Below are 1,153,433 nucleotides of genomic sequence, written 5' to 3' on the forward strand. Positions count from 1 at the left end.
AAGATGTGTAGGAGTCTGGAAATCTCGCGTACAGATTTATGACACAAGTGACACCCAATGTCCTGATCAAATCCGAAGTCCGTGAGTTCCACGGAGCGCCGGTCCTGCTCTCTCACGAAGTCTAATGACTACAGAGGTCGTTGATACCGAGTACCTGGCAGTAGGTGGCACCAAAATGCACCTAATATGAAAAACGTATATTTTTAGGGTGTCCGGATACTTTGAATCACGTAGTGTATCTGATGTGGTGGCGACAGTGTGCCCTTGTTTCACGTAACCTAGTACCTTTATCTGCCACGTACATCAGTAAAAGCAGCTTAAGTGATAGGGAATAACCTGTTTCTATTTTCTTAATAGTTGTTGCAAAAGTGCTCATTACACACAAATAAAATTAATTACCTGATATTGGATAATTCATTCAGAGGCTCTACTGATGATATTTAATTTACACGATAGATTTCGAAATGAAACAATTTCATCTTCAGATTGTTTTGTGGCAGTCAGTCTCAACCGAAACACTGATGTACACCCATCGATTTTAAGCAGTGCTATTGGATGCATGAAATGTGCCCATTCCAGTATGCACCAAATGTTAATGCACAAACACACATTAATTGAAGTTTCAGGCTTATCCACTTACTCAACGGAAACTAAGTTCGTCACGTTTTTGGATCACTTTTTATATTTCAGTTCGCGTCTTGAGTTAGATTGCTACAAATGAAGACTGAATTATATACTTCCAAAATGTTTCACGATTGTAGCTTTATTCCCTTTATTCTGGCTATTTTAATCTTTTTATACGTTAATGGTTGCGTGAATTGTTTAATCTGGGTTTTAGCATAAACTGACTTAAAAATGTAAAGGACAATAAAATGCTCAGGCAACAAAACTATGATCATCGGCACACCTTCATTCGCACCCACAGTTTACATTCTGTATCCTCAAAAAATAAATAAATAAAAAAATAAATAAATAAATGAAAGCTCTGAGCATTATGGGACTTAACTTCTGAGGTCATCAGTCCCCTAGAACATAGAACTACTTAAACCTAACTAACCTAAGGAAGGACATCACACACATCCATGCCCGAGGCACGATTCGAACCTGTGACAGTTTCGGTCGCACTGGTTCCAGACTGTAGCGCCTAGAACCGCTTGGCCAACCCGGCCGGCTTCTGAATCTTCCTAGCACACTGCAACTATCGCATTAGTATTCTTCATCTCGATAGTCTTTGCTTCTTTATACAAATTCCATATCTGACACCTAGTATTCCGCCTTTTGCTTTGAACTAGATTTCTAAGTCCTCATTACATTCGGTTGAAACGGGTATACGTCTGTGAACCTTCATATCAGCATTTTTTGTTGCTGAGCTTTCACTCCCCGTCCTAAATTTTCTGTCAGTTCTTTCACAGAAGGCATTTCATGAGAAAAGATATTGAGTGTAAGTACCAACCAATAGTGTTTCGTTTCTGGAATGAATGTCTGTCAGGCTGTGTAGACTGATACAAAACTCCTCGTTCGGGACACGAACCGGAATTCATAAGGAGCACACAAACTAATTTATTAGGCCAGAACCACTAAACGTGTCATTATACTTCGTTGAAACGTTGCTGAGTTTCATCAAGGGTCGAGAGTGTCATCAAGGACAAGTCAACAGCTTCAAATAGTCCCACATTGTTCCCTTACTATCTAATGCCATCCTACGATCAGTATTCTTCTCAAGAAAAAAAAAACTGTTTGACTCATAGTAAATCGGGCGGGATAGAGCAGTGGTTCTCGCAGTGATCTTGTGATGAGTAAGTTGGTCATAGCGTTTACATCGGGGTCCAATCCTAAGCAATAACTTCGGTGGCTTTCCAAGCTTGTTTAAAGTGTTTACCGTAATGGCTGATTCAAAATACTCATTGAAAACTTCCTACTTCATTGTTGAGAAACCAGCTCAAATGAAGCATCCAAAATGGCCTTAAAATTCATGAGAAGGTAATCTAAATCCTCCCACTGTTGGTTTATTATTCAACGTCCCTTAAAGGGCAGCAAGGACTTGCCTGATGAGTTCACTGAATGGTGCACATAAGTATTTATCTTCGCCGTAGATGCATGTGACGCCATTTCGTTGTCACGTTGACCATCCAATACTTTGTTGCCTTAGTGAAGTTTTAGATTATATACTTATAAATGAATGTGGTACTGAGTGCTATCCGGTCAGCCACACCTTGAAATTCGCCGCACCACCAGTTACGCAGCCGCACTTCTTACAGCGGCCACTGTGGCACGATGGCGCTGCCACGAACGATTACGCCGATAGATGCAAGCATCCCATCTTCGGAGCTCCAGCGAAAAATTCGAACATTCATGCACTGACCCTACTTTTGTGTGCTTTCCAGCTGAACAACATTTTAAGACTTTCACACTGGCTAGGGCTCAATACCTTCTGAATACACATATTATTTACGAATGACAGATTTATAAATCTTTTCTATCTGTTTATATTTCTATATTGAAATCTAATGCTAGCATCTGGCGGTGCAAATTCAGGTACAAAATTATGTATAATTCTTACTATTCATTACTAGATGTAGAATAAACTAATATCTAAATTCTATGTTCAGGTATGACGTTCTTTTCTCGCTCCTGTCTTTATTAAAGAATAACACAGCCTGCAAAGGAAGACGTAACATACAACAGTTGTGTCTCCTTCCAATACCATATTTTCTTTTTCGTTCAGGTGCACAACCAGTTTATTACAGTAAGTCCTTAAATACGTACAGTAGACGAAGATACAATGGGACTAAGGTATGTTGCATATCTGCTTCAATTTTTTTTATCTGGACCAAACTCTACTGGCAATATTAAGAGAAGAAGTATAAACACTGCCACAATTAATTTTAATTTTGATTCGTGAAGTTCGCCTGCCCCTTTGAGCAAAGACTACCGTGTCATGGAACGAATCACTACATAATTCATAGAGTGCTGGGAAGGAAATGTAAGAATAAAAGTTGAAGCCCGTAAATACAGAAAAAATATAACATTAATATATAGGGGGACAGTGTTGTAATTTGCAGAACTTTTCCGACTTTCGCCTCCAGGCAGCCTTTTAATAGACATGTTATATATATTCTTATTTCCTTCAGGACTGACAGAGTTCGCTTTATGTTTCCTGCAGTCTTTCTTCCGATATTACAGACACTACTTAGGAGCAATCAGGTTTTTTAAAATGTAAAAACTTGTCCCAAGGCACACCACGATCGCACCAATATTAAATATTCTGTTCAGGTTTAAATTTGATGCAGTTAAGAAAATTTGGCACTGCTGTATTTAATAGTGTATGTTTACGTTGTGACTATATTACTCACCAAAAATCGGGATGTAAAATCAAATTAATAAGTATTACGATAAACCTATTAAAACTTTTAACCAATTAAAACTTTTTGAAGTAGCAGCTGTTGGAAACTAAAACAAATTTCCATCTTGAAAACAGGCAAATTTGTTAAGGCAGCAACGAAGCTCAGTATATTTGCAAATGTCACTTATTGCACGGTAGAGGACCTTCTTCCGTTCTAAAGTACAAGATACTGCACGACCAATGACTTAACCGCCAATATACTCTAGTTTTGAAAATATGTTGAATTCTACTCAAGATAGAACTCTGTAACTGAACAAATAACAATATCATAGAAATAGATTCAATATATTATTCAGCACTTAAAGATGTTGGGCTTATAATGGTTACACGCTGCGCGTAACATCTCACTTGTCACAACAACAAGACAAGCAGAAAACGCCAGAAACTGGTTATTGGGGCTTCTAGGGTGAATTTCTTCATATGATTCTAAAATTAGTCATTAGATTGAAACACAAACCATGATATATCATATTTTCTAGGTACATTACCCTCCAGGTATAACTCTGTACTACAACATATAAGACGTTCCATTTTTAGGCTCAAGACTAATCATAGGAGCTCCTTAGCCTCAAGAATGTGCCTCACGTTCGTCTTTTAATCTTGACGTCAAAATATCTCGTTTATAACTCCTATTTCTCAAGTTTTATGGTAGTCTGTTCAAAATAAGAAAATCATATTAAGAGAAAAACTTTCATACAATTATTTAAAAAGCGGTGTCGAAGTGTAAACAGTTTTTCCTTCTATTGTTCACTGACTGAATTTAGCAGTTCCTTCCGAGTGAGTCCATATTATTAACAATAAATCACACGCAAGAATTTATCTACTGGTCTGGCAGAATGCCAAAACTCCTGGACAATGGCCATCATGACGTCAGCGAGATGACATGGCAGGTTGTTATGAATGCTCTTTTTTGAGCTGCGAACACTCTTCGTAATTGCTTAGAGTTGCTCCAGAGTATGGGTTCATAGTACGCAACAGCGTGAAAATGTACGAAGTAAACAATCTTTCACGTTTGAAGATAAGAGACAGGAGGTACTGTTCTTACCGAAAACTTAGTAGGATTCAGGTTTTTTCCACAAGTTCTCGTTTTTGATAATTTCATGAGGACTATCCATCTATTTTGTGTACTGTTTATCAGAAATGTTCATCTTTACTGATTATCAGATAATGTTATCAGAATAAAACAGCCTCTGAAATTGCTTCTTATTTTAAATTGTTTGTATTTTATTTTTAGAAGAAGAATTTTGTACTATTTATCATCTAAAATAAGCAATGACTTTACGTCTTGATAGCCGCGTAACGCAGAAATTCTGAGCACATGCAGCTACATGTGACATTATGTGAGGAATGCTGCCTCACCCTTATCTTCTGGCTGGTCTGAAGCACCCCGGCACCTAATCCTATTCTGTGAGACTCTTTGCACCTCAGAGTACCAATTGCAATTGACATCCTAGTTACTTAATGAATTCCAATCCGTCGGGCTCTATAGTTTATATCTTCTACAGCGGCCTCTGCTATCACAGAAGTCATTAAGACATAACAGATGTCCTATCATCCCCTCCTTCTTATTAGCTTTTTCCTGTATGTCTCTTTCCTCGTCAATTTTGAGGACAGCCTCCTCAGTCCGTAAGTCCTTTCCTTGCCAGTTCTGAGGGGAACTTTCAGCATTCTTGTGTAGCACCACATCTCTAACGCTTCGATTACCTTCTGTTCGGATTTTCCCACAGCCCATGTCTCATTACCATATAATGCTGTGCTCCAAACGTACAATTTCAGATATTTCGTCTTCGGATTAAGACCAATGTTTGATACCAGCAGACCGCTTGGCCAGGAATACCCTTTCTGTCAGTGCTAATCACCGGTTTATGTCCTTCTTACTAAGTTCGTCTTGGGTTATTTCGCTACCTAGGTAGCAGGATTTCTTAACTTCGTCAACTTAGTGATCCACAATTTTGGTGTTAAGTTTCTTGCTGTTCTCGGTTCTGCTACTTCTCATTCCTTTCGTTTTCCTATGATATACTCTCATTCCATATTATATTCCATTCAATTCATCATGTACTCTTCTTCACTGTCGCTGTGGACTGCAATGACATCAGTACATGTTATCATTGGTATCCTTTCATCTTAAATTTTAATCCCTTTCTTGAACCTTTCTTTTATTTTCTGCTTTGCTTCTTCGATGTATAGGCTGAACTGCGGCGGTGAAAGACGACATTCATGCCTTGCAGCCTTTATAATCTGAGCACTTCGTTCTTGATCTTCCACTCTTAATTTTCCTCTTGTTTCTTCTACATACTGTGTGTTTCCTGTCTTTCCCTATAGCCTACCCCTATTTTCCTAGGAATTTCGAATATCTTCCACAATTTTAAATTGTCGGGCGCTTTTTCCTGGTTGACATATCTAATGAACGTGCATCAATTTTTCTTCAGTCTTGTTTCCATTATCATCCGCAACGTCAGAACTGCCGCTGTGGTGCTTCCACCTTTTTCTAAAGCGAAACTGTGTGACATCTAACACATCCTCAGTTTCTTTTCCATTCTTCTGTATATTAATCTCTTCAGAAACTTGGACGCATGAGACGTTGAGCTGATTGTACATTGATTCTGGCAATTGTCATCTCCTGCTACATTCGGAATTTCGTGGTTGATATTTTCCCGAAAGCCTAATGGTATATCGCCAGCCTCACACATCCCACACACCAACGTGAACAGTCGTTTTGTTGCCACTTCCCCCAATGATTTTAAAAATTTCGATGGAATGTTTTCTACTCGTTCTGTCTCATTTGATCTTAAGTCTATCAAATCTCTTTTAACTTCGACTCTAATACTGGATACCCTATCTCTTTCTTATCGACTCCGGTTTCTTCTTCTGTTACGTCATCGGGCAAGTTCACACACTCATATAGGCCTCCAACGTATCCTTTCCACCTATGCGCTCTCTCCCATGAATTTAACGGTGTAATTTTCATTGAACTCTTAAAAGGAGGTTGTTTTGACTTTTCTAGATGCCGAGCCCGTCTATCCGACAACCATTTCTCTTTCGATTTCTTTACGTTTTTCAAGTAGCCATTTTGCCTGAGCTTTCTTGCACTTGCTATTTATTTCATTCCTCAGCGACTTCTATTTTTACATTCCTGAAATTCACTGAACATTTTGGTACTTCCTTCTTTCGTCGGCCAGCTGAAGAAATTCACCTGTTACCCACAGTTTCTTCGCAGTTGCCTTCCTTGTATCTACGACTTTCTTTCCAACTACTATGATTACCCTGTAATTGATGTCCAGTCTTCTTCATCTGAACTGCCTATTGCGCTATTCATTATCGCAGTACCTCTAGCCTCGGGGAACTTTGGCTTCCTTCCTTAGTAATACAGTACCCTACATCTTTGCATACTGATTCTTCCTCATTAGTCTCTTAAACTTTTACCTGCTCTTCATTATTATCAAATTGTATATGCTTCTGGGTATGCCCTACAATCCAACATCCGATTCCGGAATCTCTGCCTGACTATAACGTATTCTAACTGAAATATTACCTCATTTCCCGGCCTTTTCCAAGTATATCTCTTCCTGTGGTAATTTTTTGAGCACAGTATTCATTGTTACCAACTTAGATATATTCCAGAACTCATTAGCCCTTCTCCTCTCTCGTTCCTGCTATCAGCCCCATATGCGTCCGTAATCCTCTCTTCTACTCATTCCCTACAACCAAATTCTAATCCCCCATGCCTATTAGATTTTCATTTCCATTAACGTACTAAATTCTACTTATATCCTCAAATACTTTCTCTTTCTCGTCATTCTCTGGTGCGACGAGGCAGCGCAACGGGAGGCGGAAATTCTTCATGCAGTTGACGATGATCCTAAAGTCGCTATCAGTGGCAAGTCGGTATCAGAGGTGACTCTGAATGAGGACTACATTGTGATGCCCTGTCCATTCGTGTCTTATAGGGTCCCTACAGGATGCTACTTTGTCGGTTAGATAGTCAACAATTCAAGCAAATCACATTAATGGTTTTTATTACAATAAAGTAGATGGATTATTCTTAACTTTGGGTCACAAGCAGTTGGCGCCATGGGAATAATCAGTGTCCGCTATATACAGTGTGCACGCCAGTTAACACAAAAGGTCATATAGATCCCTAATCACGGCTGTTCTAGTGCCTATATTCTAGTGAGATTTCTAGTCCGGGTCTGCTAGTTCCTCCACTACTGTGTGTCTTCTACTGTCCGATCAGGGCTACCAGGAGCGGCGCTCATATTCTCTTCGGATAGAGATCGCTCTTGTCCTGGTGCGGTCCTAGTCAGCTTACTATTGGCTGATGGCGTCTCTCAGTCTTCTCGGCGGTTACAACCTTGATCTTCATGCTGATGCTTGCTGTTACGCCGGAACATTGTTCCAACAAAAAGGGACGGACCGTCGTCGTATAAGGACCGGGAGAACGACGGACAAGGCAGCAATGTGGGCGCAAAGCTGGACCGAAAGCTGGGGTTGCAGGGGACGTCAAGCTTCTGGTCGCACCCCGCCATCCGCCCTTTGCTCCTGTGAAAACATCCCAGCAAAACGACTAGAAGGTCACGCGTCCATCTCCTGATGCCATGAAACAGATGAAGGCGGCGATTGCTGCGGTGTGGGTGGGTTCAGCTCTATTGGTAGGACGAGTGGAGGCGGAGGAGGCGAAGGCTCCATCGGACCGTCACGCGGTACCGTGAGAACACCCTCTGGCGGCTGCTGTGGTTGCACTGTCCTCTGGATCCGTGAATGGAGGGGCAGAGACACTGAAAAATCATCGTGCACATGACAGAAGCGAAGTTTATTTTGACGTCGGCGCTGCAAGCAATCTGGACCTAAAATAAGATACACGCAAGTGCCAAGTCGTCGGAGAATCTCGCCTCGCACCGTCTGGTGCAGCTAAAAATCCTGTAAAAGACAATATCATGCTGCCGAAACCACACTTGCAGCCTTCCTTCGGCGCCGGACGCTGAGGAAGGTGGAGCAGTGTCCGGTGGCGACAGCCGTGAAGCAATTCCGCAGTCGATGGTACATCTCGTGGCTGCGAACGACAGGAGGCGAGAAACAGTTGCAGTGCTTGTTCCCTGGTGAGTGCGGAGCGACGCTTGGCCATCTGCTGCTTGAAGGTTCTGACAAAACGTTCCGCTCTGCCGTTAAACTGTGGATGGAGCAGTGCGCTACTTAGATGCTATATGCTATTGCGATCACAGAGTGTTTCAGATTCATTTGCCATAAAATGAGGGCCGTTGTCTGACACTATGACTTCAGTTAAACCTTCGAGGCAAAGAATAGAGGACAACACCTGAATTGTGCCACGTAACGTTGTCGAGTTCATTGGCAGAACAAAGGAAACTTGCTATACGAGTCAACCACAATCAACCACCGAGTTTTCATAAACGGTTCTGTCTATGTGCATACGTTTTCAAGGTGATTGTGACTTACACCAATCATAGTACTTTTGTGGCGGAGCGGACTAATTTTCCGCACGTACGTGACACTTTGGCGTCGTCCGCTATATTTGGGTGTTCATACCGTGCCATTGGCACTGTCGACGCGCTAACAGTTTCGTACGAACAGTCTCCCATTGTAATTGGTGACGTAACTGCAACACTTCGCTTTGCAAGGCTTTAGCTATCAACACACGTGACTGTCCACTGTCATTCTGAACAAGAACCACACCTTTCTGTGCAGCGATTCTATGCCGTCGGGCAAAGAATCGGCGCACTACCGACTCGTTTATGCTATGTACGGAACGAGGCCAAGAAGAGATAATGTATTTTGACAAAATGTTCTCATCTGAATCAGCTTCCGTGGCCTGTGCAATTATCCTAAGGTTCAGCGGAAAAATTGAAGCTATTCAGAATCAAGAGTATCGATGTGACAACAAGATGCAGAAACGCCAAAGTCTGTATCACGGCCAGTCGGATGACGTGAGAGTGCGTCCGCAATACTATGTTGAGCTGTCGGGCGATACCCAATCTCGTACTTGTATTAAGACAACAACAAACCCATCTTTGCAATTTTTGGGCAGTTCGTACAGCAACCAGTTTCGTCGAATGGAACAAGGACTGCAAAGGCTTGTGATCCCTTTCTAAGTTGAATTTCCTGCCATACAAATAGTGGTGGAATTTGATAACACCATTCACAATAGCCAAAGCCTCTTTCTCAATTGGTGAATAGTTACACTCACCTTTGGACAACAATTTTGATGCAGAAGCAATTGGCCTGTCCTTATCACCAATTCTATTCGAAAGCACTGCACCGAATCGCTAAGAGGAAGTGTCAACTTGCAATAGAGCGGGTTTCAAAAATGCCTCTGAGCACTATGGGACTTAACTTCTGAGGTCATCAGTCCCTAGAACTTAGAACTAGTTAAACCTAACTAATCTAAGGACATCCCCACATCCATGCCCGAGGCAGGATTCCAACCTGCGACCGTAGCGGTGTCGCGGTTCCAGACTGTAGCACCTAGAACCGCTCGGCCACCCCGGCCAGCTACAGCTGGTTTGGCAGGATCAAAGTGAAGTAAGCGTCGATCACAGAGCGTTGCATCTTCAAGTTTTTGATAAGCTACTTCGCACTCATCTGTCCAAACAAAGGAGACATACTTTCGACACAAGCGATGCAATGGAGCAGCGATTTGCGTAGCATTCGGTATCAACCGAATGTAATAGTTCATTTGCCCCAAGACTGGCTGCAATTCTGTGATATTGCGAGAAAATGAGAAATCTCGTATGGCTAACAAATGCGACTGAAGAGCATGTCCACCTTGACTGTTTATAACATGACCGAGTTACTGCAACTCAGGTTTAAAAAATGTCACGTTTGTCGAGTTTACACTTTAGTCCTGCCTCAGAAAACACACGAAACAAAGCATGTAAGTTTGTAATATGTTCTTCAGGTATACGACCTGCTACGGCAATATCGTCCAAATAGTGTGAACAGTTTGGCAATCGTGTTCTCGCCTGTTCCAAATACACTCCTGGAAATTGAAATAAGAACACCGTGAATTCATTGTCCCAGGAAGGGGAAACTTTATTGACACATTCCTGGGGTCAGATGAATCACATGATCACACTGACAGAGCCACAGGCACATAGACACAGGCAACAGAGCATGCACAATGTCGGCACTAGTACAGTGTATATCCACCTTTCGCAGCAATGCAGGTTGCTATTCTCCTGCAGAAGAGCTACTGCAAAGTTTGGAAGGTAGGAGACGGATACTGGCAGAAGTAAAGCTGTGAGTACCGGGCGTGAGTCGTGCTTCGGTAGCTCAGTTGATAGAGCACTTGCCCGCGAAAGGCAAAGTTCCCGAGTTCGAGTCTCGGTCGGGCACACAGTTTTAATCTGCCAGGAAGTTTCATATCAGCGCACACTCCGCTGCAGAGTGAAAATCTCATTCTGGAAACATCCCCCAGGCTGTGGCTAAGCCATGTCTCCGCAATATCCTTTCTTTCAGGAGTGCTAGTTCTGCAAGGTTCACAGGAGAGCTTCTGCAAAGTTTGGAAGGTAGGAGACGGATACTGGCAGAAGTAAAGCTGTGAGTACCGGGCGTGAGTCGTGCTTCGGTAGCTCAGTTGGTAGAGCACTTGCCCGCGAAAGGCAAAGGTCCCGAGTTCGAGTCTCGGTCGGGCACACAGTTTTAATCTGCCAGGAAGTTTCATATCAGCGCACACTCCGCTGCAGAGTGAAAATCTCATTCTGGAAACATCCCCCAGGCTGTGGCTAAGCCATGTCTCCGCAATATCCTTTCTTTCAGGAGTGCTAGTTCTGCAAGGTTCGCAGGAGAGCTTCTGCAAAGTTTGGAAGGTAGGAGACGGATACTGGCAGAAGTAAAGCTGTGAGTACCGGGCGTGAGTCGTGCTTCGGTAGCTCAGTTGGTAGAGCACTTGCCCGCGAAAGGCAAAGGTCCCGAGTTCGAGTCTCGGTCGGGCACACAGTTTTAATCTGCCAGGAAGTTTCATATCAGCGCACACTCCGCTGCAGAGTGAAAATCTCATTCTGGAATAATAAGTTAGCTTGAGTGGTGTATCAATGAAGAAACTAACGCTTGCTGTGTTTGCTAAAGTCTCCTGCACACTTTGAAATTACTGCATTAATGATATGGGCCTGGTGACTAGTTCTTTGTGAGTGGGCCGAATCCTTATGTTTGTTCCGTTGCAAGTATATGATTGTACATGTCCTTTACTACCACAAGCGTAACACTGAGCTTGTCTGAAGGGCAGTCTTGGTGTTCGTGCCATGAATAACACCGAGGGCAACAATTAATTCTGTTCATCTGCGTAGCCGCCTGTATAGCGAAATGCTTTCGGAGCATGGAGTGTGGTTTATTCAGCGTGGCGAACGGAAGTTGCTGCTGCCGCCGATTGGACAGGTCGTAAACAAGAAACTCAGCCCGACAAATAGCTGGCCACTCAAATTTATTGGCTGACAGAACACTTGAGTCCCACTGATCTAGTATTGGCACTACCTGCTGAGATGATGGATTGGACTGTCTCAAAATCTGTTCTCTGAGTTTGACTTCACTTACATTGTACACAATCGCATCACGCACGTAATATCTTAATATAAAGCACGGCACACATATCTGAATTTGCGTTCCCTTGTCATATCCTGCCAATCTGTTCTACAAAGTAAAGACAAGACAGAATTAAGGCGCCAGGGAAACAACAAACAAAAATTCCGTGGCCGCCAGGCACTGGGTACGTAGTATATCTCGTCGCCAGTGTGGTGTCCTGCTCACTCGTCTCTTATAGGGTGCCTACACGATGCTGCTTTCTCGGCTAGCTAAACATCAATTCAAGCAAATCACATTAATGACTTTTATTACAATAAAGTAAACTGGCAATACTTAACTTTGGGTCGCAAGCATTTGGCAACATGCAAGTAATCTATCTCTTTCGTTATACAGGGTGTTACAAAAAGGTACGGCCAAATTTCCAGGAAACATTCCTCACACACAAATAAAGAAAAGATGTTATGTGGACATGTGTCCGGAAACACTTAATTTCCACCTTAGAGCTCATTTTAGTTTCGTCAGTATGTACTGCACTTCCTCGAATCACCGCCAGTTGGCCCAGTTGAAGGAAGGTAATGTTGACTTCGGTGCTTGTGTTGACATGCGACTCATTGCTCTACAGTACTAGCATCAAGCACATCAGCACGTAGCATCAACAGGTTAGTGTTCATCAGGAACGTGGTTTTCTAGTCAGTGCAATGTTTACAAATGCGGAGTTGGCAGATGCCCATTTTATGTATGGATTAGCACGGGACAATAGAACGAAGGTGTCCCGACAGGAAGACGTTCGAAGCAATTGATCGGCGTTTCAGAGAGCACGGAACATTCCATCCCATGACTCGCGACTGGGGAAGACCTAGAACGACGAGGACACCTGCAATGGACGAGGCAATTCTTCGTGCAGTTGACGATAACCCTAATGTCAGCGTCAGAGAAGTTGCAAGGTAACGTTGACCACGCCACTATACGGAGAGTGCTACTGGAGAACCAGTTGTTTCCGTACCATGTACAGCGTGTGCAGGCACTATCAACAGCTGATTGGCCTCCACGGGTACACTTCTAAGAGTGGTTCATCCAACAATGTGTCAATCCTCATTTCAGTACAAATGTTCTCTTTACGAATGAGGCTTCACTCCAACGTCATCAAATTGTAAATTTTCACAATCAACATGTGTAGGCTGACGAGAATCCGCACGCAATTGTGCAATCACGTCATCAATACAGATTTTCTGTGAACGTTTGGGCAGGCATTGTTGATGATGTCTTTATTGGGCATCATGTTCTTCCACCTACTCTCAATGGAGCAGGTTATCATGATTTCATACGGGATACTCTACCTGTGCTGCTAGAACATGTGCCCTTACAAATACGAGACCACATGTGGTTCATGCACGATGGAGCTCCTGCACATTTCAGTCGATGTGTTCGTAGGCTTCTCAGCAACAGATTCGGTGACCGATGGATTGTTAGAGGACTAAACGCTCTCCTGACCTCAACCCTCTTGACTTTCATTTATGGGGGCATTTGAAAGCTCTTGTCTAAGCAACCCCAGTACTAAATGTAGAGACTCTTCGTGCTTGTATTATGGACGGCTGTGATACAATACGCCATTCTCCAGGGATGCATCAGCGCATCAGGGATTCCATGCGACGGAGGGTGGGTGCATGTATCCTCGCTAACGGAGCACATTTTGAACATTTCCTGTAAAAAAATGTTTGAATTCACGCTGGTACGTTCTGTTGTGTGTTTACATTCCATGATTAATGTGATTTGAAGAGAAGTAATAAAATGAGCTCTAACATGGAAAGTAAGCGTTTCCAGACACATGTCCACATAACATATTTTCTTTCTTTGTGTGTGAGGAATGTTTCCTGAAAGTTTGGTCGTACCTTTTTTAACACCCTGTATACAATCTCCATGCCAGTTATCACAAAAGGTCATATGGATCACTAATCACGGCCTTTCTAGTGCCTCTCTTCTGCTGCACAGTTTCTAGTCTGGGTGTGCTAGTGCCTGTGCTAGAGCACATCTTCTACTGCTTGGCCAAGGCTGCCAGGAGCGGCGCTTATATTCTCTTTGGATAGAGGCCGCTCCTGTCGTGGTGCAGTCCTAGTCAGCGTGCTATAGGTTGATGCAGTCTCACAGCCTTTTCTGTGGTTATGTTCTTGATTTTCGTGTCGGCGCCTTGTCATTACGCTGGAACATACATCACTATCTGGCGAGTGTTACACAGGGACCAGCTGATCCATACCATTTATAGTTTGTGCAGGCAGCTGATTTTCCTGCAAAGGTACTCTTCCGGAATGGTTTATTCAACAAAGTGTCAAACCTTATTTTAGAATTTTAGTGCTGTAACGGTGCTGTACACAGATAAGGAGTGGTTTCAACGAGGTCAGATTTAAATTTCCACAATCGGCGTGTATGGGCAAACATCAATGCTCACGCAACTGTTGAAGCAAGTCCTCTACAAAGATTTTCTGTCACTATTTGGGCCAAAATTGTTGGTGACTATTTTGTGGGGCCTCACGTTATTCGACCCAGGCCAAACAAACAAATTTATCACAGTTTCTTGGAGAATTTTGTATCTGATCTTTTAGTTGATGAACCTGCAGCTATGAAACAAAACATGTACTTCATGCACAATGGAGCACCTTATCATTTTAGTGCCAATGTCTGTTGGCTTCTAAATGATATATTTGGTGACAGATGTATAGGTTGAGATGAACCAGTTGCCTGCCTTCCTGCCCTTTGGGGAATCTGGAAGCTCTTGTATATGGAAATCCAGGACATGTTTGCAGTCTCTTTGCCCCTGTTATGGAAGGCTAGGAAAGCATTTGAACACTCCCGACATACATCAGCGCATCCGACTATGATGGCGAGTTGATGCCTGTATCAATGCCGATGGCGGACATATTGAATATCACCTGTGATAAAGCATTGCATGAGGTATGCTGGTGTCCCTTCTGTTCATGTGTGTTTCCCATGATTAACGAGTTGGAGAAAATGAGTTGTAACATGGAAACAAAGCGTTTCCAGAACCTTGGTCATATAACGTAGATTATTCGTATATGTATGATGTATGTGCCCTGTTATTTGTTCGTTACGTTTTTGTTACACTCTGTGAAAGGACTTTCAGTGGATAGACATCTATTTACAATACTAAGACACGTTCACCCAATACTGTACCCAGTGAATGATATGGTAGAAAAACTCATTCTTCCAGTTTAAAAGTGCATCTACTTATATACGGGTCAAGCAAGCATATGGCACGTGACGGAGGGTATCATGCACCACTATTAGTCATTTACTTTCGGATTGCACTCGCAAACGGAGTGAGGGAAGAACGAATGCCTTATGAGCCCTATTTTATCTTCGTCATCCTTACTCGAAATGTACTTTGGTGACAGTAGAATCATTCTGCAGCTAGATAAAGAAGCCTGTTCTCTATGCCTTTTCAGTAGTGTATCGTGAAAGGAAAGTCGTCTTCCCTCAAAGGATTACCATTTGAGTTCACGAATTATCGACAACAGTTGTGTGTTGATTGAAAATACCGATAACAAACCTAGCAGCACACTTCTGAATGTTTTCTGTGTCTTTCTTTAAACCAAATTTGTGGGAATCCCAAGCTATCGAGCAGTATTCACGAATGGGTCGCTCAAGTCGTCTGTACACGGTCTCCTTCACACCTGGGGTACTCCGTCCTAAAACTATCTCAATAAACGGCATTCGACCATTCACCTTCCCTAATGCCACCCTTACGTCGTCGTTCCCTTTCATAACACTTAGTAGCGCTACGCCTAGATGTTTTATTGAGTGACTGCGTCAAACAGCGCTCGATCAGTACTGTATCCGAACGTTACTGCAATGTTTATCCTAGTCTTCTGTATTAATTTAGACTGTTAAATTTTAGAGCAAGCTGCCATTCTTTTCCCAATAAGGCAAATACGATTCCATATCTTTCTGTTTAGTAACACGAATGGCATCCATTTAAACCCACTATCTTCCAAACACAAATTTTCTTCGACTTCTCAGATGCAAATTTTAAGAAAATCCGTTTCCTAGCAAATAATTCCACAGGTTACTCGTGAAGTCCTCAACATTCATAAAATTCTAAAATTCGTCTTCAATCTTTTCCATTAAGTCACTAACTTTCTGAATTTCTATTTTCACTCTTGCTTTCATTTGATTCGGAACAGCAATATTTTCACCACTTCTGCTTTTATTTTGCAATTTTGAGCAGTTATAAACAGAAATTTCACTTACATTCCTTGAAATAACAGTAAACTTATTTTTTGGTATTATATTGACTTTTGGCTCTGGAAACAGTCATGCTGTATTCCTTAAAGTTACATAACGTTTCTGGTAATAATTCGTGGAAATATTCTCCTCCTTTGTTATTACTTTCCTCTTCTAATCATTGACCATTATATTGTAGTTAATTCTACAAAGCAGAAAATAGTACTGTGTACTGTAATATGCACTTCCTGCAGATCACCATGCAGTAGACACTTATAAAAGTTCTCCATGGTCGGCATTTACCAGTCTTTCCACTGTCCTTCAAATAATTTGTCTGTGATTTGAAACTATTACTTATTTAACTTATAAATCGGTAATACCCACAAATGTTAGCATTTGATTTTGTTCGAATTAAAATAAATCACATGTTTCTTGTGGTCTGAGGGCTTTCGAAACTCTCATACATTGCAAACCACCGGCCTGAGTCTGTTAACTCTCTCAGTACTTATGAGCCTATGTCGTTTACTGGCGGTGACTTGTTACGACTTAGGTTATTCAGTTTCATATATTCCTTTCACAATTTAACCTTTTTAGTTATGGATAATGCTGGCATATGAGCTTTCGATGTTCATAACACTGCCTAGCTTTTCTTCAAAGATTTTTTCATTTTTTTATGTGACTTATCTTTCACCTGGATGGATATGCATAGTTCCACGTTTTGCATTTCTCCATTTGGTATTTCTGTTTGGCTGTTTTATGCTTTATTCTCACTCGGAGATCTGTATTTACTTTCACTTAATTCTTTTTTGCACTTCTATATTTACTTCTTTCATTAATTCAGTTCAGCACATCATACTTCTCCCAGGACCACTACTGGGTGCTATCATCTTGCGATCCTCTATTGTCTTCACTATCTCATCTCTCAGAACTACCCACTCCCGTTTTATTGTATTCCTTTCCCCTGTTTCGGATAGTGATTCCCTGGTGGTTTCTTTGAAGCTCCTGACGATCTCTGGCTTTTTGAACTTAACCAAGCTCCCTCTCCTTCCTAAATTTCTGTTATTTATTTATTCCTAATATGCAGATCATAAACAATAAAATATGGCAAGAGTCTTTCTCTGTCCACAAAGGTGTTTGTTTCTAAACCTCTGTCCTACAGTTATACATCTATCTGACACCTTTTTGATTTTAAAGGTCTACCAAATGTATAACATATTTCATGATCCTAAACTAAGCGTTTGCAAAAAATACTTTGTAATTTCTGGAAAATTCTACCTGGCCATTTCCATTTACATTCGTTTCTCTGTGCCAATATTGTCCTATTATTTATACTTCCCTCCTTCTCCTTACTCTCATGCACAAAGACAGTGTGGGAATGGGAGGGTAAAATGTGTTCTACGTCCTCAAAGCCAAGCGTTGCTCGGCCCAGAGGTGTGTCAATACAAGCCAGCCGCAAGATGTAAACGTTTTGATATGGCCAGTCAGTTACCAAGAGTGCGACATCGGCCCTATGGTGTGACATTGCGAGTGAGCTCAGCAGAAAAGTAAAACAAGCTCAGACCATACATTTGTCGTTACTCTTGTAACATTAAGTAAAGTTCACTACATAGGTGGCCACTACACATATCAGGGACCTGCGAGGGCAGTTATAGTACCAAAATAAACCCTTGAAGGAAATTTAGAGAGACGCTCGCAATAAACGGGGTTGGTTTGGTCGTTACGAATGACGTACCACGGCAGAGCCACTTCTATGTTCAATACAAATATCCCAACCAGCTAGTTTAAGGGCACTCAGTCAGGAGGTTCAGTGGCACCCATGTCATTAAAGTCGAATATCTAATTATTGCACCTTAACATATTGTGTAAGATTGTCCCAGTATTGCCACAATGTGCCTGCCATTCTTTCACTACCTGGTATAATGAGAACAGGTCCAAAGCCACAGATAATTTTCACCAGAACCAGGGAGTGGAGATGCTACTGACAGGTAGTCCATTAGTAGTTCATTGCTAAAGATCGGGTCCTTAGTTCCTCTGGTACTAAGGAATCATACAGACCACACAAACTACGTAACTGCCACTCCAGGAACAGTGTACATCACGACATTAGATTTCACAGGTCATTTCACATGTTTGCAGGTTAATTACCTTGGTCATATTATCAGTCACGATAGACTGAAGACAGATCCGGCAGTTGGCAAGCAGACAGCTAGGAAGATGAGGTACTCATGCAATAGATATGACCAACTGTCAAAGTTGAGTGGAGAGGAGCCTCGTGTAGCTGTAGATGTAGGGAACTTGCAGCAGTCGTCAGCAATTAGGAGGCCTAGGTTAGTTGCAAAGTCTTGCACACAGAAGGTTCTGCTGCTAGGTTCCCACGGTAGAGGTGTGGGCCAGCAGTTGCAGGAAGTGCTATGGAGTGAGTACCAGGTCACTAGCATGGTGAAGCCTAGTGCAGGGTTGGCTCAGGTGACTGAAGGCATAGGGCAGTTATGTAAGAATTTTACGAGGCGGGTTCAGGTAGTGATAGTGGGTGGAGCAGGGAACAGTCTCGATAGGGACGGGGAATATGATGCCAGTGGTGACCTGGTTAAGACAGCTACTCTTACTGGTGGCACTAATGTGCATTTCGTGCAACTGTTTCAGCGTCATCATCGGCCCCACCTTAATGCGGTTGTTAGGCGTGTTAACGTGGGGCTGGGGAGGGCACTGGTGGCAGAGGGCATGGGTCACATCTCAGTGGTGCCAGTTGGGTCTGTCAGTAGATAGGGTTTCACTAGGCATGGCCTGCATTTCAGTAGGTATGGGAAGGGGAGGCTGGCTAAGCTTACAAGTGACATTGTGGTGGGTAGTGGTGGTGTCAGTCATGGAAAAATTCCTATGGTAGTTGGTGTTAGAGCTGCACCTTTTTTACCTGCTTAAAGGAAGTCCCTCTAACTAAGGCCTCACCATCAGAGGATGTAATGTTTCCAAGTAGAGAAGAAATTAGCATATTTCATCAAAATATAGGAGGTATTAAAGTTACTGAACTGCTAATAGATGTTGACTCTGAAATTACTGGTGTATCAGAGTATCACTTAAATAATTTTATAATTCAGAGGCTTCCTTTGCCATGCTACAGATTAGCTGCCTGTTTCTCTAGGAGTTCCTTGCGGAGTGGGGGAGCGCTCTGTATGTAAAAAACAGTATTCCATTTGAGTCTATAGACGTATCACGAGACTGCACTGAGCAGATATTTGAAAGTTGAATTTAGTGAAACTAAACTCCAAATTATTGTTGTTTATAGGTCCCGTAACTCCGACTTCAGAGCAGCTAGAGAGGGTGCTTGATTAAATATGTCGGAAGTACCAGAAACCAGTTATATGTGGCTACTTCAGTATTAATTTTGTATATGATTGTGTAAGAAAAATGATGTTTGTAAATCTCCTAAATTCATATGATCTGATGTAAACTGTGTTTTTTCCAGCTAGGGTGCAGGGGAACAGCAGCACTGTCATAGATAATATTTTTATTCATTCTTCATTACTAGATGAGCATTCTGTTAGTAAAAGCATGAATGCCCTTGCAAGCCATGATACACAAATTTTAACACTAAAAGGCTTTGGTACTCAAACCAATGTCATATTTAATTAAAATTAAAAACTGTGTAAGAAAGTTAATCAAACAGCAATAGAGAGTGTTTTAAAACTTGTCAAGGAACAAAAGTGGCAGGATGTTTATAGTGCCAATAACATAGATGACAAATACAATGCTTTCCATAACACATTCTTATGCTCTTTGAGAGTTGCTTTCCAACATAATGTGCTAAATGGGGTACTAGCAGTAATGGGCAGCCTGGGTGACTGACTAGTGGGATAAGGATATCATGTAGAACAAAGTGGGAATTATATCAAAATGTTAGAAGTAGTCACAATCAAGCAACAGTAGCCCATTACAAACAGTATTGTAAGTTGCTTAAAAATGCTATTAGGAAGGCAAAGAGTATGTGGTATGCAAATAGAATAGCTAAATCACATGATAAAATTAAAATCATATGGTCAGTTGTGAAGGAAATGTTTGATCATCAGCACAAGGTCAACGATATAAAGTTAGTTCAGAGTAAAAATATTTCTGTTACTGATAAATCAGATATATGTACAATATTTAAGAATCATTTTCTGAGTATTGCTGGTGAATTAAATTAAAATTCAGTTTCTACAGGACATCATATAACTTTCTTGGAAATGACTTTCCAAGATTGATGTCTGAAATACGCCTCTGTGATACAGACAAGAGGGAGATTGAGTCAATAACTAAATCATTGAAGACTAAGGACTCTCATGGATATGATGGAGTGCATAGCAGAATATTAAAGTACTGTGCTGCACATGTTACTCCTGTATTTAGCTATATTTGTAATTTTTCCTTTAGGAATGGTCAGTATCCTGAGTGATTAAAGTACTCAGTAGTAAATCCGCTTTAAGGGAAGATGGGATAATGTAGATAATTTTAGACCTGTTTCTATGCCATCAGTGTTTGCAAAAGTTATTGAAAAGTCTGTGTAGGTAAGAATAATTGATCATAAGTCGTTTAACAACTAAAAATGCTATATTCTCTTTTCTCTGTGAGGTACTGGATGGGCCGAACAAAAAGTTTCGAACGCTTAGGGTATGTTTTGATTTGAATAAGGCATTTGATTGTGTTGATCACAAAATATTGCTCTAGAAGTTGGGCCATCGAGGAATATCGGGAGTAGTTCACAATTGGTTCACCTCTTACTGTTATCAACAGGCAGCAAAAGGTCATTATTCAAAATGTTGATAATGGCTTTGATGTGGGATCTGAGTGGGATAATGTCAAGTAGGGGGGGGGGGGGGGAAGGGGTGCCCCAGGTATCAGTGTTGGGGCCACTCCTGTTCCATATTTATATAAATGATATGACCTCTAGTATTAAGGGCAACTCTAAAATACTTCTGTTTGCTGATGACACTAGCTTGGAAGCAAAGGATGTTGTGTGCAACATTGGTTAGGTTTCAAATAGTGCAGTACATTACCTCAGTTCATGGCTTGTACAAAATAAACTAACGTAAAATCACAGTAGGACTCAGTTTTTACAGTTTCTAACCGCAATTCAACCAAAACTGACGTTTCAATTTCACAGAACGGGTATACGATTAGTTAAACATAATAGTTCAAATTTCTGGGTGTTCAGATAGATAGTAAGCTGTCGTGGAAAGCCCATGTTCAGGATCTTGTTCAAAGACTTAATACTGCCATTTTTTCTATTCGACATGTATCAGAATTGAGTGATACTTCGACACGAAAAGTAGTCTACTTTGCTTATTTTCATTCGCTTATGTCGTATGGTATTATATTTTGGGGTAACTCTTCCCATTCTACAACGATATTTTTGGCTCAGAAACGGGCGGTTCGGATAATAAGTGGTGTGAGTTCACGAACCTCTTCTCGACCTCTGTTTACGAGTCTGGGTATTTTGACATTGGCGTCCTAATATGTATATTCCTTATTGTCGTTTCTTGTTACTAACATTAGTTTATTCCCCATACTAAGTAGCTTTCACTCGGTTAATACTCGACAAAAATCAAACCTGCATTTGGATCGGACTTCGTTAACTCTTGTGCAAAAAGGCGTACAGTATACTGCTGCATTTGTTTTCAGTAAGCTGCCACTAAAATTCAAAAATCTTTGCAGTAATCAAAGCGGTTTCAAATCGAAACTGGAGAGTTTCCTCATGGGGCACTCCTTCTATTCTGTCGAGGAGTTCCTTCGAAAATAAAGTTGATTCTTATTTCATTGTAGATAGCGTTTACGTAACTCATGGGCTGACTTTTTTCACGTTCATGAACTTTTATTATTATGTGTTATTACTTTTATCTTGTAATTTCATGTACGACACGTTCCGTGACCTTGGAGCTAGCTCACACCCACCAGTGAGCAACCATGTATCGCTTCAGGGTGGTTCATTAAAATATTTCATGACAAATTTATTTTTAAGAGTGTTGTGTTAGTGAGAACTGACAATGAAATTCAATGTCTCTTTTATCACTTTGATGTCGCAAGGAACAGGGGCAGTTAAGTAAGGAACATGGTATTTCTTACGAGTGTTCAACTATTGTCAGGGCTCTCCGGCATTGGAATATCACCCGAACGTTGCACGTAATGGGAAAGTCCTGTACTATATCACAGTGTAAGGGAAAATATGCTGAAGATATGAAATGAAGTTTATTTTGGGGAGGGCACTCGACTTGGATAATTTGTGCAGTTGTGTTGATCATAGTGCTTCGGTGATGTAATACTTAGCATTTTTGCCAAGTCCCGGCTGTAGCATAAATTTTAATTCGTGTCTCTTGCATATGTTCGTTATCGAGGCACTGTTTCAAAACAGGCATAAAGTGCTGAAGCTTTTGGCTTCCAGTCGTGCTGTCGTGAACAGACAGTCATCCATCGTCCAAATTTCCAGTGAAGATGTGCTAGAGCAAAACACAGCGTATTTCCCCGTTTTCCGTATAGGCTGGAACAGGTCGCAACATTTAACTTGTTTCCACATACATTGAACAAAATGATAACTGCAACCAGCAATGTCTACTCCATGAAAGAGACTGACAGCTACCTGGGCATAGCAGTTTCGAAGTCCATCATCAGAGATGAGAGATTTCATTCAGGCAGTTTAGTTTTAATAGCATTAAAATATTCATATGTTTCTCGCTTTTAATTTGGGAGCAAATCGTTAACCAATGGAATGGTGTTTGCTTCCTTCCAGGAAATAATGAGACCGCTGAGGAGTATAAATAATTGTCTAAACTGCTTGTTCGAAGTCTTCAACGTTCCGTCCGGAAAGAATATTCGCAGTTTGATAAATACGCTTTTCCCTCTTCACTGGCAAACACCACAATTCTGCTTTTCCATTACTTGTTATCATTTGCAAGTAAGAAATTGCTACCATCATTCATCAGTAAATTATTTTCTTCGAATGATTTTCCTCCACAATCGGTGAGATCTTGTGTAGTTCCCATATATTTTCGCCTAACGGAATGTAACGATTATTACGTGTTTCTGTGTGGTGTTAACGAATTTACTAAGTCGTAGCCTTGACTGAAGAGCTGCCGTATCTCTTCAATGTAAACAGCAGAAACTGTAGCGTCTCTTCCTTTTGCCCATTTCTTGGTGCTGACAAAATATTTTAACACTTCCTTTTATGCTTCATTTGGAATACAAACGTGCCTATCCTAAAGTGTTCTTTGTTGTGGATAGCTTTCCTTTGCATTTATTCTTTTTAAAGTTTACACAGCGCCATTACTTCTCTTCTCGTTTATTTGTATAGTATTCAGCTATATAGTGATGCCCTTTGTAAATCAGTAAAGGCTTTCCCTTGGTGGTCTCGGTGAACTCATTTATCTCAGCATTAAGACAGGCAGTACTTCTTGCCAGACAGAGGTCAGCTGCAATACTGAACTCTGGAAGAAAGCCATGCACACTGCAAGCTGGAGCGGGGACGGGGAACTTTGTGCAGGAATTGGGCTTTGACCTTCTCCACGATACGTCGCAGGTAGCAGCGGACAGACCGATGTATCCCTACTTCTGGAATACCCTGTCTACAACTTACAGTGTCCCGAGCTCCGTGCAAATGTCAACACATTCTCTCTCTGTACAAGTGTCAGTCCGTGCAAATGTCACAAACTCTTGGAAGATGACAGAATAGAAGCTGAGAGGATACAGGAAGAAGTTCGCACTGGCACCTAAGAACGACACTGCTAACTCCACAGCATTATGTATCAGGATTACAGAAAGCGGAAAAAGAATTTTCAACACGATTATAACCTAACATACTACCAAAAAACGTAATATTGCATTTTCCTACGACATTTCCATGGTTAAGTTCTATACACTCCAGGCTAGGAATACATTGACATAGAATTTCCAGTATCAGGTTTAAATGCTCAGCGCCAGTGTTTTATGATTCAGCTGAATCAAGTCAAATGTAAACTATAATTAAATGGGTTTTGGTTCAAACTCACAAAGTAGTCTAGTTTCTGTTCAAGGAGATGGCGATCTCAGCAAGTAATACGAAGTGATAAGCGGTAGGTAAAATGGAAGCACAACATTGCAAGAGGGTATATTAACGTCACAACCACACTATGAGCAGATCAGCAACCACAGGATCTATCCCATGTTCTCACTAAAAATGGCAGTAATTAACGGCTACGATAATAGAATATTTACAGATATAGAGAAATTAGATAGACGAGGATTATTGATGAATGGAACAAATGTGACAGAGCCGGAACCGAGTTTCGCCTTCTCGCTTCAATTACAGGAACCACTATAATTACAGACACTTGACCAAAGTTGTGTAGGCAATAGAACCTCTAGGCGTAGTGTCCATGCAAAACTTAACATTTCTGAATGGCACGTTGGGATCCACTTTGAACAAACCAAAGATGAATTAATTATTTTGGAAGAAATGCTAGAGCGTGCGCATAATTGTCAAGGAAAATGTAGACAGATTATCATTACAAGCTATGCTTCAGCTACAAGTATTGACCTGATACTACAATTCATTCGTACGGTTTACTTTTCTCTGAAAACGAAAATCACTCATTTGAACGAAGCGACCGTTCATGAAATCCCAATAGAATGGATTTGCACTAGCAAATAAGAAATTCAAGAAAAGTATATCAATAATCCGACTAGAAACACAATTTTAAACTAGATTAAAATCTTGGTTGTTTATTCGAGAAGTCAGAAACTCAGAGCTGTAGAAACTGTAAATATGTAGGATATTAAATTAGTAGACAAGGAACAAGTAAAATAAGGCACGAATTTTGCTGAAGAGGAGAACATCATTACGCGTTAACATATGAGGGTGGTTTGAAAAGTTCTCGGATTCACCAAGAGATGTCTGTGCTAGAGGAACGAGTTGTTCACGTGATGTTCATTGGGCTGTTGCCTATTAACAGGTGCCACGTCAATCCTCTTGGAAGAGTCTGAGCTACCGAAGCACGACCCACGCCCGGTACTCACAGCTTTACTTGCGCCAGTATCTCGTTTGGAAGGTAGGAGACGAGATACTGGCAGAAGTATCTAGTTTGGAAGGTAGGAGACGAGATACAGGCAGACGTAAAGCTGTGAGTACCGGGCGTGAATCGTGCTTCGGTGGCTCATATGGTAGAGCACTTGCCCGCGAAAGGCAAAGGTCCCGAGTTCGAGTCTCGGTCGGGCACACAGTTTTAATCTGCCAGGAAGTTTCAATGACTAAGTCCTTCGTAAAGAAAGGTATGAGAGCAAAGGACATTCATGCTGATTTCCAGCGTACACTGTGGGGACTCAGCTCCTTCATATCCAGCTGTTGCCAAGTGGACAACTGAATTCAAATTTGTTCGGGAGAGTTTAGATGACGGTCGGCGCAGTGGTCCGCGAGGATGTGTCACTACTACAGAAATCTTTGTAAAAGTACACAAAATTATCATGGACGATCGCCAGTTGAAAGTCCTTGAAATTGCTGACACTTTCCAGATGTCATTTGAAAGGGTATATTACATTTTAACTGAAGAATTAGAAATAAAAAAAAAATATCTGCAAGATGGGTGCCGCAACTTTTGATGCTATATCAAAAACGCATGTGCCGTCGCTATGGCAAAATTACACGGACTAAGGTATGAATTGTGTCCACACTCACCTTATTCACATCCGTCAGACTTTTATCTCTTCCTAAAACTGAAAATTTTTCTTGGTGGAAGAAGGTTCACTTCAAACGAAGAATTGATAGCCGGACTTGATACCTGTTAACAGGACTGGAGGAAACTTATTTGCAAGGTGAGATCAAGGCACTGTAACATCGTTGGACCAAGTGCATTAATCTACAAGGATACTGTATTGAAAAATTAGAAAGCTTCAGTGATGTGAGTACTTCTTTTCTGTTCTATTCCCAGAACTTTTCAAACCACCCTCGTAGAATCGGAACAGGAGCGTATAAATTTTCTAAGTGCGAACAGCTCAGCATTGCTTCGGTGAAGGTATGTGTCAACACAAGCGAGATGCAAGGTGTAAATATTTCGACGTGATTAGTTGTTCACGAAGAGTGCGTCATTTAACACTTCTGTGTGAGAGTGCGAGTGAGCTCAGCAGAGAAGTGTAAGATAACCTAACACTATATTACTGTCTTTAGCCTCATAACATTAAGCTAGCTGCGCTAGATACGACGTAACAACATCTATCGGGACCCTGCCAGAGCAGTTGTAGTATTGAAACAAACCCATTAAGCAAATGTAGCAGAGCTAGAGACAACTAACCATCGTAATAAACAGGACTGTTTCGGTCACTAAGCATGACGTCCCACTGCAAAACGTGTCCTCTGTTCAATACGTACACCATAGCTAAGAAGTTTAGCAGCAATCGTTCAGTAGGATCGAAGATGACATAGGCACTCAGTTCATCGATTATTGTAATTTAACATCTTGTTTAAGACTATTCCAGTATTGTGACACTCGGACAGTCGGACTATCACTGCCAGACAAAATGACAGCAGGCCCGAATCCAGGACTGAAGATGCCACTGATGGGTAGTCGATGACCCCACCAACATTCCTCACAAAGTGCAGTGACACTGTGGCATCGTATGGATCAGAGGACCCATATAAGCAACACGCCAGTATCAGCGTACACACCACGCCATCAAATTTAGTGGCACCCAAAATCGTGTTACATCTGATGGCACAACATGGGAAATGACCAGAGACGGACATATTACTCTAAGCACAAAGCGTAAACCAGTCACACATGCAGCATCGTCACACCTATGCAGTTCTTCTGATTCGTGGCTAGATCCTATGGATGAGCATGCGGGCAAAATGCCAGACGAGAAACCACAGGCCTAAACTTCGCCTGATGCAGCGGCCATCGGTACTCTTCAGCCTGCCACTGATTCCTACGTAGCAAACGGCTGTCGCTGAGGCCACAGCTAGGAAATGTATAGTGAACAACAAATTTAGTGGTAACTAACCTTGTTCTATTAGCGGCAAACGACGCCTCACAGATCTTTTTGCCACAGATACAAAACAATAAGGGATTCCAGCCCAGGAATGGATGACTCCTACACTACTATCGATTGACAATCTGCCATTTTCGTCTCCCTTAACAAAGTGAATGATATCTTTCAACTCAATTTTCTTTTCCAATTTCTTCGTCTTCAGGAATAACTTCTACTACCGAATCAGATCTTGTCTTTGTATCTACTTTTCATTAGTCTCTCATGTTGTGCTGTAACGTGACATATCTCTGTTATGAGTGTAGAAATAGCTACAATCTAAAGCTAACAAAAATAGGGGATAGTGTTGTATCTTGGATCACTTCTCTGGCTTTCGTAACTAGTCAGTTTTTTCTTATTCAATTTTCTGACGACAGCATTCACTTTATGTTCCAAGGTACTACATGGTCATGCATCTATGAACCAATATTCTATTAAAAGTTAAAAGTATTTCAGTAGAGAAAAAATTTTAATACTGTATACAAAATCTGTGTTAAGTTGTTATTCGCCGCTGTAACTCAGCGGTTAGCTCGAGAGTCTGACGTACGGGCGACCCACGTTCGAATCCCGTACTGCCCGAAATTTTTCCTTGTTTGGAGAACCGGAACGAGGTGCGCTCAGCCTTCTGAAGGCAATTGGAGAGCTGTTGCCCAATCAGTCGCCGTTCCAGATCACTAAAACTGATACCGGTATGCTGATCCCACGCTCCTCCATATTTATCCAGTGACGCCACTGGCGGAGGATGACACGGTGGTCGGTAAATACGAATGAACTCACCAGGACGGGAGACGGAATTTATTTTTACGTGTTACATTATTACCCCAATACACACCAGCAGTTAGTAACTCAAATCAAATGAAGTAGATGTATTATGAAACAAAGCTACATGTTAAGAAAATTTTGAAATGGAAGCTATTGGTTACTAACTCAGTACCCCCATTTTCAAGACAGGGAACACTACTAAGGCGTTAAAAAAAACTCACTTTATTATTTGGGAAAAGCAATCGTCACCGAAGTTAATTTGACTGTAAAGAGGGAGGAAAGGGTTACATCTAAATGAAAGGAAAAATGCAAATGAAATTGGTGAAAATTAATTTTGAGAAAAGGGTAAAATTAATAAAGTAAATGTGCGGTCGTTACGTTGACAATTAATTGGCCTTAAGTAGATATTTGAGATTTGGGAAAATTACGGTCGCCAGTCCTATGAATTACTACTATAACAACTGAAAATGGAAGATTAATGCACATGTAATTAGCACTAAAAGCGTGTCAACCGAAGGTTGACACGTGCTGTGTGTAAACTGAATGTTTGTCAGAAGTAATAAATTTCGCTAGAATCTGACTTCATTTAGCAAAAGAATTAATAAAATCGGAAAATTGAAAGTTATTTTAGGGACTGAAATTAATAATGAACTTTGTTTCTGAGGCACTACGAAATTCAATAAGATAAGGTTAGTCTTGGGCTACCTCAACAATCAATTTAAAAGCTACTTGAATCTACCCAAATTAGAAATAAGAGATTTAACTTTGAACTTGAATTAAATGATTCTGAACAATTAACAATAGTGAAATTTAGTACATACCAAGGTGAGCTGCAGTCACAGGTAAGCTAAAATATGGTAACAAAACTCGCACTCATAATTTGTGCTTGTGTAATCTAAATATTGTAGCCAGCTATGAATACTTTAACTGAACTTTGAAATTAAAGCAGTGAAATGGAATAATATTACTTTAATGCTGGCTTTTGAATTTCAACGGCACTCGGGTTCATTCCGGAAAAGGAAGGGACCCTGCTTGGTAATGCAATTGGGACAATGAGCAAGAAATGTTCATGCTAAGTTGCTGTAATTGTAGTTACGAAAATGGAACAGTTTGAAAAGCTGAGGTCTGCCATACAGTTCTAAAACTTTACATGCTTCCAGTCTTCCTTGTTGGTTGAAGATGGTTTGAAGCCGTCGATCGAGGAGGTGGCAACAGTCACTCATTGTCGGCCGTCACTGTTGCAGAAGCTGGGTGTTGACGCGTCTTCTTCTCGATGCGGTCACCAGGCGAAACGGGCTCTTGATGTGCGCCAGCTAATGCTTCCCGTCCGCGACACCATGTCAGAGACTAACATAGCAAGTCGAGCGCAATTACATGCTGCCCAACCCCGAAAGCGCGGCAACTCGCGGGAGCGTCACACAACACACGTGCTCCACCGCCTACCCCATCCAGACTGTCTCTGCCCGCGCTCCACCCCGCCGAGTTCACACTACCAAAGATCCTAAACACTTTGGTTCTCCACACGACCCATCGATGTATTCGTTCGATAGCATAGTTTTCCCTAGGCAAGACCCAGCGTAAGAATACAAATAATACTTACAAAACAAACCAATGATACATCGATAATAGTAAAACAATTACAATATATAAAGACACAGAAATGTCTTAACTTGAGGTAACAAAACAAGGAAAAAATTATAGTACAATAGATGGAAATAGGAGGATATGCATTTACGGCGTTACAACTTGTCCCACGGTAAATTTCATTCTTCCGTTTCAAGGTTGAAGATACTGCATACTGCACGACGGACAAATAATGGCTTGTTGTCCACACGTCGTGTAGCTAATTTTAATAATACGCAGTTTTTTACCCACCATGAAACTCTTTAAACGAAATATTAACAACATCTTCTAAATTACTATAACATATATTGAGCTGCCAAAAGTATGGGACTCCCCGTCCATTCCATGAATCACAATCCACACTATTATCGAGCCACCACCAGCTCGCACAGTGCCTCTTTGAGAACTTGGGTCGACGTCTTCATGGGGTCTGTGCCACACTTGAACCCCATGGTCAGCTCTCACCAACTGAAATGGGGACTCATCTCACCAGGTCGCAGGTTTCCAGTCGTCTAGAATCCAATCGACATGGTGACGAGACCAAGAGAGATTTTTCCGACGTGCTGATAGCATAGGCACTCGAGTCGGTCATCTGCTCCCATAGTCTATTAACACCTAGATTCACCTCACTGTCCTAAAGGATACGTTCGTCGTATTTTCCACGTTTATTTCTTTGTTTATTTCACGCAGTATTGCTTGTCTGTTAGCACTGACAACTCTATGCGAACACCGCTGCACTCGGTCGTTTATTGCAGGCCGTCGGTCACTGCGTTGTCGATGCTGAAAGGTAATGCCTAAACTTTTGTATTCCCGACACTCTCTTGACACTATGAGTCTCGAAATACTGAATTCCCTAATGATTTACTAAATGGAGTGTACCATGAGTCAAGCTCCAACTATCATTCGGCGTTTAAAGTTCGTTAATTCCCGTAGCGTCGGAAATCTTTTCACATGAATCACCTGTGTGCACCGCTCTTTGTACCTTGTGTAAATGGTATTATCGCCATCAGCATATACACTACTGGCCATCAAAATTGCTACACCAAGAAGACATGCAGATGATGAACGGGTATTAATTGGACAAATATATTATACTATAACTGACATGTGATCACGTTTTCACGCAATTTGGGTGCATAGATCTTGAGAAATCAGTACCCCGAACAACCACCTCTGGCCGTCATAACGGCCTTGACACGCCTGCGCAATGAGTCAAACAGAGCTTCGATGACGTGTAAAGGTACAGCTGTCCATGCAGCTTCAACACGATACCACAGTTCATGAAGATTAGTGCCTGGCGTATTGTGACTAGCCAGTTGCTCGGCCACCATTGACCAGACGTTTTCAATTGGTGAGGTATCTGAAGAATGCGCTTGCCAGGGCAGCAGTTGAACATTTTCTTTATGCCGAAAGGCCTGTACAGGACCTGCAACGTGCGGTCGTGCATTATACTGCTGAAATGTAGGGTTTTGCAGGGATCGAATGAAGGGTAGAGCCACGGGTGCATCTGAAATGTAACGTCCACTGTTCAATGCCTCATGTCAGCATATTGTAGGTGTCACCACCGGGTCCAACCTTGTGTGAATGCTCTGAAAAGCTAATAATTTGCATATCACAGCATCTTCTTCCTGTCGGCTAAATTTCGTGTCTCTAACACGTCATCTTCTTAGTGGTGTAGCAAGAGGTGACCGAGACGTGTAACCAATGGCACCCCATACCATGACGCCGGGTGATACGCCAGAATGGCGATAACGAATACACGCATCCAATGAACATTCACCGCTATGACGACAAACACCTTGATTCATTCGAAAAACATGACGTTTTGCCATTCTAGCACCCAGGTTCGTCGTTGAGTACACCATCACAGGCGCTCCTGTCTGTAATGCAGCATCAAGGGAAACCGCAGCCATAGTTTCCGAGCTGATAGTCCATCCTGCTGCAAACGTCGTTCACGAAATGTTCGTGCAGATGGTTGTTGTCTTGAAAGAAGTTCCCATGTGTTGACTCAGGGATGGAGACGTGGCTGAACGATTCGTTACAGCCATGCGGACAAGATTCCTGTCATCTCGACTGCTAGTGATGCGACGCTGTTGGGATCCAGCACGGCGTTCTGTATTACGCTCCTGAACCCACCGATTCCACATTCTGCTAACAGTCATTGGATCTCGACCAACGCGAGCAGTAATGTCGCGATACGTCAAAACCCAAACGTGACAGGCTACAATCCGACCTTTATCAAAGTCGGAAACCTGATGGTTCGCATTTCTCCTCCTTACACGAGGCATCACAACAACGTTTCACCAGGCAACGCCGGTCCACTGCTGTTTGTGTATGCGCAATCTCTTCAAAACTTTGCTCGTGTCAGCACGTTGTAGGTGTCGCCATCGGGTCCAAACTTGTGTAAATGCCCTGAAAAGCTAATAATTTGTATATCACAGCATCTTCTTCCTGTCGGCTAAATTTCGCTTCTCTAACACGTCATCTTCTTCGTGGTGTAGCAATTTTAATAGCCATTAGTGTATGTATTATGCTGAAATGAAGTATGCAAAACTGGTAATATGTACCACTCTGCGCAAAACACAACCTCATGCCTCAGAAGAACAAAGCACCGGAAACGGCTTACACCAGTTCATAGTGCGCATTCCTTCATGTGTTTGTGAAATCAGTAACTAGACTGAACAAAAGACCAGGAAACAGCATGTGTTCCTAAGTATACAGTCCTCCATGTACCACGTTCTCCCTTGTACAAAACTTTTCTGAACATTGGCAACTGCGTGCTGATGACAACCAGACAATATCTTGTCTATTACACACTCCACCTTTTAAGAAATATTCCATTAAAGTCTTTTTCCTTAAATATACGAACACTGTAATAACAATAAATGGTTGTATTCGGCGTCCTACGCCTGTTAAAAAGTTAACTGCGTCCATAGATTGGCGTATGGAGCAGCTGTTCGTACGTACTTCGCTCGTGCGAGCACTTCAGTCGACGTCGACATTCAATTGTTCTGCAAGTGCGGAGAGAACTGAAGGTCCGGGTCGCTCTGTCTCGAAGGACCGAAACTTCTGTCACCTAACTCGTACTTTTGAGACGGCGACGAACTGTGTGTGTGTATACATCTTACGAGAAGTTGGGATCCCGGTTGTGAAAAGAAAAGAAAAACAGTTCGTGAAAGAGAATGGGGCGATAGCCGAACTTCCTCCGGCGAAGAATTTCAGGGGTGGAGGGAGCGAGGAATAAACTTTCTGGAGAGGCTAGCCACAACTTAGAACTGCAGTTATCAGAGTGGCACAAAGAAATAAACAGACAAAGAGTGGAAGTACCGAAACAAAGCTCTCGCGTTAGAAGTGCGTGCAGCTGGCCGTAATAAAGATCCTTCGAAGATTGGTGTTTGCCGTGCTTTAACGATAACTGCAGGCGATATTTCCGTGCCGACATCCTAGCGTGTTCCACGGACGTTTTACTCCAGCAGATGTGATGAAGCCCGTTTGGGAAAAGTTTCGGATTAAAAGAACGAGTCGGTGGAGGTGGGCATGGATTATCCGACGTATAGCTTTAGTCTGAGTTCGGACAACGTTGTCGATTTTCGGCAGGAGTAAACATTAGCATATGGGCAAATAATTATCGAACCCTGCACGACAATAAAAATGTACCGTTCACCTGTTGCTTGTTTTTCTACAATTACACATTGTCTCACTTTCATTAAAAGTAGCACATCTCACTGCTTAAAAGCAAATTAGATAATGTTTGAATTAACATAAAGGGAGTCCTGTAGCGAATCACTTTAAACCTAAATATTTTATTTATATAATACACTCACAGTTATTGCGCGAAATGAATGAAAAAAGACAAATGTAGTGATATTCATGAATAAAACACTGAAAGTGAGAGCATTTACTTCAAACCTAGAACTAAACTAAGAATACCTGCCTGTGTCAGAAATATGATTGATCGAATGTGGTAAAGTGAGATCAGATCGCCTATATCGTCAACTTATAACCCATTATTTCTAAGACTATTGAAGATATCACCACCAATTTTTACCATCCGATTATCTGAATGTATTTAGTTCACTGATCTAGAATGGAAAAAGAACCCATAGTGCAAATAGAGATACAATTTCTTATAAAAATGCCTGTTTATTTGAACTAATTATTGTGTTTTATACAACACAGCATCAATTACATAATTCTGAAATCAATAATTGTAGACCCACATATTCACCTCCTCTATATAAATGATATCCATAAATTTTATCTTTTATGTGTTTATTGGTTCATGAGAGAATGGATCTTATGCATGAAAATTTAGTTTTGAGAAAATTCAAATGTTAGGAAGACATATTTCTTCTTCAAAAACTGGCTAAAAGCAGCCTGCTCCATAATGTAATGCTCCTTCTTCGCCTAAATTCTTCATTATTCTCTTCTTTCTTGCCTCCTTGGTCATTTGCTGAGCAGAAATTTCAGCTTTATGCACTCTTAAACAGTCCATGGCTTCCAATGCAGTTGCTTCTGCCCTATATTTATTCCCAGGTGATCCAGGACTTTTATTTTAATCCCCCATAGTTACTTTCATTGAAAAGAGGAACTGCATCACACACACATCTAATCTTAAAGTTTTAATGCCTACAAAGGCATTCTTTGGAATCCATGTCCATACATTATTGTTAAATGCCTCATTAACATTCTGTGTCTTACCATGTACGCATTTCTTTAGCAAGTCTATATGTGCTAAGACTCTGAATATAGGCTTGTTATGTATCCATAACTGCTTCACGTACAATGTTTATGTTAAAATGTATCTAATTTTCCTGCAGCCTCTGCTTTTCTGCACTGGCACCATGCACCTGGTACAGGTGGGCACAAGCTACGTACAAGGTTAGTGTCTGTCCATAGCCTGTGTGTTTTCTCTTATGGCTTTGCCGTAGTATTCCTGAAATTCATCAATAACTTTATCAGTAAGCCTTTCAGCATATTTTATACTTTTACTACCTGACAAATTGGTGTTGCCAAGCTACTTTTTCAACCGCCAAAGGCCGGCTCGCATCCTTTTCTTTACATGGCCTACACATTTAAGTATTGTAATAGTTTCACCATAGGGTTTGCTTTTTAAAATAATGTTGAAGGATTTACAGTCTCCATCTCCCAGATATTCCATATATGGAACACATCGCTCTACTCATGGTCGATGAAAAATAGCCATAGATGCTACAACCTCCGTACTACCACTTGATCCCTCATAGTTCTTTGTACACAAAGGCCTATGTACACTATTTTTCTCTTCATTCTCATTAACGGAGGTGCAACCCTCGCAATATATCGTAAGGACATCAAAGTCTAGAACCTTACCAATAACAACACTTGTTGCAGTAGCAAATCTGTTTTTGGAATTGTTCAAAAAATGGTTCAAGTGTCTCTGAGCACTATGGGACTTAAAATCTGAGGTCATTAGTCCCCTAACATTTAGAACTACTTAAACGTAACTAACCTAAGGACATCCCACACATCCATGCCCGAGGCGGTCGCGCGGTTCCAAACTGTAGCGCCTAGAACCGCTCGGCTTCTCCGGCTTGCTTTGGAATTGTGGCCCCTTTTCTGCCATGACCCATCAAATGCTACAGATATGTCTGTTACAGCACCATTCTCATTGACTGCCTCTGCAGCTGCAGTTACCATGGATTCTGTTGCAATAGAGTCTAGGTAATTACCTTGTCAATAATTCCTGTGTACATCTCCTATTGTGTGGGAGGGTTTTGTATATTCAGGAGAACAAAAACTCTTCTACCACTGCAATTACCTTTCCCAATACACCTAAGCCCATATGCTAACCTAACATTGGCTACATATAGTTCATTGTTTGAGCACTTGGCAGAAGTTAGAAATGATTTTTCGACACCACAATTATTGCATATAATGTTAAGTTTACATACTGTTCCATTCCTAGGTGTCACATCTTCTGAAAGCACTATATCTCTACCATATATCTTGCATGCTAAAGTCTCTTTCAACACTGCTGTTAAAATATTCAAATCTATAATTATATTCACATCGATGCATTGATGGACAGGTGATGCATCTCCTTCACACTGAGCTTCCAATTTATTATTCGATGCACTGGCGGGAGTGCCAACAGTCTTCCCGCCTTTACAACTATTATTTTGCGTCATTTCACTATTGTACACAATTGGTGAAGTTCTATAGCACCTATTTCCTTTGTTTTGGCGTGTCTTGAGGATACCCTCAGGTTTTGTCATTTTAATAAGAGCAACAACACAGGACATTGTCACTATAAACACAGCAAACTGCCGAACATGTAAACATTTCCTGTGTTTTCAAAGATATACAAGTGTATGGGCAAAGAATATTAAATAATCAGTGCAACCAATCCATGGTAAACAGTCCCAAAATGAAAGAAGAAAACCCACAGCCTTCTAGAGCATGCACGTTCTGAGATTTGAATACAAATCTCAGAGGACGACGAAATAAATGTAGACATCGCTGTGCGTCAAGTAAAATTTAAAACGAAAGTAAAAATACATTTAAACGGAATTTTTTAAAATTATACACCAATGTCTCTAGGAAAGTCCAAATACTTATATTGCAAGCAAAAATGTATATTTTTTTTAATTTGGTGTCTGATCTCACATTGAGCTCCAAGTCCCTGTAAGAACTCTGAACTCAAATTATTCGGATAAAATTAAAATATTTTCTGATTACAAATGTTTTCTATTGAGTCTCAGAATATTAAACAACTTATGTTTCAGCACAGAGTTAACTCCTAGAAAATGTATGACATCGGTTATATAAAAGCGCTTTGTCATTATTATTTTTATTATTATTATCATTATTATCATCGTTGTTGTTGTTCTTGTTATGATCATCAATATTATCTTCAATGTACTTCTACAAGAGCACTAACGAAGCTGAATGATTGATTATTATCACCGTCATGTCCCAATTTATTATGTAATATCACAATACACATAGCATAGTAATTAAAAAAACACAGCAGTTTTATGTTACGTACAAAATCGGTAAATAAATAAATAGAAATTAAAAAGCACTCATTTGTTTTGAGAAAAGATTAGAATGTAATTTAAATTTGACTACACATTAACTAGTGAATTACATACTATATGTTGAGCACGAGACTTTTCGGAACACGTTACCTTTTCTGTGGCCAGGGCTGAAATTGCAACAGAAATGTCAGTCGCAATATTCTGTCGAAATAGACTGTTCTGCCAACGAAATAGTTCATTTGTTTACCAGGTTCTCCAAAACACTCATATGTACAACACTTCGGTTAGTGATTTGTCCTTCTGACAACTGACAACCTCCTCGGGACTGGTCCACCTGCAGATTTCATTACGAGATACAAGCTTACTTTAGACATTGTGGATATGGAATATGTCATCATGAATATGTCATTGATATTTGTTGTGGAATGGTACCCGTGGTTTAGGGGTAGCGTCTTTGATTCATAATCAAAATGTCTTCGGTCCGGGGTTCGATCCCCACCACTGATATATTTTGATAAATAATTGGCATTGGCGGCCGAAGACTTCCGGCATAAGAAGTCAACCTCATTCTGCCAACGGCCTTGTCAAAGAGGGCGGAGGAGCGGATAGAGGTTCAGGGCATTCTCTTGCCCTAGGGGTGGGAAATTGCCCCTAAAGGAGGAATAATCAGCAATGATCAACGACATGAGGATGCAGAAGGCAATGGAAACCACTGCATTAAAGACACGTAACGTGTATTCACAGGACATGTGGCCTGTAGTTGAAGAAGTGTCATGATGACCTCTCCATTGGCAAAAGATTCCGGAATAGTCTCCCATTCGGATCTCCGGGAGGGGACTGCCAAGGGGGAGGCTACCATGAGAAATTGATTGAATAATCAACGAAAGGATAACGTTCTACGAGTCGGGGCGTGGAATGTCAGAAGCTTGAACGTGGTAGGGAAACTAGAAAATCTGAAAAGGGAAATGCAAAGGCTCAATCTAGATATAGTAGGGGTCAGTGAAGTGAAGTGGAAGGAAGATATGGATTTCTGGTCAGCAGCAGAAAATGGTATAACAGGTGTAGTATTCGTTACGAATAGGAAGGTAGGGCAGAGGGTGTGTTACTGTGAACAGTTCAGTGACCGGGTTGTTCTAATCAGAATCGACAGCAGACCAACACCGATAACGATAGTTCAGGTATACATGCCGACGTCGCAAGCTGAAGATCAACAGATAGAGAAAGTGTATGATGATATTGAAAGGGTAATGCAGTATGTCCTCCCCCCATGAACCATGGACCTTGCCGTTGGTGGGGAGGCTTGCGTGCCTCAGCGATACAGATGGCCGTACCATAGGTGCAACCACAACGGAGGGGTATCTGTTGAGAGGCCAGACAAACGTGTGGTTCCTGAAGAGGGGCAGCAGCCTTTTTAGTAGTTGCAGGGGCAACAGTCTGGATGATTGACTGATCTGGCCTTGAAACATTAACCAAAACGGCCTTGCTGTGCTGGTACTGCGAACGGCTGAAAGCAAGGGGAAACTACAGCCGTAATTTTTCCCGAGGACATGCAGCTTTACTGTATGATTAAATGATGATGGCATCCTCTTGGGTAAAATATTCCGGAGGTAAAATAGTCCCCCATTCGGATCTCCGGGCGGGGACTACTCAGGAGGATGTCGTTATCAGGAGAAAGAAAACTGGCATTCTACGGATCGGAGCGTGGAACGTCAGATCCCTTAATCGGGCAGGTAGATTAGAAAATTTAAAAAGGGAAATGGATAGGTTAACGTTAGATATAGTGGGAATTAGTGAAATTCGGTGGCAGGAGGAACAAGACTTCTGGTCAGGTGACTACAGGGTTATAAGTACAAAATCAAATAGGGGTAATGCAGGAGTAGGTTTAATAATGAATAGGAAAATAGGAATGCGGGTAAGCTACTACAAAGAGCATAGTGAACGCATTATTGTGGCCAAGATAGATACGAAGCCCACACCTACTACAGTAGTACAAGTTTATATGCCAACTAGCTCTGCAGATGATGAAGAAATTGAAGAAATGTACGATGAAATAAAAGAAATTATTCAGATAGTGAAGGGAGACGAAATTTTAATAGTAATGGGTGACTGGAATTCGAGTGTAGGAAAAGGGAGAGAAGGAAACATAGTAGGTGAATATGGATTGGGGCTAAGAAATGAAAGAGGAAGCCGCCTAGTAGAATTTTGCACAGAGCACAACTTAATCATAGCTAACACTTGGTTCAAGAATCATGAAAGAAGGTTGTATACGTGGAAGAACCCTGGAGATACTAAAAGGTATCAGATAGATTATATAATGGTAAGACAGAGATTTAGGAACCAGGTTTTAAATTGTAAGACATTTCCAGGGGCAGATGTGTACTCTGACCACAATCTATTGGTTATGACCTGTAGAATAAAACTGAAGAAACTGCAAAAATGTGGGAAATTAAGGAGATGGGACCTGGATAAACTGAAAGAACCAGAGGTTGTACAGAGTTTCAGGGAGAGTATAAGGGAACAAATGACAGGAATAGGGGAAAGAAATACAGTAGAAGAAGAATGGGTAGCTCTGAGGGATGAAGTAGTGAAGGCAGCAGAGGATCAAGTAGGTAAAAAGACGAGGGCTAGTAGAAATCCTTGGGTAACAGAAGAAATATTGAATTTAATTGATGAAAGGCGAAAATATAAAAATGTGGTAACTGAAACAGGCAAAAAGGAATACAAACGTCTCAAAAATGAGATCGACAGGAAGTGCAAAATGGCTAAACAGGGATGGCTAGAGGACAAATGTAAGGATGTAGAAGCTTATCTCACTAGGGGTAAGATAGATACTGCCTACAGGAAAATTAAAGAGACCTTTGGAGAGAAGAGAACCATGTGTATGAATATCAAGAGCTCAGATGGCAGCCCAGTTTCAAGCAAGGAAGGGAAGGCAGAAAGGTGGAAGGAGTATATAGAAGGTTTATACAAGGGCGATGTACTTGGGGACAGTATTATGGAAGTGGAAGAGGATGTAGATGAAGACGAAATGAGAGATACGATACTGCGTGAAGAGTTTGACAGAGCACTGAAAGACCTGAGTCGAAACAAGGCCCCAGGAGTAGACAACATTCCATTAGAACTACTGACGGCCTTGGGAGAACCAGTCCTGACAAAACTCTACCAGCTGGTGAGCAAGATGTATGAGACAGGCGAATTACCCTCAGACTTCAAGAAGAATATAATAATTCCAATCCCAAAGAAAGCAGGTGCTGACAGATGTGAAAATTACCGAACTATCAGTTTAATAAGCCACGGCTGCAAAGTACTAACGCGAATTCTTTACAGACGAATGGAAAAACTGGTAGATGCAGACCTCGGGGAGGATCAGTTTGGATTCCGTCGAAATGTTGGAACACGTGAAGCAATACTGACCTTACAACTTATCTTAGAAGAAAGATTAAGAAAAGGCAAACGTACATTTCTAGCATTTGTAGACTTAGAGAAAGCTTTTGACAATGTTGACTGGAATACTCTTTTTCAAATTCTAAAGGTGACAGGGGTAAAATACAGGGAGCGAAAGGCTATTTATAATTTCTACAGAAACCAGATGGCAGTAATAAGAGTCGAGGGGCATGAAAGGGAAGCAGTGGTTGGGAAAGTAGTGAGACAGGGTTGTAGCCTCTCCCCGATGTTATTCAATCTGTATATTGAGCAAGCAGTAAAGGAAACAAAAGAAAAATTTGGAGTAGGAATTAAAATTCATGGAGACGAAGTAAAAACTTTGAGGTTCGCCGATGACATTGTAATTCTGTCAGAGACGGCAAAGGACTTGGAAGAGCAGTTGAACGGAATGGACAGTGTCTTGAAAGGAGGATATAAGATGAACATTAACAAAAGCAAAACGAGGATAATGGAATGTAGTCAATTTAAATCGGGTGATGCTGAGGGAATTAGATTAGGAAATGAGACACTTTAAGTAGTAAAGGAGTTTTGCTATTTAGGAAGTAAAATAACTGATGATGGTCGAAGTAGAGAGGATATAAAATGTAGACTGGCAATGGCAAGGAAAGCGTTTCTGAAGAAGAGAAATTTGTTAACATCGAATATAGATTTATGTATCAGGAAGTCGTTTCTGAAAGTATTTGTTTGGAGTGTAGCCATATATGGAAGTGAAACATGGACGATAAATAGTTTGGACAAGAAGAGAATAGAAGCTTTCGAAATGTGGTGCTACAGGGATCACAAATTTAGCATTGGAGGGCAGCGTGGAGGGTAAAAATCGTAGAGGGAGACCGAGAGATGAGTACACTAAGCAGATTCAGAAGGATGTAGGTTGCAGTAGGTACTGGGAGATGAAGCAGCTTGCACAGGATAGAGTAGCATGGAGAGCTGCATCAAACCAGTCTCAGGACTGAAGACAACAACAACAACAACAACAACAACAACAACAATGCAGTATGTAAAGGGGGACGAAAATCTAATAGTCATGGGCGACTGGAATGCAGTTGTAGGGGAAGGAGTAGAAGAAAAAGTTACAGGAGGATATTGGCTTGAGACAAGGAATGAAAGAGGAGAAAGACTAATTGAGTTCTGTAACAAGTTTCAGCTAGTAATAGCAAATACCCTGATCAAGAATCACAAGAGGAGGAGGTATACTTGGAAAAGGCCGGGAGATACGGGAAGATTTCAATTAGATTACATCATGGTCAGACAGAGATTCCGAAATCAGATATTGGATTGTAAGGCGTACCCTGGAGCAGATATAGACTCAGATCACAATATTGTAGTGATGAAGAGTAGGCTGAAGTTCAAGACGTTAGTCAGGAACAATCAATACGCAAAGAAGTGGGATACGGAATTTCTAAGGAATGGCGAGATACGTTTGAAGTTCTCTAACTCTATAGATAAAGCAATAAGGAATAGCGCAGTAGGCAGTACAGTTGAAGAGGAATGGACATCTCTAAAAAGAGCCATCACAGAAGTTGGGAGGAAAACATAGGTACAAAGAAGGTAGCTGCGAAGAAACCATGGGTAACAGAAGAAATACTTCGATTGATTGATGAAAGGAGGAAGTACAAACATGTTCCGGGAAAATCAGGAATACAGAAATACAAGTCGATGAGGAATGAAATAAATATGAAGTGCAGGGAAGCTAGGACGAAATGGCTGCAGAAAAAATGTGAAGACATCGAAAAAGATATGATTGTCGGTAGGACAGACTCAGCATACAGGAAAGTCAAAACAACCTTTGGTGACATTAAAAGAAACGGTGGTAACATTAAGAGTGCAACAGGAGTTCCACTGTTAAATGCAGAGGAGAGAGCAGATAGGTGGAAAGAATACTTTGAAAGCCTCTATGAGGGTGAAGATTTGTCTGATGTGATAGAAGAAGAGACAGGAGTCGATTTAGAAGAGATAGGGAATCCAGTATTAGAGTCGGAATTTAAAAGAGCTTTGGAGGACTTACGGTCAAATGAGGCAGAAGGGATAGATAACATTCCATCAGAATTTCTAAAATCATTAGAGGAAGTCGCAAGTCTGGCGTCATACCATCTGAGTTACGGAAAAGCATCATCCACACAATTCCGAGGACGGAAAGAGCCGACAAGTGCGAGAATTATCGCACAATCAGCTTAACAGCTCATGCATCGAAGCTGCTTACAAGAATAATATACAGAAGAATGGAAAAGAAAATTGAGAATGCGCTAGGTGACGATCAGTTTGGCTTTAGGAAAAGTAAAGGCACGAGAGAGGCAATTCTGACGTTACAGCTAATAATGGAAGCAAGGCTAAAGAAAAATCAAGACACGTTCATAGGATTTGTCGACCTGGAAAAAGCGTTCGACAATATAAAATGGTGGAAGCTGTTCGAGATACTGAAAAAAGTAGGGGTAAGCTATAGGGAGAGACGGGTCATATACAATATGTACAACAACCAAGAGGGAATAATAAGAGTGGACGATCAAGAACGAAGTGCTCGTATTAAAAGGGAGTAAGACAAGGCTGTAGCCTTTCGCCCGTACTCTTCAATCTGTACATCGAGGAAGCAATGATGGAAATAAAAGAAAGGTTCAGGAGTGGAATTAAAATACAAGGTGAAAGTATATCAATGATACAATTCGCTGATTACATTGCTATCCTGAGTGAAAGTGAAGAAGAATTAAATGATCTGCTGAACGGAATGAAGAGTCAAATGAGTACACAGTATGGTTTGAGAGTAAATCGGAGAAAGACGAAGGTAATGAGAAGTAGTAGAAATGAGAACAGCGAGAAACTTAACATCGGGATTGATGGTCACGAAGTCAGTGAAGTTAGGGAATTCTGCTACCTAGGCAGTAACATAACCAATGACGGACGGAGCAAGGAGGACATCAAAAGAAGATACGCTATGGCAAAAAAGGCATTTCTGGCCAAGAGAAATCTACCAATATCAAATACCGGCCTTAATTTGAGGAAGAAATTTCTGACGATGTACGTCTGGAGTACAGCATTGTATGGTAGTGAAACATGGACTGTGGGAAAACCGGAACAGAAGAGAATTGAAGCATTTGAGATGTGGTGCTATAGAAGAATGTTGAAAATTAGGAGGACTGATAAGGTAAGGAATGAGGAGGTTATACGCAGAATCGGAGAGGAAAGGAATATATGGAAAACACTGATAAGGAGAAGGGACAGGATGATAGGACATCTGCTAAGACATGAGGGAATGACTTCCATTGTAGTAGAGGGAACTGTAGAGGGCAAAAACTGTAGAGGAAGACAGAGATTGGAATACGTCAAGCAAATAATTGAGGACGCAGGTTGCAAGTGCTACTCTGAGATGAAGAGGTTAGCACAGGAAAGGAATTCGTGGCCGGCTGCATCAAACCAGTCAGTAGACTGATGAAAAAAAAAAATGGAAACACATATTATATCATTGATGGATGGAAGTCCTCCAGTGTATACGCCAATACGCTGTTGTTCATTGCTTATTCTACTGCACTGAGCAATTGTTTTGTAGTTTGTTGTGTTTGTTTATAATTGAGAGGAAAACCAAATGGATCTATAAGGTGGCCATAATAACAGAACACTATTTTTGATGAAGTACAGCTGCGCACCTACCATACAGCGTGGATACGCGGGTCTTGTAAGAACCGGCTGGAGACATCCAATGAAATTTGCAACATCCCGGGAAACTTTTACAAAAATGAAAACTATTTTGACTTGTAGCGATACGAGTAAAGAGTAAATCGACAGAGTTTAATCTTCTCACTTGTGCTTCGTAAGGAAAGGAGAAAGCCGAGGGAATGGCGTGTATTTCTTTTGCATCGTTAGTTGGTAAGATTTTACAAAGCTGTGCCAAAAATTGACTTCGACTGTGTATCAAGCACTAAATTTACACTGGACGTACTGGAAAATAGCTGCAATAATTTGTGCAAAACGATGGAAAATAAGCCTGCATAATTATATATGAATGAAAATTTTATAGATGCGTAGCACACGCATACATTTTAGAAGGTTTTATTGAAAATCTATGGAACTGGAATTGAAACAGATATACTTTCGCAAAAAAAACGTTATACTCTGTCATGTGCGTCGACAACGTCAGCTGTTGTCTCATGAACAGCAGCATTCCTCGACCATGAAATAAGAGCCAAAGTCAACTTTCCCAAGAGTATATAAACAAAAAGCGCAAAATGCCATTTCCACAACGAATTGGTATTGTATAATAAGTTTCCATAAGATATTAAAGTCAGGTAAAGTCGAAACACGTAAAAAGCCAGTTAAAACATGTCTCTTAAATATATGATACTACAGAGTCTGATTATGTAGATAACACAGGGAAAGAAAAGTTAAAAAATTGAAATTATTTAATGAAGGACAATTGTTATAATTTAATGAATATTACGGTAATATCCGGAGCCTGCCATCAGTAATGGATAATTCCGAACCCTTTCAAATTTTCTCGAGCTCAAGCTCTCAGTCATTATGTTAAGCTACTGATTCAGCGTTTTCAGCCGGGCTAAGAGGGCAACAAACACAATGCAATAGTGTGTGAGTGTGTGTGTGTGTGTGTGTGTGTGTGTGTGTGTGTGTGTGTGTGTGTGTGTGGAGTGCAGTGGAAAGTGATATAATGCAAATTTACGATGTAAAACTATTATTTTAGAGTAATTCTAAACTTGTTTCGAAATATGCGGAATAACACTAAAAAAAACACATCGTGATTAACAACACAACTTGTTAATCACGACCTATATAAGATAATATAGTTTTATCATTAATTAGTTAAAGTTTAAAATAGGTCTCTTTTTAAATTAACGTGACACATCTGATATTGTTTTTGTAATTGACAACATAGTTGCTTGTCGCTGTGACCGAGCGCTTCTAGACGCTTCATTCCAGACCGCGCAGCTGCTACGGTCGCAGATTCGAATCCTGCCTAGGGTATGGATGTGTGTGATGTCCTTAGGTTAGTTAGGTTTAAGTAGTCCTAAGTGTAAGAGCCTGATGACCTTACATGTTAAGTCCCATAGTGCTTACAGCCATTTGAACCATTTAAATCATCAACGGAGTTATAAACAACTACGTTTTCGAAATCAACACCCTACCTTCTTCTTTCTCACTAAGAAATGATTCCTGCCAATCTTAGAAGCCCTCAATGAACTCATTCCACTTGCCTGTGCTCCCTCTTCGTTCGAAAGTACAATACCTTTTGCGCTCTTAATAATGACGTCATTTTATCTAAACTTACTTATTTGTGTGTCCTTCCGACGATTTGCTTTTCAATTTCTTCCACATTCGTGGTTTACCTTTTCTGTCAAAGTATAGAATATTTACGACATTAAAGGAAGCCAAATTTCATCAATTCACTGCTATGTATTATCATGTTGTTCATGTTAATGGGCGTGACCGATGATTGGCTGATTTACCTTAGCTGGCCGCTTTACGGAACAAAATTAGCGACGAGCTGCGACCCCGGAGCGACAAATGTGGGACAAAAAAGTTCACCGTCCTGCCGTGCAGACCACGTGCGGAGCCCTCCATTAGCAGATCCACGTTGCAACTGTGGGGATGCAATTTGGAGATACAGCTAATTCGGTCAGCAACGCGCACCAGCCTTTGTCCACTGCTTTAACCCCGCATCAAACCGATGCCTGCAATGCCTTCGTGCTCTCGCCCTTCAGACGGAAAGTCTTTTCATCAGCTCACCCTGTGTCTGTAATGTGGACACGTATCACGAGCGACCATATCAGCCTCAGCACATAAAGGGATCACAAACCGTTAACAATGGGCTCCTTTTACTGCTAACGGATGTGAGTGCATGTTGTTTCCGCTTTCCAAACCATCCTATACGAGATCTACTTTGGGTCCCTCTTCTGTCCCTGGACGATTGCTATATACTGAAGCGTAACAGCTACTCCCTTTGAACTACTCTTTTATTGCGCGTGATGAAGTTCATATAATGGATGAGTCCGAAGAACCAGGAAAGGATCTATATTGCTGCCGTTTTTATCATGGCAGTGCACAGTCCGGTCAGAAGTTGCTGTTTCATTTTATCCTGTGAGATCATTCAAGACACTATCAATGATTGTCAGATGACACTGTGTGACAAAATGCACCACACCAACACCACAAAATTTCTTGATACATTTTTGCGTCTCCTGTACAATACAGTAATTATATATTAAAAACCTGGAATACACAGTACTCATGTTCCACAATAATATTTGGTTAACAGTTCGATATGAACGCTTTTTCGGCTTTCTACGCCACTCTGGAATAACTTAACACTAAATAGATAATGGATACAAGCGCATGAAGGGTGAATAGCAGTACGAAGATTACGTTTGAAAGATACGTAACATTTTACAGCTACATATTGATACAAAAACACAAACATAACAAAATTCACGAAGACGATCTGAACAAATCAATCTTTTATTACTATATACAAAAAGATTGAACGTGTATGAAAGTATTACCCAAGAAACTGTACAAATGAGTAATGTTACAATACAATATTACGTGAACAAACTGGTAGATGATGAACAGACTGAAAATAAAGCGGGTCAGAGGAGAGAAATGAGTCCGTGGAATGCGGGTGTGGAGCAGTTATAACAAGCATATTATCTGATTGCGAAGAAAATATTAATGGCTGCTATTACTCTGGTGAAGCTGAATAATAAATCTCTGAATAAGATGTTGGGATTTCTTGATTGGTATTTGTTAACTGGACAGAATCACGAGCAATGTTAGTTTGCTTCCTTTAGTTCCTCTATGAACAACATGATGTTTACTATAATATTAACGACATTTTCAGCCAAAGTGGTCTCTTTCTTTTACAGTCTACAACTCATTTCGTGCTCAATCGATCTATTAGTTATAGCTCTACTTGACTGACCTACATATAATTTATGTAAATTAAAGGGGTAGGGAGACGAAAGGAAAGGAAAGGACAGGAACTGATGACATCAGATGCATCAGAAATTTTTGCTAAATCAGTGACGACGAGTTAAGACGTATGCTTGGCTGGGACTCGAACCAACGAGCTCATGGATACTAGGCAGTTGCGTTAACCACTGTACCATCCATACCTAATCTTTGTTACAAATGGACGACTATCTAGACACAATCCCTGGCCGACACATTTCGACCTACAGCTACCTATTTGCAGTCCCCATTCATCAGGGCGAATCATTTATATGAATGCGTGATGTCTGTTCTTTCTGACGTGGACGGAAACAGCGGATAGACTGCGCTACTTGGGAATATGATACAGTTGGCATAAACACTCTGTCCTAATGGAGCAGTGGTTACAGCCGCTACCGACTCAAATAAGACATCCCGCGTTTTTACTCATCTCCGCTGACTCCGCATAAAGTTCCGTTGCAGCTGATATGATCAGTTCCTTCCTCAACCTTCAATTTACATAATATGTATCCTAGCCGCGGTTTCCGTGTGTCGTTTGTCCTTTCGGACATGTCCTACCCACATACAGCCTGGGAGCCCATTGGTCATCAGGATGGTTTTGTGCGTCCTGTGAACGATACAGAATCCTCTGTACCTTCTTTCCATTAGTATGTTAGCAATTAGGGTAGTGCTATAAACATTGCTGTACGCTATTTCATTAACTATTTTCATTTCATTTTCAGAATATTATTTGGTTTGTAGTAGGTGTTGCACCAAACCGTGGTTGGTTGTCAACTTGTGTGTTGAAGGACGCTGGGAACTGGAAGGAATTGCTGTGCCTATGAATGTTACTATCCTGTATATTTCAGACAAATGCCGCTGCTTACTGACGTAAATAATCTTAATGGTAAGGGCAGAAACGTTGCTAGATCTCAAGTCCACTGTAAACTTAATTTTACTGTAATGTGGATTTAAATGATGAAAAATTTTACTAAATAGTCTTGTGGTACCTGTCAACGAGCACAGAACATCAGCCAGATATTTAGTCCAGTACTGAATTTTAGAATTTAGGGTCTCTTTATCTAAAAATGTTTGTTCTTAATTAAGGATAAACTTTACAGTTAGTAAGGGGCTCAGACAGGACTCCATTGCTACTTAGCATTTATCTCGTCTACAGAGCCAATCCACAAATACGGAGTGAACCTAAACTCCATCTACAAAATTACAGAGATTTTCGAGGAAAATATTGTAAAATTTTTCATAAAATGTGCCACAGATCCATGGCTCATTACAGTGTAATGATATATAAATACCAGGTTTGTCACCTCAGTCACCATCATTTCTGTGATAATATTTTCATAACAGTGAAAAAGTCTGTAACGTGTTATTCTACGTAGATCTGTTAAAGTACAGCTGACACTATCGGAGAAACAAACCCGAAACAGTACCGAGCAGTAATACTTGCAATCTTGACGGTGCAGTGTAAGATGGGAATTAACATTGCCAGCAGCAAGAACAGCGAGTAAATGGAAGGACGTTGTTGCTAAAAGGACACACAAGGCACTGTGCTGACATTTTAAGTCTAGTGTAGGTAAAAATTCCGTTAAGAAATTACACGAAATGCAAAAACTTTGTAAGGATCCGCCGGGTATCAAGTGTTCTTGATGCCAAAATACTGCGAAAGTACACAGAACCATGTCAAAAATTTTGTTACTTACTCGGTTTCAGCCTGCATATGAATGTAGACCTTCTTAGAAGGTTTGTCAAGAAAAATTCAGAGACGGACTGACCGTGTCAATTGTCGTACATCATCCACCAAAAAGTTGATCTAAAAGTTATTTGTGTTATTATTAAGAACGAAATTAAGTGTTCTACCACGAGAGACGAATAAAAAGCTTTGTAAGTATGAAAGACCTCAAAGGAATTAAATTTACGTATACAGTTCATGTTTTGCATGGCATATGTAAGTAAGGTCTTGTGGCGTGGGAGTGTCAGTCCTTAATCATCGGAACGTGATTTCAGAAGAGTAAATATCTGTTACCAGGTTTTTCACTATAAAAGCAACTGTTGATATGTTATTCGCTACACGTAATATTCAATCCAATGCGATGTTTGTGCGAAATTCATCACGTGTAGCATATGTAATGAACAACTGAGAAACAGGCTGTGCATAAGATATCAAAGTACTCGTAAAATAAAACTGAGCAATTAGGTAAAAAGCCGTAAGCTTGTATTGCACCCACTCGGTTTGTATATAGATACTGTAAGTAGGCTGTTTAGGTTTTTATGTTGGTAACGCCACGTAGCGCTCTATATGAAAATCATTGACTGTGCTGTGTGAAGATTGTGGCTGATTTTCATTGTTGGAATATTTGCTGTTGTAGTATTGGGCAGTTGGAAGTGAACAGCGCGTGGCGTTGCGCAGTTGGAGGTGAGCCGCCAGCAGTGGTGGACATGGGGAGAGAGATGGTTGAATTTTGAGAGCGGACGATCTGGACCTGTGTCCATCAGAAAGAGTAAATTTGTAATACTGTATATCATGAACTGATATATATAATTTTGAATATTGTTAAGGTAAATACGTTGTTTGTTCTCTATCAACATCTTTCATTTGCTAACTATTCCTATCAGTAGTTAGTGCCTTCAGTAGGTAGAATCTTTTATGTAGATGGCAGTATAGCCACTCGCTGTATTGTAGTAGTTCGAGTAACGAATATTTTTGTGAGGTAAGTGATTCATGAAAGGTATAGGTTATTGTGAGGCAGGGCCATTCTTTTGTAGGGTTATTGAAAGTCTGATTGCGTTGTGCTAAAAATATTGTGTGTCAGTTTAGTGTTGATCAGAATAAGTAAAGAGAGAAATGTCTGAGTACGTTCAGTTTTGCTCAGGTGTTAAAAATCAAATAACGTAAGAGGTTTATCAGCACAGTCATTTATAATTTTTCCTAGGGGATGTTTCAATATATATTACAGAATTATTGTCAATTAACAGTTTTGAGTCGATGGACTCTCTGTAACTGTTAGATTCTATTTTCGTTTCAAGTAATTTGTTTTCATAAATACTCATCGATTGTTTGATGTCACTTTCAAAAAATGGTTATTTTGTGCTCTTTGTATTTACCACAGAACTTTACGATGATAAATACTGATACATCATTGTCATCTGATGCCTCATTTCTAAGGAATAAAACAAAAGGTGCAAGAATTTCGTGAGTTTTATTATGTGGGAAAAGTAGTCCCCTACCTCTATATGGAACTTTTATCATATGTTATTAATAAATTGTTCTAACTCAAATCCTGCAAAGAAGCACTTTTCAAGTGCCTCGAATTTAGGGTGTTCCAAGAGAATTAATCCGATTTCAGTAGTCGTATCGAAATTATAAGTTTACCTATGCTCCAAATGCCTCTAACGGTCCACGTGGGTTCCACTAAGGGTCACTGTTATGCAGCTGTTTCTCTCGTTCTTTAGGCAATTCCGAGAACCTCCCGGAAGTTCAGTTACTCAACATGATGAATTCCATCTAAACTGGACGTGCTTGTTAGAGCATTTCTTAAAAACTGGATGCCCCAGCGATGCATCAGCCTTCAAGACATTTCAGTAGCAGCATTGGGCTCGAACGTCGCCTAATCTCAGGGTATGCCTTTGAGGTGCGAGGGGTGGGGTGTTAGGCGTTGGGAAACACATGCGTATGTACTTCCCCCATAATCATCTATGGGAGAACTGCGACGCTATATAGAAAAATCAATTAATGTACGAGGGGCGTTCAGTAAGTAATGAAACACTTCTTTTCTGAAAGCAAGTTGATTTTATTCAAGATTCCACTATTTCATATTATTTTCACTCTTTTGGCTACTAAACCCTATTTTGCAACATAGTCTCCGTTTAATGCGACGGCCTAACGCAACATTAATCGGAGGGCCAATATGCCCACATGGTACCACTACACTGCCAACGTTTTTCTTCATGAATAACCTCCTCCCCATCATCCACGTTCTGCTTCCCTCACAGTGCATCCTTCACTGGGCCAACGGAAGCTGCGAGATATTGACCGTTGTGTGGATCAGAAAGAAAAGTCCATGTGCACGAACTTGTGTGAGGACTTGCGTTGTCACGGAGACTGAGATGTACGTTTCCATTTTTGTGACGAAGAACACACTGAAGTCATTAATTCAATTTCCTGAAGGTAGCATAATAAATTAAAGAGTCGATCGGTGCACGACAATGGACGACATTAAACAGAATAATCTCTTCAGAGTCCCAGAAGAGCGTCGCTGTTACTTTACCAACTGAGGGCGCGGCTTTGAACTTTTTCTTTGAAGGAGAGGTGTTTTGGCGCCACTCCATGGATTGCTGTTTTGTGTCCGGTTCGAAGTGATGAATACGTGTTTCATCCTCTGTGACGATATTTGACAAAAAGATTTCCCGACCAGCCTCTTAAGGCGCCACATAATCGATACAGATTCTCTTTCCTTGCTCTTTGTGCTCTTCTGTTGGGCAGCGTGGAAACCAGCTGGTACACCACGCTGAGTACACCAAATGGTTGACGAGTTTGTCAGAATTACCAACAAAGACGTTCAGTTAAGTAGTGAGGCGCTTGCGGAAAGTCAGTCATCTTGAATAAGAGGATTTTCCAATACTGCAGGAGTCACAGCGGCCTACCGGTTCTCGGTAGATCGCATAGGTTTGCGTGACCTTGTTGCGATAATGACAGACACCTCGCCCAACGACTCGCCGTGCGTTTGTTCACTGTCAGGTCTCCATAGATATTCTGCAAGCGCCTGTGAATATCTGTGATGCCCTGGTTTTCTGCCAAAAGAAACTCAACGTCAGTTCTCTTCTTGGAACGCAAATCCTTACAGACGCCATTTTGAAAGTAACGTATAGCGCTGCCACCTATCGGAGCTTCATGAAACTATGGAGGCTGAAGGGGGAACAGTTCGTTGTCCTACAACAAATTTTGGATTTTTTCAAACGACACTGGGCAAGGAGAAAAGTGTTGTGAAACATATAGTACTCCCCTCGTAGTAACCCAAACATGTTCACAAAGGTGTGGGATGAGATTGAGTATAGTTCATATGTTTGTCCTGAGTCCTGTGGAAGAGGATACACTGAACTTCTAGAAATATTTGATGATGAGGTACCATACTCCGAAGAGCTAGGGGACGATGTGGGAGACCCGCACCCTCGTACTAGGCAAGGTCCTAGCGGAGGGGTTTACATTGCCTTCCTCCGACAGTAATGAGTATAAATGATGGTGATGAAGACGACGCAACAATACCCAGTCATCTCAAGGCAGCGAAAATCCCTGTACCCGCCGGGAACCGAATCTGGGGCCCCGTGCGAGGGAAGCAGAACGCTACCGCAAGACCACGAGCTGCGGGCCATAGTAACATTTGCATGAGTGTAAAAGATACAAGTATGTGGAACCATAACTGTCATTATATCGCATACATAGTACACAGAATACCATTAGCTGCGTTTGCTATTTTTGTCCCTCAGAATAGGGTCTAGAGTACACTTTCCACACGATATTCTATGATTCTGAGTGAAGAGATCCTGAAAGTGGTGAACTGTTACACGGAAACCGATTGCGTATGAATAAACATACTAAATACAGCTGATGGTGTTATCCTAATTTCATACGATACAGCTTTGTATATTCGGATGTTTCCTTTGACATTAAAAACTTTGCAATCCAAGAATCAGTTCATATAAGAGATATGGTCTTTTTAAATCCTGTGTATCAGCCTGTAATGTCACATACTTTCACTGAAACTCTGTCATGAAATACGTGCTGTAGATGGCACACTGAAAAAGTTCTTTTATCAAGCGTCACAACCATTATCCAATTACAGATGTACTTTCGCATTATGCCAAATGCAACGAGGACACAATCAGGAAAGTAGTGGCTCAGATAATATATCTGGGATGGAGCGGTTAACGAGGTTCATCAAACTGATTCATAGCGCAGCTGCAGACCCAACCTGAAAATTGGTATGAAAAATCTACAATATGAAAGGGAGTGATGATGTCTCTCATTAAAGGCATCACAGCACCATTACACTGAGTGGAAACTGTTTGCAGCAACCGAGAAACATAAAAAATTCGTCTGTGATACATCGGGGAAACAACAGATTTTCCCTTCGAGAATGTACGATTGTTATCCGCTGCGCCCAGAGAGTGAGATACGGTGTTCTCAGGAGGCAATCGCAGTAAACAAACGCCAACCGTGAGCCCAGGTGCAGGCTATAGAAACGGCACGTAGTCCTCAGGTTTATGGAATCCAGATATCGAGAAACTTGCCCGCACCCCGCGCCGTTGCAGTCGGGCATAAAACGGGAGTCGGATGTTAATGGCGGACGGGCGCAGAGCCTGGGGCAGATGCCGTAAAGTCGCGGACGCTTTCTGCGGCCTCGGCGATAAGCGTAGCTGCCCTTCTATCTGTCCGGTTTGTTTATGTGTTTGCGTTTGGTGCATGGTTACTACTCACGGGCCTCTGCTTTGTTTACGCTAACGAGTCCAGCCCAATGGCTCAGTGGTGACAATTATGACGACCAATCACCCTTCTTTAATCTAAAAATTTTGTGAAACCCTTACCACTGATATCCCATAGGCAGTAAGTTCACTGGAAAAAATAATGGATCACTCTCAGAGGACATCAAAGCAACACGCTGTAACACAACCTCTAGCTTTGATATTGCCCCCAGTTGGGCGACGAAGAGGTTTTCCTTAGGCACGCTATATCCAGCTGAAGCCAATTCAGTCACGATCAGATCCCACAGCGTTAACATACTGTAAGTTCCTGAGACATTCATGTCGATATCTTTGGGTTTCCCTCACACGCCGAAAGCGGACGCAACTTTCCAATGTATCGCCGAAGACGATGCACAATCGTGGTACGAAACTAAGAGGACGTAAGGAGTTGATGAACAACCAATCTTCTAGCAGCCAGGAATATGTGAAGGTTGCACAGGTCAGTGAAGAATGTTTATTTTCAAAGGCGCAGGTTTTCCTAATAGCAAGTGGCTACTTAGTGGGTAGCCAGGTTTTAATACCGCTGCAACAGTACTCCATCGAGCTGGTATGGCAGCAGTTATTACCGACATATAACGTAAGTTATTGGTGAGCCACGTTCTGCTGCACTGCGAAATAACACTTGCGCTGAATGTGTATTACCTTAATACGCTGCGCAACCCAATTAATGCATCACTTTTTTAAAAACCCTTTATTACCTTCTGCTGTGAGACATTGAAATTTGATTTAAAAAAAGGTGCCTACTACCTTCCTTTGTAATGGTGAAGAAACATGGCGCACTGAAACGTGACTCAAGAGATCGGTGACGCTTCAGACAGCAAACACGCGTACGATAAAAATGTCGCTGCTCGGAAGTTTGTGTAAACTGTAAGGCAGATTAATGATGTCTCATTTCCACCAGCTTTTACCACAATTGTGCCCAGCGCCACCGCGGACGTGTCACATGACGGGAAGGTCGTCACAGCCCTTCATACCCATATTTCATCCCTTCTTTGGGCGTATCTGTGATGGAGGCCAGAATCGCAACGGCCAGGGTTGAAATCACTCAGTTTTGTAATGGGTGTCCGAGGAAAACATTTCAGACACGTCCCCGGTCAGAATCGACATGAAAAAAGCTCAGGACGTGGCACAAACGGCGTTAAAAACAATCGTCCCTTTCACTGAGGCGTTGATTCTCTAACTAAAAGACAGTTCGCTGTGCAATGAGCAACAGCATGATGTTCTTGACAACCTTTGACGCAGCTGATACCTTTGAAAGTTCCAACCCTTCCTTTAGAACGTCGTGGGGCCACATCCCTACTGAACGTGATCGCACCTTTACTGAGTGCAAAGAGACTGCAATGTTTGCCACTCATATAAAGTCTGGAACCACTAGGGACTGTCCAAAACTATTCAATGCAATTTGAACGCGATAGAAATCAATCATCATCATCCTCGACAGTTTCCATCTTGTGATCGGGTTAGTTTGTAACATAGTCCTCTCCACCGTCTTCTGTCTTGCCGCAATTTCTCCGTCTTCACCTTGGTCCAGTCTTCTCCTTTCTTCTGCATGCATTCCTCAACTCCTTTTAGCCATTTGTCTCTCAGTCTTCCTCTTGGTTTCTTTCCTTCCACTTTCTTCTCGTGTGTGTTCCTGGGTTTCCTCTTCTCCTCCATGCGCTTAACATGTCCGTACCATCTCAGCCTTGATTTCTCTATCTCCTCCTATAATGGTTCTACCTTCATTAACTCTCCGATCTTCTCATTTCTTAACCTGTCTATCTTTGTCATTCCAATACTTTTCCTTGAGAATTTCTCTCACTAGCTTATACTTTGCTTTTCTCTCTTCCTTTTATAACCCAGGTTTCGGATGCACATGTCAGGATCTGGACTTGGTATGACCGGTATATTGCCTTTTACTGATTTGGGGTACATCCTTGCTCCATATCAGGCTTCTGACACTCTTACGAAATGCTTCTACTTTTCTCCCCCATTTGTTTATTTCTCTGTCGTTCTTTGCAACTGTCTGTGTCAGGCTTCCTAGGTACTTGAAATTTTCCACTCTCCTCAATCGTTCCCCACCAACTTTTATTCCAGTGGTTCCTCTCCCCTTCGTTCTTCTTGTGATAATCCTCTCACTCTTACTTATACTAAATTTCTTGTCTATTTTTACTAAATTACTATTGCTTATACTACTTATACTAAACTTATTACTGCTATTACTCATACTAAATTTCTTAAACTTCCTTAAACTACATTTAATTAATACGAAGCAATAAAGAGTAATGTCCTTTCAGTCATCCTGGTTCAAATGGTTCAAATGGCTCTGAGCACTATGGGACTCAACTGCTGTGGTCATCAGTCCCCTAGAACTTAGAACTACTTAAACCTAACTAACCTAAGGACATCACACACATCCATGCCAAAGCCAGGATTCGAACCTGCGACCGTAGCAGTCGCACGGTTCCGGACTGCGCGCCTAGAACCGCGAGACCACCGCGGCCGGCAGTCATCCTGTTTCACATCCTTCTGTGACGTGATCTCATGTGAGTGCAGTATTAACATGCGCGTGAATAAAATGGCACATGATTCCTGTAAGACCCTCTATCCTCCATTTCTGCAGAATCACCAGAGCACCTTTGCTGAGCCAGTTACAAATTTACCTGTCAGAAACGTCGACACCAAATCAGCTTGGGCGTTGGTCTCGCTCCTAAAGGTAGGCAAACCCCGCCAAATATGTGTCGAAGAGGTTGCCATACCCTCAGTCGCTACAGTAGCTACCACGCTGATTTAGTTTTGAAATTTCTGAAGATGTAACGCACTCAACAGAGGGGCTTCCTTGGTACCGAGGGTGTTACCGGATTGTAGTCTTAGATGTACTCATTGCCGTTTTAAGCATGCAAATGTTAATGTTGACCTCGAGCGTGATCACGCCACAAGACAGTGGAAAACAGGACTCAAAAAGCATGACTACTCTTTACTGTGTCGGGTCACGTTGAAATTTCATTGAATGGATTGGAACGTTTTGAAACGTCCCCTTAGAAAAATTATACATGACTGTGCCTAAACTGACACACAATATTTTGTGGCGCATCGCAATCTGACTTACAAAAATCGCTACAAAAGAATGGCCCTGACTAACATTAACCTATACCTTTCACAAATCACTTACCTCCCAAAAATCTTCCTTACTCCAGCTACTGCAATACCCGAGCGCCACTACTGCCAGCTAAATAAAAGATTCAAACTATGGAAGGCACTAACTACTGATAGGCATGGTTAGCAAATGAAAGATTTTAATAGAGAACAAATAATGTATTTACCTTAATAGTCATAATATATGTAGCAGTTCATGACATCCATTCTTAGAAATCTACTGTTTCTGATGGAGACACCTCCAGATTATCCATTCTCAAAAATCCGACATCTCACTTCCCCACATCCACCACTGCTGGCAGCTCAACTCCAACTGCGCAACGCTATGCGCTGTTAAGAGCCAACAGCCCAACACTACAATAGCGAATATTACAACAATGCCACCCAGCCACAGACTGAACACAGCACAGCGAGTGACTTTCATACAGAGCGCTACGTGGCGTTACCGATATAAAAACCGAGACAACCTACTTACATAGCCCCCATGCTCCCCACAAAAAATTTTTAGAAATTGTTTTGGGCAGTGGCCAATACAGATTTGAAGAAATTTTTCATAATTACAATAACAAAGTTATCAAATGGACACACTTATTGATACACTGCTGGTCGAAAGCTCACAGTCCATAAGACAGTCCTGATGGTTCATCACAGTAAAACTGCAGTGTTTTTCTCAAAGTCTGAGCAATAAAAGAAAATGCACATGGAAGTAGTGGATTTCCGTCCAGCTTTGAAGAAGTAGTTTTGTTCTTCCAATGGGCCGACAGTGCTCACTCTTGACATACAGACAGGTAATGGGCCACAACAGAGCAAACCCACAGCAGACTCAGCAGACGTTTTGAAGAATATTAGTAGGTAGGTCATCACAGAGCAGACCCACTGTAGTCCTGGTAGAGAGTATGGTATTGGTGGGCCACCATAGGTGCAGACCCACTGCAGTCCTTGTAGAAATAATGGTATTGGTGGGTCATCAAAGGTGCAGACCCACTATAGACCTTGTAGAGACGGCCAACAGTCATCTGTTGCGACTGTGCAGGTGCACAATCACCATGGAAGAGTCTTGTGGAGAATATAGCAAGTCTATAAACCACCACTTGGGCACTCACAAAGTTTTTGGAACTGTCCTTAGAACCAGCAATGCTGTTAACCAGTCCCTTGTTGAATTATTAACACACGTCCAAACACTAACAGTCCTCTTTTTTCACATATTGCGCATATACTATGACCAACACAACTATGTGCAGTGAAATGAATGCTTACATGTTACTTAATTTGATGAACTGGTGTCAATTACAATTTTATAACATGAGAATACAATAACAAAGGTACAGAAAACATCATTAGAAAACATAATAATACAGATAGCATTTGTAGTAATACAGGCATTACAAAACAATAGAAATAGCATATATATCTGTGTAACAGGAATTATGACATACGTACATACATAAAAGATCAGAGTAACTTTTGAAACATCAATTTCACACATGATCATTAAAACAAAACAGAAAAAACAATGTCTAAACACCTTTACAAAGTAAATAACATATTATTAATGCAAATTATATTTGAGGATAACAGTATTCCTCATCATAGTGAATGTAGCTCAGTAATAGAAAAATTCTACGACATAAATCGTATTAGCTAAACACATAAAGACAGGAAAAACACAAATACACAAGAGTACACAAACACATAGCAGAATAACACAGGCAGAAAGGACAGGGTTTGTTTCCAGTGTAACATTCGGTACTGCAGCCCAACCCAAAACTACATTCCACAGATCTTTCGTCTTATTTCAAATTTGTTTCCACCAAAAAAAATCCTATCCAAGCATGCTTTCTGTATTTATATGTTCAGATATTTCTTACCTCATTATTTGTTTTCCATTATCTTACCTCATCATTTATTTCCAAGAAAATCCTACCTAAACCCGTTGTCTCTAAACCCAACTTTTTTGTTCATATCCTTTTTAAAAATACTTTATTGGCCAAACTATATTCTTATAGCTTCTCAATGCATCTCTTCCAATTCATCGCAACTAATTCTCTCATATAGCCTACCCCTTCTTAAGCTAACTTAAATCTACTGAGCTCAGATGCTAAACTAAGGGATGAGGCAATGAGACAGCACAAAACAATTAACACAAACAGCAATGAAAAAAATGCAAAGTGGCAAAGCAAGCTATAGTAAATCTAAATTACCAAGCAAATGCAACATTACAACTAATATGAGCCAATGTGCAGCAACAAGGAAAATAAATCAGTAGTAAAACTGGCTTAACAGAGTAGTACAAAGTGAAATTTAGTAGCACTATGCCTGGCTCACAGCAGCAGCAAATGCAATAACTTATACCTAAAAATGACAAAGGTCAAGCAGAAAAAACTACACAGTAAAAATGGCCATGTTTAATACCTATGTCACTACTTAATACTAGAGTGATGCATCACAATAACTTACTCTACCAAAAAAATTACCAAGTAGTTGAAAAGAAAATTATGTATGCAGTTACTGTTATTAATCCCTTCTTATTGTTCTTTCCATTCCAAGTGCACCTTTTTTGAAGATCATAAAATTATTATTTAATAGAGCTGTTGGCAGAAAGTCTTCACGTTAGCAAATGCACTTAATTTTGTTTTATAAAGCCAATGCTGCAACACAGCTGGAAACCAGATATTAAACAAAATGAGCAATCTCTCAACCAGAAAGACAATAGATGAAAAATGTTTCTCATCATTTCATTAGGCGTTTAGTAAATATCATAAATTAAGGGCTCCACAGTGTAATCAGATGTTTTCAAGTTTGAGCGTGTCGTATTTACGATGCTTTCTACAAAGGAATGTCAATAGCGAGGATAATGGCCTCTTTTTTTTCACCTGTGCCTCTGAAAGACACACACTAATGGCTTTTTTCCAGACGACTGTCGCGCAGCTAGGTGCCCACGACGCATTACGTGAAGGTGGTCACTTAACAGTCTTACCGAAATATTTACGACACCAGTTTGCACTACAGTGACAGTCTCATATAAAAAAATTCACAGATTGAGAATTTGCGTTACAAATGTGTAGAAACAAAATCCTACAAATATAATAGCGTCCAAAAAATATTCGTCGGCATTGTGAAACATTCACACATTTCATAACTCTTATAGTACGATTCTCGGTTTCCAACTTCCTTTTTCACAAACCACAGTGTCTAACCAATACCCGTTATTCCTTGCTTTATTACACATATACATATTCATAGACACTTCTTCACTATTTCATCATAATAAATACATAGCATAATCAAGTTCTTCATATAGCATCAGCTTATTGATCATAAACATACCGCAACAGCGTAATACACATCGTCATCATAACATCATAAAACCTCAGCCAAATCTCAAAATCGTCATAGCTTCCTCCAATAATTTCAAATCCTAAAAAAAACTCTGCTCATGTCAAAAGTTTCATCTACCTAAAACGTTCTTTAAAAATCATGATCCCATACCAAATACATCATTCAAAGCTCTCATAGTATCACAATGGTTCCGGAAAAACATGAACATTTCACAAAGTAGAGACAAAATACAATTTCATATGCGTGATCTTATCCAACTGTGTAATTACGTAAACATCTGTCACTGGTGTAGTAAAATAAATACTTGTATCTCTCAGTTAAATGATCAGATAGCTGTGTAATTCTGTGTTAGAGAAATATGGTACCGATGTGTAAAGTTGTATAAGCAAATACCGTATTAGCTAGGGCTCCTTGTGCTTGCCATACACATGGTACACATAGTAATCGTGTACCCTCCTGAGGATTAATGTAATTATACCCTCAGGTGTTACAGATTACAGCAATGGAATGAAATGTATCGCTGAAGACTTTCTTTGTAATTCAAAAATATTGAAAAATATATGGTTTAAGTACAAAATTAATCACTCAAATGCGTGTCCTGTAGCGCAAAATGTGCGTCTTGCTGTAAGATAATTCTGTGGAAGTGTCGTAGTTACCGTCCTCTCTAAGCAAAGTTCCGCTAAAGTCAATGTACTTACCTTATCATAAACGAAATTGAAATGCTTTGCGTATAGATATCGTAGTTATTACGTAGCTTACCGTGTTCAAGAAAGTACTATAATGTGACGTATTGTTGTGCTACTAAAAAGGCTGTTTCATTGTAGCTATATCACAAAAGTTACTACTAAAACATGTTTTACTTTCCAGTATAATACACAAAAACTGTGCAGATATAAAACAGATACACCGCAAAAGCAACAATGTAAATTGTGTCATATTAGTAGCGTCGTGATATAATCGTGTAGCTATCAGAGAAACCAAATGCTAAGTCATCTTTAATCTCACCGAAAGTACTTCAAATAAAGAGTATCTATGTTATTTTTCGCTGAGCCACCCGGCGCACGTGGCTGCCTGCGGTGCGAGTCATTGCCTGTCTCTTTGTTGGCGCGTTATTGGGATTTGGAGGTCTAACTTCAAGAAATTCAACTTGTCGAGAGGGCCTGTTTGAATCCCGCCAGTTCTGATGCAATTCAGGTCTGTCGTTACGATCATATCGTCTGTCGTCATGTCGGTAGTTCTTGTAGTTTCTTTCTTGTCGGTTAAGTGGTGGAGAATTTCTCCCTGAATTATCACTGCACACAGCACAGCGAGTGACTTTCATACAGAGAGCAACGTGGCGTTACCAATACAAAAACGTAGACAGCCTACTTACAGTTTCTAGTGGTTCCAGCCTATAGAAGAGAGGAATAACTGCGGTCGCCCTGCACTCCAAAAGGATGCGACCGCTTTCAGTGGGGGTGCAGCTCTACAAGCGTTGAAACATCCGAGGGAGTCAGATTCACTAAAATTTTTCAAGAACATATCTCTGTTGCTTATCACACTGCGAACCGTCGTTTTTACCAAATGTGTGCGAATCAGTGCTCCAGGGAAAGGGGTGACCTCATTGACAACTCTTATGCGACTCATTGAATCCCTTTCGTGTCATTTCTGAGCGTTAGGGCGTCATATTTTTCTCTACCAGCCATAACAAAAACGCACTGCGTGGAGAGGTACTGACCTCAACCACAGAGGCGTCAAAAGAAGGGGTGAAATGTGGGGTAAGAAGGTTGTGACTATCTTCTAATCGTGTGACACGTCCTCTGTGGTGTTGGACAGATTTTCGGGAAATTTGGTGCTAATTTAGTATCATTAACCCACCTTATAGCTGACAAACTTTCAAGCTGTGGCCTTTTTTCGCATGTGTGAACACCTTGCTGCTTGAAACATCGCCATTCGAGAGGGTGGGGCCGCAGGCCGCTACGCTGATACACCATTTCAGAGAAGAGCGAAATTTCAAACTTATGCACCGTAATGGGCCTTAATTAATGTGTTTCAAAGCAGTGATTCTCTAGTTTTGTTATTTACCTTGGCCATCGTGGAAGTACGACTACCGCATCATTGTTGTGTGCTTTTATTCAAAATTCGAGTGCGGCTGCCAGCAGTTAATTGGGTGATTAGATATTATTTGTAGCTATTACGCCAACTGGGAGACTATTTTCATAAACTGCTTGTGTACGTTTCAGCCAAAGATACAGTCCGACCTACCTCCTAACGAATTATTTTCTAAATTCATTACTTTGTAGGTGATGGGAAAGATGAAAAACTAATGCCTTCTCTGAGATGATATTTATTGTTTTAAGATACTATTGTGCGTAAGTTAACATTGTTTTTTGTTATTTCACAGCTCTAAATCTTCACAGTTTTTATTCTACCCACGTAAAAGTAGTGGGACGACGTCAAGATACCGATGTCAGATGTAAATAACAGCTTAGAAAAAAAAAATTTAGGACGAGCCTTGGCGTTTTACATCGACAAAGAAGAATGGGTTGTAATTTAAACTGGATCATAGGGACTCTGATTTTGCTAGGTTTCTGTCTTCAGAAAAATGCAGTATTTGTTCTAAGTGTTGGTACCTTAAAAACCAATGTAATATTGCATTGTTCAATTCGGTCTTCGTGCTTTAAGCGTTTTTTGATGCTAAACAATTTTAAATTTGACGCTTCAAAAAATTCCTCACTATAGTCGTAACTGGCTTCTTAAACTATTTAATCTTTTAGCACTGGATTTACTTGGTGGCGCTTTTAAATAATATCCGGTTTCAAACCATATTCTTTATCATTTTTTATCTTTATAATCCCCCCCCCATGAACCATTGACCTTGCCGTTGGTGGGGAGGCTTGCGTGCCTCAACGATACAGATAGCCGTACCGTAGTTGCAACCACAGTGGAGTGATATCTGTTGTGATGCCAGACAAACGTGTGGGTCCTGAAGTGGGGCAGCAGCCTTTTCAGTAGTTGCAAGGGCAACAGTCTCGATGATTGACTGATATGGCCCTGTAACACTAACCAAAACGGCCGTACTGTTTTGGTACTGCGAACGGTTGAGAGCAAGAGGAAACTACAGCCGTAATTTTTCCCGAGGGCATGCAGCTTTACTGTATGATTAAATGATGATGGTGTCCTCTTGGATAAAATATTCTGGAGGTGAAATAGTCCCCCATTCGGATCTCCGGGCGGGGACTACTCAGGAGGACGTCGTTATTAGGAGAAAGAAAACTGGCATTCTACGGATCGGAGCGTGGACTGTCAGATCCCTTAATCGGGCAGATAGGTTAGAAACTTTAAACAGGGAAATGGATAGGTAAAAGTTAGATATAGTGGGAATTAGTGAAGTTCGGAAGCAGGAGGAACAAGACTTCTGGTCAGGTGAATACAGGGTTATAAATACAAAATCAAATTGGGTTAATGCAGGAGTAGGTTTAATTATGAATTAAAAAAAATAGGAGTGTGGGTAAGCTACTACAAACAGCATAGTGAACGTATTATTGTGGCCAAGATAGTACAAGTTTATATGCCAACTAGCTCTGCAGATGACGAAGAAATTGAAGAAATGTATGATGAAAAAAAGAAATTATTCAGATAGTGAAGGGTGATGATAATTTAATAGTCATGGGTGACTGGAATTCGACAGTAGGAAAAGGGAGAGAAGGAAACATAGTAAGTGGATATAGATTGGGGCTAAGAAATGAAAGAGGAAGCTGTCTGGTAGAATTTTGCAGAGTATAACTTAATTATAGCTAACACTTGGTTCAAGAATCATAAAAGAAGGTTGTATACATGGAATAATCCTGGAGATACTAAAAGGTATCAGATACATTATATAATGGTAAGACAGAGATTTAGGAACCAGGTTTTAAACTGAAGGACATTTCCAGAGGCAGATGTGGACTCTGACCACAATCTATTGGTTATAAACTGTAGATTAAAACGGAAGAAATTGCAAAAAGGTGGGAATTCAAGGAGATGGGACCTGGATAAAATGACTAAACCGTAGGTTGTACAGAGTTTCAGGGAGAGCATAAGGGAAAAATTGACAGGAATGGGGGAAAGAAATGCAGTAGATGAAAAATGAGTAGCTCTGAGGGATGAAGTAGTGAAGGTAGCAGAGGATAAAGTAGGTAAAAAGACGAGGGCTAGTAGAAATCCTTAGGTAACAGAAGAAATATTGAATTTAATTGATGAAAGGAGAAAATATAAAAATGCAGTAAATGAAGCAGACAAAAAGAAATACAAACGTCTCAGGAAGTGCCAAATGGCTAACCAGGCATGGCTAGAGGTCAATGTAAGGGTGTAGAGGCTTATCTCACTAGCGGTAAGATAGATACAGCCTACAGGAAAATTAAAGAGACCTTTGGAGAAAAGAGAGCCACTTGTATGAATATCAAGAGCTCAGATGGAAACCCAGTTCTAAGCAAAGAGGGGAAAGCAGAAAGGTGGAAGGAGAATATAGAGGGTCTATACAAGGGCGATGTACTTGAGGACAATATTAAGGAAATGGAAGACGATGTAGATGAAGATGAAATGGGAGATACGATACTGCGTGAAGAGCTTGACAGAGCACTGAAAGACCTGAGTCTAAACAAGGCCCCCGGAGTGGACAACATTCCATTGGAACTACTGACAGCCTTGGGGGAGCCAGTCCTGACAAAACTCTACCATCTGGTGAGCAAGATGTACGAGACAGGTGAAATACCCTCAGACTTCAAGAAGAAAATAATAATTCCAATCCCAAAGAAAGCAGGTGTTGACGGATGTGAAAATTACCGAACTATTAGTTTCATAAGTCACAGCTGCAAAATACTAATGCTAATTATTTACATACGAATGGAAAAACTGGTAGAAGACGACCTCGGGGAAGATCAGTTTGGCTTCCGTAGATATGTTGGAACACGTCAGGCAATACCGACCTTACGACTTACCTTAGAAGGAAGATTAAGGAAAGGCAAACCTACGTTTCTAGCATTTGTAGACTTAGAGAAAGCTTTTGACAATGTTGAGTTGAATACTGTCTTTCAAATTTTAAAGGTTGCAGGGGTAAAATGCAGGGAGTGAAAGGCTATTTACAATTTGTGCAGAAACCAGATGGCAGTTATAAGAGTCGAGAGAGGAGGAGAGGAGGAGATTAGTGTTTAACGTCCCGTCGACAACGAGGTCATTAGAGACGGAGCGCAAGCTCGGGTGAGGGAAGGATGGGGAAGGAAATCGGCCGTGCCCTTTCAAAGGGACCATCCTGGCATTTGCCTGAAGCGATTTAGGGAAATCACGGAAAACCTAAATCAGGATGGCCGGAGACGGGATTGAACCGTCGTCCTCCCGAATGCGAGTCCAGTGTGCTAACCACTGCGCCACCTCGCTCGGTAAGAGTCGAGGGGCATGAAAGGGGACAGTGGTTGGGAATGGAATGAGACAGGGTTGTAGTCTCTCCCCGATGTTATTCAATCGGTATATTGAGCAAGCACTAAAGGAAACAAAAGAAAAATTTCGAGTAGGTATTAAAATTCATGGAGAAGAAGTAAAAACTTTGAGGTTCGCCGATGACCTTGTAATTCAGTCAGAGACAGCAAAGGACTTGGAAGAGCGGTTGAACAGAGTGGACAGTGTCTTGAAAGGAGGATATAAGATGAACATCAACAAAAGCAAAACGAGGATAATGGATTGTAGTCAAATTAAATCGGGCCATGCTGATGGAATTAGATTAGGAAATGAGACACTTACAGTAGTAAAGGAGTTTATCTATTTAGGAAGTAAAATAAGTGATGATGGTCGATGTAGAGAGGATATAAAATGTAGACTGGCAATGGCAAGGAAAGCTTTTCTGAAGAAGAGAAATTTGTTAACATCGAATATAGATTTATGTATCAGGAAGTCGTTTCTAAAAGTATTTGTTTGGAGTGTAGCCATGTATGGAAGTGAAACATGGACGATAATTAGTTTGGACAAGAAGAGAATAGAAGCTTTCGAAATGTGGCGCTACAGAAGAATGCTGAATATAAGGTGGATACATCACGTAACTAATGAGGAGGTATTGAATAGGATTGGGGAGAAGAGAAGTTTGTGGCACAACTTGACTAGAAGAAGGGATCGGTTTGGTAGGATATGTTTTGAGGCATCAAGGGATCACATATTTGGCATTGGAGGGCAGCGTGGAGGGTAAAAGTCGTCGAGGGACACCAAGAGATGAATACACTAAGCAGATTCACAAGGATGTAGGTTGCAGTAGGTACTGGGAGATGAAGAAGCTTGCACAGGATAGAGTTGCATGGAGAGCTGCATCAAACCAGTCTCAGGACTGAAGACAACAACGAAAACAACACAAAACAATGTGAGAATGAACTACACTTGGGGAAAGCTAACATGTTTTATGACACAAAGAGATGATTCAGGAAAACTTCAATGAAAAAAGGAGGATACTCAGGCACTTGTCATTGATTTTCAAAAACAAAAATTAAGCTTACCTAATATGACCACAAATGACATTTACTACCGCTGTCAATTGTCACTGTGTTTGTACAATGTCCACAGTCTGTCTACAGGAAATGGAACTTTTTTTGCTTACTCAGAAACAGGAGGTAAAAGTGCAAACGTAGTAGTATCGATGCACAGGACGTAAAGGTGCAAACGAAGTAGTATCGATGCACTATTATATCTTCACCACGTAACAGTCAAATGTCAAAACTTTGTACGTATTTTGCGATTCTTGTAGCGGACAGAACAAGAACTACACTATGTTTTGCATCTGTCATTATGTGGTACAAATCCTAAAAAAACTATACTGCATAACAATCACATTCCCTGTTTGCGACCACTCTTACCTAGAAAGCGATAGAAATATGGCTCTGATAAACGGCAAATTTCCCATAGAGATACCAGAACATTGGATAAATGAAATAAAGAATGCCAGAGTAAAGCCTTCGCCTTTCACTGTGATTGAAGCTGACCAAAACCTACTTAGAAAATGGACTGCTTTTTTCGAAATTCAGTATCATAAGAAATGCCCATTTGATGCACGACCAATTCGTGAAATAAAATTTTCAGAAGACCATTGTAGGTTAGTTGAACACATATCGTCTTACACTGGGTACTTTCTTATATCACCGAACCTAACACAACACCAACTCACCAAGCTTTCAAGAGAGACATAAAACCCTGGTGATAATACGTCCTCTTTACCACCAATTCTGCTTGAAGGTAAGAGAAAATGACTCAGCACTTTACCTTTGTTTTCACATATCAATAATCTACAGACCTATAATGAATTACAGAATAATACCTCATAACAATAGTGTAACCTTGAAAGTAATGAAAACTTATCAGTGCAGGAAATATGTTGGTGTTATTGCAACAGATATTTAGTTGGGTTATTAATTAAATTCATAATAGGACGTAGGTTACTATTTTGTGACAAAAACTACCAGCAGGTTACCTTCTTTTAGCCCAAAAGTTTGCTTATTTCGAGATATGACTAAACTAAACCTGGAAAGTACCAAGACCTGCCGCAGCTGAAGCAGTTTTGCAGTCCATCTGCCCAAAAGTACTTTCAAGAACTTCCTCATTGACAAAACTTAAGTTGTAATTAACAGTATTAAAATAAAATCTATATGGGCCTAATGTGTTAAACACTGGGACATTATAAATCTTATAAAATAAACAGTAAACAGAATCTGTTTACAGGTTACAAGATCCACTGAAGAAGCACAGATAGATAGTGGACTTTCATCGCTTTTACCGAGTTTCTTATGACTACCATCACTTTTACCATGTTGTTTGTGTACCTATTTAAGTTTTTAATTAATAAAGTACCTTAAAATGGAAAATGCGTTTATTGCATTACATTTATTACCCAAAGAAATAGATATAGAACAATAAAAATGTAGCTGTGATAATTATACGGTGAACGTTTATGATATACGAGAGACTAGAGCAGAAAATTCGTCGTCTTGAAAAGTTACAAAAAAGTGACCATCATCATTTTTGCCTTGTGCTTTTTTTGGGAAATCGAGAAATTTGACGCTATTATCAGTTTAATTCTCAAATGTAAATTTCATTTCTTGGCTGCAGTTGGCTGAGTTAGCCTGTTACTTCATTTAACTTTTCAAATATAAGTACACAGTCGTCAACGTACCAGTGATAATACAGTACTTTCTGCTTTATATTGGTAAATATATCAAAAGATCTAATTTCTATGTCATTAGGTGAAGTTTCTGCTAACATGCTGGCTAAACTATTACCCATCGCTAGGTCGTCTCCTACGCAGCAAATTTTTCCATTAAAGGTAAAGTACATGAAATGAAGGCACAGTTGGATAACGTCTAATAGCTCTACAATGACTGCTACTGCTATCGTTCAATGCTGTAGTAAAATTATGTTTCATTATTTCTAATGTTTTATCAAATGGTATGTAGGCAAACACATTAATAACATCTTAAGAGGCGAAAATCACATTCTTTACTGGTCAGCACTCCGGACAAGATTTTTATGCAAGTTTTTGCCAAGTTTTTACATACTATTAAGTCTTCTATCGAGTGCGTAATTCTGTTGACTATTTGGAGTATATTCGTTATTATTAATAACTGTACTTGTCTTCTCATGTCTATGTAATCTGAGCTCTTCATTCATCAATTTTATCTTTTTTTTCTAGTGGATGAAATAGAAATTGAGAGACATAAATTTTTCTTTTGGGTTTCGGTTTCGAACTTACTGAGTGGATCTTTACTAATTTCGTTCATGCCGTTCTGTTTGAAATGTTGTAATGTTTTGTAAATATATTCTTTTCATATAATAACGCTGACGTATTACTATTGTCAGATTTTATCACTAAATCTCCTGCACCTAGAAACTTTTACTGAAGTACGTTCCGGAATATTGGAAGTATTTGCATTTAGTGCTTTATATAGATCTTTGCTCGTTTGTATAGCAACGTAAGTTTCTTCATTTACGTTTAATTTGGCACAAAAAGAAGATGCTTTCGCCTCAGCATAAATTTTTTCAAATATCTTTCTTCAATAAATTGTGCATCAAGTTATGCTGCTTTCTCTATAAAGGTAGAGTCACGCCTGTTTGGCTGTACATCTGTTAAACTGGCATGATTTTCATACAGTTCAATTTGTGTTTCTGAGTGAGTTCTGATACCATCTCTAACAAACCGCGAAAAGTTCTAAAATTCCTTACAATGAATTGATCAGCATTTATATGCAATGTTTTCAAATCTACGTTTTCCACTGTATTGCTTTGTGCTGGGTTTAGCAAACTTCCTAATTGAAAATACAGCTTGTACAGAAGAACATTAAATTATTATTTGTCTGTGTATGCAGCTCTGCTTAGCTGTTTTACCCAACTCATCTCCGCATTACCTGCGATACGTTGTGTGGTTGGAGAGGCATTCCGGATTTTAACTATTGCATAAAGACACGCACTAATACGCAAGGAGAATGTTCATAAGGAGAAATATGGTAATCACGAGTATAAAAAATGAAGAGCCAAGAGCACGTACATCGCCAAACTGGAATAGCGTATAAAACATGTTAAAATGGACATCACAATTTAAATTCAAATCTTGAAGTACAGCATGAACATTTGAAAACAACTAAACGTACAACAGGTGAGACAGTATGAAAATTATACACACCACTGATAAAAGTGCTCTGTTAAACGTTAAGGAAGAATACAAAATTTTCGTCAAAAAGAAGAAAAACCTGTTAAATTTGCTGAAGGAAGAAGAGGAATTTACTTTACATTGGTTCTTACAGTTATCTGCTGAAGAGGTATAGGTAAATAACCAAAATATAATACCTTCCTTACTATCCTAATGTAAGTATTTTTGAAACTGGTAGTTCCTAATGCACTGCTATGTTCCCAGTTTTAAAAGTACATTTTGAAAGTGTACTTTGAGAGATATTTGAATTTTTGCAGATGTGCTTTGTGTAAGATAAGCAGATGAGCACAGATGTGAGATATCTATACGCCCATGAAAGTTCCGATTAAAATGTAAATGTCGTTTTCTGCAGTTTTAAATTGCCTTTGAATAGACTGTACCATGGGCGTCATAAGTACTGTTGTACAGTCAATTTCATTTTTGGCGATGTCAGTGGCATCATTTACTACTGAACTCTAAACGTATTTGCCTGCCAATGTGGTCGAGCGGTTCTAGGCACTTCAGTCTGGAACCACGCGACCGCTACGATTCTAATCCTGCCTCAGGCATGGATGGGTGTGATGTCCTTAGGTTAGTTAGGTTTAAGTAGTTCTAATTTCTATGCGACTGATGACCACAGATGTTAAGTCCCATAGTGCTCAGAGTCATTTTCTAAACGTGTGAGTTTACGTACTACAGTACAGCCAGTTGAATCTTTAGAGCTGTGACCCAACTTTAAAGCAATCCCCTTATTGTTAGCTCGCTTTAAGCGTAAGTCAAAATATTGGAAGTAGAATATATTCTTTAGACAATGTATTATCTCCGATTGTATTTTTTGTAGTGTATATTCTGATGCTACCCTTGTTCATATGAAGAGAGAAAATGGTCGATAAAATGTGTAGACTGCTACTAGTAGCTGTTCACAAAAACTTAGTTTTAACAGTAGTATAAGTATAGGCAATACTAGCTCTTGGTAAAATGTTTCTTAATCAGTTCCTAGCGAACGCTACGAAGGACATGCAATGCACGATTTGAGTGGTATTCCTCGCAGAAGGCCAAGAAATTTTCGTTTATGGGAAAATCACCACTAGCTGACATGGAGAGTATTGTGTAGGGCGACGAGTCGCAGTTCTGCCTCTTTTCAGTAGAGACAACGTATCGAGAGTACTGTTCAGCCTCTGAGACGTTTAGCCCACTTTGTGTGGCCACTGAAGTTGACTCCGGGAATGGTCTAATGTAATCGTTGTATATACCGTGTCATGACTGCACACCATTCATTTTAGCATGAACATGGACCGCGACGACTATGAGTACGTACTCGTGGAACAAGTGTTGGTCTTTCTTCTACATCTTCCAGAGGAATACGCCGATAACACTGCCGTCTTCCAAGGCGTCAACATTATTGTTCACAGGGATGTACAGATACGCTCCTTATTTGACAAACACTCAGGCATCTCGTTGCACAACAACCGCCTAGTTAAAGCAGTCGACGTTTATTCCATAGGAACTGAGATGTTAAAGGTGCGGAGTCCGGTAGTGAACTGAGCCCAGACTAGGCAGAAACGTTTTTCTGCAATTTACTGCAGCACTAACAAATTTAGAAGAAGGACACTCACGTAACTTGAGTGCATTTGATAAAGTCACATAATTACTGAATTATAAAGATGTTGTTGTTGTGGTCTTCAGTCCTGAGACTTGTTTGATGCAGCTCTCCTTGCTAATCTATCCTGTTCAATCTCCTTCATCTCCCAATACTTACTGCCACCTATATCCTTCTGAATCTGCTTAATGTATTCATCTCTTGGTCTCCCTCTACGATTTTTACCCTCCACACTGCCCTCCAATGCTAAATTTGTGATCTCTTGATTCCTCAGGACATGTCCTACAAAACGATCCCTTCTTCTAGTCACGTTGTGCCACAAACTTCTCTTCTCCCCAATCCTATTCAATATCTCCTCATTAGTTACGTGATTTACCCACCTAATCTTCAAATTTCTTCTGTAGCACCACATTTCAAAAGCTTCTATTATCTTCTTGTTCAAACTATTTATTATCCATGTTTCACTTCCATACATAGCTACACTCCATACAAACACTTTCAGAAAAAATTTCCAATCACTGCTTCCCTTTCATGCCCCTCGACTCTTATGACTGCCATCTGGTTTCTGTACAAATTCTAAATAGCCTTTCGCTCCCTGTATTTTACCCCTGCCACCTTCAGAATTTGAAAGAGAGTCAACATTGTCAAAAGCTTTCTCTAAGTCTACAAATGCTAGAAACGTTGGTTTGCCTTTTCTTAATCTTTCTTCTAAAATAAGTTGTAAGGTCAGTATTGTCTCACGTGTACCAACATTTCAACAGAATCCAAAGTGATCTTCCCCGAGGTCCGCACGTACCAGTTTTTCTATTCGTCTGTAAATATTTGGCAGCTGTGACTTATTAAACTGATAGTTCGGTAATTTTCACATCTGTCAGCACCTGCTATCTTTGGGATTGGAATTATTTTATTCTTCTTGAAGTCTGAGGGTATTTCGCCTGTCTCGTACATCTTGCTCATCAGCTGGTAGAGTTTTGTTATGACTGGCTCTCCCAAGGCCGTTAGTAGTTCTAATGGAATGTTGTCTACTCTGGGGGCCTTGTTTAGACTCAGGTCAAACTCTTCACTCAGTATCTTATCTCGATTTTCGTATTCATTTACATCCTCTTCCATATCCATAATATTGTCCTCAAGTACATCGTCCTTGTATAAACCTTCTATATACTCCTTCCACCTTTCTGCCTTCCCTTCTTTGCTTAGAACTGGGTTGCCATCTGAGCTCTTGATATTCATACACGTGGTTCTCTTCTCTCCAAAGGTCTCTTTAATTTTCCTGTAGGCAGTATCTATCTTACCCCTAGTGAGATAATCTTCTACATCCTTACATTTGTCCTCTAGCCGTCCCTGCTTAGCCATTTTGCACTTCCAGTCCATCTCATTTTTGAGACGTTTGTATTCCTTTTTGCCTGCTTCATTTACTGCATTTTTATGTTTTCTCCTTTCATCAATTAAATTCAATATTTCTTCTGTTACTCAAGGATTTCTACTAGCCCTCGTCTTTTTACCTACTTGATCCTCTGCTGCCTTCACTACTTCATCCCTCAGAGCTACCCATTCTTCTTCTACAGTGTTTCTTTCCCCCATTTCTGTCAATTGTTCCCTTATGCCCTCCCTGAAACTCTGTACAACCTATGGTTTAGTCATTTTATCCAGGTCCCATCTCCTTAATTTCCCACCTTTTTGCAATTTCTTCAGTTTTAATCTACAGTTCATAACCAATAGATTGTGGTCAGAGTCCACATCTGCCTCTGGAAATGTCCTTCAGTTTAAAATCTGGTTCCTAAAACTCTGTCTTACCATTATATAATGTATCTGATACCTTTTAGTATCTTCAGGATTATTCCATTTATACAACCTTTTTTTATGATTCTTGAACCAAGTGTTAGCTATAATTAAGCTATACTCTGCAAAATTCTACCAGACAGCTTCCTCTTTCATTTCTTAGCCCCATTCCATAATCACCTACTATGTTTCCTTCTCTCCGTTTTCCTACTGACGAATTCCTGTCACCCATTACTATAAAATTTTCGTCTCCCTTCACTACCTCAATAATTTCTTTTATCTCATCATACATTTCTTCAATTTCTTCGTCATCTGCAGAGCTAGTTGGCATACAAACTTGTACTACTGTAGTAGGCATGGGCTTTGTGTCTATCTTGGCCACAATAATGCGTTTACTATGCTGTTTGTAGTAGCTTACCTGCACTCCTATTTTTTTATTCATTATTAAAACTACTCCTGCATTACCCCTATTTGATTTTGTATTTATAACTCTGTATTCACCTGACCAAAAGTCTTGTTCCTCCTGCCACCGAACTTCACTAATTCCCACTATATCTAACTTTAACCTATCCATTTCCATTTTCAATTTTCTAACGTACCTGCTTAATGCTGCTTAAAATATTTGCTTTTTCCTTGTCATCAGCAGTCTGTTCCAGCTGGAGGTTTACAGCTTTCATTTCTGCTTCGTACCTGCCATATGACCTGCAGGTGTCGTTTCTGGGATATCCGAAAGCTATCTTAAACTTAGAAATGAATATCTGTTTATAATATCGTAGGACACAATCTTACCACTAGGCCTACCTGTCTTGCACAATGTGTACATTTTTTCAAATTTAAAGTGTGTGGCATGTATGTTTTTTTAGTTTTATCAAAACTATAATGGCTTGTATAGTCCTTAAACACTGCAATGTGATCATTGCTTAACTTCTTCTGAGGTCCTCCAATCTCTGTGGTCATACTTTCCTCTCTTGTCTGTTGGGGGTTCACCTGTTTCTAGTTTGAAGGTGTCAATAAAATTATCACCATCCCTTATCCTCCTTTTGTAGGTGTAGCTCTTATCATTGAAATGTAATTCATTTTCAGGCTGTCTTGGTCCGGGATGTTTTACGTAATAAAGATTGATAAGCCTGGCCAAGTATGTGGACTGAGCATCATTAAATTCTAAACTATTAAAATGAGAAATTAATCTTTTTCTTTCGCTTTCACAAACTCTATCAAAACACTGTAGTCTTTTACATCTGCAGTTGGGCCCAGTTTTGTGAGTACACACTTTAAGAATCTTCATCACACCTCTTACCCTTCAATGGTATTTTCTCTTCTTTGTGCTAGGTTTACTGACATTTTCATAATATTCATCCACACTTCACTCACTTTATTCACTCATTTGCACAGAAACTACTAGCAAGAACACAAGCTATAAAATTTGGCAACTTTCTAACCACAAACACAAAGTAAGCAAGAGAATAAAGACAGCACATTGAACTCATGATCAAGCAGTTTTTGCCAACCTTCTGTAATGACACTCATCATATGTTCTGTGAACACAGAAGACATTCATCAGTTTTACCGTGCACAACAAAAATAAAATGGCAAATAACTTAGTAATTGCCAGTATTCTTACCATGTCCACCTCCCTACAAATTCGGCCGTATTTGAGCTACAAATTCCTATTATAACCTGAAAATGGGAAAATATTGACTATCATCATTTTTCCCTTGTCCTCTTCTTACTATAATAAATGGTAGACATATTTTTAAAGTTTAGAGGAAGCATACATATTCAGATATAACTATTGGGAATAATTCATATCATCCAATTAAACAAAAAAGAAACAGCATATTTCTATTCAGCTTTGTACATAATGTTACAGATACCACTCATAGACGAAGGCAGAAATACAGACTTACATTCAATCAAACAGACAGCACTACGGAACAATTACCAAGAACATGATATAATGAAATTGCATCGTACTATCCAGAAAAATGTAAAACTAATCATAGACAGTAGTATAGGTAAGTCAGTAGAAAACCAAAGGGACGTAACACTCCCATAACAAGATCCTATAGCAGACCATAATGGGAGACATTTCCTGAGACAGAAAGGGAAAGTAACATTTCGAAGTAGCAATTCCCTTAGACATGCACTAAAATCCAAGTGGAATGATCATAAGGACAAATATGGTAATTTTGCAGTATTTACCATGAAGTGCTCTCCCAAGTGAAAGAGCTTTTAAAACATATGGCAATTTAAGTTCCAATTGTTCAACAATGGGTGAACATTTGAGACCAACTAAACATACATTAATTGAGATTCAAGATAATATGAAAATTATACACATCACAGATAAGGGTGCTGTGTTAAATGTTCTGGAAAAATTGGAAAATTTCATGAACTAAACGAATTTAATTTAGATAGATTCTTCCAGTTGTTTGACGATGTGCTGTAGATAAGCAACAAAATAATAACACTTCCAGTATCATCCTAAGAGAAATATTTTTAAAAACGGTAGTTTTGGAACGCTTCTTGTAGAGATATCTTTAGGTATGCATTATTCACAATGTATTTTGAAAGACATTTTATGTTTTATTGTTGTAGTCCCATTTTTTGAAAGATAAGCAGATAAGTACAAATTTAAGGTATCTATAAACATACCAATAACGGAGATGATGAAATTGTAAACTTTGTTTTCTTTGGTTATAAATCATGTTTTGATGGGCTATACTATGGACATTACAAGTACTGTTGTACAGTCAGTTTCATCTTAGGCACTATCAGTGCCATCATTTACTTCTGTGCTTTAAATAGAAGTTTAAGTACTATAGTACAGCTAGTTTAATCTTTAGACCTGTTGGGCAACTTTAAAGCCAATCTTTAATAATGTCAGCCAGCATTATACATATGTCACTATATTGGAAGTAGAATATTTACATTACATAATGTCAATGTAGACTTTCTGTATATCTCAATTTGCATCTTTTATAGTGTATATTCTGATGATGCTCTTGTTAATTTGAAATGGAAAACTGGTCAGTTGAATGTATGAAGTGTGGCTTGTGGCTCTTCTCAAAAACGTAGTTTTAATAGTTGCTCCCCCTATAGGCAATGCCAGCTCATTGTAAATTTTTGCCTATCTCCGCATGTTCAATTGTATACAGGTACCTAAGGATTAGATTGAAACTTATGCAGATTCCAAGATATGCAAGAATTAAATTCCGAAATGCAACCCCAGTCGCACAACGCATCACACGTAAGGCAGAGGTGAGATGGGTAAATCTGGCATACAGATTGAAACAAGAACTTAATCTGCATCTGTACAATTTATATTTTCATTTATTAAGTTTCCAAACCCCAACACAGTGCAGTCCAATGGAAACTGAAGTCTAAGTATTGTTGAATGTGCTGCACAAAATGTGATCCTATTCACTGAAATATGCTTTATAAATTCTCACCGATCGCTACAGATGGTGTTATAATAGACTCAGAATCACAAATTAAATTCTGTGATAGCACACAAATGTAACACATATGTAGCTAAACAAGAGTGAGATAGATGTATTACAGAAAAAAATTCAGCATAACTTGACACACACAAATATTCGAGGAAAACGATCATAAGAACAAATACGGTAATTTAGGTGTATATAAAATAGAAAGCCTAAATTGTCCAAATACATACATTGGATAAATTGTAAGAGCGTTTAAAACACATTATGAGGAACATCGTAATTGAAATTCAAATAGTACAGCATTGGGTGAATATTAGAGACCAACTAAAGAAACATTAATTGAGATCTAAGATAGAATGAAAATTATGCATACTGCAGATAAAGGTGCTGTGTTAAATGTTTTGGAAGAATTCGAAGTTTTCGTAGAAATGAAGAAAAGACTACATAATTTATGAAACGAACAAAGTAAATTTAATTTACTTAGGTTATTCGAGTTATCTAAGGAAGTACTGTCGATAATCAACCGAAATATAATACTTCCAGTATTTCCAATGCATTTTTGAATAGACATTTTTAAATACGTAATTTTATAATGTATTTTGAGAGATATTGTAATTTTTACAGATGTACTCCTTATTTCTTTGAAATACACAAGCACATGGGACTACCACCATGTTGCAGGTGTTTGCTTGTACTAAGTTGCATCGGTCGCAAACTGCTAAATTGTCGCCGCACCTTTGAGGAACCTTTAATTTTTTAAGTCTCAATGTGAGACCTAAGTGTAAAGCCTCAAGAAGCTTCAATGGAAGAGAAGCGAATGTTGTACACAGATGCCAGCAGCTTTCGTCAAGACATTTACATTGTTTGCTGACACAGTGCTGAAAATATTCGTATTTTATGGAAGATAAGCAGATATGTACAGATACAAGATGCCTATACACACGCCCATAAAAAGGAGATTAAAATGTAAATTTGGTTTTCCATAGTTATAAATTACCCTTATATAGACTATACCACGAGCATTATAAGTACAGTCGTCCAGTAAATTTCAGGTTCGTTGACGTCAAAGTCATCATTTACTAGTGCATTTCAAAGCTACTTTAAACGTAAGTTTAAAAAGTTGAATCTTTAGAGCTATCAGCCAAATTTAAAGGCCAATTTTGAAACACTATTGGCCAATTTTAATCATAAATCACCATATTGGAATTAGAATAAATGCTTTACGTAATATCAGTGTTGGATTTAGTATGGTGGTCTTGTTCATTTGAAGAGAGAAAGTGGCCAATAAATAGTAGAAAATGCGAGTTCTGGCTGTTTTAAAAACTGTCCATGTTTTTAGAAATGTTTGGGATTAAAAACCCATCAGGTCGAGACGTGAAATCTTCTTTGTTTGCGTGAATTATTAGTTTCCGCTGACAATCCAACCATCTTCAGATCCAAGACATAAAACAAATTTTATATGAAGTATGCAATGTACAACAGTATTGTAGCAGGATTCAATAGTAAATACATGAGTTATTTACAGAATACATATCAAAAAATAATATTTATTGGAGATGTCAATTCCAGTAGCGGCTATGTTATATCTATTTGATTCTCTCTAGATATTTCTGCACAACAGGCTTGCCTGTTTGAGGTTTTAATACAATTTTCCAGTGCACATCTAGGTGGAGTTGACAGTCATGTGGCATTGAGGTGCCAACTGTAAGCTGTCTGTTGGGGAATGTTGTTGTTACAGTCACCTAGCTATTAAAATACGAATGTTCTTCGTGATAATAACGGTTTGTCAGCTGTTTCACAGTTGGGAAACATATATCATCTAAAGATCCGAATTGTCAAATAGCTGTCAAACCATTATTAACCCCAAATGAATTTATTTTTAACATCTAGGTTACTGTAATAACAATATTCTACAACGACAGCACACCGTTGGTACCTCGATGCCACATGATCGTCACCTTCACCTAGTTTCCCACTTAAAATTGGCATTGTAAGGCGAAACAGACAAGCTTATGTGCACAAATATATGGGGACAAGCAAATAACTGTCACAGACCAGCTACTGGAATTAACTTCTTCGTATCAAGAATTTTTTATTGTATGTATTCTTTAAATAATTTGTTTATTTACTCTTTAACCCTGATATGGTATTACATGCACTTATGTAAACTGTTGCATGTCGCTAAGATGGCATGGAATCTGTTTTTATCTTACATATGAATATGGCTAGAGTTTTAGTCTAAACTAGTATTTAATCCAAATAAAGATGATTAAATGTGCGATTTTGACTTCACTGGTTTTCAGTCTATGACACAAATAAAAAAATTACAACAGGTCTCGGAAGGAATCTTCCTTATGGCCACTAGTCCTCACTCCGTGTTTACATGTCCGCGACAGACACATCATTCCAGAATGGGAGACAGTGTGCGTTTGATACTCCAATGAACCGGGAACAACATTCCTGATGTAAACATAGTCACTTCAAATCACGATACTTCCTTTCTGCCATTATGTAATGTCTTCAGGTCGACAAGTCTTACTGTGTGCGTACATTACTCCACTGACACGCCTTACTTCAGTGACGGAAAGACACATGGTCACCTAGTTGTATCCATAGATAGTGTTCAGAAGCAATCAGTGTGTCTTGTATTTTGTTACGAAGTTTTATATTTAGCATTTAGCATCGTTCTCCAACGTACTAACACAGTAAATTAAAAGTACATTTTTTTAAATTTCTCTGACTTGTTGAACAGTTCTTTCACGTGTTAATATAGGTGAAAATCATATAAAGATTATGTCTCTATAATCATAATGAATACAGAGTCTCAAGAAACGCATCTAAGAATGCGTAATGGTTCATAATACTGGAACAGGGATTTTCAAATGTATTATATTGTACTAACAGTCTACCTTGTTTAGATATGACAAATTACATTTTTAGACTCATCTGATATCTCTGTAAAACAATACTACACTAATCTGCGTCTCAGTAATATTTGAAATACGTATTTTCAGAAATGTGTCTGGAAACAATGTAAACGTGTTGGCGAAAGCTGTTGGCATATCGGTAGGGCATGGGTCCGTCTTTCGTTAAAGCCTCTTGAGGCGCTACGCTTCTGACCCACAATGAGAGTTAAAAAAGTTAGCAGTTTTCTATGGTGTGGCGACAGTTTAATAATTTCGAAATGACGCAACTTAGTTAATAGAACACCCATGACATGGAGGCAATGAAGATGGATAATTTTGGGTAGCATTGATCTCATGCTAGGTGAGGAGAGCACTACGTCATAATGATGTAACGCTACGTCTTGGTGACGTAAATAAACCTAAATCTACTTCATTTGTACATATATCGATCTTTGCAGTCGTACCACAGAGGTTGCACGGTAACGTGAAAGCTATATTTAAATGAAGAGACAGCTGTTGTGTGGTATGCTCATCCCAGTTGAATTACTTATGAAGCTGTAATCTCAACAATTTTGGATATTATTGTGTGTTTCTTGAAATAATCAATGTCTGAACGAAGTAACCATAACAATAACGAAAGTCAAAAAAGAGACTCTACTCATTAAAAAAAATCCAATTAATTGTGCACAAAACATGTGGATAGAAATGTGAAATAGAGAGAAATTTATGTATTTCGTATTTTTATAAAAGCCAATGGATTGTACATAATTCTTCTGGGCAGAAAGATTAAACTGAGAAATTCATGTTGTTCCAAAGATAATTCCGAATGTTGGTTGAATTTTAATTTTGCCTTCATTCTGTAGATCAGCACAGAGCCTTTAATCTTCAGAAACTAATTATTTCTTGATGATTATAATGTACTGACCTGTTATAACACATCACATTATTTTTCGTTATGCATTGTAAGACATCATTGTCTCATGACCTTCATTGCTAACATATTCCACCCGTGTTCGGCTTAAAAGCAAATTCCGGTACATTGTGTGGGAGCGCCCAGCCTATGCGTTCCTTACAACATAGCACGCAGTTTCAGTGATTTTCACAGGGAGACAGCAAAAGCCAAACGCCGACGCTACAGATTTCCGGATTGGTCGCCTTAAACGAAACGTCATTCTCCCGTTTTAGAAGAGCAATGCTGAGTGGCAGGTGATATTTCTGACGCCTTGAGCTGAAGGAGTAATGGAAGACACGGAAAGCTATACCCCTTCATGTCTGGTGTGGAGAGGGGCTTTCCGTTGTCGCTCTTGGAGCGAGAACACGTAACGAGAGCGTGTACGCTTGTACGTGTACTCAAAGAGTGAGTAACAAGTCTCTCCTCACTACTTCACTGGGAGAGCACCTCTGTCAAGAGTGTATCGGAGTGTGACTTATATTGAGTCCTTGCAATTAAGTGTTTTTCACTGTTTGGCCACCACTCTTATTGTGCAGTGTGAATGCACAGGTCTATAGTTAAATGCCTGGGAGCGAATTTTTGAGTGGCATCATGGTGGACTGGTTACCTGACTGGTGTACAACGCCAATAGTTAGACTAGGGGCAAATAGGAGTCTTTGACATCATCAAGATATAGGGGAGTTTCATTGGCGAAGGTCAATCCAGTTAGAACGAGAGTTATCTTATTTGACAGCAGCGAGCGGCGCAGACAGCAGTCATCGCAGCTTACTGCACTGTGCGCTACAGCTCTTGCGAGCCCCATATTTCCTCAACAACAGTACAGTTCACTACATTTCAAATGCCTTGCCGTAGCTTGCAACATTGTAACAGATCATTATTCAAGTTACGTAGGTGCGGCTCTCAGCCATTCTATCAAGTCAATAACAATCTTCAACTTTGTATAGAAATTTCATTAGCGAATCCTGTCCTTGAGGGATAACTTCACATTCTGGAAAGAGCCCGGAAGTAACTTGTTGAGCTCATAACTAAAGGTGCCATTGTGATTTCTCAGAAATTTAGCAAAATAAATAATAATTTTCGTCAATTTCATGTTTTTCCTACACTAAATAGCACTACTTCAGTACCCAAGTATCCCACTAGTTACATAATAAATGTTGTGATTTTTGTGTCATTTCCTTACAGCGGACGACTCCAGAAGATACACTCCTGGAAATGGAAAAAAGAACATATTGACACCGGTGTGTCAGACCCACCATACTTGCTCCGGACAATGCGAAAGGGCTGTACAAGCAATGATCACACGCACGGCACAGCGGACACACCAGGAACCGCGGTGTTGGCCGTCGAATGGCGCTAGCTGCGCAGCATTTGTGCACCGCCGCCGTCAGTGTCAGTCAGTTTGCCGTGGCATACGGAGCTCCATCGCAGTCTTTAACACTGTTAGCATGCAGCGACAGCGTGGACGTGAACCGTATGTGCAGTTGACGGACTTTGAGCGAGGGCGTATAGTGGGCATACGGGAGGCCGGGTGGACGTACCGCCGAATTGCTCACCACGTGGGGAGTGAGGTCTCCACAGTACATCGATGTTGTCGCCAGTGGTCGGCGGAAGGTGCACGTGCCCGTCGACCTGGGACCGGACCGCAGAGACGCACGGATGCACACCAAGACCGTAGGATCCTACGCAGTGCCGTAGGGGACCGCACCGCCACTTCCCAGCAAATTAGGGACACTGTTGCTCCTCGGGTATCGGCGACGACCATTCGCAACCGTCTCCATGAAGCTGGGCTACGGTCCCGCACACCGTTAGGCCGTCTTCCGCTCACGCCCCAACATCGTGCAGCCCGCCTCTAGTGGTTTCGCGACAGGCGTGAATGGAGGGACGAATGGAGACGTGTCGTCTTCAGCGATGAGAGTCGCTTCTGCCTTGGTGCCAATGATGGTCGTATTCGTGTTTGGCGCCGTGCAGGTGAGCGCCACAATCAGGACTGCATACGACCGAGGCACACAGGGCCAACACCCGGCATCATGGTGTGGGGAGCGATCTCCTACACTGGCCGTACACCTCTGGTGATCGTCGAGGGGACACTGAATAGAGCACGGTACATCCAAACCGTCATCGAACCCATCGTTCTACCATTCCTAGACCGGCAAGGGATCTTGCTGTTCCAACAGGACAATGCACGTCCGCATGTATCCCGTGCCACCCAACGTGCTCTAGAAGGTGTAACTCAACTACCCTGGCCAGCAAGATCTCCGAATCTGTCCCCCATTGAGCATGTTTGGGACTGGATGAAGCGTCGTCTCACGCGGTCTGCACGTCCAGCACGAACGCTGGTCCAACTGACGGGCCAGGTGGAAATGGCATTGCAAGCCGTTCCACAGGACTACATCCAGCATGTCTACGATCGTCTCCATGGGAGAATAGGAGCCTGCATTGCTACGAAAAGTGGATATACACTGTACTAGTGCCGACATTGTGCATGCTCTGTTGCTTGTGTCTATGTGCCTGTGGTTCTGTCAGTGTGATCATGTGATGTATCTGACCCCAGGAATGTGTCTATAAAGTTTCCCCTTCCTGGGACAATGAATTCACGGTGTTCTTATTTCAATTTCCAGGAGTGTATTTATTGCTAAACGTTTTTCAGGCATTTCCCTTTAGAACGTTAGCAGCGTCTGTCTGACTTGTGTAGTAGTGTGGGGGTGGAAATTGCATCTTGCACGAGCCACATGGAAAAGGGTACATCTCAGATAAATCCATTGCGCAGAATGACAGAATAGCACCCACACGCTCACAGCATTGTATACTGTGAAAAACAATGACATGCAAGTCACATTTACCAGCATTTTAAGCAAATTAAATCAGTGAGTGCTGTCGCCATTTTCAGCTACTTTTTGTATGACTCTTAGGCAATATGGAAATACCTATTGTAATCTTGCCAAACGCCCCCAAAATTTATACCATGTCTATTGCGAGAATAAACACGGTATTCCACCATTGCATATGAAACATCACTTAGTGCTGCTAAAAACTGTGGGCTGTTGTTATTTTACCAAGTAGCTCGCCCATTGTGCCAGTCAGTGTTCAACATCTTTTGGCAACTACTAGGAAATTTACTTTTTTATAGTTGATAGTGCTTGAATATTAAAATGTGCGTAACAGCTATAGACGAAATACCATATGTTTTTTTCACTGTATACAGTGTATAAAGAAAAGTGCTGACATGTGTTATAAACAGGTTACATTATACATTATAATCATCAGCAATGATTTATTTCTGAAGAGCAAAATTTTCTGAGTTGATCTGCAATATGAACGCAAAATTAAAATTCCAGCAACATTCCGAATTATATTTGGAACAACATTAATTTCTCGGTTTAACGTTTCTGCCCAGAAGAGCTATGTACAATCCATTGGCGTTTATGAAAATACGAAACACTTTAATTTTTCCAAATTTCACGTTTCTATCCGCATGATTTGTGCACAGTTAATCGGATTTTCTTTTTTTAAAATGACTACTCACTTTCCTTGACTTTCGTTGTGGTTATGGTTCCTTCGTTCAGATATTCCTTATGTTCATGAAACACACAATAACATCCCACATTCTTGGTATTAGAGCTTAATAATTAATTATTTCACGTTTCTGTCGACACAATCACGTACAATTCATGGGAATTTTTTAAAAATAACAAGAAGCTTTTTTTGTCTTTCGTTATGTTCATGAAGTACCCAGTAACATCCCAAATTCTTTGGATTATAGCTTAATAATTAAAAAATTTCATGTTTCTATCCACATGATTTATGGACGATCCTTCGGATTTTTTTAAAAAATGACTGCAAGCCTTTCTTTTTTTACTTTCGTTATGTGTCCTTCGTTCAGGCAACCATTATGTTCAAGAAACACAGAATAACTTCCAAAATGGTTAGGGTTCTAGCTTAATAACTAATTCAACTGGGCTGAACGTACCACACAACTACTATAACTTCGTTTCGACACATGTATTTACATTTAGCTTTCACGTTACCGTGCAACCTCTGTGGTACAACTGCAAAGATCGATATACGTACGCATGAAGTCGATTTAGGTTTATTTACGTCACGACGGACCAGCGTTACGTCACAATAACGTAGGGTTCTCCTCACCTAGCGTGAGATGAATGCTACCCGACAATTTTAGTACGAAGCGCACGATTTGTTTCATCAAAGGGAAACTACCTGTTGATACACAATAATTTACCTTATGAAAATCAACTCTCGTGTAGTTTATTTGTAGATCTGCATGGTATTGGTCCACTGAGTTATCGTTCGGAAATCGAAACCGAATAGACCCACGCACCTTTAATTGCAAAACTTTGCATACAACCGAGAAACGATCGGAATAAATATCTCATGGTGTTTAGGACACTTAATTGAAAAGCAATTAGTGAATGGACACTAATTACGTCCGATCGTTCGTGTCCCGACAATCAGTTGCCATCCTCGCCTACGCTACGCCGTAACATGTGAAAATTACAACGTAAATGATTAAGCGAGAAGGTGGTGGCCTGGAACAATAACGGAACCGACAAAACAGACGGATTTAAATAATCTTTATTGACTCGGACATATTGACGACTAGAAATTTTACGTCTGTTCAGGTTGGGCTCCAAACGACAAAAGGTAATAACACAGCTCCTGCGCTGCTTCCCTTCTTCTCAGTGGCTTTGCATTCAACACTTTTACAACTTCTGGAAGTTTTACGATGTTAAATACTATCTTTAAACTTATAGCGAATGCATGTTTCATAAAATGTTTCTGTCTTTACGTAGGGGATAGGTTTTCCTATCACGCATCATTACATTACCAGTTATGAGAATAAAGATTAAGACAAAAAATTAGTGATAATATGAAATAATTTGTCCTTCAACGTCATTGTGATTACTGTGCAGAAAATGCCTCTAACATTGCATTGCATTTTTTTATTTCTTTAGTTCTCTTACCACTTCCAGTATACTATAACTGCACTCTAATTCTTTTCTCGGCTACAGAATTCTTTTTCTTCTTTGTAGCCGAAACCTTTCTGCAGGTTCGCATCTGCGTTGATTGAAGCTCTACTATTTTTGTTAATATCGGCATTGTGTCACTGGTACTTTTGTGAAGCTGTATGTCTTTGGTCACATACATCGACAATAATTTGAGATCCACGAAATTACAGTAAAATCCCAACACAGAGGATAGTGCTACTGCAGGGACTTATCTCTGGCACACTCCCCGCGAGACCCTCATTCCAACTTACTGTCCACACATTACATTTTTGGTGCCCCTGCAGTCGCACTATCCTCTGTTTCTGGGCCCAAATGCTTAGTTTTGTTAGGCTAACCGTGGCAGTAGGAAGAGTAAAAACTAGTCATGTGGTGGGTGGGGGCATTTGGTACCACGATGGTTTTTGTATGGTCTTATGTCCAACTGATCAGATTACTAGACAACCAGCTGTCACCTGTAGGTTCAAAAGGCAAACGTTTAAGAAAGTAAATCAGATTATAGGGATGACTTCTTAAAATATTAAGGACATTAAAAAATTTATTTATGAAGTTCAGAAAAGGGCTGGGAAGAATCGGGAGCACAACGATGGACGTGTAATTTTGTACCTTCAGTAGGAGAAAGACTAAAATTACAACACCTTAACTCCATCTCGGGGTTTACTGCACTTTTTTGTCAGACTGTAATTACTGTCCAGTGTATTTGCACCGCATACGGAAAAGGCCTAGTCAACCCTGTGAATGTACTGCAGGGATGGGCACACCAGAACACGTTGTTTACTTTTGGCCAGTATACGCACGAGTTGCCTCTGATGAGAGGCAAAACCTTAACACCAACACTGTAATTCACGTACAACGTGGTGTTCGGTTAGCGAGACATCTAATAGCATTAACAGACAAGATATCATCACATGTTCAGAATTTTTTGTATGAGGCAAAAGCTGCGGAATGGTGATATATAGGAAATGAAAACCGTGTGTTCTATGAAGTACACGTTGGCAGCAATTGAATGTCACATATTCGGGAAAGAGAAGCCCTTTTCCCAGAGGTGCGCTGGACCAACCCTGGGAAGGGCAATTATGGTTTTATGGACACTATAAACGGAAAGTAGAGGGCAAGGCGAGTTGTGTAAGAAAGACTTCCCCAGCTAGTAAGAATTAGGAATTAGGGACAAGTGACCAACAAAACGATATTGGTGGGGGCTTTGCCTTTCATCCTTCTAAACACTTTTTCTTTACTACGTTATTAATTGTAGTGCGAAGGAGGGAATTGTATAAAGATCTCCAGGACTTGTATGGTAATTCTGCTGTATTATAATAATACTTGTAAATTGCGACATTAGCACTGGTTCTACTGACAGTAAATTCCGACCACATCTGCGCGATTAGAGACAGGTGCTGGCCCCCTTCAGGGAAATAGTTTAGTGACTCAATAAAACTATCTGTAGTTACAAATCGAAGCCTTAGCACCATAGAATTATTAGGTTACTACTCTGTAGTAATGTCTGTTCTTTTTCAGTTAGATATCAGACCATAAGGTATTTGCTACATGTATAAGAAAAGAACTCGACCGCTAGAATAGTAAGTGTGCAGATGACATCCAAAATACAGTAGCACAGCAACGACAGAGAAGAGGATTGTATGAACTGCAACAAACGATACTAGAAAACTTCGAGCTGTTGTAGAAGATCCTTACTGCGACAAATCAAGGTCACGAACCCATTTTGTAAATAACAGCGTGCTCGCCATTTGATTGCCAGTTATTTATTTGTGCGACACACGACAGTTTTCACAAAATTTTACATGATCCTGAACCCCAGGAACCTACGCTCTGTAAAGTTATCTGAAAATTCTATTGAACGTCGAAACAGCATCGGACAACGGCTGCTGTTAAGAGGCCCCTTTGGAAGTGAATATGAGTTTCAATGAATATGGACCGCATGTGGAACTGTTTGAAATGGGCGTAAAAGAACTAAGATCGCTATGTTGCGTCCAAGATATCATGCACTTCTTACAACAAAGATGCTTCTAGCGAACAAACTTAAAGTTTCTACCGAGAGATGGACCAGTTCATATCAGACGACTTTGAGGGTCAAGACATTAAAATGTTCCTCATTCCTATCTTATGAGACGGGTAGTTATCTTGTTGACAGATGACATAGGGGACGATGTCAAGCATAAACAGATGGTGGCGATCGTAATGATGTTCATATAGTCTATAGTTGTTTTGGCGCCATCGGTTATATCTCCCATAGAAGACCAAGTGAATGTCTCCCATAGCATAAATCCGCTCATCCGAGGCGCGATGCATATTTGGACCAGCCAGTCCCCTAGATGGTGGCGTATCCGGGCACAACAAGCGAACTGGTGTAAAAAGAAGTGATTCGTCCAACCAGGTGGAACGCTTCCATTGATCCACATTTCAGCCGCAATGATCCCGTGTGCACAGCAATGATAGCTGACGATGAAATCCGATCAACGTGGAAACAAGTAGGGGTCCCTGAGGGGCGTCGTCCGAAACAAGTAGCCATATACAAGCGTTTGAGTCTTTACATCTGATTCAGATCGCCATGTGTCTCGTTTCATCTAGCAAGCACTCTCTGTACTCCATGTTTTGTGTCGCGGCTTGGACGCTCAGTAGCTTGTCGCCTATTTTTATTTTTTTTTTTTTTTCGTTTCGACTGATTCTCACGACTGTTGCACGTGAACTGCTGACTTACCACATTCGCTGGTTACGGTGCTCGTTCCAACTCACCGAGTCATACCAAACTGCCTTTTGCCAAAGTTGTTTATATTGGTAAATTTGCGCATTAGTGGTTCGTATCATAGCTAGTGATAGAAGCCAAATTGTACCGAGGTTCTGAGAGTGATGTGTGTCTCTCTCTGGTCACTGTCGGCGTTGCATCCCGAGATGTACCATTAAGTTTGATGTCGTGATGTATACACTGATACTTTAGAGCCGGATAGGTGGGCTCTCTGGTCCATACGAGACCGCAGTAAAATAGGAGTTCGCAGCCCGACCTGGAGCTATGTTGACTGACCCGTGTCAGTGGCATCTTCAGTCCTGGACTCCGGCGTTAAACTGTATGCCTCCCTATAATTGGCTGGGTCGAAGGTAGCCATCGCCACGCCACTTGATAGAGAACCATGGCTATGCGTGCACTGTGGTGTTAAAAACAATCTGCAGATAGACAACTATTTCACTTTACTATCGTCGCTAGAATAATTCCCCCTGTATATGTTCTTCACCGCGCCACATTTTCCATGAGCTGTAATAAGGCATTCGGTTTGGCCATGGGTGAGCAATGCGTTAAGTTCTGAAACTCGCTCCCGGCAGTGGGGCAGTCGGGAATGAGTGTTTAAGGTGGATGGTATGATCGGTGAAACGTAGAGTTTTTCGGGAGAGGAATTGGTCAGCATTGCCGGCCCACCGTTTGTTTGGTGTGAGCGTTAGCGATCGGCGTTCTCAGTGCAGAGCGGTGCATCTACTGAGGTGCCGTGCAGGACCAGCTTAGTCCTGCCTTGGCTGTATTTGTTCCCGCAGTAATCCAGGTTCCTCACGGAGAATTTGTCACGATTTGGTGAAGCCCACCGGTCGTGTCCTCTTCTGCACCGTGGGACGGGAACGCCTTCACTACAGGAGTTTACCGCACTCAGAGTCAACGCCCTCTTCGGGTTCCCTGGTCCCGGAAAGAGCCCTGTTACACTTCGTTATCTTTACGGTGAGTGTTATGTGCCTGTTCTCCAGAAATTAGTCTCCATTGCCCGCTCTGGGTTGTGTCTGAAGCAGCTTGGCACTGGCCTTCCGCTTGATTTCTTAATTTTTCGTAGAACTGTGCTCCCCAAATTTCATTTAATGAGGTTTTGAAAGTATTCGCTGTACCTGCTCAGCTCCCTCTCCCGTGGTCTGATTGGATCATGTTTAGATTAAATTTTTAAGAAAATTTTTGGTCCCAAATATTGAGACTGGAACAGATTGCTGTTTTGGGTAATATAATGTTAAGACCTAGAGGCCTGCTCCTTATTCTAGGTCATCTCTTGTCGGTATACTGGCCTTTAGAAAAGATATATGCTTTATTGAGCGTCACTAACTTCTTTCTTGCAGCCATTAAGTATTTTTTCCTCTTAGGTACTACAACAACCTTTAAGAAAAATACGTGGAATTTAAATTATGCTCGCCTCTCTTAAATGATATGTAAACTGTGCTAAGAAACAATTCCGTGAACACAGTTAAAGCTCTTAAGAATATCTGCTTTGATCATTAAGCTAAGAGTAGATCATTTGTATATCTTGGGTTGTGGGTGGCAGTTTGAAGACTGCTTCCACATTTATTAACATTCTGATGATATTGATTCTACATTTAAAATGCTAGTAATTTTGATCTTTTGCCCGTGTAGTTTCGCTTTACGTGTGTATCTCATTCGAGCCAGTTTTTATAAGGCGGCAGAAAAATAAAAGGATAGAAATTTAAATTTCCATTTACTTCAATGACTATTAAACTTGAATGGTAAAGCAGGAATACTTGTTACTTGAATGTTAAGTTAAATGTTAATATTCTTTACAGTGATGTTTCCTCCTTAATTAAGAGAGCCTTTAAATGGATCAAAGATTTCAGGATTGCCCAGCTATGGCTATGTTTGATATGTTTACTAGTACGATGTAGATTACTACAGTTGCCTTGATGATCAAACGGCAGCGATGGCAGCTGTACGCTCCGCACTTACCACAGCTGCTGTTGCACGCCACTCTCCTGAAAAGATTATTTCATTCTCACATTAGACATGCGTTGCCACCTACACTAGTAGCATACTCTCGGATGTATGAGAGTAGTCGTCTCATTTTTTTGGGGAGAAAATATTAGTAGATTACAGTTCCAATCCAAAGACAGTCTATTGCGACGGAACTGGACGTATGCAGGCTCGAACTAATACTCATAAACCCGCAGAGACGAATGTTCAATACTGCTCATTTGTAAACTTGGGGCATAAATTTCCAAAGTTGTTAAAACGATGAAACTGTTCAACTTTGAATGAATGTTTATCTATACGACTGTTCTCTTCAGCAAAACAATCACTTTCGTATTTCTGTTCACAAGGTATTATGCCACAGCGTTTAAATAAAATTAATTCTGTAACTAATTCCATATTGTGTGTTGTGCAACAATACAATTAGATCTGATGCGGCAACATTTCCTTCTACTGCAGTATATCAAGCCGTAGTAAAAAGTATTATTAATCCATTGTTGCGCATGCTATAATAGCAAAGGATGGCATCAACTACATAGAGTTTATTCTCGAAGTCACTTTCTTTCGCTGGCGCAAATACGTTAATTTTCAAGCGCGCAATGTGCCGAGTTCGTTATATTATAATATGTGACGTAAAAAACTGTCAACACAGCTCATGTATACAATCCATCTCAAAATTAGCATACTTCTCATCTCTTAAGCCTTTCTGTGTCATCTTACAGTTAACTTTAACTATAGGCTAAGGTTTCCTTTAAACTGTTCTCTGCTTAAGAGAACTTTGTTGCATCTGCTGTGGTGCGCTACCTACCCTCTATCGGTTTTTGTCACCTAGGGGCCGGGTACCGGTGCCTACGTCTGGGTTCTGCTGCACCGTCTGAGGGTTTGTGACGCGACCTTACCTAGGCCGCTCTGTTAGTTTATTGTAATTTCGAGGTAACGGTGGGCCGCGGCAGGACCTTCAATGAAAATTTTAAAAATTTTATATTTTGATGAATTATAAGCTTAGGTGCAAAAATTTTTAAGTATATCTAAATTGTTTTCTTCCGGTGTTTCATATTTCTTTTTAGTCTTGTTTTTAAGGGTGAAAGCTCAAGTATAATCTGTAGTGTGTGTTATTTAGATGAGCCTTGTATTGTTCGGTAATAAACTGTTTGAAAGAGTACTTGGTAACAAACGACGTTCAATAGGTTTCCCGAGACCTTCCTTTAGGTCCTGTTGGTTACCTTTGTCAGCGGGCAGTGATTAGAATATTTTGTCTCATCTGTGGTAGTTAACACGGTAATCTTGGTATCTTAAATACAGCGGCCTGAGTTACAGCATACTTCCTCATCCTATTCTTCAGATTCGCATTCCCAAGAGCTTAGTAACTGTCCTAAGAATCACACAACATTCACCGTCAGTAGCTCTGCGGCTTCACCCTTCTTGTCGCGCCAGGCTACATTAAGTCTATCCCCACATCGATCCTTAGATCTGCCAGGCCCTGAAAGGGATCACAGACAGCCGGAACCCCTCCAATTTGTGTAAAAGTGGTCTTCTTCCCGTACTCGCTGCAGAGATCGCTACAGTAGCATTTCAATTAGGTGGTAGGGGATATGGCATCTCATACCACAGGCCTCGAATATATGATCGTTGATGGGATGGAATGTCCAGAAGTGGACCATAACGAGTGCACTGTGATTTGCGTGCGCACTTGCGCATCAAGCAGAGATTTCAGGGATTTCTTGACGCTGACTGGGAGCCATAGACGCAGCACAGTAATCAGATTAATATTGCTACTTTCGTGAAATTTCAACACCATCAGTGTTCCACTGATATCGTGCTGTACGTAGATCAGAAAATTATATGCCCTTAACCTCACCATAATTATCTGAAAGGAGATCGCCATCAATGGCTGTCGCGATCGTGGTTGCCACACTCGCAATGAACCCCTTGCGTGCGAAGTCGCTAGTTCAATCTTCAATGAAGTGAAAATGTTGTATTGACAATTATGACAGAGAAAATATCAGCAGCTAATGACTCACCATATGCATTAGGACGACGACAAAAAATCGAGTGTCCAGGAGGTGCAGAGATCAACCTTCTGTGTGATTTATGTACACTTCACAAAATGGACGTCGTCGACATTAAAGAAATGTTACAAGCAAACCCTTAACCTGCGCCGTGAACACTGAATGAAAAATGGCGCTTCACAAAAGTTCGCACCATAAAAATTGAAGGCGAACTACTTGAGTGAAACAAACCGTGTAGGACTATCAGCTAGGTATCCACTCTTAAAGAATACATATAGAATCTCTGTAATGGGGTGATGAGAACTGATGGAATGTGATGGTCTACAACAAAATGTGAAGCACTCTGTCGCGGAGCTTATCTTTAAACTGTTTGTCCATTAAGGCGTAACGCCAGTTAGTGCAATAGTATGTTTTGTGAGCACGGAAAAAACATCCAGAAGCTGAAATTGTCCAATGGTTCCACGTGATATAAACTGCAATGTCACAACGTTTCAGGAGGGATACTTTGCTCTGAAGGAGTATGATTTTTTTTTTTTTTTGCACTACACGATCGTACTGCTGCTGACTTATTCTAAATCTCTGCACAACTGTTTCTTTCGCTATGCTGCGGATGATCTTCCATCAACGTAATTATGTTCAATACTCGCTCGTTGGACAACGATTTTCCTGTACTACGTTTCACTGGAGACCGGATTTGTGGTTCCCTGTCCGAAAAGCATGATGAACTATATGGCTCGACCCATGTATGAATATCATTTTCACTTGTTAAACACGTATCGATAACATCGTACTCCTCACGTAAGACTATGTTGTCCGCACGGTCGAAAGCGTACGACACTACACATCCCACTGACTCATCTTGCAGATTCTCTAATATTTCATTTGCCGCTTCCTTCTCACTCTGTCATACTCTTTGGGTTCCATTCTAACGAAATGTCAACATCGGCAGTTATTGTAGGCGATAGAATGCGTTGTTTGCTTTGTATATCGTTGTAATGGCTCTGCTTTGTATCAACACCCCTAGCACTGCGCCATTGTAGTGAGTTACACGTGTACCACCTAAGCAGTTCAATTGTGCTCTGTAACCTCATACTGTGCTCACCATTGGATACCTCCAGTCCCTCGCCCCTGTTACCAATACCAGCCAACATTGTGCTTGCATGAAGGACAATATATGGGGCGTCGAACGCCGTAAACAACACTGGCCTTTCGTAGCCTCGTACTCAAGGGCTACCTTTGAGAGAGAACTGACGTCAAATAACCTGTTGCTCCATTATCACAATCAAATGTGAGACGCTTTCGATTTCAAAGATTTCGGTTAAGAGAATGATCTGGCCTCAGTTATTGTGTAAGACGAAAGTCACTTATGACAGACTGTCCCTCTTGCCATGACTTTACCAGGATGATAAGTACTGTGGAACTGACTAAACCACTTTGAGCAGTGCGGTCGCTGGGCGTTTGATATCGACATCAATATCCCACTGCCCGTTAGCATCCACTCCGTGTTGATGAGGCAGACTCTGTTGATAACGGATAACTGGAGGGCACAATAGGAGAGCCCCATCAGTTATGGTTGAAAACCAGTCGATTTAACTATGTTTGACTGATTTCACGAACTTACATGTGAGACGATCACTGTATCTGGCTTTTGTGATGATAACCATAGATCCAGATATTTGAGGGTCTACAACAGTTCCTCATTGCTGTAGAAACTGGTTACCTAGTGAGTAAAGATGTCGTAATCAGAGTCCATTGGAACGCGTCTGCACTGTTTTGAGATGTCGGTTGAAAATTAATTACATCGTTATACGAATATACCATAAGACAAAAAAAGAAGAAAAGAACGACACACGACAAGAATAATTCCACTGGGACAGAAATCACAAGCTGTGTACTGTATATACAGAGAAATAAATGTTACAATTTCAAGAAAAGGTTGATGATACATTCAGGAGAAAGAGGTTCACAATTTCAAGAGGTCAATAACGCTCTGGTTCACGTCTGGCTCTTATGCAAACACCTGCTCAGCTTGGCATTAATTAAGAGTTGTTGAACATCTTCCTGAGGCATATCGTGCCGAATTCTGTAGAACTGGTGAATCAGATCATAAAACTCCAGAGCTAGTTTCAGGGCCTTACCCATGACGGTTTACAAGCAGTAGAAACTCACCGTGTGGGGACGTCCTTACCTTGCTGAAATACAAGCCCGGGATGGCGTCCAATGGAGGGCAATAAAAGGGAGCTATCGTCGACATACCGCTGTTGTCGAAAGGGTGCCTTTGGCGACAACCAAAGGGCTCCTGCTACGAAAGGATATGGCACCCCACAGCATCAGTCTCAGTTTTCGGGTCATATGGTGGTCGTCAGTCAGTTAAGTATCCAATCCAAAGTCTAGGGCGTCTCCAGATAAGTCTTCGCTGGTCACTGGAACTCAATTCGAAGCGAGACTCGTCACGACGATTCTGCTCCAGTCAATGAGAATCCAAGCCGCAGACGTACCTGGACACACCATGGACAACGGTAGAATACCGATCTGACTATTGCACACCATATGGTCCGACAACCAGGAGTGATAGTCAAGTTGGTGGTCATCTGCAGCACAGTTTTCACTATTCTACGCCACCTTTCGTTGTCCTTCAAGGAAAGCAGTAATGTGATTACATTTCAACAAGATAATGACCGCCCTCAGACGACCGGAGTTTCTACAGTTTATCTTCGTGCTTCCCGAACCCTACTCGGTCCAGCTAGCTCGTGGGATCTCTCCGCAATAGAGAAAGTTTAGGAGCAATACGGGCGGGATCCTCCAACTAGTTCGGTAATTTGGTTATTTAATGTGCCAATTGGACATAATTTGCTACGATATCTCTCAGTAGGGGATCCGACAATCCCAACTGGACATAATTTGGCACGGTATCTCTCAGGAGGACAACCGACAACTCCATGAATCAGTGCCAAGCCAAATGACTGCTTGTCTAAGGGCCAGAGTTGCACCAATTCATTATTGACTTGCTCAGTTTCTAAAGCTCTTACACTTGACTAAATTATTAAATTTTTCTGAAACAATCATTTCTTTGTCTGTAGATACACATCATATTTCCTGATTTCCGTCCTGTTCGCATAATTCCTTCGTGATGCATCGTTGTTTGGTCTTGTATTTCCCTGAAAGAATCCTAGCGCTACTACTTCTCAGATTTCTTTAGGGGCAACCACCTTCTGCGCCCTAAAACGTGCAACATGTCACATGGTTGGCAACAACGTGGTATTTGGTGCAGTAAAAGCATTCAAGGAATTTTCGTAGTACATAAAATCAAGCTATAGGTTAACTCCAAATTTGTGCAGCTTTTTTGGATTCTTCGATGTTAGCAAACATTTGCAACAAGATCGTGTTGAGTTGACTGCAATCCTTCTTTTCTATGGATAAATATTTGTGTCGAAGAAAGACAATACCGCAGGGTGTGAAAAGAAGACACGCAAATTTTCCTGCGTTCTTCCCCTTTGCTTCCAGGTAGTTCGTACGTGCAGGTATGTTTTGCAAAACTTTTCTCGAAAACAATGTAATATGGAGACAATTCTGGACACACTGAATGACATTCAGTCACATAATACAGACCAGTCTTTTATCTTGGCCACAAGTTGCTGCATGTGTCCATAAAACAGAAAACTGTGCCAGAGTGCAAGAATATAAACACTGCTACTTAAGCAGTCGATTGCAGTAACCGATTTCACAGTTCCAGGTCACAGTTCGGAGAACAAGACACTATTGCACCACGACGAAAAGTTCTTAGAAATGTAGAAAATCTATCATATTTTGCCACCGATGATAGACGTCGAAGGCTACCGTCAGGTGCATAATGAAGGTTAATTTGAAGCCCTAGTAACCATTCCTCCTTGTGTTTTAGCTTTGAAAGACGTCTGAAGAGTAGACAAAATTCTCCTACAACTACTGATGTCCTAGGAATAACAAACATCTATATCTACAAATATACTCCACAAACTAACTTATGGTGCGTGACGGAGGATGATTTGCGTACCACTATCACTTTTCCCACTTTCCTGCTCCGCTCGCGAATAATTTGCGCAAGGAATGATTGCTGCTACTCCTCTTTGTGCGATAGAATATCTCTAATTTTGCCTGCATTGTCTTTTCACTTGACATACTCCGAGAACGAAATAAATTGATTGTCTCTTCTACGAACGTATACACCTTCGGACTGTTAAAAGGAAGCCACAAACATCCTCTCTTGTAGCGTCTGCTACTACAATTGGATGGCTAACTCTGTTACGCTTTAGTGCTTAGTAATTGAACCCGCCACCAGTCACAGCTTGGATTTTGAACAATAATAAGCCCTGTGGGCCGATGACTTCCGACATTAGAAGTCAATCTCATTCTGTCAACGGCCTTCTCAAAAAGGTCGGAGGAGCGAACAGAGTTTAGAGGCACACTCTTGTCCTTCGGGTGCGCAACTGCCCCCTAAAGGCGGAAAAATCAGCAATGATCATCGGCATGGGGAGGCAAAAGAGAAAGGAAACCATGGCATTAAAGACAAATAACTTTCATCCACAGGACAGGTGGCCTGTAATTCAGAGAGTGTCATGATGATCTCTCCATTGGCAAAAGATTCGGCAAAAGTCCTCCATTCGGATCTTCAGCTGGGGACTGCCAAGGGGAAGGCGACCATGAGAAAAAGACTGAATAACCAAGGAAAGGATAACGTTCTAAGAGTCGGAGCTTGGGATGTCAGAGGCTTGAAGGTGGTAGGGAAACTAGAATATCTGAAAAGCGAAATGTCAAAGCTCGGTAGATATAGTAGGAGTCAGTAAAGTGGAATGAAAAGAAGACAAAGATTTATCATCAGATGAGTATAGGGTAATATCAACAGGAGCACAAAATGGTATAACGGGAGTAGGATTCGTTATGAATATGTTATTGTGAGCAGTTCAGTGATAGGGTTGTTCTTATCAGAATCGACATCAAACCAACACCGACAACGATGGTTCCGGTATACATGCCGCCGTCACAAAGCTGATTGTAACGCATACCCAGGAGCATATATATACTCAGATCGCAATGTAGTAGTGATGAAGAGTAGGGTGAAGAGATTAGTGAGGAAGAATGAATACACAAAGAAGTGGTACACAGATGTATTAAGGAATGAGGAGATATGCTTGAAGTTCTCTAAGGCTATAGATACAGCAATAAGGAATAGCTCAGTAGGCAGTATAGTCGACTAGGAATGGACATCTGCCGGCCGCTGTGGCCGAGTGTTTCTAGACCCTTCAGTTTGGATCCGCGCGACCGCTACGGTCGCAGGTTTGAATCCTGCCTCGGGCATGGATCTGTATGATGTCCTTAGGTTAATTAGGTTTATGTAGTTCTAAGTTCTAGGGACTGATGACCTCAGGTGTTAAGTCTCATAGTGGTCAGAGCCATTTGAACCATTTGAGTGGACTTATCTGAAAAGAGTAATCAGAGAAGTTCGAAAGAAAAACATAGGTATAAGGAAGTAAATAGCGAAGAAACCATGGGTAACAGAAGAAATACTTCAGTTCATCGATAAAAGAAGGAAGTACAAAAACGCTCCGGAAAATTTTGAAATATAGAAGTAAAAGTAGCTGAGGAATGATATAAATAGGAAGCGCAGGGAAGGTAAGAGGAAATCGCTGCAAGAAAAATGCGAAGAAATCGAAAAAGAGACGATTGCCAGAAGCATTGATTCACCACTTAATGAAGTCAAAACCACCTTTGGCGAAATTAAAAACAATGGTGGTAATGTTATGTTAAATGCAGAGTAGAGAGCGGGCAGGGGGAAAGAGTAAAGTGAAGGCCTCTATGAGGAGGAAGATTTGTCTGATGTGATAGAAGAAGAAAGAGGAGTCGATTTAGAGGAGATAGGGGATCCAGTACTAGGATCAGAATTTAAAAGAGCTTTGGAAGACTTAAGATCAAATAAGGCAGAAGTTATACACAATATTCCATCACAATTTCAAAAATCGTTTTGGGAAGGGGAAACAAATGAACTATTTATGGTGGTGTGTAGAATGTATGGGTTTGGCCACGTACCATCCGACATTCGAAAAATATCAATGACGCAATTCAGAAAACTGAAAGAGCATCAAGTGCGAGAATTCCTGCACAATCAACTTAAGCGCATATAGGTCCAAGTTGATGACAAGGATAAAATACAGAAGAATGGAAAAAAAATTGAAGGCCTGGTAGATCACAATCAGTCTGGCTTTAGGGAAGGTAAAGGCACCAGAGGTACGATTCCGACGTAGCAGTTGATAATGGAAGCAAGACTAAAAGAAAAATCAAGTCATGTTCAGATGATTTATCAACCTGGAAAAAGCGTTCTACATTGTACAACAGGGACAAATAGGAATAAGCTACAGAGAGAGACGGATAATGTACAGTATATACAAGAGCCAACAGGCAATTACAAACAAGGATGATCAAGAAAGAAGTGCTCGGATTAAAAAGTGTGTGAGACAGGGATGCAGCATTTCGCTCCTACCGTTCAATGTTTTCATGGTTGAAGCAATGATGGAAATAAACGAAAGGGTCAGGACTGGAATTAAAATTCAAGGTGAAATGATACCAATTGTATGATTCGTTAATGAGATTGCAATCCTAAGTGAATGTGAAGAAGAATTACATGATATGCTGAATGGATTGAACAATCTATTGAGTACAGGATACGGATTGAGAGTAAATTGATGAAAGACGAAAGTAATGAGAAGTAGCAGAAAAGAGAAGAGCGAGAGACTTAACATCACGATTGATGGTCACGAAGAAGATGAGGTAAAGGAGTTCTGCTACCTAGACAGCAAAGTGGCAGACGACAGAAGGAGCAAGGAGGCCATCAAAAGCCGACTATTACTGGCAAAGAGGGCATTCCTGCCCAAAAGAATTCTACTAATCAAACATAGTTCTTAATCTGAGGAATAAATTTCTGAGGATGTACATTTGGAGCACGGCATTGTATGGTAGGGAAACATGGACTGTGGGAGAACCAAACCGGAAGAGTAACGAACCGTTTGAAATGTGATGCTGCAGAAGAATGTTGAAAATTAGATGGACTATTAAGGTAAGGAATGAAGAGGTTCTGCACAGAATCGGAGAGAAAAGTAATGTGTGCAAAACACTGATAAGGAGAAGGGGCTGGATAGTAGGAGATCTGTGACGTCAGGGAATGGCTTCCATGGTACGAGAGGAAGCTGTAGAGGGCAAAAACTGTAGAGGAAGACAGAGACTGGAATACATTCAACAAATAACTGAGGACTTAGGTTGCAAGCGCTACTCTTAGATGAAGAATTTGGCAGATGTGGCGAAGGGGTAGCGGGCAGCATCAAGCCAGTCAGAACATTGATGACAAAACAAAAAGAGCAAGTCTGTGACGAAACGTGCTGCTTTTTTTTAATGTTCTTCGTTTTCTTTCTTTCGTTCCAGACTGACGAGCAATGCGCAAGTATCTATCGATCGATCGCTCGATAGCATTGTATATCACCTTGTGTTTCTTCGGCGTAGCTACTACCACAGAAAAATCACTTTTTCCTTTTGTTCTCACACAAGTTCTTTATGTGCTAGACGTGCTGTCAATGTCCGGGACGCGGTATTGTAAAAAATCTCAGGAGTCGATATGTGGTACGCCGTACAGAAAGGACTAGTGGTATAAATGAAATGTCGTGTGACGAGGGCCTCCCGTCGGGTAGCCCATTCGCCTGGTGCAAGTCTTTCGATTTGACGCCACTTCGGCGACTTGCGCGTCGATGGGGATGAAATGATGATGATTAGGACAACACAACACCCAGTCCCTGAGCGGAGAAAATCTCCGACCCAGCCGGGAATCGAACCCAGGCCCTTTGGATTGACAGTCTGTCGCGTTGGCCACTCAGCTACCGGGGGCGGACTGGGAGTAATGGTGGCACCGTGAGAGCGGACGGACGCTGGTGTCGGTGGCTCTGCTGCAGCGCTGACGAGAGCGGCACGTTTTGCAGTCGAGAGTTTCACGGCAAGGTAAAGGGATCAGAGTCCACCGATTATGAGAGTGCGAGATGACTGGAAGGAAGACTACTGCCGAATAACAGCAGCCATTTTCCCGTTGCAAATTTCAAAACTATATATGTCCGCCCCGATAGCTGAATGGTCAGCGTGACGAACTGCCGTCCTAACGGGCCCGGTTTCGATTCCCGGCTGGGCCGGGGACTTTTCTCGGTTCAGGCACTGGATGTTGTGTTGTCTTCCTTATCATTTCAACCTCATCCGGCGCGCAGGTCACCCAATGTGGCGTCAAATGTAATAAGACCTGCACCAAGGCGGCCGGACCTGCCCGTGAGGGGCCTTCCGGCCAATGACGCCAAACGTTCATTTCCATTATGTTGTTGTTGTTGTCTTCAGTCCTGAGACTGGTTTGATGCAGCTCTCCATGCTACTCTATCCTGTGCAAGCTGCTTCATCTCCCAGTACCTACTGCAACCTACATCCTTCTGAATCTGCTTAGTGTACTCATCTCTCGGTCTCCCTCTACGATTTTTACCCTCCAATGCTAAATTTGTGATCCCTTGATGCCTCAAAACATGTCCTACCAACCGATCCCTTCTTCTAGTCAAGTTGTGCCACAAACTTCTCTTCTCCCCAATCCTATTCAATACCTGCTCATTAGTTACGTGATCTATCCACCTTATCTTCAGTATATATATATATTCCTCCGGACATGTGACCATGAAAGGTCGTTAGAGTGCAACTGCAATGAAATGAATACCCCTAGCTGAATACTGGCGTTAATATAAGTCAACGGGGTCAGTTGAAAATGTGTGCCCCGAGTGGGACTCGAACCCGGGATCTCCTGCTTACATGACAGATGCTCTATCCATCTGAGTCACCGAGGGCACCGAGGATAGTGCGACTGCAGGGACTTATCTCTAGCATTCCTCCCGTGAGATCCACATTCGCAAATTATTGTCCCTGACTATAGTCATAGTAAGCAGGAGATCCCGGGTTCGAGTCCCGGTCGGGGCACACATTTTCAACTGTCCCCGTTGACTTATATCGACCCCTGTATGCAGCTAGAGGTTTTCATTTCATTGTAAATTCCAAATCGTCTAATAGGCGACTACTTTCAAACTAAGGAGCGAAATAAACTCATGTTCCTCGCGATAGAAGAACGGAAAGATTTTTTATAGTCACTTTTTTCGACAGTGTTATGCCTCGCTTAGACGAAGATTTTCGACATTTGGACCCCCTCTTGTTGTTAGAGTGCAATTACAATGTTCCGCTCTACTAAGGCGGTTCACACGTGTTTATTTCGCACTCGACCTTCAATGTGGCGGCGTTCTAGACGATTTACTTATGACTTTCAGGTTTATATGTTGTGCTACTCAGCGGGGTACGCTGTTCACCTTTTGCAAGGTAATTCTCCGTTACTTCAATCGTTTTGTAAATACCTTTGTTTTACTTTCATACCTTTATCCCCAGTCTACTCCTACGTAACGTTTTAGGGATGATCTTGTTCCTGTGGATCTAATCCGATAGATATATTTTTTTGATGGTTTATACACCATCAGTTCTGGCCGACCGTCTTTCCATCCGGTGGTATGAAATGCTCATGAAATTTATGTGAATTCCTTGTTATAAAGATATCCTTATTGGTACGGAAACATAATCACGGTTTTTTAGATTACATTTACGCACCCGCTGGCTGTATGATGTAAGTATTGAAATTTTACTTACGGTTGCTCCTGTTAGCCATGTTTAAAATTTTGCTCTTTATAGCTTTTCGTGATTGTTTATTTATTCCCAAATTTTTGAGAAAATAATTTTGACCTTTTTTTTTATTTAACTCAGTTAGAACCATGTTCTAGGGTTATACTTTTTTGTGTCTCATCCCTTGCTTTGCCGTTCTTTTTAGATAAAACCTGAAGCAGACAGAAAGCGTTTTTAGTAATAAAAATATCTCTGCATCTGAGGCGTTTTTTTAAACAAGTGAGATGTTTGTTAACATCGAATAAGAAAGTTGAAGATTTAATAATTAGATTTGATAAATACGACAAAATAAATTTATGGCACTACTTGTTCTGACACGTCCTGAATCGTTACGGAACTATTAATTTGGTAATGACGGAAGGGTGACAGCCGAGTAGAGCGACAATTGTAGAAGTAAACCAAGGATTTACTACAGTAAGAAGGCGCAAGTAGCAGTAGGATGCAGTAGCCATGCCGAAATGGCTTGCACAAGGTAGCCTACTGTGGAGTACCGCATCACGTGGGTTTTCGGATTCAAGATCGCTACAACATGCCTCCATATGTGCACTAATCTGTGCTCTTCTAGTAGATCCTACAGAGGGAACACGAAGGAGAAACAAGAATTGTTGAATAGCCGGAATCCAAATTTTCTGCGTTCGTCCAATACAATTCGATTACAGTATACTCGAACTGATTAACGCAATACGATAATTTTCGAAAGTTAAGTTGGAGTGCTTAGGGAAAACCCACGTTTGTGTCACAGTAACACAGCTTTTTGATCTCGCGTCTTCCACTTGTAAATCATTAGTCCATATTAACACTTAAGATGCTTCTCCTACAATGGCTACAGATCAAAGCCAGTTCGTTCGCAGGTGACCTGTCTGTTTCTCTGTTTCTCTACTTCCGAATGAGAGAAATAATCTTATTGTGGTCTTTAGTCCGAAGGTGGATTGACGCATAATTTCGATACGCCACATAACGTGTTATAAGTGACATTGAACAACTTCGAAAATATACCAAAACTGACGTCGTAGTGAAATAAATATTATCGCAGAAAAATCACAAATACTCTCTAATCAATTAATATGATGTGCGTACGTAACTGCAATCTCTATTCTTTTGTAAAAGAATCACTCTCTCTTCCCTTTTGTTTCTTCCTAATGTAAGAAACCATTTTGTGACGAGGCACGAAAACGTGTAAGTTCCACGTAATATTTGGCCCAAAGAAAGTCAAATATTACTTGAACGTGCTGTAAAATTTTATATGTAGCATCTACTATATTCATGATGCAAAAATCAATATTTTGGAAAATTTTGTAGAACATTAGTTCAGCAGTCAGTGTCACTGTTCTAAATGTTAACGGTCCAGAGGCGTAAGAAATATCTTAATATTTGCTACTGCTGACAACTAAAAAAAAAAAAAACGTTAATGTAGAAGAATTGTCTTGATAAGCGGTTCTTCCTTTGAAACAGCAAAAGTAATTTCATGTTTGAATAAAGCGATGTTATTAAATTTTTTTGTTTCCCCACGGGAATTGCGAGAATATCTACAGCCTTGCCTTTAATAACAGTACAAATAATAAACACGACCATATACCTGGAACTACAAGTGTCGGTAGTATCTTTTAATATAAAAACATCGTGGCGGCCAAATTAACAGCGAGAAGTACCACAACTGTGTCACTGACGTGCATAATTTTCCAGTTGTGAAGCAGACAGAATAATAACAACTCCAATTTTTCGTTATGTGTAAAAACCAATACATAAAAGAACCAACACAGCATCTCTCCACACCATTGTGTGTGTGTGTGTGTGTGTGTGTGTGTGTGTGTGTGTGTTTGTGTGTGTGTGTGTTTCTGGGTGGAAGGGGGTCACACGTTCTCACTTCGCATGTTGTTGCGTGCTGTTAAGGGCTACAGCTTAGCACTCGGTCTGCAGCCTTTAGTGGATGTTGCAACTGCTTTCGTAAGAAGATTATCTTTTTTTTCCAAGGAAGAAAGACGCGAAATAATTTTCTGAGTACCAGCGTCTTCATCTCCGGTTGCTAACCTCGGGAAAAAACATGTGAAATATGTTCACGAATGCGGATTAGTGCCCGTCTACGGTTTAGCAGGATTATTTCTAAAAAAAAAACGTGGATGAAGTTCCCATGAAGAAACGGGTGATGTCGCGGAGCAGGTGAGATCAGGAGGGACAGAGCATAAAATCAGTTGAAAGAACGTTGGCCGATGACGTTTGCAGCTATTTTTAAACTAGTCAAGCATCAGCGGAAATTTAAGGGAACTGTGGGATTGAATCTTATTTCTCCTAAATACCAATTCAATATACATTCGAAGAAAAAATAAAATAAAATAAAAAAATGAACCACGAAAGAATTAGCAGAGTAGGATGGAAGTCGGTAGGTGCCACTTACAGTACTGTACAGACAAACAGCTGGTTGAAGTTTTAGAAAAACTGGATGATTTATTCACGACGAAGACAACAGTTGATTACAGTTTAAGAGAAACTGGATGATTTATTCAAAGCAAAGACAAACTCAGCAAATCTATAAAGCACTGGTGCACCTCTGATCTTTAAATAAGCAGTTATTAGGCTTGGCATTGCTTTATAGAGTTTTTGGATATCCTACTTGGGGATGTCGTACAAACTCTGTCCAACTAATGCGTTATGTCGCCAAAATCCCAAGCTGGTTGGATGGCCCACCCTGTAATGCACGAAACATTGGCAGTTGGGAAAGATCTCGCCAAGGTTGTGTTTGCCAAGCACGAGGACAATTAGGAGAAACTCTAGCGATATGTGCTGGCATTTCCTTACTGAAATCTAGTGTAGAAGATCGTCGACGTAACACTGTGCTGTAAGGGTAACAACAAAATGGTTCGTGCTATGACTAGAAGTAACATCGCAGATCAACACTCCCAGATACTGTGCCGTATGGCGGGCATGACTGTAGTTGGTATCCCAGCGCTGTTGGGATCGTTTCCAGATACGTCTGTTTCGGTTATCAGAGCACAATTCAAAGCTGGAATCATCACTGCAGACAATTCTTTCCCGACTCTATGAGTTGCCAACCAAGAATTATGGTGTGGAGTGCCATTTCTTTTCATAGTGTAACCCCTTTGGTAGTCATCCGTGGCACGTTTGCAACACAGTGGTTTGTCGACGATATTCTATCTCCCGTTCTGTTGCCCTTAATGGCCACCCTTCATCGACTGACATTTCCTTCGTGGATCCCAAACCCTACTTTGGCCAGAAAAGTCTCCAGTTCCCTCCACAGTTGATTACATCTGGGGCCCTCCGACCACCTCCGAAGTTTGACGATCTAACACGACATTTGCACAATTTGCATGACAACCCTCAGCAGAACAACAAAAAACTCTACCAATCAAGCCAGATCATTGCCTGCATAAGAGCTGTAGGTGGAACAACGCACTCTTGGCTTTCTCAATTTAGCTCTTAGTCTTGAATGAATCATTCAATTTTTCTTAAATTGTAATCAGTGGTTTTTCTGTACATGTATATCACATCTACCGCTTTTCGTCCCATTAGGGTAATTGATTCGTGGTGCGTCGTAATGTTTTTTCCTTAGTGTGTATTAACATTTAAGTCACCATTTCGCCCGAACTGTTCAATTGTATCATTATCCTTTAACGTAAATAATCAATAACTTGAAAAGTACCATTCTCAAAATAACCACAATAACTCGGATATAGCAAGTGTAGGTGCGTCTTACGGTACAGTGATTTGAAGAACGCCAATAACTAAGCCTCTTAAAAAAATTGTATACTGAATAGAAACTACTCCATTTAAATGATATATAATTTCCTTTCTTAGGATTCGGAAATCGAGTAGCAAATGCGAAAGCCTACAATGAGTACTAAACCGATGCCACAGAACTTTTAATTTTTCTCGTAAATAAAATACAGGCTACTTGAAAATCAACAACTCTGGCTTAAACATCTAAGCAGCAGAACACTTATTTTTTTAGCAGATAATGGTAAGTAACCTAGGCCTATCTTGGAACATTTTTCAGAGTTTAGCTCTAGTCACGCCAGAAACGGAAGTTAAATAATTTTCCTTATTCCATATCTAAATGATAGTATTTACATTTTCCCTGGTAGAAGACTTTCCGTTCAAGTTACCAGACGCTGCATTACGACGACGAATGACTTGAACTGTCCACACATATATTCCGAAACGCTGCGCAGAACACATTCTAATGTCCCACAATAACAAGAGCATTAGAAAATGCCAGATACTGTTGTAGTGTTCTTTACTTCACGTGATTCTAATGTGAGCAGATCGAAATACCGGCCAAGAAACATCGTGTGTTTTTAGGAAAGCTATCTTTAAGGTACTGTGCTTTCCTACTAATAAAGGAAAGCTTTCTATTTTCAAACAAACAGTAATACGTCGGCCAGATTGTATGTAATTACTTATGTGTTTTAGGCCTATCCTTTTTTCTCTCAGGAATTGTTTATCTCAAGTGTTGTTTCTTTAATACGTGGCATATATTTGAGAGTGTTAGTAATGCTAACTTTAACAAATGTTTGGAATATACTTCAAAATGTTGGTCTGCCCTATACCTGATTGCGTTAATAATTTCAACCGACGGAGAAAGGCAAAACGCCCCCTAAGTTGAGGAAATCTTCACTATGTTTCATCATCGTCGTCATGTAACCATGCTACTAACACTACTGGGTAATGCCCTTAAAGAGACTACAATGCATACTGCGATATTCAAGATGCACGCGTCTATGTCACATAGTCATCTGCCCTCCTTCCATCACGTCACATTTTCAGTCGTTTGTAATTTCTTGTAATACATAACGAACATCCCTCGCGTTCCTTTACCTCTGTGTTTGGTCTGTGTTCATCAGTGCTTCGAATGGTCAGAAGTGGACCAATACGTTTTCACCTCCCCTGCAAATCTCTACATCTCAGAATAGCTCTTGCAAGAAATGTCCGCAAAATTTGGTTTCATGTACAGGGTGTTACAAAAAGGTACGGCCAAACTTTCAGGAAATATTCGTCACACACAAATAAAGAAAAGATGTTATGTGGACATGTGTCCGGGAACGCTTAATTTCCATGTTAGAGCTCATTTTAGTTTCGTCAGTATGTACTGTACTTCCAGGATTCACCGCCAGTTGGCCCAATTGAAGGAAGGTAATGTTGTCTTCGGTGCTTGTGTTGACATGCGACTCATTGCTCTACAGTACTAGCATCAAGCACATCAGTACGTAGCATCAACAGGTTAGTGTTAATCATGAACGTGGTTTTGCAGTCAGTGCAATGTTTACATAATGCGGAGTTGGCAAATGCCCATCTGATGTATGGATTATAACGGGGCAATAGCCCTGGCGCGGTACGTTTTTATCGACACAGATTTCCATAACGAAGGTGTCCTGACAGGAAGATGTTCGAAGCAATTGATAGGCGTCTTAGGGAGCACGGAACATTCCAGCCTATGACTCGCGACTGGGGAAGACCTAGAATGACGACGACACCTGCAATGGACGAGGCAAATCTTAGTGCAGTTGACGATAACCCTAATGCCAGCGTCAGAGAAGTTTCTGATGTACAAGGTAACGTTGACCACGTCACTGTATGGAGAGTGCTACGAGAGAACCAGTTGTTTCCGTACCATGTACAGCTTGTGCAGGCACTATCAGCAGCTGATTGGCCTCCACAGCTACACTTCTGCGAATGGTTCATCCAACAATGTGTCAATCCTCATTTCAGTGCAAATGTTCTCTTTAGGGATGAGGCTTCATTCCAACGTGATCAAATTGTAAAGTTTCACAATCAACATGTATGGACTGACGAGAATCCGCACACAATTGGGCAATCACGTCATCAACACAGATTTTCTGTGAACGCTTGGGCAGGCATTGTTGGTGATGTCTTGATGGGGCCCCATGTTCTTCCTCCTTCCCTCAGTGGAGCACGTTATCATGATTTCATACGGGATACTCTACCTGTGCTGCTAGAACATGTGCCTTTACAAGTACGACACAACATGTGGTTCATGCATGATGGAGCACTTGCACATTTCAGTCGAAGTGTTCGTACGCTTCTCAACAACAGATTCGGTGACCGATGGATTGGTAGAGGCGGACCAATTCCATGGCCTCCACGCTCTCCAGACCTCAACCCTCTTGACTTTCATATATGGGGACATTTGAAAGCTCATGTCTACGCAAGCCCGGTACCAAATGTAGAGACTCTTCGTGCTCGTATTGTGGACGGCTGTGATACAATACGCCATTCTCCAGGGCTGCATCAGCGCATCAGGGATTCCATGCGACAGAGGGTGGATGCATGTATCCTCGCTAACGGAGGACATTTTGAACAATTCCTGTAACAAAGTGTTTGAAGTCACGCTGGTACGTTCTGTTGCTGGGCGTTTCCATTCCATGATTAATGTGATTTGAAGAGAAGTAATAAAATGAGCTCTAACATGGTAAGTAAGCGTTTCCGGACATATGTCCACATAACATATTTTCTTTCTTTGTGTGTGAGGAATGTTTCCTGAAAGATTGGCCGTACCTTTGTGTAACACCCTGTATACCAATCTCGGTCCTCTCCTGTGGTTTACGATCTCTGCATCTGCAACTCCTTCACGTTCCATAGACGTTATTTGCTGAAGCCTTAACATATGCTTTTTCATCCTGTACTTTTCTCTACTTAGTGTTTTCCATAATCCCTTTTTTAGACGATCTGTGAGAATCCTTCATTTCTTACAGAACCACTTCATATTCTGCGTCCTTTCATAACATCGCCTCCATACTTAGATTTTTTTCCTTTCCGGATTTCTCACAGTCCGTCATTCAAATCCACACAACGCTGTGCTCTGGACGTACATTCTTATAGATTTCTTTTTCAAGTGAAATGTATGGTAGAAGACTGACAAGCTCGTCTCAGTGACTCCGATTTGTAGTAGGACTGTGGAATGCAACTGTGTTCGAACATTATCACTTATCTCGAAGAAAACTATTTGATGAGAAATAGCACAGATTGTATAACATAGTTCTTGTGAAAGACTATTGGATCTTTATTTCATATCAAATAGTGAGTGCTATCGACGGGGGACCTCAAATGGTTTCCTAATTTCTAGATTTCTACTACGATGATGAAACTGTTCCTCACAAGTGACTTCTGATGTAATTGTGTGCCTACGGAATATCGTCTCGGTTGTGAGACTTGATTCCGGATTTCCTGTCAGTAAGGTCACATTTCATAGTTCCTGAGGAAAAGTTATCGAGTAATACAAGAGTGACATCTGGTGCTCCCCAATGATTTCTTATTGGCCCTCTGTTGTTGCCAATGTATGAAATTGATTTAGGAGACGATATGAGCAGCCCTGTTGAAAGCGGTCATCATGAAGTCAACGTCTTGATCAACTAATTCTATGAACTTGACGGTATCACGAACCTGAAGCTTAGTTTTGCCATTGGCTCAGTTTCTATTGTGATGAGAATAATCGTATCACTGAGATGTTCACCGTAGCTCATTCGTAGCGTTTCTGTACCTAAGGAAATCAGCACTCGTTACAGAAAGTTTGATGTACCTCTGTTTACATTTGGGTAGATGAATTTATTACTCTCCCTTCCACTACAATGACCGCTACCACATCTTCTTTCCCCCTTTGTATTCTTCTCTCCAGATTTTCTAATTACCTTCGTAATTCCAGAATATTGAATCCCCGTCAGTTATTGGTTCTTGGTAATAGTAACTGGTTCTAAAACTTCGATGTGATATATCAAATGTTTAGATTTTAAAAACAGAGTTCACATTATTTAAACCGCATTGTCTTCCATTTCTTTCCTGTCCATCTTCATCTACTCGTAATAGAAAACTTGCTTGTGTGGCTCTGTGACTTCATAGCTAAATTCTAAAATTTTCTATTCGATTTGTTGATTTTTCGTGTTGTAATGGATTTCTGTTCAGCTATCAGACTTGTTCTATTAGACACTTATATACATTCTTCCATTTGACCTGCTCTAGGAGCAAACAATACAAAGTCATCGGTATAAAGTCTGGTGGTACGCTTCATTAAACTGAATTCCCTCTTCTAATAATTTTTTTAAAAAATAAGCAACTATAATCAGTGTCTTATTTTTTCAAACCCATTAGTATAGAAACTGTCGAAGTGGTGGACTTTCTCAAAGCCTGTGACACTGCAAAATGATATTTCATATCTAATGGTCAGTATTACTTTGTACAGTACTTTCAAATGACCCTTTGTGCGTTATGATACCACCTGCTACCATTGCTTGTTTAATACTCATTGATAACTGAAATCTGCTTACGACTAACTTCTGCATTACAGAATAAGCCTCATAGTTCTATAGGTTTGTACTCTTCTCTATATCGTTACCTCCTTTTATATACTCACAACATCAATTACAAAAACATTTCAGAATGCAGTTACCGGTTTCGACTAGCTAGTGATCAACACCAGAGTGTCTAAATGCACCTGCGCAATCGATAAGGTAATGTTTCCGTTGCGTCATCAACAAACATGTTTTATAAGTATATCCATTTGTAACATTCTGGAAAGAATGTAAAAGCAGAAGAAAAATAATGTTTCCCTTGGTCATGCTTACAATTTCTATAAGTGATCTTTGTTTTTATTTACAACTTTTATTCAACCACAACGAGATGAAAGAGAACACTGAACTATATTATGTCCTCAGAAAGGATCTAGTAGCAATTGAGTATGTTTTACTTCGTCCATCAACGATCTGTAAAATGAATTGTTCTTCAGTTTCTTGGTTTGTGTTCCCCAGTTTTTGTTTTGTGATAATGTGAGTATATTTTAGATAAGTTTGATACCTTTCCGCACGCAGAATTGTTTCACGTTCCATTTTCTATTTTACTATCGTAACCGAAATAATCTTTCCACGTTCAAGGGTTTTTCCCAAGGTGATGATAACCGAAAATCTGCTGAAGACAGTTTTTGGTACTTACTTATAAAAGAAGCAACTAGAGATAGAGGCATCTCTTGAATGAGGATGATTCATTCATCTAGCTTGACTGGCATCTCCTGTTTCACACAACGAACTCTTCTTCCTCGGAATACAGCCAATTAACTCCCAAAAATCAGTAGTCAGGTTGCTGGTATTGTGGCGTTCAAGCAATCCCATTACGGTAGTATGGACATCATCACGCACTTCATAACTGATTGTCGAGATTCGTCCAGGTTTCTCTGATTCTTTGGGGAATGTCTTACGTGGTGAAAAGTGAGTCGAAACAGCTTTTCAAAACTGACTCCAAAATGCGATGTACACAAAGAATGTACAAAGATCGTGAATAAAGACTTTTATAGCTTTTATTTGCACTATTTCGAAAATCCATGTTGCTTGCTGTTGTATCATAACAAAGTTGTTGCAGTTTTGTCGGCTAATAGGAAACTTCACCCATAATTTCTAAAGTGTCACGGATTGTTCTTTTCCTGAAGACATTATATGTTGAGGGAGGCCCATCAGTCGCTACTTGTCTCGAAAATGTACTGTTACTGCTGCTGGTATTGCTACTAAAGTTTTCCACAACAAGCATCCCATCCTATTGTGGCCTTCATTCCAAAGACTCGTATGGTGCAAGTCTCTGCTCTATACTATCCTGCGCAAGCCTCTTCATGTCAGAGTAGAAACTGCAACTTACGTCAATATGAACCAGCTGACAGAATTCATCTTGTGGTCTCTGTCTAAAATTTTTATCTCTCACATATTACTCCAGTTCTAAATACGTGGTACGTTGACGTCTCAGAATCATTTCTTTTGGTCAAATCCTGTCATAATTTTCTTTTCTCCTCGATTCTATTCAGTACCTCCTCATTGCTAGTTGTGCGGTCCCCCCATTTTATCATTCTTCTGTAGCACCTATTTCAAAAGCTTGTATTCTCTTCTTGTTTGAACTGCTCATCTTACATGATTTACTTAAATAAAACGCTTCAATCCAGACAAATACTTAAAGAAAGAGGCTTCCTAATACTTAAATTTATTTTCGATGCTAACAAATTCCTCTTCTTCCTCAACACTTGCCCTAACATGGCCAGTTTACACTCTATATCCTCTCTACATTTATCATCATCAGTTATTTTACTTCCCAAATAGTAAAGCTCTTTCACTACCTTTATTGTCTCATTTCCTGCTCTATTTCCCTCAACATCATTTGATTTAATTCGATGATATTTCACTGCACTTTGTTGGAGATCATAGTGTATCCTATCAAGACAGTGTACACTGCGTTCAATTGCCCTTCCAAAGTCTTTGCTGTTTCTAGCACAAATTTTCAACTTGCTCCTTTGATATTAATCAATGGCAACTGGCAGCTAATTTCTTTATTTACTTTGTTTTTTGATTCATAGTGACTCCAGGATTAAAATTGTGTCAGTTCTTTCGGACTTAAATCAATGTCCTCTGGCAGATAACGTCATAAACTCTCTTGTGACTCGGTTCTTAGTAGTCACAAGATCTTTCTTCTGTTCTGTAGGGCATGTTCGAAAAACAGACAGCGCTTACATAGAACACCAGTTTTGTTTCTTCTGATGACAACCTACTGAAGATTCCTCGCCTGGAGTTCTGAATGGATGGCAATTTTCTCCTGGAATATCTTACCCAAAAGGATGCCATAATCATTTAACCATGCAGTAGAGCTGTACTCTTGGCAGAAATAAAGGCTGCAGTTTCTCTTTGCTTATCTCTTTGCTTACGGCCATTTTCTGTTCTAGCACAGCAAGGCCAGATTAGTCAAACATCCAGACTTGTGCCCCTGCAACAACTGAAAATGCTGCTGCCCACATCATGAACCAAATGTTTGTCTGGCCTCTATGCAGATACTCTTCCATTGTGGCTGCACATAGAGTACAGTTATCTGTATCACTGAGACACACAAGCCTCCTGTACTCAGTAAGCTCTTTCGTTCATGGGGGATAGCATCTCTTCCTAGCACAACAACAAATCGTAGCAGCCATTATGATTAGATTTGTGCTTTTTCTCTGTCTCCCAATTCTCAATTATTTATACAGGCTTTCGGAAGTCCAAACTATTGTTTCATTTACAGTAAGAGATCTGAGAACACTTAAAAGCTACTGTTAGCATTTCTATCACTGATCTTATACATTATATTACTGACACACACCACGTTTATTCCAATATAACAATAACTTATTTCTTACTAAAGCAGCATTCAACGTGGAATACGCAACACAGACCAAGTCACAATTAATCAGTATCATTTGAGTCGATAACACCGAGTATCAACCTACTAAATGCTCGCCAACTTGGTCAACTTCTAGTGTATTGTCCAACTTAATGGGACATGATAGTATGGGCCCTTTTGTAGTTCGTAGGGCTACTGAAACATGGGACATAACTCAGTTGTGAGGAAATGAGAAGACAAGGCCTCAAATAGTCATCACTTGTAAGAAACGCAGCCCAAGTTAATACACGTACACACACACACACACACACACACACACACACACACACACACACACGGAGCTTAAATATTAACTTCTTTAATACACCCCAAGAATTAGCAAAAGTGTAATTCAGTGGCATGACAATACAAGAAACGGTGCAAAACTCAAACTCCTTCCAGTAATTTCAGGAACCAGGACACCACACACCAGGAGATAGACCAGTGTTGTACAGTAGACAATATTTCTATTACATATAGTTTCCCTACGTCTTATAGACAAACTCTACGAATCCAAATAATAAAACATCAATAACACAAAGAAATGGTATTTCAAAATCTTTAAGCAATGTGTTAATGAACCTCACAGGGAACAAAATGGAAACTGTATATGTATACAAGTATGTATAGAGGAAGCTCATGCAGACCATCATAAGTACAACTATAACTAATCTCTTAAACCTTTGGTAAAAGAATCTGATATCTGTAGAGGAAATTATATATATATATATATATATATATATATATATATATATATATATATACTAATGCGAGAAAAGAGACGGCATTACTGCAAATGCAATCTTAATTACCAACCGTGCACATTGTTTTTTTAGGTAAGTCCAACTAGCTGCATTATCAGAAGGAACACATTCATCTACATCCATTAACATAAATATGCACAAGAGTGTACTTTATAACCTTAGTTTCCCCTGGGTCTAAAGCTAAACCACTGCTTCGCATATTTGCCAGATGGTAATTAAATGAAACTGGAATGTAGCGCAGGTAATCCATATAATGTAGATAATCTGCATTGGCTTGACTTGCCAGCCATCAACGTAGGCACGCAGTCACACGAGTTACTTTGTATGGTGGACAACAAACCAATGGTAACCGTCCCAGCCGAAAGAGCTGAGAATGTGCTTACACCACAATATGAACTTTTCAAACTGTGCGCATCCAACTGAAATGTATTGAGGGACCGCTAGAATATTCCGGCGAGGCTCTTCCGAGGATCTCCATGCAGGTCTTGCCCCGTGACAAGAACCCGTACCTAGGGAACGAAAGCGCCTTGTTAATGCTCCACTGGTGGGTTGCAGTTACGTTGTGTGCTGCTGTTATGCCCCCAGTCACGTAACCTAGACTCCGACGGCTTCCGCCGCTAGTCGAGAACCTCACTGTCCGCTGGCGAAACCCAGATTGCCTCCATCTGGAACCGCTCACCTACAGCAAAACTTTGAATAATGCTGCGAGCACTCTCTACGCAGGCAACTTGCTAAGAGTAGTAGTTCAGAGTAGTTGAGATAACAAATTCAAATGGTTCAAATGGCTCTAAGCGCTATAGAACTTAAAATCTGAGGTAATCAGTCCCCTACACTTAGAACTACTTAAAGCTAACTAACCTAAGGACATTACACACATCCATGCCCAAGGCAGGAATCGAACCTGCGACCATAGCAGCAGCTCAGTTCCGAACTGAAGTGCCTAGAAACGCTCGGGCACAGCGGCCGGCGGGGATAACACAGCTGGCCTAGCGACATGAGCCGTGATGGCTCAGTTGCAGTTCGTATCATCCCATCGCTTCCCTCACGTAGATCTATTTGCGTTTCCTCCATATGTGGGGTAGACGAGCATCTCCTGTAGAAGAACGACATCATCCACCTCGAGTTTTCTTGAGCCACTCCTAGATGCATCAGCTTGAAGGATGGTTTGAGCATGATTGAGCACTCTTTCTTTCATCTCTTCCACAAGTGTTCCACCACTTTCTGCTGTAATTCAGAACCCTTGATCAAATCATTTACAACTGATGGTTCTGTGGACAGTTCTGTGATGGGCAGGCATCAGTAACTCAGCGTCATCTTACCCTTGAATCGTTATTTTTGATTTAGCTCTTTTTGTATGACACCCAGAACTGTGTTAAGACCGTCTTCGACCAAAATTTACCGCCCTAATATAATCCTCAGAAAAGTATTCGCAGACAACTGTGTACTTTTTTACTATAAACAAAGATCATTTCACTTTTGCATTCTACCTTGGTTTCATTTTTACTGGAGGGAGAACAATATTTTTAAAGTTGTCATTAGCATTACCTACCTGAGCCGTGGCAGGCTCATGCTATGCGTTGGATTAAACTTTGGTTGCTATTCTGTGTTTAATCTTCCACGGTTGTCGCGATTATTCTCTCTTTCTGCGGGTGGGAGCAGCAGTGTATCGATTTCCACTCCTTGGACTATCTTTGGCCTGGCTCTTATAGTTTCCGGCTGGGCTGTGTGCGGGCAGTTGGTCGGTTGGCGTGTAGCAGGGAGGAAACCTCCGCAGTGTGTAGTTTGGCCGGGCCCGCTGGTGGCCTCTATGCGGTGTCGGAGTGTGTGATGCTGTTCCCATTGTTACAAAGTTCGTGGCTCACCGACCCTGGACACGAAAATGGAGTTTTGACTTAATCTACCAGCAAGCCACCACTGTTCACATTGTGTAGTTTGTACGAGGGTCGGTCAAAAAGTAATGCCTCCCATTTTTTTTCTACTTAAAAAAAATTAAGTTAAGTGAAAAATTAGAATTTGGCGCCATTCCTCAAACCTTCTTCTGCAATCCACTGCAGTAGTAACTTTCTGTCTCAACAGGTGGCAGCACAGCAGAAGTTTGTAAGATGGCCGACATCGATGTTCGTTTGAGACAGCGTTGTGTGATTGAATTCTTGAATGCAGAAGGTGAAACGCCCATACGCATTCATGAAAGACTGAAGAAGGTGTATGGTGTTGTGACAGTGGATGTCAGCACTGTTAGACGATGGGTTCGTCGTTGTAAGGAAGCTGAAGGGCAAACACCGTTGACTGACGAAAAGCGGAGCGGCAGGCCGGTGAGTGCAGTGACTCCACACAACATTCAGCAAGTTGATGACATCATTCGTGGTGACCGTCGGGTGACTGCAGATGAAGTGTGTCGCATTATTTCTCTTAGTAAAGGCAGTGTGATCACGATTATTAAACAATTGGGGTACTCAAAAGTTTGTGCACGGTGGGTTCCAAGAATGTTAACCGATCAGAATAAAGAGGCAAGGAAAACAATAGCCTCCCAACACTTGCAGCGCTTCCGTTGGAGGGAGATGAGTTTCTGAAAAAAATTGTGACCGGGCACGAAACATGGGTGCATTTTTTTGAACCCGAATCAAAGAGGCAGTCAATGGAGTGGCGTCACACAAGCTCGCCGAGGAAGAAAAAATTCAAAGCTGTGCGATCGGCAGGGAAAGTTATGGCAACAATTTTCTGGGATACAGAGGGTGTGATTCTGGTTGATTTTTTGGAGCAGGGATGCACAATAAATTCTGTTCAATACGTCACAACCCTCAAAAAACTTAAAGCACGTCTTCAGCGAGTTCGCCCAACAAAATCAATGGCAGATGTTCTTCTTTTGCATGACAATGCAAGACCACACACCAGTCGTCACACCTCTGACGAGATTATCAAAATTGGATGGGAAGTTTTGCCTCATCCCCCATACAGCCCTGACCTGGCACCATCAGACTTCCATCTGTTCGGGCCACTAAAAGAAGCTCATCGTGGGATTCATTTTGAAGATGAGGAGGCCGTCAAAACATCTGTGCGTCAATGGCTTAGGAAGCAGAGCTGTGATTTTTACCGTACTGGGATACATGCCCTTGTTCAAAGATTGACCAAAACTGTAGAGATGGGCGGAGATTACATTGAAAAATGACAAAATGATCCTCAAAGTTGTGGTTTTCAACCTATGTAATTGCATTTAAATTTCCTGACAATTAAACGTAGAAAAAAAATAGGAGGCATTACTTTTTGACTGACCCTCGTAGTTAGTTGTCGTCGGTTGGATATTCTCGCGAGCAACAACGTGTGTTTCAAGTTGTCAAATTTTAGCCACCATCCAATGGAGTTTAACTGTACTTGGTTAATGAATTGAAGATCACCAGCAGAATATTCTGCCTTGTGGCCGTTAACGTTCCGGTTACCTGCCTTGGCAGTTGAGTAAATTGAGGCAGTGTATATTCCTCATCGTGCTGTCACGGTGTGTAGTTTGACAACTCAATGTATAATTTGTTGTGGGCGCCAATACCTTCTACGTTGTTCCATTGAACTCCCTGTGGTGTGCTGGTCGGGTGGAGCAGAGGTTAGCTTGACGGTGGGTCCGTTGACTGTCTGTCGGTTGGATTGTCGTCGGATCGGCAATGGTTGGGCCGACTGCCTTTCTCACCTGAGCGAGCGTTAGTGTTTGAGTTCCAGGCCGACCCTCGGACCTTCTGAGCGCCCTTCAGTGTACTGCCTTTTCTTGTTTCTTCTTGTTGTTTGTACTTGTACGTCTTCTAGTCGATTTTTAGATTAAGTTGTTTTGCTCTTGCAGTGTCAGATTCCTTGGGCTTTCAGCCGATTTTGAATTAAAGTTGTCCTGGTCTTAAGCTGTCAGATGGTTTGGACCTTCAGCTTAATTTAAGGACTGTTTTACGTAAAGCCTTTGGCTTTTTTAAAATTAATGTTATTGAGTTTTCCGTGTTGGGGCTTTAGCCGATTTTGAATTTGAGTTGTTTGCTCTTAAAATGTCAGATTCTTTGGGCCTTAAGCCTAATTAAGGAACTGTTTTAAGATAAGGCTTTGCCTTTTATATTTCTGATTTTGGTTGAGCTTTAAGTTATTGGCTTTCAGCCGTTTTTAAATTAAAGTGATTTGCCCTTAAGGCACGAAATTGTAAGACGCATACTACCGCTAATTAAGTTCCAAAACAAAAACAGTATTTTTTAATATTTTCTTGTCTGTTGTAATGTTTGATCAAATAAAAGGTGTTATGTTCGAGTGTAACTGACAGTCGCTTATTTTGGCTACTTTCCACAACTTAAACTACTTGTCCTGTCCTGCAGGTTTAGCAGGGCGTCTCATTACCTATTCGTATTTACTGGGTACAGCATGTCATTCTGCACTAAAATTTGTAAGTTCGCTACTATAGCCATGATTTTGTGGGATCGTGTTAACACAAGTTTCTGGTATTATAAGTGTCTACTACAGACTCTACTTCTTTAACAACCAGGCTGTTAATGAGTTTATTTACGAAAATCGTGATTCTATTTCCAAAACGTAACTCGTCAATTTTTTTCTTATTGAATATATTTTACGAAGAACCTAACTGTGATCCGAAAGGTTAGGCTAAACACGTTGGGCGATAGCGTGTTTGATGCTGTTAGAAGTAGTTTATCTTGTCGCGCAATTGAAGTAGATAGTTCCTGTGAGCTAGTATTGGCAGAGGTCATTGTTAGCAACCGGAATAAAGTAATAAATGGATCCTTTTACCGACGTCCCAATTCAGATGATACAGTTGCTAAAAGGTTCAAAGAAAGCTCGAGTTTAATTTCACACACGTAGACGACTCGTACGATTACAGTTGGTGCTTACTTTAATTTACTCTTGGTATGTTGGCGAAAATACATGTTTCATTGTGAAGGTATGCACAAAACATCATCCGAAATCATGTTGAACGCATTTTCTGAAAATTATTTAGAGCAGTTAGTTCATGAGCCCACGCTAATAGTAAACGGTTGTGAAAACACATTTGATCTCTTAGCAACGAATAATCCTGAGTTAATAACGAGCATCAAAACGGATACATGGATTACTGAAGGCCGGCCGGATTGGCCGAGCGATTCTAGGCGCTACAGTCCGGAGCCGAATGCTGCATCGGGCATGGATGTGTTCTACGTTCTATGGGACTGATGTCAGCAGTTAAGTCCCATAATGCTCAGAGCCATTTTGATTACTGAATACAGGTTTGTAGTAGCGAGATTGACTACTATAACCCCCCAAATTCTCCAAAAATAAACGAAAAATATACCTATTCAAAAAAGTAAATAAAAATTCACTTGACGACTTCCTGAGAGACAATCTCGACTCATTCCAAATTAATAATATAAGTTTAGACCAGTTGTGGCTTAAATTCAGAGAAATGGTATGGGCAGCAATTGAGATATTTATACCAAATAAATTAACAAACGACGGAGTTGATCTTCCTTGGTATACAAAACGGGCCAGAACACTTTTGCAGAAACATGCCAAATTTAAAGAGACGCTGAATCTCCAAGATTGTCGATCTTTTGCAGAAGCTCGAAATGTAGTTTGGTCTTCAGTGCGAGATGCTTATAACAGCTTCCACAACGAAACTTCGTCTCGAAACCTGACAGAAAATCTAAAGAGATTCTGGTCGTATGTGAAGTATGTTAGCGTCAAGAAACAATCAAAGTCTTCTATACGCGACAGCAATGGAGATACTATTGAAGACAGTGCTCAAAAATGGTTCAAAAGGCTCTGAGCACAATGGGACTCAACTGCTGTGGTCATCAGTCCTCTAGAACTTAGAACTACTTAAACCTAACTAACCTAATGACATCACACACACAACCATGCCCGAGGCAGGATTCGAACCTGCGACCGTAGCAGCAGCGCGGCTGCGGACTGGAGCGCCTAGAACCGCCACCTTGGCCGGCGAAGACAGTGCTGCCAAAGCAGAGTTACTAAACACAGCCTTTCGAAATGCCTTCACAAAAGAAGACGAAGTAAATATTCCAGAATTCGAATCAAGAACAGCTGCCAACATGAGTAACGTAGAAGTAAATATCCTCGGAGTAATGAAGCAACTTAAATCACTTAATAAAAATAAGTCTTCTGGTGCAGACTCTATACCAATTATGTTCCTTTCAGAGTATGCTGATGCATTATCTCCATACTTAACAACAATATACAACCGTTCGCTCGACAAAAGATCCGTACCCAAAAGACTGGAAAGTTGGACAGGCCACACCAATATTCAAGAAAGGTGGTAGGAAAAATGCACTTAATTACAGGTCCGTATCATTATTGTACATATGCAGCAGGAATTTGGAATATATATTGTGTTGGAACATTATAAATTACCTTGAAGAAAACGTTCTATTGTCTCAGTCAACATGGGTTTGGAAAACATAGTTCGTGTGAAACACAACCAGTTCTTTATTCGCATGATGTGTTGACTGCTATCGTCAAGGGATTTCAAATCGATTTCGTATTTCTGGATTTCCGGAAGGCTTTTCACTCTGTTCCACAAAATCGGCTTGTAGCGAAATTGGATGCTTATGGAATATCGTCTCAGTTATGTGAGTGTATTTGTGATTTGCTGCCAGAGAGGTCAGAATTCGTAGTAAGTGACTGAAACTCATCGAGTAAAACAGAAGTGATTTGTGATATTCCCCAAATTACTGTTATAGGCTCTTTGCTGTTCCTTATATATATATATATATATATATATATATATATATATATATATATATATATATATATATATATATATATGACTAATAGAGTCAGAAAAAGACCAAAAGAAACGATTTACGAAGGATACCTGAATGGTGCGAAAAATAGCAGTTCACCCTAAATAGTGTGAAGTCATCCAAATGAATGTAAAAGTAATTCGTTAAACTACGGTTACTCGATGAATCAGTCAAATCTTAAGGCCGTAAATTCAAAAAAATACCTACGAGTTACAATTACGAACAACCTAAATTAGAAGGAATACATAGAAAATGTTATGGGGAAGGCTAACCAAACACTGCGTTTTATTGGTAGGACACTTAGAAAATGTAACAGTTCTACTAAGGAAACTGCGTACACTACGCTTGTCCGTCCTCTTTTAGGATACTGTTGCACGGTGTGGGATCTTTACCAGATAGGACCAACAGAGTAGATCGAAAAAGTTTAAAGAAGAGTAGCACATTTCGTATTATCGTGAAATATGGGAGCGATTGTCACTGAAATCATGCAGCATTTGGCCTTGACACCATTAAAGAAAGGCATTTTTCGCTGCAACGGAATCTTCTCACGAAATTCCAATTACCAACTTTCTCCTCCAGAAATATTTTGTTGGCACCGAACTACATAGGGAGAAACGATCACCACGATCAAATAAGGGAAATCAAAGCTCGTACGGAAAGATATATGTGTTCGTTCCTTCCTCGAGCCGTACGAGATCGGAATAATAGAGAATTGTGAAGGTTGTTCGATGAATCCTCTGCCAGGGACTTAAATGGGATTTGCAGAGGATCCATGTAGATATAGATGTACTCGAAGAAGAGTAATTGCAAGAGATTTACTGCTGTAACAGCGAAAATAGTGCGACAAAGTGAGCATCACCCAATTAGTATTATTGCTAAATTTATCCCAGATGGTTGATCCTAGATTGCATTTATAGATGTCATGATGGGAAGTTTAAATTTTGGCGGGAAAATAGGTCAACGGGATTACCTCCTCTAACCTAATTCCCTACACCCCCCTGCCCCTACCCTCCCCACCCCATCTCTACATCGGCGTGGACGGGAAGCAGTTTTTGCTACAGGTAGGATGGATGTGTCTTTATTTAGCATGCATTGCTCCCCGTTTCTCCTCTGTCCCATTTGGAAGTTGGTTGGAATAAGGCCTCAGTATGTTTTGGCTGCCGGATAGGACGGACATAAGTATACATTGTTTATTTGAAGAATTTGAGTTGTCATATACAGTAGCTCCAACCAGTGTGTTCACCATGAGGTCCTGAGTCAAATTGACCTAGTTTACAACATCGCTATCAGAGGGCTCTGTTATCTCTCTCCCCCCTACCCTCCTACGAAATAATCCAAAATAGTGGTCTGGGGGAATATGGTGAGGGAAGGACACAGTCTATGTCTAGCTAATGCACTGGAAGGACGGGTGTAATTGTTTACTGTGTTCAATGGAGGAGATTTCTTTGGTGGAGAAGCGGACGTTTAACGGGTATATTAACTGTAATCGTGCATCTGAGGAATGTGTCGATAGCAATAATATTTAGTGGAGACAAATACACTTAATGAAATAATGAAGATGCAACAAGATGGGGTCTAACGGGTGTATTAACTGTAATCATGCATCTGAGGAATGTACCGATAGCAATTTAGTGAACACAAGTACACTTCATGAAATGACGAAGATGCGACAGGATGGGGCCTGGAACCGCGTGACCGCTACGGTCGCAGTATCGAATCTTGCCTCGGGCATGGATGTATGTGATGTCCTTAGGTTAGCTAGCTTTAATTAGTTCTAAGTTCTAGGGGACTGATGACCTCAGAAGTTAAGTCGCATAGCGCTCAGAGCTATTTTTGAACCAACAGAATGGGGCTAAGCTACAGTTCGCAAATCATACTGATAAATGTGTGTGCTCTAACTGTATGTAAATCGTTCGATAATGGCCCAGTCAGTTTTCCGAAGTACAAGAGGCAAGATGTTCATTGCCGTGAGTGCGCTCTCTGTCCCCAGAGGTCACGTGCCGGCTTACGACATGACCACGCAGCAGCCGCCGGAATGACCACGTACTGCAGGTCACATTGAAAATGCCTGCAGCCTTCCTCGTTCCCTCCCGCAGTGCATGGATGTTCCTCGTTGAACACGAACTGCTTCAGGAGTTATTACATCTGGTGTTGAAGCAGTGTGCGGAATATTGTCAAATACGTAACTTGAAGACAACTCAGGAAGTAAATATGCCACTGTACAAAGAGAGATAGAAAAAGAGAGCTTTGCAGGTGACGTAAGAATATTTAAACAAATACACGTTTTGTTCCAAGGAGTACCACTACTGCCACACTTGAACACGGACTAGAAAAAGATCGCAACGCAGCTGTCAAACCATCCCTGAGACACTTCGCGCGCTTTTGTGAGAAATACCCATTTCTTTGAGAACTAGCTGTTTCAGGAGTTGATAATACAGATTGAATATGTCTCTAAATTTACTTTCAGAAAGATCGCTGTAAACTAGTTTGCTTGAATTTTGCGGTGTGTACCGCCACACTGGAACGCGAACTCTACAAAATCACGACACAGTTGTGAAAACATTCCTGAGACACTTCGTGTTCTTTTATAAGAAATTCCCCTGTCTTTGAGCACTGGCTGCTTCAGTAGTTACTAAATGAAACTGAATGTGTCTCTAAATACACTTTCAAAAGATCGCTGCACAGTAGTTTACCTCAGTTTGGCAGTGTATACCGCCACACGTGAACACAGATACAAAAAGAAAATCGAAGCAAAATGGCTCTGAGCACTATGGGACTTAACTTCTGAGGTCATCAGTCCCCTACCACTTAGAACTACTTTAACCTAACTAACCTAAGGACATCACACACACCCATGCCCGAGGCAGGATTCGAACCTGCGACCGTAGCGGTCGCGTGGTTCCAGACTGTAGCGCCTAGAACCGCTCGGCCACTTCGGCCGGCTCGAAGCAAATTCCTGTCTTCCTCCACTACTGTGGAATATGTGCACGCATAAAAAATTAGAGAACTTGTTTGATGCTTCAACAAATTTCCAGATGTTGCTTTGAACAATTTGTATCAAATCCTCTTGCAGACAAAACACTGCACTGCCTTCGCAGGTACACGTGGGATATAAGTACATTATAACAAAATACACAGAAAAAGGAAATATTGTTCATAAACTAAAACTAAAATAAATTAGTGCAAATATGCTGTGTTGAAACTACGAAGACGATCTTGCATCACGTAAGAAATTTTTGTTAAACACACTATCACAATAGTTTGCTATACGGAGCACAGTCATAACTCGGGACCTGCAAAGCTTTCGCGTGTCCGCCTGCGTCCGCAGCTGGCCACAGAACGAAGTGTTGACCAAAAGCGGGGTTTCCCAGCTGGATCCACGAGCGCACGAAAACGGTGATCTGGCAGGGTGGCACCAGGCTAGACCAACTAGACAGGCAGCCGGATGCTATTTGCCAAATGCAGCAACGGTCTCTCTCACCCAGTGAGACAGGAGAACAGTCCTTCAAGTGGAACCAAAATTCTATTTTTGTTTGCTTGTTTGGGTCTACAGTATAGAAGATTTTCCCTCTTCTTCTATAACAAATCTGTAGGTATATCTCTTTGTTGCTGTTGAAGACGAGATGGATGGGCGAAACATATCGAATATGATGAGGACGAGATACCTGAATGAGTCGAGTGAATGGCCATGGATCTAGAACTGAAAAGGCAGCGTGACCTTTTAAAGAATGAGTTGGGTTGTAGAGATACCTGACAATGTTGAAGAAATGTTCACATCATGGACTGAGACAGTGAAAGGTAATTACTTACTTTACTTACAAATAATCAGTAATCAGTATTCTTTCTTTCCCTACAGTAGCAGCAGCAGCAACTGGAAACATCCAGAACGTTGTACTTAATTTTGTTTTTTGTTTTTCTGCAGCGGATGTGTTAGGGGCGCACTTCGTGCAAAGCGGCGTGGCTCCGGTACGAAGGGCGGCGAAGCCTGTAGCATTGAAACGAGTTCCTGTGCTACGTGCTTCGCCAGCAAGGGCGCCGCTAGTCTTCATGCGGGAGCCACCGCTGCCGCCCCCTCCGCATCCACCGCTGCCGTCACAGCCACCCCAGCACCACGTCTTCCGGTCTAGCAAGGAGCTACCACGCCTCAGGTTACCAGATCAGGCCTACAGTAGCATCAGCATCGTGAACCTTCGCCTAACGTGGTATTACCGCGTAATTCCCCCTCTCTGCCTCGTCAGAATCACCGCCGGCAATGGAAGATATGTGTGCCTCGGCGCACCCTGCCGACTTCATCACTGGCAGGATGGGCATCATCCTGTAGTAGTAGTAGCAATAGAGACGATCCTGTGCTAGCAGTAGTTCCCTCTTCTGCCCTTTTGTTGAAGGACCATTTAGAATACTCGGTGGAAGCAGACGAATTTACGAGGATCGAGACTCCGGCTTGAGGGGACTGTGACATCGTCGTGTTTCTAAGGGCGTGCCTTCCGGTTATGGAAACAGAGCTCCTCAAAGTTGTCAACAAATACAATGCGTTGCTCTGCGTTGAACAGTCGCATTCCCGTTAGTTGCCTTTTGCCCTGAAGAGACAAGCCTACATTATATTTGTGGGCAAAATGGCGTGTTAACGCGGAGCACGTCGATCACCACCGAGTGGTTTCGTAAATCCACTTTGAGTGTTAAGTTGGGTCAGTTTTCAGAGATCGAAGTGAGAGGGTCAGCTGGAGCATTCAGCCGAATACTACACCTGGACATCCATACACATATCTATGATCTGGTACATTTAGTGTCTAGCTATATCAAGCTCCCTAAGGATATAACTGACAAGAGGGTATGCATTAATGGCGAAAATAGATAGGACCAGAGATTATCCTGAGTGTCTCAGTACGTACCGTAGAGGTAACAACATTCGTGGTTGTTACAAGTTTGATGTTACTGAGTTCCCGTCAAGATCCAGTACATACCTAAATCTGAGGAGCAGAACACCGGAATATTGGTCCAATCAAAAAATCGATGGTGGCTTCAGCTGCTGCAGACTGTGGTCATCTGTGTGGAAGTTGCACTTGCAAGAGTGTGTGCGTGTGTGACTGTCGGATACTTTCGACAAAGGCCTTGTTGGCCGAAGCTTATTTTGTGACAGTATTTTTGTTGTTCCTGTCTATGACCCTGCATCTACATCTACATCCATACTCCGCAAGCCCCCTGACGGTGTGTGGCGGAGGGTACCCTGAGTACCTTTATCGGTTCTCCCTTCTATTCCAGTCTCGTATTGTTCGTGGAAAGAAGGATTGTCGGTATGCCTCTGTGTGGGTTCTAATCTCTCTGATTTTATCCTCATGGTCTCTTCGCGTGATATACGTAGGAGGGAGCAATGTAGTGCTTGACTCTTCGGTGAAGATATGTTCTCGAAATTTTAACAAAAGGCCGTACCGAGCTACTGAGCGTCTCTCCTGCAGAGCCTTCCACTGGAGTTTATCTATCATCTCCGTAACGCTTTCGCGATTACTAAATGATCCTGTAAAAAAGCGCGCTGCTCTCCGTTGGATCCTCTCTATATGTTCTATCAACCCTATCTGCTACATATTCCACACCGGTGAGCAGTATTCAAGCAGTGGGCGAACAAGTGTACTGTAACTTACTTCCTTTGTTTTCGGACTGCTTTTCCTTAGGATTCTTCCAATGAATCTCAGTCTGGCATCTGCTTTACCGATGAGTAATTTTTATATTGTCATTCCATTTTAAATCACTCCTAATGCGTACTCCCAGATAATTTATGGAATTAACTGCTTCCAGTTACTGACCTGCTATTTTATAGCTAAATGATATGGGATCTACCTTTCTATGTACTCGCAGCACATTACACTTTCCTACATTGAGACTGAATAGCCATTCCCTGCACCATCCGTCAATTCGTTGCAGATCCTCCTGCATTTCAGTACAATTTTCCATTGTTATAACCTCTCGATACACCACAGCATCATCTGCAAAAAGCTCCAGTGAACTTCCGATGTCATCCAAAAGGTCATTTACGTATATTGTGAATAGCAGGGGTCCTATGACACTCCCCTGAGGCACACCTGAAATCACTCTTACTTCGGAAGACTTCTCTCCATTGAGAATGACATGCTGCGTTCGGTTATCTAGGAACTCTTCAATCCAATCACACAATTGGTCTGATAGTCCATATGCTCTTACTTTGTTCATTAAACGACTGTGAGGAACTGTATCGAGCGCCTTGCGGAAGTCAAAAAAACACGGCATCTACCTGTGAACCCGTGTCTATGGCCTTCTGAGTCTCGTGGACGAATAGCGTGAGCTGGGTTTCACACGACCGTCTTTTGGGAAACTCATGCTGATTCCTACAGACTAGATTTCTAGTCTCCAGAAAAGTCATTATACTCGAACATAATACGTGTTCGAAAGTTCTACAACTGATCGACTTTAGAGATATAGGTCTATAGTTCTGCACATCTGTTCGGTGTCCCTTCTTGAAAACGAGGATACCTGTGCCCTTTTCCAATCCTTTGGAACATTACGCTCTTCTAGAGACCTACGGTACACCGCTGCTAGAAGGTGGGCAAGTTCCTTTGCGTACTCTGTGTAAAATCGAACTGGTATCCAATCAGGTCCAGCGGCCTTTCCTCTCTTGAGCGATTTTAATTGTTTTTCTATCCCTCTGTCATCTATTTCAATATCTACCATTTTGTAATCTGTGCGACAATCTAGAGAAGGAACTAGAGTGCAGTCTTCCTCTGTGAAACAGCTTTGAAAAAAGACATTTAGTATTTCGGGCTTTAGTCTGGCATCCTGTGTTTCAGTACCATTTTGGTCACAGAGTGTCTGGACATTTAGTTTTGGTCCACCTACAGCTTTGACATAAGACCAAAATTTCTTAGGATTTTCTGCCAAGGCAGTACACAGAACTTTACTTTCGAATTCATTGAACGTCTCTCGCGGGGCCCTCCTCACACTACATTTCGCTTCGCGTAATTTTTGTTTGTCTCCAAGGCTTTGGCTATGTTTATGTTTGCTGTGAAGTTCCTTTTGCTTCCGCAGCAGTTTTCTAACTCGGTTGTTGTACCACGGTGGCTGTTTTCCATCTATTACGATCTTCCTTGGCACATACTCATCTAACGCATATTGTACGATGGTTTTGAACTTTGTCCACTGATCCACAATACTATCTGTACTTGAGACAAAACTTTTGTATTGAGTCTTCAGGTACTCTGTAATCTGCTTTTGGTACTTCTGCTAAACAGAAAAATCTTCCTACCTTTTTTAATATTTCTATTTAGTGCTGAAAACATCAATGCAGTAACCGCTTTATTATCGCTGATTCCCTGTTCTGCGTTAACTGTTTCAAATAGTTCGGGTCTGTTTGTCAGCAGAAGGTCTAATATGTTATCGCCACGAGTCGGTTCTCTGTTCAACCGCGCAAGGTAGTTTTTAGATAAAGCACCTAAAAAATTACACTGGATTCTTTGTTCCTGCCACCCGTTATGAACTTTGAGTCTACCAGTCTATATCCGGCAAATTAAAATCTCCACCCAGAACTGTAACATGGTGGGGAAATCTACTGGAAATGTTTTCCAAATTATGCTTCAGGTGTTCAGCCACAACAGCTGCTGAGCCAGGGCGCCTATAGACTCATCCAATTACCATGTCTGAGCCTGCTTTAACAGTGACCTTCACCAAAATTATTTCACATCACGGATCTCCGTCAATTTCCTTCGATACTATTGTACTTCTTATTGCTATAAACACGCCTCCCCCTTCACTGTCCAGCCTGTCTCTGCGGTATAATTCCATTCTAAGTTAAGGATTTCATTACTGTTTACGTCTGGTTTCAGCCAACTTTCTGTCCCTAGTACTACATGGGCGTTGTGACCGTTTATTAATGAGAGCAGTTCTGGGACCTTTCTATAGACGCTCCTGCAGTTTACTATTAGCACATTAATATTGTTATTCCCTGTTGCATTTTGCCTGCTCCTACCTTGCCGCGTCCCAGGAGCTGTCTTGTCGGGCCTAGGGAGGGGATTCTCTAACCTAAAAAACCCCCATGTGCACTCCACACGTACTCCGCTACCCTTGTAGCCGCTTGCTGCGTGCAGTGCACGCCTGACCTATTCAGTGGGACCCTACATTCCTCAACCCGATAGCGGAGGTCGAGAAATTTGCACCCAGATCTCTACAGAATTGTCTGAGCCTCTGGTTTAAGCCTTCACCTCGGCTTCTAACCAGAGGACCGCGATCGGTTCTGGGAACGATACTACAAATAGTTTGATTCCACCCCGCGAGCTAGGCTTTCCGCCAGCATCAATTCCGTCAACCGCTTGTACGAACTGAGGATGACCTCTGAACCCAGACGGCAGGAGTCATTGGTGCCGACATGAGCAACAATTTGCAGTCGGGTGCACGCAGTGCTCTCTATCGCCGCCGGGAGGGCCTCCGCCACATCTCGGATGAGACCCCCCGGCAAGCAGACAGAGTGAACACTGGCCTTCTTCCCCGACCTTTCCGCTATTTCCCTAAGGGGCTCCATCACCCGCCTAACGTTGGAGCTCCCAATAACTAATAAACGACTCCTCCCGTGTGCCTTCTCGGACGTTGCTGAAGGAGCGGCCACATGTCCCCTCACAGGCAGAGCCGGCGATGCCACACGGCCAGCCTCCACATGTACCCTCCGCCTCGTGCGCCGCGAATGCCGCTGAACCCGCCACTGCCCTTGGGGAGAGAGTGGCCCAACCGCGCCCGGTACCTGCGAAGATGTCTCGACAGCAGGGACCGTGGGTGAAGCGTGTAACACCTGGGGTGTACCACGCAACGCACCAGACTCCCCACTGCCACTGCACTCCGAGGCAGCAGCCTGAAGACGGCTGGGTCTGTTTGTCACCGGAAGGTCTAATATGTTATCGCCACGAGTCGGTTCTCTGTTTAAGAGCTCAAGGCAGTTTTCAGATATTGCACATAAAAAAGTTCACAGGAGTCTTTGTCCCTGTCACTCGTTCTGCACATCTGTTCGACGTCGCTTCTTGAAACCGGGGATGACCTGATCCCTTTTCCAATCTTTTGGAACGCTACGCTCTTCTAGATACCTACGTTACACCGCTGCAAGAAGGGGGTAGGTACCTTCGCGTACTGTGTGTAAACTCGAAATGGTATCCCATCAGGTCCAGCGTGGATCCAGCATTTTGATGTGACAGTACACCGTACCATGACTCCATTAACACGAACATCGATTGGTCTCATTTCTGTTACGCTATGTTTGCTTCCATTATATTTAGCATTTATTCCTGGGACGATATCTCTTCATTTGTATGAGACGCGAAGATTAACACGAGTCCACAGTTGACCTTACATGTTTCTGTTCAGACGCTCCATGATACTCCTCTTCAGGTGGGTCAAAACTAATGATGTATTACATATCACTACATTACGGTCTCGAAATAACTATTTGCAAAACTCTCTATCGTGATCGGTCTGGAGGACGTCCGGTTATCGATTTGTCCATGTCTGCAACAAACGCTCAAACACACCAGCAACACTTCTCCTTGTTTTACCAGGTAATGGGCAGACAAATTTGGACTATATTTCAGTAACCATTAAAACATAATTGAATACATTATTCTCACGTGAATAATCCCTTGTATCTACAAGATCAACCTGCCGTAAGTCATCCAAACCTTTAACAACATGCCTACGAGGGTATGTTTTGAGTGCTGGTTTGTGCAGTTCTCGATCCACTGTCTCCATACTTATTCGATGATACCACTAAGCTCAAAGATTATTGAAACAGCGTCTTTCAAGCTGATGATATGAGCAGATGTAGTCAGTCTATTACATTTTGGGATTGTCATTATATATATATATATATATATATATATATATATATATATATATATATATATACTGCAGGATTCGATAGTTCACTGCTTTGTCGTCAATGTCAAGACCATCGCCACTCCTGCCCTTGCTGCTGTTGTTCCTTTCACCATCAAGAATTGGCTTTATAATGGTTTTGTATTTCTTGTTGCTCTGGTTTTTTGCGATCTGATGTACATCACTCAAATGCAGTATTTCACGGTATGTCCCTATCATTAACTGAATAATTTACGGTTTTTTCGTGGATCTTAGGAAAATAAGACTAATTAAGCTAGGTGTTCTCTCAAACCATCTATCATCAATCTGTACTGAGTCATAAGATATATAGGCTGCATACACAGCATGTATTGTCTTCCCCTGCTGAGGCTGTATGTCCTATCTACCTGGCCAGTGGCATGACGGATGATTTAAATTGTCAATGGAAATTCCGTCGTTATCGTGTGGTTTTGTTTTTGCTGAGAGCTGCCTGAGAGATTCAGTAACCGGCTTAAATGTGTCTCTTAGCGTTTCCTGTCAATGCATAGGTCCTAACCTTAGCAATATTAATTTCTCTCGAACGGCTTTCCGCGCCTGATTGACTTCCAACTTTGTTTACATCTCGGTGTCTACTAATCAGATGTCACTGCATCGTAAGGATTTACTTATCCGCTCTTCTTCCTCTTATTACGTGCCTGCTCCCTCTTCTCAAAAACAAGGGCCTCTACATCTTCTTTCCTCTCAATAGCCTCGAACTTTTCCGTTCAGTGGATTACTTTCTTACCGATTTCATTAACTAACTCATTTACTGCTTTGATCATTCTCATAAGAATCTTCTAATACGTCTGTAGCTCCTTGCGCATACCTACAGCTTTATGCACGATGGTCTGAATTTTCCCATCCATGTACAAGCGAATTTTCTGTCTATGTACACCCACTGTCTCGGGTTCATACCTAGACATGCGCACGAATTTGCCCATGGTGCAGCGTATACTAATGTACCCACGCTTCTTAGCGGCCAATACACACAGAAACTCTTGGAAGTTTCGCCTGTACCTACCATAATTCATTTTTCTTGTTTTATCAATAACGAGAAACCCATACTGTGAATGATCACAGCGACAGACACATATCTTTACAAAATAATTGAAAAACATGGCAATTCCTACATGTTCCTGGTAAACGTGTTTTAAATTCAAATGATCTTGTTTGAAGGCTATAATGACGTTTGAATTATCCCTAACCAAGTGTTTGGCATTCTGTAATATTTTTTTGACTTAGATAAAATGCATCAGCTCCAATATGACGACTGAAGGAGAAAAACTTTCGAATCTGGTCTTGGTTTTCCACACCAACATTTACAATTACAGTGTTTGGCTTTACTTTTTCATGTAGGGGGTTACCACCACTTTCACTAAAAGTCGCGTATGTAACGCCTTCTATACCGCTCAGCATCTCCTGTAATTGCTCATACTTATGCTGGGGCAGTGTTTTTGAAAATACACAAGCATATTAGAATCGGACTCCTTCCACTATTTTAGCAGCGTCATGAGGACATTAGTCTTGCCACGATTGGATGGATCTACAGTAACTGCTCGTATATTATCAGAAATGAGTATTCCATTCTTCTTCTTCAGGTTTTCTTTTGCATCTTCACAGGACCAGTCAGGAGCATCGAAGTCCTCGTGACAAGGATGTTTCACCCATACCGCCACGATACTGACAACGTCAGGTACGGACAAGTAGTGAGCATATTTAGAAAGATACACTTGTAAGGATGGCAATAGCATGTGTAGCCACTCCGTCATTTAACCTAATGTGCAGAGAATTCTGCTGTTTATTTTAACCATGAGGAGTAGCTGCATCATTCACGTCGACAATGACTGGTAAGGAGGTGTTTGAGGCAACTGTAAGCTGCTGCATGATTGTAGGTGCACTATTGAAAATACTGACATTAATAAGTGTAAAACTTGGACTAGGATGAGAGAGTTATAAAATAAAACAAATTTGAAATTATGCATACTAATTATTTGTTTAAATGCTATAACTGGATGCAATATTTCAAAATAATCTTTAGACACTTTCCTTATCTACTTCTTCAAACTTGTACAGTATTTTCCAAATAAAGCTTCTTGATATGCAATAAATTCCGTGCATATCTCCATCAGACTGATGGGTTCCTCACTATACTCTGGTTTTCATATGCGTATTTAACCTGTTTCTCTTTTGGAGCTGCGTTCATGTATAAACATTGGTACTGCTCCAAATCATCAACATGTACGCCACGCACATACAGAGTATACGTCATTGTATTGCAAGGTCTATATATGGCAACCAATGAGTGAGTCTCTCCAATGCAAGGTATAGTGCAGTATCCACAAGGTATAAGTGCATAACTGAGGCATGCCATAAATAAACACACTCCTCACCTGATTCCACACATAGTGCAAATTCGTGATACGTTGTTATAATATATAGTGTCACGGATAATACTCTGGTCATCTGCAGATTATTGTACCACTATACATGACACATTTCGTCCCAATCCAATTCAGAAATAGGCACTTGAACAACATTCTATGCAATTGGAGTTTCTGTCCTCACATGCAAGCCCTAGTCATGAAGTTCTTCTGAACACGTATTTACCTGTTTTGTTCCACTAAGAGTTAAATTGTGTGTAGAACTGAAAGACATGGGTTCATTTGATACCTTCTTACCCACGACGTCTGTACTCTGTCCCTGTACTAGCACAGGAATGTTCTGTTGGGATGGAGAGCCATGCACAGCTCGTGTTTGTGCCCTTATTGCTTGACATCTTGTCTTGTCAGTACTGCCGTCTCGAGTCTTATTCCATTTACTGGCGTCACTAAGTTGTTGGCTTAGTTTCCCACGAGTGGCAACAGCAGTGCCTATCGATAAGAACACTGTCGTAATATCTTTGGAGCCACCGCTAGTATTTCCGGGTCGTGATGTGTTGGGCGTTGAAGGGGGATGGAGCAGCAGTGAGCTCCAGTCAGCTATGACGCGCCAGACCGTTGCCGGCATACGTGACTACAGTAGGGACGACCTTGGTTGGTTGTTCGGTCAGTCGTCTCATCGGACGACGTGTTTGTGGTCGCTGACGATTTCCGGGCTCGCTGATAAGTCGTGATAAGTCGGGAATTGAGGGAGGATGGAGCAGCGGTGAGGTCAGACAGCCAATCCGGCATACATGACAACAGTGGGTACGACCTTGGTTGGTCGCCCGGTCAGTCGTCTCATCGAACGACGTGTATTGCTGACCACTTCCGGGTTCTCTGTGTGTGTCGACTTGAACAATACTCAAACCAGTCATTGTGGAACAACTAGGAGGAATCACAAGTCGTTGGTGGATGTGTTTCGGGGAACCGTGTTTAGTTTGTGTGTTTTGACTGAGCAGTCATTTTAATTCTGTCTGCATGCTAATTTCTGAAGACATGCACGCCGTTTTGGCCGAGCGGTTCTAGGCGCTTCAGACCGGAACCGCGCGGCTGCTACGGTCGCACGTTCGAATCTTGCCTCGAGCATGGATGTGTGTGTTGTCCTTAGGTTAGTTAGGTTTAAGTAGTTCTAAGTCTAGGGGACTGATGACCTCAGATGTTAAGTCCCATAGTGCTCAGAGCCATAATTATTTTCTGAAGACATGGTGTTGTTCGTGTCCTCGTCCTCGTCCTCGGCCGATATTTCCCATCATTGTGCCATTGGCCGGACGGAAGGGAATTGGTTAAATTGTTGGTCAGTTCTTAGGCTGTCTCTAGTTTGTGTTGCCATCCGATTATTTAACTTCAACTCTTGGGTGCCTGTCTCACTTTACCTCACCTTACATTTGAGTTACCTTCTCCTGCCGACCCTTGGAACACATCTGAGCACCAATCATTTTGTTTCAGAAAAGCCTTCAGCCATGTTAAATTAAAATATTGCGTATTGATTTTGAAAAAAAATTCTTTAATACTGGTTCTATCTGATATTCTTTGTAATCCAGGCCCTAAGCCTTCAGTTGTTCGATGTGTTATGTGTGGCCTTCAGCCAAGGATTTGTGTGGACCCCATTTAAAAAGGTCTTCGGCTGTGTGTAATGTTGAAAGAAAATTTTTTGTAAGAAAGAAGGTGTTTATTTTAATTTTTTTCTCCTGTTGTTCAGGCCTTCAGGCGTTGTTTCAACATTTTTTGTGGTCTTCAGCCGTGCAGTAAGTTAATATTTCTTTAATTAGGCTTTCGGTCATTCTATTGAAAGTTTGAAAGAAATTTCTTGGTTAGAAAAATTCTTTATTACTGTGTTTTAGTTATAGTAGTCGTTCAGACGTAGAGTGTAGAACTTCAGCCGCTAATTGATTTCAAATGCATGTTTTCCTTTAAAAAAAAGGGTTTTTACCTTACGTTTTTAATTGCTTTTGATTTCTAACCCAGGCCTTTAGCCTCCCTTGTTTTTGGTGTGGTTTTCGGTTGATATGGCTCTGAGCACTATTGGACTTAACATCAGAGGTCATTATTCCCCTAGAACCACGGAAACCTAGCTAACCTAGGGACATCACACACATCCATGCCCGTGGCAGGATTCAAATCTGCGACCGTAGCGGCCCTGCGGTTCCAGACTGAAGCACCTAGAACCACTCAGCAACATAGGCCGTCGTGGTTTTGGGCCTTCAATCCAGAAAACATCTCAAATCTTCTTTAACTAGGCCTTTAGTTGTGATCTTTTAAAGCAATGTGTAAATAAGTGGTTCTTAGCAAAATAAGGTTTATTTTTGATTATGAAACACACAGTAACTGTTTACGTCCCCATCCACAACCGTAATCTTATTCTGTGCGCTTCCCAAGTACCTACCAGATGGGTTGCTGTATATTGGTGCCCCTCATCTTTATGTTGTTATAGTCCACCAGCAGCATTCGAGGTGTTAGGAGCAGACCACGTGTTCTCATCATACAAATCGATGGGTGGGACATATAATAATATCTCAGTATTCTGGTCCAGCAAGTGGGCTATGGTGGAACCTTCTTATCCACAGAGTCTGAGATCTGTCCTTGCACTATCCTCCGATGACGTCACCAGATACTGCCAGCCTATTGGGCAAAGCCTTTAATGTGATTGGATTCGTGGTTCCTATTGGTTCTCGCCCTTTTTTCTGGACCGCCATCTTCGATTATACCGCAGGAGGGGAAGGGGATGGGATCCAACAGTGCCCTCTGGTGGTGGTGTTGCAAACATGGTCATTTGGATTCCAGATCTCATGATGAACACACCAGCTGTAGTTACTGTCTGTGGCAATTCAAATTGTTCAATAAACAATGCATACTTATGTTCAACCGATCTAGCAGCCCAGCACAGATTGAAGTCTTCTCAGGCCAGTTTCAAGATGTGGGTGGGAAGGGGGGACGGGAGGTGAGTTAGGTTAATGGAGGTAGCACACGTGACCTATTTTGCAGCCAAAATTTGAACATTCTGCCATTAGGTCACTGCGATATTACCACATCTATGGTCACCATCTGGGAGCTGCCATCTTGAATAAATTTGGCAACAATACACATTGGGGTGATCCTCTCTTTCTCCCACTATTACCTACGAATCTTCAAGGTGTTTAACGTCCATCTGACACCCTATAACGATGTGATATAAAGCGAGTGGATAAGACTGAATCATTCACGCCAAGTACGATTGTGGGGCCTAAGCGCAAACCATTCAGCGTATTGTCAGAGACTGCCTTCTGAGAAAGTATTCAGTGACTTTATTAATGCTGTTGCCTTTGCTATCAATTGGCTCCATTCACTATTTGCCGAATTTTGATTGACTTTATCTATCGCAATGAACAGTCTTAACTTTGTAGTTATAATGTTCCATTTTCAGCATTATTCCGTTATTAACTTTTAGAATTTAAACATAAAAATTTGGGACAAAATCCTTAAATGTATGCGTTTCTTAATATTTGCCGTAGTCGCTATAAAGTAAATAAATATATAAATTAACTACATGTTTACTTTCTCGAATTTCTGAAAGCAAGCAGTTACAGCATTGGTTCTAGATTAGGGAATTGTCGTCTCTGCATTCTGTGAACAATTTTTCCAGTTGTTTTTGAGTTATGTTTGCTCCGTCTTTAACCATTTCTGTTGCTACGCCATCATCACTAGACACTCATCTCAGTTTCATAATTGGACTATGCCTTTTTACGCTTCATGTGACACTGTTCCATAATGTCATAATTTTCATTACATACTGCAAGTGTTTCTGAATCACTTCATAAACAATATAAAATACTGAAATTAATCATCAAAAAGTTTCACAGTTCTCCCTCTTGTTTTAGTTGCTCTGACGCCTGTCATGTTAAGACATCCATTTTAAATTATGAAATTTTTTTGTTTAAATCTCCATTATCGTTTCTATTATAGTTTGTTTGAAATTGTCACTTTGTCTTGAAATGTTGCTGTCTCATTTGAGATGTTCTTCAGTTTTGTATTCTTCCGCAACCGCAGCGTTAGTAGCTTGAGAAGTAATTTCCATTTTCATTTATGTCTGTATATCTTTCATATGAGACGGTGGTAAATTTCTTACTTTAAGAAATCCGCAACACACTCCCATTCCTAGAAAGATTCTCGTATTCTACCACTTTCTGTTTATTTTGTTTGTTTGTAGCTCTGTGTCTGGTTTTCAACACTACAATTTACAACTTTATGAACACAGGTCACAAGTAGTTTACAAGGCAAATATAAAAGATAATTAATTTCAATAGTAGCTCCATTTGGAGACAGATAATGCCATTCTTTATTTCTTTCTTGTTGGAAGAAACTGTTAAGAGCAATGTTCTAGGCTTACTTTCAGCATGCATGAAATTTCGTGTATGTAAGTAGTATGTCTCAGATATTAGATAATAAGCAGTTGTTGAAATTCGCATCGGGGCTTCCACTGTGCCCTTATATGTAACCGCTAGAAACAGCAAGCAAAATTATAACTTCAACGCAGTTTTAAGTTACAAAGCAGAATTATAGCTTCAGAGCAGTTGTACGATAAAAATGGCCAGTAGTTTCTCTCTGGTATGAGAATGTCTCTGAAAGGGGCACTGAAATTTAACGACGGTAACTTGTAAGTTGTGACACTAAAAAGTTTGATAGCGTGCACTCGGTTAACATTTTATTGACTATAACAACACATGTAAATAATGTTCCCATAAAAATATCGTCTTTCCTGCCACCTAAAGCGTCTTGTGGGAGAAGCACTTGTTTTAGTATCTCAGTTTCACAGATCGTTTCAGTCCTCTTTTCTTCATCCTGATACATCGAAGACAAAGAAGGAAGTTGCGAAGTCTGATTTTAAAAAAAATTTCAGCTTAGTTCCATGTGGGAACGATTTTATGCTATTTAAATAGGTGGTGAGAATTACTTCAATCCTGAAGAACGATTTAATTTTGGGCATTGACTATTAAATGATTCATGTACTCGTATACATTCTGAATACTAAGTGTTCCACAGTCCAAAAACAAGAAATTTTTTATTGCCTCTTCTTTTCATCAGAATATATTATGGGCTAAGTAAAGAGACTCGAAGAGTAGTTAATTAGCTCAAGGAGACTAACAGTGAGAGAACGGCGGTACAGTAATTCAGAAGAAAAGACAGGGGGCGTTTACAAAATGCACGTACGCAAAATTTAATACCCTCATAGTTATTATCGCCAAGACAGTGCAATTGCACAATCAAGAGCTGTTCTAGGGATTCAGGATTGGACCTGACAGATCAGAGAATTTTCTCTCTGAATAAATTCTAAAAATTTAATTGTAGGTCATCCATAGCTCCAGACTAATGAAACGTACTACAACGCGGTCCTGTCTACGTCCGATGTCACCGTCAGTAACCACTTACAAACGCCAGGTGGCAGCACCAGCAGTGTTGGGTATATAAAGCATGCTGGAAGGCATGAAGAAGACGGTGCAGTCATTATCGAATTGCGGAAACGTAGCTATTTATCTGACACCCAGATGGGCGTGATGACAGACTTTCAGGAAATGGGTGGAAGAATTTCCGAAACGGTGATGTCTGTAAACTGTTCGCTTGCCGGCACGGCTACAATATACAGTGCATGGCAAAATGGCGCTATCCAAAACTGGCATTGAGGAAACTGAGTTGCACCATTGGCGATATATGACAGGGGTGAAAAACCGCGGCAGAGATGTGTACCGACGAATAGATATGCAACTGTAGAGCAACTGATAACCCAGATGAACCAAGGGGCTGCCAACACAATCTGGTCAACAAACGTGCAGCAAATATTAGTGTGTATGGGCCTCCACATCAGACGCCTCTTTCATGTACCCCGCTCGCTGTTTTTCACCGGCGACAAAGGCACAAATTTGCACGTCAATATAGAACTGAACAGCGACCTCTGACCTTACCTGACGAATTACATTTTACGCTCCTTCTGACAGATAGCCGGTGGCATGTACGGCTGACATAAAAAATCGTCAACAATCGTTCGAGCCTTACGGTTCAAAATGGTTCAAATGGCTCTGTGCACTATGAGACTTAACTGCTGCTGTCATCAGTCCCCTAGAACTTAGAACTACGTAAACCTAACTAACCTATGGACATCACACATATCCATGCCCGAGGCTGGATTCGAACCTGCGACCGTAGCCGTCGCGCGGTTCCAGACTGTAGCGCCTATAACCGCTCGGCCACCTCGGCCAGCGGAGCGTTATGGTCTGTGGAGTGTTTTCATGCACTCCCCGGATGATCCCATCATTCTGCAAGCAACAGTGGATCAACACAGGCATGCAATTGTCCTTGTTTAGCATGCCCACATCTACATGCAGTTTGTTCCTCTTTGACCCACCACCATGACAACCCAACTTCTTAAAAAAATGATTCAAATGGCTCTGAGCACTATGGGACTTAACAGCTGAGGTCATAAGTCCCCTAGAACTTAGAACTACTTAAACCTAAGTAACCTAAGGACATCACAAACATCCATGCCCGAGGCAGGATTCGAACCTGCGATGTAGCGGTCGCGCGGTTCCAGACTGAAGTGCCTAGAACCGCTCGGTGACACCGGCCGGCCCCAACTTCTCACACAGCTCGCCATGTCCATATGTGGTTCGAAGAGCATCAAGATGAGTTTACACTACTCCTCGGCCATCAGACTCCCCTGTTTTAAACACAATCGAGAATCCATGTGCAACATAACACCCCAAAGCTGTTCGGGCTCCCATGTGGCTCCTCTTTATATAGGGGCTGAACCGCACATTTCGCATTACACGCCCTAAGGTCGACACCTGTGAGCCTCTGGTTAAATGGTCTGGCTGATGGCAAGTTTGCGAAATTGTGTGTTTAATATAACATATAATATCGGCAATAATAATATCGGGAGTAAAATAACGACCCATAAATGATGTAGGCCACACAGTTGGTTACAATAAAGTTTATTCAGAAAGGAAACTGATAACGAAAGTGGTCGTACGTAGAGTGACTGTTCCATTCGAGCGCATATCCATTTCACACAGTTTTATCATTCACAATCTAATCGCGAAATATAAGTCCAATACTCCACCTCGTTAGCTATGCGAAAAGCTATACTTCACACCAGGCATGCGGTTGCACACTGCACAGAGATTAGGTCCCGCGATATCACACAAAGCGAAATTCTCTGTCGTTTCACTTCCTAGCTACCTAAAGACTGACGATCCTTTTTCGCGTCTCAATCCGAACCGTACCCTTCGGCGTCTAGACCAGAACTGTCCACTTTGGAGACTCCAGGCGGACTGTGCGCTTTTCCGTCTGCACCAACACTGCCTCTGCCCGTCTCCGGCAGCGTTTCCCGCTTGCAGAACATCGTTGCTCAACTGAATAGTGCAGTTCCCTTCCCTAAACCCGTCCATCTGATTGGATACAGCTTATTCTACATTATTTTACATTTTAACATATTAAAATAATCAAAAACTTGACCACTTTCATATTCTAAATGAAGTACCAATTACATCCATTACATAATAAACATTAAATTCCTTTACATAAATCTAATACATTGTCCATCTTAACTTTGAATGCCACGGCCAGTAGCCCTGCACCAACGTACTTTCTGATAAATAAATAAAGAACAAAAGTAAGTACAACGTAACAAATTTTACAGTAAAAACTCTGTTACCTCATGATTCAACAAGGTGTCATGCTGTCATCATTCAATGTGTTTTGTGGTCAGAATATTATGATCTGCTTAACTTAAAATACTAATAATATATATATATATATATATATATATATATATATATATATATATATATATATATATATATAAAGTTAGAGGGTTGATATGTACAACATTTGTCTTTTTAATGATGAACTTCTTTATGAAATGTCGATCATTAAGACAGACCCAAGCGCTCAAATTTTAGCAATCAGATCTTTGTTAAAGAACATGTTAATTTCATTTTAATAGTAAATCCTATGCTATTATAGATGTAATCAATATTCAAGTTTTAGAGGGATTACCATTAAAATTTAAGAAAGATGGTAGATTAATATTTCTCTGGCTTCATTCCCTGAATTACTACAGAATAAAATAGTTTTCATAAGCGTTTCCCTCTATGACCGATCTTAGGTCAGCCACATTTAACACAGCTACGCATCCCAGGGCACAAACAGATCCTATGGGGTTTTCCCATGACGTAGGTTCTCGTCTGTCTCACTCGCCTGATCGGCCTGCCTCGTTCAGCACAATAGACGCCTGTGAATTTTCCCATCTCGTGGCGAATCGGGTCTCTCTGTGACTCACGGTCTTGGACGACAGGATTCGTTTCACAACTCCTGGAAGGCTGTCTCTTTCGGCCTTATAGTTAAATGAGAGCGAAAAGCAGGTTAACTCCACCTCATAACATGTTGGCGTACGGGATAAGTTATAAAGTAGCATCCAAACGTTCTAAACACAAATTCATACTACAATAACGTAAATACCCTAAGCGCAGATAACAGTGCAATTATGTGTAGTGGTGTTAATGCAGAATGCTATAAATTTAAAGAAACGTATCTAACGTAAGTTATGAATAACGGCGTATTATTTAAATGACAAGTAAACCTATACATTTATTAAAAATCAACTGTCTGTTGAAATTCCGCAGAAATATCACCTCCACTGCACTCACTTTCACAGAACTTTTCCGTCACAACGAAGTCCCCAGTGGCGCTCCACAGATTCGGAGCCGAGCCCGTCGAAATTCTGAATGGCTCTGCATTCCATCGCCATCGTTTTGCGGGAACCATCTATTGAACTTAAAATCGGGCGTAGATACCAGCCGGCCGGTGTGGCCGAGCAGTTCCACGCGCTTCAGTCTGAAACCGCGCGACCACTACGGTGCCTCATGCCTCAGGCATGGATGCGTGTAATGTCCTTATGCTAGTTAGGTTTAAGTAGTGGTAAATTCCTCATATAACAAGTACCATAGTGCTCAGAGCCAACTGAACCATTTGTAAATACCAGAAAACAAACACTTTCCGAAACCACCCAGGATCTGCACCAAACAAACAGATCAAAAATAAACAATAAACAATTGACTTACAGTGTTTGCAAGATGCTCGTAAATTCTTCATTCTTACACAAAGTCCCACTAGAGACATTCATCTCGTAAGAGATTCCCAATCGACTTCATTGACAAATTAATATTTTCTTCTTAATACAAATATCTCTCTTACACTCAAAACTAACAACAAATATGAAAAGATCTCACCCCTCGTTTGATTACGTGCAGTGAAGATTCAAACAAAAATTGTTACTGCATACAACAGTAAATTATTCCCCCAAAATATTCTCAGATAAGTAAATAAACATACATCTGTCTTCCTAGGTAAGCGTTATTAATTTTCATTTTCCAAATTTGTCCGACATACATGTACCCAAATTTGAGTTACAATAACTTATAATTTGGAAATTACAAAAAAAAACAACATAAAACCATTCAAATTTAAGCCTAACACATACATACACATAAATAAAATAAATCCCTTATATACCACAAGAAACGTAATTTATACGCATACTGTGCACTGATTTTTGACTTGATACCCAGCACCAAGTAATCGAGTTCTCGGACCTCCTCGCATCCAAACGTGCATCTAAACTATCTCTTTATAATTGAATAGACCTTTTGCCAAAAAATCCTTATGCGACGAAACAACAAACAAGCTACAATAAATCCTAAAATAAAACATTGCAAATTTCCCCTCCAAGTAATCTTATAATCTGAACATAGATGCTCTTATTTCTTAACCTTTTTTGCCCTTGTCAATGTACAATCTCTGTTCTGTTATATTTCTTAACCCTAGACATTTTCCTAACAGGGTATTTGAGTCGGTAGGCATTAGGGTACGGATATTCTGCCTCTACAAATGGCCCATAGTACAGTCAAACAACGTTTCTTATTTCTCCATCCACTTCACTGGACATTTCTTTCGTAGGTACTAGGACACTGTCTCCTATTTTTTATTTAATTGGATTGTACCGCCCATCACACCGTTTCTTCCTTTCCTATGCCAACTTCTTCATACGGGATTTTACCGCCTGCTCCCTTTCAGAGGCCGACTCAGCCAGGTGCTGCAGGAACTCCACAGTTTCCGTTAATAGAAATTTCGGTTTGGCTCCCCTCATCACCTCAAAGGGCGAATATCAAGTTGCGTTACTTTTCACGCTGTTTAGATCCTCCTCAAATGAACGTTCGTATTCCACCCACATTGTCTATCACTTGCGTTAATTCCGACACAGTCGTCCAACTTCTCGCATATACCGCTCTCAAGCGTTATTCGCCGGATGGTACACGGGTATTTTAATGTGTTTTATACCCTGGTCGCTCATAAATTTGTTCCAAACTTTTGATGTAAACTGTGATCTGTTGTCAGATAACAGTCCTTCTGGTTTGATTACGTTTTTAAAGAAATCCTTTCCTAATTTGGCTATGAGCGTGTGGCTGTTGTCTTTCCGTATCGGATAAGGTTTAATAAATTTTGAAAAGAGATTCACTACAACAAATATGTACTCCATACTGCCACATCGTGTGGGCAGTGGGGCAAAACTGCAAACTGCCAGGAACTTTCCTGTCTTGGTCGGTATTATGCTTTGCATTTCCCGTTTCGCCTTATTGAGTTTTAGTGTAATATTTTACTCGCTGAGATCGATCACAGGCAGCCACCTGTGTGCATTCTTTTCTGTCGAGGTTATTAATGTGGATGTATTGCTCTATAAGTTCCGTGCACTTCTGAGCCCGTAATGACTTCCATGGGCGTAATCCATCAGCTGTTCCACTTATTTGTCTGGGAAGCACAGTCTCCAGTGATCCGTCTACTCGTCTTTTCTGGGAAACAGCACACCCTTGTGGACCTTGAAATAGCGAGGTTTTTTTCGTAGCCCTTTCTGTCAACATTGATTTTGATGTCCTTCAGTTCAGGGTCATCACTTTGCGCTCTCCGCATATCCCTGAAGACTGCGCGAATTTCCTTTTCCCCCGGTATTCCGTTCATGTACAGAAGGTGAAATACGTTCTTTGTTTCCTCCCCTTCATTGTCTTCCTCGGCAACGGGTAGCCGCGACAGATCATCGGAAATAAAATTCACGGTTCCTTTAATGTAGCGTATCTCATACCTAAATTGCTGCACAAAACATTGCCGAGCGCACCAAACGGTCGTTTAGTATTCTATAGCGTTGCCGAAAGCTGAGGAACTTATGGTCGGATAGTATTGTTACCTCCCTACCTGGCAAATGCACACGGAACTTTTGGAAATCATACACCATTTCAAGCAGCACTTTCTCTAATACGCTGTAGCAGCGTTCGTGTTTGTTGAGTATGCGCCTGGCGAAAGGCACTAGTTTCCCGTCGATTTGTTTTTCTTGGAAGATTTCACAGCCTATCCCATAATCTGAATGGGTGACGATAAAGAGAACGTAAGTGTCACGTCGGGATAATAGATCGTCTTCCTCGCACTCAGTTTATCTTTTATATTCTGAAATTATTTTTCACATGCCTCGGTCCATTTCCAAGAGGAGTTTTTCTTTAATAATTTATATGAATTTGGGTTATTCATTCCTCCATCCCTCAAGAATTTTCGTTAAAACCCACATATTCCGAGGTAGGATTTTAAATGCTTTGTGTTGGTTGTTCTTTTACAATTCCTGATTGATTTTAGTGTCTCCGTACTCGGTAAAATTCATTCAGGTGTAAGAATGTGTCCTAGAGACTGAATTTCCGCTCTGACAAATTCTCATTTGGCAATCTTTAACATCATCCCACCTCGTCTTGAGGCCACAAGCTCTTCCTCCAGGAATTTACAGTGTTCGTACCACGATTCCGTCGCTATTAAACTGTCATCCACGTAGATCACCAACTTACTCATCAAGAGTCCTCCTAAAACATATCTTAGCGCTCTCACAAATACTGCCACAGAAATCGTGAGGTCAATGGGTACATCCTTAAACCGAAAGCTTCGTCCTTCGAATAAGGAAGCTGTCTAACGTCTGCTTTCTTCTCCCAATGGAATTTGGCAGATTCTACTTGTTCCTTTATTTTATCTACTTCTTTCTCCCCTTTACCTATTCGAACATAAGCCGCTGATAGCCTCTTTCGTCTCAGCCATTAGAGCATCTTGCCTACTCATAAAATTTCTTAAGTTTCTTAGCAGATATGCCAGCAACTTCTCTGCCTTATCACTGAAAATTTTCTCAGCTTGATCTACCTTGTTGTTGTTGTCTTCAGTCCTGAGACTGGTTTGATGCAGCTCTCCATGCTACTCTATCCTGTGCAAGCTGCTTCATCTCCCAGTACCTACTACAACCTACATCCTTCTGAATCTGCTTAGTGTACTCATCTCTCGGTCTCCCTCTACGATTTTTACCCTCCACACTGCCCTCCAATGCTAAATTTGTGATCCCTTGATGCCTCAAAACATGTCCTACCAACCGATCCCTTCATCTAGTCAAGTTGTGCCACGAACTTCTCTTCTCCCCAATCCTATTCAATACCTCCTCATTAGTTACGTGATCTATCCACCTTATCTTCAGTATTCTTCTGTAGCACCACATTTCGAAAGCTTCTATTCTCTTCTTGTCCAAACTAGTTATCGTCCATGTTTCACTTACATACATGGCTACACTCCAAACAAATATTTTCAGAAATGACTTCCTGACACTTAAATCTACTTAAATCTATATTCGATGTTAACAAATTTCTCTTCTTCAGAAGCGCTTTCCTTGCCATTGCCAGTCTACATTTTATATCCTCTCTACTTCGACCATCCTCAGTTATTTTACTTCCTAAATAGCAAAACTCCTTTACTACCTTAAGTGTCTCATTTCCTAATCTAATTACCTCAGCATCACCCGATTTAATTTGACTACATTCCATTATCCTCGTTTTGCTTTTGTTGATGTTCATCCTATATGCTCCTTTCAAGACACTGTCCATTCCGTTCAACTGCTCTTCCAAGTCCTTTGCCGTCTCTGACAGAATTACAATGTCATCGGCGAACCTCAAAGTTTTTACTTCGTCTCCATGAATTTTAATACCTAATCCTAATTTTTCTTTTGTTTCCTTTACTGCTTGCTCAATATACAGATTGAATAACATCGGGGAGAGGCTACAACCCTGTCTCACTCTTTTCCCAACCACTGCTTCCCTTTCATGCCCCTCGACTCTTATGACTGCCATCTGGTTTCTGTACCAATTGTAAATAGCCTTTCGCTCCCTGTATTTTACCCCCTGCCACCTTTAGAATTTGAAAAAGAGTATTCCAGTCAACATTGTCAAAAGATTTCTCTAAGTCTACAAATGCTAGAAACGTAGGTTTGCCTTTTCTTAATCTTTCTTCTAAAATAAGTCGTAAGGTCAGTATTGCCTCACGTATTCCAACATTTCGACGGAATCCAAACTGATCCTCCCCGAGGTCCGCAACTACCAGTTTTTCCATTCGTCTGTAAAGAATTCGCGTTAGTATTTTGCAGCTGTGACTTATTAAACTGATAGTTCGGTAATTTTCACATCTGTCAGCACCTGCTTTCTTTGGGATTGGAATTATTATATTCTTCTTGAAGTCTGAGGGTATTTCGCCTGTCTCATACATCTTGCTCACCAGCTGGTAGAGTTTTGTCAGGACTGGCTCTCCCAAGGACGTCAGTAGTTCTAATGGAATGTTGTCTACTCCGGGGGCCTTGTTTCGACTCAGGTCTTTCAGTGCTCTGTCAAACTCTTCACGCAGTATCGTATCTCCCATTTCGTCTTCATCTACATCCTCTTCCATTTCCATAATCTTGTCCTCAAGTACATCGCACTTGTATATACCCTCCATATACTCCTTCCATCTTTCTGCTTTCCCTTCTTTGCTTAGACCTGTGTTTCCATCTGAGCTCTTGATATTCATACAAGTGTTTCTCTTTTTTCCAAAGGTCTTTTTAATTTTCCTGTAGGCAGTATCTATCTTACCTCTGGTAAGATAAGGATCTACATCCTTACATTTGTCCTCTAGCCATCCCTGCTTAGCCATTTTGCACTTCCTGTCGATCTCATTTTTGAGACGTCTGTAATATTTTTTGCGTGCTTCATTTACTGCATTTTTATATTTTCTCCTTTCGTCAATTACGTTCAATACTTCTTCTGTTACCCAAGAAGTTCTACAAGCCCTCGTCTTTTACCTACTTGATTCTCTGCTGCCTTCACTACTTCATCCCTCAGAGCTACCCATTCTTCTTCTACTGTATTTTTTCCCCCTATTCCTGTCAATTGTTCCCTTATGCTTTCCCTGAAACTCTGTACAACCTCTGTTTCTTTCAGTTTATCCAGGTCCCATCTCCTTAATTTCCCACATTTTTGCAGTTTCTTCACCTTAGAGTGAAGTATCGCAGCTTCATCAGAAATTTTTCCCATTTCATTCTGAAAGGTTTTTAATTTTCCGTCTATTAATTTCTCGATTCCACTAGAAATTTTACCTACTTACTCTTACACAACCGAAGCTATTTCGGACTGAACCGAATCAATTTTTAAATTTACGTCACCCACATCGGTTTTAACAGAGTGAGTTTTGGATCCCAATTCTCTTATCATTGGCATTAATTGCGGCGTCATGTCTACCCCAAATTCATCTCCCTTGCCCGATTTCGGACTATTTGCCACACTAAATACACCGCCGATCACGCTCTCCCGCTAAAACTTCAGGCTAAGTGGCTAACTAGTATTTTCGGACCCTCAGAATCTGGCTGAAGTTCTCTTAGCCTCTGTTGTGCTACTGCAACCGCCGCTGAGTGATGAATCGCCGTTGAAGATACCGCTGCTAGCTGTCACCACGTGCTTTCGATGTCGCCTCTTCTTCCACGTAACTTTTTTATCACTCCTAACCACTGCTAAAACTCGGGTCAAATAACTGTTGCAAAATTCGTAAATCAGAGCACCCTCGCAAAACGCCTAACCTGCCACACACTTGGTACCTAGATCTCACAATCTCGTTAACTGTGAGAACTAAAATTGTAATTTCACAACTATTAAAAAAACCTAATATGCAGTCCTCAACCGATCTCACGTTAACTTTTGTGAGAGTTCCTGCCTATCTAAGTTCAGATAATACCCAATTCTAAAAAGTTCAGATAGTTCCCAATTATAAATCTTCCCAGAGTTCATATTTTGCAACCTACACTTTCCAAAATCCAATCCTGTTACAACACTTGGCAAGATTCTTATCCCTGAACTAACACTTTCCAAACTTCTATCCCGGACAAGACCCCAATTTCGAACTAAAATTACAAAGGCGTTCGAGCTCACATGCGGCTCCTTTTCGTCGAAATGTCTTGGCTCAAACTCGTGTCGCATTACACGCTCAGAATTAGACACTTATGACACTTTTGTTAAATTGTCTGTCTGATCGCAAGATTGCGAAATTGTATGAAACATCCAAACTTAATATAACATATAATAACATCGGGAACTAAATGATGTAGGCCGCACAGTAGCGATTTTGATTGATTAATACCTATTCATAAAGCAAACTAATACTGAAAGTGGTCGTATTTAGAGTTACTGTTATACTGGAGCGCATATCCATTTGACAAGTTCGACCATTCACAATCACAAAGTCCAATACTCCACCTCGTTAACTACGCGAAAAATTAAACTTCACACCAGGCACACGGCTGATCACCGTTCAGTCCCGCGATAACACACAGTGCGAAATTTTCTAAGTCGTTTCACTTCCTAACTACCTAAAGACCGATTGTCTGCTTTCGCGAGTCAATCCGAACTGTACCCTTTGCTGTCTAGACTAGAACTGTCCAGTTTGGTGTCTCCAGACGAACTGTGTGCTGTCCCGTCTGCAACAGCACTCTCCTCTTCCCGTCTCTGGCTGCGTCTCCCAGGTGTCGAATATCGTCGCTCGACTGACTAGTGCAGTTCCGTTCCCTAAAGCCGTCCATCTAATTGGATACAGCTTATTCTACATTATTTTACATATTAAAATATTTAAATAATCAGACATTGATGAGATTCATGTCATAAATAAACAATAATGTCCATTACATAATAAACATTAAATTCTTTTAGATAAAACCAGTACAATTTCTTTCTTAACTTTGAATGTCATGGACAGTAGCCTTGCATAAATGAGCTTTCTGACAAATAAATAAACAACAAAAGTAAGTCTAATGTACTAAATTTTACAGGAAATATTCTGTTGCCTAATATTTCAACTAGGTGTCATGCGGTCATCGTTTCGTGTGGAGGAAATGTTGATCTGGTTAACTGGAAATACTGACAATTTCAGTTTATATATCTTTTAAACAAATGAAGTTACAGGGTTGATATGTGCGACATTTGTCCTTTTAATGATGCACTTGTATATGAAATGTTGATCGTTCAGATCGACCAAAGCATTTAGTTTTGAGGCTTCAGGTCTTCGTTACAAAACATGTTAATTTCACTAACACCAAATCCTAAACTATTATAGATATAAGCAACATTGAAATTTTAATGGGATCACAATGAAACTTTAAGAAAGATGAAAGATTAAGATTACTGTGGCTTCATTCCCTGATTTACTACGGAATTAAATAATTTTCATAAAAATTTCTCTTTATGGCCGATCTTAAGTCCACCATATTTAACACTGATACGCCTCCCTAGACCCAAACAGCTTGAACTTGGTTTCTCTGTGATGTAGGTTCTCACCTGTTTCACTCGCACACTACAGCACTTGGGCCTGATCATCCTGGCCCCGTTCACCACAAGAGACGCATGTGAATTTCCCCATCTAGCGGCGAATCTGCGCTCTTTGTGGCACACGGTCCTGGACCACAGGATTCGTTTCACAATTCCTGGAAGGCTGTCGGCCATATGCTTAAATGAGAGTGAAATGCTCGTTAACACTCACGTGTGACCATCTCGATTGCACTGTTCACGTCATGTATACTCATCCGAGCAGCCTAGTGCAGCTGTTCACGGCACTGGGCTTCACAACCCCACTGACTCTGACCGCAGCAAAAAGTGGCTCTTGAGGCTTTTGACAGGTAATCAGATTAATCTGACTAGGCAGTGTGATTAACGCGTTCGAGAATAAAAATAATGCTAAGATGAAGTTACCTGACAAAATATTTCATGTTACTAAGGAAAAAGTTCAGTTTTACGGCTGATAAAAGTGTCCTTATTTCTCAGAGGTACTTAATACGGGTACAATACGAGACTTTTCCTTTTCTCGTATCTGAAAAAGTGCATGCAGAGTTTTGGGATATCTTTGGAAGAGGACATTCGGTGTAATAGTAGATTAGAGTGCTATTGCCACACATTAACCGAAATGTCAACTTATCATCCTAAACTGTATTTTCAGAAGGTAAAGGAAGGAGTACGTCTGACAATAACAAAATGTTTATCATGGCTCCGACGTTGCGCTGCAGCCAAAAACTGGTTAAGCCAATCAGTTCAGAAGGCTAGAGGGTAATTACCTCTGATTTATTGCCAATAAATTTATCACTATCAGTACAACAGTGCTACAGATAATGAAGACAATTAGAGTGAATCGTAGTTAAAACAGTTACGTTGGAAGGAGTCGGGGAAGAGGATGAAGTAACCGTCTTAACGAGTGCAGATCCCCTCAATTAATAATTCAGGTTGGTTCTCTTAACTAGGATATATCTCCTTTTACTAATCACCTGAATTACTTCTCCATAACTACTAACTTCAAAGTTCACGCAAAGTTAACTTTTTAATGTCCATCATTAAGAGGTATGACACAGCAACACGGACAGTGAATGAGAGGTTATTTTCGGTTACTTTAGTAAAGAGAAATGATTCTAGCACAATAACAAAGAGTGATGCTATTTGAGGTGATATCTTGCATTATGAATTGCGCAATAATGTGGGGAGCAAACAGTACTTTTGAGAATTATTGGCGTTTAACCTCTAAAAACAGTTGATCCCCACTCCCATCCCTGAATCACTCCCTCAAAGTAGCTTTTAGATTTATGTATTTCTTTATTTTATTTTACACTCCTGGAAATTGAAATAAGAACACCGTGAATTCATTGTCCCAGGAAGGGGAAACTTTATTGACACATTCCTGGGGTCAGATACATCACATGATCACACTGACAGAACCACAGGCACATAGACACAGGCAACAAAGCATGCACAATGTCGGCATTAGTACAGTGTATATCCACCTTTCGCAGCAATGCAGGCTGCCATTCTCCCATGGAGACGATCGTAGAGATGCTGGATGTAGTCCTATGGAACGGCTTGCCATGCCATTTCCACCTGGCGCCTCAGTTGGACCAGCGTTCGTGCTGGATGTGCAGACCGCGTGAGACGACGCTTCATCCAGTCCCAAACATGCTCAATGGGGGACAGATCCGGAGATCTTGCTGGCCAGGGTAGTTGAGTTACACCTTCCAGACCACGTTGGGTGGCACGGGATACATGCGGACGTGCATTGTCCTGTTGGAACAGCAAGTTCCCTTGCCGGTCTAGGAATGGTAGAACGATGGGTTCGATGACGGTTTGGATGTAGCGTGCACTATTCAATGTCCCCTCGACGATCACCAGGGGTGTACGGCCAGTGTAGGAGATCGCTCCCCACACCATGATGCCGGGTGTTGGCCCTGTGTGCCTCGGTCGTATGCAGTCCTGATTGTGGCGCTCACCTGCACGGCGCCAACCACGCATACGACCATCATTGGCACTAAGGCAGAAGCGACTCTCATCGCTGAAGACGACACGTCTCCATTCGTCCCTCCATTCACGCCTGTCGCGACACCACTGGAGGCGGGCTGCACGATGTAGGGGCGTGAGCGGAAGACGGCCTAACGGTGTGCGGGACCGTAGCGCAGCTTCATGGAGACGGTTGCGAATGGTCGTCGCCGATACCCCAGGAGCAACAGTGTCCTTAATTTGCTGGGAAGTGGCTGTGCGGTCCCCTACGGCACTGAGTAGGATCCTACGGTCTTGGCGTGCATCCGTGCGTCGCTGCCGTCCGGTCCCAGGTCGACGGGCACGTGCACCTTCCGCCGACCACTGGCGACAACATCGATGTACTGTGGAGACCTCACGCCCCACATGTTGAGCAATTCGGCGGTACGTGCACCCGGCCTCCCGCATGCCCACTATACGCCCTCGGTCAAAGTCCGTCAACTGCACATACGGTTCACGTCCACGCTGTCACGGCATGCTACCAGTGTTAAAGACTGCGATGGAGCTCCGTATGCCACGGCAAACTGGCTGACACTGACGGCGGCAGTGCACAAATTCTGCGCAGCTAGCGCCATTCGACGGCCAACACCGCGGTTCCTAGTATGTCCGCTGTGCCGTGCGTGTGATCATTGCTTGTACAGCCCTCTCGCAGTGTCCGGAGCAAGTATGGTGGGTGTGACACACCGGTGTCAATGTGTTCTTTTTTCCATTTCTCGGAGTGTATTTTTTCCCCAGCCGAGCGGGATTAGCCGAGAGGTCTAGGGAGCTGCAGTCATGCACTGTGCGGTTGGTCCTGGCGGAGGTTCGAGTCCTCCCTCGTGTGTGTGTGTTTGTCCTTAGGATAATTTCGGTGTAGTGTGTAAGCTTAGGGACTGATGACCTTAGCAGTTAAGTCCCATAAGATTTCACACACATTTTGAAATTTTTTTTCCTAGGAACAGGGTAAATGAACAAAATATCTTTACTAATACAAGTTTAAATGAAACAGATATTACAACGAGACATTACACTCGTACAAGGCGACGAATGTTTTTCTTATGAACGAGGTGTAGGAAAAAAGAATAATACTTATGTAAGCTAAGAGGTGTGAAGCAATAGATAGTGGAGTGGGGGAAAAACCAGCGTGCTCTGGTATAGTGCATAAAGGAAAGGAGGCGCGTGTCCATGCGCCTACTCGACTGTGAGTTAATACAGAAAATAGCGTGGAATGTCTCAAATGTCAGCAGAGGGGACCGGAGTGCTGTCGGCGTGTGGCACCATCCTGTCGGCGTGGCAAAAGCGTAATCCATCGTTGGTGTCACGAAGTATTCCCTCACATACTGCGTCATTGACGACTTTGACGTACACCGTACTGCTTAACATGGACAAATGGTTGCCCAAGAAGTCGGATCCGTGGTCTTACAAGGGAACCTCCCCATCGCACCCCCCTCAGATTTAGTTATAAGTGGGCACAGTGGATAGGCCTTGAAAAACTGAACACAGATCAATCGAGAAAACAGGAAGAAGTTGTGTGGAACTATGGAAAAAATAAGCAAAATATACAAACTGAGTAGCCCATGCGCAACATAAGCGACATCAAGGATGATGCGAACTCAGGACCGCCGTGGTCCCGTGGTTACCGTGTGCAACTGTGGAACGACAGGTCTTTGGTTAGAGTCTTCCTTCGAGGGAAAAATTTTCCTGTTTTTATTTTCGCAAAGTTATGATCTGTCCGTTCGTTCATTGACGTCTCTGTTCACTGTAATAAGTTTAGTGCCTGTGTTTTGCGACCGCACTGCAAAACCATGCGATTAGTAGACGAAAGGACCTGCCTCTCCAATGGGAACCAAAAACATTTGATCGCAAGGTCATAGGTCAACAGATTCCTCCACAGGAAAACACGTTTGATCTATTCTATACGACACTGGTGACTGCATGTTGTCGACCCACCTAACTTGTACACTTGGCGAATGGGTAAAATGATCCTTCTACCTTGCCTGATTTAGGTTTTCTTGTGGATGTGATAATCAATCCCAAAAAAGTGATGAAAACGTAAGAGTTTGTCACGTAAACTGCAACAAATGAATGCAACAGTTTCACAGTCGCACAGTTTTCCCTGTGCTCTGTCAAAACATATGTTTTTAACGTTTTCAAATTTCTCGATCTAGGTGTAGCGTCCACATATTACGGCGCAGTTACCTCACATCGGACGGACGGACGGGAGCAACGTCGCGTAGGAAGCGTTTCACTACCAAGGCCTTTGGTCGTGCGTAGTCGTTGCAGAGACTGAATCATAGTGCTGATTATCTAAAACGGTTGGCCGTGGTTCTAGTATACGTAAGCGAAACGTAAGTGATGGCCGCTGAAATATAAACAACAGTTAGCGCATGGGCTCCGCAGGTGGAAACAACAACACGACCGCATTGCACGGCGGCGAAAGCCGGACTGACTGAGGTATGGGACAGTTCCGATGCGTCCCAGAGTTAATTATACCTGTTCTTTCCCGCGCTACAGAATGTTACGGGCACCGTTGCCAGAGCCTCGTTTCTTAAGTCACATTTCTGTTATATTTATTGGAGGGACCAGGTTTTGATAGAAACACTTCTGTTTTGAATCGGGATGAGGAGTCGAATATAGACTGCCAAGTGCGGAAATTTTTCTTCATTATGTACCTAGGTCTGAAAATGAACAGAACATGCTCTAAACATGCAGTGCTCTATTATGTTAAACAAAAAGTAATTATAAATGTAACGATAGCAGTTTTACACAAATAATTGTTTCACACAGTGAACCTTGGTGTGGGGTTTCGGAGTCTCGTCAGGACTGTAGATTTTCTATTATGTGGTTTTTTTGGGCTGTGGCGTCGTCGTTGTGTACAGATTTCGACCTAAATCGTACACAGTGTTGCTGGAGCATGCAATCTCTCAGTTTGTTTGAATTGTATAACATGACGACGAAGGTTCAATTCAGTTATTATACTCTGGTCACTTATAAGAAAACTGATTAAGGATCAATACCTAGCTTCTAGAACACAGCTCATTTAAATTTAATTAAAATAATTTATTGTGAATGTGTGCAATACTAATAAACTGTTTATTAAAAGCGCTACAGAACGGGGTAGGCCGACGGAGTTATCTGGCCTGCACTATTTATTCAGATTTTTAATTATAGGTTTGCAAAATTTATTGTCCTTCCTACTTTTTTGGGCTTTGGATAGCCCAATAAATATTCATTAACAGGTTATCAAAATCTTGCAACTAGCTCATAGCTTTTGTCGACCAGAGGTTCTAAGCGTCTGCAGTACCGAAATTTTATGCTAACACGTGAATGTAAGTTTCGATACCATTACTTTTTCCAAATAGTCACACTAAAAGGCAGTTAATTTCACCTTTTACTTTGCACTTCATAATTTCATTTAACGTCAAATATCACAAATCTTCACTTCTAATCAGTAAAGAATGTATAATTCTCTCTCCTTAAATAAATTCGAGTCTCTGAAATTATATCTTTGCATGATGAAAATTACGCCAACTTCGAGCAGGTAACTATTTTGTAAAATGATCGGTACACTTTTTAAAATAGCTTAGTATATTTTCGGTACTTCAGTATACATAACACGTAATTTTAACAACTCCAAAAACAGTAAAAATAGCAGTCATAGGACAGCAATAGGTACAGGAATCGTAATAATAATAAGGAATAGTACTGAGCTGACAACGAGGGTTGCGAGAGTATATAGGCGAAACCAAATTAGGATATTACAGCTTTATTCTCTTATAACTTTATGTTCTTAATCATTTTATTTCCTCTTAATTAAAAATTTTACTTAAATATTGCAAATAATGCTGATTAAAAATTATTGTGGAAGAAAGAATTACTGAAATGTTACCCCAACACTGACAGAACTGCAAGAGTGGATACAATAGCCCCCGTCTCCATACTTTGCTACTGAAACTGCATTTAAGATTGGAAGATGATACACCTAGAGAATCGCTGCTTGAAACAGATACCTACTTTTCGACTTTACTGAAACTAATATACCTAGCTCTCTGCTTTACTGAGACTAATATGTCTTCAAACGTCTATTATTCAAAAGGCGATCTGCCTATATTTTTACCCTACGTTTATTTAAGGAGGTGGATGAAGACCATGATATATAAACTACTTTCGATATACACTCACCTACAAATGATTTCTTACGCCTTTGGCGCGCAATATAACCTACACTTAATGTTCATAGTCCTAGACGCTAACGCATCTACTGCGAATGTTAATTACAAAGAAGTATGATATTTGTCAAACTAACAGATCCAGATCATTTAAATTTGTAGAGGGAGTTAATTTGTAATTGGAAGACTCTGCTTTTGTGAGGTACATATCAATAAAGAGAAGCGCAATGCTTGGCTTCACATACTTAGATTTCGTGTAGAAATTACGTTAATGTAGACTAACCCGAAACGAAGAGAGGCCTTAGTGAAAGAACAATTTTTTAAGTGTATCTTCCACTACAGGACGCATTTTTAGGATTCGGTAGAGGAAGAGAATTAATGTATAAAATCTCATCCACAAAGAGGAAATCAGACGTGGATCTACGATCTTAGAGACTCTACTCTAAAATACTTTTAATGGACAGTAATTGGACTCGTGTCGTCTTTAGAGTATTGACATATGCAGAATGCACATTCAGAATTGATAACCTGGGAACAACAAGTTCAAAACGGAGAAAAAAGGAAACTTTGATATCTAAATTAAAGTCACAATAAGTTCTTGGCACACGTTGTCCACAAACGATACGGCGTTGAGTCCCACAAGAAACATGTAATTAAGTTCTTTATGTTGGTCGCCATAGGATAAAGAAATTTTTTCAAATGAATTTTAAGCACTTGACGTAACAGTTCAACACTTCTTTCTCACAGTACTGAAATTTCATAACACAATTTCGGTACACTGTGTACCGTTAATAGGCTACCTGTAGACGTGAGACATGCAGTATCAAACAAGTGCTATGAATGCGGATGTGAGCTGTGTCCCAGCACGAAACCCCAACATCCCACGTAATTCCGTTCTCTATAATGGTTTGCCCTGTTCTGTTCCGAAATTGGAATGGGGTGCAAAGCGAAACTCGCAGTAATTAGTGATAGCCAGCCGGAGGGTTACGGAAACTCGTCCTGGTGTTGCCGTGCTCCGTAATTATAGTTGGAAAACCTTGACAGTCCGTGTTTAAGTCCTATGGTATGTCATCTGTTTGAAGGTATCAGGTGCTAGGTGAATGACTGAATGGAGTTCCATTTCACTCCACATACTAGAGGGTCGATGGTGTGTTACTTTTGATGCACCTTGTAGGAGTAGCTATGAGGTGAACTTAGAATGTATGAACAGAGGTTAAATATATAGCCGGTATTTTCAACATTAAAGTCAAAATCGTAGAAAACAGCTGGAGCAACACTCGAAGGAGATTTTCTGTCTCAAGGTATTACAGGTTTCCTTCATTACTGGGACATCAACAAATATTGAGAAACAAACAGATCAAGACTGAAGAGCTAGCCACACCATGACTGAAATCATAGGGAGAACATGTGCTTGTACACAAGAGATATGCGAAATCATCATTCGAAATGCTTAACATATTTCTCAGCTAGATCAGAAAAAATATACACCACTAGAAAATGTCGAAGTGTCATCAGTCTAGCATAAGAATTTCAACTTGCGACGATAAAGTGTTGCTTTCATCTATGCTGCTCGATTATTGTGCTCAAAGCTCCAGTAAGCAGATTCCATAGGGGAGATAAATAGGTATACATACATAGAAAATTGGGTCTAGAAGTGTTTCTGAGAAAGCTAGACTCCACGCAAGTGGTCTCTTGAAATGAGTTATACAAGGATGAAGAAATACATGTGGAACTTTGACTAGAATACAACGAGAAGTTCCGTAATAGTTCGTTCTTGTTAAGCAAACCGGCAGCAGCTGTTAATAATTTTTTATTATGACGACCGTCTTCGCAACACTGAAGTTGCGTCATGAAGTACATAAGAATAAAAAGAAACAGGCACACTGGACGAAAAGCTTTATAAGAAGGAATTGACAAGACCTCCAGTGAAATCAAAATGTAAGTTCTGTGACGAATAGTAAATAGTAACCTAAATTTTGCAGACGACATCATGTATGAAAAATGGTTCAAATGGCTCTGAGCACTGTAGGACTTAACAGGTGAGGTCATCAGTCTCCTAGAACTTATCACTATTTAAACCTAACTAACCTGTAATCGTAGCAGTGAAGCGGTTCCTGACTGAAGCACCTACAACTGCTCGGCCACCGCGGCCGGCCATCATGTATCGAAGAGTTCCACGCGTGTGTAAATTCTCAGATCAGATAAGATTGGTTCCCGTTGAAAAAAAAAGTACAAAACCAGCGTATTTCATTCGTAATAACGTCGGAGACATATATAGGCACAGACATAGTGACAAAAATCTCAAATTCTAAACTGCTGGAACATAGTGCACCAGGTGCGAAACCGGTAAGAACTTTGAAAAAAGTTTCGTGAGCACTTAAATTTAACGAATACTAAATCAGGACTCACAATAAGTACAAACCTTAGTAAACACCGCCACACAACTACAAGTTTGTCAAATAATTTAAAAAACTTGCATCGTCAGAATAAAGCTCATACTTTAAATATACACTCCTGGAAATGGAAAAAAGAACACATTGACACCGGTGTGTCACACCCACCATACTTGCTCCGGACACTGCGAGAGGGCTGTACAAGCAATGATCACACGCACGGCACAGCGGACACACCAGGAACGGCGGTGTTGGCCGTCGAATGGCGCTAGCTGCGCAGCATTTGTGCACCGCCGCCGTCAGTGTCAGCCAGTTTGCCGTGGCATACGGAGCTCCATCGCAGTCTTTAACACTGGTAGCATGCCGCGACAGCGTGCACGTGAACCGTATGTGCAGCTGACGGACTTTGAGCGAGGGCGTATAGTGGGCATGCGGGAGGCCGGGTGGACGTACCGCCGAATTGTCTAACACGTGGGGTGTGAGGTCTCCACAGTACATCGATGTTGTCGCCAGTGGTCGGCGGAATGTGCACGTGCCCGTCGACCTGGCGCCGGACCGCAGCGATGCATGGATGCACGCCAAGACCGTAGGATCATACGCAGTGCCGTAGGGGACCGCACCGCCACTTCCCAGCAAATTAAGGACACTGTTGCTCCTGGGGTATCGGCGACGACCATTCGCAACCGTCTCCATGAAGCTGCGCTACGGTCCCGCACACCGTTAGGCCGTCTTCCGCTCACGCCCCTACATCGTGCAGCCCGCCTCCAGTGGTGTCGCGACAGGCGTGAATGGAGGGACGAATGGAGACGTGTCGTCTTCAGCGATGAGAGTCGCTTCTGCCTTAGTGCCAATGATGGTCGTATGCGTGGTTGGCGCCGTGCAGGTGAGCGCCACAATCAGGACTGCATACGACCGAGGCACACAGGGCCAACACCCGGCATCATGGTGTGGGGAGCGATCTCCTACACTGGCCGTACACATCTGGTGATCGTCGAGGGGACACTGAATAGTGCACGGTACATTCAAACCGTCATCGAACCCATCGTTCTACCATTCCTAGACCGGCAAGGGAACTTGCTGTTCCAACAGGACAATGCACGTCCGCATGTATCCCGTGCCACCCAACGTGCTCTAGAGGGTGTAAGTCAACTACCCTGGCCAGCAAGATCTCCGGATCTGTCCCCCATTGAGCATGTTTGGGACTGGATGAAGCGTCGTCTCACGCGGTCTGCACGTCCAGCACGAACGCTGGTCTAACTGAGGCGCCAGGTGGAAATGGCATGGCAAGCCGTTCCACAGGACTACATCCAGCATCTTTACGATCGTCTCCATGGGAGAATAGCAGGCTGCATTGCTGCGAAAGGTGGATATACACTCTACTAGTGCCGACATTGTGCATGCTCTGTTGCCTGTGTCTATGTGCCTGTGGTTCTGTCAGTGTGATCATGTGATGTATCTGACCCCAGGAATGTGTCAATAAAGTTTCCCCTTCCTGGGACAATGAATTCACAGTGTTCTTATTTCAATTTCCAGGAGTGTATTTGAGGGAACTGAGATTCTGCGGTGTACGAACCGCGAACCGGAATCTACTTTTAACAGCCAAACGAGTTAAGGCATCGTAATGTGCTTTCTAATTTTGACAGCCTGCACCGTAATGAATAGCTTTTGCATACTGTATTTAATTTACTATCATTTTACTTTCTTATCTTATTATACTTTCGTAGTATAACACTACGAACGTAAGACCGCGTCGCAACACTCTTATTCAGATTTAATTATTTACTGCCTTCTGTCGCCTTACCGCTCCGTCCATTTGCGAGTCGGTGAACTTGACTCTTGCCCGTTCCTTCAGTAATCAGTTTGTATCAGCCCGGGTTTGTTCGCACTGTGATAAGGCTGGCGCGTAGGCAGAGGCCTGGAATTTTCATCCATCAACTAAATTTGCCTTCCTTCCCACTCGTTTTATCTACCGCTCGTCGTATTATCATTATGGGTTCTCGTATCTCCCTGCACTTTATAGGACTTTAGAACTTTTGTAGTTCTGTGCATTTTACTATCTTACACGAGAATATGGTTATTTTCCTTCGGACGAAGATGAATCAACATTTACGAGTTTTATCCAGTCCTTCATCTGGTTTCTGCATTTTTTATTATATTTCGGTTTTCTTTAGAACTTGGGGCGTTCACATGGCTATACCTTTATCCCACACCACGGTTATTTTGATTACCGTTCCTTTTATAGACGTTACAGTACAACATGACTCCATCTCGCTGTACACGATTTGACTGTGAGTATTCTGCTTGGAGCCTACTCGATTCTCTTGGGCGCTATTGTGCCCCCTGCACGTTCGGGGGTAAGAATAGGCCCGCTGTATTCCTGCCTGTCGTAAGAGGCGGCTAAAGGAGTCTCCACCATTTCGGCTTTAATGTGATGGTCCCATAAGGGGTTTGACCTCTAGATCTGGCACAGCCGATATTGTCGTGGAGATGGCATTACACCGAGCTTCCAGCCACATCAGCTGCATTCAGTTCCGGGTAGCATACATTCCCTCCATTGTGCACTTCCATCATCGCCCTCGTGATATTCATGTATATTCGACACCTGACATCCAGCACAGTAGCCAGTCCGAGGTGGTGGGGTCGTCATGTACCCTCTGGGTGGTAGCCCCCAGACTACACATGGATGCCGATGCCTGAGCTGCTACCTCCCCACGTATGCCGAGGAGCAGATGCCTATCCCTCTGGGGCATCAGGAGTCCTGGCAAAGGCCATCCTGCCAGGAAGATGACCCACAATGAAGCGTGGTACATTATCTCTCGCTGGTGGGCATCCACCAGCTGTCTCTAAGCGATCGAGGTCTAACCTCAATGGCAAGAAACATGATCCGAGATCATTTACCTCACTGGCTACTCCATGGGAGGAACGTATGGCTAAAGACGGCAGTGCAGATTATTCACCCCAGTACCTCGTCTGTAAGCGAGTTGATGGTGAATCATTTATGCCGATGAAGCCTCAGTTTTTTGTGGAGCATTTAGAGGACAAGTTCAGGGAGGTGGAGGTCTTGTCCAAAATGCCCTCTGGGTCAGTTTTAAACAAAACATTATCCTCTGCCCAAGCACGGAGGTTGCTCGCTTGCAACAAGTTGGGAACGATTCTGTTACCATCACACCCCATAAGAGTTTAAACATGGTCCAGGGAATTATATTCCACAGGGATCTTCTACAGTCAGAAGATGAACTATGCGCCAACCTAGAACGACGAAGTGTTCACTTCATCTGGCGCTTCCATCGGGGTCCGATGGATAATCAGGTAGCAATCAGTGCCTACAACTTGGCCTTGGAGGGTGATGTCTTACCCAAAAAGGTCAAGGTGATGGTTTACCGCTGTGATGTGAAACCATATACCCCTCCTCCGATTTGGTGTTTTAAATGCTGGAAGTTTGGGCATATGTCATCCCGATGTACTTCCAGCATCACGTGTCGAGATTGTGGATGTCCTTTGCATGCCAATACTCCATGTGCCCCACCTCCCATCTGTGTTAACTGCGGGGAACCCCATTCCCCCTGCTCGCCGGACTGTAGGGTATTCCAGAAAGAACGGAAGATAATGGAATATAAGACCCTGGACCACCTCACCTACACTGAAACTAAGCGCAAATATGAGAGGATACATCCTGTGCCAATGATGTCAATCTACGCTGCAGTGGCAAACAACAATTCTTCCACCGCCCGTGTCGTCACATACGGTTGGCTCTATGATCTGTCACAATCCACTTGCCCCCTTGATTGTGGGGGGCATTTCACTCACGGTTGCTCCTGCTCCATCTACTTCAGGAGCAACACTCCCCCTCAATCACTGGGGGACTTCAGTTCCAAATTCCCAGCCAGAGAAGCATAAGAATTGTTCGGCTCCTCTCACCAGGAAGGGGTTCCTTTCATACCAGTGAAAAAGCAGACACCCTCCAGTGGCTGAAGTCACCACAGGTTGCTGGTCGTAGGGCTTCATGGTCCTCGTCCGTCCCTGAGACTGACAGCCATCGACCTTTCGATCTGCAGCCCTAGCCTCTTACCATCTCTCCAATGGAGTGAGCATGACGACCTGCGTGGTAGGGACCACTTTCCGATCCTTCTGTCACTGCCACAGCATCACTCTTCTGGGAGCCTATGCACATGGGCTACGAATAAGGCTGAAGGAGACTTGTTTTCCTCCATTGCCGTTAATGAGCTTCTTTCCAATGAAGCCATTGATGCAGTGGTTCACTCGTTCACCACAGGCATTGTTACTGCCACAGAATCTGCCATTCCCCATTCTTCTGGGTCCCCTCAGCGGAGGACTGTGCCTTGGTGGTCGCCAGGGATCGCCGAGGCGATTAAAGATCGCAGGTGGGCCCACCAGCGTCACAAGCAGCATCCCTTCTTAGAAAACCTCATCGCCTGTGAATGGCTCTGTGTGCGGGCCCACCTCATCATTAGCCAACACAAGCAGGAGCCCTGGGAACAGTATGTCTCCATATCTCTCCACCGCAGGTTTGGGCCAAGATTAGGCACCTCTATGGAGATCGTACTCCTGTCAGCGTCCCTGCGCTCTCACTGAATGGAGCAGTTTGTACTGACTCCAATGTAATTGCAAACCACTTGGCAGAGTATTTTACTCTGAGTTCCGCTTCTACGAATTACCCATTGGCTTTCCTCCCCATTAAAGAGCGTTTTGAACGTCAGAGCCTTTCATTTCACACGCGCCATTCTGAATCCTACAATGTTCCATTCAGTGAGTGGGAATTCCAATGTGTCCTAGCCACTTTCCCTGATACACCTCCCAGGCCCAATTGCATCCACTGTCAGATGCTGCAACACCTCTCAGTGGAATGCCAGCGCTGCCTCCTTGACCTTTACAACCGTTTCTGAATCGAGGGTGAGTTCTGATCGGAGTAGCAGGAAAGCATCATAATTCCCATTATCAAACTTGGCAAAAACCCAATGAAGGCAGACAGCTACCACCCCATTAGCTTCACCAACGTTCTTTGCAAGTTGCTAGAACACATGGTCAGCCGGCAGTTGAGTTGGGTATTCGAGTCTGGGGGGGCTTCTGGCTCTGTCTCAGGGTGGGTTCCGTAAGGGCCGCTCTGCCGCCGATAATCTGATGAGCCAGAAGTCTGCCATCTGTACGACCTTTGACCGCCGTCAGCACCTCGTCGCTGTCTTTTTTGACATGCAGAGGGTATACGACACGACATGGCGACATCACATCCTCTTTAGGCTTCATGGTTGGGGTCTTAGGGGTCTGCTACCGATTCTCATACGAAATTTTTTGTGCAAGTTATGGACTCCCATAGTTCCCCCCGACTTCAGGAGAACGGGGCACGGCAGGCATCTGTCCTAAGTGTCTGCCTGTTTTTAATTGCAATTAATGGGCTCGTTGCGGCGGTGGGAACGTCTGTCTGAGCTTCTTTGTATGCTGACGATTTCTGCCTCTACTATAGCTCCATTGCCACTGCAGCTGCTGAACGCCAGCTGCAGGGCGCTATCTGCAAGGCTCAGTCTTTGGCTGTAGCACATTGCTTTTCAGCTGCCAAGACCTGCGTTATGCATTTCTGCCGGCGATGCACTGTTCACCCTGAGCCACGGCTTTATCTTGACGGCGACCCTCTTGCTGTGCTGGAGACAAATCGGCTTTTGGGTGTGGTTTTTGATGCCCAGTTGACTTGGCTCCCTCATATCCGGCAGCTTAAGCAGATGTGTTGGCGGGATCTTAATGATCTACTATGCTTGATCCACACGAGCTGGGGAGCCAACCGATCTACCCTGTTACAGCTCTACAAGGCGTTAATTCAGTCCCATGTGGATTTTGGGAGCCTGGCTTATGGTTCAGCGTCCCCTTCTGAGTTGCAGGTGCTGGACCCCATCCTTAACTGCGGGATGTGACTTGCCACTGGCGCTTTCGGGACCAGCCCTGTGAACAGCATACTTGTGGAGGCTGGTGTTCCTCCACTGCGGCTACGGCGACAACGTTTCCTGGCGGCTTATGCTACTCACATTTGTGGCTTTCCCAGACATCCTAATTATCGTCTCCTGTTCCCTCAGTCGGTCGTCCATCTCCCAGAACGTCGTCTCCGGTCGGGTTGTATGACTGCGGTCCGTGTCAGAAAGCTTCTCTCTGGGCTTGGGGTTTTCCCTTTTCCACCTGCTTTCGTGCCCCTCTGCGTACACCCCCATGGTGCGTGCCCCACCCATTCCTTCGGCTCGAATTGGCATGGGGCCCGAAGAACTGTGTCCTTCCTGAGGCCCTCCGGCGCCGCTTTCTCTCCATCCTTGCCATGTATCAGGGCTCTGACGTTGTTTACACTGACGGTTCGATGGTTGCTGGTCGTGTTGGTTATGCTCTCACTCCAAGGGACCATTACGAACAACACTCATTGCCGGCTGGCTGCAGCGTTTTCACTGCTGAGCTGGTCGCCATCTTTCGTGCCCTTGAGTATATCCGCTCCTGCTCAGAAGAGTCCTTTATTATCTGTAGCGACTGCCTGAGTGGTTTACGAGCTATCGACCAATGTTTCCCTCGCTCTCGTCTGGTGATGGCTATCCAGGAGTCCCTCCATACCGTTGCCCGTAGCGGCCGCTCTGTGGTGTTTGCCGGCCGCGGTGGTCTAGCGGTTCAGGCGCTCAGTCCGGAACCGCGGGACTGCTACGGTCGCAGGTTCGAATCCTGCCTCGGGCATGGATGTGGGTGATGTCCTTAGGTTAGTTAGGTTTAAGTAGTTCTAAGTTCTAGGGGACTGATGACCACAGAAGTTAAGTCCCATAGTGCTCAGAGCCATTTCTGTGGTGTTTGCGTGGACCCCTGGTCATGTGGGCGTCCGGGGCAACGAACATGTTAACCGCCAGGCCAAGCAGGCCACCAGTAAACCAACTCTGGACATTAGCCTCCAGGAGTCTGATTTGAGAGCAGTCTTACACGGCAAGGTTTTCGCGCTTTGGGGCGCTGAATGGCCGGATCTGTCCACACCCAATAAACTCCGTTCAATAAAGAAGACGAAGACTGTATGGCGGTCATCCATGCGAGCCACTCGCAGGGACTCGGTTGCCCTTCTTCGGCTCCACATTGGCCACACCTGGCAAACGCACAGATATTATTTACTGCGCCGTGAGGACCCGCCTCTATGTCGTTGCGGGGCGGCCTTGATTCCGTCGCCTCACTATTGCTTTCCGTACGGTTCTCAATACAGCTTCAATTCAATACGAATCTGTTCATACTGCTGCTTATTTTTCGGTACAATATATACTAAAGGTGTATCTAATATTCTTAAAACATTCTTGTTAAGAAAAACCACAGGAACTGTGGTCTGTCCCCTTATAGCTGTGCTCAGGTAGACGTTTGCGCTGCCTGATACGCTCCCTGCCCTTTTAACAGACGACATGGCAGGCTTAGTTTAGCGTTTTATTCCCGCAGGGGGCTTTTATCACTTAATCTAAGTGTTTGTCTTTTCTTGTGTTGAGCCTGGCCTTTTGTCTATGATTTTAGACTGAGTTTTTAGTGTGTTGCTCGGTAGTTGGCTTTTCCTTTTTATGTCTCTATGGTCGGCCAACCACTGTCACACTCTGTGTGATTTTAATTCCTTTTGTCTGGTCTCTTTCATAGTCTTTCTGGTCCTGTGTCGTCTCTTGTCGTCTCCATTGTTCGTTTTTCTTCTGTGTGGGTGTTTGCATTTTTTTGGGAAAAGGGACCGATGACCATAGAAGTCTGTTCCCTTCAATCCCACAAAGCAAACACCCAACCAAACGCTATTGTCCATTTCGTATTATTAGTACCTAAATATTACTGAGGTTAATTATTGATTTCACTGGATCTCTTTCTATATTGCTTCTAATTTTTTCTCCAATCTACTTTTTTTCTGTTCAGATGTGACTGATGATGTAACTTGAGTTTTGCGAAACCGGTAGTACTAACACTTAATTAATCAACAGTTCCTGTGGTTTTTCTTAACAAGAATGTGTTAAGAATATTAGATACACCTATAGTATATATTGTCTCGAAAAATAAGCAGCAGTATGAACAGATTCGTATGGAACTGAAGCTGTATTGAGAACCGTACGGAAAGCAATAGTGAGGCGACGGAATCGGTAGTATCATCTGGCGTAGTGGTGGAAAAAAGTTCAGATGTAACCAAGCCCGTTATGCTATCTTCCGTGTCAGTTGCGGAAAGGCAAAAGAGTTATGAGATTTCATTTGTTAGTCCACAACATGTTGTGTCAGTTTTTCCTGACCCGAAACAGAAACAAATAGAAGTACCGTTGAGACAGTCGAGTGAAGCAGATAATGTACGTTCACGGCAAAAAGCGGTAACTGCGCGAATACCAACGGAGCGGCAGCCGACCCACCGTACGTACACGAATGACGTGACAGCAGAGCAGTTTACTTCGTCACACGTGCCAAATTCTCAATTTACGAGTTACAGTACAACATGCCAGATGCCAGAGGTCAATAGAATCAAGTACAAACACAAAACACTGATCCAGCAACTGGAAATTTGAGCGTATCTGACAGTCCAATACACGAGGAACGGTACGGTGTAGATAACTGCACACCATTGCCTAGATTCGATGTTAGATGGGACGCAAAAATGTTGTCTTAGGATCCAAATGTGGTTCTACGAATAAAGAAAAATATGACGCAAATGAAGGGAACGGAAAATGTTGCGAAAACTGAAACGCCATATGATGCAGTAGAAATATTACACAAAGATAATTTTTTGACAGTCAGAAAATTCCAACATAACCAAGAAAACGGGAACGGCTTGAACCTCCGGACGTTTATAGATCAATTCCAGATCGATTTACCAGAATACTGGTCACTTAGAGATAAACATGATTTCATTAGTGGTCATATGGAAGGTGCAATAGCGGAAACGATTCAAAGAGTCGCTGCAAACTGTCAGTCGTTTGAACAATTCAAGTCCGCATACTTGGAGCAATACTGGTACGAGGAAACCCAAAATAGGATAAATGACGTTGAAAGACTTGCACTTCATTCACCACTCAGTGCTCGTATTCCATATTTCTAATCCCAGCATTGTGATATTCGGTAATACAATAATTCAGGCCCTGTTAATAATTTCTATGGATTGCCTAATATATTTGGAGATGTTTATAGATTGTCTCACACTGATCTGTGAGAGGAGCTTGGCGCTAGCAATTTTCTTTTCTTATGAGCAAGAGCAACAGTCTTCCCGTTCCCATCCTTTTTCCGATCGCCGGGCTAGCACGTGGTGTCGTTTGAACGTTCAGTAGTGGCCAAAGTTTCTCCAGTTCTCAGTCCCCAACCTGCCTTACCTACCTTGTAACTGCTATTTCTGCTCGATTTTAACGTCGCGGGGTCACCTCCCCGTCAGATTCCGGCCGTCTGATTGGCCACTTCAGGTGGGCACCCGTTTTTGCGTGCGGGCGCCAACCGCCCTCCGCGGGTGGGTAGTGGACAACGCGGTAATGGGCAGTTCTAGTGTGACCGTGCCCGAGGCTGGAGGTGTTGCTTCCAGAATATGAAGTTTTCGGCAAGCATGAGCGCCGACGCGCACTGTAGCTTCGCGCCCTGCGGCCCAGAGGGAACCTTATAGGTCTCCTTATTGATGTGCGTTCCTTAAATTACGGTTTACTCAGTTTTACGTGTTATAAGACTGTAAGGTTTCTGTGTACACTTGGACATAATGTGCGCGATGTGTTGGTTAGTCATAGTATGTTGTAGTTCTGCACTAAGGCGTGTACTTTCATTCTTAATTTTCCTTTGTCTGGCAGTAGCTCTTTCAGTTCTCCACTGCAAAATCTGACTCGTAGTCAGTGTCTGGCGCCCCGTCATTTTTCGTTCATGTTGTCGGCCCGCGAGCCAAAGTTATCTAGTATCGCTTGTATCAATAGTTTCGCGTCTCGCTGGTTTTATTTCTTTAGCACAGGAAACTACCTAGTGATTCACCTCCAGTAGCATCTTTGTCTTTGGCGGATTCATGGTGGTGGTCGTTGCATGCCTGCATACCCTTCCTTTAGTGAATTGAACTCCGTATGATAATATGCCTCCCCCCATGAACCATGGACCTTGCCGTTGGTGGGGAGGCTTGCGTGCCTCAGCAATACAGATGGCCGTACCGTAGGTGCAACCACAACGGAGGAGTATCTGTTGAGAGGCCAGACAAACGTGTGGTTCGTGAAGAGGGGCAGCAGCCTTTTCAGTAGTTGCAGGGGCAACAGTCTGGATGATTGACTGATCTGGCCTTGCAACATTAACCAAAACGGCCTTGCTGTGCTGGTACTGCGAACGGCTGAAAGCAAGGGGAAACTACAGCCGTAATTTTTCCCGAGGACATGCAGCTTTACTGTATGATTAAATGATGATGGCATCCTCTTGGGTAAAATATTCCGGAGGTAAAATAGTCCCCCATTCGGATCTCCGGGCGGGGACTACTCAGGAGGATGTCATTATCAGGAGAAAGAAAACTAGCGTTCTACGGATCGGAGCGTGGAATGTCAGATCCCTTAATCGGGCAGGTAGGTTAGAAAATTTAAAAAGGGAAATGGATAGGTTAAAGTTAGATATAGTGGGAATTAGTGAAGTTCGGTGGCAGGAGGAACAAGACTTCTGGTCAGGTGACTACAGGGTTATAAACACAAAATCAAATAGGGGTAATGCAGGAGTAGGTTTAATAATGAATAGGAAAATAGGAATGTGGGTAAGCTACTACAAACAGCATAGTGAACGCATTATTGTGGCCAAGATAGATACGAAGCCCACACCTACTACAGTAGTACAAGTTTATATGCCAACTAGCTCTGCAGATGATGAAGAAATTGAAGAAATGTACGATGAAATAAAAGAAATTATTCAGATAGTGAAGGGAGACGAAAATTTAATAGTAATGGGTGACTGGAATTCGAGTGAGGAAAAGGGAGAGAAGGAAACATAGTAGGTGAATATGGATTGGGGCTAAGAAATGAAAGAGGAAGCCGCCTAGTAGAATTTTGCACAGAGCACAACTTAATCATAGCTAACACTTGGTTTAAGAATCATGAAAGAAGGTTGTATACGTGGAAGAACCCTGGAGATACTAAAAGGTATCAGATAGATTATATAATGGTAAGACAGAGATTTAGGAACCAGGTTTTAAGTTGTAAGACATTTCCAGGGGCAGATGTGGACTCTGACCACAATCTATTGGTTATGACCTGTAGATTAAAACTAAAGAAACTGCAAAAATGTGGGAAATTAAGGAGATGGGACCTGGATAAACTGAAAGAACCAGAGGTTGTACAGGATTTCAGAGAGAGCATAAGGGAACAATTGACAGGAATAGGGGAAAGAAACACAGTAGAAGAAAAATGGGTAGCTCTGAGGGATGTAGTAGTGAAGGCAGCAGAGGATAAAGTAGGTACAAAGACGAGGGCTGCTAGAAATCCTTGGGTAACAGAAGAAATATTGAATTTAATTGATGAAAGGAGAAAATATAAAAATGCAGTAAATGAAGCAGGCAAAAAGGAATACAAACGTCTCAAAAATGACATCGACAGGAAGTGCAAAATGGCTAAGCAGGGATGGCTAGAGGACAAATGTAAGGATGTAGAGGCTTATCTGACTAGGGGTAAGATAGATACTGCCTACAGGAAAATTAAAGAGACCCTTGGAGATAAGAGAACCACTTGTATGAACATAAAGAGCTCAGATGGAAACCCAGTTCTAAGCAAAGAAGGGAAAGCAGAAAGGTGGAAGGAGTATATAGAGGGTCTATACAAGGGCGATGTACTTGAGGACAATATTATGTAAATGGAAGAGGATATAGATGAAGATGAAATGGGAGATACGATACTGTGTGAAGAGTTTGACAGAGCACTGAAAGACCTGAGTCGAAACAAGGCCCCCGGAGTAGACAACATTCCATTAGAACTACTGACGGCCTTGGGAGAGCCAGTCATGACAAAACTCTACCAGCTGGTGAGCAAGATGTATGAGACAGGCGAAATACCCTCAGACTTCAAGAAGAATATAATAATCCCAATCCCAAAGAAAGCAGGTGCTGACAGATGTGAAAATTACCGAACTATCAGTTTAATAAGCCACGGCTGCAAAATACTAACGCGAATTCTTTACAGACGAATGGAGAAACTGGTAGATGCAGACCTCGGGGAGGATCAGTTTGGATTCCGTCGAAATGTTGGAACACGTGAGGCAATACTGACCTTACGACTTATCTTAGAAGAAAGATTAAGAAAAGGCAAACCTACGTTTCTAGCATTTGTAGATTTAGAGAAAGCTTTTGACAATGTTGACTGGAATACTCTTTTTAAAATTCTAAAGGTGGCAGGGGTAAAATACAGGGAGCGAAAGGCTATTTATAATTTGTACAGAAACCAGATGGCAGTAATAAGAGTCGAGGGGCATGAAAGGGAAGCAGTGGTTGGGAAAGGAGTGAGACAGGGTTGTAGCCTCTCCCCGATGTTATTCAATCTGTATATTGAGCAAGCAGTAAAGGAAACAAAAGAAAAATTTGGAGTAGGTATTAAAATTCATGGAGACGAAGTAAAAACTTTGAGGTTCGCCGATGACATTGTAATTCTGTCAGAGACGGCAAAGGACTTGGAAGAGCAGTTGAACGAAATGGACAGTGTCTTGAAAGGAGGATATAAGATGAACATTAACAAAAGCAAAACGAGGATAATGGAATGTAGTCAAATTAAATCGGGTGATGCTGAGGGAATTAGATTAGGAAATGAGACACTTAAAGTAGTAAAGGAGTTTTGCTATTTAGGAAGTAAAATAAGTGATGATGGTCGAAGTAGAGAGGATATAAAATGTAAACTGGCAATGGGAAGGAAAGCGTTTCTGAAGAAGAGAAATTTGTTAACATCGAATATAGATTTGTGTATCAGGAAGTCGTTTCTGAAAGTATTTGTTTGGAGTGTAGCCATGTATGGAAGTGAAACATGGACGATAACTAGTTTGGACAAGAAGAGAATAGAAGCTTTCGAAATGTGGTGCTACAGAAGAATACTGAAGATAAGGTGGATAGATCACGTAACTAATGAGGAGGTATTGAATAGGATTGGGGAGAAGAGAAGTTTGTGGCACAACTTGACTAGAAGAAGGGATCGGTTGGTAGGACATGTTTTGAGGCATCAAGGGATCACAAATTTAGCATTGGAGGGCAGCGTGGAGGGTAAAAATCGTAGAGGGAGACCGAGAGATGAGTACACTAAGCAGATTCAGAAGGATACAGGTTGCAGTAGGTACTGGGAGATGAAGCAGCTTGCACAGGATGGAGTAGCATGGAGAGCTGCATCAAACCAGTCTCAGGACTGAAGACCATAACAACAACAAGGAGATAGGGATAAATGCAACTAATAAAAGTACATACTCTAGAACAATGGGGTTGGACAGTGGAGATAATTTTTAAACGGGAGACAATAAGTAGAGGTATATAGTATTTTGAAGTTCTGTTAGAGGTTATGCCGAAAAGAAGAGACAGCAGATGAAAAGACACCAGAGTCGGAGTGACGGTGTGAAGATTTTATAATATGAAGTACCTGTAGTTAGACGAAAATGGAGACATGCTAATAGATAATCAATTTTCCTCTTACTATTCGTCATGAAAAGATGAGGAAGCCATTAGCTTTATACTAATAGTGGAAAGAAGAAGGAAAGTATACATTTAGAATGCTGATAACAGAAGTTGATCTGTTAAAACAGATGTAGAGGTATGAAGAGTTTTAATAAGAAAATTCTAAGTATAGTTTTTAATACAGAATTTTTGGAAAGTCTCTTAGTAGTTTAGTACTTGTACAGTTAGTGATGTATCTTAATGAAGAAGGTTTTGATATCCGTTTTCGCTTTGATAAAGATTGACAGAAGAACCCAGAAACTAAGATAGGATGTAATAAAATGAAATTAGTAAACTTCGGTGATGTAAGATGGACAAAGTTGTGCACAATGTTGTATTATACACGGCGTCGGTAAGAACAGTGCATTATCATCACGGTCACATCTACGGCAGAACTGAGTAGCCCTTTTAGTCAAGTGAGGAAGGAACACTGAATATGGGTGCCCGGTACATCAGCTTTCAAGATGACGAAAGGAAATGCCTTTGTGAGAGCAACAATCAAAGAGGATAACACCTCTGTGAATATATGGAGGAACTACGATGAAACCTGGGTAGTCGACAAGTGACATGACGCGGTCTTTATTCAAGCGGAAGTCACATGCAATCTTCATAATAACAGTTTTGCTAAAGTGATATATACTTAGCACTTCTGTCGCAAACTGTTTAGAGCAGCATAGGGAGATATGATGGATGTCCACCAAACCGGAGTGGAGGGGCACTTTTTACACCAATGACGAACAAATGTTGAAAGAAGTGGCGCGTTTCTGTAAGCCATGATACAGAACAGCTGAAATTATCGTCATACCATACGGCCTTACAGCAATTTTGGAACATTCTCTGAACACTCATGGGAGTAAGCAAGAGAACGATGCAAGGATGTCCAATCTATCCTGAGGAACAGCCTGATACAGTAATGCATACACAACGATTTGAAAGAAAATATTATAACAATGGATTGCACAATAACGAAGTTAAGCAGATCTTAAATCCCAATTCCGAATCCGGAGAACGAAGATACAAGTAAGAAGATAATAAGATGTAACAAGGAAAGCAGATTCAGTGTAGAAGAGTAGGAATAAAGAAGACCTTGACCAAAAGAAATCAAGACACCTTTCTAAATCCCTTCCCATACAACAACAATATTGCACTTACCTACTAACAAAAAAATCAATTTTTAATGTTCTAGCAATACAAATTTCCATACATTCCGTGCGTCAAACTGCAACACTTTCAAATGTCACACCAAGAGATGAGAGACCACTGTTCATACAAAAAACAGGAGACGAATTAACCAAAGACGGAGTAGCAAAAAGGTTAGAAGACTGACAAAGAATATAAGTTTTTATGCTGCTAATAATAGCTCTCCAATGTGATTTCGCCATGTGTATATGCGGAATGGAACGAAGGCTACCAAGCATTCATGGCACACTTAAATCTTCTGCAACCTTTCTCTTTGTTGACCGTCATTCTATACTCAGAGGAGACACACCGAAGCGCATGAAGATGTGGATGACAATTCAATGCATCACGTTCAAGATATACGAGAAAAGACTGTCTGTGAAAGAATAACATGTATCTGGTTAAAAAAAAAAAATCTTACATACACAGAGAGGTGTTTAAGTTTTGAAGAATTTTGTTTATGAAAGACATTTTTGTTAACAATACTTTTCAGTTTTTTTTAAATCTTGACAGACAAATGATTTTTCTTGTATTGCGTATTTTGACAACTTAACTAGGTTAAGAGAAACAAGTGGTTGATATTTCCTTTGGTGACTAAGATTATATTACATACCCTGTTTATTGATATATAGATTATTTACCAAAAGGGTTTTGTAATTTAATGATGTTGATTTGATGTTTACAGGGTAGTTAGTAAGATTAAGAATTTAATATTTTGGTAAAAGTCAATAAATAATTTATGTTTTCTGTAAAGCTATAATGCATAAGTTTAAGTTTATTGGGGGATATAAATATGTTCGGCACTGAAAAAAATTTAGTGGAATTGTGCTTGTAAAGTGATAGGATCGTGCTTATAAATGAAACATAATTTGATAAATTATTGTAATGGATAAAACTTTCGTGAAGTATAATTGCCATAGCAGCTACTAACAAATATAGAAATTGAGGTTGGGAATAAGATGTAAGTACTGAAAAACGGCAGATCTTAAATGAAGGTTTCCTCGGCTTCAATGCATCTCCCTCATCAGTTAACAGAAGTCTTGATGTGTAATAAAAATCAGTCTCAAATTTAAAAATTGTGAGTGCTACAAATTCATGTTAAAGTCAAAAAATAGTATATTAATTGCAAGAAAATCTCCAATTTGTTTAAGTTGAAATTTAAAGTACAGACAACCACTGAAAAGAAAGGAAAGGCTTAAAATTACTTAAATAATTTTTTTAAGTCGGATTAGTAGCAAAAAAATTTTAACTTCTAGAGAAACATTAGTTTTGTGCACAAATCTATAGTACACAGTAAATCAATCGCACTGGAAAAACAAAGAGAGACTGAAAGAACACCTGTTTGACTACGGCAAATTAAAATAGATAGTTGGTCAACATAAATATGTAACAATTGCAGCAGTCTGCAGTTGACAACACTTTTGCACTGCCTTCAGTCATTTTCTCAACTGTTGATTGACCCAGCTCAAAACAGAACACAGAAGGAGGCAGATATGCAAAGTGGCCGATTGAATGAATGTTAATTTGGCACCTTACATGAGATTTTATACGTTGTAAAAGTAGATTGGTATGTCACATGACATGCTTCGGTAATAGTGAGCAGAACTGCCTATCAAAACGTATGGTATGTAATGCAAAATTGTATGATACTTGATTCAACGGTATTAACACACCGAACCCAAATCCTGCATGTCAATGAGCGAAAGACCCGCAGTGAGGGAGACAACGAACACACCAGGCGATACATCGAAGATTGCACGTAACGATCCAGTGCTGCCTGGGACGGAGAAATTATTTAGAAAATTGCGTTGGGGGTTTCCAGAGGCATACAAACAGTCGTGAAACGCAGCCAAAATAAAATTTATTGATCACGTGAAAGGTCCGTGGTGACCTCGTGATGTACGTGCGTAACTTTTAGGCGTCAGGAGCGGGCAAAAAAAGTCAGACTGGCTGAAATAAACTCGGGAGGAGTAGAAGTGGCAAGATTATGGCGCAGTTTGAAGGTACACCCTTTGCGATTGGCGGGGGCAGGTTCCACGAGATGAAAGGCCATGATGTGAAGCATGGAAGGACAGAGGTGGTGGACACTGTGTGCTCTTCTCTGAACGAACGTCAAGTACAGAACAGGGTGCAACGCGCTCTGGACGACGACGAAAGAGGAATTTATTGTGGACACTGCGTTCACTTTGTCTCACATTCAGCTTGAAATTAGCTGAAAAGTCGTTGAGCTCCGACACCAGATGGACGAGATAGCCACGTAGTTAAATGTTCTTGCGAGAACTGAGGGGCACTGAAGTGCACACGCTGCACCATCTATGCATATGTATATTGCCACATTTTCCAGACTAGGGATGAGTTCATGTTTTCTCGCCTAACGGAAAACATAGAGCAGAGCCAGGTGATAAACTCAGTAAACATTTTCATTAGCTTCTTATAGGACCTACAGCTTCCGCCCACTGTGAACACGAGCAACAATGAGTAATATTTTGCATTTATTTGCACAAAAACTAACCATCCTCTGTAGACTTGGTTATCATCCTAAATAGTACCGAACTTAGAACCGGAATCGGATGATTTAACGTAATGTTGGCGAACCCACATAATGCTTCATTGTCTACGTGTAAGAGAAAACTTGTGGAGAACTTTCTATTTAAATATGAGACTTTTGTGTTCATGTTACTTATGCTAACCCAGACGTATTAGGTCACCTTGACAATTGTCCTGAAATTTTCATGTCACAATCTATGTAAACCAGTTTGCTTCATTGATAACAATACGGAAATTAAACAAATTTTGTACAGCTGAAGACCAATGTGCTTTGTCATAGAGTTAGGGTCCACTACTATTCCCATTAATTTATTCTAGTGACGCTAACTAACTTACAGGGTTATTTGCTGATATGTGACAAATGTGAAAAGGAGAGGAGTGTCAGAACTGCGCCATCTCATTTTTTTATATACAGAATAATATCTTCAGAACATATTGTAATTACAACTCAGGCAAGATTTTCCTTTTGTGGGAAACCAAATGCGTTGTAGGTCAAAGAGTTTGGAGACTGACTTTACTTCTGGCGTCGAAGTGACATCAGCGCAGTATCCTCAGTAGCAGCTTGAACTTACAACTGTAAACAACAGTTGCCCATCGGACCAATCAGTTGTGAGCTGCCAGTGTTAAGGTGTGGCAGCAGTGGGTCAGTGTTGTTGTGTCACAAATGAAAACAGAACAGTATATCTAAATTAAGAGTTCAGTACAAACGTCAGAATGTGTCGAAGAAGAGAAAAGTGTGTGTGGGATTTTTCCTCTCACACCTTGACTCTCAAACAAAGAAAAAGGCTCGTACAGACCTGCCGCAACTTGACTGACATGCAAAACGTGGCCACTTCTCGGCTTGAAAAGCTCATCATAAGTGACGAGGCTTGGTTTTATGAAAATGAACGTACCACAAAACGACACAGTACACAAATTCACGTAAAGAGTCGAGAATTGGACGGCATAACAGATATTCAAGTCATTGTGATTTTCCTGGCACTTTCACATGGTTGCGGAAGCTTTTCTGTGCGTTGTACTCAAGTGCCGATAGACTGTTAAACACATAATGCACTGAAACCATAATCCAAGTTTTTTAGTTTCGAGAAATTTCAAACAATATATTTTGCAGAAAGAACAAGTGACTGCATACACAAATCAGTGCTTATATGTTAATAACCTAACATGATCTCCCTTTCAATCATATTGAGCCGTGGCATGGTTGACCTTGCTCCAGTTTTGATAGGGGTTCGATATGTCGTCATCAATCGTAACTCGGATATAAGTGAAAAATCTGTTGCGGCCAGACCTAAAATGGCGAGCTCGTTGGCTCCAGAGAGTAGACAGACTGGCAGAGCAGACAGAGTGAGGGAGAGAGAGAGAGAGAGAGAGAGAGAGAGAGAGAGAGAGAGAGTTGCCAGCGTGGGTGCTTCCTCGCATAGATAAGACGCATTCTCCCTCCCACGGAGGAAAGAGGTATATCATAGGCAGCTTAAATTCAGACACCGCCATTGTAGGAGGGGTAATTCCCTCAGGTCACCCTCCCCCACCCCCCACCAACTTAGTGGCGGTCTAACAAAGCCCTTCGAAGATAGATAGCAAATAATGTTTGGTACCATGCGTGTTTCCAAGAGCTGCATGGGTTGTTCGTAAATGGGTGCAGAAGTCGAGGGTGGATTAAGGTCCCTCATGAAGGAGATAAGCGACCGCCCACCTCTTGACCCATAAAACTGCATGACATTTAGCGGCGGGAAAATGTTTGTCCTCTGGGTATAGAAAGATGAGCGGTTCGATTGTGTCTGGTGACACTCAGAACTAGCAGGCAATGATGAGCTGAAAAAAGCACCAGACATCTTGCGAAGAGGCGCATGTCAAACGGTGGTCATCCGTGTATAGTTTCTGCAAAGGAGAAAACTTTTGACTATGTGTTACCACAGGGCCTTGATGTCTGTAGGGAGGAAGCGATGGTGAATGGTAGTAGACACTATTGGCCACTGGGTGGAGGGATGTTTGGTCTCCATCACATTCCGGTTAACACAGGGCAATAGTAGGCTGTAAAAATCCTTAGTCCCGGGTGGGCACCTATCTGGCTGACAGGTATGTGTGTAACTGTACTCAACGAATAAGGTCGAAATGTGAGACACATGAGACACAATGTGGCCGACAGGCACCGGTGGTGAGGAGGAAGCAGGCTGGAGGGCCCCGGGCAAGCTGCATGATAGAGATGTGCCCCGTCCGGTCCACTGCCTTCTCGTATACAAGGCTGCATCTCGCATAAGGACATTGACGAGGCTGAGGCTACGATTATTTGGGGGCAAGGACCATAAACATGAAACCTGCCTTGAAATAACAGCCCAGTCACCGTCGGTGGTGGGAGACCTTGCGCGATTTTTGCAATTTTGATGCCACATAACGATTAAAAAAGTTAACGTGTTGAATGAAGAGTGTCCTGGTGGCGTAGGACGTTCTGGCGGACGTCGTTGTGGATGACTTGTAACAGGTGAGGGAAACTCGTTGCCGCTGTGTGTGAGAATGTTGGGGTGAAGGTAATGCTCAGGTACCGGAACGTCCGCACAAGTGGTAGGTGTACCACTTCACCGCCCTGGAGCCCTCGTCCAATCTTCATTGCAGAAGATTTGTCGGCATTGATGGCATTGCCAGCAGCAGTCCCATAATGTGTGATCAATTTGAGGACTGTTCGAATCTCAGAGCCGGAGAAAATGAGGAGGAGGAGGTCATGAGCATATTCCCGACAGTTGAAAGTATGATGACGAAGGGTGAGGACAGAGAGCTTTTGAAGCATCCAATCAGGGGCTCAAGAGCAATGGCTTACAGGAGGATAGCAGGGGGCACCCTTGCCATATGGAATGGCAGATAGGTACCGGTCTGGCTAAACCGTGCACTGAGTTGGACATGTGAACTGACACTGTTTTAAAGAGGCCGGAGGACATCGAGGAACGGATGGGGGATGCCCATTTGGGCCGCCACCGACAACAGGAAACGATGGCGCACTTTATCGAAGGTGGTGTCGAAGTCTATAGCGACGACCGCTGCACGGAGTCTGCAGGCCGCCGCCATCACAATTACGTCGCGGCAGTGGCAGCCTGATGTTAACCTGTCCCCCAGGCGTCGTTTGTTCTGGAGAGAGGATGTAAGGGAGTATTGTTCGGAGACGCATTGCCAATAAACGAACGAAAATCTTGTAATTGGCATTGAGTAGGGTGAGCGGTCTGTAACTCATGACCGTCGAACCACGGGCTGGTTTGTGGACCGAAATAATGATGTCCTCAACAAATATAGGTAGGGCTGCTTGGTCAGATGTCATCAGTTATTGATACGTAGTCGTCCACCGTGGTGACATGAGGTCCCGGAATGCACGGTAAAACTCAATCGGTAAGCCATGAATGCCGAGCGATCTGTTGACTGCTCCCTTATCGATTGTCTTGTCGATGTCGTCGCGTATGACCGCCACTGTCAAAATATCCGCCTTCGCGTGGGGGAGCATTCACGTGACGTAATGCAAAATTGTGTCATCTTCTTAAGTATCAGCATCTTCTTTCCTATAAGTGTTAGACGAATGGGTCAACGATATTACTGTTATCGGTCGCCTGCAAGCCATGAGGTGTGGTCAGAGTGTTGATGATCTACCGACGACCCCGTCCTCCGTCAGACACTACATGATCCATGGATGGAATTTCCAAACCCGCGCGATCGTGGCACCGCGTCCGTATCACTAACCCTTGCAATTTCCTGCGTGCCACCGCAATTATCATCGTCTTAATTTTTGCCGTTCCAAATGGCTGTCTGCGGTTGGCGACTGAGTGTCAAGGTCTAGGAAAATCGCATAATAGAACTCAACAGTGTTACGATGCCAGTCGGCCAAAACCTCCTAGTATCTCATTAGTGTCCTCCGGATCGCTGGTTTGGCGCAGTCCACCCACCATGTTAATGTCGAGCGGTAGCTGGGAAAGCGTCGTTCGCAGACTGTCCATATCTCAGCAACTTGTTGACGACAAGTCAGGGCATGTAGATGAGGATTTAGTATCCACGGCGCACGGCTGCACCATACAGAATGCGGCCGAAGGAGGACCGTGCAGATGCAAGCGCAATGGTCGGAAAAGGCGAGTGGCAATCGTTCATCTCCCCGCATCGCAGGTATAAGAGTCTGTGAGGCATATATCCTGTCTAGACGGCTTTCGGAATGACTGGTAAGAAAGAAGTGTCCAGAACGGTCGCCATGTTACACTTCCCAGGTATCGTGGAGCAAGAGGTCCCTCACTACTACACGTAGTTACTAGCACGTAGTATGGTGTGGAAGCTGATCTTTGGGTTGCAGAACGCAGTTTAAGTCACCTCCTAGTAGGCAGTGGTCGCATCGCCCTAAAAACACAGGGTGATTTACTCTGAATAAAACAGTGCCCGTTCATGTTGTTAGTCGGTGCCTAAAGTAGGGTAGATATTAATGATACTTGTCCCCACGGCTGAAGGCCTGAATCACCAATGAGGAAGACAATTACATACCAAAATAATTAAAAAATTACTGTAACACAAGCTATATTCACGGCTGAATGCCTTATTAAGAAATAATTCAAAATTATTTGTCGGCTGAAAGGTACAGGCAGTACTTCAGAACAATTAGCGACTGAAGGTTTGAATTAGAAGTGAGGAAGACCACTACACGTTGAAAAATACCAAAATAATGTTTAAAACGATCATCTAGAAAAAAAAATTTGCTCCAACGCTAGCTGCACCGACGGCTGAAGGCCTTATTAAGAAAGAATTCAAATAATTTGTCAGCTGAAGGCCACGAGCAATACTTCAGAACAATTAACTGCCGAATGAAGGCCACGAGCAAAACTTCAGAAAAATTAACATGTGAATGGCTGAATTACAAATGAGGAAGACAACTACATGTTGAAAAATACCAAAATAATTTTTAAAACAATCATTTAAAGAAATTGACTGTAAGAGAAACTCAGTGACGGCTGAAGACCTTATGAAGAAACAATTCAAATTATTTATCAGCTGAAGGCCACAAGAAATGCGAATAATGTAAACAAAATATTATTTTTAAAAAATTGACACAATTTGACCAAATAACAAAAGGGAGTGATCCACAGACAGTGCTCCACGTGTCGACCTGAGAAAAGTCCCTACTGATGCATTAGCGGTGAGGCACGTAACTAAGAGCTATGCTCACCTAACAAAATGGCAACTCAAAGTAGAGACAGTTAAACGCCGATCAATTCTCTCACCAAATTCTTCTAACGTGTGATAACCAGTACAACGGAGGAATAATTCAAGCTAGGGCAAAGTGACAGACAGCAGTGTGTCATCAGAATCCCGTGTTTAAAACGTGGAAATGCAGAAGGAACCATAACACCAAGGTAGACAAAAGAAACCACAATGTACACCGCAATCAAGGAGGCTGTTGAAGTACACGTCATGCTGGACAGCGTCAGCAAGACGGGGAAAAGTACACTACCGCATAATTGCTCTAACCTCCAGGGCAGGTAACTGGGTCATCAGGGGCCGCTAGGCAGTAAAATACCGCTGACTGCACTTCACTACATCATAACAGAAAAATCAAAACTAGTAACAAGCAGCAGAAGATGGCTAATGGATTCCTCCAAATCGACACACTCCACTTACTGCTGTTCGTCTCACGGCGGCCTCGAGCAGCAACGCAAGAACAAACGGCGTGATCCAAAAAATGGTGGTTTCACTACTGGATTAATGTTCGCTCAACTCAACGTGCTGGATCTGGTAGACAACGAGGTTGTGGCCCTCGCAACTACAACCCCTTGGTCTGGCAATGTCTGTGTGCCACGAGCGGTCACGGCATGTCCTCACGCTGCCGGACTTCTTTGCTGCTCTGTCCCAACCGAACTATTCACACCCGATCCGGTAAACACTTCACGTCCTTCCAAGGATAGTGCTGGTACTGGATATTGATAAATGTTGCTGCTGCCGCTCGCGGGCAGACAGTGGTAGCAAACGTAGTGACACCAGTAAACAGTAAGCAGAAGAAGAAAATGAGACGCCACTATCCCTGTTACATGATGTCAACCTACCAACGGCACCAACGCGAGCCGCACCTAGGTCACCATCACAGGCTATGCATTTCGAACAGCTGCTCGGCTGTGTTGAATCATGCATCCCTGAATTGCTCCTCAACAGTGGGAAGCAAGAAGATGCTTAAAACATCAATGTAGGCCTGTGCTGTGATAGGGCCACGCAATACAACAAGAGGTGCAAGCACCCTCCATGAAAAACACGACCACACCATAACACTACCGCCTCCAAACTTTACTGTTGGCATTACACACGCTGGCAGATGACGTTCACAGGGCATTCACCATTACCACACCCTGCCATCGAATCGCCACAATATGTACAGTGATTCGTCACTCCACATAACGTTTTCCACTGTTCAGTCGTCCAGTGTTTAGGTTCCTTAGACCAAGCGAGACATCGTTTGGCATTTACCGGCATGATTTTTCTCACCTCCCGTCTGTTATAGTACTTGTAGTGGCTCCTGATACAGTTCGGAATTCCTGTGTGATGTTCTGGATAGATGTCTGCCAATTACACATTGCGTCCCTCTTCAACTGTCGGCGGTCTCTGTCAGTCAACAGACGAGGCCTGTACGCTTTTGTCTTGTACGTGTCCCTTCACGACTCCACTTTAGTATCACATCGGAAAGAGTGGACATAGTGATGTTTAGGAGAGTGGAAATCTCGCGTACAGATGTATCACACACACGTGACTCCCAATCACCTGACCACGTTTGAAGTCCGTGAGTTACGCAGAGCGTCCCATTCTAGTCTCTCACGATGTCAAATGACTACCGAGGTCGCTGATGTGAAGTACCTGTCAATACGTGGCAGCACACTGCTCCTAGTATGAGAAAAGTGATTTTTTGGGGGAGTCCGGATATTCTTGATCACATGGTGTACGTCTCATTTTCCAAGGACCCCTATTTAATTGCACCGAGTATTTCTGTTGTATTTCTGTATGGGCGACGACTTCCTGTTACGATAATAGTATTGTATCTATGAATACGACCCGTATCTGTATTCATGTATACTTGATGTAAACTCCTAATACAGGAATAATGCTGTACAGATTGCAGCACTAGCGTCTTGTATGCATTTCTAAATTCTCTTACTGTTGTTCAACAACGATATTTTCCTGCAAACAGCATCGTCATCAACGAACAATTTTCTAGCTGTGTTGATTATATCAGATAAATCTTTTGTGTACACTATCTCCAAAGAATAAGATACAGAAGAATGGGAAACAAAACTGAAGAACAAATGACGATCAGTTTGCCTTTACGACAGGTAAAGCCATTAGAGAATACGTTCTGAGGTTGGATTTGATAATGGAAGCAAGACTGAAAAGAAATCAAGACACATTTATATGATATGTCGAATTTGAATAAGCGTAGCACGATGTCAGTAGGGGCAAGGTGTTCGAAATCTGAGAAAAAGAAGGGTAAGCTGTAGGGAACGATGGGTGATACGCAAATGTACAAAAAGAGGTAAGAAGAAAAGTGGAACAGCAAGAAAGAAGTGCTAAGAGTAAAAAGGGTGTAATACAGGGGTGTAGTCATTCGACCCAACTGTTGGACCTATACATCGATGAAGAAATGATGGAAATAAAAGAGTTGAAAAGTGGGATTATAAACCAAGGTAAAAAGTTATCTGTGATAACAATCGCTGATTACATTGCTATCCCCAGTGAAAGAGAAGTAGCAGTACAGGATCTGTGGAATCGAATGGTCTAACAAGTATAGAATATACACTCCTGGAAATGGAAAAAAGAACACATTGACACCGGTGTGTCAGACCCACCATACTTGCTCCGGACACTGCGAGAGGGCTGTACAAGCAATGATGACACGCACGGCACAGCGGACACACCAGGAACCGCGGTGTTGGCCGTCGAATGGCACTAGCTGCACAGCATTTGTGCATCGCCGCCGTCAGTGTCAGCCAGTTTGCCGTGGTATACGGAGCTCGATCGCAGTCTTTAACACTGGTAGCATGCCGCGACAGCGTGGACGTGAACCGAATGTGCAGTTGACGGACTTTGAGCGAGGGCGTATAGTGAGCATGCGGGAGGCCGGGTGGACGTACCGCCGAATTGCTCAACACGTGGGGCGTGAGGTCTCCACAGTACATCGATGTTGTCGCCAGTGGTCGGCGGAAGGTGCACGTGCCCGTCGACCTGAGACCTGACCGCAGCGACGCACAGATGCACGCCAAGACCGTAGGATCCTACGCAGTGACGTAGGGGACCGCACCGCCACTTCCCAGCAAATTAGGGACACTGTTGCTCCTGGGGTATCGGCGAGGACCATTCGCAACCGTCTCCATGAAGCTGGGCTACGGTCCCGCACACCGTTAGGCCGTCTTCCGCTCACGCCCCAACATCGTGCAGCCCGCCTCCAGTGGTGTCGCGACAGGCGTGAATGGAGGGACGAATGGAGACGTGTTGTCTTCAGCGATGAGAGTCGCGTCTGCCTTGGTGCCAATGATGGTCGTATGCGTGTTAGGCGCCGTGCAGGTGAGCGCCACAATCAGGACTGCATACGACCGAGGCACACAGGGCCAACACCCGGCATCATGGTGTGGGGAGCGATCTCCTACACTGGCCGTACACCTCTGGTGATCGTCGAGTGGGCACTGAATAGTGCACGGTACATCCAAACCGTCATCGAACCCATCGTTCTACCATTCCTAGACCGGCAAGGGAACTTGCTGTTCCAACAGGACAATGCACGTCCGCATGTATCCCGTGCCACCCAACGTGCTCTAGAAGGTGTAAGTCAACTACCCTGGCCAGCAAGGTCTCCGGATCTGTCCCCCATTGAGCATGTTTGGGACTGGATGAAGCGTCGTTTGACGCGGTCGGCACGTCCAGCACGAACGCTGGTCCAACTGAGGCGCCAGGTGGAAATGGCATGGCAAGCCGTTCCACAGGATTACATCCAGCATCTCTACGATCGTCTCCATGGGAGAATAGCAGCCTGCATTGCTGCGAAAGGTGGATATACACTGTAATAGCGCCGACATTGTGCATGCTCTGTTACCTGTGTCTATGTGGCTGTGGTTCTGTCAGTGTGATCATGTGATGTATCTGACCCCAGGAATGTGTCAATAAAGTTTCCCCTTCCTGGCACAATGAATTCACGGTGTTCTTATTTCAATTTCCAGGAGGGTACATTGAGAATAAACTGAAGAAAGACCAAAGCAGTGAAAAGTAGCATTAATGAGAGCACCGCGAAAAATTTCTGATCACGAAGAAGTCGAAGTTATGGAAAGCTTCTACAGAGACAGGAAAGTAATCTACAACGGATGGAGTAAGGAGGACATAAAAAACAGATTATCACAGATAAAAATGCCTTTCCTGGCCAGAGAAGTTCCAAACACAGTTCTAAATTTCGGAGAGAAATTTCTGAGAATGTATGGTAGTGGAACGGGGTATGTGGGAAAACCAGAACAGAAAATAAAAACTATAGAAGACAACCTCCCTTCCTATCAGAAACAGGAAGCTGAACTGACACTGTTTGCTGATGATACAAGCATGATTATTAATCAAATAACAGCTATTCCATTTGAAAATGACACAAGTAAGGCCTTTGGAAAAGTCATTTATTGGTTTCCTGAAAATGGGCTTGTTCTAAACTTTAAAAAACACAGAACATCCAATTTTCTGCTGCAAAAAGTACAGTTACTTCAATAAATATAACACAGCAACAGAAGTCAGTAGACAGGGTGGAGCATACTAAATTATTGGGTGTACATATCGATGAGAATCTTAGTTGGAAAATTCATATTTTGGATCTCATAAAGCGACAAGGTTCAGCAACTTTTGCGATCAGAATAATTGCCAATTTTGAGGATATATAGAAATTAGTAAGCTAACATACTTTGCATACTTACTCTCTCTGATGTCATACGGAATAATATTATGGGGTAACTCAACATTTGGACAAAAAGTAGTCACTGCCCAAAAGAAAGTGGTTAGAATCATGTGTGGGGTTCGTAGTCACACATCTCGTAGACATCTTTTTAAAAGATTGGGAATTCTTACAACAGCCTCATAACTCATCTACTCACTTATGAGATTTGTTCTCAGCAACATGGACCAGTTTAAAAACAACAGTGACATTCATGATTATAATACCAGAAAGAAGAAAGACTTACACTATCCTTTGCTCAAACTATCTTTGGCACAGAAAGGGTAAAATATGCTGCTATAAAAATTTTGAACAAATTGCCAGATGAAATTAGGTGTCTGACAGACAGTATTAATAGCTCCAAAAATAAATTGAAATCATATCTCCTTGACAACTCCTTCCATACCATAGATGAATTCTGGAATAAGTATAAATGGCTCAAATGGCTCTGAGCACTATGGGACTCAACTGCTATGGTCATCAGTCCCATAGAACTTAGAACTACTTAAACCTAACTAACCTAAGGAAATCACACACATCTATGCCCGAAGCAGGATTCGAACCTGCGACCGTAGCAGTCGCACGGTTCCGGGCTGCGCGCCTAGAACCGCGAGACCACCGCGGCCGGCTAAGTATAAATAAATCTGTAAATATAACTTATGCATTTTGTGCCATTTAAGGGAATGGCGTAAATAATAGAAATATATATTACAAAACAATTAAATATATTGTTTACGCCATTCCCTTAAATGGCACAAAATGCATATGTTATATCGAAATGCACATATGGAACAATATATATATTGTTTCATATGTGCATTTGTTGTGCACTTGACACGTTCCACATCATAACGGCTACTGTACCGTGCGATTGATCAATGGAACACGCAACCAACTAACTAACTAACTTAATGGAGCAGTGATGCTGCAGAAGACTGCTGGAAGTTAGGTGGACCGAGAAGGTAAGAAATGAGAACTTTCTCCGAGAATCGAAGAGCAAAGGAATATATGGGAACCTCTGACAAGAAGGACGGTCTGGAATAGAGCACATGTGTTAACGTATCAAGGAACAGTTGTCATGGCAGTAGAGGGAGCTGTAGAGTGTAATAACCTTAGAGGATGAAAGAGCAAATAATTGAGGACATAGGTTGATTAAATGTATACGGACACCTAATAGTGGCTGTTAATATGGGATGTGTTCAAGCCTCGCCGTATGACGTTTTGAACCCTGGTTATTGTGGTGGCATTTTCTTCAATGGGCCAAACCAAAAAAGATAATGATGTTAGATTCTAGAGTTTGGAGCGAAGTCGTCTTTGTAACCCCTGCCTAAAGATGTTGCATTGTGCCCTGGTCGGCATTCTGGGTAGGCTAGTCAATTTCAGGAGTGTTATTTGTCCACAAACCACTGCCTTTTGAAAAGGTTTACGTTCATGCTGATACATGCAGTACACAATGCTTTAAAATGTGTTCATACTCTTACGCATTGTGCATTTTCTTAACCGCAATCACGAAAAACATGCGCATATCGTAACACTACCTCAGGTGTATTTCATGTTGGCATTACACATGGTGCCAGGTGAAGCTCTCCAGACCAAATCGAAATTCTTTCATCGGTTTACCTCAGGGTTTACAGCATAATTCTTCACTCTCAATCATTCGTTTCCATACGTCACAGTTCAGATGCGGCAGTCTTTACCATCTGAAGCTTCACTTTGCATTGAGTACAGAGATGTGTGGCCTACGAGAAGCTATTCGACAATTGTGCCACATAATTTTTAACTTCCTACGCTCAGCATTGGTGCTAAATGGACAGTTGGTAGGACTTACTCACGAGTGACTCCTTCTTCTTATTTGCTACGATATTTGGCAGCCATGCTCTCTAATGTTCGACGTTTCCTGACTGTCAGTGAATGAGTTCTCCATGGACGTGGTTCAGTTCCAGTTGCTTCTTTGTGTTTTAGTTTCAGAATCACATAATCCACAGTCGACTTAGAGCGGTTGAAATGTCACTGACTGATTTGTTACTCAGTTAATATTCGGTATAGTAGAATAGCGCTATCCCGACATACTCATTCCGCTGTTACGCCTTCGATACTGACAACAGAATAGTCTCAGCCTCTTTTTGTACTAGCGGATACATCCGTCGTGATAAGTAATGGCCATTTCCGCCTTACATACTAGTATCCTGATACTTTTCTTCAAAGAGTGCTTATTATCCTTCCTTGGGATGGCACACTCGATATTACTTTCACTTCTAAAGAACATATGTCCACTAACGAGATGGGCTCTAGTATTCATATATCCATCGATTCAGGCTTTATGAAGATTCAGGATAGTCCAGCTCAGACCTCGGAGTTCAATCGCTACGTTACCCAAACGCCTCCCACTATCAGTACGGGTGATACACCGGCAGTTTCAGTACCAATTAGCCGTAATCCAGCTAACTGCCGCATCGAGGATGGAAAGGAGGAGACGCTAAAGCGGTCCGCCCGATTGCTCCGGCTGCCAGCTCTTCCGAGCGCGCAAGATTCAACGAGAACCGCCGTAGAAGCCGCGAGCGCTCCCACCGGCTTTGGGGCGGCTAATGAGCCCCGCCGACTAGCTGCGTACGTGTCGATTGACGAACCGGCAATCGATAATGTCCTAACGAGCTGCGCTACACAGGCCCGCGCACGGTGGACGAGGGTTCCGCGGGGGCTCTGCCTGACGTCACTCACCTGTTCCAGGTCCTCCAACGGAGGCCGACCCTCTCGTCTGCCTCACTCTGCGGTTATTGTCTTCTTCGACAGGGTAGGTACGCAAAGTAGACATACTATGTATCACCATTTGTAAATAGAGGCGAAAACTGATGAAATGTAAATTGCAATCTCCAATCAGGTTGTGCGGGAAAGGCTAAAAAATGTAAAGTAAGGAGAACAACATGTTTTTTTTTACGATTACGTTTCTGTTTGGCTTAGCATTGGGACCGCCTGTACAAATAAACTGGAATATAGATCAAAATAAACATATTTCCCCCCTTTTTATTGCTCACGGAAACAACACGGTGCATGTTGTACCACCATAAAGCCACACCACCTTCGGAGGTCGTGGTCCAGATAGCTCTACACACCGGTACCTCTAATACACAGTAGCACGTCCTCTCGCATTGATGCATACCTGTATTCGTCGCAGCATAATATCCACAAGTTTATCAAGGCACTGTAGCTCCAGATTGTCCCACTCCTCAACGGCGATTCGGCGTCTATCCCTTAGAGTGGTTGATGGGTCACGTCGTCCATAAACAGCCCTTTTCAATCTTTCCCAGTCATATTCGATAGGGATCATGTCTGGAGAAAATGCTGCCCACTTTCGTCGAGCCATGTCGTTCTCCTGAAGGAAGTCATTCAAAGATGTGCACGATGGGGGCACGAATTGTCGACCATGAAGATTCATGCCTAGCCAATATGCTGCAAATATGGTTCCAGTATCGGTCGGAGGGTGGCATTCACGTGTCTTACAGACGTTACGGCGCCTTCCCTTACCACCAGCGGCGTACGTCGGCCCCACATAATGCCACCCCAAAACAGCAGGGAACCTACACCTTGCTGCACTCGCTGGTCAGTGTCTCTAAGGCGTTTAACCATGAACAGTTTGCCTCCAAACACGTCTCCGGCGATTGCCTGGTTGAAGGCATATGCGACGCTCACCGGTGAATCCTGAGCGGCCCATTCGCCATGTTGCTGGGCCTATCTGTACCGCGCTGCTTGGTGTCGGAGCTGCAAAAGTGGACCTCGTCATGGACGTCGGGAATAAAGTTGCGCATCATGCGCTGGGTTTGAGTCATATACACGACATCTTGTGGCTGTACGTAAGTCATTATTCAACATAGTGGCGTTGCTGTGACGATCCCTACGAGACATAATCCGTAGGTAGCCGTTATTCACTGCACTAGTAGCCCTTGGGCGGCTTGAGCGAGGCATGTCATCGGTAGTTCCTGTCTCGCTCTGTGTCTCCACCATGTCCTAACAATATCGTTTTGGTTCACTCCGAGACGCTTGCTCACTTCCCTTGTTGAGAGCCCTTCCTGGTACAAAGTAACAATGCGGACGCGATCGAACCTCGGTATTGACTGTCTAGGCATAGCTGTAAGACAGACAACAGGAGCCATGTACTTCCTTCCTGGTGGAATGACTGGAACTGATTGGCTGTCGGACCCCCTCCGTGTAATAGGCGCTGCTCATGCATAGTCATTTATATCTTCGGGTGGTTTAGTGACACCTCTGAACCGTCAAAGGGACTGTGTCTATGATACAACATCCACAGTCAACATATATCTTCAGGAGTTCTGGGAACCACGGTGGTGAAAAACGCTTTTTGTGTGTGTAGTGCACCTGGAAAGACGACGTAGATTTTGGTCCGATGATGAGGATAGTAGATGTAATGGCAATGCTTTCAACGTCGTCCGCCAACAGACAGCCGACTGCATAGCTACCAGAGCGCCATCTATATCTACCCTTTAATAGGGAATGCTGAAAGCTAGAACGATCATATGGAGCAAACATTTGAAAGCAGCCAGCAGCCATGCCACGGAAACGCACTCGTGTTTTCTACAGCCAACCGATCTAGTGTGAAAGAGATGTAATTGTGACCTTCCAATTGACGACATGGTCCTTTTGGAGAACTGCCAAACAAGTTGCTCTGCGGCGTTAGTTGCCCAACGATGGTGGTATCAATGGTCACAAAAACATTCTCACTCCTCTAGACGAGTTTCCGGACGCCCATGAAGAATAGACTCCATCCAGGATCCTCATATTGTGAGGGCAACAGTAGCAGGTTGTGCAGCTACCACAGCACAGACGAGAGAACTTGTCAGCTGAGACGTGTTAACTATTGCCAACCAGTTATTAGCAGCTGGACTACAGGTATGCATAGCTCTAGCCCGTCTTTCCCTCACAACAACGACTTACACAGCTCGAATGCTGCCGTCAGAGGATCACTTGGAAGACACAGTGGCGCGCAGAAAGCAGATTCTGCATGCTCGCAGGTGATGGTCGTTTGCCCATACGAAGTAGAATTGGTGAGAGATGTCTCACAGGATGCACTTGTCCAAGAAAGAATGGCCCCAACTCCAGGCCTTACGGTCTAGGATGTGATAATTTACAACTCTCGTTCATCTTTGGTATCTCTGGAAAGGACGCCAAACAGAGCTCACTAGCTGCAGAATGTTAGTAGTTTCGCTCTTTTGTAATTCTCGCAACAGCAAGATGATGTATTGTTACAACAGGATAATTCTCGCCCTCATTCTGCCCACGGAGGCTACACCTCGTATTAATATGGTTGTTTCAGCATGGGTCGATACTTCGTTCCTCAGAATTGCTTGTCCTATATATGTGTAAATGGGATCATTTCACGTACTCCATATGCAGTGATGCAACAAAAAATCTCGATATTACCTGGAAACCCCTAAAGGCGTTACTTCTTTTACTTCCGGCTGTGCATCACGGGCCAGTGGTTTGTCGGCTTGGAGATGGCGCCCGAGAGCGGTCCAGTTGTACTTTGTGGAGTTGCTGAGAAGGCGAATTTCCTAGCCGAGACATCAACGTGAGTTGACAATTGTGCTTCTCGTATCACTCTAGCAGAATTCTGGCCGTTGACAATCTGAAAGACATATAGAATTAAGGGATGCAGTGGCTTGTGATAATGTTTACGAAGTTCACAGTCAAAGTGATGCCATCGACTACTACTACAGGTTCATAGAAGCTCATTTGAATGATCCCCCAGCATGATGCGAGGGATGTTCAATAGAGAATGATCATAGTCTTTTTACCTTCATAATATCTAAAGCTACAATTTAATCATATGCTATTCCTCTAGAGTAATGTGTAACAAACACGTGGTACTAGTTTCATTGTTGGTACTCTTGGTTCCCGCCCAGAGAGGTAGGCAAGTTGAGACTTGCTCAGTACCGCCTACCGCAACAACGGAGGCGAAGCGTAATAAACAACATGAGGACCAGAAATTCTGTTTTTGTCTCAAAAAAAAAAAATCAACTGCGGGCTATACAGTGTTACCGGACAATGGAGACTCTGCTCTTCCACAACCGCTCGGAGATGTTCGAAATATTTAAAGACATAATCAATTTCAATGTAAAGTGGAGTCAGCCCTCCAGTTACCCCTCTTCGAGAAGGAAACATCAACACCACTGCTGTCATTGTAAGAGAGCAACGACTTGTAATCTTAATAAAACTTTCTGAATTACTGAAAATTTCATTGTGTGCCACACACAAGTTGGACGTGGGACGTGTTTGTACGTGTTGGGCTCCGAGACTGCTGATTCCTAGGCAGGACATGTGTGTGCAGGTCAGTATGTAGCTGAAGTTAATATTAGAGCAATATCCGGAATTTCTTTCAGAACTAATTTCTAACGACGAGAGTTAGTTGCTTAGCTTAGATCCTGAGAGCAAACAGCAACGCTCAGTGTGAAAATCTCCATCACCAACCTCCAATAAAGCAAAAGTGGTCGCTTCTGTTGGGAAAGTTGTGACGATCTCATTTTTTGATATTCATAGAGTGGTCTTTGTCATGAATGTTTTGCAAGTCCGTATTACGCGCAGAAGATAATAAATATCTGACATCGGACAGGATCCACCACGGTAATGAATGATTGTTTATTGCATATGTTGTTACTGAATATATTGTGAAAGTCAGTTTAAAGTGGATCCGTCATCCACCCTATAGTACGAATTAAGCCCTGTGTGACACTTTCCTATTCGCTAACCCGAAGAAACATCTTCGGGACAAGCATTCTTCATTATCAGAAGCAGTACTGAAGGCTGCGAAGGCGATTTTGAAGGATGTCTAAAAATAGTGGCTTACAGCATGTCCATGAAGACTGGCAGAAACATAGGAACAAGTGCATCGCATCCGAAGGACAGTATTTTGAGAGGGACCATCAAAATTATCAGGAAAAATGAATCATATATTCGTATCGACATGTTGTAAGCTATCATCAGAGCCTCGACCTGTGGTGTTGCGAGTTTCCTTGGTTAAATAATCAAATGTTTCCTGGTTACCAGCGTGTAATTTGTTGGAGCGAAAACAGTCATAACATATTTCTGCTGAGAGTTGGCACAATCAATTACCACTCCCGGACCCGGGTATCCTTTCCATTGTGGTAAAGGAATGTCGTAAAAAAATTACCGTCGTTCCTTATAGAAATGACTTCGCATCACCCCAATCGGCCGACTTTCTTTGCAGTGTGAGTGTTTCGAGCAGCTGTTCACCTACACGGCAGCATGCCCAGACACGACCATCGAACAAGTAAAGTGGTTTTTCAGACCTGTCGGCATTTTTCCTTTGATCCACAACCCAATCTCGATGATGTTGTGCCCATTGCACTCTTAAATGAAGATTCCACTGGGCCAAAAAACGAATAAGTTAAACTAACTTCATATGAATGCGATTATATAATGGTGTACATTTTTGGGCTTTCAATACACATACGCGCTAGTGAAATGACTCGTTCAAAATACCCATGCTCTCAGAACTCATGTCTCGAATGTTCAATACATGTGGATCTTAATACAAATTGTTGTAGCTCTAGACAGGAATATGTTTGGAACAATTCTCTTCTGATCTTGGGAAGGAAAGCTCTATGAAATAAGATATTAGAAGTTGGGTTGAGACTTTGGGGATTTAGAAAGATGGTCATTTGGAAGAATCGTAAGACCGAATGAAGAGTTAATGCGTAAGATCAAAAAAGAAAAAATCGGTTAACAGGGCATTCTTTTCTAACTTGTGCTCCAAAGATGGGGTGAATTACATGATAACAATTTCAGAACAATTATGAAAGTATAGAGGGAACATGTAGCTATTGTAAGCTTCACGGACAACATAGTTCCTTTGGCTGAATAACAGAAAGACCTATGATGCCCATAAAATAGAATGGAAAACGTATTTCGATAACTTGTGGATTACGTAAAGCTAATAGATGGTTTTGTATCCCGCCTGGAAGGCGGAGCGTGGATTTGTTCCTGGGATATGCAAACTAGGTCGAATGAAGGAAGCGAGTAGGAGCAGGAGAGGTAAAGCACTTCGGTACTGCGTGTAACTTTAACGATGTTTACTATAGGCAAAAACAAGTTAATAAATGGTTACATAACTTTGCGATAATGAGCAGGTAGGTGCGAAGCCGTATTCCCGTCGTAAGTAGTAAAAAGTCTCAATAGCAAGGCAACACGTTCTGAAGTTGAAGCGATGTATCATGGCCGTATGCTCTTGATGGAATGAGCAGAAAGCAGAGCGACGCTCGTTGAGCTCCACAGCGTCGACTGGAGGGCAAAAGTGGTCGGTGTAGTTCGACCGCTTTCATAGTGCCAACCTATGAGGGTGTACCTACGCTGTGGCAATTGGAACAATTGATGCCACACTTTGAACATATAATGTAAAAGGAAAAATAATAGTTATTTGCCTAAAATCAAATTTTAGGAACGCAATAATTTGAAGAAAGGAAGTAATTTTTCTATGGCCTGAGCTAGAAACTTGTAATTGCCCGGGGACCAGACGATATGTTACGTGACGATGATAGGTCATCGATGTCAGGATCAGAGTGGACTGGCATCCCTTCGGTATGGGTCAGCCGTAGCTCAGTGGGATATGGCCGGCTCGGCGATGAAAAGTACTAATAAATCTTCGTTAACTAACAATAGTTCATTGTTAAAAAATACACTTTTGTACCCACTGGTTACGGCGCCTGAAGCCTTGTTGTTGGCGTCATACACTGCTCCCCAACAGTTTTGTCTCAAACCGCAGCAATATAGCTTGCAGTGGAGAAGTCCTGCAAGCAAAACTTGCGGTTCCATCAGAGATTGAAGACGGTCTCAGAGACCATCATACGTCCAAGCCCCCGGCTAGTTGACTGTGAACTGAGCACAATTAGATTAAAGCACTGGACGGGAGTAATATTTAGACAGGAAATATCTCGCTGCGTATTCTGTAGCGCCAGTGTTCTCAATCACCGTTCTTAAGTCTAACTAGCGCCTTATTGTTTTACTCTGCATGGTCAACTTATTGACTGTATCCTTATCTCTTTACAATGTCATTCTGCTGTATAGACACTTTGGAGACCCAGCTCTTATAATGTATAGCAGATAACTCTGCCCTGCGGTTGCATTACATGTAACATCAACTGTTCTTCTGTAAATAGGCTGTTTAGGCTTTCATGTTGGTAAATCCACGTAGCGCTCTGTATGAAAATCACTGACTGTGCTGTATGCAGTCTGTGGCTGGTTGGCATTGTTGGAATATTCGCTATTGTAGTGTTGGGCAGTTGGATATGAACAGCGCGTAGCGTTGCGCACTTGGGGAGACGCCAGCAGTGGTCGATGTGAAGAGAGAGATGCTAGAGTTTTAAGAGGTTGCTATAAGAGGACAATCTGGACGTGGCTTCCGCCACAAAAAGGAATTTGTAAAGATGGATGTCATGAATTGATATATCATGACTTTTGAACATGATTAAGGTAAACACATTGTTTGTTATCTATCAAAATAATTCCTTTGCTAACTACGCCTATCAGCAGTTAGTGACTTCAGTAGTTAGAAGCTTTTATTTAGCTGGCAGTATTGGCGCTTGCTGTATTGCAGTAGTTCGAGTAACGAAGATTTTGGTGAGGTAAGTTATTCAAGAAAGGTATAGGTTATTGATAATATTCTTCTCGGGTATGCAGCCGGATGATAACGTCTTCATGACACAATATTTCCGCGGTCCAACTGGCAGTCATCTTCACGTGAGAGTGCTGGTGCACGATCTCGCCGGAACTGACTTCCCAGCGCAAGCGGCGGCCCCTATATAGGCCGCAGAAGACCCACAACGCGAGCGCGAGAAGTTGCCGTAACCGCCCTCTAGCGCAGTAGACATACCCCGCCGCCAGTGATGGAAAGAGGCGAAATCGAGATACCGCTGTCAAAAATTAAAAAATAAAAATAAATAAAGATTTTATTCCGACGATAGAACCACAGACCGTTGTTTTTTAATGTCAGATAACACTGGGTCCCAAGTCTTACTTAAAAGAAAACCCTTGTCTCTATTAATAAGATTGTCAGATAACCGAATCTCTATGGATTCTTTTAAAATACAGTCCCAATAGCGAGATGCAGGGGCAACCATTTCTTTCTCGTCATATATTGGTCAGACAATCCGGACCATTCAGGAGCGATGTGTTGAGCATCAGCGGCACACAAGGCTGCTTCAACCTGAGAAGTCTGCAGTGGCGGAACACTGTCTCACCGAGGGACACAAAATACTATATGACGAGAAACAAATGGTTGCCCCTGCATCTCGCTATTGGGACTGTATTTTAAAAGAATCCATAGAGATTCGGTTATCTGACAATCTTATTAATAGAGACAAGGGTTTCCTTTTAAGTAAGACTTGGGACCCAGTGTTATCTGACATTAAAAAACAACGGTCTGTGGCTCTATCGTCGGAATAAAAATTTTTATTTATTTTTATTTTTTAATTTTTGACAGCGATATCTCGATTTCGCCTCTTTCCATCACTGGCGGCGGGGTATGTCTACTGCGCTAGACGGCGGTTACGGCACCTTCTCGCGCACGCGTTGTGGGTCTTCTGCGGCCTATATACGGGGCGCCGCTTGCGCTGGGAAGTCAGTTCCGGCGAGATCGTGCACCAGCACTCTCACGTGAAGATGGCGGCCAGTTGGACCGCGGAAATATTGTGTCATGAAGACGTTATCATCCGGCTGCATACCCGAGAAGAATATCAATTATTACGCCGGGAAAGCCTTCGTAGTCACATCAAGGTATAGGTTATTGTTAGTCAGGGCCATACTTTTCTTGGGATTTTTGAAAGTCAGATTGTGTTGCGCTAAAAAATATATTGTTTGTCAGTTTAGTGGTGAATCAGAATACGTATATAGAGAAATGTCTGATTACGTTCAGTTTTGCTCAGCTGTTTGAAAATAAATTAACGTAAGAGGTTTTCCAGCACTGTCATTTTATAATTTTTCTACGGGGACGTTTCAATTCCTTGTTGGCATTTCATTTATGTGTTATGCATATACCTGCTTTTTTCGCCTCTTGAATTACCAAGGGAAGACCTGTAAAATTCTATATTCCAAGTCTATTATCTCAGGGCGTTTCGAACATATAGAAAATAGATTTACACAAGGACTTATTCAACAAAAGAGATCTGATTAAAACACAATGTTGCATGGAAGAAGCCTGACTGCGTACCTCTCAGACACGAATGCTAAAAGTGGAATAACAAATTACGTTTATCCAATTCCCAGCGTCATCCCTCTAACGAGATTAATACCACATCTACACATTCGTTGCTGAGAGACCTTCGTATCTACGGTACTTGAGTTGTACAGATATTAGTTGCCAAAGTTTTAACAAATTGTATTTTATGTACTGATGCGAGGTACATCTTGCGGAATGGCCTTATCGATGATAACCGACATTGATTTCGAAAACATCGTTCATGTGGAAGTCCTCTTGTACTCTTGTCTTGACTCTTGACGAATATTTTCTGTGTAGGTAGGTCTGTTACGGGAAGTAATTTATAAACCCTTCTTTATAAAACACGTTTTAGTTTTATTATTGAATCTTGTTGTATAGGTTTCTTTTTTTTCCTTTTAGCTACAATGGCGTTTAACTGAAGTGACTGCTGAGTGATAACGTTTTTTTTTTTTGTCAGATTAGCTGCCGTTTAATAGCTGGAAATGCTATAACATGGCTGTTCGATTCATACATACAATCGTGTCTTTAAAAGGGAATTTCTGCCAAACCGTCTTTTTTACAGCTACATAAGATAATAAGAGCTTGGGCTTGAAACACAACCGATATAATTTTAGTACTGTTAGCGATCGAATAATGTGGCCGAAAAACCTTTTTTTTAAATGGCCTTTACCTAATGAATATACTCTAATCGGTTTTGACCGCTACTGGAGTTATTTCAGGCGATTTTGGCCGATCAATAATGATATATTCAAAGAACAGAACTTTTTCATTAACCAAGGTCGCGGAAAGTTTGCACAAAGTAATATATTCTAGTAAAATTCAAATGGGTACAGTCACTACCATTCCCACACATTTCTATTCACATCTAATCTCAATAGTAGTCAAATTCACTGCAATACCGTCACACACTGTTGTAATAATCGGCACACATTAAGCCATTAGCCAGCGAGGTAGCCACGAACTCATTGTCAGTCGGAATTTAAAATCGCTCTTGGGTACAAACACTTTGTCATCATACACTACACTTCGGTTTGCTGGGGTCACCCCAAGGCGATGAAGTTACACTCTCAGCCAGTACGATATTGTTCCTCCTACTACGCCATTACAAATACGACTCAAAGTGATTCATCTGCATCTGATGATCACCTGAAGCACACAAGGACTAATAAGTTCCGTGGCCAGCTCAAACATTTAACGAAAATTTGTCTCTGGATCGCGACCTCGTTTGTGTTGTTTAAATAAGGCGTTTGGTGTTATCATGGATTCACGTCACAAAAAGTCCGAGTAGGTACAATTGTAATAACTTATGACTAAATCCTGTGTTATGTTTTCATTCATTTTGAAGCAATTAGTAACCTCTGGATAGGTGCAAGAAATGTTGTGATCCAAGTATAAGATTTCGTTACAGCGATGTATCAGATCACGAATTTCCTATGATATCATCCGAACTAGGTTTCTATTCACGTGTTATGAAATCAGGTTCGTTACGTTGTACAGTGCTGAGAAGTAATAATCCTACCCCACTCAGCATTCCTTTTGCCGCCCTTTGGGTTGTAAAACCCAGAGTTTAGGAGTTTCTGGGGAATATTCCTGCTGTCTTTAGCATTCTCAACGTACCACTACAGCAACTAATGAGGATCATGACGCTTTAGAGAAATGATACGCCTTGCATCCACGCTCCCTGCGTTTTCTTCTTCGACGTGTATAAATGAGTAAAGTAATAACGATCTAGAATGTTGATGAACTTTTGCTTAAAATGCAAAGAGACAAAGGAGTGCAGAGCCTGAGGTGCTATGTATAGTTGATTAGGGCATGTCTATATTAAAACTGAAGCATATTGTCAGCTGTAAGGCTTGAGAAAAGGAGGTATTAAATTCAGAGTTTCGAGTGACACCCGCAGCGCTATAGACATGTAAAATTCACGCTGGAGTGAATGTTCTTTGTTCTTTGTGCAGCAAACAGCGTTGCCTCAGTTCCTGCAAATGAACACAAGAAAAGTATTCGCGCCAAAATACCACTGTTATATAGCAGCTAGGCTCTTAAGAGATATGCCTGGGACACCGTCTTGTTTCAATAGAACTGCAGAGAACAGCACCATATTTTTCACAGTATGAGCTAAAATGTTCACTGCGCCTGGAGATTTTTTCTCCTGATAGCGCATGTGCATAATTTTTAAAAATATCGGGTTGAGATTTTCCATAGTCGGCAGTACATATGAATGAAGCTATTTTCAAACACTGGTATTCATGTGTCTGCAATCTGAGTTCTGTTAAAAGAGGGTAGATTTTTGTATTTGACCTGGGATGAGTGAATTTCATTTTAAAGAAGGCCTGCACAATCATCTAGTTGAGTCTTCGACATTTCATTAGTATTTCAGTACATTATCTATCGAAATGAATAGTAAACTACACTTAAAAAAAAAAAAAAAGTGAAAATGTTTTGGTTAAATTATCGGCAGTTATCGTTTTAGGTGAGGGAGCCCACAATGAAATCATCTCACGTTGTAATTGTTTCTGGTAGTGTCGTAGCGCACGACGTATCTCGATTAACGGTTTAGGTATTTAGGCATTAACATTAATTTCTTTGTGATCAGGAAAGGTACAGTACCAGCACACTTTCGTCACAATATGAGGGAACATCTGACACAGACACTTCAGGACTGCTGGATTCGTTGTTGCGAGGCGGTGGGGGGGGGGGGGGGGAGGAGAGGTGGACCGGGAGGGGGGCACCACTTGGACTGCTCGTTCCCTAGACCTCAAGCCCATAGACTTTGGTTGTAGTCACTTGACGGAATTGGTCTACGCCACGCCAATCAACGATGTGCCATCACAGGGTCTCTTCTTCAATGCCTGACAGCATGTACAGCATCAAAATGGTGTTCTTCAAAGTATGCGTCATTCCTTAGGCCGGTGTGAAGAGGGGTGCATTGTCATGAGTGAACACCACGTTGAACATCTCCTGTACACACGTCTTTATAGCAGAAAGTGTGCATTTCCAGACGCATTTTTATTGGAATTATCTCAGAAAGTATGTTTTTCCGGACCGTGTTTATTGGACTTGTTTTTCTTGTTGCGATGAGTACTGCTCACTCTCAAAATATTCGACACTTTTTCAACACCCTGTATAACCTATTCTTTAAACTTCAACCCAATAGAAATGGTTATACAGCATGAAATCTCCTAAATTACGCTACATTTCTCAGGGTTACCTGTGCTACTGCACAACAGAAAATAGCTACAGAGCTGCAGGTATACCAGTAGTGTTAGCACATATAGACTACGCCCATTAGAAGAATCCAAACTAATTGTTACAGCAGATATTTTTATTGCTGGAAATAAAAACGGAGGGCAGTAATTCACAAGTTTGTGGCGATAAGATAGGCTGTATATAATAAAGTGAAAGACTCAGTTTCAAAATAGAAAAACATTATAATATTTGACAAATAACCATACAATGTATGACTACGAAATTATAAGCACGAAATTACTGTGTGGGAGTTTGTAAACGAACAGCATGCTTTGAAGCTCTGCAACAGTTAGTGAGAGATCGTATTCGATTTTTGAACATGTAGTTGGAATTATATGGTGGATACCACAAACTCATTACACAAAATAAATGTCTTGCTTTGTTTTGGAGTGGTTAGATGGTGCACGTGTATGATATCTGAACGGCAGTTGGAAGTCGCATTGGTGTCTTGTACGGTAAACGCATGGTATCAACTGAACTGAGTGTGTTCCATGTCCACCTGCTTGCTTAAACTTGCGTAATATCAGTCAATTACGCAATTATCGTCAACAGTCAATGTGAGTGACGTGATGCCCTCTTCCAGAAAATGTAACACACTGGCTGTAGATGTGTTATAAAACTTTTCGTAGCTGCATAATAATGATGAGAATGTAACACATATATTGTAAATGTATTACGATAACATAATTGTAACACTGTTTATAGATGTAGATTCGACTGATGTGTTATAAAATGTAACTAACATAATATGTTATGAGCTACAGAGCTCTGTGTTTTTCCTTGTAATTTGTACCTATCATGCCTGTTTGAACTAGCGTGGCAGACAGACAAGCAATGTACATGCCAGATCCAACATGCAGGGTACAGAATTACTGAATGTGGCGAATACTCAATGTGGAGAGTAATGCCATGTCCCCTTTCTCATTGGTCAATTTCTTTTAAAGGAAGAAAAAGAAAGGAGGGTAGCTTGGGGAGGAGCTGAAACGCTTAAATGGGCAGTAAAATAGTCAGACATAATTGGAAGATCTAAATTAGTGTAACACAGTCGGTTTGAAAGCTGGCTCGTTGGCCTACGTCCGAGAATGACGAAAGCCTCAAGAAGGAATTGGGGAACACTCTTGTATAGACAAACACTGAGCTGTTATTAAATAAATGAACGGAATTGACGAGGGGAGGGGATGCGGCAGTTCCAGGTCATATTTTATCCAAAGAGCGCTTTAGTTTCCTAATGTTGATGTTAAAGCTCCATATGGCATCTAATTCCTCTTGTCTTCTTGCCATAATTACTTTGAAATACATATGTGGGAGCTTACGGATTCTTCTTGGAATGTACTCTCTTGAGATTTCAACGGTAAATCTGCCCGTGATGTGCCCATCTACTAGCGACTGTTGTGGAGGTTGTTGAACATGTACGTAACGCACCATCCTGCACAGTACACGAGCTCGTGAAGAAACGCACTGATCTCCTTCGGATTTCTTCTACCTTATACATATTTATCCTAACAGTTGAGGGTCCTACACTGACGAACAATACTCGAGCATCGCCTGAACGAGGATTTGTAAGCCACTGCTTTCTTGAATGAATTACTTTGCTAACATTCTATAATTACACACCTGGAAATTAAAATAAGAACACCGTGAATTCATTGTCCCAGGAAGGGGAAAATTTATTGACACATTCCTGGGGTCAGATACATCACATGACCACACTGACAGAACCACAGGCACATAGACACAGGCAACAGAGTATGCACAATGTCGGCACTAGTACAGTGTATAGCCACCATTCGCAGCAATGCAGGCTGCTATTCTCCCGTGGAGACGATCGTAGAGATGCTGGATGTAGTCCTGTGGAACGGCTTGCCATGCCATTTCCACCTGGCGCCTCAGTTGGACCAGCGTTCGTGCTGGACGTGCCGACCGCGTCAAACGACGCTTCATCCAGTCCCAAACATGCTCTATGGGGGACAGATCCGGAGACCTTGCTGGCCAGGGTAGTTGACTTACACCTTCTAGAGCACGTTGGGTAGTACGGGATACATTCGGACGTGCATTGTCCTGTTGGAACAGCAAGTTCCCTTGCCGGTCTAGGAATGGTAGAACGATAGGTTCGATGACGGTTTGGATGTACCATGCACTATTCAGTGTCCCCTCGACGATCACCAGAGGTGTACGGCCAGTGTAGGAGATCGCTCCCCACACCATGATGCCGGGTGTTGGCCCTGTGTGCCTCGGTCGTATGCAGTCCTGATTGTGGCGATCAGCTGCATGGCGCCAAACACGCATACGACCATCATTGTCACCAAGGCAGAAGCGACTCTCATCGCTGAAGACGACACGTCTCCATTCGTCCCTCCATTCACGCCTGTCGCGACGCCACTGGAGGCGGGCTGCACGATGTTGGGGCGTGAGCGGAAGACGGCCTAATGGTGTGCGGGACCGTAGCCCGGCTTCATGGCGACGGTTGCGAATGGTCCTCGATGTACTGTGGAGACCTCACGCCCCACGTGTTGAGCAATTCGGCGGTACGTCCACCCGTCCTCCCGCATGCCCACTATACGCCTTCGCTCAAAGTCCGTCAACTGCACATACGGTTCACGTCCACGCTGCCGCGGCATGCTACCAGTGTTAAAAAGACTGCGATGGAGCTCCGTATTGCCACGGCAAATTGGCTGACACTGACGGCAGCGGTGCACACATGCTGCGCAGCTAGCGCCATTCGGCGGCCAATACCGCGGTTCCTGGTGTGTCCGCTGTGCCGTGCGTGTGATCATTGCTTGTACAGCCCTCTCGCAGTGTCCGGAGCAATTATGGTGGGTCTGACACACCGGTGTCAATGTGTTCTTTTTTCCATTTCCAGGAGTATATTTCAGTCTGTCATCTGATTTTCCTACTCTTTTTTTTATGTGGTGATATCCCATTATGTTACTCTGGATGGTTACGTCTTGTTATTTCATGGCAGTTATTGTTTCCGATGATTTTTCCTCAATATCATAATCGAACAGTAGCTACTGGCATTGCCGATTTACTTGCAATACATTACATTCACTTACATTCCAGGTCAACTGCAAGTCCCTACACCGTAGCAATAAAAACATCACACTGCTCTAGAAGTGATTCCTTAAACTGCTCAGGTCAGTACATAAAAACTCTAGCAGCATTCAAAGACTATGAAACTCTAGCCTCGGTACAAACTATCCCATTCTAATATTACATATGTCAGCTATCTGCAAAAGGCACATTAACTGACATAGGATTCAAATGTATATTCCAAATTATTGTAACTGCGACCAGGACGGTGGCGGAGTAGCACTGATGGAAGGCGCGGCGGGACCCGCCGAGAGGCCCGCGAACAACAACACAACGGAGAAGGACACGACCAACGTAGGACAGAACGAATACGACAAGACCGAACAACAGAGTCACAAGGAAACAAACTCTTACACGAACCAGGAAGAAAGCACACCAGCGCAAGCGAGGTGTAAACCGACGTAAGCGAGACAGGACTGACTGGATGAGCTTTTTTTCTTTATTGATTTTCAATTCTCCCCGAAGGGAGAGGGCTGGCAGCAACTTAGTACGCTGCTCTACAGCCTACAGACTTTTTTAAAAAAAAGGAAGAAGAAAGAAACAAGAAAAACGGGCGATAAAACGGTGTCTTAAAGTGTAAAACGGCGGAAAAATGCGGAAAGTTAAAACTGAGAGGAAAAGGGGTTGACAATGTTGATAAAATACACAGGAATCAGACAAGTAACATAGTAGACACACAATTAAAAAACATGGCGACAGTCTGGTTTCTGTTCGCAAGAGATAAAAAAAATATCACACCCAGCCACACTATGATAGCTGTTCCCTACACTTCCAAAAAGACACAACTCGGAACACTCACTGTAAAAACACGCACTGTGAAACACTGCACGATAGAGGCGGCACAAATATGACCCTCCCGAGCCAAAGGCAGATTGTGGGGGGGAGAGGGACCTGAAGGAGGGGGAAAAACAAGGAGGGAGGAGAGGAAAAAACGAAAAGGGGGGGGAACCAAGGAGGGAGAGGACACATAAAGGGGGGAGGGGCAGGGCAACACAAGAGGGAATGAGAAGAGGCAGAGGAGGAAAATGCAAAGGGGACTTGGAGGAGAGAAGGGGGGCAGAGAGAGGACAGGTGGGGAAAAAAAGAGGATGGAAGTGGGGAGAGGGAGTCCAGGAAAAGGACAGTGGAAAGGAGGTGGAGTGAGGATGAGATTTAATAGGAGGGATAAATGGAGGGAGAGAGGGCATCATTCGGGACTGGGAGTTGATGGAAGCCACTTTGGGAAAGGAGATGAAGGGTGTAGAGATGGAGGGCAGGGAGGACACAACAGTGAAGACGAGGCAGGGGCAAGGGATGGGTCAGGAGAGGAGCAACCAGGGGGTGAGTGGGGTCAAGGGCAAGGCGGCGGGAGGTGTAGAGGATGCGGATATGTTCGAGGAATAGGAGCAGATGGGGGAAAGGAATGAGGTCACAGAGGAGGCGTATACGAAGGCAAGGCGGAGTGCAATTCACTCAAGGATCTGGAGGGACTTACAGGATTTGGCGGGGGGGGGGGGGGGGGGGCAGATATCCAGGCGCTACTGGCTTAACAGAACTGGATGAGCGAGTGGCTGGCGCTTAAGTACACTCTCAGAGGAACCGCTATTGGCCCCTGGCCCCACGTGTTCCACTGTGACACCCCCACACTAAAAGCGGGCCAGGAGGCGCGCGCCGCCACAGCATATGGTACAGAGAGCTCTATGGGTCTTCGATGTCCATGACGTCTGGCGCGGGCTCAAATTCTGCGGCGCGTGGTACCAGATCCCTCCCCCTTGCGCATAGGGGTGGAAACGCCCTGGACGGTGCCGAGATGGGATGAGGAACTGGATGTATCAACAGCTAGCGGCGGGGAGGAAGAGATGCCCGAGGTATCCATGACAGCCGATCCAGAGTCTAAGGTGGGGGAGGGAGCCGTCGGTCCACCCGGAGATGGAGAGGGCAGGAGGGAGGCCTGTGGGTTGATGGCAAAGGGGGCTGGTTCGGTGACTCAAGGACCACGTCCGTACCCAAAGGAGGCAGGGAATGAGGCGGCGTCGCGAGTCCCATGTCAGCACGAGGGCGTAGCTGATTATGATGGCGGTGCTCCAATCCTTTCGACCTCTGCACCAACGTCACATATCGCCCATGGGCCGCGACGACCATGGTGGGTGTCCAGCCTGGCTTGTCCTCATACCCACGTGCCCACACAGCCATGCCAGGGGCATTCCGCTGCGAAGGCCGGGAGTGGGGGGGGGGGGGGGGGAGGAAGACGGCATCAGCAGCAAATGCAGCATGGTCCGCAGCTGTCGCCCATGAAGGAGCTGTGCGACCGTCAATTGGCGTAGTGCAATAGGCGCTCAAAAACAGGGTCAGGGCCAACATGGTTGGAGATGTGGCTACCGCCTTAGTCAGCTGGTGTTTGAAAGTGCAGACAAGCCTCTCTGCTGCGCCATTAGTTGAAGGGGGGAAAGGGGCTACGGATATTCTTGATACTGTTGACCTGACATAAGTCGTGGAAGGAGGATGCTGTGAACTGTAGACCATTATCGGAGACCAATGTGTGGGGCAGGCCCTCAATGGCGAGAACCCCATGAGAGTAGCCTCCGTGGTGGTGGATGCCATTTGGACAGCATATGGGTATTTGAAGTAGGCATCAAGGGTGAGTAACCACATGGACCCCAAAAACGGGCCCACAAAATCGACATGGATGCGATCCCAGGGCTGGCGTGGCACAGGCCAATGTGCAAACGACTGAGGGGGGCTTGCCTGGTGACGCGCACATACAGTACAGCCACGGACCAGGCACTCAATATAGGCATCGATGCCGGGCCAATACACATGCTGGAAAGCCAAAACTTTCATACTGTGCCTGCGGTGTAACAAACTGAGCACCCGAAGTCGCAGTTCCGGAGGGATGACTACCTGGTGAGCATCTGACTCTGTGGCCAACAGAAGGACATAATCGACCACGGAGAGGTTGTGGGACAGGTGGCGCCAGGGGCTGAAATCGGACAGCATCCGAAGAGTAACACAGGATAGCCACCTGTGGACCACTTAGTGGAGAACCTGCCGCAAGGCAGGGTTGCGGCCGGTAGCCGCAGCAGCGTCAGCATCCATTACAGGAAGACCGTCCAGCGCATCCCTGTGGGTGGAATCAATATGAAAGCAGAGAATCTTCTGTCGGTCAAAGGCAAGATCGGGGCCCGCTGGGAGACGTGACAAAACGTCTCCATTAGCATCATGGGCGGTGGGCTTATACTGGATGGTGTAAGCTTAATTACGTAAAAACAATGACCAGCGCTGGAGACGTTGAGCCGTCCACTCAGGAACGTGAGAGTGGGGCCCGAAAAGCGTAACCAAGGGTTTATGGTCCGTCAGGAGGGTGAACTTTGCCCCAAAGAGATAGGAATGGAACTTTTGAACGGCGAACACGATCGCCGGGGCCTCCTTTTCAATCTGGGAGTAGTTCCGTTGCACCAGGGTTAACGTCTTAGAGGCATAAGCGACGGGCTGTTCAGAGCCATCGGCATCCCGGTGCGCGAGGACGGCCCCAGTGCCGTATGCTGACGCATCAGCTGCCACAACCAATGGGCGGTCCGGAGAGAAGGGAGTAAAGCAAGGGGGCGGACTTCAGCATCGCCTTTAAATGGAGAAAAGCCTGGTCACAGGCAAGAGTCTAAACAAAAGGTACCCCTTTGCGACGCAAGTGATTGAGGGGTCAGGCAACAGAGGCAGCCTGGGGCAAGAACTTTAAGTAATAAGCAACCTGGCGCAGAAATACCTGCAGTTCCAGTAAGTTCTTGGGATGAGGAACGGCCTCAATGGCCACGACATTATGACCCGAAGGGCGAATACCATCTTTCCTAAGCCAGTGGCCCACTTCCAGGTGAAAAAAAAAAAACACTTGTCGAGCCGACAGTGGAGACCAGCAGACTGCAGAGCGTAAAATAAGGCGCTGAGGTTTTGAAAATGTTCCTGGCGGGATCACCCAGTGACCAAGGTGTCATCCAGACAATTCACACATGCAGGGATAGGGTGGGTAAGCTTCTCCAGGAATCAATCGAAAATTGGCAGCGCCGAAGTGACACCAAAGAGAACGCGCTTGTACTTATACAATCCGAAAGGCATGTTGAAACCACAATGTTCTGAGATTCGGCATCCAAGGGCAACAGGTGGTATGCCTCAGCCAGGTCGATCTTGGAAAAATACTCACCCTCGGCAAGCTTTGCAAGAAGGTCTTTCGGTTGAGGATTGGGTAACTCAACTAGGGACCGCGCTTTGACTATGGCGCCGAAGTCCCCACACAGCCAAGGGACCCATTGGGTTTCCGTATGACCACCTGCGGTGTCGCCCATGCACTATAAGTTACAGGTTCCAGGAGCCGATCAAGTTCCTGCTGGACCGCTGGCCATAAGGACATTGGAGGGCCGGTCCCAGAAAAAGCGAGGCTTTGCATCCGGCAGAAGGGTGATGTGCGCCTGAATTTCAAAGGAGCGGGCAACGCGGATCATGTCTTCCAAGGAGGGATTGTCGAGTTCCAATGCCGCGGTACGGACCTGAGAGTCGGGAGCCAGCTGAACCACCACATCCCTGATCAGGGAGTCCGTATACGAAGCCTTACATTGCGAATTGGTACGCGTAAAATCGCATAGACGGCTGAGACCCTGCAAGTCAGTGACCCAGGAACGATACGACGGACCAGGCTGTTTGTGGTACTTGTGGAACTCCAGCTGAGAGGTGACTACATGGTAGCGTTGGGAATAATAGTTTGTCAGCAAAAGGTATATCTCCTGGAAAGTGAGAGCCACAGGATCGGGCAACGGTGCCAACTTGCGGAGAAAAAAAAAGAACGTGCCCGGAGTCGACCAAAACAACTACCGCTGCAAGGAGTCGTCTGTAACTTGAAAAGCCATGAAATGTTATTTCAGCCTATGTAAGTATGTTTCCCAGTCCTCTTTAGCGTCATTAAAGGGTGGAAACGACGGCGGATGCGGAGGACCCTGAAGCTGGTACGGTAAGGCGTCCTGGGCATCGACTTTTTCCGTTAGCAACTGCCTCGACTTTTGGAAGAGGTCTAATTAGAGCTGCTGCTGCATGAGCTGCTGCTGTTGCTCCAGCAGACAGACCTATTTCACCTCCATACCAAGAATGACCACCGTATACCTCGTGGCCAAAATGTTGTAACTGCGACCAGGACGGTCGCGGGGTAGCACTGGCGGAAGGCGCGGCGGGACCCACCGAGAGGCCCGCGAACAACAACACAACGGAGAAGGACACGACCAACGTAGGACAGAACGAATACGACAAGACCGAACAACAGAGTCACAAGGAAACAAACTCTTACACGAACCAGGAAGAAAGTAGTCTACCGCAAACCACGTAACCAAGATAAGGCTGACTGGATGAGCGAGTGGCCGGCGCTTTAAGCATGCTCTCGGGGGCCCGCTATTGGCCGCTGGGACCACGTGTTCCACTGTGGCGCCCCCGCACTGAAAGCGGGCCCAGAGACGCGCGCCGCCGCAGCTTACTGTGCAGAGACCTCTATGGGTCTTCGACGTCCATGACGTCTGGCGTGGATTCAAATTCTGCGGCACGCGGTGCCAGACAAATGTGATACAAATTCATTGGTTACCTTGAGATTACCTGCTCTTAAGGCCACACAATTATATTTAAGCTTTGTAAATTTTGCAATGACACACTCACCAAACTTTTCTTCTGGAGATGTCTAATAACTTGGCCTCCCTAATTACCCACCTTAGATTACAATAATATAAATGTGATATAAAACTGCGCAGGAGGTAGGCGAACATTAGTATAATAATAAACCCTTCTATATTCAGGCTGACTTTGTCGCAATGGTAAAACTCGAACACCAGTAAAAAATTAAAGCAAAAGTATTCATTGCTATAAATGTATATTCGTTTTAAATATTTAACTGAAACGTAAACCATTTTAGCAAGCACGTGAAAACTAAAAATCCACTTTTAGATGTTTCAGACCGAGACGGATAAACTTTGTGTTGTTGTGGAATGTGCCTGGACGAACAAATGAAAACTTAAAATTGCTACGAGATACCTAACTTAGTGAGAACATTTTCAGATACTCTGAAAAAAATCTTAATAAAAGTCTTCATCTTCTCTGTCCAGCTTTCCGGTGCATTTACGTTAGGATAGTGGTGCCTCTAGTGCAGCTGGTTATCGTTTCTTCACGTAGCTTCCATTGCCCAATTCGTTTTTCATGCACCCCTTACATCACTGGAAGGGTTTTGAAACACCCAATAAACATCTTAGTAAGTTGATTAGACATATTAATATATACACATATACTCCTCAAGCACGTAAGAGTGCGTTGGTTAGTGACTGGTGGCAGTCACAAAGAGAGTCCCACGAGATTCGATATTAGGTCTAATTACTATTGCTTATATATGTGAATGAACTGATGCAGTGCATCAACAGGAGTCAGCAAATGGAGTAAAATGCTCCAGATATTTAGGTGTACACCTACATCAAATAACACTATAAATAATAAAAGCATGATATTATTCTGATAATCGCATCGTCTCTCTCTGTAAGTTTATCCTGCAGGGTTTCGTGACTACCATGTCACATTTCATCAAGGGATTCTTGTTTCGTTTCCTGGAACATCTATGATACACTTTCATATGGGCTATTACAACCTATTATTATTCTAGTTGAGTGATTCTAAGTTGTCTGTCGTCACGTCTTGCTGATAATGGTTCAAAATGCTGGAATGGAGCAGTTTCCAGATGCACATCACTTTCCAACAAGTCTGGGTGTTTGTAGACCAGGTCAGGAAGGCTGGTGTGATGAGGAGCTTCACCACAGGTTCTTCTGATTTGGTTGTGTGAAGGTTGACAGAGCAGTAGATACGTGAAGCCAAATGACTGACTAATCATAGAAGCAGTAAACAGTAATGTGTTTATTCATTGCGTAAAGTACAGCAGTGTGTGTTGCTGTGGTCAGGGCCCTCGGACGCAAGTCAGCCCTGTAGTTCTGTAATGTGCTGAGCTCAGCACTCAGCCTTCCAGTTTCGCCCCACCTAGCAGTCAGAAGTGGTGTAAAGCCGCATTGTCAGCACCCAGTCGAGGAAAGTGCAATTTCAGGCCAGAAGGAGGAGGCCAGCCCACAGCAACCACGGCCTAATTGGAAGGTGGTCGTGCTATTTGGTCCCCGTATGGTTTTCAGCATTGATATTCCCCAAGTGTGAAGGTGAAGCAGGGATCTCAGTGCAGGAATCAGCGACAATGGGCCACAGAGACGAGCCCACAGGAAAGCACCAGAGCACCAATTCAGCTCCGAGCAGAATCTGGACTTGAGCATAGTTTTTTTTCGCAGGCAACCGGGTGGCGCCTAGTAAAAACAGGCTGTGGGACCAACATCAAGTTGATAAATGGCGTAGAGTACTTCTCACAGCTGGCTATGGACGATAACTGACACTGCAAAGCTGAAAATTATTGGGTATATCGTGACTCATTCCACTATCGTTACTGAAGCAGTATCATTCTGTATGATGTAGACCATGGTAGCAGGGTGTCAGGAGTTGTGTGAGGTAATCTCTGCCACGGTATGGCACCCGTACTTTGCTGTCAACGAGATAGCAGTTCTGATAGCGGCGTGGAGGTTCGTCATGTTGTAAGGCAAGGCGGTGACACTTCCCGCCTCTGCCCAGCTCTCCTGTAACTTCTCTCAGAAGAACGCCTCGCCCATGTTTCGTATCCTTGGCGTCTCTAAAGTCTCTTGCATTAGCCTGTGGTGACAGGTGTCTGCTAGCTTTGCCGTGGGCTACAAACGCCATGTTAGAAAACAGTTGGGTTACACGCCTCCTCTGTATGAAATATCCGATAAACCGGGTCGCAGATAGGTTTTGAAAGTTACCTAACAATACATTATGTATTTTTACACTTCTGTGCAAATGTACGCCCATCCTGAATTAGAATATTATTAGGTTTTTCACTTCATTGTTGATTACTTTGCTAGACTCATTTGGTACTAGGTGTACTGGGACTTCAAGTGGGTAAGCAGTTCTCTGACTTAATAAAAATGCACTACATAGGCAGTTATAATCTAGGGTCAAAAGCTAATAGTTATGACCTTGAGATATTGACTACTACAATATTGCAACTTCCTGGCAGATTAAAACTGTTCTGCAAGGTTCTCAGAAGAAAATCTGTGAAGTTTGGAAGCCAGGAGTCGAGGTACTGTCAGAAATGAAGCTGTGAGGACTTGCCGGAAGTCGTGTTTGGGTAGCTCACACGATAGAGTACTTGACCGCGAAAGGTGCAGGTTTAGCGTTCGAGTCTCGGTCCGGCAGACACTTTTAATCTGCCAGGATGTTTCATATCATTGCACAATCCGCTGCATAGTGAAAATCTCATTCTACTACTGTATTGCTGCACATGATGAAGAATTTTCTCCCCACTACTACGTCCTCTGTGTGCAGCTATTAGCTCATCCATAGAGTTAAGGTGGTCAGGTTTTAAGATACTGTTCAAATAGGTCTGGTTTTAGGGACGTAATATACCCAGTGTTGTCGGTTTAGCACAACAAAGGATACATTATGTTTACAATTGCAGTTTCTGTTATGGTAGCTGTAGGATGAAAATTTCGTCCTGACTTGTGATTACAAGTCGTGGCGCTCAACAGTATGCCACCAAATTGCAGCTGCAAGTGTTCCGCATACTTCAGCCGTTCTTGCTCTTATCAGTTCGCGATAACCACTACTAGTTTGTAGAAAGAGTATGTGTAGTGCATGCGTGCTCTCTGAAAGTAGTGTAGCGCTGCCAGGATGTTCCGTAAGCTTCCATATACTCCTGCTCCTCTACAGAATGGTTGTAGCTCGAACTCTTCTGTAGCAATCTGGACCACAAGGTATGGCTTATACAAAATCTATTCCGTGTGCATTACTTCGAAATCACAATATGCGCATCCTAATCCGACACCCTTCAACGAAAGAGACTTTGTATCAGGTACAATGCCAAGTGAAACCAAGCAAAGCCTTCAAAAAATTGTTCAAATGGCTCTGAGCACTATGGGACTTAACATCTTAGGTCATCAGTCCCCTAGAACTTAGAACTACTTAAACCTAACTAACCTAAGGACATCACACAACACAAGGCCATCACGAGGCAGAGAAAATCCCTGACCCCGCCGGGAATCTAACCCGGGAACCCGGGCGTGGGAAGTGAGAACGCTACCGCACGACCACGAGATGCGGGCAAAGCCTTCAACTCCCTATGCTAACGAAACGAATGAACCCGCGACGGTGGTTCATTGAACCCTCTGACAGGCACTTAATTTTGAATAGCAATCACGTAGAAGTAGACGTAGACACAATAACAAACAAAACAAAATAATACACGAATCCCAAATACACCTGTTCTAATTATTCCCATTAACCCGATCTCTCCTACACGTACAGTCACGAAATAATAAACATCTTAAATTAACACCTCAAGCAAAATTCATATTACGAAAAATAAAACGTGACCAAACAAAATGTTTTCCGAAGAATGCATCTAATTACTCCCCCCAGTTGCTTCTTTGGCTAAATCTGTCTTCTATGATCAACACCTATATTGTACTTCGCAAAAATGTATGAAAGATAAATGGCTCTGGGACTTAACTGCTGAGGTCATCAGTCCCCTGGAACTTAGAACTACTTAAACCTAACTAAGCCGTCCGCGGTGGTCTTGCGGTTCTAGGCGCTTCAGTCCGGAACCGCGGGACTGCTACGGTCGCAGGTTCGAATTCTGCCTCGGAAATGGATGTGTGTGATGTCCTTAGGTTACTTAGGTTTAAGTAGTTCTAAGTTCTAGGGGACTGATGGCCTTAGATGTTAAGTCCCATAGTGCTCGGAGCCATTTGAAACCTAAGTCACCTAAGGACATCACACACTTCCATGGCCGAGGCAGGATTCGAACCTGTGACCGGAGCGGTCACGCCGTTCTTGACTGTAGCGCCTAGAACGACTCGGCCACTCCAGCCGGCCTATGAAAGATAGTCTGCTGCCGTAATCTGATGTTCTTTGTTGCCGTGACGTCATTTATACATGTAAAAATAAAACGTACTGGCATACTACATCTACTCCCGCCATTCAAACGTATACGGAATTGTGATTTTGAGTTTGTTCACCTCTGCTCTTTTTGGAACACGCCGATACCACTGCCAACGAATCCAGAACGCCCCTAAGAGAACGAATATACCCTACGTACACAGCAGTCGCATGTGTAGATAACTGTAACTTGGAATTTAATGGCGAAGTCGCATGAATAACGAGGTACAGAACTCAGTACCGAGTGACGAATTTCTTCGTTTTACCTCTCGGCTCTGTCGGCATCGCCCACTGATCTATACGGTATTCTGGTCATTTAATGTTGTGTTATCCCACTTTTTCTTCTCGCACAAGAGCATTTATGTTGGTTCTTTGCATCCGCAATCTGCATCTCTTTCAATGTTCTTGCTAAATTTCACACTGATTCGCAGTATTTTCCTGACTTCAGTCTGACTAATCTCCTTAATTTGATTTGACTAGCTCAGATGGTAAAGACCTATTTATACCATGAACTGCTATGACTCGAGCTATCAGGGATTTCAGAGTTATAAGCAGCTACCATGTGCAGCAAGAAAGAATTCCAGTGATTATAAGGGCTATTTGTAGTTTATCATAATACATATACATAGACGCATGCATTCTATTCTTCCATTACGCTGTACGTGTTATAATATAATGTATATATTCAAAAATGAACCGCTAACTTATTTTTAATGAAACATGGTACGAGAACTCATGATTAAAACCAATGTTTGTGAATAATTTAAAATTACGTTGTATTAAGTTGTATATAGCAACGTTAAGGTATACTATCACTGACGAAGTCAAATGATACTTAATTAAAATGATCATTTCGTAATCTTCGATTGTCTCATGTATCTATTCTGTGTTTTCACATGAGATACACTTTAAGTAGTGCCTTTCTAAATAAAGCATGAGAAAATTCGTGTATTTTATTGAAATACACAGCAAGAATGTATAAATGTTGTTTCTTTGTAATCAAATATTAATCAATGACTGAAGAGAATAAGTCACAGCTAAAAATCCTGATTGCCTTCAATGAGAATTGTACAGGACATAAAGTCGTTAGTAGAAGAACGGCGAAATCTGCCACCTCCAGGAAAAAGAAAAATTTCGAAAAGGTAACCTTTATTGAACGCCAGTTATAATAAACATTTTGTACACTATGTTTGGCGACAGCCTCTTCTAACATGAGCCGACTTCCACAACCATAGCATTTTATGTCATGAAAGAAGACATTTCTTCTGTCGGCAACTCTTATTACAGCACCTATTTCATCCAGGGAGTGGCTACGCCAATAACATCAGCCATGTTCTTTAAAAATTCTGTTTACACCTTTCTTGATCCATGATGTGGCCATCTCTATAGAATGCCCTACGTTCCACTTCCAGCAGAATGGTCCAGTTCGTTCCTCGCTACCTAGTACTGACAGATATTAACAGTGATCTTCCTTTGTCCCAACTATAAAAGTCATGGGACATCCTGTTGAAATGTTGCAATTGAATCTGCAATTATTTTGTTTCGTATATTGCTACACCACACCTTTGGTACAGAACACGTACTTTAGTTACATTATTTTTACGTATCCTGTCTATAAAATTCGAAACAGGCCTAAACAGGTCAGTATTAGTTGAATGTATAGCGGCAGCAGCTAAACCGAATGGGGCCGAGCGCTCTTTGATAGAATTTAACTGATTATGCAGTTCAGTATTATCTTCCCTCAACTGAGCGGTCTATTGTCATTAGGATTGTACAGATTCGTTGTTGGAACTTACTGTTTTCTTGACTCAGTTATTATGAAGCACTTCTCCTATACACAACGAAAAATAACAGGAGAAACGAAAAATGGGGATAATAAAAATTTAACTAATCATAACACTGAAACATTACTCCCAGTCTGACCCTATCATAACCCATCTGGATTCAACACATTTCTGTATACAGTACATAAAAGAGCCTCTGGGTTTGATTCCATATGGAGTTTACAGTATGCTAACAGATTACATTGTGCATATCTCACTGGCTGCCTTCATCATACACTCCTGGAAATGGAAAAAAGAACACATTGACACCAGTGTGTCAGACCCACCATACTTGCTCCGGACACTGTGAGAGGGCTGTACAAGGAATGATCACACGCACGCCACAGCGGACACACCAGGAACCGCGGTGTTGGCCGTCGAATGGCGCTAGCAGCGCAGCATTTGTGCACCGCCGCCGTCAGTGTCAGCCAGTTTGCCGTGGCATACGGAGCTCCATCGCAGTCTTTAACACTGGTAGCATGCCGCGAAAGCGTGGACGTGAACCGTATGTGCAGTTGACGGACTTTGAGCGAGGGCGTATAGTGGGCATGCGGGAGGCCGGGTGGACGTACCGCCGAATTGCTCAACACGTGGGGCGTGAGGTCTCCACAGTACATCGATGTTGTCGCCAGTGGTCGGCGGAAGGTGCACGTGCCCGTCGACCTGGGACCTGACCGCAGCGACGCACAGATGCACGCCAAGACCGTAGGATCCTACGCAGTGCCGTAGGGGACCGCAACGCAGCAAATTAGGGACACTGTTGCTCCTGGGGTATCGGCGAGGACCATTCGCAACCGTCTCCATGAAGCTGGGCTACGGTCCCGCACACCGTTAGGCCGTCTTCCGCTCACGCCCCAACATCGTGCAGCCCGCCTCCAGTGGTGTCGCGACAGGCGTGAATGGAGGGACGAATGGAGACGTGTCGTCTTCAGCGATGAGAGTCGCTTCTGCCTTGGTGCCAATGATGGTCGTATGCGTGTTTGGCGCCGTGCAGGTGAGCGCCACAATCAGGACTGCATACGACCGAGGCACACAGGGCCAACACCCGGCATCATGGTGTGGGGAGCGATCTCCTACACTGGCCGTACACCTCTGGTGATCGTCGAGGGGACACTGAATAGTGCACGGTACATCCAAACCGTCATCGAACCCATCGTTCTACCATTCCCAGACCGGCAAGGGAACTTGCTGTTCCAACAGGACAATTCACGTCCGCATGTATCCCGTGCCACCCAACGTGCTCTAGAAGTTGTAAGTCAACTACCCTGGCCAGCAAGATCTCCGGATCTGTCCCCCATTGAGCATGTTTGGGACTGGATGAAGCGTCGTCTCACGCGGTCTGCACGTCCAGCACGAACGCTGGTCCAACTGAGGCGCCAGGTGGAAATGGCATGGCAAGCCGTTCCACAGGACTACATCCAGCATCTCTACGATCGTCTCCATGGGAGAATAGCAGCCTGCATTGCTGCGAAAGGTGGATATACACTGTACTAGTGCCGACATTGCGCATGCTCTGTTGCCTGTGTCTATGTACCTGTGGTTCTGTCAGTGTGATCATGTGATGTATCTGACCCTAGGAATGTGTCAATAAAGTTTCCCCTTCCTTGGACAATGAATTCACGGTGTTCTTATTTCAATTTCCAGGAGTGTAGTTTTCCTTTACGTGTTCTTTAAATTGCATTAAACTCAGGTCCTAACCGGCGTGACGAGTGGAACCCCAAAACACATTTGCGAATGCAACTGTTGGACCATCAGACATGGGGGTTATACAATTACAATAAAGGTACATTCACAGCACTCACCCTAATTTACTGATGGTACTGTTGATGTCGACTTAAATCCACAGAACACTTCTGATGCCATTTGTGTCAGGAGACATAATGGTTAACGTAATTAGATAATTCTCTACCGGTTGTTATGACGCTTGAAGAGGTTACCAGAGCAGCAAAGTAACTATCAACACTTCTGATGCCATTTGTGTCAGGAGACATAATGGTTAACGTAATTAGATAATCCTCTACCGGTTGTTATGACGCTTGAGGAGGTTAGTAGAGCAGCAAAGTAACTATCAATTGCTGAGGATGCAGAGTACAGGATGGAGCGATAGTGGTCAGCAGAGGCAATCCCACAGAAGTAGAGTGTGCCCACACTAGGAAGGCGGTGGTGTGGCTGCAAATCAGCCCTGGTTGTGAAATGTGGACCCCTGGGTATTCGGCTTTAAGTGGGCAATAATCATCCAGAAGGTGGCCCTCTGGCTAGAAGGTGCTAGGGCACCATTTAAGCTCCTAGCCACATTTGAACTTAGTCATATTGACCTGCCCATATGGACTTACCCATCTTGACTTACGCATCATGACTTAGGCATCTGGACTTAGGCATCTGGACTTAGGCATCTTGACTTAGGCATCTGGACTTAGGCATCTGGACCTAGGCATCTCGATCTAAGTCATAGCTGTGCTTGTAGCAGACGTAGTATCTGGTAACAGCAGGCTGGTCACATTGATGACTGGTGTGGAATACCTCTCAGCACTGGATGTGGATGGTGAAGACACTGCATAACTGAAACAGGCGCTATTTATGGTGGCTTGTTCGACACCTGTTCTGAAAAAAAAACATCATTCTTCACCAAATTGGACATTGTAACAGTGCAATGTCAGGCACTGAGCGTGGCAAACCAGGTCACCACTGTTAGAGTGTGGCTCCAGTCTGTTGCTGTATTGGCATTATGTCAGGTCTGGTAATGCACTGTGACTGGAGACTGCTAAATGGTCCTGCTGTAAGACATGGGTGTAAGTTCTTGCTGTGTCAGCCCACCTTGCCAGCTGTATGTCTGTTTGGTTTCTCTAAAGTATTTTGCGTCAGCTCTCGGTTACAACATTCCACTTTGTTAAAATTCACGGTGAAAATTTCAGCTGTCCTTTACTTTGCACAATTCACTACTGGCTTCCACGCAAAACAAAGGACAGCTGAATATTTTACCATGAATTTATTTGGCGGCTGAATACACCCACCTACAAAAGTCAGCATTTCATTTGTTTGGTCACGGGCTATGAATACCAAGGAAGAAATCAATGGCACAACTACTTCCATTCTCGAAATTTCTTTCAAACTGGCTGTAAAATTTTGTCGGATCCGAACTGCAATTAACTTTTTTTTCTTTTTTTAAAAAAAAATCCCGATCACAGTGAAGTGCTAAGCAACGGTTTCATTCTGGGGAGTGCACAAAATTGTCAGTCACGCCAGATACTATTTTGGGTACTGACAATTCACTTCGTTAGTTTGTTGGATCACTTAACGTCAGTGAAAAGCCCTCTTATGGATTAAGTTTTCAGAACGCCTAAAGCGGAATACGTTTTAGATATACTTCTTGACATACTGCAACCTTTGCACACGGTACAGAAGCAGCAGTTTGAATTAGGTGCTTCACTCTGTACTTTTAAATTCAGCGATGTAAGTCATTTAGATAGAGTTTGGCTGCTGCGACTGCTATCCGTTTACGTTGTCACGGTGAATACTGTTTGTCATGCAGGTGGCGATGTCGTGTTCTTGTGAATCACGATTAGGGAATTGCTGTGTCCATCACGGTCGACAAGCCCGTAGTTATCTGCCCCGCCAGTGGGTCATTAGCGTGCGAGGAATCGAAATTGATTTCGGTGAAAAGGGACAATTTCCTGGAAGACACGCTAGGCCACTTTGTCGATTTGTGTCACGCCTAACTGTGTTCTCGTCGCAAGCTCTCTTATTGTTAATCTGATGAACAGAGAGGTGCAGCAGCATGAAATTTCTACATTCAGATTGCAGTTCACCGTGGGTTGGTTTCCGAACTTTCGAGTAGCTGCTGTTTAAATCCTGTATGCTTAGAGTGCCGTCTGTCCACTGGTTGAAGGGTAAACTTCTTTCCTTCTGCGTTCCACGTTACCTTTCATTATACACAAATACCAAAATTTTGCACGTTTATGATGGGTATATCGAAAAGGAATGTAGTCGAATTAAGTCGGGTGATGCTGAGGGAATTAGATTAGGAAATGAGACACTTATAGTAGTAAAGGAGTTTTGCTATTTGGGGAGCAAAATAATTGATGATGGTCGAAGTAGAGAAGATATAAAATGTAGACTGGGAATGGCAAGGAAAGCGTTTCTGAAGAAGAGAAATTTGTTGACATCGAGTATAGACTTAAGTGTCAGGAAGTCGTTCCTGAAAGTATTCGTATGGAATGTAGCCATGTATGGAAGTGAAACATGGACGATAAATAGTTTGGACAGGAAGAGAATAGAAGCTTTCGAAATGTGGTGCTACAGAAGAATGCTGAAGATTAGATGGGTAGATCACATAACTAATGAGGAGGTATTGAATAGAGTTGGGGAGAAGAGGAGTTTGTGGAACAACTTGACGAGAAGAAAGGACCGGTTGGTAGGACATGTTCTGAGGCATCAAGGGATCACAAATTTAGCATTGGAGGGCAGTATGGAGTGTAAAAACCGCAGAGGGAGACCAAGAGATGAATACACTAAGCAGATTCAAAAAGATGTAGGTTGCAGTAGGTACTGGGATATGAAGAAACTTGCACAGGATTGGGTAGCATGGAGTGCTGCATCAAACGAGTCTCAGGACTGATGACCACAACAACAACAACATTGAAATACTTCGAAAACGGTTAGGTAAGACTCAGTCGGAAATCTCCTTGAAAAATAAAATGTTCACTAGATATTTATACAATTTTGTGGTGATATCAACAGTAGCGAGGCAACCAATCCTACCGTTTTCTACAACATCATGCTATTGTTCATTATTTTCTCCAATCGACATTGAAGGCAGTACAAGAAAATGAAATAAATTTGGACCATTCCCATGAAAGGCTCTATAACTGCGTCGTTTCGATTAACATTAATTGACAAAAGTACAAAGAATAGTTGCTTTCACAGTCAGAAAGTACAGCATAAAAGTAAAGAAGCACTGCTGATCGTAGAATACATATGCTACGCTTCATTTCTATAATATTTGCGTTTACAGAATATAATGCTCTATCATATACGAAAATAAATGGAATAACAGGAGGATCAATGGTACGCTGTTAATTATTTGCATCAAACTGTCATATATCGTATCAGTCAATATTAAGCTGATGAGATTGTGTTGATGACTGGGTATTCTGTGGTGTCCTTAGGTTAGTTAGGTTTAAGTAGTTCTGAGTTTAGGGGACTGATGACCATAGATGTTAAGTTCCATAATGCTCAGAGCCATTTTTTTCAGATTATGTAGCTCTTCACAACGTATTTTACTACAAAACAGTCCACAGATGTATTTAATGTCCAGCGAGCACAATATTTTCTAGTTTTGTGGAGCACCCTCGTCAGCATTATAAGGTGCACTGAACTGTCGTCCTGGGGCAGGACGGGGTGTGACTTATATCGCCTCCAAGTCTCCCCCCCCCCTCCCCCACCCTACATCTGTTGAGTGGCGATCCGGATGCAGACAGTGCTCGATAGCAGGCACCTGTCGAGTTGGTGGCGTGCTTTGTGGCGGCGGTCTCTGTAATTAATGACACCTGAGAAAATGTACAGTAGCTTTACACTCACAAAGTCATATTAATCATGCAAAATATGAGCAAAATTTTCTAGTTTCTTCTGTGTATGGAAAACAATAGTACATGCACGAAAGCTGAAGACTCAGTGAAAATACTTAATTTCCACAAAGATCCCAGAAAATGGCAGGAATTAATAGACACAAGAAAATTCTGAAGGAAGAGAGCACTAATTCAACATAAAAACCATAACAAGTTGAATACGGTAGCTTCACACTAAAGTAGGTAATTTATTGAAGCAAAACCGACAGGCAAAAACGTGACAGAGAGCGAAGGTTGTTGCAGTAAACACCGTGAGCCGGAATTATTACGGATAATTGACAGGTAGTGCCAGGTTACTCAACACAAATTGCCACAGACGTCCAAAAGCAATTTCCAGATCATGAAAATAGTGCGATATCTGTATTACACCTGGCCTAGGTGTCGAATTTCCACTATGTACCGGCGTAACGACAAGAGCCGGCACGAAGATCAAGAATAATACACCAAAGAGGGCTGTGAGCCCCCGTCAGCCAATAGCACGCTGGCTAGGACGTCACCACGACAGGAGCCACCCCTACACAATCAAAAGGGATGCGCCGCCTAGCCTTGGCCGCACTAGAAGAGTCGCAGTAGAAGACAAGCAGTGACTTATGAACTTGTGTGACCTGTAATTATTTGCATACATGGAAATTGTATACACCGAAGGACACTGATTACTTGCTTGTCACCAATTGCTTGCGACACATCATTGTACTGCCGCTAGGTTTAGTATTGGCAATTCAGTTACTGTAATAAACTCCATTAATATCATCTGCTTCTCTGATGTTTAGTTTTCCGACAAAATAGCCTCCTAGACAGCCTATATTACAGGAGTGGGCAGGATTCCACACTGGCGACAAGGATTTACAAACAAACCCGTGCCTCGCTGCCACAGAATTATCTTTTCTTTTTCTGGCTCGTCAATTCTCTCTTGTCTTTAGTTTGCAGGGTTTTTTTTCTTGCTATAACAGTCTCTTATCATTTTTGCTAATCAGTGTTTCCAGGTGGGTGTTGCAGAAATTTTCCTTGCTTTTGTAGTTCTTTTTCTTGCTTACCTGGTCTGTTTTTTGCATTTGTCTCTTCCAAACATACCCCCCCCCCCCCCCCCCCCCACTCAGGCGCCACAGCTGCAAGCGTTACATGCAGCACAGCTGATGCAGTTGTTTCGGCTGCAGACACAGCAAATCTCACAACAAGGGGAAGCAGCTACTGGCCAGCACTGCTCACCTAGTGGAGCAAGCATCACCTACCAGCCACACCTAGAGCAATACCTCCTTTCCTCAAGATTTGTGAATAAGCAGAGGAAAGACTCGAATGGTTCCAACAATTCGAAGTCCACATAATCTTCACAATGTACCAGGTACTGTGATACTCCCCTATTTCTTGGCCACACTAGGAAATGCAGTGTTCCGTCTAACTCAGAAAGTTTATCCTAACGCCACTCTGTGTGAAAATTCGTATTAACAGGTTGTAAATTTGGTAACCAACAATTATGGCCAGTAGGTGGTATCAGCTAGGTATCACTTTTTTAACTGCAAAAAGCTGTCATAACAAGCTTATCGTTAGTGGGTAACAGATTTTCAGGGCATAACGACGAAATGAAAATTCAAATGTGCTTGCAGTGCCTTATATTCAGACGTGTTGTAGCGTGATGCGATTATGTACAATGTACCTGATGTCAAACTCAGAGGACAGATTTTGAAACAGTGCAATTCTTCATTTCAGTAGGTAGAGCAAATACTAGATCAGTACGATTCAGGTGCCCAGTCAGCCGATAAATTTGAGCAGCCAGCTATGTGTCAGGTTGAGTCCCTTGTTTGCAACTTGCCTATCGAGCAGCAGTTTGCACTCGCCACCCTAAGTAAACAGCGCTTCGTGCCACCTAAGCATTTCGCTAAACAGGCGGCTACACAGGCGAACAGAATTAATTCTTGCCCTCAGCGTTATTCACAGCACAAATGCCAAGACTGTCCCTCCCAACAAGCTCAGTGTTTCACTTGTGGTAGGAAAAGAGATGTACAGTACATATGTTCGCAACAGAACAAACATAAGACTTCGGAACACTCACAAAAATCTTGTCACAGCTCCCATGGTATTAATGTAGTATATTCAGAGTCTGCAACAGGCATTCGCAAAACTGGCATGCTAGCAGTCTACAGCGATATGCCAGTCAAACAAACTTTTTGTTTCCTTACTTCTTTGTGGGAGATGTGGAAAATTTCAGTTGGGCACAGGTGCCTCTGTCACATTGCTAAATCTTCACACATATGATCTGTTAGGTTCTCCACGCCTATCTAAAACTAGCATGCAACTGATAATTTATAATAGAACAGACATTCCCATTCTTGGAAAATGTACATTCCCTGCCATGTATCGCGAACATGTGCGAACACTGACTTTTATGGTGCTACAATCACGCCATTGCGAGAACATATTTGGTCTTGATTCATTTGATTTGTTTGGTTTTAACATTCAGGACAATGTGTTGTCAGCGTCTGCGATCAGTGCCAAAGACGGTATAGCTGGTTTGCTAAAAGAATTCCTGGAACACTTTTCTGAAGGTTTAGGTAAGTCTAATTTGTTGTTGCACATATTACTATTAAAGACAATGCTCAGCAGAAATTCTGAAAGGCCAGAACTGTTCCCATTGCATTAAGGGACAAAGTCACAGCTGAACGTAAAGAATGTCAAGATAGCAGAGCTGTTGCGCCCATACAAGCTAGTCAGCAGACCAGTCCACTGGTTTTTCTCCCAAAATCTTGAGGTCGCATTTACTTTAAGTATATGGCCAACCCACAAAATATGATCGATACATATCCACCGCCACGCTTAGAGGACCTCATGGACACATTAGGCGATGGACGCTACTTTTGAAAACTAGATTTGCGTGACACATATCTTCAAATACTGCTTGATGAAGAACCACAAAACAGTGCGTGTCGTAAATACTCATTTGGGCGTGTTTCAATACTTGCGTTTGCCTTTTGTCAGTGCATCCGCACTAGCCGTTTTCTAACGGTGGTTGAAACAGTTGGCTGCAGAAGTACCAAACTGTTCAAACTATTTGGATGAGATTGTAGTAACAGGTCGTACACATGAAGAACATATCGAGAATTTACTTACTTAGTTTCATATGTTATCTGATGCAGGCCTAAGGTGTAGACTGGACAAGTGTGACTTTTTTAAACCTATGTTGCAGTATCTTGGATATGACATAGACAATCAGGCTGTACACCCTCTTCTTATCCACCGAGATTTGCCAGTTCCTCACAATGTGAACAAAATGGCTCTGAGCATTATGTGACTAAACATCTGAGGTCATCAGTCCCCTAGAACTTAGAAGTACTTAAACCTAACTAACCTAAGGACATCACACACATCCAAGCCCGAGACAGGATTCGAACCATCGACCGTAGCAGTCGTGCGGTTCCGGACTGAAGCTCCTAGAACCGCCCGGCCACCGCGGCCGGCCCTCACAATGTCACAGAGTTGCAGTCTGTCCTAAGAAAATAAACTATTGTATTCGTTTCGTACCGAATCCTGCGAAAATTGCAGCTCCATTGCATCGCTTGCATCGAAAGAATTGCCATTTGTTTGGACAAGTGAGTGCCAAGTACCTTTTCAAAAACTCAATGATGCATTCCTGAGTAATCTTAGCTTAGTTCACTTTGATCCTGACAAACCAGCTGTATTGCAAGTTGACACTTTCTATTACGGATTCGGTGCAGTGCTTTCGCATAAAATTGGTGATAAGGACAGGTCTATTGCTTTTGCATCAAAAGCGTTGTCCAAAGGTCAGTGTAACTATCCACAAATTGAGAAAGAAGCTATGGTTTTTGTGTATGGTGTCACCAAATTCCACCACTACTTGTGTGCCACAGTAACTGATCTCTTTACGAACTGGCCAAAAATTGCGAAGATGGGTTTTGTTGTTGTCTCAATACCATTACAAGATTGACAGCTCAACATGGTAATGCTGTCGCACTTTCATGTCTCCCAATTGGCCTTGGTACAGACGTTGACGCTTCAGCAGCCTCTTGTTGTCACCCGATGCTCACGTTTCTGAAAGGCTTCAATCTTTCCCGCTGAACTATTGGAAAATTGCTCAGGCCACTGAAGGTGATTCGGATTTGAAAATTTTGTTAATCTATATTCGCAAAATCTGGGCTTGCTCTTTGTGTAGCATACGGAACTCTTTATTGGGGAGATACTTTGCCCGTCGGCATAACCTCGCTGTACAGAAAGGAGTGATTCTTGTTCAAAATAACAGCGGGCAGTAAAGTGTGTTGATCCCAAAGGCTTTGCAAAAGAAGTGTTGCAGTTACTTTTCCAAGGACATTGGAGGATTGCTCGTACGAAACGGTTAGGGCGTCGATACTGTACTTGGCAGGGTATGGACACCCAAATAGAACAGATGACGTCACAGAGTAACGCATAGCCGACCGAGCGGTTCTAGGTGCTACAGTCTGGAACCATGCCCCCGCTACGGTCGCAGGTTCGAATCCTGCCTCGGGCATGGATGTGTGTGATGTTTTTGGTTAGTTAGGTTTAATTAGTTCTAAGTTCTAGGGGACTGATGACCTCAGAAGTTAAGTCCCATAGTGCTCAGAGCCATTTTTTGTCACGCATATGCAGAAAATAAGTCCGCTCCGCCACAAAAATTCTCTTCTTGTCCTAAGTCGCAGGCACCATGGCTACATGTGCACTTAGACTCAGCAGGACCTTTTTGAAACATTCGTTGTTTGATTGTGGTTGGCTCGTATAGCAAGTCTCCTTTTGCCGTGCCAAACAGCTCGACAACGCCATGTAGCAATTTTTGCCTGGAAGGTTTACCTGAAGTCATAGTGTCAGACAATGGCCGTCAGTTCATGTCCATTCGATTTGAAACGTTCTGTGAACATAATTGCACACATCATCTCATTAGGTCAATGTTCCATCCACAGTAAACAGCGAAGCAGAACGTTTTATCAGAATCACACTCACCACGGTCTAATAAGAAGCGCAACTATTTCTCGACTACCATCGTTTGCACCCCCGAGATGGACCATCGCCGGTGGAATTGCTTCACGGCCGCCGCCATCGGACAATACTCCACGTGCTCCACCTCCTCAGCTTCTGGCGCCGAAGGAAGGCAGCAAATGTCGCTTTTCTCCCTATGATATTGTCTTCTACAGGGTTTTTAGCGTCTGCAGGCCATGGGCGCCCGACTTCACGTTTGCGTGTATCTTATTACATGCCCAGACAGGATACAGCGCCGACATCAGGAACAGCTTCGGCACTGTCATGTGCACAATGACCCTTCTGTGTCTCTTACCCCAGATTCATGGATCCCAAGGACAGCACGGCCACGGTAGCCACCGGAGGACATCATAACGACACCGCAGGACGATGCATTGGAGACAGAGCCTTTACCTCCTCCACCTTCTCTCGTCCTACCGATGGCACTGGACGCGCCCACGTCGCAACAGCCACCGCGTTATTCATCTCGTTGATGGCATCGGGAGGTGGACACGTACACATCCAGTCGCTTTCTGGGGGACGTTTCCGCCAAACCGAAGGCCAGATGGCAGGTACGACCAGAAGCTTGAAGTCCCCTGCAGCCAGAGTTTTCAGTCCTGCACTGCGCCCAAACTCCTGCCTCTCCCGCCGTTGTCGCACACCCCAGGCGACGACGGTCCGTCACTGTGTGAGGGAGGAATATTCCGGTGTAGCGAGAAGCGCCACCACGAAGATAAAAAAGGATACAGCAGAGAGGGCTGTGAGACGACGTCAGCCAATATCACGCTGACTAACATGTTGCCACATCAAGAGTGGCCTCTAGAGAACAAAAGCGACATGCCACCTGGCCTCGGCCGCACTAGAAGGGCCGTACTAGGAGACGAGCAGTGACTTATGAACATGTGCGGTTATTAATCGCTTACATGGAAATTGTATACTTCGAAGGACATTGATTATTTGCATGTCGCCAATTGCTTGCGGCACATCATTGTACGTACGCAAAGTTAAGTATTGTCAGTTCAGTTGCTGTAATAAACTCCATGAATATTATTTCACTGTGTGTTCTATGTTACACGAGTGGGCAGGACTCCACACACTAGTAATCAAAATGCTTTTCGTCATCCTTAAATTTAGAATAAAAATCATCATCAATTGCGCTTGCTGACTGATAGTATGAGTCATCCTCGTCCTGCCAATGGCATTGTGGAAGTGGAAGGAGGAGCAGACATAGGTTCAGGGCAAAAGTTTGCTCTTGGGATGGGAAACTGCTCCTAAAAGGCGGATGAATCAGTAACATCCAACTGCATGAGTGTGGATAAAGCAATGGAAACTGCGAAATCAAATGCACTCCGTGTGTATCTACAGGGCATGCGGCTGCAACATAAAGAAAGTTTCGTGATATCAGTGTTACCAAGAAGTTCTAAATTAGTCCTTCATACGGACATCCCAGAGGGAACAGCCATGATAAACAGATTTAATAACCAATGATAGTGTAACGTTGTAAGAGACAGAGGATGGAATGGCAGTAACTTTGACATAGCAGAGAAGCTAGAAAATCTTGAAACTGAAATGCAAGCACTCATTCTACAAACGGTGGGATTGAGTGAAGTGAAATGGAAAGAAGGTAAGGATTTTTGGTTTGCCTACTGTAGTACTGCATCAACACAAATGGTGTAACGATAGTAACTTTCTGCATCAATAGAACGGCAGGGCAGAGAGTAAGTTACAGTTCAAAAATAGGTTTGTTTTCATCAGCAAATCAACATCAAAAACGATAGTTTATGCTGATTCCACAAGCAGAAGACGAAGAGAGGAGAAAGTGTATGATTATATTGACTGGTAATTGAGTATCTAAAGGGAGATGGCTGCCTGATAATCACTAGTTGATTAAAAGGCTGTTCTAGGGGAGCAAATGAAGTAACTACATTATATGACGTTGCTAATATTAATGAAAGAGGAGAACGACTAATTCAGCTCTGCAATAAATTTCAAGTAGTAATAGCGAATACTCTTTTCAAAGGTAACAAGAAGAAACGGTATGTATCTGAAAACGGCCTCGAGAGACGGGAAAATTCCACCTGCATTATATCATGACGAGAAAAATATTTCGAAATCAGATACTGTACGGTATTTTATGTTGTACCCAGGAGCAGATACAGTCTCGGATCACATTTTAGCGAAGACGAAGAACAGACAAGAAAGAGAGAATCGTCCAGAAGATCAACATGTGAATACTGTGGAATGATGAGGTGGGTTGAAGTTCTCTAAGACTGTAGATAGTGCTATAAGGAACACCATAGTACACAATTCAGTTGAAGAGGAATGGGCACCTCTAAAAAAGTCAATCACAGAAGCTGGTCTGATAAACGTTGGTACAGGGAAAGTAATTGCCAATACACCTTTGGTAGCATAAGAATCACGGGGTGATTATTATTAACATTCAAACTACTGTAGAAATAGCACCACTGGTCAGAATGACGTCAAATTGCAAAGGAATATTATGGGAGAAGAAAGAAAACATATGGCTGAAGAAAAATAAATAGTTCCAAATTGTAGCAATAGATGGCGCTTTAAGCATCATAATTGAATAGTGGTATACTGCAAATGACAAATGAATCATACAACAATACCGAAGGGGTATGTTTGACGATAAACAAACTGTATTACTCAGTGCGCATGGTTGTACATGGGTGATACTGTTAGTTACGTAAGCCCATCCACCACGGCAATGTCACATCACATCGGATGGAAAAAATCGGTTTTTAATTGTCCTGAGGCGATAAACTGCACAACAAGCATTACTGACACCGATTTTTAATTTTCATGAGGCAAGAAACCGCACGAAAAGAGTCAATAATATAGGTTTCTAATTGTCCTGAGGGCAAAATCCGCAAAAAGCATCAACCAAAATCAAATCGAATTATTAATTTCCGTGTGACTGGCGCAAAACATAGTCAAAATGCTCTGCACCATTTTCTGCAACAAGTTGAAATCGAGAAATAGCGTGTTCCACTACCGATCGAAGTGTTTCTGGGGTCACGTTCAGAATGTGTTGCGCAGTGCGTGCCCTCATTGCATTTACGTTGCAATCGTAACACTGAACACAACATCTTTCAGATAGCCCCACAGCCAGAAGTCACACGGATTAAGATCTTGTGATCGGAACGGCCAGACTGTAAGGAAATGGGGGTTGATAATTCTAGCATTTACAAAATGCCGCTTCCGCGGCTGCTTAACGGGATTTGCAATGCGCGGAGGTGCGCCGTTTTGCGTAAAAATGATCCCAACCACACATTCACGTTGTTAGAGAGCTGGAATTAACGTGGTTGCGCAAAGGACACTCATAGCGCTTACCAGTGACGGTACAGGTAACAGGACCGGACGCAACTGTCTCTTCGAAAAAATATGGCCCTATGATAAATGATGCCGTAAACCTGCACCACACAGAGACCTTTTCAGGATGATGTGGTACTGGTTGATTTACGTGTGGAATTTCCGTAACCCATATTCAACAACTCCGTGTACTGACGTATCCAGTCAGATGGAAGTGGGCTTTTTCTGTCCACAAAATCTTTCGCGGCCAATCATTGTCCACTTCCATGTTAGCAAGAAAATCTAAAGCAAAGGGCTCTCGTGCTGGCACATCAGCAGGAAGCAGGTAATTTTGAATGAGTAGCAAAGATTATGTTTAGTAAGATTTTATGCACCATGCTCACGGGTGTGTCCAGTGTTCAGTCTCCGTGCACCACACTTTTGCACACCACCACTCGTCTCCTCCAGCATTGCTGTGGCCACTGCTTTCGCTGATGTCGAATCATTTCATTTCCCCCCTCTACCTGGCTGCACACCAAAAGAACCCGTCTTTTCGAAATTTCCGAATAATTTTGTCCAGACTCACGGCAGTCATTGGACCAACACCTTTTATTCAAACCCTTCAGTGTCTGGAACTTCTACAGAGCGACATGTGCATTGTCATCATTCTTGTAATACATCTTTACAAGCAGAGTGCAATCCTGTGTTGACACAGTCATGGTGTATGTCGCAGACGCGAAGGGAGGAGAAGCTTGTACCTGGCGTGTTTACACCAAATTCAATGGTCGTGAGCTTGACAGGTGTTTTCATTTTTGTATTCTGACACATACAGCGCCATCTATTGATCAATTTACACACAATTTTTTTTCCTCTGCCATACGTTTTGCCCCTTTCTCCCATAATATTCAGTTGGAGTTTGACGTCATTCTGACGAGTGGTGTTATATCTACAGCGTTTTGAAAGGTTAACTTTAATTACAATCACTGTGTACTTTACATGGTCGAAGGAAAATGGAAGTACGAAACTGGACGGGAGTAGACTGGAATACAACAATGTAAGTCACGTAGGAATGAAATAAATGGGGAGCATAGGGAAGCCAATGTGAAACTGGTGCTGGAAGAAATGTGAAGAAATCGAAAAATAAAAGTTCGCAGGAAGCGCTGATTCAGTAGAAGCTTGGACGTCAACAGAGAATGCTATGAGAATTCCACTTTTAAACGCATAAGGGAGAACGGATAAAGGGGACGAATATTCTGAAGGCCTTTACAAGGGGTAGGAACTGTCTGACGTCGTGATAGGAGAAATGTGAGTCTATATGAAAGACGTAGAAGATGTAATATTAGAGGCAGACTTTGGCAGAGAAGTGGAAGCCTTTAATTGAAATCAGGAATAAGGGAGAGATAACCTCCCTTTGGAATTTCTGAAACCATTGGGAGAAATTTTAAAAGAAACGAAAATACAAATTTGTTTGTAAAAACAAAAAGATGCTAGTCTCAGAAGCAGGCTATCGTAGTAACATCATCCAGACGATGCCGAAGACAGAAGGGGCAACCAAGTGCGACAACTGCTGTACTCTCGGCATTGTATCTCAAGTGTACAAATTCCTACGAAGAGTGATACACAGAAGTATGTAAAAGGAAATGAAACACATTAGTTGACGATTAGTTTGGCTTTAGGGAAAGTAAAGACAACCTAAATGTACTTCTGACGATGGCTTGATGATGGGTGCAAGAATAATGAAAAATCAAGATCGATTCATAGGATGTGTCAGTCTAGAAAAACTGTTCGACAACGTTAAATGGAACAAGTTAATCGAAATTCTCAGTAAAGTAGGTGTAATTCATGCGGGAAGACAGTAATACACAATACGTGCGAAAGCTAACAGTAAAAATGGATGAACAAGAACAAAGTGTAAGATAAGGATGCAGTCTTTTGCCTCTACCGTTCCATATGTACATAAAAAATATTACTAAAAACAGGAGAAAACTTCAAGAGTCGCCCCCATGATCAGGTTGAAAAGATGTTAAAGAACCATCGATGACTTTGCTGTCCTCGGTATAAAAATGAGGAAGATTTATATGATCCGTTGAATGGAATGAAGAGTCTACAGTGCATGGAGCATGTATTCAGAGTCAATGGAAGAAATAGGACTAGTTGATGTAACATTGGTGAGAAACTTAAAATCAAAACTGGAGACTCGAAGGGATGATATTAAGATATTCTGCTAACTCGGAGACAAAACAGATTACGACGGATAGATCAAGAACGAAATTAAAAGCAAACAACCACAGGCAAAGAGGGATTTTTTTGTCAAATGAAGTATGTTAGTATCCAACGTAGGCATTGATTGGAGGAAGAGTTTTCTGAGACTCTGCGTTTGGGGCACAGAATTGTATGGAAGTAAATGATGGACTCTGAGAAAATGGGAAGAAAGATAATCGAAGCGTTATATATGTGGTGCTACAGAGGACTGCTGGAAATTAAGTCAATTGATAACATAAAAAAGTGGCTGTCGACTGCAGAATTTACGAGGAAACAAGAATATGCAAACTACTGACAAGAAGAGAGGATAGAGTGATAGGAGGAAAGTTAAGACATCAACAAATACCTTCCTTGGTACTAGAAAAAATAGTGGACAGAAAAAAATTGTTGGGGAAGACAGATACAGGAATAAATTCCACAAATATTTGTTGATGTAAGGTGTAAAGATTACTTTGAGAAGAAGGATGGAGCGTCAAACGAATGAGAAGAGTGATAAATTAAAAAACTGTGACGAAGAATAGACAATATTGTTCCAGAAATAAGTTAAAACGGATCCAGTCCCCAAGTCCAGTCAAGTTTTCGTAAGGATGCTGTTCGTCATCAGGCGAATACCGGAACTGGAAATCCACTCACAAAAATTCACGGTTGTGGTTCCCTTTGCCGAACTCACAACTCTTGGGGTATTTAGCTGAAATAAGCGGAATTCTCTAACTGTTCACTCCACCCTCACGGGACAGAAACGGAAAAAGTGGAAAAGATTCTGGATGAGTCCAGACAGAGAGTATAGACAAGAACACCGGTCGTAGCATCAGAAGATGAAAATAATGTCCATAAAACTTGAATCAAAAAGTCAGCTGCATATGACAATGCTAATTGTTAAAAAACTACACATTCTGGCATCTATAATACTTTTCCTCGCCGGCGTACGTTGTACTATTCTTCCCTTCCGAGTTGTGTTAGTCCTTGAATGCTTTTCAGAGATCGTGAAAATATACTGACAAGCTAAACCACTGTCACCACTGCCGACCGTGACGTTGCACACCGCCTTATGGCGTTGCGGGCACGTGACGGGGATCACCCTAGCGAAGACATGGGCCGCAAATGGGGAAGTCAATTCAGATAAGCCACATAGAGAAAGGGCAATTTATTATTACGCAGAGCTTGTAAGCGGGAACCTCGAAATCGGCGAAGCTGACCGACTGTTCACATGCTGCTGTCGTGAGCATCTACGGAGAGAGATAGGAGCAGAGCGAAACTACCACGAGGCGCTAAGTGGTTGGACGTCCACGACTCTTCACAGAACGTGGGCTTCGGAGGCTTGTCTGCTCGGTAAAGCAGGATAGACGGTGATCTGTGGCCTCTCTGCCTAAAGAACACACTGCTGGTGCACGCACAAGTGTTTCGTAGCACACCGTTCATCGTACATTCTTGGAGCTCCGCAGCAGACCACCCCAATGCGTTCACGTGTTGACCCAACGACATCGTCAATTACGATTGCAGTGGGCACGAGACCACCGTGGATTGATAGAAACGTGTCGGCTCTTCGGGTGAATTACATTTTACCTACACTAGGTCGATGGTCATCTCCACAAACGCTGCCATCGAGGTGAAAGGCGCCTAGAAATGTGTAACGCGCCACCGACGCAGACTGCTGGAAGCAGTATTATGCTATGGGAGACATTCTCGGGCGCTTGCATGGGATCTATGGTAGTAATCGAAGACATGCTGGCAGCTGCGAACCACTCGAATATCGTCATTCTTGACGTCTTCGCCGACGGCGATGTCATCATTCAGCAGTGTAATTGCCCGTGTCTCGGAGCCACACTCGTGCTATAGTGGTTTGAGGAGCATGATAGTGAACTCATGTTGATGTCTCGGCGACTAAATTCGCCTGATCTAAATCCTGTGGAACCAATTTTTGTTACTATCGGACGCCATTACCGCGTACTCACAACAGCGGACCGTTATTTACACGAATTGCATCACCTGTGTATAGAGCCTAATACCACATACCTCCGCAAACGTACTAACAGACTGTCGGAACACTGGTACCCAGAATGAGTGATGTATTTCGTTCCAAACACAAACAAGCTATTAAGCAGATGGTCAAATGTTTGGCTCATCGCTGTACGTACTCATCAGTTTCTATGTGAAATGATTCTCTTTAATGTACAAAGAGTATGAGACATAATTTCGTTATTAGGACTACAATGAGGTCAGATATGGGGCTGGAAATGTATCGCACAATTTGCAAAGGAATGTTAAATGTTTCGTGGACAGTATAAAACGTCTTAACACAGTGAAAGCAAATCTGTGGTTCGCCTTTTATCATTTTGTGTGCACACAGTTTAAGAAAAACTAATATTTGCCATCTATTAGCGTTTCGAAGTAATGACACTAAATACGTTTTACACGCTCTGCTGTCTTACATATAAACGAAATTTTATATCTTCCCACGTGATATTTACAAAACATCTAATATGCAACGTAGAAATGGGATGTGAATGTTATACTTTCTGCTTAGATGCATCTCAACGTCCCTAAGAAATGCCGAATTGGCCATAGATGTCTGGACAGGCCGACCCAGCAGTGTAAAAGGAAGCGTAGATTATTGTGTCTCCTGCAGAGAGGAAGTAGCAGCAAAAACCATCGGTCAGGAAAGTGTAACGACTTCCATGTCGCTTGAGTAACAAATCCATCAGGGGAATTTTAACCCTTCTGGAGCTGCTGGCGATATGGCTGTAAAGTGGAAAAAAATCAAGACCAGGAAAGCCTCCTGTACTAATAGACAGACACAATCGAGCATTGCGGAGAGTGGCTGTAAATATCGCATGATGTTAACTGGAGGATGTACTCGTGAGTTAGAAAGTGCTACCATCATTTTAGGCAGTACAATGAATGTTCCTAAAGAAATAAAAAGAACAGGATACAATTGACGAGTAGGTCTTCAAAGCCACACATTGCTGCAGTCGGTGACAAGCAATGATGATGTGGTATAAAGAGCGCGATCACAGCACAGTAGAGGACTGGATGCGAGTGATTCAGAGTTATGACTCACGCTATGCCCTATGGCAGTCCGATTAAAGGATTTCGATATGAGCAATGCCTGAAGAACGTTACCTGTAACCGTGTGTTGCGTCTGTGGTAATGTTACTGACCAGGTGGTGTTATGCTGTGGGCGTGTATTTCGTGTTTATGGCACGTTCACCTTTTACAGTGGTTATTCTCCCTGTTTCACTGTCCATGTTAATACGTATCTTCAAAATAAATATAGCACTACACTAATTTGGGACCACTTTAAAATTATTTTTGCTTAAAACAGAAACACACTGACGCTTTTTATTCATACTGTGTGTCGTGTACTAGATTTTATTGTCAGTATTTGTTTGGGCTGATTCAAGCTAAACATTGAAAAAATGAAATAGAAAATATCTCTCAAAACATTGGTGAAATGCACATGACATCTCTGAAGATGAACACCCAGTATATGGTGACTGGTGAATTAAGCCCTTCACAAAATAAATCAGGTGCTATATACTTAAATGAAATTTAGAGTTCATTACAAAAATTAGGTAAATATTAGTTCAAAAAATCATTATACAAATCGAAAGAAGTTAAGTCCCATAGTGCTCAGAGCCATTTGAACCATTTTATATTTCTTGTCTTGTACCACTAAATCTGTTATGTTTTGCTTTTAGTCTTTTCACAGTGTGGCTTAGTATGTTTTATTCTCACGTTGAGAAAGAGGCTGTTGCATTCATTTCATCATCTGTACAACTGTTAATGTAATACCTCTCGTGTTCGGATTGATTCTGCAGTACTTTTAATTCCCTACGTCAAGTATACTATTTCTAGTAAATATGCGCAGCAACTCTTTAATACATATAACTCTTTGCACAACATGTAGTCACCTTTCTGCCAACTTCGATCGAATCAATACGTAAAGATAATACGTGTATCAAAGACGATTTTAACATGAACGCAAGAGTTACTTTTGGACAATATCTTCCCGATTTCGTTATACCGCTTTTAACTAAAAACCTTAGCGTTAGTTGCTTCAGGTGAAATTACTCGTACATCAGACAACATTTTTTTTCAATACAATCAAGATAAAAATTAATTAAAAAGATAATGAAGTTAATATTACTCATTTTAGATTCTTTTTTAAATTTATAATTTGTTTATAAATACACGTAACCAATTTATCTAAGTTACCGAAACAGCAAATGAGCCGTGGTGCGCCTTTTCTGGCACACTAGCTCTTTGGCACAACTATCGATTACCCGGCTGTACTAACAGCTTTGCCCCTGTTGTGATCTGGCTGCAGAATTTGCGGTTGGGGAGTTGGGCGTGGGGCTTGCTACGATGCGCTTCGACGTGTTTGAGGGGACGAAGGAGCAAAACACGCGGGCTCGGCCAGCAGCGGCGCGGGCGGTCTACCTTGCAGGACGGTTGCGAGTTTGTGTTGGACCTGCCTGATGTCAACTCCGGGCGCTGCTCGTCGCCTTGCTTTGGTGCCTGTTTTTTCGGACAAGACCATTTTCTCGAGACCATCTCGAACAACGCTCTCCATCCGAGATGTAGGTGGTTTTGGTGCCTTCGTTTCGTGGAAATATTTGCATTGTAGTGACTGTCACTTGTTGGTGGGTTTCCCTAACGGACGTGTTGTTGAAGTAAGAGCAGCATCAAGGTGTGTGATCGCAAGGAGACCCGCAGTCACTACTTCCGTTAAGGAAATCAGGGCTCCCAAAAGATGTAGTAACTGTAAGCTATTGAAGATATTAGGTCATAGTCTAGTTTTAATTTTCTGCATAGTAAGCTTACACTGTTGACAGCTACATTGCAGACCTATGCATGGAAATGAAAATGCACAAAACCTAGTTTGTGCTGAAGTTGTGCATGTGATTAACGTAATACTATCTCGAAATTATTTCCAATTCACCTTTGTACACATTGTCGGCCTTAATGATATGTGCAAATATTCTTTGCCTAACATTGAGAGTGTACAAGTCTGGTATTTTCGTCGTTTTTTGAAAGCACTTATTGTTTTTTTTTAAATTATATTTTTATTTATTGGTTCTTAACTTATATTAATTGATGTTTTCTTGGCGTTTGCCGTGTTTTCTGCTGACTGTTTGTGTTCCAGTTTTCCTGCGAGTTTGGATGTGTAGGAGCGGCGTCACATTCTGCTTCGGTGCACAGCTATGACGTGTCGTCTAATGGGAAGTGACTCATGGTTGAGCCCCGGCGTTTAGGTGTTGTTTCGGACGAATGGTCTGCTGCTTCCGGCATTTTAAGTTAACTGACCCTTTTCCGAGGGCACCCTGGCGTCACTGCCGGTTTGGTAGTTATTTAATCTATTATATATGTAAATGGAGTTCTTCATTGCTTGTGAATCAATTGCATTAATTTAGTTGTGCTCCTTGTGTTATTTGGGTTCGTAACGAACTGGTGTGCTTTGTACACCATTTTCATATTACTATTGCCTTTTATTCAAAAAAGAGGGGAGGGGGACATCTGTGCGACCTATTAAAATCACCTTCAGATTGTAATTTGTTTCTTAAGTATTGAAGTCTCCAGTAAGTTGTTGTACTTGTACACTTTGATTTTGTCTTAAGAATGGCCAACTGTTGTTTACCTCCAGTTTGTTTTATAAAAGCTTGTTTGAATAAATTGTTATTAATTCATATGCTAGTTGTTGTGTTAAGGAGTGATTTAGTAGGGGCCTTGACCTTACATGCTAAGTGTTCCCCACATCCCGACTTCCTAGCAGGTTCGAATCCTGCCTCGGACATGGATGTGTGTGATGTCCTTAGGTTAGTTAGGTTTAAGTAGTTCTAAGTTCTAGGGGACTTATGACCTCAGCAGTTGAGTTCCATAGTGCTCAGAGCCATTTGAATCACTTGTCGGGACACTGCGGAGAGGTGTGGAATTCAATTCAGTACATTGGCGCAAGTACTGATGATCATAAACTGTACGTCAATACCTCTATTCCCCTTCTCGGTCAAATACCGGCGGTGAAAACTTCATCGACCACCATTATTCGAACCGGCTTAGCCTCGAATCGAGCGCCAAGGCGTAAGCTTACGTTAGTGATCTCAGTTACGAAGGTAAGTCGTTTATAAGTTTCGGGAACCAATTCTAACCTTCTAAGCAATCCAAAACCTTTCTCCTGAGGTGTAGCTAAATTTCATAGCATAAACACAAACTAGTTACCTGCATGAGGACGAAGATAAAGATAACTTTTTTGTATGTGTAATTTTAAAATACATGCAATCAATGTATAGAATACCTTTAAAGAAAATATATTTGTAACGTTATAAACAACTGCATGTGCCAAACGTTTCATCCACAGCCCACTCTGGTACAATCGAGGCTCTTCCCTGATGTCCTAACAGATGACCTATAAGACTATCCCTTCTCATCAGCGTTATCGTATATCCCTTTCTTCGCCAAGAACCTCCTCATTACATATCTTATCAATCCACCTAATTTTCAACATTGTTCTGTAGCACCATACCTCAAACGTTTCGATTGTCTCCTGTTCTGGTTTTCGCGCAGTTCATGTGTCACTACCATACAATGCTGTGCTCCAAACGTACATTCTCAGAAGTTTCTTCCCCAAATTAAGAACTATGTATGATACTAATAGACAGCTATTGGCCAGGAAAACACTTTCTAGTCTGATTTTTATGTCCTGCTTGCTTCATCCGTCATGCGCTATTTAGTTGCCTAGGTAGCAGAAATCCTTAACTTCAAAGACTTCGTGATCAGCTATCCTAACGTTAACTTTTACCTCTGTTCCCATTTCTGCCAATTCTTTACTTTCGCCTTTCTTCGATCTACTCTCAACCCAATCTTAATATTGGTAACCTTTCAGTTTGAACTGCAATCTCACTCCTGAACCTTTCTTCCCTATGCGTCATTGATTTTTCGGCTTATGGACTGAACTGCAGGGGAGCAATACTACGACCCTGACTGACAACTTTTTAAATCCGAGCCCATCGTTCTTGGTCTTCAACTATTATGGTTCCCTCTTGGCTATTACATCTTCAACGTCTTTCCCTAAAGCTTACGCCTGTTTTTCTCATGAATTCTAACAAATTGCACTAATTTGCATTATCTATAGATTTTTGCAAGTCGATAAATCCAATTAACATCTCTCAAATTTTCATCAGGCTTTCTTCCATTTCAATCGCAACTTCCGAACTGCTTCTGTGGTACCTCTGCGTTTCCTAAAGCCAAACTGATTGTTATCTAACAGATCCTCAGTTTCTTTTCCATTCTCTGTATGTTATTCTCGTCAGCAACTAATTACAAAAATTGTTCAAATCGCTGTGAGCACTATGGGACTTAATATCTATGGCCATCAGTCCCCTAGAACTTAGAACTACTTAAACCTAACTAACCTAAGGACAGCTCACAACACCCAGTCATCACTAGGCAGAGAAAATCCCTGACCCCACCGGGCATCGAACCCGGGCGTGGGAAGCGAGAACGCTACCGCACGACCACGAGCTACGGACAACTAATTGCACTACGCTTGTCAGTCCTGTTTCTCAGTACTGCTGCGCACTGTGGGATCCTTATCAGGTGGGAGTAACCGAGTTCATCGTGAAAATTAAAAGAAGAGTTGCACGTTTTGCATTAACGAGAAATAGGGGAAAATTATCACCAATATGATACAGGGTTTAAGGTGGATATCATTAAAAAAAAAAAAAAAAGGCGTTTCACATTGAGGCGGGATCTTCTCACGAAATTTCAATCGTCAACTCTCTACTCCGAATGCGGAAATATTTTGTTGACGCCGACCTACAAAGGAAGAACGATCATCATAATAAAATGAAGGTAATCAGAGCTCAGAAAGATATAGGTGGTCGTTCTTACCGCATGCTGTTTGAGAGTGGAATAACAGAGGATTATTACGAACGTGATTCGATGAACGCTCAGTCAGTGGAGTGGGATTTGCAGAGATGTAGAGAACATGTATATCTATATAAATGGACTGTTGAGCTGATATGAAGATGGATAGAGCGTCTGCTGTCCAAGCAGGAGATCCCGGGTTGGAGTCCCGGTCGATGCACACATTTTCAACTGTCCCCGTTGACGTATATCAACGCCTGTATGCACCTAAGGGTATTCATTTCATTGCATTGATTTAATTGTAAATTCATACTAAAGAGCTGCACGGTTACCGATGTTATCTGTTCTTTAGGCCATGTTATATGCTTCTATTACGTCATCACAGAAACTCTCCTCCTCATAGCAGCCCTCAATGTACTCATTCCAACTGTCCGCACTATCTTCTGTGTTTAAAGTGGAATTCCAATGTATTCTTAATGTTACCGCCCTTGCTTTTAACTTTTGTGTATGCTGGGTCAGTCCTTCTGACAATCATTTCTCAAATGCTTTACATTTTGCAATGAGCCCTGGTTCCTCTGCATGTCCTATTTATTTCACTCCTAAGTTCAAATGGCTCTGAGCACTCTGGGACTTAACATCTCAGTTCATCAGTCCCCTAGAACTTTGAACGACTGAAACCTGACTAACCTAAGAACACCATACATCCATACCCTAGGCAGGATTCGAACCTGCGACTGTAGCGGTCACGTGGTTCCAGACTGTAGTGCCTAGAACCGCTCGGCCACCCTGGCCTGTCATTCCAAAGTAACTTACACTTCTATATTCCTGAATTTCCCTGAACGTTTTTGTTCTTCGTTGTTTCGTCGATCTTATAAGTATCTCATCTTTTATTCACGGTTTCTTCGCACTTACCTTCCTTGTACCTATGTTTCCTTCTCCTTCTTCTATGAGTGCTCTTTATGGATATGTCTATTCTTATTCCAAGTGAATCGCCTACTGAGCTGTTGATTATCACAGTATCTATAGCCTCAGAGAACTTGAAATATATCTCTTCATCCCTTAGTACTTCCGTATCCGACTTCTTTGCATATCGATGCTTCCTGCCTAGTCTCTTAACTATTATCGTACCTCTACAGTAGCCCACAGCAGACTGGCTACGCCCACAAAATTATAAGGTGATATTGTAAATATTATAACGTGGACCTTCTACAAGGGCACACTTCACGAACCGCATGTTAGTGAAGTAAATAACTGTTACCGTTGGAATCTGCCATGGCGAAACGTATGCTCATTTCACACCCCAGTTCCAGAAGAGTCTCTTCTGTAAACGAATATGCGAATCCGCCCCGCCGCACTCGGCACGCGGCTGCGTCAGCCTCGGCCATCAACTCGGGGCGCGCCATTACCATTAATTGAAATTCCCATCAGAGGCCCCGATGTGCTGATGAGGGCCTCGGTAAGCTCCGCCGCTCGCGGGACCGGCTCCGCCGTCGCCAGACTCTTCCGGTCTCTCACACAGACACTCGGCGATCGTTACGAATTCTCTCCGCAAGGCTCCATCTTACGCTTCAAAAAGCCGACAGTAACAAATGGCGCACAGCAGTGGACTCCACAATCTGGTATTGCCAAGTGCTTCAGTGATACGCACCATTTCCCAATTCCCTAACTGCTTCTGGTTACTAAATAACCGTATTCGAAGTGGAGATCTACTTCTCGTAGTGCTTGCGTATTCACGACTCAAACATCCAAAGATCAATATCACGATATACACTGACGATAAAAAATCGCAACCCCTAAAAGTAATTGATATAGAATAATTAATACTTGGAACACATTGCCCACGTAACATATTCAAGAGATTAACACTGCAAGATCACAGGTTAATGTAAGCTGTTCAAAATGTGAAGTGCTGGTACTTTAATAGCCGGTATGAGAACCAGGCTGTTGAATGCAGGCATGCAAACGTACTTACATTGTGGTGTACAGGAACCGAATATGAGGTTGTGGGATGGAGTTCCACGCCTGTTGCCTTAAACTGACGGTTAATTCTGCTTATCAATCACATTAGAGTTGTCGTCCGATGAAGTCCTAAATGTGTTTTAAAAAAAAGCGAAGGTCATCAGTCCCTAAGCTTACACACTACTTAACCTAAACTATCCTAAAGACAAACACATACACACTTGCCCGAGGGAGGACTCGAACCTCCGCCGAGACCAACCGCACAGTCAATGACTTCAGCCCCTGAGACTACTCGGCTAATCCCGTGAGGCCATACGTGCTCGAACAGGGACAGATCTGGTGGCTGAGATGGCCAAGGCAACATGTGAGTACTCTGTAGAGCATATTTGGTTGTAACAACTGTATGTGTGCTAGCTTTGTCCTATTGGAAAATACCCACTGGCATGTTGTTCAGGAATGGCAGCACGACAGGTCAAATCAGCAGGTTCATGACTGCATTCCAGTGAGCGCACATCAGATGACCACGATAGCGCTGCTGCTGTCATATGAAATCGCAAGCTAGGCCATAACTGCAGGTGTGAGACCACTGTGTCTAGCAAGCAGACAGGTTGGTTGCAAGCCCTAAGCTGGCCTCCTTCTAACCAACATACGGCCATCACTCGAACCAAAGCAGAACCAGCTTTCACCAGAGAACACAACAAACGTAAACCCCAACTTTCAGTGAGCTCTCGTTCGACACCACTTTAGTCGCAAATGGTGGTGTTTTGTGGTCGGTGGAATATACGTTACAGGGTGCCTGGCTTGGAGATGTCCTTCAAGTAACCCATTCCTAACACTTCGCTGTCTCACTGCGGTGCCACTTGCTGCTCAGATTTCTGCAGTACTTGCACTACGATGAGACAGAGTAAGACACCGAACCGAATAGTTTTCCCTACGGGCAGTGCCGTGTGATCGTCTGGATATGGCTGAAACGGCTCTGAGCACTATGGAACTTAACTTCTGAGGTCATCAGTCCCCCAGAACTTAGACTACTTAAACCTAGAACATCACACACTTCGATGCCCGAGGCAGGATTCGAACCTGCGACTGTACCGGTCACGCGGTTCAAGACTGTAGACTGTAGCGTTTAGAACCGCTCGGCCACTGTGGCCGGCGATCGTTGGAATAGCTGTCTTCTTGTGACTGTATATTCTCATCACTCCGACTGCCAGCAATCGTGTATTGTAGCTTTATTCCTGCCAAGCCTTTCTGCAGTACCGCAGAAGGCACTTCCAGCTGCTAGTAGCCCTACTACACAGCTTCGTTCAAACTCAGTTTTGATAATGTCTTTGTCGCCTTAAAAGCATTCTTGCTTAACATCAGTTAACCGTGTACAGTCTCAAAGGTAACTAACGCTCTCTATCGTCACTGCGTGATAGCGATAGAAATACTACCGATGATGGTGCCACTAAGGCGGAGTTACTAAATACAGTTTTCCGTAATTCCTTCACTTAAGACGACGAAGTAAATATTCCAGAATTCGAAACCAAAACAGCTGTTAGCGTGAGTGACATAAAAGTAAATATCTTAGGTGTTGCGAAACGACTCAAATCACTCAAGAGCAAGTCTTCTTGTCCAAATTGTATACCAATCAGAATCTTCTCAGAGTATGGAGACACAAAGTGCCTTTCTTAGCAATCATATACAACCGCTCACTTGAAAGGTCTGTCCCTAAAGAATGGAAAGTAGCACAGGTCACACCAATATTCAAGAAAGGAAATAGGAGTAACCCATTTAATTACAGACCCATATCACTGACCTCAATTTGCAGTAGGATTTTGGAGAATATACCGGACTTGAACGTTATGAATCACCTTAAAGAAAATGACTTACTGATACATAACCAACACGGATTCAGAAAATATCGTTCTTGTTAAACACAGCTAGCTCTTTATTCCCATGAACTAATGAGTGCTGTCTACAAGGGATCTCAGATAGATTCCATATTCCTAGATTTCCAGAAGGCTTTTGGTGCCGTTCCTCACAAGCGACTATTAATCTAATTACGTGCATATGGAGTATCGTCTCAGATGTGTAAGTGGATTCATGATTTTCTCTCAGAGAGGTCACAGTTCGTAGTGATAACCGGTAAATAATATAGTGGAACAGAAGTGATATATGGCATTCCGCAAGGTAGCGGCCTAGGCCCTCTGCTGTTTCTGATTTATATAAATGATCTGGGTGATAATGTGAGCAGCCCCCTTAGTTTGCAGATGACGCTGTAGTTTACCGTCAAGTAAAATCATCAGATAATTCCAATTATAAAATGATGTAGAGAATTTCCGTATGGTGTGAAATACAATAAAGAAAAACACATTTAGTGTGGACAGTGATACAAAGAAATACTAGATGAGAAGCTTGCTGAATTGGTATTCATTGTTAAAGAAATATGAAAAAAAAGGTGGTGAAAAACTGACATATCTGTAAACACAACAGAGAAAAACCAATAGAATAAAATTCTTAAATAAATGCTTGACTGATAAAATAATTTTTTATACAGCTAACACAATGCTATCAAAATTCAGTCTGTCATGAGCATACACATAACATAATATACTGACGAAAATGGATACTACACGTTTTGTTACAAAACTCAATAATTTGAAATAGTCTTGATGAGAAAAAGAAAAACATGAAATTAATAACTGTCCTACTACTAATGTATGGACATAAAAAAAATTCGTCCCGTCAAATGATCTCTCATGTTTTATAAAACAAAATTACCTGAACATTGCCAACTGACTTTTTCTGCACACAAGAAATGTTTGTCTCGAAGTCTGTTCTAGAAATCGCTAACGGTTAGCAGTTTGTAGACACAACCACTTGGAAACAGAATTGTGGAGCTCAGTGGCACTAGTAACGGACTTTGTTGGTTATTCATCAAGGTGAGTTAGGATTCTGACATTGTCTCTGCAATTGGTAGAGACCACTGATATTCAAGGGAAAGAGGTTAGATAGTTTTTGTAACTGTCCTGGTAGTCGTTAGAAGGAAATTCTTGAAGGAAAGGAATGATGGTGACAATGCATCAACCATAGTTTCCAGCACACAACTGGTTCAGGCTATACACAATGGTACTGTTCGCTAGGATGGTGAATTAAGTGACTCGCAAGTGGTAGTCATTTGACTTACAAAGTAGAAACAGGAGAAAAGATACCGTCTTTTAACTTTCCGTTGAGGAATAGCCTCTTTTGAATCAAGGGAGGTACTTACCCAGTTTGCTGTGGCACACAAGCGTGAGAGTGTGCACCCTTTGGTGGGTGTAGCAGCCTCTGCTATTGTCATCCTCGATCCTGGTAACGGCAGTTTTAGTGATAAAGACCACCATTCACAGCCCAATTGAGAAGCCGACCTGCTCGCCGACCCACCCGACTGTATGTGGGCACTGGTGACTGCCTGGTGGGCCCAATCTGTGTGCGCTGATTGTGTGTGGGTTCTTAAGTAGCGCTCGGGGCAAGTAGGTAGAGGCCTGAACCGTGGAAAAATTGCTAATTTGAAGAGCACGCCGCAGCACGTACTGTAAAGCAGTCGTCCTCCATTTCTGGCGGTGGGGCCTCTGTGGCAGTCGCAGCTTTGGTGGGAAAGGGGAAAAGTTCCCTGTTCACGTGCATTTAAGGGGCGCTATGAGCTCGGCGGTGGTCAGTCTGTCAGTCTGGGCGAGTCTGGTCAGTCGGTTAGTTGCTCAGTCTGGGAGTCGGTGCAGTGAGGCAACAGAATCAGTCAGAAGGCAGTCACATCCATGTTAGTCGGTCGGCTCTGAATGTCAGTCGCAGTTGGGTTGTGGACTGAGTCGGGTTCGTCGTTAATCCACGGTTGGACGAGTTGGCAGTCAGTAGCAGGTAGGTCCGCACGGTGCAAGTACGCGCCGGGGCCGTGGTCAACGCAAACGGAAGGCCGTTGGTCGATCGGTCGGCTGGTCGTCGGATGTCGACATGTAGTCTGCTGAGCACTGATACCAGGATCTGTCGGGAAGAGTTGGCAGCCAGCAGCAGTCGGGTCCGTATGGTGTGAGCAGTCGCCGGGACCGCTGTCGAAGAAAGCGGGCTGCCGTTGGTCGTTTGCTCGGCGACGACGTCTTGGATCCTGAGGATGAACACCATTTTCCGAGTTGTGATGTGGTTGGACATTGTTGGTTCGTCGGAACGGAGCAGCGACGTAGTCTCCACAGCGCAAAGCCAGGCCGGGGCTTTTGGTGGCGGGCTGTTGCATTTGGAGGCGCTAGCTGCGAGAGCGACTTTTCGCTTTCCTCCGAAGCAGGATCTTCAAGTTGAGTGATTAGTGATATCTTTTAAAATCTCAACTGTTAAGATTGGTTCTATATCTGTGGATTGTTGTTTCCTCAGCAGTTCACGCATGTGATAACAAGGTGTGTGTGTTGTTGTGTAGAACCCCCATACTTCTTCCGTAGTGATTTGACAGTTGTGGCTTGTGTCTTCTGTATTCTTTAAACCGGTCTTGAGAGGTGTTTGAACCTTGATCTTAGTTCGGCCTAGTTAGAAAGTGTAGGTATGTTGGTTTCCTCGTCATCGGCCGATATTCTCTGCAGTTGGATCTGACGGTTGGAAATCGGTCGGATTGTCGGTCGGAGAGCTAATGTCTTTCTGTCTGTCGGTCTGCCATACGTTAATAGTTGTCTCTCTCATGTTTGTCAGATTTGGTGTTAACGAATTTACTGCTTAAAGGCCGAATTCTTGAAATATATTTCTACCTAGCTTATCATCTTGCGAGGTGGTATATGTGTAATGTAGAGCATGTTGTACATTTTATGTAAGAATTTTATGGGTTTTATTTAAATAGTTATTTTAGGTTATATGCTTGCCATCCTTCCACCGTAAGAGTCCTTTAAAAAATAAAAAAAATAAAAAAATGGGCTTTCGGTGACAAATAATTTGCGTATTGTACCATTTCCATTCCTCTTACGGGCTGCATAGTTTACATGTTTGTATGACTCGTTAAAATATTTTTGTTTAAAGTAATCTGGTGTTTAGGAGGTTTGCACCAGTGTACTCTTTCAGAGGTTGTTGTGAACGGTCATGACTACGGCCGTGTTGAAAGGGAGCAGGCAAGCCTCTCAGCCCGAAGGGTCCTACTGTTAAAATTATTCTTGCCTCTAAATAGAACTGTAACCTGATATTTCGAGGGTGCTTTTCTGCTTATAATTTTAAATCTGTTTTGAAAAGGCTTTTAGGAATAAAATTCACATTTGTTAAATTGTGACTTGATATTTCGAGAGTGCTTTCTGCTTATAATTTTAAATCTGTTTTGAAAGAGCTTTTTTGAATAAATTCACATTTGTTAAACCGTAATTTTCCATCAGTTACATCCTGGCATCAATGTTCTTGATGAATTGCCAGTAAATAAAGTAGTTTCCTTAAGAAATGATTTTGAAAGTAAATTCACGGTTCAAGGTCCTTCGGTCAAACCGAAGGCCTTGGTCCAAGGACCCAACCGAAAGACCCCACACACAAGGTCAGCATTTCAGGACACACCCAGTAGCCACTAGGAGGGTCAGCCGACCGGTCTGTCTGTGTATTGGAGCCTTAACATTTGCTCCTTCAGCCCTACTATGTATTGGTGGTAGGCACATAACTCGCTCAGTCTGCTTCAGCATGAAAGTTACAGTGGAGTCGGTGGCTTGCTGCCAGCTGAGGAATGCTAGCGACATGATTCAAAGGTTGGTTGACTTTGTGACAGGGCGTAGTTTCTTCTGGAATGGTGTCAAAGGCCCACAAGACAATGTCCCTTGTGTTGGCTCAGGCCTCTCCAACATGGAGCAAGAGGCAAGGTCCCAATCAAGGTGTCTTGGAAAATCTCCACTTCTGTTTCCAGTTTGTGTGTGCTGTTAACTCGTCGTGGGACTAACCTGATAATACAAATAGATTAGACAATTTTGTCGACACATATAAAAACAATCTGTGTACATTTAAAAGTGAAAACTAACTATATTCCTGAATTAATAAATATTTACGATAGCACTATGAGGTGACGGCCTCTAACAACTTTATGTTGCTCCAACATATTAATTCAAAAACATTATAAAGCCTCTAGCCACAAGGACATTCAGAACTTATATGTCCGTATTTTTAAAATGTCACAAGGACCTCGATGGTTTAAAGATTTCCAGTGTCTCTTCTTAAGGTAAAAAACATTAGTGTTCTACATTTTCATTACCCATTTGACTATGATGTTTTTACACATGCTGCAATCTCCATGGAAACGACACTCTAGAATATATATGTAGAGAAGAGAAGCTCATCTACAAAACAGAAACTATTCGAAACTTACTATTATTATCGTTACATGGTCATTATCAGAAAGGAAACTAGCTATGATTTTCGTGGCTGACAACTCACCCTGAAAGCATACATCATCATCATAATCTTTAGCTCCAATTTAGTAACTGCCTGTTATACTCACATAATCCATTACTGTTTTATCAAATTTATGCATTTTACGTGCTGTGTTAGTTCTGATTACAATACCTATATCTCAGTATCGTCGCCAGTGCCCTTTTCTATTCGAGTTGTTGTTCATTCTCGGGTTTGGACAGTATACAAGATGATGCTAAAACAGAGCAAATTTAACCGCGTCTAATATAAATATGTACATCTCTTCATGAGTAGCTCTACTGACAGAAAGGAGGTCTTCTTTTCTGAGCCATGTACAAAGTGTACTGTGCTTCCATACTCCAGTTTATTTTGGCAAGACCTTAGCTTTCTCCCCAAATTAAAGCTACTTACGAGCTTAAAAAAAAAGAAAAAAAAAACCTTGCTCACAACCTAGGTCCTGACGTTCTTCCGAAATGCACTTACATAACATCTCATCTCAACACTACTTCCCACTTGTCATAACTCATAATTATTAAAAATCACATCAGCCACGACAATGACGAAGCTTGTCGCACAAGACGTACAGCACAGATATACATTTACTTACACCTGTAACATCTTCATCGTCTTACAAAAGAATCACAACATGTATTTCACATTCAAACAGACACAAAAAATGGATAGCGATAAACACAAATAATACCCTCCTCAGCATACCTCCGCAGTTTCTCTTATCACCTTAATGACATTCATTTTTCGTAAAACCGACTCTCGACCAGCTGCTCACATAAGTGGTACCCCGTTAAACTATCTGTCGGGGTCCACAGCCCGCCAATCCTCACTAACCCCATTCTTCCAATTATCTCGGTTAACATGAATACAGTGACTTAACCAACATTCTCTTTCACCTCAGGAAACAAAAAGGAACTTAAAACAGATTTGCTACTATGCAAGCCACAACAATCCAACTTAAATTAAAAAGAAACAGTGTAATACACGATATTAACGACTCTTCAGATCACACAACGAAAATCACACAGGAGCACAGTGTTTAAGAAAACCACATAGAAATACCCTTCATCAAGATTTTTTAACGATTTAGTGACAAACTATTACTATTATGTTGGGTCCAACGGCCTCAACTCTACAAACAGACTATTTGCTAAATAGTGTCTCAGTCTGAAATTTGCAAATGAAATAGTTATACAAGGAATAGAAAAACTGACACAAGTACTACTAACTTTACAACGAATGATACAAGGCAACAGATCTGCAGTAGCAACAAAAATCACACTCACTCATTATTAAAAATCTACCGCATAAACACTAGATCATAGTCACATCTCTGTTACGCACTTATTATTGCACTGTATGCGTGTTCGCTATATGCATATGCTTAACAATAACTCCTGTTTCGTCACTTGACCTTCTTCAGTACGTAAATTTAAAGTTGTGTCAGGCGGTAATCATCTCTCGCATTATTTTATGGGACCAGCTAACAAAATTCGTCACATGCTCTGGCATCTAATCGTTTCACCTTCCCTTGTGAATTCCGGCTCCTGGAGAACGGGCCTCTAAGTCGCCTTTACACCATCCTGGAAGGGCCTGATAGAAATTTATCAGCAGCTTCATTCACTCAATAAACCTCTTTGAATCGCTGGTAGGAGTCATAGTCTTCAGAAACAGATCGCATTCAAGTGGCTGCTTTACCTTCGGGCTATCCACATACGAATTCTAACCTCTGACCGAAAGGACAAACTGATCGATTCAACGATGCGGGTGCAACGTTTTCGCTGGAAATTGGAACATTTACACACATAGAAGTGCATACTATAAAATGCTCTAGTTTCACGTGACATCTGCCATTTGTTGTATAACAGTGACAGTTTGCATGTATTGGGTAAAAGAGTATTCATAATCACAGCTTACTTCTGGACTCACACTGACCTGCCACCCAGATCATAAGGACCTCCTACCTATTAGCCGTTATGTCCACCCTTGGCAGAGATAACAGACACGAAATGTCGTGGTACGGAAGCAGTGCGATCTTTGTAGGTCGTTGGAGGGAGTTGGCACCACACATGAACACACAAGACATCTAATTGCCGTAAATTCCGGGTAGGTGGTGACGAGCTCTCACGCCACATTCAATACCATCCTAGATGTGTTCGATCACATTCACATCTGGCGAGTTGTGGGGCCAGCACATCGATTGAAACTGTTCACTGTGTTCCTCAAATCACTCCATCACATTATTGGCCTTGTAACAGGGTGCATTACCTTATTGATAAATGCATCTGCCATCAGGAAACATAATCGACATGAACGTGTGTAGGCGGTCTACAACCAGTTTCCGGTACTCCTTGAACGTCATGGCGCTAGTAGTAGTATAAGGGCGTTGGTAGGACACTCTTGATATCAACTTGATTTCTAAATTAATTAACTTGATCAATTAACCCCCCCTCCCCCGCCCCGTCCACTCAAGACGACCCAGCCGCTGACCGCACCCACCACCACTCCTGGATGATGTCACGTGTTTTCTCAGCTTCGCGTGTGCCCCAGCACCCTCTTCCTCATCCTCCCTCTCCCAGCTCTCCTTACCTTCAAAACACCCTTTCAAATTTTGGCGGGAATTTCGAATTTTAGGTGGGAATTTCGATTTTGCATGGGAATTTATTTGTCCCAAGGCGGTGCTGACATCCCACCCCACAGCCCACCCGGGAATTGGTGGTTCCCCTTCCGTGACTCGAACTCTGGGCCTACTGGACAGAAAGCCCAATTGCACCCCTAACGCAATTAAATTACCAGAGGCTCTTGAAATTGGCATTAGCCAATAGGAACGCAGCATCCGATCACAGCGGGGATATACAGCAGGCCTAGCAGCTCTGCAGCCTCAGTTGCAGACAGCTACACAGAATGAAGCCTCAGTCTGGATCGTCCAGCTCCATCCAGCCACAGCATCAGTGGAATACGAAGAAGCCGCGGAAGAGGAAGTAACCCCTACTGTGTTTAATGCCGTTTGAGGGTCTTTGTGCTTCTATAATCGCTTATAAACGGCTATTCTTCTTTGCCCATCAGCGGATGCAACGTCCTCCAGCCTGAAGGGTCCTGCAACAGCGACGTTTCCCAGCCCCTCGGGACTCGCAGCAGTGGCAGCATCCGGTGAGCCTGTAGCGCACCTGGTCAGTTTGATGGACCATAACAGTCAGCTGTTATCGTCAGTTGAAGACACCCAGCCAGCCCAACGCTCGCTGAAGAGCACATGAGATCCTAATCAGCATGACGCAAATCGGTACTGATCTCTGTCATATGCTCCATCGCAGAATATTCCAGTGATTTTACACGGACAGAGTGAGAATGGAATGGATGAAAACATACTAATTAAGCATTATGCATCACTACTCTTTTCTTCAGCGTACAATTTAACCACTAGTGGTTCTAAACGCTTAGCCGGCCGGTGTGGCCGAGTGGTTCTAGGCACTTCAGTCTGGAACCGCACGACCGCTACGCGCACAGGATCGAATCCTGCCTCGGGCATGGATGTGTGCGATATCTTTAGGTTAAATAGGTTAAGTAGTTCTAGTGGACTGATGATATCAGCTGTTAAGTTCCACAGTGCCGAGAGCCATTCGAACCATATTGAAACGGTTACATATTGGTACAGAAGCAACCAGAGGCAGACAGTGGCGTATTGTGATAGAGATTAAGAATACAGCTAAAAGTATTAAAGTGCGGGTTACGGATGTGGAATGGGCTGAATTCTGTCGAGCAAAAGCGTATTCCATGCAGCTGTTGACCGCCGATATTACCTGAGCCGTCCTCCTCCGGACATTTACTGTGCTGCTCCAACTCTATGCATTACAGAAGTTTACGATGACTTCTTGGTTTGGGGTAGGAGACCAGACAGCAAGGTCATCGGCCTCATCGGTTTAGGGAAGGACGGGGAAGGAAGTCGGGTGTGTGTAAGGTGTCAGGCAAATCCAACACCTTCCATGAAAACCCTGACATAATAAGCAAATCCAGTAGTATGTTACGTAGCTCCGAATAAAACGTTACATTCATTAACCAGAGTAATACGAGTAACGAGTGAGCAAATGGAATACCACAGACTAACACAAGAATTCCTAAATGCATGTCATACCTTCCCACTGTGAGACAGACGCAATTCCGAGGGGGAGAAACGAAAACAGAAGCCGAGAGCAGAACCGTGTTAAGCTAGAAGGCTCTACGATAAGGGACAGACACCCACGTTGCCTGCTAACCGCCAGGACCACCCCAGCCCATGTTAAACGCTAGAGCCCTCCAGAAAACTGTATAGATCTTACGATAACACTAAAAGGGCCACACTAGCCGCACGTTTTAGCGTGAGACTTTTTCGCATCTCTGTTACGTTGCAAACTTTAAAAACATAGCCCCATCACGAAAAGTAACTGCCAGGACCAACCCCCCAGCCCATGTTAAAAGATAGATCACTCCAAGAGAACAGTGTACATCATACAGTAACACTAAAAGGACCACACCAGCTGCAAGTTTTAGCGTGACACTTTTTCGTGTCTCTGTTACGTTGCAAACTTTAAAAACATTGCCCCACCACGAAAAGTATAACGTTTCTCATTGGATAAACAGAATTTTTGTAGGCAGAGCTTAAGGTTAACATTGATTTCCTGATTGGTCAGATGAAAACACAGCCAGATAGTTTTTTTTAAAACCAACTTCGGTAAATTGTAGTAAGGAGAAGTTAGAAAAGAGTTGCTTCGGAGACGGCGAGCTGGATGGAGCTGCGTCGCCAGACGCCCCCTGACGGTGCCTAACCATCGACAAGGTAATGAACGCACACGATGCCGCATAACAGTGCATAAAGCTTCACTCAGAACTACAGAAGTCTCATCTGTTACACCCCCTTTTTGCGTAATACTAGTACCGATCGTCAATTAAAGCTTATGGTATTCACATTTGGTACGTTAAGTTAAAATTTGAAACTCGATGATTTTTCTGTCATATAGTTACTGAAAAGCCACATCAACCACTGTAATTTACGACAACTTAGATAAGTAATTAAAGATAATTGAGAGTCACTGTAGACCATTTGGATAGTTTTCTCTTTTGTGAAACTTAATTTAAACCTAGATTATAGATGTGATATGGCATAGGTCATCCTTTGAGCCATTGTAGAACTTGGAAACCTATTCAGCGAATATTCGTTCACATTTTGGTTGAACGCAGTTGGTTTTTATCATCCTGTATTAAAACATTTCCTTTTATCAATAGTGAATTTATAAACAATGTGTTGTGAGTCGAATAAAATTTCCAATGGTAAACTTAACTGCTTTTTCGACGTTATTTTACCAGCTAACTAAAAATAGGAAAGCCTTGAACCCCTTAGACTACATTAAGTTAGTATTAAGATTCTTTTACAGGGAGTGCAGTGGAGCTGACGCTGAAATCATTAAGTATTTGGTTATATCATCGCTACTCTCACTGAACTCTTCTGAACTCCACATGTCATGTTTGGTCTGGCGTTTCCTTATCAGCAACAGTTCCCAGGTTAAAACTATTCAATTCCCTAAAAAACACGCTCAGAACGTCGTTGCGCGAAAGTGGTAGGGAGACACGACTTAGAACAAACAGAAACCACGCAGAATGTTAGACGTGTCCTTTGAAAGGAACCATCACGGCATTTTCCTGGAGCAATTGAGGGAAATCGTGGAAAACCTATATCAGGATGGCCGGACGCGGAACTGAACAGTCGTCCTTCCGAACGCGAGTCTAGTGTCCAACTACTGCGCCACCTCGCTCGGTTATACGATGACTCTACACTCAAAGTGAAATCAAGTGATACATCCGTTGATCTACATCACTCCACCGTTCAAAACATTTTAGATCTACAGATGGTGCTATCCGTTGTCTTGGAAAGAATGAACAAATGGCTGCCTTGTGTTAAAGCTGTGTATAGAGACATTGCAGAGAATCGAAGTATAAAGAGTGTGGATGTAGATGACTTCCAACATTGGGTCAGTACGATGCCGGCGGAAACTAATGTACTTCCAGTAATTTATTATCTAAATTCTCCGCAAAAGCCCATTGCACGCCAGAACCTGAAATGGTCGGTATCATGGAAAAATCATAGTATTCATAATTTTCTATAGAAACCCTTTGCATGCCATTACCTACGTAGTAGGTCTCATGGCAGGGTGGGTGAAGTGTGAAGACTTTGTTGTAACCGACTGGAGCTGTGACGGTGCGCAAGAAGACCGGAGGAAGAAGACTAAAGCACTCCTTCACCATAACATACGAGCGATATTTGTAGGATCAATAAACTGCAGCAAGACAAATGTTCTCATGTCGATGCTAGCGCATCCGCTTTGAGCATGTATGTGTATTTTCAAAAACACTGTTTCAGCCTATATGTCAAGTGTTACAGAATATTCTGCAGTGTGTAGATGGTGCGACATACACGACAATCAGTGAGAGCGGTGATATCCCTCCACGGGAAAAAGTAAAGGCAAACAGAGTGTTCATATTTGACGATGCTGCTGTGGAAAACCAAGATCAAATTAGACGATGTTTCCGCTTCCGTCGTCATATAACTGTTGACGTATTTTATGTGAGTCACACATATTTCAGAATCCCATAACAGCTACTGAGAGATAATGCAAACCTAATTATAGCATTCAAACAGGGCAATATGAATTTAAAACAAATTTACCAGGCTCATGTAGGAACCGACATGTCGTTCAATGGTTTTGTAAAGAGATGTGCAGATTGCTGGAATGAATCACAGGATCGGTTTCTCGTTATTGATGGAACAAGAAAACTGAATGACGGCAGGTAGTGACAGAATATCCAGGATATCCTAAACGTACAGCCGTGCAAAAAGGTGAGTAAATAGATAAATTCGCACTCATGCCAGGAGCTCAATTTTATAGGATGGGTTTTCATAGACAAAGCATTGGCTCGTACGTAGACACGAAAATTCAAACTGCCGAATGTAAAGTAGGAGGTGTATGCAAGGAACTAGAGCCGTATGGCCAAACCCTTCTGAGACTGAACAATACATGAATGATCGTGTTAATGCAATCGAGAAGAAAGTAAACGGTTTAAATGAAGGGGGAATAGCTGTCATTGAGAACGAGACATTGTATGAACAGGTTAAAGCAATTAAAAAGAAAATAGGTGACTCACCTGGAGGGAAAATAGCTGTTACCGAGACTGGGGCACAGCATAAGACGTAGAAGAGTGGATGTATAAAACCTCACGCTGCACATAAGTCCGATTAGTATACACCAAGGTATGGACTAAGCACAAAGTCATAGATGCGCGGAAGGCTGTTCGCGATAAGTTACGTTTGCTGAGGTTAGGGCATTTGAAGCGGGAGCAGACACTGCGAGAAACCTTTAAACCAGTTACTGAATCTCTCGATGAACTTTCAGCCAAATTCCGCAACGACGACGATGGCGCTAATGCCGATTTCATTATCCGTCACAGCAAAGCTAGGATAGACAAAACATTCATTGTTAGTGGTGAAAAACCATGCATGTTGGGCACACAGCCTATAACTTTGAATGAAAAAAAAACTATACAGATTGGCGATAAACAATTTCAAAGAACACCTAGCCTACTGAACCTTAGTTTACTAAGACCAACAAAAACTGTAAATTGTTCGCCTAAAGATCTTGAAATATATCCTGAAATATTGCTTTTAACGGATCTGCATAAGAATGCAAAAAGTCGAAGCAAAGTGATATACAAATCCATTATAAGAGCTCTTTTGAATGGTTAAAAAAATAGCAGTGGTGATGGTTTTGACAGTCAGCATAAAAGAGTGACCAATCGAATTCCGAAGTATATAGATTACGACGACCCCAATGAGCTAATAATCCGGCTACGACTGCTCATGGCATCACCTGCCGCTGGTAATACAGCTCACTTGAATGAAGTTGTTTCATTAATTTCTGAGCTTAGGGAGAGAGGCATCAACGAATAAGTATGGTGACTGTATTTCGAGAACTGCAGAAACCAGCACGCAAAACATACCCTCGGAGATATGTTATGATTAAAGGTTTGGACGACCTGTGGCAGGCGGATGTTATAGACATGAGAGAATATTTACGTATGAATAACGGATTAAAATATATTTTAATAGTCGTTAATACTTATTCTAAATACGTCTGGACATTACCTGTGAAAACGAAAACAGGTAAGGAAGTTGCGCATGTGTTTGATGGATTGCTGCAGACGGGAACCATTCGAAGCCCACGCAACCTTCATACAGATCACTGCAGTGAGTTTTACAAAAAATGTTTCAAGGCTATGATGGAGCGGCATGGAATACATAACTACTGGACTTTCACACATCTGAAGGCGAGCACTGTGGAACGTCTGAAGAGAACAGTGGAAATACAGATGTGGATGCAATCCAGTCTTCGTGGCTCAGGCAGATGGATCGATATCTTTCCGCAAATAATAACACAGTATAATAGCACAATAAAAATTAAACCTATCGATTTTCGTGATACTAAACTTCTAGATACAGTAATTGCAATCAGCAATTAAATGTAAGTGATTGAGTACGTATTTAATAGCACAAGACAACGTTTAAGAAATCATACATGCCAAACTGGTCAGACGAGATATTCAGTTTCCAAAGTGCAGAGAACAAATCCTGGAACCTACCTCTTAAAGGACCGCCGTGGTACTGAAATTGCAGGATGCTTCTACACACAAGAGTTACAGAAGAGCTCGGAACCAGATGTGTATCTCGTAGAGAGGGTCATACGGCTGCGAGGGAATAGAGCGCTGGTTAAATGACTTGATTTTCACGCATCACAAAACAACTGGATCGACGCTGAAGATTTGTTACATAACAGGGAGCGCAGACCACAAACACCTCAGTAGCATAACATGCCTGATAGGAGATGCATTAGATAAGGAGGCGGTATTCTCGACAAACTACATGTCGAGATACATATTCCTGGATATATCACTGTGGACATGGAAGAAAACTTCTAAACGATTGGCACGCGGTAATAGCTCCACGAAGAGTGTCTGGAATACAACATCACTTACGCAGCAAATAAAGATCGTCATACTGCCGATCGAATTTTAGCTGATAAAACTAAGGCAATTTGTGCGAGAAAGGATATTGGTATAGGTCAACGCACTGCAGCATCTGCAGTTCATGTACATATTCACACACAGGCATACATATTTGTACAGACATCCACACTCAAACGCATTCACAAGCATACAAACAGACGCACATAAGCACTCACACACTCAGGAACGCCATACATCACACATACAATATTTAAACTTGATAAAAGAGCCATACTATTAGGTACAAGGTCTCACTCAGCCACTCACTCACTCTCTCATCCACACCGTTGGATTCCCCAACTCCCCTCTCGCTCCTCAAGTGTGAGTACAGGAACTTTTCGATATCATCATCACAAATGGCCCTTTTTGTCGTCATGAGGTGCAAATCCCACTTTAGACTGCAGTACAGTGTACACCTCGTGACCTCGCGATCGAATAATTGTTTAGTAGTATATGGGTACATTGGGTGCACTCTTAGATAATTTTCCATGGATAATTCTGAGAGAAAACCAAACGCAATCGAAAAAAAAAATTCATAAAAGACTATCGACTAGACTCTAAAGGCCCACGAAAAGATACTTTAAAATCGTACAACCAACTCCAGATCGTGAAATTCATAATCACTAGTTTTAGTTTTCTTCGTTCCCTTGTATTTTAGTTTAATATCATCATCTTTAAAAATTGAAAGTCCCAGTTAGTTATATTTTATTAAACCTTTCTGACAAAATTAAATTTACTATTGAGCTCTATACTAATTTTCTCCCCATATCTAATTTTTAAACGTCCACAATCAGTAATGTAATATGGTTCACATACTTCCAACTGATTAATATTTTAAACAAAGTCGACTTGCTTGCATTATTTAGCTTCTTCAGTAGAAGCTCCATTTATATAGAAAAAATAATAGTATTAAAGATTTTCAACCAAACTTCTATGCTGCGAATAAAATGTCAATTTCTTTTTACCGTACATTACCACAAACATAAGTGTATCATTTGGAATTTTTTCATTAAAAGTTTCACACAGCTTCATTGTAGTTTTCTGAGCAACTAACACATTCACTCTCATAGAATAACATAAAATGGGATTATTTTCAAGGAAGTTGAATGGACTCACATCAACAGCAACATTTAAATATGAAAACATCATATGCTTTTAGATAATTATTTGGTGAATCTAGATTCCACATTTCTTGAGGAAAAACTTTGTTTCTTCCCATTTGAATATAGATATTCTGTAACTTAACATGATCGAATAAGGAAGAGTAAACCAAATGATTATTTTTTCCTATTACCCTGAAAAACAGAGAAGATGAAATAAGGCGTATCAAATGATGCAGAGTTATAGAAAATAGTTTAATATCTAACTCAAAATTTCTCTTTCCATGCAATCCAGCAATCTCTAAAGTTTATAGTTCAAAGAAAGATGTGGCAATTTTAGGATTTTTAGGTCCATCTTATTCTAATTCAATCGAATATTCTGGTAGAAATTTAACCACAGGGAATCTAATTTCCATCGATTCTACATCAATTTTACTCGCTTTTGGAAGAGTTTAACTCCAGATTAGGTACGATCTGCCCAACCACAGTCAGCCCAACTAAAGTCAGCTTTGGTTACGCAAAATTTGCGTCACCTGACGCTAATTTTAAAAGGTGTAGTGATTGTATGTTTTTCAGGTTCCTCTGCGAGAAGTTGAATTTTTGTGAGGGGACTGCCAGTACCCTCTTTAGATTTTTTATTATTATTAAATAAACTTTCCTGTATAAATGTACCAAACAGTATGAATGAGGAAACTGGCACTTCCATTCTTCTATCTGTATCTTCATATACAAGGACATGGATACTCTGCAAATCACATTTAACTGTAGGCGTAATCGAACCACCTTCACAATTCTCTATTATTCCAATCTACAACAGCGCGAGGAAAAAACGAACACCTATGTCTTTCCACACGAGCTCTGAATTCCCTTATTTTATAGTGGTCATCGTTCCCCCTATGTACGTCGGTGTCATCAAAATAATTTCCATTCGCTGGAGAAAGTTGGTGATTGGAATTTCGAGAGAAGATTCCGTTGCAACGAAAAGCGCCTTTCTTTTAATGATGTCCATCCTAAATGCTGTATCATTTCAGTGACGCTCTCGCCCATATTTCACGATAATGTAAAACGTGCTGCCCTTCATAGAACTTTTTTGATGTACTTCGTCAGTCCTATCAAGTAAGGATCCCACACTGCGCAGCAGTATTCTAAAAGAGGAGGGACATGCGTAGTGTAGGCAGTCTCCTTGGTAGATCTGTTACATTTTCTAAGTGTCCTGCCAGGGAAACACAATTTTTGCTTAGCCCTCCCCGCAACATTTTCTATGTGTTCCTTCCCATTTAAATTTTTCATAGTTGTTCTTCTAGGTATTTAGTTGAATTTTACGCCCTTGTGATTTGACTGATTTATCGTGTAACCGAAGTTTAATTGATTACTTTTAGCACTCATGTGGATAACATCACTCTTTTCGTTATTTGGGGTCAATTGCCAATTTTCACACCATTCAGGTATCTTTTCTAAATCGTTTTGCAGTTTGTTTTGATCTTCTGATGACTTGGTTGATCGATAAACGACAGCGACATCTGCAAACAACCTAAGACGACTGCTCAGATTGTCTTCCAAATCGTTTTTATTGATAAGGAATAGCAAAGAACCTACAACACTACCTTGGGAAACGCCAGAAATCACTTCTATTCTACTCCATGACTTTTTATCAATTATTACGAACTGTGACCTCTCTGATAGGAAGTCACAAATCCAGTTACGTAACTGAGACGATATTCTCTAAACACACAATTTCACTACAAGCCGCTTGCGTGGTAAAGTGTCAATACGGAATCGATGTGAAATTCCTTGTGAATAGCACTCTACATTTCATATGAATAATTGGTGTACAGTTTGGACCAGAACACAGACCGCTATTTTCTAAACCCATTTTGATTGTGTGTCAATAGCCCCGTTCCTTCGTGGTGATTCATAGTCTTCGAACACAATATATCTTCCAGAATCTTGCTGGACATCGACGTTAATGGTATGGACATGTAATTAAGTGGATTACTCCTACTACCTTTCTTGAATGTTGGTGTGACCTGTGCAACTTTTCAGTCCTTGCGCACGGATCTTTCTTCGAGCAAACGGTTGTAAATGATTGTTTACTATGGAGCTAATACATCAGCATCTTCTGAAAGGAACCTAATTGGTGTACAGTTTGGACCAGAACACTTGTTTTTATTAAGTGATTTAAGTTGCTTCACTACACCGTGGATATTTACTTCTACGTTAGTTATGTTGGCAGTTGTCCTTGGATCGAATTCTGGAATATTTACTTCGTTTTCTTTTGCGAAGGCATTTTAGAAGGTTGTGTTTAGTAATTCTGCTTTAGTTGCGCTGTCTTCGATTGTATATCCATTGATATAGTTCAGAGAAGGTATTGATTGTTTCTTGCCACCAACATAGGCTCTAAATTCTGTAATGAACAAGGCACAAAACTCTTTTCAGTTCTGCACGGTTTTGTGTCGAAAACCCTGAAATTCCGTAGAAAAAAGTGAATTTTTGTGAGGGGTGGTAGGGGTGGGGTATAGAGACGTGGTTCAGAGCAAACATTGCCACGGTGACTTTTGTCAGTTTAAGATCTGCTGAGTGGAAATTATTCCATAAAAAATTTACGATCAGTAAATTATAATTCCGCAGCAGGAACAGTCAAAATTTTGTCATGAATATTTTTTTCTCTACTTATTTACTTCATCAACAATATCATTGGATTGGTCACATAATTTCTCAACAAAGTAAGATAGTCTGTGAAAGTGCATATTGTATATTTCTTTTCTTTTGTCTGCCCTAACTTATAATCAGTACACTGAAATTTATCACATAAAATGTTTTATCGTCTTTTGTCTTCCACTATTATATCTTTATAGACTTCTCGAAAGACGATTTTCAGGTAATACGGAACCAACTTCAAAGTAATTCTTCTTGGCATACTGCTCTTACATGGCAATGTATATAATCTGTTCCTTATTCATCTCTAGTATGTCATATATGACGTTTTTTAATTGTAGACATTCTTTTTCCTTTTCTTTAAATGTTTTAGCCTGTTGTTCAAATATTTGAGATGAGATTTCTCCTTTTCATCAGATCTTGTGTATTTTATGTAATTCATAAAGATAGTCTCAAGTAATACTTTCTGACTTTTTTGCTGTTTTGTGTTGAAGGATATAACAGATTCTTTAAAATTATCGACAGTTAAAATAATCCATTTGCTGTAGGGAATTCCGTATAAAATGCTAGAGTACTTCTAGTAATCAATACATTTTCTCCTCGAAAAAAGGAACCCAAATATCTGTGAACCAACTTCGTAAATTTAAGTCATTCTTCCTCTCTCGAATGAATTCAAAGGTATTGAGCATAGATGATTTGACAACTGCATTGGATACCTCCATTTATGTCGAATGGAAGTACATTAGTAAATTAAAATTCCTTTTTCAGTTGCCATGATGCCAGACATTGAAATTCCATAGCACCCTGATAATTTTTCAGCCGCTAAATATTTAGAGCCTAAATTCCCATCTGTAATTTCCTTGAGAGTGTGTTGTTCAGTGTCACAATTTGCTTTTCACGAAATGTGTGTGAAATAAAAAATATCTAGTGGGACTGCTACTGACAATGTGAAAAATTAAGAATGTAAATATTTTACCTACAGAACTATCTAGTTTACGGCATCAAGAAAGTGGGCTAATTTATTCATAAAAATTCTATTAATTAAAGAAAAATAGACATAAAAAAGGAGGAGTACGAGAAATGTAAGCAATGTGAAATGGAGAAGCCGAGTGAAAACTTTTATTCACAGAAATGCTCAAAGGATAAGCTTTCATATATTTGTTCAGAATGAAGTGCTTACAAGAAGCACAGATAATAACAATAAATAACGTTTTAATCAATACATATCTAATCATAAGAATTTTTTAAAACAAACCTAAAATGAAGAGTATAGTACAATGGTGAAAAACGTAATTAATGCAATGGTAGGTGAAACATACGAAAAACAAGAAACTGATGCTAATTCTAAAAAATGTATTGTTGTCAAGAAATTAAAGATTATAATTATTTTTACTCGTATCACATATCTAGGGACAATCTCGCAAGTAAATGCAAGATTTGTTAACTATATGACAAGTAAAAAAAATAGTGCACTTTGAAAAAGAAATATTTAACAGTGGTCTGAAACTACATTTGTGGTCAAACAAGCACACGAAATGAACTGAAGCTTAATTTTGCAATTTGCTTTTTGGTGAGTTTCTTGTTTCTTATCTTCATTAAATTGATGTGGTTTTGACAAAGTTTACAGTCGCCCAGCTTCGGCATATTGCTGAGGGAATAAACTACCTGTTCATAATGGAATTAGAAAAGCTGATTTAATTAACATAATCGTTTCAAATAATCTGCCTCCTCCTACAACAACTGTCGATAATTCGAGAGTATATGAACTCTAACTTTGGCTAAAAGTCTTGGCATTAGAGGATGCAGTATATTAAGGAAATCAGAGTTAATTACTTCCATTGGATTACAACAGTTTACATTTCATCCAGAAATATTCCAAGAAACAAGGTCTGGACCACAATGTATACCTAATATAATTTATTTCTATAGATTGTATGTAGATATTATTGAAAAGCCTAGTTTAGTGAGAGAGGGAAAAATAGTGAAACTAGATCAAATTTACCCTTTCAGTAGCAAACTGTTTGAGCAAGAAACGGACAATAAACCACTTAAAAGGGAATTATTCGAGGCTAAATAAATTCGATCAACTTTTAATGAAAAATTTAAAATATGGTCAGTTGACTACAAAATTTTGTTAAACGACTGTAATATTGCCACTCTTGATACCAATAGTGAAAAAACAGAGTATACAACGAAAGCACTCAATTCTATGGTAAAGGCAGATAAAAAGGGAAATAATTTTAGAAAAGGGGATAAATTGAATTTAGAAGTCAACAACCAAAACATGTTTTATCCAATTTTCGCAGGATATAGAGCATCGACTAGTACTCAAGTGTCTGGTCTGGTTTAGTGCAATAACGTAAGAGATATCTTAATGGTTGATATAGTTGATACCTCCATTAGTATTCATATCATAGCAATTCCTAGAGGTGGTAAAGGCAAACAAATAAAGAGTCTAGCTGAAGACAGAAAGACTAAAAGTTGTATCACAAGAATTAATAACAATGTAAATTTGTGCTGTCCTAAAGTAGTAATTTTTGCACTGACAGATCATACAAATAATATTTTGGGCAGAGACCAAAATACAAAACAGATTAAGAAAATCAGAGTAGGAGATCAATACAAATAGCAAAAAGAGCTTACTGATATATTATATGAACAGTTGGGTGAATATAAAGAAGAAGGATTTCCTTTAGGTAACATTAAGAATGTTGAATGTCAAATAAATGTTCTATATACTGAACATTTCAATACAGTTACCTAAGGTGGTCCTGAGAAAAAGATAAAGACCTAGCTGTACAAAGACCACAACGATTTTGATGTAATTAACAGTATGTCAGCTTTCCTAGGATCAGTCTGTTTGTGTAATAAATGTAATAAGCCATAGAACAACAAGGATACGCACAGATGTAAAATAGAGAGTAAATGTGGATATTATGCAAAAGTCCTCAAACATGAAAGTGAACAAAATAAAATTTATTGTGAACACTGCAATAGATACTGTTATAATGAAGAATGCTTAAACAATCACAAACAAGTTTGCGCTACAGCTTATAAATGTACAGAATACAGTAGGAATAGTTTGAGTTGTGAAAAACGTAAATGTGGCTTTGAACTTTGCAGAAAATGTAGAAAAGTAGTAAAAATTAAAGATAAAAAATGTTATATGCATCCTGTATTGAAAAAAGTTGGTATTTGGAAAAGAAAATATAATAATATATATTATAGTCCAATGTTGTTCAAATTGTAATACTGATTGTTGTTATATTAATGGAGAATATAAAGATATTTATGTTTACCAATGCTTTCAATCCAATTAAATAGTTGCTGGTAAACAGTTTAAGTGCTGTAAAGATAGATTCCCTAGGAGAGTGAATTGAACTTATACAGAGAGATATATCTGGTTTGACTATGAAGCGACTCTAGAAACTGGAACACACATAGCAAATCTCATAATTGTTCACAGTTTGAAAGGTGATACCATTTATAAATTTAAGACAAATTATGAATTCTGTAGGTGGATGACATCTGAAAAAAACAACAGTTATCACACATCCATAACGCACTATGCAAAACGCTCCGATTCCAAATTCATTTTGATGTAGTGTGTTGAAAATGCAATTAAGCCATATACTATCTACATGGGAACAAAATTGATGTTATTGGAGATCGAAGAGCCAGGCATAAAAATTACAGACAGCATTATCTTTATTCAAGGACCACTTAGTAGTTTTTCAAAAGCTTTTGAGTTTAAAGAATTGAAGAAATGCAACTTCTTACATTTGTTCAATAAAAGGAAAGTATATCTGTATCACTTTCATCATATTCTTCTACATTGTGGTTCCGACTTCTCAAATGTTCTACAATTAAAGATGATTTAAAATAATCGTTGCAAACATTACATTCAACTTGTCTCTCTCACAGTTTATTATTTGTATCGACAAAAATGCCAAATTTAAATTCATCCCATACATTAGTCATATTTATTATATTAAAATTTAAAATCTCATAAATTTTTAATGTATGTAAATGGAAGTTCTGCTGAAGGAGCTAAATAATGCAAGCAATTTTAATATGGTTAAAAAGATTAGCGAATCGAATTACATTACTGATTGTGAATGTTTAAAAACTAGATATGGTATGAAAATTAGCATCGAGCTTGATAGTAAATTTAAAGATATTTTGTCAGAAATGTTTAATAAAATAATAACTTACTGGGACTTGCAGTGTTTTAAAGATGGTGGTGTTAAACATTATTTTTAAGAAATGAAGAACAATAAAAATAAAGAAAATGAATATCACAATCTGGAGTTCTATGTATGAATTTAAAGTAGCTTTTTGGTAAGCCTTTTTGGGCTTGTCAAGAGCCTTTTTTGAATTTTCCTTTGCAGATGCGTTAGGATTGCTCGGACAATTATCTACAGAAAACTATCTAAGACTACTCCCAGCGTACCCATCTACTATTTAGTTTGCTGAACCAAATGTAGAGACTGTGGAGGAGCACCACGAACGCTACCATACAGGCACTGCTAGTAGTCTTCGACCATTAGGTCACATGATGCCCCACAATGCACACTCTTAGCCTGCCTCTATGTGGCTCCAACTATTGCACGATATGCATATATTTTGGATCCTAGACCCACAAACTCCTCAATTGGCAATCCACCAACCTCATCTATCATTAAGCCAATAACTGTCTCGTTCCGAGGAACATACCATAACGATTATCGGGTGCATATCCCGACATTACCATGACATCTAATTACATCATATGTGTGCAGTATTCCAAGAAGTAGATGAAGTTATCTGTATCCATATAAAGTAACTGTATATTAAGCAAGCAGTGAAGGAAACAAAAGAAAAATTCGGAGTAGGTATTAAAATCCATGGAGAAGAAATAAAAAGTTTGAGGTTCGCCGATGACATTGTAGTTCAGTCAGAGACAGCAAAGGACTTGGAAGAGCCATTGAACGGAATGGATAGCGTCTTGAAAGGGGGATATAAGATGAACATCAACAAAAGCAAAACGAGGATAATGGAATGTAGTCAAATTAAGTCAGTAGATGCTGAGGGTATTAGATTAGGAAATGAGACACTTAAAGTAGTAAAGGAGTTTTGCTATTTGGGGAGCAAAATAACTGATGATGGTCGTAGTTGAGAGGATATAAAATGTAGACTGGCAATGGCAAGGAAAGCGTTTCTGAGGAAGAGAAATCTGTTAACATCGAGTATAGATTTAAGTCTCAGGAAGCCTTTTCTGAAAGTATTTGTATAGAGTGTAGCTATGTATGGAAGTGAAACATGGACGATAAATAGTTTGGACAAGAAGAGAATAGAAGCTTTCAAAATGTGGTGCTATGGAAGAATGCTGAAGATTAGATGGGTAGATCACATAACTAATGAGGAGTTATTGAATAGGATTGGAGAGAAGAGAAGTTTGTGGCACAACGTGACTAGAAGAAGGGATCGATTGTTAGGTCATGTTCAGAGGCATCAAGGGATCACCAATTTAGCATTTGAGGGCAGCGTAGAGGGGAAAAATCGTAGAGGGAGACCAAGAGATGAATACACCCAGCAGATTCGAAAGATGTAGGTTGCAGTAGCTACTGGGAGATGAAGAAGCTTGCACAGGATAGAGTAGAATGGAGAGCTGCATCAAACCAGTCTCAGGACTGAAGACCACAGCAACAACATAAAGTAACTTTAGCTCTGTGAAATGAGTTATAGCAAACTCATATTTGTGTCAGTACATGTGGAGTTTAGAGATATCCATTATACACAAACCCAAATAGATTAGTTTCATAAAGTCAACTGAAACCTTCGACATCTCCACAGCAACGAAGTTCTCATTGAAAATAGTGACCCACATAAAATTTGGTATGGCAATGCAGTTTCTTACAACCCAACACCTATCCCACTCGGTCCTAATCAGAATATCGCATTCATTTCTTACATTCAGCATGGTTTTACCGAAAATAGAATTATTCATTAATCTATAAAAGTCTTTTACCAAATAACTAGTCGCGACTGCTCTCTTTTCGGTATTTAATTCAAAATAGTCATCAACGAGGGGGGCTGATTGACGAAAATAGTCTGGGTGATTCTGTCTAGATCCATTCCCAAGCTGGGCCACTGCTGGAGATTATGATAATGAATTACTTACCTCTGTTTGTGTCCAACAGTGGTCATCACTTTAGAGATAGTGCTTCCTCACAGGAATTGTTGCTCTGGACATAACGGCAAGTCATTGGTCATATCATGCAAACTGACAGGGTATATGAATGAGGTCTACCTCTACCACATACCATACATGAGAATCTGCCATCAGACCCAATATTTTTCCCCCTAATACCTCTAATTCGTTTTCGAGCATCCACTGAAACCCACCAACAAGCAGTGGTTTGCATAATGGCATGAGTGTATAAGTTGTTCACATTCAAATATAGAATATAGCTTAAATCAAAAGACGTGGTAGAACCTGCAACCATACATGGATTATTTGTCTTTGTGTGTCTATAGAAACACTGGCACAGTTGAAGAAAGGAAGCACATCAGCATCAGTCAAAAGCAGGATGCTGCGCCTCGTTTACTTGAACATTGCGTCCCAGGACAACCCTGGTACTGTGTAATAAAAGGCGTGGTCCAGAGAATACGTTGCCATACAGTCACTCCAGAACTTTTCAGAAACATCCACAACGAAGCCCACATCCATGTCCATTATCTTCTTGCATATTCACCCAAATTTAGGATATTGAATTCCCACCAGACATTCGAGGCATGCTCATAATCTGCACTAGTTGTAGCATCACCTGTGAGAGTACTGGTAAATGCAAAAATGTGGGGTAGCCTCGTTTCGTCGAGTTTCGCCTTACTATCCAGATACTCATAAGGGAAAACTCCTTGCCTTGTCACGAGCTGAAATTTTTCCTCTTCGAGGTAGGCAGATAGGGCAATATGCATATCTTCCCTAGGTACAGTTTCGAGTTTCTGGAGTGTCGCCTGCATAAAACGTAGCATGTCAAGGAAGTCGAGCATAATTTTGGGCGTAATTCGTTTGGAGAATAAAATGTACTTCTCATCACTGTCAGGCAGGACACTGACCTGATTTTTCTTCCTACTGAAATTAACCAATTGCTCAGCTAGAAAGTGAGAGTCATACCCACTTAAATTATAGAAGAAAACGGGTATGTGACGTGGTATTTGATACTTCAAATTGCATGTGTTGTATACAAATATGATAGTTAAACTCATCATTATATAATTTTTATGCTGCTACAATTCGTTCATGGGGATGTTGATGCTGTAAAACCTATCAACATCCCATGAGAGTTTTTCAAGCTCAGTGAGCAACCAAACTGCAGGATTATTCCCGACATACGATTCATACAGGATAAAACTTGGATCATATGAACAGCAATTTCGTACACTGCCACATGCAGTACGTGTTTATGCATGAAGGTGGTATGTGATGCTAATAGGTCCCCTTCACAGCAGGTAACAGGGGCAAGGAGACATTCGAAGTCTGCATATACAACAATTGGACATCATTCCTGGTAGTGAGCATTCTTGAATTTAATGAAGTTGTTTTCTTATGTAGGCTTAACAACACATACTGGTTCGTTAGATTCACAGTCCTCTAGATGCCTTTACAAATACTTTTCTTCTTGGAAGTTATTTAGACACCTAAAGCAAATGTGTTTTTTATGTTCATGTTTGACAGTTGCCTGTGACAGAAGTGGGACATGTCTTTGATCCACACATAATGCTGATGGTAACCTTCAGAGAAGACCAGCATGTTTACATGAAGATCACACTCACCTGCATATTTCGAAAAATGGAGTTGTCCAACTACAGTATACATGTCCTGCTCATCTGACTTGATTTCTGCTTCTCCTTCAGATTATATCATAAACTCATATGCTGAGATTTTGTGCCTCAAATTTTGGTATGTCCTGAATCTTTATGGGAAACTCGAAAGATATAACATCCACAAATATAAAGACTTATTCTGTGTTGAGATATGCGCTCTGGATGCTGTTTAATTTTTCTTTCAGAAGCCAAAATTGCCCATGTAAAGCGAGTGTTATATTTTGAATGTTAATTCAAGCGTGCTTGTTCTTAATATCCTCAGGGATTGCATTATAACTGGACCCTCCATTTAACGGATCATAGACATGAATATGGACGTCAAGGTGTGGTATTTGGCTGAGTGCTTTAGCTGAGCCTTTTACTTCCATCTCGGAAAACTGGGCCAGTATAGCACACAAGGCGTATTCACGATACCACTCGGCGATCGATGTACTCCGAGATATAGCCTCATTAACACCCAAGATGTAATGCAAGGGTTTCTCCTCAGCACCACACTGCTATTTGGGCGGGTGGGTCAACTCGCAGCAGAGCACTGCATTACATTTAATGGCAATATATCTCGGATTGTCCTTCTCTAACACCGGGAGGGATGCTTCTGGAAACCTGGCTTGCTCATGATACCTCCCAACTATTCTATTAAGCGAGATACGTCCCTCAAAGGCCCTAGCAACCGCAAAGTGCTCTAGAGGGGTCATGACGCCGCTAATCTGGTGTCTTTCGCCATCAGGACGGGATAGGGCACTACCGCTAGCCACAGGTCCATTATCATTAATAATTCAACAGCCAGGTGACAACTGTATATAGCCAGTGGATGAGGGAGTTGGGGATGAGGCGCCTTCAGGCAGGAGGGGTATGTTCCGAGGTAGACGCACTTCGCGTTGCCGGCGACGGCGAGAAGTCGGAGTGTGAGTAGTAGGAGGTGGTGGCTGCGACCTCCTGAGGGAGCACCCAGACTTTGGCGAGAGCGCTCCTTGATGCTCCTGCATAGTCGGGCCTGAGGGTTGGCTGATCGTTGCTCTGACTGAACCACCCAAGGACGCCGGATGTTATGCTGTGGTTGGGGGGCAGGCACTGCATCAGCTGTGGCCGCCTCCCGCACGGCAACGAGAGGCACTTTGCATGGTGATGCACGCCGCTCGTGTGTGTGTTTGACACCTTCCCCCACAACCACCTCTTTAGGCACACATGCCACAGCCATCTCCTGTCGAGGCAGTGTTGGTGGCAGCTCTGTAACATCTGAATAATGGGAAAATTTATGCACAATGCTCAATGTTTAATGAGACACTGCAACACCTTCAGACTGCTCACAATTTTTTAAAAATATGTGCTGTGAACAATCAATGACAATTAAGTAAACCACCATTTGTGAATAAAATTATATGCTTAAACAATGACAGTCACTGAAATCTGGTTTTGCAGGACAGAGCGGATCAGGTTGTGGAAAGGGTCCAAGATCAGTTACTGCTAGTTACACAAGATCGCAGAACTTTATTCCTTAATAAATCATTCCTTTTAAAACACAGGGATTTAGAGAAACAGATAAAGGCCTTAATTAAGTATAATTAAAATATCCTTAAATAATTCCTTTTAAGGCACAAGAATTTATACAAACAGCTGAAGGCCTTACTGAAGTAAGATTAAAATATCTTCTCGGCTAAAGGCCTGAATAATATTTCAGAGCTGCAAAGGAAATTCTTTGAAAGACAAGCATTTACAAATCCCAGCTGAAACTCATGTTAAGGAAATTTAAATTAATTCCTTGCCTCAAACACCAATAATTTTTTAACGTAATAAAAGGCAACCTTTAAAAAGAAGCATTTACACAGTACAACAGAGAACCATATTAAGAAATCTTGAAATATCTTGAAGTCTGAAGGCACAGAAAATTATAAAAAAATAATAAAAGCAAACCTTAAGGTAAGCATTTACACAGTACAATTGAAGGCCATTTTAAGAATTCAAGATAATTAAAGAGAAACCTTACAGAATGGAATTTACACATTACGACTGAAAGCCACAGTTTTTAAAGCAAACACGGCTGAAGGCCTAAATACAGAGCAAACAAGAATTGTAAATGAAACAGGACTAAAGGCCAATTTTTAAAATATTTCACATAAGGTTCGGCTGAAGGCCCTATACTGAACATACAACAGTAATAATTGATACACGGCTAAAGGTCTGGTGCGGTAATGGTCACAAAAGAAAATCTCAGTCACAAAGAACAGAACAGTGGTGCCCAGCAGTGTTCCAAGGGTCGGCCTGGGGAGGAAACTCTAACAACAGTTTAGGGGAGACCGGCAGTCAAACGTAACACTAAATAGTCGGGTGGCAGAACTACCTAGAAACAGCTGATGAACCAACATACAACCTAATAAATTCCCTTCCACCCGATCGATGGGACGACAACTGAAAATAGCAGCGGGGACGAAGATCCCAGCAGCACTACATCTTGACAATAGGCGTCTAAACACAGTCAAGGCACTATAACCACTCAAAGAAAAAGGGAGAACAACATCAAGCTGTCGAATTAAACGGTGTGCTGGACCGCATGAAAACAGCGAGGAAAACACACTGCTGGAAAACTATGCTAACGACCAGGGCAGGTAACCAGAATGTTAACAGCCACAAGGTAGAAGATACCGCTCATGCTGTTCACTAATAAATTATAATCACCTCAAAAGTTAAGCAATGTACAGGAAGACGGCTGCAAAATTTAAGCAACTCCAGCACACCATTACATTGCAGCTTGCTGGAACAGCCCAGGAAGCAACAACCAATAATCAAAGAAGAGATGTCACAGCAGTTGAGGTTTCATAATAGGTTCACTGATTACTCAACTTCAGTATGCAGGTTCGGTGGCAGACGAATTTTGCAGCTCTCGCAGATAGCACCACTAAACTCTGACCGTGTGTGCACACCTCTAGTGGCCCCGGCCTGACCTCGCGCCGATGAGACTTCTTCACTGCTCTGTTGCAGCCAACCAACTGGTTGCTCCAGTATGCAGACAGCATTCATCTGCTCAGCGGAAATCACAGAGGCTACACACAGTTCGACGTAAACACTGGCACCAAGAACTCTGTCAATCCTAAAACGAATCACTGTGGAACAACAAGAAGAAATGACAAGTCACACTCATAGAGAGTTTCCATAAGCAGACGACGACCTAATACACTTCATCCAATGAGACGACCGACCGAAAGACCAACCAATGTCCTCCCCACTCAAGTTATGAGTGTCATCAACGGTCAGGCGAGTCTTGGCTGTCTGTAGCTCACTGCAGTTCCAACCCCGACTCAACTCGATATCCGTTTGGGACTCAGAGAGACGGCGACCAGGGCACACTGCCTCGGACCCAACCATGCAAAGATAAGTCCTGCCCATTGGCGACGACATCTCTGCACACGGAAGGAACGAACCCATGTTCTGACGATGACCAACTGATGAGGCGCAGAAACAGTCAAAAGACCAAATACACGTCGACCAATGAGATGGCCAACTGAAAGACCAACCGGCGGTCATTCTCGCTTCAATCTCCTTCCATCGGCCAGTTCATGTGTGTGGCCAGTCGTCAAGGAGTACTGGCTGTCCGCGCCTCACTGGCGCTCTGTCTCCTGTTTGAGTTTATGAAACTTCCTCACTTCTCCCATCTGTCCATTCATGAACGAAGAGAGTAGATGTTTAATGAGACACTGCAACACCTTCAGACTCATTCTCACAAGTAACTTACCCTATATCTGTCTGAAAACCTCCAGCATCATAAAGCTCTCCTGACATGTTTATTCCTCATACTGATCTCACAGCATCGTTGACGACGTTGACTGCACCTAATTTATCTGTTTTTATTCGTCACTAACGATCTCGATATTTACCGGTTTTCTCGTCTATTGAGTCACTCTCCTCACTTCATTGCTGTTATACGTCCTCTTGATTCTAACATTTCAGTAGGGACAAGATTTTAGCATTGTCTCCTAACAGTTCACATATGTACATCCATAAATTCACACCCATACACACACGAACACACACTCACGGACACTCACGGACACACACAGACGATCACACACACACACACAGACGATCACACACACACACACACACACACACACACACACACACACACACACACACAAATATATATATATATATATATATATATATATATATATATATATATATATAGTGTTAGAAAAAGGTACGGTCAAACTTTCAGGAAACATTCCTCACACACAAAGAAAGAAAATATGTGGACACGTGTCCGGAAATGTTTACTTTTCATATTAGAGCTTGTTTTATTACTGCTCTTCAAATCACATTAATCATGGAATGGAAACACACAGCAGCAGAACGTACCAACGTGACTTGAAACACGTTGTTACAGGAAATGTTCAAAATGTCCTCCGTTAGCGCGGATCCATGCATCCACCCTCTGTCGCATGGATTCCCTGATGCGCTGATGCAGCCCTGGAGAATGGCGTATTGTATCACAGCAGTTCACAATATGAGCACGAAGATTCTCTACATTTGGTACCGGGGTTGCATAGACCAGAGGTTTCAAATGCCTCCATAACTGAAAGTCAAGAGGGTTGGGGTCAGGAGAGTGTGGAGGCCAATGGATTTGGTCCGCCTCTACCAAACCATCGGTCACCGAATCTGTTGTTGAGAAGCGTACGAACACTTCGACTGAAATGTGCACGAGCTCCATCGTGCATGAACCACATGTTTTGTCGTACTTGTAAAGGTACATGTTCTAGGAGCACAGGTAGAGTATCCCATAAGAAATCATGATAACGTGCTTCATTGAGTGTAGGTGGAAGAACATGGGTCCCAATCAAGACATCACCAACAGTGCCATCCCAAACGTTCACAGAAAATCTGTGTTGATGACGTGATTGCACAGTTGCGTGCGGATTCTCGTCATCCCACACATATTGATTGTGAAAACTGGCGGTGAATCGAGGAAGTACAGTACACTCTGACGAAACTAAAATGAGCTGTAACATGGAAATTAAGCGTTTCCGGACACATGTACGCATAACACCTTTTCTTTATTTGTGTGTGAGGAATGTTTCCTGAAAGTTTGGCCGTACGTTTTTGTAACACCTGATAATGACTTTTGGTATTCTTATATTAAACATTTCCAGTGACAAATAAGATCAATGGCTGCCCTTCGTCAGATAACAACCACATTTTCACCCTTGAATCTAGCCTAGGGAAGGGGATATTTTCACACTCAAATTCGTTAATGAAGCCCAGAGGCTGAAAGGGGTTAAATGGGCTTAAGGGGGTTAACGTGGTTAGAGGTTAAAGGAGCAAAGTGGGTAATGGGGGTAAAGGGGTTTAAGGAGTTCGGTATTATTGCCCTCCTGGAACAATATTCCAGAATATATTCAAGTAGCACTGATCACAGTTTTGATTTTAAGGTTTTAGCTCTTTACTAGGTGTGGTCGTGTTGAAAATGAGCTGAGAACCCTGGACTCAGAGCGTGATAAAACACGATGTGCCACAAAATGTTCTTTGGGTGTAGTGGATCCGTGATCTGTAATCTGAAAGTCATCTGCACTGTTTGGAAACATTTGCGCTGGATTCTACGAATTTCTTTCGCATCGCAGAGTGGCTACGTGCCTATTACATTGTTCAGTTATGACCAACAGAAGTGCCATCTTTAAGACGTAGTTCTTCTACTGACAATAAGGATTTCCACTTCACAAACTTAGTTTGTGGGCCCACCTGATCTTGAACAGGTATACAAGGAGATACAGATTAAGGCTCACGATAGAATCTAATCGTAATTCGACCATAATGATTCAGGAATACCATAAAAGTAGAAAACCTACAGCACAGCGTATGATTTCTACTCTCAGCTAATTACTAGTGTGTTGTGCTTTCTTGTGTATTGTGTATTGAACCAGGGACCTAGAAACGACGGAGAGGGTTCGTCCCGCCTTAGCCCTCAGTGGTTCATAACCCCACAAAGGGCACCAGCAGTCCATCCACCCCACCGCTGCCCCTCAGCGGACCCAGAGCTGTTAAACTGTTCGTCCCCAGTGGACCCTTCGCCCCACCCCCACCCCTCTCCCCCTGGAACGTCTCATACCAGACGAGTGTAGCCCCAAATGTTTGTGTGGTAGAGGAATTATTGTGTACTCATACATGGAAATGGTGTTTACCCAGCAGTCACGACATAGTGTAACTGTGGGGGAATAACGAGAACCAGCACGCATTTGCCGAGGCAGATGGAAAACCACCTTATGAACCATCCACAGGCAGGCCCGCACACAGGACCTCGACACAGATCCGCCGGACGGATTCGTGCTGCGGACAGGCACGCCTTCCCGCTCAGGAAGCAGTGCGTTAGACCGCACGGGTAGCCGCAGGCTTATGTTCTCTTGCTCAGAGGCGCTGTAGGTACTTGACAATTACTGCTGTTGGAAAGTGAGTGCTAAATGTACTAGATTTCTCAGAATTGCGACCCTCCTATGCTGTATGAATGCTTATAATTACCTCTTGAAGCTTCAGAAAACTGTTGAGTTATACTTAACATTCAGATAATCCAAATGAAGGTTAAGCTGAATGTGCCTCGAAGTTTGAATTAACTTGAGTATGTGGGAAATGCCCGTTACATTGAAATGTGGCAAAGTTACAAGCTGGATGAAACAGACTTTCTTTCGTACCACTAATCCGACTTGAATTCCTCCTTGGTGCGTTAGGGAAAAATCGTTTTACTTATTTCTTCTTTCAGGTTAAATGAATTGTAAGAAAAGGTAGCGGAGCTTACAATAAACTTTTACCACTCAGAAGTGTGTTCACCACCGCACTGAGTCCCAGGTTTCAGGTTACAGGTCTCTTCATTAATCATTAAAAATTCGTTCTCTGGTCTATATGCCCTAATTAAAAGCAAATTAAATGAAACATCTATATTTTTAAATTACGTGTAAAATACCATTACTGCCTTCAAATACTTCATTGGATACAATGAGTGAGAAAAACGAAAACTTATGTCTTTCCGTACGAGATCTGATTTTTATGATGACAATCACTTCCCCCTTGGTTGCCAACAAAAACACTCGTTTTCGGAGGGGAAATTTCATGAAAAGATCTTGCCGCTTCAAAAACAGCTACTCGTATGTTTTAATGATTGCCAACCCAGTTCGCTTATTATTCGATGGCACTCTACCCCTTCTTTGAGCTCTCCTCATGTCCTCCGTCAGTCCTCTATGATGCGGATCCCACATCGCACAGCGGTAGTCCAGAAGAGGACGAACAAGCGTAGAGCACACCGTCTCCTTAGTAGGCCTACTGCATCCTTTAAGGATTCTGCCAATAAATCGCTGACTTTGGTTGTTTCTCCCAACATTATCTATGTGAGCGCACCAGTTTAAGTTATTTGTGGCTGTAACACTTAAGTATTTAGTTTAATACACGGCTTTTACATTTGTGTGATTTACTGTGTAATCGAAACTTAGCAGATTCCTTTTTGTGTTCTTGTGGGTGACTTCATACTTCCCGTTATTTACAGTCAATAACCACTTTTATCATCACTGAGATATCTTTTATAAATCATTGTTCAATTGGTTTTACAAGGTGGTAAAATTCAGTATAGTCTTCAGACAATCTAAGAGGGCTGTTCATTTTGTCTCGTAAAACGCTTGTGTCGATCACGGACAGCAGAGGACATATGACATTTCCTTGAGGAAAGCCAGCTATTACTTGCTGTACTCGGCGACTTTCAGTCAATTACTACAAAGTGTGGCCTTTAGTACAGGAAACCAGGAACCTTTTAGCGCAACTGAGGCGATAATACTTAGGCACACAATTTGATTCGAAGTCGCTTGTGAAGAACGATGTCAAAAGCCTTCCTGTCAATAAATCGTTTTCTTTGAGGTACTTCATAGTTTCAAGCACAGCACATGTTCAAAAATCCTACTGCAAATCGGCGTTGGTGATATGGGTCTGTAGCTCAGCGGATTACTCCTACTTTCTCTCCTGAGGACCGGTGTGACCTGTGCCGCTTTCTAGTCTTTAGGTACGGGGTTTGCGACTAGAGAGCGCTACTATATGCTTTCCAAGAATGGAGTTACTGCATCATCATACACTGAAAGGCACCTGACATATGTTCTATTTGAACTGGAGGCATTGTCTTTATTAAGTGATTTAAACAGCCTGGCTACACCGAGGATATCTACTGTACACATGTTGGAAGGTGTTTTTGACACTTATCCCGAAGTATTTACTTCGTTTTCTTTCGTGAAGGAATTTCTGAAAATCCTGTTAACTATCTCTGCTTTACTGGCATTGTGAACAGTACCATTATCATTGATATCGTCAAATGAAGGTATTGACTGCATCTTGCAGCTGCTGTACTTTACATACGACCAGTATATATTTGGGTTTCCTGCCAGATTTCGAGACATGAACAAGGGGGACAAATGTCTTAAAAATACTGATAAAGGTACATCTTCTAAGCGCATGAAGACCGAGAATTAGGTTTGATTTTAACTTACGCTTGGGATGCCAAAGTTTTTATTTTCAAAATAAGCCTTTAGGTTCTTTTTACAGTTAGGTGTAGGATGAAAGTTCTTATTTACCGTCCACAAATCTTCATTGTGTCCTGCTCTTGGTGCACGACAAACATCCAGAGATACATTAAAACTATGATGGACTGGCTCTCACACCAGACAGCTATACCTTGCGGGACTAGAGCTCGTACAAGAAAGGAGACAAACTTCTACGAAGACCGCAAAGTAAGAGAGACGTACTGACGGAAGTGAAGCTATGAAGACAGATATTTACTTACTTCTCGACAGCTCAGTCAGAGAGCGTTTCCCGCGTTAGACCAAGATTCCGATTTCGATTATCGGCGCTGCTTGAAGCCTTACTCCACCAGGACGTTTAAAATCAGTGGAGTGAGGTGGTAGTTTTGCTCCTCCCATAGTTTTATAGGTCAGCGGTCGATTTGCCGACAGCTCTGCCTCTATTTTGAGTGATATTTTAACAAATGTGGTGAGATTTTTAAGAATTTGTGATATGTCCAACTTGTTTTCTAACTGTGATGCTCTTAGTGTGTTAACAGGGTGACTGGTTCACCCACGTTTTTCGTAAGTGCTCAACCAGTCACATTTCCCTTGGCCTTTCTTTTAGCTCCTCTGCCGTTTTAGTTCCGTGCTAATTCCAGGTACAGCGCATTTCACCATTTCTCCATCGTCAGGCGTGTGAGATAGAGCGATTTTGTGAGTCAACGTTAGTGAGGTGGAAGTAAGTCAATTCGCGTCTTTTTATAGGCAGGCGTGTGAGATAGGGCGATTTTGTGAGTCAACGTTAGTGAAGTGGAAGTAAGTCAATTCGCGTGTATTTATAGGTTACTTTCTCACTGCGTGTCAACAATTATAGCTATACTTATTCACATTCGTTCCTCGTAATATGTGTAATGGCATTGATAACTTTGCCGTAGAGCGCCCTTAAACATCTAACCACACAAATACACAAACACACAAACACACACACACACACACACACACACACACACACACACACACACACACACACACACATCACAATTTTCCAGATTGTCTAGTTTTTTTGCACTTAATTTATCCAAAGTGGTCTGCACGGCAGACAGATAGACGAATTCTTCAGAAATACGCAAGAAAACAGTCACGTTCCAAGAGGACGGGCGGCCTCGGAGACCAAACGTTCATTGTTAGACCGTCTGACTCTCCACTCGTTTCCACATTCGTCAGACCTTAGCAGAAACACGCTGTGAGTGCTTCAGCGTTACTATAATAATTTGCTGGGGGTTAGGAATGGACCCTTCTTCTACAACACAGCACTTGGGTGTTTATCTGTACAAAATTCGTTTAATTTCTGTATTGTTGACAATGAAGCACACTGGTTTACGTAGATTGTGACATGACAATTTCATTACACTTTTCAAGATAATGTATTATGTCTTGAATAGCAGAAATAACACTGAATAGAAGGTTCCCTACAAGACTTTTCTTACATCTACACCATGAAGCACTGTCTGAGTTGCCCAATGTTACATCAAATCATCCGATTCCTGTTCTAAGTACAGTACTACTTAGGATGACAATCAAGTCTACGGAGGATGTTTAGTTTTTGTGACAAGATGTGCAAAATATTACTCAGGGTTGTTATGTTCACAGATTATGCAAGCTAGTGATCAAACAATTTTACGCCTCTGCCAGTGGCATTTAGCGGCAATGTGTTGTTGGCTGCAAGGCTGCTCTCGCCCTCTGAAAATTCTATAAATAGCTAATCAAACTCTTTACAGAGTTTATCAGCTGCAACTGCCCTATGTTTCCCGTTGGGCGAGAAAACATGCACCCATCCCTAGTCTGGGAAATACGGCGATATACACAAGCATAGCTGGTGCAGCATGTGCACTTCAGCGCCCTCTCAGCTCTCGCGAGAACGATTAACTACGTGGCTGCCTCTTTTATCTGCTATCAACGACTCTTCAGCTAATTTCTATCTGAAAGCCAGCCAAAGTGAACGCAGTGTTCACAGAAAATTCCACTTTTTGCGTCGTGCAGAGCTTGTGCGCCCTGTTCTACACCTAATGCTGGTTAAGAGAAGAACCACGAAGTTTTCGGTATTCTGTCTTTCGTAGCAAAAACTATTACCCCCCCCCCCCCGTCCCCCCAACTGTGTCCTTTCATGCTTCACATCACACCATTTTTAGACCAATGGGAGCGTTCCTTTCATCTCGTGGAAATTACCCCGGCCAATCTTAAAGGGCGTGCCTTCAAATCGTTCAGATACGACAGGAGATTCAATCCAAGGTTAAGGAATCGGAATATTTAACTGATGAGCAGCAGCATGAGCTCTCTAAATTATTGAGTGATTACGCTGGCACATTTTCGGAAAAACCTGGAATAAGTCAAGGCTACGTATATGATATGCAGGTATATCCGCATCAGACGTTTTGTCATGCTTCTTATTCCCTGCCGCGGAGTAAACGCGAGATTGTGTGGAAGGAAGTAAAGGAAATGTTTGATTGGGGAAGCATTGAATCGTCCCTTTCTCCCTATAGTAGTGAGAAAAGCGGATGGGAGGATCAGATTGGTACTTGATGCTGGAGACATCAACAAAATTATAATACCAGTAAGGGCAAGGCCAGAGAACCTGGATTTACAAATACAGAAGTTTCACGGAGAAAAGCTGCTATCAAGTATCGATGTAAAAATGTCATATTGGCAGAACCCTTTAACAGAACAATGCAGGAAGTATACTGCCTTTATTTTTGGTGGGAGGACGTACCAATTTCACATGCTTCCATTAGGCTTGAATGTCAGTGCGGGTGTATTTATCTCTGCATTAGAAACTGAGCTAGGACACTGTGCTAGGACCAGCACTGTTGGATCTAGTAACACTCTATGTGGACGATTTATTGATCGCCAGAAATACGTGGGAGGAGAACGTGGAACTCATAAAACGAGTGTTAGTTAAATTCTGACATGCTGGTGTTACAGTTAATTTAAAGAAATCGAAATTTGGGTGGCACCTGTTCAAGGACCTAGGAAGCATAAAATCACCCAAGGGTATTTCTCCAGAACCATGAAAACTAGAAAACATAAAGCATATGCCGTACCCTATTAATCGTAAACAACTAAAGGCATATCTGGCGTTAGCTTCCTTTTTTAGACGGTTCATACAAGCACAGTTGATGAACTGTAAAGCGTTATTGTCGCTATTAAAAAAGAATAGTCAGTGGATGTTTACTGATCAATGCAAGCAGGACTTCGATCAAATTAAAAAATTCTATAGTACTTCTCCATCCTGATATGTCGAGGTAATTTTGCATAGCGACGGATAAATATTATAACAGTCCAAAGAACCTGTACTGGTATTTGACTCCCAGTTTTCCCATTTTCCCATGCCCGTGAACCCGAATGGGGGGTTAACATAACTCGTTTTCAAGTGAGATTAGTCAACAGTTTTCCAGACTGAAATTTCTGTCACTGAAATAAGGAGATTATACTTGCTCTCCCTTACCATTCGAGGAAACACGCATTTTAAATGATAATATGCGGAAACTAATTTTAGAAACTAAATGAATAAAACATGCATATACAATCGTGAGGAAGAACTGAACAGTACTGTGGTATGTCTGGTTCAATGGTTCAAATACATCCTTTTGTACCAGCCATACCAGGGGGCCACTGTACTGTTTCTCCTGGGTGGACTTGGGTTTAAAAAAATGTAAACTAAATTATACAATAAAGTTGATAAATAACCAACAAGTATGCCAAGGAAGAAGAGGTAGAACTACAATAGACATGTCATTTCATGGACTCTTGCACTTCTGTGCATGAACTATTTTTCCTTTGTCTTTCGCTTATCTTATCTGTTTGGATACGGACCTAAGAGGACGTTCTTGTGTAAAGCTCATCTTGCTGTACCAGCTGATAATGCAAGTTGTACTTAATACCCGAAAAATATAATGGTTCTTTTGTCAAAAGAATTTGTTTATGTGGTCAATCTATTGTTAGTATGATACCCAGACTGTCTAAGTAGATATGGGCCTTAACAAAGAATTTTCATTGTTAGCCACAATCTTAGAAAAATCTTCAACATTTTTCTTTTAGCTCATTTACGAGACGTGCCTTCGGTTAGGACAATTAACTTTATTTCAGATCCCACGAGACCGGAGGCAGCTACTAATAATCTAACCATTTTACTCATAGATTTTCTTTATATAACGAGATAACATCCCAAGCAGAAAAGGTCTGGTCACAGGATTCCAGTTCCATTATAGGATTTCACTTGTAGATGCTACTCTTGTTATCTTATTTTGGGGAATCGAGACGAAACAACGAGGAGATTTAATTATCTACGATTACGTAACTATCCTGAGAACTGAGCTAGCTTACTGAGTGCTTATACACGTCGGGCTAAATTAAACAGCATATTACACTGTTAATAATGTTCCTACATCAGTTATTTCTCTTTTATGCTGAGCCATTGCATTAATGTGTGTTTCTTTTTGATAGAAGTCACCGCTCATATTCATTCTATTACATTACACTAATAGCAACGAAAAGGAGTCAGAAACAAAAATTTTTATTTTAGTACATTACACGATTGCGTCCTTTGTACCTATCTTTTTCTTTCTAACTCCCGTGGCTGCTGTTTATAGTGATGTTCATTCCTCTTCAACTGCACTGCCTACTGAGCTATTCATTATAGCGGTATCTAGAGCAGTGGGTAACTTCAAGTGTATCTCTTCATTAATTAGTGTTTCCGTATCCCACTTCTTTGTACTCTGATTCTCCCTGACTAGTCATGAAGAATCAGCTTACAAAGAAGTGGGATATGTCGCAAGTAGAAGGTGAAGAGATACAAGAAGTGTGTGATATTGAACGGATAATTCAGTATGTAAAGGGAGATGAAAAACTCATAGTCATGGGGGCTACTGTGATATAAGCAAAGTAGTTTTGATACCTTTATTATCTCATTATTGTTGTTGTTATAATTATTATTATTAAAATGACAATTACTATTAATTAGTAATGCAAATTATTATTGGGATTCTGATGTGATGTTGTGAAACGTCCCCTTAGAAAAATTATACAAGACTGTGCTTAAACTGACACACAATAGTTTTTAGCGCAACGCAATCTGACTTTCAATAATCCCTACGAAAGAATGGCCCTGACTAGCATTAATCTATACCTTCCACAAATCACTTACCTCAGAAAAAATCTTCGTTACTCGAACTACTGCAATACAGCGAGCACCACTACTGCCAGCTAAATAAAAGATTCTAACTACGGAAGGCACTAACTACTGATAGGTGTAGTTAGCAAATGAAAGATTTTAATCGAGAACAAACAGTGTATTTACCTTAATAGTCAAAAAATATATGATAGTTCATGACATCCAGTCTTACAAATTACAAAACTCCGCCATCTCTCTCCCCACGTCCACCATTGCTGGCGGCTCACCTCCAACTGCGCAACGCTACGCGCTGTTAGCATCCAGCTGCCGCTGCCGGACACTACAATGGCAGACAACAATGCAAACTAAACACAGACTGCTCACAGCACAGCCAGTGATTTTTCATACCGAGCGCTATGTGGCGTTACCAATAAGAAAACCTAAACAGCCTACTTACAGTTGCTTTTACTTGTCGTTGCTGGTCAGATGTAAGAGAGGGTCTTATGGTCCTAATATGGTTAGGCTAAATAAGTAATAAATAAATAAAACGTATTACCTGTTTCGATGTTAGTGTATGAAGCCAATGTACATGTTCAGTTTTACTTGTACACTATCACTTACAGTAAAATTCAGTGGGTCGTCACTTCATCCCGTAAAAGTTGAATCCAAGGTAAAAGAGCCTCTGAGTCATCAATCACAGGCTTATTAAGTGTTCCGTTGGTATTTTCAGTAGCTACTTAGAAATTTGGACAAAAAAGCAGACTTAGACAAATAATCTGTAACATCTAAGAAACCACAAAGCTGTAATAAAAGTGGGAAGTCAAGAAAGAGACTTTCGTGTTAAGCGGAGAACCTTGCAACTAATAACTAGTGCTGTTTAACTTGTTACGACAAAAGGACGGAAATGAAAGAAAAATTCAGGAGAGAAATGAAAGAGGAACGGTAACGGGTATCAAGGGCACTGCTGACGTATATGAAGGCTCTACTAGCCGGATACAAGGGAGACTTCGTTCACGTATTAAAGGGAATACGCACCGTACTTAGCGAAAAATTTGAAACAAGCAATGGTGGCCGTGACGAATAGTTATAAAGAGGAGAATAATGACATTGTTAACACCTAAATTTTGCGACTACACAGCTGAAAGAATTGAACGAATTCTCTTACCTATAAGATATTGTAGGGGTGGTGTGTGTGTGTGTGTGTGTGTGTGTGTCGTGCATCATCGGAAGACTGATAGAAATGTAAATGAAAGTATCTGAAATGTGGTACTATCGAAGAATGTTTAAAAATAAATGAAAGTGATACCTATGATATGAAATTGATATGACGGAACAGGCGAGGATATATGTCTGTGAAAGACGAGAAGAGGTGACAGGTTACTGGAAAATTTACATCAGAGTCCTGTAATAGTGTTTGAACTAGCAGTTGAAGGGCAAAGTAGTAGGGACAAACGAAGAGTAGCACATGAAAAATATTGCGCAGAGGGTTTGTGGGTGTGGTAGTTTAATTCAAAAGGTGTGCATAGAAACTGTACAGCATGCAAAGCATATCGCAGAAAGATTTGAGGGTGGTGTATAGTTCAGTAGGGTAACGAATTTCAGGAACAAGCTTAGCACCAAAATAATAGAAATACTGGTAACTAACCCCTGGGTGGGGTATAATACACTACTGGCCATTACAATTGCTACACCACGATGATGCCGTGCTACAGACGCGAAATTTAACCTACAGTAAGAATGTGCTGTGACATGCAAATGATTAGCTTTTCAGAGCATTCACACAAGGTTGGCGCCGGTGGAGACACCAACAACGTGCTGACACGAGGAAAGTTTCCAACCGATTTCTCATACAGAAACAGCAGTTGACTGGCGTTGCCTAGTGAAACGTTGTTGTGATGCCTCGTGTAAGGAGGAGAAATGCGTACCATCACCCTACCGACTTTGATACAGGTCGTATGGTACCCAATCGCGATTGCAGTTTATCGTGCCGCGACATTTCTGCTCGCGTCGGTAGAGATCCAGTGACTGTTAGCAGAATATGTAATTGGTGGGTTCAGGAGAGTAATACGGAATGTCGTGCTGGATCCCAACGACTTCGTATCACTAGCAGTCCAGATGACAGGTATCGTATCCGCATGGCTGTAGCAGATCGTGTAGCCACGTCTCTATCCCTGAGTCAACAGATGGGCACGTTTGCAAGACAACAACCATCTGCACGCACAGTTCGACGACGTTTGCTGCAGCATGGACTATCAGCTCGGAGACCATGGCTGCGGTTACCCTTGACGCTACATTACAGACAGGAGCGCCGGCGATGGTGTACTCAACGACGAACCTGGGTACACGAATGGCAAAACGTCATTTTTTCGGATGAATCCAGGTTTTGTCTAGAGCATCATGATGGTCGCATCCGTGTGTGGCGACATCGCGGTGAACGCACATTGGAAGCGTGTATTCGTCATCGGCGTGATGGTATGGGGTGCCGCTGGTTACGCGTCTCGGTCACCTCTTGTTCGCACTGAAGGCACTTTGTACAGTGGACGTTAGATTTCAGATGTGTTACGACCCGTGGCTCTACCCTTCATTCGATCCCTGCGAAACCCTACATGTCAGCAGGATAATGCACGACCGCATGTTGCAGGTCCTGTACGGGCTTTTTTGGATACAAAAAATTTTCGACTTTTGTCCTGGCCAGCACATTCTCCAGATCTGTCACCAATTGAAAACTTCTAGTCAATGGTAGCCGAGAAACTGGCTCGTTAGATACGCCAGTCACTACTCTTGATGAACTGTGGTATCGTGTTAAAGCTGCATGGTCAGCTGTACCTCTACACGCCATCCAAGCTCTCTTTGACTCAATGCCCAGGCGTATCAAGGCCGTTATTATGGCCAGAGGTGGTGGTTCTGGGTACTGATATCTCAGGATTTATGGACCCAAATTGCGTGGATCTAGAATACTCTTAACACATATCTCTAGTATAATATATTTGTCGAATGAATACCCGTTTATCACCGGTATTTCTTCTTGATGTAGCAATTTTACAATCGTGTATAATAACATACGATGGATAACTGCTTCAAATTTTCAATACTCCACCTGCTGACTTCAGCCCTAGAGAAAACAGAGAATTATCCTACTAAGAAATCCAGTTACTTCGACAGGTTGTAGCGGTTCCCCATCTTGGTACTAATCATTGAAAAAGACCGATACATTACTGCCTCTAAATTCACTATCAGAGTAAGTTGTCCACTAAAGTGAAGTAGCATGTTGAGAACGACACTGGATGAACTGTGAGAGTAAATTCTATCAGTCGACACTCTGTGGTTGTGTAGCATGTTGAGAAAGACACTGGATGAACTGTGAGAGTAAATTCTATCAGTCGACACTCTGTGGTTCAGTGATTGTTCTCGAAGAGTCTTCGCCTCTCGTAAAGCTTTCTCGTTGTCCACTGGACATCGGCTCTCCAGATCGTGGCATCAAACATTGCTGTTCTTAACAATGCTGCTTTTGGGATTATTGCTAAGGCCATTACATTAAATTTCTTTGAAGACCATCCAATTTTAGGTTGGCCAAAGAGCATAAAAGTGTCCAAAGTCAGCTGTGAATGTGAAATGGTTTTTTGAGTTATTTATGTTAAGGACAGCCTTTATTTTTCATTTATCAATGTTTACGTGGTATTTAATTGATGAAGCCAGGTAGTCCAAGAAAAGTTCGAGAGCAGAAACCCGAAATGGTCTGCAGCCTTCAAAATTAGTCGTTTGAGATAATGAGAACCACATGTTTAATATGTGTTAAGAGTATTCTAGATCCACACGACCTATAATATCAGTTCACTATGAACTGCCGTTTGATGTCTCTGTAGAATCTGTGGAAAGACATCGCTCTCCCCACCAGTTTAACGGATGTGAAGTCAAGGAAGCAAAGTATAATTATGTACTTAACAAGAGAATTGAATTGACTGAAGGCTATCGCTAGTTTAATTTAGTATTAACTGAAAGGAATTTTTCTGTTGCTGATTAAATTTGTATCTGTGTTAATGAATTAGCAATCATACTTCAGTCCACCATTATTCGCACAACTTTGTCAGCCATCTTAGCAAATAGAATAAAATAAAAAAAATAAAATTATACGAATTTTAAAGCAACTGAAAATTTCTGTGTTAAGTATTTTTAATGCGAGTACTAAAACTCTTCTTGGTTTTTGCATGTTTGTAACGTTTTCGAAGCTTTGTAAAATGAATATTGTGACTCATATTTTAGTAATATGAATTCTGAAGATGCTTTTGGATTACAATTGTATGTAGAAAACATGGAACATCAGATGAATAAACGCTACTTTTCGAAACAGTCGGACAATTACATTTTAATATTGTACAACAGCTTTCTTTGGTAAAGCATGACGAAATTTATGAATTAGCCACATCAGTAGAGCTCCCAGGAAACCGATTATCCTGTTATTTCTTCAGTTCTCACGGCTCTTCTATTCACTGCTACAAAAACGAGAAGGTGAACTGAACTGGTTTAAATATTCGAAATATGGGTTTACAAAGTGATCCTAACATACAATTCCAAAAATATTATATAGTATGTATGGAATGAGCAAGCAATCAGAAAAGTTGTGGTGTAAATGTGCAAACAAATGACTACAAATTTGGAAAAAATGGTCACCGGGGCTCTGTTGTAAGCGGAACTCATCGCTGAAGGAAAAACTGGTATTCAGTAGACATAAAACTGTCATAATACCAAAGAGCTTGCTGCTAGCTTTCATTACCGTCTTTATTCGATAATCGATTATGAAGTTACATTACAACGTACAAAAAAATCATAACCTGCAGTGTACAATGAACTCCACAATAAGTGACGTACAAAACTGGTTTTCTAAAACTTTTGTTAGAAACTGCAATCTAGTATGTGATGTGAGTTTTGCCATTTTAGTAATCGATCATAATGCCGAACCAAACTGGCATTTTGATGCATTTCACTAATTTAACTGATTGAGTTGATTTGTCTCTTGAGAAAGCGGGAAAATGACTTAATTTATTCCAGTGTATTGACCGTAACAGAGACAACAGGAGACATGACTTACGACTTTAATAAATCTGTAGGCTTACGAGCAGCTTACTGTTTGGTCTGCGGCAGTAAGATATCATAGAACGTTACGTGGTGTGACTTGTCGATTGCGACCGACAAATGTTGTTGGTCGCCCCTAGCAACAGTAATGATGTAGCTGCGGTCGATCCCTCAAATGGCCACTGGTGGGAGTAGTATAGTCCCGATGTCCCAGGTACACCAGAAGTGACACCAAGAACACAGAACCTAAATGACCGTTCAACAACGTTGTACCATTAGCATGGTACTAAAAATGCAGAGTTTCATAAACTACTGTGGCATGTTGGCGGCAATAGTAATATTGAAGAACGTGTATATTACTCTTCACAAAGTCATAAATACATCTAAATTGGTCATAATTCTCTCGACCTGTTAATTTGTCTACGGTGAAAACTGTGAATTTCAAATGAGGTTATCATGTTTTCTTGCAGAAAATAGGGAAGTGGGGCACTACAATTTGGTGGAACGTGAGGTACAAGTAGAAGGCGGATATGAACACCACAGCAGAAAGTAATGAGATTCTACCGTATAAGAATGTTGATACTTTCATAAGTCGATACAAACGTCTAAAGAAATTACTTGGGGATAACCAACGTAAAGACAAAGGTAGTAAAGACTAATAGGAGCCATAAGCAAACCATATCAGGTCGATAGGGACATGATATCAGACTTGCGGGTGGATCGATGCGGCCTATCAATACATCGTCTCTTGTGCCAACATTTTCATCTCAGAGCAGCACTTGCTACCAAAATCCTCAGTCAGTTGCTGGATGTATTCCCATCTCTGTTTTCCTCTACAGCTTCTACCCTCTATTGTTCCCTCCGCTACCAAGGAAGTTATTCTGTGATGTCTTAAAAGATAGCCTATCATCATGTCCCTTCTTCTTGTATGTGTTTTCCATATGTTCCTTCCCCTGTTGATTTTCCGGAAAACCTTCTCATTCCTTACCTAATCAGTCCACCTACTTTTTAACTTTCTTCTGTAGCACCACGTCGCAGATGCTTCGATTATCCTCTCTCCGAGTTTTCCTACGGATCATTTTTCACTACCATACCTTACTACCTGCACTCCAAACGTACATTCTCATATCTTCCCCAGTCAAGGCCTATGTTCGACATTAGTGAACTTCTCTTCGCCAGGAGTTTCCCTTTGCCCATGCTAGTCTGCTTCTTATGTCCTCCTTGCTCCTTCCGTCATCGGTATGTAGTAGAATTTCTTAACTTCCTCTACTGATTCATAGCCAGTTCTGATGTTAAGACTTCCTTGTGCTGCTTCTTATTATTTTTGTTTTCCTTTTATGTACCCTTAGTACATATTCCGTAGTCATTAGTCTGTTCTTTCCACTCGGCAGATGCTGTACTTCTTCTTCACTTTCACTGACCTTAGCAATGTCATCAGCGACTCTTGTCACTGGTATCCTTTCACACTGAATTTTAATTTCAGTTTTTTTCTTCCATCTATAGATTGAACAGTGTGGGCGAAAGACTACATCACTGACTTATATGCTTTTCAACAGGTGAACTTAGTTCCTGGTTTACCGCTCTCTTTGTTCACTCTTGGTTCTTCTACACAATGTATATTTCGCTTTTTTCCCTAAAGCTAACCCCTGTTTTTCTCAGAATTTCGAGCATCTTGCACCATTTGACAGTATCGAACGCTTTTTCCACTTCAACTAGTCCTATGAACGTGTCTTGATTCGCCTTTAGTCTTGAATCTGTTGTCAACCGCAATGCTAAAGTTGCCTCTCTGATATCTTTACCTTTCCTAAAGCCAAACTGATCGTCACCTAGCGCATCCTCAATTTTCGTTTCCATTCTTCTGTATATTATTGTCGTCAGCAACTTGGCTGTATGATCTGTGAAGCTGATTGTGCCATAATTTTCGCTCTTATCAGTTCTTGCAATCTTCCGAATTGAGTGGATGATGTTTATTGGACAGTCAGATGATATATGGTTAGTCACATACTCGTGAGTAGTCATATTGTTTCCACTTATACCAATGGCTTTAGAAATTCTGATGGATTATTTATCCCTTCTGTCTTATCTCATCTTAAGTCTTTCAAAGACTTTTTAAATCCTGACTGTAATACAGGATCCCCAACTCCTCTATAACGACTGCTGTTGCTTCATCTATCATGCGCTCCAACAAGTCTTCCCCCTCATACTGGCCTTCGTTGTAGTCTTTCCACCTATCAGCTTTCTTGTCTGCATTCAACATTGTAATTTGCATTGCACTCTTAGTGTTACCACACTTCCTTTCAATTTCATCGCATGTTTGTTTCACTTTTATATATACAGAGTCAGTTCTTCCAACATCCGATGGCTTATCTATCCTGTCTACCTTACCACATCGTGAATTTTTCAAAACCCTTTTAAATTCTGACTCTACAACTGGATCCCCCACTGTTCTATAACGACTGCTTTTTCTTCTTCTATCACGTCATCAGACAAGTATTCCCCCTCATACAGGCCTTCATCGAAATCTTTCCACCTACCAGCTCTCTTTTCTAAATTTCTTACCTTCATATCCTGTTGACTTCATTTCTACGTGACTTTTTTTTCTGTATTTCTGAATTTAAGCGAACATTTTTGTTCTATCATCTTTCATCGATCTACTAAAGTATTTCTTCTGTTAGTCATGGCGTCCTCGCGATTACTTTCTTTGTACCTATAGTTTTTTTTTCCAACATCCGTGATTGTCGTTTTCAGAATCGTCCATTCCTCTTCAGCTCAACTCGTAACACTTATATCGATTAGGAGTAGATTTATCTTAAATTACTGTGTATGTTCAATTTATGACATGAGCATTCTGTGTGGTTTGAACTCCCTGATGTATGACAAGAAAATTAGAAATTCTTAAACCATGTACGAAAAATGGAGAAGACTATGTTGAAATTTTAAATTATTATAAAATGAATATGTATAAGAAAGATGTAGAGCATTCGCACATCAAGAGCCGTGAGTATTGCTGCCAATAATCTTGGCCACTGCTTCACAAACTTTATACATGGAGTTACGTAATGTATATTGGCATGGACCAGTAAATTTGTGTGTTGGTTCACTAATAATCACATAAAACGTTAATCCATGCTCAAAACCATAACTTCACTTCTGATCACGAATCTACGCAGGTTCCTCTCCGAAGCGATTCTAAAACCGAGCATGCTGATTTAAGTGAACAATTCTGGCATTAGTGTGTTTAAAAGTGATTTTTTGTCTAAAGTAAAAACAGTAGCAAAAGTTAAAGTAAGAGGAAAATTTTGATGCTTTACTTATCGACTAATACAACTGAAATTGTTAAGGTAGGAAGTTTAAGTATAAAAATTTAAATATCAATGAATAGGAAAGTGAAGCCTTCATTATTTAAAAGTTAAAACCATAAAAGTGAAGTTGGATAGGCTTTTGGTAAAGTACCTTTAGCTTATTAAAAAAAGTAGATTTGTAGAATTACAGTGCAAGATTGTGTAAGCATTAATGCCAAGAATACCTGCTTCACCAGTGATTAAAATACAGGTACATATAAATCTTTAATGAAGTGATTTGTGGTAGTATTATTATAAGTGAAGTTATGCACATTTCCAAAGATAGTGGAGTGGCGTGATGATGTGTTTCACGGTTTAAAGGAATATGAGAGGGAAAATTTAAAAAACGTTTATAAGGCCAGGAAATTAATAAAAGCGAGAAACGAAAGTGTAAACGTCGAAAAGAGGGCGTTGTCAGAAAATAAAAGTGTGTGAGCGACCATTTCAGCTGAAGTGGCTGGTAAGGGAGAGGTTGCCGTAATGCAAAGCACGCGAGCTGCTGATGTAAATGAAATTGGTGCTAGAAACAGAAAGTTGTTTGCAATAAGTTGGAATCTAGAGGAGAATGAAATATCGAAGTTGCGGATGAGGTGATCCTGGCTGATAAAAGACTCATAGAATGAGCTGTTGTTGATATTCAAGATAACGTACATTCATATGAGTATATGCAATCCTCTGACATCCATAACGATTGTACTAAATGTGAAGTTAAGGTTGACGTCATCAGAACCGATATTGAAGATAGTTTAGATAAAGAACCACCTGTGACTGAAAATGAAACAGAAATTTTGAAAATCGAAAACTGACGAAACGTCAGAAGAGGAGCTTCATCGTTATCTAAGAGGAGTATTCATGTTAGAATCAGACAGTAAATACGAAATAAATGATAGTTTAGACGATGAATATCTAGAAATGGAGGAAAGGAAACAAAATACAACAGAAGATATCTGTGACGAGCAAAATGTAATCTTATCCAAACAAAATCCAGCAGTAAATACTGAATCGAAAAATAAAGAGCAACCAGACCATACGATACTGGGGCAAGAAATTATAAGAGTTTTGATAGACGTCGAAATCAGAAAACTGAAGAAGCCTCCAGACATACGTCATTTGCCATTAAATAGCACGTCTTTTACCTGATGGTCGAACACGATTTGTTACGGGAGGAGCTAGAAAGTTCAGGAAATAGGACGATCAAACAAATTACCATCCCAGTCGTAATTTACAATCTAAAATATTAAGTACTTTTAGACACTGGATCCCATATTAGTGCCATTTCACAGCCTTTCTTTGAACACATTTCCAATAAACCTGGGTCAATTACGACACCAGTATATGGCGTGAAAATTGTAGGGGTAACTGGCAAATCGAGCAAGCCTATTCGAAGACAAGTGTTAGAGGAATTTGAAATGAAAGGGTGAAAATTTTAACATGAGTTCCTGGTTGTGCCTGAACTGAATACTGAGATGATTTTTAGGTATCGATTGGTTAGGTAAGGAAAAAGTATTCTTTGATTCCAGAAGCGTACTGCGAAAATTAATAATAAAACTGGTATTGCCCGAAATTTTACAGGACACTGAAGTTGATTCATTACAATTAGAAGTAGACCCAGGGAATGATGGTTTGTCCAATTTATATGAAATATATCATTTAAAGGATACAATAATTGATTACCTAAAATTTGAAAATTTTAAAGAAATTATTAAAGAGATACAGGGACTTATGTCAGGGCAGAAAGCTGATCTGGATTGTTTTCCTATCGAAAGTAGAATTTTTGTCTGTATGCACTATGGAATGTTTAAGATGTAACAAACACCAGTTGACATTGACATTTTGGATTATGTTATCTCAACATCTTGACTATTTTACATTTTTTGCTACTACATTATGATACTGTGTGTACATTTTTTGCAGTTGGCAACTGACTGTGTTTATGACCTAATACGTTTTCTATCATGCTATGCTGTATGCTTAATTATATTACTAGAAACAAGTTTTTATTTAATGGGTTTATGAATAAAATGCAAGATATTAATCCATATTCATCATTTTTCAGAAAGCAATACCGTGTAAATGAAATTAATTAAACAACCACAGTGGTTTACTATGAAATAGAAATTTTACCATCAGAATGAAGGAAAGAAAATGTAATATCTTGTCATGAAGAGTAAATCGATCAGAATTAACAAGCATTAACCTGAATATACTGTACACATCGTATGATAGCAGTCTTGACTAATTATTTTTCTTTCAGAATACAAGGCGATTGATGCAGACTGTCAGACAAAACTACAGATGTTAATTTTAGTGATGAAATATGCTAGAAGTAAGAAATTCTATACTATATGAAGTAATGAATGATAATAAATAGTTGTATGAAGTAAATGGTAATATGTATATGCATAATGAAGTGTCTATTTTTTGAAGATGATAATAAATGATGATGAATAGTTATATGAAGAATATGCTAATGCAAATAATGAAGGTTTTCTTTGCAGGTGATTATAGTGATGAAGTTATGGTAATATGAATAATGAAGTTTTTCTTTGCAGATGATGATAATATTTACTGTTACTTAAGAAATGCTATGTAGTTATTTCAGTATTTGTTGCAGTTCCTTTTGACAGTATGTCTTAAGTCGCATAGTATAATGACTGAATGTTTTGGGAAAGACAGCTAGAGTACATACATATTAAGTACACGTTTCATTACCCGTTAATTCGAAGTTCACTACTTTTCAGCATAACATGCATTTCTTCTTTCAGCTCAATAATCCACTTTGTATTTTTTCCAGGAGAAGCTTTTCATGATACTTACTAGACCTGTTCTAGTACTTGCATTGTTTGACCCAGTTGTGTCTATCATTTATGAATGTGATCACATATACTGTACTTGTTTCATAACCTTGCTACAGCTGACTCATGACGAATGATGTTAATAATATTTATTTCCAGCAATAAGTCAAAAGCAAATATTTTCGTGCCCAAGCAATTAATTATCGATCCCAGTGCCATGCATTGCTAAAAAAAAAATTATGAGTCCCAACTATTACCAGTATACAACTAAATAATGCTACCAGTTTAAGATATATTTTTAGTCCTAAAGATAATGCAAATTTTCTGTGTATTGATTCCATTATGTCTATGTATTATTGGACTACCGACCTTGAGTAATAATTCCAATGTCTTACATTTTAAATATGTCTTATGTCACTTACATAATATCATATATAAAGACCAGTAACTTGATGCTACACTCAATAACTCCTGTTTCAAATGATGACTTGGGAATAACACTGAATAATGTTTTGTAACTAGCCAATGAATGTCAGTAACTCAATAGCTCCTGTTTTAAATGATAACTTGTGAATAGCACTGAATAATGGTTTGTAACACTATATGAATACCTTGTAACTGGCCAATGAATGCCACTGATTGACTTGTGAATAACAGTGAATAATGTTTTGTAACACTATATGAATACTTTGTAACTGGCCAATGAATGCCACTGATTGACTTGTGAATAACACTGAATAATGTTTTATAACACTATATGAATACTTTGTGATTGTTGGTAGCGAGCAGTCTGGTCTTTAATTAAGGACCTCTTACATAACCCTCCACTGGGGGGCAAAAATTTGGCAGCGATGGTGAGTCAATTGGACTTGCCATGAGCAACAATTTTTTCTATAATCTATTTAGTGTACTAAGGCTAAAATCACAGAGTATATACATCGTTGATAAGTGGAGAATATATTAAGAAATTAAACAAAGTGCACATGCACTGAGTACAAAACATATTCAGAAATGACGAAGTATATACGCAATGAGCAGAAAATATATTAACAAACTAGAGTGCACACGCACTGAGTACAAAACATATCATTTTACAAGAATTTAAATGCACGGTATAAGCCTTTACTATTTTACAAGAACTAGGAAAGGAATGGGAAGGATTGCATCATGGTTGTAGCACAGTAGGCTGCAAGTAGCTGCACTGAAAGTCCATATCTTTCTACAGAAGCACAACACCAAGTGAGACAATCTGAAGTTCTCTCCCCTGAAGTATTAGTTGTATACTGGTAATAGTTGGGACGTGTAATTTTTTTTTTAGCAATGCATTGCACTGGGATCGATAATTAATTGCTGGGGCATGAAAATATTTGCTTTTGACTTATTGCTGGAAATAAGTATTATTAACGTCATTTGTCATGAGTCAACGGTAGCAAGGCTATGAAACAAGTACAGTATATGTGATCACATTCATAAATGATAGACACAACTGGGTAAAACAATGCAAGTACTAGAATAGGTTAATAAGTAACAGGTTTAGTAAGTATCATGAAAAGCTTCTACTGGAAAAAATACAAAGTGGATTATTGAGCTGAAAGAAGATGTGCATATTATGCCGAAAAATAGTGAACTTCGAATTAACAGGTAATGAAACGTGTACTTAATATGTATGTACTCTAGCTGTCTTTTCCAAAACATTCAGTCATTATACTATGCGACATAACACATACTGTCAAAAGGAACTGCAACAACTATTGAAATAACTACATAGCATTTCTTAACTAACAGTAAATATATAAACTTCATCATTATCGCCATCTGCAAAGAAAAACTTCATTCATCACCTGCAAAGAAAAACTTCATTATTCGTATTAGCATATTCTTCATATAACTATTCATCATCATTTATTACCATCTGCAAAAAATAGACATTTATCATACATATTCATATTACCATTTACTTCATACAATTATTCATTATCATTCATTACTTCATATAGTATAGAGTTTCTTACTTTTAGCATATTTCATCACTAAAATTAACATCTGTACTTCTGTCTGACAGTCTGCATCAATCGCCTTGTATTCTGAAAGAAAAATAATTATTCAAGACTGCTATCATATGATGTGTATAGTATATTCTGGTTAATGCTTGTTAATTCTGATCCATTTACTCTTCATGAGAAGATATAGCATTTTCTTTCCTTCATTCTGATGGCAAAATTTCCATTTCATAGTGTACCACTGCGGTTGTTTAATTAATTTCTTTTACACGGTTTTGCTTTCTGAAAAATGATGAATATGGATTAATATCTTGCATTTAATTCATATACCCATTAAATAAAAACTTGTTTCTAGTAAAATAATTAAGCATACAGCATAGTATGACAGAAAACGTATTAGGTCAAAAACATAAGATAGTTTTCAAGTGCAAAAAATGTACACACAGTATCATAATGCACTAGCAAAAAATGTAAAATAATCAAGATGTTGAGATATCATAATGCAAAATGTCAATGTCAAGCGGTGTTTGTTACATCTTAAACATTTCATAGTGCATATAGACAGAAATTCTACTTTCAATAGGAAAACAATCATACATACACAAAATCGAAAATGTGCACGGTCTGATATATAACAAGAAGAGCGACCTGGTAACGTTACCTTGCCAGGAAAAAATATAATAATCATCAGTAAGTGTTCATGTCAATAACCGGAAAGGGCATTAAAATGTGATAAATCATGAAGTATGTTCATTCAATAAAGGGTTTAATATTGGAGACATGGTGATTGCCTTTGCTTTTTCTGGTTCTCAAAGTTTCAACATGTACCACACTGGGATGAGGAATGCTGCGAATTCTGTATGGACCTGCGTATAGAAGTTCAAATTTACTGCATCTACTCTTTCCTCTGTTGGATGAATAGTGTGTGTGCGTACTAATATCTTCTGTCCAATGTGAAAGTCACGGCGTGTACAAACCTGTTTTTGCTGTCTTCTACGGCGTTCTGCGGCACATTTGATGTTGTTGAGCGCAATCTCAATTACTTCATGGTGGCGTAGTCGACGAGATGTAGGAAAGGATACTAATTCTTTAACTTTGTTAGGTGGTTCAACATGTTTCAATATGACAGTCGGAGATAGCATAGTAGATTCATTTGGTATGGAGTTAATTACATCCTGGAATGAGAGTATGTGTGTATTCCGATCAATATGTCTCTTATGGCAATACATTCTACACAGTTTACCAATTTCTTTCATCAGTCGTTCAGAAGGGTTCGAAGAAGCGTGATACTTGGACATATAGATCGGAGAAATGTTTCTAGCTCGTAACATACGTGTCCATGTCGCAGATCGAAATTGTGGTCCATTGTCGGAAATTACTTTCAATACGTGCCCTACACGAAATAAAAAATGTTTTACAAAGGCATTCGAAATAGATTTAGCAGTAGCTTTGCGCAACGGCGTGAAGGTAACAAAGTTCGAAGTGAGTTCAACAGCGACAAAGATGTAGCAAAAACCTCTATTAGTTCTGGGAATCGGTCCAAAAATTTCTACAGCGGCCATGTGTCTCAATTTAACAGGTACAATGGGATGTAACGGAGGAATATGTGAAGTCGTGTCTGATTTAGCTTTCTGGCAGATTTTACATGACGTTAAAACTCGTCGAATACGTTTCTCCATGTTTGCAAAATAACAGTTCTGTCTCAGTATAAGAAAACATTTTCTGGCTCCATAATGTGCGTAACTTAAATGAGTATACCAAATTAATTTGTTAACAAGTTCGTCAGGAATGCATAATAACCAGTTGTTGCCGTCAAGGTGAGAGCGGCGAAACAGAATGTTATTGCGTACCGTGTAATGGTTTCTAATGGTAACGTTATTCTTATCTTGCCAAAGGTGTTTAATTTCTTTCCATACGTTGTCTTTACTCTGCTCTTGTGCTATGTCTCGTAATGACGATGAAATGAAGTTTTCAAATGCGACATGTTGAATATACATGACGTTACAATTTGCTTGGCAGAAGTTGGCTGCGATGTCTTGCTGATTGTTGCAGAGAGAACGGGATAGTGCGTCTGCTACAATAATTTGTGTACCCGGAATGTGAACAATTGTAAAATTAAATTCCTGTAAATACAGTTTTCATCTGCTTAATCTGTCATGTGTAAATTTAGCGGAAAGTAAAAACTGGATAGCTCTGTGGTCTGTGTAAACGGTAGTATGTCTTCCATAAAGAAAATGCCTAAATCGCGTAAATGTCCATACAACACATAATGTTTCCAGTTCTGTAACAGAATAATTGCGTTCAACAGGTGACAGAATGCGACTCGTAAAAGAGATGTTTTTAATTACTGTATTACCGTCTTCTTCAATTTCCTGAAAAATATGTACGCCTAAAGCGGTGTTGGAGCTGTCTGTGGCGATGGAAAAATTACTACTAAGATCTTGGTGTGATAAAAGCGGTCCAGTCTTTACTTAAATTACAGGGTGGGAAATGGTTTTTTGAATAACTGGTTTTTCCTGCAAAAGAGTGTCTCGGATGTCGTCAAAAGTAATAACATTTTCGTGAACAAGAGTGTGTGTGTATCAAAAGTACTGCTTACATCGCTGGAAGGTTCAATCTGTGCTGCATCTAGTCAAATTCTATCTGACGTGCTGTTATTTGCGGGAGGATGCTGTGGCATTTCCACTATTTGTACTGTTCTGTTATTTCTCCCTGACATATTACTTTGGGGATGATTTCTACTGTCTGGTTCATTCATGATAATCTGTTGTTGCCGATGATTCTGCTGCTGGTAAGGCCGACTGTTACGCTGAAAACTGTGCTAATTACTTTTACGTCTATCATGATAGTCATTACTATATGGCGCGTTGCGATAGGAGTTGAAATGGTGTGTTCTCTGTACGTAGTGATTTCCTTCTTGCTGTGCGTTACTATTTGGGGGAGCCGACGCTATACGTGTAGGCGGCGAAACATTAAAGCCTGGTTGACCTTGCAGACTGCATTGTTGGTTAGGTATGCTAACCGGCTGCTTTTGATGCTGCTGCGGTGAAAACCCTCTATTGTTGCCAAAATGTGTCTGCGATTGCTGAACATTTTATACATACTGATGATTAAAATTTTGTCTGTTATTAAAATTACGGTGGTTCTCATTCCTGGAGTGTCTAACGAAAACTGTCACTTTCGATAAAACTTGTCATATAAGGTTTTCATTACTCATTCTTAATCCTAGGTAGATCGATAGTTGAAGAGCTGTTCTGATAGATATAAAGGATAGTAGAAGAAGAGGCAGCAGTGCAGAAAACTAAAGATGAAATAGCACTACTACGGCTCGGTGCCCTGTGCACGCTACGCCATATATTCATCGAAGTGTAATGAATACCCTGAGGTCTCTTACGCGCTGCAAATAAATTTTAGTTTCTGCATTACAGGCAATGCGAGTGAAAAGTCAAAAAGAAGTGGTTGCATCCAGTCCAATTCTAGTTTCTGCATTACAGCCCAAGCTGGTGAAAATACAAAAGCAAATTGTCGTATCCAGTCCAAAGGGTGAATCTGTGTTCTATCATTTTTAAATACCTTAAATTTCCTAATGGACAGAAAGTGCTTGTAATCAAAATTTTCGTCTCTGAATGTCTGAACAGGTTCAGGACTGTATGATAATCTGTTTGTCTGTGACTGCTCGGAATCTAAGTCACGTACTCTCTATAAATTACCTACATTGTACAGGCTGTGTGAGTGTGAGAAATGTTCGGAAAGTGGTGCATGCAGTGATGTGTTAGAGGCTGAAATATTTTTCATCTCCGTCAATTCGTGCTGTAAAGATGACAATTTTCTACGTAATGTATTGTTGGACGAACCTATCTCACTAATCGTCTGCTGTAAATTTTGGAATTCGGGTGTTTGATTGAACGAAACTGGTGACTTATCGTCCGATTTGGTGTCATTGTTATTTTCTATAACGTCAATACGACTCGCCAATTCATAAAATTTTTCAGTCAATGCTTTAACCTGATCATCATTTTTAGTGTCACAAGCATTAATTTGTTTCTGGATTTTACGGGTAGTTTTGTTCAATTTCTTAACGTCTGCTTTAATGGCATCGGGATCCTGTATTAATTCTAATTGTTCAAGTCTGTTGGTCACTGTCTGAAAGTCTACTGTGTGTGTGTCTATTTTTGTTTTAAGATCGGCGATTTCATCATGCAATTCGGTGTTCAACTGTTTAATAGTATTGATTTCATCTGATACTGTAGCAATGTTATTGTCTACTTATGTTTTTGCTTTCGTATATAATTTACGCTTATCTTCCTGTCTCTGTGCAGTAATTGTTTCCATGACTTGTTTCTTTACTCTGTTCTGTTCCTGTATGAATTTACGGTAACGCGTTTCACTGTTTTGTAAGTGGTGATTAAAACGTTCGTCAATTAGGCTGTTCTGTTGTTCGAATTTCTTGTCTACTCTCGCATCCAGTGTGCGTGAACGTTCTGCTGACATTAATTTAAACTCGTCGCGTAACTGTGTTGCGTTTTCAGGACATTGTTTAGCGACTGCACTAATTTCATCTCTAAGTAATTTAGTTGTGGCTGCATGTGTATTACTTAATTCTTGTGCCACAGATCTAATTTCTTCACTACTATTCCTAGCACAAGCCTTAATTTCCTCACGTAATTGTTTTTTAGTTTCATTACACTGCTCGGCAACGGCTGTAATCCGTTCACTAAGCTGTTCAGTAGAGGTGTCAAGTTTTTCATTAATCTGTTTGGAATTGTTGTCTAGTTTTTCATTAAGTTGTTTGTTCGATTCATTAAGTCGTTTGAAATTGTCGTCTTTTTTTTCATTCGACTGTCTGAGTTTTTCATCAAGTTGTAGCAATACTGCCATAACTTGATCCATGCCAAAATTAGCTGCTGTATTCTCTGTGCTGTTTGATGGTGTATCTGCATGTGTCACGTTTTGTATAACAATTTGGTCATTGCCTGATTCACGAAAAGGTTCGCTAATCGGATGTGCACTGTTGGCCACTAGAGCGGAATCAAATAAATCTGACGTGTTTTGTGTATGTTGTTCACCTTCGTTACTAACAATTATCTGTTCGCTACGTAAATTTTGCATTGCTCATCATTAGCATCAAAATCATGACTAGTGATCGGCAAACACTGATTATCTGTAATTAGAGGATTATCACTATTACACTGAGTGTCGCTAGTATTATCGGTTAAATTATTCGAGTCAGCTTTTTCACTCCTTGCACATCGCGATGCACTGTTAGTAGTTTTGCGTGGCATTTTCACAACTCGAAGTTAAGCACAAAATCAAACAAAGACAAAGCAAAAATGGAATAAATACAGTTACAACAAAGAGCAATAAATTGCCGGTGATCTGTGTTAGAAAAAGTGACAAATTAGTAAATGCGTTGCGCCAGATGCAAACTACTTTTAATTTTAAGTAAATAAGAGCAGATATATAGCTGACCACTTCTCAGAAATTCACAAAAATACGATCCTGGCCGGTTGTCGCCAAGTGTAACCTCCTCACAAAATATAAAATATAATATGAATAATACTCTCATTTAGTGCAACTACCCAACAGTGAAAATATAATACAACGTGACAAACCTATAACCTTTCAATAATTGACAGTCAAGTTAACCTGGTAAATTTTGGACGTCAGCAATGCTGCGTCATGGCCCTGATGCATCATTAAGAATAAGCTGAAAAATCTTACCGTAATTAGGTCGCCGGATAACGCGTATATATCTGCTCCTATAAGAAATTTTCCTGGCGCAGCTAAGTGCAATGCTGGCCGATAGATTTTTCTTATAAAAAAGAAAAGAACTGACTTTTCTTTTCAATAATTGGGATTGCCAAGGATTGGAGAAATTAGTGAATTCTTTAAATTGCGATAAATGTCAAAAGTTACTTTTTATGAGAAAGATTATTATTAACAGATTTTTTTAAACATTTACATGGGACTTGATGTAACAATACTACAAATGCGCGACGCTGCTTTTACCTTATCCTATAACGCTGCCATCGCTGCACACGACTGCCCCAGCCAACACGATACACCAGACCAGACTGCTCGCTACCAACTACTAACTGCTACTGCTACACAGTTCCTACTGCAGTCAGAACTGCTCTTTGGTCTCAGATTCTCTTCTAGCTTACATATCGCAGGCTGCGCATTAGAAATAAATCGATATTACATCAGCTCGAGTGCGCTAGCAACAAATTCTTTAATTACGGACCTCTTACAATGTGAAGGACTTGTTGATCGCCACGGAAAATTGGAGTTATTGGACAAAATATTTTCTACTCTTCAAGCAGGAGGGATGACACTAGAAGTGAAGAACAGCTAATTCGTAAAAGAGGTAACAAAATTCTTGGGACATGTTATTACCACTTCTGGGATTGTAATGGACCCAGATAAGTTAAATACCATTAAAAATGCCCACCACCTAAGAACCAAAAGCAGTTAAAAGTGTATCTCGGTCTCTGCGAATTTTACTGCATATTCGGGAAGAGGCAAGCATTTACTAGGCCTCATTTAAATGGGTTACTTAAGCAAAATAGTGCATTCATTTAGACAGAGGATTTCAACCTAGCTATCGGAAATTTGAGAAATGATTTAATAAGGAACAATATCTTGCATCACCCTGTTTTAAGTGAACCATTTCATGAATACTGATAGCACTGATATAGAATTGGCATAGAAATTTTCCAAGAAAAAGTAGATACAGTAGAATCAACACTAGTACAATAGCTTTCACTAGACGAACCCTGACTAATTACAACAGGAATTGCACCATTTCAGAAAAGGAAGCTCTAGCCATCATATGGGGTTTGAAAAGGTTTCAAAATTATTTGTGGGGGCATAAAACAATTATATGTACTGATCACACAGCGCTGACGTTTCTTGAAGACTGCTGCTTATTTACTGGCAGCTTAAGCCATTCAGTGCTATACCTCCAGCAGTCTGCCTATGAAATTTTTTATGTTAAAGGAATTGACAATCAAGTAGCACATGCGCTATTTAGACTACCTGATGGGATAGACAATGTGCCAAAGGAAAATAACGCAGATGGCACTCTCTATATGAGGTTCATAAAAGATGTACAGGGGAAAAATAAAATCGAACGGAGTTGCAGAAATGTGCAGTAATGAAACTGTACCTACAGTTTATTGGTATTACACATATTTTCGACGTTTATGTAACATTTTCCCTTCAGGAAAGCTCAGAATGACGGAATATCACTCATCTGGGCCCGGATTCGATTACGGGCTAGGTTGGGGAATTTTCTCTGCCCAGGGATTGGGTGTTGTGCTGTCTTCATCGTCACCCTACGATCCTCATCGACCGCGTCAAATTGAAAGACTGGCACCTGGCGAACGGTCTGCACGATTGGGGGCCCTAGTCATACGATTAAATAAATAAATAACATCAGGAAAGCTACCACAAAAGCAGTATTTAATAGAATGACCGAATATTTCAGTGTAGTAGGAAAACCAAAGGCAGTACTATCATATAATGGTTCCCAGCTCATTTCAAAGATCTTGAAGGAAGGAATGGAACAGAATGGCGTTCTACTGAAATATATTTAGGCATATCATCCTACAAACAGTCCAGTGAAGCGCTATAATATGTGTGAACTAGATAGATTAAGTCGAGGTTACTGCCACGACAATCATAAGGCATGAGGTAGGTGTATTGCAGACTTTGAAATTATAACGAATACCCTCCGCTTTGAGAGTACATTATTTACACCCAAGCAAATTCTACTTAATCATAAGAGCAAAGGTGTAATTGTAGAAACCTTGCAATTTGCACCCCATCTAGGGCTAGAGAAAAAGACTTAGTAAGAAAAGGAATGAAACCAAAAGGGGAATATAGTTGAAAGAGGCATGATAAGGGCCTCAAACTGATCAAATTCAAAATTGGGGATTTTGTTCTAGTAAATCCACACAAAAAAATCAAGTGAAATAACCCACGAAATTTCTAGGTTCAAATATATTTATAACGGCTCCTTTGAAGCGCAAGGAACTCCACACAGTAACGCATATTATCTTATTTACTCTAAGTCAAAGAAGCTATCAGGTGTTCATAACACTGTAGGTTTAAAACCTTACATCCACAGAAACGATTAATATGGGGAAACAAGGAAAATATATATCGAATTAATCAAAGAGCATATTACTGTATATATTCTTGCTCATGATATTGTGTTATCAGGTGCAGTTATGTTGGAAAACTTTTCTGTAGTGAGACCACTGATACATGTCTGTAAGTTTCAGATATTGTGTAATAATACTGTATACCAATTATACATAATTGATTGAATACAATACTTGCAGCATAATCAGGAGAATTGCCAAATATGTCAATGGGTGGACAAGTGTTGAAGTTGAGAATAGGACTGCCAAATATGTCTATAGCCACATAAGTGTTATAGTTGAAAATAAAGGGTGACTGCCTAGAATACTAAAGGGGCGTTGATAAAAAGTTTGTATTGTGTACTGAGTGTTACGTTTTTCATGATGAACTGCATGAATATTTAAAGCCGTCCAACATAGTTTATTAATTATTATACAGAAAAAAGGAAGGAAATAATCATGAGAAACGTAAGCATTAAAAATTTGACATAACTTATCATCAAAATCAAAGTACTATGTAATGTAAGCAGTGTATGTAAGCAATATCTAAATTTCTCTATATGTTTTTCACAACATGGACACATGAATACACTCCTGGAAATTGAAATAAGAACACCGTGAATTCATTGTCCCAGGAAGGGGAAACTTTATTGACACATTCCTGGGGTCAGATACATCAATGGTCACACTGACAGAACCACTGGCACATAGACACAGGCAACAGAGCATGCACAATGTCTACATCTACATCTACATCTACATCCGTACTCCGCAAGCCACCTGACGGTGTGTGGCGGAGGGTACCCTGAGTACCTCTATCGGTTCTCCCTTCTATTCCAGTCTCGTATTGTACGTGGAAAGAAGGATTGTCGGTATGCTTCTGTGTGGGCTCTAATCTCTCTGATTTTATCCTCATGGTCTCTTCGCGAGATATACGTAGGAGGGAGCAATATACTGCTTGACTCTTCGGTGAAGGTATGTTCTCGAAACTTCAACAAAAGCCCGTACCGAGCTACTAAGCGTCTCTCCTGCAGAGTCTTCCACTGGAGTTTATCTATCATCTCCGTAACGCTTTCGCAATTACTGAATGATCCTGTAACGAAGCGCGCTGCTCTCCGTTGGATATTCTCTATCTCTTCTATCAAACCTACCTGGTGCGGATCCCACACTGCTGAGCAGTATTCAAGCATTGGGCGAACAAGCGTACTGTAACCTACTTCCTTTGTTGTCGGATTGCATTTCCTTAGGATTCTTCCAATGAATCTCAGTCTGGCATTTGCTTTACCGACGATCAACTTTATATGATCATTCCATTTTAAATCACTCCTAATGCGTACTCCCTGATAATTTATGGAATTAACTGCTTCCAGTTGCTGACCTGCTATTTTGTAGCTAAATGATAAGGGACCTATCTTTCTATGTATTCGCATCACATTACACTTCGCTACATTGAGATTCAATTGCCATTCCGTGCACCATGCGTCAATTCGCTGCAGATCCTCCTGCATTTCAGTACAATTTTCCATTGTTGCAACCTCTCGATACACCACAGCATCATCTGCAAAAAGCCTCAGTGAACTTCCGATGTCATCCACCAGGTCATTTATGTATATTGTGAATAGCAACGGTCCTATGACACTCCCCTGCGGCACACCTGAAATCACTCTTACTTCGGAAGACTTCTCTCCATTGAGAATGACGTGCTGCGTTCTGTTATCTAGGAACTCCTCAATCCAATCACACAATTGATCTGATAGTCCGTATGCTCTTACTTTGTTCATTAAACGACTATGGGGAACTGTGTCAAACGCCTTGCGGAAGTCAAGAAACACGGCATCTACCTGTGAACCCGTGTCTAAGGCCCTCTGAGTCGCGTGGACGAATAGCGCGAGCTGGGTTTCACACGATCGTCTTTTTCGAAACCCATGCTGATTCCTACAGAGTAGATTTCTAGTCTCCAGAAAAGACATTATACTCGAACATAATACGTGTTCCAAAATTCTACAACTGATCGACGTTAGAGATAAAGGTCTATAGTTCTGCACATCTGTTCGACGTCCCTTCTTGAGAACGGGGATGACCTGTGCCCTTTTCCAATCCTTTGGAACGCTTCGCTCTTCTAGAGACCTACGGTACACCGCTGCAAGAAGGGGGGCAAGTTCCTTCGCGTACTCTGTGTAAAATCGAACTGGTATCCCATCAGGACCAGCGGCCTTTCCTCTTTTGAGCGATTTTAATTGTGTCTCTATCCCTCTGTCGTCTACTTCGATATCTACCATTTTGTCAACTGTGCGACAATCTAGAGAAGGAAGCACAGTGCAGTCTTCCTCTGTGAAACAGCTTTGGAAGAAGACATTTAGTAATTCGGCCTTTAGTCTGTCATCCTCTGTTTCAGTACCATTTTGGTCACAGAGTGTCTGGACATTTTGTTTTGATCCACCTACCGCTTTGACATGGGACCAAAATTTCTTAGGATTTTCTGCCAAGTCAGTACATAGAACGTTACTTTCGAATTCATTGAAAGCCTCTCGCATAGCCCTCCTCACACTACATTTCGCTTCGCGTAATTTTTGTTTGTCTGCAAGGCTTTGGCTATGTTTATGTTTGCTGTGAAGTTCCCTTTGCTTCCGCAGCAGTTTTCTAACTCGGTTGTTGTACCACGGTGGCTCTTTTCCATCTCTTACGATCTTGCTTGGCACATACTCATCTAACGCATATTGTACCATGGTTTTGAACTTTGTCCACTGATCCTCAACACTATCTGCACTTGAGACAAAACTTTTGTGTTGAGCCGTCAGGTACTCTGTAATCTGCTTTTTGTCACTTTTGCTAAACAGAAAAATCTTCCTACCTTTTTTAATATTTCTATTTACGGCTGAAATCATCGACGCAGTAACCGCTTTATGATCGCTGATTCCCTGTTCTGCATTAACTGATTCAAATAGTTCGGGTCTGTTTGTCACCAGAAGGTCTAATATATTATCTCCACGAGTCGGTTTTCTGTTTAACTGCTCAAGGTAGTTTTCAGATAAAGCACTTAAAAATATTTCACTGGATTCTTTGTCCCTGCCACCCGTTATGAACGTTTGAGTCTCCCAGTCTATATCCGGCAAATTAAAATCTCCACCCAGAACTATAACATGGTGGGGAAATCTACTCGAAATATTTTCCAAATTATTCTTCAGGTGCTGAGCCACAACAGATGCTGAGCCCGGGGGCCTATAGAGACATCCAATTACCATGTCTGAGCCTGCTTTAACCGTGACCTTCACCCAAATCATTTCACAATTCGAATCTCCGTCAATTTCCTTCGATACTATTGCACTTCTTATCGCTATAAACACGCCTCCCCTTTCACTGTCCAGCCTATCTCTGCGGTATACATTCCAATCAGAGTTTAGGATTTCATTACTGTTTACGTCTGGTTTCAGCCAACTTTCTGTTCCTAGTACTATATGGGCGTTGTGACCGTTTATTAATGAGAGCAGTTCTGGGACCTTTCTATAGACGCTTCTGCAGTTTACTATTAGCACATTAATATTGTTATTCCTTGTTGCATTTTGCCTACTCCTGCCTTGCCGCGTCTCAGGAGGCGTCTTGTCGGGCCTAGGGAGGGAATTCTCTAACCTAAAAAAACCCCATGTGCACTCCACACGTACTCCGCTACCCTCGTAGCCGCTTCCGGCGTGTAGTGCACGCCTGACCTATTCGGCACTAGTACAGTGTATATCCACCTTTCGCAGCAATGCAGGCTGCTATTCTCCCATGGAGACAATCGTAGAGATGCTGGATGTAGTCCTGTGGAACGGCTTGCCATGCCATTTCCACCTGGCGCCTCAGTTGGACCAGCGTTCGTGCTGGACGTGCAGATCGCTTGAGACGACGCTTAATCCAGTCCCAAACATGCTAAATGGGGGACATATCCGGAGATCTTGCTGGCCAGGGTAGTTGACTTACACCTTCTAGAGCACGTTGCGTGGCACGGAATACATGCGGACGTGCATTGTCCTGTTGGAACAGCAAGTTCCCTTGCCGGTCTAGGAATGGTAGAACGACGGGTCCGATGACGGTTTTGATGTACCGTGCACTATTCAGTGCCAGCTCGACGATCACCAGAGGTGTACGGCCAGTGTAGGAGATCGCTCCCCACACAATGATCCCGGGTGTTGGCCCTGTGTGCCTCGGTCGTATGCAGTCCTGATTGTGGCGCTCACCTGCACGGTGCCAAACACGCATACGACCATCATTGGCACCAAGGCAGAAGCGACTCTCATCGCTGAAGACGACACGTCTCCATTCGTCCCTCCATTCACGCCTGTGGTGACAACACTGGAGGCGGGCTGCACGATGTTGGGGCGTGAGCGGAAGACGGCCTAATGGTCTGCGGGACCGTAGCCCAGCTTCATGGAGACGGTTGCGAATGGTCCTCGCCGATACCCCAGGAGCAACAGTGTCTCTAATTTGCTGGGAAGTGGCGGTGCGGTCCCCTACGGCACTGCGTAGGATCCTACGGTCTTGGCGTGCATCCGTGCGTCGCTGCGGTCCGGTCCCAGGTCGACGGGCACGTGCACCTTCCGCCGACCACTGTCGACAACATCGATGTACTGTGGAGACCTTACACCCCTCGTGTTGAGCAATTCGGCGGTACGTCCACCCGGCCTCCCGCATGCCCACTATACGCCCTCGCTCAAAGTCCGTCAACTGCACATACGGTTCACGTCCACGCTGTCGCGGCATGCTACCAGTGTTAAAGACTGCGATGGAGCTCCGTATGCCACGGCGAACTAGCTGACACTGACGGCGGCGGTGCACAAATGCTGCGCAGGACGCCCAACACCGCGGTTCCTGGTGTGTCCGCTGTGCCGTGCGTGTGATCATTGCTTGTACAGCCCTCTCGCAGTGTCCGGAGCAAGTATGGTGGTTCTGACACACCGGTGTCAATGTGTTCTTTTTTCCATTTCCAGGAGTGTAGAATAGTACATATTTCCTGAATATGACCAAAATTCATGTTTTGGTACTTGATGAAACAGAGTTTTATTAAGTGATTTATGTGAAGTGATTGTTGTGTCATGTATCTGCAAATTATTATAAAATGAATATGTTTATGAAAGAAGTATGTCTGTTAAAAGCTGGTTAATCCTTAGGGCACTTGTTTTTGTAACATGTAAACGCTGTAGGGAAGTCCCTGAGCATCGAAAGTGGCATGACGCTATGTGAAAGGTAGGTTTGGCGGTCGAACTGAGCGGCTTCTTTGTGTGAACGGTACCTAGTGTGAGTCTAGCCTTAGCTCGGTGCACCTCGGCTGCGCTAAGAGGGGCAATTAGAAGCAGCATTAGCTTGAGACTTACTCCAAATGGGGATCTGCCTAATATTTGGTGTTCATGACATGATGGCATGGCTCTAATATTTGGAAAATCCGATGCCAAGAGAAGATTTTAGAGAGCATTCCCGCATCAAGTACCGTGGGTACAGTTAGCCGTCATTTCGCCTGCCACTAATCTTCGCCACTGCTTCACAGACTTTATACATTCAGTTACGTAATGTACATTGGCATGGACGAGTAAATTTGTGTGTTGTTTCAATAATAACCATATAAAACGTCAATTCGTGTTCAGAACCGTAACTTAAATCCTGATCACGAACCTAAGTGCTACTAAGACCGAGCATCCTGTTTTAAATGAACAATTCTGGCATTAGTGTGATTAACAGTGATTTTTTGTCCAAAGTAAAAAGAGTAGCAAAAGTTAAAGTATGAGTAGAATTTGATGCTTTGCTTGTGGACTAATCCAAGTGAAACTGTTAAGGTAAGAAGTACCAAAATTTAAAGATCCGTCAATAGGAAAGTGAGGTATTCGTTATTTAAAAGTAGAAACCATAAAAGTGAAGTTGGATAGGCTTTTGCTAAAGTGTCCTTTATTTATTATACAATATATTTTTGTAATATTACAGTGCAAAACTGTAAATATTGTTGCCAAGAATACCTGTTTCACAGGTGATTAAAGTACGCGTACATATAAATAATTAATGAAGAGATTTGTGGTGGTACTATTATAAGAGCCGTTATGCGCACTTTCAAAGATACTGTAGTTTTGGAACCCATCATGAATGGTTGCTTTTGAAGTTAACTAAGCGGAGTGTTGCATTTCATTACCTTGCAAAGCAAGTGAAGTGAATGATTAGCTTTTAGAGATAGTTTTTACTTTGGCAGTAATCAAAGATCCTTGGCTAGTGAAATGGTACCAATATATGGATCCCCATCATATTGCCCTATTAAGAAAAAAAATGAACTGACGCCGTTATTATGGAAAACTGTTACATAAAGAAGTGCTTAAACAGTGTATTTAAGATGTTATTCATCTTTATTTGCGTTAGTCATGTCAGTCAAGATAAAAGAGCCTCATGTTCAAAATTGGTTCTGCACTTCATGTAGTAATGTTTCATTATTTTCATTAAGTAATGCTAATGATTCTGGCTTTCACTAGTATAAGCTCGGTGCAGTTTTCCTCCCCATAATTTACTGGTGTGTGTGTTATTCGTATCAGCTGTTACAAACAGTACAGTGTGCACTGGTCCGTTTGTATCCCGTTTGCTATTCAAAGGAAAATTTCAACAAAAGTAATTTCAATAACTAATGTCCCATTTTCTCAAATATATATTTCGAAAATAATGTGCCTACTTAGGTTGACGACCGATCATTTATTTTTTCATTCACTTACAATTTTACCACTTCTGTTAATTCCCAATGTTAAGGTCCGTTTGGTTTAACTCTCAACTTCACAAAATTCCAAATTACAGTCCGATTTCCTTTTCCATTAGAAACATGAACGGCTTAATCTGAAATCCTCTCAGATGGTGACATTATCGTGTTTCATGGCAGATTAGTGTTATACTCGAAACCTGCTTACAGAACTATTCCTTATCTCAGTATCTATAGCTCTTGAGAATTTCTAGTGTGTCTCTTCATCCCTTAGGGCAACCGTATCGCTTTTCCTTGTACATTGATTGTTCCTGACTAGTATCTTAAACTCCAGCCTACTCTTCATTGTTAGTAAATTCTAATCTGAGTGTATATCTGCTCCTGCGTACGCCTTGCAATCCAATATGTTATTTCGGAAACTCTTCCTGACTTTGACGCAACCTGACGGAAATCTTTGGGTTTCTCCTGCCCTTTTCCAGGTATAACCCGTCCTCTTGTGATTCTTGAACGATTATTCCCTACTACGAGGTGAAATTTTTTGCAATACTCATTTAGTCTTTCTACCCTCTCATTCCTTGTACCAAACCCATATTTTCCCATTTCACTTTTTTCTATTTCTTCCCTTACCATACATTTCAATTCCCCATGAGTATTACACCTTTATCTGCCTTTATATATTAAATTACTTCTTCAATATCATATATTTTCTCTGTCTCTTCATCGTCTCCCTACGACGTCGGCATGTATATCTGAACTATAGTTATCAGTGTTGGTTTCCAGTCGATTTTGATGAGAATATCCTTATCACTAAACTGTTCACAGCAGCTAACTCTCTCCCCTACCTTCCTATCAATAACGAATTCTACTTGTGTTATACCGTTTCCTGCTGTTGTTGACATCGTAATATACTCATCTTCCCCCAAATCTTCTCTTCAGTGACCGCCACTACATCTAGATTGAGCTTTTAGCATTACCCTTTTCTGATTTTCTAACGTCCCTATTATGTTAAAACACTGACATTCCTCTTCCGGATGTGAAGAACCTAGTCCTTCTCTTTGTTTGTTAATCTTTTTCTCATCGTCGCCACTCTTTATAGTCCTCTCCCGAAGATCGGAAAGAGGACTTGTCCGGAATCCTTTGTCATCATGACACTTATCTAGTTACAGGCCACATGTCTTGTGGGTACACAATGTGTGTATTTAAAGCAGTGGTTTCCACTGCCTTCCATGAATGAGAGAGGATGAAGACAATTTTAGTTATGCAAATCTGTAGTTACAAGTAATGATTGCTCATTTCACAAGAGGAGAGTGTGTACTAGGAAAAGGCCAGGAAGCACGGGAACGTTTCCATCAGATTGCTTAGTAGTCAGGTAGAGTTTCGTATCTAGATAGCAGAGTGTGAGGCGTGCCAAGGAGCGAACATTGACTCAGATCACTATTTAGTAATGATAAAGAGTAATAAAAGCCGTTGATGACTGCTGATTCTTCCACCTTTAGGGCAGTTTTCCACCACAGTGTCCTGAACCTCTGTGCGCGACTCTGCACTCCTTGGCAAGTACGTTGACAGAATGAGGGTCACTTCTTTTGCCGAAAGTCGGCGGCAACCATTGCCTATGATTTTTATTCAAAGATTAAGCGGTGGTGGGGTTCGAACCTGGTACCACGAACGATTTTATTACTAATCAAAGACGCTACCTCCAGACAAGGTAGAGTATTATACGGGCTACAAAAAGCCCTGGTATGACATATGAAACATCTCACGCTTCGTGCTACTGAAAATGTTAAAAACGAAGCCGAAGCACAAAGTACAAGCAAAGAAGTACTAGAAAGTGCAGATGAGAGAAGACTTCTATGAAGTAACCTTAAGAGTTAGAGTGGCAGGTCGTGTTGTTATTGTGGTCTTCAGTCCAGAGACTGGTTTGATGCAGCTCTCCATGCTACTCTCTCCTGTGCCAGCCTCTTCATCTGCCAGTACTTCCTGCAACCTACATCCTTCTGAATCTGTTTAGTGTATTCATCTCTTGGTCTGCTTCTACGATTTTTACCCTCCGTGCTGCCCTCCAACACTATATTGGTGATCCGTTGGTGCCTCAGAATATGCCCTACCAAGCGATCCCTTCTTCTAGTCACGTTGCACCACAAATTTCTCTTCTCTTCAATTCTATTCAGTAACTCCTCATTAATATGTGATCTACCCATATAATCTTCAGCATTCTTCTGTAGCACCACATTTCGAAAGCTTCTATTCTCTTCTTGTTCAAACTATTTATTGTCCACTTTTCTCTTCCATACATTGCTACGCTCCATACAAATACTTTCAGAAACCACTTCCTGACACTTAAATCGATACTCGATGTTAACAAATTTCTCTTCTTCAGAAACGCTTTCCATGCCATTGCCAGTCTACATTTTATATCCTCTCTACTTCGATCCCAAATAGCAACACTCCTTTACTACTTTAAGCGTCTCATTTTTTAATCTAATTCCCGCAGTATCACCCGATTTAATTCGACTACAGTCCATTACTCTCCTTTTTCTTATGTTAGGGCAGGTTAGTCAAACTTTTACTAAGTCGTTCAGAAACAGTTTAAACGGAATTAAAAGAGGCGTTTATCCCGTTGCAACAAGAGTGGATGAGAGTTTTGTGAAGTTAATACTTTGATTTGTCGGACACTGTCTGCTGAAGTACCAGTGCCAGTTACGTTACGCACTGTGATAGTATCCCCGGTGTACACTACACATTCGTCCAAGTTGTACCATGGCAGCTCCCAGAAGCCGAACTCCTTTTTTCAATGACATACTGCGAGCTACGGGGAACGAAAAATGGCCCAGGTCTGCTAGCGAAACACAATGACGGCATGGAAGCCGAAGATACCGTCAAACAATTAACATAGCTGAGTTTTGTAAGAAAAGCAAGGTACAACGCAACAATGTGTATCTAGGGGCCAAACCAGCAGGAAAAGCCAGCAGTCACAGAATGCTTCGCATCACAAGTCATACTATGAGTCGAGTGCATTCTGGCTTTCCATTGCTGGGGATGCGCTGTCTCTGTAGTACAGCTGCGGCGTGGTTTCTTAGGAAACAATCCTGTATTGGCGCTTAATAAATGTACTACTGTTAATGAGGTTGTCTTGGCACTCTCGAGTGTAACGAGGTCTTCACCACCACATACCGCCCTGCTCTCTGCTGACGACTCTAGGACTCTGGGACAAGACTCTTATTTCTGGCGTCAGTAGGTGGTTGCCAGCGGTAGAGAATTGTACAGTTGCTGTCACACTTCTACAACAGTAGCCGCCTATCTGCAAAACTCTGACGTGAGGTCAATAGCTATGAGCTGAAGTTCGTAAGGTGTGTGGTGTGGTTAATAACTGATAACTGTTTGCATTATTGTTCTTATGGCCATACTGGGCCACAGAGACCTTCACAGTGCGTTAAAAGAGTCGTCTGTTAGACCAGAGGAACATACACACTTGTTTCAATTTCTAAGGGATATAAGAGGAATTTACTTGCAGCCAGTGAAATGTCTAGAATGTAATTTATCTGAGCGTGACTTTAAATGTGTTGAACCTGTGTCATCTAAGTGTAGTTTATCTGGTCACGAAACACACCAATGCACATTATGTCGTTGAGTTGATATGGCGTAAAGATTAAGATTTTTTAAATCCCTATTTTTACCTATTGTGTGCACAGTTTCCTTCTCTTCTGGCGTAACGTCAGATGCAGATTACACAAATGCCAGACACACGAGCAGCGACTCTGGATGAAGTGACGGAACGTCTGAAGGGGTGAATAATAGCGTTATTACAAACTGTAGCGCAAGAGGGGTGAGACAGAGAAGCATTGCATAGGAGAATAGAGCAGTGGAAGACGTGGGAGACCAAGAACTCGTTGATTCAGGGAAAAATAAAACCATGTTGAGCGTACTGGTACATTACATTTATTCCGCTGCAGCTAACGTCATAGGGCCATTTTTGGGGTAATCAATCGAGATGTATCTACTTTTATTAATGACGTAAAGTCTGCACGAAATTGGCAAATGGTTCAAATGGCTCTGAGCACTATGGGACTCAACTGCTGTGGTCATTAGTCCCCTAGAACTTAGAACTACTTAAACCTAACTAACCTAAGGACATCACACACATCCATGCCCGAGGCAGGATTCGATCCTGCGAGCGTAGCAGTCGCACGGTTCCGGACTGCGCGCCTAGAACCGCGAGACCACCGCGGCCGGCTGCACGAAATTGGGAAAGCGTTCTGAAGGAACGTCCTTGAATACGTAAACATTATGATTAGTCCGAGACACAAAAACATACGATATGCGCTACGAGACCCTCAGTGCGGCCCAAACGTTTGACGAACTGGCTAAGAGTCTAATAATGCGCTAACGCAAGCAGAACAGCGCGAGGTTCTTTAAGGAAAAACTCAATAGGCTATCGCAGAAACATAGTGAATCAGTGAAATTCTTTTCTGACAGGATAAGGAAACTAAACTCTCAAATTGTGTATTAATACAGCATAAGAGAGGCCAATATAGTGATTCTTGTGAGGCAGAGAACTGGGCTCTGGTTTATGTTTTGAATAGGTATCTATGCAGCTATGTCAAGGAGGGTAAGAGCGGAGAACTCAAGTGACTTACCTGCTGCCATCAGGATTACTATTCAACTGGAGAAGATCGACATTGTACAAGAACACTGAGTATTGATGGCTTTTTTTTCTCCTTAAGTGAAGAGCTATAGACGCGGGCATGTAGGCCACATCAGGAAACAATGTCGTCAGCCCGAATGTCACCAATATTAGGAGGTGAACGATAATGGTTGTGATTTTCAGAAGAAACCACGGGACAGGCAACATCATAATTATCGGTCGTTAATCGCGAATGCTGGTGTCCCATCCCACCGGACGTCATTCCTAGTAGAAAAAGATTGCAGAAACGAATGCAGAGATGGAGATTTAGTTGCTAGGCAGAGTCAGTGAAGCGCACGAAGATCGTATGGAACGGGTAATTTTGATAATTTTTGTCAGAGACGAGGTAAGTATGCCAGTGGGTTTACTAATGACTAATTTAGAGCTTTTGGAGGAAGGTGACATGGATGTAGACAGATCAACTGATGACTTCTGCTGCAAGTAAACCGTTAATGCAACTACATTAAGTGAGAACGTGAAACATTTACAGGGAAATTATGGAGAAGCAATGGAAGCTTTGGAATTGCAATTCATGGATTTGTTTAATCCGAATGGTACCTTACCAGCAATGCCACTAACGCAACAAAAAAAAAGGTTCAAATGGCTCTGAGGACTATGGGACTTAACTTCTGACGTCATCAGTCCCCTAGAACTTAGAGCTACGTAAACCTAAATAACATAAGGACATCACACTCATCCATGCCCGAGGCAGGATTCGAACCTGCGACAGTGGCGGTAGCGCGCTTCCAGGCTGCAGCACCTAGAACCGCTTGGCCACTTCCGCAGGCGCCACTGACGCAACACGAAATACCAATAAGATATAATGCTGTAGTGTACAAGAACCCATATCGAGTTCCGAAGTCTACACAACTGAGAAAGAAAAAAATTTTCGTTCAGCAGCTACCTGGCGGTATTATTGAGTATAGGGACAGTCCCTGGGGAGCAGCCATTATTTTGTCTCCAATAAAGTTACTATATGGCACTAAAAATGTAGAATTTGCAGCGACTACCGATATCTCAATGCACTGTAGAACATCGTTGCGTTTACGATACGAAAGACAGCTTTATGTCCCAGGGGTCATTTCCAATAATGTCAGACGTCATTCCAAATTAAGATTGCATCCAGCACCTTTCAGAGATAATTAGATGGTATACTTAGGGAAATGAATCCAAAACAGTGTTTGATCTATCTGGGTGAGAGAACCGTGAGTTCAAAGAACATGGAAGAGAATATACGATGGGTTTAGAAAGACTATGAAAAGCGCCAATCATCGATAAATGTCATTTTGCAGCACTGGAAGTAAATTATATTTATTAATACGTAGCAAGAAAACTATGAGAACATATCGATGTTTGGTCACAGCAGTTCACGAATTTTCGCAAAAAAAAAAAAAAAAAAAACAGTTACAGCGTTTCATTGGTATCTGTAATTATTATTGTTGATTCGTAAAGGACTTTGCTGAAATTGCTGGATCTCGTTACAGAAAGGAACAAAATTTTAATGGTCTACGTAATGCATCGAGTTTTGATATTCCCCAATTTTGAAAATCATTTTATAGTGATTTGTGATTAAAATAATAAAGCTCTGGAGGTTGTCCTAGAGCAGAATACAGATGGTAATGAGCGTTCTGTAGCGTATTCCATATGCATCCTGACAACTGAAAAAAAAACAAGCAGAACTACTCCATGTTTCAGAAGGAGATGGAGGAGTAATCTATGGTATTACTCACTTCCTCAGTTACTGGTAAGGCCAAGAGTTTGAGGAAATGGCAGATCAAGGTGCTCTCTAGCTTTAATAAAATTGAATAATCCCAGCAGCAGATTAACGCGGTAGCAGCTCCATTTGAGTGGATTTGATTACGAGGTAATACACAAAGAAAAAGGCACGCTATCGCCGACAGTTTGAGTAGAAAAATTTCAGTTCTATGAACAATGAGTAGGGGCTTTACTGAATGGTGAGAGGCTCAAAATACTGAAGTTGACTGCCAAAAATTCGAGTTGCAACCTCAGTTGGTGAAGCACGATGGCTTGCTGTGCAGTGCAACAAAGTGGGGCTTAGGAGTGGCAGTTTCTGCAGCTTTCTGGAACAAAGTTTTTTTACGAGCACATGACCATATGCTGTCAGGCCATGGTGGACGAAGAGCAGCTCATAGACGAATTGCAAACTAATTTTTCGGGATTTCTTGAAGGCGTTTGACACTGTACCACACAAGCTGTACCACACAAGCTGCTCGTAGTGAAACTGCGTGCTTATGGAGTATCGTCTCAGTTATGTGACTTGATTCTGTTTTCCTGTCAGAAAGGTCACAGTTCGTGGTAATTGACGGAAAGTCAATGAGTAAAACAGAAGTGATTTCTGGCGTTCCTCAAGGTAGTGTTATAGGCCCTTTACTGCTCCTTATCTACATACACTCCTGGAAATTGAAATAAGAACACCGTGAATTCATTGTCCCAGGAAGGGGAAACTTTATTGACACATTCCTGGAGTCAGATGCATCACATGATCACACTGACAGAACCACAGGCACATAGACACAGGCAACAGAGCATGCACAATGTCGGCACTAGTACAGTGTATATCCACCTTTCGCAGCAATGCAGGCTGCTATTCTCCCATGGAGACAATCGTAGAGATGCTGGATGTAGTCCTGTGGAACGGCTTGACATGCCATTTCCACCTGGCCCTCAGTTGGACCAGCGTTCGTGCTGGACGTGCCGACCGCGTGAGACGACGCTTCATCCAGTCCCAAACATGCTCAATGGGGGACAGATCCGGAGATCTTGCTGGCCAGGGTAGTTGACTTACACCTTCTAGAGCACGTTGGGTGGCACGGGATACATGCGGACGTGCATTGTCCTGTTGGAACAGCAAGTTCCCTTGCCGGCCTAAGAATGGTAGAACGATGGGTTCGATGACGGTTTGGATGTACCGTGCACTATTCAGTGACTCCTCGACGATCACCAGAGGTGTACGGCCAGTGTAGGAGATCGCTCCCCACACCATGATGCCGGGTGTTGGCCTGTGTGCCTCGATTGTATGCAGTCCTGATTGTGGCGCTCACCTGCACGGCGCCAAACACGCATACGACCATCATTGTCACCAAGGCAGAAGCGACTCTCATCGCTGAAGACGACACGTCTCCATTCGTCCCACCATTCACACCTGTGGCGACACCACTGGAGGCGGGTGCACGATGTTGGGGCGTGAGCAATTCGGCGGTACGTCCACCTGGCCTCCCGCATGCCCACTATACGCCCTCGCTCAAAGACCGTCAACTGCACATACGGTTCACGTCCACGCTGTCGCGGCATGCTACCAGTGTTAAAGACTGCGATGGAGCTCCGTATGCCACGGCAAACTGGCTGACACTGACGGCGGCGGTGCACAAATGCTGCGCAGCTAGCGCCATTCGACGGCCAACACTGCGGCTCCTGGTGTGTCCGCTGTGCCGTGCGTGTGATCATTGCTTGTACAGCCCTCTCGCAGTTTCCGGAGCAAGTATGGTGGGTCTTGCACACCGGTGTCAATGTTTTCTTTTTTCCATTTCCAGGAGTGTAATTCCTTATTGGCAGGACACGTAATAAATGTAACAGACCTATTACGGAGACTGCCTACACTATGGTAGTCCGTCCTCTTTTAGAATGCTGCTGCTCGGTGTGGGATCCTTACCAGATAGGGCTGACAGAGCACATCGAAAGAGTTCAAAGAAAGGCAGCACTTTTTGTATTATCGCGAAATATGGGAGAGAGTGTCACAGAAATGATACACGGTTTGGGCTGGTCATCATTAAGAGAAAGGAGTTTTTCGGTGCGACGGAATCTTCTCACGAAATTCCAATCACTAACTTTCTCCTCCGAATGCGAAAATATTTTGTTGACACCGACCTACATAGGGAGGAATGATCACCACGATATAATAACGGAAATTAGAGCCTGTACCGAAAGATATTGGTGTTACCCTTTCCATGCGATATACGAGATTGGAATAACAGAGAACTGTGAAGGTGGTTCGATGAACCCTCTGCCAGACACTTAAAGGTGATTTTCTGAGTATCCATGTAGATGTAGATGTAGATTTTGAGCTGTTAGTGGTTAGCAGGAATCATTAAAATTGGGAGAAGTATATTTACATTTTGTAACTACCACGTACAGCTATAAAGTCCATACGGCTACTGGTCTTCCGCCATACGAAATAACATATGTGAGAAAAATGCCTTTATCCATCAAATTGATTAAACCAAAGTTTTTTCTGTCGTCAAATCAGTAAAAATTTTTGTTAAGAAATTTCGAGACGTTTGGTAACAAGTAAAACGTGCAAATACGGAAGACTTTGAACTACAAGAGCAGATAGGACAATGTGTAGGGAAGTTAACGCAACACAGAATTTTCCAATGGATGTCAGTAACGAACCCATACACACAAAAAGGCAAAAGAAAGAAATTCCTGACTCACCAACATGGACCATAGCAAGCAGTGGAAGTGACGTCACCTGGCAGTGCTGAAATACAGTTTCCAATGAAGACTTCGATTATTAATGTGGGACGTTTTGAGCCTTTTAAGGGAGCTGTCGATGCATTCCCACATATACCAGCATCGTCTGTAGTACAAAATGTGAAGTCTCGTGGAATAAAGGAGAAAGATGTAACTGATGACCACACTACGTCTAAAACGCCATACGCCCTCTTGCCACGTCGATAGAATAGGTTTGATATTGTTGATTGCCTATATTGCACTTCGATCGTTCTTGTGTAGGGTATTAAGAAATCATTCGGTTTTATTCCGTTCCATTTATAGCATGCTTTATAGTGTTCTTATTTTTTTTTTTATTTTTCACTATCGAGGAATGGATGCAACATTATTTTCACACATGTGGGTATATATTTGTGCTGGCAATCTCGCCTTCTGAAGGGAGGGGGAGATAGTAATAAAGGTTCCTTTCCCTCATGTCGCATAACAACGTAGACACAAGTACTAACTGAACACGTATTAATGACTTCAGAGCAAGGTGTTGCTATGCTCCACTGCCGTTGGAGATCTGCAGAGATGCCATAGGGAAACTTTTAAATTCTGCCCAAGAAGGATAATGAAGACTGCATAGACGCATATGAGGTCTAGTTATTCCCGGGAGAAGCTCAAGTAAGTTCATGTCCAAAGGAAGTGTTAACGCCTTATGCACATTCCAAATACTAGGCACCCACTAGGACTACTCAGTGTTTTCACCAGAAGTAGTTGTATTAAACATTTATAATCATGGGAAATCAAGAGGTATGACAAGACTGGAAGTTTCGGATAGCGGAATGATGAAGAATGATACGACTTGTGACTTAGCAGACGCGATATTTCATATACCAGCTACGATCAATGGGGTGGGAACAACCTATATTGTAAAGGTCGAAGAAGTCACTAGAGGTGTTGTCTACCCAAAACTTAACCTTGCTAAATAGTAACTTGATTCCAGACATTCTGTGCTAACTGACGAAGTACTAGCAATGCATAAAGATAAATTTACAAGAATACGGCTGAGCCATTGCGGGGGTTCCTGGCGTCGCATTTCGAATTCCTGCCTTCACTAGTTTTATCTGTCTTGTGATGTCTCTCTGATTTGAGGCTACTAACATCATTGTTCTAGTTTGTTGATAGAGACGGGGCGTGTTGTGGCAGGGAAGTTGGGGGTTGGTAACGGAACGAGGAGGGCGGTACGAAAGATCGACCTGCTGAGTAAGGCGAGCACTTGCGCAAGCGTCTTGGGCAAGGAGTCCGGCGAGTGGTTGCTGCGCACATTTGTGGGCCGACTTAAATCCATGGCTGACTTCGAGTGCCGTTTTCGAGCGTAGCCTGGTCAGCCAGTTCTGGAAATTGGCATACCAATTAGAGGAGTGAAGCCAGTTTCGCTGTGCTGAATTCTGGGCCCCCTTTGGAACAAGCAAGCTTCAGCTTCGATTCTAGAACTTCAGTTAAATTTAGGATTTTGTGGTCCCACCTGTTATTTTCCTATTGACCTATCGGTCTGTTGCGATTTCTTAGATGAACTATTTCACCACCAGTTGTTTCCTTGAATTGTGGCTGTTATTTTCTTTTCCTGAGTTGATTCTGGCATTGGCTGTTTGTTTACAGGATACCTTAAACCGTATGAGCCGATAGTGTTCCTTGAGCTGGAGCGATAACTTATTTCTTCTATGCTGTGGCCAGACCCCGCCCCCCTCCCGGCCCATCGTCACGCACTACGTAGATGGTTAGGTTTTTAGCCGAGCTCCGTGCCAAGTGTCTACGAAAACCAGATAACCATCTTTCTCTTGTAATACGGCCGGTTGCCGACCTCGAGATACCTTCGGGCTTGCAGACGTCATCACTCTGTAAATTATATTTGCTTAGGTGGTGCCCGTATTTGAAAATTTGCAGTTGCAGGGGCTATGTAATTGAGTTTGACATCCTAATTTCCTTTCGGGAGTTTCGCCGTCGTTGTAGAGGCGGTACTTTCCAGAGACGCGGGTAAACCGTTTGGCTGTTTATTGTTGCTTTCAGGCAATTAAACTTGCTGTGTTAATATTGCTTTTGCCGGTCTGTACCAAACTAAAAGGGTCTTGGAAGACTGGTCTTCTCGTTGTAACCTTTCTTGGCCTTCCTATTTAGTGTAGTCTTGTGCTCCTTGCATATAAGCTTCCTGGTGCACCCCCTTTGAGGAGGCAAATCAAGCTCTTGGTTACTGAAGGCCTGTCTGTATTGCATGTCGTAATTTAACTTAACTTGTTATCATTAAAGGCCTGCCTGTTGTCTATGTGGTAATTTTAGTTCACTGCAGCTGTTATTGAAGAAGGCGTGACCGTTTTGTGTTCGGCGGTTTCATTTAAATGAATACTTTATTAAAGAAGGTCTGCCTGGTTTCTATTTGCTAATTTCACTTGGCTGAAGCTGTCATCATTTAAGGCAAGTCTGTTTTCTATTCGGTCATTTTACCAAATTGAAGCTGTAATTGTGGAAGGCCTGTGTGTTTTCTATTCGGTAATTTTACTTAACTGAAGCTATTATCAAAGAACGCCTGATAGATTTCTATTGGAGAATTTCTCTTTACCAAAGAGGCCTGCCTCTTCCCTTTCAATTAAATTTGGAGCTATTTCATAAATTTGAGTTAGCTGAAAGTCTTAGTAATCAAAGTGTACCTGTCTTATTGCTCTATTATCGTGATCTGATACCTTACTCAATCCTTGTTGTAATTAACTGTGACTGCCAAAAACCTACATATTTCAGAGGTATGTATGTCTATAAGGTGGCAACCGAAAATGAAACATGATGGTACATGGGTCCTAACCTTTCGCCTTACAGCCCTTTATCATATTTGTGGGTTTCAACACCAGTAGCATAGTATTACGACTACAACAGTGGTATCTATCAGCGCTGTAGTGGTTCTAATCTACTTATTTTTGAAACGAAAGACAGTGTACCACTTAGTTTTCCCGTGCATCGAATAACTGTTGATTGGTTTTTAAACAAATCTTAGTCATAGTAAGGAAATTACGTTCAAACGAGCACATGAACCTATAAGTATATGAATAATTGCGTTATTGTGTAATAAATGACTTGTGCAAAGACAAACGAGCAGATGAACCTATAAGTATATGAATAATTGCGTTATTAAGTAATAAACGACTTCTGCAAAGACCTAAGTTATCGCTTCGATTTATCAACTGTTAAAAATCATGTAATTCAGCTGTATGGTAATAGAAGAGCAACAAAACCTATATAATGTTTAACTATTGGTGCTAAATACGCAGGCTAAGTATATTGTGCGGACACCAAACCTAAAAATTCTACACAAATTTTCAGAATAAAGAGGAAGACGTTTCACTCTCAAATAGTACCTTCGGTGAATACCAAAAATTCGCCCTAGTTATGTTTTGGCAGCTCCTGGAAGCCGAACTGCCCGCGTCACTGATAGAATGCCAGCTAGGGGTAAACGCTGAGCAAGTTGCGGCAAACGTGGAAGCTACTGCAGCAGACGCAAACAACTGATCACCCAGGACTAAATCGAAGCATAATGACATCACGGAAGACGAAGGATACCGCCATACTAGTGACGTAGCTGAGTTTCCTATGGAAGGCCAGTTCAATGCAGCATTAAGTATACAGATGCCAAGCCAGTAGAAAAGAATCTCTGAAATATAAAGATGCAAAAATCTGGAGTCAGAAGGAGAGCTTACAGCGCGGAGAAACCAGGATACATGATGTCACAGTCATACTCATCGCTCCAGAGGGCACAGGAAACACGAACGTAGATATCGCTCATTCTTAACAACTGCCAAGTTGCTGAGTGATGATTTCTGACTTCCCAATGAGTAGTTTCAGCCCTTATGTCAGTTACAGCTGCCCAGTGTGAGGCGAGGTTGAGGTTGTGGAGGTCAGCCCTCATATGCCAAATTTCCTTCGATCACTTTTGGATCCACGAGTGTGGCCGGAAGGACGTTGCTGCTCCCAGGTGCACAGCCAATTCCCATGGCAACCCTGATGGGGCGCGGAAGCATCCATCACCATACTGGTCTGTGGGCGGAGTGACCTGCGTGACCTGGACACAGACCATCATCGGCCATTTAGAAGGAGGACCACTGCAACTGTTCATGCCATTTCCATGGCAGACATGCAGATGCTGCTGGTTCCTAGCCGAGGACTGGGAGCTGACAACTGTGAGTGCTTCAGGAGGTCCTGGGACAGGACTGTTGAATGCCGATCTTTGACGTCAACGAGAGTATTTTGGGGAACAATGTATGGAAATGGAGGCCACCGGATTCCAAGGGTCGACAGCTGCCCCATGACGTAGTCCTACCCCATGCTCGGCTGCACTGGTAATACTGCAAGTGGGGCGCATGTCAGCTTATTGCTGTTGAGGAGGTGCTGCTCCTTCATCTCGGCTGTGACGTGGCGATTTGGAAAACAATCATGTATAGCTGTGTATAAATGTGTTATTTTCAAAGATCTTTTCTGATGGTATCGAGCGTAACTAGGTCATCACCACCACATACTGCCCAGCTCTCTCTGACCGGGACCAGACTTCTGCACCTCCGAGGTGTAGGAGCATGAAAAAAAATTGGCAAATACAGTCACGTGTTTCGTGAAATGATTTATCTACAAGAGAGTGAAAAATACATTAGAGGAATAACTGACATGCCTCGAAATCATGCACAGCAAATGAGGTGCAAATTCAGAGTTTAATGTCCAACGTTTGACGTGGAATTATATGGCGCACAGAGAATATTTGTCTGTTGGATCATGATTTAGAGCATATTTCAAAAGTTTGTCAAATGTCTCTGAATCAGTTATATTTCTTATTTTTAGACAAGTGGTTGCAAGACACATTTAATCCGATTGTTTTCAGAATTTTCATTTTATTTTAGAGTTTTATTCATGAAGCATGACACGTAACACATTTAAACATTGATCTATGTTATTAATAAGCAAGTATAGATCAAGAGAACGAAGAAAAGCTTTAATTTACGTTATGATTTGATATGTAGTTTATGTTTCTGTCAAAAAAGAAATAATTTTCCTTCAAATAAATAATTAAGTTTTTCTTAACCATCTTAAAGTCACCGGCGCATATGGCATCATAAGCATATGGGAGATATATATAATTTATTTTTAAGACTCTTACTTTCCAGATATAAGACTTTTCCCTGTGAATCAATTTTATTCAATGACGTTTTGTTTATTTTTGTATTTGGAACACATTAAAACTTGTTCATGACATTTGCACTGAGTACCACTAGGGTCAATATGACCCTAATTTAAATTATTTGTTTGTTTCTTGAATGTAACAGCTATGAAAGTGGTGTGCTGACCATTATATTGAAAAGTTGTTATATGAAACACCACCAAAAATCAATATATTGTTGAACCGTAGCGCCATTGAAGTATATTGCCCTTGTATAGAACCTCTATATACCCCTTCCACCTTTCTGCTTTTCCCTTCTTTGATTAAAATTGGGTTTCCATCTGAGCTCTTGATGTTCATACAAGTGGTTCTCTTTTCTCCAAAGGTCTCTTTAATTTTCCTGTAGGCAGTATCTGTCTTACCCCTAGTGAGATGAGCCTCTACATCCTTACATTTGAACTCTAGCCATAACTGCTTAGCCATTTTGCACTTCCTGTCGATCTCAATTTTGAGACGTTTGTATTCCTTTTTGCCTGCTTCATTTTGTATTCCTCTTAGTGATTTTTTTCATTGTAGACCTGCCCCCATTATTATTTGCTGGTTTGTACCAGACAGAGTTTTCCTCGATCTGCTCTTTGGTCGTAGATATAGTCAGTAGCATTGTACTAAGACACTAGTTATCCTTTAAAGTTTGTCCCGCTATTATATGGCCATTACTTTGTGGAATTCTATGTACGGACTTGACAAAAAATCCTGGGAAGCCCTGGTCATACGTTAAATCAGTAAGTGACTCGAAACAGCATATCCAGACACTCCGGGATGATGATGGCATTGAAACAGAGGATGACACGCGTAAAGCTGAAATACCAAACACCTTTTTCCAAAGCTGTTTCACAGAGGAAGACCGCACTGCAGTTCCTTCTCTAAATCCTCGCACAAACGAAAAAATGGCTGACATCGAAATAAGTGTCCAAGGAATAGGAAATCAACTGGAATCACTCAACAGAGGAAAGTCCACTGGACCTGACGAAATACCAATTCGATTCTACACAGAGTACACTAAAGAACTTGCCCCCCTTCTAACAGCCGTGTACAGTAAGTCTCTAGAGGAACAGAAGGTTCCAAATGATTGGAAAAGAGCACAGGTAGTCCCAGTCATCAAGAGGGGTCGTCGAGCAGATGCGCAAAACTATAGATCTATATCTCTGACGTCGATCTGTTGTAGAATTGTAGAACATGTTTTTTGCTAGAGTATCATGTCGTTTTTGGAAACCCAGAATCTACTCTGTAGTAATCAACATGGATTCCGGAAACAGCGATAGTGTGAGACCCAACTCGCTTTATTTGTTCATGAGACCCAAAAAATATTATATACAGACTCCCAGGTGATGCTATTTTCCTAGACTTCCGGAAGGCGTTCGATACAGATCCGCACTGTCGCCTGATAAACAAAGTAAGAGCCTACGGAATATAAGACCATCTGTGAGGCTGGATTGAAGAGTTTTTATCAAACAGAACACAACATGCTGTTATCAATGTAGAGACGTCTACAGACGTTAAAGTAACCTCTGGCGTGCCACAGGGGAGTGTTATGGGAACATTGCTTTTCACAATATATATAAATGACCTAGTAGGAAGTGTCGGAAGTCCCATTGAGCTTTTCACGAATGATGCTGCAGTATACAGAGAAGTTGCAGCCTTAGAAAATTGTAGCGAAATGCAGGAAGATCTGCAGCGGATAGGCACTTGGTGCAGGGAGTGGCAACTGACCCTTAACATAGACGAATCTAAAGTATTGCGAGTATATATACAGAAGGATCCTTTATTGTATGATTATATGGTAGCAGTTACTTCTGTAAAATATCTGGGAGTATGCGTGCGTAACGATATGAAGTGGACTGATCATATAAAATTAATTGTTGGTAAGGCGGGTACCAGGTTGAGATTCATTGGGAGAGTCCTTAGAAAATGTAGTCTAATAACAAAGGAGGTGGTATACAAAACACTCGTTCGACCTATACTTGTGTACTTCTCATCAGTGTGGGATCCGTAGCAGATCGGGTTGACGGAGGAGATAGAGAAGATCCAAAGAAGAGCGGCGCGTTCCGTCACAGGGTTATTTGGTAACCGTGGTAGCGTTACGGAGATGTTTACCAAACTCAAGTGGCAGACTCTGCAAGAGAGGCGCTGTGCGTCGCGATGTAGCTTGCTGTCCAGGTTTCCAGAGGGTGCGTTTATGAACGAGGTATCGAATATATTGCTTCCCCCAACTTATACCTCCCGATGAGATCACGAATGTAAAATTAGAGAGATTCGAGCGCGCACGGAGGCTTTCAGACAGTCGTTCTTCCCGCGAACCATACGCGACTGGAACAGAAAAGGGAGGGAATGACAGTGGCACGTAAAGTGTTCTCCGCCACACACTGTTAGGTGGCTTGCGGAGTATAAATGTAGATGTAGATGTTTGTACCCGACGATTAATGTTCTAAGTAATTAGCTCTTGGTTGTATCCCACGCCTGGGTTCCCGGTTTCGATTCCCGGCGGGGTTAGGAATTTTCTCTGCCTCGTGATGGTTGGGTGTTGTGTGATGTCCTTAGGTTAGTTAGGTTTAGGTAGTTCTAAGTTCTAGGGGACTGATGACCATAGATTTTAAGTCCCATAGCCAGTCTCAGAGCCATTTTTTTGTTGGTTGTAAATACTGTCGGAACAATTGCTCTAAGGCACAGGTTGCTCTTAAACAAAACAGGGAACTTGTGGTTATATTTAGCTGTTAGTCGGTTAAATTCTTTGACCGTAATTGCATTTCTCAGTCGTCAGTTATAATCTGAACAACCTGTTCTACTAAGCTGCTCGTTTCCATGTTTGTAAGGCTCAGTCGTTATTGATGTATTTTAGCAGGATCTTGTGGTTCCGTCGAGGGAGTTTTCTTGTAATAATTGTTCACAAGTAATGTTTTAAGACGTTCCTTCACAGCAGTCTTAATAACAGACGATCACTTTAACCTTCAAAACAGAAACAGCCTACTGACACCAGGACTTAAATCAATTATCAGAAGGGGCGGGTAAGGATCTAGTCGCACATTGGCTGCCGACTGAAATAAAGAGGTTGGTTGTTTTGAAATAAGCCTTATCAGTCTCATGTTGTTTGTTAATAGGCTTAACTTTTAAGCACAGGTGCGCATCTTATCCCCGAACCTTCCGACATACAACTTTGAGTAACAGAATCACTCTTGTCATCAATGGCGCTTATGTAGTTTTCATGTCTTACAGAAGGACATTTAATAAAATCCATAAGTAGAATGACCATATATAACAGATAGTTGGTAAAGCAGACACGAGACTCAGAATCATTGGAAGAATCTTCAGAAAATGTAGCTCATCCATGAGATCAGTGGCTTATAAGGCGCTTGTCTGCCCGATTCTTGAGTATTGTTCATCTATCTGGGATCCCTATCGTCACGGGATCGCTGAACTGGCGAGAGAGCGTTACGGAGATACTAATCAAACTACACTGACAGACATTACAGGAGAGACGTTGATGATCTCAGAGAGATTTACAGCACTTTTTAGGTGTCGGACACGCATTACTTCCACCCACATACATATCGCGCACTGACCACGAAGATAAAATTAGAGAAATTAGTGCCAATACAGAGGCTTATCGACAATCACTCTTCCCACTCACTACTCGCAAGTGGGACACTCACTATTGGAGGGAACAGATGGTGGTACAGAAAGTACCCTCCACTACACACCATTAGGTGGCTTGTGGAGTATGATGTAGATATAGATTTTCTGTTCCATACAAAATTACATCATCACATTATTGTCTAATACAGAAGTAATTTAAAATACAAATTAATAAATGTAGAAACTACATCAGGACAAATAAAGAATAGCATTTACATTCGTGACCGCAGCATGACGTAATCATAAATGTTGTTGTACGGAGAAATAACGTTGCAAAACTTATCCAGAAATATCTCTTTCAATTTATCACAAAAATAAATGTACAATCGCCCCATTAGGTAGAAGTATTGTGAAATTTATGCTTGTTACTTTGTTTCATGGTATAAGTAGTCCTTCATCCTATCCCTAATTAGTAACATATGTAATCAAATGAAAATTACAGAATTTTTCAAATTTCATTGGCAATTAAAACGGAACATAACCTTTTTCTATTACTACCTTTCCCATTTGCATGTTAGAGAGAAAACGTTGAATTACTGGTAGAGTAACACTCATCATACTTTGAAACATCGAGTGCCTTAAATGGTCAGCTAGGAAAATAAATCTTCGACAGTTATAAGGAAAACAAAATTACACCTTCTCTACACCTTAGTTTATTACCATCTGGATACAATTACTCGGCTGATATAAGTTTTAATGGGCAGATTTAGAATACCTGCAGTAATTCAATGCTCTAGTTGTTGTCCTGCTGAAATTTACTATAACTATGTAACTTTTCCATGTTTCGTAGTAACTAATCTTCCTTTAGTTTCTCTAGATGCACAACACTAAATTAATCACATTTTCAATATCGTTTGCCTGTTTTCAAAATACGTTAAGTTACTTCCACTCTTCACTAAATTCCCTTCATTCCTCTTGACTACATTATGGCAAGGTCCCTAACAATTTCTGCCTGTAATATTCACTAATTTTCCTCATTTCTTAGTTTCCTTTTCCCTATTTCCCTTTATCTCATAATTCTTACCTTATCGTTTCTCATCTTGTTTTCTTCATTTCATCATGAACTCTTATTTTTACCTATTTCTTGTTTTCACTAATTGCTTCTTACTTGTTCTTAACATTCTTAATCGAAACTGCAATCATCTCCTACTCTCCCTTTCATTCACATCAGCAAAATAATCACTCTTCCCAATTACTCAACTCCACCTAATATGATTCATTAATTCCTTCTTATCTTCAATCATTATCTCTGCACAGAAACTAAATACTTAAAACTATTTCTCATTACTATAAATGTTATGCAGTCCATAATACAGTCAATAGACTGCCAAATTATTATATTTTTCTTGATTTTTATAAGTACTCCCTAATTTTTCGCAGATAATTATCTTATTCTTGTTGATTTAGAGATATTTCATCTATCACCAACATACCATTTAATCTTCATCAGGGATTATGTCAGATTTAGGAATATTATCACGTCTGATTGTATCTAATAGATACTTACTCTAGATAGATCTATAGTTGAAGAGTTGTTTTGACAGATACAAGGGATAGTAGGATAAGAGGAAGCAGTGCTGAAAATTAAGGAAAGACGCAACACTGCAACACACTGTGGATCTGAGGTTACTTTGTCATAACTGGCCGGTTTCCTCCTGGTTCCTGGACTCTGCTAACTACGTCTAGAGCACCATTTACCACTATTTCTCATTCTGTTCTTTAGCCTATAATTCTGACCTACAGACATATATCCCTTCTCAAAAGGCAAGTTCCCTACCAACACTTCAACAAAATTACTTCTTTTCCATACAACGTCCGATTACTTCCTCACTACATTCCTTCACACTTTCTGTTGACCTCCTGTCATGACTTGGAATGCCTGACAACCTTTCGTTACTTTACTTTGCCTATTATAAAACCAATACACATCCAACTATTCTACTTGTACACATGTCTGAAGCATATGACCCCATCTAAATCTTTATCTTTGTAATGTAATATTCTTCTTTCACAGCGTAACCTTTCTAGAGTATTCACTTGTAACCTGGCTTCTCGCAGCAGTTACGACAGAAATTGAATTACCTTTCACACTGTGACCAAACACCATCTGGCCAACGTTACTATTACTCTATATTTGTATTACCAAAGATGCTCCAGTAAATTTCGTCATCAGTGTCCTCTTCCAAAAGTACTTCTTATTCTCGTTTTGAAGAGTGGTCTGTTTAATATCTTCTTCTTCTTCTTCAATGTCATTTGTCCAACTGCATTCCCGAAAATGCTGATCATCCTCATTCTTCTCTTGTGCTTTCGCTTGCTTATCCTCAGTAGGTTGAGCTTCAGCTTTTTTTTTTTTTTTATCCAAGCACTCTATCTCTTCACTTGTAATGTTCTCTAATTCCTTTTGTTTTTCATTTAATTCAAATTCCGTTTCCTATTACTGTCTAACTTTATCAACATATTTATTAACCTCTAACTTGAACCAAAACATTTTCTTTTATAACCCATCTTCCAACTCCCTTTTCAAGTCCTTCAAGTTTTGTCTGAATTTTCTGTCTAGTTCCTTTTCTGACTTTTCCCTCATAGTTTCTGTCTGCCCATTCAGATCATTCTTGAGTTATTTCTACTATTCTTTTCTTTGTTTGTGCCCTTCCTCCGTTTTGGTCTTCATTTCTTTCACAGATCTCTGCCCCTCTACTATTTTTGCTAATAGTAATAGAAATATACTTCTTACTGCGGCCTTCCCAGTTACATGTCTTAAGACATATGGCTCCAATTTAATGGCAGACCCTTTTTCGACATTTTCAGTAACTGGTTCTGTATCTTTATCTCCCACCTACTTTCTCCAAGTCTAGAAGGTGGCTACCGGTTCATCCTAGTTAACCATCATGTTGCAGATTTTATTGAAACAACGCAGACCAAAACCAATAACATAATCAACAATATTTCGAAATTTGAGCCGAAAATTAACAGATTTGTCAGGACAGTATCAAAAAAACACTGTGCTGCTGCTACTCGTCGATATCTGAGTAGATAACCGATCAGTGATGATACAAAATTTAGATACATCATCAGAAACAGTACCTTTTCGAGTACTCAATAATGGCCCGTGTTCAACTAATAAGACTGACAGAACCTTGATCCATCTCCTTTCATTTCTCGTGCGCAGAATTTTTTAGCGTAACTAGAACCAGAAATATTTATCTTTCTGAAGATGTAGCTTTATATTGCATCCTCACACTCAAGCAGGATTGTGTATAGTGCTCAACATACACTAATATACACCCGAATATGTACAAAAACTAAGTAATATGAAAATAAAAACAAAATAACGTCAACAAAAAAACACAAATATACATAAGCAAATAAGCAACTAATGGACACTGAATAATGTTGATCTCGTTAGTAACAATAGCATTTATTTAGAACAATAAGAACTATGTCAGATCATGGGTTTGGAAAGAAACGACATTTGCAAAACCAACTGATTTTCTGATCAAAAGTAAATCTGGTCTCTATTAATGAAAAAATACTGTTGAATCTTAGAAAGCGACCAAAAAATTAACCTAACTTTAACATACGATAGTTTATGACTTGATATGCATGTCTTTCCAATAATAGCTGAGCTCTTCTGAAATAAAGTCAATCTTGACTATGCTGTGGGCGAGTCATCGACGTCTGCATTGTTGCTCCGTAAGCCATGAGCGTGTATCCGCTCGTTACGCATTAAACAGCCTTTAATGGCTTAGTCAAAAAGTGCACTTCATGTGTTCACTTGGCCGAGCGGTCTGCACGTCACAGTTTCTACGCGCAATGTGCCGAACAGCAGTTCTTAACAAATATGCATCGCGACAAGTAATTAATTCCATGTCCGTGGGACACAGCCCAAATCACAAAAGGATAACTGTCGACCACTGATACCGTAATTACAATAGCACTTACTCGCCACGACCTTCAAGTCCACTCTCGCTCCTGACTTTTTGTTGGTGCTCTTCTCTGTGGTCCTATAGATATGTTCCTGCGCTGCTCACCCCATATCTCTTCACATAATACTTCAAAAAATTCCTAATACTTTGAATTGCAGTTTGATACAAAATTAATCATATTATTGTGTTCATGGAAAAAGCATTTGAACAACATGTTAATAAACGTGATAACTCACAAAAACAGAAAAAGTGAAAAATAGCAGTTACATTCATAACGACTGCATGACATAAACGGAACCGAATCTGTACAAAAGAACACCTTTACATAACATATCCAGCAATATTTATTTCAATCCACCGCAAAAATAAAAGAGGAAAAAGGAAAATTAAACGGCAGGAAAAGGAAAACGAAAATACAGGAACAAGGAAGAAATCTATACTTTTTCGTATGATTATCTTCAAACTACACAGTGGATGTCTGGCGGACCGCCTTCAGCGTTTACCCTGCATTTCATATAAGTGTAACTTATGTTCAACAGAGAGCTTCTAGTGGAAGAGAAGTGCGGCAACCTAAGTGAAGTGTGCTGCATGGTACCTTTGATAGCCCAGACTTCGAACAGAGTGCTGTCTCAAGCCTACTGTACACCTCAGTTTTGCAATGTCGGTCAAACTGGGTAAGCCATCTTCAACAGCGTATCTAAAAATATAGGCAAGAGAAAACGAAACATGGCATTGGCACATGGGATAAATTTATTTCTTAGAATTATACCCATTATGAAGCAAACCTGCGGCCCTACACGATTTACCGTTATACAGAGTTACCAATGTGATGAAATATGAGCATAGTTCAACACTGAGTTGGCAACTGGATGAATACAGTAGATTCCAAGTACTATTTCGGTATGGTCATTATAGATGGAAAAAATTGGAGAGGGGAAGTAACCTTACTTAGGATATCGTCAAGGGCGCATCCATGAAACTTGAACAGATTATAAAGGACTTGATAGGTAACCAAAATTCTATCACATTGCAGCCAGCGTCCCTATGCCAAACAATTATGCAGAACGGGTTGTGGTATCAATAACATTGTACATGTGGAGTTCAAAACTTTTCAAAATAACTGTTCTTGCCGTCACAACCCGCTGACATAGTCAGTGCCTCAGCTTGTAAAAGCCGTAAAAACAATGTCTGGCTGAATGTATCAAATAAATTCGTAGATTAGCTACTAACAACGAAGTCAGTGTAACAGAAATCTGATTCAATGCATGTCGACCAACATATTCTGAGCCACCGATTGACCTCGACGCTTATCCATCAACGCCAAGTTATATTAAATTTTGTTATTAGGAGTTTACTTGCGTTGATCAAAGCATCTTAAGGAACCTCATCTTTTCCAAGATCTCCCAATATATCCCTTGTTTGTGAAACATCTCTAAAAGAAACTGGAGCTGCGTTCCTGTTTCCTACTCACTAACCTGGAGGTGAAGTTGCGGAAACTTGTCCGTCTGTGAAACAGAAGAACAGAGTAGCTCTAATCCCATCAGTGCAGTTTAGTGAGAAATATGGTAGATATTGTTATGCAAGCAGTTTGCTCTTATGACGTGCACCCCACTTCACACTAACAGCATCAACAACGTTTTGATGCCATACTGGACACGGTTCTCAGATGCCATTCATAATGCTTATGTTTGGCTCGCAAAAAATCACACATATTATGCAATAACTTTCAGGAAATCAAACGTTCAAGAATACCAAGAACATTGAATATCTCTCAGGTATTCAGCCAGATGGCGTTGTCCAATAGGCGCAGTCTTTCAGCAATCAGACTCCTTGACATCTTCAGTATGACAGATGGGCTAAAGGTGTCCAGTCGACCTGTCGCAGTATCGCGCCTGTTGGACGACGCCACCTGCCTGAATACGGGAGAAATATTCAAGATCTCCGTACTCTGGGAAAACCTAAAATCACATAAGGAACAAATGTGGTTGCAGCTTTGACACGTGACGATGCAAATCGGATACAACTACATAAAACGTTTTTATCGTTACATCAATGTACTCGTAGCTCTCGATGAGGACATAGTTCTACAACAAGGCCGAGGGACTTCGTCTACGTGAACAGAGACAGAGCCTTTAATAAGCAACAGACAAAACTCACAACAAAAAACAATGAATAACTCTAGAATCCTCGTAGGCGCAAGTATTTTGGTAAATTCTTTCAACGACAAGAACGGTGATGTGGTTTTGGTCGCTGTGAGACCACCTCAGTATAGCGCCCGTATGCATCTCCCACGCTGCATTCTGAACCCTTACAGTAAGTGCACACCGTCCAACGCTTTTCCTTTGAAAGCCCTCCTGTACTGCTGTTTGTCACTGTTAACTTACGACTAATACTGCCGAATAGAGAATCGCGGAATGTTGAATGCAGTGTTGAATGGTCAGTATTGTTGCAACTAGTGAATTAATGAAACAAGTTTGTTTATAAACAAGACACAGGGTGCATACCGTTGTCATTTGCACCACTGTACTGATATTTTCATTTTAATAGTGACACTCGTATAAATGAGATTAATCAACTAAATGAAACGCAATTATTACTCTATAGAGAGACACCGGATAACACGGGTCCCACACACCAAAATACTCAGAAAATTTACAAGAGAGCCTCCTAAACTTTATCGGTGTACTTCCGATGTATATTGTGTAGAAACCCACACTGTAGGAGGAATAATTTATTGACTACTAGCGATGAAAGGTGTGTAATTATGCTGTCACTTCTAAAATTAATAAATTCCATTGGTTTGACAAAGCTGGAACAAAATGACATCTGAAAGCGATTTCTGTTCACAAGTTGTAAATTGCATATAATCTAAATAATCGTCGGGACTTCTGGTTTCGATAGTAACAGCTAACTTAAGTGTGAACATTTAGAAAAGCCTATAGTTACCAGGGCAGTGTGAGATAAGAATACAGTCTGGCACTATTAAGTAAACCGATTAGCCTGTTTTTGTGTTCCCAAACTAAGGGCCCCAGCTGAAAAACGACAATACCACGAAGACGTTGGGGAACTCTTATTCACTATCAAATGTACTACGTCATGTGACTCACTTTAGTCTTTATTCATTAACAGGTCTGCATGTTACAGGAGAGGTTTTGCTATTAATAATACTTCATTAACATCACTGAAAACGGCACATTTTAATGTGTATAATAATCAGAGCTTAGTAGTCAGAATCAATTCGATATATCTTCTGAATAACAGCTTTGATAATAAGACCTTTCATTTGTAATTGACCAGTTCGTTCGCTGAAGGCTATAAATGTAATGTTGCCATATTTGTAGCAACAGGCGGAAGTGTAAATTTGAGGAGAATGGAATTTAGAATGTCAAAATAACTTTCCTTATGTGCTGCCTACAGGTTGCACACTGAATATATCTTTTTACGAGAAGCTTGGAACTCAGCAGCAATTACGCATTTGTTTTTTCGCATTCCATGAAGTATAAAATATCAGACAGCTGGCAGGACAGCTAGTGTGTTGCATTTAATGATGTTCATCAATCTGTCTCGTGAGGAAATAAGAAGAACCGACGTTTATTGGTGTAAAAGTTAACTTTTTAGACAATAGGTTCCTAGAAAACCATATGAACTATGTTCTTTCAGCATGTAGCTGGAATTGTGTACCTGTGTACTGTGCGGAAATTGTTAACACAGATTCAGACAAAGGAGTTATAAGTTTACACATAAGCGTTGTTTTGAAACTGAAGAAACATATTTTTCTGCATCTAGAAAACAGTACTGTCAAATATACATTTGCTGAATTAGGATTTCTGGCAAGGAGTAGTAATGTTCTACAGACCATAAGAGAAAATGACAAATGTATGAAACAGAAGTAAATCATTTCCTATTGGAGAAACTAATCTTTTAAGGGCATTTGAAGTGTATGTAAAAGATGACTGCATATGGACGAGGTGAAACTAGAAAAAGAGAAAATAGGAACGTTTGGTGAAAACAACAGCCATGGCGTAAGAATATGAATTGCTATTAAAAAAGGAAAACGCCACAACACATACGCAACGAAGGCTTTCAAATTACATTAAACATAATATTCAATAGAATCTGTATATGGCTGGAGAGTACAAGATAACATCATTTACCCAAAATTTCCCAAGAAAAATGGCTGGACGTTAAAATACATAAAATACTAGAGACAGGGAGGTTTACGACCTTAGGAAATGTATGAAAAGTCTTTTTATAAATCTCTATCTAGCCGGCCGTTGTGGCCGAGCGGTTATAGGCGCTTCAGTCTGGAACCGCGCGACCGCTACGGTCTCAGGTTCAAATCTTGCCTAAGGCATGGATGTGTGTGATGTTCTTAGGTTGGTTAGGTTTAAGTAGTTCTACGTTCTGGGGGACTGATGACAGATGTTAAGTCCCATAGTGCTCAGAGCCATTTGAACCAAATCTCTATCTCCTCTCGACCTTCTTAAATATTATTAGATAGTCTCGCCATTGAGTTTCTAGTGACAGAAAAGCAATTTTCAAAGATTAGGACTCATGTAATAACCATCATTTAACGACCAATCGTTTACCATAGTGATGAACGTAAAATACTAAATGAAAATTCGTCTAGAATATAGTGAAACGTTGCCGCATAGCACCCACAGTGATATGGGATTTCTTAATAACATCAAAGAACTTGTAATGATAAGTTTTAACACAATAAGACAATTACAGATTCTTACGTTGGCTATCACCAGATGTGTCGCCAGCAAAGAGCGAACTAGTTATAAAATTCATTTTACGTAAGCACCACATCCAGAAGGGACCAGACGAAAAAATGCTTCTGTCTGAGAGGAAAAAATATGAATATGCTGATGTTCAACTGATTCTGACAAATATTGAGGAACCGACTGTCCCAGTCCTCATTCCGCCTTTATCATCAAAAGTTTTGGCATGTGAAGATGTTCCCACGGAAATGTACAGAACTACTGACGCAGTGAGACAGTGACGCTGGATGATAGAGGAAACATTACCACTGGGAGAGAAAGTAAGAAGAGACTGTGGTGGAGGGAGAGAGTAAGCGGTAGTGAAAGTGAAAGGGTTGGGTGAAGACAACAGCAGAGGGAGCCAGATACTGATGGTCAATGAGACACAGTATCAATAAAAGAGATAGGAGGGTGGAGATAGTAGCTGTGGTAGTGAAAGAAGGGGAGCCTACACGTCCACTATTCGCTGGTTGGTGATTGAGAGGGGGGGGATGGGCATCGACCTTTGACAAATATTCCCATCGCCCATACACACGTATTAAAAAATGTCTTCCAGCTTTCCCATTTCCTATACCAGTGTTTACCTATTCCCATCTTTTTTATGAGTCAAAACAATGAGCAACCCTCCCCAAGGACATATGCAGTAAGAAGTTAATGGTGGTCGAAGAGAAAGACAGCAAACTATAAGCAAAAAAGAACGAGACAGTGGCAATTTGATGGATAAGGAATGAGACAAAGACAACGGCAGTGGAACAGAGAGACAGTAAAGTAGCTGACGACAAGACAGTGTAAAGGAGAAGCGAGACAAAAACATTAAGATAGTGACACGGGAAAGACAGACAGGAGAAAGTGCCGATGGGAGGAACAAGGAGGCATTGAAAGACATATGTGGCGATAATGCTATCGGCGACTGAGGACAGTGTACTCAACAACATTACATCCGTATTTGCTTCATTTGCTATGAATTATATCTATCACGAGTAATATGTTTCTAAGTTGGTCAGTACCTCCAACGACATGTGGCAAGAGCAAAACATTGATACTTATTTCCCCCTGAGTAACAGTACAGATGTTGAAGTGTGGTCGCGTTGACACTATATGGTTAGTCTATACGAAAAAGCAAATTGCCCTTACTTGTGCAGTTACACTGTGTAGGAAACATCAGGTCGTTAAGTTTGTGACGTTTTCATGGAAAGGCTGTTGGAACAACCAATACACTGATGTGTGTACATGTTAAGGTACCACATACAAAATATCTACACTCATATCTGTTACACCATGTATAGACACCGGCGTTGAGAGGGACATGTTCAGTATGTAGGTTTAACTATAAAGAGAGAGTGTGTAAAATCGAGAGGAATTTTTTGTGTTGAAAGAGCGCGAACATGTTGGGATCACAAAATTTGTGGTGAGAAAGGTGGAATGAAGTTTCAGCGTGCTGGTTCCCCACTGTTCTGTTAGAGTCCTTTAAACAGAACACATTCACCTTTTTTGTACTCCATCATGGTCAGTTTTCCATAGGTTCCCGCCATGTAGTTATAATTTCCTGAGCATATTTGTATTTCCTTCTTTAGTCGATCAGTTTAAATATACCTTCTGCGACGCAAGGATTCTTTGCAGCTACCTTCCTTGTACCTGTATGGTCAAGCAAATATATATTTACGTGATCCTCCTAGCAGCTCACACTGGTTGTTCAAACAGGAGACAAAATATCCAAAGACATATTTACATAGTTCAACAACATTCAGTGCATTAAGCCTCATCAGGTAATCCATATGTTAGAGTCTTCTGTCCTGCTAGTTACACTCCTGGAAATTGAAATAAGAACACCGTGAATTCATTGTCCCGGGAAGGGGAAACTTTATTGACACATTCCTGGGGTCAGATACATCACATGATCACACTGACACAACCACAGGCACATAGACACAGGCAACAGAGCATGCACAATGTCGGCACTAGTACAGTGTATATCCACCTTTCGCAGCAATGCAGGCTGCTATTCTCCCATGGAGACGATCGTAGAGATGCTGGATGTAGTCCTGTGGAATGGCTTGCCATGCCATTTCCACCTGGCGCCTCAGTTGGACCAACGTTCTTGCTGGACGTGCAGACCGCGTGAGACGACGCTTCATCCAGTCCCAAACATGCTCAATGGGGGACCGATCCGGAGATCTTGCTGGCCAGGGTAGTTGACTTACACCTTCTAGAGCACGTTGGGTGGCCCGGGATACATGCAAACGTGCATTGTCCTGTTGGAAGAGCAAGTTCCCTTGCCGGTCTAGGATTGGTAGAACAATGGGTTCGATGACGGTTTGGATGTACCGTGCACTATTCAGTGTCCCCTCGACGATCACCAGAGGTGTACGGCCAGTGTAGGAGATCGCTCCCCACACCATGATGCCGAATGTTGGCCCTGTGTGCCTCGGTCGTATGCAGTCCTGATTGTGGCGCTCACCTGCACGGCGCCAGACACGCATACGACCATCATTGGCACCAAGGCAGAAGCGACTCTCATCGCTAAAGACGACACGTCTCCATTCGTCCCTCCATTCACGCCTGTCGCGACAACACTGGAGGCGGGTGCACGATGTTGGGGCGTGAGCGGAAGACGGCCTAACGGTGTGCGGGACCGTAGCCCAGCTTCATGGGGACGGTTGCGAATGGTCCTCGCCGATACCCCAGGAGCAACAGTGTCCCTAATTTGCTGGGAAGTGGCGGTGCGGTCCCCTACGGCACTGCGTAGGATCCTACGGTCTTGGCGTGCATCCGTGCGACGCTGCGGTCCGGTCCCAGGTCGACGGGCACGTGCACCTTCCGCCGACCAATGGCGACAACATCGATGTACTGTGGAGACCTCACGCCCCACGTGTTGAGCAATTCGGCGGTACGTCCACCCGGCCTCCCGCATGCCCACTATACGCCCTCGCTCAAAGTCCGTCAACTGCACATACGGTTCACGTCCACGCTGTCGCGGCATGCTACCAGTGTTAAAGACTGCGATGGAGCTCCGTATGCCACGGCAAACTGGCTGATACTGACGGCGGCGGTGCACAAATGCTGCGCAGCTGGCGCCATTCGAAGGCCAACACCGCGGTTCCTGGTGTGTCTGCTGTGCCGTGCGTGTGATCATTGCTTGTACAGCCCTCTCGCAGTGTTCGGAGCAAGTATGGTGGGTCTGACACACCGGTGTCAATGTGTTCTTTTTTCCATTTCCAGGAGTACATTTTGGTCGGCTGTTTGCTTCAACAGGGCTATTGTAGGATTATACGCACAGAAGCATAATTCAAGACATTGTTACATGTTCAGTAAATATATCCATTGCCTGGTCTTTGGCAAAGTACACACTATTGTTGCCATTTGCTGTGAGGACGAAATTAATTAACACGCCCTTTCGTAGCTCAGCTGGTACTAGGATTTAATCTAGCTGGTGAATAATGAGTGCCTCTGTTTGAAACTTTGGTTCGTTAGCATCGTGCATGGATTAGAAGCGACTATCGGGATTACTTCTCCGCTCAGAAATGAAAAATGTGCACAGCAAGGTTTAGCTGCTACTAGTTCTTATCTGCTTCAGAAATCCCCGAGAACAACTCTATGCTTCTGCAGAATTCCTTGCCATCATGTAAATTACATTTCATAAATATTAAGTCTAAATTGACCAGGTTTCGACGCTACTATGAGTGTCGTCTTCAGAATTAGACTAACTGTTCTAAAACATTAGGTATATAGCACATTAGGTATATGGTACATTAATTTTATTAATGTATTATATACTTAATATGTTTTAGAACAGTTAGTCTAATTCTGAAGGCGACGCTCATAGTAGCGTCGAAACCAGGTCAATTTTGACTTTATATTTGTGACCGAGGGTTTATTTGTTCCAATATAATTCTGACACTGTGACTGAACCTTAGCAGCTATGTTCAAAGTTTTACTAGGAAAAACCTTCCACACTGTAAGTTGACCAAAGCAAGGCTAGATGACAGGACACACCTGGGCTTCTTGGAGTAGTTAATCTGGCAATCGACTTAAGTTTGGGAACATTAAACTGTAGAGGGGGATCAAAACTGGAATACAATAAGCAGTTTCTAATTGAAGCAAGTATGGTGGCTACACTGAGGATGAAAGTAAGTTGATGTGGAGGAATCTGTTTCCTGTACTGAATGCTAATAAACATGCGCCACACAGAGATATGACTTGACGCAATACTTATTCGGAGAAGGAGAGGCTTGTACAGGATAGACTGGCATAGAGTACCTTCAAACGAGTCTATGAACTGAGGAGTACAAAAACAATAATTGGGCAGGTAAACGATAAGATTGCTGTTAATAGCTAGCTTTACTTTATAAATATTACATCTTAACGTGACATTAAAGTATGACTAACTAGACGTTACACTCGCATTTTAGTGCTTTTGATATGACGAGTAACGATGAGCAAGTTGTTGTATATGCATCAACATCAGCTCCTCTGACGTGAATGTCTGTTTGGGTAAGCGTAGCAGAATGCTTAGATGCAGCTCACCAGTGAAACCACCGTAAAATACAATGACGGTAGCTGATGCAGCGATGCTGCTGAGTGGTGATGCGGACGGGCATGGGCAGATCTGTGCATCTATGCATCGTACTGTTTAAGTACCTATACATTGTACAGTGCGTACATTGTGCCGCAAATTTAATAATTTTTAACGTCGTTTATGTTCACTGAAGTAAAAAAAGTGTTTGGTCCCCCGCTTAGTTGTGGAAACTTAACTGAGTTACATTCACGCGTGCTGTATGATAGTATGGATTATACACGTTGATGATGGTATAAGCATTCCTTACATTGAAAGTTTTATGCGTAACATACAAATCAATGAAAGCAGTTAGAAAGTCAAAAACATTTAACTTAATGAAAAGGTAAATATTTTTCGTTAATTTGCGTCGTATTCTTCATAGGAATAAATATCTTTTACTACACTCTTTCCAAAGTAACCAGTATTCGTCATCAGGGTTCAAACTATCTACATACCAAATTTCATTAAGATCAGTTCAGCTGTTTTATTGTGAAAAGGAAACAGAAAAACAATTTCGCACCTGTAAAACTAAGTTACAAATTCTTCCTTTGCTTATGACACCCGATTTTGATGAAATGTAGCCTACATGTTGCAGAAGTCGCACTCACACGACCTGTAAAAGCCCCAAAAATTGGAGTAGGAGTTCTGTAGCCAACCAACGTGGTCGTGTTACAATGAAACATCTCTTACAGCACGTGAAAAGCTACAGAAGTAAGGAGCAGCAGCAATTGGTATTCATTGGTTCATCAGTATCAGCCTCTTATTTATTCCTTGTGGTGATCGCAGATATGTATCTCATGCTCAAGAGAAGATGTGCCCAAATTCCACCCCTCCCAATCTTCAGCCTACAGGTTTGAACTGATCACAATGGGACCTCTCCCGCCCCCCACCACCACCACCCACCAAGGCCGTGTAATGAATGAACAGCCACGTAAACACAGACCTTGTGTGCGCAAGGACCGTACGAAACAATCGTGGACGAACAACTGTGGTGTTACTAGCAGTGACAAGGCACAACATATAGTTTCAAAAGAAGTAAACCATGTTAATACCACACAGGTCCGACAGGTCCAGTAATGGTAGATCATGTAAACAGAATCGGGTGTAAGTAGATTCAGAGACAAAATGCGGGAACGCATTCTTTCGGTGAAATGGGGGAGTCTACAGGGTAGAATGATTAGAGCGATTAACTTAGTTCAAGGTAGTAGTTGTATGGTAATGAAGTTAGTTACAATGTTGATGAAGTTCCATTCTCAGAGTAGGACGATGCGGGAGACCCACACCGCTGTACTAGGCAAGGTCCAAGTGGAGATGGGTTGCCGTTGCCTTCCTCTGACTAATGGGGATGAATGATGATGATGAAGACGACACAGCACCCAGTCATATCGAGGCAGGAAATATCTTTGACCCCGCCGGGAATCGAACTCGTGACCCCATGCGCGGGAAGCGAGAACGCTACAGCAAGACCGCGAGCTGCGGACTCAGTTACAACACGAAGGAGTAATGATAAGAAGTAGAGTTTGTGCTACATTCTGTTTCGCAGTTTGGTGATATGATACCGTGAAGCAAATGGGTCGCTGGATGTCGAGTTAAGCAACACAAAGCAGAATGTTGTGTCACACAGCCAGGGTGTCAACACCGATGGCGGTAATCGGGTCACTTGTGTCAGCTGAGCCACACCAGAATATTTCTCCCACCTACATGGGGAGAAGTACCACAGATATCAGCAGGAGAAACTCGTTTTAAAGGACCAGCAGACAGCTCGTTAACACCATCCGTTACCAGGCTTTGGAGTGACTGAGTGACTTAGCGCCGCCACCAGTTTGGAGTCGTCCCTGTCACCCCAGTCATTGTGATAGTCACGGTCGTAATGCAGGTCGTCACTCAGGAGGTCGTCAGATGCCGTCAACAGGCAGCCGCCCGCCATGGGAGTCATTGCTTGGGGTGCGTTGTGGTAATGCACTGTCGCCATCGCCCTGGGACACTGCCTCGAATTAAAGTCGTGACCAGGGTCAGAGCCTGTGACCGTGGCCACCAACGCCAGACAGCCGCATCCGGGCATGGTTGCTGAGTAAAGGCCCTGACCTGTCCCACTGCCATGCTACCCAGCCGCGATCACAAAAGAGACGGGCGGCAGGGGGTTTCAGCAGCCGCAGTACGACACCGGAAGGCAATAGCTCCGCTGCCAAGGTAGCGGATTCCAGAAACGCTAGCACAGTTACGGTCCACACAGCTGGCGCGAGTGTGAATGTTGGCCGGTAACCTTCGTCGTCGACGAGAATATTAGTAGCGGAGGCAAACCTCCCCAGAGGCCCGACGAACAATGTACTGCTGTTAATCAATAAATGTTCTTATTCTGTCATCAGGAACCATCCGTGGACACACCACCATCCTATGCGTCATGCGCAGTATAGAATCCAACTTGGAATCTGGTGACAAGTAGTGGACCCCACGGCTATTACACGGTCTGTTCACAGCGGATATCGATCACAGACGAAACTGTGCTGACAATTGAGGGACTGATTCGCAGAAATTGTAAACTTTCCGACGATGAGGATGTGTTCGATGGGTTTCTTGAGACTAATAAGCGGATTTCATCGTCGAGAAACTGATCAGCTTTAGAATGTTTCGGGCGTTTTTGGCAGAGATTTGGAGCCTACGTTGAAATTATAGTGTTATGTGTAACTGTCGCTACGAGGTGTAGTGTGTGTTTTGCTCAGCAATGATAATGTATAACTTACTTTCTAAGGTCCTATGACATAGATGGGACAGGGTTTCCCCTTTAGGATAGTTTACTTAGGAATATATAAAGTTTTTCAGCCGTACTCCAGGTTGCGACTGATTTTACTATTACACGAAGGAATGTGAGGACTTCCCTCATTTTCTAAAGTTTCTGTTGTTGCTAGAAATGAGGTATTTTCCACAGTGTGTGTTATTTCTTGTTTTAAACATATATAAAATTATTTGCAATGCAGGTTAATTCTTCAAGTACTGAATTTTACGGTGGGTGAAATGCTACGTATGGTTTTTTTTTTACCACAGATATGTGATACTTGCAAATGGATTAAATTTCTTTAATTTGTTAACGATTTTACCTTTCTAGGAACTGGAAATTTGTTTTAATTTCCTATACCTTCTTTCAAAATACATTTAACTTGTAAATGGTTTTTGATAATGTTTTTGCTTAATTTTATTTTATTTACTGATTATTTGTATGTAGCAGAATAATATTTGGTAACAGACAGACTTTTAAATACAGTATTAAATGCATCCCTATTTGAGTGGTGTGATTACGTAATTTTAATTGAAACCTGCTCTTTTCTATGAAAACGTTTAGAGGTATCTAACTATTTCAAACTTGTTCGTAGACCGTGATATTAGAGTTATATTTTTATTGTTTTGAATGAAAGTGTCATAAAGTAGGTCGAGCCGAGCTCCCACGTCGTGCTTCACACGATTTGTTTATGGAAGTATTGTCACTGTGCACGATAATTCTGAATTCCAGTAACTGTTAATTACACTGAGGAAATCTAAAGGAGAAATCAATTACGAAAACCTGAATCACGCGAAGAAGAAACTCAATGTACCTTAAGAACCAACTTTTGCTATGCGAAGTCTTATTTATAAATAATGCAAGGCCTTCAGTCTGAAGCAGTCACTCAGGAACAGATTTATTGCTCGCAAATGATCTTTGATTGACGAAAAGTGTAGAGAACTCGACAGAATTATATTACAACCTGAACGGACTGCACTAATTGAATCATTTAAATAATTTCTTAATGGTACTGTAGTACTTACAGCGGGCAGCTTAGGGAAATTCGTAAGGCCGACGGGGCGAGGAGCAGGAAAACAAGCCTTCCTCTCGCTCTCCTCCACCCTTCGACTGCCTTTCAACCGTGTTATTGGCCGTCTATAAAATAGTGCCTTACCATCAGACTTCATTGTCAGCCTGGTTGCGAGTCATTACTTGCCGGTTTTGGTTCTCACAGTTCCTTTCATTTCTTTTTTTTATAATTCTACTACTAAAGGCTAAATTGGAGTGAAATGTGAATGCAGACACACACACGTTAGGATTAAGAAACAGACGAGAAAATACTAACACTGATGTAGTAACTGAATAAAACGAAAACGTAACAAAACGAGAAAACGCGTTTAATCAGTTGTATCCACAGCAAGAGTATTGAAAAATTATAGGTACAGTGGTTACTAATACCAGGTATACAACTGGAAAATTTTACCAACAATATGTCACAAGTATCAGTACACTAGAAGCCGTGAGACGCTTATATGTTTAAGCTGCTCAAACGTATTCAGGTCACTCATAGTTACAGTTTACAGGTAGATGCATTCATGAAAGTGCTTGTAGCTCAGTATCATCCCATAACCTGACATATTTCTTTTCGGCTGTGGACAGTAACAGCGTCTGCGCTTCAGACAGAATTTTGACACACTTACCGACTGTGTCCCCTGATTTTCTAATACCACTTACTGTTGTAGAGTCTCTTCTAGGATTTTCAATACGTAATATTTACAGGAAACCGATTGCATAACTTTAGAGTAAAAAGCTTGACCAGGTTTCGATACCACTAAGGATATCCTCTTCACTAGCAACTCGCATAAATTACATGACGTTGAAATTGTAAACATTCATGATGACATAGATTTTAATATTCTGTAGGAAAATTTGGAAAAGACGACCTCACATCAGGCAATAAAAGTTTATTTACAACAATTTGTGTTAACGTGAGATTAAAATTACTTTGTGATTGATGTTTCAGTGAGCCAAGTGGCAGAGACTAGCCGCCAACCAATCTTAGTTCTTTCTGGAACACCATAAATTCACTGTGTTGGCAGTTTAGTAGGTAAACGCGGAGCGTTGTCTAATGTGACTGCCTGCACCAAGCCAACACAGCTCACAGCTCTCCTCCACTGCAATCTGTCTGTCACAAAGTAATTTTAGTGTTGGTACAATATACGTTGGGAGACTGGTAACAAAGGACGTGGAAGAATGTCAACAGTCTTACTTTGTTATGAGTTACACCGGTTGTGTTGCAAATATTTATCAACACTGAAGATATAAGTTTTCTTGTCAGAAGCCGTATGGGTCTGAGATACACCAATTGGTTCACTATTGTTGGTTGGTTGGTTTGTGAGATTAAAGGGACCAGACTACTATGGTCATCGGTCCCTTGTTCCATAAAAACTAAAACCACCCGAAGAGAATAAAAAACGAACAACAGGAAAGACAGCAGACGAAACAGGACATGAAATACTCTGACAGAGACCAGACAAAACAAATTAAAACACACAGTGTGACAGTGGTTAGCCGACCGTAGAGAAAAAGAGGAAAAGCCAACCACCAAGAACACTTTAAAAACTCAGTTTAAAATAAGAGGCTAAAAGCCAGAATCAACACTAAAAAACTCAGATCAAAGGATAAAAAACCCCTGCCCGAATAAAATACAGAATCAAGACCACCATGACAGAGTCATCTGATAAAAGAGCAGAGAGCGTGTCAGGCATTGCAAAAGTCTGCCTGAGCACGGTTAAAAGGACGCACTCCGACAGAATATGGATCACTGTCAAGGACGCCCCACAACGACAAAGAGGGGGATCCTCACGCCACAGTAAATAACTGTGCGTGAGTCGGGTGTGGCCAATGCGGAGCCGACAAAGGACGACTGAGTCCCTGCGGTTGGCTCGCATGGATGACCGCCACACAGTCGTCGTGTCCTTGACGGCACGGAGCTTGTTAGGGGTGATCAGACCGCGCCATTCAGCATCCCAAAACGAGAGAACTTTCTGGCGTAAGACTGCCCGCAAATCAGCCGCCAGGAGGCCAATGTCTAGAGATGGCGTACTGGTGGCCTCTTTCGCCAGGCGGTCAACAGTTTCATTGCCGGTTATACCAACATGGCCTGGGGTCCAAACAAAGACCACAGACCTGCCGCTGCAGGCGAGAGTATGCAGGGACTCCTGGATAACCATCACCAGACGAGAACGAGGGAAACACTGGTCGAGAACTCGTATACCACTCAGGGGATCGCTACAGATAACGAAGGACTCACCTGAGCAGGAGCGGATATACTCTAGGGCACGAAAGATGGCGACCAGCTCAGCAGTGTAAACACTGCAGCCAGCCGGCAACGAACGTTGTTCAGAATGGTCCCCTAGAGTTAGTGCATAACCGACTAGACCAGCAACCATCGAACCGTCGGTGTAGACAACGACAGATCCCTGATACATGGCCAGGATGGAATAAAAGCGGCGTCGGAAGGCCTGTGGAGGTACTGAGTCCTTCGGGCCATGTGCCAAGTCGAGCCGAAGGCAAGGGCGAGGCACACACCACGGGGGTGTACGCAGAGGGGCCCGGAATGGAGGTGGAACAGGGAAACACCCAAGCCAGGAAAGAAGCTGTTTGACACGTACGGCGATCGGACAAGCCAACCGGGGCCGACGTTCTGGCAGATGAACAACTGACTGCGGGAAGAGGACACGATAATTTGGATGCCCGGGCAAGGTAAAAACATGGGCAGCATAAGCAGCCAGTAATTGTTGGCGTCGTAACCGCAGTGGACGGACACCTGCCTCCACAAGTATGCTGTCCACAGGGTTGGTACGAAGGCACCAGTGGCAAGGCGTATCCCGCTGTGGAGGATTGGGTCCAGCACCCGCAAAGATGGGGATGCTGAGCCATAAGCCAGACTCCTGTAGTCCAGACAGGACTGGATTAACGCCTGGTAAAGCCGTAGGAGAGTAGATCGGTCGGCGCCCCACCTCGTGTGGCTCAGGCATCGCATAGCATTGTTGCCGCCAACACGCCTGTTTAAGCTGGCGAATATGAGGCAGCCAAGTCAACCGGGCATCAAAAACCATCCCCAAAAACCTATGGGACTACACCACTTTAAGAAGCTCCGGGTGAACAGTGCGTCGCTGGCAGAAATGCATAACGCAGGTCTTGGCTGCGGAAAACTGAAAACCATGCGCTACAGCCCAAGACTGCGCCTTGCGGATTGCGCCCTGTAGCTGACGTTCAGCAGCTGCAATGCCAATACAGCTGTAGTAAAGGCAGAAGTCGTCAGCATACAGGGAATCGGAGACAGTATTTCCCACGGCCGCAGCGAGCCCGTTAATAGCTATTAAAAACAGACACACACAGAGAACAGAACCCTGTGGCACACCGTTCTCCTGGACTTGTTGGAACTATATGAGGCCGTGACGTGCACGCGGAAGGTACGATACGACAGAAAATTGCGGATATAGATCGGCAGAGGGCCCCGAAGACCCCATCCATGAAGCGTAGAAAGGATGTGATGACGCCATGTCGTATCATACGCCTTCCGCTTGTCGAAAAAGACAGCAACCAGATGCTGACGGCGGGCAAAGGAAGTACGGATGGCCGACTCCAGGCTCACCAGATTGTCGGCGGCGGAGCGGCCTTTACGGAACCCACCCTGAGACGGAGCCAGAAGGCCTCGAGACTCCAGTACCCAATTGAGGCGTCGGCTCACCATCCGTTCAAGCAACTTGCAAAGAACGTTGGTGAGGCTAATGGGACGGTAGCTGTCCACCTCCAAAGGGTTCTTCCCTGGTTTCAAAATAAGGGCAACAAGACTTCCCTGCCATTGCTACGGAAACTCACCCTCGACCCAAATGCGGTAGTAAAGATCGAGGAGGCGTCGCTGGCAGTCCACTGAAAAGTGTTTCAGTATCTGAGAGTGGATGCCATCTGGCCCAGGAGCGGTATCAGGACAAGAGGCGAGGGCACTTCGAAATTCCCACTCACTGAATGGCACATTGTACAATTCAGGATGGTGATTGCGAAAAGAAAGACTCCGACGTTCTATCCGCTCCTTAATGGAGCGGAAGCCCAAGGGGTAGTTGGCAGAAGCGGAATTCATAGCAAAGTGCTCTGCCAAGCGGTTTGCAATGACGTCGGAGTCAGTACAAACTGCTCCATTCAGTGAGTGCGCAGGGACACTGACAGTGGTCCGATAGCCATATAGGCTATCAGCAAACAGCGACAGCCTCTAAAGTTGTGTGGAGAGGTACAGACTCGCTGTGAAGACAGTTCAGGACATATATGCAGACGCCACCAGACACCCTTTCATAAGCTGCCCGGTTCTTATAATAACCCCGATAGCCACGGAGGGCGGGGGTTCGCATTGCCGGAAACCAAGTTTCCTGCAGAGCAAATGCAGAGGAAAGGGTGAAGGCTGATAAGTTGGCGGAGCTCAGCTAGATGGTGGAAGAAACCGCTGCAGTTCCACTGGAGGATGGTGTTGTCCATGGCTGAGAAAGGCTTGACGGGACCGGGAAGGGAGATTACGCCGCTGGGTCACCTGCTGCCTCCGATTTAGCACCTGTGATAGTGCTTCCCATGGCGTCTGATGGGCGAGATCGAGGTCCTCAGCGGACGCCAGAATCTCCACCGTATCCTCAGACGCAGAGCTGGAAGGTTGCAGTGGGATGGGTGCCACCGCGAGTTCCATGGGCTGAGAGCTATTTTTGGGTTTCTCACGCCATTCCTTGGGTCGCACCTGCTGGAAGGGCTTCACCGATTCAGTGTCCGGGATGGAGGAGGATCGTGAAGCCCTACGACCAGCTGATTGCGGGCACTTACGCCATTGTCGGTCGTCAGGTTTCTCGCTGGCGGAAACCTGGGAAGGGAGGGATCCAAGGGACCCCTTGCGAGCGTGAGAAGCCGAAGAAGTGGGACACTTCTCCGGCTTAGAAGTGGGGACAGACGTCCCCGATGGGTGGGATGGTGTTGCTCCTGAGGTAGGTGGCGCAGGAGCAACCCGGTGGGTAGAGCCCCCCACTGGCGAGGGGGCAGGAGGAGTTTTACTACTCGTCGATCCGGCCACAATTGGAGAAACAGGCGGGGCTAGCACAGGTGTTGTAGCAGCAGCGTAGGAAGATGTCATTCTCACAGGATGGAGTCGGTCGTATTTCCTCTTGGCCTCAGTATAGGTTAGTCGGTCCAGGGTCTTGTATTCCATGATTTTACGCTCTTTCTGGAAAATTCGGCAGTCTGGCGAGCAAGGTGAATGGTGCTCCCCGCAGTTGACAGATGGGAGGCGGGGCACATGGAGTATTGGGATGTGATGGGTGTCCGCAATCTCGACATGTGAGGCTGGAAGTGCAGCGAGAAGACATATGGCCGAACTTCCAGGACTTAAAGCACCGCATCGGGGGAGGGATATAGGGCTTAACGTCACATCGGTAGACCATCACCTTGACTTTTTCCGGTAATGTATCCCCTTCGAAGGCCAAGACGAAGGCACCGGTAGGAATCTGATTTTCCTTCAGACCCCGATGAACGCGCCGGACGAAATGTACACCTCGGCGCTCTAAATTGTCGCGCAGAACTTCATCAGACTGCAAAAGAAGATCCCTATGGTAAATAATTCCCTGGACCATATTTAAACTCTTATGGGGTGTGATCGTAACGGCAACATACCCCAACTTGTCACAAGCGAGTAACCGTCGTGACTGGGCAGAGGATGCCGTTTGTATCAGGACTGACCCAGAGCGCATTTCTGACAAGCCCTCCACCTCCCCAAACTTGTCCTCTAAATGCTCGACGAAGAACTGAGGCTTTGTGGAGAGAAAAGTCTCCCCATCAACCCTCGTACAAAGTAAGAAGCGGGGCGAATAACTGCGACTGCCATCCTGAGACTTACGTTCCTCCCACGGTGTGGCCAGGGAGGGGAACGTTTTCGGATCGTACTTCTGAGCATTAAACTGAGCCCGAGAACGCTTAGAGACTGCTGGCGGCTGGCCACCAGCGAGAGACGATGTACCACGCTTCTTTGCGGGTCATCCGCCCTGATGCCACCTACTCCGACCAAGGGCCCTCCCCACGGGCGCCACCCAGCCACGGCAAGAGCCACCTGGCCGGATGGCCGTTGCCGGGAGTCCCGATACCCCAGGAGGATAGGCATCTACTCCTTGGCATACGTGGGGAGTTAACGGCGCAGGCATCAGTAGAGCGATCCCTGTGTTGTCAAGGGGGCTACAACCAACAGGGTACATGGCGGCCCCATCACAACGGATTGGCTACTGTGCTGGATGTTAGGTAACATGTGGTCCATGGTCGCAGTCGGTGCAAAAAGACGCACTGCACAGTGCAAGGTGTTATCTGCACGCAGAAAAGGAGTCATGTCCAAGAGATGGAGAGCGGACAGGACTGCAGTTAAACTGTGTATAAGCTGGCGAAAGGTCTGATCGCAAGATGGACACAATGCACCAAGTAAGGCGCCCTTCCCCAATCGGCTCGCTCTTCGGAAAATTTTGAGAGATGGAGGTCAATCCCAACAGGGGACCATCATATAAGGCCGAAAAGTTTGAGACTCCTTTTAATCGTCTCTTACGACAGGCAGGAATACCGCGAGCCTATTCTAACCCCCGAACCCGCAGGGGGCGAAATGCTTGTTGTTCACGTTATATATACATGGAGTCTATTCTAGTTTGGTTCAAGGCTTACTCAAAATTCTAAGCGATCAGTGTAAATAATGATACGTGCAAATTTCTGTTTCCACGTCGTAGGTCATCTGTTGCTGAGTGGCCTGTCAACTTAACTGATTAGTTGTATATCTGTTTGCATAATTTTTTTTTTCTTTTCTTTCAGTGTTGCATAATTTTGTACACGAAGAGCTTTCTATGATGGATGTAGTTATTTACACAAAATTTTAATAACTTCCTTAACTTTAGTACTAGAAGAAAGAAGCGACTTCAACTGCTCATTACCGACGTTTATTTTCCTAATATAACCGAAAGCTTTGGACAAAGTTGTTGTTTAAGCAAAATGGCAGATGGAAACAGAATTAAGATTTAAATGAATATGGTCCTTTTCACAGTGGCTTGTATTTAATTATTTATCAGGTTCCGTGGGCTCTTACGAGGCAAAGTTAGTTACTCGCGGAACGATTACCATAATGTACAGAATGTTGAATAAAAATTTATGAACTGATTGCTTAAAGAAATAATGAAGCACAAAACACTTGTGACAATGTATTTGACTAAATAATATGTTACAGAGAAGTATTCTTAAATAGTATGAATAACTCCATTACGAAATAGAAGTGTGGCACATGGTAACAATTCAACTTGGATATGGGCTTATGATCACGTTCTGCTGGAATCGTGCTGAAAGTGAAACGTGATGGACGGGGCACACCGCTATGTAAAACGTTTAAGAAAGTGTTAAATGCATATGGTTTACCGGTGTACTGTTTGTTGAACAGATGTTTAACTGTATTCTAAATGAGTCAATATTGTTAACAGCAAATCTCGTGATAAGAATTCAAATTGCAAGACACCCAGACAAGGGCAGATATACAGGGCGCTAATTTTAATGCAAGACTCCGAAATATCTCGAAAAGTACGCATCGGATCAGAAAAGTGATAATTTCAATTTTTTATCCTGGTGAGAGACATCCAATGATACCACGCTCTAAACTGTAGGTAGGGTTGCAGACCATAAACACTGCGCAAGCACTGCAATATTTAGAGTCGCTGTCTTACGTCTGCACGATGCGTGAGCTCTGCTCCCAGTGTACGGGCTATTTTGATACGTCGTAGTTTGCTATACGGCCACGGTGGCGCGTCGAGTAGTCCCTGTTCGATATATCGTAGGAATACAACGTTGCGAATGGGGTTTCCAATTACAGGTTTTGAAATTCTAGCCCGTCCTACGCTCGCAGCACGAACGTGTGTTCCCACGTGCCGCTGGATACTTAAGGACGATTGAGTAGCTTCTCGGAAACTAACATTGTGTACCCATTTCTATTACTCCGATTACAGCGCCACCTGTTTCGAAACGTAGAAAATGCTTCAGACATAACGTATGTCGTTTTAGCAGTAGAATTTTAATCTGCAATGTAAAAGAATGGGGGTTCCCACTGAACATTTCAAAGTAGCCCGCATCACCCACAAACGAAGTGGGGTGGGGTGTCGAGTGTCGTTTCATTAGACAGAAAATTTGAATTTATATCTTTATTTGATACAATGTGCTGTTTTCGAGACATTTCAATGTCTTTATTTCAAATGAACATCCTGGACGCAGTCTTCCACCTTGTTCCAGAGGAAGCTTCTCGGCCCACTTGGTCATGGCATTCACAGAGGGTGGGTTTGCTGTTAGTTGGGAGCTCCAACGTTAGGCGCGTAATGGGGCCCCTTAGGAACATGGCTGCCAAGGAGACGAAGGAATCCACTATGCATTCCGTGTGCATACCGGGGAGACACATTCCGGATGCAGAAAGGGTGCTTCCGGATGCCATGAAAAGTACAGGGTGCAGTCAACTGCAGGTGGTAGCCCATGTCGGTACCAATGATGTTTGTCACTTTGGATCGGAGGAGATTATCCCTGGTTTCGGGCAGCTAGCGAAAATGGTAAACCCTATCTGTCTTGCTTCCGAGATTAAGGTGGAGCTCGCCGTCTGCAGCATCGTCGACAGAACCGACTGTTGTCCTTTGGTGCCGAGCTCAGTTGAGGGTCTGAATCAGAGGCTCAGGCGGTTCTGTGAAAGTGTAGACTGCAGATTCTGTAGCAACCATAACGAACAGTGGGAACGCTCTGGGTTGCGGATCGGAGCTGCCAGGCGGGGAAGCCGCCGGCGGTGGAGCACGCACCACCGGGTAAACACAGGACGAGTCGGACGACAGACCAACGACAACTGACAACAACCAACCACGACCGACTATGAGCGACACAACAAGGAAGAGATAAGCAACGGAGGCTTGTGAAAACCACAACACCAAACGTAAATTCACTCTAAACCAGAGCCAGGCAAATGTCAACAACGAGTAACGACCAGAACGCAGTACCACCGAGAAATAAACGAAATCCAGAGCGAGTACCAAACTGGCTGGACTACGTTTTTTTTTCTTTATCTTCAGCCTAAGAAAAGGGGAACATAAAACAGTAAGGGGAGAAAATGGAGGTAAAATATACACTGGCATGGAGATGTACATGTGGGACAGTTAAAAAAGTCACCAGAAAGTTAAACACAGTTGGCGATTCTTAAAACACAGAAGACACTGAATGCGCAGGCACAGATTAAAAGTCAGCACAGTAGTAAAAACACTCCGGAACAACACACTTAAAACCCACTTGGAGCACACATGACTAACAAAATTGCCAGGTGGGACATGGAGAGAGGGGAAGCCGGGGAAGCTGCAGGATGAATAGAGGGGCACCAGTGGGTTCATGAAGAGGCAGGAGACATGTGGGGCGGCAGAGGAAGGCAGGGCAGGAGAGAGGGCAGAGACACTGGAAGGAGGGGCAGGAGGAGGAGGAGGAGGGGGAGGAGGAGGGGGAGGAGGAGGGGGAGGAGGGGGAGGAGGGGGGAAGGGGAAGCCGCTCAGGTGGAGGGAGGGGGACGGGGAGGAAAGGGAGCCCAGAGGAGAAGGCAGGAAGAAGGGGTTAGAGTTGGTAGGAAGGTTAGGTGTCAGGGGCAGACGGTGGAAGTTGTGTTGGGAAAGGAGATGGAGGGTGTGAAGATGGAGAGAGGGCGAGACAACAGTAAAGGCGCGGCAACTGGTAGGGGGTGGAGAGGATGGGAGAAACCAGGGGTTGAGGTGGATCAAGGCAGCGCACAATATGTAGTGTGCTGAGTAGTTGCCTTAAATTGTTTGCAGATGATGTTAATTACCCTCTTGTAAAGCCATCAGATGACGAAAACGGATTGAAAAACGATTTAGATATCTTTATGATGCGAATAATGGTAATCGACCGTGAATAAAGAAAAGAGTGAAGCTCTTCATATGAGTACTAAAAGAAATCCGCTAAATTTCAATTACATGACAAGTCACGCAAATCTGAAGGCTTTAAATTCTACTAAATACGTAAGTATTACAATTACAAATAACCTAAATAGGAAGGATCACGTAGATAATGTTGTGGGTAGGGCAAACCATAGACTGCGATTCATTGGCAGAACACTTAGACAGTGCAACAGATCTACTAAAGAGACTGCTTACACTACACTTGTCCGCCCTATTCTGGAGTATTGCTGTGCGGTGTGGGATCCGTATCAGGTGCAACTGACGGATGATATTGAACAAGTTCAAAGATGGGCTGCTCGTTTTGCATTATTGCGAAATACGGGAGATAGTGCCAAAGACATGATACTGAATTGATGTGGCAATCATTGAAACAAAGGCGTTTGTCGTTGCCACGGGATCTTCTCATGAAATTTCCATCACCAGTTGTCTCCTCCGATTGCGAAAATACTCTGTTGGCACCCATCTGCGTAAAGAGAAGTGATCACGATAAAATAAGGGGAATCACGGCTATCACAGTAAAATGTAAGTGGTCGATTTTCCCGTGAGCCTTTCGAGAGTGGAACGGTAGAAAGACAGCTTGAAGGTCGTTAATTGAATTCTCTGTCAGGCACTTAACTGTGAATAGCAGAGTAATCACGTAGATGTATGTAGATATACACTGGGGTGCCAAAAAAACTGGTACAGGCATGCGGTGGCAATGCCTATATAATACTACAAGTGTCTGGCGCACTTGTTAGATCGGTTATTGCTGCTACAGTGGCAGGTTGTCAGGATATAAGTGAGTCTGAACGTGGTGTTATAGTCGGCGTACGAACTATGGGACACAGCATCTCGGAGGTAGCGACCAGGTGCGGATTTTCCTGTACTACCATTTCACGAATGTACCGTGAATATCAGGAATCCGGTAAGTCCGTTGAATATCAGGAATCCGACACCACTATGGCCGGACAAAGATCCTTCAAGAACGGGAGCAACGACGACTGAAGAGAATGATTCAACGTGACAGAAGTGCAGCCCATCGGCAAATTGCTGCAGATTTCAATGCTGGGCCATCAACAAATAGCGTACGGAGCATTCAGGAAACCATTGATACGGGCGTTCAGAGCCGAAAGCCCCTCGTGCACCCTTGATGACTCCACGACACAAAGCTTTACACCTCGCCTGGGCCGGTCAACAGTGTAGGATGTAAAGGAGATGAGTGCAGATAAATGTTTATTTTCCCCTGGGCTGCAGGTCATGTGTTTATGTGTGGACACGTGGGAGCGAAACGTAATCCTATACCGAAGGCATAGTCCGCTGACTGGTGCAGTTATGACCCTGTAGAAAACACCGGCTTCTTAAGTTTGTGACGTGTTTGTGGGAAGACTTTAATGCAGAAATATATACATGTTCAGGTATACTTAAAAATCTGTACTTCTAAGCGTTACACCCAGTAACCATTGCAAAATGTGAAGCACTGATACATCAATCGGTGTAACTATCAGTGTTAAATATAAGCATGCAAACGTCATGCATTGTGTTGCCCAAGTCCCGGGTATCAGTTTTTGCGATGGAATTCCATACCTGTTAACTAGGTTGGCTAAGACAGGGAGAGCTACGGCTGTTTATCGATTACTCTGGAGCTCTCGTCCGATGATGCACCATGTGCGCCCGATTGTAGACAGATTTGGTGATCCAGCAGACTAAAGCAACATGTCGACACTCCGTATAGGAAGCTGAGCTACAACAGAGGTATGTGGGCGATCGTTACCCAGCTGGGAATAATGTACGTGAATGGCAACAAAAGGTCTACTCGTCAGATCTAGGTAAAAATTTGAAGTGAAGGTGGTTGTCATAATCACGAGAAGGCTCCTGCTCTCATACGAAATCGCATCCCTGACCATAATTCCAGGTGTAGCTCCTGTGTTTCGAGTTATCAGAAAAGTTGGTTGCAGGTTCTGAACCGGCCTCCTAAGCAACACTGTCATAACCGGCACCAAAACAAAACCATCTTTCGTCAGAAAATGTAACAGACTTTCACCATGCCATCTAACGAGCTCTTTTTTTATGTAGCAGTGGAATGTACGCTACAGGGCGTCTGGCTCAGTTGTCCTTGAAGTAACTGATAACGAAAGTAACAGTTCGTTATGTTACATTCCAGAATGAGATTTTCACTCTTTACCCGCGAAAGGCAAAGGTCCTGAGTTCGAGTCTCAGTCTGGCACACAGTTTTAATCTGCCAGGAAGCGTCACTGCCCATATTGTTGCTACAGATGTAGCATAATGCGTCAGAACCACGCAGAGATAAGATGGTCGTTCCTCTCAATAGTGCCGCGTGTCCGTCTGGTACTGTCTTCTTGACAAAGTACGTCCCCCTATTACATGGCCTCGTTGAAACGCAGTGAGGCGCTTATAATAGAGTCTTTGATGTGTTAAAAGCATTTTGACTAACATCAGTTCACAACGTCCACTCTCAAAGGTAACCAAAGTTCACGATCGTTCCAGCGTGTATTTAAGGCAAACCTAATTTGCATCGCCTTTTGGCGTATATTTATAACAAACATTATTAGAGGTCACAAAGAGGGTCTAACAGCGCCAGCCACTTTTCTACACTTGTCGCGAAATGTGAAGAGACACCATCTTTCACGCATAGAAACACACCTACAAGCTTTCTTTAATGGAGCACAACTTCATACTGCTATTGCGATACTTTTTCGTGACCTAAGAATATTCTTAGTGAGGGCACACAATTACACAAAATTTATATTTCAAAGGTGGTGTAAGCTAATGATACGCTAACTGCTCTTCAGAAGCTAAGTTGTCATTATTATACATACTAATGTGTAAGTTGACAGCATCTTACCATTCACACTACCAACCATAACATCAAGGAATAAAGGTATTTCGGTCTATTACCTTCCAACAATTTTTCCTCCACTACTCTGCTTAGTTTCGTGCTCTCATTGTTTCATAATCGTACTTCAACGCCTGTACTCAAGCAGGTCATCTCACGGTGCACGGCGGAGAGTACTTATATCCCTCGTGTCTTCTCCATTTACTGTTGCATTCGTGAAGTCCCTCGTAAACATCTCGTAAGAGTTCCCCATATTTTCCAGTAGTATTCATATCTCGAGAGGTGAGCGGGAGGAAGTACTATTTACGCTGGTGCTTCCGGAAATCTTTCTCGACGTTTTAACAGTAAAATTCTCCGTGAGGGACAAAGTCTCATTGACGACTGCCATAAGTGTTTCATAAGCATCTCCATATCGTACTTGAGCTTGCTGCACGAATGTGACAAAACGTATATTTAAAATTCCCTTCTTAAATCCTACTAGGGAAGGATTTTACACGGTTCAACAGATTGTAAGTCGTTCAGCATCTTGTTTACTATATGAATTACTTTCTCCTAGATTCTTCAAAAAATATCCTGCGTTTCCTGCAGCTACAGGGTAGGGCAAATGTAAGTTCCCCTGACAACAAAGTTTCAACGTACAGAGAAAAGCAATAGGTGTGGGAATGGGAGGCTGGCTAAGCTTTGCGAGCTAATATCCCAAAGATTTTCGGGCTCACATGCGGATCCCCTGCGTCGAAATATCATGGCTCAAACTCGCCTAGGGATTAAACCGCACATGTCACATACGTCCTAAATCAGACCCTTGTGACCCTTCGGTTAAATTGTGTGGCTGATGGCAAGTTTGCGAAATTGTATGTTTAATGTAACAAAACATTAAGAATAATATCGGGAGCTAAATTAACGACCCAAATGATGTAGCCCACATAGTTGCTATTTGGTGAGAATAATTTTATTCAGAATGCAAATTAATAGCGAAAGTGGTCGTATTTAGAATTACTATTACACTCCAGCGCATATCCATTTGAGACGGTTCTATCATTCACAATCTTATCACCAATTACAAGTTAAATACTCCAACTCTTTAACTACGCGAAAAGTTAGAATTCACACCAGGTGCGCGGCTGCTCACCGCTCAGAGATTAAGTCCCGCGATACCACACAACGCGGAATTTTCCAAGTCGTTTGACTTCCTAGCTAAAAGACCGACCGTCCACTTTAGTGTCTCCACCAGCACTATGCCCTTTGGTGTCTTGACCAGAACTGTCCACTTTGGTGTTTCCAGGGGAACTAACCCTCTGGCCGTTCCCTGCCGCGCTTCCCGCGCGCCGAATATCCTCGCTCAACTGGGCAGGGCAGCTCCCTTTCCTGAAGCCGTCCATCTGATTGGCTACGGTTGTTCTACATTATTTTACATTTTAAACTATTTAAATAAATTTATGAAGGATTGAAGGATGGTAGATTAAAATTACTATGTCGTCATTCCCTGAATTACTACAGAACTGATAAGTTTTCCTAAATGTTTCTCTCTATGGCCGATCTTAGATTCGCCATATTTAACACTGCTACATCTCCCTGGCTTCCACGGGTTTCCCTATGACGTAGGTTCTCGTTGTCTCACTCGCACACTACAGCGTCTATGCCTCATTGAACACAATAAACGCCTGGGAATTTCTCCATCTCATGACGAATCTGCACTCTGTGGCACACCGTCCTGGACAACAGGATATATTTCACAATTCCAGAAGGGTTACTCCTTCGGTCATATATTCAAATGAGAGCAAACTCCTCATTAACTTACAAACCTCAACTTCATTTCATTTAGGCTTGAAATATATGTTACGAAGTAGCACCCAACTTTACAGGACACTAATTCATAATACCATAATATAAATATCATAAGCGGCAGATCAATAGTGTAATTGTTTGTAGTGTTGTTCATGTAGCATACTTTAAATTTAAACGAATTTCTTTCTAACATAAATTATGAATTGCGGCATATTAATTAAATGCCAAGTAAAGCTGTACATTTGTAAGAATTGACTGTCTATTGAAATGTCGCAGAAATATTTGCGCCATTGCGCTCAGTTTCACAGAACCTTTTCGTCACAACGAAGTCTCCAGCGACGCTCCACAGATTCGGAGCCGAGTTCCCCGCTGGAACTCTGTATGGCTTTGAATTCCTACGTCAGCGTTTTTCGGGGACAAATCTGTTGAAATTCATATCGGGTGTAGATACTAGAATAAGAACACTTTCCGAAAGCAACCAGGATCTGCACCGAACACTTCCCCCCCGTGGAATCGATACAAACAGATCTAGTCTACACAGTAAACAATTGATTTACAGAGTTTGAAAGATGCTCGTAGATCCTTCAATGTTTCTGATACGTAATTTAAGTCGCACTAGAGAGATGCACCTCGTGACAGATTCCCAATCGACTTTATCGACAGCTTAATATTTCCATGTAATTAAATAACTCCCTTACACTAACAACAAATATGAACAAATCTGAACAAATCTCACCCCTCGTTTAATTCTGTGCAATGAAGCTGCGTGCACAAATCTATTCACAATACAACAATAAATTATTCCCCAAATTACTCTGAGATACGCAGATAAACATACAACTGTCTTCCCAGGTAACCATTATTAATTTTCCGTTTTCCAAATTTCACTGACCTCCCTGTACCAAAATTGGCGTAACCATATCTTATAATTTGGAATTTATAACAAACATAAAATCATCGAAAAACTTTACACACACACACACACACACACACACACACACACACACACACACACAAGAGAGAGAGAGAGAGAGAGAGAGAGAGAGAGAGAGAGAGAGAGAGAGAGAGAGAGAGAGAGAGACAGAGAGAGAGAGAGAGAGAGAGAGAGAGAGAGAGAGAGAGAGATAAAACCCTTAGACACACCCAAATCAGAGGATCAAGTAGGTAAAAACACAAGGGCTAGTAGAAACCCTTGGGTAACAGAAGATATATTGATTTTAATTGATGAAAGGAGAAAATATAAAAATGCAATTGTAAGTAGGCTGTTTCGGTTTTCTTATTGGTAACGCCACTTAGCGCTCGGTATGAAAAATCACTGGCTGTGCTGTGCGCAGTGCGTGTTTAGTTTGCATTCTTGTCTGCCATTGTAGTGTTGGGCAGTTGGCTGTTAACAGCGCGTAGCGTTGCGCAGTTGGAGGTGAGCCGCCAGCAGTGGGGGACATGGGGAGAGAGATGGCGGAGTTTTGTAATCTGTAAGACTGGATGTCATGAACTGCTATATACACTCCTGGAAATGGAAAAAAGAACACATTGACACTGGTGTGTCAGACCCACCATACTTGCTCCGGACACTGCGAGAGGGCTGTACAAGCAATGATCACACGCACGGCACAGCGGACACACCAGGAACCGCGGTGTTGGCCGTCGAATGGCGCTAGCTGCGCAGCATTTATGCACCGCCGCCGTCAGTGTCAGCCAATTTCCCGCGGCATACGGAGCTCCATCGCAGTCTTTAACACTAATAGCATGCCGCGACAGCGTGGACGTGAACCGTATGTGCAGTTTACGGACTTTGAGCGAAGGCGTATAGTGGGCATGCGGAAGGGCGGGTGGACGTACCGTCGAATTGCTCAACACGTGGGGCGTGATGTCTCCACAGTACATCGATGTTGTCGCCAGTGGTCGGCGGAAGGTGCACGTGCCCGTCGACCTGTGACCGGACCGCAGCGACGCACAGATGCACGCCAACACCGTAGCATCCTATGCAGTGTCGTAGGGGACCGCACCGCCACTTCCCAGCAAATTAGGGACACTGTTGCTCCTAGGGTATCGGCGAGGACAATTCGCAACCGTCTCCATGAAGCTAGGCTACGGTCCCGCACACCGTTAGGCCGTCTTCCGCTCACGCCCCAACATCGTGCAGCCCGCCTCCAGTGGTGTCGCCACAGGCGTGAATGGAGGGACGAATGGAGACGTGTCGTCTTCAGCGATGGGAGTCGCTTCTGCCTTGGTGCCAATGATGGTCGTATGCGTGTTTGGCGCCGTGCAGGTGAGCGCCACAATCAGGACTGCATACGACCGAGGCACACAGGGCCAACACCCGGCATCATGGTGTGGGGAGCGATCCCCTACACTGGCCATACACCTCTGGTGATCGTCGAGGAGACACTGAATAGTGCACGGTACATCCAAACCGTCATCGAACCCATCGTTCTACCATTCCTAGACCGGCAAGGGAACTTGCTGTTCCAATAGGACAATGCATGTCCCCATGTATCCCGTGCCACCCAACGTGATCTAGAAGGTGTAAGTCAACTACCCTGGCCAGCAAGATCTCCGGATCTGTCCCCCATTGAGCATGTTTGGGACTGGATGAAGCGTCGTCTCACGCGCTCTGCATGTCCAGCACGAACGCTGGTCCAACTGAGGTGGCAGGTGGAAATGGCATGGCAAGCCGTTCCACAGGACTACATCCAGCATCTCTACGATCGTCTCCATGGGAGATCAGCAGCCTGCATTGCTGCGAAAGGTGGATATACACTGTACTAGTGCCGACATTGTGCATGCTCTGTTGTCTGTGTCTATGTGCCTGTGGTTCTGTCAGTGTGATCATGTGATGTATCTGACTCCAGGAATGTGTCAATAAAGTTTCGCCTTCCTGGGACAATGAATTCAGTGTTCCTATTTCAATTTCCAGGAGTGTATATTATGACTATTAAGGTAAATACATTGTTTGTTCTCTATTAAAATCTTTCATTTGCTAACTGTGCCTATCAGTAGTTAGTGCCTTCCGTAGTTTGAATCTTTTATTTAGAAGCAGTAGTGGTGCTCGCTGTATTGCAGTAGTTCGAGTAACGAAGATTTTTGGTGAGGTAAGTGATTTGTGAAACATATAGGTTAATGTTAGTCAGGGCCATTCATTTGTAGGGATTATTGAAAGTCAGATTGCGTTGCGCTAAAAACTATTGTGTGTCAGTTTAAGCACATTCGTGTATAATTGTTCAAAGAGGACGTTTCACATAGACCAGTCTTGTATAATTTTTCTAAGGGGACGTTTCATATATCGACCCTTACCCAAGGATACCTCACTGGAAACTTCTGATTTTTTTCCCTTGTAGTTTGTGTAATTAGTGTAGCTTTTGTTTATTGCTAGCGCGTAATCATAGAGAGAATTTCCTTTGTAGTTGCAGTCTTTCATTGTTGTACAGTAAATTAGTTGTGGCATGCATGTAGTTTTGCACGAAGTATTTCGCAGCTGGGCTTGCAATTAACTAGATATTATTTTCAGTGCTATGTTAATGTGTTCTCTTATTTTTGTTCTTCAAATTGTGTTTTTCTGTGTTGTCGTGTGAAAAATTGTGACAATAATGGCGTGTGAAAAACGTAATACTGGGCTCCAAAGTAAACTGAGAAAGGACAGTGAAGACGAAAACAGTGTGTTAGCGCCACCATGTAATGAATTAACTAATGTTCAAAGTAGTAATTTGGTAATTGTGTGTAGGGAAATGGAGCGGGTTGCAAATAATGGTGTAGGCAGTGAAATAATTAGTGAACAGGGAAGCGTTATCGATCGATCGGTCGGCAACAGCTCGCCTCAGGATTCCGAAATGACAGGACACAATCTTGCAAATACTGTAGATTCAGATTTTGTGTCCTCACCGTTTTTCTCAAATAAATCAAGACACATTTTCTGCTTTTCAAAATGCGAATATTTCCGGTTCAAATGCACTGCCGAAAAGCACCGAGGAACATGTTTCAGACACCAGTGCACTGTTATTACAGTTAATGCAACAAATGGGACAAAGGCTACAAAAGTTAGACACAACGCTTGAACAAAAACAGAAACAAATGGGACAAAATCTTCAAAAGTTAGACACAATGGAACAAAATCAGAGACAAACACAGCAACAGTTGGACACAATGGAACATAATCCTCGGAAGTTAGACACCACACTTGAACAAACACGTGAAGATTTAACTACTGAGTTACATAACATTGAATCGAAATGTCAAAAAATCTGTTATGACGTAAAAACACAAATTTGTGAGCATTTTCAACCTATTTTTTCGCGGCATGAAAACTCATTACAGAATCACGAAGCAGCCATAAAAGAATTGCAAACTGTTGTTCGTGAAAATCACGACATCTTGCAAGCTAAAATGGACTCAGTTGCATCCACCGATTCGGTTACGCAACTTGGAAGAACTCAGGAAAACTTAAAGGACACAGTAAATTCGATTTCAACACAAATAGACACTCTGAAACTTGGTTCAGAAAAACACACTGAGGAAATGTGTTCACTATCGGAGAAAGTAGCCGAACTTTCGGATCAATTCACTAATTTATCTACGAAGGTAGATGATAATTTGAATGACACAAAACTGGTAGTCTTTAATGACACAGAAGAGTGCGAACAAATTAGGAAATTCAAACAAAGTCTGAATCAAATTTGTACGCAACACCAAAGAGAAATCCGGGAAGTACAGGATCAGCTGACACAGGTAATTCAACAATTACGTATTTCAGAGGACACTCGCGCTCCAATACGGGAAGAGGGACATAGAAATACGGAACAGCCACAAAATAACAACACAGGGCACTTCGGAAATTATGAAAGAAATTGGCAAGGTACACCGAATTCTGAGATGGAACCGCCGACACGACGTAACAATGACCGATATGCTACCCGCCGAGACGATGATTTTGACTATAAGCTGTTCATTACTACACGTAAATTCAAAACATTTAAGAATTCTGGCAACGACATTCATCCACAAGCGTGGCTCCATCAATTCTCTCATTGTTTTCCTCCCAACTGGTCACTAGAGCACAGATTAGAATTTATGTGTGGCTACTTAGAGAATGAACCAGCTGTAAGAATGCGATCGGTCATTCACGATTGCCACAGTGAAGGAGAATTTTACCATGCCTTCCTATCAGCATATTGGTCCCAAGCCACACAAGACCGAGTAAAACATGGCATCATGATGATGAAACATTTCGAATAATCTGAATTTTCCAGTCTTGTGAAATATTTTGAAGACATGTTACATAAGAATCAATATCTTTCAAACCCATACAGCCCCACAGAACTCATCCACATTTGCTTAATGAAATTGCCTTAACATTTACGACATATTATTTTGGCAGGACGGTGCCAAGACGACATTGAAGCTTTTCAGCGACTCTTACAAGAACTGGAAATTGACACTGACAATCGCGGAACGCAAAAACAGAAGCATAACAATTACAGGTCATATCCGTCGCAATTCTGCGATGAAAGAAATAACAACTTGACACGAAAAGGCTATTCTCACGACACAAATCGTGACCAAAACAGACACCACCCGTATGACAACCACTGGCAGAGTAATAGTTACAGAGAAAGATTGTATTTCCGTAGTAATGAAAATGACAGAGACAATCATAGAAACAGACAATATGGCAACCAGAACTATTATTATCACGGGAGACAGAATAACTTCAGACGCAACGGTCCAGCGCGCAGTTACGATTCAGGGAGAAATTCTCCACCACGTGGCCGACAAGAAAGAAACTACGGAATCTACCGACATGACGACAGACGATATGATCGTTACGACAGACCTGAATTGCATCAGAATTGGCGAGCTTCAGACAAGGCAGGGCCTCCTCGTCAAGGTGAATTTGTAGAAGTTAGGTCTCCTAATCCCAATAACGACGCGCGCCAACAAAGAGACAGACAATGACTCGCACCGCAGGCAGCCACGTGCGCCGGCTGGCTCCGTGAAAAATAACATAGTCGGTAACCTTGAGAAAAATTTTAGCATTCCTTACCGACGTATACAACATGATAATTGCTGTGAAATTTAAACTCTGTCCACTAGGAAAAGTAAAGGATTGCACCACATTTCATATGTAAAACCATTTATTGAGAGACAATATGCTTTTTAACTTAGCGTTTTCCTATAAAATTTTTCACTTCACATTATTAGTACTCTTTGCCAGACTTATAATCTGTTAACATGCAACAATATTTGAAGTTAAATATCCAATCATGAACCAAGAGAACTTATCTAAACAGAAATTACGAATGCATTGTTGCAGCGAACAGATGACACAGTGTTATTGTTTGTGTACATTCTTTGCTTGTTAGTTGCACGATTATGTAACGACCATAAGGCTCACATACTTAGAACATATACTGCTAATGAGATTTTAATGCAACATTTTGGTTTAGTTGAAAAGAAATTCTTTATTTGAAGTACTTTCTGTGAGATTGAAGATGACTTAGCATATGGTTTCTTTGATAGCTACACGATTATATCACGACGCTACTAATGAGTGACACAATTGACATTGTGCTTTTGCATTGTATCTGTTTTATATCGGCACAGTTTTTCTGAATTCTTCTGGAAAGGAAAACATGTTTTAGTAGTAACTTTGTGGTATAGCTACAATGAGACAGCGTTTTCTGTAGCACAACAATACGTACAGTACAGTACTTACTTCATCACGGCAATAAGCGTAATAACTAAGATATCTATACGCAAAGCATTTCAATTTCGTTTATCATGAGGTAAGTACATTGACTTCTGCAGAACTTAGCTTTCGGAGGACAATAACTACGACACTTCCACAGAGATTGTCTTACAGCAAGACGCACATTTAGCGCTACAGGACACGCATTAAACTATTTATTTTTCAACATATTTGAATTACAAAGAAAGTTTTCCGTGATACATTTCATTCCATTGCTGTAATCTGTAACACCTGAGGATATAATTACATTATTCCTCAGGGGGGTACACGCTTACTTTGTGTACCATGTGTATAGCAAGCACAAGGAGCCCTAGCAATTATGGTATTTGTTTATACAACTTTACACATCGGTACCATATTTCTCTAACACATAAATTACACAGCTATCTGATCATTTAAATGAGAGAGACAAACATTTACTTTACTACATCAGTGACAGATGTTTACGTAATTACATCATTGGATAACTTCACACTTACGAAGTTGTATTTTGTCTGTACTTTGTGAACAGTTCATATTTTTTCAGAACTATTGTGATACTATGAGAGCTTTGAATGACATATTTGGTATGGGATCACGATTTTTAAAGTACGTTTGAGGCAGATGACACTTTTGACATGAGCAGAGAATTTTTTTTTTTTTTAGGTTTTGAAACTATTGGAGGAAGCTATGGAGATTTTGAGAATTTGACTGTGGTGTTATGATATTATTACGATGACGATGTGAATTATGCTGCTGAGGTATGTTTAAGCTGATGCTATATGAGTTATTTGGTTATGCTACGAATCTGTTATGATGAAATATTGAAGAAGTGTCGACGAATATATATATGTGTAATAAGGTAAGAGATAATGAGTATTGGTTAGGGACTCTGATTTGTGAAAAAGGATGTTGGAAACCCAGAATCGTACTTTAAGAGTTATGAAATGAGTGTATATGCGTGAATGTATCACTATGCTGGCGAAAATTTTTTGGACACTATTCTATTTAAAGGATTTTGTTTCTACATATTTGTAACGCAAATTCTTGACCTGTGAATTTTTTTATATAGACTGCCACTGTAGCGGAAACTGGTGTCGTAAATATTTCGATAAGACAGTTAAGTGACCACCAGCATGTAATGTGTCTTGGGCACCCAGTTGCGCGACAACCACCTGACAAAAGAAAGCCATTAGTGTGTGCCTGTCAGAGGCACAGGTGGAGAAAAAAAAAGAGGTCATTATCCTCGCTATTGAGATTCCTTTGTAGAAAGCATCGCAAATACTACACGCCCAAACTTGAAAACATATGATTACACTGTGGAGCTCTTAATTTATGGTATTTACTAAAATGCCTAATGAAACGACGAGAAACATTTCATGGCTATTGTCCTGCTAGTTAAGAGAAATGCCATGTGGCTTGCTTTATGCATTTATTTACTCATTTTGTTTAATATCTAGTTTCTAACTGCACTGAAGCATTGGTTAAAATAAATTTTATGGATGTACTAATATAAATATTTTATGCCTACAGATCCAGTAAATAATAACTTTATGATGTACTTAAAAAAACGAAGTAGCACAAAAAGACATTTCCCTTCACAGAAATTGCATACAGAATTGTCTTTTCAAGTACATGGTAATATTTTTTTAGAATAATTTTTTGTAATGCACCACTTTAATTGCATAGACATTAAGATGTGACTAGACATTGTCCTTATCTGCATTGTTGTCTTTAGTGTAATATTTTTTCTGCTTGAGCTTTGTCATGTTTAGGTATAAGTTATAGCATTTGCTGCGGCTGTTTGCCATTCATAGTGCTACTGAATGTCACTTTGTATTACTAGGTTAAGCCAATTTTGTTACTGATTTATTTTTCTTGTTTGCTGCGCATTGCCTTATATTGGTTGTAATATTGCTGCCTTTTTTTGCCAATTTCCATTTTTTAACATTGCTGTTTGTGTAAATTGTTTTGTGCTGCTGCATTGCCTCATCCCTTAGTTAGGCATCTGAGCTCAGTAGATTTAAGTTAGCTTAAGAGGGGGTAGACTATATAAGAAAATAACTATGATGAATTGGAAGAAATGCATTGAGAAGTTATAAGAAAATTGTTTGGCCAACAAAGTAGTGTATAGTGGAGAAACAGGTTGTGAGCATAATACAGAAAGCGGGCTTCGATATGACTTTTTGGAAATAATGAAGAATGAAGGGAGATCTCCGAGAAGTAAAGAAAGTTTTGTTTGCAAAATACTGTAGTAAAAGAAACCATGTCCTTTCTTTGTGTTATCCCACTATGTGCTTGTGTACCCTCGTGTATTTGTTTTCTTCCTGTCTCTGTGTACTGTTTCATAGAATTTTTCTAATACTCAGCTACATTCACTATGATGAGGAATACTGTTATCCTCAAATATAATTTGCATTTAATAACATGTTACTTACTTGGTAAATATTTAGACATTATTTATTCTGTTTTGTTCTAATGCTCGTGTGTGAAGTTGATATTTCAAAAGTTATTCTGATCATTTATGTATGTACTTATGTCATAATTTTTGTAACATTGATGTATTTGTTATTTCTATTCTTTTGTAAAGCCCATATTACTACAAATGTTATCTGTATTGTTATGTTCTTTAATGATGTATTTTGTACCTTTGTTATTGTATTCTTATGTTATAAAATGTAAATGACACCAGTTCATCAAATTAAGTAACTTTTAAATTACATTTCACTGCACACGTTTCTGTTGGTCATAGTATATGGACAATATGTGAGAAGAAGGGACTGATAGTGTTTGCACGTGTGTTAATAATTCAGTAAGGAACTGGATAACAGCATTGCTGGTTCTAAGGTCATTTCATAAACAATTTTTCTGAGTGCAAAAGTGGTGGTTATGGACTTGTTATATTATCTGCAACACTCTCCAATGGTGATTGTGCGCCTGCACAGTCAAACAGATGGCTGCTGGCCATCTCTACAAGGACTACAGTGGGTCTAGACCTTTGATGACCCACCAATACCATTATTTCTACAAGGACTGCAATGGGTCTGCACCTCTGGTGGCCCACCAATACCGTAATCTGTACCAGGACTACAGTGGGTCTGCTCTGTGATGACCTATCTACCGATAGTCTTCAACGTCGACTCACTCTGTTGTGGCCCATTACCTGTCTGCATGTCAAGAGTCAGCACTGTCTTTCATTGGAAGGACAACACTACTTCTTCAAGACTGCATGGAAATCCACTACTTCCGTGTGCATTTTCTTTTATTGCTCAGTCTTTGAGAAAAACACTACTATTTTACTGTGATGAATGATCAGGACTGTCTATATGGACTGTGAGAAAATTTTAGCTTTTGACCAACATTGTATTAATAAGTGTGTGCATTTGATATCTTTGTTATAGAAATTATGAAAAATTTTATCAAATCATTATTGGGCACTGCCCAAAACAATTAGTAAAAATTTTTTGTGGGGAGCATGGGGGCTATGTAAGTAGGCTGTTTAGGTTTTCTTATTGGTAACGCCACTTAGCGCTAGGTATGAAAAATCACTGGCTGTGCTGTGCACAGTGTGTGTTAAGTTTGCATTGTTGTCTGCCATTGTAGTGTTGGGCAGTTGGCTGTTAACAGCGCGTAGCGTTGCGCAGTTGGAGGTGAGCCGCCAGCAGTGGGGGACGTGGGGAGAGAGATGGAGTTTTGTAATTTGTAAGACTGGATGTCATGAACTGCTATATATATTATGACTATTAAGGTAAATATATTGTTTGTTCTCTATTAAAATCTTTCATTTCCTAACGGTGCCTATCAGTAGTTAGTGCCTTCCGTAGTTTGATCTTTTATTTAGCTGGCAGTTGTGGTGCTCGCTGTATTGCAGTGGTTCGAGTAACGAAGATTTTTTGTGAGGTAAGTGATTTGTGAAACATATAGGTTAATGTTAGTCAGGTCCATTCTTTTGTAGGGATTATTGAAAGTCAGATTGCGTTGCGCTAAAAACTATTGTGTGTCATTTAAGCACATTCGTGTATAATTGTTCAAAGAGGACGTTTCACATAGACCAGTCGTGTACAATTTTTCTAAGGGAACGTTTCACAATAAATGAAGCAGGCAAAAAGGAATACAAACGTCTCAAAAATATTGACAGAAAGTGCAAAGTGGCTAAAAGGGTTGGCTAGAGGACAAATGTAAGGATGTAGAGGCTTATCTCACTAGGGGTAAAATAGATACTGCCCACAGTAAAATTAAAGTGACGTTTGGAGAAAAGAGAACCACTTGTATGAACATCAAGAGCTCAGTGGTAAACCAGTTCTAAGCAAAGAAGGGAAAGCACTAAGGTGGAAGGAATATAGAGGGTCTATACAAGGGCGATGTACTTCAGGACAATGTTATGGAAATGGAAGAGGATGTAGATGAAGATGAAATGGGAGATAAGATACTGCGTGAAGTGTTTAACAGGGTACTGAAAGACCTGGTTTGAAACAAGGCCCCCGGAGTAGATAACTTTCCATTGAAACTACTGATAGTCTTGGGAGAGCCAGTCCTGGCACAAGTCTACCATCTGGTGAGCAAGATGTATGAGACAGTCGGAATACCCTCAGACTTCAAGAAGAATATAATAATTCCCATCCCAAAGAAAGCAGGTGTCGACAGAAGTGAAATTTACCGAACTATCAGTTTAATAACTCACATCTGCAAAATACTAACGCGAATTCTTTACAGACGAATGGAAAACTGGTAGAAGCGGACCTCGGCGGAGATGGCAATACTGACCCTGCGACTTATCTTAGAAAATAGATTAAGGAAAGGCAAACCTACATTTCTAGCATTTGTAGACTTTGAAAAAGCTTTTGACAATGTTGACTGGAATACGCTTTCAAATTGTAAAGGTGGCAGGGGTAAAATACAGGGGGTGAAAGGCTATTTACAATTTGTACAGAAACCAGATGGCAGTTACAAGAGTCGAAGTACATGAAACGGAAGCAGCGGTTGGGAAGGGAGTGAGACAGTGTTGCAGCCAATCCCCGATGTTATTCAATCTGTATACTGAGCAAGCAATAAAGGAAACAAAAGAAAAGTTCGGAGTAGGGATTAAAATCCATGGAGAAGAAATAAAAACCTTGAGGTTCGCCGATGACATTGTAATTCGGTCAGAGACAGCAGAGGACTTGGAAGAGCAGCTGAACGGAATGACAGTGTCTTGAAAGGAGAGTATAAGGTGAACATCAACCCAAGCAAAACGAGGATAACGGAATGTAATCGAATTAAGTCGGGTGATGCTGAGGGAATTAGATTAGGAAATGAGATACTTAAAGTAGTAATGTAGTTTTGCTATTTGATGAGCAAAATAACTGATAATGGTCGAAGTAGAGAGGATATAAAATTTAGACTGGCAATGGCAAGGGAAGCGTTTCTTAAGAAGAATTTTTAACATCGAGTATAGATTTATATGTCACGAAGTCGTTTCTGAAAGTATTTTTATGGAGTTTATCCATGTATGGAAGTTAAACGTGGACAATAAATAGTTCAGACAAGAAGAGAATAGAAGCTTTCGAAATGTAGTTCTAGAGACTAATGTTGAAGATTAGATGGGTAGATCACATAACTAATGATGAGGGATTGAACAGAATTGGGGAGATCATGAATACGACACTTCGTAATGATGTGGAACGTGTCAGGTTAATAAAAGATGTCTGTACAAGAAATTACATTACACAAAATATTGCATGACACTAATGATTAAGGTTTTTTTTTAATACCTAGTTTATATCTAAAAATTCAGCCAATGAGTAGAAGGAGTTGCATCTAGAAATTCTTTTAATTTATTTTTAAATGTTAGTTGGCTATCTGTCACACTTTGGTGGCAGCATAATTTACCCCTTTCTGTGCCAAAGTCAGATTTAACCCTGCATAGTGAAGATCATCCTTTCTCCTGGTGTTATAGTTATGCACACTGCTATTACTTTTGAATTGGGTTGGATTATTATCAACAAATTTCATAAGGGAATATATATACTGTGAGGTTACTGTGAGGATCCCTAGATCCTTAAATAGATGTCTGCAGGATGACCGTGGGTGGGCTCCAGCAATTATTCTGATTACACGTTTTTGTGCAATGAACACTTTTCTACTCAACGATGAATTACCCCAGAATATGATGCCATACGAAAGCAGTGAATGAAAGTAGGCATAGTAAGCTACTTCACTGAGATTCTTATCACCAAAATTTGCAATAACCCTAATAGCATACGTAGCTGAACTAAGACGTTTCAGCAGACCATCAATGTGTTGCTTCCAGTTTAACCTCTGATCAATGGACACACCTAAAAATTTTGAAAATTCTACCTTAGCTACAGACTTCTGTTCAAATTCTATATTTATTACTGGAGTTGTGCCATTTACTGTACGGAACTGTATATACTGTGTTTTATCAAAATTTAAAGAGAGTCTGTTTGCTGAGAACCACTTAATAATTTTGTGAAAAACATCATTTACAATTACATCACTTAGTTCTTGGTTTTTGGATGTTATTACTATACTTGTATCATCAGCAAAAAGAACTAACTTTGCATCTTAATCAATGTGGAATGGTAAGTCATTAATGTATATCAAGAACAGTAAAGGACCTAAGACCGAACCCTGTGGGACCCCGTGCTTGATAGCACCCCAGTTTGAGGAATCGGCTGTTGTTTTAACATTACACGAACCACTTATTTCAACTTTCTGCATTCTTCCAGTTAAGTATGAATTAAACCATTTGTGCACTGCCCCACTCAAACCATAATGATTTAGCTTATCTAAAAGAATTCCATGATTTACACAATCAAAGGCCTTTGAGAGATCACAAAAAATACCAATGGGTGATGTCCGGTTATTCAGAGCATTTAATATTTGATCAGTGAAAGCATATATAGCATTTTCTGTTGAAAAGCCTTTCTGAAAACCAAACTGACATTTTGTTAGTACTTTATTTTTACAAATATGGGAGGCTACTCTTGAATACATTACTTTCTTAAAAATTTTTGATAGAGCTGTCAGAAGAGAGATTGGGCGGTAGTTGTTGACATCCGACGTATCCCCCTTTTTATGCAATGGTTTTACAATGGCATATTTCAGTCTATCAGGGAAAACACCCTGCTCCAAAGAGCTATTACATACGTGGCTGAGAATCCTACTTATCTGTGGGGAACAAGCTTTAAGTACTTTACTGGAAATGCCATCAATCCCGTAAGAGCTTTTACTTTTCAGTGAGTTTATTATTTTACTGATTTCAGAGGGAGAGGTTGGTGGAATTACAGCAGTTTCAAACTGCGCAGGTATGGCCTCTTCTATTAATAGCCTTGCCTCTTCTAGTGAAGATCTAGATCCTATTTTCTCCACAACATTTAAAAAATGATTATTCAAAAAATTTTCAATTTCTGATTGTTTGTTAGTGCACTTGTCATTCAGTTTTATTGCACTAAAGTCTTCCTGTGCTCTTGGTTGCCCTGTTTCCCTTTCAATAATATTCCAAATTGCTTTAATTTTATTATCAGAGTTACTGATCTCAGACACGATACACATGCTTCTGGACTTTTTAATAACTTTTCTTAGTACCGCACAATAGTTTTTATAATATTGAACAATTTCGGGGTCAGTACTCCCTCTTGCTGTTAGATACAGTTCTCTTTTACAGTTGCAAGATATTCTTATTCCTTTAGTTAGCCAAGGTTTTTTATATGTTTTCTTGGAATTATGTTTAACTATTTTCTTGGGAAAACAATTTTCAAATACCCTTAAAAATGTATTGTGAAATAAGTTATATTTCAAGTTTGCATTGGGTTCCTTATACACTTCATCCCAGTCTAGCTGCTGTAGGCTTTCCCTAAAGTTTGCAATATTTATATTGTTAATTGAACGCACTGCTTTGAAAGTCTGATTTATTATACTGCATGGAGCTATGTCATGTACTGTAACAAGCTGTGCACTATGATCTGAAAGACCATTCCCAACAGGATAAGCATTTATGTCCTTAAACTTATCTTGGTCTATAAAAAAGTTATCTATCAATGTACTGCTGTTCTTTGTTATCCGAGTAGGAAAATCAATGACGGAGCTCAAATTGAAAGAACTGAGTAATACTAAAAGGTCATTCTTCCTATTACACTCTTTCAGGGAATCAACATTGAAATCCCCACAAATGATAATTTGCTTCCCCCTGTCTGACAGATAGCACAACAAAGCATCCAAGTTTTCTAGAAATAGCTGGAAATTCCCTGAGGGGGACCTATACACTGTTACAATTATGAAAGTGCCATCATTTAGTTTAAGTTCAGTGGCACATGCTTCCATATGTTGCTCTACACAAAATTTTTTAGTTTCTAAATTTTTTGCACTGTGGAAGCTTTTGACATATATGGCAACTCCTCCTCTCATCATATTATCTCTACTTACATGTGCAGCTAATTTGTACCCATTGATGCTAACCTTTTGCATATCAGTGACAATGTGATGCTCAGACAGGCATAGTATGTCTATTACATTCTTGGTTCCTATATCTTCCAAACAAAGCAGAAGCTCATCAATTTTATTCTTCAATCCCCCAATATTTTGATGAAATATACTAACAGTATTTTTCACTTTACTTTTGTGAGTATCTTGAACTTTTTTTAACATCTTTAGTACTTGCCTGGCTGAGTTTCCCACTGGACACTGATCTTACACTAAAAAAGAGTTTCCACCATGAGATGTAGTTCCTCCCCCCTTTAAATTTCCTGCTATCAGCCCAGCCAGTTTACCCTTCCCCTTCTTGTTGAGGTGTAGGCCATGTCTAGTATAGTCCCACCTACAGAGTGAATCAACAGGAACCACACCAATGTGTGACCCTGCACCAGATCCAAGTAGCCGTTCCAACTCCAAATTAACTCTCCTGACAGAAGAGGTCAAATGAGGTCGGTCGTGGCGCTCCAGAACCGACACAAACCCAACACTGGTATGATTCGATGCCGATGCAATCTTTGCCAGGTCACACTTTATGCTGTACCCCGGATCTCTGTCAATTCTGTTGCCCGGCCCACCCACAATAACCACGGTGTCTTCCTTAGTAAAACCTTTACATAGTGAACCTAAATCCTCTGTAACCTGCCAAAGTTCAGCACTAGGTTTGAAAAAACTTGTGACCTGGTAATCCAACCCTAATTCATCCTGCAGAAGTTGGCCCACACCCCTAGCATGCGAACTACCTAGCAACAAGACTTTCTTTCTCTTTGCAGACTTCCCTACATTCTTAATCAATTTGCTGCTGAAACCTTGTTGAGCCCTGTCTACATCTACTTCTGGGAGAGGCTCATCAGTTTCTGACTGAGGCAACAGGTCAAACCTATTTTGTACATTAATAACAAAGCTGTCAGAAGAATTTCTTGGCCTGTTCCTCATGCCTGTTGCCACTTCCCACCCCTGTTTACCCTTCTCCCCCCTTAACCTGCCCAGTTCTCGCCTAGCCTCATCTAACTCAGCCTGAAGGGCAGCAATTTTCCCCTCCTGTTCCACAATCTTCCTATCTCTACTGCATAGCCTACAGAACCACTGATGAGTCTCGCTCATTTTCCCAATTCCCACGCCACTACAGTCGCCCCAATGAAAAAAGAAGAGCTTGTGGCACAACTTAACTGGACGGAGGGATTGGTTGGTAGAACATCTTCTGAGACATCGAGGGATCATCAATTTAGTATTGGAGGGCAGCGTGAAGGGTAAAAATCGTGGAGGGAGAACAAGAGATGAATACACTAAGCAGATTCAGAAGAATGTAGTTTGCAATAGGTACTGGGAGATAAAGAAGCTTGCAGAGGATAGATTAGCAGGAAGAGCTGCATCAAACCAGTCTGAAGGCAACACAGGACAACAACAACCCCGAAATACCTAATTTATATGTTTACTGTGCACTGATTTTTGACTTGATACCATTCACCAAATAATCGAGTTCTCCGACCTTCTCACACTCATATGTGTAGCTAAACGATCTATTTATAATTACACATACCTTGTACCAAAAGTATCCTTATGCGACTAAACAACAAACAAGCTACAATAAATCCTGAAAGACGGCTTTGCAAATTACCTGAAACACACAGTGGTTACGGTTACTACAAGCCACACCACAAGTTGGGAAACGGGGCCTAATTTCTAGTAGTTTTCTGTCGAGTTGAGATTTTCACACACAAATGTTTTATTCATATCTTACAGAAACTAGCATCTTGTCAATTTACCGCCTTTTGAACAGGCCTCTAATGGCAATCAAATCATTTATAGCAATACCACAATTAAAAAATCTTTTTAAAAAACCTAAGTTAGCAGTACGGCAATAACAGCCTTTCAACACACGCCGCTAACGGCAATCAAGTAATTTATAGCAATACAACAGTATTAAAAAAATCAAAGGTCTCAGCAAACAATGGAAATAAAGGAATGGAGGAATTAAAAAAAGTTTTTAAACATATGACGGACCCGTGTAAGGCGGCCACAAATCATTCACTCAGGGATGCTCTGGCTAGGCAGAATACTGACCAATTTAAATACGCCCGTAAACACAATTGCCACTCTCAGGTTGGTCACTGCACGGACTTTTAGCCAGCGAAAACTTGTAATAAGATGGCTTAACTTGCTGATAGAATTGGAGCTAACCTCGTGCAAGGAACATTACACCACACAGTCCTGAATGAGCGACCACATGATTAACCAACAAGAACAATGAATTTACTCGTAACACACGACAGAAAAGCGAGTCAATTAAACTACCAAAAATACACCTCCCATAGGGCAGTAACGAGAGGATAAGAGAAGGTCACTGTCTTCAATTACACCGGTGCCGGGGACTGGAAACCCATCGCCGGACGCCACAAGGCAGAAGAGCCACTGGTTACGCAAATTTATTACTTAATGATTAAACCTTCCACTATCTTAACTTGCAGCTATGCTCGAACAGGCAGTACATGATCTCCGATGGCAAGTATCCACACATCCGACCGCGCACGCCAGGGTACCCTACACGCCACGTTCACGCGACAACACACTCTGTCACCGGAGTTCACGTCTTCTCGGCAACGTTGACGGATAGTGACTGCTCCTGCATGTTAGGTGTCTCCTTTTAAACTCCAGTGTTTAAACGGAGGACTTAAAGAAGCCTGTTAACGTTCCACCAAGGTGAAATGAACAGCAACTACTCGTGGGGCAATTCTGTATACGACCAACATGCGGGGAGCTCTTCCGCCAACTCGACCCGCTCATTACACACAACCGACATACATCACGTGGCGACTCTGTACAACCGACCACGCCTGCTTCGCGCTGGAAAGCCACTCTCCCTCCCGTGTCCACTGAGCGTCCGCCCCTACTTCCGCGCCACCACACGAAGTTACCACTGGTCAAAGATCTCACTTCCTCCATAGCGTTTCAAGGAGAGAGAAAATACAACCAAGCATCCACTTAATGACAGACAACATATCAAACAAAAATGTCAGGAGACGAACAGGAAAACCAATGCAATCTAAACACAACGTGTAGCACGAGTCGATACACGGCTCATTACTCCTCCAAATAATCTTATAATCTAAACACAGATAAACATATCTCTTAACCTACTTTGCCTCTCTAACTGTACAGTCTCAATTTTGTCACATCTCGTTTCGCTCTAAACACCTTTCCCTTAATAAATCATTCTCTATGTGTCGTCTCCTTACTTTCCTCCCTAGAGTACACATATCCTGTCCGATCCACCCATCAATTTTGTACTCGTCCCAAAATAATCCATTAAATGCTTCTTTCTCGTCAATTTCATTTTTTCTACTTTCTAGACTTCTCCGTATCTTAAACTTCTCTCGAGTCCACAAATGTGGCAATAACGATAATACTGTTCTACCGTACCATCGCCAATCAGTCACAGTAATATAACTTTCCCCCTTAAGATACCATTCTGTCCACATAAAACTTTCTACATTAGAATGAAACTCACTGTATTCTCCCTGAAAATTATCTACTTTAGTAGCTACAACATCATTTTCATTAAGTAAGGCATTACTTTATACTTCAACGTCATTACAAACACATTCACAAAGAGCACTTTCAACAGTCGCTGATACATCATACAACTCGCTACTTAAAACCTCATTTACCTCCATCGAAAAAACACCAATATAAGAACCGTTCATAGTTCCAACGTCCTCTGCTGTTACATCACCTAAGTTGTAGTTACAGCGTCGAGCAATTTCTGAATCAACAGTACCATTAAATTTCGCTGAGTTTTGATTTAAATCTAAGCATAATACCTTTTCCTCTCCCACACGCTCCTGCACCTCATCAATTTCAGATCGCACTTCAAATTCAGATCCACGTTCATTATCAAACAAACATTCAAGATCCACAGATCCATCCAGACTTTCGGGTTCACCTCCGTTAGTAGAAACATACGCACAGATTTCTTCCTTTGAAGTACCAGCACCAGAAGCTTCAACTTTCGTAACTTCAGTATATAAAACATCATTACTACCTTCCCCACAAGTAATTCACCAATACCCGCCGACACACACGCAAATTCATCAACAGCTTATGAGAGTAATGCTACGCCGCCAACATCATTAGTACCTTCCTAACGAAGTAATTCACCAAAGCCGCCGTTACACACGCAAATTCATCAACAGTTGACGAGACTAATGCTACGCCGCCCTTGTTAACCTCCTTAACAACTCTGGACGTCACACTATCACCCGATCTATCATCACCTTCATCACTATAATCGTTACCGCTGGTTAGTACCTCTTTAGATTTTTCCATACCATCTAACTCCACGAAATTCAGCTTCACCTCAGCCTCCATTAGGCACATAGAATCTTTTACTGTAATACCACTCACACATTCTTCGTCTTACATTCATAAAACAAATCATTTAGCTCTAAGTCGTCATTATCTCCTTTATCGTTATCTTTTATTATCTTACGTTTACGCCTTTTAAGTAAGCTCTTTATCGAAACTTTGCCTATTTGAATCTCACCTCTTACTAATTTTATTTCAAAATTCTGACATCTTTCTGCCTATTTATTGACACCTATCACATATCCCTGTACTTGCGTCCTATTCATCGTCGGTTTATTTTGCAATCTCCGGACCTGAGATGCGACGACACTTAGTTTCCCTGTCTCCCATTACGCATGTTCACTGCGCCAGGTACTGGTCCCTCAAATCTACGTTCTTAATGTCGGTCGCTGTCACGACAGTATCCGTCCCCAATACGCCCTTTGAAATTAGTCATTGGATGTGTTCCTGTTGCCGTTCCCCTTATCAAAACTTGTGTATGCTCTCTGTTTATTGGCTTTCAGTATGTCTTTCATAGTAATGACTCGGACTGTAGTTAAGATGTCCACCGTGAAAATTATTTGTCTGCTTACTTGGTGAATTAAATTTCCAGGACGGTCCTAATTTTTCTACAAAGTCAAAAAATTCGTCTATTGAGTTGCTAGAACTGTCCAGTAGATCCCACTGCAAATTTTCCGGTAACCACCCTTTCAACGTTGTAATTTCAGTAAGCACTCCCAATGGTCGTTTCACAAGCATTAATCTCCCAAGTTCACGTTTACAAAATTCTCGCATCGACCCGTTCCCGTATTTAAATGTTGGCCGCTCATAAACTCGTATAGGAGTCGCATTTGTTTCGCTTCACTCCAGAACTTGTGCAGGAGACTGCTTTCAGATATTTCGTAGGTACTGAACGTATCACTGTGTATATCTGCCCACGACTGCACCTCACCTTCCAAATGTCTTTTCACGAATTTTATCTTCGCCTCGTCGGACAATCCCCTTATAAAACCATCCCTGCACTCTGATTGATTTACTGGGTTATATTTCACGTCGTCTGCTAAACATTTCACCGATCCCGAGTTCATTCACGGAACACTGATTACTGTAGAGGTTTGATGTGCAGCTAAGGATTTCAGTTCGCTTTTTATTTCATTGATTTGCTTTTTAAGTTCACTGATTTCAGTTTTAGTGCCAGATTGTACTTGTTCGTTTATTTTATCTACTTCTTTCTCCCCTCTACCTATTGGAACGGATAAGCTGATAATAGCCTTTGTCGTCTCAGCCATTACAGCATCTCACCTACTCATACAATTTCTTACGTTGCCTCCCAGATCTGCCTGCAACTTCACCACGTAGTCACTGAAAATTTTCTCCGCTTGATCTACCTTAGATTCAAGTACCGCAACGTCATCAGAAATTTTGCCCATTTCATCCCGAGTGTTTTATTTAATTTTCCGTCTATCAATTCCTCGATTCCATTATCTATTTTACCTACTTCGTCTTTCACAACCGAAGCAATTTCCGATTGAACCGAATCAATTTTGGATCCCAATTCTCTTATCATTTGCATTCATTGCGACATCATGTCTCCCCGAAGTTCATCTCCCTTGCCTGATTTCGGTCTATTTGCCCTACTAAATACACTGTCTGTCGCGCTCTCTCCTGCGACTTCAGACTAAGCGGCCCACTAGTGTTTTCGGACCCACACAAACTGGTCGACTGCATAATATTAGCGAACTACAAACCATACATAATCGCGCTATCAGTGCAGGTACTTAGCTTTGTCGTGCTGGATCCTTCTGCCATGGTATTGCTGCCAATGTTACAGTTGTAGCCGACGCTGAAGATCTCGGAGCCTCTACTGTGGTACTGCAACCGCCGCTGCCTGATGAATCGCCTTTGAAGATGCCGCTGCTGGCTGGAACCACGTGCTTCCGATGTCGCCTCTTCCGCGTTACTTTTTTATTATTCCTAACCCCTGCTAAAACTCGATGCACACAACTGTTGCAAAATTCGTAGCTCAGAGCCCCCACGCAAACTGCCTAAACTGCCACAGACTTGGGACCTAGAACACAGAACGTCGTTAACTGTGAGATTTGCAATTGTAATTTCAAAACTAGTAAAGAAACCTATTATACAGTCCTGAACAGACCTTACACCTAACTTCTGTGAGGGGTTCTACCTATCGAAATTCATAAAATACTTTTGGAACCACTTTGCAGAATTCAAATCCCGTTCTAAACTTTCCAGAGATCATATTCCGCAACTAACACTTTCCAAAATCCGATCCTGTTTCAACACTTTTCAAGATCCTATCCCGGACATTCCCCCATTTGCGAGGTAACATCGCAAAGATGTTCCGACTCACATGCGGTTCCTCTTGGTCGGAATGTCTTGGCTCAAACTCGTCTAGGGGTGAAACGCACGTGTCGCATTACACGCCCTAAATTAGACACTTGTGACCCTTTGGCTAAATTGTCTGGAGGATGGAAGGTTGGGAAATTGTATGTTTAGTATAACATATAGCAACAGTAGTAATAATATCGGGAGCTAAATTAACGACTCATAAATGATGTAGCCCACACAGTTGCTATTTGGTTAGAATAATGCTTATTCAGAATGCAAACTAATAGCGAAAGTGGTCGTATTTAGAATTGCTGTTATACTCGAGCCCATATCCATTTGACACAGTTCGATCATTCAGAATCTCATCGCGAATTATAAGTCAAATACTCCACCTCGTTAACAACGCGAAAAGTTAGACTTCACACCAGGTGCCTGCTGCTCACAGCTCAGAAGTTAAGTTCCGCGATACAGCACAACGTGAAATTTTCTAAGTCGTTTCACGTACTAGCTACCTAAAGACTGACCGTCCGCTTTCGCGTCTCCACCAACACTATACCCTTTGGTGTCTACACCAGAACTGTCCACTTTGGTCTCTCCAGCCGAACTCTCTCTCTGCCCGTCCGTGGCCGAGTTTCCCGCGCACCGAATATCCTCACTCAACTGACGAGGGCAGTTCCCTTTCCCGAAGCCGTCCATATGATTGGCTACAGCTTATTCTAAGCGTTCAGATTTTACGTTCAGGTTTGTTAAAAAGCTTGTTAAATTCCATTTAACAGTAAATCCTAAACTATTGTAGATATGATCAATATTCAAGTTTTATTGGGATCACCATGAAAATTTATGAAGAATGGTCGGCTATAGTTACTGTGTCTTCATTCCCTGAGTTACTACAGAATTGAATAGTTTTAATAAATTGTTACCTTAATGGCCGATCTTAGTTGCCCCATATTTAACACTGCTACGTATCCCTGGCCACAAATGGCTTCTACGGGGTTTCCTTATTATGTAGGTTCTCATCTGTTTCTCTCGCACACTTCAACGTCTAGGCGTCATTCAGCACAATAGACACCTGAGAATTTCCCCATCTCGTGGCGAATCTGCACTCTTTGTGGCACACAGTCCTGGACGCCAGGGTCCGTTTCACAATTAAAGAAGGCTGACTCTTCTGGCCATATACATAAACGGGAGGGAAATGCTCGTTAACTCACACCTTACAGGTGACAGTGTAGTGGATGGTGGTGGGACCACTCCTGTAATGGTTGGTGTTAGAGAACCACGTTTTTTAGACTGAAGTCAGCTGATAGGTATACATGCTTAAAGTAAGTCCCTCCAGCTAAGTAATCACCTTCAGAGGAGGTCAGATATCCAAACAGAGAACGAATTAGCATATTTCATCCAAATACAGGGTGATTCAAAAAGAATACCACAACTTTAGGAATTTAAAACTCTGCAACGACAAAAGGCAGCGCTAAGCACTATCTGTCGGCGAATGAAGGGAGCTATAAAGTTTCATTTAGTTTTACATTTGTTCGCTTGAGGCGCTGTTGACTAGGCGTCAGCGTCAGTTGATGCTGAGATGGCGACCGCTCAACAGAAAGCTTTTTGTGCTGTTGAGTACGGCAGAAGTGAATCGACGACAGTTGTTCAGCGTGCATTTCGAACGACGTATGGTGTTAAACCTCCTGATAGGTGGTGTATTAAACGTTGGTATAAACAGTTTACAGTGAATGGGTGTTTGTGCAAAGGGAAACGTTCTGAACGGCCGAGAACAAGTGATGAAAATGAAGCACGCATCCAGCATGCATTTGTTCGCAGCCCAGGAAAATCGACTCGCAGAGCTAGCAGAGAGCTGCAAATTCCACAATCAACTGTATGGAGAGTCCTACGAAAAAGGTTAGTTATGAAACCTTATCGTCTGAAATTGGTTCAAGCACTGTCTGCTGCTGATAAGATTAAAAGAACCGATTTCTGTGATTTTATCCTTGCTTAAATGGAAACAGATGAATCTTTCGTTTCAAAGATTGTGTTTAGTGATGAAGCAACTTTCCACACTAACGGGAAAGTCAACCGTCACAATGTCTGTATATGGGGCACTGAGAATCCGCGGGAAATAACTCAGTATGAACGTGACTCGCCTAAGGTGAACGTTTTCTGTGCCATTTCAGCCAATAAAGTTTTTGGTCCCTTTTTCTTCGAAGGTGCTACTGTAACTGGACTACAGTATCTGGAGATGTTAGAGAATTGGCTGTTCCCTCAGCTCTAACAAGAAGCACAACAATTCATATTTCAGTAGGATGGAGCGCCACCACATTGGCACTTATCTGTCCGTAACTACCTGAACGTCAACTACCCGAGGCGATGGATCGGCCGCCAGGCAGCCCGTGACAGAGCAATTCATCACTGGCCTCCAAGAAGCCCTGATCTTACCCCATGCGATTTTTTCTTATGGGGGTATGTTAAGGATATGGTGTTTCGGCCACCTCTCCCAGCCACCATTGATGATTTGAAACGAGAAATAACAGCAGCTATCCAAACTGTTACGCCTGATATGCTACAGAGAGTGTGGAACGAGTTGGAGTATCGGGTTGATATTGCTCGAATGTCTGGAGGGGGCCATATTGAACATCTCTGAACTTGTTTTTGAGTGAAAAAAAAACCTTTTTAAATACTCTGTAATGATGTATAACAGAAGGTTATATTATGCTTCTTTCATTAAATACACATTTTTAAAGTTGTGGTATACTTTTTGAATCACTCTGTATAAGAAGACCAGTATCAGCTGCAAAGCGATTTAGAAAAGATTGCTGTATGGTGTGTCAGGTGGCAGTTGACGCTAAATAACGAAAAGTGTGAGATGATCCACATGAGTTCCAAAAGAAATCCGTTGGAATTCGATTACTCGATAAATAGTACAATTCTCAAGGCTGTCAATTCAACTAAGTACCTGGGTGTTAAAATTACGAACAACTTCAGTTGGAAGGACCACATAGATAATATTGTCGGGAAGGCGAGCCAAAGGTTGCGTTTCATTGGCAGGACACTTAGAAGATGCAACAAGTCCACTAAAGAGACAGCTTACACTACACTCGTTCGTCCTCTGTTAGAATATTGCTGCGCGGTGTGGGATCCTTACCAGGTGGGATTGACGGAGGACATCGAGAGGGTGCAAAGAAGGGCAGCTCGTTTTGTATTATCGCGTTATAGGGGAGAGAGTGTGGCAGATATGATACACGAGTTGGGATGGAAGTCATTACAGCATAGACGTTTTTCGTCGCAGCGACACCTTTTTACGAAATTTCAGTCACCAACTTTCTCTTCCGAATGCGAAAATATTTTGTTGAGCCCAACCTACATAGGTAGGAATTATCATCAAAATAAAATAAGAGAAATCAGAGCTCGAACAGAAAGGTTTAGGTGTTCGTTTTTCGCGCTCGCTGTTCGGGAGTGGAATAGTAGAGAGATAGTATGATTGTGGTTCGATGAACCCTCTGCCAAGCACTTAAATGTGAATTGCAGAGTAGTCATGTAGATGTAGAAGAGGTATTAGAGGTGAAGTTAGTGAACTGCTTTTAGAAGTTAGCTCTGACATTATTGGTACATCGGTGCGCCACATATATAATTTCACAGTTGAGAGGCTTCCTTTACCAGGATACAGATTATCTGGCAGTTTTCCAAGGATTTACTGGCGGAGTGGGGGACAGTTCATGTATGTAAAAAACAGTATTGAATCCACAGACGTATCACGACTATGCACTGAACCGATATTAGCATGTTGTGCAGGGACAATTGAACTAACCGAGGCTAAAATTCTATTTTCTGTTGTTTTGTAGGTTCCCTAACACTTCAGAGCATGTGGTGACTTCAATATTAATGTTGTATGTCATTGTGCAAGAAAAAGGATGTTGGTAGATCTCCTAAACTCATATGACCTGACGCAAACTCAGTTTTTTCCAACTAGTTTTCAGGGAAACAGTAAGACAGATACAGACATTATTTTTATTCATTCTTTATTACTAGATGGGCATTCTGTTAGTAAAAGGGTGAATGGCCTTTAAGACCATCATGCACAAATTTTAACACTAAAATCCTTTCGTACTCAAAAAAAGTCACATATAATTACAATCTATGTAGGAAAGCTAATCCCTGGCAATAAGGTGTTTCTTATACCTCATTAAAGAACAAGTGCGGTAGGATGTTTACAGTGCCGATAACATAGATGACAAATGTAATGGTTTCCTTAACAGGTTTCTCACTCTCTTTGAGAGCTGATTTCCACTAGAACGTTATAAACGGGGCAGTAGCAGTAATAGCCAGCCTGGGTGGCTGACATGTTTGATAAGTATATATTTTAGAACAATGTTAGAAGTAGTCACAATCAAGCTACAGTAACCTATTACCAGCAGTAATGTAAGGTGCTTAAAAATGTTGTTAGGAAGGCAAAGAGTGTGTGGTACTCAAATAGAATAACTAATTCACACGATAACATTAAAACCATGTGAACAGTTGTGAAGGAAGTGTTTGGTCAACAACACAAGGTGACGATATAAAATTAGTTTGCAGTAAAACTATTGTTGTTACTGATAAGTCAGAGACAAGTACAGTATTTAACGACCTTTTTCTGAGCATTGCCGCTGAATTAAATAAAAACTTAGTTTCTACTGTGAAACATATACCTCTCTTGGAAACTGCCTTTCCAAGACTGATGTCTGCAATAGTCCTTTGCAATTATAACAAGGGGGGAGATTGCGTCATTAATTAAATCACTGAAGAGTTAAGACTCTTATGCGTGTGATGGAGTGCCTAGCAGAAAACTGAAGTACTGTACTGCACATAATAGCCCTGTTCTTTCTTTCTTTTGCTTGTGCCTTCTTCCCTCAATGACAGAGGGTCGGCATGGTTAATCGGATTTGGCAAGGTTAAGTTAAGGGGTGGCCGGACGCCCTTCCTGCCGTCACCCCGTACCCCTTGGGACGGAATTAGTGTACCCCAACTGTCTGTGTCTACAGTAATCCATGGAATAGATGCGAATGTGTTCAGATATCTGCGAGCCGTGTAACTGAGGCGGGATGTGGGTATTCACCTAGTAGGATGTGGAAAACCGCCTAAAAACCACGTCCAGGCTGGCCAGCACACCGGCCTTCGCCGTTAAGCCGCCGGGCATATTCGGTCAGGGGCCGGCGCGCCTACCCGAGTCCAGGAAGCTGCGGATTAGCACTCTCGGCTAACCTGTCGGGTACGAGTTGGCTTTGTACTTAGCAATGTTTGCAATTTTTCCTTCAAGAATGGTCAGTTACCTGTGTGGTAAATGTACTCCGTAGTAAAACCGCTTTATAAAAAGTGGTATAGAGATAATGTACAGTTTTAGACCTATTTCTATAGCAATAGTGTTTGCTAAAGTTATTTAAATGGCTGTGTGTGTAAGGATAATTGATCATTTTATATGACATAATTTGCTATCAAATGTGCAGTTCGGCTTTAGAAATCGCTTAACAATTGGAAATGCTATCTACATTCTCTTTTGTTTGCGGGGTACTGGATGGATTAAACAAACGGTTTCGAAATCAAGGCATAATTTTTAATTTAACTTAGGCGTTTGATTATGTTGATCACGAAATATTGCTCCAGGCGTTGGGCCATTACGAAACACGGGGAGAAGCTGAAAACTGCCGGCCGGGGTGGCCGAGCCGTTCTAGGCGCTACAGTCTGGAACTGAGCGACCGCTACGGCCGCAGGTTCGAATCCTGCCTCGTTGATAGATGTGTGTGATGTCCTTAGGTTAGTTAGGTTTCAGTAGTTCTAAGTTCTAGGGGACTGATGACCTTAGACGTTAAGTCCCATAGTGCTCAGAACCATTTGAACCATTTGAAGCTGACAACTAGTTATCCTCTTACTTTAATAACAGACAGCCAAAGGTCATTATTCACAGTGTTGAGAATGGCTGTGATTTGGGTTCTGAGTGACATATGGTCAAATGAGGAGTGCCCAATGGATCAGTATAGGGGTCAGCCCTATTCCTTATTTATACGAATGATAGCCCTCTCGTATTACAGGTAACTCTAAAATACAGCGGTTATGGTTGGCATCTATTTATATGAATGATAGTCCTCTAGTATTATGGGTAATTCTAAAATATTGCGGTTAGGGTTGCCATAACGGTTGATTTATCTGCCCCTAACACTGAGTCCTATGCAATCCGTAACATTATAGCTGTCTCCATAAACCAGTGCGAGATTTTTATATTTTCTAGCTCGCTAGGAGCAAACTATAAGTCCTACAGAAAAAAATGAGCAAGATCTTTTTGTGAGAAATTTAATGCAGATAAATTTTGTGCCGGGATAAGTTTTCGCTGGAAGTCACGGTTTTCTAGTTATTTAAGGAAAACGTATAAAAGTGGCCTTCAAAAGTACCTCCGCCACACACTGATCCTCCAGCAATGATAATATTCAGTATGTTGTCCGTGGCACTTCGTCCTACACTGCACAAAGATTTCCCACTACACGAACTGTTCCCGATATTCGACATTTTATGGCCTCTATTGATGAGGCTATTATACCAGCAGCATAGCCGGTTATTTAGTTATGATTATTGATTTAAACTTGGGTGTGAGGGTGATGAAAGAAAAACGACTCTTGTAAACATTACGCTAAAACTAGTTACCGTGACAATTCGATCCAAAGTTAACTCTAACAAGCACAGTGGTTTGGCAGTCTGAAAGCCTAAAGAATACTGTAATTATTTTATGCGTTTAAAACTCACAAAACTGTGAGGTAAAATTTACACAAAAGTGAAAGTTACAATTTGTAATTTCTCGATAGAGTCGGTGGAAGGTGATAATTAATTCCTGCAGTCATAAACATTTGTACACGTGTTGAGAAGGAGTGCAATGAACAACAATTGAGAAGTCGTGACAGATGGGGGGCTGGGTTGGGGAATGGAAGTGCTTTTGAAGGTCGTTGTTGTACGTTTTTGTAGAATAACTCGAATACTACAGCCTCTAGTGAAAACGTATCTTAGTACAAAGTTTAACTCTATTAAATTCTCTACAGAAAAGTCCTGTTAATTTTTTTCTGTCAGACTAATAGAGTGTTCGCAGAGAGTGAGAGAATATGGAAACCTCGAGAGTGGTCTGTGTACTTCAACTATAACAATGCGGATTGCAAAAAAGAACATCGGTTTGGACAGGTGAATCACCTTGTTTGCAGTAAAGTGACAGGCTCTTATTTTTTCGATGGGTCTGTGACTGGAGAAAGGTATCTTGCCATTGGGTGAGACATTACCCCTTACAAGGTATTTCATAAGGGACTTTACAACTTTAAAGATTCATATAAAATTATTGAAAGAGAATACAGAGGTGGGTTTAGTGATAGTTTGCAGGTAAAACACATCAAGTTTGTTTTTTTTTGCCTTAAAAACTGTAGATGCTGTATGTGGCTTCCGATGGATATCCCATCGGAAGTCAATTTCTTCCCAAACTCGCTGTGACATTGCAGGTGTAACTTGCTCTGTGGCGGCGTAAGTTCAGGTAGAGAATCCGGTACAGGAGGTGCAAACACGATGTTGTTGATGAATCCCCCCTCCCAAAAAAACGAATGTTGCCAGGTCTGAGGAACGTGGCGGCCATGCGATTGGAGCATCATGGCCAATCAGTTGTCCTGGAAAGCGGTCACTGAGAAACTCCTGGACGTCAGCCAGATTGAGGGGTGGTGCACCATCTTGCATGAAGTAAACATTTCGTTCTTGGTCACTCTCATCGATCTGTGGTATCAAATATTTTTGCAACATATCCAGGTACACTATCCCATTGATGTTTCTCTCACGGAGAAAAAGGGGCCACACACTTTGTTCATTGGACAAAAAATGTTCAGTTTATGGCCATCACTAACATGTTGCAAATGTTTGATGTAGATTATCTCTACCCAAAATCCTACACTTACGTGTTAACCTTCCCACTTAAGTGAAAATCCGACTCGTCAGGAAAGATGATTTTTTCAAGAAATGTTCATCCTCATGTAATCGGTTTAACATATCCACACAGAAGTCCTGGCGAGCAAATTTATCAGTGTCTTTTATTGCTTGTACGATCGACTGGCTGCACGGTTTCAAATGCAAACGGTTTCTCAACAAATACTACACAGTCATATGTGAGATTTGCAGTTCACGAGATGCACGCCGGGTCGATTTCGTAGGGCTGTTGGCCAAACGTTGTCTCACCCGCTTTACTACACTGTCAGATGTGCTTGGGCGACCTGATGATTTCCCATGCCCAACCGAGCACCAAGTTTTACAAAACATTTATGTCAGTCATAAAGCGAAGGCCTACTAGGAGGCTCTTTAAAGTACTTGGTATGGAAATTACGCTGACCTGTTGTCACCGACTTCGATAACAAAACACACAGCTAGCAAGCTCAGACCCAGTGAAGGCAGCAATCTTTAACGCAACTGCCCTGCCGCATCTTCCGGTGCGATTCTGCACTTGAGAACTACAGGAGACAAGACTTGATGTATTTCCCTATAAATTGACACTACAATTATCTCTGTAGGTAATGCGAATTAATTTACAAATTTTCAAAAGTGGTAAGTCCTTTTTGAAACACTCTGTACTTGAACTGTATGACACAATCTCTTTTGGTATCAAGATGATGCTCTACCGCACTATGGATCACACCTCGGCGCATTTATGGATGTCAGTTTTCAGCATTGGATAGGAAGACTAGGTAAAATATATTGCTCTCCAAGGTCACCAGACATTACACATTGCATTTTTAATGTGAGTGATACTGAAAGCAAATGTTTTCGCTACAAAACCATCAAACATGTGACATTTGAGAGCCTTGATTCAAGAATATTTTGATTACATTTTTGTTAAAAATGGTAACTGCCTTGCCGCAATGGATACACAGGTTCCTGTAAGATCACCGAAGTTAGGCGCTGTCGGGCGCGGCCGGCACTTGGATGGGTGACCATCCAGACGCCATGCGCTATTGCCAATTGAGGAGCTACTCGACCGAATAGTAACGGCTCCCGTCAGAGAAAACCATTAAAAGGATCGGGAGAGCGGTGTTCTGACCACACGCGCCTCCTATCCGCATCCTCAGCTGAGGATGACACGGCGGTCAGATGGTCCCGATGGGCCACTTGTGTCCTGAAGGCGGAGTGCTTTTTTTTTTATTAAAACTGGAGAATCATGTGAGAAGATACGTAAATCAGTGCTTAAATGATTTGTCAAATGTGTAGATAAGAATGGGAGACACATTGAGAAATTTCATTAGGACAAATCACTGAGTATAAAACAATAAAGCTACGAAACACTATACTGCATGTTCGGTTAACTAACTTTTTCCGTACCGAATACTATACGGTTCTTATTTTTGCAGTGATTTCTCGCCATGACGTAATCTACATGTTACTCCACAGGTTATCTTACTATGAGTGGTGAAGGGTCCTTTCAGTACCAGTATTGCTGGTACAAGGACTGTTGGTAAGTCCCTGTATAAGTTATAATTTGTCAGACTTGTTTGTAGTGGTCGCTTAGCAAGATACAATGTAGAAGTAAATAACGATCTGCCCGACATTTCTTGGAATGTACTCTCACAGAAGCGTTTGAAGGTAGGTATTTAGGTTAAAATCAAAAGCGGCGATCGTTATAATATTTGTTTATTAAGCTGTTTCAGCTTATTTTAAAGCCATCTTCACATTTTTTGGCCCTGAAAAGGCAGGAACAGCAAAGTTACAAACAGTACTATTGCTTTAAAATAAGTTAGAGAAAAGCTGTAGTAGAAATTACAGACAACACAATGGAATATGGTAGTCATGGTAACGTGACGACCGAAGTGGCAATTGAGAAACGAAAGACGTACTCCTGGGGTCGCCAACTGCGATCAAGATATTGATTCACGTCGATATCATCGAAGACGTTTGTGTCGAAGACTCGTAATTAACTGCGACTTATGCTGTTAAGTTACTATGACAACGGCGTCATTTTCAGTACATACGTCTATGATATTAACCCTTACGTTTAATAGCCAACGGGGTCGTTTCTTATTTCTTACCCGAGGGCCCTGGCTAGTAAATATACAACGACGTGTACACATTTTGACGGTTATATCATTTAATGTAATTTTACCTGTTATTACGTTTTTATGTAATATATGTATGTGCCTATAATTACCATTTTCTAGTTTATTCGTTTATCAACAAAACATTAAGAAGAACGATTGCTGGTCTTTCACACTATTTCCATGGATTACACTGCTACTTATGTTGTTTTGTAACTTTGTTTATTTCAGAATAAGATTTTCGCTCTGCAGCGGAGTGTGCGCTGATATGGAACTTCCTGGCAGATTAAAACTGTGTGCACTGACCGAGACTCGAACTCGGGACCTTTGCCATTCGCGGGCAAGTGCTCTACCATCTGAGCTACCGAAGCACGATTCACGTCTGGTTCTTACAGCTTTACTTCTGCCAGTATCTCGTCTGCTACCTTCCAAACTTTACAGAAGCTCGCAGGCTTTACTTCTGCCAGTATCTCGTCTCCTACCTTCCAAACATTACAGAAGCTGAGCTAATCGATCAACAACGAACTGAAACGGATGTCTTACGACGTCCGCCCCGAACAGATACAACGAACAAAAACGAACAAAATGAAATTTAAAAAAAAGTGATGGTAGAACACTTGCCCGCGAAAGGCAAGGGTCCCGAGTTCGAGTCTCGGTCGGTGCACACAGTTTGTTTATTTCATTTTAACAAAAATGACTGCTTGCGTTGTTGCACTGTAATGTTTTAACTTCTTATGTACCGTGCTTAGCATACGAGAACTCACTGTGCAAATTTCATACACCAACGACTTTTCAGCTCTTGTAAATCGTTTGCCATTGGCAGTTATTTATGTCGCCGACCCAAACGTTTTTCATAGTATCGACCTGAATCAATACCTTAATCGGTTAATAAACAAATATTATTGCGATCTCGACTGTTGATTTTATCCGAAATATAGCACCTGCCCGCTGTACTCCGTCGACAATGTTGTCTAAATGTATGAGTTTGAACGTAGAGTTCGTTGAGTATCTGGATAACACTGACAGACTTGCTAACAGATCCCGCTACGAAATTCGTGCTCTTCGCTGGATTTCCTCCGGTTCCCCTAATCACCTCACCTGATACGGATCGACTGATGAACCATTTTTAAGAATCTGTGGAACAAGTGATTCGTTTGCAACTAATTTCGTGGATGAATTACATTTTATTGACTATCTTCAAATAAATCTCAGACATGCTTTAATTTTCCTATAGTTAGCTTTATGTAGTCATTTCACTTTAGATCAAAGCGTACGCTTGCCCCTAAGTATCTCACGGCCGTTACTGTTTCAGATGGTTTATTACCAGTAACGTAATCGTAATCGATCTCTTCGTCTATTTATGTGCTATACGTCACATTTATTAACGTTCAAGGTCTGCCGCTAGGCGCTGCACCGACCGTAGAGCCTCCGCACGCCTTCCTGTATTGCGCTACAGTCTCCTGGCGTAGCAACGTATCTGTTGCCGGCCGGTGTGGCCGTGTGGTTCTAGGCGCTACAGTCTGCAACCACGTGACCGCTACGCTCGCAGGTTCGAATCCTGCCTCCGACATGGATGTGTGTGATGTCCTCAGATTAGTTAGGTTTAAGTAGTTCTAAGTTCTAGGGGACTGAAAATTATAGATGTTAAGTCACATAGCGCTCAGAGCCATTTGAACGTACCTGTACACAACAGCACAGCCTCACAGAGCTTCCGTAGTAATTCACTAACGAATGCATGTGTTATAATGTGAAGTATTACTTTATATAAAAAGCTTTATTTTTCTTGTAACATGCAATAGGAATTTGTTTCTCGCTTGTATATGCGCTATATTTTTATTTTCAAAAAAATTGTTCAAATGGCTCTGAGCACTATGGAACTTAACTTCTGAGGTCATTAGTCCCCTAGAACTTAGAACTACTCAAACCTAACTAACCTAAGGACATCACACACATCCATGCCCGGGCAGGATTCGAACCTGCGACCGTAGCGGTCGCGCGGTTCCAGACACATGCGCCTACAACCGCTCGGCCACCACGGCCGGCGGTTTTTTTCCATTCCATACAAATCTTTGAATGTCAAGAACCATATAATGTAAATGTATTCCAAATAGCATATTCCTGAAAATCAGCTATATAAAATCAGACTGTGGCTGAAACGAATCGCAAGTATGAAGGTGTTTATCTCTTTTCTGTTGGTAAGAGCGAAGCTCTACATATTTTTTATCTGTATTATTCCTCGGTCTGTCTTACTGAACTGACGCATGCTGTGAGTTTTCAGTTTTCTTCTGGTTTTGGTCTTATAACTGTAAAATAACACTTCGTATTAATCTTACTATAATTTCTCCTATTGTGGTTATTTATATGCGTGTTTACTATTAAAACTGTTTTAGATGGCTTTGGCCGAGATAGCGAAGTCGGCAGATCGTTGTGAAGAGACGTAATGGCGGAAAGCGCATTACGTGCAGCGATTAATTTGTCATTGCTCATTGGAAATCGGAGCCCCAAAATTAGGTGCCTATCATTGTAATGCATCTTGCGTTTATTACGTGTAATAAACTGTTGCGAATGATTCGCTCAAATGTCTCTGATCATCTCAGGTGTCTGTTTGTAACATATGGCTAAATAGTTCAAATGGCTCTGAGCACTATTCGACTTAACTTCTGAGGTCATCAGTCGCTTAGAACTTAGAACTAATTAAACCTAACGAACCTAAGGACATCACACACCTCCATGCCCGAGGAAGAATTCGAACCTGAGACCGTAGCGGTTGCTCGGGTCCAGACTGCTGCGCCTAGATCCGCACGGCAACTCCGGCCGGCTGTAACATATTATTACGTTTACAGAGAATACTGTGTGGTCATACCACGCAAAATAGGGGTGCGTACTTCAGCACATATTCCACTCTCAATTCCCATTAAATTAAATTTGCGAATCTTGTTGTGAAGCAACACTATAATTAAGTTATTTGCGGAGGTAGGGAGGTAACGCACCACATGTAAAGATTAACGGCCGCATTACACTTCTACGGGGTACTCCCGAAGTTACGTCTCTCTATTGAATCCGAAATCCAGTGATGAACCTGGTGCGTTTCTTGGTATGCTCGTGTTTTATCCACTGAAAGTGTGGCAATATATCTTGTGCCCGCCGGGGTTCAAGGGGCCACTCTGGATTTCCTGAAGGAACTGTGTGGGTTGTGGTTTACATGATTTATGTTTACGAAAACCACCATTTTTACGTAGGAGATTTAGTTCGTGAAAAACATTGTAGTGCCTCAGCGTTAAATGTATTCATGGTTGCGCATATCGATAATCATCATCTGTATAAAGGAATGACGACGAAGTATCCCACTTATGACAAACAGTCGTCTTACCATTTGGCTACCAGAGCACAAACTCTGGTTCAGAGCAAAACTTCCATATGTCGTGGACCATGTTTCTACGACCTGTACCTGTACGTCCGTTATGTATTTTCCCTTCCACAGGAGACATTTTACTTGAAAATTGCTTGCCAGGTATCGACGGATAAACGCGATGTGGCACTGCCTGTGTTACTGCATGCATGTTCGAAGATACTCTGTATCGTAATTCGGAATAACATAGGCACAGCAGTATTGTGTTACATAATTGTAGAACACTTCACTTTGATAAAGTAGGTGCACGGGTTGTGGGGAATGGAACGTGTTGGACGTAGTTCCCAGTTTGTGCAATGCACTCACGTTTAATTTCGTGTAATTCCCTCGGATTTGGAATCCCTCTGGCCTCAAGCGCGCATGGAGCGTTACTGTCGCCGGTAGAAGGCATGTCGGAGGAGAAGGTAGTTACGGGCTGCGGTGACCTGGAGAAGAGGAGAGAGAGTGACAGAGGCGGCGTGTTGTTGTGGCCAAGCGTCTGCCGTGGCCCGTTGACAAGAGTTGTGCCTTTGCTCACATTTGGCGGGGCCGAGTGAACATTGCTCGTTAAAAGCTACTTCGGCAGGGCGCCCCTCTGCTATTGAAGTTGCAAGCAGTTTGGGTCCATTGTAGTGCCGGGTTGGAGACCGATCTGACCTTTGAATGTACTGGACGCAGTGGCGTCTGCTGGAAGATACCAGTGAGTTTCCGACTAAAAATTAACTTCGTTACATCCTTATTTTGGCGCTCTGTTAGCAAGCGTTTGTCAATCGGTTCTAGATTTTACGAGAAATAATGGTGAGCTTCCAATTAGTGTGCACGTCACTTGGTGTCTCGTGGTGGCTATTTTGACTCCGTATCCTGGTTGCCTATTGTTATACATAAATATGTGTTTTTTCTGGTACTACTTGAGTTGATTTCTGTCAATGTTTGTGGACTTGGGCTGTCACTGTTTCAAACTGATTTTAGAACCTAAGGGCTTAGAATTAGGTGTAATTAATCTCATTTACGAATTGTACTTCATAGTCAGTGAAAATTGTTTAATGTGTGTACCTGTTGGGTAGTATCACGAGCTCGAGCTCGTTTTGCACATACAAAAAGAAAACCTAAAGGAAAATTTTATGCCTCAGTAGTCAGGTCAAAGTTTCCTGCATAACGTTCGTACTTTTGTGCATTTTTTATTTCTTTAATTTTTACCAAACACTTAACGAATTGTCTCTGTTTTACAGGATAGATGATTGTGTACCATGACTGAAATTTTTAATGAAAGTTTCTAGTACCTATGTAAGTAGGGGAGAAATCTTTGCTATTGGCGTTGATATTTGTTACATATTCTTTTGAACATATGTTTTGCTGTTTGTGATGTAAATGTATTTTTATTTGATTTAATATTCTTTACTAAAAGGAAGTTATTTTATACTTTTGGCCGTTTTGGGGTGTTTGCTATCAGTTGTCTAGTTGGAATTTAGTCTTTTCCATTCTGGAGGCATTTTTTTAATGTTATTCTTTGATTTTTGCTTTTTAAAAATAATTATCTTTAAAGTTAATACGTTTATGGCTCTGTGCCTTTCCACACAACACCAGCTCCTTATCGCATTTCAAAGTGATTATTCATTAATAAATATAAGGGTGCCCTGTGAAGGAACTCCTGATTTGAAAAAAATAAATATCTCGAAAACTAACATCGATAGACGAGGGCCACAAAAGGGAATTTTATTGTGAAAGCTGTAAGAAGTTTACACAGATGTTATAAAGAAGTTTCGAAATCGGAAAGCTGCTAAGAGATGGCGCTGTAGCTGCGAAGCTCGTCCAGTATCACCGTGCATCATTAAACGCGTCCTCTGGAACCAGTCATTGCAGTCACATCGCACTCTTTCCGAAATGTTCAGCGCTCTCAGTACGAAGGTGACTCAGAGTATCAGTGAAATTTGCCACTACAACCTGTAGCGTCTCAACGGAGACTGATTCAGATGCCACACAGATCGCCAGTTCTGGCTCGTCCAGCGTATTGGGATGGTTCCGTCATACAGTGTGCCCCACAAAAAGTAGTCACATGGAGTCAGATCGGGCAAATATGAGCCCTAATCCATCCATACCCCAGTAAATTTGCATTAATCCACAGCAAAGACTCAATTCCCGAAGTATTCGTCAAGGAAGCTGTTCTGTATCTCCTGAGCTGGAGATGAATTTGAAGTTTGTAAATGCTATGTAATGACAATTGTTGTTTGAATAGCTGGTGATGTGTGTCAAACAGTAAACAAATGCATTATCTTGCAATGTACGCCTTGATAAGTATTCCATGGACATTCGAGATTGTGTTCTGAACTTTCTATTCTGGTTGGCTCCTCCTGTTCTTGGACTGGAAGAAGAAAGAACGACTCTCTGACGTTCACCTTGCTGTAACAGTCTATGTAAGCTGTAAACGACACTAATATATAGTTGTTCATGACTTCAGACTTGCGTATGGTACAAAATTATTAGTAAACCTAAACCTTGCTTGCCCGGAACAGACGTAGCTATAACGGAACATAATTAGTAATTTTTTTAAATTCATCTTCGAGACGTGACGCCGGTTAGAACACTAAAATTTCTTTCAGATTCCACTAGCTACACGGCGGTTACGAATACCTCAATATATTTCACTTTCAGATTTTCTCAAGTTTGCGAGATAATATCCTAGACAGGTCCGCTTGATCACAGGATTCTAGTTCTAGTATAAGATTTCATCCGTAAAGGATTACGCTTGTTATCTTACATTGGTATTCGAGAGGATACCACGTTTTGGAGTTACGGGTTTTATCACTACACATTGAACTGTCCTACGAAATATTATCTGGTGCTATAAGAACATGAGTTTTAACTATGTTTTTGGTATATGTTGAGGAATATCGGTGGTAATTCAAGAGAGAGGCCATTAATTATTCATAATCCCGTAACCACACTGAATACAGAACTAGTCTGCTGATCGCTGATCAGCGTGGGGCGGATAGTAATGTTGCGTTACTAATCATTGAGAGACAGAGTGCACAATTACCTAACACAGCTGTAAGCGTAGCATTATCAGAGTTATTTCTTTTTTGTTTTAACGTCACTTTATTAAAGGCTATCAAAGCATATTGTTATATTCAAGTAAAAATGCTTAATCAGTTAACTCTCACTTACATTACAAAACTAATTCCAAAGACAATATATAATTAATTCATAATTCGTACAACTAGCCTCTCTGGCAACGAAAGAATTGCTACAGTTAATATTCAAATAATTGTTAAAATATTATTTTTTATTAATGGTATTAGTTTTTATTACAATGTGAAACAACTGTTTACTGCGTTGTAGTCTGGCTTCAAATTCCATCAGCTACTCAGTGCCTGAGCGATCCTCTAACGTCTGTCAAAATGGCAACGTAAGGTTCACCAGTGATCGTTTTTCGCATGAAACAAAGGACCACTAATACCTCTGCTGCACAACGCAGCCCAAACAGTAACTTCGGAAGACCACAGTGATTTCGCTTCACACATTCTGGGATTTTCGGAACCCCAGAGTAGCCAGTTTCGTTTATTCGTGACGTCATTGACGTGGGAGGGTGTGTCGTCTGTGAACCAATACAGTCGCCACCAAATCCTTTATTACACGTCACTGTGAGATGTGGTTTGCAAAGTCAGCAGGCCCTCTGTCGCACCTATCGTACAGGAATGGCGTAGTTACTTTAGATTTCGAATGTGAAGATGTGCAGGCTCTGTGTCAGTATTTTCTGTATGCTAGAATGGTTGAAACTGCAGCAATTCTTCGGACGGATTCCCTTGAATCTTACTGCGTAATTCCACAAACAGTGGTGACATTTTCAGCAAAAGCTACAGATTGCCTGGGGCCAACGGTCCCCGCTAGACCGTCAGCCACGCTGTCTGTCATTTGGAATTTGGCGAGAATGGTTTTCACGTCGGGTCCTTTTGGAACTTTAAATCGTGTTTGTGAACTGCTATTTGCTGCCTTAGGCCTGTGTAATAACCTGTGGAATTCCAGTGCCAGTTAAAGATGTTGTTCAGTGGAATACTTGATTTCAACCATTTCCGTCAATGTGACAATCTCCTTTCAGTTTCCAAAGGTGAAACTGAGCTCTCTGAACTATTTAAAGGCACTTCGTGCTGCTGTTACAGATATGTGGTAGCAAACCTTTCGAACTATTACAAAAGTTCTGTATAGCTTCTGTATAAAATTGCCACATCTTTCATAATAAACATAAAGCCTGTTGAACTCGTCTATTAATCTTTGTTTTCGAGGTGCTTAATTCAGAAATCATGGACTCCTCCTCTAGATACACTGTAGTATCACTATATTACAGTTGACAGCAGAAGTGGTTTTACAAAAATCAATCACGATACAACTCAGTGGGCATTTTGTATGTGTGACAAATTGGCCAATAATTTAAATAAATATTTGGTCTTGCCGTTCATCAACACATTTATAACAGTTGTCCAGGCCTTCCAAAAATATCTCTTCGATACACATATTAAAACATAGATGAAGATCATATACAAAGAGGTCCAGAAAATTGTAAACACTCTTTGGTGGTCAATATCAATGAAAGAAAATGATAAATCGTTGCAATTCTAGCATAGTGGAAGGTTATTTTACGTGTTCAAAGTGATCCGCATCAGCAGCCAAACAACGAAAATGCCGCTGAACTCTTGACGGAACTACTGTTCTCAGCGTTGCCAGTGTGATAGCCGGACAGTACACTTCGACGGTTTCTCTTAGCTCGTTCAGTGTAGCTGGCTTCCGGTGACGAACATTTTTTTTTCATGTTTCCCCATAGGCATAAGTCAATGGGTGTAAGATCTGGAGACCACGGTGGGTAGTCCACAGCTCCTCTTCTACCTACAGATCGTCTAGGTAGATTTTCAACCAAGTTGGATCTGACATCTCTGTGGTAGCGCAACAGAGTACTTTCTTGTTGTAGGTGAAATACTTCACTACCATACACCTCTCGAATGGCAGGTACATTCTATGTTCGCAGCATACGAAGATACACCTCACCAGTTACTATACGTTCAAAGAAGAATGGGCCAGTCAAACCGTGCGATGACAGATCACACCACACCTTAACATCGGGTGGATTAACATGTTTGTCCACGTGAATGTGAGGGTTTTCAGAAACCCATTGCATGCATTTGAGGCGGTTTACAGTACTGATCAGTTTGAACTGGACCTTCTCACACTAGATAACCATCCCTACAAACCGTTCATCCTCATGAAGCATGCCTTGAAACCACTCGCAATACTCCATCCTTCGATCGTGGTAGGCAATGTTCATAGCGTGCAGAGACCTTGGAATGTACACTTTGCAGCCATCAGAATTCGCGGTACGCTTGATCGGCTCACCCCGCTTTCTTGTGCACCATGCTTCACAGATTTGACTTGGTAATATGTTGCAAGACAGTAGCGCAGAAAGCTGGACTTGGTGAAGTTTTTGATCGGCCAGACCATTCCTTATGAAGATCCTGAACAGTACCGTCGGCTTCAAATTTAACTTGTATAAGCTAAATTATTGTAGTCCTACGTGCTGGAAAGCTGCATCAAACCAGTCTCAGGACTGAAGACCACAACAACAACAACAACGTGTTGGTGGTTGAGTTCTGTAGACATTATGCCATTGCCGTTGTACCTCCATCATATTTTCGCACTTACATTACCACTTTCAATACCACCTTGTATTGCACGACATTATTACTTCATTCATTGTTACACTGTCATCTGCTGAAAAACTCGCGCCAAGATATGTTGAGAAAACAATGGATTAGGCCACCGAGCGAAATTGCAGTGACAAATTATTTTGTTCAAAAGAGATTGACTATCAAGTAATGTCCACATTTGGACCACTATGAATACAAAATTATTTCGAAAATCTAAAACGCTTCACATAACCTTAATGACACAAGCTTTCTACGCCTTAACACAGCGGAACGATTAAAAATCAATCACCAGGTGGCCACTAAATTAAATTTTGAATGATGATAGCTTTTTCATGCACGTGGCACCATCTGCAAATTCTCACAACGCTACCAGCACACAAAATATTTTAAAAGAAACATACGAGTATTCATTCCGTAACTGAAGGAACATTAGATTCCCTTACATCACTCAAGGACATACCTAACCCGCCAGGTTAGGTCAGAGCTCTAAAGCACTGCTTCCTGAACTCAGGTAGGCGCGCCGGCACCGGATCAAATCCGCCCATCGGATTAACGACAGGGGCCTGAGTGCCGGCCAGCCCGGGTGTAGTTTTTAGGCGGTTTTCCACATCCCACTAGGTCAATACTGGGCTGGTCCCCACATCCCGACTCAGTTCCTTGACTCGCAGACATTTGAAACACATTCTAAGCCTAACTTGACATTAATTAAAACAAGGACAGAACACGGAAAATATTTCCACAATAAACAGACCCCTCTCTTGTGCTATATTCGATTACACTGTCATATGACGTATCGCTATATGATAGCGGGTCTGATACTGTCAGAGAGTAAGTACTCACATGACCAAAAGCAACGACCAATAATTGTGAATCGTGAAGCCTTATCAGTCGAATTAGGCGTCTATGGCGGCTATGGACAAATCATTGTGGTCGTGGCCTTCGTGTGTGTAGGGGAGGATATTTAGTTTTGCCAGAAAAATGGTCAGAGTAATGATAGAGCAACGAATTGTCTGAAGTTACACATGAAACGTGGCAAGACCGTTATTGAAACCTGTCTTTTACTAAGAGAAGTGTGTGGCGAGGGCTGTTTATCACGTGCGCGAGATTTGGAGTTGTTCAGAGATTTATAAAATGGCAGGTATGACTTTGAAGATGACTCACGGCCGGGTCTCCCCATAAACCTTGGACCGTGCCGTTGGTGGGGAGACTTACGTGCCTCAGCGATACCGATGGCCGTACCGTAGGTGCAACCACAACGGAGGGGTATCTGTTGAGAGGCCAGACAAACGTGTGGTCCCTGAAGAGGGGAAGAAGCCTTTTCAGTAGTTGCAGGGGGAACAGTCTGGATGATTGACTGACTGGGCCTTGCAACATTAATCAAAACGGCCTTTCTGTGCTGGTACTGCGAACTGCTTAAAGCAAGGGGGAATTATGGCCGTAATTTTTCCCGGGGGAATGCAGCTTTACTGAATGGATCAATGGTGATGGCGTCCTCTTGGGTAAAATATTCCGGAGGTAAAATAGTCCCCCATTCGGATCTCCCGGCGGGGCCCACTCAAGAGAACATCGTTATCAGGAAAAAGAAAACTGGCGTCCTATGGATCGCAGCGTGGAATGTCAGATCCCTTAACCAGGCAGGTAAATCAGAAAATTTAAAAAGGGAAATGGATAGGTTAAAGTCAGATACTGTGGGAGTTAGTGAAGTTCGGTGGCTGGAGGAACAAGACTGTTGGTCTTGTGAATACAGGGTTATAAACACAAAATCAAATAGGGGTAATGCAAGAGTAGGTTTAATAACGAATAAAAAAATATAAGTGCTTGTAAGCTACTACAAACAGCATAGTGAATGCATTATTGTGGCCAAGATAGAGACGAAGCCCACACCTACTACAGTAGTACAAGTTTATATGCCAACTAGCCCTGCAGATGATGAAGAAATTGAAGAAATGTACGATGAGATAAAAGAAATTATTCAGGTAGTGAAGCGAGACGAATATTTAATAGTCATGGGTGACTGGAATTCGGTAGTTGGAAAAGGGAAACAAGGAAACGGATTAGGTGAATATGGATTGGGGCTAAGAAATGAAAGAGGAAGCCACCTGGTAGAGTTCTGCACAGAGCAAACTTATTCATAGCTAACACTTGGTTCAAGAATCATGAAGGAATATTGTATATATGGAAGAATCCTGGAGACACTAGAAGGTATCAAATTATATAATGGTAAGACAGAGATATAGGAATCAGGTTTTAAATTGTAAGACATTTCCAGGGGCAGATGTGGACTCTGACCACAATCTATTGATTATGAACTGTAGATTAAAACTGAATAAATTGCAAATTTAAGGAGATGAGACCTGGATAAACTGAAAGAACCAGAGGCTTTACAGAGATTCAGGGAGAGCATAAGGGAAAAATTGACAGGAATGGGGAAAGAAATACGGTAGAAGAAGAATGGGTAGCTTTGAGGGATGAAGTAGTGAAGGCAGCAGAGAATCAAGTAGGTAAAAGAGGAGGGCTTGTAGAACTTCTTGGGTAACAGAAGAAATATTGAACGTAATTGACAACAGGAGAAAATATAAAAATGCAGTAAATGAAGCACGCAAAAAATATTACAGACGTCTCAAAAATGAGATCGACAGGAAGTGCAAAATGGCTAAGCAGGGTTGGCTAAAGGACAAATGTAAGGATGTAGATCCTTATCTCACTAGAGGTAAGACAGATACTGCCTACAGGAAAATTAAAGAGACCTTTGGAAAAAAGAGAAACACTTGTATGAATATCAAGAACTCAGGTGGAAACCCAGTTCTAAGCAAAGAAGGGAAAGCGGAAAGGTGGAAGGATTATATAGAGGGTCTATACAAGGGCGATTTACTTGAGGACAATATTATGGAAATGGAAGACGATGTAGATGAAGATGAAATGGGAGATATACTGCGTGAAGAGTTTGACAGAGCACTGAAAGACCTGAGACGAAACAAGGCCCCAGCAGTAGACAACATTCCATTAGGACTACTGATGGACTTGGGAGAGCCAGTCCTGACAAAACTCCACCACGTGGTGAGCAAGATGTATGAGACATGAGAAACACCCTCAGACTTCAAGAAGAATATAATACTTCCAATCCCAAAGAAAGCAGGTGGTGACAGATTGAGAATTACCGAATTATCAGTTTAATAACTCACGGCTGCAAAATACTAACGCGAATTCTTTACAGACGAATGGAAAAACTAGTAGAAGCTGACCTCGGGGCAGATCAGTTTGGATTCCGTGGAACACGTGAGGCAATACTGACCTTACGGATTATCTTAGAAGAAAGATTAAGGAAAGGCAAACCTACGTTTCTAGCATTTGTAGACTTAGAGAAAGCTTTTGACAATTTTAACTGGAATATTCTCTTTCAAATTCTAATTGTGGCAGGGTTAAAATACAGGGAGCGAAAGGCTATTTACAATTTGTACAGAAAGCAGATGGCCGCTATAAGAGTCGAGGGGCATGATAGGGAAGCAGCGATCGGGAAGGGAGTGAGATAGGGTTGTAGTCTCTCCCCGATGTTATTCAATCTGTATACTGAGCAAGCAGTAAAGGAAACAAAAGAACAATTCGGAGTAGATATTAAAATCCATGGAGAAGAAGTAAAAACCTTAAGGTTCGCCGATGGCATTGTAATTCTATCAGAGACAGCAAAGAACTGGGAAGAGCAGTTGAAGGGAATGGATAGAGTCTTGAAAGAAGGATATGAGATGAACATCAACTAAAGCAAAACGAGGATAATGGAATGTAGTCTAATTAAGTCGGGTGATGCTGAAGGAATTAGATTAGGAAATGAGACACTTAAAGTAGTAAAGGAGTCTTGCTATTTGGGTAGCAAAATAACTGATCATGGTCGAAGGAGTGAAGATATAAAATGTAGACTGGCAATGGCAGGGAATGCGTTTCTGAAGAAGAGAAATTTGTTAACATTGAGTATAGATTTAAGTGTCAGGAAGTCATTTCTGAAAGTATTTGTATGGTGTGTATCCATGTATGGAAGTGAAACATGGACGATAAATAGTTTGGACTGGATGAGAATAGAAGATTTCGAAATGTGGTGCTACAGAAGAATGCTGAAGATTAGATGGGTAGACTACATAACTAATGATGAAGTATTGAATAGAATTGGGGTAAAGAGGTGCATGTGGCACAACTTGATATGTAGCACAACTTGAAAGAAAGAAGGGACCGGTTAGTAGGACATGTTCTGAGGCATCAAGGGATCACAAATTTAGCATTGGAGGACAGCGTGGAGGATAAAGTCGTAGAGGGAGACAAAGAGATGAATACACTGAGCAGATTCAGAAGTATGTGGGATGCAGTAAGTACTGGGAGATGAAGAAGCTTGCACAGGATAGGGTAGCGTGGAGAGCTGCATCAAACCAGTCTCAGGACTGAAGACGACAACAACATCAACAACACGGCCGGGACGTCCTTCAACATCAAAAGCAGGTGCAAATATTTGAAAGGTAGTTAACCTGATAGGATTGACTGTCGGTTTAGTATTCGATCGATATTAGTGACTGTAGTAAGTGACAAAGAATGAGTAAGGCGAATTTTACATATCCAATTTAACACGAGAAAAGTGTGTGCGAAACTGGTGCCGAAAGGTCTCACGATCAAACAAAAAGATTATCATGAAAACGTTTTTACTGACATTTTTAATACTAATGAAAAAATCCTAATTTCTTGGTAAGATTGATTAAATGTCACGAATCTCGGTGTTACATCACGATCCGAAAACTAAGCCCAAATCCATGCACTAGAAGGATCCTGCTTCACTGAGAGCAAAACAATTGCGATTGAGCTAACAAAGATTCCAAGGGATGATAGTTCTCTCGATATTCCTGAAGTTGCGTATCTTCACTGAATTCCAAACAATTAGTCAAGACTTCTACCTTGGTCTTCCCGCTCAACCCCGAGTGAAAATGCAGAAAAAATGACCGGATCTGTGGAAGAAAAAGTCATGGGTTTTGCATCCAGACAACCCACTGTATTTCCTTTTAAGCGGTTTTTAGCGAAGTACAGCAACCCAATCTTCGACCACCACCCTTATTACCAGGACCTAGCACCATGCAACTCTTACCTATTCCGCAAAGGCAAATCTGCTTTAAAAGAGCAAGATTTCAGTGCCCTGATGTTGTGAAAGGAAAAGCGGCACAGGTTATCAAGAACCACTGTTTCCATCATTGACAGTGTTCTCAATACCGTAATAGATGACGTAAAATCGGTAAGTGACACAATTTCTGGCATCAAGATTACGTATTGCTGTCGTATATCCGGAGGCAACATAAATATTTATACCAGGACTGTTCAAAATCTACAACGATTTGTGCAAGAGAGTAATTTGTATGTTAAAGAGATAATGACGCTAGTAAAGCGTTTTAAAAATGCCAATAAACGAATTGTCTTTTCTTAGGTATTTCCAGTTATTTGTAATGCTGTAATAGATTACAAAATATCTAAATGGGGACGTATACTAGGTCAAATCATAGGTATGACAACCGGCTTCACGGTTCAGGGATGCTCTCATGTAAAATCATTTCGCCAAACTGCTGAAAACATATTCGATCATTTAAGCAAAGTACCATCCACAATACGTTCCTCTATGAAGAAAATTACTTCAGTGTGTATACTACCATAAAATACGTTGTATGTCATTGTTGCAAAGGTGTCTGTCATATCAAGAAATATTGCTCGCAGTTACTGACTGTTTCAAATGGTGACAGCGAATTTCCTGCTCTCGTACACAATGTTCCTACACCAAAGTCCGTAGATTGGCACAATACGCAGCTCCAAAACATCCACAGCATCCCACTCAGTCGGCAACAGAGCATCATTTATCAGACTCCTCTACTATGTAGTACTAAAAACATAACCATCGATACAAGACATAGTTTATAAAATTCCTCCTCCTCCCAGACGGAAAAGAGCTACATACATCTGACTCTAGCGCTACAGTTCGAGGAATATTACCCAAACACATTAAAACCCGTCCATCTGATTCAGATTTTAATGATAATATTTTCAGCAGTTCAGTCGTCACTAATAGCAATATTTCTTCCAATGAACACCAGATTAATAATCTGTCAAATGAAACTTTCAATGTCCTTCCAATGGAACCAAAGACTTTTGTAAATTTACATACGAATCTAATACTAAAGCGCACATAGCGTTAGGCGCGACACCTGCATCTGGTGCGACGCAACCCAACGACGACATGATAGATGTCCGCTGATTGAATACTGCTCAGCAGTGTGGGATCCGTACCACATAGGATTGATAGAAGAGATAGAGAAGATCCAACAGAGAGCAGCGCGCTTCGGTACTGGATCATTCAGTAATCGTGAAAGCGTTACGGAGATGATAGATGAACTCCAGTGGAAAACTCTGCACGAGAGACGCTCAGTAGCTCGGTACGGGCTTTTGTTAAAGTTTCGAGAACATACTTTTATCGAAGAATCAAGCAGTATATAGCTCCCTCCTACGTATATCTCGCAAAGAGACCATGAGGAAAACATCAGAGAGATTAGAGCCCACACAGAAGCATGCCGACAATCCATCTTTCCACGAACAATACGAGACTGGAATAGAAGGGAGAACCGGTAGAGGTACTCAAGGAACCCTCCACCACACACCGTCAGGTGGCTTGCGGAGTATGGATGTAACTGTAGATGTAGATTCGGAATCCGAATGAAATATCCCAACGAGAGGTGCGCCACTGGCGGAAGATATCCATATACATTACCTCATGTACTCAAATGACTTCAAAGCCTTTTTCAAAGCGAAAAGAAATAAAAAATAATACCTCCAACGGAAAAACAGTACACTAAAAATTTTGTAGTTTTGCAACAACTAATTGATAAATAACTTACAAAAAGCAGAGCAGTCGACGAACGAAGTCACCTACAGCGATTGTTAAAGTGCGATTAAAAAAGAAACGGTACGCTATTGTCACCTCTGTGTTCGAGCAGAAACAATGCAGTAACGCGGATACGTCCGAAATAAACAGTACACATCGAAACAGAACAGTGATTATCGCTAATGGCAAAATACTTTCAAACAACTTGCTTTCTACAAAAGCAAATGAAGTGCATACATATAAATCTGCAGTGCTCCAGAGCTGCAACAGATAACCAAATGCAGCTTATTGTGCAATATCAGGTATTTCATACGAGAACCACATTGTCACCAACAAAGCGAAAGCAAAAGAAAAGTTGCGATTTTTCGGATCTAGCGTGTACTTAGGTGCCTCAAACCCCCTCAAGGATGACTTAAGAAAAATAGGCATGATAAAGTACAATAACTGAGTTCGCTCAGCAACTGCTATGGACATAGTGCACCTAGCTTGTGGCCTAATACAGTAACAAACTCCAGAGGAAACGATAGGGAAGATCCTCTGGTTTATATTCAGTGTACCTGCTGAACGAGTGGACTCACTGACCAACTTTTGAAAATAGTAAAGGAAATAGCAATATCGGTTTAAATAGGGCCACCTTAAATTTACTGCTGGTGGTAAGCCAATGGACCTGTTGTGAAGAATACAGTTTCTTCGACCCTAAGTTTTGTAGTTTTTGCTTAGGAGTGTGCCCATCGGATTGCGCCGTAAGTATAATTCCAATTTAAAAAATTTTACTTTAGAGACGAAAGCCTGAGAGATTCTGGTGGGTACTTGTTGAAGAACCTATGCACAAATATTTACCAAACACGGACTCATACAAGTTAGAAGAAATACAGCAAAATTTGGCACCAAAAGTTCAAGACGAAACAAGACCTGAAACTCGTATCATAGAATTTGAAAAATATTTAGATATCTAATGCAATAAAGCGTTCAAGATACAAAGCCAGCTGAAGTACGGAAATGGTAGAAAATTTGTCCCCTGGTGGGCATCAGAATCAACCTCTGTGCGAAAAAAGAAGCAACACGTTAAGGCAAATGTACCAAAGGACAAGGAGCAGCGAACATCTGATGGAGCTACAAAGGACACAATATTGTAAAGATAAGAAAGACTACAGCACACCTACACAGAAAGCAGAAAAAACAATCCTGGAATCAATACTGCAGATAGACCCTAACAATAGCCCTTGGAACGCAGTCTAGCGAATCGCATCACGTAAAATCAGAAATAATACTCCGATGACAACGCTAAGGACAACTGAAAACACGACCACAACCGATTTAACCGAAACTGCCACCAATATGTTCCAATATTTTTTTCCTGAGGAGATGAAACTCAAGATAATAACGATCTTGCGCGGAAATAAGACTCCTTCGTCGTCGATCGTATAGCGTTTGTTCCAACTACCTTACCGCTTTATATAGGAGCTTGTTTTGTGGAAAAGAGCTAAAATAGTACCCATTCTCTAACCAGGTAAAGAAAACAGCATGGAAGTGTCCTATTTCGCGCCATTAGCTTTCTGAGGGAAGGGTATCTGAAAAGCTATAGATTAACAGAGTCTCTAAGGATCTGCTAAGCAGCCATCAGTACTGATTTACGCCACACAAAGGGACAGTCGATGCATTGTTGGCTGTTAAGAACTTGGCGCAGGAAAGAATATCACAAGCACAGTATATAATAATGATCAGTCTTGTCGTTTGGGGATCATTTGACGCAGATTGGTGGCGCAGCTTCCTTAAAGCGCTATTCGAATTTGGATGTCCGAGGAACTTACATAACGTAGCAAAAAGCTCTGTAGTAATAGTATAGTAGTGTGGGAGTCTAACAGCATCATACTAGAAGGGAAGGTGACAAAAGGGTGCTCGCAGGGGTCTTGCTGTGGCCAAGGATTTTTGAATATACAGTATAATTCTCTGTTTTATTCTGATTTCACAGCAAACACAAAAACGGTAGCATTTACAGATGATTTATCCGTGTTTACCAAAGCAGATAACATCGCTATTTTTGATTAACTCTGCAACAGATAAGTAAAAAAAATCGCAATTTGAACCCAAACAAGAAAATCCGTTTCACTGAGCGAAAATCGAAAATAATGCTAATAACAAGGAGAAGACGTAAAGACAAAGCAACATTTTGTATCGTACTACAAGATAATGTTTTGCAAAAAGTTCAACGGTTGAAGTACTTGGGTACAATTATTGATTCTAAATTTGTGATTAATAGACATTAAGAGTACATGACTGAAAATTGCACGAAACGTACTCATTCTCTATATAAATCAGGAAGACTCAACAGGGGACTTGGTTCGGGAGCAATGAAAATAGTTTACAACGGCGCTACACTTTCAATGTTGATATAAGCAGCTCCTGTTTGCATTCACGTAGTAAGAAGAAAATGTAGCCCGCCAGCTTAGTCGTACGGTCTAACACACGGCTTTCCGGAGTGGGAAGGAGCGCCTGGTCCCCGGTACAAATCCGCCCGGCGGACTTTTGTCAAGGTCCGTTGAGCCGGCCAGTCGGTGAATGGCTTTTAGGCGGTTTTCCATCTACCTCGGCCAATGCGGCCTGGTTCCCGTTATTTCGCCTCAGCTTCACTATGTCGGTGATTGCTGCGCAAAAAAGTTCTCCAGTACGCGTACAGCACCATTACTCTACCCTGCAAACGTAGAGGATATACTCGTCTGGCGTGAGACGTTCCCAGCGGGGTCCACCGGGGGCCGAACCGCACAATAACCCTGAAAGAGTAGTTCGGTGTGGTGTGGCGGAGGGATGACGTGGACTGCGGTAGTCGTTGTGGGACTGTGGACCATTGCGGCTGCGGCGGGGATGGAGTCTCTCCGTCGTTTCTAGGCCCCTGGTTAACGTAAAATTCAATACAAGTAGAAAATGTAACTGCATGAAGATTCCTACAATCCAGCACCAGATCAACATAAAGACTGGCAAGACTTACAGAACAATGTCTACTGAAGCGTTGTGCATTCTAACAGGTCTTACACCAGTAAGTATTAAAATGCAGGAAATAACTGGAGAATATGAAACTATAAAAATTACCCACCTACTGAATCGCGGATCGCTGTGGGACGCGCAGGAAGACAGTCAGTGCGTTTCGGGAAGGTACTGACGTGTATGTGGAAACATTCCGACTCCAGTGACACAGACATCTACACTATGTTTCTCACAAGGGGAAGGCCTCAGACACGGCCAACCGATTCGGCTCGGATTTGAATTTTTCCATATCTCAGTTGATAGTGACAGGAGGGTTAATAAGGTAAGCAAATCAACAAGGAATGATAATAAGACAGGCAAATAAATTTGTCAAACCTCTTGGGATAGTAAACAACTAAAATGTTATTCCAGGTCACTTTACAATGGCTCTTCCAGTCACTGTTACGTGTCATCACTTTTCTTCGAACAACTAGATGGATGGTACTTGTCACATAAACATTCGAAACAAATATACTCACGGCACCAAGAGCATCTAATGAATACAATCTTTCGACAGCTACACTGTTCCTTCCCTATGATACGACGAAGAGGCAACCGGGACAACATAACTCTCCCCGCGTGCATTCTATCCCGTGCCTCGCTGTAAACAAGCGTCGCACGGTTGGGTATCTGTGATTCCTTCTGAGGATCCATATTTTTATCTTATTAATTTATTTATCTTGTTAACCCTCCTATCCCTATCAATTGAGATAGGGAAAAATACAAACCAAAAGAATAACATCCGCCGGGTTTCTTCGAGATTCGAACCCGAATTTTCCAATTCCAGCCAGTTACCTTTTTTCGTTTTTTAATCTCACTTTGTTCGATATTGTTCATTGCACGAGGCGGACGTCCGATGACACCCATTTAGGTTCTTCGTTGATCCATTCACTCGGTTTTTTTTTATTTATTACAGAGGGCAGCTAACCCTCTGACCGGACACGCTGAGCTACCGTGCCGGCCTTTGGCCGTTGCGCTATCGGCGATGTAGGCGAGAGGCGTTAACCATGTGGGTACAGACGAGGCAGTTGTAACATTTTCTTACCTCGATTTCTGGAAAAGTATGGGTTTTCGGACCCCATACCTCATGATGAAAAATTCTCTATTTACGATTATCTATCGATCCCCCCAATTTTGAGTCGATCGCTCGTCGTAACCTTTAGCGGTGATTTTCTCAAAAACATGGGGGTGGTGACCCAAAATATCTTAGATTCCTTCGTTTTAGGTTGTACACAAGCGACCTGCCAAATCTGAGTCGCATCGGTTGGCCGTGTCTGAGGCCTTCCCCTTGTGTGGAAGATGCAGGGCACTAGAAGCCCGGACGACTCTGCCCCACAGTTTCTCAACTGGATTTACATCCGACGTCAGTGAAAGAGGTCTGAGGTTCCACAAGTCAGACTTCGGATCCTTCTTACCGTTTCGACCGTTCTGTCACTAAGTACATAACCGATATTAGAAGAGAGGTAATCTTGTTTCGCATAATCACTATAGACACAGAACCCCATGTGCGCAACGTTAACCGTATTTCAAGTCCATGCTCAGTCATTTTAGCATCACTGTGATAGTCGAACGTAGGAATTGTGTTGTGATACCCATCTAAGAAGCAGAGTGGTATAATTCATTTCAAACAGTGTTAAATAATATATTGTTTGTTAACGACAACTTCGTGGATATAAAACATGAAAGTATGCTACGTATAGTGATTTGACAGACACTCTGAAAGAATGAATAGATTACACAGTGCACCCAAACCCCAATAACATTTTCGGCGGGTGTTCTGATAATTTTTGAGTGTTACTGTGTAACGAACCCGTTGTCTATTGTTTGTTACAGAGTAATATAATTTCATTTGTAGCCTTATCGATTTACTAACAAACCTATTGAACTATGTGACGAATATGCTCCCCTAGATACCGGAAAAAAAGAAGGAATCCTTCATCTTGGCTAACTGAATAACTGAAACAGCTCATCAGTCTCAGAACCGCCGCACGTTTGACATTCAAACTGCGCCCCAGGTCTGAAAACCAAATTGTGTACAAGCACGAGCGGAACAGAGTAAGTCAAGTTGTGAGAAATGCAAAAGTCAGGCATGCGCGTAGATAAACCGACAACAGATATGCTCCACCTGCCCTCTGAAAAAACCTCCATGGTCTTGGTATAGGCAACGCAAAAACTGTAAAAGCAGCAGCTGTTTCTGTTATCCCACGCGAAGAACTAAATCGATATTTCACATTAATTACAACCATAATAGAACCACAAACGAAACAAAGACTCATTTACTTCTTCAAGGGCATAAACGACTTTAGCCACGAAAAATTCTATCTAATCGATTACTTGCAGTACCGTCAAAAAGCAAATCATGCGTTTCAGATCAGCATCTACTGGGCGTGATGGCATCACAATTCAAGTGGTGAAGCTTATCAATAATCCACCGATATCTTCAACCACTCCTTAGCCCCAAGTAATTTCCGCGAGGTCTGGAAACCGGGACTAGTTAAGCAACTATCTAAAAGGGATGTTGCCGCAGCATCCTTTGATTACCGATCTATTCTTCCTGCACTATACAAGGCCTTTGAATATAGAGTCCACGATCAGCTAACAAATTACGTAACTACAAACAACCTACTTGGTTCAAATGGCTATGAACACTACGGGACTTAAGTTCTAAGGTCATCAGTCCCCCAGAACTTAGAACTACTGAAACCCAACTAACCTACGCACATCACACACATCCATGTTCGAGGCAGGATTCGAACCTGCGACCGTAGTGGTCGCTCGGCTCCAGACTATAGCGCCTAGAACCGCTAGGCCACCCCGCCCGGCCAATAGACGAATAGGTCAGGTTTCTGAAAACATCATTGTGCAATATCTGTCTCAATAAAACACATGACCTGAAGATTGCCATGGATGCAAAGGAGGCGACTGCCATGTGATTCTTAGACGTCAGCAACGCCTTTTACACGGACGACTTCGACATCTTAAATGCCAAAATCAGCAGTCTAAATTTCTTGCAAAATGCAGTGCACTGACTTCACTCATAACTGACGTATCGCCAGCAATGCGTCGTATCCGCCACCATAGAGTCACATTGGAGGCAAGTAGTATCTGGCCTCCTCCAGGGTTTGATATTCGGTCCCATGCTCTTTTCATTGTATGTCAATGAGCTGTCATCGGTGTTGTCCTGCAAGTACCCCAAGTACTCTTATAACCTCCAGTTCTATTTAAATGAAAAATCAATGCCGGCCGCGGTGTCTTGCGGTTCTAGGCGCTCAGTCCGGAACCGTGCGACTGCTACGGTCACAGGTTCGAATCCTGCCTCGGGCATGGATGTGTGTGATGTCCTTAGGTTAGTTAGGTTTGAGTAGTTCTAAGTTCTCGGGGACTGATGACCACAGCAGTTGAGGCCCATAGTGCTCAGAGCCATTTGAACCATTTGAAAAATCAATAAATCTGAAGAGAGTTATCGAGTATGTCCGTCTCGACCTGCGTGCACTATCAAATTAGGCTCAGGATGTAAAGTTAAATCTCAGCCCATCTAAACGTAATGGGTAATGGTTGGTCATTCTATGCACATTATATGGATATATCGTGAACCCTAAACGATTGCGAATAGCAACTCTCCCTCAGCAAAGAGTCTAGGAGTAATAATACATTGAAATCTAAACTTGACTCAAAACGTAGCTGCAATGTGCAAGAAGGCATTGCATCTCTTCATGTTATGCAAAACTATAAAAACAGCGTTGTGTAGACCACAAGAACTGTTTTCGCCTTCGGTACCCCGAGAAAGAGCAAAATGTGTTCTAGAAAACAGACATCATATGGCATTTGACAAGACATCTGTCGTTACACTAACAGTTTCTGGGGTAGCACAATAAAAGGAGAGAAACAGATAAAAATTTGTGACAACACCCTCAATAAAGACGACGGCCTGCATCTCAGCACGGCTTGGGACCCGACTAGCTGAAGGTTGAAGCGGGTGTGGCGGACGGCAACGAGAACATTACCTCGTATGGCATTGGAGCAAGCACTAGTGACGTCACAGAATGCAGCGCTTCTGTGTAAGGACGATAGCAGCATTGAAAAGGCAGTTACCATTTCACAATAGCCGAGCAATGCTCGGACGTAAGCTCGCGGCTGTACATGATTACCACTGTACGCACTTGTTACCCTCGTACATCCTCCTTTCCAACCAGATTCTCGTTTCCGTGCTTTCTTAGCTGTTGCAAACTTCTTAAGTTTGTCCGTTTCAGAACTCGCTGTATCGAAAACATCTCTTTTGTACGCCTACAAATTCTTTTTATGCCTGCAATTATCTTTATTGTTAACTTTTTCATTATTATTATTACTGTTATTATTATAATTAATATTAATATTACTGTTATCATTATTAGTGGCTGCAGCAGTAGAGAAGTACTGCCAGTACTAATTTTACTAGGTCACAGTCAATGAGATTTACTTCCATTGTCCCTATAGACACTCAAAGCGTTTTAGTACTATTTGTAACATTGAAGTTATATTTTCCAGGTAACTATGTTGGAAATCAGGTACTGTACGAGTGACACGGTAGTCTAATAAAAGAGAGAGAGTGATGGCAGTAGTCAGATAAGGTGAAATAAATAAACAAATAAAGAACAATAAAAATCCGACTTCTCTTTGTAGTTATATTGCAACGAAAATATCTGCACAACAGTGCAAATGCCCACACTATTTGCTGTGTGTCGTTCTTATTCCGTCCTTTCAGGAAACATTTGTAGGAAATTTCACCCACTGTAGTCATACTCCTTCAGCGTACATTCAGAACTGCTCTCAGCTGTCTGGGATTTGTTTTCCTGTAGTATTAGTTTTACGTTAACAGTGATACACAGTATTAGGCTTTACTGACGAAGTGTTTGTGGATATGCGTTTAGTGTATGGGTTCAATGTATGCAATGGGACGGCAGCAAAACGACGTTACTCCGATGTGATCCCGCAGCGAAGGACACCACATCACAATTCCTGTGAGTGTAATCATAAACCAAATTTGTTACAAAATAGCCCTGAACCACCTTCGAAACGTCGTCTGTACAGTTCGGTTTCGCCTTGCGTGAGATACTAATAACAAAACTGGGATGACCCTTTTGGATGTAGTAATTTTTCACTTTCGTTTTCTCCTTGGAGTTAGAAAAGTGCTTTTCTTCTCCGTACTTTGTTTCCACGCTCGCTGCCTTTCGACAGCGTGAGACGCCAACACCTGTGATCATCTGCCGGCCCGGGGCCGAGGTTCTCCTCAGGGCCACGGCGGCGCCGGAGTGTCCACTCCAGAGCGCAGGCTTTAATGACTCTAAGTGCGCTCCATTAAGGTCGGGCCACCGCGTCTCCTCGTATTTTCCGAGCGCCGCGGGAGGAAAAGAAAATGTGTTCTGCCTGCGCAGTGAAAGCACTACGAGGTTGGCCATTAGATTACCTGTTCCCGACCTCGCTTCACTCTGTTACCCCGAGTTCCTGCCTCAAACCCGTTCCCAAAATCACGAGGCTCTGCTTAGAAGTATAGTACTTACATCACTCGGTATTTCGCTACTTGTCGTTCTCGCTGACTAAAGTGATCTTATTACTTCGTAGGCAGTCAATACATTTAGTAAATATGTTTTATGGACGCTTGTCATTGGCTTTTGAAACGTTTCTTTTCATAGCGGCTTTGACTTAACATGAAGCATTTCAGCGACAGAAACCGCTTCATCAGTGGTTGGGATCTTCATTTTTTTGTAAGTTTAAAGAACTCCTCTTCTTCAGTCTCCGCCTGAACGTAATTTGGTATTCTTTTACTGAAACGTGTTGCGCTATTATTTGACATGTGGTTGTTAATGATCATATATTCTTTGCTGACTACAGGAAATTAAATGCTTGTCTTCATCTAATTTTCCTTTTTTCTTTCACCATGATTACTGTTCTTCACACTGTTGTTGTTGTTGTTGTTGTTGTGGTCTTCAGTCCAGAGACTGGTTTGATACAACTCTTTATGCTACTCCATCCTGTGCAAGCTACTTCATATCCCAGCATCTACTGCAACCTATATCTTTCTGAATCTGTTTAGTGTATTCATTTCTTCCACTCCCTCTACGATTTTTACCGTCCGCTCTGCCCTCCAGTACTAAATTGGTAATCCCTTGGCGCCTCAGAATATGTCCTACCAACCGATCCCTTCTTCTCGTCAAGTTGTGCCACAAATTTCTCTTCTCTCTAACTCTATTCAATACCTCCTCATTAGTTATGTGATCGACCTATCTAATCTTCAGTATTCTTCTGTAGCACCACATTTCGAAAACTTCTATTCTCTTCTCGTCTAAACTATTTATCTACCATGTTTCACTTCCATACATAGCTACACTCCACACAAATAGTTTCAGAAACGACTTCCTTACACTTAAATCTATACTCGATGTTTGGATATAAATGCTAATTACTATCTGGGCAACCTCGTGTTGTCCGGATATTTATTTATAGCTTCGCCCAAGATTTTTTACACGTGGAATTCTATTTTTTAATTATAAAACATCTTGGTATACGAGGGGCGTTTACTAAGCAAAACAACACTTTTCTTGCTCGGACAGTTTCGGCAAAATACGCGTAATATCATCGTTACAGCCCCTACACTTTTCTTGACGTTTCGATAAGTGATGGCGCTATACGTAATCTTCAAAATGGCGCCTGTAAAGGGGGCGCATTCTATGCAGTGAGTTGTCATTGAGTTTCTTCTAGTGGAAAACAGTACCATCTCAGATATTCATAAGCGCCTGCACAATTTCTTCGGAGACCTGGCAGTGAACAAAATCAGTGTGGAGGTCACGCCAACCTGTTCGGTTTTTCAAGTGCCGGCCGGTCGAATGCAGTAACAACTGCTACAATGTTGGAACAGGCTGTTTTATTCGAGGTGGTCGACTTACCACAATCAAACACCTCGCTGCACAACTGGCCGTCTCTGTTGGAAGCTCTGTCACACTCATCCACCTCCCGGGGTACTCGAAGCTGCGTCACTGCTCGGTTCCTCGTCCCTCAGCATGAGACCGTAAAGAGCAACAAATAACTGTCTGTGAGGAGTACCTCGCGCGTTACGAGCCTAATTGTGACAGTTTCTATCGAACATCATCACAGACGAGGAAACGTGGGTTCATAACTTCGAACCGGAAACGAAACTTCAGTCCATGAGTGGCGCCCCACCACTTCTCCTCTGAAGAAAAGTTCAAGGCCTTACCCCAAGCCGGTAACGTTTGGGCGACGACCTCTGGAACTTTGCAGGGATTATTCTGTTTGATGTCCTACCTCATGGTGCAACGATCAACTTTAAAGAGTATTGGTAGGAACCCTAGAAAACTGAAGAAACGCCATCAACGTGTTCGTCTCCATAAAAATGTAAACGAACTCTTCATTTTCATGACAACTCAAGACCTCTCACAGGTTTACGTAACCGACAGGAGCTCACAGATCATCAATGAACTCTCTCATCCACTCTACAGGCCGCATCTCGCTCCTTCCATATACACTCCTGGAAATTGAAATAAGAACACCGTGAATTCATTGTCCCAGGAAGGGGAAACCTTATTGACACATTCCTGGGGTCAGATACATCACAAGATCACACTGACAGAACCACAGGCACATAGACACAGGTAACAGAGCATGCACAATGTCGGCACTAGTACAGTGTATATCCACCTTTCGCAGCAATGCAGGCTGCTATTCTCCCATGGAGGCGAACCTAGAGGTGCTGGATGTAGTCCTGTGGAACGGCTTGCCATGCCATTTCCACCTGGCGCCTCAGTTGGACCAGCGTTCGTGCTGGACGTGCAGACCGCGTGAGACGACGCTTCATCCAGTCCCAAACATGCTCAATGGGGGACAGATCCGGAGATCTTGCTAGCCAGGGTAGTTGACTTACACCTTCTAGAGCACGTTGGGTGGCACGGGATACATGCGGACGTGCATTGTCCTGTTGGAACAGCAAGTTCCCTTGCCGGTCTAGGAATGGTAGAACGATGGGTTCGATGACGGATTGGATGTAACATGCACTATTCAGTGTCCCCTCGACGATCACCAGAGGTGTACGGCCAGTGTAGGAGATCGCTCCCCACACCATGATGCCGGGTGTTGGCCCTGTGTGCCTCGGTCGTATGCAGTCCTGATTGTGGCGCTCACCTGCACGGCGCCAAACACGCATACGACCATCATTGGCACCAAGGCAGAAGCGAGTCTCATCGCTGAAGACGACACGTCTCCATTCGTCCCCCCATTCACGCCTGTCGCGACACCACTGGAGGCGGGCTGCACGATGTTGGGGCGAGAGCGGAAGACGGCCTAACGGTGTGCGGGACCGTAGCCCAGCTTCATGGAGACGGTTGCGAATGGTCTTCGCCGATACCCCAGGAGCAACAGTGTCCCTAATTTGCTGGGAAGTGGCGGTGCGGTCCCCTACGGCACTGCGCAGGATCCTACGGTCTTGGCGTGCATCCGTGCGTCGCTGCGGTCCAGTCCCAGGTCGACGGGCACGTGCACCTTCCCCCGACCACTGGCGAAAACATCGATGTACTGTGGAGACCTCATGCCCCACGTGTTGAGCAATTCGGCGGTACGTCCACCCGGCCTCCCACATGCCCACTATACGCCCTCGCTCAAAGTCCGTCAACTGCACATACGGTTCCCGCCCACGTTGTCGCGGCATGTTATCAGTGTGAAAGACTGCGATGGAGCTCCGTATGCCACGCAAACTGGCTGACACTGACGGCAGCGGTGCACAAATGCTGCGCAGCTAGCGCCATTCGACGGCCAACATCGCGGTTCCTGGTGTGTCCGTTGTGCCGTGCGTGTGATCATTGCTTGTACAGCCCTCTCGCAGTGTTCGGGGCAAGTATGGTGGGTCTGACACACCGGTGTCGATGTGTTCTTTATTCCATTTCCAGGAGTGTATTAGGCTCAATCAAGGATGCACTCTGCATGATGGGGACGTTAGTGATGCAACACGATGTTGGCCTCGACGTCTTCCAGGACAGTGGTACCATGCGGGAATACTGGCGCTCGCAGTAAGGTGGCGTAATGCCGTCGCATTGAACAGATGTTATGTTGAAAAATAGGATTTTCTAATCGAAATACTGGAGAATAATATGGTGTACTGGGATCCTAAATGTAACCAATGTCCTTTCAGGAAAAATGTATTGCATCACTTATTCAACATCCTTTATACGATGTTTGAAGTAAGATGATTTGATACATGAACGAAAAGCTTGTTTGTTTCACTAACACGGGAGAATGGCCACGCAGACCAATCCGTGTGAAAGTCAACTAACAAAACACGCAACACGCACGGAACAGGCATCATTTGTTCTTGTGCTTCGTTTATAGTCAAGGCATAACGTGAGCTCAGTAGCTGTACACGTTTAAAGCGAAGTGGCAAATTGTTAGTAACAAATGGGATTTGAGGTATAAAAAATCATCACTCTGCCACACTCTTAGTGAAGGGTTGTGAGGAGTCAGATAATGAATGACACTCTGGATCACAATTACGTCACTCCTCACTTGCGAGAGGAGTTTCCAAAGAGCGGGATGAAAACTAATGCTCTTGAGCCTCATCAAATCTCGCTTATCTTCATTGGACTCTTCAGACCGATACTTCATATCATCAACAATAATTATAGCTGTACCTACAGGAATGAATGTACTCAAATATTAGCCAAATTATATGGAACTAAATTCAAGTACAACCCGCCAGTACTATGAGCTCTAGAATTAATTTTTCTCTTTGCAACTTGTGGATTAACAGGATTAGTATTAGCAAATTCATCATTCTTCAGAAGACATTACATTTAGGTTTTTATTCTCAAATGAAACGAAATAAAAATGCCATGAGTAGGCACCCAAATCACAAACCCAACTTCTCATATTTGTCTTTTCTACCGAAGGATATTAATAAACCCTGCCGAAAGAAGCAAAGTGGTGTTGTTAAGTTTTTAAAACACAAAGCGAAATCAATAAATCCATATATAAACACAAAGGAAATTCGTTGTTAGTTATAAAGGTAAGATTTCAGTGCTTTATTCTGTCAATGACAAAAACATCCTAAAATATTTCTGTCACTAACAGCTCCATTTACGTATTTGTTCTTCAGTGTACTACGAAACTAACAGCCCCTTCTACCGTTTCGTTGATGGACTGCACTGTGATGATTAAACATCCAGACGCCGGCCGGAATGGCCGTACGGTTCTACCCGCTACAGTTTGGAACCACGTGACCGCAACGGTCACAGGTTCGAATCCTGCCTCGGATATGGATGTTGTAATATCCTTAGGTTAGTTAGGTTTAAGTAGTTCTAAGTTCTAGGGGACTGATGACCACAGCAGTTAAGTCCCATAGTGCTCAGAGCCATTTGAACCAAACATCCAGACTACTATGCTGAGCAGGTAATTAGCTAAAACTTTAAATTACCGTACTTTTGCTCTGTATTCTCATTTTAACGAAATACAGCATATATTTTGTCCCAACCTACATTCAAGTTACCTGTGGAAACAACAGCGTTACGCGTGTTTAGCTGGAAGTTTTGACGTGTATTAGTCTCATGAACTTTGTGTAGGGGATGCTCCAAGAATCAGCGGAGTTTCAGAGAATCGTAAAACTACCGAAGCTACAGCTCTCTGACATTTGACAATAGCTCACAGTCAAATGTAAGTGGAAATCTGAGTACGTCGGCGATCTCAGAACAACGAGGCGCATCCAATGAGACACCAGTAATTTCAATATCTTTAAAACAGCAAATTTAATATTGCACAGCGAATGAACATTTACACAAGTAACATCTGAATTAGCAACATTTAATTGCTTAATGCGATTTCAACGAAAGTTATATAGGATGATAGCACTGCACAATAGCCGTCATCCGTGAAGAGCACATATCTGTATCTACATTGTGTGTTGATTTACGACGTCTTCTATATCTGTTTCATTGGTCAAATGTTTGTAAGACCATCGTGTCAGCCACACAGGAAATGAACACAGCACCAATATCTCAGATTGTCATAGTTAGGTATTTATTTAATGAATGCTTTACTATTTTGGCTGTAACTTTATTTTAATGTTGATTACAAGTACTATTAAAAAACTGTGTTTTTTCAAAAGTAGTTACACTACTGGCAATTAAAATAGCTACACCACGAAGATAACGTGCTACAGACTTCAAATTTAACCGACAGCTAGAAGATGCTGTGATATGCAAATGATTAGCTTTTCAGAGCATTCGCCCAAGGTTGGTGCCGGTGGCGACACCTACAACGTGCTGACATGAGGAAAGTTTCCAACCAATTTCTCATACACAAACAGCACTTGACCGGCGTTGCCTGGTGAAACGTTGTTGTGATGCCTCGTGTAAGGAGAAGAAATGCGTACCATCACATTTCCGACTTTGTTAAAGGTCGGATTGTAGACTATGGCGATTGTGATTTATCGTATCACGACATTACTGCTCGTGTTGGTCGAGCTCCAATGACTGTTAGCAGAATATGGAATCGGTGGGTTCAAGAGGGTAATACAGAACACCGTGCTGGATCCCAACGGCCTCGTATCACTAGCAGTCAAGATGACAGGCATCTTATCCGCATGGCTGTAACGGATCGTGCAGCCGAGTCTCGATCCCTGAGTCAACAGATGGGGACGTTTACAAGACAACACCCATCTACAAGAACAGTTCGACGACGTTTGCAGCAGGATGAACTATCACCTAGGAGACCATGGCTGCGGTTACCCTTGACGCTGCATCAAAGACAGGAGCGCCTGCGGTGGTGTACTCAACGACGATCCTGGGTGAACGAATGGCCAAACATCATTTTTTCGGATGAATCCAGGTTCATTTTACAGCATCATAGTGGTCGCATCCGTGTTCGGCGACGTCACGGTGAACGCACGTTGGATCGAGTATTCGTCATCACTATACTGGCGTATCACCCGGCGTGATGGATGGATTGGCATTGGTTACACGTCTCGGTCACCTCTTGTTCGCATTGACGACACCTTGAACAGTGGACGTTACATTTCAGACGTGTTACGATCTGTGGCTCTACCCTTCATTCGATCCCTGTGAAACCCAACATTTCAGCAGGATAACGCACTACCGCATGTTAGAGGTCCTGTACGGGCCTTTCTGGATACAGAAAATGTTCGACTGCTGCACTGGCCTGCACATTCTCCAGATCTCTCACCATCTGAAAACGTCTGGTCAATGATGTCCTAGCAACTGACTCGTCGCAGTACGCCAGTCACTGCTCTTGATGAACTGTGTTATCGTGTTAAAGCTGCATGGGCAGCTCCACCTATACACGCAATCCAACGTCTGTTTGGCAGAATGCCCAGGCGTGTCAAGGCTGTTATTAGGGCCAGAGGTGGTTGTTCTGGGTACTAATTTATCACGATCTATGCACACAAATTTCATGAAAATGTAATCATATGTCAGTTCTAGGGTAATATATTTGTCCAGTGAATACTCGTTTATCATATGCATTTCTTGTTGGTGTAGCAATTAAAATGGCCAGTAGTGTAGTTGTTTAAACAATGTACAGGGTGGGCAAATAAAATAAACAGAGCAGAGGAAAGGAAATACAGTACTAATCTGACTGTAACATACGTTGAAAGTGACCGCCATTCATCTCTTGGCACCTTCAGGCCCTGGTCAACAAGTTGCTGATGGCGGATCGAAGCTGGTCTGTTATCATTGCTGCAGTTTCATCTGAAATGTTCTGCTGTAGTTCTGGAAGACTAAAGGGGTCGTTGTGATACACCTAAGGCTTGAAGGCTCCCCACATAAAGTATTCTCACACTGATAGGTTAGGTGACCCGGGTGAGCAGCTCCAATGTGAGTACCATGGGCCACATTGCACTGGTCCGGCCACAGTGACTCGGGTCGCGCTCCCTATGTTCTGAACTGGTGTGGATCACATGGTTGGGGTAAACATGGTGTGCACGTCACAGTGTATCGTTAAATGCATAAACTGACGTCCAGTTGGATCCACTCATCTGTGCCAATTTTATTCGTCCCACCCCGTAGAAGGGCAATTTCTTGTTATTTATCGTGAGCACACTTGCTCAAGAACACTGGCTTGTTTTTTTTCCGGACAAACATTAAGTTACAAATATTGTAAATAATCTGAGTTTGACAGAATCTTTATAACATTTCTTTCTATCCCACAAGGGAGTGATTCGGGGCACTTTGTGGCGAGTTCTGGAAGAGTAACGTGCGTGATTCCGTCTTCTAGAAGGTTGATTCTTGACGGTGAACGGTAGCTACAATACTTTTGTAGGGACTTTGTATTTCGAAGGGTCTGAATGTGCTTCGGAGTAGCACTGTAATTTTTTTCACTTGTACTAAGGAGCTGAGAATAGAATGAGTTACTATTCTTCGTATCTCTTGTGTTAACTATGAGTGTTTTGAGATGGTGAATATTTCGATTGTTGTGATCACAAAATGGACTTAGTTCCCGCATGTCTTTGATGAGTATTTAGTTTGTGGATTTTGTTACCATTCTCGCAAGTAACAATGCTGCATTCGATACTGGTATTTTCTGTCTGTATTTTTAATTAATATCGTAGGACGACTTCCCTTTTGTTTGAGATGTCATTTCTTGAATAAACGTTATTCAACATAACTCTCTGTCATCTTCATCAGTTACAGATGCTAGAATAGAAACCAGCAGTTACAGTACTCATTTAACTTTAGTTTTATTAAATCCCAATTCTAGCCAAAGCATAGACTACTTGACATTTTGCTATAGGCTGTTATTTGCAGTGAATTAGCTGTGGGGCATGAAAGGAGACATGTGCGGCTCGACTCTATAACTGCATAGGGCTATTCTTTTTAAACGGAAATGTGAATGGTACAATCACCTACAGAACAAGAAACGACAGGTAAATGATGGAACTGATTTGTTGGTATAGGGTGCTGTCAGGAAGAACAGCAACTCTACAGTAATCGTTGGCTACCGTCGCAAAGCCCTATGGAAATTAGTTCCGTAGTTTTCGAGACTAGCGTGATCAGAGAGGCAGACAGGACGGTTTTGCATTTCTATTATTAATACTGTTATCGACGACCTAAAGAATTTTGTTACACTGTGTCAATGATTACGAAATACTTTTCAAAGAATATGTAGGTGGTCAACGATGATAAATATTTTAGGGGAATCCAGTCTACAGTATTGCAAACACAGAGCAGGCAGTTGTTCTCGCTTGTAAAGATGTTATCCATAACAAACGTTGCCATGTTCTATTGCAGAAGGGTCATTGAAACTGCAACGTCAGAAAGGATGACGAATAACGACATTTTATACGTGGTTAAGAATGAAGGAAATTTGTGTGTGTACGTGGTGTGAAAGCATGTACAGACGGCTGCCAATTCTGACAGCACAAAATGCTTCCTAACTGGGCTTCTAGACGAACTGACTTTGGATAAGAGGAACGGGTACATCATTCAATTTTGGATGAAATCCTCTCCAGAGTTCAATTGTGGGAGTTTGTGTGTGGAAGTGTTCCAATATTTAGGCAACACTTACCGCATAGAGTATGGATGAAAGTGCTGGACATTACACTTGCCAGAGCACCACTCAAACGCGCTGACAACCAAGTTAAGTGAGGACAGTATGGGCAACATGTGGTCTAGCAGCACGTTGTTGAACAAGATGTCCAGGAGACCTCGAATACTGGACACAGGTTACAAGATACTAGCCTTAACACGTCATAAATCAGCCGGCTGCTGGCCACCTCACGGAATACACATTTATTGTACGTGATGACGTACCAGGAGAATGAGGATGGAGAAGGCAATGGAAACCACTGTATTAAAGATACATTATGTGTATCCACAGGGCATGTGGCCTGCAAATGAAAAAGTTCCATAATTATCTCTCCATTGGCAAAAGATTTCATACTAATCTCCCATTCAGATCCGCAGGAGGGGCTGCCAAGGGCCAAGGACGAGGTAACCACGAAAAAAAGATTGAATAACCGACGAAATGGTTATGTTGAACGTCGGGGTGCAGAAAATCAGAAGTTATAACATTGTAGAGAACATAGAAAATGTGAAAACGGAAATCACCCAGTCTAGATATAGTGGGGAGTCAGTGAAATGGCCGGCCGCGGTTGTCTAGCGGTTCTAGGCTCTCCGTCCGGAACCGCGTGACTGCTACGGTCGCATGATCGAATCCTGCCTCGGGCATGGATCTGTGTGATGTCCTTAGGTTAGTTAGGTTTAAGTAGTTCTAAGTTCTAGGGGACTGATGAACACAGATGTTAAGTCCCATAGTGCTCAGAGCCATTTGAACCAGCCAGTGAAATGAAATGGAAAGAAGACAAGGATTTCTTGTCGGATGAGTAGACGATAACATCAACAACAGCAGAAAATGGTATAGTGGGAATTCGTTATGAGTAATAAATAATGACAGAGAGTGTGTTACTGTGAAGAATTCCGTGATCAGAATCAACACAGTAAATCAACACCGACAATGAAGGCTCAGGAATATGTGTTGACGTAAGCAGAAGAGACAAAGGATATATATGATCGATAATTCAATACGTAAAGGGAAATGAAAATCAAGTACTCATGAGGGATTGGAAGGCTTTTGTAGGAGAAGGAGTAGAAGAAAGAGCTACGGAAGATTACGGGCTTGGTACCAGAAATGAGGGAGGAGAAACACTAATTAACTTCGGCAACAAAATTTCAGCTACTATTAGTGTATATTCTATTCAAGAAGCAGAAGAGCAGGAAGTATTTTGAAAACGTCGGGAGATATGGAGACATTTCGGTTGGGTTACATCGTAGTCAGGCAGAGATTCCAAAATCAGATATTAGACTACAGGTATATGAAGGAAAAGTTATACGCTGAGCTAACAATTTAGTAACGATGAAGTTTGGGCTGAATTTTAAGAGACTAGTCAGCACGAATCAATGAAAAAGTGTGATACAGAAGTACTAAGGAATGACGAGGTACGCTTGAAGTTCTGTTGGGCTATAGGTGCTGCAATAGAAAGTTTGGTTGATGAGAAGTGGAAGTTTCTAAAAAGGGCAATCACGAAAGCTGGAAAGAAAAATACAGGTACAAAGAAGATAAGTACAAAGAAACCTTTAGCAACAGAAGACATACTTCAGCTGGTTGATGAAAGGAGGAAGTACAAAAATGTTTAGGTAAATTCAGGAATAGAGAAATAGAAGTCACTTACGAATGAAATAAATAGGAAATGCATGGAAGCTAAGGCGAAATGCCAGCATGAAAAATATGAAGAAACCGAAAAAAGAAATGATTATCAGGAGAACAGACTCAATATACAGGAACCACAAAACAGCCTTCAAGCAAAACAAACAGGCCATAAGGGCCCACAGTACCGACCAGCCACCGTGTCGTTCACAGCCCTTTGGCGTCACTGGATTTAGATACGGAGGAGCACGTGGTCAGCACGCCGCTTTCATGGCCATTGTCAGTTTTCGTGACGGGTGTCCTTACTTCTGAATCAAATAGCTCCTCAATTGCCCTCACAATGTCTGAGTGCGCCGCATCTGCCAATGGCACTCGGTAGGTCCCCACGGTGACCCACTGAAGTGCTATCCAAGCGCAAACATGCTTAACTTAGGTGATCTGAAGGCAGCAGGTTATTCCACTGTCAGATGCAGACGACGGAGCGGATAGGTCAAAAAAGTACATTGAAGACCTTTATGAAGTGGACACCTTGCCTGTTTAAGCGACAGAACAAAGAACAGATACCAGTAGGAAAGAGATAGGGGACTCAGTACTAGAATCAGAATTTAAAAGAGCTTTAGGGGACTTAAGACCGTGTAATGTAGAAGGGATGGATAACACTTCATCAGAAAATCTAAAACCATTGAGGAAAGTGGCAACAATACGACTAGAACTCAAATTATTATCTTGAAAACATCATTCGCTCTAATATGAAGACTGCAAGAGCCGACAAGTGTGAGAATATCGCACGATCAGCTCATCGGCCAAGTTGCTGTTAAGAACAATATACAGAAGAAGGGAAAAGAAAATAGAGGATCTGTGAGATGACAGTTTCGCAGTACATGGTGCAAGGGAGGTTCATACATTTGGTTGACCTGGAGGATCGTTCGACAAATGTGCATATGTGCATATGTTTGGAATTCTGGGAAAGATGGGTAAGCACCATGGAAGCAGGGTAATATACAATATACATAAGGATGAAGATGGAATATTAAGAGTGGAAGGCCAATAACAAAGTGTTTGGGTTTCAAAGCATATAAGATCTACATCCACACGGACACTCCTTAAATCACATCTAAGTGCCTGGCAGAGGGTTCATCGAATCAGCAAAACAGTTTTCTATTATTACCATCTCGTATAGCGCTCGGAAAGAGCGAACACCTATATCTTTCCGCACAAGCTTTGATTTCCGTTATTTTATTGTGGTGATCGTTTCTCCCTGTGCAGGTCTAAGTCAGCAATATATTTTCGCATTCGATGGAGAAAATTTTTGATTGGAATTTCCTGAGAAGATTCCGTTGTAACAACAAACACCTTTGTTTTAATGATGTTCAGCCAAAATCCTGTATCAGTTCTGTGACAGACACTCTCTCCCATATTTCGCGATAGTAAAAACGTGCTGGCCTCCTTTGAAATTTTTCGATGAACTCCGTCGGTCCTATCTGGTAAGGATTCCACACCGCACAGCAGTATTCTAAAAGAGGACTGCCAAGCGTTCTGTGTGTTCCTTCCAATTTAAGTTGTTCGTAATTGTAATTTCTAGGTATTTAGTTGAATTTACGGGGTTTTAGAATAGACTGATTTATCGTGTAACCGAAGGTTAACGAGTTCCTTTTAGCACTCATGTGGATGACATCACATTTTCCGATATTTGGGGTCAACTACCAATTTTCGCACCGTTCAGATATCTTTTCTAAATCGTTTTGAAATTTGTTTTCATCTTATGAAGACTTTATTAGTCGATAAACGACAGCGTCATCTTCAAACAACCCAAGACGGCTGCTCAGATTGTCTCCAAAATCTTTTACATAGATAAGTAACAGCAAAGGGCCCATAACACTACCTTGGGGAACGCCAGATGTCACTTCTATTTTGCTCGATGACTTTCCGTCAGTTACTGCGAACTGTGACCACTCTGATAGGAAGTCACTAATCCAGTCACATAACTGCGACGATAGTCGATAAGCACGCTATTTCACTACAGTCGCTTGGGTGGTAGTGTCAATAGCCTCCCGGAAATCGAGAAATACGGAATAGATCTTAAATCTCTTGTCAATAGCACTCAGCACTTCTTGCGAAGAAAGAGCTAGTTGTGTTTCACAAGAACGATGTTTTCGAAACCCATGTTGACTGCGTGTCAATAGACCGTTTTTCTTCGAGATAATTAATAATGTTCGAACACAATATATGTGCCATAATCCTGTGCATATCGCCGTTAATTATGTGGGCCTGTAATTAAGTGGATTACTCCTGTGACCTGTGGAACTTTCCAGTCTTTGGGTACCGATTCTTTCGTCAAGCGAACAGTTGTATATGATTGTAAAGTATGGATGTAATATGCAAGGGAAACCATCCTCAAAACAGCTAATGCTGCACAAGTAGACAAAATACTCAAAATAGAGAGAAGAATCATCAGAAAGTGCATCAACAAATCGTACCAGAAAGATGGACACTGGAGAGTAGTTATAATTGAAATAGTCCGCAACGAAATAGAACCGGTAATAAGTACAATCAGGAAGAAACGCATTTCATATTGTGGACACCTAATCAGAACACCAGAGAACAGGATCATCAGGAGAATTAACAGTAAAATTGTGGAATACTAAGGGTAACATTTAGTGGATTACAGAAATCAAGGAAGATGTGGATGAGCTACAGATTATGTTGGAAGACCCAAGAAACAAAACTGACGAAATCAGGAAACTCACAGACGAACAAACTAGACTGCAAACGAGATTCAACGAACAGACAATAGGAAGGCTGACTTCCGATGAAGAAAGAAGGATGAGAGCCGAAAGAATGAAGAAGTACTGCATTGAAATGAAACTGAAAAATTCTTTGTATAAAGTTGGCTAGAGTGGTGCAATGAAGGCCATAAAATGTAAATAATAATAATAATGGAGATAATGCATCAGCACACTCTTTTATTAAGTGATTTATGTGGCTTCATTACTTCTATGTCACTCAAGTTGGCAGCAGTCCTTGATTCTTATTTAGGAATATTTACTTCGTCTTCTTCTATGAAAGCGTTTCGGAAGGCTTTACTCTGCTTTGGCACCACTGTCTTCGATGGTATAACCATGTGTGTGTATTATTTCTTATCTCTCATACTGCAAGTTGTGGAGCTATAGTTACCAGTATTTGCACTGCAATCGTGAAACAGCTGAAAAGCGTGTCATAAAAAAAATCTCTGTAGAAGCTCATTGTAATCCAGTACCTGACATAGTCTGTATCATGGCAGGGCACGGCGTTCATTGTTTTCAATTAAAACCCACAGCATTCCAATACCTGATGTAGACAGTGTCATGGCAGAGTGGGTGATGCATTAAGACATTGTTGTAAACGACTGCAGCTGTAACGGCGTGTAAGATGACCAGAAGGAGTGCCGTACTCCTTCCCACCAACAGATATGCAATAATTGTCCATCCAACTGCAGCAAGACAATGTCTCATGTCGCTCCTAACAAACCCGAATGGAGTCCACTTTGAGCATGAATGTGTTTTTTCCAAAAACATTGTTTCAGCCCAAATACCAACTCCACTACTGGCCATTACAATTTGTACAACACGAAGAAATGCAGATGATAAACCGATATTCATTACACAAATATATTTTACTAGAACTGACATGTGATTACATTTTCACGCAATTTGGGTGATTAGATTCTGAGAAATCAGTACCCAGAACAACCACCTCTGGCCCTAATAACGGCCTTGATACGCCTGGGCATTGAGTCAAACAGAGCTTGGATGGCGTGCACAGGTACAGCTGCCCATGCACTTTCAACACGATACCACAGTTCATCAAGAGTAGTGACTGGCGTATTTTGACGAGCCATTTGCTCGGCCACCATTGAACAGACATTTTCGGTTGGTGAGAGATCTGGAGAATGTGCTGGTCAGGGCAGCAGTCGAACATTTTCTGTATGCAGAAAGGCCCGTACAGGACATCTAACATGCGGTCGTGCATTACCCTGCTGAAATGTAGGGTTTAGTAGGGATCGAATGAAGGGAAGAGCCACGGATCGTGGCACCTCTGAAATATAACGTCCACTGTTCAAAGTGCCGTCAATGCGAACAAGACGTGACCGAGACGTGTAACCAATGACACCCCATACCATTGCACCGGGTGATACGCCAGTAATGAGATGACTAATACACGATTCCAATGTGTGTTCTCCAAGATGTCGCCAAAGACGGATGCGACCATCATGATGTTGTAAACAGAAGTTGGATTTATCCGAAAAAATTACGTTTTTCCATTCGTGCACCCAGGTTCGTCGTTGAGTACACCATCGCAGGCGCTCCTGTTTGTGATGCAGCGTCAAGGGTACCCGCATTCATTAACACAGATATAAATTTAATCAGCAGCAGAAAAATTCTTTTCAGTTAATACTAAATTAAACTAGTGATAGCCTTCAGTCGATTCAATTCTTTTGTTAAGTACATAATTATACTTTGTTTCCGTGACTTCACATCCGTTAAATTGGTGGGGAGAGCGATGTCTTTCCACAGATTCTACAGAGACATCGAAGGGCAGTTCACAGTGAACTGATGTTATAGGTCGTGTGGATCTAGAATACTCTTAACACATATCCAACATGTGGTTCTCGTTATCTCATACGACCAATTTTAAAGGCTGCAGACCATTTCGGGTTTCTGCTCTCGAAGTTTTCTTGGACTACCTGGCTTCATCAATTAAATACCACGTAAATATTGATAAATCTAAAATGAAGGCTGTTCTTAACATAAATAACTCACAAAACCATTTCACATTCACAGCTGACATCGGACACTTTTATGCCCTTTGGCCAACCTAAAATTGGATGGTCTTCAAAGAAATTATAAGTAATGGCCTGAGCAACAATCCCAAAAGCAGCATTGTTAAGAACAGCAATGTTTGATGCCACGACCTGGAGAGCCGAAGTCCAGTGGACGACGAGACAGCTATACGAGAGACGAGGACTCTTCGAGAACAATCACTGAACCACAGAGTGTCGACAGATAGAATTTACTCTCACAGTTCATCCAGTGCCGTTCTCAACATGCTACTTCACTTTAGGGGACAACTTACACTGTTAGTGAAATGTAGGCAGTAATGTATTACGGCAGGAAAATCCCACATATCGGTCTTTTTCAATGGATAGTACCGAGATGGGCAATCGCTACAACCTGTCGAAGTAACTGGATTTCTTAGTAGGATAATTCTCTGTTCTCTCTAGGGCTGAAGTCAGCAGTTGGAGTACTGAAAATTTGAAGCAGTTACCCATCGTATGTTATTATACACAATGGTAAAATTGCTACACCAAGAAGAAATGCAGGTGACAAACGGGTATCCATTGAACAAATATATTATACTAGAGCTGACATGTGAGTGCTTTTTCACGCAGTTCGGGTGCACAAATCCTGAGAAATCAGTACCCAGAACAACCACCTCTGGCCATAATAAAGGCTTTGATACGCCTGGGTATTGAGTCTGAGAGAGCTTGGATGGCGTTTACAGGTACAGCTGCCCATGCAGCTTCAACACGATACCACAGTTCATCAAGAGTATTGGCTGGCGTATTGTGACGAGCCAGTTGCTCAGCCACAATTGACTAGACGTTTTCAATTGGTGAGAGATTTGGTGAATGTGCTGGCCAGGGCATCAGTCGAACATTTTCTGTATCCAGAAAGGCCCGTACAGGACCTGCAACATGCGGTCGTGCATTATCCTGCTGAAATGTCGGGTTTCTCACGGATCGAATGAAGGGTAGAGCCACGGGTCGTAACACGTGTGAAATGTAACGTCCACTGTTCAAAGTGCCCTCAGCGCGACCAAGAGGTGACCGAGACGTGTAATCCCCATACCCTCCCGCCGATGACGAATACTCGCTTCCAATGTGCGTTCACCGCGATGTCGCCACACACGGATGCGACCATCATGATGCTGTAAACAGAACCTGGATTCATCCGAAAAAATGACGTTTTGCCATTCGTGCACCCAGGTTCGTCGCAGGCACTCCTGTCTGTGATGCAGCGTCAAGGGTAACCGCAGCCATGGTCTCCATGCTGCTGTAAAGGTCGTCGAACATTTCGGGCAGTAGGTTGTTGTCTTTCAAACGTCCCCGTCTGTTGACTCAGGGGACCGTTACACCAATGCGGATAAGATGCCTGTCATATCAACTGCTAGTGATACGAGGCCGTTGGGATCCTGCACGGCGTTCCGTATTACCCTCCAGAACCCATCGATTCCATATTCTGCTAACAGTCATTGAATCCCGACCAACAATAGCAGCAATGTCGCGATACGATAAACCGCAAATGCGATAGGCTACAATTCGACCTTTATCAAAGTCGGAAACGTGATGGTACGCATTTCTCCTCCTTACACGAGGCATCACGGCAACGTTTCACCAGGCAACGACGCTCAACTGCTATTTGTGTATGAGGAATCGGTTGGAAACTTTCCTCATGTCAGCACGTTGTAGGTGTCGCCACTTGTGTGAATGCTCTGAAAAGCTAATAATTTGCATGTCACAGGATCTTCTTCCTGTAGGTTAAATTTCGTATCTGTAGCACGTCATCTTCGTGGTGTAGCAATTTTAATGGTCAGTAGTGTATTAAAGGAGATATTACAGGGTGTAGATCGTGTAACATACACGACACTCAGTGAGAGCTGTGATATTCCCCTGCAGGAAAAAGTAGTTACTCTCAGTAATTCCCAGTCGAGTTACAATGTTGCTGTGGGAAACCGAGATCAAATTGGACGATATTTCTGTATGGATCGCTGTCTGGCTGTTGTTGTATTTTATCTGAATCAGTCATATTCCAGAATTTCAGAGTAGCAGTGAAAAAAAATTAAAAAGTCAATTATAACATTCAAACTGGACAACCTGAATTTAAAACACATTTACCACTCTAGTGTAGTTCAATAAGTTTGTACAGAAATTTGCAGGTTGCTGGAATCACTCCCAGTAACGGTTTCACGTTATTCATCAAATCTGAAACTGAATAGTAGCGGGCATAAATGGAACTTCCGGGAATTCCTATAGATATACAGCCATGGAAAGAGGCGAATACATTAGCATACGTATCACCCTAAATAAATTCACATGCAGGCCAGGAGCTCAGACTGACAGAATGGATGTGCATAGATAAAACATTCGCTTCTACGTAGATGCAAAAATTCAAACTCTCGGATATAAAGTTTGAGGTGTGCGCAAGGAACTAGAGACGTATTGTCATACCCTTCTCAGACTGAATAATACGCTGGATGTTCTGAGTAATGCAGTCAAAAAGAAAGTTAACGATTTAGCTGAAGGGGAGATAGCTGTTATTAAGAGAGGGACATTCTACAAAAAGGTTGATGCAACTGAAGAGAAAGTAGGCTACTTAACTGAAGGGAAAATAGCTGTTACCAAGAAGGGGGAGCAGCATAATAAATAGAAGAGCGGATATATATACAGCCTCACTCTATAAGGAATCTAATTAGTTTATAACGAGATGTCGAGAGGTCATCACTGCACGGATGGTCTTTTGAGAGAAGTTGTGGCTGCTGAGGTTAGGACATTTGGATCGAGAGCCGACACTGCTAGAAATCTTTTAACCAGTTACTGGATCTCCCGATGTACTCTCAGCGAAATTACACAACGGCGACGGGGACGACGCTACTGCCAGCTTCGTTCAACATCACAGCAACGCTAGGACAGACAAAACATTTGGTGCGAGCAGAGGAAAACCATACATCTGCGCACGCAGCCTGTAAGTTTACATCAGAACACAATACAGATAGGTACAAATGGTTCAAATGGCTCTGAGCACTATGGGACTCAACTGCTGTGGTCATTAGTCCCCTAGAACTTAGAACTACTTAAACCTAAGTAACCTAAGGACATCACACACATCCATGCCCGAGGCAGGATTCGAACCTGCGACCGTAGCAGTCCCACGGTTCCGGACTGCGCGCCTAGAACAGCCAGACCACCGCAGCCGGCTACAGACAGGTGATAGTTTCAGTGAACACCTGGTCTACTTAACATTTTTTCCTAAAACTAAGAAAAAACTGTATATTAGTCACCTGAAGATGCGGAAATATACTGTGAAAAATTTGAAATATTACGTTAGACAGATATGCATAAGGATGTGAAAATCCAAAACTCTACGAAGTACAAATTCGTTATAAAACCGATGTTGGACGTGGAAAAAAAATAATAGCTATGATGGTACCGTCATTCAGCCTAAAAGAGTGTGCAGTCGACTCCCGCAGCATACATATTGCGACGACAGCCAGTGAGCAGTGAGCTAATACACCGGCAACGACAGCTCACTCATCAGCTGACGCTGGTAATATAGCTCATCCAAATGAAGTTGTTTGAATAATATCTGAGCTTAATGAGAGAGAGAGAGAGACGAATCATCGAATACGTATGGAGACTGTAGTACACAAACTAGCACGCAAAACATATGCTCTCAGATATGTTACGATTAAAGATGCGGATGGTCTGTGGCTCGCGGATCTTGTCGACATGAAGGAATGTTCTATGGGAATAGTGGCTTCATATATATTTAATTCCAATTCACACTTATTCTAAATTTGCATGGATATTACGCATGAAAGCGAGAACTGGGAAGGATGAAGCACATGTGTTTGAGTGACTGCTGCAGAAAAAAGCTGCACAAAAAGCCCAGACAAACTTCAAACAAATCACGGCGGTGAATTATACAGTAAATATGTCAAGACTATGATGGATCGGTGTGAATACATCACGACTCCACACTCACCCACCTGAAGGCGACTATCGTGAAATGCTTTAACAGAACAGTCAAAGCCCAAATGTAGATTTGTTTCAATAGTCGTGGCTCACACAAATGAATCGACATCCTCCTGCTAATAATTGTACACTATAATCGACCGAAAAACGGCACAATAACGATGACACCAATCGATGTTCATGGAAAATTGGCTCTGAGCATTATGGGACTAAAATTCTGATGTCATCAGTCCCCTAGAATTTAGAACTACTTAAACCTAACTAACCTAAGGACATCACACACATCCATGCCCGAGGCAGGATTCGAACCTGTGACCGTACCGGCCGAGCTGTTCCAGACTGCAGCGCATAGAACCGCTCGGCCACCCCGTCCGGCGATGTTAATGATAATGGACTTCTAGATACAGTACACAATCGTATTAAAATGCTAAATCCATGCAAATAGCAATTTCATCTAGGAAATTTAGTACATATTTCAAAACACTAGACAGCATTTGAGGAGTCACACATACCAACTAGTCAACCGGAACATTCACAGGTTCCAAACTGCAGAGATCGAATCCTACCACCTACATCACAAAAGACGACAGTGATACTGAAACTGCTGCATGCTTTTACATAGATGAGTTACAGAACGGCTCGGTGACGGATGTGTACCTCATAGTGAGGCTCATAGGACGTCATGAGAATAGAGCGTTAGTTAAATGGCCTCCACTAGAAAACAGCTGGATCGAGGCTGCCGATTTGCTATATAAAAGTGTGCGCAGGCCACAACCACCTTATATACGTAAGAAACGAGAATTGCATTGCCTCCACTTACTCACCACAAATAGCAATCTTTTACTTTGTATTTTTTTGGAAGGGCAGAGAGAATTTAAAAACAAATATTCTTGTACAAAATCTTTATTAGTTTCTGCACTTACATTTGTACACAGAAAACAAGTCTTTCTTTATTGCGCTTGCTCTAGTTTTAATGATAACCATCTTAATTTTTATCTATTGATTTAAATCCAAATAGGACTATTCTAGTTTTTTTACCAACCAGTACTTTGACAGGTAAAAAGTCGGTTTGTTTTCGAATTCTAAAACATGTCCAATTTTTTCCCGTAATATATGCGTTTTAGGGCTTTCACAATTAGGTCTGATCCTTCCAGCAATTCTTCTAGACGATATTATTCGGTGATTTTAATCTTACCTCTTACTGCAGTATGCTGTTGTTATAACACTCCACATCCTCCTGGGTGTACGCTAAAAGCTCATCTGCCGCACATTTTTGTGCATCTTCCCTTATAGAAATTTATGTTTACAATTTTTGCGAATGAGTGGTCGTTATGCCATGGGTTTTATGCCATGGGTTTTAAGCTCTGCGAACAGTTTTTCTGTTGCTAAATGCACAACATCCAGTCTAGCACAATTGGATTCATTGTAACCATCACTTTAAGCAGATTCACACTTGGAGTAGAGTTTTATAAAGAGGTTTTTTGTATCTCCTTCAGTATAGTAAACGTGTACCAATCCATCCTTGTCGGACAGGACTTCAACATAAAGGCACTTACCATTGCTAATAACAATAAATGCAGATATTCTATATTCGACATTGGTGAACACATTGTGTTTAAAGCATTATGTAATCCTCTCCTGTACGTTTGCAGTATCTTCTCGTTTTTCCAATTGCAGTTGATGTTCTTTTTTTGTGGCAGTTGTCTTTGCCATACACACCCAATTTTAGCTTTTTGGCTTCGATCTCTTCCAATTCCAAATTTCTTTCTCAAAACACACTCCTTATTAACTGCACTTAAAGGCGTAATTTCTTCAATGGGATTTTATGTTTCTTCGAAAAGTTTTTCATTGCTTCGTTTGCTGATCTTACGCAATATTTATCTTGCTGACACACTATCGCTTCCATATAGGAAAAATACTACCTTCGTCTTGACATATGGTCTTTCAGTGACGAACATAAGAATTTAATATATAGACAATCGTAAAATGAGCCACACATCACCTTCTTTAACATTACAGACCGTCCCTTCTCTAACTGATCTTGACAGTCCATCTGATTACAGATTTCACCTACCATAATGATATCGCAAAAATGTTCTATAATAGGAGGTGATACCTTTAATTTCTTCATGCTAAGGTGCGTACCACTTTCTGTGTAGTTTATGGTGCCAATGTCAGGAACAAGAATCTTGCCACTTTCAACTACCACAGAAGGCTGTTAGGTTTCGACCGTCAAGCCTTCTTTTATATTCTGAAGATCCAAGGTGGTGGCACTTCCGATCACGTGATATCCTGGTGATACATTCAAATTTTAGTTGTACTTGCAAAGGAATTGTAAACTCCTAGTCCAGTTGCGCTATTTTGCGTGCAAGGTATCAATGGATGGGTCGGAGACTGTCCCTTACCAGTACCGCACCTATATATGGGATGGAACCAATACATTACACGGAACGTGTAGTACCAAACTGTACAAGAAAGAGGTCTGTAGAGTGTACTACCGTGCAATACAAACGATTTAGACCATTCGGCTGTATCTGTTCATGGTTTCGGACGGGGTGGTAGAGCGCAGTATTTCTACTGTAGAATACAGCGTTTTGCTCGGACACGGTTTCAGAAGCGCCAGTACAGTGCAGTAACTAGACGGCATATCGCAGGGTAGTATCCACGCATGATACTGGGATTGTGCTGTGAGGGACTTGGTAGTACCTCCAGATACGGTGGTACTCTCACCTTGCATACAAAATGGAACAGCAGGGCTAGAAGTTTAGAATGCACTGTTAGAATGTACACTCCTGGAAATTGAAATAAGAACACCGTGAATTCATTGCCCCAGGAAGGGGAAACTTTATTGACACATTCCTGGGGTCAGATACATCACATGATCACACTGACAGAACCACAGGCACATAGACACAGGCCACAGAGCATGCACAATGTCGCACTAGTACAGTGTATATCCACCTTTCGCAGCAATGCAGGCTGCTATTCTCCCATGGAGACGATCGTAGAGATGCTGGATGTAGTCCTGTGGAACGGCTTGCCATGCTATTTCCACCTGGCGCCTCAGTTGGACCAGCGTTCGTGCTGGACGTGCAGACCGCGTGAGACGACGCTTCATGCAGTCCCAAACATGCTCAATGGGGGACAGATCCGGAGATCTTGCTGACTGACTTACACCTTCTAGAGCACGTTGGGTGGCACGGGATACATGCGGACGTGCATTGTCCTGTTGGTACAGCAAGTTCCCTTGCCGGTCTAGGAATGGTAGAACGATGGGTTCGATGACGGTTTGGATGTACCGTGCACTGTGCAGTGTCCCCTCGACGATCACCAGAGGTGTACGGCCAGTGTAGGAGATCGCTCCCCACACCATGATGCCGGGTGTGGACCCTGTGTGCCTCGGTCGTATGCAGTCCTGATTGTGGCGCTCACCTGCACGGCGCGAAACACGCATACGACCATCATTGGCACCAAGGCAGAAGCGACTCTCATCGCTGAAGACGACACGTCTCCATTCGTCCCTCCATTCACGCCTGTCGCGACACCACTGGAGGCGGACTCAACGATGTTGGGGCGTGAGCAGAAGACGGCCTAACGGTGTGCGGGACCGTAGCCCAGCTTCATGGAGACGGTTGCGAATGGTCCTCGCCGATACCCCAGGAGCAACAGTGTCCCTAATTTGCTGGGAAGTGGCGGTGCGATCCCCTACAGCACTGCGTAGGATCCTACGGTCTTGACGTGCATCCGTGCGTCGCTGCGGTCCGGTCCCAGGTCGACGGGCACGTGCACCTTCCGCCGATCACTGGCAACTACATCGATGTACTGTGGAGACCTCACGCCCCACGTGTTGAGCAATTCGGCGGTACGTCCACCCGGCCTCCCGCATGCCCACTATACACCCTCGCTCAAAGTCCGTCAACTGCACATACGGTTCACGTCCACGCTGTCGTGGCATGCTACCAGTGTTAAAGACTGCGATGGAGCTCCGTATGCCACGGCAAACTGGCTGACACTGACGGTGGCGGTGCACAAATGCTGCGCAGCTAGCGCCATTCGACGGCCAACACCGCGGTTCCTGGTGTGTCCGCTGTGCCGTGCGTGTGATCATTGCTTGTACAGCCCTCTCGCAGTGTTCAGAGCAAGTATGGTGGGTCTGAAACACCGGTGTCAATGTGTTCTTTTTTCCATTTCCAGGAGTGTATTACTAGAAGAACACGTGACCCGATACGCTGCCACCTTAGAATTTTAGAATATAAAAGACGGCTTGACAACCGCAACCGGTCAGCTTTCTTCGGTAGCTGAAAGTGTCAACATGGATTCCCTCAATGTGCTTAGTATGGCTCAACTATTACGGAATAGAATAATCTGTAACGTTGAAGAACGAGATGTGTGGCTTATTTCACCATTATCTACATAATAATTTGTTAAGTTCGTCACTGCAAAACATGGTGTCAAGGCGAAGGTACAATCTGTTCTACATGGAAGCGATAGTGTGTCAGGAAGAGAAATGTTGGGTAAAATGCAAACCTTTTTGAAGAAATATAAAAATCCTGTGGCTGTACCATACAAAGCGGAATTAGCTGAAGTTAAAATAGATGTTCCAATGGAATAGTTGCATGGAATATTGTAACAGGGAAGTGTAGTCTATTACGTTTCGCATCTTGACATAACGCAAGTTTTAGCCGAGAATTTTAATGAACTCGAGATGAGTGAGTATCTAATATCAGACCATGGCTTCTGCATGGAAGGAGACCACCGTGGAATCAGCAATGCGATTGTGGACAACGATCAGACCACTGGAATGGAGTGTTTAACTTCTCCAACTGTAAAGTAAAGATTTACAACAACTTCACATGTCAAATCTCAGGCCCAGATGGGAACAAAGTAATTGGTAAACAACTTATAGATTTTATAAAGTGTCAAGACGTGCGACTACTAGGTATTTTTACATCGTCCTTGGGTAAACACCATGGTATTGCCGACTAGAGGCTTCAAAATTAAATAGCTTATTGTATCATGCCTTTGACCTTGTGCAAGACTGTTTAGGTGTTTTAAACTCTATCAAGCAGTATTTGAAATGTCCTCGACTGTACTCTGAGCCAATCACATCCATGTTGTCACAGATACCTAATAAATTACGGAACAACTACTGTGTGACATTAAACAACGTTCTGCAATTTGGTTACTGGGATAATAAGGATACCCGAGAACTGACTGGTGTGCAAATAAGCCTGCCAGACTCTGAAGACCGAAAAAAGCTTATAATTTAAATGCTGTCTGCATACTGATTTAATTATCTACCTGTAAACTACGTGGAGATTCTAAACACTCACTCCAACAAAGACAGTATACGTATCACAGAAGTGCTTTATTAAACAGCAGAAACATGTTTTTCCTAGTCCACGACCTTGCTCCAAAAAACCGCGAGAAATAGATATTACCTAGTTAGGACTGATACCCACAAACAGGGTTATTCGACAAGTCTTAAGGGAATCATCCAATATGTGGAACAGACTTAAGCCACTATCCGTTGAAGAAATTACGCGTTTAAGTGCAGTTAATAGGGCTTGTGTTCTGAGAAAGAAATCGGGAAGTGGAAGTGATTGAAGGGAAAAAAACTATAACTGGGTATATGACGAAGACAGGTGCCATAAAGGAATAATATCAACTGTAAAGGGAAAAATAAGAAGGTACTGCAAAAATACATTCAAGGTTTACATACTCCTCTAAACACAATGTGTGGGTAATGGCGAAATCTGGCCACCACTGGGGAATATAGAATGTCTGCATTTACTGTTAATAGTAATGGTAAATGGCTTTGTGTTGCAATCCTGGCCGAAAAGGATGGATTGAAGCAAGTTTACTACATTAAAGGAGACACAATAAACGTGTTTATAATACTCGATTCCCGGCTGGACGTCCTTGAAAAAAAGATGGTAACAATGAATCTAATTGTGCTAGATTGGATGTTGTGCATTTAGCAACAGAATAGCCGTTTGCAGAGCTTAAGACCGACGTTTATTGACCACGAAGTCGCAAAAGTTGTGAACATAAAGTTATATGCGGAAATTCAACAAAAATGAGCGGCAGGTAGGCGGTAGCGCACACACGGAAAGATGTGCACTTTCTAACAACAGCATTGTGTAGGAAACAAGAAGTAAGATTAAAATCACCGAATGCTCTCGTCTAGAAGAACTTCAGGTAGGAATAGAGATAACTGTTAAAGCTATGAAAGACGTAGTTTACAGGAAAAAAAGGAAATATCTTTTGGAAATCGAGACCGTTCCTTCTTTGTATCTGTCAAATTACCGGCTGGAAAAAGAATTAAAGAGTCTAATGCGGATTTAAAGTATAAGATAAAAATTAAGGTGGATGTTATTAAAACCTGACCAAGTAAAAATAAAGAAAGACTTGTTTTCTATGCATAAATGTAAATGTAGCAGTTCGTAAAGGTTTTTACAAGAACATTTGTTTTAAGATTCTCTCCACCCTGTCAAAAAATACGAATAAAAAGGTTACCATTTACGATCGTCTGCTATTATTAAGTGTGGGGAACTGGAACTAGATAGTTGAAGGGAAGGCAACCCTTTTTTCTGATCTATTTAAACACTGTGTTTGAGATTACGTTTCCCGGTGGAGGGTTATCACTGCTTACACTGAATGTCATGTGTGTCGCACCATCTACACCCTGCAGTATCTCACGTACTAGTTGACATTTGGGGATGAACTGTGTCCCACAAAAGTGTTTAGAAAATGTACATATATGCTCAAAGAGGACTCCGTCCGGTTGTGTTGGCAGCGCCATGAAAAAATTTGTCTCGCCGCAGCTGGATGGACCTACACTTACTGCACGTACTTTGTCGGGAAGGAGTACGCCTTTATTTTTCCGGTCTTCTTGCACGCCGTTACAGCTCCAGTCGCTTACAAAAAAGTCTTGATGCTTAACCCACCCTACCATGATACCGACTACCTAAGGTACTTGTGTGGTGTGGGTGTTTGTCGAAAATAATGAACACTGTGACCTGTCATGACACAATGTCATGTACTGGCGTGCAAAGGGGTTTTAGAGAGAATTTCGTTGAATGACATAATTTTCTGCTGTAGCATGATTGTAGTGAAAATGCTGGTAGCAATAACTTCACTACTTGCATATAATGGGAGGTAAGGAATAATACCTATGCATGGTTATATACATTATTATTCAGTACCACACTTAGGATGCACCACATCAGCAGGTTCTTTTTTTATCTTAATACCAGTACAGAAAAAGAAAAAGAAACCCTTCTTGTAAGCACAGAATTCAGAATGTATTTCTCTTAAACTTATTGGCAATACGTTAGTTTCCGATGGCATCATAGTCTTCCACTCTTCGAAGTCATCTACATGCACACTGTTGGTACAGTGATGCTCTGCAACGCCACTAAGACAGCTTTAGCACTTGGCAGCCATCTGTTTGGGCTTCCCAACAAAATGGGTAGCACTGTGGCGTCGCAACTAGTGCGAGCGCACAGTTTTCTATCAAATATTTACTGTGAAATGTAGACAGACTGTAAAGTAGCCATCAGATTAGCATATGTGCTGTAGCGGGCAGATTACCGGTGTCCGTTCGTCTGACGTCACGACCATATGGCATGTCTGTACCGTGAGAATGTAAGACCTGTGCGCTAACTAGCCGCGTGTATAACGTGGAACTTTCATCTTTAATAACTTCTAACTGAGGAACCTGAGGAAATTAAAAGTTAATATACTAGTTTCTGTTATGAATAAAAATAAGTCATCCAAATTTGAGCTTTGAAACCTGCATATTTTGGAAATTAGAAAAATCTTACAGAAAACGCAAATTTCTACAATTTTCGAGTCTAAATAAATACCATTATGTATAGATCACCTTCAGTGACCATCCAACTATGAAACAAAATCACCTTCCGTGCTTTTGTATTTATTTTGAGAATTTTACTTTTAGAAATTCACCTATAACTTTGTTAAAACCATAAATGTTTTGAATTTTTGTGAACAGTTATTTTATATGAGTAGGTGAGAGTGAATGAGTGTGCCTGAGTGAATGAAAGAGGGACATTCGCCATTCTTTGCAAGTGTATAAAATCTAGGTTGGAACTCGCAAGTGTTCAGACGATGTAACCGTGGGAACAGAGTCGCCAGTGGTTCCCCATCTTAGTGAATGTCGGATGTCCAAGAGTGTATGGTATTGTACAAGCAGCCAGAACGTTCGCGAGTATTTAAATAATTTCTGGAAATAAAGTAAAGTCTAGTTTTCCTTTCGGTTTGTTAAATTATACAGTAAATTTTGTGTAACAAGAAATCATGACGTAAATGATTCAGAAGTCATGACTGGTGCGTGCTAGATTTTGGCGCGAGGCGCACCCAAAGAGTTAATTCTGATTGGCTGTGTGATGTGTGAGCCAATGAGATGCGAGGACGGTTAGCAGACTAGGAGAGTGAGTCGGGAGTGGATGAGGGGTCGCGAAGGAACTGTGATCGAGAAGAGACATGCTTGATGTGTCCTCGCGAATAATGTGTAAAATGAAGTCATAAAACGGCTTCATCGGTTCGGTACTGTGCGATTTGAGACTGGAAGAGTCCAGTAACGCGTAGTGTGAGTTTGAGCGAGTTGTGACTTTTCGTTCCGCGAAAGACGCGAGTAACTTTAATAATTAAAAGCGTGGCGGTACTTCGTAAACTTTTACTAAGTGCTTATGGCGAGCATTAACGTTAAAAAACGAACTATTATTGAACATCGACTGCAAACGTGTATGTTAGAAAATCGTCTGTGTTGCAGTTAAGTAAATTCCGTAACTTTGAAAGCTAATTCTGGCGGGGTTTGAGTGTGGATAGAATTGTGAACTGAACTTTCTTCAAACGTAGATTAGCGGGCTGATGATCAGGCTTAAAGACAATAAAGAGCTTAAATAGAATTACCAACTTCGCGTTCTCGTTTGAGTAAACAATTACTACCATTCCAATAACTCAATTTATTTAGGAAGATTGCTCATAGATTGTATTTCAGCAAACATGTATCGCGGCCTCCGGTGAGCGGCTATTAAATTGCAGTTTCTTCAACACTGCTTTTCTGCAATTTTTCCAGTAGCTGCTATCAGGAGAGGCGAGTGCAGCAACTACCTAAGAAACGAGGTAGGTGGATTTTCTTTCAGGGAAAGGAAACTGCGCGATAAGAGCCTGACCCGTCGCAAGTGGTGCATCGGCCGGGAAATAAAAATAGTAAATTCCAGTGAATTTAAAAAAAAAGCAGTAGTGACAATTACCGGACAATACAGAAGTGCTCGCTATGTGTAGGAACTGTGTAGCGTACAAATTGATATCGCCACGTGAATAGGAAGGACAGTGAAAGTGTCCGTGAACTGTAATGTGTTGTACGGAACGGAAGAATTTTTCGGTGACTACGCGCCGATTGGAATAGCAGTCTACGACGGCGTCTGGCAGACGACGAGCTACGGAGACTACGCAGAGGCGACGACAGCAGTGGCAGTTGGCAGCGCTGATTCGAGCGGGGGCCCGGAAACTGGTACAGCATTGCAGTGTATGGTGAACGGACCCGCAGTTTCATCTAGCAGCAACGCAGCACGCCGAAGCACAAAGTTAAGTACAGTGCTTTTGAAAACTTTGTGTGTTTGTGGAGTCAAACTGAGAAAAATGGCTGAGTTTCAACCAAGTGACAAAAAGGCGGAACTAAGTTGTGATAGTGGGATGGAGACAGGGGAAAATGACCCCATGAATTTTAGTTTAGACGTGTCTCAACCCAATTTCAGTAGTAGTTTGACTGATTCATCCTATGTTAATTATAGTTTGGAGTCAGATCCAAATATGTCAGTGCCCAGTGAGTTACAGTTACCCATGCCGGTAGTTAATGTTAATAGGGACATTGTATCAGCAAATGAGGGGGCGAAGGATAATGTCGCCAGTATGCTGATGAATCTATTAACTAAGATGAACGTGTTGGACTCCAATATGTCAAGTAAGATGGATTCCAGTATGTCAAAATTGGAAACTAATATGTCAAGTAAAATGGATTCAAAAATGTCTAAATTAGGATCTGATTTAAGTAATGAGATGACTAAAATGGGAGCTGATTTAGATTCCAAAATATCCGATCTCAGAGACTGTTGGAAGCAAGATTTAGCAGTGCTCAGTAGTAAAGTAAATGTTGAAATACAGCAGGTTAAACTAGAATGTACAGAAAATATTGTTCAAGTGCAAAGTGAATTGACGACACGAATCGAACAGGTTACTGAGGATCAACAGCAATTTAAATCCCATGTTGATGCAGAATTAGATAAAGTATGTGAGCACATAAAAGTGGTAGAGAATTCCAATGAAATTAATCATGCCGCCTTAGAATGTAAAGTAAATGATACCAAAATTCGGTGTGAGAAACTTGGAGAGCAAGTTGTAAATAAGGTCAATAATTTAGAGACTCACATAAGCCATTTCAGTGAAAGTGTGAATGAGCAACTTTGTGGGCATGAATGCAGACTAACCAAAGTAGAACAGTGTGTTTCTAACCATAGTGGTAGTATAATTTCCAGTGGAATAATTGAATCTACCGAGGTTGCGTATGTTACCCACAGACAGTTTTTAAAATTTGACCCAAGTAAGAACATGCACCCCAGAGAATTTTGGAACGATTTTGAAGACGTTTTGCCGAAAGTATGGAGCGATAAACAAAAGATAGGCTTTATCACTTCAAATTTGATGGGAGAGGCCAGAGTATGGGGGAATTTAGCCTCTGAAAAATACGCGAAATTGTCAGAATTTAAATTAGCGTTCTTTGAGGAATACTGGGGAAAGAGAAAGCAGATGGATGTTCTTAATCGGTTCTGGTCGGGAGAGAAGTATGACCCCAAGAGAGAGGGCATCAAACGATTTGTTCAAAGGTGGGTAACAACTCTGTCCTACCTTAGTAATAGGTTAGAAACAGAACAGATCATATTAGGGGTAGAAAATAAGCTACCGTGGAACTGGAAAACTAAGATCATATCTGCGCCCCGAGATAACATTGACAAGTTCGTACAGTATTTAGAAAGGGTTGAATCCGTCCAAAAAGAAGAAGAAAACATGAGGAGGGAGCATCGCCCGCCTGCTAGGCAGAATGACAATCGCGCGGATGTAAACATTAATAGGATGGGTGTTCAGAGAGGCGGCGGATACCGTGGCAGTTCACGTGGTAGAGGAAGAACATATGTTAACAGGTTCAATGAACGCGAGCAGTATGACAGCGGCCGACAGATGTCAGGAGGTGAGGCGGTCAGCTGGAGGCATAGTGATGACGCACCGCGCTCGGAAAACCATTAATTGTCTACGAGTGTGCTGGCGATCGTAGGCAACAGCGTTTAAAGTTAAATCCGCTGGCAAAACCATTCATAAGAAAGCAGCCTGAACGACCTAACATAAATGTTGTTGCTACAAAATTTAGGGAGGATAACGTGAAACAGACAGAGATAGTAGCTTTAAGTCAAGTGGAGGTTAATGAACCAATTAACTGTAAGAATAATCATAAGAAGCCACTTATTGAAGAACTAAGTACTAGTTATAAGGGTAATAATCAGAAAGACATTATGCACAGTAAAACTAATGAAGAGCTGTCGGATAGGGGTGAGAACAGTAATAATGGCAGGGTTGTGACTGTGCTTGATAAGATAATTGATGTTGTAGATAGTTACGAAGAAGAGGATAGATTAGAGGAGGAGGTAGAGGTTAATGACGACGCCTTGGATAGGGTCGTAGAAAAGGAGGTTAATGAGAAAGAGGGGGAAACATTGGAAAAATGTTTTGACTTAGCAATAGTGGATAGGCTAATAGGAGCTGCCACTAGAATTGAGGGTGATAATAAGCATGAAATAAACCCTGTAAGTGTGAATGTGATTGCCACCCAAAAGACAGGCTTCGAAAGGAGAGAAATTGTGCAAGATTTATTGGAGGAAGCAGAACCCAAAATAAATAAAGAGTACTTAGGGCAACCGATAGTAGAGCTAAGAGTATTAAATGAACCAGTTAAATGTTTGATAGATACTGGATCGGAAGTCTGTGCAGTATCCCAGAACTTGATAAATGAACTCCCTAACAGTAAACAGATTGTTAAGATGCCAGTAAGTGGCTTGAACATTGTAGTAGCAACCGGTAAGACTAAGAAGACAGTAAAACAGGAAGTGTTTCTACCCATAGCATTTAAGGAAGTAGAAATAAGACAGAACTTCTTAGTTATAAATGGACTGAGTGTAGACATATTGGTGGGGGCTGACTTTTTGAATAAATATGAAGGATGGGTGAATTTTTCTACCAATGATGTTATGGTAAAAATTAAGGGTAAACTAATTACTATACCTTTCATCGGTAAGCAGCTATGTGAGGATCCTGAGCAGAATGATTTTCCTATATGTATTTGTAAAACAGAGAAATTCTTGGAGGGCTATAATGAGTACGGTGGCAAAAAAGTAGAGGATCCGTCTGAGCTTGTGAGTGTCAGAAATAGGATCGAGGAGAAATTACTAGAATTAATTGATATTGATGAAGCAAGGAAAAACGATTTAAGACAAATACTAGTCAAACATGCCGAGGTTTTCTCAGATCAACCAGGGCTAGTAAAGGATTATGAGTGTTTTTTGACAGTGCAGAAAGACGCTCATTTCTTCAAAAAACCATTTGCAATCCCAGAAGTACATAAGGAGGCAGTACGTGACTTAATTCAAAATATGTTAGAGTGGGGAATTATTGAAAGGGCTGTTAGTGTGTACAATAACCCGCTAGTCATAGTTCCTAAGAAGGATGGCTCAATTAGACTAGTGTTGGATGCTCGAGCATTAAACAAAATAGTACTACCTGAGAGTGACCGTCCGGAGAATATTGAAGAACTGCTACAAAAGTTTAAAGGTGCTAAGTTCTTTACATCCATGGATGTGACCTGTGGATATTGGAACCTACCGTTAGCAAAGGAATCAAGAAAGTACACGGCATTCTTATTCGAAGGTAGATGTTATCAGTATAAGGTGGTGCCGTTTGGTTTAAATATAAGTGTATGTGCCTTTGTAAGAGCTATGTCGCAGGTATTAGTGGACCATCTACTAAGAAGAATTACAGTGTATGTAGACGACGTTTTGATAGCGACACCAACGTGGGAGGAACACTGTATGTTATTGGATGAAGTATTGAGGGCCATAAAATTGGGGGGTATGAAATTGAAGCTAGACAAAACTGAATTTGTGAAGAAAGAAATTAAATTCTTGGGGCACATAGTGAGTGGCGATGGTATCATGCCGGATCCAGAAAAGATTAGAGCAATAAGGGATTATGCTGCACCTACAACACGTAAAGCATTAAAGGGGATGTTTGGTTTGTTTGGGTTTTATAGAAAATTTGTGTCTGGACAATTATTCAATGCACCGTGCCTGCGAGAACTCTTAAAGAAAAATGTAGTTTATAAATGGACTTCTGAGTGTCAGAAGGCGTTTGAAGAATTGAAAGAAGCTCTTATTAATAGTAAGATTTTGAACCATCCCGATTTTTCGAAACCATTTTGTCTGGGATCTGATGCTTGTGGTTACGGGTTAGGAGTTGAACTATTTCAGTTGGAAAAAGAAGGAGAAGAGGAAGTCCACAAGACCATAGCCTTTGCGAGCAGGTCATTGCAACAATCCGAGAAAAATTATAGTATATCTGAACTTGAAGCATTAGCTGTTATTTTCGGCCTGCAAAAATTTGAAAAGTACCTTTTAGGACATGAAATTTGGATCTACACAGACCATAGTGCCCTTACATATTTAGACTCATGTCAGCTAAAACATGCTAGATTAAGAAGGTGGTCCCTGTATTTACAGCAATTTAATTATAAGATGATATACATTAAGGGTTCCGAGAACATCGTGGCGGACGCCTTATCAAGAAGTGTGAAAGATACAGGACAAGAAGGGAAATCTTTAAGAAATACCGATAATAATGAAGTAATGTTGGCCATCATGCAGCTCCAGGACGATGGCTTAATTAAGCGCATTTGTAAGAACCTACGGAGGGAACAGAACCAGGATGACAACATTAAATTAGTAAAGAGTAGATTAGGTCATCCAGACTACCCAAAATTACTGGTCTACTATAAAGTGCATAAAGATGTCTTATTTAGGCGCAGGAAAGACAGTGAGGAGAATTGGAAAATATGTTTTCCGGAGCAACATGTAGATGCACTTATAGACTACGTACATTGTAAGTATGGGCATTATGGCGCTCGTAAATGTATAGCTAAGTTAAGTGAAGTGGTAATTTTTGATAATATGTGGAGAAGGGTGCAACAGCGATTAGAATCCTGTGATCGTTGCCAGAAAGTTAGGGCCAACAATAGAACTATCCAAGGACAGATGTATTCAGTAGAACCACAAAATCGGCTGGATTTAGTAGCTGTAGATTTATTTGGTCCACTACCAGTGTCTAGAGGGGGATGTGAATATGTGTTTGTGATGGTGGATGGGTTTACTAAGTACGTAAAATTTTACCCAATTAAGAAAGCCAACTCTAAAGTATTAGTGATTAAGTTGGAGAAGGACTATTTTGGGAAGATAGGAGTGCCAAAGGCAATATTGTCAGACAATGGGCCCCAGTTTATCTCTAAGAAATTTAGTGAATGTTTACAACAGAGAGGTATCGATCACATAAAAATCTCCGCGTACTTTCCTCAAGGGAACATGTGTGAGCGAATTATGAAGGAGTTAAACAGATTGTGTAGAACATATTGTCATAAAAAACACTCCGCTTGGGCCAATTATATTGAATACTTCGAAGAAGTAATAAACCATCTGAAGCATGAAGCCACAGGATATGCACCAGTAGAGCTAATGTGTGACATTAGGCCGAATAATATTTTATTCGACCTGGTCGAGTTTCCAAATCTCACAGACATAGCCATCGAAGAGAAGGAGAGACTGGCACGTATTAATATAAGAAAGAAGGCCCTGGAAAGAAAGAGAAGGCATGACGCAAGAGCTGATCCCACTAGTTTTCAGGTAGGGGATCTAGTGCTAGTGAAAACTAGGGAAAGATCTAAGAAACTTACGTCAGAAACAAAGAAGTTTACCGATGAGTACGTGGGCCCATTTAGAATCGTAGAGAAGCCTCACCCAAATGCTTATAGACTGGAGTTTGTGAAATCACATAAGGTGTTAGGGCTTAGGAACATTGTGGATTTGAAAAGATATGTTCAAAAGAGAGACGTGGCCAGGAGTGAGTAGATACCTCAGAGAGCTTTGCACTCTTTGCAGAGCTAAGTGCGTGACGAGCACTAGGTCTCGAGTCGTTGGACAATATTTCTTCCACTTTCTTTTCCGTATTGTCAACCTACCTCTTCTTTCATTCAGAACTAAAATTCTATCGTCTTTCCTTCTTCTCTATCGTAGTTTTTAAGTGATAAAGTGTTTAAGTAATGAGTAGGAAAGAACCTCAGTGCAGTATAGGTTAAGCGTAAGGAATGAGTGTAAGAGAAAATCAAAAAGGATTAAGATACCTCAGATAAGTAATAAGTCTCAGTAAAGTAAATGTTTGGCCTAAGGTGTGAGTAATGCCCTTAGAAAGGTAAAATAACTAAGAAATGTAAGAGCCTCAGAAAATATGGTGACGAACATTGAAGCTGTTTGTTAAGTAACAGAACGATATGTTAAGACGTAGCATTAAGCTAATGTTTAGGAAAGGAAATGGAGCAGTACAGCAAAACTGTCTGTTCAATGAAGTCAGAGCCTCAGGAGGTGATTTAGTGGTAAAATGAGTAAAGGTACAGTGCAACAAGGTTGACTGTCAAAGGGGTAAAGGAAGTTAAGTTAAAGGGACAGTGCAGCAGGACTGACTGTCAAATGAAGAGAAATATGTGAGAAAAGGAGAAAGAATGAGCATAGTGTTTGGCTAGCTCGATATTAGGAAAAAGTGAGGCTACGAAGGTGAGTAAATAAAAAGCTTAATGTTGGTAACCAGAGGTGGCGTTTGTTGGTAAACAGAGGAGATGTTTGTAAACAAAAGGAAGTGAGGCTACGAATGTAAACAGAGCTGAGGCGACGTTGGTAACTCAGGAGGTGGATGTATGTTAGAAAGTATGGGTAACGAGGTTTCGCAGATTAGTAGGAAACGCCTTAACAAATACTAACCTGAGTGTGTGAAGTATGAGTATGAGAGTTGTAAATTAAACCCGAATGTGACTAGAGAAAACCTGATGTTGACAAGAAATTGAAGTAACTCCAGATATGTGAGATGAGGAAAGTACCCATGACATCGATTCCATTTTTGACCAGAGACACACAAAGCTCCCCAAGTTTGTCGTAGAGATTAGTATAAGGATTGTAGTGTTGATAAATGAATAAGTAAATATGTATTTTTCAGTGTTTAATTTATGATACAGGACTACAGGAGATTGCCTGGAGACAGAATTGTAATATTGATAATTTTGTGTATATTTTATATTGTTGTGTATTGTACAGGAACTGGAGAGTCACCAGTGCTGGCGGAGATTTATTATGTATTTGTGAACTATTTGTAGGAATTGTTTTTCTTAGTATTTCTTATGTAACCATAACTTGTTTGATTATGAGATGAAGAAGTAATTAAAGAGTAAATGTGCCACTTCGGTACTGCATTAGGAAAGTCAATTCACTTTTCACTTAAAAAAAAAAAAAAAAATTTTGAAAATTGTACATACTGTAAAGTAAATTTTATCAAAAATATGAGACTTTAGAGTCAAGCAGATAGCGCCATTTATCGCTGCTGTAGGTTAAGACGTAGCAGTTAGAAAGGGAACTGAGGCCAGCTGATGTTTCAGGTGCGCCGAAGTAAACAGAGGTGGTAGCACGAGACTTGAAATGGACCTCCCAAGCAGGACCCGGTCGAACTACGAGTGCTATCAAAATCTTAAGTGTAAGTGGTAAAAAAGTGACGCTCACCATAGCGATAGTAGTGTTAGTGTGCGTGTGACGTACATCAAGATAGTATTTAGGTTTGTTTTCTCTTTCAGGAATTTGTAAATAGAATTTTGTAATCTGAAAAATTTTTTTTTGAATGATGATAAAAGTGCATGTTTAGATATAAGATGTTTTGTAGGTCGTCAGCCCTAGGTATAAGTGGATGATTGATGTACAGGAACTATAAATGTTAAATAGCTGTTTGAGTAAATCTTTAATAGAAATTTTTTTAGAAAACTAAAAGTTTGTCATGAATGAAAAAATTTAGTTTCCTCAGGAGGTGTGTGGCGTCGCAACTAGTGCGAGCGCACAGTTTTCTATCAAATATTTACTGTGAAATGTAGACAGACTGTAAAGTAGCCATCAGATTAGCATATGTGCTGTAGCGGGCAGATTACCGGTGTCCGTTCGTCTGACGTCACGACCATATGGCATGTCTGTACCGTGAGAATGTAAGACCTGTGCGCTAACTAGCCGCGTGTATAACGTGGAACTTTCATCTTTAATAACTTCTAACTGAGGAACCTGAGGAAATTAAAAGTTAATATACTAGTTTCTGATATGAATAAAAATAAGTCATCCAAATTTGAGCTTTGAAACCTGCATATTTTGGAAATTAGAAAAATCTTACAGAAAACGCAAATTTCTACAATTTTCGAGTCTAAATAAATACCATTATGTATAGATCACCTTCAGTGACCATCCAACTATGAAACAAAATCACCTTCCGTGCTTTTGTATTTATTTTGAGAATTTTACTTTTAGAAATTCACCTATAACTTTGTTAAAACCATAAATGTTTTGAATTTTTGTGAACAGTTATTTTATATGAGTAGGTGAGAGTGAATGAGTGTGCCTGAGTGAATGAAAGAGGGACATTCGCCATTCTTTGCAAGTGTATAAAATCTAGGTTGGAACTCGCAAGTGTTCAGACGATGTAACCGTGGGAACAGAGTCGCCAGTGGTTCCCCATCTTAGTGAATGTCGGATGTCCAAGAGTGTATGGTATTGTACAAGCAGCCAGAACGTTCGCGAGTATTTAAATAATTTCTGGAAATAAAGTAAAGTCTAGTTTTCCTTTCGGTTTGTTAAATTATACAGTAAATTTTGTGTAACAAGAAATCATGACGTAAATGATTCAGAAGTCATGACTGGTGCGTGCTAGATTTTGGCGCGAGGCGCACCCAAAGAGTTAATTCTGATTGGCTGTGTGATGTGTGAGCCAATGAGATGCGAGGACGGTTAGCAGACTAGGAGAGTGAGTCGGGAGTGGATGAGGGGTCGCGAAGGAACTGTGATCGAGAAGAGACATGCTTGATGTGTCCTCGCGAATAATGTGTAAAATGAAGTCATAAAACGGCTTCATCGGTTCGGTACTGTGCGATTTGAGACTGGAAGAGTCCAGTAACGCGTAGTGTGAGTTTGAGCGAGTTGTGACTTTTCGTTCCGCGAAAGACGCGAGTAACTTTAATAATTAAAAGCGTGGCGGTACTTCGTAAACTTTTACTAAGTGCTTATGGCGAGCATTAACGTTAAAAAACGAACTATTATTGAACATCGACTGCAAACGTGTATGTTAGAAAATCGTCTGTGTTGCAGTTAAGTAAATTCCGTAACTTTGAAAGCTAATTCTGGCGGGGTTTGAGTGTGGATAGAATTGTGAACTGAACTTTCTTCAAACGTAGATTAGCGGGCTGATGATCAGGCTTAAAGACAATAAAGAGCTTAAATAGAATTACCAACTTCGCGTTCTCGTTTGAGTAAACAATTACTACCATTCCAATAACTCAATTTATTTAGGAAGATTGCTCATAGATTGTATTTCAGCAAACATGTATCGCGGCCTCCGGTGAGCGGCTATTAAATTGCAGTTTCTTCAACACTGCTTTTCTGCAATTTTTCCAGTAGCTGCTATCAGGAGAGGCGAGTGCAGCAACTACCTAAGAAACGAGGTAGGTGGATTTTCTTTCAGGGAAAGGAAACTGCGCGATAAGAGCCTGACCCGTCGCAGCACCATCTGTAGACCAAACCAGTTTGTAACTATGGAGTGGTGTTCGTAAGTGAATGTGTCGCCCAATTTCGCTAAGAGAGCAGAGTCATTGTTTGCTGTGGTAATGGTCAGAGTGAGAGAAGTACGGTAAATTTTCAGAGGAAGACCGCTTGTATGATATTCGGCGGTCAACTGTTACTTGACGTAGGGTTTTGGATGACGCAGCTCTTCCCATTCCACCTCCGTGAACCGCAGTTCTACATCTTTAGCAGCATACTTGGTCTCTATCACAAAACTCCAGTCTCTGACTGTGGATGCTTCTATACCAATATGTAAACACTTCGAAGCACCAGCGATTAAATTACAGAATGAAGCAAACAGTAGCAGTGCACAGGGAGTAATTGGTTTCTTCTCATCCACTGTATCCTCATTTTTTCCATACAGTATCACTGAAATATTCTGCGATATCGCATATGAAGCGGTCTAGTACCGACCAATGTCATGCCGTTTTGGACCCCTGGTGCACTACTGCGATGCAGGGACTGGCTGCGTGTCTTTAACTTACTATAACAGCTCAATGTCCTGCTCCAGTCTCGCCGGTCAGACACCAACCGCTCTTCGACAACATGGTTTGCATCGACGATGGCAAGAGAATGAGGATGGGAAGAGAGTGTGGGTTGGAGGATGGGGAAGTCGGTGGGGATGAGCAATTGATGTTCTCCAATGGCGTATATTACATATACGAATATGCTTCTACTTAGCCGCAACTGTCCGCCTTTTCCGTTTTGAAGGAGTGGATGCTTCATAAGGAACATCTCTGCAGTTCGCACATACACATGAGAATGTATTGGTTGCAACGTGGACCTTGGCTTCATTCCTCCGCATTGCCGTAATCTGCTGAACAGAATTCTTCTGCTCCTTTTTTAAACAATCTTTCATTTTCACAGTCTTCCATCACCGGTGTAGTGAACTTCTGCTGCCTCAAATGCATACATGTAATACAACGACAGCTCAGTGTAGAGTGAACCTCTCCTAGGAATTCTCATCACATGAGTGGAGAAAAAGAAATTTCCACCTAAATATGAATTCCCTCCTCCCACCCCCACCCTCAATTTAAGTGGTTTGGGGTCGTGTTGGCACGTCAGCACTGCCTTGGGGCAAACAAATTCCCGCCATTTTTGAATGTCTCGCCAACATTTCAAATTCCAGCCGATGGGGTAGTTTGGGGAGAGAGGGGTGAGGGATAGGAGGGGCTGAAAGGGGGAGGGGTTGGGTGCCCATCTGCTAACTGGGGAAAATCCATGATGTCATCTCGGCTTCATTGTGGGGGGAAATTAATTGAGAAATTTAGTTATTTCTATCTCAATTTATACCTAGAGTGGCCTCAGAGACCAATTACTGTACTACTGGCAAGACATCTTTTAAGACGTCACAGAATATCTTTCTTGGTACTAACGATAGCTTAGGGATTAAAAGCTGTAGTGGAAGACAGAGACTGGAATACATCCAGAGTATAACTGTGAAGTACGTAGGTTACTAGGGCTACTCTGTGACAAAAAGTTTGACGTAGAAGAGAAATTCGTGGTGGGTCACATCAGAACATTCACAAGACTCATGAGAGGGCACTTAAATTACCAACTTCACCAGAAGCTGAGACTCCCTAATGACCGACCAGAAAATTACAAAAAATTACAAATATGAGGAATTTTGCTCAGCAGCAAGCCAGTCACTCTCACCAGGACAGATTATTAATCTTGTTCAAGGTAGTTATAGCGGGAAAAATATTTGCAAGTTGTAGAAAAAACTTAAATGACACCACAAAGTTCGATCGTAAATATGGGAACAATAACATAATTTGGTAATTGCCTTGAACAGAGTGGAATCATTTCGCCTTGAATCTTTCAGTTTTTCAGATTGCGCCCTAACGATGGATGATAATGTTACCGTGAGGTTGTTTGGGGCAACGATACATAAACGAGAACACAACAATTGTTAATGAGTTATATGTCTGGCAATCTAGGACTTCACCATAATGATCTCAAGGCGAGTGGCACACCGTCACAGTATAGTCACAATGTAACCAATTCGGAAAAACATCACCTTTGACATAGGTCTTCAGGTGATAGTAGGCTCGTGTAAGTATCTTAGACATTGTCCCATTGCTGAAGATTCTATCCACTTTGCTTCGAATGCTGGTGTGCTGGTCATGTTACCGAGAGGGTTCGAGGTCTCTGTACATTGACCAGACAAAGAACAGGGTGCATGGCTTCAACTGTGAAGCACAATTCTGTTGCGCTGTAGGAGCCATGTATGCTGGCTTAAGAGGTCTGTGTGGAGCACTACAGCCAGGGTAAAGTAATAATATGGCAAGGCATACTACACTTAATGCAGCTAGAAAGAAGTCACTCACACTTGGTCTCTCTTTGAGCTGTCAAATTTGGTTTCACTGCTATATTCACAGGGCACGTTGTGACTCCTTCCTCCTTCCTCTGGAGGAGAAACAGTTAGTTGCTTGGCAAGCGTTTCCTGAATGATTAAGAGTTGATTTGCAGGGAGCAAGGTTGCCTGAACTGCCAAACCATGGACTTATATAGCCATGATGACGCATCATGACCATGATGAATAAGTAGAAAAGGACCAGCACCACCACAATGTTTAATAGTTGCAGCTTCAGTTTTTCGTGGTAAGAAAATTTTTTATTTATCGGTAGTAAATTTTTGTGTGTGATATGTTTGTAAATCTGCAGATATGTGTAGTAAAATACGAAAAAACAGAACTGTCTGTCAAATTACACCATTTTATAGACGGAGTTTTATTTATTCATCTGTCCTGTCATGGAAAGAGATATTATCCTATTACCGTTTAGATTTGAGATATAACAAAAAAAAGTACAGATCACAAATGGTAACCATATTTCAGTCATACATAGACCATCTTCAGACCAGGAATTTGTCCATAGAGATAACGCTGAAATTAGTGAACGAAGAAGCTGTAAGTGGAAATAGCACCTCTCGTCAACTGCTGAGTGTTCTTTGTTCCATTACAACATCGCTGTTGTCATGAGATGGAGAGCTACTGATGTATACATACGGAGTGAAGTGATGAAACAAAATTTGTACCAAAAAATGGGTTCGAACCGGGTCTTCTGCTTACCAGGGAGTGCCACAAACCACTACATCACCCTGGCCCAGTGGCTTCTCACATTCGCACTCATTACCCTACCACGCCTCCCTCCTCAATCGAAATTCCTATTCACACATCATCCAGATTGGTAATCCAACCAAAAACAGCATTGTATAGGCCCTCCAACTGTGTTGCAACAGCACATTAGCATTGAACGGAATAGACGATTCTGCCTGAAACACGGGCAAAGGCTTTTTAATCAGGAAACTGTAGGATTCCGGAGACCTTTTCAAGACTCAAGACTCAAACATCAAACAACTGAGCGATGTCCGCAGCTCGTGGTCTAGTGGCTAGCGTTGCTGCCTCTGGATCACGGGGTCTGGGTTCGATTCCCGGCTGGGTTGGGTGTCTGTGTTGTCCCCATCATTTCATCATCATCATCATCACTCGTGACAGTGACTATATTGGACTGCGTAAAAAAATTGGACTGTGAAAAACTGGGACCTTGTATGGGCGCAGTTGAACGCCCCACATATCAAACATCATTATCATAGACTAAAGCGATGGATGAAATTTCGTACCAAGACCAGAATAAGACTAGAAAAGGTCTCTGGAACCATGGTTTCAGTTTATTAAAGCACTTATGAATGGGTTTCAAGCAGGATTCCCCATTTTATTCGATGCTGAGGTGCTATTCTATTACAGTAGAGAGCGCCTTCAATGCTATTAGAGCTTAGGGCGAACACCTAAGGGGGTTGAGGTGTCATTTGGAATTTGGATTGAGTAGGGAGGTTTGCTTGGGTGTTCCTGCAGTCGTAGAAAGCCACTGTGGCAGGGTGGAATAGTAATTAGCGGATCTGTCGAGTGAGCGAGAGACATGGGTTTCAATTCCAGAATTGGTAAATTTTTTCATCCGCCGCTTCAGTCTGCATCTATACATCACAGACGCTTGAGACTACAAAAGGTCTCTGGAAGCATGTAGTTTCATTTCATCAAAAATTAATAGAGTTCAATCGTCTGTTCTCGTGCGTGTGACACATTTTTAAAAGAAAGAAAATGTTTCACAAAGTAGAATTTTCATTGCATTTAACTGAGTTACAACGTATTGTTATACATTTTTATGCATTTATTTTTGAATGAAGCATATACGTTTGTTTATACCTGATAACGTATTTTTCGCGGAAGGGTGATTACGTCAACCAGTTATATGGTGAGAGCCGTTAGGGCAGGTAAACGTATCAGCGGCTGTTCCACTGCGTCTGATCATGGGCGCTCTGCAAGTCTTGTTTCGTGCGAATAATGGCTTTGAGCGCTATGGGACTTAACATCTGAGATCATCAATGCCCTAGAACTTAGAACTACTGAAACCTAACTAACCTAAGGACATCACACACATCCATGCCCGAGGCAGGATTCGAACCTGCGATCGTAGCAGTCGCGCGGGTCCGACCTGCAGTGCCTAGAACCGCTTGGCCACCGCGGCCGGCTTCGTGGGAATAATGACACATTTTATTTATACGTTAAAGCTGAATTCAGTATTTGGCATGATAGAATTAGTTTTAGTACTCCTTCTAACCTGTCTCCTATAAAAGGGTACAAAGGTAAAAGGTCCAGTGACGATAATGTGACCACCGCCTTTGTTCGATGTCAATGAGAGTAACAGATGGAAGCTGGCAGCAGTAGCAGTGCAGGGTATATAAAGCACATCACGGGGGCGAGGGAGGCAAAGGAGTCAATGTCATCATACGGAAACGGAGCGGTTTATCTGAGGTAAAAAAAAAGGATATGAACATTGACTTTAAAGTCAAGCGTGGAAGCATTTCCGAAACTGAGTTTCTGAAGTGCTCGCACACCACCGTGGTTAAAGTATATCCTGCAAGGCAAAACAGCACTATGAAAAACTGGTGGGTCTGCAACTGTGGTAAACCATGGGTGATAGGCGGGGGGAGGGGGGGGGGGGAGGGTGAACATTGGTTGGGGAGATGTGCACAGGAGGTGTGCAACTATTGACCAACTGGCCTTCCAGGTGAACCAAGGGGCTGCCAACAGTGATCCCGCAACGATCGTTGAGCGAAGATTGCTATGAATGGGCTTCCATACCAGTACCTAGTTCAGACAACCATTCTGACTACCATTCATTGGCGACCAAGGCTCCACTTTACACGCCAGTACCACAGCCGAACGTCCACTGAATGGCACAGGTTACCTTTTCAGATAACAGATGGTCATTCACCCCTACTGAATGAAACGTCAAAAAGCAAACACCATGCCGCAATCGCCTGAATGGTCGGGTCCAGAAGAGGCAGCCTTGTGTCATTCCCTGGATAAACTTGCCATTCTGAAAAGCGCTTCGAATCAACACAAATATGCTTCAGTCATTAGGGGCCATGTTCATCCCTACATCCAGTTAGTTTTTACTTGGCACAGTGGATCTACCAGTGGGACAACGCATCGTGTTCCACAGCCCACAGTGAACGTACGTGGTTCGAAGTGCACTTGGTTTAGTTTGCTAGACCTCCCTGGCCACAAAAACCCCTGGCTTTAAACCGAACTGAGAATCTGTGCGACCATCTCAATCGAACTGTTCATACCATTTATCCTCAGCCGTGTTACCTATCGAAATTTGCCATGTCACTACAGTCGGCATGGCCCCAAATCCAAACTGGTACCTTCCTGAATCTCACTGAATCCTTTCTTCCACGTCTCGTACCGTGCTGCAAAATGTGGTTATTAAGGTTATTAAGGCTGTTAAAGGGCGTCCACATTAATCTGACGGGCCAGTGTAAGTTTTAAAAACAGCTGGTAATCACAATAGGAAAGTGTAAGAGATGAACCATACTCCATACCAACGGCACCAATAGCATCTAGGGTACAAGTTGTCACTTACATTCCAGAGGACAACCGTACAATGTTACGCAGTGCATTGGCAACTTGGGAACTGGATTCTCAGGAATCATACTGGTGAATTTTTTCATAATTACTGATATGTAGATAATGATTAGGACAGCGTGCTACAGGAACGAACCGGTGCTTCCGCCGTGCTATATATAACAATATCTTAAATACATCAACCTAATTTAATAATAGGAAGCGCAAACTAACGCCATCCCAAAATGATTTATTTTACCGATCTCTGTAAACGTGGTTGTTGTCTAAGAACTGATATATATCAAAGAGTCAGTATAAATTTGAAAACTGAATGCATCATGGAATAATGTAGATAGAGAGCTACAAATTGACACACATGCTTGGAATGACATGGGTTTTTACTAGAACCAAAAAATTACAAAAGTTCAAAAAATGCCCGACAGGTGGCACTTCATCTGATCAGAATAGCAAGTAAGACAAAGGAATGATGATGTTGTTTACAGGAAATGCTCAATATGTGCACCACCATTCCTCAACAATAGCTGTAGTCGAGCAATAATTTTGTGAACAGCACTGTAAAGCATGTCCCGAGTTATGGTGAGGCATAGGCGTCGGATGTTGTATTTCAGCGTCCCTAGAGAAGTGAGTCGGTCACGATACACTTGCAACTTCAGGTAACCCCAAAGAAAATAATCGCACGGACTGAGGTTTGGGGACCTGGTAGGCATGACGAAAGTGGCGGCTGAACACACGATCATCACCAAACGACTCCCGCAAGACATCTTTCACGTGTCTAGCAATATGGGGTGGAGCGCCATCCTGCATAAACATTGTACGTTCCAGCAGGTGTTTATCAGGCTGGGGATCATGCGATTCTGTAACGTATCGGCGTACGTCTCACCCGTCACGGTAGCAGTTACAAAACAAGAATCACGCATTTCCTCGAAGAAAAAAATGCCCTATAACGGTAGATGTGGTAAATCCAACCCATACCGTGACTTCCTCGTCTTGCAATGGAGTTTCCACGACGGTTCTAGGATTTTCGGTAGCCCAAATTCCGCAGTTGTGGGCGTTGACAGACACTCGGAAATTGAAATGACCTTCGTCGGTCCACAACGCGTTACTGAACCAATCGTCATCTTCCGCCATCTTTTGAAAGGCCCACACCGCAAATTCCCTCCGCTTCTCTAAATCACCAGGTAACAGTTCATGTTGCCCATGGTTTTTGTACGGATAGCATCGGAGGGTACGCTTCAGTGCCAACCAAACAGTAGCGTATGGAATGCCGGTGCGACGTGCGACTGCACGAGCGCTGACTTTCCCGTGCGTAGACGAACCCGCTACAGTCTCCATTTTTTCCTGAACTGTCTCAGCAGTATTACGCCTTGTGCGCGGTCGGCCACTACGGGGTCAATCGTCTAAACAACCCGTGGCGTCGAACTTCGAAATCATTCTCGCCACAGCTGCATTGCCAACGGACCTTTACCCGTTCGAATCCCCTTCCTATGGCGATAGGATCGTAACGCTGAACTAGCTCATTCCCCATTCTGATGATGCCGCTTCACTAAAAACGCCTTTTCAGGTAACGCCAACATGCTGCGACTGCTGATGCGCCTCATTCTCTCTCTCATTACAGTTCCTTTTACACACGATTGTCATGCGCAGTCACTGACGTTTTGCTGTCCAGTGCCATCTGTCGGACATTTTGTGAACTTTGTTTTCTTTGTTCTAATAAAACCCCATGTCATTCCAAGCATGTGTATCAATTTTTACCTCTCTATCTACATTATTCCGTGGTTTATTAAGTTTTCAAATTCATACTGACTTTATATATATATATATATATATATATATATATATATATATATATATATATATATATATATATATGACAATGACACATGCCTGAATAAAACGGCAGAAGGTGCCTCTGAGACTCCCCATTACGGTAACTCCTCGGTGCCAGCCGCCCACCTTTGTTGAATAAGAATGTACCTTTACAGAGAAAAACCATGACGAGAGTCCTAGACGCTTGCTGACAGGCAACTCCATGACACCCTTCCGATTCTGCATGACTACTAGTTCAGGAGAAACAGCTTAGCCTCCCGGTAGGCTCTAGTAGTATCGCTACAGTTTGCGTTTTTGCAGGTACATTTGTAAAGAGCTCAGCAGAGGCGGGGAGGTGGCTATGAAGGTGTTACGGAAATGGGGGGTAACCTACCCAAATAGCACTCTGCTAGTGATCAAAACAAACTTCAGGTTGATGACTGCTTTACTTTCACAGATGTATAATTTACACATTTAAAATTGATTAGCAATCTAAGTCAGAAATGTTAACTCGAATGCATCATAGCAACAGCCCCCACAATGTAGAATTTTTCCTGTTGTTAGCACCCTCTGTAACCTATACGTCTGCCAGTTATGTAATTCTAAATTAACGTAACAGTAACAGTTTGTTTTTAAAATAGATTTAGGGTAAATGTATGTCAATTGACATGTGAAACATATGATAATGAACGTGATGGGTGAACTGTAACGAACTAACTCGTGCATGTTGTCGGATCTACAACAGATAATTAGAACACCACGGAAATAAACCAATCGATTTAGGGGCAGAATCTGTGTCATCCGGTAGTGGTGTACATGGAGTCTGCGCTGGGACTGTAATTAGAGATTCATCACAGATTACTGAACGCCTCACTGATTCCTTGCTTCACGCAGCGCACTGTCTCCATTAACATTGCAGTGCCACAATTATCCCGTCATGAATATTGGAGAGACGCGAGTGACTGCGATTCTATGATTGTACGCAAAACATCAGTTTGTAATTACAAGCAAGAACGAGTTCCGATTATGCGTTGGTTCGAGAGGATATTTTAGTGGTGAGCGGACAGATTATTAGGGACACTGAAGATACATGAAATATAAAACATGAATTTATCGTCCCGGAATCGCAACATTATAGTGCTATTTCAGAAAAGTAATGGTCACTTGCTGTGAACGGTAACAGAACACCTGACGAATACGACAGATGGCTTTAGAAACGTACTAGTATGTTTAAGAAGACAGGGACAGAGAGAAAATGACTAAACTGCCTGACGCACTATTTAGTTCTTTGTACACTGGGTTTAGAAAAAAATTTGAGCACGTAACACTAGCAAAAGTGTTTCGCAGCACTCCGTGTTCTCGTGCTGAGGAGCTAGCAGTTGCCAGCGTCTCGGAATCTAAATTTCGGTGTCTGAAACGAAAGATCATTTTCCGAAGTGAGCAGCGTAGCAAGTGAAATCTATAAACATTAATTACATCAAAAGTATGAGCATCTTAGTAACAATATTAATGCAGTAGACTTCGTTGATTTCCGCTGAGCACTGCAGAAAATAGTAATACCAATATCTTTCGGTGCTCAATTTTAATTCCAAGTTACAAGAAAAATGTTATGTGCTTCTCCTGTCCTGCGATGATATCTGTTGCGAAATTCTTTAACAGTTCCGAGGTCGTCACATTCGTAATCTTTTTCGCGATAGTTCACTGAAATCAGTCTTCGTCAAATGTAAACAGAAATAAATCATAAGATTAACTTCCGTTAACTTGTTAACTGACTGATATCAAATAAGAAATAAACAGGACTTATTTGGGTGCAGAAACATCTGTTCTCTTCCTCCATCGGTGCTTCTTGACTGCTGCATCACGACGTCACAATGACCTACTTGGGGAGTACCTTAACATGGAAATAACTTAAAGTACCGACTAATAAATTTTTTTATATTTCCTTAATCCTTCTTGCATTTTCACATTTGTAAGACAGTTTATTAAATCCAAGACTTACGGATATCCAACAGCAAAAAGAACTATTGTTTGTATGGAGGCGATGTTTATTATAAGATTGTGCTTGAACATTGAGTAAATTGATTTAAGAACAGCTCTGCAGTTGTGATTGAGAATAGACTTCCTCACCATGGTAGTGTTTAGATGATATAGAAATTAGGTCACACAAACACTTGACAAACATGATTATTGCTTACGGAATTCTCTGTGATAGTCAAATATGAACATGTGATAGAACAACAATATTGCATTATTAAGGTTATTAAGCACGAAATGGACAATGAAATGACAACTACATTCAAAATTACTGGTTACAGTGTTTGATTTCTGGAGGAGTTGAGTAATGGTCGCCTGAAATCAAACCATAAAATACCAATAAATTTGAGACAAAATACATTATCAAACTTCAATAGTTGATTTTATTCAGCAGCAACAACTATAATAACTGAACTCATCAAAACTCTGGAATAAAACACTTGCAAAATGTATAATGCACTGGTAACCTAAAAATAGATTATAACAGGAGCGACCCCCTAATTCGCTGTAGATACAAAGGATTCAATCGTTAGTCAGGGGAAAGAATCATCTTGCAGTGCTCTGGGGAAACAAGATAAATACAGAAAAGAAAATGTAAAATTGGTCAAGATCGTTAAAGAAGAAATAATTATAGAAATGAAGCGCAAACTTCACCTTTGCCTGATACTGTAAAATAAATTACGTGGTATATTAAGCGGTACTTAGCCGAAAGAAGTTTCTTGCGGTAGACACTCGCCAGAAAAACATGTGTTGACCTAATCAGAAACCATAAACTAGTTTACAGAAAAAACAGAGCAACGCAAAAGTTGCAGAGCAAACAACAGGCATATCTAAGGGTATCTAGTATATAGGTGTAATAGACCAAAGAAGTCAAAAGGACACATAACGGGAAGGAATGAAAATCAAATCAGATCAGTTGCGAGACGTACAAATGGTTCAAATGGCTCTGAAAATTATGGGACTTAACTTCTGAGGTCATTAGTCCCCTAGGACTTGGAACTAGTCAAACATAACTAACCTAAGGATATCACACACATCCATGCCCGAGGCATGATTCGAACCTGCGACAGTAGCGGTCTCGCGGTTCCAGACCGAAGCGCCTAGAACCGCTAGGACCCACAACGTCCGACAAAAATTAGTATATCATATGAAGGCAGAAACCATGATATAGTCCGCATAACGGATTCCGTAAATTCATAAACGTAACCTACCCAACACAAGGCGTTACAGGAAAATTTGTTATCTTTCATAGACAAACTTGAGAGAGATTTTAACTTACGGAATAGTGTTTATTTTGAAAACAAATATACGAATTTCCAGCGGTGTGGCTATATACAACCGCACACACATCTTTGAACTACTCTTTAGAATTACATTTGTGGTCAATTTTTTCATTCAACTTTAAAAATATGTTCACTGTGCCCACTGCTGGATGCACAACAAACATCCAGAAAATAATAAAACCCGTCCCATACTTTCGCGAACATGACTGTAATTGCATCATTCACTACTGCGCAGCGTGACACTTCACCTGAAGATGCTGGAAGGGAAGGAAAACTGACGGAGTCTTTGACAGTTGCCTTAAATACGTCTACGTATAAAGATACATACACCACGAAACTAGGCGACTTTGGTTATAAATGTTACAAACCCAGATCCACACACCCTTTAACTCTTGTCCACCCTTCAGGCAGTTCACTGTAACAAAACTGTAGCCTATCGTTTCAAAAAACTGGGGTGAGAGGCTTCAGATAACCTTCAGAAAAAAGAGGTAGCCCGATTGATCCAATTTAGTGGAGATGGCCAATTGGAAAAAACAATGTGAAGCTTATCGCTAGACCTTTCACGAGGAATCATTAACTAAAAATTTCTTATCTGTTGAATAACAGACTTTAATCGTCCAAAGAAATGTATTAACTGCAGACTGCGTGACCAGCTAGGCACCTCACTAAATGGTCACCGGTATCCAAGTTCGCCCCAACAAGTGCCGTATCGATGCAAATTTTTGAAATCAATAGCGATATTGAAAGTTTGTGGGTTAATGCTGTTTCGGAAAGGTGGGGGAAAGGGAAACCAATTATGGCCGTTAGGCGTAGGGATACTAGGTTTCCTACCAGATCGGCGTCAAGGGTGCAGCAAACAATGTCCGTCCATGCTGTATGTTGCAGGGTCTCGATATCTGCAAGAAGTGCTTGTAGAACGAAACGTTGGGGAATGGTTCGTTCAGGCACCTCCTGTGCGAGATGGAATGCTGAGCCAATGTGGATGGCCGAGGTGGCCGAGCGGTTCTAGGTGCTACAGTCAGGAACTGCGCGACCACTACGGTCGCAGGTTCAAATCCTGCCTCGGGCGTGGATGTGTGTGATGTCCTTAGGTTAGTTAGGTTTAAGCAGTTCTAAGTTGTAGGGGACTGATAATTTCAGAAGTTAAGTCCCATAGTGCTTTGAGCCATTTTTTTGAGCCAATGTTGTGAGAACCACTCAAGGGAAAAATTTGAAAATAAAAAAGCCACCAACGTCCGTTGTCGACAGATCAGGTACTCTGTCGCTCTCAGCAGGCCTGGATCGCCACCACCACTAGAGAGTAGTGAAGCGTCGTGGCTCAGGACACCATTTTCTCACAGCTGCATGCTAATTCTCATATAATAGACTCGATTTCGATAGGCCAAATTCAAATAGGCTGTGATTATAAAATGCTTTAATATTCTCTTCTTTGTCGTGGACTTTATCTTGTGTCTTCGCAGTGTCGGCGTGATAATTATTGGACTTGGCAATGTTTAGTCCTAGAGCGCGGCCGGGTACCCTTTATATCGCCACTTCTTTCCTGCCAAGGACGCAAATCGTATGTCTCCAACTGTCTGGGTGTAATTTAATTCCTATAAAAGTATCCAAACTATTCCTAAACGTTTGCGAATCATAACTGAGACGGGATTTGGAAACAAGCCCATTATTTACCTAGTTGAATGTGGGCTGGTTGGCAGGCCGGCCCTCGTCATTAACTCTTCAGCAGGATACAATACACAGCCCGCACATCTTTCAGAATCCACGACACTGCGTGTTAATGCTCGCGGCTCTCCGAGTGCGTCATGTAAAAGCAGTCAGTAAACTCATTTTATTTACTTGTTTGCATGGCTATCTTCTGCGGCAGCTGATAAAATCTGTTATTATTGGTTTTCTGTGTTAAGCGTACTGCAATGAAATGAAGAGGGTTTTACACCAGCCATGATCCGCCTCAGTTATTTACACAGCATCTTTAGTGATCAGTTTGGAAATAGGGATACATATGTTTGTATATTTCAGTTGTTTTAGATAAAAACAGTATTAGGTTATAAGGTTGTCGAGCTATCTGTCTACTATGTTTCTGCCTCTTGTTCGCATATTCTGCAAACCATAGTTTTTCCCATCTTTATTAGCGGAGGTTGAGATCGAAAGAAGCTTCGTCGTCCTTTACCTTTGTAGCACTTTGTCTTACAGTGCATTGGCGTTACTTGCAGTCCCCCACATTTAAGAAACAAAACTGCAGTTACACGTCTCCATACTCACCCTAATATTACTGTTTATGTGTGTTCATTTATTTTTGGTGTGGATTGTAAGCAATAACCTCTGAGTTTTTATTTAATCTTATCTATGTTTTAAATAGTATGTAATTCGTATTCACATCTATGATCTCTGCTGAACACACACACACACACACACACACACACACACGCACACGCACACACACAAACCCACACACACACACACACACACACACACACACACACACACACACACACCTACACTGACATTTGCATTCACAATCATTAAACTCGAGCGCGAAAACGAAAACATAAGTATTGTACATTATTTAAAAACTTAATAAATAAAATAAAATAAAAACTGATAAGTTTGTGACACTCACAACCTACACCAAAAATAAATGCTGAAATATAAACACTGTAATACTGTGCAGGGTACGAAAACACGTAGCTGGGAATCGAGGGGAAGTATAAATAACGCCAATGCAGCGTAAGCGAAAGTGCAAAAAAGGGCAAGACACATGCCAAGTAGAGAAACACATCAAAGTTTCTTTCGATCTCAACCATCACAAACGAAGTAGGAGAAAACAGTGGTTTGCAGAAGAAGTGAATAATAGGTAGGAACACATTTAATGAACTATACACCAACCTCATAAAGTAATACTGTTTTTGATTGATAACAACCGAAATTTCCAAACATATTAGTATTACCAGAAATACCAAAGAAGATGTCTTATAAATAGAAGCGAAATGCCTCTGATGTAAACTTCTCTTTAATTAGCTGCAGTAAGCTTAAGATGGAGAAACCAGCAACAGATGATACTTATATTTGTTCTTCTCTTGCAATTTTCTTTTAATTGTGTAACTGTGGAACGATGGAGATAAGCTGTCCTATGAAAGTCACGGTAAAAAGGACATCCACTATCATCATAAGTACATGCCAGAAGTCACAATTGTTGGTGCCATAGACAAATGATATTTCATACCGTTACGTGTGGGATAATTTCACAGCAGAGCAACACCTCACGGAGTTCAGTTCCTTCAGAAGCCATCTCCACTAACACTCTCCTCCCTCGCTTTCTACACAATGCTGTTCCATGCAGACACCTGCTCAGTCCTCTTATAAGAGTACAAAGTAAACAGCCTGTTACCTGGACCGTACAGAAAACCCAGCCTCCATCAGAGGCAGGTATGCAATTCTGAAAAACTACCTGGAAATAGTTATTTCCTCAAGAACGATGTAAAGCACATTAAGATTTGGAGCATTCAGACCGTTATCTCGGTCTCGACTCGTAATATCTTTGATACCTGAGGAACTACCTGAGGAAGACGGCAGACGGCAAGTACGTGAACGGCAAACTTATGGGTGGCACCTAACAAAGTTTTAATTTCAATTCCTAAACAGAAATTTACCCTATTTTCTGTCTTCGTTCACGTATAAACACTAGTCTTGTGAAACCTGATGAACGCCCGTGAAACGATAGCGAAAGTGATTGACTGCAGTGGCTGAGAAAAATTAAAGCATTTGTAACGGGAGGAGGGAACGAAATGAAACATTATGCGTTGCGAGTGTATGTCTTGTTATATCAGTGATTAAGAAATCGAGTCGAATTGATGAGTAACTCGGCAGAGTGAAACGACTTGTCAGTATGACTTTGACCCTTCCTTGACTTGGATGCATGCACTGATTTGGCTGTGAAGGACTTCTGCTGAAGCAAGCTGTCCTGTTGAGCTGCTACTTGACATCCTGACCGCTGGAACTGGGATGGATGACTCGTTCGAGTTGGTCCCACAAACCTAAGGACATGGCTCACAATTGGAATACCACAACATCTCGTAAACAATTCATAAAGACTCGTGCCATGTGTGGACGGGCGTTTTACGTTTTCAGTGATGGCACCATGATACAGTCGCATGAGATGTCCGTTGTCAGGGTTACCTCAATCATTACCAGCCCTAACCAATGGTTCCCCACACAACGACCCCAGGAATAAGTTTTCTATGGCTATTCAAAACGCTGGAAGAACTACTCAAGCCACCAAATGGTGCTTGGTGTAGGGTACCCCGTATCACTACAAGTCGTTAAATACTCTCGAAGACCATTGTCTACTGCAGCAGAGCAGAATCGCTATTCATCGGTGAACACAGTGCCACACCATTAACTTGCAGTCCACACTTTCCGCTCAAGGCATTACTGCAAATGAAGTCTACAATCGGAACAGTGATTATCTTCTCTGGCCGATAGACAAACTGTTACAGGGTGGCCGTTACTTATTCCCAGATGGCAGATACTAATGTCTAGCGGTTACGTTGTGCTTGGTGAACAGTATGGGGATCCTCCCTTGTTATGGTTGGATGAGTTCGCCTGGAATCTCGACGACGTGTATGCCGGCCCTTGCGTTTCATTGTAGTCAGCATTGGGTCACTCTCACAGAATGTCTCACAACTCAGGATATTGCACCATTCGATCGGCCAGCCAAATGGTCCCCTGCAAGTTTTGTCATGAACTAATTAGGCCGTGGCACAGGGGTACGTGACCTCGTAGTGTCCTTCACAGTGGTCACAGAACATCTTACTCTGGTCATGCCCCTTATACATCCTGAACACTAATAAGGCTAATGCTCTCTGGTGCCCGTTGTGGTAGCGAACATCCTACACTGGTCATGCCCCTTATACACCCTGAACACTAATAAGGCTAATGCTCTCTGGTGGCCGTTGTGGTAGATTCTTTAGATTCTTTTATGTATTTGTCTATTTTTGTTTGTTTGTCTGTTGTCGATGTATTATGCTCGCAGTGAAAGGTCGTAACAAAGTGATAAAATTGTCTCTGATAGTTCTGTTAAAAGAATTACTGTTTGTTGCACGTTCGAAGAGTCTTGGGGGAGACGGCTGGATATTTTTAGCAACTATTCATACATGAGATTGCAGGCGAATGCTCTTGTCCACATCTCTTCGCGTACACGTCGCATTCAATCTAAATCAATTCTGCTATTTCAATGCTTCCAAAAGTACTAATAAAGGTCGTGATGCTCACCTTTGTTCTAATGAAATAATAACGGTTTATTGTGTCTCTTGTACAATTCCCCACATAATATCAAAAGAAGGGAACAGAAAACTCTAGTTACCCTTAGTTACGAGTAAACCACAGAGAGATTAATATTCTGAGTCAACGATATAATTCTCACAGAGTCTCTCAGATAAGGTCTTTGCCACTTAGCTTTCTCACAGTCGATTCAGTACATTACATATTTATTACAATACACCGTCTTACTGGTCACAGAGAAGTTCAATTTTGATGCCTTACGTATCCGCAGATTCTGACGAGGAGAACTCGGTCATAATCGGATTACCTACAAACTTCGCTCAGTGGCAGAAGGGTCAAAACATAAGACCAGGTGTCTCGGCTTATCAGTAGATAATCGACTGTTTTCGACAAGGGAAACTCCATATCGCCCCCCCCCCCCCCCCCCCCCTTTCCTCAGATTTAGTGGTAAGATGGCCCAGTGGATTAGCTTGTCAAAAACTGAACACAGATCAAGGATGAAAGCAGAAAGAACGTTTACTGAACTGTGAAAAAAAAAGAAAAATAGAAACACTGAACGGTCGAACCTCAAGATGAGAAACATCGCTTGACTCGCAAGAATAATGGCGTCGTGGTTGTGTGGTCACGGTATCTGGCCGTGGTCAAACCTTCCTTATGACACATTTTTAATTTTTATTTTTTCACAAGTTGATGAACTATCCGTCCGGTTACTGATGTGTCTGTTCTCTTTCTGTAGACAAGGAAATTATCATACTACACACTGGTTTGTAGGATATGAGTCGTGTGGTACGAATATAATATCGTCACAGGTATATGTGACAAATGGTGAAACCAGGCGAGATGCCCCATAAACTTCTCACAGGAATGAAAACGAGAAATAAAGAGCTGTGAACTTTGTTACAATAAGGAATTCACTATTCAAAACTTCGAAAACTGAATTCAAGAACGTAATATATGGTACTTGTGTAGAATGAACAGGATGTACGTACGGCTGGAGATCCCTTCGTTACATGTCACCCATGCAAACAGAGGTTACACGGCGATAGAGACACAAATTTCAATACAGAGATCAGACACGTCAATGACGGGACGGAAAGTTAATAATTTCGTGGAGGAAGAAAATAAAGTGAGTCACGAGAGAGATTTGAACGCGAGTCTCCCACTTCGCAATTCTACACCGTGACCACATAACCAATTATACAGTCGCTGGATGTTGCGCATCTTGACCTAGGACCTTTCACTGTTTCTGTTTTGCTTCTTTTTCCACAGTTCAGACACATTCTTTTTGTTTTCACGCTTGATCTGTGTTCAGTTTTTGACGGGCTATCCAATGAGCTATCTTATCAGTAAATGTGAAGGACGTGCGATAAAACAACAGTCACAATTTGTGATGTACTGTACGTTCACTTTAGCAAGTAAACAACTGAATTGAGGCTGTGTCGCAGTGGCTTGACACTTTTGCCCCACCCCTGTACAGCATTAGAAACCTGATTATTATTTTAACTTTAGGTTTTCATTTATCTATAAATGTTTATTTTAAATTGTTTTCATTGAAATTCCTGTAATATATCTTGGTCCATAATCAACTGTAAGTCCCAGTTTCTGTTAACTGCAGCGATATAATTGCCTACGTGTGAAATCTTCAGTGCTGTTAACGATGGTTCTTTCTCCAGTGAGATTCATGCGGAGAAATGTCAATGAGCCAAACTTGCCTCTGCACGATGCTCGGTGGTGCTCGGAATTTCTGTTTTTCGAATGCGCCAGATATTGCTGAAGAATAAACATAAGAACTAAATACAAGTATAAATTTAAACAGTACGTAGCAATGAAACAAGAGAAAATGAAAATTTAGAAAATTTGTAATTCCTGAAAATACCATACACACATGTATTATACAGTAAATGTATGGCAGCTATTGTGAGACTCAGTTGTAACTTTACAAATACATTAGTGCCCATATACTCCCTACCTCGATAAGGAATAGTTGTGTAGTAATCTTTTATGAACATGGATGGACAAATGAAAATTAAATAAACAGAAACAATAATTGGGTTTCGAACATGAGCGGAGAAAGTGAGGTCCATGACTCTAGCATCTGTGACTCTATTTCAGCTGACATTATCGCACGCTAAAAGACATCGAAGTTACGTTGAAGTCTTCCACTGACCTTTTCTCAGAAACGGTCTATTGTCTTCGGATAAGTCGAGACACTTTTTCGCTTATTTTGACTCTTCTTCCACTGGGGCAAGCCTCCGGAAAATCAAGTTACGGCACTTGCGCTGTTCTCGTAGAGAGTTTGTGTATAAAGTTACATTGATATCCAACCATAACTTCTGGATGGTTAACTTTTTTTTGTCAGACATAATATTTACTAACCATTGACAAAATGGTTCAAATGGCTCTGAGCACTATGGGACTCAACTGCTGTGGTCATTAGTCCCCTAGAACTTAGAACTACTTCAACCTAACCAACCTAAGGATATCACACACATCCATGCCCGAGGGAGGATTCGAACCTGCGACCGTAGCAGTCCCACGGTTCCGGACTGCGCGCCTAGAACCGCGAGACCACAGCGGCCGGCTGCTAACCATTGACATTGCCAGTATTAAAACACAAGTGCGTAGTTAATGCAAAGTAGGACCACAGAAAGAGTGACACGCACGAGTGATATCCTGCATTATGGCTGTAAATTATATTTTCCTCGTGGAAACTGTTAACGAGCGTTCAGAGATAAACTTTATTAACTACACATTCCAGTGAAAACATATTTCATCCCGCTCGCTCTCTAGGTAAAATTTGTCGGCAGAAACCGATAATAGATTTTTGCGTGGTCGACTGACTGCACGGTGCGTAGAGATATTTTATTGTGTAATTCGGCTCTGAAAGGACACGCCGTGCAAACGCCGGTAAACGGATTGGCAGGAGCGATACACTGGCGGAGGCAGCTCTTTGATCAGGCATTGTTTGGCCGCGGCCCGCACACATGTGTCCACACGGGGAGAGACACGCGCCGGGTCACCTGTTGGTTCTAGCAGGTTAGCGAGGGCGCCCTCTGGCCGCGCCCTGCGCCCACAGCCACTCGCCTGCTACCGTTTGCGCGCCTGACGAGAGGCCAAATACTTCCTCGCCACCTCTGGCTAGTGTTATGTTTCCAACTTGCCTATGCACTACTTTGTTACTCGCATGAAACATCGGAATACGCCATTCACTCAGGCCAGGAAAGCATTGAGTTAGTTGGCAGTAGTGCTGACAAACAGTGCGTTATTGTTGAACGTAAAATCACTGTGTGCGGTTCTGTTTTTTGATGAAGTCAGGTATAAACAACGGTAAGGTACGCACTGGCTGTTTTGAGAAAATTGCACAGTAAGGTTTCAGTATCGTCTCATAAATAAGGTATTTCAACTACAGCCATTGTGAGTTCTTTAACAAAATATGTCACTGCTTTCAAATGTTTCTAGAGTGACGACATGCAGGGTGTTTATAAATTAGCTATAGAAAGGTTATGTTTAATTCAGTTAAGTTTGTTACTCGTATGAAACATCGGAATACGCCATTCACTCAGGCCAGGAAAGCATTGAGTTAGTTGACAGTAGTGCTGACAAACAGTGCGTTATTGTTGAACGTAAAATCACTGTGTGCGGTTCTGTTTTTTGATGAAGTTAGGTATAAACAACGGTAAGGTACGCACTGGCTGTTTTGAGAAAATTGCACAGTAAAGTTTCAGTATCGTCTCATAAATAAGGTATTTCAACTACAGCCATTGTGAGTTCTTTAACAAAATATGTCACTGCTTTCAAATGTTTCTAGAGTGACGACATGCAGGGTGTTTATAAATTAGCTATAGAAAGGTTATGTTTAATTCAGAAAAAGCCAAATAACTTACGCAAAAGTTGGATACAGCAATGAAAGCACTATGCCTTTAAGTTTTACTTTCAAATATTCTACAAGTTCCAGAATGAGATTTTCACTCTGCAGCGGATCGTGCGCTAATACGAAACTTCCTGACAAATTAAAACTGTTTTCCGGACCGGGACTCGAACTCTGTACCTTTGCTTTTTACGGGCCACTGCTCTACTATCTTTTTTTAGTTTTGTTTTTTAAATCTCGTTTTGCTTGCTTTCGTTCGTTGCATCTGCTTGGGGCGGACGTCGTAAGACATCCGTTTAAGTTTGTTGTTGATCGATTATCTAAGTGTTTTTATTACAGAGGGCTGCTAACCCTGGGACCGAACACGCTGAGCTACGGTGCCACTTCTGACCTACCCAACTACGACTCACGACCCGTCCTCACAGCTTCAATTCTGTCAGTTCCTCGTCTCCTACCTTCCAAACTTCTCAGAAACTCTTCTGCGAGCCTTGTGTTAGTTCTGCAAGACTAGCATAAGAGCTTCAGTGAAGTTTGGAAGGTACGAGACGGGTATTGGCAGAATTGAAGTTCTGAGTACGGGTCGTGAGTGATGCTTGGGTAGCTCAGTTGGTAGAGGACTTGCCCGCGAACGGCTAAGGTCCAGAGTTCGAGTCTCGGTCCGACACGCAGTTTTAACCTGTCAAGAAATTTAATATCAGCGCACTCTCCGCTGACGAGAGAAAATGTCATTCTGGTAACATCCCCCAGGGTGTGGCTAAGCCATGTCTCCGCAATATCCTTTCTTCCAGGAGTGCTTGGTCTGCTAGGTTCCCCGAAGAGCTTCTGTGAAGTTTGGAATTTAGGAGACAAGGCACTGGCAGAACTGAAGCTGTGAGGACGGGTAATGAGTCGTGCTTTGGTAGCTCAGTTGGTAGAGCACTGACCCGCGAAAGATGAAGGTCCCGAGTTCGAGTCTCGGTCCGGGACACAGTTTTAATCGGTCAGGAAGTTCCATTCTACAAGTTGATTTACCCGACTACTAACATAAGACTGCTAAAATTGCCTAACTGCCTGTCCGGGGACCCGGCGTCGTATGTAGTGCACTTCCAGTTTCGGTGAAAAGGTTGTACAAATTGATAATAGTTGTTTTTGAAGTGGAGGCTTACGATGTTTAGACCTGAATTACTGTAGTAGCGGATTTGGATTTATGAAACCATAAAGAACAATGCTCACGTCCGCATTGTCATACGACCCCACGGTAACGGTTGGAACAACTCATTCGCGCATAGCACCTAGGGGGGACGTCGGGAACTAACAATGTGAGGTGGAAGGAAAATATGAAGATACATAGCATCAGTGCTATACCAAACTTTCTGTAAGTTATTTACTTATTTCACAGTCATAAGTTACTTTCATACGCTTCTAAAGTCGTAAATTCCATCGAAAACTTCATTCTTAAAAATACATCAATGAGTAGTTAACAATTGCTTACTTGCAAACTGAATACACTTAATACGGGTTAGTACTGCCTTACCACTGCTTATTTGCCGGGCGAGTTAACGGAACATGGTTGTGTAGCGTCACAAAAATACAAATGTAAAAGATCCACATTATTTCACTTTACGATACTAAGATTTGCAGTAAGGTTGGGGGGTGGGGGCGTAAATGCACAGGCAAATTCATACAGCTAGATTTCAAATGAGCATTCAACCTTTGTTTAAACAGCTATATCATTTTATGTTCCTCAGCTATGATAATGAGACTGTCCTTTTCTTAGGTATATGTTCAGTAATTACTTCTACTAAGCGTTTACTTCTGATAATACAGAAGTTCTTTCAGAATTTCCTGCTGTGCAATTACCCAGCTAAGTGGAGTAAGTGCACAACATAGCCTCTTATTCTTTTTGGTTGGCAGTAGTAATGAGTGGTTCAGTATCTTACTTGGATTTTGCCAGAGTACTCCGTAACTGCCCAGTCACCTATGGTTAATTGCTCTACAGCTCTCAAAACCGAATCGTTCCCTTGCTCTGCATATTTCTCCGTAGCTTCCACTGTTAGTTTCCTTTTCCTCCTACGGCACCGTACTTTCCTCCAAAAATCGTCCCTGTTAAGCATTTTCCTGGCACGAACACTTTGTCTCATTCATCTCATCTCTGTGTCTTCCACTAAACTTAACTGGTCTAATTGTGTCGTCATTGCACGGACAGTAAGGCTATTGCACTCACTACCGTTTTCCACATTTCTCTTTACTGTCTGCGCGAACAATATCATTCCTTGCAGTGCCAAGTTATCTATCTAGCGCTCTGTGCTATCTCTCGGATATACAGAACTGTACATTAGTATTAATTTAGTTACAGTTTCAATCAGCTACACTTAAATTTTTATTGACATTTAAAATGTTATCTGTGTATTAACAGAATTGAACCTGTGCTGTTTTATTTCATAATCATTAGGCGCAAGTTACTAACTTATGCACATAATTAATTTTCCAAAATTTTTACTGTTCTTGGGTACCAATATTGTTTTCGCAGAAACTCGTAACGTTAACAATTATATAAAAGATCATACCTGAGACTTTGTTGACATTAGGTCTTTTTACAGTAGCGTAACACTTTTAACCGATATTCTTTTTAAGTATGCACTAAAGTTAATAATATGTCTTACGCGTTATTTTGTTTCAAGAGTTTAAGAGGTTTATTTCTAAGATTTGGACACACATGTTCCTGGTGTCCTGCAGACACAGTTCTGTTGTGGTGCTTATAAAAGGTGCATTACAGTGTGCAAATGAAATGACACGACAACTGAAATCGTTTTCCAGAGATGAAGTACGCGTCACAGTACGAGTCTTGGCAGAAAATCGTCAAAAACTGCATACAGAAACATTGTGAAATTTAGGCGGTATATTGACCATATGTCATGTCGCTTCCAGTCATAGTCAAGTGATTCCAACAAATTTAACAAAGTTGGTTGGTTTGGGGTGAGGGGACCAAACAGCGAGGTCATCAGTGCCATCGGATTAGGAAGGACGGGGAAGGAAGTTGGCAGTGCCCTCTCGAACGAACCGTCCCGCCGTTAGCCTGAAGCGATTTAGGGAAATCACGGAAAACGTAAATCAGGGTGGCCGGACTTGGGTTTGAACGGTCGTCCTCCCGAATGCTAACCGCTGTGCCACCTCGCTCCGTCAGCTTGTACAAGGTTGCATACCTTTAGGTGACAGTGGCCGGAAAAGAAGGTCGCCGACATCGATTGGATCGATAGCATCTGTAGACAATATTTCCAGTAAGTAGCAACAGCATCTGGAGGGAAATTGGACTTTCCTTCCATGAGTACGCCCACGCAGCAGTAATCAGAATGACTCCGTGATCGAGAATTGGATTTTTGCTGTTGATTCCGACAATTGTTTACAGAGAGCTAGTAACGTTGAAATATAATATCCTGTGTCTGTGTCACTTTGAAGGGCAATGCGGCATTCTATAATAATTACTTCGTCTGCCATGTTAAGGTTGTCTTCCTTTTCTTAAGTCTCCTCATAATAAATTCTTACGGTTTTCTACTTTATATCTCAATAAAGTCTTGAGACTGTATCTTTAATGATTTTGGGGAGAACCTGTAGCGGAATCGCAAAATGTTACTGGTGGAGATGATCAATCAGTGCTAGGATTGAACACATTTTGTTTTCCTAACCTTTGTTTCATTCAAAACTTCTAAGCCCTGTTATTCAAATGCTTTTTTCTTCTACATCCTCCTCGTGGAGACCCTAGTTTGTCTAGTCCCTTTGTACGGGCAATCAGTTGCTTTATTTGCACTTGAGATGCGTGTATTTTCGACGGCCTTTAGAGCAGTTTCATTGAACAAATATGATCTGTGGCTTTGTTATTCAATAACCATTATTTCTATCCATATTATCGTAGATGACAATTAACTAATAGGATTTATCTATTTCCACAACTCTTCACTAGAGAAAACGGAGTTTTGGGTACCCGTTCCATATTAGTGAGTTCAAACTGTCACTGTGCAATGTGCTTGATTGTGGCCAAATTTTCGTAATAAGCCCGGTCGTGACAGATCCTAGTGTAGCGAGTCTGTGGCGCTGATGCTTGCTGAAAACAAATGGAGCTTATCATTGTAGGAGACATTTTACTTTTTTGCTGTTTCATTACTTCGCTCGTCATGACGAGGGTAGGCTGACAGCATTACAATTGCTGTTATTCGAGAGAAAATTCTTGTAAGGCAAACACATAGTTTTAATTATTTAGAGTTTTTGTAGTTAATGAAAAGGGATGGTTCTACACTGAAATTTTTATAAAACTTTTACTTATCTACGTTATAAATAACGAATGTAATTTTCGTAATAAGAACGAACCATTTCCTTTGAAAATACTACATTGTGCGTCCAACACTGCGAATTACATACAGAGGCATGGTGCACAAGAATGTAATGGTCTGGTATGTGGGTTTGTGTATTGTGAGGCAGTGGGTGGTATGAGACTTTGAATTTGAATTAGGTATGGCAATAATTAAAGGCCAGATTTTGATTGTGCAGAATACAGAAGACAATACAATTGGGAAGAAGGAGAGAGTCCAGAAAAGGTGAAGGACAAAAACAATTGGATTACATCCGAATAGGACCTAACAGAGTCGATTTTTTTTGTGACACGAGGAACGTATAAAGGATTTTTAGGGTTTAGGGATGAGGTCGTGTGATGTTATTGTCTTGATAACTTGATAGGATTGTTAACAGTGGCAGAAACCATAGATTACTTTGTAGTCAAGTTTGCGGGTTGAAGAGGATATACAGAGATGTTCCATGCAGATGAGCAGCAAGGAGAGTTTGTTGAAATGGTAAGGGGTTCGGGTACTTGATTAGATGCGGTAAGCCAGTCGGAGTTAAAGGGCTTGCAGGGACTTGCAGAAACTGCTGGAGTGGACAAGCAGACAACATTGGCATTCGACGAGAGATGTTGGATCAAGGCTATATAGGTGTTGATGGATGCATTCCTCACGTTCTGTGGGTTAGAAGTTTTAGTAGTTTCATACCAGCATCAATGTTAGTAACACTGACCTATGTACGCGATTCCGTCTTCTATAGCCAAGTTTCGGTGAAACCGAAATTAACAGTTTCTGCCGCTTATACAGTAACTAAAAACTAATTATTTAACGTTCACGTTATATTGGCTACGAAAGCAGATATTGCCATCAGTTTTGGCATAGTTGGTAATGAAAGGTTGTAACATGGTTATTAAGTGATCTGCATCAGGCTTTAATGCTCGTTCGTACTGCTTGGTGGCTATACTACCGCGAAAGCATGGAAGTCGGCAATGCGGCTGCAACTGTTATGTTCGCAGGAAGAAACCGCATTCGAGTTGGTTGACGCTCGTTCGGTCATCGCACGTTCTAATAGTCCGACCCACTTGCTGCCTGGTCGCCAACGAGTTGAAGATAATGAGGAAGTGAGCCTATAGGTATTCTGAAACCAGGATTAGGTTCCTAAGAACAAGTAGCAGACGTGAAAGAAGGTTCTCGTAGCAGCTTCTGGAAATGGTTTCCAGTGGTGACTAACGAGGATGGTAATCGATATGATTATGTGTGCAGTGGAAGGTACTCGCCCCTTCTTTCATTAAGTTTCGTTACAAGACATATGATGCTAAATATCTACAGAGAATCACAAAGATACGGTTAAAAAACATTATCAACATTCAAAGCCTCCTCTCTGTCATAATATTTATCGGTGTCACTATGAAGACTAACTGTGTATATCAGTTTACTGCCTTAAGGTCAAAATTTCTTATGACTTATCGTTAGATCGATAAGTAGAAATTTATCTTCGAATCCGTTAAATGCCTCATCTTCATACACTCATTTTGACTTCTTTCAGTTTTTATTTACCAACGAAGTTCTGCGTACATTAAAATATACCGTCAATTTATCTTTGCTTCTGGAGCAAATTTGTAAAATGGCTCTTGAGCCCAACCCTCACTATAATGCTCTGTACATAGTCCATTACTCTATTTTTCCCTTAATTTATAGTCTCTTCGTTGCTGTTCACTTTGAGCTTCAGAAAGTATTATGTGGAAATTCTCACCATCTACAACCTGGACAGTTCTGAGGAATGCTGCCGTCTGTAATACAAAAAAACTGACATTCTCCCCTCTCTGCAAATGCGCATGAGTCGAATCCTGACGTACGTTCGCATCAGAATCAATTGGAGGAGTGATCAGGTGATTGTAGACGACGGTTCGAAATGTTTCATTAACATTGATATCTCCAATATTCTCATTCATTCTAAAGTACTGTTGCACCATATTCGGAGATAGGCCGATCGAACAAGGAAAAAATTATGGCCAACGTTGTCCGGTCTGTAGGCGTAAATGATAGTTCTTGTACAGAAGATACAAGACTGATCTCAAAAAGGTATTATCTCTCCGTAGCAGTATGCACTGTTGACCACTGTTGGCCACTGATAAAGGAAATGAACGAACAATTCTCAGAAAAAAACTACTAGGGAAATAACAGCTTGTTCAATGTAGAGATTAACACCGAGAAGAGGCTACAAAGCTATCTCTCTCCATTTCAACTTCCGCTTCCCTAACACGTCTCTTGATTCTTATAACTGCTGTCTGGTTTCTGCACAAGTTGTACATAAAATTTATCTCTTTCAATTTCAACCCTCATTACTTGAAAATTTCAAGGAGTTTAATGCAGTCAGCATTGTTGAATGCTTTCTCTGAAACTATAAATGCTTTGAATATGTGTTAGTCTCCCTTTAATACGTCTTCTACAGTTAGTATAAGGATCAGCATTGCCTCGCGTGTTACTACATTTTTCTGGGACTCAAGCCTTCCCAGCGGTCAGATTCTTCGTATCAGTTCCCCTTGCGTGTTCAGGGATAAGAATAGTCCCGAGGTATCCCTGCCTGTCGTAAGAGGCGACTAAAATGACCCTCACACTTGAGGTCCCATTTTATGGTTTGACCTGCCACATTCCAAACACTACAGATGTGCGGGCCATATGGGGAAGGACGTATTTGTGGTGTATGAGTTATCCATAGTGCCCATAGATTCGATCTCCAGAATCTCTTGCCATGGCTTTGCATCTCCACCTGCAAATCAACTCTTTAGGCGAGGACACTTTCAAGGGTATGTCATCGTCTTCCATGGCCTTCTGCCCTCTTTGGCCCCATGACAGTACTGGATTTCTCTACGCCCAATATCCAGCACAGTACTCATCCCGTTGTGGTGGAACCATGGTGTACCCATTTGGTGGTGGCACCCTGACAACAGGCCAAGGACTAGATGCCTGTCTTCCTAGGGCATCAGGACTCCTGGTGACGGCCATCATTCCAGGTGTCCTTTGCTGTCGCTGGGTGGCACCTGTGGTGAGAAACCCTAATCAGAGTGGGTGTCATCAGGGCGGATGACCCACAATGAAGCAGAATAAGTCATCTCATGGTGGGGACCGTATGGCGCCAGCAGTGACTAAGAAGGGCAAGATGACAGATATGACCCTATATCGTTTCCTTCCCTCTCTACACCAGGGCTGCAGAAGGAGGGAGCCATAATCGCCTCGGTATTTAGTCTGTAGCAGAAGGAACGAGGACTCATTTCTACCTATGGAGCCTCAGTTTTTTGTTGAACATCTTGGAGATAAGTTTGGGGAAGTGACGGGGCTGTACCGAAACGAAGCGCTGCAGTCTTGATGCAGACTTCATCCCCAGCCCAATACCAGCTGTTACTCCGTTGTGACTGGCTAGGTGATATTCCTCTTTCTATCACTCCCCATAAAAGCCTCAACATGGTCAAGAGGAGTATTTTCCTTCGCGACCTCCTCTTGCAATCTGACGACGAGCTCCGCGATAATCCAGAACTGCAGAGTGTTCATTACATCAGCTGCGTCTACAGGGAACCCAAAGACAATGGGGTTGCTACTGGTGCCTCCATCTTGGCTTTTGAGGATTATTCATTGCCTGAGAAGGTCAAGGTCATGGCTTACCACTGTGACGTTAAACCATACGTCCCTGCCCCTATGTGGTGCTTTAAGTTCAGGAAATTCATGCATATTTCTTCATGCTGCACTTACAACGTCACATGCCGAGATTGTGGACGCCCACTGCATCCAGACACTCCCTGTGCGCCTCATTCCACTTGTATCAACTGAGGAGAGCAGCATTCCTCCTGCCTGCCAAATCGCACAATACTCCACAAGGAGTAGTCCCTGGACCGGTTGACTTACCAAGAGGCTAAACCTAAATTTTAACGACTACAACCCCTTTGGTTGACGTCGACATTTGCTGCAGCTACCTTAACATCCCCATCACAAGTACCAGTCGTACCACACTCTGTGCCACGAACAGTGTATCCTTCAGGCCTCCATAATACATCTGCCCCCTTTATGGTTGGGGGAAAGTCTCCTTACATTGATCCCAAAGTACCTACTTCGGAAGCCAGCCCCGCCAAAAGCAAGGGACATCGATCACCTCCCCCAAACTGGAGAAGCAACAGCCTCTTCCGGTTTCTCTCGTGCAGAAGAGGTCCCTCGGGACCCTTTCTCCCAAGGCTTCCAATAATGCCACAGTGGACACTCGCCATTGGCTAAAGGAGCCAAAAGGTGCTGGACAAAGAGCTTCACAGTCTTCCGTATCTGAAGATACTTCAGAGAAGTCCTCCCAGCAAACCCCTAAAGAGAAGTGAGAGGGCAAGCAAACAAAGACGTCTGCTAAAGAAAGGACCCTCCAGTGGCCCCAACACCACCACTCCCTGCCAATTCTGCACCTGCAGATGAGGTGCAGATCTCAGCATTCCCTGAAGACCTGGATCTCACTCATGCCTCATATACAATAGAAATGGACACAAGTAATTGGTGGCAGCAGGTGAACCTGAGGCGTAACCTGTCCACCTGCATGCCTCTTTCCTTTCCAGCCTCACGATAATGTCATCCTCCAATGGAATTGCTGCGGTTTTTTCCACCACCTGGCTGAGCTGCGGCAACTGTTAAGCTTTACACCTGTTTTCTGCATTGACCTCGAGGAAACGTGGTTCCTAGCAATTCTGGACCCCTGCCCTCCGCGGCTATAGGGGATATTACAAGAACCATAGCGCCTGTAATAGAGTGTCAGGTGGAGTTTGTGTCTATGTCCTGAACTCAGCACGCAGTGAACCTGTCCCCCTACAAACCCCTCTTGAAGCTGTGGCTGTCAGGGTAAGGACGATGGAGGAAATAACTCTCCGCAATGTATATCTTCCTCCAGGTGGTGCAATACCCCTGAATTCATTGGCTGCATTGATTCATCAGATTCCTAAAGTTTTCCTACTTTTGAGAGATTTTAATGCCCATGACATCTTGTGGGGTGGAAGTGTACTTACTGGCTGAGGCAGGGAAGTCGAAACTTTCCTGTCTCAACTCGACCTCTGCCATTTAAATACCGGGCCTGCCACAGATTTCAATGTGGCTCATGGCACTTACTCGGCCATTTATTTATACGTCTGCAGCCTAGGACTTCTCCCATTTGTCTACTGCAGAGCCTATGAAGACTGGTGTGATAGTAACCACTTTCCCATCTTCCTGTCACTCCCCCAGCGTCATTCCTTTTGATGTCTACCAAGATGGGCTTTAAATTAGGCCGACTGGGCAGCTGTAACCTCTGTGGTCACTGTTGAATCTCCCCAACATGGCACCTTCGATGTGGTAGTTTAGCAGGTCACTAGAACGATTGCTTCTGTGGCGGAAAACACAATCCCTTGTTCTTTAGGGCTCCCCCAGCGATAGTCAGTGCCTTGGTGGTCGCCGGAAATCGCTGACGCCATTAAAGAGCGTAGGAGAGCTCTATAGCGACATAAGCGGCACCCTTCCCTAGAGCACCTTACAGCTTTTAAACGGATCCGTGCCCGCTTTCGCCAGCTAATCAAAAGACGATACAGGCGTGTTGGGAGAGGTACGTGTCGACCATTAGGTGACATACGTCACCTTCCGAAGTCTGGACAAAGATCAGACGTGTTTGTGGGTATGGCATTAACGTCAATGGCGTGTTATGTGCCGACGCAAACGCAATGGCTAAGTACTTTGCTGAGTACTACGAGCTAGCCTCAGTGTCAGAGAATTATCACCCAGCATTTGGAATCCTCTAACCGCGGATGGAAAGGAAAAACCTCTTGTTCATAGAACGTCACAGTGAATCACATAATGCTCCATTTACAGAGTAGAAGCCCTCAGCGTCCTTGAACATTACCCCAACATGCTCCAGGGCCAGATCAGAGCCACAGTCAGATTATCAAACGTCGCTCATCCGACTACAAGCGACATCTCCTAGTCATCTTCAACTGAATCTGGTGCGATGGGATCTTTCCATCGCAATGGCGGGAGAGCACCAACATTCCAGTTCTGAAACCCGGTAAAAACCCGCTTGATGTGGGTAGCTATCGGCCCATCAGCCTCACCAACGTTCTTTGTAAGCTGTTACAACGTATGGCAAGGCGGCGGTTGTGTTGAGTCCTGGAGTCACGTGGCCTACTGAATCTATGCTAGGGCGGTTTCAGCCAGGGTCTCTCTATCATTGATAATCTAGTTTCCCTCGAGCCTCCCATTCGAACAGCCTTTTCCAGACGCCAACACCAGGTTGCTGTCTTTTTTGATTTACGACTTGGCGACATTACATCCTTTCCCTGTTGATGTTAGTGTCTCCCATAGTTCCCCACGATATCCTGGAGAAGGAGGTCCCGCAGGGCTCTATATTGAGTGCATTTCACCTTCTCTGTATGCAGACGACTTCTGCATTTTGTTCTGCTCCTCTAGTAATTGTGTTGCCGCGCGACGCCTACAGGGTGCCATCCACAAGGTGCAGTCATGGGCTCTATCCCACGGCTTCCAGTTTTCAACTGTGAACTCTTGTGTCATGTACTTCTGTCGGAGTCGTGCTGTTAATCTGGAACCAGTTCACCTTAACGACGATCCAGTGACAATAATGGAGATATATTGATTCTTAGGACTGGTTTTCGACCCCCGATTGACGTTGCTTCCTCATGTTCGTCAGCTGAAGCGGAAGTGCTGGCAGCATATTAGTGCCATCGGTTGTCTGAGCAACACCAACTGGGGTGCAGACCGCTTTACGTTGGTGCATCTCTACAGCGCCATTGTTCAATCGCGCCTTGACTTTGGGAGTCTAGTTAATGGTTCGGTGGCGCCCTCAGCGTTGAGTTTACTCTACTCAGTGCCCTACTGTGGCGTTCTACTGGCTACAGGAGCTTTTAGGACGAGTCTGGTGACCAGTGTGGAGGCTGGAGTCCCTCCATTTTAGGTTAGGCGTGCCCAAGTGCTCACTACTTACGTTACACGCATTCATAGTTCTCCTGAGCATCTGAATTACCATCTCCTTTCCCGCATCAGTGGCCCAGGTCAGGGCTTAAGATTGCGGTTCGCGTCCGACCTCGTCTGTCTGAAGTGGAGACCTTGCCTTTACGACCTATACTACAGGTCCATTCACGTACACCTGCATGGTGTACACCCAGACCGAAGCTTCGCCTGGATCTTTCACATGGTCGTGAGGACTCAGATAACCGCACAGCTCTCTGCTGTTACTTCCTCTCGATTCTTGACTTGTACTTTGACCATGAAGTGGTTAACACTGAAGGCTCGAAGGCTCACGTTGGCTTCGTATATGTTCATGGAGGAATTATTGAACAGCACTCCTTGACAGATGGCTTTAGTGTTTTCACTGCAGACCTGGCGGCTACTTCTTGTGCTCTTGAGCGCATCCGCTCCTCTCTGTACTGACTCCTTGAGTTGCCTACAAGCTGTGGACTAGTACTATTCCCGCCATCCTTTGGTAGAGACCACCCAGGAGTCCAACTATTCCCTGGAACTGTATAGTCGTTCCTTGGTGTTTGTGTGGACCCCACGCCATGTAGGAATCCCAGGAAATGAACTTGCGAAACAGGCTAGAATGAAAAGGCTCCTGGAGATCGGCATCCTTGTAACTGATCTACGTTCATTATTACGCCGAAAGCTTTTTCAGCTTTGGGAGACGGAATGGCATAGTATCAGTGTGCACAAGAAACTGTGTGCCCTTAAGGAGACCACGAATCTGTGGAAGATCTCCATCCAGGACTCTCGCAGGGACTCTGTGGTTGTCTGCCAGATCCGCATTGGCCATACGTGGCTAACACATGACTCACTCCTCCGTCGGGAGAACCCACCTCGTTGTCACTGTGGCTCACATATGACTGTCGTCCAAATCTTGCTGGACTGCCAACTTTTAGCCGCTCTGCGGCGAACTCCTGATCATCCCAGCACCCTACCTTCGGTGTCGAGCGACAATCCCTCAACAGCAGATTTAGATTTACGTTTTATTCGTGAGGTTTTTTCTTATCGCACCATCTAAGGGTGCGAATTTAGCCTTCTCTCTGAAGTCGCCACCCTCTATCCATTTTAACTCTATCGCACTTTCTTTGCATTTTTTTGTCTTGGTGGACGTCTTTTCCCTACATGTGTCCATCTCGCCTTGTCTTTTTTGGGTGAACATTTAAATGTGTTGCAGAGTTGCTGGCTCATCCTATTCTATTATTGTGATCAGCCATCCCAGGCCAAATGCTCTATGGTTTTAATACCTTCTTCTACTTTTCATCGTGGTGTATGGTTTTTCCGTTTTTTGTTCCTTCCATTCTTCTTTTTGGGTGTGCTGTGGGGTGTTTTTGTACGTTGAGCCTTGCTTCCGCCAGGAAAAAGGGACTGATGACCTTGTAGTTTGATCCCTTTATACCCCAAACGAACCAACCAACCAATCTTCGTACCTTTATTTTGGAACCAAGATTTATTCAACTAACGGTTCAGTAATATGCACGCGCTTTTTGAAACTGGATTTTTTACATATTGGTATTGTGGTTTCTCTTGTCTCATTTATCTTGCGCACAAGGACGAACAATACTGTAATAACTTGCTCTCCCCGGTTCTGTGGGACTGCTCTCTACTCCAGTGGCCTCTACTCTATTGCTTCAGCATTAGGTCAGCTTCTTGTCAGAGTATCACGTCGTCGCTCTCATCTCCTGCCTCTTCCCTTTCTATACTAATGATTTCTGTTTGACTTACCTTAGATAGCTATTCTGTGTACTTTATACACCTGTTGCCGTTTCATTGCTCAGTACCAGTGTGCAATCTAAGCTGTGGTTATTCTTGTATTTTAAATACCTTCAACCTTCTCCTTTTTGCTCAGTACTGGTTTGCCACCTGAAATGTTCATTTTGATACAGTTGCTTCTCTTTTCTCCAAATTGCTCTCTGATTTTCCTATTCGCAGCGTCTATGTTTCGGAGAGTCATGTGTGTTTCGACAGCTTTTCATTTGTCCATTCGCCAAACCTCCTTAGCCACTTTGCGTTATCTGCCAGGCACTATTTGAATCTCTGCATTCCCTTTCACTTACTTCATTTGCCAGGTTTGATTATTTCCTCCTATCTTCAGTAAAATTGAATATTTCGTTTGTTATAGAAGGATTTCTATAAGTACTGGTTGTTTTGCATTTGGGTCTCTGTTGTACTCCCTTCCTGCTTTCCAATAAATCGTTGCGCAGGTCTGCCTTTGGAAGTCACATCAACTTCAGATTTTTTGGAGTTTCTTTAGCTTTAATCTATTGTTAATAATCAATTAATAATCGTCGGAGTCTACATCGGCCCATCGAATTCCCCTGCAGCAGAAAACCTCTGTCACGCCATAATACCCTCCTGGAAATGGAAAAAAGAACACATTGACACCGGTGTGTCAGACCCACCATACTTGCTCCGGACATTGCGAGAGGGCTGTACAAGCAATGATCACACGCACGGCACAGCGGACACACCAGGAACCGCGGTGCTGCGCAGCATTTGTGCACCGCCGCCGTCAGTGTCAGCCAGTTTTCCGTGGCATACGGAGCTCCATCGCAGTCTTTAAGACTGGTAGCATGCCGCGACAGCGTGGACGTAAACCGTATGTGCAGTTGACGGACTTCGAGGGAGGGCGTATAGTGGGCATGCGGGAGGCCGGGTGGACGTACCGCCGAATTGCTCAACACGTGGGGCGTGAGGTCTCCACAGTACATCGATGTTGTCGCCAGTGGTCGGCGGAAGGTGCACGTGCCCGTCGACCTGGGACCGGACCGCAGCGACGGACGGATGCACGCCAAGACCGTAGGATCCTGCGCAGTGCCGTAGGGGACCGCACCGCCACTTCCCAGCAAATTAGGGACACTGTTGCTCCTGGGGTATCGGCGAGGACCATTCGCAACCGTCTCCATGAAGCTGGGCTACGGTCCCGCACACCGTTAGGCCGTCTTCCGCTCACGCCCCAACATCGTGCAGCCCGCCTCCAGTGGTGTCGCGACAGGCGTGAATGGAGGGACGAATGGAAACGTGTCGTCTTCAGCGATGAGAGTCGCTTCTGCCTTGGTGCCAATGATGGTCGTATGCGTGTTTGGCGCCGTGCAGGTGAGCGCCACAATCAGGACTGCATACGGCCGAGGCACACAGGGCCAACACCCGGCATCATGGTGTGGGGAGCGATCTCCTACACTGGCCGTACACCTCTGGTGATCGTCGAGGGGACACTGAATAGTGCACGGTACATCCAAACCGTCATCGAACCCATCGTTCTACCATTCCTAGGCCGGCAAGGGAACTTGCTGTTCCAACAGGACCATGCACGTCCGCATGTATCCCGTGCCACCCAACGTGCTCTAGAAGGTGTAAGTCAACTACCCTGGCCAGCAAGATCTCCGGATCTGTCCCCCATTGAGCATGTTTGGGACTGGATGAAGCGTCGTCTCACGCGGTTTGCACGTCCAGCACGAACGCTGGTCCAACTGAGACGCCAGGTGGAAATGGCATGGCAAGCCGTTCCACAGGACTACATCCAGCATCTCTACGATCGTCTCCATGGGAGAATAGCAGCCTGCATTGCTGCGAAAGGTGGATACACACTGTACTAGTGCCGACATTGTGCATGCTCTGTTGCCTGTGTCTATGTGCCTGTGGTTCTGTCAGTGTGATCATGTGATGTATCTGACCCCAGGAATGTGTCAATAAAGTTTCCCCTTCCTGGGACAATGAATTCACGGTGTTCTTATTTCAATTTCCGGGAGTGTATAATCTGCCTGAAATCTTCCAGTGTCACTAGGTCTCTTCTACGCATTCATCCTTCTTTCATGACTCCTAAGCAATTGTTATCACTGATTAATTTGTGTGCTGCGAAAAGTGTTACTAGGCGGCATTCTCTTTTGTTCTATTCTCCTAGTTAAAGCTCTACGTCCACAAGAACGCACCAAGGTCCCACCCATGTAGACGGCAGGTTGCAGTACGCTTGACGATGTCACCCAGACAGCGGAGGTCAGCAGGTCTCTCGCTCCTCACACCGGCGCAGTTTGCAAGGTGCGCCCATCCCGCCACAGCTATGGCGCGCCCATCCAGCGGAGGTTGGTGCTATGTAGTTTCGGCGCGTCAGTTGGCCACAGCTATCCATCACAAGAAGGTCGTTGTGGTTTGCTTGCAATTTAAATAATTGTCTCCGGTTCTAGACGCAGACAGAATGGCGACACGACTGCCTCCATTTAAGCCTCCTGGTTCGCTTACTTATTCGTCTTTTCTTTACGCCTCTGACGTAATTCTTCTGGAGGAGCATTACAACGCTAGATTTCCTCAGCCAACTTCGGTCCATACACACAGGTCACTAGACGCTCTTGTAGCTGCAATGTATAGGTTCTTCACTGCATGTCAGTGCCCTGTGCTGCCCTTATTACCTCAACCTTGTATGCAGTGCCTGCCGTGTCATGTGTCCTCACCTGCGGGCGGTGTTAACGGGCCCCACAGAATCGGTTGCTAAATATAAACACTGTTCGTGCCTGCCGTCCAATGTGACAATCGTTCCATTAACTGTAGCACCGCTGGCCATTAAAATTGCTACACCAAGAACAAATGCATATGATAAACGGGTATTCATTGGACAAATATATCATACTAGAACTGACATGTGATTACATTTTCACGTAATTTTAGTGTATATATCCTGAGAAATCAGTACCCAGAACAACCACCCCTGGCCGTAATAACGGCCTTGATATGCCGGGGCAGCAATCGAAAGCTTTCTGTATCCAGAAAGGCACGTACAGGACCTGCAACATGCGGTCGTGCATTATCCTGCTGAAATGTAGGGTTTCGCAGGAAGGCTAGAGCCACGGGTCGTAACACATCTAAAATGTAACGTCCACTGTTCAAAGTGCTGTCAATGCGAACAACACGTGACCGAGACATGTAACCAATGGCACCCCATACCATCACGCCGGGTGATACGCCAGTACGGCGATGACGAATACACGCTTCCAATGTGCGTTCACCGCGATGTCGCCAAACACGGATGTAACCATCATGATACTGTAAACAGAACCTGGATTCATCCGCAAAGATGAGGTCTTGCCATTCATGTACCAAGGTTCGTCGTTGAGTACGCCTTCGCAGGCGCTCCTGTATGTGATGCAACGTCAAGGGTAACCTCAGCCATGTTCTCCGAGCTGATAGTCCATGCTGCTGCAAACGTCGTCGAACTGTTCGTGCAGATGGTTGTTGGTTTGTAAACGTCCCATTCTGTTGACTCAGAGATCGAGACGTGGCTGCACGATCCGTTACAGCCATAAGATAAGATGCCTGTCATCTCGACTGCTAGTGATACGAGGCCGTTGGTATCCAGCACGGCGTTCCGTATTACCCTCCTTAACCCACCGATTCCCTATTCTGCTAACAGTCATTGGATCTCGACCAACGCGAGCAGCAAAGGTGTGATACGATAAAGCGCAATCGCGATAGGTTACAATCCGACCTTTTTCAAAATCGGAAACGTGATGGTACGCATTTCTCCTCCTTACAGGAGGCATCAGAACAACGTTTCACCAGGCAACGCCGGTCAACTGCTGTTTGTGTATATGAAATCGATTGGAAACATTCCTCATGTCAGCACGTTGTATGTGTCGCCACCTGCGCCAACCTTGCGTGGATGCTCAGAAAAGCTAATCATTTGCATATCACAGCATCTTCTTGTTGTCGAATAATTTCGCGTCTGTAGCAATTAATCTTCGTGGTGTAGCAATTTTAATGGCCAGTAGTGTACCTTTCAGCCATAATTGCGCGAGGTTTGCAAGAATTCCCAAAATTAGAGACTGTACTCATTATGGCGCAACATAGCTCCTCGCTCCCGTGAAGATTTGTACCCAATCCTTAACATCGTGCTCCCACTCAATTACCGGAGCTCTAATAACTTGAGTACTGAGGATAATCTCCCGAACTCACCATACACGACTCCCGTTCATACTTTATTACTACCATGTTCTCCCTATCATACCCTTATTCATTAATTAAGACCTTAAAATTAATTGCTTCCTCTACCAATGTCGGTCTACCATTCTACTGGTAAGTGGTGTGTTGGCACTTGTACAGCCTGTGCTCTCTTGCTTGTTACCCACAAATACAGTACGCAAAAGCCTGCTAGAAACACGCCGCAACTGGTGGCCGATATGTTCACCTCTAACACTTTGTTCTCCTATTGTTCCCGGAAATGGTATACACGCTGCCACATTTGCTCCATCGAATTTTCCTCTGTACAAGGCCTGCAAAAGCTCTGGATTTAGTGTGTAATTTAAAAACATTACTTACTGAATGAATCCTTCTGGCCAATTCAACTTCTTCCGTGATTATGTCATAACAGTTGAGCCTGTAATCGTACCAGGAAGACGAAAATACGTCCCGACTACTCGTGTCTTTAATAATTATTCTGCTTTTTCGAAGCTCGCAGTTTTTAAACCTTCCTTCGTAGCACTTCAGCCATACAGTTTCCGACGTAAATACGTTTAACGAATGTGTACCCACACTGGAGGTCAGTTGGGGCTGGCAGAATGTCCTTCCCACAACTCGTCTAATTTATGTCCCACACAAAAGATTCAGTTTCCCTGTCCGCATATCATTCCGTTCTTGGCCACCTGTACAGATCACAACTCTCCGTTGCAAGCACCGGCGATATTACTACGTGAGCCTGCGTCTCCTTTGCGACGAGCAATGCTTCCCGTGTTCTCACCTGCACCCACTTCCCCAATACCCAGCCATTTCACGGGATGCGTGTGAATGCTGTAGCAGTTAAATTCCGGGTTTCTCCCCGCAGTAGGTATACTGATCGCTGTAGGCACCCTGCGTCCCTCCATTTCCACCTCCACCACAGCTATATGGAAGAACAATGCCAGATTGTCCTGCGACACTTTGGTTATATGTTGCAACACAGCGAGATACTGATTCTCTGCCTGTCAAAGTCCCATCAGGAATTCGCTCAGTGTAACCAATACAGGACTGTATTCGCTACAAATCGCTATGTAGCACCCCTCTCGCTTCGCTCGCACACTTGATAACCACGTTGTTAGTCTCTCAAAGGCATCCTTCATAGAACTTGTCATCTGCTGAATGTAAGCCAATGTGCTATTTAACTCTTGCTCTTCATCTTCGTTTCCTCTCCCGAATATTGGTTTTATCAATTTTCCTTCAGCATTTACCCAGCCTCTTTTCCGACCACTCTTACTCTGAGGAACCACATCCACCATATGTGACAACTACACCATTAATTTACTGTACGTTAACTACAACTAATGGCGCTCTCCCTTTATCTCCTTAAAAAAGTTATTGCCTTAAGCCACCTTACATTATCCGGAAAAGGTGTTCTGCAACATAAGCACCTGATTCCTAGTCTCCCAGATCTCCACGGATGTTTTCTTCCTCCATGTAGGACTAGTAAGCCACACATGCGGTCGTCTCTAGAACGCCACTCCAAATTCTAGAGGCTGAACAAACGTTACATGACATTCCTCGCCCTCGAAGACATACAGCAACAACAGGAGCATCCTCATTATCCAGGACATCCTTATGTATTCGTTGCATGTGGAAGAAAATTATCATCACCTCCCTCCTTTTGAGGTTGCACAGTCCATACAAAAACAGTATCAGTAATAACAACGTGAAAAACTAAAAGGTCCGCCAGAAAACAAAAAAAGTCCCTTTAGCAATAAAAATACATATTTCCTGTTAAACTAAACCAAAACCCCCCAGAAATTACAGTTATACATCTTACTTACAAGGCCTTAATCTATACGGCACATTTTGCACTTTAGTTGATCACCAATTCCAGATTACTTATTTTTACACTTCGTAACTTTCATCTCCTGATAGGTTGCCATTATTTCAAACGGTTTTAAGCGACTGACGTATATAACTGACTTTTTTTTTATACACACACTATGGTATCAATAACATCCGGACACTCTCATCAACATACTTTTTTCATATTAGGCGCATTGTGCTGCTATCTACTGCCAGATACTCAATGTCAGCGACCACAGTAGTCATTCGACATCGTGACAGAGCAGAATGGGACTCTCCGCAGAACTCACGGACTTCGTACGTGGTCAGGTGATGAGATGTCACTTGTGTTATACCTCTGTACGTGAGATTTCCACGCTCCTAAAAGTCCCTAGGTCAACTGTCTCCGATTTGATAGTTAACTGGAAACGTTGAGGGATGCGTACAGCACAAAAACGTACAGGCCGATCTCGTCTGTTGACTGACAGAAACCGCCGACAGTTGAAAACAGTCATAATGTGTAATAGGCAAACATCTGTCCAGACCCTCACACTGGAATTTCAAACAGCATCAGGATCAGCTGCAAGTACTGTGACAGTTAGGCGGGTGGTGAGAAAACTTTGATTTCATGGTCTAGCAGTTGCTCATAAGCCACACATCACGCCCGTAAATGCCAAATGACACCTCGCTTGGGGTAAGGAGCGTAAACATTGGACGATTGAACAGTGGAAAAACGTTGTGTGGAGTGACGAATCACGGTACACAATGTGGCGATCCGATGGCAGGGTGTGGGTATGGCGAATGCCCGGTCAACGTCATCGGCCAATAGTAAAATTCGGTGGTGTTATGGTGTGGCCGTGTTTTTCATGCCGGGGGCTTCCACCTCTTGTTTTTTTGTGTGGCTCTATCACAGAACAGGCCTACATTGATGTTTGAAGCACCTTTTTGCTTCCCACTGCTGAAGAGCAATTCGGGGATAGCGACTGCATCTTTCAGCATGATCGTGCACATGTTCCTAATACACGGCCTGTGGCAGAGTGGTTACAGGTCAATAACATACCGGTAATGGAGTGACCTGCAGAGAGTCCTGACCTGAATTGTATAGAACACCTCTGGGATGTTCTGGAACGGCCATTTCGTGCCAGGCCTCACCGACCAACATCGATACGTCTCCTCCGTGCAGCACTTCGTCAAGGGTGGGCTGCCATTCCCCAAGAAACCTTCTAGCACATGATTGAACCTGTGCCAAGAGAGTGGAAGCTGTCATCAAGGCTAAGGGTGGGCCAACACCATATTGTGTTCCTCCATTACCTATTGAGGGCGCCACGAACTTGTAAGCAATTTACAGTCAGGTGATGACATAGCGTATTTTCAAGTTGACGGGTGACCAATGAGACGGGAAAACATTTTAAAATCCGCCGGTCTCCGCCTAAATATAAAATATATGTTATTATACATCAAGTTCTAATGGAACAGTAAAAAGCAACTTTAAATACGCTCCATTAAATTTCAGGCTAGCAGTCAGACACATTCAGCCTGTACTTCTAATATTTCAGCTGTATAACGTCCAGTCATCTTCAGAATGAGCCGACAGACCGATTGTAGGACAATACACTGCCGAAACATTAGAAGAAGAAGCCGAAATGAAGAGAACGCCCAAAATTTAATGGAGCAATCATTGCGCCAAGAAGACGTGAAGTTGCACAAATTTGAAGATATATACTCATCTATATTGATTAAAATGACAATAGTTCATCGAAATTATCCTATGCCTTTTCTTCAGTTGACATGCTGGATTGTTGGTCTCATCGGTACCAGCCATTGAACCAATTTGCTTCAAAGCATGCTATGGCAAGACGTAATTATGGTAGCACTTGTTCACACGGCCAAGTCCGACTAACACAGTGAGAACTGCGTTTACCTTATTGGTTTTAAGTCTTTTCTTGAGGGACATTTTCCCATTGTTGAGTATGATTTGCAAAATTTAGAGCCCCTGATATGAATTTTGGGAACTAGCACCTTTATATGATGAGATCTCTTGCCAAATTTCTGGTGTAAGGTAGACCTTTTTCCATTGAGCAGTAATTAATTTTGACCACTGAAATCAATTATTTTTATTTCTGTGTCCTTTAATTGAAATTCCTGAGCTAGTGGTATTATACTCTCTTTCACCACCCTCAAACACTGTTCTGGAGCAATTGGGTACACTTTCGCAAAACTTCGACATTATTCGGCAGATGCCTCTGGAGATCCTCCTCTAAGCAGAGCAGAAAATTTTCGCATCTATTGTTAAAAATGTTTTCGCTTTGTTTAGCTTTCTGCGTTAATTTAATGTTCTTTCATCATATTTACAAATGAAACCTCTAACTCAAGGGCAAGATAGATATTAGGGGATTTGTACAGGGTGTTTCAAAAATGACCGGTATATTTGAAACGGCAATAAAAACTAAACGAGCAGCGATAGAAATACACCGTTTGTAGCAATATGCTTGTTTCAACAGTACATTTTCAGGCGGACAACATTTCGAAATTACAGTAGTTACAATTTTCAACAACAGATGGCGCTGCAAATGATGTGAAAGATATAGAAGACAACGCAGTCTGTGGGTGCGCCATTCTGTACGTCGTCTTTCTGCTGTAATCGTGTGCTGTTCACAACGTGCAAGTGTGCTGTGGACAATATGGTTTATTCCTTAGAAATTTTCTGGTGTTGGAATTCCACTGCCTAGAACACAGTGTTGTTGCAACAAGACGAAGTTTTCAACAGAGGTTTAATGTAACCAAAGGACCGAAAAGCGATACAATAAAGGATCTGTTTGAAAAATTTCAACGGACTGGGAACGTGACGAATGAACGTGCTGGAAAGGTAGGGCGACCGTGTACGACAACCACAGAGGGCAACGCGCAGCTAGTGCAGCAGGTGATCCAACAGCGGCCTCGGGTTTCCGTTCGCCGTGTTGCAGCTGCGGGCCAAATGACGCAAACGTCCACGTATCGTCTCATGAGTTTACACCTCTATCCATACAAAATTCAAACGCAGCAACCCCTCAGCGCCGCTACCATTCCTGCAAGAGAGACATTCGCTAACGATATAGTGCACAGGATTGATGACGGCGATATTCATGTGGGCAGCATTTGGTTTACTGACGAAGCTTATTTTTACCTGGACGGCTTCGAAAATAATCAGAACTGGCGCATATGGGAACCGAAAAGCCCCATGTTGCAGTCCCATCGTCCCTGCATCCTCAAAAAGTACTGGTCTGGGCCGCCATTTCATCCAAAGGAATCATTGGCGCATTTTTCAGATCCGAAACGATTGCTGCATCACGCTATCTGGACATTCTTCGTAAATTTGTGGCGGTACAAACTGCCTTAGACGACACTGCGAACACCTCGTGGTTTATGCAAGATGGTGCCCGGACACATCGCACGGCCGACGTCTTTAATTTCCTGAATGAATATTACGAAGATCGTGTGATTGCTTTGGGCTATCCGAAACATACAGGAGGCGGCGTGGATTGGCCTCCCTATTCGGCAGACATGAACCCCTGTGACTTCTTTCTGTGGGGACACTTGAAAGACCAGGTGTACCCGCAGAATCCAGAAACAATTGAACAGCTGAAGCAGTACATCTCATCTGCATGTGAGGCCATTCCGCCAGACACGTTGTCAAAGGTTTCGGGTAATTTCATTCGGAGACTACGCCATATTATTGCTACGCATGGTGGATATGTGGAAAATATCGTACTATAGAGTTTCCCAGACCGCAGCGCCATCTGTTGTTGACAATTGTAACTACTGTAATTTCGAAAGTTTGTCTGCCTGAAAATGTACTGTTGTCAAAATCATAATGCAACAAACGGTGTATTTCTATCGCTGCTCGTTTAGTTTGCATTTCCGTTTCAAATGTACCGGTCATTTTTGAAACACCCTGTATTTTCTAAAGTCTACCGTTAGGCAATCCCCCTTATAACTGGGGACAACAATCCGCCTCCTAAGACCTACATCAAGAAGAACAAAGTCTTGCAGTAGCTTTGAACGATCTGCTGTACTTGATTGGAATAATTTATTGACTTTTCGACATTCTTATAGAGTTTGTCTAAGTCATAGAAGATAAAGCTTATCGACGGCATCAGAGTATATACTGTAGTATGGTAGTTCAGCTGTGTAGCACTTAGTCCGATGTCAGGATATTTCAAAATGTGTCTGTAGTTGAAGCAAATGACTTAAAATGCGATTAATATCAACTTTTATCGATAGTCACATTGAGTCTGGTTGATGTATAATTTTAAGGAGTTCGGATCTATTGCTTTAAATAACTCCTTGTGTATGGCTTGTCGAGAAGGAGACTTAGAAAGCCTAGAATAAGTTTCACAAATTAAGAACTCACGGTTCCTTGGTAGCATTTGGGCAGCAGAGGACACTGGTAACCGCATCTGAATGGCAAATACAGGGGATCAATACAAGATTAGTTTCTGGTAAACCCCATTGTTAACACCCGCATTGACTGAGGCATTATCCGTAATGTGTTGACCATGATCTGAAAGTAATGACTTTACTGCAGTAACAGTACATTCAGCACTCCACTGTTCTAGTTCAACAACTCCTAAAACGGCGGAGATATCTCTGCTTTGTTGTTTTGAAAAATGTACAGTGCACACAACCAACCATTTGGTGACAGAAATGTCTGTAGATTCATCTGTAAGAAGACTGAAATGTCCATTACCGACATCGTTCGGTAGTTCTGATTTAAAGTACTGGATGAGAATGTTCCTGATCAAAGAACTGCTCTTCGTACGATGTAACCGCAAAAGAGATGTATGGTCAGCACTTCGAAATTTTTTTTTTCGTTCGATCTGAAAGACGATCAGCGGATCTCCTTGTGCAGTGATTAACTACAAACTACGTAAGAGCGGCTTCAGCAGCTACACGTTCGTACGTACTGTATGTTTGATAGACTGAAATAGAAATGTTGACTTTCGTGATGATGAATAAGGTTCAGCCGCTTTTAAATGTTTCTGAGTGTTTCCATGCAGAAGTGAACCTGATAAAGGCACATTGAAGTTGTATTGGAAAGATTTACACCGCGCATTGCTAGGTTTCCGAGGCTCCTCTAGCAACCGATTCATTAATTGTTTATCAGTTAACCGCTCTTTTCTAAAATGTCGTACACTCTTTTGAGACACGTTCAGTAAGTCGTAAAAACAAACAAAAAGAGCACTATACACTAGTTGTTAAACATACGGTAACTCACTACAACACTGTAGTCTGTAACCTGATATCCAGCTCCCCGTTTAGGATCAGTAGCAGTCGGAAACAGCCGAGAGAATTCGTGCCCCAGTGACTTGCAGATGTTCGTTGACAACAGCGCGGCGTACCATTAGCCGGTGTTGACAGCACTGTCGCCTTCTTTGTTGCCTAGCTGAGCTGTCTGTCGCTCTCTGTCTTTCGTTGCGCTAAATTCATTATGATTTTTACGAAAATGGGTGATGATGCGCTTACTGGCTCATCACGGGGCTATCTTCTTCTCCATTTCGGAAAAGAAAGCCGATTATCAGGAGCTCATGGAAGCTCAAAACACGGGCTCTGTTGCCTGCGCTGGGTGCTTACAATACATGAGTGTGGAGTTCGTTCTCCCCTGTCCCTCCCTCCACAGCAATCACTCCACGCTGCATGGCTTGTCCGCTCTTCTCTCTATCCGCAAACCCCGCTCGACGGTTGCCAAGTTAAATTAGCGAGAAGTACCGTACACCAATGTACTGCACTCACTATCCAGAATTCGCGGCATTAGCTCATAGAGCAAGGCATATTTTTGTTAGTGTGCTGCTGATGCCAGAGGCACGTAACGTATATTTAAAGCCAGTTCGAATCCTGGTGGTGGATGATACATTCGCTGCCAGTATTTGGCCAGTCAGGGGAGGCTTCCTGATCGGCAGTTTATGCCCCAGTGTCCTGGATTAGATTCCAGACCTCTTCACAATCTTGCATGAAGAGAGGAAATGTGACACTGATGAAGGCCCATTCGTTCGTCATATGCGGATGTTAAGCTTGCCTCCTTGATGCTTTTCAAGAGAATTGCACTATGTACCAGCAGCGAGAATTAACATCTCCCAACTCTTCCATAATAATATAAACACGACACCATACACTACCAGAATTCATCACAGTCATCCCTTATGTACAAAACCACGCTCGACACTTCGTAACAGGTCGGAAGAGGACGATGGCAATCCTACTTCGCTCGGACCTTTCCCAGGATGGCCTTTCTGGATTCCTGCTTCTGCTCCCTACGCTCAGTTCGTGAGTATGGGACTCTTACTTACTACCGTATCTTTGCTTGCAACAGAAATTTGAGCCATTTGCTACCGTATTATCTTTGCTTTGCTGAGTTTACCAGTCATCAGAGACGTTTGATACTGTTAGCTAAAAAATAGCCAAGTACATTGCTAAATAGGAACGAAATATAAGGAGCTAATATCAGTTCAGTTTTCGGTTATGTCCTACATGTATTTAATCTGAATGAGATAATCAGAAATACAGCCAATTTTTGCAACACACTGAGTGAAACTTAGAGTTTTAGTGCAATACAAGCATTACACTGTGTTGCAGGTGCACAAAGCTTTGCATTCGTAATACTTTTGTCAAGGAAAAAAATTATTTTTCTTTTAAGAATCAAATGAACCTATGAAAAATTGGTCGAAAAAGACCGAGTTTTAATAATATCCGTCAAAAAATCGGTTAACTGTCGAAACTAAATTTTACCCGTCACACAACATGAATTTCCTTCCAATTTGACTTTAAATCCGTCAAGTTGGCAACGCTGCCAGTGACGTTATTTCGGAGACCTGGTATGGTCTCTAGTACTTTGTTAAAAATTTCTTCGTTTTCTCCGCTGACATATAGGAACTAGGGACGATTACCCACTGCCCCACTTGGTAATGCTGCAATTTCCTCATTCGTCTGTTCCGTTGTTCCTAGAGTTCTTGGGCCTTCATGTTTGACTTTTGTACATTCCTCCAAACTTCACTAATTCTTCTAGTAAATTTACTCACCGACTCACCATCTGGTCCTAACTTATGAATCAAAACGTAAAAGGGAGACGGCACTTTTCCTGCAGTACACCACCTCAAATGAAGACAAACCCATTGCAGTATGAATCTTCGAACTACAGGCACACTGTACACAAGATAAAGAGGCGTTCCAATGGCTATGCCTGGAACTTACGTAACAGCTGAACGTCTTTGCAGTTGTCTTATGTACGTGTTCGGTTCCAGCACTGGCATGTGGACTGAACGGACGTGGCGTAGTTGGTTCATTAGATCCAAGACCAAATTCGTACCCTGTTCCGTAATTATCATATCAGGTATTCCAAACTTCAATAGCCACTTGTTTACTAACCCATGCGCTACAGTACTAACCAATCGGTCCGGTATTGGTACCGTAGCCAACAGTCGAGAAAAATGATCGATGATCCTGAGAAATACCTATTTCCGGCAGATGTTTCATTAAATGGCCTGAGGACATTCAACCTAATACGGACAGTGAACTGGACGCCTCTGGTAATCTTTGCGACGGCACATTCTGATGGAAAATATTGGGACTCTGCGTGCGAGTCACACTGTTCTTAACATACCACTCCACGTCACGCTTCCCCCTCTTCCACCAAAACTGCTCTGCTACACGTCTGTCCGTCCCTCGTCACCCATGATGACATGGCAATATTTGGTCGTGAGTTCCGCCTTGCTTAACTGCTTTGGAGCGTAAGCCACCATTTACCATCTGTCCCAAAACACAACAGACTGTCTTATTTGCAGGGTCACTCTAAAAAATAAACTCTATCTCGAAATCCAGGAAAGCTCATACTGGATCTGCAGCTAATATTTCTTACAGTTTTTCAAATGCCTCTTGAGTTTCCTGCTACCAATGGAATTACATGAATGAAAAATATAACACATTCATGAACAATGTCAGTACCATGTTTGAAAACTGTTTTCCTCTAAAAGTTACTCAAATTAAACAGAAGTCTATAATAAAACCATGGATCACACAAGGAATAAAGATTTCCTGTAAGACAAAAAGGAAAATGTATCTGTCGACCAAGAATAGCTCCAATGCTGATGATTTAGCTAAAAACAAGGAATACTGTAAAATATTAAAAAAAGTAATTCAGGCATCTAAACAAATACACTACGAGAAGAAGATAGGAATGTCAGGGAACAAAATAAAAACAATATGGGATATAGTGAAAAAGGAGACTGGTAGAACCAGAAAGGAACAGGAGCAAATAGCACTAAGGGCAGATGACACATTAGTAACCGATGGGCATAGTGTGGGAAATCTATTTAACAAGTACCTGGCTCAGTAAATAATGCCCTTGAATATCTGAAACTAGCCTTTACAAATAGCTTCACGTACATGAATATGTCACTCACATCACCAAAAGAAATAACTTCCATAATAAAATCTTTAAAAACAAAGCATTCTAGTGGTTATAATGAAATATCAACAAAGTTAATTAAGGCATGTTCTTGTGAGTTTAGTACAATTCTAAGTTACTTGTGTAACCAGTCTATTATAACTGGGACATTTCCTGACTGGCTGAAATATGCAGATGTTAAGCCTCTATTCAAGAAAGGGGATAAAGAGATGCCATGAAACTACAGACCGATTTCACTTTTGCCAGCATTCTCAAAAATTTTATAAAAGGTAATCTACAGGCAGCTTCTCAACCATCTGATCACAATTAACATACACTCCTGGAAATGGAAAAAAAACACATTGACACCGGTGTGTCAGACCCACCATACTTGCTCCGGACACTGCGAGAGGGCTGTACAAGCAATGGTCACACGCACGGCACAGCGGACGCACCAGGAACCGCGGTGTTGGCCGTCGAATGGCGCTAGGTGCGCAGCATTTGTGCACCGCCGCCGTCAGTGTCAGCCAGTTTGCCGTGGCATACGGAGCTCGATCGCAGTCTTTAACACTGGTAGCATGCCGCGACAGCGTGGACGTGAACCGTATGTGCGGTTGACGGACTTTGAGCGAGGGCGTATAGTGGGCATGCGGGAGGCCGGGTGGACGTACCGCAGAATTGCTCAACACGTGGGGCGTGAGGTCTCCACAGTACATCGATGTTGTCGCCAGTGGTCGGCGGAAGGTGCACGTGCCCGTCGACCTGGGACCGGACCGCAGCGACGCACAGATGCACGCCAAGACCGTAGGATCCTACGCAGTGCCGTAGGGGACCGCACCGCCACTTCCCAGCAAATTAGGGACACTGTTGCTCCTGGGGCATCGGCGAGGACCATTCGCAACCGTCTCCATGAAGCTGGGCTACGGTCCCGCACGCCGTTAGGCCGTCTTCGGCTCACGCCCCAACATCGTGGAGCCCGCCTCCAGTGGTGTCGCTACAGGCGTGAATGGAGGGACGAATGGAGACGTGTCGTCTTCAGCGATGAGAGTCGCTTCTGCCATGGTGCCAATGATGGTCGTATGCGTGTTTGGCGCCGTGAAGGTGAGCGCCACAATCAGGACTGCATACGACCGAGTCACACAGGGCCAACACCCGGCATCATGGTGTGGGGAGCGATCTCCTACACTCGCCGTACACCTCTGGTGATCGTCGAGGGGACACTGAATAGTGCACGGTACATCCAAACCGTCATCGAACCCATCGTTCTACCATTCCTAGACCGGCAAGGGAACTTGCTGTTCCAACAGGACAATGCATGTCCACATGTATCCCGTCCCACCCTGGCCAGCAAGATCTCTGGATCTGTCCCCCATTGAGCATGTTTGGGACTGGATGAAGCGTCGTCTCACGTGGTCTGCACGTCCAGCACGAACGCTGGTCTAACTGAGGCTCCAGGTGGAAATGGCATGGCAAGCCGTTCCACAGGATTACATCCAGCATCTCTACGATCGTCTCCATGGGAGAACAGCAGCCAGCATTGCTGCGAAAGGTGGATATACACTGTACTAGTGCCGACATTGTGCATGCTCTGTTGCCTGTGTCTATGTGCCTGTGGTTCAGTCAGTGTGATCATGTGATGTATCTGACCCCAGGAATGTGTCATTAAAGTTTCCCCTTCCTGGGACAATGAATTCACAGTGTTCTTATTTCATTTTCCAGGAGTGTATTATCAAGAACACAGTTTGGATTTCTGAAGGGTTCTGGTATCGAAAATGCTATTTTCACCTACAGTGAAAATGTACTTAATTCATTAAATAACAAGTTACAATCAGCAGGTATTTTCTGTGATTTGTCAAAGGCATTCCATTGTGCAAACCACAACATCCTTTTAAATAAACTAGATTTCTATGGTGGCACGGGCAGTGCTACAAAACGGTTCAAGTCATACCTCGCTAACAGGAAACAAAGGGTGTCAGTGTAAGGGACTAGTGGATTAAGTCATTAGTCATCATCAGAATGGGAAGAAATTACATGTGGTGTCCCACAAGGATCCATCTTAGGGCCATTGCTTTTTCTTGTGTACATTAATGGTCTTTTATCAGTTACACTGTCAGAAGCAGAGTTCGTTTTGTACACAGATGACACAAGTATTGCAATTAATAATATGTCGAGTGTAGTTCTAGAAAGTTCTGCTAATGATATTTTCATGGATATTAATAAATGGTTTAAAGCCAACTCACTGACATTAAACTTCGAAAGACTCACTATATGCAATTCAGAACTTGTAAGAGCTTTCAACCCAGCATATGCATAAAGTACAAAAAAGAGCAGATAGAAGAGGTTGACAGTCTTAAATTCCTGGGATTACAAATTGACAATAAATTCAGTTGGGAGGAGCACACCACATAATTGCAGAAACGCCATGACAAATCTGTATTTGCAATTCGAGTGTTAGCAGACATAGGCGACATAAAAGTGAAAAAGCTTGCATACTTTGCCTACTTTCATTCCATAATGTCATATGGTATAATATTTTGTGGTAACTCTTCAAGTCAAACAAAAGTTTTCAGAGTTGAAAAGCGCGTAATACCTATTATTTGTGGAGTAAACTCACGGACGTCTTGTAGAAACCTCTTCAAGAACTGGGTATAGTAACTACTGCCTCTCTGTATATTTAATCCTTAATGAAATTTGTCCTAAATAATATATCTCTTTTTCCAACAAACAGCTCAGTTCATACATACAATACCAGGAACAAAAATGAGGTGCACAATGACTTAAAAGCTCTTACTTTAGTTCAAAAAGGGGTCCACTACTCAGTAACACTCATCTTCAATAATTTGCCAGGAAACATAAAAAATTTAGTTACAAATAGAGATCAGTTTAAACGTAACCTGAAAGACTTACTAGTGGCCAACTCTTTCTACTCCATTGACGAATTTTTTTTAATATAAACAAATAATGTGTTGTGTATATTTATACTATTAGTATTGTTATTTCAGCTTAAAAAAATAAAGAAAAGGTGACATGTTCCACATCCACGAGGATCTCCTCAACACGGATCTATGGAACGAAAAACTAATCTAACCTAATCGATCTCTACTTCAGTAGCTTGTTCAAGGATCTGGCCGTCTACAATAATTACAGAGGCCAATGAACGGCTTCATCTGCTTAGTTCTTTGTGATATCGGATAATTCTGAACTGCGCCTGTAAGACGTGCCCCAAATAGTCATCGAGATAGATCAAACAAGTTTCTGGCGTTAGTCCTCTCAGTGTCCCTTCTAACAGCCGCTGAAAAGTTTCCGGTGCGTTCTGTGTTTCAAATGTCATGCGTTTGTAATTAAAATTAATGAAAATATTGTTTTCGGCCTATGTTCAGGAGCCACCTCCAATTGATGGTATCAGCTCCTGAGGTCCATAGTTGTAAAAAACGGACGCTGACCCTTATTATATAAATCATTCCTACTGTTTGGTACTGCGTAAGCGTCCGTAATTGGTCCTGCGTTTAGATATCTTTAGTCACAGCAAAATCTATGTGTCCGTGTTCCGTCTGCCTGTTTCTTCAGCACGACTAAAATACCTGTGCTCCTGGTATTATCACTCAGTTATATGATCCTTTCCCGTAGTTGTTGTTCAATAATGTGTTCTACCAATCGTTGCAGCGGCTTAGTTACACAGTATGCCTTCTTATAAACAGGTGCGCTATCCCCTGATGAAAAATATTTGGACTCTGCGGTATGCGATGGTGTTTCAGTATGTTACCGGTAAACCTCCGTTCACACAAAATAAATCACTAAACCTGAACAACAGTTTCTCCATAGCCATTCGATTACTGCCCTTCAAATGACCTACATTCCCTCGTAAAACATCCATATCGATGGTTTGGTTGTAGCTTGTGAGTTTCCTCTAGGCTCGACCAATCGGTCCTCATTTTCCAAGACTTCCAGAGTGCCTATTATTGCACCTTTCGAAAGATTAACCTCCCCTCCGCCAAAGTTATCCACACTAACAGGAATCAACTCTCCCTCGTTAACGTCACTCACGACGCACCAAACTCCTGTGGATAAAACAGTGTGAACTATCAAACTCTTCATTGCTTAAGAGTGGTTCAGCCACATATGACGTCACATTCGCAAATATGTATCAACTGAATCCCACACTATCTTTCCCATACCTGCTGGTATTTTATGCTGCTGATCGATCTTTACTAGAAAAAAATGGTTCAAATGGCTCTGAGCACTATGGGACGTAATATCTGTGGTCATCAGTCCCCTAGTACTTAGAATTACTTAAACCTAACTAACCGAAGGACATCACACACATCCATTCCAGAAGCAGGATTCGAACCTGCGACAGTAGCAGTGGCGTGGTTCCGGACTAAGCGCCTAGAACCGCTCAGCCACCACGGCTGGCTTTACTGAAAACATATGCAGTTTAGCTGGTCTCACCCCCATGATAAGTTAATCTTTCGCCAGTTGAAACTAAGTGTCTACCGTGAAAATCACTGAATAACCTACGTCTACGCATGGCAACAAGTCCATATGGTCGTTGAACTTAGTTTCCCGACCGAAAACTCCAGTGCAGCCACTCTCAATGATAGCACCCTATTATTGCCAACCCCTGGTAACCTATACAGTGGTGGCCGTAGTCTCCTCTTTCCCACTAAGTCCAGTATGATAACAGACACATTCACACTTGCATCCACCAAAAATCTCTGTTTTCTGCCACCCACTAAGCACACTAAGGTGCTATGTGTCTGTACACTAACTTTGGTCGTTTTACGGACTATCACGAACGCCGTCCGACGGTTGAAGCAATCTCGCTTGTGTTTAACAGCTGCTTTTCTTTCGGATGCTTTCCACCATCCATACATCTACTCTAAAATGCCCATTGGCCCAATATGCCACACACATAGCACTCTGGGTGTTTACGCTTCTTCCTTAAATTCTCCTCCCAGCCACATGTATAATCATTACAGAAGGGAAGATGGGGTGGTCCACTTTCTGCTTTGTGGCCATATACACGTCATCCATAAGTGTTGCGATCCTAAGAGCAGAATCCAAATCTTCCGGGTCTGCATCTGAAGCCTCCTTGACTTTTCAGAGTGCATACCATGCAAAAAATATCCTCTGCTCTATTTTCTGCCCCCTGTAACAGCATCCTATCAGCTTCTGCATTTTGGGTGTGTACATATGTCTTTGCATCTAGCTTACGGATTCTGTCCGAGAATGCTTCTATTTTTGCGTAACCACAAGCGCCGGAGCGAAGAGGAAAAATATCGAGACCAGAGAGGTCGGTGAGGAAACGTCAGCCAATAGCCAACTGACAAGTTCTTCGCCACGCTAGTAGCGACCACTGCAAGAAGTGAATATGAGCACAGCTCCTGACAGCCTCGGTCACTCAGATCGCCAAAGTATCCGGACATCAGTGAAGTATTACCACGGCCTGACAAAGAGTGCTACGAGAGCAATTCTTAGTGACATCTGTCAAACATCCAGGAATCCTGCTTGTATTCTAGGACTCTGAATTATATTGTATGTTACCCATCGTTTGCGACAATATTTGTACAGTCAAGTTAAGTATTATCAATCTGCTCTATAGAAAAAAGAAGGACTGTACAAGAGCAATGTACTTGAGGGCAATGCTATGGAAAGGAAAGAGAATGTAGATGAAGATGAAATGGGTGATACGATACCGCTTGAAGAGTTTGACAGAGCACTGAAAGACCTGAGTCGAAACAAGGCCCCAGGAGTCGACAATATTCCATTACAACTACTGACGGCCTTAGGAGAGCCAATCCTGTCAAAACTCTACCATCTGGTGAGCAAATTGTATGGGACAAGCTAAATACGCTCAGACTTCAAGAAGAATACTATAATTTCAATCCAAAAGAAAGCAGGCGTTGACAGATGTGAAAGTTACCGAACTATCAGTTTAGTAAGTCACAGCTGCAAAATACTAACGCGAATTATTTACACACGAATGGAGAAACTGGTAGAAGCCGACCTCGGGGAAGATCAGTTTGGATTTCGTAGAAATATGGGAACACATGAGACAATAATGACCCTACGTTCTTATCTTGGAAGCTAGACTAAGAAAAGGCAAAGTTACGTTTCTAGTATTTGTAGATTTGGAGAAAGATTTTGACAATGTTGACTGGAATACTCTCTTTCAAATTCTGAAGGTGGCAGGGGTCAAATACAGGGATCGAACGGCTATTTACAATTTGTACAGAAACCAGATTGCAGATATAACAGTCGAGGGACACGAAAGAGAAGCAGTAGTTGGGAAGGGAGTGAGACAGGGTTATAGCCTCTCCTCGATGTTATTCAATCTGTATATTGAGCAAGCAGTAAAGGAAACAAAAGAAAAATTCGGAGTAGGTATTAAAATCCACGGAGAGGAAATAAAAGCTTTGATGTTCGCCGATGACATTGTAATTCTGTCAGACACAGCAAAAGACTAGGAAGAGCAGTTGAACGGAATGGACAGTGTCTTGAAGGGAGGATATAAGATGAACATCAACAAAAGCAAAACGAGGATAATGGAATGTAGTCGAATTAAGTCGGGTGATCCTGAGGGAATTAGATTAGGAAATGGTTCAAATGGTTCAAATGGCTCTGAGCACTATGGGACTCAACATCTTAGGTCATAAGTCCCCTAGAACTTAGAACTACTTAAACCTAACTAACCTAAGGACATCACACACACCCATGCCCGAGGCAGGATTCGAACCTGCGACCGTAGCAGCCCCGCGGTTCCGGACTGCAGCGCCAAAACCTCACGGCCACCGTGGCCGGCTGATTAGGAAATGAGACACTTAAAGTAGTAAGGGAGTTTTGCTATTTGGGGAGCAAAATAACTGATGATGGTCGAAGTAGAGAGGGTATAAAATGTAGACTGGCAATGGCAAGGAAAGCGTTTCCGAAGAAGTTTGCTAACATCGAGTATAGATTTAGGTGTCAGGAAGTCGTTTCTGGAAGTATTTTTATGGAATGTAGCAAGGTATGGAAGTGAAACATGGACGATAAATAGTTTGGACCAGAAGAGAATAGAAGCTTTCGAAATGTGATGCTACAGAAGAATGCTGAAGATTAGATGAGTAGGTCATACAACTAATGAGGAGCTATTGAATAGGATTGGGGAGAAGAGAAGTTTGTGGCACAACTTGAATAGAAGAAGGGATCGATTGGTAGGACATGTTTTGAGGCATGAAAAGATCATTGGAGGGCAGCGTGGAAGGTAAAAATCGTAGAGAGAGACCAAGAGATGAATACACTAAACTGATTCAGAAGGATGTAGGTTGCAATAGGTACTGGGAGATGAAGAAGCTTGCACAGCTTAGAGTAACATGGAGAGCTGCATCAAACCAGTCTCAAGACTGATGACCACAACAACAACAACTGGCAAAGACATTTGCAATGGAACAAACATACGAATTCGGCACGGTCAGGAAAATCTAGTCACAAGGCTCATGTCATTAATGTAGTATATTCCAAGTCTGCAACTAGCAAGCATGCAGTTTCGTCAGTGATACGTCAGTCAAACAACCTTTTTGTTAATTTACTTATTTATGGGAAATGTGTGAAATTTCAACTGGACACGGGTGCCTCTGTCACATTGCTCAATCTTCATGCATATGAACTGATAGGCTCCCCCTTTCTGTCTAAGACTAACACGTACCTTACGGATTATAATGGACATTTCCGTTCTCAGAAATATGCCTGCCTTGTATTGCTCGGATAGGCGAACATTGACTTTTACAGTGCTACAATCACGCGAGTATGAGAACATATCTGGTCTTGATTGCTTTGACTTGTTTGACTTTAACATTCAGGAGAAGGTGTTGTCAGAGTGTGCATTCAGTGCAAAAGATTTAACTAATACCCAGAACTGTATTCTGAAGATTTAGGCAAAGCTAAAATTTTGTTGCACTTATTACTCTGAAAGTAATGCTCAGCCGAATTTTGCCAGACCAGAAGTAACCCCATTTCATTACAGGTCAAAGTCGCTGCTGAACTTAAAGAATTGACCAATAACAGAGTTATTGCTCCCATATCAACTAATCACTGAGCAAGTCCGCTGGTTTTGCTCCCCAAACCTTTAGGTCGCATTCGCCTCTGTGTTGAAATTAAGTCTGCAGTAAGCCCACTACCTGTGAATGATACTTATCCATTACCACGCGGAGAGGATCTCATGGACAAATTAGGCCGGGAAGCTATGTTTCAATAATTTATTTGCGCGACACATATCTTCAAATACTGCTCAATGAAGTATCTAAAAAAGATTGTGTGGTAAATACTCATTTGGGCTCGTTTAAATATCTGCGTCTGCCTCCACACCCGTTACTTTTAACAGTGTTTGGAACAGCTGACTGCACTAGTGGCTAACTGTTCAAACTTTTTTGATGATATTGTAGTAGCAGGTCGTACACATGAAGAACAAATTGCGAATTTACGTGCTTTATATCATGTGTTATCTGAGGCTGGACTATAGTTTAAACTGAATAAGTGTGATTTTTTAAACCTGAGTTGCAGTATTTTGGACATGTCATAAACAGTCAAGGTGTACATTCTCTTCAGTCGCATTTGTTAGCCATACGAGGTTTGTCACAAAATAGCACAGGTGCCACCCGCCTCCCTGTGTGCCACGACTGCTCTGATGCCTGTATCAGATGCGTCCGTTGTAATAACTATCTGCTTTGTTGGATCAAAACGTGCGAGACACGCGGATGTCAACAACTGGATTTCAAACTGTGGAGGGCGCTCTCGCAAGCTCGTGTCCACTGGAAAGGCACCCCTTTTTTGCATAACTGGGACAAAGAGGCTTTTTCTATCGCTGTTTCACGTAAGAAATTTCTGTAATACGATATCTTCCCCAGAAAGAACGAAGTTGCTTAAGCGTTGTTGGTCTGGATGTATCCATACACTTTGTGTACTAATTGTTCCAAAAACCGCTAAAAGGTGCCGGGGCACTTGCTGTGCCAAACATTGGGCGTTTCAAACGATGAAGCCGGTGCGGCGTGTTGACTGTAAGAAACTGTTGTGACTATGCATCAAGGAGAAGGAGGAGGTATGCATGCGATAGGTCTATTTTAGAGAAGAATTTCCATATTTTAATTTTTAAAGTAATTCTTCCGCCTTCGGAATTAGATTTGACACAATCTCTGATTGGACGTTGAGAGTTATTTTAAAATCGCCGCACAGGTTCATCTTCCCCGATGGCTTCAACACTATAACTAATGGGGTAACATATTGACATGAAGGAAAAGTTTCTAAGCCTCTAACTGCAGTTATGCGATCTAGTTTTTCCTTTATTTGGCCTCTCATAGCTGACGCAACGGCGCGGGCTCCAAAGTACCGACGCCGCGCATTAAGTTCCAGTGCGACGTGCGCCTGAAAATCCCTTGGGTTGCCGAGATCCAGGGTGAACAGGTCCTCATTATCCTCCTAAACTGCCTCTAGGGCCGAGTACCGAACGTCTTCTGATACCAAATTTACAGAAACGTCTATTGAAAATCCAGATTTCTGAAAATGATCAATGTAAACAAGTTCTCGGCGGAATAACGGGTACCAACCAAGAAGATTATGTGATGGGTGACATTATGATACGTCGTTAGCAGTTCGTCTTGACCGAGTACTGGGATGGTATGATTATTAATCGCCCTTAGACGTCTCTTTGTTTCTGGCAAGGGAGGAGCACCAACTTTGAAATAGGTACCGTCATTCAGAATGCTTATTGCTTCGCCGGTGTCAACTTGTAATTGAATTGGTTACGATGTACATGTTACTCAATCTGTATATTGAGCAAACAGTAAAGGAAACAAATGAAAAATTCCTAGTAAAAATTGAAGTACAAGTAGAAGAAATAAAATCTTCGAGGTCAGTCAATGACATTGTAATTTTGTCAGAGACAGCAAACGACTTGAAAGAGCATTTGAACGGAATGTAAAACATCATTAAAAGTGGATATAAGACGAACATCAAGAAAAGCAAAACAACAGTAATGAAACATAGTCGAATTAAATCAGGTGACGCTTAGGTATTTACATCAGGAACTGAGATTCATAAAGTAGTAAATGAGTTTTGTTATTTGGAAAGAAAAATAACTGATGATGGTGGAAGTGGGGAGGATACAAAATGTAGACTGTGAATGGTAAGAAAAGTGTTTGTGAAGAATAGAAACTTGTTAAAATCGAGTATAGATTTGTCAGGAAGTCCTTTCTGACAAAATTTGTATGAAGTGCAGCCAAGTATGGAAGTGAAACATGGAGAACAAACAGTTTAGACAGGATGATATTAGAAGCATTCGAAATGTGGTGCTACAGAAGAATGCTGAAGATTACATGGGCAGAACACGTAGCTAATGAGGCGTACTCAATAGAACTGGGGAGAAAAAAAAATTATGGTACAACTTTACCAAAAGAAGGGATCGGTTGATAAGACACATTTTGAGCCATCAATGGATCACAAATCTAGTACTGGGGTGACGTTGGGGCAGTAAAAATCGAAGGAGACCAAGAGATGAATACAGTAAGCAGATCCAGAGGGATGTAAGTTGTAGTAGGTACACGGAGATGATGAGACTTGCACAGGTTACAGTACCATGAAGACCTTCATCAAACGAGTCTTTGGACTAAAGACCACCACAAGAACACAAACAACAACCCTCTACAGTATACTATACTGTGCTGTACTATACAGTGGCGGTTCTTTCAATGTATCTTCCAAGTTTCATCGAACTGCATTGCTTGGCAGTGGTCCGTCATGCCGAAATTACTTTCATCGTCAAATTTTGGGCACTCTCAGGGTTTAATTCTCATAAATCTTCAAGAACTGGAACGTGGTTCATTCAAACCTGCTATGGCCTTGCAGTGGCGGAGACGTTAGCACAACAGCAAACAGGAAGGCACTGAACCCTACACCTGCTAGCACAACTTGAATGTAAATGACAACCAGAACACAGGCGACAGCACAACCAATGCTTTCGGCAAGCAGCCGAACGACCCTCTTCTTCTGTACCGCCGATAAAGTGCACACACCACAGGTAGTACCCATTTTAGTGTCGTCACCACGGCGTCCCCTGGACCCAAGACGGCAGTCATCCAGAATAGCAGCAGAAGTCCACGAGTTGATAAAAACTTATGTTAGCTTCTAGATCAGGAATCTATCAGGGAGCACCACTGCACGCCACCCAGACTAGTAACGGTGTTTGTACTGCTCACTCCCGCGACCGTTGCTCCCTTGATGCCCTTCCTTGGTAGGTGTCCACAGATTGACTAACGTCTCCCTCCCAGGCTCCTCGCAGATCAAGCGTGGCTGCCCTGTCGGCAGTCCACTGTGCTTCTGGTGACCTACTGGCGACAAATTGCCTCTGGAAGTGCCCACCGCTGCGGACTGGAATTCAAAATGCCGTAATTCGATGCATTATTGCTTTTTATTTCATCAAGCTGATAAACTGAAATTCAGTGTCGTTATAAAATATTTTTTTCTGGTGGGGGAAGGACGTATTATCAGTAAACAAAACCTATCAACGCTTGATGCAGAGCTATGAAGAGTTTACTCTCTCATCCTCATCAGTTGAAATGTGGAGATATGAATTCAGTTACTGACGTATTCGCTTAAAGACAATGTCAGTGGTGGGTATACAAAAACCGCAACCCAGATAAAAATATGTTGGAACAGTATTTCAGTGAATTGACTGCATTGCGTTTGAGATTATATAAAATATTTAATGCAATTTACACTTCTGAAAAGAGTCCCGTACACTTGTCTTATGAAATTAAATGCTAAAATGCTTTCTGTAAGAAACCCGAAAACCATTTCTGGGAAATGAGATGCCGCTCAAGATGTCATTCTTGAAACGAAACGAATTCTATTTTCTGAGTGGAAGCTTGTAATATATACGAAATTGACCAGAGATGATATTAGCTGAGTTACCTTGGTTGTAAAATATTTTTGGTTTGAATTACATAGAAAAGTGTGCAACTGTAACTAACGAATACTGTAAAAGACTAATCGAGAAACAGATAAAAGAAATATACGTGAGGAGACGCTAGAATTTTAATATAATACTCTTTCTTCACGAAACCAAAGGTCTAAGATCTGTTGAAACAGTCTCCAAATTTATTAGAGTAGGCACCATCTTACATCTAGTTATTGACGCCCGTATATAATGTTTATGTGGTGCACCTTTTGGATTCGGTTATGGGTATTTCATGCATGGAGTAGACTAGCTCAGTATTGGATATTATTATTCCTGCTGTCACAGGCATCCTCATCTTTCACCTGTTAGTAGCAAATATCTGAGTCAAAGCAGTACCCGAAAGCAATCAAGCTTAATCTGTAGGCCGTTCCGAATTTTATCGGCAGTATCGAAAGGCTTTGAGTGTGTTTCCGGATTATCTTAAAAGTTATTAATACTTATACCATCCACAGGTCCCGATATCCTCACAGCGTAGTAACTGCAATAAACAAAGTGACTGATGTGAAGCGATTATATTAACACTGCTTGATTCCGACGATGATATTGATAATGTTGATTGGCAACCTAAGTTCATTTCCATAATAGCTACAGAAACAGGATCGTAAATTAAATCCTATGAAGTCATAACTCACCTTCATATCTCAAGGAAAATCGATCAGTGGACATTTTCGTTAAACTGTTCCTCCAGTTATTCTGTTTTTTTTTTTTTCAGATATCTGCTGTGCCAAGCTCTTTATCTCAGAGTAGTACTTGCAACTAACGTTCTCAGTTATTTGGTGGATGTATTCCAATCTGTGTTTGCCTCTACAGCTCCCTCTTGTAAATGAAAATAATTTCATGATGTCTTAGCACGTGTTGTATCATCCAGTCCTTTCACCTCGTTAGTGTTTTCCACATGTTCCTTTCTCCTCCGATTCTGCACAGAATCACCTCATTCCTTGCGTTATCAGTCTACATAATTTTCAACATTCGCTTGTAGCACTCCATCTCAAATGCATCGATTCTCTTCTATTACGATTTTCCCACTGTTCTGGTTGCACTACTAAACAATGCTGTGCTCCATATGTGCTCTCTCAGAAATTTCTTCATCAAATTAATGCCTACCTTTAATAATAGTAGACTTCTCTTGGACACGAATCCACTTTTTACCACATCTAGACTGCTTTTGATATCCTCCTTTCTCCGTCCATCAATGGTTATTTTGTTGCCTATGTGGTAGAATTCCTTAACTTCAGCGAGTGTTATCATTGGTATCCTTTCTTTTATTTCCATCATTGCTTCTTCCATGTGCAGATTGAACAGTAGGGGCGAGGGACTACATCTCTGTCATATACTCTTTTTAATGCTAGCACATCGTTCTCCTTATTATTCCTTCCATCGTCTTGTACATACTGTTTTTCTCAGAAATTCACATATCTTGCACCATTTTACTTTGTCGAACGCTTTTTTCAGGTCGACAAATCCTATGAACGTGTCTTGATTTTTCTTTAGTATTGCTCCCATTATGAACCGCGAAGTCAGAATTGCCTCTCTCGTGCCTTTCCCTTTCCTAAAGCCTAACTGATCGTCATCTAACACGTCGTCAATTTCTTATCCATTCTTCTATGTATTATTCTTGTAAGCAACTCGGACGTATGGGCTGTTAAGCCGAATGTGCGGTAATTCTTGCACTTGCACCTTTTTCCGTCTTTGGAATTGTGTGGATAATATTTTTCTGAAAGTCATTTGTTATCTTGCCAGATTCATAAATTCTACACACCAATTTGAACAGTCGTTTAGTTGCCACTTCCCCCAATGATTTTAGAAATTCTAATGGAATGTCATCTACCCCATTTGCTTTATTTGATCGTAGGTCCTCCAAAGGTTTCTTAAATTCTCATTCTAATACTGGATCCCCTAACTATTCTAAAACGATACCTGTTTCTTCTCCTATTACATGAGACAAATCTTCCACCTCACAGAGGCCTTTAGTGTATTTTTTACACATATCAACTCCCTCTTCTGCATTTTAACAGTAGAATTTCCGTTGCACTCTTAATGTTAGCACCCTCGCTTTTAATTTTACCGAAGGTTGTTTCGACTTTTCTGACAGTCCTTTCAACAACGATTTCTTCACATTTTTCATACAGCCATTTTTTCTTAGCTTCTCTGGACTTCCTGTTCGTGTCTTCCTCTGCGACGTGTACTTCTCTATTCCTGAATTTACGTGAAGATTTTTGTACTGCCATCTTTCATCGCTCAACTGATATTCTGTTACCCATAGTTTCGTCGTATTTACCTTCCTTGTACCTATGCTTTCCTTTCCAATTTCTGTGATTGCCCTTTTTAAACATGCAAATTCTTCTTCAGCTGTACTGCATACAGAGCCATTCGTTATTGCTGTATCTGTATTGCCTTAGAGAGCATGAAGTATATCTAGTCATTCGTTAGTGCTTCCGTACCCCACTTCTTTGTGTGTTGATATTTGCTGACTAACCTCTTAAACTTCGGCCCACTCTTCATCGTTAGATACATTCACCAATTTCCGGCCTGACAATAGCAGACGATGTCGTCGTGGACATTGCTTTTGTCATTGCTATCTCTAACACCTTGGGCTGCCATTTTGCGGAAATTTCGAACTCTTCCCGATATCGTCCTGTCTTCCTCCATCGGAAACGAGCGTAGGCTGCTCAAGCGATACCCTTCTCTTCTCAGAGTCGTGAGTGCTACACTGCCGCCTTTACTATGAGGGAGCTGGACAATGCTCTCCTTTCATCCCGATCATCTGCCCCAGGGCAAGACGCTGCCCACATTCAGATGCTGCGGCACCCCTCTCTTGCGGTCAAGCACTTTCTGCTTACTACGTACAACCGCATCTGGACAGAGGGCACCTTTCCGGGACGCTGGTGTGAAGCTACCGCCATACCCACACCTAAGCCCGGTAAGGACAAAAAATTTCCTTCTAAGTACCGCCCCCTCTCTCTCACCAGCTGTTTTTCCAAAGTGACAGAACGATTGATTCATTCACGGCTGGTATGATGGATCGAGTCTTGCAATTTACTTACGATTGCACAGTGTGGATTTCGAGCACCGCGTTCTGCGGTTGACCGTATCTGTACTTTGGCCACCAAAGTCATGAAAGGTTCAGTGCGGAGATCCCAGACAGTAGCCGTGATTTTCGATTTGGAGAATGCCTACGACACCCGCTGGAAAACTGGTATCCTCCGTACTCTTTACACGTGGGGCTTCCGTGGCCACCTGCCCTGTTTCCTTCAGATATTTTTAAAAGACCGAGTTTTCGAGGTGCGAGGGGTTCCGCCTTGATGTACACCTTTATCCATGAAACCGGAGTGGCTCAGGGTTCCGTACTGAGTGCCGTCCTCTTTGCACCTTCGGATGCCTTTTTGTTGATGATTTGCCATCTATTTCAGCCCTCTAAGGACCTGTCCCACTGAGCGGCGCCTTCAGCGATGGCTTGATCGTCTTTACGCCTGAAGCATTGAGAATGCCCTTCGTTTTTCCGCTGAAAAAGCAGTTTGTATCAATTTCTGACGGCACAATTGGTTTCTCCCGCCATCTTTACAGCTTGGGCCTGTTTCTCTTCCATTCGTTGTAACTACGAAATTCCTGGGGCTCATTCTTGGTAGGAAACTCTCTTGGTCCTCTCATGTGTCTTACCTGGCAGCCCGCTGCACGTGGTCACTCAATGTCCTAGCTGTCTTCAATGGTACTTCCTGGAGTGCAGATCGAACCATCATCCTTCATTTTTACCGGTCCATTGTCCATTCGAAACTCGGCTATGGGTGCTTTGTTTTAGCGTCTGCACGTCCGTTCCTCTTACGCCGTCTCAACACTATCCACCATCGTGGCATCCGTTTGGCCACTGGTGCCTTTTACACTAGCCCATCTGAGAGTCTGTATGCTGAAGCTACTAAACTACCACTGTCCCTACCATCGTGACTTTCTCCTCAGCAGGTATTCATGCCGTTTGTCTTGCATGCTTGGCCATTCCTATGCTTCCATCTTCAACGATTCCTTCGATCGCCAGTACGAGGCGCAATACTCTTCTCAGTTACCTCCTGGAGTCCGTTTTCGGCACTTGTATGGCTGCTTAACTCCACACTACCTGCTACTTTCTCGTTGGGTATGAACCATTCACCACCTTGGCTTCGTGATGCGGCCCGTGTTAACCTTAGCCTTCGTTCGCTTCCTAAGGAGACTACTTCAGTCTCACTCTATCGTCTTCAGTTTCACGACCTTCGCATAGAAGTTCGCGATAGCACCTTACTGTACACTGATGGTTCTCGGACTGACCGTGGTGTCGGATGTGCCTTCGTCATTGATGCCCACGTCTTTCGATATTGGCTTCCTGCTCAGTATTTACAGCCGAGCTCTTCGCCCTGTATCAGGCCCCGGAGCACATTCGGCGACACATACTTTTCAATTGTGTCCTCGGCTTAGAATCTCTCAGGGCCCTTCTGATTCTATGTGTGGTGTTTACTGCTCATCCCCAAGTGCCACGGATTCTGGAAACTCGTCACTTGTTCACTCTTGGCGGAGCCACTGTGATGTTTATGTGGGTTCCTGGTCATGTCGGTCTGCCAGGAAACGAGGAAAGTTGTACCTCAGCCCACTCGTTTCTCTATTCCCTCCTGTGATTTCAGTGTTGCCGTCTGTCAGGAAGTGACACCCCTTTAGAATCGCCATTTATCCTCACTTCATGGGAATAAACTGTGAATTGTAAAGCCTCTCCCACCCAGCGGCTATGACGACTTCCTCTCCCCCCCCCCCCCCCCCCCCCCGAGAGGAGGTCATTTAAAAAAGGTTATGTATTGGGCAATGACTTTTTAGCCTTCGACATTTGGTAAGTTGCGCTCCCCCACCACTTTGTTTGTACACATTGCGCCCAAGTTTTAACTGTCCGCCACTTCTTGGTGGAATGCCCAATTATTAATTGTTAGGTTCCAGTGGGGGTTTGCCGTCAATAGGCCGTTTTAACCAACTACTCGCGGGCTGTCGACCGCGTTTTAGTTTTTGCCCTTCAAAACGATATGGCGAAGGCTATTTAATTTTTGGTTTTGGACCTCCGTTCCTGTATGGTGTCTTTTGTAGACCTTTCTTCACGTCCATTTTTAGGTGTCTTCTCTTACGTCAACTGGGACTGGCGTATAATCATTTTCCAACTCCTCTCTGCCTTCTTGCTCTATAGTTTTGACTTGGGTGCGTATGATACCAGTTGTTGTTACGGCTTAAAACAAAACAAATCACACAAACAATCGCTACTACATTCCGATCTGAATCTATATCTACTCCTCCCTACTCCTTACGATCCAGTATCTGATTTCAGAATCCCTGCACGACGACGATGTAATCTAACTGAAATCTTTATCTACATCTACATGGATACTCTGAAAATCACATCTAGGTCCCTGCAGAGGGTTCATCGAAGCACCTTCAGAATTCTCTATTATTCCAATCACGTATACGTGCGGAAAGAACGAACACCTGTATCTCTCCGTACGAGCTCTGAGTTCCATTATTTTATAGTGGTGATCGTTTCTACTTATGTAGGTCAATGTCAACAAAATATTTTTGCATTTGAAGGAGAAAGTTGGTGATTGGAATTTTGTGAAAAAATTCTGCCGCAACGAAGAACGCCTTTCTTTCAATAATGTCCATCCCAAACCCGGTATCATTTCTGTGACACTTTCTCCCATATTTCACGATAATACAATACTTGCTGACCTTCTTTGAACTTTTTCGATGTATTCCGTCAGTTCTATCTGGCAAGGATCCCACACCGCGCAGCAGTATTCTAAAAGAGGACGGACATGTGTAGTGAAGACAGTCTCCTAAGTAAATGTGTTACATTTTCTAAGTGTACTGTCAATAAAACGCAGTCTATGGTTAGCCTTCCTCACAGCATTTTCTCTGTGTTCCTTCCAACTTAGGTTGTTCGTAAATGGAATAACTAGGTATTTAGTTCAATCACGGCTTTTAGATTGTACTAATTTATTGTGTAACCGAAGTTTAACGAATTCCTTTTAGCACTCATGTGGATGGCCTCACACTTTTCGTTATTTAGGGTCAACTGCCAATTTTCGTTCCATTTAGATATCTTTTCTCAATCGTTTTCCAATTTGTTTTAATCTTCTGATGACTTTGTTAGTCGATAGACGACAGCGTCCTCTGCAAACAACCTAAGAAGGGTGATCAGATAATCTCCCAAATCGTTTATGTACACTCCTGGAAATTCATTGTCCCAGGAAGGGGAAACTTTATTGACACATTCCTGGGGTCAGATACATCACATGATCACACTGACAGAACCACAGGCACATAGACACAGGCATCAGAGCATGCACAATGTCGGCACTAGTACAGTGTATATCCACCTTTCGCAGCAATGCAGGCTGCTACTCTCCCATGGAGACGATCGTAGAGATGCTGGATGTAGTCCTGTGGAACGGCTTGCCATGCCATTTCTACCTGGCGCCTCAGTTGGACCAGCGTTCGTGCTGGACGTGCTGACCGCGTGAGACGACGCTTCATCCAGTCCCAAACATGCTCAATGGGGGACAGATCCGGAGATCTTGCTGGCCAGGGTAGTTGACTTACACCTTCTAGAGCACGTTGGGTGGCACGGGATACATGCGGACGTGCATTGTCCTGTTGAAATAGCAAGTTCCCTTGCCGGTCTAGGAATGGTAGAACGATGGGTTCGATGACGGTTTGGATGTACCGTGCACTATTCAGTGTCCCCTCGACGATCACCAGAGGTGTACGGCCAGTGTAGGAGATCGCTACCCACACCATGGTGCCGGGTGTTGGCCCTGTGTGCCTCGGTCGTATGCAGTCCTAATTGTGGCGCTCACCTGCACGGCGCCAAACACGCATACGACCATCATTGGCACCAAGGCAGAAGCGACTCTCATCGCTGAAGACGACACGTCTCCATTCGTCCCTCCATTCACGCCTGTCGCGACACCACTGGAGGCGGGCTGCACGATGTTGGGGCGTGAGCGGAAGACGGCCTAACGGTGTGCGGGACCGTAGCCCAGCTTCATGGAGACGGTTGCGAATGATCCTCGCCGATACCCCAGGAGCAACAGTGTCCCTAATTTGCTGGGAAGTGGCGGTGCGGTCCCCTACGGGACTGCGTAGGATCCTACGGTCTTGGCGTGCATCCGTGCGTTGCTGCGGTCCGGTCCCAGGTCGACGGGCACGTGCACCTTCCGCCGACCACTGGCGACAACATCGATGTACTGTGGAGACCTCAGGCCCCACGTGTTGAGCAATTCGGCGGTACGTCCACCCGGCCTCCCGCATGCCCACTATACGCCCTCGCTCAAAGTCCGTCAACTGCACATACGGTTCACGTCCACGCTGTCGCGGCATGCTACCAGTGTTAAAGACTGCGATGGAGCTCAGTATGCTACGGCAAACTGGCTGACACTGACGGGGGCGGTGCACAAATGCTGCGCAGCTAGCGCCATTCGACGGCCAACACCGCGGTTCCTGGTGTGTCCGCTGTGCCGTGCGTGTGATCATTGCTTGTACAGCCCTCTCGCAGTGTTCGGAGCAATTATGGTTGGTCTGACACACCGGTGTCAATGTGTTCTTCTTTCCATTTCCAGGAGTGTAGATAAGGAACAGCAAAGGGCCTATAACACTACCTCGGGGAACGCCAGAAATCATTTTTGTTTTCGCGATTACTTTCCGTCAGTTACTAATAACTGTGAACTCTCTGACAGGAAATCATACAAGCAGTCACATAACTGAGATGATATTTCATAAGGACACAATTTCACTACAAGTCGCTTGAGTTGTGCAGCTTCGCATGTCTTCCGGGAATCCACAAATACGGAATGGATCTGAAAACCCTTGTCAGTTGCACTCAACACTCAATGTGAATAAAAAACTACTTTTGTTCCACAGCAACCCATCGTCCCGTATCATCCCGCCTTTTTCATGTGAACCTCTTCCTCTTATGATTCTAGGACAGAGTATTCGCTATTACTAGCTGAAATTTATTACAGAACTCAATTAGTCTTACTCCTATCCCGTTCCTTTTTCCAAATCCTTATTCTCCTCTGATCTTTCTTCTACTCCTTCCCCTATAACTGCATTTCAGTCCCCCATGATGGTTAGATTTTTATCTCTCTTTGCGTACTTTAGTACCATTTGAATATCCTCATACACTTTCCCTACCTCTTCATCTTGAGCTTGCGACGTCGGCATGTACACCTGAAATATCGTTATCGGTATTGGTTTGCTGTTGATCGTTATGAGAACAACCCTATCGCTGAACTGTTCTCAGGTACACACTCCCTGCCCTACCTTCCAATTCGCAGTGAACCGTGCTGCCCTTATATTATTTTCTGCGCTGTTGATATTTCCCTGCACCAGAAATACTGATATTCTTTCCATTTCACTTCACTGACTCCCACTACATGTATATTGAGCCTTTGCATTTCCCTTTACGGATTTTCTAGCTTTCCTACCACGTCCAAGCTTCTGACATTCCACGGCCCCACTCGTCTCATAATCGTCTGTCCTTCGGCAGTCTCCTCCCGGAGATCCGAATGGGGGACTATCGGCAATGGAGAGATTAGTTTGACACTTTTCAATTAAAGGCCTTAAGTACGTTATGTGTTTTTATGCGTGGTTTCCATTGGCTTCTGCATGCTCTCAACATCTGTCCGCTCCTCTGGTCTCCTTGACAAGGCCGTTTGCAGGGTGACTTCTTATGCCGGAAGTCTTCGGACATCAGTGCTCATTATTAATCAATGTTTAAAACGTGGCGGCTTTCGAACTTGTGGCCAATGACGTTTCGCTTACTAATCAAAGACGCTACCACTAGACCACGGATTCTTCACGGTACCGAATTATCCTGTAACAGATTATACAAGACCTGCCGTAGTCTTGGAACTTCTTTCTCGCTTACACGAAATGCAAAAAATTAGAAAATTTTTCTCCCTGAAATCAAACAAGATTTAGTTGCAGTTTTGTCCCTCCAGTCCTTTACTCTGTGTTGCATTTGTACATGGCACAAGTACTGGAACTCCCAGTCGACTCTACCTAAACATGAATCCTTGAGTACGAAATATGTGTTACATTCGGATATTTCAAAGCGTCGCTCTTTTTGATTTTGGGTGGGTGTGACCGAATAGGTGTAGAGACTTTCACACGCTCTATTTGGGAGTCCCTGCTCTCATCAGTATCTCATGGGAAATTTCAAATACCGATCTTAATTTTATAACGTCTATACCAGACTGGATACCTCCAGAATCTTTCCTGTACTTTGCATAACGCTCAGACTTTCTCCAATCTCCTTCTCATTTTATATTCTAGTACTATGTTGTAACTTTGTCTTATTCAAAACCACTGTGTTTTCAAGAGAATCATAAAGCTTTTGTCTGTTATGGGTGGGGGAGCTATCTTGGCTGTATCTAACTCTCCAGAACGGAAACGGTAAATTTGTCACACAATAAATTTTCATGATTTTTTCATCCTTATCTATTCCTGTTTTCCTCCTTCCGTCGCATCTGCTGATCTTATCTTGCCCAACTATTCTCACTATCCCTATAACGGGTCAACTGTATATTGAATTCCTCCTGTATTGTTATCACACATTTTTGTTAGATGGAATTGCTCAGTTGTTACGAGTGTCATGTCAAAGTTAATTAACCATTTAACGAGACTGGTTATTATTACATTTCATAAAATTCTTTTTATATGTGTATACTGTAGTGTTGATTCATTAAGGACATTTTCTTAGAGGGAACAGAAGCTTTGAAACCCCTTAACTTGCTAGCTGAAATAATCACGCAGGTAAAATAAGTAAATAAACAAACATAAAAGTTAGCAAAATGAGAATGTAAACCAATGCAGTGTTTTACTGCCTGGCTGTGAAACTTTCATCTTCCCTCGAGTGGTCGTCAGTGTCTCGAAAGTTTACGGTAGCTATCATGGCGGTGAGGGCAGTGAATATTCAGAGGCTGGTGACCACGTCTTTCGCAGAGCAGGAACAGGGGGCTTTCTGAGCAGATGTTCCACGCAGAGGTGGAAAGGGGGAAGGGGGAGAGGGGGAGTTAGTCCACTGAGAACGGCAAAGCTCTTACCAATTTTACGATGCCATACAAACACAATCCACTAGAAAAGCAGACTGTCTCGAACTCACTTCTTCCCCTGCCATTCAGAGCTAAGTTTACATCGGAAATCAATTTTATGGGAAGCAAAAGAATAGTGTATGAAACGCCGGTTCATTACTGAGTTGTCGTAAGTGGCAGGATAATGACTGGCTTTCAACAGTTTGATTAACGTTAAATTGCGCTATGCCCTTCTTAATTGTTTAGGTCGTACAGTGGTTCAACTGTGGGTCTTATTAATACACTTTTCCTCCTTAGCCGGCCGCGGTGGTCTAGCAGTTCTAGGCGCTGAGTCCGGAACCGTGCGACTGCTACGGTCCCAGGTTCGAATCCTGCCTCGGTCATGGATGTGTGTAATGTCCTTAGGTTAAAAAAATGGTTCAAATGGCTCTGAGCACTATGGGACTTAACATCGATGGTCATCAGTCCCCTAGAACTTAGAACTACTTAAACCTAACTAACGTAAGGACATCACACAACACCCAGCCATCACGAGGCAGAGAAAATCCCTAACCCCGCCGGGAATCGAAGCCGGGAACCCGGGCGTGGGAAGCTAGAACGCTACCGCACGACCACGAGATGCCGGCCTGTCCTTAGGTTAGTTAGGTTTAAGTAGTTCTAAGTTCTAGTGGACTGATGACCACAGATGTTAAGTCTCATAGTGCTCAGAGCCATTTGAACCATTTTTTTTCCTCCTTAGAAATTATACAACACAGATTTACATACAATAGACTAAGAAGAAATCTGTCTTTTGCATTTATTCATAGGATAGAAATAGGTGAACTGAATACGACTGACATCACACCGTCTGTATCACGTGCAATTTTGCAAATAAATTTGTCGGGAAGATAATACGTGATAATCTGTTACAAATGGCTCATAGTAAGAAAGATTAACTTCCCATGGACTACAAGGTCACTAAAGACGGAAACCAAGCCTGTGTTGGGTAACTGAGGGAAAGTAAACATTTATTTTTATTTCTCAAATGAAACATTCCTTAATTTGTCTTGTGTGATTAAGAGAAACAATGAAAACCTTAACCTTAATGGCAGAACGAAGTCTGAAATCGGCCCTCCGAATATGAGGGAACCTTGTTAAAGATTACAATACTTCACTCCGTCATAGGTTCAAATGGCTCCGAGCACTATGGGACTTAACTTCTGAGGTCATCATTCCCCTAGAACTTAGAACTGCTTAAACCTAACTAACCTAAGGACATTGCACACACCCATGCCCAAGACAGGACTCGAAACAGCGACCGGAGCGGTCGCGCGGTTCCAGACCGTAGCGCATAGAACCGCTCGGACACACCGACCGGCACGTCATAGGTGAATTTAGAGTAGAATCCAGAGCACTAGAAACTTACTTTCTGTAACAAAAAGGTATTAATTTTATGTGGTAAAAATCTGGGACATCAGTACCCTGAGTCAGTCTCGTAATAAATTTCTCTTTCATACCACCATAAAGAAAGTCACTTTGGTCTGAACAGCTATGCGACAGTTAACAATCGAATACCACGAGACTTTGATAAGCAAGTATTCAGGTCTCATATCGCACCGTCACATCAGACGGAATACGAGCGCCTCTTTCATATCTTTGCGACACTACGTTATTTAAATCAACGACTGACACCTACTGGATGCCATTACGCTGTGCTAATTCTCCCCGTTCGTACCAAATCTTAGTAAGCTATCCTTCATCTATGAAATCGAAATTCCAATCGATACTCTAAGAGAAAGCGTTAAGTACGTTTATGAGCAAGTGATAGTGTGTTCATAAAATGAGATAAACCCTTGCTTTCACTACTGCCTCTCGTTCTTTTCAGTGACGAAAAATAACAAATAAAAATGGTAATGGTACTTTGTTTTGTAATAGTACGTTTCCTACGAGGTGAGAGCCTCTGTGTCTGTCAACAACATAGTTTCTCTTCTCACTAATCATATTAAAAAATCCATGCGTAGTTTTCTATAGTTAAGAGGAATATAATTATAATATGACCTATTGTTCATTTTTGTAGTATTACTGGAAAAACAGACGGTGTTTGGTACATTAGTTTATTATTTATCCTTTTCATAATAATTCCACCCTAGAGGGCTCACATTCCTTTTGAGTGCATGTTCTTCACCAATATGGGATCCTGAAACTTGCACTCTTTCGGTGCTTCATCCTTCTTCTGTTCTTTTTCGGCTTACCTTTCGAGTGCATAGTCTTCTTGGTGCCGACTATAACTGCATTTGGTTTATGACTTTGGGCACTCGTTTTATCTCCTGTGGCACTTTATAAAACTTTTATCTTTCGCCACATGTCGGCCACTGCTGGGTGTGACCAAACATTACTTTTCTAGATTTTGCAGAAGAACGGATTGTGCTGAGAAGTTCACCAGACGTAGACGTAGTGTACATTGCACCTTTTGTGTCTTCTATCTCTGCACTCTCTCTTCCTGGGAACCGTAATAGACCCAGCCATCATTTTATAAAGGCCGTGGAGGGGTAGGGGGGGGGGGGGCAGTGTCGTTACGTACCTGAATGATAGTAGCTCCCTGGCCATACAGGGATCGCATTATTGATGCCTGTGCTGGCAACGCCAAGGACTACCTGCTCTTTGTGGCTGGGTCGCAGTTACTCCAGGCATTGGTAGCCATTGCTCTGGCTTAGCTATACCTGTGCTTTGGGACACCATTTGCAGCGGATAGCTGCAAGGCAGATGATTCGCAAATGAAGCAGTGCTAACTTTCTTCTGCTGGTGGAGGACACACGGGGCAGCAGTCTCGTTTGAAGAAAAGGGTTAGTACACAACGGAGAGATATGACGCAACTATGTATACTTCCCCTGTTATGCTATGGGAACAATGTAGTCCTAAGAGGCAAGAGGAGATAACTCCCATAATTCTTATTTTGATCTAGGACCGTTGGGGATTCCTTTTTGACTACAATGCCGTTATTTTTTGTTGACACATTGAGGATAGGTTTCAAAAGTAGCTCCTATTTCGAACATGAAAAGTGCTTCGGTTCTTACGTAAACGGTATCCTCTTCTAAGTCCCAGGTGCTCCTCGTCTGTGACGTCGTGGATGACATTCCTGTTACTACCAGCACTCATAACAGTCCCAACATGGTACAGGGTGTCATCTTCCACCATGAAGAAGTGTGCGTGTCGCCTTTCATGTCCACCTTTGACCAGAGGACAATTGGTTGATTTTGGAGCCTTCATCGTGGCCTCTGAAGGCATTCATTGCTTGAAAAGGTCACGGTGATGATGTGTCGATACAATATAAAACTATATGTTTCCCCTCTTACACAGTGTTTCAAATGCATGAGAAAAGAACACAAGTCTTTGTGTTCTAAGGCAACTCCGCATGTAGGGATTGCGGATGTCAGTTGCACAGCGGTCCTTGTGTCCCTGTTCCCAACTGTGCCGTCTGCGTGAAAAGCAGGGAGCACCTGTCCATCATACTGCGCTGACTTCTACAGAGTAAAGAAAATTCACGAATACAAGTTTCTCACTTATCAGGAGACAAAGAATGACTATTTCCATCCTGTATATATGATGATGACGTTTGCTATGGCTACATAGACGTTATCCTGTCTAGGACTTCAAGCCTTCTACATGGAACCTCAAGGCCACTCGACAACTCCCCTCCCCTCTGGCAGTAAGGGGCTCTTCTTCTATTCTTTCTGCCATATGCACTACGGGAGTGTTAACTCCATACGTAGTGGGTACGTCGATCACCAACTTCCAGGTGCAAAGCAATAACGTATTCCAGTACCTCTCAACCAGGAAAGAGCCCTCAGATGCTCTATTCGCAGGATTCTGCTGGCTGATTTGTAAGTGGATACCAGCCAGAGGTTGAAGGAACCACAGGTCGCTAATTCTAAGGCTTTGTGTTCCTTCTCTGCAACTAGGGTACACAAGCCCATACAAACATAAAAATAATTCAAGAAAAAGAGGAACAAAAGGAAGACCTCGAAGTGGTCCAGTGGTCTCCATGCCACCTGACCTCACATGTTTCGACTTTGAACCTGAAATGGAGCTACATGTGGCCCTTACGGTACTGTATTTCTCCACTCAAACAGATTCATAACCAATGTGTATTGATGCCCTGTTCAGACAAACCAAGGTAGTTGGCGACCATGAGTCATGACTGCCCCCTTGTATCCGTGATTCTCTTGTAGAACTCTAGCTGTTTTTGTCCACCACCTTGCTGAGCTAGGACTTCCCTTATGCATTTCGCCTGATTTCTGCGTTGCTTTCCAGGAAACTTGGTTCCTCTACTGCTATCAGGGATATCTTAGGAGTCCAACCCACTGTGACAGTGTTGGCGGAATTCGCATATAGTTCCTGAACTATGTCTACTGTGAAAACGTGCCACTTGATACTAATTTGGAAGGAGTGGCTGTTTGTGCGAACACAACTTTCGATTTTACCATCTGTAATGTGTATCTGTCTCCTGACGGTGAAGTGCCTTAGTGTGTATTGCTTGGGCTGATTTCTCAACGTCCCCCACCTTCGTCATGTTGTGTGTTTTCAGTGGCCTTTGTGGGGTGGAACTACAACACTACAGACTCTATCTTTGTTTCCTGAGTAAATATGCCCCCATGCATTTCAGTGTGGTACTTTTTTTTTGAGTCGTCATTCTTTTACATGATTTGATGCGACCCACCACGAATTTCCCTCCTGTGCCAAATTAATCATGCTAGAGTAGCACTTGCAACCAACATACTCATTTATTTGCTGGATGTATTCCCATCTCTGTCTTCCTCTACAATTGTGCGGCTGGCATACAGATCTTATTCAGTCATTGATCTTTTCATTCGCTGCCCTGGCATTCTCCCCTCTATTCACTGTAGAGTTCATGATGACCATTTTTTCAGTGGCCATTTTCTGATCGCCCAATCCATCTCTCAGCCTCATTCACCTTGGTATCTACCCTTCCTCATTTAGCGTGTCTTCAATGCTCACAATCCTTTATGGTGTGGAGCTCAAGCTATCTAGACTTCGCTCACAGGTCTCAACCAATGTCTCTACCCCTGTGCCCCGCACACATTTCCGTGTTGCACAAGTATTTTATTCAGTAAATGAGCTTTCTGTCTGTGGCTCTGGTCTTCTTCGCTCCATCAGTTGCAGAGTCCATAATAACCAATATAACACCAGTCTTTTCCCAATCGTGCAGTCGCTCTCACAGCATTACTCGTGTCGAAATCCACCCAGATGGTCTCTCTACAATGCTGACTAGGATATCTTTATCTTTGCCATCACCCTTAACATCCTGCGACTTTGAAATATCGATGCGACTATCCAGAGCACAATCACAGCTATTCTATTGGCAGCAGGCTTAGCGACACTCCCCCCCCCCCCCTTAAAAAATTGTTCATATGGCTCTGAGCACTATGGGACCTAACATCTGAGGTCACCAGTCCCCTAGAACTTAGAACTATTAAACGGAACTAACGTAAGGAAATGACACACATCCATGCCCGAAGCAGGATTCGAACTTGCGACCGAAGCGATCGCGTGGTTCCAAACTGAAGCGCCTAGAAACGCTCGGCCACACCGGCCGGCTGACCCCCGAAATCTCAGGATCCCTCCATTGGCAGATGGTATCTATGTGGACTTCGGAAATCGTTTTGGCCAATAGAAATCAGAGACGGTCTCATCAATGGAATAAGCTACATCCACAGTTGGCGCAACTCATTGCCTTTAAATGGCTCTATGGGAAGGCGGCCGCTTAATAAAACTACATAAAAAATACGCTAGAATTGTATGTTACTACCGTTGGATCACGCACCTTTCCTTTTCAGGTTTGGCCAATGTTTCGATACTTTTATGGACATATTCTTCACAGTATTGAGCTGTGGGGAGCTCGCAATCAATTTCACTTGCCTTGATTTCGGGCTTTATTCACTGACGCTATTTCTGGCAGAGCGAATCGATTGAAATTGTTGCTGATTATGTGTGAAAGAGTGAGTCCTGAAGTAGGTCTTGAGCAGTGTTGGGGGCGAAGTAAAAGTAAGGCAGCCAGTGACAGCGGACTATAGGGCAGTCAGTCGCCCGTAGGTTCTGTTTCTCTTAAGACTGGTTGTGACTGGTGGAGTCAGAGTTTCGACATTGCGTTCTTCTGGCCACATCCACTGACTTGTCCGGATTTGATATTGCAAGCTGTGTGGGACTGGGTGCTGGGAGCCACTCAGGATATTTCCAGGATTGTCAAATGTTTGCTACATTGTGTGTTTATGGCCAGTACTTTTCACAATATGATTTGCCCACCCCTACTGACTGTGCTTGGAGGATTATCGAAATATTTGTTTTAGCCTATGTATCTGAGTTCTGTTGCTTCAGATTATTTATATATCTGATAAATCGAATGTTTAGCTGTACATGTGCCTGGATTATATATTTCTGTGTACCACTTAGACCTTCATCGTTGGGTATTTGTTTTTGCAATACGTAGTGAGAAAGTCTAAATTTAGTGGTTAAACTTAATACTATATTTTCCCATTGATACGGGCGTCGACATTGTTGCGCCATAGTATTCTCGGAAAGTGTTTTGGCAATAAGCTGTGGCTAAAATTTTTCATGTGAAATTGTAATCTTAAGAGTTTTTAAGGATTTTGCATTTAATTTTTTGTTTTATATTTTATTTGCTCTAACGGAAATTTCATGTATTAAATACGTATACTAAAACTGTGTTGTAGATTTCAATGTTTAAATGCCATGGGAGGGAGCATTTCTTGTAAGATCTAACTATTAAGTATCGCGTCACAGAGGTAAACTTGTGATTTTCCTTACATAACTGTTTGCGTGATGCAGTGTTCCTTGCCATGCGGTTTGACTAAATAACTGTCAGATTTTGTTCTCTAGACGTTTATTAAATATTCCTGTATCAAATGTTATTTAGCTAAATGGTTTAAGAGACGTTATCTTCCTCACTACTACGCGTCCTTGATATTTTGTAAATTTGGTTAAAGATAAACGTTAAGAATTTTATGCCATATTAAGAGGCCTTATGCTAACCATTTCTCGAGTCAGCCCCCATTACTCTTTGCTTAACTTGTTTGTTTGGCCTTTGTTTCACCTAAGTGGTCTTTATTAACAGCCGTACTTAGTCTTCTAAATTTCGCAGCCGGTTTTCCAGCGGGATGATGTCTGCAGGGGCTTGTTGCTGTTACGCACCTCCTTGACATTTATTGGCTGCCTTTGAGGCGCGTCCGCGATTGCCTTAGCGAGATGGTTCGCGCTGCCTCCTAATAAATTTTAAATTAAGTAATCGCTATATTACTTAATATTCTGACCCATGGATCCCTTTTTAATGTAAGTATAACTGTAAATATAAAAGTTGTACACTTCCTTTAGAATATGCTAGTATTACCCATGTTATGGATTTCGGCTACCTAAGTTGTATCTAAACTTACTTAAGCACAAGGTATTGCCTTGATTATTATGTTACGCGAATATTTCCAAATAATTTAACCATAATTACTCGTTTCAGCACAAATTGGGATTGTACTTGCCTCACATGTGGATACCTTAATCTGTTTTGATGTTTTGGTATTTCATAAAATTTCCAGTAGGTTTTATGCTGATTTTTAGCAGTGTGTTTTTTTCCCTCTTGTGTGTTAAGGTCCAGTTTCATTAAGGAAAATTAAGCTGTTTTCGGAAAATTCTCGGAAGACCTTAAGTGACCTTTTCTGAATTTAGCTTGAAGATATGTTTGTTGTTGCCCTTTGAGAAGCTTCTGTTTTATAATAACAGAAGATTTTTTCGTAACTATTAGTGTTTTATATTTATTCTACTTCTACATCCACATGATTACTCTGCTATTCACAATAAAGTGCTTAGCATAGGGCTCAATGAACCACCTTCAAGCTGTCTCTCTATCGCTCCTCTCTCGAATGGCGCGCGGGTAAAACGAGCACTTAATTTTTTCTGTGCGAGCCCTGATTTCTCTTATTTTATCGTGATGATCACTTCTTTCTATGTAAGTGGGTGCCAACAGAATGTATTCGTAATCGGAGGAGAAAACTGGTGATTGGATTTTCAGGAGAAGATTCCGTCGTCACGAAAAACGTCTTTGTTTTAATAATTGCCACTCCAATTTAAGTATCATGTCTGTGGCACTGTCTCACCTATTTCGCCATTGTAAAAAAGGAGCCACACGTCTTTGAACTTTTTCGATGTCATCCGTCTGTCTCACCTGTTGCGGATCCCAAACCGCACAGCTATACTCCAGAATAGGGTGGACAAGTGTGGTGTAAGCCGTCTCTTTAGTAGACATGTTACACCTTCTACGTGTTCTGCCAATGAATCGAAGTCTTTGGTCTGCTCTTCTCTCAACAATATCTTTGTTACCGTTCCAGTGTAGATTGTTTGTAATTGTAATCCCTCAGTATTTAGTTGAATTTAGAGCCCTAAGATTTGTGTCTCTCATAGCTTAATCGAAATTAAGATGATTTCTTTTACAACTCATGTTGTCACTTTTCGCAACAGACAGATATCTTGTCTAAATTATTTTGCTATTCGTTTTGGTCATCTGATGACTTTACAAAACGGTGAATGACAGGATCATCTGCAAACAATCTAAAAGGGTTACTAAGTTTGTCTCCGATGTGGTTAATATGGACCAGGAACAATAGAGGGCCTATAGCACTACCGTTGGGAACGCCGTATATTACTTCCGTTTTACTAGATGCCTTTCCGTCTGTTACTACGAACTGTAACATTTCTGACAGGAAATCATGAATCTAGTCCCACAACTGATGCAATATTCCATAGGCACTCAGTTTGGTTACAAGACGCTTGCGAGGAACGGTGTCGAAAGCCTTCTGGACATCTAAAAGTATGGAGTGAATTTGACAACTCCTGTCGAAAGCACTCATTGGAATAAAACGCTAGTTATGTTTCAGAAGAACAATTTTTTCTGAATCCGTACTGACTGTGTGTCAATAAATCACTTTTTTTTCAAGGTATTTCATAATTTTCGAACAAAATATATGTTGCTATCGCGCAGTGAAGGTATTGATTGCGTTTGCCACTAGTGTACCTTATGTAGGACCAGAATCTTTTTGGCTTTTCTGTCAGAGCCGGCCGATGTGGCCGAGTGGTTCTAGGCGCTTGAGTCTGGAACCGCGCGACCACTACGGTCGCAGGTTCGAATCCTGCCTCGGGCATTAATGTGTGTGATGTTCTTAGGTGTAAGTAGTTCTACGTTCTAGGGGACTGATGACCTCAGATGTTAAGTCCCATATAGCTCAGAGCTATTTTTTTAATGCCAGAACCCGAGACAGAGTTTCGCTGTGGAAATTATTAAAAGCGTCTATATTTCGAACTTCTGGCACTGAGTTTTATGTCTTGTTGAGATAAAATAATTTGTTAAAGCAGATTATTGCTGTAAGCAACTAATTGTTCTTAGCGTGTTGCTCATAATTAGTTTTGATCATTGGATTTATTGATGGTTAATTAAACTTAAGCATCCAAACGACAAATGACGCTCCTTTTTTTGGTTCGCACTTCCGTGCTTTCCTTGTCCTACCCCATCCTGTGTTTTGGGATTTCAGGCCTACCTGGAGTCTTTATGCAGATGCTGTGGCCGAATATTTTGCCCTTCATTTATCATCAGCCTGCTTTCCGTGTCCTCAAACAGCAGGAGGAGTTAATTCACTTACCTTTCACTACACATCAATTGGAGCCATATATTTCTCCAGCCCTTTGACATGGCCCTCACGTAGCTCCAGTGTCCGACCGTATCCAGATCTTAATGCGTAACTTTCGATCGCTTACCAATGTCACGACCTTTACATTTTCAGCCTATCTGGAATTATGGTGAAGTCCCACCTCAATGGCGAGAAAGTGTTGTCATTCAGATTCTGAAACTGGGTAAACACCTTTCTTGAGGTAAGCAGCTATCACCAAATCGATCTCACTAATGTTCTCTGCAAGTTGCTCGGATGTATGGTGAGGCAGCAGCTGTGTTGTTACCTTGAGTGTCGGGGTCTTGTAGCTCTGTCCAACAGCGGTTTTTGTCAAGGCCGTTCTGTTGGTGGCAGTTCAGTATTCGTGCAGTCTGCTACCAGGTCAGCTTTCGTCTGATGTCAACATGTTATCGCTGTCTCCTTCAACCTACTGTTGACATATGACAACACATGGTGTCATCACCTTCTCGTTACTATACTTGTCAGGTCTCTGGGACCTACTCCCGATTTCTGTCCACAACGTCTTGTAACACCATACCTTCTGGTTTCACGTTGGTGCTTACCACAGTAACTCCTGTATCAGAGAGAATGGGATCTTGCACGGTTCCGTATTCAGTGTACTTCTGGTTTTAGTGGCTATCAATAGTCTAGCTCCAGATGTGAGGCATTTAGTGTCATCGTCTCTGTAGGCTAATGATATTTTCATTTGCTATAGCTCCTCCACTGCGGGAATTGCTGAACCCCGACTGAAGGTTGCCATAGAATGTATGCACTCCTTGTCCCTCACCCATGGCTTCTGGTTTTCAGCTGTCAAGGCATGTGACACGCACTTTTGTCGCCATCATCCTGTCTATACACAATCAGAACTTTGCATTAACGACCAACTATTGAATGTGGTGGTGTCTTAAGCCTTTTTTCTGAACTGGCCTTCGATGCACTGTTGATGTGGCTTACCCATGATTGCCAACTTTAGCGAATGTGATGGCTGAACTAACTCCTTCATTGCTTGCATAGCAAAAGTACTCTATCCTTTTACAGCTTAACAAAGATCTGACACTGTACTGTCATGATAATGGGAGTGTGACATATGGCTCGTTATCACCTTGCACACTGCAGTTCCTGGACGCAGTACACTACTGTGGGATCTGAATGGCGACAGGTGCCTTTTTGACCAGCCCTGTAAACAGCTACTTTAGAGCTTCAGGTACATTCACTATATATGAGATGGCAACAACTGATGCTCAACTGTGTGATACAAATTCATTGCTCCACTGAGCATCCAAACTTCCTTATCCATTTTTCCTTATAGGGAGAGACTTCTCATGCAACACAAGCCCAGTTCTGTAGCCATAATCACCGTTTGCATACGGTGTATTTGCCTAGAACTCAAACTTCCTCCACTGTCCTCTCCTGTCAGGGAGCAATCATGTATGCCCCATGTTGTGTACCCTGTCCCCATATCTGTCAGTAGGTGAACCAGTTTTGCCTACACAAACTTCCTGCCAAAATAGTGTACTGCATACACTGCAGAATTGGTGGCCATAACTCGAGCCCTCTCACATTTGATCTTGCACAAGTGAGGTGTTTTTCATGTGGAGTGAGTTCCACAGTAGTCTTCAGGTTACTGACCACTGCTATCATCTACATTCTATTCGTTATGAGTTTCTTGATCTCTTTTCTGACCTTCAGCTAACTAGATGGTCAGTCGCCGGTCACATTGGGATCCCAGGGAATTCACATGCTAACTCGTTGGGCAATTCGGCTACCAAAATGCCTGCTTTGGAGATAAGGGTACCGAACCAGACTTTCAGTCAAGTCTGTAGCATTGGTTGTTGGAGGCTTGGTACACAGGTTGGTACGCCCTGTTTCTCCCAGAAATAAATCAGACCACGACCATGTGGCGTTCTTCCCCTCATGCTTCTCAAAGGGAGTCTAACGTTCTCTATCTACTCAAAATTGGCCCACCTGACTGATCCATGGCCATATCTACCACGTGGGATTTCACCCCACTGTCGGTGTTGTGCTCATCCCATGGTGGCGCACCTGGAAATGTTTACACGAAAGTTTGATTGGTCAGAATGTTTTGGGAACTGACAACTTTAAACAGTAAGGGATGTTAGACTGAATTTTCGGTAACAGTCTCCTATGCAGTTTATTTGCTTATTATTTTCTTATTAGTTTTGTTTTAATAATGGAGTGTGCCTTGTCTCACATCTGTTTCATTGGGTCCATACCAAGCAAATTTCATGGCCAAAATTTTAATGTTAGATCACTATCATGCTCCTCAAACCACTTTAGCACAGTTGTGGACTTGTGACATGGACGGTTAATCAACTGAAAGCTGCCTGTGCCATTTAGAAAGACATCAAGCATGAAGGCTGCAAAATAATTTTCAATTACTCCACAGCTGTCATTATGCCTTTGATTACTAACACAAGTCGCATGGAAGCCAACGTGAATGCCGCTCACAACATAAGACTCTCCGCACCGGCTTGTGTCCGTGGCGTGGCGTATTTTCTGAGCAGTCGTTCTCCTGGGTGAAGGAATATCTGTACAAGACCATGTACGTGGTGAACAAGAGATTTGATTCACCCATCTAGACGGTACGTTCCTATTGATCTACGGTCCAACTCTGCTGATCCTATGCTCAGTACAACCGGGACTTACGTTGTCCTTCGACAGACATGGGAATACGTTGGGGCCAACTTCTTTGTAGCTCCATTTTCAACAATGTGCCCCAAACGGTGTGCCCCAAAACACTTGGGCCTATATCAGCATTGCACTCTATCATCAAATCTGCCTCAGATCACCCCCTATCTAATTGCATAGAGTGGGTAAGTCTCTCATCTACATCTTCAGTGAAGAGGCGTGGACGAACAACACCTTGTGAACTACTCATTGTTTCGGTGTTCTTCAACTGCTTTTCAATGAACACGTTGATAGTGACACCAGGCGGTGTTCGATCTGGTGGTAGACAGCGCCATAGTGCCTGGCTTCTCAGTGTCATTTGCCTTTTGCAAAGACAAGGCTAGCGAAGGAGAATGCGACTTTTAAGATAAAATAACAAAATGCAGTTCTACCGCTGCACTCAGCAAGGTGTCCCATAACATAGGCATTCAACTAGATGTGTGAACAAATTCGAATATATTTACGCAGAAAGAGCCGATTGTCGTCAAAGGACAACTTATTTATTGCTCATCCCAGGACATAATTCAGCGGAGAACTGTAACAGCTGTAATAGTAGCGAAGCGTCAGCTAGCAGAGCAAGCGTTTAAAGTTGACGTTTTTAATTTATTATCCTGCAAAATTTACAACAGCTAATCGCTCCACATTAGATCATACATCAACGTTTCATTTATTGTTCGAAATGCACATACATTTCATTGTTCATTTATTGAGAGCCGCTTGTATTTTGACTGTTCAAGAGCGTTTTCCCATTTTACTGCCTCCTGCACGCGACATCCGCCCAACGCACCAGTGATATATTGGAATGAGAGAACAAAATTGCCGCTTTTCGCTGCTGAAACTGACAGTACAACAGTGGCAGCGCCGCAATTATTTCAGCTACGACAACAACTGATTTGCATACTCTTGATTCGAAAAACGCGAGGATTGTTCATTAGTAATCAATATGATGTAACCAAAACGTTTCCGAGCTTTACAATGTAAATTCTCCAACAAAACATTTGCTATCATTATGACAAATTGATTAACCACAAATAACGTAAATCGGTCTGTAAACAGAAATGGGTTACATTTTTAAAGTGTGAATAGGAGAACTTTCACGGAACCGTGTTCTATCATTCGTCGTTAATCAGAGTTGACAGCACCAAAAATTGCCAAAAAATGCTATTTCGGGTAATATTCGGGAAAGGGGAAAGTGCTGTAGGGCGGAAAACTATGATCGTCGATTCACTAATAAGTTGAAGCTAAAAAGAAAATAGTGAAGACCGATTTAAGGTAGTTGAAGGCCAAAGCTTTGATTTAACGAACTGGCCTCTTGAGTTGACGAGTTAGTACGTAACAGTTTCAAGTCTGTTTTCTTTCTTGTCTTCCGATTTGTAGTTTAGTGTAGTAGCAATATATACCCAACCCTCACATCCAATTTTCATTCCCTTTAAACAAGTCACATGATGATGACTTGGTAATTAGTCGAAACCTACAATAATACCACATTTATGAAGTGAGGTTGTAATAAATAACACTATATTTGCCTCAGTGGTATATTTGTAATCTGTATGGCGAGAGAAGGACACTGACAAGTGAAGTAGCTTTGGTACATGTGATGCGCGCGTCCATTTTGTTTACTTTACTGTGGCAACTACCCAGTGTTTCATAGTGATAGCCCAAAAATGCCTTCAGGCAGAGGCGTTACGTGTTTCATTCAAGTTTGTGCGCGTACGTTCGCATTGTGCTAATTCTGTAGTTACTTGCCGTCTGTGTGGAAAATGGCCTGAAGCAGTGCAGGTAAGAGTTTTTGGAGAGGAGCCACGCTGAAACGCACGTTAATTTATGCGCAGATTGCGTGTTTATTTTGAAAGGGAAGAGAATAGTGGTGGGCTTCTTGTATCTGTGATTAAAGTGATTAACAAAGTGAAAGAGGCATTTAACATCTCTAGAGTCACAGAGAGTCACAAATAATAACGAGGCTTCCACATCAGCTGGGAGTCCTGTTATGTTATTGTAACTCCTGGAAAGTCAAGGAACAGAGGAAATGCGTACACGCACACCACAGCAGGAAGGAAAACCAGACACTTAAAAAGTTGATGGCATCACTGCCGGACAATGGTTAACTCAAGGCAGAACAGCGAGTCTCTCCATTGTATTTTTTTGTTGGTTTGGTTCTAGTAAAATGTTCTGAGGAAGGAAGGTACTAATGGAACGGGGAGAAATTGTGACAAGGAGTCGTTTCCTGCGTGAATCCGCTGTTAGCAAATCCGGAGAATGTAATATGAGTTGACAAAACATGAATCTATGTGCATAATAAACGACCGTTGGGTGGACAGCACGAAACTATGAGTGTGCCAACTGGTAAGGATGGGCGAATAACTATTGTTCATGCTGGTTCTATGAACGGTTTCTGCCTGGTGCTAAGATGATGTAGAAAGTTGTACTTACTGATTCATGCAATATAGTCCAGGGACAAGATGGAATCTTCAAAATTCTTAGGGCTCCATATTGATGCGAATTTAAACTAAAAAAACATTTTGTAACTTCTAAAACTATTTAGTTCAGTCACATTTGCTTTCAGAAACATTGCAAGTCTTGTGGAGAGACAAATTAGTAAGATGACATATTTAGCATATTTTCATTCTATAATGTCACATGGAATAATGTTCTGCACTGAGTCACCTTTAAAACAAAGTATTTATTGCGCAAAAAAGTGTGGTAAGAATAATTTGTGGTGCGCACCGACTATCAACTTGTACGCATCTGTCGAGGAGTTCGCCATTCTGACTATTGTCAGATATTTATGCTCTCATGAAGGTTTGTTGTAAGTAATCCACTACAGTTGAGAAAGAACAACGATGTACATGAAGACCTTACCAGAAGAAAAAATGGCTTTCATTACTCCACGTTACGATTGTCCTTAGCACAAAATGGAGTGAACACTGTTGCAACAAAAATTTTATATCACTTGCCCAGAGATATAAAATGTCTGAAAGACAGTGAAGTAAAATTTCTATTCAATGGAAGAATTTCTGTTACTATAATATGTGGAAGACAGTAAATAGGAATTACTAACTCACATCTGCATACTTTTTTCTTATTTTTAATAAAAAACTTAGACTAGTTCCGAATGTAACCGTATGTACAAATTAATTCGCAATGTGAATGTAAAATTACTGGTTCCACAACACTATGATCTGTCGTGCAAAATGATTAATGGAACATGTAACTAATGGGAAAAAAAAGAGTAAAGTCAACGGTATCACAAATCACACAGATGTTGTCACCCGTCAGATCAATATCACGCAAGTATTGAACGAGAAAGTGAGCATCACGCTCAGATTGTGTAGAAAGAAGGGTGTTTGCCGTGGTACTTGGTACTTGAAAATGCATGCGTTGTTAGCTACACTGCAGAACCTCCCTGCCTCTTCGTGATGTTCTCGCTTCAGTATCCAACGGCAGCCCACAAACATGTTACTTAATACAGAATAACCTTAACTCTCTACCGCCACTGTTGTCCGTGTAGTTTCGCGCCTGTGTTATAGCGTTGGATTTTGCGTTAAGTGTTGACATTTGGAGGAAGAAGTATAGTCCGTAGGTATTCTGGGTGGCTTGGGGCGCTGTATCATAGGTGACTGGTAAAAAAAAAAATGTATAGCAAGGCACATTTGATGATGAAAGGGATAAGATCATACACACATCGGTTCATTTTCACGTGGAACATGGAAAATTAAGGAAAACCTGGAAAAATATCTAAGAGCCTGAAAATTGTGAAAAACTCGTTAAAATCCGGATACGACATGATCTTACTGGATATTTGTTTATATACTCAGAAAGTACCCAAAATTATTGGGAAATCGGTGGATGTGAGTGTATTTGCACAGAGAAACACAGAAAAAATGGCTCTGAGCACTATGGGACTTGACATCTGATGCCATCAGTCCCCTAGAACTTAAAACTACTTAAACGTAACTAACCTAAGGACATCACACACACCCATGCCCGAGGCAGAATTCTAACCTGCGACCGTAGCGCTCGCTCGGTTCCTGACCGAAGCGCCTAGAACCGCTCGGCCACATCGGCCGGCCTTATGCATGCAGTTATTCAGCTTGTCACTGACTGGCAGAGTTGTTTGATATTCTCCTGACGGCTATTGTGACACATTCTATCCAACACGCGTTAGTTTGTCAAAATCTCGAGATGGGTGGAAAGTCCTACCGATAATGCTTCAAAGATTCTCAACTGGGAAGAGACCTGACGACTCTGCTCACCAAGGTACGGTTTGTCATGCACTAAGACAAGCAGGAGAAACTGTCGCTGTGTGCGGGCTAGCGTTATCTTGCTGAAAGGTAAGCCAAGGAAGGCTAGCCAAGTAGGGCAACAAAACGAATAGTAGGATACCGTCGACGTCCCGCTATGCTGCAAGGGTGCCTGGGATGACAACCAGGCGAGTCCTGCAAAGAAAAGAAATGTCTCCGCAGACCAATGCTCCTGGTTGCTGGGCAGTGTGCCTGGCGACGGTCTTTTGGTATCCAACTAATATTCAGGGTGTCTTCATACACGTCTTCGCCGTCGTCGGAGCTCAGTTCGAAGCGGGATTCATCACTGAAAAGAATTCTTTCCAGTCCGTGAGACTCAAGGCCGAAAACCAACGCGTTATTGATCTGCATAATTTGTGAAGTTCTTTCTCGTTTGTTTGTCTGTACATGTACATCCCATCTATCTATATCCATCCCATTCTGATACTCCCTTCACGGTAAGACTTTTTTAATCTCAGTGTGTTATTATTTCTGAATATTGTCTTGTTCCCTATTTGTGCATACGATTTGCCAGTCATATCTATTTTGAATCGTTAAGTAATTGGGACCAATAAAAATTAGTATATTTCGTAAGAAATACACATAAATCACATACAGCATATTGAAGCTACTACAAGACGTGGAATCACGAGAAGTCTGCATAGAATACATAAATAACGTATATTAAAGCAAAATATTATTGACCAGTGTTTTCTCTAATTTTTTACGATTTATCTCGCTTTTCGCACTTTCTCGATTGTTCACTCTGACAATTTCAATTGTAGGAAATTTACAACCTACAGCACACATACAATGTAGTGTTGTAGAGGAGACTAGAGGAGGAATGTGCGAGACGAATACTCGTCCCGCACATTGAAGAGAGAGAGAGAGAGAGAGAGAAAGAGAGACGATTGTTGACGGTGGGCGACTTCCCTTGATATCCCTCTCTCCTGATCGTCCTGCACCATTATTCATCAGCCAGTGAGCTCCTGTCACCGGTGCTTCGTTGAAAAGTTTTTTTTACTGGCACACTTTATTAGTATCTAGATAAGCAATTGTACTCTTGATAAAAGAAAATCTAGAAGGTGTTAAGACATGATTATCCTACATTAGTGTGCGTTTTGAGTGACACTGTAAACACAAAAAAATCTCATCCACCCTATCCCTCGCTCTGGTGGTATCCACTACGCAGCACACACTCTCACACAAACACACACAAATTAGTGTAATTACACCCTCACTTAGACGGTATGACTGAAAGCGCTGTCATCTGCCGCTATTCCCTACATTTTTGTTACCAACATAAATAATCGACTAATCTGTGTTTGATATGTGCGAGTGTAATGTAAGGTATTATCCATCGGTCTATTGTTTTGCTTATTTAACATGAAAATCTATCACACCATCATGTGCTGTGATAATGTACCACAGAACGATCTATAAACACATCTTGCACAATGCCATTGGTAAAAGAATTTAGGTTTCTCCCATATTTTTTTTAAACCACGTCACAGCCTAGTAACAGCTAGATACAGCCTCGCTCTTCTACCTCCAGATAACTGCAGCAGCCTTCTGGGAGGGCTCTACACGGTAGCAGCTGCCCGATGTCTCTGAAAAGTCTGCAAGGCCCACGTGGGTGTTCCGTGGCGGAGTAAACAAGTTAATTTCACCCCTTGCTATTACTAATATTATTGCTGAAAAGATCGCTGATACTTAACGTCGATGCTTCTGCGAATGCGAACGCCTGCAAAAGGCGTCTTTCTCTAGGTAGGTATGATGTTCCTGGACAGCAATATCCGATGCATTGGTAGTGGGCTACAGGTACCAGTTGCGTTGCACAAGGAGTCTGAATGGGCCGGTGAATTCTTGCGCTGTGAACAGCGGAAGCAAGGCCCATGCGATAGGCCAGTGTGTGTACTGCACTAAATTATAATCCTATATTTAAAAAAAATACTGGCAGAAGCTGTGTGAGAAACTGGAGGGTCTACACATACCCGTGAACAGGTGGCATCACGCCCAAAAGCTGTTGACTAGAGATACGAATTTGTTGAAATAAGCAAACGAATGTGATTTATGGCTATAAATAAGAGTTGTTGCTGTGAGGGAAGTCATAGTAGTCAGGAACATCTTAGCAGCAGCATCAACAGCAGCGATAGATTCAGCAGGATAGGAACGCTATAATAGAAATGACAGCTTATTAGGGGTTAATAAGCGACCATAATTTGACTCTTTTGACACTAAAGTTATGTATTTAAAATAAAGTTTTTGCTTAGTCTTTTCATATGTGTGTGTGTGTGTGTGTGTGTGTGTGTGTGTGTGTTCGGGTGGTGTGATCTGTGTGTGTGTGTGTGTGTGTGTGTGTGTGTGTGTGTGTGTCTGGGTGGTGTGATCTGTGTGTGTGTGTGTGTGTGTGTGTGTTTGTGTGTGTGTTGATAGGTGTGTGTGTGTGTGTGTGTATGTGTGTGTGTGTGTGTGTGTGTTTGGGTGGGTGGGAGCGCCCCCGTGTGCTAGTAAGTTTTTCTGTTATTTCATATATTTTTTTATAAGGCCGTCCTATATGGATGGCATAAATAAGTATTGTAAAGACAGTTTTTTGTAACTGTTCAACCGGATTGAGATTTACCTATGTCCACGTGTCTGGACACTGTGTCTCAATGTCTCTATTCATGAAATATAACCGTGAAATTCATGACACAAAATTAAGTTCTATTTTTATTTCTTCCTCAACATTTATTTAGGTCATTAACAGAGTATTACAAAATTACAAGACAAGAAAATCACAGACATCAATAATCCTGAAATTGTTGAAGCACATTAGAGTCAGTTTTCAGCTGCGGAAGTCAAAGAAACATTTTCTCTCATTAGTGATACAACAGATATACTTGGCATTCGGAGAATATGAATTTGGTTTTAGCCTTGCAGCTCTTGTTTCGGCATCTCATCCATACATTTTTGTGTGTTACTGGACAGAGAGGCAAATGTCTCCTCTCACGTTTCGTAACCTCTGTGTTTGTAACTTTTTTTCTTTTTCGAGCTACTTCATGGGATTCAGACAAGAGTCTGAAGTTCTGCCGTGCTGCAGTTTCAGGTGAACTCAGTAATTCACCAACATAAATCTTAAAATCCAATTGATCTATGATTGTTTTCTTGCTAGCATCTGGTGCCTGCTAATCCCTTCAGTGCTCAGTCCACGAATTCACAATCGCCAATTTAATGAAATGGAAGATGACTCAAACAGGCCACTCTTTTGTTTTTGTGGATATTGGATACTAAAAATCATTGTCGCCCCCTACTTATTTGTTATAATCAGAGATAAAACTGGAATGAGGCACTGCAATGAATTCGCTTTCTTTTCTGTCCCACCTATTTGTTCTGGCTTAACGAACAGCGCCGGCACAAAAATCAAGAACGAGGGCTGTGAGACGAAGCCAGCCAATAGCACGCTGACTATGACGTCACCACGGCAGGAGCGGCATCTACACGAAGAGAACAAAACCGACGCGCCGCCTACCTCGGCCGCGTTAGTAGACCTGGATAGTAGAAGACACCCACCATAGACGGTCCGCCTGCTTAGCTGGGTGGTAGCGTGCTTGTCTCCCATGCGTTGTGCCTGGGCTCGATTTCCGGCAAGGTTTGAGATTTTCTCCGCTCGGGGAATGGGTCTTGTGTTTGTCCTCATCACCATTTCATCCTCACCAACCGCCCCAAGCCGCCCAATGTGGCACCAACTGAAGCAAGACTTGTGCTTGGCAGCCGAACCCGAATGGGACCTCCTGGCCAACAATGCCATACGATCATTAGTAATTTTACCAGTAGACCGTCACTAGGAACCGGAGACTAGAAGGGGTGACTAGAAGAGTGCGCTAGTGGACTCGCAATAGAAGAGCCGCAGTGATATTAACGATACCAGTGACTCATGAACTTGTGTTATCAACTTGCATGGAAACTGTATTTATCGAAGGACACTGATTATTCGCATGTCGCCAACTCCTTGCGACCTGTCACGTAGAAACGAAAGTTAAATATCGTCAATTCAATTATGTAATGTATTCCATTAATAGGATTTGCTTGTATGTTGTCAAGCTGTCCGAGAAAACAGCATCCTAGGCACTCTATAAGACACGAGTGGGCAGGACACCACATTTTATACTATACTACAAGGCGAAGCACCAGATAAAGTAGATGATTTTGTTACAAATCGGTTACCAGTCTACTTTAATGTTCCCGTCTTCTCTGACGAACTCATCAACGGGACCTCTACCTCTCTTCATCAGTCCCTTATCTCCAATGAGTTTTGGTCTGAGACCACATGGAATACGGACACCTAAAATGGTTCCTACTGCATATATTTGTCTTTCCAGCAGGTATTGCAGTAGTGGGGTTGATGTGAAGTATTAATCAAAATACACAGCAAGCTTTGATCTCACACGAATTCATCGCCACAGAACCTCCCAAACCGGCCTCTGGCTCTGGTTGACCAGACAGCCAAGTGCTAGCTGGTGCGAAAATACATTCTCAGTCTTAGTAGTTCCATACAACCTGTTTATATAGCTGCACCCACAAGCTTTTAAATTTCAGTAGCTGCTGTATTTAGAGGAACTTTGTTATCCTGAAGAGCCTTTATGTTTGTCAGCTGAGCAACGAGATGCCAGATTTCACTTCCAAAACACTGTTCAAAATATCTTAGTGGCGTCTGTAGTTCCCTGGTTCCCACTGACTACTTCTTCTAATCAATATTGGCTGTTCGATTAGTAACAGATCCTTGGCCATAGATTCTTGTCTTCAGTTGTATCCTCGAAAAAGGAAGTAGATGATAAGAAAACCAAATTTATTGATGAAACACAATAAATTTAATATACTTTCCTACCTTCACTACCTTTTGAATCTGTACTTCAGTAGGTGTCTATTGTCGCTAATGAAAATAATAATATAAAATTTTCCTGCTCAGATGAACTGTAATTTCCTGCTTCGGGTACACACAAGTCTGTATTTGCAGTAATATAAATGGCTCATGGAAAGTCCGCAATGTCACTCATATCACTGTCCTTTTCTATTACTTTTGGCAGCTGCGTTTTGATTTCAGATTCTCTAAGTGATTCATTCATGCCTACGTTAGTAGGGAGAAAAAAAGTTATGAACTTTCAAAGCCAATTACAAATTAATATTTACAGAAGAATTACTTTGATCACCAATGAACAGCTAATTTAGTACATCTCACAAAGTATTAAAAAGCACAGACATATTTTACAGTACATATTGAGGTCAGAGAAAGTAGTCAGTGAATAAAACTGAATAACGCTGTGACCATCTAGTCAGCCAGCTGGACTTCATTGTTTACTCTTGTAAATAATGAGAAGTAATGGTGTTAGGTTACTACATGAACTGTAGCATGATTTGTTGATCTATTTACAACAGTAACAATAATAATAAATAATAACAGACCACTGAGTATGACATTACTGCTTAACTTTCTTTCTAAAAGACGCTGCCGAGAGTTACCCAGCAGCGCCCGCCATGACGCAGTGAGTAGATCATCTCAGTGTAGCCAACAGAAGAAACTAAGTATCACTGAGAACAAAAGTCCGGAGAGAGCTAAAACGTCCAGCGTGCTGGAAACACGGTTACAGTGTCGAAAAAACTATAATTTCACTTAATGCAAAATAAAGAAGTGAAGTCCAGCCGGTTGGATGCAGCGACTGAAGAGGGTATGCAAACTCGGAGATGTGTTTGCAGGAAAAGCTACGCCATGACCTAACAAGATGATGGTATGTTCATCGCCCCAGTCCGGATCGTTTATGAAATATCTGCCATGCTTGCAAACACCAGGTCTCTTGTCATCATCTCACAATCAACGTGGTACAAGCTGATGACACCAGCTCATTGCCCAAAGCAGCCGCATCCTCGAGTATGATGCAATCACCCTCATGGACCTATAGTCTGATTTAAAGTAGTTGTCACTAGACGTTTGCGATGCCTCAGCGCATCGCTACCCCCGGCGGTAGAAAATATTTTAAAGCCTCTATCGTCTACAAAAAGTAAGTAAAAAATTTCAAACCCACATATGATGTATATCTCAGCAATGTCTCTCAATCTGTCTAATATCTATTCTTAATTTTAATTAGAACCAGAGTTACGTCAATTTGTTTGAAATCATTTAAATTCTCGATTTTGCAAACAGCCTCTAACTTATCACGTCATTACTAAAAAACTATTGGTGTCACAGCAAAATATTTTTTCCATTCATTACCATAATAATGCACTGGGGAAAGAATCCTTAAAAGATTTCGTAATGCATTACGTTTCCTGTATATAAATTTCTGAAAACAGTGTTTTTAAACAACCCTACATGGAAGAACCCTGGAGATACTAAAAGGTATCAGATAGATTATATAATGGTAAGACTGAGATTTAGGAACCAGGTTTTAAATTGTAAGACATTTCCAGGGGCAGATGTGGACTCTGACCACAATCTATTGGTTATGACCTGTACATTAAAACTGAAGAAACTGCAAAAAGGTGGGAATTTAAGGAGATGGGACCTGGATAAACTGAAAGAACCAGAGGTTGCACAGAGCATGAGGGAACAATTGACAGGAATGGGAAAGAAATACAGTAGAAGAAGAATGGATAGCTTTGAGGGATGAAGTGGTGAAGGCAGCAGAGGATCAAGTAGGTATAAAGACGAGGGCTAGTAGAAATCCTTGGGTAACAGAAGAAATACTAAATTTAATTGGTGAAAGGAAAAAATATAAAAAGGCAGTAAATGAAGCAGGCAAAAAGGAATACAAACGTCTCAAAAATGTGATCGACAGGAAGTGCAAAATGGCTAAGCAGGGATGGCTAGAGGACAAATGTAAGGATGTAGAGGCTTATCTCACTAGGGGTAAGATAGATACTGCCTACAGGAAAATTAAAGACACCTTTGGAGAAAAGAGAACCATTTGTATGAATATCAAGAGCTCAGATGGAAACCCAGTTGTAAGTAAAGAGGGGAAAACAGAAAGGTGGAAGGAGTACATAGAGATTCTATACAAGGGCGATGTACTTGAGGACAATATTATGGAAATGGAAGAGGATGTAGATGAAGATGAAATGGGAGATACGATACTGCGTCTAGAGTTTGACAGAGCACTGAAAGACGTGAGTGGAAACAAGGCTCCTGGAGTAGACAATATTCCATTGAAACTACTGTCGGCCTTGGGAGAGCCAGTCCTCACAAAACTCTAGTTTCTGGTGAGCGAGATGTATGAAACAGGCGAAATACCCTCAGACTTCGATAAGAATATAATAATTCCAATCCCAAAGAAAGCAGGTGTTGACAGATGTGAAAATTACCGAACAATCAGTTTAATAAGCCATAGCTGCAAAATACTAACACGAATTCTTTACAGACGAATGGAAAAACTAATAGAAGCTGACCTCGGGGAAGACCAGTTTGGATTCCGTAGAAATACTGGAACACGTGAGGCAGTACTGACCTTACGACTTATCTTAGAAGGAAGATTATGGAAAGGCAAACCTAGGTTTCTAGCATTTGTAGACTTCGAGAAAGCTTTTGACAATGTCGACTGGAATATTCTAAAGGTGGCAGGGGTAAAATACAGGGAGCGAAAGGCTATTTACAATTTGTACAGAAACGAGATGTCGAGGGGCATGAGAAGGAAGCAGTGGTTGGGAAGGGAGTGAGACAGGGTTGTAGCCTCTCCCCGATGTTATTATATATTGAGCAAGCAGTAAAGGAAACAAAAGAAAAATTCGGAATACGTATTAAAATCCATGGAAAAGAAATAAAAACTTTGAGGTTCACCGATGACATTGTAATTCTGTCAGAGACAGCAAGGGACTTGGAAGAGCAGTTGAATGGAATGGACAGTGTCTTGAGAGGAGTATGTAAGATGAACATCAACAAAATCAAAACAAGGATCATGGAATGTAGTCGAATTAAGTCTGATGATGCTGAGGGAATTAGATTAGGAAATGAGACACTTAAGTAGTAAAGGAGTTTTGCTATTTGGGGAGCAAAATAACTGATAATGGTCGAAGTAGAGAGGATATAAAATGTAGACTGGCATTGGCAAGGAAAGCGTTTATGAAGAAGAGAAATTTGTTAACATCGATTATAGATTTAAGTGTCAGAAAGTCTTTTCTGAAAGTATTTCTATGGAGTGTAGCCATGTATGGACGTGAAACATGGACGATAAATAGTTCAGACAAGAAGAGAATAGAAGCGTTCGAAATGTGGTGCTTAAGAAGAATGCTGAAGATTAGATGGGTAGACTACGTAACTAATGAGGAAGTATTGAATAGGATTGGGGAGAAGAGAAGTTTGTGGCACAACTTGACCAGAAGAAGGGATCGGTTTGTAGGACATGTTATGAGGCATCAAGGGATCACCAATTTAGTATTAGAGGGCACCGTGGAGGGTAAAAATCGTAGAGGGAGACCAAGAGATGAATACGCTAAGTACTGAACTCGAAACAACTATGAAGTTTAAAATCTCTATCTCCTATAAATATAATGTGAATATTTTGAAATTTTCGTATAGTATAGGTCTTAATGGTATCTATAAGCATATCAAATATCTGTTTAATTAGGGCCGTTGTTACATTAACTATTGAAGTGTGACATATTTTCGCGTCCGGAAAAGTTTTCTTCTTTAGATTGCAAATCTCGAAAACTATTACACACATTGAATAACATCTTGGTGTATATACAAAATGAAATAGAATTAAAATTCAAACTAAATTAGCGTAAGGAGATGACGAGAGCTGGCCAAACAATATTTCTTATTCTCACAACAGGAATAAGAATTAATCGAAATAAATTCACAAACTCAAAATTTAATAGCAGTAAGTACACTACACACTAATCAGACAATGCGAAAACACCGTTTAATTCAGAGTCAGAGTCAGTGGAACTATCCGTGTCGCTGCTCGTATTGACGGATATAATCAAGGGTAAATGTGTGTGAAATCTTATGGGACTTAACTACTAAGGTCATCAGTCCCGGAGCTGACACACCACTTAACCTAAATTATCCTAAGGACAAACACACACACCCCATGCCCGAGGGAGTACTCGAACCTCCGCTGGGGTCAGCCGTATAATCAAGTATTCGACACACTATTGTAAGACACCTTCATTGTTCTATGCGTCCTGTATCACTCCTTTCACGTCATGCACTACCTTCTGCCAGTCTTCCGACGTAACAATTTCAACTGCCTCTTTCAAAAGGCGCTCCACTTCTGTTAATGTGAATTTCTTATTTTCTGCAGCAATATGCCGCTTAACCTGAGCCCAAATCAGCTCTGTTGCGTTGAAACGGCAATGGTAAGGAGCAATCTGAGCACTTTATGTCAGTATTTTTTTGCTATTTCATCCACAGTGTATATCGGTTTCTTTGGCTTGTGTTGCGATACAAGTTCTCATAATTCTTCCCTTGTCAGATTACTGCCGAACTGTACCTTATGTTTCTGTAACCAGCTAACAATGTCGTTTTTCCTCGTTGCCTTTGTGGCTGCTTTATCTTGTATTACTGAGTGATAAAGAGCGTTATCCATAACAATAATGGAGTTTTATTGTTAAGGTGTGGAGCTAAAAGTCTTCAAACCAATTCACAAAAGTATTGTGGTTCATCTCTTCCGTAGTTGTTGGTCTTATTTGAACTGAAAAGCAGCAGACCATTTGGAATGAAAACTTTTGAATTTCCGGCATGTGCTACAATTATCCTTTTTCCTCTGCCGATCGGAGCTGTCATACTGCCGCTGATGGTACCGTCTGTCCAGCCTTTTCTTTTTTTAACTGTGTACTGCATTCACCCGCGGTTCATCAAGCCAAACGATATCATCAAAATTAGTCTCCACTAATTTTCTAAGAAAGCGTCATCGCCAGGCTGCAATATCTTGGCGTTCCATTGGTAACTTTCTGCCAGAGATGAATTTATAACGGAATCCTAACATTTTCACGACTCGTAAAAAAGACGATTTACTACCCTGAAGCAGGTCAGCCGCTGTGAGGGTAGCATGTAGTTTTTTGAGTGTTCGATACTCCTTCCTCGAATAAAATGCGTATATTTGACGACGAAAGGCATCTTCCTCAAAAGAGTCAAGTTTTGTGACCCTCTTCTCTAGTCGCCTCTTTTTCCCAGGTGTCTCCCATTTAGATGATTCTCTTGAGCCTTCTTTCGTGAATTTCTTCTTCCAGATTCAAATTACTGATCGTTCGCTAGCTTGCAGAGCAGCTGCGGTTCGCTCCGCCAACTTATCCAAAGGAACAAGAGACCCTCCTGCATCCCCCTGTCTCTCAAAATACTCCCGTAAGGAACACACGTATTCAAGCTCCTGACTGCGCATAACGACGTCATGTCCGCCACTTTTGGGAGCTTTACGAGGAGTGTGCATCCTTGGCCTCCCTCTCTTGCGACTGCTTTCATCAGACATCATAAACACGCGAAGCTACAAGTCCCTCAAATCTCTCACCCGCACGTCTACAACGGCTCGCTGAGGGCTCGCTGGCACACTGCCTTAGTCAGCTCAGCAGAGCGAAGTGGCAACGCAGTGACAGCCGAGAGCTCCGGCTGCCATTGGTTTATTGGTGGCGGGAGCCCGGCAGCCCGTTGCCTCTCAAGTGACAAATAGTTTAAATAATAGTATACACAGCATGAGACCTTGCTTGAACATTGCTATGGACTGAGCAACAGCAGCAGCAGCAGTAGTATTACCTGTGAACCACCTGAACCATGTGTTAAGGATCACCAAGTAAGTTCTCCAGCCGCAATGGACTACTCTGCAGTTGCTGGCGCTTTTGGGTTCAGGATCTCACATGGTTGTAGTGATAACTTGAATGGAGCCCACCAAGATACTGCAATTTCTCTTAATGCTTCTGAAGCCATTTTCAATCAATGCTCCCTATAATTCTCTAAGAACCGTGTCACCCCACCATTAATTCCGTTTACGAGAGCTTCTGCGCAGTGGCGTGATGTCACATGTTTTGAATACCCAAGTGCAATTGGTCATTGTAGACTAGCGTCGTCCACTGTTGCTGTCATTCCGTGGTAGAAGACTGATACACGGGAACAAGATGTGTACCAGTCTTACACCATGGAGTAATAGCAACAGCGGACAACGGTGGTCGACAATGACCAATTGCAATTGGGTACTCAAAATATGTGGCGCCATTGCGCAGAAAGACATGTAAACCGAATTTTGCTGCAGTCAGTAACGAGCCATCGTGTGACTCGGACTCTCAGAGAAACTGTGATCCCCTTTGAAAACGTATTCCGTAGATGGCGACTAAACGTTACGTTTAAGTGCAAAATCTACCCGATTAGTGCATGATAGCTTGCAACATTTTATTAATTGCGACAGCCGTTTTCTCTTAGCTCACAGACCCCCTTCCCTCCTCCTCTTCGCCCCGGAAGCGGGCAGTGATGCTGGCGAGGGAAAGAGCATCGTCCAAATTTGGGATAGAACTGGTACGATATCTTGGGGTGGTTCACAGAGTGGTTAAAGACTTTTGTCAAGTCTTCATACTCGTTTTTCCGACGTGCAAGAAAGAGATTGGATAAAGCAATTAACCACAGACTCCACCTCGATACATGCTCCGAAGCCTACAATTCGCTTAATGGAGCGTCTAGTGTCATCCCTCTTTCGAAAGACATTGCCGCTAAAAAGCATGAATTAATCTTTAGAAACTAAATGACAGGGATAAATATTGCTTTGCATGGTCACTACTAGTTAGCGACAGAAATTACCCTAAAAAATGCAGTGTTTCTGAGAACTCACAGTGAATCTAATGCCCATGGGAATTACAATTTCTATGGCATCTCATTGAGAACTGACCAACATTTGAGAGGCAGAGCCCTGACTGATAATCCGCGATTACACATTGGATACTCATGATGATAGTGATCTAGAAGAAGATAGGCATGAACATAGTGTGCAGAACAAAGAAGTCAAGCATAAAGTACTTGGAAACCTCTACTTTCCAAATTTAGTTGGGTACTGCTGCCAACACGTAGGTTTGTTGCAATTTTCCAAGAATGAGAACTTACACTATATGTGGATCAAAACCATGTGCTGCCTGCTTTAATACCAATCAGCGAAACAGTGTGGTACACATTTTTGTCAAAGAAGACTCTGCTAATTTACCAAGAAAAAGTATCTAGATAGACACCTCAATGAGTGCTAGAACCAAGAACCGGTATGTATGGAACTGCCTACCAAGGGTAAAAAGTTCATAAAACTTAAGAACACACATCATCAGGAGTGATAGCCCTTCGTCATATATGCTGATTTCGAATGCCTCTTAGCTCCTGTGACGCATTGTGAAGACGACCGCTCTCGTACCACACAACCTTCACAGAACAACGTGTAGTCTATGTGGCAGAATATAAATTTTTGTGCTCGTATGACTTCAGTTTGCAACAAATTCCAATAATAAATGAGGTATAATACTGCGAGGTGGTTGTCAAATGAGCTCCATAAACTTGCATAGGAAGTTCGCATGACTGACTCGTAGAGAATAATGTCTTGTACGGGTAGGAAATTGATCGGAATAATTCTGGCCTGCCTCGGCTAGAGAGACTGAAACTGATTAAAGGAGTACATTGATTTAGACACGGAACGAAGGGTCTCGCAACGTGTGATTCTGAGAAATATTTTTACAATTGAAAGAAAAATTCAAGTTTCGGAAAAGCTATTGGTGGTGTTAAAAATACCGCGAAATTCATTCAAGTTCCCGGTGGCATGGTCGTTATGGCCTAAGGTTCCGTGCAGGTTACAAAGTCAGTCCATGTCGGTATGTGTGTCCTGGAACTTTTCAAACTCAAATTGTACCGCTTTCACTATGAGTTTGTGAATTGAAACTTCATGATCTAATGTGACTTCATGGGTACCTTCATTTACTGGGTGAGAGGCTGCAATCCACATTGAGTAATTAGCCATAATGACATAGTGTGTTTATCTCTGTATATGCAGCTGTCAGTCCTTTTAAAAACAACACCACAGACCTAAAATGTTTTCTGCCTGAGGAAGGACTATCCGAATTGTTCACAGATTGTTAATCACACTGTTTGGTGGTGTAAGGTCGAACATGTATGCTTACCACATAGGTGCAAGTGTCACCCATAGGTGGAACGAGGGGTGGATAGTCCTGCCTCAATTTCGAAAGGTGGCTGGCTGTGCTCCACGTATGTTGCGCCAAGCAGTCTTCCCATCAATAGATCATTAGGTACATACTGCAGTGCAGCTGAAAGTAGGTCCGTCATGTCATGACAACAAATGGTTTATGTGTGGGGACAGGATCAGAACCATACCATAACCACACTATTCACTGCAATGATTCAGAGTGTGGTAGATTCTTTATAAATAGTGGAGATATGTGTGGCACTTGTTGTAGTTGTGTGTGTGTGTGTGTGTGTGTGTGTGTGTGTGTGTGTATGTGTGCCTTTCTGGCTGTGTACTATACTTATTGTATGTATCTATGTGTCCATTGATCAGACAGATCGTTATAAAAACCTGCCTAACAGCTTGTATGTACACTTTTGTCATGGATAACAGTGGCAATGTGTGATAGCATGGAAGCAGTGAAGCTTGGTAAGTCGCTGAAGGGAGCTGCCACCATATCTGCACACACAAGTCACCTAATTCTAGCAAATTCCGTGGAGGTGTCCGATGAGCTCTCATGCCATATTCAGTCACATCCGAGATGTTTTCATCGGAGATCTGGTGAGTCAGGGGGCCAGGGCATCACATAGAATTGTGTTCCTCAAACCACTCCTGGCCTTGTGACATGGCGCATTACCTTTCTGTAAAATGATAATGCCATCTGGAAACTTTACCTACAAGAAGCGGTGTACGTGGTCTGCAACCAGTGTACAATACTCCTTGCCCATCATGGTGCCTTGCAAGAGCTCCACTGGACCCATGGTCACCCACGTGAATGTTTGTCAGAGCATGGAACCGCTGTCAGCTTGCCTCCATCCTCCAGTACATGTGTCAAGGAGCTATTCCCCAGGAAGAAGACGGATTCACGCCCTCCCATCACCATGATGAAGACGGTATTAGTATTCATCAGCCCATGCAGCGAACTGCAACTGCGCCAACGTCAAGTGTCGATGGCTACGTGCCCATTTCAGTCATAGTTACCAATATCGTGGTGCTAATATTGGCACATGTATGGGTAGTCAGTTTCGGAGGCCCACAGTTAGGAGTGTTTGGTACCCTGTGTGTCCAGACACACTTGTACTCTGCCAATAATTAAAGTCTGATGTTAGTTTCGCCACAGTGGGCTGCCTGTGCTCTTTTACCAGTTCTCCCAGCCTACGACATTCCGACATCTGTAATGAGGAGTGGCCGACCAACCCAAAGATATATGGACCTTGTTAAAACGCCATATGTTGAAGACACTCACTGGTTTCAGCCTGGTTTCGCCACTTGTTGAAGATACTCACCACAGTAACCCTAGAAAATCCGAGAAGACGTGCAGTTGCCGAAATGGTCGTGGCGAGCCTCTGGGCCATCGTAATCTGCCCTCAGTAGAACTCAGACAGATAGTGTGAATTCACCATTCTACATTCGGACAGCAAGCTCACTGATACTACATGCACCATGAGTGTATTTGGACAGCAGTCACTCCTCGCCAGGTAATGCTGCTATCGTCTGGATGGGTTTATATTGATAATAGATCATTTGTCATAATGTTGTGGTTGATCAGTATAAGTGTGTGTAGTTTTCTTTCACCTGCTGTTGCTAGTCTAAATTTGCACATATATATCGTACATTGAAAATAAAAGACAGATATATATGTTTCAAATATACAGGGTGTTACAAAAAGGTACTGCCAAACCTTCATGAAACATTCCTCACACACAAGTAAACAAAAGATGTTATGTGGACATGTGTCCGGAAACTCTTAATGTCCATGTTAGAGCTCATTTTGGTTTCGTCAGTATATACTGTTCTTCTTCGATTCACCGCCAGTTGGCCCCATTGAAGGAAGCTAATGTTGACTTTGGTGCTTGTGTTGACATGCAACTCATTTCTCTACAGTACAAGCATCAAGCACATCATTACGTAGCATCAACAGTTTAGTGTTCATCACGAACGTGGTTTTGCAGTCAGTGCAATGTTTACAAATGCGGAGTTGTCAGATGCCCATTTGATGTATGGATTAGCTCGGAGCAATAGCCGTGGCCGGTACGTTTTTATCGAGACAGATTTCCAGAACGAACGGGTTCTGACAGGAAGACGTTCGAAGCAATTGATCGGCGTCTTAGGGAGCACGAAATATTCCAGCCTATGACTCGCGACTGGGGAAGACCTAGAACGACGAGTACACATGCAATGGACGAGGCAATTCTTCGTGCAGTTGACGATAACCATGATGTCAGCGCCAGAGACTTGCTACTGTATAATGTAACGTTGACCACGTCTCTGTATGGAGACAGCTACGGGTGAACCAGTTGTTTCCGTACCCTGTACAGCGTGTGCAGGCACTATGAGCAGCTGATTGGCCTCCACAGGTACACTTCTGAGTATGGTTCATCCAACAATGTGCCAATCCTCATTTCAGTGCTAATTATCTCTTTACGGATGAGGCTTCATTCCACCGTGATCAAATTGTAAATTTTCACAATCACCGTGTGGGCTGACTAGAATCCGCCCGCAACTGTGCAATCACGTCATCACCACAGATTTTCTGTGAACGTTTGGGCAGGCATTGTTGGTGATGTCTTGATTGGGCACCCTGTTCTTCTACCTACGCTCAATGGAACATACGGGATACTCTACCTGTGCTGCTAGAACATGTGCCTTTACAAGTACGACACAACATGTGGTTCATGCACGATGGAGCTCCTGTACATTTCAGTCGAAGTGTTCGTACGCTTCTCAACAACATATTCGGTGACCGATGGATTGGTAGAGCCGGACCAATTCCGTGGCCTCCACGCTCTCCTGACCTCAACCCTCTTGACTTTCATTTATGGGGGCATTTGAAAACTCCTGTCTACGCAATCCCGGTACCAAATGTATAGACTCTTCGTGCTCGTATTGTGGACGGCTGTGACACAATACGTCATTCCCCAGGGCTGCGTCAGCGCATCAGTGATCCTATGCGACGGAGAGTGGATGCATGTATCCTTGCTAACGGAGGACATTTTGAACATTTCCTGTAACAAAGTGTTTGAAGTCACGCTGGTACGTTCTGTTGCTGTGTGTTCCAATTCCATGATTCATGTGATTTTAATAGAAGTAATAAAATGAACTCTAACATGGAAAGTTTGCGTTTCCGGACACATGTCCACATAACATATTTTCTTTCTTTGTTTGTGAGGAATGTTTGCTGAAGGTTTAGCAGTACATTTTTGTAACACCCTGTAAGTACTGTATACAGAAAAATTAAAATGTGAATACTGTGCATACAAAAATCAAATGAGAAATGTCGGGAAATATAATATATATATATATATATATATATATATATATATATAATCATTTTGCAAGATTCTTTCGTTGCGTCTCTAAACGAAAGCTGTGCTCCTGGACTGTTAGCTTTCTCAAGAAGCTCATTAACTGTGGAAACGTAAATAGAATATTCCTGCATAGGAAAAAAGTAGCTTCGCAGAAAACCCCACTGTATGTATAACAAATGGCGTTGGAAGGAAAAAAAAATTGTTGATAAACAAAATGGCTCAAACGGCTCTGAGCACTACGGGACTTAACTTCTGAGGTCATCAGTCCCCTAGAACTTAGAACTGCTTAAAACTAACTAACCTAACGACATCACACACGTCCATGTCTGCGGCGGGATTCAAACTTGCTACCGTAGCGGTCACGCAGTTCTAGACTGTAGTGTATAGAACCACTCGGCCTCTCCAGCCTGCTATTGATAAACAAGAATAAATTGTTGTAAAAGATACATTTGCGTATATGCTACAGATGCAAATATCCCTGTAAATAAAAATTAAAGGTTTTGCTGAACAGTAACAAATGACTGTAAAAAATTAGGTACTGGAAAAACAAAATATTTCGCAGGAAGCTATTAATTAATTTGCTATACCAAACTTACCATAATAGCATTTCTCATAACAAACCCAGGCTTCTCTCCACGATGGTCTGACCTAAAATTAAGACGACTTCACTGCTGAGCTAGTTGCAAAGGATGACGGAAAAAATGGCTCTTAGCACTGCGGGACTTAACATCTATGGTCATCAGACCCCAAGGATGATGATGATGGGAAGCAGTGCAGCTTGAATCTTACGAGTATTGGTCAATGAAGCTTTCTGTCATTGTATTGTTCACCCATTGGTGCACCGGTGTGCCATAAATTTTGTATCTCGATACCAGTATCGAATTACGCCATCACATAGTCCATTTGCCTGAAGCACGTGAACAGGGCAGGGATTCTCCTGTATGACCTGTAATATACGCTTACAGTTGCCCAATGTTTTTGTACTGGATCAGGACCTCTATCCAGATATTGTTGACCCTCAAGCTTCCTGGCAGATTAAAACTGTGTGCCGGACAGAGACTCGAACTTGGGACCTTTGCCTTTCGCGGGCATGTGCTCTACCATCTGGATAGTAGGAAGCGAGGTACTAGAGGAAGTAAAGCTGCGAGGACGGGCCGTGAGTCGTGCTTCGGTAGTTTAGATAGTAGAGCACTTGCCCGCGAAAGGCAAAGGCCACGAGTTCGACCCTCGGTCCGGCACACAGTTTTAATCTGCCAGGAAGTTTCATATCAGCGCACACTCAGCTGCAGAGTGAAAATGTCATTCTAGTTACAGTTGACCCTGTTAACTACCCACGAAATACGTTCCAAATAATAAACTTGAAATGACGCACTTATCCCAACACCTAGTCCGATTGTTTTGTGAGTGCAGTAATATTAAGATATTGAGTTTTCTCAACAGTAGCGAGACGTTTAGAACTGTAGTGACGAGAAAAGTAACAATTTCTGCCTTCCCAGGAATCGAACACGGAACCTGTCGCCTTTGTTTTCTAGACGCCGATAGCCATTAACTGCAAGGCTCTTTCGCCAAAATCTAGATGTGTGCATCAGAAAACTAGCAACGATTTGTCGAAGAGTACAATGATGACGGGACATCGAACACGTAACATACCGTTGTTAACTACACGAGACGACATGTAAATATCGAATTCTTTTTCACCAGTAACTAGCAGTGGGAAGATTGAACTTATAAATGTGTGACGAAAAAATGTGTGCCTCTCTGGGAATCGAAACCGTAACATATGTTTAATGAAAATGAATGAACGCATGTTAAAAATCAAAATTTATTTTCATCAACAGATAGGTGTGCTCATTCTAAAGCTTGAGAGGTTATTATGAAAAACTTTCCGCCGATCCAGGATTCGAAACTCTACACCCGCCTTACATGGAGAGCTTGAGGAGATTCGAGCCTTGAGCAAATAACGAATTGAATGCACTGTGTCATCATGAAGGGATCAAATTCCGTGAAACCAAAAACAATGTGTTCAACAAGATGAAATAAAAGATAGCATAAATGGCCTGTGACTTTACATGACGTTTAGTTCTTTAACGAAAGTAAAAATACTAGTGTAAGGAACGTCACTTCTGACGGAGTTTCTACATCCTACCACTAAAGTCTATGACATAGTCCAACCTAACGTAATTATAGCGAAGAAACATAACCTTTAACGTAAATCGGGAAGTACAGTGGTAACGTTTGTTCTTCATTTGGCGTAATCATGGTTCCATATGATCCACCAATGACTATTAAATCTTTCGCCTGACGAGGGAATTGAACCCTGACGCAGCTGATAGTAATCAAACCCCAAACCCTCAAATCACTGAGCTGCACATATGACTTGGTGACAACTTTGTCTTAGCGTGACTCCCAAGCGTAGATTACTGTCGATTCAATACATTCAGTTCTTGCTCGATCGAATAGCAACTAAGCAGGTACTTCAGCTGTCCAGTGACTACATTCAGCTTTATTTTGAAATCGCAGAAATAATGTCAGAGAATGGCCATCTACACAAACTGCCGGCACTGTAGAATGCCGAAGTTTCTGCAGGAAATCTTGCTTCAGCTTATGCAACTTTTCACGATAAACGTCAAGCAGCGCAACAAAAAAGCTTAACTGGTGGACCCGAAGCTTCAATAATTTAATAACCTACAACTCGGTTGTCTGTTAGCAGTAAGAATCTATTGGAAGCTCAGAAATAATGTACTTCACTTTATAACTCGTCAGTAACAGCAAAACTTTGGTAAACGTTTCCACGAAGAGCTTGTGGCTGCCTGTCCTGGTCGGAATATCTCCACCATCGACCTAAGGCCGCTTGTCGCTACCCCCTCGCTGGTCCAAGTGATGGTGGAGGGTCGCGCCTTGAGAGTATGATCTACAGCTGACGTTTGTAAACTCATATTGGCAATTATGAAATTATTTAATAATGTCACGTAGAAGAAGGTGTAGTTAGATGAATAACGAACACTGACTTTACTTAACGAAGGTTTATTCAGCACTTGCACATACAAGAGTGCGGAGCGAACTGCCTCCGGCAAGAACACATACAGTATATGTAGAGCTACAGAACATTCCAGTACAATGGTTCTTGATATCTGTGGACACTTCTAGAATGTACTCGAACAGAATATAGGAATAAAAATTGTACAGTCCAGGTGAGCTTTAAACTCACGACCCTCCACGCAACAGTTCAGTATTATAACCAATACAACACGGTGCTACTCAGCTTCTTCTGCGATATTGCTCCTTCCTTAAGAGAACAGCGTCTCGGTGATACGTCATCCTAGTCTAGGAAGAAGCCATCGGTCCTGCATACTCCGACTCCCGATGACTGATGTTCGCCCTGGCGGTGATCTTCTTAGAACTTGTTTTGCGCTACGGGCTTGGTCACCTTTCCGGCTGTTGCCTGTCGCTGGAGCTTCGAATTTATCCTGAGTTGCAGGACCCTTGTAAGGCTTCATTCGAAGGACGTGGACAGTATCTCTGATCTTTCGTTGTCTTGTGTTGGGGTATAAATCTTCAAAAGTACCATCAGACGACTGTCTTACAGCCTTATAAGGTCCAAAGTAGTGCCTGAGGAGTTTCTCAGAGAGACCAATCTTCCGAACAAGAGTGGAGATCCAGACGAGGTCACCAGGTTGGTAGACAACAGGGCGGTGACGCGTGTCGTACCTTAGGCGATTGTTTTCTTTAGCCAGGAGTGTGCGGGGTCTAGCTAACCGCCGATATTCCTAAGCTCCGGTTAACACCTGGCCAATGTAGTCATCTTCCAAGTCATCAGGATGTAACGGAAACACAGTTTCCATCTCGTAGTCGCCTGACGCCCATGCACCAGGAAAAGTGGCGTAAATCCTGTAGTATCTTGTTTGGCGATGTTGTAGGTAAACGTCACGAAAGGTAGTACATCATCCCAGTTGCTCTACTCAACATCGACGAACGTTGATATCATGTCGGCCAAGGTCTTATTAAGGCGTTTAGTAAGCTCGTTAGTTTACGGATGGTAGGCAGTCGTCATGTGATGTGTAAAGTTGCACCGACGGTTTATCTCTGTCACAAGATTCGATTGAACAACTTTCCCTCGATCCGTAATTAACGACCTTGGGGCACCGTGTTTTAATAAAATATCTTCGAAGATGAATTTGTTTACCTCGAATTCTTGGGCTGTTTTCACGGCTTTTGTAATGGCATAGCGTGTCAGATAATCAGTGCAAACAATAATCCATCTATTGCCACTAGCAGACGTTGGGAATCGTCCAAGGGGGTCTATTCCAACACGCTGGAAAGGCGTTTTGCTGGTGGAATGGGTATGAGTCAGCCAGGTGATTTCTCATGAACTGCCTTTCTCCTCTGGCACTCTCGACAGTACAACACATAGTGATGGACACTCCTAAATAAACCTGGCCAGAAAAATCTCTTGCAGATTCTGTCGTATGTCTTAAAAGATCCTAAATGTCCAGCCTCAGGTGGGTCATAAAATTTCTGTAGAACATCTAGATGCATGTTTCCAGAATGAGATTTTCACTCTGCAGCGGAGTGTGCGCTGATATGAAACTTCCTGGCAGATTAAAACTGTGTGCCCGACCGAGACTCGAACTCGGGACCTTTGCCTTTCGCGGGCAAGTGCTCGTGAAAGGCAAAGGTCCCGAGTTCGAGTCTCGGTTTGGCACACAGTTTTAATCTGCCAGGAAGTTTCATCTAGATGCATCTGTTTAGGAATCACTGGAAGCCAACTCCTTCCAAACGGATCAAAGATTTTCTTACAAAGTAATCCATTAACTACCTTAAATTGTCCTTTCACATCCTTTGATCGATTTATGGCAAGCATAATTTGAGATGTCTTGGCATCTTTCTTCTGCTCAGGAGGGACGTCCTGGGGTGCAGAGAGACAGTCGCTACCTTCATCAAAGTCTTGATGCTCTTGTACATGGTTTCTTGATAGACAGTCGGTATCTTGGTGTTTTCGTCCACTTTTGTGCACTATGGTAATCTCATACTCTTGAAGACGTGGTGCTCACCTGGCGAGTCATCCTGTTCGATCCTTAAGAACTGTCAGCCATCAAAGTGAATGATGGGCTGTACAACTGTGAATGACGTTTCATAGAGATGCTCTCGAAATTTGCACTTGGTCCAGATTACAGCAAGACATTCTCTCTCTGTAGTTGAGTAGTTTCTCTCGGATTTTGTAAGTCTCCTAGAAGCATAGGCTATAACACGCTCTTTTTCATCCGAAAATTGCACCAGAACAGCACCGATCCCATACCCACTGGCATGTGTGTGTAGTTCTGTATGTGCTCTCTCATCATACAGACAAAGGACAGGGTCCGGTGTCAGAGCTTTTCGCAGCACATTGAAAGAATCTTGTTGAAGACCACCATAGATAAATTTAGCATCAGCTTTGAACGACTCTTGGAGTGGCCTGGTTTTGATACAAAAGTCTTTGATAAAACGACACTAATAAGAACATAATCCGAGGAAGCTTCTCACATCTCTAATACTTTTAGAAATAGGAAAATCCGTCATAGATCTTACCTTCTCTGGGTCTGGCTGCACACCTTCGTTTGACACAACGTGTCCAAGTACTTTGAATTCTTTTGCTCCAAAGAGACACTTTCAAGGATTAACTTTAAGTCCGCCCTCTTGGAGACACTTAGGAACGCCTCTCAGTCTTCTTATATGTTTATCAAATGTCTCTGAGAACACTATAAAGTCTAAATAAGAAAGACACATCGTCCAGTTCAGGCGACTTAGAAGATTATCCATCATCCTCTCAAGAGTTGCTGGTTTATTACACAAACCAAATGACATCACCTTAAACTCATACAGGCCTTTAGGGGTGATGAATGCAACAAAAAAAAAAAAAAAATGTCTCTGAGCACTATGGGACTTAACATCAGTGGGCATCAGTCCCCTAGAACTTAGAACTACTTAAACCTAACTAACCTAAGGACATCACACACATCCATGCCCGAGGCAGGATTCGAACCTGCGACCGTAGCAGTCGCGCGGCTCCGGACTGAGCGCCTAGTACCGCGGGACCACCGTGGCCGGAGTGATGAATGCAGTCTTCTCACTATCACCCTCATCTACTGCAATTTGCCTGTATCCCGAGTACATGTCATCGATGAGAAAAACGTAGGCCCCTTCTAACAATCTCGTGTATCGTTAATTCGTGGAAGAGGGTAAACGTCCATTTTAGTTATCTTATTAAGATTCCTGTAACCAACACAAATTCGGCAACTGCCATCCTTCTTCATGACGAAGACCACTGCTGACGAGCATGCACTCTGCGAAGGCCGAATGATGTCATTCTTCACCATTTATTCTACTTCGTCGTGAATTACTCGACGTTCCGTTGATGACACACGGTATGCTCTCTGGCATATTGGTTGATGGTCTCCAGTGCTAATCCGGTGCTTCACCCTCGATTTGTCTAATTTGCCCTTCAACTGTGGATTGAAGCATTCCGAGAACTGTTGAAGAATGGCAAATACCTTCTTCTGTTGCTCCGTAGTGGTATTTGGTGAAAACTGAGCTATAAGATCTTGTCTCGTAGTGATAGCGCTGATTTCGCCCATAGACTCGGTATGGGAGGTTTCTATAACGCTCAGCTGTTCTTCAGTTAACGGCTCAGCGTTTGCTACGGACATGCGTCTTGGAAGGATCTGCGATTTTCGGTGACAGTTAACTATCCACAATTCACCGAATCCATTCTTAAACGTGACGATAGAGGCTGGGCCTCGCGGGATTAGCCAAGCGGTCTGGGGCGCTGCAGTCATGGACTGTGCGGCTGGTCCCGGCGGAGGTTCGAGTCCTCCCTCGGGCATGGGTGTGTGTGTTTGTCCTTAGGATAATTTAAGTAGTGTGTAAGCTTAGGGACTGATAACCTTAGCAGTCAAGTCCCATAAGATTTCACACGCATTTGAACATTTGACAAAGGCTGGGATGACCAAGTTATTCTTCAGTGGTAGGCTTCTCTTACATTCCACTACAGGATCCATGGGTTGATGCACGACATAACACGTGACAGTTACCTTTCTAGGGCGCCTGCAGGAATGATCACTTCATCCAGCACACATAGCCTCCACACACTTGGATGAGCATCTTCCTGTCCATAGTATCTCATATCGTCTAGCATAATCTTTGAGCGACCACAATCTATAATTGCATTAGATGCTTTCAAAAAGTTCCAGCCCCGAATGACGTCCTGACTACACTCTTGTAAGACGATGAATTGTATGGACCTACACCCACACGAATGGTACATCATCCTCTAGGTTTTGCATATTTCCCATTAGCCACCTTCAGCAGAGATGTTTTGCTATCGACGAATACGGTTTTCTGCAACTGGTGACGGTATTTCTCGGAAATGACTGAATATGATGCTCCAGAATCCACAAGAGCTAGAGGCTTGTCGGTCATTCATGAGGATAGTTTCCTATAATTTTTGTAGTGATCGACGACGGAGAATTTTTCTCTCCGGCGGCCTCTCCTCCAAGGAAGGTTGCACCCTTTAGTATTACAGGTTGCGGCGGCTAGGTAATCGGCTGGAGCCTCTAAGAGGTGATGAAGACCTTGATCGGCGTGTTGTGGAGCATCCTCTCCAGCCGCTGTCTTGTGGCGATGGTGACCTACGTCGTCCTGCACCCACTTCTTCTTCTTGCGTGTTATTCTTTTTTGATGCATTGCCTCCATATACTGACACCATTTTATCCTTCAGGAGTAGGGCGTGATACATATCCTTAGCAACTCTCTTCATGAGATGTGCAACCTTGTCTTCCTCCTAAATTCTAGGATCCACTATTTTACACAGTTCCAAGACGTCTCGAACGTAGGATGCTGTAGTTTCTCCTGGACGCTGTGTCCTGCACTTTAATTTATCTTCAGCCTTGCACTTTTGTCGTTGTGTGTCGTCAAAATACTTGCGGAGTTCCGTCTGGAATACTTCCCAGCTTGTGAACTTCTCCTCGTTGTTCTCCTACCATTGCTTGGCAGTGCCCTCCAAGTAGAAAAATACAGTAGCCAAACACACGGTGTCATCCCATTTGTTAAATTAAGCTCTACGCTCACATACCTTCAGCCACTTGTTTAGATATAGGTCATCGTCACCAGAGAACCCGGAAGGATGTCTCATGTGGTGGCGCACATTTGCTGTCATCCTAACATCCTCTTCTTCTTCTGTCTCCGGTAGATTGTGATGTGTTGAATATAGCTCGATCTGGCTGGGTTCCTCGCCACATAAACGGTGGCTGTGTCGTGGCATGATGGGAGCCACTGTGTCGTCGGTAACGTGCGCCATTACAAGTTCCAATACCCAGCGTCCCCGCCAGAATAATGTCACGTAGAAAAAGGTGTAATTAGATGAATGGCGAGCACTGACTTCACTTAACGAAGGTTTATTCACCAGTTGTACATACAACAGCGCGGAGTGAGCTGCCTCCGGCCAGAACACATACAGTTTATGTACAACTACAGAACATTCCAGTACAGTGATTCTTCACATGTGTGGACACTTGTAGTATGTACTCGAACCGAATGTAGAAATCAAGATTGTACAGTCCAGGTGAGTTTTGTACTCACGATCCTCGATGCAACAGTTCAGGATCATAACCACTACACCACAACTCTACTAAACTACTTCTCTGACAATATTGTAGTTTCGTCTTTTGCGTGAAATATTTTCTGTAAACCGTGTGTATAGCATGAAGTCACAACAAAGTTTTATCCAGTGTCCTCGCTGCAGTGACTTGCGGAATTCTAAGTATGTAGCCTGCTATTGCGGGTAAAGTTTTTCAGAAAAAAGGAGACTGGTTCTTAGGTTTGTCTCGATTTTGGATTCAATAGAAGGGAAAGGTAGGAGGACTGAACTTCTGTACCTTTTTGGGGTGTATGTTATAAATGAAATCGAATAATAGCTTTGTCGTGTCATGTAGGATGATTTTAACTTAAGTTATTTGCACTTTCAGATGGCCGAACCGCTGCAGCTCTGTAGCATGAGAGATGAAACCTTAGCCTCCCGTGGGATTAGAATCTAGACTTCAGCAATCTGTGGCAGCATTTATTGCTCCGTGATAGTACTAGTGATTTCTAAGAGAAATAATTCTTAACAAAGAGAAATTAGTTTTAGTTTCTGCTTGGAATGACCTTCCTGCGCTAAAAATATAAATTCGATCGTTAGCTGATACATCATAAGCGAAAATCGTTGAGATCATACAACTGATACACGTAGATAATGGGGACTGATGACCATAGGTGTTAAGTCCCATAGTGATCAGAGCCATTTTTACGTAGACAATATCAAGGGAATTTAGTATGATAAGTCTGTGTCACTGGAAGAATTATCTCGACTATCACAGGATTGCTAGACTCAATCTAAAATGTTGCCAAGTCCAAATAATTACCGAAGCAGGAAGGACCACGTTTCCACTGCCGATGAGTTTCTTGAGCAGACTAACAATCGAGAAGTAAGGCTCTTTCGCTTCAAAGACGCAGCGAAAGAATCTCATAAATTGAAATACATCTGAAATACGAAAGGCGTTACCGGATGTCTGTAACTCATCTGAAACAACATGTATTAATAGTAGGGGCAATGAAGGGAATGGCTTTTCTCCTTTTATAAATTTAAACAGAGAAATAATTGCAAAGTTTTAAACATGGCTGTTTGGTTCATTGACCGTTTATAAATTAAAGTTGAAACAAATGATCCCTCGGTCACGATTTTAGTCTTATTAAACAGGTTTCAACACTTCTAAGAGTGCCTTCATCAGAATTTAAAAGTTAAAAGTGGCCTGTAACACAATTACAAATTTATGGGAAAAGAATATTTTTTATGTGAAAATGTAAGAACTGACTACCAATACAAGGCAGAGATATAAATAACAGACCAGACAAGCTTCACTCACATTTTTCTTAAAAAGAATGAATGAAGTCGAGCAACTATGGGTTGCTTATATCTGTAAAGCCACTTGTGACTTTACAGATATGAGCAGCCCATAATGGCTCGCCTTCATGCATTCTTTCTACATAAATTTTGTGACTAAATTCCTTCTGGCCTGTTATTTATTTTACATGTAACATGTAAGTACTGTCTCTGTCTTGTATTGTTAACAGTACGTACACCTTCACATAAATAATTATCTTTTCCCATAAATTTGTAATTATGTTATAAGCCACATTAAACACTTAAATTCTGGAATGAGATGTCCACTCTGCAGCGGAGTGTGCGCTGATATGAAACTTCCTGGCAGAATAAAACTGTGTGCCCGACCGAGACTCGAACTCGGGACATTTGCCTTTCGCGGGCAAGTGTTTTACCATCTGAGCTACCGAAGCACGACTCACGGCCGATACTCACAGCTCTACTTCTGCCAGTACCTCATCTCCTACCTTCCAAACTTTACAGAAGCTCTCCTGCGAACCTTGCAGAACTAGCACTCCTGAAAGAAAGGATATTGCGGAGACATGGCTTAGCCACAGCCTGGGGGACGTTTCCAGAATGAGATTCTCTGGAAACGTCCCCCAGGCTGTGGCTAAGCCATGTCTCCGCAATATCCTTTCTTTCAGGAGTGCTAGTTCTGCAAGGTTCGCAGGAGAGCTTCTGTAAAGTTTGGAAGGTAGGAGACGAGGTACTGGCAGAAGTAGAGCTGTGAGTAGCGGCCCTGAGTCGTGCTTCGGTAGCTCAGATGGTAGAGCATTTGCCCGCGAAAGGCAAAGGTCCCGAGTTCGAGTCTCGGTTGGGCACACAGTTTTAATCTGCCAGGAAGTTTCACTTAAATTCTGCTGAAGGCACTCTTAAAAGTGTTGAAACCTGTTTAATAAGACTACAATTGAGACAGAGGGATCATTTGTTCAACTTTAATTTAAGAGAAATAATAACTAGTCTGCCAGGCGGTGAATGATTGTGTAAAGACAATCCAGAAGCTGTTGTTGTATTATGTTAAGATACCAGGATTCGTTAACAATGTTCTTTGGCAACCAGATTATTACTCAAACATCGTCACCAATGCGTGAGCGGCATCGACAAACCATGTTTTTGTGTTAAAATAGTTAATGACGAGCATGTCTTTCTTAGTTCTTTATTCTGGAGCATGCTTTATACTTCCTAATTATACCTAAGAAAGACTTCGATTCATTATATTTGTGCAGAAGCAGAGTTTTTAAGGGTTTCGCTGCTTCGATTAATACTGGATGGGAGATTTTGCAACCAGACCATACTAACCCTTTCTCCTTCACTTTTAATGCGTTATGGTGCCTACAGTTTTGAAACATCCCCCTATGACGACTAGTTTATGGTTAACATAGTCAGTTAATAATCATAGCCCAATTCAGCCTCTCCAAAAGCCCTCCTACGTTCCATAAATAAAGTTACGACTGTCTCCTTATTGTACAGCCTTTAAATGTCGCTGTCGTTGTGATTCTGCAGGCGTCTTGGAAGCTTTAAGAGACGCGTGACGCTCGGCATTCTAAATGCGAAGGGCTTGAGGCCGTTGTCTCGGTAGCTCTTAAGGCAGACTCAAGTTCTGTACCAAAGCTCTGGTGAATATGAGATTGGCCTGCCGTTTGCTGAATTCGAGTAACTTCCATAGCTTGTGATCTCCTAAAACTATGCGACTAAATCAGATCTCTTTTGCGAGGCTTATAGCAAAAGTTTTAAACATGGTTCTCGGGTTTACCATTCGATTTTGTTGTTGTATCTCCAACAAAACTCTCCAGCTCATCCAGCTAATGTAGAAACCCAATAAGATGTAGCACACGCACAATAAAATTGGATTTCCACTGTTCCGGAATAACCTATAGACACTAATAATAATGTAAAAATCGCCGACCATGGCACTTCCGTACACCATATTTTAAAATATTACTAATACTCAAAGTGATACAACTTTCAAAGGTATGCTACCCTCTTCCTCAGTTTTCAGTTCTCCACACAAAATACCGTCGGAACCGGTTCAGCGGTAGAGTCTCGTAAATGTAACAGAGTGACTTACTTTCGCCATTAATAATACAGGATTTGGTATGAAAATAGGAATAAACACGTTGAGAATTCAATATGCATTGTATTGTTTATGTTGAATCACATTACCTAGAACATATAAATTACTGAAGGCATTTTCACAAAATATGGTAAACTTCAAAAGCTGAAGAGTACACAGCTTTTTCAAAGAACAAATGCTTTGCTCTTAACTTGCTTAATAATCTTCAAATCAGTAAATATCTTGTGCTGCACGCTTTGTAAAGTAGCCTAGCTTCTTCAGCAGTGTCTAAGCTATCTTACGCCAAATTTCATGGATTTCAGTGGTTTATGCGTGAAAAGTAGCAGAGAAAATTACTTACCTATTTATAATATTTGTATGTAAATATAGACTAGCATATGTTAAACACGTTGAGAATGGAATAAGCATTGTATTCTAGCCGTTAGACGCAGCTGCGATGGAGTATTAGTGAAATGAAACGAACTATGCGTATGGCTTTGGGCGGATGACCCTCAACTGGGGTGTTAAAGAGCTTGGTGCTAGTCCTTTTATTGGACGCCACTTAGCTGACTGGCACGTCGATGATGATAAAATGACGAGGAGTTCAACACAGATGTACAGACGCGAGCAGAAAAAAAAATCGTCCCAGGTAGGAACTGAAAGTGGGAATCCATGATCATGAAACAGCAACGTTAACCGCCAGACCACAAGTTGTTGAAAGAAATCTGAACGCAACACGCAACAAAGAATTTCTAATAGATGCTGAGCGACTAAAATGTGACGGGTCTGTGACCGATATTAGTATGCAAGTGTGGATTAAACACATAGAGTACTGTATAAACATTGTATTCACTACGTTGAATCTTATTGTATTGAACATATCAAACAATAGAAGCATTTTCACAAATATGATAAAGTTCATAAGATAAAGAGTAAGTAGCTTTTCCAAAGAGAAATTATTATTCGATACTCCACGTTATAATCTTAAAAACAATAAATATGTTGTACTACACACTTTTTAAAGTACTCGATCTTCTTCCTTAGCGTTCAAGTTATCTGCATACAAAATTGTTACCAAAATCGATTTAGCGGTATAATCGTGAAAGTTTAACACACAGAGTTACCTTTTCATCTATAGCATTAGCGTGGCTATGGATGACACATTTAGACATGTAAATATATAATAACACATTCACATTAATGTTAGAATCTTAAGAACCGCAAACGAGCAGATGTAATATACAGAATGAAAACATTCACCAGATTCGGATTGCAGTAATTAAAAGCTCTTGACCTATGTTTCAACCTATATAATTGCCCCATCTTCAGAAGTCTTCTTATCTGGGAATAAGTATATACAGGTTAAAAATTTAGGATTTTATAAAAACACTACATACAGTGGACGTTGTTGCATATTGTATTAACGTCCACAATATGCAATAAAAATACGTTCTTTTGTTATCATAAATGCAAAATGAATGGCCACATGCAAAACACAGCAGAGTGGCCAACTGGAACTAACACATTTCAAAAAAACCGAAGGTCATTAATTATTAAAATAAGCCACAACATACGTTTTGCATTTTCATCATGATGTACTGCCAATAGGCATAGTCATAATTAAAACTGACAATCGTAAAAACAGTCGTCTTGATTCGTTGTACGTAAAATATTATACGTATTAAACGTGACTTGTGTGACCAGTAACACATTAACAAGAAACTTAAGGATCAACATTCATATGTGAACAGACATGGAGAAAACTGCGCCTATATGGCGCTGATACACCCTGCACTCTACAGCCGCAGAAAATAGTTTATGTAACTGCACCACGTACTAAGATATAAACATTTTTATAACACAATTTCTGAAGACAGTGACAGTCAGAAAGCATGAAAATTAGTTACAGTAGGATAACTAGGCTTATGAAAATTACGTTGAGAAGTGACAAGTACTACATTTATTTGGAACGCTTATGAAACGTTTCGCATTCGAAAAACAGTATAGTAGCCCGAAGTAATAATTCTGTTAAATCTACTACATGGCGAAAACCATCGAAGAAGTTTTCACTTTTCACTTGCAGTTGGTGGTTAAAAACTGAGTTCTCATTGTTGAAACTGTTTTTAAAAATTAGAAATTCTTCCAATTATTGCAAGTTATGTCTTTTCTCCTCTCTACGTAAAATAATGGTGTCTTCCAAATTACTAGGGGAATGTCCGCTTTGAACGACATATTCAACGTATGTGGAGCAGTGAATATTAACAGTCAATTAGCCCAGTAAGTATTCCCTGTACATAGTTTTAATTGCCGGCCCCGTCTGGTCTACACAAAAAGGTGGGCATTCATTACGTTTTATCTTTCAAACCCCAGATTGTGTTATCGGATCTTCTTTACCTTCTAAGTTTTGTACACTCCTATAAATTGAAATAAGAACACCGTGAATTCATTGTCCCAGGAAGGGGAAACTTTATTGACACATTCCTGGGGTCAGATACATCACATGATCACACTGACAGAACCACAGGCACATAGACACAGGCAACAGAGCATGCACAATGTCGGCACTAGTACAGTGTATATCCACCTTTCGCAGCAATGCAGGCTGCTATTCTCCCATGGAGACGATCGTAAAGATGCTGGATGTAGTCCTGTGGAACGGCTTGGCATGCCATTTCCACCTGGCGCCTCAGTTGCACCAGCTTTCGTGCTGGACGTGCAGACCGCGTGAGACGGCGCTTCATCCAGTCCCAAACATGCTCAATGGGGGACAGATCCGGAGACCTTGCTGGCCAGGATAGTTGACTTACACCTTCTAGAGCACGTTGAGTGGCACGGGATACATGCGGACGTGCATTGTCCTGTTGGAACAGCAAGTTCCCTTGCCGGTCTAGGAATGGTAGAACGATGGGTTCGATGACGGTTTGGATGTACCGTGCACTATTCAGTGTCCCGTCGACGATCACCAGAGGTGTACGGCCAGTGTAGGAGATCGCACCCCACACCATGATGCCGGGTGTTGGCCCTGTGTGCCTCGGTCGTATGCAGTCCTGATTGTGGCGCTCACCTGCACGGCGCCAAACACGCATACGACCATCATTGGCACCATGGCAGAAGCGACTCTCATCGCTGAAGACGACGCGTCTCCATTCGTCCCTCCATTCACGCCTGTCGCGACACCACTGGAGGCGGGCTGCACGATGTTGGGGCGTGAGCGGAAGACGGCTTAACGGTGTGCGGGACCGTAGCCCAGCTTCATGGAGACGGTTGCGAAAGGTCCTCGCCGATACCCCAGTAGCAACAGTGTCCCTAATTTGCTGGGAAGTGGCGGTGCGGTCCCCTACGGCACTGCGTAGGATCCTACGGTCTTGGCGTGCATCCGTGCGTCGCTGCGGTCCGGTCCCAGGTCGACGGGCACTTGCACCTTCCGCCGACCAGTGGCGACAACATCGATGTACTGTGGAGACCTCACGCCCCACGTGTTGAGCAATTGGGCGGTACGTCCACCCGGCCTCCCGCATGCCCACTATACGCCCTCGCTCAAAGTCCGTCAACTGCACATACGGTTCACGTCCACGCTGTCGCGGCATGCTACCAGTGTTAAAGACTGAGGATGGAGCTCCGTATGCCACGGAAAACTGGCTGGCACTGACGGCGGCGGTGCACAAATGCTGCGCAGCTAGCGCCATTCGACGGCCAACACCGCGGTTCCTGGTGTGTCCGCTGTGCCGTGTGTGTGATCATTGCTTGTACAGCCCTCTCGCAGTGTCCGGAGCAAGTATGGTGGGTCTGACACATCGGTGTCAATGTGTTCTTTTTTCCATATCCAGGAGTGTGTTAACTTTCCTCTCACGTTGCTATTATTTTATAAATATACACTGCTGCCGTATTTATTAGAAAGAAGTCATCTAACCTCACACGAACTTTTTCCCAGAAATGGTATGGAAATAAAGCATATTTTCCGATCCACATCTTTCAGTTTACTATCACTTAATGTGGAACATTTTATTGAGATTTTCTCATCCGAAATGCTGTCAGTTACTTAGGTACCATAGACGTTATGGGTGGTTATAGATTTAATTAATTTAGTCTCATCTCGCAATCTCTCAGGTGCTAATAGAGTGGATAAATTAAATGAGCGTGTAGCACTGTCGGCTGGGAGGCCCCACCCGGGGAAGTCCGGCCGCCGAGTGAGAGTCTTATTTCGGTCGACGCCACATTGGGCGACTTGCGTGCCCGTAATGAGGATGAAATGATGATGAGGACAACCCGACACCCAGTCAACGAGCGGAAAAAATCTCCAAATCAGCCGGGAATCGATTCCGGGCCTGCTGCATAGTAGGCAAGTAAATTACCACTTTTATTTTTATTTTGTTCGTTATTGTTCGTTGTGTCACTCTTTCGTATGAATCAGTTGCACAACGATTGGGATTCATGGTATCCAAATTTATGGCGCTGTACCGTAAGCTCGTTGATTCGAAAAAGGCGTATGGGGCCTGAAGATGTCTAATTGAATTGCCGAAACTGGTGCCGTTCGAAATAAAATAAAATAACCTAAAGTATAGGACTGTTGGTAAATTATATTGAATTGAGAAGTACGTAACAGCCACTGCCGCCTGGCCATAATGGGCCGAAAGAGTCCGCTGAAGTTCGTTTATTACAGAGACCAGCCACCTATCAGACCGAACACGCTGTGCTGCCTTGCCAGCCTACTCAGCTAAGCACTCGGACGCGGACGTTAACTGCTCGATGGATACTAGAATCGGAGAAGGCCATTTTATGGGCTAGGGGTTTGCTGAGTCAGATCAAATGATATCATAAGAAAAAGTTTTCTCACGGACAGTATTGAATATTTTGTCGTCATGTACACGTAGAGTAAGCTCAAGGCAATTAAATTCTCTGCTACTGTTTTCCATTTCTTAAGTAAACACAATTTTTTCGTGAAACTGACAGAAGTAGAGGAACAGTTTATCTCACTCATCTTTTGTGCCTTCAGAAATAGTGAGTATGTCACCGACGTACCGTATTTAAAATTTACTAATGTTATTCAGTATTTCCGCATTTCCTTTAAAATATTCGCTTCCAAACAACTCAAGAAAATTTCTGCTACCAGGCCGACCAACGGGCTACCCATGGCTAAACCAAAGGGCTGTGTATACATTTCATTATCAAAGGTGAAATATTTATATTTGAGAACCATCCTAAGCAGAGTCAAGAGTTCTGTAATTTCTGGTACATTTTTTTTTTCTTGAGGGTTAGCAAATTCTTTCCTACCATTCCCAGAGTTTTGTCTATTAGGACGTTAGGTGTATCAGCTTACTACAACAAAGGAAACTAGTTTCGTCTGAGGAGAGCATTTAATATCAGTTAATCTACTGATCAAGTCTTCAGAATTTTTTAGCGAGAATCTTTTCTCCAAAACATAAAATTGTTAAAATTTTGTGTGCAAAAATATGGGATAACCTGTGGTGAGCATTTTCTATAATATCTGGCCCTGTTTGTGGACTTTAAATTGGCTCCTCAGCATTGGTAGTTTAGGAGTCATTTTTACTGATTGTTTCTGAAGAAACTTGCCGGCCAACTTTTCGGCATTATTCAGACTGATCCTAATTTCTTTTTGTTATTTATCCATCGGGTCTCTTTTTCTACTACGCCAATGGCTTATTTTGGTAATTAATAATTTTTGACCTTTTGTAAATCCATCAGTACTCTTGTTACGCTCTTGGCCAGTCGGCCAGTCTGCCGTTTGGCCATTCAGCTTGCATTTTTGATAACAAGTGGACGGATTATTATTGCATACTGTAATAATCTCCACTGTATGTACACGGTGGCGCAGGCAAACGGGAAATTTCTAAATAACGCCATTTCCGTGAATAACTTCATCAAACTACAAATTTATTAACGAAAGTGAATGTATTCATTATACCATTATTCAGTATGTCTTTACAATCAAAATGTCCAAAAGTGTATCTTTACTTTTTAAAGATGACATCGGGAAGATGTGCTTCCATTCGGCGTTCACACTCTTAACAGCCGGTTATGAAACCTCTGGAATGCGTGCTGTAGCAAATCTTGGGGAATGACAGTGATATAGTTTTCAATGTTCTCCTTCAGTTCATGGATTGTTGCAGTATGTGTACGGTACACCTTGCTTTTAAGATATCCCCACAGGAAGAAGTCGCACACACTAAGATCAGGCGATCTCACAGGCCATGAAATGTCACCGTTACGTGAAATAATGCGTCTTCCAAACAATTGACGAACTGCTGCCATCGATTGTCGAGCAGTGTCTGACGTGGCTCCGTCCTACTGAAACCAAATGTTTTCGACGTTAAGATTAAGCTCATACAGTCTCGGTGTAAAGAATGTTTGAAGCATTTCAACATATCGAGCGGATGTTACTGTCACTGCACTACCATCCTCACGTTCAAAAGAATAAGGGCCATAACACCATGACATGATATAGCACACCATATTGTGACCTTGGCGCTATGTAGTGGTCGCTGGTGAAACCCACAAGGATTGACCTGTGCCCAATAACGAAAATTCTGTTTGTTCACGAATCCGTTCAGGTGGAAATGGGCTTCGTCTGATATCCATAAGTTACCAAGGAAATTCGCGTCCTCGTTGATTTTAGCCAATATCTGGCTCTAAACTCCATCGTGACGCTGGGTCTCGTTCATGTAAGCGTTGCTCAATCAGCAACTTATAAGGATGGAAGTCTAAAATGTGCAGTATTCTTTGTAAGCTTCGTCGACTAATCCCTAGCGAGGATGCACGCTGCCGAACGGAGAGGCGAGGACTTCTCTCGATTGCAGCTCTAGCAGCTGCAATGTTCTCTGGGGCACGTACCGTTGGAATGCCACCTGGAGGCATTTAAACCTATGTCAAGAGCTTTTGACTATTGCCTTCTGGAACTGGTGGCTGTGTTCATTATTTACATTGCAATTTCATAAACCACAGGATAATGGACTTAGATTTACAATATTTCTATGGTATTATCCATACTCCGATAACTGTAATTATCAGATAGAATCGATGTAAACTCAGTAATGTGTTGCATATGTGCGCTGAATGAAGCCTGCCCTCAAGATGATGTCTGGCAGTCCAGACATCCAGCAAGGTTCGGGTAGCAACACTACAGAGACATTTTGAGAGACATCCAAAAATAGGTTTCTGCTGTTGGAATAGCTGAAACTTGGAGGTATCACACGTTTGTTTTGCAACTCTGTGATCATCGACTTACTTTCGTAACTAGGGCTGAATTATCTTTCGTAATTCATTGGATATTTCCTTGTACTTTTGATAAAACTTTCTGAACGTAATAAGTAAAAACAAGAAAATTTAATTTTGTGAGTGTAAGAAAGTACTTTTATTCGTTAACTGCTATAATTCTTCTTATCTCTCGTTTTGTAAACAATATGCTATTCTTTCTCATTTAACTGCTACTACAGCTGTGAAAGAATGTTCTGCGCATCGGTGCTTCACTACCTGTGTGATATTGTGTTTGTCTGCTGATGAGGATTCTGCTTTTACTACAGCGTGGAGCATCGCTGAAGAAGTGGTAAGGGTAAAGTCATTTATATTTTCCCTTCTGTAATGCAGCTGAAAAGTCCCGAAATGGAATTCAGTAAAGCCACCTTAAAAATATCTTTGAGGTTGTGCTGCAGTTTTTGTGTAGAACGAACAGGCGACTTCTGAGAATCATCAGCTGAATGTTGGAATGTGCCAAACGTAATTAATTATTATTACAATTTACTATTATTGTTGCTTTTTGTTCGTTCTTAGAAAGTCTTAATTCGCTTATTTTCGCTATTTCTTGAATGATGAGAAGATGGAAGCATTTGATGTTTACCTCATTCGACATCATTTTTTACCTTTACTGTTCACTTATTCCCACAGTAAAAAGAGAATACCCAGTCATAAAATCTACCTCGAGTTATGGTGATTTACCACTGTAACGATAAAGTAAATCCCGTCGGAGAATGTTACCCCATTACACATCGAGTAAATGCGCTAAAATCACCAGAAAGCTACGAAAGATCAGTCCTTGTTAGTGTATAATGGTTTTCTATTGTTTCGTCTATTGGCTCCATTAGATTAACTGAGAATGATACGTTTCATGCCACTGTGATTCTCGTGCATTTGTAACGAAGTATGAAAACGTTGAAATACTGCGTGTCTGTACATTTTAGCTCAAAATCTGAGAGTTATTGGCTAATAAATACTTGTATGACGTATAAAACTGAAAACAAATCATAGATCCTCTAGCAACGATGATTCAGCTCGTTGTGCGAGTAATCATATTTGACTGTTTTGAGAATACGGGGCTACTTTGTAAAATTTCATCTACAAGCCTATCAGAACAAGTTGGTGGAGAAGAAATTCTTCTCGTTTTTTTATCATTCATAATTAAAATGTAATTTAACTCATTAATGAGACGAACTGCGGAAGCTTCAGTGAATTAAACAAGCTTAGGGTACGTTAGATGTATGCATTTATTTTTATATTACCAGTAATGACAAGATGCTACATTAGACATCTGTCCTTTACGTGATGCAAGGGTTTTCTACACTACCTGTGTAGAACATACACATTCTGACATCATCTAGCGCATTCCCACCTCCAGATGTTGCTGTGGGTTGCTGACCTTAACGCCAGTCTACTTGCTTAATTTATTTTTATTTAAGATTCAAAAATGGTTCAAACGGCTCTGAGGACTATGGAACTTAACTTCTGAGGTCATCAGTCCCCCAGAACTTAGAAATACTTAAACCTAACTAACCTAATGACATCACACACATCCATGCCCGAGGCAGGATTCGAACCTGCGACCGTAGCGGTCGCGCAGTTCCAGACTGTCGCACAATGGGTAGTTTTCGAACTATACTTAAACCAACGTGCCATCATAAAGATAATGAAATTACAATGGATATTTTGTTAGTAATGAAGTTTCGATAGAGCTCTTGGAGCTGTTAATCAAGGTTTTTGTGGCCACTTAGTACATTACTCGATTTATACATAATAAAAAATGTAAATGCCGTGTGGCTAGGGCCTCCCCTTGGCTAGAACGATCACCTGGTGCAAATCTTTCGAGTTGTCACCTCTTCGGCGACTTGCATGTCGATGGGGAAGAAATGATTATGATAAGGACAACACAACAACCAATCCCTGAAATGGAGGAAATCTCCAACCCAGCCGGGAATCTAACCCGGACCTTTAGGTGTGACATTCTGTAGAGCTGATCACTCAGCTACCAGGGGCGGACTCTACGAAATCATTCGCTTTCAGATAGCAAGCCTGCTTCGGGTAATCACACAGATCTGTGAGTCATGATATTCTTGTAAATCTCTTACTCGCAAGAAAATGTAGCTTTGAGTAAGCGCTACAGAATAATTGATGTGCTGTAGTTGCGACCATTATTTGTGTTTGATACTAATGAGAGTGGCAATAGTTTAGAATGTCACTTATTGTCATGAATTTGAATCTCAAGGGGGTTGACGACTGTCTCATATGTTCGATAATATTTGTAGAATCGTGGTATTAATTTATACCTAGAGTTAATTGGCATAAAAAACAGTGTTTTCTTGTAGTCACTTGTAGTATCCATTTTGTATTGTCAAGCGACTGTACCAAACGTGATTAAAGGACCTGCAAGGCAATCGCGTTATGTGGGCTGCAGGAAAATTAGGCGGACGCGATAAAGGTCGTTCGGCCACTTTCGAGAATGACAGTACATCTGACCTTTACGAATAACTAGACATAAGTAAGCTCTGCTTCAGATTAGTGCCATCACTACTGAATTACTATGAAAATGGGTTCTAAAGATCATCCAACGTAATATTTCGTAAATTCGTTGCAATCCATTACACTCATCGTACTGCCTGGTGTCCAATTATCTGACTCCCTAGCCCATGCTCCAATGAAAATCATGAACAATATATTACTGTGACATTACGAGCGACAATCGAACTAAGAATTATTTGAAACTTGAGTACCTGGCTTTGGTTGAGCGGTCTGTGCCTGGCAAGTTCCCCTAATGCTGCTAAACATTGTGAGTAAGGCTGGACGCTGGGCAGAGCGACAAGTTGGTCGTGGCAAGGATATGCGAACGGGGCGGCAGTTAACAGTGAGTAGGCGATTTGTAAATCCCGAGGGCGAAAAAATTCAAGTGGATTAATCGCTGAACGAGTAAATTTCTACCATTGTAAAACAAATAAGCAAATAGCTGTTAACTGTTTACTGACTAACACGAAAAAAATTAACAACATGAAGATTTCTACTCATGTACCTAATTCATTATCACCAGCACTTAATTAACATCCTATCATCCCAGTGCTTCATGGTGTGGGTTCCTGTAGACATGTCCTAGTTCACGAACCACGGGCAACGTATGAGTGGCCAAGTAAGTGGTCCCGACAGTCGGGATACCAGTTACTTTCGAATAAGGCTGGGCATGTCGGACATATTCTGAGTCGTGGTCACCGTTGTGCTCATACGGTAAAGACTACCAAATCCACCGGTTAGTCCCTCAACCGTTAGGGGTAAAACTCAATGCGACTAGGGGAAAGTAAGGCTAGCAACCTGCTTCCCCGATATTTTAAATATGATGCTGGCAACAATCAGAGAAAAAATGCCTCGGACCTTTGGAGGTGACGGAGTCCCACCTCTAACTGACAAACCAGGGACTCCTAAGATACGACTTGGCAAACAAATGGTAATGAGATGGGGAGCTTTTAATATCAATGGGGGCTACCCTGGGAAGAAGGTAGAGCTGGCAGAGGCTGCAAGTAAGATGGGGCTGGACGTTTAGCAGTTAGTGACATTCGGGAAGAAGGTAGAGCTGGCAGAGGCTGCATGTAAGATGGGGCTAGACGTTTTAGCTGTTAGTGACATTTGGGTAAGGGCTGAGAAAGAAGAGGAAGTGTGAGAATACAAGGTCTACCTGTCAGGAATCAAAGCAGGAATAGCACAATGGGGTGTAGGGATTTACATCAGGAAAGAAATGGAACCCAGCGTAGTTGCACTAAGGTATGTAAACGAACGACTAATGTGGATAGATTTGATAGTGTCTAGCAAGAAAATTAGGATTGTGTCAGTATATTCGCATTGTGAAGGGACAGATCAGATAAGATGGATAGTTTTTATGAGGCACTCAGTGATGTAGTTGTTAAAGGACGAGGACAGTGTTCTGCTTATGGGTGATTTTAATGCCAGGATTGGAAATCGAACAGAAGGGTATGAAAAGGTTATGGGTAAATTTGGTTAGGATATGGAGGCCAACAGGAACGGGAAACAACTCTTGGATTTCTGTGCCAGTGTGGGCTTAGTAACAAAAACTCCTTTTTTAAAAATAAGAACATTCACTGGCATAATTGGGAAGGCAGGGGAACCAGATCTGTCATTGACTATATAATAACAGATCAGGAATTCAGGAATGCTGTGAGGGACACAGGTGTATTCAGGGGATTCTTTGATGACACTGATAATTATTTAATCTGCAGTGAAATTGGGATTGTGAGGCCGAAAGTGCAGGAGGACTGGTCCATATGTAGGAGGATAAGAGTGGACAAAATTCAGGATAAGGAAATCAGGCACAAGTACATAAAAGCAATCTCAGAAAGGTACCAGTTAGTTGAATGTAGTCAATTACAGTCATTGGAAAAGGAATGGACAATGTACAGGGACACAGTACTAGAAGTGGCTAAAGAATGTCTTGGAACAGTAGTGTGTAAAAGTAGGATGAAGAAAACAGCTTGGTGGAATGACACGGTCAAGGCAGCCTGAAAAAAGAAGGAGTATCAAAAATGGCTACATACTAGAACTCAGGTAGACAGAGAAAGTTATGTTGAAGAAAGAAACAAAGCCAAACAGATAATTGCAGCATCCAAGAAGAAATCTTGGGAAGACTTTGGAAACAGATTGGAGACTATGGGTCAAGCTGCTGGAAAACCATTCTGGAGTGTAATTAGCCGTCTTCGAAAGGGAGGTAAGAAGGAAATGACAAGTATTTTGGACAGGTCAGGAAAACTGCTGGTGAATCCTATGGATGCCTTGGGTATATGGAGGGAATATTTCGAAGAACTGCTCAATGTAGGTGAAAATACGATCAGCAATGTTTCAGATTTCTATGTAGAATGGGATAGGAATGATGATGGAAATAGGATCACATTTGAGGAAGTGGAGAAAATGGTCAATAGATTGCAGTGCAATAAAGCAGCTGGGGTGGATGAAATTAAGTCGGAACTCATCAAATACAGTGGAGCGTCAGGTCTTAAATGGCCTGGGAGTCGGGACAGGTTCCATCAGACTGGACAAAAGCAGTAATCACACCAATCTTTAAACATGGAAACAGAAAAGATTGTAACAACTACAGAGGTATCTCTTTAATCAGCGTTGTGGGTAAAATCTTCTCAGGTATTGTTGAAAGGAAAGTGCGAGTATTAGTCGAGGACCAATTGGATGAGAACCAGTGTGGGTTTAGGCCTCTTAGAGGTTGTCAGGACCAGATCTTTAGTTTACGGCAAATAATGGAGAAGTGTTATGAGTGGAACAGGGAACTGTATCTATGCTTTATAGATCTAGAAAAGGCATATGACCGGGTTCCTAGGAGGAAGTTATTGTCTGTTCTACGAGATTATGGAATTGGAGGCAAACTTTTGAAAGCAATTAAAGGTCTTTACATGGATAGTCAGGCAGCAGTTTGAGTTGACGGTAAATTGAGTTCATGGTTCAGAGTAGTTTCAGGGGGTAAGACAAGGCTGCAACCTGTCTCCACTGTTGTTTATATTATTTATGGATCATATGTTGAAAACAATAGACTGGCTGGCTGAGATCAAGATATGTGAATACAAAATAAGCAGTCTTGCATATGCGGATGACTTAGTTGTGATGGCAGATTCGATTGAAAGTTTGCAAAGTAATATTTCAGAGCTAGATCAGAAATGTAAGGACTGTGGTATGAAGATTAGCATCTCCAAAACGAAAGTAATGTCAGTGAGAAAGAAATATAAACGGATTGAGTGTCAAATAGGAGGAACAAAGTTAGAACAGGTGGACAGGTTCAAGTACTTAGGATGCATATTCTCACAGGATGGCAACATAGTTAAAGAACTGGAAGCGAGGTGTAGCAAAGCTAATGCAGTGAGCGCTCAGCCACAATCTACTCTCTTCTGCAAGAAGGAAGTCAGTACCAAGACTAAGTTATCTGTGCACCGTTCAATCTTTCGACCAACTTTGTTGTATGGGAGCGAAAGCTGGGTGGGCTCAGGTTACCTTATCAACAAGGTTGAGGTTACGGATATGAAAGTAGCTAGGATGATTGCAGGTACTAGCAGATGGGAACAATGGCAGGAGGGTGTCCACAATGAGGAAATAAAAAAAAAACTGTGAATGAACTCTATAGATGTAGCAGTCAGGATGAAGAGGCTTAGATGGTGGGGTCATGTTACACGCATGGGAGAAGCAAGGTTATCCAAGAGACTCATGGGTTCAGCAGTAGAGGGTAGGAGGAGTCGGGGCAGACCAAGGAGAAGATACCTGGATTCGGTTAAGAATGATTTTGAAGTAATAGGTTTAACACCAGAAGAGGCATCAATGTTAGCACTGAATAGGGGATCATGGAGGAATTTTATAAGGGGGCTATGCTCCAGACTAAATGCTGAAAGGTATTATCAGTCTTAAATGATGATGATTATTATTATTATCACGTCAAGCCATACGTTTATTTAATTATATTTCGATAACTTTAAGTAGCTAATATAGTTATTTGAATAATGTAAAACTCCAGCACCAAAATGTGTAAAAATATTATGTTAACCAGACGAGTACCAGTGGTTTCTGCCTGAAGTCACTATTTTTATTGTTTTTTCCTTTTTGAAGAACCAGTGCACTTTGCGACAGAGGCATCTAGTGGTACACTGAGGTACTTTTACGAATGTAGTGCATTGTAACAGTCACTTACAGCGTTCAAAGCAACAGTCGGCCAAGATATTGTGCTGTGTGGTTGTAGAAACTTTTGAAGCATGGGTTTTTAGACTAATCATAACGAGGAGATGATTGACAGTGAATACAAGTATGTATAAAAGTATTATAACCAAGATTTCAGTTTTTTTGACTGCTGTTATGAGTGGTTTCCGAATGAAACAACTGGAGCAATACGTACTTTCGATGCAATTTTATAAATCTTAGGTCCATTTTTGGTTCTTATTTAGGACTATAATTTGTTTTAGACATTACTAGTTCAAGGAAGTTTCGCGATGAGGAATTTTCTCACGGTAAAATGTGAAAATGATTTCAAATGTATCTTATGAAATGAAGGGTGGGTGTAAAATGCATGTCGCAGTGTATACGAAGTGAAACCACAACTTTAAAACAACTGATTGTTTACTTTTCCTTAATCTTTTCTTGTATTCGTTGCTTACTATGACAATAAAGTTTAATTGTATGAAAAATTTTAAAATTATCTTCTAAGGTGAAAGCATCTTCTTAAGTTAATTGATTGTTTACATTCCCCAACTTCTTCCTGTATTCGTTGCTTATTAGGGTGATAGCGGCCACTGTTGTGAAAAGTTTCAAATTTTTTTTTGTATCGTTGGGCCTCAAATGATTAAACAGCTTCAGTTTCAACTTCGAATAAGGCGAAACAGATTAATTTTCACCACTAAATTTAGACTGAACATTATAAAACGAAGCTACAAATTAGTAAAGAACACTTGATTTGTACCTTTAAATAGAACATCTGTTACAACGTAGCTAATTTCACGATGGTATTCAGGCTGAAAGGCACTATACCGGCTAATGAATTAGACAACTAAACTAAGTTCGATATAAGCAAACAAGAATGAGCTCAGGCAGTGATTTGAAAGTACTCTGTCGCTTGGGCTGAAGTGTGTTGCTTCGAACTTGGAAATATATCGGTGTCCTCGAGTTCGGATCAGATTTGCGACTGGATTCAAGACTTCCTTGAAATCGCAACACATTGCCCTCAACTGAATAAAATCGACAGATGTAAAGGTTATTTCCTTAGTACTTGTGATAGGATCGTTACTTTTTACAATATATGTATATGATATGGTAGAAAGCATCGGAAGTTCATTAGGACGGCTCACAGATAATGTTGTTGTCCATAAGAAAGTAGCATCGCCAGAAGACACTATCGATGTTCTGAATGATCTGGGGAGGACTTATGAATGGTGCAGGCTCCGGCTGTTGAAACTGATCGCGAAAAAAAGTGACATACTGAGCATACGTAGGAAAAGAAATTCACTACTGTACAACTACACCGTTGATGAGAAATTGCTGCATACAGATCTACCGAAATATATCTAGCAGCAGCTGTCCAGTCGAAATTTAAGTGCAATGGCCACATTCAACACATAGGAAAAGCAGATGTCTGACTGCGATTCATAAGAAAAATCTTCAGGAAATTTAGCGAAGGAAGTGGCTAAGAAGACGCTTGTTCTACCGATTCTTGAGTATTGTATATCAGTATGTATTTTTTACCAGGTAGGACTGGTAGAAGAGGTGGAGAAGATGCAAAGATGAGCGGCGCATTCCGTCACGGTATCGTTTAGTCGGAGCGAGAGCGTTACACAGACGCTCAGCAAACTACAGTGACAGCCGTTACAAGAGAGGCGTTGTGCATCACGGGAAGTTTACCACTGAAATTGAAAGAGACCACATTCTAAGAAGGGTCGGACAGAGTATTATTTCCTCCCACATGCCTTTGGCGAAATGATCACAACGAGAAAATCCGAGAAATTATAGCTAATACAAAGGCTTACCGACAAGCATTCTTTCCATGCGCCATTCACGAATGGATCAGGGTTGGAGGGGTCACTTAGTGACACCGAAAGTGCCACTGGTACTCACGTGGCATGCGGAGTATGATGTAGATGTAGAATACTTTTTAGCTGTGAGTGCTGGTGGATTTGCAACCATATCCTAATCATTAGTCAGGGAAAATTTTTCAACAGCAGTCTATTTGTTACTGTTCCAATACAAGTAACAAACCGTTGAACTTTGAGATCTGGCAGCAAGTTTTCATAATCTCGTTGCTTCGCTTCAATCACATAACTTCCTACTGTCTGCACATGCTCTACTTGTGCTACGAATGAATATTTCATTGCTATGTTCTATCAATGTTGTGTTAAATTAGTACAAGATGTGAGGCCACATTCGAAATTTATTTACATGTGTTTATTGGACTAAATATATGGCCTGTGTAGGACACATTATTACTACACACGATCATATCATATTGCTTACCGTTCAATGTTCATTATCTGTTTGTTCTCGTCTTTAATTACACGGGCAGGAACATACTAAGGAATGAGTTTCATAATTCATTCCATTCTACAACCTAGAGTCGTTGTCCTTTGCTGGTCAGGTAGCAACCAACTGATATCGCCTGAGGATTAACGAATTTTATTGTTCCCATAGCAACAATGAAGCTGCAATACGAACGTTCACATAAGAATGTCAAGACCCCTCGAGTGAGTAATTGATGACAACTATCGTTTGTTATTCGAGTAGATATTCCGGCAAGATTACTCGTAGTATGCTGTCGCATAACTTACTATTGTGAGCCATTGCTGGATGAACTGAAGCAGTAGTTACTTAGATTCCACTCAAGGTTATTACACAAAGCAACCCTTAATTCATTTAGTTCACAACCACAGCAGTAATCTCATGATCAGATAGCTTCCCGTTCCACAATATTCATCCTCTGACAATATCTTTGCCTCATGAGAGGCTCGCTATACTGACCTTGACTAACATATTATTATGATGGTATAATAACTTTCCCTGAGTGAATCAGTAAGTTATTGTACCATATTTACATGTATTATACTTATCAAACATCGTAAGACACACACATATCGTGGTCATAACTGGCATTATGTTGTTGTTGTGGTCTTCAGTCCTGAGACTGGTTTGATGCAGCTCTCCATGCTAATCTATCCTGTGCAAGCTCCTTCATCTCCCAGTACCTACTGCAACCTACATCCTTCTGAATCTGTTTAGTGTATTCATCTCATGGTCTCCCTCAACGAGGGAGACCCCTCCCACACTGCCCTCCAATGCTAAATCTGTGATCCCTTGATGCCTCAGGACGTGTCCTACCAACCGGTCCCTTCTTCTAGTCAAGTTGTGCCACAAACGTCTCTTCTCCCCAATCCTATTCAATACCTCCTCATTAGTTACGTGATCTACCATCCTAATCTTCAACATTCTTCTGTAGTACCACATTTCGAAAGCTTCTATTCTCTTCTTGTCCAAACTGTTTATCTCCCATGTTTCACTTCCATACATGGCTACACTCCATACACATACTTTCAGAAATGACTTCCTGACACTTAAATCTATACTCGATGTTAACAAATTTCTCTTCGTCAGAAACGCTTTCCTTGCCATTGCCAGTCTACATTTTATATCCTCTCTACTTCGACCATCATCAGTTATTTTTCTCCCCAAATAGCAAAATTCCTTTACAACTTTAAGTGTTTCATATCGTAATCTAATTCCCTCAGCATCACCCGACTTAATTCGACTAAATTCCATTATCCTCGTTTTGCTGTTGTTGATCTTCATCTTATATCCTCCTTTCAAGACACTAACCATTCCGTTAAACTGCTCTTCCCAGTCCTTTGCTGTCTGTGACAGAATTACAATGTCATCGGCGAACTTCAAAGATTTTATTTCTTCTCCATCGATTTTAATACAACTCCGAATTTTTCTTTTGTTTCCTTTACTGCTTGCTCAATATACAGATTGAATAACATCAGGGAGAGGGTACAACCCTTTCTCACTCCCTTCCCAACCACTGCTTCCCTTTCATACCCCTCGACTCTTATAACTGCCATCTGGTTTCTGTACAAATACTAAGTAGCCTTTCGCTCCCTGTATTTTACCCCTGCTACCTTCAGAATTTGAAAGAGAGTATTCCACTCCACATTCCCGAAAGCCTTCTGTGAGTCTACAAATGGTAGAAACGTATGTTTCTCTTTCCTCAATCTATTTTCTAAGATAAGTGGTAAGGTTAGTATTGCCTCACGTGTTCCAACATTTCTGCGAAATCCAAACTGATCTTCCCCGAGATCGCCTTTTACCAGTTTTTCCATTCGTCTGTAAGTAATTCTCGTTATAATTTTGCAGCTGTGATTTATTAAACTGATAGTTCGGTAATTTTCACATCTGTCAACACTTGCTTTCTTTGGGATTGGAATTATTATATTCTTCTTGAAGTCTGAGAGTATTTCGCCTAATTGGTACATCTTGTTCAGCAGATGGTAGAGTTTTGTCAGGACTGTGTCTCCCAAGGGCGTCAGTAGTTCTAATGGAGTGTTGTCTACTCCCGGGGCCTTGTTTCGACTCAGGTATTTCACTGCTCTGTCAAACTATTCACGCAGTATCGTATCTCCAATTTCATCTTCATCTACATCGTTTTCCATTTCCATAATATTGTCCTCAAATACATCGCCCTCGTATAGACCCTCAATATACTCCTTCCACCTTTCTGCTTTCCCGTCTTTGCTTAGAACTAGGTTTCCATCTGAGCTCTTGATATTCATACATGTGGCTCTCTTTTCTCCAAAAGTCTCTTCAATATTCCTGTAGGCTGTGTTTATCTATGGTATTATGTATAAAACATCAATATATGAACTTCTGATCGGATCTGGTGGATCTCCATTTCTCAGAATTATGCATACTGACGTCGCGAATTTGAAAATGTTTAAGTCATTTAAGACGGTACTAAGTCTCTCTGCCCTTTGTGAACGGTTATTGCCTTTTGTAAAGAAGGATATCTGATTTGCCAGCAGGTGATGAGAATGAAGATATTGCTCATAAAATAAAGTGGTGCTTTTTAAACTATAATGGCCAGTTCTGGCCCCACAATACAACTTATATGCTAATACGTTCAGGCACCGGCCGTGCTTTTAGAGACAATTTTTAATCTGTATTGGAAAAATTACGAGGGAAGCTGCTTGGAAAATTCGGCTTTATTAGGCAGAAATAAAAGTGAACAGTAATCTCTTAAGCAAACTCATTTCGATGGATGAGGGTCAGAGCTGAAACGTAATTAACGGAAAGTTTTAAAGTCGCATGCTAAAGATTACGGAAGACCCTTCCCAAACAAGAGTGTAAAGTTAGGGGAAGTTTACAAGGGACTTCTGTAACCGATGTTAATGTGTTGCTTGGCAGGGAAGGGGGAAGAAGGGTGTTAAATATGCCTTGGTGCGGCAGCGTGCAGAAGGTCTAGTGGTCAGGATTTGATAGTGGGCATCGAGGGCTGCCGTTAAATGACAAAACAGGAAATTATGTACAATGAACAGGATATATTTCAATATAAGGGGTAAAAAGGGCGCGCCTAGGGTCGCAAGTTAGCAAGTTTAGACCAGTCTAGGAGGTCGAATAATTAATTAAAATGGGTAACGGAAGGGCAAGCGGTTCATGTTGACTTATACGTTGGTGACCGGTCGCGAAAGGCCGAGTCGGAGTATCTGCCTTCCAAGAAGACGTCTGCTCTGCTCGAGGTGTGGATTACAAGACAGAGAAGGAAGTATGTTTTTTTTCCGCAGGACGCTCCGGCGCGAATTCGCTAGCAGTTTTAGCACAGGGCTCAGGGCGTCCCATGTCAGCAACTTTAACTGGGCAGAAGCACCTCGGTTTTGAAAGACAGGCGACTTTTGTCACTTAGACACGGCTTGCATTACTTTGGGAGAAAAAATGTAAAGATCCCATTGGGACTCTGAAATAAATTTCTTAAACCAATTCCCTAAAATATTCCTTGACTGGCTGCCATCCTTTGCATGAGTAAGCCTATGTGTATTAAAGGAAAGCTCTGCAATCGATAAGATACGGTATGTAGCTTACCTATTCGCTCTCAAACTAAAGGAGTAAGTAGTGAAAATTTAAGAGAACTGAGGAGTAAATTAAATACAACTGCCTCAGTAATGGAGGGAGCTGAAGCATGACTCTGCAGTGGCGTTGGGCTCTGAGGTAGACCGATTTAGTAGTGGAAGAAGTTAACACCTCCACAATCTGGCAACCAAGAGGAGAACAGGTAGTGGCGCAAAACTCCTGATTACCGGACTTTCTGCCGATGTCATGGATTAAACTCCAAACCTCTCCGCACTGTATCTTGAACAGAGGCCTGCGACAATCTTAGCGGTGCTTCATGCATCGGATGGATATGTTTCGCACCCCGACACCATTCGTGTTATTAGACATTATGTATATTTCTTTCATTATCATGAAGCACAAAATTAACGCTAACAACATGCACATCAATTAAAGCCACCTCCAGCATACTCATTAGATACGGTGAAGACATAATTCGCACACTTCATGAAAGGAGCCATTGTGTGTCAATATGAACGTAAGCTTTGTGTATAACTAAAAGCCAGGGCGGATCATTTAAGAGTGGAATGGGATATTCAGTGTTAAACACGAAGGAAATAGTGAATAGGTGGGATGAGAACACTGAAGGTCTTTCTGAGAGTCATAACTTGTCTGATGCCACACAACATAGAGGTTCTAGTATTAGAGTCAGAATTTAACAGGGCTTTAAAGGACTTCAAATCAAATAAGACAAATGAGATAGATAACCACTCCTTTGGAATATCTAAAGTCTTTTGGGGAAGTGACAAAAAGAGGACTCTTCAGGTTTGTGAGTAGAATCTATGACACTTGAAACACACCACACTTGAAACACACTACCGGACATCCAGAAAAAAATCATCCTCACAATTCCAAAGACAGCAAGTGCAGAGAAGTGCAAGAACTACCGAACTGTTAGCTTCACAACTCATGCTTCGAAGTTAGTGACACGAACAATATAAGGAAGAATGAAAGAAAAAATACTGAATGTCTGCTGGACAACGATCAGTGTCATTTGTAAAAGCACCCGAAATAGTTCTTACGTTGTGCTTCATAATGGAAGCCAAACTTAGGAATAATTAGGATAGGTCCACATGACTTGACGAACTAGAAGATATTCAAGATATTCAAAGTTCTGATAAAAAAAAATTGGAGCGATCTATAAGGAAAGACGGGTAACACACAATACATACAAAAACCAAGAGGGAACAGTGAGACTGGACGACCAAGAATGAAATTCTTGAATGAGAAAAGCTATAAGACAGGAATCCAGTATTTCGCCTCTAGTACAATCTATGCATCGAAGAAGCAATGACGTAAATGAAAAAAATATCAAGAGTGGGTCTAGAATTCAGGGAGAAAAAATAATAGTAAGATTCGCTCATGACATAATTTAAAAAACCATTTTGCTCATATGACTTTTTGTTCCCCAGATGGAATTCCTTCGCTGAAAATGTTAAGCAATACTGTTCTCTGATGACAATGCTATCCACGTTGAAAGTAAAGGAAAATTACACGACCTGTTTGATTGTATGAGGAGTCTAACGAATTCGGTGTAGGGACCAAGACTAAACGGAAGAAACACGAAAGTAATGAGGAGTTTCTCCTCTACCGTATTCATTTCTGTGTTTGCCAAGGTCTATAGGGAGTCTACATATCAGCGTGATGCCCCTCTGATGATTTTCACCAGACATCGGAGAAAAATTGGACCAGCGGAAACAGCATCGTTCTGGATGAAAGGACAATAAACAACAGAAGAATTTGGGGTAACCGCAGACATAATGTTATGTTATCATTATTAATAAAGACATACTTTTCAGAAAAAAATCAATAATAAGGATAGTGAGCTGTCCAGGTTGCTCGTGAGACCTCCGTGACCTTGAGGAGCCTCAATATCTTTGCGCTGCTCGAATGCAAAGCGTAGAGATGCCATGACTTATTTACGGTTTCTCTCGGGTTGCCTACATGCGGACCTGCGCCGGTGACAGTGAAGCAGACGATGGTAAGGAATTCTGCTACCTTGGAACCAAAATAACATGTGACGGACGAAGCACGGAAGACAAAAAGGAGACCTTCACAGGAAAAGACGTCATTCCTGGCCAGAAGAAACCTGTTAGTAATATACACAGGCCTTATTTTGAGAAAGGTGTTTTTGAAAATGTACTGGGTTGTTACAATGAAACTGATAGTGTTCCGAGTGCTGCTGTACTTGCTGTTTACATTGCACGATGCTGAAACATCTTAGGTATGCTCATTAAACGTGCTGTTGCTGAATGCGCTGAAGCAATAACAGCTACACTTCCTGTCGCTAGGTGAAAATATGGCCCTCTCAGCAGTGAGAATGTGGTGATGATGCAGGAAAATGTAAGGAACGTTCACACAGATGATAACTATGGCTCAATAGGTTATCGTCACAAGTTACCACAATTGTTCAGTATGACCTCAAAACTCAGCAATATGGTTCATCCAAAGATGGCATGATCGAGCTGGCCGCAGGATATATGGTGTAATTAGAGCGACACGTTGTCTAATCCTATCTTCTAGATCAGAAAGAGTCCAGATATACCCTCGATACTCGAGCGAGGTGGCGCAGTGGTTAGCACACTAGATTCGCATTCGGGAGGACGACGGTTCAATCCTGCGACCGGCCATCCTGATTTAGGTTTTCCGTGATTTCCCTAAATCGCCTCAGGTAAATACCAGCATGGTTCCTTTGAAAGAGCACGGCCATCTTCCTTCCCAGTCCTTCACTAACCCGGTGAGACCGATGACCTCGCTGTTTGGTCTATTCCCCCAAAACAACCCAACCAAACATGTTCTCGATAGACGCGATCTTTCAGATATCCCCACAACCAGAAATCACATGGACTTATTCTGGGGGATTTGGAAGGTCACAAAATCTGAAGTAGAATAGAGTCGACGCTGTAGTTATCGCAGGTTTCTCGAGGTAAATCTTTCACCTGGCAAGCGAAATTTGGTGTCGCACCATCTTGCATGAAAACGTGACTCTTCTTTGTGAAGATATCTGGAAGATGTGTTTGTCAGAGATGTATCCGTATTCTTCCTGAAATGAATCATACCAAAGAATGACTTATTGCTGTGATTAAGCCGGAAACTCGGCAAGCAAATATAAGCTGTACCATATCATTGATGCCGCATGTTGTAACTCGTGATCATGTCCTAAAAATCGTAGCAGAAACACCATTATCATTTGTTTGTTAGTTGTTCTCCTCTGTCTGCACCTACAACACAACTGCTTACAGTGTCATATTTTCACCTAACGGCAGAAAATGGAACTATTACTTTCTTCCGCATACTCCGCGAGGGCATGGATTAATGAACACTTGTACGATACTCTGGCGTTCTGCGATGTACACAGCTAAAAGAAAAATGGTTCAAATGGCTCTGAGCACTATGGGACTCAACATCTTTGGTCATCAGTCCACTAGAACGTAGAACTACTTAAACGTAACTAACCTAAGGACATCACACAACATGCAGTCATCACATGTACACAGCTCGTACTGCAGCACTAGGAACACTCTCAATTTAATTATAATAACCTGGGACGTCCCCAGCCTAACATTATGCCGAATTACTGACTGCGAAATAGTCGGAAAAGAAAAGAATTGAAGCGTTTGACAAGTGGGGCTACAGATGGATACTGAAATTATGTGGACTTCTGAGATAAAAGAAGAGTTTGTTTGGAAGGTGCGCGAAGGCAAGAACATACGGAAAGCATTGACAAGAAGAAGGGATTTGATGATAGGACATTTGTTAACACATCAAGGACTAACTTCCATGGTAATAGAGAGCGAAACCGAGAGACAAAGACACAGATTCGAATACCGGCTACGAATTTATGACGGTTGGGACAAACCCGTCAAAAACTGACGAGTAAAGAAAAAATTCCAACAAAATTTTGTAATGGGCAGACCTGGTAAAGAAGTCAATAATAGTGAATAATACAAGTACTAATGAAGTGTTAAACATAAATATAGCTATCAACGAAACGTTAACCGTAAAGTCAACAAATCTGTGAAAGTGTCATTTACTGCTGAGTAATACTCTTTGAGATTTAGAAATAATCACAGATAAACTACAAGGATCGGAAAGTTACGTCCAACTTGTTCAGAAATTACACTACATGAAGAGTAATCAAAGAACGAATAGAAGGCAGTAGTTGCGTCTGGTAAGACAAGACTGATGTACGAGTATATCCTCAATGTTTATCAAGCTGTGCAATTAGCAGACACTAAAAGGAACTTAAAAATTAGAATGTGAAGTAAAGTTTACGGAGAAGTACAAAAAACTTTATTGTTCGTCAGTGACATTGTACTTGTGTCCGAAATGACAAAGGACTTTGAAGATCAGTTGGATGGAATAAAGAGACTTGAAAGGAAGCTGTAAAATCAACACGAATAAAAATAAACATCAAACAATAGTGTGCCGCTGAATTATGTGTGGCTGCGGAATTTACTTGAGGAAACGAGAGTGCTTCGCATTAAAATAAACGACGATGCAAAAAAAAAAAGTGAAATGCATACTAACAGTACAAGACAATCTGCTGAAATCGAACAGAAGTGCGTACGAATTTTCTCCTGCATACTTTTGTATGTACTGTGGCTCTCTTTATTTATGAGTTGCTTCCACACTACTTTGTCACGTGCGGTAGAGTAAATGGACTATTTGATTTCAGGAAGCACAGCTGAAATTCAAAATGAAGAAGCAGTGCAAAAAAGTTACTATATTGGATAGAAAGGGAAAGGATACTTATTTCATTTTCTGAACGAATGAAAAGGCGTGGGAAATAAGTTCGCAAGATAAGTAATGTTACTGACACTTTACCCACTGAGACGGTTGGTTGTCGACTGCAGGGATTCTTGATATCGGCCTGTGATGTATCGCTTGCCGCAAGGTGGCGAGAGGGCAGTGCCAGAAGCTTAAAAGGAGGAAAGCACAACAGGTAGAAACAGTGGTGGACGGGCAAATGAATGTGGTGGTTTACCACCGAGCGATTGGCAGTGTTTCGTCGAAGTTTACATTACGGCAGGCACGATGTGATGGGGTGCCGAAGTGTACTTTAAAACTTGTAGCAGACAGCAGTGGAAGCTGATTAATGTTGTGACTTTACGTGGAGAGGCGGCGCTCGGTGTGAAGGAAACTGCTCTTCACAGCAGACTGAGCGAGGTGGCGCAGTAGGTGGTAAACTGATCCCAAATTCGGGAGGACGACTATTCCAACCTGCGTCGGGCCATCCAGATTTAGGTTTTCCGTTATATCCCCAAATCACTCCAGGCAAGTGCCAGAAACGCTCCTTTGAAAGAGCACGGCCCAATTCTTTCCCCATCCTCGAAGTAATCCCAGCTTGTGCTCCATCTCCAATGACCTGCATGTCGACAGAAAGCTAAATCCTAATCTTCCTTCCTGTTTTCGTTGCAGCAGGTCGAATCCGCCGTTGTACCCTTACTGGTTTGCGGCGTGTTTGTGGCTCACTACAGTGGAATATGATCAGTGGTAAGCGCCTTTAGCTGCTGGAATATTGGGCAGGAATTATGCTATGATGTGAAATTATGCTGCGAGGCCGAACAGAATTGAGCTTCGCTTCAGCGGAAGTGGGTGATCATCTCTAAGTATGTAAAACTTTGTTCCCTACACGTGCTCTAATCGTGTAGTATGTTTTGCTCTGCTCCTAACAGCACTGCCTCTATCAGCCCTATGTTAATTTTGTATGTCAATATGCTGGTTGCATTTCAAAAAAATAGATGCTTTTTTTTTCAGATGAGTGTTATCCTTTTAAAGTTTTGAGTGATTTCCATTTTACTGAGTTATCTTGTGCGATCTGCGATTATCGAAACACATTTTTGTTTAAGAACAGCTTGCAATCATTGGCCTATTACCTACTCAGAGCAACCGTTCCTTAATTATTTGTTATTTGGGGGGGGGGGGGGGTGGCAATTGCTAGAGTCATTGACCTTTTCAGTCAACATAACAGCTGAGTAACTTGATGGTGCCATTAATTGACGTCGTGTATATTTTATTTAATATTGGGTTTTACAGTGTTCTTATGAATGAAAACATTTTATTAAGTATACTTACTGCCATTGTACTGTACAATCCCGAGCGTGGGGCTGCTTAAGAGCATGTGAAATCATTATGTTTGTCGTTACATGTGTGCTCTTTTTTTGTTTTAGAAGTTTCCTGTACCGAACTATAATCAGAGTGTACATGATATGACAGGCGGCCGCTCTTGGCATAACGTGGGGTCATGTGGCCGTGTGCCCGTTTGTAATATCCTTAGTAATATCAACAATGTTTCTTGGCTGCAGTTATTTACTTGATGTAAGACATTGTAATAAAGTGTAGTAAATTTAGAGTTATAGCCTCTGGGTTATACTATTGTGTACTCATGCCACTGTAATTTTTTTCCTTTCTCTTGTGTTCATGATTGCTCTTGGGCTGTAGTTAATTAGTTTAAAAATTTAATATTAAGTCAGTATATATAGACATATAACTGACCTTCCAGGAAGTGTCACATTTTCTATTTCTATTTTGTTAATCAAAGAGAGCAACAGTTCACAGGAATGTAATAGTTTAAATTTGCAGGTTCAACCGGACTCATAGTGGAATGCTGAGGTATTAGGATTGTCAGCATGATTGGTTACGTTACTGATGTTCTAACGGTAAAATAATTATGCTGTCATTTTCTTGGTATTCTGTCGATACAAAACACAACGTGGACATGTGGGATAGAATTCACAAGTAAAAGACCAAATAGAGTTTCTTTATTACAAATGGAATCTTGGAAATATTTGCTATATGGTTTAACACGGCTCCGACAAGCTACCAATTCCACTTGCAAAGATGAAATTCACTTACACTGAACAGATCGTCCGTAAAAAAAAATAATCTCTTTCTCAGCAGCCGAGAAATAAAATTTTAATTGGATCATTTTCATTTCATCACTGCAATATCATTCGATTTTTTGAACTGGATTGCAATTATTTAACTCTGCAAAAAATATTCTTCCGATAATAAATTTTCAAATACTGCAATTAACGCGTTTGAAACAGATTTGATGTTCACATTTAGTTCGACAACTAATTCAGTAACTTAGACAGCAAAGTTAGAAGAGAAGTCTACCGATATGATATAATGAGTTTCTGTTTACACTGACGAGGTCGCCAGAGATGTATTTATGATCACACGTTTGCAACTGCAAAAAATGTGGGTCATACAGTTTGATTAGTGAAGGAGAGAGCGGCGGGTACTCTAGAGAAGTGATAAATGTTTTGTGAGGGAGTGGAAGACGGCGCAGAAACCCACGAAAGAGGTAATAACCGCAGTGAAATATAAAAACTGCCAACAGCTGACAACTAAGTCGTAAAATTCCTCATGAAAGAATTTCATTAACACGGCTTTTCCACATGGGACAATTTCGTAGAGTGGAAAAAAAATTTCAGGAGTTTAATTTTTGACAATAAACGTTTCAGCATTACATTTCCGATTCGTGTTGGAGGCACGTGCACTTTTCGTTAATAAGTTATACACCGTAAGTTAAATTCACCCCCTCAACTACGGTGAATGCGACATTATTTGATTTCCTCTATATTTTAGTCGGTCTTTCTTTCAGATAAGCATCTTCATCCATAATCCTCAAACCAGCAAGGAGTGTATAGCAGTGGGAAGTTATATTGTTATTAGGTCTTCTACCAATTCCATTGACGTATGCAGCGTGAGACGATTTATTATTTAAACGCCTCAGTGTGTGTTGTAATTAATCTTATCCTGTTCTAATAGTCCCTTCGGGAGCGATACAAAGCGGTATTAATATATTCGTAGATTCCTCGTTTAAAACTGTGTTATGTAACTTTGTAGTATGCTTTCACTTGATAATTTCTGTTTATCTTCAGCCGTCTTCTAGTTCTGTTTATCCTACATGACCGTGAAACTGTCCCATGGATCGAACAGATCAGTGACCATTCGTGGAGCCCTTCCTTATATACCTTCAATAAACTTTTTAAACCTATTGGCTTGGGTGCAATACAATTCAGAAATATTCAAGGACGGTTCGCATGACAATTTTTTGAACAATGTCCTTTGTACAGTTACTAAATTTTTCATGTATCCTACCAATGAAACGAAGTCTGCCGTATGCTTTACCTACTGCTCAGTGATACATGTGATCGTTAATTTTCTTTTCCCTCAATTTAACTGCGACTCACTGATATTAACTGATATTATAGACATGTACATAATTCAAGGGGCACTATTTTACATTTCTGAACATTTAAGCTAGCTTCCAAGAAACACGGCAGTTTGTAATCTTATCTAGATCCAACTAAATATTTGTGCAGCTTTTTTTCAGATAGAACTTTCTTAATAGATAACTACATCACCTGCGAAAAGCCTTGTGTAACTACACTGAAGCGCCAAAGAAACTGGTGCAGGCATACGTATTGAAATAAAAAGATACCTAAACAGACAGAGTATGGCACAGGATCGGCAATGGTTCAAAATCGCTCTGAGCACTTTGGGATTTAAGTTCTGAGGTCATCAGTCCCCTAGAATTTGGAACTACTTAAACCTAACTAACCTAAGGACATCACACACATCCATGCCCAAGGTAGGATACGAACCTGCGACCGTAGCGGTCGCGCGGTTCCAGACTGTAGCGCCTAGAACCACTCGACCACAGGGTCGGCAATGCCTGTATAAGACAACACGTGTCTGGCGCAGTACTTAGATCGATTACTGCTGCTACGACGGAGAGATATCAACATTAGAGTTTCAACGTGGTGTTATAGTCGGCGCACGAGCGACGGAACACAGTATCTCCGTGGTTGCGATGAAGTGGGGATTTTCTCTTACAGCCGGTTGTGGTTGGCAGGAGAGCCAACACGGTGTTACTAGACGAGGCCGAAAGGCACGCGTTTAGCTCACGCAGGCTTGCGTGAGGTCTGGAACATGCAAGGGAATTAGAATTGAGAAACTACGGACGTAGCTGGTGGAATACTTAACTTCAATCCATTAAGGATGAACGTCGCTCCTGACGGTACATGATTTACAATATCAATAGTAACTGATAATGGCGCCTTGCTAGGTCGTAGCAAATAACGTAGCTGATGGCTATGATAACTATCGTCTCGGCAAATGAGAGCGTATTTTGTTAGTGAACCATCGCTAGCAAAGTCGGCTGTACAATTGGGGCGAGTGCTAGGTAGTTTCTCTAGACCTGCCGTGTGGCGGAGCTCGGTCTGCAATCACTGACAGAAAGCCATCCAGTAAAACAGAAGTGATTTCTGCCCCTGCCCCCCCCCCACCCCCCCCAAGGTAGTGTTATAGGCGCTTTGCTGTTCCTGATCTATATAAAAGATTTGGGAGACAATCAGAGCAGCAGTCTTAAGTTGTTTGCAGATAGCGCTGTCGTTTATGGACTAATAAAGTCATCAGAAGATCAAAACAAATTGAAAAACGACTTAGAAAGATATCTGAATACTGCGAAAACTTGCAGTTGACCCTAAATAACGAAGAGTATGAAGTCATCCACATGGGTGTTAAACGGAATTCGTTAAACCTCGGTTACAAAATAAATCAGACCAATCTAAAGGCCGTAAGTTCAACTAAAATACCGAGAAACTACAATTACAAACAACTTAAACTGGAGAGAACACACAGAAAATGTTGTGAGGAAGGCTAACCAACGACTGCGTTTTATTGGCAGGACATGTAACATATATACTAAGGAGACTGCCTACACTAAGCTGGTTCGTCCTCTTTTAAAGGATCCTTACCGGGTAGAACTGACGGAGTACATCGAAAAATTTCAATGAAGGGCAGCACGTTTTCTTTTATCGCCGAATATGGGAGAGAGTCTCACTGAAATGAAACGGGATTTGGGATAGACATCATTAGAACAAAGGCGATAATCATTGCGACGGAATCTTCTCACGAAATTCCAGTCATCAGTTTTCTCCTCCGTATGCGACAATATTTTGTTGGCACCGACGTTCATAGGGAGTAACGATCACCACGACAAAATAAGGGAAACCAGAGCTCGTACGGAAAGATGTAGGTGTCCGTTAGTTTCGAACGCTATACGAGATTGGAATAATAAACAATTATGAAGGTGGTTCGATCAACTTTCTGCCAGGAATTTAATGTGATTTGCAGAGAATCCATGTCTATGTAGATGTTTCAGCTCAGATAATGTTTTAAGTTTCTTCAACAGGTGGAAACTAAGGATACTCGACGACAGTTTCGTGGTTAATTTTTGCAGCGCTCTTGAGTGGGGCATACGCTTCCTTCGAACTATTGGGTATTGTTTATTGTACGAAGGATCTACGTCAGTGGTAGTAAATCTTTTCTCTCAAGAGGCAATACTGAGTTTGTAAGGCGGCACTTCAGGCTATATATGTTTGGATCTGATTATTAATCGGTAACCTGTATATATGAGTATGATACAAGCACCTAGCACACTAGCTGTTCGCAGTGTAATCTTTGACGAGCTGTATCTTGCGGCAGGAATTCTTTTGGAGAAAACAAAAAAAGTGTTTCTTACTTACTTCTGAATTTTAACATATGCTAAATTCAATAACATCTGACTCCATGAAGGTAACCCCCTTCTATGAAGTGATACGGATTATGCCATTCCTTCCTATACGATATGTTAATTTTTCGTGTTCACTTTAACGCATAGGTAGAATGCTTTAACGAAGATGCAGAATAGAATAGTATAAAGTATAGTGTAATCGTCGTAGCTTAATAGGTTGCAATTTGATGTAATTAGTACGTTTCTTTCTTATTGTAAGTAGCTGTTTGTAGTGTAACATAAACCGCTCTTAATTTGAGTACCATCACTATATTGACTAGCCTGTTCCCCTTCACATAGCATATTCGTTAACTTTGGTTTTGCTCATTACTTTAGTATAATTAAAACCTTTCTGTAAAAGAACTGTATTTCCATGTAAATGAGGAGTGTATGCATACGGAAAGAAATATATTTCCATGTGAATAATTTCTTGTGCATATAGCCACTTACTCTGATTTATCTTTCTTCTTGTACATACTCCTATGTCTACGTACGATCGTGTGTGTAAAGTTGGTGCTGGCGTTTTGCCACATAATTCCTTGGTAAAATGGACGTATCATTAGATGAAATGTTTCATACTAGCAAAATCTGTTTAGAAAACATAAAGTGGGCTGTATAAATACTCGTTATAAATGTTTATTTTTATGGTTAATGTATGGGCTAGCTATATGGAGTATGAAGTATTCTCTTTACTCCTATAATAATTTGTGAACATAACAAGGAAAAATTGTCACTTCACGTAATCGAATTTTCTGTAATTTGGTCTTACATATGTGTCAGTTTTTACTTAATGCTGTTTATTCATAGCATTTCCTTTGAGCAATTAAGTCTTATTTTGTCAGTTTCACTAGTTAATTTGTGAACGAAGGGTTGTTTCCCTTACACACATTCATAGTTTCTTAAGCGACGCAATATCTCGCATGCACGAAGATGGCCACAAAAGTCAATGTCAAAAATGGGAAGAGGAGAGAGGAGTTACTGTTGACTACCTGCAATTAAGCTAACTCCACCCCTGGCTGCCAGACTGTACTGTTGTCGTTCATATTCATTCTTTCCAAAACTGTATTTGGCATATAGCTTGTATATTGCCATTTTGCTCTGATTAGAGTGACAAACTTTTCATAATAGATTTCAAAGAAGCTTTATACTTACCTTGGATTATATCGAGAATAATATTCATTGTGTGATTCTCCAATTTGCTTAAAAAGCAATATTGATATTTTTGCGTATAGATCATTGAAAAATGTATAGTGCCAAATCGTAGGAGTGTCTTTATATATTACTATCGGACAGACTATAAATATCTATAAGAATTATACATGGATGTATTTTCCATAAGGGCTGCAGGCGCTGATGTGGTTGGAGTACACTAATCTCATTTGTTTAGTGTGTAAATTCTATGATATCTGCTCGTGGATGTGATCCACGTATTTTCCCTGTTCTTGCGATACTCTGAAAATAGCACACAAGGTGTGGCACTCAGTGCATAATATACAGTCCCGCCATTTTAGTTAAGTTTTCGTTTTTGTTAGATTGAGGATGTGTATGCTGTAGCACCCCCCCACCTAACATGAAAATTAGTTGTATGACCTGTTGCTTTATCATACTATTCATTACTAGCTTCCAACGCTATAATGGCTTGTCTAACAGTTTCTTCTAACGGTATATCTTTCTCAGAAAATTTAGGTACGGACTGAACACAGTAGTCTCTTTTATACTTTTTGCGCATCAACTCGATTAGTGTAGGACGTGTTGATGATGTCGCAAATTATTTAGTATTTGCTGAAAGAGCGTCACGTATTCAATCCACTTAGTGTGCCTGTGTGGTGTACACGTCCTGATAAACCCGTTAAATTCACAAAATACACTTGCAATAGGGCTGGCCTCAGGATGAAATTTGGATTCGTAGATATGTTTTATGATGTAACAAATTCTTTTCACTTCGCACTTGTGAAGTTAGTTGCATTATAAGAAAAATAGCTTTTGCTTTTCCACTTTCGCGTACACACTGATTTTGACGGACTCCTTGTATGCACTTATGATGTCTCGTCCTGTTAGCGTCTGAGACACATGGGTGACCTAACCTCTGTTTATGGAGAGCGCTGTCTGTTTCCAAAAATGACAGTGGTCGCCTTCAATGCCGTGTTAGAAAGTTCCGTTAGACTTGGGTAACGGACGTCATCTCCATGAACCAGGCCAAACACGGATCTTTCTCTTGTGGGGTCCACATTTTATCAGGTTTTCAAGTTCAATTTTGCGTCATCTGCAAGGAAAAAAAAGACCGCTTTACGAGTTGAAAAGCATGTTCATATTCAGTAGATTTTCAAGGTATTTTCTTGTAAAGATAATTTATGAACGTACTATAAAGATAATTTATGAACAATCTGTCTAATGAATACCCTGCTCTCGTAGATAAAGCAGACTGCGAGAGAGAAAACAACATCGAAAATTTTCACAGCGCAGCGCAAATTTTCAAAGCGCATCACGACCCAGCAATTTCTTTCTAGCAGTTGGTTTTAACAAATAATATTGTACACTAAAATGGGAAAGGGCCATGTCAATGGAGTATCAACAACATACGAAAGAAATCTGGGCTTTCTAGTTCAAGTAGAGCATAAACTTCACTGCCACTACCGACCAAAATAAATGCATCATATGAGCCTATACCACCCATGTTCTTCAAAATTAAGTTCAAAGCCAGCTAACATCTTATGTCTCTGCTCGATGAGAATAACTCACAAGCTGCAAGAACATAACGAGAAAATTCCCAACTAACAATGGGACTGACATTCAGAAAAGAAAAGTATGTTTACTTTCGTATACATAGTCATTATTATTATTACTATTATTATTATTATTATTATTATTATTATTATTACTATTATTATTATTGATTGTTATAATTATTTTTTATTGTTATAATTATCATTGTACTACTGTTATAATATCTATTTTTTTGTTTAACATCAATACTGTATAATAGGCTATATGTCCTTAATGTTAAGTAGAAACTGTAACTCGTTCAACCTGAGTATGCCTGGTTAGGTGTAAGAGAGGGCCTGAAGGCCCTAATCTTGCCAGGTAAAATAAATGCATAAATAAATAATAAATAAATAAACATTCGTACTTTCAGCAACTGGCTTTGCATCATCTGTTCAATCTCTAACAGCCTCAAAATTGTTGAAGCTACAATAGTATCACTGCTGTCGTCCAGAAGTGTGCTTTACGAACTATCTTTAAAGTGTGCATGTATTACATTTTTATCACTTCATTTTGTGCGATGCATTCTCAGATCACTTACTTGGAAAAACAGTTTGCTCAGCTCTCTAAGATCCCCAACACACTGTACAGCATAAGGCTTACCCACAAATAATGTCATTCCTGCCTCAGCTTCGTGAAATTAAATTTAGACTTTCTAGCACATGGAAATAGCGTAGCCGCTTTCTCAGGCTTGTCGAATTTAGAATGCTCTCTCAGTCCAGAATACTTGCGATTGAGAAGACACCGACAAGCTACATTTGTTTTATCTACAGACACCTGTTAAATACATTCCTTTACTTTCGTATCTTTTGGCCATTCTTCTCTAAACTGTTGTCTATTTGGAGATTTCTTCGGCATTTTTAATAAAGCGTACATTCGTCTAAGAAACCGGACTTCTTATTCAAAGGTAAGAGAGTTAAGTAAATGTGCTGAAAACGGGTGGGGACTGCTGCCAGTGCTCCTTGAAAATACGAATGGTCACAGCAGCACTGCAAACAATGTCGTAGAAATTGTGATTGTTTGTTTAAGAAACACACTGTGACCCCGCTGCTGTCTGTTAGTGTGTGAGACATCACGCAGTTGGCAATAATAATTACACTACTGATTTAAACAATACGTTAACCTATCTATTCTAAAAGACCACCCAGGATCCATTATTAACCAAATGGAATTTCCCGTTTGAACATTTTATAACAACCTCAATTAAGTTAACTAAATTATTGTATATGTTTAACTTATTAAAATACAGCAATACGAGAAATCTGCCAGATTTTCGGCTGTTGGCTGAGAAGAATATTTTCCAGATTTAGGAATACACGTCTGTCAGAATAAGCAGAAAAATGGAGGAGTTGGCAACATACCTCTTTAGCGCAAAAGAAAAGAACCAGCAGACGAAAAGCGTTTGGAGTATAAAGGGACCGTGTAAGCTACAGAAAATTATTTTCAGTTTTCTACAGTAACTTAGTTTCACGTTTATACACACACGTCTCTTTCACAAAATATCAAGACGATAAGATGACGGCATTTACTTTCACGTTAATACACAAACGTCTCTTTCAAAAAATAGTAATACGACAAGGCGACGGCATTTTGACTGCCTTCCGAAGTTTTCAAACACACTACATTTGACAGAAAAGTATTACATCTCAATTAATTACGGGAAGTCAATATGCACTAACATTATTTCCATGTTTGCATAGAACTTTAATCTGAGTTTGCTTACATAGCTCCAGCTCAGTGCTTCCAGCATAAAAATATTCCCTTAACACAACCTGCAGATTAGAAAAATATATAACAGTATCTATGTCGTGTTATGGTACATTATGTAATCAAAAATATCCGGACACTTGGCTCAAAATGACTTCCAAGTTCCTGATGCCCTCCATCGATAATGCTGGAATTCGCTATGTTGTTGGCCAACCCTTAGCCTTGATGCCAGCTTCCACTATGGCAGGCATACGTTCAATCAGGTCCTGGAAGGTTCCCTGGGGAAGGCAGCAAATTCTTCACGGAGTGCTGCACTGAGGAGAGTTATCGATGTCGGTTGGTGAGGCCTGGCACGAAGTCGGCGTTCCTAAACATCTTACAGATGTTCTATGGGATTTAGATCAGGACTCTGGGCAGGTCAGTCCTTTACAGATATGCTCTTGTACAACCACTCCGCTAAAGGAAATGCATTATGAACAGGTGCGCTATCTTCTTGAAAGATGCAATCGCCGTCCCCGAATTCTCCTTCAACAGTGGGAAACAAGACGGTGTTTAAAACATCAATGCAGACCTGTGCTGTGATAGAGCCACGCAAGACAAATAGGAGTGCAAACCCCTCCATGAAACGCACGACCCCGTCATAACACCATCGCCTCCGAATTTTACTGTTGGAATTACACAAGCTGCAGAATACGTTCACCGGGCATTCGCCATATGCACACCATGCCATCGGATCGCCACATTGTGTACCGTGATTCGTCACTCCACCCAACGCTTTTCCAGTGTTAAATCTTCCATAGTTTACGCTCCTTACACCAAGCGAGGCGTCGTTTGGAATTTACCGTCGTGATGTGTGGCTTATGAGCAGCCGCTCGTCCATGAGATCCAAGTTTTCTCACCTCCCACCTAACTGTCATAATACTTGCAGTGGATACTGCTGCAATTGGAATTCCTGAGCGATGGTCTGGATAGATATCTGCCCATTACACATTAAGACCATCTTCAACTGTCGGCGGTCTCTGTCAGCCAACAGACGAGTTCGACCTGTGCGCTTTAGTGCTGTTCGTGTCCCTTCACGTTTCCACTTCACTATCACATCGGAAACAGTGGACCTTAGGGTCTTTTAGGAGTGTGAAGATATCGTGTACAGACGAGTGACGCAAGTGACATCTAGCCAACTGACTACGTTCGAAGTCGTCCGCAGCTCGTGTTCTACCCGCTAGCGTTGCTGCCTTTGGATCACGGGGTCCCGGGTTCGACTCCCGGCCGGGTCTCGGAATTTCTCTGCCAGCGTGTTTGTGTTGCCCTTATCATTTCATCCTCATAACCATCATTCGTTACAGTGGCTAGAATGGTATGTGTAAAAATTGGCCTGCATAAAAACTGGGACTCTGTACGGTCGCTGATGACTGCGCAGTTGAGCGTCACACAAACGAAACATCATCACATTCGAGGTCCGTGAGTTCCCCACTCTGACCCTTCACAATGTCTAACGACTACAGAGGTCGCTGATATGGAGAACCTGGCAATAGGTGACATCATAATGCACCTAATACGTAAAACGTAGCCGGCCGCTGGTGGCCGAGCGGTTCTAGGCACTTCAGTCTGGAACCGCGTTACAGCTACGGTCGAAGGTTCGAATCCTGCCTCGGGCATGGATGTGTGTGCTGTCCTTTGGTTAGTTCGGTTTAAGTAGTTCTAAGTTCTAGGGGACTGATGACCTTAGATGTTAAGTCCCATAGTGCTCCGAGTCATTTGAATCCATTTGAAAAACGTATGTTTTTGAGGGTGTACAGATACTTTTGATTACATAGTGTATATGATGTCACGCAGTATTTTAGATCAGACACCAATTTATTTCATGGTCCTTACACGTTTACGCTCGATGTGACATTGCCAAATTTTGAGTCGACGGAAAACCTTAAAATTCTGATGAGAAAAATCACTCCACTGCATTGAACATGTTCAGCAGATATTCGACTTCCATTATTTCGTTCCACTTTCAGATCTCTACTGTACAGACCAACCACAATCACGTAGCTGTATCAGTTTATCAGTTTTGCAAAGAGAACCTGTGGTTTCAGTCATACCCGTAGTTTTTTTTTTTTTTTTTTTTTTTTTTTTTTTTTTTTTTTTTTTTTGCGACTACTTAGGAGCCAAAGTCTTGCTGGAACAGTAACCTCCCTATCATCCTCTCAGTGCTTCCTATAGAGCGCATCCTTCATTGGGCCAAACACATTTGTCGGAAGGTGCGATATCCGGGTTGTAGGGAGCCTGAGTAAGAACAGTCCAATGATGTTTTAAGAGCTCTTCTCGGGTGCAAGGGTGCAAAGACTTGTGTGAGGTCTTGAGTTGACGTCGAGAAGGAGAGGTTCATTTGCGTTTTCGTGGTGACGAACCACTGAAGTAGTTTCTTCAGTTTCTTGAGGGCCGGCCGGTAGGCGGGAGATCGGACAGGTTTACTCGACCTTGTTTTCGCGGCCAGCGACTCATTGTACTTTCATTCTCTGTCATGTCTCCCGAGATATTTTGCAAAATACTCTACTGGTCCGCCAAAACAAACTCCGTGACAGCTCTGTGCTTGGAACTCACCTCCGTTACACATGCCATTTTGAAGGCTACGATTTGCGCCGCCACCTACGAGAAGTTCATGTAAGTGTAGGCCATGAATCGGGAATATTCCACATACACCACTAAAATTCGCATTTTTTCAGCCGATAATTGCAGGAAAAGGATGTGTCGCATTGCTTACTGAATGCCTGCCCGTTTACCTGATTTTTTTTTACTTTAGTAGTAATTATCTAAGTCTTGATTCTGCCTGAACTGAACCTCTGTCAATCGATGGTTCAATATTAACATTTAGCTTAAAGGTGCTGTTCAACTGCAAAACATTCCATCTTCAAGCTGTGGAACTGACGATTTCTGTCATACATCAAGATGTGTTACACCAGCTGATCCGTTCTTTTAGTCACGCCATATTACATCTTTGTTCGTAGTTTGCTTATGTACCACTAACGTCACATTAGTTAATCGATCTAATCGTTAAATCTGTTCCACTCTTCTGCAGCGTCACACTTCAAAAGTTTCTTTCCGCTTTTTGGTTTCACTGTTTGTTGTCCATGGTTCTCAACTGTACAAGGTTACAGTCCATATAAATACGTTCAGAAAACATTCACTTGATTATAAAATTAACAACTTGAAATATAGTGACGTTTTTTTACTGACACACGATCAAACGTATTTCTGCCAAAGGTAACTATTACCAACAGCTTAAAGTTGAACGACCTCTTAGATAACGTTGTGAGGATGGCAAGCCGAAGACTGCGTTTTTTGGCAGAAAACTTAGAAGAAGCTACAGGTCTACTAAAGAGACTGCATATACTATAGTGGTCCGTTCTCTGCTACAGTACTGCATTGTGGTATGGCATCCTTACCAAGTAGGATTCACGGAGGGCATCGGAAGAATCCAACGAAAGGTCAGTGCGTTTAGTATTATCACGAACCAGAGGAGACAGTGCACGGACATGATAAGCGAACTGGATTACAAACAATTAAACAAAGGTATTTTGTAAATGTAATTCTATCTTGGGTTCAACAGCTTGGGACAGCGTTTGGTCGATGAAAAGTAACAGTACTGCACCAAAGGTCGTTATTTTGATTATTTTATTATGCAACCAGTTTCGACGGTCCAGTCACGTCATTTTCAAGCCTGTTTCATGAATGGTACCAGTTCATATATAAGACAGTGCATATGTAAGACACTAGTAATTGTCAAGTGTATTAACAGGACAAATTTTCATGAAGTTCGGAACCAACTACGATTATTGGTACCTGTCTTATACATGCACGAGTGGTACTTGGCGGAATTCATACGACAGCTCTAAAGATGAGGTGATTGGAACTTCGAAACTGGTTGTCTAATAACACAATCACAATAACGGCTTGTGGTACAATATTAGTAAAAGGCATTTTGTGTTGAGGCGAGAACAAACTTTTTCCTCTGAATGCGAGAATATTTTATTGACACCCCCCTAAGGAGAAATGAACATCGTATTAAAGTAAGACAAATCAGAGCTCTTACTGAAAGATTCAAGTGTTGATATTTCCTTCATACCCTGCGAAAGTAGAACGGTAGAGAAACAGTCTGAAGGTGGTTCGATGAAACCTCAGCCAGGCTCTTCTGAGTGAACTGCAGAGTAGTCATGTAAATATAGATGTAGAACCCTTATTTCTTGCGTTGCCTGTGCGTTTTCCGGTGAGAAACCACAACGTGACAGAACTGTCGATGAAAAGTGTTGATGAACAAACTACCAGTAATCTTCTTGGTTGTCTTTGGCATTTGTTTTTTTTTTTTCTCTCTGTAACTATTCTGCTGACGAGGTCACAACCAAGATTTCAAATAAATTTGTGGTGCCGCCTATCACTCAGAACTTGCAGTACCGCAGGATGAATGTACTGTAACGTTCCACAGGCTCTATTGTGGTTGTCGTCGTGCTGTTTACAATGAACCGGGCTTGCACAATACTTACAACACTGGACAAGGATTCGGTAGGCCCGTCGTTCACATTACAGTCTGGTCATACGGATTTAAACTCTCCGTGGCTTGCCTAAAGCGCTTAAGTCAAATTTCGGAATGGATTCTTCAAGGTAGAGTTATAAGTTGCTGTCGCATCGTTTCCCTCATCCGAGCCCCTGCTCCATTTGTAATGGCTTCGTTGTCGACGGAACGTTTAATCCTCTTATTCCTTTTAGCCTGATCTTCCATACACATATTGTCACAGTGAGCAGAAAGTACTGTCATCTCCCCCCCCCCTCTCTCTCTCTCTCTCTCTCTCTCTCTCTCTCTCCGGTGTAAACCCGACTGCGTGGCAGACTCTCTTTACAGCTGCATCTATCCAGTAAAAACAGTTCATTTTCTGAAAATATACCAGGTGTCAGAGGAGGAATGGCCAATATTCAAGGTTATTAAAGGAATACTCATTTGAAGCAGAACACTTCATAATTTCGTATTGCGGACATATGTTCTATTCCGAATGATTTCCGATACATAATGTATTTTATTTACATTTGTTTTTGGGTCAGTGAGGCGCTCATATGTGTCTTACCCACGCTACCTCTCTTATTATAGCCCAACCTTCATCTATGTTTTAAACCTTTTTGCTCGGAATATCTTTCTGCCAAAAAACTAGCCAGCTGAAAGCGCAGCTGTCCAGGTTGGGTTATGGGTGAAGTACTACGATGGAAACGCCTGTTTACTGTGTTGGTACACGCGCTGGCTGAGATGCCACACATCTACACCAATGAAGAATATTTGGGTATGATGTATGTTTACGGCTTATGTGAAGGTAGTGCTTTTGTTGCTGCCGAAGATTATCTTTCCGACTCGTCGAATTTCTGATCATAGATTGTTTACCAGAGATTTCAGTATATTGGGGGACACAGGTATTCTTCCAAGAGCCCGTTTTTCTTCTGAACGTGTAGTTCCACTACCAGTGTGGAGACAGCAACAAGTTGAAATGGTGCAGCGTAGGCATACCACTACCATACGACGCCTTTCTGCAGCTTCCAGTGTCCTATGAACACTTGTATGGCGACCATTACGTGCGAAAAACTCGTATAATTTACAGATACAGCGTGTCCACAATCTTCACTTTGGCGACAGTGGTACAACGCTTGAATTTTCTCATTGACTGAAATCATTAAATCTTCATTTGATCCCATTCACACTGTTCACTGGTAAAGCCACGTTCACAGGGAATGGGATCGACAGTACTCGTAGATAATAATTACCTATGCTCGCAGGAATATCCACAATATCCAGTTGAAACAAATTTTCAAGCTCGGTTTTCGATCAGTGTTCCGTGTGGCGTGTTCGGTAACATGTTGACCGCTCCAGTCATTTTAGAACAGCCAAGCACGGGACAATTACTTGCGTTTCGGGGAAAATTTGTTTGCTGAACACTGTGACGAGGAGACTGGAATATACTTCCAGCATGAAGGAGGTACTCCACATCTTACCAGATGTGTGAGGAAATATCTCAACCGCACTTGCCCTAACCGCTGGATAGGTCGTCGTAGTACAGTAACTGGCACCAAGATTGCCATACCTTACATCATTACATGTTTGCTTACGGGTATGGAAGACGTCTGAGGTGTACAAACGAAAGGTGAATACGCGAGATGAACTGCTTGGCCCTTCCATGGACGCTGCTGCAATCATTTGGAAATGTGCACAGGCAATCAGTAAAGCACCACAACATTCCCTCCCAAGGGCCCACAGTTACACTGAAGTTGACACTGGGGTATTCGAACATTTATTGTGATCTGTGCAAAACCTGTAACGTTACGTGTATGGTAATGCTTAGAGGTGATTGTGTTGTATTCCGAAGTAAAAAAAATTTAGTTGATACATTGTTAAACGCTTTGTAAAACGCTAGCAGTTGTAAATGTGTACAAGAGTAAACCTGGCAATGTACTGAGTAACGCTGAAAATAAATAATAAGGTACGTTAAACAGGTTTGTGACAAGATTGGGGACCACCCGGCATATCGCTGACCAGCTGAAGATAACAGCCTAAAATCACGCGCAGGCTGGCCGGTGTAACAAACCAACGGTCGTTAATCAGCAGCGTGAATTCGATCTCAGCATCGCTCACTTCCCTGTCTAGCGAGCTGTCGCGCAGTGCTCTGAACTACACCAATATGTCATCGTTATAGCTATAATTTACCCTCATAGAAGTTGATATGATAAATCAATATTATTACAATTATATGTGTTGATTCATCGTTTCCTCTTGTACTGAAAATTTGTTACTCTGTGCCAGGGAGGGCTCTCATTGAGGGGAGCGTACAGGTGTTTCGGACTGAACCAAATCGATGTTGTTCGGGCTTGGAGGAATACAGAGAGCCAAAAACAGTCGATGACATGCCTTTCTCAGGCCGCCCAAGGGCTTCTACTGCAGTGGATGACCGCTACCTACGGAGTTTGGACCGGAGGAATCCTGACAGCAACGCCACCATGTTGAATAATGCTTCTCGTGCAGCCACAAGATGTCGTATTATGACTCAAACTGTGCGCAATAGGCTGCATGTTGCACAACTTCACTCCCGACGTCCATGGCGAGGCCCACCTTTGCAATCACGACACCATGGAGCACGGTACAGATGGGCCCAACAACATGTCGAATGGACCGCTCAGGATCGGCATCACGTTATCTTCACCGATGAGTGTCACAAATGCCTTCAACCAGACAATCGTCGGAGACGAGTTTGGGGGCAACCCGGTCACGCTGAACGCCTTAGACACACTGTCCAGCGATTGCAGCAAGGTGAAGGTTCCCTGCTGTATCGGTGTGGCGTTATGTGGCACCGACGTACGCCGCTGGTGGTCATGGTAGGCGCTGTAACGACTGTACGATCCGTGAATGCCATCCTTCGACCGATAATGCAAACATATCGGTGGTATATTGGCGAGGCATTCGTCTTCATCGACGACAATTCGCGCCCCCATTGTGCACATCTTGTGAATGACTTTCTTGAGGATAACGATATCGCTCGACTAGAGTGGCCAGCGTATTCTCCAGACATGAAACCTACCGAACACGCCTGGGATAGCTTGAAAAGGGCTGTTTACGACGTCACCCACAAACGACTCGGAGGGACCTACCCCGAATCGGCATTCAGGAGTGGGACAATCTGGACCAACAGTGCCTTGATGAAATTGTGGATAGAATGCCAGGACGACAACAGGCATGCTACTGAGTATTGGAGGTACCGCTGTGTACAGCAATATGAACCACCACCTCTGAATGTGTCGCTGCATGATGGTACAACATGCAGTGAGCAACAAAAAGGGCGGAAATGATATTTATGTTGATCTCTATTCCAATTTTCTCTACAGGTTCCTAAACTCTCGGAAACCGAGTTGATGCGAAACTTTTTTTTTGGTGTATGTATAATGCATCGTGTCCACAGTAAGAGGATAAATGATGTCATCCCACCAGGAGGAAATCCAGCTTCAGAAATCTCATCCCTCCAGAAAAACTTCCTTATCTATGCCGTCTACGCTCTTCAGTCGTAAAATATTATATATTGTTTACTATTTCTGGCAAAACTTCCGAATTTTGGGCACATGATCAGCGGCTTTAGCCTATAAAGTGTGCCAACACCTAAGAGAGTTCACTGCGCTGGGAAGTAGAATTAACTCGTAAAAGGCTTTTCGAATTTGCCAAAATGTTTTCATTTAAATCTCTCTGAAGCTGCCAGATAAGTAAAAAACGTAATTCCGTTCTTTTACATCCCGAACTCTACCCAGAACATATTCGCGTTTTTTGTGCTGTGATAGGAGGATTTTTCATTCTGGTTCACGAGTTTTACTCTACCATATTTCTTACATTAGAACGCCATAGCTTGGCAACCGACGTGGAATCCAGTTAACTCGGGCGACGACAGATCCATTATAGGATACTTTATTGTTTTTCGAACCCTGAAACTTACATTGTGTGAACAGACTTTCCGAAAACAGCAGGACGCCCATTAATTATCGGTATTTGTCTACCTTTTTATAAAATATGAAGCGATTAACATAAATTTGAAACATATATGTGGCATGCGTGAAAAAAATCACAAAAATGTGTTCTTTGCACGTAAAATACGAATGAAGCTAAATTTTTGACAAGCTTTCCGTGTTACCGTATGGATGCATGTTTTATTTATGTGAATCACCTTAAACTTTCTTCACGCAAGCATTTCACGTAAGAATGAATTTTACATACTACATTTACCTCGAATCTCGACCATCCTATGTCGACAACGGATAAAAATTTCTAAATAAAAAGGATTCATTTTAAGTTTATCCATTTATGTAGTCTAGTGCAAAGTTTTAACCGATTCGTACAACTTTATACAGATGGTGTGATTCAAAAACTGCTTCACCGGTTCGCAGTATTTGCCTTGGCGCCATCTCCGGTTCGTCGTTCTAACCTCGCTTAATATACTGAACATAGCTACAGTAAGCCAGATATTGGAAAGGCTGTACAAATGGCCGCTGGTCCGGACTAAACCTAAAACGTTTCATCCTATGTTCCCAGCTGAATTAGGAACCGATCACCAAACCAGGACCTGCGCGCGGCTTTCTGAAATGTATTATTACGGCGCGTCGGCGATGTAATGACTTCCGTTCACAGTAAAAATGACTGAGAGCGTTACCAACATAAAAATATTTGGAATAATCGAAAAATATCGTGAATTCTTCAATTTGATAGCAATGTTTAGTACCTTTAGCATAAGCTGTTTCCTGTCAAACACTGACGTAAACGGCGTGGGCCGAACGTTGTGGTAGCGACCTCAGTTTTAGGGACGCCCTAATTTAATGACAACCTTCACATCGATCAGGCAGCGGCACACAAAATGAACTTGATGGATCCGGCGTTTGTGATGCTGGCCGCCTGATTACTGAATAATCAGCTCGCCATAATGGCGTAAATCAAGTAAACACGCGCCGAGGCACAGCCGTGTTTGTGTTTCATCAGCCACACCACACGCAGCCTTCTTCATACTCTCGCTGCTTCCAACGTGACTGTTCTGCAGCTCATATCTCGTCAAATCTAACAACTAACGACTAGAATAAAGTTTACTTTTAAAAATTCATTGTATATTTTGCTGTGGCAAAAATATTTTAAGCGATTGAAGTTGAACCTTCAAGAATGTGGAATACACAGCGTGTATCATAATTAATGGTGTAAACGCAGTCAGTTGAAAGTACACGATATTGAAAGAAAAAAAAATCTCAGTAAACCTGTGTTCTACATCACATACGTTAAGAGCTACGGATACATCTTCGTCTTCGATGATCTCAAATATACATGGAGAGTCACCTACCATTACCGCTGGATATATTTCGTAAACCACATCAAATACTGACGAATCGATTCCACAGACCGAACGTGAGGAGAGGGGCTAGAGTAATTGATTAATACGAACCATAAAAAATTAACGGAAGTGTGTTTTTTAACACAAATGTACGTTTTTTAAAATGGAACCCCGTTAGTTTTGTTTGCACATCTGAACATATAAACAAATCCCTAATCAGTGCCGTGTGTTGCACTGTAAAATGTTAATTACATCCGGAGATATTGTAACCTAAAGTTGACGCTTGAGTACCACTCCTCCGCTGTTCAATCGTGTGTATCGGAGAGCACCGAATTAGGTGGGGATCCAAAGGGAACGGTGATGGACCTTAGGAACAGAGGAGACTGGAACATCACATTACGTCCACATGTTAACACCTGTTTATTGGTCTTTTTCACTAACGCACATGTACATGAGGGGTGAGGCAAACGTACACACGTTTTCAATTACAGAGTGGAATAGTGTGTGTCCCGACATGTCAGGCCAATAGATGTTCAATGTGGTGGCCATCATTTGCTGCACACAATTGCAATCTCTGGCGTAATGAATGTCGTACACGCCACAGTACATCTGGCGTAATGTCGCCGCAGGCTGCCACAGTACATTGTTTCATATCCTCTGGGGTTGTAGGCACATCACGGTACACATTCTCCTTTAACGTACAGCACAGAAAGAAGTCCAAAGGTGTAAGATCAGGAGAATGTGCTGGCCAATTTATGCGTCCTCCACGTCGTATGAAACGCCCGTCGAACATCCTGCCAAGGGTCTTCCTAGTGTTAATTGCGGTATGTGCAGGTGCACCATCATGCTGATACCACATATTCGACGCGTTTCCAGTGGGAAATTTTCGAGCAACGTTGGCAGATCATTCTGTAGAAACGCGATGTATGTTGCAGCTGTTTGAGCCCCTGCAATGAAGTGAGGACCAATGAGGTGGTCGCCAAGGATTCCGCACCATACATTTACAGTCCACGGTCGCTGTCGCTCTACCTGTCTGAGCCAGTGAGGATTGTCCACGCACGAGTAATGCATGTTCCGTAGATTCACTGCCCCGTGGTTTGTGAAACCAGCTTCATTCGTAAACAGACAGAACTGCAACGCATTCTCTGTTAATGCCCATTGACAGAATTGCACTCGATGATTAAAGTCATCACCATGTAATTGCTGACGTAGCGACACATGAAACGGTTGAAAGCGGTGACGATGCAGTATGCGCATGACACTACTTTGACTCCGTCCACCGGCTCTCGCGATGTCCCACTCATGTGTGGGTTCATAGCAACAGCAGCTAACACACCAACTGCACCCGCTTCTCCTGTGACGGGCCTGTTACGGACCCGTTTGCGTGCTACGACCATACCTGTTGCATACAGTTGGCGGTATATGTTTTGCAATGTGCGGCACGTTGGATGCTCTCTGTCCGGGTACCGTTCTGCATAAACCCTGCAGGCTTCAGCTGCATTTCGTCGACACTCGCCATAGATGAGTATCATCTCCGCCTTTCCAGAGTTCAAATACACCATGGTCACAGTTCCTACAACACTACACTATCACAGACGTCTGGTAACACGGTGTACTACAGTTGGTCTGCGTGCGGAGAAGAATGCAGAACAACAATAGCAGCAAGCGCTACATGCAGACACTGCGACAGCTAGACCAAACCACAACAGTGCACTACAGACACACTCGTAAATACGGTCGTCATCGTAAACATGTCCCTGCAGATGCTGCTCGCCTACCGTGGTCCGTGTTTGTTACAACACGCAACTTAACGTCGGAGGTTTCACGCGTCAACTTTAGGTTACAATATCTCCGGATGTAATTAACATTTTACAATGCAACAAACGGCACTGATTACGTATTTGTTTATATGTTCAGGTGTGCTAACAAAAATAACGTGATTCCATTTCAAAAACGTAGGTTTGTGTTAAAATACATACTTCCGTGCATTTTTGTATGGTTTGTATTAAACAATTACACTCGCCCCTCTCCTCACGTTCGGTCTGCGGAATCGGTTCGTCAGTATTTGATGTGGTTTACGAAATATATCCAGCGGTAACGTTAGGTGACTCACCCTGTATATCTCTCCTACTGCACGCTCTTTGTTTTCCGTATCTTGCTTGATCGGTGGTACTATGGACAGAAACAAGAAAAACTTCCCATTGGTTCCTAAGTGCATACGTTAAGGGTCATGAGCACTTTCTCGTCCTCGCTGCTGTGAACCACGTCGTTTCTACGGAACAAGTGCTCATAACTCTTAACGTATGTACTTTAGAGCCCATGTTTACTCGACATTTTTTCCCTTGTTTTCGTCCACACTACTTACTATCAAAATATGGAAAGCAGAGAGCTTTTAGTAGAATAAGTTTTTTCACAATTTGTTGTTGTTGTGGTCTTCAGTTCTGAGACTGGTTTCATGCAGCTCTCCATGCCACTCTAACCGGTGCAAGCTTCTTCATCTCCGAGAACCCACTGCAAACCACATCCTTCTGACTCTGCTTAGTGTAGTCATCTCTTGGTCTCCCTCTACGATTTTTACCTTCTACGCTGCCCTCCAATACTAAATTGGTGATTTCTTGATGCCTCAGAACATGTCCTACCAACCGATCCCTTCTTCTGGTCAAGTTGTGCCACAAACTTCTCTTCTCCCCAATCCTATTCGATACTTCCTCATTAGTTATGTGATCTACCCATCTAATTTTCAGCATTCTTATGTAGCACCACATTTCTAAAGCTTCTATTCTCTTCTTGTCCAAACTATTTATCGTCCATGTATCACTTCCATACATGGCTACACTCCACACAAATACTTTCAGAAATGACTTCCTGACACTTAAATCTACACTCGATGTTAACAATTTTCTCTTCTTCAGAAACGTTTTCCTTGCCATTGCCAGTCTACATTTTATATCCTCTCTACTTCGACCATCATCAGTTATTTTGCTCCCCAAATAGCAAACCTCCTTTACTACTTTAAGTGTCTCATTTCCTAATCTAATTCCCTCAGTATCACCCGACTTAATTCGACTACATTCCGTTACACTCGTTTTGCTTTTGTTGATGTTCATGTTATATCCTCCTTTCAAAACACTATCCATTCCGTTCGACTACTATTCCTAGTCCTTTGCTGTCTCTGACAGAATTACTATGTCATCGGCGAACCACAAAGTTTTTATTTCTTCTCCATGAATTATAATACCTACTCCAAATTTTTCTTTAGTTTCCTTTACTGCTTGCTCAATATACAGATTTAATAACATCGGGGATAGAGTACAACCCTGCCTCACTCCCTTCCCAACCACTGCTTCCCTTTCATGTCCCTCGACTCTTATAACTGCCATCTGGTTTATGTACAAATTGTAACTAGCCTTTCGCTCCCTATATTTTACCCCTGCCACCTTCAGAATTTGAAAGAGAGTATTCCAGTCAATATTGTCCAAATCTTTCTCTAAGTCTACAAATGCTAGGAACGCAGGTTTGCCCTTCCTTGATCTAGCTTCTAAGATAAGTCGTAGGGTCAGTATTGCCTCACGTGTTCCAAAATTTGTACGGAATCCAAACTGATCTTCCCCGAGCTCGGCTTCTACTAGTTTTTCCATTCGTCTGTAAAGAATTCCTGTTAGTATTTTGCAGCTGTGACTTATTAAACTGATAGTTCGGTAATTTTCACATCTGTCAACACCTGCATTCTTTGGGATTGGAATTATTATATTCTTCTTGAAGTCTGAGGGTATTTCGCCTGTCTCATACATCTTGCTCACCAGATGGTAGAGTTTTGTGAGGACTGACTCTCCCAAGGCCGACAGTAATTCCAATGGAATGTTGTATACTCCCGGGCCTTGTTTCGACTCGGGTCTTTCAGTGCTCTGTCAAACTCTTTACGCAGTATCGTATCTCCCATTTCATCTTCATCTACATCCTCTTCCATTTCCATAATATTGTCCTCAAGTACATCGCCCTTGTGTAGACCCTCTATATACTCTTTCTACCTTTCTGCTTTCCCTTCTTTGCTTAGATCTGGGTTTCCATCTGAGCTCTTGATGTTCATACAAGTGGTTCTCTTATCTCCAAAGGTCTCTTTAATTTTCCTGTAGGTAGTAACTGTCTTACCCCTAGTGAGATTAGCCTCTACATCCTTACATTTGTCCTCTAGCCATCCCTGCTTAGCCATTTTGCACTTCCTGTCGATCTAATTTTTGAGACTTCTGTATTCCTTTTTTCTGGTTCATTTACTGCATTTTTATATTTTCACCTTTCATCAATTAAATTCAATATTTCTTCAGTTACCCAAGGATTTCTACTAGCCCTCGTCTTTTTACCTACATGATCCTCTGCTGCCTTCACTACTTCATCCCTAAAAGCTATCCATTCTTCTTCTACTGTATTTCTTTCCCCCATTCCTGTCAATTGATCCCTTATGCTCTCCCTGAAACTCTGTGCAGCCTCTGGTTCTTTTAGTTTATCCATGTCCCATCTCCTTAAATTCCCACCTTTTTGCAGTTTCTTCACTTTTAATCTGCAGGTCATAACCAATAGATTGTGGTCGGAATCCACATCCGCCCCTGGAAATGTCTTACAATTTAAAACCTGGTTCCTAAATCTATGTCTTACCATTACATAATCTATCTGATACCTTTTAGTATCTCCAGGCTTCTTTCATGTATACAGCCTTCTTTTATGATTGTTGAACCAAGTGTTACCTATGATTAAGTTGTGCTCTGTGCAAATTTCTACCAGGCGGCTTCCTCTTTCATTTCTTTGCCCCAGTCCATATTCACCTACTACATTTCCTTCTCTCCCTTTTCCTACTACCGAATTCCAGTCACCCATGACTATTAAATTTTCATCTCCCTTCACTGTCTGAATAATTTCTTTTATTTGATCATACATTTCTTCAATTTCTTCGTCATCTGCAGAGCTAGTTGGCATATAAACTTGTACTACTGTAGTAGGTGTGGGCTTCGTATCTATCTTGGCCACAATAATGCGTTCACTATGCTGTTTGTAGTAACTTACCCTATTTTCCTATTCATTACTAAACTTACGCCTGCATTACCCCTATTGGATTTTGTGTTTATAACCCTGTAGTCACCTGACCAGAAGACTTGTTCCTCCTGCCACCGAACGTCACTAATTCCCACTATTATTTTCACAATATCGAAGATGAATAACTGCTCATAGCTGTTAAGATCTACGTTTTTTAGCCAATGATTACTCAGACATTTTTTGCTTTTAGTATGCGCTTAAGACATTAATTATTATACACTCTGTGTTAATTACATTACGTCGTAACAGGCTTTGTAAGGTACAAGTAGTGTAACATGTATACACAAGCCAGGAGAAACGTATGAAAACGTCTATGATGTTGATTGAAGGGTGTGAAATCCCATTAGAGTTTCACGATCAAAGTAGTAGATATACACTAATGGCCATTAAAACTGCTACACCAAGAAGAAAGGCAGATGATAAACGGGCATTCATTGGACAAATATATTATACTAGAACTGACATGTGATTACATTTTCACCGAATTTGGGTGCATAGATCCTGAGAAATCAGTACTCAGAACAACCACCTCTGGCTGTAATAACGGCATTGATAATCCTTTTCGTGGAGTCAAACAGAGCTTGGATGGCGTGTACAGGTACTGCTGCCCATGCAGCTTCAACACGTTACCACAGTTCATCAAGAGTAGTGACTGGCGTATAGTGACGAGCCAGTTGCTCGGCCACCATTGGCCAGACGTTTCCAATTGGTGAGAGATCTGGAGAATGTGCTGGCCCAGGTAGCAGTCGAACATTTTCTGTAACCAGAAAAGCAACATGCGGACGTGCATTATCCTGCTGAAATGTAGGGTTTCGCTGGGATCGAGTGAAGGGCAGTGCCACGGATCGTAACACATCTGAAATGTAACGTCCACTGTTCAAAGTGCCGTCAGTGCGAACAAGAGGTGATCGAGACGTGTGAACAATGACACCCTATACCATCACGCTGGGTGATACGCCAGTATGGCGATGACGAATACATTCTTCCTATGTGCGTTCACCGCGATGTAGCCAAACACGGATGCGACCAGCATGATGCTGTAAGTAGAACCTGGATTCATCCGAAAAAATGACGTTTTAACATTCGTGCACCGAGGATCGTCGTTGAGAACACCATCGTAGGTGCTCCAGTCTGTGATACAACGTCAAGGGTAACCGCATCCACGGTCTCCGAGCTGATAGTCCATGCTGCTGCAAACGTCGTCGAACTGTTCGTGCAGATGGTTGTGGTCTTGCAAACGTCCCTATCTGTTGACTCAGGGATCGAGACGTGGCTGCACAATCCCTTAGAGCCATGCGGATAAGATGCCTGTCGTCTCGACTGCTAGTGATACGAGGCCGTTGGGATCCAGCACGGCGTTCCGTATTACCCTCCTGAACCCACCGATTCTGCTATTAGTCATTGGAACTCGACCAACGCGAAATGTCACGATACGATAAACCGCAATTGCGATAGCCTACAATCCGACCTTTATAGAAAGTCGGAAAAGTGATGGTACGCATTTCTCCTCTTTACACGACGCATTGCAACAACGTTTCACGAGGCAACGTTGGTCAACAGACGTTTGTGTATGAGAAATCGGTTGGAAACTTTCGTCATGTCAGCACGTTGTAGGTGTCGCCACCGGTGCCAACCTTGTGTAAATGCTCTGAAAAGCTAATCATTTGCATATCACAGCATCTTCTTCCTGTGGGTTAAATTTCGCGTCTGTAGCACGTAATCTTCGTGGTGTAGCAATTTTAATGGCCAGTAGTGTAGATTCGTTCAGAATAGTAGTTCACTATGTTTTATAAATTGAAACATGTTAAAGTACTGCATGTGACTCAACATAAAGAGCACCCGAGACTAAATTTTGTATTAAATGTGGTGCCTTGAATCAGCCTTAGTTAACAGCGACTTATTATGGAGACGAAGCCTCGCTTCCTGTTGAGGTCGAGCGGACGGTGCCCGGCGTCCTGCCTCCAGGGACGGTCATGCTGACGAAACACAAGCATATGTGTACGAGGTGTGTGCTGTATTAGACAGTAGTGCATAATACTGGCGTATCAACTGTACTTGATACAAAAACGTATGTTTGTGTCTGGCTTTGTTCCACTTTCAGTTATACTTGTTGTAGTAACAACAGGATCGCTACAACGTCTGATGTTACCTGCAACAAGATTTAGTAGGGAAGGTTCTGCGAAAATTAAATCCTGCGGATGCACATCAATTTTTGTCAATTGTGCTCAGTTGCTTTACGTGCCTCATTTCGAGATTTCTGTCCTTGGTTGAACTGGTGATCCGATTAGTTGGGTCCTGGTTCAAATGGCTCTGTGCACTGTGGAACCTAACCTCTGAGGCCATCAGTCCCCTAGAACTTAGAACTACTTAAACCTAACTAACCTAAGGACACGACCAACATCCATGCCCGAGGCAGGATTTGAATCTGCGACCGTAGCGGTCGGGCGGTTCCACACTGTAGCGCCTAGAACCGCTCCGCCGCCCCGGCCGCCTAGAGGATGCTGAGTCTGTGTGATTTAATTATCTGTTTATTACCCCTCTTTTCGATTGGTTGTACTCGCATTAGTTTGAGGCTTGGTGTGTTGGCTCCAGTTGGTCTTATTTTGAATTACAAGTCCTGAGTTACAACTTTGATTTCTCTTCTTGTCATTCCTTCCAACTTGTCTAATTATGAATGATATCGTTGTTTACTGATTTGCTGCCTCCCTGTCACCGATCAGCTAATTATTTTGAAGGTCAGATATTTTCGGTATGACGTATATGTTAGATGTCACGTTAATCCACGTTTATGGATTGAGTGTTGATCATTTTCCTTGTGTTTACCTGCATTCATGCTCAATGATTTATTGAAGTCTGTTGTTAACTGTAAACGCTCAAGACTCGCAAGTGCCATTCCACTCTGACCGCAGAACGCACCATGTCATTGTCAATGTTGAGAAGTCTTCCGACGTAAGAGTCATTTCAGGTGTGCCGCAAGGGAGTGCCATAGGTCCGTTGCTATTCACAGTATACATAAATGACCTTGTGGATAACATCGGAAGTTCACCGAGGCTTTTTGCGGATGATGCTGTAGTATATCGAGAGGTTGTAATAATGGAAAATTGTACTGAAATGCAGGAGGATCTGCAACGAATTGACGCATGATACAGGTAATGGCAATTGAAACTCAATGTAGACAAGTGTAATGTGCTGCGAATACATGGAAAGAAATATCCATTATCATTTAGCTAGAATATAGCAGGTCAGCAACTGGAAGCAGCTAATTCCATAAATTATCTGGGAGCAGGTATTAGGAGTGATTTAAAATGGAATGATCAAGAAAAGTTGATCGTCGGTAAAGCAGATACCAGACTGAGATTCATTGGAAGAATTCTAAGGAAATGCAATCCGAAAACAAAGGAAGTAGATTATAGAACACTTGTTCGCCCATTGCTTGACTATAGCTCACCAGTGTGGGATCCTTAACAGATACGGTTGATAGAAGAGACAGAGAAGTTCCAACGGAGAGCAGCACGCTTCGTTACAGGATCACTTAGTAATCGCGAAAGCGCTACAGAGACGGTAGATAAACTCCAGTGGAAGACTCTGCAGGAGAGACGCTCAGTAGCTCGGTACGGGCTTTTGTAGAAGTTTCGAGAAGATACTTTCACCGAGGAGCAAGCAGTATATTGCTTCCTCCTACGTATATCTCGCGAAGAGACCATGAAAGTAAAATCAGAGATATTAGAGCCCACACAGAGGCAGACTACCTTTCTTTCCACGAACAATAGGAGACTGGAATAGAAGGGAGAACCGATAGAGATACTCAAAGTACCCTCCGCCACACACCGTCAGGTAGCTTGTGGAGTATAGATGTAGATGTAGATTCCGTCTCTTGTGGCGTGATCTGCTCTATGCTGTTGTTCATGAAAAGTGTGTTCATGGTCGTGAAATACGGATCCGTAGTTAAAGAGACGACACAGTCTTCTTTGAGAAATTACAAATAGTGTCCTGAATAAAAAACTGAGGACAGGAATTCAGGTACGGAAACGACATCAAACGACGCGTCATAGCATGAGAATTATAGGGGAAAACGCAGTCTACTAGATCTCATTCTCTGCGCCATCTGTAAGTTTGTACTTTTAAGAGATCGCAGGAGGAACGTAAAGCAGCATTCAGAACATCAGGAGGAACCGACCGCGTCTAAGCCTATCACAAAACCGGTTTGTCTGCATGTACAGTATATCAGTCATTCACATAATGTCCAAAGAGCCACAAGGATCAACAAAACGTTCTGTTCACTGAGTAATTTCTACTGGCAATTTTATATTTACGATTTTTCTTCAAATCTTTATTTACCATACACAGAATGAGAATGTCGTAATCTTACTATGAGGTTTAAGTACGTTTTCGGCTACGACACCGTCGATTATGCACGCACACAGCATTTTAGCATCAGAACATGCACCTAGGCGACAGAAGTCGTGATATACTCCCTAATATCGTGTCGGACTGCGTTTTGCCCAGCGTAGCATGGGCTCAACAAGTCGTTGAAAGTCCCGAGCGGAAATACTGAACCATGATGCCTCTAAAGGGTGATCCATTGATAGCAACTGGGCCACATGTCACACGAAATAAGTATCATGCGAAAAAACTATAAAGATCAAAATTTGTCTATCTTGAAGGGGGTAACCAGTTGGCGCTATAGTTGGCCCGCTAGATGGCGGTGCCATAGGTCAAACGGAAATCAACGGCCTTTTTTTTAAATATGAACCCCCCCCCATTTTTATTACGTATTTATGTAGTACGTAAAGAAATATGAATGTTTTAGTTGGACCACTCTTTTCGCTTTGTGATAGATGGCGCTGTAATAGTCACAAACATATAAGTACGTGGTATCACGTGGCATTCTGCCAGTGAGGACAGCATATGCTTTGTGATACATTACCTGTGTTAAAATGGACAGTTTACCAATTGCGGGAAAGGTCGATATCGTGTTCATGTATGGCTATAGTGATCAAAATGCCCAACGGGCGTGTGCTATGTATGATGTTCGGTATCCTGGACGACATCATCCAAGTGTCCGGACCGCTAGAGGAAAAGTTACGTTATGTAAGGGAAGAGGAAGCGTTCAGCAACATGCGAAACGTCAACCACGACCTGCAAGAAATGATGCCGAAATAGGCGTTTTAGCTGCTGTCGTGGCTAATCCGTACATCGTTATCAGACAAACTGCTCGAGGATCGGGAATCTCAAAAAATTCGATGTTGAGAATGCTGCATCAACATCGATTGCGCCCGTACCATATTTCTGTGCACCAGGAATTGCATGGTGACGACTCTGAACGTTGTGTACAGTTCTGCGGGACGATGACAGATGTTTTGCACACGTTCTATTTAGCGACGAAGCGTTATTCACCAACAGCGGTAACGTAAACCGGCATAATATGCACTATTGGGCTACGGAAAATCCACGATGTCTGCGACAAGTGGAACATCAGCGACTTTGGAGAGTTAATATATGGTGCGGCATTATGGGAGGAAGGATAATTCGCCCCCATTTTATTGATGGCAATCTAATTGATGCAATGTCTGCTGATTTCCTACGTAATGTTCTACCGATGTTTCACTGCATGACAGAATAGCAATGTACTTCCATGATGAATGTCCGGCATATAGCTCGCGTGCGGTTGAAGCGGTACTGACTAGCATATTTCATGAAAGGTGGATTGGTCGTCGAAGCACCATACCATGGCCCGCACGTGACCGGATCTGATGTCCCCGGAGTTCTTTCCGTGGGGAAAGTCGAAGGATATTTGCTATTGTGATCCACCGACAACGCCTGACAACATGCGTCAGCGCATTGTCAATGCATGTGCGAACATTACGGAAGGCGAAATACTCGCTGTTGAGAGGAATGTTCTTTAAGGTATTGCCAAATGCATTGAGGTTTACGGATATCATTTTGAGCATTTATAGCATTAATGTTGTATTTTCAGGTAATCACGCTGTAAGAGCATGCGTTCTCAGAAATGATAAGTTCACAAAGGTGTATTTACGACATTGGAACAACCAAAATAAAATGTTCAAACGTACCTATATTCTGTATTTTAATTTAAAAATGCTACCTGTTACCAACCGTTCGTATAAAGTTGGGAGCCATATGTTTGTGACTATTACAGCGCTATCTATCACAAAGCGGAAAAGTCGTCCAACTAAAACATTCATATTTCTTTACGTACTACACGAATATGTAATAAAAATGGGGGTTCCTATTGAGAAAAAAACACAGTTGATATTGGTTTGAACTATGGCAGCCTACTCAGCTAGTGGTCGTTCGGTAGCGTTCTCGCTTTCCGCGCCCGGGTTCCCTGGTTCGATTCCCGGCGGGGTCACGGATTTTCTTTGCCTCGTGATGATTGTGTGTTGTGTGGTGTCCTTAGGTTAGTTAGGTTTAAGTAGTTCTAAGTTCTAGGGGACTGATGACCATAGATGTTAAGTCCCATAGTGCTCAGAGTCATTTGAACCAACTGTGGCAGCGCCATGTAGCGGGCCAACCATAGCGCCATCTGGTTTCTCCCTTCAGGAAAGACAAGTTTCATTCTTTGTAGTTTTTTTGTTTGACGCTTATTTCGTGAGATATTTGGCCCGGTCACAACAATGGACCACTCTGTATAGCCATCTATAATTCCGAAAGTGTTAACGGTGAAGGACTTTGTGCACTGATATCTCGATTATGTTCCACAAACGCTCGATGGGATTCATGTAGGGCGATATACGTGCCCAAATAATTCGCTCAAATTCCCTACGGTGTTCTTCAAATCAGTTAGGAAGAGCTGCATGGCGCATTCCTTTGAAGTCAGTACCACCATTAGACTGCTGTTTATTTGCAGTGTCACACTTACTCTTACACAATCATGATTTCGGCTCGAAAGTGCCATTACCAAGTGTTTTAAGTGTTATAAATTGCCTAAGATAGCATACTGTCGTATTAAAATACACTGTTAGACACATTGTATAAGAGTCGATATTTCTGGAAGAGCCAACTGCTTGCACTTGTTAATGGCACTATAAAGCCGAAATCGTGAGAGTGTAAGTGTAAATGTAACACTGTAGTTAAAGAACAATCTAATGGCGGTACTGACTTAAAAGAAATACACTCCTGGAAATTGAAATAAGAACACCGTGAATTCATTGTCCCAGGTAGGGGAAACTTTATTGACACATTCCTGGGGTCAGATACATCACATGATCACACTGACAGAACCACAGGCACATAGATACAGGCAACTGAGCGTGCACAATGTCGGCACTAGTACAGTGTATATCCACCTTTCGCAGCAATGCAGGCGGCTATTCTCCCATGGAGACGATCGTAGAGATGCTGGATGTAGTCCTGTGGAACGGCTTACCATGCCATTTCCACCTGGCGCCTCAGTTGGACCAGCGTTCGTGCTGGACGTGCAGACCGCGTGAGACGACGCTTCATCCAGTCCCAAACATGCTCAATGGGGGACAGATCCGGAGATCTTGCTGGCCAGGGTAGTTGACTTACACCTTCTAGAGCACGTTGGGTGGCACGGGATACATGCGGACGTGCATTGTCCTGTTGGAACAGCAAGTTCCCTTGCTGGTCTAGGAATGGTAGGACGATGGGTTCGATGACGGTTTGGATGTACCGTGCACTATTCAGTGTCCCGTCGACGATCACCAGAGGTGTACGGCCAGTGTAGGAGATCGCTTCCCACACCACGATGCCGGGTGTTGGCCCTGTGTGCTTCGGTCGTATGCAGTCCTGATTGTGGCGCTCACCTGCACGGCGCCAAACACGCATACGACCATCATTGGCACCAAGGCAGAAGCGACTGTCATCGCTGAAGACGACACGTCTCCAATCGTCCCTCCATTCACGCCTGTCGCGACACCACTGGAGGCGGGCTGCACGATGTTGGGGCGTGAGCGGAAGACGGCTTAACGGTGTGCGGGACCGTAGCCCAGCTTCATGGAGACGGATGCGAATGGTCCTCGCCGATACCCCAGGAGCAACAGTGTCCCTAATTTGCTGGGAAGTGGCTGTGCGGTCCCCTACGGCACTGCGTAAGATCCTACGGTCTTGGCGTGCATCTGTGCGTCGCTGCAGTCCGGTCCCAGGTCGACGGGACGTGCACCTTCCGCCGACCACTGGCGACAACATCGATGTACTGTGGAGACCTCACGCCCCACGTGTTGAGCAATTCGGCGGTACGTCCACCCGGCCTCCCGCATGCCCACTATACGCCCTCGCTCAAAGTCCGTCAACTGCACATACGGTTCACGTCCACGCTGTCGCGGCATGCTACCAGTGTTAAAGACTGCGATGGAGCTCCGTATGCCACGGCAAACTGGCTGACACTGACGGCGGCGGTGCACAAATGCTGCGCAGCTAGCGCCATTCGACGGCCAACATCGCGGTTCCTGGTGTGTCCGCTGTGCCGTGCGTGTGATCATTGCTTGTACAGCCCTCTCGCAGTGTCCGGAGCAAGTATGGTTGGTCTGACACACCGGTGCCAATGTGTTCTTTTTTCCATTTCCAGGAGTGTATGTTATGAATTATTGCATGGCTCATTGTAACCCATAAAAGTCATTGCTGTCTGTGAACATGAAGTCCATGAATCGCTGCAAATGGTCTCCAAGTAACCCAACAAATCCATTCCAGTCAGTGGCCTGTTCAGTTGGACCCGAAGTTCCAATCCATACCACGTAAATACAGCCGATACGGAGCCACCACAAACTTATACATTCTGGTTTTGACAACTTGGTTCGGTGGCGTTGTGGGGTCCGCGCCACACTGTAACCCTACTATCTGCTCTTACCAACTGAAATCGGGGGCCGTATGAGCAGGCCACGGTTTCCCAGTTGACTAGGATAGAACCGATGTGCTCACGAGCTCAGGAGAGGCTCTGCAGGCGATGTCACACTACTAGCAAAAGCACTCGCGTCTGTAGTCTACTGCATTGTCAAATAAAGCCATATTTCGGCTCACTCTCCTACCGGATACACTCGTAGTAAGTCCCATATGGATTTCTGCTGTTATTACGTGCTGTGTTGCTCGTCTGTTAGCACTGACAATTCTACGCAAACGCCGCTGGTCTTGGTCGTTAAATGTAACCCTTCCGCCTCTGCCTTGTAAGTGGTGGCAGGTAGTGACTTAAATTTTGCATTCTCGTCAGACTCTTGATCTCAAAATATTGAATTTCCTAACAATTTCCGAAATGGAATGTCCCATGCCTCTACCTCCAGCCGTCATTCCTAGTTAAAAGTATATTAATTCCCATCGTGCAGCCGTAATAACGTCGCAAACCTCATCACATGAATCTCCTGAGTACAAATGACGGGTACGTCAATGAATTGTCCTTTTATACTTTCTGGACACAATACTGCACCATCTGTATAAGTGAATATCACTAACCCATTACTTTGTCATCTCAGTGTGCATTGCCTGGCACAAAAACTGAAGAACCCAGAAGGTCACGTGGGAACTAAATGATTCATCATGCTTTCAGAGGACGTGCGGTCTTATTTCAGTGACTAGAAAAATCGAGTCAATTTCACAACGAACTTGGCATTATTAGCTCATTTATCAGTGAGATGTTGGCCTCATGTGGATACATGTACTGATGCGGTTGGAAAGAAAGCCTTAAAGCGTTCCAAGGCGTGGCAAGCAGCGAAAGACGTCCCCGTAGGCTGATCAGAAAGCCTCCCCGGTGCGTCTGACAAACAGGTTTTAGACACTGTCTCTGGCTGAGCCAGATGCAGCTGCCTGCCCTGTTTCAGAGGATCGTTCTCAGCCTTCAAGGTCCGGGCAGTCGCAGAGGGTGGGCTTATTGGTAGTTGGGAGCTCCAATGTTAGGCGCGTAATGGGGCCCCTTAGGGATATGGTGGCTAAGGAGGGGAAGAAATCCAGTGTGCACTCCGTGTGCATTCCGGGTGGAGTCATTCCTGATGTGGAAAGGGTCCTTCCGGATGCCATGAAGAGCACAGGGTGCAGCCAGCTGCAGATGGAGGCACATGTCGGCACTAATGACGTGTGTCGCTTTGGATCTGAGGAAATTCTCTCTGGATTCCAGCGGCTCTCTGATTTGGTGAAGGCTGCCGGTCCTGCTTACGAGAAGAAGGCAGATCTCACCATCTGCACCATCGTTGACAGAACCGACTGCGGACCTTTGGTGCTGAGCCGGGTGGAGGGTCTGACACAGAGGCTCAGACGGTTTAGCGACCTTGTTGGCTGCAGATTCCTTGACTTCATAGGTTGGTGGGATTTCGGGTTCCGCTGAATAGATCAGGAGTTCACTACACTCATGTGGCGGAGGCTGTGTGGCGTGGACTGGGCGATTTTTTAGGTTAGAAGACCTCGGGAAAGTACGGGATGGACTGTAATCTTAAAGGTTGCATGGCAAATACAGGACGTGACTGGATCAAGGAACAGTCGGAAATGTACTTCCAAATAGTTGTAGGGAAAGTCCCTGAGCTTCAAGCACTAAGAGAAAGCTAATAAGCTGACATCGTTATAGGTACAGAAAGCTGAATAAAGCCTAATATAAGTTCTGCAGAAATTTTTACGATGTCTCATACGGTGTTCAGGAAAGATAAATTAGGCAGAATTGGTGGTGGATTGTTTGTGTCTGTCAGTAGTGGTTTATCTTGTAGTGAAGTCGAAGTAGACACTCAGTGCGAATTGGTATGGGTGGAGGTTATACTTAACAGCCGAATTAAGTTCATAATTGGTTCCTTCTACCGATCCCCAGACTCCGATGATATAGTTGTTGAACAGTTCAGAAAAAATTTGAGTGTCGTAACAAATATATACCCCACTCATACGGTTATAGTTAGTGGGGGACTTCAACCTTCCCTCGACATGTTGGCAAAAATACTTGTTGAAAACAGGTGGTAGGCAGAAAACATCTTCCGAGATTGTCCTAAATGCTTTCTCCGAAAATTATTTCGAGCAGTTAGTCCACGAACCCAAGCGAATTGTAAATGGTTGCGAAAACACCCTTGACCTCTTAGCCACAAACAATCCAGAACTAATAGAGAACATCATGATTGATACAGAGATTATTGATCACAAGGTCGTTATAGCTAGGCTCAATACCCTTTCTTCCAAATCCACCAGAAACAAACGAAAAATAATTTTATTTAAAAAGCGGATAAAGTCTCACTAGAAGCCTTCACAAGAGACAATTTTCATTCCTTCCGAACTAACTATGCAAATGTAGACGAGATGTAGCTAAATTCAAAGATATAGTAGCAACAGCAATTGAGAGATTCATTCCTCATAAACTGGTAAGAGATGGAACTGATACCCTATGGTACACAAAACAGGTCCGAACGCTCTTGCACAGGCAACGGAAAAAGCATGCGAAATTCAGAAGAACGCAAAATCCATAAGATTGGCTAAAATTTGTCATGGACTTCAATGCAAGATGCCTTTAATAGGTTTCACAACGAAACATTGTCTCGAAATTTGGTAGAAAATTCGAAGAAATTCTGGTCGTATGTAAAGTACACAAGCGGCAAGACGCAGTCAATACCTTCGCTTCGCAGTGCCGATGGTACTGTTACCGATGACTGTGTCGCTAAAGCGGAGTTATTGAACGTAGTTTTCCGAAATTCCTTCACCAGGGAAGACGAATGGAATATTCCATAATTTGAAACACGAACAGCTGCTAACATGAGTTTCTTAGAAGTAGATACTTTAGGGGTTGCGAAGCAACTCAAATCACTTGATACGGGCAAGTCTTCAGGTCCAGATTGTATACCGATTAGGTTCCTTTCAGGTTACGCTGACACAATAGCTCCCTACTTAGCAATCATATTCAACCGCTCGCTCACCGATAGATCTTTACAGACAGATTGGAAAATTCCGCAGGTGGCACCAGTGTTTAAGAAGGGTAGTAGAAGTAATCAATCGAATTACAGACGTATATCATTGACGTCGATTTGCAGTAAGGTTTTGGAGCATATACTGAATTCAAAAATTATGAGTCAGCACGAAGGGAACAATCTATTCATACATAATCAGCATGGTTTCAGAAAATATCGTTGTTGTGCAACGCAGCTAGCTCTTTATTCGCACGCAGTAATGGCCGTTATCTACGAGGGATCTCAGGTTAACCCCGTATTTCTGGATTTCCGGAAAGCTTTTGACACCGTTCCTCACAAGCGACTTTTAATCAAGCTGCGGCCTATGGGCTATCGCCTCAGTTGTGCGACTGGATTCGTGATTTCCTGTCAAGATGATCACAGTTCGTAGTAATAGACGGCAAATCATCGAGTAAAACTGAAGTGATATCAGGTGTTCTCCAGGGAAGCGTCCTGGGACCTCTGTTGTTCCTGATCTATATAAATGGCCTGGGTGACAATCTGAGCAGTTCTCGTAGGTTGTTCGCAAATAATGCTGCAATTTACCGTCTAGTAAGGTTATCTGAAGAACAGTATTAGTTGCAAAGCGATTTAGAAAAGATTGCTATATGGTGTGGCAGGTGGCATTTGACGCTAAATAAGGAAAAGTGTGATGTGATCCACGTGAGTTCCAAAAGAAATCCGTTGTAATTCGATTACTCGATAAACAGTAAAATTCTCAAGGCTGTCAATTCAACTAAGTAAGTACCTGGGTGTTAAAATAACGAACAACTTCAGTTGGAATGACCACATAGATAATATTGTAGGGAAGGCGAGCCAAAAGTTGCGTTTCATTGGCAGGACACTTAAAAGATGCAACAAGTCCATTAAAGGGACAGCTTACACTACACTCTGTCGCGTCCCAAGCGTGGGTTTTGCGAGGGATTGAGCGACACGGTTCGTAGACGGGAATTAGCCGGTTGACCTAATTGAGAGGGAGACTTTTGATCTGGCTAAGATGTTAAATTCCCTGGTGTGAAGGTACAAGGCTAGGATGTTGGTAGAAGTAGACTCGTATGGACGTTATAAAAGTTCTAATTTATTCATAAAGAATACAGATCACCCTAACTGCGTAGTGATTGTACCTACAGAATAGCCAAGCCCATTACAGAGACGGTGACTGACTTCCACCGTTCTGGCTGCCTGATAGAACTTTCCAGCACTTTGCTGCCCACACTAGCACCCTACGTCAGAGTCCCGCGGTCGCTGCCTAAACGCTCATCGGCGACTATCTCCAACTGTCTGCCTGCAGCCCGCCCTCAGCCCAAGTCGGCTGCTACTCACGTTGACTACCGTCGCTGCCTAAACCCGAGAGAGAGATCGATCTCCGGAGCGGCGTGCCTCCGAGTTTTCTTAGCTCTTCCCCTTCGACCCCGCCAGCGCTTGGCATGACGTAGCGTCGAGTGCAACTTTTCCTTATTAGGGATTGTTTTAGTATTAACTTCAGTACTTTTCTTCAGAAGCTGGGTGGAGGGGTAGAGGGTCCTCTCCCTATATGGTCACGCACTGCGTCCTGAGCCCTTCATTGGCTCCTCATGACGTAGTGCGGTCCCCACCTAGGGCCCTCTTTCTTTCTCTCTCCGCTCCCAGACTTCTCCCTCTAGCCAAGAGTGTTGATACTGCAAGTTATTGTTTATTAAGGGACCTGCCCAGAGCGCCCTGTTTATCTTAATAGCTGAGTCTGCTTCCTTGCTTATCACGCGCAGCTGCCTGGCCGCTTGGACCGCCGCCTCAGCTATCTGGCTGCGTCGTTATCTTTTGTGACCCCTCTGACACGCCTGGCGTCCCCTGTTAACTCTATCTCCCCGTATGATTTCTGGTGTATCGTCTGAGAACAACTGCATTTAGACTTGGCTTTTCTGCGGTTACAACACCTCCACCGCCAGGGAAATTGGCGTTACTCCTCAGAGTAGCGTCAATTGTGACTCTTTTTTTTCCATTACATGCTTTACAGATTTGTTTATTACATTAGCATCTGATATGTTATATTTTTCATTTTCATTTAGTAAAGTCAAATTCATTAAACACACAATAATACAATTACATTATACATGCCTAACATTCAGTTATGTCAAAAGCATTTGCATTAAAATCAAAAGACACTTTCATTGATACATACATTCACATTTCAATTAGAATTACATTTCAAATACAGTTACATTTCAATTACATATTTCAAATACAGTTATTTTTAAATTACACATTTCAAATACAGTTATTTAACGTCTGTTTCTGAAAGCGACCGTATCACCTTGGTCTTTTCCACATCTTTCATAAATTACTATCTCTTCAGTTTCTTTATTACTGTGTCTTCTAGCTGAACTAGTCTCTGGGTATTGGTTCACTATGGTATTTCTTATACATACTTTTCCACAACAATCACTGTCTTCAAAATATTTCCATATACTTTTAAAACAGTCTTTACAACATTTACAGTTTTTACAACAGCATGTTATTATGATTAGAATAACTATTGATATGGCTACATACGTAGTTATGGAGTAATGTGTGAAGTACCTGGAGTACTTCATTTCCTCCTCTTGTCTCTCTACCATCTTCTGGACATCATCCAGTCTTTTTCCTGCGACTTTCAAGTCGTCTAACTGTGTTATTACCTGGTCCAATGGCAAATCTAATGCTAACGTTGAGACATTCCTTTTTTCCTTGTTTACCACGCAACAATCGAATTCTAGATTGATCTGCGGAACTATGTGTTTCTTCGTCACATTACTCTGGATCACTCTATCTGTTTGTATGAACACTCTAGTGCCATACCCCTTACATTTACTGTAAAAACTAATTTTTCCTACCCCTTTTATTACTAGGTCCTTTGGTGGTTCCCTTCCACACAATACTGTTAAGCCTTCTTCCTTCGGTGCTACATATAGCCATTCGTTACTGTTTAGATGAGTCCAAAGGCTCTGATTCAGTGCGACTATTTTTCGCACACAGTCTTCCGGAATTTCTCTTACCCGTTGCAACAATTTGGCTTCGCACTCTTCGTGGTCGAATGTTGACAGCAAGGCGAATGCTTGTTTGCACAGTCTCCTATTTTTACTTAGCTCCTTGAATTTTAGTTCCTCCGCAGAAAGTTTCGCGTACTGCCTTTTGGATTCATCTATTAGTAAGAATTCTTTCTCTGGCTGTATGTACACATATTTACCTTTCATGTTTGGAATTTCTTTTGGTAGTGGGAGTACTCTATACAAATTGAAATTGTTATTATTTATTAATGGAATATTAATTACATATCCTAGTATGCTACCCGAGATGAAAACATCTAAATCAATTATTCTTAACAATAGATAACCTGAGGACTCCGTAAGAGGAACAGGAAACTTTACATCTTTTAGTTCTTCCCGTATTAAACTTAGGTATTTTACAATTTGGACTGGATTAATTATATGAGGCTGTAGTATTCCCTTCTGAGCATTTACAATGGCATTTATCATTTGTTCGTATTCCTCTTCGATCTGACCAAACACTGCCGATGGTTGTAATACTTGCTCTGTTACTGTGGAAAAGGACGCTACACGTTTAAACCCTATATCGGTTTCCTTCACGTATTCCTTCATGAATCGTTCTAGTCTTTGCATACCTGTCTTCAGAACGTGCTCATTTGACTCTAGTGTATATACCGTCCTGTTTACTCCCGCCAATGTGGCTCTTACCACTGCCACCTGTTCCTTTGTTAGCCTCAACAACCCTTCTGAGTTTTTCTCCATAGCGTCTATTCTTTCCTTATAGTATGCTGCATCTGCTTCGTCCAACGTCCCGAACAGTATTTTACTTACCTGCCCGACGATGTTGAATACTCCTCTCTTCCTTCTGGTCTCGTGTTTCGTTAGCTGCTGTACTAAAAGTTGCAATCCTGTGATTTTTTCCACATGATGGGTTACTTGTTGGTCTAGTACCCTGCATTCTATTAATCCTACATTTAATTGTGTTAGTGTTTCTCGGCACCTTTGTACCGCTGCCCTACCATACCTCTCTGCATTCTGAAACCTTTCTGTTATTATATCTAGATTTACGTATGTGACTATTCTCCATGTGGTACTGTATATTTCTACCTGTACTCTATTATTGTAATATAGTCCTGATGAACTCGGAAATGGCGTCACTTGGTACTCATTTGTTGCATGCTCTGATGCAGTGATGTAGTATGCTGTTATCACTATGACGAATTTCACGACCTGCCACTTGAGTGCCATACCTGAATTTTAAAAGAATTGTTTCAGCCTGTTGGCATGTACTTTTGTTTCCTTATTTCTTTTAACTTTTATTACTACGTTAGGACCTTCCACTTTTACTACTTCAAATGGACTTCTCCATTGTGAATCTAATTTCCGAGATCTACCCCGTCTCACTGACTCATCGTGCAGTAATACTTTATCTCTTACCTTGAAGTTTTTTGGATTTTGTTTCATGTCATACTGTTCCTTACTGATTTTCTTACTTCTTATAATCGAGTCTCTGGCCACTCTGTGGGCTTCCTGCATTCTCGCTCTTAGTTTATTTACATACATTTCATAATTGTAACTTACCTGCTGTGTTTCTTGCTGCAGTACTCCTGGTATGTTAACCTTTCTTCCGTATAGTAATTCAAATGGTGTGTATCCTGTGCTGCTGTGTGGTGTAGTGTTGAACACAAAAATTGCATACGGTACCCATTTGTCCCAAGAACTTTGATCTCCTGTTACAAAGTGTCTGAGATACTCTACAATAGTTCTATGACTTCTTTCTAGTGCACCATTTGATTCAGGGTGGTACGCTGTAGTATTTATACGCTTTACCTTCAACAATTTACATACACTTTTAAATACATCACTCAGAAAGTTAGACCCTTGATCTGTTAATAATACTGATGGAATTCCATACCTTAATACTACGTTTTCCACAAATGCCTCAGCTACTGTTTCGGCATCTTGTTTGTCAATTGGGATTGCTAAGGTAAATTTACTCAGATCGTCTTGGAATGTTAACATGTACCTTTTTCCTGTATTAGACACATCTAGTGGACCCACTATATCCATCGCACACTTTCCGAATACTGTTTCTGCTGTGTCTGTAATTTCTAAGGGCATCCTAGTTTTCATTTGCGTGTTTTTATTCTTTTGACACGATGGGCATTTCCTAATGTAATTTTCAATGTCACGCTTCATTCCGCGCCACTGCTTGTATGCTTTAATTCTTTCGAGTGTCCTGTGCATTCCTTGGTGACCTCCCAAGGGATTGTCATGCATTTCCTTTAGTATATTTTCTTTTTCTTCGGGACTAATTTCCTCACCACTATCCGTTTCCTGTTCTATTTCACTCGACACTTGTGCTTGCCGCACGTTTACGGAACTTTCTTCCCCATTTGCTTTTGTTGCCGAGATCTCTGTCTCCACCTTCTGCTTCGCATCTATCTCTTCCTTCCCTTCATGCCTTATTCTACTCAGCGCATCCGCATTACTATTTAACTTTCCTGGCTTGTATATTACTTCATAATCATACTCCTCGAGTTTCAGTCTCCACTTCAGGAGTCTCGAACTCGGATCTTTGACACTAAATATCCACGTTAGTGGCTTATGGTCTGTCACTACAGTGAACTTTCTGCCATATACATATGGTCTGAACTGTTTTACTGCGTAAACTATAGCCAACAACTCTTTTTCCGTTGTGCTATAATTTAGTTCGGCTTTGTTCAATGCTCTGGATGCATATGCGATGGGCAAGTCTTCGCCAATCTTCTTACCTTGCGATAACACTGCACCCAAGGCTGCGTTACTCGCATCCGTTGTAATGATGAACGGTTTCGTAAAGTCAGGGTACTGAAGTAACGGAGGGTTTATTAATTTCTCTTTTAGTTCTTCGAACGCATTGTTCTGACGTTCGCTCCATCGGTACTCCACTCCCTTTTTTAAGAGCTCATGGAGAGGTTTCGCAATCTTGCTGAAGTTAGCAATGAAACGGCGGTAGTAACCTATCAATCCGAGAAACCCTTTTAGTTCCTTAGTTGTCTTTGGCTGTGGGAAGAACTTCACCTTCTCCACCTTCGCCATATCTGGTGATATTCCTTTGTCAGTGATGCAATGACCTAGGAAGATTACTTCCTTCCTCAGGAATTCACACTTGTCTGGTTGCAGCTTCAAATTGTGCTCTCGCAACCTGTCAAATATTTCCCGGAGCTTTTCGTTATGCTCCAGCAGGTTTTTCCCATAGCATACTATGTCGTCTAGATATACAAAGCATTTTACTCCTTGTAAACCTGCCAAGACTGTATTCATCAGTCTCTGAAAACATCCTGGGGCTCCCTTCAGTCCCATCGGCATTCGTTTGTATTCGTAATGCTGATAGTTTGAGCTAAATGCCGTTTTCTCTCTGTCCTTCTCGTCCGTCAATATTTGATGGTACCCGCTTGCGAGGTCAAGCGTCGAGAAGCACTTAGCTTGCCCTAACTGATCCAGTATCTCGGAGATATTCGGTAGTGGAAATGCATCGCCTACAGTGATATCATTTAATCGTCTGTAGTCCACTACGATTCACCATTTCTGTTTGCCACTAGCGTCTAGCTTCTTTGGAACTAACAGTAACGGTGCGTTCCAAGCGCTCTTACTCTCGACAATTATGTCATCTCTTAGCATCTGCTCTATTTGCTCCCTTAGCACTTCCTTTTGCGCTTCCGGGATCCTGTACAGTCTAGCGTTTACTACCTTTCCCGCGTGTTCCGGTGCAATCGGTATTCTGTGCTTCACTGCGGAAGTATAGGACAGGTTGTCCCCTGGTAGATGAAATACATCTCCGTATTCCGCGCAGACCTCTGCTAGAGCGCTTTTCTCTTCAGCGTTCAAATGATCCATTCTTAATTGCCTTCGCAACACACTAGTACGACTTTCTGTCTTTCCTATGACATTAGTACAACATTTTACTTCGCGTATTTTCCCTACTTTTTCTAATTCTTCCGTCATTAACCTGACGTTTCTTAACTGCACTCTGTCTTCTGACAAGTTTAATGCACTTACTATGCATTTCCCATTTCGCACTTTTACTAACGCTTCAGGTACATGTACCCCTTGTACAATCTCCTGCCTAGGAATAATCATTTCCTTTTCGATTCCCCTTTTTACATTTCCTTCCACCTTTAATAACATTATTTTTTCCTCTCGGGGCCCTATTTCCCCGCCTACTTCTGAATCTTGTTCGTTCTCATGTCCCTTTGGCTCTTCCTCTACTACTAAGGGTATATCTCGCCCTTTTAGTCTCACTATTTTACCTGCATAGTCTAACTTAACTCTATGCTCTGTCAAGAAATTTCTGCCTATCAGTCCGTCGTACGGAATATCTAATCCTCTCCCGTACACGTGAAATTTTTGCCCTACTTGCTCAGAACCGTCCACACTTAAGTTTACCTGTACCGTACCTATTGTGCTGACGGCCTCACTGGTTACACCTTTTAGCCGAAGCCTTTCCGCTTCATTAATTGCAAGTGTACTATTTATCGGAATACTCGTTCTCTTGAGCAGACACAACTGTGCTCCAGTGTCTATTAGCAACTTCAAATATCTTTTTAATTCTATGCAGTATAAAACCAAAACGTCATTTTCTGTTGCACAGTCGATTACCCTAACTGAGGGTTTACCTATCGCAACAAGGCCCGACTGTGCGGCCTTGCCGCCTCTTAGTTTCCCTGCACCACTTTACCGGTTTTGCTCGATACTGGCACCCTGCCTTTTCTCCATGCGTGCCAGGGCCCTGCGTGACAATCTTTCGCGTAATGTCCCGGCCGCTTACACTTGAAGCAAGCAACGTCTTTTACCCTCGTACACGGAACTCCACAGTTCCCTGGTAGATTACATTGTGGGCAACTCCACTCTCGTAACCCTCCATCAGCTTCCCTATGATTTCCTCTAAAGTCTCTTGTATCTATCGGCTGAATTTTTCTTAATCTTACCCGGCATTCCGCGTCTGTATGTCCTGGCTTGTCGCACCCGTAACAAAAATTCGTAAACTCTTTGCCCGTCATTATCCGTACTCTTCCCTCTGGCCTATTCTTTCTACACTTGCTTGCCATGTGCCCTCTTAATCCACAATTGAAACATTTCAAATCTCTAATATCTCTGGTATTCTTCACCGTTTCCTTTCCCCGGTTGAAAGTTACTCTTGGGGCTAGTCCCCGCTCTTTCATTGACAGTATTGCACTTTCTTCTTGCAATGCTAGTTCCACGGCCGCTGCTAGCGTGATTTCATCGCCTCTACTTCTTACTATCGTCTGTATTCTATCATTGCTTAACCCTTGTATAAAGCATGCTCTTCCTAGTGAATCAACCAGTTCTATTGCGCCCTTTAAGTTCTCCCTAGCCGTAACTCTGCTTACTGCTTCCCTGAAATCCCTTTGCATTTCATCTATTCGGCTTGCCCATGTCGCAATTGGCTCTCCTTGTCCCTGTCTCGATTGAAATATCTTGCACGCGTAGTAGTCAATGGTACGCTTACTCGCATAATTTTCCTCTAGAACATGTTTTACTTCCTGCCATGTCCCAGTGCGTTCCCTTACTTGCAGCCTCGATCTGGCCTCTCCGGTTATTTTGGCTTTAACAAACTTCAGTAACGTTTCGTGTTCCTCCGGTTTCACAAGTTCAAATGCAGCGTCTACATTTTCAATAAACTCCCTAAGATCTCTCTTATTTCCTTCGAACACTTTTGGAACTATACACAAGGCTTCTTTCACTGATATCTTACCGCTACTGGAGGATGACGGAACTTCGTTAGTTTGGGCCATCTTACCAACTTAACTATGTTAGCACTTTACAATACAAGATACAAAATTCTTAATATAATTTTATATGTACCGCTTCTCTTGTGGTGCGCCGTCTGTTCCGCTGATCCGCGTTGTCCCGCGTTGTGCCGCGCTGCTCCGCGCTGTCTCTGTGCTCTCTATGCCCGCGCTGTTCCGCGCTGCCGCGATGCGTCGGCCGCCGCTCTGCTGGGCTGTGCCGACCCCGTCGCTCGCCTCGGCTGCCGCTGCTACGGCTGCTGCCGCTGCTCGGCCCGGACCCCCGGTCTCGAACGCAGGCTGCTTAGGCACCTCTGTGCCTCGTCGCTCCGCGTCGTGCTGCCGCTATCCTGCGTTGCCCTGCACCCGCGAGGACTACTTCTCTGGACTCTGTCGTAGTGGGGCTACTAATGCTGAAAGTTGCGAGTCGCCACAACTTCCTGCTAATTGCCACAGTCGCTGTAGCAAAATCTACTGGCTCCTATCTCCTTTTTGCCTATATGCCTTTGTGGTACCCCACACCTGGCACCAAAACTTTTATTTATGTCGCGTCCCAAGCGTGGGTTTTGCGAGGGATTGAGCGACACGGTTCGTAGACGGGAATTAGCCGGTTGACCTAATTGAGAGGGAGACTTTTGATCTGGCTAAGATGTTAAATTCCCTGGTGTGAAGGTACAAGGCTAGGATGTTGGTAGAAGTAAACTCGTATGGACGTTATAAAAGTTCTAATTTATTCATAAAGAATACAGATCACCCTAACTGCGTAGTGATTGTACCTACAGAATAGCCAAGCCCATTACAGAGACGGTGACTGACTTCCACCGTTCTGGCTGCCTGATAGAACTTTCCAGCACTTTGCTGCCCACACTAGCACCCTACGTCAGAGTCCTGCGGTCGCTGCCTAAACGCTCATCGGCGACTATCTCCAACTGTCTGCCTGCAGCCCGCCCTCAGCCCAAGTCGGCTGCTACTCACGTTGACTACCGTCGCTGCCTAAACCCGAGAGAGAGATCGATCTCCGGAGCGGCGTGCCTCCGAGTTTTCTTAGCTCTTCCCCTTCGACCCCGCCAGCGCTTGGCATGACGTAGCGTCGAGTGCAACTTTTCCTTATTAGGGATTGTTTTAGTATTAACTTCAGTACTTTTCTTCAGAAGCTGGGTGGAGGGGTAGAGGGGCCTCTCCCTATATGGTCACGCACTGCGTCCTGAGCCCTTCATTGGCTCCTCATGACGTAGTGCGGTCCCCACCTAGGGCCCTCTTTCTTTCTCTCTCCGCTCCCAGACTTCTCCCTCTAGCCAAGAGTGTTGATACTGCAAGTTATTGTTTATTAAGGGACCTGCCCAGAGCGCCCTGTTTATCTTAATAGCTGAGTCTGCTTCCTTGCTTATCACGCGCAGCTGCCTGGCCGCTTGGACCGCCGCCTCAGCTATCTGGCTGCGTCGTTATCTTTTGTGACCCCTCTGACACGCCTGGCGTCCCCTGTTAACTCTATCTCCCCGTATGATTTCTGGTGCATCGTCTGAGAACAACTGCATTTAGACTTGGCTTTTCTGCGGTTACAACAACTCGTTCGTCCTCTGTTAGAATATTGCTGCGCGGTGTGGGATCCTTTCCAGGTGGGATTGACGGAGGACATCGAAAGGGTGCCAAAAAGGGCAGCTCGTTTTGTATTATCACGTAATAGGGGAGAGAGTGTGACAGATATGATACGCGAGTTGGGATGGAAGTCATTAAAGCAAAGACGTTTTTCGTCGCGGCGAGATCTATTTACGAAATTTCAGTCACCAACTTTCTCTTCCGAATGCGAAAATATTTTGTTGAGCCCATCCTACAGAGGTAGGAATGATCATGAAAATAAAATAAGAGAAATCAGAGCTCGAACAGAAAGGTTTAGGTGTTCGTTTTTCTCGCGCGCTGTTCGTGAGTGGAATGGTAGGGAGATAGTATGATTGTGGTTCGATGAACCCTCTGCCAAGCACATAAATGTGAATTTCCGAGTAGTCATGTATATGTAGATGCTTACACTGCTAAGGCAGGCTGGCCTGTTGTAACTAACCCTCGATATCCTAGATACTGGGAACGGAAGGATTTCTACGTCCCAGCTGGTTCAACAGTGCTGGTTCTGCAAGGGACTAAGTACGCCAATACCTCAGGTACGGGTCACGTGAGGACGACCTTCGATAAATTGCATCTCGATACTGTCGCAATGAAAGGCAGCGCGTGAGAACTCAGAAAGTCCGTGCCGTACCTCGCGCCGTGACGGTCAGCCGTGACTGTAAGTCATTCCCGACTGGTGGCAACACAATGACGTCTACAGTAATACCTTTCGCACCTCTTCAAAACATTAGTAGAACGGAACCTCTCCCCAGTCGTTCTGACTCGCCGGCGGTTATCACGTGGGGACAGTGCAGAACCACTATTCATCACTGGACCCAATATGACACCATACATCATCAGTCCATGGTTCCCAGTCAGGAGACCACTCCAAACACAGCCGCTTTTGTTGTGGTGTTAACTGTAGCCCAATATGGGACAGTATTTTAATTCTCTAGTCCGGTTGTTGCCTGTCTCGAACCAATAGGAGGATGTCAAAAATCTGTGTCATCGATGGCAGGAGCAGGGTTTATGGGGGTATAATGTGCTTGGTGCCAAACACGGTGATACTCGCTTAAGCTGGTCATTTGCGGTCCAAAGGAATTTGTACGAGCGTGAAGTCCCACATAGATGAACAGCGGGATCGAAGCATTTCTACATCTCGTAGCAACGACATTTTACTTCATTGAAACAGAGACGCTACTACAAAGTTAGCACGCATTATTTCAAGTGCTGGATGCTCCTTCCTTTATAAATACTCTTATAGTCGTATCTCACGAGGAATCGCATCTTCCTGATAAAGGTCGGTAATTTTTAACCTTCTTTCGAGGCGCCTCTTCTACCCAGGCGACACCGATTTAGTTGACTCGCCTGAGAGTTCTGTCTCGAATTTCTTGTGGCAGTTTCTTGATGTGATAGTTCACTGATTTGTAGAGCAGCTGCAATTTATGTATTTCGAATAAGTTCCTTTTCTTGTTGAGAGACTAGCGAAAAATGTTCAGTCAGCTGGCATAACATCGTTAGAGTAACTTTGAATGCCTTTTAAATGTAGTTCATTTTGTGTAAGTGACAGTATATTATCTATTGGGCTATAATAGTGTTCATGATATGCAGAAATAAGAAGAAAACTCGTCCTGGAGCGAGAATTTCACCTGTTACAATAAACAACATGACACCGACACTATTTAAAATTAAAAAAAACTTTTTAACTAGGTCAGAGAAACCTCCGAGAGGTGCACCAAATGCGAACTTCTGAATATTTAAGTGTCTTTTGTAGCAGACAGAGGTTCAAATATTGACTGTAATGCTTAAAGAAGGCAATTTTCAGATGCTCACACATAGGAAACTCAGTACTAAACTTTGAAAAGATTCATTGCGGATGGGGCAATTTGAGAATAAAAAAAAAAATTGGCGTTAGTTTAATAGCTTTTGAGGTACAACGTGATAAGTTGAGAGCTGTTACTATCACGAAAGTTTCATCGGTTTCAAAAATCGAGAAGTAACTCCGACCCTAACTGAAATGCAATCCGACAACAAAGGAAGTAGGTTACGGTACGCTTGTTCGCCCAATGCTTGAATACTGCTCAGCAGTGTGGGATCCGCACCAGGTAGGGTTGATAGAAGAGATAGAGAAGATCCAACGGAGAGCAGCGCGCTTCGTTACAGGATCATTTAGTAATTGCGAAAGCGTTACGGAGATGATACATAAACTCCAGTGGAAGACTCTGCAGGAGAGACGCTCAGTAGCTCGGTACGGGCTTTTGTTAAAGTTTCGAGAACATACCTTCACCGAAGAGTCAAGCAGTATATTGCTCCCTCCTACGTATATCTCGCGAAGAGACCATGAGGATAAAATCTGAGAGATTAGTGCCCACACAGAAGCATACCGACAATCCTTCTTTCCACGAACAATACGAGACTGGAATAGAAGGGAGAACCGATAGAGGTACTCAGGGTACCCTCCGCCACACACCGTCATGTGGCTTGCGGAGTATGGATGTAGATGTAGATGTAGAAATTACGATTAGAATTTTAAGGTGCTTATAGACACTATAGAGAACTTTTTACTTAAATTTTGTCGGAGATAAAAGCCTGAAATCGACTGCCTATCACCACGTAGAGCCTGCTGCTGTGGCAGTAACCTGTGGGCAATACTTGGCACGAAAACGACGTAACTTCGGAAATTAAACGTCAGGTGCGAAGTAGTTCAATTCCGTCTATATTCAGCGTGAGATAGTTATGTAGATGGTCAATGACCTCCAATGGCCGACTCTTCAGGGAAGGTGTGGTGCGTCGCTGAGAGGCTTACAAGTGAAATTTCGTCAAGAGTCGAACAACAAAATAGTCCTTCCCACGAAATGTACAGGCCGAGAAAAACGGGGAAATTGAAGTTCATACGAACGTTGATCAACAGTGATGTTCCCACGCACCATTCGTAAATGGAACAGGGAAGGGAAGGAACACTCCGCCGTAGTGAGTTGGCTTGGGAAGTATAGATGTAGATGTGAAAGGAAAATATTGGGGAAATAGGGCAAGGTTGGGGAGGGCTGTGCTGATGACAGTTGGACAAAATATTCAGAGCAGAAAAGAAGTAATTTCAAGGAAAGGAGATTGGTTTTCGACACCTGTGGTGCTGATAATTGGACTCAGTGAGAATGGAGACCTGCTCTAATGTGTGTACATTATTATTCCTTGTGAACGCCGGTAAATAATTCGAATATGATAATCCAGTGTTTTGTAAACCGGTGTAAATCGACTGTCTGAAATGGCGGTATTGCTCGAGTAAATAAATAAACACGTGTTTGAGGGCAGATTAATTAATTTGAAATTAGCGAGCTGCCTGGAATAACCGATTAGAGCAAATTGTTCAGAGGGTGGCCAAAGCTCAGCAACTATGCACAATGCTGTGAGGCTAACGCGAATAAAGAGAGGTAAAAACGGGAGTAGAGTGGAGGGGGTTTATGTTGGGCACGGTCCCGGGGAAAAATTCCCGTTAGTTCGCTACGTACCGCAGGCAGGCAGCTGTGATCGGCTGGCGGCGCTGCGCGTGTTAATCCCGCGAACAAATCGCGTGGTGTAGTGGTGCGGGGAGTGTTATTGGTGGCGGCGGAGAGGTGTGAGGGGAGGTGATGGAGGGAGAAGCCGAAAAGAGCGAACTGCACGCTTGCGCTCGCCTGCATTGATTCCGGCTGACGGGGCGCCCGCCGCTGCTTTACGACCACACTGCTGTTTGTTTCTGTTTCGCTGGCAGCGTTATTGAATTAAGCATTGGTGCAGCTCTCCAGTATAACAGCGAGCGGATTTAAGTTTCCTCGCCGAAGTGCTCCTGGTAACTTGAAGCACAGTGCACTCAGAAATGGCATGGTGCAGACGTCTGGCGGTGACGGGAAAGGAAGTGGCGAAAGCTCTCTCCAGTGTTGTTGCCGAGAGACGCTGTAAGGTTGTGCTAAGAGTTATGTGAAATACTTTCTCAGAACAAGGTACAGATGTATCGTATCTCTTGAAACACGAAAATGGTCAGCGGTGTAGAAGATATTGAACCTACCCATTAGTACACCAGAAATAAACAAAATGGATCACGCTAATATCGTGTAACTCCACCTCTGGTCTTAAAAAGGGACTCAATTATCTACAGAAGATAATCTGTAAATTTCTTGAGGCTTGTCCCTTTCAGTTGCAGACAGTCGGATCCCGTGCAGCTATCGTATTCCGAAAATGTTGACTTTTACGTCTCATTTTCTGTTCCAAATAGATCTAGACGTTTTCTATACGTTAAATTCAGGTGATGAAGCATCTACATCTACATTTATACTCCGCAAGTCACCCAACGGTGTGTGGCGGAGGTCACTTTACGTGCCACTGTCATTACCTCCGTTTCCTTTTCCAGTCGCGTATTGTTAGCGGGACGAACGACTGTCAGAAAGCCTCCGTGAGCGCTCGAATCTCTCTAATTTTACATTCGTGATCTCCTCGGGGGGTGTAAGTAGGTGGAAGCAATACATTCGATACCTCATGCCACTCGGAATACGATTTGGTGCCTTACACAATGTTGAAAGAAACATTTTGGTTCATACTGGGTACAACTCACGGTACGAAAACACCCCGAAAACAGCACGGAAACAGCACGTAATATTTCACGGGTGAAAGACCAGGTGTCAGTGCACAGCAGACACAGTATTTCGGCGAGCGACTACGTCATCAAGTGCACTCATAAACCGACAGCTTTGGGGCTGGTTAGGCCTTTACTTGTGGCGGCGACAATTCTGCTGTTCCTCTGCCTATTCTTGAAGTCAGTTTGTTGTGGGGTACCTTTTCCCTCTTGTTAATCAGATTAATTGCGGATTCACATGCCTTACTAAGGACATAGCCGGTATCTCGATTGATCAGCAGAGCCCTTCATACAATGTCGATAAATTATTTATAGGTCTTCATCAAATTTATCTATGGTCATAAACCACTCCGTGTAAGTCGTCTTAAGTGGTGTCATTATAGAATAATTCTACATAGTGGTATCGGATCTGCTGGCCAAGTATCACAGCGACGATATCCTAAGTAATGTCTCAGAAGTCACAGTTAGATGAAGAAGACGAAGGAGATACCCACTCAACAAATGGCGTCCTAGGACACACGGAGAAACAGAAGAGGTGCTGCCAGCTTTCTTCGCTTGGTGCGAACCTAGGACAGAGCCATGTGCCGGAGGAGCGAATCGGTGAGATGTTGGGTGTGGATTGCGGATATAACGGCAAGTCCATAGGTAGGGGCGGAGGGGGGGGGGGGGGCTATGGCAAAGCCCCGGCGCCGGCCCACAAGCGGTCAGTTCGTTAGTGCGCCTGTAGACAGCAACCAGGTCGCTATCCGAAATATTGTGACAACTGGACACTAACGTACCCGTAAACTAAACACATGAAAAATGTTTTGCTTCACCCCGGTTTCCATAACTCCTGAAGATACACGTTGACTGTGGATATTGTATCACAAAAATGTCTCTGAGCACTATAGGACTTAACATCGGTCGTCATTAGTCCCCTATAACTTAGAACTGACCTAAGAACATCACACACATCCATGCCCGAGGCAGGATTCGAACCTGCGGCCGTAGCAGTCGCGCGGTTCCGGACTGAGCGCTAGAACCGCGAGACCACAGTCCCTTTGACTGTACAGAGATGTCACTAAATCCGCCCCTAGATGTAAACAACCTCTCATGAGCAGCGCCTATTACATGGAGGGGATCCGACAGTCGATCAGTTCCAGTCATTCCACAAGGAAGGTGGTATGCGGCTCGTTTTGTCTGTAGTTCAACCAAGTCCAGACGGTCAAAACCGCGGTTCGATCGCGTCCTCATTGTTATTTTGTGCCAGGAAGGGCTCTCAACAAGGGAAATATCCAGATACATAGATACAGGAATTGTCGATGACAAGCCTCGCTCAGGCCGCCCAAGGGCTACTACTGCGGTGGATCACCGCTAACTACGGATTATGGGTCGGAGGAACCCTGACAGCAACGTCACCATGTTGAATAATGCTTTTCGTGCAGTCATACGAAATCGTGTTACGACTCAAACTGTGCGCAATAGTCTGCATGATGCGCTACTTCACTACCGAGGTCCATCTTTGCAACCACGACAGCATGCAGCACGGTACAGATATGCCCAGCAAGATGCCGAATGGATCGCTCAGGATTGACATCCCGTTTTCTTCGCCGATGACTTTCGCATATGCCTTCATCCAGAAAATCGCCAGTGGTATGTTTGGAGGCAACCCGGTCAGGCCGAACGACTTAGACACACTTTCCAGTGAGTGCGGCTAGGTGGATGTTACCTGCTGTTTTGGTGTGGCATTATGTGGGGCCGACGGCGCTGGTGGTCATGGTAGGCTCCAAAACGACTGAACGATACGTGAATGCCATCCTCCGACCGATAAAACAACGATATCGGTGACATATTTTCAAGGCATTCGTCTTCATCTACGACAATTCGCGCCCCCATTGTGCACATCTTGTGAATGACTTTCTTCAGGATAACAACATCGCTCGACTTGGGTGGCCAGCATGTTCTCCAGACTGGAACCCTATTGAACATGCCTGGGATAGATTGCAAAGGGCTATTTATGGACGACTTGACCCACCAACCATTCTGAGGGATCCACGCCGAATAGTCGTTGAGGACAATTTGGACCAACAGTACATTGGGGATAGTATGCCACGACGAATACAGGCAGGTATCAATACAAGATGAGGTGCTACTGGTTTTTAGAGGTACTGGTGTGTACAGCAATCTGGACCACAACCACCTCTGAATATCTTGCTGTATGGTGGTAGAACATGCAACATGTGGCTTCCATGAGCAATAAAAAGCGCGGAAATGATGTTTATGTTGATCTCTATTCCACTTTTCTGTACAGGTTCCGGAACACTCGGAGCTACGGTGATGCAATTTTTTTTATATGTGTGTATTTCATTATAGCCATCGACAATGTGTAGGTTAAACCACTGAATGGACCGTCGGTGCATTCTAAACCTTGAATCATTTGAAAAGGAGCAATAATTACACCTTGTCGGCCCTCTAGTAAAAAAAGAAATAATGTTTGGTTTCTGGACTGTTTGGAGCATGAAAGGTGTGCAGATTTATGTGCCTGGTGTCTGTCCTTTTTCGACGTACCAGATTTTAAATGTTCATTAGATGCAGTTATCTTCACTCAGAAACTGGTCCAGGTGAAATTACATTCACTGTTTATGGACATATGTGTTACTATCATTATCGAGCAGTCAGAAACAGTTTTTGTTTTGCAAGTTTGCAACTCTTGTGTTTAGCGTGGACGATCTGTCTGAATACTAATGCCAGGGCAGAGAATAGGGAGTATACAGAAAGCAGGGCTGAGGGAGACTCCTTTGATTTGTATATGCCGTTTAAAATTTAATTTACACAGATTTTTGTATTAGACCCAGACCTGTAAGGACGCTGTAACATATTTCGTACTATGAATCATATTCGTTTAATAAATGTCGATTGATAAGATTTGAAAAAAAAACATTTGCTCAAGTTTGTCCTAAATATTAGATGAGTTCAACTTTTCTACTATACAGCTTTTTCACTATGTAAGTGTTGGTATATAAGAAGAAGTTCTTCAGAATTTTTTTCCAGCATTAAGTACTACTACATCAACATCGTCTCAGTTGTGCGACTGGATTCGTGATTTCCTGTCAGGAAGGTCGCAGTTCGTAGTAATAGACGGCAAATCATCGAGTAAAACTGAAGTGATATCAGGTGTTCCCCAGGGAAGCGTCCTGGGACCTCTACTGTTCCTGATCTATATAAATGACCTGGGTGACAATCTGAGCAGTTCTCTTAGACTGTTCGCAGATGATGCTGTAATTTACCGTCTAGTAAGGTCATCCGAAGACCAGTATCAGCTGCAAAGCGATTTAGAAAAGATTGCTGTATGGTGTGTCAGGTGGCAGTTGACGCTAAATAACGAAAAGTGTGAGATGATCCACATGAGTTCCAAAAGAAATCCGTTGGAATTCGATTACTCGATAAATAGTACAATTCTCAAGGCTGTCAATTCAACTAAGTACCTGGGTGTTAAAATTACGAACAACTTCAGTTGGAAGGACCACATAGATAATATTGTCGGGAAGGCGAGCCAAAGGTTGCGTTTCATTGGCAGGACACTTAGAAGATGCAACAAGTCCACTAAAGAGACAGCTTACACTACACTCGTTCGTCCTCTGTTAGAATATTGCTGCGCGGTGTGGGATCCTTACCAGGTGGGATTGACGGAGGACATCGAGAGGGTGCAAAGAAGGGCAGCTCGTTTTGTATTATCGCGTTATAGGGGAGAGAGTGTGGCAGATATGATACACGAGTTGGGATGGAAGTCATTACAGCATAGACGTTTTTCGTCGCGGCGAGAGCTTTTTACGAAATTTCAGTCACCAACTTTCTCTTCCGAATGCGAAAATATTTTGTTGAGCCCAACCTACATAGGTAGGAATGATCATCAAAATAAAATAAGAGAAATCAGAGCTCGAACAGAAAGGTTTAGGTGTTCGTTTTTCCCGCTCGCTGTTCGGGAGTGGAATAGTAGAGAGATAGTATGATTGTGGTTCGATGAACCCTCTGCCAAGCACTTAAATGTGAATTGCAGAGTAGTCATGTAGATGTAGATCACTAATTTGAGAAACGTGCATTTACTTCTACGAACTGCTCACGAATGATTTTAGAATCAAGCAAGTGAAAGCAATTAAATGTGAATATTAAAAGCATCTGATTTTATATACAAAGTTCTCGTGTACAGCTTACAATCGCCTCCTGGAAAATCGTATGCAATCCCAAATATTTGTGTGCCTTTGTTTTTCAAGAATTAATAAATATGATATATTATACTTTATTTATATCTACTTTAGAGAGTAAGTAACATAAAAATTGAAAACCTTAGTTTCCACAGACAGAGTCGAACCCGCGACCATTAACTTCTTGTTCCATGCTCTGTCCACTATGCCATGCACTGATTAGAAGCTCTGCTGCCATAAATGGCACATCCATTGCCCGAACAGCGCCAAAAATGCTATTTTTTATACGTCTTGTCATCTGGAGCTCAACTTCTGTCCATTTTGTTTCTGGCCATTTTCTACACATACCATAAATTAGGACGAAATATGTGATGGGTACGCTCGGTCACCTAGTGAGCCGCAAGCAACATGGGCGTGACGCGCTCAGGAAGCTCGCTCAAATTTAATACTTTCACTTTCATTTTCTCTAAAGTGAGTGAGATTGCCTTTCCTTCCAACTTTACAAACAAGTACGACATGTTAGCTGCATTTAGTATATAGCAACGCGCACCAGAAATGAACTAAAAATAAAATAGGCAGTGATCACTTTTTTCACTGAAGACCCTTCAAATTTTGTGCTTCAGAATAGCTGTAATTTAAGTATGACCCACAACCAAAAAGTATTGACTTCTTCATCGTGTTGTGATATGAAAGTATTAGACGCGAAGGAAATAAATATTGCTTACCAATTATTTTCCTCAGGCTCGAATGAAAGATAATATACACAGTAATGAAGAAGACGCACAAATATGAAACAAGTCGCTTTTAATTTTTTAAAGGAAACAAAGAACATCTACTGAAAAACTAACCATGGGAGTTGACGTAGCCTTGCTTCATTTACATACAGTAGTTTCTTACAGTTTAATGGCGTTTTACTGTTTACAGCCAGAAAATTCGGAAAATTCATTTTCCTCGTGTACTGCTAGAAATCGCTTCGTGGGGCTCGCTCATTACATTCCTGTGTAGTGTTTTCTCATACTAATGCTCAATATGTTTTCTAACTTTCATAGTACAGAGAACAACTTGAAAGTCTCTTCGCGTTGGCTGCCAGATCCTAAAAATGACTCCAATCGATATTTCGGCGTTCCGACAGTTCTCAGCGGGACTCATTAGCAGAAAAAGCATTCTCCTGAAGATGGCGAACAGTTGGATCGCCGAAATATCGAATCCTGTTGATTTTAGGATCCAGCAATAAGCTTGAAGAGACTGTCAAGGCTTATTACACCGGGAAAGTCTACGAAGTCACACCGAACAACTGTTTACTTGTAGCTAATCTCAGCAGCTAAAAGGTATAATTAATAAAATAACAAATGTATCCGTTCGCCTATGGCTTGAAACACAGCTGTTAATTCGGTTTTAATATTGGAGACTTGGCGCAGGAACACTAAACTTGGGGGCATAATTTCAGCTGAGTTTTCACTCTATGTACTCTCTATTTTGTGGCCAGGATAGCAATTAGTTATGTGTTGGCCTGTGATATCTGGCAACAGCAAGGCAAATTAAAGAATCGTAATGCAGTGTGATATGACTTGCTAAAAACTTAACTGCATGATGCTTTCACCCAGCACAAAATATATGAAATAGTTATGGCTCTGAGCACTATGGGACTTAACATCTATGGTCATCAGTCCCCTAGAACTTAGAACTTCTGAAACCTAACTAACCTAAGCACATCACACAACACCCAGTCATCACACGGCAGAGAAAATCCCTGACCCCGCCGGGAATCGAATCCGGTCACCCGGGCGCGGGAAGCGAGAACGCTAACGCATGACCAAAGCTGCGGGCGGAAATAGTTAATTTTATCATGTATTCAGTTGTATATAAAGGATTTATGTATTTAAAAAAAGATAATTAACTACAAAAAAAATTGCCATGACGTCAGTTATGGGAAGTACTGCGCAATAAAGGACGCTTTATTTTCTTTATTGTAATTGTGGGTCACTTCAAATACACTGAAGTCACATACAGAAGTTAAACGTTGGCTACAGTACGAAAACACACAAATCGAGAGACACCTAAAACTCCACTGTAAGCGATGGAGCACATATGAAGAATAAAAACCGCTGGTAAGCACTTGCTGAGAGACAGTAGGCCTGAGAGGAGGGAAAAAGAGGGTGAGGAAGATGCAGTTAGGGACGGGGGTCTAGAGGGGGTGCTAGGAAAAGGAGAAAAATGGGCAGTGAGCTCACCAAGAGGCAGGAGATGAGCGAGGCGGGAATTGAAGAGGGTAGGTAAGGCAGGTTGGAGGACAAAGACACAGATGGTGAACATGGGAAAGGGGATCTTAGGAGGGAGGGAAAATGCTCAGGGAAAGGGAGGAGGAGGGTAGATGAAGCCCTGAGGAGGAGGAGGAGTGGGAAGGTGGAGTTACAGTTGGTAGGAAGGTTGTCAGGGAAAAGCTCATCATCTAGGAGGGGTAGATGCTGAAAGTAGCACTGGGAAAGGAGGCTAGGGGGTGTGCAGATGGAGAGATTGTGGGACGCAAGAGTTGGCCACCGTACAAAAACATACAGAGTGAGAGACACTTAAAAAACCACTGCAAGTGATGGAGCACACATAAAAAAATAAAAACCGATACTAGGGACCTGCCAAGGGATGGTCAGCCCGAGAGGAGGGAAAAATTGTCTGGATGTGGAGGGGAAGGGGGACACCAGGGGGTGCAGAGGATTGAGTCAGCAGCCGATGTACATTGTGTAGATGTGTTCGAGGGAAGGAAGAAGGTGGGGGAGAGGGGGATTATATCATAGAGGATGGGCCTTGGGGACAGAATGTGGATTTGGAAGGTGAGGTGGAATGCATGTTGTTCTAGGGTTTGGGGGTCTTTATGGAATCTGAGAGGGGCAGAAATCCAAGTGACACTGGCATAACAAAGGATGAGGTGGATCAAGGATTTGTAAGTGTGAAGGATGGTGTAAGGATGCAATCCCCACATCAGGTCTGACAGGAGCTTTAGGATGGGGAGTCAATTGTAGGCTTTGTGTTGGATCGTAAGGAGATGTTGAGTCCATGTGAGGTGACAGTGGAGGGTGAGGCCAAGGTATTCCAGTGTAGGAAATGGCTGAAATGGCTCTGAGCACTATGGATCTTAAAATTGGAGGTCATCAGTCCCATAAAACTTAGAACTACTTAAACCTAACTAACCTAAGGACATCACACACAACCATGCCTAAGACAGGATTGGAATTTGCAACCTTAGTGGTCGTGCAGTTCCAGACTGAAGCGGCTACAACTGCTCGGCCACAGCGGCGGGCCCAGTGTAGGGGTGTGGTGGACAGGACGACCATAAATAGTGAGGTAAGATTCATGGAGTCAGGAGCAGATAGTGCAACCTATGATGATTGCCTGGGTCTTGGAAGGAGCCACTGGTTGTACTAGGCAGTGAACTGGTCGAGATGAGTTTGAAGGGTACATTGTGATCGTTGGAGGAAAGGATAAAGGGCCAGGAAGGCGGTATCATGAAAATATTGGAGTAGATGAATAGTCAGGGAAGGATTGCACATATCAGCAGTACGCAGGAGAAAAATTAGAGGAGAGAGAATGGAGCCTTTGGGCATGCCAGCAGTGGGATAGAAAGTTTAGGAATTGTTGTTGTTGGTAGTGACACAGGTGGGATGATGGAAAACGAAGGAAGCAACAAGATGGACGGAAGTGATGGGGAGAGCATTGATCTGAATTTTGAAGAGGAGTCCGGGATGTGAGACATGGTCATGGGTGTTCTGAAGGTCAAGGGAAACAAAGGTAGCAGAGTGGTGGGAGTTAAGTTGGAGGGACGAGAAATTGGTAAGGTTAAGAAGCTGGTCGTCAGCTGAGAAAGGGGACCAGAAGCCACACTGGCTATGGAGGAGGAGTGGGAGCTGGTGAAGATGGTGATGAATACAGTGGGAGGGGATGGACCCAAAACTTTACAGAGGTGAGGAAGATGGGATGATAGAAGAGGGCGGGAGTTTTGGATTTAGGGAATGTCAGGACATTGGAAGTCTTCCACAGGTTGGGGTAAAACCCATTGTAGAGGAGGATGTCGTACAGAGTAGAAATGGCAGCCAGGAAGGACAGGGGGGATTCCCTGAGGTGGTGATAGGTGACACCATCACGACCAGGAGCTGTGTTGCTGTTAAATGGAGGACGAATTTGATGTGACATGCGGTAATTGGAGTGTTTATGTTGGAAGGGGATAACTGATCCAAGTACCGGAAACTGGTGGCGAGAGGCAGTACAGAGGTATCAGTGTATTTAAGGATGGTGGGGAAGAGGGAGTAATCAAAATGGAGATTGTGAGGAATGGCGAAGGCTTCATAGAAGTGGAATGTCAAATCGTTAGCCTTACTTATCAGGGTAGGGGCAGTTCTCATGGGGAAGTGGGTAATGTGAGGTGGGATGCCTATCAGTAACGCGGTGGAAAGCATACCAGTACTTGATGGAGGTGATAGGAAGGGTGGAGTTGAGGCATGTAAATTTCTGGCACCAGTCCCAGCGTTTCTTTGCTCTGAGGAAGTTGCGGATGTGTCGTCGTAATTGTCAGTCGCACAGGAGTGTATGCTGGTCATGGGTGCAGAGGAAGGAGCAGTAGAGCCTGCAGAATTCACAGGGAAGAGGAACAGCCTGTGGAGGAAGCATAGGGCGATGAGGGTGGACGAGTTTGGTAGGAACGTGGGCCTCCACAGCATTAGTGATGGTCTTCTGGAGGACAGAAGAGGTGGGTGATGTCAAGGGCGGCTTTCAAAATGTGAGCCAATGCAGTCCCAGTAGCCATCCAAGTCAGCATGTTGGTAGTCGCTGACAGACTTAAGAGGGGCAGCTCGATGAGTGGGAGGAGGGAGGTCATATGTGGAGGAGTTGGTGACAAGGACAGGGAGGTTGTCAATAGCAATGGGATCGAGGACATCTGTGGCAATGTGACAAAAGAGGTTGGGGGCAGGAAAGGTGACATCCAGGGTGTAGTTACTTTAAGGATGAGTGTATCATATGGGAGAGGCACAAGGTCACCATGGAGGGTGGAGAGGAACTGATGCCACTGCCGAAGGGTGGCAGGGCACAGTTGTGGATGTTGAAGTCAGCAGCAATCACATAGATGAAGAAGGTACAGTCGACATAGGAAGTGGTATCATGGGGAAGAGCACCTGAGGGAAGGATATAGATAGTGGCACAGGTGATAGTGAGGGAGTGAAAAAGAATGCTAAGGAGAAGGAGCTCATTACGGTCATTAAGTGGTTTGTGGCTGGAGAGGGAGATGTTAGAGGTAGCCAATAGCTACCCCACTTTGTGTGAGGGGAAGGTTGTTGTTGGTGTGGTGAAGGATATAGGGAGAGGTGCAGACAACGTGGTGATGTTTGAGGAATGTTTAATTAAGGATGAAGGAGTCGACCTGATGCTGGAACAGGGTATGCATGAAGAGGCAGTTTTGGTAGGGAGGGAGCAAATGTTTAATTTGAGGAGACGATACTGTTGATGTGCCAGGAGGTGGTTGGGGGTGGAAGGAAGTAGAGGGGGTTAAGAGAGGGACTTAAACGATGGTGGCGAGGGGAATGAAGGTAAGGTGGGCCTGGTTGGGGGAGTAGGAGGCATCGATATTCAAATAGAGCAGGCAGCAAGGGAGGTTTTCTGGGGGGGGGGGTTGGAAATGATGGATATTCTGCAGGACAATGGTCAAGGACCAGATGTTGTCTTCAGCCATAGGGGGTGAGTGTAGGGAATTTGTGGGGTGTATGGGTGGTCGGTGGGGCGAATAGGGACAGTGAGCTCACGGTTAGTGCGAGGGTGTTTGGCTTTACATTTGGTGGATTTCGTTGCAGGTGTTGCAGGAAGGAGGAGACGTGTGTTTAGAGCACTATTTAAGGAAGAGGGAGCCTTTACAATGGCGGAGGGTGAGGAGGTTGCTTGCAATTTTGGGTGAGGTGGTCTCTGTACAGGAGGCAGCATTGGCAGTGGTAGGACTGAGGAGGGGAACAGAACATATCAGTGGGGTGGCAGCAGTTGTAAATCAGCGTTCTCTGAGGGAGGAGGTTATCTATGGAGGAGGCAGACTAAGAAATATAAGAGGAAGGTAGGGCCAGACGAGTAGTAAATACAGCAGGCTGAGGGCATTTCCAGGATGGGTTGGGCATTCAGTTCCACCAACACCTCCACTTCCATGATCACAGGGATGAGTTTTATGATCATGGCACTGACGTTCGGCATATCATGAGGTGGTTGGGACTGATAGAGGAGGACAGAATGTAAGGAAAGGGGTGAGGGAAACATGGTGGCCAAAGGTGATGCGGGGAAGGTGCCAGAGGAGATCAGTGACGAAAGAGGGAAAGGGGGATTTGATGAGGACAGAGTCTCTGTGGGGAATAAGTTGGGTAATGGGGGCACTGGAGATGTGTGAGGGTGTGGGCATCTAGGAATTTAGTATTTGGGTTGTCAAGGATTAAGGTATACAGTATGGGCGCTAGGCAGGTGGGAGGAGGGGTGATGTCCATGGGGGGGGTCAGAATAAAGAGGGGTAGGCAGTGGTTTTCTGGAGGATGGAGTGGAGGTGAGATCAGTGCTTGGGAGCTTAGGAGCTTTCTTTGGGGGGGGGGGGGGGTCTGGGAGGTGGGGAGAGGGGCTGGATGGATTGGGTGGTGGTGGGAGGCAGACCCCTCTTATGAGCCAGTGTCACTGTGAACAGAGCTGTGGCACTCTTGGCATTGCGACTGTGGCGAGGTTGGTGGTGCCTCTGGCAGCAGAACCTGGATTTCCTGTAGCTGGGCCGGTGGGGATGGGGGTAAGTCTTCCCAGCAGGTGGCAGTGGTGGGAGTGGGGGCAGGTGCAGGGGCAGGAACGACATACATGTGGGGATACAGGGATGGGGAGGAGATAGAAGAGGAGGAGGCGGTGAGGAGGGGATTTGGAGTAAACAGGTTTAGCTCAGAGGAGGCACTCCACGAGGTAACAGTGGGTGCATGGGATGAGGAGGTGTAAATGATGGTGGTAGTGGGGATGTCCATGATGCAATGTGTTGCCCATTGGCGACAGGAGTCGCCGAAGTGGGAAAAGAACTAATACGAGAGGCGGCGGTGACGAGTACTGGGTGGTGGTGGTGGCGAGTAACGGGCAGCGGCGGCGGCGGCGGCGGCGGCGGCAGCGAGCCCTGGGCGGCGGCTGGCAGACAGCAGACGGCTGGGGGCCTCTTCCAAAAATCTTGAGAGCACCCCAAAAGCAGCCAAGGCTGCGAAATCTTCCGATTTTGAAGTGAGAGGATACAAACCTCGAGATCTACAACAAAGGACGGTATGCGAGCCTGTCTCTTCATTAGTCGTTGTTCAGAAGTCTTTGATAGAGACTCATAGAACTGAGTTCCCCTTATGAACGCAAGTGAGCAAATTTCATTGAGCTTCGGAGAACGGTATTAAAGACGCGACCTGTGGAGAAGACGTTCATACTTACATAAATGCTGTACCCCCTGGGAGTGGAGTAATTTTGCACAACTTCTGCAAGTAATTAGAAGCTAGCGTTGCAGTGATAAAATGGACATCGGGATGCATCTGGAGAATGCTGGCTGATATTTCGTACAAAACATTCGGCAGCTTCTATTTGTTGTAAACTACTTTTTGGAGGCAAATGGTTAACTGATACAGTTGTTTGGAGCTATGTAGCATTTACGACGGAGGCAAATTTAACGCTCACTGAAGCGACTGAGCGTTTAAGTATTTTTATTGTTAGTTTTGTGAAAATTTGTGAGGCAGGCATTACTCCAAGTCAGTAACAGATGAAGAACGAATGTTTCTCTCTAAAGCATGTTTATATTTTTTTAATAATTATTTGATCATTCAGTGCATTTTGTATTACTGTTTTATTAAATCAGTTGAGAGTGATTCCAAAGTCTGTGTTTCCTATGAATAAAGTTGTTTCCAATATTCTACAATGTATTCAGTCTAACAGTAATACGTTCTAACGTCCAGAAATATTACGTAATCGTATTCATAATAATTAAGCTAACATTAGCCACTATACCATCTAATTGTGAATTGTGCCAAGAAGTTGACTCATGTAACGCAATGGTATCTCTATTAAACAGCATAGGCAAAGTTTGAATATAATCAGTCAGAACATTACATTCTTTACGTGTGACAAAAATTTATGTGTGTTTATAGTACACATACAGGCCGCTGACGTTATGTTCAGTTCCTTAATAGGTTTTGTATGACTACGACTTTTGCACGCTGTAATATATCAGAAGGAAATATGTATGGAACTTCTATTTGAAACACCACCCACCATGGTACAGACTGATCCTTCAGCGCAATACAGGTTAATTACATTCTTAGCTTTTGAATATGCATATCTATGATCAGAAATGCATACATATCCAGTTTTTTCGGCTAAGGTGTCCTCTGGGTTGTACTAACACCCCGCTACCAGTCATCTCAAAGCGATGAAACAGTCAGTAACAAAAACAGTATTTCCTCCTATACTCAACAGAAATTCTAATTAACAATACTTTTTTGTTGTAGGTAGCGTTCACAGTTGTTTAGCGAAGTGCATTTTGGTAAACCTAACTACCGATCAGCTATTGCACGCGAGGGTTATGCATGTGATGCGCCATTAATGAAGCACAATAAAGGAAACTGAATGGTTGCAGCGCAACTGACATCAGCAATTTCTGTCAAGTTTGGGTAGACTGTCATTCGCAGCTGACACTTGTCTCCTGTTCCTCTCGGGTAGCATTATTTATCAACTACTTTTATTAATGTCATCCATGACTGTGAGTGGTCCACCATTACTCGCAAAAAAATAAAGAAAAAGACATATTGCACAGTACGCATAAATACATCATACATATGGTGGTTATGGGCTCCTCCAAACACATTAGTTCGCGGTTGCAAATCTATCGCGCCTCCACGTCGACTCCTCTTACAGTGTTGATTCCAGTCACGCAACTACTACATACAGTGAGACTACATTTGTCATAGGATACCTCCTGACATCTAATTGGATCTCCTTTTGCCTAGCGTAATGTAGCAACTCGGCGTAGAGTTGACTTGGGAGTCTCATGCAGAAATATTGAGCCATACTGCCTCTGTAGACGCCATTAGCTGCGAAAATGTTACATATGCAGGATTTAGTGCATGAACTGAACTCTCGATTGGGTCTCATAAATGTTAGATGGAATACACGTCGGGTGATCCAGGTGGCGAAATTACTGGCTCGAATCGCCCAGAAAGTTCTAGAAATGCACGGCGAATCATTGTAGTCCTGTGACACGGCTTATTGTCACCCCCTAAAAATTCTAGCGGTGTTAGGGAACATGAAGTCCATGAATGGTTGCAAATGGTCTCCAAGTAGCCGAATGATCCGTCAGCTGGGCTAGAGAACACAGCCCATTCCATGCAAACACATCTCCACCATTATGGAGCCACCACTAGCTTGAACATTGCCTTGTTGCATTTACTGACAGTTTTGAGAAATTTGGAAGTTTTACAATTGTTTTGTTCTAAAGTTAGCCACGTGTTAACTTCCGCCCTGTATGATAATTCCCTGTGGCCTATTCTGTATTAATTAATGTTTGGAGAGCTTCTTTTGTTATAGAGTCCACTGAAAATACTGAATGTAAAACTCAGAGTAGCGGATCAGTGACTGTGAGACCGCGTAGTCAATCAGGTCAGACTTCTGCAAAATTGTGGCCACTTTGCATGTGAAGTTTGTCGTTTGACTAAGAGCTAAGAGTGATAGAGTAGTTTTTACTAATTACGCACTTAGTAGTGCTGGATGTTCCTTCTGACATACTGCAGAAAGACAGTGGGAATGTAGCCACTGTATTTAATTGCTGGTAGTGGTGGTCACGGTAAAGTCGCAAGAAGACCCCTCTTTAGACGGCCACATGGCACTATCGAGAGGGAAGACCGTCGGGTTCGGCGTAAGGTTCTGGCGCATCGTACTGCATCTTCAGCAGCAATTTGAGCAGCAGCGCTTGGTACCACAGTGACACAGCGATTTGTTACACATCTGTTACTTCAAGGATAGCTCTGATTCAGACGCCATTTAGCGTGCATTCCACTGACCACAAACCAGCGCAATTAGAGATTTTAGTAAATTCAACTGGAGCTCATTGGGGGCTGGGTGGAGGTCAGTGGCGATTTCCGATGATAGCTGGTTCTGCCTCGGTCGGTTAGAAGGAGGCCAGTTGAGGACCTGAACTATCTTATCGTTGTGCTAGACAAACTCTCCCTACACCTGAAGAAATGTTGTGGGCTGCGATTTTGTATTACCGCAAGAATACTGTAGTTGCTATCCCATGTGTCCTGACTGCCAGATTGTAAGTCAGTCTGTTGATTCGATGCGTTGTGCTGCCTTTAATGAACAGCCTCTGATTTTACCAATATGCCCTACGGAGTGCTGATATGATAGCGTGGCCTCCTCGTTCACGAGATCTGTCTCCAGTCGAAAACATACCGTATAAGACATCATCAGACGACAACTCCAGCGAATCCACAAAAATCATTAAATGTCACTGTATTGAACGACCAAGTGCATCAAGCTTGGAACTTCATCCCACAAACTGACATCCTGCACCTGTACAACACGATGCAGGCTTGTTTTCGAGCTTGTATTCAACATCAAATTGGGTACACCGGTTATTAATTACTGTCATTTCATACTTGCAGTGACTTACATTATCCTGAGATCTTCCAGTATTAATCCCTTAAATATGATAACTAGATAAATGTAGTTAGGAAATTTAATTTTTGTACTTCACTGTATCAATGTGTAAAGACTGCTGTCAGTCATGGGGGACTGACAGTGGGCTCTTTTATATGGCGAAGTCAATCCCCTTTGCCTGTCGGTGTAGTCAGTCCGTGGGAACTGTCAGTGCAGTGTTCGTTTGGACGACAAAAGTGCAAGGGAACAGCAGTGGCAAGATGATTGAAATATTGAAAGCAAAAAGTTTTGAACATGGCTGCATTGTCAGCGACCGTTTACAAAGTAAAATGAAAGCAATAACAGCCCTCGGTGGCAAAAATTAAGTCTTTTGACGTAGGTTTCGGCAACTACTAAGAGTGCCTTCAACAGAAGTAAAACATGTAGACTGGCCTGTAACATAAAAATCTTTTGCTTACGTTAGTAAGTTGTGGTGTTGATTTTCACATTCTTCAAAATCTAAAACCGGAATGTTTTTATGATCGCCTTTTAACATTAAGAAGAATATGTACACAACCTATGAGCAGTGGGGCAAAGTCAGCACCACGTCAGTTTTTATACCTGTTTGATACCTAATTATTTAATTGAACAGTTAATTGCCACCACTCCCACCCCAGATGACCTCATGGATTTTCCCCAGCTGGCACATAGGGCCCCACCCTCTCACCATCAACACCTCCCCAATTGGTGGTAATTTAGAATTTTGGTGGGAATTTCGAATTTTTGTGATATATTTAAAAATTTGAGGGAATTTAAAAAATTTTGGTAACTTCTTTGTCCCAAGCTTTTGCTGGTGTCTCAGCTCACCCTGATATAGTAGGAAGTTCCAAATTATGAGGACCCTTTCCGGAGCTCGAACTCCAGTCCTTCTGGGTGGGAAAACTGTCCAGCTGCAGGAGAGGGTGGTTAAGTTAGCGTACTTTACTTATTTTGGGCGGGAAACTGAAGTAAAGGTCGGTACTAATTATGTAATTAATGATAAAGATTGGGCATAACTACACAAATAGACATATAGTACCACATGTAGCGCCTACAATCGCAGCGGAGCTCAAAAATTGATGATGCCATAGAACTTATGTTAGCCTGCTGGGAAAAAGGTTTTACAATACGACACTAAATTAGTGGCAGACGTACTCAAAATAAACTCTATATAGGTTGATCCCTTCCTTCTCTTACACGATGGCAGGAAGAAGGCTGGTGTGGAAGGTACTATCTTCATTTTAGGCAGGAAATGTCTTCAACTGACGGATGTTAGCGCTGGACAGTGAGGAGTTTAATAAGTGTATTAGCTGTAAACACACAGCTGAGAACTATGACTGCCTCTGTTTCTATAGTTTACTACAAACGCGTCTCACTGCAGTGCTCAACAAACAAACTGCAGCCTAGGTGCTTTAAACTCAATAGACGGTGTTGTCTTTGTTTCGTGACCACTTCCTCCTATAACACTGCCCTGAGAGGTTACCTTGGTATAGCTCCTATGTAACTTGTACGTAGTAAGAAGGGAGAGGGCAGGAATTCATCACTGAAATATTAGGAAGGCCGATACACACTAACACAACTGATGAATATAGCTTCACTGTTGTAATTACGCATCGAAATTGTGAAATAAACCATCATTCGTAAACAATGCGTCGACACATGTGTTGGGAATTGAGAAAAATCGTCACAAAACACACCTACTGCTAAATCCAGTCCCAAAATATAGCACCAGGTGAGAGGGGTGGCAAGTCTCCTTCATGAGCGGTCATGAACTTACCAACTTAAAGCCAGTCTTATCTCCCCCCTGAAATAACTCAACCTTCCCTCTCCTCACTGTAGACAGGGCCACAGGCCTTTTCTAACCTGTCGCTGATGGTCCACAAAGAGATATAGCTGGTAGTATTGATATACTGTCTCCACTCTGGGGAAATCAGTCACAAATGTACAAAAGACTCGAGAACAGGGCAGTTTCTGCAAGCCATTACACGTATATTTTGGAAAAACTGGCTGCTCCTGAGAACATAAACGAAATTGTGGAGAATTCTCCAGAACACTTTCCTCTGATGTCCATTGGTTGGCAAACAGGCCGCTACCACAGCCTCTGATGGTCGCAGCCCCTGCTACATCTGGGAGCATGTCTTCAGTCCACTGCATCTCATTCAAAACATGTGTCTGGGGGTGGTCAGCAATATCGATGCTGCCAAAAGCACACACAGTAGGCTGCAACCCCAATGGTCACAGAACAAAGGAGGAATTTAATAAGTGTATTACCTGTAAAGAAACAGCTGAGAACTATGACTGCCACTGTTTCTCATAGTTCACTACAGACGCCTATCACTGCAGTGCTCAACAAACAAACCGTAGCCTTATTTGATGGTTATCCCGACCTCGTGCTATTTGTCCGAAAGAGCGGCTGCGGCTGCCTATGAATCATACCCCTATACTGCCACTTGCACCGCACTGATCTGAAAGGGGAGACATTTCACTGTAACAGTTGTATGCAACGTCAATGCTCCTCTTACAAGCGAGGATCTATTAAAAAAGGAACAATCGCAATGATAAAGTTCTGTTTCCACAAATACTTGGACAGTCAATTTTCTTTTAATTTTATGAGAAAAGTCGGTATAATTATAGAGCATTCCTCGTGTTCAAATTATAAATTGTCATGCGCGATGGCATGACATTCTTTAATGTAGAACAGCATCTACAGTCATTGTTTTACATTGACTGCCGGATACAATTCACAACTCTCTCTCTCCCCTGCATTCCGGTTTTTTGGTGACATTCAATGATGTAAACAAAAGTTGAAGCGTTATTGAAAATTGAAGATGAGAAAACTGCAGAGTCTCAAGCTCGATAGCGATACATATAACAGATGTATTAATTTTCTCATACCTCCTACATATGTTTATCCTGTACAAAATCGATAATAGTTGCACTGTTTTGCTGTGAAAACTTAGGATCACTGCGGAACGTGGTCATTATTTCGAAACTTCCATCGGAGTAGGGAGAAGGTGACAACTTACAAAGAAAAGACCTTACAGCTTACCGAAACATATATGTTTAGCGATTTCTTTCAGTGTGATAAACTAAATTAAATGGTTTAAGAACGTACTCTAACTTTCAAATCACTGTCTGTGAATACATTGTCAGGCACATGATCGTACAAACATTTCAGACATGTGAAATGAGATTAAAGGACATATTCTTTATTACTTCACCTGTCGCAAAAAACTATCGTATTACTTTCGGGAATAACAAGCTGTAATTCAAGTGGATGCTATTGTTTTGTACACTATGGCAATGTCCTGCTTTACCAACGCAGTGGTGTCTCTTCCTGGCATTTACGAAACGTAAAAAGCAAATAATGATAGCATACATTGTAATACCCTGTCATACACTCTCCTAATGTCGCCTAGTACAGAACCCAAAAAAATCCCAATGATACTTCGAAAACAAATACTGTCTGCATGCTCACATCTGACATCATTGCTCAATAACTCTCCTCTACTGACCTGAGTGTAAAGTTTCTGTCACCCATACTTGAAGAAGAAGAAGAAGAAGAAGAAGACCACATCCAGCAGACCATCATTCTCAATAGCAGCAGATTCTTGTATTGCAGATTCTTTAGCAAAATTGGTCATCTCAGAACATTATGTTTCATGCAATCTACTCCGTAACTTAGAAAAACATTATAATTTCTAGTTTCCACAATGAGCTATAATTCAGGTGGTGACAACTTAATAATATTAGAGGTTATGAAGTATGAGACAACACATGACTTGTGGTAATACATACTTTGAAACACACAATGGTGACAATAATAATAAAAACAGTCATGATTTCATGACAATACATGCAGTCGATTTCTATCATTTTTATGAGCAAAAGTGGTGTAGTTTCAGAGCATTCCTCATGTTCAAAGTACAGATTGTGATGCACGAGGGCATTCAATTTATTTCAGATGAATTAATTACCGATATGTCATCAGCATCTATACAGACATTTATCACATACGAGAGCACTCCTCATCTTTATTTTATGATATCCAGTGCAGGTAAAAAACCTATGAACTTTCTGCATCTAAATTTTAACCCGTCATACCACTCCTCCTAATAGAACATCCTGACATCACCCTACAAGGTTTTATCACATCTCTCTCTCTCCCGATATATCGAAAAATAAATATCGTTTGCATATTGGCATGGGCTATATTACATATACATGAACTGATCCATTGCAGCAGGTGCCCAATGATCAATTCCACATGCGCCAATCGGTATAAAATTTTGTCACCTGTACTGGAGGAATATTATATCCCGCAGACTAGCAATGACAAGAGAAGATTTCTGTTTTGTTCTTTCACAAGCATTTTGATACATTGTTTTTCTCGTGTAACACATACAAGCAGCTTATGTCTACAGCTTTGTACACTGCCACACATTTTGCTTTTCCACCATGACTTCAAGGTCTGTGTCAGGTGCTAAAGTGACGTTAAGACATTTCGATCAGTTGGCTCCCACAGATAGCTGGACATTGTGTGGTGTAAACTACGCTGCTCCCACAGCACAAATGATGGTAGACATAAAGCACAATGGAGATATTTATCATTCACAAAAATTTGGAAGACATTACAACATATGGAAACCGGAAGAGTTTGCAGAATTCTGGAGCATTTTCAAATAGCTGTCTGAAGGAGATATAGATTTAATCTCACCTTCAGCAGTGACGTGGTATCAGATCACTTGGTGTTCAGTTTAGAAGTGGCCAAAAGCTTTGTATTCTTAATTTGTAGCCATTGTTGACCATCCCTGGAAGCTGCTGTTCACAACATGTGTGAGGTCGTAGAAATAAAAGGAGTTACTATTATCTTATCGATGAAACAAATGAGACAGGTAGAGGGGAATGTGGAAATCGGATGAGTCTGGAGTATAGATGATTTTTCCAAACAGCTGTCTTAAGATAATGACCTCTACATTTAAGCACATCTTACACAGTAACAAGTATGAGGTGTCCAGTGTTCCGCTAAGACTCCATCTCAAACGAATGGTGTCAGTCTATCATATGTGGTAATCCACAGTGGACAGATGGGATGGAATGGAAAACACACCAATGATATGGGACAATGTACTGTTCCTCGCTATGAAGGTGTCACTGACTTTTGTCTGGTGCTCCAACTGCCTTTAAACCAAGTAGGACAAAGTTGGTAGACCAGCTGCTCTGTCTATAAGGAAACGGAGGGACCGATAACCACACGACTCATGTCAGTATTGCTTATTACAATTAGCAGCAGTTTCTATGGAAGCAGCAGCGCCTCACTAGGAAACAGGGCCAGTAAAATTAGGTGAGTATTTTCTAGTTGTTACATTGAATTACCAAAAACGCCCTACTGCACGAAAATACACACAAAGAAACCGCGACTTCCTATGAGGGAGAAATAAGTTTAGAGAAAGAAGGTAAGTCAATAGCTTTGAAATTTGAAAATTGGCTCTCAAACCATGACGAGGAAATTAATCGGCTTTACCTTCTGTTAGACAACAGTTCGGAATTTTCTACGGAACTAGACACTAACAATCACTCTGCATGTACTGACAGGGATAATATCGACGGCATATTTGAAACTAATGAGTTAACTCACAATAAAATTCAAACAATGGAGAATTGTAATGACACTGATAGGCAGGACCTTTTCGAGATTTTACAAGCACATTCCACAGTTTTTACTCACAAAACAGGAACATACCAATTTCGTGTTCGTGAGCATACTAAATTTTGTGTTAGACCGTACGTAATTCCAGCACATTGTAGGGACCGTGTTTAGAACAGAAACACAATCTATGCTTGATGAGGTCATTATTGAGACTGCATTAAGCTCTTACAACAATCCTTTACATGTTGTTGAGAAGAAAAATGGATCGATCAGGCTTGTTTTAGATTCGAAACAAATCAATACTATCATTATTCCTGATTATCATTGTTCAGGCCGCAAACGTTGGAAGAACTTCTTGAATATTTTAATGGTGTAAAAGTGTTGTTTTCCATTTATCTCAGATCCAGCTATTATCAGATCGAACTTCATCCAGAATGTAGAAAATACACAGCTTTCCTTGGTTTCGGCGTTTGTTATCAGTTTCGGAAACTTCCTTTTGGTTTGAACATTTCTTCGGCAGCTTTCATTCGCGGGCTAAATTCCGTATTACCTGAATTCTTAAAACGTCACATCACCTTATACACTCCTGGAAATGCAAAAAAGAACACATTGACACCGGTGTGTCAGACCCACCATACTTGCTCCGGACACTGCGAGAGGGCTGTACAAGCAATGATCACACGCACGGCACAGCGGACACACCAGGAACCGCGGTGTTCGCCGTCGAATGGCGCTAGCTGCGCAGCATTTGTGCACCGCCGCCGTCAGTGTCAGCCAGTTTGCCGTCGCATACGGAGCTCCATCGCGGTCTTTAACATTGGTAGCATGCCGCGACAGCGTGGACGTGAACCGTATGTGCAGTTGACGGACTTTGAGCGAGGGCGTATAGTGGGCATGCGGGAGGCCGGGTGGACGTACCGCCAAATTGCTCAACACGTGGAGCGTGAGGTCTCCACAGTACATCGATGTTGTCGCCAGTGGTCGGCGAAAGGTGCACGTGCCCGTCGACCTGGGACCGGACCGTAGCGGCGCACGTATGCACGACAAGACCGTAGGATCCTACGCAGTGCCGTAGGGGACCGCACCGCCACTTCCCAGCAAATTAGGGACACTGTTGCTCCTGGGGTATTTGCGAGGACCATTCGCAACCGTCTCCATGAAGCTGGGCTACGGTCTCGCACACCCTTAGGCCGTCTTCAGCTCACGCCCCAACATCGTGCAGCCCGCCTCCAGTGGTGTCGCGACAGGCGTGAATGGAGGGACGAATGGAGACGTGTCGTCTTCAGAGATGAGAGTCGCTTCTGCCTTGGTGCCAATGATGGTCGTATGCGTGTTTGGCGCCGTGCAGGTGAGCGCCACAATCAGGACTGTATACGACCGAGGCACATCCTCAACAACGTGTTACATATATTTGCAGAATCTGGAATTACAGTTAACTTGGAAAAGTCTGAAATCGGTAGGACAAAGGTGAAATTTTTGAGACATATTATTTCTTCTGAGGGCATTCAGCCGGATCCTGAGAAGTTAGAAGCAATCAGAGCCATTCCAGTTCCATCCACAAAAAAACAAGTCCGCAGTTTTCTAGGTCTCGTAAATTTTTACCGTTTTCTGAATATGCAAATTCTAGTTACACCAAAACTTTATTCTCTCAGTGGAATAAATACTATTTGGAACTTGGACGAACAAGCAAAGTTGGAATTAAATTCTTTGAAAGAATCGCTACTTAACGTGCCAATACTAGCTCATCCAGATCTGTCACAAGCTTTCTACCTTAGCACGGATTCTTCTAAAGTCGGTCTCTGTGCCCATTTATTTCAAGTAGCTATAGAAAATGACACTACTGTTGCTAGCCGAGTGCTAACAAAATCTGAAAAAAGTATTCCGTTACTGAATTAGAAGCTTTAGCTATCGTTTGGGCATTTAACAAATTCCGCTTCTTTCTTTATGGTAAGCACGTAAAAGTATAAAGTTATCATCGTGCATTACAATTTCTTCTGTCTTCAAAATTACATCATGACAGGTTAAAACGTTGGGCATTGTTTCAGCAAGAATTCCACTTCACAATAGTCTACATTCCCGGCAAGGAGAACATTGTTGCTGACGCACTGTCAGGCGCACCGGCTGGGCTTGAGAAAAGTAACACAGAAAGCAACCTCGAGAAATATTTCAGTATTCTCCACATTCAGAAAGTCGCCTTGGAAATCTACATCACCACATCTTTAAAGGACGTTGCTCATGAACAAGATAAAGAACCGATTTGGAAAGACATCAAAAGTAAGTGGCATGAAAAGACACACACACAGATTTGGCACTATTATCTGGTTAGAAACAACATACTATTCAAACGCTGCACTGTTGATGACAAGCTATGGGTACTTTGCATTCCAGACGATATCGTTAATAAGCTCATTTGGAACATTCATTTGAGCTATGCACATTTTTTCCACGGAAATGTTATCATATTCTTCGAACGAATTGATATTTTAACAATATGGAAAAGAGATATCGAAGAGTCTTGTCTATTTGTAAACTTTGTCAAAAGGCGAAACCATCTACTGTCTCACATCATGGTTCATTGTTTCCTATCATTCCTTCTAAATTAAAAGAATTTGCTGCTGTTGATCGCTTGGGACCGCTTGTCAGAACATCTAATGGATTTTCATACTTCCTAGTCGCTGTTGAACTTACTTCAAAATTTGTTTCTTTCACTCCATTACGTAAAGCCACTGACGGTTTGTATCCAACGCCTTTGTTAAAAATTTCTTACGTGTTGGACACGTTAGTAAAGTCATTTCAGATAACGGACCGCAATTCAGATCTGCCGTTTTTGTCACGCATGCTTCGTAACCATAAAATCAAATCTGTTTTTATTTCATTGTACTCACCACATTGTAACACATCTGAACAGATTATGAAAAAAATAAATAAGCTTTGCAGACTTTACTGTCACAGAAAGCATCAACATTGGGACAGATATTTACACTTATTTCAAAACGTGATGAATGAAATGCCTCATGACTCCACTGCCTTACCACCTGTTCTTGTACTGAAGAATAAAGAACCTCCGAACAGAATCAGAGAGTTTGTACCTTTTCCGAATACAAATAAACTTCGTCACTAAGATATATTTGATTTGGCTATTTAAAATATAAATTCTGCTGCAGACAAAAGGAGAAAATTACACGGTAAAGCAAATGCAAAGAAATTATATATTGGTCAGAAAGTTCTCATTAAAGCTCATTCATTGTTACATAAGGAGAAACACTTGAGTCACAAATTCTTTCTAGTTTACAATGGGCCTTACAGAATCCGACGTATACCACATGATAATTGCGTTGAAGTTGAAACTCTGCGTACTAGGAAGAGTAAAGGTTTACACCACATTTCACATGTAAAACCGTTTATTGAAAGATAATCTGCTTTTTAACTTTGTCTTTGCTATAAAACATTTCACTTCACATTTTTACTATGCTTTGTCACACTGAGAAACTGTTAACATGCAACAATGTTTTGAAGTTAACTATCCAGTCTAGAACCTAGGGAACAGTTTTAAAAAGAAATCACGAATGCATTGTTATAGTGAACAGACGACACAGTGTTGTTATTTGTACATTCTTGCTTGTTAGTTGCACGATTACGTAACGACTATAAGGCTTACATACTTAGAACATATACTGTTAATGAGATTTTAATGCAACATTTTGTTTTAGTTAAAAAGACATTCTTTATTTGAAGTACTTTCTGTAAGATTAAAGATGACTTAGCGTTTGGTTTCTTTGATAGCTACACGATCATATCACGACGCTACTAATGTGTGACACAATTTACATTGTGCTTTTGCGGTGTATCTGTTTTATATCGTCACAGTTTTTTTGAATTCTTCTGGGAAGGAAAACATGTTTTAGTAGTAACTTTGTGGTATAGCTACAATGAGACAGCCTTTTCTGTAGCACAACAATAGGTTACAGTACAGTACTTACTTCATCATGGCAATAAGCGTAGTAACTACGATATCTATACGCAAAGCATTTCACTTTTGTTTATCATGAGGTAAGTACATTGACTTCTGCAGAACTTAGCTTTCGGAGGACAATAACTACGACACTTCCATAGAGATTATCTTACAACAAGACGCACAGTTTAGCGCTACAGTACACGTATTTAAGTGATTAATTTTGTATTTAAAACATTTATTTTTAAAAATATTTGAAGTACAATGATACAAAGGTTTTCCGTGATACATTTCAGGTAATCTGTAACACCTGAGGATACAATTACATTAATCCTTAGGGGGTTACACGCTTACTTAGTGTACCATGTGTATGGCAAGCACAAGGAGCCCTAGCTAATATGGTATTTGCTTATACAACTTTACACATCGGTACCATATTTCTCTAACACAGAATTACACAGCTATCTGATCATTTAACTGAGAGAGACAAATATTTCTTTTACTACATCAGTGAGCGATGTTTACACGGTTGGATAACTTCACACTTATGAAACTGTATTTTGTCTGTACTTTGTGAAATGTTCATATTTTTTTGGAAACATTGTGATACTATGAGAGCTTTGAATGATGTCTTTGGTATGGGATCATGATTTCTAAGGTACGTTTGAGGCAGATGACACTTTTGACATGAGCAGAGAATTTTTTTTCGGTTTTGAAATTATTAGAGGAAGCTACGAGGATTTTGAGAGTTGACTGAGGTGTAATAATGTTATTATTACGATGACTATGTGTATTATGCTGTTGCGGTATGTTTATGATCAATAAGCTGATGCAATATGAGTTATTTGATTATGCTATGTATCTGCTATGATGAAAAATTGAAGAAGTGTCGTCGAATAAGGTAAGGAATAATGTGTGGTGGTTAGGGACTCTGGTTTGTGAAAAAGGTGGTTGGAAACCAAGAATCGTACTTTAAGAGTTATGAAATGTATGTAAATGCACGTATGTATTACAATGCCAACGAAAATTTTTTGGACACTGTTATATCAATAGGATTTTGTTTCTACACATTTGTAACACAAATTCTTCACCTGTGAAATTTTTTATATGAGACTGTCCCTGTGGCGGATACTGGTGTCGTAAATATTGCGGTAAGACAGTTAAGTGACCATCTGCACGTAATGCGTCGTGGGCACCCAGCAGTGCAACAGCCACCTGACAAAAGAAAGCCATTAGGTAAAAAAAAAAAAAGAGGCCATTATCCTCGGTATTGACATTCCTTTGTAGAAAGCATCGCAAAAACAACACGCTTATTACTTGGAAATATAGTTTCTTACATCTGCACACCTGATAATGACAAGCGTCTTTCTACGAGAGTTGAGAGCATTTGTAAAAACTTATGAAATGTCACATGACTATTGTATGATATTTTTATGCTTTGCCTTTCATTGTTGCTTATTTCATTTAATATCTGGTTTCCAGCTGTGTTGCAGCATTTATTTTATAAAATAAAATTACATGCATTTGCTAATGTGAACACTTTCTGTCAACAGATGTATTAAACAATCATATTATGATCCACGTTCTTTGAAAAAGGAGCACTTGGAAAGGAAAGAACAATAAGAAGGGATTAATAACAGTTACTGGATACTTAATTTTCTTTTCAACTACTTGGTAATATCTTTTGTAGAATTAGTTTTGTGGTGCACCACTTTAATGACACAGATATTAATATGTGAATACACATTTCCCTTTTCTGCATTGTTGTCTTTAATGTAATATTTTTTGTGCTTGAGCTTTGTCATGTTTAGATATAAGTTATTGCATTTGCTGCTGCTGTTTTCCAGGCATAGTGTTACTTTATTTCTCTTTGTATTACTCTGTTAAGCCAGTTTTACTACTGATTTATTTTTCTTGTTGCTGTTCATTGCTTCATATTAGTTGTAATGTTGCATTTGCTTTGGTAAGTCCTATATTGCTGCCTTCTTTGCAAATTTGCATTTTTTTGTCATTGCTGTTTGTGTTTATTGTTTTGTCCCTTAGTTTAGCATATGAGCTCAATAGGTTTAAGTTAGCTTATGAGGGGGAGACTATTTAAGAAACTAACTATTATGAATGGGAAGAAAAGCATTGAGATGATGTAAGAAATTGGATTGCCCAAAAAGTAGTGTACAGTGGAGAAAAACTATGTTTGGAAGAGGATGTGAACAGAATAAAGAAAGCATGCTTGGATAGGATAATTTTTTTTTTTTTTGGCTGGAGCAATTGTTGAAATAAGAGGGACGATCTATGGAATGAAGTTTTGGGTTGGACTGCAGTATCAAATGTTACCCTGAAAACTAACCCCGTCCTTTCCTTTTTTGTTATCCCACTATGTTTTTGTGTACCCTTGTCTATTTATTTTCTTCCTGTCTCTGTGTACTGTTTCATAGAATTTTTTCTCTTCTAATACTAACCTACATTCACTATGATGAAGAATACTGTTATCCTCAAATATAATTTGCATTAATATAATATTATTTACTTCATAAAGATGTTTACACATTATTTATTCTGTTTTGTTCTAATGCTCATGTGTGAAGTTGAAGTTTCAAAAGTTATTATGATCTTTTATGTATGTACTTATGTCATAATGATTGTAACACTGATGTATTTGTTATTTCGATTCTTTTGTAAAGCCTGTATTACTGCAAATGTTATCTGTACTAATATGTTCTTGAATGATATATTTTGTACCTTTGTTATTGTATTCTCATGTTATAAAATTGTAATTGACACCAGTTCATCAAATTAAGTAACTTGTAAATTACATTAAACTGCACATGTTTCTGTTGATCATAGTATATGGACAATATGTGAGAAGTAGGGACTGATAGTGTTTGCACGTGTGTTAATAATTCAGCAAGGGACTGGATAACAGCATTGCTTGTTCTAAGGACATTTCAAACAAATTCATTGTGAGTGTACAAGTGTAGGTTTATGGACTTGCTATATTGTCCACCAGACTTTTCGATGGTAACTGTGCACCTGCACAGTCGCAACAGTTGGCTGCTAGCCATCTCTACAAGGACTACAGTGGGTCTACATCTTTGATGACTCACCAATACCATTGTTTCTACAAGGTTTGCAGTGGGTCTACACTTCTGGTGGCACACCTATGCCATAATCTCTACTAGGACTACAGTGGGTCTGCTCTGTGATTACCAACCTACCAATATTCTTCAAAACTTGGAATGACTCTGCTGTGGGTTTACTCTGTTGTGGCCCATTACCTGTCAGCATGTCAAGAGTCACCTCTGTCTTTCCGTTGGAAGGACAACACTACTTCTTCCTTGTTCAAGACTGCATGGAAATCCACTACTTCTGTGTGCATTTTCTTCTACTGCTCAGACATTGAGCAAAACACTGCTATTTTACTGTGATGAACGATCAGAACTGTCTTTATGGACTGTGAGAAAATGTTAGCTTTTGACCAACATTGCATCAATAAGCGTGTGCATTTGATTTCTTTGTTATTGTAATTATAATTATGAAAAAAATTTCAATTCTGTATTGGCCAGTGCCCAAAACTATTAGTAAAATTTTTTGTGGGGAATGTGGGGGCTATGTAAGTAGACTGTTTAGGTTCTTATATTGGTAAAGCCGCCGCCACATAGCGCTCTGTATGAAAATCACTGGCTGTGCTGTGTGCAGTCTATGGCTTGTTTGCATTGTTGTCTGCCATTGTAGTGTTGGGCAGAGCAGCTGGTTGTGAACAGCGCATAGCGTTGCGTAGTTGCAGGTGAGCCGCCAGCAGTGGTGGATGTGGGGAGAGAGATGGCGGAGTTTTGAAATTTGTAAGAATGGATGTCATGAACTGATATATATATATATATATATATATATATATATATATATATATATATATATATATATATATATATATATAATGACTATTAAGGTAAAGACATTGTTTGTTCTCTATTAAAATCTTTCATTTGCTAACTATACCTATCAGTAGTTAGTGCCTTCCGTCGTTTGAATCTTTTGTTTAGCTGGAAGTAGTGGTGCTCGCTGTATTGCAGTAGTTCGAGTAACCAAGATTTTTGTGAGGTAAGTGATTTAATGTTAGTCAGGGCCATTCTTTTGTAAGGATTTTTGAAAGTCAGATTGCGTTGCGCAAAAAATATTGTGTGTCAGTTTAAACACAGTTATGTATAATTTTTCTAAGGGGACGTTTCACACTCTCTTCACATTCTTAAGGGTGACATACGCTAAGTGATCAAAAGCTTCCGGACACCCACAAAAAGATACGGTTTTCATATTAGGTGCATTGTGCTGCCACCTACTGCCAGATACTCCATATCAGAGACATCATTGGTCATTAGACATCGTAAGAGAGCAGACTGGTGCGTTCTGTGGAACTCACGGACTTTGAATATGGTCAAGTGATTGGATGTCACTTCCGTCATACGTCTGTACGCGAGATTTCCACACTTGTAAACATCCCTACGTCCGCTGTTCCCGATGCAATAGTGAAGTGGAAGCATGAAGGGACATGTACAGCACAAAAGCGTACAGGCCGATCTCTGTTGACTGACAGAGGCCGCCGACCGTTGAAGGGAACTGTAATGTGTAATATTCAGACATCTACCCAGACCATCGTAAAGGAATTCCAAAGTTTGTCAGGATCCACTGCAAGTGCTATACAGTTAGGTGGGAGATGAGAATACGTGGATTTCACGGTCGAGCGGCTGCTCATAAGCCACACATCACGCCGGTAAATGATAAACGACGTCTCGTTTGGTGTAAGGAGCTTAACATTGGACGATTGAAGAGGGGAAAAACGTTGTGTGGAGTGTCGGATCACGGTACACAATGCGGCGATCAGATGGCGTGGTATGGTGTGGGTAAGGCGAATGCCCAGTGAACGTCACCTGTCAGCATGTGTAGTGCCTACAGTAAAATTCGGAGTCGGTGGTGTTATGGCGTAGTTGTGTTATTCATGAAGGAAGCTTGCACCCCTTGTTGTTTTGCGTGGCACTATCGCAGCACAGTCCTACATTGATGTTTTTAGCACAGTCTTACTTCCCACTGGTGAAGAGCAGTTCGGGGGTGGCGATTGCATCTTGCAACACGATCAAGGACCTGTTCATAATGTACTGCCTGTGGCGGAGTGGTTACACGGTAATAACGTCCCTGTAATGGACTGGCCTGGTCGGAATCCGGACGTGAATCCTACAGAACACCCTTGGGATGTTTTGGAACGCCGACCTCGTACCATGTCTCACCGACCGATATTGATTATTCTCTACAGTACCGCATTCCATGAAGAACGGGCTGCAATCCCCCAAGAAACCTTCCAGTTCCTGACTGAACGTATGTCTGCGAGAGTGGAATCTATCATCGAGGCTAAGTGCGGGCCAACACCATAGAGAATTCCATCATTACGGATTGAGGGTGCCATGAACTTGTAAGTCATTTTGAGCCATGTGTCCAGATACATTTGAAAACACAGTGTACTTGTATGTTGCATAATTCCACTCTCCTGCATAACAAGCTAGGGAATGGCTTACATCTGTTAAACAGATTGTCTCTTCTTCTTAATATTTACGGAATAACTTTCCTTGTGACAACCAGCAGTAATTCTGTATTATCCATATTCGTCTGCATATGTGAGAGAACACAGTCATTGATTCTGATACATATGCTATACCTGCTTTAATATAGCGCTTCTATGTAATACTTTTTTTCACCATTGTTGAACTATATGCTACAAAAATCCACATAGTTCACAGAGGCAGTATCTCTAATCAATTTGTGGTAATTATACCAAGTTTTCTTGGATTTTTTGGGATTTTATCTATTTTTCTCATTTGTTTCTATAGTTTTGCATACGTATATTGTCATATTGCTGACATACACAAGCATTGTTTCATTTTATATGAGCGTATTTCCTTATCTTCCACACCATCCCACTTAAAATTCCTAAGAATTCCCCTCTTCTCTTTCATCTACATGCAAGTATTTTTGGATATAAAATTCATAAAATGTACAGTAACAATCGTTTCGTACCTAGATGAGGCTCAACCTGTGGTGCAGGTGATGGATACATTGTATACTCAAAGTGTGGAAACCGTGTACTGCTATCCCATATCAGAGAGCTCGTCTGTAGACTCATGTGGTAATGCACCCGGGCCGGCCGCGGTGGTCTCGCGGTTCTAGGCGCGCAGTCCGGAACCGTGCGACTGCTACGGTCGCAGGTTCGAATCCTGCCTTGGGCATGGATGTGTGTGATGTCCCTAGGTTAGTTAGGTTTAAGTAGTTCTAAGTTCTAGGGGACTAATGACCACAGCAGTTGAGTCCCATAGTGCTCAGAGCCATTTGAACCATTTTTTTTTAATGCACCCGGTGGACACTCAATGTCTGGAAACAGTTCTACATATTCATTTGACTGCCACTGTAGCATGTAGGGATCTTCTACTGGGAATTGACATGTGTAGGGAGTTGATTTCATTGCTGCTCTGATATTTTTCCGACAAGTATATGCTCTCATTGGTTACCAAATGTGCTTCGTTGGTTTTTTTATACCTTCCTGCTCTGATACATTCTCAGAACTCTATCACGGATCTACAAACTGTAATTTCAAGTACTTTGTTTTAACCCAGTAAGACGTCATTTGTTAGCTGTCAAGGAGTCGACTGGACTTAGCATCCAGGACCTCCTACGCAGCATAATTCATAGACAAAACATTAGTAAGTTATGTAACCATAATCAAAACGTTTTCAATCCCGGGTTAGAATCCCACCGTTGTTAAAATTTTGACTAATAATCTTCTTTGGTGACCGAAGACTTCCGGCATAAGAAATCATCGCTCATTCTGCCAACGGCATTGTCTAAGAGGGCGGAGGAGCGGATAGAGGTTCAGGGCACTCTCTTGTCTTGGGGTGGGAAACTGCACCTACAGGCGGAAGAATAAGCAATCATCAACGTCATGAGGATGCAGAAAGCAGTGGAAACCACTGCATTAAAGACATGTAATGTGTATGTACAGGACTTGTGGCCTGTAACGGAAGAAGTGTCATGATGATCTCTCCACTGGCAAAAGATTCCGGAATAGTCCTCCATTCGGATCTCTGGGAGAGGACTGCCAAAGGGAAGGTTATAATGAGAAAAAGACTGAATAATCAACGGAGGGATAACTTTCTACCAGTCGGGACTTGGAATGTCAGAAGCTTTAACGTGGTAGGGAAACGAGAATATCAGAAAAGGGAACAGCAAAGGCTCAGTCTAGGTATGGTAGTGACCAGTGAAGTGAAGTGGAAAGAAGACAAGGATTTATGGTCAGATGAGTATACAGTAATATCAACAGCAGCAGAAAAATGTATAACGGGAATAGATTCGTTATGAATAGGAATGTAGGGCAGAGAGTGTGTTACTATGAACAGTTCAGCTTTAGGGTTCTTCTTATCAGAATCGACAACAAACCAACACCGTCAACGATAGTTCAGATAGACATGCCGACGTCGCAAGCTCCGTATGAAGAGACAGAGAAAGTTATGAGGATATTGGAAGGATAATACAGTATGTAAAGGGTATTAAAATGTGATAGCCATGGGAGACAGGAATGCAATTGTAGGACAAAGAGTAGAACAATAGGTTAGAGGAGAATATGAGCTTGAGAAAAGGAATGAGAGAGGAGAAAGACTAACTGAGTTCTGTAACAAGTTTCAAGTAATAGAGAATACTCTGTTCAAGAATCGCAAAAGGAGGAGATCTACTTCGAAAAAGCCTGGTGTTGCTTCAAGATTTCAGTTAGATTACATCATGGTGAGACAGAGATTCCGAAATCAGATACTGGATTGTAAGGCGTACCCAGCAGCAGATATAGACTCACATCACAGTACAATAATGATGAAGAGGAGGCTGAAGTTTAAAACATTAGTCAGGAAGGATCAATACACATTTAAATGGGATACAGAAGTACTAATGAATGACGAGATACGGTTGAAGTTCTCTAAGGCTATTGTTACAGCAGTAAGGAATAGTTCAGCAGGCTGTACAGTTGAAGAGGAATGGTTAACTCTAGAAAAACCTATCGCAGAACTTGGGAAGGAAAACATAGGTAACGGTGAAGAAACCAATGGTTAACAGAAGAATTACTTCAATCCATCGAGGAAAGGAGTCTGAGCGCGTTGGGTTGATCTGTTATTCTGTTATTCTGCGCAACGGATTAATCTGAGATGTACCCTTTACCCTGTGGCTCCTGCAAGATGAAATTTCCACCCCCACACTACTACAGAAGACAGACAGACGCTCCTAACGTTCTAAAGAGATATGCCTGAAAGACTTTCAGCAATAAATATCTTCTGGAGTCGTTCGCTGTAAGGAAATGACACAAAAATTCTCAAAATTTCTTACGTAACTAGTGGGATACTTGGGTACCGGAGTAGTGCTAGTTAGTGTAAGAAAAACATGAAACTAACGAAAGTTATTATTTATTTTGCAAAAATTCTGAGAAATCACAATGACGCTTTTAGTTATGAATTGGACAAGTTATACCTGGTTCTTTTCGGAATGTGAAGTTACCTTTCAAGGATAGGACTCGCTAATGAAATTACTATACGAAGTTTAAGATGCTTGTTGCTTTGGCAGAATGGCTGAGAGGCACGCCTACTCAACTTGAATAATTATCCTTTAGAAATCTAGGTATCGTCGAGGCTGTCGCGTGTGAAATGCAGTGAAGTGTACTGTTGTGGAGGAAATGTGGGGCTTGCAATAGCTGTAGCCCACAATACCGTAAGCTGCTACGACTCTGTCTACGCCGCTCGCTTTTGACAAATAACATAACTCTCGCTCTATCTGGATTGACCTTCGCCTTGATGAAGTTTAGGGCTCCTATTCGCCCCTAGTCTAACTATAGGCGTGGTACACCGGTCAGATAACCAGTCCACCGCGATACCACTCAAAATTCGCTTGCAGGCGTTTAACTATAACTCTGTCCGTTCACACTGCACAATAAATATGTCGGCCAACACAGTGAACAACGCTTAATCGAAAGGACTCAGTATAGAGTCGCCCTTTGATTCGCTCTTGACAGAGGTGCTCTCCCAATGAAGTACTGAGGAGAGACTTGTTCCTCGCTCTTTCGAGTACACGTACGAGGGCGCACGCTCCAAGAGCGACAACGGAACCGCCCCTCTCCACGCCAGACATGAAGGGGCATATCTTTCGGTCTCTTCCACTATTTCTTCAGCTCAAGGCGTCAGAAATATCGTCTGCTAGTCAGCATTGCTCTTCTAAAACGGAAGAGTGACGTTTCGTTTAAGGCGACCACCTCGGAAACCTTAAGTTTTGGCGATTGGTGTTTGCTATCTTCCTGTGAAAATCTCTGAAACTGCGTGCTATGTGTATAGAATGAATAGGCTGGCCGCTCCCACACAGTGTAGTGGAATTTGCTTTTAAGCCGAACACGGGGTCGTTCCCCCTTTTCACTCGGGCTCACGCTGTCCACTACGCGCAGTCACTGGCCGACATGGGCTGGGTCGTCCTCTGAAGGGCCTGGCGTCCCGTTGTGTGGCCTCTCTCCTGAACTAAAAGCCTCTGTGACCGTCGTGTCTCGAATGTATGTGTGCACGTCAGCAAATGTTCCAATGTGTGTGAAATCTTATGGGACTTAACTGCTAAGGTCATCAGTCCCTAATCTTACACACTACTTAACCTAAATTATCCTAAGGACAAACACACACACACCCATGCCCCAGGGAGGACTCGAACCTCCGGCAGGAACAGCCGCACAGTCCATGACTGCAGCGCCTAGACCGCTCGGCTAATCTCGCGCGGCTGCACGCCACCCTCGAGTATTTCAACCACTGTGCACTCACTTGTCAATTGCATATCGTTTACATAAATTCACACAACATTAACTTTATCTTATAGAGTTTCGGTTCGAATGAAGGGTCTTGATGTGAGTAATATGATTGTGATTGCGGAATATGTAAGTAATGAAGGTCTGAAGACAATGACGTCTTACAGGAGGAAGTACAAAAATGTTCCAGGAAAGTGAGGAATAGACAAATACGAGTGGCTGAAGAATGAAATAAACAGAAAGTGCAGGGAAGCTAAGACGAAATGGGTACAGGAAAAATGTGAAGACACAGAAAAAGAAATGATTGTCAGAAGGACAGACTCAGCATACAGGAAAGTCAAAACAACCTTCGGTGACATTAAAAGCGAGGGTGGTAACATTAAGAGTGCAACGGGAATTCCACTATTAAATGGATTGGAGAGAGTGAATATGTGCAAAGAATACCCTGAAAACCTGTATGAGGGGGAAGATTTTTTCGATGTGATAGAAGATGAATCAGGAGTCGATTTAGAAGAGACAGGGGTTCCAGTACTATATTCAGAGTTTAACAGAGCTTTGGAGGACTTAAGATCAAATAAAGCAGTAGGTATATATAACAATCCATAAGAATTTCCAAAATCATTAGAGGAGATTGCAACAAAACGACTATTCACGTTGGTGTGTAGAACGTATGAGTCTCGCGAAATACTATCTGACCTATCTGACTTTGGGAAAACATCATCCACACGATTCCGAAGACTGCGAAAGCTCACAAGTACGAGAACTATCGCACAATCAGCTTAGCAGCTCGTGCATCCCAGTTGCTGACAAGAATAATATACAGAAGAAAGCAAATTTGAGAATGCGCTACATGACGATCAGTTTGGCTTTAGGAAAGGTAAAGGCACGAGAGAGGCAATTCTGTTGCTGCGGTTAACAATAGAACCAAGACAAAAGAAAAATCAAAACACCTCCATAGGATTTGTCGACCTGGAAAAAACGTTCGGCAATGTAAAATGATGCCAGATGTTCGAAATTCTGAGAAAAGTTGGGGGAAGCTACAGTGAGAGACGGGCCATATGCAATATGTACAACAGCCTGGAGGGAATAATAAGAGTGAACGACCAAGAGAAAAGTGCTAGTAATCAAAAGGGTATAAGACAAGAATGTAGCCTTTCTCCGCTACTGTTCAATCTGTACTTCAAGGAAGCAATGATGGAAATAAAAGAAGGGTTCGGGGGTGGAATTAAAATTCCATGTGAAAGGATATCAATGATATGTTTGGCTGATGACATTGCTATCCTGACTGAAAGAGAAGAAGAATTACGTGATCTGCTAAACGGAATGAACAGCCTAATGAGTACAGTGTGTGGACTGAGAGTGACTCGAAGAAAGATGAAGGTAATGAGAAGTAGTAGAAATGGGAACATCGAGAAACTTAACATCAGGACTGATGGCCATGAATTAAATGAAGTTAAGGAATTCTGCTACGTAGGCAGTCAAATAAACGATGACGGATGGGGCAAGGAGGACATAAGAAGCAGACTATCAATGGCAAAAATGGCAAGAGAAGTCTAGTAATATCAAATATGAGCCTTCATTTGAGGAAGAAATTTCTGAGAGCCATATGTCTGGAGTATGATAGTGAAACATAGACGCTTCGAATACCGGGACAGAGGAGAATCGAAGCAATTGAGATGTGGTGTTACAAATATTGAAAATTAGATGGGCTGATAAGGTAGAGAATGAGGAGTTCTGGGCAGAATATGTGGAAAACACTGATAAGGAGAAGGGACAGGATGATAGGGCATCTGTTACGACATGAGGAAATGACTTCCATGGTATCAGAGGGAGCTGTAGAGGGCAAGAACTGTAGAGGAATACAGAGATTGGAATACATCCAGTACATAATTGAGAACATAAGTTGCAAGTGCTTCTCTGAGATGAAGACGTTAGCACAGGAGAGTAAGAAATTCGTGACAGACTGCATTAAACCAGTCAGAAGGCTGATGACAAAAAAAAAAAAAAAAAAAAAAAATGCAACCATCCGCCACTGACAACTATATACAGATACATATAAAGACTCTGCAAGCACATCACAAATAACGATGTTTTGGTCACAACCAATTGTACATTCTTTCTGACAATTCTACAGCCTTATAATTGCGAAATAAACTTACCAAAACGGTTCTATAGGGGGTGTAAGCACATTTAAATTCCTCCTGCTAAAGAATATAACACCTATGATGCAAGCTATATTACCAACATATTGTAACAAGATTTGTAATCCCTGACACAGTACTCGTTAAAGCCTGTACTATGGTAAATGAGTGGGATTCACCCTATGAGAAAGGAGTTATGCATAGATATCAACCGCGTGTACCTGAATGGTGGCAAACCAGACTTACATCCACTCTGTTAAAACAATGATACGTCAAGCAAGTTCGAAATGCATCAAAATCAAACCAGAAGATGCTACCAATGTGACAATAATACGGTCGCCAGCCTAATTAGACATTAACTGAGGTTCTTCCCTGTACAATTTGGTATATACTCACGCAAAACAACAAGTTGTAACACTGCATTATATAGTAGAATTTTAGAACCAGAAAATCTATTGAACTGATAGTTTCACGTTCTGTACTGATATGGAAAATCATGAATACATAACACTACACTATAATGTTTACTACAAAACTTTATATTGTCTATTAATCTGATTAAAATCGGGAATAGGTTACCCTAGAAATTGTACTTTTAGGCCACACACAAAATGTCAATTTTGATAAAGATAAATAAAATTTGACTTTACCTTTGGTGGTCACACCAATTTAGAACACTTCAGAATTCAAATGAACGAGAGGGGGGGGGGGGGGGGGGGACGACGACCCTGAAACTGTTATGATCGCTGCATTTTTTAAAAATGATTACTTAATTTATTATTCATTCAAGAATTCCAGTACATAAGTTACTACTCTTTCCATCTTATTTACTGCTCATATAAATGCCTTTAAATCTGCCTCGAAATAATAAACTTCATTACTACATCAATACTAATGTTATCTTTCGACTTCGTTTGACCTTATCCATTCATTTACTGGTTACTAAACAAAACATTTATTTAAACACCATTCTAAGAAAGGTAGTTCTGCAAGTAATTATTATTAACACAATTTTTAATTTTCATTTCGGGGCACTCGGAATGCACAACGTTTGGAAAGGACCCTGTCTAGGTTAGTTGTGAGGATAATTGAGTGATGGAAAAGTTCTGGTAAAATTTAGATTATTATTGCACCAAACAAACACAGTTCCCTCTCTGATCCATACGAATACAGTGCCAAAAGTTTCAACGTGCTAGTATCGATGCGGCGGGTGATGGGCGGCAAGATGGCGAGGCACAGAGCACACATACAACCACAGCTATGGCTCTTGACCTATCGGCACTTTAATTCTTCTTAGCGTCGCAATACTCTTCCATTTAGAGCTTATGGAATTTCGCCATGCTGTGTGGGCGTTCCACAATGTACTATATTTCAAGTGGAACCTACAAATTGAAGCGCCAGAACGAAAACAAAAAACAAAAAAGAAGAAAAGTCAGTGAGGAAACGTTAGCCAATAGCCCGCTGACGAAGACCGAGCCGTGCAGAAGCGCCCCCTGCAAGAAGTGAATATAAGCACCGCTGCTGCCAGCCTCTGCGGCTGATATCGGCTCAACGTACGGACATTAGTGGACACTACTCGTAGATCAGTTAACCACAACTGTATGTCAGTCTTACATGAACTTCCCCTATAACGAAGAATATTACTGTTTGCATGTTATTTGCGAAACCTTTCTAAATAGACCTTAAGTATTGTCAATTGCTCTATAGAAATAAACTACTAATGTTATTTGCTTGAATTGTTGTACAGCATTCCGAGAACTCAGCATCCTTTAGGCACCCTGTAAACGACGATTGGACCAGATCCAACAACTGCCGACGAGGTGTTACAAACGACCTCTGTGCCGACGGCCATGGACATATTTTTGCAGGTGTTTAATTCTCTCTTGTCTTTACTTTGCAAGGGCGCTCGCTTTGCTTTAACAGTTTCTTGTCATTTTGGTTAATCACTGTTTTCAGGTGGGCACTACAAAAACTTTCTTTGATTTTGTCGTTATTTCCATTGCTTGCCTTACATATTTTTTGCATTTGTGTCTACGAATATGACGCCCCTACTGTCAAACCCCTTGCTCAGGCGCCGCAGCTGCAAGCATTAGATGCCACACAGGTATTGCAGATGTTTCAGTTCCAGACTCAATAAATCTCCACGTTACTCAATACGGTGCCACAGTTACTGGCCAACACTGCGCGCCCGCCGTAACAAGCACCGCCTACTACAGCCGCTATACCACCTTTTCGACAGTTTCGTGAACACGATGAGGAGTGGATCAAGTGGTTGTCTCAGTTTGAAGTCTACATCATCGCCCACAATATGCCTATCTGTTATCAGTGGCAGGAAGAGCAGTGTTCAGATAATTAAGAAATTCTTTCCTAACGCCATTCCGAGTGAACTGAGTTATGAACAGGTGGTACAGGCCGTAACATACTTTTATGACCAACAAGCGAGTGAGGTAGCAGCTAGGTGTCAATTCTTTAACGGGAAAAAGTAATCGGAAATAACATATCGTGAGGGGGTAATAGAATTGCAGGGTATGACAAAGAAATGCAAATTCAACTGTGCTTGCAGTGCCTTATATTTAGATGTTAAGTTGCATGATGCGTTCGTGTACAGTGAACCTGATGTCAAAATCACAGTACAAATTTTGAAACATTCCAATCCATCATTTCAGCAAGTAGTACCAGTATGATTCCGCCGGTGCTTTGTCGGTTCGTACATTTGAGCAGCCAGCTATTCGTTGCTTTGTCCCTTAGTGGCTACCGCACCTTCCCGCATCTGCGGTGCGCTAGCCACGCTGAGTGAACAGCAGCTCTCCACGCCGGATAAGCAGTTCTGTAAACGTGCGGCTACACAGGTGAACAGAATTATGTCTTGCCCTCGCTGTTACACACAACTCAAACGCCAAGCCAGTCGCTCCTGACAAGCTCAGTTTTGCGCATGCGGGGTAGGAAAGGACGTGTACAATACATATGTTTGTAACGGAAGAAACATAAGAATTCAGCCCACTCACAAAAATCTTGTCACAAGGTCCATGTCATTAATGCAGTATATTACAAGTTTGCAACTAGCAAGGGTGCAGGTTTCTCAGTGATACATCAATCAGGCAAAATTTCTCTTCACATACTTATTTGTGGGAAACTTGGAAAATTTCAGTCGGACATGGGTGCCTCTGTTACATTGGTAAATGGTCTCACGTATGAACTGTTAGGCTCATCACGCCTGTCTCAAACTAGAGCGCAACTGACGACTTATATCTGCCGTGCATCGCTCGCACATGCAGTCTGTTACTTTTACAGTGCTACAGTCACATGAGTGTGAGAAGATATTTGGTCCCGATTCTTTTGATTTGTTTGGCTTTCATATTCAGGACCATGTGTTGTAAGTGTTTGCATTCAATTCAAAGGCAGTGTAGCTAGTTTCCTAAAAGAATTACTGGAACTCTTTTGGGAAGGTTTAGTCAAAGCTAATTTTATTGCACATATTACGCTGAAAGGCAACACTCAGCCGACATTTTGCCGGGACAGGACTGTCACCATTGCATTACAGGACAGAGTCGCTGCTGATCTTAAGGAACTGCAAGATAGCAGAGTCACTGCGCCCATATCGGCAAGTCAGTGGATAAGTCCACTGGTTTTGCTCCCCAAACCTTCAGGTCGCATTGGCCTCTGTGTTGACCTTAAGTCTACAGTCAACCCACAAACTGTAATTGATACTTATCCATTGCCACGCCCAAAAAATCTTATGGAGAGATTAGGCACTGAACGCTATTTTTCAAAAATTAATTGGCGCGACACATATCTTCAAATAACGATCGATGAAGAATCTCCAAACGTGTGTGCAGTAAATACTCATTTGGGTTTGTTTAAATATTTTTGTTTGCTGTCAGCTTTTCGGCACCCACCATTTTCCAACGGTGTTTGGAACAGCTGACTACACAACTTCCAAACTGTTCAAACTATTTGTACGATATTGTCATAGATGCTCGTACACCTGAAGAACGTATTGCAGATTTACGAGTTTTCTTTCGTGTGCTGTCTGATGCTGGACTGAAATGTAGACTGGACAAGTGTGATTTTTTTATACCTGAGTTGCAGTACCTTTGTCATCTCATAAATAGTCAAGGTGTACATTCTCTTCAGTCGCATTTGTTAGCCATAGGAGACTTGCCAGTTCCCCGCAGTAACACAGAATTGCAGCCAGTTTGTAACACTTATATCGATTAGTGGCAGGTTTGTATCATGTATCTCTGAATCTGTAATTAAGAAGTGTGTATACTTTGTTGATTAAGGTCATTGATTTGTAACAGGAAATTAGAGTTTTGTAGCATATATATTGACAAAGAAAAACAATTCGTCAAAATCAGGAAATTTTATAATATTTGTGTGTTTACAAAGGATAACATTGTACGTTGGGAACTGGTTTATACTTAGGGCATTTGTGTTTGAAATATGTAAAAGGCGTAGGGAAGTCCCTCCGTAACGGAAGTGGCTCGGAGCAATGTAAAAGGTGGTTTTGTCGGTCGAACTGGGCTGCTACTTGATGGGAACGATACGCAGTCAGTGGCTAGCCGTCGCACGGCACACATCGACGGTGCCAAGAGAGGCAATCGGAAGCCGCTATGCAAGAAATTTTGCCTAGGATGTGGATTTGGCTGTTACATGGTACTCTCGGTGACAAGGAATGGCTCTAACTTATTAAAAATCCGTCGTCAAGAAGAAATCGTAAAGAGCATTCAAACATCAAGAGCCGTGAGTACACTTAGCCGCCACGACGTTTGGCAGCACAACTTCGCCACTACTCCACCAACTTCATTCATACAGATACGTATAAGAGCTTGTGCCAGTTAATTTGTGTGAGTGATTTAATAATAATCCAAGCTCTATAGACTTTTATTTAGAACCATATCTTTGATCGTAATCATCAACCTTTGCAGGATCCCCTCCTAAATGTTCAGAAAACCGAGTATCCTGTTTCAAATGGACTAGTGATTTATTCATGTTCGTCAAATGTGCAAGCGTTTGCAAGAGATGAAGTTATTTAGAATGTTGCTTAAGTGATACCAGTTTATTGCAAAGTATCGTTTTGCAAAAATTCAGTGCAAGACTGTTTAAATGTTACTGTGCAAAATACACAGGTGATGAAAAAGCCACGTAAGTTAAACTTATTTGAAATGTAATTTAGACTTTATTACTGTCATTAACGATTTTTGTATGTTAATTGAGCTCAGTGTTAAATAATTTGCCTTGAAAAGTAAAAACATGAACTACTCCAAATGTACCTAACAATTAAATTAAGTTGAACTGAATTTTGCTACTCAACTAATCATAGAGTTTGACTTGTGATACAGAATCAGTTTATTGGACCCCACCATATTCTTCTCATATTAGAAAGATAATTGGAACATTATTGCTACTAAGAAAATCTGATTCATTTCTATGAATGGGAGTACAGACAATGTAATGGTTTGCAATCTGTAACCACGTAAGTAACGAGCAGCCCTTAAGGCTCGCCATCACAATTTTTATCTTAAATATATTTGTGACTAATGCCCTTTTGGCGTTTTTATTATTTTATAAATTATATATAAGTACTGCCACTCTTTCACGATGATTCTGTACTTATACTAACTTTCATAGGTTTTTAGTCATAATTCTGTGACCACGTTATAGACCATTCTTTGTTTTAAATTCTGAGGAAGACACTCCTAGCAGTGTTGAAACACGGTTAATTCGTTACAAATGGTTACCGAGAGCTGTTTTTTCTATCAATTGCAACTATTCACGGTCTCTGAACGCACAGCCATGTACAAAATTTAGTGACAAATAGGTTTAGTTTAACCGTGTGTAGTGAAACTTGTGTATGTCTCTGCAATATGTAAATCCCTGTAAATATATTATTTACAAAATGGACTCGTATCTGAAATAGTTTATATTTTCTGAATGCAACAGAACTTCATTTTCTTCTGTTAATAATTGGTGAAACAGTGTATTATATGAAGAGTTATGTGAAGGGTTAGTTCTGTAAGCAATTTGCAAAAAATTTTTCACTACCCAACAGTGTTTTGAAGCTTTATTGATGTTTCGTTGACGAATCCCTGTTGGGAAACCTCAATGAAAAAGGGAACATGTGTAACACGTATACCGATTAGTGGCGATTTGTTGATCAAGTCACTGATTTGTGACATACTTATGGACGAACAAAAAAATTTGTTAAAATAATGAAATTTTACAGTATATTTATATTTTAAAGAAAAACATTGTATATTGAGAACTACCCAAAAATTTGCAAAGATGGTCTTTGTTGTTGGCTCAATCCCAGTACGAGATTCTGTGTCGTCCGACAGCTCACCGTGGTAATGAGGACGCAGTTTCACGTCTTCCCACTGGCCCTGACACGGATTTCGACGCTTTTGCTGCATCTTCTTGTCACATCGAAGCTCAGGAATCTGCGTTGCTTCAATCCTTTGCGCTGAACTATAAGAAAACTGCATACGCCACGAAAGCTGATCTAGGTTTGAACATTTTGCTCAAGTGCATCCACACATCTGGCATCTTGACGTCGCTCTTTGTATAGCATAAAGAATTCTGTAGTGCGCCGATACTTTGAACGTCGGCATAGCCTCGCTATACAGCAAGCCGTGATAATTGTTCAAAATGGCAGTGGACAGTCACGTGTGTTCATTCCTAAAGCATTCCAAAAGAAGCGTGGCCGTTACTTCACCAAGGACACAGAGGGATTGTTCGTACGAAACAGTTAGATCGTCGACACTGTACCTAGCAGTGTACGGACACTCAAACAGAACACATGACGTCACAGTGTCACGCATGTGCGGAAAATCAGTCAGGTCCGCCACAAAAAAATCTCTGCTAGGCCTAAGTCGCTATCGCGATGGCAGCGTGTGCACATAGACATTGCGGGACCCTTTTGGAACACTCGTTGGTTGATTGTGGTTGAATCTAATAGCAATTTTTTTTTGTTGTGCCGTTGAACTCGGCGACGTCACGTAGCACAACTTAGATGTTCAAAAAATGGCTCTGAGCACTATGGGACTTAACTCCCGAGGACGTCAGTCCCCTAGAACTTAGAACTACTTAGACCTAAGGACATCACACACATCCACGCCCGAAGCAGGATTCGAACCTAGGACGGCAGCGGTCGCGTGGTTCCAGATTGTAGCGTCTAGAACCGCTAGGCCACTCCGGCCGGAAACTCAGGTTTTGTTATCGATTTTTTGCCTATAAGGTTTACCCGAAAGAATAGTGTCAGATAACGGCAGTCACTTCAAGTCAAATAAATCTGCAACATTCTGTGAACGAAATGGCATACAGCATCTAAATAATGCACCGCTCGACTCACAGTAAAACTGCGAAGCGGAACGTTTTGTCAGAACCTTCAAGCAGCAAATGGCCGAACTTCGATCCACTCGCCTTCTAGGGTACGCACCCACGAGATGGACCAACGCCGGCAAATTGCTTCACGGCCGCCGCCATCGGACACTGCTCCACTTGCTCCACCCTCCTCAGCATCCAGCGCTGCAGGAACGCTGCAAGTATCGCTTCAAGACGCATGATTATGTCTTTTATAGTGTTTTTAGCGGCAGTAGACGGTGGTTGCGATGCGAGATCGTCCGTCGACTTGGCTTGCAGCGCCATCATCTAAATGAGCTTCGCCTCTGTCATGTGCACGGCGATCTTTCAGTCTCTCTTCCCCCGGATTCACAGGCCAGAGGACAGGGCGGCAACAGCAGCCACCAGAGCGTTTCATCACGACACCACGTTATGACACCCTGGAGACCGAGCCTTCGCCTCCTCCGCCTCAACATCTACAACTACATCCATACTCCGCAAGCCACCTGACGGTGTGTGGTAGAAGGTACCTTGAGTACCTCTATCGGTTCTCCCTTCTGTTCCAGCCTGGTATTGTTCGAGGAAAGAAAGATTGTCGGTATGCCTCTGTGTGGGCTCTAATCTCTCTGATTTTATCCTCATGGTCTCTTCGCGAGAAATATGTAGGAGGGAGCAGTATACCGCTTGACTCCTTGGTAAAGGTATGTTCTCGAAACTTCAACAAAAGCTAGTACCGTGCTACTGAGCGTCATTCCTGCAGAGTCTTCCACTGGAGTTTATCTATCATCTCCGTAAGGCTTTCGCGATTACTAAATGATCCTGTAACGAAGAGCGCTGCTCTCCGTTGGAGCTTCTCCATCCTTCCAATCAACCCTATGTGGTATGGATCCCACACTGCTGAGCAGTATTCAAGCAGTGGGCGATCAAGCATACAGTAAACTACTTCCTTTGTTTTCGGATTGCATTTCCTTAGGATTCTTCCAATGAATGTCAGTCTGTTTTACCGACGATCAACTTTATATGGTGATTCCATTTTAAATAACTCCTAATGCGTACTCCCAGGTATTTTATGGAATTAACTGCTTCCAGTTGCTGACCTGCTATACTGTAGCTAAATGATAAGGGATCTTCCTTTCTATGTATCTGGAGCACATTAGGCCTACACTTGTCTACATAGAGATTCAGTTGCACCATGTGTCAATTCGCTGCAGATCCTCGTGCATTTCAGTACAGTTTTACATTGTTACAACCTCTCGATGTACCGCAGCATCATCCGCAAAAAGCCTCAGTGAACTTATGATGCTATCCACAAGGTCATTTATATATATTGTGAATAGCAACGGTCCTGCGACACTCCGCTGCGGCACACCTGAAATCACTCTTACTTCGGAAGACTTCTCTCCATTGAGAATGACATGCTGCGTTCTTTTATCTAGGAACTCTTCAATCCAATCACACAATTGGTCTGATAGTCTATATGCTCTTACTTTGTTCATTAAACGACTGTGGGGAACTGTATCGAACGCGAAGTCAAGAAACACGGCATCTACCTGGGAACCCGTGTCTATAGTTGTCTATGTCTCGTGGACGAATAGCGCGAGCTGGGTTTTACACGATCGTCTTTTTCGAAACCCATGCTGATTCCTACAGAGTAGCTTTCTAGTCTCCAGAAAAGTCAAAATTCTACAAGTGATAGATGTTAGAGATATAGGTCTACAGTTCTGCACATCTTTTCCACGTCCCTTCTTGAAAACGAGGATGACCTGTGCCCTTTTCCAATCCTTAGGAACGCTACACTCTTCTAGAGACCTACGGTACACCGCTGCAAGAAGGGGGGAGGGGGGGGGGAGGCTTCACGTACTCTGTGTAAAATCGAACTGGTATCCCTTCAGGGAAAGCGGACTTTCCCCTTCACAGTGAATTTAATTGTTTCTCTATCCCTCTGTCGTCTATTTCGATATCTACCATTTTGTCATCTGTGCGACAATCGAGAAAATGAACTACAGTGCAGTCATCCTCTATGAAACAGCTTTGGAAAAAGACATTTAGTATTTCGGCCTTTAGTCTGTCATCCTCTGTTTCAGTTCCATTTTGGTCACAGAGTGTCTGGACATTTTGTTTTGATCCACCTACCGCTTTAACATAAGACCAAAATTTCTTAGGATTTTCTGCCAAGTCAGTACATAGAACTTTACTATCGAATTCATTGAACGCATCTCGCATAGCCCTCCTCACACTACATATCGCTTCGCGTAACTTTTGTTTGTCTGCAAGGCTTTGGCAATGCTTATGTTTGCTGTGAAGTTCCCTTTGCTTCAGCAGCAGTTTTCTAACTCGGTTGTTGTACCACGGTGGCTCTTTTCCATCTCTTACGATCTGGCTTGGCACATATTCATGTAACACATATTGTACGACGGTTTTGAACTTAGTCTACTGATGCGCAACACTACCTGTACTTGAGACAAAACTTTTGTGTTGGGCCTTCAAGTACTCTGAAATCCGATTTTTGTCACTTTTGCTAAACAGAAAAATCTTCCTGCCTTTTTAATATTTCTATTTATGGCTGAAATCATCGGTGCAGGAACCGCTTTATGATCGCTGATTCCCTGTTCTGCGTTAACTGTTTCAAATAGTTCGGGTCTGTGTGTCACCAGAAGGTATGTTATGTTACCGCCACGAGTCGGTTCTCTGTTTAACTGCTCAAGGTAGTTAGGAGATAAAGCACCGACTGAACTGGACCCGCCCACACCACAGCAGTCGCCGCCTTCTTCATCTGGTTCATGGCAGCCGGAGGTGGACGCGTATGCGTCTGGTCGTTTCCTGGGGTGGACATCTCCGCCAGAGCGCAGGCAAGATATCGGGGTACGGCCGGAAGCTTGACGTCCCCTGAAGTCGCAGCTTTCGGCCCGGCATTGCTCCCACACTCCTGCATCCCCCGCCGTGGTCGCACCTCATTCATGACGACGGACCGTCGCTTTGGGGAGAGCAAATGTTCTTACGTAACCACAAGCGCCAAAACGAAGGCAAAGAAAGGAAAACCAGAGAAGGCAGTGGGGAAATATTAGCCAATAGCCCAATGGTGAAGACTGAGCCGCGCCAGGAGCCGCCCCCCCCCCCCCCCCCCCCCTGCCGTCAAGAAGCGCAAGTGCCGCTCCTGCTCGCCTCGGCCGCTCAGATCGGCTCCATATTCACGCTTTAGTAGACAGCACTCGCGCATGAGTTACCCACAACTATCAATATTACATGATCTTCATCTACAGGGTTAAAAGTGTTTAAACCGACAAACTTCTGGGAGGTTGTAGGGGACATCAAAACAAATATTTTTCCCTAATGTAATTTTTTTCTATGAGGAGTATTTAAACCGGTGGAAGCCGTATTACGCTCTTCAGTTGTTAGATGCCGTATTATGCTCTTCAGTTGTAGGCAATTGCTATCCATCACTGTAGTAATGCATTGTGTCTATTTAGTAATGGACCGATACACCTGGAGTGTGTACACTGACTTGCTTGGTGCGTACTACGTAGCACACCACAACGGACAAGCTGCACAGCGGGTTTATCAACAACAATATCCTAATCACCGTATCCCGCATCGTGCGACCTTTCCTGCTATATTCCAGGTCATCTAGCAGATTACGTGCACAGGGACGCCGTCGCACGGTAAGAACCTTGTGATTTGAGGAAGCTGTCTTGCGGCATGTGGAGTGGGATCCTACAATCAACTCTCGAGCAATTGCACGTAACATGGGGACGAATCAAACGAATGTAAGAACAGTTCTTCGAGAGCAATTTTTACGTCCATTTCACTTACACAGTTTCCACAACCTGGAACCAGTTTATCCACCCAGAGCACAGTTTTCGCAGTGGTACCTGGGACACTGTGAAATGCATCCTACATTTACATCCTTTGTGTTCTGTACCGATGAGGCAACGTTCGGGCGTGATGGAGTCTTCAACATGCACAATTCGCATGTTCGGAGTGAGGATAACCCACATGCCACAGTTACTAGCACTCATCAAGAGCGGTTCTTCGTTAATGTGTTGGTCAGTGTTGTTGGGGACTGTTTAACTATGCCGTATCTGCTACCTAGGCCATTAAATAGCAGGCACTATTACAATTTTCACGCCAAAACATTGCCAGAATTGCTGGAAGACGTCCCGCTCCCAACAAGGCAACGCATGTGGTTCCAACATGACGGGGCGCCGGCACATTTCAATCGTCGTGTGCGTCGATGCCTGGTCCGACGGTTCCCACAAACGTGTTTTGGCAGATGTGGTCCTGTACCATGGTCTCCGAGATCCCCAGATATTTCCCCTGGACTTCTTTTGTTGGTTTAATTAATTTGTCGATAGAGAAATCTTCTTCTACAGGTTAAAATACTAATCATAGGAAAAAATGCCCTCCCATGAACCATGGACATGTCCGTTGGTGGGGAGGCTTGCGTGCTTCAGCGATACAGAGAGCCGTACCGTAGGTGCGACCACAACGGAGGGGTATCTGTTGAGAGGCCAGAGAAACGCGTTGTTCCTGAAGAGGGGCAGCAGCCTTTTCACTAGTTCAGTCTGGGTGATTGACTGATCTGGCCTTGTAACACTAACCAAAACGACCTTGCTGTTCTGGTACGGCGAACGGTTGAAAGCAAGGAGAAACTACAGCCGTAATTTTTCCCGAGGGCATGTAGCTCTGTTGTATGGTTAATGATGATGGCGTCCTCTTGGGCAAAATATTCCGGAGGTAAAATAGTCCCCCATTCGGATCTCCGGGCGGGGACTACTCCAGAGGACGTCGTTATCAGAAGAAGGAAAACGGGCGTTCTACGGATCGTAGCGTGGAATGTCAGATCCCTTAACCGGGCAGGTAGATTAGAAAATGTAAAAAGGGAAATTAATAAGTTAAAGATAGATATAGGGAGAATTAGTGAAGTTCGGTGGCAGGAGGAACAAGACTTTTGATCAGGCGAATACAGGGTTATAAATACAAAGTCAAATAGGGGTAATGCAGGAGTAGGTTTGATAATGAATAAAAAAATAGGAATGCGGGTAAGCTACTCCAAATAGCATAGTGAACATATTATTGTGGCCAAGGTAGACACGAAGCCCACGACTACTACAATAGTACAAGTTTATATGCCAACTAGCTCTGCGGATGACGAAGAAATTAAAGAAATGTATGATGAAATAAAAGAAATTATTCAGATAGTGAAATGAGACGAAAATTTAATAGTCATGGGTGACTGTAATTCGGTAGTAGGAAAAGGGAGAGAAGGAAACGTAGTAGGAGAAAATGGATTGGAGGTAAGAAATGAAGGAGGAAACCGCCTGGTAGAATTTTGCACAGAGCACAACTTAATCATGGGTAACATTTGGTTCAAGAATCATAAAGGCAGATTGTATACATGGAGGAATCCTGGAGATACTGGAAGGTATCAGATACATTATATAATGGTAAGACAGAGATTTAGGGACCAGATTTTAAATTGCAAGACATTTAGAGGGGCAGATGTGGACTCTGACCACAATCTATTTGTTAGGAACTGTAGATTAAAACTGAAGAAACTGCAAAAAGGTGGGAATTTAAGGAGATGGGACCTGGATAAACTGACTAAACCAGAGGTTGTAAAGAGTTTCAGGTAGAGCATAAGGGAACAATTGACAGGAATGAGGGAAAGAAATACAGTAGAAGAAGAATGGGTAGATTTGAGGGATGAAGTAGTGAAGGCAGCAGAGGATCACGTAGGTAAAAAGACGAGGGCTAGTAGAAATCCTTGGGTAACAGAGGAAATACTGAATTTAATTGATGAAAGCAGAAAATATAAAAATGCAGTAAATGAAGCAGGCAAAAAGCAATACAAACGTCTCAAAATTTTGATCGACAGGAAGTGCAAAATGGCTAAGCAGGGATGGCTAGAGGACAAATGTAAGGATGCAGAAGCTTATCTCACTAGGGGCAAGATAGATACTGCCTACAGGAAAATTGAACAGACCTTTGGAGAAAAGAGAACCACATGTATGAATATCAAGAGCTCAGATGGAAACCCAGTTCTAAGCAAAGAAGGGAAAGCAGAAAGGTGGAAGGAGTATATAGAGGTTCTATACAGAGGCGATGTATTTGAGGACAATATTCTGGGAATGGAAGAGGATGTAGATGAAGATGAAATGGGAGATATAATTCTGCGTGAAGAGTTTGACAGAGCACTGAAAGACCTTAGTCGAAACAAGGCCCCGGCAGTAGACAACATTCCATTAGAACTACTGATCGCCTTGGGAGAGCCAGTCATGACAAAGCTCTACCATCTGGTGAGCAAGACGTATGAGACAGGCGATATACCCTCAGACTTCAAGAAGAATATAATAATTCCAATCCAAAACAAAGTAGGTGTTGACAGATTTGAAAATGACAGAACTATCAGTTTAATAAGTGACGGCTGCAAAATACCAACTCGAATTCTTTACAGACGAATGGAAAAACTAGTAGAAGCCGACCTCGGGGAAGATAAGTTTGAATTCCTTAGAAACATTGGAACACGTGAGGCAATACTGACCCTACCACGTAACTTGGAAGCTACATTAAGGAAAGGAAAACCTACGTTTCTAACATTTGTAGACTTAGAGAAAGCTTTTGACAATGTTGACTGGAATACCCTCCTTCAGATTCTGAAGGTGGCAGGGGTAAAATATAGGGACCGAAAGGCTATTTACAGTTTGTACAGAAACCAGATGGCAGTTATAAGAGTTGAGGGACACGAAAGGAAAGCAGTGGTTGGGAAGGGGGTAAGATAGGTTTGTAGCCTCTCCCTGATGTTATTCAATCTGTATGTTGAGCAAGCAGTAAAGGAAACCAAAGAGAAGTTCGGAGTAGGTATTAAAATCCATGGAGAAGAAAAAAAAAATTTTGAGGTTACCCGATGACATAGTAATTCTGTCACAAACAGCAAAGGACTAGGAATAGCAGTTGAACGGAATTGATAGCGTCCTGAAAGGAGGGTATAAGATGAACATCAACAAAAGCAAAACGAGGATAATGGAATGTAGTCCAATTAAGTCGGGAGATGCTGAGGGTATTAGATTAGGAAATAAGACACTTAATAAAGTAAAGGAGTTTTGCTATTTGGGGAGCAAAATGACTGATGATGGTCGAAGTAGAGAGGATATAAAATGCAGATTGGCAATGGCAAGGAAAGCGTTTCTGAAGAAGAGAAATTTGTTAACATCGAGTATAGATTTAAGTGTCAGGAAGTCGTTCCTAAAAGTATTCGGATGGAGTGTAGCCATCTATGGAAGTGAAACGTGGACAATAAATAGTTTGGAAAGGAGGAGAATAGAAGCTTTCGAAATGTGGTGCTACAGAAGAATGCTGAAAATTAGATGGGAAGATCACGTAACTAATGAGGTGGTACTGAATAGGATTTGGGAGAGGAGACGTTTGTGGCTCAACTTGACTCGAAGAAGGAATCGATTGGTAGGACATGTTCTGAGGCATCAAGGAATCACCAATTTAGCATTGGAGGGCAGTGTGGAGGGTAAAAATCGTAGAGGGAGACCAAGAGATGAATACACCAAGCAGATTCAAAAGATGTAGGTTGCAGCAGGTACTGGGAGATGATGAAGCTTGCACAGGATAGAGTAGTATGGAGAGCTGCATCAAACCAGTCTCAGGACTGAAGTCCAGAACAACAACAACTGGAAAAAATGGCATTAGAAAAAAATATATTTGTTTTGATGAGCCCGTGGTCTAGCGGTAGTGTCTTTGATTCATAATCAAAACGTCTTCGGTCCCGGGTTCGATCCCCACCACGGCCTGAATTTTGGTAAATAATCAGCATTGGCGGCCGAAGACTTCCGGCATAAGAAGTCAGCCTCATTCTGACAACGGCCATTTCAAAGAGGCGGAGGAGCGGATAGAGGTTCAGGGCACTCTCTTTTCCTAGGGGTCGGAAATTGCCCTTAAGGCGGAAGAATCAGCAATGATCAACGACATGAGGATGCAGGAGGTAATGGAAACCACTGCATTAAAGACGCGTAACGTGTATCCACAGGACATGTGGCCTGCAGTTGAAGAAGTGTCATGATGATCTCAATTGGCAAAAGATTGCAGAATAGTCCCCCTTTCGGATCTCCGGGAGGGGACTGCCAAGTGGGAGGTTACCATGAGAAAAAGATTGAATAATCAACGAAAGGATAATGTTCTACGAGTCGGGGCGTAGAATGTCAGAAGCTTGAACGTGGTAGGGAAGCTAGAAAATCTGAAAAGGGAAATGCAAAGGCTCAATCTAGATATAGTAGGGGTCAGTGAAGTGAAGTGGAAGGAAGACAAGGATTTCTGGTCAGATGAGTATCGGGTAATACCAACAGCGGCAGAAAATGGTATAACATGTGTAGGATTCGTTATGAATAGGAAGGTAGAGTAGAGGGTGTGTTACTGTGAACAGTTCAGTGACCGGGTCGTTGTAATCAGAATCGACAGCAGACCAACACCTACAACGATAGTTCAGGTATAAATGCCGACGTCGCAAGCTGAAGATGAACAGATAGAGAAAGTGTAAGAGGATATTGAAAGGGTAATGCAGTATTTAAAGGGAGACGAAAATCTAATAGTCATGGGCGACTGGAATGTAGGGGAAGGAGTAGAGGAAAAGGTTACAGGAGAATATGGGCTTGAGACAATGAATGAAACAGGAGAAAGACTAATTGAGTTCTGTAACAAGTTTCAGCTAGTAATAGCGAATACCGTGTTCAAGAATCACAAGAGAATGAGGTATACTTGGAAAAGGTCGGGAGATACGGGAATATTTCAATTACATTACATCATGGGCAGACAGAGATTCCGAAATCAGATACTGGATTGTAAGGCGTACCCAGGAGCAGATATAGACTCAGATCACAATATAGTAGTGATTAAGAGTAGGCTGAAGTTCGAGACATTAGTCAGGAAGAATCAATACGCAAAGAAGTCGGATACGGAAGTTCTAAAGAATGACGAGATACGTTTGAAGTTCTCTAACGCTATACATACAGCAATAAGGAATAGCGCAGTAGGCAGCACAGTTGAAGAGGAATGGACATCTCTAAAAAGGTCCATCACAGAAGTTGGGAGTGAAAACATAGGTACAAAGAAGATAGCTCCGAAGAAGCCATGGGTAACAGAAGAAATACTTCAGTTGATTGATGCAAGGAGGATGTACAAACATGTTCCGGGAAAATCAGGAATACAGAAATACAAGTCGCTGAGGAATGAATTAATAGGAAGTGCAGGGAAGCTAAGAGGAAATGGCTGCAGGAAAAATGAGAAGACATCGAGAAAGATATGATTGTCGGAAGGACAGACTCAGCATACAGGAAAATCAAAACAACCTTTGGTGACATCAAAAGCAACGGTGGTAACATTAAGAGTGCAACGGGAATTCCACTGTTAAATGCAGAGGAGAGAGCAGATAGGTGGAAAGAATACATTGAAAGCCTCTGTGAGGGTGAAGATTTGTCTGATGTGATAGAAGAAGAAACAGGAGTCGATTTAGAAGAGATTGGGGATCCAGTATTATAATCGGAATTTAAAAGAGCTTTGGAGGACTTACGGTCAAATAAGGCAGAAGGGATAGATAACATTCCATCAAAATTTCTAAAATCATTGGGGGAAGTGGCAACAAAACAACTATTCACGTTGGTGTGTAGAATATATGAGTCTGGTGACATACCATCTGACTTTCTGAAAAGCATCATCCACACATTTCCAAAGACGGCAAGAGCTGACAAGTGCAAGAATTATCGCACAATCAGCTTAACAGCTCATGCATCGAAGCTGCTTACAAGAATAATATATAGAAGAATAGAAAAGAAAATTGAGAACGCGCTAGGTGACGATCAGTTTGGCTTTAGGAAAAGTAAAGGCACGAGAGAAGCAATTCTGATGTTACGGCTAATAATGCAAGCAAGGCTAAAGAAAACTGAAGACACGTTCATAGGGTTTGTCGACCCGGAAATAGCGTTCGACAATATAAAATGGAGCAAGCTGTTCGAGATTCTGAAAAAAGTAGGGGTAAGCTATAGGGAGAGACGGGTCATATACAATATGTACAACAACCAAGAGGGAATAATAAGAGTGGACGATCAAGAACGAAGTGCTCGTATTAAGAAGGGAGTAAGACAAGGCTGTAGCCTTTCGCCCCTACTCTTCAATCTGTACATCGAGGAAGCAATGATGGAAATAAAAGAAAGATTCAGGAGTGGACTTAAAATACAAGGTGAGAGGATATCAATGATAAGATTCGCTGATGACATTGCTATCCTGAGTGAAAGTGAAGAAGAATTAAACGATCTGCTGAACGGAATGAACAGTCTAATGAGTACACAGTATGGTTTGAGAGTAAGTCGGAGAAAGACGAAGGTAATGAGAAGTAGTAGAAATGAGAACAGCGAGAAACTTAACATCAGGATTGATGGTCACAATGTCAATGAAGTTAACGAATTCTGCTACCTGGGCAGTAAAATAACCAATGACGGACGGAGCAAGGAGGACATCAAAAGCAGACTCGCTATGGCAAAAAAGGCATTTCTGGCCAAGAGAAGTCTACTAATATCAAATACCGGCCTTAATTTGAGGAAGAAATTTCTGAGGATGTACGTCTGGAGTACAGCATTGTATGGTAGTGAAACATGGACTGTGGGAAAACCGGAACAGAAGAGAATCGAAGCATTTGAGATGTGGTGCTATAGACGAATGTTGAAAATTAGGTGGACTGATAAGGCAAGGCATGAGGAGGTTCTACGCTGAATCGGAGAGGAAAGGAATATGTGGAAAGCACTGATAAGGAGAAGGGACAGGGTGATAGGACATCTGCTAAGACATGAGGGAATGACTTCCACGGTACTAGAGGGAGCTGTAGAGGGCAAAAACTGTAGAGGAAGACAGAGATTGGAATACGTCAAGCAAATAATTGAGGACTTAGGTTGCATTTGCTACTCTGAGATGAAGAGGTTAGCACAGGAAAGGAATTCGTGGCGGGCCGCATCAAACCAGTCAGTAGACTGATGGAAAAAAAAAAAGTTTGTCGGCTTAAATGCTTTTCACCCTGTATAACGAAGAATATAACTGTATGCATGTTACTTGCGACACCTTTGTCAGTTGCTGTATACAAACAAAAGTACTGATGTCATTTGTTTGAATTGTTGTGTAGCATTCCGAGAACGCAGCATCCTTTAGGCACCACATAAGCGATGAGTAGGCAAGATCCAACAGATAATATAGTGCTTTCCCAGACATGTGAGAAGATTGTGTGAAACAGAATGTTTTATTCTGACCAAACCGCTTATGAACCTACAGCGCAAGAATCTGCTGCTATTTTGAATGATGTTTTGCTGGTTGTGGTCTTCTTCTTCAAGTAGGGATGGCAGAACCTTTGAACACAAATCAGTAAGGTGAGTTATTGAGTAAAAATGTCTTATGTCATCATGCAGACGGTATTTGTTTCCGAAGCATCAGCTTAATATTATAGCTACAATGTGACAATAGGAGAGTCTATTAAAACGTATTACAATGCATGCCATCACTTCCTGTTTTTTACTTTTCGTAAATGCCAGGATGATACACCACTACACTGATAAAATTGGACCTGCCATAGTGGACAAAACCACAATGTCCTCTTGAATAATAGCGTCTTATTGCTGAATGTAAAATGATTGTATTTTTTCCGACATGTGAACAAATGTCATGAAATGATGTGTTGTGGAATGTTATTTCAAGTGTCTGAAATATTTGTAATACCCAGATGTATGACAAACATTTGCAAACAGTGATGTGAGCGCTAGGGACGCTATCAAACCACATAATTTTGTCCACCAAACTGAAAGTAACCGCATAACATAGGCGTTTTGCTACACTGTAGGATTTTTGTTTTAAGTTTAAGTTCTGACGTTCTCTTTTACTCTGATGAAAGTTTCGAAATAACGAGGACATTCTGCAGTGACTGGAAGTTTCTCAGCAAAATAATGGAAGTTTCTTTGATTTTGGGCAGGGTGTACATCTATAGGAGAGGAGAGATAAATTAATACATCTGCCAGATGTATCGCTATAGAACTCCGTCCTCTGCAGTTTATGTTGGATGTCAGAGAATAACGGGATATGGGAGGGGGGGGGGGGGGTAAAGAGAGAGAGGGGGCGGAAGAGAGAGAAAGAGTGATAGATAGGGGGCGGGGGGGGAGGGGGAAGAGAGAGAAAGATGGCATGGACTTCGATGCGAGATGCCTTCAATAGGTTCCACAACGAAACATTGTCTCGATGTTTGGTAGAAAATCCGAAGAAATTCTGGTCGTATGTAAAGTACACAAGCTGCAAGACGCAGTCAATACCTTCGCTGCGCAGTGCCGATGGTATTGTTACCGACGACTGTGCCGCTAAAGCGGAGTTATTGAACACAGTTTTCCGAAATTCCTTCACCAGGGAAGACGAACAGAATATTCCAGAATTTGAAACACGAACATCTGCTAGCATGAGTTTCTTAGAAGTAGATACCTTAGGGGTTTGCGAAGCAACTCAAATCGCTTGATACGGGCAACTCTTCAGGTCCAGATTGTATACCTATTAGGTTCCTTTCAGATTACGCTGATACTATAGCTCCCTACTTAGCACTCATATACAACCGCTCGCTCACCGATAGATCTGTACCTACAGATTGGAAAATTGCGCAGGTCGCACCAGTGTTTAAGAAGGGTAGTAGGAGTAATCCATTTCACTACAGACCTATATCATTGACGTCAGTTTGCCGTAAGGTTTTGGAGCATATACTGTATTCAAAGATTATGAATCACCTCGAAGGGAACGACCTATTGACACGTAATCAGCATGGCTTCAGAAAACATCGCTCTTGTGCAACGCAGCTAGCTCTTTATTCGCACATAGTAATGGCCGCTATCGACAGGGGATCTCAAGTTGATTCCGTATTTCTAGATTTCCGGAAAGCTTTTGACACCGTTCCTCACAAGCGACTTAAAATCAAGCTGCGGACCTATGGGGTATCGTCTCAGTTGTGCGACTGGATTCGTGATTTCCTTTCAGGAAGATCGCAGTTCGTAGTAATAGACGGCAAATCATCGAGTAAAACTGAAGTGATATCAGGTGTTCCCCAGGGAAGCGTCCTGGGACCTCTGCTGTTCCTGATCTATATAAATAACCTGGGTGACAATCTGAGCAGTTCTCTTAGATTGTTCGCAGATGATGCTGTAATTTACCGTCTAGTAAGGTCATCCGAGGACCAGTATCAGTTGCAAAGCGATTTAGAAAAGATTGCTGTATGGTGTGTCAGGTGGCAGTTGACGCTAAATAACGAAAAGTGTGAGATGATCCACATGAGTTCCAAAAGAAATCCGTTGGAATTCGATTACTCGATAAATAATACAATTCTCAAGGCTGTCAATTCAACTAAGTACCTGGGTGTTAAAATTACCAACAACTTCAGTTGGAAGGACCACATAGAAAATATTGTGGGGAAGGCGAGTCAAAGGTTGCGTTTTATTGGCAGGACACTTAGAAGATGCAACAAGTCCACTAAAGAGACAGCTTACACTACACTCGTTCGTCCTCTGTTAGAATATTGCTGCGCGGTGTGGGATCCTTACCAGGTGGGATTGACGGAGGACATCGAAAGGGTGCAAAAAGGGCAGCTCGTTTTGTATTATCACGTAATAGGGGAGAGAGTGTGGCAGATATGATACACGAGTTGGGATGGAAGTCATTACAGCAAAGACGTTTTTCGTCGCGGCGAGACCTTTTTACGAAATTTCAGTCACCAACTTTCTCTTCCGAATGCGAAAATATTTTGTTGAGCCCAACATACATAGGTAGGAATGATCATCAAAATAAAATAAGAGAAATCAGAGCTCGAACAGAAAGGTTTAGGTGTTCGTTTTTCCCGCGCGCTGTTCGGGAGTGGAATAGTAGAGAGATAGTATGATTGTGGTTCGATGCACCCTCTGCCAAACACTTAAATGTGAATTGCAGAGTAGTGATGTAGATGTACATGTAGAACTGTGTCCGCCAGCCGCTGTAAAAGAATAACTGTATAGGTGATTCTATATTAACATTTCGGTCGATTGAAAAGAATCTATCGTCTGTGTCCATCACAACTTATACTTTTAAAGCTAGTAATGCTCTCAAACTATATCTATTTTGAGGATAAAACTAAAAGAAAATGGACTATGCCTATTCTCGTAGAAACGAGACCTTTATTAGGGGCGTTGCGATTGTGCTTTTTTTAAGTACACTATTGGCCATTAAATTTGCTACACCAAGAAGAAATGCAGATGATAAACGGATACTACTTGGACAAATATATTATACTAGAACAGACATGTGATTACGTTTTCACTCAGTTTGGGTGCATAGATCCTGTGAAATCAGTACCCAGAACAACCACCTCTGGTCGTTAAAAACGGCCTTGATACGATTGGGCATTGAGTCAAACAAAGCTTGGATGACGTGCACATTTACGGCTGCCCATGAAACTAGAACACGATACCACAGTTCATCAAGAGTAGTGACTGGCGTATTGTGACGAGCCAGTTGCTCGGCCACCATTGACCAGACGATTTCAATTTGTGAGAGATCTGGAGAATGTGCTGGCCAGGACAGTAGACGAACATTTTCTGTATCCAGAAAGGCCCGTACCGTACCTGCAACATGCGGTCGTCCATTATCCTGCTGAAATGTAGGGCTTCGCAGTGATCGAATGAAGGGTAGAGCTACGGGTCGGAAAACATCTGAAATGTAACGACCACTGTTCAAAATGCCGTCAACGCGAACTAAGAGGTGACCGAGACGTGTAACCAATGGCACCCCATACCATCACGCCGGGTGATACGCCAGTACACGCTTCCAATGTGCGTTCATCGCGATGTCGCCAGACACGGATGCGACCATCATGATGCTGTACACAGAACCTAGATTCATCCGAAAAAATGACGTTTTGCCGTTCTTGCACCCAGGATCGTCGTTGAGTACACCATCGCAGGCGCTTCTGCCTGTGATGCAGCGTCAAGGGTAACCGCAGCCATGGTCTCCGAGCTGATAGTCCATGCTGCTGCAGACGTCGTCGAATTGATCGTGCAGATGGTTGTTGACTTGCAAACGTCCTCATCTGTTGACTCAGTGATCGAGACGTATCTGCACGATCCGTTACAGCCATGCGGATAAGATGCCTGTCGTCTCGAATGCTAGTGATACGAGGCCGTTGGGATCCAGCACGGCGTTCCGTATCACCCTCCTGAACCCACTTATTCCATATTCTGCTATCAGTCATTGGATCTCGACCAATGCAAGCAGCAATGGCGCGATACGATAAACTGAAATCGCGATAGGTCATAATCCGACCTTTATCAAAGTTGGAAACGTGATGGTACACATTTCTCCTCCATACACAAGGCATCACAACAAGTTACATCATGCAACACCGGTCAACTGCTGTTTGTGTATGAGAAATCGGTTGGAAGCTTTCCTCATGTCAGCACGTTGTAGGTGTCGCCCCCGGCGCCAACATTGTGTGAATGCTCAGAAAAACTAATCATTTGGGTATCACAGCATCTTCTTCCTGTCAGTTACATTTCGCGTCTGTAGCACGTCAGCAAGCCGTTGTGGCCCCGTGGTTCTAGGCGCTACAGTCTGGAACCGGGCGACCGCTACGGTCGCAGGTTCGAATCCTACCTCGAGCATGGATGTGTGTGACGTCCTTAGGTTAGTAAGTTTAAAGTAGTTGTAAGTACTAGGGGACTGATGACCTCAGCAGTTAACTCCGATAGTGCTCGGAGCCATTTGAACCATTTTTTGTAGCACGTCATTTTCGTGGTGTAGCAATTTTAATGGCCAGTAGTGTAGATTCTTGTTGGAAGAGGCATGTTGACGTTAAATACAATCGTTACACTGAAGTATCTTCTCCCCTCCTCCTCCCTCCCCCCCCCCCCCCCCCCCCGTCCCCCGCCCGCCGCTTGTGGGCCGTGCAACTGGTGGTGTAGCGGTTGGTCTCTTAGACAGCCATGGAGGCAATTTTAGACAAAAAACGTGCGGTCAGGACAGCCGTCATTTATCTTGGTTTGTTCTGTGGCCCGCTCGAGTCACGGCATATTGTGTGTGTGTGTAGATCTTGTCGGCGTCGTTACTGCTGACCAGCCACCGCCATGTGTTCTGCCAGGAACGCAGTGGACTGAAGACTCTGCTCTCAGATAGGGCAGTAACTGCAGCCAGCAGAGGCTGTGGCACCACCAAGTTTTCCAACCAGCAGACTTAATAACAAGGTGTTCTGTAGAGTTCTCCAGAATTTCGTTGGTGTTCTACGGTCAGTCTTTCGGAGAAATATATTTAACAGCTTGCAGCAAGCGTCTTGTTCTTGAGTTTGTTTATCTCCACCTTCCTATCAGTACATCTCATGTATTTCATACCGGCTGTAGCAGCCGCTGTACTTGTTCTTTCGGATACTTCATTGTAGTTCTTAATATATTCACCCTGCTTTGTGTCTACACCAGAGGCCTTTCACCACTTATTCGCTTTGAGTATTATACTTTCTGCTAGGCATTTAAAAAGTAAAGGATGTATTTTTTTATGCTTTAGTCGGTATTGGCGTCGTGCCTGTGTAACGCCGGAAATGCATATCCTTCTATTTCCATCTATTGTACTATAGATTTTTCCTTATTTTGTTAACTGAAGATATGACATTTCTGTGTCTTTATATATTGTAATTGTTTTACTGTTTGTATATTTATGCATTTATGTGGAAGTATAATTGATTTGTTTTGTAAATACTATTTGTAATTTTACGCTGGGTCTTGCCTAGGGAAAACTATGCTATCGAACATATACATCGATAGGTCGTGTGGAGAACCAAAGTGTTTAGGATCTTTGGTAGTGTGAACTCTGCCGCATGGAGCGAGGGCAGAGGGAGCCTGGTGGCAGTAGGGCAGTGGAGCAGGTGTGTTGTGTGACGCTCCCGCGAGTTGCCGCGCTTTCGGGGTTGGGCAGCATGTAATTGCGCTCGACTTGCTATGCTAGTCTCTGACATGGTGTCGCGGATGGGAAGCATTAGCTGGCGCACATCAAGAGCCCGTTTCGCGTGGTGACCGTGTCGAGAAGAATGCGCGCCAACATCCAGATTCTGCAACAGCGACGGCCGACAGTGAGTGACTGTCGCCACCTCCTCGATCGACGGCTTAAAAACCTTCAATCAACCAACAAGGAAGACTGGAAGCACGTAAAGTTTTAGAACTGTATGGCAGACCTCAGCTTTTAAAACTGTTGCATCACAAAAATACAGCAACTTAGCATGAACCTTTGTTGCTCCATTAAAGTAATGTCATGCCATTTCCCTGATTTAATTTCAAAGTTCAGTTAAGGTATTCATAGCTGGCTAGATTACACAAGCACAAATTAAGAGTGCGAGTTTTGTTAGAATATTTTAGCTTACCTGTGACTGCAGCTCAGCTTGATGCGTACTAAATGTTACTATTGTTAATTGTCCAGAATCATTTAATTCAAGTTCAAAGTTAAATCTCTTATTTCTAAATTGCGTACATTCAAGTAGCATTTGATATGATTGTTGAGGTAGCCCAAGACTAACCTTATATTACTGAATTTCGAAGTGCTTCAGAAACAAAATTCACTATTAATTTCAGTCACTAAATTAACTTTCAGTTTTACGATTTTATTACTTCTTTTGCTAAATTAAGTCAGAGTGTAGCGAAATTTATTACTTCTGACAAACTTTCAGTTTTCACACTACACGTGTCAACGTTCAGTTGCCATGCTTCTAGTGCTAATTATATGTGTAATAACCTTTCTTTTTCAGTTACTATAGTAATTGACCATAGGACTGGCGACCGTAATTTCCCCCAAATCTCAAATATATAATTACAGCTAGTTAATTGTTAACGTAACGGCCGCACATTTACTTTCCTTATTAACTTTGCCCCTTTTCAAAATTAATTTCCACCAGTTTCATCCGTATTTTCCTTTCGTTTAGATGTAACCCTTTCCTCCCTCTTTACCGACAGATTAATTCGGTGACGATTGCTTTTCCCAAATTTCCATTAGGTACACGCGGTTTAATTTTTCACTGTCATTATGGTCGATAAGTGAGGGAAAGGTTACACCTGCATTAAATAAGATACATGGTTTCTCTCTGAGCCTTCATGGCCATGTTAAAAGAAATTATCTTCATGTTGTTAGTGGTCTTCTTGAACTGTCTTCTTAAATATATTTAAAATTCACAGTCGAGTGAACGACTGAATAAAGTGAAATGGAGTGACTTGATTTATATGTATATTCTGCGGCTCTTCTGTAAAATATATATCTTTGCCGTTTGCTACATAAACATTTGACGTTTAAGTAGCATAATACCACCATGAAAATGTCTTGTGACTGGGGCCTTCCGTCGGGTAGACCGTTCGCCGGGTGCAAGTATTTCGATTGGACGCCACTTCTACGACTTGCGCATCGGTGGGGATGAAGTGTTGATGATGGCGACAACACAACGCCCAGTCACTGAGCGGAGAACACCTCCGACCCAGCCGGGAATCGAACCTGGGTCCTTATGGTTAATATTCTGACGCGCTGACGACACAGCTACCGGGGACGGGCAATACCACCATTATTAAAAACCATTAAGACAAAAGTGTTCGTTGTAACTTAAAGATTCCAGAAGAGTAATCTAATGGAAAATACTCATTTGTCTTAAATAAAGTTTTCGCACTAATAACACAGCAAGATTCAGTGCTGTGTCCATTTTCCATCCTCCCTTACAATAGAATTTGGCCGCCGGGTGACAGAGCAACAAGTTTCCGGATGAATCTGTTATTCTACGACATTTACTCCCACACACCATGAACTGCTTCGGATAGTGCTGCCTTCGGTGTTAGAACAGATCTTCTACTTCTAATAATTTTCTCCATCTCTGGTCACATGTGCCGTGTATGAATGAGGATAGCACCTTTGGGAGGCCAGTTCGACAGGTCAGCGTCTCCGTTGATTTTTCAGCCAGTGTTTTACACAGTTCGTTGAGTGGCAGATTATTCTGCCTCTTGAAAAGCTATGATAAACGGAAGGAAACATTACGCTATCCAGGATTTTATAGCAGTAATCGTTAGAAAGCGGACGGCACAGTTCCCACAACACGCCACAACAATTTACCGATATCCATCCCCAAACCGTGACAGAAGATCTGTCCCCTCTCTGTCTCTGATGGACATACCTCATGTCCGATACATGGACGATATACATGGAGAGAACCGTTTGGTGCAGTAGAACATTCCCTGTTGTCCGTAACTATACTTTGGTACTAGTACGAAAGCGGCTACATTCAGTACGCCAGTGCCGTGTTTAATATGCTAGCCTTACGTTCCTCTCCCAACATACGGCCGGTTTTCGTCCATACCTTCATTTCTCGTTGAGATGACAATGTATAGTCGACCTGATCACCCTTAGCTGAAGGATGTTCCTAATATTTTGTGCCGGTCCTGAAAGAGGCGTCATCACTGCAGTGGAGCACACAAATGTCCCAATCATCACTGGTAGTCTGTGGGACGTTCAGAGCGAGGACGGGGTCGACGTGGCCTTCATATGCCATCCTCTACAGCCAGAGATCAATGTACATTTGCTGTATCCTAGGATACGGAAAAAGGCACTGGTTATACACATTCATAAACTGCAATAATGATACCTTTATGAATTGTATACAGCTGTGGTATTTTGCTTCGATATAAGTAAGGACCTACGGAGGAAACAAGAGGAACTAACATAGGAGGTTTAGAGCACTTCTTTACCCAAAGAAGCCACATTCACTGCTTAATAGGTGCTATGAAAAAGCTTTCGTAAAAACGGCGTTCGTAAGTAGTATTTAGAATGTCATGGAAACGTATTTTGTCGCTAAACATCAAACCTAATAACAATGACAGCGTTTTTAGGGACTGAAAGTAACATTTAGTGATTAAAATTATGTTGATACGGCTATCGTATGATGGACTCGTATTTAGTCAACCGTGTTGCCCCACATATCACATCATTAAACGTCTTAACAGCACTGCAAATAAGTGGATGGATGGTGTAGTGATTTAAGCCATGAAAAATGCGAGTACAGTTGTCGGCTTTGTATCCTGTAACTTCTACAAAGTTTATTTCTTTGTAAACGAAGACTTATTAGTTTATGATAAGAAAATAATTGTAATGGTCAAAGAATTCATAGCGTTTTATACTTTCGAGTGTATGGCTTCCAATGGCCACTGGAGGAAGCCAAGGACAAATAGTTACCACTAGCCTCCGCATTATATACAGGATGACCCATTTATCTTGACCACCATAAATACACGTTTGTCCAGATGCAAATTACAAAACGTTTCAAGCAAATGTTCTTTGACCGTCAGGGGGACATCAATCAGCAAGATTGCCTTCATGGACAGCGGTATGACTCTTAAATGGCACCCTGTCTTTTTTATTCGGTAATTCATTTCCTCTCCTAAAGACCTATTCAAAGATGTATCACAATGTGCCATTAAATGAAACGCAATGTTATTAATTACGTAGCGCAACATTGACTTTGCGGTCGGGATCACAAACTCGTCCACTTTCTGGAGTTGTCTGAAAACAAATGAAAATCAAGTAAAAGCATAACACAAAATTGACTTTGACTCTCCTGTACCATTACCCAGGAGTGGAACATTCACAGGTGTTCAAAGTGTTGACCCTGGACACCGATACACTGGTGCACGCGTTGAATGAAAGGATTATTTACTGCCTCCAGTGTTGCCTGCTGAAGAGAATTACAAGCAACCACGATACGTTCCTGCATATCCTCTGGAGTTGTTGGAATATCGCCATAGACAACGTCGTTAATGTGTCCCCAAGAACTAAAGTTCAGAGGATTTAAATCGGGAGACCTACCAGACCAAGTGACTGTTCCTCCTCGACATTTCCATCTGTAAGGATACCTTAGGTTCAGAACACGACGTGCACGCAAGACATTATGTGCTGGACATCCATCGTGTTGATACGACATACGCATTCTGGTCCTTAGCGGCACTTCATCCAGAACAGGAGGAAGAATTCGTTTGAGGAAGTTGGCTTATGCTGTGCCGATAAGACTACCATTGATGAAATAAGGGCCATAATTGTAGTATCAAGCATCCCACACCAGACGTTAACTTTTCACTGACGCTGTTATTCCACCCGTCTAACCCTCAGTGGATTATCGCTGGGCCAATAATGCACGTTCCATGTATTTAACTGTACTTTGCTTGAGAAGGAACATTCGTCGGTAAATATTACATAGGAGAAGAAATTCGGGTGGGCGAGGATTTTGCTGCTGTGAACACTAAGAGAACTGTACACTATTCTGGAAATCATTGCCATGCAATTCTTGATATAATTGTGCATGGTAGGGGCGGAATCTGTGACGTTTAAGAATACGATGTACACTGGTTTTAGGAATGCCAATCTCGTGTTCAAGCTGTTGTGTGCTCACATGTGGATTCATAGCAACGGAAGATAGAACAGCAACTTCTGCAGCTACATCTGTGCGAGTGCTTCGACGATTGCGTTCTTGTGGATTGAAACTTCCCGCTTCCTGAAGCGTCGAAACAAGACGAGAAAACAACCGTCGGGAAGGTGGGTTCTCATCAGGATATCGCTCCCTGTACAGTTCCGCTGCATGCGTAGCATTTCACCCACCTTCAACAACAACAACAACAACGAAAGAAACATTATGTCAATGTAGTTTGTAGGAAGAACAGCCATTACTGTACGCCTACACTACACGACAGTATTTAAAAGGACCAAACTACTGTACTATAAATGTACCCGTACATAAGAAAACAGTATTGCAATTACTGTTCCGTTAACTTACATTCCCCGTAGATGAGTAGCATTTCTACCCTCTTCGTTGGTGTACATTCTACCCACACAACCCTTCAACTGACGATGGTTGACGGAAAGACGACTGTGCATTCCACTATTGTTTACATTTGTACTAAGTCAACATCAGCACGTGCTTGTGTGCTATTACATGGAGTACCAGCACTTAGCGCTGGGAGCGTCAACATCAGTGTTGTGTCATGTAATTAAAGACGTTGTGTTTCAGTGAATGGTACACTGTGATAGATTTTTGAATAGGTATTTAGGAGAGGAAATAAATTATAGAATAAATAATACAGGGTGCCGTTTAAAAAAGTCATACCACTGTTCATATCTTTGTAAAAAACGAAGCTACAACGAAGGCAATCATGCTGATTGATGTCCCCCTGACCGCTAAAGAACATTTGCTTGAAACATTTTGTAATTTGCATCTGGACAAACAGTTATTTAGGGTGGTCAGGATAAATGGGACACCCTGTATAAACTTCAGTTTTTGGTTCATCTCAGCCTTCGGTTCATAATCGTATTCTAGTTGGAGTACCGTACCCTTAGGGGACTTCCACAGGTACTGGAATACAACTGGTGATAACTCTTAGTCTAAATACTTATACCTTTCTATTAGAAGAAACGATCGACCTGTCCCAGACTGTGCGGCATTTGTTTTTAACCACTTATTATCTGGGAAACGAGATTTTCTTAATAAATAAATTAGTGAATATTGTTACTTAAGACGTTTTTCGAGGAAGCTAGATTCCTTCTCCTGCGACGAACGTGAACACAGTTTTTTTTAGCAGCACTCAACAACGGTCTGTGGCTCCATTACTGGCTGCAAATGGACACACATCTCTGAGCAAAGCTGACTGGCTCACTCGTCTGTTAGACGGAAAGAACGAAATAAATGAAATTTCTCGCTTAGATAGGTTATATGTGATTACAGTAGCGAGTTAAGCAAACTGTGAAGCTAGCAGTTTGGGCACACGGTTGGTGTGAACATTGTGACGCGCTACCTGGGGCATGAACTGTCGCAGGGCCATCTAGGTCAGGCACGAACGGAGTTAGAAGGTATGGTACAATTAAATTATGCACTTCGTATGCACTGCTTGCACGCGAAATTACGAATATTGTGTATTTATCGTGGGCCATAAATCAACTACGTATTTTCAGGTGAGAAAGAAACCTGGTAAACGGTCTTCGTTACATCATATTAGTAAAACTGGTATTGGACAGTGTTACAATTTTCCGGTGGCGACTAGGCATAACGTTGCTGAGTCCGATGTGGGGTTTCCAACTGTGCAGTAAATTTTTATACTCGTATTGTTGAAGTGGATACTACTCTTAAACCACTTCCAGGAAAATTTGATCTTGTACCAGGTAGGTGCTAATAGTTGAGTTTATTGCAATGAAAACAGTTGAAATTCTGTAATATTCTATAACTTGAAGTACTTGAAACAGGTGACGTCAACTAAGTAATCTGGAGTGAACGACCATGTCAATCAGCGGAATACATTCACTTTCTACAGCTTTTACATTGGCATTTACCGACAGTTTTAGCGTTTTACAAGCGTCATGGGAGCGCGTTCTGCCGTTGAATACAGTCTTCAGTAAGCCTTGCGGTCTCCTGTTTCATTGATGCGAGCTGTAATCTTTGGCTGTGAGCCACGTGGAACAATTGTAGGGCGTGCTAGGAGAAAATGTGGAGAGCGGGGATCCGAACCGCCGTGCGGGAGTGCTGCAAAGACCTTTCGGAGAGAGGCCGGCAGGTGACTAGTTTCATGCTGCACACCACGATTACCTCTCCTGTGCCAATCTTTTCATCTCGGAGTAGCACTTGCGACATACATTATCTCCTGGATGTGTCACAATCTCTGTCTTCCTCTACAGTTCTTACCAACTGCACCTCCATATACTTCCATGGAAGTTATTCCCTGATGTTTTACCACATGTTCTAGTATCCAGTCCCACCTTCTTATCAGAGTTTACTTCATATTTTTTCCTTCATCGATTCTGCGAAGAACCTTCTCGTCTGCTCGGGCACCCTGGCCGGCTGTCTTTTCCCAACACTTACCTCTTTCTCAGATTTTCGAACGCTTTATGCCATTTCACATTGTCGAACGCTTTTTACTGTTCGCCAGATTCTATTAATGTGTATCGATTTTATCTTCAGTCTTGCGTCAACGTCAGAACTATTTCACAGATGCCTTTACCTTTCCCAAAGCCAAGCTGATCGTCATCCTACAGATTGACGATTTTATTTTCATTTTTCTGTATATTATTCTTGTCAGCAATTCAGAGGCCTCAGCTCTTAAGCTGATTGTGCGATAATTCTCGAACTTGTCGGCTCTTGCAATCTTGGGAATTGTCAGCATGACGTTTTCCCGAAAGTGTGAACGCATATTGCCTCTCTCATACATTCTACACACCAAAGCGAACAATTGTTCTGATGCCACTCCCCCAATGAGTATAAAATATCTGGTGGAATTGATCATAAGACAAGTCTTCCCCTTCGTAGAGGCCCTCAGTGTACTCATTCCGCTCATCCGTTCCCTCCTCTGCATTGAAAAGTGGAATTCAAATTGTAGTCTTAGTGTTACCGCTTTTGTTTTTAATTTAACTTAAGATTGTTTTGTGTTTTGCATTTGCTGTGTCAGGTTTTCTGACTAACATATCTTTTCGATTTCTTAGATTCTCTGCTCTTCCCATTTATTTCATTTCTAAGTGACTTGGATTTATGTATTCTAGAATATTCCTGAACATTTTTTATACTTCCCTGTTTCGTCGATCGACAGAAGTACTTCTTCTTTTACGTGTTGTTTCTTCGCAATTGTATTACTTCTACCTACGTTTCTCTCTCCAACTGTGGTGATTGCTCATTCCTTTTCTACTGAACTGCTTACTGAGCTACTCATTATCGCGGTACGTATCGCCTCAGAGAATTTCAAGCCTATCTCCTCATTCCTCAGTACTTCCGTAACCAACTGCTTTGCCCAGTGATTCTTCACGACTTGTCTCTTACACTTCAGCCTACTATTCATCGTTGCTAAATTGCGATATGAGTCTATATCTGTCCCTAGGAGTGCCTTGCAGTCCAATATTTGATTTCGGTATCACTACCTGACCATGATGCAGTGTAACTAAAGTCTCATTGTATCTCCGCTCTTTTTCATGTATACCTCCTTCTCTTTTGATTATTGAAACTGATATTTATTGCAGTACTCAATCAATCTTTCTACTCTCTCATTCATATTTCGGTCCCCCATGATTATCAGAGTTTCATCTCCCATTACGGACGGAATTACCCGTTCACTATATTCACATTTTTTTTTCCCTGTTTCTCTTCTTGTTCAGCTTGTGACAGCACGTATACATAAACTGTCGTTGTCGATGTTGATTTGCTGTCAGTTTTAATGAGAGTAGCACTATCATTGAAATGTTCACAACAATTCGCTCTCTGTCCTACCTGCTACTCATAGTGAATCCTTATCCCATTATGTCATTTTCTACTGAAATCCTCATTTCTTCCCCATTTCATTCCACTTACGTTCACTGTATGTAAACTGGGCGGTATCAAGAGCAAAGCGGCGAGCCTGGGCGAATCGTTGTGGTAGTTGGACGCCCGGGATCGTAGACCGAGTCACCTTTGTGTTTATTAGGATGTACTGTGCGGCCCTGATAGCTGAAACGCCTTGTTCTGGATTTCATGCACCTTGATGTCAACTGTCATCAACAGGAATGTGACGTATTAATTCACCGGCATATCGTGAAGACCATATAGCACTGGTAATTTGTGTAATTCGGCGCTACAATTCGTATGTGCTTCCCGATGTGTGGCTCAATTTTAGAATCACGCCAAATCCTGCGCTAGGTGTTCATTTTGTTGTATTACAAGAAGCGTTACAATTTAAACGGTGATTTGATCCACTCATATCTATCTTGTTGGAAATTGTCAGTTTGCTTGAATCCAACTCAAGGTTGCAAGGTATATGTACAGTAGCCTTGAGTGTTTGGTATTCCGCAAATAACATTTTGAACGTTAGTCCAAGTCAAATTGTGAGCTCACGTTCTTAGTGTTTGTATTTATGTTTCATGGTGTTAAACAGAGACAAGTTGAATTGGATCCTTTCTACTACTGGGTGAGCAAAGTGCTTTTAACTTGATAACCGTAAAGATAAGATCTTGTAGCTTCTCATACTGGGAAAATTGATTTTAATTCCTTCGCGCTCACAAGAGTCCATGCATCCTGTAAGCTGTAGAACTGCTGTTCGCAGTGAATCACGTTGTGGAGTCATGATAGCATCTTGTGTTGGGGGTTTAACATTCGTTTCATTACAGGAATACCCTTCACAAATGGCAATTTCCGCGCAAGGGCTGTCATACGAATATTTTCCTTAATTTTATGGGGATTATGAAAGTTACTATAAAAACCTCTCCGTTCTAAAAATAATACAATTTTCTGTAACAAATAATAAATGATCTCAAGCATGTATTTCAATGAAAGTTAATGATTTTAGCTATTTGTAATATGTACATGTAGTGTGATATTTACATATGAATGTATTTGCAGTTTAGAATATGGCCAACAATCAGCTGTAAAATGGAATGTTGCCGGATCGGGACTCGACGTAGGATGCAAGCATGTCGGCAGGCACATTGCGTCATATTTCTGAATAGACAGGCACTGAAATATCGTATTTATCCGCTGTCACCAAGTAAACGACTTTCAGTTAAAAATGTCTCCAATGTATGGAAAAATATATAATGGATGTATAAGTGCATTTTGTAGACATATAGCCGACGGCATATATAAGTTTGTGTCTGGCCATGAAGCGCGCTCGGATGACCTAATGGTAATGCGAGAAATTTTGGGTTCGAGTCACGATCGGGCACATATTTTTACTGTCGTCCTTCCAATACACAGCTGACGGTTCCGACACTCGAAACTTTGAGTATATTTCATGTGTTTCATAACGTCTGCAGTCACCTATGTGCCTGTTCTTGAGAAGGTGCATGCATTTACGAAGGAACGTTGCATTGTATTTCTGAACAACACAGGCACTGAAATATCGTAATTCCATCTTATGCCTTATGGTTAGTGCTACTGGAACAGAAGGCCTCACCGGACCTCGACACAAATCCGCCGGCGCATTAGTGCCGGGGACCGGTGGGCCTTGCCGCCCGGGATGGCAAAGGTTAGATACAGTGATCTGGCGGACTCTTCCTAGTTTGTAACGTATGTGGGGTATGGGCTCGGTACCCAATAGAGGCGACCGTTTCTAACAGGCACTAACAGTTCTTAACCTCTGGTAACGCCAAGTGAAAATCAGTAGGCTCAACCGTAATTCAGAGTCCACGTTAAACATGTTATCCCTTCACTACCAATTGGGGCAGAGCCGGTTTAGGCTGGGTCATGACTGAGACGGACGTCGCTAAAAACAGAAGCTCTGCCACCGGCAAGCTGCCTCACTCTAGAAATTTTATTTCGTTTAATAAACCAATAGCCATTTAAGGTCACAGGGCTCTTATCTTGAGTCAACTTGAGAGACTGAAAATTCTGGTGCAGGGCTGGGATTAGGAATCGGATCTTCTCTTTCTCGGTATATGACCCTCTCAGAACGATACTTTTCGATCATTTCGTTGTTTTAACCTAACTGCTAACTCCTCTACGTCATTTCGAAAGGTATGTATCTGGGTCTGAATCCTTGTCTAGCACAAAAAAGTTCATAACTTCATTTCAAGCCCTGGCATGTGGAGGCGAAAAGACTAGAGAATAGTGATTTTCTTTTTTAACGCCTGTTCGTGTGCTGTCAACAAGAATGATTGGTTTTGGAAAAAAAACGACATTGTCATGGAGTAAGTGACTGATTATTTTGTAAACATTTTATGTTTATTTACAGACGCAATCACATTCCTATGACACAGTAATAAACGGTTTCGGCCATGCAATAACCATCTTCAGATTCTATAACAACACAAAAGAAAATTTATGTTGAAACCTAAAAATAAGAGCAATATTTAAGCAGCCTTATTAGTAAATACCTATAGCTCATACATAAAGGCGGAATACACTGAACACAGGTTCATGCGATGTCAAACTAGCTATAAAATGTAAAATCCCGGTCTTATAAAGATATAAAAATTTATTATATTTTGTTCCCCCTCTTTGCGCTAGATGTGCGCGTCCCCTATAAGATAGGCTTTATTTTTCAAAAGCCTAAAATGTGACAAATTTATTATTAATATTTAGGTCAAATGTATATGTAATTTAAAATTACAGCACTGATCGTTAACTCAGCGAAATAACATTTCAGAATAATGAGAAACCATTGCTATAGGTGAAAATAGTAGTAACACCTGTAGAGTGTATTTCTGACGCCCGATGGCGCTGTATTTCCGGCTGTTGCCTATTTATGTCGTTGTCCATTAGTACGGCAGGGACGACACGGGCAGGGCGACGAGTGAAGTGTCCTGCCGCAGGTGGCCGGCACGTTCCTCCGCCTTGGAGGCTGTTGACATCTGCTGCGGCCCGGACTGGACAGTGCAATACTCGACCGTCGGAAGGCTCCATCCTCAGCTGAAGAATGTATGTGGTAAAAATGATTCGCTCAGGTGAGCAGATCATCGTAATTGTTGAAGTATGCGTCTGTTGCAAGTTCATTCTGTTCATTGAGGAGTTTGTCAGGTTCTCTGCGTCTCGTAACATAAATCTCCAGTTGTTCTAAAATGTCTAAGCTTTTACTTTTTGTAACTTCGAACAGAATTTGAAGCAGTTCGTCGATGTTACCAATGTTATGACTCTCCTCTTGCATATGTAAGCCTAGCGCTGTCAGGTTACTGGGATACGCGTGTTCTTTAAATCTTACATCAAAGGACCCGCCTGTCTGACCGATGTAGCTTTCTTCGCATTCCTGACATGATATTTAGTAGACACCAGATTTACTATATTTATTACTTTTCCATGCCAAGTTATGACGCAACAGTCTTTTTAAATATCGGAAGTACTAAATGCAATTTTAACACCGTTTCTTCCAAATATATGTTCTATATTATCTTATGTTTTGCCTATATATTTCATAATAGCGTAATTATTCCTTTCGGATCTCGGTTTTACCTGACTTTCTCGCCCTTTCTATCTTTTTAATATTGCTATGTATGGAGTTAACTATATCTGGGTCATAATAATTTGCAAGGGCAATCTGTCTTAATATGTCAAGTTCTTATTTCACTTCAATTTGAAGTAACGGAAGTCTTACTATTTAGTCTAACAATGAATAAAAATAAGCATGTTTCTGACATAGTGAGTAAGTGAAGTGGGCATTGATAATCAGGTCCGCATACGTTGGTTTCCTAAATGTTTGGAACGCATGTCTACCATTTTTGTTATGAGTCGTGAGATCTAGGAAAAAATATCTTTTTGGCTACTTCAGTTTCTGTCGTGAATTCTATCTTGGAATGCATACTGCTTAACTTCTGTGCCACATCATCTACTTTCGTTTTACTACCTCAATAAAGAATAATTGAGTCACCGACATATCTTATTTGTCATAATCTCTGGATTCGTCTCGAAGAAAGTCTTTTCTAGCTGGTTAATAAGACTGTCTGCTATTGTTCCTGCCAAACAATTTCCCATGGCGAGTCCATCGCCTTGACTGTAACATTTGTTAAATAGGAAGCAGTTACACGACAGAACAAACTGCAATATTTCAATCAGTTCTACAACTTCAGCTTGGCCTAGACGCCCGTTACGTAATAGATTATCTCTAAGGCTTCATCGATGGGAATATTTGTATATCATTTCTCGATATCCATTGATGCGAATGTGGCATCATCTGGTATCTCGATATCCGATATCTTTCACTTCCTTTTTATACAGATAGGTGCCGTCTGAAGGGCAGAAGAAGCTGATACAGGCAAGCGTATTGAAATACACAGACGCCGCGCGTGGTCTGAGGGCATTGCCACGGTTCGTGTGGCTCCTGCCCCCCCCCCCACCCCCTGGCGGTCTAGTCCTCCCTGGCTCCCTCGGGCATGGGTCAGTGTGTTGTCCTTAGCGTCAGTTACATTAAGTAGTGTATAGGCCTAGGGACCAACTACCTCAGCAGCTTGCTCCCTTGGGAACCTATCACAAATTTTCCAAAAATACAGATATATGTAAATAGACAGAATACGGTGTTGCGGTCGGCAACGTCTGTATAAGACTACAAGTGTCTAACGCAGTTGTCAGATCGGGTACTACCGCTACGATGACACGTTATCAAGATTTAAGTGAGTTTCAACGTGGTGTTATAGTCGGCGCATGAGCGATGGGACACAGCATCTCCGAGGGAGCGATGAAGTGCGGATTCTCCCTTACGATCAATTCACGAGTGTACCAATGAATAGCTGGTTTCCGGTAAAACATCAAATCTTCGACATTGCTGCGGCCGGTAAAACATTCTGTAAGAACGACACCAACGACGAGTGAAGAGAATCGTTCAGCGTGACAGAAGTTCAACCTTTCCACTAATTGCTGCGTGCGAACTATTCAACGAATCAAAATCGATATTGGCTTTCGGAGAAGGCTCACTCGTGTGCCCCTGAGGACTGCATGACACAAAGCTTCACGCCTCCCCTGGGGCCTTCAACACCGACATTGGACTACTGATGACCGGGAACATGTTGGGTTCTAGGTGGACTCTCGTTTCAAATTGTATCTAGCGGATGGGCGTGTACGGGTATGGAGACAAACCTCATAAACCCATGGACCCTGCATGTCAGCAGGGGTCTGTTCAAACTGGTGGAGGCTCGCTAACGGTGTGGGGCGTGTGTGGTTGAAGTCATATGAGATCCCTGATACGTCTAAATACGACTCTGACAGGTGACAAGTACGTAAGCAACATGTCTGATCACGTGCATCCATTCACGTCCATTGTGAATTCCGACGGATTAGGGAGATTCCAGCAGGACAATGCGACACCAGACACGTCCAGAATTGCCACAGAGCGGCTCAAGGAACACTATTCTGAGTAAACAATTGCGCTACCCACCAAACTCCTCAGACATGAACATTATGTAGCTTATCTGGAATGCCTTGCAACATGCCGTTCAGAAGAGATCTCAACCACCTCGTACTCTCACGGATTTATGAACAGCCGTACTGGATTCATGGTGTTAGTTCCCTCCAGCACTGCTTCAGACATTAGTCGAGACCATGCCCCGTCATGTTGCAACACCTCCGTGTGAATCACGATATTAGGCAGGTGTACCAGTTTTTTGACTTTTCAGTTTACGTTTTTCACAACCTTTGACTCTACTGACACCCTCGGACGTTTCAGTCGTTCTCTAAGGACACTGTGGTTCAATGCGACAACAGTTTTTGCTTCCATGTACAGCTTGAAACCAGTTCAAAACCTTTGGACGAAATTTGAATGCGATCCGAAGCAGGAAAGGGTAGTCATGTACTTTCATCCCTCTTGATTTCCGCCCTCCCCGGGTCCGATCATATGGGATTGTTACATTAACGCGTGTGTGAAAAAAAAAAAAACGACAAAGGGTCCTTCAAAAATTTCATAAATTTCGACATCAGATCAACCTGGCATCTACTCCAGCGCCTGAAGGTTCATCTACATCTACATCTACATGGATACTCTGAAAATCACATTTAAGTGCCTGGCAGAGGTTTCACTGAACCACCTTTACAATTCTCTATTATTCCAACCTCGTACAGCACGCGGAAATAATGAACACTCATATCTTTCCGTACGAGCTCTGATTTCCCTTATTTTATCGTGGTGATCGTTCCGCCCTATGTAGGTCGGTGTCAAAAAAATATTTTCGCATTCGGAGGAGAAAGTTGGTGATTGGGATTTCGTGAGAATATTCCGTCGCAACGAAAACCGCCTTTCTTTTAATAATTTCCAGCCCCAATCCTGTATCATTTCTGTGACACTCTCTCCCATATTTCGCGACAATACAAAATGTGCTACCTTTCTTTGAACTTTTTCGATGTACTCCGTCAGTCCTACCTGGTGAGGATCCCACACCGCGCAGCAGTATTCTAAAAGAGGACGGACAAGCGTCGTGTAGGCAGTGTCCGTAGTAGATCTGTTACATTTTCTGTGTCCTACCAATAAAATGTAGCCTTTGGTTAGCCTTCCCCACAACATTTTCTATGTGTTCTTTCCAATTTAAGTTGTTCGTAATTGTAATACCTAGGTATTTATTTGAATTTACGGCATTTATATTAGATTGATTTATCGTGTAACCAAAGTTGAACGAGTTCCTTTTAGTACTCATGTGGATGAACTCACACTTTTCGTTATTTAGGGTCAACTGTCACTTTCGCAAAATTCAGATATTTTTTCCAAATCGTCTTGCACTTTGTTTTGATCTTCTGATGACTTTATTAGTCGATAAACGACAGCGTGCTTTTTGCCTACCTTAAGGCGCTAGGCTGAATAGGTGTCGAAGATTCTGACAAGCATATGTATAACGTGCACAACGAGAACAGCTTCCTGTTGCTCACTGCATTGCGAACTGTCGTTTTGAGACCTGAAATATGAGGGAATCAACTCCCCAAGGAAATAGTTTCACTGACTCACAATGCGCCGCCCTCTGGGGCCTTTCCTTGTCGATTCTGAGTGGTGGTGCGTCTTAAATGTTTTCTGCTACCAACCATGAAAAACTGCGTGACTTCAACGATGGGTGCCACGATTTCGGTCTCCACGGCGGCGGCGTCAAAAGAAGGGGTAAAATGTGGTTAAGAGCGTGATGTAACAACGTTCCTATCGTTGCCATGTCCTTAGCGTTAGTGAGCAGAATTGTGGGGAAATTTTTTAGGATCCCAATTTTAAACGTACGTGGTGCACTGGAAGACGAGTACATGTTTCGAATAAGAGATCCTTTAATTTTGTTGCTCAGTGTACGTACTAATTGTTGTGAACTAGAACTGTGTTACGCGCTACACTTTAGTCGAACATTGATTATATAATTCATTAGCAGTTTACGTCGTTCGTTACATAAATTAGGTTGCTTCCCTTGGAAACGAACTTATGATTTAGTAGTACTGAGAGCATTACCCCTCTTTCTAGACATTTTCTTACAGGTGAGTTTCTGTGTAGGGACAAACGTCCACAAGGTGGGTGTACAAACTTAAAAGTTTTGTGGTCCTGCTTCATGTGGCAGAGTGCAAGTAGGTCCCTCGCATGCCCTGCATTGACTGCAAGCGCATGTCATATATACTCATACAGAGGACGGAAAACTCAGAACGCCTGTTCCCCTGAACAGTGCCACTTGTTTCCATCCCACTGTGAAAGTTAATTACCTCAACACAGCATGTCCGATCGTATTGTTCCTGTTTTAATCTCTACTAGACTCAGCCTTCAAATAATTTGCCTGTCGACTGTCTGTACCTTTGGAAGGACTATTTGTCTGTGACCCACTGTGAAGCTTCCAATGTTTGGAAGACACAATTTGTTCCACATTGTTTGGTGGAGGTCTGCGCTTGTTTGTAGATTCTACAGTGATGAGGAATTAGTGTGAAATTATTTCAGTTACTTGCGACAAACCTTAGGTGAAATGGTTAGCTTGTTTTGGAACTGCTTACTAAATTTCTGTGCAGTTTACTAGGATTTCTCCATATTCACACTTGCAGCAGTGCTTTTCCCCAGTGTGAAATGGAATGCAGAAATGAATGATCTTTTCAGTGCGTCGTGCTGTAGATTCAAAGTTATGATCCTGAAGTTATGATCCTGTCCTCACGATACACAAATTTTAGCAATGAAAGGCTTTTGTACTCAAACAAATGTCACATATGATTACACACTATGTAGGAACGTTAATACAACAGTGGTAGAGAGTTTTTTAAACCTCGTCATGGAACAAGAGTGGCAGGATGTTTATAGTGCCGTTAACATAGATGACAAATATAATTCTTTCCTTAACACATTTCTCATGGTCTTAGAGAGTTTCTTTCCTTTACAACGTTCTAAACGGGGTACTAGCAGTAATAGGCACCCTGTGTGGCTGACGATTGGGATAAGGATGTCATGTAGAACAATGTGGGAATTATATCAAAATGTTAGAAGGCGTCACAATCAAGCTACGGTTGCTCATTACAAACAGTACTGTAAGGAGCTTAGAAATGTTATTGTGGTGCACATGTTAGCCCTGTATGTAGCAATATTTGAAATTTTTTCTTTAGGAATGGGCACTTTCCTGATCGATGAAAGTACTCAGTAGTAAAGCCGCTTTATAAAAAGGGAGAAAAGGTTAACGTAGACAATTTTAGACCTATTTACATACCATCAGTGTTTGCTAAAGTTATTGAGAAGGCTGTTTATGTAAGGATAATTGAACATTTTATATCACACGATTTGCTATCAAATGTATTGTTAGGCTTTAGAAGTCGTTTAACAACTCTAAATGCTATATTCTCTTTTCTCTGTGAGGTACTGGATGAGTAAAACGATAGGTTTCGACCGCTGCATATATATTTTTGAATTAACTAAGACGTTTGACTGTGTTGATCACAAAATATTGCTCCAGAAGTTGGACCATTACAGAATATGGGGAGTAGGTCACAATTGGTTCACCTCTTACTTCAGCAACAAACAGCAAAAGCTCATTATTCATATTGTTGAGAATGGCTTATTTGAAGTGGGGTCTGAGTGGGGTACACTCAAGTGGGGATGCCCCAGGAATCAGTGTTGGAGCCACTCCTTTTTGTTATTTATATAAATGATATGCCCCTAGTATTACAGGTAACTCTAAAACATTTTTGTTTGCTGATGATACTAGCTTGGTAGTAAAGGATGTTGCGTGCAACAATGGCCAGGTTTCAAATAGTGCAGTTAATGACCTAAGTTCATGGCTTGTAGAAAATAAACTAACACTAAATGACAGTAAGACACAGTTTTTACAGATTCAAACACTCAATTCAACTAAATCTAATGGTTTAATTCCACAGAATAGGCATCTCATTAGTGAAACTAAACAGCTCAAATTTCTAAGTGTCCAGATAGATAGTAAGCTGTCGTGCAAAACCCACGTTCAGTATCTATTCAGAGACTTAATGCTGCTATTTTTACTATTCGAACTGTATCTGAAGTGAGTGATCGTTCGACCAGAAAATTAGTGTACTTTGTTTATTTTCATTCGCTTATGCCGTATGGTATTACATTTTGGGGTAACTCTTTCCATTCTAAAAGGATATTCTTGGCTCAGGTACGGGCTGTTCGGGCAGTAAGTGGTGTAAGCTCACGAAGCCTGTTCACGAGTCTGGGTATTTTGATGCTGTCGTCTCAATATACATATTCCTTACTGTCACTTCTTATTAACAATATTAGCTTATTTCCAAGAATAAGCAACTTTTACTCAGTTAATACTCTGAAGAAATCAAGCCTGCATTTGGATCGAACTTCCGTAACTCTTGTCCTGAAAGGTGTGCAGTATATTGCTGCATCCATTTTCAATAAGCTACCGCTCGAATTCTAAAATCTTAGCAATAATCCAAGCTCTTTCAAATTGAAACTAAAGAGTTTCCACATGGGTCGCTCCTTCTGTCGAGGAGTTCCTTGAAAAATTAATCTGAATCTTGTAATATTGTTGACTGCTTTTACTTAAGCTTATAGAGTGACTTATTTTCAGGTTCACAAACATTTTATTTTATCTGTTATTACCTTTATGGTGTAATTTCAAGTACTGACATATCCCATGACCTTGGAGATTTGCTGCTCAATTTGGTTCTACGTAACCTGACGTGTAAACAAAATAAAATAAATTGTTGGTTATGGCTTTTTGGCTTCACAACAGATGAGGGCTTGTAAATCAACAATTTTATTTTAAGTCATCCGTCTGTCGGTCTTCTGACTGGTTTGAAGCGGCCCATTACGAATTCCTCCTCCGTGACAACCTCTTTATCTCAGAATAGCACTTGCAACCTACGCCCTCAGTTATTTGCTGTAAATATTCAAATCTCTGTCTCGTCTTACAGTTTTTAAGCTGTACAGTTCCCTCTAGTATCGTGGTGTTTACGTATTGATATCTTAACACATGCCCTACATCCTGTCCCTTCTTATAAGTGTTTCCACATATTGCTTTCGTCACCGATCTTGTGGAAAACCACCTAATTTCTTACCTTATCAGCCCACTTAAGTATGAACATTCTACTGTAGCACCACATCTCAAACGCATCGATCGTTTTCTGTTCCGGTTTTCCCATAGTTAACGTCTGACTACTACACAAATCTGCGCTTTTTCACATTAAGGCCGATGTTTGATATGAACAAACTTCCTTTGGTCATGAATGCCCTTTTTGCCAGTGCTGGTCTGTTTTATTTTACCCCCTTGCACCGTCAATCATAGGTTATTTTGCTGTCTACTTAGCAACTGTGTTCTTTAGAAAACAATGTATTTGTTAATAACCTTTTTCCGAATTGTTTCAATTTTCTTGCAACTCGTCATCCATTTAAGCTGCAACATCGCCATATTGCTTTTAATTTGTTGATTTTAATCATTGCTCAACACAAACCATTTTCTCAATTAATTCTGCAAACCTGAGTAATAAGTATTTTTTCTTAGCACCAAAAGAGTTACAGACGCTGAATGTCAGGTTGATGATTGCAGTTGCAGCGATCATTCTTTACTAAACGTGCGGAGTGACCTTGCACCTTAGTGAAGTATTAGATGGAAATTTCATTTACTAGTCACGCGTTGGTTTTCGGTGGTTCGGTTTAAATGTCTTGCTGAAGTCAGTGACTACATGCTTGATGGGACATGTTCATGAGCACAGCTGTACGCTACAAGCACGAAGCAAACACCTGTTTAATTATTGATCAGTGTAATGATGAACCATTAGTTACTGATAAATTTTGTGCTTGTGTGTGTGTGTGTGTGTGTGTGTGTGTGTGTGTGTGTGTGTGTGTGTGTGTGTTTGTGTGCGTTACAGGTCAGACTGCATTTGCAATTTAATTCTGGGGCTGATACTTAAAACATAGCTTAAAATTTCAGGGAGTTTCAGTTCACTGACAATGGAAGAAGTTCAGTTCTTTGACACCAAACACGTTACACAAGCAGCAGTAGGTACTGTATTGCTTATTCATTTCTCAGTACCGATCACTGAGCCACACGGAGTGGCCGCTCGGTTAGAGGCGCCATGTCACTAATCGTCCGACCCCTCCCACAGGAGGTTCGAGTCCTTCCACGGCATGGGTGTGAGTGTTGTCCTTAGTGTTAAGTTGTTGTAAGTCTAGGGACCGATGATCTGAGCAGTTTGGTCCCTTAGGAATTCACACACACTCCAGTCACTGAAACACACTGTTGGCTGACAAAAGGACCATGCTTAATTTCGGTTTTGTATACGACAAGTTTCCATTTGCATACTGGGGAAATTGAGGCAGCATCCCTCTATGACGAGTGAGATACTGAACAATGGAATGGGATAAGATTTTAGTATTATACACTGCAGAGGGTCAGTGTAGTACACGGTCGTATTGCGAAATGACGGAAGTGCGCTATTATCAGTCCCGAATCCACAGTATTTCCGAACCCAGGCAAAAACTTGATAGTAGCGCCCTCCCCATCTTCACCCACTCGAGCGTTTGAGGCAGGAGGTCTAATATACACTCCTGGAAATTAAAATAAGAACACGGTGTATTCATTGTCCCAGGAAGGGGAAACTTTATTGACACATTCCTGGGGTCAGATACGTCACATGATCACACTAACAGGACCACAGGCACATAGACACAGGCAACAGAGCATGCACAATGTCGGCACTAGTACAGTGTATATCCACCTTTAGCAGCAATGCAGGCTGCTAGTCTCCCATGGAGACGATCGTAGAGATGCTGGATGTAGTCCTGTGGAACGGCTTGCCATGCCATTTCCACCTGGCGCCTCAGTTGGACCAGCGTTCGTGCTGGACGTGCAGACCGCGTGAGACGACGCTTCATCCAGTCCCAAACATGCTCAATGGGGGACAGATCCGGAGATCTTTCTGGCCAGGGTAGTTGACTTACACCTTCTAGAGCACGTTGGGTGGCACGGGATACATGCGGACGTGTCCTGTAGGAACCGCATGTTCCCTTGCCGGTCTAGGAATGGTAGAACGATGGGTTCGATGACGGTTTGGATGTACCGTGCACTATTCAGTGTCCCCTCGACGATCACCAGAGGTGTACGGCCAGTGTAGGTGATCGCTCCCCACACCATGATGCCGGATGTTGGCCCTGTGTGACTCGGTCGTAAGCAGTCCTGATTGTGGCGCTCACCTGTACGGCGCCAAACACGCATACGACCATCATTGGCACCAAGGCAGAAGCGACTCTCATCGCTGAAGACGACACGTCTCCATTCGTCCCTCCATTCACGCCTGTCGCGACACCACTGGAGGCGGTCTGCACGATGTTGGGGCGTGAGCGGAAGACGGCCTAACGGTGTGCGGGACCGTAGCCCAGCTTCATGGAGACGGTTGCGGTCCTCGCCGATACCCCAGGAGCAACAGTGTCCCTAATTTGCTGGGAAGAGGCGGTGCGGTCCCCTACGGCACTGCGTAGGATCCTACGGTCTTGGCGTGCATCCGTGCTTCGCTGCGGTCCGGACCTAGGTCGACGTGCACGTGCACCTTCCGCCGACCACTGGCGACAACATCGATGTACTGTGGAGACCTCACGCCCCACGTGTTGAGCAATTCGGCAAACTGGCTGACACTGACGGCGGCGGTGCACAAATGCTGCGCAGCTAGCGCCATTCGACGGCCATCACCGCGGTTCCTGGTGTGCCCGCTGTGCCGTGCGTGTGATCATTGCTTGTACAGCCCTCTCGCAGTGTCCGGAGCAAGTATGGTGAGTCTGACACACCGGTGTCAATGTGTTCTTTTTTCCATTTCCAGGAGTGTATTATTACTTTCCAAAAATATATTCATTTCGCACTGCACATCTATCTGAAGGGTTTGATATGTAAAATATGTACATAAGAGAAAATGTAAGACATGTCATTTGGGTTTGAATGTGCCAAAGTGCAGCGCAAAGCTTCTTCACACAGAATTCACTGTATTTCGCTCTATGGACTTCAGACGTGTATATTTGGCAATGGAAGCCCTCAAACCTATATTCAGGACACTGGAAACTAAAATGTCCGGTTGTGTCCCTCCCACTCCCAGTCGACTGGTCTGATATCATACCCCAAATAAAAAAAAATTGATAACGGAGAGAATTATTTGTGACTGGAAGAATAAGAGCTCATCAGAAAATGTTCGCTCTTTATTGCCTATTAGCTAATAACTTTCTCTTTTGGGTGACGTAAAATTAAATATAGTTAACTTAAAGTCCTTAAAGACAAGAGACAAGCAAGACACTACACATATGGTCTATCTTTAGATACCAGCATTTTTTTCTCTCCAGGCTCGCTACAGCTTTACACTGCGTGCCTTCCTTTGTGCGAAACAATCTATCACCTTATCAAAGTCCATCAAACGTTTTGCTATATGCAAAATCAAAATATCGTCCTCTAATACTGACAATGTTGTTAATGCTAATAGCGCTGAAGATTGTCGTGGTTTCTAGATTCGATTACGCCTATTTTGTCGCTCACTGTTAGATAAAACATGATAGACCTTTCTAATATTGCAGCAGTTGTAACACACGCCAAAGAAGCTACACTGAATTGGCAATAATAATAATTTTTATCTACTTCATTTACATATAAATAACACGACAGAATACAATTCACGAAGTACCAATATCAAATGCCTATTAGGCCTATTAAAAACCAAAAGATTTAGGTTAGGAAATAGTTTCACATTTCGTTCATCTGCTCCTGTTTTTCAAGCATGTGATGGAAAAGTTGCAGCAGTACGAAATTTTTATTCAGATTTGGGCTCCTCATATTCTCTCATATAATTTGTGATGTCCCCATTTCTTCTTCTTTCTCACTGGACTCGCATTCGGGAGTACGACGGTTAAATCCCGCCTCCAGCCATCCTGATTTAGGTTCTCCGTGATTGCCCTAAATCGTTTCAGGCAAATGCCGGGGTGGTTCCTTTGAAAGGGCACGGCCGGTTTCCTTCCCAATCCTTCCCTAACCCGAGCTTGCGTTCTCTCAAACGACCTCGTTGTCGACGGGACATTAAACACTAACCACCACTTCCTCGTGCTAAAAAACAATCTCGTCATCACTAATTCAGTAACTATTCCTGCTGTAATCAGAATTTATTCTTTGCTTAACTTCGTAAACCCTGTGAGAATCACAGGTTCAGTAACCCCCTTTTACTCTCCTGTTACGCGTTATTAAGCGTTCCGCGCTATTCCGAGAAGAGAATTTAAGCGGGTGCTAACCGAGGGCTGTGCAACTGGTCCTTAGTAATTTAGTAATCTGGCAAAAATTTTTCTGTGAAAATTTCAATTTCTTGAATACAATGAGAAGATAATATGTAATCTCCCTTGTCTTTATTCCTGTTAGTCGTTTATTTCCACTTTGATAGTCTGAATCTATGGATTTGGCTAATAATTATAACACCGAACATTCACACTAAACAAACAGTGGTGGTATTCAGCCATTCGGTTATATGCAGCTCAAGTTGTATAGCCTCGTCCGCTTTTGTGTGCGGGAAAGTTTTTCATTTCTTCATGCGACAGGGATTCCCCTGGCAGACACATCACGTACACTAGGCACGAGATGAAAGAGCAACTTATGATTCGTTCAGAGATCAACTTAGAATGTCTTAAAAAGGTTCAAAAACCAACAGGGATGCGTTTCGATATCATATGAATAATCTATACACCAACGTGAGCTGGATGCTCGGCGCTTTGTGAAGGAAGGTTTTTTCTTAAAAAATATGAATTAGGTTCCCCCTGAAATTATCACAAGCGGCAGTTATCACGGGTGTGCCCCCCCCCCCCCCCCCGCTTATTATTACACGTGTGGCCACTAAAATTGGCAAAGAAACACTTGCAGCATGCATTGTTTAAAATTCTTCCAAACTTCTCTTTAAGTATTCTTTGGAACAACTCCGACAACGAGGCATTCACTAGGATAATTTTATTCATTAACTGAACACATTCATTCAGCGCCAAACCTTAGGTTTTGAGCTTTTTAATACTTGCACTTATATGGGGAAAATGAGTGCTGACAACAGCAATGTCTTTTTTAATACCGGAATCATTAAAAGCTACATTGCACTGGCAAACTCCTGAAGCTTCTGCACTATCGAAGTCGTTTACTATCCCTCCAATGGCCTCGAAACGTTAATTGAAAAACAACACAGCTTCGGCCCACGTGCCTCAACGAGTTACCACTGATTCGGGAGCTAAAGGCCCATTTGGTAGGGGTTCTTTGTAGGTCTTGATGCGAGCAGGAGCCTTTAGAAATACTTTCATTGTGGATAAAATCAGTTTCTTTACATTCCCAAACGTGGAACGTACGTCTTCCGCAAGGTGATGTACTCCGTGAGCAAAACACGTCGTATGAATCAAATTCGCATAAAATATTTCGGAGGGCTTTTCTTGCTTTGATCATACAGGGAGCAGCATCTTAAATAAACACAAACACCCTTTCATCAGCAGAAGATTATGGAAATATTTTTAATCCCTCATTCACAAATCTGGGGATCGTAGAATGGTTTACTTTTTCAAGTTCTTTGCAGGCCGCTAAGTAGGAAGAAGGCTCTTCTTTTAAAGCACTAATAATTACATTTACTATGTAACAGCCACAAGTGTTTGCAGTTTCATCAAGTGTGATCCAGATAATGCTGTCCTTAAGTTCATGCGTATTTCTTCCAGGACATTTACGCAATTTGTTGGTATGTAATTTTTATCCAATGTTGATTCATCTGGTATATTTTGATCTAACCAGTATTTGCACAGGAAGCCTTTGAGGATCGGGTTGTAAGTTTGTGAAGAGGAATATTGCTTGCAATGAATACTTCACGTAGATCCATCTTAAACTGAGTTTTTTGTTTACTTTTGGACAAATCTTTGCTACTGCAACTTGCTGTTGGGGGAAGTTGTTATGGTCCTTTCTTCTGCATTCCTCCGATATAAATACTTGTCTTGACATGCTGGTCTATTTGAAAGTTTTTTTGCACGAAACATTTTTCCCGCAAACATGACAACATGAAACAATTCTGTCATATGTAAATGTTCCAGAATAGTCAGTTAACCACGAAACGTCATTTCTTTTTTCGTGCTGTATGGAGCACACCACGTTACACACTACACGTCGTAAGCAAGTTCGACTGTGTACAAGTAAATAGAAATCTAAACGGAAACAACGGACTTGGGACTAAAAGCTTACGTATTTTAATTTCATTGATGCCGACGCGTACGGTATGACAGAAGAGGGGATTAACCGGGAACGGGGGACCAGGGGCATTGACTCCGTCTGCCGGTTTCTGTTCCTCTTCTGTAAAGATTTTGCGTGGCAGTGGCCTCTCGGTTAACGTTCCCATGCAGTGTTAGGTCGCGGTCAACCTGTGGCATATCAAAAGTAGATCGAGCTAAAGACCGCCCGTCAACATTTTTAAAAAATTGTAAACATAGAGCAAAAATATCCATCGTCATTATTTTTTAGTTAAAATACGCAATAACCGGTGAGAAGGAGCGATATATGCAATCCTGTCTCTAGTAATAGAGTTGGGCCTGGTGAATGTTTGGATAAGTGATCGCCTCGGAGCGCTCCGGTACCGGGGCACGTTTGTCTCCTAAATGGCGTCCAATTGAAGAACTTACACGAAGCCGTTAATTTATAAGTCTTTATCGGTATTAGCGAGATAACGAGCGTCACATTCTAAAAACAGAAGATAGAATGAAATATTGCCAGTATAACAGCACCAGGAGAAATGAGACGTGCTGAGAATGCACTACAACGAGTAGTATACACTTTCTTTCTTTCTTTCTTTCGCTACCGCCTTGATCCCGCATTGTGCGCAGGGTCAGCAGGGTTAAGTACGGATTTGACAATGTGAATTACTCGAAGTTGTTATTTATAGGTATTCGCCGCAGTTTGCTGATGGAAAAACTAAATTACTACATTTCATAAAAAACGCAAATGTCTGAGCTTACTGAGTTCAAACTGTACGATAAATCGTCTTACAAAATCTATTTCATAGAAGGCTGACAGCTACTGATATAGTTTTACTTTGTCACAGGCATTTTACGATAGGTTCAGAGATTTTACAAAGTATTTACAGACAGTGTATAGTGAAAAACTGAAATACAAACTATACTCGTACATAGTAGCTATAACGTAAATGTATGTTTTAGATAGCAAATGAAGCAAAAGGTAAGTTGGCTAATCACCTAGACACCCCTTGTCTGTCTGCTTGTTAAACATGCAAAGGCGTTCCTAGCCGTGCATTTTATGAAACCCATTATGCAAGCACATTTCCTGCCATTTTTAATATTGTCAGTGACCTTAGATAATGGATTGTTGTAGGAGACCTGACAACAGACGATTAGGAAGAGGTGAAATATCAGTTTTCTAATGTTCCTTGTAGCCAGTAATCATAGGGAGTGGGAGGCAGGGGGAAGGGTGTCCTCTATATCTTTTCAATGCAATTATTCGTAGCCCTTCTCCTTCGTTCTGGCAGATTTCTTTCCTCTGATGGAACAACACTGCACTCATTATCCACTAAATTAGTGCAGCTTCATTAATTCACAATAGGAATATGATGCTGGAATTTCTACTTTTTAACTTGGCTTTAAACGGTACATAATCTACAACACGATAGTTTTACGATTTAATATATCTCTTATCAAAATTCCGATTGTGTAGCTTTAATATTCAATGCACCTAAAGTTTACAGAAGACATGAATAATATAATATATGCTCCAGATACCCACTGCATATTCTAGGTACAGTTATCTGACATAGAAAACAATAATATAAAAGCAGAATTCCTACAGAAAAGTTAACTGAGATTTGTTGTTCCACGTCGATTTTTACATAAGTATTATTTTAAACACCGCCAAACTCAGGATCAGGTACTTTCATATGTATTTAAACAGTAAAAGTTACAGTTTGTGTATGTTAATCACTATAATTCTCTAAATGTGTTGTTACGCAATCTCTAGGTGCAAGCAAGGACACAGTTCGCGTACCGTGGTAAATTTTCGAGTGCAAACTGGTTTATTTAGTGTTTCTACTGAACATCATGTATGTCTCTGAGCTATATGTTACTGAAAACAATAGCTGAGACTTTGTTATTGGGTCCACTCTGCCAATGAACATTTCATAATTTTTGGGAAATACATATGAAGTGCTAGTACAAACTTTAACATTCGATTACATAAATTTGCAATTAAAGTAAACATGACACAAAAGAAGACTGCGATTGTTTCTTTCCTACAGTGGTGTAATGTGTGGGGAATAGAAATGGTAAGAAATGAAAAAATAGTTTTTAGCGAGGTATTACACCTGACTTATGGAAGAACGACAAAGCAGTATTAACACACAATGAGAATCTATAAGGTTGCAAGAAAGCTTAGTAGAGCATCCACTCACAGCACTATCACCTATGAGCATTTTAATAAAGGACACTGGAACACTACCAAAATAAACGGATCGTAAGAGTGTACTCTTGAAATCTAGAAAAGTATGAAAAGTGATCTATACGAATCTCAGCATATCTTACGGATGAGCACATAATTTTTAGGAACTGTGGTCGCTGAAATAAAAGGTGCTGGTCTCCGGAAGTCAGAAAGTCAAGAACATATTCTTCATATCAACACAACTAACTGCAACGAGTGCCATTCTAACGCTATTCACTGCAGAAAATTACTTAAGTAATATAACATTGTAGCTGAAGATCTGTTCATATGTACCGAAATTTGTACAGTGTTTTTGTTTTAATGACATCTTAATAGTACCTAGTAGTTCGGGTATTTCTTTGGTCACCTCAATCGTCGAGGTCTTACGGGAAGAGTAAAGAAAACGACGTGTCGGCCTGTTTTGGAAAGAAGAGGAACCGTATGGTAACAACAATGAGTTCCAAGAAACGTCGTCTTGGAGGCAACCTACGTCTTCAGTGTTATATGTCCCGGTTCTGCCACTTTGTAAGATGTAGATTTTTCACTCTAATACTGAACACGTTTTTACCATTTTTATGAACCTACAGAACTTTATTTTCCTCTTATGGATAGCGCCCTTTTATGGTTCCCTTTACACGGAGTGTTTCCTCTTGCGTAAGAAACTTTAAATTAAAACACTTTTGAGAAACGTTCAACGTCCGTAACCAACAAGTGTGCGCTGTGGAAGCTTTCATTACAGGGCCTTTCCCAGTGCAGCTTAAGGCGAAGCTGAAAAAGAAGGCGGCACAAAATCCGTTTACTGCAGGCGCCTCTTGTTAACACACAAGGAAGTAAAAACTTTAAGCACTGTATGTTGAAAAAGCACGAACTATCACGCTGAGACATCTAAATAGGAAAGAGAACCATAGTAGAACCAGCGTTCTCTTACCTCGTAATATTTCTCCTGTCGCTCCTTACGATTTTTACATCGTAAAAATCCAGATCCTTGCTTCGTTAGTCTTACCAAACCATTCCTGGCTGGTTGTAGTTCCTTTGCTATCTTCGGAAATCACTGTATCAACTTAGAACTAAGAATATAATGTTAATAATCGTAAAACGAGTGCTTGACCAAATAAATATATATAACAATCTGTGATTCCATATCGCAGCTTTGTGTAGGGACCGTAAACGACAACATTAAGTCGTCGAACGTAGGTCGTGTACCAAGGAGAGAATTTTTTTAGGGGAATTTCATTTTGTAGGTATCTACCGCTGAAACAAATAATACTGTGAAACGGTGATTCCATTGACGTGAATTAGTTTGGATGTAAACTCCACGGAAGGTCGTGTCCACAGAATCGAATATAATCAATGCCCTGGGTATTCTTTTAGTTCACTTCAACCTTTCCTCTCTCTCCGATCTTCTCCTTCTCGCCCCTCAAACCGTCTTTGTCTTTCTCCTCATTTCTCTCTGCCTGCATACCTCCTCCACTCCTCCTATCTGTCAATCTCCTCTTGCCATTCTTTCTGTCCATCGTCTCCCATCCCTTTCTCCATCCATCTACCACTTCTCACTGTCCATCAACTCCTCCCACATCTGTCCATCCGATCATTTCACTTCTGTCCATCTCTTTCTCCCACATCTAAGACAGTCTCCTCCTTCCCCCTGTCTTTCACAATCTTCTCCTCCCCACTCTCTCTGTCCATCTCCTCCTCCTCCATTCTTCGCAGATGATTTCTTCCTGCATTACAACTAATGTGGGCACCAAATTCGGTTGAAATCTCAAGACAGGTTTAGGACGAGATTTGTATTATAGGTCTGCCCATGTACGCAAATGTCAAACATATTTCACATGTATATGTAACATATTTCTCATTTATTTGTAGACTTATTTCACCTCTGTCTCCAGCGAATTACACTTGCAGTTTGACTTTTACGTGGCTCATTGTTTACGACGTCGTATATTCTGAAGTACGTGTCGTAAAATTATATATTTATGTAGGTACACTCAGCGGCATATGTGGATACTGCCAATGAAGCGTGTTGCGAATAGAGTTAGTGGCACAGTGGTAATAAATTTAAACGTCATGCACCAGTTTTTCACGTACCTCATTGTTTATTACGTCTTATCACCTGAAGTATTACATGTACAATATGTGATCGAAAGAATCCGGATACCGAGCTCAAAATGACTTACAAGTTCGCGGCGCCCTCCATCGTGAATGCTGAAATTCAATATGGCGTTGTCCCACCCTTAGCCTTGATGGCACCTTCCACTCTCGCAGGCATACGTTCAATCAGGTCCTGGAAGATTTCTTGGGGAATGGCAGCTCAACATGGCGTTGGCCCACCCTTAGCCTTGATGGACCTTCCACTCTCGCAAGCATACGTTCAGTCAGGTCCTGGAATATTTCTTTGGGAATGGCAGCCCATTCTTCACGGAGTGCTGCACTTAGAAGAGGTATCGATGTCGGTCAGCGAGGCCTGGAACGAATTCGGCTTTCCAAAACATCCCAAAGGTTTCTGTAGGATTCAGGGCAGGACTCTGTGCAGGCCAGTTCATTACAAGGATGTTAGTGTCGTGTAACCCCTCAGCGAGAGGCCGTGCATTATCAACAGGTGCTCGATTGTGTTGAAAGATGCAACGGTGGGAAACAAGGAGGTGCTTCAACGTAGGTCTGTGCTGTGATAGTGCCACACAAGACAAGGGATGCCAGGCCCCTACATAGAAAACACGCCCACACCATAACACCATCGCCTCCGAATTTTACTGTTGGCACTACACACGCTGGCTAATGACTCTCCGGGCATTCGCCATACCCACCCCCTGCCATCGGATCGCCACATTGTGTACCGTGATTCGTCACGCCACACAACGTTTTTCCACTGTTCAATAGTCCAATGTTTACGCTCCGTATACCAAATGAGTCGTCGTTTGGCATTTACCGGTGTGATTTGTGGCTTATGAACAGACGCTCGACCATGAAATCCAACTTTTATCACTTCCCGCCTAACTGTTATAGTACATGGAGTGGATCCTGATGCAGTTTAGAATTCCTGTGTGATGGTCTGGATAGATGTCTGCCTATTATCTATTAGGACCCTCTTCAACTGTCGGTGGTCTCTGTCAGTCACAGACGAGTTCCACCTGTGCGCTTTTGTGCTGTACGTGTCTCCCTTCACGTTTCTTCTTCGCTATCACGTCGGATACAGTGGACCTAGGGGTGTTTATGAGTGAGGAAATCTCGCGTACAGACATATGATACAAGTGACACCCAACCACTTGACCACGTTCGAAGTCCATGAGTTCCGCGGAGCCTCCCATTTTGCTCTCTCACGATGTCTAATGACTACTGAGATCGTTGATATGGAGTACCTGGCAGTAAGTGGCGTCACAATGCAGGTAATATGAAAAATGTATGTTTTTGAGGGTGTTCCGATACTTTCGATCAAATAGTGTAGGTGGTTATTAACCCCACAGCTTTTGTTGCCTAGTATTGAGGTTGACATCAATTCAGTCCGTACACACACACACACACACACACACACACACACACACACACACACACACACACACACACACACACACACACACGCGCACGCACGCACACAAACACACAAACTCTTATATACGTACATCCTTATAATAATACGGATTTGGATTCTGACTACTGGTTAGCAGCTGAAGAGCTGGGGTCAGAGACGAAAGAGGAAAGTGATACAATATACAAAAAAATGTAGGTTTCAATAATTTAGAGATATGCTGCCAATGTGGTGAAGAAAGTGAAACATCATAAAATTTAGCTTTCCTGCTTTCGCTAGGAGATATTTGTCAAGAAGAGAGTGGATGCATCGGTGAACCATGCAGGAAGTGCAGAAGCCTTGATTTCGCTAATTTAGCACATTCGTCCCATGCAGGTTTTTATTCAGATTTGTAGATAGTTCCTCTTAGCTTGTGAGGTTTTATATATGTTACTATTAGATCTCAAGGTTCGGTATTTAATAATATTCCCATTTTCAGTTTTAATTGTTGAATTTCTTTTTCAAATATTATGACCGCATTTTTGGTTTAGTTTAGGAGGCTGACAGATGCAACTGTTTTAACATGACTCACTATATAACTTTCGTTGTAGCATCGTTTCTGTAGTTTTATCTTTCATCCTCACCTTTTTCGACGAATTGCGCGTCATAACACAGTAACGTTTTGGTATGTTTAGCCATTATAAATAATATTTGTTTACCGTGTTGGGTCAAAGATAAATGAACGCCCTGTACGAGTAGCGAATAAGATCCTTGACTCTGTGTGTTTGTTTATCTGTGTTTCGCTTGCTCACCTGTCAGTTGCACAGCGTTGTTGCATTCTTGTATAAGACATAACAATGAGCATTTGAGTTTTTAGAGAAGGTGATATATTTGTGATTCTTGGAGAAATTATCTAAAATACTCTATTATTGAAAGGAAAACTTGTTTCTAAACATATGTTATTGATTGTATTCATGGAAAAGTATTTTGGAGAAATATTTCAATGTACCCAATGTATGCTCAAGAATGACACTATTTGTTGAAGGAAATCCTTGTGCCTCAGATAACCAATAAACTCATGACTAGTGTAAATGTCATCTCTGTGTTTTCATTATATAACAAACTCAGCAGTTTAAATATCTGCCATTTTTGTAATCAGAGAACTTTGTAATTGTTAAGAGGTTTTTTTTACAAAAATCAGAGTTTAATTTGTCAAGAACAGTTATTCTAAAAGTAAAATCCTCCTCCATCATTCTTAGAAAAGTTTAGAATATTTTGTCGGACGTGCATTCCACTTTACGTATCTCGAAGCTACAGTTCAGTTCTGACAAACATGAACAAATGTTGTAGGGAGTAAATTATTAATCTTTAGCTAATGCATTTGAAGATTTTTGTTTGCTTTAGTGTACGTTAGCAGACAAGACACGAAACAGCATGCCAAGCATGGGGTAAGTTACTTTTATATCAGGGCATATCCCACTTTGAATTCTTATGAAGAAACGGCTGTATTCTAATTATCAGATGTGCTAAGAAGCAGACTCATTTACAGTGAACAGTGTAACCTCAAACAGTTATTTTGTTTCTGAATAGAACAGTATTTTATTTTTGTGAACATTTCAACTCAGGAATTGCACTTCGTGACACGTAATTTTCATAAATTAACTCAGTATTATGTTTCAGTTAAACAGTTTTTACCGAGTACACAATTCGTTACTTTCGGCGTTCGATTATAATTTGATTTTCATTGTTTCAAATTCGTTATTTCACTAAGTTTAAGGTTTTCTTTCTTTATACTGTTCACATGCGCCACTGAGGCTCAACCCATAGTCAGTATTGCTCATTAGTCAGATGCGAAATGAAAAGCACACGTTACAACACAAAGTATTTTTAAGAAAGAATATTCAGTACTTTCATTTATATATAAATTTTTATATAAAGCTTACAACACTTGTTGTGTCTGCATACATTACCTTTTAGTTTTCGAACTATCGCTGCTTGTATGTCGTTTAATGTTACTTTTCTACTTATTTTGTTTTATCGCATCCTTTTCTCCTTTTTTCCCAGTTTTAGAGCCTGAGATGGTCCGTTAATCAGTTCAGCGCCTTTAACCAAGATCATGAATATAGCTAGTGAGGTAGGATCTGTATCTTTCAATATTTGAATTTCACCATTTCACTGCTGCCTTTGGGGATGCTGGTGGGATAGTAACAACAGACAGTTGAATGAATTCCGTGTGATGCAATAATAGAGAAGATATCTAATCTATTAATAGTAGTCATATACTCGCTGAAAATGAGTTCCGAGATTAATGTTCATCAAAACACCGGTAAGTGTTATTATCATGAACGGTGTTTAACTTATTTTAGGAGAAGTATAATCCTCCAAAGAAAGCAGTGAAGCCAAACGCTTGTTAGCACCTAGGAACGTACCCAGTTGTTAATGCAATTTTATATTTTTTTGTAGTTTTGATGTCACTTTAGTGTATGTAGATTTTTCCTACACCCAGTGGAAGACACTAATGGATCAAATGGTGGGGTCATTCCGTATAGAGGAGTGAAATGATTCAAACTTTTCGATCCCTAGTTAAGTTTCCAGATATTTCAAGATACAAGATTTGTGAAATTATGTCATTGAGGTTATTATACCTACTGCTAGTTTCGGAGCTTGTATTTCGCCGAAGACCCCTTTACGAAATTTTTCGCCTTTCAAAAATCTCCTTCTTTTTGATATTGGGTATAAATATTATAAGTTTTTTAAACTGATATAAATGGTCTATAATCACTCAGTTTGCGTGATTCTCCTGCGAAAACGGCTACGTTTTCATGAAGTGTTATTGGATGCTCTCCTATCCGAAGTGAACACACTGGTGTTCCTAGCTACTGAAGTTCCCATTTGTGTTATATTCTTAGGATGAGTACCGTTTTCTCTTAATATTGCAGTCACAATTAGTGATTTTAACATTCTAAATGACATATTGAAAAATGTCTATTGCTAGCTGAATAAATATTTTGGCCCTGTGAACTAAATGAAAGATGTCTACCGTGGGGAAACTATGTAAGCTGCTGCCTGATTCTACCAATAATTCAAGACATGGGTTGCCAGATGCTTCAGCATCAATGATTAATACGAAACGACCGAATATACCGTATGGTCTGCAGGCCAATGAAAGCTATCCGTTATTTAAAAGATCTGCACATCACGTATTAGTAAAGCGTTTCCATTACAAGATCAAAGATTCCGTTGTTTCTGAAAATAATATTTTTGTCAGAAGCCACGCTGACATTATTGATAAAATGAAAGCAGTTTAGTGTACCCCCTCTGCAAGGTTGATTTTGGTCGACGTAGTAGCGTCTGTACACCAATATTGCCGCAGATGAGACATAAATATTATTGAGACAAACTTACAGCAACGTAGATAAGTAACTAAACCGCAAATTACCGAACTAATAAATATATTACATATCATTCTATTGAAAGTTCTTTTTTCGTCTCCAATTCAGGTATGCTAGCTAAAGTAAAACTTAATGCTCGCTATGGTGAGGACATATGTTTTGTCTTCGATGGCTACTACCAAGAACTAGATTTATTGTGCAGCACTCTCAACATGTTTCATGATAGAATTTCATTCACAGAAGAAGTAGAAATCGAAAGTGGCGAGCTTCATTTTCTTGATCTCACAATTTCAATAGCAGGTAACACTTTCAGCTTAAATATTTTCTGTAAATGTACCTATTCGGATAATATTATTCCAATTGATTCTACCAATCTACATGCACACGAGGTTGCATTCTTTCATTCCGCTACTGGCCAATTTCTGAACAACGACCCTTTACAGGAAGTTATTCCTGTTATTTAATCCAGGGCATTTACTGTTCACATTATCAATACTTTGTTCATTGCGTCATCAAAAAGAAAACCTCCAAAAATATTCCATGTTACAGGGAATGACATTTGACTCCAACAAAGCAGTAATTATTAAATGAATTTCTATTCCTTTTCTAGGAAATATATCCTGTAGGACAACATGCGTATCAGCGATTAAATAAAAATTCTAATTGAGGAGTTTGTGAAATGGTATGTAATTGCCTCTGTCGTTATACAGGTCAAACTGCAGGGAGGTCAAGGTAAGAATAAAGAACATTTATTAGAAAGAAGGGTGGTAATCTAAACCACACCACACCACATCTTCTGAACATTTGCTCATTACTGATCATTACCCTAAATATGGAGGAAATCGTAATTGTGTGTAAAGATGTTAAAGGACGGAAATTAGAACTTTGTAAACAACTAGAAATTTTTTAACACACACTCAATGGGGATGACAAAATGTTAAATTATGAGCTGCAACTTTTGAGTTGAGAGTCTCTTGAAAGTTTTAAACCGATACTTCAGAGCGGTACATGTAGTTACACGTCGTTGGTGCCCTCCGCTCGTCATTTATTCTTATCAAGTATATTTTTTTATTAATATCTTATTTCAATCTATTTATTCTTCCTTTTAGTGTTATAATTGATTTTAAGGTTTCCCTCTCCTTCCTGCTTCCTATGTTCACCCTTTTTTCAGACTAAAAGTTTTCCCAGCTAATTTCCGATACAACGCGGCAATTTACATTTAACACTTCATCTGTTTGCTGTGAGCATATATTTTCCCGCAGCTACGCCACCTACCAGTGTTTTCAATTTCGTGCACTGCGACAGATTTGTCAGTCATATATGGTCGTTTCACTGCCTTACATTTTTATGTAAAGACTATTCTGCTGAGCCCAGCTATAACAAGAATGCTTTTAAATGGATCTTATTCAGTTTTACCGATTGTCACGTAAACCACGTTATTCGACAGGAACTTATTTGCTTTGAAATACGTCTTAACAATATGTGATTTCAAGTGTAAGTTATTCTTTGTTTATTATTTTTGTCCAGCGCTTTTTTTCCTCCTTTATATCTCGATAATTTTTTTAAGTATGATGTAAAAACATTCCCTCATTAGTTCCATGTACTTCTGAAGAAGACCAATTTACTGTTGTAGAGCCTTACACCTGCAGCTGGTTGGCTGATTTTCTAAAATCTTTCATTTATCTAGATTCTATTGACAAGAGCTTATCACTATGCTGACAGACTGGAGTTATTTCTGCTCTACACATGCTCATATTGAAATAACTGATGGAAATGAAACTTAACCGACCTTTATTTGTACCTGGCGGATGTCTCGCCCAAAGTACAAGTAGTGAGACATACCCTAGTATGTTCTTAAGTTTCCCTTATTAATTTACCTCCGTGTCGTTTGTGATCAGGTTTGCTTTTCCTATTAGCTGGATTAGTAAAGGAATGAAGAGTACGGATCCGGATTTTCATTTATCAGACACACGTGGCTAAGGAATACAATGACGCACTTCTGTCGGAGAAGCTTCTGTATGTGCAAACAATCTACAAGTAGAAAAATGAAATGATCGGTTTAGAGAGGCAAAAACCTATGAGAGGTGATCTGACAGATGTCGCTCAATATTATCACGATGTATTATGACCGTTATGCCATCATTGATTATGGAGCATGCATGAATACCCATCGACACTGCACGGAACACAGTTATTCGCCGTGACACAAAGTATTTCTGTTTCATTCACTTAGGAGGTGCTATTCGGAATTTTTTGTCTGACAGTGTGCAGTTATAACAAAGCTGCCATGTCAGTGAACCAGTAAAAGTTATATGATATATCAACTTACTGAATATTGGCCATGTGAGCCGACGAAGTCTTTGCCAAATGCTGTGAAACATTTCATTTGTGTGGAGGTAAAGATGTATCTACATGTTATGAAATAACGGCTGAGATGGCTACGGAATATCCATTTTCTCCCGATGTCACGGACATCCTATGAGCTGACTAGATGGAAAACCAGTTCCTGCATTGAACTTCTTGTTCCATTAGAGAATGGATGTTTTCCGTGAGGAAGTTGCTAGACACGTGCCATCTTCATAACAACAGCGTATCCTATATTTTTGGTTTTACTCAGCAGAAATTTGACCAGGTAGCCCACGAATGCTGTACATCACGGAGGAAACTATTGGGCTCCACTGAAGATTTCGTCCATACGCAAATCCCCATTCAGTGAAAATTAATTTTCTTCTAATTTTGTAAATGAAGTCTTGCCCCTGTAGTAAATAGAAATAGAACAAAATATAATTCGATCTTACTAATGGTCGATATGCTGTAAAGATTTGCTGACCGTCCGACAGCCACATGCGTTAAAGACCCGCTTCGGGATTCGGGGAGAGCTGCCGGCTCTGGATCATATCCGCACAGCGGATTAACGACGAGGGCCAGTGTATTGGCGAGCCTGGATTGGACTTTACCGATCGAGGTGGCACAATGGTTAGCATTCCGAAATACCATAGTTCAAATCTCCGTCTGCCCATCCAGATTTATGTTTTCTGTGATTACCCAATACCACACCAGACAAATGTGAAGTGGTTAAACTGAAAGAGCACGGCCGCTTTGCTTCACCATTCTTTCGTAATCCGAGTTTGTGCTCCCTCTGTAATGACCCCTCCCTCAATAGGACGTAAATGACTATTCTTCTTTCCTTCCCTAAAGGATGTGGTTTTTGGGCGCTTTCCCACATCTGACTAAGTTAGTACCGGGCTGGTACCCACATCCAACCTTAATTACGCGATTCGCGAACATTTTTGAAAACGTTCCCACACTTTGACACGTACAACACTAAACGCAAACAGATAAGATACACACATTCCGTAACGAAGACGGCGTCTGGGAGGAGAGATGGCGACAGGAAGGACCTACCACCACCCTCGACAACTAACCGTTTCATATCCAGATAAACAGGCCGATCCTGTGGAGACACGAGATAAAACTAGGAGCGAGAAAGACAGCGTTAGAATTTGCTCATCAAGAATAATTTATCACCCAAAGATCGTTCTAGGCTTCTTCTATTCCAGGAGACGTCTGATATGAGGATGTAAAGTTGATCTCGAGTCTTTCGTCAAACTATTCTATGTTTCCACTATCCAACGACGTTTAACAACATTGCCACACCAAAACCACGATACAAAAATGTTGATTTATGCATTTAATAGCTATTTTGTAGCGTTGCTATGAGACTTCATTTATCTGTATCAGTGTTACTACTGTTTGAAAATCTATCCATGGCTCATATCTTTCAGAAACATAAACATCTTTGTGGATGCTTCAAAGCTGGCTTTCAAGTTCCATAGTCTTTTTCTCTGAGTTACTGCACATAGATATCTTTAGAACCATTACCTGCCTGTGGGTCAGGCATAAAACATCTGTGAATCACGTTGTGAATCTAGTCGTGTAAACTAGGAGTTGAAAATTGATCTGATTTTTCCAGAGATATTTCATACACTTTCAACGACGACGGATCCAAAGACAGTTTTGTTTTTATTTTTAATACTCTAGAGAAAGATATCAATTAAGTTCCAGTCTATTTTTACTAATTAGCTTCTCTGAATAATATTATTCACTTACTTGAGCAGTCTGTATACATTCGTTGAAGCCTATTAAATCTCATTGTAAAAAGGTTTATCAGCTTCCTTCTTTAGGCCTAGAATGTTCAGATATTATTGTCTATGTACTAGCTGATTATGGAATTAAGTAAACACTGGGAGCGTCTCGTATATTTCTGTTTTATTGACACAAGTAAGTTCCTAAATTAATCTGAGATGGCACTGGAGGATCCATGAAAGGAGAGTTGATCTTAGTGTGTTTTGTATCGGTATGATGACAGATCAGTATTACATTCCTTCGTGTACCTATCACCAAAGATATGCTTTCCCATGAAACTGCCCTTTCCCATTAATGATCGATAAATTGTAAATATGTCGCTGGGCCTTACAGTGTCTAAGATTCTCAGTTCTCACGACACGATATTAATCATGGGTTTCCAATTCTTCCAATGTCTGTTCAGCACAAGTTTATTCCTTTAACGGGCACCGTTTTTCGCTTCTCGTTTATAAGCGAAATAATCCTGACAACGAGCGGCGGAGATACTAGTGTGGTAAGGTCCAGACTGTTTTCGGTCCCAATACTCTTTAATAATTCGCATAGAGCGAATAAAGTTCTAATTCAGCGTAAAAGTTTCCGTATTGTCTACAAATCTCTTCATAAACGTAAGTATACGACCGTAGCGTTTCGTTTAACACGTACAACCAGCATTCACTTGAAAATCAATGTTAGTACACCCTGTCATTTCTAATTGACTTTGTCCCTGGATTTATACTAAAATAATCTATTCTCCAACACTCCAATGTCTAATCCAGTTCTAAGAATGCAATTTAATTAGGCTTCTAATCCCAAAGTCCCGACTACCCTGGAAGAACTGCGAACACAGTCGCCACTGCTGAAAAAACATCTCAAGGGATCTAACAATGCTGCGCATTGGTTTTTAAATTACACCAAAAACAATACGCAGCTCTGTTATGTCTTCCTTGGATCCCTTTTGTACTACTTTGGGTTACTCTATCTGGAATATCTACTCATTCTAACATTTTAAGTAATTATTACAGTAGAGCGTTGATTATCCGAAGTAATTGGGAGACATGGGTGTTCGGAAAACTGGTTTGTTCGGATAATCGATCTGTACATGTTTATATGCCAAAAAGAAGTACTGTACAGTAAATTTACTCATCAAAACTGGCATCTCTTTTCGTATTACAAAGTAACATACAAAGGCAACTTCAGTAGGAATATACATTACGTGGCATAGTTTATTAAACAAAAATATATACATATTATATACGCATTTTGCATGACCAATACACACAGTATACAAAAGTAACGTTTAAAAAAAATCCTTTACTTTGGTCCGTCTAAACAAGCCTACACACTTACGAGCAGCTACGTCGAGTACTTTATTCATTACAAATATCTGAAACTGGTGACTTTCATCGTGGGTTTCAAACCATCGTAAGGCAGTACCTAAACAAGTAAACGCCACAGAAGCTGTTGGTATGTTTTCATCCTCACTTTCTGGAGCACTGATTGAAGAGATGCTGGCGGCGTCATCTTTATCAGTGACGACGTTTACAATCTCGCTGTCCTGCATGATTTGGTGTCCTGGATCTGCATCATCGATATTCATCCATTCATGAACGTCTTCATCACATTCGTGGCAATGTATTCCTTTTAGAATACCGAGAGTTTCGGACATATCATTCTCTTCGTCATTTTCTATTATACCTTGTGAATTTTCTTCTGTGCCCAAAATTTTATTCCAGGCTCTCTTCAAATTCTCTTCCTTTACACTATCCCATGTTGAGATTACTGTGGGAAACTTTGTTTGGGAGTGAGGGGAATGATGGACGGTAGGGTGGGAGAGTAAGAGGTGCGAGCGATTACACAGTTCGGTTAAGTGGTCGTTCGGTTGACCGACGTTCGGGTAATCGACGCTCTACTGTACTTCGAAATACTACTACCGTTTTCTGGCTCTTAGGTCATTTTGCTTTACAGAATTTGATCTAATACTCGTTTCTTTATAACCACTCTCTAAAGAGCAGTTACATTGTTAACATCAACTGTCGCAGCAAGAATAGATTACTTTGTAAATCTCATTGTGCATGCTGATGTCCACTGGAATTTTACTCGTGCGCCGTGACTTCATGGAAATCTAGGCCTCATAGTTGAACAGTAGACACTAGCTGGCACTTAGTCACGATTCACTGTATAGGTGCCACGACAGAACACAACACGTGGTTAGTTTCACATGTTCATCATATATGTAATCGTTGTGTACCTAGTTCAGACACCGTGATACTGGCAAATAAAGCATGACGCAAATGTGTTCGAACCATAATGGTCTGATTTTACTTTGAAATGAGTGCAATTAATTTCGTTTCTTTTATAATTTAAGTCTTTTCATAGCACATATCTTCCCTTTGCGTTGCTTTCAATTACGCTCGATCCCACCAGAAACCAGGACAGTAAGTAGGCTGTTTAGGTTTTTATGTTGGCAACGCCACGTAGCGCTCTGTATGAAAATTGATGACTGTGCTGTGTGCAGTCTGTGGCTGGTTGGACTCATTGTTGGAATATTCTCTTGTGTAGTGTTGGGCAGCTGGATGTGAACACCACGTATCGTTGGGGAGTTGGAGGTGAACCGCCAGCAGTGGTGGATGTGGACAGAGAGATGCCTGAGTTTTCAGAGGTTGCTATAAGCGGACGATAAGGACGTGTGTCCACTAGAAAAACTAAATTTGTAAAGATGGATGTCATGAATTTATAAATACACTCCTGGAAATGGAAAAAAGAACACATTGACACCGGTGTGTCAGACCCACCATACTTGCTCCGGACACTGCGAGAGGGCTGTACAAGCAATGATCACACGCACGGCACAGCGGACACACCAGGAACCGCGGTGTTGGCCGTCTAATGGCGCTAGCTGTGCAGCATTTGTGCACCACCGCCGTCAGTGTCAGCCAGTTTGCCGTGGCATACGGAGCTCCATCGCAGTCTTTAACACTGGTAGCATGCCGCGACAGCGTGGGCGTGAACCGTATGTGCAGTTGACGGACTTTGAGCGAGGGCGTATAGTGGGCATGCGGGAGGCCGGGTGGACGTACCGCCGAATTGCTCAACACGTGGGGCGTGAGGTCTCCACAGTACATCGATGTTGTCGCCAGTGGTCGGCGGAAGGTGCACGTGCCCGTCGACCTGGGACCGGACCGCAGCGACGCACGGATGCACGCCAAGACTGTAGGATACTACGCAATGCCGTAGGGGACCGCACCGCCAGTTCCCAACAAATTAGGGACACTGTTGCTCCTGGGGTATCGGCGAGGACCATTCGCAACCGTCTCCATGAAGCTGGGCTACAGTCTCGCACACCGTTAGGCCGTCTTCCGCTCACGCCCCAACATCGTGCAGCCCGCCTCCAGTGGTGTCGCGACAGCCGTGAATGGAGGGACGAATGGAGACGTGTCGTCTTCAGCGATGAGAGTCGCTTCTGCCTTGGTGGCAATGATGGTCGTATGCGTGTTGGGCGCCATGCAGGTGAGTGCCACAATCAGGACTGCATACGACCGAGGCACACAGGGCCAACACCCGGCATCATGGTGAGGGGAGCGATCTCCTACACTGGGCGTACACCTCTGGTGATCGTCGAGGGGACACTGAATAGTGCACGGTACATCCAAACCGACATCGAACCCATCGTTCTATCATTTCTAGACCGGCAAGGGAACTTGCTGTTCCAACAGGACAATGCACGTCCGCATGTATCCCGTGCCACCCAACGTGCTCTAGAAGGTGTAAGTCAACTACCCTGGCCAGAAAGATCTCCGGATCTGTCCCCCATTGAGCATGTTTGGGACTGGATGAAGCGTCGTCTCACGCGGTCTGCACGTCCAGCACGAACGCTGGTCCAACTGAGGCACCAGGTGGAAATGGCATGGCAAGCCGCTCCACAGGACTACATCCAGCATCTCTACGATCGTCTCCATGGGAGAATAGCAGCCTGCATTGCTGCTAAAGGTGGATATACACTGTACTAGTGCCGACATTGTGCATGCTCTGTTGCCTGTGTCTATGTGCCTGTGGTCCTGTTAGTGTGATCATGTGATGTATCTGACCCCAGGAATGTTTCAATAAAGTTTCCCCTTCCTGGGACAATGAATTCACGGTGTTCTTATTTCAATTTCCAGGAGTGTACATGTATGATGACATTTGAACATTATTAAGGTAAATATATTGTTTGTTCTCTATCAAAATCTTTCATTTGCTAACATTGTCTAACAGTAGTTAGTGCCTTCAGTAGTTTGAATCTTTTATTTAACTGTCAGTATTGGCACTCGGTGTATTGCAGTAGTTCGAGTAACGAAGATCTTTGTGAAGTAAGTGATTCGTGAGAGGTAGAGGTTATTGTTAGTCAGGGCCATTCTTTTGTAGGGATTATTGAAAGTCAGCTTGCGTTGCGCTTAAAAATATTGTGTGTCAGTTTAATGGTGATCAGAATAAGTAAAGAGAGAACTGTCTGAGTATGTTCAGTTTTACTCAACTGTCTTTTTTTACTAGCATAGTCATTCACTAATTTTCGAAGGGGACGTTTCATATGTCGACCCTTAGCTGAGGATACCTCACTGGAATCTTCTGATTTTTCTTGTTGTTTGAGCAACTAGTGTAATTACTGTTTATTGCTGGCCACATAATTGTAGAGAGAATTTTTTGTAGTTGTAGTTTTTCACTGTTGTACAGTAAAAAAGTTATGACATACATGTAGACTTGCACCAAGTATTTCGCAGCGGCAATTGCAATTAATTACATATTACTTTCAGTGCTATTGTAATGTGTTTTCTTATTTTTGCTCTTCTAATTGAGCTTTTCTTGTTATCCGATGTAATACCTGATAATTATGCCGTGTGAAAAACGTAACACTAGGCTCCAAAGAAAACTCAGAAATGACAGTCAATACGAGAGTAGTGTGTTAGCACCACTGTGTAATGAATTAACAAACATTCAGAATAGTAATTTGGTAATTGTTTATAGGGAAATGGACCAGGTGGCAAATAATGGTGCAGACAGTGAAACAGTGAACAGGGAAGCATTGTCGATCGATTGGTCCGCAACAGCTCGCCTCAGGAATCCGAAATAACAGGACAAAATATGGCAAATACTGTAGTTCAGGTTTTGCGTCCTCACCTTTTTCTCAAATAAGTCAAGACATATTTTCTGCTGTTCAAAATACGAATGCTGCCGGTGTAGATACACTGACGATACGCACAAAAGATCATGTTCCACACACTAATACATTATTATTGCAATTATTGCAACAAATTGAAGAAAATAAAAAAACAATCACAGCAACAAATTGAACAAAATCAGAAACAAATTAAGGAAACACTTCAACAAACACATGAAGGTTTAACTGCTGAGTTACTTAAAATCGAAGCGAAATGTCAAAAAGTCTGACGTAAACACAAATTTGTGAGCATGTCCAACCTATTTTTTCGCGCCACTAAAATGCATTACAGAATCACGAATCAGCCATAAAATAACTGCAAACTATTGTTCATGAAAATAACAACACCCTGCAAGCTAAAATTCACCCAGTTTGCAGCTACTGATTCGGTTGCACAACTTGCAAAAACTCAGGGAAACTTAAAGGAGACAGTAGATACTCTGAAACTGGGTCAGAAAGACACTAGGAGGAAATCAGTTCATTATTAGAGAAAGTAGTCATACTTTCAGGTCAGCTAAATAATTTATCTACGAAGGTAGATGATAACCTCAATGACATAACACCGGTAGTTTTTACTGACACAGAAGAGTGCTAACAAATTACGAAATTGAAACAAAATCAGCATCAAATAAATACGCAAAACAAAAGAGAAATCCGGGATGTACAAGATCAGTTGGCACAAGTAATACAAGAATTACATATTCCAGAGGACACTCGCGTTCCAATACGGGAATACGGGAAGAACAACGTAGAAATACGGAAAATTTACAATATAATAACACAGGGCATTTCGAAAATTACGAAAGGCAAGGTGCACCGAATTCTGAGATGGAACCGCCGACACGATGTAACAATGACTGATATGCGACTCGCCGTCATGATGACTTTGACTATAAGCTGTTCATTACTGCACGTAAATTCAAAACATTTAAGAATACTGGCAAAGACAATCATCCACAAGCGTGGCTTCATTAATTCTCTCATTGTTTTCCTCCCAACTGGTCATTAGAACACAGAATTTATGCGTGGCTACTTAGAGAATGAACCAGCTGTAGGGATGCGATCGGTCATTCACGATTGTCACAGTGAAGGAGAATTTTATCGTGCCTTCCTCTCAGCATATTGATCTCAAGCTACTCAAGACCGAGTAAAACATAGCATCATAATGATGAAACCTTTCCAACAATCTGAATTTTCCTGTCTTGTCAAATATTTTGAAGACATGTTGCATAAGAATCAGTATCTGTCAAACCCATACAGCACCTCAGAACTTATTCGCATTTTCTTACCAGATTGCCTCAACATTTGAGACATATTATTTTGGCAGGACGTTGCAAAGGCGATATCGAAGCTTTTCGATGACTCTTACAGTAGTTGGAAATTGACACTGACAATCGTGGGACGCGAACCCAGGATAAGAGTCCTCATGTTACTACTAAGCTTTGTCACACTTATAAACTGTTAACATGTAAAATTGCTTTAAAGTTAACTATCAAGTCAAGAACCTACGGATCTTATGTAGACAGTAATTACGAATGCATTTTTCAAGTGAACAGACGACACAGCGTCATTGTGTGTAAATTCTTGCTTATTCATTGCATGATTACGTAACGACTGTAGTGCTAACATATTTGAAACATATACTGCTAATGAGATTTTATTGCAACATTTTGGTTTACTTGAAAATACATTCTGCATTCAAAGTAGTTTCTGAAAGATTACAGATGACTTAGTATTTGGTTTACTCGACACCTACATGAGTATATCACGACACTACTAATGAGTGAGACAATTTATATTACTGCTTTTGCGCTGGATCTGTTATATATCAGCACAGTTTTTCTGAATTGTTCTGGAGAGTAAAACATGTTTTAGTAGTAACTTTTGTGGTATAGCTACAATGAGACAGCTTTTTTCGTAACACAACAATACGTTACAGTAAAGTACTTTCTTGGTCACGGTAATGTACGTAATAACTAAGACATATATACACATGGCATTACACGGTTGTTTATGACAAGGTAAGTCCATTGACTTCTATAGAACTTTGCTTATGGACGACGATAACTATGACACTTGGCACATTTTTACCGTTAGGTAATGACAGAAATTATCTTACAGCAAGACACACAGATTAGCTCTACAGGATACGCATTTGAGTGATTAATTTTTTTTTACTTACAACATTTTTTAAAGAGTTTTGAATTACATGGATACAACAAGGTTTCTGGTGATACATTTCATTCCACTGCTGTAACCTGTAACACCTGAGGGTATAATTACATTAATTCTCAGGGTGTAAACGTTTACTTTGTGTACTCAGACTGCGGCAACCGCTAGGAGCCCTAGCTAATATGGTATTTGCTTATACAACTTTACACAGTGGTACCATATTTCTCTAACACAGAATTACACATCTATCTGATTATTTAACAGAGATACAAACATTTTTTTTACTATGTCAGTGACACATTTTCACACAATTGCAGAGTTGGATATCTTCACACTTATGAAACTGTATTTTGTCTGTATTTTATTAACAATTCGTGTTTTCTCGGAAATATTATACTATGAGAGCTATGAATGAGGTATTTGGTGTGGTATCGTGATTTTTGAAGTACCTTTGAGGTAGATGACATTACTGAAATGAGCAGAGAATTTTTTTTTAGGTTTCGAAATTATTGAAGAAATCTACAACGGTTGTGAGATTTGGCTGAGGTGTTATGGTGTTATCATTCCGTTGACGATGTCTATTATGCTGTTGAGATATGTTTATGATCAATAAGATGATGCTATATGAGGAATGTGGTTACGTGTTTATGTGTACATGAATAATGAGTAGAAATTAAGGCCTCTGGTTTGTGAAAATAATGTTGGAAACTAAGAATCGTACTTTAAGATTTATGAAATGTGTCTACATGCATGAATGTATCACAGTTCCGGTCGAAATTTTTGGACACTGTTTTATTTCCGGGATTTCGTTTCTACGCAGTTTGTAACGTAAATTCGCAACATGTGAAATTTTTGATATACAGTAGACTGTGACTGTAGCGGAAACTGCTATCGGAAATATTTCGGTAAGGAAGGTAAGTGGCCTTGACGCATTGGAGGAGAAAAAAGAGGCCATTAACCTCGCTATTGACATTTCTTTGTAGAAAGCATCGCAAATATGACACGCTCACACTTGAAGACATATGATTTCACTTTGGAGCTCGTAATTTCTGATATTTACTGAAACACCATGCGTCTAGTGAATGACTTTCATGGTTTGGTTCATATATATGTTTTCTCATTTTGATTAATATCTAGTTTCTAGCTGCACTGCAGCACTGGTTAAAATAAAATTTAAGAGATGTACTAACAGAAATGTCTTCTGTTTACAGATCCAATACATAAAAATTTTATGAAATAATTTCCTAAAAAAGGGAGCACAAATAGACATTTCCCTTCACAGGAGTTGCATGCATATTTTTTTCAATGACTTGGTAACTTGTTTGGTAGAGTAAGTGTTAAGATCTGACGTAGGTATTAGACATTTCCTATCTTTACCATAGTAGTTTTTCTGCTTGAGCTTTGTCATGTTTAGGTATATGTTATTGCAATTGCTGCTGCTGTTTGTCAGGCATTGTCCTACTGAATGTTATGCTGTGCTAAGCCAGTTTTACTACTGATCTAGTTTTGGTGTTGCTCCACATTGAATCATATTAGTTGTAATGTTGCATTTGCTTTGTTAATTAAGGTATACTGGTGCTTGAATAACTTCAACATTGACTATCAAAATTAAAATTAACACTGTTGCTTGCTTTGCCAATTTGCATTTTTTCATTGCTGTTTGTGTTAACAGTTTTGTGCTGCGGCATTGCCTCGTCCCTTAGTTTATGCATCTGCGCTCAGTAGATTTAAGTTAGCTTCAGATGGGGTAGGCTATATAAGAGAATCAGTTGTGATGAATTGGAAGAAATGCATTGAGAAGCTATAAGAAAAATGTTTGGCCAAAAAAGCAGTGTACAATGGAGAATAATTATTTTGAAAGAGGATATGAACAGAAAAGTAGGGTTTAGGGACAACAAGTTTAGGTAGGATTTCCTTGGAAATAAATGATGAGGTAAGTTAATGGAAAATACATAATGAAATAAGAAATATGTGAACATTCAAACACATAATGTATGCGTGGATAGGATTTTTTTATGTGGTAACAAATCTTGAAATAAGATTAAAGATCTATGGAGTGAAGATTTGGATTGGACAGCAGTGCCAAATGCTATACTGAAAACAAACCCTGTCCTTTCCTTTTGTGTTACTCTGCTATGTATTTGCATACCCTTGTGTATTTGTGTTCTTCCTATTTTTATGTGTATAATCTGTTAAGAGTTATGTTGTAGAATTTTTCTAATACTAAGCTACATTCACTATGATGAGGAATACATTAATTCTCAAATATAATTTTCAATAACAATATGTTTTATACTTTGTAAAGTTGTTTAGACATTATGTATTCTGTTCTGTTTTAATGCTCAAATGTGAAGCTGGTGTTGGGGAAGCTATTCTCACTATTATAATTATTTACTTATGTTATAACTCCTGTAACACTGGTGTAAATGTTTATTTCTATTTTTTGTAAGCCTGCATTACTGAAAATGTTATCTGTAATATTCTGTTCTTTAATGACACATTCTTTATCTTTATAATTGTATTCTTATGCTATAAATTTGTAATTGTATAGACACCATTTCTTCAAATTAAGTTTCATTTCACAGAACACGTTTCTGTTGTTCATAGTATATGCATAATATGTAAGAAGTTAAAAAAGGGCACTGTTAGTGCTCCCACAAGTGCTGATAATTCAGCAAGGGACTGGTTAACAGCTCTGCTGGTTCTAAGGATATTCCAAGAAGTTTGTGAGTGCGCAAGTGGTGGTTTATGGGTTTGCTATATTGTCTGCAAGACTCATCTATGGGGAGTGTGCACCCGCACAATCCCAACAGATCGCTGCTGGCCACCTCTACAAGGACTACAGTGGGTCTGCACCTATGATGACCGACCAATACCATTATCACGACTAGGTCTACAGTGGGTCAGAACCTTAGGTGGCCCACCATTACCATAATCTCTACAAGAAATACTGTGGGTCTGCTCTGTGATGACCTACCTACCAATATTTCTCAAATCTTCAACTGATCCTGCTGTGTTGTGGCCCATTACCTGTCTGCATGTCAAGAGTCAGCACTGTCTTTCATTGGAAGGACAAAACTACTTCTTCAAGACTGCACGGAAATCCACTACTTCTTGTACTGATAAGACTTTGTGCAATGTAATTACTTCTGTCATGAATGATCAGGTCTGTCTTTGTGGACAGTGGACAATTTTTGCTTTTGACCAACAGTGTATCAATACGTTTGTGCATTTGAAATATTTGTTAGAGTTATTATCAAAAAAATGATTAAAAATTTGTGTTGACCACTGCACAAAACAGTTTTAAAATTTTTTGTGGAGAGTATTGTGGATATGTAAGTAGCCTGTTTAGGTTTTTATGTTGCTAACGTCACTTAACGCTCTGTATGAAAATCACTGACTGTGCTGTGTGCCGTCTGTGGCTGGCTGGGCTCATTGTTCGAATATTCACTTGCGTAGTGTTGGGCAACTGGATGTGAACAGCACATAGTGTTAGGCAGTTGAAGGTGAGCCGCCAGCAGTAGTGGATGTGGAGAAAGAGATGCCAGAGTTTGATAGGTTGCTATTAGCGGACCGTCTGGAAGTGTGTCCACCAGAAAAAGGAAAATCTGTAAAGATGAATGTCATGAATTGATGGATATATATATGACGACGTTTGATCATTATTAAGGTAAATACATTGTTCGTTCTCTATCAAAATCTTTCATTTGTTAACTATGCCTATCGGTAGTTACTGCCTTCAGTAGGTTCAATCTTTTATTTAGCTGGCAGTAGTGGCGCTCGCTGTACTGTAGTAGTTCAAGTAACGAAGATTTTTGTGAGGTAAGTGATTCGTGAAAGGTATAGGTTATTGTTAGTCAGTGCCATTTTTTTGTAGGGATTATTGAAGGTCAGATTGCGTTGCGCAAAAAAATATTATCTATCAGTTTAGTGATGATCAGAATAAGTAAAGACAGAATTGAGTACATTCAGTTTTACTCAGCTGTTTTCGTATCAAATAATGTAGAAGTTTAGTAGCACAACCATCCATAATTTTTCTAAGGGGACGTTTCAGAACATCTATGAGCTTTACTCAGCCAGACAGACAGTACAGTAATTTTCTGCCATATAATAGAGTTATTTAGAATCATTCTATCTATTTGGATTACTGCAGCAACTACTGTCAAGTCTGTAGAACAATATAAATCGTATAGAGGAGAGTATTAATTTCATTATGCGCTTCCTTGGACACAGAATGTCAGCTATCCACAGCTCAAAGTGCTTTTGGCGTTTATCTCGTAATATTACAAGTCCGATTGTTATGAACGTAATTTTCTTTTGTGTAATTCGGTAAACGGCTAAATAGGTTTGAGCTGTAAGAGGTTGCCTTTGTGGAACTGATAAGGAGTTGAAGTAGATATAAACGTGGTGAAGTATGCATAAATAAGCCAATTACATATGAGATCCACTTACAAATATTACGGTTCTTACAGGAAGTCATAATAATGTACATATGCTTATTTAATAGTTTTCCAAGAAAGTAATTCTGCTTTGTGGAATAAGAATTTTACTTTGTCGTATGTACACAACCTTCATCTCTGAATTGCACAAATGATGTCTACCAGGGTGTCAAGTGAAGGCACAGTCTCCAAGTAAGCTTTAACAAATTTTCAGTTCTCCCATTGTATCTAGCAAGAGTAATATAAGAAACTGCATGAAATTTGCGTGGACGCTAAAGAATGATTTAAAAAAATGTTTTCTCAAAAACCAGAGACAATCCCTGTAGGACACATTACTAGACGTGACGGTGTTCTTTTACTGTTTGAGTAAATTTACTGCGTTTGTAAGTTTAACATTTCTGAATTTTGGAAAGTTCTGTAAAGGAACACGAAGGTATAAAGTTTCCTATCGTGTGTGCCTTGAGCTCTGTGGACATTGACTGGGTTTTGAAGCTGATCCCTGTGTTACAGAGTGGCTAGAAACACCTGCATGAACTCGGTGAGATCACGGAAACATCCCATTAAGCAGTGTTATTAATTCAAAACCATAGGTCACAGGCACGCTGCTCAGCAGGATACAAGCAGTCTGCGAAATGGAATATTAAAATAAATGTCAGAATTTCTAGGAGATGCTTGGGTAGGTGGATATTAAAGTGCTGTATTAATGGCGAACGTTAATGTTATTGTTTCTAGGTGTATACATTGATGAGGGGTTGAACTGGAAAAATCCCACTGAAGAGCTGCTGAAACGCTTGAGTTCAGCTAGTTATGCTATTAGGGTCACTGCAAATTTTGGCGAAATACATCTCAGTAAATTAGCTTACCACGCCTGTTTTCATTCTCTGCTTTCGTATGGAATATATATATGTTTTCATTCTCTGCTTTCGTATGGCATATACATATGAAATTCTTTATTAACAGTCCGAACGATTTCAAAAGTAATAGCAGTGTACATGGCTACAACAATAGGAGAAAGGATGATCTTCACTACTCAAGGTTAAATCTAACTTCGGCTCAGAAGGGGGTAAATTATTCTGCCACAAAAGTCTTTGCTGACTTACCTAGTATCATCAAATTCTGACAGATAGCCATATAGCATTTAAAAGGAAATTAAAGGAATTTCTGAATGGCAACTCCTACTCATTAGGTGAATTTTTGAATATTGTAAGTGGGTAATTTTCCCATCCACAATAAAATATTAAGTGTTATGTAATATTTTGTGTAATGTAATATCTTGTAAAGACACCTTTTATCAACCTGACACGATCCACAACTTTACAAAGTGTCGTATTCATGATCTATGGAACAAGTACTAATCTAATCTAATCTGGTTATGTTTAAGGAACTTCTGTTAATCAATGAATGGACCATGAAATGATGCTTGACACATTAGTCCTGAAAATAGTGATTTCAGTATTCTGAAATAACTAGGTCAGCAATAGTCTGTTAACTATTTTTATCAGTCTACAGAAAAGTCGATTTCTAAACATTCTCTTAATACCACTGAAAGGTGACTTGGAGAGCATTGATCTAGATGTAGATTTAGAGATATGCGGTGAAAATATTGGATTGTCATCTGGGCACTGTCACTTACGTGTGATCTGTAAAACTAATCAGAACCCACGATCTTAGATTTACTAATCATATTCTCAACAAATAGTTACCTAAAAACACTTCCAGTTTTGCTAGAATACTTATGAAGCTGTTGTTTAATGTCTAAGGATTCAATTCAAGTTAAGGCTTTCATTAAATCGTACATCATAGTGAGCTATAACAAAATAAATTTTATAACTTTACATGAAGTAATGCATTTTAATTTTTGTTGAATTAATAATTGCACTTTTACAAATATTTTAAACACAGTAACGTTGTAACATTTTAGCTCTTTATAGTAGAGTAGCCCAGCTTCGACCGGGTAGCACTATATATTTACAGCCGGGTAACTTGTCTGTCGTAGCGATAGATTGCTTGATGGGACACTGCATAGAGTTATGGTACATACGCTGAGAACGCTGAGAACAACTTTAAATAACTGAATATCACAATTCCTACAAACATTTTAAATGTATCCTGCTAGTGATATCAAGCCGTTGGGATCCAGAACGGAGTTCCGTATTACCCTCCTGAACCCACCGATTCCATATTGTGTCAACAGTGATTTGATCTGGATCAACGTGGGCAGTAATGTCGCGATACGCTAAACCGCAATCGCAATTGGCTACAATCCGACCTTTATCAATGTCGAAAACGTGACGATACGCATTTCTCCTTCTTACACGAGGCATCGCAACAACGTTTCACCAACCAACGCCGGTCAACTGCTGATTGTGTTTGAGAAATCGGTTGCAAACTTTCCTCATGTGAGCACGTTTCAGGTGTCGCCACGGGCCCCAGTCTTGTGTGAATGCTCTGAAAAGCATATCATTTGCGTATCACAGCATCTTCTTCCTGTCGGTTAAATTTCGTGTCTGTAGCACGTCATCTTCGTGGTGTAGCAATTTTAATGGCTAGTAGTGCATCACACCGTCTTTACATTTACAGCATTCAAAAAACGCAATAATTACAATGTTGTTCACAAATGTAGAAAAACGTCTACTTCCATCGCAGGTATGCCCACTACTCCTTACATTCTGAGGTATTCACAATACTCCAAAGAGTTTACAAAACAAAAGGGTTTACAAACTCTCTTGACAAAAAAAGTCCTTACCAAGGTATAACATTATTTTATAAATGAATCCAGAGATAAATTCAATAATTGGCGCTAGATTGTGCAATTAATAATATGAATTTTAAGTGCATCAGAAATTTCGCAATTTCAAATATTTTTAAAGGAAGAGTAATTTTAACTATTCATACATATCGATTGTAGCACATTAATTTCTTTTTATACATTTTAGCCGAAATATAATACATTGTGTACAGAATCTATGAAATTCTTTTAGATAACAACTGAGATAATGTCCACTTATACAAGAATCAACAATATACATGGTATCGGTTATGTCTATATAAAAAAGGTTAGTGTTAGATGATGGTGCCCCATTACACAGTATACGAATTCAGTAGTGAACCTCAAGCTGCCAACCAAGAAGTCGATGTCAGTCAGTAAGTCACAAATATTCATGATATCTCACATGACACCCGCTCGTGACAGATAACGAATGTGTGACAATATAACAAGACAGTATCATGCACGCTATTGTTTAAAACAGGACCTCCATGTACAACCAGCAGTACCGTCGTATTCAACTGCAATGCGTAATACTATGAGTGATTATGCTACATTGCCCTTGGAAGAGGAGTTGATCAAATATAGACGGTTTCGAAATTAAATCCGGAAAGATCGCCCACTTATTTTTATACAAGCATTTAAAGGCACTTCGCGACGAAGGACAGAAAACAGCATACGTAAGTTGCCATATTTCAGGAGAAAGTCCTTTGTAGGCAGTGCATACAGCCAAATCGTGTGACGCTAACCCACAGTTTGATAGCGCGATCATAGCGAAATACTGGTCTGCTGTCATACAAGAGAGACTATACAAGCAGGTTTACAGTCCTGAAACATATAATCCATGACGATATGCACCGCGAATCTGTTTCGAGCGCTACCACAACAAGACAATGTATTTAACTGACCAAAATCCGCAAAAGATCTTGTACAAACATTAACAGTGAAATTGTCACTAGACATACACGAAAAGTTATTTCATTTTAGTGATATCAGTTTTGAGCATTTACTAAGTGCAGTCGACTGCTGTGGTTATGTCGACAGAGGTCGCAAAAGCGAGAGGTGCCAAGTTAAACGGATGTAAAAGTGATACCAGGCAAAACTATACAACCAGAGATGCACAAAACCATCTGCAGCAGTCGACTAATAACACAAACCAACAAGCGAGTTCTAGTAACTTAATAATAACGATGGCCCAGGCCGTGGAAGCTGGAGTAACAACAACATAGATTGATGATCTAACCCTGGGTGTCAGCAAAATCGCACACCTTCAGGTTGGCAAGGAAAGCAAAAACCACCAAATCCGAGTGACTGTAGTAATATTTACAGAGTGACACTAGCAATATTTACAGATGTTGCTGATAAGCAAAATTCACCTCTCAAGTAAGGACAGGAAAACTTGATACGACCAACATTAACGCCAAAAGGCGAGTCATTAGGATTGAATGGGGCTTTGATGAGAACATTAAGATGGTACAGTTTAATGAAGGCATTGACATTAGGACCAAACTGATGCACGGTGACCAACTTTGTAGGTTTTCACATCGAAGTATTGCACAAACAGCCATCAATATTTAGACTGCAGGAATAAATGTTCTGTCTATTCTGGACACTTGTGCCACGATCGCGATCTCCAAAGCTCTTTTAAGGAGGTTACAGAAATTAGAGGAATCGCCGACCTCCATGGTGAATTACAAAATATTAGGTGCTGTAGAAGATTGTTATCTTTCTATGTAGCTGAAAACCATAATAATTATGAACCAAGTAATGGTGCAATAGAATACACGTGCCTAGTGTTTCCCTGTGTTCTTGTAGATTTGATTATTGAGCATGAGCTACTGAGAAAGATGATTGTTTTAACAGATTTCCGATTCACTTGTATTAAGCAAACCGGGAGCTCCAATAACAGCTAAATTAGTGCAGAAGCAAGAGTTTAGTGGATGCTGTTGCCAACCTACTTCAATATAAATAATTATTGTTGAGACCCAGTGTATCTGAGCAAATCAAAGGAAAGGTAGAAGAAGCAAGTGCCCTAATGCCTCAATAAACTGAAGAATTACATGAATTGATTCAACATTATGCCATGATATTCGATGGAACCCAGGTATTATCAGATGATACCTTTGCCACATTAACGCTGCTCCTTGTAGGACATGCTGTTACAAATATTACTCCCTACCCTGCACACTAAAATCTGCCACTGACCTAGAAAGAAGGTGGCCGTTTACCTGGGGCATTATTGAACTGTCAAACAGTAAGTATTGTAGCCCAATGCGGATGGTTCTAAAATATGATGAATATGTTCATCTGGTTCTCGACACCAGAGAAATGAACAAAATTTTCGTTCCCATAAGGATGTGACCTCCGAACAAAGAGAAGTTAATTGAAAAGTACCCTGGTGTCAAGATTTTTACCACAATTAGATAAGTTCATTGTTTTGGCAATTGACATAAATGTATAATCATGGAGGAATACTGCATTATTTTACTTACGACACAGTTACCAGTTCACCATCTAGACGTTTGGTCTTAATGTAAACTCCGCATTTTCATTTCAGAATTAGACATTGTGTTGGGACCTGAAATACGTGATGTTGTTCCACAATACATAGAGGACACGATGATAATGAGGAAAAGAGGGCACAGCATATGGACATTTTGTGGCATGTACTGCAGCAATTTCAACATGCAGGGGTCATCAAAAACTTGAAGAAATCAAAATTTACCCACTCAGGGAACGCACCACCATCACATAATACGACACAATTAAGAGGATGTTTAGGATGGGGTTCATTATCCCAAACATTTGTGACAAATCAGGTTTTAAACTCACAGGTATTGCTTACTCTTTTAAAAAAGAACATCTTTTGGCTATGGACTCAGAATTGTCAAATAGTATTTGTCATAATCAAGTCCACTCTTATCAATGCACTGATATTACACGAAACAAACATGACATAAAATTTCGATTTAACGACTGATCCATCATCACATATATTGTCTCAAGCTGAGATGGTTACAGGATCATCTAAATTTTATCTAATTACCTCTGTGAGCAGAACACTCACGAACTTTGAATGGGCAAGGACTGCCACAGAGTTGGACGTACATTGGTGTGGTCATTCTGGAAGTTCCACAATTATCTGGAAGGTGCATAATATAGGTGCACTGTGACCATGAAACACTCAACTTTCTCAATAACTGTAAGTTGTTACATCCACGATCAGCCAGGTGGGCATTTATCCTACATTCTCAAATTACTTACGTGCACAGAAAGGAGAATAACATCGCAGATGCCTTGTCTAGACTGCTGGAAGGGCTAACAGACACCACTGACATCAAAGAACAAACACCAGAGTTCAAAGCCTTATTTATGAATGATGTTGAAAATCAGTGAGTATACCCAAGATGAGGAGAAACGTGGCACAACTGTAGTGTGAAGACATCGTTTGATTTGTGTTATATAACTCATTTAAACGAAAAAAAGGATCACGAATAATGAATCTTCATCAATTATAGAGTGATGTTTCATTTCACCATGGACATCTCAGGTCAAATAGTTGGTGTGTGTTGGATTCGGCATGAATGTATAGAAAGACTATTGTGGCATACAAACATAGTGTGGAGTCACTGCGGAGTACATAAATGTCAAGAAAACATAGAAAGGTTGTGTCATGCACAAACTCTCCAAAGATGTTTACCGTAAATTCTCAAATGATTTCAGATTTGTCAAAGAGAGAAACCTTGAAACCATAATGCCAGAGAAGTTTTACATCCTGTCATTATTAAATAAACATTACTTTGTGAGTGTTGATGTAATGGGCCCTTTACCCATGCCAGAGGAAACGTAAAATACATTGTGGGATTCTACGATTTACTCATCACGTATGAAAAAATTATATCCGATAAAAACAATTTCCACACATATATCAAAAAAGTCACAGGCGACTACATTCCATGCACTGGCAAACTTTGTGCACTGATGTTGGATAATTGTGCCAAGTTTATAGGTTATCAATAGAGGAAGCTTCTGCGAGATAACAGAGTAAGTCAAATTTTGATTTTTAGATTTCATCTGAAAGGAAACCTCACTGATAAATTGTTTTGAGAGTTAATCAAATTAATGCTAACATACAGCCACCACAAGCAGATACTATAGGTGGAGTACCTGAAGTCATTCAAAGAAGTTTGCTGCAGTTTGTCACACTCTAACAAAAGGTATGGCAGAAGAACTGCTGCATAAAAGATGAAAAATAATGAATGGATAAATTTTCTGCCAAAGATATTAACTACCAACGTCTAGGTAGGCCAAGATTCGAATAAAATTAGCTGCTACTGTGTCCAAAGCCCTGCAAAGGAAAAAAAAATTATTTTGATCGACAACTGAGGAAGATATAAGTGTTGCCTATCAGATCGAGAGTGGTATTAAAACTTCGCCTGAAATGATCACTCATCAATGAATGAACAAGAGCTGGCCACAGTGGCCGTGTGCTTCTAGGCGCTTCAGTCCGGAACCGCGCGATTGCTACGTTCGCACGTTCGAATCTTGTCTCGGGCATGAATGTGTCTGATGTCCTTAGGTTAGTTAGGTTTAAGTAGTTCTAAGTTCTAGGGGACTAATGACCACAGCAGTTGAGTCCCATAGTGCTCAGAGCCATTTCAGCCATTTTTGAATGAACAATAAAGGGCAACTAATGAACTCTGGACCTCTTCAGGTAATTTCAAACGTGATAAATAAATCGTAGAATCCTAACCAACTCATGGAGCTTATGTACTGTATTATTCCACCATGGAAAGGTAGAAGGGAATGTACCCGCATCAGGAGTTAAAACCTTTTCAGCTCAGCGAGTGATTCAATAAGTGTTAAATTTGTTCGGTTTTTAGTATAAGGGTACCGGCAATAGCCTTAGAATTTTCTCACTCAAGGCAATGACACATCTGCTCCTACTCAGCAGGACACACACACACACACATGACTTACACACAGCACCAGATAATGGAACATGTCAACTTAAGTGTGTATGTCGATTTACTACTATTATGAATAGATTCCGGGGGCAGACGGCTTTTCAAATTCCTTTGGCTATTCACAGCCTTAGCAAAGGTCCTTCATGATCAGAAAACACATTCCTGTAAGGAAAGTCAGCGGATGAAGACATTTGATGTGAGAATGAAGGTACAGCCTAACCATAGCAAGTATCAGCGGCAAATGAATTACAGTTTATTTGTAATACATGAATAATAGCGAAGGTGTGTGTATAAAATGAATGAGGCACTATGTGTAATCTAAGAACATTTGAACTCAGTGTTTTATCATTGAACAATAACTATGGTACGAACTGTGTGCGTGCAGTGACGTTCAGAGACACATTATGCCGCGTGTGAACATTGTTCTGTAACATTAGAACCTTCGTGTAAATGTTAGTGTTATAATTTGAGAGTTAGTCTTTTCAATTTTATGGTAGTTATAAGACATGTACATCTCTACTTATTCATTTATTTACTTATTTACATGTCAAGAACCGTAGAAACAAATTGAGGAGCAAATGTCCAAGGTCATGGAACGTGTCAGTACATGAACTTACAACATGAAAGTAATAACAGATAAAAATAAATGTTCATGAACCTGAAACAAAATCAGTCCATAAGTTTAAGCAAACGGTATCCGCAATACAATAAGAATCAGCTTAATTTTTCAAGGAACTCCTCGACATAATAGAAGGAGTGCCTCCTGAGGAAACTCTTCAGTTTAGATTTGAAAGCACTTGGATTACTGCAAAGGTTTTTGAATTCGAATGGTAGCTTACTGAAAATGGATGCAGCAGAATACTGCACACCTTTTTGCGCAAGAATTAAGCAAGTCAGATCCAAATGGAGGTTTGATTTCTGCCGAGTATTAACCGAGTGAAAGCTGCTTATTGTAGGAAATAAACTAATATTGGTAACAAGAAACGACAATAAGGAATATACATATTGAGAGGCCAATGTCAAAATACACAGACTCGTGAACAGAGGTCGACAAGACGTTCGTGAACTCACACCACCTATTGCCCGAAACTCCCGTTCCTGAGCCAAAAATACCCTTCTAGAATGGGAAGAGTTACCCCAAAACATAATACCATACGACATAAGTGAATGAAAATAAGCAAAGTAGACTAATTTACGTGTCGAAGTATCACTCACTTTCGATACCGTTCGAATAGTGAAAATGGCAGTATTACGTTTTTGAACAAAATCCTGAACGTGAGCCTTTCACGACAGCTTACTATCTATCACCTAGGAATTTGAACTATTAAGTTTCACTAATCATTTGCCCGTTCTGTGAGATTAAAACGTCAGGTTTGGTTGAATTGTGTGTTAGAAACTGTAAAAACTGAGTCTCACTGTGATTTAAAGTTAGTTCATTTTCTACAAGCCATGAACTGAGGTCATGCACTGCACTACTTGAAACCGAGTCAATGTTGCACACAACATCCTTTACTACCAAGCTAGTGTCATCAGCAAACAGAAATAATTTGGAGTTACCCATAATACTAGAGTGCATATCAATTATATAAATAAGGAGCAGGAGCGGCCCCAACACTACATGGATACTCTGCTAATCACATTTAAGTGATGTAATGTGATCCATTATGAACGCTCAATAATTGTCATGCAATATTATCAAGTCTATTCGCACGAACTGCCATGTGCCTCTGTGATGCCTTAGGCCACAGGTCTCTAATTTAAGGTTAAGAACGACACTTGCTCTTCCACTAAGTTCCAAGGGCCAAGACCTAGCTATAGTCTGCCAGTACCTCTTGAAGTCTGGTACTGCAGTACTACTCGGAACTCCTCGGTACGGTTCACACGTTTTCATGACGCTTACCACTGCTACCCGTCTTTACGAGCTGACACTGATAAGGGAAATTCCTCATGGCACCCGCCTCAGACTTAGTGGTAAGATGTACCAGTGGATGGTCCGTCAAATCTAAACACTGATTAAGCATGGAAACAGGAAGAAGATATACAGAACCACGAAAAAAACCAGCAAAATCGAAACAGCGAACGGTACAAGCTTCGCATGTGCAACATTGAGGAATCAGCAAGAAGGAAGGTGTTATGGTTCTGTAGTCACAGTGTACACCGCCACGCGTTAGATCCCAGTTCAAGTCTCCCTTCTGCACCATTTTATTTTCTTTTTCTCCACAAATTTGTGAACTGTCCGTACGGACGTGTTTATTCCCCTTTCTGTAGTCTTGGCAGTTTTATACGATGCATTGGTTATAGAACAAGAGGCACGTGGTAAGAATATATTACGGTCGTGAGTAAATGTGATGAAGTGAGAGCAAGCGAGATGCCGCATGGATCTCTCACAGGAATAAACGCAGCAAATAAACGGGTATGAACCGTGTTACAACAAAAGAATTCATGAGTCAGAACTTCCAAAGCGGAACGCAAGAGTCATAACGTGTGGTACATATGTAGAACAGATAAGAGATACGTACGTCTGGAGGTCACTTCGTTGCACTTCGCTGTTCTAAACGGACGTAACGACACAGTCAGTTCAATGACCGGATGGTCAGTACAAAATAATTTGAAAAAAAAAGAAGCCCGGTACGCGTGTGGTTTGAACAAGCACCTCCCCCTTCGTAGTGGAACACTGTAACCGCAGAACCACGACGCCGCGGCCATTTACCTTTGGTCGATTTTTCACATTTCAATATATTATTATTGGTTAGTTAATTAAAAATATACATTTATTTATCATTAAAATAAATATGCGTTATGTGTACTTTTATTTTAGTTATTTGTTTGGTTATTGGTTTTAGCTAGTCTAGCTTTGTTCCTGTTTCCTTTTATCTTTTACCCTCCTGAAAACCGGGAAAATATAAATAATTCGTTTTAAATACCACAGGAGAGCAAGAGGTGTATTCCACAGCGGCGATCTTGCGGAAATTCGTCGTCGTTCTCTTCTCCACGTGAGAACACTAAGACATTTACTCGTTACGCAGATCGTTCGGCACAACTATGTGCTGTGTTGTTTGATGAGTCTGGATGGTAGGCCCAACAATTTAGCAAGTAAAAGTTTATTAATTAAATCTCTCGCCGAATTATGACGGTGGAAAATGCAAGTTCGCACTATCGTTCCAGACTTCATCTCCGAGCAATCTACGTCTCGTAATATCTGTACCGTGATAATTAATTAATTTCGCTATAGAGATACACACACCTTGAATACTTGACATTAGTTATTGGATTTCGTTTTGTGTTAAAAACTGTTTCAACATTTACTATATACCGTAATGGTGTCTCACAACAATACTATCTCTCCCCTCCTCTCATAGTATGATCTCTTCATTTCCTTCACAAAGAGTCCACAAACAAAATCTTTGTTTCGGTAAGACACAGAGATGCGGTCATAGCACGGAATGTTCAGCTCTCGTTGTCGGTATATGCCGTTCATCAGAATACCAATTCATCGTACCCAAATCAGCAATGTGTCTGCGTTTGTACGCCGTAGCATCTTGAGCTTGGTTAATTTTATTTTTATTTATTTATTTATTGTTCCGTGTGACCAAATTAAGGAGAAGTGTCCATGGTCATGGAACAAGTCTATACTTGAAACTATAACAGGATATTAGAAACAGATAAAATGAAATATAAAAAACATATTCAGGTGACAAGTAAGTTTAAATAAATAAAATCAACAATGTAAGACTGGAATTTGCTTAATGTTTTAGATCTTCCAGGAGCTCCTCGACAGAATAGAAGGAGTGAGCTATGAGGAAACTCTTCAGTTTACAGTTAAAGAGTTTGGGCTACTGCTAAGATTTTGGAGTTATTGTGGTAGCTTATTGAAACTGGATGCAGCAGAATACTGCACTCCTTTCTGCACAAGAGTGAAGGAAGTGCATTCCACATGCAGATTGGATTTCTGCCTAGTATTAACTGAGTGAAAGCTGCTAACTCTTGGGAATAGGCTAATATTGCTAATAACAAACGATATCAAAGAAAATATATGCTATGAGAGCAATGTTAGAATTCCCAGACTATTGAATAGGGGTCGACAAGACGTTCTCGAACTTACACCACATATAGCTCCAACAGCCCGTTTTTGAGGCAAAAATACCCTTTTTGAATCAGAAGAATAACCTCAAAAAATAACGCTATACGACGTAAGCGTATGAAAATATGCGAAGTAGACTACTTTTCGTGTTGAAGTGTCACTTATTTCAGATACTGTTCTAATGGTAAATAAAGCAGCATTTAGTTTCTGAACAAGATCCTGGACATGGGCTTTCTACAACAGCTTACTATCTATCCGAACGCCTAGGAACTGTTCCGTCTCGCTTATAATATGCCCATTCTGTGTGATCAAAATATCGGTTCTTGTTGAATTGTGAGTTAGAAACTGTAAAAACTGAGTCTTACTGTGATTTAACATCAAATTATTTTCCACAAGCCACGAACTTATTTCATGAACTACATTATTGATACCGTTTCTGTATTACACACAAGATCCTTCACTACCAAGCTGGTGTCATCAGCAAACAGAAATATTTTTGAATCACCTGTAATACTAGAAGGAATATCATTTATATAAATAAGAAACAGCAGTGGCCCCAGTCGGGAACACCCCACTTAACAGTGCCCCATTGGGACTGAACATCACTACCATTCTCTATATTGCGGAGAATTACATTCTGCTTTCTGTTCTTACAGTAAGAGGCAAACCAATTGTAAGCTACTCCCCTTACTCCATAATGGTACAATTTCTGCCGTAATATTTTGTGGTAAACACAGTCAAATAAAAAAAAACACAGTCAAAAGCCTTCGTTAATTCAAAGATAACTCCTAGCGTTCGCAACCTTTTATTTAATCCGTCCAAAACCTCACAGAGAAAAGAGAATATAGCACTTTTAGTTGTTAAACCATTTCAAAAACCAAACTGAACATTTGACTGCCAATTCTGTGAATTTAAATGCTCCAGTAACCTTGTATATACAACCTTCTCGATAACTTTAGCAAACACCGATGGCAGAGAAATAGGTCTAAAATTGTCAACATTATCAATGTCCCCCTTTTTATAAAGTGGCTTCACTACCGAGTACTTTAATCGGTCAGGAAACCGACCACACCTAAAGGAAAAGTTACAGATATGGCTAAGTACTGGGCTAACATACGTAGAACAATACTTCAGTATTCTGCTAGATACCCCGTCATATCCATGAGAGTTCTTGGTCTTTAGTGATTTAATTATTAACTCAATCTCCCTCTTGTCAGTATCATGAAGGAGCATTTAAGGTAACAGTCTCGAAACACTTTTTCCTAAGAGCGCTATATGATTCCCTGCTGGGACTAGGTTTCTATTTAGTTCATCTGCTATATTCGGAAAGTGATCATTAAATAGTGTACATATATGCGACTTATCAGTAACACGGACATTCCCACTACGCACTGATTCTATATCCTCGACCTGTCTCTTCAGACAAGCCACTTCCTTTACGACTGACCATATGGTTTTAATTTTAACCTGAGACTTAGCTATTCCATCTGCATACCACATACTTTTTGCCTTTCTAATAACATTTTAAGCACCTTACAATACTGTTTGTAATGGGCTGCTGCATTTTGTTTCTGATGGTTTCTAACGTATTGATATAACTGCCCTTTTGTTCTATAAGATGTTCTTATTCCTCTAGTCAGCCACCCAGGCTGCCTGTTTGTGCTAGTACCCTGTTTTGAACGTTATAACGGAAAGCAACTTTCAAAGAGCACGAGAAAAGTCTTGAGAAAAGCATTATATTTATCGTCTACTGTATCTGCGCTATAAACATCTTGCCATTCTTTTCCCTTGATAAGGTTCACAAAGGTCTCTACAGCAACTTGATCAGCTTTCCTAATCAGCTGATGACTATATTTAAGATGTCTTTTAGAGTTAAAATTTGTGCATCATGGTCTGAAAGGCCATTCACCTTTTTGCTAACAGAATGCCCTTCTAGTAACGACGAATGAACAAAAATGTTGTCTACGGTTGTTCTACTGTTCCCTTGCACTCTCGTTGGAAAGAATACGGTTTGCATAAGATTATATGAATTAAGGAGGTCTACCAGCATCCTCTTCCTTGCACAATAACTTATACAATTAATATTTAAGTCACCACATGTATCAAACTTTTTGTATTTCATATAAAGTGAACCAAGAACCTCCTCTAGCTTTGGCAAAGATTTTGTGAAATCAGAGTCTGGGGATCTATAAATAACGACAGTTAGAATTTTAGCTCCATTAAATTTAACCACACCTGCACAACGTTCGAACACCTTTTCAGTGCAGTACATTGAAACATCAATTGACCCCAATTGGATTCCGTTTTTCACATGCATGGCTACTCCCCCACACCGCAAAGACCTCCTCGAATAGCTGCCAGCCAACCTGTATCCTGGTAAAGGAAGCCTCTGAATTATCTCCTCATTTAAGAAGTGTTCAGATACACCAATAATTTCTGAGTTAATATGTACAAGTAATACACTAACTTTATCTCTAATACCTTGTATATTTTGATGAAATATACTAATTCCCTCATTACTCAGATACCTAAGCTTCGTTAAAAGTGGTTCCTTTGATAGAGATACTTCCCTTAAGAAGGAATACCTATCAGCTGACTTCAATCTAAAAAAGATGCAGCTCTAATACCCACTACTGCAGGAATTTTCCCATGAGTGATTCCACCAACCCCACCTATGCTGTCACCTATAAGCTCTGCTAACCTTCCCTTCCCATACCTGTTGAGGTGCAGGCCATGTCTAGTGAAATCCGTCCTGCTGATAGACTCCACCGGCACCACTGAAATGTGACCCACGCTTTCTGTTATCAGCGCACCCTCAAGTCTATGTTATTACGCCTGACGGCTGTATTAAGATGAGGCCGATCGTGACGCTGAAACAGTTCCACGAAATGCACATTTGTGTTGCCAGTGTGAGTGGCTATCTTTTCCAGGTCACCATCTATGTCATACTCCCCATCCCTATCAATACTATTACCAGCCCCACCCACAATCACTACCTGATCCTCTTTAGTAAAATCCCTACATAACCACCCTATGTTAACAGTCACCTGATCCAATCCTGCATTAGGCTTCACAATGCTGGTGACCTGGTACTCAGTCCCCAGCACTTCCTACAACTGCTAGCCTGCACCTCTGCCATGAGAACTACCTAACAGCAGAACCTTCTTCTTCCTCTTCGACTTTGCAACTGTTCTAGCCACCGTAACTACTGAGGTCTGCTGCATACTTCCAACATTTACAGCTACTGGAGATTTCTCTCCACTAGACTCTGACAGTTGGTCATATCTATTGTAAACACCAATAGTAAAACTATCTGAAAATCTTCTTCTCCTAGCAGATCTCTTGCCAACAGCCAGCTACCATTCCCCAACCCCCTTCTCCCTCCTCATCCTATCTAGCTCCTCCTGTGCGTTTTTCAATTGCACCTGAAGGGCACAGATCTTACGCTTCTGCTTCTCTATCAACTTACTCTTGCCAAATAACATATAGTTCCAGGAGAGTATCTCACCAGAATGCCCACTGGCTTCCCCACTGCATTCCCCCCAGTGAAAATACTTCGAACAAGTCTCTCATCGCAATCCACTACTCACGAACCTACGGCAAAGCCCACACTTCTCACTCGTGGTAAAATTTTACTTTTTTTAAGTTCCGCTACTACAATAAGAAGATGTTAAAACCTGACTTTAATAATCAAAAACTTACTCTACGAGGGAAGTAAGTACTATCATTAACAGTATTAATAAACAACAAATGTGAATATAACAAAAGACTAATACAGAAAGAGAATTAAACGTCTAATGAGACAGTAACGAAGCTGGAAACAGTTCCCAAAAGGTTCTTCTGAAATTGTTTCACCAGAAAACACAAAAAACACCGATTGAAGACTACTAAAGATCCTAAATAAAGCACTATACACAAACAGTTAATCAGTACTTAGCTTTCGATGCGCCTCTACAGCTGCAACTCTTGATTGTTTCAGTTTTGCTCTTTTTGTTCGTAGTTTAGTATATCATCTTCCTGTTTTCTTTCTTGATCTGTGTTCATTTTACGTCAGGCTATTCACTGGGCCGTCTTGCCACTAAATCTGAGGTGGGGTGTCATGGGGGTTTCCCTCGTTAGTGGCAGTGCAGTAGTGATTATACAGTGCACAGCATATTCCCTGACCTTGATCCGTGGCCTTATTTGCATTTCATATGCATTGCTACAAATGTATACCAGTCGTGAGGGTCGTTAAAGCGTGCTTTCACGAAATCTTGTTACTTCCCTGCGGTGTTAACAGCGCAGCAAGTGGTCAGAACGTAGCGCGAGCTGCATCTGCTGTCAACAGTGCGGAATATCTCACCGCAACATTCCTCGCCATGCAGCAGCAATGTTGGTTACCTCTTCGTTTCCTGTGGTCACCCCAGGCATTGGTCAGACTAGTTCATCATACCAACATGCTGCAGTGTTGAATTATGCACAAATTATTGTTTCAGAACGAGAGAGTGATTATCATATCTGTGGCACAGGGAATAGGGTTGGATTCCATTCCGCAATTTTTGTTTCGTTGCCGCGGTTATAGCCAATTAACGGCCTGCACTTTATGTATTGTTACGAATACTTCGGGCGATGCTAAATGAATAGTTGTGACGTCTTCCGGAGAGTAGAGAGTTGTGTGCAGTAGTACAGCGTCATCTTGTAAGTAGTGGCAACATGTACGACCTGAAAAGCAAACTATAGTGTTACCAGTGTGCTTTGTAACTACAGTTCCTTAGTGAAAATACAGTGCCAGTAACAGTGAGTATTTAATTTAATTAAAATTGACTTAAAGGTAAATTCAGTGCAGTTGATTACTCAGAACGGTTTCTCTTAATACTGCTAATTGGCATCACTTTGATTTGCAAAAAAAAAAAATATTCAAATGTGTGTGAAATCTTATGGGACTTAACTGCTAAGGTCATCAGTCCCTAAGCTTACACACTACTTAAAGTAAATTATCCTAAGGGCAAACAGACACACCCATGCCCGAGTGAGGACTCGAACCTCCGCCGGGACCAGCCGCACGGGCAATGACTGCAGCGCCTTAGACCGCTTATTTTAATTTTATTTTTTTAATTCCACAAAAACAGTAACAAAAATGTCTATAATGAAATGACGTAAATAAGGTGATAGAAAACTGCAGTCATAAATTACAGCATTCAAAGAATGAGTCCTTACCAGTAGCACAATTTAGCACTTTTACTGCCACCTTCGACTGGTGGCAGTTCTGCATGCACATTTTCTCCTTCTGCAGCCTTAGGCTCCTCATCATCATTTCCCAGACCCAATTTAATCATTCAGTAAAGCCTTGATGTGTGTTCCTTCGAGGGTAAATTACGTGGACAGAAGAGTAGTCCCGAACAGCGACATCGCAAAGTCAATCAGTGCCTTGTTATTTTTGTCAGTTCCAGCTTTCTAAACGCATTCGTAGGAATTTCAAGATCTTCCTTTATATCAGACACCAGATGTTTGTCGCAATATTCTTGTATCTGCTGTACTATTGATTTATTTTTCATGTGTGACTTACAGGTGAGGTTAGGGTCGGAAACGTGACCCAACCCATTCCCTCTCTACTAAGAATCCAATTCATAACCTATACCCATCCTGTTGAAGGCAATTCGGAGCCTGTTAACATATTTCTTATTATGATTCTGATATTTAAGTATTTTCTCGAATTCATTTTCCATATACATCTTGTGTTCAATATGTTCATCGCTCTCAATATTGTTAAAAACATAACTTGTATATTTGACCGTTAACCAAATCACTGCGTTATTTTTTCCCTGATGCTAGTAACTTTCCTCTGTTCTGAAGAAAATGTTAGTAGGTACATAGTTTGTTGAAGTTCTTGTTATTTGAGCAATTTTGTCCCTGGTCCATCTCCAGCTGATTATCCGATCTCCGCATGTGTAACGATGAGGCACAATATCAACGTGATAGCATTTGCTGCAGAGGTCAGTGTCACTTTAACCGATGGCAAAGAGACGCTCATTAGTGCTGATGCGCTCGCCTAATCCCGCGCGGCTTTGATTTGCAGTTACGTTCATTTTATGTGACTGTCCAAATATGGAAGATAAGCAGAAGATATGCAGCTAACGTAGAAATTTTAACGATCAGTGGAAGCATAAATATTCCGTGATTGAGGCGCATGGCGACGTAATGTGTAACACTGGCAGTGAAACGAAATTAATTCTGTAAGAATACAACATAAAAGATCGTTATGAGACTGGGAGCCAACGGTTAATACATGAGTCTTTGAAACACGAATTGAAATGTCACCAAATGTTCTTTAAGAAAGTAAGTACTGAACAACAAGCAGCAACTCGTGCTTAGTTTCCGTGCGGTTCACTCAATAGGGAAAACATGGAAAACCATTTACCGACGGCGAGTTAACATAGGATTAAATGATTGCACCAGTTAAGTAAATGTGTCAGGGAAAAACTAATTTCTTTTAAAAAAAACATCAGTTTGTGAGCATTCACTGTGGCTTGAGGAGTAAATGATATTGCTAAAAATATATGAACTAGGTTGTCTGGAAAACTCCACACTTAGTGGTTATCTTTTGAGCTGAATGAGTCAACACAGGTTTCACCTACTGCACGTATGATAATTTTTATTCGAGGGGTAATTGAAAATTATGAATGGCATGAAGAACTTCTTGACGTTCATACTCTCCCCGACGTCCTACAGGATAAGAGATTTTCAAAGGAATAGAAAATACTGTTCAGAAAAACAATCTCGAGTGAAAAAGCTTAAGGTGTATCACAGTTGATGGTGGCACGATAACCATAAATATTTGAATTTATCATTGCTGGAATATTATAATAGCCTTGCACTCACACAGTTTGAGGGGTTGATTAAGTTTTCTCTTGGCTTCTTCCGCTTTCTGCACTACTCATCTCTGAAAAAAAAAGAAAAAAAAAGAATTGATTAATATTCGAAGTTGCTGTTGATAATTTTCGCTAGTAACATCAGTTTGTGAGCATTCACTGTGGCTTCAAGAGTAAATGATATTGCTAAAAATATATGAACTAGGTTGTCTGGAAAACTCCACACTTAGTGGTTATCTTTTGAGCTGAATGAGTCAACACAGGTTTCACCTACTGCACGTATGATGATTTTAATTCGAGGGGTAATTGAAAATTATGAATGGCATGAAGAACTTCTTGACGTTCATACTCTCCCCGATGTCCTACAGGATAAGAGATTTTCAAATGAATAGAAAATACTGTTCATAAAAACAATCTCGAGTGAAAAAGCTTAAGGTGTATCACAGTTGATGGTGGCACGATAACCATAAGTATTTGAATTTATCATTGCTGGAATATTATAATAGCCTTGCACTCACACAGTTTGAGGGGTTGATTAAGTTTTCTCTTGGCTTCTTCCTCTTTCTGCACTACTCATCTCTGAAAAAAAAGAAAAAAAAGAATTGATTAACATTCGAAGTTGCTGTTGATAATTTTCGCTAGTATCAGAACGGTTGTAAGTGGGATGTTATAGCTACATATATCTCTTTTATCATAATTACAATGCTTCATTGCATTACGCGAAATGCCACTTAGGTATGCTCAACTTTTGAAAATCTCGTATCACTAATTTCAATTGGTTATACATTTACATCAGTTACATGATACATATATCCCAGTTGATATGTATTTTAACTGGTTATAGCCGACCGGAGTGGCCAAGCGGTTCTAGGCGCTGCAGTCCGGAACCGCGCGACCGCTGCGGTCGCAGGTTCGAATCATGCCTCGTGCATGGATGTGTGTGATGTGCTTAGGTTAGTTAGGTTTAAGTACTTCTAAGTTCTAGGGGACTGATGACCTCAGATGTTAAGTCCCATAGTGCTCAGAGCCATTTGAGCCAACATGTCATAGAGCAAAAACTGATTATACTACTTATTTCATATGATTTATTTACATTGAAAATTTTACTTTGCACAGTGTTACTTCACTTCAAGAACATGATTTGTTCCTGAATCTTTCTCGATATTAACACTTGCTAAGTGAATCTCTTTTTTCCGTAAGAATCCATGTAGAATTGGATGTTATTTTCCATTCCGAAAACGTAGGTACTCAAACAGATTTATAATACAGTATTGTAATTTTTTCTTTATAGTACAATACATCCTAGAAGAAAGTTGTCTAAAATATTTGTTTATGCCTCTGCTTCGAAATTAGTCAGAAAAGATACGTCGCGTTATCGTTAGTTAAAGGCTGGTTCAAAAGGCTCTGAGCACTACGCGACTTAACTTCTGAGGTCATCAGTCGCCTATAACTTAGAACGAATTAAACCTAACTAACCTAAGGACATCACACACATCCATGCCCGAGGCAGGATTCGAACCTGCGACCGTAGCAGTCGCTGGGTTCCAGACTGTAGCTCTTAGAACAGCACGGCCACTCCCGCCGGCGTTAATGAAAGTATTAACGTGCATAGCTACCACCTTATTCGCATCCTTACGGAATTCGTCACAGCTGACGCCAACAAACCAGAACTGGAATTCATAAACAGAAAGCGTTACCATTCGGCTGCGAGGAAAATATCTGCTGACAACATCATTGTAGGGAATCTGCAACATCGGGGCAACGCGTTCTGCGAACAGTCCTACAACTGACTAAATACAACATAGTCGAAGCGTCTACTTTACACAGCGGTAGTTTGTAAGAGAACGTGTGACTTAGTGTTCATTTGTAGTGGCCAAAAAGCCCCATCCAGGCCAGTGCGTGGTGTCTGAAACGGTTACTGAAGACTGAAAAATATCTATTAACAGATTGTTTCTGCGAAACATTGTTATGTGATTCAGTTTCTTATATTTTCTTCTGCTCACGCGAATCACACATTATAGAAGGTATTCGATGAGTAAGGTTCGAACGTAATAAAAAAAGGAAATTACAGCAACCAGATACCACGCATGTCTGACTGTTAGCGCAAGCTGGATTGATGGTGTTCGCGGGTCAAAATTGGAGACCCGTGCCTTAGACCATTACACTTTCAAGTGTGGTGTGTGGAAATTATTTCTGGCTAACATTTTGTGACATCGAGCTTGTAACATTACAGGACATATTGGGACATATTGAAGTATTCGATACTGTAGACTTTTAGGGGATGTCGATACAGATATGCAAAATGTAAAGGGAAACTTGGTGATGTTTAAATATTGTACTGTGTCAATATTAGGACATTTTGCACAGAAAGAACTAAAATAGAATTAATGTAAATATATATTAGTGTTAGTAACCTATTTTCATTCAATTTTGTAATTATATTTCATTTTGTAAAAGAAAGACTCACTGTTTGCTGTAGCTCTGATTAATTGTATAAATTATCAGTTTTGAGCTAAATTATTTCGTATAATATGGACAAGATACTTTTAAAAACTCACCAGCTAAAAAGAAAGTCTGTAAATGAATGCACACTTCTGGAAATTTCTATGGAGAAATTCTATATAATGATCGCAAAAATACGAAAACTTGTGAAAACTGTTTCATAACCTAATTTCGAAAGACGATTAGTATCAAGAAATATTGCTAAAAAGATTTATTTACGTTTTGAAACACGATTTAAATCTTTTACATATAAATAGTTGTTCTAAATCACTCAAGAAATATCCAGAATCAAATGTCAAGATATTTCTGGAAACATCGGTACAAATCTGGTGAAGGTTATCCAGAAGCTGGTACAAAAATGTTATAAAATCTATTTGGAAATAATGCTTGTAAGAATTTATATGTACTGATCCTTTTACTTACTTTAACCTGTACTAAAATTCTGTAATGTCTAATTTAGTTTTAAGTCGTGAATTGCTATCGTATTGTAAACAAAACATTGTCAAAGACTCTCATTGTTTGGAAAGATATTAATACACCTAGGAGTTGTCAGTTGCCAGTTCGGATATGCAGTGCGGTTAGCTCGGAGAGTCAGTTGTTGAGTCTGTGAAGTCTGTCAGTTCTGTTTGTAAATAAACGTCTGTAATGAAGAATTACTTGTTGTCGTCAATATGAACTCAAGACCTTTTGCACGAAGCAGACACCTCCTAATGCAACGTTTTAATTTGGTGTTGAGGAGCTGAAATGTTATAATTTGGTTGAGGAAGCTGGGATGTTATAATTTGGTGGAGGAACTGGGATGTTATAAGCTGTTGAAAGGGTGTCGTCGTCTAAAGTTTTCACTGACTTGTGTAGACCAAATACAACATATCGATTTATTTTGGATGTATTTCAAGATCAGGAACATAGACCGAATCCGATTTTTTCAATAACACACATTCGTCGACTGAGAACGGATTATAGATTTAAAAAAACTGGTTCAAATTGTCTTTTTCCATTCTCTAGTACCCTGTTAGGAAAGTACCATGTCCCACCTTCGAACTATCGGGCCCTCAGAGTTCCCCGTTTCAATCTCGTGGTAGAATGAGCCCGAAGTGCCAATACCATTCCTGTAGATCCCAACCTGATGCAGAGTATGGCCATCACCTTTATACGTCCGTCGAGCGAGAGCTACATACTGTAAATATTTATCAGCGTGATTACAGAAAAATATAGTGTATTTCAAAATTTGCGACTTCGAGGAAGACTGTCAATAGTTTTATTTAATTTTCGTTAACAGAAAGAGACTAATTTTCTCGAACCATATCAAAACATTTGTATTAATGTCACAAACAGCCAAAGACGCATGCTAAAACACATTCACATCATTGCAACACTCATTGCTGAAGGACTCGATGCAGTTTTTTCTGGAAACTTCATTTATCCTTGCTCAAACGAGGAGTTAAGTTGTAATCCAGGGTAGCTATTTCTGGTATTGAGAACTGTAGAGTAACGTAGTAGTCGTACAACACAACACTTAGAAACCTACACCTTCTTAGCAAAAGCATTAATGTAGGTACGTGTACTCATTGCTCTTTTTGTCAAATCAAAATAATACTCGTGTCAACGATCAATGTGAAATACATGAATGTACATGGTTACTAAGTAATACTTTTTTGACAACCCAAAAAACCAAAAAAAGGTTGAAAGGACTTCTTGACATTTTATAGTGATGTTAGTGCATTAAACTAAAAACTTTTTGAATTTCCATGAATGTAAGACTGTAAATGCAGGATCTCAACATCAGTATGTGGTCCTGTTATACTGTATACGTGGGGACGCACATATAATTTTTGATTTTTGTACCATGTGTTTTTGTGTAAAAACTCTGCAGCGAAATATGGAAGGAAAGATATTATTCAGTGAAAGCGCACACAGTAGCGGACAATGGTTAAATATTTTCTCCGAGAGAGCATTATCTCTGCATTATTTCTATACGTAGTAGTTTTATCTAACATTATTAGGACTTCTCCTGTTCCGGACTTTGCCAGGATAGACTATCAATGGTTGGATTTGCTATTAAATGAATAAAGTAAATGTTCATCATTATTGTATTGCTAAAGAAGTTTTGTTCTCATCACAGAAAAAGAAATGGGTTTTGCCGAAGAACATTTATAAGGTGAGGGTCAACTAGAAATCATTACTTCTATGCATCATGAATACCTATGAGAAGGTTCCAGATTTAATGTTAGTAAGGATTCGACGTAATTGCAACAACGGGGATGGTACAATTTCTATCAGTCTTTTCAGGTAACGCTGAATCAGGAAATATACGACACGACGAAATTAGTCTGTGTCTGATCAGAACATTATATTAGATTCCACGTATTCATATACAGCTAACAATATACAATACAGCGAAAAACATTTTAACTCTCTGCCACGTAACATTGATGTAGAGCACCTCGTGGGCCATCATGATTGCAACGAGTTCTGCCTTTTACTGCTAGATGGCAATGGCATCGGCATCATAGCAATTGTCGACGGAATGTTGTAAACACTCTTCTCCTCCAAATCTCGGTTTCATAGCGGCGTACTATTTCCACTTTCATAATCGATTTTAGTTCCCCTGTAACAGCACAATGATTTTTCAAATGTTATCTTGTCATGGTACGTCTTGTTTGAAAAATATTTGGCTAATAAGGACGGAGTGAATTATAGAGCAGTGAAGGAGAAACAGAAAATTAGACTGAGCATGAAGCTGTCGACCTCTAATACTTAAGTGAAGAGCAACAGCGATTATGCTGGTTGAATCAGAAACAGGAACAGCTGTTTTCCAGGAGTCATATGTAGCCTAAGTGGGCTTACAAGTGCGCTTCACTACTGTAAACACAATTTTGTTTTCGTCTTTCCGAAGATGTGTCGTGTGTAAACGTAGCGATTGAACCAATAGTTTTCTCTTGAATTTGCGATGTTAATTTCCCATAATGGCACGCAAAAGAGTAATACGCACTCACGACCTAAGAAGTAATAGGAGAAATGTATTGTGTAAATATTAACGAAGGCAATAAAACTGCTTTTTAATAATTTATAAGGAAATTATAATTTACTGCTAATCGCCTGGTGCTGCGGGATAAGAGGGTTTATATCACCTTAAGGGAGCTATCGATAGATATATTACAAAGTGTAAAACTATACACTCAATGGATGGAATCGAATGCTCGGAAAAAATTGTCTTTTACAGTAATACAATACAGTACTTCAAATACAAATAGCAATTCCGAAAACTATATCTATCTTTAAAGTGCAGTAATGTGAACTGAGTGCGCTGATACAAATTTTTGAAGAAAAATCATACATCTAGGTACTAATTTTAGATACCAATTGTTGATTTGACTAAACTGACTGGTTTCTTATGGCAAGAACTGTGATAGATGTATGAAAGGATAGAAATCAGTTCTCGAGAAGTCACAGTAAAATTACAAGACGAAACATCTGCAATTCCACTTGTAAACATCACCTACTGACGGTATGACAACAAAGGAGTTTATTTTGTTGCAAATGCACGAGGTACTTCTGAGAAATAGAGAAAATTTACGCCTAAATTATATTTGCAATATCTGCGCTATTGCGGATGTCCAACACGAATGGCGTGTAGCAGAGGCAGTCTGTTGACTCGACGGCTGGCTGACGTCATGCCACAGTCCTTTGTCTGCCTGCCGGCGCCGCTGGAAGCACCTCCTGGCAGGAAAATCTGCAAACAATGGCCGCAAAGCGGGTCTGGTTTACTTTGCAGATTACGGGAAGGATAATTTCTTCCAACTTGGAATGAAGCTGCGCACGGAGGGAAGCCGGTGCGAATTACGGTCGACACTGTGGGCAGAAGTGGAGGGGTGAGGAGCGAGGCAGTGGCGGCGCTTGCGGTTGCCAGCTCCTGCTGGTTTCTCGCCAGGGACTGCTAAAATTAACCAGCGAGCTTACGTCTCCAATTTGTATTAAAGAACGAGGGGATAGATTTGACAGTAGCTCAAAGCATAGAACACTGTCATTTTCTATGCTGATACAGATTTACTGTCATGTGAATAAATATTTTTAGAACACTTGCTGATAATCCGAAACAGCTTAGTGTTTTAACTATCCAAAATATATATGAGATAGGGGAAGAAGATCGAAATCTCCCTGTTGTTTGGTTGCAGTTACCGAAAAGTATGACAGTACACAACTTATACTTTACTTGTCAACATTTATCGCCATTACAACAAATAATCTGAAAGACTGTACTTTTCATGTTGTAAGTGTCACTGCGGCGGCGCGGTTCCTTTCGTCCCTTTACGACGAACCTGCACCTACCTGTGAACATTGTCTCAGCAGACCATCAGTAGGGAATCCGTGCGAAACCTACTCTACTTCGACGTGAACTAGTCGGCAATTAAAGTCACTAACCTGCGTTTCGGGAGAAAGTTTTCACACGAAATGAAAGATTGGTAATTTTGTCCTTAATTAATATATTCTGAAACGTAGGTGAACAAGTATCACTGCCAAGCCCGTGCTAGTCTTAATACAGTCACTTTCAATACCTTTCACTCACGTTATCAAGTTTATGGTGTTACATTTCCCGAAAACGTAATAGTTACAAGAATACGGTCTGTTTTTTTATTGAGAATGCTCGCCAAATATTAAATCTGTCGTTGCCTAATGCAGTCGCAGTTTTTAGCCACCGATCTACTCAATACGCCACGCGGAATATACGTCTTTTCTAGTCACAAAAATTACATAAAAATTCCGAAATTTCTACACACCCATCGGAATCATTATGCCGTCACTTGACAACACTTTTGATGTATGAAACACTGCTAGATCCGGCAACTTATCGTTTCCATCGCAACTACTACTACACACATCCGAACAGTTTCATGACTACGCTCCGACTCCTCTCTACAATACTCCTAAGTCTTCCCTACCAGCAGAGAAAGGGGCGCGACGAGTATTGCTTTACCACTGGTCACTTTACTCAACAGCCAACAGCAAAACAACATTCTCCCGCGTCAGTCCGCGCTTTTCATCAATAACAAATCGCAAAATAGTAAACCTAACGACTGCACTTTGTACCGACGTACTTATCTAATATCATGAAGTTTTGTTTATGCATAAAGTTATTTACTATTGTTATTTATAGCAGAATTAACTTTCTCTTTACCATAAACTTACTTTTTAAATCAGTTCTACAAAAATCCCCTTATCCACATCCACACTTCTTCGAAATGTTCCCACACTAAATCCAACTACATACACTCCTGGAAATTGAAATAAGAACAACGTGAATTCATTGTCCCAGGAAGGGGAAACTTTATTGACACATTCCTGGGGTCAGATACATCACATGATCACACTGACAGAACCACAGGCACATAGACACGGGCAACAGAGCATGCACAATGTCGGCACTAGTACAGTGTATATCCACCTTTAGCAGCAATGCAGGCTGCTATTCTCCCATGGAGACGATCGTAGAAATGCTGGATGTAGTCCTGTGGAACGGCTTGCCATGCCATTTCCACCTGGCGCCTCAGTTGGACCAGCGTTCATGCTGGACGTGCAGACCGCGTGAGACGACGCTTCATCCAGTCCCAAACATGCTCAATGGGGGACAGATCCGGAGATCTTGCTGGCCAGGGTAGTTGACTTACACCTTCTAGAGCACGTTGGGTGGCACGGGATACACGCGGACGTGCATTGTCCTGTTGGAACAGCAAGTTCCCTTGCCGGTCTAGGAATGGTAGAACGATGGGTTCGATGACGGTTTGGATGTACCGTGCACTATTCAGTGTCCCCTCGACGATCACTAGAGGTGTACGGCCAGTGTAGGAGATCGCTCCCCACACCATGATGCCGGGTGTTGGCCCTGTGTGCCTCGGTCGTATGCAGTCCTGATTGTGGCGCTCACCTGCACGGCGCCAAACACGCATACGACCATCATTGGCACCAAGGCAGAAGCGACTCTCATCGCTGAAGACGACACGTCTCCATTCGTCCCTCCATTCACGCCTGTCGTGACACCACTGGAGGCGGGCTGCACGATGTTGGGGCGTGAGCGGAAGACGGCCTAACGGTGTGCAGGACCGTAGCCTAGCTTCATGGAGACGGTTGCGAATGGTCCTCGCCGATATCCCAGGAGCAACAGTGTCCCTAATTTGCTGGGAAGTGGCGATGCGGTCCCCTACGGCAGTGCGTAGTTTCCTACGGTCTTTGCGTGCATCCGTGCGTCGCTGCGGTCCGGTCCCAGGTCGACGGGCACGTGCACCTTCCGCCGACCACTGGCGACAACATCGATGTACTGTGGAGACCTCACGCCCCACGTGTAGAGCAATTCGGTGGTACGTCCACCCGGCCTCCCGCATGTCCACTATACGCCCTCGCTCAAAGTCCGTCAACTGCACATACGGTTCACGTCCACGCTGTCGCGGCATGCTACCAGTGTTAAAGACTGCGATGGAGCTCCGTATGCCACGGCAAACTGGCTGACACTGACGGCGGCGGTGCACAAATGCTGCGCAGCTAGCGCCATTCGACGGCCAACACCGCGGTTCCTGGTGTGTCCGCTGTGCCGTGCGTGTGATCATTGCTTGTACAGCCCTCTCGCAGTGTCCGGAGCAAGTATGGTGGGTCTGACACACCGGTGTCAATGTGTTCTTTTTTCCATTTCCAGGAGTGTACCTCGTTAAACAATTATCTTCGTATTAACCATAAACCACACTCATGCATCATTCGTACTGCTAAAATACATTTATAACATTTTACCTACACAAAAAGACATAATAGCACTTTATGAAAATACTAAAACAGTTTATGAGAAACATTCTATTACTTTAGTGCACTCTAGTCGGCACAATGGAAACTAAATCAGTCCCCTATCCAATACTGTCCTCTATCGGCTGATACATAAACTACGTGCGCGTCCAGTCTCGCGTTACCATCTGTGACTATCCAGCTCTAAAACACATCTCCCACTTAACCGTCTCTAAGACGCTACGCCTCAACACGTATAACAAGTCAGATTGATACTGACCTAGGCCTTCCAGTGTTATACTTTCAAGTGGCCGCTTTTCCATCCTCCCCAGCAAATGAGTGCGGCAGAGATCTGTTACCTCCAAACTATTATTTCGTACAAGGTAAGAATGCATTCCTTTATTAAGTACGTTAGAAAATCCTCCGGGTTAGAGCTTCACATATCACTCATTACTACTGTCTCGCCCATTTATTTGTCATCACGGTCAGCAAGCAGCACAGTAACTTTTTATACTTTGGTTTCGACTCTAATGTAGATGAGTCCCCATTCGTTTGCTACTAGCACCCATTATGTGTCGCACATCAACTTTTAAAATGCCACATCTTTGAAACCAGCAGTACTATTGTCCGATTAGCACGCAGTACATATAACCCAGATTTGGTTGGAATTCTGCAAATAGGTAAAGAGTTAGTTTTAGATGTCACTTCTGCCAAACGGCATTTCCACAAATATCACTGCTTCGGATGTCATACTCTCACGATAATTACTATTGATTAGTAAGTAATACACATACAACGGTTAATGAGGTTGCCTACTAGATTTAGCGCGCGCGCCCACACACACACACACACACACACACACACACACACACACACACACACAGCCGGCCGATGTGGCCGTGCGGTTCTAGGCGCTTCAGTCTGGAACCGCGTGACAGCTACGGTCGCAGGTTCGAATCCTGCCTCGGGCATGGATGTGTGTGATGTTCTTAGGTTAATTAGGCTTAAGTAGTTCTAAGTGCTAGGGGACTGATGACCGCAGATGTTAAGTTCCATAGTGCTCAGAGCCATGTTTTGAAACACACATACACAAACACATACACGCGATATTACCCCTACTGCCTGTTGGCTTTTATCTCGATATCTCTGCCGGGATTGCAAGGGGACGGCGTAGTTAACATTCAGTCTGAAAGACTCCGAACAATTAGTAATTAAATGATCGTTATTAAATATGAAGAAAGATTCAAGTTAGATGATGCTTCATCTTCCGAAATATCCAGCACAATTACACGTTTGAAATTATTAGAGGTTCATTAAGTTGTTAAAGTGATGTCAGTGCGTCCCTGAGTAATGCCTATGTAGGGTCAAGAGGTGGCCCACGATGCCTACGGGGCCTGAATCTCTGAGAAGACGGACGAACACTGCAGCTGGTATACCCGGCGGTAACTGAAGAGCCGGCCGATGTGGCCGAGCGGTTCTGGCGCTTCAGTCTGGAACTGCGGAACCGCTACAGTCGCAGGTTCGAATCCTGGCTCGGGCATGGATGTGTGTGGTGTCCGTAAGTTAGCTAGGTTTAAGGGGACACAGTCGCGAGGGAACTCCCATAAGGAATCAGTGCTAAGACGAGCAAATGTCAGGTACACTTTCTGAAGTAACTAATGGAGATAAAGACCTGAAGCTTTTACAGTGTACAGCTGAAACATCATTCTGAAGTCATATAAAAATGGTTAATTTATTTTATATATTTCATGACTAATCATTTTTTTGTTCTATAACACAGTCGAAACAATGTCCCCGGAGTAAACAACATTCCATTGGAACTACCGACGGCCTTGGGAGAGCCAGTCCTGACAAAACTCTACCATCTGGTGAGCAAGATGTATGAGACAGGCGAAATACCCTCAGACTTCAAGAAGAATATAATAATTCCAATCCCAAAGAAAGCAGGTGTTGACAGATGTAAAAATTACGGGACTATCAGTTTAATAAGTCACAGCAGCAAAATACTGACGCGAATTCTTTACAGACGAATGGAAAAACTAGTAGAAGCCGACCTCGGGGAAGATCAGTTTGGATTCCGTAGGAATAATTGAACACGAGAGGCATTACTGACCTTACGACTTAGCTTAGAAGCTAGATTAAGGAAACGCAAACCTACGTTTCTCGCATTTGTAGACTTAGAGAAAGCTTTTGACAATGTTGATTGGAATACTCTCTTTGAAATTCTGAAGGTAGCAGGGGTAAAATACAGGGAGCGAAAGGCTATTTACAATTTGTACAGAAACCAGATGGCAGTTATAAGAGTCGAGGGACATGAAAGGGAAGCAGTGGTTGGGAATGGAGTGAGACAGGGTTGCAGTCTCTCCCCGATGTTATTCAATCTGTATATTGAGCAAGCAGTGAAGGAAACAAAAGAAAAATTCGGAGTAGGTATTAAAATCCATGGAGAAGAAATAAAAATGTTGAGGTTCGCCGATGACATCGTAATTCTATCAGAGACAGCAAAGGACTTGGAAGAGCAGTTGAACGGAATGGATAGTGTCTTGAAAGGAGGATATAAGATGAACATGAACAAAAGCAAAACGAGGACAATGGAATGTAGTCGAATAAAGTCGGGTGATGCTGAGGGAATTAGATTAGGAAATGAGACAATTAAAGTAGTAAAGGAGTTTTGCTATTTGGCGAGCAAAATAACTGATGATGGTCGAAGTAGAGAGGATATAAAATGTAGACTGGCAATGGCAAGGAAAGCGTTTCTGAAGAAGAGAAATTTGTTAACATCGAGTATAGATTTAAGTGTCAGGAAGTCATTTGTATGGAGTGTAGCCATGTATGGAAGTGAAACATGGACGATAACTAGTTTGGACAAGAAGAGAATAGAAGCTTTTGAAATGTGGTGCTACAGAAGAATGATGAAGATTAGAGGGGTAGATCACATAACTAATGAGGAAGTATTGAATAGGATTGGAGAGAAGAGAAGTTTGTGGCACAACTTGACCAGAAGAAGGGATCGATTGGTAATACATGTTCTGAGGTATCAAGGGATCACCAATTTAGTATTAGAGGGCAGCGTGGAGGGTAAAAATCGTAGAGGGAGACCAAGAGATGAGTACGCTAGGCAGATTCAGAAGGATGTAGGTTGCAGTAGGTACTGGGAGATGAAGAAGCTTGCACAAGATAGAGTAGCATGGAGAGCTGCATCAAACCAGTCTCAGGACTGAAGACCACAACAACAACAAACACAAAAAATTAAAACTTTTCTAAACACCTAGGAGCTTGTAAATCTTTTCTTTTTACCACTACTGGTCTATTTTTTATCTAATTAATCACCGTTTTATTAACAAGAGATGCTGTAAGTCTGATGTCTGTAGCAGTCATAGTTTTTGATGAAAGTGTACCAGAAGGTCAAAAAATGTAGTTTTGCGAAAAATTGTATTAAAGTTTTACATGCAAGAAAGTCATGTACGTCATACAGACACACTTTTAAAACATTCCAGGGCTATACTGTGGTTCAGCTTCTTGATCTTTATCTTCTTTTCTTCTTTTCTTTGATCTTCTGGCTATCCTGGCGTCCTTGGCAGCATTTCCTGCAGAAATATCAGCATAACGGATACAGTCCATGTCATCTTTTTCAGTCCCCTATCAGTATTGATACCATACTTTGTCCCCAAGAGTGTTAATACATCAGTCTTCTTTGACACACCTGCATTGAAGCACATCACTGCATCATGAACACCAAATTTTAGTGTTTCTTTTCTAACGAAAACAGTTTTTGGTAGCCTTGTCCAAATGACAGAACTCAAACTTTCATTTGGTTTTTGAGTTTTTCCTTGGAGACACTTTTTCAAGAGCTCTTGTTGGCTAAGGTCTCTGAAAATGGGTTTCACATCTAGTAGGATTTTTTCTGGAATTCACTGTTTGTGCTTATAGCTGGAAGATGAAGCTGGGTTGTTGAATTTGCAGCAGCTGTCAGGTCCCTGTGGGCAAAGGTTAAGTTCTGGTTCCTCATCTGTTGAAATTTAATGAAAGAATACAGCCCAGATGGCTCTCCTCATTGCTTCTACATTGTTGCTGTTATTTCTAATGGCCATACTATAATAAGTCTGGATCCTGTCTATTTCAGCCTTTGTCAGGCCCCCTTTACCACTTAACTTTTTTTCATTACAGATCTTTAGAAGTCGTGATCCCATTCTTTTCTGTACATGTCCTATACATTTCAGTTCATTAATGTTGACTCTAGGCCCATGTGGTTTAACTTCTACCACTTTCTGATAAGCCTTACTGTCCCCGTCCACAAGATAGTTTGTATAGAGGATACCTCATGACTGGACAGAACTTTTGAAAATGTTAGCAACACTAACCACTTCCATGCCAACACTAGAACCATCATAGTTCTTTTAGCTCACATGTTGTATAGTGGGATTTTTGCTACCGATGTCACAGAATTTAGTAATAATTTCAATATCCAGAACTTTCCCAGTATCAAAAGAAGTTGCTGACATAATGCCATTTAGGGATGTATGCCCACGTTTCTGCCAACTGCCATCAAAACCAGCAGAAATTTGCCTTGGGTCAGATTTCGTATCATTCAACTAAACTGCTTCTTTGGCTGCTTTCAACATTGTAGACTCACTTACCTCCGCTACAACTGCACCAATAGTCTTGTTGTAAACATCAAACTTTCTTGGAGGTGGGGGAATGTTCATCACTGCACAAAGAACAGCACCTGCACGTCGCCCCTTTCCAATAGATCTAAGTGCATACAGTAATCTTACATTGTTTTCGTACAATCTGCTTCTTGTTACGTGGGATGACATTGTATTGACAGTACAGCTACATTCCAAACATGTCAAAACTAAATTACAAACAATTCCCTTGGTTTTCACCACATCTTCGGGCAAAGTAACGTTTCCACCACAGTTTTTACAGTTTGTGTCTTGTTCGATACGTTCACGTAATAACCTCATGGAGATCAGAATGTGTGTGTCAGTAACAACAGAAACACTGTTCACACCACATATTGCATTGTCACTCATTTGACAGGCACTTGGGAAACCGGCAGCACCAAGAAGCTTCTTGCTTGAAGCACTGACACTCGCACTGACTTCACTTTCAATATTATTTTCTGCCCTCTGTTCAAAACTAGCAGTTTTGTAGTTTATTTTTACATATTTATTTCCACGAAACTTAGGCTTTATGTCCAAACTTTCTTATTCTACCCATTGTGTTATAACGTTTCACAAAATCATTACATTGGTATCACCAAAACGTAAACAACTAGCATGAAGAAACTGACAAACGACAGTGCAGACAGGCTGGCAAACATCAGAATAACAATTCTCTCTTGCAACTCAAATAAAGAGTATTTATATCCGTGGAACATAAATGATTGTTGTACTATAGTCAAATCTGACTATTGCGCAAGACACAGCAAAAATGGACGTGGCGCTAGTTACCATGCTTCACGAACAAATTAACAACTCCGAATCTAATCATCAGATTTGTATGAAAGAAACGGCATTTTGTAGCCAAATAATTGGAGCACAGATTAAGACTATAAAAAAATAGATTTTTTTGAACCTATTCGCAACTGTGTGCCCTTAAGTATTTCCAAGTTCTGGGGGACTAATGACCACAGATGTTAAGTCCCATAGTGGTCAGAGCCATTTTTTGAAACAGACACACACTAACACGCACACGCGATATTACCCCTACTGCTTGTTGGCTTTTATCTCGATATCTCTGCTGGGAATGCAAGGGGACGGCGCAGTTAACCTTCAGTCTGAAAGATTCCCAACAGTTAATGATCCTTATTAAATACGAAGAAAGACTCAAGTTAAATGATGCTTCTTCTTTCGAAATTTCCAGCACAATGACATGTTTGAAATTATTAGAAGTTCATTAAGTTGAGCCTATTCGCAACTGTGTCACCTTAAGTATTTCCAAGTTCTGGGGGACTGATGTCAGTGCGTCCCTGAGTAATGCCTATGTAGGGTCAAGAGGTGGCCCACGATTCCTATGGAGCCTGAGTCTCGGAGAAGACGGACGAGCACTGCAGCTTGTAGCCCGGCGGTAACTGAAGTGCCGGACGATGTGACCGAGCGGTTCTGGCGCTTCAGTCTGGAAAAGCGCGACCGCTACGACCGCAGGTTCGAATCCTGCCCCGGGCGTGAATGTGTCTGATGTCCCTAGGTTAGTTAGGTTTAAGTAGTTCTAAGCTAGGGGACTGATAACCTCTGATGTTAAGTCCCATAGTGCTGAGAGCCATTTGAACCATTTGGTAACTGAAGACCGTACACGACTCGGCGCAGTGAGGGGAACTGCCCGCCTAGTTCAGTGCTCCGGTATTTAAGGGGTCATCGACCAGTCGCTAACCACACATGTGATGCCCACGGGCGGGCAGCTGTAATCTCTGGCAGACCTCAGTAATGTTTATACAGCCAACCCATACAGGTGCTGCGCTACGAGTGTTTCGAGCGCGATTCATCGGTTGTGGTGCGGTACGCTCTGATGTCATGGGTATGGTCAACATAACATTAATGGTTTTTATAACATTTCGCCAGCATGAGTTACTAGGTTTCTCAGAGATTCACTCTCCACACCCTCCATGAATGAACCCAAACTTAAGTCTGACCGGAGGCCAAATATTGTTTGTAACTGTCGTGCACAGATCTTAAGCACTTTCGTGGCCATTACGACTGTGTTTCTCCTGTAGTGACCTGTAGCGATCTCCAGTGGAATCCAGTATCCATTTATCTCGAGGCTTTCCTCTTTCTCATTAAAGTTATGAGGCCGTGCTGAAAAGTAAAACCTCAGAATATCTTATACGAGAAGTCTTTAAGTTTTTTAATTGTAACACAGTTTATTGACATCCTACAGCTTTATTCTTCACATCTAATATGTATTTTTCAAGGTAGTCACCCCGGCGACAGACAAATTCCTCCAAACAAGGTACATTTGGACGGTGTATAATATTGGACTGTGAACAAATTGTGACTTTGTACGGGCGCTGATGACCGCACAGTTGAGCTCCCCACCAACCAAACATCAGCAACATCATCACCAATAATGTACCAGTTTCGTACACCGTAACTGTAGATTATTTGACTTCACATCGCTTCATCACTATCAGAGTGAAATCCTTGGAGGTGTTCTTTTATGTTCTGGAGACAGATGAAAATCGGATGGGGCCAAGTCGGGAGTTAGAGGGCGATTATCGACGACAGTGAACCCAAGGCAGATCCTTGCAGATATCAAAGCGCTCGTGTGTGGTCTGGAATTCTCATGCTGAAGAACTTCTCGGATTCCAGTTTTCTCCAGTTGTCAGACAATTAGATAGGTACCGAGTGTTGTACGTGATGGAGTATCAACCAGAACACCGAATTAGTGCGTGCTGCATGCTGTGGTCCACTAGAAAAGGCGTAAACTGCCATTAAAAGTATCACCAGGGCTACGGAGCTCAGGAAAATCGTATCCGTCGTGGATTCCATTGCCCGTCTGGCTTGGGTGAGAAGGTAGAGCGTTCAAACTTCAATGAGGAAAATTTGTTTAGCTGTTTACGCGTGAAACTGTTACATTTTCCTGACATGTGAAGGGACTCTTCGGAGTGTGTAGCAGTGTTTCTTTGGCAGTCTGTACTTTTTATCGATCTTATTAATTTGTGTATTATTAATTATTATTACTACTATTACTTCCGGACGTGTGACGCCATTGGTTCTTTATTTTTCTGTTCTGATTGTACATTCTGTGCAACTACAAGTATGCTCTATAGGTTTACTCAAAGATTCAAATCTGTGTGAATTCCTAGGGGACCAAACTGTTAAGGGCATCGGTCCCTAGTCTTACACACTACTTATACTAACTTAGACTAACTTATGCTAAGAACAACACACACACCCATGCCCGAGACAGGACTCGAAACTCCGACGGGGCGAGCCGCACAAACCGTGGCAAGACGCCACAGACCGCCCGGCTACCACTCGTTGCTTTGGGTTTATTACTTTCAAAGAAACAAAGCGAAAGCAGAGTGCCAAGAGACCATTGCTGTAAACACCAAACAGCCCTTTTACATATCATAAACACGCTGCCCCATAGATCACTTTCACGCATAATACAGAAAAAAAAAAGTTGCCGTCATTGGGGTTTGAATGCTGGTCCCTTAGCACCAGGATGTAATGCTCCATCAACTTCCCTATGGAACCAAGATATGCTTCTGGTGCACTCCGTAGTTCGGTTGATACATTTAATTATCTTTTTCGTTCATTCTGCTGGACGACGACACATAGCTCGAAGTAAATCGGAGTTTTAATTGATAGTCTACCGTTATACAACGTTTGGTACTGAACTGAGAGTCTGACACCTGGAGGTTTGGGTGTGAGCGTCTCTCTCGCACCGCCATACTTATTACACGCCACCACGTTACACGCAGCAGTTGGACGCATTGACACGACAGGGAGTTGCAACTTGCGTCAGCGAAGCGGGAAAGTCGAACGAGTAACACACATCACATAACCGATGTTGAGAAAAGAATGAAAAATTCGCAGACATTTCTTTGCAACACGCCCGCCCATGGACCTTTGAGTAGGTATAACCCAGAAACGGGATATTATGTTCAGACAAACCTGTTGTTGTTGTTGTTGTTGTGGTCTTCATTCATGAGTCTGGTTTGATGCAGCTCTCCATGCTACCCTATCATGTGCAACCTTCTTCATCTCCCAGTACCTACTGCAACCTACATCCTTCAGAATCTGCTTATTGTATTCATCTCTTGGTCTCCCTCTACGATTTTTACCCTCCACACTGCACTCCAATACTAAATTGGTGATCCCTTGGTGCCTCAGAACATGTCCTACCAACCGATCCCTTCTTCTGGTCAAGTTGTGCCACAAACGTCTCTTCTTCCCAATCCTATTCAATACTTCCTCATTAGTCATGTGATCTACCGATCTAATCTTCAGCATTCTTCTGTAGCACCACATTTCGAAAGCTTCTATTCTCTTCTTCTCAAAACTATTTATCGTCCATGTTTCACTTCCATACATGGCTACACTCCATACAAATACTTTCAGAAATGACTTCCTGACACTTAAATCTATACTCGATGTTAACAAATTTCTCTTCTTCAGAAACGATTTCCTTCCCATTGCCACTCTACATTTTATATCCTCTCTACTTCGACTATCATCAGTTATTTTGCTCTCCAAATAGCAAAACTCCTTTAATGCTTTAAGTGTCTCATTTCCTAATATAATTCCCTCAGCAGCACATGACTTAATTCGACTACATTCCATTATCCTCGTTTTGCTTTTATTGATGTTCATCTTATATCCTCCTTTCAAGACACTATCCATTCCATTCAACTGCTCTTACAAGTCCTTTGCTGTCTCTGACAGAATTACGATGTCATCGGCGAACCTCGAAGTTTTTATTTCTTCTCCATGGATTTTAATACCTACCCCGAATTTTTCTTTTGTTTCCTTTACTGCTTGCTCAATATACAGATTGAATAACATCGGGGAGAGGCTACAACCCTGCCTTACTCCCTCCCAACAACTGCTTCCCTTTCATTACCATCAACTCTTATAACTGCCATCTGGTTTCTGTACAAATTGTAAATAGCCTTTCGTTCCCTGTATTTTACCCCTGCCACCCTTAGAATTTGAAAGAGAGTATTCCAATCAACATTGTCAAAAGGTTTCTCTAAGTCTACGAATGCTAGAAATGTAGGTTTGCCTTTCCTTAATCTTTCTTCTAAGATAAGTCTTAAGGTCAGTATTGCCTGACGTGTTCCAGTGTTTCTACGTAATTCAAACTGATCTTCCCCGAGGTCAGCTTCTACAAGTTTTTCCATTCGTCTGTAAAGAATTCGTGTTAGTCTTTTGCAGCTGTGGCTTATTAAACTGATTGTTCGGTAATTTTCAAATCTGTTAACACCTGATTTCTTTGGGATTGGAATTATAATATTCTTCTTGAAGTCTGCGGGCATTTCGCCTGTTTCATACATCTTATTCACCAGATGGCAGAGTTTTGTGAGAACTGGCTCTCCCAAGGCCGTCAGTAGTTCCACTGGAATGTTGTCTACTCCGGGGACCTTGTTTCGACCCAGGTCTTTCAGTGCTCTGTCAAACTCTTCACGCAGTTACATATCTCCCATTTCATCTTCATCCACATCCTCTTCCATTTCCATAATATTGTCCTCAAGTACATCGCCCTTGTATAGACCCTCTATATACTCCTTCCAACTTTCTGCTTTCCCTTCTTTGCTTAGAACTGGGTTTCCATCTGAGCTCTTGATGTTCATACAATTGGTTCTCTTATCTCCAAAGGTCTCTTTTATTTTCTTGTAAGCAGTATCTATCTTACCCCTAGTGAGATAAGCCTCTACATCCTTACATTTGTCCTCCAGCCATCCCTGCTTAGCCATTTTGCACTTCCTGTTGATCTCATTATTGAGACATTTGTATTCCTTTTTGCCTGCTTCATTTCCTGCATTTTTTTATTTTCTCCTTTCATCAATTAAATTCAATATTTGCTCTGTTACCCAAGGATTTCTACTAGTCCTCGTCTTTTTACCTACTTTATCCTCTGCTGCCTTCACTACTTCATCCCTCAAAGCTATCCATTCTTCTTCTACTGTATTTCTCTCCCCCATTCCTGTCAATTTTTCCCTTATGCTCTCCCTGAAACTCTGTACAACCTCTGGTTCTTTCAGTTTATTCAGGTGCCATCTCCTTAAATTTCCACCTTTTTGCAGTTTCTTCAGTTTTAATCTACAGGTCATAACCAATAGATTGTGATCAGAGTCCACATCTGCCCCTGGGAATGTCTTACAATTTAAAACCTGGTTCCTAAATCTCTGTCTTACCATTATATAATCTATCTGATACCTTTTAGTATCTCCATGGTTCTTCCATGTATACAACCTTATTTCGTGTTTCTTAAACCAAGTATTAGCTATGATTAAGTTGTGCTCTGTGCAAAATATACCAGGCGGGTTCCTCTTTCATTTCTTAGCCCCAATCCATATTCACCTAATACGTTTCCTTCTCTCCCTTTTCCTACTGCCGAATTCCAGTCACCCATGACTATTAAATTTTCATCACCCTTCACTATCTGAATAATTTCTTTTATTTCATCATACATTTCTTCAATTTCTTCGTCATCTGCAGAGCTAGTTGGCATATAAACTTGTACTACTGTAGTACGTGTGGGCTTCGTATCTGTCTTGGCCACAATAATGCGTTCACTATGCTGTTTGTAGTAGCTTACCCGCATTCCTATTTTCCTATTCATTATTAAACCTACTCCTGCATTACCCCTATTTGATTTTGTGTTTATAACCCTGTAGTCACCTGACCAGAAGTCTTGTTCCTCCTGCCACCGAACTTCACTAATTCCCACTATATCTAACTTTAACCTATCCATTTCCCTTTTTAAATTTTGTAACCTACCTGCCCGATTAAGGGATCTGACATTCCACGCTCCGATCCGTAGAACGCCAGTTTTCTTTCTGCTGATAATGACATCCTCTTGAGTAGTCCCCGCCCGGAGATCCGAATGGGGGACTATTTTAACTCCGGAATATTTTACCCAAGAGGACGCCAACATCATTTAATCATACAGTAAAGCTACATGCCCTCGGGAAAAATTACGGCCGTAGTTTCCACTTGCTTTCAGCCGTTCGCAGTACCAGCACAGCATGGCCATTTTGGTTATTGCTACAAGGCCAGATCAGTCAATCATCCAGACTGTTGCCCTTGCAACTACTGAAAAGGCTGCTGCCCCTCTTCAGGAACCACACGTTTGTCTGGCCTCTCAACAGATACTCCTCTGTTGTGGTTGCACCTACGGTACGGCTATCTGTATCGCTCAGGCACGCAAGCCTCCCCACCAACGGCAAGGTCCATGGTTCATGGGGGGAGGCAGGCAAACCTAGAGTTTCTTTTTTTCAACTTAATTAGTGCACACTGCATGTAATGTTTGATAGAGACAAAATCTGACAGCCATGTTCAGCAGAACCACCGACTGGACACGTTACAGAGTCACATCACTATCACGTGTTACCATAAAAACAGTGATACGCTAGGTTCGAGGAGTAAGGAAGTGTCATGAAGAGGACGAGTTTGAGGCGTCCAAGCGCGAGGGGTTTAAATGTCAAACGGGTGCAACAGGCACTAATCCACAGCCCAATTAACTTAAAACGTTAAGCGTCTCGGAAATTGAAACCTGACGACGGCTGAAAGCGTAAAGCATATGTAGTTGAGGTTCTGAAGCGCCATGACCATCACGCAGACTATCTGAATAAGTTCTTCATCATTTGGATTTGCAGCTCCTTGTCTTTACCATTTTTGCAGTTAAAATTGTTGGATGTAAGAGCCAACAGTTATGCAAAACACCGTTTTTTCAAAGTTCATAAACATGTTTCAGCACCTCTGTGCCATCATCAGTGGATTTCTGTTTTGTTTAATCTTCAAACTCTGTTTCCATGGTTTTCCACGACCACTTGTGTATTATTTGCTACAAGTAGCCTGTGTGTTTTGGTGACCATGTGACACTGTGTGCCAGACGTACATTCTCAGAAATTTCTTCCCCACATTACGGAAGTCGTTCGCTCATGTCTTAACACATAACAGATGTCCTGTCATCCAGTCTCTTCTTCTTTTTTCAACCTATATCTCTCCTCTCTGATTCTGCGCAGTACCTTCTCGTTTCTTACCTTATGAGTCTACGTAATTTTCAACATTCGTCTGTGGCAACACATATCAAATGATTCAATTCTCTTCTATTCCCGTTTCCCCATAGACCATGTTTCACTACCACGCGACACTGTGCGCCAGACGTACATACTCACCAACGTTTTTACCCAAATAAAAGCCTGTGTTTGATATTAGCAGACTTTCCTTTTCCAGGAAAGCTCTCTTTGTCAGCGCTAGTCTGCTTTTGATGTCCTCCTAACTCCGTCCGTCACTGATTATGTTGCTGCTTAGTTCGCAGAATTCCTTAACTTCATCCACTTCATGACCATCAGATCAGATGTTAGGTTTCTCGCTTTTCTCACTTTGCTATTTCTCATTACTCTCCCCTTTTTTCCGATTTACTCTCATTCCACTTGTTACACTGTTCATTTGATTCAGCATATCATGTAACTCTCCTTCACTTTCACTCAGGATAGCAATGTCATCAGCGACCCGTATCATTGATATCCATTCATCTTGAATTTTAATTCCGCTCCTCAAACGTTCCTTTACTTCCATCATTGCTTATTCGGTGTGCGAATCGAACAGTAGGAGCGGCAGACTACATCCCTGTTTTACACCCTTTGTAATCCGAGCACTTCGTTCTTGGTCGTCCACTCTTATTATTCTCTCTTACTACAAACAATCCTGTTGAAAGAACATCTGCAATTGAGCTTACTACCAGAAACTGAAAATACCTCTTCAGTTGTACATTCCTGTCATCACACGACCGGTTTCGGGACTTTATAAGCCCATCTTTCGGTCCCGTAACTTGGCGCTGTGGCCCCCGAGCGCCGCGGTGGACGTGTAATAGGCGCGGTGTGCTACCTATGAGCGCTCATAAGTAGCGCCTAGTACACGTTCACCGCGGCGCTCGGGAGTCACAGCACCAAGTTACGACACCTGAAGATGAGCTCACAAGAGCCCGGAACAGGTTGTGTGATAGAAGAAATTTGCAACTGAAGCAGTATTTTCAACCTCTGGTATTCTCTCTTGGCTCTTGTTCAGATTGTATATTACCCGTCTCTCCCTATGACATACCCTTATTTTTCTCAAAATTTCGAACATCTTGCACCATATTACATTGTTGAACGCTTTTTTCAGCTTCGTACATCCTATGAACGCGTTTTGATTTTCCTTTAGTCTTGCTACCATTGTCACCCACAACGTCAGGATTTCCTCTCTGGTGCCTTTACCTTTCCTAAAGCCAACCTGATCGTCATCTAACACATCCTTAAGTTTCTTTTTCATTCTTGTGTTTATTACTCTTGTAAGTAATTACGATGCATGAGCTGTTAAGCTGATTGTACGATAATTCTCATACTTGTCAGCTCTTACAGTCTTCAGAATTGTGTGGGTGATAATTTTCCGAAAGTCAGATAGTACATTTTACACACCAACGTGAATAGTCGTTTTGTTGCCACTTCCTCCCATGATTTTAAACATTCTGACGGAATGTTGTATGTTCCATCTTCGGTATTTGATCTTAAGCCCTCCAAAGTTCTCTTAAATTCTGATTCTAATACTGAATCCCCTATCTCTTCTAAATCGACTCCTGTTGCTTGCTATATTACATCACACAAATCTTCTCCCTCATGGAAGCCTTCAGTGTACTCTTTTCACCTATCTGACCTCTCCTCAGCATTTAGCAGTGCCATTTCCGTTGCATTCCTAGTGTTACCATCCTGTCTTTCCATTTCACAGAAGGTTGTTTTGACTTTCATATACGCTGAGTCGGTCCTTCCGACATAATTTTTTTTGAGGTCTTCTCATTTTTCGTGCAGCTTTTTTGTCATAGCTTCCTTGAATTTCCTATTTATTTCATTCCTCATTGACTCGTAGTTCTGAATTTCCATGAACATTTTTGTACTTCCTACTCTCATCGATCAACCAAAGTATTTCTTCTGTTACCCACAGTTTCTTCGCAGTTACCTTCTTTGAACCAGTGTTTTTGTCCAATTTCTGTACTCTTTGTAGGGATGTCAGTTCCTCTTCAGCTCTACTGCCTATTGAGTTATTCAGGCAATACGGAAAAGAAGGTTACTGTGTTTAATAAACGAGTTAATCCTCAGTTGTTAACAAATTTTAAAACGAAATTTGGAAGGAATATAAAAGTACGTTAAAAACAAATTTTTACAACTAATGTTATGTGCATAAAAAGAAGTATGCAAATATAACAGTAAGAGTGCTTAAGGCTTAACCACAAGCATAACTTATCATATATCATTGTAGTGTAAACCTAATCACAGTGTTCCATCCACTCAAACATTACATTAAAAACGTAACACGAAATTTGCTTTCTCTACTGTACCAGCAAACAATGCATGTGCCCTGGTTACCAGAGTCTTTTATTTGCTGGAGCTGATAATAAACAAAGAAGTCACAAGGAAGAAATACACTGTAGACTCAGTCATGAGTAGCAGTGCCCTGGGCACCTGCTGCCTATCAACATCAATATCACTTGCAAGTGAGTTAAGGAGCTCCTAGCTACTTTCGAGCGATATGTTCGGTTCCCAGATGTTTGTGATGACAAAAATTTATTTCTTATTATCTTTCTGCGTGACAAATGAGGAAAGGCTTCGATCTGGGGAATTCTTGTAAATTTGGCACAACTATGGCTGGACGGTAGTAGCTAAGGGACCAACTGCCACATCGGATCGAAGGTGTGGACTATGTTGATATTTATTTTACGATTCGGCAAGGCAGGTCTTCGTCAGCACTCGCAGGCGAGAATGCACAGTCCAGTGGGCACTATTTACAAGTGTGAAGTAATCAGGGCAGTACAGGGCAGTGACATTCCGTGAGGAAGCCATACACTGCTGCTACAACAGCGCCTAGTTACCTAGTTACCACTGTGTAGGGGCTGAAGCGGACCGAGGAAGGCTGACTTTGTAATTATTAATGGGCACAGCACTTGACTCCTCCAGAGGAACTATGTCTGAGGAGTTGACAGAAGATATACAGGGTGTCCACAATGAGACTCCAACATTTTAATATCCTATATCTTTCTCATTTCAGATGGGGGACCTGTGAATCCTGAAGGGGCAGACAGAGCAACCCAACAAGTTTGTGGTGTGCAAATTTGATACGCCAAGTGGCCGTAGTAGAGCTGCAGTCAGTTTTTTTAGCAAAATGGAGGATATAAAGGAGCGCGCACAAGTGGTCTTGTGGTATGCTGAGACAAAATCGGGTACCCAAGTGCATAGAAACTTTCGTCGAGTTTACAACAAAGTGCCCCCGTCGTTCAAGTCTATAAACAAGTGGTGTGATCAGTTTTTGGCTACTGGGAGTGTTGCGAAAGGGCATGGTGGTGGTAAGCCTGGGATCGCGATCATCATGTGGAATAAGTGCGGCGGACATTCGAACAAGGTCCACAGAAGTCAGTGAGACAGGCAGCACGAGAACGTCGTATGAAACGTTCAACAGTGCACAAAGTGCTTCATCAGCGATTACGTTTGTACGCATATAAAGTACAGGTTGTGCAAGAAATCAAGCCTGATGATCGAACAAAGTGAGAAGAATTTGCATGTGTCATGTTAGATCGCATTGCCGCGGACGGGACATTTTTATCACGCGTGATGTTTACTGACGAGACAACCTTTCACGTCTGTGGGGCTGTCAATCGTCACAATGTGCGTGTCTGGGGGTCCGAAAATCCACATGCACTTAGGGCACACATGCGCGACAGTCCGAAAGTTAATGTGTGGTGTAGTTTGATGATATATCGCATTGTTGGGCCGATTTTCTTTCAGGAGCCAACTGTGGATGGAGCTATCTACCTGGACGTGTTGGAACAATTTGCCGTGTTACAGATAACAGACCTGCAGCCAAATGTGATGTTTGAACAGGACGGTGCACCACCCCGTTGGAACCTTGATGTCCGAAAATTTTTAAATGACACATTCCCGCAACGATGGATTGGCCGTGAAGGTCCAATTCCTTGGCCGCCACGTTCGCCCGACATAGCCCCCTCGATTTTTTCTTATGAGGTTATGTGAAAGACCGGGCATACGCTACACCAGTAAAGGACCTGCAAGACTTGAAACAGCGCATAAGAACTGTTATCAACTCTGTCACAGAACAGATGCTCTGCAACACATGGCACGAAATAGATTATAGACTTGATATTCTTCGCGCTAGCCGTGGCGCCCATGTTCAAGTGTACTGAACCGTCCACCTGTGTATGAAAACTTGATGAGCTGCTGTATGATTTCCCTGTATTTGTTCGTCAATAAATTGTGATTCCTCTTAGATTTTATGAGTTCAAATGTTGGAGTCTCATTGTGGACACCCTGTATCAATGAACGAACCTGGAGGCTCATATCAGGAGTCGGGTCGAAATTCAGTCCCTTTCTAAACCAGAAGAGACTGATGACTGTTTATGAGGCAGGTCAACCACAACGACCTTCTGGTAATGGATATCTGAGGCCAAGAGGCCCACTGAGACTATCACCAACCTGTGCCGTACGGATGCTCCATAGCTGCACCTTGGAGAAGCATCGGCACGACAAACAAGAGGGCTAGTAGCCTCCGCTCTTTGGGTGACAATGTCGGGCGGATTTCAAGCTGCCATCCGTAAGAGCGGGGCATGAGTGCCTCCTGGGTGCAGAGCTGTCTGCGTACCGAGCTGCCCTCTGTGGATGCTGCTAAAGTTCACAAAAACGATGGTGATCGGCATTTTTCCGTCAGCACTCTACACAGGGTCCACAGGTTGCACTTGTGGGAGCAGCCAGCTGTGTCCCGCGCTACCAGCGCAACCAACACATATGGTGGCCTCTAAGCAGTGGCGTGAGTAGGAGCTCCATATATGCAAGGCTGAGCGGCCAGACGCTGACGCAGCAGATTCTGGCATGGGCATTGGAGCCGGCACACGCACTCATGCATAGCGTGAAGCATCATCATCGGGATCAGCAGAAGGCCCACTGTGCACCTCGAGTGCCGTAAAGTAAATGAGATACTTGCTGGTATTTCTCTGCGTGCTTCAGCGTGAGCCACCATTCTGTCCCAAACCGTACCTCTCAGTAATTCGGGCATACTGCAAACCTTCTGCTTGGTGGGTTGTAACAATTTGATACCAGAAAGTAGTCGTTTCGCACTCCATCACAATACGCTATGTCAGGAAGCGATTGTCAATGTTAAACTCTAGGTTTTGTGAGAGAGTTGGTTTTGGTGAATGGTTAGTGAGGTAGTGGCACTTGGCATTGGTTCTGTAGTCTACCTTAGCATAATGGTGTGCGATGCATTGGAGTTTTCTTTAGATTACTTTTTTTGTGTGCTGCTTTGTCAGAGATTGTTGTCTGAGCTAGGGTACACGATGCTTAGAGTAGCCTTTCGGCTGCCACATAAGCTCAGTGACTTATAATCTGTTTAGAAGTAATGGTGGACATGATAACTTACAGTCGGTGAAGTGTCCATTTTGAAGTTTGCCCGGGCACGAGTTGCTATGCACCAGAGCTGTAGCAGCCCTTTGTTGTGTATGTATGAATACTGGTCATATGTCTAGTAGGCGCACTGAGTGTGAATTGGCGAGGGTTAGAGGGAGGATTTAATACGTGATTATTTTTTGTGTAGGGTTAAATGGGAATATGTGGGGTACTGGGGAAGTGGGTGCAGGTGAGAACGTGGTAAGTATTGCTAGTGTCAGACAGGCTCGCTTGGTAATGTCAAGAGTAGATTTGGAATGATGCGTACAAGGGAAGGTTGTGATCTCTTCGGGTGGCCAAGTACGAACTGATATGCGGACGTGTGAAGCGAGTTTGTTTCTGGGGGAAGTAAATGGGATGATTTGTGGGAAGAACGTATTTGCAGAGGAAGGGTGGACAACGTCTAAAGTCTACATTGACGCTGGAAACTGTATGGTGGAATTGCTGTCAAGAAGGCCGACCGGTACGGTTGAAAAATTGAAAAAACTCGAGCTTCGAAAAAACGGCACGACTTGTGAGGTTGTCGGACGAAATCTCGTTTTCCGGCTACGTTTCCTTATTCAGATATCATGACATTGACGCGGAATACGTTGTGTTGTCCAGAAGGATCTCTACTCATTCCAAATTGAACGTATCTAAGTGACACACCCAGTCCAGAGCTTTTGCAATCCTTGTACAAAATGGCTCTGAGCACTATGGGACTCAACGTCTGTGGTCATCAGTCCCCTAGAACTAGAACTACGTAAACAAAACTAACCTAAGGACATCACACAACACCCAGTCATAACGAGGCAGATAAAATCCCTGATCCCGCCGGGAATCGAACCCGGGAACCCGGGCGCGGGTAGCGAGAACGCTACCGCACGACCACGAGCTGGGACAGTCCTAGGACAGATTAACAAAGTCACAGCAAGGGGAAACTTCGATAGAACATTTGTGGCAGCACCTACACCATTTCCGGGGAGAACAGGACCACAAAGTATTAGTGAGTGGTTGGCCACCAGTTGTTGCGTGTCTCAAGTAGGCCTTTGCGTACTGTGGTTCTGAGTAAGACGCAAGAGGGTACAGCCTGCGGACGTTACGGCGCGCCCGTTATCAGTAGGATGGTTGACTAGCGTTCGTCATGGAAGCTATTAGTTTTAAGGACTTGGTGTACAATGTTACGATAACGGGTGGTAGTAAAGGGTGACGGTATGACCTGTATGGCGAATTCAGATTTTCCTCTCTACGTAAATTATTAAAACTACTGTTGTTGAGGGGGAGCACAAGCGAGGAAGTATACTGAACCGAAAACAAGTACAGGCGAGGATTTGGGGATTACTTGTAAATATCTAGCATCTGTGTCTGGAAGGTAGTAGTTACGGGACCAATCGGATGGCAGGTGCGTGCAATGTTTGTATTTAGTAAACAATTCTGCGAGGCAGGTTTAAGACACCGACCACAGGTGAGAAGGTATGGCCAGACAGTTACTGCATACAAGTGTAAAGTAATTAGGGCAGCGCAGGGAACAGACATGCTGTGACCAACCCATAATTACAGTTACAGCAGCGGTTAGTGTGTGTAGGGGCTGAATCGGGCTGAGGAAAGCTGACTTTGTAATTATTAGAGACTATTGTCCACTCCGGAAAAACTGCATCAGAAGCGAAGGGAAAAGACATAAATGAGCGGTCCCGGAGGTCCACATCGGGAGTCGTGTCGCCATTCTGTCCGCTTCTAGATCCGGAGAGAATGAAGAAAGTACTATCAACCTCTAGTGCATTGATGTGCCATAGCTGCACCTCGGGGCTGCACCGACGCAAGGAACGAGAGGTCTACTAGTCTCCGCTCTCTGTCCTGCGGACTGCGAGCTGCCGTCCGCAGGGGCGGGGTCGGGGTGTGAACTTGCGGCCTCCTGGGTGGAGAGCTGTCGGCGCCCACTGACCGAGTTGCCCTGGGCGGACAGACGGAGCTGCTAAGGGTAATTGCAATGACAGCGGTCGGCTGTTTCCCTTCGGGGCTGCACATGGGATCCATGAGTTTCGCTTGACGGAGCAGCCAGCCAGTCGTGTTTCCGGCTACCGCCGCAGCCAACACACGCTGTGGCCATTTAGCCGTGGCGTTAGCAGAAACTCAAGGCTGGACGGTCGGACGCCGAGGCAGCAGATGACAGCATGTGCATGCACTCACGCCATCGCTGGGATCAGGGGAAGGCTGCTGTGTACTTTCGATGCAATAACGTAAATGACACATTTTACCGGTACTTCTCTGCACGCTACAACATGAGTCACTCCTCTCTCCCAAACCATACTTCTTTGTCGTTTTGACATATTACAATCCCTGAGCTCGGAGGGTTGTAACAACTCAAAAGTACTCGAACGATCTGACTATGTCGCACCTGCGTCACTTCGCGGTAAAGTAGACGTCTGACTCACAACAGACGTCTGATCCACAACCCGCCCCTCCCACACACGCACATAGACACCAGTCGTTGATCAATGTTCGTTTATATGTTGTTGCCCCAAACGATGGAACGACTGAATTCGCCATTAAGCAGTACAGTGCCCAAAAGTACCTAGAGTATTTATCACCCTTTCGAGGCCACTGCCCTATAGTGCTGTAGTGAATAGTGCACTAACATAATTTGATGTCTTCTACATGTACTTTTTGAACATATAATTTGCATGCGTCATACAGTGTCTCTCACAAAGCACAATGATGTGTTTGCGCTTCTCACCGCAAGTGTAGCACTCATCTGCTGTGTATTTCCTTGCAGTTGAGGTGACGTCTTTTCAGCAACAGTCATCTGACGTGGAAATAGCGCTCTTCAAGAAAAAAAAGATAGTAAACAGGCTGTAAACTGATACACACTGATTATGTTTGAAGTATGTACTTCGAACAATATGTTCCCCATTGTATCTCAGGGCAAGTGCATTTGTTGCAAACAAATAAATTTATTAAGAACCCCTAAAGTATGCGAACGTTTCTATGATGTCAAGAAACGCCAACGTCGTTAAGTAATGTAGTGCTTAAAATACCTGTAGCATTTATCAATCACGTGTAATTTTCTCCGCATTGAAGGAGTGAGAAACAGAGGAAGATGCTTTGATATCATAAATAATAACACCACATAGGTAAGACCACTCACACAACTAGACACATAGCTAAGACTGCTCATTCAACTACTTAGACCACCGTAAACAGGAGATTTGTTTAGGAATTTTCTGACAGGGTGAGAGGGCTCCATCAGATCCGTCTTACAAGCACACACTCCAAGAAGGAGGATGGATATGCCATTTCTTTCCTTTATTGTGTTACAAATAAGCGTCCATCTGAATCACTCCCATACTCTTGTTTCTTGTATCATCGTTTAAACTGTTTGCATGACGAGTGAATGCGACTTTTAGTGAGAGTAGCCAGTAGCTTTTAGCTGATGCAAGTTCGTCTACTCTTCGAGTTCCGCCAAAAGCATTAGGTGAATAGTAAGGTGGAGAGCTCTAGTTCTGTCATCAGAGCAAGTACAAATGTTAGATCGTCAGCTAAGATGTCAAAATCTCTGGTGCTGCCCCCCTCCCATCCCGCACCGCTCCCCTTCCTCCCCCCCCCCCCCCCCGATCCCAGCAGGGCTAGTAGAAGCACTAGGGATGAAATGGTTACTGTTTGGATTGGGAGTGGATGAACATGGACTGATCTACAGCCATCCTACGCATGATTGAATTTGAAACCTTTAAAGTACGGATTCTTAGTCATTTCATTGTAATTTCTTTTGGAATCATAGGTAATCACATTATTTAGAGTGGGAATAAATTTCGTGAGAAGCTTCAGTCTCATTTTTTCTGTTCTTGTAACAATAAAGTGTGCATGGATCAACTGAAATCCTTGTCTGTGGTAGAACTAAAGAGGACTTGGTTTCCCAGTCCGGTATGGTAGTGTTCATTCTAAAAATGTAGGTTAAATTTGTTAAATGAAATTATGAGAAACAACAGAGTGTATTCTGATTCAGTCTTGAGTTTTGTTAAAGTTACTTTATGTGCCAAACAGTAACTCTTTCAACGCTGGTGTGCCGCTTCCGCTACCAGTCTGATTGGGGTGAGTGGTGGTGGTTGGCGGTGGATGGACATACCAAAGACGGAGACGTCTTAGCTGCTGCCAACCTAACTCTTTTGTATGCTCTGATGACCAAGTTAGGCCACACAACCTTTCTTCTGCTTCAAACCGGAACTATCGGTTAGGGACGGCCGTTATACCTGAAACGACTGATATTCGGGTATATCGGTTTCTTTCCACGTCAGTTTAACTTGACTGTTCAAACAGTTTAATATAGTCGGTTTCTAAAATAACAGATTTCCGGTTTTTTATCCGTATTTTTTTCATACTATAAACGTAGAAGTAGAACAGAGACTGAAAAATTTGTCTCAGTCAGCTTCTAGATACATGAAATCAAAATATTCCATTAAACAGGCAAATGAAAAACAAGCTTATGGTTCAAATGGCTCTGAGCACTATGGGATTTAACTTCTGAGGTCATCACACCCCTAGAACTTAGAACTACTTAAACCTAACTAACCTAAGGACATCACACACATCCATGCCCGAGGCAGGATTCGAACCTGCGACCGTAGCAGTCGCGGGGTTCCAGAATCTAGGGCCTAGAACCGTTCGGCCACCTTGCCGGCTTAAAACAGGATTAATGAGTCCGCAGTTCGATGCTCTCCTCGAAATGTGGTAAGTGGTTACCCCTACAAAAACTCGAAATTGTTGACCCGCTGATTCAAAATTTCTGAAACACTGCTCAAAAATCATGTTGTACTCGGGCATCACATCACTATTTCGGCATTAGGAATATTCGGTACCAAAGAGTAAAAACTGGAATTGAAGAACTCTGTTTTTCGTGTTAACTTGTCTGTTTTCAAGAGCTATGGGCAGACATAGGAATATTACTAAAGCATAGGCAGCAGATCAAATTTTCTATTTTTACTACATACTATGAATGAATTGTTGTTAAATTTTTAATTTATTACTGTTAAAATAATTTCATTCCTCTATAATTATTTCGTGGAAATGGTAGACACATACTTTTAGTTTTTTAAGCAAATGACGCATTGCGTCAGATAGCTGCGCTACTTCGTAGAAATATTGCCCCACTACAGTTAGTGTCATTCTGCAACACAACGGATGGCCGGCGAGGACAGCGGCAAACTACCGTATAGATCAGGCTGAGACAACCGTTGCAGACTACACGTACGTGCGTACGTTAAGCCACGACATACGCCAACAGTGACATTATTGCCTGATGTCATGCGCTTCTTGCTCGTTTCTGTCGATACTGTTCTTAAAGTAGCACCAATCGCTTCTGCCATTTTCTATAATAACACACTGTTTAAAACCAATAAAATTTTTACGAAAATATTGATTTTTTTAAAAAATGGTTTATATAAAACCGAAAAAGTTTGACTCTGCTTCTATGACTACTTGGTATTTTTTCTTTTTAATCGGTTATTTGTAAACAAAACTTAAAATAAATACCTGTTATAAGCAAGAACAAATAAATACCGATAAATAGCGTTCGCTCTGAACTGATATACCGGTTTCGGTTTTAAGCGGTAGGTTTTTCCCATCCCTAATATAGGTGAAGAGACTCCTGTAGACAGGGATGTTACTGACAGTTGTTTTGTATAATCAAACATGTAAAATTAATCCCTAAACTTACAATGAATCATGAATAATTAACGTACAAAAATGTTCAGAATCCTTTAATTTCTATTATTTATGTGTTATTATTTGAAGCGAAGCTCTCGATAACTGAGCTGCAGCGTAAGATTGGTTCTACATTTTACACCTGTGAATTCGTGACCTATTGGCGTTACTGATGTACTGACCGGAGGTGCTGTGAGAGAGCCCTCGGACGCGTGGGCGGACCGTTTGTTATGCCGCCGTCACGCGTGACTGGCCGTTGGCGGACTGTGGTCAATCTCTGCCCACACGTTCGCCCAATTAGCGCTGCCACAGGCGCAGCCGACGGCATTGGCAACACTGATGGCTGAACACGCTTCCCGGAACGCGGTCCCACCCGCAGGGCGTCCGCAGTGTGAGGAAGCTGCTACGGGCAACCACTGCACGGCGTTATTCCACTTTTAGCCGCCTTGCAAGCCTGTTGCTGACATAATTGAAGGACGTCGTGTCAGAAACACACCCCGACAATTGCTAATTGATCCCTTTGTTGTACAACCAGTTTTGATTCACAAGATCAGCAGTAATTTGTCGTAACTCTCTTCAACAACAGAAGGTAGTGGGCGATTATAAGGTGCAGCTACTCATAGATCTCAAGTCTGGGCAGTATTTATCATATGAAGCCGAAACTTGGCAGATGCTTCAATACATCAACGAAGCACTGATTTACGCTGGAAAAATTACTTCAAGTTTCGGCCACCAGGTGCAAATCTGGAGCTTTGAATGCAAGAACGACATATAAAAATGTGTCCATATTCAGTCGATTAGGAACGGAATGTGGGCGAAAAGAACAAACACGTGAGAAAGGCATAATTTTGATTACACAGTTGGCTAAATACTACCACAGGCGACGTCGATGGGGTACAGGTACCTGTTGGCCGAAACTGGAGCAAATATTTTTTTCAGAGTAATTTTGTCCATCACTAACGCATTAGCATATCTATCACATTTTGCTGCCACTGCGATTATTACAACCCACACCGGACTTCCGTAAGTAATTGCAGTTTAATTATTATTACAACCTGGTACCTAGTAGTAAAAATGGAAATTGGTAGTAAGGGCTATGGGACCAAACTTCTAAAGTCATCGGTCCCTAGGCTTATACACTTCTTAAACTAACTTACGCTAAGGACAACACATACACCAATGCTCGAAGGAAGATTCGAGCCTCCGACGGTGGAGCCGCGCGAACCGTGACAAGGCGCCTGAGACCGAGCGGCTACCAGGCGCGGCCAGCTACCTAGTGACTGAAGGAAGGAACAGGTCATTCCCGTTTTTAGGAAGAATAGTAGGTCTGATGGACATACTGTAATTATAAGCCTATATTCCTCAAACCATTCCGTTGTAGAATTATGGAACTAGTTTTCTGCTTACGTAATATCACATTATTGTAAAACGAACCATCAACAGAGATTCATCCAGTATGGGACTTACAAAACTGAGCACTCTCTGCTCGTCCATAAGATAAAAAGCGCCGTAGACAACACAATCCACATCGATGCCGTGCTAGTTCACTTCCGGAAGGCATTTTATACAGTTCCGTAGAGTGATTTACGGAACAAAAAATGGTTCAAATGGCTCTGAGCACTATGGGGCTTAACATCTTAGGTCATCAGTCCCCTAGAACTTAGAACTACTTAAACCTAACTAACCTAAGGACATCACACACATCCATACCCGAGACAGGATTCGAACCTGCGACCATAGCAGTCCCACGGTTCCGGAGTGCAGCGCCTAGAACCGCACGGCTACCGCGAACAAAAAATGTGCTTACTAAGAAGGAGAGAAGATTTCTGACGGGATTCAGGATTTCATTGCTGACAGAAGTCAATATGTCGTTCTTAGGAGTACCCGATGGTTGTGCAATAGTAATTGACAACGAAATAAGCTTACAGGCTAATCGCAAAATACAAGTGTGCACTAACGCTACAAGATGGTATCCGGTTTGCAGGAGGACCTGCAGTTTTTCGATTACTTGTGCAGAACCTAACAGCCGGAACGTAAGTAAATCTAACATGGAACTTACTGGCAGATTAAAATTGAATGCCAGACCAAGACTCGAACTCGGAACCATTGCCTTAAGCGAGGAAGTGCTCGAAACGCAAAGGTTCCAGATTCGACGCTCGATCCTGCACACAGTTTTAATCTGCCAGGAAATATCATATCACTCCGCTGCATAGTCAAAATTTCATCCTGGAAATCTAACATATGGGCAGAAAGAGGTAAATTACACTACTGTTATATTATACTGTTTGCGACAATCCACTGGGAACACTAACTGTCGTAAAATACCAAGATGTAACCATCCATTGCAACTGGTTGTGTATTGAACATATGACACATATACTCTAAAAACCAGAGTCGTTTGAAGAATCTTGAGGAAACGTAACTTACAGTACCTAAGAAAAAGTGGCTTACCGGACACTTCTTCAACAGGCGCTTGTGTATTGTTCACTGTCTGAGACCCTCACGACGTTAATTTAATAGAAGAGAGAGAGATAGAGAGAGAGAGAGACAGACAGACAGACAGATAGAAGTGGCCCATTATTTACTTTTGAAATTCGGAGAGCGTGCGTTCTGGGAAGAGTAGGGTAACAAGACTTCTGTGTTTGTAACTACGAGAAACTAGAAACTAGAGCTAATAGGGTGCTGTACCCATACGCCACTCACGAATGGAACAAGGAAGTGCGTAGTGATATCTACACATACAGCATTGTAACTAATTAACATATATCTTGCAGTATCAGAGATCAAAATGTAACCTACATTGTTGCAAATGATTAGTGTGTCTTCTGTAATTTCATGTTCCATATTGTTCAAAATAACTGAGGCTCGTAATGTATCCTTCTTATTAACTTTTGTCTCGCTACTTCATTTATGTGTGGAGGCATTTCCATGTTCTCTGTATTGGTTATATAATAACATTAATTAAGCTGATTGCTGTTTCTATGTGGCGGGAAATGGTCAGTATTTCTTTAGTATTGATGTATATAAAGTTTGTCTTTCAGCTATTTCATTGCGATACAAAGCGATTGGTTTGCGGTCGAAGATTGGGCTCCATCAGTGTGCAATTATATACACAAGGCGTCTTAGACGTCGAACCTTGCAATTAAAGTTCGTATTACGAAGTCTTATTATTGTTTCTATGTAATACAAATCATCGTCTGACGTCACCAAGCATTTCCGGATTCCAATGACGATTTTGCATGTGACCCCAAAATATATCAGAAACTAGCAGGTAATCGAGCCGTCTTTGGTCTCGTAGAGTCTTCATACAAATTACCATTATAATTCTAATAATCCATGATTTGCGATGTGCTTCTGCTGTGGTCAATTTCAACAGTTACATTTCGGAGAATTAAGGATCAGTGATTTCATTACATATTTATTCTTTGAGGGATGTATACAGCATGTCTAACATAGTAGCAGTCCCGCTTCGATAATACATCAGTTCGATCACAGATAAAGGTAATGCAATTTTAAATCAGAAAATATTTTCAAATTTACAACAGGTATAACAATTTAAAAACTAAAACACAGGTTGAAAATGGTCGCATTTCACACATCTATGCTACTTGTAGTTGTGACATAACATTCAGATTAACTTTACTCACAGCTGTATCATCGACTGTTCCACTATTCCGGCATTGTGTTTTCTATCAATAGACCTAACGTTTTATAGGTATATTCACATACTTCTGCCTTTAAATATACCTATAGATAGACAAGTCCTGCCTCTAACCATTGCTTTTACATTATCCTGTGATGGCGTCATGAAAAGGACACAAGAGATTAAAGAGACAACAATATTTTTCTAAAAAAGTATAGTCGTTCACGTTTGCTTAACTGAGAATAGAAGCTGTTGAAGCTGGAAGATAAGCAGCTCTACTGGCAGTAGTTTCAGTTAATATTGCCTGAATAGCTCTAGTTCAAGAAACAGCGGATCAAATGCCATATTTTAACACTGAAAAAAATTCCAAGCAGAAAGGAGGGGTTGTCGGAGGACTACTAGCGTTTAGATAGTCTATTCACGTTGGCAGCAATGTGTAGTCCTGCTGCAGAGATCATATAATTCAACATTACATTCATCATTCTCAGTATTTGTAAGGAATTATTCGCAGAAGACACTTATCTCTCTTTTTTTATCAGCTGAAAGTGTTGGTTTAGCACATGAAATACGGTGTGCCTTCAAGAGTAAGAACTGAAGCACACGAGGTAAAAAGATATACAGCACTTCATAACGTATCTGTTGAGAAAGATACCTGAATTCTTTTTTTGGGATAACGCAAATTTTTTGCATAATGTTTACAACCGCTTCGATAGTTAGCACAGACGGCTTATCGTTAAGCTTAGAATGAGACACATCACCTCAAGTATGCCTCTTTGTCATAAAATTGGGAACACAACTTTTTGCAAAAATTGTGGGGCCCAGGATTCGCCATTCAAAACTTCAGTAGTCCTCATAAATGACCCAACTGAGACATAAGCTTATGCTATAAGGAGAATACCGTATACTGCATGTGAAAAATCAGATATCGACAAAACTGGTAGCAGGACTCTCAAGCAACCAGCAACAACTGAAGAGCGACATACCCATCAAGTGATCCGAAGATCGAGAGGGGCCGTAGGTACTAAACTCACAGAGCTTTGTTTACCGATCGGGACTGTTTGTAACTTGCACATTATGTATAAACAACACTACTTTCTGACAACAAAGATAGCGTCACAGGTTTTAAACCTATAAGGTCGAGTATGTTCCGAGTTTTTAACTTTGAAATGTCACATATAAAGAATACTATAGGTTGATAGACTGTAATGTATGACACTAAGCAGATCATTTTAAGAGGGGTGTTGATTTTTCAGATGACACTATTTAGTGTATTGAGAGCCACTGAATTTCTTCAGTTTGTAATTTTGTTCATATCTGGTACTTCAATGCAGATTTGATTTCGCATATTTGAAACTTGACCAGGAATCATCATAACGGCAATTTTTATTGATTACCTACTCACATTGTAAGGAACTGCTCTGTAGCCTGATGTAAGCCTTGTGGGTCGAACTGCAAGAACAATGATTATTTAGCAGTTGCCGGTGTTTCTTCCAACACGAAACTCATAAAACAAATCTACATTGATCGGCGACTCATTTACAGAATTTTCTGCTTTAATAGTGAATCGAATAGTCACTCATTGATATCGTAGTCATGGAATAGGATGCTTTGTGAAATACATAATTTTACATTTCCCTCATTTAAAGGAATTTACAAATCTTTACACCACTCTGATATCACAATCTGTCTGAATAATGATATAGCTTTTACTCGTGGATGACTGTATCATCTGTAAAAATATTTGAAGCTGCTCTTAATACACATTAAACAATAATATGAACAGCAAGTATCCAAGTACACTTCCCTGAGGCACCTGTGAAGTTACTTTTGCTAGATTCATCGATGCCTCACGATCCAAAGTAAGCTGCTGAATTCTCTCAACCACGATATCTTCAACTGTTACAAATTTTGTTGGGTTACATACATAATCGTCTTTCCGTTAATACATTTTAGCTTGGTACTGAATGTAATGATTTTCGAATTTCATGCAATACCACATCCATCTAAGTACTTTGATCTGTGACTTTCAGGACGTCATGTGAGTAATGCTAGAGAAGGATTGGCATGGTCGATATTTCTCAAATCCATTAATGTTGGAATGGAGATATCTCATTATGTTTTGGATCAGAATATCGGTCACGGATATTGGACCGTAATTTAGGGGGAACAACTGCTACCCTTCTTGTATATGCATATGACTTGTTCTTTGTTTCAACTGCTTTGCCAAGCTTTTAGCTAGGAGTGCCTGTTCTTGATCATGGTTAAGTGATTAGCTAACTCAGTAACAAATGCTGAGTATAATGCAATAGGGTTTCCAGTGGAAAGTCGTACCTTGTCCAGTTTTTAGTAATGTAAGCTGTTAAAAACACTGTTGCCACTAACACATATGGCACTCAACATTGCTAGGGTGTGAGAATTAAAGTGCAGCAGTAATGATCCCAGATATTTCTTTGTGAAACAACACTTGAAAGTGGGTTACAGGATTTCTGCTCTTACTTCGCTTGTTTTACATTTTGTAGCTTTGTCATACGTGTCTGGACACTAACTGTGGTAATACTGGCAGCCATTACATAAGAACAGAACTTCTTTGCATTATGAGACACACCTTTTCAATGATTTTCTATGGTACTTAGGGATCTCTTCATGCACTGCCCTTTTCATATATTTCCTTTGTGTAGTACCTATATTGTATAACACAAAGCTCTAGAGACAGTACTCCTAACAAGGGCCCAGCACTACCTGTTTTTTACGTAGATATGTAAATAGCAGTTGAACAACTATTCCTCTGAACTTGAGTGTTGGTCCTGTATAAACTCCCTTCCTTTCGTCCTTGAGATGAGACTCTGTGGATTATTGGCTTTGTTTGCTGAACGTATAAACCTTTCTAATTGTTTTAAGTGTCCTTTGCATGCTGATAGAACTGACATCTGGTCGATGATACGTTCCTACGTGTACTCCGACAAATAGGGCTTGTCTATTTGTTAACATCCCTTATACTGCTCTGCTATGCAATATTCTTTAGAACAACTAATGAATGTACTTACTGTTGACTATTTAAAGTAAGACGACTGCTTTGCAGGTCCTTTCTTGGGCACAGCTTTAGGGTGGTAATACTGTCTACATAAGTAACCCTTGCAAATAGTCTTCTTTTACAATGCTTGGAAACAATGTGCTTAGACTCATGTAGGAATTTCAGTGCTTATGGTAAGGTTAAATGTAAAAACTTAAAAGCAACCTCGAGTATCTGAGCCAACAATACCATAAAAGCGTTCACTTATCCAAAACCTCCCAATATTGAAAAGAACGATGAGGACGGCAAAATTTCTTTCTGGGCACACAAGAAAAGGGTGCTATTTAGTATTGGATGACTGTAGCTGGAGTGCAAGAACTGGCAGAAGCTTCATCCAAAATTGACTAGCAGGAACGAACTTCTTTCAAACGAATGTTTGCTGCAAACTATTAGATATTTTGTCCAGCTCAATAAATTACCATCATGCACTTTGAGCACTATAACAGCCTGTAGCGATCTGTCATTGCAACTTACTCAGTATTTAAGTACCGCTTTGGCGCTGATGTTTTGGTTTAAGAAATAGTCGCCAGAGATGGTCACTGATGCCTGCACAGACACTTGGCAACCTGTGCTAGTAGATTGTGTGGGTAGGCTCTGTCTCACTAGTTCACCCACAAAGTTTCTTCAAGCCAAAACCTACCCAGAAATTATCAATGCAATCTACCATAATCCTATTTTCGGGCTAACTGTTTTTCACAACAGGTGAATGTACGAAAATAAAATATAACAGATCTTTATGAAAGCTGAATTTAAGAAAATGAGTAAATGAACTTTGGTGAATGTACAAAATTTTATGATTTTTTTATAATCTGTAATATCAGAATGGAAATGCATCAATTTCATTTCTCTATACGTAGCTTTTGTCTTCACGAGGACTTAATGCTATCTTGTTTATTACACGTGTGCATATTTTGTGTCTTTTGCTTCAAATCATATTGATTCTTCTACACTCATCTCTATTGTTCAACAAACAATCTTTATAATCTCAAAGCTTATTCTGTATTTGACAATGCATTTCTTGACTCCTGTAGTTTTTCCCTATTTTATCACCAACTTTAGAAGTAGTATATATTTTTACCATGAGGCCACAAAAATCTTATGTTATTTTTTCGTTCCATTAATCTTTCATTTTTGTCACCACTTTCTTGTCAATTTGTGGAATACTGTAAATATTATTTTCTGGATAATCACTAGTTTAAAAATGTATGAGTCACCGATTTCATATCTTCTCAAAAACCATCATTTTGTATATTATAGATATAACTGTCTTTATCTTGGAAAACACTATTCAGTGTATTCTCCATAGTTTGGTTTCATTAGTCTACAGTGAAAATCATACTTAGTTCCGTATAACACTAAAGTATACTCATTCCAAGATCTGATTATATAAATTTATAAACTTTATTCATTTTTGTCAGTTTCATTCAAAGAATAAATACTACTTAAGATTTCTATAATGAACTAAATATATAGTTTTATCATTCATAATAGTTTATAACTTACTTTTGTTAGTTCCAGGCACTGTTTAGTTTTCGGAAGCTAATCCTAATCCTAAATACTCAAGTAAATAATGAAATACTTTTGGGTACTCTAAATCTACTTCAAAAAATATCAAATTTTCTCAGAATGCGAGATGTCACTAAGTTTTCTACTATGAAAAGAATCCGTATTATCCTATTTAAGTCTACCATATAGTAAATAATGACTCATAGCATATCCATACAAATTATTTGCAGCTATATTACCTAGAAATTTTTATATCCTTTCACAATCAAAATCCTACATATATTTATTGTTTGCTTTAACATATCATTTACATAACTGTGATATTCGTCCTCTAATTCCGTTTCTAAGAATTAGAATTATATCATAAATATGCAATAATCAAGTAGGTGTTCAGTGATTTTGAACATTGCATCTCTAGACAAACCTGTTGCAATAAAATACCAAGATGGATCTAAATCACAAGCTTCAATACAAGTTGAAACATCCCCTAAGAAAAATTAATGAATTACCCTACTGATAAACCTCTTACATTATTTGCCTTTCAAAGAGCTGAGTAAAACTGAACGTACTCAGATGTCACTCTCTTTACTTATTATGATCATCACTAAACTGACACAGAATATTTTTAGTGCAGCGCAATCTCACTTTTAATAATTCCTACAAAAGGGTGGCCCTGACTAACAATAATCTATACCTTCCATGAATCACTTAGCTCACAAAAATCTTCATTACTCGAACTACTCCAATACAGCGAGCGCCAATATTGCCAGCTAAATAAAACGTTCTAACTACTAAGGGCACTAACTGCTGATAGGCATAGTTAGCAAATGAAAGATTTTGATAAATAACAATGTATTTACCTTAATAGTGTTAAAAAGTCATAATATATATAGCAGTTCATGGCATCCAATCTTACAAATTTACTGTCTCTGATGGACACTTGTCCAGATCATCCACTCTCAAAACTCTGCCATTTCTCTCTCCACATCCTGCTCTCCTGGTGGTTCACCTCCAACTGTGCATAGCTGTGCGCTGTTAACAGCCAACTGCCCAACACTACAATAGCAAACAACAATGCAAACTAGCCACAGACTGCACACAGCACAGCCAGTGATTTTGATACAGAGTGCTACGCTGTTTTACCAATAAAAAATCCTAAACAGCCTACTCACAAAGTTTTAAATTCTCAGATACATCAGACAATAACAGTACATCAGTCTCATGATATAGATCATGATATTCACTCATATCTTTCATTTTTTTCCAAATTCTTATTGCATCTTTATCATTTCAGTCATTCAGGTTACTTTAATATTCTTCTTAAGCTGGTAATTGTGTCACTCCAGTTTCTTGTTCCAAGAGTTCATTTAGTCATATGGATATACATCTTTTCTGATCACTAAATTGCTCAACTCCCTGCAAAAAAATTTCTAATAATTTTCGTTTGATCTCTTTTTAAATTGGTCGAAAGTTTATCAAGTGAAGAACCCATACATTCAAATGTGTCATTAAATCTTATTTTTAAACTCTCTATCTTTATAGTTTGGTTGTAAATTTATTTCCTTCTTAACATGACCCCTTTCTTTCACAATCAAATGTGAATCATATCCTGATAAACTGGTAAAACGCTAGGATGTTTTAACTGCAGATTATATTTATTACATATTGGATTTATGAAGTTTCCAGTTAAATGATGATGGACCTTTTTATTTTACATTGAGTTAAGGGTTTCATTTCATCAGCTTCAGAATAAATTGTTCCAATTTCATCAACCACTTTTTTTATAAGTTCAATAAGTTTTAATGACAGTTTGGGCCTAAATAGACAATGGTGTGCCTGTTTACATATTTAATATAATAAAAGAATCAAATTGGTTCATGTTTCTGTCTGTTTATTGTATATGAATGTTCTGCATTTGTTTGGCAATTACCTATCTTTAATATTAAACATTCAAAATCAGCCAAATAATGAATCGAACAGTTTGCATACATTGGTAATTTTAAAATTTACATTGGAAGCTATCCTTGGCATTTTTAATTTAAATGGTTGTTAATAAAAGAGCTTGATGTGTGATTATCTACATTCTCCTTACTTAATTTTTTGAATAAGGAAATTTACATGTATCTCTTCCTTACTTTTCGTAAGTTTTAATGTATGCACTTTCTAGTTCTCATCAAATGAGTGAACATTGATAGTTATATTAATTGTATTTTAAATTTTAGGATTTATGATCCACCACTAAAGGATATACTAAATTTTCAAGTTTCTGATTATGATTACAACCAACATTTTTATATTTTATAACACTTCCTGAATTTTTACCTAAATTTTTTACCTGAATTTCTTATCATGCAGATTTTATAGCCCATAGAAAACATTTTTGATGTTTATTTTTAACATTAATGTATGTTTTTTATTATATCTTGTAAATCAGTGAGAATGATGGCCTTAGTGTAACATACCTGTTAATTCCTAGTAGTAATCCGATGTTCTATTTTATATCCATCACGACCTGTGTGCTTGATAATCACCCTACCTTGATAAAATGTTTTGTTTAGCAATCTTAAATTGTTTAATTATCTCCCTTTCCTTTAAGATCTTATGCTTTTCAATCTGGAACTGAAATTCCATAATATTTATTTTTTCTGCATTTGATACTCACAAAAAAGACTTATTTTCAATCCACGATGTATTGTAGATTATCTTTAACAGATTTCATGTTTGTCGGTGGTATTGCATCTACGAAATTATAAGTTTCAACTGAGTTTATATTATTTTAAAATATGTTGTTTCTAATCGGTTTTCAAATGCATTAGCAACTAGATATTCTGTAACTAATTTTATGTCTCTTGATTTCTCAAATAAATTAGTAAAAAAGGGAGTCACATTTATTTATTACATGTAGTGTTTTAATTCACAACCCCATCTGTATAAAATGACCAATTTTTAAGCTGTTTATCGCCATTAGGTCTCGATATTTGTTTCTTGAACATGTTGTTAGAAAATGGAAATTTCTTAAATGGTTTATCATCATTTAATTTACTTTGTTGTTCTGCAAACAGGATCAGTAGAACATGGAAATGTTTAGTTTCGAAAAAAATATGTTTTTTAACTTTATTGTAAGGTAATTGCTTCCAAAGGCTATTCGTCATAGATTTCAATTTGTGAAGTAATAACTTTTGATATCTAGTTAGATTGGTTCTGTTTAATTTACTATATCCTCTTAAATTACTTCTTTAATAATATTCATAAAGTTTTACGTCTGTGAATCACACCATTTGATCTTCCATTTACAGAAACTAAATTCACTAAAATTGTTAAAATTTATTTTTCAAAGCTGATAGGTGAGAAGTCCCTTTTCATTTATATTTAAAATTAAGTATTAGCTAATTGTCCTTTGTTATTTTTCACATTTCATAAAACACATCCTTTATACATTTAGAATTATGGTATCTTTATGTGAAGGATTTTTCCGAATACAACATAAACTTTTTATCTCTTGACACACTTTCCATTTCCTTGATGCTCTACCATTTTTACGTTTTTCTTCATTTTCCACTGGAAATAATAGTTCTTAATGGTCTTTGTTCCAAATGATTTTTACTGTAGTATATAGAAACATTGTTTACACATACACTAGGATTTCAATTATTATTATCATTTTTACATGCTATTCATTTACACATTGGCTACACATCGTTTTACACCCATCTTTTGTATATTTCTGTGAAGTAAAATTATCAATTGACGTCTCAGAATTACAATATTAACACAATTCGATATTTATTGCTTCAATTTAGGTAGAAAACATTTATTAGTTTTGTGATCAAGTAAAATTATCTAATTTTTCTATTTTACATTTTACACATTAATTATATTATACAATAAAGTCGTACACTCACTATCAAATAAAGATAATTCACCTGTACTACTTCTTTGTCAATTTATTATATTCACAGATATATCAATCTTGTACTGTATCTGAATGCAGAATTCATTCTAGATGTATCCTTGGATATTACTTACTCATAACTCATCGTAATTCGTATATAAAAACACATTCATCTACTTCCTTACAGAAAAGATCATTAAAGAATTAAAAACCTGTAACTGAATAAGGTAAGACTACAGCATTTAAAAAAAAGTTTGTACATATTCCTGTAATATATCCACGAATTATTTGTAACATTTGTAAATTTGTCATATATGCCATTATCAACAAATAATAATGTTTCACGTCTTTGTCTTTGCTATGTTTATCTATTTTTTGTAAATCTTGAGGTAAAAACTTTAACCTATTAGTTAATTATTATGAATTCGTATCATCGACTATGCACACCCACTTCTGGTAATAATGTATACATGTTGATAATATAGATATTGAAAATTAACTAGTGATGAAATTTATTAATTTAATTTCAATTTTTTAATGATACATTTGAAGTAACTATTTCTACAATTGGTGTAGGTTGGTCCAGTCTTTCTGTTGATATATTTTAAAACAATATTTTTGAATAAAATCATTAAGAGTTTGAAATTGCTCTAAATGTGACTCATTAAATAATGAGTTCAATATTGATTCATTAAAATATGAATGATAAGAACCTTATGAGTTAACAACTGCATGAACTAAAGCTACATATAAATTTTTTGGTATTTCTGTATTTCAATATCTATTTCCATATACAAAATCCAATCTTGATCTGTATGTATCTCTGCAGGATCACTATTCTTATTTTAAAAACATGAATAACGTAACATATTTTCTTTCCCTTCTAGATTCATTGAAATTCATTGATCAGATATATCATAAGAATGTAATCATCTTTTACTTCCAATTAAAATATCAGGAATATTATTATCATGAGGAAACTGAAGAAGAATATATTTTTCCAGTAAACAAAATACTTTCTCTGTTCCTTCTATCAATATTTATTTGCTCTCTTGTAAGTCTAATTCACAGCATTTTTATTCCAGTTATACTTACTAGATCTATTACTATCAAATAAACTTCTCTTTCCACATATAGTTCTATTTATAAAATGTAAACATTCTTCAATTAGCTCACTAGTTCCCTGCAGATTGCATGTTAGTTGAAATAACATTATCGATTCTTTAATAAATCATGTTTCTCTTGAGTATTATTTCATCAATCTAGAAGCCAATTAACCAAAATCACACAAATATAAATTGCTTTATTCTTATGATCTTGTTGCTGGCTAATAGCAGGCACTACTGAAACCACTGTTTTCAGAAGAAAACAGTAGCTGAACTATCTAAACTCATATACAATTAAAGTATTATATCATTTATGTATTCTAAACATTATTATCTCATTCAGGATCAACCAATGAAAAATCAGATTGATTTGTAATAGAGTTTTCATTAAATGTTTTAATAACTCTTCTATAACTTGGAAATTAATTTGCCATTTTGTCTGTTAATGAAATATGATTACAGTTGGTTTTTATAAACTAATGATTGGCATTATTTAAGCATGTAAGATATTAATATTTTTTAATTTATCTCATTAATATTTTGCGAGGTTTTTTTTTAAGATTTCCTCTGAGAGACTGAGACTTCTTAAAGTAGTTTTCCAATTCAGTTTATCTTTAAATTCCATTAATAAATCTTCAGACAATGTTTTTTCATCTGTTCTGCAATCCCAGTTTAATTGTTTCTTGAAATTATCTTATAAAAACTGCAGCCAATTATTATGTTTATGATAAATTCTACCAGTACAATTTATCTTGAATGTTTCTCTTAAAATCTTTAGACAATTCTTGTTCATTTGGTATATTATCCTAACTTTTCTTATCGTGTAGTTCGCTTATAAGATTTTCAGATAATTTTTGTCTAAAATATAAAAGCTCTAGTTTCATTTCTCTTGAAAATCCTTTATAAATTATCTTGATAATTTAGTTCTCTCGACACATATGCTCTATCAAATTTTATCTTCTAATACCGTTATAAAATTTTCTCACGAATTTTGTCACTCAATATATACTTCCACCAAATTTATCTTGAAATTCTCTTATAAAGTTTTCAGGTAATTAATTTACTTTGGTATTAGAGGTTTTTAATAAATTTCAATAAATGGGTTTTCCTTTAAATATAATCAACAACTATTTAATCATATTTCTCATTTTCTAATAAATACAATTTCTATCATAGTTTTACAATTATTTTTAAACATTAGATAAAGCAGGTAAGTGACTTATTGTTCTGTTCCAGTTCATTCAAATTATTGAACTGAGGAGAGTTCACATTTGGCTTGCTGATATTATTATAAGTAATACCAATAAGTTCTTGTTTTCAGCTAATTCATTTGCTCAAACTTTCATATTGTAGTTTTCCATCGCCATTATTGGAAATAATTTCAGTGGATTTAACGAATTGAAAATCAAAAAAGTGTCACTTCTCCATGAAAACAATTATTTGTTCTTTTGAAGGAAAGCATGTGTTATTAACAAATGATATTATAAACTATATTGATAATGGAATTTCAGCAAGTAATATCTGGCTCTCTAGAAAATTTAAAGCTATAAGGACTAAATTAATATAATCTTTGAATAATTAGAATCTTTATTATATAGAAATAAAATGAACACTTAAATAATAATGAGGAAAACCATAGTTGCATAGAATAATTTTAAAATCTAATAACATTTATTTAAAACATATGACAGTTTTCTAAGACACCTAATGCAGCTGTTGCTAGTTGAGACACAGCAATAATGATTATCTTTGAATTCATTCAATAATTAAGAATTAAAGTAAGGTTTTTTAAGTTATTTGGTTCCATTGTTTAATAGAAAAATATTTTAATAACATAAAGTATTTTATATTTTCTTGAACTTCGAATTCCAAATGCTGGGACACGAGGTTTGAAAAGTTAAGAGGATTTAAAAAGAATTTCACTGGATCTTTAAACACATATAATGTAAATTATAATGATATACTTTAGAATAATTCTCTGGATTTTGAATTTGAATATTTTCAAAGGGAAATTTATTTAAAAAAACCTGATTTTTACTGTCTGTTAGAAATTTAGAAAACTAATAGTGAATTTAAGAAATAACGTTTCTGATTAAATTATAATTACTTCACAATTATGGATACATTAGTTAGGTATAAACTAAACATCATAAGAATGAAAACATAAATCTAAACAACTTGCCATCGTTTTGAAAACAAATAAAAAATTGAAGACATGGAATACAACAACTTGCTATACAACTAGAAGAAAAAACCTAAAATTATTAACTTAAAATAAATCAATACAAACATGTCAAAAATGAAAAAAATGATATATTCGAGGTAGTGACAAAAAACCAATCACAGAAAGGTCATTTCTATTAAGTTGGCTGAACAACAATGGAATCAATCAAATTTAAGTTTTCTATATATAATATGGATGAATATCCAGATAATGTATAAATTGTTTACTATTTTGTAAATGTTTCATTCAGATAGAATAGAAGATGGTCATGAATCATTTAACATTTACTTTATTCACAAAATGTTATTTAGATATTTTTATTGATAGAGGCAGTGACTTGTTGTTGAATTAACTAAAATTAAATGTTTATGAAGTTAGAAATAAAATATTTAACAATATATTACTACCTCCCCAAGAAATGTATGTACTAAAAAGATCTCGAGAGGTCACAAGTAAACTAAACAACAAGAAAATTGATAAAATTGCGTTATATGATGTGAGTCAAGACAAACTAACACCATTAATTTCGGAAATCTGTGAAAAATATTCTAATAAAGGATATGGCTAGCAAAACACTAGAAAACCCTTGTTGGACCCAAAGGATATAAACTTAATTCAATAAAAAATATATGGAAAGAGTGCAATGAGATTACAATAAAATGTAATTTAAATTTAGAATTAAAAATTAAGTATTAAAGGCGATATGTCATTGAAAGTATTCATAAGAAACACATATTTCTTCTCCATTGAGATTGTGTTTAAAAAATGATCTATGAATTTAGAGACTATATATTTTGTTGATATCAAACAGAATAAAATAACACATTAATTATCTTACCCTTATAATTTTTTTGTATTTATGTTGTAAAAGAATTTTTTAGATAATAATATTCTATTTCTGCTAAACCTAATTTAAACTTACAGAGTGATTTTATCTCTAGTTACCCAACAGAATTGTGACTTATTTAATCCTAACCATTTTACACATGCTTTATCCCCTTTCTTTCTCAAAACTGTTTCACTAAGATATAAATCAGGATATTTTTGTTTTTTGTAATTTGTTCTCATTATAATTCCCTTTTATTTGTCTGACTTCTTAATCTTCCAAGTTGTATATGATCGAATTGGAATGATTAACATCATCAATTTAAAAAAAATTACTGCTCATGTATTGGCTGTATATCTAGTTTCAATTGCTTTAAGTTCACTAATTCTAACTTTATCTTATTTGTTAAATAATTGCTTTTTGATTTGATGCTAACCTAGGCCTCAAATTTTTTCATTAACTTTTTCGGTTTTCTTTTGTTGATGAAGTAATCTGATATATTTCATCTACTAATTTAGGTACTAAGTTTACCTGTTTGCAATTTCCCTTGAAGAGAAAATGTTTCTGTGTGTTTTCATTAATTGTTCTCTTAAATTGTTCAACCACAGTTTGTTTTATTTTGTAAGAGTTGAATAAGGATAAATGTTATTTTTTCTTTTAATTATTGAAATTCTTCATTCTAAAATTCTTTTCCATTGTCTATTTGCTAATTTTATTGATTTATAGGGATAAATATTTTTTTCAAAAGCAGCAACTACATGCTTACATGTTTTATTTGTAAATGAAATAGTGAAAGCAATTACTAAAAAACATCGATAGCAGTTACTGAATACTTATATCATTTATTTAGTGTCAAAATTCCTCTCAGATTACCTGAACCTATTTCAACTAAATCAGCTTTCATATATCGTGTGTTTCAAAAGAAATTAGATTTCCTGTTTTAATATTTTTTCCTATTGGTTTATATAATTCAATAATAATTTCTTCTAGAAAATTTAAAGGGGGTGTCTCCCAGACTATTGGTTCACTTACCAATATTTTTTTTATGAATTTATTCTTTACAAAGATACTAATACCTACAATTCGTTTTTAGTTGTTAGTCTATGAGGATTATGTGTTTCAGGAATCTTTTTGTGCTTGAAACGGTAGAGATTGGCTTCCATTTATGTAGAATAAAACTTTAAGAAGATTAAAACTATTTCATCAAATACAGTTCATTTTACAACAACTGGAACACTTTTAACAGAATCTTTGAATCTTTGTTACGAAATTTGATTTGTGTACAGATACTGATTGATTATTATTATTTATCTCATATAGTTTATTAGGTACAACTATTTTAATAGCAAAATTGTTCAATTCCAAATCTCTGATGATATTCTTGCATTAACAATAATTCTTTTAAGCCTGAGATCACATTCTAAATGACGTTTTTACCGTTCATCTCAAGTTATAAAATTAAATACATTTATTTGTCTGTCATATACCATATTTTCTAGTCTATAAGAAGTAAGAGAAATGAAGTACTTTATGCACCAATGCTTCTTGGAGTTTGTAAAGACTGTAAAGAAATTATGTGGGAAGGAGATTTAATAGTAATTTTTCTAGGTCTTCTAGTTATGCAGATGTGCTTCTGAGATTGCATGGTTATAATGATGCTGGAGTTGTAGTTGAAGATACACTTCCAAAGGATGGAAAAGTTACGATGGGACTGATAGAAATTCGTGTACCACTTGTTAAGTATGAACCAACATATGAGTTAGAACAATAAGGAACTACTTTGAAAAATCCGAAAGTGCGAATATATTTTTACGAACTACCAACTGTAGAAGTTGCAGGATAAGTGGTAAGAAAAATTTGGAAGAGCGATCATGAATTAGCATTTGTTAAATTTCAGACAAATCGTAAAAGTTATCAGGCAGTTGACTCTTCATTATTCGACCACATCAGTGTATGGAATATATACATGAAAAATGGAAGAAATGGAATTTTACCACAGGAAATGTGGAGTACTAACCCTCCAAATAATTTTCTCAAATAATATGATGCTTTTCTCGATTTTAAATGGGTTAGACTACTTAAACCAAACACTGACACAGCTCCACATTATTTCATAATGAACTGTCCTATTTATGTGATAAACATGACTTGTAGACAAAGATACTTTAGCATATGTAACAATGCATGTTAAGAAAACTCTAACTTTGGTGCTCAGCCAAGAATACTTAACTGCAAAGTTTTTGTTGTATGAATGAATAAAAAATTCGATAAACTTAAACAAATCTTCACACTTTGTTTGTATTTCATGTGGGAGTGTTTTCAGAAAGAAAGAGAAAATGACAAATTAATTTCTTTTATTTTATTTTTCCTATTAAATTTTATAATCTTTAATTGGACAATATCATTCAGCTAAAGCACTTTGGTGACTGTATAGAGAAAAATAATATTAGTGAATTTTATAAAGATGAGTATCTAAAACATAGATATCGTTGGATTGGTAAAGACTGTAAAAAGGTATTCCAAAGAAACAGACTTACGTGTGAGTGTGGTAGAACTGTTCTGAAGTTATCACTCAAAAAACATAAAAAACCAGAAGTTCATACAAATTTTATCGCTACTGAAGAAGGAAGTATTAGAAAATATTTAAGGAAAAGCGAATAATCATATTTACCTTCGTTTGCCAATTAATTTATTTTTTCTACCATGCACCTTTTATTAAAAAATTATTAAAATTCTTTTTCTTTCATTTAGCTTTTTTGTAAAAACTTTGAGTTACACCTGAAAATTGGATTATAGTGGATTGCATTGGTAAGTTCTCGGTAGGTTTTGCCTCGAAAAAGAACCAACTACATGAGTGACCTAATGAGCCAGAAGTGAACCAGAACCTTCCAATAAAATCTGATCATGTATGTAAAATTGTTTCAATATTCTTTCACAAAACAAGAACCATAGCTCATTTTACTCTACACTAGACATTTCATTTCAATATAACCAGACCAAAAGATGAATTTTTATTGATACAATGCAAACAGTGAAAGCATGCCATATATACAAGACTTCTGTCAATTTCCTCAGAATGCTGTTTCACTGATTCATATTCAAGATTCATTTTCATAAAACCATTACCAGTTTTGAAAGCTGATAGGTGAAATGTTCACCATTTTCAGTTAGCATTATAACTTTTAAAAATTGTTTGCACATTACAATTACAAGCTTTCAAATTGCTCTTAGCACTATGGGACTTTACATCTATGGTCATTAGTCCTCTAGAACTTATAACTACTTAAACCTAAGTAACCTAAGGACAGCACACAATACCCAGTCATCATGAGGCAGAGAAAATACAAGTTTTCATCTACCAAATATGTTCTATATACGTTGATAGGTAATTTTCTGTTAAAACTATATGAAGATAATAAAGTGGTATAATAACGTACATATTATACTAATGAATAGTTATTAGTAAAATGGTAAATTATTATTATTAATAATAACATCAATTCGCCCTTTAAAAGAATATGGCTGGGGAGGCTGTGAAATTTATGTGTTGAGTGGTACTTCTTATGAATGAACAGTCTGTATGATAGAATCATATCAATCCTAAAGTGTGTTCATTTATAAGAAGTAGGACTCAATACATAAATTTCACAACTTACATGCTCAGCTTGTAGAAATATCCATTATTAGAGACCGATTTCTTTCCATTGCAAAAGTTCTAGATATGTAATTACATGTTCTATGACGACATGAATCATAGATGGACATTTACTGATAAAAGAAAAATGATGTCACTTTGACGTAAATTGTTTTTGCCTTCAAATTACCGTTAAGCGAAGTTCGTGCTGTGACTAGCGGTCTTTCAGTCGAAAGACAACAAGAGCAATTAGACTGCAGGCTGCCAGCAAATTTCATGTTAGGCAGATTTTACTATCGCTAGGTATTCTTCAGTGGTACTTCTTTCATGCATACATCATATACGAGTCAGTCCCTCGCGGCAATGCAGGTAGTAGAGGCGCGCACCTGCTTGTATTCTTGAGAGCATCGTGCAAACCCAAAGGTTATACACTACCACGAACCACGCCGAACGTGTCATAAAGATGCTTTTGAGCGCGAGTATTCAGAAACCGTGCATTCTGGAACAGTGTCCCGACTGAGATGAAAGTGGAGCGCCAGAAGCGCTTCATTTTTTAGTGCTAACTTTGGCACCAGTTTTCTGCGACACAAAGGCAATATTGAGCGCACACTTACACTGAGAGCCAGCTCCTATGAAGCAAAGTTCTCTCTCCAACGCAAGTTTTGTTATTCTCACATTCATTTCTTCAGCTGCAATTGGTGTCACAATATCTGAAATACGGGAGCAGGGTCAGCTGAATGGTACCTCATAGTTGCAGAAATTAGGAGTCATGAAACGATTCCAGGGTAAAGCAGAAGCTAAAATATATCATAAAATAGTCCTTCTTTGACGGTATATTTTATTATTTTTTCCCATGATCTGCATACTATAGAAGATTAATATCCCTAGAAACAGCAAGATTTGTTAGATACCATGTCACACGTGTAGTGCAGTTGACTGAATAAATATTGCGGTCCCAAAGTCTAATTGTATCTTGGCTGCTTTATTTTTAGACTTCTGAAAAGCAGTTGTCTCCAGAGTTTATTAGCGTAAGCACTGTCATATTGGGAATCCAACGTAATTTTCGTCTGAACTAGAAATATTTTGGCTGAAACATATTATTATCTTGGTTGGAGAAGCATCAACAGTTCTAAAAGTAAGTCTAGGCGTACCCCAGCGAAGTTTTTTGAGACGCTAGCTATTCATACTTCATACTAATGAATGGCAATGTCAATAAAAACATCACCTAAATGCAGAATGTGCTCCAAAATAATGGGCGGTTCGTGATAATTTTTTAAATGGGCGTTAAGATCGACAAGATGCTTTAAAGATTCAGAACTATAAAACTGTATACTTAAGAAAACGCAATGAGATAGTATCCCATCTCCAAAAAAATATCCTATGACTACGACAACTTGAGTATTGTTCATCAGTGTGGAGTCCATAGCAGGTTGGGTTGAGGGAGGAGATAGAGAAAATTCAAAGAAGAGCGGCGCGTTTCGTCACAGGGTTATTTGGTAAACGTGATAGCGTTATGGAGATGTTTAGCAAACTCAAGTGGCAGACTCTGCAAGAGAGGCAATCTGCATCGCTGTATTCAGGTTTCGAGAGGATGCATTTCTGGATGAGGTATCGAATATATTGCTTCCCCCCACTTGTACCTCCCGAGGAAATCACAAATGTAAAATTAAGAGAGATTCGAGCGCTCACAGAGGCTTTCCAGCAGTCGTTCTTCACGCGAACGATACGCGACTGGAACAGGAAAGGGAGGTAATGACAGCGGCACGTAAAGTGCCCTCCGCCACACACCGTTGGGTGGCTTGCGGAGTATGAGTGTAGTAGATGTAACTGAAAGTTTCAGTTGTAATATGTCAACTCATATAAACAGTTTGTGAGGTCTGAAGTCGAATGATCATACAAGTTTAATCGAAGTGTAGTTCTGTTGTTTAATGGGATACTGCGAAATTACAGTCATTTTACAATGGAAACAACTTACAAAGCATTCGTGCGATGCATCCTCTTGTGCCATTCAAGTACGTGAGACCTTTAGCAAATTGGGTTTTGAATATGGAATGTATGTGAAAGGGCAGCTAGAATGGTCACAGATTTATATAATCTATGGAAGGTCGCCAAGGAAATGCTAAAACCCTGAATTGACAGACAGTTGTTCATAGATACCAACAATTTGACGAAATATTTGTTTTGTAAATAAAACTGCCTTTTCCTGCTGCTAGTTATTTTATTTATTCCATGGAGGTCGCACTATCACTTTTATGACTGCCATATTATCCACACCAGATGTGAAGAAATGCAGATTAGCAAATCGTAAGTAATTACTTTTTTACAAAAAGATCGCGAAGTGAACTGTTTGTTAATCTATAACTAACAAAACTTAATCATTACAGATCCCACTGATGATGGCTTAGAACAAGAGAAAGCGATACGAGTATGGGATAAACAAAATAACTAGCAGCAGGGAAGGGCAGTTTAATTTACAAAACAAATATTTATATGCTTGCTGCGGAGGATGGCCACACACACAAATTTGTAATTCACAATGTTTCCAGGACCAGCAGTTAAAGAAGTGTCTGGATTATACTACTGGCCCTTATGTATGGCTCCCTCACAGAACACAAAGACAGAATTACACTAATTACTGCATTCACAGAGCCTTTTAAGCAGTCAGTATTCTCGCACTCCATATAAAAATGAAACGCGAAGAAACTGTCATGTATTTCACAGTTGTAATTCTTCGGGCTGTCGCGGCGAGGCGTTGTCATGTTGAACAATCGGGTATCTGCGTACTTTGTGGTACGCGCACAGCGTTCAGAACAGCCACGACTAGAAGAAAAAGCTACAGTCGCTGCTATTGGTCAGAGCATACCATGGACAGAGCACCTGACGCAGTGCAGACCGCAGACGGAGTGCCTACCACAACATTATCATTCATGCTGGACTCGTTTCACAGTGGAATCAGTAACAGAAAGTGACTCACCCAGTTGATATAACGTGCAAGAAAGACACGAATAACTGGCAGAAACCCGATTTCCACACTGAGATTTTCTCTCTGCGGCGGAGTGTGCGCTGATATGAAACTTCCTGGCAGATTAAAACTGAGTGCCGGGCTGAGACTCGAACTCGGGATCTTTGCCTTTTGCGGGAAAGTGCTCTACCAACTGAGCTACCCAAGCACGACACATGCCCCGTCCTCACAGCCTTACTTCTGACAGTACCTCCTCTCGTACCTTCCAAACTTAACAGACGCCCTTCTGCGAACCTTGCAGAAGTAGCACTCCTGAAAAAAGGATATTGCGGAGACATGGCTTAGTCACAGCCTGGGGGATGTTTCCCGAATGAGAATTTCACTCAGCAGCAGAATGTGCGCTGATATGAAACTTCCTGGCAGATTAAAACTATGCGGCGGTCCGAAACTCGAACTCGGAACCTTGCCTTTCGCGGGCAAGTACTCTACTAACTGAGCTACCCAAGCATGACTCACGCCCCGTCCTCACAGCCTTACTCCTGCCAGTACCTCGTACCTTCCAAATATAACAGACGCTCTTCTGCGAACCTTGCAGAACTAGCACTCCTGAAAGAAAGGATATTGCGGAGACATGGCTCAGCCACAGCCTGCGGGATGTTTCCGGAATTAGATTTTCACTCTGCAGCGGGGTGCGCTCTGATATGAAACTGTGAGGACGGGGCGCGAGTCGTGCTTGGGTAGCTCAGTTGGTGGAGCACTTGCCCGCGAAAGGCAAGGTCCCGAGTTCGAGTCTCGGCCCGGCAAGGAAGTTTCAGAAACCCGATTGTTCAACAAGACATTTCACAGCTGTTTACATAGTACGGATGTGATATAGATCACAGGACTTGCTGGCCAAGCAACTCCATCTCATTCGTCACCACTCTGATCAATTGGTAGATGTATTTTTATCTCAAAAGAGTGTCAACGATTGACGAGTCTAGAAACATTTCTACACCTTACCTCCTCCGGCACGTGGCACGCCCCGCAGACTCGCCGAGTAGCATTAATGCCCTTTTCCTGAGAACCAACTTAATTCCATGCCAGTTAACAGGTGTACGCCTAACGTCGTGTGATCCGATTGTTGAAACCGAAGCAGATGTGTTGTACGACGCAGAACGTGTCGATAGAGACCGGTTTGATAAAAATCGTGGCAGATTGTATCATGATGGAACACGTACGCACAAATCCTGCATCTAGGCAACGATCGAGGTCAACGAACTTTGTAACTGTCGTAGGTGCCAAACCGATATCGAAAGGAGGGACGAAGACACATTCGCCGACAAGTAATGTTCTTAAACGTGAAGAGCTACGTGAATGCCCCAGCAGTGCTACAGGTAAATGATTGACGATCGAGATCGTGCCACTTTCCGCTTAAGGCACATGCGAGACGGAGGAATGAGCACTGGAAACATTCCCAACAATTGCGCAGTATGCTGAAGTGACCAAGCAATATTTCTTTGCCAAAAGTTCCATCAGACGATGTGTAGGTCCTGCGGGACAAATCAAAAGAATGAGAGAACGCAAGGTGTGACAGAAATATTCTGTTGTGCTTTACTTTAGTAAACAACTCCCTTACGAAATCCTTTTACGACTCCTTGGGAAAACGTTTAACAATTTAAACACTTTAACTGGTCACTGTGCGGGGTGGTCCATTGCTAGTGACCGGGCCAAATATCTCACGAAATAAGCATCAAACAAAAAAACTACAAAGAACGAAACTTGCCTAGCTCGAAGGCAGAAACCAGATGACACTATGGGTGGCCCACTACATGGCGCTGCCATAAGTCAAACGGATTTCAACTGCGTTTCTTTAAATAGGAACCTCCATTTTTATTACATATTCGTGTAGTTCCTATTGAAATATGAATGTTTTAGTAGGACCACTTCTTTCGCTTTGTGACACATGGCACTATAATAGTCACAAACATATGGCTCACAATGTTAGACGAACAGCTGGTAAGAGGTATGTTTTTTAAATTAAAATATAGAACGTATGTACGTTTGAACATTTTATGTCGGTTGTTCTAATGTGATACATGTACCTTTGTGAACTTATCATTTCTGAGAACACCTGCTGTTACAGCGTGATTACCTGTAAATACCACATTAATGCAATAAATGCTCAAAAGTATGCCCGTGAACCTCAATGCATTTGGAAAAACGTGTGACGACACTCCTCTCAACAGCGAGTAGTTCGCCTTCCGTAATGTTAGCACATGCATTGACAATGCGCTGACCCATATTGTCAGGTGTTGTCGGTGGATCACGATAGCAAATATCCTTCAACTTTCCGCACAGAAGAAATCAGGGGACGTCAGATCCGGTGAACGTGCGGGCCATGGCATGGTGCCTCGACGATCAATCCAACTGTCATGAAATATGCAATTCAATACCGTTTCAACCGTACGCGAGATATGTGGCGGACATCCATCATGTTGGAGGTACATCGCCATTCTGACATGCAGTGAAACATTTTGTAGTAACAAAGGTAGAACATTACGTAGGAAATTGCCATCGATAATATGGGGGCCAATTATCCTTCCTCCCATAATGTCGCAACATACATTAACCTGCCAAAGTCGCTGATGTTCCATTTGTCGCAGCCATCGTGGACTTTCCGTTGCCCAATCGTGTATACTATGCAGGTTTACGTTCCCACTGTTGGTGAATGATGCTTCGGCGCTAAATAGAACGCGTGCAAAAAATCTGTCATCGTCCAGTAATATCTCTTGTGCACAGTGGCAGAACTGTACACAACGTTCCAAGTCCTAGCCATGCAATTCTTGGTGCATAGAAATATGGTACGGGTGCAATGGATGGTGATGTAGCATTCTCAACACTTACGTTTTTGAGATTCCCGTTTCTCGCGCAATTAGTCTGCTACTGATGTGCGGATTAGCCGCGACAGAAGCCAAAACACCTACTTATGCATCATCATTTGTTGCAGGTCGTGGTTAACGTTTCACATGTGGCTGAACACTTCCTCTTACCTTCAATAACGTAACTATCCGGCGAACGGTTTGGACACTTGGATGATGTCGCCCAGGGTACCGAGGAGCATACATAGCACACGCCCGTTGGGCATTTTGATCACAATAGCCATACATAAACACGATATTAACCTGTTCCGCAATTGGTAAACGGTCCAATTTTAACACTGGTAATGTATCACGAAGCAAATACCGTCCGCAGTGGAGGAATGTTACGTGATACCACGTACTTAATACGTTCGTGACTATCACAGCGCCATCTATTACAAAGCTAAAAAAGTGGTCCAACTAAAACATTCATATTTCTTTACGTACTACACGAATATGCAATAAAATGGGGTTCCTATTTGTAAAAAAGGCTGTTGTTAACCGTTTGACCTATGGCAGCGTTTTACCGGTGCCGATCACTGTCGAACAGCATCGAAACCTCCATTGCCAACCTCTGAACCTCGAACTATTTGCCACCGTGTGGTATCAACTGACTATTGCAGTTATACAGCGTGTAGCAAAAAGGTATGTCCAGTCTTCAAGGACTCGTGCCTACGCTTACAATGAAAACGTAATTGACGTGACGTGTGTGAGGCTTTCATTTCCATTTTCTGGTTTCTACAGCTCTTGATAAAACATTAGTCAAGGGGAAGATAGAGCAAGAAGAAACACCAGTTAACGACGAAAAATTATTCCGAACATTAAGTCTTCTTACTGAAAGCCGGTCTTGTAGTTCAACACAGCTGTTCACGTATGAGACACTGTTATTTTTGTGGTCCTCAGTCCTGAAACTGATTTGATGCAGCTCTCCATGCTACACTGTCCTGTATAAGCTTCCTCATTTCCCAGGATGTACTTCAACCTACATCCTTCTGAATCTGCTTAGTGTATTAATCTCTTGGTCTCCCTCTACGATTTTTACCCTACACGCTGTCCTCCAATACTAAATTGGTGATCCCTTGATGCCTCAGAACATGTCCTACCAACCGATCCCGTCTTCTAGTCAAGTTGTGCCACAAACTCCTTTTCTACCCGATCCTATTAGTGATGTGATCTACCCATCTAATCTTCTGCATTCTTCTGTAGCACCACATTTCGAAAGCTTCTATTCTCTTCTTGTTCAAACTATTTATCGTCCATGTTTCACTTCCAGACATGGCTACACTCCATACAAATTCAGAAAAGACTTCCTGACACTTAAATTTATACTCGATGTTGACAAATTTTTCTTCTTCAGAAACGCTTTCATTGCCATTGCCAGTCTACATTTTATATCCACTCTACTTCGATCATCTTCAGTTATTTTGTTCTCCAAATAGCAAAACTCCTTTACTACTTTAAGCGTTTCATTTCCTAATCTAATTCCCTCAGCATCACCAAACGTAATTCGACTAAATTTACTTAACCTCGTCTTGCTCTTGTTGATGTTCATCTTATATCCTCCCTTCAAGACACTGTCCATTCCGTTCAAGTGCTGTTCCAGGTCCTCTGCTATCTCTGACAGAATTACAATGACATCGGCGAACCTCAAAGTTTTTATTTCTTCTTCCTGGAATGTAATACCTACTCCGATTTTTTCTTTTGTTTCCTTCACTGCTTGCTCAATGTACAGATTGAATAACATCGGGGAGAGGCTACAACCCTGTCTCACTCCCTTCCCAACCACTGCTTCCCTTTCGTGCCTCTCGACTCTTATAACTGTCATCTGGTTTCTGTAAAAATTGTAAATAATCTTTCGCTCCCTGTATTTTACCCCTGACACCTTCAGAACTTGAAAGAGACTATTCCAGTCAATATTGTCAAAAGCTTTCTCCAAGTCTAGAAATGCGAGAAATGTAGGTTTGCCTTTCCTTAATCTATTTTCTAAGGTAAGTCGAAGGTTCAGTATTGCATCACGTGTTCCCATATTTCTACGGAATCCAAACTGATCTTCCCCGAGGTCGGCTTCTACCAGTTTTTCTATTCGTCTGTAAAGAATTCGCGTTAGTATCTTGAGACGTGACTTATTAAACTGATAGTTCAGTAATTTTGACATCTCTTAACGCTTGCTTTCTTCGAGATTGGAATTATTATTTTCTTCTTGAAGTCTGAGGGTATTTCGCCTGTCTCATACATTTTGCTCACCAGATGGTAGAGTTTTGTCAGGCTATCAGTAGTTCTAATGGAGAATCACGAGAAAGAGAACTATTAGACATTATCAGGCTGTAACTTTTCGCAATCAGCCTCTATAAGCTAAACTAAATTCCCACGTAACCTGTCAGTCCCAACAATAGTATAAATCTTTCGATTAATATTTTGGCCTGCGTCGCTGGTGATTTTTCGATCTCAGTTTCTCCTATCTATTCATAATGGACGAACATTCTTTTATCAGTGCGACGAAACATCATTCCCGACAAAATTGAAACGCATTCCACTGTTATTTCTTGTCAGGATCTAAATAAACTCCGTGCCATATGGACAAAAAGTGCTGTATCAGATCCGTAGCGTTCATACTGTGCAGACCAAATACTTTAGGCTTTAATTTGTTGGAGCATTTGAAAAGTCGTATCACCTCCTTTGCAACAAAGTCGGACATCGTCAAAGCGCAGGAGCAACGTTGTGTTAATATGTCCATCACTGCGTCGGGTTCCAGTGTGACGGAGTGTTGACGGACGTATCATAGTTAAACACGTGGCATTTTGAACACTTCATGGGAGCGTTGCATTCGGTATGCCAGTACATTCTGTTCCTATGTGTTTCTCATGATTGCTGTTCTACAAAGCGCCGTAGCAGACAGGTTTTATAAAGGAAATAAAGCGTTTCATGGGTCATGCTCACGCAACATGTCCTTCTTCTATGTGAGCTCTAAAGGTTAGGTCTTCCCTGTTCGTTACATCATCTACGAGTTGTAGTGGGGCACGAAGTTTGCGATAACGCTCCATTCAGCCACATTCCACCTGCATTAATGAATAATTTACTTCAGGAACTGCTGTGGGACCAATTATTCAAATTAATAAAAGGTGATGAGGTGGGAAATCTTTATCGAATGTTACGAATGCATGCAATTAATATTAAAGTGCTAATGTGAGCTCGAACTGTGCACCGGAAGAGGATCTATGCGCGAACGCATTGAGTGCGAACATAACTGACATTACGGCGAGTTCGCCTCCGAAAGGGATACATGGATGTCTGGAGGAGTTGGCAGAGTAATAATGTGGCTTGTTCCAGTCTGGAACCGCACGTCCACCACGGCCGCAATTTCGAATCCTGCCTCGCGCATGGATGTGTGTGATGTCCTTAGGTTAGTTACGTTTAAGTAGTTCTAAGCTCTAGGGGATTGATGACCTCAGAAGTTAAGTCCCATAGTTCTCAGAGCCATTTGAACCATTTTTGCTGGTGGTTCCTCAAGTCAAACGCTGATTTTCGGCGAGGACGCCACTTCCCTGCAAGAATGGCAGCGTCCCTTACTGAAAGAAGGCTATAAGTACGAACGGCTTCTGGTTTCCCGGCGAGTGGGCTTAGTGACCGTATACCCGGGTAAACTTGTATGAGTTCGCTCTGAAAAAAAAGACGTAGGTGCTTGAGATATTGTGAAGTTAACCACGACATGAGCCAAAGAGAAGTTACTAGACGCTTCTGCGCTCCATCACGCTATATTACGCTGTGAGCAGCTTCAACATCAACGAATCATCCCAGCAGCTACAATAAGGCTATCTCTTGGTATGAAATGGCTTCCCATCACGACATCATCTACGAACTAGCGCGTCATGTTAGCGCCTTCTTGACACTAAATGAAATTTCTAAGGGTCGCTGGGTTGTGATGAGGTTCCACTATACAGTTCTTTACATTTGGTGACATTTTACCAGTTGTGAAATAATGTGTAAGACTCAAGTGGCAGCACTAAGGTTGGCTGTCTCTCTGATTTGGTAATTAGTGAAGGGTTTGTTCATTGTTTCATTTTAGGAGGCCTCTGCGTTTCACACAATAGCCAGATCAAACTGCTATGACACTCATAAAGCAAATACAGTTGAATCGAAGTATAGATTAGTTAAAGTTCGTCTGCTAATCACACGTGCACCCAAGTCGCTCGCTGTGGTGCACAGGCAAACAGCCCTCCTACCTAGCTGAGCGGCAACGTGTTTTCCTATAATGCAGTGTGCCCGGTTTCGACCCCCGATGACGTTGGAGATTTTCTACGCTCGTTGACTGGATGTTGTATTGTGTTCATCATCATCACCGACACGCAAGTTGCCGAGTGGAACGTCGCCTTCTGTGCGGCTGGTCCCGGCGGAGGTCCTCGGGCATAGGTGTGTGTGTTTGTCCTTAGGATAATTTAGGTTAAGTGGTGTGTAAGCTTAGGGACTGATGACCTTAGCAGTTAAGTTCCATACGATTTCCTAGACATTTCAACATTTTTTTGAGTGTCGCCTGATATAAAACTTGCAACTGCGCGTGCGAACTTCCCCCGTTAGGAATGCCACACGATAATTTCATTTCACAGGCAAACAGAAAACTTGTGTTCTATCAGGCTTGTGAACAGATTAATTTTCGGCGGTGATGCGGACGAAGTAGACATCTGCTACCTTATTAGTCGTTTTGCTGCTGTGGATGAGAGTATACAAGCCCTGCTACGCCTTTCTACAGGTGCTGTGGACGATTTAAAGCGAGTTGCTTGGACTTTCGTACAGTGCTATGGACGTCTGTATGCGTTCTGAGCTGCCAACCTGTCACTGCTACGAAAGAGTTGTTCCCACATCTTGGCGAATAAAAGGCTGTCTCGTATTTATTATAAAAAATATGTGTCTCATTGCGTGCAATCATTTACAAAAACATCGTTTCGTTATCTATACTAATTAATGAGATATGGCGATTGTTGCGACCACGTCACTTGCGATGCGCAAGGAAGTGAACGGGCGCGTCATGCTCGACCGTCCATTAGTATTAAATCCAATAACTCGAGAGAGAAATGAGATGTCATTCCGCTAATAAAATATCGATACGTTTCTATATTTCGTTTACTGTAATGTATGAGGTAAAATCAACCATACACAAAGGTTACACAATTCGATTTTACCTCTGCAAAATCCTTAAAATTTCGTGGAATGTTTTACTTAATTTGATACATTGCGTGCAGAAATAATTTTTTTTTCATTCAAAAGTATTAAAAAAATTCGGTTGATTCATCTGGGCTGGAATGCCATGTCTCAGCATAGGCACCATTATTTGGCGAGCAGTACGGCTTTAATAAAACCCGCAGTCATCACGGAATGCAGAGAACGCCCGTAACAGCGAAGGGATTAGGAACAGCGGTACTCAGTCTGTCACTGGTCCGCCCCCTCAGAATATCGCATGCACAGCCGAGAACCTCGTCAAATGGAGTTCATTGAGTCTTCTCGAACAGTACTAGTTTCAACAGTGCGTCGTGCTGCAACGGTTCGGCTAGTAGCCGCGAACCATGACTAGCGGCGGCATGAATCCTCCAAACGACACAGTGAGGGACGCACTCCGATACCGACAATGCGGACGCAGCACTCTGAAAAGGAACAGGTGAGGCGGGTTGCTCACTGCAGCACTCGTTGATAAGATATGACGCTCAAATACACTCCTGGACATTGAAATAAGAGCACCGTGAATTCATTGTCCCAGGAAGGGGAAACTTCATTGACACATTCCTGGGATCAGATACATCACATGATCACACTGACAGAACCACAGGCACATAGACACAGGCAACAGAGCATGCACAATGTCGGTTCTAGTACTGTGTATATCCACCTTTCGCAGCAATGCAGGCTGCTATTCTCCCATGGAGACGATCGTAGAGATGCTGGATGTAGTCCTGTGGAACGGCTTGCCATGCCATTTCAACCTGGCGCCTCAGTTGGACCAGCGTTCGTGCTGGACGTGCAGACCGCGTGAGACGGCGCTTCATCCAGTCCCAAACATGCTCAATGGGGGACAGATCCGGAGATCTTGCTGGCCAGGGTAGTTGACTTACACCTTCTAGAGCACGTTGGGTGGCACGGGATACATGCGGACGTGCATTGTCCTGTTGGAACAGCAAGTTCCCTTGCCGGTCTAGGAATGGTAGAACGATGGGTTCGATGACGGTTTGGATGTACCGTGCACTATTCAGTGTCCCCTCGACGATCACCAGAGGTGTACGGCCAGTGCAGGAGATCGCTCCCCACACCTTGATGCCGGGTGTTGGCCCTGTGTGCCTCGGTCGTATGCAGTCCTGATTGTGGCGCTCTCCTGCACGGCGCCAAACACGCATACGACCATCATTGGCACCAAGGCAGAAGCGACTCTCATCGCTGAAGACGACAAGTCTCCATTCGTCCCTCCATTCACGCCTGTCGCGACACCACTGGAGGCGGGCTGCACGATGTTGGGGCGTGAGCGGAAGACGGCCTAACGGTGTGCGGGACCGTAGCCCAGCTTCATGGAGACGGTTGCGAATGGTCCTCGCCGATACCCCAGGAGCAACAGTGTCCCTAATTTGCTGGAAAGTGGCGGTGCGGTCCCCTACGGCACTGCGTAGGATCCTACGGTCGTGGCGTGCATACGTGCGTCGCTGCGGTCCGGTTCCAGGTCGACGGGCACGTGCACCTTCCGCCGACCACTGGCGACAACATCGATGTACTGTGGAGATCTCACGCCCCACGTGTTGAGCAAGTCGGCGGTACGCCCACCCGGCCTCCCGCATGCCCACTATACGCCCTCGCTCAAAGTCCGTCAACTGCACATACGGTTCACGTCCACGCTGTCGCGGCATGCTACCAGTGTTAAAGACTGCGATGGAGCTCCGTATGCCACGGCAAACTGGCTGACACTGACGGCGGCGGTGCACAAATGCTGCGCAGCTAGCGCCATTCGACGGCCAACACCGCGGTTCCTGGTGTGTCCGCTGTGCCGTGCGTGTGATCATTGCTTGTACAGCCATCTCGCAGTGTCCGGAGCAAGTATGGTGGGTCTGACACACCGGTATAAATGTGTTCTTTTTTCCATTTCCAGGAGTGTATGTAATGGAGAGAAAACGTCTATTAATACGAGCTGATAAATGGCTCAGACACAATGACAAACTATCACTTTTTGCTAAGTTTCAGCTGCGGTAATCATCATAAAGAATGCCTAGAACTGTAAATTTGTAACGAAGTTCAGGGACAACTGCAGTACAACTAGTATTTGAGAGTTATAGCATCGCGTTTTAGTACCTGTAAAATCGCGTCGTCTCCTTTTGCCGAGCAGTGTGTCAGTAGTGCGCAAGTACCAGCATTACTGCATTTACTAGACAGTCTTGTATTATAATAACCGTTTAAATTTTGTGTAGATTTGTTTGTGCTCTCTGTAGATTAGTTCAGACGTTCTTTGCACAACAGTTTTTAGCACGGATAGGGACTGCAACTGCTGTGTTCGGATGCAGGCTGAGTAGGGATCCCTTCCCTCCCAGCTTCAGGCAGCGTTGGCTTCGGTAACACAGCTTGAGGCTGTTGGCAATGGGCATCACTGTGGGGGTCTGGATGGGGGTTTGTCGGGGACGGCCAGCTCATCCCACGCATCCCCCGATCGGACTACGACTGTGGCTACCCGGGATACTGCCCACATTGAGGCTGATCCCTCACCTGTGATAGAGTGGGAGGTCGTCTCGAGGTGTGGCAGGGGGCGAAGGACATTCCGGAGGACTTAACGGAAGGCCTCTCCAGTTTGTGTGACGAACCGTTTTCAGGCTCTGTCAGGCTGATACTGATCTTCGGCAGGACACGGCTTCTTGTGCTGTTCCAGAGGTTTACCCTCAGTCTGCAAGATCCGGGCGGTCGCAGAGGGTGGGCTCACTGGTAGTTGGGAGCTCCAACTTCAGGCGCGTAATGAGGACCCTTAGGGATATGGCAGCAAGAGAGGGGAAGGAAACCAATGTGCACTCCGTGTTCATACCTGGGGGGAGTCATTCCAGATGTGGAAAGGGTCCTTCCGGATGCCATGAAGGGTACAGGGTGCACCCATCGGCCGGTGGTCGCTCATGTCAGCACCAATGATGTGTGTCGCTATGGATCGGAGGAAATCCTCTCTGGCTTCCGGCGGCTATCTGATTTAGTGAAGGCTGCCAGTCTCGCTAGCGGGATGAAAGCAAAGCTCACCATCTGCATCATCGTCGACAGGACTGACTGCGGACCTTTGGTACAGAGCCGAGTGGAGTGTCTGAATCAGAGGCTGAGACGGTTCTGCGACCGTGTGGGCTGCAGATTCCTCAACTTGCGCCATAGGGTGGTGGGGTTTCGGGTTCTGCTGGATAGGTCAGGAGTCCACTACACGCTGCAAGCAGCTGCACGGGTAGCAGGGGTGTGTGGCGTGGACTGGGCGTTTTTTTTTTTTTTAGGTTAGATGGCCTCAGGCAAGTACAGAAAGGGCAACAGCCTCAAAGGGTGCGGGGCAAAGTCAGGACATACGGGGACCAAGCAGCAATCGGTATTGTAATTGGAAACTGTCGAAGCTGCATTGGTAAAGCACCGAAACATCAACCGCTGATAGAAAGCACCGAAGCTGAAATCGTTATAGGTACAGAAAGCTGGCTGAAGCCAGAGATAAATTCTGCCGAAATTTTTACAAAGGCACAGACGGTGTTTAGAAAGGATAGATTGCATGCAACCAGTGGTGGCGTGTTTGTCGCTGTTAGTAGTAGTTTATCCTGTAGTGAAGTAGAAGTGGATAGTTGCTGTGAATTATTATGGGTGGAGGTTACACTCAACAGCCGAGCTAGGTTAATAATTGGCTCCTTTTACCGACCTCCCTACTCAGCAGCATTAGTGGCAGAACAACTGAGAGAAAATTTTGAATACATTTCACATAAATTTTCTCAGCATGTTATAGTCTTAAGTGGAGATTTCAATTTACCAGATATAGACTGGGACACTTAGATGTTTAGGACGGGTGGTAGGGACAGGGCATTGAGTGACGTTATACTGAGTGCACTATCCCAAAAATTACCTCCAGCAATTAAACAGAGAACCGACTCGTCGAGATAACATCTTGGACCTGCTGATAACAAACAGACCCGAACTTTTCGATTCTGTAAGTGCAGAACAGGGAATCAGTGATCATAAGGCCGTTGCAGCATCCCTGAATATGGAAGTTAATAGGAATATAAAAAAAGGGAGGAAGGTTTATCTGTTTAGCAAGAGTAATAGAAGGCAGATTTCAGAATACCTAACAGATCAAAACGAAAATTTCTGTTCCGACACTGACAATGTTGAGTATTTATGGATAAAGTTTAAGGCAATCGTAAAATGCGTTTTAGACAGGTACGTACTCAGTAAAACAGTGAGGGACGGGAAAAACCCACCGTGGTTCAACCACAATGTTAGGAAACTACTGCGAAAGCAAAGAGAGCTTCACTCCAAGTTTAAACGCAGCCAAAACCTCTCAGAGAAACAGAAGCTAAACGATGTCAAAGTTAGCGTAAGGAGGGCTATGCGTGAAGCGTTCAGTGAATTCGAAAGTAAAATTCTATGTACCGACTTGACAGAAAATCCTAGGGAATTGTGGTCTTACGTTAAATCAGTAAGTGGCTCGAAACAGCATATCCAGACACTCTGGGATGATGATGGCATTGAAACAGAGGATGGCACGCGTAGAGCTGAAATACTAAACACCTTTTTCCAAAGCTGTTTCACAGAGCAAGACCGCACTGCAATTCCTTCTCTAAATCCTCGCACAAACGAAAAATGGCTGACATCGAAATAAGTGTCCAAGGAATAGAAAAGCAACTGGAATCACTCAACAGAGGAAAGTCCACTTGAACTGACAGGATACCAATTAGATTCTACACAGAGTACGCGAAAGAACCTGCTCCCCTTCTAACAGTCGTGTACCGCAAGTCACTAGAGGAACTCAAGGATCCAAATGATTGGAAAAGAGCACAGGTAGTCCCAGTCTTCAAGAAGGGTCGTCGAGCAGATGCGCAAAACTATAGACCTATATCTCTGACGTCGATCTGTTGTAGAACTTTAGAACATGTTTTTTGCTCGCGTATCATGTCGTTTTTGGAAACCTAGAATCTACTCTGTAGGAATGAAAATGGATTCGGGAAACAGCGATCGTGTGAGAGCCAACAGAATGCGGCAGACTTGAACTTCTTTCACATTGAACGATTCTCTTTAGTCGTTGTTGGCCATGTTCTTGCAGGATTTTTTTCCGACCGCAAAGATGTAGGCGATTTGATGTTTCATCAGATTGCTGATATTCGCAGTACACTCGTGAAATTGTCGTAACGGGAAAATTCCTATTTCGTCGCTACCTCGGAGATGCAGTGTCTTGCCGGCAGCTGTGGCCGAGCTGTTCTAGGCGTTTCAGTCCGGAATCGCGCTGCTGATAAGGTCGCAGGTTCGAATCCTGCCTCGGGCATGCATGTGCGTGATGTCCTTAGGTTGGTTAGGTTTAAGTAGTTCTAAGTCTAAGGGACTGATGACCTCAGACGGTAGGTTCCATAGTGCTTGGAGCCATTTGCATTTTTTTGCTGTGTCTCATAGTTACTGCGCAGACTAGAGCACCACGTTTATACTCACTTAAATCTTGATAACTTGCCATTGTAGTAGCATTAACCGATCTAAGATCTGCGCCAGACACTTGTTTCCTTATAAAGGCTTTGCCGACCGCAGTGCCGTATTTGGGAATTTGTGGTAACGACTTATGGGACCAAAGTGCTGAGCTCTTCGGTCGCTAAGCTTACACACTATTTAATCTAACTTAAACTAACTTACGCTGAGCACGATTTTCATATCTCTGTTTGAATACGCATACCCATAGCGAGCCCGACCAATTGATCACTACAGTGTGCATGCACACCACGCTCGAACTCTTACGGCAGTCGGCGAAATGTCGCGAGTAATGAGGATATTGGGCATGGGTACTACATCTGTAGTGTGTGGACAAGGGGAGAATTTGCGTCTGACTGGAGGTGTGCAAGGGTTGTCTTCTGCAGTTACGAGGTCGGCCGGAGTGGCTGAGCGTTTCTAGGCGCTACAGTCTGGAACCACGCAACCGCTGCGGTCGCAGGTTCGAATGCTGCCTCGGGCATGGATGTGTGTAATGTCCTTAGGTTAGTTAGGTTTAAGTAGTTCTAAGTTCTAGGGGACTAATGTTATGATGCCCACTCAGTCTGGATAGCGCAGTGGTCAGTGCATCTGCCTAGTTTCCAATCCCAGTATCGGACAAGTTTTCGACTTTTCCCATCGATTTAAATCAATGCTCATTTGCAGGTAAAGTCTTCGTGTCTTGGTACACAATGATGACTAACTGAAAACCTCATTTGCAGACAGGTGTTGTTGATATACCTCGATGTGAACAGCTGAAAATGTGCGCCCCGACCGGGACTCGAACCCGGCATCTCCTGCTTACATTGTAGATGCTCTATCCATCTGAGCCACCGAGGACACAGATGAATGGCGCGACAGCAGGGACTTATCAATTGCACGCTTCCCGTGAGACTCACATTCCCAACTGTCCACAATTCTTCATATGTATTGTGCCTTTTGGACATTTGCCAACCCACTCATTACTCGCGCACGCTTTGGCGATTCCCGTAAGAGTTTGGGCAACCTGTGCGCATACGCACAGACGAAGGTGAATGGCTGGTAGCCTTTAACTATGTATACAAAGACAGTAACTTGTTCTCGAAAGAAGAGTTATTGTTGATAACCGTGCAGCTTTTCCCTAGAATAAATGATGACTAACTTAAACCTCAGCCGCCAACAGGTTTTGTTGATATTCACCGAGGTATATCAACAACACCTGTCGGCAGCTGAGGTTTTCAGTTAGTCATCATTTACTCCATCAGAAGAGGCACCAATGTTAGCACTGAATAGGGGATCACGGAGGAATTTTATAAGGGGGACTATGCTCCAGACTGAACGCTGAAAGGCATAATCAGTCTTAAATGATGATGATGGTGATCATTTACTCCAGGGAAAAGATGCACGGTCATCAACAGTAACTGTTCTTTCGAGGAAAAGTTACTGTCTTCGTATATTGGTACAAAATGCCATTTATGCGTGCACTATTTATTTCGTCTGATGAAATTGATAATACAGTGGCGTTAGAGAACCAGATCACGCACCTGCGAACATTGGCTGGTAAGGGCGATGGTGGAAGCGTGGATTTATTCGAGTGCAGCAGCCACTCGCAGCTGCTACGAGCCTGTGCACAGCGCGCAGGTTACGCGCTGCAACGAGGACAGCTTGTCTCGCGTGGACGGCGCGACAGCGGCGCGGTGACACACGCCGCCGCGTCCGCAGTGCGCGCTCCGCCCACGGGTCGGCCGCCGTGGGTCGCGGCCCTCTGACGTCACGGGGCGGCGGCCGCGTCGCCAGCGCTCGCCGTGCTCCGCGGCCGGCGGACGCAGCAACGTGCGCGGGAACCAGCCCGGTCCCGTGCGGCAAGTGGTCCACTTGCGTTCACTTGTGTTAACGTGCCTCAGCAATGCCTCTGCGACGTCGAGGTTACAGTCATCGCTGGCGGCGCAGTGTACCTGTGTACAGGTCCTGAAAGACCGTTAATATTGACCTTTCTGGGCAATCCTCTAAACAGCAATTGATTGGAGGACCAAGTGTTTTTCGTGGACTGCGTCTGAGCTTCACTTGTGATGTACAAGCTCTGTTTGGAGGCTCAACATGGCTTACCTTGGCTGTTGTTTGGGGCAATCACGCAGGCTACGATGGCCTTGAAGCATTTCCAGATGCTAACATTCTGGCTTGGAAGACATGGAGTATAGCTGAGACAGCTGGCATATTAGCAAATGTCCCATATGGTACTCTTGTTCCTGGTATGCCTTTTGTTTTGTCTACCAGAAGTAAGAAGAAGTTGAAAGCTAATGAGTACATTTTGACGTGGGCTAAAGAGGGCAATAACTATTGTGAAATAAAGATGAATGGTGACAGTATGTTATATGGCGTCGGCTTGGTCGGCGTACGAAATTTGTTTTTTAAAATTACTTTAAGCCTAATAAAGCCATTGCTGTTGTAATATCTCTTTATATTCGATGAATTATTCTGATACAATTCTACCCTTGAATTACGTTTACTAATTTTCTATCTTCATACTCGCAGAATCCATGCGCAAAGTAGTTTCATACAATAGCTATGCCATGAGCGCATAATTATTCTTTGTAGCACTCTCTCTCTGGTGGTTGTTAGAAAAAAAAGCTTCCGAGACTGTCTTCGTGCCGATTAGCCTGAGCATTGTTTGAAGAATTGTAATCTGATTATTGAAATTTATGACAGAAGATAATTGATACGAACTATACGATTAAAAGGGATAAATATATATATTGCTCCTTCCTACAAAAGGACTGGATACGAACCTGCATTTAATAATCAAAGAGCTCCATCACTTCTTCGGATGGTTAAACTTCATAAAGCCAAATATCCGCTTGATCTGATCCCAAAATTACGAGGCAGTTTATTTGTACAGATGAGCAGACTGCCGCAACAGCACGAGCCTCCAGAGAAGAAGAATCATCGCCCGATTTCATTCTAACAAGTAAATTTTTGAATCATTTTGAGTGACTGAGCTATGACTGTGTTTCCTACCATGAATGATTGATTTCTCGAATGAATTGAGAACTACATACTGAAACGTCCCCTTTGTAAAATTTATACAAGACTGTGCTTAAACTGACACACAATATTTTTAGCTCAACGCAATCTGACTTTCAAAACTCCCTACAAAAGGATGGCCCTGACTAACATTAATCTATATGTTTCACAAATCACATACCTCACAAAAATCTTCGTTACTCGAACTACTGCAAGCGCCACTACTGCCAGCTAAGTAAAAGATTCAAACTACGGAAGTCACTAACTACTGATAGGCACAGTTAGCAAATGAGAGATTTTAATAGAGAACAAACAATGTATTTACCTTTATAGTCATATGCATATCACTTCATGACACCAATTCTTACAAATTTCAAAACTCCGCCATCTCTCTCCCCACGTCCACCACTGCTGGCGGCTCACCTCCAACTGCGCAACGCTACGCGCTGTTAGCATCCAGCTGCCGCTGCTCAACACTACAATGACAGACAACAATGCAAACTAAACACAGACTGCGCACAGCACAGCCAGTGATTTTTATACAGAGCGCTACCTGGCGGCTGCGTTACCAATAAAAAAACCTAAACAGCTTACTTACAATACATAGGAGGAAAAATTACACTGTTTCTGATGTTATAAAAGGGAAAAAAAGATTTGGATCTCTGGAACTTGGTTGTCAAATATCACCTAATGATCAAGTTTATGGTGATGGTAAGACGTGCCACCTGCTATGAAACGTGTACGATAAACCACTAAATCATTTCTGCGAAAAGTGTCTTTCGAGGTTACGGTGCGCCTTTCTTTCGACACCATTGACTCTTCAAGGGCACCGGAAACAGGCCCCGAAAGCGGCGCTAGTGTCAATTTTTGCGTTTGTTAGAGCACGCATGCTAAAACGAGACATTACTATAAGGAAGAAGTGAGACAGCAACACCGAGACATGTGATCACAATGAAATTTACTTCACCGATTTGGGTTACGACACTAAACAAATGCCGAAGCGTATAACCATTATTATAATACGTTAGCTTGTCCACAGGGACAAACGAGATGTATATCATCATGTCGGTTAAAAACGATAACAAAATTTCTGTGTGCACCTTCAAAACTTTTTTGTAATGAATATTGTTTTTCACGGCATTTTAATTATTACGTAATGGCATTTTCATTCTGTTACTCTTTTTACATATTTGACTCCTAAGTCTTAACGTACCAGTTTACGTAAATCACGAACTTTGTACTTCGCACTTCCCACGCCAGATGGTGGGTACTATGTTTTTTTTTTTAAAAAAAAAACGGTTTTATACGTCATTTCATGTTATTCATACATTATTCTTTTTCCTTTTCGTTTTTCTCTTTTACTTGTCCTGCACTCTGACAACTTATTATCGATCTGTTTTATGTTATGTAAGTTGGTTTTTTAAAAACAATACGCCAGTGTATTTAATATGTTTCCTTCCCTCTTCGTCTGATATGTTTTTTACGTACATTTTAAATTTGAATTACTTCATGAGTCACAAATGCACAAGACGTATTTTGTGTTGATATCTTGAAAAACCGGCAATATTAAATCTTCACGTGACACATGTCACATAGAGGGCGTTCCAAGTCCTGTCACACCGAGGTCTGCTGTACAGCTGCATGTAAATAGCGGCCTCAGTTTATGTGATCGCTCTAAACTTGTGGTTATAGCTTGATACCAGTGCCTACCAATTTTAATTGTATATTACAGGTATGTTACTACCAACCGTTATGTTCATATGCAGATGTAGTTGTGATTTTCGGTTTTATACTCTCCGATCGTTATGTGAAAATTTTTAACTTCTTGCACTGAGGATGGTCACCAAGCAACCGAAAATCGATTTTGCTGACAATAAAACAACAAAATACGGCCAATACTGATTTTCCTTCCAATACTAAGCAAATGATTAATATTACAGACCTGTACGTGAACTGTGATTGTGGAAATTTAGTGCAGAATAGCGCTATCACGTGCTGCAATCCGAATTGTCATGGCATGGAATCAAACAGCGCTTGAATATGGTGCTGAGGAATACGCGGTTTGAAGGCGTGTCCACAATGCATCGACTGTGCTACGGGAGCACCTGAGCTAACAAATTGCCGACCGACCATATACCAGACATGTTCAATGGGCGACATGTCAGACGAACGGGTTGGTCAGAGAAGCAATGCCCGTCGTTCTTCGAACAAGGCTTGCACATTCCTCGCTACATGCGGCCGGGCATTATCCAGCTGAAATACGGCATGTGGAACGGCCTGCGTGCGGGAAGACAATGCCTCGGGCTCTACAACCTCCCTAATGCAGCGATAGCTGTTAAAATTGCCCACAAGACGTTGGAGACGAGATTGCTTGTTGTAAAAATGGCACCCCAAACCATTGCAAAGTTTTTGTCCGCTATGCCGCTCAACAATACAGTCTGTGTATATCAATGACCTCTTATCAATAACAGTACCAGATGCCAAGTTCGTTTTGTTTGCCGATGATACAAACATATCAATAAATAGCAAATCAAGTGTAGTATTAGGAAGATCGGCTAATAAAGTATATATGGACATTAGTCACTGGTTCCTAGCCAATTCCTTGTCACTAAACTTTGAAAAAACAAACTACATGCAGTTCAGAACTTGTAAGGGGTGTCCCACGAGTATATGTCTAACATTTGATGACAAGAAGATAGATGAAGTAGACAGTGTTAAATTCTTGGGATTACAGCTTGATACTAAATTCAACTGGGAGGAGCACTCCACAGAATTGCTATTTGTAATGCAAATTTTGTCAGACATAGGGGATATAAATGTGAAAAAGCTGGCATACTAGGCTTTTCATTCCATAATGTCAGAAGGGATTATTTTTTGTGGTAATTCATCAAGCCAAGCTAAAGTTTTCTGGGCACAAAAACGTGTAGTAAGAGTTATATGTGGTGTGTACTCAAGAACATCCTGCAGAAGCCTGTGTAGGGAACTAGGGATATTAACTACTGCTTCGCAATATATTTATTCCTTAATGAAATTTGTCATTAAAAATATATCACTTTTTCAAACCAACAGCTCAATTCATGGAATCAATACTAGAAATTAGAATAATCTTCACAAGGATTTAAAGTCACTTAGTCTTGTACAAAAAGGTGTACATTATTCAGGAACACACGTTTTGAATAACTTGCCAGCAGCCATAAAAAGCTTAAGAACGAAGAAATTCACCTTATGAAAAGCCTAACGGATTTATTGGTGGCCAACTCCTTCTACTCCATTTATGAATTTCTCAGTGAAACCAACTGCACAATTTCAGTGCAGTAATGTGTTCAATATATATATATATATATATATATATATATATATATATATATATATATATATATATATATATATATATATGTGTGTGTGTGTGTGTGTGTGTGTGTGTGTATGTGTAAGTACAATCTAACTTCTGCGCCATTTCAGTGCACTAACATGTTCATTGTAAATAAGTATTATAGTAGTTTATTACATGTTATTAACTTATAAATAATAAATGAAGAACAAAACTTTTTAATTTTAAATTCAGTGCATTAGTATTTGTAAAATGACTCTTTCATATAGTGTTCATGAAAAATGACGATCATTCCACTTGGGACCTGTGGAATGGTACATTAGCTTATTTGTTTGAGTTGTAAATATTTGTCATGTATTGTCGTTTTTGTGACATGTTCCACATCCTTGAGGATCTCCTCACTACAGATCAATTGGAATGAAAGTAAATCTAATCTAATCTAATCTAAAGTCTGTCCCACTGCGTCCACTGCGGCGGTGTCGTAATTTTAAGGGGCCATCACTGTAGGAAAAGTTGAAAGGGGACGCCCGAAAACACTATATTTTGCCACTCAGCACAACAGTGCCGGCGTTCACATGCTCATTTGCAATCCGCGGCGTTGGTCAATGGATGCCGACACAAAGGTAATTTTTTTTTATTATTTGTGGTAAGGTTCTGTGGGACCAAACTGCTGAGGTCATCGGTCCCTATGCTTACACACTAATTGAATTAACTTACACTAAGGACAACACACACACCCATGTCCGAGGGAGAACTCGAACCTCCGACCTGGGCAGCCCCGCGATCCGTGACAAGGCGCCCCCAGACCGAACGGCTACCCCGCGCGGCCGACACAAAGGTCGTCGTGTGAGTAGTACTGCCGGCAGAACACGACGTGGAACGGACGACTCAGACTTTTCCTCGTCCATTAGACGAAGCTGTTCGGTCCGTTACGACCAAGCGGGCAAGATGGCGGCCACTAGTGTTAGTGAAGTTTTATGGGACTTAACTCCTAAGGTCATCAGCCCCTAAGCTTACTCAATACTTAACCTAAATTATCCTAAGGATAAACACACACACCCATGCCCGAGGGAGGACTCGAACCTCCGCCGGGACCAGCCGCACAGTCCATGACTGCAGTGCCTGAAACTGCTCAGCTAATCCCGCGCGGCTGCGGCCACTACCGCTGTGGTCTCATTGTGTAGTCCAATACCCTTCGGCGCCGTGTAATGCCCTCATCTCTCCATTGGTTCCAAGTACGTCTCACTGTTGAAGCAGCGTGTCCTGTACAAGCCGCAGTTCCAGGGAAGGACAAGGCCGTCTCCCGGAGGCCAATCACTCAGGCCCGTTCGGAAGCACTCAAGCCAATATTCCATCCTGCGATAGCGGTGGGGCTCAGTGGCACTTGGTTACACGTGTCTGTATAGTATGACGGATCCACACCGGCAGCGTTGCACAGCACTGGTCGCACAAACCAGGGTGCTCTCACCCAACGTGCACGCCAACTCTCTGCCATTTATATAATTTATTATGGTTACGCTACATGTCCTCTCGCTTTTTTACAAACAGTAGTATGGTTGGAGGCACCACAATACGTACACCAATTCTCATGTGAAGAACGCAAGCTATAATTGCATCGGGTCTTAAAAGAAAATAAAGAAATCTTTCTTTCTGTGCGGCCATTGTACGGCTATTCTGCTGTGCGCCCTAGCAGGGAACATCGTAAAAAGACGAAAACAACCATTGTAAGTGAATAAAAAGTGGGTAAGCTGATGGGAGGAGAGGGCATAAAACTTTTTTTTCAAAATATGCTTTTTGAGGATGAATACGAGTTTCTAAAGTAACTGCGAATGAGGGCCGGTAATTATTGATTCCATTAGACCTTGTGCAACAGGAAAAGACGAAGCAAGATACTGATACTCCTTTCGAGAAATTATCGCCTGCCTTAAGATTCGCCGGCCGTTATGGCCGAGTGGTTCTAGGCGGTCTGGAACCGCGCGACCGCTACGGTCGCAGGTTCGAATCCAGCCTCGTATACGGATGTGTGTGATGTCCTTAGGCTATTTAGGTTTAAGTACTTCTAAGTTCTAGGGAAATGATGACCTCATATGTTAAGTCCCATAGTGCTGAGAGGCATTTCAACCATTTTCAACAAGCTTTACTTTGCAGGTATGTGGACGATACTTTCGCAGTGGGGATTCATTGAGAAAATAAAGTGATGCAGTTTCTTCACCAACTCAACTTCATTTATGGTATTATTCTGTTCATTATGGAAACAGTGCGAGATGTCTTGCTTGCACGAAAGAATAACGGCTCTCTGGGGTATTCAGTCTGTCGTAAGCCCTATCATACTGATTTGTTTTTGCAACCGTCAAGTTGTCATCACTCGTCTCAGACTATGAGCGTGCTTAAAATCATCGTACATGAAGCTCATTACTGTCTCAAGATAATTTTCGTAAGGAGGTCGCAAATTTAAATTCAGTGTTCACAAACAATGGTTATTCCACCCAGAAGATTAACAGGGCACTACCATTTAATATCAAGTGTCAGGAAGTGGACACGGACCAGAACACCCAAACCTTTAGTTTTTCTAGATTTCGTGGGCAACATTTCATTTAAAACAGCAAGAATCCTCTGTGAATTTCAGATGGAAATTAATTTTCCGTTCACCATCTAAGACTGAAGACCTTTGTATCAGTGAAAGATGACTTGCTATTTCTGAAGGCCTGATTACAAAATACCATGCAGGTGTGGTATGGCTTACAGAGGAGGGCCACACACACGCTGTGAAAGAACGCAGCACTGATGATCAACGTTGCATTTGCCTTTAGCAGCCAAACAAGTCCGCTATTGCTGAACACTGTATTTCCACCGGAAATTCAATGGAGTATGAAAGGACTGAGATCTGACCACCGCGAACTCTTTTTGGGACTCCATTTTTAAAGAAGCTCTTTAAATACGTCAGGCGGAAAAATCTGATGAAGCGAGATAGCGGCTACCAGCTAAACAGTGCAAGGAACACCATCATCTCCACGATTTTTCTAATCAAAGACGACAGAGTGAGCGAACAGCCGCGGCGAGTGGTAATGCACAGGACAGCTGAGTTCTGAAGTTCTACCAGCGAGGGCACTGCCGCCGTCTGTGAACTTCAATGTTGACACGTGCTTGGAACACTCGCCGCGCTCTATATATATCGGAACGGACCAAGTACTCCTCTCACCCCCTCTTCGGCTGTTTTCCTCTCCCGTCCCTTCCCCTCCCAGCCCTCCTTCGGCGCCCCCGCCCCCCACCTCATCCCCCTTTTTCTCCCGTTCTCCTCGCCTCCTTCCCTTTCTTCCCATTTCCCTTGTCCCCCCGCCGATGCAGATCCTCCCAGGTTTTTATTCGGTATCAGTGTCCAACCTTAGTGTAGTGTTTCGTTGAGGTTGTACAGTGTCGTCTAGTGGTGCGGGTTTTAATTGTGTGCTCGTCCTGTTTATCGTCCATGACAGTTCCTTGCTACGCCGCCCGTCATGTGGCTGTTTTACTCGTTCTACGGACTTTTATACTCCAGCTGTACTTTGCCTGTTGCCTTTTAATGTAGTGGTGGTTTTTTTGTGTGTAACATACATTTTTAGATTTTTATCTCCTATTTACAGTCACCGATTTGTATGTGTTATTTGCTTCTGTTCCGCCTTATTTGTTTCTATATTCCCCCATGTTATCTCCGTTATATTATTTTTAAATGTCTTCCTGTCTATTTATGTCTCTTGGGTGAAGAGCAGCGCTTATGCTGCTGCTGCCAGCCCGCCCATGATCGGGAATGGAAACGACAATAAAGAAAAAAAAAAGTTTTCCTCCCATCCCGCCCCGGATGGGGCACTGAAATTCAATAAAGAAAAAATTGTCTTCCTCAGTCCTCGATGGCTCATCTGGAGATAGCCGGCAGGTGCCTAGTCGAAATATTGTAAGGTGAATTAAACGACGACCGGCTGCAAGCTCGAAATTTGTTTGGGCATCCTCTTTGCTGCAAGTCCCTTCCTTCCGTCTGTCTAGCATTGCTTTGAAACGCGAATGCCCTTGCCGCTGCTGACCACACTTCTCGCCACCTCCTCGGGGTGACGCTAGTGTCCAGCACGGGTTAATTCACGTCAAAGATTTGTCGAATCACTTGCTAACAACATGCTAACAACCTGATCGTATCATACAACCACCCATTTTGCTGGAGTAAGGGAAGACCGGGCCATTATCTCCAGGCGCCAGAATGGGCCTTCTTCCCAGACACTGCTGCCGGCTTTCACACTAGCGACCACAACTAGCTACTACAAGGTAGTTTTTGCTAATAATTACCACTTGCACATTTAACAGGAGTTGAGATTTTGATCGAATTTCTCGTAGACTATTATTCATGTCAATACAGTTTGTGGTCGTGTAACTTATTTCACTTGCCTAATGCTGTCGTTGCTTATCACATTACACAGTATTCAAATGTGAGAAACACTTTCTTGCCATTTGTGTTGTAGCCTGTCTGTGGGTACATCGGCGTCACTGTAAAAGTCACTGCTGCACACACCTCAGTCTTTCATAATCCGTTTGAAAACTCCCCTTAGAAAAATTAATGAACTACTGTACTGATAAACCTCTACCTTATTTGATTTTCAAACAGCTGAGCAGAACTCAATGTACTCAGACATTTATCTCTTTACCTATTCTGATCAACATTAAACTGACACACAATATTTTTAGCGCCACGCAATCTGACTTTCAATAATCCCTAAAAAGGAATGGCCCTGACTAACGTTAACCTATACCTTTCAGGAATCTCTTACCTCACAAAAATCGTCGTTACTCGAACTACTGCAATACAGCGAGCAACACTACTGCCAGCTAAATAAAGGATTCTAACTACTGAAGGTACTAACTACTGATGGGCATAGTTAGCAATGTATTCACCTTAATAGTGTTTTCATGACATCCAGTCTTACAAATTTACTCTTTCTGATGGACACACGTCCAGGTCGTCCGCTCTCAAAATTTTGCCATCTCTCTCCCCACATCCTGCCACTGTTGGCGGCTCACCTCCAACTGCGCAACGCTACGCGCTGTTAACAGCCAACTGCCCAACACTACAATATTCCAACAATGCAAACCAGCCACAGAATGCACACAGCACAGTCAGCGATTTTCATGCAGAGCGCTGCGTGGCGTTACCAACATAAAAACCTGAACAGCCTACTTACACGTTAAACGAAGTGAGAATGTAATAACAAGTGTCTGTACTTCGTTGTGATCAAATTAGGAGCGGTCAGCTTGTTAATGAGTCATGGTGAAAAAGTTGTAAATGTCCAGGAATGGACTTTGTCGTAGCACACGTCTTCAAACTGTATGCGCACCAAAAGTCGTGGTGCACTGAATAGAAAAATTTAACGTGTACCAGAGCCACGCTCCATATCTATTGAACGCTACAGGGATACCTACCAGTCACTACTTCGAGCAGCACAGCATACAAACACAGCATGTAATGCTTCAGGATGCCATTGAGTTCCCAGGTGTTATGAGAGACATCTAACATGATACGTCTATGTTTATATCTGCTATCTGCAACAACTTTAGTGCGCGGCAGATTACTTCCCAAAGCCCTATTTCATAGGCTTCTTCCGGTTCCAGTTATGATGTGGCACAGGAATGCAATCTTAAGAGAGCGCTACGTAAAGGGTTGTAGTATATTCATAGATTCCTCAGTAAAGGCTGATTATTGTAACTTTGTAAGCAGGATTTCATGAGAGGGATTTTGTCTGTCTTCAACCGTCTGCCATTTCAGTTTTCTTAGCATTTCCTTCACACTCTTCCAAAGGTCAAACAAACCTCTGACCATTCGTGCAGCTCTTTCTTTGTGTGTGTTCGATATCGTCTGTTAGTCCTATTGGGTAAGGATTTCAAACACTTGAGCACAAGTGTTTTGTAAGCAACCTCTTTAGCAGACAAGTTGTATGTTTCCCAGTAACCTAGCAATGAACCGACGTCGGCCACCTGCTGTGTCTTCAGCTGAGCCTATGTTATCTTTCCGATTTATGCCCCTACAAATGGTGCCATCAAGATATTTGTATGTGTAATACGATTACGTTTTTAAGTTAATGATAATTTAATGATACGGAAAAAATATTTTAGTCTGGTGTAATGTGCAGTATCACATATCTGAATGTTTAAAGCAAATGGTCGCTCTATGTACTACCCTTAACAGCACAGCTCCTACGAGAATTATGTGGCGCCCACCTGAAGTTACTTATACATCTGTCAATTACTAACCATCCAACCTAACTTACCGTAATTTCCACACCAAGAAATGTTCAATCCAGTCACCAATTTTGCTTCATACCCCGTACGATTGTATACCGAATATGGAAATCGGCGTGTACTGAGTAAGATGCATTTTGGAAATCATCAAGCACTGCACTAAGTAACTATCTCTTCCATGCCTCTCACGATATCGGAACCCACACTAGTTGGTGTGATGTGGTATTTTGGGTAAGGTTCACAAACTGCCATTTCCTAATTTTATTTTCTTGTTTTTTTTGTGCGGTTCGTAGACTATGGTTCCTGAAGTTGGGTTTAAAAGGATAAACTAGAGACAATAAATTGAGACTCATTAGAAACTCAGAACTAAATTAAAGACATCTTTTGTTAGTTACTCCTTTCACTTTCACATCGTTATTCGTTAGACTGAAGGACTGAAGACTAGTGTCAGTTTAATGGCGAAAACCAATGTTTATTGAAAACCAACCTACATTTTTCAGTGATGTGTATCTACTATAGCGGAGAAACATGGACAATGACAGGAAGGGACTGGAGCAGACTGCAAGCAGCAGAAATGAAATTTCTCAGAACGGTTAAGGGAAAAACAAGAAAGGACAGAGGAAAGAACGTATATATCAGAAAGGACTTTAAACAAGAAAAAGTCCAAGTGGGTGCACAAGAACGCGGTGGAAAACGGGAGTGAGAATATCTGTGGAAAGAAGAGGTGTGACATGGCAGCAAGTGGAGGAAGAAACCTGGTGGGAGGACAGAGCGTACGCCGCTGGGACCGAGTGCTTCTAGGTGTTTCAGTCTGGAACCGCGCGACCGCTACGGTCGCAGGTTCGAATCCAGCGTCGATCATGGATGTGTGTGGTGTCCTTAGGTTAGTTAGGTTTAAGTAGTTCTAAGTTGCAGGGGACTGATGAACTTAGATGTTGAGTCCCATTGTGTCCAGAGCCATTTGAACCCTCTTTTAAGGACCGAGCCAAATGGAGAGGACTCGTCAGCACACAGACCCGGCAGTAGCTGGAGCGGGATCCGGATATAGATAGCTATATCAATGTGATAATGCACATATTCAGCTATTGACAGGTAACAGCAGTCGGAGATAGCAGTATTTCTTCGCCTTTTTCTTTTAAGTTACAGCTTTCTTGCTGTACTACAGTGACCTTTATGAATACAAAAAGAGGTTATGAACTCATTATTATATGTCATGTCGCTTAATTCCCTTGTTTGCTGCTCAGTTTGATTCTGCATTAGTGTGTCTTGTTTAGCGATCTAAATGTCAATAAACATAATTTTAATGTTGTGGAATTAATAAACGTGGCAATCATACAGTTTTCAAGCAATTACGCGCTATTTTTCCTCTTCCTGGAATATTACTACATAACCGGTTGAAGACGAAGATTAAATATTTTAATGTATTCTTGTTACGTTGCAGTTGCTGTGTTTTGAGGTCAACAGTTTACAGTCCTTAGAGATCTTCTTAAAACAATTTCGACACTCATTCCCACCTGCAAGTTACCTCAGAATAGTGATCTTTATTCCCAGCAGTCATGGGATAATACGACAAAGTGGGTAAACGTATCCAATTTCTTGTTCACAGATTGTATTTGGATCCAGCCCATTTCATAGAGAACTTGTTACTTGTTTAATTTAAGGTATTTATTGAAATGATATGGTAGCTTGGGTGCCTGTCTGTTTATTATTTAATTGTTGTTTCTAGAGTCTTATTTTAAAGAAATTCAAGCCGTGCTTCTAATTCAATTTCGAGTGCATCTGTGTTAATTAAAACTCGTTGGGTTTAAAATCAGTTTCAAGTGCATACTGAAACTGTCGAACTTGTTGAGTAATCTGAAGTGAGCATTCTGGTTCTCGTCTGAGTGCATCTTTGCTATTGATCTTTGAGCACAGCGTATTTGTCTTATGAATTTGTTGAAAACTGGTTTAGGATGTGTGTCCTTATCACCGATTTGGACGCATGTATGTTGTAAAATTTGTTTACGTTGATTATATTTATGGATGAATTAAATTTGTTTTCAAAAGAAGGAGACTCTTGTGACTAATTATAATGAGTAGTGTGGTAACTTGATCTGTTGTTATTGTATGCATTTCAAGGATATTTTATAAATATGTCTTAGATGTGAGTGTAAAAGCTGTGGCAGGAGATCAGAGTGGAAGTTCCCCGCCGCGGTTGCTTCGGGGCGGTGGCGAGCGGGTAGCGTGTAGGCGACGTTGGTGAAAACCGAGTGGACGCTTGGCTGGGGCTCACGTGGCCGTGTTTGCGCTCTTGGAGAAATTTATATGCCACAGAAAAATTGATAAAATCAGAACTAAGTGTGACACGGAGGTGCGAGTTGGCGCTCATGAACAAAAAAATATTTAAAACTAAATTATTTAGTGTATATAGTTTAGTGTTATAATATAAAAGTTACTTTCGTCTCAAAAATTGTAAATATGCTAATATCGGCAATGCCTTGGCCGATTATTATTACCAAAGTGTCCACGGATGCAGCTAGTTGAGCTGCATCGAGCAATCATTACCGACTTAGCAAAACACGTACCATTTTTGGAATGAGAGGTCGGAGTGTGGGATTCGACTGAGAGAAACTGTGTTTTTAGTAATAAAGAAAAAAAGAGACGAAATTAGAGGCAGCATTCCAAATTTTAAAGTGGTACATCAGTAATTAAATATATATTTTTATTTGCCAATTTATTTTGAGTATCAAAATCTCCAAAAAGTAATATCACGCCATAAGAACATTATTTGTGGAAAAACGATGGCAGACGTTGAAAATTGGACCTTAAATTGTTATTTCCCGGAAATTTTCCTTATTTTTCGATGTATCATATGCGTTCTTGCGTTTAGTTTTAAAATATTCGTAATTCTTTTCTCAAACATTGTTTTGAATTAGGCAGTCGTCTCGAAGGTGTATAGGGCGGTCGTCTGTGATTTTTTAGAAGTTGGTTCGGGGCGACGCTAAGAGCGGGGCGTGCCGCACATCTGGCGGGAGTAGAGGGTTGGTAGCCACGTTCGGGGACAAGTACGAATGTAGGGACGTTCGAAAGTGATCAAGTGGAGCGCAAAATAGTGGTTTAGGACAGAGGAGGAGACTGGATTTTCTGAATTGAGAAAAGACTGTCATGTGCTGTTATCGCGACATATAAATTTTACGGTGAAGTTTTGTAGCATAAGTTGTTAAAGTCTGCCCTTATGAAAGAGCCACTCAAACTACATTTTAGGTATTTAGTGAATATATTGAAGATTATTAGTTGAAAATTAGAATTAAACTACTTGTTAAAACTATAAATCAACATGAGTGACTCATTGTTTTAAATTTCATTACAACACCTGCCTGCATTTTTTTTTAATATTTTAAGTCAGCTTAAAAACTGAGTTAATGACAGGTGTAAGCTGGCACCCTATGGCGAAAAACGTAGCCAAACATTGAGACCAGCCACATCCATGGGGTACTCAATTAAGCTAAGTGTAACAAAATATTCAAATGTCAACGAGTAGTTGAAGGTATCAGTGCTTAAACGTATTCTCTCCAATTTATCCTGATATTACTCATTTTCACTGTTAATTGCAAATTTATTTGTGTAATGGAAGGTGTTCAGTCCCTGTTTGCCCAGATCTTCAACCGCAAAGCTGCAAACGGCTGATCACCTTTCATTTGCGTCATGATTTTTCCACTTCTTCTGACACCATTCGCGATGAAATAGTTCATGGATTGAAAGTCTGATGTCCGTGTTCAGCAGGCACAATATTTTAGCGTGCAACCACATTCCCAAATTTTAAATAATATGTAACTTTGTGCTGTCTACAATAACGTTATTGTATTTTGCTACTGGTTTCGGTTCTGAGCCATCATCAACAGCAGCTGTACAATTTACAAAGGTGGACAATGACACAATGCCAAACAAAATAAGAAAAACAGAAAAAGTGTAAAATAGATGAAAATATTTACGAAAATTATCACAGATGTACCACATGTAATACATGCTTTAACATAAATGATCGCAGTAACAAATAATTACCAAGATAATATAAAATCAGAAATTGTAAAAAGATAAAAATATGATGGCACATTGACACAAGAACAACAAATGATGACTTGCAGAACAAATTAAAGAACTTCGAGGTCAAACACATTGTAAACTGAATCCATAAAAGGTGTCATTAAATAGTTATGTGACTATCAGATCATAAAATTGAAGTACTGACATTTCAACACATGACTGAGATTACTTACAAACGCGAATAACATAAAATATAAAGAAACAGATAAACAGGATTGATGAATGTAAAAATATAAAATATTTAACAATCCATCAAAAACTGTAAACACATGAAGTACACTTATATCAGTCCATGAAAATTAAATCAATCAAGGCATACCAGACAAAAGGACATACTAAATTAAAATCGTAAGTTTAAAATACAATTTTTAGGAGTGATGTAAAATATTAAAAAATGTAAAATTCATAGATGCAAAATGTATAGAATTTTTGACATATGGCGTAAACCAAGCAATAATTTTTATGAAGAACTATTATATGCATCTAAACCTGAAAACATTGATTGGAAAAACACTTCATCTCAATTAGTAGATAGTCATAAAATGAAATTAAAATTATGTTTGTCATAGAGGTAAAAAGTAATAAACAGATCTGGTATGAACCTACACTTTCCCACTTTGACTAAAAACTATACTTCATCAAAATTACTACATAGTCATAAAACAAAATCGCAGAAGCCCATTTAGCTTACAACTAAAAATTAGTGAAGGAAGACAATACTAAGTTACAAAATCAAAATATAGAGAAATGATCGTGTTATACAACAATTATATAGAAACACAAGAAGCTAAAATGGGAAAAATAAGAGTGGGCTTTTGACCCTGACCTTAACAATAAAATATTGTGGTGTAGTAGGTGTGTATGTGAGGGCAAGTAACTAAGGAGTATTGCCACTATGGAGCTATATAACTTACAGAAATGTTAAAAACAGATACCACAAGAAGTGTAGCCACCCTAGCATATGTGGTGTTTCTTATCAGACTAATGAGAAAATAGAACACAGATAACAATATGCAGTATTTTGACCAAGGTTACTGACCAGAGAGCTAAATAATTGAGGATCATATTTAAATTTAATCATGATACTTTCCAAAAATGGGGGTATGATTATGAAATGTCTGGTATAAAGGGGGCATTGTTAATATTACACCATTTCTGAAACTGGGAGAAGAAGACTAAGGTGTAAAGATTTGAAAATATAATTAAGGAGGGGGAGACCAGGTGTGGCTAAGAGTTAAAAGGAAAATGCAGTATATGAGCATCAAAAACTGTGAATTAATCAACAATAATTTTTGATTAACATTGATGTAACATGTAATAGAAATGTAATAAATGAAAGTGGATGCTTGAATTACGTGTCAGTGATTCACACCTTCACCGTGTTATGTATTATAAAAAATTAATAACAGTAAAAACAAATTATTTTTCAGGAGGTCTAGCGCTTCTGGATGACTAACAGGTCAAAGTAAAACATACATGTAAAACAGCCCTGTAGGCTAAAAATCAGAGAGATTGGTAAGGGTAAGGGGGGAGGAGTACTGGGATCGAGTAAAGACGCAATAAAAATGACAGGCGTAATTGAGGGAAGTTATATGAAAAATAGCTTAAAGAGATGCACAAAAGTCTTTAAAACTCTCAAAAAAATTGTTTAAGTAACATTCCTTTTTCTGTTCCACCTGCTCATAGGGAACTACTTGTGGATGGTGGGGGTACAAATGGAATAAAAGAGGTGTGCGCAATTGAGAAAAGTTACATTAAAGCAGCTTGAAAACGTCCTTTCAAATATTTACAACTATCAATGAAATTGTTTAACAACTTCTATCTACTCATTGTGAACTTTTTCTTGATGAATAATTCCATTTACAAAAGTCTCACTTTCTTGTAGGCACAACTAATGATGAAATCACTAGAAGGATTATTAAAGGGTCAGCTGTAAAAAGGGCGATAAACTCTGTTACGTGGAACAAAAAAATAAGAAAAACACTGAAGAAGATACTTATAAGACAATAGTCCTGGGTGTAAGTTTGCATGGACAAAAGCATGGGACGTTAGCATATAAGAAAAGATCAGTAGGTTGAGAAAGGACGTTATACAGCAAAGGATGAAAATGAGTAGGGATGTCTGTGACAACATAAAAAAAAGATCTCATGTGGTTTGGCCATATGAACAGGATGAATAAAGAAATGATATCAGATAGGATACCACGATGGAAGTCATAATAGCAGAAGTAATGGGGTTTCTCACAATGCAAGTGGCAAAATGGAGGAGCCAGTGGATGCAGGTAATATGAACTTTAGGAAAATCAAGAGAGAAAAAGACGAGGGAAAGATGGGAGGAGGGGGCAGATGCAGCAACAGACGTACATGATTCGCAAGGAAAAGAAGAAAATTTTTATTTGGCTGATTCTAGGGTTTCCTCCTGCAAATGCTCCATATACATTTTGGTAACTAATCCTGAAAGTAGACTCCCGATGGGTACTCCTTCCGTCCACTTGTAGTAACCACTGCGAAAATAAATTATGTTTACGACAAGACATGACTAATAAGATGGATAATCTGTAGATAAAATTTCTGGATGACGAAGGTCACCTGGGCCACAGCGAACTCTGCACAGAGGAAGGCCACACGGACGACAAATGCTGAAATTCAGACGTGTATTAGAGAGCATGTTGTGATACTCCCTACAAAACTATAAAAAATAAATCCCTCAGCCAAAAGACTGAGTGAGAATGCCTGTTGAAACGGTTTTCTGGTATCGGAGCCTGGTTTTATGCTCATGTTCCACATTTTTATACAAATATTTATTAACAAACAAGAGTACGTATCTTAAATACTATATAGATAATTTTTGGTTACTAAATTTATGAGCCTCTACAGCACAAAATGGTGATCAAAATACTTCTGTGCGGATTGCGCAACTAAATGCTTCGCACGACTGAGGGTAAAATATAAATCTGAAATCAAAATTAGGCATACGTACATAATCAAAAGTAAATCTTCTGTGACGTGAACCTCGAAAAGCATAGCTTCTAAGTGCATTTCAAAATGGTGGCCACCTGAAGACGTAGATAGTGAAAATCTACCGATTTTGCTCCCTTCAACTATAAATAAAAAACAGATAATATTGAAAACTTTCTGTTTCCTGAGGTTCACTCCAAAACTGAAATTGCCTATTTCATTACATTCAACACAGAATCCAATGGTATCAAGGCCTATTCTTTTTTTTTTTTTTTGATCATGCGAATCAGTTTAACAAACGATATCTCAAGAAATACGCTTTTAAAGGTATGAATTCAAATTTTATGTATACAACTTCCAAAGATTTCACCTTGCAACTAAACTGCTATTCCTCGCCCTTACAGCAAACCTTACTCTTCTTCGTAGATCTCATTTTCTAAGGCACGAACCTCCCTGGCCGCAATTCTGGCTCCAATCCTGCTCTGGAAGGAGCACCCGTTGTCACGTCACTTGACGGTGTGCGGCAGAGGATACTTCTGTTATCTAACTGATCCCCCCCTTCACTGTTCCACTCTCATATGGCGCATGTAAAGGACAATTGTAGATAATCCTCTGTATTGGTTCTGATTTCTCGAATTTTTTCCTCGTGGTCATTTCATGAGACCCATATCTGAGGGTGTAATACGTTGTCCGACCCTTCCCCGAAAGTACTTGCTCGAAATTTCAATAGTACACCTCTCCATAATGAACAACTCTTCGCTATCTCCTCCAGTTTCGTTGCGAGTAAGCAAGCCATGATGCCGAAATGACTTCCAGGACTCTCATGTTATGCAGGAAATCTTATATACGTCGTTAAAAATTACGCACACACCCGATTATTAGCAATTTGGACCACTTTTACACCCGAAAACATATGTTTTACAGCGCAGTCCGGAACCGTGCGACTGCTACGGTCGCAGGTTCGAATCCTGCCTCGGGCATGGATGTGTGTGGTGTCCTTAGGTTAGTTAGGTTTAAGTAGTTCTAAGTTCTAGGGGACTGATGACCACAGCACTTGAGTCCCATAGTGCTCAGAGCCATTTTAACAATTTTTTTTAATACACAACCACACATATGCTCTCTACCGAACGCCCAGGAATTTTAGTATGTGGATCATAGCCTCCTACCACTATACAAAATTGTGGGACTACATGAATTATTTCCCTTATTCGACTTTTCTTGATCTTTATTGACTGGGCTGCCTTTTTTTTTACTATTTACTAAGTTTGTTAAACTACAAACGTAAATATGCACTCATTGTTATTTAAAATTTATGTTTAGGTTAACTTTATTCTTTGGCAAATGTCGCGCATTATTAAAATATCAAGCTACTGAATGAACAAGACAACAAATGTGTCCAGCTAAGTGAATAGAAAAAGCAAGTTGAGAAACGCTGCCTTATTAATACATATATCACATGTTTCTATCTTAAGACTCAAACGATTGTAGTAAGTTACATTCATACCACTGGGTTTATGTTCGTGGGGACAAAGTAATGTAATCTTTCTTACACAGACAATTGCTTGAAAAGGTCCTAAAAGGTAGAAATTAGTCACGTACCAATGAAATACAGGAATTAGACCAAAATATAGAAGGAGCGAGAAATGCTTGCTACAACAGAAATGCAGATGCTAGCCAAGCTTATAGGTGCAGCTGCTGTATTTGATCAGGACTGGCATCTCTGCAGTGTCCTCAACACAATGCAAGTGTCACTTGTGGTCAGAACAGAGTTCTGCGTAGTGAAGGAGCTAAAGGAATTCGCATATCTGCAAACTGTCGGTGCTCGTATGACGGATGGTTTCGTAATCAAGGGTGGTGTTTCAAGGGGCGACATATGGAGGTTTTTACCGCATGCACATAAAACGGGACAGCATGGACAAAAATGTGCACGGAGTGATCGTGAAAGACGGTGATTGGAGAGGACGGCAGCTACAAAAATCTCTGTAGAACTGAATGTAGCTGTAGGGAACCCTATCCTTACCAAAAGACACGAAGGGAGCTTCGTAACCATGTAATTGGAGAACGAACTGGAATTCCAAAATTGCTCATTAATTTTGCAAATGCCCGTAACAGGAGAACGTGGTGCCAAAGCAATAAGACCTGGACAACTGAGCGATGGAACAAAGTCATTTGGGCGGGGAAGTTTTCTCTCACACAGTTGCCATCTTCTGACCGAGTTTATGTCCCAAGAGGGATCATATCTGGGGCTCGGTGATGATTTGGGTTGCCATATCGTGGTAATCCATGTGCCTCATGGTTACTAGATAAGATAGCATTAGCTCCAAGGACTATTTTGGCTGATCATGTTCACTCCATGGTAGAATGGTTGTGTCCCCATTGGTGATTTTATGCTCCAAGATGACAGGGACCCTGTGCACACTGCTTGCGTTATCCAACACTGTTTTGTGAGCGCGAAGATGAATTGTCGCACCTCCCCTGGCCATCAAAGTCACGAGATCTCAATGTTGTTGAGCCACTGCGGTCTACTTTGGAGATAAGGGTGCCTGAGAGGCGAAGCACCTACTAATATAGCAGATAACTGACGATGATGATAACTTATTTATCACCACTTGTAGGCTAACAGACTGCGGGCAGGTCGACTGCTGTGACTTTTGATCTTTTGTGATCGCTGCTGGTTCCACTGAACGCTTGTGTGCAGATGAATGTGATGCTCTACTACCATTCTGGCTGACGGTGTCAGACACAGTATTCTATCCACAGTGTGTTGTTTCCCGGAACCCTCTATATAATCTTCCATATTCCCGGTCTACTATAGAGGAACGACGATGCTGATATTACGGGCGCAAACGTCGGATTACGCAGCAGCCATCGACGTCTACTTCGCTGAAGTGGGCGAATATCGGCCGTACTGCATGAACAACGACGGTTCTTCCGAGACGTCAGCGCCTTTATTGAATTTAAAGCCAGAAACCACGATTGCACGGAAACGTGGTGGATTCATATGTATAAAAGCTGTGGTAGGCATCAGTCGGCAGCATCCAAGGAATGTACATTACTGTTTATTCTGCTAGTACAGGAAATTAAAAACATAGTACAATGAAAGACAAACAATCGTTAAAAACTAAACGTTAAATACAAATATAGTTGTTGTTATTGCTGTGGTCTTCAGTCCTGAGACTGGTTTGATGCAGCTATCCATGGTACTCTATCCTGTACAAGCTTCTTCATCTCTCAGTTCTTACTGCAACCTACATCTTTCTGAATCTGCTTAGTGTATTCATCTCTTGTTCTGCCTCTACGATTATTACCCTCCACACTGGCCACAAATGCTAAATTTGTGACCTCCTGATGCCTCAGAACATGTCCTACCAACCGATCCCTTCTTCTAGTCAAGTTGTGCCACAAAAGGCTCTTCTCCCCAATCCTATTCAATACATCCTCATTAGTTATGTGATCTACCCATTTAATCTTCAGCATTCTTCTGTAGCACCACATTTCGAAAGCTTCTATTCTTTTCTTGTCCAAACTATTTATCGTCCTTGTTTCACTTCCATACATGGATACACTCCATACAAATACTTTCAGAAACGACTTCATGACACTTAAATCTATACTCGATGTTAACAAATTTCTCTTCTTCAGAAACACTTTCCTTGCCATTGCCAGCCTACATTTTATATCCTCTCTACTTCGACCATCATCAGTTATTTTGCTCTCCAAGTAGCAAAATTCATTTACTACTTTAAGTGTCTCTTTTCCAATCTAATTCCCTCAGCATCACCAGACTTAATTCGACTACATTTACTTAACCTCGTCTTGCTTTTGTTGATGTTCATCTTATACCCTTCTTTCAAAACACTGTCCATTCCATTCAACTACTCTTCCAATTCCTTTGCTCTCTCTGACAGAATTACAATGTCATCGGCGAACCTCAAAATTTTTATTTCTTCTCCATGGATGTTAATGCCTAATCAGAACTTTTCTTTTGTTTTTTTTATTGCTTGATCCATATATAGATTGAATAACATCGGGGATAGGCTACAACACTGTCTCATTCCTTTCGCAACCACTGCTTCCCTTTCATGCCCCTCGACTCTAATAACTGTCATCTGGTTTTTGTACTAATTGTAAATAGCCTTTCGCTTCCTTTATTTTACCCCTGCCAAATTTAGAATTTGAAAGAGAGTATTCTAGTCAACATTGTCAAAAGCTTTCTCTAAATCTACAAATGCTAAACACGTAGGTTTGCCTTTCCTTAATCTTTCTTCTAAGATAAGTCGTAAGGCCAGTATTGCCTCACGTGTTCCAACATTTCTGCTGAATACAAACTGATCTTCCCCGAGGTCGGCTTCTACCAGTTTTTCCATTCGTCTGTAAGGAATTCGCGTTAGTATTTTGTAGCTGTGACTTATTAAACTGATAGTTTGGTAATTTTCACATCTGTTAACACCTGCTTTCTTTGGGATTGGACTTATTATATTCTTCGTGAAGTCTGAGGGTATTTCGCCTGTCTCATACATCTTGCTCACCAGATGGTAGAGTTTTGTCAGGACTGGCTCTCCCAAGGCCGTCAGTAGTTCTAATGGAATGTTGTCTACTACGGGGGCCTTGTTTCGACTCAGGTCTTTCAGAGCTCTGTCAAACTCTTCACGCAGTATCGTATCCCCCATTTCATCTTCATCGACATGCTCCTCCATTTCTATAATATTGTCCTCAATTAGAAATGGAAGAGGATGTAGATGAAGATGAAATAGGGGATACGATACAATTATAGTATGTGCTCAAAATAACTGCCCCTAGCGTCGCTTCATGCCTGACATCCGCGTAACAATGATTGTTACAGTTGCTCATAGATACAGGGCAAATACGAAGTTAAATGTAGCCTACGCCACCGGGCTTTCGTACACCACATTCTTCAGCTGGCCCTCAAGGATGAAGTCCCGCAGGTTGAGGTCAGATGACAGAGGCGGCCCTATTACAGGGCCACCTCGACAAATCCAGTGAGTCCCCAGAAATCGTTCCGATCAGGTCTATGGCAGAAGGAATGAAGTGTGTAGGTGCCCCATCATATTGGAACTACATACGTCGACAGAGTGGAAAAGACAACGCCACCAGAAATTCCAACAGCGCTTCCAAGATGAACATCGTATAGCTGTCGAGGGGGAAGCACACAGGGGTCAAACAAGTTCAAATGGTTCAAATGGCTCTGAGCACTTTGGGACTTAACATCTGAGGTCATCAGTCCCATAGGACTTAGAACTACTTAAACCTAACTAACCTATGGACATCACACACATCCATGACCGAGGCAAGATTCCAGACTGAAGCGCCTAAAACCGCTCGGCCACAACGGCCGCAATCGAGTAATCGTGGACTACACTGATGGTGAGCTATTCCTGCGTTCGTTGTTGATGTCGGGTTTCGCCTCCCCTCACACACGATAAACGTGGATGTAGAGGAAACCTTCACGGGTGAAGGATATCCCGTCCGGGAACAGCACATATGCAACATAATACACATGCCTGGTGCCACGCTGCAGGATTCCATACATACAGTAAATTCGTTGGCCAACAGCGCCTGTTTCTTCTGAAGATGAAGCACCCGCCAAACCGCTGAGCGGGAACTTTGCATTGCGTGTGCCACAGCGCTGGCTCTAGCAGATAGGTATGTGTCCTCGGCAAGTCATGGCGAACGTACGCTTCGAGCGCAACCTCTGTCGTGTCGACGCCCTGGGAAACTACCCGTTTCAGCCAGACGGGTGTGGATGGCAGAATATGTGGGGTAATTCGACTGACGCCTATTGGGATACTGTTGCCCGAAGATGTGTAACGCTTCGTGCGTATTGCCTCTCGATCCACTAAGCGAATTGCACGCAGCGCTGCTCGACCCACGTGAACGTCTCCGTGATGCGGATCTCCAGCAAGCGACAAACTACAAGTGCGTGCTTCGTTTCAACTGTATGTTTTTGCTGTTCCTCGCTGCTGCTACTGCTATTAGCGATCTCTACAGCGTTAACGTGACCGACGTGGACGCTTTCAGTGCCATCTGACGTCCAGACTGCTGTCAGGTTCATTGAGAGATGTTTTTCCCGCGGTCTGTTCTCGTACAAACTTACGCCTGCTGCCCGAGTGGAATCCTAGCGGCACGCTGTGATGCATCATTGTAACTTCGACACTCTACACCGACGTTATCTGACGTCCCCTGGCGCTGGTTCCTATACTCATTTTGTTCCTCAAGACACTGTCTACACACCCTACGTAGTTTGTCGATTTTATTTTGAAACATCCGGTAAAGCAAAGCCATAGCTCCCCTACGATAATGGCACAGTGTCACAATGATGTGGCCGGAAAAGTTAAACGGGACATTCTACAACCTGTTCCTGAAGCGCTGTGCTACTATGGTTACTGCAGCAGGTGGCCTATAAAAGCATCCGATTACCAGTTTTGACCCACATCCATAGCTTAACGTTATCCAGATCACGTCTCATTCAGGTTGTTAGAAACTGCTACATATTAACGAGGTCTTTCCATCAATATATGTCGCCACCATTGGCGCCTAGCCTCTCCTCGAGACAAAAATTCGACTTTGAGTTTGTTGCTTTTCACTTCTGTTTGCAGCCAGCTTTCTGTTATTAATACCTTAAATACCCCTGCAGTAGCAGTTTGTAGTCATATTCACATTTTTATGTTTATGATGTGCAAGGCTGATCTCCCTTCATTGTCACCAGAAAATTCATCATTGTTCCTAATAGGAATCATTTAACCTAAGAGATCTCGCCTATGCGGACCACAAGTACGCAGCCATTCCTGGATTCCTTTGCATAGTGCACAAGTGACCTATTGAGGCAAGGCCCCACAATTGTCTTCCAGATAGCGGAAGTCTAAAAATTTGCAGCTGAGATGGACATAGAAGCGTCCTAGCCTCTTGCTTCTTTCCTCTAGGCTGCAACCTGAAAAGTCGCGTTCGTATCTTGGAACGCTGCTGCAATAGAAAATCATGTTTCCAAGTTGCTAACGATGCTAGCTGTGTTAAAAAGCTCAGACAGCCGCCTAAAGGAGCCGAGAATGGTGTCGGAACCCATGCAACAGGCATTGGGCAGATGTGAGACTATTTGGCGACGGTGAGTGCATTTCTATTATACCAATCATTCTCCGAGCATCGCCTGATTTATATCGATCACATCCCATTGTAATTGTTTTCCTTTTATTGGTGTCCATTTTACATATTCGTATCAAGACACTACCCATTCAGTTCAACTTCTCTTCCAAGCTATCCACTGCCACTGACAGAAAATTCAATGTCATCGTCAATCCTCAAAGTTTTAATTTCTTCTCCCTCAACGTAAATATCTATTCGAAATTGTTCTTAGGTTTCCTTTACTGCTTGCTCAGTGTACTAATTGGAATGGGCTACAACCCAGTCTCTCTCCCTTCTTAACCACTTCTGTTCTGGTTTTCACACAGTCCATGTTTCACTTCCATACAATTCTGCACTCAAAACGTACATACACAACAATTTATTCCTCAAATTGATGCCTGTGTTTGATACTAGTACACTTCTCTGAGCCAGGAATGCCCTTTCTATCAGTGCTAATCTGCTTTTGATGACCTCCTTGCTTCGTCCTCATTGTAGCAGAATTCGTTAACTTCATAACCTTCGGGAGCATCAAAACTGATGTGAAGTTTCTCACTGTTCCGATTTCTGCTGCTTCTCATGACTTTCATCTTCCTTCGACTTACTCTCAATCCATGTTATGAACTCATTAGACTGCTCATTCCATTCAGCAGATTCTGTAATTCTTCCTCACTTTCACTGAGGATAGCAATGTCACCAGCAAATCGTATCGTTCATATCGTTTCACCTTTAATTATGATTCAACTACTGAATGTTTCTTTTATTTCCATCATTGCTTCTTTGATGTGCAGATTGAACAGTAGGGGCGAAAGACTACATCCCTGTGTTACAATCTTTTTTAATCAGAGCACTTCGTTCTTGGTGGTCCACTCTTATGATTCCATCTTGTCTCTGTATATGTTGTATATTACCTCTCTGTCCCTACAGTTTACCTCTATTTTTCTCAAAATTTCGAACATCTTGCACCATTTTACATTGTCGAACGCTTTTTCGAGGTCGACAAATACTATGAACTTGTCTTGACTGTCCTTTAGTCGTGCTACCATTATCAACCGCAACAATACAATTTCTTCTCTTGTGCCTGTACCTTTCGCAAAGCCAAACTCTTCGTCATCTAACACATCCTCAACTTCCTTTTCCATTTTCACGTATTCTTCTCAGAAACTTTGAGGCATGAGCAGTTACGCTGATTGTGCGTTACGTGCAGCACTTGTCACCTCCTGCAATCTTCGGAATTGTGAAGATGATATTTTCCCAAAGCCAGATGGTATGTCGCCAGACTCATACATTCTACAGGCCAACGTGAATAGTTGTTTTGTTGCCACTTCCTACAACGATGTTAGAAGTTCTGATGGAATGTTGTTCATCCCTGCTGCCTTATTTGATATTAAGTCCTCAAAAGTGCTCCTAAATTCTGATACTGGATCCCTTACCTCTTTTAAATCGGCTCCCTTTCTTTCTTCCATGACATCAGAGATATCTTCCCCCTCATAGAGGCCTTCAACGTACTCTTTCGATCTACCAGCTCTCTCCTCTGCATTTAACTGTGGAATTCCCGCTGCACTCTTAAAAATTACCACCCTTACTTTTAATTTCAGCGAAGGTTATTTGGCTTTCCTACTCTTCATCACTACTAAATTGTAGCCTTGGGTATCTGGTTCTGGGCACGCCTTACAATCCAATACTCGATATCGGAACCTCTACCCGACCGTGATGAAATCTCTTCCCTCACATTCCGGCCTTTTCAAGTATACCTCTTCCTCTCCATGTCTACAAATGCTAAAAAGCTAGGTTAGCATTTCCTTAATGTATCTTCTAATGGAAACCATATCGTCAGCAATGTCTCGCGTGTGGCAACATTTGTCCGGAACAAAACCTGGTTTTGCCTGAGATCGGCTTCTACCAATTTTTACAGTCTTCTCTAAATAATCCGCGTCATTGCCTTGCAACCACTATTTGTTAACTTGACAGTTCTTTAATATTCATACCCTCAGCGCCTTCGTTCTTTGGAATGGGAATTATTACATTCTTCTTGAAGTCTGAGCTTATTAATCTGTTCAAAAATGGTTCAAATGACTCTGAGCACTATGGGACATAACGTCTGAGGTCATCAGTCCCCTAGAACGTAGAACTATTTACACCTATCTAACCTAAAGACATCACACACCCATGCCCGAGGCAGGATTCGAACCTGCGACCGTAGCGGCATCGCGGTTCCAGACTGAAGCGCCTAGAACCACTCGGCCACACCAGCCGTCCTATTAACCTGTCTAACAAGTCTGGCACACCAGGCTGAATGATTTTGTTAACTGCAGGAAGGGCACGAAAGATGCAGCAAAAGGAATGGAGTTGCTTGCGCGGTTAAAACAGGCTGGTTGGCATGTAGCGGTGGGGATATCTTTCTCCCTAGGCGATTGTTGCTCAAACCTCTAGCGTTCTGTTATATAGGTTTTTCCACGGTGGCATAACCCGATATTACATAGAAACACAGATCCAGTTTTGAATGGTAACGAAGCAATATGTAGAAAATGGATTCAGCTCTATGATGAACTGTTGAATAATGATATAGTTGAGAACTGAGGAATCTTACCATCAGTGAATACAAGCAACTCAGAAACGGAGAAACCAGTACTAAATGCTGAGGAAGTGAAAGCAGCCATTAAGAAGCTGAAGGATCAGGCTTCAGGAATGGATGTAACACAAGCGGAAATCAATAAAACAGCAGGAAACAAATTTGTGAGACGTTAAGCTTGTAGTTAACATTTGGATAGATGAAAGTATCCCTTACAATTGGAGCATAGTTGCCATATGCCAAATACACAAGATAGGCGAGCCGCGCGTGGTAGCCGCGCGGTCTTGGCCGTCTTGTCACGGTCCGCGCGGTTCCCCCTGTTTGAGGTTTGAGCCCTCTCTCGGGCATGGGTGTCTGTGTGTAGTCCTTAGCGTAAGCTAGTTCAAGTTAGATTAAGTGGTGTGTAAGCTTAGGGACGAATGACGTCAGCAGTTTGGTCCCATAAGACCTTACCACAAATTTACAAATTTACAAGATAGGCGATACTATGGTGTGTTCTAACTACAGGAAAATTTTCCTATGACCTTCAGCATATAAAATAGTCTCCAAAACCCTTTTTTATAGGCTTAGACTCTATGTTTAAAATGCTGTTGGTGACTATCAGTGTGAGTTTCACAAAAAATATCTTCTGTTGATCAATTCATCACAATACGACGAATATTAGGAAAATATAAAGAATTTGGAATTTTTAAACATAGCCCCTTTGTAGACTTCAGATCAGCCTACGACAGTATTGACAGAAGGGGGTTATACTCAGCAATAGACGTTCCTCGTAAATTTGTATTCTGCTTTGGAAAACAGCCGTAGTCTCATCAAAATACAAATTATGTTATCAAGCGCTGTGATCACAAGAAATCGGGAAAGACACGAAGACGCATTATCCTGCGTTACGTTTAATATAGCCTTGAAAAAGGTTATAAGAGATGCAGGAATTAATACAAGAAGCACAACTTTACATAAATCAGTTCGGGTGCTGGCATATGCAGATGATATTGATATAATTACAAGAACAATTAAAGAAGCCTTCACAAGTCTATAAAGAGCTTCTGTAAAGATAAACCTACAGATAAATGAAGGGAAAACTAAGTACATGCCTGTAACTCTGACAGATTATCCAAATGCGCCCCCATACGTAGAAATTGGTTCGATTGATGTCATGCATAGTGTCACTTACCTTGGATCAGAAGTAAGCAGTAGGAACAATGTCGCTCTGAAATCCAAAAACGTATGTTATCTGCCAACAAATGGTACAATGACCGCAGAAAATATCTGAAATCTAAGTCGCTGCTCCGGAAAAGCCGGTGCTTAAGCAAGGTGCTGTAACATGAACATTAACAAAATCCGAAAGAGAGATCTCGAGAGAAATTTTTGGACTAGTGGAAGAAAATAGTTCAAATGGCTCTAATCACTAGGGGACTTAACATCTGAGGTCATTAGTCCCCTATACTTAGAAGTACTTAAACCTAACTAACCTAAGGACATCACACACATCCGTACCAGAAGCAGGAAACGAACCTGCGAGCGTAGAAGCAGCGCGGTTCCAGATTGAAGCGCCTGGAAAAGCTCGGTCACAGCGGCCGGCGACAAGTGGAAGATAATGGTATGTAGAGGAGCAGGTTCAACTACGAGTTGTATAATCAATAGACTGAGACAGATATTGTCAGTTACATTAGTTTTAAAAGGCTGGAATGGGCAGTACATGTGCTAAGAGTAAACGACAGAATGTTTAAGAGGATATTCAGTGCAGTGTGTGAAGGAATCAGAAGAGTAGGAAGACCAAATCTAAGGAGGGAGTAGCGTGTCAGAAAGGACAAAAGGAAAATTGGAATTTAAAACTGGAGGAGTACCGCACTAAACAGGGAAGTACGGGATAATATTATACAAAAGGCGAAGGCTCACATTTGACTTTTGCAACAATGATTATGACGTTGAGTTTAACCTGAGTGGAAGAGCCCTTCAAAGTAACAAGTTTAGGGAAAACCGATTTTAGGATTTTCGCTCCTGTTGTTTCGTGTAATAAACGTAGAAACCGAGCATAGATTGAATAAACTTAATTCTCTGAGTATGAAGATATATAGAATAAAAATATTACTTTAATTAGGCAAATAACAGAAAACTTAGTCTGCCCATCGTTCGCTGCTTTTCTCTAAAAGTGATAAGTGGTTGCATACTACAAAAGGAAAGAAAAACAACTGTATTCTATAGATTCCATTCCTTTTTAAACTCTTCTCAAAAAGCGTGTTGTAATCGGGGATAATATAGTTATTTAGGCATTACGAATACTTACGATGCTAAAGGGTGAAAACTGAAGTTAGGAAACTCTGTTTTACACATTGATATGTTCGCTTTCGAGGGCTACAACAAGATAAAAGGCATATCGTGTAGACACAGTGTAGTGTCCTTTTTGCAATATTCACCATTATCGAGGTGAAACATAAATAAAAATGACTGTATGTGACTCACAATGAACTGCAAACATCGATTTATCTGCGAAAGGTAATAACATTAACTGTAAAAATATACAATATTGGTCAACAGATGCAAGAAAGACATTATTTGATTCTATGAGATTGTAATTTGTAAGTAATTAAAAGAAGTATTATTATCTTTGTAAGAGTATAAAACACAATGCAATGTTCATTCTTCTGTCTACTCTGTTTTGTTCTGTTCGTTCTGGTGTTAGCTGGAATACGGTACGCAAGGTATTGGGCTGCGCTACTATTTGTTTCTGTCGTAACGAAATTGCAAATATTTAATGGTGTAAACTGTGTACTAGTATGAATATATTAGTATAAAGTGATCTCCGTGTGTTATTTCCAAGAACCTACGCCACATTTATCTTATGAAAAGAATATGTAACAAAAATTATTTACCATGTTTTCAGCTGCTGCGGAGCGAGTAACAGTGATCTCTCACTGTTAACAATTAGCCGCCATTACTCGGTACATTCAAAAATATTTTCCCACAGCACAATGTCTGACAGCCGGAGCGGAAGAAATTTTGTAAAAATATTCAGTGAGTTTAATTGAAGGAATCCTGTGAAATAATTTTATTAAAACTTGTCTGTTTTCTGTGATAGTAATAATTTCTGATCAGTGAACTGGAGCTGAGTAATACTACGCTATTGCATTTACAGTAATTTGTAGGGAGCCTGGGGCTCGATAAAATCAGATATAGTACGCAATTGGCAACCTGCGAAATTCATTAATTTGGTTAATATATCTCTTTTGTATTTTTTTGAAAGCTAAACGTGAAAACTAACTTCACTAAAAATCAGTAACAGATCACGATAGATCAGAGTACAAACAAATTTACTAGGAGAGTGTTTCCTCTAAATAAATAGTTATATATTATTTTTTAAGAGATGTAATAACAGGCAGAAGATCCAGCTACTTTTTATTTTTGTTGTATACTATGAAAGCATTATTAAGTTCGGCGTTAAGTACTGATACCATAATTTCCTTCCTCTTTTATTGTTTCACAGAAATGAGAGATTTTTAATCCTATAAGCAATTAAATCATTGTAATTCACTGCTCTGTTACGACTTAAAAAATATTTCCAGACCAGTGTTGGTGCCACTTTGCAATTCAAGGGCTGTCCGGCGATGAGAGAAAGAAACCTCCGCATATACCATGCGATTAGGGGGAGGGTGGTGCGCGTCAATGCATGTACCGGCTTACCTTCAGCAAAGACACACGGCAAGAGGGACATTACTGTGTCAGCAACACTGTACCAATTCTAAAATTTTGACAGTACTATGGCTAACTTCTGTTTCAGTTTGGAGGCACTTATTAGTAAGAAAGATTTATAACGGAGACCGAAGAAATATTGAAACAATATCAGTTATTCATAAATAAAATACTGATATCGGGTTTCCCCATCCCTAGTACAGTGTAGCGCTCGGGTGGTGTCTGTAAAGGTGACGCCGCGGGAGTTAGCGGCACAGTGCGGCGGGGAGAGGCTGAGTGAGTGGTGAGGCGCCGCAGCTGTAGCAGTGGGACACCGGAGCGTCTGATCGATGTGGCACGCGCGCTGCACCGCACTGCATTCTGCGGGCGCGCGGCGGATGGATACATTAGCAGCAGCCGGCATCCCAGCCCGATTTAATGGCGGCAGGGCCACGCAGAGCCGCTAATGAGACGGGTCTCCTGGCTGCCGTGTCACGGCGCGGCGCTCTACTGTATGTAGGGCGTAGCCGACTGGCTCCCTGTCCCAGCACCACGCCAGGTGACTGCTCGTGCCGGGACAAAAGGAAGGCTTGTCAGAGGGACAAAAAAGGGAAAAAAAGAATATAACTTTCATTGTAGAGGGATGCGAATATCTCGTATCACTCGAACATGAATAGGAGCGTGGTACCGATCAGGTGCCCATTAGTCAAGTCTGTATACATCATCAACTGGTTACCTCTTTCGAATCTGTGTACCATTACGGATTATTCTATTCGTTAATGGAAGCTCAAAGTAAAGCCGGGGCTTGTAATACTCGCACCAGTTGATGTTATTCGTGTAGTCGGATGACGTTTGTCTGCGAACAAGGTTTTCAATAGTTATAATATTTTGGCTTTAAGGAGAAGTACGGTTTACCTGCTCGATTGTGATGTACTGTGAATTACGTATATCTGAATTATAATATCATATTATGCCCCTTGGATTATGGTTTTAGTGTTAATTTCTTGCCGGCCGGTGTGGCCGTACTGTTCTAAGCGCTTCAGTTTGGAACCGCGTGACTGCTACGGTCGCAGGTTCGATTCCTGCCTCGGACATGGATGTGTGTGATGTCCTTAGGTTAGTTAGGTTTAATTAGTTCTAAGTTCTAGTCGACTAATGACCTCAGAAGTTAAGTCGCATAGTGCTCAGAGCCATTTGTTAATTTCTTGACTATTCTCTTGTTGACGATTTAGGGTAAGGTTCACTTTGTAATGTAGTATAAATAAATTTTTAATTGTTTTGTGACTATTAGTGTAATATAATAAATTCACTTGCACAGTTGCAGCTGTCAGTTGATTCCTTCAGCAGGGCGTACAAACGACTGGGTCCTTCAATCAATATTCCAAAGACAAAGGTGATGGCGCAGCCAACTTCTGGCACCTCCGTTCCTGATCTCAGCATATCCATTTAAGACACACCCTTGGAACAAGTGGGCCATTTCCTCTACCTAGGAAACATACTGACATCTAACTGCTCATCTGGAAAATATGTGGAGAATAGATTACGTGCTACCCATGTAGCATTTGGACGTCTTACAAAGCGTGTCTTACTGAATAAAGACCTAACACTGTGCACCAAACTGATGGTGTACAAAGCTGTAGTCATTTCCACCCTGCTACACTGCTGGAAATTGAAATAAGAACACCGTGAATTCATTGTCCCAGGAAGGGGAAACTTTATTGACACATTCCTGGGGTCAGATACATCACATGACCACACTGACAGAACCACAGGCACATAGACACAGGCAACAGAGCATGCACAATGTCGGCACTAGTACAGTGTATATCCACCTTTCGCAGCAATGCAGGCTGCTATTCTCCCATGGAGACGATCGTAGAGATGCTGGATGTAGTCCTGTGGAACGGCTTGCCATGCCATTTCCACCTGGCGCCTCAGTTGGACCAGCGTTCGTGCTGGACGTGAAGACCGCATGAGACGACACTTCATCCAGTCCCAAACATGCTCAATGGGTGACAGATCCGGAGATCTTGTTGGCCAGGGTAGTTGACTTACACCTTCTAGAGCACGTTGGGTGGCACGGGATACATGCGGACGTGCATTGTCCTGTTGGAACAGCAAGTTCCCTTGCCGGTATAGGAACGGTAGAACTATGGGTTCGATGACGGTTTGGATGTACCGTGCACTATTCAGTGTCCCCTCGACGATCACCAGAGGTGTGCGGCCAGTGTAGGAGATCGCTCCCCACACCATGATGCCGGGTGTTGGCCCTGTGTGCCTTGGTCATATGCAGTCCTGATTGTGGCGCTCACCTGCACGGCGCCAAACACGCATACGACCATCATTGGCACCAAGGCAGGAGCGACTCTCATCGCTGAAGACGACACGTTTCCATTCGTCCCTCCATTCACGCCTGTCGCGACACCACTGGAGGCGGGCTGCACGATGTTGGGGCGTGAGCGGAAGACGGCCTAACGGTGTGCGGGACCGTAGCCCAGCTTCATGGAGACGGTTGCGAATGGTCCTCGCCGATACCTCAGGAGCAACAGTGTCCCTATTTTGCTGGGAAGTGGCGGTGCGGTCCCCTACGGCACTGCGTCGGATCCTACGGCCTTGGCGTGCATCCGTGCTTCGCTGCGGTCCGGTCCCAGGTCGACGGGCACGTGCACCTTCCGCCGACCACTGGCGACAACATCGATGTACTGTGAAGACCTCACGCCCCACGTGTTGAGCAATTCGGCGGTACGTCCACCCGACCTCCGGCATGCCCACTATACGCCCTCGCTCAATGTCCGTCAACTGCACATACGGTTCACGTCCACGCTGTCGCGGCATGCTACCAGTGTTAAAGACTGCGATGGAGCTCCGTATGTCACGGCAAACTGGCTGACACTGACGGCGGCGGTGCACAAATGCTGCGCAGCTAGCGCCATTCGACGGCCAACACCGCGGTTCCTGGTGAGTCCGCTGTGCTGTGCGTGTGATCATTGCTTGTACAGCCCTCTCGCAGTGTCCGCAGCAAGTATGGTGGGTCTGACACACCGATGTCAATGTGTGCTTTTTTTCCATTTCCAGGAGTGTATATGTTTGCGAAACCTCGACGTTATATTGCTGTGATCTGAAGAAACTAGAGTGCTTCAACCAATAGAAGCTAAGATATATCATGAACCTGAAATGCGACGACTTTATATCCAACACGGCTGTTCTTGAGAAAGCAAAAATGTATAGCATGGAAGCTCTTATCATCGGGCATCAACTCATATGGGTCGGACATGTCCAAAGAATGAAAAATGACAGACGTCCACGCCAAATGCTGTACAGCTAAGTGAGCACAGTTAAAAGGCCACGAGGTGCCCCTCTTAAAAGTTATAAGCATCAGTACAAGAAAAATCTGAAAAACTTGTCCGAGTAACTGGTCCACAATAGCAGAAGATCGAAGTCGCTGGCGCTCAGTTACCTCAAATGCTCTTCAAAACTTTGACCTGGACCGTCGAAGAATGGAGAATGACAAACGTCGGAGACGTATACTCCACCAGGCTCAGCCACGTCCTCCACCTTCCATCAGCTGTAATGTCTGTGGCCGCCTGTTCCACGCTAGGATTCGATTGCTAAGCCATCAACGACACTTCCACGCCTGAACCGTGACAAAGGAAATCTCAGGAAAGAAATTAAAACTCGGATACGAGTATCAGCCGACGACGATTAAAATAATATATGAGCTGTGACTTAGATAAAACAGAAACACACATTAATGCAACGGCTCAGCACGAAAGAGAAATAACTGATGTAGGAATATTACTAATGGTGTAATATGTTGCTTAATTTAGCCCGACATGTATAATCACTCAGTAAACTAGCTCAGTTCTCAGGGTAGTTACGTAAACGTCGATAATTAATTGTCCCTTTATTATTCTTTCAACCCTACAGATATTTGCCAAGTCTGTTCGATGTACACTACAGTAATACGTAACTTCGTCGTGGTTTCGTCTCGATTCCCCGATATAAGATAACAAGAGTAGCATCTACAAATGAAATCCCATAATGGAACTGGAATCCTGTGACCAGACCTTTTCTGCCTGGGATGTTAACTCGTTATATAAAGAAAATCTATAAGTAAAATTGTAAAATTATTAGTACCTACCTCCGGTCTCGTGGGATCTGAAATTTAGTTAATTGTCCTAAGCGCCGGCACGTCTCGTTGATGAGCTAAAGGAAAAAGTTAAAGATATTTCTAAGATGGTGCCTAACAATGAAAATTCTTTGTTAAGGCCCATATCTATTTAAGGCTGTCTAATTATCAGACTAACAATAGATTGACCACGTACACAAAATCCTTTTCACAGAATAACCATTACATTTATCGGGTTTTAAGTACAACTTACATTAATGTAGGGATGCAGAGACTTATCTCACTAGGGGTAAGATAGATACTGCCTACAGGAAAATTAAAGAGACCCTTGGAGAAAGGAGAACGACTTGCTTGAATATCAAGAGCTTTGATGGAAACCCAGTTTTAAGCGAAGAAGAGAAAAAGACAGAAAGATTGAAGGAGTATACAGAGGGTCTATGCAAGGGCGATGTACTCGACGACAATATTACGGAAAGGAAGAGGATGTAGATGAAAATGAAATGGGAGATATGATATGCGTGAAGAGTTTGACAGAACAGTGAAAGACCTGAGTTGAAACAAGCTCCGGGAGCAGACAAGATTCCATTAGAACTACTGACAGCCTTGGGAGAGCCAGTCCTGACAACACTCTACCATCTGGTGAGCAACATGTATAAAACAGGCGAAATAGCCTCAGATTTCAAGAAGAATATAATAATTCCAGTCCCAAAGAAATCACGTGTTGATAGATGTGAAAATTACCGAACTATATGTTTAATAAGTCACAGCTGCAAAACACTAACGCGAATTCATTACAGACGAATGGAAAAACTAGTAGCAACCGACCTCGTGGAAGATCAATTTGGATTCCGTAGAAATGCTGGAACACGTGAGTCAATACTGACCTTACGACTTATCTTAGAAGAAAGATTAAGGAAAGACAAACCTACGTTTGTAGCATTTGTAGACTTAGAGAAAGCTTTTGACAATGTTGACGAGAATACTCTCTTTCAAATTCTGAAGGTGGCAGGGGTAAAATATAGGAAGCGAAAGGCTATTTAAATTTTTACAGAAAGCAGATAATAGTTATAAGAGTCGCGGGGTATGAAAGGGAAGCAGTGGTTGGGAAGGGAGTGAGACAGGGTTGTAGCCTCTCTCCGATATTATTCAATCTGTGTATCGAGCAAGCAATAAAGGAAACAAAAGAAAAGTTCGGAGTAGGTATTAAAGACCACGGAGAGGAAATAAAAACTTTGATCTTCGCCGATAACATTGTAATTCTATCAGAGACAGCAAAGGACTTGGAAGAGCAGTTGTACGGAATGGAGAGTGTTTTGAAAGGAGGGTATAAGATGAAAATCAACAAAAGCAAAACGAGGATACTGGAATGTAGTCGAATTAAGTCAGGTGATACTGCGGGAATTAGATTAGAAAATGAGACACTTAAAGTAGTAAAGGAGTTTTGCTCTTTGGTGAGCAAAATAACGGATGATGGTCGAAGTAGAGAGGATATAAAATGTAGACTGGCAATGGCAAGGAAAGCGTTTCTGAAGAAAAAAAATTTGTTAGCATCGAGTATAGATTTAAATGTCACGAAGTAGTTTCTGAAAGTAATTGTATGGAGTGTAGCCATGTATGGAAGTGAAACGTGGGAGATGAATAGTTGAGACAAGAAGAGAAAAGAAGCTTTCGAAATGTGGTGCTTCAGAAGAATGCTGAAGATCAGATGGGTAGATCACATAACTAATGAGGAGGTATTGAATAGAATTGGGGAGGGGCTTGTGGCAGAACTTGACTAGAAGAAGGGATCGGTTTTTAGGACATGTTCTGAGATATGCAGGGATTACCAATTTAGTATTGGAGAACAGCTTGGAGGGTAAAAATCGTAGGGGGAGACCAAGAGTTGAATACAGTAAGCAGATTCAGAAAGATGTAGGCTGCAGTAGGTACTGGGAGATGAAGAAGCTTGCACATGATAGAGTAGCATGGATAGCTGCATCAAACCAGTCTCAGGACTGAAGACCACAACAACAACAACAACAACAACAACATTATTAGCTGGTACATCAAGATGAGCTTTACACAAGAACGTCCACTTAGTTCCGAATCCAAGCAGATAAGTCAAGCGAATGACGAAGGAAAGATAGCTCATGCATAGGAAGCGCAAGAGTCCTTGGAGTAACATGTCCATTGTAGTTCTATATTTTCTTCTTTGGCGTACTTGTCGATAATTCATAAAATTTATCGTAATATTTAGTTTACATTTTCTTAAACCCAAGTTTACACAGGAGAAACAGCACAACTTAGAACTCAATACGGATTGTGACACTTGTAAAACACGAGTGCCGCTTAATAAATAACGAAAAATTTGTATTCTGAAAACAGTTTGTTTTATTTGAGGATTCCAATATCGTATTATTTCCCACTCCTTTGCCTACAAATTCTTAGGTTTCAACATAATGTCCGTTCAATGTGATGGCCTTCCACTACCTTACTGGGAGAGCCTGTGTGCTCTTGTTGTACCATTCTCCTGGTCGACGTCGGAGCCAACGTATTGCCGTGTCAGTAACCTCCCAACCATCGACTTACTGCTTCCCGCGAGAAGGATCGTTTATTGGGTGTCTGATTGTGATCCGTAGATCACCTCGAATGAGACTGTCTGCATGTTGCAGCACTCCAGGAGTCACAGCTGGGTGCGGCCGGAAGGGGTGCGAGAGAACGGGCGGGTTTGCGCGACTTTGTCGCGCTGACAGATGCCTCGCCCAACGACTCTCCGTATTTTTATTCATTGCCCAGTCTCCATATACATTCTGCAATAGCCTATTAATATCTAAGTAGCTCTGAGTTTCCGCCAAAAGGAGCTCAATGACAGCACTCTGCTTGGAATGCACCTCCTTCACCGACACTAAGTTGAAGCCTACACATAGTGTCGCTATCCATCGGAACATCATGAAATTATAGGAGCTGAAGTGAGAATAATCCACGATATCCTACAATAGATTCTGTATTTTACAACCGAAAATGGCAGAGAAATGAGTTTCATTACCAAATGGAACGCACCTCATGCAGGCACAGTTATCTGATTCCACTATAAGCGATCAACAGTTAACGCTATTTCTTTCACTGAAAATGTTCGTACGGTTTTTTTTGCTGTGAATTATTCTTATTGATTTCGAACCAGTAAGATTTTATTTACGTAGTTATGCTTCCTGAAATAATCGTCTTAGAATAATTGTACTTAATACACTATTGCCAATTAAAATTGCTCACCGAGAAGAAATGCACATGATAAACCGGTATTCATTGGACTAATATATTATACTAGAACTGACATGTGATTACATTTTCAAGCAATTTGTGTGCATAGATCCTAAGAAATCAGTACGCAGAATAATCACCTCTGGCCGTAATAACGGCCTTGATACGCCTGGACAGTGAGTCAAATAGAGCTTGGATGGCGTGTACAGGTACAGCTGCCCATGCAACGTGAACATTATACCACAGTTCATCACGAGTAGTGACTGGCGTATTGTGAGGAGCCAGTTCCTCGGCCACCATTGACCAGACGTCTTCAGTTGCTGAAACATATGGAGAATGTGCTGGCCAGGGCAGCAGTCGAATATTTTCTGTATCCAGAAAGGCTCGTTCAGGACCTGCAACATGCAGTCGTGCTTTATCCTGCTGAAATGTCGGGTTTTGCAGGGATCGAAAGAAGGGTAGAGCCACAGGTCGTAACAGCTCTCAAGTGTAACGTCCACTGTTCAAAGTGCCGTCAATGTGAACAAAAGTTGACCAAGACGTCTAACCAATGGAACCCCATAACATCACGCCGGATTATACGCCAGTATGACGATGACGAATACACCCTTCCAATGTGCGTTCACCGCGATGTCGCCCAATACGGATGCGACCATCATGATGCTGTAAACAGAACCTGGATTCATCCGAAAAAATGACGTTTTGCCATTCGTGCACCCAGGTTCGTCGTTAAGTACACCATCGCAGGCACTCCTGTCTGTGATGCAGCGTCAAGGATAACCGGAACCATGGTCTCCGAGGTGATAGTCCATGCTGCTGCAAACGTCGTCGAACTGTTCGAGCAGATCGTCGTTGTCTTGCAACGTCCCATCTGTTGCCTCAGGGATCGAGACGTGGCTGCACGATCTGTTACAGCCATACAGATAAGATGCCTGTCATCTCAACTGCTAGTGATACGAGGCCGTTGGGATCCAGCACGGCGTTCCGTATTACCCTCCTGAACCCACCGATTCCATATTCTGCTAACAGTCATTGGGTCTCTACCAACGCGAGCAGCAATGTCGCGATACGATAAACCGCAATTGCGTTAGGCTGCAATCCGACCATTATCAAAGTCGGAAACGTGATGGTACGCATTTCTCCTCCTTACACGAGGCATCACAACAACGTTTCACCAGGCATTGCCGGTCAACTTCTGTTTGTGTATGAGAAACCGGGTGGAAAGTTTCCTCATGTCAGCACGTTGTAGGTGTCGCCACCGGATCCAACCTTGTGTTAATGCTCTGAAAACCTAATCGTGTACACATCACAGCAGCTTCTTCCTGTCGGATAAATTTCGTGTCTGTAGCACGTCATCTTCGTGGTGTAGCAATTTTAATGTCCAGTAGTGCAGTTTAGCGACTGTGGTCATTAGTTTTCGTAACAAGCTGTGTCACTGCTAAATTACCGCTACACCTTCGCAGACGCAGCCGCGTTCACGTCACAGCCCATTCCTCCACACCAGTTGTCACACGTACTACGAAATACAGATGACGTTCGGTACGATACAATGAGTGCAGAATGGCGGTGATTGCTAAAACTGATACAATGTGACAGCTGTTCGCCAGACCATGTACCTGTGTTATTCACTGAATCTAACTTCTTAAATGTGTCTTGGGCCAATATTCCTAAGCTTATGGTATGTGACACAACTGAAACAGGAGGACGTGTAGAGACCGTCCGAATTCCAAAACTTTCAAGAGTACTTTCAGAGGATTCCACACATTAAGAATCACATCTCAGTTCTTATATGCTTCTGTAGAAACTAAATTTCTAAGTTTAATATCTTGGTATTGTTTTGAGCATTTTACAGATGATAGTAGGGTTAGGCAGCGAAGACATATCACACAAAACTTATCCAGCACGAGTAAATCAATTTAACAGCGCTCGACATGGAAAAATCATTCGACAGTCACAAAACGTGCTAGATGCTGAAAATTCTCAGCAAATTAGGGGTAAGCTATAGGGAAATATGGATGACAAACAATATTTGCTGGAACCAGAAGGGAACAGTAAGAATGAAAGACTAGAAACGTGGTGCGCAGATGAAGTGTGAAAGCAGCCGACACAGTCTCTCGTCGCTGCTGTTCAACCTATACATCGAAGAAGCAATGACGGAAATAATAATTCAAGAGTGAGCTTACAATATGGGATAAAAGGAAATTAGTGACTAGATTCGGTGATAAAATTAATGTCATTTTAATTAAAAACTTATAAATCTGAACCGTGGGAGAAATGTGTTGCAACCACGATGCTGATGACGTACGTCGATGTCTGCTTGCTTTTGAAAGAGAGCAGCCGGAATAAAAGTCTGAAGCGGAATAAATATCTCTATTAACATAAAGAATATTTTGCATTTTATTCTGTTATTAAACAATATATTAAAAATTGAAATTCTAATGTCTATCGGATTACTGTTTTGCTTAGGCAAGTTTTGCCGGGTCAATGATCTGGAAGAATAATTCTGATTGGTCATTCAGATCAACAACCAATCAGAATTAAGCGGTTGATGCATGCCGGTAATTAGATAGGCAGAGAGGAGAGGAGCATCGAGGGAGTTCTCGCTAACCTGGTTCGGGGTAACATCATGCTGGAGGTCTCCGTGAAAATAGTATTTAAAATGAAGAGCTTGTGAGATCGTTTCAGACAGAATGTGCCGTGACTAAAGCGGTTTAAGTTACGAACATTTCGAGGAAAGTGTGATATTTGGGAACTAATTAGTTGAAGTTTTATAACCGTGTGATCTTTTGGTCGTATAGACAATTACGCGTGGCATGTTCCTTGTTCTTTATGGAATACTTTGGCGAGCAGTTCTGACATTGAAGACCACTGATATTGCAGAATATTAACTCCCTAATATTGGTGGCTCAGTGACTGTTAGATCGCAAAATTAACCGGGTCGCACTTCAAGGAATTCTGGCTGCTTTTACGTGTGAAATATGCTGGATAAATAGTCAATTTGGGATTATAAAGCATTTGCATTATTAAAAAGTGTCTTGATAGCCATATAATGTGATTCCTTATGAATGTAAAGGCGTTAATAAAATTTTCAAATGCTTATTGCAATTAAACTGCATTCTCCTACCATCCGAAATTTGTGAAAATGAATTTACAAAGAGGAAATGATTTGCAACTGGAGCTTCGCAGTCTCGGTGAGGTAGGTATTAGGTAGTGGTTTCCTCAACGCTGTTTTACACTGCTTAGTGTGTATCTCCTACTGAAGAGCAAAGGGACCTCGGAAGGAGGTGGTGAACTGTTCGATGAAAGTGACAGAGAGATAGAGTAAGGAGAAGAAAAAACGACAAACCGACTCCGCCTCGACGCCATTGGTGCATTGGTTGGGAAATGATCAGTTCGAGAGTATACGAACTTCAAGAACAGCAGCGTAAATAATCCAGAAAATGAAAGACCCACACGTGTATTAAGTAACTTCAATAGGGTAGCAGTAGCGAAGTGGAGAATATATTGGCGAGAACAACCAGTGTAGAAATCGGCTGAAAACGTCGGCAACAGCTGAACATCACGAGGCAACGAGCAACAGCATTCGGACGTCTTCGACAGTTGGCAGCAGTGGCCGGAAAATAGACCGAGAAACTACATCTGTGGGGGAAGTGCTTGGCGAACGGACCCTCTGGAACATCTCACCATGGTGACGGTGGTACAGAAAAGATGAGCTGTACTGTACCTCGTTTGGTGTGTGTGTGTGTGTGTGTGTGTGTGTGTGTGTGTGTGTGTGTGTGAAAAGAAACTTGTGAACATGGCAGAAAATAAAAATCATGAGATACTAAATGGAAAAGTGGGGGTGGATTTAGGTAGAGTACAATACGTGATACAGTTTTGATGAATCACAAGCAAATGAGAGTAGTTTGCCGGATTCAGTGTATGTTAATTATGGGACCGATAATGAACATAATATGGTGGAAACCGATGACCCATTTATACCTGTTACTGTTACAAAAATAAAGTAGGAACCAGTATCAGTTGCTTGTGAGCAGAAAGATAGTGTTTCAGAAATGTTAGCTAATATTTTGAAACATGTGAGTGATATGACTGCCAATGCGTTAGAAATGGGTTCTGATATTGATACTAAAGTGAATAAATTGGGTTATGATATAATAAAAAATTCATTAAGCTTTGATATTGACACTAATATGAATAAATTGAGTTCTCAGATAAATGGGTTGAACGATGAAACAAATGGGTTGCATACTGGAGTTAATCAAAAGTTTACTAACTTGGAATTCAAAATAGAAAATAAAATTTCTAATCTAAGAGACTGCTGGAAAAATGATATGACTTTGTTTAGTCACAGTGTAAAAAATTAGATTAGTAAGGTAAAACAAGCATGTAATCATGCTTTTGTAAGAGTAAAAGTGAATTAACTTCTTAGATTAAGCAAGTTGCTGATGACAACACACAGATAAAGGAACAAGTATATATAGACTTAGATAAAATCCAAGAGCAAGTCAATAATGTGGGAAAACAATGTGAGGATATTCACATTATAATGGAAAAACAAATCAAGTAAGGAAAAGATGTGTGTAAGAAATTTGGAGCGCTAGTGGCTACTACAATTAGAAATTAACATGTCAGTTTAGTACCGCTGTAGAAGAACGACTGTGTAACCATGAAGGCGGAGTAAACATAGTGTTAACAACAGTGTTGGTTGTGGTTGTATAATATCTAATGCTGTAACAGAATCGTGAGAAATTGCATATGTGACTCATCGCCAATTTCTGCCTTTCGATCCGAGTAATGAAGTCCATCTGAAGTAATTTTGGAGTGATTTTGATTACGTCTTACCCAAGTCTTGGAAGGACGAACAGAAAATTAGTTTCATTACATAAAATTTGATGGGAGAAACTAGAATTTGGAAAAATTGGGCATCAGATAAATATGACAAGTTAGACGAGTTCAAGCAGGCATTCTTCGAGGAAAACTGGTGCAAAAGAAAGCAGATGGAAATTTTAAACAAAATTTAGCCAGGGCAAAAATATGATACTAAGATGGAAAGTATTACAAGATTTGTGAGAAAATGGATAACAAATTTGTTGTATTTGACCTCTAAAGTGGAGACAGAATATGTTATTATGGGAATAGAGAATAAGCTGCCCTTATACTGGCGGAATAAAATAATTTCGGAACCTATGGATGATATTGACAGATTTATTCATTATCTTGAGAGAGTGGAGAATATTTTAAAGGGGAAGGAGAGAGCAAGAAGGGATTATGGGCCTCTCATTAGGCAAAATGAAAACAGAGCCGAAGTAAAAGTAAACAGAATAGGAGTACAAAGATCTAATAATTACTGAGGCAGTTACCGAGGGCGAAGGGATTCTGTTGGAAACAGATATAATGACAGAAACCGAAATATGAGATACAGACAGCAGCAATCAGCTAACGGGGGTGGAGTTGTGCAGACTGCCAGTCGAAAGGAATGTCAGGGGCCATGACTGCATAGAAGAGGAGGTAAACTAATGGCAGCCTGTAATGGCGATAGCGTTTGCAGACTGAAGCAGCATAATTTAAACCTGCTAGCAAAACCTTTTGTAAGAAAAACACCAGCTGAACTCCTTGGGGGTAATTTGGTAGAGAAAAATAATGCAGAGGAGAGGGACACTAGAAAATATAATGTTTTTCAGGAAAGTGTCGTACAGTTTGGCGAAGAAAAGGTCAAAACAGCGATTACAGGAACGATGTTAATAAGGAAGAGTTAGTAGAAAGTAACGGTTCAGAACCGGATGTGAAGGTAAATGAGTTCTGCAAAGCAGATAATGGAGTTAGCAAAAACTGTGCAATTAGCACAATAATAGGAGAAACGGTACCGGAGGGAGATTATAATAGGGCAGACCAAGTTTTGTGTAGATTAAATGGAGTAGTTTCGGATAGTGAGGAAGAGGAAGAAGCAGAAGAGGTTCTCAGGGGGTAATTCTGAAAATTCTGACACTACCATGTGAAGAGTTGCAGAATCTGATGAGTTATATTATTAAAGAAGGGGGGTATTTAAACAAGTGTTCCGAGGTATCCGTAGTGGACAGACTAACGAAAGCCGCCACAGTTACAGAAGAAGAAGAAACCCCAGTGAGCATGTGCATAATTTCTACACGAGGGGAGGTTTCGATAGACGCGATGTGGTGGACGACTTGTTAGAAGAAACTGATTCTGAATTCAGAGGAAAAGCTACAGGACAACCTGTAATAGATGTGACGATTGTTAATGAAAAGTTTCCTTGTTTATTTGATATTGGTTCCGATGTGTGTGCAATGTCACAGTATTTTGTAAATGTTCTTCCTGCTAGTTAGGAGGCGTTTATAATGCCAATCAGTGGCAGCCACTGGGGAAAGTAACAAAGTAGTTAAACGTGAAATTATGCTACCTGTCAAGATCGGTGAGGTAGAACTGGACCAAAACTTTTTGATAATAAATGGATTAAATGTTCAAATGCTGGTGGGTGAAGATTTCTTACAAAGTACCCAGGAAAAGTAGAATTTGGAATTAATGAAGCCGTCATTGTAGTACATGGAAGAACAATATTTATTCCATTCTCTGGAAAAAGACAATGTGTAGCAAATGGGCAAAATGACATTCCTATACGGTATTGCAGAATGAATGAGTGTATAATGAATACTGCCAAAGGAAGGATGTAAAATCTTCTGAGGTAGCAAATATCAGGATGGGAATTGATGAATAAATACAAGGACTATCAAATTTGACGACAATACAAAAGAATAATTTCAACAAATTTTGGACAAATATCAGCAATTGTTTTCGGACCAGCCGGGATTAGTTCGCCACCATGAATATTATTTAACTGTAAAACAAGCTGCACATTTCTTCCGAAAGATGTTCTCCTTTGCAGAAGTAGATAAGGAAGCAGTAAGAGATATGATTCAGAAAATGCTGGAATGGGGCGTTATAGAAAAGGAAATTAGTGTATGTAACAACCCATTGGTTGTTGTGGGGCCTGAAAAGCATGGTTCCATTAGACTCGTGTAGGATCCCAGAGCGTCGAATAACATAATACTGCCAGAAAGTGATAGTCCTGAAAGTATAGAAGAATTATTGCAAAAATTTTACGGTGCCAATTTTTTCACATCGATTGATGTAACTTGTGGTTACTGGAACCTAGCCTTAGCGAAAGTGTATGGGAAATACACAGCTTTCCTGTCTAAGGGAAGATGCTATCAGTACAAGATTGTGTCCTTTCGATTGAACATTGGCGTTTGCGCATTTGTTAGGGCAATGTCCCAGCTGCTAGGTGACCAGTTATTAAGAAGACTTCAGTTTATGTGAACCGATTTGTTGATTTCATCTCCCACTTGGGAAGAGCTCTGTGTGTTGTTGGACATGGTTTCAGATGCATACCGGCCACTGTGGCCGAGCGGTTCAAGGCGCTTCAATCCGGAAGTGCGCGGCTGTTATGGTCGCAGGTTCCCATCCTGTCTGGGACATGGATGTGTGTGATGGCTTTACTTTAATTACGTTTCAGTAGTTCTAAGTCTAGGGGACTGATGACCTCAGATGTTAAGTCCAATAGTGCTCAGAGCCATTTGAACCATTTTTTTAGATGCAATCAAAAAGGGGGGGATGAAGCTAAAATTAGATAAAATGGAATTTACGAAGAATGAAATAAAATATCTGGGACATACTGTTAGTGGAAATGGAATTATGCCCTATCGAGAAAAATTAAAGCCATTAGGAATGTTTTAACACCTACTACCCGAAAGGAGTTAAAAGGAATGTTTGGCCATTTTGGATTCTATCGGAAATTTGAACCTGGAAAATTATTTAATGTACCTTGTCAGAGAACTATTAAAGAAAAATGTACCGTCTACATGGACAAATGAGTGACAGAGGGCCTTGGAGAAAGTACTGTTGTTAAACAGCCAGATCTTAAACCAACCTGACTTTCCCAAGCCTTTCTGTCTTGAATCAGATGTATGTGGTTCTGGTCTGCGGGTAGAAGTGTTCCCAAATGAAACAGAAGGAGAAATCCAAGTTCAAAAACGATCGCGTTTGCTAGTCGCTCGTTTGCAACAGGCGGAAAAGAACTATGGGGTTTCGGAGATCGTAGCTCTAGCAAGTATATTTGGGTTACAGAACTTTGAACATTACCTATTAGGCCACTAAGTAATAGTTTACAGCGACCCTCGAGCTTTAACCTATTTGCAGAGTTGCCAACTTAGACACGGCAGACTGAGGAGATGGTCCATGTATCTCCTAAATTTGACACAGAGATAAAGTAAATAAAAGTTTCAGAGGACATTATAGCACATGCATTGTCCAGTAATGTGAACGAAAACAGGCATGAATCAGATCTCTTGCCAACAATACAATTACATGATGATGGACCGCTTAAATGCATTTGTAAAAACCTCAGGAGGGATCAAAACCAAGATGACAATGTTAATTGGTAAAAATCAGGCTATGCCATCCAGATGTTCCGAAAACAGCGGAATATTACAAAATACGTCAGGATGTTCTATTCAGATGAAGAGAGAATAATGAGGGAAACTGGTGTACCTGTTACCCAGCGCAACATGTGGACTTGTTAATAAATTACTTGCATGGAAAATATGGGCTTTGCGGAGCCAGGATATATATTGCGAAATTGAATGAGGTCGTAATTTTCGATAACATGTGCAACAGAGTGCAGAAAAGATTGTAACCTTTTGTCAGATGTCACAAGGTACAAGCATATAATAGGAACATACAGGGACAAACGTATTCTGTAGAACCACAAAATACGTTGGATCTAGAACCTGTGGATCTTTTTGGCCCTTTACCAATTTCAGGAGGGAATTGTGAGTACGTATTTGTACTGGTGGATGGATTTACGAAGTATGTGAGGTTTTACCCTATAGAAAAGGCAAACTCCAAAGTGACTGTTAGTAAACGAGAGCAAGATTACTTTGTAAACACAGGGATACCGAAAGCCTTATTATCATATAATGGAGCACAGTTTGTATGCAAGTGGTTTGAGAAATGTTTGACAAAAGAAATATAGAACATGAAAAGATTTCAGCCTATCTCCTCCAGGAAAATATGTGCGATAGAATAATGAATGCACGGAATCGTCTCTGTATAACATATTGTCACAAGAAGAACTCAGCTTTGGCTAACTTTTTTGGATATTTTGAAGAAGTGATAAATCACCTGAAACAAGAACCAACTGATTTAGCGCCTGTAGAACTAATGTATGGAAAAAGCCATGGAACAGAAAAAGAGGAGAGCAAGGACTAATGTTAGATAAAAGGCGCTGGAGACAGAAAGAAGGCACGATGCAAGGGCGTGTCAGACAAATTTTCAAGTAGGTGATCTAGTGCTGGTGAAAACAAAAGAAAAATCTAAGAAACTTACTGTTAAAACCAAAAAGTTTACAGATGAATATGTTGGACCCTTTAGGATTGTGGGAAAACCTCATACCAATGCCTATTCATTAGAATATGTCAAATCGCACAAACTTCTAGGATTCCGAAACACCATTGACATAAAGAGATACATACAAAATAACGATGGGGACAGTAGCAATTAACAAGCCTCAGGGGACATGCGTTCTTTGCATTGTCAGGTGTTTGAAGAACACCAGGCATCCCGAGTTGTAGGCAATAGTATTTTCTTTTCGTTTCGCATTATCAACCTGACTCTTCATCATCCAAAACATTTTGCTGTCTTCTTCGCTATTGTAGTGAACCGTGGAGATAAAATGTAGATAAAGATAATAGGGACATCAGAACATAAGAGAATGAGTAAAAGACAGTTTTGGAAGTAGATTACTAAACAACTAACATGTGTGGATGTGGAATGAAGAAAAGAATAATGAAAGGAATAACGTAATGTGACTATGTGGCACAAGGAATCTGCTTATTAGAAATAAGTAAACAGATTATATATTTGAGGTTCTTTGAGAGCCACAGAAATTGGCATAAGTGATTTTCCGTATTTTCATTAATTTTGTATTCACTTTGTGCGATAGCTGTTTACTGTAAAATCATGAAATTTAAATAGTAACAATAAAGCAAATCTTTTTTCTGAAAGGTCAGTTGATAGAGAAAATGTTTGTAAACATTTTGGAACTTGCTTAAGTGATCACTCACTAAAAAAGGCGTAAAATGATTTATTGACAGAAGAATAAAATAGTAGGGCCAATATGGCTACTGATGGTGTTTTTCAATAATGGTTAATTCATCTTTTAATGAAAATAATTAGTACTACATGAGACTATGGTACACAAGCTGTTGGATTGCAATGAATATGGAGTTGTCTTGGGGAAAATTTTTGTGAAAGAAAATGAGCAACAATTTTTGACTACAGCAAAATTTTGATAGGTTCCTAGTAAGATTTGCCTTTAAATTTGAGAGCAAAAATCAAGGACCATGATAAATAAATAAGTGTAAAGTTAGGATGGAAGTTAAGAATGGAGACTTAGACATACCGTATTTTACAGGTACGAAAATTTAAAAAAACTCTATACAATGCTATAAGAAACCCGATCTAGAACAGATGGCAGGACTCTATATCTCAGCAATGCGCCTATAAAGCAACCAACGTATAAGTGTAAAAAAGAATATAGTCATCCCCCATTTCTGCCGCTACAGAAAGTCAGTGCTTTTCTATATAAAAAGAACATACCTTCTACGTTGTCGACTAAAAAAAGGATGCTCCCCAAAGTGGTTAAAACTAATGTAGTAAATTTCATGAACACCACCATAGCGACTTGTAAAATGTTTGATTCTGAAAACTATACAGTTTGAAAATGATTCAAATGGCTCTGAGCACTATGGGACTTAACATCTATCATCTATGGTCATCAGTCCCCTAGAACTTAGAACTACTTAAACCTAACTAACCTAAGAACAACACACAACACCCCGCCATCACGAGGCAGTGAAAATCACTGGCCCCACCTGGAATCGAACCCTGGAACCCGGGCGCGGGAAACAATACAGAAATATCTAAAATAATTCTCACACAAAAAATTTAATATCAAGCAAAATCTGAATATTTAGTAATGTATATGGTTTGATAAATGTTAAAATGCGTAATTTTGGGCGAAACTTATTATTTCTGAAGAAAAAAAGAAATTTGGAAAACCAGTGTTGTTATCTGCTGTCAAGTCCAAGTCTTTGAAAGTGATGTAACGGAGTATAAAATTATAATGTATTTTTGATATTCTATTCATTTAAAAAATTGTTTTGTAAATATGAACAACTTTCAATAGACGCCCCTTAGTTAAATGTGTCGATGTAGTTAAAGACTTCAGTAATAACACTGTCATTGTAACAACCTCAAATTCATTCACGTATAGTTTAGGTGCTTAGGGAGTGTGTAACGTAGCAAGTTATTACTAAATAACATTCGATGCAGTAAGGCACGCAGCGGTGTAGCAAGGTGGCTTCAGGATGGCTACGTTTTTTTCTTCGTTCTGCCTCACAGCACAGCTGACGTTACCAGCCGTGAGAATGGTCTCAAGTAACATTCAATTGTCACGCAAATTCATACTCCCTATGAATCTAAATAAACCATTGTGATTATCATCCGATTTTGTTCAAACTTGGTACGCAAACTTTTGTTATTAAGACGGGATCCTGTCAAAATATCAGATTTTTTACTACTATAGTTACACGGGTCCTAAAACCGACACTTATGTTTCAAAACTGACATAGGAACAATAACCAAATGTCTTTATTATCATCTGAATTCATAACAAAGCTCACAGTATATACAATCACGTAATAGGAATTTTCTTTTCAAACTACTCGACGTTATGTAGTATAAAAATCATTCAAAATTATTATTTGCTTATTATTTTGCTGTTTGAATACATGGGAATGAAAGAGAGAGAGTATGCGGGACATACGTTACAGCTTAATGGCATTTTATGTAAAACCTTGTAAAATTTAACCGTGGGAAAACTGAATAAGTTTCTCCATCAATATAAAGAATATTATGCATTTCGTTCTATTTCATTAAACAATATATTAAAAATTGAAATTCTAGTGACGTCATTGTCTATCTGATTAGTGGTTGTCTGAGGCAAGTTATGCCGCTGGAATGATCTGGAAGGATAATTCTGATTGGTCATTCAGATCAATAGCCAATCAGAATTAGACGGTTGCTGCATGCCGGTAATTAGATAGGCAGAGAGGAGAGGAGCATCGAGGGAGTTACTCGCTAACCTGCTTTGGGGTAACACCATTCTAGAGGTCTCCGTGAAAATAGTATGTAAAATGAAGAGCTAGTGCGAATATTTCAGACAGAATGTGACGTGACTAAAGCGGTTTAAGTTACGAACATTTTGAGGAACGTGTTATGTTTGGGAAACCATTAGTTGAAGTTTTATAAGCGTGTAATAATTTTTTTTGGTCATACGGACAATTCCGCGTCTCATATTCCATGTTCTTTATGGAATACTTTGGCGAGCACTTCTGACATAGAAGAGCACTGATATGATACAATGTTTAACTCGCTAATTGTGGTGGCTCAAAGACTGTTAGATCGAAAAATTAACCTGGTCGGACTTCAAGGAATTCTGGCTGCTTTTACGTGTGAAATACGCTGGATAAACAGTGAACTTCGGATGATAGGGCATTTGAATTATTAAATAGGGACTTGATAGCCATTTTATATGTTTCCTTGTGAATGAAAAGGCTTTAATAGAATTTTCAAAAGCTTGCTGCAGGTCAACTGTATTCTCCTACCACCCGAAATTTGTGAAAATGAACATAGAGGAACTGCTTTGCAACTTGAGTTATGCGGCATCTGTGTAGTAGGTATTAAGCAGTGGTTTCATCAACGCTGCTTTACACTGCCTAGCGTGTATCTCCTACTGCAGAGTGAAGGGACCTCGGAAGGAAGAAATATTGAGATAGGTGAACTGTTCGATTAATGTGACAGAGAGATAGAGTAAGGAGAAGAAAGGACGACAGGCAGATCCCTCTCCGTGAAAGTGGTTCAATGGAATGTTTAGTCTAATGAGTACGAAAAATGGGCTGAGGACAAATCGAAGAAAGACGGAAGTACTGATGATTCTCAGAAACGAGATTAGCGAAAAACTTTACATCACTGCTGGTGATTATGAAGTAGATGAAGTGAAGTGTTTCTGCTACCTAGGTAGGAAAATGACTGCACACGGACGAAGCAATGACGATACTAAAAGTGGATTAGCACTACCAAAGTGGACATTTCTAATCATAAGGTGAGCGTTGTGTCAAATATCAGCCTTTATCTCAGAAATAAATTATCCGAAAACCTAGTCTGATATCCAGTGTTATATAGTAGTGAATCATACTCTATGAGAATATAGTAAAAAGACAGGATCGAAGGGTTAGAAATGTGTTACTATAGATATATGTTGAAATGTAGATGGACTATTAAATTAAGATGTTAGGAGGTTCTCTGCAGGCTCTGCCAGAAACGGATTGTCCAGGAAACACTTTCATAAATAAAGAACTGGACATTAGGATATACGATGAGACATTACGGTATAGTATCTAGGATACTTGCGGGAGCTATGGAGACTACCAACTGCAAGCGAAGAGAGAAGATGGAATGCATTCAACAAATAGGATGCAAGTGGTACTCTTAGATGAAGAGGTTAGTGCAGGACAGGAATTCATGGCAGGCAACATCAAACCTGTCAGAAGAATGGTAACTCAGAAAATACGTGTTCCAGTTTCCTATTCTCTGTGGTTTTTCCCTTACAGTTTCCTCAAGCACCATGAAAAACATTAGGAAAATTCTGATAAAAATCGCATGTGTGTGTCACATGCTTCGCTCCATGGCTTTTCTATGGAGAACCTCCTCATTTCCTCTTAGACCATCTAATTTTCTGCAACTTGCTATAGCACCACGTTTTAAAATATTCGATTTTCTTCTTTTCTATTTCCCCGCATTCCGAGATCAATTTCCATACAATACTTTTATCCTCAAATCTAGGGCGATGCTTAATGCTAGTGGACTTCCTGTAGCTAGGAGTGTCCATATTGACAGTGGTAGTCTGTATTTATGAAATATTCCGCCGGCTCTTTGAGGAACACAGACAGGTTAATAACTTGAATACAGAGTATTAATGTTCCTCTTGAACATTTAACTAACAGTTCGTTATGAACTGGCTTTCGTCTTCTAAGTCCGTCACCAGTCAACGTATCTGACGATGACGTAAGAAGTAAATACCTGGTTCCTAATGAACTATTAAATAATAATTAATGTGGAATATTAAAAATTTTTATTCAATATATTAATAAGTTTTAGTCTGATTCTTATGCTACCGTTGGTGCACCGGTCATGCTGCGAAGTTAGAGTTGATTTGAATTGTGGTTTACCATTTCGTAAGATATGTAGAGAGTACTGATCTCTGTGCAACTGCAAACTGATTTTCAATTATAAGTACAATAAAAACATTACACTGAATTGCTGTTATTAACGACGTACATGCATATAAACCAATGTAATATGGAAAAAGTTCTGTACATACAATATTATAACCATCGTACCCAAACAGTATCACGTTAATGGCTGCTACATACCGGCAAGAAGGCAGGATCTATTCCGTACCCAGTGGGTCTTATACATCACACCAACGACATATCTTAATGATACTTGGCGCCATTTATTACTAAGGGGAACCACATACCTCGTCGAGATGATTAACTAAAGAGACAACAGTACAAAAGAAATAATATTTAAATCAAATCAATTCTAATAGTCGTAGCATACATCATATGCCTCCTAGTGTTTTGTAAATATTTTAGTAAAATTTTATTACGAGTCTGGCGTTACCAGTGCGTTACAAAGAATAAAAAACATTTGGGTCACAAAGAGCGAATCTTGCATTTTTTACATCTTCAAAGACTAACTGTTAAATGTAACAGTAAGGCAGCAACGTCAATAATTTTACTTGTATTTCAATTTGTTTTATAACTATGCACGTTTTATATTTGTTAGAGACCATAACTGCTTTACTATGAATTTTGCGTGTTACATACTTTATAAAGAGGGCGCCATACAGCCAACTGATGGGTTCTACGCAAAGCCTACCTCCACTGTACAGTAGTCTTGAATGAACTGTGACAGGAGTTCGAACAACTGGGTTTGACGTACTATGGCATGTATTAACATTCTGTACATAGTGTACAAACGATATTGCTTCTGGAAAGAGGTGTGATTTTTATACTGTCGCCTGTCTATGTACTTCATGTGATCTTTGCATTAATGGTGGCTACTTACAAGCCGAAATCTAGTTTCACTTTAATAAAGTTGCGAAGTTGTAGGATCAATCTGATCATTTTCGTGGAGTGTACTTTCTTTCTTTTTTTTCTTTGGTATATAGAAAACCAGAACCTTGTTCTCATGAAAACCAAAGATACTGCTGGGTGTTAGTCTTATTTTAGTATTTAGGAAGAAATGGGGAATTTATTTATTATTCTTTCTGAGAGTAGCCTACCAACTAAAGTTGTTCTTTTGCTCATCAGTTCGTTAGCCAATGGAGTCGAGGTGAAATAATTATCAGTCGTTATATTTCTACCAGTGTATAATATATCTTATGATAAACGATTCACTGCAGTAGATACATTGTTCTCAAATTTGTAAGGGCCATTTAGTTACTTGCCTGGATAAATTTCTACATGACTCGTGTAAAAAGAATTTGAGTCACATAAAGCATACACTTTGATTCCGTTCTTGCCCAGTTTATTTGCTATGTACATACGAGTATACAGCGGCCTCGAAATGCTTCTAACATTTCATCAAGTGTTACATTTTCTCCTATCTGATAATTCGATCGACACGTCGCTACAAACAAATAAAATATTTCACGAATTGGAGCGAGATTGTCATACTTAGACCTGTCGGAGGGGGTTGAATATGTTCAAACTTTACAGTTGTCATCAGAAAAATAAATCTAGTACTACTCATAACGGCTCGAAAAACACCAGGAGCTGTTTCTTGTTTTTCCCAAATTTCCTGCACCTTCAAATGACGCTTCTTTTTATAACATCTATGTATAAAATGCTAATGAAGGCTTTCAGTTCTATAACATCAATCTCTTCCTCTCTCTTGAAAATGGAGCCTTAATTTTTCTAATATGAATATTCGTATACGTCACTATGTTTGTCAGCATTTCTTTACTCTAAATACGTAGGAAAAAGTCTACAACCAATACGTCTGGTGTCTTTTGCAACTGCTTTTATCTCTTGTCTTCCAATAACAATAATATGAAATCTTGTCTTCACATTGCAACATCCTAGATTGTAACTCCACTTTGTTTGTTTGTCTCTGTCTAAGTAAAATAACTGACCTCATGCTTGGATGGAAGACATTTCCACATCATCTTCATGTGATGACTGTTCCGTTTCGGTGCGGAGGGTGCTGCGTTCAGTGTCTAGGTCACTTTCAGTATTATCGGCTGTAGCACATGCTAATGCAACATTTTCTAGGTCATCTCCAGCCACGTCAAAATTCTTTCCTCTACTCTACAATAAAAATTCAAAATAACGTTGTTTGTTGTAATGAACCACGGATCTTGCCGTTGGTGGGGAGGCTTGCGTGCCTCAACGATACAGATATCCGTACAGTAGGTGCAACCACAACGGAGGGATATCTGTTGAGAGGCCAGACAAACGTGTGGTTCCTGAAGAGGGGTAGCAGCCTTTTCAGTAGTTGCAGGGCAACAGTCTGGATGATTGACTAATCTGGCCTTGTAACGCTAACTAAAGCGGCCTCGATATGCCGGTACTTTGAACGGCTGAAAGCAACGGAAAACTACAGCCGTAATTTTTCCCGAGGGCATGCAGCTTTAGTGTATGGTTAAATGAAGATAGCGTCCTATTGAGTAAAATATTCCGGAGGTAAAATAGTCCCCCATTCGGATCTCCGGGCGGAGACTACTCAAGAGGGCGTCATTATCAGGAAAAAGGAAACGCGTTTTACGGATCGGAGCGTGGAATGTCAGATCCCTTAATCCGGCAGGTAGGTTAGAAAATTTAAAAAGGGAAATGGATAGGTTAAAGTTAGATAAAGAGGGAGTTCGTGAAGTTAGGTGGCAGGAGGAAGGCCACTTTTGGTCAGGTGAGTACAGTGTTATAAATACAAAATCAAGTAGGGGTAAAACAGAAGTAGGTTTAATAATGAATAAAAAAAATAGGAGTGTGGGTAAGTTACTACAAACAGCATAGTGAACGCTTTATTGTGGCCAAGATAGATACGAAGCCCACGCCTACTACAGTAGCACAAGTTTATATGCCAACTAGCTCTGCAGATGATGAAGAAATTGATGAAATGTATGATGAGATAAGAGAAATTATTCAGGTAGTGCCGGGAGACGAAACTTTAATAGTCATGGGTGACTGGAATTCGAGAGTAGGAAAAGGGAGAGAAGGAAACATAGTAGGTGGATATGGATTGGGGCTAAGAAATGAAAGAGGAAGCCGCCTGGTAGAATTTTGCATAGGGCATAACTTAATCACAGCTAACACTTGGTTCAAGAAACATGAAAGAAGGTTATATGTATGGAAGAACCCTGGAGATACTAGAAGATATCAGGAAGATTATATAATGGTAGGACACAGATTTAGGAACCAGGTTATAAATTGTAGGACATTTCCAGGGGCAGATGTGGACTCAGACCGCAATCTATTGGTTATTAACTGTAAATTAAAACTGAAGAAACTGCAAAAAGGTGGGAATTGAAGGACATGGGACCGGGTAAACTGAAAGAACCAGAGGTTGTACAGTGTTTCAGGGAGCTCATAAGTGAACAATTGATAGGAATGGGGGGGGGGGGGGGGGGGAAGTACAGTAGAAGAAGAATAGCTTTGAGGGATGAAACAGTGAAGGATGCAGAGGATCAAATTGGTAAAAAGACGTTGCGTAGTAGAAACCCTTGGGTAACAGAACAAATATTGAATTTAATTGATGAAAGCAGAAAACATAAAAATGCAGTAAATGAATTAGGCAAAAAGGATTACAAACATCTCAAAAATGAGATCGACAGGAAGTGCAAAATGGCTAAGCAGGGATGACTAGAGGACAAATGTAAGGATGTAGAGGCTTATCTCACTAGGGGTAAGATGGATACTGCCTACAGGAAAATTAAAGAGACCTTTGGAGAAAGGAGAAGCACTTGCATGAATATCAAGAGCTTTGATGGAAACGCAGAAAAGGAAAGAAGGGAAAGCAGAGAGTTGGAAGGAGTATATAGAGGGTCTATACAAGGGCGATGTACTTGAGGACAATATCATGGCAATGGAAGAGGATGTAGATGAAGATGAAATTGGAGATATGATACTGCGTGAAGAATTTGACAGAGCACTGAAAACCCTGAGTCGAAACAAGGATCTGGGAGTAGACAACATTCCATTAGAACTACTGACAGCCTTGGGAGAGCCAGTCCTGACAAAACTCTACCAGATGGTGAGCAAGATGTATGAGACAGGAGAAATACCCTCAGACTTCAAGAAGAATATAACAATTCCAATCCCAAAGAAAGCAGGTGTTGACAGATGTGAAAATTACCGAACTATCAGTTTAATATGTCACAGCTGCAAAACACTAACGCGAAATCTTTACAGGCGAAAGGAAAAACTGGTAGAAGCCGATCTCGGGGAAGATCAGTTTGGATTACGTAGAAATGTCGGAACACGCGAGGCAATACGGACCTTACGACTTATCTAAGAAAATAGATTAAGGAAAGGCAGAGCTACGTTTCTTGCATTTGTAGACTTAGAGAAAGGTTTTGACAATGTTGACTGGAATACCCTCTTTACAATTTTGAAGGTGGCAGGGGTAAATTACAGGGAGCGAAAGGCTATTTACAATTTGTACAGAAACCAGATGGCAGTTATAAGAATCGAGGGGAATGAAAGGCAAGCAGTTGTCTGGATGGGAGTGAGACAGGGTATTAGCCTATCCCCGATGTCATTCAATCTGTATATTCAGCAAGCAGTAAAGGAAACAAAAGGAAAAATCGGAGTAGGTATTAAAATCCATGGAGAAGAAATGAAAACTTTTAGGTTCGCCGATGACATTGTAATTCTGTCAGAAACAGCGAAGGACTAGGAAGAGCAGTTGAACGGAATGGACAGTGTCTTGAATGGAGGGTATAAGGCGAACTTCAACAAAAGCAAAAGAAGGATAATGGAAATGTAGTTGAATTCAGTCGCGTGATGCTGAGGAAATTAGATTAGGAAATGAGACACTTAAAGTGGTAAAGGAGTATCGCTATTTTGGGGAGCAAAATAACTGATGATGGTCGAAGTATAGAGGATATAAAATGTAGACTGGCAGTGGCAAGGAAAGCGTTTCTGAAGAAGAGAAATTTGTTAACATCGAGTATTGATTTAAGTGTCAGGGAGTCATTTCTGAAAGTATTTCTATGGAGTGTAACCATGTATGGAAGTGAAAAGTGGACGATAAATACTTTAGACAAGAAGAGAATAGAAGCATAAGAAATGCAGTACTACATTAGAATGCTTAAGATTAGATGGGAAGATCACATAACTAATGTGGAGATATTGAACAGAACTGGGGAGAAGAGGAGTTTGTGGCACAACTTGAATAGAAGAAAGGATCGGTTGGTGAGATATGTTCTGAGGCATGAGGGGATCACAAATTTAGCATTGTTGGCCAGTGTGGAGCGTAAAAATCGTAGAGGGAGACCAAGAGATGAATACACTAAGCAGATTCAGACAGATGTAGGCTGCAGAAAGAACTGGGAGATGAAGAAGCTTGTACAGTATAGAGTAGCATGGAGAGCTGCATCCAACCAGTCTCAGGACTGAAGACCACAACAACAACAACAACAACAACAACGTACATATTAATCCGGGGATGTAGAAACGAGGGAGAGGCTTCGTCCCGCCGTAGCCTGCAGTGGTTCGCAAACCCACAACAGGCCAGAGCAGTCCACCCACTCCATCGCCACCCCACACGGAACCCAAGTTAGTTTTTCGGTTCGGCCCCCAGTGGACGCCCCCAGAAACTCTCACTCCCAGACGAGAGTAGCCCCAAATATTTTGCGTGGTAGAATAATCATGGTGTACTCGTACGTGGAAACGGTGTTTGCACAGTGTAACTGAGGCCGAATAAAGGGCACCTGCCCGCATTCTCCGAGATAGATCGAAAACCGCCTTAATAACTATCTACAGGTTGGCCGGCACGCCAGACCTCGACACTAATCCGCCGGGCTGATTTGTACCCGGGACCGCCACGCCTTCCCACTAGGGAAGCAGTGCGTGAGACCGAGCGCGTAGCCAGGCGGGCTAAATTATGTTAGTTTACTCATTATATAGATACTTAGGTATCGTAAACACCTAAAAAAACACAATAAACCGAGAGAAATGCAAACAAAATAACATTTTAAGAAACTTTAATAGGTAAATATATACTTACGTCGACACTCGCACGATGAGCAAAATGCCACACGGCGATGATCGGCCCAACCAAATGATATCGGTGGGCGACACTCACGCAATGGCGCAATGAGATCAGTTTGCCTGCGTCGGGGGACTTCCAAAACCCAGCTACCGAGCGAAAGGGAACGCTAAACGCATTATCGATAAAATGCAGATATTTTAAAATTTGTGTAAGCAAGATGCTCATAGCACAAGTGTTCGTAGATTAATAATACCAAGCCCACGTCTTCCTGCAACTTAGTCTTCTATTCAAATCCCTATTACAGCGTTCCACTCTTCCATGATTAGTATATTTTCATATCTCTTTATGTACTATTATACGCAGAATATACTCATGTCTTTTCATTTTATGCTTCCGAAGTCGTTATGTACATCTGGACTATTTTTTCGGACATTTAAACAGATAATTGACTACAAATGGACACAAACCTCATCGCTTTTATTTTCCAGTATCTGTTACTGCCAAAATTCTGATGAGCTGTTTTATACATTTGTATGAAGCTAAACACTTGATGATGCAAATATAATTTGAGAAACCGGCGTGACTCTGGAGAGAGATTTTTAACAGTCAAAGTGGTCCTTCTCATGCAACATGGAGTATCTCGACTGTTGGTGCCCTAAATACAAAGTGATACGTTCTTTCCATTTAATGTGATCATTGGCACCCTCACAGTTCCTCAGCCATTTCCACTCCTCGACCTATAGTGATGTTAATCGTTCCGCCTTAGCAATGGTAGCAGAGTGTGGGTGTACGATGTGAGGGCAAGAGCAGCTATACAAGAAAAAAAGGGAGAGAGAAAGCGGTAATTTGCACCCTTCCACTTGTGCGCTGTTGTACGTTTGAAGAGGTGTTTCTGGGATGGGACAGTATTTGAAGGACGACTCAATCTCTAAGGTCATGATTCGTTGGCAGACCTCTTCAAGCGTAGTACCCGAGCTGATCCATCACCTTCGCCATTTACCGGCTGAACCAGTGCCGTTAACTTCTGAGGGACAGCATGCCGTAAGTACTGGAACTAAAGCTGTTCAACAAGGTTTGGGTGAGACTGGTTCGTTTATCAGGTTTTCTCCATTGGGCATGCAGCAGGCCAGGGTAATGTGTTACAAGGGACGACCGAAAAGGTTTCGTGAGGGCATTGCTGCAGTGTATTCGCAACACAGCGCGACTCTAGTGTCGGTAAATAAGCATCGAAATGTAGGCAAGGGAATAGTGGCATTCATGTCTTTCCGAGGCGCTTGCGGTAAATGTGGCAATGTTAGGTATGGCAATGTAATTACAAAATGCGTCGAAAGTGGACGAACGTGCTGTTACTCTTTTCTTTGCTGCTGAAGGACAAACACCGGTAGACATTCGTCAAGGAATGAAAAATGTGTATGAGGCAGCATGTTTTCCAAAAGCCACCAATGTGGAATGGAGCGCCAAATTCCGTGGTCGAAGCCATTCGACACCAATGTCATAACACAGATGTTACGTCAGCTGTAGTGGGAGACATTCGAGTACCTGCCCTGTATCCCTTACCTCTCTCCATACGATTATAACGGCTTCGGCCCCTTAGAAAAGACATCGTAAAATCGACATTGGTAGGTGTGGTCTAGGGGTAGTGTTTTAAATTCAGAATCAAAAAGTCTCCGATCCCGGGTTCGAATCCCGCCGCTGCTTAAACTTTGATTAATAAACGGCATTGGCGGCCAAGACTTTCGGCATAAAAGTCACCCCTGATTCTGCCAACGACCTTGTCAGAGTGGGCGGAGGAGCGGACAGAAGTTCAGGGCACTCTTGTCCTAGGGGTGGGCAACTGCCCATAGAGACGGAAGAATCAGCAATGATCAACGGCATGACAATGCAGAAGTCAGTGGGAACCACTGCATCAAAGAAACGTAACGTGTATCCACTGTACATGTGGGCTGTAATTGAACAAGTGTGTTGATAATGTGCCAGGAAATTTCATTTCAGCGCACCATTGTTGCAGAGTGAAAATTTCGTTCTGGAAGTGTCATGATGATGTCTCCATTGGCAAAAAATTCAGGAACAGTCTCCCATTCGGATTTTTAGGAGGGGACTGCCAAGGAGGAGGTTGCCAAGAGAATAATATTGAATTATCAACGCAAGGAAAACATTCTACGAGTCGGAGCGTGGGATGTCAGCAGATTGAATGTGGTAGGGAAACTAGAAAATATGAAAACGAAAATTCAAAGGCACAATCTAGATATAGTGAAGCGGGAAGGAGATAAGAATTTCTGGTCACATGAGTATAGGGTAATATCAACAGGAGCAGAAAACGGTATAACGGGACTAGGATTCCTTATGAATAGGAAGATAGGGCAGAGAGTATGCTATTGTGAACAATTCAGTAATAGGGCTGTCTTATCTGAATCGACAGCAGGCCAACACCGACACCGATAGTACAGGTGTATACGCCGACGTCGCAAGCTGAAGATGCAGATATAGAGAAAGTGTGTGAGGATATTGAAAGGGTAGTGTAGTATGTAAAGGGAAATGAAAATCTAATAGTCATGGGTGATTGGAATGCAGTTGTAGGGGAAGGAATAGATGAAAAGATTACAGGAGAATATGAGCTTCGGAATGAGAGAGGAGAAATACGAATTGATTTCTGTAACAAGTTTCAGCTACTAACAACGAGTAATATATTCAAAAATCACAAGAGGGGAAGGTATACTTGGAAAAGGCTGGGTGGTACGGAAAGATTTTAGTTAGATTACATCATGGTCGGTCAGAGATTCCGAAATCAGATACGGAATTGTAAAGCGTACCCCGGAGCAAGTAGTTCAATGGCTCTGAGCACAGTGGGACTTAACATCTGAGGTCATCAGTCCCCTAGAACTTAGAACTACATAAACCTACCTAACCTAAAGACATCACACACATCCATGCCCGAGGCAGGATTCGAACATGCGACCGTAGTAGTCCCGCGGTTTCGGACTGAAGTGCCTAAAACCTCTCGGGCACAACGGCCGGCCACCCAGGAGCAGACATAAACTCAGATCAAAATATACTAGTGATGAATAATAGGCTAAAATTTAAGTTCTTAGTCAAGAAAAATCAATACGCAAAGAAGTGGGATGTGGAAGTACTAAGGAATGACGAGGACCGTTGAAGTTCTCCAAGACTGTAGTTACTGCAATAAGGAACAGCTCAGAAGACACTACAGTTGAAGAGGAATCGACGTCTCTAAAAAGTGTCATAATAGAAGTTGGGAAGGAAAACATAGGTGCAAAGAACGTAATTGCGAAGAAACCAGGGGTAAAAGGAGATATACTTCAATCCATCGATGGAAGGAGGAAGTACAAAAATGCTTTAGGAAACTAAGGCATAGAGAAATACAAGTTACTGAGGAATGAAATAAACAGGAAGTGCAGGAAACTAGACTAATTGGCTGCATGGAAAATGTGAAGACATCAAAAAAGAAATGACTGTCGGAAGGACAGACTCAGCATACAGGAAAGTCAAAACAGCCTTCTGTCACATTAAAAGCAAGGGTCATAACATTAAGAGTGAAACCGGTATTCCACTGTTAAATGCAGAGGAGAGAGCGGTGAGATGGAAAGATTACATTGAAAGCCTCTATGAGGGCAAGATTTGTCTGATGTGATAGAAGAAGAAACAGGAGTCGATTAAGAAGAGATAGGGGATGCAGTATTAGAATTAGAATATAAGAGAACTTTGTAGGGTTGAAGATCAAATACCTCAGGTGGGACAGATAAAATTACATAATAATTTCTAATATCATTGGGGGAAGTGGAAAGAAAACTACTATTCCGATTGGTGTGTAGAATGTATGAGTCGTGCAACATACCATCTGACTTTCGGAACAGCAGCATCCACACAATTCCGAAGACGGCAAGAATTGACAAGTGCGAGATTTACCATACAATCAGCTTAACTGCTGATGCATATAAGTTGCTTGCATGAATAATATACAGAAAAATGGAAAAAAAATTAGGATGCGCTCGATGACGATCAGTTTGACTTTAGGAAAAGTAAAGGCACGAGAGAGGTAATTCTGACGTGGTGGTTACTAATGGATTTTGTTGTTATGGTTTTAGGGCGCATAACTGCTACGGTCATTAGCACGGTTACTAATGGAAGCAAGACTAAAGAATATTTGAGACACGTATATACGATTCGTTGACCTGGAAAAAGCGTCCGACAATGTAAAACGGTGCAAAATGTTCGAAATTCTTAGAAAAATATTGGTAAGCAACAGGGAGAGACAAGTAATTTACAATATGTACAAGAGACAAGATCGAATAATAAGAGTGGGCGACCAAGAACGAAGCGCTCGGATTGAAATGTGTGTAAGACAGGGATGCAGTCTTTTACCCTTACCGTTCAATCTGTACATCGAAGAAATAATGATGGAAATAAAGAAAGGTTCAGGAGTGGAATTAAAATTCAAGGTGAAAAGGATATAAATGATACGATTCGCTGATAACATTACTTTCCAGAGTGAAAGTGTAGAAGTATTACATTATCTGCTCAACGAAATGAACAATCTAATGAGTACAGAGTATGGATTTAGAGTAAATCGAAGAAAGACGAAGGTAATGAGAAGTTGTATAAAGAAGAACAGAGAGGAAATGAACATCATGGTTGATGTTCACGAAACAGATGAAGTTCAGGAATTCTGTTACCTAGGCAGTAAAATAACGAATGACGGACGGAGCAAGGAGGACATCAGAAACAGACTAGCAATGGCAAAAAGGACATTCCTGGCCAAGAGAAGTCCACTAATATCAAATACCGGCATTACTTTCAGCAAAAAATTTCTTAGAATGTACGTCTGGAGTACAGTATTGTACGGTAATGGAACATGGACTGTGGGAAAATCGGAGCTGAAGAGAATCGACACATTTGAGATATGGTACTAAAGAAGAATGTTGATATTTAGGTGGACTGACGAGGTAAGGAATGAGGAGGCTCTACGCACAATCGGAGACGAAAGGGATATGTGGAAAACTCTGATTAAATAAAAGCGACAGGATGATAGGATATCTGTTAAGACATGAGGGAATGACGTCCATGGTGCTAGAGGGAGCTGTAGAGGGCAAAAACTGTAGAGGAAGACAGAGACTGGAATACATCCAGCAAATAATTGAGGACGTAGGTTGCAAGGGTTACTCTGAGACGTAAAGGTTAGCACAGGGGAATCAAAACTGTCATAAGACTGATGGCCATCGGATGAGGATGTGTATGAAGCAGTTAAAGTCTTTTTCAGGTATCAGCACACGATATTTTACCAAATGTACATCTTCTGCCTTCATCTGTGGGATGATTGCCTCCATACTCACTGCATGTTTCTTGACTGGCATACCGATTTTGGACTATAAGACCTTCGAAAGCAATGGGCACTTTTACCTGTTTTCAAGACGGAAACTTGTGTTAGTGTCCAATAGCTTCTGATTTCTATTAACGATTAATTACTGGTGAGTAGTAGAGTTATAGTGTACCAGGTAGACTATTAAACATGTCAGTGAAAAGATTGTCTCGATTGCACAGCTTTTAAATTTTTGTAGACTAGTTGCTGCTAGAGACATACTAGGGTTGGAACTTAAATAGTGGCAACTATTTATTCACCACCGATACAAAAGAGTTACATGTTTGCACCTCTTACTGTCCTTTAGAGTAGGCACTAGCGATGTGTAAGACCCGTTGCCAGCGATGTGGCAGGCGTAATATAACGTTAGCAGAGCCTGTTCTGTTGATGGTGCGAATGGAGCTGTCTAAAGTTATGGTGCTTCTCGTGTACGACTGTGATGGTGTTATCCTAATGCATTACGTTCCTCCATGGCAGACCGTCAGTGCACAGTATTACTCTTCGTTTTGGAGCATCACCTGCAACCAGCTTTGTGAAAGAAGCGGCGGCACTTTCTGCGCATCCCACCCACCATTTTGCATGACAACGCGCGGACGCATACAGCACAAACTGTGGCTGCTCTGTTCGGTCGAAGGTACTAGGAAGTACTGTACCATCCACCATACTCCCCGGACATATGTCCTTGTGGCTTTGATTAGATTCCGAAAATGAAGGTACCATTTCGTAGCATTCCCGTCAGAACTGTTCCAGAGATTGGACAGGTAGTAGACAGCTCCATTCGCACCATCAACAGAAGAAGCTCTGCTAACGGTATATTACGCATTCCACATCGCTGGCAACGGGTTCTACACAACGTTGGTGACTACTTTGAAGGCCAGTAACGCGGGGGAATTAATGACTTCTTGTGTTCAAAGAGACAGAAGATCATCCACCGACAGCCCTGTTTGAAATACTGTGCCTTTACTCTTTAAGATTGTATGTTTACATTATAAAACATTCTCATCTTGTTCAAGAAGATAGTTCATTTATCTTTGCGTAAAACTAAATATCTGGTTCTCGGCTTCATCCATGTTTTTCTGTATTTCTGTCGTATTGCCAAAACTCTTTTGCATCGGATGTGAATAAATAGTTGCCACTATTTAAGTTCGAACTCTCGTATTTTCGGACTTGGGAAAACCTTAAATTTCCGGCGTATTTTTTGGAATTTCAGAAAGATACTATAATACTAAAAAGTGAATGCCATGATTAACAAATGGAAGAAAACGAATATTTTAAGTTTCTGTTTCACGGCTTACTAGAAGTGAGGGTCTGAGAAATGTATTAAGGTGCAACACGCTCCCCTACACTTGCATGAAATTTTCTCGTATTTCTAAACTATTTACTCAGTGATTGACGTGATGACAAGTATAGGGATTTTTCTACTTGACCAGGGTCCGTAAAACGAAAGAAAGGTGCTGCCATTTTCTTGAGTGTGTTCAGTGCGAACGACTTGAGTTGGGATCGTAAGTCTGTAAGATCTGCTCCAGAAATATTCATAAATTTGACACAGATGTTACTCTGCCATTTGCCCACCGGGCTAGCCGAGCGGTTCTAGGCGCTACAGTCTGCAACCGCGCCACCGCTGCGGTCGCAGGTTCGAATCCTGCCTCGGTCATGGATGTGTGTGATGTCCTTAGGTTTGTTATGGTTACGTAGTTCTAAGTTCTAGGGGACTAATGACCTCAGGCGTTAAGTCCCATAGTGCTCAGTCATTTGGTCTGTCTTTTATTGTATGGCCTCCACAAATTTCTTTTCGGATTTATATCTCACTGCACTAGGTATGTAACTTTTGTTTCACTCACCAAAGACTGATGGAAAGATATAATGCGTCACTTCTTCAACGGTAAGCTAATAATTCACACACACCTCACAACATAGGCTTCATCGAACAATGCACCGAACAGACACAGACGCATAATTGGCTTCAGGCCGCGGGGGAATTAATGACTTCTTGTGTTCAGAGAGACAGCAGATCACCCACCGACACCTGTGTTTTAAATACTGTGCCTTTACTCTTTAAATTGTGAGTATCTCTACATTATAAAACATTCTCATCTTCTCCAAGAAGATAGTTCATTTATCTTTGCGTAAAACTAAACATCTGGTTCTCGGTTTCATCCATGCTATTCTGTATTTCTGTCGTATTGCCAACACCATCCCAAACTTGCGCAGCCATATCTGCTTCAGTTCTTATCTCAGTGTCAGTTGCTAACTTCGGTGGCTTCTGCTCCCACTTCCAAAAAACGAGTCAACTTCTCCAAATACGACCACATCTGTACTACTGCCAAGCATTTTTGTATGTCATAATTTCCAATCGTAAGGGACATTACATTTATGACAGTATTATTGAAGACAATGTTAATAAAAGTAAACTTACTGTAATTGATATTTTCGTTATTATTATTATTATTATCAGTGGTAGTTGTAGTAGTAGCAGCAGTTGTAATAGTGGTGATTTTCTGCCTCTCTAACTGTGTGATAATTGTGACAGACTGCAATGAATATATCCAAGTTCGATTACCAGTACTGCAACGTACATTTCTTTGGTGGAAGGATTAGGACAGCCCCCTGATGCCAGTTGACGAGCTGCTTGACCGATTAATAACGGCTCTACGCCATGAGAAGGGACAACTCCCGGAGAAAAGGTGTGCTGAATCCACACTTCACCATACCGCATCCCATGACGTAATGGACGGATGATGACATGGTGGTCGAACGTTACCGATGGGTCCGCCAGTGCTTCTGTAAACAGTTTACGTTAGTAGCAGCAAGAGTAGTAGTGGCTTTTTTATGCATAGATGTTGCATTATGACATCGCAAATGTTGAGTCTGTAAGGGTGATGGAGGGGAGGACTTTCAACTTCAGATTTACCGCCTTAGATCAATGCATGAATAAATACTTTTTTCTTAGGTCTTCGAATTGTGTATCACTGCAAAGGACAACTGGAAGTTTTCCCTCTGCTATTGAAACCGACCCATTGGGAGTTTGGTATTTGCGTTTCTTCAATTTGTACATACTTTGGATGTCTCAAGCACTATGTAACAATTTTGCATTGCTTATTATTCGCTCGCAGTCTTTGGTCAGAGTAGCTGTGTCGCTGGCAGATGTGCTTGTATCGTCATTGCTTCTTGGCAGCGATGGGCGGGGTAGTTCTATGGTTAAGGAAGTAATGAGACCGATGTCAAGTAGAGAGGATTCGTGGCAACGTAGACGTGAAGTTAAGTGCATCTGTGTTTAAGTAAAATGATTCGTGTTTGAATGTTATGAAAGAAAGGAGAGGGATTCGATCACTTATTTAGAATGAAGTGAGATGTAACGAGACTAGGAAAACATATGAACAGGAAAGAGGTGATATTTTTTACCCACTTGCATTGCAGTCGCGAGTAGTTTTGGAACCATTGTTGAATGAGATATCTATATGAGGAACTGTAGATATTTCATTAAAGCTTGGGTAATTTTCACTGAAACGTATTTTTCTTGTTTGTTAATTATTTGTCAAACGTTTGAGAGAGTAAGAATTTGACATCAATTTTAGCCTTCATCAGTGTTGATGAGTGTTGTAACATGAATTTGATACAGGTAATAATACATCAGATAATTTAAAAACAGTTTGTTAAAGAAATATTTCACCTAAGAACAATGTCCACATCTTCCAAGTCAGTTTTATTTAAAGAGTGTCTCACTCAATGATGTGTATAAAATAGTTGACATGTTGCCTCTAACATTGCGATAAGCTGTGAGCAACTGCAGTTAGATATTACCTGCTGGAGGAAAGAGAGCAAAAAACACCATGTCTCTAAGAAATTACCTTACGAGGTAAGATATTTCCATTTCAATATCAGTTTGCTACGAAAATTATCAACGCACAGGCGCCATTTCAAGGAAAGCTTTATTAGGAAGATCATTAACACATAGAACCCTCTTTGTCAATTAAAGACATTAGGAGTAAAGATCAGGCTTTAATCAGTTTTGACGTCTTACAAAGAATATAAAACAGCGTCAAATTCATGTTGTATTCTAGCAAGCAGGCATATTTGATTTCTCTCGCAGTTAGTAACGCACACAGTAATGCAAAGCTACAAAATAGGGGAGTTACAACCAACGAGGCAGGCCAGTAGGAGTTCGAAATAAAAGGAAAAAAATATCACCAAAGGAAACACTCACCACTGCGTAAGATCAAAATCCGGAATCTTGCTTTGAAAGGTTTCACTTTAAGGTCATGAAAGGAAACTATCAGCTTGTACGATGGGAGATGAATAAGAATGAGGTTTTCACGGTGTGTAAGATCAAAATCTGGAATCTTGCTCTGAAAGGGTTCACTCTATGGTCATTGTTACAGACTGAGATATCGACAGCGATTAGTGCTGAAATAGTTATGTCAAGAAGGTAAGACAAAATAACAACAAGCATGGAATGCAAATACAACAATCAGAATCTGTCTGAAACGCTGCTGCAGACAGGAGAATCAAAACAAACGGACGAGTACGTTATGGTACCATGTAACGGAGATAAGCAATGTTCTTCATGGCAGTCTGCTGAGGACAATACAATGGTAAAATCTAAAAGCATTGCCACACGAGAACTGTCAAAAATAAAATAAAGCCGAAACGGTAGACGAGCTCTGACAACTTTTTCAAGACAAAAAAAAATTATCGGCCTCCGCAAAAGAATCGTGATGTTGTTCTGAAAAGGGGAGAGCCGTAGCATATGCAATGTGGAAACTGTGATGAGCTGCGTTCAGATAATATGTAGTTTTACACGTATAGTTTAAATGGCTAATATGACGAGAGAAACAAAGTCGCGCCACTGTCTACTGCATCAAAGAAGAGTAGCGTATCTTTTTTTTTTTCTTTTGGCTGTGCCAGCAATGAAAGCCGTAAGAGACCTTCAGCACAAAACGACAAAAATGTTACCCTAAAGTTTTTACCCGTGGGCTTAACAATTAAGAAGCGGCCAGACAAAGGTGAAGAACCACCGATCCCAACATTGGGCAACTCTGTGACGTACTTGCAGTTGGTTAAGTGGTTAGCAAAACATGATTCACACTTCCGAATATGATATCTTCCATAACAGGCAAACTTCCACAAAACAACGAAACAAAGGCTATAAGCGCTATTATCGGAGAATCGTCTACAATTTTAGATTCATGATAACGAAGACGAAATATTTTTGAAGCGAATCTTCAATTTGAAGAACAGAACAAACGCCAGAGCATAGAATGGAAACAGCCCGGCTTCCCAACCGAAAAAATTCAAGATTCAACTCTGTACAGTTGCAAAATACTAACGCGAATTCTTTACAGACGAATGGAAAAACTAGTAGAAGCCGACCTCGGGAAAGATCAGTTTTGATTCCGTAGAAATATTGGAACATGTCAGGCAATAATGACCTTCCGACTTATCTTAGAATCTAGATTAAGGAAAGGCAAACCTACGTTTCTAGCATTTGTAGACTTAGAGAAAGCTTTTGACAATGTTGAGTGGAATACTCTCTTTCAAATTCTGAAAGTGGCAGGGGTAAAACACTGAGAGCGAAAGGCTATTTACAATTTGTACAGAAACCAGATGGCAGTTATAAGAGTTCAGGGGTAAGAAAGGGACGCAGTGGTTGGGAAGGAAGTGAGACAGGGTTGTAGCCTCTCGCCAGTGTTATTCAATCTATATATTGAGCAAGCAGTAAAGGAAAAATTTGGGAGTAGGTATTTAAATACTTGGAAAAGAGATAAAAACTTTGAGGTTTGCCGACGATATTGTGATTCTGCCAGAGACAGCACAAGAGTTGGAAGAACAGTTGAACGAAATGGATAGTGTCTTGAAAGGAGGATATAAAGTGAACATCAACAAAAGCAAAACGAGGATAATGTAATATAATCGATTTAAGTCGGGTGATGCTGATGGAATTAGATTAGGAAATGAAACACTTAAAGTAGTAAAGGAGTTTTGCCCTTTGGTGAGTAAAATAACTGATGATGGTCGAAGTAGAGAGGATATAAAATGTAGACTGGCAATGGCAAGGAAAGCGTTTCTGATGAAGAAAAGTTTGTTAGCATCGAGTATAGATTTAAATGTCTGGAAGTCGTTTCTGAAAGTATTTGTATGGAGTGTAGCCATGTATGGAAGTGAAACGTGGGCGATAAATAGTTTAGACAAGAAGAGAAAAGAAGCTTTCGAAATGTGGTGCTACAGAAGAATGCTGAAGATTAGATGGGTAGATCACATAACTAATGAGGAGGTATTGAAAAGAATTGGGGAGGAGCTTGTGGCAGAACTTGACTAGAAGAAGGGATCGGTTGGTAGGACATATTCTGAGATATCCAGGGATCACCCATTTAGTATTGGAGGACAGCTTGGAGGGTAAAAATCGTAGGGGGAGACCAAGAGTTGAATACAGAAAGCAGATTCAGAAAGATGTAGGCTGCAGTAGGTACTGGGAGATGAAGAAGCTTGCACATGATAGAGTAGCATGGAGGGCTGTATCAAACCAGTCTCAGGACTGAAGACAACAACAACAACAACAACAACAAACAGTGGAAGGGATGCTCACAGATTATTGCGACGCACAAGAAACAATTCTGAAAGATTACCTTTAAGAACGGTCAACAGTAAACAGCCGACGTTACATTGATCCGTTCAAACTATTTAGAACATTGATTTTGAGACGCTGGAGCTTGTTGTAGACAGTCTGATTTCGTCCCGACGGGTTTGGAATGATACGGTTCACTTTAAGGTGATTTAGTAGAGAGTTGATCCACCTCTGGTCAAGAGGTGGAGGAAGCGGTGGCATGCTTCTTTAATGATTTTCTTCTGAGGCAATTGGAAATCTTGTACAACAATGTAGAAAGAGTGTTGAAAAACAGTGGCGTTGTTGGTATGATGTCATCTAACTTTTTACTGATGCCACAATTTATAAAAATGTTGTGCTGGTACTTTTTGACTTACCCTCGTAAATTTTCCACACAAACATTGTGATCACCTTATAACGTAGCCAGAGTGCAACATATCAACGGTGGGGAAGAGAGCGTGCATTGTGTAACTCCGAAGCTCGTATAAGCAAGCAATACGGTATTTCCTCATCCCCGTTCTTGAAAATGTTCGCTCAGCATCTTAACTGCGTTCCAGAGATTTCACCGTTGAGTTCTGATCTGTGCTACATTCTCCTCAAGCAGTGGAGGTGAATATTTCAGACTAAATTACTTGGAAGCTGCTGCTGTACAGGAGACGCTGTAATGTTAAGTATGTGTTCTTAATGAGAAAATCGACACACCATGCACGTATAAGAACTCACGAGTTATCAGGCGAGCATTTACTCCGAATACTCGTCGCTGCAAGGAATGCATGCTTGTGACGCTCCACAAAGCGTGCGCCGTACGAAATCTGCGGCTCGGATCTGGCCAGACTGACAGCGCCTGTTCCGGGGCGTGGCCGCACGGCGACCCGAATCGATGGCAGGAGGTTTCTTGGGAAACGACCTCTATTAGTTGGCTGATGGGCCTCCTTTTGCTGCGAAAGACATCCGCCCACTGGGCTTCTATTGCCACAGCTTGGGCCACATTTCAGAGGCTTCGTGCTGGCTGAGAGTTTGTTTCTCCTTACCCGCTGCAGGCTTGATTACAGCTTCGTTCGGTGATTTTCTTACGGTGCAATCAGCAAAGCCTCGAGTCTTGTTTTGAAAGATGATGTCTCGAGACAGTAATATTTACTTCAAGCAGGCAACTGTGAACGAAAAACATATAAAGATATACTCCTTCACTGTTTTCACTATTTTACGTAATGCTTCTTAAATCCATTTATGTTTGTTTGGTAGTTAATGTTCCTTTTTGATAATAAAATTGAGATGTTTTTGTTGTTGTTGTGGTCTTCAATCCTGAGACTGGTTTGATGCAGCTCTCCATGCTACTCTATCCTGTGCAAGTTTCTTCATCTGCCAGTACCTACTGCCGCCTACATCCTTCTGAATCTGCTTATTTCGTGAGACATTAGGTCCGGCCACTATCAATGGACCACCCTGTATAGAAACTAATTGAGCATTAGGGCCATTTGCTATGTGCAGCTTCTGTAGACAAAGTTGCGACTGCACTGCGATGAATATAAAGGCTGCTAATGCTTCTACCGTCAACTGGGCAGGAACTCAGAAGCAACACGGCTAGAACTGTACTCGAGCGATCTCTTTTATCCACGTGATGCGTGGCGCCGGTGGCGCCTCAGTCCAGGGGGTGTGGCTCTCGGGCGGCCAGCGTTTTCTCGGCGCTGATCACTGTCGCCCCTCCATTGCCAACCTCTGAACCTCGAACTATTTGCCACCCATGTGGTGTCAACTCACTATTGCAGCTGTACAGCGTGTAGCAAAAAGGTATGTCCAGTCTTCAAGGACTCGTGCCTAAGCTTACAAGGAGAAAATAACTGATGTGAAGTTTGTGAGGCTAAGTTTTATTTCCATTTTCTGGTTTCTACAGCTCTTCATAAAACATTATACAAGGGGAAGATAGAGCAAGAAGAAACACCAGTTAATGACGGAAAACTATTCAGAACATTAAGTCTTCTTACTGACAGCCGGTCTTGTAGTTCAACAGATCTGTTCACGTATGAGACATTGTTGTTGTTGTGGTCTTCAGTCCTGAGACTGGTTTGAAGCAGCTCTCCATGCTACTCTATCCTGTGCAAGTTTCTTCATCTCCCAGCCTACATCCTTTTGAATCTGCTTATTTCGTGAGACATTTGGCCCGGTCACTATCAATGGATCACCCTGTATAGAAACTAACTTAAGCCTTAGGGCCATTTCCTATGTGCAGCTTCCGTAGACAAAGTTGCGAATGCACTACGATGAATATAACGGCTGTTAACGTTTCTACACCCAACTGGGCAGGAGCTCAAAAGCAACACGGCTAGAACTGTACTCGGGCGATCTCGCTTGTCGACGTGATACGTGGCGCCGGTGGCGCCTCAGTTCAGGGGGTGTGGCTCTCGGGCGGCCAGCGTTTTGTCGGCGCAGTTCACTGTCGCTACCGCTGTCGGACAGCAGCGAAATCTCCATTGCCAACCTCTGAACCTCGAACTATTTGCCACCGTGTGGTATCAACTCACTACTGCAGCTATACAGCGTGTAGCAAAAAGGTAAGTCCAGTCTTCAAGGACTCGTGTCTAAGCTTACAAAGAGAAAATAATTGATGTGAAGTGCGTGAGGCTAAGTTTTATTTCCATTTCCTGGTTTCTACAGCACTTGATAAAACATTATTCAAGGGGAACTACAGCACTTGATAAAACATTATTCAAGGGGAAGATAGAGCAAGAAGATACACCAGTTAATGACGGAAAACTATTCAGAACATTAAGTCTTCTTACTGACAGCCGGTCTTCTAGTTCAACAGATCTGTTCACGTATGAGACATTGTTGTTGTTGTTGTTGTTGTTGTTGTTGTTGTTGTGGTGGTCTTCAGTCCTGAGACTGGTTTGATGCAGCTCTCCATGCTACTCTGTCCTGTGCAAGCTTCATCATCTCCCAGTACCTACTGCAGCCTACATCCTCCTGAATCTGCTTAGTGTATTCATCTCTTGGCCTCCCTCTACGATTTTTACCCTCGACGCTGCCCTACAGTACTAAATTGGTGATCGCTTGGTCCCTCGGAAGATGTCCTACCAACCGATCCCTTCTTCTGGTCAGGTTGTGCCACAAACTCCTCTTCTCCCCAATTCTATTCAATACCTCCTCATTAGTTATGTGATCCACCCATCTAATCTCCAGCATTCCTCTGTAGCACCACATTTCAAAAGCTTCTATTCTCTTCTTGTCCAAACTATTTATCGTCCATGTTTCACTTCCACACATGGCTAAACTCCATACAAATACTTTCAGAAACGACTTCCTGACACTTAAATCAATTTCCGATGTTAACAAATTTCTCTTCTTCAGAAACGCTTTCCTTGCCATAGCCAGGCTACATTTTATATGCCTTTACTTGTTAACTTTATGTACTTCATGTTTCCAGTGGTATTTTTATAACTTTTGGTGAATGTCAATGCAAGATAAGCCTTTACTTGTTAATTGTATGCCCTGAAATGACGTATACGTATGTTACATAAAACGTTGAATTCGTCGTTGTTATCCTGCATAATAATTATTAACCTGAAGTGTAGACTTGGCGAGGAACGAGTTAGGGTAGACTTAAATAGTTCCGTCCAGTCTTTGTTAGACGCAAATAGATTTCAAACTGCATATACTTTTTTTCTTGCTTTCTTTAATGATGAGAAATAACATTAGAAAGACTGGTAATAAATCAATTGAAATGACAGTTCATCAGTCTTATAACATCACTTGCATATCGCTTTCAAAGTGAATGTTGATGAAGTAGTGCTTAAATCAGTCTGTAGCATAAATTAATCAAAGACATATTTGCTGGAATGGCTATTATTTTTATTTTGGTTTCGCTATAAATCATGAGTGGAGAAAGCTGACCTGATGCCAAGGCCGCAATACCGAAATCCATAAGTACACTTATTCAGAAGCTTTCACACATTCGCTCATATTCACTGGTGTAACGGGTAAATTTATTTGGAATACGTGTAAGAAAAGGGAGAAATGAACTAAAACTATGTCCACAGAGTGCTTATGACTGAAGGTGATCTCACACATACAAGGATGAATTGTATTCAAAATACACACATACTCTAAATCAATTGAGTAGTTGGTTACTGCATCCGCACTTAGCTTATCACAATACCAAAGCAGTCATTCCATTAGAAACACATCCTACCATATGCTTCATCACACTGAAAAAGACACCCATAAAAACGCACTGACATATGGAAGCACTAGTACATTATAAAAAAGCTATAATAAAAGTAAATTATACGACACTTGTGTTGTATGATCAGGTAGAAGTACAAATTGGTAAACTATCATATGATATATTCATTGCTACATACGAAATGTGTGAAATATTTTTGTGTTCTTGTTTTTTTTGTGTTGTGTGATGGAGACGTGCTGGGACCTGGCAGTAGAGTGCGCAAAGAGCTTACCATACTTACGTCCTCAACATAGAAACGTTATACAAGCAAATTCATGCCTAGTACAACATTATACAAACAAATTGCTCTATTTACATCAACTAATTTACTCTATACTCGCAGCACTGAGGTATAGACAAATAACAAAAACTCTCCTTAGCCATTTGTTACATAAATTAATAAAATTTTTCACAGCCCAAATTAAATAGTCCATGTAGGGGTACAGGTTTTGCAGTGGAACGAATACTATACATGGAGCGCGTTCCACGCAGTGAGAGCAGTAAGTAGATGTGCAAAAAAATTTGGTAACTTTTCTTTTCTTTAAAAAAAATGAGGTGGCCTGACCAGGACAATTGTAAAAAAGATTAGTAAAGGAAAAAAACGGTCTTAGCTTTACTGAATGAGTTTATTTTTCCTATGTTTGTACCACAATTAAATAATTTATAGTTAATTTTCTGTACTAAACAGAATTTGAATTCACATAATTACATTAAAACTGACTGCTTACTTGAAAACAGAAAACATAACGGATTTGAAAATGAGTTCACTACATTTTAGATTAATGTGAATCAGAGGTGTTGGTTTAACAGCGCTGCAACAGAATGCACGTTGATGTGCGCAAACGTACAACACATGGGCGCTTGAGTGAAGGCCAGTTTGTATAGAGTGTACTGTCAATAGCTGGTAGGTACGTCAAACTATATGGGAGACTCGTACCGAGTCGCGACTGGCTTTCAAAATCTGTACAACTCGCAAGTGCTAGATAAAAAACGGATCGAAGATCCAAGTAACTAAAACCACTGAAGAAGCAACAAAAGTTGCGGAATAAATGTCTCAAATTTTGGGCTGTTCAGAGCAAAGGCAGCGCTAACGCTAACATCGACACTTATCCAACACTCAGCAATGTTCGACAGGCTGCGACTGGGCGCTTCTCTCTGTATAACACTTCTGGCCCGCACGCTATCACACTGACTACGCAACTCCTCCAGATTCCTCTGTGTTCCCAAAACCCGACGATTTGGAAGGGAGGATTCGCAACGTACACCACTGCGACGAGGAAGAATTTCCCCCAAAACATCAAAGCTCAGGGGAAGCCTGCCAAAACTTCTCCACCATCACTTACTGTATGTCAGTTTACCAATTAGTCTTTGGTACAAGGCTGCTTTGTCGTCATACATTGGCTGTGACATTGGTGTCACAGCACCAATGCTGGTGACCAATAGGAAGAGCTGACAACATCTGCTCTGTAAAATCCAGTAATTTTCTCACATCTAATATGGCAAAAAGTGGGTTTCGCGTGTTTGCATTAGCTTACATTATGCACACATTCATCACGCCATCAGTAACAGGGGACCTGCGGTCGCTATGGTAGAATATCGAAGGCGCACGCTGAGCTGCTGACAAGGGAACCAATTCCATCTTTGGCTGTGCAGTTGTGCGAATCCATAGGTGCAAAGCGTGTTAGAAACCACACCGTTTCAAAGCGCCAAGATGATGGAGGCTTTACGGCACCCACCTGCTCTGGACGTTTCAGTGTAATGGAATGTAAGAGAAGGTACTAGCTATCTATTACCATGCACCAAAGTTAAGATAACACTACTGCGAAAATTAATTTATATCAGAAAGTGATTCTAACTGTATTGTCACAACACCCACTTCACTTATTTCTGAAAGAGTAATGTTTCTTTGAAGGCGATGCTCAACTGTAGTTGATTAATGGTATGGCTAGAGAAAGAATTATACTTAAAATTAAACATCAGAGACAGAAAGGACACAAAAATCACAGCAAATTTCTATTCAACGATCAGGAAAATTGAAAAAAATCACTCTGAGAAGCATCGGCCTGGAACCAATTAAAAATATATAAAACAGTATCTTTAGCGTGGATTTCAGGCGGCAGGCTCAAAATGTCACGTTAAAGCGTTAATAACATCAAGTAACAATATGTTCTAAGAATGTGTTTCAAATTACTGGATCATGTGAACGCTGTGAAAATGTAATAAGAATGTTTGCTTTATTCAGTGGAAACCCAGTACTGGGTATTATTTGGATCATTTGGCTAGCCACTGTCACAAATAAAAAAAAAAAAAACCTCACGAAATTAAACACGAGCACAATTGGCTTCAACAAACTAATGGCTTACGCCAAAATTCGTTTAGTCTAGTACCTCAGAGCGTACTGTAGTGCATGTCCAGTGGTTAGAAAAACGAGCCAAATATGTGTTTATGCATAAGAGTTTGTGAGGGTGTAAGTAGGCTATTTAGGTTTTTTTATTGGTAATGCCATATAGCGCTCTGTATGAAAAATCACTGGCTGTGCTGTGTGCAGTCAGTGGCTGGTTGGCATTGTTGTAATGCTCGCCATTGTAGCGTTGGGCAGTTGGCTGTTAACAGCGCGTAGCGTTGCTCAGTTGGAGGTGAGCAGCCAGCAGTGGTGGACGTGGGGAAAGAGATGGCAGAGTTTTGAAATTTGTAAGAATGGATGTCATGAACTGCTATACATATTATGACTAGTAAGGTAAATACATTGTTTGTTCTCTATCAAAATCTTTCATTTGCTATGCCTATCAGTAGTTTGGATCTTTTATTTAGTTGGCAGTAGTGGCGCTCGCTGTATTACAGTAGTTCGAGTAACGAAGATTTTTGCTGAGGTAAGTGATTTGTGAAAGGTATAGGTTAAAGTTAGTCAGGGCCATTCTTTTGTAGGGATTATTGAAAGTCAGATTGCGGTGCGCTAAAAATATTGTGTGTCAGTTTAAACACAGTCATGTATAATTTTTCCAAGGGGACGTTTCATGAGGGACAGTAACATGCAAATCTGAACTAGCTAAGTGTGGCTAAATTGTTCGCCTAGGACGAGAATGACGGACAGGGTGTGCAGCTTGCTGACAGGCTGTGTCAACAAACTGTGTTCACAGCTGGGCGAGGCTGTGTGAGACATGGGGCACGCGCCTTCCCGTCTCTTGAGAGATATGCTGCGGGTACGGGCTCTACTCGGCAACTCGCCTCTCGTGGTCATTCGCCTCGTACAGCTGCTGTCAAATCCCTTGTGGCGATGAAGGCAATACCGCTGAGTCTGAGGTACTCAAAGGAACAAATGAGCAAAATGTAGCTTCTTTTCCGCACCCTTTACAACCCATCGATCATCGTAGTGTCTTTTGTATTTACACTACTGGCCTTTAAATTGCTATACCACGAAGAAATGGAGATGATAAACAGGTATTAATTGGACAAATATATCACGCTAGAACTGACATGTGATTACATTTTCACGGAATTTGGGTGCATAGATCACGAGAAATCAGTACCCAGAACAACCAACTCTGGCCTTAATAGCGGCCTTGATACGCCTAGGCATTGAGTCAAACAGAGCTTGGATGGCGTGTACAGGTACAGCTGCCCATGCAGCTTCAAAACGATACCACAGTTCAAGAAGAGTAGTGACTGCTGTATTGTGGGGAGCCAGTTGCTCGGCCACCACTGACCAGACGTTCTCAGTTGGTGAGAGATCTGGAGAATGTTCTGGCCAGGGCAGCAGTCCAACATTTTCTGTATGCAGAAAGGCCCGTAGAGAACGTGCAACATGCGGTCCCGCATTATCCTGCTGAAATGTATGGTTTCGCAGGGATCGAATGAAGGGTAGAGCCACGGGTCGCAACACATCCGAAATGCGAACAAGAGGTGACCGAGACGTGTAACCAGTGGCACCCCATACCATCACGCCGTGTGATACGCCAGTATGGCGATGACAAATACACGCTTCCAATGTGCGTTCACCGCGATGTCACCACACGCGGATGCGCCTATCATGATTCTGTAAACAGAACCTCGATTCATTAGAAAAAATGACGTTTTGCCATTCGTGCACCCAGGTTCGTCGTCGAGTACACCATCGCAGTCGCTCCTGTCTGTGATGCAGCGTCAAGGGTAACCGCAGCCACAGTCTCCGAGCTGATAGTCCATGCTGCTGCAAACGTCGTCGAACTGTTCGTGCAGATGGTTGTTGTCTTGCAAACGTCCCCGTTTGTTGACTCAGAGACCGAGACGTGGCTGCACGATCCGTTACAGCCATGAGGATAAGATGCCTGTCATCTCGACTGCTAGTGATATGAGGCCGTTGGTATCCAGCACGGCGTTCCGTATTATCCTCCTGAACCCACCGATTCCATATTCTGCTGACAGTCATTGGATTGGACCAACGCGAGCAGCAATGTCGCTATACGATAAACCGCAATCGCGATAGGCTACAATTCGACGTTTATCAAAGTCAGAAACATGATGGTACGCATTTCTCATCCTTTCATTAGGTAACGCCTGTCAACTGCAGTTTGTGTATGAGAAATCGTTTGGAAACTATCCTCATGTCAGCACGTTGTAGGTGTCGCCACCTGCGCCAACCTTGTGTGAATGCTCTGAAAAGCTAACCATTTGCATCTACACAGCATCTTCTTCCTGTCGGTTAAATTTCGCGTCTGTAGCAAATGATCTTCGTGGTTTAGCAATTTTAATGCCGAGTGGTTTAAATTGACTTTTATTCAAAAATGGGCACTGTTCCAATGTAAAGTGGAAAGAAAAAAAGGCTGCAGTCTTGTTAAACAAGCAAGAAAAAGAAATGTCTATTCACTCCCCCCCCCCCCCTCCCAAATAAAACTCCCCTCCAAACATACTTTCAGAGCACTTATTCTCAAGTCAGTCCTTGCGATAGGCACTCATGAGTTGGAATTGATACGTGACTGTCAAGGGTGATGAAATATACACACTGCATTCACGAAACAATTCGTTAGGATGACGGCAAGACGTGTTACATTCACAAATCGCAACATAAATATCTCATTGAGCTTGCTCAGAGCTCTTATGACTTCGAATGGTGGTTCACGAGAATAATTCAAAGTAATATGTACCAGACGGTAATTTCCCCGGTGCGCATCCCAGCAACCAGTGGAAAGTCCAAGTACAATGTCATCATGATACACGTTAAAAAGCGCTATCTCTTCAACAAATGCGTAAGGTTATACCCTTCCAAAATCTGTTAACCTGTAGCAGAGATCAACAGTCCCCTTGAAGTAGGATAATTCTGAAAACTCGTATTAATAAACAAAGCCTTCCATTCTAGGAAGTTCCAGTTTTTGAAAGCAAGAATGAAGCACCGTACAAGAGATAACAAAGAGAAGGTAACTCTCAAACAGAATGGTATAGATATTTTATTACCTTGAGCAATTCTTTAGATGCTTCTGAAACAAAACATGGAGGACATCCTCCAGCAAATGATGCTAATGGTTCTTGTAGTTCACCGTTGCATCACAGTTTGTGTAACTGTAGAAAATATGGCTTAGAATTCTGAGAGTGAAAGGACCTCCACCAAATCGATGTAAGGGTGAAAACTACAAGGAGTGTGTAAATGAGCACACACACATTCTCAAAAATACACACGAACCTGCCAAAAACGTTCCTGCAACCGAAACAACTTCATGCATCAATTAACCTAACAAAACCGAGAACGCTACATACTGCACTTATAAAGGAAAATAGACCTACACGAGAACAAGAAACTTAGAGCTAATAAAATGTAATTGTTATTTGTTTTTCAGTCTCAGTTGCGAATTTTACATTATGTTACGTATTTAGATCACTCGGGATCATCCTCAGATTTAAAAAGTTTCGGTATCAACCACTCTTTCTACTCGGAACAACAAGTCAGAGTACTACTTAGATCTGAAAATGATCCTGAGTGATCGAACGCATAATGTATATAAAAAATGTGCAGCTGTAACTGAACAATAAATAAGAACTGTGATAAATATCAAAAATACCTATCAAGAGACGAATATGCCGTCTATAGTGTTGTAGCTGATACTTATGGGTAAGGAACATTAGACTAAATATCTAAGCACTGCTGTTTAGAACAGGATTCCCTATTATTTCAATGGTTTTGTTTTCTCACTTCCTTGGGGATACCGACATTCCGCTATTTTGAGGCGACTTTTTCATAAACTGCCGAGGCCTTTGGTTCCTCCAGTTTGTAAATTTAGAGAACATAGTCTATGGAGAGCAGCAAGCTGATGGTATACTTAAGTTAAAATTAACAGTCGAAAACGCAATAATACTTGTTTATTTACTGACGATCGTGGTACCACGAGAAAACAGTGGGACCGCCCTCACCAACCGTAGGGGGTCAAAAATTGTGAAGATGAAGATGAGACGAAACCGGTAAATAAACAGACATTATTGAGATCTCTACTGTTCATTCTGACTTAAATCCACCAGTATGGCTTTTCAAACACGACTTATGTTGCCTATTGCTATTCTACCCTGCATTTGTGTTTGCACGCTCGCTACTACAACCAATTCCATAAGGTGAATGCCTCCAAGTCGTTTTGCTCCACGGCAGTTGGCAATCGTCAGTGCTGGGTTGGTATCGAGTGAATAACTGGATCAGCTCACTAATACAGATAATCCTAATGTTAATTCCACAGAAGATTCTTGCAGAAATATATGACATACGAATGGAAACTCGTCGTTGAAAGGGGCGGAGCTTCCATGATGTTGAAGTGCACTCGGCTGTGTTGTGCCGCGAACCAGACTCAGAAGTCCTGGTTGGCTCTGCGGTTTTGGTTTACTGGCAACCTGCAATGGCTTCACCACTCAAGTGCCTAGTTATTAATTGGAGTGCCCTTGCATAAACCAGCAGCTTGGTAGGCTGTTTTTCAGTCGGGCCATCCTAATTTTGATTGGTAGCTCCCAGCCAACACAGTGTGTTAAAAGTTTCCTAACCAAATATTTTTAATGAAACGACCTCTCTTATGAGCACAGAGACCCCGAGCCGCGCTTGTTTCTCTGACTCCCTATGTCCGGTTAGTGTCGCCCCAAAACACTGTGAATTTTCGCACCAAAAGCGCTCATTTTTCTTCCTTTTTTCTACTTTCCAATACTGTTAAAAGCGGTCCCACCACGTGGAGTTTCTCAGTTCCTCTTTCCAAAATTGCTGTATTCTGTTTCAACAAGGTGTGTCGGCTCTGTCACTTTTGGAACTGACCGTTCCTCTATATTTTCCATGCTTTGTTAAAGTTCTTGATTCATGCCTTCGATCGTTTGCACTCCTTTACAAAGAGATTCATTAATTTTCACTACTTTCTCCATTGTATTTTCGGCCTAGCGTAGCCCAGCTAAAACTCTTTCACTGTTCCCAGGACTTAGTTGATTTTCCCGTTGGCAATGTTGAAATTTTAAAATATTTTCCTTTCTAGCTTGGTCATCTTCTCCCTAACTGCTTTCGTTCTTCGTCGTTTCTTCTCTGTCTGCTTGCGATTGTTATCCATCTGCCTCAGGTTTATATCTCTCTGCCTCAGTTTTATGGTCTGATTCAGCCTTTCGTCTTTGAGCGTCAGGCTTTCGTGTATCAGTCTCCTTTGCCTTTAGCAGCTGTTCAATCCATAGTCCCACGTCTCTCATAGCTCCTAAAATCGAACTGCAGTTATGATTTTTTTTCACATTTGTCAACCAGACCGCTTCCACTCATGTCATTTACCTATTCCCTTCCATACGTTTCAGGCATTGTAACTGTTGCTACTGCCTCCCCCTCGCAAAATCCAGGAAAAATTTCTTCTGTATCCACAGGACTTTCATCTGTCGTAATTTTCATAGCCTCTCTCGACGTAGCTCCATTTTTCCTTTTCATGGCCTAAAGAGCACAAATCTAGTCTACTACTCAAATAACATACGTAACAAAAAGTCCAATAAGCACATAAACACCGCAAACACAGAAAACTGCTTCACACACAACTGACTTAATCTTCACACCTAACATAATAAAATATCAAGAAACACCCCCCTCACATAAGTGCTACTACTAAAAAAGAAATGCAAGTTAGTGAAGCGTTGACCGCAAAAGGATCGCTACAACAATATTCTGCACAATAAATAGCGTCTCATCACGCACTTGTGCCTGCGTTTGTCAGACAGTTTCAGTGTTAAGGATTCTGGATAAGGGTCGACATGTATTATTACCGTGTTATCGTCCTGTGTGTGCAGTTTTCTGCTGACATTCTGGGGCTCGACATTGGAGTGTGCAGACTGCCTACCACGTTTACGTTCTCAAAACATGAATGTTATACTAGCGAGTGCACGTGCTGTACAACATTTAAGCATCAAAATGCGCTAGTTAGAGCAACTGAATCTCTCAACAACGAGGTAAATACAAATGAGAGTAATTCTTATTAATCACTAGTTAGATAAATGAATCAAATTTCCTACAGCACTTGTTAACTGTTCCAAGTAGGGAAACCTATTTTACAACGGAACACCATCAGAGCAAGAGTCCAATTCAGCTATGTAAAAAAAGCCCGTCGTATTTTATTTATAAATTACGGTCACCTTAAGGACAGATTGAAGTTAAGTTACAAAGCCAAAATCGCTCCTAAGGTTTAACGTAGGAATTTATGATTGCTTACTTGAAGTTCAAAAATACCACACACGTCAAAATGAGTTTACGTCGCAACAGATTTCATACGAATCGGAGTGGAGTGATTAACAGAGTCAGTTCCCCAATGGAATACACGTTGAAGTGAGCAAAAATAAAGGAAAAGACTGATTGAGTGAAGCTCAATTTGTGCAGAACGTACTGTTAACAGCTGGTAAGCAGCTCAGACTGCAGTGAAGGTTGCAATGGAACAGCGACTGGCTTTCCAAAATCTGTGCAGCTCGCTAATGCAAAGCAAAAAACCGATAAAAGATTCCTATAAGTGACACCACTAAAGGAGCAACACTGTTTGTGAAAGAGATGTCGCTAATTGTATGCTGCTCACAGCAAGGCACCGATAACGCAGAAGGTGACAGTTACCCAAGACATAGCTAAGTACTCCAGGCTGTGACAGGGTGCACCTCTGCTTTTCTATGACATTTCGGCCTCGCACCTCCACTCCGACTCCTTGCCTCCTCTACGATCCTCTCTACTCATATAAACCGACGACCTGAGAGAAGGCTTCACGACTCTCGCCACAGTGATGAGAAAGAATTTTGCTCAACACACCAAAAGGCAGGGGAAACTTGGGAAAACTTCTCCACCATTGCTTACTGTTTGTCAGTTAACCAACCAGAGGTTGGTACATTGTATTTTCTGTGTCAGCATTCATTGGCTCACACATTCGGGTCACATCACCGATGCTGATGACCAGTAGCACTGGCTAATAGTGTGGAATGTTAAATTCAGAAACAGCCCAATTCGATTTCGTGTGTTGACATCAGCCTACAGGGAGGGCAGATTCGTCATTCCAGTAATACTCAGGAGGTCATTAGGGACAAAATCAGAGGACCGGCGTTTGCTACGCTCCAGTATGAAAGGCCCTTGTCAAGGAAACGACAAAGAAATCAGCAGTTGTAAGAACTAGCTATATATTTCCTTGCAGAAAAGTTACGAAAATACAACTACGAAAATTAATTAGTATCGCAAAGCATTACATAGCTGTATTGTGACATGCAATATAGGAGGGGCGTTCAAAAGCAATGCAACACAATATTTTTTGTTCACAATTCAAAAATTATTACCAACTCTTTTGGCTATAAAAGCATATTTTTCTACGTAATTTCCGAAAAGTATGACAGCCTTACACCACCTTACCTGCAGATCCAGTATGCCCGGAAGGTATGGCTCCAATGGTAAGCGTCGGAGGTGACGTCTGGCTGTATCAGTAACTTTCCATCATCCACGGCTGCTTGCTGTTGAGTGCATTATTCATCGAACCAAATAGAAGGAAGTTGGAAGCTGCAAGATCCAGAGTACAGTGTGTCTGACAAAGAACAATCTATCGAGGTTTCTTGAGCCCTCCCTGGTGCGCAAACTTGTGTAGCGCCTTGTGTTGTTGTGGAAAAGGAAAAGTTCGTTTGCATTTTTGTAGTGACGAACATGCTGCATTCGTTTCCTCTCTTTCCTGAAGGCAGCACAGTACACTTCAGAGTTGATCGTTGCGCCATGAGGGAGGACCTCAAAGAGAATAACCGTTGCGCAGTCCCAGAAAACGTCATTATCACTTTAACAGGGGGGGGGGGGGGGGGGGGGTAGGGCTTTCAACTTCTTCTTCGGAAGAGAGATGGTGCGGCGCCACATCACATATTGCCGAGGTGTTGAACTTATGGTTCATCGCCTGTGGCGAATTTCCACGAAAAATTGTCACTATCAGCCTCGTAATGAGCAAGCAACTCCTTTCAGATGATCCTTCGTTTCTCTTAAGGTCTAACAGCGTCGTGGTACCCAGTGGGCCCACAGCTTTGAGTACCCATGTTGGTGGACGAGTGTGTCAGCACTACCAACAGAGACGTTTAGTTGAGTAGCGATATGTTCGATTGTGATCCGTCTATCACCTCGAATGAGACTATTGTAAGAAAATGAAACACCTACAGCCCTCCTTATGATCATATTTATTGTGTAGCTACCAGTTTCGGCGCTGCAGTGCGCCATCTTCAGGCCTTAGTTGATGCTGAAGGTGTTACCACGATCAATATATACGCCGCAACAGTGGCCAACATGTGACATATCTTTCGATGTTGTATTTGAAATGTTTCTGCAGTCAGTTGGTAGTAGATGGTTGGAGTGTTGACATCATGGTTACAGAGAGTCTGCGTAAACCAGTTACGTGGGCCACTCGTTCAGCATATCGATCGTGATAACATCTTCACTTCAGCTAAGGTCTGAAGACGGCACCCTGATGCGTCGAAACTGTTAACTACACTATAAATAAGATCATAAGAACGGATGAAGGTGTTTCATTTTCTTACAATAGTGAACGTTCGTGGTCTCCAACACCTGCAATAAAAAGGATGGACATACAAATACTCGAATGAGACTGTAATACATTCCAACATCACGGGAATCACAGCTGTGTGCGGCCGTTCCGGCATGCAGCAAATAGTAAAGGTCTGCGCTACCTTGCTGAGACGATGACAGGCGTGTTGCCCAACGACTCACCTCGCTCTCCGTCACTGGCATATCTCCGTAGACATTCTGTAACTTCCTATGAAGCTCTGCGATGCTCTGCTTTCCGCCAAAAGAAACTCAATGACAGCTCTCTGCTTCTAACGCGCCACCATTGGAGAAGCTATTTTGAAGGCCTCGTATACCGATTCCACCTATCGGAACTTCATCAAACTACAGGACCTGAAGCAGGAATATTCCACAGTATCTCACAACAAATTCAAATTTTTTTTCAAGTAAAATTGGCCGAGAAAATTATTGTTGCATTGCTTATAGAACGCCCTCTTACAAAGAAAACACACTAAATACTAAAAGCATTAACTCTTATACAGAAGTACATGTGTTACTGTATAAATGGGCTGATTTACATATTGGTAAATAAGTGTCGAAATTGTGACATACACTGACATACAAAATGGTGAGATTAATGTAGCACATCATCATAATAAAATATCATAAGGTCACAAATATGTGCAAACTGCTACGCTGCTGATGGTCTTTAGGAACATTAGCGCGTAACTATTGACTCGATAAGTAAAAACACATAAAGTTACAAGGGCAAACACAAAGTAACATCGATGATGATGCACACTAAAATTATTGGGTTACAACTTCTTGCTGATCAGGCATACATGCCAGTCTTTGACAGAAATCAAAATAACGTCATAGTCCTAGATGAAGTAGAAATAAAAACAAAAAAGGGACATTAATGAACTTCACTCTTCTTTGGAAAACACAGTGTCCACACATGCATTGTTCTGGTGAAAAGTTGGTCATTCCAAGTGACACGAAAACGAAAGTATTACTTTTATGGATTTTGTAGGACTTCTCACGGAAATGAGGCTCGACTCATAAGTTCGAGTTAGGACCTCGTTCGAGTAAATGGTGGCACACATTCGATCGTAATTAGTAGGCTGGCTAGCATAACATATCATGTCCATAACCTGCTCATAAAACGAATCGAATCCTTCCCACGTTGCATGTATTATCTATATATATTAAGGTCACATGTTCCTGCTCTAATGTCTGACCACGCGTCTAATAGTTACAGATAGGCTTCTAATAGTTATCATGAGCAGCACTAAAAGTTTATGTCTTTTACTCTTTTACTTCAATAGGAATACATCTGTGTCACATGGCTTAAATGTGTAACCACGTAACAGTTCAAGGGGCAAGTGACAGACGAGTATTGTTCATATGTGAAAAATGACGTTGTTGGCAACATAATAACAAGTAGGCGAGCGGTTTTTCAATCAGTCCTAACATACAGGTTTACAAATTAGCGATGTCAACGGTGATTTGAAGTGCGCTGCAGCATCGCTTCATGATAGGAACATCGCTGTCACCAAGGTTGTCTTATGTTATAAGCCTCTTCATCATAGTGCCATGGAAGTCATTCTCTGATGTCTTAACAGGTATCCTATCATCCTGTCCCTTCTCCTTGACATTGTTTTCCTTATACTGATTTCCGGTTCTGCGCAGAACCTCCTCATTCCTTACCTTATCATTACACCTAATTATCAACGTTCTCCTTCAGCACTATATCCCAGTCCATACTAGATAGGCTGAAGTCGCCTCCGAATAAAATACACTCCTGGAAATGGAAAAAAGAACACATTGACACCGGTGTGTCAGACCCTCCATACTTTCTGCGGACACTGCGAGAGGGCTGTACAAGCAATGATCACACGCACGGCACAGCGGACACACCAGGAACCGCGGTGTTCTGCGTCGAATGGCGCTAGCTGCGCAGCATTTGTGCACCGCCGCCGTCAGCGTCAGCCAGTTTGCCGTGGCATACGGAGCTCCAACGCAGTCTTTAACACTGGTAGCATGCCGCGACAGCGTGGACGTGAACCGTATGTGCAGTTGACGGACTTTGAGCGAGGGCGTATAGTGGGCATGCGGGAGACCGGGTGGACGTACCGCCGAATTGCTCAACACGTGGGGCGTGAGGTCTCCACAGTAAATCGATGTTGTCGCCAGTGGTCGGCGGAAGGTGCACGTGCCCGTCGACCTGGGACCGGACCGCAGGGACGCACGGATGCACGCCAAGACTGTAGGATCCTACGCAGTGCCGTAGGGAACCGCACTGCCGCTTCCCAGCAAACTAGGGACACTGTAGCTCCTGGGGTATCGGCGAGGACCATTCGCAGCCGTCTCCATGAAGCTGGGCTACGGTCCCGCACACCGTTAGGCCGTCTGCCGCTCACGCCCCAACATCGTGCAGCCTGCCTCCAGTGGTGTCGCGACAGGCGTGAATGGAGGGACGAATGGAGACTTGTCGTCTTCAGCGATGAGAGTCGCTTCTGCCTTGGTGCCAATGATGGTCGTATGCGTGTTTGGCGCCGTGCAGGTGAGCGCCACAATCAGGACTGCATACGACCGAGGCACACAGGGCCAACACCCGGCATTATAGTGTGGGGAGCGATCTCCTACACTGGCCATACACCTCTGGTGATCGTCGAGGGGACACTGAATAGTGCACGGTACATCCAAACTGCCATCGAACCCATCGTTCTACCATTCCTAGACCGGCAAGGGAACGTGCTGTTCCAACAGGACAATGCACGTCCACATGTATCCCGTGCCACCCAACGTGCTCTAGAAGGTGTAAGTCAACTACCCTGGCCAGCAAGATCTCCGGATCTGTCCCCCATTGAGCATGTTTGGGACTGGATGAAGCGTCGTCTCACGCGGTCTGCACGTCCAACACGAACGCTGGTCCAACTGAGGCGCCAGGTGGTAATGGTATGGCAAGCCGTTCCACAAGACTACATCCAGCATCTCTACGATCTTCTCCATGGGAGAATAGCAGCCTGCATTGCTGCGAAAGGTGGATATACACTGTACTAGTGCCGACATTGTGCATGCTCTGTTGCCTGTGTCTATGTGCCTGTGGTTCTGTCAGTGTGATCATGTGATGTATCTGACCCCAGGAATGTGTCAATAAAGTTTCCCCTTCCTGGGACAATGAATTCACGGTGTTTTTATTTCATTTTCCAGGAGTGTATTTACTCTCAATTTACGTCCTATACTCATTAGATTGTTCATTTCGCTCAGCAGCTCATGCAATTCTTCAACACTTAATAGCACCGTCGTCAGCGAATCGTATCATTGATATCCTTTCACCTTCAATCTTAAGTCCACTCCTGAATCTCTCTTTTATTTCGACCATTGCTCCCTCGAGTACAGATTGAACAGTAATTGTGAAAGACTACATCTTTGTTTTACACCATTTTTAATACTAGCGCTTCGTTCCTGATCGTCCAATGTCGTTATTCACTCTTGTCTATTGTAAATAATGTATATTACTCGTCTGTCCCTGTAGCTTACCACTATTTTTCTCAGAATTTCACACATCTTGATCCACATCTGATTGTCAAAAACTTATCCCAGGTCGACAAATAACCTATGAACGTATCTTTATTTTTCTTTAGTCTTGCTTCTATAATCAACGGCAACGTCAGAATTGCTTCTCTGGTAGAATTACCATTTCTAAAGAGAAACTGTTTCTTATCTATCACATCCTCAATTTCCTTTTCCCTTCTTCTGTATATTAGTCTAATTAGCAACTTGGATACGTGAGCTGTTAAGCTGATTGTGCGGTAAATCTCGCACTTTTGAGCTCTTGCAGTTTTCGGTATTGTGTGCATGATATTTTTCCGAAAGTCTGGTGCTATCACGCCATACTTGTACATTCTAAACATCAAGGTGAATAGTCGTATTGTTGCCACTTATCCCAATAATTTTAGGAGCAGACATATACTAAGATGAAGATGAAGCAGTGATGAACAGTAGGCTGAGGCTTAAGAGATCAGTCAGGAAGAATTAATACGAATAAGAAGTGGGATGTGGAAGTATTAAGGAATGATGAGACACGCTTGAAGTTCTATAACGCAATATAACAGTAGTCACTACAGCTAAAGAAGCATGGGCATCTCTAAAAAAGGCAATCACAGAAGTTGGGAGGAGAAACCTAACAAAAGAAATACTTTATGAAACGTACCCTTAGAAAAATTATACATGACTGTGCTTAAACTGACACACAATATCTTTTAGCGCAGCGCAATCTGACTTTCAGTAATCCCTACAAAAGAATGGCCCTGACTAAGATTAACCAATACCTTAACTCACAAAAATCTTCGTTGCACAAGCTACTGCAGTAGAGCGAGCACCACTAGTGCCAGCTAAATAAAAGATTCTAACTACTGAAGGCACTAACTACTGATAGGCATAGTTACCAAATGAAAGATTTTAATAGTGAACAAACAATGTATTTACCTTAATATTGTTCAAACGTCATGACATATATAGCAGTTCATGACATCTAGTCTTACAAATGTACTGTCTCTGATGGACACACGTCCAGATCATCAGCTCTCAAAACGCCACTATTTCTCTCCTCACATCCACCACTGCTGGCGGCTCACTTCCAACTGCGCAACGCTATGCGCTGTTAACATCCAGCTGCCCAACACTACAATAGCCAACAACAATGTAACCCAACCACAGCCTTCACACAGCACAGTCAGTGATTTTCATACAGAGCGCTATGTGGCGTTATCAATATAAAAACCTAAACAGCCTACTTACATAGTCCCATGCTCCCCACAAAACATTTTACTAATTGTTTTGGGCAGTGGCTAATACAGATTTGAAAAAAATCTTTCATAATCATAATTACAATAACAAAGAAATCACATGCACACATTTATTGATACAATGTTGGTGAAAAGCTAAAATTTTCTCACAGTCCATAAAGACAGTCCTGATCGTTCATTATAGTAAAATTGCAATGTTTTCCTCAAAGTCTGAGCAGTAAAAGAAAATGCATGGAAGTAGTGGATTTTCATGCAGTCTTGAAGAAGTAGTGTTGTCCTTCCAAAGGAAAGACAGTGCTGACTCTTGACATGCAGACAGATAATGGGCCACAACAGAGCAAACCCACAGCAGATTCATTCGAAGTTTTGAAGAATATTGGTAGGTAGGTTATCACAGAGTAGACCCACTGTAATCCTGGTAAAGATTACGGTATTGGTGGGCCATCAAAGATGCAGACTCACTGTAGTCTTTGTAGAGACGGCCAGCAGCCATCTATTGCGACTGTGCAGGTGCACAATCACCATCGAGGAGTCTTGCGGTGAATATAGGAAGTCCATAAACTACCACTTGTGCATGCACAAAGTTTTTGGAATTGTCCTTAGAACTAGCAATGCTGTTAAGCAGTCCCTTGCTGAATTATGAAGACACGTGCAAGCACTAACAGTCCCAAATTCTCACATACTGTGCATATATTATGACCAATAGAAATGCGTGCAGTGAAATGATACTTAATTTGAAGAACTGGTCTCCATACAATTATAAATTTACAACATAAGAATACAATTACAAAGGTAGAAAATACATCATTAAAGAACATTTGTAGTAATATGGGTTTTACAAAAGAATCGAAATAAAATATACATCAGTGTTACAGGAACTATGACATAAGTACATACATATAAGATCACAATAACATTTGAAACGTCAACTTCACACATGAGTAACAAAAAATAACAAATAAATTATATCTAAACACCTTTACAAAGTAAATAACATATTATTAGAAAAATTCTACAACATAACTCTTATTAGCCAAACACATAAAGACCGGAAAAACACAAATTCACATAGCGTAATAACACAAAAGTACAGGTCAGGGTTTGTTTTCAGTGTGACATTTGGTACTGCAGTCCAACCCAAAACCTCATTCTGTAGATCTTTCCTCTTATTTCAACATTTGTTTCCAGCAAAAACATTTTTGTCCCACATGCTTTCTGTATTTTGTTCACATCCTCTTTCAAAAATAGTTTTTCTCCCCTGTACACCACTTTTTGGCCAAACCATTTTCTTATAGCTTCTCAATTCATTTCTTCCAATTCATCACAGCTCGTTCTCTTATATAGCCTACTCTATATTAATCTAACTTAAATCTCATGAGCTCAGATGCTAAACTAAGGCACTAGACAATGCAGCAGCACAAAACAATTAACGCAAACAGCAATGAGAAAAAAATGCAAATTGGCAAAGCAAGCAGCAATAAATATAAATTAGCAAAGCAAATGCAACATTACAACTAATATGAACCAATGTGCAGCAAAAAGAAAAATAAATCAGTAGTAAAACTGGCTTAACACAGTAATACAAAGTGAAAATCAGTAAAATTATGCCTGGCAAACAGCAGCAGCAAATGAAATATCTTATATCTAATCATGACAAAGCTCAAGCAGAAAAAAATACGACAGTAAAAATGGCCATGTTTTATACCTATGTCACATCTTAACACTAGCGAGACCCATCACGAGAACTTACTCTAGCAAACAAGTTACCAAATCGTACAAAAATTATTGTATACAATTTCTGTGAAAGGAAATGTCTATTTATGCTCCCTCGTTTTGTTGGAAGTAATCATAAAATTATTGTTTACTCCATCTGTAGGCATAAATTATCTATATTCGTACATCTATTAAATTTTATTTTAATCAGTGCTGCAGTGTAGCTAGAAACTAGATATGAAACGAAATGAGCAAATATATACAAATAAATGTGTGAAACGTCATTCACTAGGCAAATACCGTCTCCAAAGGCAGTAAAACTCTCAACTAGAAAGACAATAGATGTAAAAATGTTTCTCATCATTTCATTAGGCAATTTAGTAAATATCATGAATTAAGAGCTCCACAGTGTAATCATATGTTTTCAATTTTGGATGTGTCGTAATTGCGATGCATTCTACCAAGAAATGTCAATAGCGAGGATAATGGCCTTTTTTTTCTCCACCAGTGCCTCTGAAAGGCACACACTAATGGCTTTTTTTCCAGGCGACTGTCGTGCAGCTGGGTGCTTACAGTGACCTATCTTCGTTACCTAAATATTTACATCAGTATCCGCTACAGTGACAATTTGATACAAATAAAATTTCACAGGACGAAATATTTCTGTTACAAACCTGTAGAAACAAAATACTGTAACAGTCTCCAAAAAATTTTGCTGGCATTGTGATACATTCATTCATTTACACACATTTCATAACTCTTAAAGTAAGATTCTTGGTTTCCAACATCCTTTTTCACATGTCAGAGTCCCTACCACTACTCATTATTCCTTACCTTACTACACATATACATATTCGTCGACACTTCTTCAATATTTCATCATAATAAATATGTAGCATAATCAAATTCCTCACATAGCATCAGCTTATTGATCATAAACATACCTTAACAGCGTAATACACATTGTCATCGTAATAATAGCATCATAACACATTAGTCAAAAACGTCGTAGCCTTCTGCAATAATATCAAAATTTAAATAAAAATTCTCTATTCATTTCAGTAGTGTCGTCTACTTCAAACGTACTTTAAAAATCATGTTCCCACACCAAATACATCATTCAAAGCTCTCATAGTATCACAATGGTTTCGAAAAATTCATGAACAGCTCACAAAGTACAGACAAAATACAATTTCATAAGTATGAAGTTATCCAACTGTGTAATTACGTTAACATGTGTTACTGACGTAGTAAAAGAAAATGTATGTCTCTCTCAGTTAAATAATCAGATAGCTGTGTAATTTATGTGTTAGAGAAATAAGGTACCGATGTGTAAAGTTGTATAAGCAAATACCATATTAGCTAGGGCTCCTTGTGCTTGCCAAACACATGATGCACAAAGTAGGCGTGTACCCCCTTGAGAATTGATGTAGTTATACCCTCAGGTGTTACAGATTACAGCAATGGAATGAAATGTATCACGGAAAATTTTCTTTGTAATTCCAAAATATTGAAAAACAAATGGTTCAAGTACAAAATTAATCACTCAAATGCGTGTCCTGTAGCGCTTAATGTGCGTCTTGTTGTAAGATAATTCTGTGGGAGTGTCGTAGTTATCGTCCTCTGTAAGCAAAGTTCTGCTGAAGTCAATGTACTTACCTCATCATAAACGAAAGTGAAATTCTCTGCGTATATATATATATATATATATATATATATATATATATATATATATATATAGTAGTTATTACGTACCTTGCAGTGATCAAGAAAGTACTATAACGTAACGTATTGTTGTGCTATGGAAAAGGCTGTCTCATTGTACCTATACCACAAAAGTTACTATTAAAGCATGTTTTACCTTCCAGAAGAATTCAGAAAAACTGTACAGATATAAAACAGATACACCGCAAAAGCAACAATGTAACCTGTGTCACATATTAGTAGCGTCGTATTATAATCGTGTAGCTGTCAAATAAACTAAGCACGGTGTCTTCTGGTATCTCCCAGAAAGCAATTTAAATTCATAATGCATTTTCAAGAAAATAAAAATGTTGCAGTAAGATCTCATTAGCAGTACTGTTATATGTTCCAAGTACGTAAGCCTCATAGTCATTACGTAATCGTGTAACTAACAAGCAAGAATGTACAAATAACAACACTGTGTCGTCTGTTCACTATAACAATGCATTCGTAATTTCTGTTCCAATAAGTTCTCTTGGTTTTTGATTGGATATTTAACTTGAAACATTGTTGCATGGTAACAGTTTCTTAAGTCTGACAAAGCATACTAGCAATTTGAAGTGAAAAGTTTTATGGCAAAGACAAAGTTAGAAGCAGATTATCTTTCAATAAACGGTTTTACGTGTGAAATGTGGTGTAAACCTTTACTCTTCCTGGTACTCAGAGTTTCAACTTGAACGCAATTATCATGTGGTATACGTCGGATTCATGTAAGGTCCATTGTAAACTAGAAAGAATTTGTGACTCAAATGTTTCTTCCTGTGTGTCAATGAATGAGCTTTAATGAGAACTTTCTGGCCAATATATAATTTATTTACAATTGCTTTACCGTGTAATTTTCTCCTGTTGTCTACTGCAAATTTTATATTTTTAATAGCCAAATCAATTATGTGTTTGTGTCGAAGTTTACGTGTCTTCGGGAAAGGTACAAGCTCTCTGATTCTGTTCGGCGGTTTTTCATTCTTCAGTACAGAGTAAAGCAGTGGAGTCATGAGGCATTTCAATCAGCACATTTTGAAATAAGTGTAAATATCTGTCCCAATGCTGATGCTTTCTGTGACAATAAAGTTATTGATTTCTTTCATAATCCGTCAGACGGGTTACAATGTGGTGAGTACAATGAAATAAAAATAGGATTGATTTTATGACTCCGAAGCATGCGTGACGAAACAGCAGATCTGAATTGCGGTCCGTTATCTGAAATGACTTTAGCAACGTGGCCAACTTCACGTAAGAAATTTTTAACAAAGGCGTTGGGTACAGACCGTCCAGTGGCTTTACGTAACTGAATAAAAGAAACAAATTTTGAAGTAAGTTCAACACCGACTAAAATGTACGAAAATCCATTCGATGTTCTGAGAAGAGGTCCCAAGAGATCAACAGCAGCAAATTCTTTTAATTTATAAGAAATGATAGGAAACAACGGAGCACGATGTGAGATAGTAGATGGTATCGCCTTTTGACAAAGTTTACAAAGAGACAAGACTCTTCGAATTCTCTTTTCCATATCGTTAAAATAACAAGTCGTTCCAATAATATGATAACATTTTCGTGGATCAAAATGTGCTTAGCTGAAATGAATGTACCAAATGAGCTTATTGACAAAATCATCTGGAATTCAAAGTACCCATAGCTTGTCATCAATAGTGCAGCGTTTGAAGAATATGTTGTTTCTAACCAGATAATAACGCCGAATTTGAGTGTGTGTCTTTCCATGCCATTTATTTCTGATGTCTTTCCAAATCGGATCTTTATCTTGTTCATGAGCAATGTCCTTTAAAGATGTGGTGATGAAGTTTTCAAAGACGACTTCCTGAATGTAAAGAATACTGAAATTTTTCTCGAGGTTCCCTTCTGTGTTACTTTTCTCAAGCCCAGCTGGTGCGCGTGACAGTGCATCCGCAACAATATTCTCCTTGCCGGGAATGTAGACTATTGTGAAGCGGAATTCTTGCAGAAACAATGCCCAACGTTTTAACCTGTCATGATTTAATTTTGAAGACATAAGAAATTGTAATGTACGATGATCACTGTATACTTTTGCGTGTTTACCAGAAAGAAAGAAACGGACTTTGTTAAATGCCCAAACGATAACTAAAGCTTCTAATCAATTATGGAACAATTTTTTTCACATTTTGTTGGCACTCGGCTAGCAAAAGCAATGGTTTTCTGAACAGTAGTGTAATTTTCTGTGGCTTCTTGAAATAAATGGGCACCAAGCCTGACTTTAGAAGAATCCGTGCTAAGGCAGAAATCTTGTGACAGATCTGGATGAGCTAGTATAGACGCATTAAGTAGCGATTCTTCCAGAGAATTGAATTTCAGCTGTGATTGTTCATCCCAGTTCCAAGTAGTATTTTTCCCAGTGAGAGAACAAAGTTTTGGTGTAACTAGAATTTGCATATTGATAAATCGACGGTAAAAATTTACGAGACCTAGAAAACTGCAGACGTGTTTTTCTTTGTGGATGGAACTGGAATGGCCCTGATTGCTTCTAACTTTTCAGGATCCGGCTGAATGCCTTCAGAAGAAATAATATGTCCCAAAAACTTCACCTTAGTCCTACCGAATTCAGACTTTTCCAAGTTGACTGTAATTCCAGATTCTGCAAAAAATAAGTAACACGCTGTTGAGGATGCGATTATGTTGTTTCCATGAGGCTTCTGCTATCAGATTATCGTCCACATATAAGATGATTTGAATTTTTAAGAACTCAGGTAATATGGAATTTCCCCGCCAATGAATGCTGCCGAAGAAATGTTGAAACCAAAAGGAAGTTTCAGGAACTGATAACAAACGCCGAAACAAACGAAAGCTGTGTATTTTTTACATTCTGGATGCAGTTCGATGTGATAAAAGCTGGATCTGAGATCAATAGAAGACAACACTTTTACACCATTAAAATTTGGAAGAAGTTCTTCCAACGTCTGCGGCCTGTCTGTTTCAGGAATGATGATAGTATTGATTTGTCTCGAATCTAACACAAGCCTGATGGATCAATTTTTCTTCTTAACAACATGTAATGGATTGTTGTATGAGCTTACTGCAGGCTCAATAGTGCCCTCGTCAAGCATAGATTGTATATCTGTCCCTATAATGTGCTGGAATTACGTATGGTGTAACACAAAATTTAGTAAGCTCACGAACACGAAATTGGTATTGAAATCCCTTGATTGTTCCTGTTGTCTGAGTAAAAACTGTGGAATGTGCTTGTAAAATCTCAAAAAGGTCTTGCCTATCAGTGTCATTACAATTCTCAATTGTTTGAATGTTATTCTGAATTAACTCATTAGTATCAAATGCGCCGTCGATATCATCCCTGTCAGTACTTGCAGAGTGATTGTTAGTGTCAAGTTTCGTCGAAAATTACGAACTCTTGTCTAACAGGAGGTAAAGCCGATTAATTTCTACGTCATGGTTTGAGAGCAAATTTTCAAATTTCAAAGCTATTAACTTACCTTCTTTCTCTAAACTTATTTCAGCATCGTGAAAGTTTAAGATTGCTTTGTCTTCATTCAAAAAGTCTACTCCCAATATAATTTCCGTCGGCAATAATGGAACAATAAGAAAGTTCATACAGAAGCTTTGGCTTTCACAAAAGAACTCTAAGTTGGTTTGTTGGCGTACATCTACACTTCTTCCAACGATTGCACCTTGTGATTTAATCTTACGTAACGTTAGTGTGGGGCAATCGTTCGATTTGTTGCATTTTCTAAAGGCTGTTTCACACATTACGAGAAATGGGACTGCCAGAGTCAAGTACTGCCGTAAATTTTAAGTCATTTACTGTAACGAGAATCATAGGATATGCAATGTTGTTATGTTTTACGTCATGTTCCTGGAGTAAGACGTCCCTAAAGTCTTCCATTTCTACGTAATTACTATCTACGGCAGCTGAGTCGTAAGTTTCATAAGTAAGTTTTGTGGCTGCCTGTGGTATGAGCAATTGCCTATTGCGTCTTTGTTGGTGTGCGTCGTTATTGGGATGTGGAGACCTAACTTCTACACATTCACCTTGTCGAGAGGGCCCTGCCCTGTTGAATCCCTCCAGTTCTGATGCAGTTCAGGTCTGTCATTACGATAATATCGTCTGTCGCCATGTCGGTAGATTCCATAGTTTCTTTCTTGACGGTCACGTGGTGGAGAATTTCTGCCTGAATCATAACTGCGCGCTGGACCGTTGCGTCTCCCTTGATAATTATTTTGGTTCCCGTATTATCTGTTTCTCTGATTGTCTCTGTGATAGTCACCATTGCGGAGAGGTGATCTTTCCCTGTAATTATTACTGCTCTGCCAACGGTTGTCATACGGGTGGTGTCTGTTTTGGCCACGATTTGTGTTGTGAGAATAGCTTTGTCGTGGCCAGTTATTATTTCTTTCATCTCGGAATTGCGACGGATGTGACCTGTAATTGTTGTGTTCCTATTTTCGCATTCCGCGATTGTCAGGGTCAATTTTTAATTCATGTAAGAGTCCCTGAAAAGCTTCAATGTCTTCTTTGCAACGTCCTGCCCAAATAATATGTCGTAAATGTTGAGGTAATTTGATTAAGCAAATGCGGATGAGTTCTGAGAGGCTGAATGGGTTTGACAGGTACTCATTCTTGTGCAACATGTCTTCAAAATATTTCACAAGACTGGAAAATTCAGATTGTTCGAAATGTTTCATCATTATGATGCTATGTTTTACTCGATCTTGTGTAGCTTGAGACCAATATGCTGAGAGGAAGGCATGATAAAATTTTCCTTCACTGTGGCAATCGTGAATGACCGGTCGCATTCTTACAGCTGGTTCATTCTCTAAATAGCCACACATAAATTCTAATCTGTGATCTAATGACCAGTTGGGAGGAAAACAATGAGATAATTGATGAAGCCACGCTTGTGGATGAATGTCGCTGCCGGAATTCTTATATGTTTTGAATTTACATGTAGTAATAAACAGCTTATAGTCAAAATCATCATGTCGGCGAGTCGCATTTCGGTCATTGTTACTTCGTTTCGGTGGTTCCATCTCAAAACTCGGTGTATCTTGCCAATTTCTTGTATAATTTCCGAAGTACCCCGTGTTATTATTTTGTGGCTGTTCTGGATTTCTATGTCCCTCTTCCCGTATTACAGCGCGAGTGTCCTCTGACATACGTAATTCTTGTATTACCTGTGTCACCTGAACTTGTACTTCCCGGATTTGTCTTTGGTGTTGCGTATTAATTTGATTCTGATTTTGTTTGAATTTCCTAATTTGTTCGTACTCTTCTGTATCATTAAAGACTACCGGTCTTGTGTCATTCAGATTCTCATCTACCTTCGTAGAAAAATTATTTAGCTGATCCGTGAGTTCGTCTACTTTCTCTGATAATGAACTAATTTCCTCCATGTGTCTTTCTGAACCAATTTTATGGGTATCTACTGTGTCCTGTAAGTTTTCCTGATTTTTTGCAAGTTGCGTAACCAAATCGGTAGATGCAACTCAGTCAATTTTATCTTGCAAGGTCTCATGATTTTCATGAACAATAATTTGCACTTCTTGTATGGCTGATTCGTGATTCTGTAATGCATTTTCATGTCGCGAAAAAATAGGTTGAAAATGCTCATAAATTTGTGTTTTTATGTCATTACAGACTTGTAGACATTTCGATTCTATGAATTGTAATTCAGTATTTAAATCTACACGTGTCTGTTCAAGTGTGGTGTCTAACGTTTGAAGCTTTTGCTGTGTTTGTCTCTGATTTTGTTCGATTTCTTGCATTAATTGCAATAATAATGTATTAGTCTCTGAAATCTGTTTCTCTATGCTTGTTGGCAATGCGTTTTCACCGGCAACATTCATATTTTGACAAGCAGAAAATGTGTCTTGACTCATTTGAGAAAACGATGAGGACCCAAAACCTGAGTCTACAGTATTTGCAATATTGTGTTCTGTCATTCCCGATTACTGAGGCGAGCTGTTGCCGACCGGTCGATCGATCATGCTTCCCTGTTAACTACTTGTTTCACTGTCTACACCATTATTTGCCACCCGCTCCATTTCCCTATGCACAATTACCAAATTACTTCTTTGAATGTCTGTTAATTCATTACACAGTGGTGTGGTGAGCTACGTTCGTCGTCACTATTATTTCTCAGTTTACTTTGGAGCCTAGTGTTACGTTTTTCACATGACATTAGTATCACAATATTTCACACGATAACACAGAAAAGCACAATTTGAAGAGCCAAAATAAGAGAACACATTAACATAGCACTGAAAATAGTATCTAGTTAATTGCAACCACAGCTGCGAAATACTTGGTGCAAATCTACATGCATGCCACACCTGTTTTACTGTACAACAATAAAAGACTGCAGCTACAAAGGATTCTCTCTACAATTACGTGCTAGCAATAAACAATAGCTACACTAATTACATAAACCACAAGAAAAAAATCAGTAGATTCCAGTGAGGTATCCTCGGCTAAGGGTCGACATACGAAACGTACCCTTAGAAAAATTTTCCAATACTGTGCTTAAACTGACACACAATGTCTTTTAGCCCAACGCAATCTGACTTTCAGTAATCCCTACAAAAGACTGGCCCTGACTAACATTAACCTATACCTTTCATGAATCACTTAATTTACAAAAATCTTCGTTACTCGAACTACGGCAATACAGCAAAATAAAAGATTGTAACTACTGAAGGCGCTAACTACTGATAGACATAGTTACCAAATGAAAGATTTTGATAGAGAACAAACAATGTATTTACCTTAATAGTGTTCAAAAGTCATAACACATCCAGTCTTACAAATGTACTGTCTCTGATGGACACACGTCCAGATCATCAGCTCTCAAAACGCCGCTATTTCTCTCCCCACATCCACCACTGCTGGCGGCTCACCTCCAACTGCGCAACGCTATGCGCTGTTAACATCCAGCTGCCCAACACTACAATAGCCAACAACAATGCAAACCAACCACAGCCTTCACAAAGCACAGCCAGTGATTTTCATACAGAGCGCTATGTGGCGTTACCAATATAAAGACCTAAACAGCCTACTTACAACTTCAGTTGATCAATGAAAGCAGGGAGTAAAAATAACTTCAGGGAAATTCAGGAATACAGAAATACAAGTGGTTGAGGAATGAAATAATTAGGAAGCGCTGGAAAGCTAAGACGATATGGCTACATGACAAATGTGAAGAAATCGAGAAAGAATGATTATCCATCTCAGGAAATAAAAAAGCGAAATCAGCTTGAGGTCAGATTAAAAGCAAGGGTGGCAACGTTAAGAGTGCAATGGGAATTCCACTGCTAAGTGCTGAAGAGAGAGCGGTTAGGTGGAAAGAGTACATGCAAGACCTCTACGAGGGGGAGGATTTGTCTGATGTTATAGAAGAAGTAACAGGAGCCGATTTAGAAAAGATAGGGGATCTAATACTAGAATCAGAATTTAAGCGTGGTTTGGATAAATTGAGACATAACGGATAGATAATATTCTATCAGAAGTTCTAAAATCATTGGGGGAATTGGCAACAAGACGACTATTCTCGTTGGTGTCTACGGCGTCATAGAGCCTGACTTCCGGAAAAATATCGTTCGCACAATTCCGAAGACTGCTAGAGCTGACACTTGGGAGAGCTACCGCAAATTAGCTTAACAGCTCACGCATCCGAGTTGCTGACAAGAACAATATACACAAGAAAGCAAAAGAAAACTCAGTATGTGCTATATGACGATCAGTTCGGTTCTACAAAAGGCAAAGGCATCATTGAGGTATTTTTACGTTGTGGTTGATAAAAGAAGGAAGACTAAAGAAAAATCACGACACGTTCATAGAATTTGCCGACCTGGAAAAAGCTTTCGACAATGTAAAACTGTGCAAGATGTTCTCCGTCCTGAATGGCCGAGCAGTTCTACCCGCTACAGTCTGGAACCGCGCGACCGCTACGGTCGCATGTTCGAATCCTGCCTCGGGCATGAATGTGTGTGATGTCTTTAGGTTAGTTAGGTTTAAGTAGTTCTAAGTTCCAGGGGACTCATGACCAAAGAAGTTAAGTTCCATAGTGCTCAGAGCCTTTTTGAACCTTTTTTTTTTTTGCAAGATTATCGAAATTCTGAGGCAAATAGTGGTAAGTATTTGAGGTGTGGTGCTACAGAAGAATGTTGAAAATTGGGTGGACTGATAAGATAAGAAATATGGAGGTTCTTCTCATAATCGGAGCGAAAGGAGTATGTGGAAAACACTGACCAGGAGAACAAGATGAGAGGACATCTGTTAGTACATCACAGAATCACCTCCATTGTTAGAGGGAGCTGTAGAGGGAAAAAAACTGTAGAGGAAGACAGAGATTGGAATGCATCCGGCAAATAGTTGAGGGCGTATGTTGCAAATGCTACTCTGAGATGAAGAAGTTGGCACAACAGAGGAAATGGTGGGAGCCATGTCCTACCATTCAGAAGACTGATGACTCAAAAGGAAACACTGAATGTTTATCAGTAGAGGGTTTTCGTGTTGTGTATGAGCAGCGCCTACAACGGTGTCCCACACAGACAGGCAATCAAGTCACAGGAATTTGCGCCATTAGCCAACTTATGCAGGTGGTGTTTGCACCGTAGCCTGGACAAGCCCCCCTTTTCGTGGCGGATCCTTTTCAAGGATGATGCGAAGTTCACCAGGGAAGGTGTCCTCAGATCCCACAACAGTAATATGTGGGCTACTGAAAACTCGTATGCGGCACGCTCCCAAGGATTTCAGGAACGATAGGGTCTAAACAGGAAGGGTTTGTGGATGGACATGTGACTGGACCACATGGTCTTCACAACAAGTGCTGCGTAGTTAAGATTACTTGTCGGCGTACTACTTGCTCTCTTGACATATGTCCCCTGCATGTAGGTGAAAACATGTGGTTCTAACACGATGCCACACCACCTCATTTTAGACTTGTGATCTGAGGTCGTCTGGACCAACGATTTGGGCAACAGTACGCAGGTCGTGGCGCCCGATTGCTTTGACTGTATGTTTTCCCGACTTGAACTCACTAGACTGCAACCTGTGGTGTGACATGAAATCTTTCACTTACAAGGTCCTAGCGGCAGCCGAGGACTATCAGGGATTTGTGATCGCGTGTACCAGAAAATGGTAGGGGGTACCGTATCTGTTTTGGCCCCGGAAATCATCACATCGAAACCTATTTGTAAGTGCACCCAGACGACAAGCAGGAGGAGCGAGAGAGCAACCCGTGATGTGGTATTTTGAGTATAGTGATAAAAAGTTACTTTCACAGACGTGAGTTGTTATGTTAAACTTAACCGTTTTGCTCTCCACTACAAGTCCTCAAGGTCTGTTAGGGCAATTTAGTTGCACCATGTACACAACTTGCACAGAAAGCACAAAAAAAATGTTCAAATGTGTATAAACTCTTATGGGACTTAACTGCCAAGGTCATCAGTTCATAATCTTACACACTACTTAACCTAAATTATCCTAAGGACAAACACACACACCCATGGCTTGGGAGGACTCGAACCTCCACCTGGACCAGCCGTACAGTCCATGACTACAACGCCTCTGAGCGCTCGGCCAATCGCGGTGGTGGTGGTGGTGGGTAGTGTTTAACGTCCCGTCGACAACGAGGTCATTAGAGACAGAGCGCAACCTCGGGTTAGGGAAGGATTGGGAAGGAAATCGGCCGTGCCCTTTCAGAGGAACCATCCCGGCATTTGCCTGAAACGATTTAGGGAAATCACGGAAACCCTAAATCAGGATGGCCGGAGACGGGATTGAACCGTCGTCCACCCGAATGCGAGTCCAGTGTGCTAACCACTTCGCCACCTCGCTCGGTCGGCCAATCGCGCGCGGCCAGAAAGCACCTTGTAGTTATGAGATCCGAAAGATGTGAGACGTAAGGTGAGACAGGTCTGTGTCCCTGATGTCATCCGGTCGGTATATTGAGCAAGCAATAAAGAAAGCCAAGTCCTATTAGAACAAATGAAACATCGAGTTTTCCCGATGACATTCTGTGCAAACAATTTTATCTCGCAATGACTACTGCGACATGCATATTCCAATGGGGAAGTGTTTTATATCCGGAATATCTTACAGAGATGATGTCATCATCGTTAAGCCATGCAGTGGAACTGCAAGCCCCAGGAGAAAATAAGGCTGTGATCTTCTCTTGCTTTTAGCCGGCGGCAGAACCAGTATAGCGAGGCCTTCTTGGTTGGTGTTCCAGTGTGACATCTCTCAGTCATTCAGACATTGCCCATGCAGCCACTGAAAAGGCTTTTGCCCCTCTTTAGGAAGAAGGGGTTAGCGGCTGTGGTGAGGCTATATCGTTGAGACACGTGAGCCGCCCCACCTGGCAACGTCGGTCTGTTTGTTACATACAGATACCAAAAGCAGAAGCGTATAAGAGGCAATAATATGAAACCGAAAAAAAACCTTTAAGAACAAGAAGCAGATCCAGCTGTTCTGGTAACACAACGATCTCTTATACGAAACAGGACATCATATGACACTCGCTCCAGTTTATGAGAAAAAGTTTTGTGGGGCTATGGATCAGTTTTTGGTATTCTCTGCAATCTTTCCACTCTGTCTATCAATGTTGTTAGAAATATAGGCGACAGAGTGATCAGATAATATTTCATACTACATTTCCAGTGTTGCAACACCTCATCTCAGAGGGAAATCCTACATTTTTACACTGTCAGTCCAAGGAGCTTTGAGACTGGATTAATAAAAATAGAAGGAAGGTAAGTTGGTGAGTGTAGTGCTTCAGGTGACCGACAGAATCTCCGTCCAACTGAATACAACACAGACAACGCCCATACAACTTTGTGAAAGTGTTGTCAGTAAACTCCTCCTCAGGGATTCTGTTTAACTCGCGCATCACGTTGGTTTGTGTATCGATCACGTAATCTGAACGTTTACTCTTCATGTGAATATCAGCGCTCCGTCATCTTGTGATATGTTCATACTGACAATGACAAGTCTCTTCACTCGTTATGGTTTTTTTTTTCGAACAAATATTCGCATTTTCAAATTTAATCCAGTTGCAGCAGGCGTCCACGCGTCGTTATTTCTATTCGGGAGTCAAGCTCTGCAGGTTAAACTGCGCACAAATTTTTCTTCAGAACTATATTCGAACCGAGAAGTGGTAAGGCTGGTTTGAGCTGTGGATTTACATATTTCATTCACAAAAATGTTATGCATAACAAATAAGGTAACTGAGAGTAAAAATTCAAGCCAATGACAAGTTTGGCTTATTGTCCGTGAATCGTGTGTGGAATTTCATCGTTGAGTGCTAAATATTCACATTATAGCATTAGTTTTTCCCAAAATCATTTAAACGTTGGTTGAACTTCTGTGTATCTCCTGTACATGTTCATAACAGTACAACACATTTAACCTCAACTGTCATCAGCTGACCGGCAATTAACTAAATAGTATAATTCTTGCCAGATATGGGTTCACAACAACTTTAACTCTGTATTAATCTCGCAAATCACTGAGAGTAGAATTTGAATTTAAATTTGGTTAAGCAAGACTTTCTTTAACATGAGTAGAATTCTTATGTAAATATCAACAGTCAGTATATAGCAACCATGTCTTATGAAAGTGTTAATAGCTACAGCTGTCAGCGCCTCTCTGAAATTAATGAGTTTTTCTGGAAGTCTTACAGTATTTCATCTATCTTTTTTTTTCTGCACACAGTGTGGAACAGTTTCATCCTATCGGTTTCTCCCAAGTACCTTTATAATCAAGTTATCTTCCATCAGAAGGTGGGAACACTCAGCGACTGTGACATGACGTTTAAATGACAGATCACAGCAACCAGTCATCCTTTTCTTGCAGGTTTTATTGGGCAAATCTAGATCTCGGTTAGTACCTAGCCATTATCAATGGACCATTTCATGGTATCAATGCATATTCTAGTACGTCAGCCCCTGTCGTTCGTGTTTCTGTCACAGTTCGTTCAAGACTGCTATTGAAAGAACTGTGGGTTCATTGAAGACTACTCTTGAACGAACTGTGGTAGAACCCCGAACAACGAGGGGCTGACGTACTAGAACATGAATTGATACTATGAAATGGTGCACTGATAATGGCTAGGCACTAGTCGAAATCTAGATCTGCAGAACAGAACCTGCAACAGTAGGACCACTGATTGCTGCTCTATAATTTTAAAGATCTTAAGAATTCAGAACCAATGTCGTCTACACCAAGACTGTGCAAGATCCCCTCGCTTCTGAACTGATACTGTTATTACTCAGCTTAGCCACGAGTCCGTAGAGGGTGGTATATGTGACGTACAGTATAACCGGTCGTGTCATCGGATTTCCTCCTACCTGTGCGCGATGTAGCTCTTGTAAATGTCGTCCCGTGCAAATTCTTCATTGGCGAATTGCATGTCTGAAGTTGCTTTCGATTAACTTTGAGGTATCTCTTTGCTCGAAATTAACATTCAGAAATCCGTAATATCACTTTTATTCCTATTAGATCAATAATGAAACACTCATATCACAAACTACTCGTAACTGAGAGAATGGCTGCCATCGAACAAGACAGGAAGGGCTCTTAACGCCGACTGCCGACTTTGGCGCGCAGTCCGTATCTCTTACTAGTTTCGTCACAGTTCGTGGATTTCCGATCAAGTTCGTACTTACTAAGATATGCATTTGTTTAATGAACGGGTGTGAATTTTAATGAGGAAGAATTATGATAAATAGTTTTAAACATCCGGAGGCTCCTCCTGGTAATCATGTTGTCAGAAATGACTTTAATTATTAAATATAAATAAAAAAGTCGATGAATTTTGCGCCAAGATGGCGGTACTTCCCGCCATGTGTAATTCCCAGGCTGACGCTTGTTGCTATGGTCCAGCGCCGAGCCCCACCCCACTACACGCGACATATGGTCGCTTCGTCACCTAGCCAGCCAGCCACCGTGGGAAATGCTCTCCGACTCATGGTCTGCTACGGACTACAGCACTTCCTAAATATCGTGAATACATCAATAAGAGACAATAATTTATTAAAACTGGTAAAATGTTTTCCTCACGTAAGAGGCACCTTACAACTGTTTCGACTTACGTCTATCAGTGCTCCGCCAAGGTCTTTCCATAGTGTCACATCTCCCATCTTATTTTCAGCTGATTCTTCTTCTTTTTTTTTGTACAACTACCTCCAGATTAATCTATTTTCTATCACCATATCCACCCTTCACATTCTTCAGCTATCCCTTCTTTTCTAGCGAGAAGAACACGGCAAGTGTCACAACCTGATTTCTCCGAAACTTTGCTCAGTGAAACAGAAGTCAAAATAAGCGAACACATTTCTTGGATTGTCCGTAGACATTCGACCGTTTCTGAGAAAACGACCATCAGAGTTTTCGACATAACTGAAATTCATTTAAGCGCACAATCAGTTTAACCGAAGTTGTCACAAACAGGCTACCGGGGTGGCTTCTAAACTTTTCCCTGCATGTTGTAAGCCCGATTGTTGTTTTAACTTCCTTTTTTTACATTTATCTACCCACGTCCGTAGACGTTTGCTATATGAATGTTTGTCATCAAATTAGGAAATACAAGGGCACTATAAAATGGATCTGGGTTTCACATTAAGTTCCAAACATTATACGTGTGTATGGTATTTTCAGGGCTTACAGTCTTTTTAATTTGTCATGTACTTACATTTAATTCTCATTACAGTTATTACAATAATACATTATTTGATTCTTATAAATAACATTCCGGAACATTTGGCATATTGCGTATGGTGATATCGATCATAGCAACATTCCAAACCAACAATTTCGAGCACCACTGCCATCGCGCAAAGGCACGTTTGCGGCAATGACATTTCTTCGCATCAATCTCACTCGGGAAACAAACGTCGTTAACACTGATGAAGATTCTATGCATTGCCAATAATCTGACGACAAATCACACATTGTGGATCACTTCAACGAAAACTGGGGCTAGCAATCTATTGTAAATGATTATACAATACAGCAATGTCACCGAGAATAATTTCAAATAATTTTCTCATTCATGTATGTATATATTTCTTAAATTCATTCACCAGACGTGCAATTAGAAGACAACATTATTTATTAATCTCCTACGGAGATGGGTAGATAGATGAAAAACAAAAATAGTAATCGGGTTTCGAGCATCTCTTGCACAAGTGGTAAGCCACAACGCTAGGCACTGTGCAAGTACGTGGTTCAATTACGTTTTCGGTATAAGGCACATAAACTATCTCGATAATTTTTAACCGTCGTTTTTCAGAAACTGTCCAGTATCTCTGATAAGCTGAGACACTTGTTGGCTTATTTCGATTCCTCTGCCATGAGTGAAGTTCCTGGGAAATAAGGTTATGGCACTTTTCCTGTCCCCTCGTAAGTACTGGGCTGCCATCAAAGTTGATGATATTGTAACAGTTGTTACTCTTTTCTCCAACAGTCTCTTCAAGTTTTCTACGGACAGCATCGACCTTTTCCCTACTTACAGATATTTCTATATCCTTTAATTTCTCTACTATGTTAAGGGGGGTAGGACGTAAAAAGGGCTGACTTGGAGCAGGAGAGACACCAGAGGACATTTTAATTTCCACTGTCTATCATTTTACAAATAAATTCATAAAACTTTGAAAGCATGATCTGGAATGATTCAGGATTTATACTTATAGTAGTGGAAGCTCAAAAACGTAACAAAATACATTTTTTACATGTGAAATTTCATCATTTTTTCACTTACTACTGGCTGTGCAAAATTCATCGAAGAATCTCTCTTACTTATGAAGAAAAGTGTACCTACACAAACAAATGCAGCCAGTAGTAAACGAAAAAATGATGAAATTTCAAATGTAAAGGAAAGGTATTTTGCTACGTTTCTGAATTTCCACTGCTAACAGGGGAACCTCCCCATCGCATCCCTCTCAGATTTAGTTACAAGTTGGCACAGCGGATAGGCCTTGAAAAACTGAACACAGATCAATCGAGATAATAAGGAAGAAGTTGTGTGGAACTATGAAAAAAATAAGCAAAATATTCAAACTGAGTTGTCCTTGCCGAAGATAAGTCACATCAAAGATTCACTGAGCTAAGCAGCTCCGTGGTCCCGTTGTTAGCGTGAGCACCTCTAGAACGAGAGGTCCCTGGTTTAAGTCTTCCCTCGAGCGTAAAGTTTATTTTTTTTTATTTTCAATTATCAAATTTCAGGCACTCACACATAATCAACTTCACTCTTCAAAATTCCAGGACATGTTCAGATTTGCTTGGACATATGCAGGATTTGACGGTCCACACACGGAAAAATTTTAAAACGTTACAAACTTATGTTTTGACATAGTACAGGGAAAACTGTGCAACTGTGAAACTGTAGTACTCATTTTTTGCAGTTTATGTGACAAAATCTTATGTTTTCATCGCTCTTTTGGGAGTGATTATCACATTCACAAGAAAACGTAAATCGGACAAGGTAGAAGAATCTTTTTACCGATTCACCAAGTGTACAAGTTAGGTGAGTCGACAACATATTCCTGTCATGTGACGTACATGCCGTCACAAGTGTCGTATAGAATCTATCAGACGAACGGTTGACCTATGACCTTGCGATCAAATGTTTTCGGTTCCCATTGGAGAGGCACGTCCTTTCGTCAACTAATCGCACGGTTTTGCGTTGCTGTCGCAAAACACAGAGACTAAACTTATTACAGTAAACAGAGACGTCAATGAACGAACGGACAGATCACAACTTTGCGAAAATAATGAAAGTAAACTTTTCACTCGAGGGAAGTCTTGAACCAAGGACCTTTCGTTTCGTAGCCACTCACACTAACCACGGGACCACGGCGCTCACAAGGATTCGGTATCCTTGATGTTGCTTATCTTGCTCATGGACAACTCAGTTTGTATATTTTGATTACTTTTTTCATAGGTCCACACAATTTCTTCCTGTTTTCTCGACTGGTCTGTGTTCAGTTTTTCAAGGCCTATCCACTGCGCCAACTTCTAACTAAATCTGAGCGAGGGTGCGATGGGGAGGTTCCCTTGTAAGAGTGTGAGTCCTCAATCCGTCCTGGTCATGCTGACAAGCTTTTTGAATTTATTTGTAAAAGTATAGACAGTAGTAATTAAAATGTCCTATGGTGCCTCTCCTGATCCAAGTCGGCCCGTTTGACGTCCTACCCCCTCCTTAATCAAGCAAAGTCTGACGAAAATTTGTACTTTTGTATACTCACTTCTTCATTTATAATGCCTCGACAGCCGGATGGCAGCAACCTTTGTTAGTGTCTGATCAGGTAGCTAGAGAGCGATGCGACGTATTCGATAGGGGATGTCCCCGGGGTGCGGAACCGTGCAGACAAGCGCGGGTGCCGGTAGCCACGCCTGACGGGGCAGGCCGCGTGCCGCAATCGATCACTACGTCCGTACGTCCGCCGGCCGCCTGCCTTCCCCGTCTCTCGTCTACCTCACGCTGTCTGGCGCTCACGCCCGTGCTCCTTCTAAAGCCCTACAATGGGCGCCGTTCACGGCACTGTTCACCCACTCAGGGACATACTCTGTGCCATTTCACGTGTAGTTCAGGATTATGGATCTGGTCCACGCAGCGAGCTTTAATACAACGCTGTCGCTCGCTTATACCAGTCCAAGAGAACAACATCTTTGTTAGAAATGGTGTATGACTCACTAATTTTAATATAGGCCTATTCAGACCTACAAAATTTATTGACTATCCAGATTACCTAATTTCTGCTGCGATTAGCAGATGGTTAATTAATTATTACACAAACCCGGTATGTATTTGTTCATACACTCTCTCAGCTCCAGATGCTCAACTTTTTCCATCGGAATGTTAGCCTCAATGAAAACTCGAGTAGTCGATAAAATGAATTCTTCTTTATCATTTTTCGCTTGTTTTGCGGCTGCAGTGACTTCCGGGAGTGTAGCTTCTCTTTTTATACCAGTAGTTGTCAGCGCTTGATCCTTGTACTTCTTATGGGAAGAACTATTATTAATGTGTTTCAGGCACGTGTCCTTCCTCTGCCACACAATACGCACTTTGCAGTATTTGCACATAAGTTTTTTCCTTCTTCCGTCGGAAACATAAAATACATCTGACGAAAATTCCTTTTTTTTTGGTCGAAAACTGTCACTACCATATTAATCATCTGCAGCACGAAAATAAAATACAAAATACCAGCCGGCCATAGCGGCCGTGCGGTTCTAGGCGCTACAGTCTGGAACCGAGCGACCGCTACGGTCGCAGGTTCGAATCCTGCTTCGGGCATGGATGTGTGTGCTGTCCTTTGGTTAGTTAGGTTTAATTAGTTCGAAGTTCTAGGCGACTGATGACCTCAGAAGTTAAATCGCATAATTCTCAGAGCCATTACAACCATTTAAACAAAATACCACACTCAATGCACCTCGATCAACAACAATTTCCAATACGCAATACTGAATACATCGCTAGAACATTGTTGAATGTATTTGGAATACTCGATATATTATGTATATCGAAATGGTGTACAATCGATATCAGGATTGTATTACGATAACTCCAATCGAATTTCTGCAGTTAAGTTCAAATGACGAGATTTTGCAAAGTTTCGTCAATTATTTCGCGATTTGGCTTAAAAGTAAATAGTTTCGCGTTAACAGCAAAATGTGTAAAATTAGGTGAAAATTTCGCAATTTCGCGCTTTTGCGAAAAACAGGGGCCTCTACGTACGAGTAAAAGGAATGATCAGCCTAGACCTAGTTCCAAAGACATACAGCCATATGATGTATCGGTCAAAAAGCGTTCGTGGCTTTCTATACATATCAACATCATTCTCCAAACAAATCTTTTGCAATGCCCTCTCACCTGCAGATCCTTAAACGACTTTTATCAGAAATTGAATTGGATGTTCGGAAAGAAGTATTTATTTTGATTCAAAATGAACATATTTCTCAGAGGACTGGACTGGGTGTTAATGACGAGAAACCTAGTAATGGTCATACAATGAGTTCGAATATAATAAATATTATTATTATTATTCAGCACTTTTTATATTACACGAATTGTGACCTGTTATGGTTCCCATATTTTTCTGGCTCCAGCAGGATCTCTTTTCTCCCCTTCAGATTAAAGTTCTCTATCTGATGTGATAATCTTCCTGGATCCATCTTACGTGGATGATCATTCCATTCATACAGCTTTTCCCTCACAGGCCAAATTTTCAACTCTCCTTGAATACCTTCACTTCTTATTTTATCTGTATCCTTTTACACCCATTTACTGCTCTACGAAATCTCATATCTGCTTTTTTTATTTGTTTTTCTTGCCCTTTTTTCAGTACCCATGATTCAACTCCTTACAGTAACGTTAGCAGTTGTTACGTGGCAGGTAATCCCAAAACTTACAAGCAATATGTTTCATAATGCTACATTGACATTCTCGTGGTCAACGTAGTCGATGTTTCAGGTTGCATAACAACCCCAAACGACATTCAATACTATCAGTAGCTGTCCAGGTAACTTACGTCTTCTTTGCCCTTCCACTTACAACATTGAGTGACCTGTCATTTTCTGCAGCCTTGGAGACCTATTTCTAGCTGTCTCGGAACGTGGGATGTCATTTACGACGATCGGGGTGACTAATTAATTCCTTCCGAGTTTAATGCAGTCCTTGAGAGCAGGTAGTTGAACCTGATTTCAGTTCGTTCCACCTTCATACAGGAGACCCAAATGACCGACTATCTGCCGTAAAACAATATTGTTCGAGACACTGGCAGAAATTCTTGTAGAAACGATAGCAACTTGTAGCCTTCAGAGATGGTATCCGTAATACCCGCCGTTTCCTCTTGGCCGTCACGTTGCGGAAGAATTTTCGTTTAAAATCCTTGCAACAGGCTTTCTAATTCCATCATAATATTTATTTATGTACGTTAGCTGTCACGTTTGTAACTAAGTGTAATCCCTCTTTCTTTAAAAACTAACCATTCTTGAAGCTATTGGCAGTATTCATGATTTTACCAACGAATTATCCATTAACTATGTTCCCTTACAAGCATATCACGTGTACCTGTCAGTCAGTAACACATATGCTGCTGCTTTACAGGTTTTTTTTTTTTCTGACTGGTTTGATGCGGTCCGCTACGAATTTCTCTCCTGTCCAACGTCTTCATCTCAGAGTAGCACTAGCAACCTTCGTCCTCAATTATTTTCCGGATGTATTGCAATCTCTGTCTTCCTCTACAGTTTTTGCCTTCTACAGCACCCTCTAGTACAATGGAAGTCACTCCCTGACGTCTTCATATAGTTCCTATCATCCTGTCCCTTCTTCTAGTAAGTGTTTTCCACATATTCCTTTCCTCTCCAATTATGCGATGAACCTCCTCATTCCTTACCTTGTCAGTCCACCTAATTTTCAACATTCGTCTGTAGCACAACATCTCAAATTATTCGATTCTCTTCTGTTCTGGTTTTTCCACAATCCATGTTTCACTACCTACAATGCTGTGCTCCAAACACACATTCTCAGTTATTTCTTTCTCTAAATGAGGCCTATGTTTGATTCTAGTAGACTTCTCTTTGACAGTAATGCCCTTTTTGCCAGTGCTAGTCTGCTTTCGATGTCCTCTTTGCTCCGACCATCATAGATTATTTTGCTGCCTGACCGTAATTGTTTCAGCACATCCTCAATTTTCTTTTCCAGCCTTCTGTATATTATTCTTGTCAGAAACTTGGATGCCTGAGCTGTGTAGATGACTGTGCAATAACTGTCGAACTTGTCGGTTCTTGATATCTTTGGAATTGTGTGGATGATATTTTTCCGAAAGTCAGGTGATTTATTAGAAGACTCAGATATTCAACACACGTAAGTGAAGCCACTTCCACCAATTATTTTAGAAATTCTGAAGGAATATTTTCTATCCGTTCTGCCTTACTGGGTGGAAAGCGTTCCAAAGCTCTTTTAAATTCTGATTCTAATGCTGGTTCCTTATCTCTTCTGTGATGACTCCTGATTTCTTTCCTATCACACCATCAAACAAGTCTTCCCCCTCATAGAGGCCTCCAAGGAGCTCTCTTCACATGTTCTATCTGTCATCTGCATTTAGCAATGGAATTCCCATTGCACTTTTAATGTTACCGCTCTTGCATGTAATATCGCCGACGGCTGTTCTGACTTTTCTATATGCTGAGTCAGTTTTTCTGACAATCATTTCTTATTATATTTTTTTTCACATTTTCCCGCACTCATTTTGAATTAGCTTCCCTGACCTCGCTATTTATTTCATTCCTAAGTGACTTATATTTCTGTTTTCCTGGATGTCCTTGTACATTTTAGTACTTCTTTCTTCGATTGGATGAGGTATTTCTCATGTTACCCTCGGTTTCTTCGCAGTTACCTTCTTGGTACCAGCGTTTTCCTTTCCAACTTCTGTGATAGCTTCTTCTATAGATGTCTGTTCCGCTCCACCTGTAGTGCCTACTGAGATATTCATTATTGCGGTATCTATAGCGTTAGAGAACTTCTATCGCACCATTATTTAGTGAGTCCGCGTATTGATTCTTCCTGGCTAACCTATTAAACTTCAGTCAAGTCTTCATCAATGCTAAATGGTGTTTTGAGTCTTCATCTGCTACTGGGTATTTCTTACAGTCCAGTAGTTGATATTGAATCTCTGTCTGTCCGTGATGTAACCTAACCGAAATCTCCCCGTATGCACCGGACATATTATCACAGAACTCAGTTAAACTTTCTCCTATCTCACTCCTAGTGTGAAACCGATATTCTCCAGTAACCCTTCTTTGTTCTCCGTGCCCTACAGCGGCATTCCAATCCCCTATGGATATTAGATTTTCATTTCCATTTATGTACTGGATTACCCCCTCAGTATCCTCATGTACTTCCCTTATCTTTTCATCTTCCGATAGCGACGCCGGCATGTCTACCTGAACTACCGCCGGCCGGTGTGGGCGTGCGGTTCTAGGCGCGTCAGTCTGGAACCGCGTGACCGCTACGGTCGCAGGTTCGAATCCTGCCTCGGGCATGGATGTGTGTGATGTCCTTAGGTTAGTTAGGTTTAAGTAGTTTTAAGTTCTAGGGGACTGATGACCTCTGCTGTTAAGTCCCATAGTGCTCAGAGCCATTTGAACCATTTGAACCTGAACTACCGTTGTCGTTGTTGGTTTGATGTCGATTCTGATGAGAAGAACGCTATCAGTGAACTCATTCCCTTAGTAATTCATTCTCTCCCCTACTCTCCTCTTCATAACGAATCATTCTCACGCTGTACCATTTTCTGGTGCTGTTGATATTACCCTATACTCACCCGACCGCAAATCCTTGCCTTCTTTCCATTTCATTTTACAGATTCCGACTATGCTTAGGGCTAGCCTTAGCGTTCACCTTTTCATATTTTCTAGCTTCCCCACCATGTTCAAACTTCTGATATTCCGCACCCCGACTCGCATAACGTAGGTGTCGAAACCCGATGTGGTGGCCATGATAAATACCACCCGTCCTCCCCCCTCCTCTACCCTCCCGCCTGCCACTGTGCTGGTCCCTGACATTGACATGGAACTACGTTGGTTTATTTATTTAATTTTATTACATTTTTTATACTTTTATAATTTCCCCTTGATCTTCCTTTTTCTTTATGAAACAAAACCTGACAGACAGAAATTCCACAGTTCCGGAACTGAAAACAAAACCAATATGGAAGAACAAAATGAGAGAAGGCTCTAGAACGGGGGAAAGGAGAAAAAAAGCAATTAAATCTATCAAGCTGCTTGACGATTAAAGACAAGGTGCAACATATTTGCAAATAAAGCAATATAACCTCTATCATTTCCAATGAACGTTCACCACAGATTGGCGAAAAAAAGGGGGTAGGAACGTTGCCACATCCAAGCGCATACTAGACGTAATGTCCGAGAAGCCAGACGATCGAGGTTAAAGGTGGATTTTTGCGTTGCCCCTCAGAAGCTTGGTTAAGCGCAATAGCTCTCCCTTTGGAATCCAGGTCCAGTAAAGTTAGCCCTTGACGTAGTTCATACGTGAATTTAAGATCGTGACGGGACGCGAACAATTTGTGCTGAGATGTCAACTATCATTATATATAAAACAGGTCTCTTCTTGTCCATGGTAGAGACAACGGATTAATCTCAATGCAAAGAGATATACACATACCTCCAAATGAAAGGGTATTTTCCGTTGGACAACCATGTCCACGGATCGAACTCCATCATAAACTTTTAAAAGATGTTGGGCGGACCACCGTTCCGCATGTTACCAAACGGAAGCAGGTCGGTCTTGAGGAAACTGTCATCAACCTCGATCTGAAGGCTTAACATCTTAACATTCGTAATTCCACCTCCGCTTTCGTCAGAAAAATCAGACTATGTCTCGATGATGATGATGATTGGTTTGTGGGGCGCTCAACTGCTTGGTCATAAGCGCCCGTACAAAGCACCAATTTTTACACAATTCAAAGTTTGTGCAGTCCAGTTTAGCCACTGTCACAAATGATGATAAGGATGAAATGATGAGGACCACACAAACATCCAGTCTCCGGGCCGAGACAATCCCTAACCCGGCCGGGAATATCACCCGAACCCCGTGATCCCGAGGCAGCAACAGTAGCCATTATACCACTATCTGTGGACAGCCATCACAATGAGTGAAAGATAGTTGTTGCCCGTGCCACAAAAGGAGCCTGTCAACCTGAAGCGTGTCTAGAAACTTGACATAAAGTACATACGATTCAGAATTGAAGTAAGTCATGTGACACTGTTCTGAAGTGCCTTTGATCGTATCTACACGCCAGTCGCGAACCTAGCAAACTTGGCTGCAAATACTCCGTAGGCTTGCCGAAACGAAAACTGATGGTACTTGTGTGTGGAATATTCCTCGGAGCCATGGACGACATCAAGATCCAAGACAACGCTGTGTCAGAACTGAATGACAAACACGAGATACTGAGAGACAAGCTACGATGTAACGCACACAACGACTCACACGACACTGTGGACAAACAGGGAAGCTCTTGCAATGCTACAATAGAAACGCGAGTAGCCAGAAACCACTCTCCTGGCGGGGACCAGTATACTATACTTACAAAGCTGTAATGGGATACTGACCTGCATAAGTTGTTACAGGAAACACAATATCCATTGCTATGAGGCCAGTTTCTTGGCCAAACACTTTCATTATTTACTAGAGTCCCACTAACACAAACAGGGGTCACTCGTTTTGAAGAATTAACAACTCTATGCTGTCGGGTTTCCTATAATCAGTTACCTAACTTTTCAGTCTTGAAGAATAGCATAGAAATCTGAGACACTTACCTTTTTTTATTCCATCCGTAAATTAGCGTAGGGAGCAGATGAACTAAACAGAAATATTATCTCTCCAAACTACACTCCTTGAAATTGAAATAATAACGCCGTGAATTCATTGTCCCAGGAAGGGGAAACTTTATTGACACATTCCTGGGGTCAGATACATCACATGATCACACTGACAGAACCACAGGCACATAGACACAGGCAACAGAGCATGCACTATGTCGGCACTAGTACAGTGTATATCCACCTTTCGCAGCAATGCAGGCTGCTACTCTCCCATGGAGACGATCGTAGAGATGCTGGATGTAGTCCTGTGGAACGCCTTGCCAAGCCATTTCCACCTGGCGCCTCAGATGGACCAGCGTTCGTGCTGGACGTGCAGACCGCGTGAGACGACGCTACATCCAGTCCCAAACATGCTCAATGGGGGACAGATCCGGAGATCTTGCTGGCCAGGGTAGTTGACTTACACCTTCTAGAGCACGTTGGGTGGCACGGGATACATGCGGACGTGCATTGTTCTGTTGGAACAGCAAGTTCCCTTGCCGGTCTAGGAATGGTAGAACGATGGGTTCGATTACGGTTTGGATGTACCGTGCACTATTCAGTGTCCCCTCGACGATCACCAGAGGTGTACAGCCAGTGTAGGAGATCGCTCCCCACACCATGGTGCCGGGTGTTGCCCCTGTGTGCCTTGGTAGTATGCAGTCCTGATTGTGGCGCTCACCTGCACGGCGCCAAACACGCATACGACCATCATTGGCACCAAGGCAGAAGCGACTCTCATCGTTGAAGACGACACGTCTCCATTCGTCCCTCCATTCACGCCTGTCGCGACACCACTGGAGGTGGGCTGCACGATGTTGGGGTGTGAGCGGAAGACGGCCTTACGGTGTGCGGGACTGTAGCCCAGCTTCATGGAGACGGTTGCGAATGGTCCTCGCCGATACCCCAGGAGCAACAGTGTCCCTAATTTGCTGGGAAGAGGGGTGTGGTCCCCTACGGCACTGCGTAGGATCCTACGGTCTTGGCGTGCATCCGTGCGTCGCTGCGGTCCGGTCCCAGGTCCACGGGCACGTGCACCTTCCGCCGACCACTGGCGACAACATCGATGTACTGTGGAGACCTCACGCCCCACGTGTTGAGCAATTCGGCGGTACGTCCACCCGGCCTCCCGCATGCCCACTGTACGCCCTCGCTCAAAGTCCGTCAACTGCACATACGGTTAACGTCCACGCTGTCGCGGCATGCTACCAGTGTTAAAGACTGCGATGGAGCTCCGTATGCCACGGCAAACTGGCTGACACTGACGGCGGCGGTGCACAAATGCTGCGCAGCTAGCCCCATTCGACGGCCAACACTGCGGTTCCTGGTGTGTCCGCTGTGCCGTGCGTGTGATCATTGCTTGTACAGCCCTCTCGCAGTGTCCGGAGCAAGTATGGTGGGTCTGACACACCGGTGTCAATGTGTTCTTTTTTCCATTTCCAGGAGTGTAATTTAATCATAACCATTTAACTCTTCACGACGACCGTGCCCCTTTTTATATACCTTCCTTTTTTCTCTTGGGTGTAGGTCATCCTTTTCCTCTAGGTTCACCAATCCATTCCAATACACGAAACATATCGAAACATATTTACAGATTGGGGTACAAATTCGTTTTAATATCATTTACAACTCTACCCTCGATAGGTAACGTACTCCTACTGGATCCTGTATTGATATCGTGTTTCTAATCTGTTTCCTGTGCCGTATTACGAACTCTTCTGTACGTAATCAGTCACTATTTACGTGTACTATATTGTAACTCTGAATATACTACATTATATTTTTCAGCACTCATATCCAGCTGCAGCCCATCATATTTACAGTTCATAGCTAAGGTACAGCCTTCTTGATTCACCTGTCAAAGGTTATGGAGCTAACAATCAGTACTACGTAGAAGAATAAACTCCTATAAGTTATTCAGCGTATCTGCTGGCCAATGTTTGATAAGTTCTGTTGTTTGCCAAATACGAATGTAAATCTATGTCATTCGTTAATATAACTATCTCACTGTGCATGCATTAGTTACGTTAAGGTGTCACTTGTAAGACATAGGATAGTTAAAACTAATTACAATTTTGAGTAAGCTAGGTAAAAGCGTAAGAAACTACTATACGGAAATCTAACGCTGAAGAAATATAGCAGACAGTTCGATACCTAGCTGACATCAATGCGCTAAACTCAAGCAGGAAAATGTATTAACTCAGTCACGTTTCTTAGGAAACATATATGTTGAGCACGTCTATATTATACAGACCATTTTCTTTATCACTCGAACGGTCTATTAAGTAAACAGGTCTCGGATGTAGAATCACAATAATTTTAATGCAACTTGATAAAGATGGAAAAACTTGTTCGTTTCTTTCTTTCATAGTAAACTGGGATGAAAAACGTTACTACAACCATGCAGTTCAAAATTAGAGGCACTTGCTTTTAAATTATTTTCTTGAACTCGATATTTTAAGTTCCTTTTTATATTTCATTGTAACAGCAACTTGTTACCTCTTTTATATTTGGCCAACAAAATAACTTTAACAACGGTTCTCTAATCTACTTTCTGTTGAAAACTTATACAGCAGAAATCCATTTGAAAAATGAGGCTATCCGTTAAGGATGACCTAAAACAACATGATCATCTGCACCCAGGTTGTGTGCATTGTAGAACAATACATACCTCATGATCTTCCTATCTCTCCCATTATCCTTCAGATGAGTTGAACTGTGGGAGATATTTTGAAATAAGAAGCATTTTCACATCATGCCATCCTAAAAATTCTATGGAAGTATTACTTGTAAACTGAGTGCCATTATCAGAGAATACGATTTGGTTTACCAATATCCGCGAAATAATCTCTTAGTCACTTGATTATAGTGTTGTATTTGCTAACTTATTCCATATAATTTTATACATTTTAACCAACATTGTACGAATAGAAGCATCACATTGGCCCTTTCGATAAGAGCCCAAAAATGTTCTGCTGTTAAATCATGTAAAGTTGTAGCAGTTACTGAACATAATGAAAAATTTATTTGTCTGTTGTGTCCTTTAACCTTCCGACGAATAACATAACTCCTCAACACTCTTTTTATATCTGTACCTAAGTTTTTAGAAGAATCCAACTTTGTAATATGTTACATGCTGTTTCATGAACCAAAATGTCGGTATTCCCCGAGCAAAAACTGAATTAGATCATTCACTAGCGGTTTAGGTACACATAACTTCCAGTGAGATGACGTTTAATGCTGTCTGCAAAATAATATATAGAACCACTGCTCCTATCCACTTCTGTCAAGGTATACTGTGTACTCTGTTCTATTACTTCCCCAAAACATTCTTCAGTTTTCAGTTCATCTTCTTTTTTATCTGGTAAGCATTCTTACCTCATTGCTTGTGTGGCTCGTAGCTAAGGAATTAAGCTGAAAATAACGCAAAGGCCTTCTGTTTTAGCTGCTGTCTTTATTCCCACAGATAGTTTCGAAAGCACATCAGGCACTAGATTATATGTAACTTTCACATAATTAATTTTTATTTTCTGCGCTTATAAAAAAGGGTATCCACTTCATCTACTGCCTAGTAATCTACTTCCGGTTAAATATGATGAGACATAATGATCTATATTTGTTTCAATACCTGTATCACAAATAAAGGCTGGAACTTTTTGTGAACGCTAAACTATAACGACAGTTTTTTTTTTTCAGTAGCTGTATAATTAATTTGTTTGTTAAGACTTCTCGAGACAAAATGTACTGTGCTATGTTTTGGCTTGTTAGGATCCCATCCTTCTTAATACAATTCACATCCAAGTCGCAATTCTCATAATCTGTCGACAGCTTAAAAGGTTCATGCACTCTAGGATGACTCAAAATTTTGCTTGAAATAGAGCCATCTTAATATTGTCAAACGCTTACATTCATCCCAGATCCACTGGGATAATTCCTGCAAAGGAATCAAGAGTTGTTGGTCGTTCATGGATTCACTTCACAGAACAATTATAAAAAGCAGCTGACACCTGAAACGAAAATAATTTTTCGTATTTCATGGGGATTGGTAATCTTTTCTGTTACACTTACAATATCCCCTAAAAACCTCTAATTCTTCTCTCACAAAATGACATTTCCCTAGTTTTATTTTTAAGCCACTCTCCTTCTATCTTTTTAATGTTTTAATAAGCAGGACGTGATGTTATTTTTGTGTTTTAGAAACCAATGATAGATCATCTACATAGTAATTAGTTTCTGTATTGAGGTGTTACCCAATGCTTTGTCTAGCGCCCATGTGAAAACTGCTATAGATATATTTAAAACTAAGGTAAGTGCCTAAACTGAAATGACCAACCATCGAATAGAAATGCCTCACAGGGTCTAGGATTTTTGTGCGGGGAAATTTGCAAATATTGAGCTGTCAGGTTCATCGAATTAAGAAGATTTGTTTCTTCTTAGATAGTAATTATTACATTCTAACAAATAAATCCCTTCCTCTTTCAGTGTATTTCTCTGAGGTCTGAGTACCTAACGCCAAACGAATACTCCTGTTCACTACTAACAAGGGGTTATTACATGTTCTCAGAACACGTTGTGTAACACCATTGTCAATCATTTTCTGCATTTCTCCTTCTACCATTATGCTGTGATAGTTTATGATCTTTTAACTTGGAAATGGAAACCTGTGTCCGAAACCTCCATCCACCAAGGCCTGTTTACGCAACAGCTGGCCCCATCTTACCCATCGGCGATTGTGGTAAACACTAGCGCTCATTGAATAACAAACAATATCGAGGGACGAGCGACGTTTGCTGCTGAAGTGGTGGCCTAACGGCATGCGCCTGAAGCCTCGAACTTCGACCCACTGTAACGTCGTTGAATGATTCCCCTCACGGATTCCTATACTCGATTTGTTCCTCAGGACACCCACTGTGTCAAGTAGAAATTAGTCGCATCATGTGAGGGACACTTTTTAAAAAAGGGTGACACAGAAGTGTTCTTATTTTTAAGCTGCATTCGACTGGATTGTGTTCACAAGATTCTTCATACCTCGTGAAAGAAGTCCTCTGCTCGTTCCTTAGTAGATAGCTTGCTACCCCTGGATCACGGAGTCACGTGTTCAGGTGCTGGCCGGGTCGGGAATTTTCTCCGCCAGTGGACTGGTTGTTTGTATTGTCATAACCATCTCATTATCATTCGGGAAGTCGCGAGATTGGAACTGGTAAGATTGCGAACTTGTACGGGCTCTGATGACCACGGTGTTGAGCGCCGCACATTCCATCATCATCATCGTCGTCGTCGTCGTCGTCGTGAAAGAACGAGAACTTCCACAAGCATATACTGAATACGACTGTGGCAAGATGAAGATGTGCCAATAGTGCATTTTATCTCTTTTGTGTTGTCCCTTAACTATTCAAATGGCTCTGAGCACTATGGGACTTAACATCTATGGTCATCATTCCCCCAGAACTTAGAACTACTTAAACCTAACTAACCTAAGGACATCACACAACACCCAGCCATCACGAGGCAGAGAAAATCCCTGACCCCGCCAGGAATCGAACCCGGGAACCCGGGCGTGGGAAGCATGTTAATATTGAATTGTTAGCTTCAGGAGGATCATATTCAACATCATGTCGGGGCTCAGTGACACAACGCGTCTAGTGGATGAGAGGACAGACATATGGTTCTAAGGTGTGAACAGGTAACTGTGCTGTATCTCTGGGCTCCCCATTAGATGACCTTACACACGATAAAACCAGACTGCGTGCCCGTGTTGTCCAGACCTCGACTGATGCTGGGGATAGCACGTTATCTAGATCTCTCACTCAATGAAATCATATGGTTATAGTTTGGCGACATAGAGCCACACCACGACTCGAAAACCACAACTGTTGATGAAAGTCAGCAGTGTAAATAATACATGTAACCTTCATGTTATATGGCAAGACAAGACAGCTGATAAATATATTGGTTTGCCAAAATCAGGGAAACTAAGGTGAAGCCTCGAACTGTATATACTGAATCCAACGAAACTTAGCAACAGCATGTACGGATTAAATTTTCACGTCTTCTAAGACAGAGAGATTACTGGTGACGTAGCGTAGTGGTTAGCGCACTGGACTCGCATTCGTGGGGACGACGTTTCAAATCTGCGTCTGGCCATATTGATTTGGCTTCTCCGTGACTTTTCTAAATAACTTCAGACCAATGCCGAGATGCTTTCTCTGAAAGGGCACCGCCGATATTCTTCACCCTCCTTTCATAATCCGAACTAGTGCTCCGTCTCTAATGACCTCGTTGTCGACAAGACATTAAACACTAATCTCCTACTTCTAATCTCTTTGTCTGTTTGCGGAGCTGAAGCTGTTGGAGTGACACTTTAACAGTTGATCGGCGGTGAAATTAAGAGGCCGGTGTTGTAATCACCAGTTTGCGCCTCCAACATAAGAGACAGCAGGTAGCCAACGCTCCAACACTAAGAAGTAATTGCTGTAGGTAGTTTGCCGGCACGCATGCAACTACACTAGTCTTGAGGCTATTAAAATAGAACAGAAAAAGTGAAAAATAACATTTGTGAAACGTATACAAATTATAAATACTTCGCTACGGTCACAGGTTCGAATCCTGCCTCGGGCATGGGTGTGTGTGATGTCCTTAGGTTAGTTAGGTTTAAGTAGTTCTAAGTTCTAGGGGACTGATGACCACAGATGTAACGTCCGACAGTGCTCAGTCATTTGAACCATTTTATAAATACTCACCTTTAGTTTTAGTTCTCAGAAGATGTTGACTACCTAACCTAATAATAGTTCAGAGTGGCCTGCTGTATATGATGATCTATTAGATCAGACACAAATGATGACGAAATGTTTGACAATTTACACTGACTGCCCGATAATCACTAGATGATAGTGGCTAAACTATAGCTGCAGCTACTGTAGCTATATACGGCAACTGGAACTTATAGGCAAGTACTGATCTGCAACACCAGCCCAAGTGAAGGTGTGCGACCGCTTTTACCTGCGACCGGCACTGAATACGCATTTGTTAACTATTTGGCTGATACAGGAAGCAGTTCTTAGTTTCAACACTCTCTATGGCGTCAGAAATAACCATCTTCGAATAGAAGGGACTATTTAAAGGTCTTGTGACGTAAGCACAATAAAATTACTCTTATTCGAGCTACATGAGTGTTAACTGATCATACTTACATGCTGCCACGCTTGAAGAATGCCTGATGTGTGGTGCTCTCTTTAGGTATAGCTGTGTACGGTAAATATGAAGGATGTTAATTAAACGTCATTTGATTAAAGGAGGTCATTAAAGGAGAATCACAAACACGCCAGAGGAGAGAACAGCGAAAGAAATAAATCGGGCATATCCTTTAGAGTGGAAACGGACACGGCCTAATGAGTTCTGATACGCCACACTAAAAGCGTCTGTAAATTCAGCAACATCATTGTGTACAACCACAAAAAGCAACCTTTCCTCCCAGTCACGACAGCATTACTTATCTGCACCCACTATCGTCTCCGTAGGTCACTATCTTTAAAAATGAAATTAAAAAAAATCCATATCCTACTTTTGCTCAAACCACACAAACCTCCTACCGCCCTATCTGCCTCACCTCGAATCCATCCTCCCTCCTTCTCATCTACATAGAACACCTATGCACCTCCTACATTGTCCACAAACTGGTTGCAATAGCCTCAGAGTCTCCTGTCTGATCACATCCATGATATGCTTCCGCTCCATCACAAACACATCCCTCCTTCCCTGCACCTACACACACTCCACATCCTATCCTAACGCCTCGTCAACCATCTCCTTCTCCCACACAATGAGGTCCACCCTGATATCAATCTCTCTTACCAACGTTAACTCTTCCCCACCTATCCCACTTCACGTTAAGGCCCCTCTCAGCTTTTCCTCTCCATCCATTCTAATTCTTTTCCTCACTCAATCAACGCCTTATTCGCGCAACGCCCTCCTCTCCCTCTGTCTTTCCCATCGAGCGTATTTCCCACTAATCCACCTTTCATCTCCATTGTATTCCTATCTAACAGACCGTTCTTTTCCCCCCCACTCCCATCTACCATACGTAATATACTATCTGCTGCAGCAATACCTCTCAACGTACTGTAGATCCAGATTTTAAGTGAAAATGCAGAGGTTCAATGGTTTTATACATAGAATTCCTTATTCCTGTATATGTTTTTAAACTGTGTATGCGACGTGCGACATTAAGGTAATGAGACTGATTTTCTGTGCAGGATGTGGCAACCCTGCAGGCTTGCGTAGGCACAATATCTTTGACCTTGGTCTATAAGCTACTTCTAGTCAAAGTGGCACGTCGATGCAACTGCTGAGTCGTGAGTTGTGTTGTAATAAGATAACTTGTGTTTGTGTCTCTCGTCACGGAAATGGAATTTTATAATATTCCGCAACGGTATGCCATATCCTTTTGCATTAAATTAGGTAAAAACGCGACAACTTACGGTAAGCTTCAGGAGGCATTTAGAGAGGAGTTACGTCAACAGCTCAAGTTTTTCATTGGTATGAAATGTTTAGTGAAGGCAGAGCGGATGTTGAAGATGAAGACTTCAGTGGACGACCAGCAACCTTCTTTGATTCCAAGGGAATTGTTCATAAATAGTGCGTGCCTCCTAGACAAACAGTTAACCAGTATTATTACAAAGAAATTTTTGAAAGACTTGGAAAAGGGTTCTTCATGTCTGTGCCAACATTGCTCATAATTTGGTTCTCCATCACGATTATGCACCATCACATACTGCTCTTTCAGTAAAGAAATTTTTAACCTCAAAACAAATTTCAGTACTGCCACTGCCACATTATTCACCAGATATCGCTCCGTCCGACTTTTTGCTATTTACAAGACTCAAAACGGCGGTCAAGGGACACCATTTTGAAACACAACAAGATTTCGAAAAAGCTGTTAGAAGGGTCTCGGAGGATATTACAGAAGACGAGTTACAGAAACGTTACCATCAGTGGCAGAAGAGCTGGAAAAATTGTGTTCAATCAGAAGGGAACTACTTTGAAGCAGATAACACTAAACTTGATTAAAACGATAAACAAAATTTTTTTACATCACTCTCATTAATTTATTGTCGCACCTCGTCTTTCCGTAGATCTCAACTGTCCGTCTTTGATTTATAATTTAAAACAGAAAATTCCCCAATTTTTTTGCATTTCTAGTTGTAAATTTTTTAAATTCGGCAGGCAGAAGAGCAGAGAACAGTACCGCTGACAGCCCACCCACTGCCCATATGGGGCGAGAGGGATGAAATAACAATAAAAATAAAATCTGTGTAGAATCCAAAGGAATGTATTGAAGCATTTTACCACTTGTTGGTATTCACCGTCCAGTCACATTTATGTGACCACGATTCAAATGCCTGAACTACGACCTTTTGCAGTGCGGACTGCTGCGAGACGTGGAGGAAGAGGGTTAATGAGGTTCTTTAATTTATAAATGATAGATCGCAGCAATCAGTTGTTCTTTTTTTGCTTGTTTTGTTAAGCAAATCCAGATTACGGCTAGCCATTATCAAATGGTTCAAATGGCTCTAAGCACCTATGATGGGACTTATATCTGAAGTCATCAGTCCCCTTGACTTAGAAATACTTAAACCTAGCTAACCTAAGGACATCACACACATCCATGACCGAGGAAGGGTTCGAACCTGCGACAGTAGAAGCAGCGCGGTTCTGGACTGAAGCGCCGAGAACCGCTCGGTCACAGCGGCCGGTGCAAGTATTAATGCACTATTTTCCAATCTCGGTGCAGCTTAGTTCCCTGGTGTTCGGGTGTCAGCCACAGTTATTTGAAAGGACTGTGACTGACGCCCGAACAACAGGAAACAAACATGGATCGAGATTATAAAATAGTGCACTGATAATTGGTAGTCACTAGCAGAAATCTGGATTTGGGTAATAAAACCTGCAAAAAGGGCGTCTGACTGCTGTTCTCTATCAGTTATAAATTAGATAATTGTGCTGAGCGCACTCACTTTGCTAATGGAATGTAACCTGAGGGAGGTTCTTTAAGGTACCGGCTGGGATATAAAGCCTTATGACTCCACTGCCCTGTGACCAGCTGCGCAAGGTTTCTCAGTTGGGGATCCATGGAGCGAACACGTGATCGAGCTGGTCCCACATTTGTTTGGTAGGGGGGGGTGGGAGGGTGGAGTGTAGAGGCCATGGGAGTACGGTAAACTCATTCTGGTGCTTTCCAAACTACGCACTTACAGTGCGACCTTTGTAACACCTTGCATTGTCTCACAAGCTGCGATATCGTCCCAAAAAAACAAAGTGACCCGTATATGTAAGAAGTTTCCTTTAATTTACGTCTATGGTCACAATTTTTTCTGTTTAACAGATTACCGATTTCGGTCTTTCATTACCATCATCAGATCTGTCTCATAAAATCAAAGTCCTAATGCACTGCAGCCATAGTGGCATAGTCAACTGCTAAATGCAGAATCAGCACCAGCATCGTCAAATACATATAAATATATATGTATATACATAAATACATATGTATTTCACGATGCTGGTGCTGATTCCGCATTTAGCAGTTGACTATGCCACTATGGCTGCTGTGCATTAGGACTTTGATTTTAGGAGACAGATCTGATGATGGTAATGAAAGACCGAAACCGGTAATCTGTTAAACGGAAAAAATTGTGACCATAGACGTAAATTAAAGGAAACTTACCTTGCATTTTCCTGCTGGAAGATTCCACCGTAAAGTAACAGAATATAAGGGTTGACACGGTCTCAAAGATAGATGCACACTTATGTTTATCCATTGTGCCTTCCGGAATGACGAGGTCACCCAGAAGACGCCAGACTTTAACGCCATACACGTCAATGACCATCTGTCCAATATAGCATAGAAAATGATTCAACTGAAAAGACCACCTGATCAGAAGTCCAGTGGGGGCATAGGCGTGCGAACTGCAACCTACGCTGCCGCTAAACAGCAGTCAGCAATGGTGCATGAACCAGTCGCCCGCTGTGGAGGCCAATACGTAGCAATGTTCACTGAACGTTCGTTGAGGAATCGCGACTAGTATCCCTTTGCTTCGTCTAGGCTGCACATCTGTTCGCCCGTACATGTCTACGCAGCCGTCGTTCATCTTTGTCAATTATGCTCCGTAGAGCACCACCGTTGTCTCGGCGCTGCTATCGCCATTATGCCAGGCACGGAATACTAAACCACGACGGTACGCGAGCAGTTGACATATTTAGCTGCTTCGGAAATGCTTCGTCCTCGCCCAAATATCACGCCGTTTTTGACGTTAGATAAATGGCCTCGTTTCTGCATTACGACGAAGACTGTACTATTTTCTACGTCTCCCGACACGCCTTATGGGACCGCAACTTGTCTTGCCTCTTACCGTCTATGATTTGCACGTCGACGTTGAACATAGGTGGTGGTCACGCTGATATAACCGGACGGTGTAGAATGGCAGTGGTGGAATTACAAACTTCAGATGTACCGAAAATTACAACACCGCCATTTGCAGAAATATGGCAGACTTAACATCTTTTTTATTTCAGTTCCAGCTCACAAAGAATAACGTGATACATGAGCTCATATGTACAAATGCTTTTGCGATCCGTAACTAGAACAAATAGAACTTACAAAAATGTTTGTAGATAACTGCGAAAATTTTGCTGCGACTCTGTCACAACTCATCAAGTGAGGCCGAGCATATGATGACACTACAGTGTTTCTTGAAACATTAATGTTTAGTAACCGAGAATGGTTGGTTCTAGAAACCGAATACACGCTAACTACAGAAGAGCAACAATCTGATACCTCGGTTTATTGGCTACTCATCTATGAATGTAGAACCACATTCTATGGACTGACAGATTGCGACCTTGAACAGATGGACGTTATCTGAGGAGGCGAAAATAATCTTGACTTTCGTAACGCGTTCGACTCATTTCCGCACGCCCGCTTGGTCCAAAAAGTGCACCCTTACGGTGTATCCAATAACATATGCTGTTCGATAGGAAGTTTTCTAACAGACAGAGAGCAGTATGTCATCCTGAATGGGGTAACTTCCACAGAAACAAGCGTAACTTGAGGTGTGCCCCATGGCAACGTAATAGGTCGGCTGCTTTTTACGATTTACATAAACGATCTTGTTGATGGTATTCACAGCGGCATTAGACGGTTTGCCGATGATGCTGTAGTCTACACGTATGTAGTATCACACGAAAGTGGTGAGCAAATCAATGAGGATTTGTAGAAAACAAGTGTGTGGGGTAATGACTGGCAATTATATGTCAATACTACTGCGTGTAACAAGGCGATAATCCCCATTAATGTACGACTGCAAAATAAATGCCCAACTCTTGGAAGCGGTAACATCCGTCAAGTATCTGGCTGTAACTACTGGAAATGATCTCAAATGGAATGACCAGATTACACAAGTAACGGGCAAGGCAAACTCTAGATTGTGGTCTATTGCTAGAATCCTGAAGCGATGCAGTCTTTCAACAAAGGAAATTGCTTACAATACATTAGTTTGTCCAGTCTTAGAGCATTGTTCGTCTGTATGGTACCCTTTCCTGTTGGGTCTCATTCAAGAGATTGAAAAGGTCCGAAGAAGAGCGGCAATATTCGTTACTGGCACATTTAGCCATCGCGAGGGCGTTACAAATCTCATAGAAGGTTTGAAGTGGGACACACTTGCACTTAGACGACGTGCTAAACGGAAGGGGCCGCTCACTAAATTCCGAAATCCGGTCTTCGCAGAGGATATAGAGCATATATTATTAGCATCAACTTTCAAATCACACAATGATCTCCATTCAAAGATAGGGAGCATTAGAGCTCGTACTGAGGCGTTCAGATAGTCGTTTTTCCCTCGCGCTATCCGCGAGTGGAATAGTGGAAAAGGGAGGGGGGGGGGGGGGGAATATGTCTTTGGCAGGAATTGTGCCCTCCGCCACACACAGCTATATGTAGATGTAGATAAATCTTAAAACAGCAGAAAACCATAACGATAAAACTCTTCTTACATCAATGTTTCCATTGGGTGATAATATATAGTTCCAAACAAGAAATCTAACCGTGATCGTATTTATTGAGGCATTCGGCCATTGTTAACAACAGATGCAGTATAGCACTATGCACAGCCGCAAGCTACCTCCCAACGAGTCCGATGGCTAAACGTCAACAGAATTTAATAAACAAATAAAATAACGATTAGGAAGCTTACAAAGGGCCCCAAAGACGCGACTCAGCTAGCCGGATATCAGAACGTGTTTGTTGCGATGTCGGCTCTTTTCCAGACAAATTGGAATTCCAGGAAATCTTAGCGGACGTAATGAATTCCCCAGCGCTTCTCCCCGACATAACAGGACAGGCCACCCACGTTGCGAATTTTACCTAAGGATCTTTAGGCCGATCACTGACAGAAAAGGCGAGACAGTCTCAAATATTTTCAACAAACAATCAAATGTTACATTCACATAAAGACGCACACACACACATCCAGGCAGGACACTTCCGACATAGGCCTTACATCTGATAAAAAAAAATAAAGTCAGATATTTTTTAAAGGAATACACTACCATTTGACTGTTATCTTGTTTATTTAAGTACAAACCAGGTTTCGGTCTTTTGTGCTATTTCCTCCCCAAAAAAGACAGAAACCTAGGATGTTCTTCACCAAACAATAAAACATTGAAATGGCGGTGGGTTCCTCTAGAATAAAATGGTATGACTTACTCAGCAACATCAAAAACTATTTAAAATCAGATAGCCTAAGGGTTAAGGCCACTGCTTATGAAATGAAATAGTTCCGGTTTCGAGACCTAGTCGGGCATGAACTGTGATCGCTATTTCCGTATTCATTACCTTGCAGGGAATGACAGATTACATACGATAAAGATTCATCTTAAAAAACAATATGGCAAACACCATAGTGTTTGTACAATGAAATATATACCATCTTTTATCCCTCTCCCATCATTTATCCGTCTCCCAGTTTGTGTGTGGTACACAGAAGGTAACTACCAGCACTGTTACCAGGCACCCCAGGCTAAGCACTGCCGAGTGAATTTCAGAGTAAATTTGTTTTATCTTGTACATGAAAATTTTTATCGTTTCCTGATAAATAAATGACAACTCTCAAGCACTAAGAACAGTGATATGTCAATATCTTTGTTTACGTAGTGGATGTGCTGTTCAGTACATAATAATTAGCTCCCAAGATGTTTGTAAATATCACTTCTGCCCATTTCCAAGAGTAATTTAGTATTTTAATCTCTATGTCGCCTTCGACTTAACCGAAAGACTTTTCCAACGAACAGGTGCCTTGAAGATTAAATTATTTCAGATAAGAGCACCTTTAAATCTTTTTTTCCTACGAAATTTACTGGCCCTTCCTGATCATCACTATCGAGATTCGGCACATGATAATTATGAGTTAGCTTAGTCCTCATGGATTACCACCTTAACGTTGGTGGGGAGGTCTGTCTCAGTGATCCACTTAGCTATTCTGGTGGGAGCCATGTTCTGCAACTGCTAACCATGTGAGACTGGGCAATTGGTGAGATTCCGGACGAAGAGTAGTACTCTAGGGGCTCCCTTTTTGGGAATATGTGGGTGGCATCCTCATGGACCCTTAGCTAAGTGTGACATTACTTCCACTTATTTGTGACAGGCTTCTTCTAGTTTCCTTTCTGTCAGCCTCCATTGGTTGCCTCTTGCTTCTTTCGACCCCGAGGTTAGGTTTCGAGGCCTGAGGCTGTATGTCATTTTCCTTTTCTACTTCAAATTGTGGTGTCAGTGCAGAAGATGGACCCCGGGTTTTGATCGGTACTGTGGAGCCGGTGGTATTTTGATCAAAACAGGGGATGGGCCGAGTCCTTGAGACCAGAACGACAATTGTAAGTAGGCTGTTTAGGTTTTTTTATTGGTAACGCCACATAGCGCTCTGTATTGATAAGACTTATGTTGTAGAATTTTCTAATATTCAGCTACATTCACTATGATGAGGAATACTGTTATCCTCAAATATAATTTGCATTAATAATATGTCGTTTTCTTTGTAAATATGTTTAGAAATTAAATATTCTGTTTTGTTTTAATGCTCATGTGTGAAGTTGATATTTCAAAAGTTATTCTGATCTTTTATGTATGTACTTATGTCATAATTTTTGTAACACAGACGTATTTGTTATTTCGATTCTTTTGTAAAGCCTGTATTACTGCAAATGTTATCTGTACTATTAAGTTCTTTAATGATATATTTTATACCTTTGTTATTGTATACTCATGTTATAAAATTTTAATTGACACCAGTTCATCAAATTAAGTAAGTTGTAAATTACATTTCACTACACACGTTTCTGTTGGTCATAGTATATGGGCAATATGTGAGAAGTAGGGATTGATAGTGTTTGCACGTGTGTTAATAATTCAGCAAGGGACTGGATAACAGCATTGCTGGTTCTAAGGACATTTCAAACAAATTGTTTGTGAGTGGACAAGTGGTGGTTTATGGACTTGCTATATTCTCCACAAGACTCTTCGATGGTGACTGTGCACCTGCACAGTCGCAACAGATGGCTGCTGGCCATCTCTACAAGAACTACAGTGGGTCTGCATCTTTGATGGCCCAGCAATACCATTATTTCTACAACGACTCCACTGGGTCTGCATCTCTGGTGGCCCACCAATACCATAGTCTCTACCGGGACTACAGTGGGTCTGTTCTGTGATGACCTAAATACCAATATTCTTCAAAACTTCGACTGACTCTGCGGTGGGTTTGCTCTGTTGGGGCCCATTACCTGTCTGCATGTCAAGAGTCAGCACTGTCTTTTCGTTGGAAGGACAACACTGCTTCTTCAAGACTGCATGGAAATCCACTACTTCCGTGTGCATTTCCTTTTACTGCTCAGACTTGGAGAAAAGGAAAACAGTGCAATTTTACTGTGATGAATGATCAGGACTGTCTTTATGGACTGTGAGTAAATTTTAGCTTCTGACCAACATTGTATCAATAAGTGTGTGTATTTGATTTCTTTGTTATTGTAATTATGAACAATTTTTTCAAATCTGTATTGGCCACTGCCAAAAACAATTTGTAAAATTTTTGTGGGGAGCATGTGGGCTATGTAAGTAGGCTGTTAGGTTTTTTAATTGGTAACTCCACATAGCGCTCTGTATGAAAAATCACAGGCTATGCTGTGTGCAGTCAGTGGCTGGTTGCCATTGTTGTAGTACTCGCCATTGTAGTGTTGGGCAGTTTGCTGTTAACAGAGCGTAGCGTTGCGCAGTTGGAGGTGAGCCGCCAGCAGTGGTGGATGTGGGGAGAGAGATGGCGAAGTTTTGAAATCTGTAAGACTGGATGTCATGAACTGCTGTATACATTATGACTTTTGATCACTATTGAGGTAAATAAATTGTTTGTTCTCTATCAAAATCTTTCATTTGCTAACTATGCCTTCCGTAGTTTGAATCTTTTATTTAGCTGGCAGTAGTGGCGCTCGCTGTATTGCAGTAGTTCTAGTAATGAAGATTTTTGTGAGGTAAGTGACTTGTGAAAGGTATAGGTTAACGTCAGTTAGGGCCATTCTTTTGTAGAGATTACTGAAAGTCAGACTGCGTTGCGCCAAAAAAATATTCTGTGTCAGTTTAAGCACAGTCCTTGGGGTCGTTTCACAATCGGTGTAAGGGACGAAATCCTTGGTTAAAAATTATGTGGCCCTCCAGGTTGAGGATTAAGGCGTTGATCCTGTTACTCATTACATGGAAAACTTCAGTCTGCAAAATATCCAAGAGTAAAGCCTAGGAACCAGATCGGACTGAAGCTGAATCGATCCAGCAAACGGAATATTAATTTTCATATATGGAACATCCAGGGCATCGCAAACTTAAGTATGCAGTGACATCCATCGGAACAAAGTGGTCGTAGTAGCAGTACCAAAAACAGAAAACATGGTTATGTTAATATTTACAATGGAGTGAACAAAGTGTGGGGGTCAAAGAATGCGATTTCCCTTGCAGTACGGTACATAAAAACCGGGAACTCTACGTTAAGAAACAGGACTGTGTGAACGAATGTCTGATGCGTGTGGATATGAAGCTAAAAGCATACGACATAGCGATCATTGCAGCTTAAGCGCCCACATATAACGCTAGTGAGACGAGAAGATTACTTTTTTAATGATCTGACAAAGATTCTAGACAACAACAAGAAAGAGTTACATCTTTAAGAAATTTGAATCGACGAGTGGGTAAGCAAGGTTATAACTTGTTCAAATATGGGGGAGGATATTGGGAATGATAATGGAGAGAGGCTGGTAGAAATGTGTGGAGAGTACAGACTTAAGATATGGAATCGCTGTTTTCAACACAAAGAGATCCGTAAATATATGTAGTCACAGGCTGGTATGGGGAAAGGTGCAGGATTGCAGAGTCTACAGGAAAGCAGGGCGTGGATCTGACCATTCCCTGCCTCAGTGTGCACTTTGGCTCCCCTTTCACAAAATTAGTAGATGCCAAAACAAGTGTATTGACAATGGAGAGAAACTGGACTAGCCACAGTACACGTTAAGTTTACTGCATTATCGTTCAATTATCTTCTCATACAATCTTAGATTGAATGGAAAACGACGTTATATAGATGATGCAACAGTGTAAGCCGCGTAATTCTGAAAGCTGTTCATGAAGTTGTCTTTGAAACTTTTGGAGAAGTTGAGAACACATCTGGCAAAATTAAAGGTGATTAGTGGGATGATGGTATTGTACAAAGGTGAAAGAGAAAAAGGAGACCTCTAAATGGTTCAAATGGCTCTGAGTACTATGGGACTTAACATCTGAGGTCATCAGTCCTCTAGAACTCAGAAGTACTTAAACCTAACTAACCTAAGGACACCCCACACATCCATGACCGAGGCAGCATTCGAACCTGCGACGGTAGCGGTCGCGTGGTTCCAGACTGAAGCGCCTAGAACCGCTCGGCGCCAGCGGCCGGCGGAGACCTCCAACTGATGGTCAACGAGTAATAAGACTGACGATAGAAGTAGGTATGTAAGACTGACGGGAGAGGATAAGAAGGCTGTAATTAGAGCAAAACTGCTACGCCGGACTTTAAATCTGAAGACATAAATAACTGTATATGGAATTCAATGTCCAAAGAAGCATGGATGGTGATAAAACAGCTAAGAACAAAAACAGAAGTAGTATAAACTGAAAGCTGATGAGCCTAGGTAGATGGAAAACATGTTAAGACGAACTGCTTAAAGAAGATCGATGCGAATTACAGGATATGTGATCCTTTGCAGGCAACGAACACTACACATAAATCCAGGATAACGATAGCGGAAGTCCAGGATACAGTTAAGTAATTCAAAAATGGCGAAGCACCTGGACCTGGACCTTTTATACGGAGCTGTTTAACACTGGGCCAAAAGTGTTACATGAATATCTCACAAAGCTACGGGTATTTAACTTCTGTTTCAGTGAAGAGAGAATCCCTGCAGATTTTAAAGAAGGGTTCATCACAAACATGTATAAAAAAGGGATGTAAGGATGACTACGAAAGTTATCGAGTCATCAATATTGTCAGTTCTATATCGATCCTATGTAGAAAGATGCTTAAAACTAGAACTGATAGAGCAATTGAGAAAGTAGGAGAACAGAGTGACTTTCGGGCAGCATTGACAGGTGAATAAGTAAAGAATACCACATAATTTGAAGACACACATGGTTTTTATAGACTTGCAGGAGGCCAATGATAGTCTACAATTTCTAGGACGGGGACAGAAAGGAATAATCACAATATTCGTGAATATTTTGTACAAGCTCCTAGAAAGCTGTAGTCAGAAAACACTTGTCATGTTGGGAACTTACTATCAGAGAACCTTAAGGTTATCAAAGGATTGAGACAAGGATACTGCTTATCACCTATACACTTCAAAATGTATTTGAAGGAAGCACTGCGAAATTGGAAAATCAACTGAAAAATCATTCTTCTTCTGATATCTCTCTATTAATCCTCCCTGAAAATCTGCAAATGTTTCAGCCTTCCTCAAATCTTCATTACACGTAACATGCGCTCTAGCGTCTCCTGTTAACTTCAGTCTAGCAACACGTAATAAAATCTCTTTACTCCTTCCCCCGATTTGTTGGTTGTTGCCAAATTGTGAAAACAAAGGTGAAAACCTCTTCCTCCTGTGCCCTGAAAACGGGGCTCCCTCCTGCAGCATGGCCATCCAAGGAGTGGTGAGTGGGGATGTGACTGTGCCGCCATGCCACTGTGAGTTCATTTATCACTTCCTGTAATAACCTCAGCAGCTGACTGAAATTTAATCAAGGGAACAGAAAGGCCAAATAACACAAAACGATCCCGGCAAGATACTGGATTGAAACAATCGGTACCGAAACCAAAATAACTTAAATCGCCACTCCCTTCCTTCTGTGCATGGCGCACCATCACTGCGGATGCTCCATACTGCTGACTCCTATCTCCACGAGGTCTGTCGTTTATGATGCCTCTGTATTCTTCCTGACACCAGTGTAAACAATAACGTGAGTTTCAGGAGGAGGGTAGTGGGGACATGTCCACGGATGGCTCCTGATGACACAATAACAGTATTTATGGATCAGCTGCAATACATTGGTTGTTGGCCCTGTGGGTGAGGTATGCTTCCGGTTGTATTATTCTCAGTGGTGACGAAGGTGGCCGGCGGACGCTCACACATGCACCCGCTGTTGCGACTGCAGCTGCGCCGGCGTAACTGGAATCAGCTGCCTCGGCGGTGGCCCTACGACTTTACTGCGTCACACCATGACAAATAGGACCACGCGCCGCGGGACACATTTGTCATCGCGGTTGAGGGGCCGTAGGAGTAGCGGCAATGCAACAGGTCAGTGCCCTAGCTCAGTGAACATTCCCAGCAGCTCCTGGCCCACGTTGGCGGTCCCCGGTCTCCGGCTGCAGCACCAGTCACAGTGGCTATGGAGGCAGCATCCCAGGCTGATAACGACAGTGCGTTACCAAAGTGCACCCAAAGCGATGACACCCATTACAGGTGGCTGCCTTCTGTCGGCTTTCAACGATAGTGATGGTGATAAGTACTGTGGTGATGTTACTTTGCTGCCTCATAGGCGATGGCCTGCATTATGCGATGACAGTGACGACTCCGAACAGGTGGCGGCGCTGAATGACATACGCTCTGCATCACTCCAACGCCTCACGCCAATCGAAGAAGCTGGCTGTCGGTCCTTAACTAGAGTTTTCTGCCGCTTACGGTTGCAGGTCTTCCTCCCCATTACGTCTGTGGACCATATTGGTGTTGCGTGGGAGCCATGAGCGACCTTCTTACCAATCTTGTGTTTACATCCTGGCGTGCAGCGAGCTGCTTCTTGACGTGTCATCCGCTGTTCAGTTCCACAGTGTTTACTTTCATGATGCTTAACTCGGCGCTCCACTGACCCCCTTGTTTAACGGTACCATACCACTTAGCTGCGCAACAGAAGGGAACACCATTCTACTTCTGGCTCCGAACATTCCTTCACATTTTAATTAACTTCATTACTGTAAAACTTCTACTTTTAACTAATTCAATCGTTCTAATCTTTTGTCTTTCTACATTAAGAAAGTTTAAAAGTGGTTATGAGCCATAGGATATGAAAATTGACTTTACAAAGACTCAAAACTTCCTTGGTGGAGGTATAGCATAGCTTAGTATTGTTATGGATGATGGATCCGTAGTGTAGTCAATCATATGAATATTAGGGACAGTGATTTCTCATAAAGGTGGAAGGAACAAGGAAACAAACCAAGGAATAAGATAGGAAAGGTGGGTGTTAAGCAGTTACATTCCATAATCTGGAATAAAACTACGTATAAAATATGAAAAGGAGGAGACAAGAAACTACAGTCTAGGGCATTACTCTGTACGTTGTAGAATAGTTGAAAGTGTCCATGGTCCACTGTAAGAAGTTTTAAGCAATGGAAATGGAGTTTTGGAGCCGAAATTGTGAATTGACAACAAGAGATTAATATGAAATGAAGCGCTACATGAACACATGGAATCTGCAAAGGACATTGTGGACACAATTAAAAACAAACGGCAACATGTTACGGACATCTTAGAAGAATGGCAGACGAAAAATTGCCTTCAAATATATGGCACTGGACATGTCCCATGACAAAGAAAATGACATTGACCACGGCTACATTGGAACAATGAAGTGGGGCGTGCGACGCAGGGTAGGGTCACGCAAGAGGAGGAGTGGAAAGACATAAGTATATGGAAACTTGAATGTGCGTGACGCCACATGGTGTAGAAAACCCGCAGAAGGAGGAAAAAGTACATTTTTTGCGTCCATAGTCTTTTTAAGTGAAGAGACAGGCATCCCTGTGGTTATAAAGCTGGTTTAGGTTTGCCGGGGGGGGGGAGGGGGGGAGGGGAGGGGGGGGAGGGGAGGGAGTGGAAGGGGGGGACGGCTTCTGTAAAACCTCTGGCCATTTGTCTTTTCTCGAAAACATTTCAACTTCGTTTTTCGTTTAACGAAGTTACAGCCGCTTCCTTCACTGCCAGCACTGAGTCTGTAATGAGATTTTCGTTCACAGACATCCGACTAGAATTTTCATTCACCCTGAAAAGTGTCTTGTTGTTAAATCCTGATGAAGACTTTTCTGGCTATTGGTATTTAGTCGCCGTATAAAAAGAATTTATAACTTATTTTGGTTGCGTCTTAGTTTTAGTTCAGAGATAATACAGATTCAAAGTGGCTCGTATAAATCGTGTCTTTTCGTAGCCGCACTGGATTATACGTACAGGTAGCTTTAACAGCTAAAAATAAATATAACTCGTAAATGATATTATCGTGAACATAAAATGTAGTAAACGTCCACGTGGTAACTCTGAAGTCGGGAAACAAAATTTATGATCATCTGACATTTACACAATCGTTAACGTCCAAGTATAATGTCACGTCCAATGAAATAGTAGTACAACGTAATACAAGCACTATTGCACGGCAATTTAGCAATACACCATCACTGCCACGTTACAAAATAACTTACAGAATTTGTTTTGGTTGCCTGGGTTCTGAAGAATTCTGAGTAAAGATGTGCATTTAGTGAAATGCACGTAAAGGACATATTACTTTACTCTGTGAGCTGAGTTTCAAAAGCATTTATTTGGCACAACGGTATTCTGGCCTACAACTCATTATCAGTGGTATCTGATACAGACGATAAACAGCCTATATGCAGATCTATGGCGGTAACACCAGAACACTTCTTAAACGTAAAAGGACAAAAAGATAACTTATACACTGCACACTTCTACTTCAAATAAGAGCCATTGGGTATAAAATCTTAAGGGTGGTTATAAATCATGTCGATCCATAAAAAGAGAAAGCCCGTGAATATTTAAAACATAATTATAACGAGGCGGAGATCATCGCGTGTAGGTGTTATACAACTGTAACACGCTGAACGAAATGAGAATGACAATTCCTTTCAACTGCGTGAAACCACAATTACAATTTCTTCTATCACTTGTGTATGGAGCGCGTTTACTGGATCTCCTGGTCGAGACAGAGTATCTCGTCGTAAAAACTTACGTGTGGTATGTAAATGTAGTCTGTTCGTATATTCTGTCCTTATATTCGGTTTATCCATAAGCATTGTTCAGTGTATAATGTATGTGCATGTCATGTATCTAGGAGTAGTCTCAGAAGTAAAAGTGAACCTGAATTACGTAATTTTTGGTCTTATTCGTACGTTATCATTGTTATGGTCGTTTATCCTCGGTATCAGGTGTCACTGTATTTTATTCTTTCTTTCAAATCGGACCCATTACTTGAATGAATCTCTCACTCCGCAGTGGAGCTCCCTGTCTTGGCAGTTAAAATCTGTGTGATGTTTCGTGACTCCAATCTGGAACCTTTCAGATAACGTTATTTCTGTGTAAGACATCCACTCCAGTACTTTTCTACTACTTCTCCAGTTACGCAGGTCTTCTGGATATCGGTACGGATCATCGTGCCTCTAAGGATAAATACAGAGGAGAAACAGCTTAGCCCCAGATTAGAGCACATTCCAAATGAATCTGACTCTGGAGGGAAGAGTGCACTGTTTCAAGTGTCCTACTGTTTAGAACTATATTCACTAACGTGATATGAACGTTTAACCATCCCTTCCGCGTGTAATTTCTAGACAGTAAGAAAATTGCATGAGATTAATGAGGTTCTGGATTCGAATTCCAGTTCAATACTACACTCCTGGAAATGGAAAAAGGAACACATTGACACCGGTGTGTCAGACCCACCCTACTTGCTCCGGACACTGCGAGAGGGCTGTACAAGCAATGATCACACGCACGGCACAGCGGACACACCAGGAACCGCGGTGTTGGCCGTCGAATGGCGCTAGCTGCGCAGCATTTGTGCACCGCCGCCGTCAGTGTCAGCCAGTTTGCCGTGGCATACGGAGCTCTATCGCAGTCTTTAACACTGGTAGCATGCCGCGACAGCGTGGACGTGAACCGTATGTGCAGTTGACGGACTTTGAGCGAGGGCGTATAGTGGGCATGCGGGAGGCCGGGTGGACGTACCGCCGAATTGCTCAACACGTGGGGCGTGAGGTCTCCACAGTACATCGATGTTGTCGCCAGTGGTCGGCGGAAGGTGCACATGCCCGTCGACCTAGGACCGGACCGCAGTGACGCACGGATGCACGCCAAGACCGTAGGATCCTACGCAGTGCCGTAGGGGACCGCACCGCCACTTCGCAGCAAGTTAGGGACACTGTTACTCCTGGGGTATCGGCGAGGACCATTCGCAACCGTCTCCATGAAGCTGGGCTACGGTCCCACACACCGTTAGGCAGTCTTCCGTTCACGCCCCAACATCGTGAAGGCCGCCTCCAGTGGTGTCGCGACAGGCGTGAATGGAGGGACGAATGGAGACGTGTCGTCTTCAGCGATGAGAGTCGCTTCTGCCTTAGTGCCAATGATGGTCGTATGCGTGTTTGGCGCCGTGCAGGTGAGCGCCACAATCAGGACTGCATACGACCGAGGCACACAGGGCCAAAACCCGGCATCATGGTGTGGGGGAGCGATCTCCTACACTGGCCGAACACCTCTGGTGATCGTCGAGGGGACACTGAATAGTGCACGGTACATCCAAACCGTCATCGAACCCATCGTTCTACCATTCCTAGACCGGCAAGGGAACTGGCTGTTCCAACAGGACAATGCACCTCCGCATGTATCCCGTGCCACCCAACGTGCTGTAGAAGGTGTAAGTCAACTACCCTGGCCAGCAAGATCTCCGGATCTGTCCCCCATTGAGCATGTTTGGGACTGGATGAAGCGTCGTCTCACGCGGTCTGCACGTCCAGCACGAACGCTGGTCCATCTGAGGCATTGCTGCGAAAGTGGATATACACTGTACTAGTGCCGACATTGTGCATACTCTGTTGCCTGTGTCTATGTGCCTGTGGTTCTGTCAGTGTGATCATGTGATGTATCTGACCCCAGGAATGTCTCAATAAAGTTTCGCCTTCCCGGAACAATGAATTCACGGTGTTCTTATTTCAATTTCCAGGAGTGTATTTACCCGTCACCTCTTCCTAATGTATAGTGCGTAACTTCGATGCTGACACTTCACCACTTGTGCTATGACCTGAATTTACAAGACAATTAGTAACGTATTACCATCGATAAGTATTTTATAAATTTTAACGTCTGATGCACTTACATGTCACCTTTCGATTCCCAACAAGCCTAGATTAATAGCAACATATAACGTAAGCCGATTTCCTGACTGAAAATTGGTAGCTGCACATAGAAAAACACATTAATTACTACAGTCAAACTGTTGATTATTACCAGTTTATTGCATCATGTCGAGTATTCCTGCTATTTATCACGTCCTTACCGTATAGAATTGGAGTGTCACGAAAATAAACCAGTTCAGGTGGCACACATGAAAACAAAAGCGTTTCTCTCTGCGGTGAAATCTTCCCATGAAATTCCACTCACCAACTCTGTCATCGGAATGAGGAAACATATGTCTGAATCCCATCAACATAGGAAGAAGTTATTATCATCATGAAATGGGAGAAATCGGAGTTTGCACCGAAATATGTAAGTACTCGTTTTTCCCACATTCTGTTTCAGAGTGGAAGGGTAGAGAAGTAGTCTCTGAAACACTTAAGTGAAAATGGCAGAGTAAGAATGTAAATGTAGTCTGATGGCACAAAATAATAAAGGGTAGGAAATGATACTTTTTTTTATTAAAACCCATTAATATCGTCACAGTCAAAGTGTAGTCATGTCAGAGCCAGAGGCGGAGGTAGCAAGGGCGTCATACTGCCGCATGCGGGTCAGACCCTCGACCCATTAGACACGCTCTGCCCCGTGAGAATACGTATTCAGTAGAAAGAAGGCTGCGACAAGAAGCCAAAGGGAGCGGAAGAGGCACCTTCGTTCGCTTGTAACACGTGGTCCAAGAAACTCTATTTCATGGACAAGAGCACGTGGCGAGAAAGTGACATCGCAGTTAACAGCCTGTTAATTGAATGTAGAAGAATGAGGAGGACACATGAGGTCATTACTAATCTAACCTCGCATAGTCTGTTCACTGTAAATGACAAGTTTATCCTGAGCTTGACTGTTGCGCAGGTTAAGCTTTTGGTACGCTACTTTTGCAGTAATTCTTGTTTTTGATTATGTTTTGCCTCTCATTGTAGATTTTGCTCTTGTTCAGTTGGCTCTGTATTGTCCACAGTCGGCTGTTGGAGGTGTTGGCTACCATAGCAGGTCAGGCCAACGCGTGGCCGACGTGCGGTGTATTTGGTGGCACGAGACTTGAAGGAGCCAGCTCCGTGAATGGTCTGCCTTCTAGTGCTGTCTGAAGCCCTCATGCAGCAGTGGGATGCCAGTGTCCTGATGCAGCAGATGCGTGCTGTATCTTCTAGGGAAGTGCTGAGCAAGCTAGAGTGCCTGGGGTTGATGTCGGTTTCCCCACACCGCTGCAGTGTATTCAACCACAGTTCTTACACTGTTACGCCGTGACGCGGAGGCAGCGACGCCGACGGGTTGAGTACAGATAAATTGTTCAAATGGCTCTGAGCACTATGCGACTCAACATCTGAGGTCATCAGTCCCCTAGAACTTAGAACTACTTAAATCTAACTAACCTAAGGACATCACACACAGTCATGCACGAGACAGGATTCGAACCTGCGACCGTAACAGCAGCGCGGTTCCGGACTGAAGCACCTAGAACTGATCGGTCACAGGGGCCGGCTGAGTACAGAGAATAGGGCACGAAGTCGCCTTATTTCTCTACTCGAATTAATTCAACAATTAAAGTGGCCATTGCACATCCGTGACGTGAATAGTAGAGCAATATGATGTGGGGCCTCCCATGGTGGTGACTGGAGGCAACAGCTTCTTTGTGAATACCACTGTCTTACGTTGCACATCAATCGCACTTCGTTTGACCATACGCCCAGGGCGTCGCAGCCAGGTTGCAGAAGTCGTCCCATTTCTTCCGCGTTCTTACTGCGCGCTAGTGGTATCGTCGGTATATCGTGCCAACTTCATGCGCGCCAGCCGAGGAGGGTTGGCAGCCTACAGGGAGTTCAGCAGGGGGCCGACAACCGACCCATGCGGCACTCCCGCTCATATCCACTTCTGTGAATCTTCCGTAATCTGCGTGGACGCAGAATGTCCGTCCAGAGAGGTAGGATTGTATCAGGATTCGGGTTGACGTTGATGACTCGTGCACAATGAGTTTGCACGCGAGGCCGTAGTGCCATGCAGAGTCGAAGACCCTGGAAACATCGAGCAGCACTGCCCCAAGGTACTCTCGCATCACCAAGGAGCGCATGGCTTCTTCTACCAGCCATCTCGTCCGGGCATCCAGATGTAGCATTGACGCTAATAGCGTTGCCTCATGCAAGCCCCCTTTAAATACTCCAGCGTTCCGGTTCTCGTCGTGAGTTCATCAATGGGACTGATGGAATTCACAGTAAAAGCACTCGATTCAACAATTCGGACACGATAGTTAATCTATATGTCCTTGATGCTCCAGCCCAATGAACTAGCTAAAGAAGTACCCTAGATGACGGTTTTCAACTGATGAATCTGATGCTGATCGAAACCCACCATCTACTAATGGAGAAATTGACTGTCTTTTGAAAACACCACATGGTAGGCTGTTACCAGCGCTGAACTTCAATGCAAAAACCAGCAACAGGGCCTCTTGGGCCAATATTCCTTTTCAACAACCAGGCACCTCCACTGCTGAAATCTACCACACTAGTATGGAGAAGATTAACCGACCACACTACTACAGACACCAGATACGCGTCATTAAGATTGGTTCAAATGGCTCTGAGCACTATGGGACTCAACATCTTAGGTCATAAGTCCCCTAGAACTTAGACCTACTTAAACCTAACTAACCTAATGACATCACACACACCCATGCCCGAGGCATGATTCGAACCTGCGACCGTAGCAGCCTCGCGGTTCCGGACTGCAGCGCCAGAACCGAACGGCCACCGCGGCCGGCCGGGGTCATTAAGAGTCATCGTAGAATCTGAAGTGGGCCAGAGGACACGTCAGCATCCAGCACGTGACTACCTCATTCTAGGCAGTGCCCACGCCTGCTCGCCGGCAACCTGCTCCTCGTCTGGGCAGACTTCACTTACAATCCACGTGCAGCTTCATTAAGCATCGGCCTAGAATGGTGCAAAAGAATGTTGATTTGTAAACAGACCAATGTTTTACTAACGTCGAAGACGCTTTGCAGGTTCTCAGCGGAGATCCTGACTTTGTGCAGAGGTATCTCCATATTGCCATTGTAGGTGGCAGAGGTATCTCCACATTGTAGGTGGCGTTAATGACTTACTCCTCACTTTCTAAAAGGATATGAATCAGTGATAAATGTAACATTCAATTGATGACAACATTTAGAACAGCCTTTACAATTTTTAAGTCCACAGAAAGGAAGACTGGAGTTAGGTACCACATTAACCAATAGCTCATTCGAGATGTTCAGAATGGTTAACGACTGGGAGAATATTGGATATGCCCGTTTTGAAACCATCCTGGCATTTGCTTCAGACCACTTAAGAGAACCACAAGAAACATAAAGTGAATGACCACGTGCAGGACTTCCTGCCCCTCCTGCACCCTTGTCTCTTCAATTCTAGAAGTTAGTTTAACTTTCATCAATATTTTCCACCTAGTGGTGTGCTTAATATGGTAATGGTTTGTTGCAGAAATAAAAACTTAACCAGAAGCCTTTTGAGCCATGGACGGCTAGCGTTTATCTCATTTATTGCTTGTCATCTTCTGTTTCGGTACTGCCACCTCGTTTTCTTATTCCATTTACTGGAGTCACTAACTTCATACCTTACATGCCCATGAGCGGCAGCAGCAGCGTGTATCGATAAGTGCACTGTCGTACCATCTCTGAAGCGACTAGTAGTATTTCAGGGTCGTCGTACGTCAGGAAGTCAATGGGAGATGGAACAGTAGTGCAGTCGGGACGCAGCAGCAGTGAAGTCGGGGACGGAGCGCCAGTGAGTCGCCGACAGCCAGTGCCCGCCGACCACTGGCGACACACATGAACTGTCGAACGGAGGGAGATTGGAGCAGGACGACAGTTGGTTGGACGTTCGGTTGGTCGTCTCATAGGCCAACGAATATTTGGTCCTTTCACAGTTTCCGGGCCTCGAGTTGGTCAGTTGGCATGGAGCAGTGAGGAAATTTCAGGGACGCGTAGTTTGCCCAGGTCTGCTGGCGGCCTCTAGGCAGTGTCGGAGTGTGTGGTGCTGTTCCCATTCCTATCAGGTTTGTGATTCACCGATCCTGGACATGAAAGTTGAGCTTCTATTAATCTACCACAAACCCTCGACTGGTCCCATTGTGTCGTTTGGAGTTCGTTGTCGGCTTTTGGGATATTCCCGCGAGCAACAATGTGTGTTTTGAAGTTGGCAAAGTTTAGCCACCCCCTGATGAAGTTTAACTGTACTTAATTATTTGAATTAAAGTGCACCATCGGAATCCTCTGCCCTGTAACCCTTAACGTTCCGGTTACCTGCCCTGGTTGTTGACGTAAATTCAGGCAGTGTATTTTCCTCATTGTGTCGTCGCTGTCCAGCATGGTGTGCAGTTTGACAGCTCAATGTATAACTGGTTCTGGGCGCCAATACCTTCTACGTTATTCCATTGAACTTCCTGTTGTGTGCTGTTCGGGTGAAACGAAGGTTAGCTTGTCAGTAGGTCCGTTGACTGTCTGTCGGTTGGGTTGTCGTCCGATGGACAATGGCTGGGCCGACTGCCTGTGTCATTTAAGCGAGCGTTATTGTTTCAATTCCAGGCCGACCCTCGGAACTTCGAGCGCCGTTGGGTGTACTGCCTTTTCTTGTTTGTTCTTGTTGTTTGTACTTGTATGACTACAACACAATTCTTAGATTAACGTTGTTTTGCTCTTAAAGTGTCAGATTCTTTGGGGCTTCAACCGATTTCGAATTAAAGTTGATTGCTCTTAAAGTGTCAGATTCTTAAGGACCTGTTATAAGATAAGGCTTTGCCTTTTAAATTTCTGATTTTGGGTGAGATTTACGTTATTGGCCTTCAGCTGTTTTTAAATTAAAATGGTCTTGCACTTAACACATAAGATTTTATGGCGCATTCAGCAGCTAATTCAGTTCCAAAACTAAAGCTAAGTTTTTCGTTTTAATTGCCTTCATTCCTGTAATGTTTCATTACACAACTTAAACTACCTGTCCTGTCCTGCGGGTTTAGCAGGGCGTCTCACCTTTACTATTATAGATTATTATTATAATTATAGATAGGAAATCAGCTGGTAGGAAGAGAGACCTTGACTTCACAAATACTTCTACTTCAAAAAATTGCTTCCTTATGTTACGTAATCCTGCGAATTCATAGACCTTTCAATACTACTCATCTAGGAGTAAAATAACTCTTCTGTTTCATGGTCGGATGAGGTTTCTATTTGGCACTACCTGCGCAGCTTGACTATCAGGTGTTTAAAGTCGCCAGAAGTTCTGTTCTCTATCTGAACGCCTGATATTTACCAATGGAAGAGGGTCTTGGGCGCCAGATCCGGTCGTGATTTTTAAAACAAAAATGAAAGTGTAGTTGTGGGTGGCACTATATTCAAAAGTATTCCTTCTCCCAGACTTTGTCAGCGTACATTTTCAACACATACAGTACAACCCTTCTGGTTTTCTTCATCAACATCTCCACCTCTCAATCCATCTCGTCCTGCCCTTCTCTCTAACAAGCACCTACTTCCCCTCCTTTGTCCATTCCTTTCTGCCCCTCTCTGTCCATTCTTTCTCTCCCTTTTCTCTCCATCTCCTCCTCATTTCCTTCTGTGCCCACTTCCTCCATACCTACCTCTCCGCCTATCAGATCCTCCGACATCTCTCACTTCATCTCTTCCTTTTCCTCCCTGCTAATGAGCTCCTTCCCTCACTTCCCAACTCTTCCTCCCACCCTTCCTGTCCGCCTCCTCATTCACCTCTCTGTGCACCTCCCCTACCCTCTGAAAAATCTACTCTTCCTCCCCCACTTTCTGTCCTCTTCTCCACAAATCTCTGTCCATCTTCTCCTCCTACTCTCTGTTTCCATTTTCTGCTCCCATTCTCCATTTCTTCCTTTCTCTACCCATCATCTCTTACCCCATTCACTCTGTTCAGTTGAGCCTACCACCTTCACCCTATCCATCTACTCTTGTTTCCATCTCACTGTTCACCACTTCCTCTTCATTAATCCATATTCACCTCTCTCCATGCTCTCTCCCTATTCATCTACTCCATTCCCTCTCACTGTCCATTCCATCACATCCCTCTCTGTCCATCATACTTCCCCTCCCCATCCCCTCTTTCTCTCACACTGTCAATCATCTCCAGCATCCCCTATCTCTGTTCATCGCTCTGCCCACCTTTCTGTCTGTTCCTTTCTACCACTTTCAGTCAGTGCATAACCTAATATATTCATCTAAAACTTCTCACAACTCTCCTCATACGTCGATATGCATGTGTAGATCATAGAAGAATGAGTGATAAAGCAGACCAGTACTACTCCAACAGAAAACGCCTGCTATGCAAGGCAGCCCCCAAGTCTCAGACTGAATAACTATTTCTTGCCACTAACATGTAGGCTGCCGTGCAAAGCTGGTCGAGGAGGGAGTTGCAACAAATAAGTCCTGAATGGTAGCCAAATGGAAGGTGATGAAATACATTTCTGTTCGTATCTCTGCTCCAGTTGGAGCTAAGAGATTGTAAACCCCACAGTGCTCGTAATTCTAAAATTTACTATTTCTCTTCTAGTTTGGTAAAATAGATCCAGAGGTTTAGAACAAAATCCTGGACATACATACACATCTCCGTATATGCTTATGCATATAGTGATAGATTTGTGTAAAGGTTCTGGTACTGTGGCATTCCATGGGGGTATTTACTTAACTCAGCATTTTAAAAAGATGAATAGAACATGTGTTTTACATCACTTCGACCACAGTAAGATTTCTATCAAATCACATTTCAGAATACGCAGCACTAAATCATTTTTATCACCAGAGGTACGAATACGGCGTACCAGTGCGTATTACAACAAAGCAAGCATTGTATGTACTGGTGGAAAAAATCGCAGCACCAAGAGGAAGTTGTCAGATATAAACGGAAGTGAGTAGGCGTGTTTCTATATCTAAAAGATAATACCTATCTCAATTTCGCGCCAGTCGCATAAGGGTGACACTAGTAGCGCCATTATTAGGATGTAAATCGGTTTTGTTTAAATATACGCTGCAATGGTCTTGAGCATTTGTTATCTTTAAGATTGGTCGTTAGTGTAGAATACGTTTAAAGTGAGAAAAAGTCAATACCAATACCGACACCTCACTGAGTCTGAACAAGGTCTTGTGATAAGGGCAACGAAAAAGTGGATATCCCTTCAGCAGTATTGCAGAAAGACTTGGCAGGAATGTAACCACTGTATGTGACTGCTGGCAGCAGCGGTCATAAGAGTGTACGGACGCAAGAAGACTGGGCTCTGAATGGCCGTGTGGCACTACCTAGAGGGAACACCAACGTGTTCAACACAGTGCTCTGGCGCACCATACTTCCTCTGCAGCAACAATTTGAGCAGCAGTTAGCACTACTGTGACACAACGAACCCTTATGAATCGGTTACTTCAAGGTAGCTTCTAGCGTACACTCCATGGAGCCAAAATTAACGCGCTTTGAGCCTTTTTGAGACCTCAGTGGTATCAAGCTAACAAGCTAAAGGTTACTGGAAAGAAGAGTCGAGGTCTTGTTTCTTTTTTCTTTTTTTCTTTTTTTTTGGGAGCTGGTTCTGCCTCAGTGTCAGTGATGGTTGTGTGTTGGAAAGGAAGGGCTCTCTCTTGGATATGCAAGGCTCCTTGATTGCTAATTTGTACATCAGTCTGGTTATTGAGCGTGTCATGTTGTGAACTGCTTTCCCAACAGCATTTTGCAATAGGATAACTCTCGCCTACATAGCGCTGTTGTAACCCAAGAAGCTTTATTCAGTGTTGACAGGTTACCTTGGTCTGCTCTATCCGATCTGCCTCCAACCGAAGACTTACGGGACATCATCGGATGACAGTTCTAGCGTCATCCACAACCACCATTAATTGTCTCTAAATTGATCAACCACAGGCATGGAACTTCATCCCACTAACTGACATCCGGCACGTATAGAACACGATGCATGCACGTTTGCGTGATTACATTCAACATTCTGGTGGGTACATCGGTTATTAATGTGCCAGCAGTTCACATTTGCAATGGCGGATGTCGCCCATACACTAATCTGTGATCTTGTAAAGTTAATCACTTAAATATATTACCTTGACAAATGGATTCCCGAAGTTGCATTGCTCTACCTTCATTAGTTTTTGGTGTTGTGATTTTTTTCTGTCATTGTATGTATAAACGGAAATGCCGTGTGGCTAGGGCCTCCCGTCCGGTAGACCATGGCCCTGGAGCAAGTTTTTCGAGTTGCCATTTCGGCAACTTGCGTATCGAAGGGGATGAAATGATGATGATAAGGACAACACAACACCCAGTCCCTGAGCGGAGAAAATCTCCGATCCAGCCGGGAATCGAACCCGGGTCTTTAGGTAGGACATTCCGTTGAGCTAACCATTCAGCTACCAAGGGCGGACAGTGTATGTATAGATCAAGTACAACCGCCTCCCGTAGGTGATATAATGAGTTTGTGTAGCGCCATGTACAGTTGTATAGCTGTTGACGATGACTAAGTCAAAAGCAGAGTGTGGAACCCAATGCAAATTACCAACAGCTTTCGAATACCATCAAGTCGACTAACGAATTTAACTTCCTCATCCGATAGACTGATCATCACGAACAGCGTCACATGCCCCTGTTGTGTAATACACTCAGGGAAGGTTAAGAATTTAATCCAAGACGCTGATTCTAAGTCTGGTGATAGGAACTTTACAGCAGACTTCCTCGTCCTCATGCCGCTAAAGTACTGGTGGCGAAAACATCCATCACCACCCCGATACTAACAGGCTACCTTTAGTCGAAGGAAATCTTACGAGCTTGGATTGTCGACCGCTGGTAAGGTAACATATATACAGTGAGGAGGCTAAACTTTATGACCGCCTGCTATACAATCTGTATCTCCAACACTGGAATGCTGTAAAGCAGTGATCCAGCGCATTGTGTATTGTACCCATACCGTGCAGGTTATGTGTCACCACATGTCACCACACAGGTCATGTGTTTCCCGTGAACTACGGTACAGTGGCTTGTGGCCGAGGACCTGATGCCTGTCAGCGTCCCAAATGTGTTTCTTTTGGATTTAGATCAGTAGAATTTAGTGCTCATTACATCAACTTGTGCTAGTTATCATGCTTTTAAAACCACTGTTGCCCAATTCAAGTCTTGTGACATGGACAGTTATCCTACTGGAATATGCTATCGCCACTGGGCGAGACATCATGCATGACTTGCTGGACGTGATGCATAATAATTATCACAAAGTCTTCACCTGTCATGATGCCTTCCATTACTGCTGTAGATAACATGGCAGCAAAGGTTCTTGTCGCCTATCGTATCAGTGTGTGTCCACAGAGCGGGGCACACTTCTAGCTGCTGTTCGCCAAGTTGACAGCTCATCTGGACACGACCTTGACATGTTTCCACTGATCGACAGTCCAGTGTCAATGATCCCATGCCTGCTACAGTATGATTGACAATGTCGATGGATTAACGTATGTTATATGCAGTTCGTCTTCTGCGGAGCCCCATGTTCAACGGTGCCCGCAGAACCGTGTGTTCTGAAACACTTATGCCTGCATCCATGGTGTACTCTGACGTCCAATCTGTTGCAAACCGCCGCTTATCGTACTTGACAGTGCGAGGAAGCCTCCGACATGACGTTCTGTGCTGTGGAGTGGAAGTCCAACACCTTGTCACCTACCTGTAATTTCACCCTTTTTCCACCAGCTTTCATAGATGATCACGACAGCGATATGGTAACAGCTGACAGATTCAGAAATGCTGGTTCTCAGACCGTAATAATCAATACCAGAAATGTATGTCCACTTGTGAATTGTTGACAATCATCAGTTGTATAATGGAATGACAACATTGAAAATATGTGGCGGATCCGGATTTCCTGTTTATCGTGTGTTGTCGCCATTCCATTAGGCTATCCGAGCACGATTCACTGCTATACTGAAATGTTCATACGTCGTCAAACTTGTGCCTACAATCTGCACTCGTTCATGCATTATGTATATTCCCGCGCAGGGGAGACATTGTAACTGGATGTCGGTTGCCCGAGTTCGGCCTTCGGCATGCATGCAGCGGCTTCGAGCTTTACTATGTATTGTCGTGCTGAGACATTCCTACTTTGAGTCGATATGCGTCGCCAAACTGTTGTATGCATTAGCAAGATCGTACTCAGAACCAAAGTTAAGGTTGGCTCTGAGCACCATGGGCATTAGCTTCTGAGGCCATCAGTCCCCTAGAACTTAAAACTACTTAAACCTAACTAGCCAAAGGATATCACACACATCCATGTCCGATGCAGGATTTGAACCTGTGACCGTAGTGGTGGCGCAGTTCCAGACTGTAGCTACTAGAACCGCTCGGCCACTCCGCCCGGCCAAAGTTAAGGGGTTATGAGGGAGGTATGGGGAAGGAGAGGGGGGCGGGGGTGCCCTAAGCGCGTTAGCCGGGCACACCCTTGATATCTCTGGGGGAGAACTACTGCACATATCTTTGTGAACTATAGCCACTGACAACGGTGTACTTGAAGGCAGTGAAGTCAGACGTTTGTGTAACCTATGCCAGATTTGCTTAAATTATATTCTTTGTGTTGGCTGCACTGTGATTATAGTAAGAGTAAGTTTGTTATCCTACGTCCTGCTTTGTTTACAATGTTATGTAAGCAGATGATGTTCTTGATGAGATTATACGGTCTACTAACAAGCTTCATCCACTTGTTAGTATTATATTTGTACTGACCTACAACCATTTCCATTTTGTTACGTAAAATAATTTCTCTTTTCGACGTATGTGCACCTGTCCTGAAAATGAAACAGGATTATCTGGTTTTGAAAAAAATTTTGTCAGCTAAATATTCTTCTTGACTAGTCTTAAGAAAAGTAAACAACCGGTTGCAGACCGAATGGCAATTATTTTCTTCGTCAGAATATACGTACAAGCCAAACAAGAATATTTATTAGCGCATAAGCCATTCATAGGTAACAGCACTCGTGACTGAAACAATTGATGGTTCACATGCGAGTTCAGTATCGTTCACGCATATCATTATATAGAAATACACTCCAAAATATAGCTGAAATAACATGAGTATTATTTTTATTTGACATTGAAATAGGCCTATGAGCAGTTGTTCTATTTTATTTTTTTTTTTTTTTGGTCATCAGTCTACTGACTGGTTTGATGCGGCCCGCCACGAATTCCTTTCCTGTGCTAACCTCTTCACCTCAGAGTAGAACTAGCAACCTACGTCCTCTATTATTTTCTTGACGTATTCCAATCTCTGTCTTCCTCTACAGTTTTTGCCCTCTACAGCTCCCTCTAGTACCATGGAAGTCATTCCCTCATGTCTTAGCTGATGTCCTATCATCTTGTCCCTTCTCCTTATCCGTGTTTTCCACATATTCCTTTCCGCTCCGATTCTGCGTAGAACCTCCTCATTCCTTACTTTATCAGTCCACCTAATTTTCAACATTCGTCTATAGCACCACATCTCAAATGCTTCGATTCTCTTCTGTTCCGGTTTTCCCACAGTCCATGTTTCACTACCATACAATGCTGTACTCCAGACGTACATCCTCAGAAATTTTTTCCTCAAATTAAAGCCGGTATTTGTTATTAGTAGACTTCTCTTGGCCAGAAATGCCTTTTTTGCCATAGCGAGTCTGCTTTTGATGTCCTCCTTGCTCCGTCCATCATTGGTTATTTTACTGCCTAGGTAGCAGAACTCCTTAACTTCATTGGCATCGTGACCATCAATCCTGATGTTAGGTTTCTCGCTGTTCTCATTTCTACTACTTCTCATTACCATCGTCTTTCTCCGATTTACTCTCAAACCATACTGTGTACTCATTAGACTGTTCATTCCGTTCAGCAGATCATTTAATTCTTCTTCCCTTTCACTCAGGATAGCAATGTCATCAGCGAATCGTATCATTGATATCCTTTCACCTTGTATTTTAATTCCACTCCTGAACCTTTCTTTTATTTCCATCATTGCTCCCTCGATGTACAGATTGAAGAGTAGGGGCAAAAGGCTACAGCCTTGTCTTACTCCCTTCTTAATACGAGCACTTCGTTCTTGATCGTCCACTCTTATTATTCCCTCTTGGTTGTTGTACATATTGTAGATGACCCTTCTCTCCCTATAGCTTACCCCAACTTTTTTCAGTATCTCGAACAGCTTGCACCATTTTATATTGACGAACACTTTTTCCAGGTTGACAAATACTATGAACGTGTCTTGATTTTTCTTTAGCCTTGCTTCCATTATTAGCCGTAACGTCAGAATTGTCTCTCTCGTGCCTTTACTTTTCCTAAAGCCAGACTGATCGTCACCTAGCCCATCCTCAATTTTCTTTTCCATTCTTCTGTATATTATTTTTGTAAGCAGCTTCGATGCATGAGCTGTTAAGCTGATTGTGCGATAATTCTCGCACTTGTCAGCTCTTGCCGTCTTCGGAATTATGTGGATGATGCTTTTCCAAAAGTCAGGTGGTATGTGGCTAGACTCATATATTCTACACACCAAAGTGAATCGTCGTTTTGTTGCCACTTCCCCTAATGATTTTAGAAATTCTGATGGAATGTTATCTATCCCTTCTGCCTTATTTGACCGTAAATCCTCCAAAGCTCTTTTAAATTCCGATTCTAATACTGGATCCCCTATTTCTTCTAAATCGACTCCTGTTTCTTCTTCTATCACATCAGACAAATCTTCCCCCTCACAGAGACTTTCAATGTATTCTTTCCACCTATCTGCTCTCTCCTCTGCATTTAAAAGTGGAATTCCCGTTGCACTCTTAATGTTACCACCGTTGCTTTTCATGTCACCAAAGGTTATTTTGACTTTCCTGTATGCTGAGTCTGTCCTTCCGACAATCATATCTTTTTCGATGTCTTCACATTTTTCCTGCAGCCATTTCGTCTTAGCTTCCCTGAACTTCCTATTTATTTCACTCCTGAGCGACTTGTATTTCTATATTCCTGATTTTCCCGGAACATATTTGTACTTCCTCCTTTCATCAATCAACTTAAGTATTTCTTCTGTTACCCATGGTTTCTTCGCAGCTACCTTCTTTGTACCTATGTTTTCCTTCCCAACTTCTGTGATGGCCCTTTTTAGAGATGTCCATTCCTCTTCAAATGTACTGCCTACTGCGCTATTCCTTATTGCTGTATCTATAGAATTAGAGAACTTCAAACGTATCTCGTCATTCCTTAGAACTTCCGTATCCCACTTCTTTGCGTATTGATTATTCCTGACCAATGTCTTGAACTTCAGCCTACTCTTCATCACTACAATATTGTGATCTGAGTAAATATCTGCTCCTAGGTACGCCTTACAATCCAGTATCTGATTTCGGAATCTCTGTCTGACCATGATGTAATCTAATTGAAATCTTCCCGTACCTCCCGGCCTTTTCCAAGTATACCTCCTCCTCTTGTGATTCTTGAACAGGGTATTCGCTATTACTAGCTGAAACTTGTTACAGAAGTCAATTAGTCTTGTTCCTCTTTCATTCCTTGTCCCAAGCCCATATTCTCCTGTAACCTTTTCTTCTACTCCCTCCCCTACAACTGCATTTCAGTATCCCATGACTATTAGATTTTCGTCCCCCTTTACATACTGCATTACCCTTTCAATATCCCCATACACTTTCTCTATCTGTTCATCTTCAGCTTGCAAACGTCGACACGTCTACCTGAACTATCGTTGTCGGTGTTGGTCTGCTGTCGATTCTGATTAGAACAACCCGGTCACTGAACTGTTCACAGTAACTCACTATCTGCCCTACCTTCCTATTCATAACGAATCCTACACCTGTTATACCATTTTCTGCTGCTGTTGATATTACCCGATACTCATCTGACCAAAAATCCTTGTCTTCCTTCCACTTCACTTCACTGACCCCTACTATATCTAGATTGGGCCTTTGCATTTCCCTTTAAAGATTTTCTAGTTTCCCTACCACGTTCAAGCTTCTGACATTCCACGCCCCGACTCGTAGAACATTATCCTTTCGTTGATTATTCAATCTTTTTCTCATGGTAACCTCCCCCTTGGCAGTCCCCTCCCGGAGATCCGAATGGGGGACTATTCCGGAATCTTTTGCCAATGGAGAGATCATCATGACACTTCTTCAACTAAAGGCCACATGTCCTGTGGATACACGTTACGTGTTCTATACAGAGTCCATTACATTTTTCTCTAATAAAGAACGCAACAAATCTATATACTTTAATTTAAATTACTTAAGCTTTGAATAAGGCCATTTTCTATCGACAGTATCACTAATGCCCTTAACCTAGTCTCGGTTTTTTTGCTTCATAAACTATCTTAATTAACTACAGAGTTGAGGAGCATCTCTAAGCCACAACGGTAGTCAGAGGTGTCGTGAAGATGATTCTCGAAAGTTTGCATGTTTCTGAAAATGCTGTTTCCAATTATGAATTAAACAAGTTTGGAGCACCACTGACGATTCGGTAGTTCTAGTTCTAGTTGCCAGCCAGGCTTTCTCTAACAATGAGCGTGCCTCTACTGCCAGCGAACGAGCACTTGGCTTTCATGAAGCGTCCTGGCACATAAACTGTGTGCCGCACAACGATTCGAACCTGGGATACTTGACTATCGCCGACAAGTGTTCGAACTCCTGAGCTACCAAAACAAGAGCCACGAACTGTACTCTCAGCTTTACATTCACCAGGAATCCATCTGCCACCTTCAAAATTTCAAAGAAGTTCTTCTGCATAACTCACTCAGATGGTAGATCAATTTCCCGAGAAAGGCGAAGGTTCCAGTTTCGAGTCATTGTCTGGCACACAATTTTAATCCTGCCAGGACGTTTGGCATAAGCTTCCACTCCGCTGAAGAGTGAAAATTCTTTCTGAGACTTGTCTTTCGTTTTTCGCCAAGTTCTCAGAGTCAAAAGGGAAAACGATATTCACAGATCAAAATGTGTAGTTTACTAGATAAGGCACTAAGTTTCAGACTTATATCCCTATGATACTTCTTTGGATTTACACAGTTTCAGTGTTCCTTCTTTTCACAGTCTGAGCGTTATGTGACTGATCACTAATACCGTCACTGACTCAAAGTGTATGCCATCGTACCGGTTTTAAGTTTTTAAGTATTGTTTCATGAGTTAATCCGAGTGAAACATTTTATATTGGATTATGCGCTTCTGCAAAGCCAATCTAGGTACGGCAAGATTCTTGATTCTTCACCAGACTTGAAACGCACAGCTACACCCCATACTGAAGATTCAGAAGAAAGGGAAGCACATGGTCGCCGAGAATGTTGGGAAAAAGTCCTGGTTAACGTCTACGGTAGCCTTATGAGTGGGATCAAGCTGTGGTACGAGAAACACACACAGAACGTCACAGATCCCCCTCCAGCCAAAACTGCACAGCCCATCACACACACACGCGCGCGCGCGCATCTCTTCACTGCAAGGATTGTCAGCCAAGTGAGGTCACATGACTGCCTGACATCAGTGCTACACCACCATAAGCCCTCCAAAGCAACAATTGTCCTCTTTTAAGCGGATCACTAATACGGAACTACTATAAATAGGTTCACTGGTTGTCAGAGATCTATATTTTCCAAATTATGAGGTATACAAATATGACTCGTGAGTGAATAGTACTATAACCTCACCAAGTTTGAGTCACGTCCAGTAGTTGGCGACATGACTGTATCGTTACTAATAATATTGCGACGAAGTAAGTATTATCTGTTACAACAGTGCAGCGAGTATTCAGAAGGAATTGTGGAAAAAAACCGACACTTAAACTAAGAATTGTACTTTGGTATCAACAATTAGGCGTACCTACATCTCGCACGGAAGAAACCAACACCTATAACTTTCTGTGAGAGCTCTGACTTCCCTTATTTTATGATGATCCTTCCTCCCTATGTAGTTCGACGTCAACAAAATAATTTATCATTCGCAGGAGAATGTTGGTGACTGAAATTTCATGAGAACGTCCCGCACCAACGGAAAACGCTTTTTTGAAGGTAATTCCCACCAACATCCTGTATCATGTCCGTGACACTGTCTCCTCTACTTCTCGATCATACAAAACGTGCTGCCTTTCTTTGAGCTTTGTCGATATACTTTGTTAATTAATCCTATCAGGAAATTATCGTACACCGCGCAGCAGTACTCCACAACAGGATGAACAAGCTTAGTGTAGGCAGTATTTTTAGTAGATTTGTTCCACCAATAAAAAGCAATCTTTTGTTCACCTTCCCACAAAATTTCCTATGTACTGTTTCCATTTTAAGTTGTTCGTAACTGTAATTCATAGGTATTTAGCTGAATTTACCGCCTTTAGGTTTGACTGATTTATAGCGTAACCGAAGTTTAACGGATTCCTAATAGCACTCATGTGGATGAGCTCACATTTTTTGTTATTTAGGATCAATTACCAATTTTCACACTTTCCAAATACCTTATCTGGTTATCTGTGTAATATTTTGTGTACAGAGACCCACACTAAACTGTATGGGCCGTTGTTATATTGTGAGAAGACTGTGACGAGTGTCTCTTACCTAATACGTTGTAGTTGGGGCTGTTTCCACTACTGACTCTCAGAGAATTCCAGTTCCCTCATTGGAGCATCGATGTGTGTCACGAACTTCGACATTGCTGGTTGTGCGTAAAGGTGAAGATGATGTAACTCTATTCTGTACGCCCCCATCCTCCTCCCCACCGGTCACCTTATGACTTTTGCATTTGGGAGTGCATTAAATACTGTGTTGGTGCAACCACACGGCCCAGAACACTGGAACAGCCCAGAGAAGGCATCAATACTGCTGTGATGAGCATTGAAGGAAGGTAAAAGGACTGACCCGCATAATTACAGACCAGTATCCTTACCATCGGTTTCCTGCAGAATACCTGAACACATTCTGTGCTCGAATATAATAAACTTCCTTGAAGTGGAAAAGATTCTGTGTAAAAGTTAGCACAGGTTAAGAAAGCATCGCTCGTGCCAAAGTTTGTTTGCTCTTTCCTCGTATGGTACCCTACAAACCACGTGAGGAGGCCTACCAGAAGATTCCATGAAACTTCCTGGCAGATTTAAACTGTGTGCCGGACCGAGACTCGAACTCGGGACCTTTGCCTTCGCCACAGTTTTAATATACCAGGAAGTTTTAGATCAGAGAACATTCCGCAGCAGAGTGAAATTCTCATTCTAGAAGACTTCATCCTTCTAAGTTTTTGGAAAGCGGTTGACATGGTGACCTACTGTAAACTGTTAACTAAGATTTAAGTATACGGGTTAGGTTCCCAGTTGTGTCAGTGGCTTGAAGAATTCTTAAGTAATAGCAGCCAGTACGTCGTCGTCGACAGCGTGTGTTCATCAGAGACAAGGATTTCCTCAGGATTGTCCTAGAGTGGTGTGATACGACCGCGTCTATTCTTTACACACATAAATGATCTGACTAACGGGGTGAGCAGAAATTTACTGGTGTTTGCTGATGATTCTGTGGTATACGGGAAGATGTCGTTGTTTAGTGAGTCTAGGAGTATACATGATGATTTAAACAAAATTTCTAGTTGGTGTGATGAATGACTGCTTGTTCGAAATATACAAAAGTTTAACTTAATGCGGATCAGTAGGAAAAACAAACCTCCAAGGTTCGGATACAGTATTAATAGTGTACCGCTTAACAGTCATGTCAGTTACACATATATGCTTAACGTTGCTAATCGATATGAAAAGGAATGAGTACGTCATGTTGCTAGTAAGGAAGGCGGATGCTCGACATCGTAGTAGTGGGACAATTTCGGAAATTGTAGCTTATCCATAAAGGAGATAGCGTATAGAACGCTTGTGCGACCCATTCTTGACTACTGTTCGAGGTATTCGATCCCCTCCAGGACTGATTAGAGGAAGACATCGAAGCAATTTAGAGACGTGCTGCTGGATTTGACACCGGCAGGCGTCATCAGCACGGAATTATTACAGGCATGATTAGAACTGAAATGAAAATCGCTGGAGGGAAGACGACCCACTATTCGCAAGGCACGAAGGCGGAAATTTTGAGAACCAGCCTTTGAGGCCAACTGTAGAACAAGTCTACTGACGCCAAAGTACGTTTCGCTTAAGGGCCATGAAGAAAAGGTGTGAGAAGTTAGGTCTCGTACGGAGTGGCACGAGGTACCTTCCACCATGTGCAGTAAGGTAGTTCGCGAGTTCTATGTACGTAGATGTAGACAGGATGTTGATACATATGGTATTAAAAGGACTATAGCTTGTTCGTGTGTCGTATGACCAGAGGGGCTCGCATAGATAATTTTTAGAGGGAAAAATGCAATCTTTTTGAGTTCCATTCACGCATCAATCGTATTTGAAAGTAATATTTAAAAAATATAGAGATCTGAAAACGAATGAATCTTTGGCACACGGAACAGCCAAAGAAACACACCTGCCTAATATCGTGTAGGGCTCCCGCTAGCACGCAGAAGTGTCCCAACACGACGTCCCATTGACTGGACTAGTGTGAGGTACTGCCTGAGGGAACTGACACTACAAATCCTATAGGGCTGTCTATAAATCCGTAAGAGTACGAAGAGGTGGACATCGCTTCTGAATAGCATGTTACAAGGCATCCCAGGTACGCTCAATAATGTTCATGTCTGGGGAGTTTGGTGGCCTTCGAAAGTGTTTAAACTCATAAGTGTGTTCCTGGAGCCAGTCTGAAGCAAATCTGGATGTAGGGTGTGGAGCCGGCCGCGGTGGTCTCGCGGTTCTAGGCGCGCAGTCCGGAACCGTGCGACTGCTACGGTCGCAGGTTCGAATCCTGCCTCGGGCATGGATGTGTGTGATGTCCTTAGGTTAGTTAGGTTTAAGTAGTTCTAAGTTCTAGGGGACTAATAACCACAGCAGTTGAATCCCATACTGCTCAGAGCCATTTGAACCATTTTGTAGGGTGTCGAACTGTCCTGCCGCAGTTGCCCAAGTCCGTCGGAATGCACAATGGAGATGAATGGATCCAGGTGATCAGACGGGATGCTTACGAACGTATCACCAGTCATTGTCGTATCTGGACGTGTCAGGGGTCACATATAATTCCAATTACGCCCCACGCTACTGAAAAGCCTCCACCTGCTTTAACAGTAACCTGCAGGCATGCAAGGTCCTCGGATTCAAGCGGTTGTCTCCATACTCTCGCACGTCCATCCACCCGATGTAATTTTAAACGAGACTCGTCCGATCAGGCACCATCTTTCCAGTCATCAACAGTCCATTGTCGGTGCTGATGGGCCCAGACGTGGCGTAAAGCTTTGTGTCGTGCAGCCATCAAGGACACACTAGTGAGCCTTCTGCTCCGAATGCGCATGTCGGTGGTATTTCATTGTCGGTGTCGTTTCGTTCAATGTTTCACTCGCTGTCACTTGTTGACCGCCCAGCATTCAAATCTGCAGCAATTTGCGGAAGGACTGTACTTTTGTCATGTTGAACGACTCTGTTTAGGCGCCGTTGGTCCCGTCCTCGCAGTATCTTTCTCTGGTTTTAGTGATGTCGGTGATGTGATGTTTCACCTGATTCCTGATTTTTATGGTACACTCGTGAAATGGTCGTACGGGAAAATATGCACGACAGAGGTGCTGTGCCCCTTCGCTGGGGATCCGACTATAACACCCCGCTCAAGCTCACTTAAATCTTGGTAACGTTCTATTGTAGCAATAGTAACCAATATAACAACTGTGCCAGACATTTGCTGTCTCAAATAGGTTCAAAATGGTTCAAATGGTTCTGAGACTATGAGACTTATCATCTGAGGTCATCAGTCCCCTGGAACTTTAAAAAGAACTACTTAAACCTTGTACGGTGTCAGGCAAATCCAACACGTTCCACGAAAACCTTTTCATGATAACAAATCCGGCAGTATGTCACATAGCTCGGAATAAATCCTCACATTAAATTAACCAAAGTAATACGATCAACGAGTTAGCAAATGGAATACCACAGACTAACACAAGAACGCCTAAATGCATGTCATACCTTGCCACCGTGAAACAGTCGCAGTTCCGAGGGTACAAATGAGAACAGAAGCCGAGTGCAGAACTGTGTTAAGCTAGAAGGCCCTACGATAAGGGACGGACACCCACATCGCCTGCCGATCACCAGGACCACCCTCCAGCCCGTGTTAAAAGATAGAGCCCTCCAGAAGAACAGTACAGATCTTACGATAACACTAAAAGGGCCACACCAGCTGCAAGTTTAGTGTGAGACTTTTTCGCGTATCTGTTACGTAGCAAACATTGAAAACAATGCCCCACCATGAAAAGTATAACGTTTCTCATTGGATGGACAGAATTTTTGTAGGTTGAGCTTAAGGTCAACATTGAGACCCTGATTGGTCAGTTGAAAACACAGCCAGATAGCTTTTCTTAAACCAACTTGGGTAAATTGTAGTAAGGAGAAGATAAAGAGAGTTGCTTCCGAGACGGCGAGGTGTGTGTAGCTGCGCCGCCCGCCGCCCCCTGATGCTGCCTAACCAACGACAAGGTAATGAACGCACGCGATGCCGCATGAGAGCGCATAAGCCTTCACTCAGAACTGCAGAAGTCTCATCTGTTACATCCCCTTTTTTATGTAATACTAGTGTCGATCGTCAATTAAACTTCGTGGTATTCACATTTGCTATTAGAAATTAAAATCTGAAATGCTATGATTTTTCTGTTATATAATTATTGAGAAGCCACATCAACCACTGTAATTTACCGTTAAATAAGTAATTAAAGATAATTGAGGGTGACTGTAGACAGTTTTGATAGTTTTATCCTTTACGAAACTTAACTTAAACCTAGATTATAGATGCGATACGGCATAGGTCATCCTTCGATCCATTGTAGAACTTGGAAACCCATTCAGGGAATATTCGTTCACATTTTTGTTGAACGCAGTTGGTTTTTATCATCCTGTATTAAAATATTTCCTTTTATCAATAGTGCAATTTATGAACAATGTTTTGTGAATAGAATAAAACTTCCAATCGTAAACTTAACTACTTTCTCGACATTATTTTACCAGCTAACTAAAAATAGGAAAGCCTTGAGCCCCTTCCACTAAATTTGGTTAGTACTCAGATTCTTTTACAGAGAGTGCAGTGGAGCTGACGCTGAAATCATTAAGTATTTATTATATCATCGCTAGTCTCACTGAACTCTTCTGAGCTCTACATGTCATGTGTGGCCTGGCGTCTCCTTAGCAGCAACAGGTCCTAGGTTCAAACTAGTCAATTCCCTAAAAAAACACGCTCAGAGTGACTTTGTGCGAAAGTTGTAGGGAGACACGGCTTAGAACAAACAGACACCACTCACAATGTTAGAACCTAACTAAACTAAGGACGACACACACATCCATGCCCTAGGCAGGATTCGAACCTCCGACCGTAGCAGTCGCGCGGTTCCGTACCGAAGCACCTAGAACCGCTCGGCCACCGCGGCCGGCTCTCAAACAGAGGCTGCCTACCGTAGCGCCATATTCTGACTGTTTACGCATGCCTATGTTCTTTGTCTGGTGTGCTTATGTTTGTTTGCACACCCTCTTCATCGGCGCCTCTCTGGCCTCCGAGGTGATTGTGTTGTGGAGAGTGTGGTTCGTGATTTCCAGCAGCGACCTCTCTCGGGTACAAGCGTGCCTGCAAACTTGCAGCAGGTCTCGTCATGGTGAGGGGCGCTGTTAGCTGGCTGCAGATTGCGACTGAATGAGTAATGAGCCGGCGGCGGGAGGGAGCTCATCTCAGACACCGCGGGCCGCGGACCCTGCCGGTCAGGTCGCACCAGCCCAATACCTGGAGACTGACGGGCATGTCATCCGACCATTACATAATACAAACTCCTCTCCCAGGCAGCGGCTTTATCCTGCTGCCTCTAGGGTGCCAATACGCGTGTGAACAGTATGAGCACATGACAGTGAACTGACAGTTCCTTTAACCAGGTTACCCTGTGGCTGCAGTGTAAGGTATGTAGGTGGTCGAAGTTGTCAGAAACAGGTAATGTCAAAATAATAAGCAGCGACCTAGAGACTGAGAAATTTTACGATTAATGGATACCATCTGAGTTGTAAAGTTAAAATTATATTTTCTATGACTGTTTTCCTTCTTAAAATAACTTCTACATCTACAGCTACATTATACTCCGCAAGCCACCCAACGGTGTGGTGGAGAGCACTTTACGTGCCACTGTCATTACCTCCCCTTCCTTTCCCACTAGCGTATGGTTCGTGGGAAGAACGACTACCGGAAAGCCTCCGTGCGCGCTCGAATCTCTCTAATTTTACTTTCGTGATCTCCTCTGGAGGTATAAGTAGAGGGGTTCAAATGGCTCTGAGCACTATGGGACTTAATATGTATGGTCATCAGTGCCCCAGAACTTAGAACTACTTAAACCTAACTAACGTAAGAACAGCACACGACACCCAGTCATCACGACGCAGAGAGAATTCCTGACCCCGCCGGTAATCGAACCCGGGAACCCGGGCGTGGGAAGCGAGAACGCTACCGCACGACCACGAGCTGCGGACTATATGTAGGGGGAAGCAATATATTCGATACCTCATTCAGAAACGAACCCTCTAGAAACTGGACAGCAAGCTACACCGCGATCCAGAGCGCCTCTCTTGCAGAGTCTGCCACACGTCTTTGCTAAACATCTCCGTAACGCTATCACGCTTACCAAATAGCCCTGTGGCCAAACGCGCGGATCTTCTTTGGATCTTACCTATCTCCTCTGTCAATCCGACCTGGTACGGATCCCACACTGATGAGCAATACTCAAGTAAAGGACAAACGAGAGTTTTGTAAGCCACCGCCTTTGTTGAGGGACTACATTTTCTAAGGGCTCTCCCAATGAATCTCAATCTGGCACCCGCCTTACCAACAATTAATTTTATATGGTCATTCCACTTCAAATCGTTCCGTAAGCATATTCCTAGATATTTTACAGAAGTAACTACTACCAGTGTTCGTTCCGCTATCTTACAATCCTTCAATAAAGGATCCTTCTTTCTATGTATTGGGAATATATTATATTTGTCTATGTTACGGGTCAGTTGCCACTCCCTGCACCAAGTGCATATCCGCTGCAGATCTTCCTGCATTTCGCTGCAATTTTCTAATGCTGCAACTTCTCTGTATACTACATCATCATCCCCGAAAAGCCGCATGGAACTTCCGAGACTATCTACTAGGTCATTCACATATATTGTGAAAAGCAATAGTCCTATAACACTCCCCCGTAGTACACTAGAGGTTACTTTAACGGCTTTAGACGTCTCTCTGTTGAGAACAACATGCTGTGTTTTGTTTGCTAAAAACTCTTCAATCCAGCCACACAGCTGGTCTGATATTCCGTAGGCTCTTACTTTGTTTATCAGGCCACAGTGCGGAACTGTATCGAACGCCTTTCGGAATTCATGGAAAATGGCATCTACCTGGGAGTCTGTATCTGATATTTTACGGTTATCATGAACAAATAAAGCAAGTTGGGTCTCACACAATCGCTGTTTCCGGAATCCATGTTGATTCCTACAGAGCAGATTCTGGGTTTCCAGAAATGTCACGATACGCGAGCAAAAAACATGATCTAAAATTCTACAAAAGATCAATGTCAGAGATATAGGCCTATAGTTTTGGGAATCTGCTGGACGACCCTTCTTGAAAACTGGGGCTACCTGTGCTCTTTTCCAATCATTTGGGACCTTCCATTCCTCCAGATACTTGTGGTACGCGGCTGTTAGAAGGCGGGCAAGTTCATTCACGTACTCTGTGTAGAATCGAATAGTTATCCCGTCAGGTCCAGTGGACTTTCCACTGTTGAGTGATTTTAGTTGCTTTTCTATTCCTTCTACACTTATTTCGATTCTTTAGGTTGCCTGCAGTGAAACAAAATAGGAAATTTGTTTATAGCTACAGCGGTTTATCGAATACAACAAGCCAGTCACACTGACAACAGCATTAAAGTAAATCCTTACTAAGTTATGCGTAAGTAGTGAAGTAAATGTTCTGGTTGTCTTACGTAATGTTGAAGACAATATACAGAAACAGTGATTACAAATATATTGCCTACCTTCTGACGGGAATATGGAGAGCAGACATTACGCCCTGCGTAGCATCCGGCGTAGACAGGACCGCTCAAAGAGAGATAGAACCATGTGAACATAGTCCTTGGTGTCTGAAGTGCGATAGTCGATTGTGTGATCATAAGCAATAATTAAACCTTAAGAACAAAACCAGAATTAAAGAGTAAAAAGTCACTACGCAATTAGTGAAGAAAAATGAAAAGTAACAAACTTTTTCTTGTGAAATACACCATTTCTAGTGAACATATGCTAACAGATCTTGAGTACGCATTTTAGCCTCCATGTTTAATAAACATTGTTCTTTCGAATTATTGTTTTTGCCATGTTCCTGAGTATTGACCATTCCTTCTAGGACACCGTGTATAGGACTTCTATTGGCTAGCCCTGCTCAGGCCTCTAGGAGAGAACCTATGTAGTGCAGCTGTGTGTTTATGTAATGTTGAAAAGTGTATTTTTTGCGCATTGTTTCTTATTTCACTGGCCTAGTGAGGATGGCATAACGTTGGAAACCGGTGTTGTTGTTGTTGTGGTCTTCAGACCAGATGTTGGTTTGATGCAGCTCTCCATGCTACTCTGTCCTATGGAAGCGTCTTCATCTCCTAGTACCTACAGCATTGGGTATTCATCTCTTGGTCTCCCTCTACGATTTTTATCGTCCACGCTGCTAACTTGCTGGTTCCTTGATCCTTCAGAATATGTCCTACCAAGCGGTCCCTTCTTCTAGTCAAATTTCTCTTCTCCCCAATTCTGTTCAATACCTCCTCATTAGTTATGTGATCTACCCATCTAATCTTCAGCATTTGTCTGTAGCATCACATTGGCGAAAGGTTCTGTTCTATTCTTGTGTAAACTATTTATCGCCCATGTTTCACTTCCATACATGACTACACTCCATAAAAAATACTCTCAGAAACGATTTCCTGCCACTTAAACGTATACTCGATGTTAACAAATTTCACTTCTTCAGACACGCTTCCTTTGCGTTGCCAGTCTACGTTTTATATCCTCTCTACTTCTACCATCATCAGTTATTTTGCTCAACAAATACCAAAACTCATTTCCTACTTTAACTGTCCCATTTCCTAATCTAGATTCCTCAGCATCAAAAAATGGTTCAAATGGCTCTGAGCACTATGGGACTTAACTACTCTGGTCATCAGTCCCCTAGAACTTAGAACTACATAAACCTAACTAACCTAAGGACATCACACACATCCATGCCTGAGGCAGGATTCGAACCGGCGACCGTAGCAGTCGCGCTGTTTCCTCAGCATCAACCAATTTAGTTTGACTACATATCATTATCCTCGTTTTGTTTTGTCGATGTTCATCTTATATCCTCCTTGCAAGACACTGTCCATTCCGTTCAGTTCCTCTTCCTGGTCCTTTGCTGTCTCTGACAGAATTAGAATATCATCGGTGAATCTCAAAGTTTTTATTTCTTCTCCATGGATTTTAATACCTACTCCGAATTTTTCTTTTGTTTCCTTTACTGCTTGCACAATATACAGATTGAATAACATCGGGGATAGGCTACAACCCTGTCTCACTCCCTTCTCAACCACTGCTTCCCTTTCATGTCCCTCGACTCTTATAACTGCCATCTGGTTTCTGTACAAATTGTAAATAGCCTTTCGCTTCCTTTATTTTACCCCAGCCACGTTGAGAATTTGAAAGGGAGTATTCCAGTCAACACTGTCAAAAGCTTTCTCTAAGTCTACAAATGCTAGAAACGTAGGTTTGCCTTTCCTTAATCTGTTTTGTTAGATAAGTCGTAGGGTCAGTATTGCCTCACGTGTTCCTACATTTCTATGCAATCCAAACTGATCATCCCCGAGGTCGGCTTCTACCAATTTTTCCATTTGTCTCTAAAGAATTCGTGTCAATACTTTGCAACCGTGGCTTACTAAACTGATGGTTCGGAAATTTTCACATGTGTAAACACCTGCTCTCTTTGGGATTGCAATTATAATCTTCTTGCTCACCAGATGGTAGAGTTTTGTCAGGATTGGATCTGCCAAGGCTATCAGTAGTTCTAATGGAATGTTCTCTACTCCCGGGGCCTTGTTTCGACTTAGGTCTTTTAGTGCTCTGTTAAACTATTTGTTAATAATAAACAGTATAAATGAGCTTTCACTGATAGCCTATGTAGTCAGTTACAGTGTGCCTACTGATTCTATGTGCTACCAATATAACGAACTGGACAAATCACGGACAAAACATTCCTGTACACTACTACGTACTATTGCAGTTGGTGGCTCTGCGTTCTACGCTTGTGCTCAGTGCCAATTTGCTTATAGTTTGATTAAGATGAGTATATGATAGTTGCTCTGCGTCTGTAATGTAAATATGTTTGGCTATCGCAAAGTTTTGTTCTCTGATTATCTAGGTTTTTTGTGTCAGTGAAAATGGCTTGAAAATGGTATCGTGAATTTATCTCCCCACCACCTAGGATGAGTAAGTATTTGTCAATTAATCTTCGATTCCCAAAAACATTATTACAGTAACACGTCTTCCACTTCTTCTGCTTCTTTACATTAAGGTGTAGGTCTAAGCTATGTTCTGTCGTCACTGAAGCTATTTCTCTAGTGTTTTGTTCATATAACGTTTAGAAAATTGTACAAGAACATCTTTTTACTTTCCTTAAAAACTGCTTTTCACCTTACTGTATTTTGGCTTTCTCACTCTCCAGGATACGGCGAGTCTGGCGACAGGAGAGTACGGAAAAGTTATCCTCGTGCTCTTAGATCAACACATGTACTCTGGGAGCTGTGTGACACGTTGCGTTTGTCCTGCTGGTAGATGTATCATGCGGATTGGAAAACCAACTGCTTGTAGGGAAGTTCATGGTACTCATCGCTACATAAATACTTGTGTTGATGCATTTTGCCTTCCGGAATGTCGAGATCACCTAGGGAATGACGGAAACATTTCACAGACCATAGAGCTCCCACCTCAGGCCTGAACCTTTCCGATGATGGTTGCAGGGTGATTGGTTCCAGACGGTTCACACCGTACATATCAACGGCCACCTGCCCCATGGAGCATAAAAAGTGATCTGAAAAGGCCGCCTGTCACAACTCAGAGGACGCCTAAACGTGGTACTGGCGTGCAAATTCCAGGCTTGTTAGTAGTTTGATGGCTCGTCTGGGAGGTCAGTTGCTCAACATCTGCACGTCTGTTCACCAGCATACAACCGGACGCGGTGGTCTAGCGGTTCTAGGCGCGCAGTCCGGAACCACGCGACTGCTACGGTCGCAGGTTCGCATCCTGCCTCGGGCATGGGTGTGTGTGATGTCCTTAGGTTAGTTAGGTTTAAGTAGTTCTAAGTTCTACGGGACTGATGACCACCGATGTTAAGTCCCATAGTGCTCAGAGCCATTTGAACCATTTTTGAACCAGCATACATCTCCACAGTCATAGTTTACCCATACCATTTAAGGCTCCTGGTGCACCACAATTGCCTCAACTTCTATTTTGGATAGCGCCGTACTGCCAAAACCACGGTATACTTTAACAACGGCGGCACGGTAACAGTTTACAATATTAGCCGTTTCGGAACTGGTTCACCCCTTAGCTCGAAAGCCCACAACCATACCGCTCCGCTTACGCATTACAATATCGACTGCATTGTTTTTCCACGTGCCCCCCTCCCCTCCCACCAACACGCTTTACATACCTTCCATTCCTAGAGCTGCCATTTGACGTCGTGATTGGTTATTGCATGTTGACGTCGAACGTTAGCGGTGGTCAGATTGCTGTGACTGAACCAGGGGCTTATATTGTCCGTTCTTTAGAATTCGATTTTCTACATTTTCTTCTTGTCTCTGTAAGCTCAGGCGAATAGCGTGCAGTATCAGTTCGGGTAGACGTAACTGGAGCTGGCTACGTTGGGTCCTGATGCTACGTGGACAGTATTTCTGCCTATATACGAAGGGAACACCTATCTCACTTTTCATTTGTCATATTTTTTCCCTACCAGTGGCTCTGCTAATCTGGATTTGACTTCTTGTACCTCATTTTCTTTATTACGGGGAATTTTGAAACTGTCATATTCTCTCTCCGCAATTGGTACCCGGGTTTTTAAATCTCCATTTTCATTTCGTCGAACGTAAAAACCTCTGGAATTCATCGCTAATGAAAGAAAAGCTTCGGAGTAATAGCTGTTCATTAGAATTTCCACACCGCAATAAGAGTAAAATGTAATCAGTCAACACAGTGATGAGCTCGGATGTTGGTTTGATTTATTGGAAACTTGCAATAAATTTAAGTATACGTATACGCAAATGATGTACTCAGATGGTCACTGAAATATTCCGGTGCTACAAATCAACGGAGATATTAGATTTCACACGACTTGGTTTCGTCTCTTGCATCCTCCTACTAAAATTTAAAAACATCCGTTGTTGCTTATTTTAAACAGATAAATGAATAATTTTCAGGACAGAACTTACCTCTATACCTAGCTGTAATTATACAGACACTGACGGTAACTTCTTTTGTGTTCATCGTGAACAATGGTACGAGCTGCAACTCACCCAAGAAATACTCAAATTACCGAGGAGACGAAATCACATGCCGACGGTGTTGTTACCTACGTTTAAAATCTGTACCTACCATCACAGGCAGTCAGAAACAATTAACCTTCCACTTAGTAGTGTCGCTTTGGTATGATGTGATTTCACGACACGTAGTGTTAAGGGCTAAATTTGATACTTGTTTTTGCATTTCTCTTATTCCGCAGAGCAACGCACGGCTACGAATTGATGTTTACTGCGTAACTATTTTGTGTTAGTATGTAACGCTAATCCTGATTGTGCTTACGCTTCTCCGGCGAGTTAAGATATCTGTCACCACAATGCTAATAACTGTTAAAGTAAACGTCCTGTGAGAAGGTTCGTACCTGCCCAGTGACTGTTACATACAGGGAATAACACCTGCGATATCGCATAACAAATAATTACTGTCTGATCTATTTGGCTGTGCAGTGCTTATTATTTCTTAGATTCGCTTAAGAAATTGCACCTGGTCCTCAAACCAGTCAACAATATTACTTGTTTTATAAACGATAATCTTCGTGTAGGTATTTACTTCGTGTGTGAGCGTGTAAAATTCGCAAGTCGTGAACATTCGAACAAACTGACCATAAATATGACCAACATTTTACACGAACGAATTGGTAAACAAATTAGGCGAAATAAGTAATCAGTAGTGCGACATTCAACAAAGCAACTCCACAACAGACAAGAGTGCTGGATTAAAACAGACATTCATACACACATCTGTATCGTCATATCAATTCACCACACTTTTACATCAAAGAGAGACACAAAATTCTTGGTTTATTAAAAAAAAGTAGCTTTGTAGGCTTCTTTGATGATGATATCGATCATCGTTAGCGACGCCTTAAAATTAAAAACTGCAGAAAAGTCAGAGTGCGTAATACAGCAATACAGAAATAACAGAAATAGTAACCGTTTGTGGCATAACAAGGAGAGGATTAGGTGTCAAGACAATAATGGATAGCTAGCTAATGTTTTATAAAGTAGTGGGTACTCGAATAATTGCTTACTCCAGCTGTGTCATATAAAGGTTGACTTAAACCCAATCGAAAATCTGTGGGACCACCTGGATCAGGCTGTTCGCCTTGGATCCTCAACCGAGAGACCTAGTGCTATTGTCCATTGCATTGGAGGTTGCGTGGCTCCAAATCCCTGTCGGTACCATACAGTACCACTTTGACTACCTTCCTGCACGTCTCGCGGAAGTCCGCGTTCCAGAAGGTGTTTCTCCAGACTTTGAAAGATTTTAATGTGACTGGACAGTATATGTAGTTAGGGTAACGTTCATCTGTGTCTAAGAAAATTAATGAACAGCTTCCGAATATGTCATGAAAAAGGCTGTATTTTATGACAAAACATTATTTAAAATATACGCCACCATGTATTTATTGCTTTTAATTGTGTACACGTTAATAATGTTTCATCAAAATGATAAACTAAATGAGATGTTGTAAGCGTTTAATACTTCAAAAGCCTACTGGTGCAAGTTTGCTACATGCCAGTTTATATCTGACAGATATATCGTATCATAGATTTGGCCTTATAAACGCCATAACACTTCACTAATGGTTACAAAATATGACTTTTGATTTTTTCTGAGGATATAAATATATTCATGTTTTAACCCTAGAGTTTGCAAGTCATTTTCATAAGCGCGTTACCAAGGTGGAGTGGAGTATATTTTGCCCATCCAAATAAAGATTAAAAACGCATAATTCATTAATTATTGTTGACTTAAATGAACAGCATGCCTTTAGAGAGGTACTGGTTTGCTAGTAGCGTCCAGAATATGAAAATATCTTCCAGCACACTGTTTTCAACGCAACAAGCTTTCAGTTACGTGTACTACCAGAGGGTAGTGAGTACTGTATGACAATCCCCAAAAAATTAGGAAAGTAAATTTCGTTATATGATATTGACGTTTACTCACGTGTAAGTAAGGTCCTGAACCTGAAAATACTGGACATGACATTCGCTGGAAAAGAGGCATCTATGACTAACACTTAATTCTGTGGTATCGATAGCAACGATGCCACGACGTAGGTGCAATTTCATAAGTTGACACTACGGGACACTGACGTCAACGCCCTCTAGCCGGCGCTGTGAAGCTCTACGAGCGTCGCTCCAGATTCAGTCCATTTCATCAAGGGCAGACGGCCTCGAAACTTCGCTTCAGCTTGAGAGTGTTTTGGCTTGCTATTCAGACTTAGTACTACTTACGACGTTGCAAAGTTATGGAACCATTCAATAACTTGTTTCTAAATACAGTTAACATCTTTAATTCACAGTACCGAGAGATTTTCACCTTTTCCTGCTGCTACTCACTTCCTTCATTGGGCCAGCATTTCAGTTTTCTGGAGCAGACCCACACGCCGCCGTCCAGGCAGGATAAAAAAATTCTTTGTATTATGTTTCAGAGAAAAATTTAAAATATTTATGGAATCAAGTTAAGAGTTCGTTAAAGGCAATACAAACTTTCCCAGAACTTTGGAACATAAAATAATTTACTGGATCGCCGTATGTTCAAGAGGTGCAGATAAAGTTCACCTCCTTCCCCCTTGGAACTGTGAGGGCTGAGGGTTAAGGGATTAATTAAGAAATTTATGGGAGTTCAGGTCGACATATTATTCATACTCAATGTCATATTTGTTCGATAGTTAGTGAGTACATTTATTCGGGCTTGTAAAATAAAACACGTTACATAATAGTTATTTGGGTGGAGTTTAGCCAGAACATTGCGTTCTCCTATATAATACATCTACATCTACATCCATACTCCGCAAGCCACCTGACAGTGTGTGGCGGACGGTAACCTGAGTACCTCTATCGGTTCTCCCTTCTATTCCAGTCTCGTATTGTTCGTGGAAAGAAGGATTGTCGGTATGCTTCTGTGTGGGCTCTAATCTCTCTGATTTTATCCTCATAGTCTCTTCGTGAGATATACGTAGGAGGCAGCAATATACTGCTTGAGTCTTCGGTGAAGGTATGTTCTCGAAGCCATAACAAAAGCCCGTACCGAGCTACTGAGCGTCTCTCCTGCAGAGTCTTCCACTGGAGTTTATCTATCATCTCCGTAACGCTTTCGCGATTACTAAATGATCCTGTAACGAAGCGCGATGCTCTCCGTTGGATATTCTCTATCTCTTCTATCAATCCTATCTGGTACGGATCCCACACTGGTGAGCAGTATTCAAGCAGTGGGCGAACGAGTTTACTGTAACCTACTTCCTTTGTTTTCGGATTGCATTTCCTTAGAATTCTTCCAATGAATCTCAGTCTGGCCTCTGCCTTATCGACGATCAACTTTATATGGTCATTCCATTTTAAATCACTCCTAATGCGGACTCCCAGATAATTTACAGAATTAACTGGTTCCACTTGCTGACTTGCTATTTTGTAGCTGAATGATAAGGGATCTTTCTTTCTATGTATTCGCAGTACATTACACTTGTCTACATTGAGATTCAATTGCCACTCCCTGCACCATGCGTTAATTTGCTGCAGATCCTCCTGACAGTACGTCCATCTTTGGCACGGATAACAGGGACGACAAGACGTCGCACAGAAGCAATGACTTCTCAGCAGTTTCTCGGAGGGAGTTGGCACCACATCTGCACACAAAAGTTACCTAATTCCCGTAAATTCCGGGAAAGGGGGCGATGAGCTCTGACTCCGAATGCAGTTACATACCACATGTGTTCGATCGAGTTCATCTCTGGCGAGATAGGGGGCCAACACATCATCTGCAAAACCCGCTTCTCTTTTCCTCGAACCACTGCGTCGCACTCCTGGCCCGGCGGGATGGCACGTTATCTTGCTGAATAATGCCACAGCCGCCAGAAACATGATGGTCATGGAGAGGTCTACGTGGTTTACATGCAGTGTGGGATACTCTTTGGCCGCCATGGTGCCTTGCACGATCTCCACTGGACCCCTCGACGCCCAAACGAATGTTCTCCAGTGCAAAAAATCAGACGCCGCCAGCTTGTCTCGGTCCCACAGTAGAGGTGTCAAGGAGCTGTTCACCTGAGAAAATACGTATTCGCGTCCTCCCATCGGCCCGATGAAGAATTTGACGGTATTCATGAGATGATGCAATGCTCTGCCACTGCGCTACGTCCAGAGTCGATGGTCACGTGGCCATTTCAGTCGTAGTTGCTGATGTAGTGGTGTTAAATTTATCACGTCCTTGGTTCGTTGGCAGCTGAGGCCCCTCATTAGGAGTGTTCGGCGCACTGCGTGTTCACACACACATGTACTCTGCCAGAATTAAAATATGTTAGTTTCGCCGAAGTTCTCTGTCTGGCCAGTTTAACCAGTGTGACTAGCCTAGAATGTCCGAAATCTGTCAACAAAGGTAGCGGCCCAGCCATATGACGTCTGGACGAGGTATCACCTTCGTTTCCATACGTGTTGAAGACACACACCACAGCATTCCTCAAACACTCAACTAGTCACACAGTTTCCAAAGTACTCGTGCCAAGCCTCTAGGCCATCTCAATGTGCACTCGGTCGAAGTAAGGTAGATCGCGTGCTTTCTCAATTCTACTCACGGACAGCACGGCCACTAATACCACACGCCCCGTGCGTGTGTCTCACTAGTAGTCTCTCCTCGGAAGTGACACTGCTCTTGCTTGGATAGGTCGTTGCTCAGAATCTTCTGGCTAATGAGTGTACGTCTGTTTTGATTACGACGTAATTATCCACACTGCTAAGTTATATGCGAAGGGTAGTTTTCGGCTCACTCTACCGTCACTGAAGAAAGGAAGCATATATAGATGATGTGTTTGTGTCTATGTTCCTGTAATTATTGTGTATACGACTGCAATCGTCTGTTTGGAAGTACACTAATGGCCTTTAAGACTGCTACGCCAAGAAGAAATGCAGATGATAAACGGGTATTCATTGGACCAATATATTATACTAGAACTGACAGGTGATTAAATTTTCACGCACTTTGGGTGCATAGATCCTGAGAAATCAGTACCCAGAACACCCACCTCTGGCCGTAATAACGGCCTTGATACTCCCTGGGCATTGAGTCAAACAGAGCTTGGATGGCGTGTACAGTTACAGCTGCCCATGCAGCTTCAACACGATACCACAGTTCATCAAGAGTAGTGACTGGCGTATTGTGACGAGCCAGGTGCTCGGCCACAATTGACCAGACATTTTCAATTGGTGAGAGATCTAGGGAATGCAGCAGTCGAACATTTTCTGTATCCAGAAAGGCCCGTACAGGACATGCAACATGCGGTCGTGCATTATCCTGCTGAAGTGTAGGGTTTCGCAGGGATCGAATGAACGGTAGAGCCACGGGTCGTAACACATCTGAAATGTAACGTCCACTGTTCAAAGTGCCGTCAGTGCTAACAAGAGGTGACCGACACGTGTAACCAGTGGCAACACATACCATCACACCTGGTGGTAGGCCAGTATGGCGATGACGAATACACGCTTCCAATGTGCGTTCACCGTGATGTCGCCAAACACGGATGCGACCATCATGATGCTGTAAATAGAACCTGGATTCATCAGAAAAAATGCCATTTTGCCATTCGTGCTCCCAGGTTCGTCGTTGAGTACACCATCGCATGCTCTCGTGTCTGTGATGCAGCGTCAAGGGTAATCGCAGCCATGATCTCCGAGCTGATAGTCCATGCTGCTGCAAACGTCGTCGAACTGTTCGTCAGATGGTTGTTGTCTTGCAAACGTCCCTAACTGTTAACTCAGGGATCGAGACGTGGCTGCACCTTAAGTTACAGCCATGTCGATAAGATGCCTGTCACCTCGACTGTTAGTGATACGAGGCCGTTGGTATTCATCACGGCGTTCCTTATTACCCTCCTGAACCAACCGATTCCATATTCTGCTAACAGTCATTGCATCTCTACCAACGCGAGCAGCAGTGTTGCGATACGACAACCCACAATCGCTATAGGTTAAAATCCGACCTTTATCAAAGTCGGAAACGTGATGGTACACTTTTCTCCTCCTTACATGAGGTATCACAACAACGTTTCACCAAGCAACGCCGGTCAACTGCTGTTTGTGTATGAGAAATCGGTTGGAAACTTTCCTCATGTCAGCACGTTGTAGGTGTCCCCACTGGCGCCAGCCTTGTGTGAATGCTCTGAAAAGCTAATAATTTGCATTTCACAGCATCTTCTTCAAGTCCATTAAATTTCGCGTCTGCAGTACGTCATCTTCGTGGGGTAGCAATTTTAATGGCCAGTAGTGTATTTTGATAGAATGGACATTTGTTTTCCATAAAAGAAGATTCATTTTCATTACCATACATTCCCTGTCATTATTATTTGTTTTGGAGTAAGCACAAATACAATGTTATTCACTGACGCACAAACATACATAATCACGTCCACACACCCTAGCGCGCGCGCTCTCTCTAACGCGCACACACACACACACACACACACACACACACACACACACACACACACAGAGACGCTGACGGTGGAGAGAGGAGGAGTTCGTCGAACTCCGTTGCCTGCGCCTTCATCACAGACGATGAAGATGAATTGTTTTCGCAAAGTAGCACCCGCCGGCGACGCCTATCGACCCGCTGCCGCGCCTGCCTGTCCGCTCATTACGAGGTGTGGCGGTGACAGAATGCAAGCCGGGGTCCATATTGCTTCCTGGTGCGCGGCGACCTATCAGCCGTCTCTCGCGACCGCCGCGCCGCAATTAATAAGGCTCTGCGCTGATACCCAGCGATGAGGTCGGGCGATAAGTGATGCATCTGACCGCGGTGGCGCGTGGCTTTATTTCACGTTGATGATAGCGGCGTTGCCTGGAACACATCTTCCACAGGTCGTCGGCGTGAGACGTAATTAACTGTGTTGCAGTGAACATCGTTATGGACATTTTAGCTGTGAGATTCACATTAACAATACATATGTGAAGTCATTTTCTTAAGGAGTGGCGGTAAAACTTCAGAATTGATAAGACTAAAGAGAAACAAGTCCACTCCAGACTCTTTCGTTTATTTCCGTTATTGTTTCTTCGTTGTACAGTAGGGGTGAAAGACTCCATCCCTTGCACCATTTTTAATTCCAGCACTTCGTTCTTGGTCTTCTAGTCTTATAGTTCCCAGTCTCATGCATGCTACGCACCAATGTATACAGTCGTTTGGTCGCAAATTCCCTCAACGATTTTAGAAAATTTAATGTAATTTTATCCATCCCTTCCGCGTTATTTGATCTTGTCCCAAGCTCCTTCAAATTCTGATTCTAATACTGGATCCCCTATCTCTTCCCTACTGCCTCTTTTTTCTTCCTGTATCATTTCTTCAGACAAATCTTGCTTCTCATAGGGGCCTTTAGTGTACCCTTTCCATCTACACGCGATCTCATCTGCATTTAACAGTGGAATCCTCGTTGCACGCTTTGTTACGGTCCTTGCTTCTAATTTCACCGAAGGTTGTTTTAACGTTTCTCAATGCTGAGGCATTCCTTGTGACGATCATTTCTTTTGCAGTTTCTTCACATTTTTCATGCAGCTATTTCGCCTTAGCTACCGTGCACTTCCAGTTTATTTTATTTCGCAGTGATTTGTATTTATGTAGTGCTGAATTACCATGAACGTTGGTGTAGTTCCTTCTGTCGCCGATCACTTGAAATATATTTGCTATTACCATTTGTTGCTTTGCTGTTGCGTTCCTTGCACCTACACTATGTGATCAAAAGTACCCGGACACGTGGCTGAAAGTTACTTAAAAGTTCGTGGCGCCCTCCATCGATAATGCTGGCATTCACTATGGTGTTGGCCCAACCTTAGTTTTGACGACAGCTTCCACTCTTGCAGGAGTACGTTCAGTCAGGTGCTGGAAGATTTCTTGGAGAATTGGCAGCCCATTCTTCACTGAGTGCTGCACTTAGGTGAGGTATCGATGTTGGTCGGAGAGGCCTGGCATGAAGTCACGGTTTCAAAACATCCCAAAGATGTTCTATGGGATTCAGGACAGCACTCCGTGCAATCCAGTATGTTACAGGGTTGTTATTGTAGTGTAACTACTCCTCCACAGGCCTTGCATAATGAACAGGTGTTCGATAGTGCTGAAAGATGAAATCACCATCCCCGAATTGCTCTTCAACAGCGGGAAGCAAGAAGGTGCTTCAAACATCAATGTAGGCTTGTGCTGTGAAAGTGCCACGCAAACCAAGAAGGAGTGCAAGCCCCCTCGATGAGAAACTTGGCCACACCATACCACCACCGCCTCCGAATTTTACTGCTGGCACTACACACGCTGGCAGATGACGTTCACGAAGAATCAACCACGCTATGTTGGATCGCCGCATTGTGTACCGTGATTCGTCACTCCGCACAACGTTTTTCGACTTTTCACTCGCCTAGTGTTTAAATTCCTTACACCAAGTGAGGCGTTGTTTGACATTTCCCGGCGTGATGTGTGGCTTATGAGCAGCCGCTCTACCATGACATCCAATTTTTCTCATCTCCCGCCTAACTGTCATAGTACTTGCAGTGGTTCCTGATGCAGTCGGGAATTCTTGTGTGATGGTCTGGACAGATGTCTGCCCGTTACACATTACGACCTCTTCAACTGTCGGCCGGCTCTGTCAGTCAACACACAAGGTCAGCCTGTACGCTTTGTGCTTTACGTGTGTCTTTACGTTTCCACTTTACTATCACATAGGAAACACTGGACCTAGGGATGTTTAGCAGTGTGGAAATCTCACGTATAGATTTATGACACAAGTGACACCCAATCACCTGACAACGTTTGAAGTCCGTGAGGTCCACGGAGCGCTCCATTCTGCTCTCTCATGATGTCTAATGACTACTGAGGTCGCTGATATGGAGTACCTGGCAGTAAGTGGCAGCACAACGCACCTAGTGTGAGAAAAGTATGTTTTGGGGGGGGGGGGGGGTTGGGGGGGGGGTTTCCGGGTGCTTTTGATCACATGGTTTTACTTTCTATCTTCCTTCATCGCCATTTTTAGAGACGTCCATTTCTCTTTAGCTGAACTGCGTACTGAGTTATTCATAATCGTTGCATGTATAGCCTCAGAGTACTTCAATCATTTCACTTCATTTCATAGTATTTCCGTATTGCACTTCTTTGTGCAAAGATTCTTGCTGGCTAGTTTCTTAAACTTCAGTCTACTGTTCATCGTAATAATTGTTCCTTGGTTCATGTTGCAGTTTGTTATCTATTTTCAGGATATCTGCCTGAACAAGATGTAACCTAATTGAAATCTTCTCATATCCCCCGGCCTTTTTCAAGTATATCTCCTCCTCTTGTGACTCTTGAACAGAGTATTCGCTATTACAAGATGAAATTTATTGCTGAACTCAATCTGTCTCTCTCTTCTCTCATTCCTACTATCGTATTCGCTCGAAACCTTTCAGACTACCGTTACTTGTATCAAATGGAGTGGTATCTAGTGCCGCTGCCTAAGTAACTTTTTTGTTATGTTTTATTATTTTACTGATGTGGGCAGCATTGGCCCAGGTATGAAATGCGTGGTCGTGACAATGTCATATGAGGCACTTGGAGATAGCAACACGGATGGGGTGGCAGAGTAGACTGTCGATTTGGGTCAGTATAAGGTCCATGAGTCGTCCCGTGGCCTTACCATATAATTATGTTTTTTGCAATCATGTTAGACATCTGTCTAGCATGGCTTCAAGGTCTCGGACCGAAGGTTCCTGGTTTATGGTCTTTCCTCTGACGATAAATGGTGGAGGGCTACGGGCACCGACCTCTACACATAATGATGACCTTTGTTTTGCTTGAGTTGAAGGAGGGACTACATTTTGTTTCCCATTCATCGACTTAGTTTATCACTAACTGAAGTCTTCTTCGCAGTTTCAGTGCATTAACGCCCTATCAAAGGCTAGCCTGGTGTTGTGCGGATATATGCCGTATGCATCATATGTAGGATTGGATCAAGCACCGATCCGTACCGCGCACCTGTGAGTTGGGATGACGTCATGATAACTCGTCGGCAACACGAACACGAAAGGCATATCTATTTAGATACTTGCACTGTAGTCTCAAGCGTGAAGCAGGCAGTCCATATGTTAGTATCTTACATAGTAGTCCCTCGTGCCACACAGAGTGGAAAGGTCTGGTGACATGTGAACAGGAGGACGCCAACGTGATGGTCGAAGGGCTTTGTTGCATCGTCTACCAAGCACAGTACTTAATGAGTTGCAGAGTGCCCTGTCGGGAAACCGAACTGGATATCGGGTAAACGGTTTTCGGCCTCCACGTGGTCAATGTGGCATCGCAGGAAGAGATGCTGGAAAACCTTGGACATTCCAGGGAGTGGACTAGACTTATCGGTCGACATCTCTGAGAAACACGTCCGCTATTCTGCAGTTTATTACAGCGCTGTGAGTTTTACGCGCATAAATCTGGACTGTGGTGACACTAGGCGGCTGACAGTGCCTTGGCTGGTGGAACTGCTGGAATTCAGTTTTCATTTGGTGAGCTGCTTGAGGCGGCCATCATTGTACTCTGTGGTCTTCCATTAGGTTAAATCACGGAAACAAGAGGTTTCCACGCATTATACAACTGGAAGCCTCTACCTCACAGTTCATCTCATTAAGCGCAATGCCTATTTTCAATAGTGGAGACCCAGAAAGATGTTCTTGCATCAAAAATTATTTTTTTATCACACTGCATTGAATGTACGGTGGAGATACAATGCTTGGCCATGGCAGACTTGTTTGTCTGCGCTTGTCCAGTGTTAATATTCACTGCAGTGTTTTTCCATGGTGCGCTGGGCATGTCTTTCATAAATCACAAAGTAGTTCTGTAAATTCCTGTCTCCCTCAACAAAAAATTGTTTCATTGATCCCATACATTCTACAACCTTAGATAGTCTGCCGATAACCACTTTCATCGGAAATTTACGAGAGATTTCCGCTATCTTTTGTGCTAAGAATATTCTCTCGACAATCTACTACGTATAGCACACATCTCACACTTTGACCATTCTGGCCAAACAATTCAACATTATAGTTCACCACTGTGGACAGCATCTGCGCATCAATTGACGTCATCAGTGTAGGTATCAAATTTATACTGAGTGAGAAGGCTCCATCACAATTATGGCGAGGCCCCCGCACACAGACCGACATTCACATCATGTCCGAGCATACGTTACGGACCCTGTGGGTTGTGAAGCTCGAACCACAATTCGAACTAGCCACAGCCGCTCATGAACATGAGCCTTTGAGTGTACGCCTTCAACTTGCTGATCGTAGGTACTCAGACAGCAAATTAATAATGTCAACAACAATAGAACCAGGCCTCAAAGACAGTTCAAGTGACGAACCGCCAACAACGATCTGACCCGACTCCACACAGCTTCCACCGGAAGTCACAGCGCATGGCCGAAGTGATGACCTTCATGTGGCACCAAGAAATACCCACTTACCCACCATCCGCTCCGTGCTCGCGCCTAAGCAGAACGTAGTCAACCACGCCCCGTCGCGTGTCTTTGCAACCCGCTGCCGATCATGCTGTACCAGCACAGAATAATTTCTGTTGCTACAATGCTACACAGACCGATTCTACCTGAAACTCCCTGGAATTTCCTAAACTACACTCATGGTTCGTTGGAGATGCAGGAGACCGTGCAGTATATTTAAACCACGTTGATTCCTATGACGACAACGATGGATCACAGCCACCCAGACTGGTCATGTTGACAGACATTTTGTACTCAGATAACATCAGCGGTTGGCTACTCCTCGCTGATACAGGCTCAGACTTCAGCACTTCGCCACCCGCTTTGCCAGGCAAAACAACAACTCACACAGCCGTTCAACTCTGTGCAGCAAATTATTCGACAGTTTGTGTCTACAGCTCACAAATCTGCACATTAGACCTCTGCCTAAACGAAGTTTTATCTCTACATTTATTGTCGCTGATGTAGCAGAACCAATTATCCGAACAGATTTTCTCTGACACTTTTACCTGGTTGCGTATCTGTCTAACAGCATGCTAACACACACGACCAGTTGCTGTTCTACTTCTGGTGTACTGGCCAAGACCCCCCCCCCCCCCCCCCACACAGCGGAGTGGCACAGCGGCAAGACTCGCTCCACCACCGCCTTCCGCGGATACACTCGGTGGACTCCAGCTTCAGATCAAAACGGTCGTAAGTTTCAAATAATTTTTACCCAATGTCGTCTCATCTGGTACACTGCGACAGTCATTATCTTCAGCAAGTCTTTAAAAGTAGGCTTCTTTAGCACTTTCCATGGTACATTAACCGATGCGAAACCCTCACATAACTTTGGATTAAAGTTTCCCACTGCACCACTTCTCACAGAGGAAACCAATTGTTGAAACTGTTGTTTGTTATACTTCCCAGTGACGCTCGTAATGCGAGCTGCAGAATCTTCGTGTAGAAGGAAATGTGACTTTTTATCATGGTTCGCCTTGTAAGTAGGCTGTTTAGGTTTTTATGTTGGTAACGCCACGTAGCGCTCTGTATGAAAATCACTGACTCTGTTGTGTGCAGTCTGTGGCTGATTTGCATTGTTAGAATATTTGATATTATAGTTTTGGGCAGTTGGATGTGAACAGCGCGTAGCGGAAGATGTGGGCAGAGAGATGGCACAATTTTGAGAGCGGACGATCTAGACTTGTGTCGATCAGAAAGAGTAAATTTGTAATACTGGATAACATGAACTGATATACAAAATGACTTTTGAACATTATTAAGGTAAATACATTGTTCTGCATCCAAATGTTTCATTTGCTAACTATGCCTATCAGTAGTTAGTGCCTTCAGTAGTTAGAATATTTGATTTAGCTGGCAGTATTGGCATCGCTGTATTGCAGTAGTTCGAGAAATGAAGATTTTCGTGAGGTAAGTGATTCATAAAAGGTAGGTTATTGTTAGTCAGAGCCATTCTTTTGTAGGGATTATTGAAAGTCAGATTGCGTTGCGCGAAAAAAATGTTGTGTGTCAGTTTACTGTTGATCAGAATAAGTAAAGAAAGAAATGTCTCAGTACGTCCAGTTTTGCTCAGCTGTATGAAAATCAAATAACGTACAGGTTTACCAGCATAGTCATTCATAAATTTTTCAAAGGGCATGTTTCATATGATATTTATGAATGACTGTGCTGGTAAACCTCTACGTTACTTGATTTTCAAACAGCTGAGAGAACTGAACGTACTGAGACATTTCACTCTTTACTTATTCTGTTCAAAAGTAAACTGACACACAATATCTTTTTTAGCTGAACGCAATCTGACTTTCAATAATCCCTACAAAAGAATGGCCCTGACTAAAAAAAAAATGGTTCAAATGGCTCTGAGCACTACGACACTCAACATCTGGGGTCATCAGTCCCCTAGAACTTAGAACTACTTAAACCTAACTAACCTAAGGACATTACACACTGCCATGCCCAAGGCAGGATTCGAGCCTGCGACCATAGCGGTCGCGCGGTTCGGGACATAAGCTCCCAGAACCGCTCGGCCACTCTGTCGGCCCTGACTAACAATAGCATACCTTTTATGAATCACTTACCAAAAAAAAAAAATCTTCGTTACTCGGACTCATGCAATACAGCAAGTGCCAATAATGCAATCCAAATAAAAGATTGTAACTACTGAAAGCACTAACTACTAATAGGTATAGTTAGCAGATGAAAGATTTTGATAGAGAACAAACAATGTATTTACCTTAATATGTTCAAAAGTCATCAGTTCATGATATAAATTTACTCTTTCTGATGGACACACGTCCAGATCGTCTACTCTCAAAATTCTGCCATCTCTCTCCCCACATCCACCACTGCTGGTGGGCTCACTTCTAACTGCGCTACACTACACTCTGTTCACATCCAACTGCCCAATACTACAATAGCAAATATTCCAACAATGTGAATCAGCCACAGACTGCACACAGCACAGTCAATGATTTTCATACAGAGCACTACGGGGTGTTACCAACATAAAAACCTAAACAGCCTACATATAACCTTCAATAAAAATAAAAACGAATACTAAAAAGATAGCAGCTACTGAACATATAATTACACCTTCAGTTGAATCATATATGCAAATCAGTAACTGATCTGAAAATCCAAGGGGAAGAAATCTAGCAAGAGGACTGTTAGATAAAATGATCAGTTGTGAAACTGGGGTCTCCTCTACCCTCTGACGAAGAAGACCAATTTTTGACGATTTGTGTTTAGGCATGACAAAATTACACTTAAAGTGCACTACTAAATGTGAGTCAAAACAGCACAATACGTTGCTCTATATCTGCAAAACTAAAGACATTCCAGTGTCAGCGATTTGTTCTTTAATACAGCCCATCTCTCTACTAGCGAATGGAATATAAGGCTGGCTGAGTCTGTACCTTCGCAGTGGCTTGTAGACACATTGTCAAAGCAACAGTGCACCATACACAGTGCTGATTTCAGTACGAACTGTATTTGTTAAGACTTCCGAATTTCAAATGAAAGTACTTTCAGGTGTCATCGATGAAACAGTGTGCTGACTCAGTAACGAGTTACAAGAACAAGCAGAATTGCGCCTTGCACACTCTTGAATTTAGCAGTAATTCAGAAAGTCATTTCAAAAACAGTGCTCTTGTGCAAAAGTCACCTTTAGTCCTCACTTTCTCTGTGAAAGTCCTGTGTGTCTTTTTTAGCCCTTTAAGAAAGATAAAACGAATTTTAGGTTTGTAGTGTGGCGGAATAGCAAAGAGTTGGAAACGTGGAATATTGTCAAAGTTTCGTTGCCTATGCCGAGAGCCAGAGGCAGTAGATTAGCCAAGAGGTAAAGAGGAATGCACGTGTATGGAATGTGTCGACACGCAGGGGCAATGGCCTATTTTCACACAACAGGTGAGAGAGAATTGCTTAGCACGCGGGTTAGTGTTAGAAGGAGACTTTCGTAGAGTGCAAGACAGAGGTATAGCGTCAGCTGTAATGCATTTCACAACTACGCGCAAGTCTGCTGTAACAAAACGTAACTCTGTCGCAAGAACACCTAAGGGGCGAGTACGACAGATGAATCAGCAGTATAAGTGGAACGAATGCGTTCTTTACAAACGAGCATGACGTCAGGACGTCGCTTGTCTTTCTTTAAATACGCCAGCTTTGATGGCAACAAGGCACTTTCAGTTAAACTTGCAATTTGATGTGTACTCAGCTCGGTGATCGACATGTTAATCTTTATTAAGGAGATGTTGCAGTAAGGGCGGCCCATCCAGCAGCAGACGTGAGGGGACAATACCAGCTCTGGTCCTCTCTGCTGCCGCTGTCAATCATCAACCCAGGATTAGCAGACATCGCGGCAGACTCCCTCGCCGCCAATGCTGACCACATCAGTGAGCCGTAGTCGAGATTTTTCGTGGCCTAGGCCCTGTGCATCCGCCATCACAACCGGGTGAGCCGACGACGCTGGGGGACTGCAGCCCGTTCCGCCCATCCACTGCGAACGAGCCGTCAGGAGAATCAGGGAAGAAGGCGGGGTGGGATAGAGTACACCTCGCACTACGAGAACGCTTCTCGTACCGACAGCGTCGGGGATCCAACCCAGAGCCTCCACGCGCAGCAGCTTGCCGTCCGCAGCGGAGCGGGCCGCCCAGCCGAGCACCCGAGCCTCTCGTGGCCGAAGTACGAAGTAAGGGCATTCCTCCGCTACGTCACAGCACGCGGTGCTGCGCTAGAAAGACTATACGGCCTGGATCTGGTGAAATCGCTACGAGTCAGTGAGGACTCGGGGACGGTCGTTGATATCACCAAGCCACATTGTACTCGGCAGGAATAATGGCGTTATGAATTAATAATGTTTCTTTGGCATTTCTGACGTGTCATTTCCTAGCATCCTGACAACGGGAGAGGTTACCGCTCGACCATCCAGTCCACCGTAGCGACCGTGACCACCGGGACCCCTACAGTTCTATAATCTTTCCTGTTTTTGAGTTATCAGTATTCTGACTGCCTTGATGTGGCTCCTGTGTCAACTGAGCCGTGGTTCCCACACCAGCTATTTGGTGCGACGCCACCGATTACCTGGCTGTACTAGGATCTTTGCCCCTGTTGTGATCTCGTGGGTGTTTGGCGCTCAGGGCAGTTGGTGTTGGACTCGCTATAAGGAGCAAGGATGTGCTTTCGTGGGCGAAAGAGGAAAACACGCGTGCTCGGCCAGCAGCGGCACAGCGGGTCTACCTCGTGGTGGTCGCGAGGTTGTGGTGGACCTGGCTGATGTGAACTCCGGGCGCTGTTCGTTGCATTGCTTTAGTGCCTTTTGTCTCGGAGACACCCATCCCTGTAGACCATCTCGAACCACGCTCTCCATCGAAGGTATAAGTGATTTTGGTGCCTTCGTTTCGATGAACGATTTGCGTTGCAGCTAGAGTAGTTGTTGCATGGTTGTCCTAATGTACATGTTGTTGAAGTAAGAGCTGCCAGCAGAGTGTGTAACCGCATAGAGACCAGCAGTTACTGTTTCCTTCCAAAATTCCGATCGTTGGATTACTATTAGGAAGCTGATTAGCTCGAAGGTGTCTGTGTTATATTTTGCTTTTTTGAGACAGTATCCAGAAGGTTATGTATTGTCTGTACGAGATTTTCAGTTAATTTTGATTGCACATCAAATCGACGTACCTTGTATATTGCTGTAAAATTTGGGTCACCTCAATTGAAAGGAATTACTCAGTTGTTAGCAAAGACTGGTATTCTGTAAAGCTAGTCATTGTACGTAGTTCCTTTATGTATGTGCATTTATTTGAAAGCAGTCAATGAGTTATTAGTAAAGGCTAATATTCTGTAAAAGGCTATCATTTGTACTTAGAATTTTATATGTATGCATTTATTTGAATGCACTCACTTATTATTTGCAACAAAAAAGCAATTGCTTCTTCATTTACTTATTGTTTATTTATCTCCTAACTTATATTAATTGATGTTTGGTTGGTGTTTGCCGTATCTTCTGCGGTCTGTTTTTGGGGAGATTGGGTGTGTGGGAGCGGTGCCACATTTCGCTTCGGTGCACAAAAGCGGTGACGTGCTGTCTAATGAGAAGTGACTCCCGGTTTGGCCCCAAAGTTTAAGTGTTGTTTTAGATGGCTGGTCTGTGTTGTGCTACCTGTGCTATTTGGGTTCTTAAGGAACTGGTGTGCCTTCCAAAAATCACTTTCATATTGCAAATTTTTGTGCCATATTTCTTCGAATGACTCTCTGATTGTAACTTATTGTTCCTTTAAGTATTGAAATCGCTGTGGCTCGTCTCTTGAAGGCAGTTTTGGTAATTCTAATTTGCTGCCTTGCTTAGAAGTAAGCTATCTATGGTATTTTGGTATTGTCTTAAAGATGGCCACGTTTTGATTGTCTCTTCGCTGTTTTGTAAATATTGTCTTTGAATAAATTGTTAATTTATTGATTTGGGAGTTGTTGTGTTTAAAGAGTGACATTATAAGGGCCTTGACCTTCCATGTTAAGTGTATCCCTCATCCCGACTTCCTCACTAACACCAACCTCTTGCAACCTATATCCTCAGTTAACTGCTGGATGTATTCCAATCTCTGTGTTCGTCTACAGTTTTTGTCCTCAGCATTTTCCACATATTCCTTCCTTCTCCAATTCTGGACAGAACCTCCTCGTTCCTTACCTTATCAGTACACCTAATTTTCAACAATCGTCTGTAGCAACACATTCAAATTCCTTTAATTCTCATCTGGCAATTACGTGGCGAGCATAAACAAGAACAAGAATATATTGTCGACTATTAACCATGGTGTAAATTTGTGCTAATCATATTAACAAAAATAGTGGAATACGGGAGGGGGGGGAGGGTATAGGCACATTTTGATATCAGATTGATTATGAAAATGAATAATTTAATTAATTAACCCATCCCTGGATTTCACATGTTTCCTTCCTCCACCACCCCTCTGGGAAATCTCTGCCCCTCTCCTCCCCATCCAGAAAAAATCACGGGAAATTAACATGTTGGCGGGAAATTCAAAAGTTCGTGGTGAATTCAAATTTAGGCGGGAATTTCAAATTCTAATTACATTGTATTGCAGAGGACATAATCAGAATTTATGATAATACAGCCGGCCGCGGTAGTCTCGCGGTTCTACGCGCGCAGTCCGGTACTGCGCGACTGCTACAGTCGCAGGTTCGAATCCTGCCACGGGCATGGATGTGTGTGATGTTCTTAGGTTAGTTAGGTTTAAGTAGTTCTAAGTTCTAGGGGACTGATGAGCTCAGAAGTTAACTCCCATAGCGCTTAAAGCCATTTGAGCCGTTTTTTAAAGGAAAAATTATGGCGAACAGACATATAAAAGAGGGGAAACATAATCGAAGGTAGCATACAAAAGAAGGTTACTGTAAAAAGGAAATAAAAATCTAAAGACGTACTGAACACAAAAAACCAGACGTTGTGAGGGTCAAAAGAACTTAAGGTGAACTACATAGTATGGCTCAACAGTCAGCATGACTGTTGTATGAAACACACTTATACCTATTTACGACTCACAGTGGCATCCTAGCCAACAGAAATATGTTAAGTATATTGTACAATATTTTCCACGAATACAGTGCTCATTATTTCAGTTGAATACTGCATCTCAAGGTGGGGAAAGAAAAAAAGAAAGTGATCACTCACCTCTAGTGTAGTCCAGCGCCATCTATTGAGTGCACTGTGTACCCGAAGAGGCTTTACTACCAGTCGCCGAAACCTCGTGACCACTCCGGCTGATGGCTGCGACACAATTCGAGACGAGCAGGCGTAACTCGTACAAACTTCATTTCCACCCCGGAAATTTACCCAGCCTGAAACCGGGCTATTGTAGATTCCTCCATTTTATGCTAGTTATTTTCGAAGACAGAAGAGGTCGGACCATACATGGGTTTTTACATCGCAGAAATATCGTTACTTTTCCCGAAAATCCTGTACATCACTGTGGCATAACCTATATTCTCTCATAAGACAGAGAAATCTATTACTAACACCTTAATATCAACCACGCCTTACAGGACTAGAATATTGAGCTCATCTTTGGCTCATGTCGGAGTACTAAGAACATGCTCTACCTCCGTCGAGGGATATCTACTCGTTTTCGAACTTTCTTAAAGTAACCAGTGTTTCGTGACCTACTAAGTCTCACAAGATCGTAGCACAGAGAAGCTGTAAATGTCAGGTTTACACTATGGAACACTTTATTAATTTCGTAATACAGTTGATATTATTACGATGATCATCCCTCGCTGTGCAGGTGACAGACTGTAATTACATTAAAAGATCTCGCAGTAACGAAAACGCCTGATAACAACTCTTGAATCATATCCGTGGCCCTCTTGCTCTGGCTTCCATCTGCCCTGCGGCAAGTCACTGAAATCAAGGTGACTGGCTACTTGATGAAATTGATAATGAGAGCCCCTTTGCATCGTGAGTAATGTTTTTCCGGCAGTCGGATTACACTCGCCAGGTGACTGTTACAGCTGCTTCCGTGATGTCTCAGGACGCTTGCCTCAGGCTAGGTAGTCACTTTCTCCGATACACAAATGGGTGGTAACCGTTGTCGAATAGCTGGGGACATCCAATGATAATTACGTTCTGTTTCTAAGTTGTCTCATCGTGCTGATGGAAGTAAGTCACTAAGAATTTTGGTTTACTGCTCCCGAACTGATAGTGCCGAGAGCTGTCTGTGGGGGGGGGGGGGGGGGGGGCAGTAGGATGTATCACTCTCCTCTTCACCCCCACGACGATTCGCTCTCCCCCTTCCCCCACATCCCCTCCCCCGCCACCCCCCCCCACCCCCCCACCGGCTGTGCCGGTCCTGTCCGACAACCCACCACTCACAGTGCTGGACAGCTGCTAATGACTTGCAAAAGTTATCTTATCCTCCACAGAACAAATGGTCGCTTAAATCTCACTGAGGTAAATACCAGAATGTTGAACATTATATGCCCCTCATCTCTCGTGCAACCGAAACGTTCTGAGGTGTGTGTGAGAAATATCCGGGAGAGGCTGACCCAGCGAGTAATAGCAAAATACCTGTCTACTGACGACCACATCGCAAATATATAAGAGGGTTCAGACCTTGTATTCCCTCCGAATACATCCCTATAGAAGAGTTCCTATTGGATCCCATCATATCAGTGGCGGATGCTTCGAGAAATCTTATAGGAATCCCTGGGGGAATGCTATGTTCTTTTTAGTGAACAGTATTGAGAACCGAAATTTGAACCTGACTGCAGAAGGATTCCACTGCACAAACAGACATTTTGCATATGGACAACAAAGTGTTATGTTAGATGGCCACTTGTTACGACTTCTGCAATACTTGTTGTGGCCGTTTGCTAATATTTACGACTTCTGCAGTGCTTGTTATGGCCGTTTGCTACTTGTTACTGTAAGTAGGCTGTTTAGGTTTTCTTATTGCTAACGCCACATAGCGCTCTGTATGAAAAATCACTGGCTGTGCTGTGCGCAGTCTGTTGCTAGCTTGCATTGTTGTCTGCCATTGTAGTGTTGGGCAGCGACAGCTGGATGCTAACAGCGCGTTGGAGGTGAGCCGCCAGCAGTGGTGGACGTGGGGAGATAGATGGCGGAGTTTTGAAATTTGTAAGAATTGGTGTCGCGAACTGATATATATATATATATATATATATATATATATATATATATATATATATATATATATATATATATATATATATTATGACTATTAAGGTAAATGCATTGTTTGTTCTGTATTAAAATCTTTCATTTGCTAACTATGCCTATCAGTAGTCAGTGCCTTCAGTAGTTTGAATCTTTTATTTAGCTGGCAGTAGTGGCGCTGGCTGTATTTCAGTAGCTTGAGTAACGAAGATTTTTGTGAGGTAAGTGATTTGTGAAACGTATAGGTTAATGTTAGTGAGGGCCATTCTTTCGTAGGGATTTTTGAAAGTCAGATTGCGTTGCGCTAAAAATATTGTGTGTCAGTTTAAGCACAATCTTGTATAAGTTTTTCTAAGGAGACGTTTCATTACTACTTCTTCAGTACTTGTTAGCAGCAGACACAGTGGCTGCGCCAAAGACTGAGACGGCGTGGAGTTTTACAATTATTTATTAAGCTTTCTTCATGATTTCTCCCTCGTCGTCGCTGCCCAGCCCTGCGGATCCTTCCGCCTGGCTGCTGCTGTGTAGATTGTCCGACAATGCGCGCAACGCGAGCCACCAGTGCTCCGCTGAAGTCAGGATGGCCTGTGGTTGAGATGAAGTCGTCGCCGCTAGGCAGCCCAGTATGGCACCCCCACGGAGCCGCGTCGCCGTGAGGTCAGCTGCCGACACCTGCTGCACCAGCGGCTGGGAAGCCGTCAGTCGCGATGTCCGCGAGCTCCCGTCATGGACGGACCACGCGCCGTGGGGCCGGGTTGCCGTGGAGTCCGGGCGTCAGTCCCCGGCGACGCCTGTGCCCAAGACCTCGCTGCAGCCGGTCCTGCTGGAAGTTCTCGCTGTAGCTGGTCAGCCATGGTGCCGACCGAACTCGGGCCGACCCCCAGAGCTGGACATCTGGCGTCGAATGGATGATTCCTGCGAGCTTGAACAGACTTCCGGAATCGCCACGTACGAAGATCGAACATTCGGACACGGACCACGTCCGTCCTCAGATACGAACTGCTTCCTAATGGCTTCTGTCCGTTGTTGCCTGCACTCCACTATTTATATCCGGCAGGAGGACGTTTTTAACCCTCGGTGGCAGCTTCTTGTTATTACTCCCGCAGTATATTGCAGCGTAACTTAGCGTGCTGGCCTCACTTCCCTGAATCAGCACTCTCCAGGCTTCGCTCGGCTCTCCGTCTGCGTGCGTCATTGCGTCTGCCGGTTGGTAGACTGCAACTGTCAGCAAGGCTATCTGTGTCGCGCCTACTTCGCAATGCCTCGATCGCCGGCTGCCTCTGTATTGCCATTCTCCACTGCGTGAAGCAACGCTTACTACATGTGGCCGCAACGAGAAAATTGTGTTAAGTCACAGGTTTAGAGATAGTCTTTTTGTCGCTCGCTCTATTTGAGTGTGGAACAGGAAAGGAAATGATTCATAGCGGTAAGGGATACCCTTCGCCACGCACTGGACGATGTAGGTATAAATTTGGCCAATATATTAAAATGTCAGTCCCTCCATTTATAGACACACAAAGTCACCGAAAAACGTTGTTTCTTATTTATCAAGCAAATAAAGACGGTACTTCTCCTGTTGATTGTCTCTCTGTAGAAACCTTCGTATCAGCCCCTAATATTCTCACTGAAATCACTTCGTGAGATGTATGTGACAGGCTGTAACATGTTTGTCCTATATACTTTGACGAAAGAATATGGACCTCAACTGTCAACACAATGTTCGTCGGAGTATCGCTTACTGCTCACTTACTCATGAATCCTCCAGTCTTCTGTGTATATAGCATTAGAATCCACCTGATGGCGAGAGTAAGAGATGTCTCCCACCAAGTTACAGACCTCTGAAGATTATCTCGAAATCTCATCACTTTCCTACAGCACTTTCCCATTAGTTAGAAGGCCGTGTAGTTCTCTACCCGTCACCGACTTGGTAAAGAGCTACCACAACGAGAAAAATAGCACAGTAACGTACAGGAGAAAATTCATAACGATTCATGGTATACATGGACTGCACAAAGAAAATCAGAAGAATAACACACACAATCCATCGATAAAGAATGACTGTGTATAAACATCCTCCTGTACATGAGCTAATCTCCTATCTCGCCTTCCCCTGATTCCTAGTTTAGAAATACGACAGCGAAGTGGTGTCCGAGTCTTTGTTGGCACCACAGTTTCTCTCTCTCTCTCTCTCTCTCTCTCTCTCTCTCTCTCTCTCTCTTTCTTTCTCTCTCTCTCTCTTTCTCTCTCTCTCTCTGTTTCTCTTTCTCCTTGTTATTTTTCTAACAGAGTAAAACTACGAGCTATAAAAACTTCGTTAACGTTACCTGCTAGAGAGTAACATTTTCTCCCGATGCATCGGAAACGAATGCCGCCTGCTAGTTGACAAAGACTATATGTGGTATTCCATTAAATATACATGTATTGGTCCTCTGGAATAGGCAGCTAGAGATTGAAGTCGCTTCCACGAACCTGTGTAAAGTCTTCTCACCAGTAGTGGAGGAAGACTATGTCCTGCTGACTATCAGTCACAAAAGGAAGGTTCTTGTGTTGTTTCATAAGAGTTTGACAATTTTCTTTTCTTTGCTGTAACACATCGAAATAGTCTATGACTACAGCTGTGTACACGGTATCTGGACATGTGGCAACGAAAATCTTTTACGTTCTTCTTAAGTAAAGAGTATTGTGTTACCAGTTTAGGAGCTGCAATATACAGCTACTGAATGGTTCGCGAGTTTGCGATTGTCCAAGCTAGCTTAAGTGTTTTAAACTCTAACAAACAATATTTATAATGTGCTTCCCTGTTATCCCTATCAATGACAACAATGTTGTACTGCTAACAATTACCTTACAGAACATTTGGTGAATGATTTTTAACAACAGTTTGCAGTATGTCTACTGAGCTGATAGGAATACCTACAAGTTGACTTCTGTTTTGTGTGATTTTCTGGAAATTTCTTCAGTGTGTGCGTTAGAGCGCTATCTACCTGTAATAGTTAACAGCAAACCTCTCCATACCGCAGCCAAGGACCTATAACGCATGTGTGATGAATCGTGTCCGCCAAACAGATGGAAAACCTATTTCGGCACCCTCGTTTAATTGAAGGAAGATGCATGAAAAGCACACTATTTCCCAGGCACATGGTGGTAATGAATCGAGTAGTGGGTTTCAAAGCGACTTTGATTCGAAGTCACTGACATAGGTTTGTGGGGTACGGCAAATACAGTGCGTGCACTTGCTTGATGGTTGTCCTGTTCATGGAGTCAGTGCATCGTGGTGTGTAATCTCACATGTCAAACATCGCTGCTAAGCATTTGTCTATTTCATCCTATTGTAACACGCCCGGAAGAAAAGGGGGAAGATATGCAGCACTAATAAAAGCTTTTCTTTAGCTCTGAGACTGTACAACAGTCCCCAGACACAGGAACGGGGATGTATATTTAACGACCGTGTGCCTAAACCCGCGTACATGGTCCTTCCCGTGGCGGCTGATCTGCTGCTCTCTGCACTGCCTTCTATGATGTGTCCTGTAATAACTATTGTCTATTAGCAAGAGGAGCCACTCACACCAAGAATACCAAGTTGATCCGGTAGAATTCACTGTATTATATTAAATGCTCACACAGGGTGGGGCTGCTCTGGCACAATTGACATTATTCCACAATGGACGTGATCGGTATTTGTACTCCAAGTACGTGTCTGTTGTGACGTATAAGGTTGCTGTCTAAATGATGGCACCCAAATCAAAAACGCGGTGCATAGAACACAAAATAATCACTATTCAGCGGATGTTTTATCAGTCGACGATTGGCACAGTTCTTCCGACAGCACTAAACAATTCAGTGGCTTATAAGACGAGTGTGCTCGTAACCGAATCGCGACGCGGATGCTCTACAAAATCTCGGGTACGTTATACGTACGAGAAAGTGCCTGCGCTCTCGACAGTCAGCCAGTCAAAACGATATGTGTTTCTTTCACTTAGAACTTGCAATTAGGATCGCACCAGTCCACATTATTTTTCCATAGCCGTTGCGACGTGGTTGATTGTTGTTCTCCCGACACGACACACGAAACATCACCTATTTGATAAGCATTGATACTGTGTCGTGAACACTGAATACAACGCAGCACTCTCCACAAGCGCCATGAAAACTACGCCTCGACTCCCCACTGTTGCTCTGCACTCAGCAGAGAGGGGACTACCGATAGTCAACAGTGCAATTCTATGCTTACATTCCCGCACAGAAAAGTTTTCTAATTCTAGTAGAGAATTTCGAAAACAAATAAAATATGAAGGCCCTCTGGTGGTGGTGATTTGGGGGGAGGGGCGTTTGTGGAACACCCCATGCAATGGATAGTGTCACAATCGACAGATTACCGCAAAGCCGTACCATGACATTCAAACAAATGTCAAGAAATGTAATATTGCAGGACATACAAATACATTGTAAACACTTACAAACCTATCTGCAGTGCGACCTGCTACAGAAAAGCAACTTACAAGATTAAGCAAAATGCAGTATCATTACAGTTCCTGAAAAAGAAGGTATAGATACAGAAAAGCTGTGCAAACACAGTGATTGTAAATACACCGCTGACACCGTTAGAACAAGAAAAAATTTTTTTGTACTTGCACGTCAGCACTTGGTCGTCCACACACAAAAAAAAACCTTCATTACTCACAGGACTGCACTCCTATGATGTTCATAACGCCGGAAAGCGAAGAAAAGGTTGGTATGTTGCAGCGCTGCCAGCTCGCAAGATTACATGACCGCCGATGCAGCAGTTCTGTACTGAAACAACTAGAAATCATATCCCCATCCTCGTCTTGCGGTAATCCGTCCACAGTGTGCATAAAAGAAACGTAACAGTCCATTATCAGTGTGGACCTACTCATAACCTACGCATCGTATCTTCAGTTTATATAACATTATCCATATATCTACTTAGATATATCTACTCTACTTAAGCAGAAAAATTAAATAATGTTTCGTAGATATTAATTTAATTCATCTATTCCTGTTAAAGCCAGTTGGTCAAGCTGTAAGGGCTACTATGAGTAGATATAAACAATCAATGAGCCCGCACACACTGCAGATACTGAAAACTACATTGACGTGAATGAGCGTCATCTCTTGCTGTTGGTCAAACACTGTCTCTAAGCGGTCAAAGGCTACATTCAATGCTAAGAAATATTACCCCAAATCTTCCCTCCCCCCCCCCCCCCCTCCCCCAGGCCCCACCATTGGAGGAACGCCAGGCGAAGGATGGTAGCGAAGGTTATTCACTGTGGTACCTCATATATATGAGAGTTGAGGGGAAATCTTTCTTGTCCATGAAACCTCAGTTTTTTTGTGGAACATTTAGAGGACACGTTTGGGGATTTGGAGAGCTTGTCCAAAATGCGGTGAGGGTCGGTCTTGATTAAAACAGCATCCTCTGCCCAGTCACAGGCACTACTGCCCTGTGAGAAGCTGGGGGATGTTTTTACTTCCATCATGCCCCATAAAAGCTTAAATATGGTCCAGGTTATCATATTTCACAGGGCCTTCTTTTGCTGCACGCCAATTTAGAGTGGCGAGGTGTCCACTGCGTTTGGCGCGTCCACTGGGGTCCGAGGAATAATCGGGTTGCCACCGGTGCCTTCATCTTGGCCTTCAAGGATGATACATTACCTGAGAGGGTGAAGGTGATGGTCTACTACTGTGACCTTCTCCCCCTCCCCCCCGGCCCCTACCGGTGCTTTAAGTGCTGCTGTACTTCAAGCGTTACCTGGCAGGATCGTGGACGACTTTCACATCTACATCTACATCAACATCTATATACATCCTCTGAAATCCACCATACGGAGCGTGGCGGAGGGTACCTCGTACAACAACTAGCATCTTCTCTCCCTGTTCCACTCTCAAACAGAACGAGGGAAAAATGACTGCCTATATGCCTGTGTACGAGCCCTAATCTCTCTTATCTTTGTGGTCTCTCCGCGAAATATAAGTTGGCGGCAGTAAAATAGTCCTGCAGCCAGCCTCAAATGCTGGTTCTCTAAATTTCCTCAGTAGCGATTCACGAAAAGAACCCCTCCTTTCCTCCAGAGACTCCCAACCGAGTTCCTGAAGCATTTCCGTAGCGCTCGCGTGGTGATCAAACCTACCAGTAACAAATTTAGCAGCTCGCCTCTGAATTGCTTCTATGTCCTCCCTCAATCCGACCTGATGGGGATCCCAAATGCTCGAGCAGTACTCAATAATGGGTCGTATTAGTGTTTTATAAGCGGTCTCCTTTACAGATGGAACACATCTTACTAAAATTCCACCAAGGAACCGAAGAACGCTATCTGCCTTCCCCACAACTGCCATTACATGCTTGTCCCACTTCATATCCCTCTGCAATGTTACGGTCAAATATTTAATCGACGTGACTGTGTCAAGCGCTACACTACTAATGAAGTATTCAAACATTACAGGATTCTTGTCCCTATCCATCTGCATTAATTTACATTTATCTATATTTAGAGTTAGTTGCCATTCTTTACATCAATCACAAATCCTGTCCAAGCCATCTTGTATCCTACAGTCGCTCAACGACGACACCTTCCCGTACACCACAGCATCACCAACAAAAATAACCGCACATTGCTAGCCACCCTATCAAAAAGATCATTTATGTAGATAGAAAACAACAGCGGACCTGCCACACTTCCCTGGGGCCCTCCAGATGATACCCTCACATCCGATGAACACTCACCATCGATGACAAAGTACTGGGTTCTATTACTTAAGAAGTCTTCGAGCCACTCACATATTTGAGAACCAATCCCATATGTTCGTACCTTAGTTAGGTGTCTGCAGTGGGGCACGGAGTCAAACGCATTCCGGAAGTCAAGGAATATGACATCTCTCTGATACCCTTCATCCATGGTTCGCAAGATATCATGCGAAAAAAGGGCGAGTTGCGTTTCGCAGGAGTGATGCTTTCTAAATCCGTGCTGATGCATAGACAGCAACTTTTCTGTCTCAAGAAAATTAATTATATTAGAACTGAGAATATGTTCGAGAATCCTGCAACAAACCGATGTTAAGGATATTGTCTGTAATTTTGAGTATCCGTTCTTCTAACTTATTATATACAGCCGTCACCTGCGCTTTTTCGCAGTCGCTCGGGACGTTGGGCAAGAGATTCGCGATAAATGAAAGCTATTTAAGGAGCTAATGCAGTAGAGTGCTCTCAGTGAAAGCTAAATGGAATCCCATCAGGATCTGGCGATTTTTTTATTTTCAACTCATTCAGCTGCTTCACAACCCCAGGGATGTCTATCACTATGTCCTCCATACGGGAATCCGTACGAGACTCAAACAGCGGTATGTTAGTACGATCCTCATGCGTGAAAGATATGTCAGATGCTTAATTTAAAATTTCAGCTTTCGTTTTGCTGTCTGCTGTTGGCAGGCCAAACTGATCAGTGAGTGACTGGATGGAAGCCTTTGACCAGCTTACCGATTTTACGTAAGACCAGAACTTCCTTGGGTTTTCAGCATGATCTTTTGACGGTAGTAGCAGTTCTATGCTTCGTGCATCGCTCTTTTTACAGCAGCAAGAATCTCTACTAACTTTTTCCTACCCTCATTCCCCCGATCTTTCTTGTACCGCGAGTGCCACTGTCTTTGCTTCCTGTGCATTCTCCGAACTGCGCTGTTAAACAATGGAGGGTCTCTTCCATCCGTAACCCACTTTTTCGGCATATACTACTCCAATGCGTGATTTAGAATGTGTTTAAAATTTGCCCATAATTCTTCCACGTCCGTCGTACGGGAAGTAAATGAAGTCAATGCACATACTAAGTGTGACGCAAACGACTGCTTATCTGCTCTTTCTAGTAAGAATACTCTCCTAGCCTTCTTGACCGACTTTTTAACTTTCGTAACCATAGTCGTAATGACGCCATCATGATCACTAATCCCTGTCTCAACATGGACACCGTCGATGAGGTCTGGTCTGTTCGTGGCTACCAGATCTAAAATATTTCCATTACGCGTTGGCTGCCGATTTAGCTGCTCAACAGAGTTTGCGGATAATGTGCTTAATTCACACGACTGCTTGTCTTTACCACCTGTAATGAATCCATAGACATCCCAGTCTATACTAGATAGGTTGAAGTCGCCTCCGAATAATATAGTATGATCCGGGTACTTCGGCGATACAGAGTGTAGACTCCCTTTGAATGATTCTAGAACTGTCACGGTGGAACCTGGTGGCCGGTAATAACACCCAGCAATTAACTTTATTTCTCCTAGCCCTGTTAAATGTATCCAGATAACTTGACAATCACACCTACTTCGACCTCAGTAGACACAATATTTTTGTTAACTGCAATGAAGACCCCACCTCCTACGGTGTCTAATCTGTCTTTCCGATACACGTCCCAGCCCTCACTCGTTCAGAACTTCCTATCTGAGGATTCAGCCATGTCTCAGTCCCGAGAATAATTCGCGTGCCACACACTTCCTGGAGGGCAGTAAATTGAGGAACTTTATTCCGAACACTCTGAAAATGTACTGCACATCCCTGTGCCCCGCCTCTCATCTGTACCAACTGTCGAGAACACCATTCAGCTTGCTCCCCAGACTGTAGGATTCTCCAGAAAGAAAAAAAAAGGAATACAATACTGACTGACCTACACTGACGTTAAGAGAAAATATGAGAGGCTACATCGTGTGCACATGACGCCAAACTACGCCGCCGCTACGATAACGGTTCTACCATCTTCTGTTCCGCCACATACAGTTGTCTCTCAGAGCCGTCAGACTTCACCTGCCCCCTGAGGTGGGGGCCACTTCCTTCCATGTTGCTCCTGCAACAACCTACTTCAGGAGCAACACCAGCCCAACCAGCCGGAGATGCGTACGTCTTATGGCTCCACTCGCCAGGAAGGGATTCCTTGGGTCCCTCTCCCTTCCCAGTTTCCTATAAAAGGCAAAGCTGACACCTGACAGTGGCTGAAGCACACACAGGTAACTGGTGTTAGGGCCTTACGCTCCTCCTCAGTCCCTGAGAATGAATCAGTGAAGCCCTCCCACCAACGTAAGGAGCAGCGAGAGAAACCGAAAAAGAAAAAGACCCCCAAGAACAAAAGCACTACGGTGGCACCCACAGTACCACTACCTACAAGCTCTGCGTCTCAGGATGAGGTGGAGCTTTTGGCATCCGCTAAGGACCTAGATCTCGTTGGGCCCTCACGCACAGTGGACGTCGATCGCACAGGTACTCAGCTGGTGGCATCAGGTGACCCTGAGCAGTAGACTGCTTCATTGAATGTTTCATGCCTTCGCAGTCTCATGATCACGCAATCCTTCAGTAGATTTGCTGTGGCTTTATCCACCACCTGGCTGAGCTACGGCAACTGTTAACCTTTACACATGCTTTCTTAACTGCCCTCCAGGAAACCTGGTTCCCGGCAGTGTGCACCCCTGCACTCTGCGGCTACGAAGGATATTAAAGGAACCACATCGACTATAACAGTGCCAGGTGGAGTTTGCGTCTATGTCCTGAACTCAGTATGCAGTGAACCTGTCCCCCTTCAATCACCTCTTGAAGCTGTGGCAGTTAGGATAAGGACGTTGCAGGACATAACTGTCTACAATGTATATCTTCCTCCAGATGGTGCATTACCCCTGAACGTCTTGGCTGCACTGATCGATAAGATCCCAAAACCTTTCCTACTTTTGGGAGATTTTAACACACATAACCCTTGTGAGGTCGCGCCATGCTTACTGGCCGAGGAGAGAGGCCGAAAATTCATTGTCACAACTCGACCTCTGCCTCTTAAATACAGGTGTCCCACACATTTCAGTGAGGCACATGGCACATATCCTGCCACTGATCTCTCGGTTTGCAGTCCTGGCCTTCTCCTGTCTTTCCACTGGAGAGCACATGATGACCTGTGTCGTAGCGACCACTTCTCCGTAATCCTGTCTCTCCCCTGGCCTCATGCCGACGGACGCCTACCCAGATGTGCTTTAAACAAGGCAAACTGGCAAGCCTTCACCTCTGCTGTCACAGTTGAATCTCCGCCACATGGTGCCATCGATATTGTAGTTGAGCAGGTCACTACAACGACCGTCTCTGCGGCGGAAAACGAGATCCGTTCTTCTTTAGATTGCCTTTGGCGAAAGACAGTCCCTTGGTGGTCACCAGAAGTCACTGAGTCAATTAAAGAGCATCGGCGAGCTCTACAGTGACGTAAGTGGCACCCTTCCTAGAGTACCTAATACGCTTTAAGCAGCTGCGTGCCCACGTTCGCCAGCTTATAAAACGACGTAAACAAGAGTGTTGGGAGAGGTACTTGTCGACCGTTGGGTGCCATACGTCACCTTCCCAAGTCTGGACGAAGATCAGACGTCTTTTTGAGTACTAGTCCCGACACGACCTAGAGACATCATTCCCTTGCCACATGGTATGAGCGGGATCTCCGGGGCCCGCTCCCGATGTTTATCCAAAACTTCCTGTCCCTCTGTACTTTCCGTGTCGAAGTCAGTGCATCCCATATTCAGGACAATGACGTTCTGCAGGGCTCCATATTGAGTGTCTCTCTATTTTAGTAGCTGTTAACGGTCTAGCAGTAGCTGTAGGGACGTTGGTCTCACCTTCTCTGTATGCGGATGATTTCTGCATTTCGTACTGCTCCTCTAGTACTGGTGTTGCTGAGCGGCGGCTACAGGGAGCAATTCACAAAGTGCACTCATGAGTTCTAACCCACGACTTACAGTTTTCCGCCCCGAAGTGTCGTGTTTCATGCACTTCTGTAGGCGTTCATCCAGAAACTGACCTTAATTATAATGTCGATCCACTCATTATAGTTGTTTTCGACACCCGATTGACTTGGCTACGTCACCTTCGTCAGCTTAAGCGGAAGTGCTGGCAGCACCTCAATGCCCTCCGCAGCCTGGGCAACACGAACTGGGGTGCAGATCGCTCTATGCTGCTGCAGCTCTACAGAGCCCTTGTTCAATCCCGCAATGACTATGGGAGTCTGGTTTATGATTCGGCGGTGCCCTCAGCGTTGCGTTTACACGACGCTGTGGGTCAACTTGCGTTTGCCTAGCGACGGGTGCTTTTAGAACGAGTACGGTGACAAGTGTCCTGGTGGAGGCTGGAGTCCCTCCATTGAAGGTTAGGCATGCACAACTTCTCGCCAGTTGCGTTGCACACGATCGTAGTTCTCCTCCACATTCAAATTACCGTCTCGTTTTCCGAACCACAGCGGTTCATCTCACACATCGGCGGCCCAGGTCAGGGCTTACGATTGCGGTTCGCGTCCAGTCCCTTCTGTCTGAACTGGAATCCTTCCCGTTACCATCTCTCCTGAAGGTCCATTCACGTACACCTCCATGGTGTGCACCTAGGACGCAGATGCTTCTGGACTTTTTGCATTGCCCTAAAGACTCCGTTAACGCTGCGGCTCTCCGCTATCACTTCCTCTCGATTGTCGACAAGCACGGGGGCCATGAAGAGGTTTACAGTGACGGCTCAATGGTTGATGGTGACGTAGACTTTGCGTGTGTTTGCGTAGGACATATTGAACAACACTCAATGCCAGATGGCTGCCGTGTCTTCACTGCAGAGCCGGAGGCCATTTCCTGTGCTCTTGAGCATATCCGAAACTGACCTGCGATATGTCTTAAGCCGCAGGTTTTTCGTCTCTGGGAGACTGAATGGCATAACAGTACGCACAACAAACTGAGTGTCATTATGGAGACTACGAATGTGTGGAAGTCTTCCCTGCGGTCCTCTGTCAGGGAATCAGTTGTCCTCGGCAGGCTCCGCAGTGACCATACGTGGCTAACTCATGGTTGCCCCTCCGTTGTGAGGACCCACCTCGGTGTCCCTGTAGCTCACGAATGACGGTAGTCCACCTCTGGACTCCCCACTTTTAGCAGCTCTGCGCCGGACTTTTAACTCTCTCAGCACACTACCTTCGTTGTTGGGCATCAATGCCTCAACAGAAGATTTAGTTTTACTTTTTATTCGAGGGGGGTGGGTTTCATCATTTGATCTAAGTTTTATCGCATGTCCTTTGTCCCTCTGTGTCCTCCGCCATAATGCTTTTAGGGTGGAGGCTTTAATGTGTTGCAGAGTGGCTCGCTACTCTTTTTTATTCTCATGGTCAGCCAGCCATGGTAATCAACACTCTTGTTTTGATCTCTTCTACATGTTTCTTGCGTCTCTCTTTGGGTTTGTTGTCCGATTTTGCCCATTTTAGTGTTTGTTGACCTTTTGACACTCTCGTAGTTTTCTCCTTTCTTCCAATTGTGTTTTATATGTCTCGATTATTTTACTCCCAGTCTTGTGGAATTATTTTAATCGGAGCGAGGGATCGATGACCTTGCAGTTTGGTCCCTCGCCCCCTCTTTTAAACTAACCAACTAACCCACGTCCTGAGTTATTTGTTGGCTGTTGTCCAGTCTCCGTCTTCCTCTACAGTTTTCACCCTATACACCTCTCTCTTGTACCATGGAAGTTTTCCGAGATGTTTTAGGAGACATTCTATCATACTGTCCCTTACTGTTGTCAGCGTTAGCGTATATTCTTTTTCTCTACGATTCTGCGCAGAACCTCCCCATTCCTTACGTTATCACTCCACCTAATTTTGAACCTTCGTCTGCAGCACCAAATTTCAAATGTGTCGATTCCCTTCTGTTCCGGTTGTAACACAGTTATGTTTCACTACCATACAATGCTGTGCTCCAAATTAATGCCTTTGTTTGATATCAGTAGGCTTCTCTTGGTCAGGAAGCTTCTTTTCCCAGTGATACTCTGATTTTTATGTCCTTCTTGGTTCGTCCATTATAGGTTATTAGGCTACATAGGTAGAAGAACTCCTTCATTTCATCTCTTTCGCGACCGTCATTTCTGATGTAAAGTTTTTCGCTATTATCATTCATGTCAATTTTCATTACTTTCGTCTGTCTTCGACTTACTCTCAGTTCACATTCTGTACTCAGTAGACTGCTCGTTTCATTCAATAGATCCTGTAATTCTTCTTCACTTTCACTGAGGAAAGCAATGCCATCTGCGAATCTTATCGTAGATATCCTTTCAACTTGAATTTTAATCCCACACTTTTATTTTTGTCATTGCTTCTTGAATGTATAGATGAAACAGTAGGGGCGAAAGAATGAATACCTGTCTCATACCATTTTTAATACGAGCACTTCGTTCATGATCCTCCAAACTTATATTTCGTCCTAGGCCCTTCTGCCTAATGCATGTTCCCCGTCTTTTCATGTAGCTTACCACTATTTATCCCAGAATTTCTAACGTCTTGTACCATTTCAGACTACCGAACTCTTCTTCCACGTCGACAAATCTTATGGACGAGTCTTGACTCTTCTTCAGTCTTGCTTCCTTTATCAACCCAACATCAGAACTGGCCTTTGTGTGGCTTTACATTGTCAAAGGCAAACTAGTTGTCATCTAACACATTCTCTGTTTTCTTTTACGTTCTTTCATATATTATGATTTTCAACACCTCGGATGTATATGCTGTGAAGCTGATTGTGTTATTATTCCCGCATTTGTCAGCTGTTGCAGTCTTCGGCATAGTGTGGATGATACTTTCACGAAAGTGGGATGGTACCTTCAGGAAAACTCGTATACACAGGAAAACAAGACACTTGAGTGATATAAACAGGAAGTGCTGGGAAGGTTCAAATTCAAATGGCCCTGAGCACTATGGGACTTAACTTCTGAGGTCATCAGTCCCCTACAACTTAGAACTACTTAAACCTGACTAACCTAAGGACATCACAAACATCCATGCGCGAGGCAGGATTCGAACCTGCGACCGTAGTGGTCGCGCGGTTCCAAACTGTAGCGCCTAGAAGCACTCGGCCACACCGGCCGGCGCGCGGAAGCTAAGGCAAAATTGCTGCATGAAGAACTTGAAGAAATCCCAAAGCAAATGATTGTCGAAAAGATAGACCCAGCATATAGAAAAGTCAGAACAACCTTATATATATATAGCCAGCCTCATAGATTCGACACACTATTGTGAATAGTGGTTTTGTTGCCACTTCTCCCAACGATTTTAGAAATTCTGATGGAAAGTTAGTTATCCCTTCTCCCTTATTTGATGTTAAGACTTCCAAAGCTCTTTTAGATTCTGATTCTAATACTGGATCCCTTACCTTTTCTTTACTGGCTGCTGTTTCTTATTCTATTACAGAAGTCTTCCCCCTCATAGTTGCCCTTAATGCAGTTTTCCACCAATCCGCTCTCTCCTCTGCATTCAACAATAAGAACCCCCTTGCACTCTTAATGTTACCATCCTTGGTTTTAATTTCTCTGAAAGTTGTTCTGACTTTTCTATATGCTGGGTCTATCCTTTCGACAATCATTTCCTTTGGGATTTCTTCAAGTTCTTCATGCAGCAATTTTGGCTTAGCTTCCGCGCGCCGGCCGGTGTGGCCGAGCGCTTCTAGGCGCTACAGACTGGAACCGCGCGACCGCTACGGTCGCAGGTTCGAATCCTGCCTCTGGCACGGATGTGTGTGATGTCCTTAGGTTAGTCAGGTTTAAGTAGTTCTAAGTTGTAGGGGACTGATGACCTCAGAAGTTAAGTCCCATAGTGCTCAGAGCCATTTGAATTTGAACCTTCCCAGCACTTCCTGTTTATATCACTCAAGTGTCTTGTTTTTCTGTGTATACGAGTTTTCCTGAAGAGTTTCCTACGTTCTTCTTTCGTTGGTCGACTCGTGGCTTCTTTAATGTTACCTACCTTGTGTCTACGTTTTTCTTTCCAACTTTTGTGATTTCCCTTTATAGAGATGTAAATTCCTCTGCATTTGAACTTCCTACTGAGACATTCCTCAGCACAGTATCTATAGCCTCATAATTCCGCATAAAAGGTTGAAATCAACATATTTACAACTTTTGTGGTTTACCCAACAAACCTACAAAATTATACTTATTCTGAAGACTTCGGTGGAACATTAAGCAAATCAGTGTTATTGAGCGAAAACGTGTACCGGAACGGGAATCGAACCCGGGACCGCTTGCTACTTAGGCATGTGCAGTAATCACTGCGCCATACGGGACGCAGTGTTACTGCAACTGCTCGGACTATCTCGGCACCCCTCACTGTCGGTTCACACTCCCACCGAGTGTCACCCATACACAGTTCCTATCCATTATAATCCCGGGTTCGCTGCTCAGGGATTCCCACAGGAGGTCGGACGTATTTGTGCATCCGCACTGAATAAGGTGGATCCATTGCCCACCTAGGCATATCGGTGACATAAATATACGGTGTTTGTTCTTTCGGATTTTTCCGACAAACTCATATGACCTACTAAATTGCCGCCCAGGGTACTGCGGTCTAAGGCGCCTTGTCACGGTTCGCGTGGCTCCCCCCATCGGCGATTCTAGTCGTGCCTCGGGCATGGGTGTGTGTGTGTTGTTCTTAGCTTAAGCTAGTTTAAGTTAGTTTAGTTAGTGTATAGGCCTAGTGACCGATGACCTCTCCACTCCCCTAGAACCTTACCACAAATTTCCAAATTTTTTACTTAATACATTCCATAAATACAGTAAGAATTAATAAACCTTCGCTGTTAAGAATTCACAACTCAGCTTCTTATATTACGCAAAAACTTAGGAGAATAATTGCATCTCAGTATGATTTCGTATATATTGACTGTCCCGACTGGTTCAACCATGTTCTTCCACGCTCCTACGTACGTTATCAAGATCTTTTAGTGTGGTGTTCCTACAGGTGGTTCAGTTCTTTTACTTGTTCAGATAGTTGTTTGTTCAGATTCCTTGCTTGTTGAGCTGCCATAGGTGAGCTCTCCATCTTGCAGCGGGAACTCTGCAGGCCATTGACGTTTTCGGCGACGTCACTTTAGCGTTCAGCAAATGGAAACGCATTTGTCGCCTGTGATTGGTTGACTCGCTGCTAATGGACGTCCACGTTTTACGACCCGCACTTAAACCCGCTCGTCTTGGTGCTGCCTGGGGTTTATTGCCGTTACACTCACACACACATACACACACTCACTCACACACACACACAATCTATCCAATCAACGCAAAATTAAAGTACAACATTTCCTTTTCGGAGACGCGCCATCAATGAATTCTTATGACGCTTCGAAGGGAGTGCTCTAATATCTTCAGCTAAAAGAGCTGCATCGATTCAGGAACTTACATTTGTATAAAAGTTTATTACGAGGTGTTACCGAGACGTGCCGTTATTACTGTTTTAAAGCTTGGCATTTGTTATCTTAAAAACAAATACTGTCGAGGGCGACCTAGCAATGACCGTTTAAAGAAATAGTGTCAGGACAAAATGAACATTTCACCCGCAGTTTTCCACTGCAAAAATATTTACTACTTTCATGTAAGCCAACCTCAGCATTAATGTCTGAAGTTGATTTATTCGGCTTCTGGTACGTATCCAACTTTAGAAAAGAATGTTTGCAATTGAATTGCTGAATTAAGAACCATTCATGCTTCCTGCAGCGATGAATTACGTGAAGGAAAGACCATAATCGGTTCTGTTCCTAAAAAACCATCCACACGGTGTGCAGTGTGATTGACTAGCTCTGTGTCGTGACTTACTGTAAACAGTCGTAGTGTAGGCTGTGTATGTATGTATTAAACCGGCGACCGAGAAACGACGGAGAGGCTTCGTCCCGCCATAGCCCTCAGTGGTTCTCAACCCTACAACAGGCCACAGCAGTCTACCAATCCTACCGCCGCCCCACACCGAACCCAGGGTTACTATGCGGTTCAGCCCCCAGTGGAGACCCTGGGAACATATCATACCACTCGAGTGCAACCCCAAATGTTCGCGTAGTAGAATAATTGTGGTGTACGCGTACGTGGCAACGGTGTTCGTGCTGCAATCGCCGACACAGTGTAACTGAGGCGGAATAAGGGGAACCAGCCCGTATTCGCCGAGGTAGATGGAAAACTTCCTTAAAAAGCCATCCACAGGCTGGCTGGGTTACCGGACCTCGACAATAATCCGCCGGGCGGATTCGTGCCAGGGACTGGCACACTTTCCCGCTCCGGAAGCAGCGCCTTAGATCGCGGGGCTAGTCGGGTGGGCTAGTGTAGGATAAGGTGGGGCTTCCTGAATCTTGGAGCTAAGTGGATAGAAATGTGAAAATATTTTCGTGCGCAGCCAGTGTGATTTTTTTTTTTTTTTTCCTTTATTGTGATTTTAATACCTGTGACAAACAGGTAGGCCGGCAGCGGACCAAGTATGCCGCTCTTCGGCCTCAGAGTATACACAGAACAGAGATGAGTGAGATATAAAAACAATCAAGACGGCGGGGTACAAACAGTAGACAAAACAGAGTTAAAACGGAGTCGGTCACGTGCGTAGCACAATGGATAAAAGCGGAGAAACACGGTGCACAAACGCAGATGGCAGATGGCCACACGTGAACCAGCGGAGCACAAACGACGAAACACAAACACACTGCAGGAGAGTCGAGGCACAAACACATGCGATGGTCTTCGGCGTAGGACGATGAAAGTAACTGATGGAAGACAGCAGAGTCGTGGCCTGCCAAGGGGAAAAGGTGTGGGGAAGAGGAGAGAGAGGGGGAGGGGAAGATGCCAGTGGAGGAGAGGGATGGAGGAGAAGGGGGAGGGTAGGGGGAGTGGAAGCCCAAGGAGAAAGGGGAGGGGAGGGAGGGAGAGAAGGGAGAGAGGGTGCCCACAGGAAAAGGAGAGGAGAGGGAAGGTAAGGCTCAAAGTTGGTAGGAGGGGTAGATGGAGGGGAGGAGGGCATCATCAGGGAGGGGGAGTTGACGGAAGCCACCGAGGGAGAGGGTGTGGAGGGTGTAAAGATGGAGAGCAGGTGGGATATAGGAATGCAGGCGCGGCAGCGGGTTGGGGTGGGAGAGGATGGGAGAGACAAGAGGGTGTGGAGGATCAAGCTTGCGGGAGGTGTAGAGGATCCGTAACCGTTCGAGGAAAAGGAGGAGGTGCGGGAAGGGAATCAGGTCATAGAGGATCCGCGTGGGGGAAGGGAGACGGATGCGATAGGCGAGGCGGAGCGCATGGCGTTCTAGGATCTGAATGGACTTGTAGAAGGTAGGAGGGGCAGAGATCCAGGCGGGATGAGCATAGCAAAGGATAGGACGGATGAGGGACTTGTAGGTGTAGAGGATGGTGGAAGGGTCCAGACCCCATGTACGGCCAGAAAGGAGCTTAAGGAGGCGGAGGCGGGAGCGTGCCTTGGCTTGGATCGTCCGGAGATGTGGGTTCCAGGAGAGGCGACGGTCGAGGGTGACACCAAGGTACTTGAGAGTAGGTGTGAGGGTGATGGGACGGCCATAAATAGTAAGATAGAAATCAAGGAGACGGAAGGAACGAGTGGTTTTGCCTACAATGATCGCCTGGGTCTTGGAAGGATTGACCTTGAGCAACCACTGGTTACACCAAGTGGTGAACCGGTCAAGATAGGATTGGAGAAGGTGCTGGGAGCGTTGCAGGGTGGGAGCGAGGGCAAGGAAGGCAGTGTCATCGGCGTACTGGAGAAGGTGTAGGGGAGGTGCAGGTGGAGGCATGTCTGCCGTGTAAAGGAGGTAGAGAAGAGGGGAAAGGACGGAACCTTGGGGCACACCGGCGGAGGGGTAGAAGGTGTAGGAATCAGTGTCGTGGATGGTGACATAGGAAGGACGGTGGGAAAGGAAGGAAGCGACCAGACGGACATAGTTGAGAGGAAGAGCAAAGGTTTGGAGCTTGAAAAGGAGACCGGAATGCCACACACGGTCATATGCGCGTTCGAGGTCGAGGGAAAGGAAGATGGCGGAACGACGGGAATTGAGTTGTTCGGAGAGGAGGTGAGTGAGGTGAAGGAGGAGGTCATCGGCTGAGAAGGACGGCCGAAAGCCACATTGGGTAGGGGGGAGGAGGCGGTGTTGGTGAAGGTGCTTGTGTAGGCGGCGGGTAAGAATGGATTCCAGGACCTTGCTGAAGACCGAGGTAAGGCTGATGGGACGGTAGGAGGAGACAGCGGAAGGCGGTTTGTCGGGCTTGAGGAACATCAGGATCCGGGAGGTTTTCCACAGGTCGGGGTAGTAGCCGGTGGACAGGACCACATTGTAGAGCCTGGCCAATGTGGAGAGGAAGGAGGCAGGAGCTTCACGGAGGTGACGGTAAGTAACACGATCGTGACCGGGAGCAGTGTTGCGTTTAGGGCGAAGTGTAGCAATGATATCTTGAGTGGTGATTGGGGTATTTAGTTCTGTGTGTGTGATGTTGTCCAAGTACTGGAAGCCAGGAGCAAGCGGGGGGACAGAGGTATCAGTTCGATCACGGACATCAGGAAAGAGGGAATAATCGAACTGGGGATCGTCAGGGATGGTAAGGATATCGGAGAGGTAGGAGGCGAAATGGTTGGCCTTACTAAGGGCATCAGGGAAGGGGTGGTCATCATGAAGGAGAGGGTAGTAGGGAGAGGGTTTAGATCCGGTAAGGCGGCGGAAGGCTGACCAGTACTTGGACGAGTTGATAGGTAAGGTGGCATTAAGACGGGTGCATGTCTGTCGCCAGTCCCGGCGTTTCTTTGCCGTGAGTAAGTTCCTGATGTGTCGCTGTAGTTGCCGGTGGCGTCGTAGTGTGTCCTGGTCACGTGTGTGAAGGAAGGCACGGTAGAGCCGGCGGGATTCACGCAGGAGAAGGACGGCCTGTGGGGGTAAGGTGGGGCGGTGCGGATGGATGGCAATGGTAGGGACGTGGGCCTCCACGGCCTCAGACAAGGTCTGCTGGAGAAAGGAGGCAGCACGGGTAACGTCATCAGGTTGGTGGTAGGTGAGGGGGTGGCTATCGACCTGGAGAGCAAGGGAGTCCCGGTAGGCATTCCAGTTGGCACGGGAGTAGTCATGGACATATTTCGGGGGAGGGTCATGGCGCGGGTCGGGACGGGGGCGACGACCGTCTGATACAGTGAGGAGGACAGGGAGATGGTCACTGCCAATGGGATCAAGGACGTCCACCGCTATGCGGCCAAGCAGGGTGGGGGAGGCTAGGACGACATCGGGAGTGGTATTGGATTCAGGGCGGGTGTGTTGGGGAATTGGAAGGACGTCGCCTTGGAGGGTGGCAAGGAACCGATGCCACCGCCGTAACTGGGCGGCAGAACGACTATGGATGTTAAGGTCGGCGGCGATCACGTAGGAGGAGAAGGTACGGTCGATGTAGGAAAGGAAGTCGAAAGGAATAGGTGCAGCGGGGCGGACATAGATGGTGGCACAGGTAAGGGTAAGGCCGGGGAAGAAGAGACTAAGGATCAAGTGTTCTGTGGGGTCAGGAAGGAGGGGTTGGAGCCGGACAGGGATCTGGCGGTGGTGGCCAATGGCAACTCCGCCACGCGCTATCTGGAGTGGATTGTCAGACCGGTGAAGGAGGTAGGGCGAGGTGTGGACGGTGTGGTGGGGCTGAAGAAAGGTTTCGTTCAGAAGGAAGGCATCCACACGGTGGGTCGTAAGGGTATGCATAAGGAGGTGCTTGTTGGTGGGAAGGGAGCGGATGTTATTGAACAGGATACGGTGCTGTCGTGCCATAATGGGAATTTAAACGAGGGTGTCGAGACGGGAGAAGGTGAAATGGGCCTGGTTGTGGGAATAGGTGGCGTAGGTGTTGAGGTGGAACACGGAACGGGCAGCGAGGGAAATCTGGTGGAGGGTGTGGGGACGCTGAAAGGGATGGACGTTCTGGAGCACTATTGTGACGAACCTGATGATGTCCTCTGCGGTGGGGGGAGGACGGAGGGAATTGCCAGGAGGGGTGGGGTCATCCAAAGGGCGGAGAGGAACAGTGAGTTCAGGAGCGGATGGAGGAGGTCGAGCCTTGCATTTCTGGGAGTAGGTAGGGTGTTGGAGGTTGCAGGTATTGCAGGAGGGAGGAGACTGAAGGTTGGGGCACTGCCGGAGGAAGTGCGCTTGCTTACAATGCGGGCAGACTGGGGCCTCGCGGCACTCTGATGTTGGGTGTGCGTTATAACGCAGACACCTCTGGCAGCGAATGGATTGTGGTGGGGAGCGGGAGGGGTCAACCTTATACCGGCGGTGGAAGAGGAGGGCACCCTCCTTAAGGAGATGGTCGATGGAGGGAGCGTGTTCGGAGAAAACTCGCATAAGGCGAGTGGGGCCCGCAGAGTTGAAAATGCGGCGAACAGCTCGCACCTCCAGGTACGGGTGGGCCTTCAACTCCGCCAGCACCTCTTCCTCCGTGATCGTCGGGCTAAGCCGAGTGATCACGGCGGTGAGGGTCGGCGGGCGACGTGGGGGTTGGGGTTGACGGGGGGAGGAAGGGGAAGGAGCAGGGGCAAGGGAGGCATTAGGTCCAAATCGGGTGAGAGGAATTCGGGAGAGGATGTCGGAGTGTAGGGTAGGGCTTGGGGAGGTGATCAAGACAGAGTCCCTACGGGGGGTAAGAAGGGAGATGGGGGCTGCAGGGAAGTATTGGCGGAGGAGCAAGGTCAGGTTGCGGGCCTCCAGGAGAGAGGGATCAGGACGGGAGAGGAGATACTTGTAGGAGGGGGAGTTAGAAGAGGAAGTAGAGGGGGCTGGAGGGGAGACATCCATGGCATCTAGGGGTGGGGGAGGGGGAAGATGCTGGGACTTCTTGGGTGCAGAGGAGGCGGGGGTGCCACTGGGACGCTTAACAGCGGGGACAGGATGGGAGGAGGCGTGGGGCACAGGAGTGACGGGGAGATGACGGGAAGCGGCAGGTCCCGGTGTCGGTGCTGGTGCTGGTGCTGCTGTTGGTGCTGCTGTTGGTGCTGCTGCTGGTTGTGGCGCTGCTGCAGGTGGTGGTGCTGGCGCCGGCGATGGTGCGGCATGGGTCGTAGCCCGACGAGACACAACCCTGGCAGGGGCCGCATGAGTGGTGTGGGGGAGTGGGGGAAAGGGGTCGTGTGTGGAGGCTTGGGGAGAAGGAGCAGGGGATGGGGCGACAAAGGGAGCTGGGGTGGGAAGGGTGAGGAGGGGCGGGATATAGTAGGACGGGGGCGACTGAGCACACCAAGTAAGAGTAGTGGCAGCGAGGGAGGGCGTCGTATAGACGATGGCGGTGGTAGTGGCGGTGGTGGTGGGGGTGGTCATGATGGCAGTAAGGAAAACTGGAAACACAGAAAAGAAGAATGGGGACAGACAAGGGACAAAGTCAGGAACAGATTACAGATGACAGATGAGAGACGTCGAGGAGCGAAAGGATGAAGGCAAAGACGAAGACGAGAATAGCGACGACAACGAAAGCAGGAGAGGAAGACGAAGCACTGGGTCCTGGCGGCGGCGGCGGCGGCGGCGGCGGCGGGGGCCGGAAGCTGCGGCGGCGGCGGCGGCGGCGGCGGCGGCGGCGGGGGCCGGAAGCTGCGGCGGCGGCGGCGGCGGCGGCGGCTGGGTCCGGAAGCTGCGGCTGGGTCCGGCGACGACTGCTACTGCAAAACTGGCGGCACTGGAAACTGCTGCTGCTGCTGCTGCTGCTGCTGGCGGTTCCGGAACTGCGACTGCGACTGCGACTGCGACTGCGACTGCGACTGCGACTGCGACTTCTGCGAAGCCCTAGCACTTCGATACGTAGCAGTACTCTGCAAGGTATCGAAGGGCGGAACTCTTCCGAGGTCCGCCGAAGAATGGGCCAGTGTGAGGAGCTCGGACGGTTTTATGTTACAGAATCTTTGCTAGACAAGTCGCGCACAAGCTGCAAGTAGCGTGTACCAAGTATATTTAACCCAGACAGCAAACATCAAGAAGGAAATAGAAGAGGTAAGACAGTACTGCTTACAAAAATTCTCCATGCAACATTAAGTCAGTTTGAAATAAGATCTTCTGTTGGAATAAATTTTGCCGCTAGCAATTGTTTTAGGATTCATGAGGTCGGTCAGTAGAGCAACTAGCGACATCTGTTGTAAATCTGAACAACTGCTTACCTTTAAACCAATAATACGGCAGTGTGGCTGTATGAATCGGTCTTCGTGAGGCTTTCTTAATCGGAATATTACATGTACTATATCTTCTTTATTGAAGTATTCCATGTAGCCTAATTATTACAACTTGCGACGATAAGTCAATCGTGTTCTGATTTAGGCTGTCGTACTTAGCAAGAGATACTAGTTTAGTAATTATAAAAAGAATATCTGAGTTTCGCCTTTTTTTAGATGGTAAGAACATATAAACGAAGCTGTCCACGTCTACAGTGGTCAAAAGTCTCTAGGCAAGCACTTACAACGAGGGCGTGCTGCAACTGAGCTTTATAATGTGGCATTTATGACGCTCTGTAGACGGGATTGAGAAACTCATTTCCTTCGAGGAACGGAACAGAATCAAACACATCAATCGATTACTCAGTGAAGAAGAAAAATGGGCATCCAAACTGTGTTACCAGTAGAACAAGAGAAAGATTTGGTCGACAAATTGAAGACCTTACCTAACCGTGGTTTTGGACATACCTCACGCAGCATTAGAAGAGCAGTGTACCAGTATGCCTAAATCAATGGCTTTATGGTTCCATGGGAAGAGGATGCGAAAGTGACTACTAAGGACTGGTTCCTTTTTTTCATGAAATGACATACGAAATATATTTCATTAAGAACACTTGAGGCACTTCCTAAAGCTCGAGGCATATGATTAAATAAGGAAGCAGTTAAGAAATTTTACGTTTTAATTCCTGTCTTACACGTTCTTCTTTATTTGCGAAATGAACCACAAACCATATTTAATTTGGACAAAAACGGGTTTCCGTGGAACAATAGACCTAAAAAAGTTGTGGAGGAAAAAGGAAAAAGAAATGTTGCTGCATTGGCAAGTTTGGAGAGGGGGGGAGGAGGGGGGAATGTCAAAGTCGTTGCTATCTGCAATGTCACTGGGACGTATGAATCAGTTGGACAACAATAGGGATTCACGGTATCCTGTTTTATGGTGCTATACGATAAGCTCGTTGATTCGAAAGCCGCGTGTGAGGCCTAAAGAGGGCAAAGTGATTTGACGAAACTGGTTGCATTGGAAATAAAATAAAATAACCTAAAGTATACGGCTGTTGGTAAAGTTTATTGAATTGAAAACTTGTGAAATCTGGTTTTTTCAGCAGAGTGTGAGAGTCGGAAGTGGGCCTCTGATGTGATCGGATGTATTATTGTATTGTCTCCGAACAATGTAATTTCGGATTTGTTAATGTGAAAATCAAAAGACTGTATTACATACTAAAATGTGATAAAATATATCTACGTACAAACAAATATTCTGCAACAAATAACCTCAAGACATTAAGTGTGACGTTTTCAGCTTCAAGAATCCGACCCCTAGACAAGAAGAGCTAGAACCAACTCTGCACGAAAAGCTAAGTAACGTACAAAGTTTACTGTAATCTTCGCTCCTCTCAGATCTGCATAAAAAACTGTTGTCCCAACAAAATACTGTCAGACAAATTCATGCCTTCGTCTACATCCCTGAATGATGTATCCTATCCTAGTACCACAGAATCAGAAATAAGCCCAGGCCCTGCAAATCCTTCTAATCACCCTCCAAGATAATTGGGAAGTCAGAACTCATCATCATCATCTTCATCATTAACTTCTGTTTTGCCAGCTCCAAAGAAAACTGCCGGTGCCAACACGTGCTATGAGAGAAAACTTCAGCTTACCATAGTAGTAGGAAGTTGGGGCTATGACTCTACCTTTGATATCAAATTGATATGAAAATTAGTTAAATTGATCAATTAAGCACCTCTGACCATACCAACCCACTCTCCCGCTCTCCCAACCGCGTCCACCCCAACCTCGGATGACATCACGTGTTTTTTTCAGCCTGCACGTAGGCTGCAGCCTTCTGCCCCCTCTCCTCACCCCCTCACCCAACATATCCTATTTGCAGGTACCTCGGATTCTGGTTTGCATTTTTTTGTCACAGGACTGTACTGATGTCGCGCCCCAATCCCCACCCAGGAATTGGCGGGATATTAAAATTGTGGGTACCCTCCCTGGGACTCAAACCCTGATCCTCCTGTACGGAAAGCGCAAGTGCACCCCCTTAACACACTGACGGGAAATTAAAAGTGGCGGTACCCTTTCCGGGACTCAAACCCTCAATCTACTGGATGGAAGACAAGTGTAACCCCATAACACAATTATACCAAGAGAGGCGCTTGAAATTGGTAGTAGCGAATAGGAACGCAGCAGCCGATCACAACGAGGATATAAGGCGGAACCAGCAGCTCTGCAGCCTCAGTTGCAATCAGTCAACCAGAAAGAAGCGCCAGCCGAGATTGTCCAGCACCATCCAGCCACAGCAGTAACAGAATACGAAGAAGCCGCAGGAGAGTGAGTACTCCCTGCTTAATGTGTGTGTTTACTGTCGTGTGAGGGTCTTCGTGCATCATCTGTCATCGGTTGTAGCGGTTTTACTTCATTGCTCATCAGCGGATGCGACGTCCTCCAGCCTGTAGGGGTCTGCATCAGCAACGTGTCCCAGCCCGTCGGGATCCGTAGCAGCGGCAGCATTCTGGGATCCTGTCGCGTACTCGGTCAGCTTGATGGAGCAGGACGATCGGCTGTTATTTTCGGTTGAACATATCCAGCCAGCCCGTGACTCACTTCAATCGTTGAATATTTCAGTGCTACTACATGGACAGAGTGAGGATGTGCGCACCACTACTCTGGTCTTCAGTGTGTAATGCAACCGCTAGTCGTTCGAAACGTTTGCATATCGGTATAGAAGCAACCATAGACGCAGAGTGGCGTATTATGATGGAGATCTAGAATGCCGCTAAAAGTATTAAGGTGCGATTTACAGAAATGGAATGTGATGAAGCGTATTTCAATCAGTAGTTGACCGCCGATGATCACACGAGCCGTCCTCCTCCGGACATTTTCTGTGCTCCTCTAACTCTATCCATTCCACCAGTGCATAGTGACTCTGCCCTCCGTGTGAAATAAGGTATCACATCCGTTTATCCACAGCACACCACTGTTCAAAACTTTTAGATCTGCAAATGGTTCTATCTATTGTGTTGGAAAGGCTGAACAGATGGCTGCCTTGTGTTAAAGATGTGTATAGAGACATTGCAGAGTTTCTAAGTATTAACAGTGTGCATGCAGTGGGTCAGTATGGTGCCATCGAAAACTAATGTACTGCAAATAAGTTGAGAGAAATACATGCTGATTTCTGTGCTTACAAGAAGACTTCATAAATATTCAGTAGTGGCGTTAAAATAAAGAAAGAACCCGTTGGTGTAGTGCATCCTGTGGATGATTACTGAATTAAAAAGGTGTATATAATCATGTAGGTGTTTTTTATTTCTTACATCTCATTATACTGCAAGTACTAAAGCTATTGCACCAGTATTTCCACTGGAAACATGCAACAACAGAAAATTATCCCATTTAGCTAAATTCTCCGTAAAAGCCCATTGCACGCCCGTACCTGAAATGGTCGGTATTATGTAAAGGACATAGTCTTCATTATTTTCTATAAAAACCCATTGCACGCCATTACCTGACGTGCTGAGCATAGCAGCAGTGTGAAGACTTTCTTGTAAGCCACTGGAGCCGTGACGGTGCGCAGGAAGACCAGAAGAAGAAGAATGGCGTCCTCATCCCCGACAGCAAACGTGCAATAATTGTACGTCCATTCATCTGCGGCAAGACAATCTCGTTGCTAACACACCCGGATGCAATCCGCTTTAAGCATGTCTGTGTATTTTCGAAAACACTGTTTCAGCCCAAATACCAACTACTACAGGAGGTTCCGCAGGGCATAGATAGTATTACATACAAGACATTCAGTGAGAGCAGTGATATCGCTCCACCGGGAAACGTAAAGCCAAACACGGTGTTCATATTTGACAATGTTGCTGTGGAAAACCAAGGTCAAATTAGACGATATTTCTGTTTCGATAGCCGTATGGCTGTTGATGTATTTTATCTGAGTCAGAGTCCGGCCCCGGTAGCTGAGTGGTCAGCGTGACCGAATGTGAATCCTAAGGTCCCGGGTTCGATTTTCGGCTGGGTTGGAGATTTTCTCCGCCCAGGGACTGGGTGTTGTGTTGTCCTAATCATCATCATTTCATCCTCATCGACGCGCAGGTCGCCGAAGTGGCGTCAAATCGAAAGACCTGCACCAGGCGAACGGTCTACCCGACGGGAGGCCTTAGCTACACGACATTTCATTTATCTGAGTCAGAAATATCCCAGAATCGCAAAACAGCTCGTGAAGAATAATGCTAACCTAATTATAAAATTCAAACATGACAATCTGAACTTAAAACACGTTTACCAGTCTCGTGTAGGAGCCCACATGTCGTTCAATGATTTTGTAAAGATATGTGCAGATTGCTGGGGTCAATCACAATTTGGGTTTCTCGTTAGTGATAAAACAAGAAAACCGAACGATAGCCATGCAAGGAGGTGAGTACAGCAGTATAAACATCACCGTGGATAAATTCGCACACATGCCGGGAACTCATTTTAACAGGATGGGTGTGCATAGGCAAAACGTACGCTTGTACATGGATTCAAATATTCAAACTCTCAAACGTAAAGTTGGAAGCGTACGCAAGTAAGTAGAGACATAGTGTCAAACCCTTTTGAGACTGAACAATAGACTGAATTATCGGGTTAACGCAATCGAGAAGAAAGTGAACGGCTTAAGTGAAGGTGGAACAGCTGTAATTGAGAACGGGACATTATACGAACGGGTTAACGCAACTTAAAAGAAAATAGGCAACCTAAATGAAGGGAAAATACCTGTTACCGGGAAGGGGAGCACCATAAGTAGAAGAAAAGTGGATATATAGAACCTCACGCTGCACAGAAGTAGTATTAGTATAAACAGAGATGTCGACTAAGCATAAATTCGTCGAGCAAGGAAGGCCGTTAGCGAGAAGTTACCGCTGCAGAGGTTAGAGCATATGAAGCGGGATCAGAAACCTTTAAACCAGTTACTGAATCTGTCGATGAAATCTCAGCGAAATTCTGTAACGACGACGAAGAAGCTATTGCCGAATTCATTAACCATCACAGCAGTCCTAGGATAGACAAAACATTCGGTATATGCGATGAGAAACCATACATGTTGGCACACAGCGTATAAATGAAAAAAAAAATAGGGATTGGCGATGAACAATTTCAAAGAACATCGATTATTCTGAATGTTATTTTCCGAAGACCAACAAAAACTGTAAATTATTCGCCTCCAGATGTGGAAATGTGAAGCGGAACATTAAGTTTAACTGATCTGTATAAGAATTCAGAAAGTAGAAGCAATGTGAAATACAAATCCATTAAAAAACCTATTGTGGATGGTGAAATAAATAGCAGGGGTGATGGTATTGACATTCAGCATAAAAGAGTGATTAATCGACCTCGCAGTATACAGGGTGTACGCAAAGACCGGGAACATTTTCAATTATTAAAGATTTGGTGTTTGCTCAGCCTGCACCAAGAGGTGTATCAGAGCTCCAGGAGAGAATACGGGAAGCGTCTGGCACAGAAAAAGATGCTATTCTGGGATGGGTATGGCAAGATTTCGACTACCGTATTGACGTCTGCAGCGTCACGAATGGTTCGCAGATCGAATGTTTGTAAAAAAAAAAAAAAAAAGACGTTCAGAGTTTTTTTTTCAAAATGCAATATGTATGAAATCTGTTCAGTGTTCAGTTCCTGTGCAATAAATAATTGAAAATGTTCCGGGACTTCATGTACACCTTGTATACAGGGTGAGTCACATAATGTTACCGCTGGATATATTTCGTAAACCACATCAAATACTGACGAACCGATTCCACAGACCGAACGTGAGGAGAGGGGCTAGTGTAACTGTTTAATACAGACCATACAAAAATGCACGGAAGTATGTTTTTTAACACTAACCTACGTTTTTTTAAAAATGGGACCACGTTAGTTTTGATAGCACATCTGAACATATAAACAAATACGTAATCAGTGCCGTTTGTTGCACTGTAAAATGTTAATTACATCGGGAGATATTGTAACCTAAAGTTGACTCTTGAGTACCACTCATCCGCTGTTGGATCGTGTGTTCCATTTTAAAAAACGTAGGTTTGTGTAAAAGGAAACATACTTCCGTGCTTTCTTGTATGGTTTGTATGAAACAATTACACTAGCCCCTCTCCTCACGTTCGGTCTGTGGAATCGGTTCGTCAGCATTTCATGTGGTTTACGAAATATATCCAGCGGTAACGTTAGGTGACTCACCCTGTATATTACAACAACCCCAATGAGCTAATAGACCAGCTACAACTGCTCATGGTGTCAGCTGCCACTGGTAATACAGCTCATTCGAATGTAGTTGTTTTAGTAATTTCTGAGCTTAGAGAGTGCAGCATCATCGAGTAATTGAGTAATTGTAAAATGGTTCAAATAGCTCTGAGCACTATGGGACCTAGCATCTGTAAAGTCATCAGTCTCTTAGAACGTAGAAATACTTAAAGCAAACTAACCTAAGGACATCACTCACATCCATGCCCGAGGCAGGATTTGAACCTGCGACCGTAGCGGTTGTGCGGTTCTAGACTGAAGCGCCTAGAACCGCACGGACACTGCGGCCGACGACTAATTATAGAGACTGTAGTACGAGAGCTGCACAAACCAGCACGTAAAACGTATTCTCGAAGATATGTTATGGTTAAAGGTTTGGTGCCGGCAGGAGTGGCCGTCCGGTTCTAGGCGCTACAGTCTGGAGGCGAGCGACCGCTATGGTCGCAGGTTCGAATCCTGCCTCGGTCATGGATGTGTGTGATGCCCTTAGGTTAGTTAGGTTTATTTAGTTCTAAGTTCTAGGCGACTGACGACCTCAGAAGTTAAGTCGCATGTTGCTCAGAACCATATGAACCATTTTAAAGGTTTGGTCGACCTGTGGCAGGAGGATCTTGTCGACATGAGAGAATATTCACATGTGAATAACGGATTGAATTATATTTTAATGGTCATGGGTACTCATTCTAAATATGCCTGGGCATTACCCGTGAAAGCGAAAGCAGGAAGAAACTATCGTATGGGTTTGGTGGACTGGTGCAGACGGGGACGAATCGAAGCCCAGTCAACCTTCAAACAGATAACGGTGATGAGTTTTACAATAGATAAGACTGTGATGTAGCGTTATGGAGTACATACCTACCCGACGATCACGCACCTGAAGTCGAGTATCGTGGAATGCTTGAACTGAACAATGAGAACCCAAATATGGATGCAATTCAAACTTCGTGCCTCAAACAAAGGATCGATATCTTCCCGCAAAAAACTGCGGAGTATAGTGGAACCAAACATCGCACAACAAAAACGACGCAAATCGATGTTTTTGATAGTAGACCTCTGGATACAGTACAAAATCGTATTAAAATGTTAACTCCGAGCAAACAGCAATTTCTTGTCGGTGATTTAGTACGTATTTCAAAACACAAGACAGCATTTGACAATTCATATGTGTCAAATTTACAGAGAACGAATCCTAGAACCTACCTCTTAAAGAACAGCAGTGGTACTGAAATTGCAGGATGCTTTCACTCACAAGAGTTACAGAAGGGCTAGGAACCAGATGTGTATCTCATTCGGCATCGAGGGAATAGAGCGCTGGTTACATGACTTGGTTTTCCCCCATCAAAAAACAGCTCGATCGATTCTGACGATTTGTTATATAACAGGGGGTGCAGACAACAAGAACCTCAGTAGCATAACATGCATGAGAGGAGACGCACTAGAGGAGGCAGTATTTTTGACAAACTACCAGTCGAATTACATATTCCTGGATATAACTGCTGTGAACCCGGAACAAAACTTCAAATACGATTGACACGCGATGATTTCGGGTTACATCTCCTCGACGAAGTGTGTATGGAACGGGACATCGTTTACGCAGTGGTTAAAGGTCCTCCCACCGCCGATCGATTTTTTTTAATAAAGCTAAGGCAAAACGTGCGAGAAAGTATACTGGCATAGGTCAACGCACTGCAGCATCTGCAATTGAAAAACTATACCTGCTAAAGTTAAGTTGGGCTTGGATGTGAGGAAGTTCTGCTAATTTATCAGCACTACATGTAGGTCGCCAAGGAAGAAGATCAGAACCGAAGGCTGAATGAAAAACTGCATACTGACAAGTTTGTATGCAGCTGAAAGCGCCCCGAAGCAGAAAGAAGTGAGAAAAAATATAGCGATTAAACCACCCAGTGTTCTACCAATGCCCATCACGTCGAGTGGAATTATTCTTTCGTTATTCCTGCCTTAGCTGGTCTCTCAGCGATGGATTCACTAGCTGGGCGTGCTGTGGCTATTGCCAGAACAGTCAAGGTTGCACAAAGCTCTCCGCAACAAATGCTGGAGGCACGAAGACATAACCGTATGATAGAAGCAGCAGGAATCGAAAAAGTGCTATAACTGAAACCATACAAGAAAAGACTAGGTCTATTCACAAAAAAATAAAGCCTTCTAGCAAACCGGGCGCTTATAAATAAAGATTTGCTTAAGTTTGTTACGAAGAAATTCAACATTCCAAGTTGTTATAAGAACGTAGGCTTCCACGGCCGGTGTCATACTGATTAAAATTCTGCTGGGTGTTATGCCACGTCATTGCTAAAAACTAACAACAATAATAAATTAAAAAGCGACGTTTCGGCCGAATTGTAACGGCCGAAACGTCGGTTTTAGTTTATTATTGTTGTTAGGTTTTAGCAATGACGCGGCATAATACGCAGAAGAATTTTAATCACCAATTCCGAGGTGTGTTTATACGGAATACGTTACCGAAGACTACGTGGAAATCAGGAGAATTCTTAATTAAATCTGGATGTAGCAGGAGGACCTGGAACTCACCGGGTAGCATATGTTAAAAAAAGAAATATAAATAACGTCTACTATTTCGACTCATTCGGCGACCTGCAACCACCAGAGAAATTACGAACGACAGTTCACAGGCAGAAGGCATGTGTTCTAAAATTCCCGACGCTACCAATACTTGAATAAATTCCTATGTGGTCATCCACGTATCGTGTTCCTCCTGACTTTTAAGGGTTCCCATTAATTTGACCACCCTGGTTCGAAAGGCTCTGAGCACTATGGGACATAACATCTGAGGTCATCAGTCACCTAGAACTTACAACTACTTAAACCTAAGTAACCTAAGGACATCACGCACATCCATGCCCGAGGCTGGACTCGAACAAGCGACGATACCAGTCAATCGGTTCCGGACTGAAGCGCTTAGAACCACTCGGCCACACCGGCCGGCTTGACCACCCTAAATAACAATTTGCCCACATGCAAATTACAAAATGTTTCAAGCAAATATTCTTCAGCCGTTGATGCTTTGTTTTTTGCAAAGCGGTATAACTTTTTTAAATGCTACCCTGTATTTTTTATTAGGAGATTCATTTCCTCTCCTAAAGACCTATTCAAAAATGCATCATAGCGTACCATTCACTGAAACACAACATTATTAATTACATAACACAACATTGACGTTGAAGCTCCCAGCGCTTAGTGCAGGCACTCGGGGTAATGAAACACATCCGCGTGCTAACGTTGACAGAGGAGAAATGTAAACATATGTAGAATGGACACCCTTCATTCCGTCAACCGTCGTCAGGTGTAGAGTTGTGTGAGTAGAATTTACTCCAGCGAAGAGACTGACAAGAACCCACCTTCCCGACGGATGTTTTCTCGTCTTGTTGCGACGCTTCAGGAAGCGGGAAGTTTCAAATCACGGCAAGGCAGTCGTCGCAGCACTCGCACAGACGAAGCTGCCAAAGTTACTGTTCTCGCTTGCGATGCTATGAATCCCCATGTGAACACACGACAGCTTGAACACGAGATTGGCATTCCTAAAACCAGTGTACATAGTATTCTCACAAGTCACCGGTTCCATCCTTACCATCTACACCTACATCAAGAATTGCAGGGGAATGATTTCCTGAATCGTGTCCAATAAATCCTACAATTATAGGCCCTTATTTCATGAATCGTAGTCTAAACGGCACAGTGTGTGCAAACTTCCTCAGATGAATTCTTCCTCCTCTTCTGGATGAAGTGCCGCTAAGAACCAGAATGCTTGCGTGGTATCAACACGATGGATGTCCAGCACATAATGCCCTGCGAGCACGTCGTGTTCTTAACCGCAGGTATCCTGCCAGATGGATTCGTAGAGGAGGAATAGTTACTTGGCCTGCCAAGTCTCCTGATTTAAATACTCTGGACCTTTTTCTACCGGGATGCATTAAAGACGTTGTCTATCGCGATATTCCAACAACTCCAGAGAACATGCAGGAACGAATCATGGTTGCTTGTAATTCTCTTCAGAAGGCAACACTGTAAGCAGCAGATAATTCTTTCATTCAACGAGTGCACCAGTATATCGGTGTCCAGGGTCACCACTCTGAGCACCTTTGAATGTTCTACTCTTGGGCAATGGTTCAGGTGAGTCAAGGTCAATTTTGTGTTATGTTTTTACTTGGTTTTCATTTGTTTCTGACAACTCCAGCAAGTGGACAAGTTTGTGATCCCTAGTTCAAAGTCAGTGTTGTGTTATGTGATTAATAAAGTTGTGTTTCAGTGAATGGTACACTGTGATACATATTTGAATAGGTCCTTAGGCGAGAAAATGAATTACTGAATAAAAAATGCAGGGTGCCATTTAAAAACGTATTACCTCTGCTCATATCTTTGTAAAATCCAAAGATACAACGAAGTCAATCATGCTGATTGATGTTCCCCTGACGGGTAAAGAACATTTGCTTGAAACATTTTGTAATTTGCATCTGGACAAACAGTTATTTAGGGTGGTCAAGGTAAATGGGACACCCTGTATACGGCCGCGCATCAAGCACCCATTCGCCAGTCGATGTTGACATCTACATGTACCATCTCTCTACTATCTCTCTACTATTCCACTCCTGAACAGCGAGCGGGAAAAACGAACACCTAAACCTTTCTGTTCGAGCTCTGATTTCTCTTATTTTATTTTGATGATCATTCCTACCTATGTAGGTTGGGCTCAACAAAATATTTTCGCATTCGGAAGAGAAAGTTGGTGACTGAAATTTCGTAAAAAGGTCTCGCCGCGACGAAAAACGTCTATGCTTTAATGACTTCCATCCCAACTCGTGTATCATATCTGCCACACTCTCTCCCCTATAACGTGATAACACAAAACGAGCTGCCCTTTTTTGCACCCTTTCGATGTCCTCCGTCAATCCCACCTGGTAAGGATCCCACACCGCGCAGCAATATTCTAACAGAGGACGAACGAGTGTAGTGTAAGCTGTCTCTTTAGTGGACTTGTCGCATCTTCTAAGTGTCCTGCCAATTAAACGCAACCTTTGGCTCGCCTTCCCGACAATATTATCTATGTGGTCCTTCCAACTGAAGTTGTTCGTAATTTTAACACCCAGGTACTTAGTTGAATTGACAGCCTTGAGAATTGTACTATTTATCGAGTAATCGAATTCCAACGGATTTCTTTTGGAACTCATGTGGATCATCTCACACTTTTCGTTATTTAGCGTCAACTGCCACCTGACACACCATACAGCAATCTTTTCTAAATCGCTTTGCAACTGTTACTGGTCTTCGGATGACCTTACTAGACGGTAAATTACAGTATCATCTGCGAAAAGCCTAAGAGAACTGCTCAGATTGTCACCCAGGTCATTTATATAGATCAGGAACAGTAGAGGTCCCAGGACGCTTCCCTGGGGAACACCTGATATCACTTCAGTTTTACTCGCTGATTTGCCGTCTATTACTACGAACTGCGACCTTCCTGACAGGAAATCACGAATCCAGTCGCACAACTGAGACGATACCCCATAGCTCCGCAGCTTGATTAGAAGTCGCTTATGAGGAACGGTGTCAAAAGCTTTCCGGAAATCTAGAAATACGGAATCAACTTGAGACCCCTGTCGGTTGCGGCCATTACTTCGTGCGAATAAAGAGCTAGCTGCGTTGCACAAGAGCGATGTTTTCTGAAGCCATGCTGATTACGTGTCAATAGATCGTTCCCTTCGAGGTGATTCATAATGTTTGAATACAGTATATGCTCCAAAACCCTACTGCAAACCGACGTCAATGATATAGGTCTGTAGTTAAATGGATTACTCCTACTACCCTTCTTGAACACTGGTGCGGCCTGCGAAATTTTCCAATCTGTAGGTACAGATCTATCGGTGAGCGAGCGGTTGTATATGAGTGCTAAGTAGGGAGCTATAGTGTCAGCGTAATCTGAAAGGAACCTAATCGGTATACAATCTGGACCTGAAGACTTACCCGTATCAAGTGAATTGAGTTGCTTCGCAACCCCTAAGGTATCTACTTCTAAGAAATTCATGCTAGCAGATGTTCGTGTTTCAAATTCTGGAATATTCCATTCGTCTTCCCTGGTGAAGGAATTTCGGATAACTCCGCTTTAGCGGCACAGTCGTCGATAACAGTACCATCGGCACTGCGCAGCGAAGGTATTGACTGCGTCTTGCCGCTTGTGTACTTTACATACCACCAGAATTTCTTTGGATTTTCTACCAAATTTCGAGACAATCTTTCGTTGTGGAACCTATTAAAGGCATCTCGCATCGAAGTACGTGCCAAATTTCGCGCGTCTGTAAATTTTAGCCCATCTTCGGGATTTCGCGTTCTTCTGAACATCGCATGCTTTTTCCGTTGCCTCTGCAACAGCGTTCGGACCTTTTTTGTGTACCACGGGGGATCCGTTCCATCTCTTACCAATTTATGAGGTATAAATATCTCAATTGGTGTTGCTACTATATCTTTGAATTTGAGCCACATCTCGTCTACATTCGCATAGTCAGTTCGGAAGGAATGGAAATTGTCTTTTGGAAGGCTTCTAGTGGCACTTTATCCGCTTTTTTAAATAAAATTATTTTGCGTTTGCTTCTGATGGATTTGGAAGAAATGGTATTGAGCCTAGCTACAATGACCTTGTGATCACTAATCCCTGTATCAGTCATGATGCTCTCTATCAGCTCTGGATTGATTGTGGCTAAGAGGTCAAGTGTGTTTTCGCAACCATTTACAATTCGCGTGGGTTCGTGGACTAACTGCTCGAAATAATTTTCGGAGATAGCATTTAGGACAATCTCGGAAGACGTTTTCTACCTACCACCGGTTTTTAACAAGTATTTTTGCCAACATACCGAGGGTAGGTTGAAGTCCCCACCAACTATAACCGTATGAGTGGGGTATTTATTTGTTACGAGACTCAAACTTTCTCTGAACTGTTCCGCAACTGTATCATCGGAGTCTGGGGGTCGGCTGTTAAGTATAACCTCCACCCACACCAATTCGCACGGAGTATCTACTTCGACTTCACTACAAGATAAACCACTACTGACAGACACAAACACTCCACCACCAATTCTGCCTAATCTATCTTTCCTGAACACCGTCTGAGACTTCGTAAAAATTTCTGCAGAACTTATTTCAGGCTTTAGCCAGCTTTCTGTACCTATAACGATATCAGCTTCTGCGCTTTCTATTAGCGCTTGAAGCTCAGGGACTTTTCCAGCGCAACTACAACAATTTACAACAATAATTCCGACTGTTCCTTGATCCAAGAACGTCCTGTAATTGCCAAGCACCCTTTGACATTGCAGCCCATCCCGCACTTTCCCGAGGCCTTCTAACCTAAAAAAACCGCCCAGTCCACGCCACACAGCCTCCGCTACCCGTGTAGCCGCCAGCTGAGTGTAGTGAACTCCTGACCTATTCAGCGGAACCCGAAACCCCACCACCCTATGGCGCAAGTCAAGGAATCTACAGCCAATACGGTCGCAAAACCGTCTGAGCCTCTGATTCAGACCCTCCACCCGGCGCTGCACCAAAGGTCCGCAGTCGGTTCTGTCAACAATGCTGCAGATGGTGAGCTCTGCCTTCATCGCGTAAGCAAGACCGGCAGCCTTCACCAAATCAGATAGCCGCTGGAATCCAGAGAGAATTTCCTCAGATCCAAAGCGACACACGTCATTAGTGTCGACATGTGCCACCACCTGCAGCTGGCTGCACCCTGTGCTCTTCATGGCATCCGGAAGGACCCTTTCCACATCAGGAATGACTCCTCCCGGAATGCACACGGAGTGCACACTGGATTTCTTCCCCTCCTTAGCCGCTGTATCCCTAAGGGGCCCCATTACGCGCCTAACATTGGAGCTCCCAACTACCAGTAAGCCCACCCTCTGCGATTGCCCGGACCTTGAAGGCTGAGAATGATCCTCTGAAACAGGGCAGGCAGCTGCACCTGGCTCAGCCAGAGACAGTGCCTGAAACCGGTTTGTCAGACGCACCGGGGAGGCTTTCTGATCAGCCTCCGGGGTCGCCTTTCGCTGCCTGCCACGCCTTGGAACGACCTCCCAATCAACCACAGGCGAGGGCTCAGCCCCACTGCGGGCAGCAACCGGGGCAACCACAGCGGCAGACCGATCTGGGGACAGACGGGACGAGGTTGACATCCCCGTGATACCCAAGTTCGGCTCCCCACAGTGGTGCCCATTGGCAACAGCCTCAAGCTGCGCGACCGAAGTCAGCGCCGATTGAAGCTGTGAGCGAAGGGATGCCAAGTCAGCCCTCATCCGAACACAGCAATCGCAGTCCCTGTCTATTCTAATCGATGTTGAACAACAGTTACCGAAACACGAGTCCGTGCCTAGATAACGCAAGCGAAACACGCAAAGAATGTATCAACTAACCTGTACAAATGCCTAACGACTGCTCTACAATCTGCTGAATCTACGATTATAGCAACTAAAACTCGAAAATGCACCTCCTATACGAAACTCACACGCAATTTAAATAAGAATCTACGAAGTAAACACTAAAGCGCGATGCTACAACTGTCAAATACAATAATACGCCCGAAATATATGAATTAAACAATGCAAGTACCCAAAAACACGCAAAGAAATTAATTAAACTATCTAACAAATAAGTAAGCTAGGGTTATACGACTTGCTGCTGCAGCTGCTTATCCAACGGCGGCAGGGAGCACAATGCAGTGTCGTACACTCTGACATTAAAAGAAGGATCGTCTGTACTACGTGCCAATTACTGCCCATCAACTGACTTAAGCGTTGCAGATTTGAGCATCGCACTGACTGGACTGGAGACAAACAACATCATCCCAAATATGACAGAGGCTAACAATAAACTGCATCTGGAAGTTAATGGTAATAACGAAATTGTAGAAATTGAGCCTGGTGAATACGATATTGACGATTTAAACGAAGTTTTAAAACAGTCTGGAGAAGGGATTGAGCTCCATGCGAACATCAGTACACTTAAATCTGAAATAATGACGGTGAATGCATCGATTGACTTTAAGCATAAAGGTTCTATACTCCCACTACTGCGTTTCTCAAAGGGGCAGGTTTTGATCAAGGATCCCAATAAATTTTACAAATCTTATCAGACAATGGATATTCTCCCTGTCAGTACAATCTTTGTTGAGTGTAACATTGCAACGAACTTATATCTCTTCGACAGATTGGTTCTACGGATTCTTCCCATCAGTTGAAACAGTGTAAAAGATTGTTGAGACTCCTACCACCGCTATATACCTTCCAGTGACAGTTCAGCCACTGGGCTACCTGGAACTGCGGATTGTGGATCAGAGTAAGCAACTTGATGACTATCGTGGTGAGGAAATCATTGTACTGCTACATTTGCGACAAGATGGGCGTAAAGTACAAAATCAGTGCACACAGCGCACAGCATAGCACTTCGCAGCAGAAGTGCAAGGTGATAAAACGTGTGGACTAAAAGTTTCTTAAATCACTGTGCTTCAAACCTGGCAAAGACCTCATCCCTCAATATATCTCACCCAGTGGAATATGATGAGCGAATCATAAGCCAGGAATACTTCTCGCATAAACGTTATACTTCAACGACATTTAACAAGAGCGATTAAATTAGTATTGTCATCCAGTTCCAAGACGCTTTAACTCTTCCGTGCAAGAGTTCTGTATATTGGGATGCATCCTTTAAGAAAAATGATGGTAGTCATCGAGTGGGATCAAGGCTTACACGTAATACTTTGGTATTTCTGTTAGAGCAGATACGTTATGAACATAGTAGGGTAGAGTTTGATCATACATGTAACGTCGGCATAGCATCAACCCTTAAAACGTATGTCTCATCATCACCCAAGGATTTCAGTGAATTAGAAAATTGTTCACAGACGAGCCTGTGGGTAGAACAGCAGAAGAGTACCGCACGCATGCATACCTCTAAAATACTTATGGGGTGCTTTGAGGACATGTAACGAATTATTATGAATGCTAAACAGGAGTTTACTGTGGTACGGAGCGCAAAAGACAGCAACTCATACATTCAAGGAGATCAAGAGGAGAATGAGATCATCGTCAATAAAATTATACACAAAATGCCTCACATCACTATTACAGACGAGGAGCGTTTGAAGCTTTTCAAAGTTCTGAATACCGGTACATATCCGCCATTAAACATCCGCTCGTGGGAGGTTTTTGATGACCCGGCGCTTGCGAGAGCGAGCAGACAAACATGGGCTATTAAAAGGTCATTGAAGCTGGAAACACCAAGATTCATCACACTTGCATTCGAAACCAATAGAAGGTGGAATTTAGCAAATGATTCCACCGTATTAGACTATTGTAATTTAACTAAAGGCAGAGTCTACTTTAACTATTCGTATGACAGTTTACTGTTAAAATGAGAATATATACAGTCTAGCATTTGACATGTACACAAGGTTGCGTGCTACTATGAAGGTGCTGAATAGGAAGGATGCCTACCCAGTTCACGGAAATTCAAGGATCTGGCGCCAATCATCGTGAGAGACTGTTCTAAGCAGAATGAGATAGTAAAATCAGGACCAATAAAAATACGAATCCAATTTGAATCTTCATCAAATTTCCAAGAAAACACGGGAGCGTATGCTCTACTTCTGCATGATCGTGTGAGTAACTATTGCCCATTTGCTGGTGACAGGTAGCGTGCTGTATAAATGACCAAGCGCAGTAGCATGCCCAGAGCATTTCACAATGACAACTTTCAGTGTGAACGTCGTTGCCGACATTTTAGGTTTCTGTGGTGATCATTGTAGACAATTCGTATTGACAGTTGCAGTCATAGCATACACGGAAGGTGCTGCTATAATAGAAACATTCTCAGCAAGAACTGCATCACCGAGGCCTTTCAAGGACGTGAAATTTGCTGAAACACAGAGGAGTGCAAAGCGGCTAACACGTTTCTTTCATGGAGTCCACTGGGATTATCCTGGTATCCCTTATAGACAAATGATGACGTAACTTCGAATATTCTATCATCCTGAGACCATCATTTACGTCAAAGGTGAGAAGAAGATCACATTTTCAAGTTTGCGTCTATTCAAGATCTGGAATTCTACGGGTGCCCTGCTCTCCATAAGCTCAAGAAAAAGAAGACGTGTGAAAATAGTATTGTGTCTGCTCATGGAAATGTAAAATTACTTTTTTGTTGGTTTAATGAAAATAAAACAGTCTTTGCTTTTCTTTCTTTCTACCGAGCCCCTACTTAGATAGTACATAGCTTTGCGCAGATCCTATGTCTGTGACTTTGTTCAAGCACAAGAGATATAATTTCAGCCATGTATAGACGGATGTCACATGGAAGAACCTAGGAGATACTAAAAGGTATCAGATAGATTATATAATGGTAAGACAGAGATTTAGGAACCAGGTTTTAAATTGTAAAACTTTTCCAGGGGCAGATGTGGACTCTGACCACAATCAATTGGTTATGAACTGTAGATTAAAACTGAAGAAACTGCAAAAATGTGGGAATTTAAGGAGATGGGACCTGGATAAACTGAAAGAACCAGAGGTTTTACAGAGTTTCAGGGAGAGCATAAGGGAACAACTGACAGGAATGGGGGAAAGAGACACGATAGAAGAAGAATGGGTAACTTTGAGGGATGAAATAGTGAATGCAGCAGAGAATCAAATAGGTAAAAAGACGAGGGCTAGTAAAAACCCTTGGGTAACAGAAGAAATATTGAATTCAATTGACGAAAGGAGAAAATATAAAAATGCAGTAAATGAAGCAGGCAAAAAGGAATACAAACGTCTCAAAAATGAGATCGACAGGAAGTGCACAATGGCTAAACAGGGATGGCTAGAGGATAAATGTAAGGATGTAGAGGCTTATCTCACTAGGGGTAAGATAGACACTCCCTACAGGAAAACTAAAGAAACCTTTGGAGAAAGGAGAACCACTTGCATTAATAACAAGAGCTTTGATGGGAACCCAGTTCTAAGCAAAGAAGGGAAAGTAGAAATGTGGAAGGAGTATATAGAGGGTCTTTACAAGAGCGATGTACTTGACGACAATATTATGGAAATGGAGGAGGATGTAGATGAAGATGAAATGGGAGATACGATATTGCGTGAAGAGTTTGACAGAGCGCTGAAAGACCTGAGTCGAAACAAGGCCCCTGGAGTAGACAACATTCCATTAGAAATATTGACTGCCTTGGGAGAGCCAGTCCTGACAAAACTCTACCATCTGGTGAGTAAGATGCATGATACAGGCGAAATACCATCACACTTCAAGAAGAATATAATAATTCCAATCCCAAAGAAAGCAGGTGTTGACAGATGTGAAAATTACCGAACTATAAGTTTAAGAAGTCACAGCTGCAAAATACTAACGTGAATTCTTTAGAGACGTATGGAAAAACTAATAGAAGCCGACCTTGGGGAAGATTAGTGTTCCGTTGGAACACGTGAGACAATACTGACCCTACGACCTATCTTAGAAGAAAGATTATGGAAATGCTAACCTAGGTTTCCAGCATTTGTAGACATAGAGAAAGCTTTTGAAAATGTTGATTGGAATACTCTCTTTCAAATTCTGAAGGTGGCAGGGGTAAAATACAGGGAGCGAAAGGCTATTTACAATTTGTAGAGAAACCAGATGGCAGTTGTAAGAGTCGAGGGACATGAAAGGAAGGCAGTGGTTGGGAAGGGAGTGAGACAGGGTTGTAGCCTATCCCCTATGTTATTCAATCTGTATATTGAGTGAGCAATAAAGTAAACAAAAAAAAAGTTCGGAGTAGGAATTAAAATCCATGGAGAAGAAATAAAAACTTTGAGATTCGCAGATGACATTGCAATTCTGTCAGAGACAGCAAAGGACTTGGCGGAGCATTTTAACGGAATGGACAGTGACTTGAAAGGAGGATAAAAGATGAACATCAACAAAATCGAAACGCGGATAATGGAATGTAGTCGAATTAAGTCGGATGATGCTGAGGGAATTACATTAGAAAATGAGACAATTAAGTAGAAAGGAGTTTTTTCTATTTGGGGAGAAAAATAACTGATGATGGTCGAAGTAGAGAGGATATTAAAAGTAGACAGGCAATGGCAAAGAAAGCGTTTCTGAAGATGAAAAATTTGTTAACATCGAGTATTGATTTAAGTGTCGGGAAGTCGTTTCTGAAAGTACACTCCTGGAAATGGAAAAAAGAACACATTGACACCGGTGTGTCAGACCCACCATACTTGCTTTGGACACTGCGAGAGGGCTGTACAAGCAATGACCACACGCACGGCACAGTGGACGCACCAGGAACCGCGGTGTTGGCCGTCGAATGGCGCTAGCTGCGCAGCATTTGTGCACCGCCGCCGTCAGTGTCAGCCAGTTTGCCGTGGCATACGGAGCTCCATCGCAGTCTTTAACACTGGTAGCATGCCGCGAAAGCGTGGACGTGAACCGTATGTGCAGTTGACGGACTTTGAGCGAGGGCGTATAGTGGGCATGCGGGAGGCCGGGTGGACGTACCGCGGAATTGCTCAACACGTGGGGCGTGAGGTCTCCACAGTACATCGATGTTGTCGCCAGTGGTCGGCGGAAGGTGCACGTGCCCGTCGACCTGGGTCCGGACAGCAGCGACGCACAGATGCACGCCAAGACCGTAGGATCCTACGCAGTGCCGTATGGGACCGGACCGCCACTTCCCAGCAAATTAGGGACACTGTTGCTCCAGGGGTATCAGCGAGGACCATTCGCAACCGTCTCCATGAAGCTGGGCTACGGTCCCGCACACCGTTAGGCCGTCTTCCGCTCACGCCCCAAACATCGTGCAGCCCGCCTCCAGTGGCGTCGCGACAGGCGTGAATGGAGGGACGAATGGAGACGTGTCGTCTTCAGCGATGAGAGTCGCTTCTGCCTTGGTGCCAATGATGGTCGTATGCGTGTTTGGCGCCGTGCAGGTGAGCGCCACAATCAGGACTGCATACGACCGAGGCACACAGGGCCAACACCCGGCATCATGGTGTGGGGAGCGATCTCCTACACTGGCCGTACACCTCTGGTGATCTACGAGGGGACACTGAATAGTGCACGCTACATCCAAACCGTCATCGAACCCAACGTTCTACCATTCCTAGACCGGCAAGGGAACTTGCAGTTCCAACAGGACAATGCACGTCCGCATGTATCCCGTGCCACCCAACGTGCTCTAGAAGGTGTAAGTCAACTACCCTGGCCAGCAAGATCTCCGGATCTGTCCCCCATTGAGCATGTTTGGGGCTGGATGAAGCGTCGTCTCACGCGGTCTGCACGTCCAGCACGAACGCTTGTCCAACTGAGTCGCCAGGTGGAAATGGCATGGCAAGCCGTTCCACAGGACTACATCCAGCATCTCTACGATCGTCTCCATGTGAGAATTGCAGCCTGCATTGCTGCGAAAGGTGGATATACACTGTACTAGTGGCGACATTGTGCATGCTCTGTTGCCAGTGTCTATGTGCCTGTGGTTCTGTCAGTGTGATCATGTGATGTATCTGACCCCAGGAATGTGGCAATAAAGTTTCTCCTTCCTGGGACAATGAATTCACGGTGTTCTTATTTCAATTTCCAGGAGTGTATTCGTATGGAGTGTAGCCAAGTATGGAAGTGAAACATGGTAGATAAATAGTTTGGACAAAAAGAGAATAGAAGCTTTCGAGATGTGGTGCTACAGAAGAATGCTGAATATAAGATGGGTAGACCACATAACTAATGAGGAGGTATTGAAAAGGATTGGGGAGTAGAGGAGCTTGTGGCACAACTTGACTAGAAGAAGGGATCGGTTGGTAGGACATGTTCTGAGACATCGAAGGCTCTCCAATTTAGTATTGGAGGGCAGCGTGGAGGTTAAAAATCGTAGAGGGAGACCAAGAGATGAATACAGTTAGCAGATTCAGAAGGATGAAGGGTGCAGCTGGTACTGGGAGATGAAGAAGCTTGCACAGTATAGAGTAGCATGGAGAACTGCATCAAACCAGTCTCAGGACTGAAGACCACAACAACAACAACAACAACAACAACAACATACTGTATATCTTGGGAAGTGGACACGATCACGCTCTTCTTGTTCCCAGAATCCTATACGTACTGTAAGATAGGCGAAATACCATACAATCATTACATATGTTTTGTTTCCCTCCATCTTAAACGTCTCCTTCCTCATGCTTTAAACTAACATTTTGTGCATCTTGCAGAGCCTTTATATTCATTTGTGAGGGTAGGGATTTGGGGACAACAACAAAGACCTAGGGTAACGAATAACAATTTTTTATTCAGACATAAACACTAACAGTATTAATGCAGCTTTACATCCTAAAATCTTATTGTTCTTACAACACACGAAGTAATACTGCTCTTAAATTCACAGTCCTTGTTACTGTTTGAAATTTTTAATTTACTTTTCATAGTTTCTAAAATTAATAGTACCGATTGAAAATTTTTTTGTGGTTTACATTGCAGTACTGTTTACAGGTGTTGCAGAGGTATAGTTTCTTTTACACTAATACTGTTATTAGTGGAATTCCGCCCAAACAGAAGACTTAACTTTTACTTTGAATTGGGTTGCTCTAAACATTTTCCACCTCAAGCAGCTGAAATAATTTAATAATACAATGAATTGGACGGCCCTAAAATGTTCATCCCAAACAGCTGCACTAAAATGAACTGGGTTGAACTCACACTGAAGACTAGTATGATTTGAATAGCTAGCAGCATTTGTTGGTTTATGTACGTAGGAGTACTGCCTGTCTATTGTGCAGTCAACAGCTTATAGATCATCAGGATAAGGTTGCACATGCAAAATCCTGTAGTCCATTTTTACTTTAGCGGTTTTAAAAAGTTTTTATATTTATGTAGCACATTTGGTAAGATATATGTTAACCCAGCAACGCTCTGACCTGGAATTCTTACACTACTCGTGTGTGGGGTGTACACTCCATGTAGTTTTCTTTTTTATATATTCCGAATATTTAACATTGGAATTAGTTGTTTAATCAAGTTATAACTATTGTTTAAAATTATTGTAAACTATTAAAATATCTTAACAACAATGACATGGAATTTTATTTGATAATTATTAGTCACATACCAGTTAACAAATTTCTGTCATACAATACTGAATCTGTTGTGTATTCAAAGGTATTTTATTGAAATAAATGGGGCTTCAATTGATAAAATATATATCATGCAATAATACAGTATGTAGTATGTAAAAACGTTTTCATGATTCATCATCTAATTTCACCTTACTGAAACTTCTTAAATACATTAAGTTCTTGCATCTTTTCCCAGATAGTAACTATTATGTACTTCATCTTCGTCATTTTCATCTTCGTCCTGTTCTGATGTGTTGGGATCACAGAGAAGTACATTACAATCAATTGCCCCTCCCCCTCAAATACATCATCATCAGTGCTCGTACTTTGTCCCCTGCAGGCCGGTAAGGACTCTAGTGTAAGAATATTTGCTCTTAATTGTACAATCAGATTTCTTATGCAAAATACGCACAAAAATGCAATGAAATAACTACCTTGCGCCTTTTTCGCCTTGCGGTACGAGAGTGGTGTCTTGGGGTTTCACCAACCCGTGCAAACTTAAACTCGTTTCAGCAACACTTCAGGTATACGAACGCAGGCTTCCGCGGACAGTGTCATAGTGATTAAAATTCTTCTGCGTATTATAACGCGTCATTGCTAAAAACTTACAACAATAATGAACAACCGACGTTTCGGCCGACCTGCTACGACCTTCCTCAGGGCCCTGCGGAACAGTTGCAATTTGGCTAACACGTCGGTTTTCGTTTGTTGTTAGTTTTTAGCAATGACGCTTCATAATACCTAGAAGAATTTTAATCACACTTCACATTGTTTTATATGCAGCTAAAGTTACAAAAAGACACTTTTACAACTCTACTGATATCTTGTAGCAGCTGCCTGGAACTACAAAGTAGAGTGGCATGCCATCTAGCAATTAATTAGAGAAACTTCTCATAAGGGTCATACTTAACACCTACAAGCCACTGCTGGGTCAAAACGCATGGATGAAAAGCCGCATCCCTGCTGTACTCCTTGAATCGTAATTACCTCTTCACAACTTGAATTTCATAGATCAACAGTTATGATTGTCTCCCGAAATGTACAAACATCATCGCATACTTGTTGCCGAATGCTCAACGTGGAAAATTACATCACACTGCTTGCAAAGTTTCTCGAAGACCGAAGACCCATATGTAACAAAAAGCAATTCGCTTCCACCCTTATTGTTCCTCGGTGGGAACCGACAAAGGTTTTCGAAGCGATTACGGGATCCAGATGGATTGGTTCGTAAGCTGTGTGTTGTGTAATAGAATGTGTGTACAGCATCCGTTGTCATGAAAAGCGGAAGGCGATCCTCCCTTTATTCAGACGTTTGGAGCGCTGCCGCTCGGTATTGGCTATATTCCGCAGCGCCGGTCGTTTGACAGATTCCTGCTGCACTGCACTGAAAGCCACTTTGCTTTAAAGCCGACGTGCGCGCGCGGGAGACAGCCGAACGTGTTCCAGTGCGCGCGCAGCTGCCAGACTCGCCGGGGCGCGGATTTACGGGGGCGCGCGGGCAAGATGGAAATTTTATGGACGCGGCGGCGCGGAAGGCGGGCGGTCGTCGCTTATCTGCTGCAGGCAGCAGCCACGGCAGAGGCAGCGACAGTGCCAGAGCTTGTCTGCAGGTGCCGGGCGTGTGCCGACTTCCGGTAATGGGGTTCGTGCCGCTCCGGCAGCGCGCTGTTTGCCGCGCTGTTTGTTTTCGATCGCAGCCGCTGTTTGCGTTCCATCTGACCGGAGCGGCGCCGCCGCGCCCTGCCCCCACCACTGCTGCCGGGATCCGCGACTGCTCTCTGTCAGCGCCTCAAGTGGCCGTCACCGACTGTGATGCGGTTGCCCCTTCCCAGGGGACCGAGGGAACACCTGCAGGAGAAATTGCAACCCTTCTTATCACACACCGTCCGGAAGCTGCAGTACTCTTTTGGAGAAACTTAATGTGTAGGATTCTCGCTGAATAATGGGTAAATAGAGCATTTCATACTTAATTGGCACTTGTTGATAACACGTTAATTTCTCATTGTGACCACCGTTGTTCCCCTTGTATAGGGATGCCCATCAAGGTCTTTGCTTTTCACCTTCGCTTGATAAACAAGCACGAGAGAACTGCCACGAAAAAAGGAGTAATCCATAAAATATTCATTGGCGTTACTGATTGCTTCTCAGTCAGTGGTCTACAGTGGACTGACAAAATAATGTGAACAGTGGTACTAATGGGATGTTTGACAGTCAACAACTCACATAACACGCGTGTCGCTCTCTGTACTTTTCGTGTTCAGTACGGTCTAGGCATCAGTGCAAGTTTTTTACACTTCATATTTGCATCCAGAAGCCGAGCCTACGTGCAAGGAAATGCCTCACAGAGTTCCAAGGAGGGCAGATAGCGGGGGCCCGATTACCTTGAGGATCAGTAATCATGACAGCCCATTCACTGAATTTCTTAAGAGCAACTATTTCAACAGTCATGACAGCCTACACAAAACATGGAAAGACATCATAGTGGAAACGTAATAGAGGGTGCTAATCAAAACTACATAACAGAGATCGTAGTACACTAACACAAATTGTGACAAAACAACAAAAAAACTACGCCGCTATAGTGACTGCAGAGCTCAATAGTCTTCTTCGAGACCCCTTATCTATCGACACTGTCCACCGCGAACTCCATAAAGCGAATATTCATGGGCGAGCTTCTATACTGAAACCATTAGTGGCGACAACCAACGCAAAGACGTGTAAAACATGGCGTCAGGAACATAAATCCGGGACGGCTGATCAGTGGAAATACGTCATATGGTCCGACAATTCATCGTCTTCGTTATTTCCAATATAGGGAGGGGTTTACGTCTGAGAAGCTAAAATCCTGATTTCTTGATTCCAACGGTTAAGCATGGAGGTGAAAGTGTGGTGGTGTGGACAGCCGTATCATGATATTCTGATTGTCCCATTAATTACTCTCAAAGGCCGCTTTACAGCCAACGCTTATGTGAACATTTTAGTTGATAAGGTGCATCTTCAAATGTTGATTCCCAAAAATGAAGCACTATTTCAGGACGGTAATGCACCCATTCGTAAAGACAGGACAGTAAAATCGTGGTGTGAGGACCATGCCACTGAACTGCAGCGTCTTCCATGGACACCACAGTCCCTGGACTTGAACATTATCGAACCGTTGTGGGCGGTACTAGAGAGTAGACTCCTGTCCTGATTTCCACCTCCCTCGTCACTGCAGGAGTTGGAAGAGGCATAACGTTCAACTGGAGACTATACAATCATTATTAAGAATACTATACAATCATTATTAAGAATCGCAGCTGTATTACGGGCAAATGGAGGTCTAAACCCACATTAATAAACCATTCCCAAGTAAGTACAAGTGTTCATATTATTTTGCCTATCCCCTGTATTATCGAACATAAAAATGCCGCAAACCATACAATTCTGTATACGTCATCCTAATTCACAATACAGGGGAAACGACACACGTGAAACTGGCAGCTTAAAACTTATGAGTGCGCCCAAAAAGCAAAACTTGCGTTGAAAATAATACCGAGCGTCACAGGCTCATATTCTTTGGTGTCTCCACAAATGTCTGCAGTTTACGTTTTGCGAAGTTCATGTAGAATCAGCCAAAACGAAAACTGCTCATCGTATCTTTCATGTGATGCCAAGTGCTAACGGAAGGCACATCTTGTTTCCCATTTCAAACAAACGGATTTTTAAGCGACATTTTACGTGCTGTCACACAGCAAAATTAGAAGGCAAACTTGACAGTAATTTTGTTTCTAAGTTCGAACAGCTGGCGTCATCCCGTCAGACTGAAATGTCACCAGCCATTGACAGGAAAAGTATACATTTGGACACCTTAACTGTATCAGGAAGACAGCCACCCAGACACTCTAAGAGCAACTTGCAAGATCCCTTCGCTCTTAAACTGATACTGTTATTACTCAGCTTAGCCGCGAGTCCGTAGAGGGTGCTATATGTGACGTACAGTATAACTGGTCAGCATTTCCACCTGGAATTTGCGAGTGTAAGTTGGACCTTCTTTGATTCGCCTTGGTGGGACGTCGGATTTCCTCCTACCTGTGCGCGGTGCAGCTCTCGTAAATGTCGTCCCGTGCAGATTCTTAATTGGCGCATTGGATGTCTCTGTCGGTGGAAGCTAATTGTCTGAAATTGCTGTCGATCAACTTTGGGGTATCTATTTACTCGAAATTAACATTCAGAATGCCGTAATATCACTTTTATTCCTATTAGATCAACAATGAAACACCCATGTCACAAACTACTCGTAACCGAGAGCATGGCTACCATGGCGCGCAGTCCGTATCTATTACCAATTTCGTCACAATTCGTGGATTTCCGATCAAGTTTCTACTTACTATGATATCCATTTGTTAATGGACGGGTGTGAATTTTAACGAGGCAGAATTATGATAGATATTTTTAAGCATCTAGAGGCTCCTCCTAGTATTCATGTTGTCATAAATGACTTTAATCATTAAATATAAATAAACAAAATCGGTGACTTTGGCACCAAGATGGCGGTACTTCCCTTCTTGTATATTTCCAAGGCTGACGCTTGTTGCTACGGTCCAGCGCTGAGTCCCACCCCACTACAAGCGACATGTAGTTGCTTCGTCACCTAGCCAGCCAGCGTGGGAAATGCTCTCCGACTCATGGCCAGCTACGGACTACAGCACTTTCTAACTATCGTGAATACAGCAACTTGAGACAATAATTTATTAAAACTGGTAAAAATGTCTTCCTCAAGTAAGAGGCACCTTACAAACCCAGTACGGAATGGTTAGAACAGTGCAGAGCTAACCACATTCGCTACTTCTGTAATATCGCAAAAGAGACACTAGGTACGACAGAACAATTGGTAGCATGAGTCTGACTAAGCCGTAAAGACCATTAAGAACTTCGTTAAGCAAATGTAGCACAACTGAAGACTGATAACGACTGAGGAAGAGCAATTTGGTCATTATGAACTCCTTCAGCAAGGTCCGGACAAGCACGTGGGGATGGGAGTTTGTTAGTGATTGAGAGCTCCAATGTTAGGCGGGTCAAGGAACTCCTCTGGAACGTACGGACTTGTCCAAGATGTGGAGGAAGCTCTTCCGGCGGCTGTCGAGCGTGTGGGGTGCAGCCAGCTGCAGGTTGTTGCACATGTCGGCACCAACGATGCCAGTCGTCGGAGTTCCGAGGAAATCCTTGGGTCCTTACGACATGTGGCTTCATTGGCGAAGACGGCCTCCATCTCTCGAGGACTAGAAGCCATGCTGACTATTAGCAGCATCGTACCCAGCGTGAATCGGAAACCTCTGGTTTGTAGTCCAGTGGAGAATCTAAACCAGAGGCTATGTCGACTGTGTGACGAAAATTGTTGTAGATTCCTCGACCTACGCTATCGGGTGGAAGGTTGTAGGGCGCCGCTCGATAAATCAGGGCTACACTACACACAGGGAGCAGCTACATGGGTAGCACTGTACTTGTAGAATGCACATGGTATTTTTTTTAAAGATTAGGTTCCTCCCCACGGGAAACAAACCGTTGGTCCGAAAAATTACCAGTTCATTACATTGCTGTGGGTGCGCCAACTGTAAAAATGGTTAGTTCCCCTAAACAGATCATTTCAGAGTATTTAAATATGCTAAATCTCATGTTAGCGGCAGGATTCCCGAGTTACTCCCTGAAATAAACACTAGTGATGCCTATATTGTATTAGGTACCGAAAGCTGATTGAAGTCAGACATAATGGCGGTGAAATTTTGAACTCGGATTGGACAATGTTTAGGAAGGATAGGACTGATGCTATGGGAGGTGGTGTCTTCATTTCAGTTAAAAGCTGTTTAAATGCAGTTGAGATTGATACTGGGTCGGACTGTAGTCTGCATAAAGCTGTCAATCAGACAAGGAGTGAATATTGTTTTAGAATGTTTTTATAGACCACTAGCATCCGTAACAAACGATGCAGAATGATTCAGGGGAAGTCTTGAGTACATAGGAAATAAATAACCAAATTATTAATTAGTTTAGGTGGAGACGTTAATCTGGCGTCTGGGAAAATTACTTGTTTATCACAGGGGCAGGAGCTAGGACTCGTGTGAAGTTATTCTAGCAGCGCTCTCAACACACAACCTTGAGCAATTGGTTAGAAAAGCAGCCCGAGATGGGATCATATTAGATATCTTGGCGACAAACAGACCTGATCCTCTTGAGGAAGTTAATCTAGAAGAAGGTTTTAGCGACCATAATGTCGTTGTAGCTTCTATGTCAGTGGTTGCAAAAAACAAAAAACAAAAAACAGCGTAGAGTTTTCTTGTTTGGGAAAGCACGTAAAAGCGTCATTAATGAATATCTTCATAGTAAGCTCCAAGTATTCACCGTGAGACACAATGATATTGAGCACCTTTGGTCGGAATTTAAAGGTATTGTCCACCACGTGCTAGAGAAATATGTGCCTAGACAAAATATAGGTGAGGGAAAGGATCGAACTAGGCTCAACAAACGTATTAGGACGTTGCTGAGAAAGCAGAGAATTTTTTTCAGTCGTTTTAAACGTAGTCACTGCCCCGCTAACAATCAGAAATTATGCGAAGTGAAAGTAGTTGTCAAAAGTTCAATGAGAGATTCTTTTAACGAATTTGAAAGCAATATTTTATGTGCAGGTTCTATAAATAATCCCAAAAAATTTTGGTCAAACGTAAAATCTATGAACGCTACAATTAATTCAACCTTCTCTTGCTGACAGTACAGGTATAATGTAACTGGAGATGATAAACAGAAGGCCGAAATTCTAAACTCAGCTTTCAAAAACTCGATTACGGTGTAAGACTGCAGCACCATTCCCCCATTCAATTATCGAACAAACGCAAGGATGGCTGACATAGTGTTTAGTGTATCTGGGACTGTAAAACAGTTAAGATCCTTAGACGCCCGGAAGGCATCTGGCCCAGACGGTATCCCCATAAGATTTTATGTTGACTATGCTACAAATATAGCACCATCCTTATCCATCATCAATCAGAGACCACTGGAACAGCGGAAAGTTCCACGGGACTGGAAGAAGGCCCAGGTCATAGCAATCTATAAATATGGCAGAATATTGGATGCACGTAATTACCGGCCAATTTCACTGACATCGATTTGTTGTAAAATCTTGGAACATATTTTGTGTTCAGACATAATGACCTTACTAGACTCTGAGAAGCTCATCAGTAGAAACCAGTACGGTTTTAGGAAACAGCGGTCATGCGAAACACAGCTGGCCCTCTTTGTGCATGATATACAACAGGCTCTAGATACCGGCTCCCAGGGTATTGCCATATTCCTCGACTTTCGAAAGACGTTCTGCTCAGTTCCGCACTGTCGCTTGCTCCGAAAAGTGCGCGCTTACGGTATATCCAATGACATATGCGACAGGATAGAAATTATTCTAACAGACAGAGAGCAGTATGTCGTCCTGATTGCGGAGACTTCAACAGAAACAAGATTAACATCAGGTATGCCCCAGGGCAGCGTAATAGGCCCGCTGCTTTTTAAGATTTACATAAACGATCTGGTTGATGGTATTGACAGCGGCGTCAGACTGTTTGCCGATGATTCTTTAGTCTAAAGGAAAGTAGTATCACACGAATGCAGTGAACAAATGAATGGGGATTTGCAGAAAATAAATGCGTGGTGTAATGACTGGCAATTATTTCTCAGTATTAGTAAGTGTAACCTACGGCGTATAACAAAGCGAAAATCCCCATTCATGTATGAGTACTAAATAAATACCCAGTCCTTGGAAGTGGTAACATCCGTGAAGGACATGGATGTGACTATTCCAAATGATCTCAAATGGAACGACCAGATAACACAAGTAACGGCTAAGGTGAACTCTAGATTCCGGTTTATTGGTAGAATTCTGAAGCGATGGAGTCCTTCAACAAAGGAAATAGCTTGCAATACGTTAGCTCGTCCAGTCTTAGAGTATTGTTCGTCTGTATGGGACCCTCATCATTTGGGTCTGATTCAAGAGATAGAGAAGGTCCAAAGAAGAGCGGCAAGATTCGTGACTGGTGCATTTAGCCATCGCGAGAGCGTTACAAACATCATGGCAAGTTTGAAGTGGGATACACTAGCAGATAGACGACGCACTAAACGGAAGGGGCTGCTCACTAAATTCGAAAATCCGATCTTTGCCGAGGATGTAGAGCATATACTCGTATTATTACCACCAACTTTCATATCGCGCAATCATCAGCATTCAAAGGTAAGGTAAATTAGAGCTCCTAATGAGGCGTTCAGACAGTAGCTTTTCCCTCAAGGGGGAAGGGGGGGAGGCGGAAATATGACTTTGGCGCGAATAGTGCTCTCCGCCACACACCGTTTGGTGGCTAGCAGAGTATATATGTAGATGTAGAGTGACGTCATAGAGCAGAGCCTCTCCTCAGCGACGTAAATACTGAACCCCACTAGCATCTGGCACTCATCATTGGAATGAACGGTGTTCATGTCCTTTGCACTCGATTATCTGGTTATGGTATGGTAACATCTTGTGTGTCAGATTGTTCTAGTGTTGCTCTTGCACATGGTGCCCTACAGGATCAGTGATGTGAAGCCACAGTTGATAGAATCCAGCAACCAGTACTGACCTCAGCACAGCAACCAGTGCTTCCGGGTAGTCGACTCCGGTCCAATGCAAAAGTTACCCTAAACTCAACCGTCGCACGAGTCTGAAGTCTTCCTGTACCGGCTAGCCAGGTTCAGAATACAGCACGCCTACACGACGTCCCACATTGCATTCCACCAGAGGGCAGCAGTGTTCTGGGAGGTTTTCAGTACTCTGTGAAACTGTCCGCGATTCATAACAGACACTTCATCACCGGTGTCTCCAAGCCATGCAAGTTGGCCTACCTCGGCAGCGGGTGGCAAAACTGCCAGAACAGACAGGGTGTCATCGACTTCCACTCCGAGTTGATGCAGTGTCGTCGGATACAGCGAGTCCACTACTGGATTCGGCAGATTCTTCTCCGGATCATTTATCTTTCAGCTGATGCAGAAAAAACAACAACGACTCGCGTTTTCAGTAATAAATGGACAGATTTTGAATATTGTTTCATTGCGCCTAACGACGCTTCACAATTCTTCGTTCTGCATCTTCACAAATTTCTAGGGTTTTCTAGCCCAGCAGATAGCGCCCCCTACAAACTGGTATACATACAGAAATAAATTGTATTCTTCGCTATGTTCAGGTTAGGACTTAAAGACTTTGAAATGACCTTGTATAGGCCAAGAGAACTGGAGGTTTTATTACAGTTCCAGGGTAAAAGTGTCTTGTTCCGACAAAATCGGCAGTTTAATAGCACACAGTGCACTGTGTGGTAGATTTGCACCAGTAAAACATACTACCTACAGATAATACGATATCTAGGTAGACGACTGTTCAGAGTGTCGTTTGTTATTGATTAGGCTTATGGATTACATGTGATTATTTTGTCCTTACAATTGTGGCTACTGAGTTATCTTTGGATGAAATACCTGGTGAACCGTGTAAAAGAGTGAAAGGTAAATTGCACAAGGTGGCACTAATATGGGCAGCCAGCACTAAAAGGCTATAGACACTCTTACGGAGGAAGGTTCTAAATTGTGGAGGATAATGAACAGCAGAATTTTTTTTTAGAATAATTAACGCAATAACTACAACTTCAGTGGCAGAACCTAAGAATCAGTCAGTTTGGTGCGAGACTAAAATAGTAGGAAGTTTTCCTTCACCTTTCATTAATTCTTCACCAGAGAGATAATAACTGCATTCTCCGGGAAAACAACAGACGACGTTACTACTTTCGTAGACGTTATATTAGCCATCACAGCTTTTAGTAGCTGGTCAAGTGAAACGTGCCTACGAATGGCCAAGGTACGTATCATTGGGAATAGATGATTAAAGTATCCATATTCGGTGGTTAGCAGAGGATTTGCGTCAGAGGTACATATAGAAAACAGTACACTGTTTTTAGAGAGAAACGCAGTAGTTTAACACGGAACTAATGCACAGGCCTGGCGAACAAGCCTGATGCGGACACCGTCCTGCTCAAGGAAGCGGAATATGGGAGCGGTGGACTCAGAAGGATCCAGTTGCATTGTTAATGACCGCTGCGAATGGAAAATGCTGAGTGTTTAGCTATGTAACTTTGCTTTGTTAGGCGCCTACAACAAGTGGATAGCGCAACTAAGATCCGTACCGAATGGATACCACAATATTGCCGTGCCTTTCATACTCCAAATTACGACGCAATGTTCCCTCAGAAATGCCTGCATGTCCAAAGGAACAGACACTACGATGACTGTAGCCGTTATGAAATAGATGAAATGTTTTTGCAGTTGCGAATGTGGACAAACATCAGCTACACAATGCAATGAAACTTTGCGCCTGAAGGGGATCCGAGCCCGGATTTTCCACTTATCGCGAACTGTCGCCTTACCATTAAGCTAAACAAGCACTACTGACGACCAGACCAGAACTCCGTCAGCAGCTCCTGGTCTCGTGGTCGCGTTCTCGCTTCGGAGCATGGGGTCAAGGGTTCGGTTCCCGGTGGGGTCAGCGATTTTCAGTTGCCTCTAGATGACTGGGAGATAGCGTTTATCCTTATTATTTCATCATCATTCATGAAACTGGTAAGATTGGACTGAGCAAAGGTTGGGAAGTTGTACTGGCGATGATAACCGAGCAATTGGCGCCCCGCAAAGGAAACGTCATCGTCATCCCAAGCTTCCACATGTCACCAACCATTTGTCTACGGCCTGTACTCGTACATCCATTATGTATATTACCGTATAGGGGAGACATTTTGCTTGAAAGTCGCTTGCCCTCTGTCAGCAGATAAACATGACACTGCAGTACCCGTTTGCAATTTTGCATCGTAATTCGTAATAACACAGGTACTCCAATATCGAATTTACGCAACTTTCAAATAAAATGCCTTACCTGTACGGGGGTATACATGGTGGATGTACGAGTACCGCTTGTCGACACTTTGTTGACGTATATATGGAGGTTCTGATGTGGCCATGAGTCGCACTCGGATAGCCTACTTCTCTAATGACCTTATTGTCGACGGGACGTTAAACACTAATCTCCTCCTCCTCCTCCTCCTCCTAATGGTAAGGCGGTCGCTAGCGATAAACGGGAAGTACGTGTTAGAGTCACGGGCCAGCACAAATTTTAACTGTCCTCTTTTCATTACACAGCTTATGGTTGTCAGTATTTACAACTGCGAATTCATTTAGAATGAATGGAAAACATTCAGCTGTGATAAATAATGGTACGGTTTTCGTCAGTTGTGGGTTTTAAAGACACTGTGTTTTAAAAATTACGGGCGTGAAGCTCCGAATTCTGAATCTAGGAAAAAGAACAAGTACAATGCCAAAAACAGACAGACAAGCGCCAATGGGATACTTCCATCCATCACGAAGCGTTCCTAGAATATCACAGTACTGTAGAAACATATGTGGAGACAGGGTGTTGGCTCACAGACCTCTTAAATAAGAAGTTTTAGTGTTTAGTAGACACTGGGGCACACACATTGAAAGGTCTCTGTCCAGTTCCTTGCATGATAATTTCTTAAATCTGTTGCCATTTACGGTATAAATTCCTCTTCTAAATTTACTGTGGTGTTTCTGACTATCTGGGAGGAGACTGAGCAGTGAAACGTGTTACTTTTACACATAAACAAGAACGATCTGTCGCACTACTACACTTTAATACACAGTTTATATATAATTCATGTCACACAGTCTCATACGGTACCTACATCCGCTTTCTTTTATATACAGTATATGAAAAGATACTGTCATCCCCTTCCCTTCTGTGTGAAAGAATGAATGAGGAAATGTATTTCTAGTTGCATGCTGGATGGTAGCAGACAAGCCTGTCTGCTAGAGAACAGTAGAACCAACGTCGTAACAGGTAGCTACGCTTTCTAAAAGCAAAGAGGTTTCTATCCTTAGTATTGTCCTGTCCGTCCCTGGTCATGTTGGTATAGGAAGCTGCCTCTCTGGTCACTTCCGTTTTGTATACGGAAGCACAATCGGGAGGAGCCCGGAAGGTTAGTCGGTTCGCGGCGAACGTCTGAAGTGGTAAGATCTCCGGCTAAGCGCGTCTCTGCTAAGTCTGTAGGACAATAGATTTCTTAAGTTCAGCCTAACTGAAAATTTAATCACCTTTACTTCAGGTTTGGAGCTAAAATATCTAATGTATCTTAAATTTCAACGCATTGTATTTCGAGTGTGAAGCTCAGAATATCTTCCAGTTGTTGCTTTGTCGTTACTTTGTGAGTAAAGTGGATCCACGTGTTGATCAGTAACCCTAAGATCATCAATCTTAAATGCGAATGTGCGTGAGATTATAACGTCTCGTCTTGACAATATTTTTCAATATAGCAACTTTTGTTTATGTTTAACCCACGTGGGATATACTTTGTGAGACCAGTACCACGTGCTTATACAATTGTTTGACACATCAAGTTAATAGTAAGACCATAGTAACCAGTTCGAGGTTTTTCTTTTGTAAATTGCTTTTCGGTCTAATTTAATTTAATAATCAAAATTATTGTGGAGTTACACTCTTTGTGTAAACCAAGTTGACCACGTGAAGCATGTGGTGTAATCATCAAAGTAGCCCTCAGCTATTCTTTTCGGAAAGATTTCACACGGATTTAGTATGAATTTAGTATACCAGTGTGTGGTAATTACAGGACGGATAGGATTGCGCTTCGAACGTAACTTCTTTGGGTGAAAATTTAATCGGTTGGTTGTGGTTAATCTCCTCTTGCATATGTTTCAACGTTCTTCTGTGTTATTTTATGAATGCAGTGTTGTATGCAGTCTTCCAATCTTGGCGACATATTTGATGTGTTCCGTAAGATTACAGATTCACACTTTCACAATCCTAAATAAGGCACCAGTTTAGTTATGAATCAAGTTTAATATGCTGAAATTTCAATGATCAATGTTAAAATAAAATTCCAAATATAAACTGATTTATTTCTTTTTATTTACATTGTCTATATATATATCACCGGTTATCATAAGATGAGTACTAAAAGATTATAATTAATGTTAGTCTGGTTGGGAATTTGGTAAGCTAGACTGGATAACTGGTGAAACAGTTGACCAGTAATGCAAGGTTATCTTTCTCAGATAGCTCACAGCTTTTAACACCCTTTTATTGTCTATCTGACCGCTTTCATAACAAATTAATGCGACAACATTACAACATCATCTGTGAGCCTGAACCTCTTGGACAAGAGGAGACTGAAAACGCCAATATACAGACTGCGTGCAATAGGAGATAACAAAAAAAAGAGCTAATCAGAAAGTAGGGAACGTTTTGACATTAAAAAAACTAAGTACAAGACATAAATTTTTTTATATACATGTGAAAGAGCGACTGACGTACTACAGTTCCACAAAGTCACCAAACACATTGTGGCACTTATCATATCGGTGGAATCGGTGAACAAGATTTGAAATACCTTCGTCGTAAAATTCTGCCGCCTCAGGCCTCAGCCGGTGAGTCACGCCAGTCATCAAAGCGCTGCGTTGCAAGCCTGTTATTCATCTTGGGAAACAAGTGGAAATCGCTTGGTGCAAGATCGGTTCTGTAGGCCGTACGAGGGAATATTTCCCAATTGAATGAATTAAGGAGTTCTTTAGTGCCGTTTGCCGTGTGAGGTCAGGCATTGTCGCGCAAAGAAAAAAAAAAGAAAGAAAATGGACGTCAGCTTTTCTCGGCGTTTGTTTTGAACTGCTCTTCTAAGGCTGTGCAAAGTTTGACAGTACTGGAGAGAATTTGTGGTTGCTCCACGTTAGACAGAGTCAATAAGAAGCACACCTTGCCTATCCCAAAACAGTGCCACCATCAACATCCTTGCTGACAACGTTTGCTAATATTTTCTTGGTTTTTGGGGGGACTTTGTGTGCCCCCTGTCCATGGACTGTACTTCTGTCTCGCAATTCACGTGCTTCACCCACGTCTCCTCATCCGTTACGATTCAGTCCAGTGATGAATCATCATGTTTGTTGTAGGTCTCCAGAAATGACCCCATTCGCTGTTCTTTATGGTGCTCTGTAAATATTTTGGGCACCCATTGTGCATAAGATTTGTGGTAGCCTAGTTTTTGGGTGACAATTCCAACAACAAAGTCCGTGAAACTTGTAGAATAGAAAGCTAAAGCTTCATTATTGTGATGCGATGGTTTTCACGATTTGTTTCACCAACTTTAGCGACAAGAACTTGGTTGAGACTTCGGCCATTTTTATACCGAATGCACCATTTCCGGATGGAACATTCACCCATAAAATTGTTTCCGTACACTTCGCACAGCTCACGATATATGTGTATAGGTTTTAGGTTTTCTGCCAACAAAAAACCGTATCACACACCGCACCTCACAACTGGCGGGATTTTTCGATTGCAGCGCACATTTCAAATTCGAATCTCAAAAAACCAGACGCACAGAGACGTTCCCGCTGTCACGGATGGATGCCGACTGAGCAGCGGGACACGCACATACCAAATTATACGCGATCGGGGAGCGGCGAGCGGCGTCAAACGCAAACGTTCCCTACTTTCCGAATAGCCAGTGAGGACAACAGAGCTGAAGTTTAGAGTAGGAAACAAATCGTTGAAGGATCAAATGTGAGTGTTGCCAAATGTAGGCAGGAATTTTCTGGAATACTGGACGAGACATTCTGGTTAGGCATCATGCTAAAATCGACCTTTGGTAACAAGCAGTTGAAGTTAAAAGGGGTTCGTTTCCGATGAGTGCAAAAGTTGTAAACGTTTCTGCATCACGAGGTGCGCCCATTGTTAAGATGGTACCAACTAAAATGCACATAAGTACATTAAAACTGTCATAAGTGAAAAAGTACCAGCAGTTGCTGGAGAGCCAATTTGGGATACAATAATGTCGATGTTCCACAACAAGTTTTATGTTTAACAGAACCTCTGTCAATTAATGATATGTTGGATGTGAGAGATGCCATAAGCTTTTGGCTTGTCTTCTCTTATCTATTTTCTTTAATTAGCCTCTTAAGGGACGTCTTCATGAAGGGAATCAGGTAGTAAGGGCTGTAATTATTCTTCGCTTGAACAGAAACAGGTGACAGTTCTCCCTGAAAACGCCATTTCCCAATATCTGTTTGGTGAAAAATCTGTATGGGAGAGGCATGCGAGACAGGGGCGTTGGGTGCAGCTGAGTCGGCTAGGTTCCACGAAGGTCAGACCCAGACGTCAGTAGCAGGGGGCTGGACGATGCTGTCAGATTTCTCTCAGTTTGAGGGAAGGCAGGATTGCGTGGAATTTGACAACGTGATCCAGGGGCACCTGGGCCACAGAGTATTGGCTGTGTGTCGTTGCACTTTTATCGGTTATGCTTGCCATACCACGGTCTTGCCGCATGCTCGTTAACCGAGCAAGTTTATTGGTGGACAGTGGATGAATTGTGATGACGCCAAAAGGCACTGCTAGTTTTTGGCGGCAAGCCTCTCAATTGGTGTAGGACATTTCGTGGTGTTTTTGGAGGAGCTGAGTGCAGCCCTTTGTGCACTTGGGATTGGTGCTAAGACCTGCGATCGGCCACTACTGGCAGCCTTACAATTTTGCGGGGTTGGCGGGTTCCAATTTTTTCGGACTCAGGACAGAGAACCGATTTCTCAAAGACTTTATTCCTGACTACCAGAGAGTGAAGACGTGCAATTGATGACGGAGATGTCTCGAGTTAAGAGTATTCACGGTCTCGGTAACCGAGACAGGTTTTCTAAATGCTGGTTGGGATCGTCAGTCAGCATAACACAGGTTCGATATCGCGTCTTATGAGAACATCACACAGCTTTTTGGAGTTTTGAGACGTACTGATTGCAACTTGCAATCCCACTGCCGAGACGTGACTCCCCACGCATCGAGCATGGGATTGGGTAAAGTAATCGGTAGCTGCGGAAAAGTAGGGACCAGTAAACTAACGTGACCCCCCCTCCCCCACCCCCCACCGCCAGTACTGCATCTGCCCACATACTGCCTAGAGAAGATGTAAGCTGCATATGGAATTTTCTACTCTTCCAGAAGTGGGAAAATTAGCAATCTGTTAATACAATCGAACCACTCACTAAATCTTGCTATCATTTCAGTAACCTGTAGAGCCACGTTAAGATAGTCTCTCCTTTGGGAGAGATTATTCAATTAAGTGCAAATTATGTAAAGGTGTTTAACCCTTGAATTATCATTAAAGACGGGGCCAAATAGATTCTTACATTTTCTGCCATCCTTTTTTGTGTGACAGGGATACTGACAGTTCCTTGGTGTGATGTGTATCTTTGCAACATTGAGATATGGGTTTTATTCAAATCAGGGTACTACTTTCACCTCGCCACCAGGTAATCTTTCATAATATGACGACCCTGCCAGAATCAGAAAGCGCTGAGAAGCAGTCCGTAATTAACTCAAATATCACCTTTTTTTTACTTTTTTCTTAATTCCATGGTAGACTAATCTGCAAGCACATATTTATAAATCCATGTGCGTCGTTGCATGTGGTCTAGATATTTCTTTTTACTCGTTTATTATTTCTGTATTGTGCATTGTGCACCACATCCTATCTTGTAGCTGATAAACGGTATCGATAACTAGCTTGTCGATTATTTTGGATGGCTGATTTGTGTACGTGTGCACTGTTAAATGAATTCCTGTAGTTCGGAGAGTTACCAGTCTCTATCAAGTGTAGTGTGCAGGTGGTAAACCGGTGAATGCGTCCCGGTAGTAGCAACTATATCGAGCTATGCTGTATGCAAAGTCCCTCTGGAGACAGGACAGACACAGATAAACTTAACTCAGTTAGTAGAGTTCACGTGAACTGACATGTTTTTATATGTTGTTCGATGCTCTCATTACAAACTAATGGACCACTGAGCATGTGCAGTCACGCAGTGAAAACGGTTTATGTCACCTGCAAATGCCCTCGTCACACAGCAAGGAACTGCACTGAATATGCGTGGATTGGTAGAACAAAAAGTAACGAAAGTGGTGTAGATACGACCCAGAGTGCTAGTTTTCTTTTCTCTTTTATTTTTTTCTCTCTTTTCCATTGTGCAAATGAAACCAGTGTTTTGAAATGAATTTTCCATTGAGGGGAGAACATTATTCTTTAGAACAAATATGAGGGCTGCTTTAACGCTAATAATGATCGAGAGGTGTGAATCCATAAGGACAGGAATGTCCAGGTTGAATGGGCCTAACCAAGCTATAAACATTAACGTTCAATAAAACGAATTTATGATGTTGAGATATTTAATACTGGAGCTAACCATAGGAGGAGCTTGCTCTTTCGAGTGAATCTTGCCACATCTCAGCTGGGCTGCTCGAAGTTTTGAGTGAGTTTCAGATGAGCATGGCGACAGCTAAGTATTGTTGTGCGCCTATTACGCGAGGGTACGATGCTAAGGAGACCACAGCACCCGCCAGGTGTCAGTAGCGTTGGATCCATCCTCGTTCAGGTCACGAATTATTCGCAAAAGTACCACGACTGCAGACATGTGCATTGGATAGAGCAGGATGCACAACCAGTGAGAGAGTGTATAAACTGCAGCGACTCGACAACGTCATGACTAATGGTCGACTAAGTAAAAGTCTAAACTTTCAGGGTGGTGTCTGTTTGTTCTATATCGTGTCTCCCTACCACTTTCGCACAACGACGCTCTGAGTGTGTTTCTTAGGGAATTAACTAGTTTGAACCTGGGACCTGTTGCTGGTAAAGAGACGCCAGAACACACATGACATGTGGAATTCAGAAGAGTTCAGTGAGACCAGCGATGATATAACCAAATACTAAATGATCTCAGCGTCAGCTCCACTGCACTCCCTGTAAAAGAATCTTAATACTAACTAAATTTAGTGGAAGGGGTTCAAGGCTTTCCTATTTTTAGTTAGCTGGTAAAATAACGTCGAAAAACAGGTAAGTTTACCATTGGAAATTTTATTCTACTCACAAAACATTGTTTATAAATTGCACTATTGATAAAAGGAAGTGTTTTAATACAGGATGGTAAAAACCAACTGCGTTAAACAAAAATGTGAACGAATATTCCCTGAATGGGTTTCCAAGTTCTACAATCGATCGAAGGATGACCTATGCCACATCACATCTATAATCTACGTTTAATTTAAGTTTCACAAAAGAGAAAACTATCAAAATGGTCTACAGTGACCCTCAATTATCTTTAATTACTTATCTAACTTGTCATAAATTACAGTGGCTGATGTGGCTTCTCAATAACTATATAAAAGAAAAATCATCACGTTTCAGATCTGTTCTTCAAGTGGCAAATGTGAACACCATGAGTTTTAATTAACGATCGACACTAGTATTACGCAAAAAGGGGGTGTAACAAATGAGACTTCTGCAGTTCTGAGTAAAGCATTATGCGTTCAAAAATACGGCATCGCGTACGTTCATTACCTTGTCGGTGTTTAGGCAGCGTCAGGGCAGCGGCGGGCATCACAGCTCCGCTCACATCGCCATCTCGGAAGCAACTCTCTTCTAACTTCTCCTTACTACAATTTATCGAAGTTGGTTTAAAAAAAAACTATCTGGCTGTGTTTTCATCTGACCAATCAGGGTATCAATGTTAACCTTAAGCTCCGCCAACAAAAATTCTGTCTATCCAATGAGGAACGTTATACTTTCCATGGTGGGGCAATGTTTTTAAAGTTTGCAACGTAACAGAGACGCTAAAAAGTCTCACGCTAAAACCTGCAGCTTGTGTGGCCCTTTTAGCGTTATCGTAAGATCTATACTGTTCTTCTGGAGGGCACTATCTTTTAACATGGGCTGGGGGGGTGGTCCTTGACGTACCTGAGACGCGAAAAAGTCTCACGCTAAAACTTGCGGGTGGTAGTGGCCCTTTTTTTGTTATCGTAAGATCTCTACTGTTTTTCTGGAGGGCTGTAGCTTTTAACATGGGCTGGGGGGTGGTCCTTGACGTAACAGAGACGCGAAAATGCCTCACGCTAAAACGTGCGGGTGGTAGACTTAGCGGCAGGCTGCCGACGTGGGTGTCCAGTCCGTCCGTTATCGTAGGGCCTTCTAGCTTAACTTGGTTCTGCTCTCGGCTACTGTCCTCATTTTTCCCCTCGGAACTGCGTCTGCCTCACGGTGGGAAGGTACGACATGCATTTAGGCATTCTTGAGTTAGTCTGTGGCATTCCATTTGCTCACTCGTTACTTGTATTACTTTGGTTAATTTAATGTCACGATTTATTCGGAGCTATGTGACATACAGGTAGATTTGCTTATTATGTAAGGGTTTTCATGGAAGGTATTGGATTTACCTAACACCTTACAAAAGGCACATGGAAAACATGATCTTGCTGTAAATTCGTTCCAAAGATGCAACGTTAATAAAGAGAGTATGTGATATTTTGTGTAAGCCCAGTGATCTGCAAGCATCTCCTGACATACATCTGAAAGTTACAGTAACGTTCGTTTGGAAGTGAGAAGATGTTCCAGAGCTAGTAATTCCATTGATAGCTGTCACAAGCTCTGCAGCGCAACACCTCACCAACATGTCGCCACACGCAATGAAAAAGAGCTCAACTTATCGTTACTATCCTCCATCCTTCAAGAATACAGGTATCACCAAAATTTGTTTTTCTCTGCCCTTTCTTTTTTTCGCATTTATGAAATCTCTATCTACCACCCTGGCATATTATGTTTTGTGTTTTTGTGTTTGGTTTCTTTCACAGGATGGTGACCGGGAAACCCTCACGACCTCATCGTGATGGAGAGTGGGCTAAGCAAAGTAGTCAGCTATTAGAGTGAGTCCTAGTAGTTAGAAGATTTAATGATGGATACTGTCTCCTAAAATTTTCATTAATTAGACTGCATGCCATAATAAGTACTTGTTCACAATGTAATAAACTTTTACAATATGCTTCCATATCCATGTTGCTCATTTTCTTCTTTCCGTTTGGTAATGGAAAATAAACGATACATGTCAAGTCATTATCTAGAAGGGTCGATACACAGCTCTACAAGATAGGTAGGTTGTAAGATCGTTAGTAGTTCATAAATAGATGTCTGTCCTAAGGGTCTTAGTATAAGGAATCTATATGCAATACATCGCTCAGAATATATCATTCCATTCACTTAAACCTGCCGGGCTGATAGGCCGTGGTCGAAGTATAAAATCGAAGTATAAAACTGTCTCCTGACGTTTCGTCTCCGACCACAGGAGACATCCTCGGAGGTAAAGTGGCGAACTGCCGCAGTTCGCCGCTTTCCTCCGAGGATGTCTCCCGCAGTCGGAGACGAAACGTCAGGAGAGAGTTTTATACTTCGACCATGGCCTATCAGCTCGGAGTTTTTAAGTGAAGACAGTACCGGCCGTGAAAGCTTACATTGTATGATCATATCATTACATTGTTTTTTTTAAAGCAATCTAATAGAAATTATTGTAAAGCCAAAAATACTACAATATATCTTTGTAATACTAACGTCTATAGTAATGATGATAAACAGTTGTTGTGACAATCAACGCTTTTGGAACTACAATACATTCCTGATGTGCAGGTGGAGAGTACAGTGACATAGCATAATGCGACGGAACCAGTTCCTGAACTCGACAACAGCAAGTGAAGTGGGCAGGTTGTAGGACAAGGAAGAGTGGTGGACGAGTTGAGTGGGGGAGGCCTACCCCACGTTCCAACGAGGCTCAACAGCATGTGACTCGACTGGGATTCATAAATGGGGTGGCCGCATCTACCCTTCTGTTCACGTGACTGAGGCAGCCAATGGGCAAAGGTCTTCTCGATGCTGAAGACAGCAAAGATACAAGCACGAACGAGGCAGACTGCCTGGCGCCTGTGCAGGTGTTCTATTTGGGGACACCACGTCATGGTGATGGAGAATGACAGATGCAGGAGGATCTTTCCTGGTAATCGCAAGTGCTTCTTCAGTGGCGAGTCCATCTCTAATGTCATGCACATCGAATGCATTAGTAAATATTCCTTAGAGCCAATGTGTTCAGGCAACTGGCCGGGATGCAAGCAAGTTCAACCCCATGCTGCACATTGTACGCTCCAAGATATACTGTTTTTATCCTCTTTAGGAAGAGCAGGCCTGTTCTATGAATGTGACTCTATCATCTGGCCAGGTTCTATGCCCCTGGATGGGAACAACACAACAGCGCTCTACTCCATTTATAGCTAATTTTTCCGTTGCTCATCTCTGGGTGAGATCAGCCCCACTGTCGCCAGACAGTTGCCTAATGGTTCTGACAGTGTACAATAGGAAGGGCGTATGTGCCGACCCACACACCAGAAAGAGACGCCCTTGTGAATTCCTCTGGATGCCTTTTATTGTGTTCACATTGCGATGTCCTGGTCCCATCTGCAGACTTCCCACCACAGCAGCCACGTGATTCACCCATGCACACCATGTTTATGATGGAGGAATGCAAGGTGCCACAACAACTGATTGCTCTTCGTGCACGTTTCATGTACTCGTGATGGGGCTCTCAAGCCACTGCTCGCACATTCCAGTACTCACGAAAACACACCGACTCTAACGGGCTTTCACATTAACGGAATATAATCCGTGTTAATGCGTGACACTCTAGTGACACATCACAACGTTTGACCGCATTTCTGCTTACTTAATACCCGCACTGAAAAATCAGTCTGTTCCCACCAAGATCTTAACTCTTAACCCTTCATACAGCATCATTAACAATTATGCTTTTGTGCTAAACGATCGTATATATATATATATATAAGTGTGTGTATTTTTGTTTTTGTTCTCAGGCAGATCTCATCTGAGAGGAACTTGCTTCTGTAAACAAGGTGCTAACGTACACCTGTGAGGTAGTGCTGGACTCAGGCTGGACTCAGAGGTAAGCCAGTTCGAATCCTGCTGGTATTTCACCAACAGGGGAAAGGAGGTGATGGCGTAAAGTCCCTGTTCATCAATCTTTGAGGCAAAGTCGTGGGTTAAATTCCAAAGCTCTCTGCAATGTCTCAAGAAGTGATGAAATCTCACGTTATTACTGGCAATACGTCTATCAGATGGGAACATTAAGTTCGGCAGCCCCATTAGTGCTGTTGGAAAGGATTAGGCTGTATGTTGGCACTGGGTTTCACCCCTCAATCTCTCGTTACGTCCAACATGAACATGATATTACACTCCCCACACACCCATTACAGTCACCTACACTTTACAGACATACTTACATATACAGTTCATACTTCACAAAGGAAGGGTGCCTGCATGGGTGGATGAAAGGGGAAACCTTTCCAGTCAGGAAGCTGAACACGCCCTTAGTATCTCAGTCGTTGACGCCATACCACTTCACCTTACATTACTATGTGACAGGTAATGGCTGTACACTTTGCAACACCTATGCCTACGCAGCATACTTTTACGGGCTGTTTACTGCTCTTAATTTTATTTCAAAGAATTGCGTGGTTTCTTAGTCAGCTCATGAATGCACAGCAACTTTAACACAATTTTCGAGTAACTATTCGTTGAAATATCGAACTGTTCCCTGTCTAAATAGTCAATTTAACGAATATCATGTCTATTGTTGTTACAACATTAAATTTTGATCCTATTATGTGACTAAAAAGCTTATAATTTCTCCCTAATTATGGCATTTTTATAAGCCACATATTATGACCAGTAGTTTTCGTTAGTCTTTATGTCTCATCGATACATGAGTGTACTCTCATTATCAAGCCACTGTCATAATGTATGGGATACTTATTGTGTGTATTTCACCACTATTGGAGTTTCATGTATCCAGTGACAGATGATTACAAAGGTCAAAATTTAAATCGACATTCACATTTTCATGCATTTTATGCTGTATTTTTCCATTTGTTCTTTTTTGTAATTTGATACACAGTTTTGATAAATGTTATACTATAAATCAGATCCATGAAATACTTGCAGTGTGTATATAAGTGCAGTGAGAATGTTCCAATAATCATGTGTCAAAGGATGAGTGTCAGCTGAGTGGACCATCTGTGATTTAGCTCTTACGTATGATCTCCCTTTTGATCAAGGTATAGTATGTGTGATAGTCACAGGTCAATTTCTTGATAAAAATCATAGTATTACAATTCCTTTTAACATAAATGTTTGAATGTGGTTGCACTGGAAAACTGTCAATAAATTTTTGATTGCTTTAAATGGTGGCTGAGAAGTTTGCAGTGACCAAAAGGTCGAATTGAAAACAATACCAACTTTCATCATGGTCATCCTTTGACATGGTGTGTGCAAGACTGGTTGGGTCATAGTGGGTGTCCTTGAGCATGACTTTGTGTTGGACCAGATATATTAGTTTTACTGAAAGTAAGATATTATCGTCGTTGAAATTAATGCACCTCCTCCTTGGCTTCAGTGCATGAGATCATAATTTCATGATAGATTGTTCAGATATTTCTGCGCGTTCAAGGCATACTACCCTAATACTAAGTGAGTCATTCACTGGGACGTAATATATATTGTGAGTAGAGGTGCACACAGTTACTATATTCACTCGCCTTTGGGACAACCAAACAGTATGACTGGCGGAAGTTCACCAGTAAATTACGTTGTATGACAATAATAACTGCCACAATGCTCCCACAGCAGGTACATTTGTGGTGGAATCAATTGAAATACCACGAAGAAACCGACAAATTTACATGCGGTAACCCACCATTCAGGAACTTCCTAAATATGACATTAGATTTCTCCTTACATACCTCGAAGACTTTGCCAAAAATGTTTCATCCTCTCATTGATCGTTTCATTCTACGCTGCCTACATATGCAAGTGTCCGGACTTACCTATGGACAAATACGGAAAACTAATACCCACTGATGTATGTATCAACAGCTCATCTTGTCATCCAAACCAGCGTAAGGTGACATATTTTAGATCCACACTAAACTGCTTGCACAAAATTCCTCTTGAACCAGTTAATAAAGAAAAAGAAACCAGTATCATTGAAACAAGAGCCTCAAACAATGGATACAGCCCTCTCATGATAGACAAATGTGACAGAAATCACCATCAACCCACAAAACTAAGCACCAGATAACCAAGCTTATACAAGACACAGTAGAAAAAAGCAGAAAATACACACAACAAGAAAATTTCGCATCATTTCGGTTCCCAGGACTCCTGAAGATATAATCTCACTGTGGATAATGTATCACAGACACAGTCCCTTTTGACTATTCAGAGATGTCATTAAATAGGCCCAAAGATGTAAACAACCATGCCTCAGTGGCCCCTATTAGACAGAGGGGATCCGACAACATCAGTTCCAATCATTCTGCCAGGTAGGAGGTACATAGCTCGTGTTGACTGTAGTTCAACCATGCCTGGAAGGTCAATACCGCGGCTCTATCACGTCCGGATTTTTTCTTTGTGCCAGAAAGGGCTCTCAACAAGTTAAGTGTCCAGGCGTCTCGGAGTAAACCAAAGCGATGTTGCTCGGACATGGAGGAGATACAGGGAGACAGGAGCTGTGGATGAAATGCCTCGCCCAGGCCGACCAAGAGCTACTACTACAGTGAAAGACCGCTACCTGCAGATTATAGCTCGCAGGAACCCTGGCAGCAACGGCACCACGTTGAATAATGCTTTTCGTGCAGCCATAGGACGCCGTGTTACGACCCAAAACGTGAGCAAAATGCTGAATGATGCGCAGATCCACTCGTGACGTCCATTTTTGCAACCACGACACCATGTGGAGCGGTGCAGATACGCCGACAACGTGCCGAATGGACGGCTCAGGACTGGCATCACGTTCTCTTCACCAACGAGTGTCTCATATACCAACAACCAGACAATCGTCAATGACTTGTTTTTCAGGCTACCCTGTCAGGCTGAACGCATTAGACAGAGAGTCCAGAGAGCGCAACATGGTGGACGTTTCCTGCTGTTTTATGGTGGCATTATGTTGGGCCGACGTACGCCTCCGGTGGTCACGGTAGGCTTTGTTACGGCTTTACGATACGTAAATGCCATCCCCCGACCGATGCTGCAACCATATCGGCAGCATATTGGCGAGGCATTCGTTTTCATGGATGATGATTCGCGCTCACTTCGCGCACATCTTGTGAATTACTTCCTTCAGGATAACGACATCGCTCGACTAGAGTTGCCAGCATATTCTTAAAACGTGAACCCTACTGATATTTATGGACGACGTGACCCACTAACCACTCTGAGGGATGTAAGCCGAATCGCCGTTGAGGATTGGGCAATGTGGACCATTGAATAACTTGCAGATAGTATGCCACGACGAATACAGGCATGCACCAGTGCAATGTGAACCACCACCTCTGAAGATCTCGCTATATGGTGGTACAACATGCAATGTGTGGTTTTCCTGAGCAATAAAAAAATGGCGGATATTGTGTTTTATCTCTATTCCAATTTTCTGTACAGGTTCCGGAACTCTCGGAACCGAGGTGATGCAAAACATTTTTGATTTTTGTATGTCGCATACCCAATCAAAAAAGCAACCTATTTAAAAAACAAACGTTAAAATAAGTTTCCACACAAAAAAACTAACTCCAGTAGTTAGCAGTTCACAGCTTAAAAAATAATAAATCCCCGTACAAAAAAATATGGCATTTATAAACTCAGCTGCTAAAGCTGCCCCTCTTACTATACAGGGCAAACTGGAAGAAGCATTGAGACATGGTTCAAAGAACATGTAGATGCCATACGTTTGAACAATATTTCAGAATCCACATTTCCCATCCACACAACTATTAACAGTCATGGAATAAAGAGCACTGAAGACCATGTGGAAGTATTGCACCATGCTGTGAAAGGAAGCCTTACGTATTTACTTCAGTACACTGAAATGAATGTACATAAAAGCAAATCAGCATAAGATCTCCAGAATGAAAAAAACCGACTTAGACAATACAGAATTTCTTCAAAATTTCATTCACCTGCTTTCCACCTTAATTTAAAAAAATCCGTTTTTGTAATATTTATAATATTTATATATGCACATCTATCCCAACCCATTCACTGTTCTTTCGATGTATGCCATAACATGTCCATGGTTGTAACTTTCATTTGTGTACGTCTGGCCCTTATTTACTTTTGTTCAAATATGCAACATAATAATTACGTAATATCACTGCAGTAACACTTTTTTTATTTGTCTACATTAATTTAATTAATTCCCTTTCAATGTAAACAGTAAGTAACGTTACATTAGTAATTTGAAAATTTCTACTGTCACATACATGTACATAATGAAATACCTCTGAGGCCGGAAGTCTTTGGCAATGTTATGGTTGTAACATCGCCATCTTTGTATCCATACTTCCATGTGATGAAAACTGTAAGTGTGTGAGTGGTGCGTTACATTATGTGCGTTTACATACACAATAAGGGCATTACACAGTTTTGAATGTTACTAGATGATAAGCAACCTGCACTGGAACATAATGGAGAGGATTCTTCATTGTAAGAAAACGAAACATCTTCCATTTAATAATAATTTGTTCACATCACGTAAAATCGTCGTGAGGAACAGTTACAATTAAAAAGACGTTGTCTCACACCTTGTTTAAGTTGTAGGGCATCACCGCCCCAAAGAAAGTTTCGTCAGGTGGAGAAACAAACACGAAATGTATTGTAAAACGTTAACTAGTCGTCTGAAGATGAACCCATTCGAAACCGGTAACGGAGCTGTTTAAATAAATAAATAGCATTGTAAAAAGTGGGTGATTGCTGTAATCTTCCGTGTAAGAGTCAACCTATAGAAAATTAATATCTTAACAGCTTCTCTGCTGCAGTCTTGGAACGTGTCAAAATACGTACGTTCCATATGATCACACGTAGTCTGATATATCACTGTAATATGCGGACGCTGTGCGGTTAAACACAACATTCCGATACCCCAGTATCGGAATGTCGAAACGATGTATGCGGTACATTTTGGTTCATTAAATACTTCGTTATTCACAGCAAATAGTTAAATATTCATCCCAATTAAATAAACGAGAATTAAATGTCGAAAGGTTAGCTAATGAAGATAATTGTATAATCACGCACTTTACATATTTATATCCGTTCTAAAATGTTTAAGCTAACTATTGACCACGTTACCAATTTCGTCACAAAGCAAGTATAAATTCCAGTGTTCGTATTTAGTGTTTAAATGATTAAGGTGCTATTTTGAAAATTCTGAAAATTTTAACTAATGTTTCCGATATTGTAAATTGGCTGCAAGGATTAATAAAAGAATTAATGTAATGCACTGAGCGACTGGCGGGCTTAACCGACCAATCAAGAAAGCGACATACGCAAGCAGCTCTAAACGATTAAAGATAGCCCAGAACCCAGTCTCAAACTAGTCTTCATATAGACACCTTGAGTGCACCGATAGCGCTGCTTTCTTTTAATTGAAAGTTGAAGTTCATCTTTCACAGGGAAAACGTTTCATCCTGTCTGCTACTGTTATCGAGGTTGCGAACACCTGTAAATCGCGAGCGATAATTCTAGCTTAAGAAAACAGCTTAACGGTTTGTGCTGATAGTGCAACCATTAAAACTGAACAAACGTGGAAACAGATGCCATGTATGGCTTCCTGAATATTATGGTGCTCCAAACGTCATAATTCGACTGTGACCAAGGACTTCAGGCTGCTCTCGAATAGGGTGGATAATGAATTTCCTCATTTTAGATTAAATTAATAAAAAATTTGTATCCCTTGTGTTAAGAATTTCTTATAGAGTCACGGTACCATCCCTGAAAGCCACTCTAAAAGTTCACTTTATTTAGATCGCATTTTAGGGACTACAGTCTGCATATGGGAAATTTTATGGGGACACTGATAGGCCCAGCAGAGACATACTTGTCCTTTATTTAGATCGTTCATTCCCTACTCATGAAAACAGAAGGGGTCGTTGTATGACTATCTTTGGTTCAGCGGAATAACCTAGTAGGCGTAAAGCGGAGCAGAAAGATTCCCTTTTGAGAATAATTGTAAGGGCGTTTGCTGTTCTACATTCATCTGATGAGTATGAATGTCTGTGTGTATGTGTCGATGTGAGGGTGGGTGGGGGGGGGGGGGCTGGGTAGATATATGTGTATGTGTATGTCTATGTGTGTGTGTGTGTGTGTGTGTGTGTGTGTGTGTGTATAGCTATGTTTGACCTGATTTTGTTTTACGGAAGTTTTACAGAGAAATATTTCCACGATTATGAGAGAAAGAATCGAACACTTATGGAGCTCTTTAGTACATGAGGCTGCTATCTAGAATTAATTCTATGGGCTTCGGAGATTCTTTTGGGTTTTATGTGTCAATGTAGAAAAAGTATTGGAAACGAAACTGATCACATTGTACCGGATTGTCATAATGGAACTGACGGTGTTGAAGTACCGCTGTGCTACCTCTACACATAGCAAATGCTGAAGCATCGTTGGTACGTTGATTCATTGGGCCCGCGTGTGTGAGGAGTAAGCTGGAAAAAATAAAACTTGTGTTTCTTGCCACCAGGTAAATGTATGGCACTGTAGGCGGTCAGGATGTGAAATGTGTCCTGTTTTGATGACAGACTGCTGTTTGTCGGTCGGTCGGTCGGTGTAAAGGATAATCAGGCTGGCGTTTTGTGTACGAAATGAAATGCCTATTGAGAAAAAGATCCCTCACTTCTAGTAACTTTGTTTTCTCAGAACGGCAGCAATAGCAGCACATCCGTCAAACTCTGCAGCCAATACCTGCGTTATTTCCGTGGAATCTTCTCCTGTGGTCAACAGTTAAAAAGGTTTGGCTGTGCATTTTTCACTGGCATCCCTACAAGATTCAAAATGTGCACCAAATGAAGCAACAATATAAACTACAACGCTTTGTCTTTGCCCGTCGCTTTTTTAACACACATGAAAATGGGTGACCTGTGGTCGGGATATACTCTTTGGATGGACGAGGTACATTTTACTCTGCACGGTGACATTAACGCACGTAAGTGCCGCATATGTGGCTCTACTCCGCCAGATGTTATGTAGGAGCATCCACTACATTCAGCTCATAAATGATTATGTGGTGAGGGTTCACAAACTTCTTCATTCTCGTTCCTCCTTCCTTCGAGGAGATTACACCTCCCGGGCATATTAAGTGCACAGTGACATCTGTATGCTATAATATGCTCCTCGTGCAACATGTGCTTCCAGCTTTGCAAGAAGACCTCTGTGTCCACACTACTATTTTCATGGAAGATGGGGGAAACAAAATGTCGCCTTCCAGGAGAAAAATTTTTTTCGAGGAACCTTCGGTAACGACCGTACCACCTCTACGCAATTCCAAAGTGTGTGGCCTTCCAGAATCCCCGACGTAAATCCATGTGAGATCTGGCTGTGGAGATACCTGAAAGATCATGTCTGTCATAAGTGACGGACTCTTTCTGATCTGAGGGATAGCATACGACTTCATATCGCTTTGATTACTCTTCATACACTGCAAGCAACTGTCGATTATGAAGTGTTGCGAATCTGCATGTTGCCGAGACGGGAAACTATACTGAAAACATGTTGTAACTCGTAGCCTCATCCTAATACACGTGCCAGAGGCTGTCATCTGTCTGACCGTTCCTCCTCTTTTCCTCCAACTACAGCATGTCCTGACTGCTTACACGTGGTGAGAGGATGTAGAACTATTATATTGTCAGCAATCTCCTCAATCGCACCGATTAATGAACATACCTTTTATGTTTCAGCGTCCTGTGATGCACGCAGCCCACATTGCAGCATTCGGAACACTATCAGTTTGCCGGCCGTGGTGGCCGAGCGCTTCTAGGCGCTACAGTCTGGAACCGCGCGACCGCTACGGTGGCAGGTTCAAATCCTGCCTCGGGCATGGATGTGTGTGATGTCCTTAGGTCAGTTAGGTTTAAGTAGTTCTAAGTTCTAGGGGACTGATGACCTCAGAAGTTAAGTCCCATAGTGCTCAGAGCCATTTGAACCATTTTTTGAACACTATCAGTTTAATTGTAAACACTGGTATGGTACAAAAGGCCTGAAGTCATTTTAAACGACAGACACTTATGTTACTGTTCCAGCTACATTGTCCTAATCGGCCATTAGTTCGTGTGTAAATTAATGGCCTCTCATAAACACACATTCGTATATTTCTTTTAAATGACTCATTTGCACACCTGTGCTAACTGGATCATCTTGGCTTCTAAGAATGTTGTCGTACTCTCTTACTTGTCTCAGATTTGGCTATTCATTTTGTTGCACCAAGTACACAGGAGACGACCTTTGTTATCTACACCGAAAGTAGAAGTTATTTAATGATAGTAAACATGTAGTATTTGTTTCAAAATTATGATATCAAACTTGGAATGGAATGTTTAGTTCCATGAATTGCTAAATCGATTCTTTGCAGGAGTATTCATCTAAAAGATAATAATTAAGTCTGCTCAAAGCTAAATAAACTTGTAATTAAGCACATAAATTTTTCATTATTATTACCTCATTTCGACGTTTGCTGTTGTAACTGCAACTAAAGGGACTGAATAACTGTGAAGCATTAATCAAGTAACTTTATTAGTGGGCTTTTATTGCTCTTTACGAGTGTGTGCGAGGAGTACCACATCAATTTCAGCTACTGGAGTGTTCTATTTGAAATTAATAAAAAGCTACTGAGATATAGAATGTGCATTTATAATTTATGGTTATCGGAGTCCTGAGAGCGGGTTGGCAACTATTAAAGATATGTGACACATTTTGTGTCCTAACATTGGGAGAAACTGTAGGCTGTCCCTAACAAAGCGTAAGCGGCATTGTATTCGGTGCTAATTTAAGTTCGTAACACACTATGCTGCCAAAATGGCCCATATTTGTACGTGCCCAGCATCACATTTGGCGTAAATCGAGCTTGACACTCACACAAGCCTCTCCGGTAAGTGAGTGGAAAAAACACCAACATATTCGTGACAAGGAAGAACATAAATGTTGGTGTTCATATTACTCCCAGAAATGTAAGCATTTCTTGGGTCACTGTCTAACCACACCCTCGGAAATCGCAGTATATTTGGGAATAAACAGACCACTATGTATGACGTGGAAGAATGAATGCTCTTACCTGTTCACTGTCTTCTGAAGCACACCCCCGGTAATCAGGACAGACAAGCAATGAATATCTATGTCATTTTTGGTCGTTTCACGCACAGCAGTTTTATCCTTCATACACTCCTGGAAATGGAAAAAACAACACATTGACACCGGTGTGTCAGACCCTCCATACTTGCTCCAGACACTGCGAGAGGGCTGTACAAGCAATGATCACACGCACGGCACAGCGGACACACCAGGAACCGCGGTGTTGGCCGTCGAATGGCGCTAGCTGCGCAGCATTTGTGCACCGCCGCCGTCAGTGTCAGCCAGTTTGCAGTGGCATACGGAGCTCCATCGCAGTCTTTAACACTGGTACCATGCCGCGACAGCGTGGACGTGAACCGTATGTGCAGTTGACGGACTTTGAGCGAGGGCGTATAGTGGGCATGCGGGAGGCCGGGTGGACGTACCGCCGAATTGCTCAACACGTGGGGCGTGAGGTCTCCACAGTACATCGATGTTGTCGCCAGTGGTCGGCGAAAGGTGCACGTGCCCGTCGACATGGGACTGGACCGCAGCGACCCACGGATGCACGCCAAGACCGTAGGATCCTACGCACTGCCGTAGGGACCGCACCGCCACTTCCCAGCAAATTAGGGACACTGTCGCTCCTGGGGTATCGGCGAGGACCATTCGCAACCGTCTCCATGAAGCTGGGCTACGGTCCCGCACACCGTTAGGCCGTCTTCCGCTCACGCCCCAACATCGTGCAGCCCGCCTCCAGTAGTGTCGCGACAGGCGTGAATGGAGGGACGAATGGAGACGTGTCGTCTTCAGCGATGAGAGTCGCTTCTGCCTTGGTGCCAATGATGGTCGTATGCGTGTTTGGCGCCGTGCAGGTGAGCGCCACAATCAGGACTGCATACAACCGAGGCACACAGGGCCAACACCCGGCATCATGGTGTGGGGAGCGATCTCCTACACTGGCCGTACACCTCTGGTGATCTTCGAGGGGACACTGAATAGTGCACCGGTACATCCAAACCGTCATCGAACCCATCGTTCTACCATTCCTAGACCGGCAAGGGAACTTGCTGTTCCAACAGGACAATGCACGTCCGCATGTATCCCGTACCAGCCAACGTGCTCTAGAAGGTGTAAGTCAACTACCCTGGCCAGCAAGATCTCCGGATCTGTCCCCCATTGAGCATGTCTGGGACTGGATGAAGCGTCGTCTCATGCGGTCTGCACGTCCAGCACGAACGATGGTCCAACTGACTCGCCAGGTGGAAATGGCATGGCAAGCCGTTCCACAGGACTACATCCAGCATCTCTACGATCGTCTCCATGGGAGAATAGCAGCCTGCATTGCTGCGAAAGGTGGATATACACTGTACTAGTGGCGACATTGTGCATGCTCTGTTGCCTGTGTCTATGTGCCTGTGTTTCTGTCAGTGTGATCATGTGATGTATCTGACCCCAGCAATGTGTCAATAAAGTTTCCCCTTCCTGGGACAATGAATTCACGGTGTTCTTATTTCAATTTCCAGGAGTGTATTTTAATCAGACGGAAGTGATAAAACCGAACAAACTAAATCCTGAAAGAGCACTCCCGTATATGCAAATAACACACAATATTTCAATTGTGTTTTATTAACAAGGAAGACATAGAACCTGCTAGAAATTTGAAGATGAAAACAAAAAATGTCAGTTTATAGCTAAGCACGAAATACACTGCCCTAAGATCACGGGAACGTAAGTAGTTCTCAGAAATACTACCACTCGTGTACCACCGATATATTACTAAGCGACAGTTAGTTACAAGAAATCGTACCAAGGGTGAAGTGTTTCTAATTACTCTTCAATGTACTGTAGCCTTCAAAAGACATAATGCCACAACACGCAAGTCACTCGCATAATACAGAAACAACGAGATACAACGAAACAAATATGACGTCTCCAAAGTGTTAGCTGTCAGCAGCGCATTGAGCGACGCCTCACTTGGTGTCAGTTCCGGATAAGCCAAACATTGCCGTGAGCTTCGCCATACACTCTGTAAACGTGTACTCAACCATGTCGCTCTAATACTCACATCCACATGAATGTGGCTCGAATCTACAAAGAGATACAATGGACGTCAAATATCAGATGATGTAGGCACCCCATCCCCACCTTGATTGCTCCGTTGTACACCTACCTAACAAACATGTTTTGAAACGGATGTAGAAAAGAAACTTTACGTTTCCGGATATGAATTCCAGTTCAAAGTATTTTTTACTCGGTCCCCTCCACAAGGCCTGGGACTTAGTAAGTGAAATTTTAGAGCACCCTAAATATCGATTCACCGTTAATTAAAAAATCCGCCTGTTTATATATTACAGCAACGACAACGAAGTAATGCAGCGCCTCACATTTCGCAAACAACACGGGAAGAAACGCACTTGAAACTTCGAATCATCGCAGTATTTCACCAAACCTTTGTAATGGGTACAGGGAAAATAAAAATGAAGGTATTATTTGACGAGACGGTCAAGAGTAGTCTACTTCGCTCGGCCAAGCAAAGACTTTGTCTGACTCGGTATAGAAAGATTCAAATGTATATTTGATCGATACACACAGAACTTTGTAATACTAATAAACTGGCTTGGACAAAGATGAACGGTTATAGTTGAAAAAAAGAAACTGGGAAAGAACCAGGGGGCAACAACCACATTGTAACCAATATTCAGCTCACGGACGCTCGGCAGAGATGCCACAAATCCTGTGCTCGTGGCGTGTGGTTGTTCCGGATTTGGACACGCTAAGATGACTGCTCCACTGTGGACACCGACATTTGTAGCGTGAAAGCACTTACATGGTGGGGCTGTAGCACCAAGGCAAGTACGGCAAGCGCATGCAATTTACCCCTCAGTTTAAAAGAATAATTAGGTTTAACCTCAATCATAATGTTAATCGCTTTAAAATCCGATGGGATTTTCAGATGATTAACATTTTCAATGCGCTTGAGCCGAATTAATCTCTTAAATTATTCGTTAACAAACGTGTCCTCGCTTCCATCGATCTATGGATAAAGATTAAATTTCATTCCTCCTCATCGTTGATAAAGAAACAATCACTGAGGCCACTGACATGAGAAGTAAGTTTCCTTTAATTTAAGTCTATGGTCACAAACGTTTTGTTAACAGATTACCGCTTTGCACCTCTTCCTTACAGCTCACCTCGGCCTTTTGTTACGGTGTAGGCCACTAAGTGATGTCATTAGCCTCAGAACATTAAGAGTATGTGTCTTCGTATGTGTCTTCTCGGGCAACTTCAGCCTTCTTTCAAGTAGAATTTTGGTTAAATTACTCCGCTGCCTCACCAATGAGCTAGTAATCCAACAGTACTTATTTCATTATAGCTTGTTGTAATTTCTGACTGTTTTGCTCTAACCCTTACTAAGCGTCTTGGCTATGTGATTAGGAAATGTTGTTCTCGTGGATAGGTACGAATGGAAATTTTCGTACACTTCGTCCAACCCGGAGATGACATGACGTGTCAGTCATTGGGAAGTTGTCAACACTTGTGCGGTTAGTTACTGAATTTCAACTATTAGCGCAATTCCACATTCCTGCCGATGCAGTGCAAGTAAATTTGCTTTAGCCTGTGGCCTTATTTTGACAATCTAAACATTTATCGCTGTAACATAAAATTATAGCTTTCATTTGCGAATTTGTGGGTGTTACATTGTTTATAGCAGTATACAATGTACCTCTACCAGAGAACGTTCAGCCAATTGTTCTCCCACGCAACTCTTCGGCTTTTAGACTAGATCCCATCTATATGTTACCAATCTTGCAGCGTCCTCTAGATCTCGTCCGTCCTATAAGGTCTTCCTTCGGCTTCCTCTTTTAAGTCCCAGTAATCAGTTAAGAATGCCTGACAATGTTTGAATTAGTAATTTACTCTCTTTACATAAGCGTACGAGGAGGAAGGTGGTAGGTTTCGGGTTCTTACTGCTTTCATTGCACATGCTGTCTGAGAGTGTTCTGATATCACATGTTACTGAGCAGTGGGACCCTATATTTTGGCGTCACATCTATCTTTCCCAGGCTCTCCTGCAAGGGTCACCGTATTTAATCTGTCACCTAGCTCCTCTCCACAGAAAGCATCCCGTCACCGCATTGGTACTTTTACTAGTTTCTGAAGACAAATTACAATATTCTGGACAAGTGATATACTACCATTAGAGCGTATAGTACAATTTAACTTTCTGCATCGGACCTAAACCTCTGCATACATTTTACTGTAATAATGTTCTTTTCCCATCTGCTTTGTCTAATTGTACTCTGTTCGTAAAGTATGTCCCTAAGAATCGGCCGCTTGCACGTCTCTATGTTAGCATTCCATCTCCGAACGCCTGAAAAAATTCCAGTGACCTTTTACAACTTTTTTAGCGTCAAAGTGATTAAATCACAAACATAACCGGCATATTATCTGAAGACATTCGATCTGCTCCCAATGAGTATCGGTTAATCAGCAGAAACTATTTTGAAGTAATGGCAAATAACAATATCGGTAAGTAGCAGTCTTTTTCCTGTAGGCTATTAGGACTCCATTCATAATCCTGCCACCAACCATTACGCTTTATGTTGCAGCATTAGAAATTTTGCTGAATGTTTTGTGAAATTGTTGTGAAAATCCTGCCTTCACTATTGTTTGAGCCGGCCGGTGTGTGCTGTTCTAGGCGCTACAGTCTGGAACCGCGTGACCGCTACGGTCGCTGGTTCGAATCCTGTTGTTTATCCGCTGTCACCAGCTGTACGCACTACCAATCTCCCGGAAATTCAGTCACCGAGCAAGCAAAACTCTGACGCAAGTCGGCTATCACCACACCAGCCTCTTTTTACGAAGATTAGACAAAGACAACGTTGTGACATTGTTCGTCAAATAGCAACATTCGATCTGTAAATATATTGCACTAACATTTAGTAACATTAGCACACGTAAAACAGGCTAAGTAGTAACAAAGATATTCTAGTTCCTTAAAACTGTTTGAAAACCCTTATACACACTTTTAATTACAATGTCTGTCAGTTTATATTTATGATAAGGTTCTCTAACCTGAGATGAGCTATTTCACAGATATAAAGTGTTTTAAATAATGAACTAATGACTCACTGTGACATTTTCTTGCTTCTATCTTTCTTATTATCATAGTGTAAAGCACCGTGTCACCTTCATTCCCGTGTCTTGGAGTTTCACTGTTCCCTTTATGCTTTTCGCATTTCAATAAACAAGAGAACAACTTTGGAAAGGTATCTTATTTCATTACTGTGATTCAAATAACTTACTAGTCTCTACTAATTTTTGCGGTGGAATACAGTAGTTCCTCAATTCAGCCCACTCTGCACATGACACACAGTTCTTTACATATTGTTCCATATCCCGCTTATGTCTTTAACATCAATATTGCTTGGCTACACATCATTCCACTGTTCGTCGACTTGCCTGGTTCACTAACATGTGATTATGTGCCTGTCTCATACAATGTGGTTGGAACCACTACATGAGGATCGAGTTTTGTTTTCTTAGGTAATACTCCATCATACACTATGAAGTGTGATTGTGCTGCGAATAGATTACAGTCTTTGTCAGCTGCTTGCACCTTCCGCCACCCCGCAGTGCTGTGAGCCACTCTTCATAATACAAAACCGACTGAAATGATCAGCTTTCCTATTGCTCTTTCCAGGTACACTTACTACCTCATGTAACCGCTTGCTTCAGTGATCAAGAAATTAATCTGATTTATGTATCCTATAACAGCAATAGCGATTTTAATGATGCATGATTAATCATTACTATAAACTTCCTACCATATAATAGCTCTGAATGTATATTAGGCCATTTATCAGGCTCAGTATTTCTTTCTCCATTCTAATTTTTCTTCACTGTATTTAATTGATGTGAGACACAGTTTACCAGATGCTCTGCTCCATCCGCTTCTTGCCTTAGTACACAGCCAAGTGCAAGACTGCTTGCATCACTAAACAATACTAACCCCTTTCCGTAGTCTGGCAAAAATCAAACATGATCAGTTGTCAACAGTTCTTTTAATTTACCAAACGCACCCTCGCACTCTCAAATTCCATGATACTTCACTCATTCGTGAGAGGGAGGTCGCTCTAGTTCAGAAAATTTCAGAACAAACTTTGTATAACAGTCGGTTAAGCGAATGAATGCTGTTCCCTTTATGAGGTACTGGAAAATTCTGTATAGCTTTTACTAATCTAAGTCCTCGCCTCTCAGTACTGAGTGTTAGGCACACTCAGTACAACACTTAAAACGCTTCCAAAAGTTGTAGCACATGCTGTTCCATATCCCTTGCAAAGCCAGTTATGTCATCCTTGTATACCATACAGTATATACCATAACGTGATCTTCACAAAACTCTGGCTAATAAATGCTGAAATGTGGCTGCCACATTCTGTAGCACAAATGGCATACATTTATATAGCTGATGTGCCAAAGGAACCATAACTGATGCTGACGGCCAGTTGTCAGGTGCTGTTAATAAGTGGTGATAGACAGTCCACCTGCATATTACCCTGTGGTTTCGTTATCTGCCGAATCAGATAAGCATCTGTTCTCAGGAGACTATTAATAAATCTCAAATCAAAACCGAACTGACATAGTCTCATGCCTCCCAAACGCTTTTTCTGGAATGATCACCACTGATATATTCCTAAATAAAACCTTCCTGCAACCATCGATTAATAAACTACTTCACCACCAGTTGTAGGTTTGCAGTATGGGTGATAATATACCAGCAGCTCATTCCTGTTTGAGCTTCTATGTGTGTCAGCAGGATCGCTGACAAAGACCCACGAGGATTAAGAGATCCTCAGACTCTAACAATAACTTCTCTATCACAATTTTTTACATTCATACCAAGTATTTCACTTTTTCCATAATGCCTTTAAATTGGTAGTTTGCTAAAAACTTGTAGCCCCAAATTACTGTATCATAAATTACTATATATAAATCTTCTTGCACCAAAATATCCAAGTTGATGACCATCAACTCTTTAGACATACAACACCCTCAGTATGAAATACTGTCTGTTACCAGGATTGATCCAACACAACATTCTCTTGCAGTTGCTCAGCCACACATAACAAACATGTCTACCAGAAAATCAGTTACTATGCTCAACTACAATAGCGTCACATAACCTACAGTGCTTTATCACGTGAATTAATCACCAATGGCCTTGCACTCAGTCCGATTGGGTCATCTTGCATGAGAGACAAACTTAGTGACAGAGTAGCACTGACAGAAGTTTCCCTCACAAGAAACGATGTCCCATAAAGTACCACTACACACTGTCAGAAGCAATTTCACCGTCAGTTCATACAGGAACTACACTAAGACTGCACAGGAGTAATCATCTATAGAATGAAAAACTTCTACACATCTCTGGAAATATGTTATACCTAAAAACGTTCAACATCCCTGAGCCAGCGAAAGTACATCACCACCACCTACAAATACGTTATATCATGGTGGCTGAAGCTTCTAGTAATAACCGCCTCTCCCACCCACGCCATCCACCCCCTCTCTCGAGATCCAAACATGTTGCAGACACCTGCGGACCTGTGTAAAATAAAGACGCATACTCTCTTCCATACACTAAACCACTTAAGCAAAATTTCACCTCTTCACACGTTCTCGTGCGCAAATTTAACGGTAAGTTTTTATCCTGTTTCATGCCTGTCCATCTCGTCCCCCACTCGGTCTCGTTTCTAATGTCCTACTCTTCCACAGTTCGTACGCGGTAGCTAACAGCATTCTCAATTCATCTCCCACAATGGTAACCCCAGACGCTAGTGGAAAAGTATCACTATTATCACAAAAAAATGGTTCATCTGGCTCTGAGCACTATGGGACTTAACATCTGAGGTCTTCAGTCCCCTAGAACTTAGAACTACTTAAACCTAACTGACCTAAGGACATCACACACATCCATGCCCGAGGCAGGATTCGAGCCTGCGACAGTAGCAGTCGCGTGGCTCCTGACTGGAGCTCCTAGAACCGCACGGCCACCGCGGCCGGCTCTATTATCACAGATTCGGGTCACTGTGTCTATGTTCTCCTACATTGCTGCTGTTCCTATGATTCCAGCTAAGTCTCTAGGGAATTATTCCCGTCTTTACCTCGACAAAAACGTACCAAACTCTCCCCCTTACTAACCTCAACCCCCCCAAAAAATTATTTTCCAGCGCATTTAGCAGATGGTGTCATAGATTTCCATCAACTCATACACATTGACATTAAGCTTTCTGATTCTGTCCATGAAATCTCGATGGACTCATTCTTATTTTTAAAACAAATTTCATTTGCTCCTGGGTCAAACTGTAACCATTCATAATCCTCTAACGTAGTAATAAGACCGTCCTTTATACTTCAATTTTGTATGAGTTCCTTAACCCCTTATCACATATGTTTTCCTATCTCCTGCCAAATATAGCTGAGACGTATGTAACATTTATCTTCGGCGAAACAAGAACCCCTCGAATTTTAATCTAACTACTAACAGCTGCGTTCATGTATTAAAAGTAGAGGGCCATTGGTATGTCTCCCTAAAAATCTCTTGTAAGCAGGTTAACTGAAATCATGTGCCATATGCAATGTTACTCAATCCTGTCTAGTATCTAAGCCACAACGTGATGGATATTAATGGCAAAGGCAAATCAACAGTCGTTTCCCAAAACTGTTTCCACCTGATAAAATATTTTATGAAACATACTGGACAATCAGCGATGAGCTACTACCCTCTAACGTAATGGGGTGCATTTGATAAACACAGGACAATAATTCACACACAAAAAGCAAGACAACATCAAAATGCAAATAAATATACACAAATAGAGTAAATATGTATATTAAAAAAATGAAAAGGAAATAGCGACTGAGAATTTTGGTATCTTTGGTAATAACTGCAATAATGAGTACACTATTGAAATAAACCAAACTTGAAAAGAAACGACATTTAAAACCAACTGATTTCTGAACAAAACTCATTTGGAATCTTAAATTGTAAAAGATTCTGAAAAAAACTCCGTTCAGCGTTAAGCGCAGTCTCAATTATTTGAAATGCAATGACCATCAGAGGTTAAATTATAGTTAGCAAAATCATTCAGTTGAATATAAAGTTCTTTTCAGCTGTAGTTCACATGAGTAGAGCTTTTGTATTAGAAGTTAATCCTTACTTAGCAGATGCTGTTGGTGAGTCCTATACGTCACACTACAGATGCAGCAGCAATGATAGACGTTTGGAGAATTTACTGCATCTACATGCACCAATGAAAAAAAAAAGAAAAAGAAACACGTTCATTCAATAATGTGTAACTTATCCCGACATCATAATGTTTGTTAAACAATAGTAGTCACAGTTCTAAATTTAACGAATCTCAACAGAGCTAGAACCGACCGATATCCATTACTTTCACTGAAAATACTCCGATCGATCTCCCATAACTTTACTACACCCATAAATGTCATGTCAAATGGAACCAGGAATACTCCACGTTTCTTCAGTTTGGTTCAACATTGCATTTATACATGTGAAAACTATGAAACAGAAGAAAGGTAGAGTATATCTGATTGCGGCTAACTTAACATTTCCACGTGCGGTAAACATAAGGGAGACGGATCGGGGTATTGTTAGACCCAGTAATGGAACACGGTCGACTCTAGCTCAGTGGAGGTTCGAGAGGTGCAGTTTTGGATGATACAGCTACATTCTGTGATACCCTCTGATCCGTTATTACCACATATAACCTTGTTGTGATATGACTGTGTCGTTTTAGTGTTGTCCTGATGGAATCTGTTAATTTTCGGATTTAAGTACTAAAATTAGTGGAAAGGGTAATTTGTTTTAATCAGTCCATATTCATTGAGCTTAAGAAATGATGATTAATGAGAATGAATGAGTGCTTAATTTTCAGACATGGAGATGTGAACAAGTGGTAGATAAAACAGGACCAGTAGTAGAAACACAATTAGCCATTAAATAGAAGCTAGGTGTCAAAAGAGACGCAGATGGGAGGGGAGGATCAGAAATTATATTTGAATTGCTATTGGTGAAAATGGAGGAGGGACAGAAAGAACTGAGTGGGCTGATAAGATTACCGGAGAAAACGAAGAAAGACTGAAGAAATTGGAGGAGGGAATGAAAAGGATTCAGAGGCAAATGGAGGAGAAAATAAAAGAATTGCACAAGAAATAGGAGGAGAAAATGGAAGAAGGGTAGAAATAATTAAAGGAAGAGCTGATTGTACAAATAGAAATTGTTAGCAGAAAGGTAAATGAGTGAAAAAAGGAGCTCGGTGAAGCATAGATCAGACATTTAAAGAGGTTAAATGTGGAAATTTGTGCTGAGATCTCATGGGACCAAACTGCTCAGGACAAAGGTCCCTAAGCTTAGGCACTACGTAATCTAATTTAAAGTAACTTACGCTAGGGACGACACAAATACCCATAACGGAGGGAGGACTCGAATCTCCGACGGGGGAAGCCGTGCGAACCGCGCGGCTCTGGGGCTAACAGTATAATATCTGCAAAAGGGCATGGGTCAGAAAGTATTGGAAATGAAGAGGTAGAAAGCTTGGGTAAAAATATTGAAACCAAAACCGTGGAAGATGAACAAGAGAAAGCTGAAGTAGAGCGTGATTGTAATCCGATTTTCCAGGAATTTAGTGGGAAGAATGAGCCAGAAATGGAAGATATTAAAGAAACCATTTCTAAAAATGAGACTTAGATAGATGATGTCGAAGAGAGCATTGGGAACTAAAATACATTGCGGGCGTGGTGATAACACTGACAACATTGTTACAGGCCCTACATACTGTGTCGTATAAGATATTAGAAACGGCAGTGTTTTTCGCCTACAACATGGTTGGTAATAGACAATCCTCGATAATGACCTACAGTGACCTATATACCGAACATAATGCATATAGCAATGGTTAGATGTATTAGAAAAATAGTGAGATGGCTACAAGCTCATTTTACATAGTAACATCCTGACAAAATATTTAAGGAAGTAATAAGATATACTCATGTTATGGCTGCATGTGGCCATTATATAAAGTGCACATATTAATGGGAAGTCATAGGTTGGCTACAACTGGCCATTATATAGTACGCAAGTGTATATAGCTACCTAAAATTTAAAGTTGCTGGCTCTCAAGTAGAGAGGATATAAAATGTAGACTGGCAATGGCAAGGAAAGCGTTTCTGAAGAAGAGAAATCTGTTAACATCGAATAAAGGATTAAGTGTCGAAAGTCATTTCTAAAAGTACTTGTATGGAGTGTAGCCATGTATGGAAGTGAAACATGGACGATAAATAGTTTGGACAAGAAGAGAATAGAAGCTTTCGAAATGTGGTGCTATAGAAGAACGCTAAAGATTAGATGGGAGATCACATAACTAATGAGGAAGTATTGAATAGGGGAGAAGAGACGTTTGTGGCACAACTTGAACAGAAGAAGGGATCGGTTGGTAGGACATGTTGAGAGGCATCAAGGGATCACCAATTTATGATTGGAGGGCAGCGTGGAGGGTAAAAATCGTAGAGGGGGACCAAGGGATGAATACACTAAGCAGATTCAGAAGGATCTAGCTTGCAGTAGGTACTGGGAGATGAAGAAGGTAGCACAGCATAGAGTAGCATGGACAGCTGCATCAAACCAGTCTCAGGACTGAAGACCACAACAACAACAAGAACGGCTCTCAAATGGCCATTTGACGTAAATGCTTACACAAACTCCTCATAAAATGTCATCAAAATTAGAATTCTGGGTCTCAGTGGCTTTTTTTATGCAACATTGTTACTAAATAACTTAAGAAAACCGAACAGTAAAATCAAGAACTAAATGGCTCCTTGGAATCCTGCAAATGTGATTAATAATAACTAAAACCAGTGTAGAGAAAATATCACTCAGAGGATCCCAGTAGCCTTCCTATACACATAAGTTCTAGTCTTAGTAGCTATAAAATGATTGGGGCTCCAAGAAGCCTAGTTCATGAAATACATGCAAAACTTAATATCTAAAGCAGTTGAAAAGAAAGTGTCAACCAAATGCGCAAAGGCATCATATTTGTGGCTCAAAGTGGCCTAGTTTTCAAAGAAATAATTGCTGACCTTAATAATTAAAAAGTGACAAAATGTACTTTGAGGCTCACAGTAGCCCTGTTCTTACATACAATAAATGCTGAACTTAAATGTTAGCGTGACAGAAAACATCTTTCTGGCTGAAGGTGGAGTAGTTTCAAGTAGCATAAACATAAAACCTAACTCAGCTTGGATTTCTACAAGAACAAAGTGCATAAATAGCAATATTATTTCAAAGTATGGTTGTGTATGGTCTTTGTGAGTACATATTACACAAAAAGAATAATATAATTAAAGTATTTTATCATTTGGGTAAATAAACAATATTAGTAGGTTGTGTAGCACCACCAGGGCTTCATAATACTACCTATTAAACGACCTATACTCTAACAATGCCCATATCTACAGGGAATGATAGGAGAATGATTGATAAGGGCAGTGATCTTTATCTGTAAAGAAAATGATTAACAGTGAATCGTCATCCTAACATAAGAAGGCAGTATCATAACCAATTTCATAAGAAATGGTGGGAAAAAAAGTTTAGGTGTAAAGCTTCTGTGACAGTCTCCCATAAACACCTCCAATCATGTGGCACAAGGCAAGACTGCTTTTCCTAGAAAAAACACAAGTAATGCAAAATATGTATTAACATCATAGAATATCATTAAGTAAAAATCACCAATATGCCAACATAATCGTTAATATAGGAGTGCAGCTCATGATGTTAACACCTATTAAACATCAAAATTCCATCATTATTCGAAAATTGGTGCAGCTCAGGGCATTAACACTCATTAAGTAACACTCTTATACCTAACACAAAATGCAAAAGAAAATCCTCAATCGCAAATCATTGTAGGCAACCTGTCTAATTTACCTAGTACACTAAGAGGAAAATGTTTATAGAAGGCCTGCCAGGAAACAATGTGCGAAGTGTCAAAGGTGTTTAATTCCATATAAGTTGATTCGGTCATGCTTTCTTATGTACTTAATTTCCTACACTTTCGATTGCATCGGTTTATGAGCATGTCTCGTTTGTATTCAGTGAGACTTTGGTACATTGGTTGTGCAATATATTTCTTATGCACTGTATTTCCTACACTTTCGATTGCATCTGTTTATGAGCATGTCTCGTTTGGATTCAGTGAGACTTTAGTACATTGGTTGTGCAATATATGCAAAGTGGATGAGCAATGTTGTGGACATGTATTACATTTCTTAAACCCACATAGGTAAAAGGAAGTAAACTAGTGACATCATCAAGTATAAAAGATACAGCAAATTAAAGCACAAGACTGGACATAAATGAAACATGACAACATTATAAAGTACAATGAGTATCTAACACAAAATGTAATAATAATTCATCAGACAATAGCATAAATGTCAGATGTAGTACTATTTTGCCTAGGGTGTGCAATAATGGGAAAGGGGAGTGACATAACATCGTAAAACTGGCACATTTCATGGTATCAGTAAGGACTCAGGACTTGAGCTAGCAGCGCATGTCGGGTATTTCAAGCGTCAACTTCGCGTCTCAATATCTGAGGATGTAATGGCAAAATTGCGATGCAATCAACGCCATTGTGTATGTGCTTTGTCATGCTATGGAGGCCCATTTTAAAGAAATAAGATTATGTTAAAAACACATATGCTTTCGTTTTAGAATGTTTCCAAATATGTACATTCATGGGCCCCAGCCCTACATTGATACCGGTGAAAGTCGTTTTCCAGTAGCTGCTATTGTTCCAGAGATATTTTGGGTAGACAAGGTAGCTGGGACACCCAGTATAATCAACGAAACGTGAAAACAAAATACCAATAGAATTTATGTAAGCAAGAGAAATGTATCACTTAAAAAAGATCTGTGTTGAGCCATATTAAGTACACTCATATGTAAATCAGAATAATTACGTATGAAACCTGGCAATATACGTATTGCTGTTAGGAGAGTTACTGGAGAATAGGACAAAAGATTCGTACAAAGCTAAAAGGGAAAAAATTAAATAGTTGAGGTATGTGATCATCAAAATTCTATCGAGCTACGTGAAATGAACCAAAGTAAATTTATTCTATAATTTGCTTGACGTTTCAGATATGACGACTGCCTGGCAATTTTCACGTTCGTCAAGTTTCAATTTGAACCACTTTAGGATGGGGCAAATTTCGTATCCTAAAAGTTCCAGAATATAAAAGTTCAAATTTACTGCAACGATGCTTTCCTCTGTTGGATAGCTATTAAGTGCGTACCCATACTTTTTGTCCCATGCGAAATTCTGGTTTTGTTGACGTTTGCGGCCCTGTGCTGCACGATTTATATTGTTAAGTGCGATGTCAATAATTTCGTGGTGACGTAATCTTCATTTAGTAGGAAAAGAAACAGTTTCGCTAATTTTATTAGGTAGATCTATAGTTTTCAATACAAGATGCCTTAAAAGCATAGTAGAGTCGTTTGGTAGGGAAGTGATGACATCCTGAAAATCTGAAATGTGTTTGTCCCAATGAATATGTTTTTTGTAACAGTAGATGCGACCTAGTTTTCCACTCTCTTTTATGATGCGCTATGATAGGTTGGAAGAAGCTTGGTAACTGGAAATAAAAATGAGTGTAATATTTCTAGCTTGTGGTGTGCGTTTCCATACTACTGATTGAAACTAAGGTCCATTATCAGAGTTTACCTTCTGAACATGTTCAACATCAGGCAAAAAATACACACATCAAAGAATGTTCTGCATCACATCGGTTCCGAGGTTACGGAACCTGTACAGAAAACTGGAATAGAGATCAACATAAGCATCATTTCCGCCGTTTCTATTGCTTAAGGACCACCACACATTGCATTTTGTACCACAATACGAGACCTTCAGAGGTGGTGGTTTGGATTGCTATACACCGCTACCTCTAATACACAGTAGCACGTCCTCTTACATTAATGCATGCCGGTATTCATTGTGGAATACTATCCACAAGTTCATTAAGGCACCGTTGGTCCAGATTGTCCCACTCCTTAACGGGTATTCGGCGTAGACACCTCAGAGTGGTTGGTAGGTCACATCTCCATAAACTGCCCGTTTCACTCTATCCCAGGCATGTTCGATACCGTTCGTGTATGGAGAACATGCTGGCCTCCGTCGTCGAGCTATGTCGTTAGGCTGAATGAAGTCATCCACAAGATGTACATGATGGGGGCGCGAAACGTCGTCCATGAAGACGAATGCCTCGCCAATATGTTGCCGATATGGTTGCACTATCGGTCAAAGAATGGCACTCACATGTCGTGCAGCCGTTACGGCGCCTTCCATGATCATCAGCGGCGTACGCCGGCCACACACAATGTCACCCCAAAACAGAAGGGAACTTCCACCGTGCTCCGCTCGCTGGACAGTGTGTCTAAGGCGCTCAGCCGACCGATTTGCCTCCAAACACGCCTCCGACGATTGTCTGGATGAAGGCATATGCAACGCTCCTCAGTGAAAAGAACGTGATGTCAATCCTGAGCGGTCCATTAGGCATTTTGTTGTGCCCACTTGTACCGCGCTGTGTGGTGTCGTGGTTGCAAAGATGGACCTCGCCATGGACGTCGGGAGTGAAGCTGCGAATCTTTCAGCCTATTGCCCACAGTTTGAGTCGTAACTCGACGTCCTGTGGGGGCACAAAAGCATTATTCAGCATGGTTGCTGTCAGGGCTACTCTGAGCCATAACCCGTAGGTAGCGTTCATCCACTGCAGTAGTAGCCATGGGGCGGCCTCAGCGAGAGGTGCCATTGACGGGTCCTGTCTCTCTGTATCTCCTCCATGTCCAAACAATATAGCTTTGGTTCACTACAAGACGCCTGGACACTTCCCTCGTTGAGTGCCCTTCCTGACATAAAGTAACAATGCGGACGCGATCTAACCACGGTATTGACGTCTAGGCATGGTTGAACTGCAGAAAACACGAGCCATGTACCTTCTTGCTGGTGGAGTGACTGGAACTGATCAGTTGTCGGACCCCCTACGTCTGATAGGAGCTGCTCATGCATGTTTGTTTACATCTTTTGGCTAGTTTAGTGACATCTGTGGACAGTCAATGGAAGCGTGTCTGTGATACAATGTCGGCAGTCAACGTTTATCTTCAGGAGTTCTGGGAGCTGGGGAGATGCAAAACATTTTTAGATGTGTGTATTTAGTGAAAACGTTAGAAACAGTTCTAGCAGTGGGTTTTCGTATAGGAGTGAAAGATACAAATTTCGTTGTTAGCTCTACACCAACTAAAATATAAGAGAAACCTTTATTAGTTCGTGGAATGGGTCCAAATATATCAACAGCTGCTATATATCTTAATTTATTGGGTGAAATGGGGTACAGAGGCGCAATGTGTGGTATTGTGGAAGATTTATTTGTTTGACAAATTTTGCAAGTCTCCAAGATTCGTCGAATACGCTTTTCCATGTTTATGAAATAACAATTCTGTCGTAGTACCATAATGGGCATAACTCAAGTGTGTATATCAGATTAATTTATTGACAAGTTCTTCAGGTATGCAGAGTGTCCAGTTATCACTGTCAGGGCGAGCACGGAGAAACAGTATATAATTGTGCAGGGTGTAGTAATTTCTGATTGTTAAATACAGAGATCGCTGAAACTAGATTTACCGGCGATTTCTTGCTGATTACTGCACAGTGAGCGAGGAAGAGCATCTGCTACAGTATTCTGGGTTCCTGCGATGTGGACAATCGTAAAATCATATTCCTGCAAATAAAGTTTCCAACGACTGAGTCTGTCAAGTGTGAATTTAGCTGATAAAAGAAATTGAATAGCTCTGTGATCTGTGTATGCTGTTGTGTGCCTGCAATATAGAGACGAAATTTAGTGAAAGCCCAAACAACACATAATGATTGGAGTTCGGTGATAAAATTATTCATTTCAGCCGATGTGAGGATTCGACTAGCAAACGTGATGTTCTTCATAACAGTTGTACCATTTTCCACTGTTTCCTGAAATATATGGAAACCAAGAGCAGTCTTGGAACTGTCCATAGCAATCAAAAATTCTCTGTCGTGTCAGAAGGTGATAGGAGGGGAGCATCATAAACGCATTTTTTTTTTTTTAAATTGAGAAACTGAGACTGTGCTTGGTCGATCCACGACCAAATAGTATTTTTACAAGGTGACTCAATCTAGGAGAGTGTGAAACGGCGCAAAAAACTGATCAAACTGAGGAAGATGTGAAGTTTTTTTTGGTAGGTAGATGGAATTGTAATGTCAGCGATGGCTTGTAGTTAGTCGGGATCGGGCGTAATGCCGTCAGCCGAAATTACGTGACCTAGAAATTTAATAGATGTCTTGCCAAAATGAGATTTACTTGGGTTCGCGGTAATGCCTTCTGTAAGAAAATTTTGCAATAGCATTCGAAGAAAATAATTATGTTCCGACCAAGAAGGTTCTGCAATTGGAATGTCGTCACTGTAAGTAGTGATTCTGACTTTTAATTCATTTGGTACAATAGCATTCATCACACGGATGAAAGCATCGGAACTAAAATTAAAGGAAAAGGCAATTTACAAAATTGATAGCAGTTAACGAACCAACGGAAAGCAGTGTATTTTCTGCAATTAGAATGCTGTTGAATTCGCCGAAATCCAGATTGTAGGTCCAGAGTAGAATAAATTGATGTTCCTTCAAATTTTTGTAAGAGTGTTTCCAGCGCTTATGGACGATGGTTTCAATAACGAGACTTTTGGTGATCTGACGTGAATCCAACACAAGACGAAGTGAGCCATCTTTCTTAACAACGTGAAGAGGTTTAGTATATTCAGTAACGGCTGGTTCAATGATACCTTGGTCTAACATAGCCTGAAGTTCTTGCTTGACGTGATCTCTATTAATGAACGGAATGGAATAATATTTTGCCTTGAACGTATCATGAGGTTTTACTTGAAATTCGTAAACAAAACTGGACATGGTTCCTGATACATGGTTATGTACCTCATAGTGCTGTAAAAGGATATCCTGCAACTGTGGCCGCTGTTCGTCGGTCGAAGCTTTGCATTTATTTACGTTACTGTCAACCGTCTGAAAAATGTCATAATCTACTTCCTCAGAGATATTGTTATGGAATTACATGTCTGTAAAGAATGTTGTGTGCCAAATAGTATTCTTAGATGCCGAAATGACCTCTGTTCTGTTAATGTCTTGCTCCTGAGCTGAAAAAGTATTCTGAAAAGAGACAGACAGTTGTTGCGTACCGGATTTCAGTACAAGGAATGACTTCGTAAAGATAATAACAGCTGTTCGAAAAGGAAGTCCATACCAAGGATGACATCGCTTGTTAAGAGAGGAACGATTCAGACATTAGCGTGAAATGTGCGATCAGAAAGTATAAAAGACAGGTGGGTTTGCTGTTTCACATCTACTCTCTTGTTAGAGATTGAGCCTCGAATTTTCGTCTTACCAAGTGAAAAGGTAGGAGAGGTATTTTCATCGTTACATTTTCGGAATTCTGTTTTATCACTGTTACTGGTGAACCAGAGTCGATCACTGGGGAAAATTTTAATTTCAACTACGGGATGACAGAAATTCTCTTGAGTTTGGTGTTTTGCTGTGATGGTTCAATTATACACTCCTGGAAATTGAAATAAGAACACCGTGAATTCATTGTCCCAGGAAGGGGAAACTTTAGTGACACATTCCTGGGGTCAGATACATCACATTATCACACTGACAGAAATACAGGCACACAGACACAGGCAACAGAGCATGCACAATGTCTGCACTAGTACAGTGTATATCCACCTTGCGCAGCAATGCAGGCTGCTATTCTCTCATGGAGACGATCGTAGAGATGCTGGATGTAGTCCTGTGGAACGGTTTGCCATGCCATTTCCACCTGGCGCCTCAGTTGGACCAGCGTTCGTGCTGGACGTGCAGACCGCGTGAGACGACGCTTCATCCAGTCCCAAACATGCTCAATGGGGGACAGATCCGGAGATCTTGCTGGCCAGGGTAGTTGACTTACACCTTCTAGAGCATGTTGGGTGGCACGGGATACATGCGGACGTGCATTGTCCTGTTGTAACAGCAAGTTCCCGAGCCGGTCTAAGAATGGTAGAACGATAGGTTCGATGACGGTTTGGATGTACCGTGCACTATTCAGTGTCCCCTCGACGATCACCAGAGGTGTACGGCCAGTGTAGGAGATCGCTCCCCACACCATGATGCCGGGTGTTGGCCCTGTGTGCCTCGGTCGTATGCAGTCCTGATTGTGGCGCTCACCTGCACGGCGCCAAACACGCATACGACTATCATTGGCACCAAGGCAGAAGCGTCTCTCATCGCTGAAGACGAGACGTCTCCATTCGTCCCTCCATTCACGCCTGTCGCGACACCACTGGAGGCGGGCTGCACGATGTTGGGGCGTGAGCGGAAGACGGTCTAACGGTGTGCGGGACCATAGCCCAGCTTCATGGAGATGGTTGCGAATGGTCCTCGCCGATACCCCAGGAGCAACAGTGTCCCTAATTTGCTGGGAAGTGGCGGTGCGGTCCCCTACGGCAGTGCGTAGGATCCTACGGTCTTGGCGTGCATCCGCGCGTCGCTGCGGTCCGGTCCCAGGTCGACGGGCACGTGCACCTTCCGCCGACCATTGGCGACAACATCGATGTACTGTGGAGACCTCACGCCCCACGTGTTGAGCAATTCGGCGGTACGTCCACCCGGCCTCCCGCATGCCCACTATACGCCCTCGCTCAAAGTCCGTCAACTGCACATACGGTTCACGTCCACGCTGTCGCGGCATGCTACCAGTGTTAAAGACTGCGATGGAGCTCCGTATGCCACGGCAAACTGGTTAACACTGATGGCGGCGGTGCACAAATGCTGCGCAGGTAGCGCCATTCGACGGCTAACACTGCGGTTCCTGGTGTGTCCGCTGTGCCGTGAGTGTGATCATTGCTTGTACAGCCCTCTCGCAGTGTCCGCAGCAAGTATGATGGGTCTGACACACCGGTGTCAATGTGTTCTTTTTTCCATTTCCAGGAGTGAATGTACTGTACGGTTGTTTTGGTCTGCAGGAATGCCGCCCTGGATGGAAACGAATATGAAGTTCATTATGAATCAACTGAGACTGCTTGGGATCATTGTGACGAAAGTTGCTGTTGCCAAAATTACGCTTAAATTGTTCATTATTCCTTTCACGCTTGTGGTGAAAATTTCTTTGCTGTTGGTCGTTTCGATGTGATTGTGACCATTGGTTTTGTGGGATAAGTTATTCTCTTGCGGTTGCGCAAAATTACTGGACTGCGCTGTACTGGCAAATCTGAGCGGTGGCACATTGACCTTCGGTTAGGATTGTCGAGCGTACTTTTGTAGGATAGTTTCGGGCTGCTGAGGCGCGGCAAGAATTGTGGCTGGAAACTGTGATTGTCGGGCTGGCCGGTGGTGGCCGAGAGGTTCTAGGCGCTTCAGTCTAGAACCGCTACGGTCGCAGGTTCCAATCCTGTCTCAGGCATTGATGTGTGTGATGTCCTTAAGTTAGTTAGGTTTAAGTAGTTCTAGGATCTAGGGGACTGATGACCTCAGATGTCAAGTCCCATAGGGCTCAGAGCCATTTTTCGTGATTGTTGGCGTTGTAATTTTGATATAATTGCTGCTGCTCAATACACCGGTTATCAAAATATTGTCTCTTGTTAGCATGTCCATGAAAATCGTTATCGGAACCAAATCTCTTATTTATTTTGTACAGAATGGGAGGAATTGTTCGTTGTAACTGAATGAGTTGTTACCTTGATTGCCGTTATTGTAGCTCTTATTGACAAAAGAGAAATCCGATTACAGAATTTCTAATAATTATAATAAATCCTTGAAAGCTGAAATGCTTTCCTTCTTTTTGTATCCCACCTGAAAGGCGGCGCGTGTGTCTGCTCCTGTAAACTCAACAGGTAGGCCGAATGTAGTAAGTGAGTATGGGAAGGAAAAGGTGAAAATCTCTCGGTACTGCTCTTAGAAGTAGTTTAACTATATCACAATATTAACTGAATACATAATAAAGTGAATACCTAACCTTCCACTGAGGAGCAGGTAGGTGTGAAGCCTTAGACCCATCGTAAGTAGTGCAAAGTCTCTGTGCGAAGCGAAGCTGAAGCTAAGTGTCCCGGCCGGCTGCTCTTGTTCAAATGGATAGAATCTGCAGCGGCGCTCGTAGAGCTTAACAGCGCCGGCTAGAGGGCGCTGTCGTCGGTGTCGGTGTCGTAGTGCCAACTTACGAACTTGCATCTACGCCGTGGCATCGTAGCTGGCGATACCAATCTTTTGCTGTCTGGTGAGAAGGGGAACTTGTAATAAGCGCAGAAGTTTTGAGATGTGTAGTTGTATGAGCGCAGATTGCCTATACGGTTCGGTCATGTACTGGTTTTGTTGCACCATATATTCATAAAACAGGGTAATAACTGGCAAACTGGAATGTTCAAAATAGGATAAACTAATTAGTTGGTCCTTAATGCCTCACTGAGTCTTTTCCGACCAATACGCAGATAGAAATGCGTTTTGAAACTCTTCGACGGAGTGACATTCCCTTACTATGGGTCTCATACGCATCGAAGGTTCTCCCTCTAAAAAGCTACATATAAGTTCGAGCCTGTTTGTCACTGGCCAGTTCAGTGGGAGCGAAAATAAAAATTGCTTCACCCAATCAACGAGATGCAGATCTGTGCGGTTATTTCTAAATACATTTCATTTCTTTACAGATAGGAAATGTTTGTAGTCGAATCCCTCGTGTTGTAGATTTTGAGAGGATTCGGCGGCGTAAAAAACTGATTCTGAGGTGATTGGCCTGTACCAAAATCACGCACTCTTTGTAGTCTGCTCATATTACTGTGAGGATGAAAAATAGGTTACTGTTGCTGTGGCACGCCAGTTTGAAACTGATTACGTGGAGAAAATTTCTACTATTGTCTACCTCCTGATGTAAACTGTTAACTTTCCTATGTAGCGAACTGTTATGTGCAATAAGCTGGTTTAATGCTTGCTGCATGTCATGATATTCTTGAGATTCGGTGAGCGGAATGGGAGCTGTGTCGTCTTAATTTATTTTCAGCTTAATTTTCAAATATTTCTAATCTGGCCGATAGTTCATCACAGCTTTTCGTGAGCGTAAGAATGTGTGTGGAATTGTTTGAATCCAAAGTGTCGACTTACTTCTGTAGTTTGCGTGAAGTTTTGTTCATCTTTTTTTAAATCTGCTTTAGTTGTGTCTCGATCGTGCACCAGGTGTATTTGTTCGAGACGGGAGCTTAACGACTCATAGTCATCCGGACACTTTTCATAAACTGTTTAAATTCGTGCGTCAACAGTGGTTTTGAAATCAGTAACGTCTGTATTTGGTTCTGTGATTGCTTTATTGTGTTAAACTCGTCTGTAACGGAAGTTATACTAGCATCAACATGGACTGTAAGACTACTGAGCAACTGCTGTTCTACTTCCTGCCTTTGTACTGCTAATGGCTGTAGCAACTGATTGTTTTTTTCTGTGTGTTTACGGATAACGTCTTTGTATTGCTTTTCTGATGTCTCAGTGCAAACTTTAAGACGTACATCACATCGAGTAACTTGTTGCTCTGTTGTTACATTAACTGATTGGATTTCATCTGTAAGCCTTTTATAGGTTACACTACATTGATATCTTAAAGCATTAATGTGGCCTCTTAAAGGTTTGGTACTGTATGCGCATTGTCTGGCTTTCGCTTCAATTATATCACAAAGACGTTTTTCACTCGCCTTAATATCTGTATCCACCTGTTTGAAACGGTTATCAGTCGTTTCTGTGAACGATTTAAGTCTGTCATGTACGCTGGAAAATTGTTCATTGAATGGAGTGGAGCTGTTGCGTTGTTTTCCTTGTATGCTGGAAAATTTTTCCTCTTGTTGTCATTGTATGCTTGAAAGTTGTTTATTGAACAGAGTATTCAGATTAACCATCATTTATTTACATGAGATTTTGAAGCATCGCTTCCGTATTCTTTTCCATTGATGGGTCGGGTGTCACCTGTGTTGCGTTTTGTGGTGCGGAGATATCTACAATCATGGACATCTCGTTTGTCGCATTATCTGCAAAACAGCCACTAATAAATTCTGATGGATTTTTGAAAACTGACTGAGGACTACCGTATCGTCTTACATGTTATTGGCATTCTGATTGACCGTATGATAGGTAAGTTGACCTCTTTTGTTAAACAATCAAGTCTTGAATTGCCAAAATTGGAAAGTCGTCCATTTCGTTATCTTTAATTGTGAGATTACGCGCCGGAATCGTAACAGTTTTGCGCGGCATCTTACATTACAGAATATATTTATATAATTATTTTAATATCAAAGAATTCACAAAGCGAAGTACTTGTAGTGCTGTCACCAAGTGTAACTTTCTTTCGTTCTTTAAAAATATATTTTGTGTATCTTACATCCTATCGTGGTAGGCCAATCATACTGGGCTGTCTCCGTTCCAAAATATTCAGAATCCATTTCCGTGGCCCCGCCACCACTGGATTCTCTGTTCCGTAACCGTCCGCGGTCGGCTAGGCTGCATGTCGAGTATATAAAAGTCAAGAGTCAGGAACTCGGATCAGTTTTATGAATTCAATAGGTAAAAGAGGACTTATATCCAAGATTAAATTTGTAAAGCTAAATTTTACGAGATTTTGTATTTATTTTTATTTACACTTAAGTATCTAAGCAGTAATGTTCCTGGAGTTTGTTTTTAGGATATCGCTCTCAGGACAATTTTCCGGTTACATTGCGGAGTTTGTTATCTTGAGGGCACTGGCGCCATTGAGATGGCTCCAAGGCAAGAAATTTCTCGTCTGCTTAGATTACTAAGGAGCCCTTTTTGCTATAGGCCAAGTAATCTGCTGATAGGATGGTGCTAGACATCCACAACACTCTCCTCCTCTTGTAAAGGCAGGATGGCAGGATAAGCTAAATAAGTTTCTGCTGGGCACATAGGGTTCCAGGTAATGTATTCGCTGATGCAGAAGCTGAGGAAGTTTGCTCCTTGTCACCTCTTGTTCGCTGTTCCTGTTACCTCATACGTGGCCCGGAAGACCATGTGACAATGGGAGATTTAGTGTATGGAAGTCAGGTGCAAGAGGTTATTGGCAATGACACTTTCAATGCAACTGTGCTTCCCACCACGATGAGGTGAAGCTGTAGCTCTTACAAGGATTACAGTGAAATATTGCCCATTGACTCAAGGCTTTCTCTTACGTCGTAAGGAGCCACAAGTGTGTCACAAATGTGCCACACAGTAGTCAATAGGACACATTTAAAAGCAGTGTGTTGTGTATGACGAAACCAGGACAGACCTGGGCCTATCACAGGAACTGTTCTGTATTTTAATGATAATGAGGTAAGTGTGTTTCGTGTTTTAAGATTATGTGTGAAGTCAGCACCCCTTTCCAAAATATTGGGTGCGAGACTGCGTTGTGTTAGTGTCTTAGGCACCCGTTATTTCTTCCATCATACCACGATAATTTCGACCTTCTTCAGTGAGCCTTTATTGGTATTTTATCCTTGATTTGTCTTGTCATTCTGCGTTTTCTCTGTATGTTATGGTTGATCTCTCATGAACATCAAAATGTTTGTACTGGGTTTTAAAGTCTAGTTTGCTGAAGAGACTTAGTTCTAAAACTTTTTGTTATATCTTAAGTGAGCATTCACCGCTCTCCTAGCTAAATATGTCAGTCAAGGCGGTGAGGACCCAACTATTTAGCACCCTAAAACACTGGTCATCATCATTATCATGGTCACCATGACACATTTTATACAAAAAGTAACATTTGCGGAGGTGATTTCATAGAATTTCTTAATATCTCTGTTCATATCATCTAGTATGATATTCTGTTGACAATTATATTCGAAGCATTTTCGTGGTGTTACAAAATTATTGTTCAAATGGCTCTGAGCACTATGGGACTTAACATCTGAGGTCATCAGTCCCCTAGAACTTAGAACTGCTTAAATCTAACTAATCTAAGGACATCAAACACATCCATGCTCGAGGCAGGATTCGAACCTGCGACCGTAGCAAGCATGCGGTTCCGGACTGAAGCACCTAGAACAGCTCGCTCACAGCCGCCGGCTGTGGAGTTACTCATTTTATGCATCCCATAGCAGCGCACGCCACAGAAAGACAGGAAATGATTATTTTATTGGTTCTTAAAAGAAAATAACATTAAAAAAAGTGTCCTTGTGAGGTTCGTAGATATCATATTTCATAATTAATAATTATTGCAGATTAGCAATGCTTTACCAAAAGAAAGCTCGTCTTTCAACATGGTGTGTTTATCAGTTTTGACTTCTTTTCCGAAACATAGCGGTATCGCTATAGATTCTGCTAACGCAGTCATCAACTTCGATGAGGTATTCAGACATTGGTTACCCTGTTAAAGCTTGAATTCATAATGAGTCGTCTTGCGTGCCTTCCATCTATTTTCATAGAGGAAGAGCACAAAAACGGAAACCATTAATAATTCAGAATGCCAGAGGGTGACTTTCGGGAACGTTATTATTACGTCGAAGAACAAGGCCTGTGTAAACAACTGCACATGACAAACTTAGGCTAGGAGCTTCGGTCTACAAAACTGAATGGAGATGTAAAGACTGTGGTAAATTATTGCTGCTTCCATGTTTCTGAGCTGACAGAAAGTAGTACCTAGTAATTTGTATTATCATCGGACAGTGTTGCGGTTGTCTCTTACGACAAACTTTTATATGATAGAATCTTAAACTACAGAAATGTAATCGGCGTGCTCTACGACTATATCGAAAGCGATATAGACAATAGAGGACGCAAGAATTTTTTTCCCCTAACTTATCGTGAATAAAAGGGAATTTTTCATTCCAAGCACAATGAGTAATTATGTAAGAAAAAAGAAATAACATATCGGACGAAACATGTCATCGTAACTGAGTTCTTTGATGACATGTTCTCTGCTTTTAACTTTTATGTAGCCTACACATTTTCTAAAAAAATCTTCTGTTTTGTTTTCCACACATAATTTTCATTCGTTCATCTAATTTGATGAGAAAAAGAACGCACTGATTAACTATCGTCTCAATCCTGCCACAGCGATGTATCGTTCGCTGTTGAGATACTGCATATCATACCGACACAGCTCATAGGAAGTACTCTTAAAGCTAACATATGTGTCGTAAGAAATGCAAAAATATGTGACACCTCTCCTTTTCGTGTTTGTTTCGATAGTTACTGCGGCCTAACTGTGGCGCCTGCTCAGTAACCAGATCACCCGTCGCTGTCTCGGAATTTTTATCGGCTATCATCTGTTTTTCGATACGAACTACTTTGCTGATAGTAAACTGTGAGCATAATTGTGCAACAAGGCCCACTGTGAGTATCCGGCTCATTACGTTTAAGCAGAATTTTATTCTTGATCACATAATAATGTTTATTGCAGTTTAGGAGTAGTCTTTTCACTTCAATTAGACTTCGTTGACCTTACTGAAGGCTGAGGAATGTCATACTCTCGTACAACTTCCCGTTACTTAGATTTCACCGATTGGACCGAGGCGTTACCATAATCCACAAACACTCTTATTTGTTTTCCATGGATATCTTATTTTAAATTTACAATTTTATTAAGCTATTTTAAGGAAGCATCTTTTCTTCTTAATATCCAAGGTCCTCATTCTAATCAGATAGCCTTGGAAGATTATATGCTGCATGCTTTTTCTGTGATTTGGTTTACAGAGAAAATACATACTGAACTTGATCTTCCCGTATAAAACGATTCTGTTCTCCTAGTAGAAAAGTCCCTAATAAAACATCAAAATTTTTGGTGAAAAACTGTTCATATATTTTAAAGCCATACCTGAATATGTTTATACCTCGATGGTTATTGCAGTCATCCCGACTCCCTTTTTAAATACGGGCAACATTACTGCAAACCGCCTGGAATATGGCCTTTCTTCCAGAATAGATTTATAAAATGTGGAAGCCTAATCTTCAGATTGTCATGGGCATCTTTAATAAATACTGAACCGACTTTGTCTTCTCCTGGGCACTTCCTATTCCTCATGGAGATTTGTTCTACGTTCACATGTGACTGAGCTGTTACAATACTTTCTTCTTTCCCTCCCCATACGTTTTACAAAAAGCCTACCCACGTCTCATCGCAAATATGAAGCTGTAGAGTGTTTCTCTCCTCTTAATTCTATGCTTTTGCTATTTTATAAACTCATATTAGTATTCCACGGATATTTTATTTTAAATTTTCAGCTGTATTAAGATATTTTAAAGAAGCATCTTTTCTTCTTCTTAACATCCAACGGCCTCATTTTAGTCAGGGAGCCTTCTACTGTTCCTATATTTATTCTTCTTTCCTACAGCCTCCTCAGCTATATCTAATTTCTCTCTACTCCCAATTATGTTTATATTTACTTTTCTGTCTTTCAACATTTCAGCCTTTGTCCGTTGATACAAATGTTTCACGCTTGAATCTTTCACAAGGTTTACCTTTTAGCCTCCCCCGTCGGTACTTATGTGGCATTTGTACCATAGATACCATAAACTGGTACGAATGTAAACAAATGTTCAAATGTGTGTGAAATCTTCTGGGACTTAACTGCTAAGATCATCAGTCCCTAAGCTTACACACTACTTAACCTTAAATTATCCTAAGAACAAACACACACACCCATGAAAGAGGGAAGACAAGAACCTCCGAATGTAAACAGTTTATGAGACTCCGTACCAAGTCTAATCCGTCTAGGGAGCTCCTGTCTTGTGCATATGTAGCTGGCAACCACATAGACCCTTACCGAACAAGGGCACCGCGTTTACTTGTCACCGATTTCGTCTATATTTATAGTATATGCATCACTTGGCCAGAGATGAAGGCGGCAGAAGTAGGAGGACCAGGTGGCCAAGCGTTTAGTAGAAACAGCATTCTATTTATATGGATCAGTCGAGACAACAGCCTACATTCTAGAGAGCGGTTGGCGTGGAGGGAAGAGTACAGAGCGGTTCTCCATGGGTCGTGGAGCTGTGCCCCAGTGAAATTCTTTTATTTAATTTTCATTTTAACGTCACTTACGCTGCAAATAAACCGAAATTATGCTCAATGTATTCTTGATCTTTGTAAAAGGTGCGAAAAGGAAAAGCAATAAAAATCTTGGACTGCAAGTAATTTCCGAGAAAGGAATTTACTTACGTTGTTCACGAGGACTAGAAAAATAGCTTTCCAATAAAAAAAATGTCGTTTGACTAGAGCTTCCTGTCGGGTAGACCGTTCGCCGGGTACAAGACTCTCGAGTTGACTCCACTTCGGCGACTTGAGCGTCGATGGGCATGAAATGATGATGATTAGGACAACACCCGGTCCCTGAGCGGAGAAAATCTCCGACACAGCCGAGAATCGAACCCAGGCACTTAGGACTGACATTCTGTCCCGTTGACCACTTTTTTTTTTAATCTCATTTTCTTCGTTGCATCTGTTCGGGGCGGACGTCGTAAGACATCCGTTTAAGTTCGTTGTTGATTGATTAGCTTCGTTTTTTTTATTACAGAGGGTTGCTAACCCCCTGACCGAACACGCTGAGCTACCGTGCCGGCATTCAACTAAGGGGGGGCGGCCAACTATCCAATAAGGGATAGTAAGTAAAGTGCAAAGGGCTTTGTATTCCGTTAGTTTCATGTTGGCTTTCGAGCAGCATGCAAACAATACGTTTGCAGTGTGGCATCAATAGCTATAAAATAATAAAAGAATTTTATATGCGACGTTCTTATCTATCCCTTACATTCCTCGAAATTAATTTGCAGTGCCAATTTTTTATGAAGTTATTACTAAGGACAATATCTAAGGACAATATATTAAGCATTATTTCGGTTTACGTGCAGTACTAACAACGTAAGAATTTCAAAAACAAGGAAAAACGTTTCTATGTTAAGATTAGACAGCAGGACAGTTGCATTACGGTTATATGCTGTGCCAACTGTTGTCTGAAAACAGTGGCGAGATAAGCGTCTCTCTTGCCTCACCATGCACTCACCAAAATTCCCATATTTTCCAAATGCGTGGTCATCTGGAGGTCCCACCTCTGTCATATGTCGCCAAGCCCTACATATACCATAAATTTCAACGAAATCAGTGACCGGTGTGGTTTTGTTGTAAATCTGACATTATTTCTACCTATACGTGTCCGACGTTTGCTGACACTATCAAGTTTTGGGGCACGAGGCTGTCTTTCCTTCTCTTATAAGGTGTGCAAGGACGAATAAAGATGCAAGTTAGATACCCAAACTACAGGTCAGGGAAATAAATAATTTGTTCTTCACAACCAAACAAGGGCCTTTAAACTGGAAAGAAAAACCTTTAGATCTACTCAACAAGTGAACCCGATTCTGTATTTCTAGTTAATAATTAAAATCATTAATAGAACTGCCTCTGCGCTGTCCTCCCTCACAACACAATTTTTTTCGAGTGACAACTGAGATATGCCAGAAATTTGAGAAAATGATTTAAAATTCCTCCTCTCATCTCACACTCATCAAACGTCAATTGAAGCAACTCTGTTCCTTAAACTAACTCTATCACCACCCAAGGTCAATATTGATTGGTGCGTAGACAATAAATCTTCCCCTAAAATGACTTCAATATAAAATGAGACTGCTACGTCGTAAAGAAAAAAATTAATTAAATAACTTGCTTGACCTTTGACTTTGACTGTGACACAGATAAGACTGGTATAGGTTTAAACTCTCATATGAATCTTTTTCCTAGATGCATAAACTATTTAAAAAATTTATCTGCCTAATACAAAAAAAATCTGTGAAAAATTTCATTTTCTTTGTCGCTGCTGTAAGGAGAGAACAGTTTAGGTACAGGACGAATTGGAGGTCGCAAGTTTCTGTTTCTCTGGTTCTCACAGAACGCCAGGCAAGGTCGGAGAAAACAGCTAGAATTCTTGATGAAAACGCCGTCTCTCTTGGCCACAAAAGTACTCACAGTCACCGAAAGATTTTCTGGAAACCCTTTCAGAATGAGAAGGTTGAACAACAATGGTAGTATGATATCTTCTGACAAGGAAACTGGTCGCTTAGGGAACGTCTTTAACACACAGACTTACGCCAAAATACTGCGCGTCGTTCGGACCGGGAAACTAACATATTCGTCCAGTATTGTTAATTTGCGAAAAAAAACGCTATATACTGTATTGCTAAACACTCAAACCGTTTTATGAAGGTTCGGGCATCCAACATTGAACAAAAATTCCTAAATGATGTATATATATATTATCTAGTTGAACCTCTATGGACTGCTTGGTAACAACCAATTTCATTTTAGTGTCTAGGTCTCGTTCCATCATTGACTTCCTGCCAGTATCGTCTGAACCCACTGAAACGTGCCTGTTTATGCTTTTCGGATAATGGTTCTCTCCGTCTTTTGGACGTTGATGCCATTTTAAAGCCTTGGTCGTTGTCTTCCAATTTTCCAAATTTATTCCTGTCATGAAAATCTCTCTCTGAGATCTTTCTCACATTCTTCGAACCATCTTGCCCTTGTTTCCTTAGATTGGATGAAACTCCATGTTCTTTTTGTTTGTTGGGCACCGTCCATCCTCGTGAGATGACTGTAAAACAACAATCGCCGCTTCCTCATGGATGCTGCGATAGGTTCTGTCTTGCTGTACAAGTCCTCATTTGCTCCCATTCGCCAATGTTCATCAATCCATCTATTACCTAGGATTTTCCTTAATATCCTACCCTCTCGCTTTTCCAACCGCTCAGCATGACCTTGTCTATTCATGGTCAAAGTTTTTCATAAAATAATTTTGTTTCCTGATAATTGCTATTAGAAGTTGAGCTCTGCTCTTCGCATTACGTGTATATTAAAACTTATCTGACCTCAGCAAAAAAAATGTCCTATCGGCATTACATATCCCCAACAATTACAAGAAAACATACACGCATTCTTTTTCACAGCAAAGAGCGTTGTCTACACAGCGAAGAGCGTTGTCTCAATTACGGTATCGCATCACCGTTGGTACTCGCAGCAGGAATATTACACTCATATTACATTTCATAGGGACATGACGTCAGATTATGTTTGTCAGAGATGTACTTTGAGACATCTTCGCAACACTAGATACGTTGTCAACAGTATCCACGGTTACGTTCAAAAATAACTCTTGAGATTTTCAGAGAAGATTGGTGCAAACAGTGTCATGTGTACTAGCGTTTCAGCAGGATGGGACATTGTTTTTGCATAGTAACACTAGTCTGCCCAACACCACAAAAGCAACATCACTGTCAATCGACAACACTTCCATTGAACTTTCATTGTCAGCAGGACACTGGCATAAAACAACTCACAGGAATAAAGTGCACTGTCTTTATATTTCTGAAGGCGATTCATAAAATTCCGATGAGTTCTGTCCTGAACTATCACTAGTTAGCATGAGAGACAGTAATCGCGACAAAACACAACCCACAATGTTACAGTATAAATATGTGTATAAGAACATTTAGTAATTTTACCTTAGAAATCAAACAGCAAAATGCTTCCGATCTGTGATCTTATATATGGTGACCCATTTATACCGGCCGCGGTGACCGAGCGGTTCTAGGCTCGTCAGTCTGGAACCGCATGACTGCTACGGTCGCACGTTCGAATACTGCCACGGGCATGGATGTGTGTGATGTCCTTAGGTCAGTTAGGTTTACGTAGTTCTAAGTTCTATGTGTCTGATGACCTTAGATGTTAAGTCCCATAGTGCTCAGAACCATTTGAACCATTTATCGTGACTTGCATAAATAAATGTTTGTCCAGACGCAAATTACAAAATATTTCAATCAAATGTTCTTTAGCCGTCAGGGGGTCATCAATCAGCATGAATGCCTCAGTTGTAGCTTTGTTTTTTACAAAGATATGAACAGCAGTAGGACTTTTTTAAATGGCACACTGTATTTTTTGTTCAGTAATTCATTTCCTCTCCTAAAGACCTATTCAAAAATGTATCACATCGTACCATTCACTGGAACGCAGCGTTATTAATCACGTTACACCACACTGCGTTGACACTCCCAACGCTTCGTGCGGGTACTCGGGGTAATGGAACACATCCATGTTCTCTCGTTGACAGAGGACAAATGTAAACATAAGGAGAATGCACTCTCATCATTCAGCCAACCATCGTCAGTTGAAGAGCTGTGTGAGTAGAATGTACGCCAACGAGGGGAAGGTAGAAATGCTACTCATCTATGGGGAATGTGAGTTAGTAGAACAGTAATTGCAATACTTTTTTATGTACAGATACAATTAGTACAGTAGTTTAGTCCTTTCAAATAATGTTGTGTAGAGTAGACATACAGTAAAGGCTGCCCTTCCTACAAACTGTATCGACACAGCGTCTCTTTCATTGTTGATGTTGAAGGTAGGCGAAATGATACGCAGGCGGCGGAGCTGTACAGAGAGCGACCTCCTGACAAGAACCCACCTTCCCGACGGACGTTTTCTAATCTTGTTGCGACGCTTGAGGAAATGCTACGTTTCATCCCACGACAACGCAATCGTCTTAGCACTCGCACAGACGAAGCTGCCGAAGTTACTGTTCCCTACTAGAGGTTACAAGTGACCGATCAGAAGTTTTTTTTAGAGTAGGAAGGGCAGAACAAAAGTAGTTAAGAGACAGGCTAAAATGACATTCACACTGATAAAACAGGCAGCCAGAAAGCAAATTTTAATGTACACAATTCACGCAGACAACTTCCGATTGAAACTAAAGGTACTCAAAATTTGGCAGGAAAATTAGGTTCATCCAGCTGTAATTCAGCCACTGAACAAAATCAGCTGTCACTATTGAATATCATAGGACTAAGGGGTAAGCTTCATGTGTTGCTTATTTGTGTTAAAGTATTAGAGTTAAGCAAACCAGTTGATGTATCTGCATCTCAGAACATGTGACACTGGTATAGATATGTTAAATGTTACAGGATTCACGTTAGCTTCTTATTTCTATAGAAGAATTTTGGAGAAAGGAGGAGTTGCCATATTTGTCAGAAACTGTTTTGAGTTGAAGAATATCGATATTATGAAATTTCGCTCAGAGCAGCACTTAGAGGCTTGTGCAACAGAAGTAGTATTTCGCAAAAAGTCCTTTATAATAGTAAGTATACACAGATCTCCTTCAGGAAATTTTAACACCTTCATAAAAAAATCAGGAAGCTCTGCTGTCTCACCTCACAGCAAACAACAAGGAAATAGTGGTTGCTGGCCATTTTAATGAGGAAGTATCATCCATCATAAAATCCTTAAAATCTATCAGTGAACAATTATTGCAGTCTGTAACACTACCATAAATTTTGTTCCTCTGTGAACTTTGCTACTAGGATATATAAATGCTCTGACACTGCTACCGATAATATAATTCTAGACAAATCTAGGGAAAAAAGCCGTATCACAAAACCAATAGTAAATGCACTATCTGATCATGACATGCAGCGTCTTGTGTTAAATGTTGAAACTTGTCAGGATAAAAAATCTATTAAATCTGAGAAGAGGAGAGTAATAAATAAATCAAAAATTGTGAAATTCAGGGAACAGCTCAAAGACGTGGACTCTACAGTTGATTACAATACATCTGATTTAAATGGAAAATACGAAGCATTCATTAATAAAGTCGCCTCCACTTTTGAGAATGGTTTTCCCCTAAAGGTAACTGAACTCACACACAAGTCAAAAAATGAACCACAGATTACACAAGGAAAACAGGTATTATGTGGGACTAAAAGGGGACACTATCTACTATCTACGCACAGTTCTGTGGTCATAATTGTAATGCATTAAAAAGAATACAGCAAGATACTGAAGCAAGTAATCTAGAAATCGAAGCAGCTTTATTATGAGGAAAAGATAATTAAATCAGGTAACAAAATAAAAGCTTTATGAGAGATTGTAAAGACTGAGACAGGTGGGGCCAAAAAGGAAGAGGAACAGATTGTTCTAAAAATAAATGAAACTTTGGTAACATGTACTGTTAGTCTGCAAACCCTCTTTAACAACTTCATCATTCCCATTACTGACAGCTTGGGGTTATCAGTTACAGTGAACAGTGCAATGGAGTATCTGAGAATAGTCTTCAAAAATAACTTCAGTAAAATAGAAATGACACTCACATCTCCCAAAGAAGTATCATCCATCATAAAATCCTTAAAATCTAAGTATTCCACTTTGTATGATATCATATTCGGGAGAGGCTACAACCCTGTCTCATTCCCTTCCCAACCACTGATTCCCTTTCATGCCCATCCACTCTTATAAATGCCAACTGGTTTCTGTACAAATTGTAAATAGCCTTTCGCTCCCTGTATTTTACACCTGCCGCCTTTAGAATTTGAAAGAAAGTATTCCAGAGAACACTGTCAAAAGATTCCTCTAAGTCTATAACTGCTAGAAACGTAGGTTCGCCTTTCCTTAATTTTTCTTCTAAGATAAGTCGTAATGTCAGTATTGCCTCAAGTGTTCCAATATTTTTACGGAACCCAAACTGATCTTCCCGACAGGAAATGAGACACTTAAAGTAGTAAAGGAGTTTTGCTATTTGGGGAGCAAAATAACTGATGATAGTCGAAGTAGAGAAGATATAAAATGTAGGCAGACAATGGCAAGGAAAGCATTTCTGAAGAAGAGAAATTTGTTAACATAGAGTATAGGTTCAAGTATCAGGAAGCAGTTTCTGAAAGTATTTGTATGGAGTATAGCCATGTATGGAAGTGAAACATGGACGATAAATAGCTGTGGCAAGAAGAGAACAGAAGCTTTCGAAATGCGGTGCTCCAGAAGAATGCTGAAGATTAAATGGGCAGATCACATAACTATTGAGAAGGTATGGAATAGGATTGGGGAGAAAAGGAGTTTGTCGCACAACTTGACAAGAAGGGACCGGATGGTAGGACATGTTCTGAGGCATCAAGGGATCACAAATTTAGCATTGGAGGGCAGCGTGGATGGTAAAAATCGTAGAGGTGGACCAAGAGATGAACACACTAAGCAGATTCAGAAGGATGTAGGTTGCAGTAACTACTGGTAGATGAAGAAGCTTGCACAGGATAGGGTAGCATGGAGAGCTGTATCAAACCAGTCTCAGGACTGAAGACAGCAACAACATCCACATGATAACATATAAACAAAGTTAATCAAAGACTGCTCATCCGAGTTAAATTCTATCTTATGTTATTTGTGTAATAAATCTCTTATCAGCGCAATATTTCCAGAGTGGCTAACATATGCTGAAGTAAAAACTTTTCACAAGAAGGGGGATGAAGAGACACCATCAAACTATCGACAAATTTCACTTTTGCCGGCTTTCTCAAAAATATTTGAAAAAGTTGTGTTCAAGCGTCTCCTTAAGCATCTGACTGCAAATGATATGTTGTTCAAGTCACAGTTTAGATTTCTGAAGGGTTCTAATAAAGAGAAAGCTATTTACACTTACAGTGAGAATGTACTTAATTCATTAGGTAATAAATTACAAGCTACTAGCATTTTCCATGACCTGTCCAAAGCCTCTGACTGTGTGAACCACAGCATTCTCCAAGTAAATCGGAGTATTCTGGGGCAATTCATCAAACAGGGCAAAAGATTTTACGGTGCAAAACATGTGATCATTTATGGTGTAAATTCAAGAACATTTGTAGAAAGGTATTCAAGGAACTTTGTATTGTAACCACTGATTCTCAGAATATTTATTCTTTAATGAAATTTGTTGCAAGTAATACATCTCTCTTTCCAACCAATAGCTCAGTAAACAGTATCAATATCTGGAATAAGTAGAATCGACATAAAGGCCTAAAATCCCTTACCTTGGTCCAATAAGGGGTCCAGTATTCAGGAACACACATTTTTAATAAACTGTCAGCAACCATTAAATACGTGGTTTCAGATAAAGCCCTGTTAAAATCGAGTTTGAAAGACTTTATGATAGGCAACTCCTTCTGCTCCATGGACCAATATCTTAACAGAGACTGTTAAGTCACCTTGAGTAAAAATATCTGTTAGATTTCAGTTCTGACAACACTTCGTGATAACAGTCAAGATTAGGTATTTTGCGTATGATAAATTTGTTAACAGCGCGTAACAGTGTTTCATTCTGACAGTGTGTTAGTTCAGTAAATATTAGCTGTCCCAGTTTACTGCTTTGTATTAGCTTATATCTCCTGACAAATGATCGCGGTAGTAAGCATTATATTCAAATGTTTTATTTTTTTGTTTCATACTTTCTGACATGTTCCACACCCACGAGAATCATTTCATTTTTTTGGGTCTGTGGAACGAAAACCGAATCGAATCTAATCTAATAGAATCGAATCTCTCGCTTCCGTTGCTATGAATCCACATGCGAGCACACGACAGCTTGAACACGAGAGTGGCATTCCTAATATCCACTGTACATAGTATTCTTACATGTCACCGGTCTCTTGCTTTATCATGTACACCTACACCAGGAATTACATGGTAATGAGTTCCAGAATCACGTACAGTTCTGTCAATGAGCACAGCAGCAAATCCTCGCCAACTCGAACTTCTTCTCCAATGTTCTATTTGCCAGTGAATGTTCCTTCTCAAATAAAGAGCAGGGAAATACAAGAAACATGCATTATTGCTCCAGCGACAACCCATGATGGGTTAGACAGGTGGAACATCAGCGTCAGTGGAGGGATACCGTCTGGTGTGGGATGCTTGGTTCTACAATTATTTTCTCTTATTTCATCAATGCTAGTCTAAACACATCGAAAAAATAAAAAACCACTAAGATCAGGTGCAAGAAATGGACATACTACTGGTGTGGTAATACTTTGATTTTCGTCTAACAACTTTTCCCTCTTATCTTCAAAATGTGATACATTTACCTGTTCAACCCTTTCGTTTATTGTTCCTGCACCTTCAGAACCGCCTCCTCACAGTACTTGTTGTTCTCTCTGAAACAGACCTTAGGAATATGGATTATTTGTAGGATTAGCTGTATCGGTTCAACAGTTTGTACATCTGAATCTCTGTCTTGCAACCTGTCATTATTATCCCCACAATTACCATGGTTATGGCTGAACTACATTGGGTTCTAACTAAGTTTACCACATCTAAAACTATCATGACCATCTATCTCTGCATATTAATTCCTGTGCTTCCAGTTTTCAGATTCATACAGATGCCTATGAGAGTTGTGGTACCCACAATGATAATTATGACTCTTGTAATAAACTTTGATATGCCGCAAGACTATCCTTTCATAGTACAGTGGGATTAACATGCCTTAAGTGAGCGGTAACTGTTGTATATAAATTGGTTCTTGAATAACATGACTTCAAAGAAGTGCACAGGATTAATAGAGTCACACTACTGAAAGTTCTGCATCATAATTATATCATGTTTCAGTTGTTTTCGTGCTGCCCCAGTCCTACATCCAGAGAAGAATACACGAAGAAAAAAAAGTTAAAAGTGTTCTAAAGACTCTGATGAATAAATGTTACTTTAAGTATTTACAAAGACAGAAAATGAATGTACTTTATGCTGGCAAGTCTTCCTTATACATGGTTCCTGTATGACACTGTTTTCTACTGTGAAGGGCCATCCCCTACCATAAAAGCGTTTAGATTCTGCTCCCATCTTCATGAACTGGCTTTTATAACAAGAAAAAGTTATTTGCTGAGTCTCAAGCTCCTCACTTGTACTCATCATCTTTTCTCTTGCACTGGTCTCAAGCTTCTCTACTATAAATACATTAACATATAAATTAGGTTCTCATCACGACTTTTT

Source organism: Schistocerca gregaria, chromosome 3 (genome assembly GCF_023897955.1).
Source record: "Schistocerca gregaria isolate iqSchGreg1 chromosome 3, iqSchGreg1.2, whole genome shotgun sequence".
Classification (NCBI taxonomy): Eukaryota; Metazoa; Arthropoda; class Insecta; order Orthoptera; family Acrididae; genus Schistocerca; species Schistocerca gregaria.